Source organism: Dendrobates tinctorius, unplaced genomic scaffold, assembly GCF_039654945.1.
Source record: "Dendrobates tinctorius isolate UK_male_01 unplaced genomic scaffold, ASM3965494v1 ptg000007l, whole genome shotgun sequence".
NCBI lineage: Eukaryota > Metazoa > Chordata > Amphibia > Anura > Dendrobatidae > Dendrobates > Dendrobates tinctorius.
Genome location: NW_027361675.1, coordinates 61,685,001 through 62,612,415, shown reverse-complemented (window position 1 = coordinate 62,612,415; position 927,415 = coordinate 61,685,001). Strand labels below are relative to the sequence as shown.

Genomic DNA, 927,415 nt, shown 5'->3' with positions numbered 1-927,415 from the left:
GTGTGAGGCCCACTGATATCTGAGCGCTATGTGACACGCTCGATGGCACAGCTGCCTGTGACCAAAGTGACGAGAGGATAATGGAGATTTTGAATCTCTGCGCACACTTTTGGACACTGGACACTTGTGGATTGTGTGAGGCCCACTGATATCTGAGCGCTATGTGACAGGCTCGATGGCACAGCTGCCTGTCACCAAAGTGACGAGAGGATAATGGAGATTTTGAATCTCTGCGCACACTTTTGGACACTGGACACTTGTGGATTGTGTGAGGCCCACTGATATCTGAGCGCTATGTGACACGCTCGATGGCACAGCTGCCTGTGACCAAAGTGACGAGAGGATAATGGAGATTTTGAATCTCTGCGCACACTTTTGGACACTGGACACTTGTGGATTGTGTGAGGCCCACTGATATCTGAGCGCTATGTGACACGCTCGATGGCACAGCTGCCTGTGACCAAAGTGACGAGAGGATAATGGAGATTTTGAATCTCTGCGCACACTTTTGGACACTGGACACTTGTGGATTGTGTGAGGCCCACTGATATCTGAGCGCTATGTGACACGCTCGATGGCACAGCTGCCTGTGACCAAAGTGACGAGAGGATAATGGAGATTTTGAATCTCTGCGCACACTTTTGGACACTGGACACTTGTGGATTGTGTGAGGCCCACTGATATCTGAGCGCTATGTGACACGGCTCGATGGCACAGCTGCCTGTGACCAAAGTGACGAGAGGATAATGGAGATTTTGAATCTCTGCGCACACTTTTGGACACTGGACACTTGTGGATTGTGTGAGGCCCACTGATATCTGAGCGCTATGTGACACGCTCGATGGCACAGCTGCCTGTGACCAAAGTGACGAGAGGATAATGGAGATTTTGAATCTCTGCGCACACTTTTGGACACTGGACACTTGTGGATTGTGTGAGGCCCACTGATATCTGAGCGCTATGTGACACGCTCGATGGCACAGCTGCCTGTGACCAAAGTGACGAGAGGATAATGGAGATTTTGAATCTCTGCGCACACTTTTGGACACTGGACACTTGTGGATTGTGTGAGGCCCACTGATATCTGAGCGCTATGTGACACGCTCGATGGCACAGCTGCCTGTGACCAAAGTGACGAGAGGATAATGGAGATTTTGAATCTCTGCGCACACTTTTGGACACTGGACACTTGTGGATTGTGTGAGGCCCACTGATATCTGAGCGCTATGTGACACGCTCGATGGCACAGCTGCCTGTGACCAAAGTGACGAGAGGATAATGGAGATTTTGAATCTCTGCGCACACTTTTGGACACTGGACACTTGTGGATTGTGTGAGGCCCACTGATATCTGAGCGCTATGTGACACGCTCGATGGCACAGCTGCCTGTGACCAAAGTGACGAGAGGATAATGGAGATTTTGAATCTCTGCGCACACTTTTGGACACTGGACACTTGTGGATTGTGTGAGGCCCACTGATATCTGAGCGCTATGTGACACGCTCGATGGCACAGCTGCCTGTGACCAAAGTGACGAGAGGATAATGGAGATTTTGAATCTCTGCGCACACTTTTGGACACTGGACACTTGTGGATTGTGTGAGGCCCACTGATATCTGAGCGCTATGTGACACGCTCGATGGCACAGCTGCCTGTGACCAAAGTGACGAGAGGATAATGGAGATTTTGAATCTCTGCGCACACTTTTGGACACTGGACACTTGTGGATTGTGTGAGGCCCACTGATATCTGAGCGCTATGTGACACGCTCGATGGCACAGCTGCCTGTGACCAAAGTGACGAGAGGATAATGGAGATTTTGAATCTCTGCGCACACTTTTGGACACTGGACACTTGTGGATTGTGTGAGGCCCACTGATATCTGAGCGCTATGTGACACGCTCGATGGCACAGCTGCCTGTGACCAAAGTGACGAGAGGATAATGGAGATTTTGAATCTCTGCGCACACTTTTGGACACTGGACACTTGTGGATTGTGTGAGGCCCACTGATATCTGAGCGCTATGTGACACGCTCGATGGCACAGCTGCCTGTGACCAAAGTGACGAGAGGATAATGGAGATTTTGAATCTCTGCGCACACTTTTGGACACTGGACACTTGTGGATTGTGTGAGGCCCACTGATATCTGAGCGCTATGTGACACGCTCGATGGCACAGCTGCCTGTGACCAAAGTGACGAGAGGATAATGGAGATTTTGAATCTCTGCGCACACTTTTGGACACTGGACACTTGTGTATTGTGTGAGGCCCACTGATATCTGAGCGCTATGTGACACGCTCGATGGCACAGCTGCCTGTGACCAAAGTGACGAGAGGATAATGGAGATTTTGAATCTCTGCGCACACTTTTGGACACTGGACACTTGTGGATTGTGTGAGGCCCACTGATATCTGAGCGCTATGTGACACGCTCGATGGCACAGCTGCCTGTGACCAAAGTGACGAGAGGATAATGGAGATTTTGAATCTCTGCGCACACTTTTGGACACTGGACACTTGTGGATTGTGTGAGGCCCACTGATATCTGAGCGCTATGTGACAGGCTCGATGGCATAGCTGCCTGTGACCAAAGTGACGAGAGGATAATGGAGATTTTGAATCTCTGCGCACACTTTTGGACACTGGACACTTGTGGATTGTGTGAGGCCCACTGATATCTGAGCGCTATGTGACACGCTCGATGGCACAGCTGCCTGTGACCAAAGTGACGAGAGGATAATGGAGATTTTGAATCTCTGCGCACACTTTTGGACACTGGACACTTGTGGATTGTGTGAGGCCCACTGATATCTGAGCGCTATGTGACAGGCTCGATGGCACAGCTGCCTGTCACCAAAGTGACGAGAGGATAATGGAGATTTTGAATCTCTGCGCACACTTTTGGACACTGGACACTTGTGGATTGTGTGAGGCCCACTGATATCTGAGCGCTATGTGACACGCTCGATGGCACAGCTGCCTGTGACCAAAGTGACGAGAGGATAATGGAGATTTTGAATCTCTTCGCACACTTTTGGACACTGGACACTTGTGGATTGTGTGAGGCCCACTGATATCTGAGCGCTATGTGACACGCTCGATGGCACAGCTGCCTGTGACCAAAGTGACGAGAGGATAATGGAGATTTTGAATCTCTGCGCACACTTTTGGACACTGGACACTTGTGGATTGTGTGAGGCCCACTGATATCTGAGCGCTATGTGACAGGCTCGATGGCACAGCTGCCTGTGACCAAAGTGACGAGAGGATAATGGAGATTTTGAATCTCTGCGCACACTTTTGGACACTGGACACTTGTGGATTGTGTGAGGCCCACTGATATCTGAGCGCTATGTGACACGCTCGATGGCACAGCTGCCTGTGACCAAAGTGACGAGAGGATAATGGAGATTTTGAATCTCTGCGCACACTTTTGGACACTGGACACTTGTGGATTGTGTGAGGCCCACTGATATCTGAGCGCTATGTGACACGCTCGATGGCACAGCTGCCTGTGACCAAAGTGACGAGAGGATAATGGAGATTTTGAATCTCTGCGCACACTTTTGGACACTGGACACTTGTGGATTGTGTGAGGCCCACTGATATCTGAGCGCTATGTGACACGCTCGATGGCACAGCTGCCTGTGACCAAAGTGACGAGAGGATAATGGAGATTTTGAATCTCTGCGCACACTTTTGGACACTGGACACTTGTGGATTGTGTGAGGCCCACTGATATCTGAGCGCTATGTGACAGGCTCGATGGCACAGCTGCCTGTGACCAAAGTGACGAGAGGATAATGGAGATTTTGAATCTCTGCGCACACTTTTGGACACTGGACACTTGTGGATTGTGTGAGGCCCACTGATATCTGAGCGCTATGTGACACGCTCGATGGCACAGCTGCCTGTGACCAAAGTCACGAGAGGATAATGGAGATTTTGAATCTCTGCGCACACTTTTGGACACTGGACACTTGTGGATTGTGTGAGGCCCACTGATATCTGAGCGCTATGTGACAGGCTCGATGGCACAGCTGCCTGTCACCAAAGTGACGAGAGGATAATGGAGATTTTGAATCTCTGCGCACACTTTTGGACACTGGACACTTGTGGATTGTGTGAGGCCCACTGATATCTGAGCGCTATGTGACACGCTCGATGGCACAGCTGCCTGTGACCAAAGTGACGAGAGGATAATGGAGATTTTGAATCTCTGCGCACACTTTTGGACACTGGACACTTGTGGATTGTGTGAGGCCCACTGATATCTGAGCGCTATGTGACACGCTCGATGGCACAGCTGCCTGTGACCAAAGTGACGAGAGGATAATGGAGATTTTGAATCTCTGCGCACACTTTTGGACACTGGACACTTGTGGATTGTGTGAGGCCCACTGATATCTGAGCGCTATGTGACACGCTCGATGGCACAGCTGCCTGTGACCAAAGTGACGAGAGGATAATGGAGATTTTGAATCTCTGCGCACACTTTTGGACACTGGACACTTGTGGATTGTGTGAGGCCCACTGATATCTGAGCGCTATGTGACACGCTCGATGGCACAGCTGCCTGTGACCAAAGTGACGAGAGGATAATGGAGATTTTGAATCTCTGCGCACACTTTTGGACACTGGACACTTGTGGATTGTGTGAGGCCCACTGATATCTGAGCGCTATGTGACACGCTCGATGGCACAGCTGCCTGTGACCAAAGTGACGAGAGGATAATGGAGATTTTGAATCTCTGCGCACACTTTTGGACACTGGACACTTGTGGATTGTGTGAGGCCCACTGATATCTGAGCGCTATGTGACACGCTCGATGGCACAGCTGCCTGTGACCAAAGTGACGAGAGGATAATGGAGATTTTGAATCTCTGCGCACACTTTTGGACACTGGACACTTGTGGATTGTGTGAGGCCCACTGATATCTGAGCGCTATGTGACACGCTCGATGGCACAGCTGCCTGTGACCAAAGTGACGAGAGGATAATGGAGATTTTGAATCTCTGTGCACACTTTTGGACACTGGACACTTGTGGATTGTGTGAGGCCCACTGATATCTGAGCGCTATGTGACACGCTCGATGGCACAGCTGCCTGTGACCAAAGTGACGAGAGGATAATGGAGATTTTGAATCTCTGCGCACACTTTTGGACACTGGACACTTGTGGATTGTGTGAGGCCCACTGATATCTGAGCGCTATGTGACACGCTCGATGGCACAGCTGCCTGTGACAAAAGTGACGAGAGGATAATGGAGATTTTGAATCTCTGCGCACACTTTTGGACACTGGACACATGTGGATTGTGTGAGGCCCACTGATATCTGAGCGCTATGTGACACGCTCGATGGCACAGCTGCCTGTGACCAAAGTGACGAGAGGATAATGGAGATTTTGAATCTCTGCGCACACTTTTGGACACTGGACACTTGTGGATTGTGTGAGGCCCACTGATATCTGAGCGCTATGTGACAGGCTCGATGGCACAGCTGCCTGTGACCAAAGTGACGAGAGGATAATGGAGATTTTGAATCTCTGCGCACACTTTTGGACACTGGACACTTGTGGATTGTGTGAGGCCCACTGATATCTGAGCGCTATGTGACACGCTCGATGGCACAGCTGCCTGTGACCAAAGTGATGAGAGGATAATGGAGATTTTGAATCTCTGCGCACACTTTTGGACACTGGACACTTGTGGATTGTGTGAGGCCCACTGATATCTGAGCGCTATGTGACACGCTCGATGGCACAGCTGCCTGTGACCAAAGTGACGAGAGGATAATGGAGATTTTGAATCTCTGCGCACACTTTTGGACACTGGACACTTGTGGATTGTGTGAGGCCCACTGATATCTGAGCGCTATGTGACACGCTCGATGGCACAACTGCCTGTGACCAAAGTGACGAGAGGATAATGGAGATTTTGAATCTCTGCGCACACTTTTGGACACTGGACACTTGTGGATTGTGTGAGGCCCACTGATATCTGAGCGCTATGTGGCAGGCTCGATGGCACAGCTGCCTGTCACCAAAGTGACGAGAGGATAATGGAGATTTTGAATCTCTGCGCACACTTTTGGACACTGGACACTTGTGGATTGTGTGAGGCCCACTGATATCTGAGCGCTATGTGACACGCTCGATGGCACAGCTGCCTGTGACCAAAGTGACGAGAGGATAATGGAGATTTTGAATCTCTGCGCACACTTTTGGACACTGGACACTTGTGGATTGTGTGAGGCCCACTGATATCTGAGCGCTATGTGACACGCTCGATGGCACAGCTGCCTGTGACCAAAGTGACGAGAGGATAATGGAGATTTTGAATCTCTGCGCACACTTTTGGACACTGGACACTTGTGGATTGTGTGAGGCCACTGATATCTGAGCGCTATGTGACACGCTCGATGGCACAGCTGCCTGTGACCAAAGTGACGAGAGGATAATGGAGATTTTGAATCTCTGCGCACACTTTTGGACACTGGACACTTGTGGATTGTGTGAGGCCCACTGATATCTGAGCGCTATGTGACACGCTCGATGGCACAGCTGCCGGTGACCAAAGTGACGAGAGGATAATGGAGATTTTGAATCTCTGCGCACACTTTTGGACACTGGACACTTGTGGATTGTGTGAGGCCCACTGATATCTGAGCGCTATGTGACACGCTCGATGGCACAGCTGCCTGTGACAAAAGTGACGAGAGGATAATGGAGATTTTGAATCTCTGCGCACACTTTTGGACACTGGACACTTGTGGATTGTGTGAGGCCCACTGATATCTGAGCGCTATGTGACACGCTCGATGGCACAGCTGCCTGTGACAAAAGTGACGAGAGGATAATGGAGATTTTGAATCTCTGCGCACACTTTTGGACACTGGACACTTGTGGATTGTGTGAGGCCCACTGATATCTGAGCGCTATGTGACACGCTCGATGGCACAGCTGCCTGTGACCAAAGTGACAAGAGGATAATGGAGATTTTGAATCTCTGCGCACACTTTTGGACACTGGACACTTGTGGATTGTGTGAGGCCCACTGATATCTGAGCGCTATGTGACAGGCTCGATGGCACAGCTGCCTGTGACCAAAGTGACGAGAGGATAATGGAGATTTTGAATCTCTGCGCACACTTTTGGACACTGGACACTTGTGGATTGTGTGAGGCCCACTGATATCTGAGCGCTATGTGACACGCTCGATGGCACAGCTGCCTGTGACCAAAGTGACGAGAGGATAATGGAGATTTTGAATCTCTGCGCACACTTTTGGACACTGGACACTTGTGGATTGTGTGAGGCCCACTGATATCTGAGCGCTATGTGACATGCTCGATGGCACAGCTGCCTGTGACCAAAGTGACGAGAGGATAATGGAGATTTTGAATCTCTGCGCACACTTTTGGACACTGGACACTTGTGGATTGTGTGAGGCCCACTGATATCTGATCGCTATGTGACAGGCTCGATGGCACAGCTTCCTGTGACCAAAGTGACGAGAGGATAATGGAGATTTTGAATCTCTGCGCACACTTTTGGACACTGGACACTTGTGGATTGTGTGAGGCCCACTGATATCTGAGCGCTATGTGACACGCTCGATGGCACAGCTGCCTGTGACCAAAGTGACGAGAGGATAATGGAGATTTTGAATCTCTGCGCACACTTTTGGACACTGGACACTTGTGGATTGTGTGAGGCCCACTGATATCTGAGCGCTATGTGACACGCTCGATGGCACAACTGCCTGTGACCAAAGTGACGAGAGGATAATGGAGATTTTGAATCTCTGCGCACACTTTTGGACACTGGACACTTGTGGATTGTGTGAGGCCCACTGATATCTGAGCGCTATGTGACACGCTCGATGGCACAGCTGTGACAAAAGTGACTAGAGGATAAGGGAGATTGGATTGCTTTTAAAAAATCAGTTTGCGGAGCAGTGGGTAAACAGCAATGCCAGCGTGTCAGGAAGCCTTAAAAGGCAGCCCAACAACCAACACCACTGATACACCACTATATAGCCTCCCCTTGCACTGCACACACAGTGACTTGTGTGTTGTGCAGGCCAAATCGCTAGCAGCAGAAGCAGTTTTTTTGTCTTCTTCCCTGCCTAACGCTCTCCCTACAGAATCAGCAGCAACCTCTCCCTATACTAAGATCGGCAGAAGTAAGATGGCGGTCGGCGTGCACGCCCTTTTATACCCCCTGTGACGCCCACCAAAGCAAGCCAATCACTTGAATGCCCTTCTGAAAGATGGTGGTGACCCGTGCCTAGGTCATTACGTTGTCCACAGTGTCCGTGGATCCTGATTGGCTGAAAAAGAGCGCAAAACAAACTTTTGAAACGCGACTTTGGCGCGTAAGTCGCCGACCTCGTGGCCGACCTTATCCTAGGGTCGGGTTTCGTTTCATGAAACCCGACTTTGCCAAAAGTCGGCGACTTTTGAATTTTTTCGACCCGTTTCGCTCAACTCTACTCAGGACTTATCAAGATATCAGGGGGATAATTTCTCCCAAACCCTCAGTGACCTATAGGAAGGGAAAATCCATAAGAGATTTAGTGGTTAAGAGTCATCTGGAACCACATAAGAAGGAGGGGACTTGGCTACAAAATAGGCAGGCTGGGACGTTTAGATGTGGACACTGTAGTTTTTGCAAGCATGTGGTACCATCAAAAACGTTTAGTAGTGCCTACACGAAAAGAACGTATAAAATGAACTCATTTGCTAACTGCAAAACTACAGGAGTTGTCTACCTGTGCACATGCTCCTGTCCGTTGGATTATGTGGGTAAAACTAAACGGGAACTCCGGATATGGATTGGGGAACATTTGGGAGACATTAGACATAAAAGAGAGACTCCACTAGCACGTCATGTTAATCTTGTTCATGGCGGTGATGAGAAACAGATTGGATTTCGTGTTATTGAAAGGGTTCAACCCATAGTGAGACAGGGGGATTGGGATAAGAAGATCCTACAACGGGAAACGCGTTGGATTTTCTGGCTAGAATCACAAAGCCCTAAAGGCCTCAATGAAAATTTGAATTTTACTAGTTTCTTGTAGTTAGTGTATCTGATGGATCCACCATGCTATTTTTTCATGCTCTTTCTGAGCAAAGAGATTGTTCTTGGATATCTATCATCTTATTATTGGATCGTTTGATTAGCTGGGATACATAGAGGTGTCTCCTGTAGGGGTTAATAACAACATTTTTCATCATGTCTTATTGATGCGGTTTATGACTAAGTAACGTTATTATGGCACACTGACATATTTAAAATGAGGTGTAATCCGGATATATAATTTTCTTCAGGTTCTATTAGCCCTGAATAATGCTGCCTTTGGGTTTATGTATATATTAGCCCCCTTTGCTCCAATACACGCCCGTGGTTAATCCCATTAATTTTGGTGGGTTGTGACCTATTGTGGTTTTCTCCCCCACTGTGGTTCTAGTGTGGGCAACGGCTGTGTGGTCACGTGGGGAGAGGAGTTGATATGCGCCGAGAGGGACACACGTAATCAGGGCATGTCACCGGAAGTGACGATTAGGGTCACATGATGTGGCGGTGGGACTACACCCCAGTGTATTGATCACTAGCAGGGCGCGTAATCATGATGCGCTACCGGAAGTGATGATTGTGGTCACATGGTATGGGGGCGCGCCCCACTGCAATGATTGCAAGTATGACACACAATCACGGCGTGGTACCGGAAGTGACGTCGCATTCTGAAGGCGGTAAATATGAGCCGGCGGGAGACAGAAAACATGCCGCACACTGCATTGATCATTCGGCTGGGGTGATGAGACCCCTTGTGCTCTTTTGCCCCTGATGAACCCTCAGCATCTAAGAGGGGGAAACGCGTCGGGCTGGGTTCGATATCATCTGATGGCTGATAAGTATCTTTTTGAATTTTTATGCTGACAGACTGATGGATGGCAATTTATATATTGGGTCATTGGGCTACCCCATGAATTAATTTAATGGTGTTTTTTGCCATCCTCGCTTATAAAAGAGACTATTGTGTCCATTGTGTATTTTGAGGACTATTATGTCCTTTGGATATGTTAGCAAATATTTTTTCCTGATGAACTCCTTTTGGATTTGATCTACGCATTGCTGTTATGTGTAAACGTTTTTTATAGAAAGCTACAGTCTGTCATCTATGCAGCATTTAGCATTTTTTCTACGAGATAAGTTTCTAATTGAGCTGCAACCATAAGCATTTTTTACTACGAGATATTAGGGTGGACATATACCCACCACTCTGCTTTAGAATAGGTGCACTCCTAGAGACAGTATTTGGTCTCTCCATCAGGGGTCATTTTTTCGGGAATTCTGTGTGTTTGTGTTTTTCTGTGTATCCTCGTCGTGGATTAGGGTTTTTTTAGGGTGTTATTAGGGTCACCGACGTTGAGCGGGGGCGCCACATCGCATATATTAGGGTGCCAACCTCTGCGGCAAGGAAGGGACGCACTAGGGCCTATTAGGGTGAGTGTAGTGCCCTGATACATTGTATAATTTGTATGTTAAAAATATCATGTACCCTGGTCCCTATACTGGTATCATCCAGGTTTTAAATATTGGAATAAAAGTTAATTTTTAGGATCAAATTTTTTTGCTGCTACCTTGGTTTTTTTTAGAGTATTTGATCCATTATATTTCTTGAGGTTTTTTCCATCCCACATCATCCCAAATCTCACCACAGTCTTCATACCAACCCTAACCCATCTCTTTAACCTGTCACTAACAACTAATGTCTTCTCCCCCATGTTTCAAACATGCCTGAACCACGCCCATCCTCAATAAGCCCTCCCTTGACCCATCCTCTCTGTCTCACTTCTACCTTATGCCTCAAAATTACTGGAACATCACGTCCATTTTGAACTGTCTCACCTCTACCTCTGCTCACAATTTGGCTTCCGACCACATCATTCCACTGAAACTGCCCTAACTAAAGTAACCAATGACCTGCTAACTGCCAAATGCAGCAACAATACTCTGTCCTCCTCCTGGTCCTGTCATCTGCCTTCAACACAGTGGAACATTTCCTCTTAATGCAGATTATTTCATCTTTTGGCATTACAGACTTCGCCCTATCTTGGATCTCTTCATATCTAACAGACCGGACATTCAGCATCTTCCACTCATATATCAGCTTGTCATCTTGCCCCCTATCTGTCGGAGTCCCCCAAGTTTTAGTTCTAAGATTCCTGCTTTTCTCCACCTACACCTTCTGCCTGGGAAAGCTAATAGACTCCCATGAATTTCAGTATTACCTCTATGCTGTTGACACACAGATCTACCTCTCTGGACCCGATATCATCTCCTTACTAACCAGAGTCCCACAATGTCTGTGTGTTATTTCATCTTTCTTCTCTACTAGATTTCAAAAACTTTACATGGATAAAATGGATAAAATAGAATTCATCATCTTTCCACCATCTCACTCTACCCCTCCCAAAAGACCTATCCATCAAAGTCAATGACTGCTCACTCTCCCCTCTCCCCAGTCCCACAAGCTGGCTGCCTCGGGGGTAACCCTTGACTGATCTCTCCTCCAAGCCATACATCCAAGATCTTTCCACTTTCTACCAACTCCAACTCAAAAATATCTCCCAGATATGCACATTTGTCAACCAAGAATCTGCAAAAACACTAGTGCATGCCCTCATCATCTTCCGCCTTGACTATTGCAACTTCCAGCTTTATGGCCTCCCCTCTAACACTCTCGCACCTCTATCCTAAATTCCACTGCCCAACTAATCCAACTATACTCCCACTATAACCCAGTCTTTCCTCTCTGGCAATCCCTTTGCTGGCTTCCCATTGCCCAGAGACTCCAGTTAAAAATCTAACCTTGGCATACAAAGCCATCCACAACCTGTTTCCCTCATACATCTGTGACCTAGTCTCCCGTTACTTACCTGAATGCAACCTCCGATCCTCATAAGATCTCCTTCTCTATTCCCTTTTTATCTCCTCTTCCCACAAATGCATACAAGATTTTTCCTTTTATCCTCCCTACTCTGGAACTCTCTACCCCAGGATATCAGACTCTTGCCTACTGTGGAACCCTTCAAAAGGAACCTGAAGACCAACCTAATCCGACAAGCCTCCAACCTGCAGTAACCCTCGTTCCACCATACCGCTGCATGACCAACTCTACCCTCACCCATCCCTTAAGGTGACCAAAACAAAAGGATGTAATAGATACAAATACTATATAAATAAAATTATAATTTATATATATATATATATATATCCAAAAAAAAATTATAGGTATCTTAACCCAAACAAACAGTAGGAGAAATCTAAAAGTCCAAAAAACATGAGTGATAACCACTTAAAATGTAGTACAACCAAAACCTCTGGATGTGGATAAAAACGTAATCTCCCAACAATTGTTGAAAACGATTAATATATTGGGAGAAAGAGGACAGTATCATTAAAATAAATAAAAAATGCCTTTATTGGAAGTAATTTGGCAAGGAATTGGCACTAAAGCAGCGTGCCCACACCAAAAGAAAAAATAAAACACAATATAATAAAAACAAACCTGACCCCACATAATATAGTAAACAACAAAATTGTTCAAAATAATTTAAGTGTATACCTATGATTGCAATAGAGTACCTGGTAATATATCATAAACCACATTGTACTGTTTCAAATGCTATAACTCTCATGGTCACCCAATGCAATGCATTGCTCAAATTATAAATAGGGGGCTAGATTACAAGGCATGGTGCAGATACCATACATAAGTGTACCTAAATCAAATGCAATCAACAAAGCTACCTTAAGGGATATGATGGTGGTTCAGGAGAGGTGCGGAGCACACCCCGAGCACACACCTAGTTTCCAGGTGTAGGACAAAAAAATAATTTTACTGTACTTCTGTGTCTATACAAGTAGTGTTTCTAAAATATTTGTATATTCTGCTGCTGTGTTTTTGGGAGTAGTGTGTTTTAAAATAAAATTCACCTCCATTTTTGGGCTGAAAAAAATTCTTTCATTTTACGGCTTTGTCTACACGAGTAGTGTGTCTAAAAAATTATCTACTCTGCAGCTGCCTCTTTCTCATTTGTGTACTGAAAAAAATATTTTATTCTACTGCTGTGTCTATACGAGTAGTATGTCTAAAAATTATTCTACTTTGCAGCCGTCTTTTTGTGAGTAGTGTGTCTAAAAAATAATCTATTGTACCACTGTATCTGTACAAGTTGTGTCTGTCCCTAAAAAAATAACTGTGCCTTTAAGCCTCTGTGTGTACTCTGCAACCCTGCCTCTGGGATTACTGTGCCAAAAAGCCTATGTGTGTACTGTGATAAAAAGCCTTTCTGAGTAGTCTGGACCTGTGCCTGTATGAGTAGTCCGCTAAAAATTAATTATACTCTGCTGCTGTGTTTGTACGATTTGTGGACTTAAAAAATAGTTATAGTTTGCACTTGAGTCTGTTGGAGTACTTTGCGTAAAAAAACATTTTTCTACTCTGAAGCCGCAACTGTTAGTGTACTGTGGAAGAAAAACCTGTGTGTGCTCTCTATGGGCATCTCTGTGGGAGTACTCTGAAAAAAGCCTCTGTGGGGGTACTTTTACTTTGAAAACAGCCTGTGTGGGTGTACTCTGCAAAACACCCTCTTTTTTACTTTTTTTAATTTAACTTGGTCAGGCCCCAAAACATTGCTAATGGAAAGTAAACAAACTGCAGTGGAGTCTAACAAAGGCTGGGTGTGGCATGCGCCTGTCTGTGATCACACCTACTATGTGCTGAACACACATTCCGACAGTACACTTTCTGCAGGGCAGGTCAGCACTTCCAAGGCGTAAAGTAGGCTCAGGCCACGTGTTCAATTTGGAGACCCAGAAGTTAGATGGACCAAAGCTATCAATCAGTATGGTGAGATGTGTGGACACATACTCTTCCACCATGTTCATGAAATTGTCTTGCTCATGAGTTTATTCCCTTGAGCTTGTGTTTCATGGTCAGCTTCTCTTTCTGCCGAGCCACACCTTTTCTCAGCGTGTTTGGGTCCTGTTTTCTGGCTGCAGTCTGTCTAGCTTAACACATGTGTTTATTTGTCTACCTATCACTTTTTGGAGTTTTGCAGCTTTATATTCTATTCCCGGTGGGCATTTCCTGCTGATCATAGATTCATTTAGATGTTCTGACAATGTATTAATGTTTAGAGCCAGCCTGTGAGCTTTGAGCTAAGGATTTTCACCTTTTTATTTTTTTTATATGTTTTGCACGTCTTTTCTGTTTAACTTTAGTAAGTAGGCTGTGTATTTGAGTAGCTGTTTTAAGCTTTGTTTGGTATTTCATTATTTACTTTACTCACCGTAACATTTTTCTTTTGTTCAGCACTAGTGTTGAGCATTCCGATACCGCAAGTATCGGGTATCGGCCGATACTTGCTGTATCGGAATTCCGATACCGACTTCCGATATTTTTTCAATATCGGAATTCGGCATCGGAATCGGAAGTTCAGTTGATTGACGGCCTGACGTCATCATGATGCGCGGTGTGTGCGCATCATGATGCGCCGTCATTTCGGGCCTTCCGGGGGTCTCTGCCGGCCTGCCGGGGGGCTGTGCCGGCCTGCCGGGGGGCTGTGTGGACTGCCCGGGGTCTGTACCGGCCTGCCGGGGGCTGTGCCGGCCTGCCGGGGGGCTGTGCACCCTGTGGGGGTCTGTACCGGCCTGCCGGGGGGCTGTGCCGGCCTGCCGGGGGGCTGTGCTGATGTCCGGGGGTCTGTGCAAGCATCGTCCGATGGGACTGCAAGTCCCATCGGGCGATGCCTGCTACCATGACAGTGATTGACACATTAGCCAATGATGGGACAGTAGTAGTCCCATCATCCGGCTAATGTGTTAAATGTTAAAAAAAAAAAAAAAAATACTACATACATACTACATGCATGCTACATACATACTACATGCATGCTACATACATACTACATATATACTACATACATACTACATACATGCTACATACATACTGCATGCTACATACATACTACATACATACTACATGCATGCTACATACATACTACATATATACTACATACATACTACATACATGCTACATACATACTGCATGCTACATACATACTACATACATACTACATGCATGCTACATACATACTACATACATACTACATACATACTACATACATGCTACATACATACTGCATGCTACATACATACTACATACATACTACATGCATGCTACATACATACTACATATATACTACATGCATGCTACATACATACTACATGCTACATACATACTACATGCTACATACATACTACATATATACTACATACATACTACATACATGCTACATACATACTGCATGCTACATACATACTACATACATACTACATACATACTACATACATACTACATGCATGCTACATACATACTACATGCATGCTACATACATACTACATGCATGCTACATACATACCACATACATACTACATGCTACATACATACCACATATATACTACATACATACAATACATTCATACAATACATACATAGACATACAGTACATATAACATAGAGTAACATACTTACCAATACTTGTCACATTGTTCCCCGAAGCCATTGTCTTTTCCGGGATAAATATTAACATAACAAACCACAAAAATACTCACCCACGATCCGAAGCAGTCCACGAGTGTGTCCCACGACGATCTTGGGTAGAGAACTGCAGCATCAGATGATGCTGCCGTTCTCTACGGGCTGCAAGAATCCAATGACGAAAGGTAGGTATCCTTCCGCACTGTATTCCTCCGCCACTTAAAAAAAAAAAGTCCCTAGTCTCACTTTATGCCATTGCTGTGTGGGAATTTCCCACACAGCAATGGCATAAAGTGAGACTAGGGACTTTTTTTTTTTTAAGTGGCGGAGGAATACAGTGCGGAAGGATACCTACCTTCCGTCATTGGATTCCTGCAGCCTGTAGAGAACGGCAGCATCATCTGATGCTGCAGTTCTCTACCCAAGATCGTCGTGGGACACACTCGTGGACTGCTTCGGATCGTGGGTGAGTATTTTTGTGGTTTGTTATGTTAATATTTATCCCGGAAAAGACAATGGCTTCGGGGAACAATGTGACAAGTATTGGTAAGTATGTTACTCTATGTTATATGTACTGTATGTCTATGTATGTATTGTATGAATGTATTGTATGTATGTAGTATATATGTGGTATGCATGTAGTATGTATGTAGTATGTATGTAGCATGCATGTAGTATGTATGTAGCATGCATGTAGTATGTATGTAGTATGTATGTAGTATATATGTAGTATGTAGTATGAATGTAGTATATATGTAGTATGTATGTAGCATGTAGTATGTAGCATGCATGTAGTATATATGTAGTATGTATGTAGCATGTAGTATGTATGTAGCATGCATGTAGTATATATGTAGTATGTATGTAGCATGTAGTATGTATGTAGCATGCATGTAGTATATATGTAGTATGTAGCATGTAGTATGTATGTAGCATGCATGTAGTATGTAGCATGTAGTATGTATGTAGCATGCATGTAGTATATATGTAGTATGTATGTAGCATGTAGTATGTATGTAGCATGCATGTAGTATATATGTAGTATGTAGCATGTAGTATGTAGTATGTATGTAGCATGCATGTAGTATATATGTGTTATGTATGTAGCATGTAGCATGCATGTAGCACGCATGTAGTATGTATGTAGTATATATGTAGTATGTATGTAGCATGCATGTAGTATATATGTGGTATGTATGTTGCATGTAGTATTTATGTAGTATGAATGTAGCATGTATGTAGTATGTAGTATGAATGTAGCATGTATGTAGTATGCATGTTGTATGTATGTAGCATGTAATTTTTTTTTTTTTTTTACATTTAACACATTAGCCGGATGATGGGACTACTACTGTCCCATCATTGGCTAATGTGTCAATCACTGTCATGGTAGCAGGCATCGCCCGATGGGACTTGTAGTCCCATCGGACGATGCCTGCACAGACCCCCGGAGCCTGCACAGACCACCGGCAGGCCGGCACAGCCCCCCGGCAGGCCGGCACAGCCCCCCGGAGCCTGCACAGCCCCCCGGCAGGCCGGCACAGCCCCCCGGCAGGCCGGCACAGCCCCCCGGAGCCTGCACAGACCACCGGCAGGCCGGCACAGACCACCGGAGCCTGCACAGACCCCCTGGCAGGCCGGCACAGCCCCCCGAAAGGCCCGTACAGACCCCAGAGAGGCTGTACAAGGGCAGGAAAGGGTTTTTCTTATTCCGATACCGGGAGTCCCATAGACTTGAATGGGACTTCCGGTATCGGAATCGGCGATACCGATACTTTTTTTAAAGATCGGCCGATACCATCCGATACGATACTTTGAAGTATCGGACGGTATCGCTCAACTCTATTCAGCACACTTCTCCTCTTGTAGCTAATTCACATTCTGCTCTGTCCTCCAGCTCTATAAGAGGAATGGGAAGCAACTGGATGGTCATTTAGGGAGTTTAGGTCAGAATTATCATCTAATAGTTCTTTGGTTATGGCTATCTTTTTAACCGCAGGTACCACTAGAGACTGCTGTGTCAGAATTTCTAGCCTGTACAGGAACCGGCATGCTCACTTGTGTATTTTTAGTGTCTTAGCTATTAATCGTGATTGAGTTGCTACACAGACATACAGGTGCATCTCACAAAATTAGAATATCATCAAACAGTTATTAGATATAGTCATTAAAAACAGAGTGATCTATTTCAAGTGTTTATTTCTGTTCATGTTGATGATTATGGCTTACAGCCAATGAAAACCCAAAAGTCATTATCTCAGTAAATTAGCATACCGTATATACTCGAGTATAAGCCGACCGGAGTATAAGCCAACCCCCCTAATTTTGCCACAAAAAACTGGGAAAACTTATTGACTCGATTATAAGCCTAGGGTGGAAAATGCAGCAGCTACTGGTAAATTTAAAAAATAAAAATAGATACCAATAAAAGTAAAATTAATTGAGACATCAGTAGGTTAAATGTTTTTGAATATCCATATTGAATCAGTAGCCCCCATATAATGCTCCATACAGTTCATGATAGCCCCATAAGATGCTCTATAGAATAATATGCCCCATATGCTGCTCCATAAAGGTTATGGCCCCATAAGATGTTCCATAGATTATGCCCCATATGCTGCCCCATAAAATGTTCCATAGAATAGGCCCCATAAGATGCTCCATAGAATAGGCGCCATATGCTGCCCCCATAAGATGCTCCATAGATTATGCCCCCATATGCTGCCCCATAAGATGCTCCATAGATTATGCCCCCAAATGCTGCCCCCATAAGATGCTCCATAGATTATGCCCTCATATGCTGCCTCTATAAGATGCTCCATAGATTATGCCCCAATATGCTGCCCCTATAAGGTGCTCAATAGATTATTCCCCCATATGCTGCCCCCATAAGATGCTCCATAGATTATTCCCCCATATGCTGCCCCTATAAGATGCTCCATAGATTATACCCCTATATGCTGCCCCCATACGATGCTTCATAGATTATGCTCCTATTTGCTGCCCCTATAAGATGCTCCATAGATTATGCCCCTATATGCTGCCCCTATAAGACGCTCCATAGATTATGCCCCTATATGCTGCCCCATAAGTTGCTCCATGCATTATGCCCCCATGTGCTGCTGCTGCATTTAAAAATAAAAAAAAGACATACTCACCTCTCCGTCGCTGGGGCCAGGTGCCGGTGTCACTGCTGGCACCTGAGATATTCACCTGTCCCCCGGTCCATTGCTGCTTTCTGCTGTCTGGCACAGCATCTGTCAGTGACGTTCAGACTGCAGGGGGCACGGCACGCACTATCCACATCACCATGCCCTCTGCTGTCTGAATGTCACTGACAGATGACGTGCCAGATAGCAGCAAGCAGCGATGGACCCCGGACAGGTGAGTATCGCTATACTTACACATCCTGGCACGGTCTCTGCAGCCCCCAGCTTCTCCACGATCTCCCTTCTTGCCTTCAGCGGTCACGTGGTACCGCTTATTACACTCATGAATATGTGCATATTCATGAGTGTAATGAGCGGTACTATGTGACCGCTGAAGGAAAGAAGGGAGATCGCGGAGAAGCTGGGGGCTGCAGAGACCGTGCCAGGATGGGTAAGTATGACCTGACACCTCCGACCCCCTGGTGTATATGATTTGAATATAAGCTGAGAGGGGGACTTTCAGCCCAAAAAATGGGCTGAAAATCTCAGCTTATATTCGAGTATATACGGTACTTTATAACACCAGCTTGAAAAAAATATTTTAAAATCCGAAATGTTGGCCTATGGAACTGTATGTTCAGTAAATGCACTCAATACTTGTTCAGGGCTCCTTTGGCATCAATTACTGCATCAATGCGGTATGGCATGGAGGCGATCAGTCTGTGGCACTGCTGAGGTGTTATGGAAGCCCAGGTTTCTTTGATAGCAGCCTTCAGCTCATCTGCATTGTTGAGTCTGGTGTTTCTCATCTTCCTCTTGACAATACCCCACAGATTCTCTATTGTGTTAAGATCAGACAAGTTTGCTGGCCAATCAAGCACAGTGATACTGTTGTTTTTAAACCAGGACTTGGTAATTTTGGCAGTGTGGACAGGTGACAATTCCTGCTGGAGAATGAAATTTCCATCTACAATAAGCAGGTCGGCAGAGGGAAGCATGAAGTGCTCTAAAGTTTCCTGGTAGACGGCTGCGCTGCCTTTGGTCTTGATAAAACACAGTGGACCTACACCAACAGATGACATGTCTCCTGAACCATCATTGAATGTGGATACTTCACACTAGACCTTAAGCAGCTTGGATTGTCTGTCTCGCCACTCTTCTTCCAGACTCTGGGACCATGTACTGTGGTTTCCCTGATCCCATCGTATTGTTAGCCATTTGGAACTCACTTGTGAGGCCACGTGTAGAATATGGGATACAGTGTTTGGGGGATATACAGCTAAACCTTTTAATGGGATTGTGTGGAGATGCTCAGTGACACTGCTGTTGGCCGTGCTGTCTCATCCTCTTTTTGCATAATGCTGGAATATTCAAAGCAGTACAATACGTCACATACATCCCGCATGGAGGCCCACTCATTGGTGGTGAAGTGGTGTTGTTCTGAAGTGTGTCTCACCGTACGTGCAGAAGCTGAAACTCCACTATTGCCTGCTGGTGCTCGCATAATCTCTCTAGCATATGAAAGGTGGATTTCCACCTGGTTGGTACATCGCATATAAGCCAGTGAGCGGGAAGACAGAAGTGATTTTACAGCACAGACAGGAGAGCAGTAGCAGAGTGAGAAAGCCGAAATTGCGCACACACTTCCCGCACTTTCAGGAGCAGCTCCAACATGTGTGGGTAGTTTTTTTAGGAAACTCTGCACAACCAAGTTTAGCACATGCACCAGGCAAGGAGGTAAACAAGTGTAGTTTTGGTGGCCTGAGACCTGTGTGAGAAGACTTGGCATGGTGATGAAGGAGGAAGAAGCAGCAGATGGGGTTGATGAGACGACCAGTGGTTGGCAAGGCCCACTAGTCCGCATTTTAGCGCAGTGATATTCCCACACTAAGGCATGTTGATCGCACATGTGCCGGTTCATGCATGTAATTGTGACATTATTGTAATTTTTGCCTCTACTGAGTTTTTTTGCAAATTTGACAGATAACGTGTGTTGGGTCCTCCTTTGCGGTCTCAAAAAATGCCCAGTCTAGGCAACCCTTGCCGCCCCCGCAAACTGCAACCTCGCGACCGGTGCTGCTGGCTTCAGCCAGAGTTGGGGCTGAGGATGCAGTGCTTGTCATGGTTGCATCACTTCATTTCTGTGTGGGAAGCCGAGATGTAACCTCCTCATACTTCTGGGTTCACACCAAGTGGGATTTACAGCCTCATGGTCATCCTTTCTGCTCTCACACTCCTCACCCTGAGAGTCACCCTCCTCTTCCTGCCCTGACACCACAGTACAGTCTGCATGTGCCTCTGATATCTGAGTCTCATCAGGATCACCTCCACCCTGGTGGTTAACGTCTGGTGACGAGGGTCTGGATTGTTCTTGGACCCTACATCATCCGGCCCAGGATCCAACATAAAAAAATTTTGGACATCAGTGCAGATGCTTTCCTCTTCTGGATTCTGTGATTCTTTAGAGCAGACCTCTTATGCCCATGTAATAAAATGTGTGAACAGCTCTGCAGAAAAGCCCATTTGTGTTTCTACACAGTCAGTTGGGTGTTTCAAAATTTTTGACGCGGTGGAAACAAGGGTGATTGGGGTGACACCTCTGTGGATTATACTGTGTGTGATGTTAAAGTGGAGGAAGAGGAGGTGAGGCTACACGATGAAGCGCTTGCCATCCACTGTAGCAAATGCTCTTTCTGAGCCTCATCTACAAGGCTGTAACGAATGGAAGCGGAGGCAGAGATGGTGAAGTTCACATTCGTTTTTATTTTTAAAGTGGAACCTCGGGACCATGGTCCGGGGGGTTCCGAAGGGGGCATGACTAGTGAGCCCCAGGTACCCGTAGTAAAGCCCCTCAAACAGGGCCAGAATGGAATACCCGGAGGACACAGGTGCTACCTCCAGTTAGACCCCGAACACATGGCAGCTGTCCCAGCGGGACCAAAAGGGATAACAGTAGTTTCAGCAGAGTCTGTAATGAGATGGGTCCTGGATCTGGGTAGTTGGTAAGGAGTCAGTTCCAGTGACCTTCACACAGTCCTTGGACTCAGATGGCTGTTGGCGGAACGGGATGGCTTTCGCCCAGATGGTTGCAGATATAACCTGGAAGCTCAGGATACTGATACTCTGTGGAGACAGATAGCATTACACAATGCACAGAGACTGCAGACGCAGTGCAGACAGGTTAGCATAAGAACCGGATGTTGCAATGATTGATACTTGTTGCTCCGGCGCTCTCCCTCTGGAGGAGAGGCCAGAAATAGCAGCCAGTGCTCTGCCATTGGATAACTGCACTTTTTGAAAAATGCACGCTGTCCCTTTAAGAAGGCAGGAGAGCATGCGGGCGGGCCCTAATAGCTCTAGTTGCAGATCTGCTGACAGGACGCCAGGAGGTGGAGGCAGGGGAGCAGCATGAGACACAGAGAAGGCAGGCTGCTGCCTAAGGACAGCGTGCAAGGTACGAGGTGAATGCCCAGAACGGGGAGTAGCGGCAGACCTGGACGCAGCGCCAGGACAGGGACCAGGTGTAACAGTAGCAGACCTGGGCGCCGCGCCAGGACAAAGGCCGGGTGTAACAAAGGCGCACCACTGTACGGCTGCCAAAGAAAGAGAGTCGAATAGGTCATCCAGTAACAGATGTTGTCATTGGTCTTTGGATAGGATGAGACGGTGTTTGTTCAGTTGAGCTTTATTAACATTAACACCTAACCCATGTACACATTGAACACCAATCCTATTCCCCCTTCCACCATGACCACGCTTTTTCTCACTCATGTTGTAAGTAGCCTTCCCCTCTTGCAAACTACTGTTTCACAACCTTAGGCCCACAGCTGTCAGTCACTTGTCACTAAATGAACAATCATTATTTATTTTCTTAGATAGTGTACCTGAACAATACTGTTATACCTAATGATTTTTAAGTGGAAATCTGGCCTTCTCATTTGCCACTGAAACACAGTTTTATCAGAAACGATTTGGAGTAGCTACAGTTGTGGCCAAAAGTATTGACACCCCTGCAATTCTGTCAGATAATACTCAGTTTCTTCCTGAAAATGATTGCAAACACAAATTCTTTGGTATTATTATCTTCATTTAATTTGTCTTAAATGAAAAAACACAAAAAGAATTGTCCTAAAGCCAAATTGGATATAATTCCACACCAAACATAAAAAAGAGGGTGGACAAAAGTATTGGCACTGTTCGAAAAATCGTGTGATGCTTCTCTAATTTGTGTAATTAACAGCACCTGTAACTTACCTGTGGCACCTAACAGGTGTTGGCAATAACTAAATCACACTTGCAGCCAGTTGACATGGATTAAAGTTGACTCAACCTCTGTCCTGTGTCCTTGTGTGTACCACATTGAGCATGGAGAAAAGAAAGAAGACCAAAGAACTGTCTGAGGACTTGAGAAACCAAATTGTGAGGAAGCATGAGCAATCTCAAGGCTACAAGTCCATCTCCAAAGACCTGACTGTTCCTGTGTCTACCGTGTGCAGTGTCATCAAGAAGTTTAAAGCCCATGGCACTGTGGCTAACCTCCCTAGATGTGGACGGAAAAGAAAAACTGACTAGAGATTTCAACCCAAGATTGTGCGGATGTTGGATAAAGAACCTCGACTAACATCCAAACAAGTTCAAGCTGCCCTGCAGTCCGAGGGTACAACAGTGTCAACCCGTACTATCCGTCGGCGTCTGAATGAAAAGGGACTGTATGGTAGGAGACCCAGGAAGACCCCACTTCTTACCCCGAGACATAAAAAAGCCAGGCTGGAGTTTGCCAAAACTTACCTGAAAAAGCCTAAAACGTTTTGGAAGAATGTTCTCTGGTCAGATGAGACAAAAGTAGAGCTTTTTGGGCAAAGGTATCAACATAGAGTTTACAGGAGAAAAAAAGAGGCATTCAAAGAAAAAGACACGGTCCCTACAGTCAAACATGGCGGAGGTTCCCTGATGTTTTGCAGTTGCTTTGCTGCCTCTGGCACTGGACTGCTTGACCGTGTGCATGGCATTATGAAGTCAGAAGACTACCAACAAATTTTGCAGCATAATGTCGGGCCCAGTGTGAGAAAGCTGGGTCTCCCTCAGACGTCATGGGTCTTCCAGCAGGACAATGACCCAAAACACACTTCAAAAAGCACTAGAAAATGGTTTGAGAGAAAGCACTGGAGACTTCTAAGGTGGCCAGCATTGAGTCCAGACCTGAATCCCATAGAACACCTGTGGAGAGATCTAAAAATGGCAGTTTGGAGAAGGCACCCTTCAAATATCAGGGACCTGGAGCAGTTTGCCAAAGAAGAATGGTCTAAAATTCCATCAGAGCATTGTAAGAAACTCATTGATGGTTACCGGAAGTGGTTGGTCGCAGTTATTTTGGCTAAAGGTTGTGCAACCAGGTATTAAGCTGAGGGTGCCAATACTTTTGTCTGGCCCAATTTGGAGTTTTGTGTGAAATGATCAATGTTTTGCTTTTTGCTTCATTCTCTTTTTTGTTTTTTCATTTAAGACAAATTAAATGAAGATAATAATACCAAAGAATTTGTGTTTGCAATCATTTTCAGGAAGAAACTGAGTATTATCTGACAGAATTGCAGGGGTGTCAATAATTTTGGCCACAACTGTAATTGGGCCTCGTGGCTGCACCCCAATATTAGGGCTAATGATTATTAAGTGGAAATCTGACCACCTGATTTGCCACTGAAACTCAGTTTTACCACAAGCGATTTGTAGTAGCAAATGAGACCTCAGGAGACTGCCACACAGTTTTTGCACAATATAGTTTGATGCTGGAAGATCGATTTCACACAGGGCAGGATCCTATCTATTTAACTAACAAGTTCAATTTTCAGCAGTAACACTAGCGCAGGAGCGACCTCTCTGCACTGTGACACTGAGACAATGGGGCCAGCAAAACAATATGTCCACTTTTTATATGGTCAGGGACATGTGACGTCGGCAGCCAATCACAGAAGACTTTGTGTCAATTAACACACATAAAGTTAAGGGAGAAAAAAAAGCATGCCACTCCTCTAACCTCTCCACAAGCTCTTCTAACCTCTCCACACCTCCTCCCCTCATAAAACATGTTTACCTCTGGCAAGAGCAGGAGCATCAGCCTAGGGCTTGCTTGCCTCTACACAATACAGACCAAAGAAAATAATTGGCTGGACAAATACCCAGCCACACCCTTGAGGTGGAGATATGGTGAGTAGGCATCCTGCCCATCTCTTACCTAATCACCTAAAATCTGCCCATAACATGGCCACATAACTCCTTCAGCACATATCATGCTGAAAAGAAACTTATGGGTTTCTAGATTACGGAGGAAGGCATTCTATGTGACACTTATCTCCCCTCACACATCTTGCCAGTGACCCTGTCACATACTCCCCCCTCTACCCAAAGCCAGAGGCTTTCGCACCTTCAGACACCAAACAGGGAATTTTGGAGGGCATCTACATTTCTGTGTGACTTCCCAGGCCTGTGTTCTACATGGAACTTGAAATCCTGGAGGCCTAAGAACCACATAGTCACCCAGGCGTTCTTACCCTTTTTCTCCCTTAACCATCTCAGAGGGGCATGATCGGGCACAAGTTTGAACTTCCGGTCTAGTAGATAGTACCTCAATGTATCTACGGCTCATTTTATGGCCAGACACTCTTTCTTGACGATGGCGTAGTTCTTCTTGCGTGACGAGAGCTTCCGGCTCAAAAACAAGATTGGATGTTCTTCTGATGCATTCATCTGGACCACGAACTCTTTGCTGAAATCTGGTGCTACCAGAAATGGATGTTTACACAGAGCTCTCTTTAGTCCATGGAATGCCATCTCTGTGTCATCAGACCAATTAACTATCGTCGAATTAGTGCCTTTAAGAAGATCTGTCAATGGCGCGATGATCACAGCGAAATTCGGAATCAATTGCCGAGAGTACCCCACAATTCCAAGAAACATCCTCACTTACTTCTTGGTAAGCGGTTGCGGCCACTCTTGAATCGTCTCGATCTTGTTGATTTGCAGCTTAATTTCACCCCTTCTGATGGCATAACTTAGGTACCTGACCTCATCCTTCCCTATGGCACATTTTTTCAGATTTATCATTAACCCTTAAAGCATCCAGAACCGCCTGTACTTTTGGTAGATGACTAGCCCAGTCAGGGTTAAAGACCACTATGTCATCAAGGTATGCTGTGGCATACTTCTAATGCGGAACCAGGATCCGGTCCATCACCCTCTGGAAGGTGGCCGGGGCCCCCTGCAGACCAAAGGGCATCCTGGTGTTTTGAAAACACTCATCAGGCGTCGAGAAGGCTGTTTTCTCCTTGGCACACTGGGATATGAGGATCTGCCAATAGCCTTTTGTTGGGTACAGGGTTGTAATATACCTTGAGGGTCAAAGTCTCTCAATGAGTTAATCCACACGAGGCATCAGGTAAGCATCAAAACTAGAGACTTCATTCAGCTTGCGAAAGTCGTAGAACGTCACTCACAGTCAGGCTTCTGTACGAGGACGATAGGACTTGGCTATCCACTTTTCGACTCCTCTATCACCCTGAGGTCTAGCATCCTCATCACCTCATTGGATATCACTTCTTTCCATGCTTCTGGAATTCAATACCATGAGGTTCACCCTTACATGCTGTTCTGTCAACACGTCATGCTCAACCACCCGTGTATGCCCCGGCAACTCTGAGAATAGGTCCTGGTTTTGCTGCAAAGCTCCCGACATTATTGCTTCTGGGCCGGCGCCAGAGTCTCTGCAATGGTGACATTGTCCACAGTGACTTTGGGACTGGCTCCCAGGCAAGGGGTGTCCAGCGATTCTCGGTCTCTCCAGGGTTTTAGCAAGTTCACATGATGGACCTGGTGCGGCTTCCTTCTCCCTGGCTGGGGTACCTTGTAATTAACTTCGCCCAGTTTTTTCACCACCTCATATGGGCCTTGCCACTTGGCTAGGAACTTGCTCTCCACTGTGGGGATAAGAACTAGCACGTGGCCCCCTGGCTGGAACTGCCTCAGCCTCGCTGATCAGCTATACACCCTTGCCTGTGCCTCCTGTGTCTGGAGAAGATGCTCCTTTACAACAGGCATCACTTTTGCCATTCTCTCATGCTGCTGGGCGAGATGCTCTATAATGCTCCTGTGTGGCGTGACCTCAGCTTCCCACGTTTCCTTGGCAATGTCCAGGAGCAGATGTCAACCATACAGGAGATCGAACAACGAGAAGCCAGTAGAGGCCTGGGGAACTTCCCTGATGGAGAAGAGCAGAAACAGAAGCAGGTAGTCTCAGTCTCGACCGTCCTTCTCATTGACCTTTTTGAGCATGGCTTTCAGGGTTTTATTGAAGTGCTCTACTAGGCCATTGGTCTGTGGATGATACACTGAGGTTCACAGCTGGGCAATCTGGAGGACCCTACAGAGTTCTTTCATAACCTTGCTCATGAAGAGGGTTCTCTGGTCTGTCAGAATCTCCTTTGGCAGGCCCATCCTAGCAAAAATATGGACAAGTTCCCAGGCGATACTCTAAGCCGTAGAGTTCGTTAGGGATACTGCTTCAGGGTACCTGGTCGCATAGTGCATGACCACTAGGATATAATGGTGCCCCTGTGCCAACTTAACTAACTGACCTACTAGGTCCAGGGCAGTTCGCTCAAACGGGATCTCTATTAAAGGTAACGGGACTAGAGGACTTTGGAAGTGCAAAGAGGGAGCAGTTATCTGGCAGGTGAGGCAGGACCTAAAATCTGCTGGTAACATTCTGGCCAATAGAACCTCTGCGGTATTCTCGCCTGCGTTTTCTCCATCCCCAGATGTCCCCCCAAAACATGCGAATGGGCCATGTTTAGAACCCTCCACCGGTATGGCCCTGGAACCAACAGCTGCTCCACTATTTCATCTCCCCTCAGTGTAGTCACTATATACAGCAATTTGCTATTGACTGCAAAGTGTGGGTACCTGGTGTCAACCCTCGGCTCTTGAGCAACCCCATCAATCACAGAAACATTTTGAAAGGCCCCTTTTATGGCAAGATCCTGCATTTGAGCAGTCACAAAATTTTCCCCAGAAACCCCCAGCTCAGAAAGCTCGGCCTCCCTGGTCACCAATTCATCCTCATCACCAGCTAGGACACACAGGAGGAACTCCTCCACCTCCGACTGCAATGGGGATTCATCAGGGTTGCGCTGGCTCCTGTCTGAGACACTGAGCACCCCTGCTTTTCCCCACAAGTCTCAGAACTGGCTGAAGTCCTGCCCGATTATCACGGGGTGCAGAAAGTCTCTGACTACCCTGACCTTTTGGAACTCCATACCATGTCTCATTTTAATCAACACTCTGGCAAAAGGGTAGTCTTTGGCATCCCTGTGGATACAGCGGATGCCCACTTGTTTCCCTGTGATCAACTGGTGGGGAAGCGTGGCCTTTATCAGGGTCACTAAGCTCCTGGAGTCCAAGAGTCCTGACACCAGTACTCCATTTATGGTTACGGAACGTGACTGTGGCTCTTCTCCTGACTGATAGTCCACACTGCAGGCTGGGTTAGGCATAATACTAGCAGCACCTGCCCAGGCTGCAATCCATCTGCTCCGCAGTCATAGGACAACAGGCTGCTATGCCCAGGACCGTGACAACACCAGCAGATCAGGTCTTTAGCAGCAGCCTTTGGTAAGCCTCCAGGCAGCGGCTCCATGGGACATTGGACTCCCCCCCCCAGTGGTGGCTCGGTTACCCCTCTTTTGGGAATCAATCTCCCGCTGGGTATCCCAGTATGAAGATGTACCACCCCCTGGCTTCATCTTTTGTATGGCTCGTCTTACAGCTTTCTGGATGCACGAGTCATCACCTTGACATGGGGGAGGGGTGGTTTCTCTGCTACGGACCTCTTTCATCAGTGGTTCCATCTGCCTTTGCTGCTGCTGAATCTGTTGCATTAGGAACTTATTAGTTTCCTACTGTACCTGGTGCTGTTGCTGCTGGCTCAGAATCAGGTGCTTGAGTAGCTCGTCCATTTTGTTTGACTGCTGTTCCATCTCCGTAGCCGTCTTAACCCAAGATATACAATTTGTCCCCCACTGCTACACGTGTTCCTGGACCATTTGTCCGCATCCAAAACACCATTTGTGGCAGGTCGGTTTACTTAGCTGCTCCTCGAGGTAGACACAGGCACATGTGGGGTTAATGTCTCTGGGTGGATTATTGTATCATAAACCCAAAATGGTAACAGAAAAAACAGCCTTTCTGGCTCAAAAGGAAATAAAAAGTTCATAAGCAGTCCTGGCCAGCACTTCTGGCACAACACATATGGCAGCTCCCACAGGAGCATCAGCCTAGGGATTGCTTGCCTCTACACAACACAGACCAAAGGAAAAAAAAACTGCCTGGGCATTTATTTTCTCAGCCACACCCATGAGGTGGAGATATGGTGAGTAGGCATCCCACCCATCTCTTACCTACTCACCTAAAACCCGCACATAACATGACCACTTAACTCCTTCAGCACATATCATGCTGAAAAGAAACATGGGTTTCTAGATCACGGAGGAAAGCAGTCTAAGTGACACATATCTCCCCTTACATATCGTGCCAGTGACCCTGTCACAATTAGCTTTGCTAAAATCCTATATCAAGAGTAGAAAACACTATTACATATTTTATAAAGTAGTATTTATGGTAATTTAACTAAATAATGATTATAGATCCCCGAATTACCCAGCAGGCCCATGTGTTAATTTTAAATGTCATTAATTTTAATTATTTGTTAATAAAGATTTATAGTTTAATATACTCTGGGTGTTGGGCTTTTTCAGCGCCCGTGTTTATGTTCTAACATTGAATATTGAGTTATGATTACCTATGAATGAATTTGAATGCTCCATATGGGTCAACTTTGTGTTTAACATTTAGACCATACATGCATAACAAATGGAAACAGCATATCCAACTAGTTTTTTGTGCATGCCAAGTTAGGGATGTCCAGGATTCCAATAGAGAGATTTTCAATGCTTATTGCAAAGAACAAACGCACATAACAGCAACATTTTGGCACACATACTGTGACACACATGCTGTTTAAATTGTATATGCACATACACACAAACACACATATGAATTATCTATGTAAGGCCGGCGTCACACTAAACGTATGGAAAATTGGTCTGAGTCTCTCTGCCGAGAGTCGAACAAGTTTTCTCCATATGGTCATCTGTGTTTAATGCATATGCAATGCGATGATGCGATTTTCTCCCACCCATGTGTCCAGTGGTTAGCACTGCAGCCTTGCAGCACTGGGATCCTGGGTTCAAATCCCACTAAGGACAACATTTGCAAGGAGTTTGTATGTCCTCCCCATGTGTGCGTGGGTTTCCTCCGGTTTCCTCCCACTTTCCAAAGACATTTCTTTTCCAAAGATTTAGACAGGGGGGGAGGGATGGGAATGGGAAGAGAAGGAAAGATAAGGGGAAGTAGGGAAATTCCAAGTTGACATCATGTACAGAAAATGCAAAACATGCATTAATGATGTCATTTTACAAACGTATCTTGCCAACGCCTAAATATGTAGAATACAAGATTGTACAATAGAATAATAGCAATAAAGAACATAAAAACACACAAATGAGTATAATGAGTGTCATTACAGATCTAACCCTATGTCAAATAGTAGATACAAGATCAGTTAGGTCAGAGGCAAAACTAAAACAGCTTTTCTTATATCGCGATTACTAAGTGATAAAGGATTCATTCAAGTAATAGGAGTAGGGAAAGTTTGGTCCCATTTAGACCATTTCCTGTAGAAATTACTGAATTGGTCATTAGCCAATGCGAAATGCAACTCATGGGATCTATGTTGTGCGATCAACTGTAAGATATCATCAACTTTGGGAAGGAAACGGTTCTTCCAATGGAATGCAATGGAATTTTTTACCACAAGACAAACATGGATAATTATATCTTTTAAGGCAGGGTCCAATTCCTCTAGATTAAGGGAAAGTAGGGCCGAGTGAGGTGTGAGGGTTGTGGTTTTGCCTGTAAGTTTGCTAATGATGCGGGAGGAGATCTGCGACCACAAGATACTAACCGTTGGGCAACTCCAGAAAACATGTAGGATGTCTCCCTTCTGACCGCAGTCCCTCCAGCATAGAGGCGAGTTCGTAGTCCCAATATGGGCAAGTCTATTGGGGGTATAGTACCAACGTGATACAACCTTAAAATGGGTCTCCTGCAATGACATGGAGAGTGCGGAGTGATATGATAAAGAGAGCGAGTCCTCCCAGTCTTCTACAGTGAAGGAAGAGTTTAAGTCTTTCTCCCAACTCAGCATTGAAGGGCTTTTTGTCAAGGCCGTATCTTGGTTGTAGTTATCATAAACAAAGCCATGACTCCAGAAAATACGATGACCACAATTATTTAGTATTTTTATGGATGACTCAGTGAAGTTTAGTTTCTTGTCGAGAAATATTTTTATATTATCCTTAAGAGTAAGGTATTCGAGAAACAGGGACGAGGAGATATTATATGTAGTTTTTAGTGTTTGAAAGGATAAAAATTCCGTCCCGTTAAAAATGTCTTCTAAGTTTGATATTTTTAAATCTGCCCAGATGGGGGATAATGAATGGTTAGTCATAGAGTAAATGAGTGTTAGGGGGAGTTTCTTAAGGATGGTCATTTTATGGGATCCTCTCTTTGGTTTAGAGATCTTAAACCAGGCGAGTGCAACAGCTTGAAAGATTGGATGAGCAACAGAGTTTGGAAGGTTGTTAGCTATGGCATTATAGATTATGGATCTAGGGTGCTTATTGTTATTAAGTGTAGACTCTAAGTCAAGCCAAGCCGGGGGATCTGAATCTATTAACCAATGGGCACTTTGTTTAAGTAACAAAGAATAATAGTGGGCTGTGATGTTAGGGATGCTTATACCTCCATTCAATCTTTTCTTAAATAAGGTTTGAGTGGCCGTTCTGGGCTTCTTATAGCCCCAAATGAAAGAATTAATCTGTGCCTGTAAGTTAGAAAGATGGATAGAAGGGATAGGGAGTGGTATACACCTTAAAATGTATAATATTTTTGGCAAAGTAAAAAGCTTTATTGTAAGGATCCTTCCCCACCATGATAGAGATCTAGCCCTGAAAATCATGCAATCCTTATTTATTAATTCAGATAGTTTTTTAAGGTTGGATTTAACTAACCCAGTGAGGTTACTGTTCACTGTGATTCCCAAATAAGCAAATTCCTTGTCACACCAGTTAAGAGAGGTTACAGTTTTAATACATCTGGTTTGGTCCTTACTATGTTTAACGGGAGAATGTTAGACTTGCGTTCATTGATTTTAAAATTGGACAATGATGAGAATTTGTTAATTTCTGAGAGTGCCTCAGGGATGGAGATCTCGGGTTTGGTTAAAGTTGGGATAACATCATCAGCAAAAAGACTGATCTTATGATGATGATTTAAGGTGTTTAATCCTACTATTTTGGGTTTTTTTCTGATCTGTTCGGCCAGAGGTTCCATAGCTTAATTAAATAGAATGGCGGAGAGGGGGCAGCCTTGTCTAGTGCCATTTGATATGGTAAGTGGCTCTGAGACATGGTTGTTACAAATTACACTGGCTCTTGGGTCTGAATATAGGGCCATGATGGAGGATGTCAGATTATCATCGAACCCAAATTTTTTGAGTGTCTGCTTGAGAAAACACCAACTAAGTCTGTCGAATGCTTTCTCGGCATCGAGTGACAACAGAGCCATGGGTGTTTTCGAAGAGTTAGCCCATTTTATGGTATTGATGATTCGCCTTGTTGCATCGGCTGGTTGTCTCCCTTTTGTAAAGCCCATCTGATCATTGCTTATCAGTTTAGGAATTATCAGACTTAGCCTATTCGCTATGATCTTAGAATACAACTTAATGTCTGTGTTAATTAGTGAAATAGGGCGGAAGTTCTCTATGGCTTCAGGATCCCCTTTCATTTTAGGGATGACCGAGATCGAAGCCATCAGCATTTCGGATGGAAAAGCTCCCTTTCCTGAGGCATAATTGAACATCTCGGTAAGGTGAGGGGAGAGAGAATTGTTGAAGGCTTTGTAATAGGCGTTGGTTAGTCCATCGGGACCTGGGGATTTGTGAAGATTAAGTTTCTTGATGGTGTCTTCAATTTCAATAGAAGTAAACGGGGCTGACAAGAACACTATATCATCGGAAGATAAAGAAGGCATATTTATTGTTGATAGATAGTTATCAATTTTTCCTAGGTTTTGGGAAAGCGGCTTAGGGTCAGGGTTTAAATTATACAGATTGGCGTAGAAGTTCGCAAATTCATTCGCTATTTCCTGGGGATGCGAAAGTTTAGAGCTACCATTAATCGAGTTAATTCTATTAATTTTTTTATGAATTCTTTTGTTTTTGATTCGGTTGGCCATGTACCTCGTGGGTTTATTGAGAGACGTGTAATAGTTATACTTAGAAGATTTTACTATTGCTTCATAGGGGGAATTCAGCTGAGTCCTGAGTTCTTGTCTTAGTTTAGCAAGTTCTAATTTTAGGGTGGGAGATGGTGAGGCACGGTTCACAATGGTACTTTCAAGTTTATGGATTGATAGTAGAGTGGCGTTAATTTTTTCTCTATTCTCTTTCTTTAATTTAGACGTAATGCTAATAATGATGCCTCTCACAACCGCCTTGTGAGCACACCAATTAGTGAATGGGTTTGTCACTTCAGTTCTATTCTCTCTAAAGAAGTTATCTAAAGCTTCCTGGATAACAGTCTTGTGGATTGGATTATGTAAAATGTTTGCACTACACTTCCAGAGTTTGGCATTCTTCAAGGGAGGACCCAATAAAAGTTTGCCAAAAACCGGAGTGTGGTCAGAAATGGTTCTGTTTCCAATAGAGATTTCCTTAAATCTAGTGAGAGAAAATACATTTGTAACAATCAAATCAATCCTGGATGCGGATTGATGCACCTCAGAGAAATGTGAATATTCCCTCGATGTGGAATTTAAACACCTGAAAGCATCCAGTAACTCATTTTTATCTAACCATGCATTGAGGTTATCATGATTAGGTCTTGAGCTTGAAGAAGAATCCATAATATTGTTGGGAGTGATGTTGAAGTCACCTAAAAGGAATAAATCACCTCTTTTCACAATAGACACCTTTTTCATGACTTTGTTGAGGAATGACACTTCGTCTCAGTTAGGAGCATAGATATTGACCAGTGTACATACCTGATCGTTCAGTCTGCACACCAAGATATGGAATCTACCCCCCTCATCCTTGTATTCCTCCAAGGCTTCGAAGGGGATAGAACTCCCAATCATTGTCAATACTGCAGCTTTCTTTTTCGAGTTACAGGACTCGAAAATATGCGGATATTTATGATGATTAAAGTAAGGGTGTTTCTCGTGTAGGAATTTTGATTCCTGGATACAGGCAATGTCTACACGAGAATCTAGGAGTTCCTTCCAGAGGATATGCCTCTTTCTTGGACTATTCAAGCCCCTGACATTGTACAATGCCACTTTGAAGCTCATGGTTACAATGCGGTGTGACTGACTAAAGTTAGTCTGCAGTGGAGTTACGCTGGATGCTCAAGGAGAAGGTTGAACTAGCAACACCAAAACTTATAGAACTTTGCTAACTACCAAACCTTTAGTTAACTTCTCGTCAACTTTGAATTTAGCTGCAACGAAAGGGTTAACACAATAAAGAAATTGTTCAAGTAGTTCAATTACGAAACTACCTCCTTACAACGGGGTCCAGAATGTGGACGGGAAAAAAAAGAGAAACTCCAATACGAGGTTAATCAGGCCAAAGCTGCCTGTTAAAACAAGGTAATCTTCCATGGCGAAGGCCTAAGTCATTTGCCGTGGTTAGGATGAGCTTCTTTAATAGACCTGAGGAAGTCTGCTCCTTCTTCCGGTGAGAACAGAGGTATTGTCCTCCCTCTGTAGAAAACCAGCAGCTTCACGGGGAATCCCCATTTGTAAAGGATGCCTTTCTCCTCCAGTGCTGATGTTATGCTTTTGAATGATCGGCGTAGATCCAGAGTCTCCTTGGAAAGGTCAGGAAACACTTTAAGATCCTTGTGTGGATCCAGGAAAGTTTTGTTGGATTTCAGATAGTTCAGAATCTTCTCTTTAGTTTGAAAAAAGTGCACCCTGAGAATGGTATCTCTAGGGACCTCTATAGGGAGCTTAGGAGGACGGGGTAGCCTATGGGCTCTGTCGATGATAAGGTCAGATGGTGTTAGATTAGGGATGGCCTGCTTAAAGATATCCTGAATATGGCCCGAAAGTTCATCTTGGGAAATGCTCTCCGGGATTCCTCTAATCTTTAGATTATTTCTGCGGCCTCTATCTTCGAGATCCGCCATCTTGGTCCTGAGCTTATGTATTTCCGAAGATAGGTATTCCAGGTCCACTGAGTATTCTGACGATCTCTGCTCGAGCTTCTGTATCCTCTCCTCCTGGTTTACTAATTTTTTCTCCACCGTCTCGCGGAATTCTTGAAACTGCAGGTCAAGTCTTTGACTTTGAATGTCGAGTTTTTTGTCAAGTAGGGCACTTAACTTATTGAATAGGACCTCCATGTTATCCGAGGTTTGTGATTTCGGAGGAGGAATGTCGAGATCCAAATTAGACCCAAGTGTTTCCATCTTGGACCTGCTTTTGGCTGGAGTTGTGTTTGGGGAGTAGTCACTAGTTTCCTCCTCAGACTCAGATATCCCTGCCGTATTTGAGTATTTTTCACCATAGGGTCCCGGCATTCTCCGCTTGGCGTTTATGGAGGAGTCCATGCTTTCTTGTAATTGTACTTCTGGTACAAATGTAACTTTTCTACCACGATCCACATGGTGATAGAGGTCTCTCGGAGGAGATCTAGATCTAATGGGGCTCCGAGCATTGACTTGGTCCCTTGAATGATGTCGGTTGTTAAATGACTTGTCAGATTTCAGAGGGTTTTGAGCTTTATTTAAGGGCGAGGTTAAATTTTTCCCCCTGGTTTTAATGCCGCTCATGATGCTGTAAGAGGATCCACTTAGATGCTGAACCGCAAAAACATCACCAGCGATCTCAGAGGGATAATAAAGTTGGTCGAGATCTCTGTTGTGACTCCAAACGAGGATGCGCAGAGGGGTCGCAGTGGGCGATATTATTTATCTCAGGATGGGTTCTGCCGGGATCACAGCTGCGATCCTAAAGGAAGACGCTCAGGAGAGGTCGCAGGTGTGGTGGAATTGGAGACTGAGATGCGTTCTGAGACTTTGCAGCGTCACCGTTTATAACGCAGCTGCGATCTCGCGTCTCTGCTGATAAAGAGCGCCGACTCTAGGCAGAGTTATGGCTCTCCAGAAAGTCTATATAAGCTAAGGGGAGGAGGTCGGGGCGATCTGTCGTGTAATACTCACAGCCCCTACGATCTCCCGTGGTGAGCTTCTTTTTGCAGGCTGCAGCGTCTGGACCGGGGTCTCAAGGGAGACGCAGCTGCGTCCCTGATTATGGAACCACAGGGGAAGGCTGGGTAAGCCTTACAATAAAATGCTGATTCCCACTTGCAGGTTGAGGGTCCTGACTAGCGTCGCTAGTGTGGGTGAGCTTGGAGCAGGTCCTGAAGGGTTGTGGAGTGTTGATTGAGGCTCTGGAAGCAGGGAGGCTGCAGCCCTGGAAGTCCGGGTGGCTGCACAGTGGTAATTTAGTCCAAGGCTTTGCGGCTCAGTGGTGTGGAAGGCCTCAGATGGTTTCTATGCTCCAGGAGGTCCAAAAACGTAGGTTTTGGTGTAAAAATGTTCCTTATAGGGTCAGGGGTCCTTCCTAAAAGGTATCCAGGCAGAATGGCATGAAATAGTCGAGTTGAGAGTCGGGTTGGGAGGTTTTTCTCAGGAGCTCCCTATTCCTAAGTCTCACATGCCAGTGAGCTAGGCCACGCCCTCCAAAGACATTTCTTATTGCATCTTTGACTACATTTTTCTAGCATAGTTAACTGGGGTATGACATTGTTAAAGCCACAGTTGACCTTACTAACAAGGTATCATACACTGTATTCACACCCTTTCAAGCTCTATAGTTAGGTGTCATTTGTACATTTCCTTGCTATGGTGGTGCATTGTTGTAGTTCTGATGTAAATCAGCTATAAAATGCTATAGAACAGCATTTTTGCATTTTTTGCCCAGGCCAAGAAGGGTCAGACCAATGGCTTGCCAGGGAAATCCAAACCATTTAATTCCCACAAAATCCCTATTTTTACCAAAAATTATGAGAATGTATAAAATAATAAAGGAATAGATTGATTTTTGAAAAAATATGTAGCCTTCAGTGCCTAGTACAGCACAATGGTCCAATTCTGCACTGGTGACTGCTGGGGGAATTCACAGCAGTTAATACTCATAAGATATTTATTTAAAAAAATATGAATGATGGTAAAAAAAAATAATAGTCATTGAAGCCAGTGATTTTTTTTAATTTTATTTATATAGGTAATTACAGGGGAAATTCACACCAGTCAAGGCACAAAAACTCCTAATATTCACCAAAAATGAGGATGATGGTAAGGAAAGTAGTAGCCATGAATATTTTTTTGGGGGAGCATTTTTCATCTTTTGTATTCAGCCCTGTGCAGGAATCTACCTCGGAATATAACACAAGTCAATTCCCCAAAACTCCTAATATTCACCAAAATGAGGTTAATTGTAATAAAACAATAGTCATGGAAACTATCAAATCCACTTTTCTTAATTTCTTAAATTTGCTTTTTGTGAACAATGCTACCCAAGTGACCAATCCTGTGTGGAGAGTTTGCAGCAGACATGGCACAAAGGAGGTAAAATGTTGCACAATTAAATAGAAACTATCACCCACTAAGTTGCACAGTTATAATTTATAGGGAGTCATACAGTGTGACATTTGATACAATAATCTACTCTGGTGCTGTTGAGGACAAGAAGGTGTATGTGGATGAAGTGCATAAGTCATGATTAGTGAAGATTAGTGATGATGAGTGAATTTGTTTGGAAAACGATCGCCAAACATAAATTCAGCACAAATATAGCATATTTGGATTCGAGATCGGAAACACAAGCAAAATTTTATAACATCAGTAAAAATCGGTATCATTCAGTAAAAGTGTGGGAAAATATTTGCCTTGTCACAAAAGTATTTTCAGCACTTTAGCATAATGATAATGGTGGTGTATCATGAGCGTTTGGAACATGGTTGATGAGGGGAGGGGGTTTTGCAGACCTCAGAGGCACGGCGTTCTTGTAAACAGTCATTTTTTTTTTCACAATGTCCTGACCCAACGGCTTGTGTCATTGGCTGCTGAAAGCACATGTTGCTCTCCATATAAATAACAGCCATCTTGTTTTAGTGCCATTTTGACACTGTAACAGCATAGAGAGGCTGCTCCTGAAACTGGCACTGTTAGCAGCAAAATTTTAGCTACTTAGGCGGTTGTATATCAGTCAGATATTGTAGCTAGATAGTGTCCAGTGTGGCTGTTAAATTTACCTTCCAGCACTTTTTTTTTGGCCATTACTGAGGTCCACAGACAAAGCCAGCAGGGAACATATCGATACTACAAGTGTGTTGTGCACTGCTTCTATTGTGCTCTATGCACAAGTATAGCATTCTAATTAATAGTTCTTCACTAGCTAAATGTGAAACTGCCTGGTGTATCCCACCTTATCATTTAGTGCTGTGGTAATATGAAACTGCCTGCAGACATAAGGCACATTAAAAAAATTATAATTTTTTCTGTTGCTAAATGTGAAACAGCCTGCTGTATCCCACATTGTCATGTTGTGGCGGTGATATGAAGCTGTCTGCATATCTAACGAGAATTAAAAGAAATTGCAATATTTTCTGTTGCTGAATGTGATATAGCTCGTTATATCCCTCATTGTCATGTTGTGGCAGTGATGTGAATCTGTCTGCAGACCTAACACGCATTAAAAAAATTCTAATATTTTCTGTTGCTGAATGTGATACAGCCCGCTGTATCCTACATTGTCTTGTTGTGGTGGTGATATGAACCTGTCTGAAGACTTCAAGCACATTAAAATATTTATTTTTTTCTGTTGATAAACATGATACAGCCCACTATATCCAACCTTTTCATTTAGTGGGGTTGAAATAGTTCTGTGTGCAGAGCTGTTGCACATTAAAATTAATTTATTTTATTTAACAGAAGAATTTTTTGGGGCCTGTCAATAAGGCCTGTATAACATTTACTAGATGCTCCAAACAATTTCAAAGTGACGTGTCCCCTACTGTATGACATTAGAAACAGAAGAATGTTTCTGGGCCTGTCAATACGGCCTGTATAACATTGACTAGATGCTAAAAAAGATTTCAAAGTGACATGTCCCCTAGTGTATGACATTAGTAACAGAAGAATTTTTGTGGGCCTGTCGATTAAGGCCTGTATGACATTGACTAGCTACTCCAAGTAATTTGAAAATGAGATGTCCCCTACTGTATGACATTAGTAACAGAAGAATTTTTGTGGGCCTGTCGATTAAGGCCTGTATGACATTGACTAGATACTCCAAGTAATTTCAAAATGAGATGTTCCCTACTGTATGACGTTAGTAACAGAAGAATGTTTTTGAGCCTGTTGATGAGGCCTGTATAACTTCAAACAATTTCAAAGTGAGATCTCCCCTTCTGTATTCGGTTAGTAACATAAAATAAATTTTTTTTTTAGTGTGGATGAGGCCTGTATAATCTAGAAGATTGTCCGTGGCGTTAGAACACCCTCTTTCCTACAGTCGCTGCTGGTAAGGTGCAGGTTTGCTGGAGAAATATGGCTGACGTGTCCGTTACATAAACTGATCAGGAAAAGGGCCATGATGACCCCCATTTCCTCAAGATGGTTGAACCATCATTGTAAATAAGCACCTGTAATTGGTGTCACCCCCACCTCATTGTAGATTGTAAGCTCTGAAGAGCAGGGTCGTTATCATTTTTGCTTTAATTGTATGATTGTCTTAAATTTTGTAACTTTTGACTGTTTTATATGATCTGCTGACTTGTAAATGTATGCGGAATGTGTTTATGATATATAAATAAAGGTTATTATTATTAGTAGATTGAAGATAGTGAAATTCAAGCTGTTAACTTTGCCATGTGTAGGAGTAAAGAATCTTTTACGTGAGCACAACAGCACAAATGAGGGTTTGCTGCTGTGCTGACACAGGGTGGAGTAGGGTGAACACAACAAGCTGCTGGACTGTGAGAGAGGTACAGGCAGGGATGTTACGGTGAATTGAGAAAGATGGGGTGTGCTTGGTATGTAAGATAAGTCAAAAACAGCAGGCATGTCCAGGGTTTAAACAAGTGGAGGTTCTTTGACCGGAGACCTGTGTGACAACCCTTGCCACAGTGAGGGTGGAGGAAGAATCAGAAGATGTGCTTGATGGGTTGGACGGTGGTTGGCTAGACCCGCTAGTTTGTATTTTAGCACAATGACATTCCCAGATTAATGCATGTGCCAGGTCATGCTTGTAGTACTGAAATTATTTCATATTTTACTCTACTAGGTTGTTTTTTAAAAAGTTGACAGATTACATGATTTTTAAGATTTTTTAGACCTAAGATAGCCAACTGCAGAACCATCAACGCTGCTGTCCACTGCCAGAGTTGGGCGTCAGGATGCATTGGTTGTCGTGGTTGCATAACTCCGTGTCTATGTAACCTCATCTTCCTCCTCCTCTGTTGAGCTACTCAGCTGCATGCCTCTAGGCTTACACCAAGTGTGATCTTCTACCTCATCATCATCCCCTCTGTTCTCCCACTCCTCACCCTGAGAGTCACCCTCCTCCTCTTCCTGCCTTGACAGCACAGTACACTCAGTGGGCAGCCTTTTTAATATACTGCACAGACAGATTTTTCATATTTTATAACAATAAAAGTAAAGGTCCAAAAACGTTGGTGTTTTGTCATCATTCACACTGTTATGTCACTGTCTGTAAGGCAATGAGAATGACTTCAATAATATGCATGGGGCCAATTAAGTATTCACCTGCCTAGGCCTCTGGTTCTTTCCAAGCCTGATTGACCATGCATTTTGTAAAGTTTGCATATAAGTCCCGACTTAATGACAACCATCCGTCCTGGTGTCTTTGTGTCATATTGACTTTGTATTGATCTTTCTGTGGTTAACATGGTGTCCAGACTATGGGAAACAGAGAATCAGGGTTGCATTCTTTGAGTCGTAACTCTTTCCATCCATCTGACATAGTGTAGATAAATGACACTGCTGAATGAAGAACCTGTATTGGAGCAATGTTGTAGAATCAGCAATAGATACTCTGACACCAGAAGAATGAGATATTACTAATGCAAATTAAATTCTGTTGAGTCCAAAATCCATTAAGTTTTTATTCCTTATCAAGATAACTGTTTAATATTGTCATCTATTTAGCTTGTATCTGACAATATTGAGCAGGATGGATCTATCTGTCTCCTAAGCTGCCTGATATTTGTTTCATAGTGAATAAAGTGGGTATAAATAAAGACATCAAATAGAAGAAAAAAGTTATAGTACTTACCAAAAGTTGAGATTTTTCAGTTTATTGAATTTAGCAAACAAGCGGGATAAAAACAGGGAGGACACACAGCACTAGTTTATGGGAGTTTTGCGTCCCAAGACACTTACAAATCAAGGCTTACAGCCGAGAGGGGCGTGATTGCATACATTTCTCCCTCCTGTATATCACTCGACTTTGTTGCAAACATTGTAAACTTTACAAAACATAAATAAGCAAAAGAGAGATCAAACTGAAAAAAACTGAAAAAACAAGCATGAGGGAAAAATACAGAATGCATATTCCGCAGCGCTTTACATCTTGCACAAATTATATCATCGCTGTCCCGGATGTTGCTCACAATCTAAATTCCCTATCAGTATGTATTTGGAATGAGGGAGGAAACCGGAGTACCCGGAGGAAACCCACGCAAACACGGGGAGAACATACAAACTCCTTGCAGATATTGTCCTTGGTGGCTTGGTGCTAACCACTGAGCCACTGTGCTGCCCAAACCATTGAGGGAATCAGGAAAAGCAGCCTTTTTGGCAAGTGACTGTAAGCACGCAAATCGCATATAAGTTATCACATGACTACTACTCAAACTGCTTGAGCAGGGGAGGGATGAGAGGGCGCCAAATTGACTTCTTTTAACTTTTAATTGGTGCAGGAAAACCCAGATACACTTCACCTATGGATCATTATTGTGTATATACTTTACATTTTCAATCAGCCTAAAGCAACCATGTCCTGTTAAAATATGATTTTTATGGAGCTGTAAACTCTTACATAGTAATAATCAGGTGTACCAAATTATGTTTTACTTCATCTATTCAACAACTCTACAGTACCTGTGCACAAGCATTGACAATGAGAGCAAAATCCACAATTCTCATTGCCCCTCACTGATCAATGTATTTATTTTTTAAACAATTATGACAATTATAACTATAACTCCCTCTCAAAAATACATCTCTCAGACTTCTACATCTTCTAAAAATGACAATTGAAGGGAATTTTGCTTGGCTCGCTAAATGTTCATCAACTTCAATTAGGTGCCAGTATTTACGAATGACGCTATGAATATTGTCTGTCTGAGAACTAAATTTAAATGAAAACACAACTCTCTGATTACCAGTTTATCTTACATTTACTGCTCAACTTTATGTTATGAACGTGATTATTGGCCTTCTGAACACCCAAGTTATAAACTTTTCATTGTAGCCTTTTTCATGCAGTGTATCCACCACTTCAAGTGACTGTCCTAAAAATGAATCATATGTGCGGTTAATTCTTCTTAGCCTAAAAAAATTGACCTTATGTGTTAGGGTTGGCGGAACGCACCAAATAAAATATAACAGTAAGGCCGGGGTCACACTAGCGATTAAATCGGACGAATGCAATGCGATAAAAAATCGCATTGCATTCGTCCCAATGTTATTCTATGGTGCTGCTCCCATCATGCATTTTTTTATCGGATCCGTTCCTCGGACCGAGACAATCGCAGCATGCTGCGATTGTCACCGATTTTCGGATCGGATTCTACAATGCAAGTCTATGGATGCGATTAAAAATCGCATTGAAAACGCACCACACGTGTGACTTGCGATTAAATCGCAAGACTTCTCCAGATCAACAGGAAAGAGCATCAGGCATTGGCATTGGATGTCAATTTGATGCTTAGATGTGAATAAAATTGGTTCATCGCCGGAAAATGAGATGACAGACGGATCTCTGGACAAGAAATCTTTGTGCGATTTCGTACCGTAAAAATCGGACCGATTTTTTAATCGTTGTGTGTGACTCCAGCCTAAGGTGCTTTCGCAACCCGAAGTCCACCATGCAGAGATGGTATACTGCTGCTTGATAATGGCGAACACTGACTGAACACCAGCGGGGTAACCGCTGACCCGGTGTGTACAGGAGAGAATTCTGTTACTGCACAAGTGCCGGAGCCTGTTAACCTCACAGGGCTCAGCAAGGTGAACACTAGTTAAGAGACACAGGACTCTGCCCCAAGGATGCAGGGTTAGAGTCCCTCTAGTCCCACTAGCGTTTGACACCACAACTGCAGTGCCTAAACTGAATAATATAGTCGCACCACATGCGCACTGCATCGGTTCAGCGGACGCCACTAACCACCCAGAGCGGGGAGGTAAGCGCTTGACTTGTGCATGGCGCCGCTGTGAGGAACGCTGCTGCACATGCGATCCAGAGGTGCCTTGTACTGACTGGTGCTATCTGATGCTAACACTCGTGTGGAGAGCGGGATGCTCTGTGGTACATAGATTAAGCCACTACTGGCGCTGACTCTATCTCCTAAAACCCTAACTCATACACAACCGAGGGTAGGGGTTTCATAATGAGTCAGTCACCAGTCTCATACATCCATCCTCACACACACACAACTAACCATCAGAGTCTATATTAGCGCATGGCCGAGAGGCCATGCAAACCTTTTATAGCAGCGTCCTTCCGGGACCTTTCTGATGGTCCAATCCGAGCTGCTTGAGGACCTGAGCATGTGACCTCGGACCTCCAATGAGAGGTCATCCCACGGGCATGCTCAGTAGGCTGCAAAAAGGACTTAGCCTCTGGATCTGCTCGCTGTTGACTAGTGCGGATTGCTAAAGCTGGACCAGAGGTGGCAGCAGGAACCAACCTGACCGCACTAGCTTGAGCAAGATGCCGGGAATGACGCCTTTGCTGAGCAGCCTCCTCTGCGGTCGGGACTGAATGGGAGACCACAGAAGGCAAGGCTGGGGATTCTTCCTGTGCAGAGGTTGGAATCCGACTCCTAACATTATGGGACTGAGTATTTTGAACAAGCTGGATGGTAAGTACATTAGTAGCTGTTGTCTTTCTAGAATCGCTGTGGTTATCATCAATGCTAATCTTTACATCAAGGAAATCAATACCATTTTGCCCATAATGAACCTTAAATTCCATGCTGATATACAGAATTTAATATTCAGACAGACCAAAAACTCCTGAAACTCTTCTTCTGTCCTGGACCACACTATCAATACATCATCCATGAACCTTGTCCAATATAAAATGTACTTTACAATAGAATTCTGAAAATTAAAGATACTGTATATTTTTTTCACATAAAAATAAATTAGCAAAAGTAGGTACCACTGGCATGCCCATCGCAGCGCCAGTGCTCTACGCATACCATTAATATGAAAAAGGAATAACTTTAATTGAAAAGACATATTTCAGAGCTTCACAAGTATAATCAATGCATAATTCAATCTTTCCTGTTCTCATTAAAATGTTTATAATAGTCGCAATGCCATCAATATGGCAATTTTTTGTATAGAGACTGACCACATGAATTATAGCCAGTCTGGACATATAATGCCAGATAAAGTCAGCAAGATTTTGCAGCAGGACTTTAGTATCTAGCATATTTGTGGGAGTATTCTGTATTACTGTATCCCAAAGAAAATTTTTATAAGGAAAGGAAACTAAAGGGTTTTTTTTACAAATCTGTTGGGGTGTACTCATTTATGCTGACCACAGTATATTCCTACACATAGTAAAACCAAGGAGACCAATATCTGCAGGAATATCACCCTCCAGACTTTCTTTAGGTTGTGTATTAGGTTTATATTTATATTCGTTATATACAGGGTGGGCCATTTATATGCGATGTTGCTCTCACTGTGTCAAGAGTGGGAGAAGAGGGTTGCATTGACAATCCAACACAATGGGCAGCACTTTGAACACATTTTATAAGTGATCATAAACTTGTAAATAACTCATGAAGGAATAAAGTTATGTTAAAACCAATCACACCATTGTTTTTCTTGTGAAATTCTTCCCATTGAAAAAAATAAAGTTGGATCCAAAATGGCCAACTTCAAAATGGCTGCCATGTCACCACCCATCTTGAAAAGTTTTCCTCCTTCCCATATACTAATGTGCCACAAACAGGAAGTTGATATCACCAACCATTCCCATTTTATTTAGGTGTATCCATATAAATGACCCACCCTGTAGATTCAAAATACGTAATGATTTACCCAAATCAGTCATGAAACTGGTTTCATCAAATTCCTCCCACAAAACATACATTCCTTAGTATAAAAAGACAGTGAGCACTCATTAATCTCTGCCTCTGCCCTGAGACCTGTTCACTCTTTGCACCTGGATACCGCCTAGGTGGCAATGGTTAGCACAAGGTTATCATCAGAGTTCATTTGTGAAGACTTTTCAGAATCTTCGGAAGAGTCCATAGTCCAATATTTGCCTTTTTTAGATCTATGTAATTTCTACTTTGATTAATATGCAAATTGCCTCAAGAGGACTTGAACTCTATAGCGCCACCTGTTGGTAGTAGCGATCCTACAAGTCACAATCATCCCTTCAATGAGTCTTGTAATATGACTTAGGATAAAAGCCAAATCAGAATCTCAATTTGCAGACATGTGGTTTCGAGCTATTGGCCCTCATCAGTGTAAAGTATGAGAACTGATTTGGCTAGGTGAGAGGCTCTGGACTGAGGTCTAAGGGGTAAGGTTTCTCCTTATGGAGAGTGACATGCCAGCTCTGGCTTGTCGAGGTAAGGAGGCTTATTCGCCGTGCAATGCTCCTCTGGGAAAATAATATGCAAATTGCTTCTTCAGAGAAAAAGAGGACTTGAACTCTATAGCGCCACCTGTTGGTAGTAGCGATCCTACAAGTCACAATCAACCCTTTACTTTGATTAAAATACTCTGCTCAACTAAAAATACATTCTGTCCCTAAAGGAGGTATTCCTTTTTGTTTTATTTAATTCATTTTGTATTGGGATTGACCTTGTTTCCAATTTGTATTTAAAAGACAAAAAATTAGGTTTTGTTAGAAGTCATTGTAATTCACTGATCGCTTAATCCAAATTGCTCTTCACCTTCTTATATTCTTTCCAAGAGCATTCCAAAACAATGTGCAATAAATTTAATGAGTGATCAATGTGGGCTTTTTTCCAGGCAGCTGTAAATTTGACATGTTCTTGGTACTGTGAAATCTCTTTATAGACTCGTTATCTTCGTGGTACTCTTCCACAATCATTATATGAATGCAGTGTATTATTAGTCCAAGAAAGCCTAACCTCTTTTTCAGACAATGCTGTGATCTTATATTCCAGTGCTCTTGTGCTTAGCACTTTAACATCTTCTCCATTATCATTTTGATCAAAAAAATTACTAATGTCATCCAACCTGCCCCTGCGCTGCAATGTGTTCATTAAATTATTAACGATAATTCCATACAGTCATATGTAAAAGTTTGGGCACCCCTATTAATGTTAACCTTTTTTCTTTATAACAATTTTGGTTTTTGCAACAGCTATTTCAGTTTCATATATCTAATTACTGATGGACTCAGTTATATTTCTGGATTCAAATGAGGTTTATTGTACTAACAGAAAATGTGCAATATGCATTTAAACAAAATTTGACCGGTGCAAAAGTATGGGCACCTCAACATAAAAGTGACATTAATATTTTGTAGATCCTCTTTTTGCAAAAATAACAGCCTCTAGTCGCTTCCTGTAGCTATTAATGAGTTCCTGGATCCTGGATGAAGGTATTTGTGACCATTCCTGTTTACAAAACAATTCCAGTTCAGTTAAGTTTGATGGTCGCCGAGCATGGACAGCCCGCTTCAACTCATCCCACAGATGTTCAATGATATTCAGGTCTGGGGACTGGGATGGCCATTCCAGAACATTGCAATTGTTTCTCTGCATGAATGCCTGAGTAGATTTGGAGTGGTGTTTTGGATCATTGTCTTGCTGAAATATCCATCCCCTGCATAACTTCAACTTCGTCACTGATTCTTGCACATTATTGTCAAGAATCTGCTGATACTGAGTTGAATCCATGCGACCCTCAACTTTAACAAAATTCCTGGTGCCGGCATTGGCCACACAGCCCAAAAGCATGATGGAACCTCCACCAAATTTTACTGTGGGTAGCAAGTGTTTTTCTTGGAATGCTGTGTTTTTTAGCCTCCATGCATAATGCCTTTTTGTATGACCAAACAACTCAATCTTTGTTTCATCAGTCCACAGGACCTTCTTCCAAAATGTAACTGGCTTGTCCAAATGTGCTTTTGCATACCTCAGACGACTCTGTTTGTGGCGTGCTTGCAGAAACGGCTTCTTTCGCATCACTCTCCCATACAGCTTCTCCTTGTGCAAAGTGCGCTGTATTGTTGACCGATGCACAGTGACACCATCTGCAGCAAGATGATGCTGCAGGTCTTTGGAGGTGGTCTGTGGATTGTCCTTGACTGTTCTCACCATTCTTCTTCTCTGCCTTTCTGATATTTTTCTTGGCCTGCCACTTCTGGGCTTAACAAGAACTGTACCTGTGTTCTTCCATTTCCTTACTATGTTCCTCACAGTGGAAACTGACTGGTTAAATCTCTGAGACAACTTTTTGTATCCTTCCCCTGAAAAGCTATGTTGAATAATCTTTGTTTTCAGATCATTTGAGAGTTGTTTTGAGGAGCCCATGATGCCACTCTTCATAGGAGAATCAAATAGGAGAACTACTTGCAAGTGGCCACCTTAAATACCTTTTCTCATGATTTGATACACCTAGCTATGAAGTTCAAAGCTCAATGAGGTTGCAAAAGCAATTTAGTGCTTCAGGAAGTCAGTAAAAAGTAGTTAGGAGTGTTCAAATCAAGAAAATGATAAGGGTGCCCATACTTTTGCACCGGACAAATTTTGTTTAAATGCAGATTGCACATTTTCTGTTAGTACTATAAACCTCATTTGAATCCAGAAATATAACTGAGTCCATCAGCAATTAGATATATGAAACTGAAATAGCTGTTGTAAAAACCAAAATTGTTATAAAGAAAAAAGGTTAACATTAATAGGGGTGCCCAAACTTTTACATATGACTGTATTTTTATCATCCATACTGACACCTTCTATTTTCAATAGGCATACCCTGACCAAAAAAAGGAGAAAAAAAAGCAAAATATAGTTCAAACAAAGAAAGATATAACAGAAAAGAAACACTATCAGAGTATTTTATGTACTCAGTCCTGGGCAGGGGTCCAATCCTGTGCAGGGTTCTACTGGGGTACTTCACCAGATCCAAAAAAATTATTAAATATTTATACAAAAATTGAGGATTTGATAATGGAAAGTTACATTACTGCAATACAATGAATTTTTTGCAACAGATCCGGCTGACACCATCCCCCACAGGAGGTAAAAACTAATCTCTGAACTATTTGTACTATTTGTATAGGACTATTGGCCATTAATATAGAAATCACTGTGCCTTTGTGACACTCTCTCACAGCTATGTAACGTTTTATGAGGGATTGTTGGGGTTCTTTAGATATGTGCAGCCTCTTTCTATTGTAAATGTGGGTAGTGGTGTCCTATTTTAGGTTTCCCACTTTTTAATTCTGTATGTCATGTATGTCTTTTGACTATTTAATAAAGGTTTATATTTTTACGACTTTTCTGGGTTCATATACAGTCATGGCCAAAAGTTTTGAGAATGACACAAATATTATATTTTCACATGATCTGCTGCCCTCTGGTTTTTATGTGTGTTTGTCAGATGTTTTTATCACATACAGAAATAGAATTGCAATCATATTATGAGTAGCAAAAGGTTATATTGACAGTTAGAATGAGTTAATGCAGTAAGTCAATATTTGCAGTGTTGACCTTTCTTCTTCAGGACCTAAGCAATTCTCCCTGGCATGCTCTCAATCAACATCTGGATCAAATCCTGACTGATAGCAGTCCATTCTTGCAAAATCAATGCTTTTATTTTGTCTGAATTTGAAGGTTTTTGTTTGTCCACCCATCTCTTGATGATTGACCACAAGTTCTCAAAGGCATTAAGATCTGGGGAGTTTCCAGGCCATGGTCCCAAAATCTCTATGTTTTGTTCCCTGAGCCATTTAGTTATCACCTTTGCTTTATGGCAAGGTGCTCCATCATGTTGAAAAAGGCATTGTTGATTGCCAAACTGGTCTTGGACGGTTGGGAGAAGTTGCTCTCGGAGGACATTCTGGTACCATTCTTTATTCATGGCTGTGTTTTTAGGCAAGACTGAGAGAGAGCCCATTCCCTTGGCTGAGAAGCAACCCCACACATGAATGGTTTCAGGATGCTTGACAGTTGGCATGAGACAAGACTGGTGGTAGCGCTCACCTCGTCTTCTCCGAATAAGCCATTTTACAGATGTCCCAAACAATCGAAAAGGGGATTCATCAGAGAAAATGACTTTATCCCAGTCCTCAGCAGTCCACTCCCTGTACCTCTTGCAGAATATCAGTCTGTCCATGATGTTTTTTCTGGAAAGAAGTGGCTTCTTTGCTGCCCTCCGTGAGACCAGGCCTTGCTCCAAGAGTCTCCGCCTCACAGTGCGTGCAGATGCACTCACACCTGCCTGCTGCCATTCCTGAGCAAGCTCTGCACTGCTGGTAGCCCGATCCCGCAGCTGAAACACTTTTAAGAGACGGTCCTGGCGCTTGCTGGTCTTTCTTGGGCGCCCTGGAGCCTTTTTGGCAACAAGGGAACCTCTCTCCTTGAAGTTCTTGATGATGCGATAGATTGTTGACTGAGGTGCAATCTTTCTAGCTGCGATACTCTTCCCTGTTAGGCCATTTTTGTGCAGTGCAATGATGACTGCACGTGTTTCTTTAGAGATAACCATGGTTAACAGAAGAGAAACAATGATGCCAAGCACCAGCCTCCTTTTAGAGTGTCCAGTGGTGTCATTCTTACTTAATCATGACAGATTGATCTCCAGCCCTGTCCTCATCAACACCCACACCTGTGTTAATGGAGCAATCACTAAAACGATGTTAGCAGGTCCTTTTAAGGCAGGGCTGCAATGAGGTTGAAATGTATTTTGGGGGATAAAGTTAATTTTCTAGGCAAATATTGACTTTGCAAGTAATTGCTGTTAAGCTGATCACGCTTTATAACATTCTGGAGTATATGCAAATTGCCATTAGAAAAAATGAAGCAGTAGACTTTGTAAAAATTAATATTTGTGACATTCTCAAAACTTTTGGCCATGACTGTAAGCTTACTAGTAGAGCTATTCCACATAAGCTACGAAAGCACAGTGAAAGGAATGTGGGAGGCGCTGAAAAGGTTGCATGAAAGATCCAGATTAAACAGCAATCTATTTCTGCAGAGAAAACTGTATAAAATGAGACTTAGTTGATATGCATAGGCAAGAGCATATAAATCAAATTCTGGAAGTTATTGCAAAGCTGAGGTCACTCGGGGAAGATATTAAAGACAGTCATGTAGCAGAGATGATGTTATGTAGTTTACTAGATTTGTATACTGCCCTAATTAGTGCAAAGGAGACATGACCTAAGGTAGACCTGGCACTATAGTTTGTAAAGAACAGACTAATAGATGAATATCCGACAAGAAAAGAGCTTGTGCAGGAGAGATAACAGGCTCTTAAAGTACAATCTAATTACTGGTTATCATTTACTCCCCCCACGGTCAGCCACCACCTTCTTTGACCACTTGACCACCTGACTACTTCTTTTCCTTACCACTGACATCCCCAATATCATCATGGGTGTCTTTAACATCTCCATTGATACTTCCCACTCAGCTGTCAGATGTTAATGTGTGCACAATCATCTAATAATGGTCAGGTGATGTGGGCTATAGAGAGGCTCACTATTAGTAGACCTGTGTTCTGATTTCAAGTCAGATCTTGACAAAGACCCACATCGAAACACATAGATCTGTCTCACATGGAGCTTTATCTGCCTGGATAACCATTTGGAAAATGTTTTTCCGTTTTAAGTAACTAGTGAATAAAATATATTTTCTAACCTTTTCATTCCACACTGGATTTTTTTTTCTTTTTTGTTGCATTTTCTGGTTGCTCTGCCTGTATCCGTTCGAGGAGTTGGACTGGATACAATTTGCAGAGATTGGGGTAAGCTGACTGCTTTTTTTTTCTTTTTGCCATACTCAACTCTTCTTCTCCAAATCCAACTTCTCTGTCATTACAAAAGATCAGCTTTCCTCTTTACTCTCCAAATCACATCTATCCACCACTGAATTTGACCCAATCCCATTCCACCTCATCCCAAACCTCACCACAGACATTATCCCAACCCTAACCCATCTCTTCAACCTGTTACTTAGAACTGGTGTCATCTCCTCATGCTTCAAACATGACTCGATCACACACATTCTCTAAAAGCCCGCCCTTGACTCATCCTCTGTGTCAAGCTATCGCCCCATAAAACTTCTCCCTTATGTCTCAAAATTACTGGAACAACATGTCCATTTTGAACTGTCCTCCCACTTCTCCACCAACTTCCTATTTGACCACTTATAATCTGACTTCTGATTGCACCATTCCACTGAAACTGCCCTGACTAAAGTCACCAATGACCTACTAACTGCCAAATCCAAACGACACTACTCTGTTCTCCTCCTACTGGACCTGACATCTGTCTTCGACACAGTGGACCATTCCCTCCCTCTTACTACAGATTCTCTCATCTCTTGGCATCACAAACTAAGCCTTATCTTGGATCTCTTCATACCTAATAGACCAGACATTCAGCGTCTCCCACTCACACTCCTCATCTCGCCCTCTATTTGTCAGTGTCCCTCAAGGTGAAGTTCTAGGATGCCTGCTCTTCTCCATCTACCCCTTTGGTCTAGGACAGCTCATAGAGCCCCACAACTTTCAGAATCACGTCTTTACTGATAACACACAGATCTACCTCTCTGTAATCTCACCTCCCTTCTAACCAGAACCCCACAATCTTTCTTCTCTGTTAGGTTTCTAAAACTTAACATGGACAAAACAGAATTGATCTTCTTTCAACTATCTAACTCAACCTCTCCAACAGACTTATACATCAAAGTCAATGGCTGCCCACTCTCCTGAATCCTGTAAAATTGCTGCCTCAGGGTAAACCTTGATTCTGATCTCTCCTTCAAACCACACATTGAAGTTCTTTCCACTTCCTGCCAACTTCAACTCAAAAATGTCTCAAGATTGGCACATTCCTCAACGAAGAATCTAAAAAAAATAATTGCATGCTCACATTATCTCCTGCCTTGACTATTGCAAGCTCTTGCTTTGTGGCCTCCCTTCTAACACTCTTTCACCCCTACAATTTATCCTAAACTCTGATGCTCGACTAATCCCCCTGTCCCCCCACTATTACTCAGCCTCTCCTCTCTGTCAATCCCTTCCCTGGCTCTCTATTGCCAGAGACTCCCGTTCAAAACCCTAACCTTGAGGCCGGGGTCACACTATCCGACGCAAAATACGGTCCGTATTTTACATGCATAATACGGATGAATGACCCCTAAATAGTGCTCCGCATGTCATTGGTAAGCAAGGTGTGGTCGCGTATTTTGCGCATGTCAGCATCCGTATGTAATCCGTATCGCATCCGTATGGCGAGATTTTCTCGCAGGCTTGCAAAATGGACATTTAACGGTTTTGAGGCTTGCTAACTATTTAAATAATTAGCCTGCACCCTATTTATTGGCTCAGGAACAGGTGGCTGCCTCCATTCTGCCCATTTGTGACCTTGCCTTGACTAGGTGTGTTGCTGTTGTATGTGCAACATGGCAGACAGTCTGACTTTCAACACAACTGAGCAGGTTCTCTTCAACTGGCTTTTGTCACGCCGCTTTGGTCAACCATACCCACGGATAGTGGATCCGCGGAGGAGGAGACGCATGTGGGTCCATCCACTTTTGAGGCAGCGACTCACAAGAGGTCATTTTCACTGCCTCTATTCTTCTCTGCGGGAGCATCCTGAAAAATTCTACCAATAGTGTCGCATGATCCTTGCAACATTTGATCTACTCTTGGAGACAGTGCGCCCTGGGATAACCTTTCAGGACACAAGGATGCGCAAAGCTATATCTGTAGAGGAGCGACTTCTACTCACATTATGGTATGTACTACACAACCACATTCTCTATGTTCATGATGTGTTGCCCAAAGTATGTATTTTTGGCTTCTTGGACTAAGTTTAATGCCCTCATCTTACCGTATTCTAGATATGTTTAAGCTTACACACCAGAATGTTATGTGTAATATGTACTGAATATCACAAAATATATGTGTGTTAGTAGATCTGAATTACTAACAAGTTTGGTATGTATGTACCTGGTATTTGGTTAATTTGTGCATTCTAAAATGTTCCATTTCTGTTGTTCTTCAGCTTCCTGTCCACTGGCCTGTCTTTTGCCGCCCTCCACCATGATTTTCTCATTTGAAGATCTACCATTTCTGGCATCGTCAGGTCAACATGTAGTCAAATATGGTCAACACTACATCAACTCATCATGCCCCAGCCCAGGATGGAAGACTGGTTGAGGATATCAAGGGACTTTGAGGAAGAATGCCAGTTTCCTAATTGGATTGGGGCCCTTGATGGCAAACATATCCGGGTGCGTAAGCTGTTGAACTCTGGCTCACAATTCTTCAATTAGAAACAATAATATTCTGTTGTATTGTTGGCTCTGGCCAACTCTTAATACAAGTTTATAATTGTTGACATTGGGGCCTATGGAAGGACGGGAGTCTCTAGAGTCTTCAATACTTCCGTTATGGGTCGGCGGCTACGCAACAACCAGTTGGATCTAACACTACCACGCCAGCTACCAGGATCCACTCAAGAATCAGTCCCTTATGTCCTTGTGGCAGATGAGGCTTTTCAGTTAACGTGCAATGTCATGAGGCCATATCCCCGGCACAACCTGGATCACCGGCGCTGAATTTGTAACTTGCGCCTATCACGTGCTCGGCGACTGGTGCAGTGTTCCTTTGGCATTCATTGTCCAAAATGGTAGGTCCTCCAGTCTGCCATGCAGCTGAGTGAACAAAATGTAAATGAAGTAACTTCACCAGGATACATGATTGTTCCTCTGCTGGTGTTGTGCGTGGGTCAGACAATGTACGTAGGGTGAGACCACCTATCAACCCTCAACGTAGAACGCTCTCTGGGCTCAAAGTGCCTGATATTTTCACAAATTACTTTATGTCACCTGAGGGGGAAACTTCTTGGCCAGAGCATGCTGTGCCAATGTTGTAAATGTTTCTTTTTGGCCATTGGGAAACTATATATATTACAACCCCTTATGTCTTTTCTCTGTTTAGAAATCAATGTGTAAGCATATGGCAGCATGTCGTGATGTAAGTGCATCATTGATAAAGACAACAACAATTGAAAGTGCAAACTTTTTATGTATCCTTTCTTTAAAGCACTTGTGAAGCCTTATGTTATTTAGCAAAATGGCCAGAACTGGCCTTAGAACACAAACAAATTTTTTGAATGTTAAAATGCAGCATTTAACCACAAAAACACACACAAAGTTATAAATTGTAGTATGTAGAGGGTGGAGAAGGCGGCAACCCAGCCTGTGTTGCCTGATGGCTAGCGTGGCCACCTTGGCCATCGGCCTGTGTGGGGGCATACTCTTGCCCATGATGGAGGTAGTGGGCCGGCTCATGGGCTTGAGGTGGATACTGGGCACTATTTTGGTGACAACTCTCCTGTTGAGGCTGGTAGGGCCGTGAGTCTAAACCACCAAAATGGCCATGTCGTCCCCAACCAGATTGGGACCAGCCTCCAACATTGGCTGGGAACAAGTGGCCATATTGGTGTGCTGGGTTATACCCTGACCTTTGGGAAGTGGGGGGGAGGGGAGATCCTCAGACCCTGATTGAGCAAGTACTTGGGGGTGTGTGTTAAGACGCATGAGATTCCTGGGTGACAGCTGCCACCTTGCCAGAAACTCAAACAGCTCATAAGGGGTATTGGGGGGTGTGCTTGTGTCAATTAGGATCTGAATGGATCCTCGCACATGCAGTCGCACCTCACGGGGAAGGGAACGTAGATAATGGGCAAGGCTGCGTGAGTACTCCTCCTCCCCATCATCAGTGGCATCTCTCTTATGGGAATTTTGGGCCCCTGCATCCACATTGGTCTTGGTAACAGTGGCAGGGATATGGCGCCTTTGTCTACATCGCCTGCATGGCACAGCAGGCTGGGGGGAGCCCTCTAGGCAATCAGTTGGGCTGCTGCTGTTGCCCTGTTCATCATGGATGTCGGGTGGTGATGCAGCTGACGGTCCTTGTTGTGGCTCTGTTCCTGGTGGTGGAGTTTCTGGTGGCGGCCCAGGTTCTAGGGCAGGATCGGGTCGAGCCGGAGAAGTGACTTGGGCCTGGCTCCTTGGAAGCTCACAAGATGGTCCAGACAGCTCTACCCCTCCACCTACAGGACCGATGGCCTCTTATTCAGACCCTGTCTCCCTTTCAGTGATGTTAGAGTGAGTTCTGTGATTAAATATAAAATGTAGAAAAAGGAAATTTTTGATAGGGCCCTATAAAGCATTTGTGTCATGTGGTGTTTTTGTTTTACTTGAAGTGCCAGAATACCAGAGAGGTTGGTCACTATACAGATTGCTGATCCCTGATCTTAACCACACAAATAACAGTAGCAGTGGAGCGTTCCTACATTGTTCCTAGACGCCTCGTCACCGCCGGAGGACTACATAAATCTAAAGCAAGAAAAGGGAAAACTAACTGCCCCAGAGCAGACACCAAAGGAAAAGACAGCCCCCACACATGTATTGATGGTGAAGCAAGATGAAAACACATACACAGGCAGAAAAATAGGCTGAGCAAACGATGGGGCCCGACTAACTAGAAAGGACAGGAAAGGAAAGCCTCTGTCTGCAATCTGCCAAAAAACCCTACCAAAAATAATGTCCAACACGTCTGATAGCAAAATTAACCCTGAAGTCACTAGACTTCTCCCACTATATCAGCACTCTGAAATATTCTGAAACAGAGCAAAAAGAGGCCAATTTAATAAGGTAACAAAAAGGAAAATTGGCAAATACAGATAAATAGGAGTGGAAGTTCAGCATAGCCCCAGCAGGGGCAAGCTGACTACACAAGAAACTGAATTGACCAACAAGCGCAAGTGTGAACATTAGCAAAAAACAAATTTAAATTAAGAAGACTGGAAGAGAGCTGAAGTCCAAGACCTGAGTAGCAGACTGAATCACCAGCAGCAGGATAGGGTGTCGGCTGTCTTATATCCAGTCTGATACTCCAGAGATCCAATCGTTATCCTTCTCATCAGGTGGCAGATCACTACCACTTAAACCAACCTCACTACCTCCTGTCACCACCAGAGGGAGAATGGAAGGAGAATTCTCAACTGGAGGAGCAGAAAATGCGCTCATAACACTGGTACTGGAACCCGGTTACTAAGCAGGAGGTACCTGTGCCAGAAAGCACTACCAAGGACCAGCAACCCGACCGCAACACGACAGGACAACGTATTGGTGGCAAAGTGACGTTGACATTACCCAGAAACAGCTGGCATGCTGGAACCAGGCTGGGCAGGAGGGAGTACCCGTGCCAAAGACACTGCCTAGAACCAGCTGACTTTGCTGGAACCCGGATGGGTAGCAGAAGCTACAAGAGCCAATGGAACTACCGAGGACCAGCTGACGGTGCTGGAACCCGGAGGGGCAGCAGAAGGAACAAGAGCCAATGGCACTACCGAGGACCAGCTGATGGTACTGGAACCCGGTTACTAAGCAGGAGGTACCTGTGCCAGAAAGCACTACCAAGGACCAGCAGACGTTGCTGGAACTTGGATACCGAGAAGGAGGCACCTAAGCCAAAGGCACTGCCGAGAACCAGCTGACGGTACTGGAACCCGGATGGGTAGCAGAAGGTACCCATGAAAAACAAAGTTGCAAGGCCGCGAGCCGGCCTCAGTTACCGAAACCCACAGTCCTACAGGGGGTGCTTGTCCTATTGGCACTACGGAACCAGCCTTTATTGCCAGATCCCGCAGCCCACATAGAAAGCACCTAAACTGCAGGCACCATAGAGTCGGCTAACCCGACCGCAACACGACAGGACAAAGTTTTGGAGGCAAAGTGACGTTGACATTACCCGGAAACAGCTGGCGAGCTGGAACCAGGCTGGGCAGGAGGGAGTACCCGTGCCAAAGACACTGCCGGGAACCAGCTGGCGGTGCTGGAACCCAGGGTAAATACTACAGAGTGGAGACAGAGGCCTAATTGGAGCAAGTTTAAAATCTGTAGTTGTGTGAGTGTGGACAGAGCAGGAGAAATTGCCGGACACACAGCTAGGGATCAGCTGACATTACTGAACCCCAATAACACTGGAGCATATGTTGACTGTGCAGACGGCACTTCTGAGCAGCAACTGGCGGTGTTGGAGCCCAGAGTCAATAGTACAAACAGAGTGGAGGCAGAGGCCTTATTGGAGCAAGGTTAAAATCTGTAGTTGTGTGAGTGTGGACAGAGCAGGAGAAATTGCCGGACACACAGCTGGGGATCAGCTGACATTACTGAACCCCAATAACACTGGAGCATATGTTGACTGTGCAGACGGCACTTCTGAGCATCAACTGGCGGTGTTTTAGCCCAGGGTCAATCAGGGTGTAGGCTGAGGCCTAATTGGAGCAAGTTTAATATCTGATGTAGTGTGAATGTGGAGGGAGCAGGAGACATTGCCGGACACACAGCAGGGGAGCAGCTGGCGTTACTGAACCCCAATAACACAGGAGCTAGTGTTTTTCTCTGTGCAGATGGCACTTCTGAGCAGCAACTGGCGGTGTTGGAGCCCAGGGTCAATCAGGGTGTAGGCTGAGGCCTAATTGGAGCAAGTTTAATATCTGATGTAGTGTGAATGTGGAGGGAACAGGAGACATTGCCGGACACACAGCAGGGGAGCAGCTGGCGTTACTGAACCCCAATAACACAGGAGCTAGTGTTTTTCTCTGTGCAGATGGCACTTCTGAGCAGCAACTGGCGGTGTTGGAGCCCAGGGTCAATCAGGGTGTAGGCTGAGGCCTAATTGGAGCAAGTTTAATATCTGATATAGTGTGAATGTGGAGGGAGCAGGAGACATTGCCGGACACACAGCAGGGGAGCAGCTGGCGTTACTGAACCCCAATAACACAGGAGCTAGTGTTTTTCTGTGCAGACGGCACTTCTGAGCAGCAACTGGCGGTGTTGGAGCCCAGGGATTACAGTTCAGGTGGTAGAAACATGAACATAACAGGAGACCTGGATATTGTTGCCAACCAATTATTTAATCTGGAAGAGGACTGGCAAATTCCGGCGAGATCCAGGCCTTGTTTATTTTCAGAAAAGTTAGCCGGTCAACGTTATCGGAGGATAGTCGCATGCGACGGTCTGTTAGTACACCACCTGCGGCACTAAAGACGCGTTCCGATAATACACTAGCAGCAGGGCAAGCCAGCACCTCCAATGTATACTGGCTAAGCTCTGGCCATGTATCCAGCTTAGAGACCCAAAACTTGAAGGGGGAAGAGCCGTCTGGGAGTACACAGAGAGGGCAAGACATGTAGTCTGTCACCATCTGACGGAAACGTTGCCTCTTGCTGACTGGAGCCGTCTGTGACGGTGTAGACATTTGTGGCAGGGACACAAAACTTTGCCACATTTGGGCCATACTGGTCTTGCCTTGTGCTGAGGCGCTGCTTCTGCTCCCTCTTTGTGCAGAGCTTCCTCCACTGCCTTGACGCACAGAGCTGCTTTGTAAAGCACTAGCAGCACTGCTCTCGGGTGGAATGGAGAACATGATGGAATGCACCAGTGTGTCTTGGTACTCCCGCATTTTACGCTCCCGGTTCAACGGTGTTATGAGGCTTTGTAAGTTGTCTGGTAGCGAGGATCTAGGAGGGTGTACACCCAATAATCAGCCGTGTTGAGAATGTGGGTGATGCGGCAGTCGTTTCTCAGGCACTGCAGCATGAAATCAACCATGTGCTGCAGACTCCCAACTGGCCAAGAAACGCTGTCCCCTGCTTGAGGCGTCATCTCTGCCTGCTCTGCATCACCCCACCCTCGCTCTACATACTGACTACTAGAGCATTGTGTACCTCCCTCCTCTGGAGAGATGTCTTCCTCCTCCATTGACTCCTCCTCATCCTCCTCACAAAGTGTCCCCTGCCTAGGCCTTTGTGAGGAACCACGTTGCGCAGACTGTCCAGAAGCAGATGGCATTTGTGACTCCTCATCCTCCACCTCTTCCACAACCTCCTCCCTTAGTGCTTGCAGTGTTTTTTGAAGCAGGCAGATAAGGGGGACAGCCATGCTGTCTAGTGCATCATCTGCACTCGCCATCCGCGTGGAAGCATCCAAGGCACGCAAAACGTGTCAGATGTCCTTCATAGAGGCCCACTGAGTGGTGGTGAGGTGTGAACGGCGCGCAGTGCGACTTGTTTGCGCCTGATGCAGCTGGTACTCCATTACTGCTGCCTGCTGCTCACACAACCGCTCCAACATATGTAACGTTGAATTCCACCTGGTGGGTAGGTCACATATGATGCGATGTTCCAGAAGGCGGAATCGGTGCTGCAGAGCTGCAAAGCACGATCTTGCCATGCTGGAACGCTGCAAGTGAGTGCACTCTATGCGGACCTTGTGCAGCAGTGCATCAAGATCCAGAGAGTCCCTCAAAAAACTCTGCACGACCAAGTTGAGCACATGTGTCAGACATGGGATGTGAGTGAGGTTGCCTAGGCCCAGTGCTGCCACCAGATTTTGGCCATTGTCACACATTACCAAGCCTGGTTGGAGATTCGCTGGCACAAACCACACGTCGCTGTCCTGCTTGATGGCATTCACAAGATCCTGCGCTGTGTGGCTTCGATTCCCCAAAGAAATTAATTTCAGTACGGCCTGTTGATGTTTGGCCACGGCTGTGCTCATATCGGTCGTAACAGGTAAGCATTCACGGGTCCATGTGAAGGTAGACCGTGACGGCTCCTCCAGCGCTGATTCAGAGGAACTGGAGTATGAGGAGGAGTCAATGTGTACAGACTGGATTCCTGCAATCCTTGGAGTTGGCAGAACACGTACAGCGCCAATCTCAAGATCTGTACCCGGCTCCACAACATTTACCCAATGGGCAGTGAGGGAAAGGTATCGTCCCTGTCCACGGTTACTGGTCCACGCATCGGTGGTCAGGTGGACCTTGCTACTGACGGCGTTTAGTAGCGCATGTTTAATTTTTCCCTCCACATGCTTTTCCAGGGCAGGGACGGCTTGCCTGCTGAAATAAAAGTGGCTGGGCACGTTGTATTGTGGGACTGCCAATGCCATGAAGTTACGGAAGGTGTCAGTCTCCACCAGCCTGAATGAGAGCATTTCAAGGGACAGTAGTTTTGCAATGCCAGCATTCAGAGACTGTGCTCGGGGATGGTTTGCCGAGTATGGCCGCCTTTTCTCCCATGCCTGTGCTAGAGTGTGTAGAGTGGCCTGGGAGTGTGAGGATGACAGGGAACATGGTGCTGTGGGTGGAATTACACTGGGTCTCTGTACATCTTCCATGGCGATCCTGTGAGGAAGCCGAACCAGCTGTGTGTGAGCTGGAGGAAGAGGCTACAACACGAGCTGAAGAGGTGGTAGGTGGTGCTGTAGGTTGGCCTACGTCTTCAGTGTGTCTTTGTAACTCCACCACGTGCTTGGTCCGCACATGTTTCCACATATTTGTGGTATTGAGGTTGCTGACACTTTTCCCTCTTTTGACTTTCTGATTACACAGCTTGCATTTGACAAACCAAATGTCATCTGCAACTGTGTCAAAAAAGGACCACGCACTGCAAGTCCTGGGACTGCCCGTTTTGGGTTTTGGAAGAGGAATGCTCCTAATGGATGCCGAAGTGGAGGCTACAGGCAACCAAGTCTGCCCCCTCCCTCTCCCTTTGTTTTGGCCGTTCCAAGAATCTCTTCCTCAGAGCTGCTCCCACCACCTTCCTGTTCCTCACGCCATGATGGGTCAAGGACCTCATCATCTACACTCCCCTCTTCAAACACCTGCTTCTCCTGGGTAGTCTCGCCAGCACAGTACCACCAGAAAGTGGCACCTGAGTCTCATCATCAGATGCGTACTGAGGTGTTCTGACCATAGGCACTGGCCCACCTGCCTCTTCAGATTCAGAGAGACAAAGCAGTTGCGCATCACTGCATACTCCCTCTTCTTCACATTCTAGAATGCTGCTTGGCTGGCCCCCTCTTTCCAAGCCAAGAGATTCAGAGAGCAGAAGTAGAGATTGCTCCTGTCCAGGGCTGTCTGACTGCCTGGGCAATTTGGCAGGTGGTGAAGAGACAGATGGTTGCGTATCAGTGCTCTGGACCTGAGAGGATGTGGAAGTAATTGAAGTCGATGCGTTAGCTGCCATCCATCCAACAACGGCTTCAATTTGTTCCTCCCGCAGCAGTGGGGTACGGCGAGCTCCTACAAAGCTGCGCATAAAGGACTGTTCCCTGGTAAAACTGGGGGATGTTGGATCACTGGTGCCCGCAGCAGGCATAGAATCCCCACATCCTCTCCCTGCTGAAACTCCACGCCCACGACCACGTGCCTTACTCCCTGCCTTCTTCATCTTGGTAGACTGATAAAGATAGGCAGAAAAGTACTAAGGGCTTAGCGTGCTTATTCCAGAACAGCTGCTAACAGGTATAAGAAACACTAATTTTATAAAGTGTGGACTACACTTTAATATGAGCTCATGTGCCCCACAGAACTGTAAAGTGGAGTGTTTGGTGAACTTTATTTACGTTTTTTTTTCACAAAAAAAAAGGATGTGACCAAAGATGTAAAAGCGATAGTATCACAAACTTTTTGTAGCTATTACAATGCAGGAAGGTAACCTACAATGCAATAGATGAGGCTCCAAAAAATAGGCTAATACTAATCTGGCTGGGGCTGCAGGGCACAAGCCAGCAGAAAGGCTCCTCTATCTACTCCTATATAGTATTTGCAACCAATCTAGCTGGATACGGATGGAAGCACACTAATAAGAGAAATTCAGGAAAAATAAGCAGCACTACAGCAAAAAAGGACAATGTATGAGGCAGTGACGCACGCTGAGTGGACTACAACCAGAGGTGGTTGCAGAACACACTACAGCGTGAGCTGCACTCACACACAGAGACCTCACAGACAGCCATGAACAGTGCAGAGAACTGTGCACTAGCACTGAAAGGCTGCAGAAAGGCTCCGGTATCTACTCCTATATAGTGTTTGCAACCAATGTAGATGGATACGGATGGAAGCACATTAATAGGAGAAATCAGGAAAAATAAGCAGCAATAAAACAAAAAAAGGACTATGTATGAGGCAGTGACGCACACTGAGCGGACTACAACCAGAGGTGGCTGCAGAACACACTACAGCGTGAGCTGCACTCACACACACAGATCTTGCAGACAGCTGTGAACAGCGCTGCAAGGCAAAAGAAAGCTTCACACAGCGGTTGCTAAAGTAGCCTGGGTAAAGCACAATATAGCAAATCGCTATCTCAAACTGTCCCTCAGAGTCAAAACAGCAGCGTCCTGTCCCTAACTGAATTTACAGCATAGTGAACCCAAAATGGCGGCGGCGGCTTTTATAGTGCATCATGACATCACTTCAGCAGCCAATCACAGCCATGCCATTAGTTAACATGCCTACATGCCTAACAGGATGTGACCACACTTCTTAGGATTCCTCATTGGCTGAATCAAATCAAACTGGCTCATAGCATTATGGGAACTTTCGATTCCGGTATTCGATATGAAAAAAGTATCTGAACTCAGTATCGGAATTCCAATACCGCGAATATCGGCTGATACCCGATATTTGCAGTATCAGAATGCTCAACACTAGTTGTGAAATATCTTCCTTAGCACCTGGAGTGCTGAGCCTTAGGGGGACTAGCAGTCACAAAAACAGATGTTACAAAAAAGCAATAAAAAAGGCTGAAAAGGAGCATTTCTGAGGAGGGAAAGAAAAACCAACAAAAGACTTACAGACTAGCTGTAGAATATGCAGAATGTTTTATTGCATTTTCTACTTATCTCTATGGCTAAGCTGTGAGCTATGATCTTCTGTAACTATCCAGATTCAACACAACATGGAGGCTGTATTCCCTGCCTGTGCTTTTATAAACGCTGTATACAGTTTCTCCTGATAGACTGTGCTATTCTATGTGATATCCAAGAAGTATCATTTCTCCTTGCGGAGAATGACATGCTAAGCATGTCGAGGTGAGGAGACTTAAAGCCGCAATGCTCCTCTGGGAAATATGCTAATTATGCAAATTGTCTCTTCAGAGAGGAAGAGGACTAGAACTCTAGTGCCACCTATTGGAGGTAGCAATCCTAAAAGTCAATGTTGACCCTTTAACGAGCCTAGTTACATGACTTAGGATAAAAGCCAAACCAGAATCTCCATTTGCAGACACTGTGTTTCGGGGTACTGCCCCTCATCAGTGCAAAGTGGGAGATCTGGTTTGGCTGTGAGAGAGGCGCCTGACCGATATCCAAGAAGTATCATTTCTCCTTGCGGAGAATGACATTCTAAGCATGTCGAGGTGAGGAGACTTAAAGCCGCAATGCTCCTCTGGGAAATATGCTAATTATGCAAATTGTCTCTTCAGAGAGGAAGAGGACTAGAACTCTAGTGCCACCTATTGGAGGTAGCAATCCTAAAAGTCAATGTTGACCCTTTAACGAGCCTACTTACTTAGGATAAAAGCGGTCAGACGCCTCTAATCGGTCAGACGCCTCTCTCACAGCCAAACCAGATCTCCCACTTTGCACTGATGAGGGGCAGTACCCCGAAACACAGTGTCTGCAAATGGAGATTCTAGTTTGGCTTTTATCCTAAGTCATGTAACTAGGCTCGTTAAAGGGTCAACATTGACTTTTAGGATTGCTACCTCCAATAGGTGGCACTAGAGTTCTAGTCCTCTTCCTCTCTAAAGAGACAATTTGCATAATTAGCATAGTTCCCAGAGGAGCACTGCGGCTTTAAGTCTCCTCACCTCGACATGCTTAGCATGTCATTCTCCGCAAGGGAAATGATACTTCTTGGATATCGGTCAGACGCCTCTCTCACAGCCAAACCAGATCTCCCACTTTGCACTGATGAGGGGCAGTACCCCGAAACACAGTGTCTGCAAATGGAGATTCTGGTTTGGCTTTTATCCTAAGTCATGTAACTAGGCTCGTTAAAGGGTCAACATTGACTTTTAGGATTGCTACCTCCAATAGGTGGCACTAGAGTTCTAGTCCTCTTCCTCTCTGAAGATTCTATGTGATGTGATAGCTACAAGGAATTATGCAGAATCCCGCCCAGCGGTATTTAAGCCTTCCTTGGATGATTCAATCTTCTGTGTAGAATGGAGATGGCCATTTTAGGAGATTTGCATGATGTGGACCAGAAATTGTTTGAATTTACTGGACTTAGTAAATTCCTAAAATTCTACACTAATCCAAATCACATGAATTCAATTTACTCATCTCATATGCATGCACATTCACATGCTCACATATACTGTAGGCCTCAAAGGATTGAGCCATAATTAAAATCACATGACCATTTTAATTATAATGAGTGAGATTTTAATGTTAGTACAATAATCTGAAATGTTTGATATTTCAGCACCTGTTCATACCCTTGGTTGCCAGAATAAAGAAATATTCTCTTCCTATAAAAATGTTCAGCTCCATTCAACCATCAAACTGCATTCAGAGGAGCTGTAATCAAAGACTCTTTCTTTATGCTAGTTTTGTTCTTCATATTTCCCCTTGGTAGAAAAATTTAGGCAGGTGTTTATTAGTGCAAATTAAGCAATCAGTTACTGCATGTTCTACCATCACGACTAACAGAAATGTAAAAACCCTAAAGTCACTGCTGATTGATTATCAGACCCAATTAAACACCTGCTCAGGTCTAGTTCAGCAAATCATTAAAATAATTACATTTCAGAAAATAATTTAAAGTCCTATATTTTGTATTTTTTTTTGATCCCTCATATCTCTGTTGACATTGGGAATTTCAATGAGAATGCCTTTTTTTTTTTTTTTTTTTTTACAAATCTAGCGTGTAAAGAATCCCCTTTAGGCTGTGTGCCCATGATGCGATTTTTAAGCGTTTTTGCCCTGATTTTCGGCACGAAAAGGCGGCGAAAACATTTAAAAATCGTGTACAGAACTCACCCCATGCATTCCTATGGCATTCCGCACATGCTGTGCTAATGCTGTGCTTTTTTCCACGGCGGAATCGCATCGCGGAAAAAATCGCAGCATTCTCATTCTTTTGTGCGGAATCACAAAGAATTGCCGCGATTCCGCACCCATAGGAATGCATGAGAATCACTTACTTCCCGCATGTGGCTATGCCCACCATGCGCGAAGTTAAGCGTCTCATGTGCGGTTGGTACCCACGGTGTGGAGGAGAGGAGATTGTCCTCCAGGCCCTGGGTACCATACCCCTGTAAAAAAAAGAATAAAAAATCGGGGTATATTTACCTTACGGCGTCCCGCGCTGCCATCCCGGGCCTCAGCGTTCCCAGTAATGCCTTGCGGCAAGGTCCTGTGATGACGTAGTCTCGTGTGACTCTAGCGGTCTCACGAGATCGCTGTAGCAACGCGAGACCAACGTCATCACAGGTCTCGCAAGGCATCTCTGGGAACGGGAGCATCGCTGAGACTGCGCGAGACGTCGGAAGGTAAATATACCCCGATTTTTTATTTTTTTATCATTTTTAACATTTTATCTTTTACTATTGAGGCCGCATAGGCGGCCTCAATAGTAAAAAGCTGCTGACACTTGTCAAACACTATGCTTGACGAGTGTGACCAACCTGTCAATCACTTTCCAAGCGATGCTTCAAATCGCTTGGAAAGTGCTTGAGAAAATCGCGGCAAAATCGCGAACAGAATCGCGGTGAAATCACGCGGAAAAAAACGCGCGATTTCTGGGAAGGAGTCCGGTTTTCAGTGTGTGTTTTAACACGCAACTAGGGCACATAGCCTTAGGGTGTGGGCACACACTGCGGATTTTGCTGTGGATCCGCAGCGTTTCTGGCCCTGCGGGTCCGCAGCAGAGTCTGCTGCGGTGTACAGTACCATTTTACTCTATGTAAAATGGAAACCGCAGTGCACATGCTGCGGAATTTTCCGCGTGGTTTTGCTGCGGTTTCAAATCCGCAGAAAAAAAATGACATGTCACTTCTTTTCTGCGGATTCCGCTGTGGTTTACCATCTCCTCCATTGTAGAGGTGATAAAGTGCAGGGCTAAACCGCAGCCTAATCCACAGGTAAACCGCAGGTCTTTTGACCTGAAATTTACCTGCGGATTTTACAAAATACACGGGGAGAATTCCGCAGCACCTAAAAACTACGTGTGCACATACCCTTAATGTGCAGACTTGCATTTTAGTAACATATTACTTCTATCTATCTAGCTAGATTAGTCTGTTTGAGTAGCTCAATTTTTCTTAGTCTAGCTATGTGTGTCAGCTTGAGTTCCATTTCTTCTTTGTAAATCTAATAAAATATACAAAATAAACAAAAATAACTTTATGATATTAGATAATACAATTATTATACTAGGTTCACATTACATTTGGACCGCACATAAATGGTTTTGCCAGGGATCTAAAAAAGCCCAAAAACATGATTTGGACAGTACCCTGATGGGGTCACTCTGTGCTCTGTCAAGCCTCTGTTTTGGTAGTGTTTGCTTTTTTGAGCGTTAGATCTTTAATACAACATATTAGTAAGGTAATTTGAAGGTGTGCCTCCAATGAATTCAACAGTTCGATTTTTCGATCTTTGCTGTTTTTTTCATGGAAACCTGTCAGCATATTTTTACATATTTATTTCTTTACTTCGCATACATTCATACATACCACCATCATATTCTGCAATGTCTTATAACCATTATCATCTCCTCTCCATTGGAGATCATGATCTAAATCCCCTATCAGTATCTCTTTGGAGTATTAGATGGAAGTGTACCCGGAGGAAACCCAAACATGGGGAAAACATACAAACTCCTTGCAGATGTTGTGCTCAGAATTAAACCCAGAACCCCACCGCTGAAAAGCAACCATGCTGATCACATATGGATGAAGCAGTATTATGGCCAGGTTGGCATTTATCCCCTAATAAAAATAAACAAGAGATCCCATGTAGCAGACATAAAAGCCTGGAGAAGAAACTATGGAGCAATAGTGCAAAAGGGTGATACAAAGGATGAATAAACAGGGGGTATAAGCTCACCTTGTTTTCTTGCAATTCCAGCAAGGAATACACTAGAAAAGCAGCTGCAGACCGAACGTGATTGACCATGAGGATAGTAAAAGGAGATGGATTTCCTGCACTGCTGTCAATATCCCACAAACAATAACAGAGAATCAATAAAATAAAAACATTTGTTTATTCTTTGGTGTGGATCTACATGTTTCGGGGTACTCCAACCTCATCCTCAGGAAATAAACACATGAATAATAAACAATGTTTTTATTTTATTGATCCTCCCTTATCTTTTGTATGATATTGACAGCAGTGCAGGAAAGCTGACCATCTCCTTCTGCTATCCTGATAGACATAAAAGCCTAGCATAAATCTGGTTGGAAGTGTGCTGTGGATGTGTCGATGCAGTTGAAATAAGCAGTCCTAGTGCACTGATAGCCCCCAATGCACTTCCAGGCTGATTTGCATATGGCCTCTATGCTAGAATTCTCATGACTGGCATATTGAAGCTCTATAAAAAATGTGTAATCTAGTCATATAATTGCCTTGTAATGTTTTCATTTCCTGTTCTGTCCAGATGTCACCGTATCCCAGAATTACAAGTGGAGGAAGTTCACAGACCGCCATATTGGGACACCTAAGTCCCGGAACACTGTCGCACCACACACACACTCTATTCGCTGTACACACTCACACACACTCACACACTCACACTCACACAGCCTCTTGCGCGGTACCACCAGTGAAACACAGGCGCACTGCGCTTGCGCGAAATTTGCACAGGCGCAGTTAATAATTCGGCTGATCCCGGCGGCAGATGCGCAACGTGTCTACAAGTAGAGGAAGCCGGTCACATTAAAGGGGTTTTCCCACGAACAAAAGTTCATGTTAAAAATTGTCTGTGTCTGACCATGTACAGAACATACCACAGCTCCTTGGCAGGGGAGGAAGCAAAAGACAATATTGACATTACAGCAAGAGATTGGAGAGGATATATTTTGTGAGGTAAAATATTGTTAAAAAACAGTCAGTGAAATATTTTACCTCACAAAATGAATCCTCTGTGATCCTCTGCTGTAATGTCAGTATTTTCTTTTGCTTCCTCCCCTGCCCAGTAGATGTGTTATGCTCCGTACATGGTCAGACACAGACAATTTTTAAAATGAAATTCCGTTTGTGGGAAAACCCCTTTAACCATGCTATTCTGTTTATTTCCACTATACACTTGTACTGCTCCGGTCATTTTTGACCGGACCTATTAAAATGCTGTTTTAGCTACTTAAAATTTTTTTTTTTAATACCTGTTGCATTATTATGCTGTATGTGAGCATGGTTGGTCATTATAAAAAAAAAATACATAAAAAACTCAATTTTTTTTATTTATTTTGTGTTTATAAAGGTTACAAGGGCTTTTTGAATGCTGCACAGAAATTACAAATTTGAGCTTAACTAGCTAACTAAAACAACTACTACTACTACTATATAACAACTATAACTAACTATAACTAAAATTAACTATAGTATAAAATGCGTGCAAACATTTTGAAAAAAATGGTAAAAATAATTTTTAAAAAAATCAGTTTTTTTCAGAAAATCTTCACATAATTCTATTGTTTACATTCAGGACAACAATAATACACAAGTTTATAAACCTCATACCGGTACAGATTTGCATTCAAGGCTCAGATGTCTCCAGATCTTCTCTCCAACAAAACTGAGACTGAAATGGCTGGCCGAACTGCTTACTTACTGATAAGATAAGGAAAGAGACACCAGACACCACCCCCTGGAATGCTGAGATAGCAGAGAAGAAAACAAACATTTGGCAGAGATGACTCATTAGCTTTTCAGGTCTGCTTTGCACAGAGAACCTACACAAGGAAAATAAAAAAAAACTCTTTTCATTTACAATATGCAAAGGTGAAAACTGAATTTATTTATTTTTAGAGGAAAAGCAGGGTAAATAGCATACAGAGAAAAAAAATTGCACAGAACTGTACTGAAAGCCAATGCGTATGGTTTGTACTGAAAGCATGTGTAAATCTGCACCTAAAGCAACTGTTTACTTCATAAACAATAGTAGATGCAATAAGTAGTCTAAAAAAAATTATAACTCATTTGTTTTACTCAAAAAATGGCTGAAATTAGCATAAAATGCTATTCGGTCATTTTTGACCGGGAACAGTACAAGTGTAAAAAAAATGTGGCGCAAAACTAAACCAAAAAAGAAAGTACCCTTAGAAAGAACCTCTCAAATTAGGAAAATAGAAGTAACTACAAGTTTCAGAACCGCATAATGAATCTTTTAAAATATATCAAAGTTCAAAAACGGTCATTTTTGACCGAACATAACAGCAGGGTTAAATTGTAATTCCTCCTGACATGCTGTGCACTGACTGTTTAGTGATGGGATACACAGGTCAAACAAGAGATGACATGAGAGGAGAAGACAGCAGATGGAAAGAGAGAAAGTGCACAGGGGTGAGACAGACAGAGCATAGGGGGAGACAGCTCAAAGGGGACAGCACATGAGGGGAGAACACAGCACAGGAAGGATCGAGAGAGCAAACAAAGAGGATAGCACCTAGGGTAGACAGGTCAAAGAAGTGAGCACAGATGAGAGAAGTCAGCACATGGGGAAAGAGAGTGGAAAGGTGGGTGAGCACATGAGGGTGGAAGAGATTCTCAATGCTGAAAAACCTGCCCCCTTCGTGACATTACCTCCTTCTTGATGCGATAGCATTGGATGTCCATATAGTTTATTATATACTACTACACCCATATGCAAAAATGTGCTTACAAGTTCCCTTTAAGGGCTCGCTCATACAAGCGTGCCAGTCATTACACTGGCTACCCATCCACTCCAGAATTCAGTATAAACTTATTACCCTCACCCACAAAGCCCTCCATGGCTCAGCACCACCCTACATCTCCTCCCTTGTTTCAGTATACCACCCTACCCGCGCCCTTCGCTCTGCTGATGACCTGTGGTTAGCATCCTCAATCAGAACCTCCCACTCCCATCTCCAAGACTTTACACGTGCTGTGCCAATTCTTTGGAATGCACTTCCCAGGTCAATACGATTAGTCCCCAATCTCCACAATTTTAAGCATGCCCTGAAAACGTATTTATTCAGACTGGCCTACCGCCTCAACACATTAACCTAATCTATCCCTGTGTGGCACAGCCAAAAGTTTTACCATAACCAGGTTCCCCGCATCATGTTCCCACATGCTTTATGCATCTATTAGCCCTCTGTGTCTGTACTGTTACACACTTAACATTATGGCTGGTCCATACAATCAGGGCAACTGTTACCACCCACCTTTCGTGTCTACCTCTTTCCTGATAGACTGTAAGCTTGCGAGCAGGGCCCTCATTCCTCTTCGTATTTGTTATAATCTATGTGATTATTGTTATGCTGTAATGTCTATTGTCTGTACAAATCCCCTCTGAAATGTAAAGTGCTGCGGAATATGTCGGCGCTATAGAAATAAAATGTATTATTATTATTATAAGCGTATACATCGGACGAGTGTTTTTCGATGTTTTATCGGATAGCACTCTTACCATTATTTTTGTGTGGGGAAGTGACGATCAATGCTTTTTTCTCATGTTGATTTGGCATGAGAACAAAAATGCAGCTTTCATGATTCATTATGAGATTCGTGGCAGCACTGGATCTGCTTTAATTTAAATGTTGTTTTTTCCTTTTGGTGCAGGAAGAGTTAATGTCAGTGTCCTTGCTGGCAGCTTTTTTAGGATGGGAAACTGATGTTGGCTGGTAACCACTCCCACCTTCCTTTAACTAGTCACATGATACATCAGCTGATCGTTGGTAATAGAGTTCTTCTATTCAGATCAGCCGGGAGAGAGGAGCTCTGTTGTATCAGTGGTGTTTCTGCTGCTGTGGGAGTTATAATTCCTAGTGCTGATTCTCTGCTGCTTTGGAGCTTAGCAGCAGGGCCTGTGCCTTGGTATTTATTCTTTTATATTTGTCTGTCCCGTGTTTGTCACTTCCCCTGTGTTGATACCATCTGCAGTGGTGAGACTAGCACACTTGGCAGCCAGTGCATTAGCCAAGCTATACTGAGGTGACAATCAGGGACTAGACATGTGACAGAGACGGGGGAAAGGACCAAGATAGGGCATTAGGGGAGCTTGAGGACAGGCACAAGTAGGTGTCAGGAGGTGTCCCATCCCTTGCTCCTTACTGATAGGGCTTATTTCTCCCTTTTTCATCCCATCGTATCTGTAAGCTGTGTCGTCCGCCAGACTTACCCTTGTCCGAGTGTGACAGGAGCATGCTGCGAATTGCTCCATAAATCAGATGATCCATTCAAGTCTCTAGGTGCGTGGAAAACATCAGACTGCACTCGGACGTTATTTGAGTGCATTCCGACATCCGCTGACTCAGAAAACGGAGACGGTGAAGTTATGTTCTCCACCTTATCCTCACCTGTGCTATGAGAGAAGTGAATCACTCTCAGCTGACACTGATCAAACTCGGATCAGAGTTTGATCTGAGTTTCTTGAGCATAAATGAGCCAATTCTCTCGCATGCTCGTGTTACCCCAGCCTAAATCTTCCTTGTTATGTGGAATTTAGAATGTTTTATTTTTTAAGTTATTTCAATAATTGACAGCTAACATTCACAGTTTTGAAAACACCGACATTTAGGCCAACCCATGCACTGTTTGGGCAACTTTACAGCACATACACAAAATTCAAGTTAAGAATTAAAGGGGATACAAAGCTAAAATGATCTATACTGAGGAGATTTGAGTGATGTGTAGTGTATCATGACCCTGTGGGTCTATGTTTAGGCATTTTTCTGAAGTAATTTTCTATATTACTTGTCTAAATATTACTTTTATCTAATTTCTCACTCACTGTAATAGCTACTGAGAATATTGATGTAATCTGCAAGGAAAATACTGTGGAAGGAGGTCAGGTGACTGTTGGATGTTTAGATATCAGAATAGCATTTAAATGTTCTATGATGGTTTGCTTTACTTTATATTTTAATGATTTGTTCTAAGCAAAAATCTTTAACTATGTAGTGTATACAGAGGCATAGCTAGCGTGGGCGTATAGGTAGAGAGACATCCGACTCCTGGCACCAGAAGGAACCCAAAAGCCCCTCTGCCATGTAAGAATGCATCTGTATTACTAATGGCACATGGTAGTAAAGGGGCCCAGTTTTGCATTTTGATCTAGTAGCATCAAGTTAAGCCTCTGCATGTATCATCATTTCAAATATATGAAGGTTGATTTCTACTGCTACTGTCCTTATGAATAGTGCTTAAAGGGGTATTCCCATTTCCAAGATCCTATCCCAATATGTAGTAAGTGTAATAACAATAATATTAGCAAATACCTCCAATTAGAAATGTAGACACCCATGGTTAGAACCACTAACAACTAGCTAACTAAATGTCACTATATTAGTGGTCGTAACCTGGCACATCCAATCAAGTAACGGGGCCCTGAGCAAGCGGGGGGTCCCACTCACCTTCAGGAACACCAGCACGCTATGGGACCTGTGAGTCAGGGGGCCTGGTGCCAGACCCCCATACCCCGTGCTTTAAACTGCTTGAAATTCTCACTGCTCCTCGTTACCCACTCTACCCAGGTCATGGCTCTTCCTCGTCAGTCTCAGAGCAGAGGGTGCCATGGCATCATTATTGCGCACCCTCTGTGCTGAATATTGCAGAGAGCCAGAATAGGCTGAAGACACCAGTGCTGAGGAGACCGGAGCTGCAGCCAGTGGGGAATGAGGAGCGGTAAGTATTTGATTATTTATTTTTTTATATAAGGAGCCCATTCTCTATGGAGCATTATATAGAGCCCATTATTTTGTATAGAGCTCTATATGAGGCCCATTATTCTGTATGGAGCATTATATGGTACCCATTATTCTATATGGAGCAATATATAGAGCTCCTTATTCTTTATGGAGCAATATATGGAGCTTTTTGTACTTTATGGAGGACTATGTGGTGCCCATAATACTGTATGGAGGACAATGTGGTGCCCATAATATGGAGGTACATGTTGTGCACATAATACTGTATGGAGGATTATACTGTCCGGTGTAAAATTAAAACTTTTGAATTCCAGGGTACACACTGTGCACTTATAATAGATATCACTCGTGATAATGTAAGCAGATAAGATAATGTAAGAAGAAAGCTAAATATTTGGCATTGTACTATACCTATTATTTCTCTGTATTTGCCATATGTGTGCATCATGAATCATGGTATGTATTCAAAATAAATCAGCCTAGAAAGCTAACAGCTTCAATGAAGAATCATCCAAAAAGAAAAAGAAGCCAAGCTTAAAAGTAACAATCTTTATTAGAACATAGTTAAAACCATGAATATAAAAATCACAATAATGGTAAAGGTGGGGACACTACAAAAAACCACATTGAGGATAATAGGCACAAAAAGATGCTGAATATATATATAACAAATGCCGAAACCAATGCTAAGGGGCAAATATAAATGCATAAAAGAGGAAATAAGTATTCAAATAAATGCCAGTGCATTACTTACTCAATATAAAGCATTGTAAATATGCATATACAGTATTAGAAGCATAGTGCAATAATCATATCAAAGATAAAATCCCCTTAAATATTGCAGGAAGATGTGTTAGTATAAACAAATTACTTAGCATAGGCAGGTGTGAATAAATGGGAAGCTACATAGCCAATATATGCAAATGCTAAGTAAGGCAGCAGCAAACCCTGAAAGACCAATGTAACATGTGCAAATAAGCAAGAGATAAGGATGATTAGTGCATATTACCTCAGAGTGTGGATGAAAGGACCCCGACACGCATTTCGCGACAGCTTTTTCGAGGGGCGCATAGAGGAGCTGTCTGTTTGTCCTTTTATATGGTAACAGAGTATGGGAAACAAGCGTATATCGGCACTTCCGGTGGGCGGCCCGGATCCCGGGCATCACAGGTCAGCGTCATGAAAGCCGCGCCTCCCCCCTGCTCGACGCGTCAGAGCAGGAGGAAGGAAGCAGCCACATGGAGACGCGTCACCATAGTGATACTCGGGCTAAAGAACCGGCAGAGTGCGCCCTGCTGTCAGGAATAAAACATTGCTGCAATAGCACTTAGGCTACATAAAGGGCTGCCAAGGAATATATGTGATAAAAGTGAAAGAAATATGCATGAGAAAAAGAAAAAAAGGGAAAGTGAAAGTGATAAGTGTACAAACTGTGAAGGGGATTATGATGTTATATAAGAATAAAGTGAGCTGTTGAAACAGCGATCCAAAATAAATCAGGAATCCAAGGTAAGATTCATTACCACTTACAATACCAATTGGCAAGGTATGCAGAATATCCTGAAGAAATTCTGGCCTATTCTACAGGAGGATGTTGGCTTGGCGAAACATTTATTTGACTATCCTTTTATCACTTATAGAAAATCCCCAAGCCTTAAGGACCACATTGTTCGTAGTTACTATCCTGGACCCCAACTTGAACGAGCCTTTGGATCTAAAGGCCCAGTTTGGGGCTTTTTTCCCTGCGGGGACTGTATTGCCTGTCCTAATATGATACGGACCTCCACCTTCCACTCCAGTGATGGTAAGACCTTCTCAATAACACAACACATCACTTGTAATTCCATAGGAGTGGTTTACTATGCCCATTGTCCTTGTCCTAAGATTTATATAGGATTAACTTTCAGGCCCCTTAAAACTAGAATTAGGGAGCATTATCGGGACATCATCAATGCCCTGGATATTGAGGATATTCCTTCCTTGAAATCCTTACCGCGTCACTTTAAACAGATGCATAACTGTGATGCTAGCCTATTAAAGGCTTTTGGGATTGACAAAATACACATTGACATTAGAGGCGGTAACTGGAGGAAAGCTTTGGCGCAATTGGAGTCACGATGGATCTCCAAGGTTAAATCTTTACAACCTAATGGTCTCAATGAGGTTATTAGTTTTGCCCCGTTCTTATAGCTTTGTTTTTTATTTTTACATTTATTTTTATTTTCATTTTTTTATTTTTATTCTTCATGTTGTTTTGTTTTTATCTTGTAACTAATATTATTTTATTTTTATAGATGGGTTCCTATCTTATTTATGAGACGCTGTTCGGTTTTGCTCCTATCTCAAGCATGAATCAATATTCCTAGCATCCTTCAAACTGATGCACCCTGCTTCTGGCTGCTCTTCCCAAGGAATGTTTATCGTATGGATCCTTTTCTCATTATTATTATTATTATTTTACACCTTGTATGTTCCAACCTTTTTTTTTTTTGGGAAGCCCATTTTTTGGTCTTCTATATATATCAATTATGTATGGCACTCCATCTGCACATTTTCCATGTTCTTTCATATGTATCTTTGTACATGGTTTCACTTTATTCTTATATAACATCATAATCCCCTTCACATTTTGTACACTTATCACTTTCACTTCCCTTTTTTTCTTTTTCTCATGCATATTTCTTTCACTTTTATCACATATATTCCTTGGCAGCCCTTTATGTAGCCTAAGTGCTATTGCAGCAATGTTTTATTCCTGACAGCAGGGTGCACTCCGCCGGTTCTTTAGCCCGAGTATCACTATGGTGACGCGTCTCCATGTGGCTGCTTCCTCCCTCCTGCTCTGACGCGTCGAGCAGGGGGGAGGCGCGGCTTTCATGACGCTGACCTGTGATGCCCGGGATCCGGGCCGCCCACCGGAAGTGCCGATATACGCTTGTTTCCCATACTCTGTTACCATATAAAAGGACAAACAGACAGCTCCTCTATGCGCCCCTCAAAAAAGCTATCGCGAAACGCGCGTCAGGGTCCTTTCATCCACACTCTGAGGTAATATGCACTAATCATCCTTATCTCTTGCTTATTTGCACATGTTACATTGGTCTTTCAGGGTTTGCTGCTGCCTTACTTAGCATTTGCATATATTGGTTATGTAGCTTCCCATATATTCACACCTGCCTATGCTAAGTAATTTGTTTATACTAATACATCTTCCTGCAATATTTAAGGGGATTTTATCTTTGATATGATTATTGCACTATGCTTCTAATACTGTATATGCATATTTACAATGCTTTTTATTGAGTAAGTAATGCACTGGCATTTATTTGAATACTTATTTCCTCTTATATGCATTTACATTTGCCCCTTAGCATTGGTTTCGGCATTTGTTATAAATATATTCAGCGTCTTTTTGTGCCTATTATCCTCAATGTGGTTTTTTGTAGTGTCCCCACCTTTACCATTATTGTGATTTTTATATTCATGGTTTTAACTATGTTCTAATAAAGATTGTTACTTTTAAGCTTGGCTTCTTTTTCTTTTTGGATGATTCTTCATTGAAGCTGTTTGCTTTCTAGGCTGATTTATTTTGAATACTTATTGTTATGCTGTATTTTTTACAGCTTATATTGCCAGAATGGACTATAAAGCGAGGGATAAGAACTGGCTCTCTTGCGTTGACACTGTCTTTTGTGGGGACACTACACAATCAGGAACTAACGATAATAATCAAAAAACAGAGCTAAAAAATACTTTGACATTCTCCCTTAAAAAAAGAACCAGAACGTGGTGGAATAAAGCCTCTTTAGAGACCTATTTGGCGAAGAACTTGATACTGCGAGGACTTCGCATTCATATTATGCCTTCTTTTTTCATTGATGACCCATTATTTAGAACAAGATGGGAGGAGGCCTGTACCACCTGTTCTAAATCATTGATAGAGCTCCTTATTGGTAACAATAAGAAAACACTTGAGAAATTGGATACTGATATTGATTGTACACGCCAAAAACTTCTGGAAAATTCCACCTCTTTGGAAATAGAGGCTTTTAATAAGGATTTGGATAGTCAATTTTTGATTTGGGAAAAGGATGACAAGGAAATTTCAAAGAGATTTGAAGGACTTTCATAATGGTACTATATATAAATGGCCTTCTAGTGGGATGCGTGAACGATCCTCCTCCCGCTCTTCTTCCATATCCTCGGTATCCTCAAGGGAAAGTAACGGTGCACACCAGCGCACCTATAACCTAAGAAAAAATGATCCCACAAAGGGACGAACTCCTAAAAAACCATATGAACGGCCTGGTCCTTCTTCCACCAAGATGCAGGTAATCAATCTATCTTCCATTGATCTGACTCCCTCCCAATTGGAAGTACTCAGTTTGGGCTTATCTTTTTCACCTTCTTCTCCCTTTGATTCATTCTTAGCTACCAAAGACCTCCAACTCTTTGCCCGCAAATTAATTTTAAAAAAATTACATGATAAATCAAAGGCAGGTGAAACATGGACTGATGATGAACTACGTGCCATTTCCATTCTTGAAGAATTGGAGGATAACGAACATACTGCGTTTATCCCAGGTAATGACCAATTTCGTCCCCCTATTCCTAAGAAGTTCCCTCCTCTTAATTTGTATCCTAACATCGAGCTTTTTGTTAAGCTCGTTACTAAAGATTTTGAGAAATTACAACCACCAGGCACAAGGGACAATTTATCTTTTCTACAAAGAAAAGCTTTACGAGAATTAAAAAATCTGAGAGAGGTTGTTATAAAACAAGCTGATAAAGGGGGCAATGTGGTGATATGGCCAACTCACATGTACGAAAAGGAAGCTTTTCGGCAATTGAGAAATGAGGTCTGTTATAAAAAGCTAACTTTTAATCCCACTTTGAAATTTAGAGGTGAATTACAAGAAATTCTCGATCGAGCTTTTGATGATGGCCTCATCACAAAGGATCTCAGGGACCATTTAATTCCCCTCTATCCCAAAATGGCATGTATTTATTTTATACCCAAAATACATAAAAATGCCTTAGTACCCCCTGGGCGCCCGATCGTGTCGGGCAATGAGAATCTTTGCGAAATTGTTTCTAAATTTTTAGACCATTATTTGAAGCCTTTAGTAATGGATCTTCCTTCCTACGTGAAAGACTCAGGGGATATACTTAGAAAAATTGATGGCATTCCGCTTGATGAGGATATGTGGCTGGTAACCATGGATGTGGAAGCTCTATACACTTCCATCCAACATCACGATGGAATATTGGCCGTTAAAATCTTTCTATCCATGTCGCAACACTCTTCTGATTTTATTGAATTCCTGCTCTCTCTGCTGAAATTTGCCCTAGAGCATAATTTCTTCATTTTCAAACAGAACATCTATCTACAACAGCAGGGGACCGCAATGGGTGCGGCCTTCGCTTCAGCATACGCAAATCTCTTTATGGGCATGTGGGAGCGTGAAATCTTCTTCACCCAACCTGTAGCCTATATCGAGGGTGTCCTCTTCTGGGCCGGCTATATCGATGATATTCTCATGGTATGGCAGGGCTCAGAGCAGGACCTCCTCTATTTTGTTAGGATTTTAAATGACAACAAATTGAATATCAAACTTTCCTGTAAATACAGTCAATCCACCATTGACTTTCTTGACATCAAAATTTCAAATTCCTCCAGTGGATTCTTGGAAACTACTATCTTCCGTAAAGAAACCGCTGTCAACTCATTGCTGTATGCGAAATCCTCCCATCCTCAATCGCTAATTAAAAGCATACCTAAGGGTCAATTCCTTAGGGCAAAACGGATTTGCTCCAACAAGGGTAATTTTGATGAACAAGCGGATGATTTATCTCACAGGTTTCAAGATAGGGGATATTCGCGTAGATGTATTAAGAAAGGTCTACAAGCAGCCAAGAAAATTGATCGTAATGAGCTGTTGAAATCGCGATCCAAATTAAATCAGGAATCCAAGGTAAGATTCATCATCACTTACAATACCAATTGGCAAGGTATGCAGAATATCCTGAAGAAATTCTGGCCTATTCTACAGGAGGATGTTGGCTTGGCGAAACATTTATTTGACTATCCTTCTATCACTTATAGAAAATCCCCAAGCCTTAAGGACCACATTGTTCGTAGTTACTATCCTGGACCCCAACTTGAACGAGCCTTTGGATCTAAAGGCCCAGTTTGGGGCTTTTTTCCCTGCGGGGACTGTATTGCCTGTCCTAATATGATACGGACCTCCACCTTCCACTCCAGTGATGGTAAGACCTTCTCAATAACACAACACATCACTTGTAATTCCATAGGAGTGGTTTACTATGCCCATTGTCCTTGTCCTAAGATTTATATAGGATTAACTTCCAGGCCCCTTAAAACTAGAATTAGGGAGCATTATCGGGACATCATCAATGCCCTGGATATTGAGGATATTCCTTCCTTGAAATCCTTACCGTGTCACTTTAAACAGATGCATAACTGTGATGCTAGCCTATTAAAGGCTTTTGGGATTGACAAAATACACATTGACATTAGAGGCGGTAACTGGAGGAAAGCTTTGGCGCAATTGGAGTCATGATGGATCTCCAAGGTTAAATCTTTACAACCTAATGGTCTCAATGAGGTTATTAGTTTTGCCCCGTTCTTATAGCTTTGTTTTTTATTTTTACATTTATTTTTATTTTCATTTTTTTATTTTTATTCTTCATGTTGTTTTGTTTTTATCTTGTAACTAATATTATTTTATTTTTATAGATGGGTTCCTATCTTATTTATGAGACGCTGTTCGGTTTTGCTCCTATCTCAAGCATGAATCAATATTCCTAGCATCCTTCAAACTGATGCACCCTGCTTCTGGCTGCTCTTCCCAAGGAATGTTTATCATATGGATCCTTTTCTCATTATTATTATTATTATTATTTTACACCTTGTATGTTCCAACCTTTTTTTTTTTTTTTTTTTTTTTTGGGAAGCCCATTTTTTGGTCTTCTATATATATCAATTATGTATGGCACTCCATCTGCACATTTTCCATGTTCTTTCATATGTATCTTTGTACATGGTTTCACTTTATTCTTATATAACATCATAATCCCCTTCACATTTTGTACACTTATCACTTTCACTTTCCCTTTTTTCTTTTTCTCATGCATATTTCTTTCACTTTTATCACATATATTCCTTGGCAGCCCTTTATGTAGCCTAAGTGCTATTGCAGCAATGTTTTATTCCTGACAGCAGGGTGCACTCCGCCGGTTCTTTAGCCCGAGTATCACTATGGTGACGCGTCTCCATGTGGCTGCTTCCTCCCTCCTGCTCTGACGCGTCGAGCAGGGGGGAGGCGCGGCTTTCATGACGCTGACCTGTGATGCCCGGGATCCGGGCCGCCCACCGGAAGTGCCGATATACGCTTGTTTCCCATACTCTGTTACCATATAAAAGGACAAACAGACAGCTCCTCTATGCGCCCCTCGAAAAAGCTGTCGCGAAACGCGCGTCGGGGTCCTTTCATCCACACTCTGAGGTAATATGCACTAATCATCCTTATCTCTTGCTTATTTGCACATGTTACATTGGTCTTTCAGGGTTTGCCTCTGCCTTACTTAGCATTTGCATATATTGGCTATGTAGCTTCTCATTTATTCACACCTGCCTATGCTAAGTAATTTGTTTATACTAACACATCTTCCTGCAATATTTAAGGGGATTTTATCTTTGATATGATTATTGCACTATGCTTCTAATACTGTATATGCATATTTACAATGCTTTATATTGAGTAAGTAATGCACTGGCATTTATTTGAATACTTATTTCCTGTTTTATGCATTTATATTTGCCCCTTAGCATTGGTTTCGGCATTTGTTATATATATATTCAGCATCTTTTTGTGCCTATTATCCTCAATGTGGTTTTTTGTAGTGTCCCCACCTTTACCATTATTGTGATTTTTATATTCATGGTTTTAACTATGTTCTAATAAAGATTGTTACTTTTAAGCTTGGCTTCTTTTTCTTTTTGGATGATGAATCATGGTATGTGACAAAGAAGCCCACTGAGATTCTTTCGTCCGGGGCCTACGAAAACCTGGAGCCGGACGTGGTCATATCCATGGATACCTAAGGTCCTTCAATGCCTGCACATGAGAAAAGAAACATAGCAAGTCAGAAAATACTATTCTACATTTCTAATTGGTGGTATTTTCTAATATTATCACTATTACACCTACTACATATTGGAATAGGATCTTGGAGATGGGAACACCTTTGTAAATTGTAGGGAAAAAGTAAATCATCTGCATAGAAATCAGTTATTTATTTAGGGGTTTATTGTAGTCTGGGTCAAAAGTGATACCTTAAAGTTTAACATTAAAGGGAATCTGTCATCAGGTTTTTGCTATGTAATCTGACAGCAGCATGAGGTTGAGACAGAGACTCTGACTTCAGCAATGTATAACTTAGTTTATGGGTGCAGCAGCTGTGATAGAGTCACAGTTTTCCCTGCTGGAGATCTAGCAGAGCTCAATTGTTGAGCTGCGTATAACCTCGCCCACATCACAGCTTTCTGTTTACAATGTATGGTAATCAAAAGCTGCTAATCTGTGCTGGGGGTGGGGTTGGACTAGGGTGCACAAGGCCAATTGCCCTCTAGTAATAATATCCTGCTGATAAAACACTGATTGTATCGAAACAACAAAACCCAGTAAGCGACACATCACTGGAATCAGGGTCTCTGCTCATACTGTAAACTATGGTGCTCTAAGATTAGGTAGCAAAAGCCTGCTGACACACTCCCTTTATCTACATCTGCTAGTTTATTTGGATTATATATAGTAATCTATATAAAGCACTATATTTGACAGTTAAATCTTAAATGCCTTGTATTTTGAGTTTGAGATGCTGCATTGATGCAGAGAGAAAAATATAGTTTAAAAGCTGCCGTGGACCAAGCCAAATGGGAGACTAGTTAAGCATGAGGATCCCATTTGGGATCAACGGGTTTCTTCACACCCGTTGACCTGGAGTGACAGGTCTCACCCTGCGTGCATGTATAGGATCGAGCAGCATGTATGAGCTGTCAGCTTCTTCAACTGCTACACTACATACATCAGTATTCTAATGTACTGGAGAGCTTTCTGTTTTTTTTTTATTCCTCAAGATGATCTTTTGAATGAATAACAACTAAAATCTAATTATGTTTTATGTTAAATGCAGTAATTGGTCTTGGTTTCCTCTGATTGTGCATATGATCCGCTAATTTATTCATTCTTATCTCATTTGTTCTAATTAAATGTGAGATCTCTCTGAGATGATTCTTACAGGTAGCATATATTTGCATAGACATATTCATATGATTAGTTAAGAAACATGACTAAGTCTGGAGCAGTTTATTTTTTATTCTTCTTTTGTTATTTATATCTTAGCTGATTTCATTGATAAAGCTTAAAAAGAAGCTTCACTGTGGAGTCTTTTATACTTTATAAGCTACTCACTAATAAATATCTATTACATCAAGCACTATATTTATGAGCAGGAATCATTCAGCTAATAGAGTAGACAATGTAATTTGCCTCCTATTCCCTGCAGGCACAATAAGCAGAATACTATGAATTCAAGAGAATACAGCAGGGAATAGAGCAAGTAAAAGAATGTCAAAATGTGGCAGCAGATTTTGGCAGCCTCAATGTCTAGAATATTGGTTGTTGCAATATTGTAAGAGACAAGTATAGACATGGCTGAAAGTGCTGGCATTAGAGATGAGCGAATATTTCAAATAGAAGTCTTCAAACAGAGGCTAGAGAGACATCTGTCTGGAATGATTTAGTGAATCCTGCTTTGAGCAGAGGGTTGGACGGTCATAGCTTCAGTTGTACTCGCATATAAAACTTGACAGCTGGCACAGAGAATGGCTGACTCCCAGTCTGGGGACTGCAGAATACGGCCGCCGGGGAGACACTGCAGACCGCCGCATTAGGCAGTCCAACTGCGCCCCCTTGCCAACTGTGCCTGAGGCACATGCCCTGGCTGCCCCCCTAGATACACCTCTATTCATCTCAAGCATAACCCACCTATTCAACCTGTCACTAACTACTGGTGTCTTCCATCCTGATTGAAACATACCTCGATCACACCCATCCTCAAAATGTCCACCCTTGACCCATCCTCTGTGTCTACCTATCGCCCCATATCATTTCTGCCCTATGCCACCAAACTACTGGAACAACATATCCATTTTGAATTGTCCTCCCACCTCTCCTCTTGCTCCCTCTGTGACTGCGTACAGAAGAATTTTTGGGGGCCTGTCGATAAGGCCTGTATAAGATTGAGCAGATGCTCCAATTTCAAAGTCTCATGTCCCATACTGTATGGCGTTAAGTATAAAAGATGCCCATGAGAAACTGGATGCCAAAGATGCACATAATCTAGACGATAGCCTCCAAACAATTTTAAAGCCATATGTCCCCTGCTGTATGATGGGAATGGGAACATACAACAGGATCAATAACAGGTGGCTATGGGAAGTACAAGATCCAGCCTACAACTATTACTCATCTACCCAACACCAATTACCAGAAAGTGTTTGATGCTCGTCTGAAAATAGGTGTAACAGATGCGTGTCTCAAGCTAGGTATAAAAGATGCCCGTGAGAAAATGGATGCAAAGATGCACATAATCTAGAAGATAGGCTCAAAACAATTTCAAACTCAGATCTCGCCTGCTGTATCACGTTTGTAAAAAAAATAAAATAAATTAATTTTAATGTGCAACAGCTCTGCACACAGAACAATTTCAATGCCACTAAATGAAAAGATTGGATATAGCGGGCTGTATCACGTTTATCGACAGAAAAAAATTAGAATTTTTTTTAATATGCGTTAGATCTGCAGACAGGCTCATATCACCGCCACAACATGACAATGTGGGATACGGTGGCCTGTATCTCATTCAGCAAAAGAAAATATTCTAATTTTTTTTAATGCAAACAGGCTCATATCACCACAGCAATAAATGACAAGGTGGGATACAGCAGGTTTTTTCACATTTAGCTATTGAAAAAAATATTATTTAGAATGCTATACTTGTGCATGGAGCACAATTGAAGCAGTGCAGAACACTCTTGTAGGTCATGTACACTGCTGGCTTTGTCTGTGGACCTCAGTAATGCCCCCCCAAATCTTGCTAGTTAACAGTGGCAGCGTCAGGAGCAGCCTCTCTACGCTGTTACAGTGTCAAAATGCCACTAAAACAAGATGTCCACTATTTATATGGAGAGAAACATGTGATTTCAGCAGCCAATGACAGTCGTTGTCAGGACATTGTGGGTGTTTCCTGCGCTCTGATTGATGCCGCAGAGTGCACACATAAAGTTAGGAAAAAAATGAGTGCTGTACTGTGCTTACAAGAATGCCTCGCCTATGAGCTCTGCAAACACCTTCCCCTCGTCAAACACATGCCAGACGCTCATGATACATCACCATTATTGTTGCTAAAGTGCTGAAAATATTTTTATGGCAACGCACATGTTTTCCCGCACTTTTACCAACTGTTACCGTTTTTATAAAATTTTGCTCGGGTTTCCAATCACGATTACGAATGTGCCATATTAGTGTTGAATTTAAGTTTGGCGACCAATTTCTGAACAAATTCGCTCATCACTAGTTGGCACCCTTGAAATTGTTCCATAAAGTGAAGTTTTGCTCCCAGAAAATTAATGCAATTATACGTCTTGTTATACACATGTTTACTTCATTTGTGTGTGTTGATGTTGCACACCCTTTGGAATAAATAACTGCTATCATTTCCTATAACAGTCAACAAGCTTCTTATATCTCTCAACTGGAAATTTAGATCAATATTCTATTGCAAACTGCTCCAGGTCTCTCATATTTTAAGGGTCCCTGTTGTGAATTCTCTCTCTGGCTTCCCTCTGGTGATTACTGAAGGTAGTGGAGCTGGTCAGATTGACAGAGGGGTTGCGAGTTCTCTTTCTGGGCTCCCTCTGGTGGTTACTGGTGGTAGTGGAGCTGATCTGATTGACAGAGGCTTGCCACCTGATAATGAGGAAGACGATTGGAGATCTGGGGTTTCTGATTGGGATTTAAGACAGCTGACTCCCTCTATCTCTGTTGGTGATTTTCTTCCTGTTCCTTCTGAGGTCTGATGTCTCCTGCTCTTTCCCTTCATGGTTCAGCTAAGTGGTTCATTTGCTATTCTGTTTGCATTTGATCTGGTTTTGTCTATCTCTGCTTTGTGCGGGTCAGCCAGCTCTGACTGGGGCTGTAATGAATCACCGCCCATATGTTACTGCATGTGCCAGTTTGTTTTGCCCCCTGTTATGCTGGTCTCTTTTTGCTTTGCTTTCAGAATATACCAGAGTGCTGATATAGTGGGGGCGAAGTCGTGCAACTTCAGTGTTTTTTGTGCAACAGACGTGTTGGACTTTTTGCAGGGTTTTTTGTGTGATTGCAAACAGTGTCTTTTCTTTCCTGTCCTGTCTATTCAGTGTGGGCCCCATCGTTTGCTTAGTCTATTTTTCTGCCTGCGTTTGTGTTTTCATCTTGTCTCACTGACAATAAATATTTGGGGGCCATCTATTCCTTTGGGGTCTGCTCTGTGACAGTTTAGAATTACCCTTTCTTGTTTTAGGCTTAGTTAGCTCTCCGGCTGTGCCGAGGCATCTAGGATCATCGTAGGTGCGCTCCACGGCTACTGCTAGTTGTGTGAACAGGATCAGGGGTCTTCAATCCGCTTAGTTACCAACCTCTCTGGTTTTTCTGTGACTTAGCCTGGGACTGTTATCCTCCTTGGTGACCCATTCATAACAGAATCACCAGCCTAACTGTAGACTCTAGGGTACTCTACAGAAGGAAAGAATTAAAAAAAAAAGTGTCAGAATTTTTTTTTATATATATTTTTCCTCTTTTTTTTCTGTGGCTGTAGGAGGATTTTTTTTGTCTAAATGGAGACTAAGCAATTGTCTGATCATGTTGAGCAGCTCGTTGCTGAAGTGTGGGGAATTTCTGCTTATCACGCTCAATCATCTGCTGTTGAAACAAAAATCCCTACTCCTGATGTGTTTTCTGGGGATAGGTCTAAATTTTTGAATTTTAAGAATAATTGAAAACTATTTTTTGCTTTGAAACCTTACTCATCAAGGAACTCTGTGCAGGAGGTTAAAATTGTCATCTCCCTGCTACGCGGCGATCCTCAGGATTGGGCCTTTTCTTTGACACCCGGAGATCCTATTCTGGCTAATGTGGATGCGTTTTTTCAAGCCTTGGGGTTGTTGTATGATGAACCTAATGCTATTGATAAAGCTGAGAAAACCTTATTGGCATTGAACCAGGGTCAGGATTCTGCAGAGTTATATTGTCAAATTCCGAAAGTGGGCGGTCCTTACTAAATGAAATGACGATGCCCTAGCAGCTCTCTTTCAGAAGGGTTTGGCAGAGACCATAAAAGATGTTATGGTGGGATTTCCTGTTCCCTCTGGTCTTGAGGACTCTATGTCATTGGCCATTCAAATTGATCGGTGTTTACATGAACGTAAAACTGCACGAGAGGTGTTGCCGCCTTTCGAACGAACTTCTGAACGCATGCAATGCGATAGGGTTTTGTCTAGGGCACAACGTCAGGAGTTTAGAAGGCGTAATAAGTTGTGTTTTTTCTGTGGGGATGCCTCTCATACTTTTGCTGTCTGCCCTAAATGAGAAAAGCGTTTTGCTCACACATTTGCTGTGGGCAGTGTACAGCCTAAGATCCTTTTGGCGATTACCCTGATCTGCTCCTTGTCTACATTTTCTGCTAAGTCTTTTGTTGATTCAGAAGCAGCTTTGAATCTGATGGATTTGGACTTTGCTAAACGTTGTGGTTTTCCCATGATACCCCTGCGGACTCCTATCCCTTTGAGGGGTGTTGATGCTACTCCTTTGGCCGAGAATAAACCCCAGTTTTGAACCCAGGTGATAATGTGGGTCGCCCCGGACCACCAAGAAAATTGTAAATCTTTGGTGTTGCACAATTTGCATGATACTATTGTTCTGGGTTTCCCTTGGTTGCAAACTCATAATCATGTTTTAGATTGGAAATCTGTGTCTGTGGTGAGTTGGGGTTGTCAATGTGTTCTTAGTGACACTCCTGTTTTCACCACCTCTCCCCGGTCTCATGATATTCCTGACTTTTTGGCTGATTTTTCTAATGTATTCAGTGAGAGTAAGTTTGCGTCTTTGCCTCCTCATAGGAGTTATGACTGTGCAATTGAGTTAATGCCCGGGTGTAAATTTCCCAATTGTCGGCTTTTCAACTTATTGGTACCCGAACATGATGATGTGCGATCTTATATCAAGGAGTCATTGGAGAAGGGTCATATTAGACCATCCTCTTCACCTTTAGGTGCTGTTTTTTTTGTGGCCAAGAAAGATGGTTCATTAAGGCCATGTATTGACTATCGTTCCCTTAACAAAAACACTGTTAAATATCAGTACCTGTTACCCCTGATTTCTGCTTTATTTTCCAGAGTTAAAAATTCCTGTTAGTTTACCAAGCTTGACCTCAGGGGGGCATATAATCTTATTCGCATCAAGCACGGGGATGAATGGAAGATGGCGTTTAATACTCCGGAGGGACATTTTGAGTACCTGGTGATGCCTTTTGGGCTCACTAATGCCTCTTCTGTCTTCCAGTCTTTTATGAACGATATTTTCCGGGACTTTGTGGATAAGTTTTTGATTATTTATCTGGATGATATTTTGATCTTTTCCAGTGATTGGGATTCTCATGTGGAATTTGTCCGGGCTGTGTTCCGGATTTTGAGGGAAAATTCTCTGTATGTTAAGGGATCGAAGTGCTTCTTTGGGGTACCGAGGATTTCATTTTTGGGATTCATTTTGTCCCCGTGTGCTATTGAAATGGACCCAGCCAAGATACAGGCCATTTATGATTGGGTTCAGCCCACTTCTTTGAAGGCTCTCCAGAAGTTTTTGGGTTTTGCTAATTTCTACCGTAAATTTATAAGTAATTTTTCTGGTATTGTTAAACCACTGACTGATTTGACCTAAAAGGGCGCTGATGTGGTGAATTGGTCTCCAGAGGCAGTTTCGGCATTTCAGGAGCTTAAGTGGAGATTCACTTCTGCTCCGGTTCTACGGCAACCTGATGCCTCACTCCCATTTCAGGTGGAGGTAGATGCTTCTGAGATTGGTGCAGGAGCCGTTTTGTCCCAAAGAGATCCGGTGACTTCTAAGATGAATCCCTGTGCCTTCTTTTCTCGAAAATTCTCCCCATCTGAACGTAACTATAACGTGGGGAATCGGGAATTGTTGGCCATGAAATAGGCATTTGAAGAGTGGAGACATTGGTTGGAGGGAGCTATGTTATGATTGAGTCACCGTAGGAGGCAAAAATAGAAATGCTAGCTAAGTCCAGAAAACCAGAGAAGTTGGCAGCTATCGGATTGCAGACCCCTGAACCTATCAACACAACTAGCAGTAGCCATGGGGGGCTCCTACAATGCCCTAGGCCCCTCGATCACAGCCGGAGGACTACATAGCCTAAAGACAGAAAGGGAAATCTAAACTGCCCCAGAGCAGACCCCAAAGTAAAAGGCAGCCCCCCACATATAATGATGGTGAAGCAAGAAGAAAGAACAAAACACAGACAGAAAGATAGACTGAGCAAAGATGGGGCCCATGCTAGCTTAGATAGGAAAGGACAAGAAGGCTGCTGTCTGCAATCCGTGAAAAACCCTATGAAAATAAGAGCCAACAAACTGACAGTAAAAAAGGCCCTGAAGACGCTAGGCTTCAAAAAGCTATGTCAGTACTCAGGAATATTCTGAAGACAGAGCAACAGGTAAAAGGAGATTCAGCTCACCCCAGCAGGGAATGGCAGAATCCTGAAAAGCAAGGAAAACAAAACACTAATGCAAAAAGGCAAAGCAGAAATCTTAGCTCTAGATGAGCAGGAATCAGACTGGTTTCTTAGAAGTCCACAGAGAAATCACCTGCAGGCCAGAAGGGCGTCGGCAGCCTTATATCCAGTCATTAACTCCACTCAGCCAGTCATCATCATCAGCCCCAGGTGTTTGACAATCAGGCTCACTACCTTTCTTCACCAGAAGAGAGAGTTCCTCGGGCCTCAGTAGTGAAGGGGAAAATGAACTCACAACAGAGCTAGACATCAAGTTGTGGTCCTCACCGACCACAAGAATTTGATTTATCTTGAATCAGCCAAACACTTGAATTCTAAACAGGCTAGGTGGGCCTTGTTTTTCACGCATTTTAATTTTGTGGTCTCTTTTCTTCCGGGCACTAAGAATGTTAAGGCGGACTCCCTTTCTAGTAGTTCTTTGCGGATTCTCTTGATGTGACCGAGCCTACTACTATTCTAAATGAGGGTGTAGTTCTTTCCGCCATCTCACCTGATTTGAGATGTGCCCTGGAGGAATTTCAGGAGGGCAAACCTGAACGTTGCCCTATGGGAAAATTGTATGTCCCTAACCAGTGGAGGAAAATAGTAATGTCTGGAATTCATTGCTCCGCGTTGGCTGGTCATCCAGGTATTTTTGGTACCAGAGATTTGGTGAGTCAGTCTTTTTGGTGGCCTGCCTTATCTCGTGATGTCAGGAATTTTGTGCAGTCCAGTGGGACTTGTTCTCGGTCCAAGCCCTGTTCTCATTCTAGTGGGTTGTTGATGCCCCTGCCGATGCCCAGAAGGCCATGGAGTCTTATCTCAATGGATTTTATTTCTGATCTTCCTGTCTCTCAGAGAGTGACTGTTATCTGGGTGATCTGTGATAGATTTTCTAAGATGGTTCATCTTGTACCACTCCCAAAGTTGCTATCTTCTTTTGAGTTGGTGCCCTTGTTTTTACAACAGGTGGTTCGGTTGCATGGGATTCCTGAGAACATTGTGTTGGACAGAGGAGTCTAGTTTGTTTCCAGATTTTGGAGAGCTTTTTGTTCTAAACTGGGAATTCAGTTATCTTTCTCCTCTGCATTTCATCCTCAGACCAATGGGCAGACTGAGAGAACAAACCAGACTTTGGAATCCTATTTGAGATGTTTCATATCTGCTGCTCAGGATGACTGGGTCTCAATTTTGCCCTTGGCCGAATTTGCGCTAAACAATAGTGCTAATTCTGCGGCTTTGATGTCACCCTTTTTCTGTAACTTTTGGTTTCATCCTCGATTTTCTTCAGAGCACGTGGAATCTTTGGCCTGCCCAAGTGTGGATTCTGTGGTAGAGAGAATGCAGCAGATTTGCGATCATGTATTGGATAAGTTGTCTCACTCTCAGGAGAAGGCCCGACGGTTTGCCAACCAGTATAGGACCATTGGTCCCCGGTTTAAAGTGGGTGATATGGTTTGGTTGTCTTCAAAAAATATTCCTATGAAAATTGCATCTCCAAAATTCAAGCCAAGATTCATTGGACCTTATAAGATTTTGGAAATCCTTAATCCCGTTTCTTTCCATTTGGCTCTTCCAGTTACGTTTAAGATTCATAACGTGTTCCATAAATCCTTTTTGAAGAGGTTTTTAGAGCCAGTAGTTCCCATGTCGGTGCCTCCTGACCCTGTATTGGTTAACCCCTTCACGAGCTTTGACGCCACATAGGCGTCATGAAAAGTCGTGTCAAAACAACCCATGACGCCTATGTGGAGTCATGACTTTAAAGCCCCCCTGCGGCTCGGGTGACCGGGGTCACTGAAAGGTCACCCAACCCGCACACAGAGGACACCTTAGAGTTAACCCTAGGGGGCGTGGCTTAGCCCCCATGTGCCTACATTCACTCTGATTGTCTGTTAAAAGTGAAACTGCCAATCAGAGCGATTGTAATATTTCATCAATGAAATTTGATGAAATATTACAAATCCAATCATGGCAGATGCGGAAATAGAATCAGGCATGGCTGGAGACACTGAACCGACCTCCCCCCAACTGACTGACAGCGCCGATCTGCCGCCGCCACCATCTGATGGCGCCGATCGGCAGCCGCTGTCAAAATCTGCCCCCCCGCCTTCCCTCCGGTCCCCCGCCCTCCGATCACCCCTCTCACCCTCCCCGAGGCCTCTGAACTCCCTCTGACTCTCCCGGTGTCCTGCCGTCCCAGATCATGGGCGCCATCATCTTGGAAAATGGCGGGCGCATGCGCCGTGCGCCCGCCGGGAATCTGCGATGCTGCAGATTCATTCATTTTTTTTGATCACTGTCACAGTAATCAAAATAAATAAAAAAGTAAATCACCGCCCCCCTTATCACCCCCATAGGTAGGGACGTATAATAAAATAAAGAAAATATTTTTATTTTTATTTTTCCATCAGGGTTAGGGCTAGGGTTAGGGCTAGGGCTAGGGTTAGGGCTAGGGTTAGAGTTAGGGTTAGGGTTGGAATTAGGGTTAGGGCTAGGGTTAGAATTAGGGTTAGGGTTGGAATTAGGGTTAGGGTTGGAATTAGGGTTAGGGTTGGAATTATGATTAGGGCCGGAATTAGGGTTAGGGCTGGAATTAGGGTTGGGATTAGGGTTAGGGGTGGGTTGGGGTTGGGATTACGGTTAGGCTTGTGGTTAGGGTTCGAGTTGGGATTAGGGTTAGGGGTGTGTTGGGGTTAGGGTTGTGGTTAGGGTTATAATTAGGGTAGGGATTAGGGTTAGGGGTGTGTTGGGGTTAGGGTTGGAGATAGAACTGTTTAGGCGCATTAGGGGGTCTCCAAACGTGACATGGCGCCATCATTGATCCTAGCCAATTTTGCATTCAAAAAGTTAAACAGTTCTCCCTCCAATTCGAGCCCCGATGTGCGCCCAAACAGTGGTTTACCCCCATATATGGGGTATCAGCGTACTCAGGAGAAATTGCACAACAACTTTGGGGGTCTAATTTCTCCTGGTACCCTTGGGAAAATAAAAAATTGGGGGCTAAATATTTATTTTTGTGGAAAAAAAATATTTTTTATTTTCACTGCTCTGCGTTATAAACTTCTGTGAAGCACTTGGGGGTTCAAAGTGCTCACCACACATCTAGATTAGTTCCTTGGGTGGTCTAGCTTCCAAAATGGGGTCACTTGTTGGGGGTTTCCACTGTTTAGGTACATCAGGGGCTCTGCAAACGTAAAATGACACCCGCAGACCATTCCATCAAGTCGTCATTTCAAAACGTCACTACTTCCCTTCCGAGCCCCAACCTGTGCCCAAACAGTGGTCCCCCACATATGGGGTACCAGCGTACTCAGGACAAACTGGACAACAACTTTTGGGGTTCAAATTTATCCTGTTACCCTTGTGAAAATAAAAAATAATGGGCTAAAAATCATTTTTTGAGGAAAAAATATATTTTTATTTTCACGGCTCTGCGTTATAAACTTCTGTGAAGCACCTGGGGGTTCAAAGTGCTCACTATGCATCTAGATAAGTTCCATAGGGGGTCTAGTTTCCAAAATGGGGTCATTTGTGGGGGAGCTCCAAAGTTTAGGCACACAGGGGCTCTCCAAATATGACATGGTGTCCACTAGCGATTGGAGCTAATTTTCCATTCATAAAGTCAAATGATGCTCCTTCCCTTCTGCGCACTGCCGTGTGCCCAAACAGTGGTTCCCCCCCACATATGGGGTACCAGCGTACTCAGGACAAACTGGACAACAACTTTTGGGGTCCAATTTATCCTGTTACCATTGTGAAAATAAAAAATAGCGGGCTAAAAAAACATTTTTGAGCAAAAAAAATGATTTTTTATTTTCACTGCTGTGCGTTATAAACTTCTGTGAAGCACTTGGGGGTTCAAAGTGCTCACCACACATTTAGATAAGCTCCTTGGGGGTCTAGTTTCCAAAATGGGGTCACTTTTGGGGGAATTCCAATGTTTAGGCACACAGGGGCTCTCCAAACGCGACATGGTGTCCGCTAACGATTGGAGCTAATTTTCCAATCAAAAAGTCAAATGGCGCTCCTTCCCTTCCGGACCCTGCCGTGCGCTCAATCAGTGGTTTATGACCACATATGAGGTATCGGTGTACTCAGGAGAAATTGCCCAACAAATTTTAGGATCCATTTTATCCTGTTGCCCATGTGAAAATGAAAAAACTGAGGCTAAATAAAATTTATGTGAAAAAAAAGTACTTTTTTTTACGGATGAATTTGTGAAACACCTGGGGGTTCAAAGTGCTCACTATGCATCTAGATAAGTTTCTTGAGGGGGTCTAGTCTCCAAAATGGGGTCACTTGTGGGGGAGCTCCAATGTTTAGGCGCACAGTGGCTCTCCAAACGCGACATGGCAACCGCTAAATATTCAAGCATATTTTCCATTCAAAAAGTCAAATGGCGCTCCTTCCCTTCTGAGCCCTGCCATGCGCCCAAACAGTGGTTTATGACCACATATAAGGTATCGGTGTACTCAGGAGAAATTGCCCAACAAAATTTAGGATCTATTTTATCCTGTTACCCATGTGAAAATGATAAAATTGATGCTAAAAGAAAATTTATGTTGGAAAAATTAAAATGTCCATTTTTTTCCTTCACGTTGCTCTAGTTCCTGTGAAGCACCAGAAGGGTTAATAATCTTCTTGAATGTAGTTTTGAGTAGTTTGAGAGGTGCAGTTTTTAGAATGGTGTCACTTTTGAGTATTTTCTGCCATATAGACCCCTCAAAGTAACTTCAAATGTGAGGTGGTCCCTAAAAATAATGGCTTTGTAGATTTTGTTGCAAAAATGAGAAATCACTGGTCAACTTTTAACCCTTATAACTTCCTAACAAAAAAGATTTGTTTCCAAAATTGGGCTGATGTAAAGTAGACATGTGGGAAATGTTATTTATTAGCTATTTTGTGTCAGATAACTCTTTGGTTTAAGAGAATAAAAATTCAAAATTTGAAAATTGCTAAATTTTCAAAATTTTCGCCAAATTTCCATTTTTTCACAAATAAACGCAAAAATTATCAAAATAAATTTACCACTAACATGAAGCCCAATATGTCATGAAAAAAATTCTGGGAATCGCTAGGATGCGTTGAAGCGTTCCTGATTTATTACCTCATAAAGGGACACTGGTCAGAATTGCAAAAAATGCCCAGGTCATTAAGGTCAAAATAGGCTGGGTCATGAAGGGGTTAAAGGTAATTTGGAGTATGAGGTAGAGAAAATATTGGATTCTTGTTTGGCTAGACGGAGGCTCCAGTTCTTGGTCAAATGGAAGGGTTATGGCCAGGAGGATAATTCTTGGGTCTCTGCTTCTGACATTCATGCCGAAAGATTGGTCCGTGCTTTTCACCAGGCCCATCCTGACCAGCCTGGTGGCATGGATGAGGGTTCGGTGACCCCTCCTCAAGTGGGGTACTGTTGTGAATTCTCTTTCTGGCTTCCCTCTGGTGATTACTGAAGGTAGTGGAGCTGGGCAGATTGACAGAGGGGTTGCGAGTTCTCTTTCTGGGCTCCCTCTGGTGGTTACTGGAGGTAGTGGAGCTGATCTGATTGACAGAGGTTTGCCACCCGATAATGAGGAAGACGATTGGAGATCTGGGGTCTCTGATTAGGATTTAAGACAGCTGACTCCCTCTATCTCTGCTGGTGATTTTCTTCCTGTTCCTTCTGAGGTCTGATATCTCCTGCTCTTTCCCTGCATGGTTCAGCTAAGTGGTTCATTTGCTATTCTGTTTGCATTTGATCTGGTTTTGTCTATCTCTGCTTTGTGCGGGTCAGCCAGCTCCGGCTGGGGCTGTGCTGAATCACCGCCCATATGTTACTGCATCTGCCAGTTTGTTTTGTCCCCTGTTATGTTGGTCTCTTTTTGCTTTGCTTTCAGAATATACCAGAGTGCTGATATAGTGGGGGCGAAGTCGTGCGACTTCAGTGTTTTTTGTGCATCAGACATGTTGGACTTTTTGCAGGGCTTTTTGCATGATTCCAGACAGTGTCTTTCCTTTCCTGTCCTGTCTAGTCAGTGTGGGCCTTATCGTTTGCTCAGTCTATTTTTCTGCCTGCGTTTGTGTTTTCATCTTGTCTCACCAACAATATATGTTTGGGACTATCTATTCCTTTGGGGTCTGCTCCCGCGCAGTTTAGATTTCCCCTTTTTTGCTTTAGGCTTAGTTAGCTCTCCGGCTGTGCCGAGGCATCTATGATCATCGTAGGTACGCTCCACGGCTACTGCTAGTTGTGTGGACAGGATCAGGGGTCTGCAATCCACTTAGTTACCAACCTCTCTGGTTTTTCTGTGACTTAGCCTGGGACTGTTATCCTCCTCGGTGACCCATTTATAACAGGTCCCTTCTTCCAGCAGCAATTTTAAGATCTCTCCACAGGTGGATATAGATTGGATATAGATCTGGGACTCATTACTGGACACTTCAAGACTCTCCACCCTTCGTTTACATTCATTTCTGGGTGCTTCTTGAAGTATGTTTGGGGTCATTGTCATGCTGGAAGACTCATGACCTAGGATGTACAGCCAGCTTTTTGACACGGGGCACTACAATGCGACCCAATATCCTTTGGTAATCCTCCGATTTCATGATACCTTACATGCTGTCAAGGTACCTAGTGCCAGAGGCAGCAAAACAACCACAAAACATCTTTAAACCTCCACCTTGTTTGACTGTAGGTACTGTATTCTTTTCTTTGTAGAGCTCATACTGTTTTTGGTAACCAGTAGAATTATGTGCTTTACCAAAAAGCTCTATCTTGGTCTCATCTGTCCACAATATGCTTTCTCGGATGTATTTTGGCTTAATCATGTACATTTTACTAAACTGCAGTCTAGCATTTTTACATCTGTGTCAACAGTAGGGTTTTCCTGGGTCTCCTGCCAGTGTTTCATTGAAATGGGCGTTATGGGTTGTAAATTTCTTGATTATGTTATGCACCATGGACAATGTTACATCAAAATCTCTGCAGATGGACTTGTAACCTTGAAATTGTTGATATTTTCAACAATTTTGGTTCTCACATCCTTAAACATTTCACCTCTTTCTGTTTTCCAATCTTAGTTTGGCACACACAAGCACAATGCAATGATTGAGCCCCTTTTTTTCTGGTTTTAGGTAAGTTTCAACAAGCATCACATGCTTGAAACAAAGTTGTTTACCCACAATTTTGGAAAGGTGACATTTTACTCCTGCCCATTTTGGGTGTTTTATGTGAAATTATGTCCAATTTGGGTTTTTTCCCTCTCTTCTCATTGCAAAAAATGTGCATAACAAAAACATGTGTATAACAAAACGCGTAATTGCAATAATTTTCTAGGATAAGTATTTCATTTTATGGGGCAATTTCAAGGGCGCCAATACTTTTGGCCATGACTGTGTATGACGACATGTAATTCCTGCCTTGAATAATGTTTACGATATGATTTAACTATGTCTTAAAGGTGTGTTCCAAAACTAACATTTATGTAGTTGAGAGAGAGCTGGAGAAAGAAAGCATACCCTCAGAGAGTTCTGTCATCAATCACTGTGTGAAGTAATAGACTGGCAATGGAGCAAGTTATTCAGCTGGCAATCTAAAGTCAATGCAGTCTTCCTTATAGCAGGCAAGTTGGGGCACTTATGTAGGAAGTAATCAAGTCTCTGTGTTAGCCAGACCTTGAGGTCCACAGTGAAAGAATACGGGATCAGCCAGACTGGGACACGTCAATAAGGTGGTAGCTAGTGAGAACTCCCTTATACTGTTCATAAGAGAGCAGTTAGGGTGCAGTGGGTACAGCGTAAAACACGTACCCGTTTGTCCCTGTACTAGGAAGATGGAAGACACCAGCATAACCTGTTATGCATACAGTGGGGGAAATAAGTATATGATCATTTGCTGATTTTGTAAGTTTGCCCACTGACAAAGACATGAACAGTCTATAATTTTAAGGGCAGGTTAATTTTAACATTGAGAGATAGAATATCAAAAATTACGTTGAGCGACTTTGGTCGGATCGGGTTTCGTGAAACCCGACTGAAACAAAATTTGAGTTGGATGAAACTGGTCTGACTAGGGCAAAAAATGTCAGAGTTTCGTCCAAAACCCGACCCCAATGTAAGTCAATGGGGAATAAAAGTCAGCATTGAGTGGATGAATGGCATCCGCTCAATGCTGACTTTTATTTCCCATTGACTAGCATTGGGGTCGGGTTTCGGACGAAACTCTGACTTTTTTTGCCCTAGTCAGACCAGTTTCATCCGACTCAAATTTTGTTTCAGTCGGGTTTCACGAAACCTGATCCGACCAAAGTCGCTCAACTCTAATCAAAAATAAAATCCAGAAAATTAAATTGCATAAATTATATAAATTTATTTGCATTTTGCAGTGAGAAATACTTATTTCCCCCACTGTGTATAACGTTCCTCACAAGTAATCTGTTGCCATCTAAAACCCCTATGAATGTGCCTCTGTATTATGCAGAAGGGAAAGTCAAGCAATGTTCCTGCCACGCATTGTATATATGTTTCAACCTCAGTAAACTAAACTTTTTCTTTGCAAACCTGTCTTTTTTTCTTCATCGGGAAGTTAAAGGGGTCCAGTGCTACACAAAGAACTAAACATGAATGTGTTCGTAACCGAAACACAACCGCATGCATACACCCAGGGACACCTATGTAAGGTGTTTAGGGATAGATGTCAGCCGAATTTTCCTCTATGGCTAGTTTCACACTAGCATATGAGGAGCTGCGGAGGGATGCGGACTTCCTCCGTGAAGCTCCATCGACGGCCGCACCTCCTTTGGTCAGCTGCGCCTCCATCGACATGCGGCCTGCGTACCCTATCTTTAGCATTAGGTACACAGGCCGTGCCGATGTATGCGGATGCCCCCCGCTTGTGTCATTTTGATGGTGCGGCGACTGCAACAAAATCCAACACGTTGCGTTCGGTGCAGGACGTCGCACCGTCAAAACGACGCATGCGGAGGCATCCGCATACAGCGGCACGGCCTGCATACCTAATGCTAAAGATATGGTATGCAGGCCGCATGCCGACAGAGGTGGAGCTGATCGGAGGAGGTGCAGCGGTGGGCGCACCTTCCCGGAGGTAGTCCGCATCCCTCCGCAGCTCCTCCATACGCTAGTGTGAAACTAGCCTTACATGGGTAAAGAAATCCCTTAGCAACCTTCAAAATTCTTCTGATTTCCTGTAGGTGTACTTTTCGTATATAAAATGGAGTTATATTGCAGTTCCATATTATGTGATTTAATTTGACTCAGTGTGCAGGTGCAGTAAACTGTGCTTTGCATTGACGTGACAGTCTTGATTTATCCTTAAACTACAAGCAGCATGAATCAAACACTGCTGTGCTATTGAAGTTGTGTATGGTTTACTTTAAAACACTGGTGTTTCAGATAAAACATACATTGGCATCCAACTGAGACTATGCATCTGGGTTGACTAGTCTGATGTAGGTCCCCTGGTAGCTTCTCCCTATTCTGCTCTCCAGACTGATAGGACTCTGCATAAATACACATAAAGCAGAGACCTATTATCTTAGGAGACCACTGAGCAGGTTTAGGAAGACTTACGTTCCAGGGAAATAAAATATGTAAATAGTCTTGATTTAAAATACATTTAGACTATTTATTGTAATTAACAGTATTTTTGTATTTACTTTTTTTTTTTTCAAACAGCCCTTCAAATGAAAATGCAAAATTGTAAAAGTAGTATTTCATCTTGGCACTATTATGTAACAACAAAGTTCTGTTTAAATATTCTCTCTTTCTCTGGATGCAGGAAGAAGATGCCATTCCATCATGTGACTGCTGGCTTATTGTACAAAGGGAATAACTACTTAAACCGATCACTTTCTACAGGAAGTGACAGTGAGCAGCTTGCTAACATCTCAGTGGAAGAACTAGACGGTAAGATGAAAATCAATTTTGGTTGAAAAGATTATGTTTGTTGTGTCTACTGAGATTTAAGAGATACTATATGACAGTGGTGGCGAACCTTTTAGAGACTGAATGGCCAAACTGCAATCCAAAACCCACTTATTTATGGCAAACTGCCAACACAAAGTGCCGATTTAACATGAATACTGAGGTATTAGATTAAAAAAACATTAGCAAAGAGCTGCAAGCACTGTACTCGAAGCCTGAGGCCTGTTTCACACTTCAGTCTTTTTGCCATCAGTCCTAATCCGTCAATTTGTGAAAAAACGGATCCAGTGCAGATTGTAAAAAACTGATGCACTGGATCCGTTTTTTCAATTGATCCGTCACAGCAGTCACTGCAGGAAATTTAAAGGAATAGGATTCTGGAGAGAGAGAGAGAAAGAGAGACTTTTCAGTGCCAGAACGGCTTTTGGGGTTAAATTAAAGGCATGGAAATTCTTCCGGGCATGCTCAGTTGAAAAAAACGGATTCCGTGATATTATGGACAGCGACGGATCTGTCGCCCATAGGCGTCCATTCTAGCAGACAACGGATGGCGACAGATCCGTCAATGTCAGACTTTTCGACGGAGACAAAAAAAGGTTCCAATGGATGTCTTTTCCGACCGACTGACACCTATTTTCCGACGGATCCGTCACACGATGGACGAAACGGAAGTCCACCATCACATTCCATCGCTAATGCAAGTCTATGGGGAAAAAGACGGATCCGCCAGGCAAATCCGCTGGATCCTTTTTTTTCTGCAACTCTCCATACAGTATAATGGGCACAAAAAGTCCTCCATATAGTTAAATGGCTCTACATAGTCCTCCATACAGTAAAATGGCTCTGTATAGTCCTCCATACAATGTAATAGGCCCCACATAGTGCTCCATACAGTATAATGGGCACTAGGGATGAGCGACTTTGCCTTTTTTCGGCTCGAGTCGGGTTTCATGAAACCCGACTTTCTCAAAAGTCGGGTCGAACGCAATCGGCCGATTATCGTGAAAAGTCGAAGGCCGACTGAAACACGAAACCCAATGCAAGTCAATGAGGAACCAAGGTCAGCAGTGAGTGGAGGACAGGAAACACACCTACAGTGCCCATTTTAATGCCAAAAACATCAATTCTTATTACTTAAGCTTGTCAACCTTAATTTAATTTATAATAATAGTTAGGCATTGAAAACTGGGGGTTATTTGGCTAAAGTAGTGGGGGGGGTAGGGCTGGCCACAGATTTTCGTGGGCCCTGGGCCAAAGAGCGTCACTGGGCTCCTTTAACACATGCCACAATTCATGATCCTCTGATACGGCAGAGAAATAGCAGTATAGTACAATGAAAAATACTTCACTTCTTACATCTCATGACTGATATCCATTTTAAATTCTCCAATAGCTCCAAAAACGGACAGTATATTACTTCATACAGTATTATGGCCACTGCATAGCGTGCTATACAGAGTAATGAGGCCCATATATTTCTCCATACAGAATCATTGGTCCCATATAATGTTCCATACAGTATATGATGAGCTTCACATAATGCTACAGTATATGTTCATCCCCATGGATGAAGCTCCACTGTCTTATGGGCCCAAATAATGCTCCATATATAATGGGCCCCATTTCTAATGCTCCAGTGTATAATGGGCCCTGTGAATGCTGCTACACTGTCGGATGTCCACCTTTGGAATGCTCCAGTGTAAGGTGGGCCTCGTATATCATTCTCCAGAGTATAGTGCTCTTCAAAAATTGCTGTCCCAACATTGAAAACAATTAAATAAGTCTCCTCGCTACGGAATCCGTGTACTAGTCTGGACTCCTCGTCGTCCCCATCTTCCATCTCACTGCACTTGGACTGTTTAGACAGAGGGCGTAAAGACGTGATGTCATTGCGCTCTCTGACTAGAATGTCACTGTCAGGAAACGCGGAAGACGTCACGGCGGTGGAGCAGGGAGAGGTAAGTATTTCAACTTTGCAAGTGCTGTGATCCTGAGCAAGCAGGGGGGCCCACTCGTTGGCGATGGCCCTGGCACAGGGCCCCTCATAGTACCCCGGTGTGTCTGACGGCAGGTGTGCACCCCCACCGTCAGACACTTGATTGTACTATGAGGGACCCTGTGCCAGTGCCGTTGCCCAAGAGTGGGCCCACCCACAGTGTGCAAACAGCAATGCAGCTATCAGGGAGCCTTATAATGCAGCCTAATAACCAACAGAGTTGGTGCACAAAAATATAGCCTCCCCTGTCACTACACATAAACTTTTGTGTTGTGCAGTGGAAATCGCTAACAGCAGAAGCAGTTTTTTGGTTTTTCTTCCCTGCCTAACACTCTCCCTTACTCTGAATCAGCAGCAGCAACCTCTCCCTAAAGCTAAGATCGGCCGAAGTAAGATGGCTGTCAGTGTGCGCACCCTTTTATAGCCCCTGTGACGCCACACAAAGCCAGCCAATCACTTGCATGCCCTTCTCAAAGATGGTGGTGACTGATGCCTATGTTATCGCGTTGCCCACAGTGTGCGTCCTCCATCATTGGCTGAAAAAGGGCGCTGGAAGCATAATTTGAAACGCGACTTTGACGCTCGGTTCGCCGCCCTCGTGGCCGACCTCACGCTATGGTCGGGTTTCGTTTCATGAAACCCAACTTCAGCGAAAGTCGCCGACTTTTGAATTTGACCGACCCGTTTCGCTCAACTCTAATGGGCACCACATAGTGCTGCATAAAGTGTAATGGGCCCCACAAATACTGTATGAAGCACTAACGAGGACCTACATTGCCTTCCATACAGTATAATGGCCCCACATAGTGCTCCATAAGGTATAATGGCATCACATGGTGCTCCCTATGGTATAATGGCCCCACATGATTCTCCTTACAATATAATGGCTCCTCGTGATATTCCATATGGTATAATGTCATCACATGGTGCTCCATACTGTATAATAGCCCCACATGATGCTCCATACTGAATAATGGCCCCACATGATGCTCCATACAGTATAATGGTCCCACATAGTACTCCATACAGTATAATGGACCCACATGATTCTCCATACATTATAATGGCCCCATATAGTGCTCTGTACTGTATAATGGCCCCACATAGTGCTGCATACAGTATAAGGGCCCCACATGATGCTGCATATTGAATAATGGCCTCATATGATGATCCATACAGTATAATGGCCATGCATGATGCTCCATACAGTATAATGGCCCCACATAGTGCTCTATATGGCATAAGGTGCCCCACATGATTCTCAATATTGTGTAATGGCCCCACATGATGCTCTATACTGTATAATAGCCCCACGTAGTGCTCCATACTGTATAATGGCTTCACATTAAAAAAAAAACTACTCACCTCTGCCCATTCCAATGCTGATCTGATCTCTTCATATATCACAGTCCTACCTCCTCAGCACTAGTGCCGCCGCCACTCTCCTCAGTCCACACGCCATCCCCTTGATCACTAGCGCTAAAACCCTCACCCTCCTCAGCATGGGCACAGACTGATGGGAGGATATGCAGCCTGATGGAAGAGCTCGAGGCCTGATGGAACAGCGCGCTAGTGAAGAATAGTGGCCACAGTGCTAGTGATGATTAAGATGGTGAGTGGGCTGTGGAGAGTGGTGGCGGTGCTAGAGCTGAGGAGATCGCGCGCACCCACTGGTAGGGCTCAGTGTGCCCCCTCTTGCACTTGTGCCATAGGTTCAACAACACTGCTATATGATATCTGATAGATAGATAGATAGATAGATAGATATGAGATGCAGTAGAACACAGAAGAAGAAGCTATATAAAAAACTAGAACAGCAAACAAAAATGCTAAAATACCTGGAAGCGTATTAGATAAGAAAAACAAATCACGTTGCTCTGTTCTGTTTTGCTTGGAGGAGACAGTAGTTAAAAGTTGTCAGCATCAGTGAACTGAACGTTGTGGCACACAGATGCTCATGTATCTGATAAAGTTATGTGAGGACAAGTACAATGTGCATCACAGATAATACCAAATATTAATTGCTAATATATATAAGGCTTCTTTTCATCATTCAGTTCTTTGATTTCTTGCAGTTAAACTACATAACAGATATATATGATAAAATGAAACCTGTTTTCTGACAAATAGGTTTTCCTTGCTTACCAATCATCCCTTTTTATAAAGGGAAACTAAATTTAAAGAATTCCCAAAATCACAACATAGTGATTTAATATATACATAGAATTACTCATTTGTGCCAATATAACCCATTTTTAAAGCTGCATCATGTTTTAAATATCACCCACTCTTCCCGTCTGGATATCCCCCAGGCTCTACTTACCGTTCAGATAACATTGGAAATTTCTTATAGTACTAGGGGCCCTAGTCGATACTCCACAAGTATAGTCACTCTCTCTGAGCTGGCATCCTGCCAGCAAAGTAGTGCCATGTCTAGAATGGAGCTGTTACGTAAGGCATGATGTCACAGAAAGGGGCAGAGCCTCCTTCATTACAGAGCAGAACTCACATCACGAGGCAGCATTGTCCCTGTTTGCTGGTAACAAAGAGCCATGATATATACATAGGGGACAGAAAGGAGAAACATACTGTTGGTTGGGCTGTATATAGAGGGAACAGAAAGGAATAAAATACTGCAAGATGAACTGTATGTATAGAGTACAGAAAAGAGGATATATACAGGAGATTAAGCTGTGTACTGATGGCTAAGAGGCAAGATACACTGCAGGATTGGCTCATATAGAGGCTGAGATGAGATATATATTGCAGGATGGGCTGTATGTAGAGTGAATAGTAAGGAGCAATATATTTCTGGATGGACTATGTATATAACGTACAGAAAAGAGATCTATACTGTAGGATAGGCTGTGTTTAGGGGCTGAGAGGAAATATATACTGAAAGATGGTCACTAGGTGGCTACCATAGATCCAAAACAGAGTCTGTGCCTAAAGAGCCTATTACAGAGATTTTAAGTAACATATACAGGAGATGGAGATGGTTAAATCTATGCAAGTAGGTGGAAAAATTTCAGAGAACCAAACATGATAGATTGAGCATAACCAGGATGTTACCAAACCGGAGGGTCAGGGGGCATTAACCCAACGCGTGTCGCCACATCAGTGGCTTCATCAGGGGCAGGAGTCTCTGGAATTTTTCCACCTACTTGCATAGGTTTAACCATCTCCATCTCCTGTATATGTTATTTAAAATCTCTGTAATAGGCTCTTTAGGCACAGACTCTGTTTTGGATCTATGGTAGCCACCTAGTGGCCATTTTTCTTATTAATGTATTAGTATGTGAACCTTTATCCTGCTACTGCAATTTATTTTCCTGATAAGTGGGTTATTGGAATCATTCCTCCCTCTGTTCTTGGTTTTTTTTTTCCTTATCTATTTTGATACTGCTGCCATTAACCTTTTAGTATTGGTTCACACACTTATCATCATCCTCTCCAATGTGTCCCAATCTATCACAAAATACTTCATATATTGACTTGTATGCAGGATTCTAGTAGCCACCTAGTGGCTTGTTACCACATCAGGGTGTCAGAATCAGCACTGTTGCCTTGTTAGCCATTTTCAGTTTTCTATGTAAAGTCTGCTATTGGAGGAATTTCTCCTCCCCAGGCCTTTGGGGGATCTACTCTCATATTGTGATACTTTGTTATTTAAATGGTTTAGCTTTTTCCTATGCATGTATAAGTATCTTTCTCATTGTGTTTCCTCACAATTCAGTGTCTAACCTACTATGTATAGGTTCCATATGGGTTTGACCGGATTGTGTTCAGGGGATATATAACATCTCATGGGGGCTTTTTTTTTTGTCCTGTTTTAATTGTTTTTAATTATTTGTTGGTGTGTGTGGTTTTTCTAAGACTACTTAACTAAAGAATTTTTTGATACTAATTGTATTGTTTGGTGATCCCTGGTGTATACTATGTCTCCTTTTCTTGCATATATTTGACTCTTTTTGACATACTCCAGGTCGATACACCATAGCTTATGGATATGTGATGGTGCCCTCCACCCCTCTCTTCTCCCCCAGGTAGTCGCTTAGTTACACCCCTGCAGGGTAAGTCTGGCTCATGGTGCAGTTCCACATCCACAAATGTTACAGAGCACTTTAGCAAAAATATATTCTACTAGCTGAAGAGCCTGGCGTTGCCTGGGCATAGTAACTAACTGTGGTTAGTTATAACAAATTATAATGATTATATTGCACATAAAAACCGTGCTGAGCCGTGTATCTAATCCTATTCTGTGTGATACTGACTGCTGAGCCATGTATATAATCCTATTCTGTGTGATTCTGTCTGCTGAGCCGTGTATCTAATACTATTCTGTGTGATACTGTGTACTGAGCTGCGTATCTAATCCTATCCTGTGTGATAATGTCTGCTGAGCTGTGTATCTAATCCTATCCTGTGTGATACTGACTGCTGAGCTGTGTATCTAATCCTATCCTGTGTGATACTGCCTGCTGAGCCATGTGTCTAATCCTCTCCTGTGTGATACTGGGCTCCCCCTGCAGTCTATGTCAGAGGGTGGTCTGTGTTGGAACGGTAAGTGAATTGTTTTATTTCCAGCTTTACAGAAGGATGATAACACCATAGAAATGATTTAAATAATAGGCCTAAGTTACCACAACTGTCTACAAAGAAAACTGTTGCTGATAGCAGCCAATCACAGCTCATTTTTCATCTTTTAAACAGCTCTGGGACAGCGTGGCTAGTTTTGAGTGGCGACTTTTGTGTTTCGACTTTTATGTGGCGAGGTTGGTGCATGTGTGGTGAAATGTGTGCTGAGAGTGGTATATGTGTTGAAGTACGTGGTAGTGTGTGGCGCATTTTGTGTGTGTGTTCATATCCCCATGTGTGGTGAGTATCCCATGTTAGGGCCCCACCTTAGCAACTGTATGGTATATACTCTTTGGCGCCATCGCTCTCATTCTTTAAGTCCCCCTTGTTCACATCTGGCAGCTGTCAATTTGCCTCCAAAACTTTTCCTTTCACTTTTTCCCCATTATGTAGATAGGGGCAAAATTGTTTGGTGAATTGGAACGCGCTGGGTTAAAATTTTGCCTCAGAACATAGCCTATGACAATCTTGGGGTCCAGATGTGTGACTGTGCAAAATTTTGTGGCTGTAGCTGCGACGGTGCGAATGCCAATCCCGGACATACATACATACACCCCCACATTGAGCTTTATATATTAGATATAGATAACAAAATGCAGTTTACAGCAGCTTGTATTATGCAAATGTCATAAACACTGATCCGCCATAACTCATAAATGCTCAAGCATATTTCACATTAACCGCACAGCTGGTATCCTTATGTGCTCTCAAATGCTAGGGCTCAATTTTAGTCCCAGTCTGACACTGATGTCTGCCATGGACTTTCATATACAGTACATTTATTACACTGCAGTGGTGGCCCTAGTACAGATTCAGAATTGAATAAATGACCTTAATTGTGTTAAATGTATTTTTTAGTTTCTGAGAAACTTAAAAAATATCTGGTCTTGCTATGCTATGCACAGGCCAACTTCTTTTCATCTAAATAATGAAAAGCAAAACCATTTGATCTTCAAGTTGATCTGATGTGGTTAAGCGAAGATATTTTTAGACTTTCTTTTTGTGTGCTTTGAACAAATTGCATGCATGAATTCACATTTGGAAATAATTGAATGTTGCTAAATGTGGCAAACTGTGTCAGCTAATTTTGGGGATGCAGTATTATATTGTGCTTGTAGTATTAAATTATATATTTGTGTTGAATTTCAGGCCTTTTTCTGTTCATTGACCATCAGAATGAAAATAAAAGATCCATAAAAAGCAAATTGCTAGAGCATTTTGCCAATGTATTCAGATTAAGTAATTTTGGTTTGTTAATTATTTTTCTAGGTATGAGGAATTTTGAGGAAATTTTATATGCATGATTTGGTAAAACTAGTTATAAATGAGAGAGGCAAATTAATGGAATTTTTGTGCAGTAGTAGTTACATTGTATTATAATGAAAGGGCTAATACTTAGTGATGTAATGTTCTGAACACATAAATCCACTGTAAATTGCAAATGTTAAGCAAGGTATTTTGATATACAGGTGTGGTTTTGCCCCTTCCTGATTTCCTATTCTTTTGCATGTTTGTCACACTTAAATGTTTCAGATCCCAAAACAAATTTAATTAGACAAAGATAACTAAAGTAAACACAAAATGCAGTTTTTAAATGAAGGTCTTTATTATTATAAAGGGAAAAAGAAATCCAAACCTGCAGGGCCCTGTGTGAAAAAGTGATTGCCCCCTTAAAAAATAAATGAACTGTGGTTTATCATATCTTTGGGAAGCTGAGTTCAAATTCCCTAGCCACAGGCAGGCCTGATTACTGCCACACCTGTTCTCAATCAAAAAATCACTTAAATAGGACAAAGTGAAGTAGACCCAAATGTCCTCAAAAGCTAGACATCATCTAGAGATCCAAAGAAATTCTGGAATGAAAGAAAAGCAAAGTAATTGCTAATCTATCAGTTTGGAAATGGTTAAAAAGACATTTTTGCTAGAAAACATCTTTATGATCCCCAAGCCTTTTGAGAGGCTACTCTATGGACTGACAAGGCAAACTTTGAACTTTTTGGAAGGTGTATGTTCCATTACATCTGGCGTAGAAGTAGCACAGTATTTCAGAAATACCAACAGTAAAATATGTTGGTGGTAGTGTGATGGTTTGAGGCTGTTTGGTGCTTCAGGACCTGGAAGAATTCTGTCATGCATGAATTCTGCTGTCTACCAAAAAATCCTGAAGGAGAATGTCTGGCCATCTGTTTGTGACCTCAAGCTTAAACTCATTTGAGTTTTGCAGAAGGACAATGATCCCATGATCCAAAACACATCAGTAAGTCCACCTTTGGCTTAAGAAAAACAAAATTAACACTTTGGAGTGGCCTAGTCAAAAATCTGACCTGAATCTGATTGCGATGCTGTGGCATGACCTTAAAATGGCAGTTCAAGCTGGAAAACCCTCCAATGTGGTTGAATTACAACAATTCCACAAAGACCAGTGGTCCAAAATCCCTCCAGTTGTTGCTTCCAAGGATGACCCAATCAGTTATTAAGCTTAGTGCGCAATCACTTTTTCACACAGGGCCCTCTAGGTTTGAATGTCTTTTTCCCTTAATAATAAATACCTTAATTTAAAAACTGCATTCTGTGTTTTCTTGCGTTATCTTTGTCTAATATTTAAATTTGTTTGGTGATCACAAAGATTTAAGTGTGACAAACATGTAAAAGAATAGGAAATCAGAAAGGGGCAAACACTTTTTCACACAACTGTATGTTCAAGTTGCAATTTATTTTTCACTGATTTTTGTAGCATTTTTGTTAGTTACATCCAATTTACTTGAAAATACCTACTTATGGAGTTTCAAATTCAAAGCTAAATGAGCATCCCTATGTAAGAAGTCTGTTCTCTCCCTCTTAGGTTAGAGTCACACAACAGTATAAAAAATTGACCCAATTTTCATCCAGAAAAGTGGGATGAATTTATTCTTACTGGACATCCGTGTTCAATCCTCTTTTTCATCACTCAGCAGTTATTAATCATTTACAAGACCATTTACAGTCCCTTCCTCTAATCTTCCAAAACCCAATATTGCCATTTCCGTGTGTGATTCTACCATTACTCCCCAGCAACATGTTTGCTGTCTTGCGGTTTTATTTGACTCTTTCCTTCACTCCCCATCACTCGCTCGCTCATGTCACCTACACCTCAATAACATCTGTAGAATTTGACCTTTGTTTACCTTTGACTCTGCAAAAGCTTTTACTGTTGCTCTTATTCATGCTTCTCTGGACTACTGCAACTCTCTACTAATCGGTTTCCCTCTTTCTGAACTCTTTTAATGCAGCAGCGAGGATCATATTCTTCTACAACCAATTCACGGATGCCTCATTCCTATGCCAGTTATTGCACTGGTTGTCCATAGGTTAGAGAGTCCAATATGAACTCATCACTCTCACCCACAAAGTGTTTCATGGTTCTGCACCACCCTACATCTCCACCTTCATCTCTGTCTATCACCCAGCTCATGCCTTCTGTTCTGCTAATGACCTAAGATGAACATCCTCAATAATCCAAACTTTCCACTTCCATTTCCAAAAGTTCTTGTCTGCTGTACCAATTCTCTCGAATGCACTACCTAGGATAATTTGATTAGTCACAGTTTTAAGCGTGGCCTAAAAATGCACTTTTTTAGACTGGTCTATTGCCTCACCTCACTTATGTAACTATTCCAGTGTTGCCCTTCCAAAATTTTCTTCCAAGTCTGGTCCCACATAGGATCTGTTTACATACCCTCTCTAATGCTAATTCCGTCGCCGCTGCCCAGTTCCCCTTCCCCTCCATGCAGGGACACAAGCATACTCACAGCTGCAGTCGTGCAGTCACCTTCCCATTTCTTGCCTCATCTCTCTGCTTCCTTCTGTCTCTGCACGCCACCCAGACTTCCCGGCAGCGATCCTAGTGTGTGTGCATGATCCCATGCTCTTAATGGGGCAGCGTGCTTAGTTTCAAAATGCCACCAGCTAATAGCTGTGAGGCATCTTGTATAAAAGTCACCTGTTTTTTTTTTTTCCACCAGACAGCTAGACCACTTTGGGTTACTGGCTGTTTTCAGCAGTGGTATGCACCTGTGCTGCCCCAGCCTTTATCAATGGAGGTCTACTACATCCTGCTAGTGCATTAGTCAGGGTCTTGGTGAGTCTACCTTTCAAATGTATTAAAGTCACCTCCCAATAGGAAGGTGCCTGATCAACCCCTATAGTTCCCTAACTAGTGTGTATGCACAACTGTACGTTGCCAGGTCCCTCATCCCAGTATACCGTTTAGTGAACCTTAACCTGAATCCCTGGCTCTTGACTGGCCAGGGCCTGGACCTGATCCCCTGGTCACTGTGTGGCAAGTGCCTGAACTTGAAACTGCAACTGGTCGTCCCTGAACCCTGAAGCCACTCTTGACAGTCCCTGAACACTAAAACTGCACCTGTGGTCCCTGAACCCTGAAGCCACACCGGCAATACCTGAACCCTGAGAAGTCGCAGCAGTGGTACCTGAACCCTGAGAAGCTGCATGGTAATTGGGTCCCTTCCCAGCCTATATATACCTGCTCACAGCCCCCTCTGAATTGGCACATCACATTAGATGAGCCAATTCCTTTAATTTTGACTGGCTCCTCCCTATTGCCCTGGTGCAGTAGCATTCAAGATAATATTTTTGGGAGTTTATGTCAACTCTTTAATGTGATCTGGTCTTCAAATCAGGGGTTAGTATTGGAGAGACGTCTATTAGACACCCCCATTACTAACCCAGTAATCCCAAAAAAACACGCAAACACAGAAAAAATATTTTATTCGGATAAAGATTCCCCAACATTATCCCTAGTTCTCCAATTTATTTAAAAAAAATCCCACAAAGCTCCTCCGCCACAATTTACGATTCCCATTGGCTCCATCATCTGTGAATAGCAGTAAACTGCTGCTTTTCACATTCCAGGGAAGTGAGGACAACTCTCATCAGATTCTCTGGCTCAATGCTTTGCTCAATAAGACCCAGCAGCTCTGATGAGAGTTGTCGCTACCTGATTTGTGTGAAAAGCAGCACTTTACTGATATTAACAGTCACCGGAGACATCAAGGAACGTGGATTACAGCGGAGGAGCTTTTTGGGAACATTATTTTTATTAAATTGGTGAGCAAGAGATAGTGTTTGGGAGTCTTTATTCAAATAAAGTATTTTTGTGTTTTTTTTCTCTTTTTACTTACTGGGTTAGAAATGTGGGTGACTGGGTGTCTGATAGATGCCTCTCCATTACTAACCCCTGAGCTTGATGCCAGCTGACATTACACAGCCCTGAAGTTAGTATTGGAGAGGTGTCAGTCAGACACCCCATTACTAACCCAACAGTAAATAGAAATAAACTCACATACAGAAAACCTATATTTGAAAGAAAACAATTTCCCTTGTTCACAAATGTATTAAAATCAAAGAACCTGCCGGTCCACCAGAATCCACAAGGAGGTTCCACAAAGATCCCAAACTCTTATGGAGATTTGTTCATTGACCATCACAGCAGCCATTGCTGGGTTTCACACTGCTGTCTGTGTGACTCAGTGGCTGTGACCTGCGGTAACCTTACTGACGTCAGTGCTCATCACAGCCGCTGGGCCTCACGGAGTACAGTGTGAGAATTGGCAATGGCTGCTGTTAAACCTATGAAGCTTCATTCTCAGAATGAGGCTCCATAGGTTTTGGATGATGTGGGAACTCATGGGAATCCATGGACTACGTTGGACCTGCATGTGAGTTTTTTTATTTTTCTTTAATAAATTGGTGAACCAGGGAAAGACTTGGGGAGTTTATTCTTCAAATAAAGATTTTTTTTGTGTGTGTATATTTCTTTTTACTACTGGGTTAGTAATGGGGTGTCTGATAGATGCCTCTCCATTGCTAACTTCTGAGCTTAATGCCAGCTGACCTTACACAACTGACAGCAACCCCCAAAAATATTACCCCAATTTCCACAACACCAATGACATGACAACCAGCGGTCTCCTGGAGACCTCTATGGTTGTCACTGCTGGCTTGCTGTGAGTGCCACCCAGTGGTAGGCGCTCATAGCAAGTGAGTAATTCAGCTACATACAGGTGAACTGATCATCGCATGTATGTAGCAGAGCCAATTGGGTTATGGCAGCTTCTAGTCTCCCATGGAGACTATTGAAGCATGCCAAAAGCAAAAAAAAAAGTTTTTTAAAAATATAAAAATTCAAATCACCCCTTTTCGCCCCATTCAAATAAAACAGTAAAAAAATCAAACATACACATATCTGGTATCGCCGAGTTCAGAATCGCCCAATCTATCAATAAAAAAAGGATTAACCTGATCACTTAACAAGGTAGCTAGAAAAAAAAATTAAAACACCAGAATTACTTTTTTTTGGTTGCAACGACATTGCATTAAAGTGCAATAACAGGCAATCAAAATATCATATCTGCACCAAAATGGTATCATTAAAAATGTCAGCTCAGCATGGAAAAAATAAGCCCTCACCCAACCTGGGATCAAGAAAAATGGTGATGCTACGGGCATCGGAAAATGGCGCAATTTTTTTTAGCAAAGTTTGGATTTTTTTTCACCACATAGACAAGAAAGAACCTAGAAATGTTTGGTGTCTATGAACTCATAATGACCTGTAGAATCATAATGGCAGGTCAGTTTTAGCATTTAGTGAACCTAGTAAAAAAGCAAAACAAAAAAGTGTGTGATTGCACTTTTTTTGCAATTTCACGGCCCTTGGAATTATTTTCGCATTTTCTAGCACACGACAATGATAAAACCAGTGGTGTTATTCAAAAGTACAACTTGTCCCGCAAAACCAAGCCCTCACTTGGCCATATTAAAGGAAAAATAAAAAAGTTATGGCTCTGGGAAGAAGGGGAGCAAAAAACGAAAATGCAAAGCCGAAAATACCTCCGGTTATGAAGAGGTTAACGGATGGCACTAGGACAAAAATAAGGTCACGTTCACGGGCTCTTGGCTTGTGTGGTTGCGTTTCCTCCCCACATCTTCTATTACACTGACATAGCTGAGCACACAGGATTATCTATGAGAAAATGCTGCTCAAAGGATTTCTAAGGGAATGTTCACATGACTTATTTTTCACTCGGATTCAGCTTCGAAAACTGCTTGAAGAAGAACTAAACTGTCAATAGAATGAACACATTCATTTCTACGTAAAAACGTCTTGCTGCTCATATGTTCATTTTCTTGAACATATTTTAACTGTTTTAGGTTTCTAAAGACATCAAGTGGTTAAAAGAAATGACCGCTCTTCAGGCTTTTTGTGCTCAGAAGGCACTCTATACTTTATAATAGAAGTCAATGAGAAGGTTCATATACTTCTAGAAAATGTTTTTGCGTGTATTGCCAGCACTATTGCTGAAAAACTGCTAGCATTTTCTTAGCTGGTGGATGTATTTAAGTGCTTGAATTTTTGGAAGTGCGTTCCGCTTGAAAAATTTGATTGGTTTTCTTGCCTGAAAAGGCATCATGAGTACATAACTTTAGGGATTTATAACATCCATTGCTGATTGTTATTAATACAGCTAAGGTGCCTTAACCTGCCTAAGGGCTCGCTCACACTAGCATATAAATTTATGTTTTCTCAACTGACAGTTTTGTGCAATTTAATAATTTACAGTGCTTATGTCATGAGTATGCAAGAATTATGTAGGGGAATAAACTTTTAAGCAGACTAAATAACCACTGGGCTTATTTTAAATGTATATCTATAGAACAGAAGTGGCAACAAGCTGAAAAACATTGATCTACATAAGAGCTGTAAACACAATTATGGAATATTTTTAACCCCTTCACTCCCAAGCCTGTGTTCACTTTCATGACCAGGCCAAATTTTACAATCCTGACCAATGTCACTTTATGTGGTAATAACTCTGGAAAGCATCAATGGATCCCACTGATTCCAAGACTGTTATATAATGGAATATTTAACTTCATAATATTGGTGAAATTTCTTCAATATGACTTGTGTTTATTTGTGAAAAAAATCTGAAATTTGTCCAAAAATGTGAACATTTTGCAATTTTCAAACTTTCAATAAACAACATTACCCACATGTCTATTTTACCCCTCGTTTAATGACAGAAAACCCCACAATGGTCACAGAAATAATTTGAATCTGACAAAAGTAATAATAAATCAAAAATCTATGAAAATGAACAAATGAAAGTCAGACATTGCTTTTCAACAATGCTTCCACAGAATGTTTAAAAAAGTTAAACTCATGATAAAGACCTGGACAGAAATTATGGTACCCTTAACTTAATATTTTGTTGCACAACCTTTTGAGGCAATTATTCATTCATTTTTCAGGAATGAATAGAATGTTGAAGAAAAAAATGAACATTTAACAGTTTTTTACAAAACTGTTAATTTAGCCACAATTTTTTATACTTTCACAAGGTTAACAGGAGAAAATGAACCATAACATTTGTTGTGCAATTTCTCCTGAGAGCTATGAAACCCCATATGTGGGGAAAACTACTGGTTGGGCTCATGGCAGTCCTTGGAAGTGAAGAAGCGCCATTTGACTTTTTGAACGCAAAATTTGCTGGAATAATTAGCGGACGCCATGTCAAGTTTGGAGAGCCCATGATGTGCCTAAACTGTGTAAACCCCCACAAGGGACCCCATTTTGGAAGCTAGACCCCTTTCCTACAAAAATGTCATTTTAGTTCCAATTTTCATTATATTCACAAGGGTAACAGTAGAAAATACAGCACAGTTTGTTGTGTAATTTCTCCTGAGTATGATGGTACCCAATATGTGGAAGAAAACTACTGTTTGAGTGCAAAGCAAGGCTAAGGGTATGTGCAAACGTTGCGGATTTTGATGAGGATCTGCAGTGTTTTGGGATGCGTGGAATTGCATCAAATCCACAGTGTAGTGCACAACCAATGTTAGTGAATGGTAAATTAAGAATTGACATGCACATGTAGGGTCAGAGCAGGCTCGCAGGATGCAGTGACGAGACAAGAGTGTGGTTTGTGGAAATAACTTTTATAAACTTTAGCCGCTGGGCTATAATGAGCAACCAAAAAAAAGTATTAACAGCAACTAGTCCACGCAGGGACACAACAAACCTAACAACACTTTCTTATGGGTAATGCGACTAACCCGGTTGACCCGGGTGCTATAGGCCACGTATGACCAAACTGGGGGGTCCTTATCTCTTATAATAAACTTATCCTTCCAGGGGTCTGTCAGGATCACAGGCGTGGCCGCGTAGAGGTCGCTGATGCGGCTGCCTTGACGCCTCGATATTCCGGGATGGAGCTGGGCTCGACAGGCCCTTGAAGAAACGATGCCGTTGGGGCGCAATAGGCCCTGAAGAAACTATGCCAGTGGGGCGCAACAGGAACCGGAAGAAATGATGACGGTGGGGCGCAACAGGCCCTGAAGAAACTGTGCCGATGGGCGCAACAGGCATCTCCTTGCGGCTCTCGTCTCACCGCGGGGTTATGACACAGTCTCAAAATATAACCGTTCACCAACCTCTGCTCAGGGTCCCTGAGCAAACCGGACGGGGGGCCTCTACAGCCGCCTGTAGCGGGATCACATCCCCAGGGTCCGGTGATGACAGGGCCGCAACTGGGGGAGAAGGCAGGGGGGCAGTGTCCTGACCGCTGTAATGGAGCGGTCTGTAGTCGCAGCGGTCACTGGCGGTCGCGGGCTTGTCACAGCAGGGAGGGAAACAGCGGGGGCGGCTGTATGAGACCGTATCAGGGAAGCGGCCGCCGGTGAAAGTCCCTCACGTGTCACTTGTCTGTGAGTGCGAAGCTTTCCTTTCACAGACCCCTGTCGGTCTCTCCAGAATACACTGTCCACTCCCTCGGTCCTCTCTGTCTCACACGGCTTTCTGCCTGTTGTCCCGCTCTCTGTCAACTGACACCTGAGCGCGCCCCTGCTCCTTTTATCCTAGCCCCGTCCCCTGTTGCTCTGACACCCTTAGTCGTATCTCTCCCTTTGTCATCCCCCTGGTGTGATTCCTTCAGGAACTCTGATGGCGGTCCCCTTGGTTCCAGCCGAATCACTATATGGGGGTCCTCCTTCCCACACACATGCTGCGAAAAAATCCGCAAAGATTTGCAGCCGTTTTTTTTCCTCAGCATGTCAATTCTTTTTGCTGATCTGCAGCAGCATTTTTCAGTCTGGCATATTCTTTCTCTCTCTCTCTCTCCTCCAGAAGCACAAGGGAGAAAATTCACAGACCAAATCAGCGCAGCAAAAACGCATTGAAATCAGCATGAAAACCACAAGTGTTTTCTGCAAAGAGATGCAGATTCTCTGCAGAAAATTCCACAGGCTAATCTGCAATGCGTGCACATACCCTAAAAAGGGAAGGTGCACCATTTGTCTTTTCGAGGTCAAAATTGGCTGGAATCATTAGTGCATGCCATGCCACGTTCGGAGAGCCCATGATGTGCCTAAACAGTGGAAACCCTTCACAAGTGACTCCATGTTGGAAACTAGACACCTCAAGGAATGAATCTAAATGTGTGATGAGCACCTTGAACCCACAGGTGCTTCACAGAAATGTATAACATAGAGCCATGAAAATGAAAAAAATCACATTTTTCTCACTAAAATGTTCTTTTAGTCCCAATTTTTTTTATTTTCACAAAGGTAGCATGAGAAAATGGACCCCAAAATTTCTTGCAAAATTTCTCTGAGTATGCACAAATCGCATATGTGAAGGAAAACTACTGTTTTGGCGCACGGTAGGGCTAAAGAAAGAAGGAGAAATGTTTGCAACATTAACAGGAGCATAGTAAGGTCAGAGACTCGGGCCTCTCTACCTTTAAGAGTACCCCCCAGGACAGAGGTAGTTAGGGTCCCAGTTCTGGTTTGAGGACCCCACTTCTTTACTGAAGACTGTCACAGCATGACAGCAACTGAGAATACGTGCAGTGCATTGTGACATAGCATAAGCAGCATGGCATTCTCCAGACCTCCCAAACTTGATCCAGTACCAGTGGATCCAAGATGGCCAGGAACTACTGCATATAAACAATTGTGCAGGGTCTAACACAGGTGGATCCCAGCAATGACTTGCAACAACATTTGTGACTCAAACCATAGATGTATTAGATCTTGGTCCACCATTTCAAAGAGTGGGAATGTTCAAAATAAACAATTTTCCACAAAGTAGAATAGGAGAGGCAAAAAAATAAAAATACTAATTAATTTTAAAACAAACTGCTCATCAGGGAAGTTTCTAGGTAGACCCCTGCAGAGTATTTTCAATCCTTCAGGATCATCATTTCTTTTTTTCACATGAACAAATGCCTGGACACTTATGTTGTGACCAGCTGCTTCCTTGCATGCAGCAGAAACACCCAGTCCTGCAGTTGTTGGAAGCTTTTTCACTACCCCCAGTCTCCGCGCTGCATAAAAAGTATTAACCCTTTCAAAAAGCAGCAAACAGGTCCATCAGCTAATCTCCTCAGGTCCTGATCTTATCATCTTGGGAAACAGGTGATTTTGGCAGGGAAGATGTAACCAGCCAGGCATGTTCCCAACAATGGTCTTTACAGAGTGAATGTTGTATGACATGGCTGCCATTGACATAAAGACCGTCTCTTAAAAAACAGCCACAGCCTTTGTGACTCATTAGTAGGGTACCCGAGTGATAGACCCCCTGTATGATTCCCATATGCCTTAATAAGGCATATGTATTGAGGTTGTCTTCATACAAGATAACATATTTGTGCCATCAAATCTATTATTAAGAATACATCAAGCCAACCTTTGATATTTGTCTATTTTTTTCTTCTAAACAGCATTTTTAAGTAAACTGCAGCTTACCACTGGATTACTAGGATTTCCAGGACATTCAATTGAATCGTTCCAATTCTTAAATGGGATATTCCGAGTAAAAGGAAAATTTTACAGAACTGTTGTATTATGGATTTAGCCTACAAATAAGTGTATGTTTGCTAAGAGAAAACTTACGATATAAAGGCTAAGCTTAGTATAAGAAGACCGTAATATTTTAAAGGACGCAATCATATTATTATTTTAACATTCCAAAAATTGGCTTTCCAATTTTCTGTTATATATCTAATCATGATTTTCTGTTATATATCTAATCTGGCAAGAATATTTTAATGTTGATTACAATGACCTTTGCTTTTGTATAGTTAGTATTTTTACTGCAAAACCATATAAATATGTCATTAAAAATAGCTGACTAGATTTTGTGGGATAAGCTGCTTTTATTCATATCTTATGATTGCTGATAACATCTGTGAGCCTAACAAACAGGTTTTACAGAATGTTTCTGATAAAAAAAACCTTATTATAGCAGTGTATTATATTGTTTAGAAATGTGTCTCCTTTACATCTCATCTTGACCCTTTGGAATATTAGTGTACTTTATTTAACTATTACCACAAAACTCAATATATATTATTTTCCATATTTAACCCATTGAAGCAAATTGGCATATACTGTAGGTACGTCATTGCGCTGGTGACTGCATGTGCAAAAGGCTAAGGAGCTGACCTGAGCTCACTTTAGTCGCAGTAGATACCAACTATAATGCAAAGTTGTCATCTGTGTCTAACAGCAGCGGCCAGAGTTGAGATCCAACAGTGCTGTTAACCATTTAAAACCCTTTGTCAAAGGTATTTAAATGGTGTGGCTGTGGGTCTTGTAAGATGTTTTCAGGGCACCAATTAGTTGCTGGGGCATGCCAAAGGCCTCTGGACTTGCCATCTTGGTACTTCTGTGAAGCTCATCCTCAGTTTATGGTATTGCAGTACATAGTAAGCACAATCGCAGATTCAAGTAACTTAAGGTGACTGAGAAATACAGTAGCAAATAGAAAAAGATTTTAAACATCTAAAAGAAAATCGAATCTTCCCCCTTTTCCTCCCTTTAAAAATAAAGAAATTAAACACTTAACAAAAAACAACCCAGTCTACGAAAATATAGAATTAATTAGCCTGTATGGTAAATGCCATGAAGAGAAAAACAAATCCCTCTAAAAATGCAAAACTCCTTCAAAATGGTATCAATAAAACTATCAGTGCAGGATGCAAAAAAAACAAGCCACTATACAGCTATTGGCAGAAAAATAAAGATTAGTCTTGGTCAAAGAAAACATGAGCCTAATTTTTTTTCTATAAACTTCTGATTTTTTTTTTCACCACTGAAATTAAAAAAAGGAATCTATGCAAGTTTTGTATTACCATCATTATAATGACACAATAAGTCATGCTGCCAGGTCATTATTGCCACACAATGAATGCCGTAAAATAATAACTCCAAAAAGCAATTGTGGAATTACAATTATTTCAAGATTTCATCCCACTTGGATTTTTACCCTATTTATCAGTACTTATTTGATAAAATAAATGATGTAATGCAAAACTGCAACTCATCCCGCAATAAGCCCTTATCATATGGCGATGGAAAAATAAATAAGTTAGAATTCTTGGACAAAGGGGAGGAAAAATTGGAAGCATAAAATTGAAACCTGATAGATTCACACTGCCTGAACCACAGACAGTAAGAATCAGACACTGGCTTCAGTATTGCAGGCCGGCTAAGGACTATGCATCTCGGATGACTAGTCGATGGCTTCTCCCTAGACTAACTGGTTTCTCGCTATTTATGCTTATAGGGAGAGACCTATCAATCAAGGAGAGTGGGCGAGTACAAGCCACTGTGGACCTGCCTCATGGCCTAATCATCCAACATGCATAGTCCCTGGCCGACTTCTCAAACTATTTTATTTGAAACACTGCAGAATATTAGACTGCTTTTTTCACCCAGAAAAATAGAAACCAAATCTTGTTATTCATCTGTCATCCGTATGCAATCTTTATGTAACCCATTTTTATACATCAATAGTTATTCAAATTTACAACACCAAATACAGTTTCCTGTGTTGAAGAATTGCAATGTATCTGAAATGATTACATGATATATGATTTATCCACATGGGATCCGATTTTTTGTGTGCACTTAAAGACTTGAATAGGTGAGTCTGATCAAAAATAGGAGAAGACTACTGCATGTTGAAATTTTTTTTTTCATGCTAACTTTGGATTAATTTCCTTCCATTCCACACAACTCGCTAGATGTTTTGCTAGTACCTGCACTTTCACGAAATGTTTGACTTTGAAAGGTCCCATAAACCAGTCTGAAGTTTTCATCTGTGAGTGGTCCATGTGCTTATATCCCCAATGATCAATACAATTTTCAGGGAATAATTCTCCTTGATGCTGAAAATGGGACCACAGGAAAATGTATTAGCAAGTCTTAGATGAGTGTTTTTATCTATTCATGCTATGCTATTGAAAAATACATGAACCTCACAGCCAAAAATTATACATTGATCTAATGCTGCTAGGCAAAAATGTAAAAAACTGAGCATGAGGTTCTTAGTGTAACATTCTGATCAGATGGTATAATCTCCACTGCCATGTCATGGTGAACCTTTCAGTGGGTCCATAACTTTTTATAGCCATGACCCAGGTGATTTTAAATTAGCAGGAGACTTCAAGAGGGGTTCTGTCTGTTTTTTGCTCTCAATTCACAATCTGAGAACAAGTGGAAGGTTAGATTTTCAGATTTACTCACTTGGTGTTGGTATTGTGTGGTGGCCGTTGCTACTGTGATGGTATGTTTGTGGGGCCATGGGGACTTTGACTTGCAGCATGGGAGATGTGGGGCCTCAGGTCGCTACCACTGTTTGTGTGTTGGCGCTATGGCAGTGGTTGGCGCATAGGGCCACACCTTCTAAGTTAGGGACCCACTGAGAGGTTCACCTTGACCATTAGTGGGCTCATGTTCAGTTTTATGAATTTTTGTCTAGCGGCTTTAGATTAATATATGATTTTTATATGTTCGGTCCATGTGTTACACTTCTGACATTTTTGCCTCTTCAATTTAGCATTGCGTGGGATCCTACACAACCATACACCCAACAATAAAAGCTTCTGACATGTATCCAGAGATGTTAAAAGTTTTCTGAAAGGTCAGTTAAACTTTAAATAGGATAACGCTGCTTGTCAACACAGATCCATGATCTGGCAATATGGATAAGGCATAATTATGATTTAGGCAACATACAGGTTCTTCTCACAAAACTAAAATATCATGAAAAAGTTCATTTATTTTAGTTCTTCAATACAAAAAGTGAAACTCATATTTTATAGAGATCATGTCTGTGTTGTTTAGATTCATGTTCTGCCAGTTAGAGCTCATACTTCCCTCTTGGAAGTGCATTGAGCAGCAAGGTGGTGTGCTGGTGAAAGGGGAAAAAAAAAAACAAAACTATTTTAAATTTTCTGCCTGAGCGAGTGTGAACGAGCTGAGTGTGACCTGAGCGTAAGTGCGAACTGTGGTAAGTGTGTGACTTGAGATTCAGTGATTTTGGATTCAGGGAGTTTCCAAGGGAGGTCTTACTGAATTGCTGTTATATTATATTAATACTTTTTTTTTTTTTTATTTATTTTTGCTTATCTTATTGTCTGGTGCAATCCCCAGTAGGATGTGCTCCACTATTGCCAATGCCATCCAGTGCACGTCTTGCCGCATGTATGAAATCCTTGAACAGCCGGTCGAGGGTGCATACTGCTGTGCGAGATGTGAGCAAGTTGTGCATTTGGAAGCCCAGATACTGGATCTAAATGTGCAGCTGGCAACACTGAGATCCATAGACAATATGGAAAGGAGTCTTCTGCTCACTGAGCAGACGCTCAATGGGATAGATGAGGGGGGGGATGCTAGGTTGGAGCTGTAGGACAATGAAGCAGCTAGCTGGGTGACAGTTAGAAGGCGGGGTAGAGGGAAGAGCACCAGGGAGGCTAGTCCTGATCTGGCACACCCCAATAAGTTTGCTAAGTTGGCAGATGACGGGAGTGTTAGTGCAGGAGTAGCACTGCTGCAGCAAGGCATGTCCTCTGAAAGCCAGATGAGTGTCTGCTCCAGTAAGGGGGGAAATAGGAGAGCAGGGCAGGCCAGACAGGTTCTGGTAGTGGGAGACTCAATTATTAGGGGAACAGATAGGGCAATCTGTCACAAAGACAGGGATCGTCGAACGGTGTGCTGCCTACCTGGCGCTCGAGTCCGACACATCGCTGATCGGGTTGACAGATTACTGGGAGGGGCTGGTGAGGATACAGCGGTCATGGTGCACATTGGCACAAATGACAAAGTTAGAGGTAGGTGGAAGGTCCTTAAAGATGATTTCAGGGAATTAGGCTGTAAGCTTAAAGCAAGGACCTCCAAGGTGGTATTTTCGGAAATACTTCCTGTACCACGTGCCACGCCAGAGAGGCAACGGGAGATTAGGGAGGTTAATAAGTGGCTCAGGAATTGGTGTAGGAAGGAGGGGTTTGGGTTCCTGCAGAACTGGGCCGACTTCTCAGTTGGCTACAGGCTCTACGCTAGGGACGGGTTGCACCTCAATGGGGAGGGTGCAGCTGTGCTGGGGGAGAAAATGGCTAGAAGGTTGGAGGAGTGTTTAAACTAGGGACGGGGGGAGGGTATTCCTTTTATAGGAGGGGAAGACAGTGCAGCTAGAGACCTGGGCACAAATAATGAAATTGGGGGTGGGGGTGGCATGGGGGGTGGGGTTAGAACAGTTAATAATTTAAGAAAGAATAGAGGTACAGAGAGATGCATAAAGTGCATGTATACTAATGCCAGAAGCCTCGCCAAAAAGATGGAGGAATTGGAGTTAATGTTGTTGGAGCATAATTATAACATGGTGGGGATATCTGAGACATGGCTGGACGAGACCCATGACTGGGCTGTTAATGTACAGGGCTATAGTCTGTTCAGAAATGACCGTACTAATAAACGAGGGGGAGGCGTGTGTTTATATGTAAAATCATCCTTAAAACCCATCCTTCGTGATAATATATATGAATCTAATGAAAATGTAGAGTCCCTGTGGGTAGAGATAAGGGGAGGGGGGAAAAATAATAAATTACTGATAGGGGTTTGTTATAAGTCTCCAAAAATAATGGAAGCAACAGAGAATATCCTTATAAAGCAAATAGATGAAGCTGCGACTCAAGGAGAAGTCATTATTATGGGGGACTTCAACTACCCTGAAATACATTGGGGAACCGAAACCTGCAGTTCCAGCAAAGGTAATAGGTTTTTGACAACTATGAGAGACAATTACCTTTCACAACTGGTTCAGGACCCAACAAGAGGGGGGGCACTGCTAGACCTAATATTATCCAACAGGCCAGACCGCATATCAAATGTAAGGGTTGGGGGTCACTTGGGTAATAGTGATCACAAATTAATAAGTTTTCATGTATCCTTTAATAAGATGTGTAGTAGAGGGGTTACAAGGACACTAAACTTCAGGAAAGCAAATTTCCAACGGATGAGAGATGATCTTGGTGCAATTAACTGGGACGATATCCTGAGACATAAAAATACACAAAGAAAATGGGAGACGTTTATTAGCATTCTGAATAGGACCTGTGCACAATATATACCGTATGGGAATAAACATGCTAGAAATAGGAGGAAACCACTATGGCTAAATAGAGCTGTAAGGGGTGCAATAAGAGATAAAAATAAAGCATTTAAAGAATTAAAGCAAGTAGGTATTGATGAGGCATTAACTAAATACAGAAGATTAAATAAATTCTGTAAAAAGCAAATCAAAACAGCAAAGATTGAGACAGAGAGACTCATTGCCAGAGAAAGTAAAATAATCCCAAAATATTCTTTAACTACATAAATAGTAAGAAGCTAAAAAATGATAATGTTGGCCCCCTTAAAAATAGTCTGGGTGAAATGGTGGAGGAGGATGAGGAAAAAGCCAATATGCTAAATGACTTTTTTCGACAGTGTTTACACAAGAAAATCCCATAACGAATAACATGATCAGGGATAAAAATTGTCCATTAAATGTCACCTGCTTAACCCAGCAGGAAGTACGGCGGCGTCTAAAAATCACTAAAATTGACAAATCCCCGGGCCCAGATGGGATACACCCCCGAGTACTGCAGGAATTAAGCACAGTCATAGATAGACCATTATTTTTAATCTTTAAAGATTCCATAATAACAGGGTCTGTACCACAGGACTGGCATATAGCAAATGTGGTGCCAATATTCAAAAAAGGGACAAAAACTGAACTTGGAAATTATAGGCCAGTGAGTTTAACTTCAACTGTGGGTAAAATCCTGGAGGGTTTTCTAAGAGATACTATACTGGAGTATCTGGAGAAGAATAAACTTATGACCCAATATCAACATGGGTTTACAAGGGACCGTTCCTGTCAGACTAATCTGATAAGCTTTTATGAAGAGGTAAGTTCTGGACTGGACCAAGGGAATGCAGTGGACGTGGTGTACGTGGACTTTTCAAAAGCTTTTGATACGGTGCCACACAAAAGGTTGATACATAAAATGAGAACAATGGGGATAGGGGAAAATATGTGTAGGTGGGTTAAGAGCTGGCTCAGGGATAGGAAACAAAGGGTGGTTATTAATGGAGCACACTCGGACTGGGTCACAGTTAGCAGTGGGGTACCACAGGGGTCAGTTTTGGGCCCGCCTCTTTTTAACATATTTATTAATGACCTTGTAAGGGGCATAGAGAGTAGAATTTCAATATTTGCAGATGACACTCTGCAGGGTAATCAATACAGAGGAGGACAATTTGATATTACAGGAGGATTTATGTAAACTAGAAGCTTGGGCTGATAAATGGTAAATGAGCTTTAATGGGGATAAATGTAAGGTCATGCACTTGGGTAGAATGAACAAGATGTATAATTATGTGCTTAATTGTAAAACACTGGGCAAAACAGTCACTGAAAAAGACCTGGGTGTATGGGTGGACGACAAACTCACATTTAGTGGGCAGTGTCAGGCAGCTGCTGCAAAGGCAAATAAAATAATGGGATGCATTAAAAGAGGCATAGATGCTCAGGAGGAGAACATAATTTTACCTCTATATAAGTCACTAGTGCGACCACACTTAGAATACTGTGTACAGTTCTGGTCTCCGGTGTATAAGAAAGACATAGCTGAACTGGAGCGGGTGCAGAGAAGAGCGACCAAGGTTATTAGGGAACTGGGGGGTCTGCAATACCAAGACAGGTTATTACACTTGGGGTTATTTAGTTTGGAGAATCAAAGGCTTAGGGGTGATCTTATTACAATGTATAAATATATGCGGGGACAATACCAAGACCTTTCTAATGATCTTTTTACTCTTAGACCTGTGACGGGGACAAGGGGGCATCCTCTACGTCTGGAGGAAAGAAGGTTTAAGCATAATAACAGACGCGGATTTTTTACTGTACGAGCAGTGAGACTATGGAACTCTCTGCCATATGATGTTGTAATGAGTGATTCCCTACTAAAATTTAAGAGGGGACTGGATGCCTTTCTTGAAAAGTATAATATTACAGGGTATATACACTAGTTTCCTTAGTGTTGCGTTGATCCAGGGAGCTAGTCTGATTGCCGTATGTGGAGTCGGGAAGGAATTTTTTTCCCCAATGTGAAGCTTACTGTTTGCCACATGAGTTTTTTTTGCCTTCCTCTGGATCAACATGTTAGGGCAAGTTAGGATAGGATATGGGTTGAACTAGATGGACTTAAAGTGTCCCTTCAACCTTAATTACTATGTTACTATGTTACTATGTTACTATAACGCTGAGTGATTTTAATTTTACACTGAGGTCACTGCAGTTCAGGGGCATGGCTGGGAATACAGCCTCAGTGACCAACGGCAAAATTGATGACGTCACCACTGCTCACTAATGCTGTGCTCGCAGTAGCTCATTCATCAGTGGTTCTCAGCCTGGACAGTTGCATCTTGGTACCATCCAGGTTGAAAACTGTTTATCCCCAGACTTAGATTATGGATTGTAAAAGAACGATGGACAGGTGAGGGATATGGTTGTTTTTTATTTTTGTTTTATTACAGGAGACCATGGCTTCAATTGAATGAGTGATGACTTGAGTATGATTTAATTTAAAATCATTAAAGGAGTCTTTGCATTATTAAAATTAAAGGACTTTATTCTTGTAATGTGTTTATTTATAATGCAACTATAGGATTAGTAATGGATAGCCATGGCCTTGATGTCACCAGACAATACAAAGGTGACATCAACCAAACAAATATTACCCCACTTGCCCCCACCACAGGGCAAGTGGAAAGAACCAGAAAAAGCACCAGAATTGGCGCATCTAATAGGTGCACCTTTTCTGGGTAACTGCAGGCTGATACTTTTAGGCTGGGGAGCCAATATCCATGGCCCATTGCCAGCCTGAAAATACCAGCCCCCAGCTGCCTGATTTAGCTTGGTTGGCTCTCAAAACTGGTGGAGATGCCATGCCATCTTTTTACATTATTTATTTAAATAATTAAAAAAATCAGAGTGGGGTCCCCTATATTATTGATGCCCAGCCTTGCTGAAGCTGACAGCAGAGGATTACAGTCCCCAGCTGTGAGTTTTTCCTGGCTGGTTATCAAACTTATGGGGGAACCCACTCCATTTTTTTAAAATTATTTACAACACAAGTTCTGGCTGATGAATACTCCCGTCAACCGCAACCTACTCTTGCTGATATTAGAGGCAGCAGGCGTCGGCTGATGACAGCAGTAGTCCCTCTTATCGACAACCAGTGACTGGAGGTAAACTTTACACCTCTGATCACAGCTGCGCACTCACACTGTCTTTTGACAGCGTGGGAATATCCGATGTCTGACCGATGGTGATGATTTAACCATCGATCTGAAGCAGTGTTTGACATGCTGTCATGTGCATGACAGCGCAACAAATACCCTGTGTTCAGGGGGCTGAACCTAAACAGTTACAGTCCTGGTGAAGTCCATGTTCAGTGTCTGTGCCTGAACAGTAGGTGTTTGGTATGGACTCCGAACTTTACTGCTTGGGTTCTGCCATCTCTAAAAATAAGCTCTCACCAAGATCCCAAAAAATGGAGACACTACGAGTCTCGTAAAATGGCACCATTTTTTTTTTTTTTTTTTTACAAACCTTTGATTTTTTTTTGCCGCTTAAATAAAAAAGAACCTATATATGTTTGGTATCTGCAGACTCATAATGACCTTGGGACTGATAATAACATGACAGTTTTAGAATTTGGTGAACGTGATAAAAAAAATTGTTGAATTGCACTATGTTTGTAATTTCTTACTTAGAATTTTTTTTTCCCATTTTCCAGTACATGATGTGGTAAAAGCAATGGTGTCGGTCAAAAGTAAAACTCGTCTCACAAGAAACAAGCTCTCATATGGTGATTAGAGTTGAGTGAAACTAAACCCGACCATAGCGTGAGGTTGGCCACGAGGTCGGCGACCAGAGCGCCAAAGTCGCGTTTCAAATGATGCTTCCAGCGCCCTTTTTCAGCCAATGATGGAGGACGCACACTGTGGGCAACGCGATGACATGGGCATCGGTCACCACCATCTTTGAGAAGGGCATGCAAGTGATTGGCTTGCTTTGTGTGGCGTCAGAGGGGCTATAAAAGGGCGTGCACACCGACCGCCATCTTACTTCTGCCAATCTTAGCATTAGGGAGAGGTTGCAGCTGCTGATTCTGAATAAGGGAGAGCGTTAGGCAGGGAAGAAGAACAAAAAAACTGCTTCTGCTGGTAGCGATTTCCACTGTACAACACAACAGTTTGTGTGCAGTGACAGGGGAGGCTATATTTTTGTGCATCAGCTCTGTTGGTTATTAGGCTGCCTTATAAGGCTCCCTGATAGCTGCATTGCTGTTTGCACACTGCTGTGCAAACTGCTTTTTTAAAAGCAAAAAATACTTTTCTTCCTCTTTTTTGCACAGTTACCAAGCGTTCATTTTTCCACACTTTTGTGTGCAGCAGTCCTGCTTATTAGGCTGCCTGCTGCCATACTTGGACTGAGAGCATCATTGTCAGCCTCCTAAAATCTCCAGGGAGCTTCCAATTCTCCCCAATACTATATACACCTTGTACCTGGTCATACACCTACCTATTTCAGCCTGTTAAATTGAGGTGTAATATATAGTGGGCCTGAGATAATAGTTCAGCCTCCTAAAATCTCTAGGGAGCTTCCAATTCTCTCCAATACTATATACACCTTGTACCTGGCCATACATCTGCCTATTTCAGCCTGTTAAATTGAGGTGTAATCTATAGTGGGCCTGAGATAATAGTTCAGCCTCCTAAAATCTCTAGGGAGCTTCCAATTCTCCCCAATACTATAGACACACCTTGTGCATGGTCATACACCTGCCTATTTCAGCCTGTTAAATTGAGGTGTAATCTATAGTGGGCCTGAGATAATAGTTCAGCCTCCTAAAATCTCTAAGGAGCTTCCAATTCTCCCCAATACTATATACACCTTGTACCTGGTCATACACCTGCCTATTTCAGCCTGTTAAATTGAGGTGTAATCTATAGTGGGCCTGAGATAATAGTTCAGCCTCCTAAAATCTCTAGGGAGCTTCCAATTCTCCCCAATACTATATACACCTTGTACCTTGTCATGTCAGATTCATCTTGGACTGGGGAATTCACGATTTGACTTGATAAACCCAGGCATGGTACGTGAAAAGAGCTCCATGGAGTAATCTGTAGTGTGGCCTGCCGCATCCTTCACTTTTGGCAGGGGTGAAGGACACAAGGAAAGGTGTTGTTCCTGACCAGGAGCCTCCACTGACGACTCAGGGCTTTTATTTTTTGAAACTTCAGAAGAGGAGGCGATAGAGCTGGAGGCTGTGTCAGCAATGTAAGCCAAAACTTGATCCTGAAGCTCCGGCTTTAAAAGCGGTTTACCTACTCCCAGAAAAGGGAGCTTTCGAGGCCTTGTGGAGCCAGATGATGACGCAGGCTCAACACCTCCTGCCTTAGGTGCTTTTGCCACTACCAGCAGATGCACCACCACCACCATCTGTACCAGCTGGCAACCCCCGCCCACTTCCACGGCCTCTTCCACCATACTTCCTCATTTTTGGAAAAATGTACCCAAACTACCACCAGCTATATGGTACTGTAAAACAAGGTATAAGGTGTATATAGTATTGGGGAGAATTGGAAGCTCCCTAGAGATTTTAGGAGGCTGAACTATTATCTCAGGCCCACTATAGATTACACCTCAATTTAACAGGCTGAAATTGGCTGGTGTATGACAAAGTACAAGGTGTATAAAGTATTGGGGAGAATTGGAAGCTACCTAGAGACTTTAGGAGGCTGAACTATTATCTCAGGCCCACTATAGATTACACCTCAATTTAACAGGCTGAAATAGGCAGGTGTATGCTAGATTTTTCTACTGGTACATTCACTCAGAGCACTACATTGTCCTCACAGTGTACTGAGCCAGAATCTGACCCTGATGAAACTCAGGTACCCCTTCCCGCATACTATACCACCTTACACGGTGACACAGAGGAAGGTGCACATGAAACTGAAGAGGAGGTGATGGATGACCCAGTTGTTGACCCAGATTGGCATCCATTGGGGAAGAGGGTGCCGCTGCCAATAGCTCAGAAGAGGAGGAGGAGGATCCGCAGCAGGCATCGACATTGCAACAGCTGTTATCTGGCAGGCCCGTAGCAGTCCAAAAATGGTTTACAAAAACCAAAAGAGTTGCAGGACAGCTTGGCCAGACGGTCAAATTTGCACAGCGTGCAAGGCCTCAAAATGTCTTCCATAGTAGGAAGAGTGCAGTGTGGCACTTTTTTGAACAATATCCTAATGATCAGGCAAAGGTTATCTGTAAGAAGTGCGCAAAGACCTTTAGCCGAGGGAAAAATCTGAGAAATTTCAATACCAGCTGCATGCTTAGACATTTAACCACCATGCACTTGCAAGCGTGGACGGACTACCAAACCTCACATACCACATGTGCACCTGCTCCGAATGAAGGTAGTCAGCAACGCTACATCGCTTCCCCCACTGTAAGCCAACCGGTTAGCACACCACCAGCAGCAAATGTTGAGGTGTCGTCGCAAGGCCAAAGCAGTCAGGGAATCACAATGTTATTGCTATGAAAGACTGAACCTAGGCCATCAGCAAGACCACAACACCATCATCATTATCATCATCACCAACCCTCTCTCAGTCCGCCATGTCCACCGCTAGTTCCACCATATGTAGCTCTCAAGTCCAGCTCACCCTACCAGAGACTCTGAGTAGGACAAGAAAGTCCATCTCATCCGCGTACACTGGCTTTGAACGCCCACATTGCCAAACTAATCTCGTTAGAGATGATGCCCTACTGGTTGGTTGAAAGCGAAGCTTTCCGCGAGCTCATGGCCTGCGCAGTACCACGCTATGACCTAATAACACCAGAAGCACAAAAAGAATAACCCCTAAAATTTAGCTTTTAATTCAATGACTAAAAACATTAGTGAAAATGACTAAAAGAAGGAGTAGTAGAGGACAAAAAATGAAGGGAGAAAAAATTGTTTTTAGTTCTTTTCAGTATTCAAATATTGGGCCAATGGCTAAGTTACCCTAGTCAGCCCTAATTTCACCCTTCCTAACCGCGGAGGTTGGCACCCTAGTTGTAGACGATATGGTGCCCCCGCTCAACGTCGGTATCCCTATTAACCCCTACGTCTCCCTACATATACAAAAAGGGACACAAAAAAGAAACACACACACACTTATAGTACCGAAAGAATAAAGAGACAAAAATAGTCTCATAGATAATACTAAATTGCTATGAACTTATCTCGTAGTATTTCTAATAGTATAAGAACCCCAAAAAGACTTATCTCGGAGTCAAAAGAATATAATGGGGTTAATATCCGGCAGCTTAGAGAAGGACTTATCTCGTAGTCACAAAAAATGCTAATAAGCTGCAAATGGCAGACCCAATTACCAGATAGTAAAATTAAAAAACGGCTACAAGAAAAAGCACATCACATTAAATAAATATTGCACACTAGAGGCAGTGAAAAAAAGCCTATATAGCACTTGCGGCAGCCATTACCTTGCAAATGAGGGCAGAATCACCCTAATATAGTAAAACATAATAAGGCTACCATATTCATCTCAGATTATACAGCATGGTACACCAATATTCAAGTAGCAATGCATACAAAGTCACATAGCATAATTGCTCAGTAGATTAAATCTAAATAGATAGTGCTACCGCAGGATCTGCCAAAAATAATGTACAACATTATACTTATCAGCCACTTGATGCATATGGAAACCCGACGCGTTTCCCCCTCTTAATCCGCTGAGGGTTCATCAGGGGTCAAAAAGTGGGGTCTCATTACCCCTGGCCGAGAGAGCAATACAGTGTGCGGCTTTACTCCAAGCGCGTTCGCCGCCATTGTTTAAAGATGCCGCGCCGATATAGAACGCCCACTTCCGGTTACCAAAATCCAAATTGGAGGTCTAAACCGGAAGGGATCATATTGAGGACGGACATGCGGTGCGGCAGTTGCCATAGACGCCGCGCACCTTACTAAACAGCACGGATAGAAACAGGGATTCACACAAAGGTGCCTGAAACAAAATAGGGCAATACATCCCTCTCAACAGAAACACCGTATCTCGCACACAATATGCGGCCGATCAATTCAACAGCCTCACTATTCAGAACGCCCAAAACTTCAAGAAAATAGATACCAATAGTCCTCAAAGGCATGGAGTAGAATAATTGTATCCCTACATAAAAAAAATGAAAAATAATAAAAAATTCCAATAGTAATAATATACCGACCAAATTATCAAAAACCCTATAAAGAGCTGGCTGGGAAAATGTGAGACACACTGATTATAGATAACTACTGAAATTTAGCTGTTCATTAAGGCCTTTTGGACTCTGTGATTCAAGCCAAAAAATCCAGCGTGTCTCACGCTGTAGGATTTTATTATCCCAATCCCCCTGTCTGACCGCGGGCTGCACTCTCTCTATAACACGAAAATTAATATGTTTATGATCCCCTCCATGTACCATATTGACATGACGGGCTAAAGGGGTATCTCTTTTGTGTCTAATATCCCCCAAATGTTCACCTATGCGGACCCGTAATTCACGCTTTGTTTTGCCAACATAGTCAAGGGGGCAAGTACAAGTACACAGATAAACAACTCCAGTGGTTTTACAGTTTGCAAAGCTTTTCATTTCATAAATCCTCTTTGTATAGGCACTACAGAAAGTATGGGATACACAGATATATTTGCAGAAGCTACAGTGTCCGCACCTAAAGGTCCCGGTTGCTCTGTTCCGCAACCACGTTTCCTCTCTCTTCTGAGGTTCCAGGTGGCTAACTACCACCCGATCCCTTATTGACCTACCCTTCCTAAATGTAACTGATGGACCCTGGGTGATACAGTCACGTATGTCATTATCCATTTTCAGGATAGACCAATACTTCTCCAAGATGTTCATAACTTTACCTTCCTGATGTAATGCTTCTGGCTGATTTGTTTGAGGAAGGACAGAGAGATATTGGGGTGGGCCCTTTTTCTGATCTGAAACCAAAAAGTAAAAAGATGCCACCAATTGGTGATACTGGGAGTATTGATATTTTTCAACAGCTTGTCTCGGCAGAGATTTGTAAGATTGACTCCAAGAGAGATAGGGTTTCACCCAATCTCTCCTTCCGTGAGAGAAAGGCTCTGGAAGAACTTGGTGATAATGATCGGGTTGTATTGAAGCCCTCTGATAAAGGGGGCAATACTGTTATCCTCAACAGAGACGAATATATTCAAATGTGTATGAGGATTCTCTCTGACAAATCAACATATGAGCTGCTCAGGAGTGATCCGACGAAGGAGTATAGTCAGAAATTGTCAGTATTGCTCAATAAGGGACTTGATTTGAAGTTGATCTCAAAGAATGAGTTCAACTTCTTACTACCCAAGTGGCCAGTTACAGCTACGTTTTACTCCTTGCCTAAGATCCATAAAGGGTTCGATCCCCTTAAGGGTAGACCAATCGTTTCGGGGATCGATGCCCTTTGTCAGAATTCCAGCAGGTATCTGGATCAATTGTTGAGACCATTTGTGCTGTCTCTCCCATCATATCTGCGAGATACTATGGACCTCCTTAATAAACTTGAAGGAATTACAGTGGATCCAGGTACGATACTGGCCTCTATTGATGTTGAGGCTTTGTATAGCAGCATTGGCCACACAGAAGGTCTAAAAGCTGTTGAACATTTTCTCAAGGGGAGGGGTATTCATTTTGGAGCACACAACAATTTCCTGCTGGAACTTCTTCAATTTGTATTGTGTCATAATTTCTTCCTTTTTAATGGGAGATACTACCACCAGCTCAGGGGCACAGCGATGGGGAGCCCTTGTGCCCCTACCTATGCTAATTTGTTCCTGGGCTGGTGGGAGGACACTCAGGTCTTTGGGGACGAGGATGTCGTCTGGTCCCCTAGGATATTATTCTGGGGTCGTTACATTGACGACATCCTCGTCCTCTGGGCGGGGTGTGGAGAATCATTCAGATCCTTTGTTGATACCCTTAATAATAATGAGTTGGGTCTTTTCTTTACCCATGAGGTAGGTGGAGATCAGATCACATTCCTGGATGTCAATATTTCTATTTCGTCAGATGGCTTGCTTAAAACCAACCTGCACCGAAAACCAACCTCAACCAACAGTCTCTTAAGGTGGGAAAGTCATCATCCCCCCCTCTTAAACGAGGTATACCAAGGGGTCAGTTCCTCAGAGTTCGGAGGAACTGCTCTGATTGGAATGATTTTGAAATGCAGTCAAGTGATCTATGGAGGAGGTTTAGGAGCAGGGGTTATCCAACAAGGGTGATTGAACCGGCCTATAAGCATGCTAAACAAGTAAACAGGGTGTCATTGTTGACTCCAAGGGTAAGGGAGGACTCCAATGCAATCACTAGATTGATAGGTACCTTTGATGACCAATCTGGTAAAGTTATGAACATCTTGGAGAAGTATTGGTCTATCCTGAAAATGGATAATGACATACGTGACTGTATCACCCAGGGTCCATCAGTTACATTTAGGAAGGGTAGGTCAATAAGGGATCGGGTGGTAGTTAGCCACCTGGAACCTCAGAAGAGAGAGGAAACGTGGTTGCGGAACAGAGCAACTGGGACCTTTAGGTGCGGACACTGTAGCTTCTGCAAATATATCTGTGTATCCCATACTTTCTGTAGTGCCTATACAAAGAGGATTTATGAAATGAAAAGCTTTGCAAACTGTAAAACCACTGGAGTTGTTTATCTGTGTACTTGTACTTGCCCCCTTGACTATGTTGGCAAAACAAAGCGTGAATTACGGGTCCGCATAGGTGAACATTTGGGGGATATTAGACACAAAAGAGATACCCCTTTAGCCCGTCATGTCAATATGGTACATGGAGGGGATCATAAACATATTAATTTTCGTGTTATAGAGAGAGTGCAGCCCGCGGTCAGACAGGGGGATTGGGATAATAAAATCCTACAGCGTGAGACACGCTGGATTTTTTGGCTTGAATCACAGAGTCCAAAAGGCCTTAATGAACAGCTAAATTTCAGTAGTTATCTATAATCAGTGTGTCTCACATTTTCCCAGCCAGCTCTTTATAGGGTTTTTGATAATTTGGTCGGTATATTATTACTATTGGAATTTTTTATTATTTTTCATTTTTTTTATGTAGGGATACAATTATTCTACTCCATGCCTTTGAGGACTATTGGTATCTATTTTCTTGAAGTTTTGGGCGTTCTGAATAGTGAGGCTGTTGAATTGATTGGCCGCATATTGTGTGCGAGATACGGTGTTTCTGTTGAGAGGGATGTATTGCCCTATTTTGTTTCAGGCACCTTTGTGTGAATCCCTGTTTCTATCCGTGCTGTTTAGTAAGGTGCGCGGCGTCTAAGGCAACTGCCGCACCGCATGTCCGTCCTCAATATGATCCCTTCCGGTTTAGACCTCCATTTTGGATTTTGGTAACCGGAAGTGGGCGTTCTATATCGGCGCGGCATCTTTAAACAATGGCGGCGAACGCGCTTGGAGTAAAGCCGCACACTGTATTGCTCTCTCGGCCAGGGGTAATGAGACCCCACTTTTTGACCCCTGATGAACCCTCAGCGGATTAAGAGGGGGAAACGCGTCGGGTTTCCATATGCATCAAGTGGCTGATAAGTATAATGTTGTACATTATTTTTGGCAGATCCTGCGGTGGCACTATCTATTTAGATTTAATCTACTGAGCAATTATGCTATGTGACTTTGTATGCATTGCTACTTGAATATTGGTGTACCATGCTGTATAATCTGAGATGAATATGGTAGCCTTATTATGTTTTACTATATTAGGGTGATTCTGCCCTCATTTGCAAGGTAATGGCTGCCGCAAGTGCTATATAGGCTTTTTTTCACTGCCTCTAGTGTGCAATATTTATTTAATGTGATGTGCTTTTTCTTGTAGCCATTTTTTAATTTTACTATCTGGTAATTGGGTCTGCCATTTGCAGCTTATTAGCATTTTTTGTGACTACGAGATAAGTCCTTCTCTAAGCTGCCGGATATTAACCCCATTATATTCTTTTGACTCCGAGATAAGTCTTTTTGGGGTTCTTATACTATTAGAAATACTACGAGATAAGTTCATAGCAATTTAGTATTATCTATGAGACAATTTTTGTCTCTTTATTCTTTCGGTACTATAAGTGTGTGTGTGTTTCTTTTTTGTGTCCCTTTTTGTATATGTAGGGAGACGTAGGGGTTAATAGGGATACCGACGTTGAGCAGGGGCGCCATATCGTCTACAACTAGGGTGCCAACCTCCGCGGTTAGGAAGGGTGAAATTAGGGCTGACTAGGGTAACTTAGCCATTGGCCCAATATTTGAATACTGAAAAGAACTAAAAACAATTTTTTCTCCCTTCATTTTTTGTCCTCTACTACTCCTTCTTTTAGTCATTTTCACTAATGTTTTTAGTAATTGAATTAAAAGCTAAATTTTAGGGGTTATTCTTTTTGTGCTTCTGGTGTTATTATTGAATATATAATCCCACTGATTAATTTTGAGGCCACGCTATGACCTACCCAGTCGGCACTTCTTTTCTCGAAAAGCCATCCCAGCCCTCCACCTGCATGTGAAAGACCGCAATGTCCATGCACTCAAGCAATCAGTGAGTGGAAAGGTGCACCTCACAACAGATGCATGGTCCAGTAGGCATGGCCAGGGCTGTTACGTGTCCATCACTGCACACTGGGTTAATGTGGTGAATGCAGGGTCCACAGGGGACAGCGGCGGTGGGAGAGTGCTGCCCAGCCCACGGTATAGGAAACAGTTGGCTGTAGGCATTCGACCCTCCTCCTCCTCCAGAAGCGAAAGCTCGTCCACAGAGCACTGTCGTACGAGCACTCCATCCGCAGCTGCCAATGTTGCACACGAGGTGTCCCACTATTGAACAGCTAGTGGTAAGCGTCAGCAGGCTGTTGAAGATGATGTGTTTGGGCGACAACAGACACACCGCGGAGGTACTGGCTGACTACTTGCAGCGACAAACTGATTCATGGCTGGGCAGTCTACATCTTGAGGCAGGCAAGGTAGTTAGTGATAACGGCCGGGAATTTTGTGGCAGCCATAGCCCTTTCAAATCTCAGACACATACCTTGCCTGGCTCACACCTTGAACCTGGTGGTGCAGTGCTTCCTCAATAATTATCTGGAGTTAACACCCCTGCTCCATAAGGTGCGAAGACTGTGCTCGCACATCCGCCGGTCGCCCGTACACTCCAGTCGTATGCAGAACCTGCAGCGATTGCTCCACCTTCCCAAGCACCGCCTAATTATCGACGTTGCAACAAGGTGGAACTCCACCCTGCACATGGTTCAGAGGCTGTGCGAACAGAGGCAGGCTGTAATGCATTTGTGGGAGGAAATTCTCCAATTCCTCCATTTGCAGCTGCTGAATGTCCAACATCAACATATGCCATTTTATCAACCTCCCTAACTGGGCTGCCTCCCCCCCAGGGGCGGGGTCACCACCTGGCGCACACACCCGTGCGACTGCCGTTGCCCCGGACAGGTGGGTGGGCCCACTCTTGGGCGATGGCACTGGCACAGGGTCCCTCATAGTCCAATCAAGAGTCTCTGATGGCGTGGGTGCACACCCGCCATCAGACGCACCAGAGTACTATGAGGGGCCCTGTGCCAGTACTGCCACCCACGAATGGGCCCCTCTGCTTGCTCAGGGCCCAGGCACTTGCAATACTTACCTCTCCCTGCTCCACCGCTGTGTAGTCTGGGCTGTTAAATCCTTCACTGGGACTGCCAATACAAATTTGGTGAACTGATAGATGATGGTTAAGACGTAGCTATGCCCTGTCCTGCTGGGCTCTATCTTCAGATGATCAATGGCTTCCATTTGTTATGGACGTCGACTCACAATGAGATGCAGTGGTGGTTTATCATCAGCTTTCACGGTTTTCCTACTCACAGATGTGTGACATTCCTTCCCACATTTTTAAATGTGTCCTCTCATGCCAATCCAATAGAATCGCCTACGGCCTGTGGCTTCTGTCTTTTGCACTCCAAAGTTACCTGACAGATCATGATAGGCAGTGAGGACAATGTCTACTTCTCTCCCTGTGATCACAATTTGATGGAGATGAGTAACGGTGATGGGATCCACAGTACTGCGATACAGCAAACTTTTCTTCACAAATAACTTTTTTCGCTGTCTCCACAGAAAAGGTAATTGAGGGTCAGCATTGCCTCTGAGAATTTTCCCGGGAGTTTTTCCCATGATTAGTAATTTCAAAATTTCTGCTATCACTCGACTTTCCGTCGGTACTTGTATCCATCTCGTTTCCTCTTGCGGAGAGCCTGGACTGTCTTACTGAGACTGAAATATTTATGAAGATTGAAAAATACCCCAACAGTGTATACTGGTGTACGTTTCGAATACATTACCCTTTTTCTACTTTTTAGATTCTTGTCTAATCCGTACTGAGGCTGTGAGTGTCTTTGTCGGACTCCGGAAATATACACGGATATTTTTAATGTTTAAACTATGCTATATATACCTAGTATCCAGTGATACTGTACCCTTTCTCAACTTTCTACAATCTTGTCGAATCCATACTGGGCCTGAGACCGTCTGAGTCTGCCACCTGATATATAGACATAGATTTTTAATGTGTAAACTATGCTACATATATATCTGTTATCCGGTGATACTGTACCCTTTCTCAACTTTCTACAATCTTGTCTAATCCATACTGGGCCTGAGACCGTCTGAGTCTGCCTCCTGATATATAGACATAGATTTTTAATGTGTAAACTATGCTACATATATACCTGTTATACGGTGATACTGTACCCTTTCTCAACTTTCTACAATCTTGTTGAATCCATACTGGGCCTGAGACCGTCTGAGTCTGCCTCCTGATATACAGACATAGATTTTTAATGTGTAAACTATGCTACATATATACCTGTTATCCGGTGATACTGTACCCTTTCTCAACTTTCTACAATCTTGTCGAATCCATACTGGGCCTGAGACCGTCTGAGTCTGCCTCCTGATATACAGACATAGATTTTTAATGTGTAAACTATGCTACATATATACCTGTTATCCGGTGATACTGTACCCTTTCTCAACTTTCTACAATCTTGTCGAATCCACACTGGGCCTGAGACCGTCTGAGTCTGCCTCCTGATATATAGACATAGATTTTTAATGTTTAAACTGTGCTATATATACACCTGTTATATGGTGATACTGTACCCTTTCTTAACTTTCTACAATCTTGTTGAATCCATACTGGGCCTGAGACCGTCTGAGTCTGCCTCCTGATATACAGACATAGATTTTTAATGTGTAAACTATGCTACATATATACCTGTTATTCGGTGATACTGTACCCTTTCTCAACTTTCTACAATCTTGTCGAATCCACACTGGGCCTGAGACCGTCTGAGTCTGCCTCCTGATATATAGACATAGATTTTTAATGTTTAAACTGTGCTATATATACACCTGTTATCCAGTGATACTGTACCCTTTCTCAACTTTCTACAATCTTGTCGAATCCATACTGGGCCTGAGACCGTCTGAGTCTGCCTCCTGATTAGAGATGAGCGGTGTTCGAGTCGACCTGTTCGCCAAGTTCAAATTCAAGCTGTTTTGGGCGGTGTTCGAGCCGTTCTTAGAATTCGAACCCTTAGCTTAAAATTCGGCTGTTCGAGGTTCCGTTCTAGAACGGTTCGTTCACCAAAGGCGTAACTTTATTTTCACATTAATAATGGTTTTCAATGTTAAAAGACAGTTTCATGGCATAGTAGCGGTGTCTGGTAGCCAGAGATGTAGTACACCTGTCAAGGAGCTACACCGTGTGTGTTTCTAATAATTCTTTACCGCATCATGTCCAGAAAATCCTTTTGGGCCTTGTAGCACTGTCTGCTACTCAGCAGAGGAGCCCACCTATGAATCTATTTATGCCGCCTATTTATGAAAGAACCAGTTTTTGACTGCATTTAGCCCAGTTAATATTTTGGGCCTTAGTAACTGTGTCTGCTACTCAGCAGTGGAGCCCACCCGTGAACCAAGCTGTGCTGCCTGTTTATGTAAGAACCATTTTTTTAACTCCATTTAGCCCACTGAATACTTTGGGCCTAGTACCTGTGTCTACTGCTCAGCAGAGGAGCCCACCCGTGAACCTAGCTATGCCGCCTGTTTATGTAAGCACTGTCTGCTGCTCAGCAGAGTTGCCCACCCGTTAACCAAGCTATGCCGCCTGTTTATGTAAGAACTGCGTGCTACTCAGCAGAGTATCCCAGCTGTTAAGCAAGCTACAGCACCTGTGGTTTGGACACTTAATTTTTTCACATTCTTTCTGGAATGCCGGTTAGGCCTAATTCCAGAATTCCGGTTGACCTGCACTTACTGGAAAATCCTCGTTCGCGGGGAAGAATTGGAATCCCAGATCCCCATCACTAACGGGGTTCAGCGGGGTATCCGCACCTGTAAGCGACACACGCTGGTCCTTTCAGTGTAGCGCGCATGCAGCCCCGGACATGTAAGGGCATGACAGACCTGTTATTGCTCGATCCCGCGTGCCAGAGCCTCGCGTGTCCCTCTAGTAAGCTGGACGCGGAGCGCGGGGGCATGCCAGAGTCTCATTCATTAACGGAATTAAGCTGACAAATTGCTAGCACAACTAAAAACGGCCATGCACCACCACCCACAGAATCGACAAAGCTTGCAATCTGTCTATCCTTTCCATGGCTGGCATGGTTGAGGTTGCCCATGTGGAGTCCAATGAAGCCGCAGGCTCCACTCCTGGTGGTGCCCTTCTGGACATTCCTTTAAGGTTCAGCTTTGCAAAAATACTGCCCCGGAAACCAAACACTTTGCCTTCATGGACGCTGTTCGGATGGTCGCCTGATTGGTAGTTGGCATAATTTATGGTGGGAAGTCCGACGGTATATGATCGTCTTCGATTTTAGAATTTTAGATTTTTTTTATTTTAGATTTTTATTCCAGCCTTTCTTGACTTTATAAGGGCATGACATGCCTATATCTGTGTCTCCTCCTCCTCCTTTTACTCCGCCACCTCTTTTCTATATGTAGTTGCCCTTTTCCATATGTTATTTGTGTCTTCTGAGCATTTTGTCTGCTTTGGGACACCTTTAAAGGTGTTTTGTAATTGTTTTCTATGTGTTTGTATGTGTTTGTGTTTGCCTGCCATTGTTTTCAATTGGGTTCGACGGTGTTCGTCGAACATTTGACGAACTTGCCTCCTGTTCGACGAACTGAACCGAACTCGAACACTAGCGGGGTGGCTCAACACTACTCCTGATATATAGACATACATTTTTAATGTTTAAACTATGCTATACATACCTGGTATCTGGTGATACTGTACCCTTTCTGCCAGGAAGTCCTCCTCCACTCACCACTCTAAGTGTATCATTGACACCTGGAACATTGGCCCACATGTGTGATTATTTCTTGCGTATCTTCTTTTTATATAGTGGTGTGATCCATCCTGAGCATGTGAGAGTCTGTGGGTTACTCCTGCAATTTATATATAGATTTAAAAATTACCCCAACACTGTATACAGCTCTACGCTTGTGATACATTACCCATTTACTGCTTTTTATATTCTGGTCTAATCCAAACTGACCAAGTGAGAGTCTGTTTCTGACTGTGGAAATAAATACTGAGATTGACAATGACCCCTACACTGTATGCAGCTGTACGCTTCAGATCCATTACCGTTTTACGGCTTTTTATATTGTGTTGTAATCCATACTGAGCCTGAGAGCGTCAGTGTCTGCCTCCTGAAATATATACAGAGATTTAGATTGTTTAAACTATACTACATGTACCTGCTATCTGATGATACTGTAGCCTTTTTCTACTTTTTATATTCTTGTCTAATCCATACTGAGCCTGTGAGCATCTCTGTGTGACTCATGAAATAAATAGGGAGATTGACAATTATCCTTTGACTGTACAGAGCTGTACGCTTCTGATACAGTACCATATATCTGATGTTATTTTGGGTACATTTTCTCCAAAATTTGGAAGTATGGTGGAAGAGGCCGTGGGTGTGGGGGGGCCAGCTGGTACTGATGGTGGTGGTGCATCTGCTGGTAGTGGCAAAAGCACAATAGCAGCTAAGGCAGGAGGTGTTGAGCCTGCATCATGGTCTGGCTCCGGAACGCCTGGAACGCTACCTTTTCTGGGAGTAGTTTAACCGCTTTTAAAGCAGGAGCATCAGGAACTGGTTTTGGCTTAAATTGCGGAAACAGACTCCAGCTAATATGCCCTCCTCTTCTGAAGTTTCAAAAAATGCAAGCACTGAGTTGTCAAGTGCTGGCTCCTGGTCAGGAAGAACCCCCTTCCTTGTGTCCTTCACCCCCAACAAAGGTGAATGATGCAGCAAGCCACACTACACATTAGTACATGTAGCTCTTTCTCTCATACCATGCCTGGGTTATCAAGTCAAATCGTGAATTCCCCAGTCCAAGATGAATCTGACATGGAGTGTGGGTGGCCAGCCAGGGCAGTGGGGTTAATTGGTACCGGGCCGGTGTCTCAGAGGGATGTATCACGGTGGTGTTGACCCGGTCCGTGGCCCTGGGTGTTGTGAGTTCATTTTTCCCTTCACCTTTGAGGTCTGATGAACTCCCTCCTCTGGTGAAGGAAGGTATTGAGGCTGATTACCAAACACCTGGGCAGCTAGATGATGACTGGGCGGCTGGAATTGAGGACTGGATATAAGGCAGCCGACGCCCTTCTGCCTTGCTGGTGATCCTGCTGGATTCTTGGAGACCAGTCTGATTCCTGCGTCTCAAAGCTAAGTTTTTCTGCTCTGCTTTGTACACTTCAGTTTTGTTTTTGTTTTGCCTTGTTTTTTGGGAGTTCTGCCATCCCTGGCCGGGGGTGAGCTGAATTCCATTTTTGTCTCTGATTTGTTGATCTTTTGCTCTGTCTTCAGAATATACCTGAGTGCTGCTGATATAGTCTTTTGAAGCCTAGCGACTTCAGGGCCTGTTTTTCCTATCAGTCGGTTGGCACATTTTGGATAGGGTTTTTGCGGATGGCAGACAGTGGCTTTCCTATCCTGTCCTATTTAGTTAGCTTGGGCCCCATCATTTGCTCAACCTGTCTTTCTCTCTGTGTTAGTGTTTTCATCTTGCTTCACCGTCATTATATGTTGGGGGCTGCCTATTGCTTTGGGGTCTGCTCTGGGGCAGTTTAGTTTTTCCCCTTTCTGTCTTTAGGCTATGTAGTTCTCTGGCTGTGATCGAGGGGTCTAGGGCACCGTAGGAACCCCCCACGGCTACTGCTAGTTGTTGTGGATAGGTTCAGGGGTCTGCAATCCGATAGCTGCCAACCGCTCTGGTATTTCTGGACTTAGCGAGTATTTTGTTTTTTCCTCCTTCGGTGACTCATCATAACACCTGGGCATCCATGCAAAGGGGTGAATAACGTTTATAGATGAATGATACGTGACGCCACCTGTGGTTTCTGATCAGATTGACCAGCGCTGCAGTGTCGCTTCTCTGGGACAGATGTTGTGGTGCAGCTAAGATGTAGAAGCCCTGCACAGGTAGGGCCGTAGTCGCAGGGCAGATGAAAGAGTTGGTAGATGGTGTGCAGTGCAGGATGTAGCAGAGCCGTGCACCAGGTGCAGGAGAAAGATGACAGACACAGTCGTGCAGTTCCTTTACCTGTACTTGATAAGTGCCGTCCAGGACCCAGAGTACAGATGGAGAAGGAGTTGGTCAGCCTGGAAACAAATTAGGAATTCTCTCTCTGCAGATAGGTAGTGTGGCCTCCGTTCTAGCGCTTATCTGAGGTACTCGCAGTACTGAGTTCACTGAAGTCCCCTCTGTTGACTCTCTTTTGAAGCTTTGTCGTATGGCAGGCAGCCGTAGACTTTTCCTTCTGGCTCACATAAGTCGCTGCTGGGGCCTCCGAGCCCTAGTTGGGAACAGAGCATTTACAGCTGCTACTTCCTCCAGTTTCTGCTGCAGGACCGTCAGTGTCCCTACAAACTCGGAGACCGGAATTTGGACCATGCGCTCCAGCTAGGAGTGAGCCTTAACTCTGCTCATCCTCCAGCTCCCCTTCTCACATCCACACACTTCCCCTTCCCTTCACAGACTGCCCTAACTTCCCTCCTCCCGACCACAGAGAGCAGCTCCTCAGCAGTCAGTTTCAGAGCTCTCCCTGCTGGCCTGGAGTGGGAACTGTGTTGTGTGTTGGTTTAACTGCTAGAGAGATCCTTCGTTGCTCCCAAGCATGACATCACACTCCATGCTCATGACATCACACTCATGAAACCCGACTCGACCCGAAAAAAGGCAAAGTCGCTCATCTCTAATGGTGATATTGACAGAAAAATAAAAAAAGTTATTGCTAGGGGAAGAAGGGGAATAAAAAAACGGAAACGTAAAAACAGAAATATCTCTGATCTTTAAGGGGTTAGACTTGTAAAGTGCATGAAAAGACAAGCGACTGTGTAATTTTCTGGTTTAAAAAATCCTTTGTTCTCAAGAACAGAGGTTTTTTTTGTTTTATTGTTAAATGACTATTGTCTAGATTACTGGTCCCAGATGCAATCTAGCAGGGGTCGCCAAGAATAAGCAGTGCTTACAAGTTTTTTTTAAGAATGTAGCACTGTTCTAAAGTTGGCTAAATCGCAAGAGAATCTGTTCCAGTCTACATTATTGCTCCTGCACTCCACCGATGCTACTGCAGCATTAGAGGGCGTACAGTTAAAGCCACTAGTGCAACAATCCTACTGGTCTGAACTGTCCCTCTTCAGGAGTGGACCTTCCCCCAGCAAACAGGAAGCTGGTATGCTGGAGAGTGGTGCGCTCCTGAAGGTGAAATTTGAGAACAGTGCTTTTTAATTTTGCTGGCATAATAATAATTAATAATAATAATAATAATTTTTATTTATATAGCGCCAACATATTCCGCAGCACTTTACAATTAATTTAATTAATTTAAATTAATTACAATAAATTTACAATTTACAGTTTCACTGAACATACGGTAACTTTATAGTATGCATGAGGATTTTTATAATGTCAAATAAAAATTGCAAAAACAAATGATTAAATATTTGTAAGACATTAGCCATGTTCATTTACCTATATGACATGTTTAAAGAGAATCTGTCATGTCTAGAATTGCTTTTACCTGTGTTAATCTGAATGTAAGCATGAAAATTATATTAGGCCGTTTTACTTGAGCTGTGGTTACAGGGGGAAACTTAAATGCTATTCCCTTTGCAGCCACTTGCTTGCAGTAATCGGGGTGGTGCAATGAGTAGACACAGTCAACCATCACTATATAGTCAGCATGCTGTAAGCATTTCTGAGGATTTTGATTGTCAGCCTGCTCTGCAGTTGTAATGAAAAGATGAACCAATTGTATACAAAAAAATTGTCAAGCAAAGCACAAATAAAATAAAATCCTACAGAAAATTGTGCCACAAAAACAAGGTACTAAAAAGTAATATAAATAATTTATTTTATCAAGCAATAATATTTCTTTAAAAAAACATTGTATAACTGAGTAAAAAACTTGAGCACGGAAAATTAAGTAATGAAATAATATAATGCCACAAGATCTGCATAAATATCTCACAATGCACACAGCCAATATTACATGTAATAAAGCATAACCCATATACATACAAAAAGAAACTGATAAGACACAAAGTGCTATAATGCCATGTAAACAATGAAAAAAGTGCTATAGTGCCAGGTGTAACAATGATTACAACATTCATGTGCCAAATGGTGCAAATATATCATAGAATCATAGAATCGTAGAGTTGGAAGGGACCTCCTGGGCCATCTGGTCCAACCCCCTGCTCAAAGCAGGATTCGCTAAATCATCCCAGTCAGATGTCTGTCCAGCCTCTGTTTGAAGACTTCCATTGAAGGAGAACTCACCACTTCTCGTGGCAGCCTGTTCCACTCATTGATCACTCTAACTGTCAAAAAGTTTTTTCTAATATCTAATCTGTGTCTCCTCCCATTCAGTTTTATCCCATATGAGGCTAAGAAAAACTAAATAGTGCAAACATATAGGGCTAAGCAATGTCCATTAACCTAGTAAAGTGTCATAGTGCAGAAAGAATGCAAGACAGGGCATAAATTACCTACATGAAACGTGTTGCCAGGGTCCCTACGCGTGTTTCGGCGCTAGCCTTCTTCTGGGGGGCGAATAATATTGCATGCCCCACTTTTCAGTTTTTGAATTTCCACAAAAATTTAAAATAATCAATAAATTTCGTTCAACTTCACAATTGTGTCCCACTTGTTGTTGATTTTTCACCAAAAATTTACATTTGGTATCTTTATGTTTTAAGCATGATATGTGGGAAAAGGTTGAAAAGTGCCAGGGAGCCGAATACTTTCGCAAGGCACTGTATTTTCTCTTCTAATTGCTGCCAGATTTTCCAGTGTATTCATTTTGCAATGTTCCCAATGTATTTGAATGTAAAGTATTTATATGCAAATCACTAGACAAGTAATTAGTATATTTTAATGGCACAGTTGAGACATACTATGAACTGTACTTCATAAAAGCTCTTGATCATTAATTTTCTGTTGAGAAGTTTTTATTACTGATTAAAATTTTAGAACATGCTGCAAAGACTGTACACTTGCAAATCTTAGTGCTATTGGAGTTTGAAATTTTGCAAGATAGTACTGTGTTCTGCATTTACCGTAACTGTTAGGCTAGGGTCATACCAGTGTGTTTTTTCTCATCCGAGAGAACTGGGCTTACTGTGCTAATCATAATCTGATCAGACTATGAGCATAGTGTGGTTCGATTTTCTCAGATGACAAGAAGATGGAAAAAAATTTCTCCATCCATTCTGCCAGTCTGTAAAAATCGGGCTACACTCAGATGTTATACAAATGCAATCCTGATATTTTCTGTGGGCTCATTGATTTGCTGGCAGAGTGCAATCTGAGTATCGTATGTAAATTGAGCATGCAGCAACTTTTTTCCTTGGACAGACTCTGAGGAAAAACATCATACATGTACAGTACACAGCCTCATAGAATAACATTGATTTGAGTCTGATCAAATGTTTTGTTGGATCACACTCTGACCGAAAATTCAGTCATGTGCATGAGCCCTTAGGCCACAAGTCCTGATATTTCCGATATTGGAAAACCAGTACCAGAGATATGAGTGTCTGTGTGTCCGTGTGTGTAATACTTGTGTCATGCTTGTGGCAACCGTGTGCCGCATCAGTGTAACACGGACCGGCGCCTGGGAAGCAGCGGTACAGTTCGCGCTGTTCCCCGGCGTTGGGTGCTGAATACAGCTCTCATCATTCTCCTCTGCTCTGCCTGCGATCAGTGTTAGCAGGGGGTAATGTTGAGAGTTAAATTCAACTAATAACAGCAAGAGCAGGTAGCAGCTGATTGGATTATTACTACTATCAGCCCACACCTGCTGCCACTAGTAACAGTGAGAGCAGAAGACAGATGATGGGAGTATTCATACTGCCATACTGCACTATAAATAAATAAATGCATAAAAAATCCAGCTTGGATTCTCCTGTATTTTTAAAAACCAGCCAGGAAAAACTGAAAGCTGCAGACTGCAACGCCTAACTGTCAGCTTTAGGAAGGCTGGTTATCAAGAATAGAGGGGTCCCCATGTGTTTTTTTAATTATTTAGATAAATAATGTAAAAAATCTTCATGTGGACCCCCTATTTTTGACAACCAGCCTTGCTAAAGCAGACAGCTGGTGGCTTATATTTTCAGGCTGATAAGGGGCCATGGATATTGCAACCAGCCTAAAAATAGCAGCCCTCAGCTGCCCAGAAAAGGTGCATGTATTAGATGCACCAATTCTGGTGCTTTGCCCTGTTCTTTCACTTGTTCTCTAGTGGTGGCAAGTGGTGCAATAGTTGGAGGACTTGATGTCACCTTTGCATTGTCTGGTGACATCAAGCCCACGGCTTAGTAATGGAGAAGCGTTTATAAGACCATTACTAATGCTGTAGTTGTATGGTAAATAAACACACAGCAAGTATAAAGTCTTTTATTTGAAATAAAACAAAGCACACTTTTCTATTTTTATCTAAAAATGATAAACACAGTTATACATACCTAACACGCATTCCATTGAAGCCAACATCTCCTGTAATAAAGCAAAAATAAAAGAACAACAATATCCCTCACCTATCCGACATTCTGTCCCACGTCGTAATCCATGTCTGGGAATAAATAGTTTTCAACTTGGACGGCAGCATAAGTTACAAGTGGTGACCTCATCGAGGTTACCGTGAGTCACTGAGGCTACGTTCTCAGTTGGACTGAACTGCAGTTACATCAGCACCGTGAGAAAAAGTAACTAAGTTCACCGCAGTTCAGCTCAATGAGTTCACCGCCTATCTCCGTGAGAAAACATTGAATTCAACCTTCCATCTACCCATGAAATATTCCCAGTGCCATTCACTGCAGCACAACCCCAAAGCATGATTGATCCAACCCCATGCTTAATGGTTGGTGAGATGTTCTTTTTCTGAAATTCTATGCCTTTTTTCTCCACGCATACATTTGATCATTCTAACTAAAAGTTCTATTTTAACCTCATCAGTCCACTGAACTTGTTTCCAAAATGCATCAGGCTTGTTTAGATGTACTTTTGAATACTTATGATGCTCAATTTTATGGTGAGGACGCAGGAGAGGTTTTCTCTTAATGACTCTTCCATGAAGGCCATATTTGTGCAGGTGTCTCTGTACAGTAGAACAATGTACCATATTTCTAGAGTCAGTTAAATCTGTCTGAGCATCTATTGCAGTCAAGCGGGGGTTCTGATTTGCCTCTCTAGATATACTATGAGCAGCTCTCAATGAAATTGTGCTTGGTCTTCAGACCTTATCATGTTCTCCACTGTGTCTGTTAACTGCAATTTCTTAAATACATTTTGAACTGAGGAATGGGCAACTTGAAAACACTTTTATATCTTCTTATAGGCTTATACTTCTCTGTGGACTTCCACCATTTTCATATTCAGAGAGCTAGGCAGCTGCTTAACCATGGCAGCTGTTTTTTTTTTTTCATTTTTGGAACTTGTACAGGGCCATCTGTATGGATACACCTAAATAAAATGGGAATAATGGTTGGTGAGATCAACTTCATGTTTGTGGTACATTAGTATATGGGAGGGGGAAACTTTTCAAGATGGGTGATGACCATGGTGCCCATTTTGAAATCGGCCATTTCGGATCCAACTTTATTTTTTTAATGGCAAGAGGGTCATGTGACACATCCAACTTATTGAAAATGTCACAAGAAAAATAATGGTGTGCTTGGTTTTAATGTAACTTTATTTAATGAGTTATTTACAAGTTTATGACCACTTATAAAATGTGTTCAAAGTGCTGCCCATTGTGTTGGATTGTCAATGCAACCCTCTTCTCCCACTCTTGACACACTGATAACAACTTTAGGCCTTTTAGAGATCATTTAATCTTCAACTCACTTAATTGTTCACAATAGCAGTAATTTTGACCAGGGGTGCCCAAAATTTAACATGCCACTATAGATCAAAGGAAGCTGACACCTTGATATCTGTGATCTGATATCTTATTCCAGAGAAATACACATTTTTCTTATATGTAAATGAGTTGTTGAGGGATATGGGCAGGGCATTGATCTACATGAGAGTCTGCCTCCAGGGAATATTTTACATGAAGGGGACGTTAACACTGTGATGTGTAATGGCCGCTCTCTGCTCTTCTGATCTCATTGCAGAATTGTGCATAACTGACAGATCTGAAGGTTTCTCTCAGTGCTTCAGCTTCCATCTCAAAGGCAGATACAGTTGTAATTGTGTAAAACAGCTGAGCTTTGAGAGCAGCAGCTGCTAACGTGTTTGTTATGAGACAAAGTTCAGCTCTACTGTTCCGTATCAGTGCATATAAAACTGGTAATGCCCCATTTTATTTAAAATAAAGCTCTGGAGGCAGATTCTCAGGTATCAGTGTCCAGCCCATAGTTCTGAACATATCATTTGCATAAAGGCAAAATATCAATACATAGTTTTGGATCATTAGCAAAGACTGACACTTTACTTTCAGTCCCATCCACATGGTCATTTATAGAGATTAAAAAGAATTGTGCCTAAAACAGATTCTTGTTGTGCCCTGCTGCTGACTTTATCCCATTTAGAGAATGCACCATTTACAATCACACACTTAGAGATTTCTATGTTTATTAATATTTCATCTTAAAGGATATTTTTTTAAATAACCTGATCTTGTCCTGTCTGGTGAGATTTTCAATGGTGGCCCATCCAGGTGCAGAGTGAATTGAGACTTCAAGGGATAGTCACATATATTCTTTATACATTTCTATTGGAGACAAGCAAATAGATAAGTAGCTTTTGGGACCAATCAATCAGACTTTAACGATGGATAAGCTATAAATGTCCAAGGTGTGATTACTCCTTTAATGTTTACAATCATAGTAAATAGAAGTAGCACTTTGTTAATTTGCAAAAAAAAATATTTCTAACACTCTATAGATGAAAAAGTTGTATAGTGAAGAGATATAAATTATCTGCTACAGCACAAAGATAAAAGATATTCTTTAGCTATTCAATGGTCCTAGGCAGATGACAGTACAAATATATTGCAACGGATAAGCGTTAAAAATGTATCTGACTTGAATATTGATGGAAAGCAAGCCTGTGCCATGAATTTAAATACAGTTCTGAGTAAAACATTCTACTATTCTGTAGCTGCTTTCAGATAAAGAAATAAACACAACTTTTTACACATAAAATTAAATGATAGCAAAGGGTGATTCCTTATCATTATGTCCAAAATGGTGCTTTTGCAAAAAGCATAACTAAATTAGCAACACAATTGTATGTGGACATACACTATGTGGACGAAGGTTTAGAGTCACCTATACATCACCTACAGGAAGTTTTATGATATCCCCTTCTAAGTCCATAGGCATTAATATGGAGTTGATCTCCACTTTGTAGCTGTGTTTAGCCCTCATCAAGGCAGGAGGTCTGGTTTGGCTTGATGAAAGGCCTCAGACACTTAGCGTATTTATTTTTTTTACTCATTTATATAACACCATTAATTCTGCAGCTCTTTACAGACATTATTTGCACTGTCCGTGATGGGACTCACAATCTAGATTCCCTATCAGTATGTCTTTAGAATGTGGGAGGAAAACGGAGAACCCAGAGGAAACCCATGCAAACACGGGGAGAACATACTGGTAGAATGTTTCTTCTTTTGTTGAGAGTGGCGTAAGAAGACTTATAGGCCATAATATAAAAGAAGAAATAGCAGAGTACCTTATAAGGCTACTTTTACACTTACTGCTTTTTTGCAGCCCGTTATTGCGGCCCATTTTTTCGGGCCGTAACGCCGCAATTTTTACGGTCTGCCACAATAACGGACCGCTAAAAAGATTGCGGATCACCCTCTTTAATTTTACCAATACTATGTAAATAGTATTGAAAAAAATGGCGTTCCGCAAAACCAGAAGTGACGGTGCACTGCGAAAAAAACTTACGTTTATTTTTGTGGCCCCATTGATTTACAATTGGGGCAGTGTCCGTACGCCATGAAAAAGATCGAGCAAGCTCGATCTTTTATCACAGCCGCAAATATCGCCCTCATGGCTGTACGGCACACGGCGCACCATGGAATTTTTGTGGGCCGATTTTGCGGCCACATAGAAAACTATTGGGGCTGCAAAATTGGCCCGCAAAAACACGGTAAGTGTAAAAGCAGCCTTAAATTTTCACGTTTATACAGATTCTGTAACAGTTTTTCTTATTTGCCCCTCCATTCCAAAGGTAAGGTCCCTGATAATAAATATATTTTTCCCTTCAACCAACTTGGTGTGTATTACAGAACTTCTATCACAAGGAGAAAAAATAAACAGTCACAGAGAATTTCTGTGTTCTGTGGTATACGGCCCTTTTGATTGAGGGGAAAATATGCACCTTTAGGTCACGTTCACATGTTGCGTATTTCTTCAGTATTTTACATCAGTATTTGTAAGACAGAACCAGAGTATAAAGCAATACGCACTCTGTCGGTGATTGACATGTGCTGAATTCACCAAAGAAAAATAAACATAATATAATATACAGCAATTAGTGAAATTTAAAACTTAACTTTTACTAATATAATAAAAGATTAGAACAACATGTGTGTCATCAAGATTCATAAAAATGGTCGATTAAGTGAGGATACCTGATGATACAACAAAGAATCAGGTCCCAAAATGACCCATACAAGGATATTTGTTACCTAAGTGCAACTAGACAACAAATCAAAGGATATGGCGACTTAATAGTTCATTATACACGCCATAACCAAAAAACCTTCACATATATATAAATGCAGTTATTGAAAGCCCATAATAATGTCTATACATATATACAATATGAATGAGATCATTAAAGCAATGAAAAAATTAGAACAATCTCATCCAAGAGTTGAAAGAAAGACGGGAGTCTTCAGGGGTCACACCGTGACCGAGTTCCCTAGAAGGAGAAATGGGCATTTGAAGAGTGGAGACATTGGTTGGAGGGAGCTAGACATCAAGTTGTGGTCCTCACCGACCACAAGAATTTAATTTATCTGGAGTCGGCCAAACGCTTGAATCCTAGACAGGCTAAGTGGGCCTTGTTTTTCACGCGTTTTAATGTTGTGATCTGTTTTCTAAGAATGTTAAGGCAGACGCCCTTTCTTGGAGTTTCTTTGCTGATTCTCTTATTGTGACCGAGCCTACTACCATCCTAGGTGAGGGGGTAGTTCTTTCTGCCATTTCGCCAGATTTGAGACGCGCCCTGGAGGAATTTCAGGAGGATAAACCTGAGCGTTGTCCTATGGGAAAATTGTATGTTCCTGACTAGAGTTGAGCGAAACGGGTCGAAAAAATTCAAAAGTCGCCGACTTTTGACAAAGTCGGGTTTCATGAAATGAAACCCGACCCTAGGATGAGGTCGGCCACGAGGTCGGCGACTTACGCGCCAAAGTCGCGTTTCAAAAGTTTGTTTTGCGCTCTTTTTCAGCCAATCAGGATCCACGGACACTGTGGGCAACGTGATGACCTAGGCACGGGTCACCACCATCTTTCAGAAGGGCATGCAAGTGATTGGCTTGCTTTGGTGGGCGTCACAGGGGGTATAAAAGGGCGTGCACTCCGACCGCCATCTTACTTCTGCCGATCTTAGTATAGGGAGAGGTTGCTGCTGATTCTGTAGGGAGAGCGTTAGGCAGGGAAGAAGACAAAAAAACTGCTTCTGCTGCTAGCGATTTGGCCTGCACAACACACAAGTCACTGTGTGTGCAGTGCAAGGGGAGGCTATATTGTGGTGTATCAGTGGTGTTGGTTGTTGGGCTGCCTTTTTAAGGCTTCCTGACACGCTGGCATTGCTGTTTACCCACTGCTCCGCAAACTGCTTTTTTAAAAGCAATCCAATCTCCCTTATCCTCTAGTCACTTTTGTCACAGCTGTGCCATCGAGCGTGTCACATAGCGCTCAGATATCAGTGGGCCTCACACAATCCACAAGTGTCCAGTGTCCAAAAGTGTGCGCAGAGATTCAAAATCTCCATTATCCTCTCGTCACTTTGGTCACAGGCAGCTGTGCCATCGAGCGTGTCACATAGCGCTCAGATATCAGTGGGCCTCACACAATCCACAAGTGTCCAGTGTCCAAAAGTGTGCGCAGAGATTCAAAATCTCCATTATCCTCTCGTCACTTTGGTCACAGGCAGCTGTGCCATCGAGCGTGTCACATAGCGCTCAGATATCAGTGGGCCTCACACAATCCACAAGTGTCCAGTGTCCAAAAGTGTGCGCAGAGATTCAAAATCTCCATTATCCTCTCATCACTTTGGTCACAGGCAGCTGTGCCATCGAGCGTGTCACATAGCGCTCAGATATCAGTGGGCCTCACACAATCCACAAGTGTCCAGTGTCCAAAAGTGTGCGCAGAGATTCAAAATCTCCATTATCCTCTCGTCACTTTTGTCACAGGCAGCTGTGCCATCGAGCGTGTCACATAGCGCTCAGATATCAGTGGGCCTCACACAATCCACAAGTGTCCAGTGTCCAAAAGTGTGCGCAGAGATTCAAAATCTCCATTATCCTCTCGTCACTTTGGTCACAGGCAGCTGTGCCATCGAGCGTGTCACATAGTGCTCAGATATCAGTGGGCCTCACACAATCCACAAGTGTCCAGTGTCCAAAAGTGTGCGCAGAGATTCAAAATCTCCATTATCCTCTCGTCACTTTTGTCACAGGCAGCTGTGCCATCGAGCCTGTCACATAGCGCTCAGATATCAGTGGGCCTCACACAATCCACAAGTGTCCAGTGTCCAAAAGTGTGCGCAGAGATTCAAAATCTCCATTATCCTCTCGTCACTTTTGTCACAGGCAGCTGTGCCATCGAGCCTGTCACATAGCGCTCAGATATCAGTGGGCCTCACACAATCCACAAGTGTCCAGTGTCCAAAAGTGTGCGCAGAGATTCAAAATCTCCATTATCCTCTCGTCACTTTGGTCACAGGCAGCTGTGCCATCGAGCGTGTCACATAGCGCTCAGATATCAGTGGGCCTCACACAATCCAAAAGTGTCCACTGTCCACAAGTGTGTGCAGAAATTCTAAATCTCCCCTGTCCTATAGACACCTTGTACCTTGTTTTACATTACTATATAGTTTGTTGGATTTTGTCTACATTTCTACCAAAAATGAGGAAGGCTGGTGGAAGAGGCCGTGGAATTGGGCGGGGGTTGGCAGCTGGTAATGATGGTGTTGGTGGTGGATCTGAAGGTAGTGGCAAGAGCAAAATAGGACCGAATGCAGGAAGTGCTGACCCTGCGTCATCGTCTGGCTACATAAGGCCTCGAACGCTTAGTTTTCTAGGAGTTGGCAAACCGCTTTTAAAGGCAGAGCATCAGGAAAAAGTTTTGTCTTACATTGCTGACTCAGCCTCCAGCTCTATCGCCTCCTCTTCTTCAGTTGTAAAAAGTAAAAGCACTGAGTCGTCATTGGAGGCTCATGTTCATGAACCACACCTTTCCTTGTGTCCTTCACCCCAACCAAGATTGAAGGATGACGCAGGCCATACTACTGATTACTCCATGGAGCTGTTTTCACATACCATGCCTGGATTATCAAGTGAAATGGTGAATTACCCAGGCCAAGATGAATCTGACATGGAGTGCACTGATGCACAGCCGCTGATGGATGATTCTGCTGGTACATTCACTCAGAGCACTACATTGTCCTCGCAGTGTACAGAGCCAGATTTTGACCCTGATGAGACTCAGGTGCCCCTTCCCGCACACTATACCACCATACACGGTGACACAGAGAAAGGTGCACATGACATAGAAGAGGAGGTGATGGATGACCCAGTTGTTGACCCAGATTGGCATCCATTGGGGGAAGAGGGTGCTGCTTCCAATAGCTCAGATGAGGAGCATCCACAGCAGACATCGACATCGCAACAGCTGTTATCTGGCAGGCCCGGAGCACTCCAAAGACAGGTTCCAAACATCAAAAGAGTTGCTGGACAGCTTGTCCAGAGGGTCAAAAGATCACAGCGTGCTAGGCCGCAAAATGTCTGCCAAAGAAGGAAGAGTTCAGTGTGGCACTTTTTTGAACAAAATCCTCATGATCAGGCCAAGGTTATCTGTAAGAAGTGCGCAAAGACCTTTAGCCGAGGGAAAAATCTGAAAAATTTGAATACCAGTTGCATGCTTAGACATTTAACCAGCATGCACTTGCAAGCGTGGACACAACACCAAACCTCAAGTGCCACATGTGCAACTGATCACAACGAAGGTAGTCAGCAACGCTACATTGTTTCCCCCACTGTAAGCCCACCGGTTAGCACAGCAGCAAATGTTGAGGTGTCGTTGCAAGACCACAGCAGTCAGGGAATCCCACTGTTATATCAACGAAAGACTGATTCTAGGCCATCAGAAAGAACACCAACTCCATCACCATCATCAACCCTCTCTCAGTCCGCCCTGTCCACCGCTACTTCCACCATATGCAGCTCTCAAGTCCAGCTCACCCTCCCAGACACTATGAGTAGGTCAAGAAAGTACTCAGTCTCTCATCCGCGTACACTGGGTTTGAACGCCCACATTGCCAAACTAATCTCGTTTGAGATGATGCCCTTTCGGTTGGTGGAAAGCACAGCTTTCCGCGAACTCATGGCCTATGCAGTACCACGCTATGACCTACCCAGTCGCCACTTCTTCTCTCGCAAAGCCATCCCAGCCCTCCACCATCATGTGAAAGACCGCATTGTCCATGCACTCAAGCAGTCAGTGAGCGGAAAGGTGCACCTCACAACTGATGCATGGTCCAGTCGGCATGGCCAGGGCCGTTACGTGTCCATCACTGCGCACTGGGTTAATGTGGTGGATGCAGGGTCCACAGGGGACAGCGGTGGTGGAACAGTGCTGCCTAGCCCACGGTATAGGAAACAGTTGGCTGTAGGCATTCGACCCTCCTCCTCCTCCTCCTCCTCCAGAAGCGAAAGCTCATCCACAGAGCGCAGTCGTACGAGCACTCCATCTGCAGCTGCCACTGTTGCACACTATGTGTCCCCCTATCAAGCAGCTAGTGGAAAGCGTCAGCAGGCTGTGTTGCAGATGATGTGTTTGGGCGACAGACACACCGCCGAGGTGCTGGCCGAGTACTTGAAGCGACAAACTGAGTCATGGCTGGGCAGTGTACATCTTGAGGCAGGCAAGGTAGTTAGTGATAACGGCCGTAATTTTGTGGCAGCCATAGCCCTTTCAAAACTCAGCCACATACCTTGCTTGGCTCACACCTTGAACCTGGTGGTGCAGTGCTTCCTCAAAAATTATCCGGAGTTAACAGCCCTACTCCAGAAGGTGCGAAGACTGTGCGCGCACATCCGCCGGTCGCCTGTACACTCCGTTCGTATGCAGAAGCTGCAGCGATTGCTCCACCTTCCCAACCACCGCCTCATTATCGACATTGCAACAAGGTGGAACTCCACCCTGCACATGGTGGAGCGGCTGTGCGAGCAGAGGCAGGCCATAATGCATTTGTGGGAGGATACACGGCCAGGCACTTTGAGAGCAGACATGGAGTTGACAGGCGTGCAGTGGTCGAAGCTGAAAGACCTTTGTAAAGTCCTTCAGTGTTTTGAGGAATGCACACGGCTGGTAAGCGCAGACGACGCCATCCTAAGCATGAGCATCCCACTTATGCGTCTGCTCATGCAAACTTTGACGCACCTTAAGGAGCAGGCGTCTGCAGCCAATGTTGATGAGGAGGAAGAGGAGGAGGGAATCCTTGATGACATTCAGCCATTGTCTGCTCAGGGACCTCTCCTGGACGAGGTGGAGGAAGAAGAGGAGGAGGAGGATGATGATGGGGATGATTACTTAGGGGAGGAGGATGCATCACGTGGGGCAAGTGAAAATGTTGGCGTGGCAAGGTCTGGTACAGGGTTTGTGCGTGACTGGAGGGATGTGGATTTGCCAGAAAGTGCTCCTCCACCCAGCACTCGCAGTGCATCATTGACACCGGGAACATTGGCCCACATGTCAGATTATGCCTTGCGGATCCTAAAAAGGGACCCCCGCATTGCCAAAATGATGAACGATGACGACTACTGGTTGGCCAGCATCCTGGATCCACGCTATAAAGGCAAATTACAAAACATCATGCCACAGGAGAACCTTGACCTAATATTGGCTAATAAACAAGCAACTCTGGTAAATCGGTTGCTTGAGGCATTCCCAGCACACAGCAGCGGTGATGGTTCTCACACGAGCCGTACGGGCCGGGGGCAGCTTGGCAGAGGTGTTCGTGGTGCACACAGCAGAAGTGGCGTTGGAGACAGGGGTTTCATGACAATGTTGTGGACTGATTTTTCAAATACCGCTCACACAACTGGTAATACTGCATCGAAGGAAAGTGACAGGAGACAGCAGTTGTCAACTATGGTAACAAACTACTTTTCCTCCCATATCGATGTTCTCCCACACAGGTCATTCCCCTTTGACTATTGGGCCGCTAAACTGGACACCTGGCCTGAATTGGCCCAATATGCCTTACAGGAGCTCGCTTGCCCAGCTGCAAGTGTGCTATCGGAAAGAGTCTTCAGTGCAGCTGGATCAATCCTGACAGAAAAAAGGACCCGTCTGTCAACCCAAAATGTGGATGATCTAACCTTCATTAAAATGAACCACGCATGGGTTTCCAAGGATTTTGTCCCACCTTCCCCTGATGACACATAGGGTGACAGAAAAATGGCTTGCTTTGGTCCACCTCTTCCTGGTACTTGACCTATTTCGCCTTTTGCATCAGCTGAATGTCCAACATCAACATATGCCACTTTCTAAAACTCCCTAACTGTGCTGCCTCCCCCCCCATGGCCGGGGTCACCACCTACCGCACGACACCATGCGAGTGCCGTTGCCCTGGACAGGTGGGTAGGCCAACTCTTGGGCGCGGGCACTGGCACTGGGTCCCTCATAGTGCAATCAAGTGTCTCTGACGGTGGTGGTGCACACCCGCCGTCAGACACACCGCTGTACTATGAGGGGCCCAGTGCCAGTACCGACGCCCACGAGTGGGCCCCCCTTGCTTGGGCAGGGCCCCAGCATTTGCAATCTTTACCTCTCCCTGCTCCTCCGCTGTGTAATCTGGGCCGTCAAATCCATACTGTGCCTGACACCGTCTGAGCCTGCCTCCTGAGACATATATTTTGAATGAGTACGCTATCCATACATGTTATCCGGGGATACGGTACCCTTTCTAACCTTTGTGCAATCACGTGCAATCCATACTGGGCCTAACACCGTCTGAGCCTGCCTCATGCTGTATAGACATATATTTTGAATGTGTACGCTATCCATACATGTTATCCAGGGATACGGTACCCTTTCTAACCTTTGTGCAATCACGTGCAATCCATACTGGGCCTAACACCGTCTGAGCCTGCCTCATGCTGTATAGACATATATTTTGAATGTGTACGCTATCCATACATGTTATCCAGGGATACGGTACCCTTTCTAACCTTTGTGCAATCACGTGCAATCCATACTGGGCCTAACACTGTCTGAGCCTGCCTCATGCTGTATAGACATATATTTTGAATGTGTACGCTATCCATACATGTTATCCGGGGATACGGTACCCTTTCTAACCTTTGTGCAATCACGTGCAATCCATACTGGGCCTAACACCGTCTGAGCCTGCCTCATGCTGTATAGACATATATTTTGAATGTGTACGCTATCCATACATGTTATCCAGGGATACGGTACCCTTTCTAACCTTTGTGCAATCACGTGCAATCCATACTGGGCCTAACACCGTCTGAGCCTGCCTCATGCTGTATAGACATATATTTTGAATGTGTACGCTATCCATACATGTTATCCGGGGATACGGTACCCTTTCTAACCTTTGTGCAATCACGTGCAATCCATACTGGGCCTAACACCGTCTGAGCCTGCCTCATGCTGTATAGACATATATTTTGAATGTGTACGCTATCCATACATGTTATCCAGGGATACGGTACCCTTTCTAACCTTTGTGCAATCACGTGCAATCCATACTGGGCCTAACACCGTCTGAGCCTGCCTCATGCTGTATAGACATATATTTTGAATGTGTACGCTATCCATACATGTTATCCAGGGATACGGTACCCTTTCTAACCTTTGTGCAATCACGTGCAATCCATACTGGGCCTAACACCGTCTGAGCCTGCCTCATGCTGTATAGACATATATTTTGAATGTGTACGCTATCCATACATGTTATCCAGGGATACGGTACCCTTTCTAACCTTTGTGCAATCACGTGCAATCCATACTGGGCCTAACACCGTCTGAGCCTGCCTCATGCTGTATAGACATATATTTTGAATGTGTACGCTATCCATACATGTTATCCGGGGATACGGTACCCTTTCTAACCTTTGTGCAATCACGTGCAATCCATACTGGGCCTAACACCGTCTGAGCCTGCCTCATGCTGTATAGACATATATTTTGAATGTGTACGCTATCCATACATGTTATCCAGGGATACGGTACCCTTTCTAAGCTTTGTGCAATCACGTGCAATCCATACTGGGCCTAACACCGTCTGAGCCTGCCTCATGCTGTATAGACATATATTTTGAATGTGTACGCTATCCATACATGTTATCCAGGGATACGGTACCCTTTCTAACCTTTGTGCAATCACGTGCAATCCATACTGGGCCTAACACCGTCTGAGCCTGCCTCATGCTGTATAGACATATATTTTGAATGTGTACGCTATCCATACATGTTATCCGGGGATACGGTACCCTTTCTAACCTTTGTGCAATCACGTGCAATCCATACTGGGCCTAACACCGTCTGAGCCTGCCTCATGCTGTATAGACATATATTTTGAATGTGTACGCTATCCATACATGTTATCCAGGGATACGGTACCCTTTCTAACCTTTGTGCAATCACGTGCAATCCATACTGGGCCTAACACCGTCTGAGCCTGCCTCATGCTGTATAGACATATATTTTGAATGTGTACGCTATCCATACATGTTATCCGGGGATACGGTACCCTTTCTAACCTTTGTGCAATCACGTGCAATCCATACTGGGCCTAACACCGTCTGAGCCTGCCTCATGCTGTATAGACATATATTTTGAATGTGTACGCTATCCATACATGTTATCCAGGGATACGGTACCCTTTCTAACCTTTGTGCAATCACTTGCAATCCATACTGGGCCTAACACCGTCTGAGCCTGCCTCATGCTGTATAGACATATATTTTGAATGTGTACGCTGTCCATACATGTTATCCGGGGATACGGTACCCTTTCTAACCTTTGTGCAATCACGTGCAATCCATACTTGGCCTAACACCGTCTGAGCCTGCCTCATGCTGTATAGACATATATTTTGAATGTGTACGCTATCCATACATGTTATCCAGGGATACGGTACCCTTTCTAACCTTTGTGCAATCACGTGCAATCCATACTGGGCCTAACACCGTCTGAGCCTGCCTCATGCTGTATAGACATATATTTTGAATGTGTACGCTATCCATACATGTTATCCGGGGATACGGTACCCTTTCTAACCTTTGTGCAATCACGTGCAATCCATACTGGGCCTAACACCGTCTGAGCCTGCCTCATGCTGTATAGACATATATTTTGAATGTGTACGCTATCCATACATGTTATCCGGGGATACGGTACCCTTTCTAACCTTTGTGCAATCACGTGCAATCCATACTGGGCCTGACACCGTCTGAGCCTGCCTCCTGAGACATATATTTTGAATGTGTACGCTATCCATACATGTTATCCAGGGATACGGTACCCTTTCTAACCTTTGTGCAATCACGTGAAATCCATACTGGGCCTGACACCGTCTGAGCCTGCCTCCTGAGACATATATTTTGAATGTGTACGCTATCCATACATGTTATCCAGGGATACGGTACCCTTTCTAACCTTTGTGCAATCACGTGCAATCCATACTGGGCGTGAGAACGGCTGGCGAGCTGTTAAGCAAGCTGTAGCACCTGTCCAGACAAGTACAGGGATTCCCTAGCGAGGAGACTTATTTGATTGTTTTCAATGTTGGGACAGCAATTTTTGGGGAGCACTATACTCTGGAGAATGATAGATGGGGCCCACCATACACTGGAACATTCCAAAGGTGGACATCAGACACTGGAGCAGCATTTACAGGGCCCATTATACACTAGAGCATTAGAAATGGGGCCCATTATGTTTGGAGCATTATTTGGGCCCATAAGACAGTGGAGCTTCATCCATGGGGACCAACATATACTGTAGCATTATGTGGAGCTCATCATATACTGTTTCAAGCATTATATGGGACCAATGATTCTGTATGGAGAAATAGATGGGCCTCGTCATGAGATGTAAAAAGTGAGGTATTTTTCATTGTACTATACCGCTATTTATCTGCCGTATCGGAGCATGATGAGTTGTGGTATGTGTTAAAGGGGCGCTCTTTCGCCCAGGGCACATGAAAACCTGCAGCCATCCCTCCCCCCCCCACAACTTTAGCCAAATAACCCCCATTTTTCAGTGCGTAACTTGTATTATGAAGTTAATTAAGGTTGACAAGCTTAAGTAAGAAGAATTGATGCTTTTGGCATTCAAATGGGCACTGTAGGTGTGTTTCCTGTCCTCCTCTCACTGCCGACTTTTATTCCCCATTGACTTACATTGGGTTTTGTGTTTCGGGACGACCCCGAGTTTTCCCTATAATCGGACGATCTTGCTCGACCCGACTTTTGGAAAAGTCGGGTTTCACGAAACGAAACGCGACCCTAAAAAACCAAAAGTCGCTCAACTCTATTCCTGACCAGTGGAGGAAGAGAGTGATGTCTGAAGTTCATTGCTCCGCATTGGCTGGTCATCCAGGTATTTTTAGTACCAGAGATTCGGTGAGTCGGTCTTTTTGGTGGCCTGCCTTATCTCGTGATGTCAGGAATTTTGTGCAGTCCTGTGGGACTTGTTCTCGGTCTAAAACCTCTAGTGGGTTGTTGATGCCCCTGCCGGTGCCCAAGAGGCCATGGACCCATATCTCAATGGATTTTATTTCTGATCTTCCTGTCTTTCAGAGAATGACTGTTATCTGTGTGATTTGTGATAGATTTTTTAAGATGGTCCATCTTGTACCACTCCCAAAGTTGCCATCTTCCTCAGAGTTGGTGCCCTTGTTTTTACAACAGGTGGTTCAGTTGCATGGGATTTCTGAGAACATTGTGTCGGACAGAGGAGTCCAGTTTGTTTCCAGATTCTGGAAAGCCTTTTGTTCCAATCTGGGAATTCAGCTATCTTTCTCCTCTGCGTTTCATCCTCAGACCAATGGGCAGATTGAGAGAACAAACCAGACTTTGGAGTCTTATTTGAGATGTGTTATATCTACTGATCAGGATGACTGGGTCTCATTTTTGCCCTTGGCCGAATTCGCGCTAAACAATAGAGCTATTTCTGCCACTTTGATGTCGCCCTTTTTCTGTAACTTTGGGTTTCATCCTCGATTTTCTTGAGGGCAAGTGGAATCTTCGGCTTGCCCAGGTGTGGACACTGTGGTAAAGAGAAGGCAGCAGATTTGGGACCAAGTGGTGGATAAGTTGTCACTTTCTCAGGAAAAGGCCCAGCGGTTTTCCAACCGGCATAGGACCAATGGTCCCCGGTTTAAAGTGGGTGATATCGTTTGGTTGTTGTCCAAGAATATTTCTATGAAGGTTGCGTCTCCAAAGTTCAAGCCAAGGTTTATTGGACCTTATAAGATTTTGGAGATTCTTAATCCTGTTTCTTTTCGATTGGCTCTTCCAGTTACGTTTAAGATCCATAACGTATTTCACATATCGCTGTTGAAGGGGTTTGTTGAGCCAGTAGTTCCTATGGCGGAACCTCCTGACCCTGTATTGGTTAAAGGCAATGTGGAATATGAGGTAGAGAAAATATTGGATTCTCGTTTGGCTAGACGGAGACTCCAGTATTTGGTCAAATGGAAGGGTTATGGCCAGGAGGATAATTCTTGGGTCTCTGCCTCTGACATTCATGCCAATAGATTGGTTCGTGATTTTCACCGGGCCCATCCTGATCGGCCTGGTGGCATGGATGAGCATTCGGTGACCCCTCCTCAAGGGGGGGTACTGTTGTGAACTCATTTTCTGGTCTGCCTCTGGTTTCTGGTGAGGGAACTCTTTGTGCTGACAGAGGAGTCCTGAGTTCTTTCCGGGCTCCCTCTGGTGGTGGCAGGAGGTAATGAAGCTGATCTAATTAACAGAGACCTGCCACCTGATAATGAGGACGACAATTGGACATCTGGACTCTCAGACTGTATTTTAGACAGCCGACTCCCTATTCCCATGCTGGTGATTTTTTCCTGCCTCCTGAGGTCTTAGTTTCCAGCTTAGTTCCTGTCTTCTCAAGCTAAGTTTTCTCTGCTAATGTTCACATTTGATTTGGTTTTGTCTATTCAGTTTTTGTGTGGTCAGCCAGCCCCGGCTGGGGCTGTGCTGAATTTCCACTCTTATGTTACTGTATGTGCCAGTTTGCTTTTTGTCCCTTATTAGATTGGCCTCTTTTTGCTCTGTTCTCAGAATAGTTTTGTGGTTAGGATCAGGGGTCTGCAATCTGCGTAGTTACCAACTAGAGATGAGCGACTTTGCCTTTTTTTTCTGGTCGAGTCGGGTTTCATGAAACCCGACTTTTGCAAAAGTCGGGTCTAACGAAATCGGCCGATTATCGTGAAAAGGTGAAGGCCGACTGAAACACGAAACCCAATGCAAGTCAATGGGGAAGCAAAGTCGGCAGGGAGTGGAGGACAGGAAACACACCTACAGTGCCCTTTTGAATGCCAAAAGCATCAATTATGATTACTGAAGCTTTTCAACCTTAATTTACTTCATAATACTAGTTACGCACTGAAAAATGGGGGTTATTTGGCTAAATTTGTGGGGGGGTAGGGCTGGCTCCAGGTTTTCATGTGCCCTGGGCCAAAGAACGCCCCTTTAACACATACCACAACTCATGATGCTCCGATACCGCAGAGAAATAGCAGCATATTACAATGAAAAATGCTTCACTTTTTACATCTCATGACTGATATCCATTTTTAATAGCTCCAAAAATGGACAGTATATTACTCCATACAGTATTATGGCCACCTCATAGTGCACTATACAGAGTAATGAGGCCCATATATTTCTCCATACAGAATCATTGGTCCCATATAATGTTTGAAACAGTATATGATGAGCTCCACATAATGCTACAGTATATGTTGGCCCCCATGGATGAAGCTCCACTGTTTTATGGGCCCAAATAATGCTCCAAACATAATGGGCCCCATTTCTAATGCTCTAGTGTATAATGTGCCCTGTAAATGCTGCTCCAGTGTCTGATGTCCACCTTTAGAATGCTCCAGTGTATGGTGGGCCCCATATATAATTCTCCAGAGTATAGTGCTCCCCAAAAATTGCTGTCCCAACATTGAAAACAATTAAATAAGTCTCCTCGCTATGGAATCCCTGTAATAGTCTGGACTCCTCGTCGTCCCCATCGTCCATCTCACTGCACTTGGCTGTTTAGGCAGAGGGCATACAGATTTGATGTCATTGCGCTCTCTGATCAGACTATCACTGTGAGGAAACGCGTAAGACGTCATGGCGGTGGAGCAGGGAGATGTAAGTATTTCAACTTTGCAAGTGCCGTGATCCTGAGCAAGCAGGGGGGGCCCAGTCGTTGATGACAGCAGTGGCACAGGGCCCCTCTAATAGTACGGCGGTGTGGGGGTGGGTGTGTCTGACGGCAGGTGGGGGTGGTGAGGGTGGGGGTGGGGGGGTGAGGCTGGGGGTGGGGTGGGCCCTCCCGGGGGGGTGAGGCTGGGGGTGGGGTGGGCCCTCCCCTCCCACCGGCAAAGACACTTTCCCACCGGCAAAGACACTTTTGCATACTATGAGGGGCCCTGTGCCAGTTCCGTCGCCCATGAGTATGCCCCCCCACCAGCTCAAGGAACCTGCACTTTCATCTGCACCTTCCTCTTTGTCACCGTGTAAGGTGGTATAGTATGCGGGAAGGGGAACCTGAGTTTCCTCTGGGTCAGATTCTGGCTGTGTAGAGTGTGAGGGGAATGTAGTGGTTTGGGTCAATGTACCAGCAGAATCATCTAGCAGTGGCTGGGCATCAGTGCACTTGTGGCGTCCCCAGGAGTACGGTCGCCACAGTGGCATTACCTTCCACCTAGGGAGTGTGATGTCATGCTTGGGAGCAACGAAGGATCTCTCTAGCAGTTAAACCAACACACAACACATTTCCCACTCCACGTCAGCAGGGAGACCTCTGAACATGACTGCTGAGGAGCTGCTCTCTGTGGTCGGGAGGAGGTAAATTAGGCCATTTTGTGCAGGGAAGGGGAAGTGTGTGGACGTGAGAAGGGGAGCTGGAGGATGAGCAGAGTTAAGACTCACTCCTAGCTGGAGCGCATGGTCCGGATTCCGGTCTTCGAGTTTGTAGGGACACTGACGTTCCTGCAGCAGAATCCGGAGGAAGTAGCAGCCTTTAAATGCTCTGTACCCAACTGAGGCTCGGAGGCCCCAGCATCGATGTGTGTGAGCCAGAAGGAAAAGGCTACGGCTGCCAGCCATACGAGAACGTTCCAAAAGAGAGTCAACAGGGGGAACTTCATTGAACTCAGCACTGCGAGTACCTCAGATAAGCGCTAGAACGGAGGCCACACTACCTATCTGCAGAGAGAGAAATCCATATTGGCTTCCAGGCTGACCAACTACTTCTCCATCTGTACTCTGGGTCCTGGACAGCACCTACCAAGTACAGGTAAAGGAACTGCACGACTGTGTCTGTCATCTTTCTCCTGCACCTGGTGCACGGCTCAGCTACATCCTGCACTGAACACCATGTCCCAAATCTTTCATCTGCCCTGCGACTACGGCCCTACCTGTGCAGGTCTTCTACATCTTAGCTGCACCACAACATCTGTCCCACAGAAGTGACACTGCAGCACTGGTCAATCTAATCAGAAACCAGAGGTAGCGTCACGTATCATTCACCTATAAATGTAATTCACCCCTTTGCATGGACGCCCAGGGCCATGGAACAGGTCACCACCACGTGACACATCCCTGTGAGACACCGGCCCAGTACCGATTGACCCCACTGCCCTGGCTGGCCACCCACACTCCATGTCAGATTCATCTTGGACTGGGGAATTCACGATTTTACTTGATAACCCAGGCATGGTATGATAGAAAGAGCTACATGGACTAATGTGAAGTGTGGCCTGCTGCCTCATTCAGTTTGGGTGGGGGTGCAGGACACAAGGAAAGGGGTTCTTCCTGACCAGGAGCCAGCACTTGACCACTCAGTGCTTGCATTTTTTGAAACTTCAGAAGAGGCGGGCATATTTGATGGAGTCTGTTTCGGCAATGTAAGCCAAAACCAGTTCCTCATGCTCCGCCTTTAAAAGCGGTTGACCTACTCCCAGAAAAGGTGTTCCAGGCGTTCCGGAGCCAGACCATGACGCAGGCTCAACACCTCCTGCCTTAGCTGCTGTTGTGCTTTTGCCACTACCAGCAGATGCACCACCACCATCATCACCAGCTGCCCCCCCCGCCCACGTCCGCGGCCTCTTCCACCAAACTTCAAAATTTTGCACAAAATAGACACAAAATAACATCAGATATATGGCACTGTATCAGAAATGTACAGCTCTATTCAGTCAAAGGATAATTGTCAATCTCCATATATATTCCATCAGTCACACAGAGACGCTCACAGGCTCAGTATGGATTAGACAAGAATATAAAAAGTAGACAAAGTGTACAGTATCATCAGATAGCAGGTATATATAGCATAGTTTAAACATTAACAATGTACATCTATATATAAGGAGTAGTGTTGAGCCACCACGCTAGTGTTTTGGTTCCTCACACAGGAGGCAAGTTCGTCGAATGTTCGTCGAACCCCATTAAAAACAATGGCAGGCAAACACAAACCCATACAAACACATAGAAAACAATTACAAAACACCTTAAAAGGTGTCCCAAAGCAGAGAAAATGCTCAGAAGACAAAAATTACATATGGAAAAGGGCAACTACATTTAGAAAAGAGGTGGAGGAGTAAAAGGAGGAAGTGGAGGAGACACAGATATAGGCTTGTCATTCCCTTATGAAGTCAAAAAAGGCTGGAATAAAAATGTAAAATACCAACCAAAAAAAAAAAATTCTGAAATCGAACACGATCATATACCGTCAGACTTCCCACCAATAAATTATGCCAACTGGCTATCGGGCGGCGTTATTCCCACGAACCTCCAAACAGCGTCCATGAAGGCAAAGTGTTTGCCTTCCGGGGGCAGTATGATTGCAAAGCTGAACCTTAAAGGAATGTCCAAAAGGGCACCACCAGAAGTGGAGCCTGCGGCTTAATTGGACTCCACCCGGGAAACCACAACCATGCCACCTCAAGAAAAGATGCACATATTGAAAGTTTTGTCGATTGTGTGTGTGGTGTGGTATGTCCGTTTGTAGTTGTGCTAGCAATTTGTCAGCTTTATTCCGTTAACGAACGAGACTCCGGCATGCCCCCGCGGTACGCGTCAAGCTTACTAGAGGGATACGCGAGGCTCTGGCACTATCATGGTCTATCATGGCGTTACATGTCCGGGGCTGCATGCGCGCTACACTGAAAGGACCAGCTTTTGTCGCTTACAGGTGCAGATAACCAGCAGTACACCGTTAGTGATGGGGATCTGTGATTCCAATTATTCCCCGCAAACGATGATTTCCCAGTAAGTGCAGGTCAACCGCAATTCCTGAATTAGGCCTAAACGGCATTCCTGAAAAAATGCAAAAAATTACGTGTCCAAACCACAGTTGCTGTAGCTTGCTTAACAGCTCGGCAGCCGTTCTCAGGCCCAGTATGGATTCGACAAGATTCTAGAAAGTTGATAAAGGGTACAGTTTCACCAGGTAACACGTATACAGTGGGGAAAAAAAGTATTTAGTCAGTCAGCAATAGTGCAAGTTCCACCACTTAAAAAGATGAGAGGCGTCTGTAATTTACATCATAGGTAGACCTCAACTATGGGAGACAAACTGAGAAAAAAATATCCAGAAAATCACATTGTCTGTTTTTTTTTTCATTTTATTTGCATATTATGGTGGAAAATAAGTATTTGGTCAGAAACAAAATTTCATCTCAATACTTTGTGATATATCCTTTGTTGGCAATGACAGAGGTCAAACGTTTTCTGTAAGTCTTCACAAGGTTGCCACACACTGTTGTTGGTATGTTGGCCCATTCCTCCATGCAGATCTCCTCTAGAGCAGTGATGTTTTTGGCTTTTCGCTTGGCAACACGGACTTTCAACTCCCTCCAAAGGTTTTCTATAGGGTTGAGATCTGGAGACTGGCTAGGCCACTCCAGGACCTTGAAATGCTTCTTACGAAGCCACTCCTTCGTTGCCCTGGCGGTGTGCTTTGGATCATTGTCATGCTGAAAGACCCAGCCACGTTTCATCTTCAATGCCCTTGCTGATGGAAGGAGGTTTGCACTCAAAATCTCACGATACATGGCCCCATTCATTCTTTCATGTACCCGGATCAGTCGTCCTGGCCCCTTTGCAGAGAAACAGCCCCAAAGCATGATGTTTCCACCACCATGCTTTACAGTAGGTATGGTGTTTGATGGATGCAACTCAGTATTCTTTTTCCTCCAAACACGACAAGTTGTGTTTCTACCAAACAGTTCCAGTTTGGTTTCATCAGACCATAGGACATTCTCCCAAAACTCCTCTGAATCATCCAAATGCCCTCTAGCAAACTTCAGACGGGCCCGGACATGTACAGGCTTAAGCAGTGGGACACGTCTGGCACTGCAGGATCTGAGTCCATGGTGGCGTAGTGTGTTACTTATGGTAGGCCTTGTTACATTGGTCCCAGCTCTCTGCAGTTCATTCACTAGGTCCCCCCCCGTGTGGTTCTGGGATTTTTGCTCACCGTTCTTGTGATCATTCTGACCCCACGGGGTGGGATTTTGCGTGGAGCACCAGATCGAGGGAGATTATCAGTGGTCTTGTATGTCTTCCATTTTCTAATTATTGCTCCCACAGTTGATTTCTTCACTCCAAGCTGGTTGGCTATTGCAGATTCAGTCTTCCCAGCCTGGTGCAGGGCTACAATTTTGTTTCTGGTGTCCTTTGACAGCTCTTTGGTCTTCACCATAGTGGAGTTTGGAGTCAGACTGTTTGAGGGTGTGCACAGGTGTCTTTTTATTCTGATAACAAGTTTAAACAGGTGCCATTACTACAGGTAATGAGTGGAGGAAAGAGGAGACTCTTAAAGAAGAAGTTACAGGTCTGTGAGAGCCAGAAATCTTGATTGCTTGTTTCTGACCAAATACTTATTTTCCACCATAATATGCAAATAAAATGAAAAAAAAACAGACAATGTGATTTTCTGGATTTTTTTTTCTCAGTTTGTCTCCCATAGTTGAGGTCTACCTATGATGTAAATTACAGACGCCTCTCATCTTTTTAAGTGGTGGAACTTGCACTATTGCTGACTGACTAAATACTTTTTTTCCCCACTGTATATGTAGCATAGTTTACACATTAAAAACCTATGTCTATATATCAGGAGGCAGGCTCAGACGGTCGCAGGCCCAGTATGGATTAGACGTGATTGGACAAAGGTGAGAAAGGGTACCGTATCACTGGATAACAGGTATGTATAGCATAATTTACACATTAAAAACCTAAGTCTATATAACAGGAGGCAGGCTCAGACGGTCTCAGGCCCTGTATGGATTAGACTTGATTGGACAAAGGTGAGAAAGGGTACCGTATCACAGGATAACAGGTATGTATAGCATAGTTTACACATTAAAAACGTAGGTCTATATATCAGGAGGCAGGCTCAGACGATCTCAGGCCCAGTATGGATTAGACATGATTGGACAAAGGTGAGAAAGGGTATCGTATCACCGGATTACAGGTATGTATAGCATAGTTTACACATTAAAAACCTATGTCTATAGATCAGGAGGCAGGCTCAGACGGTCTCAGGCCCAGTATGGATTTGACCAGCTTGTACAAAGTTGAGAAAGGGTACATTATCACTATCACTGGATAGCATGTATATATAGCATAGTTTAAATATTTAAAATCTCCATGTTCTCAGTATGGATTAGACAACAATCTAAAAAGTAGAAAAAAGGAAATGTATTTGAAGCGTACACCAGTATACACTTTTGTTGGTATTTTTAAATCTTCCTATATATTTCTGTCTTAGTAAGACAGTCCAGACTCTCCGCAATAGGAAATGAGATGCATACAATTACTGACATAAATTCTAGTGATTGCAGAAATCTAGGAATTCCTATTCACGGGATAAACTTCCATCACAATTCTCAGAGGCGATGCAGACCCTCAATTAATTAGTGTGTGGAGACAGCGAAAACCTTTCTTTGTGATGAAAGTGTTGCTGTATCGCAGTACCATTGATCCCATCGCCATTACTCATATCCATATAATTTTGATCACAGGGAGAAATGTAAACATGGTGCTCACTGCCTCTCATGCTCTGTCACGTAACTTTGGAGTGCAAAAGACAGAAGCCACAGGCCGTAGGCGATTCATTTTGATTGGCATGAGAGGGCACATTTAAAAATGTGCGCTGGAATGTCGAACATTTGTGGGTAGGAAAACTGTGAAAGCTGATGAGAAACCACCACTGCATCTCATTGTGAGTCGACGTCCATAAGAAATGGAAGCCATTGATCATCTGAAGCTAGATCCCGGCCAGCGGGACAGGGCATAGCTACTTCTTAACCATCATCTTCTATCAGTTCACCAAATTTGTAGTGGCAGTCCCAGTGAAGGATTTGACAGCCCAGACTACACAGCGGAGGAGCAGGGAGAGGTAAACATTGCAAATGCTGGGGCCCTGCCCAAGCGAAGGGGGGTCCACTCGTGGGCGTTGGTACTGGCACTGGGCCCCTCATAGTACAGCGGTGTGTCTGACGGCGGGTGTGCACCCCCACCGTCAGAGACACTTGATTGCACTATGAGGGACCCTGTGCTAGTGCCCGCACCCTAGAGTCGGCCCACCCACCTGTCCAGGGCAACGTCACTCGCGCGGTTGCGTGCACTAGGTGGTGACCCCGGCCATGGGGGGAGGAGGCAGCCCAGTTAGGGAGGTTTACAAAATGGCATGTGTTGATGTGGGACATTCACCTGCTGCTAAAGGCGAAATTCGTCAAGTCCCAGGAAGAGGCGGACCAAAGAAAGCCATTTTTCTGTCACCCTATGTGTCATCAGGGTAAGGTGTGACAAAATCCTTGGAAACCCATGCATGGTTCATTTTAATGAAGGTTAGATCATCCACATTTTGGGTCAGGATTGATCCAGCAGCACTGAAGACTCTTTCCGATAGCACACTTGCAGCTGGGCAAGCGAGCTCCTGTAAGGCATATTGTGCCAATTCAGGCCAGGTGTCCAGGTTAGCTGCCCAATAGTCAAATGTGAATGACCTGTGAGGGAGAACATCGATATGAGAGGAAAAGTAGTTTGTTACCATAGTTGACAACTGCTGTCTCCTGTCACTTTCAATTGATGCAGTATTACCAGTCGTGTGAGCAGGACTTGAAAAATCAGTCCACAACATGGTCATGAAACCCCTGTCTCCAATGCCACTTCTGATGTGTGCACCACCAACACCTCTTCCAAGTTGCCCCTGGCCCCTACGGCTCATGTGAGCACCATCACTGCTGCTGTGTGCTGGGAATGCCTCAACCAACCGGTTTACCAGAGTTGCTTGTTTGTTAGCCAATATTAGGTCAAGGTTCTCATGTGGCATGATGCTTTGGAATTTGCCTTTATAGCGTGGATCCAGGATGCTGGCCAACCAGTAGTCATCATCGTTCATCATTTTGGCAATGCGGGGGTCCCTTTTTAGGATCTGCAAGGCATAATCTGACATGTGGGCCAATGTTCCCGGTGTCAATGATGCACTGCGAGTGCTGGGTGGAGGAGCACTTTCAGGAAAATCCACATCCCTCCAGTCACGCACAAACCCAGTACCAGACCTTGCCACACCAACATTTTCTCTTGCCCCACGAGAAGCATCCCCCTCCCCTAAATAATCATCCCCATCATCATCCTCCTCCTTCTCTTCTTCCTCCACCTCGTCCACAACAGTTCCCTGAACAGACAATGGCTGACTGTCATCAAGGCTTCCCTCCTCCTCCTCATCCTCAGCTGCAGACGCCTGCTCCTTGATGTGCGTCAAAGTTTGCATGAGCAGACGCATAAGTGGGATGCTCATGCTTATGATGGCATCGTCTGTGCTTACCAGCCGTGTGCATTCCTCAAAACATTGAAGGACTTTACAGAGGTCTTTCAGCTTCGACCACTGCACACTTGACAACTCCATGTTTGCCCTCAAAGTACCTGCCTGTGTATCATCCCACAAATGCATTACGTCCTGCCTCTGTTCACACAGCCGCTCAACCATGTGCAGGGTGACGTTCCACCTTGTTGCAACGTCGATAATCAGGCAGTGCTTGGGAAGGTGGAGCAATCACTGCAGCTTCTGCATACGACTGGAGTGTACCGGCGACCGGCGGATGTGCAAGCACCGTCTTCAAACCTTATGGAGCAGGCCTGTTAACTCCGGATAATTAGTGAGGAAGCACTGCACCACCAGGTTCAAGGTGTGAGCCAAGCAAGGTATGTGTCTGAGTTTTGAAAGGGCTATGGATGCCATAAAATTCCGGCCGTTATCACTAACTACCTTGCCTGCCACAAGATGTAGACTGCCCAGCCATGACTCAGTTTGTCGCTAAAAGTAGTCGGCCAGTGCCTCCGCCGTGTGTCTGTCGCCCAAACACATCATCTGCAACACAGCCTGCTAACGCTTTCCACTAGCTGATCGATTAGTGGGACACATCGTGTGCACCACTGTCAGCTGCGGATGCAGTTCTCATGCGACTGCGCTCTGTGGACGAGCTTTCGCTTCTGGAGGAGGAGGAGGGTCGAACGCGTACAGCCAACTGTTTCCTATACTGTGGGCTAGGCAGCACTGTGCCATCACAGCTGTCCCCTGTGGACCCTGCATCCACCACATTAACCCAGTGTGCAGTGATGGACACGTAACGGCCCTGGCCATGCCTACTGGACCATGCATCAGTTGTGAGGTGCACCTTTCCACTCACTGATTGCTTGAGGGCATGGACAATGCAGTCTTTCACATGAAGGTGGAGGGCTGGGATGGCTTTGCGATAAAAGAAGTGGTGACTGGGTAGGTCATAGCGTGGTACTGTGTAGGCCATCAGTTCGCGGAAAGCTGCGCTTTCAACCAACCGATAGGGCATCATCTCTAACGAGATTAGTTTGGCAATGTGGGCGTTCAAACCCAGTGTACGCGGATGAGAAGATGAGTACTTTCTTGTCCTACTCATAGTCTTTGGTAGGGTGAGCTGGACTTGAGAGCTGCATATGGTGGAACTAGCGGTGGACATGGCGGACTGAGAGAGGGTTGATGATGGTGATGGAGTTGGTGTTCTTTCTGATGGCCTAGATTCAGTCTTTCGTTGCAATAAGTCTGATTCCCTGACTGATTTGCCCTTGCGACGACAACTCAAAATTTGCTGCTGGTGGTGTGCTAACCGGTGGACTTACAGTGGGGGAAACAATGTAGCATTGCTGACTACCTTCTTTGGGAGCAGTAGCACATGTGGTACGTGAGTTTTGGTAGTCCGTCCACGCTTGCAAGTGCATGGTGGTTAATTGTCTTAGCATGCAACTGGTATTCAAATTTCTCAGATTTTTCCCTCGGCTAAAGGTCTTTGCGCACTTCTTACAGATAACCTTTGCCTGATCATTAGGATTTTGTTCAAAAAAGTGCCACACTGCACTCTTCCTACTATGGAAGACATTTTGAGGCCTTGCACGCTGTGCTATTTTGACCGTCTGGCCAAGCTGTCCTGCAACTCTTTTGGTTTTTGTAACCCGTTTTTGGTCTGCTCCGGGCCTGCCAGATAACAGCTGTTGCGATGTCGATGCCCGCTGCGGATACTCCTCCTCCTCTTCTGAGCTACTGGCAGCGGCACCCTCTACCCCCAATGGATGCCAATCTGGGTCAACAACTGGGTCATCCATCACCTCCTCTTCAATGTCATGTCCACCTTCCTCTGTGTCATCGTGTATGGTGGTATAGTATGCGGGAAGGGGCACCTGAGTTTCATCTGGGTCAGATTCTGGCTCAGTACACTGCGAGGACAATGTAGTACTCTGAGTGAATGTACCAGCAGAATCATCTATCAGTGGCTGTGCATCAGTACACTGCATGTCAGATTCATCTTTGCCTGGGTAATTCACGATTTGACTTGATAACCCAGGCATGGTATGTGAAAACAGCTCCATGGAGTAATCTGTAGTGTGGCCTGCACATCCTTCAATTTTGGTTGGGATGAAGGACACAAGGAAAGGTGTGGTTCATGAACATGAGCCTCCAATGATGACTCAGTGCTTTTATTTTTTAAAAATTCAGAAGAGGAGGCGATAGAGCTGGAGGCTGAGTCAGCAATGTAAGCCAAAACTTGTTCCTGAAGCTCCGGCTTTAAAAGCGGTTTACCTACTCCCAGAAAAGGGAGCCTTCGAGACCTTGTGGAGCCATACGATGACGCAGGCTCAACACCTCCTGCATTAGGTGCTATTTTGCTTTTGCCACTACCAGCAGATCCACCACCAACACCATCATTACCAGCTGCCAACCCCCGCCCACTTCCACGGACTCTTCCACCACACTTCCTCATTTCTGGGGAAAATGTACCCAAAAAGCCACCAACTGTATGGTACTGTAAAACGAGGTTTAAGGTGTATATAGTAGTGGGGAGAATTGGAATCTCTGTAGACTTCAGGACACAGTTGGATTCTGTCAGGCCCTGTTTATTTTACACCGCAATGTGACAGGCAGATTCTGGATGGTGTAATAAAGGTGGATAGAGGACTGTGGAGAATTGGAATCTCTGTAGACTTCAGGACACAGTTGGATTCTGTCAGGCCCTGTTTATTTTACACCGCAATGTGACAGGCAGATTCTGGATGTTGTGAGAAAGGTGGATAGAGGACTGTGGAGAATTGGAATCTCTCTACACTTCAGGACACAGTTGGATTCCGTCAGGCCCTGTGTCTATAACACCACAATGTGACCAGCAGAAATTGCCTAGTGTATGACAAACTACAAGGTGTATATAGAATTAGGCAGAATTGGAATCTCCCTAGAGTGTAGGTCTGTAAGAACGGACAAACTCCTCGGCTTTTCCTTAGCGTCACACACGTAGATAGCTTCAATTTGGCCATGATAACAGCCGTTACACAGTACTGAGAGAGGAGTGTGCACGCACACCACTGTACGGTGTATGTAAAATTGTCAAGCTCCGTGTTTTTGTATACGGACTGACACATGCTGTCTCTCTAGTTTTGAATGTAATCAAACAGCAAATATACTAAACTGTTTGAAAAACGGACAAAACTATAAGGTGTAGGTCTGTAAGAACGAACAAACTTCTCGACTTTTCCTTACAGAGTTACACACGTAGATAGCTTCAATTTGGCCGTGATAACAGCTGTTACACGGTACTGAGAGAGGAGCGTGCACGTACACCGCTGTATGGTGTATGTAAAATTGTCAAGCTCCGTGTTTTTGTATACGGACTGACACACGCTGTCTCTCGTTTTGAATGTAATCAAACAGCAAATATACTAAACTGTTTGAAAAACGGACAAAACTATAAGGTGTAGGTCTGTAAGAACGGACAAACTCCTTGACTTTTCCTTACAGAGTCACACACTTAGATAGCTTCAATTTGGCCGTGATAACAGCCATTACATGTTACTGTGTGAGGAGCGTACACCGCTGTACGGTGTGTGAAAAAATGAATGCTCACTACCTCACCAGGACAAAACAATACAATTTGGATTGCTTTTAAAAAAGCAGTTTGAACACCAGTGTGCACACAGCAATGCAGCTAGCCTTAAAAGGCAGGCTAATCACCACCAGCGCTGCTGCACAAAAGCAAAAATCTTCACCTTTCACTGCACAGTAACTACAGTGAAAAGCGCTAGCAGCAGAAGCAGTTTTTTTTTCTTTTTGCCTTCCTAACGCTCTCCCTTCAGAATCAGCAGCTGCAGCAGCTCTCCCTATTCTGAGATCAGCATGAGTAACATGGCGGTCAGCGTCCCCACCCTTTTATACCCCCTGTGACGCCACACAAAGCAAGCAAATCACTTGCATGCCCTTTTCCAAGATGGTGTTGACCGCTGCCTATGTCATCACGTTGCCCACAGTGTCCGTTCTTCCTGATTGGCTGAAAAAGGGTGCTAAAGCATCTTTTGAAACGCGACTTTGGTGCTAAAGACGCCGACCTCGTGGCCGACCTCACGCTAACGTTGGGTTTCGTTTCATGAAACCCGACTTTGGCGAAAGTCGGTGACTTTTGAATTTTTTCGACCCTGTTTCGCTCAACTCTATTACCAACCTCTCTGGTTTTCTGTGACTAAGGCTAGTTTCACACTTGCTTTTTTTTGCAGCGCGTTTTTCCCGCAAAAAAACGCATTGAAAAAACACATACAAAAGCATACAACTGCTGCGTTTTTTTCAAGCATTTTTATGAGCATGCATGAAAAAAACGCAGCGTTTTTATGCGTTTGTATGCGTTTTTAGTGCGTTTTTACCGCCTTTGTGTTTTTTTCCAACATTAGGTGGCCCCTCACACTAACCCAAACCATGACTTTACTAACCCTAACCCTGACCCTAACCCTAACCCTAACCCTGACCCTAACCCTAACCCTAACCCTGACCCTAACCCTTAACCAAATCATACTTAACCCTAACCCAAACCCTAAACCCTAACTAACCCTAACCCTAACCCTAACCCTGACCCTAACCCTAACCCTAACCCTGACCCTAACCCTAACCCTAACCCTAACCCTGACCCTAACCCTAACCCTAACCCTGACCCTAACCCTTAACAAAACCATACTTAACCCTAACCCTGACCCTAACCCTAACCCTGACCATAACCCTAACCCTAACCCTGACCCTAACCCTAACCCTAACCCTAACCCTGACCCTAACCCTTAACCAAACCATACTTAACCCTAATCCTGACCCTAACCCTGACCCTAACCCTTAACAAAACCATACTTAACCCTAACCCTGACCCTAACCCTAACCCTAACCCTAACCCTGACCCTAACCCTTAACAAAACCATACTTAACCCTAACCCTGACCCTAACCCTAACCCTGACCATAACCCTAACCCTAACCCTGACCCTAACCCTAACCCTAACCCTGACCCTAACCCTTAACCAAACCATACTTAACCCTAATCCTGACCCTAACCCTTAACAAAACCATACTTAACCCTAACCCTGACCCTAACCCTAACCCTAACCCTAACCCTGACCCTAACCCTAACCCTAACCCTGACCCTAACCCTTAACCAAACCATACTTAACCCTAATCCTGACCCTAACCCTGACCCTAACCCTTAACAAAACCATACTTAACCCTAACCCTGACCCTAACCCTAACCCTAACCCTAACCCTGACCCTAACCCTAACCCTAACCCTAACCCTGACCCTAACCCTTAACCAAACCATACTTAACCCTAATCCTGACCCTAACCCTGACCCTAACCCTTAACCAAACCATACTTAACCCTAACCCTGACCCAAACCCCAACCCTAACCCTGACCATGACCCTAACCCTAACCCTAAACCCCCTTAACTAACCCTAACTCTAACCCAAACCCCTAAATTCCATGGTTAAAAAAAAAACGCATATGCAAAAAAACGCATACATGAGCATGCCAGTGTGCACATATGCGCATCCATAGGCTATAATGGCCATTTTTAGCGCAAAACGTGCGCATATGTGCGCATGCGCTTTTTTGCAGGGCCAAAAAATGCAACATGCTGCGTCTGGAAAATACAAACGCACACCCCAAAAAAACGCAGCGCATGAAAATCGCATACATGCGCTTACAAGCGCGCAGGTATGCGCACCCATGTTAAATATAGGGGAAAAAACGCATGCGCACATATGCGTTTTTTTCCAGCGCTAAAAAACGCAAATGTGAAACCAGCCTTAGCTTGGTTTTGTTTTCCTCCTCGGTGACCCAATCATAACACTGGCTTTCCCTCTCTGGCAGAGAAAATACCGCGGGAGCCCACGCAATTTTTTTCAACAAATTTACCTGTTAATTTATCACCTATATGTCCCAAATTTTGGACACATACACTAATCTAATTATTAGTCATAAACATATAAAAAATAAATGAAATAGTTTACTCTATGTAAACCATGTGTCAGTTCATGTCAGGTTTTGTAATGATGTTACAGAAGCCGACAATTGATTTAGCAGCTATTATGCTATTTAGAACTCTATGAACTATAAATATGCACTGTATATACTCACGTATAAGCTGACCCGTGTATAAGCCGACCCCCCTAATTTTGCCACAAAAAACTGGGAAAACTTATTGACTCTTGTATAAGCCGAGGGTGGAATCCATAGACTATGCCCCCATATGCTGCTCCATAGACTATGCCCCCATATGCTGCTCCATAGACTATGCCCCCATATTCTGCCCCATAGACTATGCCCCCATATGCTGCTCCTTAGTTTATGGCCCCATATGCTGCTCCATAGAATATGCCCCCATATGCTGCTCCATAGATTATGCCCCCATATGCTGCTCCATAGTTTATGCCCCCATATGCTTCTCCATAGTTTATGCCCCCATATGCAGCTCCATAGATTATGCCCCCATATGCTTCTCCATAGTTTATGCCCCCATATGCAGCTCCATAGATTATGCCCCCATATGCTGCTCCATAGATTATGCCCCCATATGCTTCTCCATAGTTTATGCCCCCATATGCTGCCCCATAGACTATGCCCCCATATGCTGCTCCACAGACTATGCCCTCATATGCTGCTCCATAGAATATGCCTCCATATGCTGCAAAAAAAAAGCCACCTCTCCTGGGTCCATCGCCACTGTCTTCTGCTTCTTGTGTCAGTGATTGTTCAGCCAGCAGAGGGGCAACGTGCACTAACCACGTCACCGCGCCCCCTGCTGCCTAAACGTCACTGACACAGGATGCAGCAGAGACATCGGTGAGCAGCGATGGACCGGGGGACAGATGAATATCTCTATACTCACCCATCATGCAGCAGTCTCTGAAGCCTCACTTCTCCACTGTCCCCCTTCATGTCTTCAGCGGTCACGTGGAACCACTCATTACACTCATGAATCATGTGTGGTAATGAGTGGTACCACGTGACCGCTGAAGACATGAAGGGGACAGTGGAGAAGCGAGGATGCAGAGACTGCGGCAGGACAGGTAAGTATGATCTCTGACACCCCCACTCCCCCTCCCCTGCCGACCCCCAGGTATATGACCCGTGTATAAGCCGAGAAGGGGACTTTCAGCCCAAAAAAATGGGCTGAAAATCTCGGTTTATACATGAGTATATACGGTATATGTGTCTCAATGATGTGTGTATATATATATATATGTATTCTATGTGTCTATATCTATTCTTTCATTTGTGTTTTAAAACCTGTCATTGGGCTCCATTATATGTCCATTCTGCAAGCCGGCGAGAAGATCTTGGCACACGGATGCAATACGGATGTCATATGGATGCTTACATGCACAAAAATGGCATCCTAGCATTGCCAACGGATGACACACGGATCACTGTTCATGAAACATTTGTGCGATTCTGGTCCCTGAAAAACGGACCGTATTTTTATACGTTGTGTGTGACTCCAGCCTTACTTTGTCATGGAGAGGGAGATTTTCATGACGTTTACAGCAAGGCATCCACTAAAAGACCCAGCATTGGGGTCTCTGTCAGTACCTCAGATCTGGCAGCATAAACCTGGTGACAGCTTCCATTTAATCTGCAATTAATGCAGAACAGCTAGAATGTATAGTATGTTGAATGTAAATGTATCACTATATAATGGCTAGTAATATTAGATGGATGTAATTGGCTGCAAGTACTATTGCCGTCATTTAACCATTGTACCCGCTCAGTGTCAGCGTGATGCAATGAGCACTGAATGTTAGATGTGTTTACGTTCCACGTTCAGTGATCCAGGTACAAATATGAATGAGAACAAGCACACACAATCAACCATAAACTCAGAGATGTATGGGACATACCCAAATGCACAGTTCTCATTGCTGTTGTCATTAAATCAAAACAGGTAACTGTAATCAGTTTTCGGGAATCAGAGTAATCCAAACAAATAATCAATACTACAATTTATAGACATGCCACAAAGCAGATCCATCATTACAAGGAGCTTGCAAAAGGTCTCTTGGATCAAATTTGCAAGAATATAAAGATATGAGAGTTTAAAAAAAAAATGCTCAAAAAAAAATATTTATTTTTTAACCAGGTTAATTAGATTAGATGAATGAAAGAACAGAACACGGCAAGTTCTCTTTAAAGAGAATTTGTCAGTCCATTCATAGGCAGTACAAATCAGGAACAAGCTCCCTAACTGCAAATATCAATGTTTTATCCTAACAAATTGCAGATTTTTAGAGAAAACATGGTATACACAAGAGCTGGCAACAAGGAGACTAATCACCAGGATGTGTCTCCACCAGCTTCTGCTCATCTGGATCTGCTGGATTGACAAGTTTTTCCTTATCAGTTTATAGGTGAAAAAATTAAGCAGAGTTTCCCTGAAATGCTTCATCCTTAAGTCCTCCATATGAAAAGACCAGACAAAAAAATCTTGGAATGGGAACTTCAGCTTCTATATATTCAGAATTTATGTATAGGATATGGAAAACTAACATAGTTTAGGATAGTTAATAAGGATTTGCACCCCTTTGTTATAATGAAGGTATGATCCTATGGTTCTATAAGACAAAAATTACATAATACATGCTCACTCATGGATTCTCCACCACATGCATTAGTCTGGGAATCTCACTGCGTGAAAATGCAAACTAGCGGCTCTTGCCAACCACCAGCTGTCCCATCAACTGCATCTGCTTCTTCCTCCATCACTGTGGCAAGTGTCTTCACACTGATCTCCCACCACAGAACCTCCACTTGTTTATCCCCTACAGTCAGGGTGAATGAGAGCCTGTCAACTGTTACAGAAGTGGAGATGCCTGCTGTTTTTGTTTCACCAAGCACATCACATCTTTCTCAATCCACGATAAACCCTCCGCTTGCATTTCCAACTTCAGCAATTTGTCATGATCACCCTACTCCACCCACTCAGCACAGCAGCCAGCTCTCGATCCTGAAGTTGTTGTCACGTAAAAGAATATTTACACCTACACATGCCAAACCTAAGAGCTTGAACTCCACCATCTTCAATCTGTTGGCCACAGAGATGCTGCCTTTACGCCTGATGGATCCAGATGATTTCCGTAAGCTGATGGCCGTTGCAGCCCCCAGTACCAATTGCCCATTTGCCATAACTTCTGTAAGTAAGGCTACTTTCACACTTGCGTTTTTTTGCGCTGACGTGCGCATGACCATGCTCACGTCAATGCTCCCATAGACTTTAATGGGCTTTGGGTGAATTTTGTGCGCATTGCGTGCGCATGCATTTCTTTGAGACAGGTCAGACGCACAAAAAATGCAACAGGATGCATTTTGTGCGCCCGGGCGCACACTTCAAAAAAACGCATGCGCATACAAACGTGTACAAACGCATGACAATGCGCACCCATGTTAAGTATAGGGAAAAAAACGCATGCGCATATATGCGCTAAAACGCAGCGCAAAAAAACGCAAGTGTGCAAGTAGCCTAAGCTCTGCCTACACTACACCAGCATGTCACAGAAAACATCTCTCATTCCCTGAAAAAATCTATGCCACAATGCATTTCACTTCTGACAACTGGATGAGCAAGCATGGGCAGGAATGTTACATCTCGCTTAATGGGCATTGAGTGACTCTGGTGGCTTTGCAGGCAGGCGGGCAAGGGGCTGCTCCACAAGTCTTGGTATCTCCAACGCTTGCGGGACAAACCTCTGTATCTAACACTTCCTCCTCTTCTTCAACCTACTCCATCTCCTGTAGAGCCTCCATGTGCGCCCTCAACCTATTCCTTAATGATACACGCATACCAACAGTGCAGAGGGAATCCCCCTTAACTTGGCACTGCACAGCCAGGGATCACCGCAATCAGGAAGTGTTTAAATTAATATGCCTTGGAGATTGCAATTACACAGCTCAAGAGTTGTGGACAGCTATCCAGGCTGAGTTTGAGCAATGGCTTTCTCTACAAAACCTGGAGACAGGGAAGACCATGTGTGATAACAATGTGAACCTGGTGGTGGCTCTACGTCGGGGCAATATCACACACATGCCTTGCATGGCTCACATCTTCAACCTGATATTACAACAATTTCTCAGCCACTGTCACGGCCTGGGCTTCCATTGCTATGGAGGTCTTTCGGCCTACAAGTTAACAGTTTGATATGAGATCTGCCGACACCTTCAAGGGGGGCAAAAAGCTGCCCAATAAGTTCAAATTAAGGGCAGACACCCATAAAAGTGGTGTTAATTGACCCACTGTACAAATTTAATAATGGCACAGCAGGAGTCAGCCATGGGCCATGCATGAGCTATCAGGGTCTGGGACAGTATTTACCACTTTGAATTTAAGTTTAAATGAAGGCGACTTGGGTGAAGAACCAGTGTAAGCTTGCTGTGCTGGAAGCACTGATACCTCATGCAACAGCGTAAATGTTATTTTTGATCAGACACACTCAGGTGGCACAAATATTAGCTTGGCATACCACAAATATTATAAATATGTAAGGATAAATTCACGGGTAGTTTACTGAAAGTATTGCAGGCCTGCCAGTCTAGGAGCCCTACTGCTACAGGCAACACACATAAAGGAGACCCAACTTGGAGTACAAACATTTTCCAAAATTATTGACACCACTAAAGTGTCATCAATTTCCCAGAGTAGAAATATTATAATTGCACAGTTTTTTGAAAACTTCAGTTACTGTACGGTCTCCTCGACTCCCTTTATTGGCAGCCGCACAGCTGTGTTTTTATCATTATTATTATTTATTTTTATAGTGCTATTTATGTGAAAAGGGGTATACATAATAAAAACAAGTACAATAATCTTAAATAATGCAAGTCACTAACTGCTACTGGAGGACAGAGGACCCTGCCCATGAGGGATCATGGTCTGCAAAGGATGGGTGAGGATACAATAGGTGAGGGTACAGCTGCTTGTGCAGCGGTATGGTAGAGTGATGGCTAGTTCAGGTTCTAGGCTTGTCTGAAGAGGTATTTCTTCAGGTTTCTTTTGAAGGTTCCCATGCTAGGCAAGAGTACGATATGTTGGGGTACACAGTCCCAGAGTAGAGGGGAACTACAGGAGAAATCTAGTGTGCGATTGTGGGAAGAGTAGACATGTTTAGAATCGCTTTGTATGCCAAACTTAGGGTTTTGAACAGGAGTCTCTGGGCAATGGGGAGCCAGTGCAGGAATTGACAGAGGGGAGAAGGCGGAGAATAGCAGGTGGATCAGTGGAGCAGCAGAGTTTGGGATAGATTGGATGGGTGGAATAATGTTAGAAGGGAGGCCACAGAGCAGAACGTTGCAGTAGTCGAGGCGGGAGATGATGAGGACATGCACTAGTGTTTTTGCAGATTCATGGTTGCGGATTCAGGAGATGCAAATGTGGTCAAAATTGTTGGTACCCCTCTTTTAATGACAGAAAAACCCACAATGGTCGAAGAAATAACTTGAATCTGACAAAAGCAATAATAAAACAAAAATCTATGAAAATGAACAAATGGAAGTCAGACATTGCTTTTCAACCATGCTTCCACATAATTAAAAAAAAATAAAACTCATGAAATAAGCTGTACAGAAATGATTGTACCCCTGAAAATAATGTGACAAAAGGGACATGTTAAATCAAGGTGTGTCCACTAATTAGCATCACAGGTGTCTACAATCTTGAAATCAGTGAGAGGGCCTGTATAGAGGGCTACAGATACTCACTGTGCTGTTTGGTGACATGGTGTGTATCACACTCAACATGGACCAGAGGAAGCAAAGGAAAGAGTTGTCTCAGGAGATTAGAAAGAAAATTATAGACAAACATGTTAAAGGTAAAAGTTAGCCAATCTCTCTAGACATGGCTGCAGGAGGAAAATTGATGACAAATCAAAGAGACAGATAGAACGAATGGTAACAAAGAGCCCAGAAAAACTTCTAAACAGATTAAAGGTGAACTTCCAGCTCAAGGAGCATCAGTGTCAGATCGCACCATCCATCGTTGTATGAGCCAAAGTGGACTTAATGGGAGATGACCAAGGAGGACACCATTGTTGAAAAAAAATCATAAAAAAAGCCAAACTATATGTTGACAAGCCACAAAGCTTCTGGGAGAATGTCCTATAGACGGATGAGACAAAAATTGAACTTTTTGGCAAGGCACATCAGCTCTATGTTCACAGATGGAAAAATGAAGCATATCAAGAAAAGAACACTGTCCCTACTGTGAAACATGGAGGAGGCTCTGTTATGGCCTGGGGCTGCTTTTCTTCATTTGGCACAGGGTGTCTAGAATCTGTGCAGGGTACAATGAAATCTCAAGACTATCAAGGGATTCTAGAGGGAAAAGTGCTGGCTAGTATCAGAAAGCTTGGTCTCAGTCGCAGATCATGGGTCTTGCAACAGGATAATGACTCAGAACACACAGCTAAAATCACCCAAGAATGGCTAAGAGGAAAACATTGGACTATTCAGAAGTGGCCTTCTATGACAAAAATCCTATTGAGCATCTTTATAGAGAGCTAAAACATGTCATCTGGAAAAGGCAACCTTGAAACATGAGACAACTGGAGCAGTTTGCTCTTAAGGAGTGGGACAAAATATCTGTCGAGAGGTGCAGAAGTCTCATTGACAGTTACAGGAATTGTGATTGCCTCAAAAGGTTGTGCACCAAAATATTATGTAAAGGGTACCATCATTTCTGTCCAGGCCTTTTTCATGAGTTTTATTTTTTAAAAATTCTGGGAAAGCATGATTGAAAAGCAATGTCTGACTCATTTGTTCATTTTCATAGATTTTTTTATTTATTATTATTTTTGTCAGATTCAAGTTATTTCTGTCACCATTGAGGGTTTTTCTGGCATTAAACGAGGGGCACCAACAAACTTGACCACATGTGTATTTTTGAATTGGACTCGGCAGGAAGTGGAAAGGGCTTGGATCTCAGATTTTAAGGAGAGACTAGAGTCAAGCCATTTTGATGGATAGGTCAGTTAAGGGGGGTTGAATGATATGGTGGAAAGATAAAGAATTTGGTTTTATCCATGTTAAGTTTTAGAAATCTAGCAGAGAAGAAAGATGAAATAGAGGACTGACACTGTTGGATTCTGGTTAGTAAGGAGTAAAGAGGTGATATCAGGTCCAGAGAGGTAGATCTGTATGACATCAGCATAGAGGTGATACTGACAGTCATGAGAATCCATGAAATGTCCCAGGCTGAAGGTGTAGATGGAGAAGAGCAGGGGTCCTAAAACTGAACCTTGGGGGACACTGACAGATAGGCAGCGAGATGAGGGTGGTGTGTGAGTGGGAGACAATGAATGTCCTGTTTGTTAGCTATGAAGAGATCCAAGATAGGGCCAAGCCTGTAATGCCAAGAGATGTGAGAGTCTGTAGCAAGAGGGAATGGTCCACTGTGTTGAATGCAGATGACAGGTCCAGGAGGAGGAGGACGAAGTAGTGTCACTTGGATTTGGGAATTAGTAGGTCATTGTTGACTTTAGTCAGGACAGTTTCAGTGAAATGTTGCATTCGCATGACAGAATGTAAGCGGTAAATGAAGAAGCGGTAGGAGAGGTTTGTGGACAGTTGAAAATGGATGTGTTGTTCTGCTACTTTTGAGGCATAGAGGAGAAATGAAATGGGGCAAAGCTATACCCAAAGGAAGGGTGAAGAAAGGACTTTTTGATGATGTGTGTGATCAAGGTATGTTTGAAGTATGAGGGGAAGACTACATTTGTTAGTGACAGGTTGAAGTAGTGGATTAGCTTCGGGATGAAGACTGTTATAAGGTTTGGAATTAGGTGAGATGGGATTGGGTCAAGTTCACAGGTAGTGAGATATGATTTGGAGAGTAAAGAGGAAAGTTGATCTTCTGTGATGGTGTAGAAGTTGTTTTTGGAGGAGGAGAGTTAAGTAGTTATGAGGAGGAGCTCTGGGGACTTTAGGCAAATGCTTTTCCTTATGTTGTCAATCTACTGTTTAAAGAATGAGGCAAAGTCTTCACCTTAGATGAGTGGATAGGGGAGGGAGATGGGGAATGAGGAGAGAATTGAAAGTACTGAATAGCTTTAGTGTTGTGAGAGAGGGATGATATGAGAGATTAGAAGTAGGTTTTTCTGCTGCAATGAGTAATCGAGCACCATTTTGACAACTTCTGTTACTGGATGGGCTACTTAACTCTGTTTCTTTGGCAGCCGCACAGGGGAATGCCTTGTAGATGAGGGCTAGAATGTGCTCCAGTGAATGACAAGCTCTGCATCAAGTAGCCTCTCCTCCTTTTCCTCCACCCTAACATCACACATAGTACAATCCTCATAAGTAGCAACCCAGTTATCCTTGTTTCCCCCCGCATCACAACTCTCCAACTGCCCAACTGACTGTGTGGAACTACAGATGAGCGAGTCTTCAGAGCTGTTTGCACATTCTACTCCATGGGCATCAGAGATCTGAACCAAAGATTCACAAACTCAAGAGGAGGAAAGCATTTTCCCAAATGGGTACAGTTTTTTACAGTTGGATCCGGAGATGGACAAATTAGGGTCTGAGCAGAATCCAGACCCTCGTCACCAGACGTTTACCCCTGGGAGTAGACGTGATCCTGATGAGACTGAGATACCTGAGGCACACATGGTTTGTACTGTGCTGTCAGAGCAGGAATAGGTGGAGAGTGGAGGTGGTGATTCTCAGGGTGAGAAATGGGAGAACAGAGAGGATGATGATTAGGTTGTAGATCCCATTTGGTGTGAACCCTGAGGCATGCAGCTGAGCAGCTCATCAGAGGGGGTGGAGGAGGAGGAAGACGAATAGGTTATGTTGCAGCTTCCCACGCAGACAGTGAGTGATGCAACCATGACGAGCATTGCATCCTCAGTCACAACTCTGGCTGTGGCAAGCAGCAGTCGCCGGTCAGAAATTTGCAGAGGCAGCAAGGGTTGCCTAGCCTGGACCTTTTTTGAGACCACAAAGGGTGACCCAACTCATGTTAGCTGCCAACTTTGTAATAAATGACTGAGAAGAGGCAAAAATTACAATAATTTGTCTATTATTTGCATGAACCGGAACATGCGCGATCAACATGCGTTATTCTGGGAATCTCACTACCCTAAAATGCGGACTAGTGGGCCTTACCAACCACCAACCTCCCCATTAACCACATCTGCTGCTTATTTCTCCTCCGTGGCAAGTGTTTTCCCACAGTTCTCAGTTCGCAGAACCTCCAATTGTTTACCTGCTACAGGTGTGGTGAGTGAGAGCCCGTCAGCTGTTACAGAAGGTGACATGATTGCCATTCTTGACCAAGCTCAGCCACCTAGCACATTGCATCTTTATCAATCCACCATAACATCCCCACCTGTACCTCACTTATAGTCCAGCAGTTTGTAGTGTTCACCCTACTCCACCCTCTGCCAACACAGCAGCCAGTCCTTGTTTGAGTAATTGTGGTCACGTTAAAGATTGTTTCCTCCTTCACATGGCAAAGCTAAGAGCTTGAACTTCATCATTTTCAATCTACTACTAATAATAACGGGATAAATCACTCTTAAGATTTTCTACAAGCGTGTTTCGATACTCAGCGTGCCCTCATCCCTTTCGAGGGGGTGAAGCATCTGGCAAAATGTACTCTTGTATTGTGGATCTAACAGAATGGGAATTCAGTAATCGGCACTATTTGTATTCCTAGAAATAAGTCAAACACTCATGTTGCACATAGTGCAGCAAGAAAGCGCTCATGTGTCAGGCGCTTCCATGGTGTCGGGGAAAAACTTAAGCTTGCTTCCTCCATCATCTACCGCCAACCACAGACACTAGAGAGGGGATCATTATCCTCTTAATCTCCTCACTGTTGTGTGCCATCTCCTATTCCTCCTCCTCCATTTGTTCCTCAGCTCCTGCACCTTTACTGTTTGTCTGGTTCCTTGAGCCCCCTTGATCACTATAATCCACTCTTCCACGACACCCAACTGTGCAACGACAGACAAAAACTTAGAGATATTGTTATCACTTCCGCATCCTCCTCTGCTTCCTCCTCTTCCTCTGTGACCAAAACCTCCTCCTGCACTTTTCAAAGTATGCTCCAGCATGTAGATGATCAGAATAGTAATGATGATGATGGCAACGTTAGTGCTAACCATCTTAGTAGCCATTTTGAAACTGTGCAAAAGGTGCAGAGGTCCTTCATCTGTGCCCACTATGCAAGCGTGATTTGTTACACGTTAGTACTGCATTGTGCCAGACTATGCAAAATGTCATACTTTACCAGGGGTCATCACTGCTGCCACAGTCACTGCAACATGTGCAGGGTGGAATTCCACCGTGTCGGCACAGCACATAGCAACCTGTTAACCGGTAGCCTGAAAGACCTCTGTAGTGATGTATGTTGATGACACGAGTGGTGTCGATGCCAGAAGTGAGCACATATTGGCTGTGCTTTCTGCAGCAGTGCATCCAGGCTGGGATAGTGGTGTAGAAATTTCTGTACCATGAAGTTGAGGACATGAGCCATGCAAATCACGTATGTGAAGTTGTCACAGCGTAGGTCTGCCACCAAGTTCACACAGTTATTGCATACAGCCTTCACTACTTCCAGGTTCAGTGGAGACAGCAATTGCACAAAATAGGCCTGTATAGCTGTCCATAACGCTTGAGCTGTGTGACTGGTTCTTCAATGATGGTGATTTTGTCAGTGACATGCTAGTGTAGCGCAGGCACTGACTGAGCACTCTGCCCCTTATCCTCAGGTGTTTTTAATTGCAACACGATCATACCCCTTCATAGAGATATAGACTCCAGAGGAGAGGATTCACATTAGGTTCCCAGAGAAATGTAGACTGTCTAAGAGAGGATTGGCATTAGGTACTGGCAAAGAGAATCGCCTTAACATGGTTGCCAGGAACACATGGATTTGTCAATTTATGTGCTAAGCATTCTCAATTTTTCATATTTCTAGTGCAGTAATGCAATTTAATTTTCATATTTCATGTTTGCATGCTATAGCACTACAGAGTGCTGCTTTATTTGTTTGATTGTATATGAGTTGGCGACTCTAGGTAAGCACCTATTTAGACCCAATCTATGCTTGGATTTCACGCTCAGATTTTTGATATTATCTCTCTTATTAAGCACCTGTGCTTTTTGTCACCTCAATGTACTGTAGATTGTAAGCTCTTACGAGCAGAGTCATCATTATTTTTGCTTTAATTATTGATTATTATTAACTTTGTAACTGATGACTGTATTATATGAAACACTGACTTGTAAAGCTCTGCGGAATATGTTTGCGCTATGTAAAAAAGGGTTATTCAATTTTTTGAGCAAGTGACAGGATTAAATAGCTATTAAACTTTCTTTTTTTTTTAAATCATTTTGTCCAGCATACAAATTTATACAACTTTGCAAATTACTTTAATTAGGGGATTTTATTTCTTTCCTGTTAAAAAAATGCATGTAAATGGCTTCCAAACTCATGCTTTTCCCCATTCTACTCTTTTGGGCTATTGATGCTGGCAGTGAAAAGGTCCATATTGCACCTATTAATAAGCAAAGTACAAATGACTATATTGTCAACAGCTTCAATCTCTTTTACCACAGAAATACGTGAAGCCTTTCGAATACTGGATCGAGATGGGAATGGTTTTATTTCAAAACAAGAACTTGGTATGGCAATGCGATCGTTGGGGTACATGCCCAGTGAAGTCGAGTTGGCTATCATTATGCAACGCCTCGATATGGATGGTAAGCAATAGCAATCAATAAACATTTTGACATACAAGCTTATAAATTGAAAAATTACTGTGTAATGTTGAATGATTGAATTGAATACATATTGTTTTATCACAGTACATAATTACTGACGTTGAAGCTATTTTAAGCATTTACATTAATACATTGTTGTTTTTACTTTATAGTGATGGTATAGTTTCAAACTCCTGACTAGAGCTGAGCGAACCTTTTTAAGGTTCGGTTCGGCAAACGTCCCAATGTTCGCCGAATGGTTCGGTGAGCATATCCGAACCCCATTGAATTCAATGGGAGGCAAAACCAAATGCATAGACAACACCTTAGGATGGGCAAATACCTGAGAAAACAGCTCAAATTACTGGCAGACCAGGAAAAGTGGCATTTATTGACCCAGAGAACAAATAGTATAGTTGTGCAGCATGGATACATAGGACAGGGCCTGGGACAGGGTTGAATCAGCTTTTTAAGCTTAAACATTGATTACTAACAAGTGGATGAGGGACAGGTGTAGGCCTGGTGCTCCTAGAGCCCTGCCAAATTCAAGCAACACACATGAAGGAGACTCAACTTGGAGTCCAAACATTTTCAAAAAATAGGGGCAGACCCCAGGAAAAGTGGCATCAATTGACCTACAGTAAAAATTTGATAATGGCACCACAGCAGTCAGCCATGCATGAGATATCGGCGTCTGGGCCAGCATTTACAGCATTGAATGAATGGAATTTAAATTAAGGTGAGGTGGGTAAGGGAATGGTGTAAGCCTGCTTTTCCTGGAACCCCAATACCTCATGCAACAGCCTGAATTGGGTTTTTGCTCAGCCACACTCAAGTGGCACAAATATCAGCTTGGTAAAACACTAATGTTAGAAAAATTTAAGAATAGTAACCAGGTAGTTGAATGAAAGTAAGTGCAGGCCTACCGATCTGGGAGCCCTACTGCTATAAGTCACACACATGAAGGAGACTCAACTTGGAGTACAAACATTTAAAAAAAATTATTACCACACACCATTAAAGTGTAAAGTGGCATCAATTTCCCCAGAGTAGAAATAGTATAATTGCGCATCATTTTGACAGCTTCTGTTACTGGATAGGCTACTCAACACCCTTTCTTCTTCTTATTATTATTATTATTAGTCACACTCAAAGTATAAAAAATCAGTCCGATTTTGACGGCCAAGAATTTCGAGAGTGTTCTCCGTATAGTGATCCGTATGTAAACCGTTTGCAATGCGATGATGCGATTTCCCCACATCTAGTATCCGTATGACATCTGTAAGGAATCCGTATGCAACGCGATTATATGTATTTACATACAGCAGTTCACTGTCATTGACACATCGTTTTAAAACAAAACATTCTTCAAAACAAACACACACATATTTATAAATTTCAGTGACACACATACAGCTCTGGCAAAAATTAAGAGACCACTTTATCTGATGTTTCTCTTTATAGGCATATTTTTGAGTAAAATGTAAATTGTTCTTTTAGTCTACAAACTTCTGACAACATGTCTCCACATTTCCAAGCAATAAATTTTGTTTCTTTTTCTGAAAAGGAGAAATGGTCAAAATTAAAAAATAAAACAACCCAGTGCTTTCAGACCTCAAATAATGCAAAGAAAGCAAGTTCATAATCATTTAGAAACAACAATACTATTGTTTTAACTCAGGAAGAGTTCAGAAATCAATATTTTGTGGAATAACCATGATTTTTAATCACAGCTTTCATGCGTCTTGGCATGCATGCCACCAGTCTATCACACTGCTTCTGGCACAAAAATTTAAGCAGGTCTTCTTTGATTGATGGCTTGTGACTATCCATCATCCTCATGATTAGATATATATATCTATATATATATATATATATAGATATATATAGAAAAGGTAGCTCTCTGTAGCGCTGTAACATGCAAATATGAAATATGAAAATTGAATTGCATTACTGCACTAGAAATATGAAAAACTGAGAATTGTTAGTGCATAAATTGGCCAATTCATGTGCCATGTGCACGTTAAGGCAATTCACATTTGCCGGGAGCTAACGCCAATCCTCTCTTAGACAGTCTAGACAGTCTACATTTCATTTGGGAACCTAATGTGAATTCTCTCCTAGACTAAAGTCTATATTCTCACGATGATCTGCAATGAAGACACTGAGCATGAACTGCCATCACTGGCATTTCCCCATGGTCCTGAGATCACAGCAGTTCAGACCGGCTCTTAGACGGTTGCATGTTAGCACCGTCCAGGTTGAAAAATGTATATCCCCCAGATATGGATTAAGTCATGGGACACAACGACGGACAGGTATGGTATATTGTTGCTTTTTTATTTTAGATTTATTACAGAAGAACGAGGGCTTCGTATGGATTAGGTGTGTTTGTAAGTATGGTTTAATTAAGAATAATAAAGGTGTCTGTGTCTTTATTTCAAATAAAAGATTTTTTTAATGGGTGACTATGGTTTCTTTACAATTTGACTATAGGGTTAGTAATAGGAGCATCTTATTGATGTCTCTCCATTACTAACCTCAGGGCGTGATGTCACCTGAAAGGTGACATCAACCCCCCAACTATTACCCCATATGCCACAGCTACAGAGCATTAGAAAGAGCAAGGCTATGTGCCAGAACTGGCGCATCTTAGAGATGCACCTTTTCTGGGATGGTTGAGAGCTGGTGTTTTTAGCCGGGGGGGGGGCACTATCCATGGTCCCTTCTTTGTCTATTAACATCAGCCCTCAGGGGAGACCCCAACCCATTTTTTTCCATGAAATAAGTTTTTATTAATTAAATACATGTCCAGAATTTTGCAAACGCACTATACTAGTTGTATTTGTCTCTGACATGTATATATAGTCTATATGGATTTACTGCTCAGCAGACAGTATCACACAGGATAGGATTAGATACACAGGTCAGCAGTCTGTATCACACAGGAGAGGATTAGATACACGGTTCAGCAGTTAGTATCACACAGGATAGGATTAGACACACGGCTAAGCAGACAGTATCACACAGGATAGGATTAGATACACAGTTCAGCAGTCAGTATCACAAGGATAGGATTAGATACACAGCTCAGGACACAGTATCACACAGGATAGGATTAGATACATGGCTCAACAGACAGTATCACACAGGATAGGATTAGACACACAGCTCAGCAGACAGTATCACACAGGATAGTATTAGATGCACAGCTCAGCAGACAGTATCACACAGGATAGGATTAGATACACAACTCAGCAGACGGTATCACACAGGATAGGATTAGATACACAGCTCAGAAGACAGTACCACACAGGATCGGATTAGATACACAGGTCAGCAACAGGATGTGCCAAAGGAGAGGACATTTTCATTCCAAGAATTCCACTCATTCCATCTGATTTGCGTTTTGATTTTAAACGACTCCAGTTTCCAGTTCAACTGGCATTTCCAATGTCCATTATCAATGCTCAGGGACAGTCCTTGGAAGTAGTATGGATTGATTAGCAATCTCCATGCTTTTCTCATGGTCAACTTTACGTGACCTGTTCAAGAGTTGGAATTGCCAAAAATCTGTTCATCTTTGCACCGTAAGAAAAAAACAAAAATGTTGTTTATCATAAGGCTCTTGAATGAGTTGAAAATAAAATACTATCAATACTTGGGTAATCGTTTAGTTAATTTGTGTTGCAAATCTGTAGTGTTGAATATATGATGTGAAATGTTTTTATGTGCAATATAATCATTATAATTTGTTATAACTAATCACAGTTAGTAGGTACTATGGCCGGGCACCGTCAGGCTCTTCAGCTAGTATATATGTATAATATATATATATATATATATATATATATATATATATATATATATATATATATATATATACATAATGTGTGTCACTGACATCTATATACAGTATATACAGCTCTGGCAAAAATTAAGAGACCACCACATCAAAACCCTGTCATGGGCAGCCCAATCTCCAGACCTGAACCCCATTGAAAACCTCTGAAACCTCAAGAGGATGATGGATAGTCACAAGCCATCAAACAAAGAAGAACTGCTTAAATGTTTGCACCAGAAGCAGTGTGAAAGACTGGTGGAAAGCATGCCAAGACGCATGAAAGCTGTTTTTAAAAACCATGGTTATTTCACAAAAAAATGATTTCTGAATTCTTCCTGAGTTAAAACATTAGTATTGCTGTCTCTAAATGATTATGAACTTGTTTCCTTTGCATTATTTGAGGTCTGAAAGCACTGTTTTTTTTAAGTTTGACCATTTCTCTTTTCAGAAAAAAAACAAAATTTATTGCTTGGATATTCTGAGACATGTTGTCAGAAATTTGTAGACTAAAAGAACAATTTAAATTTACATTTTGCTCAAAAATATACCTATAAAGAGAAAAATCAGACAAACTGAACATATGGAAGTGGTCTCTTATTTTTTGCCAGAGTGGTATAAATGTATTCTATGCATATATATCTACAGTATTCTTTTCTAACTTGTCAATGTGATTCTACTGTACACCACACATGAATTGCTGGCTTTTCTTCTATCTATGTAATATAAATCTATATACTGTACTGTATATAAAACTGGATGTATGTATGTGTGTATCACCATCCAATTACGAAACATCTTTCATTTCACCAGAGCTGTTCAAAAGAAGCGTAACTGTGATTGGTTGCTATGAGCAACAGTTTTCCTTGCAACCAATCACTAAGCATCTCTCATTTCACCAGAGCTGGTTAAAAGAAGCTGAGCTGCTATTGGTTGCTATGAGCAAGTTTTCCCACTTGACAACACCTCAGCAGACACTGACATGGTGGGAGAAATCTAGCATCCCTGGGAACATAAGCTCCCAGCCATTGTTTGCCTCCCCAAAAAGGAGCAGCGAGCACATGACAAAAATGAATCCCCCCTCCTGTGCCTATATACCCATCACACATTCACCATACCAAACTGTCATAGTGTGAAAAAACGGATCCGTTGCAGGTTTGCAAAAACTGATGCATCGGATCTGGTTTTTGGACGGATCTGTCGCAGCAGCCAGTGTATGAAATTTAAAGGAACAGAACTCTGGAAAAGGGGAGAGAGAGAGACCCCAGGGTCTCTTAAAGGGATCATTGGTATGGAAGTTAGGGCAAATCCACACTGCGCTTTGGTACTGACCCCAGGGCTTTCTTAAAGGAATCTCCGGTATGGAAGTCAGGGCAAATCCATCCAGAGCTTTGGTACTGACCCCAAGCCTCTCTTAAAGGGATCCCCGGTATGGAAGTCAGGGCAATTGCCTTCAAATGCTCTGGTACTGAACCCAGGCTCTCTTAAAGGGATATCCTGTATGGAAGATAGGGCAAATCCCTCAGCGCTCTGATTCTGACTCCAGAGTTCTATTAAAGGGATCATTGGTAAGAAATTAAGGGCAAATCCACTCAGCACTCTGGTTCTGATCTGAGGCTCTCTTAAAGGGATCCCCGGTATGGAAGTTGGTGCAAATCCACTCAGCGCTCTGGTTCTGACCCAAGGCCCCTCTTAAAGGGATCCCCGGTATGAAAGTGAGGGCAAATCCACTCTGCACTTTGGTACTTTCCCTAGGCCTCTCTTAAGGGATCCCCGGTATGGAAGTTAGGACCGTTCCACTCTGCGCTCTGGTTCTGACACCAGACTGATGGGATGATGTGGGATATTAGGGGTAGTAGTCCAGTGGCTCTGGCTGATGGGATGATGTGGGATATTAGGGGGAGTTGTCCGGTGGCTCTGGCTGATGGGATGATGTGGGATATTAGGGGTAGTAGTCCGGTGGTTCTGGCAGATGGGATGATGTGGGATATTATGGGTAGTAGTCCGGCGACTGTGATGGGATGATGTGGGATATTAGTGGCAGTTGTCCGGTGGCTCTGGCTGACGGGATGATGCGGGATATTAGGGGTAGTAGTCCGGCGGCTGTGACAGGATGATGTGGGATATTAGTGGTAATTGTCCAGTGGCTCTGGCTGACGGGATGATGTGGGATATTAGGGGTAGTAGTCTGGTAGCTTTGACGGGATGATGTGGGATATTAGGGGTAGTAGTCTGGTGGCACTGGCTGATGGGATGTTGTGGGATATTAGGGGTAGTAGTCCGGCAGCTCTGGCTGACGAGATGATGTGGGATATTATAGTGAATGTGGCTATGCGGAGTGGGTGGGGCTCTATACTCAACTTTATATATATATATATATATATATATATAGATATAATCATTATAATTTGCTATAACTAACCATAGTTAGTTACTATGCCCGCACAGCACCAGGCTCTTCAGCTAGTACATATACTGTATATATGTAAAGCGCCATGGAATGGCGCTATATAAATGTATAATAATAATAATAATATATGTCACTGACATGTGTATATATATATGTAGTCTAAGAATAGATATATACAATCTATTGTTTTATAAACTGTCAGTGTGATTTTAAAGTAGCTGCACATAAATTGTCAGCTTTTCAAAGGACACTGGTGTGTAAAATCGGACAGCACTCGCATGGTGCGAGTGCTGTGCAATTTTTTTCTCGCACCCATAGACTTTCATTGGCGAGTATCAGCCGATATACGCAGCAAATTGCAGCATGCTGCGATTTCACTCGCACGTATAATACGACCGAGACAAAAAAATGGTCATGGGAGCTGCCCCATAGATTAACAGTGGTCCGAGTGCTATGCGATGCTTTATCACATAGCACTAGTCCGTATTCTTCGCTAGTGTGACTCCGGCCTTATTGTTGTTATAGCGCCATATATTCCATGGCACTTTACATGTGAAAAGGGGTATACATTATAAAAACAAGTACAATAATCTTAAACAATACAAGTCACCGACTGGTACAGGAGGAGTAGAAAGGACCCTGCCCGAAAGGGCTCACAGTCTACAAGGGATAGGCGAGGATACAGTAGCTGATGGTAGAGCTGATTGTGAAGCGGTATGATACAACAATGGTTGCTGTAGGTTGTAGGCTTGTCAGAAGAGGTGATTCTTCAGGTTCCTTTTGAAGGTTTCAATGGAAGGCAAGAGTATGATATGTTGGGGTAGAGAGTTCCAGAGTATAGGGGATGCACGGGAGAAATCTTGTATGCAGTTGTGGGAAGAGGAGATAAGAGGTGATTTTAGAAGGAGATCTTGTGAGAATCAGAGGTTGTGTGTAGATAAGCACCAGGACACTAGGTCAAAGATGTATGGAGGATACAGATTGGCTTTGTATGCCATGGATAGGGATTTGAACTGGAGTCTCTGGGTAATGGGGAGACAGTGAAGTGATTAACAGAGAGAAGAAGCCGAGGAATAGGTGGATTAGACAAGCAGCAGAGTTTAGGATAGATTGGAGGGGTGCAAGACTGTTAGAAGGGATGCCACAAAGCAGGAGGTTGCAGTAGTCGAGGTGGGATAAGTGCATGGACTAATGTTTTTGCAGATTCTTGATTAAGTAATGTGTGGATCTGGGAAATATTTTTGAGTTGTAGTCGGCAGGAAGTGGAAAGGGCATAGATATATGTATTAAAGAAGAGATCAGAATCCAGGGTTACCCTAAGACAGCGAGCTTGTGCGTCGCACTCATCTAAGTTTAGTAGATGAGAGCCAGAAAGAGCATGTGCTCCATTGGATGGACCATAAGGGGATTAGAATAGAGGGGGCATATTAGAGGTAGAGAATAGGTTAGAGAGTGTTAGATACAGACAGCATAGGGGTTAAGCAGATGGGAGGAGTCACACAGCAGAGAAGCACACAGCAGGGAGGTATAGGAAAGGCACTTCCTGATTAGAGACAGACGCCCGGGCAGCTTGCCCAAGGGCAGGATGTGTGAGCAGAGTATTACAGGCTGTGGGGATAAAGCTGAAGAGTCCCCAGGCTGAGAATTATGCAGGTGGTCACCAGCTTATACAGAACCATTCCAAGGAAGGATCCGAAGCTAGTGGCAGCTGAGTTGGCGAGCCCGTTACTCTATAACTCGCAGCCAGACCAAGGAAATGGCAGGAAGCTGGTGGAGCACGAGTTTGACAGAGATTGTCCAAGGAAACAGGTGGGACATGGATTGTCCAGGGATATAATTGAGCTTGCCGGGAAAGGGAAGCTGATGCAGAAGATAAAGTCTGTCCGGATGACAGGGAAAGATAAGGAGATGTCTCTGTGTTTAACTTGTGCTGCTTATGTGATAAATATGCTGCTGTCTAGTAAAGTTAAGCTGTTGGAAAAAGACCTCATCTCTGAATTAATTTGTGGAGCTCATGAATGCAGAGTCGACATGGCAGCAGCTGAGGGGAATCTGACAGAGATAACCTATTGTATAGCAGTGCTCACTGACTGTTGCTTAGTGAACTCACCCATGACCACCACCCCCTGCCGTTTTCTGAAAAAATTTGGTCACCTCTACTCCTGACAGACATTCATGTCACTTAGCTATGTTCACACCAAGTTTGATGAGTACACCCAAATGTATCAGGAAAATCTTCTCATGTTTACACTGGATACATGGCTTGGATATATGCAAATGTACAGTATATAGTCACAAACTAATTTATACACTACAGTGTTTTTTTACATGATTATCTTTTTACAGACTATTATAGGTTACAATCACTCAGCAAAGTGATTGTAACCTTTAAAAACCATTCCTTTAAAAACCATTCTATGACTAAGAACATTTTTGTTCGAAATGCATAATCCCCTGGATTTAAAATTTTAACAGTATGTTTTTAAAGGCATTGCAATATAGATTAAGTTTTAACGTCTATTCAACAATCTGATTTGGATGTTTGTTGCTGGAACTTTTTTGTTTGGTAATCTAGCTAAACCTACTGACTAAAGATGTTGTGAAAATGAAGTTTTAGCAAGTTATAAAAAAGGAAAAAAGTAGATGTATCATGTAACACATGAATCAAATGTGCAAACGATGCTAATGTGTTTTCGTATGTGTTAAACATTTTTTGATTGCTTTTTATATCTTAATATTCCGTGTGATTTTTGGTCGCCATTCTAAAGATGGATGACTGTGGTCTATAATTTATCTCACAAATGCCACAGCTTTGACAAGCACTTGCAATTGAAGCCTAGAACTGCATTTTAACTAGTGATCTATTACTGAAAATGCCAGTGCATAATGAATTCCCTAACCATATTATCTTGTTCTATGCTAAATGAAGAAAAGAATGACTCATAAAAAAAGTTCAATGCAGAAGCAAAAAACTATTCTTTTGATGTTTGTACTGCATAATTCATACTGAGCTGCCAATAGTTACATAGTTATTGTATGTGAAAAAGATACAAGTCCATTAACCTAAGTTCAACCTGCTATAAAATGAAATGTGTTGATTGAGGCAAGGGCAAGGCACATTTGGGGCTGAGCCACTGTAATCTGTCACTCAACTTGTTTTATGACTTCAGTGAGAGAGAGCTGGATTTCTTGTACTGTCTCACGTTGACGCATGTTAAACCTGATGCAATAGGCCATTTTAAAATTTAATTTATCAACCCAATTCTTTGTAGTGTTTGACACATGAAATGCTGCTTTTAAGTGGATGCTCCAGTTTAAAGAAGAGAATAGAAGAGTTCATCACCATAGATGAGATAAATGAGATAATGTGTTTAACTATAAATGCGCTGCTGTACTGATAACTACTCCTAGGCTTGGCAATGTTTTAAGGGTAATTTGTTTGATCGGCACATTGGTAAGGTAGCTTCTGGTGTGATTTCATCAACACTCTGACATTAATAATAGTCAACTCTACACTACACAACATTAGGTGAAATGTGAAAGACCACAACATTGCATAAATATAAGACCAAAACATTGTATAAATATAGTTTGGGACAATTGAGAGGTGTCATTGGCATCAGTAGGTCGGGGAACTTAATTAAGACAGTAGTGTCTAGAAAATATAATTAGGGCGATATTTGGTAGTCATGCTGCCCTAGGCACTGTAAGTGGTCACATTTCTTACAGGTAATCAAAAGGGTTATTCAGGACTATTTAAAATTTTTAACATGGGGGCTAAGAACTGACAGGCAAGTAGTTGTTCTAACCATTTCTGGCTCAATGTGATCACTGACTGATCCTGCCAACGACACTACTGCTTGATGTCAGCAGAGCAGCTTCCTCTTCTGAGCTGCTCTGTCAACATGTTATGACTGCGAATGTGTGCAGATTGACAGCCAGCTCCCTGCAGTTAAGCAGCAGGAGTCGGCTGTTAAGTGGTATGAAATCAGCAATCACACTTCATCAACAGAACAGAGTGAAAGAGAAGCAGCTGCTCTGCATAAGTGACATCAATGAAAGCCACAGAATTGCTGGCAGGAGTGCTTCGTTACCACTCTGAGCCAGCAGAGATCGACCTTGGGCACAACAGGCAGGTAGTTAGCAGTTATCTGGCCCATAAAAATAGTCCCAGATAATCTCTTTAACACTAAAAATGTCCATACCTCTTAAGGCCCCGTTACCTTTAGCGATGCACCAGCGATCCCGACCACGATATGACTCGGTCAGGATCCCTGGTGCATAGCTAAATAGTTGCTAGTGAGCTGCCAAACAGGCAAATCTCACTAGCGATGCTTAGCGGTCATTACTCACCTGTCAGATGCGGCGAGGGTGATGTCTTCTGCCCACGTCCATGGCTCGCTCGTCGGCGCCAGCAGGAAGCCGATGACAAGAAATGGACCAGGCCAATCTCACGCGATCAGCGATAGCCAGCGGGGAGGCCGGTCAGAGGTGAGTGTCACATGTAGCGATATATCGCTAGCGATATCGCTTTTGCGTCACAAAATCGTTTACGCTTTAGCGATATCGCTATGTGTAACAGGCCCTTTAGATGCTAGTTAATGTCACCATACACATTATAATAACTTCAGCTAAACACATCCAAATCTATGTGTTGGGCCATCAATCTAATGGCTATGGGGGCTCCTGATAGATGATTAACAGGATACAGATCCTGCATGTCTAATTTCAAACTGCAGATCTCTTTTAGTACCACCAGCAATATATGAATGCTGCTCAAGAACCACCATGAATTCATGAATATTTTGCTGGCTATTAAATAATATAACAGGCTATTAAATGATTTCTAATTGGTTTGCTATATCTGATCAGCAATTGTTTAAAAGCTGGGATTGGCAAGTGTAAATGCGCAATTAGATACTGGTATGTTGCAGGTCAAATCTTCTCTGACTAAACTGAAAAAAATGAACTGGAGTGCAAGTTGGTATACATGCAAAATAGGAGCATGTTCACATTGACCATTAAACAGACAAAACCCAAGGCAGAAGCAAAATAAACATATACTCTGCTGTAAGTAATAAGTAAAAGAATTAATGAATATAAATAACATTGCATACTTATTAAACACCGTTTTTAATCAAATCAAATTTTTCTACTCTGTTTGGAGTGGTTCTAATCTCTTTCACCATCATTTGGACTAGACACCATTATGGCTTTTCAAATCCACAGCTTGTGTCTGCAGGTTTCACTCTTCTTCAGAAAATCCTTGCAAAATTTCCTTACAGTAAATACTGTATACCAGTGTCATTATAATGTAAGAAGTTGATACTATGCCCTAAACAAACCCTATACTTAAAGGTAGTGTCACACTTAGCGATGCACCAGCGATCCCGACCAGCGATATGACGCGGTCAGGATCGCTGGTGCATTGCTAAGTGGTCGCTAGTGAGCTGCCACACAGGCAGATCTCACCATCGACATCGCAGGGGTCGGGGGTCGCTACTTACCTGTCACACTAGGCGATCCTGACGTCCTCCCGCCCGGCTCCACGCTCGTCGCTCATCTCTCCACAGGAAGCCCAGCAGGAGGCTGACGATGAGAAAGGGTCCAGGACGTTCTCGCGCGATCAGCGATAACCAGCGGGGGAGCCGGTCGGAGGTAAGTATCAGACATAGCGATATCGCTAGCAATATCGCAATAACGTCACAAGTTATAGCGATATTGCTAGTGATATCGCTTAGTGTGACAGGCCCTTAAGTTGTGCTACTTAATAAGTTATTATCCCTGACTTTCCTCTTTGCATAAAAAATTAAAACCACACTGTCCCTCTTATGATACATGGCCTCCACACTGTTCTTTACAATAAATATTTCCTCCTTTCATTCTTATGAATTATACCAAGTTTGTGCCATTTTATAAACTATGGCCACCAGTGCCCCTTATGAATTATAACCACCGCATTATCCCCCATGAACTATAGTCATCACACTATTCCTCTGTATGAACAATAACCATCACACTAAAACCCTTATAATAATCTTTATTTTTTTATTTTTTATATAGTGCTAACATATTCCGCAGCGCTTTACAGTTTGCACACATTTTCATCACTGTCCCCGATGGGGCTCACAATCTAAATTCCCTATCAGTATGTCTTTGGAGTGTGGGAGGAAACCGGAGTGCCCGGAGGAAACCCACGCAAACACGGGGAGAACATACAAACTCATTGCAGATGTTGTCCTTGGTGGGATTCGAACCCCAGGACCCCAGCGCTGCAAGGCTGCAGCGCTAACCACTGAGCCACCGTGCTGCCCAAATGAATTATAGCCTCCACACTGTCCACATCTTCAATGACTTTGCCCCCTTCCCATACTGTTTTCGCCCATGCCACCGCTTTTTCACACTTTGACCTCACAACCTCCTGTATACTGCTCACTCTTCATACTGTGACTTCATATTGTCCCTCTGGTATACACCTCCCTCTCCATGCCGTGACCTCACACTGTGTTTCCTTTTTACTGTCCCCTCTCTATATTATGACTTCACACTCTCCCTCCAGCATAGTGTTCCCGCTCCATATTGTGATCTCACAGTATCCCTCTTGACCCCTTCAAACTGTGCCAAAACACTGTCCCTCATGTAGGTTTACCCCTAGTACAGTGACCTCATGATATTCCTCCTGTATACTACCCCTATATATACTATGACCTCACACTATGCTGCTTGCATATGGCCCCCAATCCTGGACCCAACCTCGCCTCCTTACTTACTGAAATCCCACAATGACTGTTTGCTATCATCCTTCTTCTCTGCTCGCTTTCTCAAACTGAACATGGACAAAACAGAATTCATCATCTTTCCCCCATCTCACTCTACCCCTCCACTAGACCTATCCATCAATGTCAATGGCTGCTTTCTTTCCCCAGTCCCGCACGCTCGGTGCCTTGGGGTGATCCTCGACTCTGCGCTCTATTTCAAACCACATATCCAAGGCCTCGCCTCCTCCTGCCGCCTCAAACTCAAAAATATTTCCCGGATCCGCTCATTCCTCAACCACGAAACCACAAAAACACTAGTGCATGCTCTTATCATCTCCCTCCTCGACTACTGCAACCTCCTACTCTCTGGCCTCCCCTCTAGCACTCTGGCTCCACTCCAGTCCATCCTACACTCTGCTGCCTGACTAATCCACCTGTCTCCCCGCTATTCCCCAGCCTCCCCCCTATGCCAGGCCCTTCACTGGCTTCCTATTGCCCAGAGGCTCCAATTCAAAACCCTAACCATGACATACAAAGCCATCCACAACCTGTCTCCGCCATACATCTGTGACATGGTCTCTAGGTACCTACCCGCACGCAACCTTCAATCATCTCAAGATCTCCTTCTCTACTCCCCCTTATCTCTTCTTCCCACAACCGCATACAAGACTTCTCCCGTGCTTCCCCCATACTCTGGAACTCTCTGCCGCAACACATCAGACTCTTACCATCAACGGAAACCTTCAAGAAGAACCTCAAGATCCACCTGTTCCGACAAGCCTACAGTCTGCAATGATCCTCGGTCTACTGAACCACCGCACGACCTGCTCTACCCTCTCCTACTGTATCCTCACTAGTGTTGAGCATTCCGATACCGCAAGTATCGGGTATCGGCCGATACTTGCTGTATCGGAATTCCGATACCGACTTCCGATATTTTTTCAATATCGGAAGTCGGCATCGGAATCGGAAGTTCAAAGTTGATTGACAGCCTGACGTCATCATGATGCGCGGTGTGTGCGCATCATGATGCGCCGTCATTTCGGGCCTTCCGGGGGTCTCTGCCGGCCTGCCGGGGGGCTGTGCCGGCCTGCCGGGGGGCTGTGTGGACTGCCCGGGGTCTGTACCGGCCTGCCGGGGGGCTGTGCCGGCCTGCCGGTGGTCTGTGCACCCTGTGGGGGTCTGTACCGGCCTGCCGGGGGGCTGTGCCGGCCTGCCGGTGGTCTGTGCACCCTGTGGGGGTCTGTGCCGGCCTGCCGGGGGGCTGTGCCGGCCTGCCGGGGGGCTGTGCTGATGTCCGGGGGTCTGTGCAAGCATCGTCCGATGGGACTACAAGTCCCATCTGGCGATGCCTGCTACCATGACAGTGATTGACACATTAGCCAATGATGGGACAGTAGTAGTCCCATCATCCGGCTAATGTGTTAAATGTTAAAAAAAGAAAAAAAAAAAAAAAATACTACATACATACTACATGCATGCTACATACATACTACATGCTACATACATACTACATACATACTACATACATACTACATACATACCACATATATACTACATACATACTACATACATACTACATACATAACACATATATACTACATACATACTACATACATACTACATGCATGCTACATACATACTACATGCTACATACATACTACATATATACTACATACATACTACATACATACTACATACATACTACATGCATGCTACATACATACTACATGCTACATACATACTACATATATACTACATGCATGCTACATACATACTACATGCTACATACATACTACATATATACTACATACATACTACATATATACTACATGCATGCTACATACATACTACATGCTACATACATACTACATATATGCTACATACATACTACATATATACTACATGCATGCTACATACATACTGCATGCTACATACATACTACATGCTACATACATACCACATATATACTACATACATACTACATGCATGCTACATGCTACATACATACCACATACATACTACATACATACTACATACATACTACATGCTACATACATACTACATATATACTACATGCATGCTACATACATACTGCATGCTACATACATACTGCATGCTACATACATACCACATATATACTACATACATACTACATGCATGCTACATGCTACATACATACCACATACATACTACATATATACTACATACATACTACATGCTACATACATACTACATATATACTACATGCATGCTACATACATACTACATGCTACATACATACTACATATATACTACATGCATGCTACATACATACTGCATGCTACATGCATGCTACATACATACTACATACATACTACATGCTACATACATACTACATATATACTACATGCATGCTACATACATACTGCATGCTACATGCATGCTACATACATACTACATACATACTACATGCTACATACATACCACATATATACTACATACATACTACATACAATACATTCATACAATACATACATAGACATACAGTACATATAACATAGAGTAACATACTTACCAATACTTGTCACATTGTTCCCCGAAGCCATTGTCTTTTACGGAATAAATATTAACATAACAAACCACAAAAATACTCACCCACGATCCGAAGCAGTCCATGAGTGTGTCCCACGACGATCTTGGGTAGAGAACTGCAGCATCAGCTGTTGCTGCAGTTCTCTACGGGCTGCAGGAATCCAATGACAGAAGGTAGGTATCCTTCCGCACTGTATTCCTCCGTCACTTAAAAAAAAAAAAAGTCCCTAGTCTCACGTTATGCCATTGCTGTGTGGGAATTTCCCACGCAGCAATGGCATAAAGTGAGACTAGGGACTTTTTTTTTTTTAAGTGGCGGAGGAATACAGTGCGGAAGGATACCTACCTTCCGTCATTGGATTCCTGCAGCCCGTAGAGAACGGCAGCAACAGCTGATGCTGCAGTTCTCTACCCAAGATCGTCGTGGGACACACTCGTGGACTGCTTCGGATCGTGTGTGAGTATTTTTGTGGTTTGTTATGTTAATATTTATTCCGTAAAAGACAATGGCTTCGGGGAACAATGTGACAAGTATTGGTAAGTATGTTACTCTATGTTATATGTACTGTATGTCTATGTATGTATTGTATGAATGTATTGTATGTAGTATGTATGTAGTATATATGTGGTATGTATGAGGAAATGTAGTATGTATGTAGTATGTATGTAGCATGCATGTAGCATGCAGTATGTATGTAGCATGCATGTAGTATATATGTAGTATGTATGTAGCATGTAGTATGTATGTAGTATATATGTGGTATGTATGTAGCATGTAGTATGTATGTAGTATGTATGTAGCATGCATGTAGCATGCAGTATGTATGTAGCATGCATGTAGTATATATGTAGTATGTATGTAGCATATATGTAGTATGTATGTAGTATGTATGTAGCATGCATGTAGTATATATGTAGTATGTATGTAGCATATATGTAGTATGTATGTAGCATGTAGTATATATGTAGTATGCATGTTGCATGCATGTAGTATATATGTAGTATGTATATTGCATGTAGTATATATGTAGTATGTATGTTGCATGTAGTATATATGTAGTATGAATGTAGCATGTATGTAGTATGTAGTATGAATGTAGCATGTATGTAGTATGCATGTTGTATGTATGTAGCATGTAATTTTTTTTTTTTTTTTTTACATTCAACACATTAGCCGGATGATGGGACTACTACTGTCCCATCATTGGCTAATGTGTCAATCACTGTCATGGTAGCAGGCATCGCCCGATGGGACTTGTAGTCCCATCGGACGATGCCTGCACAGACCCCCAAAGCCTGCACAGCCCCCCGGCAGGCCGGCACAGCCCCCCGGAGCCTGCACAGCCCCCCGGCAGGCCGGCACAGCCCCCCGGCAGGCCGGCACAGCCCACCGGAGCCTGCACAGCCCCCCTGGCAGGCCGGCACAGCCCCCCGGCTGGCCGGCACAGACCACCGGAGCCTGCACAGACCCCCTGGCAGGCCGGCACAGCCCCCCAAAAGGCCCGTACAGACCCCAGAGAGGCTGTACAAGGGAAAAACAGGATTTTTCTTATTCCGATACCGGAAGTCCCATAGACTTGAATGGGACTTCCGGTATCGGAATCGGCGATACCGATACTTTTTTTTAAGATCGGCCGATCCATTCCGATCCGATACTTTGAAGTATCGGACGGTATCGCTCAACTCTAATCCTCACCCATCCCTGTAGACTGTGAGCCCTCACGGGCAGGGTCCCCTCTCCTTATGTACTTGTGTGTCCCTTGTCTTACACATGTTTATTATACTTGTCTATATTTCCCCTTTTCACATGTAAAGCGCCATGGAATGAATGGCACTATATAAATGCATAATAATAATAATCCATACTCAGACCTCAACTTATCCCTTCTGTATGACCATATTGGGACCTTTGAGTATCCTTCCTACAGTTATGTGAAAAAGTGTTTGCCTCCTTCCTGATTTCTTATTCGTTTGCATGTTTGTCACACTTAAATGTTGCAGATAACCAAACAAATTTAAATATTAGACAAAAATGGCACAATTAAACAAAAAATTCAGTTTTTAAATGAAGGTCTTTATTAATGGAAAAATAAATCCAAACCTACAAGTTCCCCTTGTATACTGTCCTCTATACAATGACTTCATGCTGTCCTTCCTATATATTCTTCTCTTTCCATACTATGACCTTACACTGTCCCTCTTGTATACTGACCCCCATACTGTGTACTCACACTTTCCCTCCTGTTTACTGCTGCCTTTCCACACTATCCATCCTGAATATTGCCCCTTGTCCTTGCTGAGCCTTCACACTGTCTCTTCTCTATATTGCCTATCCTCCACATGGTGACCTCACATTGTCCCTCCTGTATAATACCCCTACGTTGTGACCTCAAACTATCTCTCCTGTATACTGCCTGCCATACTGTGACCTTACACTATTTTTCTTTATCTTAAAGATGTGAATACAGATGAATGCTGAAAACATCAAACCCCCCTTCCTCCTCTGCAAAAACACCTGGGGAATTTAAAAAATACATTTTCATGCTGACACTGCCCTCTTTCACCCACTGAAGGCAGCGGACATCTGGTGCCTGGTTGTCACGATGTCACAGTCTTCAGTAAGGATGAGGGGCTTCACACTGTGCCTGGAGCTGGGACCCTAACTAGCCCTGTCCTGGTGTACTCTGAAATGTAGAGAGGTTCAAGCCTCCGACCTTACTATGCTCCTCTAAAAAATGCAAAAACCATCGGCGTCTGTAAAATCATTATAAAATCCAACATGAAATGACACATGGTTTGCATACAGTAAATCACTTCATTTCATTTAGTTTTATATATGTCTATGATCTATGACTAATAATTAGATTAGTGTATGTGTGTAAAATTTGGGACATGTAGGTGTTAAATTAACAGGTAAATTCGTTGAAAAAAATTGCACGGGCTCCCACGGTATTTTCTCCTCTAGAGAGTGAAAGCCAGTGAGTGAGGGCAGATATTAATAGCATAGAGAGGGACCATTGTTTTTGGACCCCCTGGCTACAAACATCTGCCCCCAGCCACCCTATAAGATGCGCCTTTTCTGGCACTTAGCCTCTCTATTCCCATTGTATTTAGCGGTGGCTCATGGGTTAATTGGGTTAATAATGGATTAATGTCACCATGCTATTGAAAGGTGACATTAAGCTGGGTTACTAATGGAGAGGTGTCAATGAGACACCTACCCATTATTAATCCTATAGTAGTAAAGGGTTAAAAAAAGACACACACACATTAATTAAAAATTCTTTTAATGAAATAATTACACAAAGTTTTTGACAAAATTTATTATGCTGCCTATCCAAAAGAATCCCTTGCTCTCCTGTAACAAAAAAAAACAAACAACAATATCCATACCTCTCTGCCATTCAGTCAGGTCCCCTGCTGCAATCCAACACAAGGGTTTAACTAGTTTACAACCAGCTAATGCTACCAGCCCAGCTGTAAACCACTGCAGAATGAATGAAATCATGTCTGCGCAGGCGCCCCGGCTGACCGGAGATGAACTAATTAGTGTGGGAAAGTTTCTACACTTTTTCCCACACTGTGAGATCACCGTGGGACATGCAGGGAGGCTGCGCAGCCTCAGCGACTACCGCTGAAGTCATCTTCTAGATGCACCTTTTCTGGGGTGGCTGGAGGCAGATTTTTTTACCCATTAAATTAACACCTACTGTACATGACCCAAATTTTACACACATACACTAATCTAATTGCTAGTCAAAGACATATAAAAAACTAGATTAAATGAAATGGTTTACTGTATGTAAACCATGTGTCATTTCATGTCGGGTTCTGTATTGATTTTACAGAAGCCGGCAATTGATTTAGCGGCTATCATGCTATGTAGAACACTATGAAATATAAAAATATATATATATGTATCTCAATAACATGTGTATATATACTGTATACTGTATAGCCACTGATGTACCTAAGCAGTGAAAACTCCCCACAAGTGACCCCATTTTGGAAACTATACCCCTCAAGGAATTTATTTAGCTGTGTGGTGAGCACTATTCACTATAGTGAGGCAGCAGAGTTACTTTGGACTTTCTCTGGCCCCTGTTCAGCGGCGTCGTTCTTTTCAGAGTTGGACAAAACTATGGTTCGAATGCACTTTTATGCACGCCTAAAAAGATTAATAATAATAATCTTTTATTTTTATATAGCGCTAACATATTCCGCAGCGCTTTACAGTTTTTTTCACATATTATCATTACTGTCCCCGATGGGACTCACAATCCAGATTCCCTAGCAGTAAGTCTTTGGAATGTGGAAGGAAACAGGAGTACCCAGAGGAAACCCACGCAAACACGGAGAACATACAAACTCCTTGCAGATGTTGAACCCAGAACCCCAGTGCTGCAAGGCTGCAGTGCTAACCACTGAGCCGCCATGCTGCCCACTGATGTATCATAGGCATCCACAGTGCCTCATTCTAGGGAATCTTCTACCAGGAGTTCCGTTTGAATCATATTTTTCAGAGATTTACACGGAAATCCAGGTGTAAGAGCTCAGCATAGAGCACAGGATAAATGTGAGCCGAGCCATACCGACATCTTTGGGAGGCAGAATTAACAAATCAACAGCAGGTGAAGAATTGGTTTTATTAATTTTTCACTCTGATCCTTGTGAAGTATAAGTGATTAGGTGACTTTATTCTTTGGGTCCCTGCGATTACAGCTATACCAGATTTACAGTTATATTTTATGTTTGGCTACTGTCACACACTAAAAAACTCTTTTTATTGTGCTTTTCCATATTTTGATATTTTTTGCTCACTTTCTATTCCAATTTTTGGGAGGCACAAAGAACAAAAACCAACAATTCAGTAATTATTATTTGTTTATGGCATTCCACTTGTGAAATTGATAAGCCAGCTTTATTCTTCTGGTCAGTACAATTACATTGATACCTCATTTATATAGTTTTTTATGTTTTGGCACTTTTACGCAATAAAAACTCTTTTATAGAAAAAATAATTAATTTTGCTTTACTTTATTCTGAGAGCTATAAGTTTTTTATTTTTTGCTAACAGAGCTGTATTGTGGCTTGTTTTTGCAGGACAAAATGACGTGTTCCGCTGTACCATTTTTATGTAGATTTGTCTTTTTGATCACATGTTTTTCCACTATTTTTTTGGCGGTATGATGATAAAGCATAGTTTTTGCCACATTATTATTTTTTTACACAGTGTGCACTGACTGAAGGGGTTAACTAGCAGAACAGTTTTGTAAGTCGGATCAATCCGTAAGCAGGAGATACCAAATACAATATGTGTACTTTTGTATTTTATTTTTTACATAAATAAATGTATTTTTTGGATTAACCCCTTCATGACCAAATGTATTTTCGTTTGTGCGTTTTCGCTTTTTGCTCTCCTTCTTCCCAAGGCCATAACTTTTTTATTTTGAGGTCAATATGGCCATGTGAGGGGTTGTTTTTTGCGGGACATGTTGTACTTTTGAACGACACCATTGGTTTTAACATATCGTGTACTGGAAAATGGGAAAAAAATTCAAAAAAGTGCAATTTCCCAAATGGTTTTTGTTTTGCGTGTATAAGCCGACCCCCCTAATTTTGCCACAAAAAACTGGGAAAACTTATTGACTCCCATATAAGCCTAGGGTGGAAAATGCAGCAGCTACTGGTAAATTTCAAAGATAAAAATAGATACCAATAAAAGTAAAATTAATTGAGACATCAGTAGGTTAAATGTTTTTGAATATCCATATTGAATCAGGATCCCCATATAATGCTCCATACAGTTCATGATGGCCCCATAAATGATCCATACTAAATACACCCCATATAATGCTGCACAAAGGTTAATAATGCCCCCACAAGATGCTCCATAGAATAATATGCTCTATATAATGCTCCATAAAGGTAATGGCTCCATAAGATGCTCCATAGATTATTCCCCCAGAAAATGCTCCATAGAGTGTGCCCCCATAAGATGCTCCATAGGTTATGCCCCCATAAGATACTCCATAGATTATGTCCCCATAAAATGCTCCATAGATTATGCCCCCATAAGATGCTCCATAGACTATGTGCCCATATGCTGCTCCATAGAATATGCCCCCATATGCTGCCCCATAGAATATGCCCCATATGCTGCCCCATAGAATATGCTCCCTTATGCTACCCCATAGAATATGCCCCAATATGCTGCCCCCATATGCTGTCCCATAGAATATGCCCCCATATGCTGCTCCATAGAATATGCCCCCATATGCTTCCCCATAGACTATGCCCCATATGCTGCCCCATAGACTATGCCCCCATATTCTGCCCCATAGACTATGCCCCCATATGCTGCCCCATAGGATATGCCCCCATATGCTGCTCCATAGGATATGCCCCAATTTGCTTCCCCATAGGATATGCCCCATATGCTGCCCCATAGGATATGCCCCCATATGCTGCTCAATAGAATATGCGCCCATATGCTGCTCCATAGGATATGCCCCCATATGCTGCTCCATAGGATATGCCCCCATATGCTGCCCCCATAAAATGTTCCATATATTATGCCCCCATATGCTGCTGCTGCAAAAAAAAAAATGCCATACTCACCTCTCCTGCTCAGGACCTCACCTGTCTCGGGGCCATCACTGCTCACCGCTGTTTGCCATGTCGTCTATCAGTGACATTCAGGCAGCAGAGGGCACGGCGCGCACTAACTACGTTACCACGCCCCCTGCTGCCTAAACGTCACAGACAGAGGATGCAGCAGACAGCAGTGAGCAGCGATAGACACCCCGGCGTGGTCTGTGCAGTGGCAGCACTGCTTCTCCATGGTCTCCCTTCCTGCCTTCAGCGGTCATGTGGTACCGCTCATTGCACTCATGAATATGTGCATATTCATGAGTGTAATGAGCGGTACCAAGTGATCACTGAAGGCAGGAAGGGAGACCGTGGAGAAGCGGGGGAGCTGCAGAGACCGTGCCAGGGGAGGTAAGTATGATTTCTGACACCCCTGCTCCCCCCGCCGACCCCCAGGTATATGACTCATGTATAAGCCGAGAGGGGGTCTTTCAGCCCAAAAAAATGGGCTGAAAATCTCGGCTTATACACGAGTATATATGGTATGTTCACTAAATGCCAAAACTGACCTGCCATTATGATTCTACAGGTCATTACGAGTTCATATACACCAAATATGCACAGTTTCTTTTTAATCTAAGAGGTAAAAAATAAATTCCAAAGTTTGTTAAAAGCTCGGCAATTTCTGATGCCCATTGTGTCTCCATTTTTCGTGATCTTGGGTTGGGTAAGGGCTTATTTTTTGCGTGCCGAGCTGACATTTTTCAAGCTACCATTTGGTGCAGATACAATCTTTTAATCTAGCCTGTTAACTCATCTTTTTTTGTTGTTTTATTTTGAATGGGACGAAAGAGGGGTAATTTGAACTTTTATAATTTTTATATTTTTAAAAACACTCTTTTTACTTTTGGCATGCTTCAATAGTCTTCATGGAAGACTAGAAGTTGCCACAACCCGATCAACTCTGCTACGTAGAGGCGATGATCAGATCGCCTCAATATAGCAGAATTACTCACTTGCTATGAGCACCAACCACTGGGTGGCACTCACAGCAAGCCGGCACTGACAACCATAGAGGTCTCCAGGAGACCTGTGGTTGTCATGCCAATGAACCATTGACCCGTGATCCCATGATGGGGTCACCGGTGGGCGGGTTTCTGGTCCGATGGTCAGAAGCAAGAGTTAAATGCTGCTGTCAGTGTTTGACAGCAGCATTTAAAGGGTTAGTAGCCGCGGGTGGATCGCGAATCCATCTGCGTCTATTTCGGATACATGTCAGCTGTTCAAAACAGCTGACATGTCCTGGGAAAGATCTGGGTTCAACACTGGAGCTCACATCAAAGGGAGGGAGTCTGACATCGGCGTACTATTGCGCCTGACGTCGGAAAGGGGTTAAAAACATTTTTTTTACTTTTGGCATGCATCAGTAGTCTCCATGGGAGACTAGAAGCTACCATAGCCCGATTGGCTCTGCTACATACAGGCTATGATCAGATCACTTGTATGTAGCAGAGTTGCTGACTTGCTATGAGCGCTGACCACCTGGCGGTGCTCATAGCAATCCAGCAGTGACAACCATCAATGGCGGATCTTAATAGGGGTGGATGGGGCGGTCGCCCCGGGCCCAAGGTTTTTTGGGGGCCCAGGGCAGTGGCATATCCAGGGGGGCAGGCAGCGCCGCAGCAGGGGGGCGCAGTCGAGCCGCCCGGCCGCCTAATGCAGCGGTCCGCAGTATGCCAGTATCTCCCTCCCTCCCCCCCCCGGCGGCTGTGTTCTGCCGCTACCAGTCCTGGGAGTCGGCGGTTCTCTGTGTCGGCTGTCAAGCTGACAGCCGACGCAGAGAAGGAGACCGCGCCAACTCCCAGGCAGCAATTGTACTTGGCGTCTATAGACGCCAGTACAATTGAAGCTCTGACCGCCGGGTCAGAGCGACGTCAGCAGCGTGATCAGGTCATGTGATCACGCTGCTGACGTCACTCCCGGCGCCCAGAGCGAACGCTGGTGGTAAGTGTGCTCCTCTGTGGAGCTGAAGAACCACCGAAGATGGGGATGGGGTTAATGAGCGGAGATGGGGGTTAATGAGTGGAGAGGGGGTTAATGTGGGGGTGGGGGTTAATGAGTGGAGATGGGGGTTAATGAGTGGAGAGGGGGGTTAATGAGTGGAGATGGGGGTTAATGAGTGGAGAGGGGGGTTAATGTGGGGGTGGGGGTTAATGAGTGGAGATGGGGGTTAATGAGTGGAGAGGGGGGTTAATGAGTGGAGATGGGGGTTAATGAGTGGAGATGGGGGTTAATGAGTGGAGATGGGGGTTAATGAGTGGAGAGGGGGGTTAATGTGGGGGTGGGGGTTAATGAGTGGAGATGGGGGTTAATGAGTGGAGAGGGGGGTTAATGAGTGGAGATGGGGGTTAATGAGTGGAGATGGGGGTTAATGAGTGGAGAGGGGGGTTAATGTGGGGGTGGGGGTTAATGAGTGGAGATGGGGGTTAATGAGTGGAGATGGGGGTTAATGAGTGGAGATGGGGGTTAATGAGTGGAGATGGGGGTTAATGAGTGGAGATGGGGATTAATGTGCGGGGGTTAATGAGTGGAGATGGGATTAATGTGGGGATGGGGGTTAATGAGTGGAGATGGGGGTTAATGAGTGGAGATGGGATTAATGTGGGGGGTTAATGTGGGGATTGGGGTTAATGAGTGGAGATGGGGTTAATGAGTGGAGATGGGGGTTAATGAGTGGAGATGGGGGATTAATGAGTGGAGATGGGGGTTAATGTGTGGAGGGGTTAATGAGTGGGGATGGGGGTTAATGTGTGGGGGGGATTTGGAGTGGGGGTACATAATGTGTGGGGGGATTTGGAGTGGGGGTACATAATGTGTGGGGGGATTTGGAGTGGGGGTACATAATGTGTGGGGGGATTTGGGAGTAGGGACGAGGGGTTATTGAGTGGGGATGGGGGGTACTTAATGTGTGTGGGGGATTGGGGATGGGGGGATTTGGAGTGGGGATGGTATTTAATGTATGTGGGGAGATTTGAGGACACAAAATGAAGAGTATGTATGAGGGCATGTATGAGGAAACAGTATGGGGGATGGGTGCAGACAGTAAGGGGTGCGAACGGGTGAATGCATGTGGACACAGTATGGGGAGTCGGGGATATGTGTGAGCAGACAGTATAGAGAGTGAGGGGGTAAATATATGAGGAGACAGTATGAGGAGGGAGGGGAATAGTGTGAGGAGACAGTATATTGCAGATATTTGTATTTAGGGGCATTATAATGACACTTCTATCTTTAAGGGGATCGTGTGGAGATTTGCTGCAGAAGACCGGAGAAGATGGAAGTCTGCAGAGACGAGATGTGGATGAGCAAACTCATCATGGGGTCTGGACAAGAAGAAGAAAAGGAGAACAACTCCAGAGATGACGTCATCTATAAGGTACCTGGATGTAAATATTATTTGTGATATTGACTAATTCTCATGTTTTTTATTTATGTCAGGAGCATTACAGGGGTTGTCCAGGTCTGTGCTGAGTCTGCAGACATTCTATGTGACTGCAGACTTCTGAATTCTCACAGTGCTCACTGAATGCTGTCAGGATTCTCTCGTGCTGGTAATTTACATACATGCGGTCACATGCTGACTAGACATGTGTGGCCTCACTCAATGAAAGTGAACGGAGCGAGGCCGGGCACGTCTAGTTGGAATGTGGCCAGAAGTATACAAATCACATACTTGTGTTGACATGACTGTATATCGGCAAGGGAGAATCCTAAATGTGTGCAGTGCATTCGTTGTGAGAATTCAGAAGCTGCAATGTCAGGATTCAGCTCTGCAGGTTCCAGTACTCATCACATGGACACCTCACTCATATGCGATTTTCATAGTTATGGTCCTGTGACAACGAGCTTCTCTTCCTGCTTTCAGTTTTTTACTGAACATTGAGAGCATTAGGGAGAGCAGCTCGTGGGTACATGACTAACTGTGCAAGTCGCATATGTACTTGGGGGGGGGGGGCGCCGAACCAAATTCTTGCCCCGGGTGCCAGAAAGCCTAGATACGCCTCTGGCCCAGGGGCAGGGGCCCAGGGGCAGGGGCGGGCTGGGCCGGGTGGCAGAGAGGCAAATGCCCCCCGGACCGCTCCCCCAGCACCTGTACAGGGCCGGCCGTGCCCTGTGCTGTGACGCCGCCGGCAGCAGACAGCCGCCCGCGTCACATTCTATGAGGGGCCGGGAGCTGTGCACGGCCGTCACCTTGACGGCTGCTCAGCTCTGGCTGTACTTCCGGGTCAGATGTCGGGCGTGCGCGATGACGTCATCGTGCACGCACCGGCATGTCCCGGAGGATGCTGAAAGCAGAGGCGCTGCTGGGGAGCGAGCCGGCTGTGAGGTAAGTATGGGGAACTTTTTTTATTTTTTTTATTTATAAAATGAATTAAATGGGGGAGGGGGTGAGTGGGGGCTGTACACAATGAAGGGGGGGTGACTGGGGCCTGTATATGATGAAGGGGGGGGTGACTGGGGCCTGTATATGATGAAGGAGGGGTGACTGGGGCCTGTATATGATGAAGGGGGGGTGACTGGGGGCTGTATATGATGAAGGGGGGTGACTGGGGCCTGTATATGATGAAGGGGGGGTGACTGGGGCCTGTATATGATGAAGGGGGGGTGACTGGGGGCTGTATATGATGAAGGGGGGGTGACTGGGGCCTGTATATGATGAAGGAGGGGTGACTGGGGCCTGTATATGATGAAGGGGGGTGACTGGGGGCTGTATATGATGAAGGGGGGGTGACTGGGGCCTGTATATGATGAAGGGGGGTGACTGGGGGCTGTATATGATGAAGGGGGGGTGACTGGGGTTGTACAGGATGAAGGGGGTGAGTGGGGGCTTCACAGGATAAAGGGGGATGAGTGGGGGCTTCACATGATGAAGGGGGGTGAGTGGGGCTGCACATGATGAAGGGGGGTGAGTGGGGCTGCATATGATGAAGGGGGGTGAGTGGGGCTGCACATGATGAATTGGGGGTAAGGGGGACTGCACATGATGTGGGGGTAAAATTAACTGCACATGATGATGGGGTAGTGGGGCTGCACATGAAGTTGGGGGGGAAGGGGACTGCACATAATAAAATGGAAGGGGGGATAAGGGGCTGCAAATGATGAAGCGGCACTGCAGATGAAGTGAGTGGGTGATAGGGGACTGCAATGGATGAAGTAAGGGGACTTCAAATTAAAGTGGGGACATTAAAGTGGATGAACAATGAACAACCCCGGGCCCATAGTCCACTTAATCCGCCACTGACAACCATAGAGGTCTGATGGAGACCCCTGGTTGTCATGCCAACCCATTGGCGACCCGTGGTCATGTGACATAGGGTGGGATTTCCGGCGCGCTTGCCAGAAGTGCGTGTTAAATGCTGCTGTCAGAGTTTGACAGTGGCATTTAAATAGTTAACAGCCATGGGTGGATTGTTATTCCTCCTGAGGCTGTTAACAACACATGTCAGCTGTTCAAAACAGCTGATATGTGCCGGAAAAAGATGTGATCTCACTGCCAGAGCCCACATCAAAGGGAGGGTGTCTGACATCGGCGTATTATTATGCCCGCTGTCGGAAAGGGGTTAATATATATATATTTTATTTTTACACTTTTCATTAACTTTTTAAAAAAAAATTTTTCCATTGTCCCAGGAATGAGATAATTTCAGATCGCTGATCTAATACTCTCCAATGCTTCTGCACTGCAGAGCATTAGATCAACATCTGACATGCAGGGAGGAGCCATGTCAGCTCATTCTCTTAGCATGAGACTGACAGGCTACCATCCCTGGGTGACCCCTGTTGCCATCTTGGGACCCTTAGACACCATGGAGACCATCGACACAATGTGATCATATTGCATTGTGCGGATGGAAGTACAGAGCTCACTCCCTCTGCGATGCCCCGCGATGTCACTTTCACTATTGACAGCTGCATCACAGGAGTTAAATGCTAGTGATCAGTGCTAGCACCGATTGTGGGTGCTGCTGCAGGGCATCAGTTCTCACACTCAGTGTGAGACCGCATGATCACAGCACCATGTATATGGCGGTTTGCGTTAACGCAGCTCCGTATACTGTATATACATAGCATGTCTGGAAGGAGTTAATGTCATGTGTGTTGGCTGCTCTTAGCCAACCAGCAGGTTACATTCCTAATGATTATGCCCATTTAAGAATATCTCTCAGATGTCCTTTTCAAGAGAATGCTATAAAAAATACTATTAAAGTTAAAGCAGTTATCCATTACTTTTATATTGATGACTTACGTTTAGGATAGGATAGGTCATCAATATCAGATTAGTGTGGGTGGGTAACCATACATCCATGCCAATCAGCTGCTGTGGATGCCAGTAGCTGAATGTGAACAGTTGTACAGCTACTTGGCACAGCTTTGTCAGCTATATAGTTGTCACTGGTGATGACTGCAGAAAATGGCTGGTTCTGTAGCACCCCGCTGTGCTGTTCCTCTTCAGAACTGATCACATTCTATCGCTGCCTTTACTGGGAGAAGCTGATTTATTCCAATCTATTTACATTGCAAACTCTTATGACATGTCTGCCAAATTTAATGGGTATTGGGAGAGTTTAGGAATAAATTGAAAGTTAAAAATGGAAAGTTTAAAGCCTTTTATATAATACTAGATGTGGGCCCGATGCTATTGCATTGGGAGGGCAGTGACATCATGATGGGGGCAGCTGTGTGGCGCTGGGGGTGGCGGCCCACCCACCTCCATGCAGTCACAGCAGGCAGGAAAGACGGTGCTTTGCGGCCTGTGCTGGAGATGGGGTGCGGCGCCACCAAAGGGTGGCTGTTATGATTTGGTCACCGAGGAGGATAACTGGGAAATAAACTAGGCAACCAGCACACCAGAAAGGTTGGCAACTTAGCGGATTGCAGACCCCTAAACCTAACAACACAACTAGAATTAGCCGTGGGACGTACCTACGATGCCCTAGATGCCTCGGCACAGCCAAAGAGTTAACTAAGCCTAAAGCAAGAAAGGGGAAAGCTAAACTGCCCCAGAGCAGAACCCCAAAGGAATAGATAGCCCCCAAACATATTGCCGGTGAGACAAGAGGAGGCGCACACACAGGCAGAAAATAGAGTAAGCAAATGATAGGACCGAAACTGTCTAGATAGCACAGGACAGAAAAGATAGTCTGCAGTCACGCAAAAACTCTAAAAAATCCAACATGTCTGATATGCAAAAATACAGAGGCCACACGACCTCTCCCCCAATAGATCAGCATTTTGGTGTGAACTGGAAGCAAAACCAAAGACACTGATATAACAGGTATCGATTAGCAATACTGAACAGACTGACATAAGCTGTGGCATATGGAACAGGGTCCAGCACCGGTCCCAGCAGGGAACAATGCGGAACCCACACAGCAAAGCAGAAAGCAGAGAAAGACAAAACAGGATGAAATGAAAAAAGATTCCAGCAAACAAATAACTTATCTGAACGATGCATGAACAAGCAGGGGACAAGCGGACTTCAAGATCCACAGGAAGAAAAACAAATCACCAGCAGCAACTGAGGGAAGTTTGCTCACTTAACTCTTCCTATTCTGTAACACCTGACTTCCACTTATTGTCTTCAGGTGATGGACTTCTGTCAACCCGACCAGCTCCACTACCCGCAGCCACCACCAGAGGGAGCCCAAACTCAGAAGTCAGGTTGAGTGTTCACAACAGTACCCCCCTTTAGGAGGGGTCACCGAACCCTCATCCAAGCCACCAGGCCAGTCAGGATGGGCCCGGTGAAAGGTGCGAACCAATGTCTCGGCATGAATGTCAGAGGCAGACACCCAAGAATTATCCTCCTGACCACAGCCTTTCCACTTAACCAAGTACTGGATTCTCCATCTAGCCAGACGAGAATCCAATACCTTCTCTACCTCATACTCCAGATTACCGTTAACCAATACAGGATCAGGGGGCGCAGCCATAGGAACTACTGGCTCCACAAACCTTTTAAACAAAGATTTATGAAAAACGTAGTGAATCTTAAATGTTCCTGGAAGAGCCAAATGGAAAGAAAGAGGATTAAGGATTTCCAAAATCTTATAAGGTCCAATGAACCTTGGCTTGATTTTTGGAGACGCAACTTTCATAGGAATATTTTTTGAAGACAACCAAACCATATCACCCACTTTAAACCGGGGACCAATGGTCCTATACTGGTTGGCAAACCGTTGGGCCTTCTCCTGAGAGTGAGACAACTTATCCAATACTTGATCCCAAATCTGCTGCATTCTCTCTACCACAGAATCCACACTTGGGCAGGCTGAAGCCTCCACCTGCCCTGAAGAAAATCGAGGATGAAACCCAAAGTTGCAGAAAAAAGGAGACATCAAAGTGGCAGAACTAGCCCTATTATTTAGAGCAAATTCGGCCAAGGGCAAAAATGAGACCGTCATCCTGATCAGCAGATACGAAACATTTCAAATAGGTTTCCATAGTCTGGTTTGTTCTCTCAGTTTGCCCTTTGGTCTGAGGGTGAAATGCAGAGGAGAAAGACAACTGAATTCCCAGTTTTGAACAAAAGGCTCTCCAAAATCTGGAAACAAGCTGGACTCCTCTGTCAGACACAATGTTCTCAGGAATGCCGTGCAAATGAACCACCTGTTGTAAAAACCAGGGCACCAACTCAGAAGAAGATGGCAACTTTGGGAGTGGTACAAGATGGACCATCTTAGAAAATCTATCACAGATCACCCAGATAACCGTCATTCTTTGAGAGACAGGGAGATCAGAAATAAAATCCATTGAGATATGGGTCCGTGGCCTCCTAGGTACCGGCAGTGGCATTAACAACACCACTAGAACGAGAACAGGGTTTGAACCGAGAACAAGTCCCACAAGACTGCATAAAATTCCTGACATCGTGAGATAAGGCAGGCCACCAAAAAGACCGACTCACCAAATCTCTGGTACCAAAAATACCAGGATAACCAGCTAACGCGGAGCAATGAATTTCAGACATTACTCTTCTCCTCCACTGGTCAGGGACATACAATTTCCCCATAGGGCATAATTCAGGTTTGTCCTCCTGAAATTCCTCCTGGGTAAGTCTCAAATTGGGAGAAGTGGCGGAAAGAACCACACCCTCATTTAGAATGGTAATAGGCTCAGTCACATGAAAAGAATCTGCAAAGAAACTCCTAGAGAGGGCGTCCGCCTTAACATTCTTAGTGCCCGGAAGAAAGACCACAAAATTAAAACGCGTTAAAAACAAGGCCCACCTAGCCTGTCTAGGAGTCAATCGTTTGGCTGACTCAAGATAGATCAAGTTCTTATGGTCGGTGAGGACCACAACTTGATGTCTAGCTCCCTCCAACCAATGTCTCCACTCTTCAAATGCCCACTTCATAGCCAACAATTCCCGATTCCCCACATCATAGTTACATTCAGATGGGGAAAATTTTCGAGAAAAGAAGGCACAGGGATTCATCTTAGAGGTTACAGGATCTCTTTGAGACAAAACGGCTCCTGCACCAATCTCAGAAGCATCTATCTCCACCTGAAATGGGAGTGAAACATCAGGTTGCCGTAAGACAGGAGAAGCAGTAAATTTCCGCTTAAGCTCCTGAAACGCTGAGACTGCCTCTAGAGACCAATTCACCACATCAGCGCCCTTTTCAGTCAAATCCGTTGGTGGTTTAACAATACCAGAAAAATTACTTATGAATTTACGGTAGAAATTAGCAAAACCCAAAAACATCTGTAGAGCCTTCAAAGAAGTGGGCTGAACCCAATCATAAATAGCCTGGACCTTGGCCGGGTCCATTTCATTAGCAGACGGTGACAAAATGAATCCCAAAAACAAAATCTTTTGTACGCCAAAGAGACATTTAGATCCCTTAACGCACAAAGCATTTTCTCTCAAACTCCGGAACACAGTCCGAACATGTTCCACATGAGAATACCAATCACTGGAAAAAATCAAGATATCATCCAAATAAATGATCAAAAACTTATTCACAAAGTCCCAGAAAATATCGTTCATGAAAGATTGGAACGTGGAAGGGGCATTAGTGGGCCCAAAAGGCATCACTAGGTACTCAAAATGTCCCTCAGGGGTATTAAACGCCGTCTTTCATTCATCACCGTGCTTGATGCAAGTAAGATTATATGCCCCCCTAAGGTCAAGCTTGGTAAACCAACTAGCACCTTTAACTCTGGAAAATAAATCAGAAATCAGGGGTAACAGATACTGATATTTAACAGTGAATTTATTAAGGAGACGACAGTCAATATATGGCCTTAATGAGCCATCTTTCTTGGCCAAAAAAACCCCAGCACCTAAAGGTGAAGAGGATGGTTTGATATGACCCTTCTCCAATGACTCCTTCATATAAGATCTCTGAGCATCATGTTCAGGGCTCCTGGATGCCCTATGTTTATATTAGAAACCAGCATCCAGCGTTGCTGGTCCTGATCGCTGGGGCTGTCTATGTGACAGCTCACCAGCGATCAGCCTAACGATGTCCCAGCGATCCCAACATGTCGGATCGTTGGTTTGATCGCTGGGACATCGTTATGTGTAACGGGGGCTTTAGGAAATTTACAACTGGGCACTAACTCAATTGCGCAATCATAATTCCTATGAGGAGGCAAAGACGCGGACCTACTCTCACTATATACATCAGAAAAATCAGCCAAATAGTCAGGAACATCATGAGACTGGGGAGAGGTGAAGAAAACAGGAGTGTCACTAAGAACACAATGACAAACCCAACTTACCACAGACACAGATTTCCAATCCAAAACAGGATTATGGGTTTGTAACCAAGGAAAACCCAGTACAATAATGTCATGTAAATTATGCAACACCAAAAATTTACAATTCTCTTTGTGGTTCTGGGCTACTCGCATTATCACCTGGGTCCAAAACAGGGGTTTATTCTCTGCCAAAGGGGTAGCATCAATACCCCTTAAAGGAATAGGATTTCGCAGTGGTACCATGGGAAAACCACAATGTTTAGCAAAGTCAAAATCCATCAAGTTCAGGGCTGCTCCTGAATCAGCAAAAGCCTTAGCAGAAAATGAAGATAAGGAGCAGATCAAGGAAACCGCCAAAAGGAATTTAGGCTGTACACTGCCCACGGCAAATGAGTGAGCAAAACGTTTTTCCCATTTAGGGCAGACAGAAATAGTATGAGAGGCGTCCCCACAAAAGAAATGTGGTGTCCCTGAGGCCTCAGTCGCCACAGAGGTACTGCACCTTCTCCTAAGGTGTAGTGCCCCACCATCCAGGTAAGGTGGGAACTACTGACCATGCTCCACACCTGCATTCCACACACAGGATAGTTCAGTGGGGCCACCTAACAGCTTCAGGCTGGGGGCTAGCAGAGCACCCCTCATGGAATCCTGCTTCGTAACACGAGATGTGCTGGGAGGCGGGTGGAATAAGATGATACAAAAGAGTGGGAAGAGTGAGAGTTGGTTGTTTAGCTGGAGAGAGAGGGAGAGAGAAGAGTGAAGATGGGTGTCTGAAGGACGTGCTGCAGCAGGTTCCAGTGATCAGGGCTGCTGGCACGAGAAAGACCAGAGAAAGAGACTGATAAGATTGATAACCTAACCTTCCATAAGAGAGATAGAACAGATCGGAACGAAGGAGAATAGAAGGTCGGTGGGAAGCTGGTTGAAGAAAAATATAGAACCCTTCCAGTCCAGAGTGCAAAGGCCAGGGCCCGGTCCCCGATGTTGATTGGATCTTTATGTCCGGCAACAGACACCGAAGGAGTAGTGAGCCACTAACGCCTTGCTCCCATCATAGACTTGGGACACAACAGCAACTGAATAGAGAGACGAGACACAGTGAGGAGTCCCAGAAGTAGGCTACAGCTGTCTGTCATACAAGTAGAGACTAGGAACACCTAGAGAGAGGTATTCCAGGGTAACTAAGTACTGGAGTGCTTCGCACCTAAAGGCGCATTGGAGGAGTCGTTCAGTGAAGGTACATATTGGCCGCGTGTGGAAGGGAGAACCCTATCTGGCCTGGAGGTTGGCTGGAGCCCTGACCTGGAGAACACAGTACGGAGGCAGGCATGTGTGTGAACTGCAAACAGTGAGTAAAGCCTTGGAACTGCACGCCCTGGTGTCCTCCAGTTATTCCAGCACCGCCACACCTGGGTAAAAGCATCTATACCATTCTGCGCCTCTCCTCATCCATTGCACCTACACTGCCCTGGGACTACAGCTCCACCTGTGGGGAGCTACACCATCTTTGCTGCACCACACCATCAGTCCCAGCGGATCTGCATGCAGCGTTGGCTCAACATCTTACTTGCCAAACACCACGGGAGGCATTGCAAACTATTCTAATAAACTTTAACACCATTAACATCACCGCCATTGATATTGGGCGCCCAGGGCCACGGACCGGGTCACTGCTGCTGTGACACATTCCCACCTTAACACTGGCCCGGTACCGAGTACCCCGCTGCCCTTGGTGTGAGAGGGCGATCCAATTTTGGCGTCACGAACAGGATGACGAGACCCGATGCCATCGGGTTCTGTTCGCCTGACATTTGTGAGACTTTGTGCTTTTGAAAATGTGCAGAAGACCAAATTTAATAGACTGTAAAATGGACATTAGAAATGGCCGCTGGCGTGGAGAAGAAGGGTGTGAAGAGATGGGAGGTCCTAAGAAAAGACCGCAAAGGGTATTGGGCCTTCCCTGCCTGAATTACTATGTGACAGATACATGGCTCACCCCCCGAGGGGTACGCATCCTGGCTTGGTATGGAGCCGCTGGAAGAAGACACTGCCCCCGGATGGAGGGGCAGAAGAAGCCAGTGGCGGGAAAGGGGCCAAGGCAGGAAGAAGAACGCAAGAACGCCATTTTGGAGAGTGAGGGAAGGAGGCCGGCGGAGCACGGGGAAACGGATCTCCACGGCGCCATGGCTGAATGCTCCGACCCGATCACAGAGATGAACTGCCAGCAGCTGGAGGACAAAATCGCCCATCTGACGTGCCGTCTGCGACTGAGGCAGGAGGCCTTATGGAGACTGAGCAGGCCGCATGCCCAGGAGGGGCCTACATCTGCGGTGACTGCCGCTGCTGCACCGGAGCAGAGATCACACCGCCAGGAGGCCCCAGGTACGTCCGATGTCCCGGCACTTGGGAAGGCCCTGGGGTGCACCACGGTCGCAGCGGCTGCCCAGGTTGTGCTAGATCTGGTCTGGGACCGGCATGACTGTCCCCAGGAGGGGACCACCACAATTAGTTAACACTTCAAAAATTTCGTTACCCAGGAGGGTTTGTTGCACCAGTTGTGCCTTTGTCTTTTTGTTCATCATGTTGCCCAGTTTTTGATTGGCAGCGTTGTTTTTGAAATGAAACTGTAGAGATCATAGACGCTGATTGGTCCAAAACTTTTTTTGCACATAGTTTGCACCTCTTTAGGTGCCCTTTCTTGGTTTTACATATAGGACCCCTTTTGTGAAGATAATAGTTACTCAAAGACACTTTGCGAAGATGATGTTTTTGAATGGACACTTTTCGAAGAATGATGTCTACCTCAAGGGACACTGCAAGAAATCCCGGCTGGGAGCAGTGTTCAGCACTTTGCAAGAATCTTTGAATGTTTTATGATAACGTATTTGATAATGTTGAGTCTTATGAAAAGTAAATGTCTTTTATAGAATATTTGATGCAGAGAATTAGAAAAGTTTTGAGATAGAATGTGAGAATTGAATAAAGACTGAAGAATTGAAAGTGATAGGTGTTATGAATGAGTCACCGTAGGAGGCAAAAACAGAAATGCTAGCTAAGTCCAGAAAACCAGAGACGTTGGCAGCTATCGGATTGCAGTCCCCTGAACCTATCAACAACTGCCTAGCCTAAAGACAGAAAGGGAAATCTAAACTGCCCCAGAGCAGACCCCAAAGCAATATGCAGCCCCCAACATATAATGACGGTGAAGCAAGAAGAAAAAACACTAACAGATAGAAAGATAAACTGAGCAAATGATGGGGCCCAAGCTAACTAGATAGGACAGGATAGGAAAGCTGCTGTCTGCAATCCGCGAAAAACCCTATCAAAATAAGAGCCAACAGACTGACAGGGAAAAAGGCCCTGAAGACGCTAGGCTTCAAAAAGACTATGTCAGTACTCAGGTATTTTCTGAAGACAGAGCAAACCGACAAAAAAGGAATTCAGCTCACCCCAGCAGGGAATGGCAGAATCCAGAAAAGCAAGACAAACTAAAACAAAAACACAAATGCAAAAAGGCAAAGCAGAAAACTTAGCTTTTGAGGAGCAGGAATCAGACTGGTCTAGAATTCCACAGAGAAATCACCAGCGAGGCAGAAGGGCGTCGGCTGCCTTATATCCAGTCAGAGTTCCCCGTCGCCCAGTCATCCTCTCCCAGCTCAGGTGCTTGGTAATCAGCCTCACTACCTTCCTTCACCAGAAGAGGGAGTTCATCAGACCTCAATGGTGAAGGGGAAAATGAACTCATAACAGACAGGTGACATGCCAAGTGTAGATGGTCGGTGTCTTGCATCCAGTACAGGAAGAGAGAAAAGAAAGAAAAAAAAAAAAACAATAATTGTAATAAAGAAAATGTGTTGAGTATAGCACTTTGAATTAAGAATTGCACTTAAGTAAATTTTTGATACTAAGATAGGAAGTTAGCCTGTTTGTAACGTTTAAGAAATGTGCCTCCTACATTAGGAAGATTAGATAAGTATTGTTAAACAGCATTTAAAATTTTTGTGTGTTCCTGTATTGTACCTTTTGTTGTCTTGCAGCCCACGGACGTGCTGTGTTTAACTGGGGGGGTATGTGGCGCCCCAGAGACTTCAGTCGCCACAGAGGTACTGCACCTTCTCCTAAGGTGTAGTGCCCCACCATCCAGGTAAGGTGGGAACTCCTGACCACGCTCCACACCTGCATTTCACACACAGGATAGTTCAGTGGGGCCACCTAACAGCTTCAGGCTGGGGGTTAGCAGAGCACCCCTCGTGGAACCCTGCTTCGCAGCACGAGATGTGCTGGGAGGCGAGTGGAGTGAGATGATACAAAAGAGTGGGAAGAGTGAGAGTTGGTTGGTTAGTTGGAGAGAGAGAGAAGAGTGAAGATGGGTGTCAGAAGGATGTGCTGCAGCAGGTCCCAGTGATCTGGGCTGCTGGCACGAGAAAGACCAGAGAAAGGGACTGATAAGATTGATAACCTAACCTTCCATAAGAGAGATAGAACAGATCGGAACGAAGGAGTATAGAAGGACGGTGGGAAGCTGGTTGAAGAAAGATATAGAACCCTTCCAGTCCAGAGCGCAAAGGCCGGGGCCCGGTCCCCGAGGTTGATTGGATCTTTATGTCCGGCAACAGACCCCGGAGGAGTAGTGAGCCACTAACGCCTTGCTCCCATCATAGACTTGGGACACAACAGCAACTGAATAGAGAGCCGGGATGCAGTGAGGAGTCCCCGAAGCAGACTACAGCTGTCTGTCATACAAGTAGAGACTAGGAACACCTAGAGAGGCATTCCAGGGTAACTAAGTACTGGAGTGCTTCGCACCTAAAGGCGCATTGGAGGAGTCGTTCAGTGAAGGTACATATTGGCGGAGTGTGGAAGGGAGAACCCTATCTGGCCTGGAGGTTGGCTGGAGCCCTGACCTGGAGAACACAGTACGGAGGCAGGCATGTGTGTGAACTGCAAACAGTGAGTAAAGCCTTGGAACCGCACACCCTGGTGACCTCCAGTTATTCCATCACCGCTACACCTGGGTAACAACATCTATACCATTCTGCGACTCTCCTCATCCATTGCACCTACACTGCCCTGGGACTACAGCTCCACCTGTCGGGAGCTACACTGTCTTTGCTGCACCACACCATCAGTCCTAACGGATCTGCATGCAGCGTTGGCTCAACATCTTACTTGCCAAACACCACGGGTGGCGTCACAAACTATTCTAATAAACTTTAACACCATTAACATCTCCGCCATTGATGTTGGGCGCCCAGGGCCACGGTCCGGGTCACTGCTGCTGTGACACATTCCCACCTTGACACCGGCCCGGTACCGAGTACCCCGCTGCCCTTGGTGTGAGAGGGCGACCCAGAAGCATAATTTATTATGCCTTCTAAACTCTTGATGTTGTGCCCTAGACAAAACCTTATCACATTGCATGGGCTCAGAAGTTTGTTCGAAAGGCAGCAACGCCTCTCGCATAGTTTTACGTTCACATAAAAGTCGATCAATTTGAATGGCTAATGTCATAGTGTCGTTAAGATCAGAGGGGACAGGAAATCCCACCATAGGATGATGCTAGGGCGTCATCGTTCCATTTAGTAAGGACCGCCCACTTTTGGAATTTTTTACAACATAACTCTGCCGCTTCCTGACCCTGGTTCAATGCCAATAAAGTTTTCTTGATCAATAACATTAGGTTCATCATACAACAACCCCAGAGTTTGAAAAAATGCATCCACATTAGCCAGAGTAAGATTCCCAGGTGTCAGAAAAATCCCAGTCCTGGGGGTCGCCACGCAACAGGGAGATGACAATTTTAACCTGCTGCACCGAGTTCCCCGAGGAATTAGGTTTCAAGGCAAAAAACAGTTTACAATTATTCTTAAAGTTCAAAAATTTAGACCGATCCCCAGAAAATACATCAGGAGTAGTGATTTTTGGTTCTACAGCAGACGATTGAGCGAGATAGACAGAAATTCCTCGAACTTTGGCAGCGAGCTGCTCAACACAATCGGACAATTGTTTAATCTCCACTAAAGAAAAAATCCTCCTACGGCCCCCAGAGAGAAAGAGGAAAAAATATATAAAAAATTCAGACACCCTTTTTTTTTTTTTTTTTTTTTTTTACAATTTTTCCCTTCTTTAGAGTACCCTAGAATTTACAGTCAAGGCTGGTGATTCTGTTATGATTAGGTCACCGAGGAGGATAACCGGTAAATAAGCTAGGCAACCAGAACACCAGAAAGGTTGGCAAGTTAGCGGATTGCAGACCCCTAAACCTAACAATACAACTAAAATTAGCTGTGGGACGTACCTACGATGCCCTAGACGCCTCAGCACAGCCAGAGTTAACTAAGCCTAAAGCAAGAAAGGGGAAAGCTAAAATAGAAAATAGAGTAAGCAAATGATGGGGCCCAAATTGTCTAGATAGCACAGGACAGAAAAGATACTGTCTGCAATCACGTAAAAACCCGAAAAAATCCAACACGTCTGATATGCAAAAATACTGAGGCCACACGACCTCTCCCCCACTAGATCAGCATTCTGGTGTGACCTGGAAGCAAAACCAAAGACACTGCTGTAACAGGGGATTAGCAAAACTGAACAGACTGACATAAGCTGTGGCATATAGAGTGGGGTCCAGCACCGGTCCCAGCAGGGAACAATGTTGAACCCACACAGCAAAGCAGAAAGCAGAGAAAGACAAAACTAGAGGAAATGCAAAAAGATTCCAGCAAACAAATAACTTATCTGAGCGATGCATGAACAAGCAGGAGAAAAGCGGACTTCAAGATGCACAGGAAGAAAAACAAATCACTAGCAGCAACTGAGGGAAGCTTGCTCACTTAAATCTTCTCAGTCTGTAACACCTGACTTCCACTCATTGTCTTCAGGTGATGAACTTCTGTCAACCTGACCAGCTCCACTACCGGCAGCCACCACCAGAGAGAGCTCTAACTCAGAAACTGAGAAGTCAAGTTAAGAGGGTTCACAACAGGTGGCCGCACCCCATCTCCAGCACAGGCCTCAAGCCGTGGTCTTTCCTGCTGGCTGTGACTACACGGATGTGAGTGGGCAGGCAGCGGTGGGATCCGGTGCATGTAGTCAGGTGGCGAGTCCTAGCGGCATCCCTCTCATTACTCCCCCTCATTACACCCCCTCATTACACCCTCTCATTATACCCCCTCATTACACCCCTCTCGTTATATCCCCTCATTACACCCCTCTCATTATACTCTCTTGTTATACCCCCTCATTACACCCCTCTCATTATACCCCCCTCATTACACTCCTCTCATTATACCCCCCTCTCGTTATACCCCCCTCATTACACCCCTCATTATACCCCCTCATTACACCCCTCTTGTTATACCCCCTCATTACACTCATCTCATTATACCCCCTCATTACACCTCTCTCATTATACCCCCCTCATTACACCCCTCTCATTATACCCCCCTCATTACACTCCTCTCATTATACCCCCCTCTCGTTATACCCCCCTCATTACACCTCTCTCATTATACCCCCCTCATTACACCCCTCTCATTATACCCCCTCGTTACACCACTCTCGTTATTACCCACTCACAGCCAGCAGGAAAGACTGTGTTTTGTGGCCTGTGCTGGAGATGGGGTGCGGCGCCAACAGAGGGCACCCGCACCCCATCTCCAGCACAGGCCGCAAGCCGCCGTCTTTCCTGCTGGCTGTGAATGCACGGAGGTGGGTGGGCAGGCAACGGCAGGTCAGACGGCAGCGGGTCCAGCAGCGGGGGGTCCGGCGGTGCCAGGGAGTCCAGCGACGGGTCCAGCAGTGGCGGCAGCTGGTCCGACGGTGGGTTCAGTGGTAGCGGGGTCCGGTGGCGGCGGGGGGTCCAGCGGTGTCCTGCTGGTGGTACTATAGAAGGGCCTATTACCATCAGCTGGTGCCATATTGGAATATCCATCACTTGGGTATTCCAATATGGTGGCCGGACTGCGCCTGTCGCTGATTGGTTGCAGCCGGCCGGGTGTGACCAATCAGCAACGTGGGATTTCCGTTACAGACAGACAGACAGAATTAGATGATTATATAGTAGATATCAGATAATACAAAAAATATTAAACTAAATTTTTAGTTTGTTTTTAAAGAGAATATTTACAATTTCTAGGTATTACAACATTGTTGACTAATCTGTATAAACTAAAATATGATTTTAACATTGAATAGCAAGATAAGTTTTCTCGGTAGGATAAATGTATTTAAAATGAGTGAACTTCTGAGACTGTTATTTCTTTTTAGATGTTTTCATTTTAAGTTTAGTAAAACAAAGATGTAAATGAAATGCAATAGTAATATGTTTTATATTAAAAGGCAAATATGATGTATTTGCAAGGAATATATTTTTTATGCATTAAAAATAGGTGGCCTTGCTTTTATGAATGAACTACTAAAACATTAAGAGTGGCACTAATGATGTTTATAAATGCTGGAACAGACCATCCAATTTGGATTAATACTTGACTTAAGTTCTAAGGAAAATAACCATGTGGGGGAGTAATGTGGGTGGAGGAAAAAGAAAATTAAAAAATCCATTAAATAGTCTGTAATTAAAGATTTATTTGAAATCTGAATGGATGTGGCTGGGTTGTATAAAATAAGACCTACGCCATCTTAATGCGGTGTTTATCAAACTTTTTTGCTTTTTTGGGGCACCACATTAAAAAAAATTAGGAAAATACACCTGTATCAAATTTAGTATTTGGAATGACCCAAAAATACTGTGAATACACTGTTCTACTGAATATATATGAAAATGTATACATATGTAATATGGATTTTACTGACTCTAAAAAGTAAAAATTGTAACAAGCCTTACAGAGGGATGCATTGCTCTTGAAATTGCTAAGATATTGGAGCGTGATCACAGAATCATCAAAAGTTTTGTTGCAAATAGTCAACACGGTCATAAAAAAACACACTGAGGAAAAAAATTGTTAAAAACTTCTGGCATAGGGCTAGTCAAATGATAATGAATGGATAAATATTGTGGTCTTATCGACTTTTTATCACAGGATAAAATAAAAATATAAAATAAGCAGATTAGAAATATCTCAGTGGCAGCAAAATTCATGTTGCTCAAAATTGGAAAAAAAAGGGAATCGGGTATAGAAAAAGTAATAAGCAAGGTGAATATCTTTTTGTTAAGGCACTAAACATGGAGGCAATAGAAAAGATCAGATATTCAGTGTTGAGAGAGAACTGGATTTGGATGTTGTGAAAAATGGTGGAGTGGAAGTGTTTAGTGCTACAGAATATGTTGACGCTATTCAAAATATCATTGTAAATAATACTAGTAATAATAATAAGAATTATAATTATTTTGATATTAATAAAACTATTATGAAGTATCTTTCAACTGTAGCTGCTAGTAACATTTGTGCGGAAGCAAAATGTCAATGCAAACTATAACTGTCACATTTTTGATAAATGACCCCCTCCTTCATGACCATAACTGAGCACCCTAATACATGCCCCAGAATGGAATAGTAATGTCACTCTTTGCATTAGATTTATGGTTCTGTCTTGTATGTATAGAGAAGGCAGTTATAATTTGGAATAAACTATTTATCATTCTAATGTTCAATTTCACTTGAAACTAGTGAAATAATGAGTGCGCTCCATTTAGACCCATACATTCAGATATCTGATATATACCTGTTTTGTTAAAAAAGTAAATAAAAAATAGTGACTTTCCTAGAACAGTCATTCAAGATAATAATACCACAATTAGAACTGGAAACCTTTTTCTGCCTTTATGTATGTTAAAGAGCATTTCCCCATCAATTACAAACTTTTCTTGGAAAAATAAGTCTGTGAGTTGTCTATATCTTCTATTTAGGTACTTATTCAAAATTAAGTTTAGCTGTTTCTGTAAGCTGGGTAACAACTGAAGTCACCATCATAGCTGCCAGAGTCAGGGCAGGGAAACAAATGGTCCTAATGAGAGCACTGGAGTGCTGTAAACAAAACCCTTTAAGATTTTTGATATGTACTCTATTTCTTGTTGTTCTTGGTATATGAGCTTTTTTCTATTAAAATTGGTATTTTAGATATTTTAGATCTCATCAGCAGTACGCTTTACAAACTAGAATTCTAAACTAGGGCTTTAAAAATCATTCTCTTTTTCCTGCAAAATGCTTGCTGTGCATGCTAGTGGAATTGACTCATCACTCAATATGAGCCCCTGGAGTTAAAGATGTCCTTTCTAAACTGGTTGACATGTCATTACAGAGCCTCTGTTAGCAGTCCGGGGTCAAAATACATCAATACACTTGCATGGACACAGTGTCCTGTTTTCCAAGTGGTAATGTATATATTAGTGTCAAGGGGGGAGCTGTCAAAGCAATTATACATCTTGGAAATAGCTTTGGTAGCTCACTAGTAAAGGAAATCAAACTTTTTTTTTCTGTTGAAGGAAATGAAACTTAGCATATAGCTAAACCACTTAATTATTAACTTTTTATGCTATCAATGTGTAAATTAAACACATATTACATCATTCACACCTACACCCAAATGAACACATATAAAATAATTTTAAACATTATAGAAGACAAAACACAAAAGCGAATAAAAGTATTTAAAAACATTGTATACAAATGGAATGCAAAAACAAGCCAGCACAATGAGGTCCCTAAGTAAAGTTAAAGGGGTTGCTCTACAAGCAAAATACATTTTAATCAGTAGATCTTGGAATAACAATAAGTTCCACAATTAGATGTTTTAAAAAATGTTCTGTGCTGAGATAATCTTATAAATGTGCCCTGCTGTGTGCTGTGTGATGGCTATTTCTGACCGTACAGGGACATGATCTGATCGTACCACATCTCCTGGGCAGGCGAGGATGCAAAAGAGAGGATACAGACAGGAGAGCATATAATAAATAAGAGTGTACATTATATTTTGTTTATGGTGTTTTCAAAATGAAACATTAGTTGTGATATTGCAAGGGAGGGACAGGACTGTAGTCATGACCTGAATAACTGCAATATTTATGTCCAGTCTTTCCCCTACAGAAAACTGAACTCTTCTCTTCAGCATACCTGCATCTCCAGATTCAGCTTCCTCTGGGGACTTCCCAGACGATGACAGTCCCTCTTTCAGGTGACCCCCAGCAATAGAGACACAGTCCAAGTAAACGTTAACATTTTCTTTACTGAATATTTCACACGTTACATCCACAGTTGGTACATCGTGACATTTACTTGTTTCCTCATCTTTCCCTTTCTGGCTCTTGCTTCTGTGCAGTACACGCCCGGATCGTACCATCCTAGACTGCTCCCCAGTTCCTTCCTGGCCTGACCTCGCCATGATGACAATTCCTTCTGCCTGTTTCGTCCCAGACTCAAAATCATCAGTCACCAGGTTTGGTTGCCTCTGGTAAAGCATCCGGCCCGTCTGTACCAATCTTGTTTAAGCTCCAACATCTTTCATCTCATTTGCCCAACCAACTCCTGCCCTAAAAGCATCTGCCCAGGTGATAAGTTGCCATAAGTTGCCACATCTTTCCTTTCTTGTTCTTGCCCACTGCTATTACACACAGTGGCCGTGGGTAAAGTGGGCTGCAGCGCTTTAATGTTGTCTGGCTGCCAAGCTGTCTGGGCCTATTGCCCATGTGGACACTAGGGCACCCTGGCCCCATCTGACTTAACTTCATACAAGCTTCCCTCTTACTACCCTGCAGCCCCTCCTACAATTAACCCTCTATAAACATCTTATCAGCTAACTACACTTACCCTATGTATAAGAACTATCTACTAAAGTGCCCTCCTCTAATGTCCCCAAAAGGATGCACTTACTTACTTTATACTACACATGAACATCAATATACATCACTTTATATTATATACAGTGTAGCATTAAGGAACACAGTCTCTAAAGCATGGTAACACATATATATATGTGGCAGTATCAGTAAGGTGAGCGGTAATACATCTTTATATGTAGCAGTACCGCAAGCATTCAACATATACATTATCAATATTAACAATCTATAATAATAAATGCCCTAAGCAGCTTCCGGTTGTAACAACTTCCGTCCAGTTGTAACCGGTGACGTCACAGCACACCTCTTTCCATGTTAACACTCAACACACACACTCCTCTCACCTTTCAACATCTCCACTCACTCTTTCACTCCACATACGACCCTTTCTCTCACTCCGTCTCTCATACTCACGCCGTCATCGCCGCTGATCCACGATCCCCGACATCTTCTTCCGCCGGCGCCATCCTGGATCCAGATGTCCTCCAGGCCGGCGACATGTTCTTGCGGCGACGCCATTTTAGATCGGCGAAATCCCGCTATAGTCAAGATGGCGTCGCCGCAAGAACATGTCGCCGGCGTGGAGGCCGTCGGGATCCAAAATGGCGTCGGCGAAATCTCGCGAGATTTCGCCGACGCCATTTTGGATCCCGACGGCATCCACGCCGGCGACATGTTCCTGCGGCGACGCTATTTTGGATCAGCGAAATCCTGCGATACTCAAGATGGCGTCGCCGCAAGAACATGTCGCCGGCGAGGACGACGTCGGGATCCAAAATGGCATCGCCGAAAACTCGCGAGATTTCGCCGACGACATTTTGGATCCCAACGTCGTCCACGCCGGCGACATGTTCTTCCGGCGACGCCATCTTGAGTATCGCGGGATTTCACGATACTCAAGAACATGTCGCCGGCGTGGACAACGTCTGGATCCAGGATGGCGCCGGCGGAAGAAGATGTCGGGGATCATGGAGCAGCGGCGATGACGGCGTGATTATGAGAGACGGAGTGAGAGAAGGGGTCGTATGTGGAGTGAAAGAGTGAGTGGAGATGGTGAAAGGTGAGAGGAGTGTGTGTGTTGAGGGATAACATAGCAAGAGGTGTGATGCTATCGCATCCTCCTGATGCGATAGCATCGGGCCATAATCTAGTATGTACATATTAACAAATCAAAGGCAATTAGAAGAAGGGAAGCAAGAAGGACATTATATCTCACCCCCTTCCAATACTTTACATTGAATCTCTGATACTTAATTTATCACAACTTACAGTAAATATGGAATATACCACATAGTATTAAATCTGTATTAGAGAAGAGGAAAGTGAAAACCAGGTGTAAAAGAAATTGAAACTCATACTGTCACTGTTATAACCCTCCATGTCCTTAGGAAGCACATTTCCCTGGTTAAAGATATTGAAAATAGCAGTGATCATAGATGCATTTTCAGACTCTGGCAAAAATAATTTTGACCTTAATAAATTTTATAGTATCAAAGCATAAAGAGATTGCCAACTACACCTATGAGGCCCTGCTTATACAACATTTTTTACCCTGCATTTAGTACTTATGTCAAATAAACTCCTGGCATACTTGTAAAAAGGCTATATTGCCAGAAATCAATAGCATTTTAATCCCAGAGAGATTAGCAAATTTAGGATTATTTAGTCTAGAAAAAAGATGACTGATAACCATGTACAGTATATGTATATAACGGGACAATACAAATATCTCTCCGAGGATCTGTTTATACCAAGGAAGGTAACAATCACAAGGGGGAATTCTCTGTGTCTGGAGGAGAGAAGGTTTTTCCACCAGCATAGAAGAGGATTCTTTAGGGTACCGTTACACTTAGCGATGCACCAGCGATCCCGACAACGATATGGATTGCTGGTGCATCGCTAAGTGGTTGCTAGTGAGCTGCCACACAGGCAGATCTCACCAGCGACATAGCAGCGGTCGGGGGTCGTTACTTACCTGTCAGACGCGGCGATCCTGACATTCTCCCGCCCACGTCCACGCGTCCCTCATCGGCGCCACAGGAAGCCCAGCAGGAAGCGCCCGATGAGAAATGATCCAGGACGTTCTCATGCAACCAGCGATGAGCAGCGGGGGAGCCGGTCGGAGGTAAGTATCAGACATAGCGATATCGCTAGCAATATCGCTGCTACGTCACAAAATCGGTGACGTTACAGCGATATTGCTAGCGATATCGCTATGTGTAATGGGGGGGCTTTACTGTTATGGCAGTGAGAATCTGGAATTCCCTGCCTGAGGAGGTGGTGATGGCGAACTCAGTCGAGGGATTCAAGAGAGGCCTGGATGTCTTCCTGGAGCGTAACAATATTGTATCTTACAGTTATGAGGTTCGTTAGAAGGACGTAGATCTGGGGATTTATTCTGACGGAATATAGGCTGAACTGGATGGACAAATGTCTTTTTTCGGCCTGGCTGACTATGTTACTATTTTATGTTACTATGTTACTAGTGGCTTGCTTTTGGTCAGTATTCTACGAAAAAAGTTTGAGATTATATAAAAGTCTATTCCATCCTGTGGCATTCAGTAAAAAAGTGTATGTTAGGATATTAGCTCTAGAGATGAGTGAGCACTAAAATGCTCGTTGCTCGAACCAAGCAATTCCTAATACTCTCATGCTCAATTCAAAACACGTATAATGGAAGTCAATGGGAAAGATAAACTTTTTGCCAGCAGACCCTACAAAGAGATCTGGGGGGTAGTTAAAATGTTCAAAAGGATGGAAAAAGTGCTGAATGGAAGGAGAACAGCATGGGGAAGATCCCTGGAAGCATCTCTGACTCCCAGATGATGTGATGCTTAGAACAGGGGTGTCACACTTTTACTCCACTTTAAGAAATGACAATAAAACATTCCAAACCAACGAGAAATTACATTTTACAGGAAAAAAATGTTAAACATATTTTCCTGTTTAATGACTTGTATATAAGAAAATATTTAACAAGGATATATATATATATATATATATATATATATATATATATATATATGTATATTTTTTTAAGTAAACCAAAATTTATTTTCTTATTAAAAAATAAAAATGTAAGTTTCATTTATGACGGAAGCAAGGACTGCCAAAAATAAGGGACTCTGATACATCCTGTATTAGACATAAAGTAGGGAATCATACATATTCTGTTCAAATTTTCATGTATTGGTACTCAAATATCACAAAAATATACCTCAGAACATGACACTTTTGAGGGCTATATAACAAGGAAATGTACTCCAGACCACGGGATAGTCTATGGGTGAGCAATATAATATCAATAAGGGTATGTGCACGTGTTGAGTAAAATTTCTGCCCTATTTCTGCATCTCTTGGCAGGAAAAACTCAGCTGCAAAACCATGTTTGTTGCGTTTTTGCCTGCATTTTTTTATTGATTTGAGTGAAGTCAATAGTGAAAAATGCAGGGCAAAAATGCACAGAGAATTGACATACAGCAGATTATTTTTTGCCCAAAATCTGCAAGTCAAAAATACTCAACGTGTACATGACACATTAGCTTTCTAATTTACTTTGCAGATAACAGATTTTGCTTCAGGTTTTGTCACAAATCCTTGCGTAAAAAAATGTGACAAAATGCACCAAATCTCCAACATGTGCACAAAAACCTAAATTTTTTAAGCCTTTTTTTAGGTTTTTATGGCAACAAAATGTACCCAAGAAAATGTAATACACTATGGGCGAGCAGCATATACCCATAAATTTTGAACAAGTTTTTTGAGGGTTGTAAACCAAGGGAATGTACTTCAGACCACAGAATAGTCTATGGGTGAGCAATAAAATACAGATACATTTTTGAACAATTTCTTGAGGATTTAATAGCAACAAAATGTAGCCAAGTAGATGTAATACCCTATGGGTGAGCAATATAATACCAATAAATTTTTAAACAAGTTATTTTGAGGGTTATATACCAGAGAAATGGACTTCAGATCAAAGAATAGTCTATATGTGAGCAATGTAATAGCGATACAATTTTGAACACTTTTTTTTAGATTTACAGTACATACCAATGAAATGTACCCAAAAACATGTAACACTGTGTGTTAAGCACCCGGATCCTCCCACTGCACAGGATCGATCCCAATCTTTGTCTTCTCCTGCAGTCTCCCATTCAGTCTCGGCTACAGTGGATGCTGTTTAGCAAAGACGTTGGTATCAGCATCTTGTTCAGACTCGGACTGTGCACATTGTTACCACTGCCTCTCCAGGTCCAGTTATAGTAATTAACAATAGGCAGCAGCGAGCAGTCATACCTTAGCATAAGTCCAGGATTCGTTCTACTGAGCATGCTCATGAGGTGGCGACCTCTCATTGGTCGTCAGTCATCAGCTGCTCAGGTCCTGTGCCGGCTCTGGATTGGTCTGCGAGGAAGGTCCTGTCTGATTGGCACAGTCTATAAAAGTATCTTTGCTGTGCCAGTTGGTGCACTAAGATCATGTTTACTTGCTGTGTGTAGGTGTGCAGTCAATAGCACTGCGAGTGTGTTTCTAGAGAGGCAGTGTAGGGTGGGAACTCCCGCTTGAACCTAGCATCTGCACTGGGTGTCCACAGCAATGGGCTCAAAAGTCACCATATGTCAGAGCAGGTTTAATCACCAGCATAGTGAAGGGAGAGTTATAGGGACCCCTCTAGCGTCTATTCCACTATTCTCCTGTGACATTAAACAGGGCATATTTTAGAGTGCTGCTCTGTGGAGTAACAGAGTCAGTCACATTGCACTTTATTCACACCAAGTGACATTTAATTTGGTGTGTTTACAGTGCTTACTTGTGGCTACACTTCGCCATTGTTCTCTAGCTGCGGTTTCTCCATCTCCGCACGGTTGACCCCGGGTTGCGATCGCACCTTCTCATAATTTACATTTGGTGCGATACGCAAACCCTAACACTGTGCGCCTGAGAAATGTAACCCAGCAAAGTTTTTTATTTTTTAGTGTTATATATCACAAAAATATACCTCAGAACATGGAATAGTGTGAGTGAAAGAAATGTTAATACACAAGCAAAACTTGCAAACTTCGTGAGTACTGTTATATACGACCAAAATATGACAGAAGGCACATAATACTGTATGGATGAGTAATTTAATCCTGAAATATTTTTCTACGCTTTTGTAAGTTTTCTATACCACCATAATGCAACAATAAATGTGTTAAACTGTATGGATGAGTCATTGAATCCATAAAAAAAGTGTTGTTGACATACTTTGAAAGCCATAAAGGCTTTGCAGAAAGTGCAAAGTAAGATAGAAAATATGAGAGTCATCCATAGATCATTGAAAGGCAATAGCTGGCGGGCCTCATTAAAATACTGAATATTAAAACTCTTTATGTGCTGCAATCATCTGGTGTGTGGAAAAGTGGGGGCTAATCCAGCCTTAGTTCATTTGAATGAAAGTGAGCCTGTCTGCATTCTCTGTTGACAGGTGAAAGTGCCTGTGTGTTATGCCCCCCGGCATCACTAAAAACCAGCTCAGACAAGATGCAAGCAGTAAGGCAGCACAACACCTCCAAGGCATAGAACAGTAGTCTCAAACTGCATTCCTCGAGGGCTGCAAACAGGTCATGTTTTCAGGATTTCCTTGTATTGCACAGGTGATAATTTAATTACCTGCACAGATAATGATTCCAGCACATTGTGCAATGCTAAGGAAATCCTGAAAACATGACCTGTTTGCGGCCCTTGAGGAATGTATTTTGAGACTTCTGGCATAGAGGCTGTCGCTCATGTCAGGTGTTCAGCTTTGAGACCCAATAGTTGAAAGTCACAGAAGAATTAGGGAATATGCTGGTTTGATGAAGCATGTATTGCTTGACCACCTTTAAAAATGTTTCCCTCCTTGTCAAAAATATCTGGTCATCAGGCACTGAGCACTGGGTTGTTGTCATGAAATTGGCCCATGCCTTTGACCCTGTATATCTGTCTCTGCTGTTTGTTTCCCTGGCCTCACCTCTATGGTATGGCAAGGAAGCTTGCCTCCTGCCGGTGGCATTGTCTGATGGGAATTTTTTTTTACATATTTTCCACAATGAATGGCCTTCTGGTATAGTATCATTTTAGAAGACCTCTCCACCTCAGTAAGAAGAGATGCAAAGTTCTCCTTGTAGCATGGGTCCAGCAAGGTGAACAACCAGTATTCTTATTTGGCCAAGATGAATGTACACTGGCCACTGGAAAGGCAGCGGTACATAAAGTTGGCCATAAGTGCACATCGCACACCAGTTGGTGAGCTGGCACTTGCACGCACTGCTGCAGTAGTGCTGGAGCAGTGGTAGCTGTAGCCAACTTGTGGAAATGGGCACTGACGCGACATAGCATGGGTCTAGCAGAGTGATCAACCAGTACTCTTTGTTGGACAAGATGAATGTAATGTAAGGGTGACATGAAAGACAGTGGCCATATGTGCCAAGCTCCATACAGCAAATGCTTTCCTTTCGCCACCATGAAGACTGTCCATCTGCTGCCCCTCCTCCGTCTCTTCCTCCTCTTTCCTATCCTATGCCCATCCATGTAAGAGAGATGAAACAAAGGTTGTGTAGCTACTATACTCTTTTGCGCTCCTGTTCCTACTCTTCCTGCTCCTCAGTGTTCACCTCCTCATTGATGCTCAATTCATTCTGAGCAGATGAGATGAGCCTGGCCTGGCTACAATATCTCGCTGTGTTATGTCTTCCTCCATTCCCACCTGATCCGTATGCAAAACTTCATGTTTAATCGTGAGCAGAACTATTTAAATAGGCACAGAAGTGGGATATTTGCGCTGACTATTGCATCTTCACTGGCCACCATTTTTGAGGAGCGCTCAAAATCTTGGAGAACCGCACAAATGTCAGACATCCATGACTACTCTTCAGCTGTTATATGCGGAGGCTGACAAGAATGGCATGTTGGAGCTGTTAGTAAATCACTGGCCTGTTCTGCTTACAAAGCCTTGCCAGCATGGGCAGTGTGGATTTCCAGCGCATGGTGATGTCAAACATCAGTCGTTGACCTGGCGCTTGTGCTGCTGCAGCACTGCCAGAGCAGTGACTGCTCTCAAAGTCATAAGGATTGTTGTGGAACATTATGGATTATCTATTCACTTAAGGCAGGTGAGGAATATTATATTCACCAAATTGCCCAATCAATTTACAACATCCCCATATTGGGAAATGTACCACACGACAATAATGAACACCTTTATTGGAAACCTAAAAACCTAAATCCATTGTACCATAAGAAGGTCCCACACATAATGGTACATTTAAAAAAATCTTTATTTATAAACAATGCAGTTTAACAATCTTTAAGAAGAAGGTGCTAGACCAGTATGAGAGACAAAAAACTCCATAGGAGCACCACACCATAGAACATTCGTTATAAGAAAATAGGGTCTCATATGTTGAGTATCACTAGTAGGGGTTAACATGGTTTGCTTCTTCCATGCTCATAAACTGACTATCCTCAGACATATCCAGCAGCATGGGGACATTTCTATCCTCCAATATTCCCCCAGTAAAAAACCCCATGCTTAGCCCTACATAAACCTAGTGACCCATAATAAACACACGTGTGAGTACTATAACATGCCATGAACTGGTGGCGCTTCCTGGAAAGTCCCTCATGCCCCAGGTGAGGAATATTGCTGTTTATTATTTTAATTCGTTTACAGGAGAAGTTGGCTGCTGTAGATGGGGTGATGATGTGAGTATAGTTTAATTTAGATTTAATAAAGGAGTCTATGTCATTATTTCAAATTAAGGACTTTATTTTGTGTGTGTGTTGTTTTTATAATATCACTATCGGGTTAAGTGCCAGATTTGGAGCATCTTATGGATACACCTTTTCTGGGACAATTGATAGCTGATGGTTTTTAGTCTGGGATGGGATCAATATCCATGGCCCCTTCCCAAGCTGTTAATATTAGCCCGCAGCTGTCTGCCTAGCCTTTGCTGGTTATTAAATATAGGAGGACCCTACGTCATTATTTGGGGGGTCCCCATTTTAATAACCAGGAAAGGCTAAGTATATATCTGTGAGCTGATAATAATAGCCTGGAATACATGGGTATTACCCCTTTTCGAGGCTATAAACCTCTGCCCCTAGCTGTCCACTTTCCCTCTGCTGGCTTTAAAAATTACATGTGAGCCCACTTTTTTTTAGAAAAATAATAATTTATTAATTAAATACATGTACAGTAAGCTGCACATGCACTGTAATAATTATATAAGTGACTGATATTATTATTTATTTATATAGCACCATTAATTCCATGGTGCTGATATCTTTATATCTATCTGTTTTATGTGTATATATCTACAGTACTCCATCTATTCTATTGTGGTGGATCACGCTGTGATTTTATGGTACGCAGAAAATGAAATGTTGGGTTTTCAAGGACAGGGGTGTGTAAAAATCGGACTGCCCTGGCATGTTCCAAGAGCAGTGCGATTTATTTCTCGTGCCCACTGGCATACATTGGTGAGTCTTATCAGAGATACAAGAACAGTCGCACCATGCTATAATTTTCCTCTCAGTCAGAATTCATCTGAGAAAAAAAATCGCAGACAAGCAGAGACTCATATATTAACTTTGGTCAGAGTGCAATCAAATTTTTTTATCGGATTCCTCTCGTCCGTTTTTATCACATATGAGTATGAACCCTAATAACCCTACATGCATCATGGCTGCCTGGTATCGCAGTGCACGCTGAGTTCTGCCAGTTGCTGTTTAGTTGCAGCCTATGTAGGTTCATTCTGTGAATGCTCCTACATAACCTGGTGACAATGTGGGACATCGCTTTAACCCTTGGATTACTGTCGGACCTGTGGTAAGTATATTGGGTTAATTTAAATGATTAAAAAAAATTGTTTTACTCTCGGTGTGTGTTTATTTAACCCTTTACGTACAGGTTTAGTAATGAGGGTGTCTGGCTGACGCTCTTCATTACTAAAACTAGGGCTTAGTGTCAGCAACAGCTGCTGACACCAATCCCTAATCCCAATACCCCAATGTGACTGCACCAGGGCATCTGGAAGAGCCTGGGCTAAGTGCCAGAATTGGTGCTTCAAATATGAAGTGCCATTTCTGGGGCAGTTGGTATTTTTAGCCTGGGATGGGGCAAATAAGAATGAAAAAGAAAGTTTTGAACAAGGAAATTACATTCCAAAACTTTTTTTTTCCTTTTTCCAATATCTTTATTTATCTCCAAAAAGCGTTTATTGCTGTACAAAACGCATAAAAAACATGCAAAAATACGCTTTATTTCCACTGCGTTTTTGCTGCTAACAAATTCCTAGAGATGCAGAAATGTTGCAGAAATTTCTGCAATCAAATACTCAACGTGTGCATAAACCTAAATAGGATTTCATAAGGTTTCCATGAAATCAATGCCTGCCATTAGAACCTATGGGTGATGAATGTGATAAATGCCTAATAGTGGCATCTGTTACCCTAGACTAGTGGACATTTGTTTAAGGGTTATGTTATGAAGAGCTATTTCAATATCAGCCAGGTTCCCGTTACACATGGAGATCAAACACGGCTTTGCTACATGGTTTCTACTAGTCGTTCTGCATATCTCCCCACAATGGGGTGCTAGAATGAGATCCTGACAGGGGTTTGGCCCGTTCCAAAGATCTCTAAAATTTAACCGTTATACAGCTATGATGTACGATAATTCCATAATCTCCTTACATAACTTCCATCTGACAGGGAATTTGAATGAAGCAGCTACACAGCATGGGCTTTGCAGGGGGTTATCCTGTCAGAATAAGTATAAGCTAAAATAGTTGGGGTTGGAGTTTTCCTTTGAAGCCCTTAAGGCTGGATCACCTGCTGAGCTACAGTAGGTGTCCTGTTACAACTACATATGCTGAAGTAGGATTGTAATCTCAGACCAGATATGATACAGTTAATTCGAATGACATTAAAACTCCCCATAGTTTTCACAAAGCCCTATTGCAAAAATGCCAAAAATACAAACATTTCAATGAAACAAAAGCACTAAATCCTTTAATAGTGAGCTTGTGGTAGTGCCTGAGGAGGAGCAGCATCCTAAAACATTGTGAGACAGGATATATCTTACAGAGTACCCAGTAGGGTGTATGATTGAGTGGTACCTTGTCCAGATATATAGCAACGTATAAAATTATAAAAGATGAGTTGAAGCTGAATGATAACATTTAAGAAACATTTATCACCTATTCAGAGATGGCACTCTGCCACTATATTCAAAGTCTATAGGCAGGGCCGGTCCAGGCTTTTGAGGGCCCCAGGTGAAATAGTCTCAGTGGGCCCCCCCTTTAACACATGCCACGATCCGTGGTGCCGGCCAAAAGCGGACTTGTCTCCATGTGGATCACATGGACAAACGCTCTATGGCAAAACACATTCATGTGAAGGAGGCTATTGATTAGTAGTGTATGTATGAGAGAAAGATGAGAAAGAAAGAACAGAGAGAGAAAGAAAAAAAACACACAGAGAGAGAACAGAAAGAGAGAAAGAAAGAACAGAGAAAGAAAGAAAGAGGGGAAAGAAAGAACAGAGAAAGAAAGAAAGAACAGAGAGAAAGAAAGGAAGAACAGAAAGAGAAAGAACAGAGATAGAAAGGAAAAAAGAATAGAGAGAGAAAGAGGGGAAATAAAGAGAAAGAAACAAAGAAACAAAGAACAGAGCGAAAGAAAGAACAGAGAAACAGAAAGAAAGAGGGAAAAGAAAGAAAACAGAGAGAGAAAGAGGGGAAAGAAAGAAAGAACAGAGAAGGGGAAAAAAAGAACAGAGAGAAAGAAAGAGTGGACAGAAAAAAGAACAGAGAGAGAGAAAGAGAGGGAAAAAAGAACAGAGACAGAGAGAGAAAGAAAGAGGGGGAAGAAATAAAGAAAGAACAGAGAAAGAAAGTACAGAGAGAGAAAGAAAGAGTGGACAGAAAAAAAGAACAGAGAGAGAGAAAAAAGAGGGGAAAGAAAGAATGAACAGAGAGAGAAAGAGAAGAAAGAAAGAACAGAGAGAAAGAACGAAAGAAAGAAGGGAAAGAAAGAAAGAACAGAGCAAAAGAAAGAACAGAGAAAAAGAGAAAGAGAAAGAAATAGGGGAAAGAAAGAACAGAGAAAAAGAGAGAGAAAGAGGGGAAAGAAAGAACAGAGAGAAAGAAAGAAAGAGGGGAAAGAAAGAACAGAGAGAGAAAGAAAGAGGGGAAAGAAAGAACAGAGAGGAAAGAAAGAGGGGAAAGAAAGAACAGAGAGAGAAAGAAAGATGAAGAAAGAACAGAGAGAGAAAGAAAGATAAAGAAAGAACAGAGAGAGAAAGAGATGAAAGAAAGAAAAGAGAAAGAAAGAAAGAAAGAAAGGGGAAAGAAAGAGAACATAGAAAGAATGAACAGAGAGAGAGAAAGAACAGAGAGAAAGAAAGACAAAAGATTAGAGAGAAAGAACAGAGAGAGAAAGAAAGAAAACAGAGAAAGAAACAGAAAGAGAGAAAGAAATATCCTATAAACATACAACAGCAGCCCGGCTCCCATTTTAGTGCCCACCTGAGCCTCCCGATGCAGGACATATCATGATCCACTCACATGGCCGGCATCCCCGATTTCAAGGCGATCCCGCTGTTTGCGCTGTCAGAGGAGGACACGGTGATGGAACTGAAGCATTCCCTAAAGTGCCTCCATGGTTCCATCAAAATCTCCTCCCAAAATTACCTCATTTCTGGTCAGCTTCCAACACGTCACTTCCGGTAGAACCTCACGTGCAAGTTTTAAATTGCTCCTTGGGGCTCCGCCTTGTACTCCTGTGTCTGCGGGAAAAGTAAGCTCCCGGCTGGGGCAGTCTCTCTTTCAAAATCGGGACTGTCCCGCTGGATCCAGGACGGTTGGGAGGTATGAATGCTTCCCACCATACACCTCATACACGCACAGCTCTGAACACCTCACACACACATGTTTCCAGTTTGTATGCCTCGTACACACATGGCTCCACTCCATACACACACGGGTTCACTCCGTACACACCTGGCTCTGCTCCGCTCCGTAAACACAAGGCTCAGCTCCATACACTTTGTACACACAGGGCTCCATTACGTGCACCTCGTACACACACGGCTCCGCTCCGTACACCTCGTACACACACGGCTCCGCTCCATACACCTCATACACACAAGGCTCCTCTCCATACACCTTGTACACACACGGCTCCGCTCCCCACACCTCGTACACATCCGGCTCAGCTCCATACCCCTCGTACACATCCGTCTCCGCTCCGTACACCTCGTACACATCCGTCTCCACTCTGTACACCTCGTACACATCCGTCTCCACTCCGCACACATCCGTCTCCGCTTTGCATGCCTTGTACTCACGTGGCTCCGCTCCTGCTCCGTATACCTCGTACACACATGGCTCCGCTCTGTACACCTCATACACACACGGCTCCGCTACACAAACCTCTTACTCACACGGCTACGCACCGGAACACCTAGTACACACACGTCTTTGCTCCTTACACCTCATACACATGTGGCTCCGCTCCATACACATGTGGTTCCACTCCGTACACCTTGTACACACACAGCTCCGCTCTGTACACATCGTACACATGTGGCTCCGCTCCATTCACCTCGTACACACACGGCTCTGCTCTGTGCACACACAGCTCTGCTACATCGCCCCTGTAAACCCCTCCTGACCCCACACGTAAACTTCCTTCATCCAGCACCATGATGACGACCACCAGGACAGCAATGCAGAGTCCTGAAGACACGGAGGCTTCTGTTCATGTGACCCCTGACTCCACCCCTCCTGTGACCTCATCACAGGTCCTGTGCCAGAAGAGAACACAGTCTAGCGATGACTTATTGCTGGCTGTGGTGGAAGGGCGAGAATGGGGTCGGTGCATGGGGACGTGGCGGCGGTATCCCAGACAGTGTGAGTGGGCCCCTCCTTCTCGCCAGGGCCCCGGCACTTGCCCGGGTGCTGATACCCGCCCTGTCTATAGGGTTATTAAAAACATTCTGTTTGGATTTTTCCTCTATGTTGTTCTTTGACTTACTTTTTGTTTAGCACTTGATTCAATATCAAAAGATCATCATGTTCCCTGTTTGCAATTATTATTTACATGGGATATTTTTTTAGAGGAAATGTATCACCAAGGAATTCATGGGCAGGAAGTATTCAGCTGCCTGCACACATTGCAGATCTAGATGCGGATCCGTAGTGTTTTTGGCTGCACGGATTCACATCAAATCCACAGAGTAATGCACAGCCAATGTTAGTGAATGGGAAATTAGGGTTTGTTGTGCACATGCTGCAGAAAAATCCGTACAGATTTGCAGCATTTTTTTTTGCAGAATGTCAATTCTTTTTGCGGATCTGCACCGTTTCTGTACGCATTAACTTTCATTGAGTCAGGCAAATCCGCAGCAAAACCGCAGCTGTAGAAAAATCTGCAGATTTGCTGCAGATGTGGGTGCTAGAAATGCTGCTGATTGGGAGGAGGGAAGTGTGTGGGCAGAGTTTGGGTTGAGACTATGTGCATGTCTGTCTGAGGGCGTCTGCGTGTCTGTGTGTGCGGGGGTCTGCGTGTAGTGTGTGTGCGTGTCTGTGTGTGTCCCTGTGTGTGTACATGTCTGTGTAAGCAGCCAATGTCTGATGGGACTACTGCTCCCATCCGGCTATGAATGCGTACAGTGATAGCATTGCTGATGATGGGCAAGTAGATCAAATCAGACAATGCATGTGTTTAGTAGTAAAAAAAACATACAGAACATAGAGTACATACAGTGGGGAAAAAAAGTATTTAGTCAGTCAGCAATAGTGCAAGTTCCACCACTTAAAAAGATGAGAGGCGTCTGTAATTTACATCATAGGTAGACCTCAACTATGGGAGACAAACTGAGAAAAAAAAATCCAGAAAATCACATTGTCTGTTTTTTTTTCATTTTATTTGCATATTATGGTGGAAAATAAGTATTTGGTCAGAAACAAAATTTCATCTCAATACTTTGTGATATATCCTTTGTTGGCAATGACAGAGGTCAAACGTTTTCTGTAAGTCTTCACAAGGTTGCCACACACTGTTGTTGGTATGTTGGCCCATTCCTCCATGCAGATCTCCTCTAGAGCAGTGATGTTTTTGGCTTTTCGCTTGGCAACACGGACTTTTAACTCCCTCCAAAGGTTTTCTATAGGGTTGAGATCTGGAGACTGTCTAGGCCACTCCAGGACCTTGAAATGCTTCTTACGAAGCCACTCCTTCGTTGCCCTGGCGGTGTGCTTTGGATCATTGTCATGTTGAAAGACCCAGCCACGTTTCATCTTCAATGCCCTTGCTGATGGTAGGAGGTTTGCACTCAAAATCTCACGATACATGGCCCCATTCATTCTTTCATGTACCCGGATCAGTCGTCCTGGCCCCTTTGCAGAGAAACAGCCCCAAAGCATGATGTTTCCACCACCATGCTTTACAGTAGGTATGGTGTTTGATGGATGCAACTCAGTATTCTTTTTCCTCCAAACACGACAAGTTGTGTTTCTACCAAACAGTTCCAGTTTGGTTTCATCAGACCATAGGACATTCTCCCAAAACTCCTCTGGATCATCCAAATGCCCTCTAGCAAACTTCAGACGGGCCCGGACATGTACAGGCTTAAGCAGTGGGACACGTCTGGCACTGCAGGATCTGAGTCCATGGTGGCGTAGTGTGTTACTTATGGTAGGCCTTGTTACATTGGTCCCAGCTCTCTGCAGTTCATTCACTAGGTCCCCCCGCGTGGTTCTGGGATTTTTGCTCACCGTTCTTGTGATCATTCTGACCCCACGGGGTGGGATTTTGCGTGGAGCACCAGATCGAGGGAGATTATCAGTGGTCTTGTATGTCTTCCATTTTCTAATTATTGCTCCCACAGTTGATTTCTTCACTCCAAGCTGGTTGGCTATTGCAGATTCAGTCTTCCCAGCCTGGTGCAGGGCTACAATTTTGTTTCTGGTGTCCTTTGACAGCTCTTTGGTCTTCACCATAGTGGAGTTTGGAGTCAGACTGTTTGAGGGTGTGCACAGGTGTCTTTTTATACTGATAACAAGTTTAAACAGGTGCCATTACTACAGGTAATGAGTGGAGGAAAGAGGAGACTCTTAAAGAAGAAGTTACAGGTCTGTGAGAGCCATAAATCTTGATTGCTTGTTTCTGACCAAATACTTATTTTCCACCATAATATGCAAATAAAATGAAAAAAAAACAGACAATGTGATTTTCTGGATGTTTTTTTCTCAGTTTGTCTCCCATAGTTGAGGTCTACCTATGATGTAAATTACAGACGCCTCTCATCTTTTTAAGTGGTGGAACTTGCACTATTGCTGACTGACTAAATACTTTTTTTCCCCACTGTACATATACACAGACAGTACATACAGTACACACAACATATAACATAGAGTACATACTCACCAATCACCTAGTCCCCGAAGCCCTTGATCTCCTGTAATAAAAATAAAAATAATAAACCAACCAATACATGCCCTTTCTGCTGTAGTTCAGTTTCTTCTGTGGTGTTGCTATCAGTGTGTCAAGAGTGGGAGAAGAGGGTTGCATTGACAATCCCACACAATGGGCAGCACTTTCAACACATTTTTTAAGTGGTCATAAACTTCTAAATAACTCATGAAAGAATAAAGTTATGTTAAAACCTAGCACACCATTTTTTTTCTTGTGAAATTCTCAATAAAGTTGATGTGTCACATGACCCTCTTCCCACTGGAAAAAATAAAGTTGGATCCAACGTAGCCAACTTCAAAATGGCCACCATGGTCACCACCCATCTTGAAAAGTTTCCCCCCTCCCATATACTAATGTGCCACAAACAGAAAGTTGATATCACCAACCAATCCCATTTTATTTAGGTGTATCTATATAAATCACCCTGTATATATATATATATATATATATATATATATACTGCTGAAAAAATAAAGGGTACAATAAAATACCATATCCTAGATACCACTGAATGAAATATTCCAGTTGCAAAACTTTGTTCATTGCATACCCATTTATAGGGGTTGTCTGTTCCTTTTGCACAACAGCAGGAAAAATCAATTCAAAATTGGGGTTGCTTCAGATTATTTTAACAGAATTGGTGTTCTCTTTATTTTTTTGAGCTGTATATATATATATATATGTATATATATATATATATATACATTCTATGTGTATATATCTAATGTTTTGTGAGCTGTCAGTGTGATTTTACAGTAGCCGTACATGAATCGCCGGCTTTTCAAAGGACACCGGTGCGTAAAAATCGGACAGCACTCATATGGTGCGAGTGCTGTGCGATTTTTTTCTCGCACCCATTGACTTGCATTGGCGAGTGTCGTCCGAGATACGCAGCAGTATGCAACATGCTGCGATTTTTTTTCTCAGTCCGATTTCAGCTGAGAAAAAAAATCACAGATGAGATGTCACCTGTTGAATAACATTGGTCCGAGTGCAATCCGATAAAAAATCGGATTGCACTCGTCCATTTTTCTTGCAAGTGAGTATGAGCCCTTAGTGTAGCCCTCACAGACACACAATGCAAAGATTGAGTCAACTTCTCTCCTTTTTATCTGTTTTCAGGTGTGATTTTCATATTGCTCACACTTGCTACTTTCCACAGGTGAGATTGAATGAACATAACATGCTAGACACAAAGTTGTTTATCCACATTTTTATAAATGTGCCAACAATTTTGTCTGGCCTGTTTTGGGGGTTTTGTGTGAAATTATGTCCAGTTTGCCTTTTTTTTTCAGTTTTTTTTCTGTGCTGTTCTAACACACACACTGGAAATAAACATGTGTATTACAAAACATGTGTAATTATAATAATTTTATTTGAGAAATACTTCATTTTATGGAACAATTTCAAGGGTGCCAAAACTTTTGGCCCTAACTGCATGTGTTTGTCTCAGCAGTAACACTTGGCACTCAGTGGGATGTGTGGCAAAAAGATGTAAGTTTATTCACGATAGATGAGTCTGAAGAGCGTGGACCTTTATCAGATACGTGCTGTGATGTTGTAATGAGGAGTGAGTATATGATACTCACAATAGCCAGTGCGAAATGCGTGAACTGCGTCACCTGATCAGGAATAGGATGTATGCACTATAGTACTGTCAGAGGGCATTTGGAATTAACAAAATTTAACTCACTAGGTGTCAACAAATCTCCTGCGCATACTTAACCACTACAGGAAAACATTCTAAAAAAACTTACTACTAGATGAACTATAGTGTTAAAAACATATAACAAAAAATATTGTTCGTGCTATATAGATAAACCTACCAAAGAAGAAAAAATGCATTTGGGAATGGTTTTTCTACAAAATTTTAAACAGAATGGGATTAATATCATCATAAAACTCCTTTAATGACAGAGTTCACTGATTCTTCTGAGATTTTGCCAAATCATTTGCCTTCTCATTGTAGATGCTGTACTGTTTGATGTCTTTGCCATGTGAGCTCCATTATTCTTTAGCATTTGTACTACTTCTCAAGAGGATTAAATAAAGCTATAGTTCTGTTTTTTGTTTTGTTTTTCTTTTTTTTGCACCTATTATTATGAAGCTGTAATAGACATCCTCATTAATAATCTCCAACAGAATTCTGCATTGCCTTTTCTTAATTAGATTTTTGAATAATTATCAACAGTCTTTGACCCAGTGATTTTTTTTTTCTTTGCTTCCAAGAGTAGTTTTGGGCAATTATTTAAACGTTGAAAATTGTATAAGTGGTACTTTGCTAATTAAGATATTATTAAAGGATATGTGTTTCCCTGTTCAGGGTTGTTCAAAACAGATGCCCTAATTACTTGAAGCTGAACTATTTTCCTGTTGCAACTGTTGTTGGCACTTACTCAATGTATTAATTCTTATAATCACAATTTTGAAAATGAAAAATTCAACTATTAATAGACTCATAAATCATTTTTATGTAATGCTCAGAAGCTGCTTGATATAGACACAGATGTCCAAATAATGCTTTTGTAAAGAAGCTGAGTGAAGCAGGTAATTTCTTCACCAAATTTATCATTTAAATGCACAAATTGTGAAGATTCATATGAAAGGAATTCAGAAAGCTGTAGACAGCTAACATAACAGTATTCACAACCGTCATTCATGTGTCAGTTAAACCACTATTTTATGCTTATAAACCTTTGTCACTTCTCATGGAATATAATTAACCAAACTTAAATATTTTATAAATTATACTCTATTTTTTAATGGTCATTACTGGATAACTGTAACAATCACATGGTTTTGTCCATCTATTTTCAATATATATCAATCACGATCAAAGTTTCCATTTTAACCCTGCGTCAGGCGCATCTCTGACGCATCAGAGTTTGGACGCAATGCGCGTGACAGGCACAGGTTATAAAATCACCTATAATATCTAGTTATCTCAATTTCAGGGCTCTAAAAGTCTTCAGTTATCTTCAAAGGGATGAAATAGAAGAGAGTATATGAAATCATATGCAAAAAACTCACTTAACCCCTTCCCGACATGTTCAGCACATATACTGCTCTGCGGGAGGTGCGTTCCCACAAAGATCATTATATCTATGGCGCGCCCGATTGCGCAGCCTCACGCTGAGCTCCGCGGCAATTGCGTGCAGGTGTCAGCTGTATGTGACAGCTGACACCACACAGCAATGCCCATGATCGGTGCTAGCACCGATCGTGGGCTTTTAACCCCTCTGATGAGGCAACGCTCAGGGAGGGGGCTCCCTGCGTGCTTCTATCAGGCCAACGCGTTACGATCATGTTGACCTGATGGTCTTTATGGAGACCCCCGGCACCTTCCTGAAAGGAAGGTGGCTTGTCAGCGCCTGCTGGGAGCATGCACCATCATGCCTCCTTCCCTGCATGTCAGATCCTGATCTGAAATTCTGCAGTACAGAGTGTTAGATCAGCGATCTTATACAATATAGTACTGTCCCATCCTGGGACAATGTAAAAAAGTAAAACAAAATTACAAAGTAAAAATATTTTAAAAAAATCCCTAAATAAAGAAAAAAAAATGTTTTTCCAATGACTACATTTATTTCTGTAAATAAAAAAATCTAAAGTACACATATTTGGTATTGCCGTGTCTATAACAATCTGCTCTATAAAACTGTCCCACTAGTTAACACCTTCAGTGAACACCATAAAAAATAAATAAAAAACGCGGTTAAAAACAATGCTTTATCATTATACAGCCAAACAAAAAGTGCAATAAAACGCAATCAAAAAGATGGATGTAAATAAAAATGGTACAGCTGAAAATGTCATCTTGTGTTAGGATTGGCAGAACGCAACCTGTGGTCCACCGTGCAGTGATGGAGAAACCGTAGCTAGTGTGGCACCCCTGAGGCTTCAGTCGCCACAGAGGTACTGCACCTTCTCATAAGGTGTAGTGCCCCACCATCCAGGTAGGCTGGGAACTCCTTTACGCATTCCAACACCTGCACCCCACACACAGGATAGTTCAGCAGGGACCCATCCATGCTTTATGCTGGAAAGGTCATAGGGTGCCTTTTGTGGTTCCTGGCTTCGTAACATGAGAGGTGCTGGGGAGGCGGGTGGAGTTAGATATAAAAGAGTGGGAAGAGTGAGAGTTAGTGGTTAGTTGGTTAGAGGAGAGAGAAGAGAGAAGATGGTTGTCTGAGGGACGTGCTGCAGTAGGTCCCAGTGATCTGGGCTGCTGGCACGAGAAAAACCAAAGAAAGAAACTGATAAGATTGATAACCTAACCTTCCATAAGAGAGAAAGAACAGATCGGAACGAAGGAGAATAGAAGGACGGTGGGAAGAAGCAGGTTGAGAAAGAGAGAGAATCCTTCCAGTCCAGAGAGCGCAAAGGCCGGGGCCCGGTCCCCGAGGTTGATTGGATCTTTATGTCCGGCAACAGACACCAGAGGAGTAGTGAGCCGCTAACGCCTTGCTCCCATCATAGACTTGGGACACAACAACAACTGAATAGAGAGCCGGGACGCAGAGTGGAGTCCCCGAAGCAGGCTACAGCTGTCTGTCATACAAGTAAAGACTAGGAACACCTAGAGAGAGGCATTCTACGGTAACTAAGTACTGGAGTGCTTCGCACCTAAAGGCGCATTGGAGGAGTCGTTCAGTAAGGTACATGTTGGCGGAGTGTGGAAGGGAGAATCCTATCCTGCCTGGAGGTTGGTTGGAGCCCTGACCTGGAGAACACAGTACGGAGGCAGGCATGTGTGTGAACTGCAAACAGTGAGTAAAGCTTTGGAACCGCATACTCTGGTGTCCTCCAGTTATACCCGCACCACTACACCTGGGTACCAGCCTCCATACCATTCTGCGCCTCTCCTCATCCATTGCACTTACACTGCCCTGGGACTACAGCTCCACCTGTGGGGAGCTATACCATCTCTGCTGCACCACACCATCAGTCCCAGCGGATCTGTATGCAGCGTTGGCTTACCATCTTACTTGCCAAACACCACGGGTGGTGTCACGAACTATTCATATAAACTTTAACACCATTAACATCACCGCCATTGATATTGGGCGCCCAGGGCCATGGACTGGGTCACTGCTGCTGTGACACATTCCCGCCTTGACACCGGCCCGGTACCGAGTACCCCGCTGCCCTGGGTGTGCAAGGGCGACCCACTAGCACAATGGAGGAGCAAGGCTGTGAGTAGACACTTAAAGCACACTGGGTTAAATGTCACTCAGTGTGCACAGAGCGCAAAGTAACAAGCTGTGTTACACCAAAGAGTGGTACTATGAAGCAAAGCAAAAAGGACTATACCCTGTTAGATTGCGTAGGCATATAGAAAAATACTAATTGGGGTCCCTATAATTTAACCCCCCAGAGAAGACTAAGCTGGTGGTTGACACTGCTCTGACACATGGTGTGCTTTAGCATTCGTGCCTGAGGACGCCCGGTGCAGAGGTTAAGTTCAAGCGGGAGTTCCCTCCTTACAATGCCTGCCCAGACCAACACTCACAGTGCTATTAGCAGCACACGTGCACAGAGGGTGGTAAGGCAGCCACCAAACACACATGATACTAGCACATAGGCGTGCGCCATTGAGAGCTTTTTATACCTTGCTCAAGTGCAAACAGACAGGACCTTGCCTGTGGACCAATCTGAAGCTGTCACATCACCAGAGCACCTGACATCCGAGCACCAATGGGAAGGCACCATATGCTGGACATGCTCAGTAGTGTGAAATCTGGACTTAGGCCCCAGAGCACAGCGTTGCACGTGTAAACTAGTAGTCACCTTAGGCTTAGCTGGAGAGCTAGCAATAGCTCCACATGCAGCACAAGCCTGAGCATGGTGTTACGACCCAAGTCTGTGCTGAGTGGTCATCCCAGCGGCTGAGCATGAATGGGAGACCACAGCACTAGACAAGGCTTGAGATCCATCCTATGCTGCAGGAGAATCCTGGTGCCTAATGTCTTGTCCTGCATAAAAGCAAGCCACCAGTATGTGTGGATTCTTCTGCAGCAGATTTGGCCCTGCAGAACTACAAGTGATGTACAGTACCATTTAAGGCTATGTGAAACAAAAAATGCTGTGGATTTAAAACTGCAGCATGCCACTTCTTTTGTGCAGTTTTACATCTGCTCCATTATAGAAATCCACAGGTGTAAAACTGCAGGGGAAATCCGCACTAAATCTGCAGGTAAAACGCAGGTCATTTTACCTGTGGATTTAGAAAAATCTGCATGGAAAATTCCACAGCAGAATCTGCAACGTGTGCACACACCCTAAGGGAGTGTGCACACGTTGCAGATTCTGCTGTGGAATTTTCCGCGCAGATTTTGCTAAATCCGCAGGTAAAATTTTAGTGCAGATTTAGTGCAGTTTTGTGTGGATTTCCCCTGCAGTTTTACACCTGCAGATTTCTATAAAGGAGCAGATGTAAAACTGCAGCAGAACTGCACAAAAGAAGTGACATGCTGCAGTTTTAAATCTGCACCAAATCTGCATGGAAAAATCTGCATAATGTGCACAGCATTTTTTGTTTTACATAGCCTTAAATGGTACTGTACATCACTTGCAGTTCTGCAGGGCCAAATCTGCTGCAGAACTGCAGAAGAATCTGCACCGTCTGCACATACCCTTACAGCTCCATCAGCAGAAAGATATAAAATTTAGAGCTCTCAGAATAAAGCAAAGCAAAAATAATAATTTTTTTCAATAAAATATTTTTTATTGTGTAAAAGTACCAAAACATAAAAAAGATATATGAATGAGGTATTGCTGTAATTGTACTGACTTGAAGAATAAAGCTGTCTTACCAATTTAACTACAAGTGGAACGGTATAAAAAACAAAAAAAAAGCAATTCCTGAATTGCTGTGTTTTTGTTCATTCTGTCTCCTAAAAATCAGAATAGAAAGCAATTAAAAAATGTCATGTGTCTGAAAATCGTACCAATAAAAATGTCAGCTGGTTCCACAGAAAACAAGCCCTCCCATGACTCTGTTGGTCAAAATATGGAAAAATTACAGCTCTCAAAATATGGTGATGCAAAAACTAGTTTTTGCAATTAAAAGTGTCTTTTATTGTGTGACAGCAGCCAAACATAAAAACCCGATATAAATCTGGTATCGCTGTAATCACAACGACCCGAAGAATAAAGGCGGCTAATCACTTATACCACACGAGGAACGGCGTAAAAGATAAATAAAATTCCTCACCTACTGTTGTTTTTTTGATTCTTCCTCCCAAAGATCGCCGTAAGTCTTGGCTCACATTTATCCTGCGCTTTTGACTGAGCGCTTACACCGGGGTTTCCGTGTAAATCTCTGAAGTACGTGATTCAGACGGAACCCTAGATGGAAGATTCCCTATAATGAGGCAGATGGAGGCACTGTGGTCGCTGTCTGCCCTGTGATCCGGCGATGTCCGTCTTTTTAGGATTGCATAAATATGCCATCGGCCAGTTTTGTGCACTTCTGAAAAGGACATGGATGAACAGAAACTAGACGGAATCCAGAGTAAATCTGCTGCTTCATTATTCTGTAGGGGTTTCATCTGTCACATCACTGTGAGATTTAGATGGAAACCCCAATGTAAGCGGTGAGTGTTTAGCGCCAGATAAATGTGATTCCAAATGTTATGTAAAATGTTCCCAATAAAAGCTTCAACTCAATCCACAAAAAAGCAAGTCCCCACTCAGATCTTTCATCTGTTAATGGAAATATAGGGGGCTTTCATGTTTACTAGTAGCACAAAGGCTCTGGAAAAGCAAAATGACTCTTCACCCCCCAAAAGAAATTCAGCAAATTCTCCGCTCCAAAATCCAAATCCAAATGGGACTTCCTTCTGAGTCCCAGTGTGCCTAAACCACATTTAGTGCCAACATGTTTTACATTTCTGTAGTGATGAGAGCCCGCCTAATGTACAGGTGCGTGTCTCTAGAAGCACGGGCTGGGCATAACATACTGGTGACTGCAACATGCTGTTCACTACATTGCACTGGTGACTACAACGGAAGTTTTCAATTTTCACGCAGCAACATCCACTGCTGCCTGTTTCTGGAGAACACACATGGAGTCAAAATTGTCACTACATCTGTAGATAAATTGCCAAAGGGGTATACCGTATATACTCGTGTACAAGCCAAGATTTTCAGTGCTTTTTTTGTGCCTAAAATGCCTCCCTCGGCTTATGCGTGGAGCGCATATTCATTACCTTAATGAGCGATACCAAGTGACCGCTGAGCACAGGAAAAGCTGCTGGCGCTGGGACAACGGAGATGCAGCGATGGCACGAGGAGGGTGAGTAGGACAGGGGTATGTGAGCAATACATATGATGGGATGGGGGTGAGCCATGTGGGACCGGGGGAGCCGAGCCATGCATGACTGAAGGAGCCATGTGGGACCAGGGGAGGCCTTGCAGGACCAGGAGAGCAATGTGAGAGCGAGGGGAGCCATGTGGGACCGGAAAGCCATGAGGGACTGGAGAGCCATGCATACAACAGGTGGAGCCACACATAGTAGAACAGGATGCGGAGCCACACATAGCAAGACAGGACGGAGGAGCCACACATAGAAGGACAAAATGGGGGGAGTCACACAGCAGGACAGGACAGACAGAGCCACATACCAGGAAACAAGATGGGGGGAGCCACGCATAGCAGGACAGGAATAAGGGGACAATACGTAACCAGCTTATACACAAGTCAATAAGCTTACCCAGTTTTCTGTGGCAAAATTAGGTGCCTCGGCTTATACTTGGGTCGGCTTATACTCTAGTATATATGGTAATTTTCAAAATGGAGTCACTTGAAGGGGGATTCTGCTATTCCAGCAATTAGGGGCTCTTTATATGGAATCCTCAAACTAGTTTAGGAAAATCTGCACTTCAGGAGGCAAATAGCGCTCTGTCTCTCCGAGTCACTCTGTATTGCAAACTAGTACTGTACAGAAACATTTGGGGTAGAGATGAGCGACTTTGCCTCCAGGAGGGTCGAGTCGGGTTTCGGACCACCCGACTTTTCCAAAAGTCGAGTTGAACGAAATCGGACGACTATCGGCAAAAGTCGGATTTCCCCCGAAACCCGACCCCAATTCAAGTCAATAGGGAATAAAAGTCGACAGTGAGTGGAGGACAGTAAACACACCTACAGTGCACATTTCAATGGCAACGACATCAATTCTTATTACTTAAGCTTGTCAACCTTAATTTACATTATAATAATAGTAACGCATTGAAAACTGGGGGTTATTTGGCTAAAGTTGTGGGGGGGGTACAGTCCAGTTAGGGAGGTAGAAAAACTGGCATATGTTGAGGTGTAGGCTGGACGTTCAGCAGCTGCAATTGGAGGAATTGGAGAAGTCAGAGGAAGAGGAGGACAAAGCGAGCCATTTTGCTGGCAACCTATGTGTCATCAGGGGAAGGTGGTACGAAATCCTTTGAAACCCAGGCATGGTTCATTTTAATGAAGGTGAGATCACCTACATTTTGAGTCGACAGCCGGGTCTTTCTTTCTGTCGGATTGATCCAGCAGCACTGAAGACTATTTCTGATAGCACACTACCAGCAGGGCAAACGAGCTTCTGTAAGGCATATTGTGCCAATTCAGGCCAGGTGTCCAGTTTACAGGCCCAGTAGTCAAAGGGGAATGAACTGTGAGGGAGAACATTGATAGGGGAGGAGAGGTAATTTTGAACCATAGTTGACAACTGCTGTCTCCTGTCTGTTGCAATTGATTCATTATTACTAGTCGTGTGAGCATTACTCGAGAAATCAGTCCACAACATGGTCATGAAACCCCTGTCTCCAACGCCACTTCGGCTGTGTGCACCACGAACACCTCTTCCATGTTGCCCAGTATGGCTCGTGGTAGAACTTGCACATAGAGATGAGCGACTTTGCCTTTTTTCGAGTCGAGTCGAACGAAACCTGACTTTCGCAAAAGTCGGGTCAAACTAAATCTGCCAATTATTGTGAAAAGTCGAAGGCAGACTGAAACACGAAACCCAATGCAAGTCAATGGGGAAGAAAAGTCGGCAGTGAGTGGAGGACAGGAAACACACCTAGAGTGCCCATTTTAATGCCAAAAACATCAATTCTTATTCCTTAAGCTTGTCAACCTTAATTTACTTTATAATAATAGTTAGGCATTGAAAACTGGGGGTTATTTGGCTAAAGTTGTGGGGGGGTAGTGCTGGCTCCAGATTTTCGTGGGCCCAGGGCCAAAGAGTGTCACTGGGCTCCTTTAACACATGACACAATTCATGATCCTTTGATATGGCAGAGAAATAGCGGTACAGTACAATGAAAAATACTTCAATTCTTACATCACATGACTGATATCCATTTTAAATTCTCCAATAGCTCCAAAAACAGACAGTATATTCCTCCATACAGTATTTTGGCCATCGCATAGTGCGCCATACAGAGTAATGAGGCCCATATATTTCTCCATACAGAATCATTGGTCCCATATAATGTTCCATACAGTATATGATGAGCTCCACATAATGCTACAGTATATGTTGTTCACCATGGATGAAGCTCCAGTGTCTTATGGGCCCAAATAATGCTCCATATATAATGGGTCCAATTTCTAATGCTCCAGTGTATAATGGGCCCTGTAAATGCTGCTCCAGTCATTGATGTCCACCTTTGGAATGCTCCAGTGTATGGTGGGCCCCAGATATCATTCTCCAGAGTATCGTGCTCCCCAAAAATTGATCCCCACCTTTAAAACAATTAAATAAGTCTCCTCACTAGGGAATCCCTGTACTCTGGACTCCTCCTCGTCCCCATCTTCCATCTCTCTGCACTTGGACTGTTTGCCTGGTCAGGAAGGCTAAAACAGGCTTCTGGGTGAAGGGGTTAATAACCATAGAAGTAATAAAACAAAAAATACCCAAATTTAGCAACCACTGCCAAATAGCCACCAGTTTTCAGAACATAACTATTACTAAACATTAAAACTAGGTAAAAAGCTTAATTGTAAGGCACTTAGATGCTACTGCAGTTAAGTTCACTCAGATTCAGAAGTTTAAAGTACAGCTGAAGAAACAGATTGGCAGAGAGAAAAGGAAGGTAGGCAGATCATGTCAGAAATTATCTTTACATGTTCCAGCGCAATGTGCCATTTATAAGAAAACCCTCTTAATGCTACAAAATATTCACAAACTTTGCATTATTCATTCATAAAATGAGCAGTATAAACAATTGTGATGAAAAAACCCACAATGTATGAAGATTCAAAAGTGAGAACCTTCAGGCGCATTGAGCCTCAGAGGCCATGTAGGTCACACCTGCTTTCCACAAGGACAGCGGTAAAACTGAGTGGAGAGTTTCAAGCAGCACCTAAAGATAGGAAGTTACTTGGAGGAGTGGGATCCCCTGCCACCTTGGAGAGGAAGGGGGAAAAAAAACTTATGAGCTTTGCCTGGCAGACCTATTGCGCCTGACGCAGGCTTAAATACAGCATGTTTTTAAATATATTATATATTTATTTTAAACTAGCTGAAGACCCCGGCGCTGCCCGGGCATAGTAACTAACTGTGGTTAGTTAAAACAAATTATAATTATCCTCCATCCCATAGTCCCATGCCCATATACCCATCATACATATCCTCCATCCCATAGTCGAGTGCCCATATACCCATCACACATCCTCCATCCCATAGTCCCATGCCCATATACCCATCACACATCCTCCATCCCATAGTCCCATGCCCATATACCCATCATACATATTCGCCATCCCATAGTCGAGTGCCCATATACCCATCACACATCCTCTATCCCATAGTCCCATGCCCATATACCCATCATACATATCCTCCATCCCAAAGTCCCATGCCCATATACCCATCACACATCTTCCATCCCATAGTCCCGAGCCCATATACCCGTCATACATATCCTCCATCCCATAGTCCAGTGCCCATATACCCATCACACATCCTCCATCCCATAGTCATCCATTATGGCATCATAATGAGCGGCGGGGCTTGCAACCTATGATGACATCAGCGTCGCCATGGCAACCATTATGACATCATAATGAGGGGCGGGGCTTTATACACACACACTTTTTCCCCATTATGTAGATAGGGGCAAAATTGTTTGGTGAATTGGAACGCGCGGGGTTAAAATTTCACCTCACAACATAGCCTAGGACACTCTCAGGGTCCAGACGTGTGCCTGTGCCAAATTTTCTGGCTGTAGCTGCGACGGTGCGGATGCCAATCCCGGACATACACACTTACATACATACATACACACACTTGAGCTTTATATATTAGATAAATAGATGAGATTGCACCTTATTACCCCTCACCGGTATTCACACAGGGTCATAGCATTAATGTTACAGAAAATAATGGAGAGAGTAGCAATCTTTCTCTCCCAGACAGTGTATGTACCGGATGACCTCTATTTTCTTGAAAAACATTGGACATATCCGAACAATATGTCATAGATGTCCCCCTCACTTATTTGACCTTATATCTGTTTGGTATGCTTGTTATCCCTACAGTTATGCAATTTTACTTTACCCGCTACTTGTAGGTGGGAAATCTGCATTGGTTTGACAGGCTATCCCAATTTTAGGCTACAAAAACTTACATTAAGGATATATATTATCGGCTAGGATTTTGAAGAGCATCCCCCTCAAAATTAACATGAAAAGACTCATCTCAAACGTCCTTAAATTTAAACCTCCCCTAAATGTAGTAATGTTTTCCTTTGTCAATCATTTTTTCTTAGTTCTAGATACATTAATATTGTATATTTGTCTACATATTTGATTTACATGAACTTATGAAGCGATCCCATGCACCACTAGTTAGACTCTGTACTTTCTTGGTTCAACTTTCCACTCAGCCAATTTTACATGTAGGGTCCAAAAATCCACGTCCAAGTATCTAAGGTATTGACTGAAAAAACACATTAAAATGTTCTGGTTTCATCCGATCTTTGTTAACCAAAACCCCTGTTGCCTTGGATCCTTGGATTCTGCATTGACAATTTATTTTTCATTAAAATATTTTCCAGAGTTTTCTAGAATATTTTCACTAGAATTACTGTGTTTTTAATTTGAGTAATTTTATGTTAGTTGGGTAAACTGCTGACAGAAGATTAATGTAAAATCCTGTAACACATGACAATGCCATAAAATGAACTGCAAAAAAATGGTATATGAATTTCTTTTTTGTAGGGGATGGTCAAGTGGACTTTGACGAATTTATGACAATTCTCGGTCCTAAACTGGTGTCCACAGAGGGTCGGGATGGATTCCTGGGCAATACAATAGATAGTATATTCTGGCAGGTAAGCACTATATCCTGATCATTTAGAATTCTCTTCTCTATTGTTTTTCTAAAATGAGAATTAATGATAAACTGGTAACCTTGAACTTAGAAACTATTTTCTATCATCATGAACAGCATATGGGTTAATATATTTAATTTATTAATTGTTTTTATTATGTCACTGTTTACGCCATGTAATTATGACATCTTAGAGTTATTATTACCAGTTTGTCACCTGACAGCTAATAAATATGTGATGAACAATACTGAGATACTTTGAGATTACCAATTACTGATACTTTGAGATAATTAAAACTTCAGCTCTTGCAGAAGTCACACAATCGGTCAATGTAATGGTAAAAATAAATTTGGTGGAGGAGTTCTTCCTGTACATCTGCTGCCAGGAGGTCTGCACAACATCTGCAAGAGCTGAGCTGCTTGGACCACTCCTTCAAGGCCTCCGTGTACAGCTGTCCAGCGTGCTGATATGACCTGGCCAAGAACTACGAAATGCGGGTGAACAAACCCCTGCAGAGTGTCCTCGGCCAGCTCTTCCCGGGTTATGAGAGTGGACGGTAGATCACACCAGAGACTACGCAGTCCAGGATATGGCCATAAAGTTTCTTGCCCATGTTGGGGCGTAATTCCTCCTGTATTTCTTCCTTTGTTTTTGTCCTGACGCTCCAGACTTGCTGCTACCTCTGTATCCAGTTCTGTATTTTCATATCTCTTATATATATTCTTCTGTAGTGCAGGTGTCATAATCTATGCATATTCTGGTGTTTTTTCATAGTTAACCATTTTGGTTTTTTTTCTGTGCAGGACACTTATTTTCCATCAATTGCACTGATTATTTTTATATTTTTATAGAGGGTTAATCCTGCTATTAGAGGGGTTAGGTATGTGCTCTAATGGGATTGTGGCTGCCTACATGCTTGTCTTATGCTTTTACAAACTTTTATAGCACTGGTCTTCCGCCCATATGACCTCCTAGCTGTTGCAAAACTACATCTCCCAACATGCCTGCTGTAAGAAATCACTGGGAACAGTAGTTCTGTAACAGCTTTTTGGAAACAATTTTTACAACATGTTAGGGGTTGCAGTTTTACATCAACATGCCCTGATAAATGCATGCAATCATGCTATGCTGGGATTTTAGTGTTACAGCAGCTAAAGAGCTGCAGATTTGAGGCCAATGTTAACACGCACTCCAGCCTGTGATCTTTCTACTGATGTGCAACTACAAAGCCCAGCATGCACTGATGGAAGAATGCAATCATGCAAAACTTTGGTTTTTGGAGAGTTTAATATTGCCGCTCCTGTCCACTGTTTTTAGGGCTGCTATACCACACATGTTGCATTGTCGATAGTGGTGCTGAAATCTACAACCTCTTTAGGTTCTTCCACCTCCTCTCTCTGCAGCTGAGTCACATGGATCAATTTTTAAAGGGAATGCATTTATATTGTTTTTTTTTTTTTTAAATGTCCTTAAAAGGTAAATATAATTTGAAAGCTTTTATATATAATGTGTTGCTGATCAGTGCAACTAGAGGGGTGGTCCTGCAACAGCCACTGATCAGTCTGAACATTGCTCTGGCATGCACATCTCCTGCAGAAACTCGCACAGATCGGCGTACTCTATAGGTCTGGCAGAGCTTGGGGTATGGACCCATAGGCTCACTTTTGTGTGATCGGTGGTAGTCTCAGGACCTGGATCCCCATCAATCATGCTCTATAAAATCTGTTCAAATGATAAGTTATCCTTTAAGGGTAGTAGGACCAGTGAGAGAGTCGATGACTGCATTTTTTTTGTATGACTTTATTAGCTTGTGCCCCTCCAAATCTATAATAACCCTGCTTTGTGGTTTTTCATGTCTCAGTCCATATGTGTCCCATCTGCAGAGATGTGATCTACCCCTACCAGACAAGTGCTGTCCAACAAGGCACTGTGATTTTTATCTGTAATGACTGTGTTCGAGGGGAAAATCCGATCAGTAATGATGGCACACGAGTTCTAGAGTCATTGCTGCAAATCGTTGTTAGCTGTTGTGACTGTTTTTAGATTTGTACATTCAGACATTAGTTGTGAATATCAGGAAATGATGGATTCCATGTGTTCCAATAAACTTCCAATTTTATTTAAAAAAAATAAAACAAATTTGGTAATAGTAGAATATATTAGAAGCAATGTATAAATATAATACCTATAGGTATAAGCAGGGAAGTCCCAAACACCAAGCAAGGCCGGACAAATGCCAAAACCCACAGTGCCTGGGAAGCCCACACTGCTCAGGTTACAACTTATTAACAACATAGTATTATGGCTCTTCACCAATTAAATATACCTACTTTTTAAGGGGATGAGGAAACACCCCCAAAACAACAAAGAGATCCATAAAGTTAAAATACTATCAATCTTTATTGAATATTAAAAGAATAAAATTATATATAACAGCGCTAAAACAACAGAAATATTTCTAAAGACACTGAAGCTGATGGTATTGTGAATGTTACCAATATCTTTACAATAGATTCCAAAACCGCTAGTAATATGCCAATGTTAGGGCCCCAGTGGGTATAATATATTACAGAAATGTAATTGAATATTTATATAGTAGATGAAACCATAAGAAATGTTTTCCCAAAAGATTATAATGATAAATAGTTTCTAAAGCAAGCTCAAAGGGTTTTATTTTCAGATTAAATAAAATAAATAGATATAAACAGGCTGTTTACTTCAATTAGAACATATTAGATGTAATAATCATCAATATAAGAATCTCTATATATAAAAATGAATGTGTGTGTATCACCAACCAATCACGAAGCATCTCTCATTTCACCAGAGCTGTTCAAAAGAAGCTGAGCTGTGATTGGTTGCTATGAGCAAAAGTTTCCTTGCAAACAATCACTAAGCATCTCTCATTTCACCAGAGCTGATGAAAAGTAGCTGAGCTGTGATTGATTGCTATGATCAACAGTTTTCCCACTTGACAACACCTCAGCAGACACTGACATGGTGGGAGAAATATAGCATCCCTGGGAACATAAGCTCCCAGCCATTGTCTGCCCCCCTGAAAGGAGCAGAGAGCACATGACAGAAAGGAATCCCCCCTCCCGTGCCCATATACCCATCACTCATCCTCCATCCCGTAGGCACATCTTTCCTCTTAAAGGGATCATTGGTATGGAAGTCAGAGCAAATCCATCCAGCACTTTGGTTTTGACCCCAGGCCTCTCTTAAAGGGATCTCTGGTATGGAAGTTAGGACAGTTCCACTCAGCTCTGTGTTTCTGACCCCAGGGTCTTTTAAAGAGATCATTGGTATGGAATTTAGGGCAAATCCATCCAGCGCTTTAATTCTGACCCCAGTCCTCTCTTAAAGGCATCCCGGTATGGAAGTCAGGGCAATTGCCTTCAAATGCTCTGGTACTGACCCCAGGCTCTCTTAAAGGGATCTCTGTTTTGAGTTCATTCTCCCTTCACCTTTGATGTCTGATGAACTCCCTTTGCTGGTGAAGAAAGGTAGTGAAATTGATTGGGATGGGAAGAACCTGTCATCTGAACTGGCGGAGTGTGATTGGACATCTGGAATTTCTGAGTGGATATAAGGCAGCCGACGCCCTGCAGGGCTGCTGGTGATCCTTTCTGCTCTGAGCTCTTGCATCCAGCTTAGTTCCTGTCTACTAAAAGCTACGTTTTTCCCTGCTATTATTCCATGAGATTTTGTCTGGTTTCCTTAGTGTTTGTATTCAGCCAGTCCTTGTTGGGACTGGCTGAATTCCACATTTGTCTCTGATCAGTTGATCTCTTTGCTCTGTTTTCAGAATATACCTGAGTGCTGATATAGTGATTTTGAAGTCTAGCGACTTCAGGGCCTTTTTCCCTATCAGACGGTTGGGACATTTTTGGTAGGGTTTTTTGCAGATTGCAGCCAGCATCTTTTCTGTCGTGTCCTATCTAGTTAGTTGGGCCCCATCGTTTGCTCAGCCTGTCTTTCTGTCTGTGTTTGTGTTTTCATCTGTTTTTCACCGACAATACATGTTGGGGGCTGTCTATTGCTTTGGAGTCTGCTCTGGGGCAGTTTAGATTTCCCCTTTCCTTCTTTAGGCTTATGTAGTTCTCCGGCTGTGACGAGGGGTCTAGGGCACCTTAGGAACCCCCCACGGATACTGTTAGTTGTGGTGTATAGGATCAAGGGTCTGCAATCCGATAGCTACCAACCTCTCCGGTTTTCTGGACTTAGCTTGTATTTTTGCTTTCTCCTCCTCCGGTGACTCATTCATAACAGATCTCCTGTATGGAACTGGACAAATCCCTCGGCGCTCTGATTCTGAACCCAGGGTTCTATTAATGGGATCATTGGTATGCAAGTCAGGGCAAATCCACTCAGCGTTCTGGTTCTGATCCCAGGCTCTCTTAAAGGGATCCCTGGTATGGAAGTTAGGGCAAATCCACTCAGTGCTCTGGTTCTGACCCAAGTCCCCTCTTAAAGGGATCCTCGGTACGGAAGTGAGGGAGAATCCACTCTGCACTTTCGTACTGACCCCAGACCTCTCTTAAAGGGATCTCCATTATGGAAGTTAGGGTAAATCCCTCAGTGCTCTGATTCTCACCCCAGGCTTCTATTAAAGGGATCATTGGTATGGAAGTCAGGGCAAATCCACTCAGCACTCTGGTATGATGCCAGGCCTCTCTTAAAGGGATCGCCAGTATGGAAGTTAGGACCGTTCCACTCAGTGCTCTGGTTCTGACTCCAGGCTGATGGGATGATGTGGGATATTATGGGTAGTAGTCCGGTAGCTCTGGCTGATGGGATGATGTGGGATATTAGTGGTAGTAGTCCGGTGGCTCTGGCTGATTGGACGATGTGGGATATTATGGGTAGTAGTCCGGTAGCTCTGCCTGACGGAATGATGTGGGATATTAATGGTATTTGTCTGGTGGCTCTGGCTGATGGGATGATGTGGGATATTAGGGGTAGTAGTCCAGTGGCTCTGGCTGACGGGATGATGTGGGATATTATGGGTAGTAGTCCGGTAGCTCTGGCTGACGGGATGATGTGGGATATTATAGTGAATGTGGCTATGCGAATGGACGGGTGTTGTGAGTTCATTTTCCCCTTCACCATTGAGGTCTGATGAACTCCATCTTCTGGTGAAGGAAGGTAGTGAGGCTGATTACAAGGCACCTGAGCAGAATGATGATGACTGGGTGACTGGGATTGCTGACTGGATATAAGGCAGCCGACGCCCTTCTGCCTTGCGGGTGATTACTTTGAGGGATTCTTGCAGACCAGTCTGATTCCTGCTCCTCAAAAGCTAAGTTTTCTGCTCTATTTTTTGCATTTGAGTTTTGGATTTGTTTTGCCTTGTTTTCTGGATTTCTGCCTTTCCCTGCTGGGTGAGCTGAATTCCTTTTTGCTCTGTCTTCAGATAATACCTGAGTACTGATATAGTCTTTTTGAAGCCTAGCGTCTTCAGGGCTTTTTTCCCTATCAGTCTGTTGGCTCTTGTTTTTGAGAGGGTTTTGGCGGATTGCAGACAGCAGCTTTTCTATTCTGTCCTATTTAGTTAGCTTGGGCCCCATCATTTGCTCAGCCTATCTTTCTATCTGTGTGAGTGTTTTTTCATCTTGCTTCACCGTCATTATATGTTGGGGGATGCCTATTGCTTTGGGGTCTGCTCTGGGGCAGTTTAGATTTCCCTTTCTGTCTTTAGGCTGTGTAGTTCTCCGGCTGTGATCGAGGGGTCTAGGGCACCAAAGGAACCCCCCACGGCTACTGCTAGTTGTTGTTGTTAGGTTCAGGGGTCTGCAATCCGATAGCTGCCAACTTCTCTGGTTTTCTGGACTTATCTAGTATTTCTGTTTTTGCCTTCTACGGTGACTCATTCATAACAGATGGGGCTCTACACTCAGCTTTATATATATAGATATAATCATTATCATTTGTTATGACTAACCATAGTTAGTTAATTTGCCCGGGCAACGCCGGGCTCTTCAGCTAGTAAATAATATTATTGCACAAAGTCCACACTGATTAACAGTAATCCTTTGAAGTGAAGGAGTAGAAACAGGTAAGAGGGGTGATAGGTGTTGCAGCTGACTAAGTACATTTTTAATTTCACATCTAATATTGACGGCCTTGTTTCTCACACTGGGTTTTCCTTCTTGATGGCACTTTATGCCCCTTTTATATATATAAACATCTTCCCGAATTGATTCTTTGACAGATATTCTGCATTCCTGCACCTTCACGGTAAGGGATTACTGTCAATCACTGTGGGCTATGTGCAATAATATTATTTATTCTTATATTGATTATTGCTACATCTAATATGTTCTATAAATAAATAGCCTGTTTATATCTATTTATTTTATTTAATCTGAAGATAAAACCCTTTGAGCTTGCTTTAGAAATTATTTATCACTGTAATCTTTTGGGTAAGCAATTCTTTATGGTTTCTTTATGGCTGATGCAGCAAGTTGTCAGTTATAGTGTACATCTGACAGCTGCTGTATTGTCACCCGACAGAGGATGCTATTAACTTATCCGGAAGGTCAGTTTTAAGTCGTATTGATGGTCATTAAGGGGTTAATTTATGCTTATATTTTTCTCACTTTACTTCACCAACTTAGACTATTTAGTGTTGATGCATCACACACAAATCAGAATCCAAAAATATTTTAACACAGGTTGTAATGTAATAAAATAGGTTAAAAGCAAGGGGGTGGATACTTTCACAAACCACTGTACTGATCGGAAATTTGGATTCCCAATGTGGACAGTGATGATAATGACTGTAAAGAGCACTGGACTATGATGGTACTATGTAAGTAAAATACATAATAGAAACATATACTGTATGTGAAGAACATAAATTTGTGCATGCTAATTTGAAAACATTTGCAGATTATGTCAGAGTTCGTATTTTTAGATGTGCGGCAGTATGCGCCAATGCGATATGTGCATAGAAATCAAAGGGTCAATAAATTAAAAATCAGGTCAGTTGTAGATACTACAATTTATGAAGAGGTCGATGATTTTTTCTTACGATTTAATTATAAGTGCAAAAATGCTAGAAAGATGTCAAATAAATTTACTTTAGATACTATAATGTCTGTGAACCTTTTGATATAAAATTAAAATCATACTGTGACTTTACTATTGCCCTTCACAGTTTTATCAGGCTGGAAATAGATTCATATTTTCTAAAGCTTGGACTTGCTAGAAATTCAATTAATAATAAAAAATGGACAGAAATTCTGTTTTGTAAAGGGCACATGTAGCAGTGGCATTTTTTTCTAGTAAATTTAAAGGGTATTGTAAATAATTGCATCCAGCGTGGAAAGTTATGAAACTTAGCAAATCATGTTTTTAGGCAATTTGTCTTTACTCCTGTAAAATGTATGCAAGTGGCATCCTAGTGGGTTTCCCCAGTCTACTTTCCTGCATTTAACTGTATTTATACAAGTATGTACTCATTGGAGTACTGATGCATGCAGTGCAAAGTTTAATACTTGTCTCCACCTTTGAGTGTTGTGCTAATTAGAACGTCAGCACTCAGTACTCCAAATGTGTACATTCTAATATCAGTGCATCTGAAGACAGGGAAAAAGCAGGGGTTTTTAAGCAAGGTACATGCATTTATTTTACAGAAATACAGACAAATCCCCTAGTAGAGTGATTTGCAAAGTTTTGTAATGTTTCTTGATACCATTATAACAAATAAAATAAAAATTAAAGTTTAGTGATTCTTTAAAGAGGTTGTCTGATCTTCCACAACTAAAGTTTATTCTAAAGCACTCATACAAATATGCAACTTATGCCTTGCATCTGCACTGTTTCTTTCCTTCAAGGTTTAAAACAAAGGTAGGGAAACAATAATATTTTGTTTTCAAGAAAGTTGTTCACATCAGTCTTGATGAGGGGGTGTTTTGGAGTGAGAGGTATCTAATTTATTAAAAGAAAGGCACATACTGTCATGGTCAAAAGTGTTAGCACCCTTGAAATTGTTCCATAAAATGAGTACTTCTCCAAGAAAATTATGTTTTGTTATAGACATATTTATTTCCATTGTGTATATTGGAACAACACAGAAATAAAACAGAAAAAAAGGCAAAAACTCAAAAGTGGACCAAACAAAATTGTTGCCACTATTCCAAAATTGTGGGTAAACAATTTTGTTAAAAGCATGTAATGCTCGTTCAAACTTACCTGCGGCAAGTAACAGGTGTGGGCAATATGAAAATCAAACCAGATAAAAAAGGGAGAAGTTGACTTGATCTTTGCATTGCGTGTCTGTGTGTGCCACACTAAGCATAGTGAACAGAAAGAGGAGAAGATAACTGTATGAAGACTTGAGAGCCTAAATTGTTGAAAAATGTCAACAATCTCAAGGTTACAAGTCAATCTCCACAGATCCTAATGTTCCTTTGTCCATGGTACACCATATAATCAAGAAGTTTATAACCCATGGCACTGCATCTAATCTCCCTACACATGGTAGAGAAAATATTATGAAAGGTTACAACGAAATATAGTCCGGATGGTGGGCAAGCAGCCCCAATCAAGTTCCAAAAGAATTCAAGCTGTCCTCCAGGCTCAGGGTGTATCAATGTCAACATGAGCTATCCGTCTGTCATGCTCGCCATGTCTGCCATGTCCGCCATGTCTGTTTTGCCTCATGACCCCTGGAGCGGTGTGCACGCGCATCTCATGTCTGCTATCCTGCATGTTCCCTAGAGCAGTGTGCACACTCACCTCATGAATGTTGGGCTGCAAGATGCCTGCGTTTCTGCTATGCCTTCTGTGATCATCTCTGCATGTCTGAAACCATTGATCATGTGACCTTTCCTGGGTTCCAGCATTGTCTGATTCTACAATCATCTCTGCATGTCTGAAACCCCTGATCATGTGACCTTTCCTAGGTTCCAGCATTGTCTGGTTCTGCAATCATCTCTGCATGTCTGAAACCCCTGATCATGTGACCTTTCCTAGGGTCCAGCATTGTCTGGTTCTGCAATCATCTCTGCATGTCTGGAATCCCTGGTCATGTGATTGCTCTCTGTGATCCTGGAGGATCTTAACTGGAAGTTCTCCCCTGGTCCTGACCCGGAAGTGGAGGTGCTACTGCCCTATATCTGACCACCCCTCCCTATGCTCAGGGCCTGAGTATTGTGCTGCTTCCCTGCATGGCTGCTTGGTCTGCTGGGTTGCTCCCTCTATTCTGTGCCCTTGCACTCTGCCCTGTCGTGCGTCTCTGCACACGCTCCGTGCTCGTACTCCGTCTGTTGTCCCGTGCCTTGTCTAGTGTTTGTCCTTTGTGTCATGTTTTGTCTCTGCTCTGCTTTGCCTTGTAGTCCTTCCTTGCTCTGATTCCGTTCTGTGCTCCTGTCAAGCTCCCGTTTCTTGTTCCGTACCTTGCGTTGCTCTGCTTTGTTCTTCCCTATGGTCTCTGCTTTGCTTGCTCTGCCTCGTTCTCCCCTATGGTGCTCTGTAGTGCTCCTTGGCACACGCACTATTCCTCCTAGTTTACTTTTGTGCTCTTTTCCAGGTCTAGTCCCAAGGCTCTGTCTTGGCCCGGCTCTGGGCTTTGGCCTACGCTCCACTGCTAGACTCTGTCCTATTGTGCTCTTTTCCATGGCTAGTCCCAAGGCTCTGCTTTGGCCCAGCTCTGGGCTTCGACCTACGCTCCGCTGCTAGCTCTGTCCTGACTCCGTGTTTCTGCCTATGCTTCCGTTCCTGGTTCTGTCCTCTGCCTAAGCTCCGCCTGGTTTCCTGTCTTGCCTTGCTTCGCTGCTTCATGCACCCTGTCCCTGGCGTGTCTCTCTACACGTGCAGGCCTTGCTTTGAACCTGTCCCTGGTGTGCCCTTCGGCATGCGCAGGTCTCGCCTTGTACTTTGCCCCTGGCATGCCCTCTGCATGCGCAGGACTCTGCCTCGTACTCTATGCCTTGTCTCTGATATTTCATGCGCTCTTGCACCTCTCGTACTAGGCTTTGCCGTGCTGGCTCGCACGAGTCTCTGTCTTGTACCTTTGCCTAGCCCTGCCTTGTGGCTCCATGCCCTCTTGCACGTGCCTGGTCGCCCATTGCCTGCCTGTTATGCCTCAGCCATGCCGCTCTTCTCGTGCCCGCCTGTGTGCCTCAGCCGTTCCCGCCATCCAGTGCTATAGTAGTTACCGCTTGTGTGTGCATCAGCCGTGCCACCTCTAGTCGTGCCCGCCTGCCTGTGCCACCCGCCGATACCGCCTGCCAGTGCCCCAGCCGTGGTTTCCATGCTCCCTTGCACTCAGGCTGGTTCACGCACTGTGCGTTTTCGTGCTACTCTTGCACAAGTCTTTTGCTTACTTTGCTCTGCTTTGAACCCCGTCCTGCTTGCCGGATTCCGTAACCTGCCGACCGCTGCCAGAGGTCCGGACCTAGATGACTGTGGCCTGATGTCCGAAGCTGACTTAAGCAGCCTGATTCCTAGATCCTGTCGGTCGATGCCAGCACTCCGGATCCCGATGCCACGGCACCCTATCCTGGACCCTGGCGTGTTTCTTGACACGCATCATGTCTCTAACTTTTTCTTGTCTCCTTGCATGGAACTCTGGTCTGCCTACCGGAGGCCGGATCCTGCCGATCACCATCAGAGCTACTGAACCTAATGTCCTAATTGATCGTTGCTTGCCGTCTGGAGTCTGACATCATCGTGCTTCTGCCTACCATCTTGCACGTACCATGCTTTGGACCTTGGCGTGCCCTTGCACGCACTTTGCTATGTGTTCCCTGTGTATTTACGTTTGGCACCTGTTATTACCCTGAAGTGTTCTTTAATGAAGTTACTTTGAATTAACGTCTTGTCTCGCCTTGTCTTGTTTCCCTGAGCCGGCTGTCTGGTCCAGCTGCCGTGGTGGCTCACCCCCTTGGTCTTGCCCCTGACACCCCCTGTATAGGGGGTGGCTCCTCACTAGGTCAGCTTGCCCTAGGTGGGTGGGTGCCACGGCCCAGAGGGTCCACTCATTCAAGAAAAACAAGTCAGCGTATGCTGACGCTTGTCACACCGTCGACATTTGAATGAAATTAAACACTATGGCAGGAGACCCAGGAGTACTCCACTGCTGACACAGAGACATAAAAAAGTTAGACTGCAGTTTGCCAAAATATACGTGAGTAAACCTAACTCCTTCTCGGAAAGCGTCCTGTAACCAGATGAGCCCAAGATAGAACTCTTTAGTAAACCATATAATTTTACAGTTTACCGAAAATGGAATGAGACTGCTAAAAAAAAGAACACAGAACCTACAGTGGTGGACACTCAAAAATGTTTTGAAGTTATTTTACTGTCTCTTGCTCTGAATGTCTTGATTGCATGCAAGGCATCATGAAATCTGAAGATTACCAAAAGATATTGGGTCCTAATGTAGTGCCCAAAGTCAGAAAGCTGGATTTGCATCCTAGATCATGGGTCTTCCAGCAGAACAATGACTCCAAACATACTTCAAGAAGCACCAAGAAATGGGTGGAAACAAAGCGCTGAAGAGTTCTGAAGTGGCAATCAATGAGTTTGGATCTTAATCCCGTTGAACACCCGTTGAAATAACTTAAAAAAGCTGTTGGGAGAAGACATCCTTCAAATATGAGAGAGCTGGAGCAGTTTCTAAAAGAAGAGTGGTCCAAAATTCCAGTTGAGAAGTGTAAGAAGCTTGTTGATGGTTATAGGAAGTTATTGATTGCAGAATTTATTACAAAGATTGTGGAACCAAATATTAAATTGAGGGTGCTAAAAATTTTATCCAGCCCACTTTTGGGGTTCTGTGTAAAATTATGTCCAACTTGCCTTTTCTTCCTCTGTTTTTTGTGTTGTTCCAATGCACAAAAAGGAAATGAATATGTGCATAACAAAACATGTGTAATTGCAATCATTTTCTGGGAGAAATACTTTATTTCCGGTGACAATTTAAAGGGTGTCAACAATTTAGTCCATGACAGTATGTCTTAAAAGTGGTGATCTTCTCTGTTCGTTTCACCACAAATCTTATTCCATGGTAAGATTTTTGGAGTAAGGTTTTCTAAAATTTGTCATGAATGGCAATGGTCAAACCTGAACAGTAAAGTTTGGGGTCTGCACCAAACACCTAGTGTTCGGGCATGGACCCCAAAGACGGACTTCTCCAGGAACATCTAATGTTCATTTCTGAACATCTGATGTTTCCCACACTGTCATCTGCATGACAGTGTGAGAACCACTGGCCGCTCTAAACCAGCTGTGGTTCCAAAACTGTCAGGTAACAGTGTGAGCCATTAGCTTTTACCGGCAGTAAAAAGGTTACCTCCTTTCACACGCATTGGCTGATGAGAGAGTACTACCCCATCAGCCTACTCGTAATGTCACTGAAAACAGCAAGAACTTGAGTCCCTGCCCTGCATATCTGTCACTTTTTAGACAGCCAATGATCATGTGGGGTTTGCTTTCCAGTCACTGTAATGCCATAAACATCTTGGTCGTGGCATTACTGTGATTGGCTGGCCGCATGGAGTCATCACATCTAAATAAGACCTGTGACACCACGCTCAGCACACTGTGCCCTGGGCACAGGCAGTGTCGGGAGAGGTGCTGGTGAGAGAGGGACAGAATTATAGCTGCGTATTAGCCAGAGATTCAATCACATTTATATTTCTGTAAAGTACAACAGCAGGACTTCTTAGGGCTAATTATAATACATATTCATACTGCTGTTAGTAGCACCTAGGGAGAGAATGAGCTGAAGGGATCAAATAGGACAGGATAGGGTGAATTGCAAGTCCTTTATGCTGCAGCCTGTAACTGATACCAAAACTTCTTTTCAGGGCTAATAAAATTATTTTTGTTCTTAATCCTGAAAATTGTTCTGAGCAGGGAAATATTATACACCATTTTTACTGTGGCTGTTGAGTGTCAACAGCAAACAGCCAGACATTTTTGGATCTCAATAGGATTGCTGTATTGATTCTGGAGTCTCATAAGTCTTCTCAATTGGGCAAATTTGCCTGGCATTGTAATACTGCAATTTTTTTGAGCAGTGAAATTTTATATGGAATTTAGCATGCTACAAGTGTGCCTCAAACCCCCCAAAAAAGAAATAGTTTTGTTAAAAAATAGCATTTCTATATTTATACTACACTCTGATACATCCATCTGAGGTGTGCAAATTTGCCTGGCATTGTAATACAGCCTTTTGTTTTAGCTTTAACGTTTTATATGACAATTATTGTGCTAGAGTGGACCTCAAAAGTCCCCCAAAAATCTTTGTTAAAAAATCGCATTGCTATACTGATACTGCAGTTTTATACATCCATCTGAAGTCGGCACATTTTGATGGCATTGTCATACTGCAATTTTTTTCAGCATTGACATTTTATACAGCATTTACAGTATACTGTCACGCTTACCTCCCCGGCGCCAACTCATCCTGCGGCTTCGACGGCTGCTGCTCTGACCGCCGCAGCTCTCCCTGTTCAAGCTCCTGCCACCGCCGCTCTGTCAGTCTCTGCTGTGGCTCACTCCGTCATGACACCGTTGGCCCCCACTGCCTCCCATGCCTCCACGCTGCTCTGCTCTCGCCAGCACCTCTGGTCCTCTCGGCCTGCCCCCTCTGCTGGCGACTGTCCATCAGCTGCTTCTCCTCTTGTCCTGCGGCCGCCCTCTGCTCCCTCCCAGGTACGCAGATGCACGCCCCCTAGACAAGGCACCCTATCTCTTGGTCCTATGACTCTGCCGCACCCTGACCCAGAAGTTCTACACCATGCCCTATATCAGGCAGCATCTCCCTATGCTTGCTGCCTGACTATCAATTGTGTTTCACGTTCTGATATCGGGTCCACGCTTTCCTGTGTTCCTTCTGTCTCCGCGCTTTGTAGCGTTTCTGGTTTCCCGCTAGCTTCCCTCCTTGTTACCCTCTTGTGTTCCCTTCCAGGTCCAGTCCGTTCCTGCCTTCATCTGCCTGTTCCTGTGCCTCACCCGCTACCCGTTCCTGCCGGCTCCCTGGCCGTCCACCACCATCCTCGCGGCTACAGCAGTCTCCTCTGTGGTCGTTGCCATCTCCCGTCTGGCCGCCTGCACGTCCCCTGCCTGTGTCTCCCTCCGGTTGTCCCCAGGTATCAGCTTCCACGGCGATAGTCTCCCCTGGGTCTGCCCCTGACGCTCCCTGTATAGGGGGTGGTACACCTGGTCAGCTCGCCCTAGGGAGGTTTGCCGTCGCGGTCCTAAGGGTTCAGCTCCTGGAGCTCTCCAACCTTACATATAGTAAAAGAGTTGAGCCTCATATCATAGCAAAAAAAATTGGGTTCAAATAACATTGCTATATTAATACTACAGTCTTACAGTCATGGCCAAAAGTATTGACACCCCTGCAATTCTGTCAGATAATACTCAGTTTCTTCCTGAAAATGATTGCAAACACAAATTCTTTGGTATTATTATCTTCATTTAATTTGTCTTAAATGAAAAAACACAAAAAGAATTGTCCTAAAGCCAAATTGGATATAATTCCACACCAAACATAACAAAGAGGGTGGACAAAAGTATTGGCACTGTTCGAAAAATCATGTGATGCTTCTCTAATTTGTGTAACTAACAGCACCTATAACTTACCTGTGGCACCTAACAGGTGTTGGCAATAACTAAATCACACTTGCAGCCAGTTGACATGGATTAAAGTTGACTCAACCTCTGTCTTGTGTCCTTGTGTGTACCACATTGAGCATGGAGAAAAGAAAGAAGACCAAAGAACTGTCTGAGGACTTGAGAAACCAAATTGTGAGGAAGCATGAGCAATCTCAAGGCTACAAGTCCATCTCCAAAGACCTGAATGTTCCTGTGTCTACCGTGCACAGTGTCATCAAGAAGTTTAAAGCCCATGGCACTGTGGCTAACCTCCCTAGATGTGGCTGGAAAAGAAAAATTGACAAGAGATTTCAACGCAAGATTGTGCGGATGTTGGATAAAGAACCTCCACTAACATCCAAACAAGTTCAAGCTGCCCTGCAGTCCAAGGGTACAACGGTGTCAACCCGTACTATCCGTCGGCATCTGAATGAAAAGGGACTGTATGGTAGGAGACTCAGGAAGACTCCACTTCTTACCCCGAGACATAAAAAAGCCAGGCTGGAGTTTGCCAAAACTTACCTGAAAAAGCCTAAAACATTTTGGAAGAATGTTCTTTGGTCAGATGAGACAAAAGTAGAGCTTTTAGGGCAAAAGCATCAACATAGAGTTTACAGGAGAAAAAATAGGCTTTCAAAGAAAAGTACATGGTCCCTACAGTCAAACATGGCGGAGGTTCCCTGATGTTTTGGGGTTGCTTTGCTGCCTCTGGCACTGGACTGCTTGACCGTGTGCATGGCATTATGAAGTCAGAAGACTACCAACAAATTTTGCAGCATAATTTAGGGCCCAGTGTGAGAAAGCTGGGTCTACCTCAGAGGTCATGGGTCTTCCAGCAGGACAATAACCCAAAACACACTTCAAAAAGCACTAGAAAATGGTTTGAGAGAAAGCACTGGAGACTTCTAAGGTGGCCAGCAATGAGTCCAGACCTGAATCCCATAGAACACCTGTGGAGAGATCTAAAAATGGCAATTTGGAGAAGGCACCCTTCAAATATCAGGGACCTGGAGTAGTTTGCCAAAGAAGAATGGTCTAAAATTCCAGCAGAGCATTGTAAGAAACTCATTGATGGTTACCGGAAGCGGTAGGTCGCAGTTATTTTGGCTAAAGGTTGTGCAACCAAGTATTAGGCTGAGGGTGCCAATACTTTTGTCCAGCCCATTTTTGGAGTTGTGTGTGAAATGATCAATGTTTTGCTTTTTGCTTCATTCTCTTTTGCGTTTTTTCATTTAAGACAAATTAAATGAAGATAATAATACCAAAGAATTTGTGTTTGCAATCATTTTCAGGAAGAAACTGAATATTGTCTGACAGAATTGCAGGGGTGTCAATACTTTTGGCCATGACTGTATACATCCATCTGTAGTGGGCAAATCTTGATGGCGCTGTAATACTGTCTAAACCGTTTTCTGAACAGGGATATATCATACGTAATTTAAAATGGGCAAGGTGCGTGGTAAGGGACTGGGAAGTAGATGTGGTGCTTATGGTGAGCAAAGAGGTCTGTCCTACTTTGTAAGGGGGTGTGGAACACAACTTTTGAAGCCAGACCAGGGTGAAAAGGTTGTTGGATGGATAGCAGATAATGTTTCCAGCCACTCTACCAGCACTACCCTGTCTACTACACGGTCCAGTCTCAGTAGTCGTGATTCTGGACCACATAATTCTCACCCTGATCCTCCTTCCTCCCACCATGCCAAGTGCCTGGAGACAAGTGATCCCACACTTGAACACTCCGAAGAGCTGTTCACATTTCCATTTATGGATTCTGGCCTCTCGCCTTGCCCGTTCCAACCGGGACATGAGGAGATCGCATGTAGTGATGCTCAAATATTTGAACAGCCACACTCACAATAAGTCGACGGTAGGAAAATGCAGTTACTGTCGCAAGAGCTGGATGATGATTAGTCACCATTGCCAGGGTGCGGAAGTGGAAGACGAGATGGAGGACGATGAAGTCACTGACCTAACCTGGGAAGGTGACATGCAGAGTGAGGACAGCTGCACACAGGAAGAGGGATCCGCAGCACCACAGGGGGGTAACTGATCCCCAGAGCACCAACATGGGTGATGCTGCGAAGCCAAGTTTTAGGTATTCACAAGTTTGATGCTTTTTAAAAGACAGTCCAGTTAACCCCAAAAAGGCCAGTTGCCATGCCAGCATCAGCAGGGGCAGCAAAACAACCAACCTGACCACTACAAGCATGCTAAGACACATGCAAGAAAATACAATGATAATGGCCGTAACCTGGTGGCAGCTCTGAAACTTGGTAACCTCACACACTTACCATGCCTACCCTACATGCTCAACTTAGTGGATCATTGGTTTCTCAAAACCTACTCAGATATGCCTGAGCTACTTGTGGAACTATGCCACGTGTGTGCCCATTTCTCAAAGTTGGCTAAAACTGCCACCACTCTGGCAGTGCTGCAGCAGCATTTGCAGCTTCCAGTTCACCAACTGGTGTGCAATGCTTTGTGAGCAGCAGAGGGCAATAGTTGAATACCAACTACACCATGCACATCGGTATTCTAGTCAGTCTCCCCACATAAGAGCTAATGAATGGGCATGGATGTGCCATTCTCCAAAACTTTGAGGACTCAACCAAGATGGTAAGCGGCGATGATGCCAGAATCAATGTCACCATCCCACTTCTCTGTCTACTGAAATGCTCACTAGTCACATTTAAAGAGGAGGCTTTGCAGGTGGAGCAAGTTGAGATGGAGCAAGAAAGTATGCGTGGGGTACTCTGACAGGGAGGGAAAAGTTTTGGAAGATGCTGAAGGAATACCTTGCTACCTGTACTAACATCCTCCATGATTCCTCTGTGCCTTACAACTATTGGGTATCCAAGAAAACACCAGGAAAAGGGCAGAGATACTTACCTGCCCAGGCCTCCAAACAAAAGCACTATCAGGGTGCAGTGGACCCAAATAAAGATGGCTGCAACACAGGTGCAACAATACCAATAAAACAACCACTCTCAGCCTACCAATCCATGGAGGAGTTGGTTGACTGGCATATTAGTGCACAAAAAATAATCTGTATGAGGCGCTGCTCACATACAGGTAATGCATAGCATCTGCCTTACAGGCTATTAGTGACACCCATACTTTTAGATCAGGTGAACTGCCCAGTGCTAACCAAATTGCATCCTGTGTGAACAGACCCCACAGTTTAGAGAGCCATCTGGGCCCAACTGCACCCTGAAAGATAAATAAAATGCAAAAAGCACATATAAATATATGTGAGGTATTAGTTGATATAGTGGCCAAAATATGGAAGCTCACAACCCACATCAAGGGTCCTCACACTAAACAGCAAAACCACAAAAAGAGGACTTAGAAATCCTCCGAAAATTATTCAAAAACACCAGAAAAAATGCAGAGATGCTAACCTGCCTAGGCCTCCAAACAAATGCAGAGTGCAGTGCTACTGGGGTATTATAACTGATAGGCGCATTTACCTGTCAAATGAAAATGCTGACAGGCTGACTCTTATCAAAATGAACAAGAGCTAGATTGGGCCAGACTTCTGTACACCACTGATTGACGGCAGTGGAACATAAACTCAAGTCCAGTGGCTTTTTTTGTGGTCTATTTACATGCACCTTTCCTACCCAAACATGGGTATATGCTTCAGGATTTCGTCTTTTTTGTCTAGTCCTCCTCCTTCTCCTCCACCACCATATCAACTGGGTGATCACCCTACCCTACCCTCGCTATCAATTGTTAAGGGTGTTTATGATGCTCGCTTTAACAATTTTTAGAGGCCTACCTCAAACATTCTTTTAAATATATATGTATCCCCCCCAGGGATAAATATTTTTGAACCATCACAATATTTGACTGTGACTACTATTTTTTTTTATTTGTAGGCCTCATTCCATTTACACTAAATAGTAGACTTATGTGGTTTACCAAAAAACTCTATCTTGGTCTCATCTATCCACAAGACATCTGCTGTCCCTCTAACAATAAAAAGGACTGCCTGATGGCCGTCTACAAATAGTTGTGGCCAGCTAATGGCCATGCAAAAAAAAATGACTTTCAATGTGTCTGATCATGTCTCACACACCACATGGCCAGATAAGCTATTAAAATTATAAAATTACATTTCCTGTGGAATTCTTTTTTTCACCATTGAAAACAATGCAAACGTTCAAAAACACAGCAAAAACACTTCATGTGAACTTAGCCCAAAGTGTGGAGGATCTTTTTTTCCTTACTATTTATTTTGCCTAATATACAATTCATTATCCTTTTAAGAATGTTTCTTAACATTTTTTTCCAATGAAATCCATTTTAAGTGCGGTTTTGTATGTTTTGTCAATCAGTAAAAGTGGCATAATACTCTGATAACATTGTTCTCAGCAGCGACCTGAGATTCAGAGATCCTTCCAGGGGTCTTCCCCATGCTGTTACCATGCGATTTCAGCACTTAACTTCCATTATACTTGCTACTCAGGTCGAGAACCTGAGCATTTTGATTTTTTCGAATCAAATAATGAGTACCTGAGCATTTTAGTGCTCGCTAATCACTAGTTACTGCCAATCAGTGAGCTGCATTCCCAGGCTCACTTCACTGTAAGCCTGGGTAATGAACTGCGGTGACCTCAATTAGATAACCGTGAGCACTGTGAGAATTTTCTCATGGTGATTTCGGTGTTCTCACTGAGGTCACTGCAGTTCATCATCCCAGCTCACAGTGAAGTGCCGATGGGAACGCACCTTCAGTAAGTGGCAGTAACTTCTGAGACACCACTGCTCGTTACTGAAGATTGCCACCACCACAGGGCAAGTAGAAAGAGCATCTTATTGATGTGCCATTTTTGGGGTGGCTAAGGGGTGATGTTCTTAGCCTGGGAGAAGGGCCAATTGCCCTGGCCCCTTCCCTGGCTATTAATATCAGTCTACAGTTGTCTGTTTAGCCTTTGCTGTTTTGAAATTATGAGGAGGACCCTACACCATGTTTTTTTCTAAGGTTCCCCCATATTAATAGCCTGTGAACCTTTAGGGTATGTGCACACATTGCGGATTTGCTGCAGGTCTGCAGCAGATTTGCTGCAGATTCGCAAGTGATTTACAGTACAATGTTATTCTATGGGGAAAAAAAAACTGTGCACAGCTTTCCGCAACATGTCAACTCTTTGTGTAGATTCCGCAGCGTTTTTACACCCATTCCATTGTAGGAATCCACAGGTGTAAAAATGCATGCCAAATCCACACAAAATCCGCAATAAATCAGCAGGAAATCAACAGGAGATCCGCATAAAAACGCGCGGATTTTGACCTGTGGATTCTGCCAAAAGATGCAGATTCCATGCGTAAAATTCCGCACTGCAATCCGCAATGTGTGCACATACCCTTAGGGATATTGCCCACCTTTCCAAACTATTTGCCTACAGGAATGAAGATTTTCCTAAAATACTGTAGTTTGCGGAGACCCTTAGTGTTAAAAGAGCAAAGTTCCACCTCAAGTGACCATATTTTGGAAATTATACTCCTTTTGGAATTTATCTACTGGTGTGATGACTAGAGATGAGCGACTTTGCCTTTTTCAGGGTCTAGTCGGGTTTCATGAAACCCGACTTTCTCATAAGTCGAGTCGAACGAAATCGTCCGACTATCGGGAAAAGTCGAAGGTCCGACTGAAACACGAAACCCAATGGAAGTCAATAGGAAAGCAAAGTCGGCAGGGAGTAGAGGACAGTAAACACACCTACATGCCGGACCGTTTTTTTAAAGTGCGCAAAATCTCTCGCTCTCTCCCCGGACGCTACAAATGTCATCTCGTTGCCCACAGTGCACGTCCTTGCTCAGTGGCTGAAAAAAGTCACGTGCAAGCATTCTGGGAAATCCGACTTTGGCACTCGTTTTGCCGACCGCATGGCCAACTTCACGCTGTGGTCGGGTTTTGGTCGGCGAAACCCGACTTTGCCATAAGTCGGCGACTTATGAATCTGGCTGACTTGTTTCGCTCAACTCTAGTGGTGACAATTTTTGGTGTTTTCCAGAAACAGGCAGCAGATGATGTTGCTGAGTGAAAATTGAAAGCTGACATTGTAGTGCCCAGTACATTGTAGTCCCTCCCAATTATATTGTAGTGCCCAGTACATTGTAATGCTCAGTATGTTGTAGTGCCCAGCTCATGCTTCTGGAGACCCACATCCTTAAATTAGGTGAGCTGTCATCACTACAGAAATGCCAAACATGTTGCCTCTAAATGTTGTTTAGGCACCTTGGGGCTCAGAAGGAAGGGGGCATTTAGATTTGCTGGATTTCTTTTGGATGGCGAGTAGCCATTTAACTTTTCTAGAGCCTTTGTACTACCAGTAATGTGGAAGTTTCCTATATTTTCATTAACAGATTATGAACTTGAGTGAGGATTTGCTTTTTTTGTGGATTGATTTGAAGTTTTTGTTTGGAACATTTTACATAACTTTTTGGATCACATTTATCAGTCATGTGAGGGCTTGTTTTTTGCAAGATGAGTTGCCCTTGTTATTGGTACCATTTTCTGGCAAATACAGTTTTTGAATCACTTTCTATTTTAATTTTTTGGAGGCAGAATAAACAAAAACCAGCAATTCAGGAATTGTATTTTTGGCATTATCTGGGACATCTTCTTTCTTCCCCTACTCACTGCTGGACCTCCAGAACCATCTTTATTCTACATCATGAGGATGACCTGCTTTTTGTGCTGCTTTATCTGTAGCAACACATACATTATTTGTGTCACGACTGCGACCGCGCTCGCGGCCGAGCCTGCGCCTCCACGTCGACCGGCCATGCCGACGTGGGGTGAGCTTCCCAGGTGGGGACAGAATGTGGACCCACTGGACCACAGGGGGGACCCGGGCCTACCCAGACGAGGAAAGAGTAGCGACCAGGGTCTGTGGTCCAGTGGGTCCATCATGGGTTGATGCAGTCCAGGGTTGTCTGGCACGGGCATACTAGGGTGGCCTCTTCCTCAGGTCTCAGGCATAGCACAGGCTCAGCAGGAGAACATCAGACACTGACCTCACACAGGCTTCAGACGATGGCAGGGGTCATCACGGGTTGATGCAGTCCAGGGTCATCTGGCACGGGCATATCAGGACGGCCTATCTCTCAGGCCTCAGGCATAGCACTGGCTCAGCAGGAGAACATCAGACACATACCCAGGACAGACATGTGACGATGGCAGGAGTCATCATGGGTTGATGCAGTCCAGGATCCTCTGGCATGGGCATACTAATGCGGCCTCTCTCTCAGGCCTCAGGCGTAGCACTGGCTCAGCAGAACATCAGACACCGATCCCAGAAGGATGTCATCACTGGGTGGACCTCAGGGAATTGGCGGAACATCGGGACACAGGCAGGGCATCATGAACACGGACTTGACATCATGAACACGGACTGGACAACAGCAACACGGACTGGACATCAGGAACACGGACAGGACATCAGGAACACAGACTGGACATCAGGAACACGGACATCAGGACTTCAGGAACACGGACATCAGGACACCAGGAACACAGACATCAGGACACCAGGAACACAGACATCAGGACACCAGGAACACGGACATCAGGACACCAGGGACATGGACTGGACATCAGGAACACCATGCAGGACATCAGGACACCAGGAATATGGACTGGACATCAGGACACAGGCAGGGCATCAGGACTCGGATCTCAGATAGAGCATCAGCACACTAGCATCGGACTCCGGACATCTGGCAGCGATCGAGAGGCTCCGGACATCAGGCTGCAGACATCAGCTCTGGACATCAGGCCGCAGTCATCAGGCTCCGGACCACTGGCAGCGATCAGCAGGCTCCGGACATCGGGCAGGGAAGCATAGGATCTGAACATCTGGCAGAGGACATCAGGCACAGCACATCTGGAAGAGGTTGTCAGACACCGGACATCAGGCCGCGGTCATCAGGCTCCGGACGAGATGCCACGGTCATCAGGCTCCAGACATCTGGCAGTGACCTAGAAAGGAACCCAAGCCGTCTGGTGCAAACCCCGCCGGGTTGGACTGGAATCGGCAGGGAATTGCACCAAATCCCCAGCTGAGCACAGAGTAGCAGAAACTCAGCAGACACACCGGACTCCTACTTCCAAGATGAACCCAGGTTAAATCACAGCAAGTCAGGTAGCAAAGAGTTACAGTATCCAGTCAGAAGTTCCTGCTACCCAGTCATCATCTACCAGATCAGGCGTTTGGTAATCAGCCTCACTACCTTCCTTCACCAGAAGAGGGAGTTCATCAGACATCGACGGTGAAGGGGAAAATGAACTCACAACAGTACCTCCCCCTTGAGGAGGGGTCACCGAACCCTCATCCATGCCACCAGGGCAATCAGGATGGGCCCGATGAAAGGCACGAACCAATCTTTCGGCATGAATATCGGATGCAGGGACCCAAGAATTATCCTCCTGGCCATAACCCTTCCATTTAACCAAATACTGGAGTCTCCGTCTAGCCAGGCGAGAATCCAGTATCTTCTCAACCTCATATTCCACATTACCTTCAACCAATACCGGGTCAGGAGGTGCCACCACAGGAACTACTGGCTCAACAAACCTCTTTAACAGAGACTTATGAAACATGTTATGGATCTTAAATGTAACAGGAAGAGCCAATCGAAAAGAGACTGGATTAAGAATCTCCAAAATCTTGTAAGGTCCAATAAATCTAGGTTTAAACTCTGGAGAAGCCACCTTCATAGCGATATTCTTTGATGACAACCAAACCATATCACCCACCTTAAACTGGGGACCAATGGTCCTATGCCGGTTGGAAAACCGCTGGGCCTTTTCCTGGGAGAGAGACAACTTATCCACCACTTGGTCCCAGATCTGGTGCATTCTCTCCACCACAGTGTCAACACCTGGGCAAGCAGAAGGCTCCACCTGCCCTGAAGAGAATCGAGGAGAGGATGAAACCCAAAGTTACATCAAAGTGGCAGAACTAGCTCTATTATTTAAAGCAAATTCGGCCAAGGGCAAAAATGAAACCCAATCATCCTGATCAGCAGAAATAAAACATCTCAAATACGACTCCAAAGTCTGGTTAGTTCTCTCCGTCTGCCCATTGGTCTGAGGGTGAAACGCAGAGGAGGACAACTGAATTCCCAGCTTGGAACAGAAAGTCCTCCAAAATCTAGACACAAACTGAACTCCTCTGTCAGATACAATGTTCTCAGGAATCCCGTGCAAGCGAACCACCTGTTGCAAAAACAAGGGCACCAACTCTGAGGAAGATGGCAACTTAGGGATTGGTACAAGATGGACCATCTTAGAGAATCTATCACAAATCACCCAAATAACAGTCATTCTCTGAGAGACAGGCATATCAGAGATAAAATCCATTGAAATATGGGTCCATGGCCTCCTGGGCACCGGCAAAGGCATCAACAACCCACTAGAGCGAGAACAAGGTTTAGACCGAGAGCAAGTCCCACAGGACTGCACAAAATTCCTGACATCACGAGACAAGGCGGGCCACCAAAAAGACCGACTCACCAAATCTCTAGTACCAAAAATACCTGGATGACCAGCCAATGCAGAGCAATGAACTTCAGACATCACTCTCTTCCTCCACTGGTCAGGAACATACAATTTTCCAATAGGACAACGCTCAGGTTTGTCCTCCTGAAACTCTTCCAGAGCACGTCTCAAATCAGGGGCGAGATGGCAGAAAGAACTACCCCCTCACCTAAGATGGTAGCAGGCTTGGTCACAACAGGAGAATCAGCAAAGAAACTCCTAGAGAGGGCGTCTGCCTTGACATTCTTAGTGCCCGGAAGAAAAGAGACCACAAAATCAAAACGTGTGAAAAACAAGGCCCACCTAGCCTGTCTTGGATTCAAGCGTTTGGCCGACTCCAGGTAAATCAAATTCTTGTGGTCAGTAAGGACCACGACTTGATGTTTAGCTCCCTCCAACCAATGTCTCCACTCCTCAAATGCCCATTTCATGGCTAACAGTTCCCGATTCCCTACATCATAGTTACGTTCGGATGGAGAGAACTTTCGGGAAAAGAAAGCACAGGGATTCATTTTAGATGTTACAGGATCTTTTTGGGACAAAACAGCTCCTGCACCAATCTCAGAAGCATCCACCTCTACCTGAAACGGGAGTGAGACATCAGGTTGCTGCAAAACCGGAGCAGAAGTGAACCTTCGCTTCAGCTCCTGAAAGGAAGAAACAGCCTCCGGAGACCAATTCAGCACATCAGCACCCTTCTTAGTCAAATCAGTCAATGGTTTGGCAATACCAGAAAAATTAGCTATAAATTTACGATAAAAATTAGCAAAACCCAAAAACTTCTGGAGGGCCTTCAAAGAAGTGGGCTGAACCCAATCATAAATGGCCTGTACCTTGGCCAGGTCCATTTCAATAGTTGACAGAGACAAAATAAATCCCAAAAATGAAATCCTCTGTACACCAAAAAGGCATTTCGATCCCTTGACATACAGGGAATTCTCCCTCAAAATCCGGAACACAGTCCGAACATGTTCCACATGAGAGTCCCAATCCTTGGAAAAGATCAAAATATCATCCAGATAGATGATAAAAAATGTATCCACCAAGTCTTGGAAAATATCATTCATGAAGCACTGGAAGACAGAAGGGGCATTCGTGAGCCCAAAAGGCATCACCAGGTACTCAAAATGTCCCTCCGGAGTATTAAACGCCATCTTCCATTCATCCCCATGCTTAATGCGAATAAGATTATACGCCCCCCTGAGGTCAAGCTTTGTAAACCAGCAAGCACCTTTAACTCTGGAGAATAGATCAGAAATCAGGGGTAACGGATACTGATATTTAACAGTAATTTTGTTGAGGGAACGATAGTCAATACAAGGCCTTAATGACCCATCTTTCTTAGCCACGAAAAAAAAACCCAGCACCAAAGGGTGAAGAGGATGGTCTGATATGACCCTTCTCTAACGACTCCTTAATATAGGATCGCATAGCCTCATGCTTGGGTACAGATAAATTGAAAAGTCGACCCTTGGGAAATTTACACCCAGGGCTCAGCTCAATTGCACAGTCATAACTCCTATGAGGAGGCAAAGACGCAGACTCATTCTCACTAAATACATCATAAAAATCAGCCAAATAGTCAGGAACATCATGCGACTGGGGAGAGGTGGAGAAAACAGGAGCATCACTAAGGGCACACCGACAACCCCAATTCACCACAGACACAGATTTCCAATCCAAAACTGGATTATGGATTTGCAACCAGCGAAACCCCAGAACAATGGTATCATGCAAATTATGCAACACCAAAAATCTGCAATTCTCTTGATGGTCTGGGGCGACCCGCATTACCACCTGTGTCCAAAACTGAGGTCTATTCTTCGCCAAAGGAGTAGCATCAATACCCCTCAAAGGGATAGGCGTCCGCAGAGGTGTCATACGAAATCCACAATGTTTAGCAAAATCCAAGTCCATCAGGTTCAGAGCTGCTCCCGAATCCACAAAAGCCTTAGCGGAAAATGTGGACAGGGAGCAGATCAGAGTAATTGCCGGAAGAAACTTAGTTTGAACACCACCCACAGCAAATGTGTGTGCAAAACGTTTCTCTCATTTAGGGCCGACAGAAATAATATGCGAGGCATCACCACAGAAGAAACACAGCTTATTACGCCTTCTGAACTCCCGACGTTGCGCCCCAGACAAAACTCCATCACATTGCATAGGTTCAGACATTTGTTCAACAGGTGGCAACACCTCTCGTTCGGTTTTGCGTTCACGCAAACGCCGATCAACCTGAATGGCTAATGACATAGAATCGTCAAGACCAGAGGGAACAGGAAATCCAACCATAGTATATTTTATGGTTTCTGACAAACCCTTCCGAAAGAGAGCTGCCAAGGCACCATCTTTCCAGGTAGTAAGGACCGCCCAATTGACAGTACAACTCTGCAGAATCCCGATCCTGGCTCAATGCCAGCAGGGCCTTTTCAGCCTGATCAATAGCATTAGGTTCATCATACAACAACTCCAAGGCTTGAAAAAATGCGTTCACATTAGTAAGAATAGGATCATCAGGTTTCAAAGAAAACGCCCAATCCTGGGGATCACCGCTCAGCATAGAGATGACAATTTTAACCTGCTGCGCGGAGCTCCCCGACGAGTTAGGCTTCAAGGCAAAAAATAATTTACAATTATTCTTAAAGTTCAAAAATTTAGACCGATCCCCAAAAAACACATCAGGAGTAGGGATCTTTGGTTCAGCAGCATGTGAATGAGCAAGATAGGCCGAAATTCCCCACACTTCAACAGTGAGCTGCTCCACACGATCAGACAATTGCTTCATCTCCATTGAGAAAGAAAAAAAATTCCCCCTACGGCCTCAGAGACATAGAGGAAAAAATATACACAAAAAAAAAAATTCTGACAAACTCTTTTTTTTTTTTTTACAATTCCTTCCTGCTATTGAGTACCCTAGGATCTGCGGTATGGCTGGTGATTCTGTTATGATTGAGTCACCGAAGGAGGAGAAAACAAAAATACAAGCTAAGTCCAGAAAACCGGAGAGGTTGGTAGCTATCGGATTGCAGACCCCTGATCCTATCCACAACAACTAACAGTAGTCGTGGGGGGTTCCTACGATGCCCTAGACCCCTCGATCACAGCCGGAGAACTAAATAGGCCTTAAGAAAGAAAGGGGAAATCTAAACTGCCCCAGAGCAGACCCCAAAGCAATAGGCAGCCCCCAACATATAATGACGGTGAAGCAAGATGAAAACACTAACACAGATAGAAAGATAGGTTGAGCAAACGATGGGGCCCAAGCTAACTAAAAAGGACAGGATAGAAAAGCTGCTGTCTGCAATCCGTAAGAAACCCTACCAAAAAATGTCCCAACCGTCTGATAGGAAAAACAGGCCCTGAAGTCGCTAGGACTTCAAAATGACTATATCAGCACTCAGGTAAATTCTGAAGACAGAGCAAAGAGACAAACTGATCAGAGACAAAAATGACACTCAGCACACCCCCGACCGGGGATGGCTGAACTCTAAAAAACAAGGTAAACAAAACAAAACTAATAAGTTCAATAGAAGAGCAAAAACTTATCTTTGGGAAGCAGGAATCAGACTGGTCTCCAAGAATCCAGCAGAGAAATCACCAGCGACTCAGAAGGGCATCGGCTGCCTTATATCCAGTCAGAAGTTCCTGCTACCCAGTCATCATCTACCAGATCAGGTGTTTGGTAATCAGCCTCACTACCTTCCTTCACCAGAAGAGGGAGTTCATCAGACATCGACGGTGAAGGGGAAAATGAGCTGACAACAGACGGGCCTGGATATGCAGCCTCCAGGAAGGGCGGTCTGGGTATTTCTGCCCCCAGAGCAGGCGGAAAAACAAGACACAGTTCACACAGGGACAAAGAGCAACAGCTCCCCCAGAACTGATCAGAATCAGAGCAGGAGCTGAACACACACTCACATGGCTAGGTTCAGGAACTCAATGCGAAGCTCTGGCAACGCCCCACAGGGCAGGGAACTTTTATATAGCAGCTGCCTCACAGTGATAGGCTGGAGCAGCAATTGTAGCACACACCCATTCCTCATAAAAGCAGGGGAGGTGTGACCGCACGCACCCAAAGCAAGGCCAAACAGAAATCAGCATTGCAGAGGACACCTGGCGAGAGCTGCAAGCCTGAAAACACATGGTAAGCCATACATAATGCAGAGGACCTATACCCATGGATAGCTTTCCATAGTAGCAGCCAGTGACCACACCAGCGGGTGGTCTTGCAAAGCAGCAGAACCATGCACGCATGTACAGCTACGCAGCGGGGCAGGGAACTGAGCAGCATCCATAAAGGTAACAGACAACAGTATCCCTGCTAATTAGGAGCAGAGGAGCAAAGGGTTAATGCAGACATGCAGAGTAATGCCGGTGAAGCAAAGTACAAACACACTGGCGTTACAATTTGCTTGTACTATTATCACCTTTTGACATTTATATTTATTATAACTAGATTTTCATATTGATCATTACCATTTATACACTTTTTCCTTAGTTTTCTTATTTTCCTCAAGTCTTTCAACTTTTTTTTCTTTGTCCTTACTTTTCCTTTCTATATTCATCATTTTTTTCACACTCACATCACATACCCTTGTTATAGGTTATTTATCATCCATTTACATTTATACTGTTGCGTCTGCCCATATTTGTTACCTCAACAAAAATAGCCACCGCTACTTGCATATGTGCATTGAGGCTCTGACCTTCCTGTGTTGTTGATGGCATCCACACAGGACATAGTGGGTCATTGACATCATAGTAAGCTTTCCCTAGACCTGCGCTGTCACTGGGAGTGTCGGATGTGACTCAACCGGTGGCCGTGAGATTTACTGCACATGCGCTTATTTAGTACAGCTGGAGACACTTACACCTGTTGGTAGGTGTATATAAACACACATTACACATGATCCCACATAGCCCCAGAGAAAGCTCACATGAAACGCACATCGGGGCCCACAGAATCACATGTGAACAATCTGTTATATGGGTAAGCCATGTTATTGTACTTTTAGGTGACCATTTACTTATCATCAAGTTATTTCTATTCAGAATTGTGCATTCATCTACTCTTTTCTCAGTGATTGAGGCATATTGCTGAAAACTTTTTCTGCACTTTAAATGCCTTTTTGCTCTATAATGGTATTATTACATATTATGCTCCAATCCTGTTAGGACTATACCTGGATTAATGGTCATGCATATTAGCTTTATAGGGTGGGCCATTTATATGGATACACCTAAATGAAATGGGAATGTTTGGTGATATTAAATTCCTGTTTGTGGCACATTAGTATATGGGAGGGGGAAAACTTTTCAAGATGGGTGGTGGCCATGGAAGCCACTTTGAAGTCAGCCATTTTGGATCCAACTTTAGAAATGGCCCACCCAGGTGTGTCCATATAAATGGATCATCCTGTATATATATACTGTGTATATATATATATATATATATATATATATATACACACACACATATATTTAGACTGTATATTGTGTAAAACTGGTGCCCACGATCAAAGTACCAAGAACATTCTAAATAGTTTCCTTTATGATATAGTTTGACTCAAGTTAAGATTCTTTTTGTTTTGTATGTGTGTAATGCAGTATGAACAAAATATGTACAATTGGTAATCTTATAAATGGTCCTCTCTATGTAGGAATCTTCTAGCTCTAAAACAGCATTGTAAACATTAGCATGGAGAGATTTAGGGTAAATAATTTCAGGAAACATTGAAAAGAACAGAGACTTTCATTTTTCTTGCTGAATGGAAAATAATAAACTATTGTTTGATTTTGTGTTTTTCCTCCTTTTCCTATAGAAAGTAGATGACCGACTGCTTTCCTTGCTATATTTAGATTCAAATTAATATTTGTGGTTAAAGACTTTAACTACTTAGCTTGTGCTATTCCCAGTAGAGTCTAACTTGCATTAAGATATTTTATTGTTCACAATTTATGCTCATTAGTATGCTTTCAGCTACTGCAAGATAGATACTCAGGTAAATTAAAATTTGGAAGCAGCCTGGTAGTCAACTGGATTCTCATATTTCTATTTTCTTGACATTTTATGCATTAGACCATTCACTACTTGTTATTGAAATGTTCAGTCCTTTTATCCGAAAAATAAACCAATTAAATTTAGAGAAATTTAGAAAAAAAAGTCACTTTTCCATAAGAATTGTATTTATAGTCTAAACTGGATAATTTTTTAAACTTATTCCAGTACTTTATGGAAAAGAGAGAGTGTTAAATTGCAAACTTATCTAGGTCTGAATTATCTTAACTAATGACTATAAGGGTTAAAAGTTGACCAGTGATTTCTCATTTTTATAACTCCATTTTTTTAGGGACCACATCACATTTGAAGTTACTTTGAGGGGTCTATATGATAGAAAATACCCAAAAGTGACACCATTCTAAAAACTGCACCCCTCAAGGTGCTGAAAACCACATTCAAGAAGTTGATTAACCCTTCAGGTGCTTCACAGGAATTTTTGGAATGTTTAAAAAAATGAACATTTAACTATTTTTCACAAAACATTTAATTCAGATCCAATTTGTTTTATTTTACCAAGGGTAACAGGAGAAATTGGACTCAAAAAGTTGTTGTACAATTTGTCCTAAGTATGCTGATACCCCATATATGCAGATAAACCTCTGTTTGGGCGCATGGCAGAGCTCGGAAGGGAAGGAGGGTCGTTTGACTTTTCAACGCAAAATTGGCTGGAATTGAGATCAGATGCCATGTCGCGTTTGGAGAGCCCTTGATGTGCCTAAACACAAGTGACACCATTTTGGAAAGTAGACCCCCTAAGGAACTTTTCTAGGTGTGTGGTGAGCATTTTGAACCCCCAAGTGCTTCACAGAAGTTTATAATGTAGAGCCGTAAAAATAAAAACATCATATTTTTGTCACAAAAATGATCTTTTTGCCCCAAATTTTTTATTTTCCCAAGGGTAACAGGAGAAGTTGGACCACAAAAGTTGTTATGCAATTTGTCCTGAGTTCTTCACTGTCCTATTAAGGGAATAGAAGAATCCAGGATATCTATAAACAGAAAGACAGTGAGGAAACACTTAGCTATCCTAAATGAATTCAAGTCTCCAGGTGCAGGTTAATTACACCCCAGAGTACTGAAGGAGATAGCAGAATAAATTTTTGAACTGCTCTCCATAATCTTTGAAAATTCGTGGAGAACAGGAGAAGTCCCAGAAGACTGGAGAAGAGCAAATGTTCCTATCTTCAAAAAGGGGAAGAAAGTGGACCCAGGCAACTATAGGCCGGTGAGTCTGATTTCTATACCAGGAAAGATCTTTGAACAATTTATTAAACAACATGTATGTCAGTACCTGGATAAGAATGAAGTGATTAAACAGAGTCAGCATGGGTTTGTAACTAATAAGTCATGTCAGACTAACTTAATTTCCTTCTATGACGGAATCACTGATTGGGTGGATCAAGGAAATGCTGTAGATATAGTATATCTTGACTTCAGCAAAGCATTTGACAAAGTATCTCATACAATCCTTACTAAAAAAATGACTAAGTATGGAATGGACAAGGCAACTGTTAGGTGGATTCATAACTGGCTTAGTGATCGGACCCAAAAAGTGGTCGTAAATGGCTGCACATCCAGTTGGAAAAATGTCTCAAGTGGGGTACCACAGGGCTCTGTCCTGGGCCCTGTATTGTTCAACATCTTTATCAACGATTTAGATGAAGGAATTGAGGGTAAACTGATTAAATTTTCTGATGACACAAAGCTAGGAGGGATAGCTAATACTAGAGAAGAGAGAGAGGATTCAAAAAGATATAAATAAACTGGAGCAGTGGGCAGCAACTAACAGAATGGTTTTTAACAGGGAAAAATGAAAAGTACTACATCTGGGCAATAAAAATGAAAAAAGCATATACAGAATGGGAGGAATAGGGCTAAGCAACAGCACATGTGAAAAAGACTTGGGTATACTAATAGATCACAGACTGAATATGAGTCAACAGTGTGATGCAACAGCAAAAAAGTCAAATGCAATTCTAGGATGTATTAACAGAAGCATACAGTCTAGATCACGTGAAGTCATTATTGCCCTCTATTCCTCTTTGGTCAGACCTCATCTGGAATACTGTGTCCAGTTTTGGGCACCACATTTTAAAAAAGACATCAACAAACTGTAGCAAGTTCAGAAATGAGTGACCAGAATGGTGACCGGTCTGCAAACCCTGTCTTATGAGGAAAGGTTGTATGATTTGGGAATGTTTAGCTTGCAAAAGAGAAGACTGAGAGGAGACTTAATAGCTGTCTACAAATATCTCAAGGGCTGTCACATTGTAGAAGGATCATCTTTATTCTCATTTGCACATGGAAAGACTTGAAGCAATGAGATGAAACTGAATGGGAGGAGACACAGATTAGATTTTAGAAAATTTTTTTTGACAGTTAGAGTGATCAATGAGTGGAACAGGCTGCCATGAGAGGTGGTGAGTTCTCCTTCAAAAAAAGTCTTCAAACAGAGGCTGGACAGACATCTGTCTGGGATGATTTAGCGAATCCTGCTTTGAGCAGGGGGTTGGACCAGATGGCCCAGGAGGTCCCTTCCAACTCTACGATTCTATGATTCTATTATTCTATGAGTATGCTGATAGCCCATATGTGGGGGTAAACCACTGTTTGCATGGCAGAGCTCGGAAGGGAAGGAGCACCGTTTGAGTTTTTCAACGCAGAATTGGCTGGAATTGAGATCAGATGCCATGTCATGTGTGGAGAGCCCCTGATGTGATGAAGTCCATTTTGCAGTTGTTTAATCTTTATTTTCAGTTCTGAGTTAATAAGATTCTCATTCTTCAGGGCAGACCTGTGGGGGGTCTTCATTTGGTACTCAGCTTAGGATTTCAATAGAGTTGAGCGAAACGGGTCGGTCAATTTCAAAAGTCACCGACTTTCGCAAAAGTCAGGTTTCATGAAACAAAACCCGACCATAGCGTGAGGTCGGCCACGAGGTCGGCGACAAGAGCACCAAAGTCGCGTTTCAAAAGATGCTTCTAGCGCCCTTTTTCAGCCAATGATGGAGGACGCACACTGTGGGCAACGTGATGACAAAGGCAGCGGTCTCCACCATCTTTGAGAAGGGCATGCAAGTGATTGGCTTGCTTTGTGTGGCGTCACAGGGGCTATAAAAGGGCGTGCACGCCGACCGCCATCTTACTTCTGCTGATCTCAGAATAGGGAGAGCTGCTGCTGCTGATTCTGTAGGGAGAGCGTTAGGCAGGGAAGAAGATACAAAAAACTGCTTCTGCTGCTAGCGATTTTGCCTGTACAACACACCAGTTAGTGTGCAGTGCAAGGGGAGGCTATATTTTGCTGCAGCAGCTCTGTTGGTTATTAGGCTGCCTTATAAGGCTCCCTGATAGCTGCATTGCAGTTTTTACACTGCTGTGCAAACTGCTTTTTAAAAGCAAAAATACTTTTCATCCTCTTTTTTGCCCAGTTACCAAGCGTTTATTTTTCGACACTTTTGTGTGCAGCAGTCCTGCTTATTAGGCTGCCTGCTGCCATACTTGGGACTGAGAGCATCATTGTCAGCTCGCTAAAATCTCTAGGGAGATTCAAATTCTCCCCAGTCCTGTATAGACATTTTATACACCATCCAATTTCAGCCTGTTATATTGAGGTGTAATCTACACTGGGCCTGAGATAATAGTTCAGTGTCCTCAAGTCTGTAGGGAGATTCAACTTCTCCCTAGTCCTATATAGACCTTTTTTACACCATCCAATTTCATCCTGTTATATTGAGGTATAATCTACACTGGGCCTGAGATAATAGTTCAGTGTCCTCAAGTCTGTAGGGAGATTCAAATTCTCCCCAATACTATATACACCTTGTACCTTGTTTTACAGTAACATATTGCTGGTGGTATTTTGGGTACATTTTCCCAAAAATGAGGAAGTGTGTTGGAAGAGGCCATGGAAGTGGGCGGGGGTTGCCAGCTGGTAATAATGGTGTTGGTGGTGGATCTTCTGGTAGTGGCAAAAGTACAATAGCACCTAATGCAGGAGGTGTTGAGCCTGCGTCATCATCTGGCTCCACAAGGCCTCAAAGGCTTCCTTTTCTGGGAGTAGGTAAACCACTTTTATAGCCGGAGCTTCAGGAACAAGTTTTGGCTAACATTGCTGACACAGCCTCCAGCTCTATCGCCTCCTCTTCTGAACTTTCAGAAAATAAAAGCACTGAGTCGTCATTGGAGGCTCATGGTCAGGAACCACACCTTTACTTGTGTCCTTCACCCCTACCAAAAGTAAAGGATGTGGCAGGCCACACTACAGATTACTCCATGGAGCTCTTTTCACATACCATGCTTGGGTTATCAAGTCAAATCGTGAATTACCCTGTCCAAGAAGAATCTGACATGGAGTGCACTGATGCACAGCCACTGCTAGATTTATCTGCTGGTACATTCACTCAGAGCACTACATTGTCCTCGCAGTTTACTGAGCCAGAATCTGACCCTGATGAAACTCAGGTGCCCCTTCCCGCATACTATATCACCTTACATGGTGACACAGAGGAAGGTGCACATGATATTGAAGAGGAGGTGATGGATGACCCAGTTGTTGTCCCAGATTGGCATCCATTGGGGGAAGAGGGTGTCGCTGCCAATAGCTCAGAAGAGGAGGAGGAGCATCCACAGCAGGCATCGACATCGCAACAGCTGTTATCTGGCAGGCCCGGAGGAGTCCAAAAATGGGTTACAAAAACCAAAAGAGTTGCAGGACAGCTAAGCCAGACGGTCAAATTAGCACAGCATGCAAGGCCTCAAAATGTCTTCCATAGTAGGAAGAGTGCAGTGTGGCACTTTCTTGAACAAAATCCTAATGATCAGGCAAAGGTTATCTGCAAGAAGTGCGCAAAGACCTTTAGCCCAGGGAAAAATCTGAGAAATTTGAATACCAGTTGCATGCTTAGACATTTAACCACCATGCACTTGCAATCATGGACGGACTACCAAACCTCATGTTCAACTGCTCCCAATGAAGGTAGTCAGCAACGCTTCATCGTTTCCCCCACTGGAAGCGCACCAGTTAGCACACCACCAGCAGCAAATGTTGAGGTGTCGTTGCAAGGCTAAAGCAGTCAGGGAATCACAATGTTATTGCTACGAAAGACTGAATCTAGGCCATCAGAAAGAACACCAATGCCATCACCATCATCAACCCTCTCTCAGTCCACCATGTCCACCGCTAGTTCCACCATATGCAGCTCTCAAGTCCAGCTCACCCTACCAGAGACTATGAGTAGGAAATGAAAGTACTCATCCTCTCATCCACGTACACTGGGTTTGAATGCCCACATTACCAAACTAATCTCGTTAGAGATGATGCCCTACCGGTTGGTTGAAAGCAAAGCTTTCCACGAACTCATGGCCTACGCAGTACCACGCTATGACCTACCCAGTCAGCACTTCTTTTCTCGCAAAGACATCCCAGCCCTCCACCTTCATGTGAAAGACCGCATTGTCCATGCACTCAAGCAATCAGTGAGTGGAAAGGTGCACCTCACAACAGATGCATGGTCCAGTAGGCATGGCCAGGGCCGTTACGTGTCCATCATTGCGCACTGGGTTAATGTGGTGGATGCAGGGTCCACAGGGGACAGCAGCGGTGGGACAGTGCTGCCTAGCCCACGGTATAGGAAACAGTTGGCTGTAGGCGTTCGACCCTCCTCCTCCTCCAGAAGCGAAAGCTTGTCCACAGAGCGCAGTCGCATGAGCACTCCATCCGCAGCTGGCAGTGTTGCACACTCGGTGTCCCACTATCGAACAGCTAGTGGTAAGAGTCAGAAGGCTGTGCTGAAGATGATGTGTTTGGGTGACAGACACACCGCGGAGGTACTGGCTGATTACTTGCAGCGACAAACTGAGTCATGGCTGGGCAGTCTACATCTTGAGGCAGGCAAGGTAGCTAGTGATAACGGCCGGAATTTTGTGGCAGCCATAGCCCTTTCAATACTCTGGCACATACCTTGCCTGTCTCACACCTTGAACCTGGTGGTGTAGTGCTTCCTCAATAATTATCCGGAGTTAACAGGCCTGCTCCAGAAGGTCCGAAGACTGTGCTCGCACATCCGCCGGTCGCCCGTACACTCCAGTCGTATGCAGAAGCTGCAGCGATTGCTCCAACTTCCCAAGCACCGCCTAATTATCGACATTGCAACAAGGTGGAACTCCACCCTGCACATGGTTGAGAGGCTGTGCGAACAGAGGCAGGCTGTAATGCTTTTGTGGGAGGATACACGGCCAGGCACTTTGAGGGCAGACATGGAGTTGTCGGGTGTGCAGTAGTCGAAGCTGAAAGACCTCTGTAAAGTCCTTCAGTGTTTTGAGGAATGCACACGACTGGTAAGCGCAGACGACACCATCATAAGCATGAGCATCCCACTTATGCGTCTGCTCATGCAAACTTTGACGCACATTAAGGAGTAGGCGTCTGCAGCCGAGGAGGATGAGGAAAAGGAGGAGGGAAGCCTTGATGACAGTCAGCCATTGTCTGCTCCGGGACCTCTCCTGGACGAGGTGGAGGAAGAAGAGGAAGAGGAGGAGGAGGATGGGGATGATTATTTAGGAGAGGAGGATGCTTCTCGTGGGGCAAGAGAAAATGTTGGCGTGGCAAGGTCTGGTACAGGGCTTGTGCGTGACTGGAGGGATGTGGATTTGCCAGATAGTACTCCACCCAGCACTCGCAGTGCATCATTGACACCTGGAACATTGGCCCACATGTGAGATTATGCCTTGCAGATCCTAAAAAGGGACCACCGCATTGCCAAAATGATAAACGATGATGACTACTGGTTGGCCAGCTTCCTGGATCCATGAAATAAAGGCAAATTCCAAAACATCGTGCCACAGGAGAACCTTGACCTAATATTGGCTAACAAACAAGCAACTCTGGTAAACCGTATGTTTGAGGCATTCCCAGCACACAGCAGTGGTGATGGTTCTCCAACGAGCCGTAGGGGCAACATGGAAGAGGTGTTCGTGGTGCACACATCAGAAGTGGCGTTGGAGACAGGGGTTTCATGACCATGTTGTGGACTGATTTTTCAAGTCCCGCTTACACGACTGGTAATACTGCATAGATTGAAAGTGACAGGAGACAGCAGTTGTCAACTATGATTACAAACTACTTCTCATCCCATATCGATGTTCTCCCTCACAGGTCATTCCCCTTTGACTATTTGGCCTCTAAACTGGATGTCTGGCCTAAATTGGCACAATATGCCTTACAGGGGCTCGCTTGCCCTGCTGCTAGTGTGCTATCGGAATGAGTCTTCAGTGCTGCTGGCTCAATCCTGACAGAAAAAAGGACCCGTCTGTCGACCCAAAATGTTGATGATCTAACCTTCATTAAAATGAACCATGCATGGGTTTCAAAGGATTTTGTCCCACCTTCCCCTGATGACACATAGGTTGCCAGAAAAAAGGCTCGCTTTTGTCCTCTTCCTCGGACTTCTCCAATTCCTCCATTTGCAGCTGCTGTATGTCGAACATCAACATATGCCATTTTTTAAACCTCCCTAACTGGGCTGCCTCCCCCCCATGGCCGGGGTCACCACCTAGCACACGCAACTATGTGAGTGCCATTGCCATGGACAGGTGGGTGGGGTGACTCTTGGGTGCCAGCACTGGCACAGGGTCCCTCATAGTGCAATCAAGTGTCTCTGATGTTGGGGGTGCACACCCGCCGTCAGACACACCGGCGTACTATGAGGGGCCCAGTGCCAGTATCGACGCCCATGAGTGGGCCCCCCTTGCTTGGGCAGGGCCCCAGCATTTGCAATATTTACCTCTCCCTGCTCCTCCGCTGTGTAGTCTGGGCTGTCAAATCCTTCCCTGGGACTGCCACTACAAATTTGGTGAACTGATAGATGATAGTTAAGACGTTGCTATGCCCTGTCCTGCTGCCCGGGCTCTAGCTTCAGATGATCAATGGCTTCCATTTCTAATGGACATCGACTCACAATGAGATGCAGTGATGGTTTATCATCAGCTTTCACAGTTTTCCTACTCACAGACGTGTGACATTCCTGCCCACATTTTCAAATGTGCTCTCTCATGCCAATCCATTAGAATCGCCTACAGCCTGTGGCTCCTGTCTTTTGCACTCCAAAGTTACCTGACAGATCATGATAGGCAGTGAGGACCATGTCTACATATCTCCCTGTGATCAAAATTTGATGGAGATGAGTAACGGTGATGGGATCCACGGTACTGCGATACAGCAACCCTTTCTTCACAAAGAACTGTTTTCACTGTCTCCACACACAAAGTAATTGAGGGTCAGCATCGCCTCTGAGAATTCTCCCGGGAGTTTTTCCCCTGATTAGTAATTCTTAAATTTCTGCAATCCCTCGGCTTTATGTCTGTATCCATCTCGTTTCCTCTTGAGGAGAGTCTGGACTGTCTTACTGAGACAGAAATATATATGAAGATTTAAAAATATCCCAACAGTGTATACTGGTGTACGCTTCAAAAACATTTCCTTTTTTCTACTTTTTAGATTGTTGTCTAATCCATACTGAGGCTGTGAGTGTGTTTGTCGTACTCCGGAAATAAACACAGAGATTTTAAATGTTTAAACTATGCTATATATACCTGTTATCTGGTGATACTGTACCCTTTTTCAACTTTCTGCAATCTTGTCGAATCCATTCTGTGCCTGAGACCGTCTGAGTCTGCCTCCTGATTACAGATGAGTGGTGTTTGAGTGGAACTGTTGGCCAAGTTCAAATTCTAGCTGTTTTGGGCGGTGTTAGATCCGTTCATCGAACTACAACACTTTGATTAAAATTCGGCTGTTCAAGTTTCCGTTCGAGAACGTTTCATTAAACAAAAGCGTATCTTTTTTTCACATTAATAATGGTTTTCAATGATAATAGACAGTTTTAGGGCATAGTAGCGGTGTCTGGTAGCCAGCGGTGTAGTACACCTGTGAAGTAGCTACACCGTGTGTGTTTCTAATAATTTTTTACCGCATATTGTCCTGAAAATCCTTTTGGGCCTAGTAACTGTGTCTGCTACTCAGAAGAGGAGCCCACCCGTGAACCGTGCTATGCCGCCTGTTTATGAAAGAACCAGTTTTTGACTCATTTACACCACTTAATACTTTGGGCCTAGTAACAGTGTATGCTACTCAGCAGAGTTGGCCACCCGTGAACCAAGCTATGCCGCCTGTTAATGTAAGAACTGTGTGCTACTCAGCGGAGGAGCCCAGCTGTTAAGCAAGCTACAGCACCTGAGGTTTGGACACTTAATTTTTTCACATTCTTTCTGGAATGCCGTTTAGGCCTAATTCCGGAATTACGGTTGACCTGCACTTACTGGGAAATGCTTGTTCGCGGGGAAGAATTGTAATCCCAGATCCCTATCACTAACGGGGTTCAGCGTGTTATCCGCACCTGTAAGCGATACACGCTGGTCCTTTCATTGTAGTACGCGTGCAGCCCCGGACATGTAAGGGCATGACAGACCTGTTATTGGCCGATCTCACGTGCCAGAGCCTCGCGTGTCCCTCTAGTAAGCTGGACGCGGACCGCATGCCTGAGTCTCGTTCGTTAACAGAATTAAGCTTGCAATCTGTGCAGCTTTTTTGTGGATGGCAAGGTTGTGGTTGCCCGTGTTCAGTCCAATTAAGCCGCAGGCTCCACTCCTGGTGGTGCCCTTCTGGACATTCCTTTAAGGTTCAGCTTTGCAACCATACTGCTCCTGGAAACCAAACACTTTTCCTGACAGTGACATTGTGGTCAAAGAGCGCGATGACATCACGTCTGTACGCCCTCTGCCTAAACAGTCCAAGTGCAGAGAGATGGAAAATGGGGATGACGAGGAGTCCAGAGTACAGGGATTCCATAGCGAGGAGACTTATTTAATTGTTTTAAAGGTTGGGAGCAATTTTTGGGGAGCATGATACTCTGAAGAATGATATCTGGGGCCCACCATACACTGAAGCATTCCAAAGGTAGACATCAGTCACTGGAGCAGCATTTACAGGGCCCATTATGCACTGGAGCATTAGAAATTGGGCCCATTATATATGGAGCATTATTTGGGCCCATAAGATACTGGAGCTTCATCCATGGTGAACAACATATACTGTAGCATTATGTGGAGCTCATCATATACTGTATCAAACATTATATGGGACCAATGATTCTTTATGGAGAAATATATGTAACTCATTACTCTGTATGGCGCACTATGCGGTGACCATAATACTGTATGGAGGAATATACTGTCTGCTTTTGGAGCTATTGGAGAATTTAAAATGGATATCAGGCATGTGATGTAAGAATTGAAGTATTTTTCATTGTACTGTACCGCTATTTCTCTGCCGTATCAAAGAATCATGAATTGTGTCATGTGTTAAAGGAGCCCAGTGACACTCTTTGGCCCTGGGCCCACGAAAATCTGGAACCAGCACTACCCCCTAACTATTATTATAAAGTAAATTAAGGTTGACAAGCTTAAGGAATAAGAATTGATGTTTTTGGCATTAAAATGGGCATTCTAGGTGTGTTTCCTGTCCTCCACTCACTGCCGACATTACTTCCCCATTAACTTACATTGGGTTTCGTGTTTCAGTCGGCCTTCGACTTTTCACGATAATCGGCCGATTTCGTTCGACCCGACTTTTGCGAAAGTCAGGTTTCGTGAAACCCGACTCGACCCGAAAAAAGGCAAAGTCGCTCATATCTAGTTTTCACCATAATGGCTTCTGACAGGTCACTGATCCCGCAGTGACTTCCCCCACAGCTTACTGTGTTGTTAATTAATGTGTTTGAGGTTATCCTGGGGAGTATAAAAAAAACTATTTTAAAATGGCACCCACAGTATTAGATGTGTATAGAGGTGATCTGTTAGCGTTCACTGCACAGGCGGCACCATCTTACTAGAGAAAAAAAAAATTTCCTTCTCCAAGATGGGGCCGCAGGCAAGGCATTATAATTCTCAAGATAACATCAAACACATTTATTAACAGCACAGTAAACATGCGATTATGCTGCAGTGCAGGTACCACAGCTGGCACCTGCCAGCAGAACGTTTTTTTTCAGGTGGACCTATATTCATTATGTAAATTATGGGGCAGGTCATTGAGGGATCAGTGACCTGTCAGCAGGCTGCATTATGAATACCTAATCAGAGCACCACATGAAGATCCCCCACAGCATCACCCTGAAGCATGAGCATTTCATTAACTCAAAACTGTCACTAAAGATTAAACAACAATCACAAGATGGATTTCATCAACCAATGTATCATTTTAATCAGTATAACGGCACCGACCTGACACTGTGTGTAGGTTACTGTGCACAATCCAGCTGACAGGTTCCCTTTAGTAACTCTGTAACGCTTAAACATATTCCAGTGATTCTCAGACTGTTTTTTCATGACACATTGTACTTCATGATAGTGGTCGATTTTGGTTGATGTGATTTGCATTTATTTATGAAAATATTTAAAAACAAATTTACAAAAAATATAAGCATTTTGCAATTTTCAAATACTGAGCTTTTATGCCCTTAAATCAGATGGGTATACCACACAAAGTAGTTAACAAATAATTCCACCACTTTTACATCAGCATCATTTTTCAAAAATATTTTTTTTTGTTAGGAAGTAAGAAGGGTGAAAAGTTGATCAGCAATTTTTCATTTTTCCAACATTTTTTGGAGACCATATCACATTTGAAGTGACTTTGAGGGGCTTATTTGACAGAAAATATGCAAAAGTGACATTATTTTAAACTGCAGCCCTCAAAGTGCTCAAAACCAATTTACATTTCATCTTTTCCCACAAACATGTTGCTTTAGCCCCAGTTTTTATATTTTCACAAGGTTAACAAAGAGAAAATGGACCAAACAATTTGTTCTGCAATTTCTCCTGAGTACACAAATACCCTATAAGTGGTAGAAAACTATTGTTAGGGCACATGGCAGAGCTTGGAGGGAAGGAGCGCCAGTTGAATTCTGGAGAGCAATTTTGGCTTGAATAAATTGCGGAGCCATGTCCTCTGATATGCCAAAGTAGTAGAAACCCCTACAAGTGACTCCATTCTGGAAACTGCACCTTTCGAGGAATTCATATAGGGTGTTGCAAGTATTTTACACCCTCAGATGATTCAAAAAATTATATAACATTGGGCTGAGTAAATGGAAAATTACTATTGTTTCCACTAAAATGTTGCTTTGGCCCCTAGTTTTTAATATTCAAAAGGGATAATAGGAGAAAATAACTGTACAATTTGTTATGCAATTTCTTCTGAGTATGCCATACATCGTATGTGACCGGAAACTACAGGGTGGGCCAATTATATGGATACACCTAAATAAAATGGGAATGGTTGGTGATATCAACTTCCTGTTTGTGGCACATGAGTATATGGGAGGGGGGAAACTTTTCAAGATGGGTGGTGATTATGGTGGCCATTTTGGATCCAAATTTATTTTTTTTCAATGGAAAGAGGGTCATGTGACACATTATTATTATTATTATTATTATTTATTGTTATAGCACCATTTATTCCATGGCGCTTTACATGTAAGGAGGGGTATACATAAAAACAAGTACAATAATGTTAAACAATACAGGTCATAACTGGTACAGGAGGAAAGAGGACCCTGCCCGCGAAGGCTCACAATCTACAAGGGATGGGTGAAAATACAGTAGGCGAGGGTAGAGCTGGTCATGCAGCGGTTTGGTCGATCGGTGGTTACTGCAAGTTATAGGCTTGTCAGAAGAGGTGGGTCTTCAGGCTCTTTTTGAAGGTTTCGATGGTAGGCGAGAGTCTGATATGTTGTGGTAGAGAGATCCAGAGTAGGGGTGATGCGCGAGAGAAATCTTGTATGCGATTGTGGGAAGAGGAGAAAAGAGGGGACTACAGAAGGAGATCTTGTGAGGATCGGAGGTTGCGTGCAGGAAAGTACCAGGAGACGAGGTCACAGATGTATGGAGGAGACAGGTTGTGGATGGCTTTGTAAGCATCAAACTTATTGAGAATTTCACAAGAAAAACAATGGTGTGCTTGGTTTTAACGTAACTTTATTCTTTCATGAGTATTTACAAGTTTATCACCACTTATAAAATGTGTTCAAAGTGCTGTCCATTGTGTTGTATTGCCAAGGCAACCCTCTTCTCCCAGTCATGACTGAATGGATTCATAAATCTGCAGTGACGCATAGTGACTGCAGACCGATCTATTTGGAACGGACAACCCATCTAAAGACAGAGGCACCTATATTAGTTTTGTATTTAAGCACTTTTTGCACTTTATAATAGCCTACTAATATCAATTAAATTAATTATTTTATTGTTATCTATTTATTTGAGTTATACCAGACAATGTTTATATATATTTTTGTGCTAATCTAGATTTATCCTTGATATATCTTGGAATCGCATCCGCTGTCTTATTTGGTCATTTTTCCCACCCCACTATGTTTTTATTCTTGATTAATAAAGTTTTAAAAGTTGTTTAATTTTATTTAATTCATTTTAGACTTTTGTTGTCGTTTTTTTCTTCTTTCTTGTATTTATGTTTACCGATGAGTCTCTAATTGGTCCCTAATACACATGTGGTGGTAGTAGGGAATTTCCCCCTCATACTTGTGTGATTCTGCTTTGTTTCTATACTGCCTGCATATGTATTAAAATTTTCTTTTACGTTTTCTCAATAACCATTTAAAGACAGGCAGATCGATTCACTGAATTCCCGTCTATCGGCCAGGTCAGTAGTCTCTGAACTCTGGGAAGGAGACTCTTGAATCTCTTACTTTCCAGAATCTCAAGTTTTTGCCCAAGCAGACATCTTATTAGTTTTGTAATATTCTACTGTCAAGCTCAGTTTTTATTCTTCAAAGCATGAAAGCATGACACTTTACTTTCAGTCTTATCCACAAGGTCATTTATAAAGAAAATACAAAAAAATAGTCCTAACACAGCTTCCTGTGGTCCCCATTGCTGATTTTTCTCATTTAGAGCATGTACCATTTATAATGATTCATTATTTCCTGTCCCTTAACTACTTTTTAAACAAGTGCGTAAACTGTTCCCTGATCGCTGCTTCTGAAGCTTCAGTACAAGGCTGTGTTGTGGTAAAGTATCAAATACCTTTGCAAAGTCCAGATACATCACATCAACTGCATGAACAACATACAGTTTAGCGTTTATCATCTGATAAATACACAGCATGCTGGTTATCTTTAACCCCTTTCTGACATCAGACGTACTATCCCGTCCATGGGACCTGGGCCCCTATGCCCACGGACGGGATAGTACGTCTAGCGCGATCAGCGGCGCCCACGTGGTGAGCGCCGCTGATTGCGGCCGGGTGTCAGCTGATTATTACAGCTGACACCCGGCAGAATGTGTCAGGGGTGGTCACAGACCGCCCCCGACAAGTTAACCCCTTGCACACTGCGATCAAACATGATCACGGTGTACCGGGGGTTAAAGGGAAGCATCGGCAGGGAGGGGGCTCCCTCCGTGCTTCCCTGAGCCCCCCACGACAGCGCAATGTGCAGCACTGCTGCGGGGGGCTCCTTCCCTGCAGGCTCCCAAATCCAAGATGGCAACGGGGGCCTTCGGAGGCCTGTAGGGAGCTGACTTCCTCAGTGCCTCCAAAGCGCGGGCATGAGGAAGTCTGCAGCAGTGCCTGTGACTGATCGCTGATCTGTCACAGTGATCTGTGATGTGACAGATCAGCGATCTGTCACAGGACAGTGATGTCCCACCTGGGACTATGTAATAAAGTTAAAAAAAAGTGTTAAAATAATTTTTTAAAAATCGCCAAATAAATTAAAAAAAAAAAAAATTCCCCCAAAGAATCAATTTTTTGGAAATAAAAAAAACAAAACAATAAAAGTACACATATTAGATATCGCCGCATCCGTAACGACCTGCCCTATAAAGCTGTTCCATTAGTTAACCCCTTTAGTGAACCCCTTAAAAAATAAAAATAAAAAACGAAGCAAAAAATAATGATTTATTATCATACCGCCGAACAAAAAGTGCAATAACGCGCAATCAAAAAGACTCATATAAATATCCATGGTACCGCTGAAAACGTCATCTTGCCCCGCAAAAAATGAGCTGCCATATAGCATCATCAGCGAAAAAATAAAAAAGTTATAGCTCGCAGAATAAAGTGATGCAAAAAAATAATTATTTTTTATATAAAATAGTTTTCATTGCATAAAACCGACAAAACATAAAAAAAGACCTAAATGAGGTATCGCTGTAACCGTACTGACCCGAAGAAAACCGCTTTATCAATTTTAACGCATGCGGAACAGTGTAAACGCACCCCACCAAATTTTTGTTCATTCTGCGTCCCAAAAATCGGAATAAAAAGCAATCAAAAAATGTCACGTGCCCGAAAATGGTACCAATAAAAACGTCAACTTGTCCCACAAAAAATAAGACCTCACATGACTCGGTGGGTCAAAATACGGAAAAATTATAGCTCTCAATATGTGGTGATGCAAAAACTATTTTTACAATAAAAAGCGTCTTTTAGCATATGACAGCTGCCAAACATAAAAACCCGCTATAAATAGTAAATAAAACCCCCCATTATCACCCCCTTAGTTAGGGAAAAATAATAAAATTAAAAGAAAATGTATTTATTTCCATTTTCCCATTAGGGTTAGGGCTAGGGTTAGGGCTAGGATTAGGGTTAGGGGTGTGTTGGGATTAGGGTTGGAGTTAGAATTGGGGGTTTCCACTGTTTGGGCACATCAGGTGCTCTCCAAATGCAACATGGTGTCTGATCTCAATTCCAGCCAATTCTGAGTTGAAAAAGTCAAATGTGCTCCTTCCCTTCCAAGCTCTGCCATGCGCCCAAACAGTGTTTTACCCCCACATGTAGGGTATCAGCCTACTAAGGACAAATTGCAAAACAACTTTTGGGGTCCAATTTCTCCTGTTACCCTTAGGAAAATAAAAAATTGGGGGCAAAAATATCATTTTTGTGGAAAAAAATGAATTTTTTATTTTCACGCCCGGGCGTTATAAACTTCTGTGAAGCACTTGGGGGTTCAAAGTGCTCACCACACATCTAGATAAGTTCCGTGGGGGGTCTAGTGTCCAAAATGGGGACACTTGTGGGGAGTTTCAATAGTTTAGGTACATCAGGGGCTCTTCAAACGCACATGACACCCGCAGACCATTCCATCAAAGTCTGCATTCCAAAACGTCACTACTTCCCTTCCGAGCCCCGACGTGTGTCCATACAGTAGTTTTCTCCCACATATGGAGAGTCAGCGTACTCAGGACAAATTGGACAACAACTTTTGGGGTTCAATTTCTCCTGTTACCCTTGGGAAAATAAAAAAATTGGGGACTAATTGATCATGTTTGTGGAAAAAATACGATTTTTTTTACTTTCATGCCCGGGCATTATAAACTTCTGTGAAGCCCTTGGGGGTTCAAAGTGCTCACCACACATCTAGATAAGTTCCTTAGGGGGTCTAGTTTCCAAAATGGGGTCATTTCTGGGGGTTTCCACTGTTTAGGTACATTAGGGGCTCTCCAAAGGCAACATGACACCCGCAGACCATTCCATCAAAGTCTGCATTCCAAAATGTCACTACTTCCCTTCCGAGCCTCGACATGTGCCCATACAGTAGTTTTCTCCCACATATGGGGTATCAGTGTACTCAGGACAAATTGGACAACAACTTTTGGGGTCCAATTTCTCCTGGTACCCTTGGGAAAATAAAAAAAATTGTTGACTAAAAGATCATGTTTGTGGAAAAAATAAAAAAATTTTATTTTCACGCCCGGGCGTTATAAACTTCTGTGAAGCACTGGGGGGTTCAAAGTGCTCACCACACATCTAGATAAGTTCCTTGGGGGGTCTAATTTCCAAAATGGTGTCATTTGTGGGTGGTTTCCACTGTTTTGGTACATCAGGGGTTTTCCAATCGCGACATGGTGTCTAATCTCAATTCCAGCCAAAAACGTCAAATGGCGCTGCTCCCCTTCCGAGCTCTGCCATGCGCCCAAATAGTGGTTTACCCCCACATGTGGGGTATCAGCGTACTCAGGACAAATTGCTCAATAAATTTTAGGGTCCAGTTACCCTTGGAAAAATAAGAATTGAGGGTGAAAAGATCATTTTTGTGGAAAAAATATGATTTTGTAATTGTACGGCTGTATGTTATAAACTTCTGTGAAGCCCTTGGGGGTTCAAAGTGCTCACCACATATCTAGATAAGTTCCTTAGGGGGTCTAGTTTCCAAAATGGAGTCATTTGTGGGGGGTTTCCACTGTTTTCATACATCAGGGGTTTTCCAATCGCGACATGGTGTCCGATCTCAATTCCAGCCAAAAACGTCAAATGGCGCTGCTTCTCTTCCAAGCTCTGCCATGCGCCCAAATAGTGGTTTACCCCCACATGTGGGGTATCAGTGTACTCAGGACAAATTGCACGATAACTTTTAGGGTCCTGTTACCCTTGAGAAAATAAAAATTGGGGGTGAAAAGATCATTTTTGTGGAAAAAATATGATTTTTTAATTGTACCGCTGTACGTTATAAACTTCTATGAAGCCCTTGTGGGTTCAAAGTTCTCACCACATATCTAAATAAGCTCCTTGAGGGGTCTAGTTTCCAAAATGGGGTCACTTGTGGGAACGGCACTCCTTCCCCTCTGAGCTCTGCCATGCGCCGAAACAGTGGGTCCCCCCTCACATATCAGGTATCAGCGTACTCAGGACAAATTGCACAATAACTTTTGCACTCCAATTTCTCCTGTTACCCTTGGTAAAATAAAAAAAAATTAACCTGAAGTATTTCTTTGGTGAAAAAAAGTTAGATGTTCATTTTTTAGAATGGTGTGACTTTTGGGTATTTTCTATCATATAGACCCCTCAAAGTGGCTTCAAATGTGATGTGGTCCGTAAAAATAAAATGGTGTTGCAAAAATGAGAAATTGCTGGTCAATTTTTAACCCTTATAACTTCCTAACAAAAAAAAATTTGGGTTCCAAAATTGTGCTGATGTAAAGTAAACATGTGGGAAATGTTACTTATCAAGTGTTTTGTGTGCCGTATCTCAGTGATTTAAGGGCATAAAAATTCAAAGTTGGAAAATTGCAAAATTTTAAAAATTTTCACCAAATTTCCATTTTTTTCACAAATAAACGCAAGTTATTTGAATTAAATTTTACCACTATCATGAAGTACAATATGTCACGAGAAAACATTGTCAGAATCACCAGGATCCATGGAAGCGTTCCAGAGTTATGACCTCATAAAGAGACAGTGGTCAGAATTGTAAAAATTGGCCCGGTCATGAACGTGCAAACCACCCTTGGTGTGAAGGGGTTAATGAACCAAAACTGGTTGTTAGTTATTACGCTGTTCTCTGCAATATATTTTTGCAAGGCATCCCTTATAATGCCCTCAAACCTTTTGCACACTATTTATACATGGACCCACCATTTTGTATCTTTCTTAAATATAGGCACCATATCAGTCATTCTTTAATCTTGTGGCACTGACCCTGTTACAAGAGAGTCTAAGAAGATGAAATATAGTGGTATTTTAATTACTAAACTTAACTCCCTCTATATCTGTGGATGAATGCCAATCTGACCCTGGGGCTTTGTCAATATTTAATTTGCTCAGACACAGCTGTACTTATCCTGGTACCTGGCACTGGCAGATCATTGCTAAACACAGCTGAAAAGTACTTGTTTAATATCGCTGCCTTCTCTTTGTTCTCCACAATTGTGCTGCTCTGGTTATCTTTTATGGGTGTTTTCTTTTTGGCATTAATATTTTTATAGTATTTTGGGAAGATTTAAAGTTGTTGATTTCTTTCTCTGTAGTTATCTTTGTTAGTTTGAGCAGCTCACAGCTCTGCAGTTTCCTCTTGTTTCCTGATTGCTTGGGAGGCAGCTGCTCCTTTTTGACTGACAGTTCCGGGGAGCAGCTTCATTCTACTAATACACATGAAAGGTCTGTTGGTGTTTTTTATTTTGATGTTTGTTTGTGACAAAGTTGTAGTAAGAGACCGTAGTGCCAGCCCCAGATGATGTCCTGTTTCAGGGTGGTGGATAGAAGCTGTGGGGGAGTCATCCTCCTCCTATGACGTCCCATTTGAACATCCCATAAAATGAAACATCATAGGAAGTAAATTAAAACACAGATACAGGGATTATCAGGATAGGAAGAATTGTAGGCAATTTTATAATAAAGCTAATCCAAAAAGTGTTTAGGGATTAAATATAGAAATTTATAAAAGTCAGTTGGATTTAATGAAAATACACACCCCTTTACCTTTCTTGTCTTTCCTGTCCTTTCTGAATATAGTGTAACCCTCCACATTTGTCATCCAGTCATGGCTCTCATTCAGCCACGGTTCTGTAATGCCTATCACAACGTAATCTGTAGCTGACTTTAGAGTCTCCAATTCATCTATTTTGCTTGCAAGACGTCTTGCATTCGCCAGCAGACATTTATTAATTTTAGCACATTTATTACTCCTATTCACCTCCCCGCTTTCCCTGCACCTTACAAATTCATATTGACCCCTAATGTCTCTATCACTTTGTCTACTCTATCTATCTCCTTTTTTACGCAACAAACCTCCTTACTTCTAGATGTGGGTTTAAAAGCTCATCCATCAATCTGACTATTCTTTCCCCCAGCACCCTCTCCCCAATGAGGTGCAGCCTGCCCCTTCTGTAGAGCCTGTAGCCAAAATAGAAGTTGTCCCAGATTTCCTTGGCCCCAGAGTCTTCATGCACAAATTTTTAAACCACTTATTTAACTCCCTAAATTCCTGCTGTCCTTCTATTGATCCTCATGGCACTTGCAGTACACATTTGCTTTATCAGTTAATATTTATTGTACAAGAAAATTTAAGATGCAGGAGCCATGTCAACTGATTTTAGAATCTACAGTTGTGGCCAAAAGTATTGACACCCCTGCAATTCTGTCAAATAATACTCAGTTTCTTCCTGAAAATGATTGCAAACACAAATTCTTTGGTATTATTATCTTCATTTAATTTGTCTTAAATGAAAAAACACAAAAGAGAATGAAGCAAAAAGCAAAACATTGATCATTTCACACAAAACTCCAAATATGGGCCAGACAAAAGTATTGGCACCCTCAGCCTAATACTTGGTTGCACTACCTTTAGCCAAAATAACTGCGAAAAAACAGCTTCCGGTAACCATCAATGAGTTTCTTACAATGCTCTGCTGGAATTTTAGACCATTCTTCTTTGGCAAACTGCTCCAGGTCCCTGATATTAGAAGGGTGCCTTCTCCAAACTGCCATTTTTAGATCTCTCCACAGGTGTTCTATGGGATTCAGGTCTGGACTCATTGCTGGCCACCTTAGAAGTCTCCAGTGCTTTCTCTCAAACCATTTTCTAGTGCTTTTTGAAGTGTGTTTTGGGTCATTGTCCTGCTGGAAGACCCATGACCTCTGAGGGAGACCCAGCTTTCTCAGACTGGGCCCTACATTATGCTGCAAAATTTGTTCGTAGTCTTCAGACTTCATAATGCCATGCACACGGTCAAGCAGTCCAGTGCCAGAGGCAGCAAAGCAACCCCAAAACATCAGGGAGCCTCCGCCATGTTTGACTGTAGGGACCGTGTTCTTTTCTTTGAATGCCTCTTTTTTTCTCCTGTAAACTCTATGTTGATGCCTTTGCCCAAAAAGCTCTACTTTTGTCTCATCTGACCAGAGAACATTCTTCCAAAATGTTTTAGGCTTTTTCAGGTAAGTTTTGCAAACTCCAGCCTGGCTTTTTTATGTCTCGGGGTAAGAAGTGGGGTCTTCCTGGGTTTCCTACCATACAGTCCCTTTTCATTCAGACGCCGATGGATAGTACGGGTTGACACTGTTGTACCCTCGGACTGCAGGGCGGCTTGAACTTGTTTGGATGTTAGTCGAGGTTCTTTATCCAACATCCGCACAATCTTGCATTGAAATCTCTTGTCAATTTTTCTTTTCCGTCCACATCTAGGGAGGTTAGCCACAGTGCCATGGGCTTTAAACTTCTTGATGACACTGCGCACAGTAGACATAGGAACATTCAGGTCTTTGGAGATGGACTTGTAGCCTTGAGATTGCTCATGCTTCCTCACAATTTGGTTTCTCAAGTCCTCAGACAGTTCTTTGGTCTTCTTTCTTTTCTCCATGCTCAATGTTGTACACACAAGGACACAGGACAGAGGTTAAGTCAACTTTAATCCATGTCAACTGGCTGCAAGTGTGATTTAGTTATTGCCAGCACCTGTTAGGTGCCACAGGTAAGTCACAGGTGCTGTTAATTACACAAATTAGAGAAGCATCACATGATTTTTCGAACAGTGCCAATACTTTTGTCCACCCTCTTTTTTATGTTTGATGTGGAATTATATCCAATTTGGCTTTAGGACAATTCTTTTTGTGTTTTTTCATTTAAGACAAATTAAATGAAGATAATAATAACAAAGAATTTGTGTTTGCAATCATTTTCAGGAAGAAACTGAGTATTATCTGACAGAAGTGCAGTGGTGTCAATACTTTTGGCCACAACTGTATATGCTGACTTCTACAGTTAGAAAAGATACTTTGCATACTTGAATTTTGGCTTGAAATCTCCAATTATTTCTCCAGAAGTGTTCTTTTGCTCCATGTGAATAGATCAGTAGTGAATAACTGACCGTCCTTAGCTATAGATGTAGCAAAGGAAACAGTGCGATCTTCAATGTGTTTCCATGGTTGCAGATGTCCTATTCATGCAATAGTCATATTTTAGGTACATAACTTCCAGTATGATTTAGTGCCCATAATAAAGGCAAATGTTATTTTTTTATCATTTCAGTAAAAGTTTGGAAATTTAAAAAGTGCATTTATTTTATTATAAGTTTCCAAATAGTTCTCAACTAATTTATGTGATCACAAAATAATAAGAAATTATTTTAAGTTAGATTTCATATTGAAGCCGATGGTGTATTTAGTATTTGCCTTAGTATATCCTTGTGACTTTATGTACTCTGAATATATGAGGATTGTACCTTCATAGAAAAACCTTATTCACTAGTAAAAAAATAAGCAGTTAAACACTATCTTCAATTTTTACCCCTGAGTTAATCTCATCATGGATATTTCCCATTTTATTTATTTTCTTTCTGCCATCCTGTTCCTTTTGCACGATCTTTATTTTTTTTCACTCAGTATCTTAATTGCATTTGCAGTAGATTCGCTCCAGAATTATTGTGTGGCAAATCCCCTGGATTTTAAAGTACCAATCAGATCTTAGGAAATTGCATCCACATACTATAGAGAAAGCCTACAGTATAAATGCACCAGTGCTGTGGATTTCATATCCACAGTAAGTCAATTTATCCTGTTGGTATTCTCCATGGATTTCATCCTTTTCAATGCATGTAGTGAAGTCTTTAACCCCTTCACCCCCAAGGGTGGTTTGCACGTTCATGACCGGGCCAATTTTTACAATTCTGACCACTGTACCTTTATGAGGTCATAACTCTGGAACGCTTCTATGGATCCCGGTGATTCTGACAATGTTTTCTCGTGACATATTGTACTTCATGTTAGTGGTAAAATTTCATTCAAATAACTTGCGTTTATTTGTGAAAAAAACGGAAATTTGGCAAAAATTTTGAAAATTTCGCAATTTTCCAACTTTGAATTTTTATGCCCTTAAATCACAGAGATACGGCACACAAAAAACTTGATAACTAACATTTCCCACATGTTTACTTTACATCAGCACAATTTTGGAACCAAAATTTTTTTTGTTAGGAAGTTATAAGGGTTAAAAGTTGACCAGCGATTTCTCATTTTTACAACACCATTTTATTTTTAGGACCACATCACATTTGAAGCCACTTTGAGGGGTCTATATGATAGAAAATACCCAAAAGTGACAACATTCTAAAAACTGCACCCCTTAAGGTGCTCAAAACCACATTCAAGAAGTTTATTAACCCTTTAGGTGCGTCACAGGAATTTTTTTGAATATTTAAAAAAAAATGAACATCTAACTTTTTTTCACAAAAAAAATACTTCAGGTTCAATTTTTTTTATTTTACCAAGGGTAACAGGAGAAATTGGACTGCAAAAGTTATTGTGCAATTTGTCCTGAGTACGCTGATACCTGATTTGTGGGGGGAACGACTGTTTCGGTGCATGGCAGAGCTCAGAATGGAAGGAGCGCCGTTTGACTTTTTCAATGCAAAATTGGCTGGAATTCAGATCGGACGCCATGTCACATTTGGAGAGTCCCTGATGTACCTAAACAGTGGAAACCCCCTACAATTGACCCCATTTTGGAAACTAGACCCCCCAAGGAACTTATCTAGATATGTGGTGAGAACTTTGAACCCACAAGGGCTTTACAGAAGTTTATAACGTACAGCGGTACAATTAAAAAATCATATTTTTTCCACAAAAATGATCTTTTCACCCCAATTTTTATTTTCCCAAGGGTAACAGGACCCTAAAAGTTATCGTGCAATTTGTCCTGAGTATGCTAATACCCCACATGTGGGGGTAAACCACTATTTGGGTGCATGGCAGAGCTTGGAAGGGAAGCAGCGCCATTTGACGTTTTTGGCTGGAATTGAGATCGGACATCATGTCGCGATTGGAAAACCCCTGATGTACCAAAACAGTGGAAACCCCCCACAAATGACACCATTTTGGAAACTAGACCCCCTAAGGAACTTATCTAGATGTGTGGTGAGAACTTTGAACCCCCAAGGGCTTCACAGAAGTTTATAACATAAAGCCGTACAATTAAAAAATCATATTTTTTCCACAAAAATGATCTTTTCACCCTCAATTCTTATTTTTCCAGGGGTAACAGCACCCTAAAAGTTATTGTGCAATTTGTCCTGAGTACGCTGATACCCCACATGTGGGGGTAAACCACTATTTGGGCGCATGGCAGAGCTCGGAAGGGAAGCAGCGCCATTTGACGTTTTTGGCTGGAATTGAGATCGGACACCATGTCGCGATTGGAAAACCCCTGATGTACCTAAACAGTGGAAACCCCCCACAAATGACACCATTTTGGAAACTAGACCCCCCAAGGAACTTATCTAGATGTGTGGTGAGCACTTTGAACCCCCCAGTGCTTCACAGAAGTTTATAACGCCCGGGCATGAAAATAAAAAATTCGTATTTTTTCCACAAACATGATCTTTTAGTCACCATTTTTTTATTTTCCCAAGGGTAACAGGAGAAATTGGACCCCAAAAGTTGTTGTCCAATTTGTCCTGAGTATGCTGATACCCCATATGTGGGAGAAAACTACTGTATGGGCACACGTCGGGGATCGGAAGGGAAGTAGTGACGTTTTGGAATGCAGACATTGATGGAATGGTCTGCGGGTGTCATGTTGCCTTTGGAGAGCCCCTAATGTACCTAAACAGTGGAAACTCCCCACAAATGACCCCATTTTGAAAACTAGACCCCCTAAGGAACTAATCTAGATGTGAGGTGAGCACTTTGAACCCCCAAGGGCTTCACAGAAGTTTATAATGCCAGGGCATGAAAATAAAAAAATCGTATTTTTTCCACAAACATGATCAATTATTCCCCAATTTTTTTATTTTCCCAAGGGTAACAGGAGAAATTGAACCCCAAAAGTTGTTGTCCAATTTGTCCTGAGTAAGCTGACACCCCATATGTGGGAGAAAACTACTGTATGGACACACGTCGGGGCTCGGAAGGGAAGTAGTGACGTTTTGGAATGCAGACATTGATGGAATGGTCTGCGGGTGTCATGTTGCCTTTGGAGAGCCCCTAATGTACCTAAACAGTGGAAACCCCCCACAAATGACCCCATTTTGAAAACTAGACCCCCTAAGGAACTTATCTAGATGTGAGGTGAGCACTTTAAACCCCCAAGGGCTTCACAGAAGTTTATAATGCCAGGGCATGAAAATAAAAAAATTGTATTTTTTCCACAAACATGATCAATTAGTCCCCAATTTTTTTATTTTCCCAAGGGTAACAGGAGAAATTGAACCCCAAAAGTTGTTGTCCAATTTGTCCTGAGTACGCTGACACCCCATATGTGGGAGAAAACTACTGTATGGACACACGTCAGGGCTCGGAAGGGAAGTAGTGACGTTTTGGAATGCAGACTTTGAGCGAATGGTCTGCGGGTGTCATGTTGCCTTTGGAGAGCCCCTAATGTACCTAAACAGTGGAAACACCCATAAATGACCCCATTTTGGAAACGAGAACCCCTAAGGAACTTATCTAGATGTGTGGTGAGCACTTTGAACCCCCAAGGGCTTCACAGAAGTTTATAATGCCCGGGCATGAAAATAAAAAAATCGTATTTTTTCCACAAACATGATCAATTAGTCCCCAATTTTTTCATTTTCCCAAGGGTAACAGGAGAAATTGGACCGCAAAAGTTGTTGTCCAATTTGTCCTGAGTACGCTGACACCCCATATGTGGGAGAAAACTACTGTATGGGCACACGTCTGGTCTCGGAAGGGAAGTAGTGACGTTTTGGAATGCAGACTTTGATGGAATGGTCTGCAGGTGTCATGTGCGTTTGGAGAGCCCCTGATGTACCTAAACTATTGAAACTCCCAACAAGTGACCCCATTTTGGATACTAGACCCCCCCACGGAACTTATCTAGATGTGTGGTGAGCACTTTGAACCCCCAAGTGCTTCACAGAAGTTTATAACGCTCGGACGTGAAAATAAAAAAATCATTTTTTTCCACAAAAATGATATTTTTGCCCCCAATTTTTTATTTTCCTAAGGGTAACAGGAGAAATTGGACCCCAAAAATTGTTTTGCAATTTGTCCTGAGTAGGCTGATACCCTACATGTGGGGGTAAAACACTGTTTGGGCGCATGGCAGAGCTTGGAAGGGAAGGAGCACCATAGGACTTTTTCAACTCAGAATTGGCTGGAATTGAGATCAGACGCAATGTTGCATTTGGAGAGCCCCTGATGTGCCCAAACAGTGGAAACCCCCAATTCTAACTCCAACCCGAACCCCAACACACCTCTAACCCTAATCTCAGCCCTAACCCAAGCCCTAACCCTAGCCCTAGCCCTAACCCTAACCCTAACCCTAGCCCTAACCCTAACCCTAACCCTAACCCTAGCCCTAACCCTAGCCCTAATGGAAAAATGGAAATAAATACATTTTTTTAATTTTATTATTTTTCCCTAACTAAGGGGGTGATAACGGGGGGTTTGATTTACTATTTATGTCGGTTTTTATTTTTGGCAGCTGTCGCACGCTAAAAGATGCTTTTTATTGTAAAAATAGTTTTTGCATCACCACATATTGAGAGCTATAATTTTTCCGTATTTTGACCCACCGAGTCATGTGAGGTCTTATTTTTTGCGGGACGAGTTGACGTTTTTATTGGTACCATTTTCGGGCATGTGACATTTTTGATCGCTTTTTATTCCGATTTTTGGGACGCAGAATGAACAAAAACCAGCGTTTCATGAATTTCTTTTGGGGGAGTGCGTTTACACCGTTCCGCGTGCGGTAAAATTGGTAAAGCGGTTTTATTCTTCGGGTCAGTACGGTTACAGCGATACCTCATTTAGGTCGTTTTTTTATGTTTTGGCGCTTTTATGCAATGAAAACTATTTTATATAAAAAATAATTATTTTTGCATCGCTTTATTCTGCGAGCTATAACTTTTTTATTTTTTTGCTGATGATGCTGTGTCATGGCTTGTTTTTTGCAGGACAAGATGACGTTTTCAGCGGTACCATGGATATTTATATGCGTTCTTTTGATCGCGCGTTATTACACTTTTTGTTTGGCGGTATGATAATAGATCATTGTTTTTTGCTTCGTTTTTTATTTTTAATTTTTTAGGGGTTCGCTAAAGGGGTTAACTAATGGGACAGTTTTATAGGGCGGGTCGTTACGGACGCGGAGATACCTAATATGTGTACTTTTATTGTTTTGGGTATCTTTTATTTTCAAAAAATGAATTTATTGGGGAATATTTTTTTTTTTTTTTACTAATTTATTTGGCGATTTTTTTTTAAATTATTTTTACACTTTTTTTTAATTTTTTTTTTACTTTATTACATAGTCCCAGGTGGGACATCACTGTCCTGTGACAGATCGCTGATCTGTCACATCACAGATCACTGTGACAGATCAGCAATCTGTCACAGGCAGTGCACAAGGCTTCCTCATGCCTGCGCTTTGCAGGCACTGAGGAAGCCAGCTTCCTCCAGGCCCCCGAAGGCCCCCGTCGCCATCTTGGATCCGGGGGCCTGGAGGAAAGGAGTCCCCCGCAGCAGCGCTGCACATTGCGCTGCCGTGGGGGGCTCAGGGAAGCACGGAGGGAGCCCCCTCCCTGCCGATGCTTCCCTTTAACTCCCGCTACACCGCGATCATGTTTGATCGCGGTGTGCAAGGGGTTAACGTGTCGGGGGCGGTCCGTGACCACCCCTGACACATAGTGCCGGGTGTCAGCTGTGATAATCAGCTGACACCCGGCCGCGATCAGCGGCGCTCACCACGTGGGCGCCGCTGATCGCGCTAGACGTACTATCCCGTCCATGGGCATAGGGGCCCGGGTCCCATGGACGGGATAGTACGTCTGATGTCAGGAAGGGGTTAAGTTTATATGCCATATTGCGCATCTTTAGAATCTGACCTTTTCTTACCTTTGACTCTGCTAAAACTCTTTCTGTTGTTCTTATTCATTCTCGTATGGACTATTGCAACTTTCTACCCATTGGTCTCCCTCTTACTAAACTCTCCCCTCTACAATCATTCCTGAATGCAGCAGCCAGGATCAAATTCCTTTCCAACTGCTACACCAATGCCTCTACCCTCTGTCAGTTGTTGCAATAGTTGTCCATCCACTAGAGTCCAATATAAACTTATCACTCTCACTTAAAGTTTTCTATGGTTCAGAACCACCTTAAATCTCTTCCCTTGTCTCATTCTGCAACCCTACCTGTACCCTCCGTTCTGCTAATGAGCTAAGACTAACATCCTCTATCTGAACATCCCAATCCTTCCCACATGCTGCACCAATTCTCTGAAATGCACTATGCTGGACAATTCAAGTCCCAATACCCACAGTTTTAAGCGTGCCCTAAAACGCATTTCTTTAGACTGGCCTATTGCGTCACCTCACTTATTTTAACTATTCCGGTTTTGCCCATGCAAAATTTTCTTCCAAATCAGGACCCTCATAGAGTCTATTCACACACTCTCCATGCACTTAATAGCCCTCTGTGACTGTACTTGTCCACATCCTGGTTGGTGACTGATTCATGCAGCATTATGTGAATACCCTATTTATTATATTGATGGCTGGACCATGCAATACAAGCACTTTTTACCTTTTATCTTTCATGTCTCCCCTATTTCCTCATAGGTTGTAAGCTTACGGGCAGGGCTCTCACTAATTTTGTTGTCTGTTGAGTTGTGTTTTTGTGTATTGTCTTTATTGTCTGTACAAGTCCCCTCTAAAATGCAAAGTGCTGCAGAATATGTTGGCGCCATAGAAATAAAATTTATTATTATTAGGTGACTTCCGCAACACACAGTGATCTGGTCACTGCAAAAGACGTTACATGGTGTAGGAGCAACAGGAGTGGGACTGAAAATAGATGAAGACACCGATGAGTGGTTCAGTATGTGATTACATTAAATACACACATATAAGTGATTGAAAAAAAAGTCTGGCGTGGGGCTTTAAGAACATGTGTCATGTCCCACACTAGTTTGGTGCACATTTGTCACAAATTTGTTGCATCACACACCTCATACAATGGGGTCAGTCACATTGTAGAAGGATCAACTTTATTCTCATTTGCACAAGGAAAGACTAGAAGCAATGGGATGAAACTGAATGGGAGGAGACACAGATTAGATATTAGAAAAAACTTTTTGACAGTTAGAGTGATCAATGAGTGGAACAGGCTGCCACGAGAAGTGGTGAGTTCTCCTTCAATGGAAGTCTTCAAACAGAGGCTGGACAGACATCTGACTGGGATGATTTAGCGAATCCTGCTTTGAGCAGGGGGTTGGACCAGATGGCCCAGGAGGTCCCTTCCAACTCTACGATTCTATGATTCTATGATTCTATGATTCTATGATTCTATCCTGGGGATCATGCACACATAAGGCACAAGGTATTGGGCTTACTGTCTGACATGCTTATTTACAGCCAGGAGTAGAGATGAGCGACTTTGCCTTTTTTAGGGTCGAGTCGGGTTTCATGAAACCCGACTTTCCCAAAAGTCGGGTCAAACGAAATCGTCCGACTATAGGGAAAAGTTGGAGGCCGACTGATACACGAAACCCAATGCAAGTCAATGGGGAAGCAAAGTCGGCAGGGAGTGGAGGACAGTAAACACACCTACAGTGCCCATTTCAAATCTTATTACTGAAGCTTGTCAACCTTAATTTACTTCATAATAATAGTTACGCATTGAAAACTGGTGGTTATTTGGCTAAAGTTGTGGGGGGTAGGGCTGGCTCCAGGTTTTCGTGTGCCCTGAGCCAAAGAGTGTCAGTGCGCCCCTTTAACACATACCACAACTCATGATGCTCCGATACGCCACAGAATTATAGGTATAGTACAATGACAAATACTTCACTGCTTACATGACATGACTGATCTATTTTAAATTGTACAATAGCTCAAAAAAAGGACAGTATATTACTCTATACAGTATTATGGCCACCACATTGTGCGCCATACAGAATAATGAGCCCCATATATTTCTCCATACAGAATAGTTGGTCACATATAATGTTCCATACAGTATATGATGAGCTCCACATAATGCTACAGTATATGATGGTCCCTATGGACGATGCTCCAGTGTGTTATGGGCCCAAATAATGCTCCATATATAATGGGCCCCATTTCTAATGCTCCAGTGTATTATGTGCCCCATAGATGCTGCTCCAGTGTCTGATCTACCCCATTTAGAATGCTCCAGTATAAGATGGGCCCCATGGATGATGCTCCAGTGTCTTATGGGCCCAAATAATGCTCCATATATGATGGGCTCCATTTCTAATGCTCAAGAGTATATTGGGCCCTGTAAATGCTGCTCCAGTGTCTGATGTCCCCCATTTGGAATGCTCCAGTATATGATGTGCCTCATGGATGATGCTCCAGTGTATGATGGGCCCTAATAATGCTCCATATATAATGGGCTCCATTTCTAATTCTCCAGTGTATAATGGGCCTCGTAAATGCTGCTCCAGTGTCTGATGTCTCCCATTTGGGATTCTCCAGTATAGGATGGGCCTCATTGATGATGCTCCAGTGTATGAAGGGCCCTAATAATGCTCCATATATAATGGGCTCCATTTCTAATGCTCCAGTGTATAATGGGCCCCGTAAATGCTGCTCCAGTGTCTGATGTCCCCCATTTGGAATGCTCCAGTATATGATTGTCCCCATTTTTAATGAACCCAGGCATGGTATGTGAAAAGAGCTCCATGGAGTAATCTGAAGTGTGTGCTGCCGCATCCTTCACTTTTGGTGTGGGTGAAGGACACAAGGAAAGGGGTTGGTCCTGACCAGAAGCCTGCACTGATGACTCAGTGCTTGCATTTTTTTAAACTTCAGAAGAGGAGGCGATAGAGCTGGAGGCTGTTTCAGCAATGTAAGCCAAAAACAGTTCCTGATGCTCTGGCTTTAAAAGCAGTCTACCTACTCCCAGGAAAGGGAGCCTTACAGGCCTTCCGGAGCTACACCATGACACAGGCTCAACACCTCCTGCCTTAGCTGCTATTGTGTTTTTGGCACTACCAGCAGATGCATCACCACCATCAGTAACAGGTGGCCCCCCATGTCCTTTTCCACCATACTTCCTCATGTTTTGGAAAATGGACCCAAAATACCAGCAGATATATGGCACTGTATCAAAAGCGTACAGCTCAATACAGTCTAGGGATAACAGGCAGAGATGTTCACCTGTACAAATAGGCCTCAATACAAATGCACTAACAGGGTGCAGCGGACCCAAGTAAAATGGCAACTGCACAGGTGCAATAATACCTAATGAAACAGCCAGCCTACAATCAGGGATTGGCCGTGTGGCACACCAGTGCAAAAAAAGAATCCGTATATGGCAATGTTCACACAGGGAATGCAGAGCATATGGTTCACAGCCTCTTAGTAACACAATATATGGGGGCTTCCCAGTGTCTAGGGATAACAGTAAATCTCCGTATATATTTCATGAGGCATACACAAATGCTCACAGGCTCAGTATGGATTACACAATAAAATAAAAAGTTGCAAAAGGGTACAGTATCACCAGATACAAGGTATATATAGTATAGTATAAACATTCTGAATCTCTGTATATATTTCAGGAGGCAGACACAAATGCTCTTATGCCCAGTATGGATTACACAAGTGTATGAAAAGCTGTAAATGGGTAATGTAACACAAGCGTACAGCTGTATACAGTGTTGGGGTAATCTTAAATCTCCAAATATATTTCCGGAGTAACAGACGTTCACAGGCTCATTATGGATTACACCAGAATCTAAATAGCATACAAGGTTACTGTATCAGAAGCATACAGCTGTATACAGTGTTGGCCAAATTTGAAATCTCGGTATATATTTCCGGAGTCACCCTCAGACGCTCACTCAGTCTGGGTTTGACCATAATAAAAAATGTTGTAAAAAAGGTACTGGATAACAAGATAGCAAGTGTATATATTATAGGGTACAATTGAAATCTCCGTATACATAGTCCCATAGTCACTCTCAGACGCTTACTCAGTATGGATTTGACCGTGACACTAGATGTCGAACAAAGGTACTGTATAACAAGATACAAGCTGTATCGAGTATAGGGTAAAAGGTGGTATCTCCGATTCACCGTATATATAGAAGGCATAAACCACACACGCTCACTCACTATGGATGATACAATAATAAAAAATTTTGAACAAAGGTTTTGTATCAGCACATACCAGGTGTGTCCAGTCTAGGGGTAATTGTAAATTTCCGTTTATACTTCCAGAGTCAGACACAGACACTCACAGGTCAGTATGTATTACACCAGAATTTAAAAAGTAGAAAAAGGGAAAGGTATTCAAGGTGTACACCAGTATACAGTGTTGTGGTACTTTTAAAACTTCGTATATATTTCAATCTCAGTAAGCCAGTCCAGACTCTCCGCTACTGTAAGCTACATGGAAACAAGTAGACGGAAAGTTGAGTGTTTGCAGAAATTTGGGAATTACTCATCGTGGGAAAACCTCCCGGTATATGTTGCAGAGACGATGCAGACCCGCAATTACTGTGTTTGTTGAGACAGCGAAAATGGTTCTTTGTGAAGAAAGGATTGCTTTATCGCAGTAGCGTGGATCACATCACCGGTACTCGTCTCCATCAAATTGTGATCACAGGGAGAGATGCAGACCTAGTCCTCACTGCCTATAATGATGTGTCTGGTCATTTTGGAGTGCAAAAGACAGAAGCCACAGGCCGTAGGCGATTCTATTGGATTGGCATGAGAGGAGACATTGAAAAATGGTGGCAGGAATGTCACACGTCTGTGACTTTCACAACTGTTGACGTCCATTACAAATGGTAGCCATTGATCAGCTGAAGGTAGATACCAGCAGGACAGGCCATAGCTACATCTTAACCATCATCGATCAATACACCAAATTTCTAGTGGCCGTCCCTGTGAAGGATTTAACTGCCCAGACTACACAGCGGTGGAGCACGGAGAGGTAAGTTTTGCAACTTGATTTGTAAGTGCTGTGGCCATGACCAAACAGGGGGGCCACACTCTTTGGTGACGGTACTGGCACAGGGCCCCTCATAGTACGCTGGTGTGTCTGATGGTGAGTGGGCCCCCCTCAATCAGAGACACTGTATTGTACTATGAGGGGCCCTGTGCCAGTGCCGTCAGCCATCAGTGGGCCCATCCACCTGTTCAGAGCAACATCACTTGCCTGGGTGCGCCAGGTGTTGACCCCAGCCCTTGGGGGGGTAGGCAGCCCAGTTAGGGAGGTTTAAAAAATGGCCTATGTTGATGTGTAGGCTGGACATTCAGCAGCTGCAAATGGCGGAATTGGGCAAAAGAGCAGGACAAGCGAGGCAGTTTTCTGGCAACCTATGTGTCATCAGGGGAAGGTGGGACAAAATCCTTTGAAACCCATGCATGGTTCATTTTAATGAAGGTTAGATCATCAACATTTTGAGTCCTTTTTTCTGTCACGATTGATCTAGCAGCACTGAAGACTCTTTCAGATAACACACTAGCAGCAGGGCAAGCGAGTTCCTGTAAGGCATATTGTGCCAATTCAGGCCAGGTGTCCAGTTTAGAGGCCCAATAGTCAAAGGGAAATGACCTGAGAGGGAGAACATCGATATGGGAGGAGAAGTAGGTTGTACCATAGTTGACAACTGTTGTCTCCTGTCACTTTTAATCGATGTAGTATTAGCAGTCGTGTGAGCGGTACTTGAGATATCAGTCCACAACATGGTCATAAAACCCCTGTCTCCACGCCACTTCGGCTGTGTGCACCATGAACACCTCTTCCATGTTGCCCCCTATGGCTCGCTGAAGAATCAGCACCTTGTGTGCTGGGAATGCCTCAAACAAACAGTTTACCAGAGTTGCTTGTTTGTTAGTCAATATTAGGTCAAGATTCTCCTGTGGCATGATGTTTTGGAATTTGCCTTTATAGTGTGGATCCAGGATCCTGGCCAAACAGTAATCATCATCGTTCATCATTTTGGCAATGCAGGGGTCCCTTTTTAGGATCTGCAAGGCATAATCTGACATGTGGGCCAATGTTCCAGGTGTCAATGATGCACTGCGAGTGCTGGGTGGAGGAGCACTTTCTGGCAAATCAACATCCCTCCAGTCACGCACATACCCTGTACCAGACGTTGCCACGCCAGCATTTTCTCTTGCCCCATGAGAAGCATCCTCCTCCCCTAAATAATCATCCCCATCATCATCCTCCTCCTCCTCTTCCTCTTCTTCCTCCACCTCGCCCAGGAGAGGTCCCGGAGCAGACAATGGCTGACTGTCATCAAGGCTTCCCTCCTCCTCTTCCTCATCCTCCTTGGCTGCAGACGCCTACTCCTTAATGTGCGTCAACGTTTGCATGAGCAGATGCATAAGTGGGATGCTCCTGCTTATGATGGCGTCGCCTGCGCTTACCAGTCGTGTGCATTCCTCAAAACACTGAAGGACTTTAAAGAGGTCTTTCAGCTTCGACCACTGCACACCCGACAACTCCATGTCTGCCCTCAAAGTGCCTGGCCGTGTATCCTCCCACAAATGCATTACAGCCTGCCCCTGTTCGCACAGCCTCTCAACCATGTGCAGGGTGGAGTTCCACCTTGTTGCATCGTCGATAATTAGGCAGTGCTTGGGAAGTTGGAGCAATCGCTGCAGCTTCTGCATACGACTGGAGTGTACAGGCGACCTGCGGATGTGCGAGCACAGTCTTCGGACCTTCTGGAGCAGGCCTGTTAACTCCGGATAATTATTGAGGAAGCACTGCACCACCAGTTTCAAGGTGTCATCCAGGCAAAGCATGTGTCGGAGTTTTGAAAGGGCTATGGCTGCCACAAAATTCCGGCCGTTATCACTAACTACCTTGCCTGCCTTAAGATGTAGACTGCCCAGGCATGACTCAGTTTGTCACTGCAAGTAGTCGGCCAGTACCTCCGTGGTGTGTCTGTTGTTGCCCAAACACATCATCTTCAACTCAGCCTGCTGACGCTTACCACTAGCTGTTCGATAGTGGGACACCGAGTGTGCAACACTGGCAGCTGTGGACAGAGCGCTCGTGCAACTGCGCTCTGTGGACGAGCTTTCGCTTCTGGAGGAGGAGGAGGGTCGAACGCCTACAGCCAACTGTTTCATATACCGTGGGCTAGGCAGCACTGTCCCACCGCCGCTGTCCCCTGTGGACCTTGCATCCACCACATTAGCCCAGTGCGCAGTGATGGACACGTAATGACCCTGGCCATGCCTACTGGACCATGCATCTGTTGTGAGGTGCACCTTTCCACTCACTGATTGCTTGAGTGCATGGACAATGCAGTCTTTCACATGAAGGTGGAGGGCTGGGATGGCGCTGCGAGAGAAGAAGTGCCGACTGGGTAGGTCATAGCGTGGTACTGCGTAGGCCATGAGTTCGCGGAAAGCTTCGCTTTCAACCAACCGGTAGGGCATCATCTCTAACGAGATTAGTTTGACAATGTGGGCATTCAAACCCAGTGTACGCGGATGAGAGGATGAGTGCTTTCTTGTCCTACTCATAGTCTCTGGTAGGGTGAGCTGGACTTGAGAGCTGCATATGGTGGAACTAGCGGTGGACATGGCGGACTGAGAGAGGGTTGATGATGGTCATGGAGTTGGTGTTCTTTCTGATGGCCTAGATTCAGTTTTTCGTAGCAATAACATTGTGATTCCCTGACTGCTTTGGCCTTGCAACGACACCTCAACATTTGCTGCTGGTGGTGTGCTAACCAGTGGGCTTACAGTGGGGGAAACGATGTAGCGTTGCTGACTACCTTCATTGGGAGCAGTTGCACATGTGGTACGTGAGGTTTGGTAGTCCTTCCACGCTTGCAAGTGCATGGTGGTTAAATGTCTAAGCATGCAACTGGCATTCAAATTTCTCAGATTTTTCCCTCGGCTAAAGGTCTTTGCGCACTTCTTATAGTGCCTGATCATTAGGATTTTGTTCAAAAAAGTGCCACACTGCACTCTTCCTACTATGGAAGACATTTTGAGGCCTTGCACGCTGTGCTAATTTGACCATCTGGCCAAGCTGTCCTGCAACTCTTTTGGTTTTTGTAACCCGTTTTTGGACTGCTCCGGGCCTGCCAGATAACAACTGTTGCGATGTCGATGCCTGCTGCAGATGCTCCTCCTCCTCCTCTTCTGAGCTATTGGCAGCGGCACCCTCTTCCCCCAATGGATGCCAATCTGGGTCATAACTGGGTCATCCATCACCTCCTCTTCAATGTCATGTGCACCTTCCTCTGTGTCACCATGTAAGGTGGTATAGTATGCGGGAAGGGGCACCTGAGTTTCACCAGGGTCAGATTCTGGCTCATTACACTGCGAGGACAATGTAGTGCTCTGAGTGAATGTACCAGGAGATAAATCTAGCAGTGGCTGTGCATCAGTGCACTCCATGTCAGATTCTTCTTGGACTGGGTAATTCATGATTTGACTTGATAACCCAGGCATGGTATGTGAAAAGAGCTCCATGGAGTAATCTGTAGTGTGGCCTGCCGCATCCTTTACTTTTGGTAGGGGTGAAGGACACAAGGAAAGGTGTGGTTCCTGACCATGAGCCTCCAATGACGACTCAGTGCTTTTATTTTTTGAAAGTTCAGAAGAGGATGCTATAGAGCTGGAGGCTGTGTCAGCAATGTAAGCCAAAACTTGTTCCTGAAGCTCCGGCTTTAAAAGCGGTTTACCTACTCCCAGAAAAGGGAGCCTTCGAGGCCTTGTGGAGCCAGACGATGACGCAGGCTCAACACCTCCTGCATTATGTGCTATTGTGCTTTTGCCACTACCAGCAGATCCACCACCACCACCAACACTATCATTACCAGCTGCTAACCCCCGCCCACTTCCACGGCCTCTTCCAACACACTTCCTCATTTTTGGGAAAATGTACCCAAAATACCATCAGCAATATGGTACTGTAAAACAAGGTACAAGGTGCATATAGTATTGGGGAGAATTTGAATCTCCCTACAGACTTGAGGACACTGAACTAATATCTCAGGCCCAGTGTACATTACACCTCAATATAACAGGATGAAATTGGATGGTGTATAAAATGTCTATATAGGACTAGGGAGAATTTGAATCTCCCTACAGATTTGAGGACGCTGAACTATTATCTCAGGCCCAGTGTAGATTACACCTCAATATAACAGGCTGAAATTGGATGGTGTATAAAATGTCTATATAGGACTGGGGAGAATTTGAATCTCCCTAGAGATTTTAGCAAGCTGACAATGATGCTCTCAGTCCCAAGTATGGCAGCAGGCAGCCTAATAAGCTGCACACAAAAGTGTGGAAAAATGAACGCTTGGTAACTGGGCAAAAAAGAGGATGAAAAGTATTTTTGCTTTTAAAAAAGCAGTTTGCATAGCAGTGTGAAAACAGCAATGCAGCTATCAAGGAGCCTTATAAGGCAGCCTAATAACCAACAGAGCTGATGCACCAAAATATGGCCTCCCCTTGCACTGTATACTAACTGATGTGTTGTACAGGCGAAATTGCTAACAGCAGAAGCAGTTTTTTGTACCTTCTTCCCTGCCTAATGCTCTCCCTACAGAATCAGCAACAGCAGCAGCTCTTCCTATTCTGAGATCAGCAGAAGTAAGATGGCGGTCGGCGTGCACGCCCTTTAATATCCCCTGTGATGCCACACAAAGCAAGCCAATCACTTGCATGTCCTTCTCAAAGATGGTGGTGACCACTGCCTATGTCATTGCGTTGCCCACAGTGTGCGTCCTCCATCATTGGCTGAAAAATTGCGCTGAAGCATCATTTGAAACGTGACTTTGGCGCCATGGTCGCCGATCTCGTGGCCGACCTCATACTATGGTCGGGTTTCGTTTCATGAAACCCGACTTTTGCGAAAGTCGGCGACTTTTGAAATTGACTGACCCGTTTCGCTCAACTCTAGTGTACAGCTGTATAGGTTTTTTGTGTACTAACAATCTCTGTATATGTATTTACAGAGTGTCACACACACACGCTGACTCTGTATAGATGTGACTGTAATGCGAACAGCAGATATACAATACTGTTTGAGAATCGTACAGCTCAATACGGTGTATGAAGAAATGGAAATGTCTGTATATGTATTTACGGAGTGTCACACACACGCTGACTCTGTATAGATGTGACTGTAATGCGAACAGCAGATATGCAATGCTGTTTGAGAATCGGACAGCTCAATACGGTGTAAGGAGAAATGGAAATGTCCGTATATGTATTTACGGAGTGTCACACACACACGTTGATTCTGTATAGATGTGACTGTAATGCGAACGGCAGATATACAATACTGTTTGAGAATCAGACAGCTCTATACGGTGTCTGTATGGAAAATTTTAAATCTCCATCTATTTTTATACGGAGTGACACACGCTGTCTCTGTATAGTTTTGACCGTCATCAAACAGCAGATGTACGAAACTGTTTGAAAAGTGGACAGCTCTATTCGGTGTAGGTCTGGAAAAATGGAAAATCTCCTCTGTTTGTTTTTCCAGAGTCACACACAGATAGCTTGTATTTGTCCGTGATACCTGCCGGTACACGGTATTGTGTGAGGAGTGTACACCGCTATATGCTGTATGTATGGAAAATTTTAAATCTCAGTCTATTTTTATACGGAGTGACACACGCTGTCTCTGTACAGTTTTGACCGTTATCAAACAGCAGATATACGAAACTGTTTGAAAAGCGGACAGCTCTATACGGTGTAGGTCTGGAAAAATGGAAAAGTCACACACAGATAGTTTGTATTCTTCCGTGAATACGGAAGTGTGTGAGGAGCGTTCACCGCTATACAGTGTGTGAAAAAATGAACGCTTGGTAACTGACCAGAACAAAATAATAAAAGTTGGAGAGCTTTGAAAAAAGCAGTTTGAACAGCAGTGTGCACACAGCAATGCAGCTATCAGGTAGCTTTAAAAGGCAGCCTAATCACCACCAGCGCTGCTGCACACAGCAAAAATCCTCCCCTTTCACTGCACACTAACTGTACAGTGAAAAGCGCTATCAGCAGAAGCTATTTTTTTTCTTCTTCCCTGCCTAACGCTCTCCCTATTCACAATCAGGAGCAGCACCTCTCCCTATTCTAAGATCGGCAGAAGTAAGATGGCGGTCGGCGGTCACGGCCTTTTATAGCCACTGTGACGCCACACAAAGCCAGCCAATCACTTCAATGTCCTTCTCTAAGACGGTGGTGGCCGCTGCCCATGTCATCGCATTGCCCGCAGTGTGTGTCCTCCATCATTGGCTGAGAAAACGCGCTTGAAGCATTATTTGAAATGCGACTTTGTAGGTCGGCGACCTCATGGCTGACCTCACGCTACGGTCGGGTTTCGAAACCCGACTTTAGCTAAAGTCGGCGACTTTTGAATTTGACCGACCCGTTTCGCTTAACTCTAGCCAGGAGTATTGATATATATTACATCTATCATTGAGCACATACCCTTACTATTGGGCATGTCTGATTTCAGCTATGTGTATAAGGCACAAGATATTGGGCATACTGTTGGACATGCTATAAGTATTGACATATGTTATATCTGCCATTGAGCATATACCCTTATTACTGGGCTTGTCTGATTTCAGCCATGTGTATTGATTCCTAGCATTATAGTTGTTATTCAGCACTTACCTTCAATATTGATTTTTTGATTATAAACACGTTAGTTTAACACACATGGCTGTATTTTTCAGCTACTCATTTTGACTGCATTTTGCATTTGCACTTTATCAGGTTGTGAATTGTAGCTTTGCCTCTAATTACCTTTTCTCCTGTGTTTTTGCAATTTTGCACTTTATATAAATATTGTTCTTTTGCACTAAATGATATCTGTGCCTATTTTATGAATTTTCTTTTTTTGCACAAGCACTTTATATATTTATGTTTGCACATCATATTTCTATGTTAGTTAATATATTAACTATCCTTTGGCTCATCAAAATAATTTTTTGCGATTACTCTACATCCTATATAGCCATACTATGTGCAATATATTTGGTGCAATTTGATCCCCAGTGTTGCCCTTCTTTCGGTATTTTGTTCCCACCTTCTCCTTTTTAGTGATTTTTTGAATTTTCAATAAATATTGTTTTAAATTTTATACTGGACTTTTCTTTCGTTTTTTTCTCGTCGTGTAATTACCTCATACAATAGTACAGTTACAAAAACAGTATGGCGAACTAAGCATACCTAACTAAAAGGGACATAATACTGACTAGAAATAATAAATTGCTGCAGATGTACAGAAATCATAACTTAATATGGGCATTGCAAATATTAACATGGTTATGGCAAATAAAAGCATTAAAGTTCATCTTAAGCAATCACATGTTTTCTCCAGTGGAACTGATTCAGAGTAGCCAACAGTGACCAACAAAGTCATCCCTGAGCCCCAGAACATAAAAGTTCTTTTACGAGGCTCGTAAAAGTGTGATCATGTGCCATCAGTCTTTAATTTTTGTTTTTCAATCCTCTTGCAAACTAGAATTGCTGAGAACAATTTAGCTATTTGCTGATTGCCTGATAGAAAATAAAAGGCGGAGCTCTTCTTAGAATTCTTATCCCAAATATCTATTTGGCCAAACCTCGTGAGTATTTAGCTGCTTTTTTAATGTACGTCTACGAAAGCCTTGAATGAGTTTTATAGGCTTACACTGTCAAAGCAGCTAGCAGTCCACACAGGAATTAATATGTGAGCCAGCTAAGCTGATTTGCAGTAATTTATCATCATCTAGTAAATCTTTATTTAGCAGTGACCTGCACCTTGGCTTATTATTTATACATAATAATAATAATTTTTATTATATAGCGCCAACATATTCCACAGCACTTTACAATTAAGCGGGGACATGTACAGACAATAAATTCAATACAAGTTAAGACAATTTAAACAGTGACATTAGGAGTGAGGTCCCTGCTCGCAAGCTTACAATCTACAAGGAAAAGGGGGGGTTACACAGTAGGTGAAAAGTGCTTGCTATTTCAGGTCTGGCAATTATAATAAATAGGGATTTTCATATAAAGCTGCATGATCCGGTCATCAGCCCGTGTGTTTAAGTGCAATAGTCAAGTATCAAGTGCAGTTATCGTGTGCATGGAGGGTGGAGACAGATGAATAGTAGGGTGCAGATTCAGAATAATATTTGGAAGGAGGGAACAGGGCAAAGTTAGTTTACTGAGTAGTTGATGTGGTAGGCTTGTTTGAAGAGATGGGTTTTCAAAGCGCGCTTGAATAGGTCGGGGCTAGGCATCAGACTGATCGTCTGGGGAAGTGCATTCCAGAGAGCTGGAGCAGCACGAGAGGAGTCTTGGAGACAGAGGTGCAAGGTTCGGATTACGGGGGATGTTAGTATTAGGTCATTTGTAGAATGGAGGGCACGTGAAGGGCGATAGACAGAGATGAGAGAGGAGATATAAGGCGGTGCAGAACAGTGGAGAGCTTTGTGGGTGAGAGAGATGAGTTTCTACTGGACCCTGTAGTGAATAGGAAGCCAGTGTAGTGACTGGCACAAGATGGAGGCATCGGTGAAGCAGCTGGACAGAAATATGACCCTGGCTGCCGCATTCAAGATGGTTTGGAGAGGAGAAAGTTTGGTAAGAAGGAGACCGATCAGAAGAGAGTTGCAGTAGTCCAGACGAGAATGAATAAGATCGACAGTAAGAGTCTTAGCAGTTTCAAAGGTGAGAAAAGGTCGGATTCTGGAGATGTTTTTAAGATGCAGGTGACAAGAGTGAGTGAGTGATCGCATATAGGGAGTAAAGGAAAGTTCAGTGTCGAATATGACCCCAAGACAGCGGGCATGCTGCTTGGGAGTAATGGTTGAACCCTCCAGGGTTATTTCAATGTTAGGTGGAGTGAGGATAGTAGAGGGGAGTAACACAGGAAGTTCAGTTTTGGAGAGATTTAGTTTCAGATAGAGGGAGGACATGATGTTAGAGCATGATATACACAATAAATTACTATCCATTGAATGTTTCTTTCTGAATTTTAGATTTAATAGCTATGAAATGAAGCATTAAGATCATATTAGTTGCTGCTTACACAATATGTGGTTTTGAAAGTATAAATTCAGTAATACCCCTTTAATTTGGTCAGCACCATAACTACATAGCATGCTGTTCTTTTATGACCCTGCTTACAAAAACTAACAGCATTGATGCTGTTTGTATAAGTACATTGCATTTAGCAATATGGCAATAGCCTTGGTAGTGATAACTTTTAGTTTGCGGAAAGTGAGGTAGCCATGGAGACGACAGAGTATGCCGTGTTTGTAGCCCAGGTGTTTTAAAGAAAAAAGTTAATTACCGTGACAGATTTCTGGTTTCACATAAAAGCTATAATGTGCCATCTGCTACCATGTCGTAGGACTATGATGGTCAGTGCCTAAGTTGGAAACTGCATTTCAGTCTAAATGAGAAAATAATGTGAAAAAAAAAAGTATTTGCCTTTGAGTAATAGTGATGCTGACATAATGTGTCTACTGGATGAAGGCGCTAAGAAAAGAAAAAGGGCAAAAATACCAAAATATTATAAAAAAAATCTAGCATATTTCTATATCAAATGCATAAAATATGCAATGCTTCTTAGACCTGATGTATACACCCAATGTCAATGAAGCTCTACAGCAGTAAATAGGGTGCTGCTTTACAGGCAGAGATGTTGAGCATCATATTGCACCCAAACTGAGAGTGACCTTTTGAAAAGGTAGGACCTATTTAAAACAGCATAACTAAATGTATTCAGAACCACTATACCAATATCAATCCCTAAGACTGGTTTGTTAAAACAATTTCAGACTTCAGACCAAACCTCTAATTTATGATTAGATCCCAGACCAGACCTGACCCTCATAAACATATTCAGATGCTGTATAATAATATCAGACACCAGGCCAGAGTATATAGCATAAACCTATGCTGTGTAGCATGGGTGATAGTTGCTGGTGAGGTATTTGTTTCTTACTCTCTGGCACATTACATGAAAGTGGAGGTCCTGGCTTGGTGTGGGAACTTGTGCTATGGGGGTGCTATGCCTTTGCAGGCCGCATGGTAATGATGACTTGGATTGGCCATGACCAGATGTTTGGCAGTTTGATGAGAGAGACTGCCAGTCAAAAATAAACTTTTTACTAAACATTAGTTTGGTGGGGTTATATACAGTAGATAACAGGCACACAAATTGATAAACGTTTCCTTTACAATATGGAGCATTTTTCCACCACACATAGTTTCAATTCCTTCCTCTTTACTGGCTTATCCTCTATCTTCAACATTCCCTTCTACTTCACCACAGCCCAGCTGAGAAATACAGTCCAGTTAGAAAGAATCATAGAATTATAGAATTTTAAAGTTGGAAAGGACCTCCAGAGTCATCATGTTCAACCCCCTGTCAATGTAGGATTCACTAGACCATCTCAGAAAGATGTCTGTCCAGCCTTTCTTTGAAAACTTCCAATGAAGGAGACCTCACCACTTCTCGTGGCAGCCTGTTTCACTCACTAAGCACCCTCACTGTCAAAAAGTTTTTTCTGATATTTAATCTGTATCTTCTCCCTTTCAGTTTAATTCCATTGATTATCATGTTTCCATGTGCAAATGAAAATAAAGATGATCCCTCTACATGGTGACAAAGCTTCAGATATTTGAAGACAGTTATTAAATCTCCTCTTAGCCTTCTTTTTACAAGCTAAACATTCCCAGATCCTTTAGCCGTTCCTTGTAGGACATACTTTGCTGTCCTCTCACCATGCTGGTAGCTCTTCTCTGAACTTGCTCCAGTTTTTCAATGTCTTTTTTGAAAGAACTGGACACAGTATTCCAGATGAGATCAGACCAAGGAGGAGGAGAGGGGAATAATTTCTTCACATGATCTAGACTCTATGTCACAACTGTGTTTTCCTTTTTTGCTGCTGCATCACACTGTTGACTTTTGTGCAGTCTGTGATATATTAGTTTTCCCAAGTCTTTTTCACACGTGCTGTTGGTTAATTCTATTCCTCCCATTCTGTAGATGTGATTTTCATTTTCCTTGCACAGATGTACAGTTGTGCTCAAAAATTTAAATACCCTGCAGAATTTTTGCTTTTTTGCCCTTTTTTCAGAGAATATAAATGATAACACCAAAACTTTTTCTCCACTCATGGTTAGTGGTTGGGTGGAGCCATTTATTGTCAAACTACTGTCTTTTCTCTTTTTAAATCATAATGACAACCCAAAACATCCAAATGACTCTGATCAAAAGTTCACATAGCCTGGTGATTTTGGCCTGATAGCATGCACAGAAGTTGACACAAATGGGTTTCAATGGCTACTAAAGGTCACATCCTCACCTGTGACCTGTTTGCTTGTAATCAGTGTGTGTGCATAAAAACTGACTGAGTTTCTGGGATTCAGACAGACTCTTGCATCCTACATCCAGCCACTGATGTTTCTGGATTGTGAATCATGGGGAAAGAAAAAGAATTGTCAATGGATCTATGAGGAAAGGTACTTGAACTGTATAAAACAGGAAAGGGGTGCAAAAAGATATCCAAGGAATGGATAATGCCAGTCAGCAGCATTCAAACTGTGATTAACAAATGGAAAATCAGGGTCTCTGTCAAAACAAAACCATGGTCAGGTAGACCAACAAAAATCTTGTCCACAACTTCCAGGAAAATTCTCAGGATGCAAAGAAAAACTCACAAATAGCATCAGTTGAAATACTGGACTCTCTGAAAACTAGCAGTGTGGCTGTATCAAGATTCAAGATGCACAATAAGGAGGCCCTTGAAGAAAAATGGGCTGTATGGTCGTGTCGCCAGAAGAAAGCCATTACTGTACAAATGCCACAAAGTGTCTCTCCTACAATACCCAAAACAGTACAGAAACAAGCCTCAAAACTTCTGGAACAAGGTAATTTGGAGTGATGAGACCAAAATTGAGCTTTTTGGCCGCAACAATAAATGTTACATTTGGAGAGAGGTCATCAAGGCCTTTGATGAACAGAACACCATTTCTACTGTAAAGCATGAAGGTGGATGGCTGATGTTTTGGGGATGTGTGAGCGACAAAGGCACAGGAAACTTGGTCAAAGTTGAAGGAAAGACGAATGCAGCGCATTATTAGCAAATGCTGGAGGCAAATTTACAATCAACAGCCTGGAAGCTGTGCATGGAACGTACTGGAACGTGTTCCAACATGACAACGATGAAAAACACAAGGCCAAGTCGTCCTGTCATTAGATACAGCAGGACAAAGTGAAGGTTCTGGAGTGGCTAGGTTCTGGAGTGGCTATCTCAGTCTCCTTACCGCAATATCATTAAGCCACTCTGAGGAGTTCTGAAGCGTGCAGTTCATGCTAGACAGCCCAGGAATTTAAAGGAACTGGAGGCTTTTTGCCAAGAAGAGTGGGCAGCTTTACCATCTGAGAAAATAAAGAACCTCATCCACAACTACCACAAAAGACTTCAAGCTGCCATTGATGTTAGAGGGGGCAATATACGGTATTAAGGAATGGGGTATGCAAACTTTTGATCAAGGTCATTTGGATGTTTTGGGTTGTCTTTATGATATGAAAAGAGAAAACAGTAGTTTGACAATAAATGGCTTCACCCAACCACTAACCATGAGTGGAGAAAAAATTTTGGTGTTATGATTCATATTCTCTGAAAAAAGGCCAAGAAAGCAAAAATTCTGCTGTGGTATGTAAAATTTAAGCACAACTGTAGAATCTTGCATTTCTCCCAGTTAAATACCATTTTTTCAGTTGCTGTCCAACATTGAAGCTTATCTAGATCCTTCTGAATCATTTCATTTTCTTCTCTAGTGTTAGCTATCCCTCTTAGCTTTGCAAATTTGATTAGTTTACTTTCAGTTTCTTTATCTAGAGCATTTATAAAAATGTTGAACAACACTGGCGCCAGGACAGAGCCTTGTGGTACTCCACATGAAACACTTCCAATTTGATGTGCAACCATTTATCACCACTCTTTGAGTACGATTATTGAGACAGTTATGGATCCACCTAACCGTAGCCTTGTGAATCCTGAACTTGGTTATTTTTTCAATAAGGATGGTATGAGATATTTTTCTGAAGTCGAGACATACTATATCTACTGCATTTCCCTGATCCTATTCTCAACCCATGGTTCTGCGTTTTCTTTCTCCTTAAGGCAACTATGTTGCCAGTATCAAACAAAAGCTAGACGTAGCAGCTCATAAAAACAAAATTCAAATCTGAACATTAATTTAAATTAAATAGTAAATAATTTGAGCGACTACATCCAGAGATTTGAATGGCAGACCATTCCGGATAGAAACCAGGAAAAGCCCACAGGTCATGCAAAATACAAAAGATAAAAGCAACAAAAGACGGGGAAAAAATGTTATAAAATGCCTTTATTGAAGTGAATGGTTAATTGATACAAAGTGCAAAAGTGTCCATACAAAAATAGAATGAAATCTTGTTAAAAATGATGCCATAAACTGTTAAAAAATCAGGGACCGCCCAAAAAGAATCCTTAAATGATATCATAAAAATGTATATATATATATAGAGAGAGAGAGAGATAAGTGGCAATAAATATATTGGATTAAAGAGTGATAATAACAATATGAATATTAGAGTATAAACTATAAATAAATCACAAAAATAGATCCAATAATAAATAATGCTGAATCATGAATCAAATAAACAATAGTATCCTGTCTGGTACACAATCACACTCTCCAACTATTAAACACTAATAGTGATCATAAATCCCCCAATCAGGAGAACATGGCTTGAATAGGGCTCACTGCAGAAATTATATACAAAATAGCAACTCATAAATAGTTGAAATCCAAAGCTGTGAGGGAGATAATGTGAAAGGGAAATTAAATAATACCTGGTATCAGAAAAAAGGCGGTCCCCGATTCAGTGCAGAGCACACCCCGATGCGTGTTTCAAAACTGAGTCCTTCATAAGGGAAAAGCCAGTATGTTGCCAGTATAGCCGATACTTATCTTCTCCATCCCTGACACCCTGGAACTTCCACCTGGGGCACTCTCTTCATCTTATTAGCTCTGTCCTGTCTAGGCCAGTTACTTTCCAGAGTTATAAACTCTGGGTAATACTGCTAGGTGTCCTTTCCCAGGACCTGTCTCACATCAATCAGTCTATTCGTTTGGTCATTTCTCTCTTTGGCTTTCTGCTAGAATCCAAGGTATTATCTGTCTCTGTCTACTTTCTCGTTAAGGACACCCATGTGATGTGGCACTGCTCACAATAGACCTTAGGTCTTCTTTCCATGCACATTAAACTTTCTCTTTCCCTTCAGCTTAGCCCGTCCCACTCTGGGCTATCCCCAATCATCAACTCTCACTTTCCCTTTTGTCGAACAACACACATAATTAACACCATTAACGTATAATTCACATTACACATTGCGATAACACACTTGTTCTTCAAGGGGGAAACTCTGACAATATGTCCATCCTCATTCACCTGCAGCATATCATTACCAAATTGTGAGGTCTATGGCTTTAGAAAACAGTGGAAAGACACAGTCCAGCAGACAAAGGGTTAAAGAGAGGTTGCTAATGGCCCTGGCAACTTGGAGCAGGAGGAAAGCATGTCTGGCATCGTTCTAGCAGTCAGTGCTTCATGCTTTATGGCCCCATATATTTTCCATTCATCACAGTAGATCCTCATGCATCACCTTCCTGTCTTTGCAGTTCAATGATGTTAAACCTCCATGCTCTCATTCCACTCCTGGTGTTGCCACTGGGCCCTGAGTCTTTAGGTTTTGGGAGTCAAAAGTACAAATACTATTTTGTTAAAGAAATTAAATATTCAAATCTTATAATCTCACTTCTTGTAAAGAGATAGCTGAGGAAGCTTTCCAGTGTTTGTACTTTCAACTAAATAAAATAATTAAATGGACATTATAGATGCGATCATGTTACAGCACAGGCGCCGATGACGGTGCCTGCATGATGAATGTGAATTTTTTTATATTTCAAAACATATTACGGTATATTCAGTATGTAAAATATGGGGCAAGGCACTGAGTAATCACTGACCTGTCATAAGTCATACAGATAGATATGTAAATACAAAGAATGGAGCTAAACAACCACCAAATAAATCATAAAATTATTTTTAATGACAAAATAATTAAAAACATATAATACATTACATATATCATAAAATTGTCACAACAGAGAAACCTGAATAAGGTTACAAGTGCACCAAAATTAATGTCACAGCATGGACATCACGACATGGGAAGAAAAAAGACAATTACAAAAGTCTAAAAAACCCCTTTAACCAAATTATATAAAGGGACAGTGCAATTATTCATAATAAGGGGTAACCAAATCCCTTATTACTGCATAAATATCAAAATATCACATTTCAAAAGGTCAGTGACCACTAAATTATAAAATGCAGTAAGGGAATACTTCCATTATGGATTCTTACCCATGTCGGTGTCCATAAGATATAAACACGCAGAGCACCACATGAAGACCCCACAAGCCCACCCTGGAGCATGAGAATCTCATTAACTGAATACTGCAAGTAAAGATTAAACAACAACCACAAGACTGAATTCATCAACCTAGATATCCTTTTAATCAGTATAACGGCGCCTAACTGACATTGTCTGTAGGTTACTGTGTACAATCCTGCTGACAGGTTCCCTTTAAGCATTTACTACATCTGGTGCTAATGCAGAAAGCTGGCAGACAGCTGCAAATCACAAATCATGGGCCCCTGAGCCACAAGTTGGGGACCCCTGCTGTATAGCTACATCCCTGACCTAGCACGGGACTAGGTAGTAAGAACACAGATTAACTAATACATTTTTAATTGTGATTGCTAACTGTAGATCAATAAATCCTCATATTAGAGTTACTGGAACAGGTTCGGTTAACCAATACATTGATCTGCAATCCTGGGCTGTGAGTCTGTCAGCCTTAATTCTAATAATGGGACAGAAAAATTTACCACAAGTTGAAAAAGATGTATAGGTAAAGTAATGTTATAATCTACAATGTACAGCTCTCAGTTATAAAGGCATGCCATATCAAGGCAATTCAATCAATACTGTCAAAAGAAACAAATAATCAAGAGCATTATGGCTTGAAGTGCAATTTGTGAGTATGAAAGATCTAAATTGACAGTTTTTTAGGAGATCATGGCTCTTTGCCAGTATGTGAGTACATCACAACTGTCTACATAAGTAAAAAACACACAGTCTTGTTAAAAAAGAAAGCTAAAGAGTAGACACAATAAAAACCCCAAAACAAGAACAGTACACTGACCACATTGACATCAGCTTATCCAGGGACTATTTTTTTTTAAAAAATGGAGAGGGATAAAACAGACCGCTTTATTCTGTCTTCTATATAACTTTAGAATAAAATTATCACTTATATTTTGTCATTGATTAAATTCATTTTCATGTGTAAATATAAGATATTGAACTTCATAACTGGTGCGTTGTGTTGCTGAGGTATGTTTAACAGGAGAGATTTCGTATAGATGCTGAAGAGGTACTTATATGCTGGAGATAGGATGACTGGTTACTGATTAATATATTACCAGACACCAAGAAATTAACACATTTAATCAAGTGAGAAGAAAACTCACCATGCAGGTATTGACTTTCTGGAACATCTAACACGCTAAGCAAATCCATTGCCCCAAAGACACTGAAATCTGTGAGTAGACATGACTATTAAATACTATTCAGTAATAACTGTGATTGTCAGTAATTCTATATCACTTTAGGCCATGAAACTTCCATTACAAATAATTGTAGCTATTAGTGCGTGAGAGATGGGAAACACAAACAGACAACATTTACACTGCTTAGGCATTATAGCAAGATAGAAAGCAAGATATGTTTCCTCTTACTTACTATCAATCTATCATATCTATCTATCTATCTAACTCATATCTATTAGTGATGAGCGAGTATACTCGTTACTTGAGTTTCCCTGAGCATGCTCGGGTGGTCTCCGAGTGCTGTGGCGTGCTTGGAGATTTAGTTTTTGTCGCCTCAGCTGCATGTTTTGTGGCTGCTAGACAGCCTGAATACATGAGGGTATTGCCTAACAAACATCCCTCACATGTATTCAGCCTGTCTAGCAGCCGCAAATCATGCAGCTGCGGGTGACTCAAACTAAATCTCCGCTCACGCCAAAATACTTGGAGACCACCCGAGCATGCTCAGGGGGCAGATCACAGGAAGGGGTCACTCCCCTTCGGGCCGTTCATCTTGTCTATTTTGCTATTTTGCTTTCCATAGGCAAGTGTAAAACAGTCAGGTATAGGTCTTGCTCTGCCATGTCTATTTTGAGGCCTACTAACCTATAGCGAGGTCAGGGCCGGTTTCAGACAAAGTGGGGACTTGGCCAAAAGTTTAAAGTGGGACCCCAAATGCTAACATATTGCACCATCACACAGAAACATTTTGGTTGTATTAACATGTGCTGAGTTAAGGCTGCTAAACGAGCACGATCGACAATATTGAGGTCGTTTCCCAGCCTCTTTACTACATCTGGGAAGAATGATGGGTACAGATAGTCCTCAATACAGTATAATGCAGGTCCCATATAGTACATATAGTAGAATGCACTCCCCATGATTCTTAATATATAATAGAATTCACTCCCCATGGTCCTTGATAGAGTATAATGCAGCCCCTTTAGAGTATTATGCAGCCCCCCAGCATAATGCAGCCCTCCAAGTATAATGCAGCCCCTTCAGAGTATAATGCAGCCCCACATACACACAGTATAATGCATCCCCCAGAGTATAAAGAAATCCCCTCAGAGTATAATGCAGCCCCTCACACACACAGTATAATTGAGCCTCCCCCAAATACAGACACAGTATAGTGCAGCCCCCCACACACAGTATAATGCAGCCCCCACACACGCACAGTATAATGCAACCCCCACACACATTCACACAGTTTAATGCAGACCCCTCAGAGTATAATGCAGCCCCACACACAGTATAATGCAGCCCCCAGAGTATAATGCAGCCCCTCAGAGTATAATTCAGACCCCCACACATGCACAGTAGAATGCAGCCCCCACACGCAGTTTAATTCAGCCACCTCACAAACATACCCACAGTATAATTCAGCCCTCCCACACAACACAGTATGATGCAGCCCCCCACACAAAACTCACAGTATAATTCAGCCCCCACACACAAAGTATAATTAAGCCCCCACACACAGTATAGTTTAGCTCCCAAACAGTATAATGCAGCCCCCCAAACACAGTATATTACAGTCCTCACACACAGTATAATGCAGCCCCCCACATACACAGTATAGTGCCGCCCCCCCACACACAGTATAATGCAGCCCCCCACATTCGCGGTATAGTGCCGTCCCCCACACACAGTATAATGCAGTCCCCCACATACACAGTGTAGTGCAGCTCCCCACATACAGTATAATGCAGCCCCCACACACAGTATAGTGCAGTCCACACACAGTGTAGTGCAGCCCCACACACACACAGAAAAATGCAGCCCCCACATACACAGTATAGTGCAGTCCCCCCACATACAGAGTATAGTGCAGTCCCCCCACACACAGTATAGTGCAGTCCCCCCACACACACAATACAATGCATACACCTGTACAAATACACACTATATTGCATGCAAACATATGCACACAAACTATAATGCATACACACATACACTGTACTTACTTCGCCTCCTTGTTCCTCAGCTTCTCTGGCTTCTGCAGACCATCTAAGCATCTCATCAGCTCCACTGCTGGCACACACTGAGTCAGAGGCAGAGAGAAAGTGATGGGAGAGGGAGTGTCATCTAACTCTCCTCTATCACTGCTTTCAACTAGATACGGTAAGTTGAATGCGCACTGCGAGGGGGCAACACCGGGTAGCTCTTACTCACAGGTCCCACAGCGGTCACATGGTGTGCCACTATTAGTGGCACTATAAACAAAGGATAGATTGTGGATTTAATCTGCGCTGCTGAATGATTCAAGGTCCAAAACATGGAGCCATTCAATTGTGGATTTATTCAATGCGTTTAAAAGTACACAACTTTTTCATCAGGAACACAACGACATTGTCGTGTCCCTGATGAAGAAGTCATGTCGTTTGAAACGCGTTGATTAAATCCACAATTGAATGACTACATATTTTGGCCTTGAATCATTCAGCAGCGCAGATTAAATCCACAATCTACCCTTTTTTTTAATCTTCGGTTGGTCACGAGTGGACCAGTGGATCTGCTGCAGCAGATATCTCTACAAACCTGTTTTGTGGCTCAACCTGGTGAGTACAATACTATCATTTCAATCATTTGTTTCTTGGATAAGACCCTATTGTGCTATTTTTTCCAGCAGCATACATTGGATATTATTAGTGGCATGCCACTGGCTGGGGGTTCCTGGAGGATCGGAGGCCCTAGGCAGCTGCCTGGTCTGCCTGCCGCTAATGCCGACCCTGAGCGAGGTGATACACTAGAGTTAGGAAACATCGTGATTGGGTATACCGTGTTGTGGTGGGATCGCTTTTAAGTTCTTTTGACTAAATGCTCTCTATTATTTATATGTACTACTACTATTTATTTACTTACTGCAGCTCATTGTTTTTATCCTAGGTTTTATCAGTTAATAGCTGCAGTATGAATGTGCACCTACACATTGCGATCATACTAACAAGTATGCTGGCTAATGGCTTTAGTTCTAACAAAACAATTATTAGTGTTTAGGTGCCACTGAATTAGAATATGATTTGACAAAGTGCTTAACATCAATCATGTTGCAAAAAATAAATATTAACCATAGAATTTTTGCAATGTCTTAAAACTAGGAACATTTTAAACCTTCAAAGATTACTAAAACATTTTTTTTATGACAGGCTCTGAAATGGTTTCAGAAGTTGAATAATAACCTCTTTAAATTTTGGTGACCAGTTGAGAATCAAACCCATAATGAGGGCAACAAGGCCTCTCTTGTCTATGTACTGTGGTTGTGTCTGGTAATCCAGCTCTAGCACATCTTTGACTTATTCACGTTCATGTGGCTAAACCTTAGTACTGGATGGGATTGCAGCTTGATTCCAAAATTATTCATTTACTTTGTTTACTGTTTGCTAATTTTTAAATGACATTTTCTAATTAGCATTTTAAATTAACCCCTTTCTGCCAGCTGACGTATTATACCGTCCATGTGACCCGGCACAATTTGACCATGGACATCATAATACGTCATAGCAATCGGCTGCACACATTGGTGGTGTGGGGCCGATCGCGGCCGGGTGTCAGCTGATTCTCACAGCTGACACCCGGCACTTTAACCCTCGAAATGCTGCTATCGAACATGATCTCAGCATTCCGAGAGCAGGCAGAGGACTGATAGCCCCTCTGCCTTTGGATCGGAGACCCTGCGGCTTGAGGTGGGGGCCCGATCGCTGTCATGGTAACCCGATGTCGTCATGATGGCATCTGGGTTACCAGAGCTGAGAAATTTCCTGTCATGAAAAGTGCATGTCAGGAAGTTGCTCAGGTCAGTGCGCAATGAGTGCAGCGCTGACAGTTCTATAGCATGCAGATGCTGCTTCATCTGCATGCTATAGAAGCGATCAGCCTGCAAAAAAATGATTGTCCCATAGTGGTACAAAGTGTAAAACTTAGAATAAAGCAAAAAAAAATTAAAATCAATGTAAAAATATAAAAAAAATTAAAAAAAACAATATTTATTCTATCACTAAAAAAATATTTTAATGAAAAAAAATCTAAACAATAAAAGTGCACATATTTGGTATTGCTGCATCCGTAATGATCCAACCTACAAAACTGTCCATCTAGTTAACCCCTTTAGTGAACACTATAAAAAAAGGCAAAAATCAATGCTTTGTCATCATTCTGCCGAAGAAAAGGTGGAACAACAAGCGATCAAAAAGACGGATATAAATAAACATAGTACCGCTGAAAACGTCATCTTGTCCCGCAAAAAATGATATAAATGAGGTATCGCTGTAATCGTACTGACCTGAAGAATAAAACAGCCTTATCAATTTTACCACACACAGAACGGTATAAACGCCACCCTCCCAAAAGAAATTCATGAATTGCTGGTTTTTGCTCATTCTGTCTCCCATAAATTGGAATAGAAAGTGATCAAACAATTTCATGTGCCCGAAAATTATACCAATAAAAATGTCAGCTTTTCCAGCAAAAAACAGTACCTCATATTACTCTGTGGGCCAAAATATGGAAAAATTATAGCTCTCAAAATGTGGTGATGCAAAAACAATTTTTTGCAATAAAAAGCGTCTTTTAGCGTGTGACAGCTGCCAAACGTAAAAACCCACTATAAGGATTCTTTCACATGTTCTGATTAGAGATGAGCGACTTTGCCTTTTTTTAGGGTCGAGTCAGGTTTAATGAAACCCGACTTTCGCAAAAGTCGGGTCGAACGAAATCGGCCGACTATAGGGAAAAGTCGGAGGCCGACTGAAACACGAAACCCAATGCAAGTCAATGGGGAAGCAAAGTCGGCAGGGAGTGGACGACAGTAAACACACCTACAGTGCCCATTTCAATGCCAAAAACATCAATTCTTATAACTGAAGCTTGTCAACCTTAATTTACTTCCTAATAATAGTTACGCATTGAAAACTGGGGGTTATTTGGCTAAAGTTGTGGGGGGTTGAGCTGGCTTCAGGTTTTCGTGTGCCCTGGGCCAAAGAGTGTCAGTGCGCCCCTTTAACACGTACCACAACTCATGATGCTCCGATACGCCACAGAAATATAGGTACAATGACACATACTTCACTGCTTACATGACATGACTGATCTATTATAAATTGTACAATAGCTCAAAAACAGGACAGTATATTACTCCATACAGTGTTATGGCCACCACATTGTGCGCCATACAGAATAATGAGCCCCATATATGTCTCCATACCAAATAATTAGTCACATATAATGTTCCATACAGTATCTGATGAGCTCCAATAATGCTCCATATATAATGGGACCCATTTGTAATGCTCCAGTTTATAATGTTCCCGCTACATGCTGCTCCAGTGTCTGATCTGCCCCATTTACATTGCTCCAGTACATGATGGGCCTCATGAATGATGCTCCAGTGTATGATGGGCTCTAATAATGCTCCTTATATAATGGGCCACATTTGTTATGCTCCAGTGTATAATGTGCCCCTTAGATGCTGCTCCAGTGTCTGATCTGCCCCATTTACATTGCTCCAGTACATGATGGGCCCTATTTTAATTAACCCAGGCACGGTATGTGAAAAGAGCTCCATGGAGTACTCTGAGGTGTGTGCTTCCACATCCTTCACTTTTGGTGTGGGTGAAGGACACAAGGAAAGGGGTTGCTGCTGACCTGAAGCCTGCAGGTACGACTCAGTGCTTGCATTTTTTACAACTTCAGAATAGGAGGCGATAGAGCTGGAGGCTGTTTCAGCAATGTAAGCCACAAACAGTTCCTGATACTCTGTCTTTAAAAGCAGTCTACCTACTCCCAGAAAAGGGAGCCTTACAGGCCTTCCAGAGCTACACCATGACTCTGGCTCAACACCTCCTGCCTTAGCTGCTACTGTGTTTTTGGCACTACCAGCAGATGCACCACCACCACTATCAGTACCAGGTGGCCCTCCATGCCCACATCCATGTCCTCTTCCACCATACTTCCTCATGTTTTTTAAAAAGGACCCAAAATACCATCAGATATATGGTACTGTATCATAAGCGTACAGCTCTATACAGTCTATTGATAACAGTAAATCTGCGTATATATTTCATGAGGCATACACAGATGCTCACAGGCTCAGTATGGATTACCCAATAAAATAACAAGTTGAAAAAGAGTACAGTATCACCAGATAAAAGGTATATATAGTAGAGTGTAAACATTCTGATTATCTGTATACATTTCAGGAGGCAGACACAAACGCTCTCAGGCCCAGTATGGATTACACAAGATTATGAAAAGCTGTAAATGGGTTATGCAACACAAGCGTACAGCTGTATACAGTGTTGGGGTAATCTTAAAGTTCCAAATATATTGCCGGAGTAACAGACAGACGTTTACAGGCTCATTATGGATTACACCTGAATCTAAATAGCTAAAAAGGTTACTGTACCAAAAGCGTTCTGCTGTATACAGTGTTGGCCAAATTGAAAATATTGGTATATATTTCCGTAGTCACCCTCAGACGCTCACTCAGTTTGGTTTTGACCATAATAAAAAATGTTGTAGAAAAGTTCCTGCATAACAAGATAGCAAGTATATATTTATTAGGGGACAATTGAAATCTCCGTATAAATAGTCCCGTAGTCACGCTTACACAGTATGGATTGGACCGTAATGCTAAATGTCGAACAAAGGTACTATATTACAAGATACAAGCTGTATCGAGTATAGTGTAAAAATTTGTTTCTCTGATTCACCGTATATATAGAAGGCATAACCCACACACGCTCACTCACTATGGATAATGTAGGAAAGGTGGACTGACAGACAAACTAGCCTGTAGTGAGAAGCAGAGGTGTAGCGCAGTGTAGGTGTGAAACCGCTAAGATAAAGAGAAAGGGTGCAGTGTTTTAGCTTGCCCATTGGAGGGCAGTGGAGAGTGTAGGAGTGGGACTGAATAACTGTCATTGGTCAGAGAAACTGTTAGGTGATGGTGGGTGGAGTTACCAGAACTGGAAGCATATAAGGCTGAGGGAAGGTTCTGGAAGAGTCAGTCAGCGAAGGGAGCACAGTAAAGAGGAAGTTCTGCTGAGGAAATAGAGACAGTGGAATGGCTCCAGAGAGGACTGACAGTTGAGGCGGTCATGGGGAGGTGGGCCAGAGGACGGTAGCCGCAGAAGAAGATGGCCTGGGGCTATCATATGGACGGTGTACTCAGACTGGTGCAGCGCTGTGGTGGTTGGGCCTAGGCCAGCCACAGTGGAAGAGCCACAGAGGACGCCAAGATTTAGTTACAAAGGAAGTGAAGGTACCGGGGCCTGTGTACAGAGAAATGTTAAACGGCTGTGGTGAATTGCTGTTGTTGACAGAAGGGTGGGCACTAAAACCGGACCTGTTCAATACAAACTCTGTCTCAGTCTCGTGTTTGTCTGCGGCAAGAAGAGGGTCCCCCCTCACAGTTGGTTATCGTACAGATGATACCTTAATACAAATTTTTGAAACAAGGTACTGTATCAGCACATACCAGGTGTGTCCAGTCTAGGGTTAAATTTCCATCTATACTTCCGGAGTCAGACACAGACACTCACAGGCTCACTATGTATTACACCAGAATTAAAAAAGTAGAAAAAGGGAAAGGTATTCATAGCGTACATCAGTATACAGTATTGTGGTATTTTTAAATCTTAGTATAAATTTCAATCTCAGTAAGCCAGTCAAGAATCTCCGCTACTGGAAACTACATGGATACAAGTATAGACGCAAAGTTGAGTGATAGCAGAAATTTTGGAATTACTAATCGCGGGGAAACCTCCCGGTATATGTTGCAGAGGCGATGCAGACCCTCAATTACTCTGTCTGTGGAGAAAGCGAAAAAGGTTCTTTGTGAAGAAAGGATTGCTTTATCCCAGTAGCGTGGATCACATCACCGTTACTTGCCTCCATCAAATTGTGATCACGGGTAGAGATGTACCCATGGTCCTCATTGCCTATCATGATGTGTCTGGTCATTTTGGAGTGCAAAAGGCAGAAGCCACAGGCCGTAGGCGATTCTATTGGATTGGCATGAGAGGAGACATTGAGAAATGGTGGCAGGAATGTCACACGTCTGTGACTATCACAACTGTGAAAGGTGATCATAAACCACCACTGCATCCGCTTGTAAGTTGACGTCCATTTCAAATGGTAGCCATTGATCATATGAAGGTAGAGGCCAGCAGGTCAGGCCATAGCTACATCTTAACCATCATTGATCAATACACCAAATTTCAAGTGGCCGTCCCTGTGAAGGATTTAACTGCCCACACTACACAGCTGTGGAGCAGGGAGAGGTAAGTATTGCAACTTGCAAGTGCTGTGGCCATGACCAAGCAGGGGGGCACAATCGTGGTCGATGGTACTGGCACAGGGCCCCTCACAGTACGCTGGTGTGTCTGACGGTGAGTGGCCCCTCCCACCGTCTGAGACACTGTATTGTACTATGAGGGGCCCTGTGCCATTGCCGGTGGCCATCAGTGGACCCATCCACCTGTTCAGAGCAATGGCACTTGCTGGGGGGCGCCAGGTCTTGACCCCAGCTGATTCAGCCCAGTTAGGGAGGTTTAAAAATTGGCATATGTAGATGTGTTGGCTGGACATTCAGCTGCTGCAAAGGGCGCAATTGGGCAAGTCCAAGGAAGAGGAGGAAGAGGAGGTGTGCTTAATGGTGGCGGTGGTCTTACAGTGGGGGTAGCGATGGAGCGTTGTTGGCTACCTTCAGTCAGAGCAGGTGAACATGTGCTACCTCAGGTTTTGTAGTGCGTCTACCTTTTCCTCATCAGTAGGTGTCATGATCCAGGGTTGATCAGGACATTTAAAAAGCACAGGTAACCTTTTTTTCCCTAAGCTGTGCTTAAAGCTGGTTTTTGCCCCCAGTGGCCATTAGGATTATTGCACTGTGGTGTCGTTTGTTCTAAGTTTACCCCCGGTGGTGGTGAGCGTCATTGCACTCTAGTTTCTTTAGTTAAGTGCACATGATTATTATGCAGGTGTGATTGCTGGTTCTGCTATAAAAGAGTCACAGGTGTTGCAATCAGTGTTGGTGATAGTGTTCATTTCAACCATCCTTGGTGGAGGAAGGGGCTGGAGAGCATTCCTTGCAGCACTGTCTTAGCCTGGTGTGAAATGAGTCATAAGGGATTTCCTTGTAGCTCTGACAGAGCTTGGTGCCAGCAATTCAGGAGGAGAGCTGCATACTGGTGGTGGACTCTGTTGCCAGGAGCAAGTGCAACAGAGTAAAGCTAAGTGGTGTTTCCCTGTTTGTGTTTTTCCTTAGTGTGTATTAGTAGAGCGGTGGGGCCAGTGCCTGCACCACCCAGCTCCCTAGCAAGGGATAGGTGTAGGGTGTGCTACGGCCACAGGTTCCTGATTGGTGCCCAGTGCGGAACCGGCATAGGGAACGTTAGGAGCGTTAGGGACACTGACTCAGGGGAGTGCAGAAGGTCTCCATGTCCCCTTTCCCTATCGCAGGGCCCACCATTGTAACTGTTTCCCTTCCCTTTGTCTTGTTGTTTTAGTTACCGGCCTGCGAGCCGTGTCACACAGGACAGTATCACGTGCCACGTACTGTTGTTCTAGTTACCGGCCTGCTGGTCGCATCACACAGGACATGTCCACGTGATAGTAGGATTTTGGACAAAGAAGTGCCACACTGCACTCTTCCTATTAAGGCAAACAATTTCTGGCTTTGCACGCTGTGCTAAGTTGACCGTCTGGTCAAGCTGTCCTGCATCTCTTTTAGTTTTTGTTCCACGTTTTAGGACAGCTACGGGCCTGCTAGATAACCGCTGCTGCGATGTCTATGCCTGCTGCGGATCCTTCTCCTTATCTGAACTATTGCCAGTGCCACCCTCCTCCCCCAATGGATGCCAATCTGGGTCCAGAAATGGGTCATCCATCACCTCCTCTTCAAAGTCATCTGCACCTTCCTCTTTACCTTCCTCTGTGTCACCGTGTAAGGTGGTATGGTATGCGGGAAGGGGCACCTGGGTTTCATCAGGGTCAGATTCTGGCTCAATAGACTGCGAGGGCAATGTAGTGCTGTGGGTCAATGTACCAGCAGAATCATCTAGCAGTGGCTGTGCATCAGTGCAGTCCATGTAAGATTCATCTTGGACTGGGGCATTCAGGATTTGAGTGGATAACCCAGGCATGGTATGTGAAAAGAGCTCCATAGAGTAATCTGCAGTGTGAGCTGACATATCCTTAACTTTTGGTGGGGGTGAAGGACACAAGGAAAGAGGATTTTTATGACCAGAACCCTGCACTGACGAATCCGTGCTTGCAGGTTTTGATCGTTCAGAAGAGGAGGCAATAGAGCTGGTGGCTGTTTCGGCAATGTACACCAAAACCTGTTCCTGATGCTTCGGCTTTAAAAGCGGTTTTCCTACTCCCTGAAAAGGCAACCTTACAGGCCTTCTTGGGCCAGAGGATGATGCAGGCTCAACACCTCCTGCCTTAGCTGCTATTGTGCTTTTTCCAGAACCAGCCGATGCACCACCACCATCAGTACCAGCCGCACCCCCCTGCCCACGTCTGTGGCCTGTTCCACCATACTTCCTCATGTTTGGGAAAATGTAACCAAAATACCAGCAGAGAGATGGTACTGTATGAGGAGCGTCCAGCTGTGTAAGGTGTATTAAACAAATTAATTCAACGTATATATTATGTTAGTCACAGACGCTCTCACAGTATGTATTGCACCGTAATCCAACAAGCAGATATACGGAACTGTTTGAAAAACGGACACGACACTAAGGTGTAGGTGTGGAAAAACGGACAAACTCCTCAGTTTTTTTTTCCAGAGTCACACACAGGTAGCTTCTATTTGTCAGTGCTAGATGGAGTTACACGGTAGTGTGTGAGGAGCGTACACCGCTGGCTGCGTGTATTTGTATACAGACTGACACATGCTGTCTCTGTCTATTTTTGACCGTAATCAAACAGCAGATATACGAAACTGTTTGAAAAACGGACACGACACTAAGGTGTAGGTGTGGAAAAATGGACAAACTCCTCGTTTTTTTTTTCCAGAGTCACACACAGGTAGCTTCTATTTGTCTGTGCTAGAAGGCGGTACACGGTAGTGTGTGAGGAGCGTACACCGCTGTACGGTGTGTATGTAAAACTGTCAAGCTCCGTGTATTTGTATACAGACTGACACACGCTGTCTCTGTCTAGTTTTTACCATTATCAAACAGCAGATATACGAAACTGTTTGAAAAACGGACACGGCTCTAATGTGTAGGTGTGGAAAAACGGACAAACTCCTCGGCTTTTTCTTCCAGAGTCACACCCAGATAGCTTCTATTTGTCCATGATACCAGCCGGAATACACGGTAGTGTGTGAGGAGCGTACACCGCTGTACGGTGTGTATGTAAAATTGTCAAGCTCCGTGTATTTGTATACAGACTGACACATGCTGTCTCTGTCTAGTTTTTACTTTAATCAAGCAGCAGATATACCAAACTGTTTGAAAAACAGACACAACTCTAAGGTGTAGGTGTGGAAAAATGGACAAACTCCTCGTTTTTTTTTCCAGAGTTACACACAGGTAGCTTCTATTTGTCCATGCTAGAAGGCGGTACACGGTAGTGTGTGAGGAGCGTACACCGCTGTACGTTGTGTATGTAAAATTGTCAAGCTCCGTGTATTTGTATACAGACTGACACATGCTGTCTCTGTCTAGTTTTTACCGTAATCGAGCAGCAGATATACGAAACTGTTTTAAAAATGGACACGACTCTAAGGTGTAGGTGTGGAAAAACGGACAAACGCCTCGGTTTTTTTTTCCAGAGTCACACACAGGTAGCTTCTATTTGTCCATGCTAGAAGGTGGTACATGGTAGTGTGTGAGGAGCATACACCGTTGTACGGTGTGTATGTAAAATTGTCAAGCTCCGTGTATTTGTATACAGACTGACACATGCTGTCTCTGTCTAGTTTTTACCATAATCAAACAGCAGATATACGAAACTGTTTGAAAAGCGGACACGACTCTAAGGTGTAGGTCTGGAAAAACAGAAAAACTCCTCATTTTTTTTTCCCAGAGTCAGACACAGGTAACTTCTATTTGTCCGTGATACCAGCGGGAATACACGGTAGTGTGTTAGGAGCATACACCGCTGTACGGTGTGTATGTAAAATTGGCAAGCTCTGTGTATTTGCATACAGAATTTATATACGGACTGACACACGCTGTCTCTGTCTAGTTTTGACTGTAATCAAACAGCAGATATACGAAAATGTTTGAAAAACAGACACAACTCTAAGGTGTAGGTCTGGAAAAATGGACAAACTCCTTGGCTTGTTCTTCTAGAGTCACACCCAGATAGCTTCTATTTGTCCGTGATACCTGCCGGAATACACGGTAATGTGTGAGGAGCGTACACCGCTAGACAGTGTCTGTATGGAAAATTGTCAAGCTCCGTGTATTTGTATACGGACTGACACACGCTGTCTCTGTCTAGTTTTAACTGTAATCAAACAGCAGATATACGAAACTGTTTGAAAAACGGACACGACTCTATGGTGTAGGTCTGGAAAAACAGACAAGTTCCTCGGCTTTTTCTTCCAGAGATTTACTCCCAGATAGCTTCTATTTGTCCGTGATACCAGCCGGAATGCACGGTAGTGTGTAAGGAGCATACACTGCTAGACGATGTGTGAAAAAATTAACGCTCAGTTTCTCACCAGGACAAAATAATAAAATTTGGAGTTCTTTGAAAAAAGCAGTTTGAACAGCAGTGTGCACACAGCAATGCAGCTAGCAGGTTAGCCTTAAAAGGCAGCCTAATCACCATCAGCGCTGCTGCACGCAACAAAAATCCTCCCCTTTCACTGCAAACTAACACAGTGAAAAGCGCTATCAGCAGAAGCAGTTTTTTTTTCTTCTTCCCTGCCTAACGCTCTCCCTGTTCAGAATCAGCAGCAGCACCTCTCCCTATTGTAAGATCGGCAGAAGTAAGATGGCGGTCGGCGTTCACAGCCTTTTATACCCCCTTTGACGCCACAGAAAGCCAATCACTTCAATGCCCTTCTCTAAGATGGTGCTGGCCGCTGCCTGTGTCATCGCATTGCCCACAGTGTGCGTCCTCCATCATTGGCTGAAAAAAGGCACTGGAAGCATCATTTGAAACGCGACTTTGGCGCTCGGGTCACCGACATCATGGCCGACCTCACGCTATGGTCGGGTTTCGTTTCATGAAACCCGACTTTGGCGAAAGTCGGCGATTTTTGAAATTGACCGACCTGTTTCGTTTTACTCTGGTCCTGATATTTCCAGTACCGGAGATGTCAGTGTCCATGTGTGCAATACTTGCGGCACACGTGTGGCATGACTGTGCCACATCAGTACCATACGGACAGGTGCCAGGGAAGAAGTGCTGCAGTAAGCGCTGTACCCCAGTTCCGGGTGCTGAACATGGCTCTAATCATTCTCCCCTGCTCTGCCGGCGATCGTCGCAAGCAGGGGAGGATGATGAGAGTTACATTTAACCCATTAACGACTGCCAATATGCCTTTTAATGGCGGCAGTTAAGGGTACTTCAACCACAGCACTGCTTTTTAACGGCGGTGAGGTTTAAGGTTATAGCGCTCCCCTGCGTTGGAATATCTCCAGTATCTCAGCTGTCAGAGACAGCCAAGACCCCAGAGAACATGATTCGGGTTGGTTTTTACTCACCCCTGTGTTGCGATGGCCGTTATTAACGGTATGACGGCGACAGCAAAAAAAGTCCAATTAACAATTTAATTTCTCTCTCTGATGTGATCACACATCAGAGGAGAGAGAAATAGGGTCCCCTGTTGTGAGTTCATTTTTCCCTCCGTCACTGAGGCCTGGTGAACTCCCTGTTCTAGTGAAGGAAGGTAGTGAGCCTGATTATCAGGCACCTGGGACTAATGAAGACGATTGGCTGAGTGGAGTCACTGACTGGATTTAAGGCAGCCTACGCCCTTTCTGCCCTGTGGGTGATTTCTCTGTGGACTCTTGGACACCAGTCTGATTCCTGCTCTCCTAAAGCTAAGTTTTCTGTTTTGCCTTTTTGCATTTAAGTTTTGTTTTTGTTTTTCTTGCTTTTTGGATTCTGCCACTCCCTGCTGGAGTGTGCAGTGTTCCGTTAGCTCTGTCTTCTGAAATTACCTGAGTGCTGATTTAGTTTTTGAAGCTTAGTTGCTTCAGGGCCATTTTTATATCAGCTTGTTGGCTTTTGTCTCTGATAGGGTTTTGGCAGATTGCAGACAGCAGCCTTCCTATCCGTTCCTATCTACGTAGTTTTTGGGCCCCGTCTTTGCTCAGCCTGTCTTTCTGTCTGTGTAAGTGTTTTCATCTTGCTTCACCATCATTATATGTGGGGGGCTGCCTATTGCTTTGGGGTCTGCTCTGGGGCAGTTAGATTTCCCCTTTCCTTCTTTAGGCCTATGTATCTCTCCGGCTGTGATCGAGGGGTCTAGGTCATCGTAGGAACCCCCCACGGCTACTGCTAGTTGTGTTTATAGGTTCAGGGGTCTGCAATCTGATAGTTGCCAACTTCTCTGGTTTTCTGGACTTAGCTAGCATTTCTGTTTTTGCCTCCTACGGTGACTCAATCATAACAGTCCCCCAGTCCCCCCAATCACCCCACTAGTACCTCCATTGTCCCAGCAAGCCCCCTTGAATTCCCCCCGGCCACCTGCTTCTTCCAGGAGAAAATGGCGGGTCAACTGTGTGGTAGTCATTGTTGCAGTTGTGCTATGACTGTGGAATGCTGTGACCTAGAATTGTTGAGGTTTTGCTTTAGACCATAGGTGTTGTGAGTCAACTGGGTCACTTCCCTTTCTGGTGTGCTGTCGCTTCAGTGGTGGTTGCTGCACAGTGCCACACCTCTCCTGTGTGATATTGTGTACTGAGCCATGTATCTAATCCTATCCTGTGTGAAACAGTCTGCTGAGCCATGTATCTAATCCTAACCTGTGTGATACTGTGTGCTGAGCTGTGTATCTAATCCTATCCTGTGTGATACTGTGTGCTGAGCCGTGTATCTAATCCTATCCTGTATATCAGTTAATGGAGTGCTCACTGCTTATCACTTCAGGTGCTCAGAGGTAAAAAAACCAGAAATATTGTTTAGAAAAAACCTCTGCACTCAAAATTTGATAATTATGGTTTTGCAAAGTTTATTTTTATTCCAAAAAACAAAAGATTGGACAATAAATGAGGACAAAGATAATGAATTATCTTCGAAGTTTCGGCTCTAAAGCCTTTTTCAAGATTTATCTAGAATGACAAAATTTAACAAGGAGATTCTTCCATTCAAAAGAAAAGAAAAAATGGTAATAAAAAGGTCCATACAGCTTATATAATCATTAATATGCAACATAACATATGCAAAATCTTCAGACCGCATCATAATAAGATGCCATCTGCATGAAAAAGACACTACATAATCCAAGGCAACTACAATCCTTTTAACACACAAATATATAAGCATCACAATGAATTTATCTAAAACATAGTCACCCAATGAAATAACTTTAATATCTGTGTCATGTAAGGTCCTAAATTGTTGAATTTGGAATTCATAAATTGCTCAACAAAGGCTTACACGGTGGAGCCACCATTTAATAAAGAATACAAAAAAATGAAAAATGTGCTTAATAAAAAATAAAGCAAAAAGATGGTGTCTACCTGACACCCTAAACAAGCCATATGCTATACCACAAAGAAAGAGCTATATAAACAAAAATGAGAGTCCATGGTTCATGCCGTCAGGAATGTATGAAAAAGTATGCTCCGTGACCGCCATGTAAACGAGTGCTCCCTTACGTACCATAGAGGAAAAAACATAAACCTATCCTGTGTGATACTGTCTGCTGAGCCGTGTGTCTAATCCTATCCTGTGTGATACAGTCTGCTAAGCTGTGTATCTAATCCTATCCTATGTGATACTGTCTGCTGAGCCGTGTTTCTAATCCTATTCTGTGTGATACTGTGTGCTGAGCCACCACCCCATCATTGCTCTTTCCAACTCAATAAATGCCTTCTCCCCCACCACCCCCATCATTAGCCATTCTACCACCTCCATCATTTCCTCCTCCACCACCCCCATCATTGTCCTTTCCACTGCGACCATAATTTCCTCCTCCTCCACCATCCCCATCATTTCCCTTTCCACCATCATTATCCTTTCCACCACCACCATCTTTGACTTTTCCCTGCCACCCCAATCATTGCTTTCTCCCAAACTACCCCATCATTGTCCTTTCCATCACTTCCATCGTAGCTTTCCCCTCCACCACCAGCCTTAAGTTCCCTTTCCATCACCTCCATCATTGCTTTCTCCCCCACCACCCCCATTATTGCTCTCTCCATTACCCCCATCACCTTCTCCCCCACCACGCCATCCTTGCCCATTCCACCACTTCCATCATTTCCTCCTCCCCCACCACCCCCATCAGTTTCCTTCCTACTACCACCATCATTTTCTTCTTCCCCACTGCCCCATCATTGCCCATTACATGACCTCCATCAATTCCTCCTCCCCCACCATCCCCATCATTGCGCTTTCCACCATCATTGTCCTTTCCACCACCACCATCGTCTTTTCCACCACCACCCTATCATTGCCCATTCCACCACCTCCATCATTTCCTCCTCCCCCACCACCCCATCATTGTCCTTTCCACTGCCACCATCATTGTCTTCTCCCCCACCATCCCATCATTGCCCATTCCACAACCTCCATAATTTCCACCTCCCCCACCACCCCATCATTGTCCTTTCCACTGCCACCATCATTGTCTTCTCCCCCACCATCCCATCATTGCCCATTCCACAACCTCCATAATTTCCTCCTCCCCCACCCTTGCCCTTTCCACCACCATCATTGTTCTTTCCACCACCACCATCATTGACTTTCCCTCACCACCCCAATCATTGCTTTCTCCCAAACCACCTCATCATTGTCATTTCCACCACCTCCATCATAGCTTTCTCCTCCACTACCCACCTTAAGTTCCCTTTCCATCACCTCCATCATTGCTTTCTCCCCCACCACGCCCATCATTGCCCTCTCCATCACCCCCATTATTGCCTTCTCACCCACCACCCCATCATTGCCCATTGTTGTTTATTAACTGTTTTGTGTGACATGACTCTGATTTAAGGGCATAAAAATTAAAAGTTTGAAAATTGCAACATTTTCACCAAATTTCCATTTTTTTTCACAAATAAATGCAAGTCATATCAAAGAAATGTTACCACTATCATGAAGTACAATATGTCACTAAAAACAATTTCAGAATCAATGGGATCCATTTGAAGCGTTCCAGAGTTATGACCCCATAAAATGACACTGGCCAGATTTGTAAAATTTGGCCTGGTCATGAAGGTGAAAACAGGCTCAGGGGCGTAAGGGGATAAATCACCCTAAATGCATCTGTGAAGTGACAATTTGGTAGGTTTGTTCACATACACCTGTGTACAGCAAATCCAAATCTAATGCTTCAACAGAATTGGCATGCAGGACATTTTTCTTGGATTTTGACGTGGCTTTGCTGCCATTAAAGGGAATCTGTCACCTCATTTTTGGCCTATGAGATGCGGCAACCACCATCAGGGGCTTATCTACAGCATTCTGTAATGCTTAAAACACTGGAGTCTGAACTGAGAAAGTAAGATAATGTGTATGCACAATGTAAGTGCATATAAACACATGACCATTACACAGAGAAAACAGAAACAAAAAACACAAATATCCTAAAATAAAAAATAAACTGCAAATAATGCATAAAAGTAATAATAAGGGTATTTAGTAAACATAATTTTGATCAAAATAATGTACAAGCCATCCAGCCACGTCAAGGCAACCCCTGTGGTACAGTACTAACTCTAGCATTTAAAACCTTTCCACTTGCCAAGTGACGTGAATGTGAACAAGGATCAAGGGACTGAACCACTAGTAAAAGCATAGGCCAGACAGGATGGTTTTCCCAGCTCAGAAAGAGGGCAGTCACACCCATATATGCACAGAATGCACAATGAAATGAAAAAAAAACTGGAGTCTGAACTGAGACAGTAACATAATGTGTATGCACAATGTAAGTGCATATTAACACATGACCATTACACAGAGAAAACAGAAACAAAAAACACAAATAACCTAAAATAAAATATAAACTGCAAATAATGCATAAAAGTAATAATAATAATAAGGGTATTTAGTAAACATAATTTTGATCAAAATAATGTACAAGCCATCCCACCACGTCAAGGCAAATCCTGTGGGACAGTCCTAACTCTAGTATTTAAAACCTTTCCACTTGTCAAGTGATGTGAATGTGAACAATGATCGAGGGTCTGAACCACTAGTAAAAGCATAGGCCAGACAGGATGGTTTTCCCAGCTCAGAAAGAGGGCGGTCACACCCATATATGCACAGAATGCACAATGAAATGGATGTGACCGCCCTCTTTCTGAGCTGGGAAAACCATCCTGTCTGGCCTATGCTTTTACTAGTGGTTCAGTCTCTCGATCCTTGTTCTCATTCACGTCACTTGGCGAGTGGAAAGGTGTTAAATACTAGAGCTAGGACTGTCTCACAGGGGTTGCCTTGACATGGCGGGATGGCTTGTACATTATTTTGATCAAACTTATGTTTACTAAATACCATTATTATTATTTTTATTACTTTTATGCATTATTTGCAGTTCATTTTTTATTTTAGGATATTTGTGTTTTTTGTTTCTGTTTTCTCTGAGTAATGGTCATGTGTTAATATGCACTTGCATTATGCATACCCATTAACTTACTTTCTCAGTTCAGACTCCAGTTTTTTATTAATTTCATTGTGCATTCTGTGCACATATGTGTGTGACCGCCCTTTTTCTGAGCTGGGAAATCCATCCTGTCTGGCCTATGCTTTGACTAGTGGTTCAGTCTCTCGATCCTTGTTCACATTCACGTGACTTGGCAAGTGGAAAGGTTTTAAATGCTAGAGTTAGTACTGTCCCACAGGGGTTGCCTTGACGTGGCGGGATGGCTTGTACATTATTTTGATCAAAATTATGTTTACTAAATACCCCTATTATTATTATTATTACTACTTTTATGCATTATTTGCAGTTTATTTTTTATTTTAGGATATTTGTGTTTTTTGTTTCTGTTTTCTCAGCATTCTGTAATGCTGTAGATAAGTCCCCGATGTAACCTGAAAGATAAGAAAAACGAGTTAGATTATACTCACCCGGGGTCCGGTCCGATGGGTGTCGCGATCCGGCGCCTCCCATCTTCTAGCGATGACGTCCTCCTTCTTACTTCTGGCACCCTCCAGCCCAGGCGTACTATATCTGACCTGTTGAGGGCATAGTAAAGTACTGCAGTACTGTAGTGCGCAGGCGCCAGGCCTCTCTGACCTTGTTATTCTATGATAACAAGTTATATTTGCATGAAATGCCAAGAAGGCAAATTGTTGTGTAAGGAATATAACCTGTGTTGTAGTATCATTTGACAGTGTATGAGTAATCAAAGGAAATTATTCATTCGTAGACACAGTAACTCACCATTTCTGTACCCCATAACAGTTATCCATAGCAGGACATAATTTCTTGAAAATGTCTTTGAATTGTGCTGACGTTCCACAACTATCTAACACTGGTTTGGCATAATAATACATTGCAAGTCTCCTTGGAGTCCATCAACATCTGCTCATGAATTTTAATTATGTGTCTAACATATCATGATTGGTTAGGGCACTTCTTTTATAGGGTGCCATAATCTCTAAGGGTGTTTTAAATCGTATGCTATTTTAGCCAAAAGCTGTTTGGTGTGTGTTGCGTACATAGTCGAATTAGTTTCTTTCATAGTAAAATGTTTAGTTTATGATAACTAACATTGCTAATTGGCATTAAGTTAAAAAAATACAAGTCTCACTGGGTATTTCATCAAATTAAACTGGTAGTTGGCTGCATTAAAATATATAGGCAGACATTTGTCTTTCTTATGCATTGAATTTTAATTATATGATGCATCATTTATTATGTTTAACTCCTCTTTGTTATATACGAACAGCAGAATTAAATTGCAGTCAAAAACTATTATCTCACTGAATGAAATTGAATTTATCAACCCTGCAGCTTAAAACAGTTTTCATATTAATATATGTTCTATACCAGGCTAAGTTTTGGTTCCAGATTTAATTAAATACATATTCATGTGAAAAATATATAAATTTGCATTTATGGATATGTTTTAGAACTTTGCATAACAGCTATGGTAAATGATTAGACTAATATGTGCATACATATCCTACAATGACTAACTTTTACCTGATTTGAATTTTTATATATTTTAATTTAAAATGATTATTCAGTTTCTGAAAAAAGGAGCAAACACAGTAAAAAACGTTATTCATGTCTTCAAATCTCCTACTGATCCAGTATAGAAGCTGCAGAGTTCCACCCCTGTTTGTTTACAAGCTTCCCGCATTTGACTGTTAAGCATTACAGAGGTCATCAGCTCAATAAGGCACCCTCAGCCAGACTTGGAGATAGCCACTAACAGGTCCGCAAATTTTCCCAGCTTGTATCCTTTAACTGCTATACAGGGACCTGGATTTATAATAAGACCCCTTCGTTGTGTCCAAAGAGTAGCTACTGGCCAGAATATGAGGCAAGATTAATCAAACCAGCCAGATCAGTCACTGGAGTGATAGAATCAGCCACAGAATTATGAGACAAAATTATGGTCTGAAGAATAGTTGTAGGGAAGGTGACCTGACGGACGGACGGACTTGGCAGGATAGAGAAAGGAAGGTTTGCACAGTTCAGACAGGTGTCAGTTATTACAATGGGTAAACAGCTAGGAAAGTGTAGTGGACGTGCAGTACCATGGGTTGACCATTAGAGGGCAGGGAGGAGTGTGAGCATAGGACTTGACATCAGCTTAGGGCTTAAGAAACCGTTGGTCATGGGGGGTGGAGTCAGAGGGAACCGGGAAAGTAATAAATTTGACAGGAGGGTTCCAGAAAGTTCCAGTCCCCAGGGGGAGCTCAAGTGACAGGAGGACTATGACAGTTTGTGCACTGTGAGAGAATCAAACCAGGGGGACTGAGGAGAGAGAAAGTCAGGGGGGTGGTCCTGACACGAAAGTACCGCAGCATAGACGAGGCAAGGAGAAAAAGCCTACTGTATTGAGAGAGACGACTGATCAGCAAAAGTACTGTTGGTTTACGGGCCTAAGGCGGCCACAGTGACGGATCTGACAGGAGCGTCTAAGAGTGAAGAGGGGACGGTGCGTACATGTACGTCCCCGGTGTAAAGTACGGTGTGCGAGAAGCGGCCATAGAAATGGAAGGCCGCAAAGGAAATATTGTGGTGTACTGTAAGGGCCGTCAGTCGGACGGTGAGAGATTAAACTTGGACCTGTTGAACCCGAAACCTGCCTCATCTTGTGTCTTTACGTTGCTGCACGGTACCCAGAGGGACCACCCCCCAGTCCGGCCCACCGACCCTACATAGTCAATGTCAGATACCAGGAGGTTAGTCAAAAAGCAAAGTCAATCTAGCCTGGTTTAAGGTCTGGATTACAGAACAGACAAGTTCAAGATTAAGCTGAGTGTGAATCAGGATATTATCAGACATAGCATCAGACATATAAGATGCAACCAAAACCAACTTGCACTCCAAGCAATATACTTGTAGTTTAGGTAGGGTGTGTTACTACCCCATTGATCAAAGTAGGAAGCTTATTACAATTGTTGAGCTACTGGGCAGCACACATACCCATTTTGTCTGACTGAGTGGCACCACAAGTTCCTCCAACACCAAGGTCCATGGATAGATGGTGACAGTGCTATCACGTGATATTGGCCTTTACTTCATTTCACTGGACACAGTCTTCAGAGCTCAGACTACCAATGATGATTGGTGAAGACGAATCTTCTTCCTTATTAAATGCACTTAGTCTAGAATGGTGAAAGGGAAGAAAATATTTGAAAGGCTGCTATAAGTTAGTAGTTGTTGTACCACAACTACTTAATGTATATACCAATAATCCAAGTGTCTGGTTACTAATATCATATGCTAAGAAATTAAATGGGTACTCTGATTATATAAAAAAACATCAAAGCCTCTGCCTCTTGTTATATGTAATGTGTTGTGATTTTACTATTTGTCACATGGTAGTATCACATCACTGTTGCTGTTCCTGAGTTCTCCCCCTTCCTTCTGGAACACTACATCAGATATCTGGGGTGAGGTTTTTTCTCTTGCTTATTGTACAAGCCAGCCAACTGACCAAGGCTTTTCACAGTCAGTGTATGGGTTTGATGTCCCCAGTTTCACTGATTCTTGTTTTGCATTGTTTTCCTGCACCTTTACAGCTTGTATGTGACCTATCATTTCCCTCTCTCTGTTTGTCTTGCTCTCATTCCACACTCCTTGTCAGGTCATATATGATCTGTGAAGGTGCATGTGGCAAGTGTACAGTAGAACGAGAGTAAGGGTGAGGGGGTACATCAAATGCACAGACATGTTGTAGTAAGTCTTGGTCGGGGAACTCGATTGCATAAACAGTAAGACACAAGCTACATCACATCACATAGGATCCTAAAATGGAATGGGTGCAATCAGGGATATATGCAGAGATGAAACATGAGGTCACAGTGAGAAGTAGTAAAGTCAGATGACATTACCTATAAGAACAGGCAGAGACATACAATCCTTTTTAGATTTAGACAGAAAGTGGATTGAAATTAATTTTTATGTCTACAGAATCTTTCATCTTAAAATGACTAAAATTTTGGGAGCTATGGTGGCTCACTGGTTAATCCTGTTGCCTTGCAATACCGGAGTCCTGGATTTGAATCTGACTATGGAGTGTGTATGCTCTCCTTGCTTTGGTTTCCTCCCAAACTCTAAATGACATACTGGCAAAGAATTTAGATTATGAGTCTTTATAGGGACAGAAAGTTATGACAATATCTGTAAAGTGCTGTGGAATATGTTGGTGATGAATTGGTTGATATATAATCTCATAGAAAAAGATTCAGTATTACTTCTGGAAGTAGAAGTCTAGAAGGCTGTCATTATCAATGATTGACAGAATATCCATGTATAATGTTCATACAGAGATAACTTTCAATAACTATGTAGGACCAAGTGACTGCTAAGCTCAGAATCAGCAGAGTATGACAGAGGTGGGTGTGGACCCACTGCGCCAAGTGCTGGTCTTACGATGGAGGAGCGTTACTAAGCTACTACCTGGTTTTTGCTAGGGCCTATGGCAGTGAGGATAGGCTTATCTGCAGGTCGTCACCAGGTGTTACTCCAGGGAAGTCCCCAGACCTGCAGCAGCAGACCCATGGGTCATAGCAGGTATGTGGAGTACAGGAGGGTGAGACAGAAGCATAGTCAGATGGTCTGAAGTTGGGTCAAGCAACACAGGTTCACTATACAAAGTACAAAGCCACATTCTGGAATTAAGAGGTCAGATAAAATGGGTAAAAGAGTCGGGTCAGCAACAGGGAAGATGAGACAAGAAAGCAGTGATTGAATGCTGGAAACAGACAGGAAAAGAAACCTAAGCTCAGGCAAAGATGAAGACGGAGTAGCTGCCTGATATATCTCTATAGTGTCAGGGGATAGGCTGAGGAAGACAAACACTTCAGAACATAGCAGGGTTACATTCCTGCAAGATCATAGCTCTGCTATCTATAGCACAAGCGATTAGATGATCGCAGCTTTAAGTCTCCTAAGGGGACTATTAAATTCAGTGAAAAATAAAAAAAAAGTTGTAAAGATATGGAAAAAAATGAAAAATCAGGTTCAAATCACCGCCCTTTTGCCCCATTAAAAATAAAACAATTAAAATAAATTAAAATTACACATTTGGTACCGTTTTGTTCTTAAAAGTCTGATCTATAAAAATATAGAATAAATTACCGTAATCAGATTAAAAAACAAGGTAATGAGAAAAAAAAATCAAAATGCCAAAACTATGTGTTTTTAGCCACTGCAGCATTGCAATAAAATGCTATAAAAATTGATCAAAACATCATATCTACCCCATAATGGTGTCAATAAAAACATCAGTTCAGGCTACAAAAAATAAACCCTCTCACAGAACATATCCAGAAAAATGAAAATGCTACAGGTCTCGGAAGATGGCAACTTAAGGAAAATGTTTTTTTCTTATACATTTTCCACATTTTTTTCACCACTTAAATAAAAAAAAAAACTATACATGTTAGGGTTATATGTTTTCTTACTGACCTGGAGAATTGTATCAGCAGATCAGTTTTACCATATAGTGAGCATGGTAAATAAAAAAAAAAAAATTGTTGAATAGTCCTTTCCATAATGCGGCCATTCATTCTGAAAAGCAGGACACAATAAGGTGCTGTGAGAGCATTGTCAGTGACAAATGGTGACATCATATAGGTCACCGCTAGTCATTGAAGCTATGTCCCCACACTGGGACGATGAACTGCAATGACCTCAATGAGATCACCACGAGCACCATGATACTCACAGTGCTCATGGTAATCTCATTGAGGTCACTGCAGTTCATTATCCCAGCTCACAGTGAAGTGAGCATGGAAACACAGCCTCAGTGACCTGAGTAACCTCAATTACATCGTCCTTAATTCACTCATGCTGTGCTTGCAGCATCTCATTCTCCCATGGTTTCAGCCTAGACTGCCGTATCATGCCACTGTTCAGGTTATAAACCACATATTGCAGACATCGATTTCAGTGTAGGACAGTATTGCCAATCATTAGAGATGAGCGACTTTGCCTTTTTTCGGGTCGAGTCGGGTTTAATGAAACCCGACTTTCTCAAAAGTCGGGTCGAACGCAATCGGCCAATTATCGTGAAAAGTCGAAGGCCGACTGAAACACAAAACCTAATGCAAGTCAATGGGGAACCAAGGTCGGCAGTGAGTGGAGGACAGGAAGCACACCTACAGTGCCCATTTTAATGCCAAAAATTTCAATTCTTGTTACTTAAGCTTGTCAACCTTAATTTACTTTATAATAATAGTTAGGTATTGAAAACTGGGGGTTATTTGGCTAAAGTAGTGGGGGGGTAGGGCTAGCTCCAGATTTTCGTGGGCCCTGGCCCAAAGAGTGTCACTGGGCTCCTTTAACACATACCACAATTCATGATCCTCTGATACAGCAGAGAAATAGCGGTATAGTACAATGAAAAATACTTCATTTCTTACATCTCATGACCGATATCCATTTTAAATTCTCCAATAGCTCCAAAAGCGGACAGTATATTACTCCAGTATTATGGCCACCGCATAGTGTGCTATATAGAGTAATGAGGCCCATATATTTCTCCATACAGAATCATTGGTCCCATATAATGTTCCATACAGTATATGATGAGCTCCACATAATGCTACAGTATTTGTTGGTCCCCATGGATGAAGCTCCCTCTGTCTTATGGGCCCAAATAATGCTCCATATATAATGGGCCCCATTTCTAACGCTCCAGTGTGTAATGGGCCCTGTAAATGCTGCTTCAGGGTCTGATGTCCACCTTTGGAATGCTCCAGTGTATGGTGGGCCTCATATATCATTCTACAGAGTATAGTGCTCCCCAAAAATTGCTGTCCCAACATTGAAAACAATTAAATAAGCCTCCTCGCTAGGGAATCCCTGTACTAGTCTGGACTCCTTGTTGTCCCCATTTTTCATCTCACTGCACTTGGACTGTTTAGACAGAGGGCATACAAACATGATGTCATCGCGCTCTCTGACCAGAATGTCACTGTCAGGAAACGCGGAAGACGTCACGGCGGTGGAGCAGGGAGAGGTAAGTATTTCAACTTTGCAAGTGCTGTGATCCTGAGCAAGCAGGGGGGGCCCACTCATTGACGACGGCACTGGCACAGGGCCCCTCATAGTACGGCGGTGTGTCTGATGGCGGGTGTGCACCCCCACCGTCAGAGACACTTGATTGTACTATGAGGGACCCTGTGCCAGTGCCGTTGCCCAAGAGTGGGCCCACCCACCTGTCCAGGGCTACAGCACTCGCACGGGTGCGTGCGCAAGGTGGTGACCCCGGCCTTGTGGGGAGAGGCAGCCCAGTTAGGGAGGTGGAAAAATGGCATATGTTGATGTTGGACATTCAGCAGCTGCAAATGGAGTAATTGGAGAAGTCCGCGGAAGAGGAGGACAAAAGCGAGCCATTTTTCTGGCAACCTACATGTCAGCAGGGGAGTGTGGGACAAAATCCTTTGAAACCCATGCATGGTTCATTTTAATAAAGGTTAAATCTTCAACATTTTGGGTCGACAGACGGGTCCTTTTTTCTGTCAGGATTGATCCAGCAGCACTGAAGACTCGTTCAGATAACACACTAGCATCAGGGCAAGCGAGCTCCTGTAAGGCATATTGTGCCAATTCAGGCCAGGTGTCAAGTTTACTGGCCCGATAGTCAAAGGGGAATGACCGGTGAGGGAGAACATCAATATGGGAGGAAAAGTAGTTTGTTACCATAGTTGACAACTGCTGTCTCCTGTCACTTTCAATCGATGCAGTATTACCAGTCATGTGAGCGGTACTTGAAAAATCAGTCAACAACATGGTCATGAAACCCCTGTGTCCAACGCCACTTCGGCTGTGTTCACCATGAACACCTCTTCCATGTTGCCCCCTACGGCTCGTGGGAGAAACATCACCGCTGTCTTGTGCTGGGAATGCCTCAAACAAACGGTTTACCAGAGTTGCTTATTTGTTAGCCAATATTAGCTCTACGTTCTCCTGTGGCATGATGTTTTGGAATTTGCCTTTATAGCATGGATCCAGGATGCTGGCCAACCAGTAGTCGTCATAGTTCATCATTTTGGCAATGCGGGGGTCCCTTTTTAGGATCTCCAAGGCATAATCAGACATGTGGGCCAATGTTCCAGGTGTCAATGATGCACTGAGAGTGCTGGGTGGAGGAGCACTTTCTGGCAAATCAACATCCCTCCAGTCACACACAAACCCTGTACCTGACCTTACCACGCCAACATTTTGTCTTGCCCCCTGAGAAGCATCCTCCTCCCCTAAATAATCATCCCCAACATCCTCCTCCTCCTCCTCTTCCTCTTCTTCCTCCACCTCGTCCACGAGACTTCCTTGAGCAGACAATGGCTGACTGTCATCAATGCTTCACTCCTCCTCTTCCTCCTCAGCTGCAGGCGCCAGCTCCTTAATGTGCGTCAAAGTTTGCATGAGCAGACGCATAAGTGGGATGCTCATGCTTAGGATGGCGTCGTCTGCGCTTACCAGTCATGTGCATTCCTCAAAACACTGAAGGACTTTACAGAGGTCTTTCAGTTTCGACCACTGCACACCAGACAACTCCATGTCTGCCCGCACACCGCCTGACTGTATATCCTCCCACAAATGAATTACAGCCTGCCTCTGTTCGCACAGCCTCTGAACCATGTGCCTGCCTCAAGATGTAGACTGCCCAGCCGTGACTCAGTTTGTCACTGCAAGTAGTCAGCCACTACTTCTGCGGTGTGTCTGTTGTCACCCAAAAACATCATCTTCAACACAGCCTGCTGACGCTTACCACTATCAGTTCGATAGTGGGACACCTCTTGTGCAACACTGGTAGCTGCGGATGGAGTGCTCATGCAACTGCGCTCTGTGGACAAGCTTTCGCTTCTGGAGGAGGAGGAGGAGGAGGGTGGAACGCCTACAGCCAACTGTTTCCTATACCGTGGGCTAGGCAGCCCTGTCCCACCGCCGCTGTCCCCTGTGGACCCTGCATCCACCACATTAACCCAGTGCGCAGTGATGGACACGTAACGGCCCTGGCCATGCCTACTGGACCATGCATCTGTTGTGAGGTGCACCTTTCCACTCACTGATTGCTTGAGTGCATGGATAATGCGGTCTTTCACATGCACGTGGAGGGCTGGGATGGCTTTTCACGAAAAGAAGTGCCGACTGGGTAGGTCATAGCATTGTACTGCGTAGGCCATGAGCTCGCGGAAAGCTTTGCTTTCAACCAACCGGTAGGGCATCATCTCTAACGAGATTAGTTTGGCAATGTGGGCGTTCAAAGCCAGTGTATGCGGATGAGAGGATGAGTACTTTCTTGTCCTACTCAGAGTCTCTGGTAGGGTGAGCTGGACTTGAGAGCTGCATTTGGTGGAACTAGCGGTGGACATGGCGGACTGAGAGAGGGTTGGTGATGGTGATGGTGTTGGTGGTGTTGCTGATGGCCTAGATTCAGTCTTTCGTAGCAATAACATTGTGATTCCGTGACTGATTTGCCCTTGCGACGACACCTCGACATTTGCTGCTAGTGGTGTGCTAACCGGTGGGCTTACAGTGGGGGAAGCGATGAAGCGTTGCTGACTACCTTCATTCGGAGCAGGTATACATGTGGTATGTGCAGCTTGGTAGTCCTTCCATGCTTGCAAGTGCATGGTGGTTAAAAGTCTAAGCATGCAACTGGCATTCAAATTTCTCAGATTTTTCCCTCAGCTAAAGGTCTTTGCGCACTTCTTACAGATAAGTTTTGCCTGATCATTAGGATTTTGTTCAAAATAGTGCCACACTGCACTCTTCCTACTATGGAAGACATTTTGAAGCCTTGCACGCTGTGCTAATTTGACCATCTGGCCATGCTGTCCTGCAACTCTTTTGGTTTTTGTAACCCGTTTTTGGACTGCTACGGTCCAGCCAGATAACAGCTGTTGCGATGTCGTTGCCTGCTGCGGATCCTCCTCCTCCTCTTCTGAGCTATTGGCAGTGGCACCCTCTTCCCCCAATGGATGGCAATCTGGGTCAACAACTGGGTCATCCATCACCTCCTCTTCAATTTCATGTGCACCATCCTCCGTGTTACCGTGTAAGGTGGTATAGTATGCGGGAAGGGGCACCTGAGTTTCATCAGGGTCTGATTCTGCCTCAGTACACTGCAAGGACAATGTAGTGCTCTGAGTGAATGTACCAGCAGAAAAATCTAGCAGTGGCTGTGCATCAGTGCACTCCATGTCAGATTCATCTTGGACTGGGGAATTCACGATTTGACTTGATAACCCAGGCATGGTATTTGAAAAGAGCTCCATGGAGTAATCTGCATTGTGGCCTGCCACATCCTTCACTTTTGGTAAGGGTGAAGGACACAAGGAAAGGTGTTGTTCCTGACCAGGAGCCTCCACTGACGCCTCAGTGCTTTTATTTTTTGAAACGTCAGAAGAGGAGGCGAGAGAGCTGGAGGCTGTGTCAGCAATGTAAGCCAAAACTTGTTCCTGAAGCCCGGCTTTAAAAGCGGTTTACCTACTCCCAGAAAAGGGAGCCTTTGAGGCCTTGTGGAGCCAGACAATGACGCAGGCTCAACACCTACTACCTTAGGTGCTATTGTCCTTTTGCCACTACGTACAGATGCACCACCAACACCACCAACATCAGGACCAGCTGGAAACCCCCGCCCACTTCCACGGCCTCTTCCACCATACTTCCTCATTTTTGTGAAAATGTACCCAAAATACCACCAGCTATATGGTACTGTAAAACAAGGTAGAAGGTGTATATAGTATTGGTGAGAATTTGAATCTCACTAGAGATTTGAGGACGTTGAACTATTGTCTCAGGCCCAGTAGAGATTACACCTCAATTTAGCAGGCTGAAATTGGATGGTGTATGACAAGGTGGAGGGTGTATATAGTATTGGTGAGAATTTGAATCTCACTAGAGATTTGAGGGCGCTGAACTATTGTCTCAGGCCCAGTAGAGATTACACCTCAATGTAACACGCTGAAATTGGATGGTTATGATAACGTGGAGGGTGTATATAATAATTGGTGAGAATTTGAATCTCACTAGAGATTTGAGGATGCTGAACTATTGTCTCAGGCCCAGTAGAGATTACACCTCAATGTAACACGCTGAAATTGGATGGTTATGACAACGTGGAGGGTGTATATAGTATTGGTGAGAATTTGAATCTCACTAGAGATTTGAGGACGCTGAACTATTGTCTCAGGCCCAGTAGAGATTACACCTCAATGTAACACGCTGAAATTGGATGGTTATGACAACGTGGAGGGTGTATATAGTATTGGTGAGAATTTGAATCTCACTAGAGATTTGAGGATGTTGAACTATTGTCTCAGGCCCAGTAGAGATTACACCTCAATCTAGCAGGCTGAAAGTGGATGGTGTATGACGAGGTGGAGGGTGTATATAGAATTAGTGAGAATTTGAATTTCACTAGAGATTTGAATACGCTGAACTATTGTCTCAGGCCCAGTAGAGATTACACCTCAATGTAACAGGCTGAAATTGGATGGTGTATGACAAGGTGGAGGGTGTATATAGTATTGGTGAGAATTTGAATCTCACTAGAGATTTGAGGACGCTGAACTATTGTCTCAGGCCCAGTAGAGATTACACCTCAATGTAACAGGCTGAAATTGGATGGTGTATGACAAGGTGGAGGGTGTATATAGTATTGGTGAGAATTTGAATCTCACTACAGATTTGAGGACGCTGAACTATTGTCTCAGGCTCAGTACAGATTACACCTCAATGTAACAGGCTGAAATTGGATGGTGTATGACAAGGTGGAGGGTTTATATAGTATTGGTGAGAATTTGAATCTCACTAGAGATTTGAGGACGCTGAACTATTGTCTCAGTCCCAGTAGAGATTACACCTCAATGTAACAGACTAAAATTGGATGGTGTATGACAAGGTGGAGGGTGTATATAGTATAGTGAAAATTTGGATCTCACTAGAGATTTTAGGAGGCTGACAATGGAGCTCTCAGTCCAAGTATGGATGCAGGCAGCCTAATAAGCAGGACTGCTGTACACAAAAGGATGGAAAAATGAACGCTTGGTAACTGTGCAGAAAAGAGGAAGAAAAGTATTTTTGCTTTTAAAAAAGCAGTTTGCACAGCAGTCTGCAAACAGCAATGCAGCTATCAGGGAGCCTTATAAGGCAGCCTAATAGCGAACAGAGCTGATGCACAAAAATGTAGCCTCCCCTGTCACTGCACACAAACTGTTGTGTTGTACAGTGGAAATCGCTAACAGCAGAAGCAGTTTTTTGGTTCTTCTTCCTTGCCTAACGCTCTCCCTTATTCTGAATCAGCAGCAGCAACCTCTCCCTAATGCTAAGATCGGCAGAAGTAAGATGGCGGTCGGTGTGCACGCCCTTTTATAGCCCCTGTGATGCCACACAAAGCCAGCCAATCACTTGCATGCCCTTCTTAAAGATGGTGGTGACCGATACCTATGTCATCGCGTTGCCCACAGTGTGCGTCCTACATCACTGGCTGAAAAAGGGTGCTGGAAGCATCATTTGAAACGCGACTTTGGCGTTCGGGTCGCCGACCTCGTGGCCGACCTCACGCTATGGTCGGGTTTCGTTTCATGAAACCCGACTTCAGCGAAAGCCGCTGACTTTTGAATTTGACCGACCCGTTTCACTCAACTCTACCAATCATCACTTCGGACGGGAGAAGGATATATTGTTTATTTTCTGTTTTGTTTCTTTACAGGGTACAAGGGCTTCAATAGAATGGGAGCAAGGTGAGTATAAGTTTGTTTTTTTACCTGCGGATTTTACAAAATCCGCGCGGATGAATCCGCACCTAATCCGCAGCGTGTGCACGCAGCCTTATTGTCAGGTTAGTTTTACCATTTAGTAAACATGGTAAATAGAAAACCTCAAAACAATTGGGGAACTGCACTTTTATTTGCAATTTCAACACACTTGTGTTTTTTTTCCCCACTTTCCCATGCATCACATGATAAAATGCATGGTGTCATTCAAAAGTGCAACTTGTCCTGCAAAAAATAAACCTTTATGATATGTTGACAGAAAAATAAAAAAAAGTTAAAGCTCTTGGAAGAAAGGGAGGAAAAACAAAAACAAAAAAACAGAAAATCTCAAGGTCATGAAAGAGGTGAAAGAAATCCAAATATGTTATGCAAAGCACTTTTCTCTGTAATATATAAAATTTATGATAAATATATATAAGTGAAAAATTGCTGAATTGACATGTCAATTCTTTCTGCGGATTGAAAACCGCAGATAATCCGCGCGGAAAATTCCGCACCGTCTGCTCTGCGGTTTTTGATTCCCATAGGGAATCATGGTACTGTACACCGCAGCAGAAACTGCTGCGGGTCCGCAGCGGCCAAAACCGCTGCGGAACCGCAGCAAAATCCGCAGCGTGTGCACACAGCCTAAGACTCCAGGTCAGTACGATTATGCACAGGGTTGTTATTTTTGTTTAAGTGGCAAAACAAATTCAGAAATATGTTTTTAATTTTCAGGACATGGGACTCTGTGAGGGCTTACTTTTTGTACACTGAGCAGGCACTTTTAAATATATTATTTTGGGGTAGATATGATCTTTTGATCGCCTCTTATTGCATTTTATTTCATTGTTCCGTTGACCAAAAAAACATAATTCTGGCATTTCATTATTTTTCTTGTTACACCATTTACCGATCAGATTAATTTATTTGACATTTTCATAGATCAGACTTTTTACGAACACGGAGATACTAAATATGTGTATTTTTATATTGTTTTAAGTTTAATTTGGCAAAAAAAGAATGATTTCAACTTTGTGGGGTTTTTTATATATTTTTTTTTAAATATTCTAACTTAGGCAACTTGAACATGCAATTTTCTAAAGTTAAAATCACAATCTCCTATGAACGCCAGCTACAAACTGACTTTCACAGGGGAATCATTCTGACAGGCACAGAGGTCTTCAGCTGTCATGACAACCCATCCATGCCCTGCGATCACATTACAGGTGCACTGATGGGCATGTGGAATGACATGGCCCCCCTAATGGGGCATGTTAAATGCTGCTTCCAGAGATTGATAGTGGCACTTAACAAGTTAACAGCCGTGGTCGGAACTCACCACTACTTGTGACTGTTACAGGCACATGATGGCTGATTAAATCAGCCATCATTTGCTGGAAAAGATGTGAGCTCAGTGTGTGACCCTGCATCAAAGTCAGGGACACTACATATTGCATAAATGTACATCATATGTCATGAAGAGGTTAAAGTGGTTTCCCAGGCACAGCATTGTAAAGACTATTAGAAATGAAGAAACTGCAAAATTTACTTTCTTTTAAAAGTCCACTGTATTCCTGGGCTGTCATATGTGGCCATGCAATTTACAGCTTCTCACTGCCCATTATAATTAGAGATGAGCGACTTTGCCTTTTTTCGGCTCGAGTCAGGTTTCATGAAACCCGACTTTTGCAAAAGTCGGGTCGAACGAAATCGGCCGACTATAGGGAAAAGTCGGAGGCCGACTGAAACACGAAACCCAATGCAAGTCAATGGGGAAGCAAAGTCGGCAGGGAGTGGAAGACAGTAAACACACCTACAGTGTTCATTTCAATGCCAAAAATATCAATTCTTATAACTGAAGCTTGTCAACCTTAATTTACTTCCTAATAATAGTTACGCATTGCAAACTGGGGGTTATTTGGCTAAAGTTGTGGGGGGGTTGGGCTAGCTCCAGGTTTTCGTGTGCCCTGGGCCAAAGAATGTCAGTGCGCCCCTTTAACCCATACCACAACTCATGGTGCTCCGATACGCCACAGAAATTTAGGTATAGTACAATGACACATACTTCACTGCTTACATGACATGACTGATCTATTTTAAATTGTACAATAGCTCAAAAACCGGACAGTATATTACTCCATACAGTGTTATGGCCACCACATTGTGCGCCATACAGAATAATGAGCCCCATATATTTCTCCATACCAAATAATTAGTCACATATAATGTTCCATACAGTATCTGATGAGCTCCACATAATGCTCCATATATAATGGGCCCCATTTGTAATGCTCCAGTGTATAATGTGCCCCTTAGATGCTGCTCTAGTGTCTGATCTGCCCCATTTACAATGCTCCAGTACATGATGGGCCTCATGGATGATGCTCCAGTGTATGATGGGCCCTAATAATGCTCCATATATAATGGGTCCCATTTGTAATGCTCCAGTGTATAATGTGCCCCTTAGATGCTGCTCTAGTGTCTGATCTGCCCCATTTACAATGCTCCAGTACATGATGGGCCTCATGGATGATGCTCCAGTGCATGATGGGCTCCAATAATGCTCCATACATAATGGGCCCCATTTGTAATGCTCCAGTATATAATGGGCCCCTTAGATGCTGCTCCAGTGTCTGATCTGCCCCATTTACATTGCTCCAGTACATGATGGGCCTCATGGATGATGCTCCAGTGTATGATGGGCTCCAATAATGCTCCATATATAATGGGCCCCATTTGTAATGCTCCAGTGTATAATATGCCCCTTAGATGCTGCTCCAGTGTCTGATCTGCCCCATTTACATTGCTCCAGTACATGATGGGCCCTATTTTTAATTAACCCAGGCATGGTATGTGAAAAGAGCTCCATGGAGTAATCTGAGATGTGTGCTTCCACATCCTTCACTTTTGGTGTGGGTGAAGGACACAAGGAAAGGGGTTGCTCCTGACCAGAAGCCTGCAGGTACAACTCAGTGCTTGCATTTTTTACAACTTCAGAAGAGGAGGCGATAGAGTTGGAGGCTGTTTCAGCAATGTAAGCCACAAACAGTTCCTGATACTCCGGCTTTAAAAGCAGTCTACCTACTCCCAGAAATGGGAGCCTTACAGGCCTTCCAGAGCTACATCATGACGCTGGCTCAACACCTCCTGCCTTAGCTGCTATTGTGTTTTTGACACTACCAGCAGATGCACCACCACCATCAGTACCAGGTGGCCCGCCATGCCCACATCCGTGTCCTCTTACACCATACTTCCTCATGTTTTTGAAAATGGACCCAAAATACCATCAGATATATGGTACTGTATCAGAAGCGTACAGCTCTATACAGTCTATGGATAAGAGTAAATCTCTGTATATATTTCATGAGGCATGCACAGACGCTCACAGGCTCAGTATGGATTACCCAATAAAATAACAAGTTGAAAAAGGGTACAGTATCACCAGATACAAGGTATAAAAAGTATAGTGTAAACACTCTGATTCTCCGTATACATTTCAGGAGGCAGACACAAACACTCTCAGGCCCAGTATGGATTACACAAGAATATGAAAAGCTGTAAATGGGTTATGTAACACAAGCGTACAGCTATATACAGTGTTGGGGTAATCTTAAAGTTCCAAATATATTGCCGGAGTAACAGACAGACGTTTACAGGCTCATTATGGATTACACCAGAATCTAAATAGCTAAAAAGGTTACTGTATCAGAAGCATTCTGCTGTATACAGTGTTGGCCAAATTGAAAATATCGGTATATATTTCTGTAGTCACCCTCAGACGCTCACTCAGTTTGGTTTTGACCATAATAAAAAATGTTGTATAAAAGGTCCTGGATAACAAGATAGCAAGTATATATTTTTTAGGGTACAATTGAAATCTCCATATAAATAGTCCTGTAGTCACTCTCAGATGCTTATACAGTATGGATTTGACCGTAATGCTAAATGTCGAACAAAGGTACTGTATAACAAGATACAAGCTGTATCGAGTATAGAGTAAAAATTTGTTTCTCCGATTCACCGTATATATAGAAGGCGTAACCCACACATGCTCACTCACTATGGATGATGTAGGGAAGGTGGACTGACAGAGAAACCAGCCTGTAGTGAGAAGCAGAGGTGTAGTGCAGTGTAGGTGTGAAACCGCTAAGATAAAGAGAAAGGGTGCAGTGTTTTAGATTGCCGATTGGAGGGCAGTGGAGAGTGTAGGAGTGGGACTGAATAACTGCCATTGGTCAGAGAAACTCTAAGGTGATGGTGGGCGGAGTTACCAGAAATGGAAGTATATAAGGCTGAGGGAAGGTTCTGGAAGAGTCAGTCAGCGAAGGGAGCACAGTAAAGAGGAAGTTCTGCTGAGGAAACAGAGACAGTGGAAAGGCTCCAGAGAGGACTGACAGTTAAGGTGGTCAAGGAGGGGTGGCCCAGAGGACGGTAGCCGCAGACGAAGACCGCCTGGGGCTATCTTACGGACGGTGTGCTCAGACTGGTGAAAAAAGAAGGTATCCAGCTCCGGAGATAAAATCCAAAATCTTTATTGAAACAAATTAAAAGGTAATAAGCTGCTTGATAACCAGTGTATACTGGAGGAAGGAATGTCCTAGATAACTGGATGCGTTTCGAACACGTGTAGTGCTCTTAGTCCTCAGTTTCACAATGAGCAGTCTTGCAAAAGTTAAAATACTCCTCAAACAGGTGGTAAATAAATGAAAATAATTACACGAACAATCAAGTTTATGAATGGGGCAGATGGAAAAGGCAACCTACTCCACCCAGATCGATATTAAAGAAATGCACGAGCACTTTTTTTTCTTCTGCACTCCTGAATCAAGTGACTTTTTCTTCTTCGGACTTGGAATCGGATGTTTCTGTGGAGTCTTCCAACAACCCTGAAGTTAACACACATCATGTCAATTATGGTAATAAATCTCAAATGAGTTATTACCACAAACAGAAAAGGTCTAACAATGTGCCAAAAAATGCACCAGGAGAGGCGGTAGGAAACACCGCAAACATCCCATCTATATTCAAGAACAGACTGAGAAGTCAGTCCAAGACATCTCGTTAGACGTAATTAATTTATCATCTGATGTTCTATCTGAAACTGAAACCAGAGGGTTATCTTTGGGGTTGAATTTTGCTCCAACAAACACAGATTTAAATATTTTTTCTATTTTAAAAGACATTAATAAATTTGTCAGGGACCGGACGGTGAAAAAACATTTTTTTACAGAAGAGAAAACACAGGTCCCAACTCCGATTAGTGTCACTAATGAGTTTGCTGGAAAACGTTTTCTGGAACAAAATGGATTGTTAACCCTTATGGATCTGGACACTACCGACATGACTGCTAAAAATGACAATGTGATTTCCACCTTTAAGATAAGAAATCCTTTCTTTTATCCGGTAAACACCAGAACTGATTCTATGGATCGTTTCCAGGACAATATTGAATGGGATTTGCGTAATCTTGCATCAGAGATTCCTTCTCGTTCTTATAAACATAATTTGTCAAAAGATGAACGAAATGCTTTAATCAAATTAAAAACAAATACCAATATCGTTATTAAGATGTCGGATAAGGGCGGATCTGTAGTGGTTCTCAACAAATCTGATTATGCAAATGCTATCCATAACATGTTACTAGTTAGTGATATTTATTATTTTCTTGAATCAGACCCCTCAGCAGAATTTTCAAAAATGTGTAAATGTGTGATTGATGAGGGATTCAGTCAGGGTTTTTTCACTAAAAAACAAGTTGAGTATTTGCATGTATTAAATCCAGTCATTCTGATCTTGCATGCATTACCAAAAACGCACAAAAATATTTTTCCACCCCCATGCGTCCCATTGTATCGGGAATAGGATCCTTCAGTGAACATTTAGGAGAATGGCTTGACACAATTTTGCAGCCACTAGTTCAGAGAACTCCTGGTTACCTGAAGGATTCCAAGGATGTATTAAGTATGTTCAATGGGGTAACGTGGGACCCTGAATGGTCATGGTTAAATTGTGATGTGGTTGCGCTATATACGTCCATTCCCCATAGAATTGCTTTGCACGCCGTTCAGTTTCATTTGTATAAATATAGTTCATACAATGATGAGTTGCAGGTGTATATCATCTCAATGCTTTCTTTTCTTTTATCTCACAATTTTTTCTTGTTTGACAAAAAATTTTTTTTCCAGAAAAGTGGAGTTTGAATGGGAGCTAAAGTCTCCCCGTCAGTAGCGAATCTAGTTATGGCGTGGTTGGAAGAACAGTACATCTTTTGCACAGATAATCCATTTTTTACTAACATCAAATGGTATTCTAGGTACATTGATGACCTGATACTAGTGTGGCGTCGCAAGGTGATTCAGTTTCTTTAGAGTTATTCCAATTTTACATCAATAATAATCCTTTCAATCTCAAATTTACCCATACATTTGATAAAAAAAGTATTAATTTTTTGGATTTGTGTTTGACTGGTATCCCTCTTAACACTATCAGCAGCTGTACGTATCGCAAAAAAACCGCAGGCAACACCATACTTCACGCACACAGTTTCCACCCACCACATACGATTTAATCAATTCCAGTGGGTGAGGTTATCAGAGCAAAAAGAAATTGCAGTGACAAAACAATTTTTGATAGTGAAAAAAGGAACATTGAAAAGCGTCTCAAAAATAGAAAATATCCTGATTGGACTGTAAATCGTGCTTTCAGTATAGTAGATAAAAAATCCAGAGCTGAACTCATTTCACCGACTGTTGAACCAAATTCCAAATGTCAGATTAAATCTAAAAGTAGTAATACTAATTTTTGTTCAGAACAGCCGGTCCTGGTTCTTACATATAGTACTCATTTCAAGTCAATTTCTGACAGAGTGCATCGAAATCTAAATATTCTGAGAGATGATGATATTATGGATACTATATTGAAGGATGGTATTAGAATTGTTTCCAAACGTGCCCCGACTTTAGCTAATTCTTTATCCCCCCAGCTTTTATGGCGCTGTTCAGACAAAAAATGTTTCCACTTGGTTGTCCACCACAGGGTTTTTAGATGTGGGCAATCTCCTTGTAAAACATGTCTACGTTATAAAAAAAAGTCTGTTTTTTCTTGCTCAAAATACATAAAGAAGTTCAAAATTAAGAGTTTTCTAAATTGCAACTCAGATTATGTTGTATACATAATAGTGTTCAGCATGCAGATTGCTATATGTGGGCTCCACGATCAGAAGATTAAAAGACAGGATTAGAGAGCATCTTTATGATATCATTCAGCCCACAACCCGTCATATATCTAACGCATCCAACCATTTTGTAAACCTGCACAATAGACAAGTTGCACAATTTAGTGTTTATGCAATAGAACAGGTGCATGGTAATATACAGTGGGGCAAAAAAGTATTTAGTCAGTCAGCAATAGTGCAAGTTCCACCACTTAAAAAAATGAGAGGCGTCTGTAATTTACATCATAGGTAGATCTCAACTATGGGAGACAAACTGAGAAAAAAAAATCCAGAAAATCACATTGTCTGTTTTTTTTTCATTTTATTTGCATATTATGGTGGAAAATAAGTATTTGGTCAGAAACAAGCAATCAAGATTTCTGGCTCTCACAGACCTGTAACTTCTTCTTTAAGAGTCTCCTCTTTCCTCCACTCATTACCTGTAGTAAGGGCACCTGTTTAAACTTGTTATCAGTATAGAAAGACACCTGTGCACACCCTCAAACAGTCTGACTCCAAACTCCACTATGGTGAAGACCAAAGAGCTGTCAAAGGACACCAGAAACAAAATTGTAGCCCTGCACCAGGCTGGGAAGACTGAATCTGCAATAGCCAAGCAGCTTGGAGTGAAGAAATCAACTATGGGAGCAATAATTAGAAAATGGAAGACATACAAGACCACTGATAATCTCCCTCGATCTGGTGCTCCACGCAAAATCCCACCCCGTGGGGTCAGAATGATCACAAGAACGGTGAGCAAAAATCCCAGAACCACGCAGGGGGACCTAGTGAATGAACTGCAGAGAGCTGGGACCAATGTAACAAGGCCTACCATAAGTAACACACTACGCCACCATGGACTCAGATCCTGCAGTGCCAGACGTGTCCCACTGCTTAAGCCTGTACATGTCCGGGCCCGTCTGAAGTTTGCTAGAGAGCATTTGGATGATCCAGAGGAGTTTTGGGAGAATGTCCTATGGTCAGATGAAACCAAACTGGAACTGTTTGGTAGAAACACAACTTGTCGTGTTTGGAGGAAAAAGAATACTGAGTTGCATCCATCAAACACCATACCTACTGTAAAGCATGGTGGTGGAAACATCATGCTTTGGGGCTGTTTCTCTGCAAAGGGGCCAGGACGACTGATCCGGGTACATGAAAGAATGAATGGGGCCATGTATCGTGAGATTTTGAGTGCAAACCTCCTTCCATCAGCAAGGGCATTGATGATGAAACGTGGCTGGGTCTTTCAACATGACAATGATCCAAAGCACACCGCCAGGGCAACGAAGGAGTGGCTTCGTAAGAAGCATTTCAAGGTCCTGGAGTGGCCTAGCCAGTCTCCAGATCTCAACCCTATAGAAAACCTTTGGAGGGAGTTGAAAGTCCGTGTTGCCAAGCGAAAAGCCAAAAACATCACTGCTCTAGAGGAGATCTGCATGGAGGAATGGGCCAACATACCAACAACAGTGTGTGGCAACCTTGTGAAGACTTACAGAAAACGTTTGACCTCTGTCATTGCCAACAAAGGATATATCACAAAGTATTGAGATGAAATTTTGTTTCTGACCAAATACTTATTTTCCTCCATAATATGCAAATAAAATGAAAAAAAAACAGACAATGTGATTTTCTGGATTTTTTTTTCTCAGTTTGTCTCCCATAGTTGAGGTCTACCTATGATGTAAATTACAGACGCCTCTCATCTTTTTAAGTGGTGGAACTTGCACTATTGCTGACTGACTAAATACTTTTTTGCCCCACTGTATGTGGTGGAGATAGGGTAAAAAAATTGCGGGATAGGGAAGCATTTTGGATTTATTTATTAAACACCCGAGTACCTTTGGGCTTGAACTTAAAGAAGGAATTTATGTTGCACTATTGACTATTGTCTGTACCATCTATTTATGACATGTACCGTCGTAACTTAAATGTGTTATGTTTTGTTTTTTTTCTTCTCTGCCATGTTATCTGGGTGTTAACCTTTTCTTAGTGGAGCAATTATTTTCATTTGTTTACCACCTGTTTGGGGAGTATTTTAACTTTTGCAAGACTGCTCATTGTGAAACTGAGGACTAAGAGCACTACACGTGTTCGAAATGCCTCCAGTTATCTAGGACATTCCTTCCTCCAGTATACACTGGTTATCAAGCAGCTTATTACCTTTTAATTTGTTTCAATAAAGATTTTGGATTTTATCTCTGGAGCTGGATACCTTCTTTTTTCACAAGTACCAGACGTCAAGCAGAGACGCTTCCTTGCTCGGTGCGGTGTGGACATCACTATAAGGGTGAGCTGAATCAACTATTTTCTATTCAGTTTTGTGCTCAGACTGGTGCAGCGCTGTGGTGGTTGGGCCTAGGCCAGCCACAGTGAAAGAGCCACAGAGGACGCCACGATTATAGTTACAAAGGAAGTGAAAGTACCGGGGCCTGTGTACAGAGAAATGTGAAACGGCTGAGGTGAATTGCTGTTGTCGACTGAAGGATGGGCACTAAAAACGGACCTGTTCAATACAACCTCTGTCTCAGTCTCATGTTTGTCTGCGGCAAGAAGAGTGTCCCCCCCCCACAGTTGGTTATCCTACAGATGATACCTTAATACAAATTACTGTAGGCAATGCAAGGTACTGCATCAGCACATACCAGATGTGTCTAGTCTAGGGTTAAATTTTCATCTATACTTCCGGAGTCAGACACAGACACTCACAGGCTCACTATGTATTACACCAGAATTAAAAAAGTAGAAAAAGGGAAAGGTATTCATAGCGTACACCAGTATACAGTGTTGTGGTACTTTTAAATCTTCGTATATATTTCAATCTCAGTAAGCCAGTCAAGAATCTCCACTACTGGAAACTACATGGTTACAAGTATAGACGCAAAGTCGAGTGTTAGCAGAAATTTTGGAATTAATCATCGCGGGAAACCCTCCCGGTAGATGTTGCAGAGGCGATGCAGACCCTCAATTACTGTGTCTGTGGAGAAAGCAAAAAAGGTTCTTTGTGAAGAAAGGATTGCTTTATAGCAGTAGCGTGGATCACATCACCATTACTCATCTCCATCAAATTGTGATCACAGGGAGAGAAGTACCCATGGTCCTCACAGCCTATCATGATGTGTCTGGTCATTTTGGAGTGCAAAAGACAGAAGCCACAGGCCGTAGGTGATTCTATTGGATTGGCATGAGAGGAGACATTGAAAAATGGTGGCAGGAATGTCACACGTCTGTGACTATCACAACTGTGAAAGGTGATCATAAACCACCACTGCATCTGCTTGTAAGTTGATGTCCATTTCAAATGGTAGCCATTGATCATCTGAAGGTAGAGGCCAGTAGGACAGGCCATAGCTACATCTTAACCATCATTGATCAATACACCAAATTTCTAGTGGCCGTCACTGTGAAGGATTTAACTGCCCTGACTACACAGCGGTGGAGCAGGGAGAGGTAAGTATTGCAACTTGCAAGTGCTGTGGCTATGACCAAGCAGGAGGGCACAATCGTGGTCGATGGTACTGGCACAGGGCCCCTCATAGTACGCTGGTGTGTCTGATGGTGAGTGGGCCCTCCCACCGTCTGAGACACTGTATTGTACTATGAGGGGCCCTGTGCCATTGCCGTCATCCATCAGTGGGCCCATCCACCTGTTCAGAGCAATGGCATTTGCCCGAGTGCACCAGGTCTTGACCCCAGCCGTTGGGGGAGGGGTGGGCAGCCCAGATAGGGAGGTTTTAAAATTGGCAAATGTAGATTTGCTGGTTGGACATTCAGCTGCTGCAAAGGGCGTAATTGGGCGAGTTCGCGGAAGAGGAGGAAAAAAACAAGGCACTTTTTTGGTAGCCTATGTGTCTTCAGGGGAAGGTGGGACAAAATCCTTTGAAACCTATGCATGGTTCATTTTAATGAAGGTTAGATCGTCAACATTTTGGGTCAACAGATGGGTCCATTTTTCTGTCAGGACTGATCCAGCAGCACTGAAGACTCGTTCAGATAACACACTAGCAGCAGGGCAAGCGAGCTCCTGTAAGGCATATTGTGCCAATTCAGGCCAGGCGTCCAGTTTAGGGGCCCAATAGTCAAAGGGGAATGCCCTGTGAGGGAGAACATCGATATGGGAGGAAAAGTAGTTTGTAACCATAGTTGACAACTGCTGTCTCCTGTCACTTGCAATCGATGAAGTATTAGCAGTTGTGTGAGCGGTACTTGAGAAATAATTCCACAATATGATAATTAAACCCCTGTCTCCAACGCCACTTCTGCTGTGTGCACCACGAACACCTCTTTCATTGTTCCCACTACGGCTCGTGGGAGAACCAGCACCGCTGCTTTGTGCTGGGAAAGCCTCAAACAAACGGTTTACCAGAGTTGCTTGTTTGTTTGCCAATATTATCTCTAGGTACTCCTGTGGCATGATGTTGTGTAATTTGCCTTTGTAGCGTGGATCGAGGATGCTGGCCAGCCATTAGTCATCATCCATCATCATTTTGGCAATGCTGGGGTCCCTTTTTAGGATCCGCAAGGCATAATCGCACATGTGGGAAAATATCCCAGGTGTCAATGATGCACTGCCCGTGGTGGGTGGAGGAGCAGTTTCTGGCAAATCCACATCCTTACAGTCACGCACTAACACTGTCCCTGACCTTGGAACGCCAACATTTTCTCTTGCACCCTGAGAAACATCCTCCTGCCCAAAATAATCATCCCCCTCATCCTCCTCCTATTCCTCTTCTTCCTCCACCTAGTCCAGGACAGTTCCCTGACCAGACAATGGCTGACTGTCATCAAGGCTTCCCTCCTCCTCCTCCGCTGCAGATGCCTGATCCTTAATGTGCGTCAAACTTTGCATGAGCAGACGCATAAGTGGGATGCTCATGCTTATGATGGTGTTGTCTGCGCTTACCAGCCGTGTTCATTCCTCAAAACACTGAAGGACTTTACAGAGGTCTTTCAGCTTTGATCACTGAACACCCGACAATTCCATGTCTTCCCTCAAACTGCCTGCCCGTGTATCCTCCCACAAATGCATTACAGTCTGCCTCTGTTCGCACAGCCTCTCAACCATGTACAGGGTGGAGTTCCACCTTGTTGCAACGTCTATGATTAGGCGGTGCTTGGGGAGGTGGAGCAATCGCTGCAGCTTCTGCATACGACTGGAGTGTACGGCCGAGCGACGAATGTGTGAGCACAGTCTTCGCACCTTATGGAGCAGGGATGTTAACTCCGGATAATTATTAAGGAAGCACTGCACTGTTCAAAGTGTGAGCCAGGCAAGGTACAGTGGGGAAAAAAGTATTTAGTCAGTCAGCAATAGTGCAAGTTCCACCACTTAAAAAGATGAGAGGCGTCTGTAATTTACATCATAGGTAGACCTCAACTATGGGAGACAAACTGAGAAAAAAAAATCCAGAAAATCACATTGTCTGTTTTTTTTTACATTTTATTTGCATATTATGGTGGAAAATAAGTATTTGGTCAGAAACAAAATTTCATCTCAATACTTTGTGATATATCCTTTGTTGGCAATGACAGAGGTCAAACGTTTTCTGTAAGTCTTCACAAGGTTGCCACACACTGTTGTTGGTATGTTGGCCCATTCCTCCATGCAGATCTCCTCTAGAGCAGTGATGTTTTTGGCTTTTCGCTTGGCAACACGGACTTTCAACTCCCTCCAAAGGTTTTCTATAGGGTTGAGATCTGGAGACTGGCTAGGCCACTCCAGGACCTTGAAATGCTTCTTACGAAGCCACTCCTTCGTTGCCCTGGCGGTGTGCTTTGGATCATTGTCATGTTGAAAGACCCAGCCACGTTTCATCTTCAATGCCCTTGCTGATGGAAGGAGGTTTGCACTCAAAATCTCACGATACATGGCCCCATTCATTCTTTCATGTACCCGGATCAGTCGTCCTGGCCCCTTTGCAGAGAAACAGCCCCAAAGCATGATGTTTCCACCACCATGCTTTACAGTAGGTATGGTGTTTGATGGATGCAACTCAGTATTCTTTTTCCTCCAAACACGACAAGTTGTGTTTCTACCAGACAGTTCCAGTTTGGTTTCATCAGACCATAGGACATTCTCCCAAAACTCCTCTGGATCATCCAAATGCTCTCTAGCAAACTTCAGACGGGCCCGGACATGTACAGGCTTAAGCAGTGGGACACGTCTGGCACTGCAGGATCTGAGTCCATGGTGGCGTAGTGTGTTACTTATGGTAGGCCTTGTTACATTGGTCCCAGCTCTCTGCAGTTCATTCACTAGGTCCCCCCGCGTGGTTCTGGGATTTTTGCTCACCGTTCTTGTGATCATTCTGACCCCATGGGGTGGGATTCTGCGTGGAGCACCAGATCGAGGGAGATTATCAGTGGTCTTGTATGTCTTCCATTTTCTAATTATTGCTCCCACAGTTGATTTCTTCACTCCAAGCTGGTTGGCTATTGCAGATTCAGTCTTCCCAGCCTGGTGCAGGGCTACAATTTTGTTTCTGGTGTCCTTTGACAGCTCTTTGGTCTTCACCATAGTGGAGTTTGGAGTCAGACTGTTTGAGGGTGTGCACAGGTGTCTTTTTATACTGATAACAAGTTTAAACAGGTGCCATTACTACAGGTAATGAGTGGAGGAAAGAGGAGACTCTTAAAGAAGAAGTTACAGGTCTGTGAGAGCCAGAAATCTTGATTGCTTGTTTCTGACCAAATACTTATTTTCCACCATAATATGCAAATAAAATGAAAAAAAACCAGACAATGTGATTTTCTGGATTTTTTTTTCTCAGTTTGTCTCCCATAGTTGAGGTCTACCTATGATGTAAATTACAGACGCCTCTCATCTTTTTAAGTGGTGGAACTTGCACTATTGCTGACTGACTAAATACTTTTTTTCCCCACTGTATGTGTGTGAGTTTTGCGTGGGCCATGGCTACCACAAAATTCCGGCCGTTATCACTGACTACCTTGCCTGCCTCAAGATGTAGACCGCCCAGCCATGACTCTGTCACTGCAAGTAGTTGGCCAGTACCTCCGCGGCGTGTCTGTTGTCGCCCAAAGACATCATCTTTAACACAGCCTGCTGATGCTTATCACTAGCTGTTCGATAGTGGGACACCTCGGGTGCAACACTGCCAGCTGCGGATGTAGTGCTCGTGCGACTGTGCACTGTGGATGAGCTTTCTCTGATAGACGAGGAGGAGGAGGAGCGAAAGCCTACAACCAACTGTTTCCTATACCGTGGGTTAGGCAGCACTGTTCCACTGCCGCTGTCCCCAGTGGAGCCTGCATCCATCACATTAACCCAGTGCACAGTGATGGACATGTAACGGCCCTGGCCATGCCTACTGGTCCATGCATCCGTTGTGAGGTGCACCTTTCCACTCACTGACTGTTTTAGTGCATGGACAATGCTGTCTTTCACATGCAGGTGGAGGGCAGGGATGGCTTTTCGAGAAAAGAAGTGCCGACTGGGTAGGTCATAGCATTGTACTGCCATGGGACAGCGTAGGCCATGAGGTCATGGAAAGCTTTGCTTTCAGCCAAATGGCAGAGCATCATCTCTAATGAGATTAGTTTGGCAATGTAGGCGTTCAAACACAGTGTACGCGGATGAGAGGATGAGTACTTTCTTGTCCTACTCAGAGTGTCTGGTAGGGTGAGCTGGACTGGAGAGCTGCATATTGGGGAAGTAGCAGTGGACCAGATGGAGTGAGAGGAGGTTGGTGATGGTATTGGTGGTGATGGCCTAGATTTAGTGTTGTGTTGCAAAACCATTGTAATTCCCTGAGTGCTTTGGCCTTGCGATGACACCTCCACATTTAGTGCTGGTGGTGTGCTTAATGGTGGCGGTGGTCTTATAGTGGGGGTAGCGATGGAGCGTTGTTGGCTACCTTCAGTCGGAGCAGGTGCACATGTGCTACCTGTGGTTTTGTAGTGCGTCCACGCTTGCAAGTGCATGTTGATTAAATGTCTAAGCATGCAAATGGTATTCAAATTTCTGAGTTGTTTACCTCGGCTAAAGGTCCTTCCGCACTTCTTACAGGTAACCTTTGCCTTATCAGTAGGATTCTGGACAAAGAAGTGCCACACTGCACTCTTCCTACCATGGTAAACATTTTCTGGCCTTGCACGCTGTGCTAAGTTGACCGTCTGGTCAAGCTGTCCTGCCACTCTTTTAGTTTTTGTTCCACATTTTAGGGCCTGCTAGATAACCGCTGCTCCGATGTCAATGCCTGCTGCGGATCCTTCTTCTTATCTGAACTATTGCCAGTGCCACCCTCCTCCCCCAATGGATGCCAATCCGGGTCCAGAATTGGGTCATCCATCACCTCCTCTTCAAAGTCATCTGTACCTTCCTCTTTACCTTCCTCTGTGTAACCGTGTAAGGTGGTATAGTATTCGGGAAGGGGCACCTGGGTTTCATCAGGGTCAGATTCTGGCTCAATAGACTGCGAGGGCAATGTAGTGCTGTGGGTCAATGTACCAGCAGAATCATCTAGCAGTGGCTGTGCATCAGTGCAGTCCATGTAAGATTCATCTTGGACTGGGGAATTCAGGATTTGAGTGGATAACCCAGGCATGGTATGTGAAAAGAGCTCCATAGAGTAATCTGAAGTGTGGGCTTAACTTTTGGTGGGGGTGAAGGACACAAGGAAAGGGGTTTTTTATGACCAGAACCCTGCACTGACGACTCTGTGCTTGCAGGTTTCGACCGTTCAGAAGAGGAGGCAATAGAGCTGGTGGCTGTTTCGGCAATGTACGCCAAAACCTGTTCCTGGTGCTCCGACTTTAAAAGCGGTTTTCCTACTCCAAGAAAAGGCAACCTTACAGACCTTTTTGGGCCAGAGGTTGACGCAGGCTCAATACCTCCTGCCTTAGCTGCTATTGTGCTTTTGCCAGAACCAGCCGATGCACCACCACCATCAGTACGAGCTGCGCCCCCCTGCCCATGTCCGCGGCCTCTTCCACCATACTTCATGTTTGGGAAAATGTACCAAAAATAACAGCAGAGAGATGGTACTGTATGAGGAGCGTCCAGCTGTGTAAGGTGTATTAAACAAATTAAATCAACGTATATATTATGTTAGTCACAGACGCTCTCACAGTATGTATTGGACCGTAATCCAACAAGCAGATATACGGAACTGTATCAGAAGTGTACAGCTGTATATGATTTTTGTGCAACTAACAATCTCCGTATATGTATTTACGGAGTGTCACACACACATGCTGACTAGGTATAAAAGTGACTGTAATGCGATCGGCAGATATACAATGCTGTTGGAGAACCGGACAGCTCTGTACGATGTGTGTAAGGAAAATTGTCAAGCTCTGTGTATTCGTGTACGGACTGACACACGCTGTCTCTGTCTAGTTTTGACCGTTATCAAACAGCAGATATACGAAACTGGTTGAAAAACGGACACGACTCTAAGATGTAGATCTTGAAAAACTCCTCTGCTTTTTTTTCCAGATTCACACACATGTAGCTTCTATTTGTCCGTGCTAGAAGGCGGTACACGGTAGTGTGTGGGGAGCGTACACCGCTGTACGGTGTGTGTATGTAAAAAATTGTCAAGCTCTGTGTATTTGTACATGGACTGACACACGCTGTCTCTGTCTAGTTTTGACCGTAATCAAACAGCTGATATACGAAACTGTTTGAAAAACAGACACAACTCTGAGGTGTAGGTCTGGAAAACGGAAAAACTCCCCGGCTTTTTTTTCCAGAGTCACACGCAGGTAGCTTCTATTTGTCCATGCTAGAAGGCGGTACACGGTAGTGTGTGAGGAGCGTACACCGCTAGATGGTGTCTGTATGGAAAATTGTCAAGCTCTGTGTATTTGTATACGGACTGACACACGCTGTCTCTGTCTAGTTTTGACTGTAATCAAACAGCAGATATACGAAACTGTTTGAAAAACGGACACAGCTCTAAGGTGTAGGTCTGGAAAAATGGACAAACTCCTTGGCTTTTTCTTCCAGAGTCACACCCAGATAGCTTCTATTTGTCCGTGATACCAGCTGGTACACGGTAGTGTGTGAGGATCATACACCGCTAGACAGTGTGTGAAAATATGAATGCTCAGTAACTCACCAGGACAAAATAATAAAATTTGGAGTTCTTTGAAAAAAGCAGTTTGAACAGCAGTGTGCACACAGCAATGCAGCTAGCAGGTAGCCTTAAAAGGCAGCCTAATCACCACCAGCGCTGCTGCACACAACAAAAATCCTCCCCTTTCACTGCACACTAACTGTGCAGTGAAAAGCGCTATCAGCAGAAGCAGTTTTTTGTTTTCTTCTTCCCTGCCTAACGCTCTCCCTGTTCAGAATCAGCAGCAGCACCTCTCCCTATTGTAAGATCGGCAGAAGTAAGATGGCGGTCGGTGTTCACAGCCTTTTATACCCACTGTGACACCACACAAAGCCAGCCAATCACTTCAATGCCATTCTCTAAGATGGTGCTGGCCGCTACGCATGTCATCGCATTGCCCACAGTGTGTGTCCTCCATCATTGGGTGAGAAAAGTCGCTGAAAACATCATTTGAAACGCAACTTTTGCGCGCTGATCGGCGACCTCATGGCCGACCTCACTCTAGGGTCGGGTTTCGATCGGCGAAACCCGACTTTGGCGAAAGTCGGTGATTTTTGAATCTGACCGACCTGTTTCGCTCAACTCTAGTTATAATTCTTCCTAAGCACAGAGCACAGAAATTTCCGGTCTGTGCTTTGAAGTCAGCCTGCAGCTCTGTAGTGGGCTAAGAAGAATCATTTCATGGGGTCATGGCCTGTGATTGTAAAAAGCTTTACTGGGTAGGAGATCTGAAGATGTAGAGGCAGTGTGCAGGCTCCACAGAGAGCAAATAATCTTAGCCATTAATGATTTTGGCCAGAGGCGATGGAGCTTAGCAATACAGAGTACTAGTTATATTATACATTATATGACTCTTCTCTCCCTTACAGTACTGACCCTGTGTGGTACCACTGTCATCATCGTTCACATTGTTGTCTGTAATATTGACTGCAGATGAATGTCAGGATAGGTAAAGTGGAAAGAGAAACTGTGTGCAATAATTTATACTTCCTTCGACTGTATGGTAACAATTGGTAAGCACAGAGGATGGATGTGTGAGCTGTGGGATACATGCAGATGTTTCTTGGAAAATATTGTCTAGAGGCACATTAGCATGAAATAAATAAAAAAAAAACAACAAAGATGGAAGGGGAAATTGAAAATGAAAATTAGGGTAACATTTAGATTTTGGGAATCTATACAATTATTTCTCTGTGCCCAGAAAAGTCCTTTAAGTATTTGTAAAACAAACTATAATGGTAGCCTACAGCAGGGTACTAAGTTTTATATGCACAAGTTTAAAGAAAGTACCTATAGAAAAATGGGCAGGACTCAAATGTAGTAGACAAAAAAAATCACTTATATTAATAAATAGGTTAAAAACATACTGTAACATCATACACAATTCTAGGCACAAAATATTCTGTTAATTTAACCAAAACGTACAAGGTAAGAGAAAGAACTGAGCAAACTTGTTTGGAAAACGTTCAGCAATCTCAAATTCGGCACGATCACAGCACATTCGGATTTGTGTTTGGTTTCCCAAGCATTTTTCCTTAAAGTTGGCAAAATTCGGTCACAAATCAGTAAATGATCATGCTTCCACTAATGATTTTGTTTTGGCTTTGTCTAGGATAGGGGTGCTTTACTGTATGATGAGTGGGGGGATTTATTTTATGAGGGGAGGGTGTGTGCCTTGGTCAAAGAAGCAGGGGAGTTTTGTTTTTTAATTTTTTTTTGTTCTGTGTACATGTGTACAATGTGTGTAAATTCTTCAAAAATGAAAAAGTTTCCAGCTTCCAAATATACAAAAATTTATTCAAGGCATAAGAACCAGGATAAACGAACATGCCCCATCATAGCGGAAAGACACAGCAATGCGTATCGAACAATATGTTCTTTTTCCTAATGTGTAAATTCTGACAGCCAATCAGGGCGAAGAAACCATCCACAATTGAAAAACACAAATTCTTCTGTGATCGGCTGCCGAAATCACATGTCCCTGTCCATATAAAAAGCAGTCATCTTATTTTCGACAGTGTAACAGCACAGAGAGGCTGCTCCTGATGCTTCTGCTGTTGCTGAAATTGAACTTGTCAGCTAGCTAGATAGGATCCTGTCCTATGTGAAATCAATTTTCCAGCCTCTAACTAGATTGTGCTAAAACTATGCTGGGTACATACAACATGAGTGGGAAAAAGCGAGGTCGTGGTGCAAGGGGGAATAGGCTTGGTGTTCGAGGTGAACGTGGGTTAGGTGTTAATGAAAGCTCAACTGATCAAACACCCTCTCGTCTTATCCAAAGACCACTGACAACATCTGTTACTGTATGAGTTACTTGTCTCCCTTTCTTTGTCAGCCACACAGTGGTCCACCTTGTAGATGAGAGTCAGAAAGAGCATGTGCTCCAGTGGATAGCAAGCTGTGCATCAAGTGGTCTCTCCTCCTCTTCCTGTACCTTAACATCACACACAGTACAATCCTTATAGGTGGCACCCCAATCACTCTTTTTCCCCGTCATCACAAATTTCCAAATGCACAACTGACTGAGGTCTGCTCCAAAGATTCACAAAATCTAGAGGAGGAAATCATCTGCACCAATGCCCCATTTTTTATGTTGGAACCCAACAAAGTAGAGTCGGAGCAGAATCCATACTCTCATCAACAGATATTAACCCTGGGGGTGGAGGTGATCCTGGTGTGACTCAGATACGAGAGGCACTGGCGGACTTTCTGTGGTGTCAGGGCAGGAAGAGGAGGAGGGTGACTCTAATGGTGAAGAGTGGGAGACTAGAGATGATGACGATGAGGTTGTAGATCCCACTTGATGTGAACCCAGAGGCATGCAGCTGAGTAGCTCAGCAGAAGAGGTGGATAAAGATGAAGACGCGGAGGTTATGTTGCAGATTGCCACACAGTGGTGCAACCATGACAAGCACTGCATTCTCAGCCACAACTGAGGCTTTTACCAGCACCAGTTGTGAGTCTGCAGTTCGCAGTGGTGGAAAGGGTTGCCCAGCCTGGGCCTTTTTTGTGACCACAAAGGATAACCCAACTCACGTTATCTGCCAAATTTGCAAAAAAGACTCAATAGAGGCAAAACTTGCAATAATTTGACATGCATGAAGCAACACAGGAGCGATCAACGTGCCTTAGTCTGGGAATCTCACTGTGCTAAAATGCGGAATAGCAAGCGTCGGAAACCACTGGTCGTCCCATCAAACACATATGTTGCTTATTCCTCTTCCATCACCGTGTCAAGTGTTCTCACACAGGTCTCCAGCTTCAGAAAATGCACTTGTTTACCCCCTACAGTCGGGGTGAGTGAGAGCTCATCAGCTGTTATGGAAGTGGAGATGGCTGCTGTTTTTGTTTCATCTAGCACAACACATCTTTCTCATTCCACCATAAAATCTCCACCTGCACCTCACTCACAGTCCAGCAATTTCTCCTGTTCACACTACTTCACCCTCTCACATCACAGCAGCCAACTCACGGTCCCACATCTGTGGTCACATGCAAGAATGTTTCCTCCTACACATGCCAAAGCTAAGAGCTTGAACTCCATAATCTCCAATCTGTTAGCCACGAAAATGATGCCTTTCCAACTGATTTCTGAAAGTTGATGGCCATCACAGTCCTTCATTACCAGTTGCCCAGTCAACATTATTTCTTAAAAAAAGCTGTGCCTGCGCTACCCCAGCATGTCACAGACAACATCACCCATTCCTTGAAAAAATCTATGTCTGTCAGGGTGTATTTCACCACTGACACCTGTGTGAGCAAACATAGGCAGGAGTGATACATTTTGCTGACTGGTCACTGGGTGACTTTGGTGGCTGTGGCGGCAGGAGGTCAAAGGGGCTGCTGCACAAGTTTTGGAATCCCCAAGGTTTGTGGGCAAACCTCTGTATCTAACAGTTCTTCCACAGCTTCTGGCTCCTCCACCTCCACTAGGACCTCCACTTGCGCCCTTAACCTCTCCCTTAATGAGATACGTGTTTCAACAGTGCAAAGAGAATCCCCCACCTTGGTACTGCACAGTTAGGGCTCAATGCAATGAGGCAGTGTTAAAATTAATATACAGTTGTGGCCAAAAGTATTGACACCCCTGCAATTCTGTCAGGTAATACTCAGTTTCTTCCTGAAAATGACTGCAAACACAAATTCTTTGGTATTGTTATCTTCATTTAATTTGTCTTAAATGAAAAAAACACAAAAGAGAATGAAGCAAAAAGCAAAATATTGATCATTTCACACAAAGCTCCAAAAATGGGCCAAACAAAAGTATTGGTACCCTCAGCCTAATACTTGGTTGCACAACCTTTAGCCAAAATAACTGCGACCAACCGCTTCCGGTAACCATCAATGAGTTTCTTACAATGCTCTGCTGGAATTTTAGTCAATTCTTCTTTAGCAAACTGCTCCAGGTCCCTGATATTTGAAGGGTGCCTTCTCCAAACTGCCATTTTTAGATCTCTCCACAGGTTTTCTATGGGATTCAGGTCTGGACTCATTGCTGGCCACCATAGAAGTCTCCAGTGCTTTCTCTCAAACCATTTTCTAGTGCTTTTTGAAGTGTGTTTTGGGTCATTGTCCTGCTGGAAGACCCATGACCTCTGAGGGAGACCCAGCTTTCTTACACTGGGCCCTACATTATGCTGCAAAATTTGTTGGTAGTCTTCAGACTTCATAATGCCATGCACACGGTCAAGCATTCCAGTGCCAGAGGCAGCAAAGCAACCCCAAAACATCAGGGAACCTCTGCCATGTTTGACTGTAGGGACCGTGTTTTTTTTCTTTGAATGCCTCTTTTTTCTCCTGTAAACTCTTTGTTGATGCCTTTGCCCAAAAAGCTCTACTTTTGTCTCATCTGACCAGAGAACATTCTTCCAAAACGTTTTAGGCTTTTTCAGGTAAGTTTTGGCAAACTCCAGCCTGGCTTTTTTATGTCTCGGGGTAAAAAGTGGGGTCTTCCTGGGTCTCCTACCATACAGTCCCTTTTCATTCAGACGCTGACGGATAGTACGGGTTGACACTGTTGTACCCTTGGACTGCAGGGCAGCTTGAACTTGTTTGGATGTTAGTCGAGGTTCTTTATCCAACATCCGCACAATCTTGCGTTGAAATCTCTTGTCAATTTTTCTTTTCTGTCCACATCTAGGGAGGTTAGCCACAGTGCCATGGGCTTTAAACTTCTTGATGACACTGCGCACAGTAGACACAGGAACATTCTGGTCTTTGGAGATGGACTTGTAGCCTTGAGATTGCTCATGCTTCCTCACAATTTGGTTTCTCAAGTCCTCAGACAGTTCTTTGGTCTTCTTTCTTTTCTCCATGCTCAATATGGTACACACAAGGACACAGGACAGAGGTTGAGTCAACTTTAATCCATGTCAACTGGCTGCAAGTGTGATTTAGTTATTGCCAACACCTGATTAGGTGCCACAGGTAAGTTACACGTGCTGTTAATTACACAAATTAGAGAAGCATCACATGATTTTTCAAACAGTGCCAATACTTTTGTCCACCCTCTTTTTTATGTTTGGTGTGGAATTATATCCAATTTGGCTTTAGGACAATTCTTTTTGTGTTATCTCATTTAAGACAAATTAAATGACGATAATAATACCAAAGAATTTGTGTTTGCAATCATTTTCAGGAAGAAACTTAGTATTGTCTGACAGAATTGCAGGGGTGTCAATACTTTTGGCCACAACTGTACATTGGAGATCGCAGTCCACTGCTCAAGAGCTGTGGACAGGTATCCAGGCCGAGTTAGAGCAATTCCTGTCTCCACTTAACCTGGAGCCAGGTAGGGTCATGTGTGCTAGCTTTGCAAACCTGGTGGCGGCCCTACACTGGGGCAATCTCACCCACGTGCCCTGCATGGCTCATGTCCACAACCTGGTGATGCAGAAATTTCTCAGCCACTACCCTGGCCTGGATTCTCTGCTGCAGAAAGCACGATTGCCATGTGCGCACTTCTGATGATCACACCCTGCAAGTCATCGACTCTCATTGCTACAGAGGTGTTTTGACCCACTGGTTAACCGTTTGATTTGAAATGTTTGACACAGTTGAATTCCACTCTATACATGTGGCAGCAGCAATGAGCCCTGGTGCAGTATGTTCTTTTGCCTAGCCTGGGCCCATGCAGTCCAGAAATGGTGCAAATCACACTTGCGGAGTGGGTACAGATGAAGGACCTGGTCACCCTTCTGCATTAGTTTTGAAATAGCTACTAAGATGGTTAGCGCTGATGATGCCTTCATGTGCATCCTTATTCCAGTCATCTACATGCTGGAGTACACTATGAATAGTTTGAGGGAGGAGGTGGTGGTCCCAGAGGAAGAGGAAGAAGTAAAGGAGGATGCGGAAGAGATAACAATATTTCTATGTTCTGGACAGTTATCACAAAGGCAGATGCCATGGGAGTGTGGATTAAAGTGATTGGGGGGGCTCTGTTATGAGCTCTCTTGATCCGACTTTTGAGGCAAGGCTCCCTCTGGTGGACACTGATGGTAGTGGTGCTGGTCAACATGATGTTAACCCAACAGCTGCAGAAGATACTTGGAGGAGTGGTGCTAGTGACTGGGACTACATAAGCGAGCAGACTTCTCTCAGTGACTGCTGATGACACTCCTTTCTTTGCTTACTGAGGATTTGTCTGCGGCCTGATCCTGCATTTTTTCAGCTAAGTGTCATTTACTAAACCCTTTGCATCTGTTTTTGCCTTGCTGTCAGGGGTCAGCTTGCTCCCCCTGGGGCTGCTGGCTCCTGCCCTGTACTTTTGCATCTGGTGTTTGTTTGCTCAGCCCCCTGCTGTATTAGCCTGTTGCTAGCCGCCAGTTCACACCTGAGTGCTGATATAGTGGGGGGGAGGTTGTTCAAACCTCAGTATTTTTGTACATCAGTCATGCTGGAATTATTAGGGTTTTTGCGTGATTGCAGACAGTGCCTTTTCTGTCCTGCCCTATCTAGTCATCTAGTCAGTGTGGGCCCCTTCATTTGCTCAGTCTATTTTCTGTCTGTGTTTGTGCTTCATCTTGTCTCACCGACAATATATGTTTGGGGGCTGTCTATTCCTTTGGGGATCTGCTTCGGCGCAGTTTAGATTTCACCTTTCTGTCTTTAGGCTTAGTTAGTCCTCCGGCTGTGACGAGATGTCTAGGGCAAAGTAGGAATGCTCCACGGCTGCTGCTAGTTGTGTTGTTAAGATCAGGGCTCTGCAATCCGCTGAGCGACCAACCTCTCTGGTGTTCTGGTGGCATAGCCTATTGCGCTCTCCTCCTCGGTGACCCATTCATAACAGGATCACCGGCCTAACTGTAGATTCTAGGGTACTCAGAAGAAGGAAAGAATTGCAAAAAAAAGGTGTCAGAATTTTTTATATATTTTTTCCTCTTTTCTCTGGGGCCGTAGGAGGATATTTTCCTTAATGGAGACGAGGCAATTGTCCAATCATGTTGAGCAGCTCGCTGCTGAATTGCTGAGAATTTCTGCTTATCTCACTCAATCATCTGTTGTAGAGCCAAAGATCCCTACTCCTGATGTGTTTTCTGGGGATTGGTCTAAATTTCTGAACTTTAAGAATAATTGTAAACTATTTCGTGCTTTGAAGCCTAACTCCTCTGGGAGCTCTGTGCAGCTGGTTCAAATTGTCATTTCCCTGCTGCGCGGCGATCCTCAGGACTGGGCCTTTTCTCTGACACCTGGAGATCCTATTCTGGCTAATGTAGATGCATTTTTTCAAGCCCTGGGGTTATTGTATGATGAGCCTAATGCTATTGATCAAGCTGAGAAAACCTTATTGGCATTAAAAAAGGGTCAAGATGATGCTGAGTCCTCAAATCTCTTGTGAGATCCAAAATCTCACCAATTCTATAGACACCCTCCACCTTGTCATACACCATCCAATTTCAGCCTGTTACATTGAGGTGTAATCTCTCCTGGGCCAGAGACAATAGTTCTGCTTCCTCAAATCTATAGTGAGATCCAAATTCTCACCAATTCTATAGACACCCTCCACCTTGTCATACACCATCCAATTTCAGCCTGTTACATTGAGGTGTAATCTCTACTGGGCCAGAGACAATAGTTCTGCGTCCTCAAATCTATAGTGAGATTCAAATTCTCACCAATCCTATAGACACCCTCCACCTTGTCATTCACCATCCAATTTCAGCCTGTTACATTGAGGTGTAATCTCTACTGGGCCAGAGACAATAGTTCTGCGTCCTCAAATCTATAGTGAGATTCAAATTCTCACCAGTCCTATAGAAACCCTACACCGTGTCATACATCATCCAATTTCAGCCTGTTACATTGAGGTGTAATCTCTACTGAGCCAGAGACAATAGTTCTACGTCCTCAAATCTATAGTGAGATTCAATTTCTCACCAATAGTAGATACACCTTCTACCTTGTTTTACAGTACCATATAGCTGGTGGTATTTTGGGTACATTTTCACAAAAATGAGCAAGTATGGTGGAAGATGCCATGGAAGTGGGCGGGGGTTGCCAGCTGGTCCCGATGGTGGTGGTGGTGCTGGTGTTGCATCTGTTGGTAGTGGCAAAAGCACAATAGCACCTAAGGCAGGAGGTGTTGAGCCTGCATCATCATTTGGCTCCACAAGGCCTCGAAGGCTCTCTTTTCTGGGAGTAGGTAAACCACTTTTAAAGCCGGAGCTTCAGGAACAAGTTTTGGCTTAAATTGCTGACACAGCCTCCAGCTCTATCACCTCCTCTTCTGAACTTTCAAAAAATAAAAGCACTGAGTCGTCATTAGAGGCTTCTGCTCAGGAATAACACCTTTCCTTTTGTACTTCAACCGTACAAAAAGTGAAGGATGTGGCAGGCCACACTACCGATTACTCCATGGAGCTCTTTCACTTACCATGCCTGGGTTAGCAAGTCAAATCGTGAATTCCCCAGTCCAAGATGAATCTGACAAAGAGTGCACCGATACACAGCCACTGCTAGATTTTGCTGCTGGTACATTCACTCAGAGCACTACATTGTCCTCGCAGTGTACTGAGCCAGAATCTGACCCTGATGAAACTCAGGTGCCGCTTCCTGCATACTATATCACCTTACATGGTGACACAGAGGAAGGTGCACATGAAATTGAAGAGGAGGTGATGGATGACCCAGTTATTGACCCAGATTGGCATCCATTGGGAGAAGAGGGTGGCGCTGCCAATAGCTCAGAAGAGGAGGAGGAGGATCCGCAGCAGGCAACGACATCGCAACAGCTGCTATCTGGCATGACCGTAGCAGTCCAAAAACGTGTTACAAAAACCAAAAGAGTTGCAGGACAGCTTGGCCAGACGATCAAATTAGCACAGCGTGCAAGGTCTCAGAATGTCTTCCACAGTAGGAAGAGTGCAGTGTGGCACTTTTTGAACAAAGTCATGGAATCACAATGTTATTGCTACAAAAGACTGAATCTAGACCATCAGCAACACCACCATCACCATCACCAACCCTCTCTCAGACCGCCATGTCCACCGCTAGTTCCACCATATGCAGATCTCAAGTGCAGCTCACCCTACCAGAGACTCTGAGTAGGACAAGAAAGTACTCATCCTCTCATCTGCGTACACTGGCTTTGAACGCCCACATTGCCAAACTAATCTCGTTAGAGATGATGCCCTACCGGTTGGTTGAAAGCAAAGCTTTCCGCGAGCTCAAGGCCTACGCAGTACCACGCTATGACCTACCCAGTCGGCACTTCTTTTCGCGAAAAGCCATCCCAGCCCTCCACGTAAATGTGAAAGACCGCATTGTCCATGCACTCAAGCAATCAGTGAGTGGAAAGGTGCACCTCACAACAGATGCATGGTCCAGTTGGCATGGCCAGGGCCGTTACGTGTCCATCACTGCGCACTGGGTTAATGTGGTGGATGCAGGGTCCACAGGGGACAGCGACAGTGGGACAGTGCTGCCTAGCTCATTGTATAGGAAACAGTTGGCTGTAGGCGTTCGACCCTCCTCCAGAAGCGAAAGCTCATCCACAGAGCGCAGTCGCACGAGCACTCCATCCGCAGCTGCCAGTGTTGCACACGAGGTGTCCCACTATCGAACAGTTAGTGGTAAGCATCAGCAGGCTGTGTTGAAGATGATGTGCTTGGGTGACAAAAGACACACCGCGGAGGTACTGGCCGACTATTTGCAGCGACAAACTGAGTTATGGCTGGGCAGTCTACATCTTGAGGCAGGCAAGGTAGTTAGTGATAACGGTCGGAATTTTGTTGCAGCCATAGCCCTTTCAAAACTCAGACACATACCTTGCCTGGCTCACACCTTGAACCTGGTGGTGCAGTGCTTCCTCAATAATTATCTGGAGTTAACACCCCTGCTCCGTAAGGTGCGAAGACTGTGCTCGCACATCTACCGGTCGCCCGTACACTACAGTCGTATGCAGAAGCTGCAGCGATTGCACCACCTTCCTAAGCACCGCCTAATTATCGACGTTGCAACAAGGTGGAACTCCACCCTGCACATGGTTGAGCGGCTGTGCGAACAGAGGCAGGCTGTAATTCATTTGTGGGAAGATACACGGACAGGCAGTTTGCAGGCAGACATGGAGTTGTCTGGTGTGCAGTGGTCGAAGCTGAAAGACCTCTGTAAAGTCCTTCAGTGTTTTGAGGAACGCACACGGCTGGTAAGCGCAGACGATGCCATCATAAGCATGAGCATCCCACTTATGCGTCTGCTCATGCAAACTTTGATGCACATTAAGGAGCAGGCATCTGCAGCCGAGGAGGAAGAGGAGGAGGGAAGCCTTGATGACAGTCAGCCATTTTCTGGTCAGGGAAGTCTCGTGGACGAGGTGGAGGAAGAAGAGGAGGAGGAGGAGGATGATGGGGATTATTATTTTGGGGGGGAGGATGCTTCTCAGGGGGCAAGAAAAAATGTTGGCGAGGCAAGGTCAGGTACAGGGTTTGTGCGTGAATGAAGGGATTTGGATTTGCCAGAAAGTGCTCCTCCACCCAGCACTCGCAGTGCATCATTGACACCTGGAACATTGGCCCACATGTCTGATTATGCCTTGCAGATCCTAAAAAGGACCCCCGCATTGCCAAAATGATGAACGATGATGACTACTGGTTGGCCAGCATCCTGGATCCACGCTATAAAGGCAAATTCCAAAACATCATGCCACAGGAGAACATAGAGCTAATATTGGCTAACAAACAAGCAATTCTGGTAAACCGTTTGTTTGAGGCATTCCCAGCACACAGCGGCGGTGATGTTTTTCCAACAAGCCATAGGTGGCAACATGAAAGAGGTGTTTGTGGTGCACATAGCCGAAGTGGCGTTGGACACAGGGGTTTCATGACCATGTTGTGGACTGATTTTTCAAGTACTGCTCACACGACTGGTAATACTGCATCAATCGAAAGTGACAGGAGACAGCAGTTGTCAACTATGGTAACAAACTACTTCTCCTCCCATATCGATGTTCTCCCTCACTGGTCATTCCCCTTTGACTATTGGGCCAGTAAACTTGACACCTGGCCTGAATTGGCACAATATGCCTTACAGAAGCTCGCTTGCCCTGCTGCTAGTGTGTTATCTGAACGATTCTTCAGTGCTGCTGGATCAATCCTGACAAAAAAAATGACCCGTCTGTCGACCCAAAATGTTTATGATCTAACCTTCATTAAAATGAATCATGCATGGGTTTCAAGGATTTTGCCCCACACTCCCCTGCTGACACGTAGGTTGCCAGAAAAATGGCTTGCTTTTGTCTTCCTCTTACGCGGACTTCTCCAATTACTCCATTTGCAGCTGCTGAATGTCGAATATCAACATATGCCAATTTTTCCACCTCCCTAACTGGGCTGCCTCCCCCCACAGGTCCGGGGTCACCACCTGCCGCACGCACCCGTGCGAGTGCCATTGCCCTGGACAGGTGGGTGGGCACACTGTTTGGCAACGGCACTGGCACGTAGTAGAATCAAGTGTCTCTGATGGTGGGGGTGCACACCCGCCGTCAGACACACTGACATACTATGAGGGGCCCTGTGCCAGTGCCGTCGCCAATGAGTGGGCCCCCCCTGCTTGCTCAGGATCACAGCACTTGCAAAGTTGAAATACTTACCTCTCCCTGCTCCACCGCCATGACGTCTTCCGCGTTTCCTGACAGTGACATTCTGGTCAGAGAGCGCGATGACATCACGTCTGTATGCCCTCTGCATAAGCAGTCCAAGTGCAGTGAGTTGGAAGATGGGGACGATGAGGAGTCCAGACTAGTACAGGGATTCCCTAGCGGGGAGACTTATTTAATTGTTTTCAATGTTGGGACAGCTATTTTTGGGGAGCACTATACTCTGGAGAATGATATATGAGGCCCACCTTACACTGGAGCATTCCAAAGGTGGACATCAGACACTGGAGCAGCATTTACAGGGCCCATTATACACTGGAGCATTAGAAATGGGGCCCATTGTATATGGAGCATTATTTGGGCCCATAACACAGTGGAGCTTCATCCATGGGGACCAACATATGCTGTAGCATTATGTGGAGCTCATCATATACTGTTTCAAACATTATATGGGACCAATGATTCTGTATGGAGAAATATAAGGGCCTCATTACTCTGTATAGCGCACTACAGTTGTGGCCAAAAGTATTGACACCCCTGCAATTCTGTCAGATAATACTCAGTTTCTTCCTGAAAATGATTGCAAACACAAATTCTTTGGTATTATTATCTTCATTTAATTTGTCTTAAATGAAAAAACACAAAAAGAATTGTCCTAAAGCCAAATTGGATATAATTCCACACCAAACATAAAAAAGAGGGTGGACAAAAGTATTGGCACTGTTTGAAAAATCATGTGATGCTTCTCTAATTTGTGTAATTAACAGCACCTGTAACTTACCTGTGGCACCTAACAGGGGTTGGCAATAGCTAAATCACACTTGCAGCCAGTTGACATGGATTAAAGTTGACTCAACCTCTGTCCTGTGTCCTTGTGTGTACCATATTGAGCATGGAGAAAAGAAAGAAGACCAAAGAACTGTCTGAGGACTTGAGAAACCAAATTGTGAGGAAGCCTGAGCAATCTAAAGGCTACAAGACCATCTCCAAAGACCTAAGTGTTCCTGTGTCTACCGTGCGCAGTGTCATCAAGAAGTTTAAAGCCCATGGCACTGTGGCTAACCTCCCTAGATGTGGACGGAAAAGAAAAATTGACAAGAGATTTCAACGCAAGATTGTGCGGATGTTGGATAAAGAACCTCGACTAACATCCAAACAAGTTCAAGCTGCCCTGCAGTCCGAGGGTACAACAGTGTCAACCCGTACTATCCGTCGGCATCTGAATGAAAAGGGACTGTATGGTAGGAGACCCAGGAAGATCTCACTTCTTACCCCGAGACATAAAAAAGCCAGGCTGGAGTTTGCCAAAACTTACCTGAAAAAAACTAAAACGTTTTGGAAGAATGTTCTTAGGTCAGATGAGACAAAAGTAGAACTTTTGGGCAAAGGCATCAACATAGAGTTTACAGGAGAAAAAAAGAGGCATTCAAAGAAAAGAACACGGTCCCTACAGTCAAACATGGCGGAGGTTCCCTGATGTTTTGGGGTTGCTTTGCTGCCTCTGGCACTGGACTGCTTCACCGTATGCATGGCATTATGAAGTCAGAAGACTGCCAACAAATTTTGCAGCATAATGTAGGGCCCAGTGTGAGAAAGCTGGGTCTCCCTCAGAGGTCATGGGTCTTCCAGCAGGACAATGACCCAAAACATACTTCATGGTTTGAGAGAAAGCACTGGAGACTTCTAAGGTGGCCAGCAATGAGTCCAGACCTGAATCCCATAGAACACCTGTGGAGAGATCTAAAAATGGCAGTTTGGAGAAGGCACCCTTCAAATATCAGGGACCTGGAGCAGTTTGCCAAAGAAGAATGGTCTAAAATTCCAGCAGAGCATTGTAAGAAACTCATTGATGGTTACCGGAAGCGGTTGGTCGCAGTTATTTTGGCTAAAGGTTGTGCAACCAAGTATTAGGCTGAGGGTGCCAATACTTTTGTCTGGCCCATTTTTTGAGTTTTGTGTGAAATGATCAATGTTTTGCTTTTTGCTTCATTCTCTTTTGTGTTTTTTCATTTAAGACAAATTAAATGAAGATAATAATACCAAAGAATTTGTGTTTGCAATCATTTTCAGGAAGAAACTGAGTATTATCTGACAGAATTGCAGAGGTGTCAATACTTTTGGCCATAACTGTATGCGGTGGCCATAATGCTGTATGGAGTAATATACTGTCCGGTTTTGGAGCTATTGGAGAATTTAAAATGGATATCAGTCATGAGATGTAAGAAGTGAAGTATTTTTCATTGTACTATACCGCTATTTCTCTGCCGTATCAGAGGATCATGAATTGTGGCATGTGTTAAAGGAGCCCATTGACACTCTTTGGCCCTGGGCCCACGAAAATCTGGAGCCAGCCCTACCCCCCCCAACTTTAGCCAAATAACCCCCAGTTTTCAATGCCTAACTATTATTATAAAGTAAATTAAGGTTGACAAGCTTAAGTAATAAGAATTGATGTTTTTGGCATTAAAATGGGCACTGTAGGTGTGTTTCCTGTCCTCCACTCACTGCCGACTTTTCTTCCCCATTGACTTGCATTGGGTCCCGTGTTTCAGTCGGCCTTCGAGTTTACATGATAATCGGCCGATTTCGTTCGACCCAACTTTTGAGAAAGTTGGGTTTCATGAAACCTGACTAGACCCGAAAAAAGGCAAAGTCGCTCATCTCTACTGAGTTATATTGTCAAAAATTCAGAAAATGGCGGTCCTTACTAAATGGAATGATGATGCCCTAGCAGCACTCTTTCGGAAAGGTCTGGCAGAATACATAAAGGATGTTATGGTGGGATTCCCTGTCCCTTCTGGTAATGACGACTCTATGTCATTGGCCATTCAAGTTGATCGACGTTTATGAGAGCATAAAACTACGCGAGAGGCGGTGCTGCCTTTTGAGCAAACCTCTGAATCCATGCAATGTGATAGGTTTTGTCTAGGGCGCAACGTCAAGAGAAGGTGTAATAAGTTATGCTTCTTTTGTGGAGATGCTTCTCATGCTATTTCAGCCTGTCCTAAAAGAGAGAAACATTTTGCTCACTCATTTGCGATGGGCAGTGTGCAGCCTAAGTTCCTTTTGGCTGTTACCTTGATCTGCTCCATGTCTACATTTTCCACTAAGGCATTTGTGGATTCATGAGCAGCTTTGAATCTGATGGATTTTGACTTCGCTAAGAGTTGTGGTTTTCCTAATGGTGCCCCTTCGGACCCCTATTCCTTTGAAGGGTATTGATGCTACCTCTTTGGCGGAGAATAAACCCCAGTTTTGGACCCAGGTGATTATGCAGGTCGCCCCAGACCACCAAGAGAATTGTAAATTTTTGGTGTTGCACAATTTACATGATATTATTGTACTATTGTTTACCATGGTTGCAGACCCATAATCCTGTGTTGGACTGGAAATCTGTGTCTGTGGTGAGTTGGGGTTGTCAATGTGCTCTTGGTGACACTCCTGTTTTCTCCACCTCTTCCCAGTCTCAAGATGTTCCTGACTATTTGGCTGATTTTTCTGATGCATTTAGTGAGAGTAAGTCCGCGTCTTTGCCTCCTCATAGGAGTTATGATTGTGCAATTGAGTTGATGCCCGGGTGTAAATTTCCCAAAGGTCGGCTTTTCAACTTATCGGTACCTGAACATGATGCTATGCGATCTTATATCAAGGAGTCATTAGAGAAGGGTCATATAAGACCATCCTCTTCACTTTTAGGTGCTGTTTTTTTTTTGTGGCCAAGAAAGATGGCTCATTAAGGCCATGTATTGAGTATCGCTCCCTTAATAAGATCACTGTTAAATATCAGTACCCTTTGCCCCTGATTTCTGATTTATTTTCCAGGGTCAAAAGTGCTTGTTGGTTTACCAAGCTTGACCTTAAGGGGGGCGTATAATCTTATTCACATCAAGCACGGGGATGAATGGAAGACGGCTTTTAATACTCCGGAGGGACATTTTGAGTACCTGGTGATGCCTTTTGGGCTCACTAATGCCCCTTCCATCTTCCAGTCTTTTATGAACAATATTTTCCGGGACTTTGTGGATAAGTTTTTGATCATTTATCTGGATGATATTTTGTTTTTTTTCCAGTGATTGGGACTCTCATGTGGAACATGTTCAGACTGTGTTCCGGATCTTGAGAGAAAATACTCTGTATGTTAAGGGATCGAAATGCCTGTTTGGTGTACAGAGGATTTTGTTTTTGGGATTCATTTTGTCCCCATCTGCTATTGAAATGGACCCGGCCAAGGTACAGGCCATCTATGATTGGGTTTAGCCCACTTCTCTGAAGGCTCTTCAGAAGTTTTTGGGTTTTTCTAATTTCTATCATAAATTTATAAGTAATTTTTCTGGTATTGTTAAACCACTGACAGATTTGACCAAAAAAGGCGCTGATGTGGTTAATAGGCCTCCAGAGGCCGTCTCCGTGTTTCAGGAGCTTAAGCAGAGATTCACTTCTGCTCCGGTTCTGCGGCAACCTGATGTTTCACTCCCATTTCAGGTGGAGGTAGATGCTTCTGAGATTGGTGCAGGAGCCGTTTTTTCTCAAAGGGATCCGGTAACCTCTAAGATGAATCCCTGTGCCTTCTTTTCTCGAAAATTTTCCCCATCTGAACGTAACTATGACGTGGGGAATCGAGAGTTGTTGGCCATGAAGTGGGCATTTGAAGAGTGGAGACATTGGTTGGAGGGAGCTAGACATCAAGTTGTGGTCCTTACCGACCACAAGAATTTGATTTATCTTGAATTAGCCAACCGCTTGAATCCTAGACAAGCTAGGTGGGCCTTGTTTTTCACGCGTTTTAATTTTGTGGTCACCTTTCTTCCTGCCACTAAGAATGTTAAGGCGGACGCCCTTTCTAGGAGTTTCTTTGCGGATTCTCTTGATGTGACCGAGCCTACTACCATTCTGGGTGAGAGTGTGGTTCTTTCCGCCATTTCACCCGACTTGAGACTTGCCCTGGAGAACAAGCCTGAGCGATGCCCTGTGTGGAAATTGTATGTCCCTGACCAATGGAGAAAAAGAGTGATGGCTGAAATTCATTGCTCTGCGCTGGCTGGTCATCCGGGTATTTTTGGTACCAGAGATTTGGTGAGTCGGTCTTTTTGGTGGCCTGCCTTATCTCGTGATGTCAGGAATTTTGTGCAGTCCTGTGGGACTTGTTCCAGGTCCAAGTCCTGTTCTCATTCTAGTGGTTTGTTGATGCCCCTGCCGGTGCCCAGCAGGCCATGGACCCATATTTCAATGGATTTTATTTCTGATGTCCCTGTCTCTCAGAGAATGACTGTTATCTGGGTGATTTGTGCTAGATTTTCCAACATGGTCCATCTTGTACCACTCCCGAAGTTGCCATCTTCTTCTGAGTTGGTGCCCCTGTTTTTACAACAGGTGCTTCATTTGCATGGGATTCCTAAGAATATTGTGTCAGACAGAGGAGTCCAGTTTGTTTCCAGATTTTGGAGGGCCTTTTGTTCTAAACTGTGAATTCAGTTATCTTTCTCCTCTGCATTTCACACTCAGACCAATGGACAAACTGAGAGAACAAACCAGACTTTGGAATCCTATTTGAGATGTTTTATATCTGCTGTTCAGGATGACTGGGTCTCATTTCTGTTATTGGCCGAATTCGCTCTAAACAATAGAGCTAGTTCCGCCACTTTGATGTCTCTGTTTTTCTGTAATTTTGGTTTTCATCCTCGATTTTCTTAGGGGCAGGTGGAGGCTTCTGCTTGCCTTACTGTGGATTCTGTGGTGGACAGAATGCAGCAGATTTGGGACCAAGTAGTGGACAGGTTGTCCTACTCTCAGGAAAAGGCCCAACGATTTTCCAACCGGCATAGGACCTTTGGTCCCCGGTTCAAAGTGGTTGATAAGGTTTGGTTGTCCTCAAAAAATATTCCGATGAAGGTTGTGTCTCCAAAATTCAAGCCAAGGTTCATTGGACCTTATAAGATTTTGGAAATCCTTAACCCCATTTCTTTCTGTTTGGCTCTTCCAGGTACTTTCAAGATTCATAATGTTTTTCACAAATCATTGTTGAAAATGTTTGTGGAGCCAGTAGTTCCTGTGGTGGCGTCCCCTGACCCTGTATTGGTCGAGGGTAATTTGGAGTATGAGGTAGAGAAAATATTGGACTCTTGTCTGGCTAGATGGAGACTCCAGTACTTGGTCAAATGGAAAGGTTATGGCCAGGAGGATAATTCTTGGGACTCTGCTTCCGATATTCATGCCGAGAGATTGGTTTGTGCTTTTCACCGGGCCCATCCTAATCGGCCTGGTGGTGTGGATGAGGGTTCGGTGACCCCTCCTCAAAGGGGGGTACTGTTGTGAGCTCTCTTGATCTGACTTTTGAGACAAGGCTCCCTCTGGTGGATACTGCTGGTAGTGGTGCTGGTCAACATGATGTTAACAAAACAGCTGCAGAAGATAATTGGAGGAGTGGTGGTAGTGACTGGGACTGCATAAGCGAGCAGACTTCACTCAGTGACAGCCGGTGATACTCCTTTCTATGCTTACTGAGGATTTCTGTCTGCTGCCTGATCCTGCATTTTTTCAGCTAAGTGTCATTTGCTAAACCCTTTGCATCTGTTTTTGCCTTGCTGTCAGGGGTCAGCTTGCTCCCCCTGGGGCTGCTGGCTCCTGCCCTGTATTTTTGCATCTGGTGTTTGCTTGCTCAGCCCCCTGCTGTATTAGGCTAGTTTCACACTAGCGCTTTTGAGCGCAGCGACGGCCTGCGCACGGCCGCCACTAAGCCCCGTCCCCTGCCCCGCCTCCACCGGTAGCTCCGCCTACCGGCGCATGACGCTGCATGCATCCTGCGTCCCCTATCTTTATCACTGGGGGCGCAGGCCGTGCGCAGTATGCGTTTGGCGGCGCATGCGTCCTTTTGACGGTGCGCCGACCTGTGCCAAACGCAACCTGCTGCAGTTTGGTTGTGCTCGGCACACCGTCAAAAAGGCGCATGCGCCGCCAAACACATACTGCGCACGGCCTGCACCCCCAGTGATAAAGATAGGGGACGCAGGACGCATGCAGCGTCATGCGCCGGTAGGCGGAGCTACCGGTGGAGGCGCGGCAGGGGGCGGGGCTTAGCAGCGGCCGTGCGCAGGCCGTCGCTGCGCTCAAAAGCGCTAGTGTGAAACTAGCCTTAGCCTATTGCTAGCCGCCAGTTCACACCTGAGTGCTGATATAGTGGGGGCGAGGTTGTTCAAACCTTAGTATTTTTGTACATAAGTCAAGTTGGAATTATTAGGGTTTTTGCGTGATTGCAGACAGTGCCTTTTCTGTCTTGTCCTATCTAGTCAGTCTGGGCCCCTTCATTTGCTCAGTCTATTTTCCATCTGTGTTTGTGCTTCATCTTGTCTCACCGACAATATATGTTTGGGGGCCGTCTATTCCTTTGGGGATCTGCTCCGGGGCAGTTTAGATTTCACCTTTCTGTCTTTAGGCTTAGTTAGTCCTCCGGCTGTGACAAGGCGTCTAGGGCAACGTAGGAACTCTCCACAGCTACTGCTAGTTGTGTTGTGAAGATCAGGGGTCTGCAATCCGCTGAGTGACCAACCTTTCTGGTGGCATAGCCTATTGCGCTCTCCTCCTCAGTGACCCATTCATAACAGGGCTCATCGTACCAGACAAACTGTTAGTAAAGGTGCAGGAGTCGAGTAACAAATTGAGAAGGATGAGGAGGAAGAGATTATGGACATGCAACAGTCAGAAGAGGAAGAGGATACTGTTCCCCTCTCTGTTGTTTGTGGTTCATGGGAGGGGATAGAGGAAGCAACCTTGAGTGTTACCCTGTCACCAACAAACCATGGACTTGGACCTCATGAAAACGCCTGACATATGAGTGCCTTCTTGCTGGACTTTCTTCAAAATGATGCCCATATTCTTAGGGTTAGAAATAGTGTTGTCTATTGGGTTGCCACTCTGTTAGACCCACGGTACAACAGTAAAGTTAGCCAGATGCTCTCTTCCCTTGGAAACGGATGTGCACATACTGGAGTATCGTAACACATTTATAGGCAATCTTAAGAGGGGTTTTCCCCTAAGACAGCAGTGAGTCACATAGTATGCATCCCAGTTCTAGATGTATGACCCCAGGAATGTCAAGGCATCATTGCAAAAACATTTAGCAGCAGTGTAAGTGGCATAAGCAATTTCTGTGCATCATTTCACACATTTTTTAGACCAGACCATACACCAGCAGAACAGAGTACAAGTCTGACACATTGTGAACAACTGGAGAGGATGGTGCAGGAGTATCTCAATCTCAACATCAATGCCATCAGGGGGAATTTGGACCTTTTTGCATTTTTGTCTTCAAAAATGGAAGAGTAGCCTGAGCTCGCTCGTCACACCTTAAGGTTTTTTTCGTGCCTGGCAGCCAGCGTTCTCTCAGAACGTGTCCTCAGCACTGCTGGTGGTGTCCTGACAGATAAGCGCATCTGGCAGTCCCTTTAAAGTGTAGACTGCCTAAATATCATTAAACTGAACAAGTCCTCTCGAATGACCTTTTCACCCAGTTTGCATACAAGGCAATGGTGTTGTTTTTAGTGTCATTCATTGATTTCACATTATTTTAGTCTGTGAAACCTTTGTCATGACTTCTGTGCCTGCTGTTGCTATTGCTGCTGATGTTACAAACATTTTTTTGAAATTTGGAGACTCCAAGTTGGGTCTCCATCTGGTGGGTTGCCTGTAATGGAAGGTGTGTCAGAGGCCTATTATACTTTTTCTACTCTGTGGAAAGAGATGCCACTTTAGTGGTGTGTGACAGTATTTTTTTGAAATGTGGAGAATCCAAGCTGGGTATCCTTCATATCTGTTGCCTGTAGCAGTAGGGCTCCTAAACAGGCAGGCCTGCACTTAGTTTCACTCAACTACCTGTGTTACTTTCCTTACATTTTTCTACCAATAGTACTCTATGAAACTGATGTCTTTGCCACCTGAGTGTGGCTGGGAAATAAAAAAAACTGTTGCATGAGTAATCAGGGCTCCCAGCAAAGAAGACTTACACTGGCCTCTTAACCACCAGGTCTTAATTTACACTTCAATTAAAAGCTCTGAATGCTGGCCCAGGCCCTGATAACTCATGCATGGCCCATGGCTGACTGCTTCTGTGCCATTATAAAATATTCTACTGTGAGTCAATTGATCAGTCAGTTTGTGCCATCTGAGTGTCGCTCCCAGCAAAGAAGACTTACACCGCTCCCTTAACCACCAGGTCTTAAATGAAACTTTAATTTCAAGCTATACAGTAAATGCTGGGCCAGACTCTGATACCTCCTGTATGGCCCAACGCTGACTGCTGCTGTGCCATTAGCAAATTTCTACTCTAGTAAATGACACATGGATAGACTTAATTAATAAACATATGAACACTTTTTATTAATTTAAAAATAGTCTCTGCTAGGATATGAATGAACATTGCGTTACACTCTCCTGTGATATTAAAATCATAGATCTGGGATTTGTGCAGAAAAACATTATTGCAGGAATATTTCACTGCTGATTAGTGTTCTGCATGTTTTGGGAGATTGTGCATTATTAGTTGTGGCTTAATATACGGTACATGTAAATTAGCATATTTTAGCATAAAACTGATATTTCTATATAAAAGTAGTAATTTTTGTAGCTTTTTACGGGCCTATTCAGCATTTGGACCATGTGCAAATACAGATTATGACCATTTTGCTACTCACTAGTCGAAAGTGAAGTGCTCATTATATAGCTTTATTCTAGCAAGTCCTTGAATGGTGTCCAATTTCTTTTGAATTGTGAATTGGCACATTTAAATTGTTGACAGTAGAGATGAGCGAAATTCATTCAATGGGTTTCCAAGAACACATATTTGAATGTACTAGCTGAGAACAAAACAACTAGTCTAGTCACGCTCCACACAATCAGATTGATAAGTTCCTTAATACTGTATACCTACATAGACAGAGTTGGACTCTTCTTCCCCTTTGACTAATCAATTACTTCCCTGCTCTTAAGGCCCCTTTACATTTAGTGATGCACCAGCGATCCCGACCATGATATGACCTGGTCAGGATCGCTGGTGCATCGCTAAATGGTCACTAGTGAGCTGCCAAACAGGCAGATCTCACTAGCGATGCAGCAGCGGTCGGCGGTCGCTCTCACCTTTCAGACGTGGCGAGGGTGTCCGTCTTCCGCCGTCCATGGCTCACTCGTCGGCACCAGCAGGAAGCCGACAATGAGAAATGGACCAGGCTGATCTCGCGCGATTAGCGATAACCAGCAGGGGAGCCGGTCGGAGGTAAATATCACATGTAGCGATATCGCTAGCAATATCGCTGCTGCATCACAAAATCGGTGACGCTTTAGCGATATTGCTAGCGATATCGCTGTGTAAAGCCCCCTTTACTTTTAAATATATTTTCTCTGAAACATCACAATGTTTGTAGATATTTGTAATGATGGAGCATATGTATAAGGCCGGGGTCAAACTAGCGTATGGCATCCGATGCAAGAGCTGCGAGCGGGAGCCGAGTGTCTTGCGACTGTGATCCGTGCCTCTCGCACCGTGAGGATCGGAGCAAAGCTTCCATGGAGGCGGGGAAAGTTATTTCTCCACCTCCTCCATTGCCGGGGTCAGCGTATATCGCACAGCACTCAGATGATATCTGAGTGATGTGCGCTGTGTCACTCTCTCCCATAGACTTATATGAGTGCGAGTGAGCCAAGACTGGGCCGAGTGTCAATGACAATCGCAGCATGCTGCGATTTCACTCGCATGTAAAATACGGCAGAGAAAAAAACGGTGATGGGAGCTGCCCCATAGATGAATACTGGTCCGAGTGCTATGCGATATTTTAGTGCACATCACTCGTCCATAGTCATCGCTTGTGTGACCCCGGCCTAATTCATGCTATCCATGGTTCAGGCAGCACAAAACACCTTACAAATTTCCTTTAAAATAATGTAACTTAAAATTGCCACTAAGAAACCTTGGCAACCTACAGTATGTCAACATTTTGAGTGAATAAAACTTTGTTTTTTTGCTTTAGAAATATTAATACTGTGGTTTATGTACACCGATCCATTAACTTACGTAAAATAGTCTCAGATTCCAATAATATCAAGCTTGATGTCAGACATTGTTGTTACTTTTGTGTGTTGATTTTTTTTTTACTTAGAACCAGTTAATAATTTTTATAGCATTATGGGCCTATTTTTCCTTGAAATAACTAATACTGTAACGTGAGAGAACATGGCTTGTGGTTCTGATATGACATCAGTGTTGAGACCCCCAAAACAATTACCTAAAAAAAGTAGCAACATTGCTTAGCTAGTAGCTCCTTTCCCCTCTATAGAGTGGTTAGAGTTGCCACATTTTGGCAATATACCCTACATACAGGAGCATAATGATAGTTTGTGGAGATTACAAAAAAAGATGCTAATGAAAGCATAAGACACATGTATTGTAAAGTGCTCTGTGGAGCATTTCTGCTTCTTTGGTTTAGCGATTAGTAGGAATCTTTGTACCTGGATGTCAACTAATAACATTTCAGAATGCAATCACATAAATAATAATATTAAATATTCTTTATTTTTATATTGCGCTAACATATCCCGCAGTGCTTTACAGTTTGCACACATTATCATCACTGTCTCCAATGGGGCTCACAATCTAAATTCCCTATCAGTATGTCTTTGGAATGTGGGAGGAAACCCACAAAAACACAGGGAGAACATACAAACTCCTTGCAGATGTTGTCCTTGGTGGGATTTAAACCCAGGACTCCAGAGCTGCAAGGCTGCAGTTCTAACCACTGAGCCACCATGCTGCCCTTGTAGGTAGTATCCTTTTTATATTATTTAGGTGTGATTTATTTTTATTGTAAGATGTTAAGAATTTAGATTTTTTTTATTATGGTCCTTATTTTTCTTTAAGGTGAATACTGAAGTACATCAATAGCACGCTTGCATGAACTACTTTTATCTAGTCAAATTAAGTAGTAAAATTCCTTAGAAACCGGAAATTCATTCATGCTTTAAAGGTCAACATGATACTAGAAAATATCATTCTAAGCAAAAGACTAAAACAAATGAGCATCAGCAAATTTCTTTCATACTGACATGCTATATATTGTGATACTCTCTTGTTTGCTACCTGTTGTACTTTAATGAAGTGCTTTTCACTTAACCAAACGCAATTACTTAAAATGAAGGTGGGGGATGTAAATCAAGTGTCCAATATTATGCAGACCTGAAAAATATAAATTGGATCAATCCCAATTCTAATTAATTGAATAGAAGGCTCCACTCTTTTTTCAATCTTGTATGTGACTTTCCATTCTAAAATATATACAAAATATTTCTGTTTTCTCACTAGCCAATATAACACACACTATAGGTCGATAGTCCTTGATCTTTTAAAGCGCACTTGTAAGCTTTACTTCATATACTGAGGAAGAGTCAACTGCGTCATCTCAATATTATTTGTGTTTAAAGGTAATGTGACAGTAGAAAGTGACCTATTGTTTAAATCATTTTTGTTTGTTTCATGATTTTTTTAAGCATTGTTGGCAATTTTGTTTTTTTTTTGTATCACAATCTTTAATAAAATAGAATTCTCTAATTTTCACACTAACCCATAATATGTTTTTAGTCTCATACTTTCTGTTCTTTCAAAATATCATCATGTACATTAGCAGCAATAGAGCGACTCTGACCATTTCTTTTATATTAAAGCATCTAATGAGCGTGTTCAAAAGTCATTGTGAAGAGACGAACAGCAGGGGAGCTGTAACATCCCCTGCTGTGAATGATGACACCTATATAATCATCTGTAAATAGAGTTGTTAAGCCCCCGTTGCACACTGCGATATCGCTAGCAATATCGCTGTAAAGTCACCGATTTTGTGACGTTACAGCGATATTGCTAGCGATATCGCTGCATGTGATACTTACCTCTGACCGGCTCCCCCGCTGGTTGTCGCTGATCGCGTGAGAAGCTGCTGGACCATTCCTCGTCGGTCACTTCCTGCGGCGCTTCCTGCTGTGACGATGAGCGACGCGTGGAGCCGGGCGGGAGGACGCAGGATCGCCATGTCTGACAGGTAAGTAGCGATCCCCGTCCCCAGCAATGTCGCTGGTGAGATCTGCCTGAGTGGCAGCTCACTAGCGACCACCTAGCGATTCACCAGCGATCCTGACCGTGTCATATCACTGGTCGGGATTGCTGGTGAGTCGCTAGGTGTAACGGTACCCTTAGTGTTACCTGTAAATGTAATCCTGCCTCTGATGATAAAGAGTCTGCTGAAAAGTCTTCTTAAATGGACTGGAAGTAATGAGTCTAAAATAGCTCCAGTGGCTAGAGTCAAAATTGCAGATTTGTAATTTTGCTTTTAATAAAAGTTGTAATATGAAAAAATATAGCCATTTTTTAAATACTTATAACATAAAGCTTGATATAAACAGTAGGTAATTTTCTGACAATACATTCCCTTTAAAGTAAGTTGACAGCTCTATTGTCATACTGATGACTTAAATAAGGTAGTAAAGCACTATGAGCATAGATAACTCAGCTCCCCTACAGAATATCGGTCACTTCCTTGTCCTAGAGGGAAGAAGCGCCCTGCTTCTTTTTTTCATCAGCTCTTATTTATTACTGCTGCCAAAAAACATATACAGCTCTGGCAAAAATTAAGAGACCACTGCACAGTTTTATAAAAATCAGCTTCCCTACATGTCTGACAGACAATCCATTCCAAGAACAGTTTGTAACAGGCTCCTAGAGGCAGGGCTTAAGTAATGTAAAGCTAGAAAAAAAGCCTTTCATCAATGAGAAGCAAAGGAGAGCCAGGCTGAAGTTTGCCAAAGACCATAAGGGTATGTGCACAAGTTGTGGATTTGTTGCGGATCCACAGCGGATTTTCCACATGGAATCGCTGCAGATCTGCAAGTGTTTGTCCAAACAATGTTAACCAACAGAAAAATAAAATTGCTGTGCACATGCTGCGGAAAATTGCGCACGGAATTTTCGCAGCATGTCAATTCTTTGCCCTGATTCTGCTGCTTTTCTACACCCATTTCATTATAGAAAACCGCAGGCCAAAAAACACATGACAATCCGCTTAAAATCCGCATTATATCCTCACAAAATCCGCATAAAAAATGCGCAGATTTTGACCTGCACATTCTGCCAAGAGATGCAGAATCCACTCAGGAAATTCCTGAGCCCAATCAGCAATGTGTGCACATACCCTAAGGATTGTGTGGGGAAGGTGACTTAACGGACAGACTTGACTGGAAGTAGGAGGGAACGATTTGTGCACTGCAGACGGAGGTTGGCAATGACAGGAAGGTAACAGCAGGGAAAGACAGAAAAGGGAGTGCAGTACCGAAATTTGACCACAAGATGGCAGGGGGGAGTGTAGTTCAGGGCTTAACATCAGCTTACGGCTATAGAAACTGCTTAGGCATGGGGGGTGGGGAGATAGGAACCCAGGAGGGAAATTCCCAGTGAGAGAGGGGATAAATAGGACTGGTTGGGGCTCCAGAGGTTAGGTTAGTCCCGGGAGGAGCTCAGCAGAGGAAGACTCAGGACAGAAGAAGGAGAACGGTGAAGAGCTCGAACAGGAGACTGACAGGAGAAGACAGTCAGGGGGATGGCCCTGACATGACGTACCGCCCCGGGGTGGCCCTGACATACGAGGCCCCGGGGTTACCAATTGGACGACGACCTCAGGCAGGTGAATCGCTGGCGGTAGATTGGTCGAGGACAGCCCCAGCGAAAGATCCACGAGGGACGTCAGCACGACTAAAGGAAAGGTGAAAGGTACCCGGGCCTGGAAACGGAGAGCTGTAAAGGAACTGCGGTGCATGGCTAAGGTCATCAGGAGGACAGCCAATAAACCCGGATCTGTTACAACTGAATTCTGCCTCCGTCTCGGCTTTGCATCGTCCGGTCGTGGTAAGCAGTGGACCACCCCCCAATCTGGCCCCCTACCACAATTGGACCATAGAGGACAGGAGTAAGGTAATCTCTGATGAGTCCAAATTTTCAGCTTTGCCCAACACCTGGTCATCTAATAGTTAGACAGAGACCTGGAGAGGCGTACAAGCCACAGTGTCTTGCACCCACTATAATATTTGGTGGATGATCAATGATGATCTGGGGATGCTTCAGCAAGGCTGGAATTGGGCAGGTTAATCTTTGCGAAGGATGTATGAATCAAGCCACATTCAAGGTTATCTTGATTCCTTCTGCTCTGGCAATGTTAACCAACTCTAAGGACTGGTTTTTCCAGCAGGTCAATGCACCATGCCCCACAGCTAGGTCAATCAATGTGTGGATGAAGGACCACCACATCAAATCTCTGTCATGGTCAGCCCAATCTCCAGACCTGATCCCCATTGAAAACCTCTGGAATGTAATCAAGAGGAAGATGGATAGTCACAAGCCATCAAACAAAGAAATGCTTAAATTTTTGTACCAGGAGTGGCATAAGGTCATCCAAAAGCAGTGTGAGACTGGTGGAAAGCATGCCAAGACACATGAAAGCTGTGATTACAAATCATGGTTATTCCACAAGATATTGACTTCTGAACTCTTTCTTAGTTAAAACATTAGTTGTTGTTTCAAAATGATTATGAACTTGTTTTCTTAGCATTATTTGAAGTCTGCAAGCACTGATTTTTTTTTGTTATTTTGACCATTTCTCATTTTCTGAGAATAAATACAAAATTTAGTGCTTGGAAATTCTAAGACATGTTGTCAGTAGTTTATAGAATAAAAGAGCAATTTAAATTTTACTCAAGAACATACCTATAAAGAGAAAACTCAGACAAACTGAAAATTTTGCAGTGGTCTTTTAATTTTTACCAGACCTGTACATCCAGCTGTAATGCCTATACAGCTAATAGAAAGTAGTGTTTGTCTCTAGCATAGCAGCATGAGAACATTCTAAAAAATACTGCAGCATTAGACAATATTACAACACTGATGTTACCATTATCAAAGAATAATACCATTAGAAGAGACACACCTATATACAATTAACCAACACCAAAAAAAGGGTGAAAACATGTCTTACAAAAATTAAATACTTTATTAATATAAAAAAATCACATATGAAAATAAAATTTAAATGAAATACAGAGAAACTGAATGGAGGTCTCCCGTCACATGGTTAGACTGCATAATCCATCAGTAATGGTAGTTCCCTTTACACCACTCCACAGGCTCCATGCTTCCTTGGGGCAACTTCTCACCAAGTTTCCAGCAAATTCAGAGACAAAATTTTTTTCATCTGCCAGTTTGTTTATGCTTAATAAAAGCCGCTTGCTGACCAAAATGTTGCTTTATGATGAATTTTAGATGAATAAAGGTGATAGAATCATCTCTCTGGTGCCTTGGAAATAATTTGTCTGTAGACTGCACAATACATTATAAACCAAAATGTCAGTGCCTAAAGTTTAAATCAGTGGAATGATAAGGCAAAATGAAGTTAACCCCTTAACGGCCGCTGATACGCCTTTTAATGGCACTGAGAAATAAGGGTATAGTGCCCCCCAGCATCAGATCAGAAAATCTCCGGGGTCTCAGCTACCGGGAGTAGCAGAGACCCTGGAAAACTTGATTCCGGTAAGTTTTTAGCGTCCCCAGTCTTGCAAAAAGGTCTTATTTCCCATTCATTTCTTTCTCCTCTGATATAATCTAGCATATCAGAAAAGAGAGAAATGGAGTTCCCTGAGCCCCCTCACTACCTCTGCCATCTCGGGACCCTCCGGCTCCATCCCTCGGCCCTCACTGTCTTCTTCCTAGAAGAAAATAGCAGGCGCAAGCACAGTGCGCCCTCCGAGATCTCCAGCCGGTACTCAGTAACAATAGATTTTTTGTATACGTTCATATTGATCACTGTGATAAACCCTATCACATAGATCAAAATAAACCACATAGTAAATTAAACCCCCCTTTGTCACCCCCTTAGTTAGGTAAAAGTTCTAAAATGAAAAGAATGTATTTTTTTCCATTTTTTTGCAGTTAGGGTTAGGGTTGAGGCTAGGGTTAGGGTTGGGGCTAGGGTTAGGGTGGAGGTTAGAGCTAGAGTTAGGGTTGGGGCTAAGGTTAGGGTTAGAGCTAGGGTTAATGTTAGAGCTAGGGATAGGGTTGGGCTAGGGTTGAGGTTACAGCTAGGGTTAGGGTTGGGCTAGGGTTAAGGTTGGGGCTACAGTTTGGGCTAGAGTTATGCTGGGTTTATGGTTGTGTTGGGGTTAGGGTTGTGTTGCGGTTATGTTTGGGGTTACGGTTGTGTTGTTGGAGCTAGAGTTGTGCTGGGGTTATGGTAGTGTTGATGTTATGGTAGTATTGGGGTTACGATTGTGTTGGGATTATTGTTGGGGTGTTGGGGTTATGGTTGGGGTGTTGGGGTTAGGGTGGTGTAGGGGTTGGGGTTAGGGTTGTGGTTAGGATTATGGTTGTGGTTAGGGTTGGTATTAGGATTAGGGTTACATTTGGGATTACGGTTAGGAATAGGGCTGTGTTAGGGTTGGAGTTAGAACTGGGGGTTTCCACTGTTTAGATACATGAGGAGGTCTCCAAACGTGATATGGCACCCGCCATTGATTCCAGGCAATTTTGCATTCAAAAAGTCAAATGGTGCTCTCTTCCTTCTGAGCCCTGCCATGCACTCAAAGAGTGGCTTTCCCCTACATACAGGGTATTGGCGTACTCTGGAGAAACTGCACAACAAATTTTGTGGTTGATTTTCTCCCGTTACCCTTGTGAAAATAAAAAAGTTTGGGTCTAAAGTACATTTTTTTGTGAAAAAAGTAAAATGCTATTTTTTTCCTTCCACATTTCTTTAGTTCTCATGAAACACCTGATGGGTTAATAAACTTTTTAAATGTGGTTTTGAGCAAATTGAGGGGTGCAGTTTTTAGAATCGTGTACATTTTTGGAATTTTCTGTCATATTGACCCCTCAAACTCACTTCAAATGTGAGATGGTCCCTAAAAAATGCTTTTGGAAAAATGAGAAATCGCTGGTCAATTTTTAACCCTTATAACTTCCTGTCAAGAAAAAATTATGTTTAGAGAATTGTGCTGATGTAAAGTTGACATGTAGTAAATGTTACTGATTAACTAGTTTGCTTGATGCCACGCTATGATTCAAGGGCACAAAAATTAAAAGTTTGAAAATTGCCAAATTTTCAAAATTTTTGCCAAATTTCCATTTTTTTTATAAATAAATGCAAGTCATATGAAAGAAATTTTACCACTAACATGAAGTACAATATGTCATGAAAAAACAATCTCAGAATCATTGGAATCCAGTGAAGCTTTTCAGAGCTATAACCTCACAAAGTGACAGTGGTCAGAATTGTAAAAATTGGCTTGGTCATTAAGGTCAAAATTGACTCGGTCACTAAGAGGTTAAAGAAAGCTTAAATAATGTAACTGCTGATACAGCCCTGGCACCCTAACTGATGCTTCACCCAGCATTTTACACTACTCCTGATGAAGCTCAGTGAAACACCAAGCATGCAGCACCACTTAAACATTAAGCAATGATAAACATATCGCTCTTCTGCTACTACTGCTTTAATATTATTAATATAAAAATAAAATACTTAAAAAAAAGTTTATCAGGAGATTATGCATTTTTTGATAAATCTACTTGAATATTCAGTGAGTGCAGGTGCTTAGATTTGTGAATAGAAACATTATCTATAAATAATTTCAGAATTTAATTCTACCTACATTTTACTAAATTTGGCTAGCATTGCATTGCAAGTAAAAAATGTGTTACTTGGAGCAACCCATAAAAAAGTGATTTTAACCAGTAACGCCATTGTTTTAACTTGATATTGAAATAAATAAAATGTCAGACCTTTAATAACCAGTAAAAGAAAAAGCTGAGATTGTGAGCCACATAAATATGTTAAAGTAGAGGACTTGCTAAGTTTCTTCCAATTTTTTTCCTTCCACATTTCTTTAGTTCTCATGAAACACCTGATGGGTTAATAAACTTTTTAAATGTGGTTTTGAGCAAATTGAGGGGTGCAGTTTTTAGAATCGTGTACATTTTTGGAATTTTCTGTCATATTGACCCCTCAAACTCACTTCAAATGTGAGATGGTCCCTAAAAAATGCTTTTGGAAAAATGAGAAATCGCTGGTCAATTTTTAACCCTTATAACTTCCTGTCAAAAAAAAATTATGTTTAGAGAATTGTGCTGATGTAAAGTTGACATGTAGTAAATGTTACTGATTAACTAGTTTGCTTGATGCCACGCTATGATTCAAGGGCACAAAAATTAAAAGTTTGAAAATTGCCAAATTTTCAAAATTTTTGCCAAATTTCCATTTTTTTTATAAATAAATGCAAGTCATATGAAAGAAATTTTACCACTAACATGAAGTACAATATGTCATGAAAAAACAGTCTCAGAATCATTGGAATCCAGTGAAGCTTTTCAGAGCTATAACCTCACAAAGTGACAGTGGTCAGAATTGTAAAAATTGGCTTGGTCATTAAGGTCAAAATTGACTCGGTCACTAAGAGGTTAAAGAAAGCTTAAATAATGTAACTGCTGATACAGCCCTGGCACCCTAACTGATGCTTCACCCAGCATTTTACACTACTCCTGATGAAGCTCAGTGAAACACCAAGCATGCAGCACCACTTAAACATTAAGCAATGATAAACATATCGCTCTTCTACTACTACTGCTTTAATATTATTAATATAAAAATAAAATACTTAAAAAAAAGTTTATCAGGAGATTATGCGTTTTTTGATAGATCTACTTGAATATTCAGTGAGTGCAGGTGCTTAGATTTGTGAATAGAAACATTATCTATAAATAATTTCAGAATTTAATTCTACCTACATTTTACTAAATTTGGCTAGCATTGCATTGCAAGTAAAAAATGTGTTACTTGGAGCAACCCATAAAAAAGTGATTTTAACCAGTAACGCCATTGTTTTAACTTGATATTGAAATAAATAAAATGTCAGACCTTTAATAACCAGTAAAAGAAAAAGCTGAGATTGTGAGCCACATAAATATGTTAAAGTAGAGGACTTGCTAAGTTTCTTCCAATAAAATGCAGGAGTGTAACGCAGTTGTCTTAAAGGGCTTGTCCACTACATGAACAACCCTCTTAAATACTGTAAATTCAAAATAATAGTTACTTCCCGTAAAGGTGCAATTCCTGCGTACCGGCGCCGGGTCTCATGTCACTCATGTGACAATGTAATGCCACTTAAGCATTTCATACAGTCATCAACCACCAATGGGTTGCATTTCTTACACTTAATTTTGACATATGAAGTTCATCCGAGGGACATGTGAGAGAAGCAGACCATTGGTGGCCATTGATTGGCTGCATGTGTCATAACAATAATACGTGAACTCTGAGAAACCCAGCTCTGACTTTACTGGAATGGTGCCGGTGTGTGGGCTGATAATTTTACACTTGGTAATACAGTATTTAAGAAGGGGTTGTCCATGTAATGGCCAGCCTATATATGTACATACTAGGTCCTGTATGTGAAGTCAACACTTTATGTACATTTACTTGTACAGATGAGATTAATCTAACAATTCTATATTTTTGCTTTTTTGACAAGATATAATAAAGATATTTGTATAAACCACCATCTCAATATCAACCAATAAATAATGTTATTTAAAATCTATTGTATTTTTTCCAATACAGTGCATGTTGTTGGTGATATCTTTCTTCTCATCCAGCAACCATCAGTATGGAAAAAGTTTTCATTGTGAATATGTTATAACATTAGGAATATTGGGCATTGTAATTAAAACGTGTGCTGTACCTTCTAAGCAGTTTTTGTGCTCAAGGCCTAATAAGGAGTCAGGCTAAGGGCTCACTCAGATCACTGCATACATTTTTATCGGCTAGCACTCGGTCCAATGTTATTGAATGGGGCAGTGCTGATGAGCGATTATTTTCACTGACTGATTCTGTCTGTGCAAAAAAAATTGCAACGTGCTGCAATTTCACTCTGATATCACATGGATGCGAGAAAAAAATTGGATGCTATATTGAGCCACAGCATGTAAGTCAATTTTATGGATGCATTACAATTCTGCAGCATAGTGAATTGGTCTTGTAAATAATTAATTGCTGCTAAGTAAAAAAACGATTGCATATGGACAACACACCAATGACAAGTGTGGAAGGAAAAAATCAAACTACTTATCTGGATGAAAATCATACCAATTTTTATCCTGTTGTGTGACTCTAGTCTTAGGGCTCACTACCACGAGCATATAACTAGGATGAGTCCTGTCAAATGTTTTATCAGGTAACCCTTGGACCAATGTTATCTATTAGTGCAGATATGCCTTCATTTCATCAGACTAACTCTGTGCAAAAAATGTCAGCATGCAATGATTTGCTCTGCACATTGAATGGCACGCAACAATTCAAGTCCATGGATGCATGTAAAACTTTGGACTTTAATTGGATGCCATCTGAGTACAGACCGACGTCCACATACTCATACAATGAAGCAGATGGAGAAATCTTGTCCTCCATCTTTTCCTCACCTGAGCTCCGATTCTCTCATCTGAGAGAATCGAATCACACTAAGTTGACACTTGGATCAGAATACGATTGAAGTGTCATTAGCATTATCAACAATATTCTTTTTATTTGAGGGATTTTTAAACAATTTAGGGGGAGGGGATTATAGTTATAGTCAATAAAATGACTGATAAAACTTAACAGAGTGATCTAAAACTTGTTCAACTAAACAAGTAAATAGATATACCCAAAGAAGAATCAAAAGAGAAAAACATGCAAGAGGAAAATGATATGGAAGGAAAAGTTTAGAAAGGTAGAGGGGAAGGGGAAGGAAAGAAAATGTCAAAGGGTAAGGTTAGATCAGATAAACGTGGATAGTATGGACAGGGGAAAAGTTGATCCTTACTGAAACAATATTCATATCAAAACAGTTTTAGTTTGCTTCATTTAATATTTAATTGTATTATTATTGGCATATAATAAAGCTTTTTATCTAAAAGGTGAGATTCCGACTCGAGTAAAGAAATAGGTTCCAAGATGACCATGTAGAGTAGTATTTTTTAAAGAATGATATCTTAGAGATAAGTATGTTCAAATGAATTATGAGTAGGCATTATATATAGAATACTTATGACCATGCGATATTTCAGTTTTTTTTAATAAATTTGCCAAAATTTCTACATTTCTGTTTTTTTTCAGTCAAGATAGGTTGCAGAGTGTACATTAATGAGAAAAATATGAACTTTTTTTAATTTACCAAATGGCTGCAATTAGACAAAGAGTGAAAAATTTATAGGGGTCTGAATACTTTCCGTACCCACTGTATGTTACCTTTTGAGTACAGTTTCTCTAGCATCTGTTTGATCTGTCTTCGAAAATCTTCTTTAATCTGACAGGTGTATAGAACTAGCGGCATAAGATTTTAAATTTAATTAATTCTCATGAATATTAGCATATACATTTGATTTATATGTTATTTCAATTGCTTCTTAACTTAACCATGTGTTTTGATTTTTCAATAGTTGTCACTATTGAAGAATGTATATAGATTTTTGTTATTCCAAATAGTATTTTTAAGGGATTTTCCAGAAGAGATATGATAACCCTTGGAAGAAGTATGGGGAGAGAGAATTTCCTCTAATATGCTTCCTTAGTTATAAAAAGTTATAAATATTCTCTTTGGGAATGTTGTACCATAGAGTCAATGAAACAATATTTATGATAGAATCTTTTTTAGGTCCGGTAAATGAGGGTTATTAGTATTATCGAGCCAATTCTCTTGCATGAGAGAAGCTATTCTCGTGTAACCTAGGCTTAAAGTTGTTCATATATATTAGCAGTTAGCTAAATGTTCCCAACATCTTCTCCTCCTTTAACATTTATATTTAGTAAAACTTGCATTGATTTTCAATAAAAGTAAATAGATGTCTAGCCTTATGTCTTCATTTATAGCATACAGTGGCATGTAAAAGTTTGGTCACTCCTGGTTAAAATTGCTGTTATTGTGAACAGTTAAGCAAGTTGACAATGGAATGATTTCTATTAGGCCTAAAGTTAAAGATAACACATTTCCTTTTATAAGACGAACCCCAAATTTTGAGGAGAAAAATAGGAAAAAAAAACTTTTTTAATAAAATGGTGGTGCCTCTTATAATCCATGCGTTTTATTGCTTACTGAGGGAGGTGGATAGGGTGAAGCGGGGTCCCAGGGTCACTGCTGAAGGAGGCAAGAGTGGCGCATTGCTGCAGGCCACAGGCTGGAATGAGGGGGTGTTCTGATGTGCCCCACTGCGGGTGAAAATGGCTGCGGTGCTCTGTGGTGTGGGGGGCTCCACCCACACCACAGTTCTCAATCTTTGCATGTGCCGCCCCATCAGCCATTTTACTGGAGGCCACCGCATCGCAGTAATGGATAGGCGGGGGGCACCAGGCTTGGACAAAATGCCAGCGGAGCCCCCCCACAACACTGAGTATTGCAGCCATGTTCACCTGAAGCTGCGCACATCAGGACACCCTCTCTTTCCAGCCTGCAGTCTGCAGCAACGCGCCACTATTTCCTCCTCCAGCAGCGACCCTGGGAACCTGCCTTACCACAGTCGGTAAGGTATATCGGCATTATAAGACGCATCCTCATTTTCCCCCCAAGTTTGGGGGAAAAAAGTACATTTTATAATCCAAAAAATACGATATATATTTTACATTTTAAAAATTGCAAAAAAGCAAGATGGGCCAATGCAAAAGTTTGGGCACCTTGCATGGTTAGTACTTTTGAAAGTATCACAGTTTGTAAACGCTTTTTGTAGCCAGGCAAAAGTCATCAAATTCTTGTTTGAGGGATTTTCATACATTTTTCCTTGGAAAATTCTTCCAGTTCTGTGAGATTCCTGGGTTGTCTTACATGTACTGCTATTTTGAGGTCTAGTCACAGATTTTCAATGCTGTTCAGATCAGCGGACTGTGACGGCCAATGTAAAATCTTCAACTTGTGTCTTTTGAGGTAGTCTATTGTGGATATTGACTTGTGTTTAGGATCATTACTAGTGATGAGTGAGTGTGCTCATTACTCGAGTTTTCCGAGCATGCTCGGGTGTTCTCCAAGTATCTTTGATGTGCTCGTAGATTATGTTTATGTCTCCACAGCTAAGTGATTTGCAGCTGCTAGACAACCTGAACACATTCAGGAATTGCCTATTTGTTAACTGCAAAGTGTCATGCAGTCTACCAGATTCTTTTAAATTAATTGGCGTGCCAACTTTTAAAATACATATCAGAGGAGAGAGAAATTATGTACCCAAGTCCCACCCTAGTTAGTGGAAAAAAAGGTGGGTGCATGCGCAGTGCACGTGCCTAGATCTGCTTGCCTACACCCATCAACAGCAGGTTTTTTTTACAACAGGTTCCATTTGATCACTGTGCCACATGCTATCACAGTAATCAAAAAACAATAATTAGTATGTCATCCTCCGCTGTGACATCTGCTTAGTCAGATAATTTTTTTATTTTATAATTTGTATGTCTTTTATTCTTAAAGTTAGGGATGGGCTTACAGTTAAGGTTGGGCTTTGGTTTAGGTTTGGGCTTAGGATTAGGGTGGGTCATTGGGTTAGTTTTGTAGGTTAGGTTTGGGCTTAGGGTTGGCATTGGGCTTAGAGTTTGGTTCAAGGTGGGGTTTGGGGTATTTTCAAAAGTAAAAAATAAAATAATGATGATGATATGATGACTAGTATTGAGCACAAGTTCTCGCTATTCTAGTTTGCATTGGGGTGCTCTAGTATGCACAGAGTATCACGGGTGCTCGAGTGCCATGCTCTAGTCTAAGCTCCACATGTTTTGCGGCTTTTGGACAGCCAGAAAAACATCTGGGGATTGCGTTCCATAAACATGCAATTCTAGCATTTTTTTTGGCATCTAACATGCAGGGCAGGGACTTGAGCATGTTAATCGAGCATACTTGGTGAATAACCGACTACCCCATACAAGCTCAAGTAGCAAGCACTTGCACTTAAGACTAATGATGACATATTCAATATGATGACCTAATGTTATCAAATTCTGCGTAGTACCTTTGAGTTCAAAATCCTCACTATACCCTGGATAAAATCCCTAAGGGGTATAGTTTCCAAAATGGGGTCAGTTGTAGGGGATTTCTGCTGTTTGAGTGCCTTAGGGCCCTGCAAATATGACATGTCGCTCTTAATCTATTTCAACCATTTTGTTTTCCAAAATTCCAATATTGCTTCTTACGTTCCCAGTCCTGCCATTTGTCCAAACAGAACATTTTGACTACATATAAGATATTGCCGCACTCATAGAGTGGATAAAAAACTGTGGGGTCCACTTTTTTGGTGTTACCTCTTGAAAAAGTAAGAAATTTGGGACTAAAGCAAGATTTCTGTGAAAAAAAACTTGACTTTTTCAATATGACAACTTAATTTTATCAAATTCTGTGTTGTACCTGTGGGTTCAAAATGCTCATGATACCCCTGGATAAAATACCCGAAGGGTGTAGTTTCCAAAATGGGGTCTGTTATGGGGAGTTTCTGCAAATTAGACACCGTAGGGTCCCTAAAAATGTGCCATGGTGCCTGCCATTCTTTTCAGCCAAATTTGTGTTCCAAATATTGCTCCTTCCGCTCCGAGCCCTGCTGTTTGTCCAAACAGAACTTTTTTTTACTACATGTGGAGTATTGCCACATTTCTAAGAAAGTGAGTAACAAACTGTGGGGCCCACTTTTTGGTGTTACCTCTTGCAAAAATGACAAATTTGGAGCTAAAATAAGACTTTAGACGTAATTTATTTTCATTACACATTGTATTAATTCCTGTGTAGCTACTAATGGGTTAAAATATTTTCAAGACAACAATTTTAAAATATTTGAGAGGTGCAGTTTTTAAAATGGTATTACTTTTGAGCACATACGGGGCTCTCCAAATGCAACATGGCATCTGCTCTGGATTCCAGCTATTTTTGCATTCAAAATGTCAAAAGGCGCTCCATCCCTTCTGAGCCCTGCCATGCAACCCAAACACTAGTTTTCTCCCTCAAATCTGGTATCGGCATACTCAGAAGAAATTTCACAACAAATTTTCATGCTCACTTTCTCTTGTTACCCTTGTGAAAGTAAAAAAATTGGGGATAAAGTAACATCTTTGTGAAAGTTAAATGTTCATTTTATTTCCTTCCACTTCAATTAATTCTTGTGAAGCACCTGTGGAGTTAATAAACTTCTTGAATGTAGTTTTGAAGACTTTGATGGCTGCAGAATAGCGTCACTTAGGGGTATTTTTTGTCATATATGCCCCTCAAAGTCACGTCACATGTGATGTGGTCCCTAAACAATGGTTTTGAAAATTTTGTTGGAAAAATGAGAACTTGCTGATGAACTTTGAATCCTTATAACTTCCTAACAAAAAAAATAATGCAGATGTAAAGTGGGCATATCAGAAATGTTATTTATTAACTATTTTGTGTGGTATAACTATTTGATTTAAGGGCATAAACGTGTAAAATTTAAAAATGTAAATTTTAAATTTTTGTTGTAAAACTTTTGATATTTTAATAAATATATGCAAATCATATCTACCAAAAGTACAATATGTGACAAAAAAAATCTCAAAATTCCTTTGGATGTGTTGAAGCTTTCCAGAGTTATTACCACATAAAGTGAGTGGTCAGATTTCAGAAAACTGAAAATGCATTATCACTGAGAAATCGACCTCCCAACCCACATCCAATTAAAAACCTTTTAAAAGTGATTTTTTTTTTTGTATAGTTATTTAGTATTTCTCCACCAATATAATACCCTGAAGAACATGACGGTCTGCTGCATACTTGGTTCTGCTAAAATTAGCAATCATACAAATATACAATAGCGCTGTATAAACTGCAAATGGAAAATGTCTTTTCATTAGTAATTCCTTCTGAAGGAATAATAGTTGAAGAAGATATGGCGGTCAATATCACTATTGCACTTCTACCTTAATAAATGAGTTTTCCAGTAGAAATATTTATTAAACACACTATTTGCTGTGTTACTTGAATAGTCTATAACCTTATCAGCCTTCACCATCATAAAAAATAATGTCTTCAACTATGATTCCCAGGAAATATTTTCATTTTGAATTTTTATGATAGGTAAGTTAATCAGTTGACACAGGATCTCATGGATGATGATCACAGTCTCTGATTTGCAGAGGATTTAAATAATTTAATTTACTTACCTTCTGCAAGTATTTACATGATTTTCTAATGCAGATTTTGTAAAAAATGTTTAAGGATAGAAGTCTCTGTAATGCAGTGGGCAATATGCTTTAGTTATACAGAACTCAATAAGGTTTCACATTGCAATCCGCTCATCTATAATGTGGTTCCATAAGATGAACAGATGTACTATGGGCCATTACATGCCACAAATAAATTTTTGGTATTTTGCACAATTTGTACAACTTTTATCATTAAATAGGAACTTTATAAATGTAATATATGATTAAACCCTTCACCCCAAGCCTGTTTTTACCTTCATGACCAGGACAAATTTTACAATTCTGACCAGTGTCACTTTATGCTGTAATAACTCTGGAATGCTTCACAAGATCCCACTATTTTTTCGAGACATATTGTACTTCACGCCATTAGATCCCTCAAGGAATGTATCTAGATGTAGGGTGAGCACCTTCAACACCCAGGTGCTTCACAGAAGTTTATAACATTGAGCAGTGGAAATAAAAAATCACATTTCATTTTTTCCACATTAATATTCTTTTAGCCCCATTTTTTTCATTTTCACAATGGTAGCAGGAGAAAATGGATCACAAAATTTGTTATGCAATTTCTCCTGCGCATGCCATTACCCCAAATGTGGGGAATAACTACTGCTTGGTTGCACAGCAGGGCTCAAAAGGAAAGTAGCACCATTTTACTTTTTGAATGCACAATTGCCTGGAATCGAGAACAGACGTCACATCACATTTGGAGAGCCCCTGATGTGCCTAAACAGTGGAAACCCCACTATTGACCACATTTTGGAAACTAGACCACTCAAGCAACTTACCTAGATGTTTTGTGAGCACCTTAAACCCCCAGATGCTTCACAGAAATTAATAACCTTGAGCCGTGTAATTAAAAAAATCTAATTTTTTCCCCAAAAATGTTCTTTCAGACTCAATTTTTTTATTTTCATAAGGGAAACAGGAGAAAATGAACCATAAAAATTGTGCAATTTTTCTTGAATACACCCATACCCCAATGAATTCATATAGGGGTGCAGTGAGCATGTTGACATCACATGTGCCTCACAGAAATTTATACCATTGGGAGGGGAAGAATGAACATTTTTACAGCTAAAATGTTATTTTAGCCCCACATTTTAAATTTTTATAAGCGTTAATAGGAAAGAGTGGACCTCTCAGTTTGTTACGCAGTTTCTTCCGAGTACTGCAATACACTGCATGTAATCGGGAACTACTTTTGAGGCCCAGTCCACCATAATTTAGTGCATATTTTACTGTTAATGTTTGTGGATGCCATGACCCACTGGGAGAGCCTGTGAGATACCAGAACAGCAAAACTTCCCCATAAGTGACCCCATTTTCCAAACTACATTTCTCTATGAATTCATCTATCATATTGACACCACGGGTGTGTCACAGAATTTTACACCATTTGGTAGTGAAGAAAACATAATTACATTTTTACCACAAAAATGTTGTTTTAGTCCCAGATCTTACATTTTCACAAGAGAAAATGGGTAAACATTGCACCAAAATGCATCCAACAATTTCTTCTAAACATGGAAATAACCCATATGTGGCTGTATAGTTATTTTTAGCCACAAGGCAAGACTCAGGAGGGAGTGAACATTATTTGCCTCCTAGTCCGCATATTTTCCTAGAATAGTTTGCAGACTTTATATACAGAGCCTCTTAGTACTATAAGAGCAGAATACCCTCTCAATTGACCAAATTTTGGAAATTATACCCCTTTGAGATTTATCTACAAGTGTATTCATTATTTTGGCTCCATGAGTGTTTTCCATAAACAAGCAGCAGTGGATGTTGCTGAGTGAAGATTGCAAATCTGCTACTAAAGTGACCATACATTGTAGTGCCCAGTACATTATGGCCAGTTTGTGCCTCAAGTTCTGTATGTTGTTCTTTCATTGCCTGAACTTGGACCTCATTCTAACCATCGGTCTGTTTAACCCCTTCTCCTCTCATCCGCTTTCCTCTTGGTATTCTGACCTTGGAACATTACCTTACGCTTTTGTCTCTTCCTTCTTTTTACGCTGCACCCTCCTGGCTTCTGACCTTGGACTTTTGACTATCCTGACTCATGGTTTAGCCTTGAACAGTGACTTGCGTCACATTACGTCTGGCCGATAGATTTTTCTTTTTCGTCAGTATGGATCCTGTTCACACACTTTGTGACCAGGTGGCGATTTTGACACAGATGATTCAGGATCTGGCAATTTCAGTCGCAGGGTTAGATAAATAATTTGATGAAAACCCCCTATAGCCATCCACTGCTAGCAGTGACAGTGACGTCAGTACCCTCCTGGTATTCTGACCTCGGAAATTTACCAGAATATGCTTTTGTCTCGTCCTTCTGTTTATGACGTTCCCTCTTGGCTTCTGACCTTGAACTTTTTGACTATCCTGACTCACGACTTGGTCATTAACAATTACTAGCATCACACCCCCATTATTTATGTTAACAGATGATGGACATGCTTCGGGACTTGCTTTTTTGTGGATTGAGTTGAAGGTTTTATTGGGAACATTTTACATAAAATTTGGGATCACATTTATCAGTGCTCTACACTGAGCACTAATATCGTGGTTTCCATTTAAATCTCCTTTTTATGTGATGAATCCTCCTACGGATCCATTCATTATAATGTGGCAGCAGAGTTTCTCTGGACTCGGTCTGGCCTATATTCAACTGTGTAATTTTTTTCAGAGGTGCACAAAACTGTGCCTGACGTCATTTTAATGCACTCCTAAAAAGATGGACACTGCAGGATTATAGGCCAGACTGCGTCCACAGTGCCTCCATCTTCCTTGCTACAAGGAATCTTCCACTTGGGGTTCCAAATGAATCATGTTTCAGAGTTTTACATTAAAACCCCGGTGTACGCAAATATGAGCCAAGCCATACTCCGTTCTTTGGGAGGTAGAATGAAGAAATCAACCGTAGGTCAAAAATTGGTTTTATATATTTCTAACATTGTTCTTCATGGGATATTAGATGACTTTATTCTTTGGGTTGGTACAATTACAGCGATAACAGATTTTTATCTTTTTTCATGTTGGGCTGTTGTCACACACTAGAAGATGCTTTTTTTTGCATCAACATATTTTGAGAGCTATATTTTTTCTATATTTCTGCCGACAGAGTCATGTAAGGGCTTGTTTTTTGTGAGACGAGTAGCCGTTTTTGTTGGTACCATTTTTGGGCACATGACATTTTTTGATCGTTTTCTATTATGATTTTTTTGGGGGTGGGTTTATGCAGTTCCGCGTGTAGTAAAATTGATAAGACCGCTTTATTCTTTGGGTCAGTATGATTACAGTGATACAACATTCACATTTTTTATGTTTTGGTGCTTTTACATAATAAAAATAATTTTGTATAAAAAATAATTATTTTTTTAATTGCTTTATTCCAAGAGTTTTAACTTTTTCATTTCCCCACTGATAGAGCTGTGTGGCAGCTTTTTTTTTTGCAGGACAAGATGATGTTTGTATGTATGTGTGTATGTGTGTATGTCCGGGAATGGCTTCTGCACCGTCGCAGCTACAGCCACAAAATTTGGCACAGTCACACGTCTGGACCCAGAGAGCGTCCTAGGCTATGTTGTGAGGTGAAATTTTAACTCTGCGCGTTCCAATTCACCAAACAATTTTGCCCCTATCTAAATAATGGGGAAAAAGTGTGTGTGTATCAAGCCCTGCCCCTCATTATGATGTCATAATGGTTGCCATGGCAATGCTGATGTCATCATAGGTTGCAAGTCCCAACGCTCATCATGATGTCATAATGGTTGACTATGGGATGGAGGATGTGTGATGGGTATATGGGCACTGGACTATGGGATGGAGGATATGTATGACGGGTATATGAGCACGGGACTATGGGATGGAGGATGTGTGATGGGTATATGGGCACTGGATTATGGGATGGAGGATATGTATGACGGGTATATGGGCACGGGACTATGGGATGGCGGATATGTATGATGGGTATATGGGCATGGGACTATGAGAGGAAGGATGTGTGATGGGTATATGGGCACTCGACTATGGGATGGCGAACAGGTATGATGGGTATATGGGCATGGGACTATAGGATGGAGGATGTGTGATGGGTATATGGGCACTCGACTATGGGATCGTGGATATGTATGATGGGTATATGGGCACAGGACTATGGGATGGAGGATAATTATAATTTGCTATAACTAACCACAGTTAGTTACTATGCCCGGGCAGCGCCGGGCTCTTCAGCTAGTACTTTATAACTGTCAGTGCTGTACTGACATAAGGTAGCATGATCTTACTAACTTGCTAGCCTTGGTGACCCGGATGTTGTCATTATGACGTTGGGTCACCATGGCAACGATTGGGCCCTCGGGATGATGTCGCATGGGTGCCGATCGTAGGGAAGAGGGAACCCCTCCCTCAGCCTGCCTTCTAAATGCTGTGATTTATATTAATCGCAGCATTTGGAGGGTTGAACTGCCGGGAGCAGTCCCGGCACCGCTCCTGGCAGTGAGTGCCGCCTGTCAGCTGCCATGTTAGCTGGACGCCCATTGACAATCGCATGCTCCAAGCTCCTCTGCTTGCAAAATTGCCTGGATGTATCCATACAGCCAAGATTGAGATGTACATCCCAACCAGGACATATAGATACAGTTAGGTCCATATATATTTGGACAGAGACAACATTTTTCTAATTTTGGTTCTAGACATTACCACAATGAATTTTAAACAAAACAATTCAGGTGCATTTGAAGTTCAGACTTTCAGCTTTCATTTGAGGGTATCCACATTAAAATTGGATGAAGGGTTTAGGATTGTCAGCTCCTTAACATGTGCCACCCTGTTTTTAAAGGGACCAAGAGTAATTGGACAGATTAAATAATTGTAAATAAAATGTTCATTTCTATTACTTGGTTGAAAACCCTTTGTTGGCAATGACTGCCTGAAGTCTTGAACTCATGGACATCACCGGATGCTGTGTTTGCTCCTTTTTGATGCTCTGCCAGGCCTTCACTGCGGTGGTTTTCAGTTGCTGTTTGTTTGTGGGCCTTTCTGTCTGAAGTTTAGTCTTTAACAAGTGAAATGCATGCTCAATTGGGTTGAGATCAGGTGACTGACTTGGCCATTCAAGAATATTCCAATTCTTTGCTTTAATAAACTCCTGGGTTGCTTTGGCTTTATGTTTTGGGTCACTGTCCATCTGTAGTATGAAACGATGATCAATCAGTTTGCCTGCATTTGGCTGGATGTGAGCACACAGTATGGCTCTGAATTCCTCAGAGTTCATTTGGCTGCTTCTGTCCTGTGTCACATCATCAATAAACACTAGTGACCTAGTGCCACTGGCAGCCATGCATGCCCAAGCCATCACACTGCCTCCGCCGTGCTTTACAGATGATGTGGTATTCTTTGGATCATGAGCTGTACCACGCCTTCGCCATACTTTTCTCTTTCCATCATTCTGGTAGAGGTTGATTTTGGTTTCATCTGTCCAAAGAATGTTCTTCCAGAACTGTGCTGTCTTTTTTGGATTTTTTTATCAAAGTCCAGTCTAGCCTTTTGATTCTTGATGCTAATGAGTGACTTGCACCGTGCAGTGAACCCTCTGTATTTACTTTCATGCAGTTTTCTCTTTATAGTAGATTTGGATATTGATACGCCTACCTCCTGGAGAGTGTTGTTCACTTGGTTGGCTGTTGTGAAGGGGTTTCTGTTCACCATGGAGATTATTCTGCGATCATCCTCCACTGTTAACTTCCGTGGGCGCCCAGGTCTTTTTGCATTGATGAGTTCACCAGTGCTTTCTTTCTTTCTCAGGATGTACCAAAGTGTAGATTTTGCCACTCCTAATGTTGTAGCAATTTCTCGGATGGTTTTTTTCTGTTTTTGCAGCTTGAGGATGGCTTGTTTCACCTGCATGGAGAGCTCCTTTGACCGCATGTTTCCTTCACAGCAAAACCTTCCAAATGCAAGCACCACACCTCAAATCAACTCCAGGCCTTTTATCTGCTTAATTGAGAATGACATAACAAAGGGATTGCCCACACCTGTCCATGAAATAGACTTGGAGTCAACTGTCCAATTACTTTTGGTCCCTTTAAAAACAGGGTGGTACATGTTAAGGAGCTGAAACTCCTAAACCCTTCATCCAATTCTAATGTGGATACCCTCAAATGCAAGCTGAAAGTCTGAACTTCAACTGCATCTGATTTATTTTGTTTAAAATTCATTGTGGTAATGTGTAGAACCAAAATTAGAAAAATATTGTCTCTGTCCAACTATATATGGACCTAACTGTACATCTAAGATCATGAAAGAGTTAACATAAACTTTATAAATAAAAAATGACAAAATATAATTGGAAAACTAAAGCTGCTACTAAAAGTCAAGTATAACAACAATAGTTATGTGAAATTTAATAATAACTGCATTAATCTATAACGGCGCTACATATTTTTTTCCTATGAAGTTACTCAATAAATGGTCTTTTCTTCCCAATAGTACTTTGGTCTTTAATAGCTGCTTTAATTCTGAAGGTTGGATCATTACTTTTCTCTCAGAACAGCTTTTGAACCACTACAGACATGCAGTGTTGTGAAACCATATTGACCTATCATTAAACTGTCAGAGCAATAACCGCAGAGGGAGCAGATGACATTTTTCCCCCTTTGGGGATGAAAAACAAATCTACACAACATAAAAAATACTTTTATAACTGCTTGTGATCATAAATGGATTGCTTATTGGCATATTGAAATGTATCCAACAAGAGTGCTCTTAGGAACAACATGTCGTGCAGCCAAATAATGCAGGTTTAAGTGGCTCAATACATTTATCAGAAAGTAATTAATTGCAATCTTATTTTCTTTCCCAAGAGACAATTTATGGTTTTAGAACATAGAACCAATCTGCTCTGTTTTTTTACTCTAACTAATAAATAAAAAATAGAGTCCAGCTGAAAAAACAAACAAGTGATGTGTGAAAAAAAGCACCAATAATACTTAAAGCAAGAAAAACACACCCAAACTAAAATAAAACAATAAAGAGAAATGGGCAATTGAAATTGAGCTGCTTGAATGATTCAACTAAAGCCAAATACTACTTAATTCACCAAAAATGATTTGGAAAACTGAAAGGCAATTATATCCTTAGGGTAATGTGGGTGAAAAAGAATGACATCTTGTTGCACAGTAGTCCAATAATTGTGTCTGTGACACAATTTGAAATAATAAATGTAACTCTGGTGACACTACATAAATCCAAAAACTGTAGTTTTACTGGTTTAACTTTTTACCACAGAGTTTTGGTATTGTAGATCTCCATACACTTGACATACCGTTATACTTAAAACTAAAGCCCCCGTTACACACTGCGATATTGCTAGCAATATCGCTGTAAAGTCACCGATTTTGTGACGTTGCAGCGATATTGCTAGCGATATCGCTGCATGTGATACTTACCTCCGACCGGCTCCCCCGCTGCTCATCGTTGGTCGCGCGAGAAGCTCCTGGATCATTTCTCTTCGGGCGCTTCCTGCTGGGCTTCCTGTGGCGCCGACGAGCGATGCGTGGACACTGGCGGGAGGACATCTTCATCGCCACGTCTGACAGGTAAGTAGCAACCCCCGACCCCAGCGATGTCACTGGTGACATCTGCCTGTGTGGCAGCTCACTAGCGACCACTTAGCGATACACCAGTGATCCATATCGTTGTCGGGATCGCTGGTGAATTGCTATGTGTAACGGTACCCTAAGAATGTGCCTAAGGCTCTGCATAAATCAATAGGGCAAAAAACACATATACATGCAGTGCTCTGCTACATGGGCTGTCTGTTTGCCTTGTACCTAACTAGCATTTCTCATGTTGTTTGTGCGTAAGGGAATACATTTTGTTAAATTGAAATAAAAATGTAGACATTTAACTGTGCGTTTGGTTTTGCACACTTGTTTTATTAGGTCAATTTGGAATGGAGAGTCCTCAGTGGTTGATACCTTTTAAAGACTAACTGAAAAGATGGTAACAAATTGCAAGCTTTCGAGACTACTCAGGTCTCTTCATCAGGCATCGACTAATACAAAATCTGAAGAATCACATATTTATGCACAACACAGCACAGAAAAAATGCAATAGATAAGATAAGTGACGTGAAGCAGAAGTATCATTATGGGGGAGTGATAGACAGTTATGGCCGTAAATATTGGACCAGTTCATAGATAAGGAGTGAAAGTTTTATTGTCCTCTGATTGGGGTCTGGTTCTGTGTTGTGTGATGCCCCCACAAGGTCTTAGGAGCAAATTCCTTAATTGATGTAAAAATACATAAATCCATGGAACACATTCATTCCAGCATTGAGTGTGTTTAAGGTCGTCATGAGTTTGTACTCACAGACTCGTCTGTCTCTCTGAGATGTGAAGTTACCGTTCAATACCAGTAATTTCATGTCCATGATGCTGTGATCAGGCATACAAAAATGTTTTGCCACATTTAGATTCATTCTTTTTTTTCTGATTGTGTGGCGATGAGAATTCATCCTTGTTCTAAGCTTTTGCCCTGTCTCCCCCATATACCAGAATGTAGGTCAATTTGGTAATTGCGCAACAAACCTGAACTGCAGCCTGCTGCCACATTTTGTTTTCTGTACATGTACAGTATTCTGAACCTAGTCAGCATTTTTTGTAACATTTTTTGCTAGGTGTTTATATTAGTACATCCATGTTCTGTATGAAGTTATGTGACTGTTAGCACATCCTTTACAGTATGTGGTGTCATATATTAGTACTTGCCTGTACAATATGTGCTGATGTGTGTACTAGTACTTCCATGTATAATGTGTAGTGATGCGTATTAGTGATTCTATTTACAGTAAGTGGTGATGACATGTATATAATAATAACATAATAATTTGATCAAGAAAATTGAGAACAGTGTCCAGTACGGGTGAAGAGATGCTCTATTCCTCCATAGATACGTTTTGACCTGTTATAGGTCTTTATCAAGTACCATATTTTCCACATTATAAGGCACACTCTTTTCCTCGAAACTTGGGAGGGAAATGGGGGTGCATCTTATTATGCATATATACCTTACCAGTAAGACAAGGATGAGGGGGTGTCCGGCGGTGCTGCTGGGGTGTTCGGCAGTGCTGCTGGGGTCTCTGTTGCTGCAGGGGGCTCTGCTGACATTTTGTGAAAGGCCAGAGCCCCAGAAGCCACACAGTTCTGTGGTTTCCTGTGCGGTGGACTCCGGGAAAATTGCTGCCGGGGGGGTGGCTCACGCTCAGATGGAGATTTCGGCATCAAGATCTTAGGAGATGAGATTTCAGCACTGAAAGAGACCCCAGCAGCACCGCCAGACACCCCAGCAGCACCGCTGGACACTCCAGCAGCACCGCCGGGCACCCCAGCAGTACCGCCAGACACGCTAGCAGCACTGCCGGACACCCCAGCAGCACAGGACACCTGCAGCACCGAACACCTGCAGTGGCGCACTGCACATGGGAACACCCCCTCATTCCAGGCTATGGCCTGCAGTATCACCCCACTCCTGCCTCCTCCAGGAGCATCCCCGCGACCCTGCTTCACCGCAGCAACCACTCCCAGTAAGCAATAAGATGTATGGATTATAAGAAGCACCAGCACTTTATTAAAAAAAATTCCTGTTTTTCTCCTCAAAACTTGTGGTGGTTCTTATAATCTGAAAAATACAGTAAACTCAATTTTCTCAATTTTCTTAATTGCTGCTGCCTTTCCAAGTGGGTTCCTTGAATCGAGAGTATGCATCCATACTCAGTGAGTACTTTGAGCTTTTCTTCTTATGTATATAAATGCATTCATGTACAGTAAGTGGTGTTGTGTGTATTTGAAAGCAGGTAAATGGATGCAGTAATGCAGAGGCGCAGAGCAAGGGTTAATAGGAGTGCGGTTTAATTAAAAATAATGAAATCCTCGCAGGGAGATAACTGGAATTGGGAAACCAGGTTAAACCGTATAAACGTGGTTCAAAGCAACAGTCTCTATAAATTTTAACTTATTGTGACTCCTCTGTCTTTTAGTCACCTGTAGTCTATTAAATGATGTAGTGCTGGCGGGGGCTGATATGACGTCTTCAAGCTTTACTGCCCAACACACGGTCACACTTCTGGCAGCAGCAGGCAGTCTCTGGTTTTGCCCACTAAGCCCCTAGTCCATTGAATTGCAGAGCCGAATTGTTAAGCTCCTCACAGGTCTCTCCTCAGTGTGTTCTTCCCTGCGCACCCACCAACAACTGGTTGCACACACCACGATGTCTCCCTCGGCTCTCGTCACTCGGTACACCTGCCGATACCTGAACACCTGCACCGCACTGCTTTACCCGGCATCTGTCTCTCTGTGTGCACAATGGTACCCGTCCTGGGTTTCTGCTCTGCACTTCAACTCACTCCGCAGTGTGCAACTGGTCCCTGCGTTTTCTCTCTCCCTTGACGGGAACTTTATGCCTTTTCATGCACTAAACCCTGCTGTCTCTCCTTGCTTACCATGCCCCTTCCCTTCAGGTCATGGATTCTTTCCATCTCCTCTTTCCTTCCCCCCTGCAACACTGGACGCTACCTCGGCAATTCCGGACCTGGCGTTGCAGAGGTACCCATATCCCAGTCCTCTGACTTACACCCCGTTCGCCTTTAACTCGCCATTCCACGGGCGAGAGCTCCTTCACCAGGTGTTCACATTCTTCCACTCCTTGAATGATTCTCTACCAGATGAATTGATCCTGTGCATAACAGGTGGGAGGCACTCCAGCTATGGTTCACTCCGATTGGCGTAATCCAGCTTGACTGATAGGAGGTGAGGGAATATTTTGGTCAGAGGAGCCTGCCGGTTCTGTCACTTCAAATGGATGCATCTCATGCTCACTTTCCTGGGGGCTGTAGGCAATGAATTATTAATGTCTGGAGGCGAGACTGGCATCTCTTCTTCATCAAAGTTAGGAACTGTTGATATAGGTGCATCGGTGATGCTTGGTGGTTCTTTTCCTTCTTTAGGACCCTGGGACAGGCAGGGCTGCAACATGCTATGATGAACTATCCGGGTAGGTGCTCCTTCCTCCCATTCAAGCTGGACTTCATACACCAGTCCATCAGAACCAACTCGAATGGCCACTCGTTGGGGGTCTTGTCCCAACAGTGTTCCAGTTTTCCTCAGGGCTGCTTGTTTTGGATCAAGACCCGATCTAAAGCACTCAGAGCTGTCCCTCAAGTAAGCATCTTTTCATGGTGTTGGAGCTCTTGGAACTTTGTCTGCACCAACCGGTGAAAAGTCTGTAGTCAGTGTTGGTGCTCCCAAACCCAGGGAGATACCCCTTTTGCCCAAACAGCAAGGTATACAGGGTGTATCCTGTTGTACTGGGCACTCGATTTCTGTACACCCACATCAGTTCAGCCATAAACTCAGGCAATTGTATCTTCCGATCTTCCTCCAATTTTCAGAGCATCTGGATCAACATCCGATTAAAGCGTTCACAAGCTCCATTCCCCTGAGGATGGTGGGGCGTAGTTCTTGACTTCTCAATATGGTACAAACGATGTAACTCTTCCATCAGTTGACCTTGGAAGCAATCGCCTTGGTCAGAATGGATCCTTTTCGGGTAACCATACACCCGGATGAAGTCTTGGCAAATGGCCTGTGCAACAGACTCAGCAGTGTGATCCCAGGACACAGTCACCACAGTGAACTAGGTGAAGTGGTCGGTCATCACCTGACAGTGTTCATACCCAAGATGTGCCGGACCCACAGTTAAGTAGTCAATCATCAATATCTCCAAGGGGGTGGAAGTCACGATGATCTGCATTGGGGCCCTTTGCTCTGGAGTTTTAGCTAGTTCACAGCTTCTGTAGCCACTGCAACGTCTTCTCCGGACCGAAGTGAGCCCCTCTCTCATGGGCCTCTATAGCCATCAAGCGGATCAGCTTTTCTGGGAGCACTACTTGCCAATTAACCCCCAATTCTTGTAATAGCTGTGCTCTTCTGTATAGCAATCCATCTTCCAACTGGAACCTTTCCCACTGTCTCTGAATCTGCAGAGCCCCTGGGGACAGAGCGTCTCTCACCGGCTGTGAAGTTGCTTCAGGGCCACCCACTGCCTCAGCTGAGCAATTGATAGGAGTCCCACACTGTACAAGCATTCAGTTGACTGTAATCAACACAGAAACACAGAGTTCCATCTTTCTTTCGTAAAACAATAGGCACCGTCCACGGGCTCTGACTTTCCTGTATGACACCGTTCTGCAGCATGTGAGCCAGAATGTTCTTTGCTTCTTTATATGTCTGAGGAGGTGTCTGTCAATAGCTTTCCAGAACTGGTGCAGCACTTCCTGTAGTAATTTTGTGGGTGATAGCTTGAGTGCACCCGAAGTCATCTTCATGAAGGGCAAAGATCCCTTTTAATCATTCTAAAACAGCTTCCACCTGTTGTAGCTGCTGAGGCAAGACTCTTGTTAATTTGGCCCACATTTGCTTCAAGATTCGGTGACCCTCCTTTGTGCTTCCAGACAGGTGCTTCTGTGTCATTGTAACGACTAGGGTCCAGGGATCTCCTTGCATTAGCACCAACTGCACGGCTTCCAGTTGCACCACTTCCTCTGGCATTCCCAGGACCTGAGCCACATCATTCTTAGATGAAAGGGTGAAACTATCTTCCCCCAGATTGACGGACCACACTACAATGTTACCATCTTGGACTGTGGCTATTGTCCGAGCTATGAGGAGTCCTGGGGGTACCTGATCCACCCATGTCAGCTCTATCTGCACCTTTACCCCCTCAAGGGGTGTACAGGCTCGTACCAGTGTTTGACCAGGCGGTCTAAGTTTATCAGCTGCAGGAACCATGACCTTTCCTAGGACTTTTCCTGAGTCTGGGCAGCTCGAATCAGTTGCTAAAATACCTTTCTTTGAGGAACTTGCAGACTCCAAAGGTCTAAAAAGGTCTCATGCAGCTCACTGATCAGGGGAGATCCGATTCCTTTCAACACATTCATCCCAAGAGTCACCACAGGCCCACCACCGATATCCCCAGCAACCAACATGACCCCTTTTAGGCCTACATCCTTTCCACACACTCTAATCTACATCCAGAACACCCCTGTAACCAGGATGGGCAACTGGTTGGCAGCCATCAGTCTGATCACCGGGCCCCACTCCGGCCGCATCACTTCTGGAAAATGACGTCTAAAGTAAGCTTCTGGCATGGTTGTCACTTGTGATCCGGTATCAATTAAGCAATGAACAGCTCACCCATTCACTTAAGCCCAGATGGCTGGGCTCGTAGAGATTAAACCTCTGGGACTCCCATCTCCCCTCCCTGGTCTTTCAGGCTCTGGGCTGCATCCCCCAGCCATGGAGCCCACTAATTTAACGGCTGCCATGGTAGGGACCGTCCCTGTCTCGCGCAACCTCGAGCATAGTAACCAGTGTTCCCTCACTTGAAACAAGTTGGATTCCAGTCTGCACGGGGCTGTCTTGTTTCTTGACGAGGCTCGTTGAACTAGCGGGACTCTGATTTGCTTCTCTCTCTTTTGGCTCCTTAATGGGGAAGCAGGCACTCTTCTAAGGCTGGACCACTCTTCTCGCATTTCCCGCATTTCTTTCCAGATTTCCTGGGTCCACTCTGGTTCAGCCGTGGGCAGAGTGGGTACCTCATTGCTCCGGACCATTCTTGCCAAGGCTGCCATCCCATGTCTCTGCTCTCTCATGCGCACTTCCACCCCTATTTCTAGGAACGTCATAAATGGTATAGTGTGTAGGCGATCTCACAAAGCTTGTTTAAGCAGCACATCCCTGTCCCTGAGGCCCACCTCAAACTGATCCCTCAGTATTACATCAGAGAGTCCTGGTCCTATAGTCCCCACATCATCCCATTAGCAATATGCGCATTCACTTCCTGCAGTGCCATTAATGTACTGAATAACAGACTCCCCCCTCCCTCTGGACACGGTGAAAAAGCAGCATTCATAATTCCCCAACATTGGTGGGATCCCCATGCATCTCTTCCAGGATCTGCATCACCTTGTCCAGAGTATCCTCTTCATGGGAGGGGACGAAACATCAAAGAATACCAAGCTTCACCATCCTGGGCCATCACAGCAATCTCTGCTTGCATAGCAGGGGTCATGGGATGTATTCTCAACATGCTTTTAACCAACATGGTCCAGTCCCACAGCATTACGTTACTCCTCATAAATTTTGGGAGATTGCTGAGCATAGCCCCCAGTAGCAAGCTAGAGTTCGGGGCACTCATAATGGATTGGTTTGCGCCTGCGCACTGCAGTACTCTGCTCTGCCCTCAGCAGGGCAGAGCAGTGCACCTGCGCCAGAGCCACAACATGAAGCAAAGAAGAGGACATCATTGCTACAAGATGGGTGACACCGGATCGGGCCGCGACACCCTCTGGACCCGAACCAGACCTGGACCAACCCTGGGTGAGTATAATATAACTCGTTTTTCTTATCTTTCAGGTTACATCGGGGGCTTATCTACAGCATTACAGAATGCTGTAGATAAGCCCCTGATGGCGGTGGCCACAGCTAACCCCCGATCTCCCAGGAGGATGTGACCAACTCGTGACAGGGCCATTGTAAATCCTTTAGCTTTCACCTGTTCAGGTAGTCTATTGTGGATTATGACTTTTGTTCAGGATTGTTATCCATTTGTAAAATCCATCTGCTTTTTGACAGATAGTTATGTTTGCGTCAAGAATTTGTTGAAATTTCATTAAATCCATTCTTCCCTCTACCCGGGAAATGTTCCCTGTGCCATTGACTGCAACACAACCCCAATGCATGATTGATCCACCCCCATGCTTAACGATTTGCAAGATGTTCTTTTCCTGAATTTCTGTGGTTTTCTTCTGATGACTCTCCCATGAAGGCTGTATTTGTGCAGGTGAACAGTAGAACATTGTGCCACAACTCCAAAGTTTGCTAAATCTTTGTTTTTTTTTTTGCAGTCAGGTGATGGTTTTTATTTGGCTTTCTAGCAATCCTCGAGCAGCTCTCACTTAAATTTTGCTTGATCTGCCAGACTTTACGTTGACCTCCACTATTCCTATTAACTGCCATTTCTTAATTACATTTTGACTGAAGAAAAGACAACTTGAAAATGCTTTGCTATCTTCTTATAGCCCTCTCCTGCTTTGAGAACCTCCATCATTTTTATTTTCAGAGGCAGCAGCTTAGAAGAACCCATAGCTGCTGTTTTTTGGCACAAGGTTAGATGAGACTTGGTTTTTATAAAGCTGGGAAATTTGCATCACCTGGCCTTTCAGCTTGTGTGACTTACCCTCCATGTGGAGTGTCAATGACTGCCTTCTGGACATCTGTCAAGTCAGCAGTTTTCCTCATGATTGCGGAACCTACTGAAACAGACTAAAGGTACTGTCACACTTAGCGATGCACCAGCGATCCCGACCAGCGATATGACGTGGTCAGGATCGCTGGTGCATCGCTAAGTGGTCGCTAGTGAGCTGCCACACAGGCAGATCTCACCAGCGACATAGCAGCGGTCGGAGGTCGTTACTTACCTGTCAGACGAGGCAATCCTGATGTCCTCCCGCCCACGTCCACGCGCCGGTCGTCGGCGCCACAGGAAGCCCAGCAGGAAGCTGACGGCGAGAAACGGTCCAGGACGTTCTTGCGCGATCAGTGATAATCAGTGGGGAGCCGGTCAGAGGTAAGTATCAGACATAGCGATATCGCTAGCAATATCGCTATAATGTCACAAAAACCAGTGACGTTATAGCGATATTGCTAGCGATATCGCTTAGTGTGACAGGCCCTTTAGGGACCTTTTTATAAGCTTAAGAAGCCTTTGCAAGTGTTTTTGCTAATTATTGAAATTTACTGAGATAAGGACATTGGGGTTTTCATTGGCTGTAAGTCATAATCATCAACAGAAATAAATACTTGAAATAGAATAATTCTGTGTAATTACTCTATATAATATGAGCTTCACTTTTTGTATTGAAGAACTGAAATAAACTTTTTGATGATATTCTAATTTTGTGAGAAGCACCTGTATATACGGATATATATACTGTATATATGTATCATATATACATTGTCACCACATTTTTATATCATTAGTAACATCTGCTCATGGGATTGTTAAATACTTATGTGCCAGCCATGAATTGGCATTCTTTTCTGATCTGAAAAGGAAGTAGGTCTTTAATTGCCTTATTGGCTGGTATCATGAATGTATTTATACTTCCCAATTCGATATTTGAGAACACACAGCACTTATCAGGGAAGGAACCTGCAATAACATGCTAAGTGCTTCATTATTTTTCATATTCCTATAAATAGCTCTTTTAGCGAAATAACTTAGCATTTTACATGTGAGTGTCTATGCAAGTTTGTATGCCTATGCAGTAAACATGTCAATTTTTAGTAGCACTAAAAAATGGTTGCCACAATCAAACATAATGCTCAAAATACAATAACGTAAATAACTCATTAATAATTGAAATTATCCAACATTGTTTATGAATACATGTCGTGTTGATCAAAGGAGTTTTCTAAAAACATCAAAAGTAGAGTTATTGGAACAGAAGACATTACTGCATTTATCGGACTATGAGATGCACTGGATCATAAGATGAAACCCAAATTTAGAGGATAAAAATAGGAAAAAAAATTTAACGTGAAGAATTATAGTTAGAATTTTGCTTACCAGGGGGGTCACGGTGGAGCGGGGTCACAGGAGGCAGGGTCAAGCCTGCAGGAAACTGGTGGCTGCAAGAAGCCAATGGTGGCAGGAGTGGGGCAATTCAGGCGATGCTGCATGCCTTGGTCAGGAGAAGAGGGTGTCTCATTGGTTTTGAGGCAGTAGCCTTTGATTTCCTGGCGGTCTTGCATCAGGAAAATGTCAGTGGTGCGAGTCAGGAGCAGAGTCACCGCTCTGCACATTGATCTCCTAGAGGTGGGCTTCAGGAAATAGGTGCCAGAGGCAGTGCATGCACTGGTAGCAATCTCAGCTTATCTTTGAGTCAAGATTTAAATCTGTGCATGCACAGAGAGCAGAAGCCATTTTCCTGAAGCCCACCGCCGGGAGATCAATGTGCTGAGTGGGAACTCTGCTCCTGCCTCACGCTGACGACATTTTCCTGAAACCCACCTCAATGAGATGAATGGCTCCTCTCTTGCACTGCTGGGACAGCCCAGTGCCCACAACATTGTTCCACTTCTGCTGCCATCGGCTTCCTGCAGCAGGGACCCTGTCCCCTTTGACCCAATTACACCATTGGTCCCTCCCCCTAGTAAGCTACATTTGGACTATAAGATTCCCCCTTATTTTCCTCCCAAATTTGGTCCAAAAATTACAGTAATTGTATGTTATACAAAACACATTCTGTATTTACAGAAAATTATAATGATAGGATAAAGTTTGGAGCCAAAATTTTTTTTTGTCTCTTAGTATACTGTGCTCTTCTGTACCCTTGCCTTTAAACCTCCTTCATACATCTGTATAAAACACGTTCTTGTAAAACCAGTACCAGTCTCATGGGTTTTTCCCTGTGTCATCAGTATGTCATTTGTGTGTCTGTTTTTACCATCAGTGTGTCATCAGTGTTTTTTCGGTATGGATAAAGAAATAATTGACAATGATTCTTCTATACTTTGCATTGTTAAAAAAGAACAACACACTGATGTCATCAGTGTGTTGTACGTGTTTTTCATGGACTCATAAACTTGCATTGGTTCCTGTCATCCCTGTTGACAAAAAAATGGACATGTCTCCATGTGTTTTGCATGGACATTCGGACACTGTAAAAACATGGACATGTGCATAGCACCATAGGTTATAATGGGTACGTGTGGTATGTGTGGAAAAAAACGCATACCACACGTAATGAAAACATGGACTTACAAATGTGACTTTAGACTACACATGTATTTATAGAGGTTCTGCTTTGTCATAATATGGCTGTCATTAAAGTTCTTGAGCCCTCTACTATACCTCTGTATCCCTCCCAATTTCATAAGAAGGCATTTAGAGAGTTTTGCTGCTACATTCTGGTGGACCTTACTGGACTTTACTTACTATATATTCATTAAAACAATGTAAAGGACCACTTAAAAATGTTAGATAACTAGAGAATAATGAAACAGTTAGAACATATGCAGAATCTAAAGAGCTTCCCGGTTTTTTAAACTCTATGCAGGGATAAGGCTGCAGTGACAACCTGTTTACATAGAAGAAAAGAGCCTGATTCAGAGTCAAAGAAGTAAACAGGAGTAAAATTGAAGTCTAAGAAATCTGAGGTAGATGAAAGAATAAAATAATTTAACTTTAAAACCAGACATGGAGTAATGGGCTTAATTCAGTAAAAGTTAAACAAACTCATGACAACGTTCAGAAATAGAAATCCAATATTAGCACGACATAAGCACCAAAGAATTCAAGAACTGTGACTGGATTACACTTAAAGTCAAACCTACATAGAGAACTAGGAGCCCTGATTGGCTTCAAACTAGTCGTCTGATTTATTTCACACCCAGCTCTTTGATTGGCAAGAGGAAGTAATCAAAAGTACATCACACTGTGCTGCCCATGATCTCTGTACTTATTTATTCTAACGATGAGTTAAGAGATCATGTTACAATGTTTCCAGTTTGTTGATTTTTAGAACAGAAATAAAATGCCGATCAGTAGCTTGATCTATACACATTAGGCTAGTTTCACACTAGCGTTTGTGAGCGCAGCGACGGCCTGCAATGCTAAGCCCCGCCCCCTGCCGCGCCTCCGCCGGTAGCTCCGCCTACCGGCGCATGACGCTGCATGCGCCCTGCGTCCCCTATCTATATCACTGGGGGTGCAGGACGTGCGCAGTATGCGTTTGGCGGCGCATGCGTCCTTTTGACGGTGCGCCAACCTGCGCCAAACGCAACCTGCTGCAGTTTGGTTGTGCCGGCGCACCGTCAAAAAGGCGCATGCGCCGCCAAACGCATACTGCGCATGGCCTGCGCCCCCAGTGATAAAGATAGGGGACGCAGGGCGCAGGCAGCGTCATGCACGGGTAGGCGGAGCTACCGGCGGAGGCGCGGCAGGGGGCGGGGCTTAGCGGCGCAGGCCGTCGCTGCGCTCACAAACGCTAGTGTGAAACTAGCCTGAGAGAGCTGTGGGCTGAATGCTTGTTTGTCCAACAACTATCTCTCCATACTCCACCAGACTCATTTCTGCTCTTTAGGCAGAGTACAATAAGCCGATGCAAGCCTCATCTGATAGCAGCTTATCCACCAGTAGACCAAAAGCACTGGGTTGAGTATAATAGGAAATCTGCCTGTTCCTCATTTCTACTAACATTCTCTGGGGAATGTCAGAAGATCCTTATACTTATTAGATGGGTGACCTATCCTGTTGAAATTGGTGGGTTTCACCAACTTTTATATGTGAATGGAGCTAATTATCATAATAAAATTGAAAAAGGCATATAATACATCAGTTTAGCTCAGCCTATAATTCAGAAATGTTGATCCAGACAAAGACGTCCATGGTCTCACTGCTCTTATTGTAAAATATGCCTAAAAATATTATTTTGTTTAGAAGCGAAATATACCATAATTCACAAGGAATAATATTCAGTCACTGCACACTGTTCTTTTTAGACTAGAAAAACCATCAAATCACATCATAAAGACATAGATATTTTGTGACATAAAGGCATCCAAAAATATATTATGCTTTACTCATAATGCTTTCAATGGAGAATACCTCAATAATACTCTTTTGCTTTCCACTTGGATTTCATATAAATATATTAAATAATCCTGCTTAAAATTTGCATTGCAGTATATAGAAAAAGCGATCAGATAATCACAGTTAAAAACCCTTAGGCCGGGATCACACACGCGAGAAAATCGGACGAGTCTCGCATCTTAAAACCCGGCACTGCCACCTGCACTCAGGAGCGGAGAGTGTGGCTACATGTCTTTCTATTATGAACAAGAATCCCATATAAATTACTGAAAAGCCCAGGGATGATACCAAAACCATTTGTTCACCCCGGGCTACAGCCACATCTGCTCCAATGGACAATAAAAAACGGAGAAAGAAGGAGCAAAACAATGATTGCAAAATTATCAAAGTTTATTTAAATATATTACAAAAGTGCACATAATAATAATGGGGTGTCAATGTAAAACAGATGAATATCACACCCCTAGCCAACTCCTCACCATCCAGAGTGAAATAATCACCCCCATATGTAACATGTTGAAAATATGTCCACCAAGAGTCAAAATATCCAAGTATAATGTCACCCTATATGGCACACTGGCTCTAAACTCCTAGAGTGAGATGAAAGACCCGGAGCAAGGAAACAACTCAGGAAGCATGGCAGTGACGCTCCCTTCTGCCCTCCTCCCTCCGCACTCCCTGGTAAGCTAATTGATAAAATAAATTTTTCTTCTGTATCTGTCCACGGGCATGTTTTTTGCATCTCAGGTTGGCACCATGCTTCCTGAGTTGTTTCCTTGCTCCGGGTCTTTCATCTCACTCTAGGAGTTTAGAGCCAGTGTGCCATATAGGGTGACATTATACTTGGATATTTTGACTCTTGGTGGACATATTTTCAACATGTTACATATGGGGGTGATTATTTCACTCTGGATGGTGAGGAGTTGGCTAGGGGTGTGATATTCATCTGTTTTACATTGACACCTCATTATTATGTGCACTTTTGTAATATATTTAAATAAACTTTGATAATTTTGCAATCATTGTTTTGCTCCTTCTTTCTCCGTTTTTTATTGCATGTCTTTCTATGCAGCTGCACGCTCCGATCCCGAGTGGCGGTGGCAGTGTCGTGGTATTAAATGCGACTAATGCTTCCACCGAAACGCATCAACCAGTTACTGTCAACCCTGATGTGATTTTTTTAAATGATTTCCTAATAAAAACAAGGATATTTTTAATTCAAGGATCCAGCACAACTCCTTTTTTTTCTTTGGATTTATAGAAAAAATGAATGTCTACCAAGGGCACAGAGTGATGGTAGCATCTATTCTTTTAATATAGAGCAGTACATTTGTGAATTCAGGATATCATCAATGAAGTTTAGCTTTCCGACACCAGCAGCACTCATGCAGTCCCACATATGGACAATGTCACCACTATCCACTCATCACTTATCATAAGTACTCTTTTTTCACAGAAAAAATGTGAAAACACGCTTACTTCATTTTTATATGTAACAATTTTTAAATACATAGTTTTTACTTTTGTATGCCTCTAGGTTTATTTCTATGTTTGCTCTTAGTTAAGGAAGCTGGTATCTGTTATTTTTTAAGACTAGTATATGGTCTAAAATACATTGATTAGAAGGAGATTTTGAATACCATAGCAAAAATGTAGAAGAATAAACATTTTTATTGCTCATTATTTGAATTGGTACACACCCTAATGTACATGCTTGTGATTGTAGTGTGCCCTTTTACTCAATAGGTTTTCTCAGTTTTTTCCTGAAATCTAACATAAAATCACATAATATAATAAAAACACAATATTGCCCAGAGTCGCTGTAAATTGGGGGACCTAAGAGCAATATATATATATATATATATATATATATATATATATATATATATATATATATAGGATATTTCCTGCATCTTCTGCAGCTTCTTCCATAGTATCAGAAGTAGTAATTCTTGTGCCGCTCCATAAAATTTCTCCCTGTGAAGTGATTTTCGTGTCCTTGCCTGAATTAAAGCACAGACTAGCTTATAAATTTCACATTACATTATAATGAAACATATATAAGGTAATATTATATTATTATAGAATACCTGTTTACATGCTATTTTAATTTATTATACTTTTTTGCTACATTTTAACTAACTACTTTTTGTAACTATTAGCCTAAGTCTAATCTACCCATAACCCTAGACATAACTCTAACTTTAGCCTAAACCCTAGCCCTAATCCTAATTAGGGTTAGAAAAGGTCAGTAAAAATATTTTTTTTGTAGTTTGTGTGTTTTTTTTTACAGGGATATTTGCTCTCCCAAAAGGTGTCTGTCACTTCTCTTGTAAAAAAAAAAAAAGCAGGCAGGAGGCTGCAGGAGGGCACAGCTTGGCTTTTTTGCACATCACAGCTTTCCATTCCCTGGCTGTAAGTTAACAGCACAATTTTGTTTTAAAGCAGTGAAAAAGGCGGTTCTATAAAGTAACACCCATTAGTGACCGCCGTAAAGGGTGTATTCGCGATAACTAAAGCGTTTGTTTTAATTTTTATTGCTCAATATATATTATGCAAATTGCATTTCATCAATCATTTTTTAGGAATTTTAAGGATGGCACTGGAAGAAAAGAAAGAATATTATATTAGAAAAGTTAAGGTACTTCATGACCTAACATTGTGTACTATTGCTATAAATATAATTGATGATCATCTCAATTTATTTTTCTATTTGCTAGAAATGTGAAACTCTAGAGGCTTTCATGCACCATTTAAAACTCTTAAGTGTGTCACTTTCAAAGCCTTCTTCAATTCATTCACTTCTTTCAGGATGTGGAATTTTATGCTAGTACAGACAAGGAAGCTGATTTCTATTTTAGATATGTCTTCATGGGGCATCATGAACTTGCCATCTAGCTGCTCGTTTGAAGACCTTTTTGGAGGTCAAATGGGAATTCAGACTTTATTTCCAATTACAACTCCCAAGCACATTCTTAGAGAATATGCTGTAAGATGGAGCTGAAATTAAAGATGTAAGGATTGAGTTAGACATTAATTCATTTTCATTTGGAGCTGTTCCAGTTTTCTGTTCAGTTGGGACATATTCTGCTTGGAAAACTGTTAAATATCCCATGAATGTACTAATTCTAATCAAGCTCTACATACAGTATCAGCCAAAGACAAACAGGTCATCACTGTGGAAGTCATAAAATGTGCTATACACATGGAGACTTAAAAATTGAATGGGAAGCTATATTCTAGCATAGAATATTTAGGTTTTTAACATACAGTATCTATTAATATCAAGCTGATAGTAGACAAAAGTAAATGTATGCAGATAGACCCATGTCACATCATTATCTGTCTTAGACAGTGTTCAGATTTTTCTCTTAGACCTCAGTCCAGAGCCTCTCACCTAGCCAAATCAGATCTCATACTTTGCACTGACGAGAGCCAATAGCTCGAAACACCGTGTCTGCAAATTGAGATTCTGATTTGGCTTGTATCCTAAGTCATATTGCAAGACTCGTTAAAGGGTTGATTGTGACTTGTAGGATCGCTACTACCAATAGGTGGCGCTGTAGAGTAAAAGTCCTCCTTCTTTCTGAAGAGGCAATTTGCATATTATTTTCCCAGAGGAGCATTGCACGGCGAATAAGCCTCCTTACCTTGACAAGCCACAGCTGGCATGTCACTCTCCGCAAGGAGAAACCTTACCTCTTAGACCTCAGTCCAGAGCCTCTCACCTAGCCAAATCAGATCTCATACTTTGCACTGACGAGAGCCAATAGCTCAAAACACCGTGTCTGCAAATTGAGATTCTGATTTGGCTTGTATCCTAAGTCATATTGCAAGACTCGTTAAAGGGTTGATTGTGACTTGTAGGATCGCTACTACCAATAGGTGGCGCTGTAGAGTAAAAGTCCTCCTTCTTTCTGAAGAGGCAATTTGCATATTATTTTCCCAGAGGAGCATTGCACGGCGAATAAGCCTCCTTACCTTGACAAGCCACAGCTGGCATGTCACTCTCCGCAAGGAGAAACCTTACCTCTTAGACCTCAGTCCAGAGCCTCTCACCTAGCCAAATCAGATCTCATACTTTGCACTGACGAGAGCCAATAGCTCGAAACACCGTGTCTGCAAATTGAGATTCTGATTTGGCTTGTATCCTAAGTCATATTACAAGACTCGTTAAAGGGTTGATTGTGACTTGTAGGATCGCTACTACCAATAGGTGGCGCTGTAGAGTAAAAGTCCTCCTTTCTGAAGAGGCAATTTGCAGATTTTTCTAACAAATTTAAGTTCTGAAACACTTTTAAAGGTTACACAAAATCAAATTCTACACATAGCTACATTTTAAGGGGAGGTAATTTTTTGTCCACAACAAGAGAAGAGTTAGCACTAAAATATTCAAATGTTCGCTACTCAAATCAAGCAACTCCCAAGGCTCGGATGCTCATTTCCTGTAACAACTATAATTGGAGTCAATGGGAAATCTGAGCATTTTTCCGGCAGACTCTACAAGGAGGTCTGGGAGGCAGTCAAAATGTTAAAATGGATGGAAAAAGTGCTCAATGGAAGGAGAACAGCATGAGAAAGACTCCTGGAAGCAGTAGCATAGCCCTGAGCTCTGAGGGGGCCCACCCAGAGCTAATCTATTGTAACTGTATTGATGTGCACAGCGCGCCAATACAATTACATTCTACAGCAGAGCAGGGAGAATCGATCTCCTTGCTCTGCCGCCCGGCCGCTATGGGCCCCTGAGCAGGTGGGGGGCCCTGTTCCAGCAGTGGGCCCCCCCGCCTGTCATCGCAGTGTCAGCTGTGTCGGCTACATGCCGACACATCTGACTGTATTGATGAAAGAAGGAGCAAACGCTCCTTCTCCCATCATCCCCCTGTCAGCGTCTGAAGTCACCGACGCAGACACTGACAGTGGGCGTGATGATGTCAGTACTTGGCGCCTGCAGTCGGAGATGAGCGGGAGCAGCGCAAGAACCAGGAGGAAGAGACAGAGAGGTGAATATTTAGTTTTTGGGGGAGGGGTGCATTATCCAACAGAGGGTGGCTGTGGGGTTCATTATCCTACAGAAGGTGGCTATGGGGGTTCATTATCCTACAGAGGGTGGCTATTTGGTTCATTATCCTACAGTGGGTGGCTATGGGGTGCATTATACTACAGAGGGTGGCTATGGGGGTGCATTATACTACAGAAGGTGGCTATGGGGGTGCATTATACTACAGACGGTGGCTATGGGTTGCATTATACTATAGAGGGCGGCTATGGGGCTACATTACACTACAAAGGGTGGCTATGTGGGTGCATTATACTAGAGAGGGTGGCTATGGAGGTGCATTATACTACAGAGAGTGGCTATGGGGGTGCATTATACTACAGAGGGTGACTATGGGGGTGCATCATACTACAGAGGGTGGCTATAGGGGTTCACTATACTACAGAGGGTGGCTATGGGGTGCATTATACTACAGAGGGTTGCTATGGAGGTGCATTATACTACAGAGAGTGGCTATGGGGGTGCATTATACTACAGAGAGTGACTATGGGGGTGCATTATACTACAGAGAGTGGCTATGGGGGTTCACTATACTACAGAGGGTGGCTATGGGGTGCATTATACTACAGAGGGTTGCTATGGGGTGCATTATACTGCAGAGGGTGGCTATGGGGGTGCATTATACTACAGACGGTGGCTATGGGTTGCATTATACTATAGAGGGCGGCTATGGGGCTACATTACACTACAAAGGGTGGCTATGTGGGTGCATTATACTACAGAGGGTGGCTATGGAGGTGCATTATACTACAGAGAGTGGCTATGGGGGTGCATTATACTACAGAGGGTGACTATGGGGGTGCATCATACTACAGAGGGTGGCTATAGGGGTTCACTATACTACAGAGGGTGGCTATGGGGTGCATTATACTACAGAGGGTTGCTATGGAGGTGCATTATACTACAGAGAGTGGCTATGGGGGTGCATTATATTACAGAGGGTGACTATGGGGGTGCATTATACTACAGAGAGTGGCTATGGGGGTTCACTATACTACAGAGGGTGGCTATGGGGTGCATTATACTACAGAGGGTTGCTATGGGGTGCATTATACTGCAGAGGGTGGCTATGGGGGTGCATTATACTGCAGAGGGTGGCTATGGGGGTTCATTATCCTACAGAGGGTGGCTATGGGGTTCAGTATACTACTATGGGTGGCTATGGGGTTTATTATATTACAGAGGGTGGCTATGGGGTGCATTATACTACAGAGGGTGGCTATGGGTTGCATTATACTACTGAGGGTGGCTATGAAGGTGCATTACACTACAGAGGCTGCCTATGGGGGTGCTTTACACTGCAGAGGCTGCCTATGGGGGTGCATTACACTACAGAGACTGCCTATAGGGGTGCATTACGCTATATATTCTGCCTATGTGGAGTTCATTATACTATAGAGTCTGCCTATGGGGAGTGCATTATACAATATAGAGTCTGCCTATGGAGAATTCATTATATTATATGGAGACCTATGGGGAGAGTATTATACTATATGGAGACCTATGGGAAGTGCATTATACTATATGGAGACCAATGGGGAGTGTATTTTACTATATGGAGACCTATGGGGAGTGCATTATACTTTATGGACAATTATGGGGAGTGCATTATACTATATGGAGCCCTATGAAGAGTGCATTATACTATATGGAGATGGTGGACCTATGGGGAGTGCATTATACAATATGGAAACCTATGGGGAGTGCATTATACTATGTGGAGGCCTATGAGAAGTACATTATAGTATATGGAGACACATGGGGAGTGCATTATACTATATTGAGAACTATCTGGTGTATTATGCTATATGGAGGCTATCTAGGGGCCCATCATACAGTGTGGGAATTATAGTGATGGGGCTATCATACAGTGTTGAAGCCATTAAATATTTTGGGGGATATTAAGTTGTCAGTATATATACAGTGAGAGGGCATTATACTGTGTATAAAAGAGCATCATACTGTGTATAGGGGAGCTGTACAGGGGGGAGACTCGGGACATTATTAAATGTAAAGTGGGCACTTATTGTTATAGGGGAAATTAGGTTACTGTGACTGTCAAATGGGCACACAGAGGGCATTATTACATTCAAGGGGACAAAATGTGGGCACTGTTTTCTAGGGCACTTGCACCCGGCCTTAGTATTTTCTAGAGGGTTGCTTTAAAATTTAGAGGTCACTCAGGGCCACACAGCAGGTGCATTAATAGGGACACATATGGCAGCAGCGGCTCAGCATTGGGGTATCAGCAGGATGAGCAGGTTGGGAATAGTTCCTTTTTGGACAGTGCTGAAAATGTGAGAAGTGAAACGTGTCTTTGTTGTATTCTCTGTAGCCGAGTCCTGGCTGGAGGAGTTGTCATGTCGGTCAGGGCCAGATGGAAAAGGCATGAAAAGTGAATGGTTCCTTCAGAAAGAACATCCAGGGCTGCCACTAGGAATTTTGGGGCCCCATACTGGCAAAATGTTCGGGGCCCCCTTGAGACTCTGCCCAGGCTCCACCCCAGCCCCGTCCTCCACCCCTCGTACTGTCCACAGTCCCACCACTCTCTCTTGGAAAAACTCCACTTCTCACACATTAACAGTTCCTATCACCAGATCACACATATAGCCGTCAGCTTTTGTTTTGGCCAAAAGATTTTTTAAGCCGCCACCATAACATGGTAGACACTTTTGGCCAAGCTCTACTCTACGCTAACCTATTAAATATTTCTTAAAATATGAAATACAATTTAGATATATTTTTATTTATTTTTCAATATTTAAAATGACCAATAATACCACATAAAAGGAACAAATACCACTGCACCATGACCAGACCACAAATTACCACCACAGTGACCGAATAATACTACATGCAAGGAACAAATACCGCTACATCATGTCCAGACCACATATTACCACCACATAGTGAATGAATACTACAATACTGATCAGTAATAAAAAAACACAATACTATTACCATAAGTGCCATTATGCACAGGAGATCTGTACTTAGTATGCAGTGTCTGTGTACAGGTAATACAGTGATCAATGACATTATACACAGGACCTCTGTACATAGTATACAGTGTATAGTGTCAGTGTACTGGTAACACAATGATTCACCAGTGACGTCTCTAGGTGAAGTCCTTCATCTTTGCTTTTCATCTTTGATCCAGCACAGATCGCCATCACGTCTTCCAGCCAGGGCTCGTCTCTGCAGGAAATAGCACAGTTATCTAGAGCTCCACTTACAGAACACATTACTTATTTTTTTCCCAACTTCTACATTACACCACATGAAGAAAAAAAGGCGACAAAGTATCACTCTACACAGTAACAGGACTGCGCCCCCATTTAAATCAGTATACTCAAAAAATAAAATAAATACATCACTGCAGTAATAATATCCCTTAATTAGCCCCTTTGCTAATAATATCCCTCATCCTGGCCCCGTGTGTCTCATTCCTGGCTTCCGCCATATGTTCTCTCATCCTGCCCTCATGAGTATCCATTGTGCCCCATATGATCTCCCCATCTTGCCCCATCTGTGTCCATCATATCCATCCTGCCCCATGATCCTGCACGATCTGTCTCCAACCCTGCCCCATCTGTCTCCAACCCTGCCCCATCTGTCTCCAACCCTGCCCCATCTGTCTCCAATCCTGCCCCTAGTGTATTCAATCCTGCCCCCAGTGTATTCAATCCTGCCCCCAGTGTCTCCAATCATGCCGCCATGTCTTTCATCCTGCCCCCTGTATCTTCAATCATGGCCCCTGTGTCTCCAATCATGCCCCCATGTCTTTCATCCTGCCCCCTGTGTCTCCAATCATGCCCCCATGTCTTTCATCCTGCCCTCTGTGTCTCCAATCATGCCCCATATCTCCATTCTGCCCCCTGTGTCTCCATCCTGCCCCCAGTATCTCAAATACTGCCCCTGTGTCTCCATTCTGCCCCCTGAGTCTCCAATCATGCCCCGCATCTCCATTCTGCCCCGTGTCTCCAATCATGCTCTGTATCTCCATTCTGCCCCGTGTCTCCATCCTGCCCCCAGTATCCCCAATACTGCCCCCGTGTCTCCATTCTGCCCCCTGAGTCTCCAATCATGCCCCGTGTCTCCATCCTGCCCCCAGTATTTCCAATACTGCCCCCGTGTCTTTAATCATGCCCCATACCTCCATTCTGCCCCCTGAGTCTCCAATCATGGCCCATATCTCCATTCTGCCCCGTGTCTCCAATCATGCCCCGTATGTCCATTCTGCCCCTGTATCTCCCATCCTGCCCCGTGTGTCCAATCATGCCCCCATGTCTTTCATCCTGCCCCCATGTCTCCAATCATACCCCGCATCTCCATTCTGCCCCGTGTCTCTAATCATGCCCCACATCTTCATTCTGCCCCGTGTCTCCAATCATGCCCCATATCTCCATTCTGCCCCGTGTCTCTAATCATGCCCCACATCTCCATTTTGCCCCGTATCTCCATTCTGCCCCGTGTCTGTAATCATGCCCCACATCTCCATTTTGCCCCATATCTCCATCCTGCCCCATGTCTCTAATCATGCCCCCATGTCTTTCATCCTGCCCCCATGTCTCCAATCATGCCCCGCATCTCTATTCTGCCCCGTGTCTCTAATCATGCCCCACATCTCCATTCTGCCCCGTGTCTCTAATCATGCCCCATATCTCCATTCTGCCCTGTGTCTGCAATCATGCCCCACATCTCTATTCTGCCCTGTCTCCAATCATGTCCCGCATCTCCATTCTGCCTCTTGTCTCCAATCATGCCCCACATCTCCATTCTGCCCCGCATCTCCATTCTGCCCCGTATCTCTAATCATGCCCCGCATCGCCATTCTGCCCCGTGTCTCTAGTCATGCCCCACATCTCCATTCTGCCCCGCATCTCCATTCTGCCCCGTGTCTCTAATCATGCCCCACATCTCCATTCTGCCCCACATCTCCATTCTGCCCCGTGTCTCTAATCATGCCCCGCATCTCCATTCTGCCCCGTGTCTCTAATCATGCCCCACATCTCTATTCTGCCCCACATCTTCATTCTGCCCTGTGTCTAATCATGCCCCATGTCTCCGTTCTGCCACGCATCTCCATTCTGCCCCCTGTATCTCCAATCATGCCCAGTCTCCATCCTGCCCCCAGTGTCACACTCCAATCTGCCTGTGTGCCTTCAATCTGCCCTGGCAGGATGAAGACACATGGTCCATGTGTCTCCATCCTGCCGGTGAAATATAATGGACGTTTTCAATAATTAAATTAAAAAAAAACCTTACTTCATACCTGGCCCTTGCTCTCCTGCCGTGAAGATGCAGCTGCTGCTGTGAGCTGAAGGACCTGTGGTGACGTCATCATCATGTGATCAGGGGGCGGATCTGATGACGTCACCACAGGTCCTTCACCTCTTCCACTTCTGCGCAGCTCTCATCTGATGCCGGCCGCTGTTGCGGCTCTTCTGATGTGTGCTCGTCCGGCGCGCCACAGGCCAGGCAGCAGCGCACAGCACTTGGGGCCCGATGACTAGAAGCACAGGAGCGGAGCCCCTGACATGCGGGCCCCCCTTCTGTACTGCTGTGCACCGGGCCCCCATGCAGCAGTAAGGGCTGTCATGCCCTGATGGTGGCCCTGAGAACATCAGATGTAAGTCATTATCTGTAGCTGTGCTGTGATCTCTTACACAGTATTTTCTGTAGGACTGGTATCTACCACTGACCATATGGTGGTAATATCAATGATGGTCTTTATATAGCGATTATTTTCAGTAACAGCACGGTCAACTGCTGAGGTTCCCCTACATCCACTCTTAGGGTATGTCACCCAGTTATAATCAAGGTTACCTGGTTAGGGGCCCACTCAGAAGTTTCGCCCCCCTTGAACCAAAACCCTAGCTATGCCTCTGCCTGGAAGCATCTCTCACTCCCAAATCGCTTCCTAGAACAATGGTGCCACACTTTTACGCGACTTAAAGGACTGACAAGAAAACTTTAAAAATTGTTGAGAAATTGGAGTTTAGAAAAATGTTTAAAACACATTGTTTCCTGTATAATGACTTGTGTATAAGGAAAAATTTTAAAAAGGATATAATAATAATCTTTATATAGCGCCAAGATATTCTGCAGTGCTCTAAAAAATTCAACAGTTCATACACAAGTGATAAGTAACAATGTTAAAGATAATAAAATAATTAAAGCGAAATAATGATGACCCTGCTCGTAAGAGGTTACAAGCTACAATGAGATGGGATGTGACACAAAGTACAGGTGCTAATTTACAATGATAATCCAGCCATCTTAAGGAAATGATGAATAGATAATAATTAAAGCAAAATAATGATGACCCTGCTCGTAAGAGGTTACAAGCTACGATGAGATGGGGTGTGACACAAAGTACGGGTGCTAATTTACAATGATAATCCAGCCATCTTAAGGAAATGATGAAAAGATAAAGGCTGCATGAGTTTGTCACCAGCCAATATTTGTAGTGCATTGGTGTGCGTGGGAGTTTGATAGAGAGTTATGTTCATAGAAGTAGTGAATGGATTCCGATTAGGAAATGTGATAGGCTGCCCTAAACAGAAGTGTTTTTAGGGAACGCCTACAACTGTATAAGCTGCGGTTAGTCCTAATTTCTTGGAGTAGAGCATTCCAGAGGTTATAACAAAAATAATAATTTAACTAAATAAAAATTTAATTATTTATACATTTTTAATGCATTTAATTATGTTTTATTAAAAAAATGGAAATTTCAGTGTATTTTATAAAGGAAGCAAGAACTCTGCCAAAAATTAGATGGAAGAGGGCAGATATACCCTGCATTAGACATAAAAGAGGGCCTCATATGCATTCTGTTCAAATTGACAATGTGGTGGTACTCCTAGACTCATAAAGGCTATGCACTAAGTGCAAAGCCTGCCAAAAATTACAAGCAGAGACATCCAAATTCCCTTGAAGACAACAACTGCAGTGACTCATTCAAATATTATGAGGAAAATATAGTTGTGGCTAGAGTTGAGCGAAACGGGTCGAAAAATTTCAAAAGTCGCCGACTTTTGGCAAAGTCAGGTTTCATGAAACGAAATCCGACCCTAGGATGAGGTCGGCCACGAGGTCGGCGACTTAAGCGCCAAAGTCGCGTTTCAAAAGTTTGTTTTGCGCTCTTTCTCAGCCAATCAGGATCCACGGACACTGTGGGCAACATGATGACATAGGCAGGGGTCACCACCATCTTTCAGAAGGGCATGCAAGTGATTGGCTTGCTTTGGTGGGCGTCACAGGGGGTATAAAAGGGCGTGCACGCCGACCGCCATGTTACTCATGCTGATCTCAGAATAGGCAGAGCTGCTGATGATGATGATTTTGTAGGGAGAGCGTTAGGCAGGGAAGAAGACACCAAAAACTGCTTCTGCTGCTAGCGATTTTGCCTGTACAACACACCAGTCACTGTGTGTGCAGTGCAAGTGGAGGCTATATTTTGCTGGATCAGCGGTGTTGGTTGTTAGGCTGCCTTCTAAGGCTTCCTGACGGCTGCATTGCTGTTTACCCACTGCTCTGCAAACTGCTTTTTTAAAAGCAATCCCTATTTTTTTTTTTGTCCTGGTGAGGTACTGAGCGTGCATTTTTTTCACACCATACAGCGGTGCACACTCCTCACACAGTACTGTGTAACGGCTGTTATCACAGCCACAGTGAAGCTATCTGTGTGTCACTCTGCAAGGATAAGTCGAGGACATGTTCCGTTCTTACAGACCTGCACCTTCTAGTTTTGTCTAGCTTTCAAACAGTTAAATATATTTGCTGTTTGATCACATTCAAAACTATAGAGAGACAGCGTGTGTCAGTCCGTATATTTAAAAAACACGGAGCTTGACAATTTTACGTACACTGGACAGCCGTGTACGTGCACGCTCCTCTCTCAGTACCGTGTATCGGCTGTTATCACGGCCACAGTGAAGCTATCTGTGTGTCGCTCTGTAAGGATAAGTCGAGGACATGTTCCGTTCTTACAGACCTGCACCTTCTAGTTTTGTCTAGTTTTAAAACAGATAAATATATTTGCTGTTTGATCACATTCAAAACTATAGAGAGACAGCGTGTGTCAGTCCATATACTTAAAAAACACGGAGCTTGACAATTTTACGTACACCAGACAGCCGTGTACGTGCACGCTCCTCTCTCAGTACCGTGTAACGGCTGTTATCACGGCCACAGTGAAGCTATCTGTGTGTCACTCTGTAAGGATAAGTCGAGGACTTGTTCCGTTCTTACAGACCTACACTCTAGGGAGATTCCTATTCTGCCCAATTCTATATACACCTTGTAGTTTGTCATACACTAGCCAATTTCTGCCTGTGACATAGCGCTGTGATATTCACTGGGCCTCACACAATCCAAAAGTGTCCAGTGTCCACAAGTGTGTGCTGAAATTCAAAATCTCCGTTATCCTCTAGTCACATTTTTCACACCTGCGACATTAAGCCTGTGACATAGCGCTGTGATATTCAGTGGGCCTCACACAATCCAAAAGTGTCCAGTGTCCACAAGTGTGTGCAGAAATTGAAAATCTCCGTTATCCTCTAGTGACATTTTTCACACCTGTGACATCGAGCCTGTGACATAGCGCTGTGATATTCAGTGGGCCTCACACAATCCAAAAGTGTCCAGTGTCCACAAGTGTGTGCAGAATTTCAAAATCTCCGTTATCCTCTAGTGACATTTTTCACACCTGCGACATCGAGCATGTGACATAGCGCTGTGATATTCAGTGGGCCTCACACAATCCAAAAGTGTCCAGTGTCCACAAGTGTGTGCAGAAATTCAAAATCTCCGTTATACTCTAGTGACATTTTTCACACCTGCGACATCGAGCCTGTAACATAGCGCTGTGATATTCAGTGGGCCTCACACAATCCAAAAGTGTCCAGTGTCCACAAGTGTGTGCAGAAATTAAAAATCTCCCCTGTCCTATAGACACCTTGTACCTTGTTTTACATTACTATATAGTTTGTTGGATTTTGTCCACATTTCTACCAAAAATGAGGAAGGCTGGTGGAAGAGGCCGTGGAATTGGGCGGGGGTTGGCAGCTGGTAATGATGGTGTTGGTGGTGGATCTGATGGTAGTGGCAAAAGCAAAATAGGACTGAATGCAGGAGGTGTTGAGCCTGCGTTATCGTCTGGCTCCACAAGGCCTCGAAGGCTTAGTTTTCTAGGAGTTGGTAAACCGCTTTTAAAGCCAGAGCTTCAGGAAAAAGTTTTGTCTTACATTGCTGACTCAGCCTCCAGCTCTATCGCCTCCTCTTCTGAAGTTGTAAAAAATAGAAGCACTGAGTCGTCATTGGAGGCTCATGTTCATGAACCACACCTTTCCTTGTGTCCTTCACCCCAACCAAGATTGAAGGATGACGCAGGCCATGCTACTGATTACTCCATGGAGCTGTTTTCACATACCATGCCTGGATTATCAAGTGAAATGGTGAATTACCCAGGCCAAGATGAATCTGACATGGAGTGCACTGATGCACAGCCACTGATAGACGATTCTGCTGGTACATTCACTCAGAGCACTACATTGTCCTCGCAGTGTACAGAGCCAGATTCTGACCCTGATGAGACTCAGGTGCCCCTTCCCGCACACTATACCACCATACACGGTGACACAGAGGAAGGTGCAAATGAAATTGAAGAGGAGGTGACGGATGACCCAGTTGTTGACCCAGATTGGCATCCATTGGGGGAAGAGGGTGCTGCTTCCAATAGCTCAGATGAGGAGGAGGAGCATCCACAGCAGACATCGACATCGCAACAGCTGTTATCTGGCAGGCCCGGAGCACTCCAAAGACAGGTTCCAAAAATCAAAAGAGTTGCTGGACAGCTTGTCCAGAGGGTCAAAATATCACAGCATGCTAGGCCGCAAAATGTCTGCCAAAGTAGGAAGAGTGCAGTGTGGCACTTTGTTGAACAAAATCCTCATGATCAGGCCAAGGTTATCTGTAAGAAGTGCGCAAAGACCTTTAGCCGAGGGAAAAATCTGAAAAATCTGAATACCAGTTGCATGCTTAGACATTTAACCAGCATGCACTTGCAAGCGTGGACACAACACCAAACCTCAAGTACCACATGTGCAACTGATCACAAAGAAGGTAGTCAGCAACGCTACATTGTTTCCCCCACTGTAAGCCCACCGGTTAGCACAGCAGCAAATGTTGAGGTGTCGTTGCAAGGCCACAGCAGTCAGGGAATCCCACTGTTATATCAACGAAAGACTGAATCTAGGCCATCAGAAAGAACACCAACTCCATCACCATCATAAACCCTCTCTCAGTCCGCCCTGTCCACCGCTGCTTCCACCATATGCAGCTCTCAAGTCCAGCTCACCCTCCCAGACACTATGAGTAGGTCAAGAAAGTAATCAGTCTCTCATCCGCGTACACTGGGTTTGAACGCCCACATTGCCAAACTAATCTCGTTAGAGATGATGCCCTATCGGTTGGTGGAAAGCGCAGCTTTCTGCGAACTCATGGCCTATGCAGTACCACGCTATGACCTACCCAGTCGCCACTTCTTCTCTCGCAAAGCCATTCAAGCCCTCCACCATCATGTGAAAGACCGCATTGTCCATGCACTCAAGCAGTCAGTGAGTGGAAAGGTGCACCTCACAACTCATGCATGGTCCAGTCGGCATGGCCAGGGCCGTTACGTGTCCATCACTGCGCACTGGGTAAATGTGGTGGATGCAGGGTCCACAGGGGACAGCGGTGGTGGAACAGTGCTGCCTAGCCCACGGTATAGGAAACAGTTTGCTGTAGGCGTTCGACCCTCCTCCTCCTCCAGAAGCGAAAGCTCGTCCACAGAGCGTAGTCGTATGAGCACTCCATCTGCAGCTGCCACTGTTGCACACAAGGTGTCCCCCTATCGAGCAGCTAGTGGAAAGCGTCAGCAGGCTGTGTTGCAGATGATGTGTTTGGGCGACAGACACACCACGGAGGTGCTGACCGAGTACTTTCAGCGACAAACTGAGTCATGGCTGGGCAGTGTACATCTTGAGGCAGGCAAGGTAGTTAGTGATAACGGCTGTAATTTTGTGGCAGCCATAGCCCTTTCAAAACTCAGCCACATACCTTGCTTGGCTCACACCTTGAACCTGGTGGTGCAGTGCTTCCTCAATAATTATCCGGAGTTAACAGCCCTGCTCCAGAAGGTGCGAAGACTGTGCACGCACATCCGCCGGTCGCCTGTACACTCCATTTGTATGCAGAAGCTGCAGCGATTGCTCCATCTTCCCAACCACCGCCTCATTATCGACATTGCAGCAAGGTGGAACTCCACCCTGCACATGGTTGAGCAGCTGTGCGAGCAGAGGCAGGCCATAATGCATTTGTGGAAGGATACACGGCAAGGCACTTTGAGAGCAGACATGGAGTTGACAGATGTGCAGTGGTCGAAGCTGAAAGACCTCTGTAAAGTCCTTCAGTGTTTTGAGGAATACACACGGCTGGTAAGCACAGACGACGCCATCCTAAGCATGAGCATCCCACTTATGCGTTTGCTCATGCAAACTTTGACGCACCTTAAGGAGCAGGCGTCTGCAGCCAATGTTGACGAGGAGGAAGAGGTGGAGGGAATCCTTGATGACATTCAGCCATTGTCTGCCCAGGGACCTCTCCTGGATGAGGTGGAGGAAGAAGAGGAGGAGGATGATGATGGGGATGATTACTTAGGGGAGGAGGATGCATCTCGTGGGGCAAGTGAAAATGTTGTCGTGGCAAGGTCTGGTACAGGGTTTGTGCGTGACTGGAGGGATGTGGATTTGCCAGAAAGTGCTCCTCCACCCAGCACTCGCAGTGCATCATTGACACCGGGAACATTGGCTCACATGTCAGATTATGCCTTGCAGATCCTAAAAAGGGACCCACGCATTGCCAAAATGATGAACGATGACGACTACTGGTTGGCCAGCATCCTGGATCCACGCTATAAAGGCAAATTACAAAACATCATGCCACAGGAGAACCTTGACCTAATATTGGCTACTAAACAAGCAACTCTGGTTAACCAGTTGGTTGAGGCATTCCCAGCACACAGCAGCGGTGATGGTTCTCACACGAGCTGTACGGGCCGGGCAGCTTGGCAGAGGTGTTCGTGGTGCACACAGCAGAAGTGGCGTTGGAGACAGGGGTTTCATGACAATGTTGTGGACTGATTTTTCACGGACCGTTCACACAACTGGTAATACTGCATCGATGGAAAGTGACAGGAGACAGCAGTTGTCAACTATGGTTAACAACTACTTTTCCTCCCATATCGATGTTCTCCCGCACAGGTCATTCCCCTTTGACCATTGGGCTGCTAAACTGGACACCTGGCCTGAATTGGCACAATATGCCTTACAGGAGCACGCTTGCCCAGCTGCAAGTGTGCTATCGGAAAGAGTCTTTGGTGCAGCTGGATCAATCCTGACAGAAAAAAGGACCCGTCTGTCAACCCAAAATGTGGATGATCTAACCTTCATTAAAATGAACCATGCATGGGTTTCCAAGGATTTTGTCCCACCTTCCCTTGATGACACATAGGTTGCCAGAAAAATGGCTTGCTTTGCTCCTCCTCCTATTCCGCGAACTTGACCTATTTCGCCTTTTGCAGCAGCTGAATGACCCACATCTACATATGCCACTTTGTAAACCTCCCTAAGTGGGCGGCCCCCCCATGGACGGGGTCACCACCTAGCGCACAAAACCGTGCGAGTGCCGTTGCCCTGGACAGGTGGGTAGGCCGACTCTTGGGCGCGGGCACTGGCATAGGGTCCCTCATAGTGCAATCAAGTGTCTCTGACAGTGGTGGTGCACACCTGCCGTCAGACACACCGCCGTAATATGAGGGGCCCAGTGCCAGTACCGACGCCCACGAGTGTGCCTCCCTTGCTTGGGCAGGGCCCCAGCATTTGCAATGTTTACCTCTCCCTGCTCCTCTGCTGTGTAGTTTTGGCTGTCAAATCCTTCACTGGGACTGCCACTACAAATTGATGGAACTGAAAGATGATGGTTAAGATGTAGCTATGCCCTGTCCTGCTGGCCGGGCTCTAGCTCCAGATGATCAGTGGCTTCCATTTCTTATGGACGTCGACTCACAATTACATGCAGTGGTGGTTTATCATCAGCTTTCACAGTTTTCCTACTCACAAACGTGTGACATTCCGGCGCACATTTCAAAATGTGCCCTCTCATGCCAATCAAATAGAATCGCCTACGGCCTGTGGCTTCTGTCTTTTGCACTCCAAAGTTATGTGACAGATCATGATAGCCAGTGAGCACCATGTTTACATCGCTCCCTGTGATAAAAATTGGATTGAGATGAGTAACAGTGATGGAATAAACGGAAGTGCGATACAGCAAGACTTTATTCACAAAAAAATGTTTTCACTGTCTCAACACATAAATTAATTGAGGGTCAGCATCGCCTATGAGAATTGTGACGGAAGTTTTTCCCGTGAATAATAATTCCTAGATTTCTGCAATCAATAGCCTTTATGTCACTAATTGTATGCATCTCATTTCCTATTGCGGAGAGGCTGGACTGTATTACTGAGACAAAAATATATATGAAGATTTAAAAATAACACCAAAAGTATATAGTTGTGTACGCCTCAAATGCATTTCCTTTTTTCCACTTTTTAGATTGCTGTGTAATCCATATTGAGAACACGGAGATTTTACATGTTTAAACTATGCTATATATACCTGCTATCCAGTGATAAAGTACCCTTTCTCAACTTTGTACAATCTGGTCAAATCCATACTGGGCCTAAGAACATCTGAGTCTGCCTCCTGATCTATAGTCATATATTTTTAATGTGTAAACTAGGCTACATATATACGTGTTATCAGGTGAAACTGTACCCTTTATCAACTTTCTACAATGTTGTTGAATCCATACTGGGCCTGAGAACGGCTGCCGAGCTGTTAAGCAAGCTACAGCACCTGTGGTTTGGACACGTAATTTTTTCAGGAATGACGGTTAGGCCTAACTCCGGAATTGCGGTTGACCTGAACTTACTGGGAAATCATCGTTCGCGGGGAATAATCTGAATCCCAGATCCCCATCACTAACGGAGTTCAGCAGGTTATCTGCACCTGTAAGCGACAAAAGCTGGTCCTTTCAGTGTAGCGTGCATGCAGCCCCGGACATGTACTGGAATGCTAGACCTGTTATTGCTCGAGCTCACGTGCCACAGCCTCGCGTATCCCTCTAGTAAGCTTGATGCGTACCGCTGGGCCATGCTGGAGTCTCGGTCGTTAACGGAATAAAGCTGAGAAATCGCTAGCACAACTACAAACGGACATACCACACCACACACAGAATTGACAAAGCTTGCAATCTGTCCATCTTTTCTGTAGCTTGTATGGTAGTGGTTTTCTGGGTGCAGTCCAATTAAGCCACAGGCTCCACTCCTGGTGGTGCCCTTTTGGACATTCCTTTAAGGTTCAGCTTTGCAATCATACTGCCCCCGGAAACCAAAAACTTTGCCTTCTGGGACGCTGTTTGGAGGTTCGTGGGAATAACGCCGCCCGATCAGCAGTCGGCATATGGGTCACCCTCCCAGGGCTGTGGGGTATTCGGTACCAGGCCGGTGTCAGTGGGATGTGTCACAGCAACGGTGACCCAGACGGTGGCCCTGGGCGCCCATGTAAATGGCGTGGTATAATGGTAAAGAGTTTATATAGATAGTTTGACGCCACCTGTGGTGTTCGGCAACATAGATGTTAGGCCGACGCTGCATGCAGATCCTCTGGGACTGATGGTGTTGTGCAGCAAAGATGGTGAAGCTCCCCAAAGGTGGAGCTGGAGTCCCAGGGAAGTGTAGATGTAGTGATGGGGGAAAGGCACAGGCGGTGTAGGTGCTGGTACCCAGATGTAGCGGTGCTGGAATAACTGTAGGACACCAGAGCGTGCAGTTCCAAAGCTTTACTCACAGTCTGCAGGTTACACAGATGCCTGCCTCCGTGCTGTGTCCTCCGGGTCAGGACCTCTGCCAACCTCCGGGACCAGAATGGAAAGCTCCCTTCCAACACTCCGCCAACATGTACCTTCCTGAACGTCTCCTTTCTAGCGCTTGTGGGGGAAGCACTCACAGGACCGTGGTTCACTGAAACGCCTCCTGTCTAACAGATGTTCCTCAGACTTTACTTGTATGGCAGACAGCTGTAGCCTTTTCCTTCTGCCTCGCACACGTCGATGCTGGGGCCTCCGAGCCTTAGTTGGGTACAGAGCATTTATAGCTGCTACTTCCCCCGGTTTCTGCTGCAGGAACGTCAGTGTCCCTACAAACTCGGAGACCGGAATCCGGACCATGCGCTCCAGCTAGGAGTGAGCCTTAACTCTGCTCATCCTCCAGCTCCCCTTCTCACGTCCACACACTTCCCCTTCCCTGCACAGAGTGCCCTAACTTACCTCCTCCCGACCACAGAGAGGAGCTCCTCAGCAGTCAGGTTCAGAGGTCTCCCTGCTGGCCTGGAGTGGGGAATGTGTTGTGTGTTGGTTTCACTGCTAGAGAGATCCTTCGTTGCTCCCAAGCTTGACAACACACTCCCTAGGAGGAAGGCAATGCCACAGTGGCGACCATACTCTTGGGGACGCCACAAGTGCACTGAGGCCCAGCCACTGCTGGATGATGCTGCTTTTACATTGACCTAGACCACTACATTCCCCTCGCACTCTACACAGTCAGAATCTGACCCAGAGGAAACTCAGGTTCCCCTTCCCGCATACTATACCACCTTACACGGTGACAAAGAGGAAGGTGCAGATGAAAGTGCAGGTTCCTTGAGCAGGTGGGGGGCATACTCATGGGCGATGGCACTGGCTCAGGGCACCGCATAGTACGCAAAAGTGTCTCTGCCGGTGTGAGGGCCGAAACAGCCAAGTGCAGTGAGATGGAAGATGGGGACGACAAGGAGTTCAGAGTAGTGCAGGGATTCCCTAGCAAGGAGACTTATGTAATTATTTTCAATGTTGGGACAGCAATTTTTGGGGAGCACTATACTCTGGTGAATGATATATGGGGCCCACCATACACTGGAGCATTCCAAAGGTGGACATCAGACACTGGAGCAGCATTTACAGGGCCCATTATACACTAGAGCGGTAGAAATGGGGCCCATTATATATGGAGCATTATTTGGGCCCATAAGACAGTGGAGCTTCATCCCTTGGGACCATTGGGTGCTGCAGCTCACTAGCGACCACTTAGCGATGCACCAGCGATCCTGACCGCGTCATATCGCTGGTCGGGATTGCTGGTACATAGCTAAGTGTGACAGTACCTTTAGAAAAGGTCGAATTCTAGAAATGTTTTTGAGATGCAGATAACAAGAGTGAGCCAGTGATTGGATGTGGGGGGTGAATGAAAGCTCGGAGTCAAGTATGACTCATCATGTGAACAAGAAGGTCAGACAGTGTTCACACCACCTACTGACTGAAGCACAAGAAGAAAACACAGAATAACAACTTTGCAAAAATACTCTGCAGTAAAGAATATGATAGTAATCAGCAAGTGCTGGTAAAAAGATAATAACATATACAGGGTATTTAGTCGATACGTTTTTTGCAAAAAATGTATACATTAAATACAGAGTATTTTTGCAAATTTGTGTTTTCTTCTTGTGTTTCAGTCAGTGGGTTGTGTGAACACTGTCCAACCGACTTGTTCACATTTGTGCATGTCACATGTGTTTTTAATCTGTTTTTTCCTTGCTTTTGCATGGTTTGGGAGACCCCACCCCTCTCTTGTGTGACATGCACATAAAGAGCTGTCTTACACCACGTTCCCATACTAGGAAGCGCCTGTCTGAATCCTGTTCGTCTAGACACTGTTCATATGTTCAGGTTTTAAATACATTAGATAGGGACTGCACCGTTAAGGGTTACCGTGATGAGGTGGGGCAGCTTGGTATACATTTTTTGCAAAAAACATATCGACTAAATACCCTGTATTTGTTATCATCTTTTTACCAGCACTTGCTGATTACTGTCATATTCTTTACTGCAGAGTATTTTTGCAAATTTGTTATTCTGGGTTTTCTTCTTGTGTTTCAGTCAGTGGGTGGTGTGAACACTGTCAGACCGACTTGTTCACATTTGTGCATGTCACATGTGTTTTTAATCTGTTTTTTCCTTGCTTTTGCATGGTTTGGGAGACCCCACCCCTCTCTTGTGTGACATGCACATAAAGAGCTGTCTTACACCACGTGCCCATACTAGGAAGCGCCTGTCTGAATCCTGTTCATCTAGACACTGTTCATATGTTCAGGCTTTAAATACATTAGATAGGGACTGCCCCTTTAAGGGTTAACAAGACGAGGTGGGGCAGCTTGGTATACATTTTATGCAAAAAACATATCGACTAAATACCCTGTATGTGTTATCATCTTTTTACCAGCACTTGCTGATTAGTGTCATATTCTTTACTGCAGAGTATGTTTGCAAATTTGTTATTCTGTGTTTTCTTCTTGTGGGTCTACTCACAGACGTGTGACATTCCTGCCCACATTTTTAAATGTGCCCTCTCATGCCAATCCAATAGAATCGCCTACAGCCTGTGGCTTCTGTCTTTTGCACTTCAAAGTTACCTGACAGATCATGATAGGCAGTGAGGACCATGTCTACATCTCTCCCTGTGATCAAAATTTGATGGAGATGAGTAACGGTGATGGCATCAACGGTACTGCGATACAGCAACCCTTTCTTCACAAAGAACTGTTTTCGCTGTCTCCACACACAAAGTATTTGAGGGTCAGCATCGCCTCTGAGAATTGTCCCGGGAGTTTTTCCCCTGATTAGTAATTCCTAAATTTCTGCAATCACTCTACTGTATGTCTGTACTTTTATCCATCTTGTTTTCTCTTGCGGAGAGTCTCGACTGTCTTACTGAGACAGAAATATATATGAAGATTTAAAAATACCCCAACAGTGTATACTGGTGTACACTTCAAAAACATTTCCTTTTTTCTACTTTTTAGATTGTTGTCTAATCCATATTGAGGCTGTGAGTGTCTTTGTCGGACTCTGGAAATAAACACGGAGATTTTAAATGTTTAAACTATGCTATATATACCTGTTATCCGGTAATACTGTACCCTTTCTCAACTTTCTGCAATCTTGTTGAATCCATACTGTGCCTGAGACCGTCTGAGTCTGCCTCCTAATTACAGATGAGTGATGTTTGAGTGGAACTGTTGGCCAAGTTCAAATTCTACCTGTTTTAGGCGGTGTTAGATCCGTTCGTCGAACTACAACACTTTGATTAAAATTCGGCTGTTCGAGTTTCCGTTTGAGAACGTTTAGTTAAACAAAAGCGTATCTTTTTTTCACATTAATAATGGTTTTCAATGATAATAGACAGTTTTAGGGCATAGTAGCGGTGTCTGGCAGCCAGCGGTGTAGTACACCTGTGAAGGAGCTATACCTTGTGTGTTTCTAATAATTTTTTACCGCATATTGTCCTGAAAATCCTTTTGGGCCTAGTAACTGTGTCTGCTACTCAGAAGAGGAGCCCACCCGTGAACCGTGCTATGCCGCCTATTTATGAAAGAACCAGTTTTTGACTGTATTTACACCACTTAATACTTTGGGCCTAGTAACTGTGTATGCTGCTCAGCAGAGTTGGCCACCTGTGAACAAAGCTATGCCGCCTGTTTATGTAAGAACTGTGTGCTACTCAGCAGAGGAGCCCAGCTGTTAAGCAAGCTACAGCACCTGTGGTTTAGACACTTAATTTTTTCACATTCTTTCTGGAATGCCGTTTAGGCCTAATTCTGGAATTACGGTTGACCTGCACTTACTGGGAAATGCTTGTTCGCGGGGAAGAATTGTAATCCCAGATCCCCATCACTAGCAGGGTTCAGCGTGTTATCCGTACTTGTAAGCGATACACGCTGGTCCTTTCATTGAAGCACTCGTGCAGCCTCGGACATGTAAGGGCATGACAGACTTGTTATTGGCCGATCTCACATGCCAGAGCCTCGCGTGTCCCTCTAGTAAGCTGGACGCAGACCGTGGGGGCATGCCTGAGTCTCGTTCGTTAACGGAATTAAGCTTGCAATCTGTGCAGCTTTTTTGTGGATGGCATGGTTGAGGTTGCCCGTGTTGATTCCAATTAAGCCGCAGGCTCCACTCCTGGTGGTGCCCTTCGGAACATTCCTTTAAGGTTCAGCTTTGCAACCATACTGCCCCCTAGTTTCCAAAATGGGGACATTTGTGGGGGGTTTCCACTGTTTAGGCACCTCAGGGGCTCTCCAAATGCGACATGGCTCTGGCTATTGATTAAAGTCAATTCTGCATTTCAAAAGTCAAATGACGCTCCTTCCCTTCCGAGCCCTGCCATGTGCCCAAACAGTAGTTTTTCTCCACATATGTGTTATTGGCATACAACAAATTTTACTGTGCATTTTGTTCTATTACCCTTGTGAAAATGAACAATTTGGCGCTCAAATAAAATTTTTGTGGGAAAAAATTAAATGTTCATTTTTTTCCTTTCACATTCCATTAGTTCTTGTGAAGCACCTGATGGTTAATAAACCTATTGAATGCGGGTTTAAGCATCTTAAGGGGTGCAGTTTTTAGAATGGTGTCACTTTTGTATATTTTCTGTCATATGGGCCCCTCAAAGTCACTTCAAATGTGATGTGGTCCCCAAAAAAATGGTTTTGTAAATTTTATGGAAAAATGAGAAATTGCTGATCAACCTACAAGAATTTAAGGGTTAGTATACTGAATGGGCACAACAATCAGCAGTATTCTAAACCATAGCCTAAGTATAACACTTTTGTTTCATCTAAAAATACCTTAATGGCTCATAACGCAACCACACATAGACTCATTCTGGCCTAACCTGCCGATACCAGTGAGCTCGGCCTGCAGTCTGTATATGGGGGCTTAAAGACTTCCCCCAACATACGATGTTGGAAAAGCTAAGGATGTGTGATTTCAGATTGTTGATCATTCAATTCTTGATGAAAAAAGCTCCAAAGGAGCCTGGCAGTCGCTTGCTCATAGGAAGGGTAGGAGTACTCCTGTGTATGGAAGAGTTGGGAAAGATGGCTGACTAACAGCTCTGTTGTGTATGTGGGGATTTAACCCCTTAAGGCTGGTTTCACATTTGCGTTTTTTAGCGCTGGAAAAAAACGCACACCTGCGCATGCGTTTTTTCCCCTATATTTAACATGGGTGCGCATACCTGCGCGCTGGTAAGCGCATGTATGCGATTTTCATGCGCTGCGTTTTTTTGGGGTGTGCGTTGGGATTTTCCAGACGCAGCATGTTGCATTTTTTGGCCCTGCAAAAAAGCGCATGCACACATATGCGCACGTTTTGCGCTAAAAATGGCCATTATAGCCTATGGATGCGCATATGTGCGCACTGGCATGCTCATGTATGCGTTTTTTTGCATATGCGTTTTTTTTTTTAAACCATGGAATTTAGGGGTTTGGGTTAGAGTTAGGGTTAGTTAAGGGGGTTTAGGGTTAGGGTTATGGTCAGGGTCAGGGTTAGGGTTGGGGTTTGGGTCAGGGTTAGGGTTAAGTATGGTTTTGTTAAGGATTAGGGTCATGGTTAGGGTCAGGATTAGGGTTAAGTATGGTTTTGTTAAGGGTTAGGGTCAGGGTTAGGGTTAGGGTTAGGGTTAGGGTCAGGGTTAGGGTTAGGGTTAGGGTCAGGGTTAGGGTCAGGATTAGGGTTAAGTATGGTTTTGTTAAGGATTAGGGTCATGGTTAGGGTCAGGATTAGGGTTAAGTATGGTTTTGTTAAGGGTTAGGGTCAGGGTTAGGGTTAGGGTTAGGGTCAGGGTTAGGGTTAGGGTTAGGGTTAGGGTCAGGGTTAGGGTCAGGATTAGGGTTAAGTATGGTTTTGTTAAGGATTAGGGTCAGGGTTAGGGTCAGGATTAGGGTTAGTATGGTTTTGTTAAGGGTTAGGGTCAGGGTTAGGGTTAGGGTTAGGGTCAGGGTTAGGGTCAGGATTAGGGTTAAGTTTGGTTTGGTTAAGGGTTAGGGTCAGGGTCAGGGTTAGGGTTAGGGTTAGGGTCAGGGTTAGGGTTAAGTATGGTTTTGTTAAGGGTTAGGGTCAGGGTTAGGGTTAGGGTCAGGGTTAGGGTTAGGGTTAGGGTTAGGGTTAGGGTCAGGGTTAGGGTTAGGGTTAGGGTTAGTTAGGGTTTAGGGTTTGGGTTAGGGTTAAGTATGATTTGGTTAAGGGTTAGGGTCAGGGTTAGGGTTAGGGTTAGGGTCAGGGTTAGGGTTAGGGTTAGGGTCAGGGTTAGGGTTAGTAAAGTCATGGTTTGGGTAGTGTGAGGGGCCACCTAAAAATGTTGGAAAAAAACGCAAACGCGGTAAAAACGCGCTAAAAACGCATACAAACGCATAAAAACGCTGCGTTTTTTTCATGCATGCTCATAAAAATGCTTGAAAAAAACGCAGCAGTTGTATGCTTATGTATGCGTTTTTTCAATGCGTTTTTTTGCGGGAAAAACGCGCTGCAAAAAAAAGCAAGTGTGAAACTAGCCTAACGACCGCCGATACGCCTTTTAACAGCGGTTGTAAAGGGTACTTAAACCACAGCGTCGTTAATTAACGGCGCTGTGGAAAAAGTGTATAGTGCCCCCCAGAGTCAGATTTTCTCTGGGTTCTTGGCTACTGGGGTAGCTGAGACCCCAGAGAACATGATTCGGTTTTTACAGACCCTGCTTTTGCGATCACCAATGTTAACCGTATAACGGCGACCGTATAAAAAGCAGCGATTTTGCATTTAATTTCTCTCTCCTCTGATGTGATCGCACATCAGAAGAGAGAGAAATAGGGTCCCCGATCCCACCCGGTACCTCTTGGTGGTCCTCGGGCCCTCCTGCCTCCTTCAGTGGTCCAGGAAGAAAATGGTGGGCACATGTGCAGTGCGCCTGCCGAATTTGCCGGCCGGCAGATTCCATTCATTCATTCAATGTACATTTTGATCATTAGGGTTAGGGTTAGGGTTAGGATTAGGATTGGCGTTAGGGCTGGGATTAGGGTTAGGGTTGGTATTAGGGTTAGGTGTTTGTTGGGGTTAGGGTTGGAGCTACAAATGAGGGGTTTCCACTATTTACCAACTTTGGGGTCTAATTTTTCCTGTTACACTTGGGAAAATAAAAAATACCGGGCTAAAAAATCACTTTTGTGGAAAAAAGATTTTTTATTTTCACGGCTCTGCGTTATAAACTTCTGTGAAGCACTTGGGGGTTCAAAGTGCTCACCACACATCTAGATAAGCTCCTTTGGGTGTCTAGTTTCCAAAATGGGGTCACTTGTGGGGGGTTTCTACTGTTTAGGCACGTCAGGGGCTCTGCAAATGCAACATGATGCCCACAGAACATTCCATCAAAGTCTGCATTCCAAAATGGCACTTCTTCCCTTCTGAGCTCACCCGTGTGCCCAAACAGTGGTTCCCTCCCATATATGGGGTATCAGCATACACAGGACAAATTGCACAACAACTTTTGTGGTCCAATTTCTCCTGTTACTCTTGGGAAAATAAAAAATAGCGGGCTAAAAAATTATTTTTGAGGAAAAAAATGATTTTTTATTTTCATGGGGGTTCAAAATGCTCACCACACATCTAAATAAGCTCCTTGGGGGTTTAGTTTCCAAAGTGGGGTCACTTGTTGGTGGTTTCCACTGTTTAGGCACATCAGGGGCTCTCCAAACACAACCTGGCATCCGATCTCAATTCCAGCCAATTCTGCGTTGAAACAGTCAAATGGCGCTCATTCCTTTGTGAACTCTGGTGTGCGCCCAAAAAGTAGTTTACCCCCACATATGGGGAATTGGCGTATTCAGGAGAAATTGCACAACAAATTTTGTGGTTCATTTTCTCTTTTAACATTTGTGAAAATAAAAAAATTTGTTTCTGAAGTAAATTTTTTGTAGAAAAAAAGTTAAATGTTAATTTTTTCCTTCCACATTGCTTCAGTTCCTGTGAAGCACGTAAAGGGTTAATAAACTTCTTGAATGTGGTTTTGAGCACCTTGTGGAGTCCAGTTTTTAGAATTGTGTCACTTTTGGGTATTTTCTGTCATATACACCCCTCAAAATAACTTTAAATATGATGTGGTCTCTAAAAAAATGGTTTTGTAAATTTTGTTGTAAAAATGAGAAATCGCTGGTCAACTTTTAACCATTATAATTTCCTAACAAAAAAAAAATTATTTCCAAAATTGTGCTAATGTAAAGTAGACATGTGGGAAATGTTACTTATTAAGAAATGTGTGTGACATATCTCTCTGATTTAAGGGCATAAAAATCTAAAATTTGAAAATTGCTAAATTTTCTAAATTTTCACAATATTTCCATTTTTTTCATAACTAAACACAAGTCATATAGAAGAAATTTTACCACTAATATGAAGTAAAATTTGTCTCGAACAAACTTTCTCAGAATCAGCGGGATCCATTAAAGCATTCCAGAGTTATAGCCTCATAAAGTGACAGTGGTCAGAATTGTAAAAATTGGCCTGGTCAATAAGCTGCAAAATGGCTCTGTCACCAAGGGGTTAAGCTGACCGTTCATGGACTATTTAACCACAGATCATTGGCAGAACCAGCTTTATTTAGTAACTTCTGGAGTTAATCCTATTTGTATAACCACCACACACATCATACAATCAGCACATCTTAGAAAATTTGACGACGTCTGCAAATATCTCATTTCTATGGTCCATTTCAGAATACAGCTATAATTTGATAATTTAAAACATTATTATGCCTTTTTCTTTTGACACACTATGGTGAGATCACAAGCTAAGTTATTATTGGCCATTAAGTACCAAATTGGCTCAGTCACTAAAGAGTTAACTTTACCTTCTGCAAAAAATAGCCAAAATTGATCCTAAAACTATCATTAGTAATATGAACATTGCATTGCTTAGAGGAAGGAATGGCTGGGACTATTGTAATACAGTTGGGAATAAAGTATTTAGTCAGTCATCAATTGTGCAAATTCTCCCAGTTAAAAAGATGAGAGAGGCCTGTAATTGACATCATATATAGATCACAACTATGAGAGTCAAAATGAGAAAATAAATCCAGAAAATCAACTTGTCTGATTTGGCAAGATTTATTTTTCAAATTATGGTGGAAAATAAGTATTTGGTCATCTAAATATTTTGTTATATATCCTTTGTTGGCAATGACAGAGGTCAAACATTTTCTGTCTTTACAAGGTTGGCACACATTGTGGTTGGTATGTTGACCCATTCCTCCATGCAGATCTCCTCTAGAGCAGTGATGTTTTGGGCCTGTCACTGGGAAACACAGATTTTCAAATGCCTCCAAAGGTTTTCTATGGGGTTGAGATCTGGAGACTGGCTAGGTCACTCCAGGACCTTCATATGCTTCTTATAAAACCATTCCTTCATTGCCTTGGCGGTGTGCTAGGGATCATTATCATGCTGAAGGGAGGTTTGCACTCAAAATCTCATGATACATGGCCCCATTCATTCTTTCATGTACACGAATCAGTCATACTGGTCCCTTTGCAGAGAAACAGCCAAAAAGCATGATGTTGCCACCCCCATGCTTAACAGTAGGTATGGTGGTCTTTGGATGCAATTCAGCATTCTGTCTCGTCCAAACAAGAGGAGTTTTGTTTCTACCAAACAGTTCCACTTTGATTTCATCAGACCATATGACATTCTTCCAATACTCTTCTGGATAATCCAAATGCTCTCTAGCAAACTTCAGACAGGCCGTAGCCTTTGTACAGTGGTCCCAGCTCTATGCAGGTCATTCATTAGGTCCCCTGTGTGGTTCTGGGATTTTTGCTGATTGTTCTTGTGATCACTTTGACCCCACGGTGTGAGATCTTGGGTAGAGCCCCAGATCATGGGAGATTATCAGTGGTCTTGTAAATCTTCCATTTTCTTATTATTGCTCCCACAGTTGATTTCATCACACCAAACTGCTTGCCTATTGCAGATTAAGAGTTCCCAGCATGTTGCAGGGCTATAATTTTGTTTCTGGTGTCCTTCGACAGCTCTTTGTTCTACACCTTAGTGGATTTTGGAGTGTGACTGTTTAAGGTTGTAGACAGGTGTCTTTTACAATGATAACAAGTAGGTGTTATTACTACAGTTAATGAGTGGAGGACAGAGGAGCCTCTTAACACCTTCCTGCCATCCGACGTACTATCCCGTCCACGGTACCCGGGCCCGTATGACCGGGGACGGGATAGTACGTCGGGCCCTTTAATGCGATACCGCGACTAAAGTCGCGGTGATCGCATTAAAATTCCGACGCCATCTCACCTTAGAAAAGATGGCGTCGGCATCCCGGGCTGCGATCCCGCCCCCCCGGCATCCAGAGCGCTGTGATTGGCTGTTCAATTCTGAACAGCCAATCGCAGCATTTCTCATTGTTTCAGCCAATCAGCTTGGCTGAAACAATGATGTCCTAGGCGGGGATCGAGTACCGATGTACTCGATCCTAGAGCCGGTGCCTGGCAACGCCAGGCACCGGCAAAAAGCACCCGGATTGGAGCGATCGCCGATCTGATCGATCGCGCCAATCGCAGTGCACAGCGGCGCTATATCGCCGCTGTGCCCTGCCAGTACCGGCCAGGATCGGTGCTATATTAGCACCGATCGTGCTGGAGCCTGATGCAGGCCCAGTAGGGCCTGCAGGAGTTGGCTGGCGCGATCGATTAGATCGGCGATCGCGCCAACCACAGGGCACAGCTGCGGTCACCATGTGACCGCTCTGTGCCCTGCTGGTGACCTGGGCATGACCTGCCTAGTAATCGGAGCTGTGAGCTCCGATTCTAGGCAGTTGCCATGGTCACCAGGCAGATCAGGGATTGGTGGGATCGATGTAATCATTCGATCCCACCAATGACAGGTCACAGCAGCGATGTGACCGCTCTGTGACCTGCCCCCTGACCTGCCTCTGACCTGTCTGACCTGTCTGCAGGGGTCCTCACTCTAGCTGAGGATTCCTGCAGAGAGGTCGGACGCAGCAAGAGCTCCTGTGCTGGGTATTGTGGTGCCACAGCTTGTAGCATCACAATCCCTGCAGAAGAAAGAAGAAGAAGAAGAAAGAAAACTACAATTGTAAGTGTTAATTGATCCCTGATCCCCTGCCCAATCTATCTTCACCCCCCCCAATCTATCTTCATCCCCCCATCCCCCCTCCACCCCCCCTCTTACCCCCCTTTTACCCCCCTCCACCCCACTTTTGCGTCACCTCCGTGCACAGCCGGCGAGCGTTGATCGGTGACGCAGTTCACCGATCAACACTCGCGCTCACTTTTTTTTCCTTAGCCCCCTTTGCGCCACTTCCGTTCACCCATTCCGCAGCCGCAAAAGTTGGATAAGTGACACACGTCACTTATCCAAGCTTGTGCCTGCCGTTTTTCATTTTTTTCACCCCCCTTTGTGCCACCTAACTACAACCCTAACTGTTGATCCCTGCCCAATCTATCTTCATCCACCCCAATCCCCCCATCCCCCTTCCCCCTATTTTTACCCCCCTCCACCCCACTTTTGCGCCACCTCCGTGCGCAGCTGCCGAGCGTTGATTGGTGACGAGGTTCACCGATCAACACTTGAGCTCGTTTTTTTTTCCTTAGCCCCCTTTGCGCCACTTCCGTACACACATCCCGCAGCCGCAAAAGTTGGATAAGTGACACACGTCACTTATCCAAGCTTGTGCCTGCCGCTTTTCATTTTTTTCACCCCTCTTTGTGCCACCTAACTACAACCCTAACTGTTGATCCCTGCCCAATCTCTCTTCATCCACCCCAATCCCCCCATCCCCCTTCCCCCTATTTTTACCCTCCTCCATCCCACTTTTGCGCCACCTCCGTGCGCAGCCGCCGAGCGTTGATTGGTGACGCAGTTCACCGATCAACACTTGAGCTCGCTTTTTTTTCCTTAGCCCCTCCGTACACACATCCCGCAGCTGCGAAACTTGGATAAGTGACACAGTTCACTTATCAGAGTTTGCCGTTTTCCTTTTTTTTTTTTTCCACCCCCCCCTTGCGCCACCCCGTGCGCACATCAAGCAGCCTAGTTTTGATAAGTGACACTTATCAGCTAGGGCCTGCTGTTTTATACTTTTTTCCACAGCTTTTTCTTTACAGAAAGTTTACACCAATCACTCCCCCCCCTCACGTACACATACAGTTTTCAATAAAGTGTACACCCAAGCACCATATTTACACAAAAATGTCATCAAATTCATCCCAACAGCGCTATTCAGTGGAGGAGGCATATGCTTTACTTGCCTCCGAAACTGATAGCGATTTGGATGACGATCCGACTTTTCTTTATTTTTCGGATTCTTCATCCTCTTCTTCTTCCTCTTCTCCCTCCTCATCTTCCTCCTCGGGTCCTGCGGAACCGCCACGCAGACGCTCCAGGACAGAAGATGAGGCAGCGCCCACCATGCCCGCAGCTGACCCAGTGCTCCCCGTATGGACCTCGCCCCCCGAAAATTACGAGCCACTGATTCCTGATTTTGTGGCAGAATCAGGAATCAAGTTTGACACCACCGGCCTCACAGAAATTGACTTTTTCAAAGTCTTTTTCTCTGAGGATTTTGTTAACCTCATGGTGGAGCAAACTAATTTGTACGCTCGTCAATTTTTGGAGCAAAACCCGCGTTCAACATTTTCAAACTGGTCTCCTGTAGACGCAGTTGAAATGACGCAGTTTTGGGGCCTGGTCCTCCATATGGGGATACTGAAGAAGCCGGAAATTCGGCAATATTGGAGTGTTGATATTTTATACAACACTCCAGTGTTCCGAATGGTCATGGCCCGGACGCGTTTTGAGGCCATCCACAAGTTTCTGCATTATACTGATAATGCAGCGTGTCCCGCACAAGATGACCCCAACTTTGACCGTCTGTTCAAAGTTCGGCCGGTCATCGAACACTTCAACAAAAAGTTTGCTGAAGTGTACGTGCCCCAAAGGGACATCTGCGTGGATGAGTCCTTGGTTCACTTCAAGGGAAGGCTGTGATTCCGTCAATACCTGCCCAGTAAGAGGGCCAGGTACGGAATCAAACTCTATAAGTTGTGTGAGAGTACCTCAGGGTACACCCACAAGTTTAGAGTTTACGAAGGGAAGGACACCCGGATTGAACCCCCTGAGTGTCCTCCTTTCCTGGGAGTGAGTGGGAAAATTGTGTGGGATTTGGTGCACCCACTGCTGGATAAAGGTTATCACCTCTACACTGATAACTTTTATACCAGCATCCCACTCTACAAATCCCTCTCTGAGCGACGTACCGCAGCCTGCGGTACTGTCCGCAAAAATCAGAGAGGCCTCCCGAAGACGCTACTTGGGCAGATGCTCCGAAAAGGTGAGAGCAGAGCCCAATGTAGCGACCACCTGCTGGTGGTCAAGTACAAGGACAAGAGAGATGTCCATCTCTTGACCACCATACACGGTGATGGCAGTACCCTCTGCACTGTACGGGGTACCTCTACACAGGTCCTCAAACCGACATGTGTAGTGGGGTACAACAAAAAAATGGGGGGAGTTGATCTCTCCGATCAACTCCTCCAACCGTACAATGCATTGAGGAAGGCCAAGGTGTGGTACAAAAAGCTGGCCGTGCACATCGTCCAAATGGCAATGCTCAACGCATTCCTGCTGTCACAATGTGCATGCCCCAGCGATACGGCGTACCTTCATTTCCAGGAGGTAGTGTTTAAGGCCATGATGTTTGGCGCTCAGGAAGGAGCGGGCCCCAGTACTTCAGGAACTGAAGGTGCTCGTATTGTCCCAGGTCAGCATTTTCCGGGGGTGGTCCCGCCAACCCCAAGAAAAGGTAAGCCGCAAAAAAGGTGTCGAGTGTGTTACAAAAAAGGAATACGCAGGGACACCACTTACCAGTGCGACACCTGCCCCGAAAAACCTGGCCTGTGCATGAAGGATTGCTTCAAATTGTACCACACCTCCATGCACTACTAATTTACATTAGATTAGTTGGGGGCACATCTAGATTTGTTCATTGGGGGTCTAGTATCCAAAATGATGTCATATGTGGGTTTTTTTCCTGTTTAGGCACATCAGGGACTCTGCAAATGGAACATGACGCCAGCAGACCATCAAAGTCTGCATTCCAAAACAACACTACTTCCCTTTCGAGCCCCAACGTGTGCCTAAACAGTTTTTTCCCACATGTGGGGTACCAGAGTACCCAGGACAAATTGGACAACGACTTTTGGGGTCCAATTTCTCCTGTTACTCTTGGGAAAATTAAAAATTGGGGACTAAATGATCATTTATGTGGGAACAAAACAGGATTTTATATTTTCACGCCTGGGCATTATAATCTTTAGTGAAACACTTGGGGGTTCAAAGTGCTCACCACACATCTAGATAAGTTCCTTAGGGGGTCTAGTTTCCAAAATGGGGTCACTTATGGGGGGTTTCTACTGTTTAGGAACATCAAGGGCTCTGCAAATGGAACATGACGCCCGCAGATCATTCCATCAAAGTCTGCTTTCCAAAACGTCATTACTTCCCTTTCGAGCCCTGACGTGTGCCCAAACAGTAGTTTTCTCCCACATGTGGGGTATCAGGGTACTCAGGACAAATTGGACAACAACTTTTGGGGTCCAATTTCTCCTGTTACTCTTGGGAAAATTAAAAATTGGGGACTAAATGATCATTTATGTGGGAACAAAACAGGATTTTATATTTTCACGCCTGGGCATTATAATCTTTAGTGAAACACTTGGGGGTTCAAAGTGATCACCACACATCTAGATAAGTTCCTTAGGGGGTCTAGTTTCCAAAATGGGGTCACTTATTGGGGGTTTCTACTGTTTAGGAACATCAAGGGCTCTGCAAATGGAACATGACGCCCGCAGATCATTCCATCAAAGTCTGCTTTCCAAAACGTCATTACTTCCCTTTCGAGCCCTGACGTGTGCCCAAACAGTAGTTTTCTCCCACATGTGGGGTATCAGGGTACTCAGGACAAATTGGACAACAACTTTTGGGGTCCAATTTCTCCTGTTACTCTTGGGAAAATTAAAAATTGGGGACTAAATGATCATTTATGTGGGAACAAAACAGGATTTTATATTTTCACGCCTGGGCATTATAATCTTTAGTGAAACACTTGGGGGTTCAAAGTGCTCACCACACATCTAGATAAGTTCCTTAGGGGGTCTAGTTTCCAAAATGGGGTCACTTATTGGGGGTTTCTACTGTTTAGGAACATCAAGGGCTCTGCAAATGGAACATGACGCCCGCAGATCATTCCATCAAAGTCTGCTTTCCAAAACGTCATTACTTCCCTTTCGAGCCCTGACGTGTGCCCAAACAGTAGTTTTCTCCCACATGTGGGGTATCAGGGTACTCAGGACAAATTGGACAACAACTTTTGGGGTCCAATTTCTCCTGTTACTCTTGGGAAAATTAAAAATTGGGGACTAAATGATCATTTATGTGGGAACAAAACAGGATTTTATATTTTCACGCCTGGGCATTATAATCTTTAGTGAAACATTTGGGGGTTCAAAGTGCTCACCACACATCTAGATAAGTTCCTTAGGGGGTCTAGTTTCCAAAATGGGGTCACTTATTGGGGGTTTCTACTGTTTAGGAACATCAAGGGCTCTGCAAATGGAACATGACGCCCGCAGACCATTCCATCAAAGTCTGCTTTCCAAAACGTCAATACTTCCCTTTCGAGCCCTGACGTGTGCCCAAACAGTAGTTTTCTCCCACATGTGGGGTATCAGGGTACTCAGGACAAATTGAACAACAACTTTTGGGGTCCAATTTCTCCTGTTACTCTTGGGAAAATTAAAAATTGGGGACTAAATGATCATTTATGTGGGAACAAAACAGGATTTTATATTTTCACGCCCGGGTGTTATAAACTTCTGTGAAGCCCTTGGGGGTTCAAAGTGCTCACCACACATCTAGATAAGTTCCTTAGGGGGTCTAGTTTCCAAAATGGGGTCACTTGTGGGGGGTTTCCACTGTTTAGGCACATCAGACGCTCGTCAAACGTGACATGGCGTCCGATCTCAATTCCAGCCAATTTTAGGTTGAAAAAGTCAAACGGGGCTCCTTCCCTTCTGAGCCCTGCCATGTGCCTAAACAGTGGTTCCCCCCCACATATTGGGTATCAGCGTACTCAGGACAAATTTGACAACAACCTTTGGGGTCCAATTTCTCCTGTTACCCTTGGGAAAACAAAATATTGGGGACTAAATGATCATGTTTGTGGAAAAAATATGATTTTTTATTTTCACGCCCGGGTGTTATAAACTTCTGTGAAGCCCTTGGGGGTTCAAAGTGGTCACCACACAGCTAGATAAGTTCCTTAGGGGGTCTAGTTTCCAAAATGGGGTCACTTGTGGGGGGTTTCCACTGTTTAGGCACATCAGATGCTCGTCAAACGTGACATGGCGTCCAATCTCAATTCCAGCCAATTTTAGGTTGAAAAAGTCAAACGGGGCTCCTTCCCTTCTGAGCCCTGCCATGTGCCTAAACAGTGGTTCCCCCCCACATATTGGGTATCAGCGTACTCAGGACAAATTTGACAACAACCTTTGGGGTCCAATTTCTCCTGTTACCCTTGGGAAAACAAAATATTGGGGACTAAATGATCATGTTTGTGGAAAAAATATGATTTTTTATTTTCACGCCCGGGTGTTATAAACTTCTGTGAAGCCCTTGGGGGTTCAAAGTGGTCACCACACATCTAGATAAGTTCCTTAGGGGGTCTAGTTTCCAAAATGGGGTCACTTGTGGGGGGTTTCCACTGTTTAGGCACATCAGATGCTCGTCAAACGTGACATGGCGTCCAATCTCAATTCCAGCCAATTTTAGGTTGAAAAAGTCAAACGGGGCTCCTTCCCTTCTGAGCCCTGCCATGTGCCTAAACAGTGGTTCCCCCCCACATATTGGGTATCAGCGTACTCAGGACAAATTTGACAACAACCTTTGGGGTCCAATTTCTCCTGTTACCCTTGGGAAAACAAAATATTGGGGATTAAATGATCATGTTTGTGGAAAAAATATGATTTTTTATTTTCACGCCCGGGTGTTATAAACTTCTGTGAAGCCCTTGGGGGTTCAAAGTGCTCACCACACATCTAGATAAGTTCCTTAGGTGGTCTAGTTTCCAAAATGGGGTCACTTGTGGGGGGTTTCCACTGTTTAGGCACATCAGACGCTCGTCAAACGTGACATGGCGTCCGATCTCAATTCCAGCCAATTTTAGGTTGAAAAAGTCAAACGGGGCTCCTTCCCTTGTGAGCCCTGCCATGTGCCTAAACAGTGGTTCCCCCCCACATATTGGGTATCAGCATACTCAGGACAAATTTGACAAGAACCTTTGGGGTCCAATTTCTCCTGTTACCCTTGGGAAAACAAAATATTGGGGACTAAATGATCATGTTTGTGGAAAAAATATGATTTTTTATTTTCACGCCCGGGTGTTATAAACTTCTGTGAAGCCCTTGGGGGTTCAAAGTGGTCACCACACATCTAGATAAGTTCCTTAGGGGGTCTAGTTTCCAAAATGGGGTCACTTGTGGGGGGTTTCCACTGTTTAGGCACATCAGACGCTCGTCAAACGTGACATGGCGTCCGATCTCAATTCCAGCCAATTTTAGGTTGAAAAAGTCAAACGGGGCTCCTTCCCTTCTGAGCCCTGCCATGTGCCTAAACAGTGGTTCCCCCCCACATATTGGGTATCAGCGTACTCAGGATAAATTTGACAACAACCTTTGGGGTCCAATTTCTCCTGTTACCCTTGGGAAAACAAAATATTGGGGACTAAATGATCATGTTTGTGGAAAAAATATGATTTTTTATTTTCACGCCCGGGTGTTATAAACTTCTGTGAAGCCCTTGGGGGTTCAAAGTGGTCACCACACATCTAGATAAGTTCCTTAGGGGGTCTAGTTTCCAAAATGGGGTCACTTGTGGGGGGTTTCCACTGTTTAGGCACATCAGACGCTCGTCAAACGTGACATGGCGTCCGATCTCAATTCCAGCCAATTTTAGGTTGAAAAAGTCAAACGGGGCTCCTTCCCTTCTGAGCCCTGCCATGTGCCTAAACAGTGGTTCCCCCCACATATTGGGTATCAGCGTACTCAGGATAAATTTGACAACAACCTTTGGGGTCCAATTTCTCCTGTTACCCTTGGGAAAACAAAATATTGGGGACTAAATGATCATGTTTGTGGAAAAAATATGATTTTTTATTTTCACGCCCGGGTGTTATAAACTTCTGTGAAGCCCTTGGGGGTTCAAAGTGGTCACCACACATCTAGATAAGTTCCTTAGGGGGTCTAGTTTCCAAAATGGGGTCACTTGTGGGGGGTTTCCACTGTTTAGGCACATCAGACGCTCGTCAAACGTGACATGGCGTCCGATCTCAATTCCAGCCAATTTTAGGTTGAAAAAGTCAAACGGGGCTCCTTCCCTTCTGAGCCCTGCCATGTGCCTAAACAGTGGTTCCCCCCCACATATTGGGTATCAGCGTACTCAGGATAAATTTGACAACAACCTTTGGGGTCCAATTTCTCCTGTTACCCTTGGGAAAACAAAATATTGGGGACTAAATGATCATGTTTGTGGAAAAAATATGATTTTTTATTTTCACGCCCGGGTGTTATAAACTTCTGTGAAGCCCTTGGGGGTTCAAAGTGGTCACCACACATCTAGATAAGTTCCTTAGGGGGTCTAGTTTCCAAAATGGGGTCACTTGTGGGGGGTTTCCACTGTTTAGGCACATCAGACGCTCGTCAAACGTGACATGGCGTCCGATCTCAATTCCAGCCAATTTTAGGTTGAAAAAGTCAAACGGGGCTCCTTCCCTTCTGAGCCCTGCCATGTGCCTAACCAGTGGTTCCCCCCCACATATTGGGTATCAGCGTACTCAGGACAAATTTGACAACAACCTTTGGGGTCCAATTTCTCCTGTTACCCTTGGGAAAACAAAATATTGGGGACTAAATGATCATGTTTGTGGAAAAAATATGATTTTTTATTTTCACGCCTGGGTGTTATAAACTTCTGTGAAGCCCTTGGGGGTTCAAAGTGGTCACCACACATCTAGATAAGTTCCTTAGGGGGTCTAGTTTCCAAAATGGGGTCACTTGTGGGGGGTTTCCACTGTTTAGGCACATCAGACACTCGTCAAACGCGACATGGCGTCCGATCTCAATTCCAGCCAATTTTAGGTTGAAAAAGTCAAACGGGGCTCCTTCCCTTCTGAGCCCTGCCTTGTGCCCAAACAGTGGTTCCCCCACATATATTGGGTATCAGCATACTCAGGACAAATTTGACAACAACTTTTGGGGTCCAATTTCTCCTGTTACCCTTGGGAAAATAAAAAAATTGTTGCTAAAATCTTATTTTTGTGACTAAAAAGTTAAATGTTCATTTTTTCCTTCCACGTTGCTTCTGCTCCTGTGAAGCACCTGAAGGGTTAATAATCTTCTTGAATGTAGTTTTGAGTAGCTTCAGGGGTGCAGTTTTTAGAATGGTGTCACTTTTGGGTATTTTCTGCCATATAGACCCCTCAAAGTGACTTCAAATGTGAGGTGGTCCCTAAAAAAAATGGTTTTGTAAGTTTTGTTGTAAAAATTAGAAATCGCTTGTCAAATTTTAACCCTTATAACTTCCTAACAAAAAAAAATGTTGTTTCCCAAATTGTGCTGATGTAAAGTAGACATGTGGGAAATGTTATTTAGTAACTATTTTGTGTCACATATTTCTCTGTTTTAAGGGCATACAAATTCAAAGTTTGAAAATTGCAAAATTTTCAAAATTTTTGCCATATTTCTGTTTTTTTCATAAATAAATGCAAGTTATAGCGAAAATTTTTTACCACTAAAGTGAAGTACAATATGTCACGAGAAAACAATCTCAGAATCGCCTAGATCCGTTGAAGCGTTCCAGAGTTATAACCTCATAAAGGGACAGTGGTCAGAATTGTAAAAATTGGCCCGGTCATGAACGTGCAAACCACCCTTGGGGGTGAAGGGGTTAAAGAAGAAGTTACAGGTCTGTGAGAGTCAGAAATCTTGCATGTTTTTAGGTGACCAAATACTTATTTTCCACCATAATTTGAAAAATAAATCTTGCCAAATCAGACAAGGTGATTGTCTGGAGTTGTTTTCTCATTTTGACTCTCATAGTTGTGGTCTACCTATGATGTCAATTACAGGCCTCTCTCATCTTTTTAAGTGGGAGAACTTGCATAATTGGTGGCTGACTAAATACTTTTTTTCCCACTTTAGTTCTGTAGTGATCTTGTTTGTACCCATTTTCCAGATGTCTCTTTTAATAAGTTCTTAGTTTCCAAGGAGCGACTCGGCTGTGAACAATTATTTGTACCTCTCACTCTGTTCTTACATTGTCATGAAATGATTCCATAGTCTGCTCATAAATGTTTGAAGCTCTATGACAAATTTCTGAATCATATCCTTTACGTTCTATGTTATATGCCTTTTATTTATGAAAATTTGTTCATTTCTTACCCACTTTGATATTCAAACTGCCGAAACATTAGAACATTGTTGTCATTATTGTGAAAATCTTCTTGAAGGGTATATGTTTCTTAATTAAAATGTTGAAGAACATCACAAAGATTAGATAGTTAGAACTGTGCTATAATCTTGTTTGCAGGAGAAACATCTTTGTATGCTTCATTCATTAATAATTTTTCAGAGATTTTCTCCACTTTCCTGAAAATTGTTTAAGTGAATTGTATTTAGCTTAAATGGGTACTCTATTTTCAACAAACTGCATCAATTATCAATACAGGCAAAATTAAGAAATATCATATTATAAGTTGTATAATTGGACAGAGGGATGCCCACCACCATGAGGTAGCAGAAAGCTTTAGTATCTACAAAGTTTAAATGGCAACATTTCCAGAGCCTGTGGGTGGATGCTGTGCTAAGACAAAGATTTGGTCGTGGTTGATGATGATGCTTGTGAATGTGTAATGGCAGGTGCAGGGTGCGAGGCATTTTTGCCTGAGTCCTGGACAGGGAATTGGCAAGCACGTAGCACAGTGAAAGAGGCAGTAGTGTCTCACCCACAAACACAAACTGTAGACCTAGGTGTTTGGCCCACTAGTTTGGTACTTTTATAACATGTGCCTGAGTATGCTGATGGTGGTCAGACTGTGAGTTGTCAGCCTCCTGCTGATCTTGGTATGGAACAGGTTGCAAATGACCTTTTTTGTTTATTGTCTTACTTTCTTTAAAAAAGTGCCAGAATGGTGAACAACGCCTTACACTTTGCCTGGGAACTTGCCCCATGTGGGTGCTCTGTACAACAGTTCCCTGCCTTCTCCCTTTGGCCACCATACTGCCTCTTGATGCCTGTTGTGGTCCTGCATCATCCTTCCCCTCTGCACTGCTGGCCTCCCTCTGCATGGCACATTCCCAAATTGGGTGGTTGACTTCATTGTCAACCACCTCATCTTCCACTTCCGCACTCTGATCCTCCTCCTGACTTGTTGACTTCACAAAATCACTTTTTGGCAACTGTGTCTCATCATGATCTACCTCTTCAGACACTATTTGTTGTTCCCCACCATTGTCTTCTGACCGTGGCTGATCAAATATTTGGGCATCACTACACACAATCTCCTCATGTCCCTCTCGAAATATGCAGGACAAGAGGTCAGAATCAATAAATGGAAATGTAAAGAGCTCCTTGGAGTGTCCAAGTGTGGGATCACTTGTCTCCTGGGACTGGCCATGGTGATAGTAAGGAAGATCAGGATGAGTATTATAAAGTCCAGACTCTTGGCTAGTGAGACAGGACCAGGTGGAGGACAAGGTGATGCTATGAAACATACTGCTATCCAACCGACTAAATGTTTGTACTGTTCTGGCTTCAAGAGTGTTGTCCTGTGCCCCCCTGCAAAGAGGGACAGGAATCTAGGTTTCGTGGATGAGCATGATTGTTGTGCTCCAACAGCAGGCACAGTTTCACCTGCCCACAGCCTCTATCTTTGTGCGCACCATTAGCAGCATGTCCATTTTCCCGCCCCCTACTGCACGCCTCTCACATTTAAAATTAGGTATCTATAATGTAACGCTGGATGAGTCCTTCTGTCCGAAGCCGATACAGGCTGCATCTGTGCAGTGTGACCGGAGTCAGAAAAATGCAACCAGCATAAATACACTGGCAGTCTAGTGCCTCGAGGTGACAGGGAGGAGGATGAGGCTGGACTAGAAGTGTGGCACTGGAGTCAGTCACAAAAGCAACATAAGCCAGCTCACCAGATATCCACCGCAGACCTCGGAACTCCGTCTGGACTGACGTGAAACCAAATAGAAAGAGCAATTAGTTCCAGCTGCGTGTAAAATTCTTCTTTATTCCATCACTTAAAATATAACATCTTCATAGTGTTGCCGTGTCCGTGGTTGTGGCATACACTATGAAGATGTTATATTGTAAGTGATGGAATAAAGAAGAATTTTACACGCAGCTGGAACTAATTGCTCTTTCCACTGGAGTCAGTGTCTATCTCTGACTCCATGATGACAAGGCTGGTGAAGTGTGGCACCAGAGTCAGCGCCTGTGCATGCCGCAGTTTCTGGTGCCATTATATTGAAGACAAATTTGCACACACAGTGAAAAATGGTGCCTGATAGCATGGTATGCAAGCGCATTGGTGCCAGCGACATTTTATTTAAACATTTACCAGAAAGGGGATGCTTCTGTATATGAGTGCGGGAAAGGTGAGTAGGGATGTGTCTTGTTTTTGTTTTTCTGCTTGTATGCATGTATTGATTAACAGCAAGGGAGCATATCATAGGAAGGGGAATCAGGATGGGGTGAATATACCAGGATAGGGAAGCATATAATGTGCTGGTGGAGCATATAATAGGATGGGGGACCAGGATAGAGGAGCATATACCAGGCTGGGTGGAGAATATACTAGGCAGGGGGAGCATATACCAGGCTGGTGGAGCATATGCAAGGCTGGGAGAGCATATACCAAGATGGGGGACAAGATACAAGGATGGGGGACCATACACCAGAACTAACTATTGAACCGGTTCTAAGCCTGGGTGGTCTAAGTGAGGATTGGCATTAGGTTAGGGTCCTGGAAAACGAGAATCACCTTAACATGGCTTCCAGGTACACATAAATTGGTCATTCTATGCGCTAAGGTTTCTCAATTTTTCACATTTCTAATGCAGTAATGCAATTCATTTTTATATTTCATGTTTGCATGCTATGGCGCTACAGTGTGCTTCCTTTTTTGTTTGAGTTTAAAGGGAACCTGTCACCAGAAATAATGCTATTAATGTGCAGATATGCTGTCAATCTACAGGTTTACAGTGTTATGCTGCCCATGATGAGCGAATAAGCCCTGCTCTATGTAGCAGAAATGGTCACTTGCTGTGAGCGCCGACCACTCGGCGGTGCTCATAGCTATCCAGCTATGACAACCACAGGTGTGTCCTGCAGACCCCGGTTTATCATTCCAACCCATCGGCGACCTGCGGTCATGTGACACAGTGGCCGATGGGAGGAGGTGATGATGCGCTTCTTGGCTGTTCATGTTAAATGCCACTGTCAGAGCTTGACAGCAGCATTTAACATGTTAACAGCCACAGGTGTATCACGATTCCAAGGCTATTAGGGGTACATGTCAGCTGATCAGATCAGCTGTCATGTGCTGGAAAAGGTTCTGGCTTACCGCTGGAGACCGCACCAAACAGGGGGAGGCGCTCAATGTTGGGTATATCTGTCATTGGACATTAAGGGGTTAAAGGTCCCTTATGAGACGCCTGTGCTACAGAAAAGGCTGCATAGACTGTGTGGAATGTCTATCCCTCGAACTTAATTAAAATTACTATTATATATATGACGCGCCCGAGGGGCCGTGGGATACTCGGTACCGAGCCCGTTAACTTCAATGGAAGATGTCACAGTGGCGGTGATCCGGTTCGTGGCCCCAGGTGGTCATGTAAAAGGGGTAGAATTGGATGGGGATAAAGCTTATGTAGTGATTTGTGACGCTAGACGGAGTGTTCAACTGTAGTATAGCTGGCACTGCAGATGATCCCTGAGGGAGTAGATGGTGTTGGCAGTGCAGATGATAAACCCTCTCCAACCAGGGCAGCCCCCCAGAGATTGTGATGGAAGTAGAAGGCACGGAGTAATAAGGCAGGAGACAAGGAAAGTCACTCTATCATTTACTGTAGTTCAGGTGCAGTTCAGAGGAGATATTACAACTTTCACCAGGTTACAGTCAGCTCTGGAGAATGGGAGTTAGCTTTCTGCTGTGACTCACTGTAACTTCCTGCTATTTTAATCCCTTCTGGGACCAAGGCTTTCTGGAGTTTAGAACTTCCCAGTATTGCCTCTACTCACTGTGCATTTTGCCTTCAGCAGCTTGCAGCTTGAATCCTTTGTGAAGCAGCTCAAGTTCCCACTTGCACTATCCTTCACTGATCCTAGATTATTACAGTGTTTCTGAGGGAAAACACTTTCCTGCTGGTTGTATAATCCCACGCAGTCTCTCAGCTTACCACCCTGCTCTGAAAGCATCGATGCTCTAGGGGCTGGTCCCTGATGCTTCTTAGCTCTCACTCCTGGATCGAGAACATGTCTAAATATGGCTTCCCAGAGCCTTCTTCCTCGTTCTTCTCCACTGAAACAACAACTCGGCCCCTCCCCCTCCCAATTAGGGTATGTCTGCAAAGCTCTGAGTTTCAGACAAGTAAGGGAGTGCGGCAAATTGTGTGTGTGTGTTGTGGTCTCTAGCAGAGAAAGCATAATTCCCATTGCTCACAAAACACATTCAAAACAGTACATATTTAACCCTTTTGTGGCGATAAAGAAGGAGGGTGCCACATATACTCATTTGACTAGTATTTACTTGGACTATATTTTTTGAGTGTCTTTCCCACATATCTGCTACTACTGCCATTGCTTGCAAAATTAGGCTTAGAGGGCCTGTGTTCTTGACATAGATTGGGTATCCCAGATGTTATATCTTATTTATATGGCACTAATCTTTAAAGTCAGAATCCATTGTTCATGTATTTATTTTCTATAATTCCAAAGATCAGCAGCACAACCAAAATCTGAACACATTGAATAATTCTTTATTCATAATAGTTTCTTTTGCTGTCTTATGGATGTTATGACTCACCTTGTAAATTGATTTCCTAAGCTGTAAGTGAAGGTGAGCAAAACGGAATTGAGGTGTTGAAGTAGCGAGGTATAATAACCAGAAGACGGCATGTAGAACAGAAAAATTGGATATACTGAATGATACATGGAACATCAAAGATCAGTAGAGTTGGATATTCGAACAACACCTTGAAGCAGCACAGCTGTATGTATAGTCAGGCACCTTGATAAAATAAAGGTGAGTGTGAAGAGAGCACTTTAGAAGAGCAAAATCATATTCAGACAGGTATCTTGTTGCAGCAGAGTTAAGTGTTTGGACAATGCTTTGCACTGAGTGACTAGGCAGACATTTTTGTATAACAGAACCAAGTGTATGGTCAGCATCTTGGAACAGCAGAGTAAAGTTGTTAGGCAGGTACCAAGTGCATTATTCAGACTAAGTGTATTAACAGCAGCCTGGAACAGCAGAGCTCAGTTTGACAGCCCCCTTGGTATAGCAGAGCCAAATGTGTAGACAGTACCTTGAGAACAGCAGAGTTTAATTGGCAGACTAGCACCTTGGTATAAAAGAGCCAAGCAATAGCAGAGCTGGGTTTGTTGTGTGACTAGACTAAACACAGGCACATGGTAACAGTGTCATGATCCCAGTGCGGGTTGGACCCGCATGCTTGGGGTTAATGTCTGGAACCAGTGCTGGTGGACCTGCACTTCTGGGGTTAAATGTTATGATCTCAGTGCAGGCTCTTACCTGCACACCTGGGGCTTATTATTGTGGCCTTTCCTTGGTTCTGGGAAAGCTTTTTATAGCCTCAGGAAGCTCCAATCCCCGTCAGTTATACTTTCGCCCTTGGCAGAGTGTGTTGACCCCTGAGTGTGTTTTGTGCTGTGTTCTTGTTTGCCTGATACTTTTGTTTCGACTCAGTCTGTTCTCTGGATACTGCTTGTTGGATTCTGCTTGGTACTTTCTATATCTGTTTGGCTTTGACCGCTGCCTGGCCCCGACTATCCGTTCTTTCTCATCCCTGGTACTGTACTGCTATCTGTGTATGACCCCCATTTGCCTGACCTGAGCATTCCTGTAGTTGTGTCCTGCCGATCTCTGGCAACAGGATGATAAGCCCCGCCCCTTGCAGTCACATGACCGTAGGTCCTTCACAGCTTGCTAACTTCAGCATCTCCAGGTCCTGTTTGCCTGAGCTTCCCGGCTGTATCTGACCCTGGGCCCCCCTGCAGTGTGGGTGAGTCCCTGATCAGCGGTGGCTGCACACCAGCGCTGACAGGACCGTGACATTATAACTGACCATTAAGTTTGTGGGGGTTTTTTGTGCAGAGAATTATGGATCCCATACAGTCTCTGGCTGAACAGATGAAAAATCTGAGTCAGATGTTTCAGGGTTTATCTCTGGAGCAGCAAGCCCTTGCTCGTTCTCAGCAGCAGGTTTCTGAGACAGTGCGGGGGGGTTTATCTGCTGGGTCTCTGGGGGCTGGGGCGAGTGATGTTGTTCTGGTGTCCCCGGAACCACCTGTTAAACTGCCTGACTTCTTTTCTGGGAACACAAAAGGAGTTCAGGATCTTCATGGAGGGTTGCAAACTTTTTTTTAGTTTGAGACCACGTTCTTCTGGGGACGAAAACCAGAAGGTAGGGGTCATTATGTCCTTATTAAGAGGGTCCCCACAAGCTTGGGCTTTTTCCCTTCCTCGCACTGCCCCTGAGAGAGTGTTTTTGAATGCATTTTTTGAGGCCCTGGGGCACATACAGTGGGGCAAAAAAGTATTTAGTCAGTCAGCAATAGTGCAAGTTCCACCACTTAAAAAGATGAGAGGCGTCTGTAATTTACATCATAGGTAGACCTCAACTATGGGAGACAAACTGAGAAAAAAAAATCCAGAAAATCACATTGTCTGTTTTTTTTTCCTTTTATTTGCATATTATGGTGGAAAATAAGTATTTGGTCAGAAACAAGCAATCAAGATTTCTGGCTCTCACAGACCTGTAACTTCTTCTTTAAGAGTCTCATCTTTCCTCCACTCATTACCTGTAGTAATGGCACCTGTTTAAACTTGTTATCAGTATAAAAAGACACCTGTGCACACCCTCAAACAGTCTGACTCCAAACTCCACTATGGTGAAGACCAAAGAGCTGTCAATGGACACCAGAAACAAAATTGTAGCCCTGCACCAGGCTGGGAAGACTGAATCTGCAATAGCCAACCAGCTTGGAGTGAAGAAATCAACTGTGGGAGCAATAATTAGAAAATGGAAGACATACAAGACCACTGATAATCTCCCTCGATCTGGTGCTCCACGCAAAATCCCACCCCGTGGGGTCAGAATGATCACAAGAATGGTGAGCAAAAATCCCAGAACCACGCGGGGGGACCTAGTGAATGAACTGCAGAGAGCTGGGACCAATGTAACAAGGCCTACCATAAGTAACACACTATGCCACCATGGACTCAGATCCTGCAGTGCCAGACGTGTCCCACTGCTTAAGCCTGTACATGTCCGGGCCCGTCTGAAGTTTGCTAGAGAGCATTTGGATGATCCAGAGGAGTTTTGGGAGAATGTCCTATGGTCTGATGAATCCAAACTGGAACTGTTTGGTAGAAACACAACTTGTCGTGTTTGGAGGAAAAAGAATACTGAGTTGCATCCATCAAACACCATACCTACTGTAAAGCATGGTGGTGGAAACATCATGCTTTGGGGCTGTTTCTCTGCAAAGGGGCCAGGACGACTGATCCGGGTACATGAAAGAATGAATGGGGCCATGTATCGTGAGATTTTGAGTGCAAACCTCCTTCCATCAGCAAGGGCATTGATGATGAAACGTAGCTGGGTCTTTCAACATGACAATGATCCAAAGCACACCGCCAGGGCAACGTAGGAGTGGCTTCGTAAGAAGCATTTCAAGGTCCTGGAGTGGCCTAGCCAGTCTCCAGATCTCAACCCTATAGAAAAACTTTGGAGGGAGTTGAAAGTCCGTGTTGCCAAGCAAAAAGCCAAAAACATCACTGCTCTAGAGGAGATCTGCATGGAGGAATGGGCCAACATACCAACAACAGTGTGTGGCAACCTTGTGAAGACTTACAGAAAACGTTTGACCTCTGTCATTGCCAACAAAGGATATATCACAAAGTACTGAGATGAAATTTTGTTTCTGACCAAATACTTATTTTCCACCATAATATGCAAATAAAAGGAAAAAAAAACAGACAATGTGATTTTCTGGATTTTTTTTTCTCAGTTTGTCTCCCATAGTTGAGGTCTACCTATGATGTAAATTACAGACGCCTCTCATCTTTTTAAGTGGTGGAACTTGCACTATTGCTGACTGACTAAATACTTTTTTGCCCCACTGTATATGATGAGCCGGACCGAGTACGATTGGCAGAGGACATGGTGATGAGTGTCTGTCAGGGGAAACACTCGGCTGAGTGGTTATGTACTGAATTTTGCCGCTGGGCCGCAGAGGTCTCTTGGGATGACGCCGTGCTTCAAGGACTCTTTCGCAGAGGCTTGTCCGAGCGGCTGCAAGATGCCTTGGCATTACATCCCCCACCTAACTCTCTCGACGACGCCATGACCCAGGCTGCCCGGATGGACCGCAGGTTGCGGGCCAGGGGAGTGATGCAGGTGGAGACTCCATTGTTCCCCAGTGGAAAAGAGACTGTCTCTGAGCTCATGGCATAGGTGCTCTCTCCCTGAAGAATAAGGAGAGAAAACGCCGGAGGGAAAAGCAGTTATGCTTCTACTGCGGTAAAATGGGACATTGGAAAAGGAGTGTCCTGATTGCCCATCCTCGACCCGGTCGGCGGGAAATGACTAGGTCTGGGTAGTCAGCGGGGAGACTACTCAGACCCTCAGGTACCCTTTTCCTCGTTTTCTAAGGTTTTGCTTTATGTGGAACTGTTAGTGGATGGTTGTTCTTTTTCCTCTATAGCCTTCGTGGACTGCGGATCATCCATCAATCTTATTGACTCCCAATTGGTCACACGCTGCAAGATAGGGACAGCTAGGCTCAAGGTTCCGACCAAGGTGGTGGCCATTGACTCCTCCCCCCTCACTAAAGAGGGAATTCTCTTTGTGTCTGATTTATTTTCTCTCAGAGTGGGCGCTACTCATGTGGAAAACTTAAGCTGTTTGGTTCTGGACAATCTACCAGCAGGGTTGGTGTTGGGCATGCCCTGGTTACAACGCCATAACCCAGTTATTAACTGGAAAACGGGGGAGATTGTTCAATGGGGGTTTAATGATTCTAAGATAAGTGATAAATCTGCACTGCTGGTTGAACCTGTTAAATCTGTGTCTGTGTCATCTGACGAGCTGGAAGGTATTCTGGAGAACCTGAAAGACTTTGAAGATGTATTCTCTGAAAGCGAGGCCGAGACGTTGCCTCCACATAGACCCTTTGACTGCGCTATTGAGCTAGTCCTGGGGGCTAAATTGCCTAAAGCCCGTCTGTTTAATTTATATGGCCCTGAGCACTTAGTTATAAAGGATTTCATTGCTGAGAGTCTTCGCAAGGGACACATATGTCCCTCAGTCTCACCTGTGGTGGCAGGGTTTTTTTTGTAAAGAAAAAAGATGGCGGTGTACGTCCCTGTCTCGATTTTCGTGAGCTTAATAAGAGTAGTGTACGGAATATGTATCAGGGGCAAAATGGTTCTCTAAACTGGATCTTCGGGGGGCATATAATTTGATAAGGGTCCAGGAGGGGGATGAATGGAAAACGGCGTTCCTCACATCTGAGGGACTATTTGAAAATTTTGTCATGCCGTTTGGTCTTACCAATGCCCCCGCCATATTTCAGAATTTCATCAACGTAGTATTCTCGGATCTCATTGGTCGTTTTGTTGTTATCTACTTAGATGATATTTTGATATACTCCTCCGACATTCATTCTCATCTAAAACATGTACGAACCGTTCTCCAAAGACTGAGGGAAAATCATCTGTTTGCCAAATTGGAGAAATGTGCTTTTTTTGTACAGGAATTGTCTTTTTTGGGATTAATTGTGTCCTGTGAGGGTTTTCGCATGGACCCCAAGAAGGTGCAGGCCATTGCAGATTGGGTGCAACCCCGAGATCTTAAGGGTCTTCAGCGCTTCTTGGGGTTCACCAATTATTACAGCAAATTTATTCAGGTATTTGCGCAGGTGGTCAAACCACTCACAGATCTAACATGCAAAGGTGCGAATGTGAGAAATTGGTCCTCGCTCGCAAAAGAGGCCATTGCGACTCTGAAAAAATGCTTTGTCTGCTCCTGTTTTAGTACAGCCAGATCCGTCCAAGCCATTTGTTGTGGAAGTGGACGCCTCTGAGGTGGGGGTGGGGGCAGTGTTGTCTCTAGGGCCTGCCACTCTAATCAACCTCAGGCCATGTGCTTTCTTTTCCAGGAAGTTCTCTGCTGCTGAAAGAAATTACGATGTAGGCAATAGAGAGCTTCTTGCGGTCAAATTGTCGTTTGAAGAATGGAGGCACTTTTTGGAGGGGGCCAGTCACCTGGTTACTGTGATCATCGATCACAAAAATTTGTCATACATTGAGTCTGTTAATAGACTAACGCCCAGACAGGCCCATTGGTCGCTTTTTTTTCCCGTTTTCAGTTTACTATTACATTTCGTCCAGGGTCAAAGAATGTCAAGGCTGACGCCTTATCTCGCAGAGTTTTCATCTGGTGTCTTCCCCTGAGCCACCATCCTCCATTCTTCACCCTGGGGTTGTGTTAGCAGGGATCTCATCTGAATTGGAACAGGAGATTGAGGGGGTCCAGTCGCTGGCTCCTGCGGCCAAGCCAGGGGGCAAGTTATTTGTCCCAGAGCAACTTCGCCTTAAACTCTTGCAGGAGTTCCATGAATCCAAGCTGAGTGCTCACCCTAGTATATCAGCCACGCGTCTGGCGGTGGCTAGGATCTTTTGGTGGCCTACCCTTGGTTCTGACATAAAAAAATTCATTTCTGCTTGTGGGGTCTGCGCTCGTTCTAAAAGCTCTCATAGCCGGCCGTCGGGGGAGCTGATGCCCTTGGCAGTTCACGAAAGACCATGGACCCATCTGTCCATGGATTTTGTTACCAATCTTCCTTCATCCAGGGGTAATACGTTGGTATGGGTAGTGGTGGACAGATTTTCAAAGCAGGCTCATTTTGTACCCCTGACCGCACTACCTTCAGCTGAGACTTTATCCAGATTGTTTGTGCAGCATGTGGTCTGGTTGCATGGGGTACCCCTGAATTTGGTGTCGGATCGTGGTGTGCAGTTTGTGGCTAAGTTTTGGCATGCTTTCTGCAAAAAAATTAGGGATGTCTCTGTCATAGAATCATAGAATCGTAGAGTTGGAAGGGACCTCCTGGGCCATCTGGTCCAACCCCCTGCTCAAAGCAGGATACACTAAATCATCCCAGACAGATATCTGTCCAGCCTCTGCTTGAAGACTTCTAGTGAAGGAGAACTCACCACCTCTCGTGGCAGCCTGTTCCACTCATTGATCACTCTAACTGTCAAAAAGTTTTTTCTAATATCTAATCTGTGTCTCCTCCCATTGCTTCTAGTCTTTCCTTGTGCAAATGAGAATAAAGATGATCCTTCTGCAATGTGACAGCCCTTGAGATATTTGTAGACAGTTATTAAGTCTCCTCTCAGTCTTCCCTTTTGCAAGCTAAACAATCCCAAATCCTGCAACCTTTCCTCTTAAGACAGGGTTTGCAGACCGGTCACCATTCTGGTCGCTCTTTTCTGAACTTGCTCCAGTTTGTTGATGTCTTTTTTAAAATGTGCGCCCAAAACTGGACACAGTATTCCAGATGAGGTCTGACCAAAGAGGAGTAGAGGGCAATAATGACTTCACATGATCTAGACTGTATGCTTCTGTTAATACATCCTAGAATTGCATTTGCCTTTTTTGCTGCTGCATCACACTTTTGTCTCATATTTAGTCTGTGATCTATTAGTATACCCAAGTCTTTTTCACATGTGCTGTTGCTTAGCCCTATTCCTCCCATTCTGCATATGCTTTTTTCATTTTTATTGCCCAGATGTAGTACTTTGCATTTTTCCCTGTTAAAAACCATTCTGTTAGTTGCTGCCTACTGCTCCAGTTTATTTATATCTTTTTGAATCTTCTCTATCTCTTCTCTAGTTTTAGCTATCCCTTCTAGCTTTGTGTCATCAGCAAATTTAATCAGTTTACCCTCAATTCCTTCATCTAAATCGTTGATAAAGATGTTGAACAATACAGGGCCCAGGACAGTGCCCTATGGTACTCCACTTGAGACATTCTTCCAACTGGATGCATACCATCCTGAGAGCAATTGTCAGACGGAGCGCACTAATCAGTCTCTGGAACAGATCCTCAGATGTCTGACTTCTGCTAGACAGAATGACTGGTGTGAGGTACTGCCGTTGGCTGAATTTGCCTTCAATTGTCGGGTGAGTCAATCCACAGGTACGTCTCCTTTCTTGATCAACTATGGGTTCAGTCCTCATTTTGGTGAGTTTTCTTGTCTGGATTCGGGGTGTCCCGGGGCTGAGGGCTCTGTTCAGCAATTAAAAAATACGTGGGCGGAATTCCAGCGGAATATATCTAGGTCTCAAGGCAGGTATAAGTTTTTCGCGGACAGGAAACGAACACCTGGTCCCACGTTTCAGGTTGGAGAAAAAGTTTGGCTCTCCACGTGAAACATTAAGTTGAAGATTCCTTCAGCCAAGTTGGGCCCCAAATTCATTGTCCCGTACAAGATTGTGGAAAAAATCAATCCAGTGGCATACAGGCTGTGCCTTCCACCCTCTTTCAAGATCCCTAACATCTTCCATAGATCTCTACTGAAACCTTTTGAAGCAGTCCGGGGAGAGTCCGTGTCCGCTGCTCCTCCGGTTTTGGTTGAGGGACATGTGGAATATGAGATTGATCATATCGTAGATTCCAGGTTGGTACGGCAGTCAGTACAGTACCTGGTTCATTGGAAGGGGTATGGGCTGGAGGACAGGTCCTGGGTGCCGGCCCCGTTGATGCATGCGGATCGCCTGGTTCAGGCTTTCCATGCTAGGTACCCGGGCAAGCCTGGGGGTCCAGAGGCCCCCCCGTTGAGAGAGGGGTACTGTCATGATCCCAGTGCGGGTTGGACCCGCACGCTTGGGGTTAATGTCTGGAACCAGTGCTGGTGGACCTGCACTTCTGGGGTTAAATGTTATGATCTCAGTGCAGGCTCTTACCTGCACCCCTGAGGCTTATTATTGTGGCCTCTCCTTGGTTCTGGGAAAGCTTTTTATAGCCTCAGGAAGCTCCAATCCCTGTCAGTTATACTTTCGCCCTTGGAAGAGTGTGTTGACCCTTGAGTGTGTTTTGTGCTGTGTTCTTGTTTGCCTGATTCTTTGGTTTTGACTCGGTCTGTTCTCTGGATACTGCTTGTTGGATTCTGCTCTGGTACTTTCTATGTCTGTTTGGCTTTGACGGCTGCCTGGCCCTGACTATCCGTTCTGTCTCATCCCTGGTACTGTACTGCTATCTCTGTGTATGACCCCCATTTGTCTGACCTGAGCATTCCTGTAGTTGTATCCTGTCGATCTCTGGCAACAGGATGCTAAGCCCCTCCCCTTGCAGTCACATGACCGGAGGTCCTTCCCTGCTTACTAACTTCAGCGTCTCCAGGTCCTGTTTGCCTGAGCTTCCCAGCCGTATCTGACCCCGGGCCCCCCTGCAGTGTGGGTGAGTCCTTGCTCAGCGTTGGCTGCACGCCGGCGCTGACAGGACCGTGACAAACAGCATTTGGTTACTACCTGATTAATCAAGTGATGTGAAGCCGCCAGAGCCAACCTTTTAAGTCTTATGATAGTGACGTCAGAGGTGCATGCTGGGTTACCATGGCAGCACAAAGTGCATGACAACAGCTAAATAGGGAAGCAGATGTGTGGACCAACAAAGGAGCAGGTGAGTAACAATGATTTTCATATTTATTGCATTATTGACCACCAGTCTAGACAAATATTGCTGTACTTCTGTTTGAACGAATGGTAAATAACTCCACTTGCTATCAATATGAAATCTTTGCAATTAAAGTTCAGAAGGAAAAAGGAAATATCTCTAGCTAGATAAAAAGATAAATACAGGTTTTCTTGTGTCACATAGGATGAAACTCTTCATATTTTATTCAATTGTAAAAAAAAATAATAATAAATTAACACTGCTGTCTACACTGTTTTTTTTTGTGACTGGATGAAATTTGAGCAATGTAGCTAATCACTAGCCACAAATTACTGATCAGTGCTCCTGTTGATTCCAGGATTTTGGTCTGGAAACAGCACTGGGTACGAAGGAATGGTATCAGTTCTGGGTGCTGGGTACTGGTTATGGTATCAATTCAGATGATTTTTTTTTCTTTCATTTCCCTGGGAAGAATATAACATATTCCCATTTTTGCATGGGAGAATGGCAATTAACTAAAATTGAACCAGACTATAGCATGCTAAATTACATAGGAAAGAATATGCTGCAGCTGTACTGTAACTATAGATCACTTTTTCTCAGAGTATGAGCTATATGCAGCTGAAACCAGAAGTTTAAATACATTATATAAAAAAACACATGTGCATGTTTTTCTCAATATCTGACATGAAATCAGAATATACCTTTCCCATTTTAGGTCGGTTCTGATTATTATAAATATTAATTTTTATCTAGTGCCAGAATAATGAAAGAGAGCATTGATAAGGCATTTTATTAGTTATAATAAAGTCAAAAGTTTACATACATTTCATTAGTTTTTGGTACCATTGCCCTTATTCTGAATGACGTGGGTCATACATTTGGGATATCTTTCCACAAGCTTCTCACAATAGTTGGTTAGAATTTGGGCCCATTCCTCCTGACAAAAGTGTAACAGATCCAGGTTTGTGGGTCGCCTTGTTCGCACATGCATTTTCAGCTTTACCCATAAATTTTCAATAGGATTGAGCTCAGGGCTTTGTGATGGCCACTCCAAAACATTGACTTTGTTATCCTTAAGCCACTTAGTTACCATTTTGGCAGTTTGCTTCAGGTCATTGTACATTTGGAAGACACATATCTAACCACGTTTTAACTTCCTGACTGATGTCTTGAGATGTTACTTCAGTATTGCCACATAATCTTCTTTTCTCGTGATGCCATTTATTTTGTGAAGTGCACCAGTCCCTCCTGCAGCACAATAACCCCACAACATGATCCTTTCACCCCCCATGTTTCACAGTTGGGATGGTGTTCTTAGGCTTCTAAGCTTCTCCCCTTTTCCTCCAAACATAACAATGTTCATTATGCCCAAAAAGTTTAATTTTAGTTTCATCAGACCACAGGACATGTTTTGAAAAATTAAGGTCTTTGTTTCTTTGTGCGTTTGCAAACATTACTGTGGTTTTTTATGCTTCTTTTGGAGTAATGCTTCTTCCTGGCAGAGTGGTCTTTCAGCACATGTTTATACAGTACTCGTTTCACTGTGGATATTGACACAATCTTACCAGCTTCTGCCATCATCTTCACAAATTCTTTTGCTTTTGTCCATGGGTTGATATGCACATGTCGGACCAAAGCACGTTCATCTCTGAGACACAGAATCTGTCTCCTTCCTGAGCGGTATGATGGCTGGATATTCCCATCTTAATTGTACTTGCTGTAAGGTAGCGCTTGTTATTCAGGTAGGGGATACTCGCTAGGCAGCCGATAAATCAGGTCCGGCACAGGTTTCTCAACAAAACTCAGTCCATTCGGTTTATTATGCAGCATAAACCATGAACAGCAACAGAAAAGTTCATATCAAATCAGCATAGCGTCCATGACAGAGCTTCACTCTGTTAACCCTGTGGTCACACAGGATTTGTTTTGTCCAGTACCCAGGCTCTCTAGCCTCACAGTTATATCCTCCTATCAGGGTTACCTCATAGCTGCTTCTCAGTGCAGACGTTCATTCCCCCTCCAGGAAACTCTCAGACACGTGCAGCCACGATACACATGTGCACTAAGGAAGACATACGCATCTCCCTGCATGAGACCTTCCATACGGACCAATCGGGTCCAAGCATTCACTCATGTGACCTACCCTGGGCACCTTATATGGTCCGTAGCCACGCCCACCGGATCACATGGCTATGACCTCATCACAGGACCTTCAATCATTCACACACATATACTTTACTATGGCATTCTAGACACCTGCCCCTAGGTGGATTTGTAGGTGATTGATCCCACCCGTCTCATCAATCACCTGAAGGCTTCTCCCTACCACATTGGAACAAAAGATCAGCTCTGCTGATCAGCACATAATCAAGCCTTCATCCCAAGGCCACCCACCTTGGGATGCATAATGGTAATTTAGGACCCTGCTCCTGTTACCACTCTGGACATGGCTATCCATCTGTCCTGGGACACCCAAACAGCGCCCCCTAGCGGACACAGTGGTCACTACACCACATTGCATATAATTGTTTGTACAGTTGAATGAGGCACCATCAGGTATCTTGGAATTGTACCCAGGGATGAGCCTGACTTGTGAAAGTTCACAATTCTCTTCCTGATATCTTGGCTGATTTCTTGAGACATTCCTATGATGCTGCACAAAGGAGGAGTGTGTTTCAGGTTTGCATTAAAATAAATTCACAGGTGTGTGTCTAATTAACTCAGCTGTTTCCAAAAAAAACTTATAAGAAGCTTCTAAACACATGACATCATCATATAGGCAGTCCAGAATTGTTTAAAGGCATAATAATCTTAGTGTATATAAACTTTTGACTATGCAGTAAGTAATAAAAATGCCTTAAAACATTCTCTCTCTCTCATTATTCTGGCATTTGACAAATATTAATAATTATGGCAATCCTAATTGACCTAACATTGGAAAGGTTTATTCTAATTTCATGTTAGATATTGAGAAAAGCATGTATATGTGACTGTTTTTATAGTGTATGTAAATTTCTGGTTTCAACAGTACCTACTAGAAGAACAAAGGACCATTTCAGCTTTTTTTTTTTTACATTTCCCTGCCGGAGTGGTGTCACTATTCTGCCCTAGTTTTATACTTACCAGCTGCCATTTTCTTCTGTTATCAATACCAATCCAGTCGTCTTTAGCAGGTTTTAACCTGCTGGATAACTCCAGTGTTTGCTGAGCAACCCGGAGGTCACTTTTCAGTGTAAATCTGAGAGCCAGAAAGAGGCTCTCATAGACTTACACTGACCTCTGGTATTTTTACATGCCGGTGTGTGCGCAATTGCACAGACATCTTCAAAGAGGTCGACTGAGGTTTTAATAGGTATCCGTGCATGAACGGAAGTACTAGCTTGTGTTTTGAGCTAAGCAGTTCCTGACATGCGTATTGATTTAATTGAGATGCGCTATTTTTTGACAGTGAACAGGGTGAGTAATACTTTTAAATGAATTATATGCAGCTGTCACTGATCACTAATTATGATTATGATATCTATATTGATACTAAAATGTTACTAAAATGTTTGTGAAACCAACAGACAGGAACAATACTCTGTTATATTCATAGTAACATAGTAACATAGTTTTGAAGGCTGAAGGAAGACCTTATGTCCATCTAGTTCAGCCTATTTTTAGTGCAGCTGTTCTGCATTGTTGATCCTGGGGAAGGCAAAAAACCCACAGAGTAGAAGCCAATTTTCTCCATAGGGAAAAAAATTCCTTCCCCTAAGCTGGGTCAACCATCTACCTATAATATTCTGTTATTCGTAACCTTCTATACTGTTACTCACAAGAAAAGCATCCATTCCTTTATTAAATTCATTCAGTGAGTTGGCCATCACCACTTCCTCAGGAAGAGAATTCCAGAGCCTCACTGCTCTTACCGTGAAGAACCCTCTTCTATGCAGGTGCAGAAATTGTCTTTCCTCCAAACGAAGAGAATGCCCCCTTGTTCTTGTCACAGTCCTTGGTACAAACAGTTCATTGGAGAGATCTCTGTATTGCCCTCTGATATACTTGTACATATATATTAAGTCTCCCCTAAGTCTTCTCTTTTCTAGAGTAAATAGACCTAATTTTGATAACCTTTCAGGGTATTGTAGTGAACCAACTCCATTTATCATTTTAGTAGCCCGCCTTTGAACCCTTTCAAGTTCAGTAATGTCTTTCTTGAGCGTCCAAAATTGCACACAATACTCCAAGTGTGGTCTGACGAGTGATTTGTACAGAGGGAGAATTAGGTTTTCATCTCGTGTCCCCAGACCTCTTCTAATGCATCCCATGACCCTAGTTGCTTTGGTGGCAGCTGCCTGACACTGGCAAATCCAATTTAGCTTCTTATTGACTAAGATGCCTAAGTCTTTTTCCATGTCTGACTTCCCCAGCAGTTTCCCATTTAGTAAGTAATTATAGCATCTGTTTCTCCTTCCCATGTGCATTTCCTTACACTTATCTGTGTTAAACCTCATTTGCCATTTTTCAGCCCAATTCTCCAATTTACTCAAATCTGTCTGTAGTTGCAAACTGTCCTCCTTTGTGTTAACTACCTTACATAGTTTTGCATCATCTGCAAATACTGATATTTTACTGTGTAAGCCATCCACTAGATCATTAATAAATATATTAAATAGTAGGGGGCCCAATACAGAACCCTGTGGTACCCCACTAGTAACCCTGGCACAATCTGAGTATGCACCATTAATAACCACTCTTTGTTTTCTATCACTAAGCCAGCTACCACATTTTCCCCTAGCCCAAGCTTTCTCATCTTAATTACCAATCTTTTATGTGGGACAGTGTCAAATGCTTTAGAGAAGTCGAGATAAATGACATCCAATGATTCTCCTTGGTCCATTTGAGAGCTTACATCCTCATAGAAGCTGATCAGGTTAGTTTGACAGGAGCGATCCTTCATAAATCCATGTTGATATGGAGTTAAACATTTATTAACATTGAGATATTCCATAATGGTATCAGATGTTAAGCTTACCGACCTATAGTTTCCAGGTTCCCTTTTACACCCCTTTTTGAATATTGGTACCACATTTGCTTGCCGCCTATCAAAAGGAACAGACCCTGTTTCTATAGAGTCTTTAAATATAAGGAATAGAGGCCTGTCTGTCACATTACTTAACTCCCTTAATACCCGAGGGTGAATGCCATCAGGGCCTGGTGATTTGTCAATCTTTCTAAGGCGGTTCTGCACTTCTTCCTGGGTTAGGCAGGTATCACTCTGCATTTCCCCTGGCAAATCCTTTTCCTGTGTGAACACTGTTGATAAAAAAGTATTTAAAACATTTGCTTTTCCCACATCGCTCTCTATGATTTCACCCTCATTGTTCTTTAAAGGGCCGACACCATCAATTTTAATCTTTTTACTGTTTTTATAATTAAAGAATAGTTTGGGGTTTGTTTTGTTCAAATCACCACCCTATAAAAATGATTAAGGCCATCCCATATGGCCAATTTTTAAGAGCCAAACAGGTTGAAAGTGATGAAGTACACTTGGAGGAAACGTTGAATAAAATGCCAGAGAAGTTCAATCAGAGGGGATACTCCAAAAGAGGTTAAACATGACTCCTTATTCGAGGCAAAGGAATGAGAGAATGGAAAACAAGAGGACAGCAGGAGTTTTCAATAAAAACATGGACAATCTTTACTACTGTATACAAAGATAAAACAGCATTACAAAAAATAGACAATGTATAAAAATCGACACCAGAAAAACCGGAATATATAGCACCAAACTGTCAGGTAAAGCCAAAAAAACTCTCCCTGGATAGTACACTTCCCATGTCAAAAAAGGTTCCCCTCGAGAAAGCTACCTGAGAGTAGCGAAACGCGTGTCGGGGTGTCCCGGGCAAGCGCCGCTGTGCCATTATGTGAGTATTTACTCGCTCTCTTTCATCCTGCATGCGGGGTTTATCATTACGGTCCTGTGTGACCATGGATGAGACATATGGTATATAGTAAGGTCATATGGTTGGCCAAGTCCCAGTTTACTGTTATGGGGCTTTGTACTAGTAATGAATGAGATTTAACCCCCTTTTTTGACATGGGAAGTGTACAGTAATAAAGATTGTGTATGTTTTTATTGAAAACTCCTGCTGTCCTCTTGTTTTCCATTATCCTTCAGTGGAGCGGCTGAGTGCATTTATTGGGTGTGGGTACACCCAGTGCAGTTTATTATAAGTCAGGATTTGGATATGCTAAAGGCATGAGAGAGTTTGAGTAGGATTCCCTTTGTTTCTAATTTTAGCGAAGAGAGCAGTGATTTATCACATATAATTAAAAAACATTGGAAAACTCTGAGTAATTGCCTGCCTGAGGTTGCTGAATTTAAAGAACCCCCTCTCATGTTGTATAGGTGTAATAAAAACATTAAAGACCTATTGGTACGTTCAGATGTGGGCTCATTCAAAAAACAAAAGCAGACCTCTCTTACAGGGGCACAGAGAGTGGGATGTTTCCCGTGTCTGAACTGCATCAATTGTTCTGCTATGCTTAAAGGGTCATTCTTATTGATAGATGTACTCAGATTAGTTACAAAATCAATTCATTTTTTACTTGTGAGTTTGACTTTATTGTATACCTTTTAGAGTGTCTGTGTCATATGTGGTACGTTGGCGAAACAACATGCGACTTTAAAACATGGTTTAGCCAACACAAATACTCCATGCGTAAAAAAATGGATGGATTTACCAGTGTCCAAGCATTTTGTTGAAAAAAGGGCCATCAGGATAAAGACCTAAAGTTTTGTATCATAAATCATGTACCCCCTGGAGACGAGGTGGTAACAGGGTAGTCATTTTGATATGGAAAGAGATGCAATGGATATACCGATTAAAAACCCTAAAACCTGATGGCTGGAGATGAGTGACTTTGCCTTTTTTCGGGTCGAGTTGGGTCGAACGAAATCGGCCGATTATCGTGAAAAGTCGAAGGCTGACTGAAACACGAAACCCAATGTAAGTCAATGGGGAAGAAAAGTCGGCAGTGAGTGGAGGACAGGAAACACACCTAGAGTGCCCATTTTAATGCCAAAAACATCATTTCTTATTCCTTAAGTTTGTCAACCTTAATTTACTTTATAATAATAGTTAGACATAGAAAACTGGGGGTTATTTGGCTAAAGTTATGGGGGGGGTAGTGCTGGCTCCAGATTTTCGTGGGCCCAGGGCCAAAGAGTGTCACTGGGCTCCTTTAACACATGACACAATTCATGATCCTTTGATATGGCAGAGAAATAGCGGTACAGTACAATGAAAAATACTTCAATTCTTACATCACATGACTGATATCCATTTTAAATTCTCCAATAGCTCCAAAAACAGATAGTATATTCCTCCATACAGAATTATGGCCACCGTATAGTGCGCCATACAGAGTAATGAGGCCCATATATTTCTCCACACAGAATCATTGGTCCCATATAATGTTCCATACAGTATATGATGAGCTCCACATAATGCTACAGTATATGTTGTTCACCATGGATGAAGCTCCAGTGTCTTATGGGCCCAAATAATGCTCCATATATAATGAGCCCCATTTCTAATGCTCCAGTGTATAATGGGCCCTGTAAATGCTGCTCCAGTGACTGATGTGCACCTTTGGAATGCTCCAGTGTATGGTGGGCCCCAGATATCATTCTCCAGAGTATCTTGCTCCCCAAAAATGGCTCCCAACCTTTAAAACAATTAAATAAGTCTCCTCACTAGGGAATCCCTGTACTCTGGACTCCTCATCATCAACATCTTCCATCTCTCTGCACTTGGACTGTTTAGGCAGAGGGCGTACAGACGTGATGTCATTGCGCTCTTTGACCAGAATGTCACTGTCAGGAAAAGTGTTTGGTTTCCGGGGGCAGTATGGTTGCAAAGCTGAACCTTAAAGGAATGTCCAGAAGGGCACCACCAGGAGTGGAGCCTGCGGTTTAATTGGACTCAACACGGGCAACCTCAACCATGCCATCCACAAAAAAGCTGCACAGATTGCAAGCTTAATTCCGTTAACGAACGAGACTCAGGCATGCCCCCGCGGTCTGCGTCCAGCTTACTAGAGGGACACGCAAGGCTCTGGCACGCGAGATCGGCCAATAACAGGTCAACAGGTCTTTACATGTCCGGGGCTGCACGCGTGCTACAATGAAAGGACCAGCGTGTATCACTTACAGGTGCGGATAACACGCTGAACCCCGTTAGTGATGGGGATCTAGGATTACAATTCTTCCCCGCGAACAAGCATTTCCCAGTAAGTGCAGGTCAACCGTAATTCCAGAATTAGGCCTAAACGGCAAAAAGAATGTGAAAAAATTAAGTGTCCAAACCACAGGTGCTGTAGCTTGCTTAACATCTGGGCTCCTCTGCTGAGTAGCACACAATTCTTACTTAAACAGGCAGCATAGCTTGGTTCATGGGTGGCCAACTCTGCTGAGTAGCATACACAGTTACTAGGCCCAAAGTATTAAGTGGTGTAAATACAGTCAAAAACTGGTTCTTTCATAAACAGGTGGCATAGCTCGGTTCACGGGTGGGCTCCTCTTCTGAGTAGCAGACACAGTTACTAGGCCCAAAAGGATTTTCAGGACAATATGCGGTAAAAAATTATTAGAAACACACACGGTGTAGCTCCTTCACAGGTGTACTACACCGCTGGCTACCAGACACCGCTACTATGCCCTAAAATTGTCTATTATCATTGAAAAGCATTATTAATGTGAAAAAAAGATACGCTTTTGTTTAGCGAAACGTTCTCGAGCGGAAACTCCAACAGCCGAATTTTAATCAAAGTGTTGTAGTTCGACGAACGGATCTAACACGGCCCAAAACAGCTAGAATTTGAACTTGGTCAACAGTTCCACTCCAACACCATTCATCTGTAATCAGGAGGCAGACTCAGACTGTTTCAGGCAAGGTATGGATTCGACAAGATTGTAGAAAGTTGAGAAAGGGTACAGTATCACCGGATAACAGGTATATATAGCATAGTTTAAACATTTAAAATCTCCGTGTTTATTTCCGGAGTACGACAAAGACACTCACAGCCTCAGTATGGATTAGACAACAATCTAAAAAGTAGAAAAAAGGAAATGTTTTTGAAGAGTAAACCTGTTTTAAAATCTTCATATATATTTCTGTCTCAGTAAGACAGTCCAGACTCTCCGCAAGAGGAAACGAGATGGATAAAATTACAGACATAAAGTCGAATGTTTGCAGAAATTTAGGAATTACTAATCAGGGGAAAAACTCCCGAGAGAATTCTCAGAGGCGATGCTGACCCTCAATTACTTTGTGTGTGGAGACAGCGAAAACAGTTCTTTGTGAAGAAAGGGTTGCTGTATCGCAGTACAGTTGATCCCATCACCGTTACTCATCTCCATCAAATTTTGATCACAGGGAGAGATGTAGACATGGTCCTCACTGCCTATCATGATCTGTCAGGTAACTTTGGAGTACAAAAGACAGAAGCCACAGGCTGTAGGCAATTTTATTGAATTGGCATGAGAGGGCACATTTAAAAATGTGGGCAGGAATGTCACGTCTGTGAGTAGGAAATCAGTGAAAGCTGATGATAAACCACCACTGCATCTCATTGTGAGTCGACGTCCATAAGAAATGGAAGCCAATGATCATCTAAAGCTAGAGCTCGGCCAGCAGGACAGGGCATAGCTACGTCTTAACCATCATCTATCAGTTCACCAAATTTGTAGTGGCAGTCCCAGGGAAGGATTTGACAGCCCAGACTACACAGTGGAGGAGCAGGGAGAGGTAAATATTGCAAATGCTGGGGCACCGCCCAAGCAAGGGGAGCCATCTCTTGGGCGTCGGTACTGGCACTGGGCCCCTCATAGTACGCCGGTGTGTCTGACGGCGGGTGTGCACCCCCACCGTCAGAGACACTTGATTGCACCATGAGGGACCCTATGCCAGTGCCGGCGCCCAAGAGTCGGCCCACCCACCTGTCCAGGGCAATGGCACTCGCATGGTTGCATGTGCTAGGTGGTGACCCTGGCCATGGGGGGGAGGCAGCCCAGTTAGGGAGGTTTAAATGGCATATGTTGATGTTGGACATTCAGCAGCTGCAAATGGAGGAATTGGAGAAGTCCGAGGAAGAGGAGGACAAAAGCGAGCCATTTTTCTGGCAGCATATGTGTCATCAGGGGAAGGTGGGACAAAATTCTTTGAAACCCATGCATGGTTCATTTTAATGAAGGTTAGAGCATCAACATTTTGGGTCGACAGACGGGTGCTTTTTTCTGTCAGGATTGAGCCAGCAGCACTGAAGACTCTTTCCGATAGCACACTAGCAGCAGGGCAAACTGTAAAAGCTCCTGTAAGGCATATTGTGCCATTTCAGGCCAGGCATCCAGTTTAGAGGCCCAATAGTCAAAGGGGAATTACCTGTGAGGGAGAACATCGACATGGGACGAGAAGTAGTTTGTAACCATAGTTGACAACTGCTGTCTCCTGTCACTTTCAATCGATGCAGTATTACCAGTCGTGTAAGCGGGACTTGAAGAATCAGTCCACAACATGGTCATGAAACCCCTGTCTCCAACGCCACTTCTCATGTGTGCACCACGAACACCTCTTCCATGTTGCCCCCTACGGCTCGTGTGAGAACCATCACCGCTGCTGTGTGCTGGGAATGCCTCAAACAAACGGTTTACCAGAGTTGCTTGTTTGTTAGCCAATATTAGGTCAAGTTTCTCCTGTGGCATGATGTTTTGGAATTTGCCTTTATAGCGTGGATCCAGGATGCTGACCAACCAGTAGTCGTCATCGTTCATCATTTTGACAATGCGGGGGTCACTTTTTAGAATCTGCAAGGCATAATCTGACATGTGGGCCAATGTTCCAGGTTTCAATGATGCACTGCGAGTGCTGGGTGGAGGAGCACTTTCTGGCAAAGCCACTTCCCTCCAGTCACGCATAAACCCTGTACCAGACCTTGCCACGCCAACATTTTCTCTTGCCCCACAAGAAGCATCCTCCTTCCCTAAATAATCATCCCCATCATCATCATCCTCCTCCTCTTCTTCCTCCACCTTGTCCAGGAGAGGTCCCGGAGCAGACAATGGCTGACTGTCATCAAGGCTTCCCTCCTCCTCTTCCTCATCCTCCTCGGCTGCAGACGCCTGCTCCTTAATGTGCGTCAAAGTTTGCATGAGCAGACGCATAAGTGGGATGCTCATGCTTATGATGGCGTCGTCTGCACTTACCAGTCGTGTGCATTCCTCAAGACACTGAAGGACTTTACAGAGGTCTTTCAGCTTCGACCACTGCACACCCGACAACTCCATGTCTGCCCTCAAAGTGCCTGGCCGTGTATCCTCCCACAAATGCATTACAGCCTGCCTCTGTTCGCACAGCCTCTCAACCATGTGCAGGGTGGAGTTCCACCTTGTTGCAACTTCGATAATTAGGCGGTGCTTGGGAAGTTGGAGCAATCGCTGCAGCTTCTGCATACGACTGGAGTGTACGGGCGACCGGCGGATGTGCGAGCACAGTCTTCGGACCTTCTGGAGCAGGCTTGTTAACTCCGGATAATTATTGAGGAAGCACTGCACCACCAGGTTCAAGGTGTGAGCCAGGCAAGGTATGTGTCGGAGTTTTGAAAGGGCTATGGCTGCCACAAAATTCTGGCCGTTATTACTAACTACCTTGCCTGCCTCAAGATGTTGACTGCCCAGCCATGACTCAGTTTGTCGCTGCAAGTAGTCGGCCAGTACCTCCGCGGTGTGTCTATCGCCCAAACACATCATCTTCAACACAGCCTGCTGACGCTTACCATTAGCTGTTCGATAGTGGCACACCGAGTGTGCAACACTGGCAGCTGCGGATGGAGTGCTCATGCGACTGCGCTCTGTGGATGAGCTTTCGCTTCTGGAGGAGGAGGAGGAGGGTCGAACGCCTACACCCAACTGTTTCCTATACCATGGGCTAGGCAGCACTGTCCCACCGCCACTGTCCCCCGTGGACCCTGCATCCACCACATTAACCCAGTGCGCAGTGATGGACACGTAATGGCCCTGGCCATGCCTACTGGACCATGCATCTGTTGGGAGGTGCGCCTTTCCACTCACTGATTGCTTGAGTGCATGGACAATGCAGTCTTTCACATGAAGGTTGAGGGCTGGGATGGCTTTGCGAGAAAAGAAGTGCCGACTGGGTAGGTCATAGCGTGGTACTGCGTAGGCCATGAGTTCGCGGAAAGCTTCACTTTCAACCAACCGGTAGGGCATCATCTCTAACAAGATTAGTTTGGCAATGTGGGCGTTCGAACCCAGTGTACGCAGATGAGAGGATGAGTACTTTCTTGTCCTACTCATAGTCTCTGGTAGGGTGAGCTGGACTTGATAGCTGCATATGGTGGGACTAGCGGTGGACATGGTGGACTGAAAGAGGGTTGATGATGGTGATGGAGTTGGTGTTCTTTCTGATGGCCTAGATTCAGTCTTTTGTAGCAATAACATTGTGATTCCCTGACTGCTTTGGCCTTGCAACGACACCTCAACATTTGCTGCTGGTTGTGTGCTAACCGGTGGGCTTACAGTGGGGGAAACGATGTAGCGTTGCTGACTACGTTCATTGGGAGCAGTTGCACATGTGGTACGTGAGGTTTGGTAGTCCGTCCATGCTTGCAAGTGCATGGTGGTTAAATGTCTAAGCATGCAACTGGTATTCAAATTTCTCAGATTTTTCCATCGGCTAAAGGTCTTTGCGCACTTCTTACAGATAACCTTTGCCTGATCATTAGTTTTTTGTTCAAAAAAGTGCCACACTGCACTCTTCCTGCTATGGAAGACATTTTGAAGCCTTGCATGCTGTGCTAATTTGACCATCTGGCCTAACTGTCTTTCAACTCTATTGGTTTTTGTAACCCGTTTTTTGACTGCTCCGGGCCTGCCAAATAACAGCTGTTGCGATGTCGATGCCTGCTGCCGATGCTCCTCCTCCTCCTCTTCTGAGCTATTGGCAGCGGCACCCTCTTCCCCCAATGGATGCTAATCTGGGTCAACAACTGGGTCATCCATCACCTCCTCTTCAATGTCATGTGCACCTTCCTCTGTGTCACCATGTAAGGTGGTATAGTATGTGGGAAGGGGCACGTGAGTTTCATCGGGGTCAGATTCTGGCTCAGTACACTGCGAGGACAATGTAGTGCTCTGAGTGAATGTACCAGCAGATAAATCTAGCAGTGGCTGTGCATCAGTGCACTCCTTGTCAGATTCTTCTTGGACTGGCTAAGTCACGATTTGACTTGATAACCCAGGCATGGTATGTGAAAAGAGCTCCATGGAGTACTCTGTAGTGTGGCCTGCACATCCTTTACTTTTGGTAGGGGTGAAGGACACAAGGAAAGGTGTGGTTCCTGACCATGAGCCTCCAATGACGACTCAGTGCTTTTATTTTTTGAAAGTTCAGAAGAGGAGGCGATAGAGCTGGAGGCTGTGTCAGCAATGTAAGCCAAAACTTGTTCCTGAAGCTCCGGCTTTAAAAGCGGATTACCTACTCCCAGAAAAGGGAGCCTTTGAGGCCTTGTGGAGCCAGACGATGACGCAGGCTCAACACCTCTTGCATTAGGTGCTATTGGACTTTTGCTACTACCAGCAGATCCACCACCACCACCAACACCATCATTACCAGCTGCCATCCCCGCCGACTTCCACGGGCTGTTCCAACACACTTCCTCATTTTTGGGAAAATGTACCCAAAATACCACCAGCAATATGGTACTGTAAAACAAGGTACAAGGTGTATATAGTATTGGGGAGAATTTGAATCTCCCTACAGACTTGAGAACACTGAACTATTATCTCAGGCCCAGTGAAGATCACAACTCAATATAACAGGCTGAAATTGGATGTTGTATAAAATGTCTATCTAGGACTGGGGAGAATTTGAATCTCCCTAGAGATTTTAGCAAGCTCACAATGATGCTCTCAGTCCCAAGTATGGCAGCAGGCAGCCTAATAAGCAGGACTGCTGCACACAAAAGTGTGGAAAAATGAACGCTTGGTAACTGGGCAAAAAAGAGGATGAAAAGTATTTTTGCTTTTAAAAAAACAGTTTGCACAGCAGTGTGAAAACAGCAATGCAGATATCAGGGAGCCTTATAAGGCAGCCTAATAACCAACAGAGCTGATGCACCAAAATATAGCCTCCCCTTGCACTGCACACTAACTGGAGTGTTGTACAGGTAAAATCGCTAGCGGCAGAAGCAGTTTTTTGTATCTTCTTCCCTGCCTAACGCTCTCCCTACAGAATCAGCAGCAGCAGCAGCTCTCCCTATTCTTAGATCAGCAGAAGTAAGATGGTGGTCGGCGTGCAAGCCCTTTTATAGCCCCTGTGACGCCACACAAAGCTAGCCAATCACTTGCATGCCCTTCTCAAAGATGGTGGTGACCGCTGCCTATGTCATCGCGTTGCCCACAGTGTGCGTCCTCCATCATTGGCTGAAAAAGTGTGCTGGAAGCATCTTTTGAAACGCAACTTTGGCGCTCTGGTCGCCGACCTCGTGGCCGACCTCACGCTATGGTCGGGTTTAGTTTCATGAAACGCGACTTTTGCGAATGTCGGCGACTTTTAAAATTGACCAACCCGTGTCGCTCAACTCTACTGATGGCCTTAATGTTGATTTTAAGATTCATTCTTTGTCTTAATATGCAGTACATATGTTAATTGATATTGATGGATTTTTTGAAAAAGTTATCTTTTTTAAAAAAAATTTCTCTATAAACCCTTATAGATCTCTCTTCTTGTATTGTACTTTCATATGAATTTATTTGTATTTATTTGAGTCAATTTTGGTTCATTATTTTTTTATTTTTTTATTAATTACTAAATACTGTTTTTTTATTTTTAAAAGTTAAATCCTTGGATAGAAACTCTTCCCAATAATTGTTGTATGTCCTTTTTGTACATCATACAAAGTATATGAGATAAAATTAATCCCAAGGCCCGAATTTTGTTAGTGACATCTGGCACCTAGTTTATATGGTGAATGTCTGTTAGCATATGCATTTAGCCCATAGTGCATAGTGGTGACACAGAGGGTTAATCTCTTCTGTGATTGCTGTTTGTTTGCTGCTACTCCACCACTGTCATCTTCAAGGCATGTGGCGTAGTGCTTGTGGCTTATGCACAGCCATTGGTATGAATGTTTTGGGTGTCCAATTCATCACTTAATATGATCACTACAAGTGCCCTACTCCATTTAAGTATTCAGACTTATCTCTTTTGTGAATAAATGCTGTTTTTTCTTATGAAATACTGTGCGGGCATAGTTGCCAGCACTTGTAATGGTGGAGCGGGGCGTGGAAGTGCCTAGTGAGCGTGTGCGTTCACATCATCGTTGACATCACTGACGAGTGGCCATCGGGAGTATCTGATTACTGACATGCTCAGTTGTGCTCTGAGAACGCTGTTATGGTGGAACTACAACATGATGTATGGTTCTGAGTGTTCCAGGTGATTTATAATGTTTATATATTTTAAATATCACATTGGTGTTTCACATCTTTTAGTCATTGTTAATCTAGCTGTGTCAATGATTGTAGATACGGTTGGATATAACTTTTTGCACTCTAACATGCACCTTATATATGTAAACACTACGATGGTTCTTATATTTACTGCAATGTAATTTTTTTAATACACATTGATTATGATTTATATTTAATGTATGCCAGTTTTTGTATATTGGTAAATTGAAGAGATATGTAGAAAAAGTGCACTATTCTATGGTAACACTGTGGTTGACAAAGACCGTACTGTGAGGTCGAAACGTTGAACCACTTGGTGTTGGATTAAAACCCACAATTTTTCTTTGAACTGGAGTGCTGCCTGATTTTTTTCCATCTATCTATCTATCTATCTATCTGTCTATCTCATATCTATCTATCTTTCTATCTAGGCCTTAGAAGATAAAATAATATATATATATATATATATATATATATATACACAGTATATATGTATATATATATATACACATATATACATGTATGTATGTACGTACAGTATGTATGTGTATATATGTAATAATGTGCAGGTGCTGACTATGTCACCATGGACCAGAGACAGACCAAAAGTAATTGACGGTATAAGAAAATTAGGCAAAATTATCAAATCGTCAAGCAGAACAACGGTAATAATAATAATAATAATAATCTTTATTTATATAGCGCTAACATATTCCACAGCGCTTTACAGTTTAACAGTTTCAAAACACAAGTCATAAGTAACAACGTCAACAATACAATACTTAAAGCAAAATAAGACGAAATATGGCGACCCTGCTCGTGAGAGCTTACAATCTACCATGAGGTGAGGGAGATACAAAGTACAGGTGTGTATTTACAATTGTATATTTACAATGAAGGTCCAGCCATCTTGAGGGAGTGAAGGATGGATGGAGATAGTCAATGGGCTATACAAGCACACTTACACATAGAATGACTTTGATTAGTGAACGTGATAAGCCGCTCTGAACAAATGTGTTTTGAGGGAGTGCCTAAAGCTATGCAAATTGTGGTTAGTCCTAATTTCTTGGAGTAGAGCATTCCAGAGGATAGGAGCAGCACAGGAGAAGTCTTGGTGTCGGGAGTGGGAGGTACGGATTAGTGCAGAGGTTAGTCGAAAGTCGTTTGCAGAGAGCAGTGATCGGCTAGTCCGATAGACAGAAATGAGGGAGGAGATGTAGGGGGGTGCCGCACTGTGGAGAGATTTGTGGGTGAGAACAAGTACTTTGAATTGGATCCTATAATGAATGGGCAGCCAGTGTAGTGACTGACGAAGTGCGGACACGTCCAAGTACCGATTAGCCAGATAGACGACCCTGGCTGCTGCATTAAGTATTGACTGGAGAGGGGATAGTCGAGTGATGGGGAGGCCAATTAATAGAGCATTGCAGTAATCCAGGCGGGAGTGGATCAATGCTACAGTGAGGGTTTTTGTTTCCATGGTGAGAAAAGGCCGGATTCTAGAGATGTTCTTTAGGTGTAAGAGGCAAGAGTGGGCAAGAGATTGTATATGGGATGTGAAGGAGAGATTGGTGTCAAATATAACACCCAGACAGTGCGCCTGCTCCCGGGGAGTTATTGTGGTACCACCCACGGAGAGGGAAATGTCAGATTTTGGGAGGTTAGTAGATGGCGGGAGCAGAAGAAGTTCTGTTTTGGAGAGGTTGAGTTTCAGATAGAGAGTGGACATGATATTGGAGACTACGGACAGACAGTCACTGGCGTTCTGTAGTACAGAGGGGGTAAGGTTGGGGGAAGACGTATATAGTTGTGTATCATCAGCATAAAGATGGTACCGAAAGCCAAATCTGCTGATGGTCTGTCCAATTGGGGCTGTGTAGAGAGAGAAGAGAAGGGGGCCAAGGACTGACCCCTGAGGTACCCCGACAGCAAGAGGAAGAGGAGATGAAGTGGAGCCAGAGAACAAAACACTGAAGGAGCGGCCAGAGAGATAAGAAGATAACCAGGAGAGAGCAGTGTCCTTAATGCCTAGTGACTGGAGCCTAGAGAGTAGGAGATGGTGGTCAACAGTATCGAAAGCTGCAGATAGGTCAAGAAGAATGAGCAGAGAGTGGTCACCGTTACGCTTTGCTGGCAGAAGGTTATAGGTCACTTTGATGAGTGCAGTTTCAGTCGAATGTAGGGGGCAGAAGCCGAACTGTGAAGGGTCTAGAAGGGAGTGAGTGGAGAGGTAACGGGTAAGGCGGGAGTAAACTAGGCGCTCCAAAAGTTTAGAGATGAAGGGGAGATTGGTAATTAACGGGTAGTCTTGCAACTTGTCAGTCTGATAAAATCTTGATTGAAGAGTCATCTTCTCCAACGGAGGCACTGTCAACAGCGACAGTTGTAGTCTCTGTAAGTTCTGTAATCTCTGTAGTCTCTGTGATCTCTTGTCTCTGTGATCTCTGGTCTCTGTGGTCTCTTTGATCTCTGTAGTCTCTGTGATCTATGTAGTCCCTGTTAGCAGGTAACCGGGGCCCCAGTGGTAAAATCGGGAGGCAGGGGGGACACTGGGCAAACTGGGTCTCCCCTGCTCTGAGTCTCTGCTTTGTAAAGTCTCAATGCCAGAATCAGTGGCTCTGACCTGCCACCACGGGCACTGGGGCTGCGTGCACGGTCAGCGTCTCTGCATGGTCAGGAGGACGTACCCCTCTAGTCAATAGGGACTACGCATCCACGTACTCACAGACAGCAGTTTTTATGTCATGTCCTCCTGCCTTAACCCTCTGACTGGGAGTTCTCTCTCTTCTGGTGCTTGTGGCTGCGACCTGCTCTCCACTGCACACGCTGCTCTGACTCCCGCGCGCTCTGCTTTTGCGCCCTCAGGCTGCACTACTTTCAGCGCCCCTTCACCTTACCCACAGCTTCTGACAGACAAATGAAGCAGTCGGTCCAGGTCTAAAACTCTTCCCCCCCGGCAACCCTCTTGCCCAGCTATGTGGTTCCGGACACAGAGCAGAGGCGGTAACCCCCTTCTGATTCTTCTTGTGCTTCACCCCCTTACATATACATATATATGTATATTTATAGCACTGTGCAAATGTTTTAGGCAGATATGGAAAAAACTACTGCAAGAAAGAATGCCTTCAAAACTATATATGAATTAAAATGCAAAGTGGATTAATATAAGAGGAATCTAAGTCAAATCAATTTGTGGTGTGACAGCCCTTTCCCTTCAAAACAGCAGCAATTCTTCTAGGCATGCTTGCACAAAGTTTTGAAAGGAACTCACCAGAAAAGTTGGTCAAAACATCTTGGAGAATTAGATCATCTTGGATGTACGTCTTGGATGTAGGCATGTGCAAATTGGCTTCATCATATAATCCCAGACAGACTCAGTGATATATTTATTATATATGAATTAATATGTGAAATAAAAAGCATCCTGATTTGTATGTTTGTATTAGGCGATGGCATTGGTGTTGACTCTTGGTAATGTAGAGAAATCAGTGTCTCTGTCAGTCAGAATTCCATTACACAGCTGTTTATGATTCAGGTATATTACGAACTTATTTCTGTATTAAATATGTTAAACTGAAAATACATTCAATTTTTTCAGTAACTCTATAAAGTGAGTCACCATGTCAGTTTGACGTAAGTAGATCCTTTGTTTCATTTTCAATTCCACTTTTCTTTCTTTCAATTTGTTGGCAGTTTTCCATTTATTCAACAATTGATTCTGGGGGAGAACACAAATGACTCAGAATGTAAGAATAGCACATATCACAGCGCAACTGTCACATTTTCTTCAATAGATTTTGATAGCGACGACAGGCAAACATGCTTGGGAAATGTACAGTATGCAATCATGACATAAAGGAAACGTCTAAAAACAGAATAGTATATGCTGATCATTCCTAGAGATGCAATACGGTAGTGATGCTGAAAGTGGATGAACACAATCAAAAACATTCATACTTCTATGCATATTGCTGCTGTTTTTGTATCTGTACATATAGCATTTTTTTAGATGGCAAGACAGGAGGTTAGCATGCTTCTTGGTTATATCAATTTTGATACATTTATGAAATAATGCAACTTGTCTCTAGATGATAGTGCATTCACATGGAAGTGCATAGGACTGAACTGCTGCTGACAGAGCCTACAGATAGATTGATTTTTTTTATAGAAACTCATAGAGCATTTTTTCCTAATACTGCAATCTTTTTAATATTTATCCCTCTCCAACTTAGACTTTGTCACCTTTTAATAGCTTTCCTTAACTGAATGCATTGCTGCTTTGAGATCCTCCGATGGCAGTGAAAAGACCGGCCAACTGTGTCCTGACACCGATTTGAGAGCCTCATATATGGCTGTGAAGACATCGGGTTCGGGTCACAAGACCTGAGGGCATCCTGTGCATCACTATCTGTACTCAGACCATGAAACATGTATTTGCAAATGCAATCTTAGCCAGACTATTCCAACCACTTGCTGATGCTTGTGTATCAGTTATTGGTAATCTACTGTAATAGAAATGATTAAATAACCCAACATTAGAAATTAGCAAATTGTGTTATTTTTACAGGAAAATGTGATTCAAAATAAAGTTATTAGATGCAATATTCCTTATTGTGCTCTGGGATCTATATAGTCCCGAGCACATAAAATATGTAGGATGTAAAAAAAATTACAAATTTATACTCATCTATCCGTAATCTGTCCCACCATCCCTGCAGTCCACTCACCAGTCCTCCAAGCCTTTTCTCTTCTCCTTCCCCCCATCACTCGCATGCACTTTAGTCTCTTCCCTTCAGGCCCTGGCTTCCTGCTCGACTAGGCCTCTGAGATGACTGTGCACCATGCCATCAATCGGGTTATGTCATGGCGTTGTGAAGTGATGATGTGCAGTGCGTTGGAACAACACACAGTGACATCAGAGGCCTAGTCAAACTGGAAGCAGGCTGCAGGGACACCGGGACAGGAGGGTGGTGAGGTGAGTATTAGTTTTATTCAATTTGAACCATTTGTCAGGCCGTCTGTGGTTTAGCAAAATTACAGCCACAACTGGTCACCAATTTTCATGAATTCGCACAGATCGAATTGCAAAATATCTATATTAACCCCTTCACTACCAAGGGTGGTTTGCACGTTAACTCCCGGGCCAATTTTTACAATTCTGACCACTGTCCCTTTATGAGGTAATAACTCTGGAACGCATCCATGGATCCTGGTGAATCTGACAGTGTTTTCTCGTGACATATTGTATTTCATGATAGTGGTAAAATTTCAAACATATAACTTGCGTTTATTTGTGAAAAAAATGGAAATTTGGCGAAAATTTTGAAAATTTCGCAATTTTCCAACTTTGAATTTTTATGCCCTTAAATCACAGAGATATGGCACACAAAGAACTTAATAAGTAACATTTCCCACATGTTTACTTTACATCAGCACAATTTTGGAACCAAAATTTTTTTTGTTAGGAAGTTATAAGGGTTAAAAGTTGACCAGCGATTTCTCATTTTTGCAACACTATTTTATTTGAGGGGTCTATATGATAGAAAATACCCAAAAGTGACACCATTCTAAAAACTGCACCCCTTAAGGTGCTCAAAACCACATTCAAGAAGTTTATTAACCCTTCAGGTGCTTCACAGGAATTTTTTGAATATTTAAAAAAAATGAACATTTAACTTTTTTTCACAAAAAAAATACTTTAGGTTCAATTTTTTTATTTTACCAAGGGTAAAAGGAGAAATTGGACTGGAAAAGTTATTGTGCAATTTGTCCTGAGTACGCTGATACCTGATATGTGGGGGGAACCACTGTTTTGGCGCATGACAGAGCTCAGAAGGGAAGGAGCGCCGTTTGACTTTTTCAATGCAAAATTGGCTGGAATTCAGATCGGATGCCATGTCACGTTTGGAGAGCCCCTGATGTACCTAAACAGTGGAAACCCCCCACAAGTGATCCCATTTTGGAAACTAGACCCCCCAAGGAACTTATCTAGATATGTGGTGAGAACTTTGAACCCACAAGGGCTTCACAGAAGTTTATAACGTACAGTGGTACAATTAAAAAATCATATTTTTTCCACAAAAATGATCTTTTCACCCTCAATTTTTATTTTCCCAAGGGTAACAGGACCCTAAAAGTTATTTTGCAATTTGTCTTGAGTACAGTGATACCCCATATGTAGGTGTAAACGACCATTTGTGCGCATGGCAGAGCTCGGAAGGGAAGCAGCGCCATTTGACTTTTTTGGCTGGAATTGAGATCGGACACCATGTTCGCTTTTTGGAGAACCCCTGATGTACCAAAACAGTGGAAACCCCCCACAAATGGCACCATTTTGGAAACTAGACCCCCAAGGAACTTATCTAGATGTGTGGTGAGCACTTTGAACCCCCCAGTGCTTCACAGAAGATTATAACGCCCGGGAGTGAAAATAAAAAATTCGTATTTTTTCCACAAACATGATCAATTAGTCCCCAATTTTTTTATTTTCCCAAGGGTAACAGGAGAAATTGAACTCCAAAAGTTGTTGTCCAATTTGTCCTGAGTACGCTGACACCCCATATGTGGGAGAAAACTACTGTATGGACACACGTCAGGGCTCGGAAGGGAAGTAGTGACATTTTGGAATGCAGACATTGATGGAATGGTCTGCGGGTGTCATGTTGCCTTTGGAGAGCCCCTAATGTACCTAAACAGTGGAAACCCCCTACAAATGACCCCATTTTGAAAACTAGACCCCTAAGGAACTTATCTAGATGTGAGGTGAGCACTTTGAACCCCCCAGTGCTTCACAGAAGATTATAACGCCCGGGAGTGAAAATAAAAAATTCGTATTTTTTCCACAAACATGATCAATTAGTCCCCAATTTTTTTATTTTCCCAAGGGTAACAGGAGAAATTGGACCCCAAAAGTTGTTGTCCAATTTGTCATGAGTACGCTGACACCCCATATGTGGGAGAAAACTACTGTATGGACACATGTCGGGGCTCGGAAGGGAAGCAGTGACGTTTTGGAATGCAGACTTTGATGGAATGGTCTGCGGGTGTCATGAGCGTTTGGAGAGCCCCTGATGTACCTAAACTATTGAAACTCCCCACAAGTGACCCCATTTTGGACATTAGACCCCCCACGGAACTTTAAGCCCCCAAGGGCTTCACAGAAGTTTATAACGTACAGTTGTACAATTAAAAAAATCATATTTTTTCCACAAAAATGATCTTTTCACCCTCAATTCTTACTTTTTCAAGGGTAACAGGACCCTTAAAGTTATTGTGCAATTTGTCCCGAGTACGCTGATACCCCATATGTGGGTGTAAATGACTATTTGGGCGCATGCAAAGCTTTGAAGGGAAGCAGCGCCATTTGACGTTTTGGCTGGAATTGATGTGTGATGAGCACTTTGAACCCCCCAGTGCTTCACAGAAGTTTATAACGCCCGGGTGTGAAAATAAAAAAATCGTATTTTTTCCACAAACATTGAGATCAGACAACCCCCCAATTCTAACTCCAACCCTAACCCCAACACACCCCTAACCCTAATCTCAGCCCTAAACCTAGCCCTAACCCTAGCCCTAACCCTAATGGGAAAATGGAAATAAATACATTTTTTAATTTTATTATTTTTCCCTAATTAAGGGGGTGATAACGGGGGGTTTGATTTACTATTTATGGCGGTTTTTATATTTGGCAGCTGTCACACGCTAAAAGACACTTTTTATTGTAAAAATAGTTTTTGCATCATCACATATTGAAAGCTATAATTTTTCCATATTTTGACCCACTGAGTCATGTGAGATCTTATTTTTTGCGGGACGAGTTGACGTTTTTATTGATTTCATGATCGGGCACGTGACTTTTTTGATCGCTTTTTAATCCGATTTTTGTGACGCAGAATGAACAAAACCAGGGCTTCATGAATTTCTTTTGGGTGGTGCGTTTACACCGTTCCGCGTGCGGTAAAATTGATAAAGCAGTTTTATTCTTCGGGTCAGTACGGTTACAGCGATGCCTCATTTATGTCATTTTTTAATGTTTTGGCGCTTTTATGCAATAAAAACAATTTTATATAAAAAATAATTATTTTTGCATCGCTTTATTCTGCGAGCTATAACTTTTTTATTTTTTCTCTGATGATGCTGTGTGGCAGCTCGTTTTTTGCGGGACAAGATGACGTTTTCAGCGGTACCATGGATATTTATATGCGTCTTTTTGATCACGTGTTATTGCACTTTTTGTTTGGCAGTATGATAATAAAGCATTATTTTTGCTTCGTTTTTTTATTTTTTATGGGGTTCTCTAAAGGAGTTAACTAATGGGACAGTTTTATAGGGCAGGTCATTATGGACACGGTGATACCAAATATGTGTACTTCTATTGTTTTGGGGTTTTTTTATTTCCAAAAAATGAATTTATTAGGGAATATTTTTTTTTTATTATTTAGTCATTTTTTTAAAATTATTTTTTTTTAAACTTTATTAGGTTGTCCCAGGGGGGACATCACTGTCCTGTGACAGATCGCTGATCTGTCACATCACAGATCACTGTGACAGATCAGCGATCTGTCACAGGCATAGAATCAGACTTCCTCATGCCTGCGCTTTGCAGGCACTGAGGAAGCCAGCTCCCTGCAGGCTCCAGAAGGTCCCCGTAGCCATCTTAGATCCGGGGACCTGCAGGGAAGGAGACCCCCGCAGCAGCGCTGTACATTGCGCTGCTGTGGGGGGCTCAGGGAAGCACGGAGGGAGCCCCCTCCCTGCCGATGCTTCCCTTTAATCCCCGGTACACCGCGATCGTGTTTGATCGCGGTGTGCAACAGGATAACATGTCGGGGGTGGTCCGTGACCGCCCCTGACACATTGTGCTGGGTGTCAGCTGTGATAATCAGCTGACACCCGGCCGCGATCAGCTGCGGTCCCCCCGTGAGCGCAGCTGATCGCGCTAGATGTAATATTCCGTCCATGGGAATTAGGTCCCAGGTCACATGGACGGAATATTACCTCCATTGTAGGAAAGGGGTTAAATAACATATTCAATTTTCTAAAAGTTGAGTAGAATTCAATTCCCAAATATAAATCTAAAATCCACTTCACTATGTACAGCAAAAACAGGGGTGTATTTTTCCACTTGCAGCTTTAAGGTTTCTCAATCCCTCAATTTTGAGCGTTAGGGTTAATACTGGTTTATGCGGGTGCAATACCATCATATAGAATTCAATTCCCCTCGAATAAATTCACTCATATCTATACTTTAGCTCTTATCTTTTGTAACATTCGAACACTCAAATGTAAGCCTATTGTACAGAAGTTTGTCTTCTCATTTACTATCTTTTTATTTAATGCCACCTATAGGATATATAGATGATGAATGTTCCAACCAAAACACCCTGAAAAGGTACCACCGATTTGCTTCTCCACTTTCTCAGTTGCCCTTTGATCATGTTTCTAAGGGCTCATACTCACATGAGAGAAACTCAGACGAGTCTCACACATCAATTCTCGACACTGCCGTCGGCATTAGGATCGGAGCGTTCAGCTGCATAGAAATACATGCAGCTGAATGCTCCGATCCGAGTGCCGGCGGCAGTGCCGGATATTGACATGTGAGACTCGTCCGAAATTCTCGCATGTGAGTATGAGCCCTAAATCATTAAGAGCCCTGCCTCGCTTTGCATTTTCATACATCTGGTTAAGTGTCTACCACTAGCCCTATATGTGATTTCTTTTTAAGTGGTTTTGCCATTTCCCATTACAATCGATGTCCTAATTTAGCTTACTTTAAAAACACCTCAGCTTATGACCTATTTTACAGGGAATACGCTAATCTCAATGATCTGACCTGTAAGACCTTATAACGCAATAGCTAGCTGATTTTTATTGGATTGTTTTTTGTTATATTGTCTCCTGACATGCTGGAATTTGTAGTTTTGGTTCTTCAGAAAAGCCACTGATTGGAGTGTCCTATACTAAACAAATTAGCCCTTCATGGGTCTTTAAACTTTGATGCTCATTATTTACTGATAAATTGATGAGCCCAATTTATGAATAATAATTGATTTGGGGGAATGTAAAGATTTTTTGGTGACATAAAATGAAGTAGATTTGATAGTACAGTTAAGAAACATGTAATATATTGTACTAAACATGCATAACTATGTAGTAAATATTGAATAAATTTAGCTTAGTGTGGCAAAATGTACATAGCATAAGTAAAGTTAGTACACGTGATGAATAAAGGTGACCTACACTGTGAAATTGATTTTTCTCTTGCATAAAACATGAATGTTCTGTTCAATATTATCTGCTTTTTTTCACCACAGCAGTGATAAAAAGGTTGTGAAGTGTTTTTTCTTGTCCACTGCAGCTTATAAAATGTTAGGACTTTTTTTATGCACTTTGGCAATCTTTGCAACTACTGTTTGCAAATTTTTTTCTGTATTTCTTAAAAAACTGCCTAAGGTCTTTAAAGGGCACCTGCAAGAAGATTCATGTTTCCCAAACCATAGACAGCATGAATTGCAGCCTGGCTGGGTATACTACTCTCTGAAAGACTTCAGTGTTTCAGATAGAATGTACTCTGAAGAACCGTCTGGGAACCTTAGCCACAGACGAGACTTGTCCTATTCCACCTCCAGATGGCTCTTCCCAGCATAATTGCAGGTGATTAACAGGTCTCTCCCTCACGTTCACATTGAAAAACCTATGAACCTCAAAACAGCTGTCAATTGGGTAGAGCCGGACTCACCTGCTGCTCTGGTCTCTGGCTAGATCCTCAAAGTAAATTTTCTCTGAAATTCTCAATTATTGGAGCAATTTCTCTAAAATGCTCCAATAATTTGCCTGGTTGCAACCGTGCAGCCAAGCTGCGATATATGCTGTCCAGCTTTCGCGGTTTGGGCAGCATGTATCACCTAACAGGTTCTTGTTAACCCTGCATCAGGTGCAATAGACCTGACAGGCACACCTTAAATGTTTTTGTTTCCCCCTCCTTTCCAAGGCAGTAGGGTATCCCGCCCCTCCCAGTACCTCAGTACCTTCCTATTTTTAAGTACTGCCTTGCAAAGAGAAGGTGTGAAACCTGTGGCCTCTCAGGCTCATTGCGCATGAAGGTTCTCACTTTGGAAGGTTCATAATTTCTGGGGTTTCTTTTCATCACAATTGTTTATTTTGCTAGTTTTATGAATGAATAATGAAAAGTTTCTGGATATTTCGTAAAAATAAGTAGGGTTTTCTTAGAACTAAGATGCTTTTCTTGGAAATGGCCACTCAGGCACATTGCGCTCGAACACGTTATAATAATCTCTGATATGATAATATGATCTGCCAACCTCACATTTCTCTCTGCAATGTGATTCTTCTGCTGAGCTTTTAGCATCTGAATCTGAGTGAACTTTACTTCAGTAGCATCTAAGTGCCTTACAATGAACTATTACTAAACATTAAAATTAACTAAAAACCTTATGTCCTAAAAACTGCAGTCTATTTGTCGGTGGTTGCAAAATTTGGATACTTTTTGTTTTATTACTTTTATGTTTACTTTTATGGTTAGAGATTTTTTTTGCATCTGATTTTGCATACTCCCTTTCAATACACTTGTATTAATGTCATTGATTACTGAAATTGAAATAACTAGATATTATAGGCGATTTTCTAATCTGTGCCTGTCAGGTACATAGTGGCCAAACTCTGGTTCTCAGAGATGTGCCTGACGCAGTGTTAAGCAATATACACTACCATTCAAAAGTTTGGGGTCACTTAGAAATTTACTTATTTTTGAAAGAAAAGCACAGTTTTTTCCAATGAAACTAACATTAAATGATTAAGAAATACACTCTATACATTGTTAATGTGGTAAATGACTATTCTAGCTGCAAACGTCTGGTTTGTAATGCAATATCTTCATAGGTGTATAGAGGCCCATTTCCAACAACCATCATTCCAGTGTTCTTATGGTATGTTGTGTTTGCTAACTGTGTAAGAAAGCTAATGGATGGTTGGAATACCCTTGAAAACCCTTGTACAAGTATGTTAGCACAGCTGAAAACAGTTTGACTGATTAGAGAAGCCATAAACCTAACCTTCCTTTGAGCTAGTTGAGAATCTGGAGAATTACATTTGTTGGCTCCATTAAACTCTCAAAATGGCCAGAAAAAAAGAACTTTCATGTGAAACTCGACAGTCCATTCTTGCTCTTAGAAATGAAGGCTATTCCATGCGACAAATTGCCAAGAAACTGAAGATTTCCTACAGCAGTGTGTACTACTCCCTTCAGAGGGGAGCGCAAACAGGCTCTAACCAGAGTAGTAAGAGAAGTGGGAGGCCCCGCTGCACCACTGAGCAACAAGACAAGTACATTATAGTCTGTAGTTTGAGAAATCAACGCTTTACAAGTCCTCAACTGGCAGCTTCATTAAATAGTACACGCAAAACACCAGTGTCAATGTCTACAGGGAAGAGGCAACTCTGGAATGCTGGCCTTCAGGGCATAGTGGCAAAGAAAAAGCCATATCTGAGACAGGCTAATAAAAGGAAAATATTAATATGGGCAAAAGAACACAGACATTGGACAGAGGAAGATTGGAAAAAAGTGTTATGGACAGATGAATCCAAGTTTGAGGTGTTTGGATCACACAGAAGAACAGAACATCTGTAAGACACAAAACAACTGAAAAGATGCTGGAAGAGTGCCTGAAGCCATTTGTCAAGCATGGTGGAGGTAATGTGATCGTCTGGGGTTACTTTGGTGCTGGTAAAGTGGGGGATTTGTACAAGGTGAAAGGGATTTTGAATAACGAAGGCTATCACTCCATTTTGAAATGCCATGCCATACCTTGTGGACAGCGCTTGATTGGAGCCAATTTCATCCTACAACAGGACAATGACCCAAAGCACTCCTCCAAATTATGCAAGAACTATTTAGGCAAGAAGTAGGCATCTGGTATTCTATCTGTAATGGAGTGGCCAGCACAGTCACCAGATCTCAACCCCATTGAGCTGCTGTGGGAGCAGCTTAACCGTATGGTATGCAAAAAGTGCCCATCAAGCCAAACCAACTTGTGGGAGGGGCTTCTGGAAGCATGAGATGAAATTTCTCCAGATTACCTCAGCAAATTAACTGCTAGAATGCCAAAGGTCTGCTGTAAAATGCTGTAATTGCTGCAAAGGGAGCATTCTTTGACGAAAGCAAAGTTTGAAGGAAAAAATTATTATTTCAAATAAAATCTTTTTTTTGAACCTTGTCAATGTCTGGACTAGATTTTAAATTCATTTGGCAACTCATTTGATTAATAAAAGTATGAGTTTCCATGGAAAACACAAAATTGTCTGGGTGACCCCAAACTTTTGAATGGTAGTGTATATATAATAACTCTAATTGATCACCATGAGTAGGCATCTTGCTACCCAAGTTTGAGCGGAGCTTTGGTCATGCATGTGTGATATTGCTCCTTTCATAGTCTATGGGATGGACTGAGATAGCATAATGCAGAACTTTGCTATCATTGTCAGATTTAAACAATGAAGGGAGTGGTTGTGCACATTCTTGACCATTACTCTTTCTAAAAGGGACTGATTTGATCTATAAGGTTAATAACATTGACTATATTTAACTATATAACATTTTCTGATACAGATAGAAGGGCAATAATGTGTGTTAATGTATGAGTTCAGGCATTAGGAGTCAGTTTGCTGTATATATTTTGGATTTTAGAACAAATGGAAATCATAGAGTGTTGGCTTTCATTTTGACCACTCCTCTTTGATCTAGAATGGAGAGCCACTTTGTATGAGCTATACCTGCATTACACATTGATCACCATACCTTATTACGGTCACTACAAAATATGGTTGACCACAGCTGATTTTTCTAGGCTTTGGACCTACAGTGATCAGTTAAAACTCCAGAGGGCCACATTCTGATGGGGGTTGTCTTTGATGAGAAAACCACTTTAAATATTTACATATTCCTATATTGTTGCATTATGGTCAAGCCTAAGAAAGTCCTAAAAAGTCCCTTTTAATATGTAAGCTACAAACCAAGGACATAGAGAGTTAGTTGCATCAAAGCAAGGTACACAAGGTTTATGTCTGTCACACCTGGGCTCTTGTAACATCTGTGACATGATACAAAATCATTTAAGGAGCTCATGGCTGATGCTATTTTTATTTGATCAGCATGAAAAGCTATTAGCCTTCGAGAAGGAGGTCACTAAAACAGATGGATGGACTTTCAGTAATTTGATTGTAGCATAGTTGAAAGTGTATTATTTTAGGCATTTACTTTTTTTGTAATAGTAATTTTCTCTTGTTCAGTGTTTTGGTTGACATTAAATGGAATGGGTCAGAAGAAATGTAGTGCCCCAATAAATCATTTTAAGGATTTCACTTTGTTGGTAACATTAAATTATCCATTTAAAGCAATGAAGAGAAAATAGATTCATCTTTGCCTTCATTTAATTTCCACAATAGAAGGATGAAATAACAGTATTTGCAAACAGCTTTTACTTTAGAAAACTGGAACCATAAATTGGATAAGTAGTGTCTTTGACTTGATCTCTACACATCAATAACTTTATAACTCTAGAATTAATGCGAAAGAACATGATTACATATCATTGCGTTAAACATGAATTGCCGTATTTAAATGAATGAAAACTCAATTTTGGCTGCTTATGATAACAAATATGAAATACTATATACATAAAGTGATGACAGATCATGAAGGGTGACTTACACAGAGGCAGTATAGCTTGGAGAGTCTCCCTTAAATTAAAACATAACCTTTAATTAATAAATATTAAAATAGTTACTCCAGACACAACCTACACAGAGACATACAGTTTTCAGATGTATTAAACTTGAATGTGCTGTTTAACCCCTTAACAACTGCCGATACACCTTGTAACGGCGGCAGTTAAGGGTACTTATTCCTCAGTGCAGCTTTTTAACTCCTTCACCCCCAAGGGTGGTTTGCACGTTCATGACCGGGCCAATTTTTACAATTCTGACCACTATACATTTATGAGGTCATAACTCTGGAACGCTTCCATGGATCCCGGTGATTCTGACATTGTTTTCTCGTGACATATTGTACTTTATGTTAGTGGTAAAATTTCATTCAAATAACTTGCGTTTATTTGTGAAAAAAACGGAAATTTGACAAAAATTTGGAAAATTTTGCAATTTTCCAAATTTGAATTTTTATGCCCCTAAATCACAGAGATACAGTACACAAAAAACTTGATAACTAACATTTCCCACATGTTTACTTTACATCAGCACAATTTTGGAACCAAAATTTTTTTTTGTTAGGAAGTTATAAAAGTTGACCAGCGATTTCACGTTTTTACAACACCATTTTATTTTTAGGACCACATCACATTTGAAGCCACTTTGAGGGGTCTATATGATAGAAAATACCCAAAAGTGACACCATTCTAAATACTGCACCCCTTAAGGTGCTCAAAACCACATTCAAGAAGTTTATTAACCCTTTAGGTGCGTCACAGGAATTTTTTTGAATATTTAAAAAAAATGAACATCTAACTTTTTTTCACAAAAAAAATACTTCAGGTTCAATTTTTTTTATTTTACCAAGGGTAACAGGAGAAATTGGACTGCAAAAGTTATTGTGCAATTTGTCCTGAGTACGCTGATACCTGATTTGTGGGGGGGAACGACTGTTTCGGCGCATGGCAGAGCTCAGAATGGAAGGAGCGCCGTTTAACTTTTTCAATGCAAAATTGGCTGGAATTCAGATCGGGCGCCATGTCACGTTTGAAGAGTCCCTGATGTACCTAAACAGTGGAAACCCCCTACAAATGACCCCATTTTGGAAACTAGACCCCCCAAGGAACTTATCTAGATATGTGGTGAGAACTTTGAACCCACAAGGGCTTTACAGAAGTTTATAACGTACAGCAGTACAATTAAAAAATCATATTTTTTCACAAAAATGATCTTTTCACCCCAATTTTTATTTTCCCAAGGGTAACAGGACCCTAAAAGTTATTGTGCAATTTGTACTGAGTACGCTGATACCCCACATGTGGGGGTAAACCACTATTTGGGCGCATGGCAGAGCTCGGAAGGGAAGCAGCGCCATTTGACGTTTTTGGCTGGAATTGAGATCGGACACCATGCCGCGATTGGAAAACCCCTGATGTACCTAAACAGTGGAAACCCCCCACAAATGACACCATTTTGGAAACTAGACCCCCCAAGGAACTTATCTAGATGTGTGGTGAGCACTTTGAACCCCCCAGTGCTTCACAGAAGATTATAACGCCCGGGAGTGAAAATAAAAAATTCGTATTTTTTCCACAAACATGATCAATTAGTCCCCAATTTTTTTATTTTCCCAAGGGTAACAGGAGAAATTGAACTCCAAAAGTTGTTGTCCAATTTGTCCTGAGTACGCTGACACCCCATATGTGGGAGAAAACTACTGTATGGACACACGTCAGGGCTCGGAAGGGAAGTAGTGACATTTTGGAATGCAGACATTGATGGAATGGTCTGCGGGTGTCATGTTGCCTTTGGAGAGCCCCTAATGTACCTAAACAGTGGAAACCCCCCACAAATGACCCCATTTTGAAAACTAGACCCCTAAGGAACTTATCTAGATGTGAGGTGAGCACTTTGAACCCCCAAGGGTTTCACAGAAGTTTATAATGCCCGGGCATGAAAATAAAAAAATCATATTTTTTCCACAAACATGATCAATTAGTCCCCAATTTTTTCATTTTCCCAAGGGTAACAGGAGAAATTGGACCCCAAAAGTTGTTGTCCAATTTGTCATGAGTACGCTGACACCCCATATGTGGGAGAAAACTACTGTATGGACACATGTCGGGGCTCGGAAGGGAAGCAGTGACATTTTGGAATGCAGACTTTGATGGAATGGTCTGCGGGTGTCATGAGCGTTTGGAGATCCCCTGATGTACCTAAACTATTGAAACTCCCCACAAGTGACCCCATTTTGGACACTAGACCCCCCACGGAACTTATCTAGATGTGTGGTGAGCACTTTGAACCCCCAACTGCTTCACAGAAGTTTATAACGCTCGGACGTGAAAATAAAAAATCATTTTTTTCCACAAAAATGATATTTTTGCCCCCAATTTTTTATTTTCCCAAGGGTAACAGGAGAAATTGGACCCCAAAAATTGTTTTGCAATTTGTCCTGAGTAGGCTGATACCCTACATGTTTGGGCGCATGGCAGAGCTTGGAAGGGAAGGAGCACCATTTGACTTTTTCAACTCAGAATTGGCTGGAATTGAGATCAGACGCAATGTTGCATTTGGAGAGCCCCTGATGTGCCCAAACAGTGGAAACCCCCAATTCTAACTCCAACCCAAACCCCAACACACCCCTAACCCTAATCTCAGCCCTAACCCTAACCCTAACCCTAGCCCTAACCCTAACCCTAGCCCTAGCCCTAACCCTAACCCTAATGGAAAAATGGAAATTAATACATTTTTTTATTTTATTATTTTTCCCTAACTAAGGGGGTGATAACGGGGGGTTTGATTTACTATTTATGGCGGTTTTTATGTTTGGCATCTGTCGCACGCTAAAAGATAGATAAAATAGTTTTTGCATCACCACATATTGAGAGCTATAATTTTTTCGTATTTTGACCCACCGAGTCATGTGAGGTCTTATTTTTTGCGGGACGAGTTGACGTTTTTATTGGTACCATTTTCGGGCACGTGACATTTTTTGATCGCTTTTTATTCCGATTTTTGGGACGCAGAATGAACAAAACCAGCGTTTCATGAATTTCTTTTGGGGGAGTGCGTTTACACCGTTCCGCGTGCGGTAAAATTGATAAAGCGGTTTTATTCTTCGGGTCAGTACGGTTACAGCGATACCTCATTTAGGTCTTTCTTTATGTTTTGTCGGTTTTATGCAATGAAAACTATTTTATATAAAAAATAATTATTTTTGCATCGCTTTATTCTGCGAGCTATAACTTTTTAATTTTTTTGCTGATGATGCTGTGTGGTGGCTCTTTTTTTGCGGGACAAGATGACGTTTTCAGCGGTACCATAGATATTTATATGCGTCTTTTTGATCGCGCGTTATTACACTTTTTGTTTGGCGGTATGATAATAAATCATTATTTTTTGCTTCGTTTTTTATTTTTATTTTTTAAGGGGTTCGCTAAAGGGGTTAACTAATGGGACAGTTTTATAGGGCGGTTCGTTATGGACGCGGCGATACCTAATATGTGTACTTTTATTGTTTTTTTTTTTTATTTCCAAAAAATGGATTTATTTGGGGGAATATTTAGTTTTTTTTCTAATTTATTTGGCTATTTTTTTTTATTATTTTTACACTTTTTTGTTATTTTTTTTTTACTTTATTGCATAGTCCCAGGTGGGACATCACTGTCCTGTGACAGATCGCTGATCTCAGAATATTCCTGAGTACTGACACAGCCTTTTTTGAAGCCTAGCGTCTTCAGGGTTTTTTTACTGTCAGTTTGTTGGCTCTTATTTTCATAGAGTTTTTCACGGATTGCAGACAGCAGCCTTCCTGTCCTTTCCTATCTAAGCTAGCTTGGGCCCCATCTTTGCTCAGTCTATCTTTCTGTCTGTGTTTTGTTCTTTCTTCTTGCTTCACCGTCATTATATGTGGGGGGCTGCCTTTTGCTTTGGGGTCTGCTCTGGGGCAGTTTAGATTTCCCTTTCTGTCTTTAGGCTATGTAGTCCTCCGGCTGTGATCGAGGAGCCTAGGGCATCGTAGGAGCCCCCCACGGCTACTGCTAGTTGTGTTGATAGGTTCAGGGGTCTGCAATCCGATAGCTGCCAACTAGAGTTGAGCAAAACGGGTCAAAAAAATTCAAAAGTCGCCGACTTTTAGCAAAGTCGGGTTTCATGAAACGAAACCCGACCCTAGGATGAGGTCGGCGACTTACGCGCCAAAGTCGCGTTTCAAAAGTTTGTTTTGCGCTCTTTTTCAGCCAATCAGGATCCACGGACACTGTGGGCAACGTTATAACCTAGGCACGGGTCACCACCATCTTTCAGAAGGGCATGCAAGTGATTGGCTTGCTTTGGTGGGCGTCACAGGGGGTATAAAAGGGCGTGCACGCCGACCGCCATCTTACTTCTGCCGATCTTAGTATAGGGAGAGGTTGCTGCTGATTCTGTAGGGAGAGCGTTAGGCAGGGAAGAAGACAAAAAAACTGCTTCTGCTGCTAGCGATTTGGCCTGCACAACACACAAGTCACTGTGTGTGCAGTGCAAGGGGAGGCTATATAGTGGTGTATCAGTGGTGTTGGTTGTTGGGCTGCCTTTTAAGGCTTCCTGACACGCTGGCATTGCTGTTTACCCACTGCTCCGCAAACTGCTTTTTTAAAAGCAATCCAATCTCCCTTATCCTCTAGTCACTTTTGTCACAGCTGTGCCATCGAGCGTGTCACATAGCGCTCAGATATCAGTGGGCCTCACACAATCCACAAGTGTCCAGTGTCCAAAAGTGTGCGCAGAGATTCAAAATCTCCATTATCCTCTCGTCACTTTGGTCACAGGCAGCTGTGCCATCGAGCGTGTCACATAGCGCTCAGATATCAGTGGGCCGCACACAATCCACAAGTGTCCAGTGTCCAAAAGTGTGCGCAGAGATTCAAAATCTCCATTATCCTCTCGTCACTTTGGTCACAGGCAGCTGTGCCATCGAGCGTGTCACATAGCGCTCAGATATCAGTGGGCCTCACACAATCCACAAGTGTCCAGTGTCCAAAAGTGTGCGCAGAGATTCAAAATCTCCATTATCCTCTCGTCACTTTGGTCACAGGCAGCTGTGCCATCGAGCGTGTCACATAGCGCTCAGATATCAGTGGGCCTCACACAATCCACAAGTGTCCAGTGTCCAAAAGTGTGCGCAGAGATTCAAAATCTCCATTATCCTCTCGTCACTTTGGTCACAGGCAGCTGTGCCATCGAGCCTGTCACATAGCGCTCAGATATCAGTGGGCCTCACACAATCCACAAGTGTCCAGTGTCCAAAAGTGTGCGCAGAGATTCAAAATCTCCCTTATCCTCTCGTCACTTTGGTCACAGGCAGCTGTGCCATCGAGCGTGTCACATAGCGCTCAGATATCAGTGGGCCTCACACAATCCACAAGTGTCCAGTGTCAAAAAGTGTGCGCAGAGATTCAAAATCTCCATTATCCTCTCGTCACTTTGGTCACAGGCAGCTGTGCCATCGAGCGTGTCACATAGCGCTCAGATATCAGTGGGCCGCACACAATCCACAAGTGTCCAGTGTCCAAAAGTGTGCGCAGAGATTCAAAATCTCCATTATCCTCTCGTCACTTTGGTCACAGGCAGCTGTGCCATCGAGCGTGTCACATAGCGCTCAGATATCAGTGGGCCTCACACAATCCAAAAGTGTCCACTGTCCACAAGTGTGTGCAGAAATTCTAAATCTCCCCTGTCCTATAGACACCTTGTACCTTGTTTTACATTACTGTATAGTTTGTTGGATTTTGTCTACATTTCTACCAAAAATGAGGAAGGCTGGTGGAAGAGGCCGTGGAATTGGGCGGGGGTTGGCAGCTGGTAATGATGGTGTTGGTGGTGGATCTGATGGTAGTGGCAAGAGCAAAATAGGACCGAATGCAGGAGGTGCTGACCCTGCGTCATCGTCTGTCTACATAAGGCCTCGAACGCTTAGTTTTCTAGGAGTTGGCAAACCGCTTTTAAAGGCAGAGCATCAGGAAAAAGTTTTGTCTTACATTGCTGACTCAGCCTCCAGCTCTATCGCATCCTCTTCTTCAGTTGTAAAAAGTAAAAGCACTGAGTCGTCATTGGAGGCTCATGTTCATGAACCACACCTTTCCTTGTGTCCTTCACCCCAACCAAGATTGAAGGATGACGCAGGCCATACTACTGATTACTCCATGGAGCTGTTTTCACATACCATGCCTGGATTATCAAGTCAAATGGTGAATTACCCAGGCCAAGATGAATCTGACATGGAGTGCACTGATGCACAGCCGCTGATGGATGATTCTGCTGGTACATTCACTCAGAGCACTACATTGTCCTCGCAGTGTACAGAGCCAGATTTTGACCCTGATGAGACTCAGGTGCCCCTTCCCGCACACTATACCACCATACACGGTGACACAGAGAAAGGTGCACATGACATCGAAGAGGAGGTGATGGATGACCCAGTTGTTGACCCAGATTGGCATCCATTGGGGGAAGAGGGTGCTGCTTCCAATAGCTCAGATGAGGAGCATCCACAGCAGACATCGACATCGCAACAGCTGTTATCTGGCAGGCCCGGAGCACTCCAAAGACAGGTTCCAAAAATCAAAAGAGTTGCTGGACAGCTTGTCCAGAGGGTCAAAAGATCACAGCGTGCTAGGCCGCAAAATGTCTGCCAAAGTAGGAAGAGTGCAGTGTGGCACTTTTTTGAACAAAATCCTCATGATCTGTAAGAAGTGCGCAAAGACCTTTAGCCGAGGGAAAAATCTGAAAAATTTGAATACCAGTTTCATGCTTAGACATTTAACCAGCATGCACTTGCAAGCGTGGACACAACACCAAACCTCAAGTGCCACATGTGCAACTGATCACAACGAAGGTAGTCAGCAACGCTACATTGTTTCCCCCACTGTAAGCCCACCGGTTAGCACAGCAGCAAATGTTGAGGTGTCGTTGCAAGGCCACAGCAGTCAGGGAATCCCACTGTTATATCAACGAAAGACTGATTCTAGGCCATCAGAAAGAACACCAACTCCATCACCATCATCAACCCTCTCTCAGTCCGCCCTGTCCACCGCTACTTCCACCATATGCAGCTCTCAAGTCCAGCTCACCCTCCCAGACACTATGAGTAGGTCAAGAAAGTACTCAGTCTCTCATCCGCGTACACTGGGTTTGAACGCCCACATTGCCAAACTAATCTCGTTTGAGATGATGCCCTTTCGGTTGGTGGAAAGCACAGCTTTCCGCGAACTCATGGCCTATGCAGTACCACGCTATGACCTACCCAGTCGCCACTTCTTCTCTCGCAAAGCCATCCCAGCCCTCCACCATCATGTGAAAGACCGCATTGTCCATGCACTCAAGCAGTCAGTGAGCGGAAAGGTGCACCTCACAACTGATGCATGGTCCAGTCGGCATGGCCAGGGCCGTTATGTGTCCATCACTGCGCACTGGGTTAATGTGGTGGATGCAGGGTCCACAGGGGACAGCGGTGGTGGGACAGTGCTGCCTAGCCCACGGTATAGGAAACAGTTGGCTGTAGGCGTTCGACCCTCCTCCTCCTCCTCCAGAAGCGAAAGCTCGTCCACAGAGCGCAGTCGTACGAGCACTCCATCTGCAGCTGCCACTGTTGCACACGATGTGTCCCCCTATCGAGCAGCTAGTGGAAAGCGTCAGCAGGCTGTGTTGCAGATGATGTGTTTGGGCGACAGACACACCGCCAAGGTGCTGGCCGAGTACTTGAAGCGACAAACTGAGTCATGGCTGGGCAGTGTACATCTTGAGGCAGGCAAGGTAGTTAGTGATAACGGCCGTAATTTTGTGGCAGCCATAGCCCTTTCAAAACTCAGCCACATACCTTGAACCTGGTGGTGCAGTGCTTCCTCAAAAATTATCCGGAGTTAACAGCCCTGCTCCAGAAGGTGCGAAGACTGTGCGCGCACATCCGCCGGTCGCCTGTACACTCCGTTCGTATGCAGAAGCTGCAGCGATTGCTCCACCTTCCCAACCACCGCCTCATTATCGACATTGCAACAAGGTGGAACTCCACCCTGCACATGGTGGAGCGGCTGTGCGAGCAGAGGCAGGCCATAATGCATTTGTGGGAGGATACACGGCCAGGCACTTTGAGAGCAGACATGGAGTTGACAGGCGTGCAGTGGTCGAAGCTGAAAGACCTTTGTAAAGTCCTTCAGTGTTTTGAGGAATGCACATGGCTGGTAAGCGCAGACGACGCCATCCTAAGCATGAGCATCCCACTTATGCGTCTGCTCATGCAAACTTTGACGCACCTTAAGGAGCAGGCGTCTGCAGCCAATGTTGATGAGGAGGAAGTGGAGGAGGGAATCCTTGATGACATTCAGCCATTGTCTGCTCAGGGACCTCTCCTGGACGAGGTGGAGGAAGAAGAGGAGGAGGAGGATGATGGGGATGATTACTTAGGGGAGGAGGATGCATCTCGTGGGGCAAGTGAAAATGTTGGCGTGGCAAGGACTGGTACAGGGTTTGTGCGTGACTGGAGGGATGTGGATTTGCCAGAAAGTGCTCCTCCACCCAGCACTCGCAGTGCATCATTGACACCGGGAACATTGGCCCACATGTCAGATTATGCCTTGCGGATCCTAAAAAGGGACCCCCGCATTGCCAAAATGATGAACGATGACGACTACTGGTTGGCCAGCATCCTGGATCCACGCTATAAAGGCAAATTACAAAACATCATGCCACAGGAGAACCTTGACCTAATATTGGCTAATAAACAAGCAACTCTGGTAAATCAGTTGCTTGAGGCATTCCCAGCACACAGCAGCGGTGATGGTTCTCACACGAGCCGTATGGGCCGGGGGCAGCTTGGCAGAGGTGTTCGTGGTGCACACAGCAGAAGTGGCGTTGGAGACAGGGGTTTCATGACAATGTTGTGGACTGATTTTTCAAATACTGCTCACACAACTGGTAATACTGCATCAATGGAAAGTGACAGGAGACAGCAGTTGTCAACTATGGTTACAAACTACTTTTCCTCCCATATCGATGTTCTCCCAGACAGGTCATTCCCCTTTGACTATTGGGCCACTAAACTGGACACCTGGCCTGAATTGGCCCAATATGCCTTACAGGAGCTCGCTTGCCCAGCTGCAAGTGTGCTATCGGAAAGAGTCTTCAGTGCAGCTGGATCAATCCTGACAGAAAAAAGGACCCGTCTGTCAACCCAAAATGTGGATGATCTAACCTTCATTAAAATGAACCACGCATTGGTTTCCAAGGATTTTGTCCCACCTTCCCCTGATGACACATAGGGTGACAGAAAAATGGCTTGCTTTGGTCCACCTCTTCCTGGTACTTCACCTATTTCGCCTTTTGCATCAGCTGAATGTCCAACATCAACATATGCCACTTTCTAAAACTCCCTAACTGTGCTGCCTCCCCCCCATGGCCGGGGTCACCACCTAGCGCACGACACCGTGCGAGTGCCGTTGCCCTGGACAGGTGGGTAGGCCGACTCTTGGGCGCGGGCACTGGCACAGGGTCCCTCATAGTGCAATCAAGTGTCTCTGATCGTGGTGGTGCACACCCGCCGTCAGACACACCGCTGTACTATGAGGGGCCCAGTGCCAGTACCGACGCCCACGAGTGGGCCCCCCTTGCTTGGGCAGGGCCCCAGCATTTGCAATCTTTACCTCTCCCTGCTCCTCCGCTGTGTAATCTGGGCCATCAAATCCATACTGTGCCTGACACCGTCTGAGCCTGCCTCCTGAGACATATATTTTGAATGTGTACACTATCCATACATGTTATCCGGGGATACGGTACCCTTTCTAACCTTTGTGCAATCACGTGCAATCCATACTGGGCCTAACACCGTCTGAGCCTGCCTCCTGAGACATATATTTTGAATGTGTACGCTATCCATACATGTTATCCGGGGATACGGTACCCTTTCTAACCTTTGTGCAATCACGTGCAATCCATACTGGGCCTAACACCGTCTGAGCCTGCCTCCTGAGACATATATTTTGAATGTGTATGCTATCCATACATGTTATCCGGGGATACGGTACCCTTTCTAACCTTTGTGTAATCACGTGCAATCCATACTGGGCCTAACACCGTCTGAGCCTGCCTCCTGAGACATATATTTTGAATGTGTACGCTATCCATACATGTTATCCGGGGATACGGTACCCTTTCTAACCTTTGTGCAATCACGTGCAATCCATACTTGGCCTAACACCGTCTGAGCCTGCCTCCTGAGACATATATTTTGAATGTGTACGCTATCCATACATGTTATCCGGGGATACGGTACCCTTTCTAACCTTTGTGCAATCACGTGCAATCCATACTGTGCCTGACACCGTCTGAGCCTGCCTCCTGAGACATATATTTTGAATGTGTACGCTATCCATACATGTTATCCGGGGATATGGTACCCCTTCTAACCTTTGTGCAATCACGTGCAATCCATACTGGGCCTAACACCGTCTGAGCCTGCCTCCTGAGACATATATTTTGAATGTGTACGCTATCCATACATGTTATCCCGGGATACGGTACCCTTTCTAACCTTTGTGCAATCACGTGCAATCCATACTGGGCCTAACACCGTCTGAGCCTGCCTCCTGAGACATATATTTTGAATGTGTACGCTATCCATACATGTTATCCGGGGATACGGTACCCTTTCTAACCTTTGTGCAATCACGTGCAATCCATACTGGGCCTAACACCGTCTGAGCCTGCCTCCTGAGACATATATTTTGAATGTGTACGCTATCCATACATGTTATCCGGGGATACGGTACCCTTTCTAACCTTTGTGCAATCACGTGCAGTCCATACTGGGCCTAACACCGTCTGAGCCTGCCTCCTGAGACATATATTTTGAATGTGTATGCTATCCATACATGTTATCCGGGGATACGGTACCCTTTCTAACCTTTGTGCAATCACGTGCAATCCATACTGTGCCTGACACCGTCTGAGCCTGCCTCCTGAGACATATATTTTGAATGTGTACGCTATCCATACATGTTATCCGGGGATACGGTACCCTTTCTAACCTTTGTGCAATCACGTGCAATCCATACTGGGCCTAACACCGTCTGAGCCTGCCTCCTGAGACATATATTTTGAATGTGTACGCTATCCATACATGTTATCCGGGGATACGGTACCCTTTCTAACCTTTGTGCAATCACGTGCAATCCATACTGTGCCTGACACCGTCTGAGCCTGCCTCCTGAGACATATATTTTGAATGTGTACGCTATCCATACATGTTATCCAGGGATACGGTACCCTTTCTAACCTTTGTGCAATCACGTGCAATCCATACTGGGCCTGACACTGTCTGAGCCTGCCTCCTGAGACATATATTTTGAATGTGTACGCTATCCATACATGTTATCCAGGGATACGGTACCCTTTCTAACCTTTGTGCAATCACGTGCAATCCATACTGGGCGTGAGAACGCCTGGCGAGCTGTTAAGCAAGCTACAGCACCTGTCCAGACAAGTACAGGGATTCCCTAGCGAGGAGACTTATTTGATTGTTTTCAATGTTGGGACAGCAATTTTTGGGGAGCACTATACTCTGGAGAATGATAGATGGGGCCCACCATACACTGGAACATTCCAAAGGTGGACATCAGACACTGGAGCAGCATTTACAGGGCCCATTATACACTAGAGCATTAGAAATGGGGCCCATTATGTTTGGAGCATTATTTGGGCCCATAAGACAGTGGAGCTTCATCCATGGGGACCAACATATACTGTAGCATTATGTGGAGCTCATCATATACTGTTTCAAACATTACATGGGACCAATGATTCTGTATGGAGAAATAGATGGGCCTCGTCATGAGATGTAAAAAGTGAGGTATTTTTCATTGTACTATACCGCTATTTATCTGCCGTATCGGAGCATGATGAGTTGTGGTATGTGTTAAAGGGGCGCTCTTTCGCCCAGGGCACATGAAAACCTGCAGCCAGCCCTCCCCCCCCACAACTTTAGCCAAATAACCCCCATTTTTCAGTGCGTAACTTATATTATGAAGTTAATTAAGGTTGACAAGCTTAAGTAAGAAGAATTGATGCTTTTTGCATTCAAATGGGCACTGTAGGTGTGTTTCCTGTCCTCCTCTCACTGCCGACTTTTATTCCCCATTGACTTACATTGGGTTTCGTGTTTCGGGACGACCCCGACTTTTCCCTATAATCGGACGATCTTGCTCGACCCGACTTTTGGAAAAGTCGGGTTTCACGAAACGAAACGCGACCCTAAAAAAACAAAAGTCGCTCAACTCTACTGCCAACTTCTCTGGTTTTCTGGACTTAGCTAGCATTTCTATTTTTGTCTCCTATGGTGACTCAATCATAACAGGTTATGGTTAGAGTTGGGATTAGGGTTATGGGTGTGTTGGGGTTGTGTTAGGGTTGAAGTTAGAATTGGGGGGTTACACTGTTTAGGCATGTCAGGGGGTCTCTAAACGTGACATGGTGCCTGCCATTGATTCCAGCCAATTTTACGTTCAATTGGTCAAACGGTGCTCACTCCCTTCTGAGCCCTGCCATGTGCCCAAACCATGGCTTTCCCCCACATACGGGGGTATCAACGTACTCAGGAGAAATTGCACAACAAATTTTGTGGTCCATTTTCTCCTGCTACTATTGTGAAAATAAAAAAGTTTCGTTCCAAATTAAATTTTTTGTGAAAAAAGTAAAATCTTCATTTTTTCCTTCCATAAACTTCTTGAATGTGGTTTTGTGCACCTTGAGGGGTGCAGTTTTTAGATGGTGACACTTTTCGTTATTTTTCTGTTATATTGACCCCCCCAAACTCACTTCAAATGTGAGGTGGTCCCTAAAAAATGGTTTTGCAAATTTTGTTGGAAAACTTCTAACCCTTATAACATCCTAACAAAAAAATCATGTTTTCCAAAATTGTGCTGATTGCAAAGTATTCAAAATGTTTGCCAATTTTCATTTTTTTTCATAAATATATGCAATACATGATCACAGTGTACCGGGGGCATAGGAGAGAAGTGCGCAGGGAGGGGGCTCCCTGTGTGCTCTCCTGCGACCCCCAGAGCGACGCGATGTGCCACGTCGCTCCGAGAGTCGTCCTCCCTGCAGTCCTCAAGATCCAATATGGCCATGGGGGCCTTCGGGGACCTGCAGGGAGGCGTCTTCCTCACTGCCTGCTGAGAGCAGGCAGGAGTAAGCCTGCAGAGCGCCTGTCAGGTCGCCGATCTGACACAGCGCTGTTCTAAGTGTCAGATCGGCGAGCTGACAAAAGACAGTGATGTCCCCCCGGGACAATATAATAAAGTAAAAAAAAAAAACACGTGTAAAAATAATTAAAAATAATCACAAAATAAATTAAAAAAAATATTCCCTAATAAATTCTGTTTTTTCAAAATAAAAAAAACAATAAAAGTACGCATATTTAGCATCACCGCGTCCGTAACGACCCGCCCTATAAAATTATCCCACTAGTTAACCCCTTTGCAAACCCCTTAAAAAAGAAAAGCAAAAAACAATGCTTTATTATCATACCGCCAAACAAAAAGTGCAATAACGCGCGATCAAAAAGAAGGATATGAATAAACATGGTACCGCTGAAAACGTCATCTTGTCCCGCAAAAAGCGAGCCACCACACAGCATCATCAGCGAAAAAATAAGAAAGCTATAGCTCGCAGAATAAAGCGATGCAAAAATAATTATTTTTTAAATAAAATTGTTTTCATTGCATAAAAGCGACAAAACGTAAAAAAAGACATAAATGAGGTATCACTGTAATTGTACTGACCCGAAGAATAAAACCGCTTTATCAATTTTACCGCATGTGGAACGGTGTAAACGCACCCCCCAAAAGAAATTCATGAATTGCTGGTTTTTGTTCATTCTGTGTCCCAAAAATCGGAATAAAAAGCGATCAAAAAATGTCACGTGCCCGAAAATACCAATAAAAACGTCAACTCGTCCCGCAAAAAATCACTCTGTAAGTCTCTCATGGACCTGGTGCATCCATTGCATGCAGGTGGCCATTCATTTGATGTTAAGTTCCCCTGCAGCAATTAATGTAGTGGAAATATGTAGCTGGCTGTATATTCCTTTGATAATAAAGCTAATATGTCTTGGCATTATTATTGGACAAGCATAGGAGTTCTTGATAAGCTTCTGACTTGCCCCCAGAGGCAGTGGGGTACTCGGTGCCGGGCCCGTTGCTTTCAACGGGAGATGTCACAGCGGCAATGACCCGGTCCGTGGCCTCAGGCGGTCAGTGTAAAAGGGGTAGAGTGATGGGGATAAAGTCATTGAGATGAATGCCACCTGTGGTTTCTGGTCACTTGACCAGCGCTGCAGGGTTGCTTCTCTGGGACAGATGGTGTGGTGCAGCAATGATGCTGTAGCCCCCCACAGGTAGGGCTGCAGTCCCAGGGCAGAGTAGATGAGGTTGGCAAATGAGGAGAAGTAGATGGTGCAGGGTTAGGCACAGAGATATAGCAGTGCTGAGTGGATTGGCGCAGGAAAAAGGCAATGAGACAACTGAGTGCAGTTCCAGTTCTTTTACTTGCGTTCTTTGCACAGACAGGTGCCCGCTTCAATGCTGCGGTCTCCAGATCAGGGGCTCAGCCAACTCCCAATCAGATGGAATTAACCTTTCCAGCTCTCCCTTTCGTGTGCCTGTTCTGAACATCTCCCCATTAGCGCTTATACTGAAGTACTTGTAGTTGTGTTTTAAACCCAAGTTCCTCCTCTCAGATGTTCCTTGGAACTCTACTCGCTTGACAAGTGACTGTAGCCTTCTTCGGGGACTCCATCCATCATGTCCCGGCTCACACATAGGTTGCCACCATGTCTTCGAGTCTTTTGTGGGAATAGAGTGGTCACAGCTCCTTTTCCTCCGGTGTCTGCTGCTGGAACATTAGTTTCACAAACAGCCTCGGAGACCGGACCCGGCCATGCGCTTCAAACTTGAGGAAGGGCTCTGCTCTGACTCTAGTCCTTAGTTCTCTTCTCCTTACATTCCGTACTAAACTATCTTCCTTCTGAAGAATCAGGCTTTCTATTTCTCTTTCCCGTGCCACATCGTGCACAATATGCACTGTCAGTATTAGCCGGGAGCTGTCAGTCATGTGACTGTAATTATGCAATATGCATACTCATGGCCACATTCTGATTAGATGAGCTCTGCTTTGCTCAATACAACTGAATTGAGTGAGGCCTCACAATCACATAGAGTGACTGCAGACTTTCATGTCAAACCTGGACTTTTATTTTATTATGAATTTCAGCTACCTACAAGCCTTCAGGCAGAAACCTACATATCCAATATTCACAACCAATAGCCTGTTGGTTATTGAGTCATGGTAATATCTGCCATCTATAGATGTTAGTTGATAAATCATCTCAAACACCACAAAAAAATACATCAGTCATTATTAGGATTCATCTGCACTAAAGTTGTGTCTTCTCTTCGGACAAAATAATGCAAATGCAATTTAAGATAACAGCATAATTGGATCCTTTTGGTTGCATCCTTCTGTCATTTTAATGGAGAGTGTTGAATGCAGTGCTTTTTGTCTGTTATATCTGCCTAAACTACTGATAAAAGCTCCGTGTGAACACAGCCTAAGAATACATGCTATTTATCTGCTAAAATATATGTTTAACTATTTCTCTGCAGTTTGACATGCAAAGAATAACACTGGAGGAATTAAAGCACATTCTTTACCACGCATTTCGGGATCATTTAACAATGAAGGACATTGAAAACATAATAATAAATGAAGAGGAAAGTTTAAATGAAAATTCTGGAAACTGTCAAACAGAGTTTGAAGGAGGTAAGAATTAATATTTGCCTACTTAAATTGTATACAATAAAATATTCTAGCAACCATACTAATCAGATTATAAATTCTAATTATCATTACAAATGACAAATGCCATTACAAATCCTTCCACTATTGATTTTGTGAACTTTTGATAAGACAGAGTATATAAGGGCCTGTCACTCTAAGCGACTGTTTTTTGTGACGTTATAGCGATATTGCTAGCGATATCGCTATGTCTGATACTTACCTCCGATCGTTCCCCTGCTGGTTATCGCTGATCAAGCGAGAACGTCCTGGACCATTTCTCGTCGTCAGCTTCCTGCTGGGCTTCCTGCTGTGGAGACGAGCGACAAGTGGATGCGGGCAGGAGGACGTCAGGATCGCCTCGTCTGACAGGTAAGTAGCAACCCCCCGACCCCTGTGATGTCGCTCGTGAGATCTGCCTGTGTGGCAGCTCACTAGCGACCACTTAGCGATGCACCAGCGATCCTAACCGCGTCATATCGCTGGTCGGGATCGCTGGTGCATCGTTAAGTGTGACAGTACCTTAAGGGATGTCTTGTGTATGTTACATATGGCTGTTTTCAGCAGACATGCTGCACTATATCAAAATAAGTGAACCCTTTATCTCTGTTGATTATCTGTGTTTTGAAATACATTGTTGGGACATCTGACCTATCTATGCACGTAGCTATGCATAGTTTGTCGACATCTATATGATCCATTCAATATGCCGTTATTCTTTGTGTGTAACCCTGACATTACTGAAATCAATCTACTGACTAGAACTAGGTAGGTGGTAGATGCCAACAAGTCAAAAGTGTTTTGTAAAGAGGAGAAAAATGAAATTAACTAAATCCTTGTTAAGAAAGGCCAAGTTGTCAAACATTTCTGGCATTGGCTTATCTACAGTAATTTAAAAACAAAGGCTTAATTTTGTTAAAATTCAACTTACTGTACTTGATTCTTTTCCCCATTAGGTGGCTCCCAGGTGCCATTGAAATGGGCAGGTTTGACCAACCTCAGTCTAGTATGTATGACCACCTCATATTAATTATCTTTAGGTAACTGCAGTCCAGCTCAGTAGTCAGGCACTGTGGTCACAAAGCAGAGGCTAGAATTTTTTTTTATTTTGAAGCAACATCTAAAGTAAAAAAAAAAGAGTAATAACATTTTTGGATCCACCCAAGATTAATCCACAGTAACACATTTGGCCATTCCAAAAATGAATGGATTGGCTATATAATTCGTTCTCACGCTTAATGGAATAAAACAGTATTTTTTTTTTCATTAAAGTAATTTTTATTGAGATTTTCAATACAAAAAGGAAAAACAAAAAAGAAAACAACAACCAGCAATAAAGGTACATACACCTCTAACCCCACTCTCCCCTTCCCCCCAGTTTACAAACCCAATGCAATCAATATTTTAATGGTAAAATGGTACAGCTGATTACATATAGTGCTGCTCCCAAAATTGCTACAATAGTACAAAGGAAGATCACAATAACAGGTTAATATAAGTCTCTGTTAAAGAGCTACATATCTGAAGTCTCCTTATTGTAAGACAGATCGAATTAACATGTTCTAATCTGTCAGAGTCAAATCTTATTCCAACTTTATATCTTCATATTAAGATAGACCCAACCTGAACCTGGTCAGCTCTCTCGACGCAAGACCAGACCGATCAATCCAACACGCCCATATTTTTTCAAATTTGGAAATAGAATTTCTCTTGCGATATATACCTTGTTCTTAATTAACTAGCCAGTTAATTTTGGTTACATATTCTGCAATTCAGGGGGTTTGGTGGGAGATCCAGTACTGGGCTATTAATTTTCTGGACATAAAAAGCATTCTAGATACAGCTAACTTCCTGACCTCTTCTGTTGGCAAGTCTTCTATATATCCTAGGATACATACAAAGGGGGTTTTGCTCAGCTCAACCGAATATACTCTCTTAATTATGCCTATTACTCCTCTCTAGAACGCTTCAAGATTTGGACATGGCCATAGCGTGTGCAGTAGGGTGGCTGTGTTTGTTCGACGCCTTGGACAAAGAGGATCGGGCCTAAAGACCCCCCATCACACACAGCAATCTCGCTAGTGAGATTGCTGATTTTGTGACGCCACAGTGATCTCACCAGTGATATCGCTGTGTGTGACAGGGATCAGCGATCGGCCCCCCTGCTGGGTAACGCTGATTGTGCACTATCGTGCACGGCCGTTTTTTGATCGTTGCTCTCCGGCTGGCCAGCGCGCATCGCTTCATGTGGCAGCGGGAGCCAATGATCAGCGAGGCTCCCAGCGCTCTAAGCAGGCACTGGGAGCTGGCATCTAAGGTAAATATCGGGTTACTAAGTGACGCGCGTAACTTAGTAACCCGATGTGTACCTTAGAAACCTGCGTGCTGGCAGCTCCCGGCGCAAGCACGCAGGTTTCTATGGTACACATTGGGTAACTAAGTGACGTGCGTCACTTAGTAAACTGATGTGTACCTTAGAAACCAGCATCCTCGCTGGTGCTGATCGCTGGTTAAGCTGCCTGTTTGGCAGCTCGCCAGCTATCATGTAGCGATGCACAAGCGATCCTGACAAGGTCGTATCATTGTCGGGATTGCTGGTGCATCGTTTAGTGTAATGGAGCCTTTACTCCAATATCGAATAAACACTTGGGAGTGCGATAAACTTGATGAATTACATATAAATGTGACAAATGGTGGGCTTCTCCCAGCAGGAGTCCAGGAACTCTTTCTAATATTTCTGACCACAAATTTCCTCAGTAGGACCAATATCTCACTCCCACCTCTCCTTCGCACGTATAGGATGATTCAGAAGCACCAAATGCAGTATGTCCCAATAGAAATGAGAAATCATCCCAGCTGTTCCTGTAGATTTTTCAATACGCTGTATAATCTTATTCTGTTGCATTTATTTTCCTGCAAGGAGACTTTCTGCTTGGTACGCGTGAATAAGTTGTAAATACTTGTAAAATTCTGAATTCTGAATCCCAAATTCCATACGTAAATAAGTAAAATCTCTAATTTTATCTCCCTCCAATATGTTCAAATCTACGTATTTGTCTTCGGGCCCAACTTTCAAAACCCTCCAAGTGGCTGAGATTAGAAAGGGAAGGGGTATTCCATATAGAAGTATATTGAGACACCCCATGAATATCCTACATTTTTTTTACTTTTATCCATAGTTTGTGTATTAATAGCAGAGTAGGGCATCCATGTGTTTTTGTGCCAAAACCCCCGAATCCAATACCTCGTAGAGACTATCCAAGTCAAAATCTTGTTGCAAAAGTTGACGCTGAGCTCCCCCTCCCCCAGGATCATCCCAACCACATATGTGTTGTAACTGTGCTGCCGTGTAGTAAACCCATGGGTTAGGGACAGCCAAACCCCCATTGCTTTGTAAAAGTTCCAATCTGATCCGTGGAGGTCCTTTACCCCATATTAGCTCTCTAAATAGTGAGTTCATCTTATGGAAAAATCTCTGCGGAATCCATTGTGGTGAATTGTGTAGCATATATAGTAATTGAGGCATCCAAATCATTTTGACTAGGTTAGTTCGTTCCACCACCGATAAAGGCAAACATAGCCAGATATCTTTCTTAAGCTTAAACCTAGAAAGAATGGGGAGAAAATTGAGGCTCTCATAATCACTGACCCTCGGGGAAATCTGTACCCCCAAATATTTAAATTGTGAGACCACCCGTAGGCCTGAAAAATTATAATTGGATGTATTAGCCGTATTATCCACCGGTAGAAGTGCTGATTTGCCCCAATTGATCCTCAACCCTGAATATTGCCCAAATTCCTGGATTACCCTCATGGCTTCTGGCAGCGCATGAGATGCATTAGCCAGAAAAAGCAATGTGTCATTGGCATATAAGGCAACCTTTTCCTCTAGTCCCCCTCGTTGAAACCCTGTTATTTTTGGATTAGATCTAATCATTGCTGCCATGGGTTCAATGGCCATAGCGAATAACAATGGTGACAAGGGACATCCCTGTCGGGTACCCCTGCCCAAGTGAAATGGAGTAGTGGGACGGCCATTAACTTTAATTCTTGCTTTAGGAGAGCAATATAGGAGCTTTACCCAAGAGATAAATGAATCCCCAAACTCAAATTTATGTAGTACAGCCCAAAGAAATTGCCATTCAATATAATCAGAGGCCTTAGCTGCATCAAGAGAGCAGACCACTCTACCTCCCGAGTTGTAGGCCGGTAATTGTATATTAAGATACAACCATCGAATATTTACCACAGTTGATCTGGAGGGCATAAATCCAGATTGATCTGTATGGATTAGGGAAGATATCACTCTGTTCAGTCTGGTGGCTAATACCGTGGCAATAATTTTAACATCTGTAGGCAACAGAGAGATAGGTCTGTAAGAAGGCACTAAAGGATCTTTGTCTGGTTTAAGGATAACTACAACTAGAGCTTCCTGCATTGATGGGGATAGAGAGCCAGTCCCGGATTGCCCCTGAAAAGTCTTAAGGAGCTGGGGAAGTAAGAAATCTCTAAACTTTTTATAAATTTCTGCAGGTATGCCATCTGAACCCGGTGATTTATTATTGGGCATAGAAGCAACCGCGTCTTGTAATTCTTCCAACTGTAATGGACTATTTAAATAAATCCTGTCTGTGTCTGAAAGTGTGGGCAGTGAAATACCATCTATGTAAGACATTATTTGTTCTTTATTATATTGTAACTTGGAGTTGTAAAGCTCTTTAAAAAATTCAGAGAAAATTGTTAAAATTTTGTCAAGACAATTAACTAATACTCCATTTTGATCCCTGAGTGCTCCAATAAATGAATTCCCCCTCTGTGCCCTAGAAATTACTGCCAAGAATTGGCCTGCCTTCTCTCCTTCTTCAAAAAATCTGTGCTGTGAAAATAATCTCTTGGTATTAGCTCTTTCTTTAATGTGAGAGTCATACACCTTTTGTACCTCCTTCCACTCAAACAAATCTCGTGATATGCATTTATGCTCTGTCGCCTGGACTCGTTCCCTAAGAAATACTCCAAACCGATTAAAGTTAGTCTTTGATCTGCTGACCCCCTGAATTAAAGTCCCCCTCAAGCAGGTTTTTATAGCATCCCATATCATATTAAGTGATACCTCACCAGTACCATTTTCTCGAAAATAATGTTTGAGGGCAAGCGAGATCGGCTCTATGTCTGCAATCTGTAGCCAGAAAGGGTTGAATGACCACAAATTGCGAGAAAGACTCCAACCCGGTAGGAGGTTAAGACTTGTTAGTATGGGAGAGTGAACAGATAGTACTCTGGGTAAATATGCAATTTTGTAAATCATGTGCAATATTTCTTCCGAACCCAGGACCAAGTCTATTCTAGATAAAGTATTATGCGCTTTAGAATAGCACGAGAACTGATTAGACTTAGGATATTTGATTCTCCACAGATATAACAATGAGAGCTCCACCACCATCTCCCCAAATTTAGAATCAGGGTGATGTTGTAAGCTTGCATCTGCATTGTGCTTATCCAGATATGGGTGAATGATATTATTAAAATCCCCCATGCACATCACCGGGACCACAGGGGTCTTTCCAATAATACCAGCTATAATTTTCATGACAGTATTGTTGAAAGGGGGAGGAATATATACTATTATCAATAACAATTCCGTATTAAAAACTTTACAGTGAATACATGCATATCTACCGTATTGATCTATTGTAGATGCAATCAATACAAAAGGGATAGACCTATGGACTAAAACACTGACTCCTCTAGAATAACCCGAATATGTTGAGTGATACCCATTGCTCATCCATGCACGAGTCAAGAATGATATTTTATCTTGTTCCAGATGAGTCTCCTGTAGGCACACTATTGCAGGAAAATGGGGTCTAATATAATCCATAACTGCCGCCCTTTTAGTAGCATCCCCCTGACCGCGAACATTCCATGAAAGAAAGTTGACTTTGCCCATTATGTCATACCGACATATAAATGGTATAAGCAAATATGACTGTCAGGTTGATCCCACCTGTTCCTGGCATCTGAGAGCAGCACTAAGATCAGCAGCACATAAAAATTATAAAAAAAGAAAAAACCCCGATTAGAACAACAACCACCATACCCCTTCCCACCCTTACCCACACTACAAACTGCAACCGCAACATGACAAAAAAGTCAATGTAAGAGCACCAGTCCATCCTGAAACCGCAGAATGGAGCCGAGCCTACAGCTCTGAAAACAGGAAATGAAGCAATATGAATTTAAAGATATCCACCGGGACCGAGTAATGGATATCAAAGTAGACAGTCATAGTGGTTATGTTATAATGACAATGGCTGAACTAATGATCCTAGATGACATATGCCACAACAAATATATTTCAGTCACTGTTCTTGTCTAAGCCGTTGCTGATTCATGTCCAGCCAATGTGAAGCATCTTTAGGATTTTCAAAAAAGAATGTTGCATTCCAAGCTGCCACTCTGAGCCTAGCCGGATACAGCATAGAGTATGAAACTTGCAGGTTCCTCAGGCGCCTCTTCACCGCCGTAAATTGAGCTCTCCTTTTTGATATTTCAATGGAGTAGTCAGGAAAAAATGATATTCTGTGGCCATCTACCATTATAGAATCCTTATTTCTGGCCTCCCTCAGGATGGCATCTTGGTGTTTGTAGTGGAGTAATTTCATTAAAACTGACCTTGAGGGAGCCCCTGGCGGAAGTGGTCTAGTAGGAACCCTATGGGCTCGTTCCACAGCATAAAGTGGGGACAGGACCTCAGCACCAAAAATTTGGTGAATCCATTTCTCAAAGAATTCAGTCAGATTATTTCCTTCTGTTTTCTCTGGCACCCCGATAATTCTTACATTATTTCTTCTTAGCCTGTTTTCCATGTTGTCTGCCTTGTTAAAGAGAGCTGACAGTTGCTGCTCGTGCCTGTGGGAAACTTGTGATATCTGTGGCATTTTATCTTCAAGGTCACTAATCCTCCCTTCTGAGGCTGCCATGCGATCATAACTTTCTGGAGGCCCTGCCCCATGCCAGAGATTTCCTCTTTAATTTGACCTATTTGAGTACTGATGGATGACATGGCTGTGCCATAATGATTTACAGCAGTTAGAATGTTCTTCAGTGTAGGCTCTGTACTCTGTGGCTGAGATTGCAGTATTGTCCTGTGTACAGGAATGCGGTGGATGGGAGCCAGCACTACTCCTCCCATTCTCCCTAATGTCATCTTGGGAGTTAATCTGTGTGGAATCGGATTTCTCCTGCAGCTGTTTGTATGGGGCCTGGAAGCTCCCCTCTGATCCCCTGGCGTACTCTGCCAGCTTCTCCGCTGCATGTATGGCTGCCACTCTCCCTGTCTGGGTACCTGTAGTGAACGCCGCAACGTCATCTTGGAAGTCTCCTGGTTTTCCCGCCGCTGCCACCTTTGGCTTTTTGTTTGCTCCCCCGGCCATAAAACTGCCTTCTGTGGGTGCCGTGCGAGCAGGATAATTGGAATGATGCCCGTTTTAGATAAGACCTATATGTGAAGTTGTAGGCCGTATAAAAGATATAAAGGATATAAGAATTGGACACATTGAATTTTGTAACTGCTAAGCTGCTGAATACCTAAATTTAAAAATTCACGTTAGACATAAGATTAATACTTCAATCTAAATGGTGACCCCCTGGAATCTTGAATTTCTTCCAGCCTCAGGAATTCATAGTCTATCTGTAACTAAACTGACTTTAGAAGGAGATCTGACATTCTGTTCAGTCAGACCTGCCCCAAAATATGGATTGAAGGCAAATCTTTGTTCTGTGATTTTTGTATGCATTAATCACAAATAATGTAAATTTGCACTAATAAAAACTTTCTTATTAACCGCAGAGAGTGATTTTAACTAATAAAAAACAGGCATCTACACAAGTATATTAATTTGACTACTGTATAATAACAATCATTTTATTTATATAGCGCCAATTTATTCCACTGCACTTTAAAATTAAAGGGAATCTGTCACCCTTTTTTTGGCCTTGCAGCTGCCGGCATAGACATCGGGGGCTTATCTACAGCATTCTGTAATGCTGAAGATAAGCCCCCAATGTAACCTGAAAGAGAAGAAAAACATGTTATATTATACTCACCGAGGTGGGCGGTCCAGTCCGATGGTTGTTGCCGTCCCGTCCGGCGCCTCCCTTCTTCATGCAATGACATCCTCTTCTCCCGTCCTGTTATGGCTCCGGCGCAGGCGCATTGCTCTGCCCTGTTGAGGGCAGAGCAGAGTCCTGCAGTGCGCAGGCGTCGGGACTGGTTTGAGGGCAGACATGGAGTTGTCGGGTGTGCAGTGGTCGAAGCTGAAAGACCTCTGTAAAGTCCTTCAGTGTTTTGAGGAATGCACATGACTGGTAAGCGCAGACGATGCCATCATAAGCATGAGCATCCCACTTATGCATCTGCTCATGCAGATGCACATTAAGGAGCAGGCGTCTGCAGCCAAGGAGGAAGAGGAAGAGGAGGAGGGAAGCCTTGATGACAGTCAGCCATTGTCTGCTCCGGGACCTCTCCTGGACGAGGTGGAGGAAGAAGAGGAAGAGGATGATGGGGATAATTATTTAGGGGAGGAGGATGCTTCTCGTGGGGCAAGAGAAAATGTTGGCGTGGCAAGGTCTGGTGCAGGGTTTGTGTGTGACTGGAGGGATGTGGATTTGCCAGAAAGTACTCCTCCACCCAGCACTCGCAGTGCATCATTGACACCTGGAACATTGGCCCACATGTCAGATTATGCCATGCAGATCCTAAAAAGTGACGCCTGCATTGCCAAAATGATGAACGATGACGACTACTGGTTGGCCAGCATCCTGGATCCACGCTATAAAGGCAAATTCCAAAACATCATGCTACAGGAGAACCTAGAGCTAATATTGGCTAACAAACAAGCAACTCTGGTAAACCATTTGTTTAAGGTATTCCCAGCACACAGCAGTGGTGATGGTTCTCCAACGAGCCGTAGGGGACAACAAGAGGTGTTCGTGGTGCACACATCAGAAGTGGCGTTGGAGACAGTGGTTTCATAACCATGTTGTGGACTGATTTTTCAAGTCCCGCTTACACGACTGGTAATACTGCATCAATTGAAAGTGACAGGAGACAGCAGGTGTCAACTATGGTTAGAAACTACTTCTCGTCCCATATCGATGTTCTCCCTCACAGGTCATTCCCCTTTGACTATTGGGCCTCTAAACTGGATGCCTGGCCTGAATTGGCACAATATGCCTTACAGGAGCTCGCTTGCCCTGCTGCTAGTGTGCTATTGGAAAGAGTCTTCAGTGCTGCTGGATCAATCCTGACAGAAAAAAGGACCCGTCTGTCGACCCAAAATGTTCATGATCTAACCTTCATTAAAATGAACCATGCATGGGTTTCAAAGGATTTTGTCCCACCTTCCCCTGATGACACATAGGTTGCCAGAAAAATGGCTCGCTTTTGTCCTCCTCTTCCTTGGACTTCTCCAATTCCTCCATTTGCAGCTGCTGAATGTCCAACATCAACATATGCCATTTTTTAAACCTCCCTAACTGGGCTGCCTCCCCCCCATAGCCGGGGTCACCACCTAGCGCACGCAACCGTGCGAGTGCCGTTGCTCTGGACAGGTGTGTGGGCCGACTCTTGGGTGCCGGCACTGGCACAGGGTCCCTCATGGTGCAATCAAGTGTCTCTGATGGTGGGGGTACACACCCGCCGTCAGACACACCGGCGTACTATGAGGGGCCCAGTGCCAGTACCGACGCCTACGAGTGGGCCCCCCTTGCTTTGGCAGGGCCCCAGTATTTGAAATATTTACCTCTCCCTGCTCCTCCGCTGTGTAGTCTAGGCTGTCAAATCCTTCCCTGGGACTGCCACTACAAATTTGGTGAACTGATAGATGATAGTTAAGACGTTGCTATGCCCTGTCCTGCTGGCCGGGCTCTAGCTTCAGATGATCAATGGCTTCCATTTCTTATGGACGTCGACTCACAATGAGATGCAGTGGTGGTTTATCATCAGCTTTCACAGTTTTCCTACTCACAGACGTGTTACATTCCTGCCCACATTTTTAAATATGCCCTCTCATGCCAATCCAATAGAATCGCCTACAGCCTGTGGCTTCTGTCTTTTGCACTCCAAAGTTACCTAACAGATCATGATAGGCAGTGAGGACCATATCTACATTTCTCCCTGTGATCAAAATTTGATGGAGATAAGTAACGGTGATGGGATTAACGGTACTGCGATACAGCAACCCTTTCTTCACAAAGAACTGTTTTCGCTGTCTCCACACACAAAGTAATTGAGGGTCAGCATCGCCTCTGAGAATTCTCCCGGGAGTTTTTCCCCTGATTTGTAATTCCTAAATTTCTGCAATCACTCGACTTTATGTCTGTACTTTTATCCATCTCATTTCCTCTTGCGGTGAGTCTGGACTGTCTTACTGAGACAGAAATATATATGAAGATTTAAAAATACCCCAACAGTGCATACTGGTGTACGCTTCAAAAACATTTCCTTTTTCTACTTTTTAGATTGTTGTCTAATCCATACTGAGGCTGTGAGTGTCTTTGTCGTACTCCGGAAATAAACACAGAGATTTTAAATGTTTAAACTATGCTATATATACCTGTTATCCGGTGATACTGTACCCTTTATCAACTTTCTGCAATCTTGTCGAATCCATACTGTGCCTAAGACTGTCTGAGTCTGCCTCCTGATTACAGTTGAGTTGTGTTTGAGTGGAACTGTTGGCCAAGTTCAAATTCTAGCTGTTTTGGGCGGTGTTAGATCCATTCGTCGAACTACAACACTTTGATTAAAATTCGGCTGTTCGAGAACGTTTCGTTAAGCAAAAGCGTATCTTTTTTTTCACATTAATAATGGTTTTCAATATAATAGACAGTTTTAGGGCATAGTAGCGGTGTCTGGTAGCCAGCGGTGTAGTACTCCTGTGAAGGAGCTACACCGTGTGTGTTTCTAATAATTTTTTACCGCATATTGTCCTGAAAATCCTTTTGGGCCTAGTAACTGTGTCTGCTACTCAGAAGAGGAGCCCATCCGTGAACCGAGCTATGCCGCCTGTTTATGAAAGAACCAGTTTTTGACTGCATTTACACCACTTAATACTTTGGGCCTAGTAACTGTGCATGCTACTCAGCAGAGTTGGCCACCCGTGAACCAAGCTATGCCGCCTGTTTATGTAAGAACTGAGTGCTACTCAGCAGAGGAGCCCAGCTGTTAAGCAAGCTACAGCACCTGTGGTTTGGACACTTAATTTTTTCACATTCTTTCTGGAATGCCGTTTAGGCCTAATTCCGGAATTACGGTTGACCTGCACTTACTGGGAAATGCTTGTTCGCGGGGAAGAATTGTAATCCCAGATCCCCATCACTAACGGGGTTCAGCGTGTTATCCGCACCTGTAAGCGATACACGCTTGTCCTTCCATTGTAGCACGCGTGCAGCCCCAGACATGTAAGGGCATGACAGACCTGTTATTGGACAATCTCGCGTGCCAGAGCCTCGCGAGTCCCTCTAGTAAGCTGGACGCGGACCGCGGGGGCATGCCTGAGTCTCGTTCATTAACGGAATTAAGCTTGCAATCCGTGCAGCTTTTTTGTGGATGGCATGGTTGAGGTTGCCCGTGTTGAGTCCAAATAAGCCGCAGGCTCCACTCCTGGTGGTGCCCTTCTGGACATTCCTTTAAGGTTCAGCTTTGCAACCATACTGCCCCCGGAAACCAAACACTTTTCCTGACAGTGACATTCTGGTCAAAGAGTGCGATGACATCACGTCTGTACACCCTCTGCCTAAACAGTCCAAGTGCAGAGAGATGGAAGATGGGGACGACGAGGAGTCCAGAGTACAGGGATTCCCTAGCGAGGAGACTTATTTAATTGTTTTAAAGGTTGGGAGCCATTTTTGGGGAGCACAAAACTCTGGAGAATGATATCTGGGGCCCACCATACACTGGAGCATTCCAAAGGTGGACATCAGTCACTGGAGCAGCATTTACAGGGCCTATTATACACTGGAGCATTAGAATTGGGGCCCATTATATATGGAGCATTATTTGGGCCCATAAGACACTGGAGCTTCATCCGTGGTGAACAACATGTACTGTAGCATTATGTGGAGCTCATCATATACTGTGTATGGAACATTATATGGGACCAATGATTCTGTATGGAGAAATATATGGGCCTCATTACTCTGTATGGCGCACTATGTGGTGGTCATAATACTGAATGGAGTAGAAAACGCTAATGGCAGGGGCAAGCTGTCTTGTCCAACCAAGGAAGAGAAGTGAGAGAGACACACGCCAAGTACAGCAGAGGCAGGGGTGCACTGTCAAAGGCCTGGGCCAATTTCCTGACACTCTCAAATCATCCATGCTCTGATGACTGGGTATTTTTGACAAGGAGGGAAAAGTTTTAAAAGATGGTCAAGCAATACCTGGCTGAACAAACCAGCATATGCCCTAATTCCTCTGCGACCTTTAGTTATTGCATCTCAAAGTTGGACACCTAGGGATACTATTGAAGAGAAATAGCGCAATAGTGCATTATCCAGTGTAGGTATATCAATTTAAAAATAATACACTCACCAGATGGAGCTTGTAATATGCATGGAGGATTCGCTGCTGCAGAAACCACAGATCCACGAGGGACCGAAATAAAAGATGCAGGATAGGAAAAAAAGAGGTCAGACAATTCGCTCTGCAAATCACTATGAACAATTATTATTACCGTGGTCTTTATTTGACGCATTTAGAAGTTTCACAAAACTCCTTCCTCAGGAGGCACTGGCAGGGGCATCAACAAACCACTAGCACGAGAACAGGACTTGGACCGAGAACAAGTCCCACAGGACTGCACAAAATTCCTGACATCACGAGATAAGGCAGGCCACCAAAAAGACCGTCTCACCAAATCTCTGGTACCAAAGATACCTGGATGACTAGCCAACGCAGAGCAATGAATTTCAGACAATACTCTTTTCCTCCACTGGTCAGGGACAGACAATTTTCCCATAGGGCATCATTCAGGTTTATCCTCCTGAAATTCCTCCAGGGCACGTCTCAAATCAGGAAAGATGGCAGAAAGAACTACACCCTCATTTAGAATGGTAGTAGGCTTGGTCAAATCAAGAGAATCCGCAAAGAAACTCCTGGAAAGGGCGTCCACCTTAACATTCTTAGTTCCCGGAAGAAAAGAGACCACAAAATTAAAATGCGTGAAAAACAAGGCCCACCTAGCCTGTCTAGGATTCAAGCATTTGGCTGATTCAAGATAAATCAAATTCTTGTGGTTGGTGAGGACCACAACTTGATGTCTAGCTCCCTCCAACCAATGTCTTCACTCTTCAAATGCCCATTTCATGGCCAACAATTCCCGATTCCCCACATCATAGTTACGTTCAGATGGGGAAAATTTTCGAGAAAAGAAGGCACAGGGATTCATCTTAGAAGTTACCTGATCTCTTTGGGACAAAACGGCTCCTGCACCAATCTCAGAAGCATCTATCTCCACCTGAAATGGGAGTGAGACATCAGGTTGCCGTAGAACCGGAGCAGAAGTGAATCTCCGCTTAAGCTCCTGAAATGCAGAGACTGGCTCTGGAGACCAATTCACCACATCGGCACCCTTTTTGGTCAAATCAGTCAGTGGTTTAACAATACCAGGAAAATTACTTTTAAATTTACAGTAGAAATCAGCAAAACCCAAAAACTTCTGGAGAGCCTTCAAAGAAGTGGGCTGAACTCAATCATAAATGGCCTGTACCTTGGCCGGGTCCATTTCAATAGCAGACAGGGACAAAATAAATCCCAAAAACGAAATCCTCTGTACACCAAAGAGACACTTCGATCCCTTAACATACAAAGAATTTTCCCTCAAAATCCGGAACACAGTCCGTACTAGAGTTGAGCGACTTTTGCTTTTTTAGGGTCGCGTTTCGTTTCGTGAAACCCGACTTTTCCAAAAGTCGGGTCGAGCAAGATCGTCCGATTATAGGGAAAAGTCGGGGTCGTCCCGAAACACGAAACCCAATGTAAGTCAATGGGGAATAAAAGTCGGCAGTGAGAGGAGGACAGGAAACACACCTACAGTGCCCATTTGAATGCCAAAAGCATCAATTCTTCTTACTTAAGCTTGTCAACCTTAATTAACTTCATAATACAAGTTACGCACTGAAAAATGGGGGTTATTTGGCTAAATTTGTGGGGGGGAGGGCTGGCTGCAGGTTTTCATGTGCCCTGGGCGAAAGAGCGCCCCTTTAACACATACCACAACTCATCATGCTCCGATACGGCAGAGAAATAGCGGTATAGTACAATGAAAAATACCTCACTTTTTACATCTCATGACGAGGCCCATCTATTTCTCCATACAAAATCATTGGTCCCATATAATGTTTGAAACAGTATATGATGAGCTCCACATAATGCTACAGTATATGTTGGTCCCCATGGATGAAGCGCCACTGTCTTATGGGCCCAAATAATGCTCCAAACATAATGGGCCCCATTTCTAATGCTCTAGTGTATAATGGGCCCTGTAAATGCTGCTCCAGTGTCTGATGTCCACCTTTGGAATGTTCCAGTGTATGGTGGGCCCCATCTATCATTCTCCAGAGTATAGTGCTCCCCAAAAATTGCTGTCCCAACATAGAAAACAATCAAATAAGTCTCCTCGCTAGGGAATCCCTGTACTTGTCTGGACAGGTGCTGTAGCTTGCTTAACAGCTCGCCAGCCGTTCTCACGCCCAGTATGGATTGCACGTGATTGCACAAAGGTTAGAAAGGGTACCGTATCCCTGGATAACATGTATGGATAGAGTACACATTCAAAATATATGTCTATACAGCATGAGGCAGGCTCAGACGGTGTTAGGCCCAGTATGGATTGCACGTCATTGCACAAAGGTTAGAAGGGGTACCGTATCCCCGGATAACATGTATGGATAGCGTACACATTCAAAATATATGTCTATACAGCATGAGGCAGGCTCAGACGGTGTTAGGCCCAGTATGGATTGCACGTCATTGCACAAAGGTTAGAAGGGGTACCGTATCCCTGGATAACATATATGGATAGCGTACACATTCAAAATATATGTCTATACAGCATGAGGCAGGCTCAGACGGTGTTAGGCCCAGTATGGATTGCACGTCATTGCACAAAGGTTAGAAGGGGTAACGTATCCCCGGATAACATGTATGGATAGCGTACACATTCAAAATATATGTCTATACAGCATGAGGCAGGCTCAGACGGTGTTAGGCCCAGTATGGATTGCACGTCATTGCACAAAGGTTAGAAGGGGTAACGTATCCCCGGATAACATGTATGGATAGCGTACACATTCAAAATATATGTCTATACAGCATGAGGCAGGCTCAGACGGTGTTAGGCCCAGTATGGATTGCACGTCATTGCACAAAGGTTAGAAAGGGTACCGTATCCCTGGATAACATGTATGGATAGCGTACACATTCAAAATATATGTCTATACAGCATGAGGCAGGCTCAGACGGTGTTAGGCCCAGTATGGATTGCACGTGATTGCACAAAGGTTAGAAAGGGTACCGTATCCCTGGATAACATGTATGGATAGCGTACACATTCAAAATATATGTCTATACAGCATGAGGCAGGCTCAGACGGTGTTAGGCCCAGTATGGATTGCACGTCATTGCACAAAGTTTAGAAGGGGTACCGTATCCCCGGATAACATGTATGGATAGCGTACACATTCAAAATATATGTCTATACATCAGGAGGCAGGCTCAGACGGTGTCAGGCACAGTATGGATTTGACGGCCCAGATTACACAGCGGAGGAGCAGGGAGAGGTAAAGATTGCAAATGCTGGGGCCCTGGCCAAGCAAGGGGGGCCCACTCGTGGGCGTCGGTACTGGCACTGGGCCCCTCATAGTACAGCGGTGTGTTTGACGGCGGGTGTGCACCACCACCATCAGAGACACTTGATTGCACTATGAGGGACCCTGTGCCAGTGCCCGCGCCCAAGAGTCGGCCTACCCACCTGTCCAGGGCAACGGCACTCGCACGGTGTCATGCGCTAGGTGGTGACCCCGGCCATGGGGGGGGAGGCAGCACAGTTAGGGAGTTTTAGAAAGTGGCATATGTTGATGTTGGACATTCAACTGATGCAAAAGGCGAAATAGGTGAAGTACCAGGAAGAGGTGGACCAAAGCAAGCCATTTTTCTGTCACCCTATGTGTCATCAGGGGAAGGTGGGACAAAATCCTTGGAAACCCATGCGTGGTTCATTTTAATGAAGGTTAGATCATCCACATTTTGGGTTGACAGACGGGTCCTTTTTTCTGTCAGGATTGATCCAGCTGCACTGAAGACTCTTTCCGATAGCACACTTGCAGCTGGGCAAGCGAGCTCCTGTAAGGCATATTGGGCCAATTCAGGCCAGGTGTCCAGTTTAGCGGCCCAATAGTCAAAGGGGAATGACCTGTGTGGGAGAACATCGATATGGGAGGAAAAGTAGTTTGTAACCATAGTTGACAACTGCTGTCTCCTGTCACTTTCCATCGATGCAGTATTACCAGTTGTGTGAGCGGTATTTGAAAAATCAGTCCACAACATTGTCATGAAACCCCTGTCTCCAACGCCACTTCTGCTGTGTGCACCACGAACACCTCTGCCAAGCTGCCCCCGGCCCGTACGGCTCGTGTGAGAACCATCACCGCTGCTGTGTGCTGGGAATGCCTCAAGCAACCGATTTACCAGAGTTGCTTGTTTATTAGCCAATATTAGGTCAAGGTTCTCCTGTGGCATGATGTTTTGTAATTTGCCTTTATAGCGTGGATCCAGGATGCTGGCCAACCAGTAGTCGTCATCGTTCATCATTTTGGCAATGCGGGGGTCCCTTTTTAGGATCCGCAAGGCATAATCTGACATGTGGACCAATGTTCCCGGTGTCAATGATGCACTGCGAGTGCTGGGTGGAGGAGCACTTTCTGGCAAATCCACATCCCTCCAGTCACGCACAAACCCTGTACCAGACCTTGCCACGCCAACATTTTCACTTGCCCCACGAGATGCATCCTCCTCTCCTAAGTAATCATCCCCATCATCCTCCTCCTCCTCTTCTTCCTCCACCTCGTCCAGGAGAGGTCCCTGAGCAGACAATGGCTGAATGTCATCAAGGATTCCCTCCTCCTCTTCCTCCTCATCAACATTGGCTGCAGACGCCTGCTCCTTAAGGTGCGTCAAAGTTTGCGTGAGCAGACGCATAAGTGGGATGCTCATGCTTAGGATGGCGTCGTCTGCGCTTACCAGCCGTGTGCATTCCTCAAAACACTGAAGGACTTTACAAAGGTCTTTCAGCTTCGACCACTGCACGCCTGTCAACTCCATGTCTGCTCTCAAAGTGCCTGGCCGTGTATCCTCCCACAAATGCATTATGGCCTGCCTCTGCTCGCACAGCCGCTCCACCATGTGCAGGGTGGAGTTCCACCTTGTTGCAATGTCTATAATGAGGCGGTGGTTGGAAAGGTGGAGCAATCGCTGCAGCTTCTGCATACGAACGGAGTGTACAGGCGACTGGCGGATGTGAGCGCACAGTCTTCGCACCTTCTGGAGCAGGGCTGTTAACTCCGGATAATTTTTGAGGAAGCACTGCACCACCAGGTTCAAGGTGTGAGCCAAGCAAGGTATGTGGCTGTGTTTTGAAAGGGCTATGGCTGCCACAAAATTACGGCCGTTATCACTAACTACCTTGCCTGCCTCAAGATGTACACTGCCCAGCCATGACTCAGTTTGTCGCTTCAAGTACTCGGCCAGCACCTCGGCGGTGTGTCTGTCGCCCAAACACATCATCTGCAACACAGCCTGCTGACGCTTTCCACTAGCTGCTCGATAGGGGGACACATCGTGTGCAACAGTGGCAGCTGCATGTGACGTCTGCCTGCGGTCTGGACTGCAGCCAGACAGCACCCCGAGAAACACTGAGACCCTTTACCCCTATACAGGGATCTAGATTTATAGCAGAGCCCAGGAGGCGCTGTCTGAATAGGAGCAATGACCAGAGCAGGACGGTCGCCAGAAAGGTGTTCCAATACAGGACACAGAGGCAATGATATCCGAGACTAAACCAGTCAGGCAGAAATGGTATAAAAACAGTAGACAGTAGCAGAGTCAGATTCCAGGTCGAAGCCAGAGTCATAAACCGGGAGGGCAGCAGAGGTACAGAATCGTTAGGCAAAAGCAGAGTCAGAATCCAGGCCAAAGTAAGAGTCATAAACCAGGAGGGCAGCAGAGGTACAAAGTCGTTAGGCAGAAGCAGAGTCAGAATCCAGGCCGAAGTCAGTGTCATAAACCAGGAGAGTCGCAGAGGTACAGAATCGTTAGGCAGAAGCAAAGTCAGAAGTCCAGGCAAAAGTCAGAGTCAGTAAAACAGCAATTCACACAGTAACACGCAGGGGAACCAAGAATATATCCGGCGGCCTGCAAGAGCAGTCCCAAGGTATTTAAGGGATCAGGTCATCCCTTACAGGCCCGTGGCCTGATGATGTCATCCGGACCGCCCCCAGGACCAGGCTGGATGGTAATGCACCAGCCCCTTCATGACTGACCGAGGAGTGAAGCCTGCGTCCAGCGAACGCCTGCGCAGGAGCCTCATGACTATCGCCGCCACCACTCGGGGTTGAAGCACAACGCCTCCCAGAGACCAAGGCCGAGACTGCAGGCCACGGGTCAGACGGTGATAGGACAGTCCGGCGCCTCCTAGTGGTCGAGGCCGGAACAGCAGGCCCTGAGTCTGACGGTGATGTGATAGTCCGGCACCTCCTACTGGCCGAGGCCGGGACAGCAGGCCCCGAGTCTGGCGGTGCCGTGACACTGCAGATGGAGTGCTCGTACGACTGCGCTCTGTGGACGAGCTGTCGCTTCTGGAGGAGGAGGAGGAGGAGAAGGGTCGAACGCCTACAGCCAACTGTTTCCTAGACCGTGGGCTAGGCAGCACTGTCCCACCACCGCTGTCCCCTGTGGACCCTGCATCCACCACATTAACCCAGTGCGCAGTGATGGACACGTAACGGCCCTGGCCATGCCGACTGGACCATGCATCAGTTGTGAGGTGCACCTTTCCGCTCACTGACTGCTTGAGTGCATGGACAATGCGGTCTTTCACATGATGGTGGAGGGCTGGGATGGCTTTGCGAGAGAAGAAGTGGCGACTGGGTAGGTCATAGTGTGGTACTGCATAGGCCATGAGTTCGCGGAAAGCTGTGCTTTCCACCAACCGAAAGGGCATCATCTCAAACGAGATTAGTTTGGCAATGTGGGCGTTCAAACCCAGTGTACGCGGATGAGAGACTGAGTACTTTCTTGACCTACTCATAGTGTCTGGGAGGGTGAGCTGGACTTGAGAGCTGCATATGGTGGAAGTAGCGGTGGACAGGGCGGACTGAGAGAGGGTTGATGATGGTGATGGAGTTGGTGTTCTTTCTGATGGCCTAGAATCAGTCTTTCGTTGATATAACAGTGGGATTCCCTGACTGCTGTGGCCTTGCAACGACACCTCAACATTTGCTGCTGTGCTAACCGGTGGGCTTACAGTGGGGGAAACAATGTAGCGTTGCTGACTACCTTCGTTGTGATCAGTTGCACATGTGGCACTTGAGGTTTGGTGTTGTGTCCACGCTTGCAAGTGCATGCTGGTTAAATGTCTAAGCATGCAACTGGTATTCAAATTTTTCAGATTTTTCCCTCGGCTAAAGGTCTTTGCGCACTTCTTACAGATAACCTTGGCCTGATCATGAGGATTTTGTTCAAAAAACTGCCACACTGCACTCTTCCTACTTTGGCAGACATTTTGCGGCCTAGCATGCTGTGATCTTTTGACCCTCTGGACAAGCTGTCCAGCAACTCTTTTGATGTTTGGAACCTGTCTTTGGAGTGCTCCGGGCCTGCCAGATAACAGCTGTTGCGATGTCGATGTCTGCTGTGGATGCTCCTCATCTGAGCTATTGGAAGCAGCACCCTCTTCCCCCAATGGATGCCAATCTGGGTCAACAACTGGGTCATCCATCACCTCCTCTTCGATGTCATGTGCACCTTTCTCTGTGTCACCGTGTATGGTGGTATAGTGTGCGGGAAGGGGCACCTGAGTCTCATCAGGGTCAAAATCTGGCTCTGTACACTGCGAGGACAATGTAGTGCTCTGAGTGAATGTACCAGCAGAATCATCCATCAGCGGCTGTGCATCAGTGCACTCCATGTCAGATTCATCTTGGCCTGGGTAATTCACCATTTGACTTGATAATCCAGGCATGGTATGTGAAAACAGCTCCATGGAGTAATCAGTAGTATGGCCTGCATCATCCTTCAATCTTGGTTGGGGTGAAGGACACAAGGAAAGGTGTGGTTCATGAACATGAGCCTCCAATGACGACTCAGTGCTTTTACTTTTTACAACTGAAGAAGAGGAGGCGATAGAGCTGGAGGCTGAGTCAGCAATGTAAGACAAAACTTTTTCCTGATGCTCTGCCTTTAAAAGCGGTTTGCCAACTCCTAGAAAACTAAGCGTTCGAGGCCTTATGTAGCCAGACGATGACGCAGGGTCAGCACCTCCTGCATTTGGTCCTATTTTGCTCTTGCCACTACCATCAGATCCACCACCAACACCATCATTACCAGCTGCCAACCCCCGCCCAATTCCACGGCCTCTTCCACCAGCCTTCCTCATTTTTGGTAGAAATGTAGACAAAATCCAACAAACTATATAGTAATGTAAAACAAGGTACAAGGTGTCTATAGGACAGGGGAGTTTTAGAATTTCTGCACACACTTGTGGACAGTGGACACTTGTGGATTGTGTGCGGCCCACTGATATCTGAGCGCTATGTGACACGCTCGATGGCACAGCTGCCTGTGACCAAAGTGACGAGAGGATAATGGAGATTTTGAATCTCTGCGTACACTTGTGGACAGTGGACACATGTGGATTTTGTGCGGCCCACTGATATCTGAGCGCTATGTGACACGCTCGATGGCACAGCTGCCTGTGACCAAAGTGACGAGAGGATAATGGAGATTTTGAATCTCTGCGTACACTTTTGGACACTGGACACTTGTGGATTGTGTGCGGCCCACTGATATCTGAGCGCTATGTGACACGCTCGATGGCACAGCTGCCTGTGACCAAAGTGACGAGAGGATAATAGAGATTTTGAATCTCTGCGTACACTTTTGGACACTGGACACTTGTGGATTGTGTGCGGCCCACTGATATCTGAGCGCTATGTGACACGCTCGATGGCACAGCTGCCTGTGACCAAAGTGACGAGAGGATATTGGAGATTTTGAATCTCTGCGTACACTTTTGGACACTGGACACTTGTGGATTGTGTGCGGCCCACTGATATCTGAGCGCTATGTGACACGCTCGATGGCACAGCTGCCTGTGACCAAAGTGACGAGAGGATAATGGAGATTTTGAATCTCTGCGTACACTTTTGGACACTGGACACTTGTGGATTGTGTGCGGCCCACTGATATCTGAGCGCTATGTGACACGCTCGATGGCACAGCTGCCTGTGACCAAAGTGACGAGAGGATAATGGAGATTTTGAATCTCTGCGTACACTTTTGGATACTGGACACTTGTGGATTGTGTGCGGCCCACTGATATCTGAGCGCTATGTGACACGCTCGATGGCACAGCTGCCTGTGACCAAAGTGACGAGAGGATAATAGAGATTTTGAATCTCTGCGTACACTTTTGGACACTGGACACTTGTGGATTGTGTGCGGCCCACTGATATCTGAGCGCTATGTGACACGCTCGATGGCACAGCTGCCTGTGACCAAAGTGACGAGAGGATAATGGAGATTTTGAATCTCTGCGTACACTTTTGGACACTGGACACTTGTGGATTGTGTGCGGCCCACTGATATCTGAGCGCTATGTGACACGCTCGATGGCACAGCTGCCTGTGACCAAAGTGACGAGAGGATAATGGAGATTTTGAATCTCTGCGTACACTTGTGGACAGTGGACACTTGTGGATTGTGTGCGGCCCACTGATATCTGAGCGCTATGTGACACGCTCGATGGCACAGCTGCCTGTGACCAAAGTGACGAGAGGATAATGGAGATTTTGAATCTCTGCGTACACTTGTGGACAGTGGACACATGTGGATTTTGTGCGGCCCACTGATATCTGAGCGCTATGTGACACGCTCGATGGCACAGCTGCCTGTGACCAAAGTGACGAGAGGATAATGGAGATTTTGAATCTCTGCGTACACTTTTGGACACTGGACACTTGTGGATTGTGTGCGGCCCACTGATATCTGAGCGCTATGTGACACGCTCGATGGCACAGCTGCCTGTGACCAAAGTGACGAGAGGATAATAGAGATTTTGAATCTCTGCGTACACTTTTGGACACTGGACACTTGTGGATTGTGTGCGGCCCACTGATATCTGAGCGCTATGTGACACGCTCGATGGCACAGCTGCCTGTGACCAAAGTGACGAGAGGATATTGGAGATTTTGAATCTCTGCGTACACTTTTGGACACTGGACACTTGTGGATTGTGTGCGGCCCACTGATATCTGAGCGCTATGTGACACGCTCGATGGCACAGCTGCCTGTGACCAAAGTGACGAGAGGATAATGGAGATTTTGAATCTCTGCGTACACTTTTGGACACTGGACACTTGTGGATTGTGTGCGGCCCACTGATATCTGAGCGCTATGTGACACGCTCGATGGCACAGCTGCCTGTGACCAAAGTGACGAGAGGATAATGGAGATTTTGAATCTCTGCGTACACTTTTGGATACTGGACACTTGTGGATTGTGTGCGGCCCACTGATATCTGAGCGCTATGTGACACGCTCGATGGCACAGCTGCCTGTGACCAAAGTGACGAGAGGATAATAGAGATTTTGAATCTCTGCGTACACTTTTGGACACTGGACACTTGTGGATTGTGTGCGGCCCACTGATATCTGAGCGCTATGTGACACGCTCGATGGCACAGCTGCCTGTGACCAAAGTGACGAGAGGATAATGGAGATTTTGAATCTCTGCGTACACTTTTGGACACTGGACACTTGTGGATTGTGTGCGGCCCACTGATATCTGAGCGCTATGTGACACGCTCGATGGCACAGCTGCCTGTGACCAAAGTGACGAGAGGATAATGGAGATTTTGAATCTCTGCGTACACTTGTGGACAGTGGACACTTGTGGATTGTGTGCGGCCCACTGATATTTGAGCGCTATGTGACACGCTCGATGGCACAGCTGCCTGTGACCAAAGTGACGAGAGGATAATGGAGATTTTGAATCTCTGCGTACACTTGTGGACAGTGGACACATGTGGATTGTGTGCGGCCCACTGATATCTGAGCGCTATGTGACACGCTCGATGGCACAGCTGCCTGTGACCAAAGTGACGAGAGGATAATGGAGATTTTGAATCTCTGCGTACACTTTTGGACACTGGACACTTGTGGATTGTGTGCGGCCCACTGATATCTGAGCGCTATGTGACACACTCGATGGCACAGCTGCCTGTGACCAAAGTGACGAGAGGATAATAGAGATTTTGAATCTCTGCGTACACTTTTGGACACTGGACACTTGTGGATTGTGTGCGGCCCACTGATATCTGAGCGCTATGTGACACGCTCGATGGCACAGCTGCCTGTGACCAAAGTGACGAGAGGATAATGGAGATTTTGAATCTCTGCGTACACTTTTGGACACTGGACACTTGTGGATTGTGTGCGGCCCACTGATATCTGAGCGCTATGTGACACGCTCGATGGCACAGCTGCCTGTGACCAAAGTGACGAGAGGATAATGGAGATTTTGAATCTCTGCGTACACTTTTGGACACTGGACACTTGTGGATTGTGTGCGGCCCACTGATATCTGAGCGCTATGTGACACGCTAGATGGCACAGCTGCCTGTGACCAAAGTGACGAGAGGATAATGGAGATTTTGAATCTCTGCGTACACTTGTGGACAGTGGACACTTGTGGATTGTGTGCGGCCCACTGATATCTGAGCGCTATGTGACACGCTCGATGGCACAGCTGCCTGTGACCAAAGTGACGAGAGGATAATGGAGATTTTGAATCTCTGCGTACACTTGTGGACAGTGGACACTTGTGGATTGTGTGCGGCCCACTGATATCTGAGCGCTATGTGACACGCTCGATGGCACAGCTGCCTGTGACCAAAGTGACAAGAGGATAATGGAGATTTTGAATCTCTGCGTACACTTTTGGACACTGGACACTTGTGGATTGTGTGCGGCCCACTGATATCTGAGCGCTATGTGACACGCTCGATGGCACAGCTGCCTGTGACCAAAGTGACGAGAGGATAATGGAGATTTTGAATCTCTGCGTACACTTGTGGACAGTGGACACTTGTGGATTGTGTGCGGCCCACTGATATCTGAGCGCTATGTGACACGCTCGATGGCACAGCTGCCTGTGACCAAAGTGACGAGAGGATAATGGAGATTTTGAATCTCTGCGTACACTTGTGGACAGTGGACACTTGTGGATTGTGTGCGGCCCACTGATATCTGAGCGCTATGTGACACGCTCGATGGCACAGCTGCCTGTGACCAAAGTGACGAGAGGATAATGGAGATTTTGAATCTCTGTGTACACTTGTGGACAGTGGACACTTGTGGATTGTGTGCGGCCCACTGATATCTGAGCGCTATGTGACACGCTCGATGGCACAGCTGCCTGTGACCAAAGTGACAAGAGGATAATGGAGATTTTGAATCTCTGCGTACACTTGTGGACAGTGGACACTTGTGGATTGTGTGCGGCCCACTGATATCTGAGCGCTATGTGACACGCTCGATGGCACAGCTGCCTATGACCAAAGTGACGAGAGGATAAGGGAGATTGGATTGCTTTTAAAAAAGCAGTTTGCGGAGCAGTGGGTAAACAGCAATGCCAGCGTGTCAGGAAGCCTTAGAAGGCAGCCCAACAACCAACACCACTGATACACCACAATATAGCCTCCCCTTGCACTGCACACACAGTGACTTGTGTGTTGTGCAGGCCAAATCGCTAGCAGCAGAAGCAGTTTTTTTGTCTTCTTCCCTGCCTAACGCTCTCCCTACAGAATCAGCAGCAACCTCTCCCTATACTAAGATCGGCAGAAGTAAGATGGCGGTCGGCGTGCACGCCCTTTTATACCCCCTGTGACGCCCACCAAAGCAAGCCAATCACTTGCATGCCCTTCTGAAAGATGGTGGTGACCCGTGCCTATGTCATCACGTTGCCCACAGTGTCCGTGGATCCTGATTGGCTGAAAAAGAGCGCAAAACAAACTTTTGAAACGCGACTTTGGCGCGTAAGTCGCCGACCTCGTGGCCGACCTCATCCTAGGGTCGGGTTTCGTTTCATGAAACCCGACTTTGCCAAAAGTCGGCGACTTTTGAATTTTTTTGACCCGTTTCGCTCAACTCTAGTCCGGACATGTTCCACATGAGAATCCCAATCACTGGAAAAGATCAAAATATCATCCAGATAAATGATCAAAAACTTATCCACAAAGTACCGTAAGATATCGTTCATAAAAGTTTGGAAGATGGAAGGGGCATTAGTGAGCCCAAAAGGCATCACCAGGTACTCAAAATGTCCCTCTGGGGTATTAAATGCCATCTTCCATTCATCCCTGTGCTTGATGCGAATAAGATTATACGCCCCCTGAAGTCAAGTTTGGTAAACCAACAGGCACTTTTAACTCTGGAAAATAAATCTGAAATCAGGGGTAACGGTAACTGATATTTAACAGTGATTTTCTTAAGGGAACGATAGTCAATACATGGCCTTAATGAACCATCTTTCTTGGCCACAAAAAAAAACAGCACCTAAAGGTGAAGAGGATGGTCTGATATGACCCTTCTCCAATGACTCCTTGATATAAGATCACCTAGCATCATGTTCGGGTACTGATAAGTTGAAAAGCCGACCCTTGGGAAATTTGCAACCGGCCATTAACTTAATTGCACAGTCGTAACTCCTATGAGGAGGCAAAGACGCAAACTTACTCTCACTAAATACATCAGAAAAATCAGTCAAATAGTCAGGAATATCATGAGACTGGGGAGAGGTGGAGAAAACAGGAGTGTTACTAAGAACACATTGACAACCCCAACTCACCACAGTCACAGATTTCCAATTCAAAACAGGATTATTGGTTTGCAACCAAGGAAAACCCATAACAATAGTATCATGCAAATTGTGCAACACCAAAAATTTATAACTCTCTTGGTGGTCCGGGGCGACCCGCATTATCACCTGGGTCCAAAACTGGGGTTTATTCTCTGCCAAAGGAGTAGCATCAATACCCCTCAAAGGGATAGGAGTCTGCAGAGGTATCATGGGAAAGCCACAACGCTTGGCAAAGTCAAAATCCATCAGTTTCAAAGCTGCTCCTGAATCAACAAAAGCCTTAGCGGAAAATGTAGACAAGGAGCAGATCAAGGTAATCGCCAAAAGGAACTTAGGCTGTACACTGCCCACCGCAAATGCGTGAGCAAACGCTTTTCTCGTTTAGGGCAGACAGAAATAGCATGAGAGGCGTCCCCACAAAAAATAACACAACTTACTACGCCTTCTAAACTCCTGATGTTGTGCCCTAGATAAAACTCTATCGCATTACATGGGTTCAGAAGTTCGTTCGAAAGATGGCACCGCCTCTCGTGTAGTTTTGACGTTCACGTAAACGCCGATCAATTTGAATGGCCAATGACATAGAGTCATCAAGACCAGAGGGGACAGGAAATCCCACCATAACATCATTTACGGTTTCTGCCAGACCCTTCCGAAAAAGAGCTGCTAGGGCATCATCATTATTCCATTTAGTAAGGACCGCCCACTTTTGGAATTTTTGACAATTTTTGACAATATATCTCTGCAGAATCCTGACCCTGGTTCAATGTCAATAAGGTTACTCAGCTAGATCAACAGCACCATTTTCATCATACAACAACCCCAGGGCTTGAAAAAACGCATCCACATTAACCAGAATAGGATCTCCGGGTGTCAAAGGAAATGCCCAATCCTGGGGATCGCCGCGCAGCAGGGAGATGACAATTTTAATCTGCTGCACAGAGCTCCCCGATGAGTTAGGTTTCAAAGCAAAAAATAGTTTACAATTATTCTTAAAAAATTTAGACCGATCCCCAGAAAACACATCAGGAGTAAGGATATTTGGTGCAACAGCAGATGATTGAGCGAGAAATTCCCTGCACTTCAGCAGCGAGCTGCTCAACACAATCGGACAATTGCTTAGTCTCCATTTAGACAAAAAATCCTCCTACGGCCCTAGAGAAAAGGAGGAAAAAATATACAAAAAAAACCATACAAAATATACAAAATTCTTTCCTTCTTTGGAGTACCCTAGAGTCTACTGTAAGGCTATGGGCCCACGTAGCATTTTAAAACGCACATTGAAAACCGGATTCCTTTCCAGAAATCGCACATTTTTTTCCACTCGATTTCACCGCGATTCTGTTCGCGATTTTGCCGCGATTTTCTCAAGCACTTTCCAAGCGATTTGCAGCATCGCTTGGAAAGTGATTGACAGGTTGGTCACACTCATCAAACATAGTGTTTGACAAGTGTGAGCAGCTTTTTACTATTGAGGCCACCTATGCAGCATCAATAGTAAACCATAACATGTTAAAAATGATAAAAAAAAAAAAATAGGGGTATATTTACCTTCCGACGTCCCGCGCTGCCATCCCGGGCCTCAGCGTTCCCAGTAATGCCTTGCGAGACCTGTGATGACGTTGGTCTCGCGTTGCTATAGCGATCTCGTGAGACCGCTAGAGTCACGTGAGACTATGTCATCACAGGACCTTGCCGCAAGGCATTACTGGGAACGCTGAGGCCCGGGATGGCAGCGCGGGATGTCGCAAGGTAAATATACCCCATTTTTTTATTTTTTATTCTTTTTTTACAGGGGTATGGTACCCAGGGCCTGGAGGACAGTCTCCTCTCCTCCACAGCGTGGGTACCAACCGCACATGAGACGCTTAACTTCCCGCATGGTGGGCATAGCCACATGCGGGAAGTAAGCGGTTCTCATGCATTCCTATGGGTGCAGAATCACGGCAATTCTTTGCGATTCCACACAAAAGAATGATCATGCTGTGATTTTTTTCCGCGATGCGATTCTGCCGTGGAAAAAAGCGCAGCATTAGCACAGCATGTGCGGAATGCCATAGGAATGCATGGGGTGCATCATGTACAAGATTTTTAAATGTTTTCGCAGCATTTTTGCGCTGAAAATCACGGCAAAAACGCTTAAAAATCGCATCGTGGGCACACAGCCTAAGGCTGGTGATTCTGTTATGAATGGGTCACCGAGGAGGTTGGCAGGAACAGGCTTAGCCACCAGAAAGCCAGATAGGTTGGTAACTAAGCTGATTGCAGACCCCTGATCCTATCCACACAACTAGCAGTAGCCGTGGAGCGTACCTAAGATGCCCTAGATGCCTCTGCACAGCCGGAGAGCTAGCTAAGCCTAAAGCAAGAAAGGTGAAATCTAAACTGCCCCGGAGCAGACCCCAAAAGGAATAGATAGCCCCCAAACATATATTGTCGGTGTGAAAAGATGAAACACAAACACAGGCAGAAAAATAGACTGGGCAAATGATGGGGCCCAAACTGATTAGATAGGATAGGAAAGGAAAGACACTGTCTGCAATCACTCAAAAACCCTGAAAAATCCAACACGTCTGATGGACAAAAAAACACTGAAGTCACACGACTTCGCCCACACTATATCAGCACTCTGATATGAACTAGAAGCAAAGCAAAAGAGACCAATATAACAGGGGACTGAGCAAACTGACACAGGTTGTAATATATGGAGTGGTGGTCCAGCACAGCCCCCTGAGGAGCAAGCTGAACCCGCACGACAAACAGAGAGAGACAAAAACAGATCAGATGCAAAGGATTAGCAAATGAGCACTTTGCTGAACAATGCAGGATCAGGGCAGGAGACATCAGACCTCAGAATGCTCAGGAAAGCAATCACCAGCAGGGATTGAAGAAAGTCTGCAGACTTAAATACTCCAATCAGTAACCCCAGACCTCTAATCGTCATCATCATCATCAGGTGGCAGACCTCTGTCAATCTGGCCAGCTCCACTACCTCCAGTAACCACCGGAGGGAGCAGGGGGAGCTTCGGCTCAGAAGTCTGAGCCAGGGAATTCATTCACAACAGTTGTGCTTTCAAGGGTACATGGATGACTCTGCTTGTAAATGTTGACTGGATTTGCATTTAGTGCATAGTCTTTATGAGTCTAGGAGTGCCAATATATGACAATTTGAACAAAATGTGTAAGAGGCCATCCTTTATGTCTAATACAGGGTGTATCTGAGTCCCTCTGAGTCCCTATTTTGGGCAGTTCTTGCTTACTTCATAAATTACACTGACATTTTCTATTTTTTAATAATAAATCAGTTTTGGTTTCATTAAATTATAATTTTTTAAAATCTGTTTTAAATTTTGCCTTATATACAAGTAATTATACAGGAAAAAATGTTTAACATTTTTTTCCTGTAAAATGCAATTTCTTGTTAATTTGGAATGTTGTATTGTTCTCAGCAAGGATCTGTGTGTCAGAAATGCTTCCAAGAGTCTTCCTTATATTTCTCTCCTTCCATTCAGCAATTGTCCCTTCTGTTTGAACATTTTCACTGACCCCAGGCCTCCTTGTAGGGTCTGCCGGAAAAATGCACTAATTTCCCTTTGACTCCCATTATACTTGTTACTCGAAAATTATATTTCTCTTGAATGCTCTGCCACAGATCTCATACTGATGACTTATCCTATAGTTATCAATATGTTAGACCTGGACAAACATTTTAATGCTTCTGCTGATTCATCACAATACATTTTAACTAGAGTTGAGCGAAACGGGTCTGTCAAATTCATAAGTCACCGACTTTCGCTGAAGTCAGGTTTCATGAAATGAAACCCGACCATAGCGTGAGGTCAGCACTAGGTTGGCGACCAGAGCGCCAAAGTCACATTTCAAATGATGCTTCCAGCGCCCTTTTTCAACCAATGATGGAGGACGCACACTGTGGGCAACGCGATGACATGGGCATCGGTCACCACAATATTTGAGAAGGGCATTCAAGTGATTAGCTTGCTTTGTTTGGCGTCACAGGGGCTATAAAAGGGCGTGCACGCCGACCGCCATCTTACTTCTGCCGATATTAGCATTAGGGAGAGGTTGCAGTTGCTGATTCTGAATAAGGGAGAGCGTTAGGCAGGGAAGAAGAGCAAAAAAAATGCTTCTGCTGTTAGCGATTTCCACTGTACAACACAACAGTTTGTGTGCAGTGACAGGGGAGGCTATATTTTTGTGCATTAGCTCTGTTGGTTATTAGGCTGCCTTATAAGGCTCCCTGATAGCTCATTGCTGTTTGCACACTGCTGTGCAAACTGCTTTTTTAAAAGCAAAAATACTTTTCTTCCTCTTTTCTGCACAGTTACCAAAGTTCATTTTTCCAAACGTTTGTGTGCAGCAGTCCTGCTTATTAGGCTGCCTGCTGCCATACTTGGACTGAGAGCATCATTGTCAGCCTCCTAAAATCTCTAGGGAGCTTCCAATTCTCCCCAATACTATATACACCTTGTACCTGGTCATACACCTGCCAATTTCAGCCTGTTAAATTGAGGTGTAATCTATAGTGGGCCTGAGATAATAGTTCAGCCTCCTAAAATCTCTAGGGAGCTTCCAATTCTCCCTAATACTATATACACCTTGTACTTTGTCATACACCAGCCAATTTCAGCCTGTTAAATTGAGGTGTAATCTATAGTGGGCCTGAGATAATAGTTAAGCCTCCTAAAATCTCTAGGGAGATTCAAATTCTCCACAGTACTATATACACCTTGTACTTTGTCATACACCAGCCAATTTCAGCCTGTTAAATTGAGGTGTAATCTATAGTGGGCCTGAGATAATAGTTCAGCCTCCTAAAATCTCTAGGGAGATTCAAATTCTCCCCAATACTATATACACACCTTGTACTTTGTCAAACACCAGCAAATTTCAGCCTGTTAAATTGAGGTGTAATCTATAGTGGGCCTGAGATAATAGTTCAGCCTCCTAAAATCTCTAGGGAGATTCAAATTCTCCACAATACTATATACACCTTGTACCTTGTTTTACAGTACCATATAGCTGGTGGTATTTTGGGTACATTTTTCTAAAAATGAGGAAGTATGGTGGAAAAGGCCATGGAAATGGGCGGGGGTTGCCAGCTGGTACTGATGGTGGTGAGGGTGGTGTTGCATCTGCTGGTAGTGGCAAAAGCACAATAGCACCTAAGGCAGGAGGTATTGAGCCTGCATCATCGTCTGGCTCCACAAGGCCTCGAAGGCTCCCTTTTCTGGGAGTAGGTAAACCGCTTTTAAAGCCAGAGCTTCAGGAACAAGTTTTGGCTTACATTGCTGACACAGCCTCCAGCTCTATGCCTCCTCTTCTGAAGTTTCAAGAAATAAAAGCACTGAGTCGTCAGTGGAGGCTCCTGGTCAGGAACAACACCTTTCCTTGTGTCCTTCACCCCTACCAAAAGTGAAGGATGCGGCAGGCCACACTACAGATTAGTCCATGTAGCTCTTTCCCACATACCATGCCTGGGTTATCAAGTCAAATCGTGAATTCCCCTGTCCAAGATGAATCTGACATGGAGTGTGGGTGACCAGCCAGGGCAGTGGGGTAAATCAGTACCGGGCTGGTGTCTCAGAGGGATGTGTCACGGTGGTGGTGACCCGGTCCATGGGCTGGGCGTCCATGCAAAGGGGTGAATAACGTTTATAGGTGAATGATACGTGACGCCACCTGTGGTTTCTGATCAGATTGACCAGCGCTGCAGTGTCGCTTCTCTGGGACAGATGTTGTGGTGCAGCTAAGATATAGAAGCCCTGCACAGGTAGGGCTGTAGTCGCAGGGCAGAGGAAAGAGTTGGTAGATGGTGTGCACTGCAGGATGTAGCAGAGCCGTGCGCCAGGCGCAGGAGAAAGATGACAGACACAGTTGTGCAGTTCCATTACCTGTACTTGGTAAGTGCCGTACAGGACCCAGAGTACAGATGGAGAAGGAGTTGGTCAGCCTGGAAGCAAAGTAGGAATTCTTTCTCTGCAGATAGGTAGTGTGGCCTCTGTTCTAGCGCTTATCAGAGGTACTCGCAGTACTGAGTTCACTGAAGTTCCCCCTGTTGACTCTCTTTTGAAACTTTCTTGTAAGGCAGGCAGCCGTAGCCTTTTCCTTTTGGCTCACACAAGTCGCTGCTGGGGCCTCCGAGCCTTAGTTGGGAGCAGAGCATTTACAGCTGCTACTTCCTCCGGTTTCTGCTGCAGGACCGTCAGTGTCCCTACAAACTCGAAGACCGGAATCCGGACCAAGCGCTCCAGCTAGGAGTGAGCCTTAACTCTGCTCATCCTCCAGCTCCCCTTCTCACATCCACACACTTCCCCTTCCCTTCACAGACTGACCTAACTTCCCTCCTCCCGACCACAGAGAGCAGCTCCTCAGCAGTCAGGTTCAGAGCTCTCCCTGCTGGCCTGGAGTGGGAACTATGTTATGTGTTGGTTTAACTGCTAGAGAGATCCTTCGTTGCTCCAAAGCATGACATCACACTCCCTAGGAGGAAGGTAATGCCACTGTGGCAACCGTACTCCTGGGGCGCCATAAGTGCACTGATGCCCAGCCACTGCTAGATGGTTCTGCTGGTACATTGACCCAGACCACTACATTCCCCTCGCACTCTACACTGCCAGAATCTGACCCTGATGAAACTCAGGTTCTTCTTCCCGCATACTATACCACCTTACACGGTGACAAAAAGGAAGATGCAGATGAAAGTGCAGGTTCCTTGAGCAGGTGGGGGGGCATACTCATGGGCGATGGCACAGGCACAGGGCCCCTCATAGTACGCAAAAGTGTCTCTGCCGGTGGGAGGGCAAAAGTGTCTCTGCCGGTGGGAGGGCCCACGGGAGGGCCCACCCGCCATCAGACACACCGCCGTACTATGAGGCGCCCTGTGCCAGTGCCGTCGCCAACGAGTGGGCCCCCCTTGCTTGCTCAGGATCACAGCACTTGCAAAGTTGAAATACTTACCTCTCCCTGCTCCACCGCCGTGATGTCTTCCGCGTTTCCAAACAGTGACATTCTGGTCAGAGAGCACGATGACATCACATCTGTACGCCCTCTGCCTAAACAGTCCAAGTGCAGAGAGATGGAAGATGGGGATGATGAGGAGTCCAGACTAGTACAGGCATTCCCTAGCGAGGAGACTTATTTAATTGTTTTAAAGGTTGGGAGCAATTTTTGGGGAGCACTATACTCTGGAGAATATATGGCACCCACCATACACTGGAGCATTCCAAAGGTGGACATCAGTCACTGGAGCAGCATTTACAGGGCCCATTAAACACTGGAGCATTAGAAATGGGGCCCATTATATATGAAGCATTATTTGGGCTCATAAGACAGTGGAGCTTCATCCATGGGGACCAACATATACAGTAGCATTATGTGGAGCTCATCATATACTGTTTCAAACATTATATGGGACCAATGATTCTGTATGGAGAAATATATGGGCCTCATTACTCTGTATAGCGCACTATGCGGTGGCCATAATACTGTATGGAGTAATATACTGTCCGTTTTTGGAGCTATTGGAGAATTTAAAATGGATATCAGTCATGTTATGTTAGAATTGAAGTATTTTTCATTGTACTGTACCGCTATTTCTCTGCCGTATCAGAGGATCATGAATTGTGGCATGAGTTAAAGGAGCCCATTGACACTCTTTGGCCCACGAAAATCTGGAGCCAGCCCTTCCCCCCCCCCCAAACTTTAGCCAAATAGTCCCCAGTTTTCAATGCCTAACTTTATAAAGAAAATTAAGGTTGACAAGCTTAAGTGATAAGAATTGATGTTTTTGGCAATAAAATGGGCACTGTAGGTGTATTTCCTGTCCTCCACTCACTGCCGACTTTTCTTCCCCAATGACTTGCGTTGGGTTTCGGGTTTCAGTCGGCCTTCGACTTTTCATGATAATCGGCCGATTTCGTTCGACTCGACTTTTGCGAAAGTCGGGTTTCATGAAACCCGACTCGACCCAAAAAAAGGCAAAGTCGCTCATCTCTAATTTTAACGGTTAGCGCTTATGTGGCTGCACTTTAGTATGTGTATTATTCCCACACTAAATATGGGTCCTATATTTTGTTAACCTATGTCAATGAGGCCACAAGTTTGAGTTATTAGGCCAATGGTCAGACCATGACTTGTGGCCATAATATGGACAGAAGCAATCAGCTACATTAAGTTTGTCTGAATAAGCAAAGTTCCCTAAATGGCAGAACATTAGTAGACTTATTATTAACCACATTAAAATGTATGCATAACAGCAGTTACACTTTAGTGGTAAACTAATACATTTTATATTCAAAATACTATTTTTCTAAAACAACTTTTAGTCTATATTTAGTAATAATCTTGATACGGACAGTAGATATTTGGCAGCTGCTATTATTATCTCACTTTATTAATTGACACTTTTTAGGATATCCTGAATATACTGTAGGTGTATTTTTTTACTAAGGTAAGATCTGTACCTGTAAGACCTTTAGTATCTATAATAAAAACTAAAGTAAAACATGAATTAAACTTTCACATTTTTCACTTCTACAGGCATTTAAGATTAAATATCAAATCTTTATCAATATGCTAAGAAGTATATTTTTGCACCATTCAATTATTTTTATATTTTACACAAATAATAGATTCACCTTTAGTGACAATTTCAATGATATGTGTGGCACTTTCAAATACAATCAATGAAATGCATGAGTAATTTTAGTGTGAACTTCATGTACTATGTAAAGGGGGTTTTCACTAAGCGATATCGCTAGCAATATCGCTAAAACGTCACTGGTTTTGTGACGTTATAGCAATATTGCTAGCGATATCGCTATGTGTGATACTTACCAGCGACCGGCTCCCCCGCTGTCCATCGCTGATCGCGCGAGAATGTCCGGCTCCATTTCTCGTCGGGCGCTTCCTGCTGAGACTTCCTGCTGTGACGACGAGCGACGCTGGACGCGGGCGGGAGGACGTCAGGATCGCTGTGTGTGAATGGTAAGTATCGTGCGCTGCGTCGCTGCTGCATCGCTGTGAGATCTTTCTGTATGAAAGCTCACTAGCGATCATTTAGCGATGCACCAGCGATCCTGACCGGGTCGGATCGCTGGTTGGATCGCTGGTGCATCGCTAAATGTAAAAGGGCCTTAAAACTCTATCTATATTCTGTGCATGTTAATTTTTTAGCAAAGTATTTATTCCATTGAGGATTTTCCTGACTTGATGGATTATTTCATTGTTGCAAAGGTCAGGGGTTAAAATGATTTTATTTATTTCTTTTAAAGATGTAATAAAGGTGTTACATAATATGTCAGAGAGTGTAGTGAAACCTCACTGTAAGTAGGATGGATGGAACACATTCTGCAACTTCAAACTGGAAGTGGTAGTAGATACGGAAAAATCATGGAAGTGTTGAAAACAAAATCCAAAGTTCTCATTGCCCCATTTACCAATCAGACTAATTTCGTTTTTATTTTGATTCATCAGACATTTCTGAACACAGTGACACCAAGTATGTATTTTTTACTGTTTTATTTTGAATGGGGCAAAAAGGGAGTGATTTTAACTTTTATATTTTCTTAATATTTATGTATTTATTTATTTTTTACTTGCTTCAATAGTCTCCTATATACTTGAAGCTGCAATCATTTAATCGCTTGTGCTACACATAGCTGGGCTTCATCCCTGCCATGTGTAGCAGAAATAATCATCTCCTATAAATGCCAGCCAAGGACCAGCGTTCATAGGAGATATGAAATGACAAGCATGGGAGTCTTCTGCAGAACCCCGTTTATCATACTAACCCATCGGTGCCCTGGCATCATATGACAGGAGTGCTGGTTTGTGACGAGCTTTTGGTAAGTACTAGTTAAATGCCGCTGTCAGAGATTAACAACAACATTTAACATGTTAAAAGCCACGGATGGGATGGATTGGAATTCCACTCAAGGCTGTTAGATGCCTATGATATGTGATCAAATCAGCTGCAGAGTGTCTGGAAAGATCTGGGCTCAGCGCCAGAGCCTGCATCAAATACCGCTATATGACTTATGACGTATCCATACGTCATAGGTCGTGAAGGGGTTAATGAATCAGGTGCATCTTAAAATTGGCATGCACCTCTGTGCGCCTCACCACAAATCCTACTCCAGGCGGAGACTGGAGTAAAAATTGTGGCATAAGGTGTGCCACATCTGGTCATGAATTAGACACCCTCTCCTGCCCCAGCCCCACCTGTTTTGGAGGAGTTGGCCGAAACTGATGTGAAAACTGCAGAAATCCATGTTGCACAAAATGGTAACAACTTTTCAAAGTGTTTTAATCGATTTGATGAATATAGGCTTAAGACTCTATCCTCTGTGATGCTCTTGTCCAGTCATTTGCCATTTTGTATTCTTTTGCTCATTGAAATATATCGTTTTCTTTAAGACTACTGGTGTACAAACAATTTCTAGCACAATTTTTACAAATGTAGAGAACGTCACTAGGATGTAATATAGCACACAATTTTTAAGATAACTGCCAAACCACCTATTATTAAACAGCAGACCCCCATTTACTTTCCACATAGCTCTGCCATCTGAAACTTTTTACTCTTTTTTAATCATAGTCAATTCTAGCTATTTCTCTACTCTCTAAAGGAAATTTTAAGATTCTCTGCAAAATGATAACCAGCAAAGCTTTTATTTAAACTTAAGTTTTGTCCATGTTTAATCTTTAACTCTAATATTGAACTTTAGAAATGCCAATGCACAATATAACTTGCTCTATTGAGCATAACACTTTTTTCTGCCTTTTTAAATAACCAATTAGCATTTCACTAAGGATGAGCTAAAAGAGCAATGAGTGTTACAAATGGGTCTTTACAATCATTTACAAATATTATATTATAAATCATAATATTCACAAGGCAATGATTATTTGCAATAAGAAATGTATTTAGATTTTAAAGCGGCTTAATGTTAAGTTCATAAAATAATATTACTTCTTTACCAGATTTGAATGTACTGTTATGTCCCATGTCTGGTGAGGGTACTACTGAGTAGGCTCTTGTTGCTAATAGCTGCAAGGGGAGCTAAATCCAATTACTGCTGTTTAGCCATTTAAATGTTGCTGTTAATCTGTGATAACAGTATTTAAATGGAGCAATTGTATGGTGTCATTGTTCCAGCATTCATGCACCCCCCACAATGCAATTATTGGTTTATGGCTGCTGAGGACCTAATGGCTGGGCTTTATAGGAGAGCAGTACATTTACTATATGCATTATAAATTTACTATTTGCACCATGTAAATATAATGCAAGTTTTCACATGATTAGGCTTATATCCCATAGGGTGACTTAAAATCATCCCCTTTTCCCATTTCAGAAATAATGATATTTGAAAAAAAAAACAACAAAAACCATTGTGTCGTTTGATGTACCTCCTCAACCAAATATAATTTAAAGCAACCAAAGTATTGTATGTACTCCAAAATGATATACGGTAATTATAAACAAGAGCTCGCCATACAAAAAAGCTACAGCACTCATACAAGTGGATGTGGGATTAATGTTCACCACACTGTGCGGTGAACATTAATCCCATTGACACGGGGCCTTAAAAGGCCCCATCACACTAAGATAGATCGCTAGTGATATCACTTAAGCGTCACCGATTTTGTGACGCAGCAGCGATATTGCTAGCGATATCGCTATGTGTGATACTTACCTCCGACGGGCTCCCCCGCTGGTTATCGCTGATCGCGCGAGAACGTCCTGGGCCATTTCTCATCGGCCGCTTCCTGCTTGGCTTCCTGCTGGCGCCAACGAGCGACGCATGGACGCGGGCGGGAGGACATCTTCATTGCCGCGTCTGACAGGTAAGTAACGACCACCAACCGCTGCTGCATCGCTGGTGAGATCTGCCTGTTTGGCAGCTCACTAGCGACCATTTAGCGATGCACCAGCGATCCTGACCGGGTCGTATCGTTGTCGGAATCGCTGGTGCATCGCTAAATGTGACAGTACCCTTAGGTCCGTTACACCAGCACCTCAGAAATTCACACAGTGTGCACGCTAATCCATTTATCTACATACAAGTGGATGGACAAAAAAATAAAAAATCCATAGGTCTAAAAAAATCACAAATCGAACCAAATATTTATCACATTCCTGACATGTTTAGATGCTATGCTCTTTAGTGACTGTGGCATCCACATCTAAGGTTCTTGAAAGAGAGAGAGAGAGATTTACCTTTCTAAGGCTTTTCACTCTTTATTTGCATGGAATGGAATTACAAGAGGTTTTTTCTACAGTAGCCGCTGGAGTTATAAATACCCTCAGCATGCCATATGATTCAGCCACAGTAAAGACCATTGATAAAATTATCTCAGGTCAAGAGGTGTACAAGATAAAGAAGAAAAAATATCATTTTTTTGATAACTCATTTTAAAAACAGAGAAAATATATAAATATAAGTAAAATAAAGCGCCTCATGCCAAAAGGACACAGACTGGTACAATGAATAACTAACAATTGTTATTGAACAAACATGATTTTAACCGAGATAGTGTTTGTGCATTCATATAGATACAGTTGAAACAAGAAGTTTACATATGCTACATAAAAAGACACACATGCATGTTTTTCTCAATATCTGACATAAAACGGAAAAGGTTTATTCTGATTTCAGGTCAATTAGGATTACCATAATTATTAGTATTTGCCAAATACCAGAATAATGGGAGAATGTTTTAAGGCATTTTAATTACTTAATGCAAAGGTTTTTTGGCAACATTTGAGTTAACTAGAGACACACATGTGGATGTATCTGAGTTAATTAGAGACACACATGTGGATGTATTTTAACGCACACCTGAAACACACTGCTTCTTTGTGTAACATCATGGGAAAGTCTAAAGAAATCAGCCAAGATATCAGGAAGAAAATTCTGGACTTGCACAACTCTGGCCCATCCTCGGGTACAATTTCAAGATACTTTAAGGTGCCTCATTCATCTGTAAAAAACAATTATACACAAGTAAAAACAAGATGGGAATGTCCAGCCATCATATCACTCAGGAAGGAGATGGATTCTGTGTTCCAGAGATAAACATGCTTTGGTCCAACATGTGAATAGCAATCCAAGAACAAAAGCAAAAGACCTTGTGAAGATGATGATGTAAGCTGGTAAGATTGTGTTAATATCCATAGTGAAACGAGTACTGTATAAACATGGACTGAAAGGCCACTCTGCCAGGAAGAAGCCATTAAAGCAAAAGAAACATTAAAAAACAAAACTAATGCTTGCAAATGCACACAGGAACAAAGACCTTAATTTTTGGAGACAGGTCCTGTGGGCATAATGACCATCATTATGTTTGGAGGAAAAAGGGAGAAACATGGAAGCCTAAGAACACCATCCCAACTGTGAAACATGGGGGTGGCAGCATTATGTGTTGGGGTTGTTTTGCTCCAGAAGGGACATGTGCACTTCACAAAATAGATGGCATCATGAGAAAAGAAGATTATGTGGAAATACTGAAGCAATGTCTCAAGACATCAGACAGAAAGATTGGGCGGAAATGGGTCTTCCAAATGGACAATGACTCGAAACATAATGCCAAAATGGTAACAAAGTGGCTTAAGGATAGCGAAGTCAATGTTTTGGAAAGGCCATCACAAAGCTCTTATCTCAGTCCTATTGAAAATTTATGAGCAAAGCTGAAAAGACAGGTGAGAACAAGGCGACCTACAAACCTGGATCAGTTACACCACTTTTGTGAGGAGGAATGGCCAAAATTCCGATCAACTATTGTGAGAAGTTTGTTGAAGGAAATCCCAGACGTTTGACCCAAGTCATTCAGTTTAAGGGCAATGGTACCAAATACTATTTAAATGTATGATAACTTTTGACTATGCGGTAAGTAATAAAAATGCCTTAAAAAATTCTATCTCTCTAATTATTCTGGCATTTGGCAAATATTAAAAAAATAGCTGAAGAGCCCGGCATTGCCCGGACATAGTAACTAACTGTGGTTAGTTATACCAAATTATAATGAATATATTGCAAATAAATAGTTGCTGTATGTTATGTCCTCCTACATACAGTGTATACTTGTGTCATCTCCTTCTGTATATAGTATGTACCAGTATTTCATCTCCTCTGTGTATAGTATATACCTGTATGTCATCTCCTCCTGTATATACTTGTACATCTAGCAGGTTCCCTCCCATCTGTAAACGGTGGAGGCACAGTTTCCTCACAGAACAGAGCATTTTAGTGCAGAGGCTCTGCACCCTGATGCTCGGTTCTGTGCATCTGAGGCCACGGTGTGAGGAGCAGGCGATGGAGCTGCCGGGCATGGTGAGGTGTGGGGGACTGTGAGTCCAGGCATGTGCTCAGTGTTTGGGGGTGGTGAGCCCCGGCATGTGCTCAGTGTTCGGGGGGCAGTGAGCCCGGGATGTGCTCTGTGTGGCCGTGAGCCCGGGATTTTCACAGTGTTCGGGGGGCAGTGAGGCCGGGATATGCTCGGGGCTGGTATTTCTTTGCTCTGATATTTGTCTGCTGAGGGAGAGACAGCAGTCGGGATACTGGGATGATGATGTGGGATATTAGGGGTAGTAGTCCGGTGGCTCTGATGGGATGATGTGGGATATTAGGGTAGTAGTCTGGTTAGATTTGGCCTGTGCCTGCTGTACACTGATGCTTTGCGTGTGGAGTGAGTCTGGCTATGCAGACTGGATGGGGCTATGTGGAGTGGGTGTGGCTTGATACATACACACACACGCACATACATACACTCAGCTTTATACATATATAGATCATGTGTTAGGCGCCAGGATTCTCCCGCTGCAGGGGGTAGATCCCAAGCCTTGTCTACTTCTGCGGTCTCCCATTCTACTTCAGCCACAGTGGGTGCTGCTGAGCAGAGACATCAGTCCCAGTGTCTAGCGCAGGCTCGTGCTGTTCTCTTGGATACTGCTGACATTCCAGCCAAGTCTATGGTAACCAGCAATAGACAGCAGCAAGCAGACACTCTGTAGACAAAGTCCAGAATTCACCCTACTGAGCATGCTCGTGATGTGACGACGACGCATTGGTGGTGGGTTGTCAGTTGCTCTGGTGATGTGGCAGTCCCAGATTGGTCCACAACCAAGGTCCTGTCCAACTGGACATGACCTGAACATTTAATAGGTCCTCTGAGGTGCATGCCGGTGCGCTAGTGTCATTTGCGTTCGTGTGTGTGTGTGGGTGGAGACTCTGCTGCTCTGTTGTTTGTATGAGGGCCTTAGTCTTGCTTAGAGAGGCAGGTTTTTCTTTTGGCTTGGCCTAGCGCCTGTCTCGACCATGTGTGCGGTTAGCACGGGGCACAGTCAACTCTCGTGCTTAAACCCTTTTAGTTTCCAACTGGGTATTGTACACGCCTCCCTTTGTAACGCTCGGCAGTTAGCTGAGCTGGTACTCATATTTTTGCGCCACTCGGTGGTCAGCTAAGTTAGCCATTTATATTTCTTTGCCACTCGGCGGTTAGCTGAGCTGGTATTCCTATGACAGTGCATACCTCGAAGAGACATTATCAGTCTAGTATCTTGCGTTCTGTTCACACTGTGTGAAGCTGACACAGTGTGCTTCTTGGTGAATGCTCGCCGCATGGCTCCGCCATTGTTTACTAGCAGCAGGATAACATCTCTGCACAGTGGACTCCGGGTTGTGATCGCACTATAAATAAAGTAACTAATAAAGTGCGATCCACCAACCCTAACATTATGGTAATCCTAATTGACCTAAAATGAGAAAGGTTTATTCTGATTTCATGTCAGGTATTGAGAAAAACATACTTATGTGTGTTTTTATATAGTGTATGTAAACTTCTGGTTTCAACTGTACATGCAGCAACTACACACAGAGCACATAAACTCAGCACACATGTATATAGATACAGTACATACACAAATGCCTATACAAACATCACATACATATGGGGTCCTGGAAATTGCAAGCTTTAGCCCCCTTATGCCGACCCTAATCGGGAGAAGCAGATCTGGGTATGTCAGGAAGCACACTAGTCGTAATGTAGCTGAGCCCATCAAAAAAAGTAGCTAAAGTGGATTTGTCAAAAGACACATTTGTAATGCAGCAGAGCCAAACAACATAGCAGAGCTTGGTTTGTTAGATAGCACACTTGTGGAAATATAATAGAATCCAGAGACTGAAATAGAAAAGGGTTTGTCAGGTGGTACCCTTGAAAAGAAACCGAGTCCAGCAGTGTGGTAGTGCATTAGGAATCAAACTACCCAAATATTCTCACTGAAGGCCTATGTGGCTTTAGCATGTAACAAGGGTGTATGCTAGATTAGGTACAGGAAAGATGTATATCTTTGTACCGTGTTAGCCAGTGGATAGAAAAATATTCAGGATTGAGAGTCCTCAGTAGTTGATACCTTTTAATGGCTAACTGAAAAGATGGTAACACATTGCAAGCTTTCGAGACTACTCAGGTCTCTTCATCAGGCTAGACTAATACAAAATCTGAAGTCACATATTTATACACAACACAGCACAGAAAAAATGCAATAGATAAGACAAGTGACGTGAAGCAGAACTATCAATATGGGAGAGGGAAAAACATAAATATAAACATTGGACCAGTTCATAGATAAGGAGTCCGGATGTTCTATGGTCCTCTGATTGGGGTCTAGTTTTAAAAGGAAATTCCTTAATTGATGTAAAAAGACATAAATCCATGCGACACATTCATTCCAGCACTGAGTGTGTCAAAGTTCGTCATAAATTTGTACTCCGAAACTCGTCTCTCTCTCTTATCATTATCATCTAATGTGGTGTACTTAATTATTTGTACTAAATGTCCAACTGGGGGTCTGTATGTGGGGGAGACTGGGCAAAAGCTTAGAACAAGGATGAATGCTCATCGTCACACAATAAGAGAAAAAAGAATGGATCTACCTGTGGCAAAACATTTCTGTATCCCTGATCACAGCAGCGTGGATATGAAATTACTGGTATTGAAAGGTAACTTCAATTCTCAGAGAGAGAGACGAGTTTGGGAGTACAAATTTATGACGAACTTTGACACACTCAGTGCTGGAATGAATGTGTCGCATGGATTTATGTCTTTTTACATCAATTAAGGAATTTTCTTTTAAAACTAGACCCCAATCAGAGGACCATAAAACATCCGGACTCCTTATCTATGAACTGGTCCAATGTTTATATTTATGTTTTTCCCTCTCCCATATTGATAGTTCTGCTTCACGTCACTTGTCTTATCTATTGCATTTTTTCTAGGCTGTATTGTGCATAAATATGTGACTTCAGATTTTGTATTAGTCTAGCCTGATGAAGAGACCTGAGTAGTCTCGAAAGCTTGCAATGTGTTACCATCTTTTCAGTTAGCCATTAAAAGGTATCAACTACTGAGGACTCTCAATCCTGAATATTTTGCTAGATTAGGTTCATTTTGCTTATGAATAGAGTTGAGCGAAACGGGTCGGTCGAATTCATAAGTCGCCGACTTTTGCTAAAGTAGGGTTTCATGAAACGAAACCCGACCATAGCATGAGGTCAGCCATGAGGTCGGCGACCAGAGTGCCAAAGTCGCATTTCAAATGATGCTTCCAGCGCCCTTTTTCAGCCAATGATGGAGAACGCACTGTGGGCAACGCGATGACATGGGCAGCGGTCACCACCATCTTTGAGAAGGGCAGCCTCCTAAAATCTCTAGGGAGATTCAAATTCTCCCCAATACTATATACACCTTATACTATGTCATACACCAGCCAAATTCAGCCTGTTACATTGAGGTGTAATCTATAGTGGGCCTGAGATAATAGTTCAGCCTCCTAAAATCTCTAGGGAGATTCAAATTCTCCCCAATACTATATACACCTTGTACCTTGTCAAACACCAGCCTATTTCAGCCTGTTAAATTGAGGTATAATCTATAGTGGGCCTGAGATAATAGTTCAGTCTCCTAAAATCTCTAGGGAGATTCAAATTCTCCCCAATGCTATATACACCTTGTCCCTTGTTTTACAGTACCATGTAGCTGGTGGTATTTTGGGTACATTTTCCCAAAGATGATGAAGTATGCTGGAAGAGGCCGTGGAAGTGGGCAGGGGTTGCCAGCTGGTACTGATGGTGGTGGTGGTGGTGCATCTGCTGGTAGTGGCAAAAGCACAATAGCAGCTAAGGCAGGAGGTGTTGAGCCTGCATCATGGTCTGGCTCCGGAAGGCCTGGAAGGCTACCTTTTCTGGGAGTAGGTTATCCGCTTTTAAAGCCGGAGCATCAGGAACTGGTTTTGGCTTACATTGCCGAAACAGACTCCAGCTAATATGCCCTCCTCTTTTTAGCTTAAAAAAATGCAAGCACTGAGTCGTCAAGTGCTGGCTCCTGGTCAGGAAGAACCCCTTTCCTTGTGTCCTTCACCCCCACCAAAAGTCAATGATGCAGCAGGTCACACTTCACATTAGTCCATGTGCTCTTTCTCACATGCCATGCCTGGCTTATCAAGTCAAATCGTGAATTCCCCAGTCCAAGATGAATCTGACATGGAGTGTGGGTCGCCAGCCAGGGCAGTGGGGTTAATCGGTACCGGGCTGGTGTCTCAGAGGGATGGTGGTGGTGGTGACCCGGTCCGTGGCACGGGGCGTCCATGCAAAGGTGAATAACGTCCATGCAAAGGTGAATAACGTTTATAGGTGAATGATATGTGACGCCACCTGTGGTTTCTGATCAGATTGACCAGCGCTGCAGTGTCGCTTCTCTGGGACAGATGTTGTGGTGCAGCTAAGATGTAGAAGCCCTGCACAGGTAGGGCCGTAGTCGCAGGGCAGATGAAAGAGTTGGTAGATGGTGTGCACTGCAGGATGTAGCAGAGCCGTGCGCCAGGCGTAGAAGATGACAGACACAGTCGTGCAGTTCCTTTACCTGTTCTTGGTAAGTGCCATCCAGGACCAAGAGCACAGATGGAGAAGGAATTGGTCAGCCTGGAAGCAAATTTGGAATTCTCTCTCTGCAGATAGGTAGTGTGGCCTCCGTTATAGCACTTATCTGAGGTACTCGCAGTACTGAGCTCACTGAAGTTCCCCCTGTTGACTCTCTTTTGGAACGTTCTCGTATGGCAGGCAGCCGTAGCCTTTTCCTTCTGGCTCACACATGTCGCTGCTGGGGCCTCCGAGCCTTAGTTGGGAACAGAGCATTTACAGCTGCTACTTCCTCCGGTTTCTGCTGCTGGAACGTCAGTGTCCCTACAAACTCGGAGACCGGAATCCAGACCATGCGCTCCAGCTAGGAGTGAGCCTTAACTCTGCTCATCCTCCAGGTCCCCTTCTCACATCCACACACTTCCCCTTCCCTTCACAGACTGCCCTAACTTCCCTCCTCCCAACCACAGAGAGCAGCTCCTCAGCAGTCAGGTTCAGAGCTCTCTCTGCTGGCCTGGAGTGGGAACTGTGTTGTGTGTTGGTTTAACTGCTAGAGAGATCCTTCGTTGCTCCCAAGCATGACATCACACTCCCTAGGAGGAAGGTAATGCCACTGTGGCGACCGTACTCCTGGGGGCGCCACAAGTGCACTGATGCCCAGCCACTGATAGATGATTCTGCTGGTACATTGACCCAGACCACTACATTCCCCTCGCACTCTACACTGCCAGAATCTGACCCTGATGAAACTCAGGTTCCCCTTCCCGCATACTATACCACCTTACACGATGACAAAGAGGAAGGTGCAGATGAGAGTGCAGGTTCCTTGAGCAGGTGGGGGGGCATACTCATCGGCGACGGCACTGGCACAGGGCCCCTCATAGTACGCAAAAGTGTCTCTGCCGGTGGGAGGGCCCACCCACTGTCAGACACACCGCCGTACTATGAGGGGTCCTGTGCCAGTGTCGTCACCAACGAGCGGGCCCTCCCTGCTTGCTCAGGATCACAGCACTTGCAAAGTTGAAATACTTACCTCTCCCTGCTCCACTGCCGTGACATCTTCTGCATTTCCTGACAGTGACATTCTTGGTCAGAGAGCGCGATGACATCATGTCTGTACGCCCTCTGCCTAAACAGTCCAAGTGCAGAGAGATGGAAGATGGGGACGACGAGGATTCCAGAGTACAGGGATTCCCTAGCGAGGAGACTTATTTAATTGTTTTAAAGGTTGGGAGCAATTTTTGGGGAGCACTATACTCTGGAGAATGATATCTGGGGCCCACCATACACTGGAGCATTCCAAAGGTGGACATCAGACACTGGAGCAGCATTTACAGGGCCCATTATACACTGGAGCATTAGAAATGGGGCCCATTATATATGGAGCATTATTTGGGCCCATAAGACAGTGGAGCTTCATCCATGGGGACTAACATATACTGTAGCATTATGTGGAGCTCAGCATATACTGTATCGAACATTATATGGGACCAATGATTCTGTGTGGAGAAATATATGGGCCTCATTACTCTGTATGGCGCACTATGCGGTGGCCATAATACTGTATGGAGTAATATACTGTCCTTTTTGGAGCTACTGGAGAATTTAAAATGAATATCAGTCATGTGATGTAAGACGTGAAGTATTTTTCATTCTACTATACCGCTATTTCTCTGCCGTATCAGAGGATCATGATTTGTGGCATGTGTTAAAGGAGCCCAGTGACACTCTTTGGCCCTGGGCCCACGAAAATCAGGAGCCAGCCCTATCCCCCCCCCACAGCTTTAGCCAGATAACCCCCAGTTTTCAATGCCTAACTATTATTATAAAGTAAATTAAGGTTGACAAGCTTAAGTAATAAGAATTGATGTTTTTGAAATTAAAATGGGCACTGTAGGTGTGTTTTTTTCCTGTCCTCCACTCACTGCCGAATTTTCTTCCCCATTGACTTGCATTGGGTTTCGTGTTTCAGTCGGCCTTCGACTTTTCACGATAATCGGCCGATTGCGTTCAACCCGACTTTTGCGAAAGTCGGGTTTCATGAAACCCGAGTCGACCTGAAAAAAGACAAAGTCGCTCATCTCTACTTATGAACTTAAGTTTTTAAGTGCCCTGCTATGTGAGGCTCCCCTGTTCTGTCCTGCTATATGTGGCTCCCCATCCTGTCCTGCTATGTGTGGCTCCCCCATACTGTCCTGCTATGTGTTGCTCCCCATGTCCTGTCCTGCTACGTGTGGCTCCCCCATCCTGTCCTGCTATGTATGGCTCTCCCATCCTGTCCTGCTATGTGTGGCTCCCCCTGTCCTGCTATGTGTGGCTCCCCCTGTTGTATGCATGGCTCAGATAGTCCCGCATGGCTCACACCCCCCTGCATGGCTCACAACCTCCCTGCATGGCTCACAACCTCCCAGCATGGCTCACAACCCCCAGCATGGCTCACAACCCCCAGCATGGCTCACAACCCCCTGCATGGCTCACAACCTCCCAGCATGGCTCACAACCCCCTCATATTTCGCATCCCTCCAGCATGACTCACAAGCCCCCAGCATGGTTCACAACCCCCAGCATGGCTGACAACCCCCTCATAGCTCACAACCCCCCAGCATGGCTCACACCCCTATCCTACTCAGCCTCCTTGCGTCCCTGCAATGCATCTCTGTCCAGTGCCGGCAGCTCTTCCTTGTTCCTGTGCTCAACAGTCACATGGTACTGCTCATTAAAGTAATGAATATGCACTCCACGCCTATGGGAATGGAGACACGTGCTTATTTGTTACCTTAATGAGCGGTACCATGTGACCACTGAACACAGGAAGAAGCTGCCAGCGCTGGGACAGAGATGCAGGGATGGAGATGCAGTGATGTAGAGTGAGTATAGATGTCTTCTGGAAGCCCCCTCCCCCGCCGGCTTTCTGGACTATGACTCGTGTATAATCCGAGGGGGGGGTGTTTTCAGCACAAAAAAATGTGCTGAAAATCTCAGCTTAAACTCGAGTATATACGGTAATCATTTTCTTTCTACTTTTTTCAAATTGTTTTTTCTATGTGGGTAATATAGAAGCATTGTATACAACATGTTTGAGAAATCTTTGCACTGTTTAATTTATCATACTGTGCATTGCATTTAGTGAGTATTTGTTATAATGTTTTATAATATACCTCTCTTTATGATTTGCTCTGACACAGGGAAGCTGAAAGCAGTTTCTAGAATTTTGGTCTGTCAGTAGATTTATCATCTGGTTGATTCTGGATTTCATTAGTTATCTGTCTTGTTTTTAATTAATCTCTCTTTATCTCAGTTTTATCCTGTGGGATTAGCTTAGCTTTGCAACAGACTCAACGATCCATTGCAGGGAATGTGGTAAACCATGTAGAGATAGAAGCATCAAGATAATGTAGCCTTGTGATAAAATAGATCATATTAAATAAATCAATGGAAAGGAAAAGTATAGTTCAGGTCCCGATGCACGTGTAGGGGTGGCCTATTATAAGGGTCTGTATAAAACTTTGTAGTGCCTTATAGTTTATAACATATGCCACTTTAGCTAAATATTTTATTTACATAGCCAGAATTTAATCATGTATTTTTATTATTATAGGACAAATATTTTAAGTGTGCATGTAATGACAGTGGTTCATACATCTGTTGTTACTAAAGAAAGCAAAACATACTTATTCCTTACTTTGTTATATCTAATAAATTGGTAAAAAATACGACAGCATGCAAATGGTGACAATGTAGAGTTAAAATTTTCAACCTATGACACAGTATCTTTGTACTGTGTAAATAGATTGAAAAATATTTAGAATTGAGAGTCCTCAGTGGTTGATACCTTTTAATGGCTAACTGAAAAGATCGTAACAAATTGCAAGCTACTCAGGTCTCTTCATCAGGCATATACAACCCCTGGCAAAAATTATGGAATCACTGGCCTTGGAGGATGTTCATTCAGTTGTTTAATTTTGTAGAAAAAAAGCAGATCACCGACATGGCACAAAACTAAAGTCAATCCAAATGGCAACTTTCTGGCTTTAAAAAACACTAAAAGAAATCAAGAACAAAAAATGTGATAGTCGGTAATGGTTACTTTTTTAAACTAAGCATAGGGGAAAAATTATGGACTCACTCAATTCTGAGGGAAAAAATTATGGAATCATGAAAAACAAACACACAATCACTCCAACACATCACTAGTATTTTGTTGCACCACCTCTGACTTTTATAACAGCTTGCAGTCTCTGAGGCATGGACTTAATGAGTGTCAAACAGTACTCTTCATTAATCTGGCTCCAACTTTCTCTGATTGCTGTTGCCAGATAAGCTTTGCAGGTTGGAGCCTTGTCATGGACCATTTTCTTCAACTTCCACCAAAGATTTTTAATTGGATTGAGACCTGGACTATTTACAGGCCATGACACCGACCTTATGTGTCTTTTTTCAAGGAATGTTTTCACAGTTTTTCCTCTATGGCAAAATCTGAGGAATCACATATTTATACACAACACTGCACAGAACTGTCATTATGGGAGAGTGATAAACAGTTGTGTCCATAAATATTGGAACAGTTTGTAGATAAGGAGTGAAAGTTTTATTGTCCTCTGTTTAGGGTCTAGTTCTGTGTTGTGATGCCCCCACAAGGTCTGAAGAGCAAATTTTTTAATTGATGTAAAAAGACATAAATCCATGCAACACATTCATTCCTGCATTAAGTGTGTCAAAGGTTGTTATAAGTTTATACTCGCAGACTCTCCTGTCTCTCTGAGATTTGAAATTACCTTTCAATACAAGTAATTTCATGTCCATGGTGTTGTGATCAAGCATAAAAAATGTTTGGTCACAGGTAGATCCATTCTTTTTCTCTTATTTCTCCTGTAAAGTAGCTTCTTAAACAATGCATTGAGCATGGTCTGAGAAACTTTCCATAGCTTGGTTACCTGGGGATTGTTATGATGACTCAGGGTCACCATAGCAATGATCGGGCCCCCGCAATAACATTGCCAATCTGTAGACAAATGGATCTCCCTCGCTCTGCCTGCCTCCTAAATATTCTGATTGCTCTCAATCATAGCATTTAGGGGGCTAAACAGCCAGGGGCGATGATGGCACCATCCCTGGCTTTTAGTGCAGGAGTTCGGCCACTAGCAGCGCCTAGCTCTTGCTGTGATCAGGCGGCAGGTGCTGATATTTTAGCACCTTCTGTGCGATCATGCTGTGATCGATCAGTCAGATTGACTGAGTAATCACAGCACCCAATGGCATGGGTCCCCGCACCTCTTCCCGTGCTGCTCAGCTGTCACTGACAGCTCTCAGCAGCGAACTGTCACTGTGTGTTTACATAGCACATCTTCATGCAGGAACTGAGACCAGCTCATGACGTGCTATGTCCTTCATTGGTTGTAAAGGCGTTAAAGAAAGGTTCTATTTTTAATTATACTTTTTGTCCTATAATGAACTTGCAGGCAGTAATTGATTGCTTCTATAATGCTTTATTGCCTGTCAGTGTTTCATTAATAGGCAGATGCTTACAGCATGCTTGACTAGGAGACAAAATAGGAATGCTCTATGTTGAAATCCTGGTGATAAGAAACAGGGAAGAGTAGATGAAATCTGCTCATCTGGTGGAGTTGTGCAGGTCAAGCAATTACTCTGATGACAGTAATATTAAGACCTCCTTTAAACATCCTGATATTCCCGGTACCGGAAAAACCTGTACCGTAGATATCCATTTCCGTGTATTTCATACATGTGACAACCGTGTACTGCATAAGTATCACATGTACCGGTGCCCGAGAAAAATCGGCAGTTTGTGCTGTTCTCATGCACCTGGTTCTGAAGACAGCTCACATCATTGCTGCCTGCTCTTCCTGCAATCATCGTGAGCAGGGGACAATGTTGAGAGTTGCTTTCAGCACCCGCTGCCTACATAAAGTGTAAAATGAAGAACAAAATTAGAAAACACTTTATAATCACCTTAACTCCTACTCTCCTGAAGCCATCTGTGTGACATTTGCTCATCAGATTTCTCACACTGAACTGCGATGATCTCATTGAGGCCCGCTCTCGCTACAACGAGTCATTCTGCCCTGCTCTTCAGCATGAGCGGTTGCCTCAGGCGTCCACTCATGCTGATGAGCAAATGTCGCACAGATGGATTATGGCGTGGGACACTATGTTTTTTTTTCAACTTTGGAAAGGTGATGGATATTGTTGTTTTTTGTTGTTTTTTTTTATAGGGGACAATGGCTTCACTGGATTAGGCGTTAAGGTGAGTTTAGATTTTTTTATTTTATTCTTCATTTTACAATTGATGTAAACAGCAAGGGCTGAATACAACAATCATCATTGACCCTTGCTCGAGGTGACCTCAGCGTGAGCAACGAACAATGATGAGCTGCCTCCAGCAGCCAGCACTAGGGATCAGTGCAAACAGTGCCGCTGATTCTCAGACACCAGTATGTGTCACTCTGATGACACACAGATGCCATCCATGTGTCATCAGTGTGCACATGTGGGAAAGTTTTGAAGCCTGTGCTGCTGATAAAAAACAGACATGTCAGCATGTTGTGCCCAAGGATACACAGTGTTAGGGGCTGGCGGAATGCACCAAATAATAATAAGATGATAGCAAGGTGCGTTCACAACCTGCGGTCCACCATGCAGAGATGTTAACAAGTGTTGAGCATTCCGATACTGCAAATATCGGGTATCGGCCGATATTCGCTGTATCGGAATTCCGATACTGAGTACCAATATATTTTCAATATCGGATACCAGTATCGGAAGTCCCCATAATGCAATGAGCCACTGTTGTGGCTGTGATTGGCTGCTGAAATGCTGTCATCATGATGCGCGGTCTGTGCCAACTGCGGGGGGTCTGTGCCGACTGTCGGGGGTCTGTGCCTGCTGCCAGTGGTCTGTACGGGCCTCTCGGGGGTCTGTACAGGCCTGTCGGGGGCCTGTGCCGGCTGCCAGTGGTCTGTACGGGCCCCTCGGGGGTCTGTACAGGCCTGTCGGAGGCCTGTGCCAGCTGCCGGTGGTCTGTGCGGGCCTCTCGGGGGCCTGTGCCGGCTGTCGGTGGTCTGTGCCGGCTGCCGGGGGCCTGTGCCGGCCGCCGGTGGTCTGTACGGGCCTCTCGGGGCCTGTGCTGGCTGTCGGTGGTCTGTGCCGGCTGCCGGGGGCCTGTGCCGGCTGCCGGTGGTCTGTGCGGGCCTGTCGGGGGTCTTGTGTGTGTGCAGACATCGTCGGATGGGACTACAAGTCCCATCCAGCGATGCCTGCTACAATGACAGTGATTGACACATTAGCCAATGATGGGACAGTAGTAGTCCCATCATCCGGCTAATGTGTTGAATGTAAAAAGAAAAACAAAAACATACTACATACATGCTACATATATACTACATTCATACAACATACATACATACATACTACATACATACTACATACATGCTACATATATACTACATTCATACAACATACATATATACTACATACATGCTACATATATACTACATTCATACAACATATATATATACTGCATACTACATACATGCTACATATATACTACATTCATACAACATACATACATACTACATACATGCTACATATATACTACATTCATACAACATACATATATACTACATACATACTACATACATACAACATACATACATACTACATACATGCTACATATATACTACATTCATACAACATACATACATACTACATACATACAACACATATACTACATTCATACAACAAACATACATACTACATATATACTACATTCATACCAAATACATACATACTACATACATGCTACATATATACTACATTCATACAACATACATACATACTACATACATGCTACATTCATACAACATACATGCTACATATATACTACATTCATACAACATACATACTACATACTACATACATGCTACATATATACTACATTCATACAACATACATATATACTACATACATGCTTCATATATACTACATTCATACAACATACATACATAGTACATACTACATACATACAACATGCTACAGACATACAACATACATACATACATACATACTACATACTGCATACATACTGCATACAATACATTCATACATTCATATAATACATACATAGACATACAGTACATATAACAGAGTACATACTCACCATCACTTGTCACTTTGATCCCCCAAGTCAGTGTCATCTATGAAAAAATATGAAAATAACAAACAAGCCATATACTCACTGATCCGCAGAAATCCACGAGGGTCCCACGCTGACTTCCCGCGGAGAACATCAGCATCAGCTGATGCGACCGCTCTCTAGGGGCTTCAATAATCCAATGACGGGAGGTAGGTATCCTTCCGCACTGTATTCCTCCACCACTGTAAAAAAATAGTCCCTAGTATCACTTTATGGCAAAAGCTGCATGGGAACTTTCTCACACTGCAATGCCAAAAGTGAGACTAGGGACTATTTTTTTACAGTGGTGGAGGAATACAGTACGGAAGGATACCTACCTCCCGTCATTGGATTCCTGCAGCCCCTAGAGAACGGTCGCATCAGCTGATGCTGCTGTTCTCCACGGGAGATCGGGGAGGGACCCTCGTGGATTTCTGCGGATCAGGAAGTATATCGGTTGTTTGTTATTTTCCAATTTTTTATAGATGACACTGGCTTCGGGGATCAAAGTGTCAAATGATGGTGAGTAAGTACTCTATGTTATGTGTATTGTATGTATGTATTGAATGAATGTATTGTATGCAGTGTGCATGTAGTATTTATGCAGTATGTAGTATGTATGTTGTATGTCTGTAGCATGTTGTATGTATGTAGTATGTATGTAGTATGTACTATGTATGTTGTATGAATGTAGTATATATGAAGCATGTATGTAGTATGTAGTATATATGTATGGTGTATGAATGTAGTATATATGTAGCATGTATGTAGTATGTAGTATGTGTGTTGTATGAATGTAGTATATATGTAGCATGTATGTAGTATGTAGTATGTATGTATGTTGTATGAATGTAGTATATATGTAGCATGTATGTAGTATGTAGTATGTATGCATGTTGTATGAATGTAGTATATATGTAGTATATATGTTGTATGAATGTAGTATATATGTAGTATGTATGTAGTATGTATGTATGTTGCATGAATGTAGTATGTATGTAGTATGTATGTATGTTGTATGCATGTAGTATATATGTAGTATGTTTGTAGTATATATGTATGTTGTATGAATGTAGTATATATGTAGCATGTATGTAGTATATATGTATGTTGCATGAATGTAGTATATATGTAGCATGTATGTAGTATGTATGTATGTTGTATGAATGTAGTATATATGTATGTAGTATGTAGTATGTATATATGTAGCATGTATGTAGTATGTATGTATGTTGTATGAATGTATTATATATATATAGCATGTATGTAGTATGTAGTATGTATGTATGTTGTATGAATGTAGTATATATGTAGCATGTATGTAGTATGTATGTATGTATGTTGTATGAATGTAGTATATATATAGTATGTATGTAGTATGTATGTATGTTGTATGAATGTAGTATATGTGTAGTATGTATGTAGTATGTATTTAGTATGTTTTTTTTTTTACATTCCACACATTAGCCGGATGATGGGACTACTGCTGTCCCATCATTGGCTAATGTGTCAATCACTGTCATTGTAGCAGGCATCGCCCGATGGGACTTGTAGTCCCATCGGACGATGCCTGCACACACACAAGACCCCCGGCAGGCCCGCACAGACCACTGGCAGCCGGCACAGGCTCCCAGCAGTCGGCACAGACCACCGACAGCTGGCACAGGCCCCCGAGAGGCCCGTACAGACCACCGGCAGCCGGCACAGGCCCCCGGCAGCCGGCACAGACCACCGACAACCGGCACAGGTCCCCGAGAGGCCCGTACAGACCACCGGCAGCCGGCACAGGCCCCCGACAGTCGGCACAGACCCCCGAGAGGCCTGTACAGACCACCGGCAGCCGGCACAGGCCCCCGACAGTCGGCACAGACCCCCGAGAGGCCCGCACAGACCACCGGCAGCCGGCACAGGCCCCCGACAGTCGGTACAGACCCCTGAGAGGCCCGCACAGATGCCCGGCAGGCCCGCACACACAGACATGCACAGTGTCCACCCACGCACCGCCCACACTCTTCCCCCCCTCCCGAACAACATGTACAAGGCAAGAAAGGGCTTTTTTTAATTCCGGTATTTCTGTCCCATTGACTTGAATGGGACTTCCAGTATTGGAATCGGCGATACTGATACTTTTTGCAGTATCGGGCCGATCCAATCCGATCTGATATTTCTGAATATCGGATGGTATCTTTCAACACTAATGTTAACTGATGCTCGGTAATGGCAGACACAAAATGACGGTATTGCACTGGACACACGTGGGTTAAACGCCATCCAGTGTGTAGTAGCAATGGGCTCATTTGCTTCACAGAGCCACGGAACCGCAGAACACAGATGCTGTATCCTGTTGACTGTCACAGGGCACAGCCGAATCAGCGCTAGTGTATGGTCACAAGACTCTGCACCAAGGACGTGGGGTAAGAGCTTCTCTAGACCCACTAAGCGCATGGCGTCGTACCTGTGAACGCCATTAATAGACGCTGACTACTGTGGAGTGCAGACCAAGTGCACAGCGGCGTACAGGCAAAGCCACTACTTGGCGTTGAAACTAGTCCCTGACTCTGCCTCCTACCTGCACTATCAGCCTAGGCACTAACTGGCAAGGCTTAACAACACATGTGTACCAAGGATAGGGGTTTCATAATGAGTCATTCACCAGAGACATTCATATGTGTGGGTCGCCCTCCCAGTGCTGTGGGGTACTTGGTACCAGGCCGGTGTCAGTGGGATGTGTCACAGCAGCGGTGACCCGGTCCGTGGCCCTGGGCGCCCAAGTAATGGGGGAATGTAGTTAATGGAATGGAATAGTTCGTGACGCCACCTGTGGTGCTCGGCAAGGGAGGTGTTAAGCCGACCCTGCATGCAGATCCGCTGGGACTGATGGTAGGGTGCAGCAAAGGTGTAAAAGCTCCCCACAGGTGAAGCTATAGTCCCAGGGCAGTGTAGAGGTGGATGGCACGGTGATGTAGCAGTGCTGTAAGGGTAGGAAGCAGACAAGACACAGCGGGGTGCAATTTCTGTACCTTTACTTGATAACTGCAGTCCAGGGTCCTGATTACAGATGGTAATAGAGCAGGCTAGCCTGTAAGCAATTCAAGGATTCTCTCTCAGCAGACGGGCTGTGCAGTCTCCTTCCTAGCGCCTATTTGAATGAAGTACTCCAAGCACTGAGTTACACTGAAGTTCCTCCTGTCAGATGTTCCAAGAACCTTACTTGCACGGCAGACAGCTGTAGCCTATCTTGGGGGCTCCTTTCTCCTGAGTCCCGGCTCTCTATCCAAGCTGCTGTTGTGCCCTCAAGTCTTAGATGGGAGTAGGGCATTTACAGCCTCCTACTTCTCTGGTATCTGTTGTAGGACCGTTAGTATCCATACAACCGTGGAGACCAGGCTCCAGTTCATGTGCTCACTGTGAGGGAGCTCTCCTTTCCTAGCTCAACCTCCAGCTTCTCTCTCCACGTCTGCCCACTTCACCCTCCGCAGACTAACTGACCACTCCTTCCTCTTGGCCCTCAGAGAGCACTCCTCCCCTTAATCCCGGTTCAGAGTTCCCCCTGCTGGCCTGGAATGGAACTGTGTTGCATGTATGGATTGACTGCGAGAGAGACCCATCATTGCCTCCAAGCCTGGCATTACCCTCCCCTGGAGGAAGGCAAAGCCACTGTGGTGGCCATACTCCTGGAGGCGCCACATTCCCCCTAGTGCAAGTCAGCACTCCTGGGCTGAACAAAAACATGAACCATATAAACAGTTACAATAATAATTGTACAAGATTTAAAAATGGAAAAGTTACAAAAACCAAGTGCTTCAAAAATGGTCGTATGATGATAAGTCCAGCATCAATGTCCATGGTCCATTCCTGGGCAAATGGTGAAATATTTACAAGGAAAGTTTTTGACCACACACAAGTCCTGTGGTTCAGTGTCCATAAAACAAATTCCAAAGGAAACTCTTACAGGTTACCTAGATCCAAAATGAACAGAAGCTAAGTCTAAAATAATGTATCTTTATTGCAAAATATTCATAAAAACATCAAAAACATGTAGTAGAGAAAGTGGAGGACATAGCAACAGGATGACCGCATCATAAGGTAAATAGCAACATCAACAATGCATGCTAAATGGGCATATCCATGAAATAAGTCGGTTATGTGCAAAAAATGCAAAGGATCGAATAAAGTACCGTTAGGCTAGGCCATATAAATACGTGCCAGTAATTATTGTATAATTAGTGCAGGAATGCACAAAAAAAGAAATGTGACTCCAAGGAAATGGTAATTTTTCAGACACCAAAATGGGGTTAACCAGTATCAAAGACCATACAGAGATAATTATATGCAAGTGCAAATGGTATAATATACAGATATACCCCGAAGCTGGGAATGAAAAAGAAGTGAAGAATTATGGCATATTTACCTTGGTAGCGGGCAGAGGACCCCGACGCGCGTTTCGCGGTGGCTTTATCAAGGGGCCCTTGATAAAGCCACCGTGAAACGCGCGTCGGGGTCCTCTGCCCGCTACCAAGGTAAATATGCCATAATTCTTCACTTCTTTTTCATTCCCAGCTTCGGGGTATATCTGTATATTATACCATTTGCACTTGCATATAATTATCTCTGTACGGTCTTTGATACTGGTTAACCCCGTTTTGGTGTCTGAAAAATTACCATTTCCATGGAGTCACATTTCTTTTTTTGTGCATTCCTGCACTAATTATACAATAATTACTGGCACGTATTTATATGGCCTAGCCTAACGGTACTTTATTCGATCCTTTGCATTTTTTGCACATAACCGACTTATTTCATGGATATGCCCATTTAGCATGCATTGTTGATGCTGCTATTTACCTTATGATGCGGTTATCCTGTTGCTATGTCCTCCACTTTCTCTACATGTTTTTGATGTTTTTATGAATATTTTGCAATAAAGATACATTATTTTAGACTTAGCTTCTGTTCATTTTGGATGTATTTATTATTTGAAGTATTTTGGTCTCCTAGGTGATTTTGTTTTTGAGTATCTTACAGGTTACCTGTAGGCACAAAACTTGAAAAACAGTTACATATTTACACATACACAATTTCAACATTTACATTTATTTTGCTATATGCGATATCTAAGGGGCGGTATACCTTGTGTAATGCGGGTGGACCTGCGAAGACTGGTGTAGTGGGTAATGTACTGGATACACTACTGGGGGTTCTATGTAACACAGAGATACTAGACTGACTGTGAACTCATAGACTCACCAAGGGCATAACAGGTTCACCACTGGCAGGGCGAGGGTTCTCTGGCTCCCCTGCTGGTGTGGCATCTGCTACCCAATTTTCCTGATTCTCTTGAGTCACATCTTCCTGTGCTACTAATTGGGGAAACAGCAACACTGGCACCACTATAGCATCGTTCACTTTAGTCCAATTCGCAGGGAATTCCCCAAGCACTGTGCTGACCTTCTCTTCTTCCACTAGGGGCTGGATGTTATCTGGTTCTTCTTTTCTTTCTTTTAACTGGTCAGGGCATAACTTCAAATGATCTCTCGATATTGCTGCTGAGGTCTCTCCTCCATCTTTACTAACAAGGCATACCTTAGTATTATCAAAATTTGAGGGCAGAATAGTATAAAGTTCAGCTTCCCACTGATCATCCTATTTGTGCAATCTTCTCTTTCTTTTCAAGACTTGCTCTCTCGGCGACAAAGGAATGGCAGGTGCATTTTGATTGTAAAGCTTCTCCTGCTTTTGTCTTGCCTGGGCCAAACTCTTCTCCACACATTCTTGAACTCTCCTTTACTGCTGCTGCCTCTCTGTGTCCCAATCAGCATCTGGGGACGCTACTTCAGGTGTCAGGACTCCCATGTCTAAGTCAATAGGCAGCTTACCAGGTCTTGCTCTCATTAAATAGGCTGGGGTACAGTTGGTAGAATTCACTGGAATATGGTTGTAGAGGTCTACCAGATCGGGCAACTTCTCTGGCCACAGATTCATCTCCTCCAAGGGCAAAGTTTTCAGGAGGTCAATCACTACCTGGTTCATCTTCCCGCACATGCCATTGGTCTGTGGGTGGTATGGTGTTGTCCGGATCTTCTTACAACCATACAGGTTACAGAATTCCTGGAACACTTCTGCCTCGAAAGCTGGACCTTGATCTGTAAGCACTCTCTCCTGGTACCCATGTGGTCTACAGAAGTGCTGCTGGAACGCTCTGGCTGCTGTCCTGGCAGTTTGCTCTTTGACAGGCACAACTACCAGGAATTTTGAGTAGTGGTCCACGATGGTAAGAGCATAGATGTAGCCTGACCGGCTTGGAACCAGCTTCACATGGTCCAGGGCTACCAACACAAGTGGCTGTTTGGTGATGATTGGCTGTAGAGGAGCTCTCTGGCTGTCCCGATCCTTTCTGTGCAGGTTACATTGTCCATACTCCCGGCACCACCTCTCAATGGCTTTCCTCATACCAGCCCAGTAGAACCTCTCTCGGAGCAATGCTTCCAACTTCTTCCATCCGAAGTGTCCAGCTCCATTGTGGTAGGCTTCCAGGACCATTGATGCCTCTCTCTTTGGGACTATCACCTGCCAAACCAGCTCATGAGTCCGGGCATTGATACTCCTCCGACACAGCTTCCCTTCATAAATGAACAGCCGGCCTCTCTCCTTCCACAACTGCTGAGTTTCTTCAGGAGCATCCGACTCTGGACGTGAGTCAGCTCGTGTCAGTAGCTCCTTCACCAGGTGGACTGCAGGGTCACTATCTTGCGTTTCTGCCCAGTCATGATGGGGCAATGGATTCAGGGTGACCTCCTTCCAGCCAGACCGTCGGTTCCTCACTCCTTGAGCACATTGGGCCGCAAGTGGCCGGTGGAAGGGAGGTAGCTCTATCTCTTCAAGAGCCTCGGGGTCTTCTCCTGCATCTGGTAGGTTAGGCATTCTGGACAGTGCATCAGCATTGGCATTCTTGTGCCCTGCCCGGTACTTGATGGTAAACTCATAATTAGATAGCCGAGCCATCCATCGCTGTTCCAGTGCACCTAGTTTTGCAGTGTCCAAGTGAATCAACGGATTGTTGTCTATGAATATAGTAAACTTGGCAGAGGCTAGGTAATGCTTGAACCTTTCGGTGACAGCCCAAACTATGGCAAGGAACTCCAGCTTGAAAGAACTATAGTTGTCAGGGTTCCTTTCAGAGTTGGCGCAGCTTCCTGCTGGCGTAGGAGATCACTCTTTCTTTTCCATTCTGTACCTGTGACAGTACTGCTCCTAGTCCCACGTTGCTAGCATCTGTGTACAGCACAAAGGGTTTGTCATAATCAGGGTAGGCCAGAACCTCATCACCTGTGAGAGCCATCTTTAGCCGAGTAAAGGATCTCTCCAACTCTTCAGTCCATTCAAAGTTGGAATTTTTCTGTTTGGTCTTCTTGGACTGCCCCACCAGAAGGTTTTGCATAGAGGTGGCTATTTCGGTAAAGCCTTTGATAAATCTTCGATAGTAGCCTACCAGTCCAAGGAATTGGCATACTTCAGGAAGGTTGCTGGGCTTCTGCCAGTCCCGGATGACTGTGACCTTGTCAGGATCTGGTGCCACACCTTCTGCACTGACCACATGACCGAGGTACTGCACCTTGGGCTTCAGGAGGTGGCACTTGGAGGGCTTCACCTTCAGGCCAAAATTGGACAAAGCTTCAAACACTTCAGCCAGGTGTTCCAGATGATCTTCATAGGTTTTGGAGAAAACAATGACATCATCCAGATACAACAGGACTGTCTCAAAGTTCATGTGTCCCAGGCAGCACTCCATCAGCCGTTGAAATGTTCCTGGAGCAGTGCAGAGCCCAAATGGCATATAATTGAACTCACAGAGACCCATTGGAGTGGTAAATGCTGTTTTCTCCTTGTCTGCCTCTGCCACGGGAACCTGCCAATACGCACTAGTGAGATCCAAGGTGGAAAAGTAGTTAACAATTTTAAGTGCAGCTAATCATTTCTCAATTCTAGGTAGTGGGTAGGCGTCTTATGTGTAATGCTGTTAATTTTCCTGTGATCAACACACATTCTCATGGTGCCATCCTTTTTCTTTACAAACACTATTGGAGCTGCCCAAGGGCTACAACTGTCTCTGATGACCCCTGCCTCCTTCATCTCCCTCAACATACTCTTAGCACACTGGTATTATGTTGGGGGTATAGGTCTGTACCTCTCCTTTATGGGTGGATGGTCTCCCGTGGGGATATGATGTTGAACCAGTTTTGCCTGCCCAAAATCTAGTGGGTGTTTGCTGAATACCGCTCATACTCTTGTGTCACTCTGTAAACCCCATTTTTCTGGTATGAAGGTGTAGAGTCAGTCCCCACCTGCAGTTGCTGGCACCACTCCTCCGGCTGCTTCACAGAGCCATTGTCCTCCACCTGATCGGATGAGACCCAGTGCTCTGCTGCCTGCAAAGAGTTGTTATTGACAGTGAGCAGTTTAGCAACTGTGGCGTACCTAGGTATCGTGGCCTCCTCTTCCCCACAATTCAAAAGGCATACAGGTACTCTACCCTTTCGTACGTCAACCACCCCTCTGGCTGTCAGGACAGTGGGCCTGCTCTCGGAGTATACTGGTTCTACCAACACCTGGTAATCTCTCCCTCTAAGACCTATAGCTGCCCGACACCAAACCAACATTTCACATCTGGGGGGTATCGCAATGGGGAAGGGGTCACTCACTCTGACACTGCCAATTTCTCCGCCAGAGAGTTCTACCTGTTGTCTTTGCATCAGGGCTCTGATCTCCTTCTGCAGGACTTGTTGTTCACTGGAACCAGCAGTCTCAGCCACCTGTTGCAACAAGACAATAACCTCAGACAGACAGTTTTCAATTACATTTGTACCAAGAGTCATCATGGGATTACATTCACGTCGATCAATATCAACAACTATTAAACCTTGAGACTTTAGCTCTTCCCGCCCCATTTTAACAGTAATTTCTTTACATCCTATCTGCGATAAAGACTGACCATTACTAGCAACTACTGTCAGTTCATCAGTGGGGCCACGGGTAAGTTCTGAATCAGCCCAATACCTCTTGTACAGAATGTATGGCATAGTGGTCACCTGGGAGCCAGTGCCCAGGAAAGCGTTCATGGGGATGCCGTCAATCACTAAAGGAAGGATCGGTCTCCCTCCCAAATACTTGGCTCTCCAGTTCCTTGGGCCTGGGGATCCTATTCCTGGGGGTTGGCCCTCTGCCCCAGGGGTTGCTCGTTTAAAGGACAATATCTTGCAAGATGACCGGCCTTGTAGCAGTGACGACAGATGGGACATCCGTCCTGGTCATAGCGATCATTGTTCCTCCCTCGAAGTGGCGGGGCTCTCCTCCTCCGGAGCCATGGGACATCCTCTAGACTGGAAGCAAGCTGGATCTTTTCTTTGGCGGACACTTGCAGGGACTGCACGGTTTTCATAAGTACAGCCATCCCTTTGGTCAACTCCTGGACCTGAAGAAGCAGCTCCTCAGTTGGATCTTTATCCAGTCTGTGCATCAGCCTCCACAGGGATGGAAGGAAAAGATGTTGCTTCCTGATGGTAGGTGATCGCTGGGCGCCTAAAGGGCACTGGACGGCTGTCAGTGGATTCCTGCAGTACCCGAATAGCCCTGTCCTTAAAATCAGCAAAGTCCAGATCAGGGTTTTGCAGGGTTATGATACGCAACTCTCCTCTGTGGGTACTAGACAGGAGTCCTTCAATGAACTGCTCCTTTAACAGTTTATCTTACTCCTTCACACTGTCAGGATCAACTTGCTTAACTGCTCTCAGCGCCTCCTGCAGGTTGAGAGCATAGTCCCTTATACTGTCCTGCACCTTCTGTTTACAGCCAAAGAACCTCATCTTGATTTCAGCTGCAGTGCAGGTGTCAAAGGTGCTTCTCAGCTTGGCCAGGATCTTTGCAACAGTCTCTTTATCAGTGTCCTGCCAGGCCTTCACTTCTCTCTGCGCTGCACCCGTTAGCTGTCCAATCAGGATATTCACTTTCTGGCTTTCAGACAGAGGGTAGACTTTAAACAAACTGCACAGTCTCTCTTTAAATTCACTCAGGGTATGTGACTCACCCGAGTACTGCAGTAGCCAGGCCGCTCCCGGTATGTAGGGCATAGACAGCGGCATTATGGAGACCGCTGCGGCGGGCGCTCCTCCTGGCGGTGCTGCGGGTTTGACAACGGCGCCTGCCGCTGCATCGCCGTTTGGTGCGGACATCCTCTTCCACCCCTAGTTAACGTTAGTCAGGCCTGGGGGTTATTTGAGCTCACCGGCGGCCGCTTCACAGGCCCGATGCTCCGGGCAGTAGGCCTCAGCTCCTCCTCTCGCGTGCTGTCCTCTATTCCCGTGCGGCGCTTAACTTCTTCGCGCTCTGCGGCAGGCCCGCCTCTTTCTTCCCGCGCGCGCCAAGCAGGGCGGTAATGGCGGCTATTGGCACCAATTTTCACACAGAGTCTATGGCACACAGGACCTGGGGGTACCGGGCTCCGTAATCCTGTTCGTGACGCCAAATTAGGTCGCCCTCCCAGGGCTGTGGGGTACTCGGTACTGGACCGGTATCAGTGGGATGTGTCACAGCAGCGGTGACCTGGACCGTGGCCCTGGGTGCCCAAGTAATAGGAAGATGTTGTGAATGGTGGGATGTAGTTAAATGAATAGAATAGTTTGTGACGCCACCTGTGGTGCTCGGCAAGGGAGGTGTTAAGTCGACGCTGCATGCAAATCCGCTGGGACTGATGGTAGGGTGCAGCAAGGGTGTAAAAGCTCCCCACAGGTGAAGCTATAGTCCCAGGGCAATGTAAAGGTGGATGGCCCGGTGATGTAGCAGTGCCATAAGGGTAGAAAGCAGACAAGACACAGCGGGGTGCAATTTCTGTACCTTTACTTGATAACTGCAGTCCAGGGTCCTGATTACAGATGGTAACGGAGCAGGCTAGCCTGGAAGCAATTCAGGGATTCTCTCTCAGCAGACGGGCTGTGCAGTCTCCTTTCTAGCGCCTATTTGAATGAAGTACTCCAAGCACTGAGTTACACTGAAGTTCCTCCTGTCAGATGTTCCAAGAACCTTACTTGCACGGCAGACAGCTGAAGCCTATCTTGGGGGCTCCTTTCTCCTGAGTCCCGGCTCTCTATCCAAGCTGCTGTTGTGCACTCAAGTCTTAGATGGGAGTAGGGCATTTACAGCCTCCTACTCCTCTGGTATCTATTGTAGGACTGTTAGTATCCGTACAACCGAGGAGACCAGGCTCCAGTTCATGCATTCACTGTGAGGGAGCTCTCGTTTCCTAGCTCAACCTCCAGCTTCTCTCTCCACGTCTGCCCACTTCACCCTCCGCAGACTAACTGACCACTCCTTCCTCTTGGCCCTCAGAGAGCACTCCTCCTCTTAATCCCGGTTCAGAGTTCCCCCTGCTTGCCTGGAGTGGAACTGTGTTGCATGTATGGATTGACTGCGAGAGAGACCCATCATTGCCTCCAAGCCTGGCATTACCCTCCCCTGGAGGAAGGCAAAGCCACTGTGGCGGCCATACTCCTGGGGGCGCCACATGTGCATACTACACTCACTCCACATGGACTATACTAGCACATGGCCGTGCGGCCATGCGATCCTTTTATAGCCGCAGCCTTCCAGGACCTTGCTGATGGCCCAATCCGAGCTGCTTGAGGACCTGAGCATGTGACCTCCGACCACCAATGAGTGGTCATCTCACGGGCATGCTCAGAAGGGAAAAAGCAGGACTTAGTCCCAGGAGCGTCTGCTCGCTGCTGACTAATGCTGAATGCTATAGCTGAACCTGGGGCAGCAGCAGTAACCAGATGCATAGCATTAGCCTGAGCAAGACGCTGGGACCAACGTCTTTGCTGAGCAGAAACCTCTACGGCTGAAGAAGAAGGGGAGACCGCAGAGGACATGGCTTGAGATTCCCCCTGTGCAGTGGTGGGAATTCAATGCCTAACACACAGTCCACGGAAACGCATTGACATGTATGAAGAGCGATTCACTTGAATGGGTCTACTTGTGTAAATGTCTCCAGTACGTGTAAATACTGTCACAACACATATGGGAGAAACTGATGTGTGAAAGTGGCCTAAAGCGGTATTCCTCATATAGACTGCTGCTCTGCCTGTTAAAGCTGTTAGAATGGCTTATTAGAACAATTGCAAGGCAAAAAATGAGAAAAACATTGTGGTGGACGCTGTGATGATGAAGACAAGGATGAGAAGTTGCAGAAATATAATGAATATTTATTAAAAGACATAATTGCATTTCAAAGTCGATCTGATTTTTTCCTCAGTCTATCATACAAAGAAGTATATAAAACAACTCATAAAGAAGTATGTGAAAAAACAACATCTTGAGATGTAGATAAAATCTTTAAAAGAATCACTCAAACTGTAAAATAAAGAAAAACAGATACAATTGTATTAATTAACTATTTTAAAAGAACAAAAAAAAACTGAAAGTGCCTCACCATTAGGTACTTGGTATTAACCTGGATGAAAAACAATAGTGTCTTTTAGTGTGTGACAGCAGCTAACCATAAAAAATGTAAACTTGGTATCACTGTAATTACATCTACCCAAAGAACAAAGTCATTTAATCATTTATGCCTCTTGAGGAATGACAAAAAATAAATAAAAACAATTCTTCACCTGCTGTTGATTTGTTCATTCTGCCTTCCAAAAATCACAGTAAGGCTCAGCTCACATTTATCCTGTGCTGTGCGCTGAGTGCTTGCACCAAGGTTTTATGTAAATCTCTGAAATACATGATATAGATGGAAACCCCGGTGGAAGATTTCCCTTAATGAGGGACTGTGGATGCTGTCTGGCTTATGATCCGGCGGTATCCATCTTTTTAAGATTGCATGAAAATGTCATCAGCCACAGTTTTATGCACCTCTGAAAAGGACACTACTAAACAAAGGCCAGACAGAGTCCAGAGTAACTCTGTTACTTCATTATAGTGAATGGATCCCTTGGGTGTTTCATCTGAATTACGACATTTGGAAATTTTGACGGAAACCCGGCTGTAAGTGCACAACGTAGAGCACTGGATACATGTGATCCCAAACATTATGTAAAATGTTCCCAACAAAAGCTTCAACTCAATACACAAAAAAAATGAATTCCCCACTTAGGTTCATCATCTGTTAATGGAAATATAGGGGGTTTCCATTTTACTTGTAGCCCTCATTCCTCTTGGTATTTGTTATAATCTATGTGATTATTGTTATGCTGTAATGTCTATTGTCTGTACAAATCCCCTCTGAAATGTAAAGTGCTGCGGAATATGTCGGCGCTATAGAAATAAAATTATTATTTATTATTATTATAGTACAAAGGCTCTAGAAATGCACCACTCCACCCATAAAAAATCTAGCGAATTCTGCACTCCTAAATCCAAGTGCCCCCTCCCTTTTGAGCTCCATAGTGTGCCTAAACCACTTTTAGCAAACACATATATCTCAGGGTATAATTTCAAAAATGGGGTCACTTGAGGGGGGGTATTCTGCTCTTCTAACACTTAGAGGCTCTGTGTCACGGTGTGACTCGACCCCAACAGGTGGTCGGTCAACATACAGTGCAACTCACACACAACGAAATGGAAAAGGTGAAAGGAAGACCCTAGCGATAGGGAATGAGGGATGATCACCACCTGAGCTCAGCCTGAGCCTGTCCCTACATTCCCCTAGCACCCTATGCAGGTCCTTCCCCCTGCTGCTGTCAGAAACCTATTTCCTAGTGTCCTCTGTCTCTGCCCTGGCTAATGCACTGGCCGGCAAGGAACACTAGCCTTTGCCACTGCAGATAGTTCACACAGTGACAAACACCAAAAGGGAATAGGAGAAAAAGCATCACACTTAGCTTATATGCACCGCTGCAAAGCTCCACACTGCAGATATCAACAGCAACAGGACTCTTAATACCAAACGTGGCAGGCATCAGAGAGCTTCTTCTGCTAGGCTGGTCTCCAGAAAGGACCTGAATAACCAACAGTCAGAAAACCTAAGGATGCAGGGAGTGGTCACCACCCACATCAGCTGACCCAGCAGCACTGCAGTAACACCAGGTTGCCAGCAGGAAAAAACACATTAACCCCCCGATGGCCTGAAAGGAAAAAAGTTTTAACTTAGTGGAGCCAGAAATACCACAAATCCAAAAATGAATCTTGACACTCTGTATATGGTGTCCTCAAACTGCTCTAGGAAAATCTGTGCACCAGGAGCCAAATAGCTCTCCATCCCTCCCAAGTTTTGTTGTGTTGTTAAGCAGTGCTGTACAGCCATGTTCAGAAGAATTTGTGGGACATTTTTTGGTGCTATTTTTACTGATTTTCCCTTGTGAAAATTTAAAATCTGTGTCAAAATTTTTGTGTTAAAAATGTGATTATTTTTCCTTCACTGCCCATTGATAGAACAAATTCTGTGACATGCCTGTGGTGTCAATATGATCACTGCACCCCTCGGTGATTTCTTTTAGAGATGTACTTTGTAACATGGTGTCACTGATGGGGCATTCTATTATTCTGGTACTTCAGGGGTTCTCTCAATGGGTCATGTCACCCGTCAACCATAATAGTAATATCTGCCCTATAATACAGGTGCTCCTTTCCTTGGGAGCTTTATAATAAGGAGAAATTGCATAAACTGTAAAAATGTAATAACTCTTTCTTTACTGCCCAATGGCAATAAGGCACATTTCAGTGAGGCACATGTGGTGTTAACATGCTCAATGCATGCTTATTTGAGAGGTGTAGTTTGCAAAATGATTTCACTTATGGGGTTTTCTGCTGTTCTGACACCTCAGGCTCTGCCAATGTGAAATGGCATGCTCAAACCATTCCAGCAAAATCTGTACTCCCAGATGGTGTTTCTTCCCTTCTGAGCTTTGCACTGTGCCTCACACATAGTTTTTGACCATATATGGGGTATTGGCATACTCATTGTATTGTACAGTGCATTTTCTCTTGTTACCCTTGTGAAAATAAAAAATTGGGGCTAGAAGAACATTTTTGTGAGAAAAATGTAATTATTTAATTTTCATGGCTCTACGTTATAAACTTCTGCGAAGCACCTGTGGGTTTAAGGTGCTCAGCACACATTTAGATATTTTGTTTGAGTGGTCTTGTTTTCAAAATGATGTCAATTATTTGGGTTTCCACTGTTTAGACACATCAGGGGCTCTCCAAATGCGACAAGGCATCCTCTCTCGATTTCAGCCATTTTTGTGTACAAAAAGTAGTTTTGTCCCCATATGGGGTATCGGCATATTCAGAAGAAATTGCACAACAAATTTTGCTATCCTTTTTCTCCTGTTACCCTTGTGAAAATTAAAAAAGTGGAGATAAAAGAACATATTGGGAAAAATTAGATTTTTTATTTTAATGGCTTTTTGTTACAAACTTCTGTGAGGCACCTGGGGTTTCAAGGTGCTTACCACACATCTAGATACATTCCTTAGAGGTCTAGTTTCCAAAATTAGGTCACTTGTGGGGGGTTTGCAGTGTTTATGCACATCAATGGCTAAATTTTGTTGGAAAAAAAGAGAAATTGATGATCAACTTTTAACCCTTCTAACTTCATAACAAAAAAATATGTATTTCAAAAATTGTGCTGAAGTAAACTAGACATGTGGGAAATGTTATTTATTAACTATTTTGTGTGATATAACTCTGGTTTAAGAACATAAGAATTAAAGTTGTAAAATGTTCAACATTTTTGCCATATTTTAGATATTTTCACAAACACAAGTCATATTGAATAAATTTTACCACTATCATGAAGTACATATGTTATGAAAAAACAATCTGTGAATCACTGGGATACGTTTAAGCATTTCAGAGGTATTACATCATAAGTTGACACTAGTCAGATTTAAAAAATGAAGCCAGGTCATTAACCAACAAAGTGGCTCAGTTCCTATAGGGTTAAAAAAAAAAAAAACCTCATTTAAAATACGGTTGTGCTAAAAATGTACATACCCTGGCATAATCTTTGCTTTCTTGGACTTTTTTTTAGAGAATATGAATGATAACAAAAAAACTTTTTCTCCACTCATGGTTAGTTATTGGGTGAAGCCATTTAATGTCAAAGTACTGGATTTTCTCTTTTTGAACCAAAATGACAACCCAAAACATCCAAATGACCCTGATCAAAAGTTCACATACTCCATTACTTAATACCGTGTATTGCCCCCTCTATCAATAACAGCTTGAAGTCTTTTGTGGTAGTTGTGGATGAGGTTCTTTATTTTCTCAGATGGTAAAGCTTCCCACTCATCTTGGCAAAAGCCTCCATTCCTTTAAATTCCTGGGCTGTCTAGCATGAACTGGGCGCTTGAGATCTCCCCAGAGTGGCTCAATGATATTGATGTCAGGAGACTGACATGGCCACATCAGACCCTTCATGTTGTTCTGCTGTAGCCAATGACAGGTCAACTTGGTCTTATAAACAACAGATCACACAAGCGCTTACCCAGCAATCAATACCAGTGATTCCCCAGCTGCTAGGTCTGGTGCAGGTCGGTGTCAGCCCACAGTTAAAAGACAAATGCAAAATAAACAGAAAGACCTGCGCTAAAAGGGTTAAAATGAGGCTACAAGAGTGAACAAATGATGGTCGAAGGCACCACCTAAGTAAACATATACAAGTTCAAAAAAAGTGCAAACTCCAAATGCAATAAATAGTTGCACATAAAACAGTAGTCATTAAATACTCGTCCTCAAGGGAAAAGACATGCACTCACCAGAGAAAACGATGATGATGATGGTAATGAAAACTGCAAAAGGTGAATCCCACAGATGTAATATCAATGCTGATTTATACAAACACCGCTGCTGTGAAAAGAAGGCTGAACACGTCCCGGAATGAACAGGGACATAAATTACAGAAACAGTAGGAGTTGCATACCAGCAGAGGTGACTGGAGCACAATGCAGGGTGATAATGTGCTAGGAAGTCCGTGCACAAACGGCGTGCTGCCAAGATAAGAAGCGTTTGCACAGGCACAGGGGAGGGCAGGAGATGAAAGGAGCAGGAAGGGAAAGCCCCGGCCGGTGGCGTCCCTTGAAACCCACTTAGAAACATCTGCCCGAGAGTACCTGGGCGTGTGACGTCACAGCCTGTACGGGGCAGTGTGCGTGTGCAGGCCAAAAAGCAAACCAACGCGTTTCAAAGGTACAAACTGCCTTCTTCATCAAGAAGAAGGCAGTTTGTACCTTCGAAACGCGTTGGTTTGCTTTTTGGCCTGCACACTGCCCCGTACAGGCTGTGACGTCACACGCCCAGGTACTCTCGGGCAGATGTTTCTAAGTGGGTTTCTAGGGGCGCCACTGGCCGAGGCTTTCCCTTCCTGCTCCTTTCATCCCCTACCCTCCCCTGTGCCTGTGCAAACGCTTCTTATCTTGGCAGCACGCCGTTTGTGCACGGACTTCCTAGCACATTATCACCCTGCATTGTGCTCCAGTCACCTCTGCTGGTATGCAACTCCTACTGTTTCTGTAATTTATGTCCCTGTTCATTCCGGGACGTGTTCAGCCTTCTTTTCACAGCAGCGGTGTTTGTATAAATCAGCATTGATATTACATCTGTGGGATTCACCTTTTGCAGTTTTCATTATCATCATCATCATCATCGTTTTCTCTGGTGAGTGCATGTCTTTTCCCTTGAGGACGAGTATTTAATGACTACTGTTTTATGTGCAACTATTTATTGCATTTGTAGTTTGCACTTTTTTTGAACTTGTACAGTGGGGAAAAAAAGTATTTAGTCAGTCAGCAATAGTGCAAGTTCCACCACTTAAAAAGATGAGAGGCATCTGTAATTTACATCATAGGTAGACCTCAACTATGGGAGACAAACTGAGAAAAAAAAATCCAGAAAATCACATTGTCTGTTTTTTTTTCATTTTATTTGCATATTATGGTGGAAAATAAGTATTTGGTCAGAAACAAGCAATCAAGATTTTTGGCTCTCACAGACCTGTAACTTCTTCTTTAAGAGTCTCCTCTTTCCTCCACTCATTACCTGTAGTAATGGCACCTGTTTAAACTTGTTATCAGTATAAAAAGACACCTGTGCACACCCTCAAACAGTCTGACGCCAAACTCCACTATGGTGAAGACCAAAAAGCTGTCAAAGGACACCAGAAACAAAATTGTAGCCCTGCACCAGGCTGGGAAGACTGAATCTGCAATAGCCAACCAGCTTGGAGTGAAGAAATCAACTGTGGGAGCAATAATTAGAAAATGGAAGACATACAAGACCACTGATAATCTCCCTCGATCTGGTGCTCCACGCAAAATCCCACCCCTTGGGGTCAGAATGATCACAAGAGCGGTGAGCAAAAATCCCAGAACCATGCGGGGGGACCTAGTGAATGAACTGCAGAGAGCTGGGACCAATGTAACAAGGCCTACCATAAGTAACACACTACGCCACCATGGACTCAGATCCTGCAGTGCCAGACGTGTCCCACTGCTTAAGCCTGTACATGTCTGGGCCCGTCTGAAGTTTGCTAGAGAGCATTTGGATGATCCAGAGGAGTTTTGGGAAAATGTCCTATGGTCTGATGAAACCAAACTGGAACTGTTTGGTAGAAACACAACTTGTCGTGTTTGGAGGAAAAAGAATACTGAGTTGCATCCATCAAACACCATACCTACTGTAAAGCATGGTGGTGCTTTGGGGCTGTTTCTCTGCAAAGGGGCCAGGACGACTGATCCGGGTACATGAAGGAATGAATGGGGCCATGTATCGTGAGATTTTGAGTGCAAACCTCCTTCCATCAGCAAGGGCATTGAAGATGAAACGTGGCTGGGTCTTTCAACATGACAATGATCCAAAGCACACCGCCAGGGCAACGAAGGAGTGGCTTCGTAAGAAGCATTTCAAGGTCCTGGAGTGGCCTAGCCAGTCTCCAGATCTCAACCCTATAGAAAACCTTTGGAGGGAGTTGAAAGTCCGTGTTGCCAAGCGAAAAGCCAAAAACATCACTGCTCTAGAGAGAGGAGATCTGCATGGAGGAATGGGCCAACATACCAACAACAGTGTGTGGCAACCTTGTGAAGACTTACAGAAAACATTTGACCTCTGTCATTGCCAACAAAGGATATATCACAAAGTATTGAGATGAAATTTTGTTTCTGACCAAATACTTATTTTCCACCAAAAAAAAAAACAGACAATGTGATTTTCTGGATTTTTTTTTCTCAGTTTGTCTCCCATAGTTGAGGTCTACCTATGATGTAAATTACAGACGCCTCTCATCTTTTTAAGTGGTGGAACTTGCACTATTGCTGACTGACTAAATACTTTTTTTCCCCACTGTATATGTTTACTTAGGGGGTGCATTCGGCCATCATTTGTTCACTCTTGTAGCCTCATTTTAACCCTTTTAGCGCAGGTCTTTCTGTTTATTTTACATTTGTCTTTCAACTTGGTCTTATGTTTTGGATCATTGCCATGTTGGAACGTCCAAGAACGTCTCATTCACATCTTCCGGGCTCATGATTGCAAATCTGCCTCCAGTGTTTTCGGATAACATGCTGCATTCATCTTTCCTTCAACTTTGACCAAGTTTCCTGTGCCATTGTAACCCACACATCCCCATAACAACAGCGATCCAACTCCGTGCTTTACAGAAAGAATGGTGTTCCTTTCATTATATGCCTTGTTGACCTCTCTCCAATTGTAACGCTTATGGTTGTGGCCAAAAGGTTCAATTTTGGTCTCATCACTCCAAATTACCTTATTCCAGAAGTTTTGAGGCTTGTTTTTGTACTGTTTTGGGTACATTGTGGCATTTGTGCAGAAATGGCTTTCTTCTGGCGATTCGACCATGTAGCCCATTTTTCTTCAAGTGCTTCCTTATTGTGGACCTTGAAATAGCCACACAGCTAGTGTTCAGAGAGTTCTGTATTTCAGTTGATGTTATTTGTCGGTTTTTATTTGCCTCCTGAACAATTTTCCTGACAATTTTTGTTGGTCTACCTGAATGTGGCTTTGTTTTTACAGAGCCCCTGATTTTCCATTTGTTAATCACAGTTTGAACGCTGCTGACTGGCATTATCAATTCCTTGGATATCTTTTTGTATTCCTTTCCTGTTTTATATAGTTCAACTACCTTTTCCCGTAGATCCGCTGACAATTCTTTTGCTTTCCCCATGACTCACAATCCAGAAATGCCAGCGGCAGGATGAAAGATGCAAGAGTCTGTCTGGATCCCAGAAATTCTCTCAGCTTTTATGCACACATACTGATTAGAAGCAAACAGGTCACAGGTGAGGATGTTACCATTCAGTAGCCATTCAAACTCATTTATGTCAACTTCTGTGCATGTTATCAGGCCAAAATCAACAGGGTATGTGAACTTTTGACGAGCATCATTTGGATGTTTTGGACTGTCGTTATGATTTAAAAAGATAAAACACAGTAGTTTGACAATAAATGGCTTCACCCAACCACTAACTACGAGTGGAGAAAAAGTTTTGGTGTTATCATAACTATTCTTAAAAAAGGCCAAGAAAGCAAAAATTCTGCCTGGGTATGTAAACTTTTGAGCACAACTGTGGTTTACATTAGAAAATATGTTTATTAAAGTTCCCATTATAGCAACTCATAGTCTAAAAATAAGTTGTTTTCACTATAGTGTAAAACAAAATCAAGAAAGACACATTAAAACTATAATCTGTATTTGCTGTATGACAGCTGGCTGTAACAGGAGCTCCCTCCATTTCCATGTTTGCAGCAAGAAATTAACCTTTGTGTTCTCCATAGGATTTATAGAAGAATGTCTTACTTGCTGCCTTAAAGGGAAACTGTCACCAGGTTTTCCCCATATGAATTAGGGTCAGCATCTTTCAGCCCTCTGTTACAGCAAACTGGAATGCTTTATATAAGTCTCCCTGAAAAATGAAGAAAAAAGACCTTTTACTATACTCACCTACAGGGTGATGTGGTAAAATGTGTATTGTTGATCTTGATTTGGCCTATCCTTTCTTCATGGGATTGCCGTCATCCTTTCCTGCTTTATGTAGATGACGCATCATACATCATCCTCACAGCGTTCCCCATCACGCTTCTGCAGAGGCCTACTCTTCTCTGGCCTGCAGAGTGCAGTAATGTATTGCGCATGCATGAGGATAGGCCAAAGAGCGCTGATGACCTGTAAGTAAAAGCAGTGCATGTGCACTACAATGCTTTGCTTGACCCTTGGCAGGACAGAGAGAAGAGTGCCAACTCAGAAATGTGATGGAGGACACTGTGTGATTGACATAAGATGCATCATTCACAAGAAGCAGGGAAAGGGGACAGTGATTACAAGAAGAGAGAAGATGCAGGATCAAGACCAGATGCACCCATCGTACTAGAACGCGCCTTCTTTTTAAGAATAATAAAAGCTTTTTGTCTTGCAGAGCAGATTGGGGACATACAGTGAGGAAAATAAGTATTTGATACACTGCGGATTTCTGCACGTTTTCCCACCTGCAAAGAATGCAGAGGTCTGTAATTTTTATTGCAGGTACACTGTAAGAGAGAGAATCTAAAAAAAAATCCAGAAAATCACATTGTATGATTTTTGGGTAATGAATTTGCACTTTATTACATGAAATAAGTATACAATATACAGTGGAATAACAGAACTTAATATTTAGTACAGAAACCTTTGATTGCAATTACAGAGGTCAGACTTTTTCCTGCAGCTCTTTATCAAGTTTGCACACACTATAGCAGGGAATTTGTCCCACTCCTTCATACAGATCTTCTCCATATCTTTCAGGTTTTGGTGCTGTCACTGGGCAACATAGTTTCAGATCACTCCAAAAATTTTCTATTGGCTTCAAGTCTGGTGACTGGCTGAGCCACTGCAGAACCTTGGAATGCTTCTTACGGAGCCACTGCTTAGTTGTCCTGGCTGTGTGTTTCTGGTCATTTTCATGCTGGAAGATCCAGCTATGACCCATCTTCAATGCTCTTAATGAGGGAAGGAGGTTTTTGGCCAAATTCTCATGATACATCCATTCTCCCTTCAATACGGTGCAGTCGTCCTTTCCCCTTTGAAGAAAAGAACCCCCAAAGTATGATGTTTCCCCCACCATGCATCACGGTTGGGTTTGGATTGTACTCTTCCTTCTTCTTCCTCCATACACGGCAAGTGGAATTGATGCCAAAAAGTTCTATTTTGGTTTCATCTGACCACATGACCTTCTCCCATGCCTCCTCTGGATCATTGGTGAGCATCAGACAGGCCTGGACATGTGCTGGTGTCAACAGGGGGACCTAACTTGGCTTTTCAGGATCTTATTCCATGATGTCGTAGTGTGTTACTAATGGTAATGTTTGAGACTGTGGTCCCAGCTCTCTTCTTGTCATTGACCAGGTCCTCTAGTGTAGTTCTGGGCTGACTCCTGACCTTTTTCAAAATTATCCTCAAATCACTAGGTGAGATCTTGCATGGAGCCACAGGCCTTGTGTTTCTTCCATTTTCTAAAGATTGTGCCAACAGTTGTTGCCTTCTCACCAAGTTTCTTGCCTATTGTCCTGCAGCCCATCCCAGCCTTGTGCAGGTCTACAATTTTGTCACTTGTGTCTTTAGACGGCTCTTTGGTCTTAGCCATGGTGGAGAGATTAGAGTGTGATTGAGTGAGTGGACAGGTGTCTTTTATACAGGCAACTAGTTCAAACAGGTGCAATTAATACAGGTAATGAGTGCAGAGTAGGAGGCCTTCTTAATGATAAACTAACAGGTCTGTGAGAGCCAGAATTCTTGCTGGTTGGAAGATGTTAAAATACTTATTTTCATGCAGTAAAATGCAATTTAATTATTTAAAAAACATACAATGTGATTTTCTGTTTTTTTACTTTGACTGCCTCTCACAGTTGAAGTGATAAAATTTACAGACCTCTCCATTCTTTGTAGGTGGGAAAACTTCGGTAGTGTATTAAATACTTATTTTCCCCACTGTGTAAAACGCACTCCAGAATGCTGTAACAGACGGCTCACAGGTGCTGGCCATACTTTATATGGGTGACAGATTCCCTTTAGTTTCAAGGTTAAATCCTGTCTTAGCAGAATGGTATCTCAACAGAAGGATTTACCAGAATGGCATCTTAACAGAATGGTATACAGAATGGTATCTTGACGGTTTGTATGATGGCAATAGATTTTCAAAAATTAATGCATAGTGGTAATGTTTTGTTTTACATTTTTTTCTTTCTTTTCTTTCAGTACATTCCCAGAAGCAGAACAGGCAAACCTGTGTACGGAAGAGCCTTATATGTGCATTTGCCATGGCCTTTATAATAAGCGTCATGCTGATTGCAGCCAACCAGATTCTTCGGAGTGGCATGGAGTAGGTCTTTCACCATAGCACTGTGAACAAGAATAATCATGCATGCGCATGCCTAGCTGAACATTTTTCTTAATGAATATTTAATGGAAACTGCTGCGAGAAGAATCGTTCTGCACACAATACAAGGCCAGCAGTTGTGAAGTGATGTGCAGAACAATTGAACCTTCTTGGCAGGGACGCAAAAAGGGCTGTCTTAATGCTTTAATGGTTTTGTTTCCTAATGCAATAAATCTGCAGGAGTTCTCAATTATTAATTCAAAGTTAAGTAGATTCTGTGCAATGTCGAATCTGTGCACAGATGCTTATGATCATTGACAAGGTAAACCGTACATAGTTTGTAAGCGTTATTATTCATCCACACCTGTAATTTTTAAAATTAATCATTTTATATTTTGCACTAAGCCAATGGCAACCAAGGAAGCACCCTAAATGAATGGCTTATTATTCATTTCTCTTTTCACATGTTATAGTTAGGAGATTAATAAAACTTTATTTCATTTTTACGTCTTGTATGTAAATTTGTCTGGAGTTAAATAATTGGCATCTGAATGTTGAAAATCTTTGGGTTTTATGTATCTAATAGAATCTTTCTTATGATTACTGAAGCAATAATTACAGCAAAGACACAATGGGAAAGTCAATTCAGTTTCAAGATATTCTTGGGATATATGGATGACAGAACTATTCTGATGCTTTGATTATTCCTCATTCAGATGTCCGTTTTTTGCATATGAATGTTATTTGTGATTTTAATAAATTGCACTTGCACATATGATAGTCTATGGGGCCATTCATATAGGAGACTTGTCCAATTTTGATCCAAAGGTGGGAACAAAATCATCCATGCAAGTCAATGGGTTCATGAAAAAAATCGGACTGTACTTGGATTAGATCTGAGTGTGGTCCGATTCGATTTTGAAGGGTAGTCAGAATGGAGAAGGTGGTGGCGAAACATTTTTTTTTTTTATTTCTCCACATATGATAACATCAGATTAGACTCGTACCACACTCTGGGTCTGATCAGAATAATTGATCTGATTTTACAAAAAAAAATTGGATGTCTAAATGAGACCTAATTGACCTGTTGTGAATGTATAACTTTTAGATGCAGATATGTGGATAGTGTGACAAGGTAATAGTAGGAAATATCTATGCATTTACCACTATTAATATCATCTGAATAGTCAAAACCATAAAAATATTTCTCTGCACTTCCATACTAAAAGAATTGCTGTATTGTGCTATGAATGGCTATTCATTTCTGACTTCTGATAAAGTCACACATGGAAGGTCAAAACATTTAATTTATTTTGCTATTTTCTAGTTCACAATGCTGAATTTATCTTTAAAAAGTTGTATTTTAATTTAATTTCTTTATTTTTTCTCATTATAACTTTGGGTCCATAAATTAATGTTGTTTAGCGTGTTCATTTTGTGAACAGTTTTAGTGTGTGTGTATATATATATGTGCATATTTCTATATGCAGATAAACAATGTTTAAATAACTGGAGAAGTACGAAAATATAAGGATTAAGTACTATACAGCTTGTGGCAAATTCTAGCTATTCTTGATCTGCAAACATAAGAATTGTTCTTTGAATGAACAAAGCTTCAGTTTTCTTTGGAAGAAAATAAAGAAAAACACTGAGTGGTTTCAACTGTGCTCAGAAAAGAAATTCAATGGCAGAACCTGCTGATTTCGACTCCGACATTACATTTGGCATTCAATCTATTTTGATTTCCCTTTCTCCCGTGTATAGTGTGAATATAAATGTAGTCACAAGGTAATACCAGATATATTTGCATACTTTACGTGCAGAAGAATTGCAGAACAATATAGATTTAATTATTTTTGTCTCGATGAAAGAACAATCATAACAATCAATTGTATGTGACTTTATAGAGAACAGGCGGGGTGCTAACTGCTAATGGACATTTCCTCAGAAAGCAACCATGGGAGGTTAGGAATTGGCAAAGTCATATTGATTCAAGAATAAGAATATACTTTCACAACAGTTTATTTGTGATATTATATAGGTCTTTTTGGGTTTGTTGTGTATCTTTCTGGCAATTTAGAAGCTAAGATGCACCATAAACTGTCATTTTTGTATTGATCTATTTTGAATTGTATCTGTATTTGTCAAGTTAGACTATGCTTACATGCAGTGTTTATTTTTTTGCTGTGGGTTTTTATGCAGAGATGAAGTTGTGTTTTACCTTACCAGTAAAAGCTATGAGATTTTAGAGATTTCATGCACACGCTTATTTTTTTACTTGATTGACTGATCATGTCAATTCTTTCAGTGCTGTTTCAGTGTTTTTTCAACCATAGAAAGCAATTAAAAAGTGGTTAAAAAAACACAGCAAACAGGCATTGCTACATTTTTGTAAAGTTTTGTTGTTGTGTTTTTGGTGAAAAAAATTTAACTTTAATAATCATAGAGTGTAGACAAACCACACATGTAATCCACACCAAAAACACAGCAGTTATACACAGCAAAAAATACACCAAAAATGCAGCACAACCTACTTTTCGAGCGCAGTGTTTTTACTGACTACAGAGCATGTTTTGAGTACAGGAAAAGAAACGCTGTAAAAACATTAACCATACCTTAAATGTAGTTTCCAGTAATGTCTGATTGTTTATGTTACTGTATTGCAATATGTGGCATCTAAAATATCTCCTGCAATGCAGATGTGGATGTTAAATGAAGAGAAAAGTTAAAAAGGACCAGTTGTTTTTAGAGATGAGCCAATATATTTAAGTGGAGTTGAATTCTATTTGATTATAACAAAAATCTGCATTCGTCAACATATGCTTAGCTGGAGTTCATAGGAGATTGGTATTTTCACTATACATAGCAGTGCTGATGCACGGCTATATTAGCACAAGCGATCAAATGATTGCAGCTTCAAGTCCCTCAAGGGGACTAATAAATATGTTAAAAATGTTAAAAAAAAGTTAAAATATGAAAAAAATAAAAACCACAAAAGTTCAAGTCATCCCCCTTTTGTCCTATTAAAAATGCAACTATTAAAAAAATTCACATATTTTGTATTGCTGTGTTCGTAAAAAAAAGTCCAATCTGTCAAAATATACAGTTAATTAATTTAATTAGATCGGTAAATGGCATAAAGTGAAAAAAAAATCAAAATGCCAGAAGTACGATTTTTTGGCTGCCACAACATTGCAGTAAAATGAGAGGTGATCAAAACATTGTCTCTACCTAAAAATGGTATCAGTAAAAAAATCAACTCCGGACACAAAAAAATAAGCGCTCACAGAGACCCATATCCCAAAAATTTAAAGCTTTACTGGTCTCGTAAGATGACGACACATGCAAAGTCTGACCTGAAGAACCATATTGTCAGATCAGTTTTATCGTATAGTGAACAGGTTAAAGAAAAAGCAATTCTGAAATTGCACTTTGCTTGCAATGTCACTGCACTTGGATTTTTTCCCACTTTTCAGTGCATCACATGAGAAAATGAATGATGCATATAATTCATCCTGCAAAAAAATCAAGCCTTCATAAGGCTATGGGGGGGTCAAAAAATATAAAAAGTTATAGCTCTTGGAAGAAGGGGAGGAAAAAGCGAAATGTGCCTGTTTTATGAAGGAGTTAAAAACTTTAACTGCAAAAAAATAAGCCCTTTTGCGAAGTTTCCATGAAGCGTTTTTGGTCACTTTTTTTGCACTGTGTATTTTTGAAAAAATGGCCCTAACCTATTTTACTTTATGGGTACAGAAATGATGCAGAAAATCTGCAACATCAAAAGCTCACCAAAAGCTCATTGTGGGAACGTAGCCTAATATGGCTATGTGAATGGTAAAAACTAAGTTATGTCGCTTGGAACAATGGGAGGAAATAGATATAGATATACAAATAGTGGTACTAATGTGACACCAGTCCCTATCTGCCATGATTGCTTGAATAGCACTCAGTACAAGGGTGATGTGGGGCCTAAACCATTATTTATCTAATCATCAAAGATTCTATAGACTCCAATGAACTGATGTTAGTTGTTGTTTTTCACAACGCTCTCTGCTTTTTTTTACAATGCATAGAGAATATTCTTCATGTGTTGTTCCGGAGAGGACATAATGCTAGCTAGCTGCTTGAAAATTTAAATCGAATTTTGATTTCCATAGACCAGAGTTAGCAGTCCTAATTGTGGTTGAATAGCTTCCAATATTTGCATAATATTCTTGTCTTCTTGAGAAGAAAGTTTTCAGTTTCTTTTCTCCATGGCCCTAGAGGGGTATTCCAATGTTAGACATGTATGGGATTTCCTTAAGATATGCCATAAGTGTCTTACAGACTTACATACTGTATATCTTTAGAAAAGACATAGCTTTGAATGGAGAAGTGACCATGCGTTCAGTGGCTATTTTCAGAAGTCCAACAGAAGTGAATGGAGAGAGTTGCAGTCGTGATAAATGTCTCACTTTACATGTGTAGGCTATATAATATAAATGGCATACAGATGATATTCCAGTGACACTCTTGTCACTTAATTGTTATCATCTCTGAAAGCAGACCTACTAATAATAAGATATGATTATAGCACTCATTATAGAGCACTAGTATGCCGATGCATTATGCTTGTCATTGTAGTTACACCTGTTGTATTATTCATCAACGCCATGTGTAGTCTACTCAGTAAGAACAGCTGGAGACAGTAATGTGTGCTTGCTCATTGATTTAACCGGGGCTGCATAGATGAGCGGATCAGGAAAAATTCGAATTTGCCTGTTTGTGCAGATTTTCTTGGGAAATTTAATTTGTGGGAAAGTTATTCCTCGTGAATTTAATGTCACTTATTATCCTCTATGTTCTCTCCAGACTCCAGAAAATAATAAATGTAAGATGTAAACATTGCAAAAGCCCTTATACTCATCTCACAGAATTATTATTTTTGCATTGATATAAATAAAATAATGGTATGAATAACTAGAGAGAATATTTTTACTTACTCAATTCATGGAATAGCTCCTCTAAGAATTGAATTCTAGTAATTTAGCTACAAGTACTGGTCTCTTTCTTTGGAAAGAGTTTTGATATTACAATGGTGACAAGTTTGAAAAATCTGAGCGCTAAAACAATAAAGCTCAGCATAAGCTCTAGTAGGGAATATGGGTATAGTAGAAAACCTCTGCTCTATAAATTAGATAAAAGCACAGCTGATAATGATACTTTTTTTTGGAAAACAAAACTTAAGAAACAAGCCACAAAATAGGTTTCTGTAAGTGCAATGCGTAAGTACACGTTCACACTTTGGCCACGTATCAGACAAAACTTACGACAAAAACAAAATGAGCAAATACCATCCAGTAATTAAATAAATGAATAGTAATAGTAAATATAAATAGCATAGAGTACTTAATTGACACTGTTTTGATAAAGCATTAAAATTATCCCAACACAATAAGGTGTACCCAATTGGGATCTTGAGTATTAAATCTTACCATGTGTCAGGGTACCTCAATGTTAATGGGGCAGAACGGCATCTAGACAAGACTATTAAGACACCTGCCCATGGAAAAGTATAGATAGGCAAAATGCCTAGTACAAAATGTGGGAGCCAATGAAAAAGAAAAATAATCAAATGAGCCTTTGCATATGTTGGTATAAATGAAATGGGTAGGTACACTTTCACACTGTGGCCACCTAAAAGACAAATAATATTGAAAGAAAGGGAAAATACAGTGTTTTGACAATAAATAGCTTCACCCAACCACTAACCATGAGTGGAGAAAAAGTTTTGGTGTTATTCATATTCTCTAAAAAAAGGCCAAGAAAGCAAAATTCTGCCTGGGTATGTAAACTTTTGAGCACAACTGTAGGATAAAGGTTCAGTATTACTTCAGATTTAGATTTTAAGGGGAAAGTCATAGAAAATATTGAGCTTTACCACTAATATCCTCTGGGGCTTATCAGAACTCAATCATTGGGTTATGTAATTATCCAAAACAACAGAAGCCTAATAGACAAAATGCTTCATGAAAAGACCATCCAACAAAAAGAAAGAAGCAATGCCTAAAATTACAAACTTTATTTAAGATATAATAAAATATCACAGAAAAAATCCATTGATAAGAATAGACATAATTATGCGGGGAACATAACACACAAAAAAACGCACGTAGGGTAAATAGCAGTGCTGCATATATTATAGTCTTATAATTCCCTGGCAAACAGTAAAGACACAGGAATGCGCAGATTTAATTTAATAGTAAGAACACAGTGGTATATAGAAGCGCCAAATATAATGAGGCACATGGAAATGCAAAAGACAAGCCAGATTGGGGATACTGGGTAATGTGATATACATGAGCACTAGTGACAATAAGAATATAAACCCTGCATATACCCAGGCGTTAATGCAAGGTAGCTGCTAAAGCATATTTACCTTAAGGTGCGGGCAGAAAGAAAACAACATAATTGCTTGGTGTGAAAAGTTTCAGTTCATAAAATGTATCCATATTGGCTTTTAAAGTTATATTTTTAAACAGATTGATTTTTGTCAAGATTGTATTGCAGAATACAGAATTTCAAGGTAGATTGCTACAGAAATAGATTGTTACAAAATACAACCTTCAGAGATTTCAAAAATTCACTCTTTTATAAATAATAATTAGAATCCCCATTTTCTATGTTTAAAGAGATTGTCCACTATTTTAATATTGATGGCCTATCCTTAAGATAGGTCATCAATGTCTGATTAGTGGGGGTGCAACACCCAGCACCTCTGCCGATCAGCTGTTCTCAGTGTTGGTAGCGACCGGAACTCACCAGTTATGAAGCTTCACAGCACAGCTCAGTCTACTCTATAGTGGCCACTGCCAAGCACGGAACAGATATGCAGCACCCTGTGATGGCCACAATACAGTAGATAGAGCTGAGCTGTCAGTTTCAAAAACTGCCGACACTGAGAACAGCCTAAGGATAGGCCATCAATGTTAAAGTAGTGGACAACTTCAGTCATGCCAGCGCTGATTGGGCTTCAGCATCACGTGTAACAGCACCGCATGAGAGCCCCGGGAAGAGTGAGTGATGTCCCCGCGGGAACAGCTCTGGCACGGGAGATGAGTATAGACTTCATTATTTCATCAGAGTCGGGATATGAGTATAGACTTCATTATTTCATCGGGGCCAAACATTTTGATCAAGAAGAGGTTGTCCTAGTAAGTCATTTTAGACTTATTTATACCAAAGCAAATTCATTTTTCAGTGGAAACAGCTGCAGCATGCCTGCCATATACAAGTCATGTACCATCTAGGCAATAAACATTATATTAGTGACTTTTCTATAAACTCTGTTCCTTTTTTCTAATGGAGAAAGTTGATATAATCATTTTAATAGAACAGTTCAGTAGCCTGCAAATTAATCCTTCATAAACCATTACTTCCAATTTTCATAAAAGTGAAATTCTATTTCTAAATTAATTTGAAATCGATGGGGCAAAAGCTTAACTCATTATTCACAAAATATATCCTGTATATCTGTGAAACTTTGCAATGGGGAATAGTGATGGACAGTAGTGAATTACGGGATGTAACTTTTCAAATAACCATAAAAAGGATTGTTCCCTTTGACAAGTAACTTTTCTTAGTGGGATAAACTTTATGCCAGAGATTTGCAAGCCAAACATGAATTTAGGGGCTCCGCTTTTTAAAAAAGAATTGTTTTTGCCTTACATGATTACAAGATGTAAATGCTGTAACTGTTTGTGTTTTGCCACCGAGTGGTTGTGATGTAAGTTGAAGCCTGTCAGTGATTTTGATACCATGTTGTATTACAATTATTTAATGAAATATTGGAATCCATAACCAAATTTGATAAAAGATACTGGTGGACACATCTCTTTTATATGAGGTGGATTGCCAACTATCTGTAAATTTATGGACAGTCTACAAAAAAAATCTTTTTTCTGCTGTTCGCAGTGTCTGGAAGAAACAAAACACCATCCATAATTTTTTTCTGTATTTTGTATAGTGAATGAAAGTGAGGAACGAAGAGGAGGAGACTTTATTTTAGAGCAGTCTCTGATAAGTATGGCCTTTTTCCTACCCTATCTGCTAGCCCCACCATTTTTCTAACTTTTTCCTTTTCTGTATTTCCACTCTATGGCCTCATTCACACTTCCATGTTGCATGTATATGTTCTAACCATTCTTTAAATGATCAAACACGTATCCATTATAGTCTATGATGCTAGTCACATGTCCATGTTTTTGCAAAAATTTCTACATTTCTGTTTTTTTTCAGTCAAGATGAGGTGCAGAGTGTACATTAATGAGAAAAAAAATGAGCTTTTTTGAATTTACCAAATGGCTGCAATGAAACAGAGTGAAAAATGTAAAGGGGTCTGTGTTGTGAACTTGTCACCGAGGAGGATGGCAGGAATAGGCTAGGCCACCAGGAAACCAAAAAGGTTGGTAACATAGCAGATTGCAGACCCCTAATCCTAACAACACAACTAGCAGTAGCCATGGGGCGTACCTACGATGCACTAGACGCCTCGGCACAGCCGGAGAGCTAACTAAGCCTAAAGCAAGAAAGGTGAAATCTAAACTGCCCCGGAGTAGAATCCCAAAGGAATAGATAGCCCCAAGACACAAACGCAGGCAGAAAATAGACTGAGCAAATGATGGGGCCCAAACTGACTATATAGGATAGGAAAGGAAAGACACTGTCTGCAATCATGCAGAAATGAAAACCTGGCACTCAACTTAATGCTTGGTGAGGCAGTTTATTGTAGTACCAGAAAACGTTTCGGTCGATATAGACCTTCATCAGTTACATGCTAGTATGTTTGAAAGTAGCTTGAAGGAGGGCGCTTTTTATGTTATTCACTGATAACGCCAGTAATCAAATGGTCAGAGACAAGTGCTGTTTACCACGTCCAGGAGGAACAGGCTGCGCTGATATTTTCAACTATTAAGATTATCCTGTGTTACAGCAGCATTCTGACCATTTGATTACTGGCGTTATCAGTGAATAACATAAAAAGCGCCCTCCTTCAAGCTACTTTCAAACATACTAGCACGTAACTGATGAAGGTCTATATCGACCGAAACGTTTTCTGGTACTACAATAAACTGCCTCACCAAGCATTAAGTTGAGTGCCAGGTTTTCATTTTATCATATATGGTTTGGGAACCTAACTTGGCACCACTACAGTAGTGCACACAGTGTTTTCTACTTAATGCAATCATGCAAAAACCCTAAAAATCCAACACGTCTGATGTACAAAAAAAATACTGAGGCCTCACAACCTCTCCCCCACTATACCAGCATTCTGGTATGAACAGGCAGCAAAGCAAAAGAGACTAATATAACAGGAGGCTGAACAAACTGACACAAGCTGTAACATATGGAGCGGGGTCCAGCACTGCCCCAGGAGGGAGCACGCTGAACCCTCACAGCAAAGCAAAAAGAGGCAAAACCAGATCAGATGCAAAGGATTAGCAAATGAACAACTTAACTGAAAAATGCAGGATTAGGCCGGAGACAGCAGACCTCAGAATGCACAGGAAGAAAACTAATCACCAGCAGCCACTGAAGGAAGCCTGCTCACTTAAATTCTCCAGTCAGTAACCCCTGATTTCCAATCATCATCGTCAGGTGGCAGTCTTCGGCCAGCTTCACTACCCACAGTAACCACCAGAGGGAGCCCTGTCTCAGAAGTCAAATCGAGATAGTTCACGACAGGTCTGAATACTTTCCGTCCCCACTGTATATGTCTGACTAACACTATATCTGTCAGTCCTGTTGAGTGTGTTTCCTATGTGAGAGGAGGGAAAAGGAGAGTGTGGAGTTTGGGGTGGCATAGTTGAATATGGTTTAGTTCCATTGTTTCATATAGATCCCATATTTGTAAGCATAAATTGCTTATTAACTATCATTTTAAGTGTAATTTCTTCATTGTACATTTTGCTATCGGAATTTCTGTGACTGAAAATAGAATTCCATTCATTTGAATGTTGTTAAAGGGAACCTGTCAGCAGGATTTTGCTATGTAATGTGAGAACAGCATGAGGTAGGAGTTGAAACACAGAATTCAATGATGTTTCACATGTCAGGCTGTGTGCTGTTGTTTACCATTACCTGTTACTAGCTGACACACACTTGCAAATATGACTCCACCCCTCCTGTGATGAGCAGCTCACTGTCTATAGACAATGAACATATAGAGCATGGTGTGTGGGGTTACCTTTCACAGCTTTGCTACCCTGCTAAATCTAAAAAACTCTGTCAGAACAGCTGCACTCAGTAATCTAAGTATTACATCGTTGGAATGAGGGCCTCTTTGCCTACATCATTCTACTCTCAGATTAGGTAGCAACATCCTGCTGACACATTCCCTTTAATTTGTAAAACTTTCCCAACATGTGAAGGTACCCTAATAACTTGTCGTGTTTCAGTGGAATACAGTTTAATTGCAGTCTCGATTGACAGTTACACATGATATCAGAATTATAGTCACCATTACATAGATAAATAGATAGAAATGGAATAGATATGGGATAGATAGATAGATAGATATTAAATAGATAAATAAATAAATAATAAATATAGTTAAATAGATAGATATAAATAAAGATAGAAGATAAATAAAAGTAGATAAATAGATAGATATAGATCGATGTGTGTAGCAATTCAATCAGTCTCACTGCACACAGAAGTGTTTGAGGATTTTCAAATGAGTCCAACTAGCATTTAACTTCAATCACTACTGGGCTGTGCATAAACTGAAGTGCAAATTAGGACATGTTTGACTGACCTCCAGAGACAATTCACTGGCAGAACTGCTGCGCCATCTGCTGGTTATAAGTAGTATATTTTAACTAAAATTGTGATGCTGTGAGAGATGCAGCTTTAGGCATTAAACATTCAACGCTCCATAATTTTATTTGCACCTTACTTTATGAAATGTAATTTCTGAAAGCTTGTCGTTTTTACACCTGGATGGAATAAGTATATACTTGTAAAGCTGGAGATAAAACACTTTTAAATCTATTAATTTTTTCCATTTTTTTTTCAAATATTCTCAGTTCCTTTCAATAGTTCCCATTTAAAAAAAAGAAATAACATTTGGCCAGGAGCATGCCACTTGTGGAGAAAATCTACACCACTGTTATTATGCTTGGTATCAAATGCCAAAAAAGCAATTCTCATTTCTAATAATGGCACTTTTAAGAGAGGGGAGCGACAGGAAATAATATAATGAAAGCATTAGTCTATGAAAATAAGTCAGAAGGTTCAATAGTATTAAATCTAAACTGAAGACGCACATACCTTTGGCATTGGATTTCTATGGAAAGACACATTTGTGATACCGCAGTATAGACTTCATGGAGCAACAAAAGCAAAATATTAGATGTTTAGGATGACTTGATGTTCCACAAATTCCTTCCTCAAATATACAATCGCTGTATATAATAATTTAATTTGTGGACATCTTGGATAAGCTAGATCTAAACATTACTTTTGTCTGTAAGTGCAGTTAAAGGGTATTCCCATCTCATATTCTTATTGCATGTTCACGGGATGCTCACAAGTTGTATAGTGCATGGAGGTCACAATGGAACCTGCATCTTGAAAAAAGGGCCCTGTTGCTTTTAGTGAAGAGTTTTCTGAATTCTCAAACAAATGTATGGTAATTTTGGCCACCTCTCTAATGACAGTAAAAAAGGGAAGAAGCCAGATCAGACATCCACACTGCCAAACCAGCAACCATAGGCAGCGCTGGATTCTCCCCTTTTCTATTCTCTAATGACAGTGGCGCGTGCTCTACTATATGCATCTCAGTGAGCCGTACCCATTACACATCCTGAGAATATGCCATAGTGGTACATTATGGGAATACCCCTGTAAATGTGTATGTACCGAGTCCCTGCCGACACCACTATCATCAAATAAAGTAGAAGTAATGGACAAATAAGACTAATGGTGTTGGGACTGACAATGTCACACAGCCTGCTTCATTTCGAGGGTTTATATTTTGACAAGAGTTACACAAAGCTCATTAACAGAGTTCTGTGAAGCCTCAAGTAAGGATACCCATAACTTGTGGGAAAGCAGTACTTTACATTAACTAGGTCCATTTTATTATTTGTTAAACACCAACAAAATCACACAAATTGTTATTTTATACCAACAAAATCTGGAATATGAGAATTTTTCCTTCTGTATTCACTCAAAGCCCACACTGCCCTTATGGTGGTGTACTCCTCGAGTCAAAGCCTAGGGAATGAATGGCGTCTGTAATTACATTGCGGAATGTTACAGTCATTTACTGCAGCTGCCAAAAGTGCAACATTAGTGTTAAGTTATGCATTCCTATTTCCATATTGCGCTAGCTATAATTAACTATAAGCATTGGTAAAATGTAATCTCATGTGTTGTCAGTTTAATAATGCTTTTCGTCTAGTAAATTGACAGCACTATAAATAGGAGGTGTGGGGGTTACAGTCCCGTCTGAGACAGAGTTTGTGAGGGGCCAAAAGTCCTCTTGTACATACCGTAAAGGCATAGTTACATCTAAACATCATGGCCTCCATACCTTTCACCTGTATTTATAGAACTTGCATAGTATTGCTGATTTTTTTGCACAGTTAAGGTAATGAATGACTAGTAAGTGGTTAATGGGGGTGTTCCGAAACACAACTTAATTTTCAGTCTAAATCCCTATCTATTTAATGCCATAGTCTAATATACCTTCTAATATAATTTAATTGAAAAGTATTTCCTTCCCTAACTACACTATTTAACTGTCTTTTTTTGTGCTACTTTATTTTTTATGACACTTCATTTGAGAATTCCAGTGCATGCTGGGATAGTGTCATCGGGGGCAGAGACTGTGGTCACTGCTGCAACATCTGCCCTCTCCCTGATAGGAATAGTCATTAGTGACCTTTTTTCAGGGGCAGGGCTAATTCCCACATATGCTCAGTAGATTCTTGTCATTGTGAAATATGCAAAATGATAATGTGCTCTCTCCTTTGCTCTGATCAGAAGCAATGAGCCTACAGCGCAGCGTAATACACGGGAATGCAGAGAGCAGTGCCACAGGGGTGGCACTGATTTCTGCACTCTAGGTAATCTCTTTACAATGTGCACTGACAGTGTGCTCTCTTGTCCGCTCATTAGTTCTGAGCAGAGCCGAAGAGAGAGCACATTCTCATTGTGCATATTGCACAATGACAAGAATCTACTGAGCATATGTGGGAACTGACAGCTAACACATGCTCAGTAGAGCAGGGACTAGCCCTGCCCTTAGAACGTCAGTCACTGTCACAACCTCAGCCCACTGATGACGCTTCATTTGAGTATCACACTAGACACTGGGATTCTCATACAAAAAGTCTTCACAAAGGAAGTCATAAAAAATAAAGCCATTAGTGTAGATAGAGAAGGATAGTGAGTTTCTAATTTAAGTGCATTAGATTAGATTATTGCATTAAATAGATAAGGGTTTGAAATTAAAATGAATTTGTGTTTCGGACTATCACTTTAAACAATTTCTGTAATGATGTGATAAAAAGAGTCTTTAGGTACAAAAGCAAATTAAATAGCTGCAGTACATAATAGAGATGGGTGAACACCAAAAGTAAAATTTGGATTTCGTACAGAACACCTACTGTTCGGGCACAGACTCCGAATCCGGGCATCAACAGGAAATCTGTGTTATTGTTTGGGTATGGCACTTCAAATGCCAGGTGTTTCTTGTGCTGTCATGTGCATGACAGTGCAGCAAACACTGCCTCTGATCTGCGGTAAAATCATTACCGCCGATAAGACACCCGCGGTTCCCATGCTGTCAAATAACAGCGTGAGACAGCAGCTGTGATCGGTGGTAAAAAGTTTACCTCTGGTCACTGGCGTCGGCTGATGGGACTACTACTCCTATCTGTCTATGCCTGCGGCCACTAATAACAGCGAGCACAGGCGGTGGCTGATGGGAGTGTTCATCAGAATATCACAGAGACATGTCCGATTTTGATCCGATTCTTGGATCAACCGTACTAATCCATGACTATGAGTCGGATGCAATCCACGCGTTGTCTATTATTCACGGACTCATTGACAGGAGAAGCTTTAGAAATATCCCTCAGATTTTTGCATACAAGAAAAAGTGATGAATTTGTAATGGTCAAAACTGATACATTAGCCAAGCTGAAATTATAATCTGTCCGAAAACACTGATGAAACTTGGACCTTTTTTGTATACGAGAAAAATCACTGACGTCTAAATAAGCCTTTAGCTTATGATATAAATTTAATTGCCATAAATGCAATTCTATGTTAATTTATACTTAACAGTACTTGAAAGATGAAGACAGGGGCTGAATGAAGAGCCTATAGTATGCACCGTAACTGTTTTTTATTCTTTATTTTATGGGCTCCAGGTAATGTCTAAGCATTTTAGGACTAATGTTAAAATTAGGTCATTAACTGGATTAGCACAATGGCAATAACCATAGTAAAGAATTTCTTTTTCTTAAAATGTTTACTTAAAAATCTGATTTATGCTAGTGTTATTTCTGTTTTACTGTACAAGCAGAAAATGGTGTCTTCCTTGGTTGCCTGGCTATAAAATGGGATTAAATTAGTGAGCATCAGTAACTGTGATCATTCTCTGCTGTGTATTTTCTTATATGTGGGCCCATGTTAAAAACTGCTATGAACTCCTGAACTCCTGGTTACTTGATGCCTTGAATAATGAAGGTTTCGATAAAATTCATATATGTGAAATGACAATTATTCTATGTCTGTAATACTCAAATTTAGAGAATGTTATTGTGAAGTAAGTGATCACTGTTGATTAGCAATATCTGTGCAGATATATTCCACTACATTAAATTGCATTGAAAGATTAACTGTTATATCTAAAACCCTCAATATCTATTTTGGTTTGGAGATCCTCCAGATTAATGATACCTTAAGGAGTAATCTGGTTTATAAAACCTATTTTCAAATGTAATTCCTTATTTACTTTTGTAGCCTGGCAATCAGAGAGGTTATGGAAGTAATAACACTGGGCATCTGAACTCTGAAACTTTACTGCTGCAATAACCAGTAGTTACCTTTTACAGGTAAAAAGCCGGTAAAGCACAAATCTCTCTTTAGACCCGAAGAAGGGCTTTAAAATGGCCCTCATTCTGCCATGTCCACATGTTCGTCCAGATCTGCAACTGAGATCGGGTTCTAAGGGGGGGCGGTGGGATTATGACCCCCCAATTGAAAAAAAAATAAAGATTTGTCACTGGATAACCATTTTAATACAGGGGAGTTTCCTTTTTGGGATAGTCATCAATTAGCCTTACCAGAGAGCCACTAAACATAGTCTCTCTTTTTCTTCTTGGAAAATGAGTGCATTGCACTGACAACCCACTGATTTAAAGAGGACCTGTTATCAGGACAAAATTGGACAATTTTACCTTTTTTTTATTCCCACTGCTCCTCCAAGTGTTCTACTTATTTTTTTTTTTAAAGCCCACTATATGGTCTCAGGAATATAGGCCTTTTTAATTTAGTGCAGATTTTAATAGTCTTTATCAAGAGGGTGTGCTGGCGTGACTCTCCCGGTGCTGTGTCTTTACACAGCTCTGCATTATTATCTTGTGAGCGCCGCCAAGTTGTAAAGACCACAGAAAGTAACACTAAACGAAAAGGCTCATATCTCTGAAACTGTATGGCAGATTTTAAAAATGAAAAAAGCGCAATACTCAGGGAAGCAGTGGAAATAAAATAAGTGAAAGATCTGGCTACTTTTCACTTGGTGACCCGTCACTTTTAAATTAGCACAACGTAATGCTGGTGACATTGTATAAAAATTAGAACACAATAGTTGGACCTTTTGCAAATATCAGAAAAGGATCCTTGTAACAAAAAGGATTAGGCCTCAGAATATATATATATATTTTTTTTTTAAATGACTTTTAGCAATGTCTCAGCTTGAAGCTGAAACAGTCCAAAGTAAGGTAGTCTGTCTGAAAATGAATTTCCATGCAGCCTATAAACAGTCCATCTACTCTATCCTTTAGGAAAATGTAAAGGACTGTAGTGTCATGTTATGTGTGGTTTTTTGTTTATTTTTCAAGGGGTTTCGAGAATTTCTTTGAGGATATTGGCTCTCTTCTCCACAGTCAGATTACAACTGTGAGTAATGATTTGGGGAATGTAGCTGCCCAATCATTAAGCCTGAGTATCTCCAAACGGTATAAATATTAAGTCAAATTTGAAACTTTTCTTTTTGAAATGAAACTACCGCAGTTTGGCTACTTTTCCTCTACATCATATACTCTACTTTGATTTGAATAATTAAGAACTCCTGTTTAACAAAAAAGAAAAAAATGACTACAGCACATGTCATATTCAATGTACATGATGTTATTAACATTTCATATTTTCATTTCCTGTGAATCATTGTTTTCCACTCATTGTTGCTGCATCCAAAATGAGGAGAATAACTATTCAATAGATTGCCAGCAACACAATTGTGTAACCCCTTTCTTACTGACTCCTGCAGAGCCTTATTGCCCATGTTAGCCCTTTGTGACGCTTTATGTGCGTGGAGGACAGGGATGGGAATCATTGTTCCTCCACCTCAGTATTAGAATGCTCATGACTCCAAGCTGAGCTGATGTGTTCATCCCTGATGCAAAGCTATGTAGAGGTTACAAAGCGACTCCTATGGGTTAAATAACTCTTAAATCTGTAAATATCAAATAAATACTGTGTAAATATTGATGATATAATAAATTTCAGCATGCAACTTATTTAAATGAACAGAAATATATATATAATATATATAGATATATATTTAAGGTATTTCAGCATATAAAGGAAAGAAGACTGCCATATGTACTAGAAATTTACAATAACCAAACATGTAAATATAGAGTATGTAAAAATAATTTTGCCATTATTTCTGACATAGAATAAAGATTTTCTTTCTTTTGGATATTGCATTCGTTTTTACACTATGGGTGTTTTTTTTAATCAAAATAACTGCAAGAAATTAACATACTGCACACAATTATCTGCTTCTAAAAACAAAAACGACACCTACATTTCAGAACATAGTTGTTTCAAGTTTTACACTTTATGCTCCTGACTCAAAATGACCGAGTGTTGGAATTAATGTGCCACCTGAGAATAGCTGAATCCAGGTAAGTAAGTGGAACCCCCACTGGAATGTTGCAGACAAATTGTGAGTAAAGACAAGAAAATGTATTTATTTTTTCACAAAGTGGCAGAGGAAGCAGGTTGCTACATTTTCTTTAAAGGGGTTGTCTGGTCTTTTGCTAAAAGTCTGCTCACACTATGTGACTGCAGATTTCTGAGTTCTCACAGCGAGCGCATCACACACTGAGGATTCTTCAGAGCATGTGGTAAGAGCAAAAAATCATGCAACTGCAAGAATGGGATTTTCATACTCCCTGCCACAGATGTGTTGAGCCTCGCTCCATTCACTTGCTGTGTTGGAAACTAGAGCACTAGCTGTTTCAAATACATATTCAGATATTGTCAGATTGATAAAAAATATATATATATATATACGAGGGGCGATCCAAAACTAATGATAATCGGTTATTTCTATTGCACACAGAAATTAAAATAAAATGTTTTCTTCTCTCTTAGGTACCCACTAGTCCAGGAGAAAAAAAAAATCACTTAAATAGGCCACGATTCCCGGGAGCTACATTCATTTGAATATGAACTGCCAAGGAGTGAACATCAAAATGGAAAAAAACGAGCTCAGAGCTGCTTGAAAAAAATGTCTACCAAAGACATACACAGCAACTTGGTGGAAACATTGGGGGACTCTTCTCCATATTCCACAGTTGCACGCTGGGCCAAGGAATTTAAGCTGGGAAGAACATCTACGGAAGATGAACATCGCGAAGGACGCCCATCCACGTCCCTCAATGAAGAAAATGTGAAAAAAGTTGAAGAAGTTGTGTTGGCAGATCGAAGAGTGACTATTAGGCATGTAGCTGAGGTCACAGGGATCTCATATGGCAGTATTCAAAGAATCCTTGCAAAAGAATTGCATATGAGAAAGGTCTCCGCGCGTTGGGTGCCAAAAATGTTAACCGACGAGCAAAAGAAGAAACGAGTTGACATTTCAATAGCAAATCTCGAAAAGCTCCAAGCAGACAAGGAAAATTTTTTGTCACGTTTTTTGACCATGGATGAGACCTGGATCCACCACTTTGATCCCGAAACTAAACAACAATCGATGACATGGAAACGAGCCGACGAACCGACGCCGAAGAAATTCAAAGTGTCAAGCTCAGCAGGGAAGGTTATGGCGTCCGTTTTTTGGGACACTGAAGGAATTATTATGGTGGACTATTTGGAGAAGGGAGACACTATTATGGGCTCCTACTACGCAAAACAAATAAGAAGATTGCGGGAGGCTATCAAGGAGAAAAGGCGCGGCAAACTGCGGGCTGGAGTGCTGTTTCACCAAGATAACGCACCGGCTCACAAAGCTGCAGTTGCCATGGCTACCATTCAAGAAGCGGGCTTTGAACTGGTGGAACACCCCCCCATTCGCCAGATCTAGCCCCCAGTGGCTTCTTTCTCTTTCCTCGGCTCAAGGAACACCTCCGGGGCAAGAAATTTGACGACAATAGCGACGTGATAACCGCTGTTGGGGAGTTTATTGAGGGTCAAGATCAAGAATTTTTTTCGAAGGGAATTCTAAGTTTAGAAAAGAGATGGACTAAATGTATAGACTTGTTAGGAGACTATGTAGAAAAATATTTTTTTTTTTACTATATTCATTGTGTTTATTATTGATTATCATTACTTTTGGATCGCCCCTCGTACATCTTACTCCAAGAGGAGCATTTAATTGATAACCTAATGGTAGTAATTAGTTAAAAAATACGGTACTATTGAAAACTTGCTTTCTCCTTCTCTGTGTACAGATAGCACTGCTTCTACAGGCATATGGCCAAAAACTAAAAGCTGTTTTCTATGTGGAGGATCACATGGCAATTTATAGCAATATTTCATAAGTTCCACTTCCTTTTCTATTAATCATAATTCACTATATTGAATTAAGCCTTATATTAAATGCAACCCTAAAATGTAGTTTATATGGATAAATGTCACATCTGCAATATCTGTTTTATACAATGGCATGTAAAAGTTTGGGTACCCCTGGTCAACATTACGATTATTGTGAACAGTTGACGATGAAATAATCTCTAAAAGGCCTAAAGCTAAAGATGACACATTTCCTTTGTATTTTAGACAAAAAAAATTATATTTTTTTCAACTTTTACATTTTAAGAATTCCAGAAAAGAAAATGGGCTGATGCAAAAGTTTGGACACCCTGCATGATTAGTATGGGGTAATACCTGTGAAAGTATCACAGTTTGTAAAACACTTTTTGTAGCCTGCCAAGAGTCTTTCAGCTCTTGTTTGAGGGATGTTCATCCATTCTTCCTTGGAAAATTCTTCCAGTGCTGTGTGATTCCTGGGTCGTCTTGCATGCACTGATATTTTGAGGTCTAGCCACAGATTTTCAATGATGTTCAGATCAACTGTGAGGGTCATTATGAAACCTTCAGCTTGCGCCCTTTTAGGTAGTCTATTGTCGATTTTAACGTTTGTTTTGAATCATTATCCATTTGTAGAAGCCATCCTGTGTTCATCTTCAGTTTTTGGATGGTGTTATGTTCACATCAAGAATTTGTTGAAATTTAATTGAATCCATTCTTCCCTCTACCCGTAAAATCTTCCATGTGTCATTGGCTGCAGCACAACCCCAAAGCCTGACTGATCCACTCTCATGCTTAATTGCTGGCGAGATGTTTGTTACTGAAATTCTGTGTCCTTTTCTCTCCACACATACCTTTGATCATTGTAGCCAATGAGTACTATTTTAACCTCATCGATACACAGGGGTACTAGTGGGGCAGGAAAATCGCTGAAATTGATGGAAACAGGTCTCAAATGGAATGAGAACAGCATGGCAAAGACACCTCTCTGACTTCCAGGTTGCTGCTTGATGATACTCGGTTATCACTCAAGTATCACGGTGCTTGAATGTACTCGTTACTCAGCTAGCAGTGGACAGAGCTCTATGCAAAACTTGAATCCTTGCTCCGCATTTTTGGCACCTGTTACACAGCCAAGAAGCATGCGGGGAGTTCCTGCGTGTCACTGTAATGCCGTAGCCATCTTGGTTGTGTCATTACTGTGATTGGCTGGCCTTGTGACATCATGAGGGGCTATAAAAAAACAAGCATCGTCCACCTCGACACACTGACACCATAGTACATCTCTGTGACACTTTGTATTGGAGGGAGAGGGTGGTTGTCTAGACCTGTGTGTGCACAGCATAATGAATCAGAGGTAGTTTTGATGCTGATGCTGAAGCTGAGCCATCATTCTAACAGCCCTTCTATGGGCTAATCAATTACTGTGCTGATTGTATCATATACAACCTGAATTTAGCCTACGGAGGGATAGAGAGTGTCAGGAGCAGGGAGAGTGACTGTCTATAGACAGGGATTAAGGCTGTGCAGTCTATTGACAAAAATATGCCACAGGCCTGGGAGAGGCTCCTTGAGGTGGCTCAAGACAGGGCTACTACAAGCCCTGAGAGTACTGTGATTGGGGTTCACAACCTCCTATGCGGGAGCAGGCAATAGTGTAGGTGACACAAGAGGCTGTTGCCCATTTCTATATATCGAGAGCTCCGACACTACCTGAAGCAAGGTCATTTACAGCCCAGGCACCTGGAAATTGGGCTCCAGGAAGCAGGTGGTGATAGTCCCCCCAGCCTCCCGAGGAAGGAAAAGAATCGGACTCCTGAAGAGAATTACTGTCTTATCCTCCTTATAATTATTTCTTTGCTTTGTACTTGTGCAAAGTCGTTATGAGAGTATGAGTACAGCAACTACACTTTTAAAATATTCGAATGAGGCCTGCCAGTTGTTGCCTTTCAGGGCTCTATGGATGATCATCCTTAGAATTTTTACCTGGATTTGTACGTTGTGCAAAGCCTTTATGAGTGTAGGAGTACAGCAACTACATTTTTTAAATATTTGAATGCAGCCCAACAGTTGTTGCCTTTCAGGGGTTTATAGATAGCCTTCCATATAATTCTTTCCAGGCTTTGCACTTTCTGCAAAGCCTTTATGACTGTATAAGTACATCAACTACACTTTCAAAATATTTACGTCCTAAATTTTTTTTGGATTCAATGAGTCATCCATACAGTTTAACATAGTTATTGTTGCATTACGGTGGAATGTAAAACTCACAAAAAGTGTTAAAAAATATTTCTGGATTAGGTTACTCATCCATAGAGTATTACATACTTTCTGTCACATTTTGGTGGTGTATAACAGTCCAAAAAAGCAGTTAAAAATGTTGCTTGGTTAAATTTCTCACTCATACACTATTCTGTGGTCTGGGGCACATTTTTTGGATTTATAACATTCAAAAAAATAATTCAAAAATTTTGTAAGTTTACATTTCTTTCCCATACACTATTCTGTCTTCTGGGGTACATTTCTATCATATATAACACAAAAAAGCATTGACAAATTTTCCTGGGTTAAATTTGTCAGCACTATAGTATTATGTGGTTTTGGGTACATTTCAGATACAGTATATTGTATAACAATCCCAAAAACTTTTTTGCAAAGCACATCAATTCTACTGTTCACTATAAATTGAATAAATAAATAAAAGCAATCAGTAATTATAGTCAAATATGTGTCACGTCACCGCCAGACTCAGGGCCTGCTGTCCCGGCCTCGGCCAGTAGGAGGCGCCGGACTATCACATCACCGTCAGACTCAGGGCCTGCTGTCCCGGCCTCGGCCAGTAGGAGGCGCCAGACTATCACATCGCCGTCAGACTCAGGGCCTGCTATCCCGGCCTCGACCACTAGGAGGCGCCGGACTGTCCTATCACCGTCTGACCCGTGGCCTGCAGTCCCGGCCTTGGTCTCTGGGAGGCGCTGTGCTTCAACCCCGAGTGGTGGCGGCGATACTCATGAGGCTCCTGCGCAGGCGTCTGCTGGACGCAGGCTTCGCTCCTCGGTCAGTCATGAAGGGGCTGGTGCATCACCATCCAGCCTGGTCCTGGGGGCGGTCCGGATGACATCATCAGCCCACGGGCCTGTGAGGGAGGACCTGATCCCTCAAATACCTTGGGACTGCTCTTGCAGGCCGCCGGATATATTCTTGGTTCCCCTGCATGTTACTGTGTGTATTACTGTTGACTGACTCTGACTTTTGCCTGGACTTCTGACCTTTCTTCTGCCTAACGATTCTGTACCTCTGCGACTCTCCTGGTTTATGACACTGACTTCGGCCTGGATTCTGACTCTGCTTCTGCCTAACGATTCTGTACCTCTGCGACTCTCCTGGTTTATGACACTGACTTCGGCCTGGATTCTGACTCTGCTTCTGCCTAACGATTCTGTACCTCTGCGACTCTCATGGTTTATGACTCTGGCTTCGACCTGGTATCTGTCTTTGCTGCTGTCTACCGTTTTTATACCTGTTCTGCCTGACTGGTTTAGTCTCGGATATCATTGCCTTTGTGTCCTGTGTTGGAACACCTGTCTGGCGACCGTCCTGCTCTGGTCATTGCTCCTATTCAGACAGCACCTCCTGGGCTCTGTTATAAATCCAGATCCCTGTATAGGGGTAAAGGGTATCAGTGTTTCTCGGGGTGTTGTCTGGCTACAGCCCAGACCGCAGGCAGACGTCACAATATGGTGGAGGTGCAAAGATATTTTGGGGTTGTTTTGCTGTCTCTGACACTGAATGCCTTCACTGTGTGCAAGGTATCATGAAACGTGAAGATTCCCAAAGGATTTTGTGTCGTAATATGTGTCCAGTGTCAGAAAGCTGAGTTTGCATCTTAGGTCATGGCCCAGGGTCTTCTAGTAACATAAACTCAGTCATGTGTGCCAGACTGCCAACAGAAAACCTTTCTCTGTCCCCACCGACAGGATGATTGTCCATCTTCTGCTTTTTGTTCTCGCCCTGCTCCTCTTCCTCCCTGTCTTCCTTGTCTTCAGGCCATCTATGCTGAACAGACAGGATGAAGTTGGTGTTGGTAGTACCATCTGTAGTGCAGACAACCAGCTCCTGCTCCTCCTCCCACTCCTCATTATCAACTAATCCGCATAAAGAAGATGAGATGAGGCTGTGCTGTGTACCATAACCCTGTATAGTTTCTTGCTCCATCTCAACTTGCTCTGCCTACAAAGTCTCCTCTTTAATTGTGAGCAGCTTGCATTTCAGTAGACAAAGAAGAAGGATGGTTATACTGATTATGGCGTTCAAAGTTTTAGTGAACCATACAGATGTCAGACATCCATGCCCACTCATCAGTTCTTATGTGTGGAGGCTGATTGGAAAACCAATGGGCATGTTGCACCTGGCATTTAACTACTGCCCTCTGCTGCTCACAAAGCCTTGCCAACATTTGTAACGTTGAGTTCCAACATGTGGTGACATCGCACACCAGTTGGTGAGTCGGAAGTTGCAAATGCAGCATTGTCAGGGTTGCGGCAGCTGTAGCTGACTTGCCGAAATGGGCACACACGCGACATACTTCACAAGCAGCTCAGGTAGATCTGGGTAGCTTTTGGGAAACTGCTGAACCACTAAGTTGAGCATGTGTGCTCGGCATGGTACATGTGTGTGGTTGCCAACCTTAACGTTGTTACTTATGACTTGTGTTTTGAAACTGTTAAACTGTAAAGTGCTGCGGAATATGTTGGCGCTATATAAATAAAGATTATTATTATTATTATTATTATTATTATTATTCAGAGCTGCCACCAGGTTATGGCCATTATCAGACATGACTGCCTGGTTGTAGGTTCAGGGATGACAGCCACAAATCAGTCTGGTCTGTTAGACCTTTCAACAACTCTGCGGCAGTATGTGGTTTGTCAGCTAAGAAGATTAGCTTCAGAAGAGCCTGTTGTTGCTTGGCTGAGGCAGTGCTGCACTGCTTCCAGCTAGCGACTGACGTTGGCATTTCTGAGATAGAGGGTGAGGAGGTATAGGTACAGGAACTGCTATAGAAGGTGGGGGCAACCCTAATTGAACCAGGGACTTCAATCCTTGGTGTCGGTAGCACATATTCCACCCCAGGGTCCAACTGGGTCCCTACTTCCACAATGTTCACCCTGTGTGCTGTATGAAAAGGTAGCATCCATGGCCAAAAGCATTTGTCCATGTGTCTGTGGTTAAGTGGACCTTCCCAGTCACGATGCTGGTCAGGGCTTGGCTGATGATATGGAACAGTTGCTTGTGTAAGGCAGGGATGGCACACCGGAAGAAATAGCGGACCGAGGGACAGCCGCTATGAAATTGCGAAAATCTTCTGTCCCCACAAAGCCTAAACAGCAACATTTCCATGGCAAGCAGTCTAGAAATGTAGCCATTTAGTATTGTGGCCTGTGGGTGGGTGGCTGCATATTTAGGGACAACTGAACGCTGTGTACTGCTGTCATCTTCCCAGGTTGGGTCAGTGACTAAATCACCTAAGACCTCATCTTCCACTTCAGCACGCTGGTCTCGTCCTGATTTGCTGACTTAACAACTAGAGTTGAGCGAAACGGGTCGAAAAAATTCAAAAGTCGCCGACTTTTGGCAAAGTCGGGTTTCATGAAACGAAACCCGACCCTAGGATGAGGTTGGCCACGAGGTCGGCGACTTACGCGCCAAAGTCGCGTTTCAAAAGTTTGTTTTGCGCTCTTTTTCAGCCAATCAGGATCCACGGACACTGTGGGCAACGTGATGACATAGGCACGGGTCACCACCATCTTTCAGAAGGGCATGCAAGTGATTGGCTTGCTTTGGTGGGCGTCACAGGGGGTATAAAAGGGCGTGCACGCCGACCGCCATCTTACTTCTGCCGATCTTAGTATAGGGAGAGGTTGCTGCTGATTCTGTAGGGAGAGCGTTAGGCAGGGAAGAAGACAAAAAAACTGCTTCTGCTGCTAGCGATTTGGCCTGCACAACACACCAGTCACTGTGTGTGCAGTGCAAGGGGAGGCTATATAGTGGTGTATCAGTGGTGTTGGTTGTTGGGCTGCCTTTTAAGGCTTCCTGACAGGCTGGCATTGCTGTTTACCCACTGCTCCGCAAACTGCTTTTTTAAAAGCAATCCCAATTTTTTTTTTTGTCCTGCTGAGAAGAAAAAAAAACTGCTTCTGCTGCTAGCAATTTGGCCTGCACAATACACCAGTCACTGTGTGTGCAGTGCAAGGGGAGGCTATATAGTGGTGTATCAGTGGTGTTGGTTGTTGGGCTGCCTTCTAAGGCTTCCTGACAGGCTGGCATTGCTGTTTACCCACTGCTCCGCAAACTGCTTTTTTAAAAGCAATCCAATCTCCCTTATCCTCTAGTCACTTTTGTCACAGCTGTGCCATCGAGCCTGTCACATAGCGCTCAGATATTCATTGGGCCTCACACAATCCAAAAGTGTCCAGTGTCCAAAAGTGTGTGCAGAGATTCAAAATCTCCCTTATCCTCTAGTCACTTTTGTCACAGCTGTGCCATCGAGCCTGTCACATAGCGCTCAGATATCAGTGGGCCTCACACAATCCAAAAGTGTCCACTGTCCACAAGTGTGTGCAGAAATTCAAAATCTCCCTTATCCTCTAGTCACTTTTGTCACAGCTGTGCCATCGAGCCTGTCACATAGCGCTCAGATATCAGTGGGCCTCACACAATCCAAAAGTGTCCACTGTCCACAAGTGTGTGCAGAAATTCAAAATCTCCCTTATCCTCTAGTCACTTTTGTCACAGCAGTGCCATCGAGCCTGTCACATAGCGCTCAGATATCAGTGGGCCTCACACAATCCAAAACTGTCCACTGTCCACAAGTGTGTGCAGAAATTCAAAATCTCCCTTATCCTCTAGTCACTTTTGTCACAGCTGTGCCATCGAGCCTGTCACATAGCGCTCAGATATCAGTGGGCCTCACACAATCCAAATGTGTCCACTGTCCACAAGTGTGTGCAGAAATTCAAAATCTCCCTTATCCTCTAGTCACTTTTGTCACAGCAGTGCCATCGAGCCTGTCACATAGCGCTGAGATATCAGTGGGCCTCACACAATCCAAAAGTGTCCAGTGTCCAAAAGTGTGTGCAGATATTCAAAATCTCCCTTATCCTCTAGTCACTTTTGTCACAGCAGTGCCATCGAGCCTGTCACATAGCGCTCAGATATCAGTGGGCCTCACACAATCCAAAAGTGTCCAATGTCCACAAGTGTGTGCAGAAATTCAAAATCTCCCTTATCCTCTAGTCACTTTTGTCACAGCAGTGCCATCGAGCCTGTCACATAGCGCTGAGATATCAGTGGGCCTCACTCAATCCAAAAGTGTCCAGTGTCCAAAAGTGTGTGAAGATATTCAAAATCTCCCTTATCCTCTAGTCACTTTTGTCACAGCAGTGCCATCGAGCCTGTCACATAGCGCTCAGATATCAGTGGGCCTCACACAATCCAAAAGTGTCCAATGTCCACAAGTGTGTGCAGAAATTCAAAATCTCCCTTATCCTCTAGTCACTTTTGTCACAGCAGTGCCATCGAGCCTGTCACATAGCGCTGAGATATCAGTGGGCCTCACTCAATCCAAAAGTGTCCAGTGTCCAAAAGTGTGTGAAGATATTCAAAATCTCCCTTATCCTCTAGTCACTTTTGTCACAGCAGTGCCATCGAGCCTGTCAAATAGCGCTCAGATATCAGTGGGCCTCACACAATCCAAAAGTGTCCACTGTCCAAAAGTGTGTGCAGATATTCAAAATCTCCCTTATCCTCTCGTCACTTTGGTCACAGCTGTGCCATCGAGCCTGTCACATAGCGGTCAGATATCAGTGGGCCTCACACAATCCAAAAGTGTCCAGTGTCCAAAAGTGTGTGCAGAAATTCAAAATCTCCCCTGTCCTATAGACACCTTGTACCTTGTTTTACATTACTATATAGTTTGTTGGATTTTGTCTACATTTCTACCAAAAATGAGGAAGGCTGGTGGAAGAGGCCGTGGAATTGGGCGGGGGTTGGCAGCTGGTAATGATGGTGTTGGTGGTGGATCTGATGGTAGTGGCAAGAGCAAAATAGGACCGAATGCAGGAGGTGCTGACCCTGCGTCATCGTCTGGCTACATAAGGCCTCGAACGCTTAGTTTTCTAGGAGTTGGCAAACCGCTTTTAAAGCCAGAGCATCAGGAAAAAGTTTTGTCTTACATTGTTGACTCAGCCTCCAGCTCTATCGCCTCCTCTTCTTCAGTTGTAAAAAGTAAAAGCACTGAGTCGTCATTGGAGGCTCATGTTCATGAACCACACCTTTCCTTGTGTCCTTCACCCCAACCAAGATTGAAGGATGACGCAGGCCATACTACTGATTACTCCATGGAGCTGTTTTCACATACCATGCCTGGATTATCAAGTCAAATGGTGAATTACCCAGGCCAAGATGAATCTGACATGGAGTGCACTGATGCACAGCCGCTGATGGATGATTCTGCTGGTACATTCACTCAGAGCACTACATTGTCCTCGCAGTGTACAGAGCCAGATTCTGACCCTGATGAGACTCAGGTGCCCCTTCCCGCACACTATACCACCATACATGGTGACACAGAGGAAGGTGCACATGACATAGAAGAGGAGGTGATGGATGACCCAGTTGTTGACCCAGATTGGCATCCATTGGGGGTAGAGGGTGCTGCTTCCAATAGCTCAGATGAGGAGCATCCACAGCAGACATCGACATCGCAACAGCTGTTATCTGGCAGGCCCGGAGCACTCCAAAGACAGGTTCCAAACATCAAAAGAGTTGCTGGACAGCTTGTCCAGAGGGTCAAAAGATCACAGCGTGCTAGGCCGCAAAATGTCTGCCAAAGTAGGAAGAGTGCAGTGTGGCACTTTTTTGAACAAAATCCTCATGATCAGGCCAAGGTTATCTGTAAGAAGTGCGCAAAGACCTTTAGCCGAGGGAAAAATCTGAAAAATTTGAATACCAGTTGCATGCTTAGACATTTAACCAGCATGCACTTGCAAGCGTGGACACAACACCAAACCTCAAGTGCCACATGTGCAACTGATCACAACGAAGGTAGTTAGCAACGCTACATTGTTTCCCCCACTGTAAGCCCACCGGTTAGCACAGCAGCAAATGTTGAGGTGTCGTTGCAAGACCACAGCAGTCAGGGAATCCCACTGTTATATCAACGAAAGACTGATTCTAGGCCATCAGAAAGAACACCAACTCCATCACCATCATCAACCCTCTCTCAGTCCACCCTGTCCACCGCTACTTCCACCATATGCAGCTCTCAGGTCCAGCTCACCCTCCCAGACACTATGAGTAGGTCAAGAAAGTACTCAGTCTCTCATCCGCGTACACTGGGTTTGAACGCCCACATTGCCAAACTAATCTCGTTTGAGATGATGCCCTTTCGGTTGGTGGAAAGCACAGCTTTCCGCGAACTCATGGCCTATGCAGTACCACACTATGACCTACCCAGTCGCCACTTCTTCTCTCGCAAAGCCATCCCAGCCCTCCACCATCATGTGAAAGACCGCATTGTCCATGCACTCAAGCAGTCAGTGAGCGGAAAGGTGCACCTCACAACTGATGCATGGTCCAGTCGGCATGGCCATTACGTGTCCATCACTGCGCACTGGGTTAATGTGGTGGATGCAGGGTCCACAGGGGACAGCGGTGGTGGGACAGTGCTGCCTAGCCCACGGTATAGGAAACAGTTGGCTGTAGGCGTTCGACCCTCCTCCTCCTCCTCCTCCAGAAGCGAAAGCTCGTCCACAGAGCGCAGTCGTACGAGCACTCCATCTGCAGCTGCCACTGTTGCACACGATGTGTCCCCCTATCGAGCAGCTAGTGGAAAGCGTCAGCAGGCTGTGTTGCAGATGATGTGTTTGGGCGACAGACACACCGCCGAGGTGCTGGCCGAGTACTTGAAGCGACAAACTGAGTCATGGCTGGGCAGTGTACATCTTGAGGCAGGCAAGGTAGTTAGTGATAACGGCCGTAATTTTGTGGCAGCCATAGCCCTTTCAAAACTCAGCCACATACCTTGCTTGGCTCACACCTTGAACCTGGTGGTGCAGTGCTTCCTCAAAAATTATCCGGAGTTAACAGCCCTGCTCCAGAAGGTGCGAAGACTGTGCGCGCACATCCGCCGGTCGCCTGTACACTCCGTTCGTATGCAGAAGCTGCAGCGATTGCTCCACCTTCCCAACCACCACCTCATTATCGACATTGCAACAAGGTGGAACTCCACCCTGAACATGGTGGAGCGGCTGTGCGAGCAGAGGCAGGCCATAATGCATTTGTGGGAGGATACACGGCCAGGCACTTTGAGAGCAGACATGGAGTTGACAGGTGTGCAGTGGTCGAAGCTGAAAGACCTTTGTAAAGTCCTTCAGTGTTTTGAGGAATGCACACGGCTGGTAAGCGCAGACGACGCCATCCTAAGCATGAGCATCCCACTTATGCGTCTGCTCATGCAAACTTTGACGCACCTTAAGGAGCAGGCGTCTGCAGCCAATGTTGATGAGGAGGAAGAGGAGGAGGGAATCCTTGATGACATTCAGCCATTGTCTGCTCAGGGACCTCTCCTGGACGAGGTGGAGGAAGAAGAGGAGGAGGATGATGATGGGGATGATTACTTAGGGGAGGAGGATGCATCTCATGGGGCAAGTGAAAATGTTGGCGTGGCAAGGTCTGGTACAGGGTTTGTGCGTGACTGGAGGGATGTGGATTTGCCAGAAAGTGCTCCTCCACCCAACACTCGCAGTGCATCATTGACACCGGGAACATTGGCCCACATGTCAGATTATGCCTTGCGGATCCTAAAAAGGGACCCCCGCATTGCCAAAATGATGAACGATGACGACTACTGGTTGGCCAACATCCTGGATCCACGCTATAAAGGCAAATTGCAAAACATCATGCCACAGGAGAACCTTGACCTAATATTGGCTAATAAACAAGCAACTCTGGTAAATCGGTTGCTTGAGGCATTCCCAGCACACATGGTTCTCACACGAGCCGTACGGGCCGGGGGCAGCTTGGCAGAGGTGTTCGTGGTGCACACAGCAGAAGTGGCATTGGAGACAGGGGTTTCATGACAATGTTGTGGACTGATTTTTCAAATACCGCTCACACAACTGGTAATACTGCATCGATGGAAAGTGACAGGAGACAGCAGTTGTCAACTATGGTTACAAACTACTTTTCCTCCCATATCGATGTTCTCCCACACAGGTCATTCCCCTTTGACTATTGGGCCGCTAAACTGGACACCTGGCCTGAATTGGCCCAATATGCCTTACAGGAGCTCGCTTGCCCAGCTGCAAGTGTGCTATCGGAAAGAGTCTTCAGTGCAGCTGGATCAATCCTGACAGAAAAAAGGACCCGTCTGTCAACCCAAAATGTGGATGATCTAACCTTCATTAAAATGAACCACGCATGGGTTTCCAAGGATTTTGTCCCACCTTCCCCTGATGACACATAGGGTGACAGAAAAATGGCTTGCTTTGGTCCACCTCTTCCTGGTACTTCACCTATTTCGCCTTTTGCATCAGCTGAATGTCCAACATCAACATATGCCACTTTCTAAAACTCCCTAACTGTGCTGCCTCCCCCCCCATGGCCGGGGTCACCACCTACCGCACGACACCGTGCGAGTACCGTTGCCCTGGACAGGTGGGTAGGCCGACTCTTGGGCGTGGGCACTGGCACAGGGTCCCTCATAGTGCAATCAAGTGTCTCTGACGGTGGTGGTGCACACCCGCCGTCAGACACACCGCTTTACTATGAGGGGCCCAGTGCCAGTACCGACGCCCACGAGTGGGCCCCCCTTGCTTGGCCAGGGCCCCAGCATTTGCAATCTTTACCTCTCCCTGCTCCTCCGCTGTGTAATCTGGGCCGTCAAATCCATACTGTGCCTGACACCGTCTGAGCCTGCCTCCTGAGACATATATTTTGAATGTGTACGCTATCCATACATGTTATCCAGGGATACGGTACCCTTTCTAACCTTTGTGCAATCACGTGCAATCCATACTGGGCCTAACACCGTCTGAGCCTGCCTCATGCTGTATAGACATATATTTTGAATGTGTACGCTATCCATACATGTTATCCAGGGATACGGTACCCTTTCTAACCTTTGTGCAATCACGTGCAATCCATACTGGGCCTAACACCGTCTGAGCCTGACTCATGCTGTATAGACATATATTTTGAATGTGTACGCTATCCATACATGTTATCCGGGGATACGGTACCCTTTCTAACCTTTGTGCAATCACGTACAATCCATACTGGGCCTAACACCGTCTGAGCCTGACTCATGCTGTATAGACATATATTTTGAATGTGTACGCTATCCATACATGTTATCCAGGGATACGGTACCCTTTCTAACCTTTGTGCAATCACGTGCAATCCATACTGGGCCTAACACCGTCTGAGCCTGCCTCATGCTGTATAGACATATATTTTGAATGTGTACGCTATCCATACATGTTATCCGGGGATACGGTACCCTTTCTAACCTTTGTGCAATCACGTGCAATCCATACTGGGCCTAACACCGTCTGAGCCTGCCTCATGCTGTATAGACATATATTTTGAATGTGTACGCTATCCATACATGTTATCTAGGGATACGGTACCCTTTCTAACCTTTGTGCAATCACGTGCAATCCATACTGGGCCTAACACCGTCTGAGCCTGCCTCATGCTGTATAGACATATATTTTGAATGTGTACGCTATCCATACATGTTATCCGGTGATACGGTACCCTTTCTAACCTTTGTGCAATCACGTGCAATCCATACTGGGCCTAACACCGTCTGAGCCTGCCTCATGCTGTATAGACATATATTTTGAATGTGTACGCTATCCATACATGTTATCCAGGGATACGGTACCCTTTCTAACCTTTGTGCAATCACGTGCAATCCATACTGGGCCTAACACCGTCTGAGCCTGCCTCATGCTGTATAGACATATATTTTGAATGTGTACGCTATCCATACATGTTATCCGGTGATACGGTACCCTTTCTAACCTTTGTGCAATCACGTGCAGTCCATACTGGGCCTAACACCGTCTGAGCCTGCCTCATGCTGTATAGACATATATTTTGAATGTGTACGCTATCCATACATGTTATCCAGGGATACGGTACCCTTTCTAACCTTTGTGCAAACACGTGCAATCCATACTGGGCCTAACACCGTCTGAGCCTGCCTCATGCTGTATAGACATATATTTTGAATGTGTACGCTATCCATACATGTTATCCAGGGATACGGTACCCTTTCTAACCTTTGTGCAATCACGTGCAATCCATACTGGGCCTAACACCATCTGAGCCTGCCTCATGCTGTATAGACATATATTTTGAATGTGTACGCTATCCATACATGTTATCCGGGGATACGGTACCCTTTCTAACCTTTGTGCAATCACGTGCAATCCATACTGGGCCTAACACCATCTGAGCCTGCCTCATGCTGTATAGACATATATTTTGAATGTGTACGCTATCCATACATGTTATCCAGGGATACGGTACCCTTTCTAACCCTTGTGCAATCACGTGCAATCCATACTGGGCCTAACACCATCTGAGCCTGCCTCATGCTGTATAGACATATATTTTGAATGTGTACGCTATCCATACATGTTATCCGGTGATACGGTACCCTTTCTAACCTTTGTGCAATCACGTGCAATCCATACTGGGCCTAACACCGTCTGAGCCTGCCTCCTGAGACATATATTTTGAATGTGTACGCTATCCATACATGTTATCTGGGGATACGGTACCCTTTCTCACCTTTGTGCAATCACGTGTAATCCATACTGGGCGTGAGAACGGCTGGCGAGCTGTTAAGCAACCTACAGCACCTGTCCAGACAAGTACAGGGATTCCCTAGCGAGGAGACTTATTTGATTGTTTTCAATGTTGGGACAGCAATTTTTGGGGAGCACTATACTCTGGAGAATGATAGATGGGGCCCACCATACACTGGAACATTCCAAAGGTGGACATCAGACACTGGAGCAGCATTTACAGGGCCCATTATACACTAGAGCATTAGAAATGTTTGGAGCATTATTTGGGCCCATAAGACAGTGGAGCTTCATCCATGGGGACCAACATATACTGTAGCATTATGTGGAGCTCATCATATACTGTTTCAAACATTATATAGGACCAATGATTCTGTATGGAGAAATAGATGGGCCTCTTCATGAGATGTAAAAAGTGAGGTATTTTTCATTGGACTATACCGCTATTTCTCTGCCGTATCGGAGCATGATGAGTTGTGGTATGTGTTAAAGGGGCGCTCTTTCGCCCAGGGCACATGAAAACCTGGAGCCAGCCCTCCCCCCCCACAGTTTGTAGCCAAATAACCCCCATTTTTCAGTGCGTAACTTGTATTATGAAGTTAATTAAGGTTGACAAGCTTAAGATAGAAGAATTGATGCTTTTGGCATTCAAATGGGCACTGTAGGTGTGTTTCCTGTCCTCCTCTCACTGCCGACTTTTATTCCCCATTGACTTACATTGGGTTTCGTGTTTCGGGACGACCCCGACTTTTCCCTATAATCGGACGATCTTGCTCGACCCGACTTTTGGAAAAGTCGGGTTTCACGAAACGAAACGCGACCCTAAAAAACCAAAAGTCGCTCAACTCTATTAACAACATCACTTGTTGGCAATTGTGTCCCATTATCATCCACCTCTTGCAACAGTAACTCCATTTTCCCACCGTTGCCTTCTTGTGGGTGTGGCTGCTCAAATATTGGGGCATCGCTACATGCAATCTCCTCATGTCCCACTTGAATCTGTAAATGGACAAGTGAACAGCTATTCAAAGTGTCCAAGTGTGGGATCACTTGTCTCCGGGCACTCGGCATGGTAGGACGAAGGAGGATCAGGGTGAGGATTAGGTGGTCCAGAATCCTGGCTATCGAGACTGGACCATGTGGGAAATAGGGTGGTGCTGGCAAAGTGACTAGAAGCATTATCTGCTATCCATCCAACAACCTTTTCACACTGATCTAGCTTCAAGAGTGGTGTTCCGAGCCCCCCTACAAAGTGGGACAGGAAACTAGGTCGACATGATGTGTGTGTTTGTTGTGCTCCCGCAGCAGGCAAAGCTTCATTTTGCCCATGGCCTTGACCTCTGCACTCACCATCAGCATCACATTAACTTTACTGTCCCATACCACACGCCCATTTTAAATTACATATGATATATTCCTGTTGATAAAACTTTGCTGAATTAGTATTGCAGGAAAATTTGTCCACCTCAGATGGACTTGTTACAGTGCAGGAGCAATATAGTGAGGCTATTGCTAGCCAACAAAGTCTGTATGTTTTTGAGGCACAGCTGGTGTACAATGACAACATCCAGGTCACAAGGCACTAGCAAAATAGTTAGATCATGCACAATGCATGATCTAACTAACTTGCATCTACAGGGTTGACAGGCTACAATTCATTTCATGCTCCTGCATTGCAATGCTTTTTAACAGTGATCAGACTGTAGAAAGAGAAAGTCTAAGTAAAAAAAGTTGTAAAAAAAGGTTGTAAAATATTTTTTTCGAAATCACAAAATAATGAAAATAAATATATATTGTACCCATAAAAAATATTTTTATGAAAATAAAAAACAAAAATAAACCAAAAAAAGTACACATACTGTCTATGCTATTGCCGCGTCTGGAAACACTTGACCAATAAAACTGTCCCACTAGTTAAAAATAAAGGAAAAAAAGCAAAAAAATATGCTTTATCATCATGCTACTGAACAAAAAGTGGAATAAAATGCTGTCAAAAACACAATTGTAAATAATATGGTATAGCTGACAACTTCTTGTCCAGCAAAGAACAAGATGCCATACAGCTCAATATTAGTTTTTGAACACATATCGGGTATCAGCTTACTCAGGAGAAATTGCACAAAAAATTTTTGCCTCCATTTTCTCCTGCTATCCTTCTGAAAATGAAAAAAACTGCTTAGACATATCAAGGGCACTCGAAACAAGACATGGCATCCGCTAATTTTTCCAGAAAATTTTGCATTGAAAAACTCAAATGGTGCTCCTTTCCTTCTCAGCCCTGCCATGCACCCAAACAGTAGTTTTCTCCCACATATGGGGTATTTGGGGTATTGGCGCACTCAGGAAAAATTGCACAACAAGTTGTACAGTGCAATATCTCACGTCACTCTTGTGAAAAAGCAAAATTTACGGCTAAAAAATATTTGTGGGAAAAATGTAAAATTTTTAATTATGTTGGCTCAATGTTATAAACTTCTATGAAGCACCTGGGGCTTCAAGGTGGTCACCACACATTTAGATAAGTTCCCTGAGGGGTCTAGTTTTCAAAATGGTGTCACTTGTGAGTGATTTCCTCTGTTTAGGCACATCAGGGGCTCTCCAAATGCAACATGGCATCCGCTAATTTTTCCAGCAAAAATTGCATTCAAAAAGTCAAATGGCACTTCTTCCCTTTCGAGTCTTACCATGCACCCAAACAGTAGTTTTCCTCCATATATGGGGTATCAGCATACTCGAGAAATTTCCAACAAATTGTATGGTGCAATTCCTCTAATTACCCTTGTGTAAATGAAAAATTTGGGGCTAAAATGCATTTTTTGGGGAAAATTAGATTTTTTTTAAATTTTCACAGCTTAATGTTATAATCTTCTGTAAAGCACCTTGGGGTTCAAGATGCTCAATACACATCTAGAAAAGTTCCCTGAAGTGTCTAGTTTCCAAAATGATGTCACTTGTGGGGGATTTCCACTGTTTAGGCATTCTCCAAACTCAACAAGGCATCCGCTAATTATTCTAGCAAATTTTGCATTCAAAAAGTCAAAAGGTTCTCCTTCCCTTCCGAGCCCTACCATACGCCCAAAAAGTGGTTCTCACCCACATATGGGGTGTCGGCATGCTCAAGAGAAATTGCACAACAGATTTTAGGGTCAATTTTTCCTGTTACCCTTGTGAAAATAAAAAGATTGGGTCTGAATAAAATTTTTGTGAAAAAAAGCGTTCATTTTTTCCTTCCATATTCCAAAAATTCATGTGAAACACCTGAAGTTAATAAAGTTCTTGAATATGGTTTTGAGCACCGTGAGGGGTGTACTTTTAAGAATGGTGCCACATTTTGGGTATTTTCAGTTATATGGACCCCTTAAACCCTTCACCCCCAAGGGTGGTTTGCACGTTCATGACCGGGCCAATTTTTACAATTCTGACCACTGTACCTTTATGAGGTCATAACTCTGGAAAGCTTCCATGGATCTTGGTGATTCTGACAATGTTTTCTCGTGACATATTGTACTTTATGTTAGTGGTAAAATTTCATTCAAATAACTTGCGTTTATTTGTGAAAAAAACGGAAATTTGGCAAAAATTTTAAAAATTTTTTCGCAATTTTCCAACTTTTAATTTTTATGCCCTTAAATCACAGAGATACGGCACACAAAAAACTTGATAACTAACATTTCCCACATGTTTACTTTAAATCAGCACAATTTTGGAACCAAAATTTTTTTTTGTTAGGAAGTTATAAGGGTTAAAAGTTGACCAGCGATTTCTCATTTTTACAACACCATTTTATTTTTAGGACCACATCACATTTGAAGCCACTTTGAGGGGTCTATACGATAGAAAATACCCAAAATTGACACCATTCTAAAAACTGCACCCCTTAAGGTGCTCAAAACCACATTCAAGAAGTTTATTAACCCATTAGGTGCATCACAGGAATTTTTTTGAATATTTAAAAAGAAATGAACATCTAACTTTTTTTCACAAAAAAATACTTCAGGTTCAATTTTTTTTATTTTACCAAGGGTAACAGGAGAAATTGGACTGCAAAAGTTATTGTGCAATTTGTCCTGAGTATGCTGATACCTGATTTGTGGGGGGGAATGACTGTTTCGGCGCATGGCAGAGCTCAGAATGGAAGGAGCGCCGTTTGACTTTTTCAATGCAAAATTGGCTGGAATTCAGATCGGACGCCATGTCACGTTTGGAGAGTCCCTGATGTACCTAAACAGTGGAAAACCCCTACAAGTGACCCCATTTTGGAAACTAGACCCCCCAAGGAACTTATCTAGATATGTGGTGAGAACTTTGAACCCACATGGGCTTTACAGAAGTTTATAACGTACAGCAGTACAATTAAAAAATCATATTTTTTCCACAAAAATGATCTTTTCACCCCAATTTTTATTTTCCCAAGGGTAACAGGACCCTAAAAGTTATTGTGCAATTTGTCCTGAGTATGCTGATACCCCACATGTGGGGGTAAACCACTATTTGGGCACATGGCAGAGCTCGGAAGGGAAGCAGCGCCATTTGACGTTTTTGGCTGGAATTGAGATCGGACATCATGTCGCGATTGGAAAACCCCTGATGTACCAAAACAGTGGAAACCCCCCACAAATGACACCATTTTGGAAACTAGACCCCCTAGGGAACTTATCTAGATGTGTGGTGAGAACTTTGAACCCTCAAGGGCTTCACAGAAGTTTATAACATAAAGCCGTACAATTAAAAAATCATATTTTTTCCACAAAAATGATCTTTTCACCCTAAATTCTTATTTTTCCAAGGGTAACAGCACCCTAAAAGTTATTGTGCAATTTGTCCTGAGTACGCTGATACCCCACATGTGGGGGTAAACCACTATTTGGGCACATGGCAGAGCTCGGAAGGGAAGCAGCGCCATTTGACGTTTTTGGCTGGAATTGAGATCGGGCACCATGTCGCGATTGGAAAACCCCTGATGTACCCAAACAGTGGAAACCCCCCACAAATGACACCATTTTGTAAACTAGACCCCCCAAGGAACTTATCTAGATGTGTGGTGAGCACTTTGAACCCCCAGTGCTTCACAGAAGTTTATAACGCCCGGGCGTGAAAATAAAAAATTCGTATTTTTTCAACAAACATGATCTTTTAGTCACCATTTTTTTTATTTTTCCAAGGGTAACAGGAGAAATTGGACCCCAAAAGTTGTTGTCCATTTTGTCCTGAGTATGCTGATACCCCATATGTGGGAGAAAACTACTGTATGGGAACACGTCGGGGCTCGGAAGGGAAGTAGTGACGTTTTGGAATGCAGACATTGATGGAATGGTCTGCGGGTGTCATGTTGCCTTTGGAGAGCCCCTAATGTACCTAAACAGTGGAAACCCCCCACAAATGACCCCATTTTGAAAACTAGACCCCCTAAGGAACTTATCTAGATGTGAGGTGAGCACTTTGAACCCCCCAGTGCTTCACAGAAGATTATAATGCCAGGGCATGAAAATAAAAAAATCGTATTTTTTCCACAAACATGATCAATTAGTCCCCAATTTTTTCATTTTCCCAAGGGTAACAGGAGAAATTGGACCCCAAAAGTTGTTGTCCAATTTGTTATGAGTACGCTGACACCCCATATGTGTGAGAAAACTACTGTATGGACACACGTCGGGGCTCGGAAGGGAAGCAGTGACGTTTTGGAATGCAGACTTTGATGGAATGGTCTGCGGGTGTCATGTGCATTTGGAGAGCCCCTGATGTACCTAAACTATTGAAACTCCCCACAAGTGACCCCATTTTGGACACTAGACCCCCCACGGAACTTATCTAGATGTGTGGTGAGCACTTTGAACCCCCAAGTGCTTCACACAAGTTTATAACGCTCGGACGTGAAAATAAAAAAATCATTTTTTTCCACAAAAATGATATTTTTGCCCTTGATTTTTTATTTTCGTAAGGGTACCAGGAGAAATTGGACCCCAAAAATTGTTTTGCAATTTGTCCTGAGTAGGCTGATACCCCACATGTGGGGGTAAAACACTGTTTGGGCGCATGGCAGAGCTTGGAAGGGAAGGAGCACCATATGACTTTTTCAACTCAGAATTGGCTGGAATTGAGATCAGACGCAATGTTGCATTTGGAGAGCCCCTGATGTGCCCAAACAATGGAAACCCCCCAATTCTAACTCCAACCCGAACCCCAACACACCCCTAACCCTAATCTCAGCCCTAACCCTAACCCAAGCCCTAACCCAAGCCCTAACCCTAGCCCTAACCCTAACCCTAGCCCTAACCCTAACCCTAACCCTAGCCCTAACCCTAGCCCTAACCCTAACCCTAATGGAAAAATGGAAATAAATACATTTTTTTTATTTTATTATTTTTCCCTAACTAAGGGGGTGATAACGGGGGCTTTGCTTTACTATTTATGGCGGTTTTTATGTTTGGCAGCTGTCGCACGCTAAAAGACGCTTTTTATTGTAAAATTAGTTTTTGCATCACCATATATTGAGAGTTATAATTTTTCCGTATTTTGACCCACCGAGTCATGTGAGGTCTTATTTTTTGCGGGACGAGTTGACGTTTTTATCGGTATTATTTTCGGGCACGTGACATTTTTTGATCGCTTTTTATTCCGATTTTTGGGACGCAGAATGAATAAAAACCAGCGTTTCATGAATTTCTTTTGGGGGAGTGCGTTTACACCATTCCGCGTGCGGTAAAATTGATAAAGCGGTTTTATTCTTCGGGTCAGTACGGTTACAGCGATACCTCATTTAGGTCTTTTTTTTTATGTTTTGTCGGTTTTATGCAATGAAAACTATTTTATATAAAAAATAATTATTTTTGCATCGCTTTATTCTGCGAGCTATAACTTTTTTATTTTTTCGCTGATGATGCTGTATGGTGGCTCGTTTTTTGCGGGACAAGATGACGTTTTCAGCGGTACCATGGATATTTATATGCGTCTTTTTGATTGCGCGTTATTACACTTTTTGTTTGGCGGTATGATAATAAATCATTATTTTTTGCTTCGTTTTTTATTTTTATTTTTTAAGGGGTTCACTAAAGGGGTTAACTAATGGGACAGTTTTATAGGGCAGGTCGTTACGGACGCGGCGATACCTAATATGTGTACTTTTATTGTTTTTTTTTATTATTTTCAAAAAATGAATTTATTGGGGAATATTTTTTTTTTTTTTACTAATTTATTTGGCGATTTTTTAAAAATCATTTTTACACTTTTTTTTATTTTTTTTAACTTTATTACATAGTCCCAGGTTTGACCTCACTGTCCTGTGACAGATCGCTGATCTGTCACATCACAGATCACTGTGACAGATCAGCGATCTGTCACAGGCAGTGCCGAAGGCTTCCTCATGCCTGCAGAAAAGGAGCCCCCCGCAGCAGCGCTGCACATTGCGCTGCCGTGGGGGGCTCAGGGAAGCACGGAGGGAAAACAACCTTGGAGGGTGAATGGGTTAAACATTGAGCTTTCTAAACATTAATTTTAATATGTTTATTAATAAGCTTAATTAGAATTTGAAGGATATTACATGTTATCTAAAATTTTGAAAGACATTTATAAGGGAATATATTCTAAATAATATATATTTATCAGGGGTGGACACATAGCCATTGCAGCCTCGATGTTCTGGGGCCAAGAGATGAGGGGGGCCATCATAGCTAGAAGAGGGTCATAATCAGTAATACACATGCAAATCCCGATGGGCCCCATAACTAGTGAGAGGTCCTTTCTTTTAAAAAGCTCTCCTGCTTCTCTGCATAAGGATACTTTCACACTTGCGTCTTTTTGTGCTGCGCTGCGTGCGCAGTGCAAACACGCAAAAAAACACATCATGCGTTTTGAATGCATTTTCTTGTTTTTTTGCACATGGTTTTTACCCAAAAACGCATGCGATTTTAAGCGCTGACGTGCGCATGGTCAAGTCCCATAGACTTTAATGTGTTTATGGGTGAATTCCGTGCACATTGCATGCGCATGTGTTTTTTTGAGACAGGTCAGACAGACCAAAAATGCAACAGGTTGCATTTTGTGCGCCTGGGTGCACAATACAAAAAAACGCATGCGCATACAAACGCGTACAAACACATGACAATGCGCACCCATGTTAAAGATGGGGAAAAAAATGCATGCGCATGTATGCGCAAAAACGCAGCGCAAAAAAAAGCAAGTGTGAAACCAGCCTAAGCCCTGCACCTGAGTGAGAGCCTGGGGGAGAAGATGGTCAGGACTTACTGCTTATGAAAGGATAATGGCAGCAGCATCTGCAGCCAATGATGAGAGCAGGCCTGCAGTAGAGGAATGCAGAGCTGAGGGAACAGCAGGAAGATGGAGGTCGTTCAGCTTCACATTCATTGCACCTGGCCACACAGGACACAGCAGGAGGGTCTCTTGCAACTTGGTAATTATCTGGATATATGTGTATGTGCATGTGAATATATAGTATGTGTATTTGTGCCTGTATATATGGTACTGTATGTATGTATATGCATTTATAGTATATAGTATATGTCTGTGTATATGTGTATGTTTATATATATGTATATATATATGGTATGTGCATGTGTGTATGCATAGTATATGTGCCTGGGTATATGTTTATGTGCCTGTGAATTTAAAGTATATGTGTGTATGTGCCAGTATATATGGTATGTGTATACGTGCCTGTGTGTATTCATTGTATATATGCCTGGGTATATGTACAGTATATGTGCCTGTGTATATATAGTATATATGCTTGTGTATATGTGTGTGTGCCTGTGTGTATATAGTAAATACTGTATGTGTGTGTATGCCTATGTATAGTAAATGTGTATGTGCCTGTGTATAAACAGTACATGTGTATATGTGCTTGTGTATATGCCTGTCCATATTTAGTATATGTGTGTGTATATGTGAGATCTATTTATGGTATGTGTGAATCTGTCTGTATATCTGTGTGTGCCTGTATTATACAATATGCATGTATATTCCTGTATATATGTCTGTATGTGCCTTTATATATGATATGTGTGCATGTGCCTGTGTATATATAGTATTTGTGTGTTTGTTCCTATATATAGTATATATGTTTATGCCTATATATGTGTATACTGTATATATTGTTTGGGCATATGCCTAGACATGTGTGTATGTGTGTATATGCTTGTATATTTACCGTATATACTTGAGTATAAGCCGACCTGAGTATAAGCCAAGGCACCTAATTTTACCACAAAAAAATGGGAATTGACTAGAGTATAAGACTAGGGTGGGAAAGGCATCCATATAATACTCCATAAAGTTGATGATGGGCCCCATAAGATGCCCATGTAATGCTCAATGTAATTTATGCTGATCCCTATATACCGTATAGTGCTGCAAAAAAAAAAATGAAATACTGATGTCTTATCGATGATCACTGCTCCTCAGCATTGCCGTCTGTCTGCACTGTGACTGTTCAGGCACAGGGCGCACACTAATCACGCCATTGCGCCCTCTGACCTGAACGCCACAGTCAGAGAACGCGGAACACACACCGCAGTGATAGAATGGGTAGAGGTGAATATCGCAAGTACCAGGGGCCTAAGCAAGCGGCGGCAGAGGCACCTGGCCCCCACAGTGTACCGGTGTCCCCTCCTGCTCAGGACACCGGCACTTGCCCAGGTGCTAACGCCGACCGTCAGCCCTGTCAGCAGTCACCTGAATACTCACAGAGGCTGCATACACACGCAGATGAGCGGGAGAGACAAGGGCACACCCGCACTGCAGGTGGGACTGTGACTCGTGTATAAGCTGAGGGGGTGTCTTTTTCAGAAAAAAATTTGCTGAAAAACTTGGCTTATATACGAGTGTATACGGTATGTATGTGCATACTGTATATCTGGTATGTCTGTGTGAACCTGTATATATGTGTATATTGTTTATGCGGTATGTGTGTGTTTATCTGTTTACTGTTATGTGTGTATGTTTATATTATATATGTGGATATGCCTATATATAAAATATGTATTTTTATGCCTGTATTTATGCTATGTGCCTGTATATATGGTTTATGTCTGTAATTTGTGTGCATAGGCCTGTACATCTGGTATGTATGTATGTATGTATGTGTCTACATATCTTGTATGTGTGTATCTGCCTATATATGTGTGTATCTACCTGTATGTCTAGTATGTGTGTATGCACTTGTATATACATGTATCTGCCTGTATACCTTGGTATGTGTGCATGTGCCTGTATTAAGTGGCATGTAAAAGTTTGGGCATCTCTGGTCAAAATTACTGATAATGTGAACAGTTAAGCAAGTTGAAGATGAAATGATCTCTAAAAGGCCTAAAGTTAAAGGTGACACATTTCCTTTGTATTTTAGGCAAAATATACAGGTGCTTCTCCCAAAATTAGGATATCATCAAAAAGTTAATTTATTTCAGTTCTTCAATACAAAAAGTGAAACGCATATAGAGTCATTACAAACAGAGTGATCTTTTTCAAGTGTCTATTTCTGGTATTGTTGATGATTTTGATGATTATGGCTTACAGCCAGTGAAAACCCGAAAAGTCATCTCAGTAAATTAGAATAATTAACAAAAACATCTGCAAAGGCTTCCTAAGTGTTTACAAAAGTCCCTTAGTCTGTTTCCGTAGGCTCCACAATCATGGGGAAGACTGCTGACTTAACAGATGTCCAGAAGTTTGTCATTTGCACACTCCACAAGGAAAGTAAATTTTGCATTTTATTTGGAAATCAAGGTCACAGACTCTGGAGGAAGAGTTTAGAGGCACACAATCCAAGCTGCTTGAGGTTTAGTGTGAAGTTTCCACAATCAGTGATGGTTTGGTGAGCCATGTCATCTGCTGGTGAAGGTCCACTGTGTTTTATCAAAACCAAAGTCAGCGCAGCAGCCGTCTACCAGGAAATTTTAGAGCACTTCATGCTTCCCTCTGCAGACAAGCTTTTTGGAAATGGAAATTTCATTCAGGACTTGGCACCTGTCCACACTACCAAAAGTATCAATATCTGGTTTAAAAACAACATCATCACTGTGCTTGATTGGCCAGCAAACTCCCCTGATCTTAATGTGAACCTGTCAGCAGGATTGTGCTCAGTAACCTACAGACAGTGTCAGGTCGGCGCCGTTATACTAATTAAAATGATACCTTGGTTGATGAAATTCATCTTATGGTTGTTTTTAATCTTTATTTTCAGTTTTGTGTTAGAGATTCTTGTGCCCTAAGGCGGGGTTGGGGTAAGTGTGCTCCAATTAGATATTCATATTGCAGACTGCTGACAGGTCACTGATCCCTCTGTGGCCTACCCACTAGTTTGCATAATGAATATCTGCATATACTTTAAAAAAACAAACAAAAAAAACGCTTCTGCAGGCTCTCCTCTACATCTCTTCAATGCCATTTTGAAGAGATGTAGAGGAGAACCTCATGAAAAAATGTTCCCATTATTAGGAAGTGGGTCTCCCATAGTGTTTGCCTATGCAGTGAATGCAAGGGCTGCCAAAAATTTGGAGACACTCCAATGCCCCTTGGAAGAGCCGTGGAGGAGGGCCTCATAAAAAAATGTTCCCATTAGAAAGGAGCCCGTCTCCTATACTTGTAATGCCCATGCACTAAGTGTATGGGCTGACAAACATTTACTCCTGGGCGGTATGCATGAACACACTGTCTAACATATTGTTTTTACTGGCATCATAAACACCCTTTAAAAAATTATGTGGGTGCTGCATCACGGACTATGGTCACCGTGCTGATATGGTGATGGAAGATGAGGATGAAAAGAAGGAGGAGGACAACAGCAAATAGCCAAAATGAGGAATTGTGTACCCATGTACACTAGATTAGAGTTTATGTTATGCTGCTATCATTCGGTGGTGTTGAGAAGTCTGGCCCAATCCAGCCCTTTTCATTTTTACAAGAGTCAGCCTGTCAGCATTTTCAGTTGACAGGCGGATGCGCTTATCTATATATATAAAAACGAGTGTATGTGTCTGTATATGTGTGTGAGTATGTGTGTGTATCAAGCCCTGCCCTGCATTATGATGTCATAATGGTTGCCATGGCGACAAAGATGTCATAATAGGTTGCAATGGTGACGGTTATGTCATAATGGTTGCCATTGTGACAATGATGTCATAATAGGTTGCCATGGCGAAGATGATGTCATAATGGTTGCCATGGCGACGCTGATATCATAATAGGTTGCCATGGTGATGATGATGGCATAATAGGTTGCCATGGTGATGATGATGTCAGAATGGTTGCAACCTATTATGACATTATGGTCCCCATGGCACGGGATTATGGGATGGCAGATATGTATGATGGGTATATGGGCTTGGGACTATAGGATGGAGGATGTGTGATGGGTATATGGGCACTGGACTATGGGATGCAGGATATGTATGATGGGTATATGACGCGGGACTATGGGATGGTGGATATGCATGATGGATATATGGGCATGGAACTGTGGGATGGAGGATATGTATGATGCATATATGGGAATGGGACTATGGGATGGAGGATGTGTGATGGGTATATGGACACTGGACTATGGGATGGAGGATATGTATGATGAGTATATGGGCAAGGGACCATACAGGGTGATCACACACAGTCCAGCCTCATCTCATCCCAACATGGATTGGGTGACAATGAAGAACAGTAGGGGGAAGAAGAACAGGAGCTACTTTCATGCGCTATAAATGTTAATACCTGCACAACTGTCACACCTTCTGTTCAACATGGATGGCCTGAGGACAAGGAGGAGGAGGAGGAGAAAATGGTCAGTCGTCCTCTTGGTGAGGACACAGAAGTCTTACCTGTTAGCAGTATGGCACGCATGGCTGAGTTTTTGTTACGTTGCCTTTCCCGTGACCCTCACGTTCTCAAAATTTGGGGTGACGGTCATTACTGGTTGTGGACACTTCTATACCGATGCTACAAGGAGAACTTTCTATCTCTTATTCCCGAGGCAGACAGGTCCACTAAAATGGGGCAGTACCAGAGGGCCCTTGTTGTGGAATTATTAAAATTTCCCATCTGAAAACGTTGGCGACAGAGGTCACATTACGTTGTACAACCAAGGAGTACAGGTGAGAAAGACACAACTACAATCCAGCAGAAGCAGTGGAACACTGTCAAAGTTCTGGGAGAGTTTTCTCAGACCCTCCTATCGCACAGTCCGTGAGGCGTGGGGTACTCTCACAAGGAGTGTAAAGTTTGAGAAGATGCTGAGAGAGTACCTTGCTGACCATACCAACATCCTCCGTGATTCTTCTGTGTCTCATAATTATTGGGTAGCATGAGCTTGTCTGCCCTGCCACTAGCGTTTTGTCAGCGTGGGTTTTAGTGTCGCTGGTGGAATTATAAATGACTAGTTGAAGAGCCCAGTGTTGCCCGGGCATAGTAACTAACTGTGGTTAGTTATAATAAATTATAATGATTATCCTCCATCCCATAGTTCAGTGCCCATATACTCATCATACATATCCTCCATCCCTTAGTCCCTTGCCCATATAGCAATCATACATATCCACCATCCCATAGTCCTGTGCCCATATACCCATCATACATATCCTCCATCCCATAGTCCTGTGCCCATATACCCATCATACATATCCTATATCCCATAGTCTCATGCCCATATACCCATATACCCATCATACATATCAGCCATCCCATAGTCCCGTGCCCATATACCCATCATACATATTCTCCATCCTATAGTCCCGTGCCCATATTCCCATCATACAAATCCTCTGTCCCATAGTCCCGTGCCCATATACCCATCATACATATCCACCATCCCATAGTCCCGTGCCCATATACCCATCATACATCCTCCATCCCATAGTTCTGTGTTATGATGGGGTCACTGAGGAGGAAAGCAAGACCAAGCTAAGCCACAGAAAACCAGAGAAGTTGGTAGCTAAGCGGATTGCAGACCCCTGATCCTATCCACACAACTAGCAGTAGCCATGGAGCATACCTACGATGATCCTAGATGCCTCGACACAGCCGGAGAACTAAATAAGCCTAAAGCAAGAAAGGGAAAATCTAAACTGCCCCAGAGCAGACCCCCAAAGGAATAGATAGCCCCCAAACATATATTGTCGGTGAGACAAGATGAAAACACAAGCGCAGGTAGGAAAATAGACTAAGCAAACGATGGGGCCCACACTAACTAGACAGGACAGGAAAGGAAAGACTCTGTCTGCAATCATGCAAAAAACCCTGCAAAAAATGCCCAACACGTCTGATAGAAAAATACTGAAGTCACTAGACTTCGCCCACTATTCAGCACAGCCCCAGCCGGAGCTGGCTGAACACACAAAACTGAAATAGACAAAACCAGATCAAATGTGAACAATAGCAAAAGAACACTTAGCTGAGAATGCAGGGACTGAGCTGGAAACTAAGACCTCAGGAGGCAGGAAAAATCACCAGCAGGGATAGTGGGAGTCGGCTGTCTTAAATCCAGTCAGAAACTCCAGATCTCCAGTCATCCTCCTCATTATCAGGTGGCAGGCCTCTGTTAATTAGATCAGCTCCATTACCTCCAGTAACCACCAGAGGGAGCCCGGAAAGAGAACTCGCGACCCCTCTGTCAATACCACCAGCTCTACTACCCTCACTAGTAACCAGAGGTAGGCCAGAGAGCGAATTCACAACAGTTCTGTGCCCATATACCCATTATTACATTATCTTCGCTATGGCAACTTATTATGTCATCATCATCACCATGTCAACCGTTATGACATAACCGCCACCATTGCAACCCATTATGACATCATGAACCAGAGAAAAAAAGGAGCGAGAGGTGATGAAAAGTTATGAAAATAGTATAAATTTTATACAAAAAAATGTGCTTAAAACATCACACAAAGAACAGGTAACAAGAGGAGTGCACCAAGATTATTGCCAATAGGACAAGAAACATCCCTCCACAGATACCAACAATATATATAGAAGAGTTATGGTCGAGCGACCAGAGGACATAGCAAGCACCCTTTTAGGACTAGAGAGTCATGTTGGCTAAGTAGCTGGGGTCTTACCAGAGTAGTGGGGGCATCAGAGAGGTGATCCCTGGACCAGATATACTATTTTCATAACTTTTCATCACCTCTCGCTCCTTTTTTTCTCTGGTTCCTCATGTATTTTGGAGTTGGTGAAGTTTATTATAGGGAGGCACATCACTGGGTGTTCCCTTCCTTTGCATTAGTATGCAACTGGGTTTTGTTGCTAACCATTAGGACATCAGCGTCGCCATGGCAACCATTATGACATAATAATGCGGGGCGGGGCTTGATACACACACTTACAATCCGCTTTATATATATAGATAGCAACAGCAGACAGAACTGGAATGGACCCTCTTGCTATATGCACTGCAGTCTGCCACATACACTGCCTATTGCCTGCCTAGCACTGATATCTATGCAGCTTTATTAGTCCTCAGAAGGACTGTTAGTTGAGATGGATATGTGTATATTATATGGTATACCCACACTAAGAAAGAATCAAGCAAATCTCTCCCTGGCTCAGCAGCAACTCTCCCTACACTGCTTGATTCTGGAGTAGACTGGGACGAACATGACGGCACCAGGTCTGATATAGACCTGATGATGCTGTGCGGCCAGCTAATCACTGTAATGCCACAACTTACATGGCTGCGGCATTACAGTGTGTGGCAGACAATCCCTGCATGTTCATTGGCTCTCTAAAGAGCGCCAAACATGCAGGGCGGGACTCGAGTTCCCCCTCAAATACTCGGCGAGCTCAGAGCATCTCGAACAGTGATATGCTCGGGTGAGTACCGAGTAGTGGCAAGCATGCTCGCTCAACACTAATTTTATGCCTAAAATACAAATGAAATGTATCACCTTTGACTTTAGGCCTTTTAGAGATCATTTCATCTTCAGCTTGCTTAACTGTTCATAATTACAGTAATTTTGAACAGGGGTTCACAAGAGTTTACATGCAATTGTATGTGTATCTACCTGTATGCCTGGTGTGTGCCTGTTTATATATATTTATCTACCTGTATATCTGCTATGTGTGTATCTGGTTGTGATAAATATCCTTTGCAGTGTGACTGACTTCTTTATGATATAGTTTGTGCAGTAATAACTGTGCACATGATGTGTCTTTTTATGCTTGCCCTCTGTATGTGCTCATTGTGTGTTCTGCACTTCTGCGATGTGTGTTGTGTGTTGGAAAAACATTAAAATCATAGATAATCATCCTCCTCGAGGTCAGCAATTTATTTTTGCTACCTCTCTGGTCTTTTTTTCAGGCTGCAGTCATGATGTCTTGACTAAAACACGTGACTGCTGGAGGTAATCACTGAGCTCAGCCGTCGTGCCAAGGTAGACGGCACAAGTTGCTGAGCCCTGTGATTGGCTGCAATGGTCACATGTGACATTACCTCTGCTGCCTGTAAACATAGATGGTGCAGTAGCAGAGAGACATTAATAGACCAAGTAAAAATTAGTAACTCTGATTTTATTGTTTTTTCCCTAGCGCAAGTTGATGAGCACAATAAAATTAAAATGGAAGTCCCCTTTAAGAAAGCGGGGACCATAGACACAATTCTTGAACAGGGGCCCTTTGCTTCCAGTGTCAGCCCCTGATATATATATATATATATATATGATTTACAAGTGCACTTGTATTAAGAATCTTATTACTAGGGTTAAGAGCTCAAAGTTATATATTTTAGTCATGAGAGAATCTGAAATACAATAGTACATTTCGGATGTGTAGATGAATATATATATATACACTAGCTATGAACCCGTTCCAAGTCCGGGTGGGGAGCATTTTTATTGGTATATGGTCTCTCATCCTGGTATGTGCAGTCCCCTCCTATCCTTGAGTGCATAGCACCCCTTATCCCTACATGGTACCCTCACCCCCTCAATCCTGGTAAGCATGGCCCCCTATTCCTCATCCTGGTATGCATGGTCCCCTCACCCCCAATCCTGGTATGCATGGTACCCCCTTATCCCTATCCTGGTATGTATGGTCCCCTCACCCCCCTTATCCTGGTATGCATGGCCCCCTCACCCCCCAATCCTGGTATGCATGGTCCTCTCACCCCCCAATCCTGGTATGCATGGCCCCCTCACCCCCCCAATCCTGGTATGCATGGTCCTCTCACCCCCCAATCCTGGTATGCATGGTCCCCTCCTCACCACCTTATCCTACTATGCATGGTCCTCTCACTCCTGTATTTTGGTATGCATGGTCCTCTCACCCCCTCTATCCTGGTATGCATGGTCCTCTCACCCCCCTTTTCCTGATATGCATGGTCCTCTCACCTCCCAATCCCCTGGTATGCATGGTCCTCTCACCCCCTCTATCCTGGTATGCATGGTCCTCTCACCCCCAATCCTGGTATGCATGGTTCCCTCACCCCCCAATCCTGGTATGCATGCTACCCCTCACCCCCCAATCCTTGTATGCATGGTCCTCTCACCCCCCAATCCTGGAATACATGGTCCCCTCACCCCTCTTTTTGTGGTATGCATGGTCCCCTCACCCCCCTTTTGTGGTATGCATGGTCCCCTCACCCCCCTTTCGTGGTATGCATGGTCCCCTCACCCCCCTTTCGTGGTATGCATGGTCCCCTCACTCCCCTTTCATGGTATGCATGGCCTCCTCAACCTCCTTTCGTGGTATGCATGGTCTCCTCACTCCCCTTTTGTGGTATGCATGGTCCCCTCACTCCCCTTTCGTGGTATGCATGGTACGCTCACCCTCCTTTCGTGGTATGCATGGTCCCTTCACTCCTCTTCCTTGGTATGCATGGTCCCCTCACCCCCCTTTCATGGTATGCATGGTCCCCCTCACCCCCTATCCTGGTATGCATGGTCCCCTCTCCCCCCTTATCCTGGTATACATGGTCCCCTCACCCCTATCGTGGTATACATGGTCTCCTCACCCCCCTTATCCTGGTGTGCATGGTCCTCTCACAACCTATCCTGGTAGGCATGGTCCCCTCACCACCCTTATCCTGGAATGCATGGTTCCCCTCACTCCAATTAAACTACACACATACAAAAAAAAACATTTATACTAACCCTTCTTTCTTGTGCTCCAGCGCTGCCACATTTTGCTGGAGGCCGGGGGAGGAGTGTGGCGCTGGAGTACGCGCAAACCCATAGCTCTGTCCGGCGCCATATTGCTGAAGACACACAAATGTGTCTTCAGTAAAAGGGTGCCGGATCACGCTATGCACATGCGTGATTCCGTCCGAACTCCTCCAGTCTCCGTCCCCTCACCCTCCTTTCATAGTATGTATGGTCCCCCTCACCCCCCCATCCTTGTATGCATGGTCCCCTCTCCCCCCTTATCGTGGTATACATAGTCCCCTCACCCCCTATCCTTGTGTGCATGGTCCCCTCACCCCCTTATCCTGGTATGCATGGTCCCCTCACCCCCTATCCTGGTATGCATGGTCCCCTTTCCTCCCTTTCCTGGTATGCATAGTCCCGTCACCCCCCTTATGATGGTATGCATGGTCCCCCTCACCCCTATTAAACTACACACATACAAAAAAAAACATTTATGCTCACCCTTCTTTCCTGTGCTGCAGCACTGTCACATTCTGCTGGAAAAAGAAAAAAGGTCCAGCTTTGCAAATTCAAGTCCAATTTATTGTTAAAAACAAGTCCAAAACAGAGCAAAAAATGGTGTGTTCACATGAGTAACAAGTAGTAGATTACGCGTTTCGAACAATAGCTTGTTCTTTCTCAAAACTCAAACTGAGTTTTGAGAAAGAACAAGCTATTGTTCGAAACGCGTAATCTACTACTTGTTACTCATGTGAACACACCATTTTTTGCTCTGTTTTGGACTTGTTTTTAACAATAAATTGGACTTGAATTTGCAAAGCTGGACCTTTTTTCTTTTTCCTTGGTTACTGCGTGAAGACTGCACGTGGTCCGGGCTATCCACTACACATGTCTTCAGGTGAGCTGGCTTTTTTTTCTCTTTTTGAACATTCTGCTGGAGGCTGGGGGAGGAGTGTGGCGCCGGAGTACGCGCATGCCATAGCTCTGTACGGTGCCATATTTCTGAAGACACACAAATGTGTCTTCAGTAAAATGGTGCCGGATCACGCTATGCACATGCGCGATTCCAGACAAACTCCTTCCCCGGTCTCCGGCCGAAGAGAAGCGCCGCGGCAACGCTCCTCTCGGTCAGGTAAGTATGTAAGTATGGCACAGGAAATAGCGGTATGCAGTGTGTACGCATACCGCCATTTCCGGCGGCATACACACTCCTCACCGCTGGATGCCTCATTTGTCTGGAGCCAGACTGCGCAGGTGCGTCGCTCTTGCGCAGTCTATAAAGGCTTCGGACAGAGTGACGCTTAGCGCGTTATATTATAGATACAGGCCAAAGAGAGATTCTCCACTATCTACTGGTTTGTTATAATAATTAGAGAACAAGCAGAAAATGAAGTTACATGTGATGAAGCTAATCAGTGTACATTGGCACAGAAAGGCTATCAACTGATTGCAACTTGACAAGGCTGATTAAATATAATTCAACTCATTTGCATGTGCAGAAAGATTTGAAATAAATAGAAAAGACATCAATATTCAGATTTTTTAAATCATGCAAACATTGTGTGCATAGCAAGACTTGTGTTTCTTTGTAATCATGTCAATGAAGTAAGTATGAATCTCTTAGAAGAACACGATAGAGAACATTTATGATAGAAATGATGTCTATGATTATATGGTTGCATAATTACTATGTAAGTGTATATATAGCTACAGTATATATACTGTAGAATGCATATATAGATATGAAATATGTTAGCCCCTCAACCAATTATTATTTTTTCCCTAAGCTGTCACATTTGAATCTTTCTAATCATCCAACCAATTTTTGTTTAAGATAAAGACGATTTAAATAGCCATAAAATGGAATTCTGAAAGGATCATTCCACTGATTGAAAGTAAAGATTTTTTAAAACGTATATCACCCATGTGAAAAGTAATTACGATAACTTGTGATTAGTCTCTTATATTGCTGAAGAGAAATGTTAGAGATTGCATTAGTATGATCTACTCATTTAATGTATTGCCAAAGCATGTCAATACAATTCAAATCAGGACATTGACTCACTCAAAAACTATTTTCTTTATCCAACTCAAAAAAGTTTCCCGTATCTGTACATTCAAGAATCTACAAAATCCCTAGAGCTGACTACTGCAACCTCCTGTTCTGTGGCCTCCCTTCTAACGCTCTTGTACCACTCCAAACTATCCTAAACTCTGCTGACCGATTAATCCACCTGTCCCACGCTATACCCCAGGCTCTCCTTTCTGTCCATCTCTTCATTGGCTCCCCATTTCCCAGAGACTCCAATTCAAAACCCTAACAATGGCATGCAAAGCCATCCACAACCTGTCTCCTCTATACATTTGTGACCTAGTCTCCTGGTACTCACCCACACGCAACCTCCAATCCTCCTTTTCTACTCCCCTCATATCTCCTCTTCCCACAATCATATACAAGATTTCTCCCATGCATCCCCCCTACTCTGGAATTCTCTAATCCAACATATTATACTTTCGCTTACCATGGAAACCTTCAAAAAGAACCGGAAGACCTACCTCTTCCTGCAAGCCTACACCCTACAGTAATCATCGTTCCACCAAATCGCTGCATGACCAGCTTTACCCTCTCCTATGATATCCTCACCCATCCCTTGCAGACTGTGAGTGGACAGGGTCCTCTTTTCTCCTGTACTAGTTGGTGACTTTTATTTTTTAAGATTATAGTAATTGTTTTTTATTATGTTATACCCCTCTGTACTGTAACCTGAAGAAGAGGTGCAGTTTGTCTCCTCGAAACGCGTAGTTTTTGTAGTATATTTAATAAAGAACTTAAAAGATTTATATGGATTTCTGAAGAATTCGTGTCACTGTAGCAGCGCGGTTGCTCAGAAGTGCTTTTCTTGATCCTCAACTTGTGATTCTTAGTGGACGTTTCCACCTGCACGAGCTCTGCAGCAACCATACAACTGCAAAAAATGCTGTGAGTGGTTGTGTCTGAACACAACCCATAAAGGGTGAGTACTTCAGAGTACTTTTTTCATTTTCATTGATTTATACCAGGTGAAGCCCTATGTCTGCGCCCCCTCCCTTGTTTTTCCGTTATACCCCTTTTGGCATGTAAAGCACCATGCACTAAAATAATAATAATAATAATCTATCCAAATGTGTACCTACTTCTGTGAATCAGACCATTGTTCTGCTGCATAACTCAACTGTGCTTGAGCTTTTGGTATACTGTGCAAATTGATCATAATTGTGAGGAATTATGGTAACTTTTTCAGTTGTTCAGCTTGGTTCTTAACGACCTTGATAAGTCTTCTATGTAGTGGTGGGTTGTTGACGAATGATCCAGTGCAAAGAGCCGGCTCCCTACTGTGAATGATGGGAGCCGATATTCCAGTTATAGCCTCTTATAGTTTCTGAATGACTCTTATTGGGGTAAAATCATGATATCCAGCAGACAATACCCTTCCCACACTGAGGAAACACTGACCACACAGCCATTTAATTGCTTAGCTGTAGTTGTAAGTGATGTTGATGATGAGTGGGCAGGGGCTCTTGACTGCAGTGATTTTATCTTAAATTCATCAGCATAATTGAGTACATTCCATTTGAAAAGTAGGATTTTATTCAATATCTCACTGAAGAATTTTCAAAATTTTGACAAGACGGTTTCATAGGACATTTTTTCAAACCATAACATAAAAGTAATGTTAAAAATATTACTTTCATTGCAAAATCTTCAGTTTTACTCAAATTCTTTGATGCAACATTAAATACACCCCACATAAAAAACTACTATATTTAGTATTTTGTATGACTCAATGATTTTTCAGGACAGCACCAAGTTTTCTAGTCATGGAACGAACAACTTTTGAACAAATCTTTTTTCCATTCTTTAAGAATGACCTCTTTTAGAGCCTGGATACTGAATGGAGAAGAATGTTCAACTTGCCTCTTCAAAATTCCCCCTAGGTGTTCGATTGGGTTCAGATCATGAGACATACTTGATGAATGAATCACTTTCACTGTAAACTGTTCTTCTGAAATGCAGCAGATCTGTGTTTTGGTTTATTATCATATTGGAAAGGTGCACGTCTACCAAGGGCACGGAGTGATGGCAGCTTACAGCAATAGTGGAGCTCAAGAATTCATTAATGTGTTGATGCATCATGTATGTATATCTATAATAATAAATGCCCTAACCAGCTTCCGGTTGTAACAATTTCCGTCCAGTTGTAACCGGTGACGTCACCACACACACACACACACACACGCACATATTAACCCTCAACACACCACACCGCCTCAACACACACTCCTCTCACCTTTCACCTCCACTCATGTCCACTCACTCTTTCACGCCACATACGTTCCTTTCTCTCACTCCGTTTCTCATACTCACACCGTCATCGTCGCTGCCCCGACATCTTCCTCCGCCGCCGCGATCCAGGATCCAGACGTTCTCCAGGCCGCCGACATGTTCTTGCGGGACGCCATCTTGGATGTCGTGAAATCCCGCGAGATTCAAGATGGCGTCGCCGCAACAATATGTCGCTGGCGTGGACGACATCGGGATCCAAAAAGATGGCGTCGGCGAAATCTCGCGAGATTACGCCGACGCCATTTTGGATCCCGATGTCACCCATGCCAGCGACATGTTGTTGCGGCGACGCCATCTTGAATATCGCGGGACTTCACGACATCCAAGATGGCGTCCCGCAAGAATATGTCGCTGGCGTGGGCGACATCGGGATCCAAAATGGCGTCGGCGTAATCTCGCGAGATTTCGCCGACGCCATCTTTTTGGATCCCGATGTCGTCCACGCCAGCGACATGTTGTTGCGGCGACGCTATCGTGAATATCGCGGGATTTCACGAAATCCAAGATGGCGTCCCGCAAGAACATGTCGGCGGCCTGGAGAACGTCTGGATCCTGGATCGCGGCGGCGGGGGAAGATGTCGGGGCAGCGACGATGACGGTGTGAGTATGAGAAACGGAGTGAGAGAAAGGAACGTATGTGGAGTGAAAGAGTGAGTGGACATGAGTGGAGGTGAAAGGTGAGAGGAGTGTGTGTTGAGGCGGTGTGGTGTGTTGAGGGTTAACATGGCAAGAGGTGTTAACGACGTCCGCCGACGCCATCTTGCATTCGTGAAATTGCGTCATTTACCTCACGCCGACTTGCTGTGCGGATGCTTGGCATTGCCTGTACCACCATAACTACTGCTGCCTTGGTCCTATGCCTGTTTACTGCCGGTGTCTAATTACTGGACCAATTTGCCTGTACCACCATAACTACTGCTGCCTTGCTCCTCTGCTGGTGTCTAATTACAGGACCAATTTGCCTATACCGCCATAACTACTGCTGCCTTTGTCCTCTGCCAGTGTCTAATTACAGGGCCAATTTGCCTATACCGCCATAACTACTGCCTTTGTCCTCTGCCGGTGTCTAATTACAGGGCTAATTTGCCTATACTGCCATAACTACTGCTGCCTTTGTCCTCTGCCAGTGTCTAATTACAGGGCCAATTTGCCTCTATCGCCATAACTACTGCTGCTTTGGTCATCTGCCTGTTTACTGCCGGTGTCTAATTACAAGGCCAATTTGCCTCTACCGCCATAACTACTGCTGCCTTGCTCCTCTGCCGGTGTCTAATTACAGGGCTAATTTGCCTCTACCGCCATAACTACTGCTGCCTTGCTCCTCTGCCGGTGTCTAATTACAGGGCTAATTTGCCTCTACCGCCATAACTACTGCTGCCTTGCTCCTCTGCCGGTGTCTAATTACAGGGCTAATTTGCCTCTACCGCCATAACTACTGCTGCCTTGCTCCTCTGCCGGTGTCTAATTACAGGGCTAATTTGCCTCTACCGCCATAACTACTGCTGCCTTGCTCCTCTGCCGGTGTCTAATTACAGGGCTAATTTGCCTCTACCGCCATAACTACTGCTGCCTTGCTCCTCTGCCGGTGTCTAATTACAGGGCTAATTTGCCTCTACCGCCATAACTACTGCTGCATTGCTCCTCTGCCGGTGTCTAATTACAGGGCCAATTTGCCTATACCGCCATAACTACTGCTGCCTTGCTCCTCTGCCGGTGTCTAATTACAGGGCTAATTTGCCTCTACCGCCATAACTACTGCTGCCTTGCTCCTCTGCCGGTGTCTAATTACAGGGCTAATTTGCCTCTACCGCCATAACTACTGCTGCCTTGCTCCTCTGCCGGTGTCTAATTACAGGGCTAATTTGTCTCTACCGCCATAACTACTGCTGCCTTGCTCCTCTGCCGGTGTCTAATTACAGGGCCAATTTGCCTCTACCGCCATAACTACTGCTGCCTTGCTCCTCTGCCGGTGTCTAATTACAGGGCCAATTTGCCTCTATCGCCATAACTACTGCTGCCTTGCTCCTCTGCCGGTGTCTAATAACAGGGCCAATTTGCCTCTACCGCCATAACTACTGCTGCCTTGCTCCTCTGCCGGTGTCTAATTACAGGGCCAATTTGCCTCTACCGCCATAACTACTGCTGCCTTGCTCCTCTGCCGGTGTCTAACTACAGGGCCAATTTGCCACTACCACTTCATAACTACTGCTGGGCAATTACAGGGTCAATTAGTATCTGTTTACTCTACAATACTCCAGGACGCCATCTTCACTGCCAGATAACTGCCAAATAGACTCCTTTACCTGTGCCAACATGAGTCATAACAAAAAGTATGCCAATGCCAGTGAAAGGAAAGCAGCTTTAGCACTACGACAAAAACAACGCCGTGCTAATGAGACTCCTGAGGAAAAACACCATCGCCTTGACTTAAGGCTTATAAACGCCGTCGCCTCACACACGAATCCCCTAAATCTAAATCCATAAGATTGGCTGAAGAAGCCTCTGCACGCCGTCACCGCCGACAACAGACGGCCTCTTCCTCATCATTATTATTAGACTCACAACAGGATGCTTCCACATCAGCATGTGGAACAATTTACTGCTATACTTCATCCCATATGCCGTTCACTGACATAACTAATCAGCAATCTGTTTCTGCCCTATCAATACCACCATTCAATACCGATGCACAGTATGCGAATGCCAGTGAAAGGAAAGCAGCTTTAGCACTATGACAAAAACAACGCCGTGCTAATGAGACTCCTGAGGAAAAACAGCATCGACTTGACAAGATTAAGGCTTATAAACGCCGTCATCTCACACACGAATCCCCTAACTCTAAATCTATTACATTGGCTGAAGAAGCCTCTACACGCCATCACCGCCAACAACAGACGGCTTCTTCCTCATCATCTATAATAATAAATGCCCTAACCAGCTTCCGGTTGTAACAATTTCCGTCCAGTTGTAACCGGTGACGTCACCACACACACACGCATGTTAACCCTCAACACACCACACCACCTCAACACACACTCCTCTCACCTTTCACCTCCACTCACGTCCACTCACTCTTTCACTCCACATACGTTCCTTTCTCTCACTCCATTTCTCATACTCACACCGTCATCGTCGCTGCCCCGACATCTTCCTCCGCCGCCGCGATCCTGGATCCAGACGTTCTCCAGGCCGCCGACATGTTCTTGCGGCGATGCTATCTTGGATTTCGTGAAATCCCGCGAGATTCAAGATGGCGTCGCCGCAAGAACATGTCGCTGGCGTGGACGACTCGGGATCCAAAAAGATGGCGTCGGCGAAATCTCGCGAGATTACGCCGACGCCATTTTGGATCCCGATGTCGTCCACGCCGGCGACATGTTCTTGCGGCGACGCCATTTTGGATCGGCGAAATCCCGCGATAGTCAAGATGGCGTCGCCGCAAGAACATGTCGCCGGCGAGGACGATGTCGGGATCCAAAATGGCGTCGGCGAAAACTCGCGAGATTTCGCCGACGCCATTTTGGATCCCGACGTCGTCCACGCCGGCGACATGTTCTTCCGGCGAAGCTATCTTGACTATCGCGGGATTTCACGATACTCAAGATGGCGTCGCCGCAAGAACATGTCGCCGGCGTGGACAACGTCTGGATCCAGGATGGCGCCGGCGGAAGAAGATGTCGGGGATCGTGGAGCAGCGGCGATGACGGCGTGAGTATGAGAGACGGAGTGAGAGAAGGGGTCGTATGTGAAGTGAAAGAGTGAGTGGAGATGGTGAAAGGTGAGAGGAGTGTGTGTTGAGGAGTGTGTGTGTTGAGGGTTAACATGGCAAGAGGTGTGATGCTATCGCATCCTCCCGATGCGATAGCATCGGGCCATAATCTAGTGTTTCTATATTTGCCAGACAACATATTTGCTTTTTCATACATTATTTTAATACTAAAGGTGAGCAATAGGTATTTTTTCTGCTTTTTTTGTATTTTTTTTTATTACTGCATTAATGTGAATTGTTCATCACATCTCAGAAAGGGGATATATTACTAAATGTGGTCACAAAACGTTTGAATCTTTATTAAACAAAGATTTAAACTATATTAAAACTTAGCATGTTTATCATTTACTTCTACCATACATGTCACTTATTGCAATTGACTTTCCAGGCTTCTATCTATACATGCATATTTGTATTTTGTCTTTTGGATGACAATCTTGCTGAATAGCCCAATTATGCTTCAGCTCGCAGATGGATGACCAGACGTTCTTTTTAAGAATTTTCTAGTACAGTGCAGAATTTGTGATTCATTAAAATACAACAAGCTGTCTCAGGCCTTGGCAGAATAACTTATGGCCTTTTAGCAATGCTATTTTATTGTCCTTCAAGGCTCACAAAAGGTTTTTTTCACTAGATGATTCTTCACTTAAAATTCTTCATAATAAATAAGAGCAGGGAACGAGTGTCTCTGGAGCAAAATTTAATATTATAGAAAAGCAATCAGTTCATCTCCACAGTAACTTAAATCTACAAAGCTGTTGGCTTGATGAAACTGTAATGTTGCAATGGGAGGTAGCGACAGGTAAGGCACTCATCTGGGGTTCCCTGGCGTATTTCATGAAAATAGAGGTCATGGCTGGGTGTGTGGACTTGTGTTGTGAGGGGTTATGCCCATGCAGGCCTCGGGCAACTCATGTGCATATTCATGAGTGTAATGAGCGGTATCATATGACCGCTGAAGGCAGGAAGAGAGACCGTGGAGAAATGGGGCTGCAGAGCGCACGCCAGAAGGGGGTAAGTAGGGCGATATTCACCTGTACCCCGGTCCATCGCTGCTCACCGCTCTCTGCTGCATCCTCTGTCTGTGACGTTTTGCCAGCAGAGGGCGCGGTGACATGGTTAGTGCATGCGGTGCACTCTGCTGCCTGAACATCACTGACAGACAACGTGGCAGACAGTGGTGAGCAGCGATGGACTGGGGGACAGGTGAAGATCTCAGGTGCCAGGTCCTGAGCAGGAGAGGTGAGTATGGCATTTTTTTTGCAGCAGCATATGGGGGCATAATATATGGAGCATCTTATGGGGGCAGCATATGGGGGCATAGTCTATGGAGCAGCATATGGGGGCATATTATATGGGGCAGCAAATGGGGGTATATTCTATGGAGCAGCATATGGGGCATATTCTACGAGGCAGCATATAGGGGCATATTCTATGGAGCAGCATATGGGGGCATATTCTATGGGGCAGCATATGGGGGCATATTCTATGGGGCAGCATATGGAGGCATAGTCTATGGAGCAGCATATGGGGAATATTTTATGGGGCAGCATATGTGGGCATATTCTATGGGGCAGCATATGAGGGCATAATCTATGGAGCATCGTATGGGGCATAATCTATGGAGCATCTTATGGGGGCATAATCTATGGAGCATCTTATGGCGGCATAATCTATGGAGCATCTCATTGGGGCATAATCTATGGAGCATCTTATGGGGGCATAATCTATGGAGCATCTTATGGGGCCAAAACCTTTATGGAGCATTATATGGGGCATGTTATTCTATGGAGCATCTTATGGGGGCATTATTAACCTTTGTGCAGCATTATATGGGGTGTATTTTGTATTGAGCATCTTATGGGGCCCATCATGAACTGTATGGAGAATTATATGGGGCTCCTGATTCAATATGGATATTCAAAAACATTTAACCTACTGATGTCTCAATAAATTTTATTTTTATTGGTATCTATTTTTATTATACGCAAGTCAATAAGTTTTCTCAGTTTTTTGTGGCAAAATTAGGGGGTCGGCTTATACATGGATCAGCTTATACATGAGTATATATGGTAAGTTTATTTGTATTTTTCAGTGAGAAATAAGTATTTGATCCCCTAACAACCATTAAGAGTTCTGGCTCCTACAGACTAGTTAGAAGCTCCTAATCAACTTATTACCTGCATTAAAGACAGCTGTCTTACATAGTCACCTTTATAAAAGACTCATGTCCACAGACTCAATTAATCAGTCAGACTGTAACCTCTACAACATGGACAAGACCAAAGAGCTTTCTAAGGATGTCAGGGACAAGATTATAGACCTGCACAAAGCTGGAATGGGCTACAAAACCGTAAGTAAGATGCTGAGTGAGAAGGAGATAACTCTTGGTGCAATAGTAAGAAAATGGAAGAAATACAAAATGACTGTCAGTCAACATTAATCTGGGGCACCATGCAAAATCTCACCTCGTGGGGTATCCTTGATCATGAGTAAGGTGAGATATCAGCCTAAAACTACACTGGGGAAATTTGTTAATGATCTCAAGGCAGCTGGGACCACAGTCAATGAGAAAACCATTGGTAACAAATTACTCCGTAAAGGTTTATGGCTCTTTGAAGAAGGAGAGGAAGAAACAAAAGCGCAAAAATGGAAAATCGCAGGGTCATGGAGTTAAAAATAGATTTGATGCATTTCTGGTTTTCTTACCTTTGACATTTGAAATCTACACTTGCTGGACAAATATTCATGGTATGAAATGCTCTAATAGAATTAGAATAAATTGTAATTTTAATTCTGAGCAATCGCATCCTGCATGAATGGGTAGGTTGTGAGTGATTGTCTAATTAGTACTATTCATCTGTGCTGCTTCCATCGCCATTAAAGGAGTTTAACCCCTTAATGTCCATTGACTGACACAGTCCGTCATGGCCTGGTGTAAGTTCCCGCATCAAGACTGACTGTGTCCGTCATGCATTTAAACTACCACTACATGGAAACATGCAGTGGTAGTTCAGTGCCGACAGCTGTCTGTGACAGCTGAGAGGCACAGCAACGAGTGCAGGGACCCATGCCATCGGTCCCCGCATGCAGATCGCTGTGATCTGACTGACCGATCACAGCATGAAATATCAGCTCCGGGGTCATGCGTTTTTCCAATTTTTCCCTTCTGAGTTTTTTTTTTCTTGAAAAGACCCACAGAGGTGCTGAACTTATGCTACTGACCCTTCTAGGCTGTGCGTGACTGCTCCCATCAGATGTCAGCAGCTCGATGCTGGGCCAGGGCCAGAATGGGAGACCAGTGGGCAAAATGACAGGTACGGAGTTATGCATTTTTCACTTCTGAGTTTTCTTTCCTCTTGAAAAGACCCACAGAGGTGCTAAGCATGTGCAACCAGCCCTTCTAGGCTGTGCATGACTGCTCCCATCAGGTGTCGGCCGCTAAGCTGCTTGACGCCACGCCGGGACCAGAATGGGAAACCAACTGGCAAATTGACAGGTCAGGGATCCTGCAATTTTCCCATCTTTTTTCCTCTTGAAAAGACCCAGAGAGGTGCTGAGCTCTTGCCAGCAGCCCTTCTAGGCTGTGCGTGAGTGCTCCTGCCAGGTGTAGTTTGCTAAGCCAGGTGCAGCTGGGGTGGGACCAGAATGGGAGACCATCGGGTGAATTGACATGACTGGGGTCATGCATTTTTCACTTCTGAGTTTTTTTCCTCTTGAAAAGACCCAGAGAGGTGCTGAGTTTGTGTCAGCGTCCCTTCTAGGCTGTGCGTGAGTGCTTCCGTCAGGTGACATTTGCTAAGCAGGTTGCGGCTGAGACCAGAATGGGAAACCAGCGGGCAAATCAACAGATCCTGAAGTCATGTGTTTTTCCCATCTTTCCCTTCTGAGTTTTTATCCTCTTGAAAAGACCCAGAGAAGCATGAGTTCTTCCGTCAGGTGTCATTTGCTAAACAGGTTACAGCTGGGCCGGGACCAGAATGGGAAGTCAGTGGGCAAATCGACAGATCCCGAAGTCTTGTGTCTTTCCCTTCTGAGTTTTTTCCTCTTGAAAAGACCCAGAGAAGTGCAGAGCTTGTGCCAGCGGCCCTTCTAGGCTGTGCGTGAGTGCTCCCGTCAGGTGTCTTTTGCCAAGCAAGTTGCAGCCGGGCTGGGACCAAAATGGGAAACCAGCAAGCAAATCGACAGGTCATGTGCTTTTCCAATTTTTCCCATCTTTCCGTTCTGCGTTTTTTTCCTCTTGAAAAGACCCAGAGAGGTGCTGAGCTTGCGCCTGCTGACCTTTTAGGCTGTGTGCGAATGCTCCCATCAGGTGTCATTTGCTAAGCAGGTTGCAGCCGGGCTGGTACCAGAATGGGAGACGAGCGGGCAGATCAACATGTGTGTTTTTCATCTTTCCCTTCTGAGATTTTTCCTCTAGAAAAGACCCAGAGAGGTGCTGAGTAGAGTTGAGCGACTTTTGGTTTTTTAGGGTCGCGTTTCGTTTCGTGAAACCCGACTTTTCCAAAAGTCGGGTCGAGCAAGATCGTCCGATTATAGGGAAAAGTCAGGGTCGTCCCGAAACACGAAACCCAATGTAAGTCAATGGGGAATAAAAGTCGGCAGTGAGAGGAGGACAGGAAACACACCTACAGTGCCCATTTGAATGCCAAAAGCATCAATTCTTCTTACTTAAGCTTGTCAACCTTAATTAACTTCATAATACAAGTTACGCACTGAAAAATGGGGGTTATTTGGCTAAAGTTGTGGGGGGGGAGGGCTGGCTGCAGGTTTTCATGTGCCCTGGGCGAAAGAGCGCCCCTTTAACACATACCACAACTCATCATGCTCCGATACGGCAGAGAAATAGCGGTATAGTACAATGAAAAATACCTCACTTTTTACATCTCATGACGAGGCCCATCTATTTCTCCATACAGAATCATTGGTCCCATATAATGTTTGAAACAGTATATGATGAGCTCCACATAATGCTACAGTATATGTTGGTCCCCATGGATGAAGCTCCACTGTCTTATGGGCCCAAATAATGCTCCAAACATAATGGGCCCCATTTCTAATGCTCTAGTGTATAATGGGCCCTGTAAATGCTGCTCCAGTGTCTGATGTCCACCTTTGGAATGTTCCAGTGTATGGTGGGCCCCATCTATCATTCTCCAGAGTATAGTGCTCCCCAAAAATTGCTGTCCCAACATTGAAAACAATCAAATATGTCTCCTCGCTAGGGAATCCCTGTACTTGTCTGGATTCCTCGTCGTCCCCATCTTCCATCTCACTGCACAGTATTTCAACTTTGCAAGTGCTGTGATCCTGAGCAAGCAGGGGGGGCCCACTCGTTGGTGACGGCACTGGCACAGGGCCCCTGATAGTACGGTGGTGTGTCTGATGGCGGGTGGGCCGAACCTGCACTTTCATCTGCAGCTTCCTCTTTGTCACCGTGTAAGATGGAACTGTATATGGGAAGGGTAACCTGAGTTTCATCAGGGTCAGATTCAGGTCGTGTAGCGTGCGAGGGGAATGTAGTGGTCTGGGTCAATGTACCAGCAGATTCATCGAGCAGTGGCTGGGCATCAGTGCACTTGTGTCGCCCCCAGGAGTACGGTCGCCACAGTGGCATTACCTTCTTCCTAGGGAGTGTGATGTCATGCTTGGGAGCAACGAACGATCTCTCTCGCAGGTTAACTGATTGGGCGGCGTTATTCCCACGAGTCATGACCCTCCAAACAGCGTTCATGAAGGCAAAGTGTTTGTTTTATGTGGGCAGTATGGTTGCAAAGCTGAACCTTAAAGGAATGTCCAGAAGGGCACCACCAGGGGTGGAGCCTACGGTTAAATTCGACTCCACCTGGGAAACCTCAACCATGCCAGCTACAGAACAGATGCACACATTGCAAGCTTAATTCCGTTAACGAACGAGACTCCGTCATGCCCCGCGGTCCGAGTCCGGCTTAATAGAGGGACACGTGAGGCTCTGGCACATGAGATTGGCCAATAACTGGTGTGTCATGCCCTTACATGTCCATGGCTGCATGTACGCTACACTGAAAGGGCCAGCGTTTGTCGCTTACAGGTGCAGATAACCCGCTGAACAACGTTAGTGATGGGGATCACTGATTACAATTATTACCCGCGAACAATGATTTCCCAGTAAGTGCAGGTCAACCGCAGTTCCGGAATTAGGCCTAACCGTCATTCCTGAAAAAATGAAAAACTTACGTGTGCAAACCACAGGTGCTGTAGCTTGCTTAACAGCTCGCCAGCCGCTCTCACGCCCAGTATGGATTACACGTGATTGCACAAAGGTGAGAAAGGGTACCGTATCCCCAGATAACATGTATGGATAGCGTACACAATCAAAATATATGTCTATACATCAGGAGGCAGGCTCAGACGGTGTTAGGCCCAGTATGGATTGCACGTGATTGCACAAAGGTTAGAAAGGGTACCGTTTCCCTGGATAACATGTATGGATAGCGTTCACATTCAAAATATATGTCTATACATCAGGAGGTAGGCTCAGACGGTGTTAGGCCCAGTATGGATTGCACGTGATTGCACAAAGGTTAGAAAGGGTACCGTATCCCCAGATAACATGTATGGATAGCGTACACATTCAAAATATATGTCTATACATCAGGAGGCAGGCTCAGACGGTGTTAGGCCCAGTATGGATTGCACGTGATTGCACAAAGGTTAGAAATGGTACCGTATCCCCAGATAACATGTATGGATAGCGTACACATTCAAAATATATGTCTATACATCAGGAGGCAGGCTCAGACGGTGTTAGGCCCAGTATGGATTGCACGTGATTGCACAAAGGTTAGAAAGGGTACCGTATCCCCAGATAACATGTATGGATAGCGTACACATTCAAAATATATGTCTATACATCAGGAGGCAGGCTCAGACGGTGTTAGGCCCAGTATGGATTGCACGTGATTGCACAAAGGTTAGAAAGGGTACCGTATCCCCAGATAACATGTATGGATAGCGTACACATTCAAAATATATGTCTATACACCAGGAGGCAGGATCAGACGGTGTTAGGCCCAGTATGGATTGCACGTGATTGCTCAAAGGTTAGAACGGGTACCGTATCCCCAGATAACATGTATGGATAGCGTAAACATTCAAAATATATGTCTATACATCAGGAGGCAGGCTCAGACGGTGTTAGGCCCAGTATGGATTGCACGTGATTGCACAAAGGTTAGAAAGGGTACCGTATCCCCAGATAACATGTATGGATAGCGTACACATTCAAAATATATGTCTATACATCAGGAGGCAGGCTCAGACGGTGTTAGGCCCAGTATGGATTGCACGCGATTGCACAAAGGTTAGAAAGGGTACCGTATCCCCAGATAACATGTATGGATAGCGTACACATTCAAAATATATGTCTACACATCAGGAGGCAGGCTCAGACGGTGTTAGGCCCAGTATGGATTGCACATGATTGCACAAAGGTTAGAAAGGGTACCGTATCCCCAGATAACATGTATGGATAGCGTACACATTCAAAATATATGTCTATACATCAGGAGGCAGGCTCAGACGGTGTTAGGCCCAGTATGGATTGCACGTGATTGCACAAAGGTTAGAAAGGGTACCGTATCCCCAGATAACATGTATGGATAGCGTACACAATCAAAATATATGTCTATACATCAGGAGGCAGGCTCAGACGGTGTTAGGCCCAGTATGGATTGCACGTGATTGCACAAAGGTTAGAAAGGGTACCGTTTCCCTGGATAACATGTATGGATAGCGTTCACATTCAAAATATATGTCTATACATCAGGAGGTAGGCTCAGACGGTGTTAGGCCCAGTATGGATTGCACGTGATTGCACAAAGGTTAGAAAGGGTACCGTATCCCCAGATAACATGTATGGATAGCGTACACATTCAAAATATATGTCTATACATCAGGAGGCAGGCTCAGACGGTGTTAGGCCCAGTATGGATTGCACGTGATTGCACAAAGGTTAGAAATGGTACCGTATCCCCAGATAACATGTATGGATAGCGTACACATTCAAAATATATGTCTATACATCAGGAGGCAGGCTCAGACGGTGTTAGGCCCAGTATGGATTGCACGTGATTGCACAAAGGTTAGAAAGGGTACCGTATCCCCAGATAACATGTATGGATAGCGTACACATTCAAAATATATGTCTATACATCAGGAGGCAGGCTCAGACGGTGTTAGGCCCAGTATGGATTGCACGTGATTGCACAAAGGTTAGAAAGGGTACCGTATCCCCAGATAACATGTATGGATAGCGTACACATTCAAAATATATGTCTATACACCAGGAGGCAGGATCAGACGGTGTTAGGCCCAGTATGGATTGCACGTGATTGCTCAAAGGTTAGAACGGGTACCGTATCCCCAGATAACATGTATGGATAGCGTAAACATTCAAAATATATGTCTATACATCAGGAGGCAGGCTCAGACGGTGTTAGGCCCAGTATGGATTGCATGTGATTGCACAAAGGTTAGAAAGGGTACCGTATCCCCAGATAACATGTATGGATAGCGTACACATTCAAAATATATGTCTATACATCAGGAGGCAGGCTCAGACGGTGTTAGGCCCAGTATGGATTGCACGCGATTGCACAAAGGTTAGAAAGGGTACCGTATCCCCAGATAACATGTATGGATAGCGTACACATTCAAAATATATGTCTATACATCAGGAGGCAGGCTCAGACGGTGTTAGGCCCAGTATGGATTGCACATGATTGCACAAAGGTTAGAAAGGGTACCGTATCCCCAGATAACATGTATGGATAGCGTACACATTCAAAATATATGTCTATACATCAGGAGGCAGGCTCAGACGGTGTTAGGCCCAGTATGGATTGCACGTGATTGCACAAAGGTTAGAAAGGGTACTGTATCCCCAGATAGCATGTATGGATAGCGTACACATTCAAAATATATGTCTATACATCAGGAGGCAGGCTCAGACGGTGTTAGGCCCAGTATGGATTGCACGTGATTGCACAAAGGTTAGAAAGGGTACCGTATCCCCAGATAACATGTATGGATAGCGTACACATTCAAAATATATGTCTATACACCAGGAGGCAGGATCAGACGGTGTTAGGCCCAGTATGGATTGCACGTGATTGCTCAAAGGTTAGAAAGGGTACCGTATCCCCAGATAACATGTATGGATAGCGTACACATTCAAAATATATGTCTATACATCAGGAGGCAGGCTCAGACGGTGTTAGGCCCAGTATGGATTGCACGTGATTGCACAAAGGTTAGAAAGGGTACCGTATCCCCAGATAACATGTATGGATAGCTTTCACATTCAAAATATATGTCTATACATCAGGAGGCAGGCTCAGACGGTGTTAGGCCCAGTATGGATTGCACGTGATTGCACAAAGGTTAGAAAGGGTACCGTTTCCCCGGATAACATGTATGGATAGCGTACACATTCAAAATATATGTCTATACATCAGGAGGCAGGCTCAGACGGTGTTAGGCCCAGTATGGATTGCACGTGATTGCACAAAGGTTAGAAAGGGTACCGTATCCCCAGATAACATGTATGGATAGCGTACACATTCAAAATATATATCTATACATCAGGAGGCAGGCTCAGATGGTGTTAGGCCCAGTATGGATTGCACGTGATTGCACAAAGGTTAGAAAGGGTACCGTTTCCCCGGATAACATGTATGGATAGCGTACACATTCAAAATATATGTCTATACATCAGGAGGCAGGCTCAGACGATGTTAGGCCCAGTATGGATTGCACATGATTGCACAAAGGTTAGAAAGGGTGCCGTATCCCCAGATAACATGTATGGATAGCGTACACATTCAAAATATATGTCTATACATCAGGAGGCAGGCTCAGACGGTGTTAGGCCCAGTATGGATTGCACGTGATTGCACAAAGGTTAGAAAGGGTACCATTTCCCCAGATAACATGTATGGATAGCGTACACATTCAAAATATATGTCTATACATCAGGAGGCAGGCTCAGACGGTGTTAGGCCCAGTATGGATTGCACGTGACTGCACAAAGGTTAGAAAGGGTACCGTTTCCCCGGATAACATGTATGGATAGCGTACACATTCAAAATATATGTCTATACATCAGGAGGCAGGCTCAGACGGTGTTAGGCCCAGTATGGATTGCACGTGATTGCACAAAGGTTAGAAAGGGTACCGTATCCCCAGATAACATGTATGGATAGCGTACACATTCAAAATATATGTCTATATATCAGGAGGCATGCTCAGACGGTGTTAGGCCCAGTATGGATTGCAAGTGATTGCACAAAGGTTAGAAAGGGTACCGTATCCCCAGATAACATGTATGGATAGCGTACACATTCAAAATATATGTCTATACATCAGGAGGCAGGCTCAGACGGTGTTAGGCCCAGTATGGATTGCACGTGATTGCACAAAGGTTAGAAAGGGTACCGTATCCCCAGATAACATGTATGGATAGCGTACACATTCAAAATATATGTCTATACATCAGGAGGCACGCTCAGACGGTGTTAGGCCCAGTATGGATTGCACGTGATTGCACAAAGGTTAGAAAGGGTACCGTTTCCCCGGATAACATGTATGGATAGCGTACACATTCAAAATATATGTCTATACATCAGGAGGCAGGCTCAGACGGTGTTAGGCCCAGTATGGATTGCACGTGATTGCACAAAGGTTAGAAAGGGTACCGTATCCCCAGATAACATGTATGGATAGCGTACACATTCAAAATATATGTCTATACATCAGGAGGCAGGCTCAGACGGTGTCAGGCACAGTATGGATTTGACGGCCCAGACTACACAGCGGAGGAGCAGGGAGAGGTAAAGATTGCAAATGCTGGGGCCCTGCCCAAGCAAGGGGGGCCCACTCGTGGGCGTCGGTACTGGCACTGGGCCCCTCATAGTACGGCGGTGTGTCTTACGGCGGGTGTGCACCACCACCGTCAGAGACACTTGATTGCACTATGAAGGACCCTGTACCAGTGCCCGCGCCCAAGAGTCGGCCTACCCACCTGTCCAGGGCAACGGCACTCGCACGGTGTCGTGCACTAGGTGGTGACCCCGGCCATGGGGGGGAGGCAGCACAGTTAGGGAGTTTTAGAAAGTGGCATATGTTGATGTTGGACATTCAGCTGATGCAAAAGGTGAAATAGGTCAAGTCCCAGGAAGAGGTGGATCAAAGCAAGCCATTTTTCTGTCACCCTATGTGTCATCAGGGGAAGGTGGGACAAAATCCTTGGAAACCCATGCGTGGTTCATTTTAATGAAGGTTAGATCATCCACATTTTGGGTTGACAGATGGGTCCTTTTTTCTGTCAGGATTGATCCAGCTGCACTGAAGACTCTTTCCGATAGCACACTTGCAGCTGGGCAAGCGAGCTCCTGTAAGGCATATTGTGCCAATTCAGGCCAGGTGTCCAGTTTAGCGGCCCAATAGTCAAAGGGGAATGACCTGTGTGGGAGAACATCGATATGGGAGGAAAAGTAGTTTGTAACCGTAGTTGACAACTGCTGTCTCCTGTCACTTTCCATCGATGCAATATTACCAGTTGTGTGAGCGGTACTTGAAAAATCAGTCCACAACATTGTCATGAAACCCCTGTCTCCAACGCCACTTCTGCTGTGTGCACCACGAACACCTCTGCCAAGCTGCCGCCGGCCCGTACGGCTCGTGTGAGAACCATCACCGCTGCTGTGTGCTGGGAATGCCTCAAGCAACCGATTTACCAGAGTTGCTTGTTTATTAGCCAATATTAGGTCAAGGTTCTCCTGTGGCATGATGTTTTGTAATTTGCCTTTATAGCGTGGATCCAGGATGCTGGCCAACCAGTAGTCGTCATCGTTCATCATTTTGGCAATGCGTGGGTCCCTTTTTAGGATCTGCAAGGCATAATCTGACATGTGGGCCAATGTTCCCGGTGTCAATGATGCACTGCAAGTGCTGGTTGGAGGAGCACTTTCTGGCAAATCCACATCCCTCCAGTCACGCACAAACCCTGTACCAGACCTTGCCATGCCAACATTTTCACTTGCCCCACGAGATGCATCCTCCTCCCCTAAGTAATCATCCCCATCATCCTCCTCCTCCTCCTCTTCTTCCTCCACCTCGTCCAGGAGAGGTCCCTGAGCAGACAATGGCTGAATGTCATCAAGGATTCCCTCCTCCTCTTCCTCCTCATCAACATTGGCTGCAGACGCCTGCTCCTTAAGGTGCGTCAAAGTTTGCATGAGCAGACGCATAAGTGGGATGCTCATGCTTAGGATGGCGTCGTCTGCGCTTACCAGCCGTGTGCATTACTCAAAACACTGAAGGACTTTACAGAGGTCTTTCAGCTTCGACCACTGCACACCTGTCAACTCCATGTCTGCTCTCAAAGTGCCTGGCCGTGTATCCTCCCACAAATGCATTATGGCCTGCCTCTGCTCGCACAGCCGCTCCACCATGTGCAGGGTGGAGTTCCACCTTGTTGCAATGTCGATAATGAGGCGGTGGTTGGGAAGGTGGAGCAATCGCTGCAGCTTCTGCATACGAACGGAGTGTACAGGCGACCGGCGGATGTGCGCGCACAGTCTTCGCACCTTCTGGAGCAGGGCTGTTAACTCCGGATAATTTTTGAGGAAGCACTGCACCACCAGGTTCAAGGTGTGAGCCAAGCAAGGTATATGGCTGAGTTTTGAAAGGGCTATGGCTGCCACAAAATTACGGCCGTTATCACTAACTACCTTGCCTGCCTCAAGATGTACACTGCCCAGCCATGACTCAGTTTGTCGCTTCAAGTACTCGGCCAGCACCTCGGCGGTGTGTCTGTTGCCCAAACACATCATCTGCAACACAGCCTGCTGACGCTTTCCACTAGCTGCTCGATAGGGGGACACATCGTGTGCAACAGTGGCAGCTGCAGATGGAGTGCTCGTACGACTGCGCTCTGTGGACGAGCTTTCGCTTCTGGAGGAGGAGGAGGAGGGTCGAACGCCTACAGCCAACTGTTTCCTATACCGTGGGCTAGGCAGCACTGTCCCACCACCGCTGTCCCCTGTGGACCCTGCATCCACCACATTAACCCAGTGCGCAGTGATGGACACGTAACGGCCCTGGCCATGCCGACTGGACCATGCATCAGTTGTGAGGTGCACCTTTCCGCTCACTGACTGCTTGAGTGCATGGACAATGCGGTCTTTCACATGATGGTGGAGGGCTGGGATGGCTTTGCGAGAGAAGAAGTGGCGACTGGGTAGGTCATAGCGTGGTACTGCATAGGCCATGAGTTTGCGGAAAGCTGTGCTTTCCACCAACCGAAAGGGCATCATCTCAAACGAGATTAGTTTGGCAATGTGGGCGTTCAAACCCAGTGTACGCGGATGAGAGACTGAGTACTTTCTTGACCTACTCATAGTGTCTGGGAGGGTGAGCTGGACTTGAGAGCTGCATATGGTGGAAGTAGCGGTGGACAGGGCGGACTGAGAGAGGGTTGATGATGGTGATGGAGTTGGTGTTCTTTCTGATGGCCTAGAATCAGTCTTTCGTTGATATAACAGTGGGATTCCCTGACTGCTGTGGCCTTGCAACGACACCTCAACATTTGCTGCTGTGCTAACCGGTGGGCTTACAGTGGGGGAAACAATGTAGCGTTGCTGACTACCTTCGTTGTGATCAGTTGCACATGTGGCACTTGAGGTTTGGTGTTGTGTCCACGCTTGCAAGTGCATGCTGGTTAAATGTCTAAGCATGCAACTGGTATTCAAATTTTTCAGATTTTTCCCTCGGCTAAAGGTCTTTGCGCACTTCTTACAGATAACCTTGGCCTGATCATGAGGATTTTGGTCAAAAAAGTGCCACAATGCACTCTTCCTACTTTGGCAGACATTTTGCGGCCTAGCACGCTGTGATCTTTTGACCCTCTGGACAAGCTGTCCAGCAACTCTTTTGATGTTTGGAACCTGTCTTTGGAGTGCTCCGGGCCTGCCAGATAGCAGCTGTTGCGATGTCGATGTCTGCTGTGGATGCTCCTCATCTGAGCTATTGGAAGCAGCACCCTCTTCCCCCAATGGATGCCAATCTGGGTCAACAACTGGGTCATCCATCACCTCCTCTTCTATGTCATGTGCACCTTCCTCTGTGTCACCGTGTATGGTGGTATAGTGTGCAGGAAGGGGCACCTGAGTCTCATCAGGGTCAGAATCTGGCTCTGTACACTGCGAGGACAATGTAGTGCTCTGAGTGAATGTACCAGCAGAATCATCCATCAGCGGCTGTGCATCAGTGCACTCCATGTCAGATTCATCTTGGCCTGGGTAATTCACCATTTGACTTGATAATCCAGGCATGGTATGTGAAAACAGCTCCATGGAGTAATCAGTAGTATGGCCTGCGTCATCCTTCAATCTTGGTTGGGGTGAAGGACACAAGGAAAGGTGTGGTTCATGAACATGAGCCTCCAATGACGACTCAGTGCTTTTACTTTTTACAACTGAAGAAGAGGAGGCGATAGAGCTGGAGGCTGAGTCAGCAATGTAAGACAAAACTTTTTCCTGATGCTCTGGCTTTAAAAGCGGTTTGCCAACTCCTAGAAAACTAAGCGTTCGAGGCCTTATGTAGCCAGACGATGATGCAGGCTCAACACCTCCTGCATTCGGTCCTATTTTGTTCTTGCCACTACCATCAGATCCACCACCAACACCATCATTACCAGCTGCCAACCCCCGCCCAATTCCACGGCCTCTTCCACCAGCCTTCCTCATTTTTGGTAGAAATGTAGACAAAATCCAACAAACTATATAGTAATGTAAAACAAGGTACAAGGTGTCTATAGGACAGCGGAGATTTTGAATTTCTGCAGACACTTGTGGACACTGGACACTTTTGGATTGTGTGAGGGCCACTGATATCTGAGCGCTATGTCACAGGCTCGATGGCACAGCTGTGACAAAAGTGACGAGAGGATAAGGGAGATTTTGAATTTCTGCAGACACTTGTGGACACTGTACACTTTTGGATTGTGTGAGGCCCACTGATATCTGAGCGCTATGTGACAGGCTCGATGGCACAGCTGTGACAAAAGTGACTAGAGGATAAGGGAGATTGGATTGCTTTTAAAAAAGCAGTTTGCAGAGCAGTGGGTAAACAGCAATGCCAGCCTGTCAGGAAGCCTTAAAAGGCAGCCCAACAACCAACACCACTGATACACCACAATATAGCCTCCCCTTGCACTGCACACACAGTGACTGGTGTGTTGTGCAGGCCAAATCGCTAGCAGCAGAAGCAGTTTTTTTTTCTTCTCAGCAGGACAAAAAAAAAAAATTGGGATTGCTTTTAAAAAAGCAGTTTGCGGAGCAGTGGGTAAACAGCAATGCAGGAATGTCAGGAAGCCTTAGAAGGCAGCCCAACAACCAACACCACTGATACACCACTATATAGCCTCCCCTTGCACTGCACACACAGTGACTGGTGTGTTGTACAGGCCAAATCGCTAGCAGCAGAAGCAGTTTTTTTTTCTTCTCAGCAGGACAAAAAAAAAAAAATTGGGATTGCTTTTAAAAAAGCAGTTTGCAGAGCAGTGGGTAAACAGCAATGCAGGAATGTCAGGAAGCCTTAGAAGGCAGCCCAACAACCAACACCACTGATACACCACTATATAGCCTCCCCTTGCACTGCACACACAGTGACTGGTGTGTTGTGCAGGCCAAATCGCTAGCAGCAGAAGCAGTTTTTTTGTCTTCTTCCCTGCCTAACGCTCTCCCTACAGAATCAGCAGCAACCTCTCCCTATACTGAGATCGGCAGAAGTAAGATGGCGGTCGGCGTGCACGCCCTTTTATACCCCCTGTGACGCCCACCAAAGCAAGCCAATCACTTGCATGCCCTTCTGAAAGATGGTGGTGACCCCAGCCAATGTCATCACGTTGCCCACAGTGTCCGTGGATCCTGATTGGCTGAAAAAGAGCGCAAAACAAACTTTTGAAATGCGACTTTGGCGCGTAAGTCGCCGACCTCGTGGCCGACCTCATCCTAGGGTCGGGTTTCGTTTCATGAAACCTGACTTTGCCAAAAGTCGGCGACTTTTGAAATTTTTCGACCCGTTTCGCTCAACTCTAGTGCTGAGTAGAGTTGAGCGACTTTATTTGGATCAGGTTTCATGAAACAAAATTAGTTTCAGATGAAACTGGTCCCACTAGGGCAAAAAAAGTCAGAGTTTCGTCCGAAACCTGACCCCAATGCAAGTCAATGGGGAATAAAAGTCGGCATTGAGTGGATGAATGTCATCCGCTCAATGCCAACTTTTATTTCCCATTGACTTGCATTGGGGTCGGGTTTTGGACGAAACTTTGACTTTTTTTGCCCTAGTCGGACCAGTTTCATCTGAAACGAATTTTGTTTCATGAAACCCGATCCGACTAAAGTCACTTAACCGGTTGCAGCTGGGCTCTGACCAAAATGGGAGACCAGCGGGAATATCGACAGTTTCGGGGTCATGCATTTTTTTCCTTCTGAGTTTTTCCTCTTGAAAAGACCCAGATAGTTGCTAAGCTTGTGCCAGTGTCCCTTCTAGGGTGTGTGTGAGTGCTTGTGTTATTTGTTAAGCAGGTTGCATCTGTGCTGGGATGAGAATTGGAGACCAGCAGTCAAATCAACAGGTCAGGGATCAAAATTTTCCCATATTTCCCTTCTGAGTTTTTTTCCTCTTGAAAAGACCCAGAGAGGTGCTGAGCTTGTGCCAGCGACCCTTCTAGGCTGCGTGTGATTACTCTTCTTTGTTGTCACCTGCTAAGCACTTTGCAGCTGGGCTGGGACCAGAATGGGAGACAAGCGGGCAAAATCGACAGGTCTGGGGTCATGCATCTTTCCCTTCTGAGTTTTTTTTCCTCTTGAAAACACCCAGAGAGGTGCTGAGCTTGTGCCAGTGGTCGTTCTAGGCTGTGTGTGAGTGCTCCTGTCAGGTGTCATTTGCCAAGCAGGTTGCAGCTGGCCTTGGACCAGAATGGGACACCAGCAGGCAAATCAACAGATCCGTGGTCATGCGTTTTTCCCACCTTTCCCTTCTGAGAATTTTTTCTTCTTGAAAAGACCCAGAGAGGTGCTGAGTAGAGTTGAGTGAAGCGGGTCGGTCAAATTAAAAAATAGCCGACTTTAGCTAAAGTCAGGTTTCGCCGATCGAAACTCGACCATAGCATGAGGTCGGCCATGAGGTCACCGATCATAGTGCCAAAGTCGCATTTCAAATAATGCTTCAAGCGCTTTTTCTCAGTCAATGATGGAGGATGCACACTGTGGGCAGCGCGATGACATGGGCAGCAGCCACCACCATCTTAGAGAAGGACATTGAAGTGATTGGCTGACTTTGTGTGGCATCACAGTGGTTATAAAAGGTTTTGACCGCCGACTGCCATCTTACTTCTGCCGATCTTAGAATAGGGAGAGGTGCTGCTGCTGATTCTGAATAAGGGAGAGCGTTAGGCAGGGAAGAAGAAAGAAAAAACTGCTTCTGCTGATAGTGCTTTTCACTGTACAGTTAGTGTGCAGTGAAGGGGGGATTTTTGCTTTTGTGCAGCAGAGCTGGTGGTGATTAGGCTGCCATTTAAGGCTACCTGCTACCTGCATTGCTGTGTGCACACTACTGTTCAAACTGCTTGTTTCAAAGCACTCCAATTTTTACTATTTTGTCCTAGTGAGTTACTGAGCATTCATTTTTTCACACACCGTTCAGCGGTGTACACTCCTCACACACTACCGTGGGCCGGCTGGTATCACAGAAAAATAGAAGCTATCTGTGTGTGACTCTGGAAAAAAAGCCGAGGAGTTTTTCCGTTTTTCCAGACCTACACCTTAGAGTGCTGTCAGCTTTTCAAACAGTTTCGTACAGTATGTCTTCTGTTTGATTACGGTCAAAACTAGACAGAGACAGTGTGTGTCAGTCCCTATACAAATAGACAGAGATTGACAATTTTCCATACACACACCGTATTGTGGTGTGCGCTCCTCACACACTACCATGTACTGGCTGGTATCACGGACAAATAGAAGCTAGAAAAAGCCGAGGAGTTTTTCCATTTTTCCAGACCTACACCTTAGGCCGGAGTCACACTAGCGATTAAATTGGACGAATGCAATGCGATAAAAAATCGCATTGCATTCGTCCCAATGTTATTCTATGGTGCTGCTCCCATCATGCGTTTTTTTATCGGCTCCATTCCTCGGACCGAGACAATCGCAGCATGCGAAATAAACCCTTACTTTCCTTGCACATCCAGTTCTGGAGGGGGGAAGAGTGTGGGCGGTGCGTGGGCGGACACTGTGCATGTCTGTGTGTGCGGGCGGGGTCTGTACGGGCCTCTCGGGGGTCTGTGTGGTCCTGCCGGGGGTCTGTGCAGGCGTGCTGGGGGTCTGTGCGGGCTGCCGGGGGTCTGTGCGGGCCTGCCGGGGGTCTGTGCGGGCTGCCCGGGGTCTGTGCGGGCTGCTCGGGGTCTGTGCAGGCCTGCCGGGGGTCTGTGCGGGCTGCCGGGGGTCTGTGCGGGCTGCCGGGGATCTGTGCGGGCCTGCCGGGGGTTGTGTGTGTGTGCAGGCATCGTCCGATGGGACTATAAGTCCCATCGGGCTATGCCTGCTGCAATGACAGTGATTGACACATTAGCCAATGATGGGACAGTAGTAACCCCATATGTATGTAGTATGTATGTATGTTGTATGAATGTAGTATATATGTAGTATGTATGTATGTATGTTGTATGAATGTAGTACTGTATATATGTAGTATGTATGTAGTATGTATGTATGTTATATGAATGTAGTATATATGAAGTATGTAGTATGTATGTATGTTGTATGAATGTTGTATATATGTAGTATGTATGTTTTTTTTACATTCAACACATTAGCTGGATGATGGGATTACTACTGTCCCATCATTGGCTAATGTGTCCATCACTGTCATTGTAGCAGGCATCGCCCGATGGGACTTGTAGTCCCATCGGACGATGCCTGCACACACACACAACCCCCGGCAGGCCTGCACAGACCCCCCGGCAGCCCGCACAGACCCCCGGCAGGCCCGCACAGACCCCCAGCAGCCCGCACAGACCCCTGGCAGGCCTGTACAGACCACCGGCAGCCCGCACAGACCCCTGGCAGGCCTGTACAGACCCCCGGCAGGCCGCACAGACCCTCGGAAGGCACGCACAGACCCCTGGCAGGCAAGCACAGACCCCAGGCAGGCCCGCACGGACCGCGCATCATGATGACATCATTTCAGCAGTCAATCATAGCCATGCCATTAGTTAACATGGCTAACACAACTGGCTCATTGCATTATGGGAACTTCCGATTCCGGTATTAGATATTGTAAAAATATCGGTACTCGGTATCGGATTTCCGATACAGCGAATGTCGGCCGATACCCGATATTTGCAGTATCAGAATGCTCAACACTATTCCCTATACAAATAGACGGAGATTGACAATTTTCCCTACAGACACCGCATAGCGGTGTACGCTCCTCACACACTACCGTGTACCGGCTGGTATCACGGACAAATAGAAGCTATCTGTGTGTGACTGGAAAAAAAAGCCGAGGAGTTTTTCCTTTTTTCCAGACCTACACCTTAGGCCTCTTTCACACATCAGGTTTTCTGCTTCAGGCGCGATCCGGCGCTTTTGACTAAAACCGGATTCGTCGAAATGCAATGCCGGATCCGGTTTCCCCCCCATTGACTTGCATTAGAGCCGGATCGAGCCGGATGGCCATGCGTTTCATCCGATTTTCGCCGGATCCGGCAATGTGACGCGATCCGGCGTCTGGAAAAAACGTTGACTGTAACGTTTTTTGTATCCGTCGAAAAAGGCGGACACGCCGGATCCGGCGTGTCCGGCTTTTTCATACAATGAAAGCCTATGAGCGCCGCAATGCGCCGGATCCGGTTTCTTTGGTCTGAGCATGCTCAGTAGCTCTGCCCACAGGACATATATAAAAGCAAGACAATGGGACCCTCAGCCACACCCAACATGCCACCCAAGCCAAGAACCAGGAGCAGGAGAAGGCAGCAGACATCTGCAGCAGCAGCACCATCAGCACCACCCCAAATGGAGCAGCATGCTGAACAGCGGGAGGGGAGTCCAGCAGCAGATGAGAGACGGTAATTATCAAATCCCCCATTTCTCCAAACTAGGGCTATGGAATATCAAGATATTCATTGGCCCTTTGTTTCTCTTTATTCAACAGCCGCCCAATAGATGCAGCAGCAGCAGCAGCAGCAGCAGTGGCAGCAGCAGAAACACCACCCACAGCCATGGAGTCTGGCCATGAGGAAGACAGCACATCTTCAGGGAGCCCTCCCTCGCATCATCAGCGTTTGACGGTAAGTTTTTATTTCCAAAATCCATCATCTCTGTAATATATGTGTATTCATTGCCTTTTATTTCAAAACAGGAATCACAAGATGAAGAGGAGCTCCCAGAAGAAGAAGGAAGGGGTGGACAGACACTTGGAGTGGGCTCACAATTGGTAAGTTTTTTGCATCAAACGCAGAAACACAACATCACACTACACACAACACATAGAAAACAATGTTCTGCAGACCACACACAGCAAACAAATGCCTACATCCAAAGACATAACATTTTTTGTTTTCTTCTCTAGTCTTCCCAATCTGGTGCTCGGCCAAGAGGTCCTCGCAGTGCCTCCCAGGGTCGTCGGCGACAGCAACGCGGCGGTCACCAGCGTGTAAGTATAAATATTTTTGCTTTGTTTTTTTTGCACTTTTTATTTCATTTCTTTTGTGGAGGCTAATTATGTTATTCTTGTCTTTTTCTTTAACAGCCTTCACAGCGTGCTCCCGACTCTGACGGTGAGGATGGAGGGATTGATGTGGACCGCCTCATCGATCTCGTCAGAGAAAGGGAGCCGCTCTGGAATATGGCTGACCGACGCCACGCTGACCTGATCGTTACCCGACGACTCTGGGAGGAAATCTGTTCGCTCCTTGTGGACCGCTGGGAGGACCTCGAAGCTCGGGCCCAGATTAAAGAGCGTAAGTATATACAGTACCGGTTGCTTGATTTAAACCAGTGTTTCCCGAACTCCAGTCCTCGTGGTCCCCACGGATCATGTGTTCAGGATTTCTATTTACTTTGGAAATCCTGAAAACATGACCCCTGGGGACCATGAGGACTGGAGTTTGGGAAACACTGATGTTGTATACTAACCACTTTGTCCTTTCTCGTTTCAGGGGAGAGAATTGTGAAGCGGTGGCGGTCTGTGAGGGATCGTTTCAAGAAGGAGTTCAATAAAGAGATGCGGGCCCCGAGTGGATCTGGAGGACGCAGGAGCAAGTACAAGTACGCACGAGCCCTGTCGTTCCTCCGGGAGACAATGCTCACCAGAAGGTAAATATTACACACCACATGTGACAAAAAAATGTTTAGATGTAACTTTTTTTTTTCAGCCAGGGCCATACCATGTCACTATTTTAATTGTTTTTTTTTCTCTTTATTCCACAGCACGGTGAGCAGCACTCGGGAGCCTGCACGATTGGACCCTTCTGAGGCGATCCCTGAGGAGACCGGCACCGAGGGACACTTCGACCGCCCCGGTACATCTGCACCTTCCCAGCCTTCCCACACATTCGACCCATCTGTCCCATCCACCAGCACAGGAGCATCGTGGCCGCCTACATTACATGAAGCTGCTGGTGAGGAGATCGCTTTCCCTTTACCCCACCCTTCTGCCCCTGCCACCTCTAGTACACCTGCGGGTACTGGGCGGCAGCGGCAGAGGGGTCAGGAAAAGACTTATGCGCCAGAGTTCTTGCATCTGAATGCATCTTTCCAGAACTGTCTAAAAGTCTTGTCAGAGCAAATCTCCGCAGGCTATCAGCAGATCAACTCCAGCATTCTGGAGGTGAAGACACTTCTGCAAACCATGCATTCAGAAGCAAGATCTTCGCCAAACCACACCTTTTTCAGGTCTGTTGTGGAGCGCATGGAAACACTCTCTCCTGCCCAGCAGATGCATGTAATGCATTCATGCCACGCTGCTCTCCAGCAAGTTACCTCCCAACCTCCTCCTCCCACCACAGTAGTTCCTCCACCTGCACCCCCTCCAGCCACTTTCCATCCTCCCCCTCCTATTACATCTACACCCCCTCCAGCCACTTTCCATCCTCCCCCTCCTATTACATCTACACCCCCTCCAGCCACTTTCCATCCTCCCCCTCCTATTACATACCATCCACCTCCCCAGCACCATCCACCTCCCCAGCACCATCCACCTCCCCAGCACCATCCACCTCCCCAGCACCAGCAACCTCCCCAGTACCAGCAACCTCCCCAGTACCAGCAACCTCCCCAGTACCAGCAACCTCCCCAGTACCAGCAACCTCCCCAGTACCAGCAACCTCCCCAGTACCTGCAAACTCCCCAGTACCAGCAACCTCCCCAGTACCAGACATCTCCCCACTTCCAGCAACCTGCCCCGTACCAGACATCTCCCCACTTCCAGCAACCTGCCCCGTACCAGACATCTCCCCACTTCCAGCAACCTGCCCCGTACCAGACATCTCCCCACTTCCAGCAACCTGCCCCGTACCAAACTCCTTCCCCATACAACTTGCCATCAACATCATCTGCTCCTACAGTCCCTGCCCAACCCTCCACTCCACCACCCACCACCTCTTCTGCTTCCCACATGTCCACCCATTCTGTAGTTTTTTCCACACCTTCACCTCTAACTGTTCCTTCCCCACCACGATCCCAGTCCTCTCTCCACACTCCCAGTGTCGAAGTGTCCCGCAGCCCCTACAGCAGTATTTCCACCACACACTACACAGATTTATAATGTGTGTATTTAAATAAAAATGACCAGTTTTATGGTTTCACAGCTTTATTAAACAAGTTTATTAAAATTTTAAAAAAGTTTACTAAAAAAAACATTTTTCAATAAAAGTTAAATTATTTTACACTGGTTGTCTGTCATTTCTTTCTGCGGCGAAAAAGGTTAAATACAGGGTATTTAAAAGGTGAAATGGTATTCAAAACTAGGTATATAACTGTGGGTAAATTTTAGCTTTTTGCCACAGTTGTGTTCCTGGTTGTGTTTGAAGCAAAGTATTTCACCTAAAAAGTTGTGTTTATTGTTGGTGATTTCATAACAATGTACACAACTTTTGTTAAAAGGTGAAATACTTTGCATAAAACACAACCAGGTACACACCTGTGGCCTAAAGCTAAAAATAGAGACCATGACAAGATATCCAACTTTGGTTGGCAAAGGTATATACTGTTGGCACAGAAGGTACACAAGTTTGGTTGGGCACAAATCTTTCACACTCTGTCATCCTGCCAGTGTACTCTGCCTTGAGGTGACATAAAGTATAGTGCAAAATTGTCCCTCATTACTGAAACCGTCACAGAACTTCTAGTGGTAATGTCATGGTAATCTTGCAAGGTGGTTTCTTCAGAGGTGTCCTCAATGGAAATGGGTTCCTTGCAGATAACAAAATTGTGGAGTACCACGCACGCTTTGATCACCTCGTCCACAGTTTCTGTCTTGAGGTTGATCGCAGTCAATAGGACCCGCCATTTGGCTGTCAGAATACCAAAGGTACATTCAACCATTCTTCTTGCTCTTGTGAGGCGGTAATTAAAAATGCGTTTTGGTCTTGTCAATCCTCTGCTAGAGTACGGTTTCAAAAGGTGTTCTGACAGCTGGAAGGCTTCATCCCCTACACAGACAAATGGCATAGGTGGACCAGATGTTTGCGGCAGCGGTCTAGGTGGTGGGAACTGGAAGGTGTTTCCATACAGTTTACGCCCCATGGCAGACAGTTTGAAAACTTGAGAGTCATTGGAGCGGCCATAGGCCCCAATATCAACCGCAATAAATTTGTATTCCGCGTCAGCGATGGCCATGAGGACAATTGAAAAATATTTCTTGTAATTGAAATATTCCGATCCCGATCCAGCTGGCTTTACAATGCGGATATGTTTCCCGTCCACAGCGCCCAAGCAGTTGGGAAACTGACATATCTGTTGAAACTTGTCAGCAATTTCAATCCACCTCTCTGTTGTGGGCTCTGGTAAAAACTCTTCAGCTAAGGAGTCCCACAGTGCACGGCATGTGTACTTCACTATTCCAGATATGGTGGAAATCCCGAGTCTGTACTGGAAATGCAGTGACGAAAGGGATTCTCCAGTTGCAAGAAATCTGTGGGGAATTAAAAAACAATAAATTAGTTTTAAATCACAGCATTACATACCAAAACTGAGCTATAACACTTGGAGATACAAACTACCACCAACAAGATTGCAGTGAAAGTGTGCTCTGATGCGATCACATCCAATAAATGTGGCTTACCTTAAAGTCACCATCAGACGCTCTGTGGGTGAAACAGAGAAGCGGCAATAGGTGTCCGCTTTTCTTATGAGGTGTGCAATGCGCTCCACCAAGTAATCAAAATTCTCCATTTTCATCCTAACATATCCAAAAAATTTATCCGGGTTTCGTCGAAGGTCCATGCAGAGTGTAGCATAGACCCCACGCGTCATTCTCTTGGCTGTGATGGGGTGGAACCACAAACGTCGTCTACGATGTCTGATGCGCTGCTGTCTCGCTCTCTCCTTCTCCAGAACAATCACCCTCAAACGATTCGCCTCCGCTATAAAATCCGCCAAATTCTTCAAAATGTTTCCAATGACAACATCCATCTTCGCCAGTAACTTGCTCTTCTCTCCAACCTGCACTTTCTCCTCTACAACCTGTCAAAGAAGGGCTGTAGGAACATGCTATATATAGTTTTCCAGTAGCCAATCCCGTTCGGAAGGCCACAAGGGTCAATTTTAAAAACCGGATCCGGCGTAATCCGTCGAAAAACGGATAGAAAAATGGATGGACCGGATGAGACGGATCCAGTTTTGTCTGTCAAGAAAAAGATGGATCCGGCAGAAAACCGGATCGTCACATCCGGTTTTACTAAACATTTGTCGGATCCGGCGTTCCGGCATGACGCCGGATCGCGCCTGACGCCGAAAACCTGAAGTGTGAAAGTAGCCTTAGAGTGCTGTCCGCTTTTCAAACAGTTTCGAATATCTGCTGTTTGATAACGGTCAAAACTAGACAGAGACAGTGTGTGTCAGTCCCTATACAAATAGACGGAGATTGACAATTTTTCATACACACACCATGTAGAGCTGACCAATTCTCAAACAGTATTGTATATCTGCCATTCGCATTACAGTCACATCTATACAGAGTCAGCGTGTGTGTGTGACACTCCGTAAATACATATACGGAGATTGTTAGCTACACAAAAAACGTATACAGCTGTACACTTCTGATACAGTTCGGTATATCTGCCTGTTGGTTTACGGTCCAATATATACTGTGAGATCGTCTATGACAAACAAAATATATACGTAGATTTAATTTTTTTAATACACCTTACACAGCTGGACGCTCCTCATACAGTATCATCTCTCTGCTGGTATTTTTGGTACATTTTCCCAAACATGAGGAAGTATGGTGGAAGAGGCCGTGAACGTGGGCAGGGGTACGCAGCTGGTACTGATGGTGGTGGTGCATCGGCTGGTTCTGGCAAAAGCACAATTGCAGCTAAGGCAGGAGGTGTTGAGCCTGCGTCATCGTCTGGCCCAAGAAGGCCTGTAAGGTGGCCTTTTCTTGGAGTAGGAAAACCGCTTTTAAAGCCGGAGCATCAGGAACAGGTTTTGGCGTACATTGCTGAAACAGCCACCAGCTCTATTGCCTGCTCTTCTGAACGTTCAAAACCAGCAAGCACGGAGTCATCAGGTCATGGTTCTGGTCAGGAAAAACATCTTTCCTTGTGTCCTTCACCCCCACCAAAAGTTAAAGATGCGGCAGCCCACACTTCAGATTACTCTATGGAGCTCTTTTCACATACCATGCCTGGGTTATCCAGTCAAATCCAGAATTCCCCAGTCCAAGATGAATCTGACATGGAGTGCACTGATGCACAGCCACTGCTACATGATTCTGCTGGTACATCGACCCAGAGCACTACATTGCCCTCGCAGTCTATTGAGCCAGAATCTGACCCTGATGAAACTCAGGTGCCCCTTCCCGCATGCTATACCACCTTACACGGTGACACAGAGGAAGGTAAAGAGGAAGGTGCAGATGACTTTGAAGAGGAGGTGATGGATGACCCATTTCTGGTCCCGGACTGGCATCCATTGGGGGAGGAGGGTGGCGCTGGCAATAGTTCAGATAAGGAGAAGGATCCGCAGCAGGCATTGACATCGCCGCAGCGGTTATCTGGCAGGCCCATAGTTGTCAAAAAACTTGGAACAAAAACTAAAAGAGTTGCAGGACAGCTTGGCCAGACGGTCAACTTAGCACAGCTTGCAAGGCCAGAAAATGTATATCATGGTAGGAAGAGTGCAGTGTGGCACTTCTTTGTCCAAAATCCTACTGATGAGGCAAAGGTTACCTGTAAGAAGTGCGGAAGGACCTTTAGCCGAGGTAAACAACCCAGAAATTTGAATGCCAGTTGCATGCTTAGACATTTAATCAACATGCACTTGCAAGCATGAAAGGACTACAAAACCTCAGGTAGCACGTGTGCACCTGCTCCGACTCAAGGTAGCCAGCAATGCTCCATCGCTTCCCCCACTGTAAGACCACCGCCACCGTTAAGCACACCACCAGCACTAAATGTGGAGGTGTCATCGCAAGGCCAACGCACTCATGGAATCACAATGGTTTTGCAACACAACACTGAATCTAGGCCATCACCACCAATACCATCACCAATCCCTCTTACTCCATCCGGTCCACCGCCACTTCCCTCATATGCAGCTCTCCAGTCCAGCTCACCCTACCAGACATTCTGAGTAGGACAAGAAAGTACTCATCCTCTCATCCGTGTACACTTTGTTTGAATGCCTACATTGCCAAACTAATCTCATTAGAGATGATGCCCTACCGCTTGATTGAAAGCGAAGCTTTCCGCGACCTCATGGCCTACGCTGTCCCACGCTATGACCTACCCAGTCAGCACTTCTTTTCTCGAAAAGCCATCCCTGCCCTCCACTGGCATGTGAAAGACCGCATTGTCCATCCACTAAAACAGTCAGTGAGTGGAAAGGTGCACCTCACAACAGATGCATGGACCAGTAGGCATGGCCAGGGCCGTTACGTGTCCATCACTGCACACTGGGTTAATGTGGTGGATGCAGGCTCCACTGGGGACAGCGGCGGTGGAACAGTGCTGCCTAGCCCACATTATAGGAAACAGTTGGCTGTAGGCTTTCGCTCCTCCTCCTCTATCAGCGAAAGCTCGTCAACAGAGTGCAGTCGAACGAGCACAACAACCGCAGCTGGCAGTGTTGCACATGAGGTGTCCCACTATCGAACAGCTAGTGGTAAGCATCAGCAGGCTGTGTTAAAGATGATGTCTTTGGGCGACAACAGACACACCGTGGAGTTACTGGCCGATTACTTGCAGCGACAAACAGAGTCATGGCTGGGCAGTCTACATCTTGAGGCAGGCAAGGTAGTTAGTGATAACTGCTGAAATTTTGTGGCAGCCATAGCCCATGCGAAACTCACACACATACCTTGCCTGGCTCACACTTTGAAGCTGGTGGTGCAGTGCTTCCTTAATAATTATCCAGAGTTAACATCCCTGCTCCATAAGGTGCGAAGACTGTGCTCACACATCCGTCGCTCAAACGTCCACTCCACTCATATGCAGAAGCTGCAGGGATTGCTCCACCTCCCCAAGCACCACCTAATCATAGATGTTGCAACAAGGTGGAACTCCACCCTGCACATGGTTGAGAGGCTGTGCGAACAGAGGCAGGCTGTAATGCATTAGTGGGAGGATACACTGGCAGGCAGTTTGAGGGAAGACATTGAATTGTCGGGTGCGCAGTAGTGTAAGCTGAAAGACCTCTGTAAAGTCCTTCAGTGTTTTGAGGAATGCACACGGCTGGTAAGTGCAGACGACGCCATCATAAGCATGAGCATCCCACTTATGCGTCTGCTCATGCAAAGTTTGACGCACATTAAGGATTAGGCGTCTGCAGCAGAGGAGGAGGGAAGCCTTGATGACAGTCAGCCATTGTCTGGTCAGGAAACTGTCCTGGACAAGGTGGAGGAAGAAGAGGAAGAGGAGGAGGATGAGGGTGATGATTATTTTGGGCAGGAGGATGCTTCTCAGGGGCAAGAGAAAATGTTGGCGTTCCAAGGTCAGGTACAGTGCTTCTGCGTGACTGTAGGGATGTGGATTTGCCAGAAAGTGCTCCTCCACCCACCACTGGCAGTGTATCATTGACACCTGGAACATTGGCCCACATGTGCGATTATGCATTGCGGATCCTAAAAAGGGACCCCCGCATTGTCAAAATGATGAACGATGACGACTACTGGTTGGCCAGCATCCTGGATACACGCTATAAAGGCAAATTCCAAAACATCATGCCACAGGAGAACCTACAGCTAATATTGGCTAACAAACAAGCAACTCTGGTAAACCGTTTGTTTGAGGCATTACCAGCACATTGCGGTGGTGATGGTTCTCCCACGAGCTGTAGGGGGCAACATAGAAGAGGTGTTTGTGGTGCACACAGCCGAAGTAGCGTTGGACACAGGGGTTTCTTGACTATGTTGTGGACTGATTTTTCAAGTACCGCTCACACGACTGGTAATACTGCATCGATTGAAAGTGACAGGAGACAGCAGTTGTCAACTATGATTACAAACTACTTCTCTTCCCATATCGATGTTCTCCCTCACAGGTCATTCCCCTTTGACTATTGGGCCTGTAAACTGGATACCTGGCCTGAATTGGCACAATATGCCTTACAGGAGCTCGCTTGCCCTGCTGCTAGTGTGTTATCTGAAAGAGTCTTCAGTGCTGCTGGATCAATCCCGACAGCAAAAAGGACCCGTCTGTCTACCCAAAATGTTGATGATCTAACCTTCATTAAAATGAACCATGCATGGGTTTCAAAGGATTTTGTCCCACCTTCCCCTGATGACACATAGGTTGCCAGAAAACTGCCTCGCTTTTGTCCTCCTCTTCCTCAGACTTGCCCAATTCTGCCCTTTGCAGCAGCTGATTGTCCAGCCAACACATCAACATAAGCCATTTTTTAAACCTCCCTAAGTGGGCTGCCCACCCCCCCAATGGCTGGGGTCAACACCTGGTGCACCCGGGCAAGTGCCGTTGCTCTGAACAGGTGGATGGGCCCACAGATGGCCGACGGCACTGGCACAGGGCCCCTCATAGTACAATACAATGTTTCGATGGTGGGGGGCTCACTCGCTGTCAGACACACCAACGTACTATAAGAGGCCCTGTGCCAGTACCGTCGACCACGAGTGTGCCCCCCCTGCATGGTCATGGCCACAGCACTTGCAAGTTGCAATACTTACCTCTCCCTGCTCCACCGCTGTGTAGTCTGGGCAGTTAAATCCTTCACAGGTACGGCCACTAGAAATTTGGTGTAATGATTGATGATGGTTAAGATGTAGCTATGCCCTGTCCTGCTGACCTCTATCCTCAGATGATCAATGGCTACCATTTGTAATGGACGTCAACTTACAAGCGGATGCAGTGGTGCTTTATGATCACCTTTCACAGTTATGATAGTCACAAACGTGTGACATTACTGCCACCATTTTTCAATGTCTCCTCTCATGCCAATCCAATAGAATCACCTATGGTCTGTGGCTTCTGCCTTTGGCACTCCAAAATGACCAGAAACATCATGATAGGCAGTGAGGGCCATGTCTACATCTCTCCCTGTGATCACAGTTTGATGGAGACGAGTAACGGTGATGTGATCCATGCTACTGCGATAAAGCAATCCTTTCTTCACAAAGATCCGATTTCACAGTCTCCACAGACACAGTAATTGAGGATCTGCATCGCCTCTGCAACGTCTACCGGGAGGTTTTCCCACAATGAGAAATTCCCAAATTTCAACTAACACTCGACTTTCCGTCTGTACTTGTATCCATGTAGTTTCCAGTAGCGGAGAGTCTGGACTGGCTTACTCATATGAACCTAGCACTCAACTTAAAGGTATTTGTAAGGCGGTTTATTGTAGTACACGAAAAAAGACGTTTCGGTCAATGTGACCTTCTTCAGTTACGTGTGGTATATAGATTGTGTAGAGCTTATAGGCATCTGTCAGAAAGGACGATGGTGCTTTAGGCATTGAGGAGAATGATCTCTCTAAGGTGATGAGCTTGTCAGTATATAGGAGAGGGGCAAACGTGCCTCCAGATGCGGTGTCCACCGCATCTGGAGGCACGTTTGCCCCTCTCCTATATACTGACAAGCTCATTACCTTAGAGAGATCATTCTCCTCAATGCCTAAAGCACCATCGTCCTTTCTGACAGATGCCTATAAGCTCTACACAATCTATATACCACACGTAACTGAAGAAGGTCACATTGACCGAAACGTCTTTTTTTCGTGTACTACAATAAACCGGTTTACAAATACCTTTAAGTTGCGTGCTAGGTTCATATTTGTTGCTTTAACGGTTTGGGAACCTAACCTTAGCACCATCTTGAGTTGTGCTCACGGTGTTCTTTCTGGACTGGCTTACTGAGATTGAAATATATACAAAGATTTAAAAGTACCACAACACTGTATACTGTTATACGCTTCGACGACCTTTCCCTTTTTCTACTTTTTAAATTCTGGTGTAATACATACTGAGCCTGTGAGTGTCTGTGTCTGACTCCGGAAGTATAGACGGAAATTTACAATTACCCCTAGACTGGATACACCTGGTATGTGCTGATACAGTACCTTTGTTCCAAATTTTGTATTACGGTATCATCCATAGTGAGTGAGCATGTGTGGTTTACACCTTCTATATATACGGTGAATCAGAGATACCAATTTCTACCCTATACTCAATACAGCTTGTATCTTGTTATACAGTACCTTTGTTCGACATTTAGTATTACGGTCAAATCCATACTGAGTAAGCATCTGAGACTGACTACGGAGTTATGTATATGGAGATTTCAATTGTACCCTATAATATATATACTTGGTGTCTTGTTATCCAGTACCTTTTTTACAACATTTTCGATTATGGTCAAACCCAGACTGAGTGAGCGTCTGAGGGTGACTCCGGAAATATATACCGAGATTTCAAATTTGCCCCACACTATATACAGCTGTATGCTTGTGTTACATTACCCATTTACAGCTTTTTATATTCTTGTGTAATCCATACTGGGCCTGAGAGCGCTTGTGTCTGCCTCCTGAAATGTATACGAAGATTCAGAATGTTTACACTATACTATATATACCTTGTATCTGGTGATACTGTACCCTTTTTCACCTTTTTATTTTATTGGGTAATCCATACTGAGCCTGTGAGCATCTGTGTATGCCTCATGAAATATATACGGAGATTTAGTTATACCTAGACTGTATAGAGCTGTAAGCTTCTGATACAATACCATATATCTGCTGTTATTTTGGGTCAATGTTCTAAAACATGAGGAAGTATGGTGGAAGAGGACGTGGACGTGGGCGTGGGGGGCCACCTGGTACTGATGGTGGTGGTGGTGCATCTGCTGTTAGTGCCAAAAACACATTAGCAGCTAAGGAAGGAGGTGTTGAGCCTGCGTCATGGTGTAGCTCTGGAAGGCCTGTAAGGCTCCGTTTTCTGGGAGTAGGTAGACTGCTTTTAAAGCCGGAGCATCAGGAACTGTTTTTGGCTTACATTGCTCAAACAGCCTCCAGCTCTATCACCTCCTCTTCTGAAGTTTAAAAAAATGCAAGAACTGAGTCGTAAGTGCTGGCTTCTGGTCAGGAGAAACCACTTTCCTTGTGTCCTCCACCCACACCAAAAGTGAAGGATGCGGCAGCACACACTTCAGATTACTCCATGGAGCTCTTTTCACATACCATGCCTGTGTTAATTAAAAATGGGGCCCACCATAAACTGGAGCATTCAAAATGGGGGACATCTGACACTGAAGCATCATCCATGATGCCCATCATATACTGGAGCATTCCAAATGGGGCAGATCAGACACTGTGTAAAAAAAAGTCCTACTGAGAGCTGGAAGAGTCGGGAAGAAGTTCCACAGACGATCTCTTATCAAGCTGAGGTTGAAGGTTTATTCGGAGATACACAGCAAAACAGATACAGAATAACAGAGGAGCTGGACTATGCGGGCAAAAACAGGAATTCAGACAGGCAGAGACTTGCTAGGAAATCTGGCGATGGTAAGGCTCTGTGCCCTGGCCATGGTGAGGCACAGTGGCATGATGGCGATGGAATAGCCCCGATCGACAGTAACAGGGGCTTCTTATACATTATCAGAACAAAGAAAGCTGCATTTTGCCGCAGAGGGCGTTAACATTATAATTCTAAGGCGTTTTCATGGTAATCTACAGAAACGTGGTTTAGAAAAGAGAATATAATGACATAATACGAAGATATTAATTAACATTTCTCCAAGCAACACTAAAACCCATAAGTCATTGGTATCTATGGCTACTGTCCTAAAATCTTATCATTGTCTCCAGTCTAGGTCCCTAAATTCTTACATCCTGACATTTTAACTACTCTACACTTCGCTACCACACTATCACGTATAAGCATACTGACCATATATTTGGTAACCTGTGACCCTATTGATTGATCCAATCTTCCTCTACGCACATCGGCTGAGGTTGCTAGGAGACATGATCTCATTTTCCATCCTCCATTTAATACATTTTATCAGCTCTTTTGTAAAAGTTGAATCTTCTCTAACTTTCAACAAAATGGCTGCTAGAGACAACAAGGCCGCTCAGTATATTATGACTGACCATTCTCTTACAAGTCCCCCTCTTGTACTCTATCCAGAGTACAACATACAGTACTGTAATATTCATGGGTGAATTACTGAAAATAAGAATATTGAGGTAATTCAGCACTTTATGCACGTGTGTGTAAGGCAAATGTCCCTAAAAATAGAACAAACACATAATAAAAAATAATTCAAATAGTCCCGAAAAAATAAGTTGCACATATAGTCCCGAAAAAATAAGTTGCACAATAGTCAATTCTTTTGGTCTTGTCAATTCTTTTGGTCTTTTTCTTCTCATTCTTTGTCTTCTGGATTTTCCTTATCTTCTCCCCCTCTCACACTATCAGAGTCCCACTGTATAGTGTGAAACATCTTCTCCTGATCATCCAATAGGTTCATGGTCCCAGGAGTCAAATATGAAAATCTGCAGTGGACCTGGAGAAAATAGAAAAAAAAGAGTGGAGTATCAGTCCTTACCAGAAATTTCAGTAAAATAATTAAGAAGTCTACACTGATTGATATGAACCATTTTAATCACCTTTTTAGCTTGAAAATTTGAGCAAAGACTTAACCATTGTTGTTGGGATGTAAAGCACTAGTCTATCATTAACGCGTTTGTAGTACAAGCACTTCCCCTCAATGGGCAGGGACTCAAGGGAATTGAACAGAGATGAGTCTCCATCCTTCTCCTGTGCTTTTACGAGATCTTGAAGAGAAGAATAAACAAGGGGGGCTCTCTGGGTTTTTTTAGTAACTGCAGCGATGACTTCTTGGGGATATTTGTCCTCACCTGTGAGTGCAGCTTCCCTGGCTGCGTGATCTACATATGCATTGCCAAGGATGTGAGGGTCAGGAATTAGCCTCTGGTGTCCTTTAATTTTGCAGAAGGACCATAATTTTGGAAATTCTTTACCCCGTTGCTCAATTTGTTTTAGAATGTCTGCATGCTGCAAGGGCTTGTTCTGAGAATCAACCATCCCCCTAAGGGCCCATACATTAAGATATAGAGTGAGTGACGACACGACATATGCGCTATCACTGAAGATATTCATTGGCTCTGGACACACGAGAATGACCTGTAGAGCTGCTTCCAACTCAGCTCTTTGAGCGGAGCAATGACCAGGGAGTTTATACTGCAGCAGCAATGGCTTAGCTGGAAACCACACAGCGAAGCCTGTGACGTAATGCCCCTCATGCCAATAGCGAGCTCCGTCAATATAGGCACAGGGGATTCCCTCTTGAAAGTCTGCTCGGAAGGGAGAGGGAGTAACATTAGCCTGTTCAATTTGACAATCGTGACTTTTTCCTGCATATTGCATCATCTGGGCTAAGTGATATTTCTCACCCACTTCGACTTGTAAGTCTCTAGTCTCAAAATCAATGATCCATTGGGCCATTCTCTGTGAATTAATACCTGAAGCTTTTCCCTTCAGCAAAGTTTTTAAAGTGACATGTGGGGTCTGTAGAATTAAGGGAGCAAATCCCACTATATGCTTCACTTGATTCATAGTCCAGTGCACGCCCAGTAGGTGCTTCATGCACTGAGTGAATCCTTTTTCCACGGAAGTAAGCAACCTAGAGTAATAACCTAAGGCATACAACTGACTAGATACCTCTGGGCTTTCTTTGGGCCATTTTTGTAGGAGCACAGAAGAAATAGAGATATCACCGGTGTGAGTCTGAATGTAGAAAGGCTGGGAAGGGTCAGGGTTAACCAATGCAGTAGCTGCCGTAAGGGCGCACTTCAATCCCTCAAAAGCCTGTAAGGCGGTTCCCTCTACATTAACAGGGTCAAAGTCATTATCAACATTTTTTAATAAATCATACAGTGGTTTAGCCAAATAAGCAAAATCTTCAATGAATTCTCTGGAAAAATTAATAAGACCCAAAAATTTTCTGAGTTCAGTAATATTAGTTGGTATGGGGACAGCCTGAATAGCTTTAACCCTATCATGCATGGGCTTCTTTCCTTCTGCTGAGACAGACACACCCAGAAATTTAACCTCTGATTTCATCAATTGTACTTTATCTAGACTCATTTTGAGTCCTGCCTCTTGTAAAGCCTGACAAACATTTTCAAGGGTTTCTCTGTGTTCACATTCATCGACAGTTTGAATCAATAAATCATCCACATTCTGTAAGACTTTGTCTCCATAACCAAGGAATTCTAACATCTGAGCTAATGCCTGATGGAAATACACAGGAGAACTGTGAAATCCCATGGGCAGCCGCGTGAACAAGTATTGCACATTCTCAAAGTGAATGCGAAGCGGAGGGCAGATTCAGGTGTTAGGGGTACAGAGAAAAAGCCATTTGCAATGTCTAAACAAGAAAACACGTTACAATCACTCCTCAGCTGCGACATAACTTCAGGGACAGATGCAACAAGGTGAGCAGCTGAGGGAGTGTACTTATTTACAAGTCTCAGGTCTACTACCATTCGAAAACTGCCATCTTCCTTTTTTACAGGTAGAATAGGACTGTTACATGGAGAATTACCTTTCACAACAACACCTTGTTTCTCCAATTCACTGACTGCTACCCTTATGTAAGGGATTGCGTCCTCCGGAATACGGTACTGACGCTGGAAAGGTGGCAGTTTCTCACCATCAATTTTAACCTGAGGTTGCATTAACCCACAATCAGTTTTCTTTAAGATCCACAATTCAGGGAACTTTTGCTTCAATTCATTCTTTAAAGCATCATTGTCAGCATTTTCAACATTTTCACCAGTACATACTCCGAAACTAGCAATGGGTAATTTATGACTCTCCTCCTCCACAGGGACAATTACAGAACAGATAGTGGCTTCTTTGTTCCGCCACAAGACTTTGTTACATAAATCAACAACAATTCCCATTGCTCCCAAAACATCAGTTCCCAAAATAGTGTACCGTAACTGTGGGTTTACTCAAAAAGCGCATTGAAGACCCCTTTGCTTCGATCCCCCTGTGTCCTGAAATCTCAGGTTCACTGGACAACTTTTTTACTGCTTGAATACAGGAGCCCCCAAATTCTACCCAAAATGGTAGTCTCAGGCAGTCCAGGGGGTGACTGCAATTTGTGTCTTTTTTACTGAAACTGAGGCTCCTGTATCGATGAGGATGTCCTCCCAAGGCAGCCCCTCTATTCTCCCTCTGACATAAGGTCTACCGTCCCTGCCCAGGGAAAGGGGGGCAAGGAGGGTAAGGGGAACAGGGGGAGCACTCCATCAATCAGTGTTACCTGCCGTGGGAAGCCCGAAAAATCCATCATCCCCATCTGGACATGGCTTCCGTCCAACAGCTGCCACCTCCGCCCCAAAGAGATCCTTAGTCAGGGTCCGGTCCTCATGTTCCTGTAGCTCCTTGATCAGGGGAGCACAGGGACGAGGAGGAGTGACCCCTCCCTTAATAGCATGGACCTCCGGGTGCGGATGAGTGAAAGCCATTGGGGAAGGAGCAGGAGCAGAAGGCTCCGGTGAGACTGGGTTAACCATTTGAAGACCATTGTACTGCTGATACTGCCTAAGGTCATTCACTGCTGGATACAGAGGTCTAACTCCGAAAGGTAGTCTAGAGAACTCCCGGGGCTGTTGGGGATTAAATGGTGCCCGGGGTTCTAGGGGTACAATCCCTGGCACAAGGTTGGGACAAAAACGTCTAACATGTCCCAGATGTCCACAAAAATAACACAAGGGGGGCCTCTCATGGGATCCCTTGGGGGCTCTGCCGAACGGGACCTGCCCATTCTCGGTACCTGGCCATACCCCCCCGGAACCCCTGGCCTCCCCAAATCAGCAGATACACCCCGAGGTGAATGGCATGCAAAAACATTAGACTCATCACCCCTCACCTCGGATTGCATCGTCCTAACAAAACACTCACTTACTTTCCTCCCAATTAGGCAACATTTTTTTAATAAATTTAAGATGGACCAGGAACATTTGGCCTGGGATTTTTTTCTCTCGGGGTTGAAGCAGCATCACACCTAACCTAGGGTCTGCATGTGCTGGAGCTGTCGGGACAATATATCTTTCCTCAACTGTATCTGCATAAGCTGGAGCTGTTGGGACACTATATCTTATGTACTACTTCACCCATTCTCCTAACTCTCTACCCCTGTCTACAACTGTATTTACATCAGCACTGTGTCTCAAAGCTGCAGTGTCCATCTGTGACATAACTGCTCTCAGCTGCTGCTGCTGCTCGCACCCCTCCTCTCTGTGCTTCCGTGCTAGCTCCAGCATCTCACTCAGCTTTTCTGATCTCTCCCTATACGCTGCCCCTCCCCGGGTGATCATGTTAACATATTGTTGTGTAGACTATTTATCAAGAGCCTGATCAAAGGTTATGACTGTCTTACACAAAGCCACTACTTGGTTATTAGCTTAACCTAGCGAATTTTTTCTATCTAGTTCCCTGTTCTCTGTGGTAAACCAATGCATACAATTTAACCACGTGGTTTCCACATTAACCCCCTCCAGTTGGGGTGTGCCAGCATATTTCTCTGTCTGCTTCCGTAACCACTCCATATTTACAGTGGTCTACAAGGACGAGTTTTACTCTGTCCTAGTATCAACAAATGCAATTTAAGCAAAGTTAGATACTCACACCTCTCAGATGGAAGACCTCGCTGCAGCTGTTTGGGGTCGACCAGATATCAAAAGAGGTGCAGCCGTGATTCCAGCCTCACTCGTTACGCTTGCCAAGCGTCTCCCCACGCCCTTTTAAAGCTTCTTGCTACCCGGCACAACAAATTCTCACGTCCTTGTAGATAGCTTCTTCTTAGTTACTCATCTTTTTATAGTCTTTTTCTTTGTCCATGGTTTTATTATAAAAAAATCGGGCAGGCGGTTTCAGAGCGATCACGAGAGGTTCTCCTTCAGGCTGGCTTCCTTTGACCGGTTTAACGTATGGCCATACGCGTTTCTTTTATTTTTTCTCTTCTTCTTCCCACCTCCAAGCCCTCATCTGCGGCTTCTTCCGGTGGTTCTTCTGGAGGCAGCTCTCCGGAGCCGCTCCTCCTGGCTGGCAATCGCCACTTGTAAGAAAAAGTTCTATTGAGAGCTGGAAGAGTCGGGAAGAAGTTCCACAGACGATCTCTTATCAAGCTGAGGTTGAAGGTTTATTCGGAGATACACAGCAAAACAGATACAGAATAACAGAGGAGCTGGAATATGCGGGCAAAAACAGGAATTCAGACAGGCAGAGACTTGCTAGGAAGTCTGGCGATGGTAAGGCTCTGTGCCCTGGCCATGGTGAGGCACAGTGGCATGATGGCGATGGAATGGCCCCGATCGACAGTAACAGGGGCTTCTTATACATTATCAGAACAAAGAAAGCTGCATTTTGCCGCAGAGGGCGTTAACATTATAATTCTAAGGCGTTTTCATGGTAATCTACAGAAGCGTGGTTTAGAAAAGAGAATATAATGACATAATACGAAGATATTAATTAACATTTCTCCAAGCAACACTAAAACCCATAAGTCATTGGTATCTATGGCTACTGTCCTAAAATCTTATCATTGTTTCCAGTCTAGGTCCCTAAATTCTTACATCCTGACATTTTAACTACTCTACACTTTGCTACCACACTATCACGTATAAGCATACTGACCATATATTTGGTAACCTGTGACCCTATTGATTGATCCAATCTTCCTCTACGCACATCGGCTGAGGTTGCTAGGAGACATGATCTCATTTTCCATCCTCCATTTAATACATTTTATCAGCTCTTTTGTAAAAGTTGAATCTTCTCTAACTTTCAACAAAATGGCTGCTAGAGACAACATGGCCGCTCAGTATATTATGACTGACCATTCTCTTACACACTGGAGCAGAATCTACAGTTGTGGCCAAAAGTATTGACACCCCTGCAATTTTGTCAGATAATACTCAGTTTCTTCCTGAAAATGATTTCAAACACAAATTCTTTGGTATTATTATCTTCATTTAATTTGTCTTAAATGAAAAAGCACAAAAGAGAATGAAGCAAAAAGCAAAACAATGATCATTTCACACAAAACTCCAAAAATGGGCCATACAAAAGTATTCGCACCCTCAGCCTAATACTTGGTTGCACAACCTTTAGTCAAAATAACTGCGACCAACCGCTTCCGGTAACCATCAATGAGTTTCTTACAATGCTCTGCTGGAATTTTAGACCATTCTTCTTTGGCAAACTGCTCCAGGTCCCTGATATTAGAAGGGTGCCTTCTCCAAACTGCCATTTTTAGATCTCTCCACAGGTGTTCTATGGGATTCAGGTCTGGACTCATTGCTGGCCACCTTAGAAGTCTCCAGTGCTTTCTCTCAAACCATTTTTTAGTGCTTTTTATAAATGTGTTTTGGGTCATTGTCCTGCTGGAAGACCCATGACCTCTGAGGGAGACCCAGCTTTCTCACACTGGGCCCTACATTATGCTGCAAAATTTGTTGGTAGCCTTCAGACTTCATAATGCCATGCACACGGTCAAGCAGTCCAGTGCCAGAGGCAGCAAAGCAACCCCAAAACATCAGGGAACCTCCGCCATGTTTGACTGTAGGAACCGTGTTTTTTTCTTTGAATGCCTCTTTTTTCTCCTGTAAACTCTATGTTGATGCCTTTGCCCAAAAAGCTCTACTTTTGTCTCATCTGACCAGAGAACATTCTTCCAAAACGTTTTAGGCTTTTTCAGGTAAGTTTTGGCAAACTCCAGCCTGGCTTTTTTATGTCTAGGGGTAAGAAGTGGGGTCTTCCTGGGTCTCCTACCATACAGTCCCTTTTCATTCAGATGTCAATGGATAGTACGGGTTGAAACTGTTGTACCCTCGGACTGCAGGGCAGCTTGAACTTGTTTGGATGTTAGTCGAGGTTCTTTATCCAACATCCGCACAATCTTGCGTTGAAATCTCTTGTCAATTTTTCTTTTCCGTCCACATCTAGGGAGGTTAGCCACAGTGCCATGGGCTTTAAACTTCTTGATGACACTGCGTACAGTAGACACAGGAACATTCAGGTCTTTGGAGATGGACTTGTAGCCTTGAGATTGCTCATGCTTCCTCACAATTTGGTTTCTCAAGTCCTCAGACAGTTCTTTGGTCTTCTTTCTTTTCTCCATGCTCAATGTGGTATACACAAGGACACAGGACAGAGGTTGTGTCAATTTTAATCCATGTCAACTGGCTGCAAATGTGATTTAGTTATTGCCAACACCTGTTAGGTGCCACAGGTAAGTTACAGGTGCTGTTAATTACACAAATTAGAGAAGCATCACATGATTTTTCGAACAGTGCCAATACTTTTGTCCACCCTGTTTTTTATGTTTGGTGTGGAATTATATCCAATTTGGCTTTAGGACAATTCTTTTTGTGCTTTTTCATTTAAGACAACTTAAATGAAGATAATAATACCAAAGAATTTGTGTTTGCAATCATTTTCAGGAAGAAACTGAGTATTATCTGACAAAATTGCAGGGGTGTCAATACTTTTGGCCACAACTGTATGGGGCACATGATACAGTCATATGTTAAAGTTTGGGCACCCCTATTAATATTAACCTTTTTTCATTATAACAATTTTGGTTTTTGCAACAGCTATTTCAGTTTCATATATCTAATAACTGATGGACTCAGTTATATTTCTGGATTCAAATGAGGTTTATTGTACTAACAGAAAATGTGCAATCTGCATTTAAACAAAATTTGACCGGTGCAAAAGTATGGGCACCCTTATCATTTTCTTGATTTGAACACTCCTAACTACTTTTTACTGACTTCCTGAAGCACTAAATTGGTTTTGTAACCTCATTGAGCTTTGAACTTCATAGCCAGGTGTATCAAATCATGAGAAAAGGTATTTAAGGTGGCCACTTGCAAGTAGTTCTCTTATTTGATTCTCCTATGAAGAGTGGCATCATGGGCTCCTCAAAACAACTCTCAAATGATCTGAAAACAAAGATTATTCAACATAGCTTTTCAGTGGAAGGATACAAAAAGTTGTCTCAGAGATATAACCTGTCAGTTTCCACTGTGAGGAACATAGTAAGGAAATGGAAGCACACAGCTACAGTTCTTGTTAAGCCCAGAAGTGGCAGGCCAAGAAATTATCAGAAAGGCAGAGAAGAAGAATGGTGAGAACAGTCAAGGACAATCCACAGACCACCTCCAAAGACCTGCAGCATCATCTTGCTGCAGATGGTGTCACTGTGCATCGGTCAACAATACAGCGCACTTTGCACAAGGAGAAGCTGTATGGGAGAGTGATGCGAAAGAAGCCGTTTCTGCAAGCACTCCACAGAGTCGCCTGAGGTATGCAAAAGCACATTTGGACAAGCCAGGTACATTTTGGAAGAAGGTCCTGTGGACTGATGAAACAAAGATTGAGTTGTTTGGTCATATAAAAAGGCATGGAGGCAAAAAAACACAGCATTCCAAGAAAAACACTTGCTACCCACAGTAAAGTTTGGTGGATGTTCCATCATGTTTTGGGGCTGTGTGGCCAATGCTGGCACCGGGAATCTTGTTAAAGTTGAGGGTCGCATGGATTCAGCTCAGTATCAGCAGATTCTTGACAATAATGTGCAAGAATCAGTGACAAAGTTGAAGTTACACATGGGATGGATATTTCAGCAAGACAATGATCCAAAACACCGCTCCAAATCTACTCAGGCATTCATGCAGAGGAACAACTACAATGTTCTGGACAGGCCATCCCAGTCCCCAGACCTGAATATCATTGAACATCTGTGGGATGATTTGAAGCGGGCTGTCCATGCTCGGCGACCATCAAACTTAACTGAACTGGAATTGTTTTGTAAACAGGAATGGTCACAAATACCTTCGTCCAGGATCCAGGAACTCATTAATAGCTACAGGAAGCGACTAGAGGCTGTTATTTTTGCAAAAGGAGGATCTACAAAATATTAATGTCACTTTTATGTTGAGGTGCCCATACTTTTGCACCTGTCAAATTTTGTTAAAATGCAGATTGCACATTTTCTGTTAGTACAATAAACCTCATTTGAATCCAGAAATATAACTGAGTCCATCAGTTATTAGAAATATGAAACTGAAATAGCTGTTGCAAAAACCAAAATTGTTATAAAGAAAAAAGGTTAACATTAATAGGGGTGCCCAAACTTTAACATATGACTGTACACTGGAGCATTAGAAATGGGGACCATTATGTATGGAACATTATTAGGGAAAAAAACTCACACAACAAGATATGGCCTTAACAGAACCTTGTCTGATGACAAATGCACATATAGCAGGATGCAGCTGGCCTCCACTAATAGAGGCAAGGGGCAGCTCAAGTGCAAACTACTGATAAAAACAACCACCCCACACCTAACAAACCATGGTGGGGTTGTCTGCCTAGTAGTAAAAATGCACATAGATAAGGCTTGATAAGTGTGATGCAAAGTGTCTGGCTTGCAACCTATTAATGATGCAGGCGGGCTGCTACAGCACTAAAATATGCAACACACAGTGACAGATGCCCCAATAGAGCAAGCCAACAAAAAGAGGCCAGACTGCATCCTGCAAAAAATGATGTAAGTGCAAAAAAATTAATGCATACAATGAGTACATTAAATGAGGTATTGGTTAATATTTTGGCCAAAATAGATATAGCCTGCAAGCCAACGTCAAGGCTCCTCATGATATTGCAGGTCCCTAACACTAATATCAAAACAGCTAACATAGAAAAAATTCAAAAAAACTCACAAGATATGTGAGTTTCCAAATGGGGGACATCAGACACTGGAGCAGCATTTACGGGGCCCATTAGACACTGGAGCATTAGAAATGGAGCCCATTATATATGGATCATTATTATGGCTCATCATACACTGGAGCATTATCCATGAGGCCCATCATATACTGGAGCATTCCAAATGGGGCAGATCAGACACTGGAGCAGCATCTATGGGGCACATGATACACTGGAGCATTAGAAATGGGGCCCATTATATATGGAGCATTGTTAGGGCCTATAAGACACTGGAGCATCATCCATGAGGCCCGTCATATACTGGAGCATTCAAGATTGGGGACATCAGAGCATTAGAAATGGGGCCCATTATATGTGGAGCATTATTTGGGCCCATAACACACAGGAGCATCGTCCATGGAAACCATCATATTCTGTAGCATTATGTGGAGCTCATCATATACTGTATGGAACATTATATGTGGCCAATTATTCTGTATGGAGAAATATATGGGGCTCATTATTCTGTATGGCGCACAATGGGGTGGCCATAATACTGTATGGAGTAATATACTGTCCTTTTTTTGAGCTATTGCACAATTTAAAATAGATCAGTCATGTCATGTTAGCAGTGAAGTATTTGTCATTGTACTATACCTATATTTCTGTGCCATATCGGAGCATCATAGGTTGTGGTATGTGTTAAAGGGGCACACTGACCCTCTTTGGCCCAGGGCACACGAAAACCTGGAGCCAGCCCTACACACAACTTTTGCCAAATAACCCCCTGTTTTCAATGAGTAACTATTATTATGAAGTAAATTAAGGTTGACAAGATTCAGTAATAAGAATTGATGTTTTTGGCATTGAAATGGGCACTGTAGGTGTGTTTATTGTCCTCCACTCCCTGCCGACTTTGTTCCACATTGACTTGCATTGGGTTTCGTGTTTCAGAAGGCCTCCGACTAGAGTTGAGTGAAATGGGTCGAAAAATTTCAAAAGTCGCCGACTTTTGGCAAAGTCGGGTTTCATGAAACGAAACCCGACCCTAGGATGAGGTCGGCCACGAGGTCGGCGACTTACGCGCCAAAGTCGCGTTTCAAAAGTTTGTTTTGCGCTCTTTTTCAGCCAATCAGGATCCACGGACACTGTGGGCAACGTGATGACATAGGCAGGGGTCACCACCATCTTTCAGAAGGGCATGCAAGTGATTGGCTTGCTTTGGTGGGCGTCACAGGGGGTATAAAAGGGCGTGCACGCCGACCGCCATCTTACTTCTGCAGATCTTAGCATTGGGAGAGGTTGCTGCTGCTGATTCTGTAGGGAGAGCGTTAGGCAGGGAAGAAGAAAAAAAAACTGCTTCTGCTGCTAGCGATTTTGCCTGTACAACACACCAGTCACTGTGTGTGCAGTGCAAGGGGAGGCTATATTTTGGTGGATCAGCGGTGTTGGCTGTTAGGCTGCCTTCTAAGGCTTCCTGACGGCTGCATTGCTGTTTACCCACTGCTCTGCAAACTGCTTTTTTAAAAGCAATCCCAATTTTTTTTCTTGTCCTGCTGAGGTACTGAGCGTGCATTTTTTCACACCATACAGCGGTGCACACTCCTCACACAGTACCGTGTAACGGCTGTTATCACAGCCACAGTGAAGCTATCTGTGTGTCACTCTGGAAGGATAAGTGGAGGACTTGTTCCGTTCTTACAGACCTACACTTTAGGGAGATTCCTATTCTGCCCAATTCTATATACACCTTGTAGTTTGTGATACACTAGCCAATTTCTGCCTGTGACAAAGCGCTGTGATATTCAGTGGGCCTCACACAATCCATAAGTGTCCAGTGTCCACAAGTGTGTGCAGAAATTCAAAATCTCCGTGATCCTGTAGTCACTTTTTTCACACCTGTGCCATCGTGCCTGTGACATAGCTCTCTGATATTCAGTGGGCCTCACACAATCCATAAGTGTCCAGTGTCCACAAGTGTGTGCAGAAATTCAAAATCTCTCTTATCCTGTAGTCACTTTTTTCACACCTGTGCCATCGAGCCTGTGACATAGCGCTCTGATATTCAGTGGGCCTCACACAATCCATAAGTGTCCAGTGTCCACAAGTGTGTGCAGAAATTCAAAATCTCCCTTATCCTGTAGTCACTTTTTTCACACCTGTGCCATCGAGCCTGTGACATAGCGCTCTGATATTCAGTGGGCCTCACACAATCCATAAGTGTCCAGTGTCCACAAGTGTGTGCAGAAATTCAAAATCTCCCCTGTCCTATAGACACCTTGTACCTTGTTTTACATAACTATATAGTTTGTTGGATTTTGTCTACATTTCTACCAAAAATGAGGAAGGCTGGTGGAAGAGGCCGTGGAATTGGGCGGGGGTTGGCAGCTGGTAATGATGGTGTTGGTGGTGGATCTGATGGTAGTGGCAAAAGCAAAATAGGACTGAATGCAGGAGGTGTTGAGCCTGCGTCATCGTCTGGCTCCACAAGGCCTCGAAGGCTTACTTTTCTAGGAGTTGGCAAACCGCTTTTAAAGCCAGAGCTGCAGGAAAAAGTTTTGGCTTACATTGCTGACTCAGCCTCCAGCTCTATCGCCTCCTCTTCTGAAGTTGTAAAAAATAAAAGCACTGGGTCGTCATTGGAGGCTCATGTTCATGAACCACACCTTTCCTTGTGTCCTTCACCCCAACCAAGATTGAAGGATGACGCAGGCCATACTACTGATTACTCCGTGGAGCTGTTTTCACATACCATGCCTGGATTATCAAGTGAAATGGTGAATTACCCAGGCCAAGATGAATCTGACATGGAGTGCACTGATGCACAGCCACTGATAGATGATTCTGCTGGTACATTCACTCAGAGCACTACATTGTCCTCGCAGTGTACAGAGCCAGATTCTGACCCTGATGAGACTCAGGTGCCCCTTCCTGCACACTATACCACCATACACGGTGACACAGAGGAAGGTGCACATGACATTGAAGAGGAGGTGATGGATGACCCAGTTGTTGACCCAGATTGGCATCCATTGGGGGAAGAGGATGCTGCTTCTGTGGGGAGGAGGACCCCCATACAGTGATTGGGCTGGAACCAGGGGGACCGCCATCAGGGTTATTGAAGAAACCACATCAAGGGAATTACAAAGGGAGACATGCGATTGGAGTTGTCAGGGCAACAGGGGGCGGGGCGAGGGTAAAAGGAGCAGGGGACGCGCTGAGGTGGCAGTTGGAAGAGTGCCTGACAGGAGAGAGAGAGCCATGTGGCAGGGGGAGGACTGTGGCAACTGACGGTGTGGGGAAGAGAGACAGGCAGGAGACTGTCAAAGGAAAATTTGAGACTGTCCGAAGAGCGACGCATAAGAGACTCTCCCCGGGAGTCCCTCCCCGGATACATACAGATAAATTGACGCACGCTGATTCCCTCCGTGCTGTGACAGGACCGGGATCTCAGGCGACCACTGCGACAAGACATCAATCCGGTATAGTGACCAGGACACTGCCCCCCTGTCTTCTCCCACAACTGCGACCCCGTCATTACCGACCTCAGGGGACGCCACCTCACTATACGCGGCCGCAGAGCCCCTGTCCCGCTTACTGAGGGGACACTGAGCAGAGTTTGTTAAGATTTTATGTTTTTGAACTGTGTCATGACCTGGCTGGGGGACGAGCGCCTCTAAACGGACGCCTGGGAGATTTATCCCCCCGAACAGTTTCTTCAGGGCCTGTTGTGCCCCACCATCCCCATTTCTTCAGGGCCTGTTGTACCCCACCATCCCCATTTCTTCAGGGCCTATTGCGCCCCACCATTCCAGCTTCTTCAGGGCCCGTTGCGCCCCACCGTTCAGTTTCTTTAGGGCCGTTGCGCCCCATCGTTCCGGTTTCTTCAGGGCCTGTTGCGCCCCATCGTTCTGGTTTCTTCAGGGCCCGTTGCGCCCCACCGTCCAGTTTCTTCAGGGCCTGTTGCGCCCCATCGTTTCGGTTTCTTCAGGGCCCGTTGCGCCCCACCGTCCAGTTTTCTTCAGGGCCTGTGGCGCCCCATCGTTCCGGTTTCTTCAGGGCCCGTTGCGCCCCACCGTCCAGTTTCTTCAGGGCCTGCTGCGCCCCATCGTTCCGGTACCTTCAGGGCCCGCTGTGCCCCACCGTTCCGGTTTCTTCAGGGCCGGACCAACCCTAGTCCTTCCGGGAAATCGTGGATTACAAGGCAGCCAAATCTGCAATCCCTGAGTGGTCGTGAACTCGAGCGACGCCCGGAAGGCTAAGTGCATTTTAGAGAATAAGGACCTTTTTTTTTGTTTGAATGTTTGTTTTACGAGTCCCTGCGAGGACAAATAGCTGTTTCCTCTTTTGTTTGATCGAAGCAGTTTAGCCCTTGCGGCTTTAAACTTATAAAAGTTTTTCCAAATGAGCCAGTGGGTTATTGTCAGTTCGCACTACCACCTCGGAGCCCGCTAGGTACTCTGCGAATCTCTCCGTCATAGCCCACACCACTGCGAGGAGCTCGAGCTTGAAAGAGCTGTAATTGTCAGGGTTACGCTCGGAGTCATGGAGTGAACGGCTTCCAAAAGCAATCACCCTCTCCCGGCCATCCTGAACCTGTGACAACACAGCTCCTAGCCCGTGAAGACTCCCGTCAGTGTGCAGGATAAACGGCTGAGAGAAATCCGCATAAGCCAACACTGGGGCATCCGAGAGTGCAGCCTTGAGATCTCGGAAGGCCTCTTCCTGAGGGTGTTGCCACTGGATTTTTCGCCCATTGGCCCCAGCGGGAGCCCCCTTCAGCAGGTCATGCAGGGCTCGAGCTCGACATGCAAAATTCTTTACGAAACGATGGTAATATCCAGCTAACCCCAGAAAAGCCCGCACGTCTTTCACCGTCTCGGGGGTAGGCCATTCCTGGATAGCAGCAATCTTCTCCCGGGATGGCCTCACACCCTCTGCCGAAACGACATGACCCAGATACTCAATCTGAGAGCGAAATAGGTGGCACTTCTGAGGCTTCACCTTCAACCCGTACTTTTGCAGCCGGCTGAGTACCTGTCCCAACCGCTTCAGGTGGTCCTCGAAGGAGGCGGCATAGACAATGATGTCGTCCAGGTAGATCAACGTGGCCTCAAAATTGAGATCCCCTAGACATCGCTCCATCAATCGCTGAAATGTCCCGGGGGCGTTGGCCAGCCCGAATGGCATTCGATTAAACTCAAACAGTCCCATGGGCATTATGAACGCCGTCTTAGCTCTGTCCTCTTCTGACATGGGCACCTGCCAGTACCCACTGGCCAAGTCCTGGGTCGAAAAATATGTTGCTTTGCCCAATGCAGACAGAGATTCTTCTATGCGGGGCAGTGGGTATGAGTCTTTAATAGTGCAAGCATTCAATTTACGATAATCCACACAGAATCGTAGTGTACCATCTTTCTTCCGGACCAACACGATGGGGGCCGCCCAAGGGCTTTGACTTTCCCGTATCACCCCTTTTTGTAGCATCTGAGCCAGCAAAGTTTTCACCTCTTGATAGAGTTGTGGCGGAATCTGTCAATATCGTTCTCGGATAGGGGCCGCTCCTGCTGTGGGGATCTCATGAGTGATGGCGGTGGTACACCCAAAGTCGTCCTCATGACTAGCAAATACTTCATGGTACTGTCCCAGCAATGCTTTTACTTGTGAAAGTTGGGCCGCAGTTAGTCCAGAAAGCTCGGCCCGCATCTGCTCCAAAATATTCCTGCCCTTCTCTTGTGTCGAGACTTCGTGGGCCTGTAGGGTTTGTATTGTTACCTCCCAAGGATCCTCGGGGTGTACTCGTAATTGAACCGCAGGAGCGGGCAGCACTTCTTCTAAAGGCTTTACTAGTTTGGCCAGTACAGTCCGTGCTTTCAGAATGGCATCTCGGTCTTCAAGGTTAACGCAGCGGACCAGGACGGTTCCTTTTCGCACCGTAGCGAGGGAACGGGCCACCAGTATGCCAGGAGATAAGTGCTCTGAGGGATATGGCTCCACCTGCACCTCTACGCCTTCCAAAGGTATCGGGGCCCGAATTGGCAGGGCCACCACTGTCTGTCCAGGAGGCAGCACAAGCAGGGGTGCCGCTGTCGCGATGACCTTGCCCAGAGCCTCACCCTCCTGGCAGTCCCAATACACCCGCGCACCTCGCACCAGCTGCTGGAATACCTGTCCCTGAGCCGTGCGAGAACCCCACTGCTTCAGTGTCATTTGTGTGGGATCATTAAGCAACAAGTTACCAAACTCTTTTAAAATATTCATGCCTAGGGTGACGGGGTGTCGTTGATCAGCTTCTCCTTGAGTCAGCACCACCCCTCTGCGGCCAAGGGGTTTACCGCACAACGTCACCTGCACCCACACTACCCCGGCAACCGGGACCGGCAGTTGGTTGGCGGCTACTAGTCTAATCATGGGCCCCCACTGAGGCCTTGCTGACTCCGGAAAGTTTCGTTGAAAGTACGCTGCGGGCATAGTGGTTACTTGTGACCCCGTGTCCACCAGACACCGGACGGCCCGGCCCTCTACTTCTGCCCAAACTACAGGACAGTTTGCTACCAAATCTTCGGGACTTCCACCACCCCTAGTTGTGGTTTTCGGCTCCGAGCGGCGTCCCCCCAGCCCGGAGCCCTTTAGTTTAATGGCCGCCGGGGTGGGTATTTCCCACGCCGCGGACACTCTTGGGCGAAGTGGCCTGGTTCTCCACACTCATAACACCGGGCTGGTAGAGATTGACCACCCCGCGAAGAGCGTGACCCCCAGGGACCGGGATTAACACTGGTCGCCCAGTCTCCGGTTCGGTTCTTCTCTTTACTTCAGCCAACTCGCTCTTAATATTTCTCAACTCTCGCTTCATCTCCTCCACCCATTGAGGTTCCTCAACTGTGTTCGAGGAGGCCTCCACACCTCGGACCTTCCCCACGGGGACCGCCATCCCCTGCTCTTGCTCCCGAACCCGTGCCTGACTTCCCACTTCTGAAAAGTCTATTTGGGGATTCATTCTGATCTGTTCCCGTAATGCCTGCTTTATCAGTGGATCTCGCAGTCCAGTCACCAGTAGGTCACGTAGGGTAATGTCAACAGGTCCTACCCCTACCCCGTCTTTTCTTTCAATAGCCGTATGCAACTCTTGGAGTACATTCATATACTGAGTAATCGTCCCCACCTCTGCCTGCATCCGGCTAAACAGACGGGTCCTTAACTCTCCCACATTAGTGGGATCCCCGTGGGTCTGTTCCACTATCTGCAACACCTTTTCAAAAGTGTTGCGGTGCCCCGGAGGTTTCAACATCACTGACCTCCGCACCTCCCCGTCTAGGGCCATGAGTGCCACTTCAGCTTCCAGGTCAGGGGTCATCGGGTGCATCCGAAAAAGCCCCCGCATCCGCTCTGTCCAGCTCCATAGCATAGTATTGGAGCCAGAGAATCTAGGCAGGTTGTTCAGCATGGCCCCCAATGAAATGCTGGTACGGGGACCCTCATTATTTACAGAGCTTACAGCTCCCCCATGTTCGGGGCCACCACTGTCCGCATTATCCGAAAGGGACTACTGTACCGTAAAATCACTTCGCAAACAACCTCAACGACTGTTTGGCAGGTGGTTACGCCCGGAGCACAACTACACGAACTGGCTCGAGAGGCTCACGAAAAAGGGGCCCACTTTGGAGTCAAAAAGACTTTGCAATGGTTACAACAGAAAGTTTATCACCCACGCTTGTCGGCTGTTGTGGACGAAGTTTGCCGTACCTGCCGCTTATGTGAATTGGCCAAACCGCCTGCTCAGAGGGCCGCAACACAGACGATTGTGATTTCAGAACCCTTTGAGCTCCTGACGGTGGATTATCTGCACATTGGTCCTGCATTCCAGGGATACGAACACTGCCTCGTCATGGTGGATCATTTCAATAAATTCGCTGTGGTCACCCCTACTCGAGACCAGACCGCGGAGTCAGCCGCCTCCGCAATTTGCAGAAACTTTATACAAGTGTACGGCTGTCCTCAACGCATACATTCCGACCAGGGAGCATGTTTTTTGGGGAAAGTTATGGAGGAACTACATCATCTTTATGGGATTGATAAATCCCGGACCACACCATATCACCCGCAAGGGAATGGGGCTTGTGAGCGATTTAATCGGACATTGATTCAAATGCTACGCACTCTGGAGAGTGACAAGAAAGCTCGTTGGCCTGAATATGTTTCTGAATTAGTGTGGGTTTATAATAATCGGGTACATCGAGTAACGGGCTATACTCCTTATTTCCTGCTGTTTGGACGAGAGGGTAAAGAGATCACGGAGGTAGAGTTGGACCGCGAAGAGCCTCGGCCCTGGTCCGGAGTGTCGTCTTGGGTCCGAAATCATCGGCACAGGTTGCAAACTCTTCACCGAATTGCACATACCAAACTTCAAGACTGGGAACACCCAGGGAAGAATACAACCTCCCCTCCCCATCTCCAAAGCGGGGACCGTGTGCTTGTACTAGATCAACGCCCCCAGAATAAACTGGAGTCACGTTGGGAAGAGAGTCCTTATCGGGTACTACGCCGTATCCATTCAAAAGGACCTGTGTACGAAATACGGCCCGAGCAGGATGAAACACTGCCCACTCGCATTGTGCATCGTAATATGTTACGCCTGTGTATTTCTACCGACCCGAAGCAACTGGAACCCGTCCCGAAGACATCCGAACCGGAGTCCATATGCTGGGACTCAGACGACGAGGATTTCCCTCCAGTTCCCAAGGGCCCTCCACCCAATAATGAGCCAGTTGACACAATTAACCCACCGGCATCTTGCAGCCCACCGACGTCCACCACCCCAGAAGATTCCACCCCAGTCGAACTTAGACGCTCCGAGCGGTCAACAGTCGGCAAACCCCCCGAACGGTATGAACAAGACCAGTTCATAAGGCAACAAATATTGACACCTTTACAGACCAATCTCAATAGACTAACACCCTCGCCCGAGGACTGGCGAGCTTACAGGGTGGGGGAATGTGGGGAGGAGGACCCCCATACAGTGATTGGGCTGGAACCGGGGGGACCGCCATCAGGGTTATTGAAGAAACCACATCAGGGGAATTACAAAGGGAGACATGCGATTGAAGTTGTCAGGGCAACAGGGGGCGGGGCGAGGGTAAAAGGAGCAGGGGACGCGCTGAGGTGGCAGTTGGAAGAGTGCCTGACAGGAGAGAGAGAGCCGTGTGGCAGGGGGAGGACTGTGGCAACTGACGGTGTGGGGAAGAGAGACAGGCAGGAGACTGTCAAAGGAAAATTTGAGACTGTCCTAAGAATAAATTGACGCCCGCTGATTCCCTCCGTGCTGTGACAGGACCGGGATCTCAGGCGACCGCTGCGACAAGACAGCAATCCGGTATAGTGACCAGGACACTGCCCCCTGTCTTCTCCCACAGCTGCGACCCCGTCATGACCAACCTCAGGGGACGCCACCTCGCTATACGCGGCCGCAGAGCCCCTGTCCCGCTTACTGAGGGGACACTGAGCAGAGTTTGTTAAGATTTTATGTTTTTGAACTGTGTCATGACCTGGCTGGGGGACGAGCGCCTCTAAACGGACGCCCTGTCCCGCTTACTGAGGGGACACTGAGCAGAGTTTGTTAAGATTTTATGTTTTTGAACTGTGTCATGACCTGGCTGGGGGACGAGCGCCTCTAAACGGACGCCTGGGAGATTTATCCCCCCGAACAGTTTCTTCAGGGCCTGTTGAGCCCCACCGTCCCCATTTCTTCAGGGCCTGTTGTACCCACCGTCCCCATTTCTTCAGGGCCTATTGCGCCCCACCATTCCAACTTCTTCAGGGCCCGTTGCGCCCCACCATTCAGTTTCTTTAGGGCCGGTTGCGCCCCATAGTTCCGGTTTCTTCAGGGCCTGTTGCGCCCCATCGTTCTGGTTTCTTCAGGGCCCGTTGCGCCCCACCGTCCAGTTTCTTCAGGGCCTGTTGCGCCCCATCGTTCCGGTTTCTTCAGGGCCCGTTGCGCCCCACCGTCCAGTTTTCTTCAGGGCCTGTTGCGCCCCACCGTCCAGTTTCTTCAGGGCCTGCTGCGCCCCATCGTTCCGGTACCTTCAGGGCCCGCTGTGCCCCACCGTTCCGGTTTCTTCAGGGCCGGACGAACCCTAGTCCTTCCGGGAAATCGTGGATTACAAGGCAGCCAAATCTGAAATCCCTGAGTGGTCGTTAACTCGAGCGACGCCCGGAAGGCTAAGTGCATTTTAGAGAATAAGGACCTTTTTTTTTTGTTTGAATGTTTGTTTTACGAGTCCCTGCGAGGACAAATAGGTGTTTCCTCTTTTGTTTGATCGAAGCAGTTTAGCCCTTGCGGCTTTAAACTTATAAAAGTTTATTTCACCCCACATTCAGTCTCGTGTCTCGTCACTGCATCCTGTGAGCCTGCTCGAACCCTACACTTCCAATAGCTCAGATGAGGAGCATCCACAGCAGACATCGACATCGCAACAGCTGTTATCTGGCAGGCACGGAGCACTCAAAAGACAGGTTCCAAAAATCAAAAGAGTTGCTGGACAGCTTGTCCAGAGGGTCAAAATATCACAGCGTGCTAGGCCGCAAAATGTCTTCCAAAGTAGGAAGAGTGCAGTGTGGCACTTTTTTGAACAAAATCCTCATGATCAGGCCAAGGTTATCTGTAAGAAGTGCGCAAAGACCTTTAGCCGAGGGAAAAATCTGAAAAATTTGAATACCAGTTGCATGCTTAGACATTTAACCACCATGCACTTGCAAGCGTGGACACAACACCAAACCTCAAGTACCACATGTGCAACTGATCACAAAGAAGGTAGACAGCAATGCTACATTGTTTCCCCCACTGTAAACCCACCGGTTAGCACAGCAGCAAATGTTGAGGTGTTGTTGCAAGGCCACAGCAGTCAGGGAATCCCACAGTTATATCAACGAAATACTGAATCTAGGCCATCAGAAAGAACACCAACTCCACCACCATCATCAACCCTCTCTCAGTCCGCCCTGTCCACCGCTACTTCCACCATATGCAGCTCTCAAGTCCAGCTCACCCTCCACTATGAGTAGGTCAAGAAAGTACTCAGTCTCTCATCCGCGTACACTGGGTTTGAACGCCCACATTGCCAAACTAATCTCGTTTGAGATGATGCCCTATCGGTTGGTGGAAAGCGCAGCTTTCCGCGAACTCATGGCCTATGCAGTACCACGCTATGACCTACCCAGTCGCCACTTCTTCTCTCGCAAAGCCATCCCAGCCCTCCACCATCATGTGAAAGACCGCATTGTCCATGCACTCAAGCAGTCAGTGAGTGGAAAGGTGCACCTCACAACTGATGCATGGTCCAGTCGGCATGGCCAGGGCCGTTACGTGTCATCACTGCGCACTGGGTTAATGTGGTGGATGCAGGGTCCACAGGGGACAGCGGTGGTGGGACAGTGCTGCCTAGCCCACGGTATAGGAAACAGTTGGCTGTAGGCGTTCGACCCTCCTCCTCCTCCTCCAGAAGCGAAAGCTCGTCCACAGAGCGCAGTCGTACGAGCACTCCATCTGCAGCTGCCACTGTTGCACACGAGGTGTCCCCCTATCGAGCAGCTAGTGGAAAGTGTCAGCAGGCTGTGTTGCAGATGATGTGTTTGGGCGACAGACACACCGCCGAGGTGCTGGCCGAGTACTTGAAGCGACAAACTGAGTCATGGCTGGGCAGTGTACATCTTGAGGCAGGCAAGGTAGTTAGTGATAACGGCCGTAATTTTGTGGCAGCCATAGCCCTTTCAAAACTCAGCCACATACCTTGCTTGGCTCACACCTTGAACCTGGTGGTGCAGTGCTTCCTCAATAATTATCCGGAGTTAACAGCCCTGCTCCAGAAGGTGCGAAGACTGTGCGCGCACATCCGCCGGTCGCCTGTACACTCCATTCGTATGCAGAAGCTGCAGCGATTGCGCCACCTTCCCAACCACCACCTCATTATCGACATTGCAACAAGGTGGAACTCCACCCTGCACATGGTTGAGCGGCTGTGCGAGCAGAGGCAGGCCATAATGCATTTGTGGGAGGATACACGGCCAGGCACTTTGAGAGCAGACATGGAGTTGACAGGTGTGCAGTGGTCGAAGCTGAAAGACCTCTGTAAAGTCCTTCAGTGTTTTGAGGAATGCACACAGCTGGTAAGCGCAGACGACGCCATCCTAAGCATGAGCATCCCACTTATGCGTCTGCTCATGCAAACTTTGACGCACCTTAAGGAGCAGGCGTCTGCAGCCAATGTTGACGAGGAGGGAATCCTTGATGACATTCAGCCATTGTCTGCTCAGGGACCTCTCCTGGACAAGGTGGAGGAAGAAGAGGAGGAGGAGGATGATGATGGGGATGATTACTTAGGGGAGGAGGATGCATCTCGTGGGGCAAGTGAAAATGTTGGCGTGGCAAGGTCTGGTACAGGGTTTGTGCGTGACTGGAGGGATGTGGATTTGCCAGAAAGTGCACCTCCAACCAGCACTCGCAGTGCATCATTGACACCGGGAACATTGGCCCACATGTCAGATTATGCCTTGCAGATCCTAAAAAGGGACCCCCGCATTGCCAAAATGATGAACGATGACGACTACTGGTTGGCCAGCATCCTGGATCCACGCTATAAAGGCAAATTACAAAACATCATGCCACAGGAGAACCTTGACCTAATATTGGCTAATAAACAAGCAACTCTGGTAAATCGGTTGCTTGAGGCATTCTCAGCACACAGCAGCGGTGATGGTTCTCACACGAGCCGTACGGGCCGGGGGCAGCTTGGCAGAGGTGTTAGTGGTGCACACAGCAGAAGTGGCGTTGGAGACAGGGGTTTCATGACAATGTTGTGGACTGATTTTTCAAGTACCGCTCACACAACTGGTAATACTGCATCGATGGAAAGTGACAGGAGACAGCAGTTGTCAACTATGGTTACAAACTACTTTTCCTCCCATATCGATGTTCTCCCACACAGGTCATTCCCCTTTGACTATTGGGCCGCTAAACTGGACACCTGGCCTGAATTGGCACAATATGCCTTACAGGAGCTCGCCTGCCCAGCTGCAAGTGTGCTATCGGAAAGAGTCTTCAGTGCAGCTGGATCAATCCTGACAGAAAAAAGGACCCGTCTGTCAACCCAAAATGTGGATGATCTAACCTTCATTTAAATGAACCATGCATGGGTTTCCAAGGATTTTGTCCCACCTTCCCCTGATGACACATAGGGTGACAGAAAAATGGCTTTCTTTGGTCCACCTCTTCCTGGGACTTGACCTATTTCGCCTTTTGTATCAGCTGAATGTCCAACATCAACATATGCCACTTTCTAAAACTCCCTAACTGTGCTGCCTCCCCCCCCCCATGGCCGGGGTCACCACCTAGCGCACGACACCGTGCGAGTGCCGTTGCCCTGGACATGTGGGTAGGCCGACTCTTGGGCGCGGGCACTGGCACAGGGTCCCTCATAGTGCAATTAAGTGTCTCTGACGGTGGTGGTGCACACCCGCCGTCAGACACACCGCCGTACTATGAGGGGCCCAGTGCCAGTACCGATGCCCACGAGTGGGCCCCCCTTGCTTGGGCAGGGCCCCAGCATTTGCAATCTTTACCTCTCCCTGCTCCTCCGCTGTGTAGTCTCGGCCGTCAAATCCATACTGTGCCTGACACCGTCGGAGCCTGCCTCCTGATGTATAGACATATATTTTGAATGTGTACACTATGCTATCCATACATGTTATCCAGGGATACGGTACCCTTTCTCACCTTTGTGCAATCACGTGCAATCCATACTGGGCCTAACACCGTCTGAGCCTGCCTCCTGATGTATAGACATATTTTTTGAATGTGTACACTATGCTATCCATACATGTTATCCGGGGATACGGTACCCTTTCTCACCTTTGTGCAATCACGTGTAATCCATACTGGGCCTAACACCGTCTGAGCCTGCCTCCTGATGTATAGACATATATTTTGAATGTGTACACTATGCTATCCATACATGTTATCCGGAGATACGGTACCCTTTCTCACCTTTGTGCAATCACGTGCAATCCATACTGGGCCTAACACCGACTGAGCCTGCCTCCTGATGTATAGACATATATTTTGAATGTGTACACTATGCTATCCATACATGTTATCCGGGGATACGGTACCCTCTCTCACCTTTGTGCAATCACGTGTAATCCATAATGGGCATGAGAACGGCTGGCGAGCTGTTAAGCAAGCTACAGCACCTGTGGTTTGCACACGTAAGTTTTTCATTTTTTCAGGAATGACGGTTAGGCCTAATTCTGGAACTGCGGTTGACCTGCACTTACTGGGAAATCATCGTTCGCGGGTAATAATTGTAATCACAGATCCCCATCACTAACGTTGTTCAGGGGGTTATCTGCACCTGTAAGCGACAAACGCTGGCCTTTTCAGTGTAGCGCACATGCAGCCACGGACATGTAAGGGCATGACACACCAGTTATTGGCCAATCTCATGTGCCAGAGCCTCACGTGTCCCTCTAGTAAGCCGGACTCGGACCGCGGGGCATGACGGAGTCTCGTTCGTTAACGGAATTAAGCTTGCAATGTGTGCATCTTTTCTGTAGCTGGCATGGCTGAGGTTTCCCAGGTGGAGTCGAATTAAACCGTAGGCTCCACTCCTGGTGGTGCCCTTCTGGACATTCCTTTAAGGTTCAGCTTTGCAACCATACTGCCCACGTAAAACAAACACTTTGCCTTCATGAATGCTGTTTGGAGGGTCATGACTCGTGGGAATAACGCCGCCCAATCAGTTAACCTGCTAGAGGGATCCTTCGTTGCTCCCAAGCATGACATCACACTCCCTAGGAGGAAGGTAATGCCACTTTGGCGACCGTACTCCTGGGGGCGACACAAGTGCATTGATGCCCAGCCACTGCTCGATGAATCTGCTGGTACATTGACCCAGACCACTCATTCCCCTCGCACGCTACACGGCCTGAATCTGACCCTGATGAAACTCAGGTTACCCTTCCCATATACAGTTCCATCTTACACGGTGACAAAGAGGAAGCTGCAGATGAAAGTGCAGGTTCGGCCCACCCGCCATCAGACACACCACTGTACTATCAGGGGCCCTGTGCCAGTGCCGTCGCCAATGAGTGGGCCCCCCCTGCTTGCTCAGGATCACAGCACTTGCAAGGTTGAAATACTGTACAGTGAGATGGAAGGTGGGAACGACGAGGAGTCCAGACTAGTACAGGGATTCCCTAGCGAGGAGACTTATTTGATTGTTTTCAATGTTGGGACAGCAATTTTTGGGGAGCACTATACTCTGGAGAATGATAGATGGGGCCCACCAAACACTGGAACATTCCAAAGGTGGACATCAGACACTGGAGCAGCATTTACAGGGCCCATTATACACTAGAGCATTAGAAATGGGGCCCATTATGTTTGGAGCATTATTTGGGCCCATAAGACAGTGGAGCTTCATCGATGGGGACCAACATATACTGTAGCATTATGTGGAGCTCATCATATACTGTTTCAAACATTATATGGGACCAATCATTCTGTATGGAGAAATAGATGGGCCTTGTCATGAGATGTAAAAAGTGAAGTATTTTTCATTGTACTATACCGCTATTTCTCTGCCGTATCGGAGCATGATGAGTTGTGGTATGTGTTAAAGGGGCGCTCTTTCGCCCAGGGCACATGAAAACCTGGAGCCAGCCCTCCCCCCACAACTTTAGCCAATAACCCCCATTTTTCAGTGCGTAACTTGTATTATGAAGTTAATTAAGGTTGACAAGCTTAAGTAAGAAGAATTGATGCTTTTGGCATTCAAATGGGCACTGTAGGTGTGTTTCCTGTCCTCCTCTCACTGCCGACTTTTATTCCCCATTGACTTACATTGGGTTTCGTGTTTCGGGACGACCCCGACTTTTCCCTATAGTCGGCTGATTTCGTTTGACCCAACTTTTCATGAAACCCGACTCGACCCTAAAAAAGGCAAAGTCGCTCATCTCTAGTGCTGAGCTTGTGCCAGCGGCCCTTCTAGGCTGTGTGTGTCCTCCTGCCAGGTGTCATTTGCTAAGCAGGTTGCAGCTGGGCTGTGACCAGAGTGGGAGACCAGCGAGCAAATTGACAAGTCCGGCGTCACACAATTTTCCCACCTTTCCCTTCTGAGTTTTTTTCTGCTTGAAAAGACCCAGAGAGGTGCAAAGCTTGTGCCAGCGTCCCTTCTACGATGTGTGAGTGCTCCTGTCAGGTGTCATTTGCTAAGCAGGTTGGAGCTGGGCTGGGACCAGAATGGGAGAACAGCAGGCAAATTGACAGGTCTGGATCTGTGACATGGTTTCCCAGCCAAGGCTCACGCTGCTTAGTGGCCACTCCCTGATGAATGCAGTCATGCTCAGCCTTGAGTAGCCAGTGGCACAAGCCCAGCACCTCTTTGGGACTTTTCAAGAAAAAAAAAAAAATGATCAGAAGTGAAATTGGAAGACCACAGACCTGCAAGTGCAGGCTGGTCTCCCATTCAGGTACCAGTTGCTGACACCTGACAAATATAGTAATGCTCAGCCAAGAATGGCCAGTGGCACAACCCCTGTTCTTCTTGGGTCTTTTCAAGGAAAAAAAAAAAAACAGAAGAGAAATTGGGCAAAATTAACAACCCTGGACCTGCAAGCATTGGATAATGTCTCATTCAGGGCTCAAGCTGCTTAGCGGCCACCACCTGATGAATGCAGTCATGCTCAGCCTAGAATGGCTGGTGGCACAAGCCCAGCACCTCCTTGGGTCTTTTCAAGAAAAAAAAATATGCATGAACCCAGACCTGCCAATGCAGGCTGGTCTCCCATTCAGCTCAGGCTCAAGCTGCTTAGCTGCCACCACCTGAGGAATGCAGTCACGCTCAGCCTAGAATGGCCAGTGGCACAAGCCAAGCACCTCTTTGGGTCTTTTCGAGAAAAAAAGATCGGAAGGGAAATTGGGCAAAATGAAAGACCCCAGACCTGCGAGCATGGGCTGGTCTCACATTGGGGTGCCAGCCCAGGCTCAAGCTGCTTAGCGGCCACCACCTGACAAATACAGTCACACACAGCCTAGAATGACGGGCAGGTGGCACAAGCCTAACACCTCTTTGGGTCTTTTCAAGAAAAAAAAATCGGATGGGAAATTGTGCAAAATGCATGACTCCAGACCTGCAATCGTGGGCTGATCACCCATTTGGGTCCCAGCCCAGGTGCTAGCTGCTTAGCAGCCACCAGTGAGTTTTATATCAGATTGCTTCTTATGACAGTTATTTTGTTTACTGCTATTCACATTGGCCCTGTGGCTTGCTGCCAGTATTTGCAGATTGCATAAAAAAATCTGTTGTCAAATATGACAAAAAAGAAGGGAAATTTGACACATGACTATAATGGCGACTATTTAACAAACACACAAAAAAATTGCATTTTTCACCAAGTTGAGTAAAAGCAATAACATATGACCTGCTTAATGTATTTACATGAGCAATAAGGCAAGGTCTCTATTTATCTGTGGCATCAGGATAAGTTTTCTTTTGACTCAAGTGATCACCAGTAGTGTTGAGCGATACCATCCGATATTCAGAAATATCGGATCGGATTGGATTGGCCCGATACCCCAAAAAGTGTCGGTATCGCTGATTCCGATACCAGAAGTCCCATTCAAGTCAATGAGACAGAAATATCGGAATTAAAAAAAACCTTTCTTGCCTTGTACATCCTGTTCGGGAGGGGGGAAGAGTGTGGGCGGTGCATGGGTGGACACTGTGCGTGTCTGTGTGTGCGGGCTCTATGCGGGCCTCTCGGGGGTCTGTGCCGACTGTCGGGGGCCTGTGCTGGCTGCCGGTGGTCTGAACGGGCCTCTCGGGCGTCTGTGCCGACTGTCGGGGGCCTGTGCCGGCTGCCGGTGGTCTGTACGGGCCTCTCGGGGGTCTGTGCCGACTGTCGGGGGCCTGTGCCGGCTGCCGGTGGTCTGTACGGGCCTCTCAGGGGTCTGTGCCAGCTGTCGGTGGTCTGCGCCGGCTGCCGGGGGCCTGTGCCGGCTGCCGGTGGTCTGTACGGGCCTCTCAGGGGTCTGTACAGGCCTGTCGGGGGCCTGTGCCGGCTGCCTGTGGTCTGTACGGGCCACTCGTGTTAGGAGTCAGATTTCTGCCCTGGCTATGCAGAGATCTAGACCCTTACAGTGGGGCAAAAAAGTATTTAGTCAGTCAGCAATAGTGCAAGTTCCACCACTTAAAAAGATGAGAGGCGTCTGTAATTTACATCATAGGTAGACCTCAACTATGGGAGACAAACTGAGAAAAAAAAATCCAGAAAATCACATTGTCTGTTTTTTTTTTCATTTTATTTGCATATTATGGTGGAAAATAAGTATTTGGTCAGAAACAAAATTTCATCTCAATACTTTGTGATATATCCTTTGTTGGCAATGACAGAGGTCAAACGTTTTCTGTAAGTCTTCACAAGGTTGCCACACACTGTTGTTGGTATGTTGGCCCATTCCTCCATGCAGATCTCCTCTAGAGCAGTGATGTTTTTGGCTTTTCGCTTGGCAACACAGACTTTCAACTCCCTCCAAAGGTTTTCTATAGGGTTGAGATCTGGAGACTGGCTAGGCCACTCCAGGACCTTGAAATGCTTCTTACGAAGCCACTCCTTCGTTGCCCTGGCGGTGTGCTTTGGATCATTGTCATGTTGAAAGACCCAGCCACGTTTCATCTTCAATGCCCTTGCTGATGGAAGGAGGTTTGCATTCAAAATCTCACGATACATGGCCCCATTCATTCTTTCATGTACCCGGATCAGTCGTCCTGGCCCCTTTGCAGAGAAACAGCCCCAAAGCATGATGTTTCCACCACCATGCTTTACAGTAGGTATGGTGTTTGATGGATGCAACTCAGTATTCTTTTTCCTCCAAACACGACAAGTTGTGTTTCTACCAAACAGTTCCAGTTTGGCTTCATCAGACCATAGGACATTCTCCCAAAACTCCTCTGGATCATCCAAATGCTCTATAGCAAACTTCAGACGGGCCCGGACATGTACGGGCTTAAGCAGTGGGACACGTCTGGCACTGCAGGATCTGAGTCCATGGTGGCATAGTGTGTTACTTATGGTAGGCCTTGTTACATTGGTCCCAGCTCTCTGCAGTTCATTCACTAGGTCCCCCCGCGTGGTTCTGGGATTTTTGCTTACCGTTCTTGTGATCATTCTGACCCCACGGGGTGGGATTTTGCGTGGAGCACCAGATCGAGGGAGATTATCAGTGGTCTTGTATGTCTTCCATTTTCTAATTATTGCTCCCACAGTTGATTTCTTCACTCCAAGCTGGTTGGCTATTGCAGATTCAGTTTTCCCAGCCTGGTGCAGGGCTACAATTTTGTTTCTGGTGTCTTTTGACAGCTCTTTGGTCTTCACCATAGTGGAGTTTGGAGTCAGACTGTTTGAGGGTGTGCACAGGTGTCTTTTTATACTGATAACAAGTTTAAACAGGTGCCATTACTACAGGTAATGAGTGGAGGAAAGAGGAGACTCTTAAAGAAGAAGTTACAGGTCTGTGAGAGCCAGAAATCTTGATTGCTTGTTTCTGACCAAATACTTATTTTCCACCATAATATGCAAATAAAATGAAAAAAAAACAGACAATGTGATTTTCTGGATTTTTTTTTCTCAGTTTGTCTCCCATAGTTGAGGTCTACCTATGATGTAAATTACAGACGCCTCTCATCTTTTTATGTGGTGGAACTTGCACTATTGCTGACTGACTAAATACTTTTTTGCCCCACTGTACATCCTGCAGTCTCCTGCTATCCGTCCACTGCAGGAGAGATTGCAGAAAAGTTTGCTTTTCAGCAACTCTCTCCGGAGGCTAAGTCCTTCACCCCATACTCTGAGCATGCTCCTGGGACAACCACCCATTGGAGCTCAGGAGTCAGGTGCTCAGGTCCTGCTCCTGATTCCATTGGTCAAGCTCAGGGTTATGGAAACTTCCGGAAGGCCCCGTGCACTATAAAAAGTGCGCATGGCTGTTCCGCCATGCGCTAGTATTTTCATTCTGCTGCTGTGTGTATGGTATTGTATGCTTGGACTGGTGGATGACTTATTATGAAACCCCTTCCCTCTGATATTACATTTGTGTGAGTGATTGGGCAGCCGCCAGTAGCAGCGCTAGCGCCAGCGCGCTCCAGCCATACCTTGTGCAGCAGCTAAGCGTCCTGCATTGCGCAAGCGTCCTTGCAGCGCCTTGCTTGCGGCTCTGTTCACACCGCGCTGCAGTTGCAGCTTATTTCTGCGTCCGCGGTAGCGACACCAGCACACTTGTTACTACGGTAGGTGTCAGACGTAGTGACGTTTTAACTACTCCGGTTTTTGCTTACCGCATGTGTGTCGCTGAGTCCCTGTGTTACTAACAGGCTCAGCGTTACTTTTCTATTTTTCCTGTAGCAGCTCTGTGCACTTAACAGAGACTGCTTGATTGCACCTGGGTGATATAGAACCCCGTGCACATTACCGCCACAGTGCTCTTTGTCTTCTAGCTGCAGTTTTTCCATCTGCCGCACGGTGGACCCCGGGCGGTGAACACGTTTATTTATATATTTTTAAGCGTGTTCCGCCGCCGTAACAACTCGGGGGCCTGTGCCGGCTGCGGGGGCCTGTACGGGCCTCTCGGGGGTCTGTGCCGGCTGTCGGTGGTCTGCGCCGGCTGCCGGTGGTCTGTACGGGCCTCTCGGGGGTCTGTACAGGCCTGTTGCGGGCCTGTGCCGGCTGCCGGTGGTCTGTACGGGCCTCTCGGGGGCCTGTGCCGGCTGTCGGTGGTCTGTATGGGCCTCTCGGGGGCCTGTGCCAGCTGCCGGGGGCCTGTGCCGGCTGCCGGTGGTCTGTGCGAGCCTCTCGAGGGTCTGTGCTGGCTGTTGGTGGTCTGTGCCGGCTTCCGGGCCTGCCGGGGGTCTTGTGTGTGTGCAGGCATCGACCGATGGGACTACAAGTCCCAACGGGCGATGCCTGCTGCAATGACAGTGATTGACACATTAGCCAATGATGGGACAGTAGGAGTCCTATCATCCGGCTAGCTAATGTGTTGAATGTAAAAAAAAAAAAAAAAACATACTACATACAGTATATACTACATTCATACAGCATACATACATACTACATATATACTACATTCATACAACATACATACATACTACATACATGCTACATACATACTACATTCATACAACTTACATATATACTACATACATACTACATGTATACTATATTCATACAACATACATACATAGTACATACATGCTACATACATACATACAACATGCTACAGACATACAACATACATACATACTACATACATACTACATACATACTGCATACAATACATTCATACATTCATACAATACATACATAGACATACAGTACATATAACATAGAGTACATACTCACTGTCACTTGTCACTTTGATCCCCGAAGCCAGTGTCATCTGTGGAAAAATATGAAAATAACAAACAAACAATATACTCCCTGATCCGCAGAAATCCACGCATGTCCCACGCCGATCTCCCGTGGAGAACAGCAGCATCAGCTGATGCGACCACTGTCTACAGGGCACCAGGAATCCAAGGACGGGAGGTAGGTATCCTTCCGCACTGTTTTCCTCCGCCACTGTAAAAAAATAGTCCCTGGTCTCACTTTATGGCAAAAGCTACGTGGGAACTTTCTCACACAGCAATGCCAAAAGTGATACTAGGGACTATTTTTTTACAGTGGCTGAGGAATACAGTGCGGAAGGATACCTACCTCCCGTCAATGGATTACTGAAGCCCCCAGAGAGCGGTCACATCAGCTGATGCTGCTGTTCTCCACGGGAAATTTGCGTGGGACCCTCGTGGATTTCTGTGGATCAGGGAGTATATGGCTTGTTTGTTATTTTCATATTTTTTCATAGATGACACTGGATTCGGGGATCAAAGTGACAAGTGATGGTGAGTATGTACTCTATGTTATATGTACTGTATGTCTATGTATGAATGTATTGTATGCAGTATGCATGCAGTATGTATGTAGTATGTATGTATGTATGTTATATGTCTGTAGCATGTTGTATGTATGTAGCATGTATGTAGTATGTATGTATGCTGTATGAATGTAGTATATACTGTATGTAGCATGTATGTATGTTGCATGAATGTAGTATATATGTAGTATGTATGTATGTTGTATGAATTTAGTATATATGTAGTATGTATGTATTATGTAGTATGTATGTACGTTGTATGAATGTAGCATGTATGTAGCATGTATGTAGTATGTATGTATGTTGTATGAATGTAGTATGTATGTATGTTGTATGAATGTGGTATATATGTAGCATGTATGTAGTATGTATGTATGTTGTATGAATGTAGTATACATGTAGTATGTATGTAGTATGTATGTATGTTGTATGAATGTAGTATATATGTAGTATGTATGTTGTATGAATGTAGTATATATGTAGTATGTATGTAGTATGTACAGTATGTATGTTGTATGAATGTAGTATACTGTATATGTAGCATGTAGTTAGTATGTATGTATGTTGTATGAATGTAGTATATATGTAGCATGTATGTAGTATGTAGTATATATGTATCTATAATAATAAATGCCCTAACCAGCTTCCGGTTGTAACAACTTCCGTCCAGTTGTAACCGGTGACGTCACCACACACACGCACATGTTAACCCTCAACACACCACACCGCCTCAACACACACTCCTCTCACCTTTCACCTCCACTCATGTCCACTCACTCTTTCACTCCACATACGTTCCTTTCTCTCACTCCGTTTCTCATACTCACACCGTCATCGTCGCTGCCCCGACATCTTCCTCCGCCGCCGCGATCCAGGATCCAGACGTTCTCCAGGCCGCCGACATGTTCTTGCGGGACGCCATCTTGGATGTCGTGAAGTCCCGCGAGATTCAAGATGGCGTCGCCGCAACAATATGTCGCTGGCGTGGACGACATCGGGATCCAAAAAGATGGCGTCGGCGAAATCTCGCGAGATTACGCCGACGCCATTTTGGATCCCGATGTCGCCCATGCCAGCGACATGTTGTTGCGGCGACGCCATCTTGAATATCGCGGGACTTCACGACATCCAAGATGGCATCCCGCAAGAATATGTCGCTGGCGTGGGCGACATCGGGATCCAAAATGGCGTCGGCATAATCTCGCGAGATTTCGCCGACGCCATCTTTTTGGATCCCGATGTCGTCCACGCCAGCGACATGTTGTTGCGGCGACGCTATCTTGAATATCGCGGGATTTCACGAAATCCAAGATGGCGTCCCGCAAGAACATGTCGGCGGCCTGGAGAACGTCTGGATCCTGGATCGCGGCGGCGGAGGAAGATGTCGGGGCAGCGACGATGACGGTGTGAGTATGAGAAACGGAGTGAGAGAAAGGAACGTATGTGGAGTGAAAGAGTGAGTGGACATGAGTGGAGGTGAAAGGTGAGAGGAGTGTGTGTTGAGGGGGTGTGGTGTGTTGAGGGTTAACATGGCAAGAGGTGTTAACGACGTCGGCGAAATCTCGCGAGATTTCGCCGACGCCATCTTGCATTCGTGAAATTGCGTCATTTACCTCACGCCGACTTGCTGTGCGGACGCTTGGCATTGCCTGTACCACCATAACTACTGCTGCCTTGGTCCTATGCCTGTTTACTGCCGGTGTCTAATTACTGGACCAATTTGCCTGTACCGCCATAACTACTGCTGCCTTGCTCCTCTGCCGGTGTCTAATTACAGGACCAATTTGCCTATACCGCCATAACTACTGCCTTTGTCCTCTGCCGGTGTCTAATTACAGGGCCAATTTGCCTATACTGCCATAACTACTGCTGCCTTTGTCCTCTGCCAGTGTCTAATTACAGGGCCAATTTGCCTCTATCGCCATAACTACTGCTGCTTTGGTCATCTGCCTGTTTACTGCCGGTGTCTAATTACAAGGCCAATTTGCCTCTACCGCCATAACTACTGCTGCCTTGCTCCTCTGCCGGTGTCTAATTACAGGGCCAATTTGCCTCTACCGCCATAACTACTGCTGCCTTGCTCCTCTGCCGGTGTCTAATTACAGGGCCAATTTGCCTCTACCGCCATAACTACTGCTGCATTGCTCCTCTTCTGGTGTCTAATTACAGGGCCAATTTGCCAATACCACCATAACTACTGCTGCCTTGCTCCTCTGCCGGTGTCTAATTACAGGGCCAATTTGCCTCTACCGCCATAAGTACTGCTGCCTTGCTCCTCTGACTGTTCACTGCCTGTGTCTAATTACAGGGCCAATTTGCCTCTACCGCCATAACTACTGCTGCCTTGCTCCTCTGCCGGTGTCTAATTACAGGGCCAATTTGCCTCTACCGCCATAACTACTGCTGCCTTGCTCCTCTGCCGGTGTCTAATTACAGGGCCAATTTGCCTCTACCGCCATAACTACTGCTGCCTTGCTCCTCTGCCGGTGTCTAATTACAGGGCCAATTTGCCTCTACCGCCATAACTACTGCTGCCTTGCTCCTCTGCCGGTGTCTAACTACAGGGCCAATTTGCCACTACCACTTCATAACTACTGCTGGGCAATTACAGGGTCAATTAGTATCTGTTTACTCTACAATACTCCAGGACGCCTTCTTCACTGCCAGATAACTGCCAAATAGACTCCTTTACCTGTGCCAACATGAGTCATAACAAAAAGTATGCCAATGCAAGGAAAGCAGCTTTAGCACTACGACAAAAACAACGCCGTGCTAATGAGACTCCTGAGGAAAAACACCATCGCCTTGAGAAGATTAAGGCTTATAAACGCCGTCGCCTCACACACGAATCCCCTAACTCTAAATCCATAAGATTGGCTGAAGAAGCCTCTGCACGCCGTCACCGCCGACAACAGACGGCCTCTTCCTCATCATTATTATTAGACTCACAACAGGATGCTTCCACATCAGCATGTGGAACAATTTACTGCTACACTTCATCCCATATGCCATTCACTGACATAACTAATCAGCAATCTGTTTTTGCCCTATCAATACCACCATTCAATACCGATGCACAGTATGCCAATGCCAGTGAAAGGAAAGCAGCTTTAGCACTACGACAAAAACAACGCCGTGCTAATGAGACTCCTGAGGAAAAACAGCATCGACTTGACAAGATTAAGGCTTATAAACGCCGTCGTCTCACACACGAATCCCCTAACTCTAAATCTATTACATTGGCTGAAGAAGCCTCTACACGCCATCACCGCCAACAACAGACGGCTTCTTCCTCATCATTATTAGTAGACTCACAACAGGATGCTTCCACATCAGCATGTGGAACAAGTTACTACCACACTTCATCCTATATGCCGTTCACTGACATAACTAATCAGCAATCTGTTTCTGCCCTATCAATACCACCATTCAATACCAACGCACAGTTTCTTCACATACAAGCTGCAGTTAGCCCGCAGAAAGTGCAACCAAGACAAATATACGTTGGTCTCAAAACTAGGCGCACCCCATCGGTTGGACATGCACTTCTACTACAACCTCACATTTTCACTAATGATGAAAATAGTATTACCGAACACAGCTGTGGTGACATGACCCATGTATGTGAGCATTGCGAAGCTTTGCATTTTGTAGCAGAGATACCTTCTGATAACAACTTTATGCTCTGCTGTCAGAAGGGTAAAGTCCATGTACCCATACTACAATATCCTGATGTCTTTACACGTTTGCTGAAAGGGCAAAGTGAATTTAGCAAAAATTTCATGGATAATATTCGAAGTATTAACAGTTCCTTTGCTTTTGCCTCCATGGGTGCAAATATTTCACCACCTCCTGGATATGGCCCATACTGTTTCCGCATACATGGCCAGATCTATCATAGAACTGGAACACTACATCCCTCAGATGAACAGCAACGCGCATTTGCCCAACTTTACATTCTCGATACCACTACTGCAAACGAACAACGCTTACGATGTAAAGAAAATCAAAAATGTCATCCTACATTGATGAACATTATTGCCCTTCAAATCCAAACTATTAATCCTTTTGTGGAAGCTTATCAAATGTTACATGATGTGGAAGAACAAGAAAAAATTAAATCTCTACAAAACGGAACTGTCATGCCAAACATCACTATGGCTATTAAACAAGATCGTACTCAAGACCCTCAACGCTACAATAATCCCACTGTCAGTGAAGTAGCAGTCGTGTTTCAAAATGACAATGGTGAGCCACCTTTCAATAGAGACATATTAATTCATTTAAAACCTGATCTCCATAACCCTTTAGCTCCAAAAACACAACAAATTAGTATTCTCCATAGCAATTTGGATGCCCTCCTCTATCCAATATTTTTCCCTTATGGAGACCAAGGATGGCATGATGCACTCAAACAACAAGGCAAAAGTTCGAGGAGGATCACTCAACTCCAATACTATTGCTATATGTTATCTGTCAGAAATTACTTTAATCCACTCCTCAATGGTGGTAAGCTAACACAGCAATATTTAGTAGATGCTTATGTCAAAATCGAAGCTAATCGCCTACATTACATCCGCAAACACCAAAAAGGTTTAAAAGTGGAGGATTACTGCCTCCTTCAAGAACATCTACTCAAAAAATCGGCTCAAAAGGGCATCCCTATTGGGAAAACTGTCATTTTACCATCTTCTTTTGAAGGCAGTCCAAGAAACATGCAGCAGCGCTACCAGGATGCTATGGCTATTGTTACAAAGTATGGTCGACCAGATCTATTTATCACCATGACATGTAATCCTAAGTGGAATGAGATTACTACACATTTAGAACCGTGGAAACGTCACTGCAATGGTCCATGTCATTGAATTTCAGAAGCGTGGTCTCCCACACGCTCATATTTTAATTATTCTTGACAGCCTGTCTAAATTACGGACTGAGGCGGACATAGACAATATAGTCTGGGCTGAAATACCTGATGAAACAATCTACCCTCAGCTCCATAACATTGTTCTTCAACACATGATTCATGGTCCCTGTGGAGAACACAATCCTAATTCTCCCTGTATGGATCTTGGAAAGTGTAGCAAAGGTTTCCCAAAACAAAACCAACCATATACCATCAAAGAAAAGGATGGCTATCCCACTTACCGCAGACCCATTGGCAAAACATATGAACACCATTCTAAGACGATTGACAATTCATGGGTAGTTCCATATAACCCATTTTTACTCACCAAATACAAATGCCATATTAATGTCCATTCAAAGTGTAAAATATTTATTTAAATACGTTTACAAAGGACATGACAAAGCCAACCTTGAAATTTCCCAAAATAACATCCAACATGATGAAACACACCAATTTACGGATACCAGATATGTTAGTGCACCTGAGGCTGCATGGCGGATATTTGCTTTTCCTATGCATAAACAATCTCATGCCATCATTCGCCTAGCCGTACATCTGCCTAATTCTCAACCACTCTATTTTCATGAGAATGACTCTGCAGACAACATCCATCAAAAGCTCAATTCCAATTCTACACTTATGGCGTATTTCAACCTTAATAAGATCGACCACAATGCACATAACTATTTCTACCGCGAAATTCCAGAACACTACGTTTGGAAACAAGGCACATGGGAACAAAGAAAACGAGGGGGTCTCACAGTTATTGGAAGAATGTATACTGTTAGTGTGAAAGACCAAGAACGCTATTATTTACGTTTGTTGTTACTGCATGTAAAAGCTGCTACCAGTTTTGACAGCATTAAAACCGTCAATGGAGTTATGCATGAAACCTTTAAGGATGCTGCGTTAGCACTTGGATTATTATTCGATGATAGCATCTGGAGACATACTTTAACAGATGCTTGCATTCTTAACATGCCTTCCCAACTTAGAGACATGTTTGCTTATATCTGTATTTTTGGCCCCCCCAGTAATCCACTTGAATTGTGGAATGAATTTAAGGACCATTTTTTACAAGACTATTGTCATACATACCACAGCAACACTGAAGAGTGTATCGATTGTGAAGGATATGCTATGAAAGATGTCCAAGATGTCCTCATAGTCCATGGAAAAACTTTTGCTGATTATAATGTACCACGCCCAGCAAAAAATATTAAACAACTCCTTAAACAATATGATAAGGATTATGAGTTAAAAAAAGCTGCAGAGATGAAAGAAACTCTTAATCAGGAGCAACTTTTTGCCTATGATGTCATTACTGAAGCTTTACAAAATAGCAGTTTAATACCAAAGTGCTTTTTTCTCGATGGACCTGGTGGCAGTGGAAAGACCTACCTATACCATCTACTTACACATCATTTAAGAGGACAAGGAGAAATTGTGTCACCTGCAGCAACTACAGGAATAGCATCTAACTTGATACAAGGAGGCCGAACAATCCACTCTCTATATGGCATACCTATTCCGATCAACGAAACATCTGTTTCCAGGATTAAAAACGATACAAATGCAGGAAAACATTTACAGAGTACAAAACTTTTTATTATTGATGAGTGCACTATGGTCCAAAAACATGCATTGAATGTGATAGATAGACTTCTACGTGACATCATGACAACAAATGTTGCTGAAAAAAATAAAACACCATTTGGAGGTAAAGTTATTGTTCTTGGAGGAGACTTCAGACAATGTCTTCCCGTCATCGCTCATGGAACAAGAATAGACATTGTAGATTCCTGCATTAAATATTCAGAACATTGGCAACATTTTACCAGACTACCGCTAATTAACAACATGCGCTCCACTGATCCTGAATACAGCACTTGGTTGCTTGGAAATGGTGAGCTGTCTAATGAACATAACCTTGGAGAGGATGTCATTGAAATTCCTCCAGACATGCTTTGCACTGGCTCTATAGTAACCGAGATCTTTGGAGACCATATTTGCATTGATGTTAATGACCAACAAAGCCTCGACACTGCTGCATCACATGCTATACTATGTCCGAAAAATGATGACGTAGATTTTCTGAACTGTAAAGTAATGGATCGCATTAGTGGTGATTATACTGTATATACAAGTGATGATTCTGTCGATGCTGATGAGGCAGAGGAATGTGAAAACTACCCAGTTGAATTTTTAAACTCTCTGACACCATCAGGAATGCCATCACATCTCTTAAAACTTAAAATTGGCACCATTGTGATGCTATTAAGAAACCTAAACACCAAGAAAGGTCTCTGCAATGGCACTCGCCTCATTGTCATTGCCTTACTCCGCAACATCATACAGGCTAAAGTGATTACTGGCTCAGCTGAAGGAGACATAGTGTTTATTCCACGCATCGATTTGTGTCCTTCAGAAACTGGGTTACCTTTTAAATTAAAACGTCGACAGTTTCCTCTAAAACCTGCTTTTGCTATGACCATTAACAAATCCCAAGGACAGACCCTCAATCGAGTTGGAATTTTTTTGCCCGAACCTGTATTTGCCCATGGACAATTGTATGTTGCATTCTCCCGAGTAAAGCAACGCAGCAACGTTAGGGTCAAAGTGGTGGATACACCACTTCAAGGACAATTGCTACCTAATAGCCCAAAAATCTTCACTAGAAATGTCGTTTACAAAAATGTCTTACTTTAAACTATTTAAGTTGGTCCTGGAATTGATAGATATATAGATATATAAATAATAGTTACATTCTAAATAGATATAGATAATAGACTTCTAAGACTTCTATACATAGCTTGATATATGTTATATATATAAATATTTTAAGCAGATAGATATATCTTACACTAATTATCTCTTTCACATATATGTCTTAGACATATTTAAATCCATAAAAATATACATAGGTATAGGTATATATAGATTAAAAAAAAAAAGGCAAAAACAAAAAAAATTTAGGCAAACATACGTAGATTTCAACTACATAGCTAACACATACCTACATAACTTAGGTAATAATAATTAATTTTTTATTTATTAATAGAGTACTATTATTTCAATAGCACTTTACATACATCAGTAATACTGTCCTTCTTGAGGCTCACTATGTAAATATCTTATCCACATAAAAACATAGGTGTGATACATCTATCTACTATAATAAATGCGCTAAGCAGCTTCCGGGTTGTAACAACTTCCGTCCAGTTGTAACTGGTGATGTCACAGCACACCTCTTGCCATGTTAACCCTCAACACACCACTCCTCCTCAACACACACTCCTGTCACCTTTCACTATCTCCACTAACGTCCAGTCGCAGGATTTTAGAATACTCAAGATGGCGTGGCCGCAAGAACATGTCGCCGGCGTGGACAACGTCGGGATTTAGGATGGCGCCGGTGGAAGAAGATGTCGGGGATCGTGGAGCAGCGATGATGATGGTGTGAGTATGAGAGACGGAGTGAGAGAAAGGGTCGTATGTGGAGTGAAAGAGTGAGTGGAGATGGTGAAAGGTGAGAGGAGTGTGTGTTGAGGCGGTGTGGTGTGTTCAGGAGGAGTGTGTGTTGAGGGTTCACATGGCAAGAGATGTGTCACTATCCTCCCGATGCGATAGCATCGGGCCTTAATCTACTATAATAAATGCGCTAAGCAGCTTCCAGGTTGTAACAACTTCCGTCCAGTTGTAACTGGTGACGTCACAGCACACCTCTTGCCATGTTAACCCTCAACACACCACTCCTCAACACACACTCCTCTCACCTTTCACTATCTCCACTAATGTCCACTCGCAGGATTTGAGAATACTCAAGATGGCGTGGCCGCAAGAACATGTCGCCGGCGTGGACAACGTCGGGATCAAGGATGGCGCCGGTGGAAGAAGATGTCAGGGAACGTGGAGCAGCGATGATGACGGTGTGAGTATGAGAGACGGAGTGAGAGAAAGGGTCGTATGTGGAGTGAAAGAGTGAGTGGACGTGAGTGGAGATGGTGAAAGGTGAGAGGAGTATGTGTTGAGGCGGTGTGGTGTGTTCAGGAGGAGTGTGTGTTGAGGGTTCACATGGCAAGAGGTGTGTCACTATCCTCCCGATGCGATAGCATCGGGCCTTAATCTATAATAAATGCCCTAAGCAGCTTCCGGTTGTAACAACTTCCGTCCAGTTGTAACCGGTGACGTCACCACACACACGCACATGTTAACCCTCAACACACCACACCGCCTCAACACACACTCCTCTCACCTTTCACCTCCACTCACGTCCACTCACTCTTTCACTCCACATACGTTCCTTTCTCTCACTCCGTTTCTCATACTCACACCGTCATCGTCGCTGCCCCGACATCTTCCTCCGCCACCGCGATCCTGGATCCAGACGTTCTCCAGGCCGCCGACATGTTCTTGCGGCGACGCCATCTTGGATTTCGTGAAATCCCGCGAGATTCAAGATGGCGTCGCCGCAAGAACATGTTGCTGGCGTGGACGACTCGGGATCCAAAAAGATGGCGTCGGCGAAATCTCGCAAGATTACGCCGACGCCATTTTGGATCCCGATGTCGTCCACGCCGGCGACATGTTCTTGCGGCGACGCCATTTTGGATCGGCGAAATTCCGCGATAGTCAAGATGGCGTCGCCGCAAGAACATGTCGCCGGCGAGGACAACGTCTGGATCCAGGATGGCGCCGGCGGAAGAAGATGTCGGGGATCGTGGAGCAGCGGCGATGACAGCGTGAGTATGAGAGACGGAGTGAGAGAAGGGGTCGTATGTGGAGTGAAAGAGTGAGTGGAGATGGTGAGAGGAGTGTGTGTTGAGGAGTGTGTGTTGAGGGTTAACATGGCAAGAGGTGTGATGCTATCGCATCCTCCCGATGCGATAGCATCGGGCCATAATCTAGTGTTGTATAAATGTAGTATATGTGTAGCATGTATGCAGTATGTATATATGTTGTATGAATGTAGTATATATGTAGCATGTATGTAGTATGTAGTATATATGTATGTTGTATGAATGTAGTATATATGAAGTATGTATGTAGTATGTATGTTGTATGAATGTAGTATATATGTAGTATGTTTTTTTTTTTTTTCATTCAACACATTAGCCAGATGATGGGACTACTACTGTCCCATCATTGGCTAATGTGTCAATCACTGTCATTGTAGCAGGCATCGCTCGATGGGACTTGTAGTCCCATCGGACGATGCTTGCACACACATAAGACCCCCGGCAGGCCCGCACAGACCATCGGCAGCCGGCACAGACCACCAACAGCTGGCACAGGCCCTCGAGAGACCCGTACAGACCACCGGCAGCCGGCACAGGTCCCCGGCAGCCGGCACATACCACCGACAGCCGGCACAGGCCCCCGAGAGGCCCGTACAGACCACCGGCAGCCGGCACAGGCCCCCAGCAGCCGGCACAGGCCCCCCGAGAGGCCCGTACAGACCACCGGCAGCCGGCACAGGCCCCCGACAGCCGGCACAGGCCCCCGAGAGACCCGTACAGACCAGCAGCAGCTGGCACAGGCCCCCGACAGGCCTGTACAGACCCCCGAGAGGCCCGTAGAGACCACCGGCAGCCGGCACAGGCCTCCGAGAGGCCCGTACAGACCACCGGCAGCCATCACAGGCCCCCGACAGGACTGTACAGACCCCCAAGAGGCCCGTACAGACCCCCGACAGTCGGCACAGACCCCCCCGCAGTCGGCACAGACCACGCATCGTGATGCGCATAGACCACGCATCATGATGACATCATTTCAGCAGCCAATCACAGCCACAACAGTGGCTCATTGCATTATGGGAACTTCCGATTCCGGTATCCGATATTGAAAATATATTGGTACTCGGTATCGGAATTCCGATACAGCGAATATCGGCCGATACCCGATATTTGCAGTATCGGAATGCTCAACAATAATCACCAGTGATAAAATTTTATCAGCTGTCATTGGCTTTGTTACTAGTTTCTACTGAAAAAAAACGGTGAGCCAGATGTAAAAACACAGAATATAGCATTTTGTGAGTAGTCCACCACAATAACTGATGTGCTAGATAAATAGAGAAAATCATATGCAAAACTTTGGGCTCACTTTCCACATCAGCTCTCGCATTTCTGTTGTATGCTGGATAAAAAAAATGGATGTCTGGATAAATGGAAAAGAGACTTACATCTTTTCTGTGTAATACGTCCATTTTTAACTTTTAAACCTATGAACTGCTTTCTGTACAACTCAGAATTTTAGTTTCAAGGCAGCTGAATTCAATGCTGAGGTTATGATGACACCAAGAGGCTTTTTAGGATTAAAACAACTGTACATAGTATATACTAGGAAACAGAAATATTATGGCATGCTTGTGTATTTTCATTTTGAGCAGGCATTTTTATAAGTTTCTCTTTATGTTTCCTAACATGCAATATTATAATACTGTGATCAAGAAACTTACCACTATAAATTGTGTTTTCATTGAAAAAAATTGGAATTGTAACTCAGTGAAATCAATAGATAGCTGGACTCCAAATTGCTTTGAAAATCCAAGTAAGGCTGGTTTCACATTAGCGCTTTTTAAGCGCACGCACGGCCGGGGGTAGCTCCGCCCCCGAGCCGGCTCTCTGCCCGGCGTGCCCGCCCCTTGCTTGTAGCGCCGCCTCCTAGCGGACAGCGGCGCCTGCGATCGGCGCACCCTATCTTTAGCATAGGGTGCGCAGATCGTGCGCAGGCCGTGCGCTAGTTGCGCTTTGACCTGCGCTGCGCACTTTTGACGGTGCGCCGTGCGCGCCAAAATCAAACTTTTCGGATGCCCTTCAGCCGCAGCCAGATTAGTATTGCCCTATTTTTTGGAGCCTCATCTTTTGCAATGTAGGTTACCTTCCTGCATTGTAATAGCTCCAAAAAGTTTGTGATACTATCGCTTTCAAATCTTTGTAACATCCTTTTTGTTTATTTGGAAAAAAAAAAAAAATAAAGTTCACCAAACACTCCATTTGACAGTTGTGTAGGCCACAATAGCTCATATTAAAGTGTAGTCCACACACTTTATAACATTAGTGTTTCTTATACCTGTTAGCAGCTGTTCAGGTATAAGCACACTAAGCCCCCTTTGTACTTTTCTGCCTATCTTTATCAGTCTACCAAGATGAAGAAGGCAGGGAGTAAGTCACGTGGGCATGGGCGTGGAGTTTCAGCAGGGAGAGGACGTGGGGATTCTGCAGGGAGAGAACGTGGGGATTCTGTGCCTGCTGTGGGCACCAGTGAGTCAGCATCCCCCAGGTTTAGCAGGCAGCTGTCCTTTATGCACAGCTTTGTAGGACCTCGCCGTACCCCACTGCTGCGGGACGAACAAATTGAAGCTGTTGTCAGATGGATGGCAGCTAACGCATCGACTTCTATGACTTCCACGTCCTCTCAGGGCCAGAGCACTGAAGAGCAACCATCTGTCTCTTCACCACCTGCCAAAGTGCCCAGGCAGTCAGAGAGCCCTGGACAGGAGCCATCACAGTCTCTACTTCTGTTCTCTGAATCTGTTGGCTTGGAAAGAGGGGGCCAGCCAAGCAGCATTCAAGAATGTGAGGAAGAGGCAGTATGCAGTGATGCGCAACTGCTTTGTCCCTCTGAATCTGAAGAGGTGGGTGGGCCAGTGCCTATGGTCAGCACACCTCAGTACGCATCAGATGATGACGAGACTCAGGTGCCACTTTCTGGTGCGAGACTACCCAGGAGAAGCAGGTGTTTGAAGAGGGGAGTGTAGATGATGAGGTCCTTGACCAATCATGGCGTGAGGAACAGGAAGGTGGTGGGAGCAGCTCAGAGGAAGAGATTCCCTGAATGGCGAAAACAGGAGGGAGAGGGAGGGGGCAGACTTGGTTGCCTGTAGCCTCCACTTCGGCACCCGTTAGGAGCATTCCTCTTCCAAAAGCCAAAACGGGCGCTCCCAAGACTTGCAGTGCGTGGTCATTTTTTGACACAGTTGCAGATGACATTTGCTTTGTCAAATGCAAGCTGTGTCATCAGAAAGTCAAAAGAGGGAAAAATGTCAGCAACCTCAATACCACATGTGCGGACCAAGCACGAGCTGGAGTTACACACACACTGAAGACGTAGGCCAACGCACAGCACCACCTACCACCTCTTCAGCTCGTGTTGGGGCCTCTTCCTCCAGCTCACACACATCTGGTTCAGCTTCCTCACAGGATCGCCAATGAAGAACCTCTGGCACTGTTGTCCACAGACCCAGTGACATTCCACCCACAGCACCACGTTCCCAGTCATCTTCACACTCCCAGGCCACTCTACAACCATCGGTAGCACAGGCATGGGATAAAAGGCGGCCATACTTGGCAAACCATCCCTGAGCACAGGCTCTGAATGCTGGCATTGCCAAACTACTGGCCCTTGAAATGCTCTCATTCAGGCTGGTGGAGACTGACACCTTCCGGAACTTCATGGCATTGGCAGTCCCACAATACACCGTGCCCGGCCGCTTTTATTTCAGCAGGCAAGCCGTCCCTGCCCTGCAAAAACATGTGGAGGGAAAAATAAAACATGCGCTACTAAACGCCGTCAGTAGCAAGGTTCACCTGACCACGGATGCGTGGACCAGTAACCATGGACAGGGACGATACCTTTCCCTCACTGCCCATTGGGTCAATGTTGTGGAGCTGGGTACAGATCTGGAGAGTGGCGCTGTACCTGTTCTGCCAACTCCACGGATTGCAGGAATCTAGTATGTACACATTGACTCTTCCTCCTACTCAAGTTCCTCAGAATCAGCACTGCAGGAGCCTGTTACGACCGATATGAGCACAGCCGTGGCCAAACGTCAACAGGCCGTACTGAAATTAATTTCATTGGGGAATCGAAGCCACACAGCGCAGGAGCTCTGGAATGCCATCAAGCAGGAGAGCGACGTATGGTTTCAGCCAGCGTATCTCCAGCCAGGCTTGGTAGTGTGTGACAATGGCCAAAATCTGGTGGCAGCTCTGGGCCTAGGCAACCTCACTCACATCTCATGTCTGGTACATGTGCTGAACTTGGTCATGCAGAGCTTTCTGAGGGACTTTCCGGATCTTGATGCACTGCTGCACAAGGTCCGCATAGAGTGCGCTCACTTGCGGTGTTCCAGCACGGCAAGATCGCGCATTGCAGCTCTGCAGCGCCGATTACGCCTTCCGGAACATCGCATCATATGTGACCTACCCACCAGGTGGAATTCAATGTTACATATGTTGGAGCGGTTGTGTGAGCAGCAGGCAGCAGTAATGGAGTACCAGCTGCATCAGGCACAAACAAGTCGCACTGTGCGCCGGTCACACTTCAGCACCACTGAGTGGGCCTCTATGAAGGACATCTGCCTCGTTTTGCGTGCCTTCGATGATTCCACGTGGATGGCGAGTGCAGATGATGCACTAGCCAGCATGACTGTCCCCCTTATCTGCCTGCTTAAAAAAAACTGCAGGCACTAAGGGAGGAGGTTTTGGAAGAGGTGGAGGATGAGGAGTCACAAATGCCATCTGCTTCTGGACAGTCTGCGCTACGTGGTTCCTCACAAAGGCCTAGGCAGGGGACACTTTGTGAGGAGGATGAGGAGGAGTCAATGGAGGAGGAAGACATCTCTCCAGAGGAGGGAGGTACACAATGCTCTAGTCAGTATGTACAGCGAGGGTGGGGTGATGCAGAGCAGGCAGAGATGATGCCTCTAGCAGGGGACAGCGTTTCTTGGGCAGTTGGGAGTCTGCAGCACATGGTTGATTTCATGCTGCAGTGCTTGAGAAACGACCGCCGCATCGCCCACATTCTCAACATGGCTGATTATTGGGTGTACACCCTCCTAGATCCTCGCTACCGGGACAACTTACAAAGCCTCATCACACCGTTGAACCGGGAGCATAAAATGTGGGAGTACCAAGACACACTGGTGCAGTCCATCATGTTCTCCATTCCACCCGAGAGCAGTGCTGCTAGTGCTTTACAAAGCAGCTCCGTGCGTCGAGACAGTGGAGGAAGCTCTGCACAAAGAGGGAGCAGAGGCAGCGCCTCAGCACAAGGCAAGACCAGTATGGCCCAAATGTGGAAAAGTTTTGTGTGCCCGCCACAATTGTCTACCCCATTACAGACGGCTCCAGTCAGCAGGAGGCAACGTTTCCGTCAGATGGTGACAGACTACATGTCTTGCCCTGTCAGTGACTCCCAGCCGGCTCTTCCCCCTTCAAGTTTTGGGTCTCTAAGCTGGATACATGGCCAGAGCTTAGCCAGTATGCATTGGAAGTGCTGGCTTGCCCTGCTGCCAGTGTCTTATCGGAACGCGTCTTTAGTGCCGCAGGTGGTGTAGTAACAGAGCGTCGCACATGACTATCCTCCGACAACGTTGACCGGCTTACTTTTCTGAAAATGAACAAGGCCTGGATCTTGCCAGAATTTGCCAGTCCTCTTCCAGAATAAATAATTGGTTGGCAAGAGTATCCAGGTCTCCTGTTGTGTTCATGTTTCTACCACCTGAACTGTAATCCCTGGGCTTCAACACAGCCAGTTGTTGCTCAGAAGTGCCGTCTGCACAGACAAAAACACTAGCTCCTATGTTAGTGGGGTTCAGTAATGTCAGCTGCTCCCCTGCTGTGTGGACGGCAAAGTCTCCTGCTGCCTCCACATCAAAACTAGATCCGATTTTCTACTTGCTGCAAGTAGGCCTCAGCCTGCTGCATGATTGATCCTGGGCTTCAACGCAGCCAGTTGTTGCTCGGAAGTGCCGTCTGCACAGACAAAAACACTAGCTCCTGTGTTAGTGGGGTTCAGTAACGTCAGCTGCTCCCCTGCTGTGTGGACGGCAAAGTCTCCTGCTCCCTCCACATTCAAACTACTACTGATTTTTAACCGTCCTCCACTTAGGCCTCTGGCTTCACTGTCTCTAGTATTTCCCCTGGCCTCCAACCCCGCCAGTTGCTGCTCAGAAGTGGCGTCTGCACAATCCACAATTGTTCCTGTGTTACTGGCGCTCAGTCACGTCAGTTGATCCCCTGATGTGTGTCCGCCATCCGCAATGTCTCCTGCTCTGTCCACATTCCCACTACTAGTAATGGAAATGTGGACAGAGCAGGAGACATTGCCGGACACACATCAGGGGATCAACTGATGTGACTGAGCGCCAGTAACACAGGAACAAGTGTGGATTGTGCAGACGCCACTACTGAGCAGCAACTGGCGGAGTTGGAGGCCAGGGGAAATACTAGAGACAGTTGAGCCAGAGGCCTAAGTGGCGCACGGTTACAATCAGTAGTAGTCTACAACCTATAAAAAACTTGCTGCAATTAGGCCTCCGTCTGCTCCATGACTGATCCTGGGCTTCAACACAGCCAGTTGTTGCTTGGAAGTGCCATCTGCACAGAGAGAAACACATGCTCCAGTGTTAGTGGGGTTCAGTAATGTCAGCTGCTCCCCTGCTGTGTGCACGGCAATATCTCCTGCTGCCTCCACATTCACACTACTACTGATTTCAAACTTGCTCCAACTAGGGCTCTGGCTCCACTCTGTCTCTAGTTCTTCCCCCTGGCCTCCAACCCCACCAGTTGCTGCTCAGAAGTGGCGTCTGCACAATCAACACTTGTTCCTGTGTTACTGGGGTTCAGTAACGTCAGCTGAACCCCTGATGTCTGTCCGGCAATGTCTCCTGCTCTGTCAACATTCCCATTACTAGCAGTGGGAATGTGGACAGAGAAGGAGACATTGCCAGCTGGTCCACGGTTGTGCCATTGGCTCTTGTTCCTTCAGCTGCCACTCTGGGTTCCAGCACCATCAGCTGGTTCTCGGTAGTTCCATTGACTGTTGTAGCTTCTGCTACCCATCCGGGTTCCAGCACCGTCAGCTGGTTCTCTTCAGTGCCTTTGGCCGAGGTGCCTCCTTCTCGGTATCCGAGTTCCAGCAACGTCTGCTGGTCCTTGGTAGTGCTTTGTAGCACAGGTACCTCCTGCTTAGTAACCGTGTTCCAGCACCGTCAGCTGGTCCACGGTTGTGCCATTGGCTCTTGTTCCTTCTGCTGTCCCTCCGGGTTCCAGCACTGTCAGCTGGTCCTCGCTAGTTCCATTTGCTCTTGCAGCTTCTGCTACCCATCCGGGTTCCAGCACCATCAGCTGGTTCTCGGCAGTACCTTTGGCCGAGGTGCCTCCTTCTCGGTATTCGAGTTCCAGCAACGTCTGCTGGTCCTTGGTAGTGCTTTCTAGCACAGGTACCTCCTGCTTAGTAACCGTGTTCCAGCACCATCAGCTGGTCCACGGTTGTGCCATTGGCTCTTTTTCCTTCAGCTGCCACTCGGGGTTCCAGCACCGTCAGCTGGTTCTTGGTAATTTCATTGACTGTTGTAGATTCTGCTACCCATCCGGGTTCCAGCACCGTCAGCTGGTTCTTGGCAGTGCCTTTTGGCCTAGGTGCCTCCTTCTTGGTATCCGAGTTTCAGCAACATCTGCTGGTCCTTCGTAGTGCTTTGTAGCACAGGTACCTCCTCCTCAGTAACCGTGTTCCAGCACCATCAGCTGGTCCACGGTTGTGCCATTGGCTCTTGCTCCTTCAGCTGCCACTCTGGATTCCAGCACCATCAGCTGGTCCTCGCTAGTTCCATTTGCTCTTGCAGCTTCTGCTACCCATCCGGGTTCCAGCACCGTCAGCTGGTTCTCGGCAGTGTCTTTGGCACGGGTACTCACTCCTGCCCATCCTGGTTCCAGCACGCCTGCTGTTTCCAGGTAGTGTCAACATCACTTTGCCACCAATACGTTGTCCTGTCGTGTTGAGGTCGGGTTAGCCGAGCCTATGGTGCCTTCAGTTTACGTACTTCCTATGTGGGCTGCGGGTTCTGGTAATAAAGACTGGTTCCGTAAAGCCAATAGGACAAGCACCCCCTGTAGGACTGTGGGTTTCGGTAACTGCGGCCGGCTCGCGGCCTTGCAACTTTGATTTTCATGGGTACCTTCTGCTACCCATCCGGGTTCCAGCACCGTCAGCTGGTTCTCGGCAGTGCCTATGGCCGAGGTGCCTCCTTTTCGGTATTCGAGTTCCAGCAACGTCTGCTGGTCCTTGGTAGTGCTTTGTAGCACAGGTACCTCCTGCTTAGTAACCGTGTTCCAGCACCGTCAGCTGGTCCACGGTTGTGCCATTGGCTCTTGTTCCTTCAGCTGCCACTCTGGGTTCCAGCACCATCAGCTGGTTCTCGGTAGTTCCATTGACTGTTGTAGCTTCTGCTACCCATCCGGGTTCCAGCACCTTCAGCTGGTTCTCTTCTGTGCCTTTGGCCGAGGTGCCTCCTTCTCGGTATCCGAGTTCCAGCAACGTCTGCTGGTCCTTGGTAGTGCTTTGTAGCACAGGTACCTCCTGCTTAGTAGCCGTGTTCCAGCACCGTCAGCTGGTCCACGGTTGTGCCATTGGCTCTTGTTCCTTCTGCTGTCCCTCCGGGTTCCAGCACTGTCAGCTGGTCCTCGCTAGTTCCATTTGCTCTTGCAGCTTCTGCTACCCATCCGGGTTCCAGCACCATCAGCTGGTTCTCGGCAGTGCCTTTGGCCGAGGTGCCTCCTTCTCGGTATCCGAGTTCCAGCAACGTCTGCTGGTCCTTGGTAGTGCTTTCTAGCACAGGTACCTCCTGCTTAGTAACCGTGTTCCAGCACCATCAGCTGGTCCATGGTTGTGCCATTGGCTCTTGTTCCTTCAGCTGCCACTCTGGGTTCCAGCACTGTCAGCTGGTTCTTGGTAGTTCCATTGACTGTTGTAGATTCTGCTACCCATCCGGGTTCCAGCACCATCAGCTGGTTCTTGGCAGTGCCTTTTGGCCTGGGTGCCTCCTTCTCGGTATCCAAGTTTCAGCAACATCTGCTGGTCCTTGGTAGTGCTTTGTAGCACAGGTACCTCCTGCTTAATAACCGTGTTCCAGCACAATCAGCTGGTCCACGGTTGTGCCATTGGCTCTTGTTCCTTCAGCTGCCACTCTGGATTCCAGCACCGTCAGCTGGTCCTCCCTAGTTCCATTTGCTCTTGAAGCTTCTGCTACCCATCCGGGTTCCAGCACCGTCAGCTGGTTCTCGGCAGTGTCTTTGGCACGGGTGCTCCCTCCTGCCCATCCTGGTTCCAGCACGCCTGCTGTTTCCGGGTAGTGTCAACGTCACTTTGCCAGCAATATGTTGTCCTGTCGTGTTGCGGTCGGGTTAGCCGAGCCTTTGGTGCCTGCAGTTTAGGTACTTCCTATGTGGGCTGCGGGTTCTGGTAATAAAGGCTTGTTCCGTAGTGCCAATAGGACAAGCACCCCCTGTAGGACTGTGGGTTTTGGTAACTGCGACCGGCTCGCGGCCTTGCAACTTTGATTTTCATGGGTACCTTCTGCTACCCATCCGGTTTCCAGCACCATCATCTGGTTCTCGGCAGTGCCTTTGGCCGAGGTGCCTCCTTCTCGGTATCCGAGTTCCAGCAATGTCTGCTGGTCATTGGTAGTGCTTTGTAGCACAGGTACCTCCTGCTTAGTAACCGTGTTCCAGCACCGTCAGCTGGACCACAGTTGTGCCATTGGCTCATGTTCCTTCAGCTGCCACTCTGGGCTCCAGCACCGTCAGATGGTTCTCGGTAGTTCCATTGACTGTTGTAGCTTCTGCTACCCATCTGGGTTCCAGCACCGTCAGCTGGTTTTCGACAGTGCCTTTGGCCGAGGTGACTCCTTCTCGGTATCCGAGTTCCAGCAACGTCTGCTGGTCCTTGGTAGTGCTTTCTAGCACAGGTACCTCCTGCTTAGTAACCGTGTTCCAGCACCGTCAGCTGGTCCACGGTTGTGCCATTGACTCTTGTTCCTTCTGCTGCCCCTCCGGGTTCCAGCACCATCAGCTGGTCCTCGCTAGTTCCATTTGCTCTTGCAGCTTCTGCTACCCATCCGGGTTCCAGGGTTCCAGCACCGTCAGCTGGTTCTCAGCAGTGACTTTTGGCCTAGGTGCCTCCTTCTCAGTATCCGAGTTCCAGCAACGTCTGCTCGTCCTTCGTAGTGCTTTCTAGCACAGGTACCACCTGCTTAGTAACTGTATTCCAGCACCCTCAGCTGGTCAACGGTTTTTCCATTGGCTCTTGTTCCTTCAGCTGCCACTCTGGGTTCCAGCACCATCAGCTGGTTCTTGGTAGTTCCATTGACTGTTGTAGCTTCTGCTACCAATCCGAGTTCCAGCATGTCAGCTGGTTCTCGGCAGTGTCTTTGGCACGGGTACTCCCTCCTACCAATCCTGGTTCCAGCACGCCTGCTGTTTCCGGGTAGTGTCAACGTCACTTTGCCACCAATACGTTGTCCTGTCGTGTTGCATTCGGGTTAGCCGAGCCTATGGTGCCTGCAGTTTAGGTGCTTCCTATGTGGGCTGCGGGTTCTGGTAATAAAGGCTGGTTCCGTAGTGCCAATAGGACAAGCACCCCCTGTAGGACTGTGGGTTTCGGTAACTGCGGCTGGCTCGCGGCCTTGCAACTTTGATTTTCATGGGTACCTTCTGCTACCCATCTGGGTTCCAGCACCGTCAGCTTGTTCTCGGCAGTGCCTTTGGCCGAGGTGCCTCCTTCTCGGTATCCGAGTTCCAGCAACGTCTGCTGGTCATTGGTAGTGCTTTGTAGCACTGGTACCTCCTGCTTAGTAACTGTATTCCAGCACCCTCAGCTGGTCGACGGTTTTGCCATTGGCTCTTGTTCCTTCAGCTGCCACTCTGGGTTCCAGCACCATCAGCTGGTTCTTGGTAGTTCCATTGACTGTTGTAGCTTCTGCTACCAATCCGAGTTCCAGCATGTCAGCTGGTTCTCGGCAGTGTCTTTGGCACGGGTACTCCCTCCTACCAATCCTGGTTCCAGTACGCCTGCTGTTTCCGGGTAGTGTCAACGTCACTTTGCCACCAATACGTTGTCCAGTCGTGTTGCGTTCGGGTTAGCCGAGCCTATGGTGCCTGCAGTTTAGGTGCTTCCTATGTGGGCTGCGGGTTCTGGTAATAAAGGCTGGTTCCGTAGTGCCAATAGGACAAGCACCCCCTGTAGGACTGTGGGTTTCGGTAACTGCGGCCGGCTCGCGGCCTTGCAACTTTGATTTTCATGGGTACCTTCTGCTACCCATCCGGGTTCCAGCACCGTCAGCTGGTTCTCGGCAGTGCCTTTGGCCGAGGTGCCTCCTTCTCGGTATCCGAGTTCCAGCAACGTCTGCTGGTCCTTGGTAGTGCTTTGTAGCACAGGTACCTCCTGCTTAGTAACCGTGCTCCAGCATCGTCAGCTGGTCCACGGTTGGGCCATTGGCTCTTGTTCCTTCTGCTTCCCATCCGGGTTCCAGCACCGTCATCTGGTTCTCGGCAGTGCCTTTGGCCTAGGTGCCTCCTTCTCGGTATCCGAGTTCCAGCAATGTCTGCTAGTCATTGGTAGTGCTTTCTAGCACAGGTACCTCCTGCTTAGTAACCGTGTTCCAGCACCGTCAGCTGGTTCACGGTTGTGCCATTGGCTCTTGTTCCTTCTGCTGCCCCTCTGGGTTCCAGCACCATCTGCTGGTCCTCACTAGTTCCATTTGCTCTTGCAGCTTCTGCTACCCATCCGGGTTCCAGCACCGTCAGCTGGTTCTCAGCAGTGCCTTCGTCCTAGGTGCCTCCTTCTCGGTATCCGAGTTCTAGCAACGTCTGCTGGTCCTTGGTAGTGCTTTGTAGCACAGGTACCTCCTGCTTAGTAACTGTGTTACAGCACCGTCAGCTGGTCCTCGCTAGTTCCATTTGCTCTTGTTCCTTCTGCTAACCATCCGGGTTCCAGTACCGTCAGCTGGTTGTCAGCAGTTCCTCAGCCTTCTTGTACCTTCTGCTACTTTTCCAAGTTCGAGCGTGTGGAAATGGTTTTTGGTTCTCACTCTGGATCTCCCTGACGACGACCCTGAAGACGACGTCCCTGAAGACCACACCGAAGACCAAAAAGATGACCCTGAAGAAGATGACCAACAGGACAAAGAACATGAAGACAACCACCAAGATGCAGAACAACAAGAGACAGAAGACCAAGAAGCAGAAAAACCAAAAGCAGAAGAACATTAAGCATAAGGCTAAAAATCAGAGCAAATGATATTATCTAAATTATAAGCAGAAGACGACTAAGCACTGTATGGGGGTGAGTCTGTTCCTCCTCGTGGTGCCCCTGGAAAATGCCTGCTGCTGCAGGCCAAACTGAGCGCGGACAAATACTGTTGTAAATCTTTTATGACATGCAGAACGGAAGGTGTAATCTTCAAACTTTTATAGATAACAACTACAGGAACGACTGTGACAAATAAGAATATGTTGAAGAAGAAGAATAGGAAGAAGATGAATAAGTAGAATATGAAGAAGAATAATAGTTGAATAAGAAGAATATGAAGAATGTAAAAAAAAAGAATAATAGGAAGAAGGTGAAGAAGAAGAAGATGAATAAGGTGAGAAGAAGTTGATGAAAAAGATGCTGCTGCTGCTGAGGATCATGAAGGAGAAAGTGTGGGAGAAGTAAAAAAGAAGGTGAAGAGCATGGAAGTAGTGAAACATACATATCTGACAAAATATAAAAGAGGTTAACATAGTCAATATCTTTGTAACTCCGAATGTCTTAAAAAAAAATTATTCCTGCTATTCCATTTGATTGGGCTAAACCTATATGCCTTTAATGTCTCCTCCAACTCCCCCAATACATTCTACATTATTCTTAGTTGTTTTTCTTCATGTACAATTAACCTACAAGGAAAGAAAGGGTTTTTTTCTAGTCCAATATTTCGGTCCCATTGACTTGAATGGGACTTCGGGATCGGAATCGGCGATACCAGATACTTTTTGGATATCGGCCGATCCAATCCGATACGATATTTCTCAATATCGGATGGTATCGCTCAACACTAGTAGTGACATTAGGGTAAGATAGTGTCAATGTTTGGAAATAGCCCATAGTAGAAGAGGATAGTGTTAGGGAAAGAGACCACTTCCCGTAGTTAGTTAGTTAGTTGGAGTACTAGTTCAAAAGCAAGTAGGAATTGTAGAGCAAGCATAGCTGCGTTAAGGGTGAACCGGAGAGAGAGGAGACTAAGGACAGGGGAATAGCAAGATTCTGAGGTAACCTACAAGACAAAGTGGCCTTAAAGAAAAGAGTCCTTGGATAGGATGACGATTCACGAGAAATTTTGAACTTGCCAAAGGTAACGGGCCTAAACGGGATTGAATTTGTGAGACTGGGGGAGTCCCGAGTGGTATATCCAGGGCACCAGTAGTTGAAGAAATAGGATGTGGAACAGCTGAGATAGTAGAGAGACTTGCTGATCAGAGCTGTGGCATGGCAGCTGGGTTGTGACAAAGTAGAGTGAAACACTGTGCTTCACTGGTCCTGGATTACACTACAGAGGAAGGAAACTGTGTGAATGAAACCCTTACCAAGTTACCATTCAGTAAAAACTGTGTTTTTCAGCAGAAGTCTCCTTCATCAAACTGCAGAATCCACGGTCCTAGCAAAACACCAATAGGCAGATTGCATGGGCACAAAACCCTCATCGCATGAGTACACTCACACAGCCAGGACCCACACTTTCATGTAGAGCTCTGGGCGTAAGAGGAAGAAGATCTTCGCCAGTGCCCACCACCCCTCCAGTGCAGCTACACCTACATCAGGACTTCAGCGAGCTCATGGACAGTCTATGGCACTAATGGGATTTATACACTTTGGGGCAAGCTGTCATTTTTTTTTCAGCATTTTACAACTTTTGTAGTGCTTTCTTTCTTTATTTTGTTTTATTGCCACATTTAAAACGTTTGGTAATTTTTTGCTTGTTTTGTACCTTTTCTGTCAGGTTGGATTTATGTTTAAAAAAGGGGGCACAATTTAATTGGAGTTCCTGGTTTTGCTTGACTTACCTTTTGATTTATCTTTTCACTTTACTTACATATAAAAACCATTGCGCAAATATCTTTGAACATAAAATTACATTTACCAAGACTTTTCTGACTGCTACAGTATATGCATAGTTTGTGATGTTATGAGATTACATGAGATTTACAATTAAGGGTTTGTCCCCTTTGAAAAAACTTTTGACCATAAGCTTAGTTACCTGTTAGAAAACAAAATTAACTTTGCGTACCCGCTTTGAGTCAAGAGCTAGGTCATCGCTGCTCCAGTTTCTGTTGGCGGCCTGCTGCAGTAACCTCATATTGCCTGGGCTGCAACCCATCACTGAGCTCAGCATCTTTGCCAATTTAGACATCAGTAATCTCTGAGCCTAGTGATACTATTGACATAACTTCACCTGTGCAGTTGATAAAAAGAGACCAAGGCAGTGGAAGTGAATCAACTAAAAAAAAATAATGCACTGTGTTACGCCACGTTTGTATCTTGTTTCCCCGGCGTTACTCTGCATGTCTCTGAATTAACCCTTTGCTCCTTTTCCCCTAACTAGCAGGGATACTGTTGTCTGTTACCTCTATGGATGCTGCTCAGTTCCCTGCCCCGCTGCGTAGCCGTACATGCGTGTGCGGCTCCGCTGCTTTGCAAGACCACCCGCTCGTGCGGTCCCTGGCTGCCGCTGTGGAAAGCTATCCATGGGTTATTAGGTCTGCTACACTGTGCATGGCTTACCACGTGTGTTCAGGCTTGCAGCTCTCGCCAGGTGTCCTTTGCAATACTGATTACTATACAATACTGTCTGGCTGTGCTTAGGGTGCGTGTGGCCACACCTCCCCTGCTTTTATGTGGAATGAGTGTGTGCTATAATTGCTGCTCCAGCCTATCGCTGTGAGGCAGCTCCTATATAAAAGTTCCCTGCCCTGAGGGGCATTGCCAGAGCTTCGCCTTATGTCTCTGTATGTCTTTGTGGTGTCAGCACCTGTCCTGCTTGCCTGCAGTTTGAAGTGAGTTGAAGCCTGTCTTGCTGCCCTCCAGGAGGCAGAATATCCTGGTCCCTGTTCCTGTTCGCCCTCCAGGAGGCAGAATATCCTGGCCCTTGTTCCTGTCTGCCCTCCAGGAGGCAAAATATCCTGGCCCTTGTTCCTGTACACCCTCCAGGAGGCAGAATATCCTGGCCCTTGTTCCTGTCTGCCCTCCAGGAGCCAAAATATCCTGGTCCCTGTTCCTGTCTGCCCTCCAGGAGGCGGAATATCCTGGTCCCTGTGTTAATGTTTGGATTCTTGCCATGTACCTGTTTCCTGCTGTGTCTTGTTTCCTAAATCCTGGATCCTGGATCTCTTCCTGAACCTGACCTTGTCTGAACTGTGTCCTCTGTGTTATGTTCCTGAGGTCTCTCCATGTCTTGAACCCTGTGCCCAGTGACTGTGACTCTTTGCTACCTGACTTTCTGTGATCTAACCTGGGTTCATCTTGGAAGTAGGAGCCTGGTCTGCCCGCTGAGTTTCTGCTTCTCTGTGCTCAGCTTGGTATTCGGTGCAATCCCAGTTCCAGTCCAACCAGGCCGAGCTTGCCCCAGACCGCTTGGGTTCCTTTTTTGGTCGCTCCTGGTTGTCCGGAGTCTGATGACCGTGGCCTCTCGTCCGGAGCCTGATGACCATGGCCTGATGTCCGGTGTCTAGCGACCTTTTCCAGATGTGCTGTGCCTGATGTCTTCTGCCAGATGTCCGGATCCTATGCTTCCCTGCCCAGTGTCCGGAGCCTGCCGATCGCTGCCAGAGGTCTGGAGCCTGATGACTGCGGCCTCATGTCCGGAGCTGATGTCCGGAGCCTGTCGATCATGGTCAGTTGTCTGGAGTCCGATGCCAGTGTGCTGATCATCTATCTGAGATATGAGTCCTGATGTCCTGCCTGAGACCTGATGTCTGCCTGGTGTCCTGATGTCATGCCTGAGACCCGATGTCCTGATGTCCTGCCTGGTGTCCTGATGTCCTGATGTCCATCTAGTGTTCTGATGTCCGCCTGGTGCCCTGATGTCCAGATGTCCTGCCTGTGACCTGTTGTCCTGATGTCCAGTCCATGTTCCGGATGTCCAGTCTGTGTTTCTGATGTCCAGTCCATGTTCCTGATGTCCAGTCCATGTTCCTGATGCCCTGCCTGTGTCTTGATGTCTGGTCTGTAGTCCTGGTCATCCTGCTTGTGTCCAGATGTCTGGTCCATGGTCCTGGTGTTCCAGCATGTGTTCCAGAGTCGGTCCTGCCTGTGTTCCTGGAGAGTCTCCAGCGCTGTTTCCCGGTGACGGCTCTGCCTGGATCTAACCAGCCGATGACCTGTGTTGCCATGCCGGTGTTCCTGTTCCTGTCCTGCCTGTGTCCCAATGTTCCGCTGGTTCCCTGAGGTCCCCAAGTGATGACGTTTGTCCTGAATCGGTGTTTGATGTTCTCCTGCTGAGCCTGTGCTACACCTGAGGCCTGAGAGAGAGGCCATCCTAGTATGCCCATACCAGATGACCCTGGACTGCATCAACCCGTGATGACCCTTGCCCTCATCTGACATCTGTCCTGGGTGTGTGTCTGATGTTCTCCTGCTGAGCCAGTGCTATGACTGAGGCCTGAGAGAGAGGCCGTCCTGATATGCCCGTGCCAGATCACCCTGGACTGCATCAACCCATAATGACCCCTGCCATAGTCTGAAATCTAACTGAGGTTGGTGTCTGATGTTCTCCTGCTGAGCCTGTGCTACGCCTGAGGCCTGAGAGGCCGCCCTAGTATGCCGGTGCCAGACAACCCTGGACTGCATCAACCCGTGATGCCCTCCTACCTTCGTCTGTTATGCTGAGACATGTACCCTTCCCTGATGTGTGGAATCGGGAGCCTGGCATAACTATGTTTTGTGCTTGTACTTTGTTTCGTTTGAGTAAACTTTATGTCTTATACCTGAAGTTGTGCAGTGTCATGTCGTTCTGCCACCTCGTCCACATGCTCAGCTGCCACAGATCCTGCTCGCTGCCCTTCCCTAGTCTGGGTAGGTTCAGGTTACTCTATGTGGTCTAGAGGGTCCACATTCCGTCCCCACCTGGGACGCTCGCCCCATGTCGGTGTGGTTGGTCAACGTGGAGGCGCCGGCTCAGCTGCATCCGTGGTCGCAGTCGTGACACACTGCTAGTCACCAGACCACTGTAGTCATAGGATGCATTGGTCCTGCTGATAATGGAATGGTGATGCTTCCTCTTCATGTGCTGAATCCAGCTGGGTGCTGGTAGGTGAGAATAAATGAGTTTATTTTTTTCATAGTCAAGCCACTGGGAAAAGCATTTTGTCTGGATATCCCCTATACAGATTGTGTCCCTGAAAAGTATGAAATGGGATGGATGTAAGTTTTGTACTTGGACTTTGAATCAAATGAAATAATTTGTTTTAGAATTTTAAATGCAGTGGGGGAAATAAGATCCCTTGCGGATTTTGTAAGTTTGCCCACTGACAAAGACATGAACAGTCTATAATTTTAAGGGTAGGTTAATTTTAACATTGAGAGATAGAATATCAAAAATAAAATCCAGAAAATCACATTGTAGAAATTATATACATTTATTTGCATTTTACAGTGAGAAATAAGTATTTGATCCCTCTGGCAAACCAGACTTAGTACTTGGTAGCAAAACCCTTGCTGGCAAGCACAGCAGTCAGACATTTTTTGTATTGATGATGAAGTTTTCGCACATGTCAGGAGGAAATTTGGTTCACTCCTCTTTGCAGATCAACTCTAAATCATTAAAATTTTGAGGCTGTCGCTTGGCAACTCGGAGCTTCATCTCCCTCAATAAGTTTTCTATGGGATTAAGGTCTGGAAACTGGCTAGGCCACTCCATGACCTTAATATGCTTCTTTTTGAGCCACTCCTTTGTTGCCTTGGCTACATTTTTTGGGTCATTGTCTTGCTGGAAGACCCAGCCATGACCCATTTTTAATATCCTGGAGGAGGGAAGGAGGTTGTCACTCAGGATTTTTTGGTACATGGCTCCATCCATTCTCCCATTGATGCGGTGAAGTAGTCCTGTGTCCCTAGCAGAGAAACACCCCAAAACCCAAAAACATAATGTTTAAACCTCCATGTTTGACAGTGAGGACTGTGTTCTTTGGGTCATAGGCAGCATTTCTCTTTCTCCAAACCCAGCGAATTGAGTTAATGCCAAAGAGAACAATTTTTGCCTCATCTGACCACAGCACCTTCTCTCAGAAGTGTTCATTGGCAACCTTCAAACAGGCTTGCACATGTGCCTTCTTGAGCAGGGGGACCTTGCAGGCACTGCAGGATTTTAAACCTTTATGGTGTAATGTGTTACCAATGGTTTTCTTGCTGACTGTGGTCCCAGCTGCCTTGAGATCATTAAAAAGTTCGCCCGTGTAGTTTTTGGCTGATCTCTCACCGTCCTTATGATCTTGGATACCTCACAAGGTGTGATTTTGCATGGTGCAACAAATTGATGTCAATTGACAATCATTTTGTATTTCTTCCATTTTCTTAACTATCGCAACAACAGTTGTCTCCTTCTCACCCAGCTTCTCACATATGGTTTTGTAGCTCATTTCAGCTTTGTGCAAGTCTATAATCTTGTCCCTGACATCCTTAGAAAGCTCTTTAGTCTTGCCCAAGATGTAGAGGATAGAGTCTGACTGATTAATTGAGTCTGAGGACAGGAGTCTTTTATAATGGTGACTATGTAAGACAGCTGTCTTTAATGCAGGTAGTGAGTTAATTAGGATCATCTAACTGATCTATAGGAGCCAGAGCTCTTAATGGTTGGTAGGGATCAAATACTTATTTCTCACTGCAAAATGCAAATAAATTTATATAATTTGTACAATGTGATTTTCTAGATTTTATTTTTGATATTCTATCTCAATGTTAAAATTAACCTACCCTTAACATTATAGTCTGTTCATGCCTTTGTCAGTCAGCAAGGGATCAAATAAATATTTCCCCCCTGTAATTGAATCACACGTGGATCACATGGTTTGCTCTTTTCCATCCATGATCTTTCTTTTACTATATTTATGTACTAAATTGTACTATGACATACACCATGATATATTTTTTGTCTTTGATGTCCTTCTCTAACTGCACCCGTACCGCTCACACCAGCGAATATGGTGTATTCTTTCCTCATACTTTTCTATTATGCTAGAAGCGATATCTCAGCTATGGTTGCTCAATGTAGGGACTGTATAGTACATAGATTTGTTTAATAAAACTGAAGATAAACTAGTGCATAGTTGACAAAGAATATTACACATTCTCATTAAAATAAATTTTCTTTTACTAAATCTATGCAGTCACATGGAAATTGAAGAGGCATTACATGTAAAATTACTTTCATTTTTCTCTACAAAAGAGTTTGATTTAATTACAAGCTAATTATGATAAAGCACTGTGATAGAATGTAATCCTGAGTTAATTATTCAACAATTGTCTACCGAAAATTTCAAACACAAATCTATTGTTCTTAATTAACCAAACTTTAATTTGTTTTTTATATACAATTATCTATGTTACTATTAGTGACCTTGAAGCAGCTACTGAAAAATGCAGATTGTGTTATGTAATCTAAAAATCATCTAACCTTCTAAAGGTACTGTCACACTTAGTGATGCACCAGCGATCCCGACCAGCAATAAGACTCGGTCAGGATCGCTGGTGCATCGCTAAGTGGTCGCTTGTAAGCTGCCACACAGGCAGATCTCACCAGCGACATAGCAGGGGTCGGGGATCGCTACTTACCTGTCAGACGAGGCGATCCTGACGTCCTCCCGCCCGCGTCCACGCGTCGCTCGTCTCCACAGCAGGAAGCCCAGCAGGAAGCTGATGACGAGAAATGGTCCACGACGTTCTCACGCAATCAGCGATAACCAGTGGGGGAGCCGTCGGAGGTAAGTATCAGACATAGCGATATCGCTAGCAAAAACCAGTGACGTTATAGCGATATTGCTAGTGATATCGCTTAGTATGACAGGCCCTTAAGTATCAGTAATCTGAAGACATACAACTTTAGAGTGGCAAATCAGAACTCCCACTTGAATGCAAAAGACCTTCAGAAAGATTTAGCAGACTCCGGAGTTGTGGTACATTGTTCTACTCTTCAGAGACACCCGTGCAAATATGGCCTTCATGTAAGAGTCAGCAGGAGAAAGCTTCTCCTGTGTCCTCATAAAATTCCACATCAGAAGTATTCAAAAGAACATCTAAACAAGCCTGATGCATTTTGAACTCTTTGGTCACAATAATCAAAAGTATGTGTGGATAAAAAAGGGTACAGAATTTCAGGACAGGAACATCTCACCAACCATTAAGCATGGGAAAGGATCAATAATGCTTTGGGGTTGTGTTGAAGCCAATGGCACAGGGAACATTTCTGAAGTAGAGGGAAGAATGGATTTAATGACATTTCAACAAATTCTTGATGCAGTAATCTGTAAGAAAGCTGAAGTTGAAAACAGGATCGATTCTATATATGAAAAATGATCCTAAACACATAATAGACTACCTCAAAAGGCTCAAACTGAAGCTTTTACATTGGCTATCACAGTCCCCTGATCTGCGCATCATTGAAAATCTGTAGCTAAACCTCAAAATAGCAGTGCATGCAAGACGACCCAGGAATCTCATAGACTGGTGCCCAAACTTTTGCACTGGTCCATTTTCTTGTTTGTAATGTTTAAAATGTAAAAGATGAAAATATATTTTTTTGTTTAAAATTAAAAGGAAATGTATCATCTTTAACTTCAGACCTTTTAGACATCATTTCATCTTCAACTTGCTTAACTGTTCATAATAACAGTAAATTTGATCAGGGGTGCCCAAATTTTTACATGCCACTGTGACTCCTCCACCTTGTATACAAGTTGCACTTGTTGTTTTGATGTTATTAATGACTGCTGAGTTATTAATCCTGAACATGTTTTTTATAACATGCTCTTGGGAACAGGGTGAATAAGAGTATTCTACAAATAAATATCTGTCTCCAGAACTAGCAGGAACCTACTACCATTTACAAGGTATTGTGGCCAACCAGTAAAACCAACTAAATCTATTTTCTCATGTGATATCACAGTAGAAAGGATACTACTTTGCAATATCCAGAATGGGTCCTTGTCCCGACATCAAGGCACATTTATCGTGATACTGTGGAGTCTAGCCTAGCTGGGTTTCTGGGTAAATTTTTGACTTGAAGCTTGAGGTTTTGAAAATGTGTGCATGAGAGGTAATGCACTATAGCCGTCATTCAGGTTACTTAAGATGCAACTTTCCACCACTAGGGTTCCTTGCAGGGGATTGGCAGAGTTTAACACTTAACAAAAGCCAGCAAGTTGTAAGTTTGGGACAGAGAAGATTAAGCTATTTGGTGTGCTGCTTCCAACGACACCATATAGAGGAAATTACCTTTGCGACTTTCCTAGGTGGAGAAGTTTGTGCCATCTGTAAATAGTGAAGTACTGTCCAAGCAAAGAGCCAATCCTGTAGTGAGATAAGAGTCAAGGAAGAGAAGAAGCCTACTATGGTGTTTCTGCAGTAGATATGAATGAGAAGGGTGAGGAATGTGGTGAAGTGGGTGCCAAGCTACTAAAGTGAACTGTATGTAGAGAAAATGGGAAAATCCATCTGGTGAGAGAATGTAAACTTAAAGCACTCCCATCAAAGTTAGAATCCTCTTAATATATTGCAATCATCATATTATGGGCAGCATGGTGGCTCAGTGGATAGCGCTGGAGTCCTGGGTTCGAATCCCACCAAGCACAACGTCTGCAAGGAGTTTCTATGTTCTCCACATGTTTCCGTGGGTTTCCTCCGGCTACTCCGGTTTCCTCCCACACTCCAAAGACATACTAATAGGGAATTTAGATTGTGAGCTCCATCGGGGACAGTGATGATAATGTGTGCAAAATGTGAAGAGCTGCGGAATATGTTAGCTCTATATAAAAATAAAGATTATTATTATTATATTATACTACCTGAAGAGCCCAGCACTGCCCGGGCATAGTAACTAACTACGGTTAGTTACAACAAATTATAATGATTATATATATATAGCTGAGTGCATAGCCCTGCCCACTCTGCATAGCCACATTCACTATAATATCCCACATCATCCCGTCAGTCAGAGCTACCGGACTACTACCCTACTCTCCCACATCATCCAGTCAGCCAGAGCCACTGGACTAATAATATCCCACATCATCCCATCAAAGCCACCGGACCACTACCCCTAATATCCCACATCATCCCATCAGCCATTGCCATTGGACAACTACCCCTAATATCCCACATCATCTTGTCACAGCAGCCGGAAATCTACCCCTAATATCCCACATCATACCGTCATCCAGAGCCACCGGACTATTCCCCCTAAAATCCCACATCATCCCGTCAGCCTGGGGTCAGAACCAGTGCACTGAGTGGAACGGCCCTAACTTCCATACCGGGGATCCGTTTAAGAGAGGCCTGGCGTCAGAACCAGAGCGCTGATTGGACGTGCCCTGACTTTCATAACAATGATCCCTTTAATAGAAGCCTGGGGTGAGAATCGGAGCGCTGAGGGATTTACCCTAACTTCCATACCGGAGATCCCTTTAAGAGAGGCCTGGGGTCAGTACCAAAGTGCAGAGTGGATTTGCCCTCACTTCCATACCGGGGATCCCTTTTAGAGGAGCTTGGGGTCAGAATCAGAGCACAGAGTGGATTTGCCCTCACTTCCATACCAGGGATCCCTTTAAGAGGAGCTTGGGGTCAGAACCAGAGTACTGAGTGGAGTTGCCCTGACTTGCATACCAATGATCCTTTTAATAGAATCCTGGGGTCAGATTCAGGGCACTGAGGGATTTGCCCTAACTTCCATACAGGAGATCCCTTTAAGAGAGCCTGGGGTCAGTACCAGAGCATTTGAAAGCAATTGCCCTCACTTCCATACCAGGGATTCCTTTAAGAGAGCCTGGGGTCAGAACCAGAATGCTGAGTGGAATCGCCCTAACTTCCATACCGGGGATCCCTTTAAGAGAGGCCTGGGGTTAGAGCCAAAGCGCAGAGTGGATTTGCCCTCATTTCCATACCAGGGATCCCTTTAAGAGGGGCCTGGAGTCAGAACCAGAGCACTTAGGGGAATTGCCCTATCCTCCATACCAGTAATCCCTTTAAGACACCCTGTGGTCAGAACCACAGAGCTGAGTGGAACGGTTCTAACTTCCAAACTGGGGATCTCTTTAAGAGGGGCCTGGGTCAAACCAAAGCACTGGATGGATTTGCCCTAACTTCCATACTGGAGATCCCTTTAACAGGGAAGATGTGCCTATGGGATGGAGGATGTGTGATGGGGATATGGGAATGGGAGGGGTGATTCATTTGTCATGTGGTCTCTGCTCCTTTCTGGATGCAGACAATGGTTGGGAGCTTATGTTTCCAGGGATGCTAGATTTCTCCCACCCAGTCAGTGTCTGCTGAGGTGTTTTCTGGAGTGGGAAAACTGTTGCTCATAGCAACCAATCACAGCTAAGCTTCTTTTAAACAGCTCTGGTGAAATGAAAGATGCTTAGTGATTGTTTGGAAGGAAAACTGTTGCTCATAGCAACCAATCACAGCTCAGCTTCTTTTAAACAGCTCTGGTGAAATGAAAGATGCTTCGTGAGTGGTTGGTGATACTCACACACACACACACACATTCATTTTTATATATAGAGATGGCACTGTGTACTTATAATTGCTTATTTTGCCTTTCTACCCAGCTATTTGTTCACTTTGCTCTATTTAGAAACAGTAAGTATCTTGCCCCTGCATAACTCATCCCCCTCTTCAACTCTTGATCCAGCTGCTCCCTCCTACGCTCTGCCATAGACTTTTGACTTGTGCAGAGAAAATTTACCTCCTTTTCTACATAGAAGTTAGAAGGATTCAGCTAGTCTGGTTTTAATCACTTGATATCAGACCTAGTGTCACAAGGTTACAGCAAAAGAGAGGAGTCAGAAGACCGCAGCCTCTGATTGCTCCTACTCCTGCACTGAAAACAAGCACTTCTCCTTTTTAAAAGGTGTTTATTTATTTTGGCAGCACAGGGGTTAATCGATAAGGTTTTAAACTCTAGGAATATGACGTCTCAGCTAATCTCAGTAAGTCACTCCCATCCCATTTATTGTCTGGGTCCTGATTCAAACCCATGTCAGAGTTAGGTTTTGCTGCATGGCTTGGGTGAGAGGCGTTTATTTGAGAAGGAGTTTTAAAAGAGTTATATGTGACTGTTGCATGGTTTGTAAGTGTAATAATTCCCTTCCCTCCTCTCAGTTTGGTTTATCCACCATCCTCCACTCCCCAATGTATTCCTCTGCTATATGTAAGTGAATATTTATATGCTTGGTATTTTCAGTTTACCCTAGTTTGTATTGCCTTGTTCGTCGGGTTGGTGTACTGTGGTGCACAGTAGCGTCCATCTTCCCTGGGTGGGGGAAGAGAACAGATGGGGGGCTAACTCAAGAGATAAAGCAAGAGTGGTGACCCTGGCATCTTCACCTTCAGAAGTATCCCAGGGAAATAAAGCAAGCTAGGACGCCCACTCTTGGTAGGGACAGGGACAGCTAAGTCATGACACCTAGTGGAAAACAGAAGAATTTTATACCGCTGTGCTCAAAAGTTTACATAACCCCGGCAGAATTTTTGCTTTCATGACCTTTTTTCAGAGAACATGAATGATAACAAAACTTTTTCTCCACTCATGGTTAGTGTTAGGGCTGGCAGAACGCACCAAATAATAAAATAATAGTAAGGTGCGTTCGCAGCCCGGGGTCCACCGTGCAGGGGTGGTAAACTGCTGCTTAGTAATGGCGGAAGCATAGAGCAGTATACAGAAGCGAACTCTGTTACGACACAGAGCCGCAATACCACTGAACATACATAAATGCCGGAGCCTGTTAAACTCACAGCACTCGGCAAGAGAGCGCTCAGTATGTGGTCACAGAACTCAGCCCCAAGGACACGAGGTCTGAGTCCCTCTAGAGCATGCGGCGACGCACCTGCGGACGCCTCTAATGAACGCTGACCACAGAGGAGTGCAGACTATGTGCACTGTGGCGTACAGACAAAGCCACTGGTGGATGTTGATGCCAGTCTCTGACTATACCTAGAGCTCAGCCTGGGCGCTAGCAGGCTAAGTTACACAACACATGCATACCATGGGTAGGGGTTTCCAATGAGTCATTCACCAGAGACATTCATACATGCATACAACACTCACTCCTCATGGTCTAAATCTTTCTCTATATTAGCGCATGGCCGAGCGGCCATGCGAACCTTTTATAGCAGCGTCCTTCTGGGACCTTTCTGACCTTCCTGATGGTCCAATCTGAGCTGGAGAAGGACCAGAGCATGTGACCTCTGATTTCCAATGAGAGATCGTCCCACGGGCATGCTCAGTGGACCAAAAGGAGGACTTAGTCCCTGGAGTAGCTCGCTGCTAACCAGCATGCGTTGCTATATCTGGACCAGAGGTGGCAGCAGCAACTAAACCCACAGAGCTGGTCTGAGTAGAGCTCAGAGATTGATGAGTCTGCTGAGCAGCCTCCTCTGTGGCCAGAGAGGGATGGGAGACTGCCGAATGCAAGGCTCGGGATTCCTGCTGTGCAGCGACAGAAACCCGACGCCTAACAGTTAGTGGTTGGGTGAAGCCATTAATTGTCAAACTACTGTGGTTTCTCTTTTTAAATCATAATGATAAACCAAAACATCCAAATAACACTGATCAAAAGTTCACATGCCCCATTTCTTAATACTGTGTATTGTCCCCTCTAACATTAATGACAGCATGTAGTCTTTTGTGGTAGTTGTGGACGAGGTTCTTTATTTTGTCAGATGGTAAAGCTGCCCACTCTTCTTGACATAAAACCTCCAGTTCCTGTATATTCCTGTAAATTCCTGGGCTGTCTAGCATCAACTGCATGCTTGAGATCTCCCCAGAATGGCTCAATGATATAGAGGTCAGGAGACTGATATAGCCTCTCCAGAACCTTCACTTTCTTCTGCTGTAGACAATGACAGAACGACTTGTCATTGTGTTTTGTATTGTTGTCATGTTGGAACGTCCAAGTACATTCCATGCGCAGCTTCCAGGCTAATGATTGCAAATTTGCTTCCTGTAGTTGCTGATAACATGCTGCATTCATTTTTCCTTCAACTTTGACCAAGTTTCCTGTGCCTTTGTAGCTCACACATCCCCAAAACATCAGTGATACACATTTGTGCTTTACAGTAAGATTGGTGTTCCTTTCATCATAGGCCTTGTTGACCTGTCTCCAAATGTAACATTTATAGTTGTGGCCAAAAAGTTCAATTTTGGTCTCATCACTCTACTTTGTTCCAGAAGTTTTGAGGCTTGTCTCTGTGCTGTTTTGCATATAGTAGGCAAGATACTTTGTGGCATTTGCACAGTAATGGCTTTCTTCAGGCAACTTGACCACACAGCCCATTTTTCTTCAAGTGCCTCCTTATTGTGCATCTTGAAACAGCCACACCGCTAGTTTTCAGAGAGTCTAGTATTTCAGCTGATGTTATTTGTGAGCTTTTCTTTGCATCCTGAACAATTTTCCTGGCAGTTGTGGCAAATTTTTTGTTGGTCTACCTGACCGTGGTTTTATTTTTACAGAGCCCTTGATTTTCCATTTGTTAATCACAGTTTGAACACTTCTGACTGACATTATCAATTCCTTGAATATCTTTTGGTATCCCTTTCCTGTTTTATACAGTTCAACTACCTTTTCCTGTAGATCAGTTGACATTTCTTTTGCTTTCCCCATGACTCACAATTCAGAAATATCAGTGGCTGGATGAATGATGCAGAAGTCTGTTTAAATCCCAGAAACTAAGGCTGGTTTCACACTTGCGTTTTTTTGCGCTGCTTTTTAGCGCAAAAAAGCATGCATTTTTCCCCTATACTTTAACATGGGTGCGCATATGTGCCCATACATATGCGCACGTACGCGTTTGTATGCACATGCGGTTTTTTGCAGTGTGCGCTCGGGCGCACAAAATGCATCCTGCTGCATTTTTTGTGCGTCCGACTTGCCCCCAAAAAAGCATTCGCACGCAATGCGTTTTTTTACAGCAAAACACCCATTAAAGTCTATGGGTGCGCATACGTGCGCATTGTAATACGCACATATGTGCAAAAAATCGCATGCTTTTTTTTTAAAAATGCACCAAAACCCGCGAAAAACGCACACAAACGCATGATGCATTTTTTCATGCGTTTGTGTGTGCAAAAAACGCGCAGCAAAAAAACGCAAGTTTGAAAGTAGCCTAAGGCCGGGGTCACACTAACCGACGCAAAATACGGTCCGTAGTTTACATGCGTAATACGGATGAATGACCCCTAAATAGTACTCCGTATGTCATCGGTAAGGTGTGGTCGCGTATTTTGTGCATGTCAGCATCCGTATGTAATCCGTATGGTATCTGTATGTAATCCGTATGGCGAGATTTTCTCGCAGGCTTGCAAAATGGACATTTAACGGTTTTGAGGCCTGCTAACTATTTAAATCATTAGCCTGCACCCTATTTATTGCCTCAGGAACAGGTGGCTGCCTCAATTCTGTCCATTTGTGACCTTGCCTTCACTAGGTGTGTTGGTGTTGTATGTGCAACATGGCAAACAGTCTGAGTTTCAACACTACTGAGCAGGTTCTCTTCAACTGGTTTTTGTCACACCTCTTTGGCCAACCATACCCAGTGATAGTGGATCTGCGGAGGAGGAGACGCATGTGGGTCCATCCACTTTTGAGGTAACGACTCACAAGAGGTCATTTTCACCGCCTCTATTCTTCTATGCGGGAGCATCCTGTAAAATTCTACCAATACTGTCGCATGAGCCTTGCAACATTTGATCTACTCTTGGAGACAGTGCGCCCTGGGATAACCTTTCAGGACACAAGGATGCGCAAAGCTACCGTATTTTTCGCTTTATACGACGCACCTGATTATAAGACGCACCTAGGTTTTAGAGGAGGAAAATAAGAAAAAAAATATTTTGAGTCAAATAATGTGCAAAAACCTTTAATTAAATAACAAAATATTATTTTAACATAGTAGACTCAACAGCAGTCAACAGCAGCATTGTGGGTAACATGTAAGAACAGTCCCATGTATCGGAAGTACTGTAACAGCAAAAGCCATGTTCTGGCTAACAATTGGGGAGAAATGTTAATCGTCAGACACCACAATCTTCTAGTCAGAGAATCCCAGGAATTCCTCATCATTGTTGTCAGAGTCTAGGAAGCTCAGGTCCTCACAATCATTGGTGTCACTTTCTTCACTGTCCTCATATAACGCACCATCTTCGGTGCCATCTAATGCATTGCTAATCCCACATTTTTTGAATGAACGTATAACCGTTTCATCCTTCACTGATTCCCATGATGTTTTCACCCACTCACAAACTTGAGTGATAGTGGGCCTCTTCATGCATCCAGTTGGTGTCAGGTCATGATTGCCAGCAGCCATCCATTTATTCTACTCTTCTCGCATGTAGACTTTAAACGGCTTGTTTATAGAAACATCGAGAGGTTGCAGCTGGTTGGTAAGCCCCCCTGGAATTACCGCGAGATGGGTCTTCACTAGAGTTGAGCGATACCAGCCGATACTTGAAAATATCGGATCGGAATGGATCGGCCGATCTTAAAAAAAAGTATCGGTATCGCCGATTCCGATACCGGGAACCAATGCAAGTCAATGGGGCCAAAATATCGGAATTAAAAAAAACCCTTTCTTTCCTTGTAGGTTAATTCTACATGAAGAAAAACAACTAAGAATAATGTAGAATGTATTGTGGGAGGTGGAGGAGACATTAAAGCCATAGAGGTTTAGCCCAATCAAATGGAATAGCAGGAATTAAACTTTTTTTTTAAAGATGTTAGGAGTTACAAAGATATTGACTATGTTAGCCTCATTTATATTTTGCCAGACATGTATGTCTTCTTCTTCTTTCTTCTTCTTCTTCTTCTACTTCCTTTTTTTACATTCTTCTTCTTCTTCTTCTACTTCCTTTTTTTACATTCTTCTTCTTCTTCTTCTTCTTCTTCTTCTTCTTCCTTTTCTTACATTCTTCATATTCTTCTTATTCAACAATTATTATTCTACATATTCAGCTTCTTCATCTTCTTCCTATTCTTCTTCATCATATTCTTGTTTGTGTCAGGCATTCCTGTAGTTGTTATCTAGAAAAGTTAGAAGTTTACACCTTCCGTTCTGCCTGTCACAAAAGATTTACAACAGGATTTGTCCGCGTTCAGTTTGGCCTGCAGCAGCAGGCCTTTTCCAGGGGCACCACGAGGAGGAACGGACTCACCCCCATACACTGCTTAGTCTTCTTCTGCTTATAAATAAGATAATATCATTTGCTCAGAGTATTAGTCTTATGCTTAATGTTCTTCTGCTTTGTTTTTTTTATGCTTCTTTGTCTTCTCTCTCTTGTTGTTCTGCATCTTGGTGGTTGTCTTCCTGTTCTTTGTCCTCTTGAACCAGCTGACGGTACTGGCACCCGGAGGGGCAGCAGAAGGAACAAGAGCCAATGGCACTACCGAGGACCAGCTGACGGTGCTGGAACCCGGTTACTAAGCAGGAGGTACCTGTGCTACAAAGCACTACCAAGGACCAGCAGACGTTGCCGGAACTCGGATACCGAGATGGAGGCACCTAGGCCAAAGGCTCTGACGAGAACCAGCTGACGGTGCTGGAACCCGGAGGGGTAGCATAAGCTGCAAGAGCAAATGGAAATAGCGAGGACCAGCTGACAGTGCTGGCACCCGGAGGGGCAGCAGAAGGAATAAGAGCCAATGGCACAACCGAGGACCAGCTGACGGTGCTGGAACCCGGTTACTAAGCAGGAGGTACCTGTGCTACAAAGCACTACCAAGGACCAGCAGACGTTGCCGGAACTCGGATACCGAGATGGAGGCACCTAGGCCAAAGGCTCTGACGAGAACCAGCTGACAGTGCTGGAACCCGGAGGGGTAGCATAAGCTGCAAGAGCAAATGGAAATAGCGAGGACCAGCTGACAGTGCTGGCACCCGGAGGGGCAGCAGAAGGAATAAGAGCCAATGGCACAACCGAGGACCAGCTGACGGTGCTGGAACCCGGTTACTAAGCAGGAGGTACCTGTGCTACAAAGCACTACCAAGGACCAGCAGACGTTGCCGGAACTCGGATACCGAGATGGAGGCACCTAGGCCAAAGGCTCTGATGAGAACCAGCTGACGGTGCTGGAACCCGGAGGGGTATCAGAAGTTACCCCTGAAAAGCAAAGTTGGCATGCCGCAAGCTGGCCGCAGTTACCGAATCACACAGTCCTACAGGGGGTGCTTGTCCTACTGGCACTATGGAACAAACCTTTCTTACCAGAACCCGCAGTCCACATAGGAAGCACCTAAACTGCTGGCACCCTAGCCTCGGCTAACCCAACCGCAACACGACATGGCAACTTGGGGTGGCAAACTGACATTGACACTTCCCGGAAACAGCAGGCAGGGCTGGAACCAAGCTGGGCAGGAGGGAGTACCCGTGCCAAAGTCAGTTATGAGCAGCAACTGGCGATGTTGGAGCCCAGGACAAGCACTTAGCAGGCTGAGGCCTGATGTGCTGTCAATTGGGAGGCAGCAGGACAGATTGCCATCAAAACAGCAGGGGAACAGCTGACGTTACTGAACCCCACAAACACAGGAGCTAGTGTTTTACTCTGTGAAGACGGCACTTCCGAGCAACAACTGGCTGTGTTGAAGCCCAGGGACAAGCACGGAGCAGGCTGAGGCTGCATTGAAGAAATTTTAAGATCGGTTGTAGACTACTAATTTGAACCAAGCTCCACTTAGGCCTGTGGCTTCACTGATTTTCGTATTTCCCCTGTCCTCCAACCCCGCCAGTTACAGCTCCGAAGTGGCGTCTGCACAATCCACACTTGTTCCTGTGTTACAGGTGTTCAGTCCGGTCAGTTAATCCCCTGATGTGTGTCCGGCAATGTCGCCTGCTCTGTCCACATTCCCATAATGGGAATGTGGACAGAGCAGGCGACATTGCCGGACACACATCAGGGGATTAACTGACCGGACTGAACACCTGTAACACAGGAACAAGTGTGGATTGTGCAGACGCCACTTCGGAGCTGTAACTGGCAGGGTTGGAGGACAGGGGAAATACGAGAGACAGTGGAGCCACAGGCCTAATTGGAGCACGGTTAAAAATCAGTAGTGGTACGACTGTGTAGGCAGCAGGAGACTTTGCCATCCACACAGCAGGGGATCAGCTGACATTACTGAACCCCACTGAGACACGGGAGCAAGTATCTCTTTCCGTGTAGACGGCACTTCCGAACTACAACTGGCTGTGTTGAAGCCCAGGAAATAGGAGGGTGTAGGCAGAGGCCTACTGTATTTTGAATGAGGTGACAGCAGGAGAGACTGCCATCCACACAGCAGGGGATCAGCTGACATTACTGAACCCCACTGAGACACGGGAGCAAGTATCTCTTTCCGTGTGGACGGCACTTCCGAACTACAACTGGCTGTGTTGAAGCCCAGGAAATAGGAGGGTGTAGGCAGAGGCCTACTGTATTTTGAATGAGGTGACAGCAGGAGAGACTGCCATCCACACAGCAGGGGATCAGCTGACATTACTGAACCCCACTGAGACACGGGAGCAAGTATCTCTTTCCGTGTGGACGGCACTTCCGAACTACAACTGGCTGTGTTGAAGCCCAGGAAATAGGAGGGTGTAGGCAGAGGCCTACTGTATTTTGAATGAGGTGACAGCAGGAGAGACTGCCATCCACACAGCAGGGGATCAGCTGACATTACTGAACCCCACTGAGACACGGGAGCAAGTATCTCTTTCCGTGTGGACGGCACTTCCGAACTACAACTGGCTGTGTTGAAGCCCAGGAAATAGGAGGGTGTAGGCAGAGGCCTACTGTATTTTGAATGAGGTGACAGCAGGAGAGACTGCCATCCACACAGCAGGGGATCAGCTGACATTACTGAACCCCACTGAGACACGGGAGCAAGAATCTCTTTCCGTGTGGACGGCACTTCCGAACTACAACTGGCTGTGTTGAAGCCCAGGAAATAGGAGGGTGTAGGCAGAGGCCTACTGTATTTTGAATGAGTTTACAGCAGGAGAGACTGCCATCCACACAGCAGGGGATCAGCTGACGTTACTGAACCCCACTGAGACACGGGAGCAAGTATCTCTTTCCGTGTGGACGGCACTTCCGAACTACAACTGGCTGTGTTGAAGCCCAGGAAATAGGAGGGTGTAGGCAGAGGCCTACTGTATTTTGAATGAGTTTACAGCAGGAGAGACTGCCATCCACACAGCAGGGGATCAGCTGACGTTACTGAACCCCACTGAGACACGGGAGCAAGTATCTCTTTCCGTGTGGACGGCACTTCCGAACTACAACTGGCTGTGTTGAAGCCCAGGAAATAGGAGGGTGTAGGCAGAGGCCTACTGTATTTTGAATGAGGTGACAGCAGGAGAGACTGCCATCCACACAGCAGGGGATCAGCTGACGTTACTGAACCCCACTGAGACACGGGAGCAAGTATCTCTTTCCGTGTGGACGGCACTTCCGAACTACAACTGGCTGTGTTGAAGCCCAGGAAATAGGAGGGTATAGGCAGAGGCCTACTGTATTTTGAATGAGGTGACAGCAGAAGAGACTGCCATCCACACAGCAGGGGATCAGCTGACATTACTGAACCCCACTGAGACACGGGAGCAAGTATCTCTTTCCGTGTGGACGGCACTTCCGAACTACAACTGGCTGTGTTGAAGCCCAGGAAATAGGAGGGTGTAGGCAGAGGCCTACTGTCTTTGTAATGCGGAGACAGCAGGAGAGACTGCCATCTCCACAGCAGGGGATCAGCTGGCAATGATGAACCCCACTAACACTTGAACGAATGTGTTTGGCTCTGTGGAGACGACACTTCTGAACACCAACTGACGCTGTTGGAGCCCAGGATTAGGCGAGGAGCAGGCTGTGGCCTACTGGATTTTGGCAGGTGAAGGCAGCAGGAGACTTGCCATCTCCACAGCAGGGGAACAGCTGGCAGTGCTGAACCCCACTAACACTCTAACGAAGGTGTTTGGCTCTGTGGAGACGACACTTCTGAACACCAACTGACGCTGTTGGAGCCCAGGATTAGGCAAGGAGCAGGCTGGGGCCTACTGGATTTTGGCAGGTGAAGGCAGCAGGAGACTTGCCATCTCCACAGCAGGGGAACAGCTGGCAGTGCTGAACCCCACTAACACTCTAACGAATGTGTTTGGCTCTGTGGAGACGACACTTCTGAACACCAACTGACGCTGTTGGAGCCCAGGATTAGGCGAGGAGCAGGCTGTGGCCTACTGGATTTTGGCAGGTGAAGGCAGCAGGAGACTTGCCATCTCCACAGCAGGGGAACAGCTGGCAGTGCTGAACCCCACTAACACTCTAACGAATGTGTTTGGCTCTGAGGAGACGACACTTCTGAACACCAACTGACGCTGTTGGAGCCCAGGATTAGGCGAGGAGCAGGCTGGGGCCTACTGGATTTTGGCAGGTGAAGGCAGCAGGAGACTTGCCATCTCCACAGCAGGGGAACAGCTGGCAGTGCTGAACCCCACTAACACTCTAACGAAGGTGTTTGGCTCTGTGGAGACGACACTTCTGAACACCAACTGACGCTGTTGGAGCCCAGGATTAGGCGAGGAGCAGGCTGGGGCCTACTGGATTTTGGCAGGTGAAGGCAGCAGGAGACTTGCCATCTCCACAGCAGGGGAACAGCTGGCAGTGCTGAACCCCACTAACACTCTAACGAAGGTGTTTGGCTCTGTGGAGACGACACTTCTGAACACCAACTGACGCTGTTGGAGCCCAGGATTAGGCGAGGAGCAGGCTGGGGCCTACTGGATTTTGGCAGGTGAAGGCAGCAGGAGACTTGCCATCTCCACAGCAGGGGAACAGCTGGCAGTGCTGAACCCCACTAACACTCTAACGAAGGTGTTTGGCTCTGTGGAGACGACACTTCTGAACACCAACTGACGCTGTTGGAGCCCAGGATTAGGCGAGGAGCAGGCTGGGGCCTACTGGATTTTGGCAGGTGAAGGCAGCAGGAGACTTGCCATCTCCACAGCAGGGGAACAGCTGGCAGTGCTGAACCCCACTAACACTCTAACGAAGGTGTTTGGCTCTGTGGAGACGACACTTCTGAACACCAACTGACGTTGTTGGAGCCCAGGATTAGGCGAGGAGCAGGCTGGGGCCTACTGGATTTTGGCAGGTGAAGGCAGCAGGAGACTTGCCATCTCCACAGCAGGGGAACAGCTGGCAGTGCTGAACCCCACTAACACTCTAACGAAGGTGTTTGGCTCTGTGGAGACGACACTTCTGAACACCAACTGACGCTGTTGGAGCCCAGGATTAGGCGAGGAGCAGGCTGGGGCCTACTGGATTTTGGCAGGTGAAGGCAGCAGGAGACTTGCCATCTCCACAGCAGGGGAACATCTGGCAGTGCTGAACCCCACTAACACTCTAACGAATGTGTTTGGCTCTGTGGAGACGACACTTCTGAACACCAACTGACGCTGTTGGAGCCCAGGATTAGGCGAGGAGCAGGCTGTGGCCTACTGGATTTTGGCAGGTGAAGGCAGCAGGAGACTTGCCATCTCCACAGCAGGGGAACAGCTGGCAGTGCTGAACCCCACTAACACTCTAACGAATGTGTTTGGCTCTGTGGAGACGACACTTCTGAACACCAACTGAAGCTGTTGGAGCCCAGGATTACGCATGCCGCATGCAGAGGCCAATGGGCAGCGGTTTTTATGGAGGTTGTGGACTACTACTGATTCTAACCATGCTCCACTTAGGCCTCTGGCTCCACTGTCTCTACTATTTACCCTGGCCTCCAACCCCGCAAGCTACATCTCTGAAGTGGCGTCAGCACAATCTACACTTGTTCCTGTGTTACTGGTGCTCAGTCCCGTCAGTTGATCCCCTGATGTTTGTCCGGCAAGTTCGCCAGCTCTGTCCTCATTCCCACTACTGGTTATGGGAATGTGGACAGAGCAGGAGACCTTGCCGGACACACATCAGGGGATAAACTGATGGGACTGAGCCACAGGAACACAGGAACAAGTGTAGATTGTGCTGACGCCACTTCAGAGATGTAGATGGCGGGGTTGGAGGTCAGGGGAAATAGTAGAGACAGTGGAGCCAGAGACCTAAGTTGGGCACGGTTAAAAATCAGTAGTGGTTTGAATGTTGATGGAGCTGGTGACTTTGCCGTCCACACAGCAGGGGATCAGCTGGCATTACTGAACCCCACTAACACAGGAGCTAGTGTGTTTCTCTGTGCAGACGACACATCTGAGCGACAACTGGCTGTGTTGAAGCAAAGGGATTATAGTTCAGGTGGTAGAAAAATGAACACACCAGCAGACCTGGATACAGTTGCCAACCACTAATTTAGTCTGTAAGAGGAATGGCAAAGTCTTTGGAGATCCAGGCCTTGTTCATTTTCAGAAAAGTCAGCCGGTCAACATTATCGGAAGATAGTCGCGTGCGACGGTCTGTTAGTACACCACCTGCGGCACTAAAGACACGTTCCGATAATACACTGGCAGCAGGGCAAGCCAGCACCTCCAATGCATACTGGCTAAGCTCTGGCCATGTATCCAGCTTAGAGACCCAAAACTTGAAGGGGGAAGAGCCATCTGGGAGTACAGCGACAGGGCAAGACATGTAGTCTGACACCATCTGACGGAAGCGTTGCCTCCTGCTGACTCGAGGCGTCGCTGATGGTGTAGACAATTGTGGTGGACACACAAAACTTTGCCACATTTGGGCCATAGTGGTCTTGCCTTGTGCTGCGGCGCTGCCTCTGCTCCCTCTTTGTGCAGAGTTTCCTCCACTGCCTCGACGCACAGAGCTGCTTTGTAAAGCACTAGCAACAATGCTGTCGGGTGGAATGGAAAACATTATGGACTGCACCAGTGACTCTTCGTACTCCCGCATTTTACGCTCCCGGTTCAACGTTGGTATGAGCCTTTGTACGCTGTCCCGGTAGCGAGGATCTAGGAGGGTGTACACCCAATAATCAGCCGAGACGAGAATGTGGGCCATATGGCGGTCGTTTCTCAGGCACTGCAGCATGAAATCAACCATGTGCTGCAGACTCCCAACTGCCAAAGAACCGCTGTCCCCTGTTTGAGGCGTGACCTCGGCCTGCTCTGCATCACCCCACCCTCGCTGTACATACTGAGTAGAGGTTTGTGTACCTCCCTCCTCTGGAGAGATGTCTTCCTCCTCCATCGACTCCTCCTCATCCTCCTCACAAAGTGTCCCCTGCCTAGGCCTTTGTGAGGAAACACGTAGCGCAGACTGTCCAGAAGCAGATGGCATTTGGGACTCCTCATCCTCCACCTCTTCTGAAACCTCATCCCTTAGTGCTTGCAGTGTTTGTTGAAGCAGGCAGATAAGGGGGACAGTCATGCTGACTAGTGCATCATCTGCACTCGCCATCCGCGTGGATTCATCGAAGGCACGCAAAACGAGGCAGATGTCCTTCATAGAGGCCCACTCAATGGTGCTGAAGTGTGAACGGCGCACAGTGCGACTTGTTTGCGCCTGATGCAGCTGGTACTCCATGACTGCTGCCTGCTGCTCACACAACCGCTCCAACATATGTAACGTTGAATTCCACCGGGTGGGTAGGTCACATATGATGCGATGTTCCGGAAGGCCAAATCGTCGCTGCAGAGCAGCGAGGCGCGATCTTGCCGTGCTGGAACGTCGCAAGTGAGCGCACTCTATGCGGACCTTGTGCAACAGTGCAGCAAGATCCGGATAGTCCCTCAGAAAGCTCTGCACGACCAAGTTAAGAACATGTGCCAGACATGGGATGTGTGTGAGGTTGCCTAGGCCAAGAGCTGCCACCAGATTTCGGCCATTGTCACACACTACCAAGCCCGGCTGGAGATTCGCTGGCCCAAACCACACATCGCTCTCCAGCTTGATAGCATTCCAGAGCTCCTGCGCTGTGTGGCTTCGATTCCCCAAAGAAATTAATTTGAGTACAGCCTGTTGACGTTTGGCCACGGCTGTGCTCATATCGGTCGTAACAGGCTCCTGCTCTGCTGTTTCTGAGGAACTTGAGTAGGAGGAGGAGTCTATGTGTACAGACTGGAGTCCTGCAATCCGTGGCGTTGGAAGAACACGTACAGCGCCACTCTCCAGATCCGTACCCGGCTCCACAACATTGACCCAGTGGGCAGTGAGGGAAAGGTATCGTCCCTGTCCATGGTTACTGGTCCACGCATCGGTGGTCAGGTGGACCTTGCTACTAACGGCGTTTAGTAGCGCATGTTTTATTTTGCCCTCAACATGTTTCTGCAGGGCAGGGATGGCTCGCCTGCTGAAATAAAAGCGGCTGGGCACGTTGTATTGGGGGACTGCCAATGCCATTAAGTCCCGGAAGGTGTCAGTGTCCACCAGCCTGAATGACAGCATTTCAACTGCCAGAAGTTTGGCAATGCCAGCATTCAGAGACTGTGCTCGGGGATGGTTTGCCGAGTAAGGGCGCCTTTTATCCCATGCCTGTGCTACCGATGGCTGTGATGGATGGGAACGTGCTGCTATGGGTGTAATCTGACAGGGTCTCCGGACAACAGTGGCAGAGGTTCTTCCTTGGCGATCCTGTGAGAAAGCCGAACCAGCAGTGTGTGAGCTGGAGGAAGAGGGCCCAACACGAACTGAAGAGGTGGTAGGTGGTGCTGTACGTTGGCCTACGTCTTCAGGGTGTCTCTGCAACTCCAACTCGTGCTTGGTGCGCACATGTTTCCACATATTTGTGGTATTGAGGTTGCTGACATTTCTCCCTCTTTTGACTCTCTGATGACACAGCTTGCATTTGACAAAGCAAATGTCATCTGCAACTGTGTCAAAAAAGGACCACGCACTGCAACTCTTGTGAGCGCCCGGTTTGCCTTTGGAAGGAGGAATGCTCCTAACGGGTGCCGAAGTGGAGGGTACAGGCAACCAAGTCTTCCCCCTCCCTCTGCCTCCTGTTTTGGCCGGTAGGGGAATCTCTTCCTCCGAGCTGCTCCCACCACCTTCCTGTTGCTCACGCCATGATGGGTCAAGGACCTCATCATCTTCCCTCCCCTCTTCAAACAGCTGCTTCTCCGGGGTTGTCTCGCCAGCACCGTACGCACCAGAAAGTGGCAACTGAGTCTCGTCATCATCTGATGCGTACTGAGGTGTGCTGACCATAGGCACTGGCCCACTCGCCTCTTCAGATTCAGAGGGACAAAGAAGTTGCGCATCACTGCATACTCCCTCTTCTTCACATTCAGGAATGCTGCTTGGCTGGCCCCCTCTTTCCAAGCCAACAGATTCCGAGAACAGAAGTAGAGACTGTGATGGCTCCTGTCCATGTCTCTCTGACTGCCTGGGCACTTTGGCAGGTGGTGAAGAGACAGATGGTTGCTCTTCGGTGCTCTGACCCTGAGAGGATGCGGAAGTAATTGAAGTCGATGCGTTAGCTGCCATCCATCCGACAACGGCTTCAATTTGTTCCTCCCGCAGCAGTGGGGTACGTTGAGGTCCTACAAAGCTGCGCATAAAGGACTGTTGCCTGCTAAAACTGGGGGATGCTGATCCACTGGTGCCCGCAGCAGGCCCAGAATCCCCACGTCCTCTACCTGTAGAATCCCCACGTCCTCTCCCTGCAGAATCCCCACGTCCTCTCCCTGCTGAAACTCCACGCCCACGCCCACGCCCACGCGCCTTACTCCCTGCCTTCTTCATCTTGCAAGACTGCTTAAGATAGGCAAAAAAGTACAAAGGGGGGCCTTAGTGTGCTTATTCCTGAACAGCTGGTTACAGGTACAAGAAACACTAATTTTATGAAGTGTGTGTGTGTGTGGACTAGACTTTAATAGGAGCTGATGTGGCCTACACAAGTTCAAAATGTAGTGTTTGGTGAACTTTTTTTGTGGTTTCTTTGTTGGAAACAAACTCAAAGTATGTGAACAAAGAATTGAAACTGATAGTATCACCAACTTTTTGGAGCTATTACAATGCAGGCAGGTAACCTACAATGCAAAAGATGAGGCTCCAAAAAAATTGGGTAATACTAATCTGGCTGCGCCGGCAGGGCACAAGCCAGAAAAAAAGGCTCCTCTATCTACTCCTATATAGTGTTTGCAACCAACCAATGTTGATGGATACGGATGGATGCACACTAATAGGAGAAGAAAAAATGAGCTGCACTCAAAGACAAATATGTGTGAGGCAGTGACGCACGTTGAGCGTCCTACAACCAGACGTAGCTGCAGGACACTCTACTCAGCGTGAGCTGCACTCACACAGTCAGAGGCCTCTCAGACAGCCGTCAACAGTGCAGCTAAGTGGGCACTGGCACTGACAGGCTGCAGAAAGGCTCCGCTGTGTACTCCTTTATAGTGTTTGCAACCACCGTAGATGGAGACGGATGGATGCACACTAATAGAAGAAAAAATGAGCTGCACTCAAATAAAAATATGTGTGAGGCACTGACGCACGCTGAGCGTCCTACAGCCAGACGTAGCTGCAGGACACACTACTCAGCGTGAGCTGCACTCACACACAGTCAGAGACCTCTCAGACAGCCGTGAACAGTGCAGCAAAGTGGACACTAGCACTGAAAGGCTGCAGAAAGGCTCCGCTGTCTACTACTAGTGTTTGCAACCAACGTATATGGATACGGATGGAAGCACACTAGATTGAAATTATGTAAAAAATGCAGCTCAAAAAATAAAAGATGTATGAGGCAGCAGTGATCACACTGGGTGGCCTACAGCCTGACGTGGCTGCAGGACCCACTCCACAGCGTGAGCTGCACTCACACAGCCCTTGCAGACAGCTGTGAACACTGCTGCTAGGGCAAAGAAGGCTACAGTGGTGGTTTATGTAGCCTGGGTAAAGCACTAGATGTTTGGTGGAATCGCTATTTCTAACTGTCCCTCACAGTCTTCTACAGCAGCCTGTCCCTAACTGAATTCACAGCAGAGTGACCAGAAATGGCGGCTGCGGTGGCTTTTATAGTGCATCATGACATCATTTCGGCAGCCAATCACAGCCATGCCAATAGTTAACATGCCTACATGCCTAACAGGATGTGCCCACACTTCGGAGGATTCCCATTGGCTTAATCAAAGCAAGCAGGCTCATAGCATGATGGGAACTTCCTATTCCGATTCCGATTCCGGAATCCGATATGACAAAAGTATCGGAACTAAGTATCGGAATTCCGATACCGCTAATATCGGCCGATACCCGATACTTGCGGTATCAGAATGCTCAACACTAGTCTTCACTTCTTTAAACACTTTTTTTGTGTTTTCGCTAATATGTGCTCTGAACTGGTCTAGCACTAATAGGGATGTTTTTTAGAAGCCCTCCAGGACGTTTGGACCACACTTTGTCAACCCATAATCTCATTCCATTCTCATCCATCCATCCTTTCTCGTGAACGTGCACAACAACTCCTCGTGGGATAGCTTCTTTGGGCATGTTCTTTCTTTTAAAAATTAACATTGGTGGCAGTTTCGTGCCATCGGCACAGCAGGACAACACAACTGTGTAGTGGTTTTTTTCATGTCCTGCAGTTTTTACCGTGATGGTTTTGGCACCCTTTGCATCAACAGTCCTGTTGGATGGCACGTCAAAGGTTACAGGGACTTCATCCATATTCCCAATCTGAAAAACTAATATTTAACAGCCAATGGCGCTGCGTGAGGGTATAACAGCTGCAAATTAGCAGACACTACCACTATTTTGTCTGAATGTTAAAACAGTTAAAATAAAAACAAATAATTGCGCTAGTAATACCCACATATAATCACTCTCTTTGTGAGAGGCAGGATTATTGTCAAGAGTTTCATATGTCTCCGTATAAGAACATATATATCTCACTATAAAGAGAAAAACCACCCACATAAACCACTAACTTCATAGAAAACAGGATTTCAAATATAACCGTGTGAATATGTGTATCTCACTACAAACAGGGAGCAAAAAATTTTTTAAAAAATGCAACAAGTTTTAATGTTCAATGTACATTGGTGCGTCTCTCACCAAAGGAGGAATCGTACTGACCATTCAGGTTGCTATTCAGACCATGTGCGATGTATGACAGTCTTGGATTCAGCGCCTGGCAATTCCTCTCCTGATGGACTTTGATGAACTCCAATAGTGGTGAAATAATAAGTCCAAAAAAAGGGTAAAAAATGATATGGTCACCTCTAATATACTAGCGGGCGATGCTCCGGCCGGTAGCAATCGCCCAGTCTCCTCAGTGCTACAATGTCCGTGGACAATGAAACATGCAGCGGGAGACGCGGTAAAAGCCGGCAAGGTACAGGACCTTGCATGACGTCACAGTCACGTGTTAGGTCACGTGATCGGCTAAGTAAGACTGACAGAACTCGCAACCAATCCTACGCGTTTCGGAGGCTTACTGCCTCCTTCCTCAGGGATGTTTGCTGTCATTGAGACGACACATATATACCCAGTCCATATAATGTATTGGACCTATTTATTGAAAGCAAATAATTCAATCTCGCTGTTTAAGCCATGTGATCTGAGCGTGTTCATTTTAAATATCCACTCACTTTCTACTTTAGACATTTGTTCAATAAAATTTCCTTTTCTCCAGCTTTTCTTAACTATTCTAATACCAGTTACCGTAATGCCATTAATAGAACCTCCACGATGTGTAAAAAAGTGATTGGAAAGAGGATGGCCAGTAAATTTATTGATAATATTACGAAGATGTTCAGCGATTCGTACCCACATTGGACGAATGGTTCTTCCAATATATAATTTACCACATGGACAACTAACCCCATAAATAACCCCTTTAGTATTGCAATCAATAAAATCAGTGATTCTATTCTCAATCCCTTTATTAGTAATCATTTTTTGTTTCTTAGTGTTTAATTTTTTACATGGTCCACATTTCTTACACGGAAAAAAACCACATAAGAGATTTTGACCACCATTACTGTTACCATTTGAAATTCTTGGAATTGAAGGTGCAATCAAATTACCAAGATTATTTGCCTTCCGAAAAACAAACCTCGGATGCATAGGTAATGTTTCCCCAATGATTTTGTTATTTTGTAAAATATTCCAATGTCTATTAACAATATTCCTAATAATCCTGACATTCGAATTATATTGTAAAATAATCGGAATTTCATTTTTGACAAAAAAATCATTCGGAATCCGTTCTTTTGTAGAGTCCAATAATTGGTCCCTTTGTATTTTTCTATTTCTGTAGTTTTTTCCAATAATTTTACATCATATCCCTTATGTTTAAACTTCATATTCATGGACTCGGCTTCTTTCTCAAAATCTTGTTGTTTAGAACAATTTCTATGTGCTCTTATGAGCTGACTTTTAGGAACATTAAGAAGCCATTTCGGAAGATGGCAACTATCTAGGGAAATAAATTTTTTTGAATCCATAGGTTTGTGATATATTTGGGTCTGAACAGTGTCCCCCTCAATAAAAATCCTCAAATCTAAAAAATTTAACTCTTTCTGGCTGATGTTTGCAGTAAAATTAAAAAAATAACAATTTTTATTTAAATCACTTAAAAATTAATTCAATAAAATATCACCACCTGACCAAATGAAAAAAATATCGTCGATAAAACGACGCCATAATACCAAATTTGTCCGTAATTCCCCTTCCATATAGATGGTCTCGAGTTCCCATTTTCCCACATAAAGGTTGGCATAGCTAGGGGCAAACCTTGTACCCATAGCTGTGCCCCATTTCTGGGAGTAGTAGTTCGCCCCAAATTTAAAATAATTATGCGTTAAAATAAATTCAATACAATCTAAAATAAACTCCCTTTGTTCCTTAGGTATCAAACTGTTCTTAGACATGAAGAACTCGACTGATTCACATCCTTTTTTATTTTGTATCACAGTGTACAGTGAGGTGATATCCAGAGTCCCCATGATGTAGTAATCCTGCCACACTACATTTTTCAAAAGTTTTAAAATATGAGTACTGTCCTTTAAATATGTAGGGAGAGTGGGAATCAATTTTTGTAAATGGCAATCCACTTGACAATAATCCTGCCTCTCACAAAGAGAGTGATTATATGTGGGTATTACTAGCGCAATTATTTGTTTTTATATTCCCAATCTGGCCTAATTCATAACCATTTTTCTTTCTGCTGTCAATTACAACCTTGTGGAAAGACAGAATCTTTACTTCATTTTCTTGTGGCATTTTTTGGGCAATTCTAGTTTTGGTGCGCATAGCAAGGCCACATCTCTTCATGAATCTGAAGCACCATGCTGGTGATCCAGTGAAGTCATTGATGCCTTTCTCAGCAGCAATCCTCTTGGCTTCGAATAAGATCATTTTTGTTGAGACCGAAAGGATATTACTTCTGTGGCGTATGATCCACTCTTTTATGTCCACGTCTAACTCTGGCCACTTTGCACCACGCCTACGAAGACCAGATCTGCTTTTTCCTGCTTTTTGCAGCTCATCCTCCTGTTTCCTCCACTCTCTTATCATTTTTTCAGTTGGAGGCGGTCCAAAATGTCTCTCCGCTGCTCTGTTCCCATGCTCTTTAGCGTATTTTACAACCTCCAGTTTAAAGGGAATTTTGTATGCAAGCCTTTTCTGCTTTGACATGCTTGAAACATGCACAATATGCTGCAGCCAACTGTACGGTATTTTTCTGCAACAAAATACAGTATTGAAACAACTGTCAGCTCTATCATTCATAGTTATGGGGGCAACAGAGAGCATGAATGAATACGGTACTCGTGCTGTAGAAAAGACATGGGCCGCACATCCAAAAATACGGTAACAAGTTGATCTAGTGGTGTTAAGCAAAAATGTACTGTTTTCAACTGAATAAGAAGTTTTTAGTTTAACCCCTTCACCCCCAAGGGTGGTTTGCACGTTCATGACCGGGCCAATTTTTACAATTCTGACCACTGTACCTTTATGAGGTCATAACTCTGGAACGCTTCCATGGATCCCGGTGATTCTGACCTTGTTTTCTCATGACATATTGTACTTCATGTTAGTGGTAAAATTTCATTCAAATAACTTGCGTTTATTTGTGAAAAAAACGGAAATTTGGCAAAAATTTGGAAAATTTCGCAATTTTCCAACTTCGAATTTTTATGCCCTTAAATCACAGAGATACGGCACACAAAAAACTTGATAACTAACATTTCCCACATGTTTACTTTACATCAGCACAATTTTGGAACCAAAATTTTTTTTTGTTAGGAAGTTATAAGGGTTAAAAGTTGAACCAGCGATTTCTCATTTTTACAACACCATTTTATTTTTAGGACCACATCACGTTTGAAGCCACTTTGAGGGGTCTATATGATAGAAAATACCCAAAAGTGACACCATTCTAAAAACTGAACCCCTTAAGGTGCTCAAAACCACATTCAAGAAGTTTATTAACCCATTAGGTGCGCCACAGGAATTTTTTTGAATATTTAAAAAGAAATGAACATCTAACTTTTTTTCACAAAAAAAATACTTCAGGTTCAATTTTTTTTATTTTACCAAGGGTAACAGGAGAAATTGGACTGCAAAAGTTATTGTGCAATTTGTCCTGAGTACGCTGATACCTGATTTGTGGGGGGGAATGACTGTTTCGGCGCATGGCAGAGCTCAGAATGGAAGGAGCGCCGTTTGACTTTTTCAATGCAAAATTGGCTGGAATTCAGATCGGACGCCATGTCACGTTTGGAGAGTCCCTGATGTACCTAAACAGTGGAAACCTCCTACAAGTGACCCCATTTTGGAAACTAGACCCCCCAAGGAACTTATCTAGATATGTGGTGAGAACTTTGAACCCACAAGGGCTTTACAGAAGTTTATAACGTACAGCAGTACAATTAAAAAATCATATTTTTTCCACAAAAATGATCTTTTCACCCCAATTTTTATTTTCCCAAGGGTAACAGGACCCTAAAAGTTATTGTGCAATTTGTCCTGAGTATGCTGATACCCCACATGTGGGGGTAAACCACTATTTGGGCGCATGGCAGAGCTCGGAAGGGAAGCAGCGCCATTTGACGTTTTTGGCTGGAATTGAGATCGGACATCATGTCGCGATTGGAAAACCCCTGATGTACCAAAACAGTGGAAACCCCCCACAAATGACACCATTTTGGAAACTAGACCCCCTAAGGAACTTATCTAGATGTGTGGTGAGAACTTTGAACCCCCAAGGGCTTCACAGAAGTTTATAACATAAAGCCGTACAATTAAAAAATCATATTTTTTCCACAAAAATGATCTTTTCACCCTCAATTCTTTTTTTTCCAAGGGTAACAGCACCCTAAAAGTTATTGTGCAATTTGTCCTGAGTACGCTGATACCCCACATGTGGGGGTAAACCACTATTTGGGCGCATGGCAGAGCTCAGAAGGGAAGCAGCGCCACTTGACGTTTTTGGCTGGAATTGAGATCGGACACCATGTCGCGATTGGAAAACCCCTGATGTACCTAAACAGTGGAAACTCCCCACAAATGACACCATTTTGTAAACTAGACCCCCAAAGGAACTTATCTAGATGTGTGGTGAGCACTTTGAACCCCCCAGTGCTTCACAGAAGTTTATAACGCCCGGGCGTGAAAATAAAAAATTTGTATTTTTTCCACAAACATGATCTTTTAGTCACCATTTTTTTTATTTTCCCAAGGGTAACAGGAGAAATTGGTGTAATGATCAACGTGTGACTGGATACAGCGCCTCCAGCAGGGCGAATTTATGACACACGTGACCCTGGATACAGCGCCTCCAGCGGGGCGAATTTAAATAATAACGGAATGTGCAGCCGGATACACCGCCTCCAGCTGGCGAATTTAAAAGTACACGTAAAACTGGATACCCCGCCTCCAGCTGGCGAATTTAAATAATAAGGGGAAGCACAGGAACAATTACAGTGGTGGGCCCTGTAATAGGAAATAGGGAAGTGGAGACCTCCTAAGCTCCCCTGAGGAAGCGTCCCTGCACTCCTTACGTTCCCTAAACAGGCTCCGCACCAGTCGCCGCACGCGAACCTTATGCCCTGACTCACCCTGAACCTAATCCCTCGCTAGGGCATGGGCCGGTGCGGAAACTAATCCCACCACTGCACTAGATCACACATAAGGAAAGTCACAAACAGGGGAAATAGAAAACTTAGCTCTCTGTGCAAATGCTCCAGCACAGAGTCCAGCAACCGACTGCAGCCTTCCTCCTGAATAGCTGCCACCAAGTTCAGAAGCGGTGCAAAGAACTCCCTTCGGTGACTCCTTCCACATCAGAACTCAGATTGAGCTGAGCAATCTCTCCAGCTCCTTCCACCACCAAGGTTGGTTGCAAATGAACAACTATCACCAACAATGATTGAATACCCTGAGACTCATTTATAGAGCCCCACACCTGATTTATAATTACAATTAAACCTACCACTAAGGTGCGATACCACTCCCCACCACCGGGCAACTATGAATGAAAAACACCACGTGTGATAATTCCAATGGCCACCGGGGGCAATCACGTCACACATTGCACTTGACAAAGTAAAAAAAATTCACTTTGTCCAATTTAAAACTGTCAGACCATGACAATTGGACCCCAAAAGTTGTTGTCCAATTTGTCCTGAGTATGCTGATACCCCATATGTGGGAGAAAACTACTGTATGGGCACACGTCGGGGCTCGGAAGGGAAGTAGTGACGTTTTGGAATGCAGACATTGATGGAATGGTCTGCGGGTGTCATGTTGCCTTTGGAGAGCCCCTAATGTACCTAAACAGTGGAAACCCCCCACAAATGACCCCATTTTGAAAAGTAGACCCCTTAAGGAACTTATCTAGATGTGAGGTGAGCACTTTGAACCCCCAAGGGCTTCACAGAAGTTTATAATGCCAGGGCATGAATATAAAAAAATCGTATTTTTTTCACAAACATGATCAATTAGTCCCCAATTTTTTCATTTTCCCAAGAGTAACAGGAGAAATTGAACCCCAAAAGTTGTTGTCCAATTTGTCCTGAGTATGCTGACACCCCATATGTGGGAGAAAACTACTGTATGGACACACGTCAGGGCTCGGAAGGGAAGTAGTGATGTTTTGGAATGCAGACATTGATGGAATGGTCTGCGGGTGTCATGATGCCTTTGGAGAGCCCCTAATGTACCTAAACAGTGGAAACCCCCCACAAATGACTCCATTTTGAAAACTAGACCCCCTAAGGAACTTATCTAGATGTGAGGTGAGCACTTTGAACCCTCAAGGGCTTCACAGAAGTTTATAATGTCAGGGCATGAAAATAAAAAAATCGTATTTTTTCCACAAACATGATCAATTAGTCCCCAATTTTTTTATTTTCCCAAGGGTAACAGGAGAAATTGAACCCCAAAAGTTGTTGTCCAATTTGTCCTGAGTACGCTGACACCCCATATGTGGGAGAAAACTACTGTATGGATACACGTCAGTGCTCGGAAGGGAAGTAGTGACGTTTTGGAATGCAGACATTGATGGAATGGTCTGCGGTTGTCATGTTGCCTTTGGAGAGCCCCTAATGTACCTAAACAGTGGAAACCCCCCACAAATGACCCCATTTTGAAAACTAGACCCCCCTAAGGAACTTATCTAGATGTGAGGTGAGCACTTTGAACCCCCAAGGGCTTCACAGAAGTTTATAATGCCAGGGCATGAAAATAAAAAAATCGTATTTTTTCCACAAACATGATCAAATAGTCCCCAAGTTTTTTATTTTCCCAAGGGTAACAGGAGAAATTGAACCCCAAAAGTTGTTGTCCAATTTGTCCTGAGTACGCTGACACCCCATATGTGGGAGAAAACTACTGTATGGACACACGTCAGGGCTCGGAAGGGAAGTAGTGACGTTTTGGAATGCAGACTTTGATGGAATGGTCTGCGGGTGTCATGTGCGTTTGGAGAGCCCCTGATGTACCTAAACTATTGAAACTCCCCACAAGTGACCCCATTTTGGATGCTAGACCCCCCCATGGAACTTATCTAGATGTGTGGTGAGCACTTTGAACTCCCAAGTGCTTCACAGAAGTTTATAACCCTCGGACGTGAAAATAAAAAAATCATTTTTTTCCACAAAAATTATATTTTTGCCCCCAATTTTTTATTTTCCTAAGGGTAACAGGAGAAATTGGACCCAAAAATTGTTTTGCAATTTGTCCTGAGTAGGCTGATACCCTACATGTGGGGGTAAAACACTGTTTGGGCGCATGGCAGAGCTTGGAAGGGAAGGAGCACCATATGACTTTTTCAACTCAGAATTGGCTGGAATTGAGATCAGACGCAATGTTGCATTTGGAGAGCCCCTGATGTGCCCAAACAGTGGAAACCCCCAATTCTAACTCCAACCCGAACCCCAACACACCCCTAACCCTAATCTCAGCCCTAACCCTAACCCTAGCCCTAACCCAAGCCCTAACCCTAGCCCTAACCCTAACCCTAGCCCTAACCCTAGCCCTAACCCTAGCCCTAACCCTAGCCCTAATGGAAAAATGGAAATAAATACATTTTTTTTATTTTATTATTTTTCCCTAACTAAGGGGGTGATAACGGAGGGTTTGATTTACTATTTATGGCGGTTTTTATGTTTGGTAGCTGTCGCACGCTAAAAGACGCTTTTTATTGTAAAAATAGTTTTTGCATCACCACATATTGAGAGCTATAATTTTTCCGTATTTTGACCCACTGAGTCATGTGAGGTCTTATTTTTTGCGGGACGAGTTGACGTTTTTATCGGTACCATTTTCGGGCACGTGACTTTTTTGATCGCTTTTTATTCCGATTTTTGGGACCAGAATGAACAAAAACCAGCGTTTCATGAATTTCTTTTGTGGGGGTGCATTTACACCATTCCGCGTGCGGTAAAATTGATAAAGCGGTTTTATTCTTCGGGTCAGTACGGTTACAGCGATACCTCATTTAGGTCGTTTTTTTATGTTTTGTCGGTTTTATGCAATGAAAACTATTTTATACAAAAAATAATTATTTTTGCATCGCTTTATTCTGCGAGCTATAACTTTTTTATTTTTTCGCTGATGATGCTGTGTGGCAGCTCGTTTTTTGCGGGACAAGATGACGTTTTCAGCAGTACCATGTATATTTGTATGCGTCTTTTTGATCACGCGTTATTACACTTTTTGTTTGGCGGTATGATAATAAATCATTATTTTTTGCTTCGTTTTTTATTTTTATTTTTTAAGGGGTTCGCTAAAGGGGTTAACTAATGGGACAGTTTTATAGGGCAGGTCGTTACGGACGCGGCGATACCTAATATGTGTACTTTCATTGTTTTTTTTTTTATTATTTTCAAAAAATGAATTTATTGGGGAATATTTTTTTTTTTTTTAATAATTTATTTGGCGATTTTTTTAAAATTATTTTTTCACTTTTTTTAATTTTTTTTTACTTTATTACATAGACCCAGGTGGGACATCACTGTCCTGTGACAGATCGCTGATCTGTCACATCACAGATCACTGTGACAGATCAGCGATCTGTCACAGGCAGTGCCGAAGGCTTCCTCATGCCTGCGCTTTGCAGGCACTGAGGAAGCCAGCTTCCTGCAGGCCCCCGAAGGCCCCCGTCGCCATCTTGGATTCGGGGGCCTGGAGGAAAGGAGCCCCCTGCAGCAGCGCTGCACATTGCGCTGCCGTGGGGGGCACAAGGAAGAACGGAGGGAGCCCCCTCCCCTGCCAATGCTTCCCTTTGACTCCCAGTACTACGCGATCATGTTTGATCGCGGTGTGCAAGGGGTTAACGTGTCGGGGGTGGTGCGTGACCGCCCCTGACACATTGTGCCGGGTGTCAGCTGTGATAATCAGCTGACACCCGGCCGCGATCAGCGGCGCTCACCACGTGGGCGCCGCTGATCGCGGTAGACGTACTATCCCGTCCACGGTCATACGGGCCCGGGTACCGTGGACAGGATAGTACGTCGGATGTCAGGAAGGGGTTAACATTATGATCAGACTTATGAAGCCTACTGCCAAGTGACGGCGAATGTGTCCATAACTTTAAATACTGTAGCCATAAAGGTGTGGAGTAATGTGCCGACCACCACCACAACGACAACGAGCAGGTGGGTACCTGGTGCCCCACAGTACCCATGCTGCAAGGCTGGAGACTGTAAGAGGGGTTCCACCTATTTTTGCTCACTAAGGGTATGTGCACACGCTGCGGATTGGGGTGCGGATTTGGCCTCGCGGATTTTGTAAAATCCGCAGGTAAATCTGCATGTCAAAAGACCTGCGGTTTTACCTGTGGATTGCTCTGCGCTTCTGCCCTGCGGTTTTTCATCTCCTCAATGGAGGAGATGGCAAACCGCAGCTGAATCCGCAGAAAGAATTGACATGTCCATAGGCTTTAAAGGTACTGTACACCGCAGCAAAATCCGTAGCGTGTGCACACACCCTAAGAGGTTCGACGTCATGTGCTAGCGGCTTCATACAGTCTAATCAGAATGTTAAACTAAGAACTTCATGTTTAGTTTCATTTTGCCTAGTGGCATTAGATCAACTTATGATTTTAGATGTGTGGCCCATGTCTTTTTCTACACCTATGATAAATGAAATATGGTACATTGCTATGGGGGATCTGTGGTGATGCACTGTTATGGGGATCTGTGGTGATGCACTCCCATCGGTGATCTGTGGTGACATACTGCTATGGGGATCTGTGGCGATGCACTCCTGTGAGGGATCTGTGATGCACTGTTATGGGAGATCTGTGGAGACACACTGTTATGGGAGATCTGTGGTGACGCACTGTTATGGGGATCTGTGGATGATGTACTGTTATGGGGATCTGTGGATGACGCCCTGTTATGGGGATCTGTAGAGGACGCGCTGTTATGGGGATCTGTGGATGACGCACTGTTATGGGGATCCGTGGTGACGCACTGCTATGGGAGATCTGTGGTGACGCACTGCTATGGGTGATCTGTGGTGACACACTGTTATGGGGATCTGTGGATGATGCACTGTTATGGGGATCTGTGGATGATGCACTGTTATGGGGATCTGTGGTGACGTACTGTTATGGGAGATCTGTGGAGACGCACTGTTATGGGGATCTGTGGTGATGCACTACTATGGGGGATCTGTGGTGACGCACTGCTATGGGTGATCTGTGGTGATGCACTGCTATGGGTTATCTGTGGTGACGCACTGCTATGGGTGATCTGTGGATGACGCACTGTTATGGGGATCTGTGGATGACGCACTTATATGGGGATCTGTGGTGATGCACTACTATGGGGGATCTGTGGTGACGCACTGTTATGGGTGATCTGTGGTGACGCACTGTTATGGGGATCTGTGGATGATGCACTGTTATGGGGATCTGTGATGATGCACTACTATGGGGGATCTGGGGTGACGCACTGCTATGGGGGATCTGTGGTGACGCACTGTTATGGGGATCTGTGGTGACGCACTGTTATGGGGATCTGTGGTGACGCCCTGTTATGGGTGATCTGTGGATGACGCACTGTTATGGGGATCTGTGGTGATGCAATACTATGGGGGATCTGTGGTGATGCACTACTATGGGGATCTGTGGTGACGCACTGCTATGGGTGATCTGTGGTAATGCACTGCTATGGGTGATCTGTGGTGACGCACTGTTATGGGGATCTGTGGATGATGCACTGTTATGGGTATCTGTGGATGATGCACTGTTATGGGGATCTGTGGTGATGCACTACTATGGGGATCTGTGGTGAAGCACTACTATGGGGGATCTGTGGTGATGCACTACTATGGGGGATCTGTGGTGACACACTGCTATGGGGGATCTGTGGTGATGCACTGCTATGGGTTATCTGTGGTGATGCACCGCTAAGGGTGATCTGTGGTGATGCACTGTTATGGGGATCTGTGGATGATGCACTGTTATGGGTATCTGTGGATGATGCACTGTTATGGGGATCTGTGGTGATGCACTACTATGGGGATCTGTGGTGAAGCACTACTATGGGGGATCTGTGGTGATGCACTACTATGGGGGATCTGTGGTGACACACTGCTATGGGGGATCTGTGGTGATGCACTGCTATGGGTTATCTGTGGTGATGCACCGCTAAGGGTGATCTGTGGTGATGCACTGTTATGGGGATCTGTGGATGATGCACTGTTATGGAGATCTGTGGATGACTTACTCTTATGGGGATCTGTGGTGATGCACTACTATGGGTGATCTGTGGTGACGCACTGTTATGGGTGATCTGTGGTGACGCACTGTTATGGGGATCCGTGGATGACGCACTGTTATGGGGATCTGTGGTGATGCAATACTATGGGGGATCTGTGGTGATGCACTACTATGGGGGATCTGTGGTGACGCACTGCTATGGGGGATCTGTTTTGACGCACTGTTATGGGTGATCTGTGGATCACGCACTGTTATGGGGATCTGTGGTGATGCACTACTATGGGGGATCTGTGGTGATGCACTACTATGGGGGATCTGTGGTGACACACTGCTATGGGGGATCTGTGGTGATGCACTGCTATGGGTTATCTGTGGTGATGCACCGCTAAGGGTGATCTGTGGATGATGCACTGTTATGGGGATCTGTGGATGATGTACTCTTATGGGGATCTGTGGATGACGCACTGTTATGGGGATCTGTGGTGATGCACTACTATGGGGGATCTGTGGTGACGCACTGTTATGGGTGATCTGTGGTGACGCACTGTTATGGGGATCTGTGGATGACGCACTGTTATGGGGATCTGTGATGATGCACTACTATGGGGGATCTGAGGTGACGCACTGCTATGGGGGATCTGTGGTGATGCACTGTTATGGGTGATCTGTGGTGACGCACTGCTATGGGGTATCTGTGGTGACGCACTGTTATGGGGATCTGTGGTGACGCACTGTTATGGGTGATCTGTGGATGACACACTGTTATGGGGATCTGTGGTGATGCAATACTATGGGGGATCTGTGGTGATGCACTACTATGGGGGATCTGTGGTGATGCACTGCTATGGGGGATCTGTGGTAATGCACTGCTATGGGTGATCTGTGGTGATGCACCGCTATGGGTGATCTGTGGTGACGCACTGTTATGGGGATCTGTGGATGATGCACTGTTATGGGGATCTGTGGTGATGCACTACTATGGGGGATCTGTGGTGACGCACTGTTATGGGTGATCTGTGGTGACGCACTGTTATGGGGATCTGTGGATGACGCACTGTTATGGGGATCTGTGGTGATGCACTACTATGGGGGATCTGTGGTGACGCACTGCTATGGGGGATCTGTGGTGATGCACTGTTATGGGGGGTCTGTGGTGACGCACTGCTATGGGGGATCTGTGGTGACGCACTGTTATGGGGATCTGTGGATGACGCTCTGTTATGGGGATCTGTGGATGATGCGCTGTTATGGGGATCTGTGGATGACGCACTGTTATGGGGATCTGTGGATGACGTACTGTTATGGGGATCTGTGGATGACGCACTGTTATGGGGATCTGTGAATCACAGTACAGTGTGTGGTGTGTGCAGTACCATATATTGTGACTACCACTCCCCTCATCAACAGGAATACACCTATGTACTGTATACATGGGTGTATTCTGAAAGATGAGGGAGGTGGTAGTCACAGTTGCAATAAACACTTTGGGCACTATCCCTATTTACACCAAAATATGGCTACAACCCCCATCATCCATCAGAATACACCCATTGATAGAGTATACGGTATTCTGAAGGATGATGGGGGTTGTACTTCCCTTCAATGTGTGCACTGCCTCATCTCTCCCAAGGATCTCGGAATGTGTGGTAAAAGAAATTTCTACTATACATTTTGCAGGGATAGATTCCTGATTGGTGGAGGCAGCTGAGCAACAGTTCCCTCCACCAATCAATATCAATCCCTGCAAACGAGGAGGAGAAGAAACATGCTTCTCTCCCTCCTCTGCTTTAGGTCTCCGTGTGCAGCAGAGCCTCCTATTCCTGCTGCCTGCCACAACTGCAGCGCATGAGCAGATCGAGTTCAGTGACCGAGCTCCATCTGCGCATGTGCCGATTCAGCGGCCATTTTCTTGTAGTCTTGCAGACACAGGCTGTGATACCGGTATTCTATCGGAAACCGGAAACTCACAGCCTGTTCCCGGAAGTGTCATGGCGCCACCCTGCACTATGCCACCCGCGCACCGCCGGTTAACCGCAGCGATACCCCCAGCTCCAGGCCTGCTGCATTGCCCCACCGGAGACCCTGCCTTGTATCATGCTGCTCAGCAGCCGCCATCGCTACCGCTGCCGCCATCGCTACCGCAGCCGCCACTGCCACCGCAACAGTCACTGCCACCGCAAAAGTAAGTTTTTTCCCCCCAATTTTTTTCACTATACGATTGTAAGACGCACCCCCATTTCCCCCACAATTTGGGGGAAACAAAAGTGCATCTTACAAACCGAAAAATACGGTATATCTGCAGAGGAGCGACTTCTACTCACAATACGGTATGTACTACACAACCACATTCTCTATGTTCATAATGTGTTGGTCAAAATATGTATTTTTGGCTTATTGGACTAAGTTTAATTCCCCCATCTTAGTCCACATATGTTTCAACTTACAGACCAGAATGTTATGTACAATATGTACTGAATATCACTTAGTAATTGTGCAACCAAATATGTGTTTGTTAGTCGCTCTGTATTCCTACAAAAAGTTTGGTATGTATGTAACTGTTTTTTTTGTAATTTGTGCATTCTAAAATATTCCTTTTCTGTTGTTCTTCAGCTTCCTGTCCACTGGCCTGTCTTATGCCGCCCTCCACCAAGAGTTTCTCATTGGAAGATCTACCATTTCTGGCATAGTCAGGTCAACATGTCTTGAAATCTGGACAAGACTACATCAAGTCGTCATGCCCGAGCCCAGGATGGAAGACTGGTTGAGGATATCAAGGGACTTTGAGGAGGAATGCCAGTTTCCTAATTGTATTGGGGCCGTTGATGGCAAACATATCTGGGTGCGTAAGCCGCCGAACTCAGGCTCCCAATTCTTCAATTATAAACAGTACTTTTCTGTTGTATTGTTGGCTCTGACCGACCATCAATACAAGTTTATAATTGTTGACATTGGGGCCTATGGAAGGACGGGAGACTCTCGAGTCTTCAATACGTCCATTATGGCTCGGCGGCTACGCACCAACCAGTTGGATCTACCACCACCACGCCAGCTACCAGGCTTCACTCAAGAATCAGTCCCTTATGTCCTTGTGGCAGATGAGGCGTTCAGTTAACACGCGATGTCATGAGGCCATTTCCCCGGTGCAACCTTGACCACAGGCGCAGAATTTTTAACTTGCGCCTATCACGTGCACGGTGACTGGTGGAGTGTTCCTTTGGCATCCTTTGTGCCAAATGGCGGGTACTCCAGTCTGCCATTCAGCTGAGTGAACAAAATGTTAATGAAGTAGTTAAAGCCTGTGTGGTTCTTCATAACTTCACCAGGATACATGATTGTTCCTTCTCTGCTGGTGTTGTGCGTAGGTCGGACAATGTGCGAGGGGTGACACCACCTATCAACCCTCAACGTAGACCGCTATCTGGGCTCAAACTGCGTGATATTTTCACTAATTACTTTATGTCACCTGAGGGGGAAAATTCTTGGCAAGAGCATGCTGTATCTATGTTATAATTTTTGGTTTTCTGTGTGTCTAAAAATATATATATATTTCTACCCCTTCTGATTCTATGACTGTTTAATTGCATTGGTAAGCGTATGTTAGTATGCTGACACGGTTTTTGAGAATTGAGACAGAGACGTAAACTGTAGTAGACAAATTTTTACTTTTGCCTTTTTTTTGTTTTGTTTTTTTTTAAAGGCAAACATATTATTGCCATATGATAACTGTGGCAATGGGCCAAATTGGCCTTTTTGAAGATGTGAACATTTTAGAAAAATACAATTTTCACACATATCCCAAAAAAACAGAATGCAATAACAAAATTGCTACATTAGACATTTTGAATCCAAAGGAAAAAAGAGGTGGTCTCCATCATCAAAATTATATAAAAAAGATAAAACTCACATTTATTAGAAAGGTTTTCAAATCATATTAATAAGCCACCATGACAGGCAAGGCTACTTACGCGTTTCTGACACATATTACATGTCTGTAAAACAGACAATATTTCACCGCGGGAAAGTCAAAGGATCAAAATACACTACTCACTTGATAATACATAGAGAGAGCGTGATGTTCTTGAGGCTGTTCGCCTTGATTTGGGAATATAGTTAGCTGCTAAAAAAGTGACTAATTGAATAAGGACAGCACACCTTTTCTATGCGTTATCAAGTGAGTAGTGTATTTTCATAGAATCATAGAATCGCAGAGTTGGAAGGGACCTCCTGGGCCATCTGGTCCAACCCCCTGCTCAAAGCAGGATTCGCTAAATCATCCCAGTCAGATGTCTGTCCAGCCTCTGTTTGAAGACATCCATTGAAGGAGAACTCACCACTTCTCGTAGCAGCTTGTTCCACTCATTGATCACTCTAACTGTCTGTCATTTTGATCCTTTGACTTTCCCAGTATAGCGCGGTGAAATATTGTCTTTTTTACAGACATGTAATTTGTGTCAGAAACGTGTAAGGTAGCCTTGCCTGTCATGGTGGCTTATTAATATGATTTGAAAACCTTCCTAATAAATGTGAGTGTTATCTTTTTTAGATAATTTGGCTGATGGAGACCACCTCTTTTTTCCTTTGGATTGGGATTTAGAGCACCAGTGGAAACACACTGGACATCTCCTGGCCTCAGACCGCTTATGGACACTGATGCACGGTATGCGTAAAGAATTTGCATGTTTTTATGCTCTTATAAATTGTGGTAAGTTGGGGAAGTAGAAGGTGGAAGAGCAGCCTGTGGTTGCTGCTGGCTACTTTGCCCAACATCACCCTGTGTGGGGGCATACTGTTGCCCATGCTGTGGGTAGTGTCCTTCCTCCTGTGATTGTTGTGGGTACTGGCCAGAGTAATATTGAAGAGGGGCATCTTGTTGGCTCGGGTAGGCCCATGTCTCATACCCACCAATATAGCCATGTCGTCCCCAACCAGGTTGGGACCAGCCTCCAACACTGGGTGGGAAAAAGTGGCCATACTGGTGGGGTTGCCTAGAGGCAGACATACAGTGGGGAAAAAAAGTATTTAGTCAGTCAGCAATAGTGCAAGTTCCACCACTTAAAAAGATGAGAGGCGTCTGTAATTTACATCATAGGTAGACCTCAACTATGGGAGACAAACTGAGAAAAAAAAATCCAGAAAATCACATTGTCTGTTTTTTTTTCATTTTATTTGCATATTATAGTGGAAAATAAGTATTTGGTCAGAAACAAGCAATCAAGATTTCTGGCTCTCACAGACCTGTAACTTCTTCTTTAAGAGTCTCCTCTTTCCTCCACTCATTACCTGTAGTAATGGCACCTGTTTAAACTTGTTATCAGTATAAAAAGACACCTGTGCACACCCTCAAACAGTCTGACTCCAAACTCCACTATGGTGAAGACCAAAGAGCTGTCAAAGGACACCAGAAACAAAATTGTAGCCCTGCACCAGGCTGGGAAGACTGAATCTGCAATAGCCAACCAGCTTGGAGTGAAGAAATCAACTGTGGGAGCAATAATTAGAAAATGGAAGACATACAAGACCACTGATAATCTCCCTCGATCTGGTGCTCCACGCAAAATCCCACCCCGAGGGGTCAGAATGATCACAAGAACGGTGAGCAAAAATCCCAGAACCACGCGGGGGGACCTAGTGAATGAACTGCGGAGTGCTGGAACCAATGTAACAAGGCCTACCATAAGTAACACACTACGCCACCATAGACTCAGATCCTGCAGTGCCAGACGTGTCCAACTGCTTAAGCCTGTACATGTCCGGGCCCGTCTGAAGTTTGCTAGAGAGCATTTGGATGATCCAGAGGAGTTTTGGGAGAATGTCCTATGGTCTGATGAAACCAAACTGGAACTGTTTGGTAGAAACACAACTTGTCGTGTTTGGAGGAAAAAGAATACTGAGTTGCATCCATCAAACACCATACCTACTGTAAAGCATGGTGGTGGAAACATCATGCTTTGGGGCTGTTTCTCTGCAAAGGGGCCAGGACGACTGATCTGGGTACATGAAAGAATGAATGGGGCCATGTATCGTGAGATTTTGAGTGCAAACCTCCTTCCATCAGCAAGGGCATTGAAGATGAAACGTGGCTGGGTCTTTCAACATGACAATGATCCAAAGCACACCGCCAGGGCAACGAAGGAGTGGCTTCGTAAGAAGCATTTCAAGGTCATGGAGTGGCCTAGCCAGTCTCCAGATCTCAACCCTATAGAAAACCTTTGGAGGGAGTTGAAAGTCCGTGTTGCCAAGCGAAAAGCCAAAAACATCACTGCTCTAGAGGAGATCTGCATGGAGGAATGGGCCAACATACCAACAACAGTGTGTGGCAACCTTGTGAAGACTTACAGAAAACGTTTGACCTCTGTCATTGCCAACAAAGGATATATCACAAAGTATTGAGATGAAATTTTGTTTCTGACCAAATACTTATTTTCCACCATAATATGCAAATAAAATGAAAAAAAAAAACAGACAATGTGATTTTCTGGATTTTTTTTTCTCAGTTTGTCTCCCATAGTTGAGGTCTACCTATGATGTAAATTACAGATGCCTCTCATCTTTTTAAGTGGTGGAACTTGCACTATTGCTGACTGACTAAATACTTTTTTTCCCCACTGTATGTTGCTGGTGTTGTAAAGGTTGGGTAGGGGGAGGAAGGGGGTGAGGTGTAGGCCCACGTATTTGAGGATCCTCAGATCCTGCTTTAGCAAGCATCTGTGTGGGTTGTCTCATGCGCATTAGATTTCTGGGGGAAAGCTGCCACCTCTCCAAATATTCAAACAGCTCATATGGAGTATTGGGGGGTGTGCTTGCATCAAGCAGGATCTGAAAACATCCTCGAATACGGAGCCTCACTTCACGGGAAAGGGCACGTAGATAAAGGGCCAGGCTACGTGAGTATGCCTCCTCCCCATCATCTGTATTCACTCTAGCCAGATAGTTGAGGACCCCTGTGTCCACATTGGTCCGGGTATCTTGGGCAGGGATCTGGCGCCTTCTTCGTCCTTGCCGGGATTTTACAGAAGGCTATGGGGAGCCCTGGATCTGGCCAGTTGGGCTGCTGCTCATGTTGCCCTGCTCCTCCAGTATGCGTGATGGTGCAGCAGCAGACGGTCCTGGTGGTGAGGTTTGTGGCGCAGGCAATGGGTTCTACTGAGAGGATTCTTCACCCATGCTTCTTGTAGGGGGAGAAGATGGGCCAGCCACCTCATTCCCTACAGGATCAATGATGGGCTCTGTATCTGAGCCCGTTCCTCTATCCGTAAGGTTGGACTGAGTTCTGTTATGAAATAGAACAGAGCCAAAAATACATCAATATTTTTGGCCCTGTAAAGTATCGGTGTAATGTGGTGTGAGGTATCTACTTACAGTCTCAGATCCAGAATAGGGGCGAGGAAGGAGAGGCGGTCATAATCGATGTTTTTTCGCTTGACGTAGCCACTCCTGGACCGCTGCTGACGTTCCCGCCTGTACTGATCGCGGATGCTGCGCCAGCGTCTCATCACATCTTCCACTGCAATGTGACAGGAAATATTCTCAATTTCACATATTTGATCAGTCAAATTTGCTACCAGTAGTCTAGGCATGTGGCCTTCTGGGGTGTGCTTTCTACCCAGCGTGGCATATCTAATTGGGGCATCTAGGCCAGATACACAGGGTCACAAAAGTTCATGTATCAAGTAACTACACTTAATAACTTGGTTGGCTAAGAGGATGAGGAGTTTGTGGGCTGGGCCAGATTATGGCAGTGTCAAACCATGTGTCACATCAAAATCTACCCGCCTCATGAGGAAAAAAGTACAAGCACAGGAAGGGGGGGGGCTGATTCTGTATGCATTTTTTGCTGTGAGGTAATTTTAATCATTTTTTGGCTTGTACTTACTCAGTTTCTGCTGCTCCTCACGTGGCCGATCACCAAAATCATGGAACGTGTGGCGAAATATGCGCCTCCATGACGCCTCCTTTCTTGCCCGGTTCGCATAATGGGCATCACGTTGGTCCCAGAGTTCTGGCCGCTCCTGCACCAGTACAATGAGCATCTCCACATTTAGGAAAAATGGCGACATGATGCTGCTGTACTCTGTGGAGGCGTACTTCCTGGATGTCTGGAGCGCTTTTTGAGCTAATTAGCATGTCTAGGCTTCCTGATGATGGATTGGCCCATTACCTGTCACCAGCCAAAAGACCTGCTTATTTCTCGCAAGTCACACGTGTGGTCCGTGTGTAATCCTTATTTTTTGCGCACCCATAGACTTGCATTGGCATACTACGGCCGTAGTACGCTGACAATCGCAGCATGCTGCGATTGGCACGGACCGTAGAATACGGACGAGAAATATACGGCTGTTGGGAGCAAACACATAGAGAATCATTGGTCCATGTGTAATGCGTGCTTTTAACGCCTCTCACTCGTCCGTATTCCTCTCTAGTGTGACTCCGGCCTTACTCAGCTTTTATGCACACATATTGCTTACAAGCAAAGAGGTCACAGGTGAGGATGTTACCTTTAGTAGCCATTCAAACCCATTTGTGTCAACTTCTGTGCATGCTATCAGGCCAAAATCACCAGGATATGTGAACTTTTGATCAGGGTCATTTGGATGTTTTGGGTTGTCATTATGATTTAAAAAGAGAAAACACAGTAGTTTGACAATAAATGGCTTCACCCAACTACTTACCATGAGTGGAGAAAAAGTCTTAGTGTTATTATTTATAATCTCTGAAAAAAAAGGCAAAAAAGCAAAAATTCTGCCAGGGAATGTAAACTTTTGAGCACAACTGTATATCTAGGTAGAAGGGTAATTATTTATAAGTAAATGAACAATTGTAAGTATACAGTAAATGCAATTTACTGCAGCAGCAAATGCAGCAGCAAAAAAGGCAAATGCAATTCTAGGTTGTATTAACAGAAGCATACAGTCTAGATCACGTGAAGTCATTATTTCCCTCTACTCCTCTTTGGTCAGACCTCATCTAGAATATTGTGTCCAGTTTTGGGCACCACATTTTAAAAAAGACATCAACAAACTAGAGCAAGTTCAGAAAAGAGCGACCAGAATGGTGACCGGTCTGCAAACCCTGTCTTATGAGGAAAGGTTACAGGATTTGGGAATGTTTAGTTCGCAAAAGAGAAGACTGAGAGGAGACTTAATAGCTGTCTACAAATATCTAAAGGGCTGTCACATTGTAGAAGGATCAACTTTATTCTCATTTGCACAAGGAAAGACTAGAAGCAATGGGATGAAACTGAATGGGAGGAGACACAGATTAGATATTAGAAAAAACTTTTTGACAGTTAGAGTGATCAATGAGTGGAACAGGCTGCCACGAGAAGTGGTGAGTTCTCCTTCAATGGAAGTCTTCAAACAGAGGCTGGACAGACATCTGACTGGGATGATTTAGCGAATCCTGCTTTGAGCAGGGGGTTGGACCAGATTGCCCAGGAGGTCCCTTCCAACTCTATGATTCTATGATTCTATGAGTGCTATATAGTATGATAATTGCAATATACCAAGAAGATACAAATTTTGATAGGAGTGCTTCTTTAACAAGGCAAATTCATGTATCCTGGCCTGCTCGCCAGACTGAAAGTGTAAATTCGTTTGATTGAAATATTTAAAAAGACTGCACCTTGGAAGACTGTAGTAAGTTACTACTGTTCTCAAGAGTTTGTCATGTTTCTGCTCTTCTTTGCCTCCCAGAGAGGGAAATCCTCATTGCCAAGGTTGACCTGCACTGTGTGTACTAAGAGCACTAGGCTCTATCTGGCAAGAAATCAGCAGGATATAAAGTAGGTTTAAAGTCCCTATTGGTTTATAATCATATATAGCAAAATAGAGAAGTTAAAATGTAACTTTTGTTATAAACTTTAAAATAAAACAAGTGCAGAGTGAGTGGTATGGTGATTAAAAACCATAATGGAAGCAACATACATTGTTAAGTGTATATTTTCATGCCCAGTGTGTCATGCAGCCCAGACATCACCTCTCTGCTGTACAGAATCCCAGAGTGTCTTATCAACCATATCCTCCTTCTCCTCTCGCTTCCTCAAGCTCAATGTGGACAAATCTGAACTCATCATCTTTCCTCCATCTCACAGATCTTCCTTACCTGACCTATCTATCACAATTAATGACATCACGCTTTCCCCAGTACCGGAAGTCCGCTGCCTCGGAGTAACCCTTGATTCTGCCCTGTCCTTCAAACCGCACATCCAAGCTCTTTCTACCTCTTGTCGCCTCCAGCTCAAAAATATTTCCAGAATCCATCCTTTCCTCAATCTACTAAAATGCTTGTGCACACGTTCATCACGTTCTTGTGCCAAAGCATGATAAACGTGCAATTACGTGCAATGTAATAAACGACCAGCAAAAGTCTCAATTAAAAGTGCAAATAAGTGCAATATACTAACCAACCAGCAGGTGTCTCCATAAAGGCATGTAATATAAAGTTTACCAGTAATAACACCTACACCTATCCATATATATAAGTACCTTGGTGAGACATATCCTGGCTCAGGACAAGTAGAAAAGGCCTATAGCATAAAGCTCAGAAATATCAAAGTGTCAAAATATCGATCTTGTATGAGATTATAACTTACAGGCTGTTATGCTCCTGCTCACCTGGGGTAGCCACCCCTCTCCAACGCGCGTTTCGGCTTGTTGCCTTCATCAGGGTTTTTTTTTCATGTACTTGATATTAAATATCATTGATGCTTTGCAAAAGATGTTTTTAAAAAATCCTGTCTTTTTATTGAATAGTTAATGAAAGAAATAATTTTATGCATAGGACATATGGTCATTGTTTTTTGTTAGGTTTAATACTCTTAAAGATTTATCAGATGAGCTGCTTAGAAGACAAAGTAGTTCCTCATACCACACTTAGGGTCCCGTTTCACTTAGCGACGCACCAGCGATCCCGACAACGATACGACCTGGTAGGGATTCCTGCACGATCAGCGATATTCAGCAGGGGGGGGCCGGTCGCTGCTGCATGTCACATGTAGCGAGATCGCAGGCGAGATCGCTGTTGCATCACAAAATCGGTGACGCGCTAGCGATCTCGCTATGTAAGACAGGGCCTTTATACATAGCAGCCGACTCTGAGCGCTACAAGACAAAACTGCTGCTACATTTGATGAGAGGTAACTCATTTTATATTTACTGTGCTGTGTTGGTCTCACCGTGCCCATGGTGTGTGACGTCACTTCTGGATCCGGGGCCACATATCCAAGGTTTGGAGCGCATATCTGGGTACTAGAGTGCAAATACAGCGGCGGTGACATGCTCATGTCACGTCCGGTAAGTGCACCAGGTTGGCCCCATGTTATTAGCACATATGATATCACTATGACATATGGGGAGAAGGAATAAATCTCTGTGATATGTCTAAGACACCCGATGAGACAGGGAATTTCATCCAATAAGCTCGTCGATAGCTAGATAAGTAACATTCTCTTTCAATAAACTCACGCTACATAACATTTACTGTATACATAAAAGAGGAAGTAACAATAATGACTGTAATCATCTTAGAAACTGAATAGTGCAGTCAGATTCTTGAGTATGTGCAAAGATATTCCTTCAAAATTACTGTTAAAAAATCCAGGAACGCAGGGAGGTTCAAGATTAATTACTTGAAAAGGAATAGTACACCATTAAAGGGAATACGTCAAATTCCATACCCATCTCTTTCTACTGGTGTGCTGGATTTGTGTGTCTCTATTTAAAGAATAGATCATTTAATGCAGCCAAAGTCATTTTGTTTACAATATTTTCCTAGAAATTATTTTCCATTTAGTTAGCACTATTATATGGGCTTGCATATGTGACTGGCATTATTTCATGTAGACTATTCATTGATTTATGTTCTCAGTAGTTCTAAAATAATTTTTCAGAGACATCTACCAGTAAACCCACTAAAAAAATATGTTTTCAGTACAAATGCTCAAAGTCTGTTTTGTGCTATGGCAGCAATAGATATGACTATGCAGAGTGCAGAAGGGCCAGAAACAAGTATATGAAGGAACTGAGGCTAGAACCAACTGATATTAATCCCTTAATATAAAGATGTAATTTATCTTATCCGTGATTCCTTGATGCAGAATCTATTCCTTTCACATGGTTTTGTAGTAAACTATGAATTAAAATAAAATGGCACACTTGCCAACTTTTATCACAAGGGCAGAAAAATTATTCAAGAAATACACAGTGTAAAATTAACATTGTGAGATCTATCTGCAGAATGAACGGCCACCATTCCCATAACAGTGGATAGAGAAAGACAATAAATATGTGACCACCTCGCTTATCACTGTGGTAGGACATTAGTCAGAATGGAGAATTGAGGGGGTTATGTGGTGCCCTATGTCTTTACTGCCACAAAAGGGTTAAATATGTACTGTTTTGTATGTGTTTTGTGAGCTATGGGAGTTATGCTTTCTCTGCTAGAGACCACAAAACAGACACACAATTTACCTCACTCCCTTACTTGTCTGAAGCTTAGAGCTTTGCAGACACACCCTAACTGGGAGGGGGAGGAGCAGAGTTGTTGTTTTCAGTGAAGAAGAAGGAGAGATGGAAAACGCTCCTGGAAGTCATGACATGCACTTCCTCCAGGAACAAAGCTAATAAGAATCAGGGAGTCAGCCCCTAGGCCATCCATGCTTTCAGAGCAGGGTGGTAAGCTGAGAGACTGTGTGAGTTAATACAACCAACAGCAGAGTGTTTCCCCGGTAAGACTGCAGCAAACTAGGATCAGTGAAGGATTGTGCAAGAAGGAACTTGAGCTTCACACAGGATCCAAGCTGCAAGTTACCAGAGGAGGAATACACAGTGAGTAGTACTATACTGGAAGTTCTAGACTCCTGGAAGTCTTGGTCCCAGTAGGGATTAGAATAGCAGGAAGCTTACCCCGAGTCACAGCAGAGTGAAGGATAACTCCCATTCTGCAGAGCAGACTGTAACCTGGTGAGAGTTATAATGTCTCCTCTGAACTGCACCTGAACTACAGTAAATGATAAAGTGACTTTCCTTTTCTCCTGCCTTATTACTCCATGCCTTCTACTTCCATCACAATCTCTGGGGGTCAGCCATGGTTGGAGAGAGTTAAACATCTGCACTGCCATCACCATCTACTCCCCCAGGGATCATCTGCAGTGCTGGCTATACTACAGTCGAACACTCCAACTGGCATCACGAATCACTACATAAACTTCATCCCTAATCAATACTCCCCTTTTACCTGACCGCCTGGGGCCACAAACCGGGTCACTGCCACTGTGAAACATCCTTTTAAAATGACCGCCCGGTACCAAGTATCCCACCTCTAGGGTGTGTCAGTTACACAGCTGATTTGGCTTCTGGGATGGCATCCACATAAAGCTTTATGAGTTGCCAGACATATCTCAGTGCTATCATCTTCCTATGCTCTGGTAAGGCCCATTTGGATGCACCCTTGTGTCTGTTAAGATAATACTGTGTTCAGCTGCTATCTGTTTGGACTTTGCCAACATCCATTTCCTTCTGTCACTATTATCTCATGATACTGCTGTGCTTTCTGCAACTTATGGCTCCACAAATTCAGTGGGTTAACCCAGGAATGGACATATCATTGGTGCCACATGTGCAGCCTCACAAGAGTCCGAGAAGTTAAGGAGCCCACTATCACCTTCAAATCGGCAAGCAGGTCCAGTCACAGACAAAAAAGAGGGTCCCCTACACTGTTCTCACACAGGAGCCCTGTTCCATCTGTGTCTGCCACTGGGTTTAACAATTGTTTGCCATAAGCGTCTCATACTAATATTTAGAGACTGTTCACACTAAGCAGCATTCATCTTTGAAAATTCTTTTGTTTTTGCAAATCCTAAGACCTGTTGATTAATTCTTATGGAAATAATTTATGGACTTCCATGCGCTGCTTGACAAAATACAGAATCCCACTTACGGTGAAAGATTAATCATTTATTTCCAACGCATTTCGAAGTAAGGACTACTTCTTCCTAAGGGGATGATGGTTAGTCTTTCCTTCGAAACGCGTTGGGAATAAATGATTAATCTTTCATTGTAAGTGGGATTCTGTATTTTGTCAAGCAGCGCATGGAAGTCCATAAATTATTTCCATAAGAATTGATATATCAGCGGTCACTCGGTTTGACCTTTGGACGTGCAGCAGCTGACTACGAATCCTATGTGCTTGATCTCTCCTACAAATAGGTGAGTGAATTTCTTTTAATCTTTTAATATTAACTCGGATAAGACCCTATTGCGCTTTTCTGTTCCTTTAGTATATTGCATTAAGACCTGTTGATTAATTTATCATTTGTTATAAGAATCTTAAACTAATATTTAGCTACTGTTCACACTACATATCATTCTTGTTTACAATTTCTACAAACCTCAGACTTGCTGGTTGCCCATTGTATGCTGTAATATCACAAACTGTTACATGAATCTGTTCACTTTACATAAGAACCTGTTGTGCATCCTGACACCTTCACTTGTGTGTGTTTCAGATCATATATTTTCCTCTACATCTGATATTCTGGTTCTGTGGCATGAGGTGGGCCTTGCTTGCTTGTTTGTTTGCAGACCAGCATAGCGTGTTCTCCAAGTCCTTGTAGGTCTATTTGCCTTTCAGCCTGCCGTGCCAATGCCCTGTGCCCATGTGTCTATCCTGATCAGCAGTTTTTGAAAATCCACCCCAAACAGATGAGCATAACATGGAGAACCCTCCTTGTGGTGAAAGATACAGATCCCAGAAGTGAAACCTGCATCTATTACACATCCATGGGATATCCAGTAGGTATGCGATAAATGTCTGTTGTGGGACAACCCCTTGTAATTTTTTCAGATTTTTCTACTTTATCCATATTTACATATTCCAAAAGAATTAAATGCTGAGAAATCATATGGCCCCGATTCCTAATAACAGTCCCTCCAAATGTACAACACTTTTATAAACGTCACTGTTGAGTATTCCAATAATTTCCTTATATACTTTTTTATATAAAGGAAGCACTATTATCATATGAGATTATTATTGGTTCATACATTCATCACTTGCAGCAGGAGCAAAGTACAGCATTTTAATGATTTAACCCCTTTACTACCAAGGGTGGTTTGCACGTTAACTCCCGGGCCAATTTTTACAATTCTGACCACTGTCCCTTTATGAGGTAATAACTCTGAAACGCTTCCATGGATCCAGGTGATTCTGACACTGTTTTCTCGTGACATATTGTACTTCATGTTAATGGTAAAATTTCATTCAAATAACTTGTGTTTATTTGTGAAAAAAACAGAAATTTGGCAAAAATTTCGCAATTTTCCAACTTTGAATTTCTATGCCCTTAAATCACAGAGATACGGCACACAAAAAACTTAATAAGTAACATTTCCCACATGTTTACTTTACATCAGCACAATTTTGGAACCAAAATTTTTTTTTGTTAGGAAGTTATAAGGGTTAAAAGTTGACCAGCGATTTCTCATTTTTGCAACACCATTTTATTTTTACGGACCACATCACATTTGAAGCCACTTTGAGGGGTCTATATGATAGAAAATATGCAAAAGTGACACCATTCTAAAAACTGCACCCCTTAAGGTGCTCAAAACCACATTCAAGAAGTTTATTAATCCTTCAAGTGCTTTACAGGAATTTTTTGAATATTTTTAAAAAAAAATGAACATTTAACTTTTTTTCACAAAAAAAATAATTCAGGTTCAATTTTTTTATTTACCAAGGGTAACAGGAGAAATTGGACTGCAAAAGTTATTGTGCAATTTGTCCTGAGTACGCTGATACCTGATATGTGGGGGGGGGACCACTGTTTCGGTGCATGGCAGAGCTCAGAAGAGAAGGAGCGCCGTTTGACTTTTTCAATGCAAAATTGGCGTGAATTCAGATCGGACGCCATGTCACGTTTGGAGAGCCCCTGATGTGCCTAAACAGTGGAAACCCCCCACTTCACAGAAGTTTATAACGTACAGCAGTACAATTAAAAAATCATATTTTTTCCACAAAAATGATCTTTTCACCTTCAATTTCTATTTTTCCAAGGGTAACAGGACCTTAAAAGTTATTGTGCAATTTGTCCTGAGTATGCTGATACCCTATATGTGGGTGTAAACGACTATTTGGGCGCATGGCAGAGCTCAGAAGGGAAGCAGCGCCATTTGACGTTTTTGGCTGGAATTGAGATCGGACACCCTGTCGCATTTGGAAAGCTCCTGATGTACTAAAACAGTGGAAACCCCCCACAAATGACACCATTTTGGAAACTAGACCCCCCCAAGGAACTTATCTAGATGTGTGGTGAGCACTTTAACCCCCCCAGTGCTTCACAGAAGTTTATAATGCCCGGGCATGAAAATAAAAAAATCATATTTTTTCCACAAACATGATCATTTAGTCCCCATTTTTTTTATTTTCCCAAGGGTACCAGGAAAAATTGGACCACTAAAGTTGTTGTCCAATTTGTCCTGAGTACGCTGATAACTCATATGTTGGAGAAAACTACTGTATGAGCACACGTCGGGGCTCGGAAGGGAAGTAGTGACGCTTTGGAATGCAGACTTTGATGGAATGGTCTGCGGGTGTCATGTTGCCTTTGGAGAGCCCTTGATGTACCTAAACAGCAAAAAAAAACACAAATGGCACCATTTTGGAAACTAGACCCCCTAATGAACTTATCTAGATGTGTGGTGAGCACTTGGAACCCCTAAGGGCTTCACAGACGTTTATAATGCCCGGGCGTGAAAATAAAAAAATCGTATTTTTTTCACAAACATGATAATTTAGTCCCCAATTTTTTATTTTCCCAAGGGTACCAGGAGAAATTGGACCCCAAAAGTTATTGTCCAATTTGTCCTGAGTATGCTGATACCTCATATGTGGGAGAAAACTACTGTATGAGCACACGTCGGGGCTCGGAAGGGAAGCAGTGACGTTTTGGAATGGTCTGCGGGTGTCATGTTGTCTTTGGAGAGCCCCTGATGTACTTAAACAGTGGAAACCCCCCATAAATGACACCATTTTGGACACTAGTCCCCCTAAGGAAGAAGGAGAAGGCTGATACCCCATATGTGGGGGTAAAACACTGTTTGGGCGCATGGCAGAGCTTGGAAGGGAAGGAGCACTATTTGACTTTTTCAGTGCAGAATTGGCTGGAATTGAGATTATTATTATTATTATTATTATTATTATTATTAATTGTTATAGCGCCATTTATTCCATGGCGCTTTACATGTGAGGGGGGTATACATAAAAACAAGTACAATAATCTTAAACAATACAAGTCATAACTGGTACAGGAGGAGAGAGGACCCTGCCCGCGAGGGCTCACAATCTTCAAGGGATGGGTGATAATACAGTAGGCGAGGGTAGAGCTGGTCGTGCAGCGGTTTGGTCGATCGGTGGTTACTGCAGGTTATAGGCTTGTCGGAAGAGGTGGGTCTTCAGGCTCTTTTTGAAGGTTTCGATGGTAGGTGAGAGTCTGATATGTTGTGGTAGAGAGTTCCAGAGTAGGGGTGATGCGCGAGAGAAATCTTGTATGCGATTGTGGGAAGAGGAGATAAGAGGGGAGTAGAGAAGGAGATCTTGTGAGGATCGGAGGTTGCGTGCAGGAAAGTACCGGGAGACGAGGTCACAGATGTATGGAGGAGACAAGTTGTGGATGGCTTTGTATGTCATGGTTAGGGTTTTGTAATGGAGTCTCTGGGCAATTGGGAGCCAGTGAAGGGATTGACAGAGGGGAGAAGCTGGGGAATAGCGGGGGGACAGGTGGATTAGTCGGGCAGCAGAGTTTAGAATAGATTGGAGGGGTGCGAGAGTGTTTGAGGGGAGGCCGCAGAGCATGAGGTTGCAGTAGTCAAGGCGAGAGATGATGAGGGCATGGACTAGGGTTTTTGCAGATTCTTGGGTGAGGAATGAACGGATGCGTGAAATATTTTTGAGTTGAAGTCGGCAGGAAGTGGAAAGGGTTTGGATATGTGGTTTGAAGGAGAGATCAGCATCAAGGATTACTCCGAGGCAGCGAGCTTGTGGGACTGGGGAGAGTGGGCAGTCATTTACTGTAATTGATAGGTTCGTAGGGGGGGTCACATGAGATGGAGGAAAGATGATGAATTCTGTTTTGTCCATGTTGAGTTTCAGATATCTAGTGGAGAAGAAGGATGAAATAGTGGACAGACATTGAGGGATTCTGGTTAGTAGGGAGGTGATATCTGGTCCAGAGATGTAGATCTGTGTGTCATCAGCATAAAGATGATACTGAAAGCCATGAGTTTCTATGAGCTGTCCCAGGCCAAAGGTGTAAATAGAGAACAGCAGGGGCCCTAGGACTGAACCTTGTGGGACTCCGACAGATAGGGGGCGAGGTGAGGAGGTGGTGTGTGAGTGGGAGACGCTGAATGTCCGGTCTGTTAGGTATGATGAGATCCAGGAGAGGGCCAAGTCTGTGATGCCGAGGGATGAGAGGGTCTGTAATAATAGGGAATGGTCCACTGTGTCAAAGGCAGCCGACAGGTCCAGGAGGAGGAGGACAGAGTAGTGTCGCTTGCTCTTGGCAGTTAAGAGGTCATTGGTGACCTTAGTAAGGGCAGTTTCAGTGGAGTGGTGTGACCGGAAGCCAGATTGTAAGCGGTCGAAGAGGGAGCAAGAAGAGAGATGGGAGGACAGTTCAAGGTAGACGTGTTGTTCCAGTAGCTTGGAGGCGTATGGGAGAAGTGATATAGGGCGATAGCTAGATACAGAGGATGGGTCAAGAGAGGGCTTTTTGAGGATAGGTGTGATGGAGGCATGTTTAAAGCTTGAGGGGAAAACACCAGTTGTTAGTGATAGGTTGAAGAGATGGGTTAGGGTTGGGATGAAGACTGTGGTGAGGTTTGGGATGAAGTGGGATGGGATCGGGTCGAGTGCACAGGTGGTGAGATGTGATCTTGAGAGTAGAGTGGAGAGTCGATCTTCTGTAATGGTGGAGAAGTTGGTTTTGAAGGTGGAGGGCTGGGAAGTCGGGAGGAAGGGCTCTGGGGGTTGTTGACCAAAACTGTCCCTGATGTTATCAATTTTCTGCTTGAAAAATGAGGCAAAGTCTTCAGCTGAGATGAGTGGGGAGGGAGGAGGTGCTGGGGGGCGGAGGAGAGAATTGAAGGTGTTGAATAACTGTTTAGGGTTGTGAGACAGGGAGGATATGAGAGATGAGAAGTAGGTTTGTTTAGCTGTGGCGAGTGTGGTCTTGAAAGTAGTGAGGGACTGTTTGAATGCGATGAAATGCTCGTTGGAGTGGGATCTTTTCCATCTGCGCTCAGCAGCCCTGGAAGCTCGCCTCAGCTCTTTGGTCAGGCTGGTGTGCCAGGGCTGTCTGTTGATTTTGCGAGTTTTGGTATGTGTAAGTGGGGCAGCGGATTCCAAAGCTACAGCTATTGTGGTGTTATATAGAGCGGCAGCGTCATCCGCATTGTGTAAGGAACTTATATCTGTAAGAGGGAGGAGGGATTCGGAGAATGAGTGTAGGTCAAGGTGTTTAAGATTCCTGCGAGGGTGTGAAAGTTTGTGGGGTGGGGATTGTAGACATGGAGTGAAGAGGGAAGAGAATGTGAGCAGGTTGTGGTCAGAGAGAGGAAGAGGTGAGTTAGAGAGGTTAGATAGGGAGCAGAGGCGGGTGAAGATGAGGTCCAGTGTGTGGCCATCTTTGTGGGTGGCTGTAGAAGACCATTGAGTGAGGCCGAAGGAGGAAGTGAGAGATAGAAGTTTAGTGGAAGCTGAGAGGGAAGTGTCAATGGGGATGTTGAAGTCGCCCATGATGATAGTAGGGATGTCCGCGGAAAGGAAATGAAGTAACCAGGTGGTGAAGTGGTCAAAGAAGGTGGTGGCTGGCCCTGGGGGGCGGTAGATGACAGCCAGTTGGAGGTTGGAGGGGGAGTAGATGCGCACAGAGTGCACCTCAAAGGAAGGGAGGGTAACAGAGGGTGGCAGTGGGATTGGGGTGAAGGAGCAGGTATCTGACAGGAGAAAACCATCCATGTTGCATTTGGAGAGCACCTGATGTGCCCAAACAGTGGAAACCCCCCAATTATAACTCAAACCCTAACCCCAACACATCACTAACCCTAATCTCTGCCCTAACCCTAGCCCTAGCCCTAACCCTAACCCTAGCCCTAACCCTAGGCCTAACCCTAGCCCTAGCCCTAACCCTAGCCCTAACCCTAGCCCTAGCCCTAATGGGGAAAATGGAAATAAATACATTTTCTTTTAATTTTATTATTTTTCCCTAACTAAGGGGGTGGTAACGGGGGGTTTGATTTATTATTTATAGCGGGGTTTTATTTTTGGCAGCTGTCGCACGCTAAAAGACGCTTTTTATTGTAAAAATAGTTTTTGCATCACAACATATTGAGAACTATAATTTTTCCATATTTTGACGCACAGAGTCATGTCAGGTCTTATTTTTTGCGGGACGAGTTGGCGTTTTTATTAGTATCATTTTTGGGCACGTGACATCTTTTGATCACTTATTATTCCAATTTTTGTGATGCAGAATGAACAAAAAACAGCGTTTCATGAATTTCTTTTGGGGGGTGCAGTTACACCGTTCCGCCTGTTGTAAAATTGATAAAGCACTTTTATTCTTCGGGTCAGTACGGTTACAGAGATACCTCATTTAGGTTGTTTTTTATGTTTTGGCGCTTTTATGCAATGAAAACAATTCTATATAAAAAATTATTATTTTTGCATCGCTTTATTCTGTGAGCTATAACTTTTTTATTTTTTGCTGATGATGCTGTATGGCAGCTCGTTTTTTGCGGGACAAGATGACGTTTTCAGTGGTACCATGGACATTTATATGTGTCTTTTTGATCGCGCATTATTGCACTTTTTGTTCGGCAGTATGATAATAAATCATTATTTTTTGCTTCATTTTTTATTTTTATTTTTTAAGGGGTTAACTAATTGGACAGTTTTATAGGGCGGGTTGTTACGGACGCGGCGATACCAAATATGTGTACTTTTGTTGTTTTTTTTTATTTCCAAAAAATGAGCTTATTAGGGAATTTTTTTTTTCTAATTTATTTAGCGATTTTTTAAAAATTGTTTTTACACTTTTTTTTTTAACTATATCACACTGTCCCAGGTGGGACATCACTGTCCTGTGACAGATCGCAATCTGTCACATCACAGATCACTGTGACAGATCAGCAATCTGTCACAGGCACCGCAGCAGACTTCCTCCTTGCCTGCGCTTTGCAGGCATGAGGAAGCCAGCTCCCTGCAGGCCCCCGAAGGTCCCCGTCGCCATCTTGGATTCAAGGACCTGCAGGGATGGAGCCCCCCGCAGCAGCGCTGCACATTGTGCTGCTGTGGGGAGCTCAGGGAAGCACGGAGGGAGCCCTGCCGATGCTTCCCTTTAACCCCCGATACACCATGATCGTGTTTGATCGCGGTGTGCCAGGGGTTAACGTGTCGGGGGCGGTCCGTGACACCCGGCCGCAATCAGCTGCACTCCCCCGTGAGCGCAGCTGATCGCATTAGACGTAATATTCCGTCCTTGGGGCTTAGGTCCCAGGTCTCATGGATGGAATAGTACGTCTAATGTAGGAAAGAAGTTAAAGGGAACTTGCCACCAGGAATAATGCTATTAACCTGCAGATTTGGGGATAATCTGCAGGTTAATAGTGTGATTATTCTGCCCGGCACCTGAACGCAGCCAAATGCAACGGGTAGAAAATTAACTTTGTTCTCACTCATTTCCATTGTTCAGTTTTCAGTCACTGGCGCCGATGGTTTAGTATTCGCTCCGAGAATACAGAGGGGACATTGACCTTGGGCCTGACTGACAGCTGAGCCCCATACAAAGGGAGTGTCAGTTAAGTCCAGGGTGCCACATACTAAGTTGTTCTTTTTACCAATCATAGGCTCCGCCTCTATAATCTATATACAGTATATATGTAATTGCTTTAAATTGTCCATCATCCACTTCCATCTGGATATCCCCGAATCCCACAATCCACTGCACCGCACCAGAAGTACGCCCACCGCCATTTTGGAACACCCAAGTGATGCCGCTCGGATCCAGTACGCAATTGCGATCCCGAACGCCGCTGCGATCCCGAACGCCGCTGTGATCCTGACCACCGCTGGGATCCCAGCTGCCGCTCGGATCCAGGCTGCCGCTGCAATCCCGAACACCGCTGCTATCAGTCAGTCTGTGTGACTGCAGACTTATGAATCCCCCAAGCACACACACTGTGCGCTGCACAGATTCGCAGGTTTCTGAGCTGGGAATAATGGTGATGTATGTTTTATGCATATTCCTGGGCAGAGCCCATCTAGTGGGTCTGGCCTCCTTCAATACAGTTATATGGAGCAAGACTGCGTACAGTATATGACATCTGCCCGGGAGGATGCATATCGCAAACATCACCGCCATTCCCAACTCAGAAACAGGCAAATCATCACAGTGCACAGTGTGTATGCAAAGGGGGATTCTTAAGTCTGCAGTCACACAAAGTAACTGCATAATTTTTATTTTAGACCAGTCACCCCTTTAAGCAATTTTATACACAAGTAGAGGCAGAATTAATTTTGCTACTTGAACTAAAATAAGAATGCATGATTTAGATATTATAAAATGTCACTGGCTAGACTACATGTGCAGTAACCAAAGCTGAAATGCTATAAACCTTACATTCATTTACTACTAGCGCTAAAGGAAATCTTGTTACCAAGGAAACCTAGATGACTTCCTGCTGTTACGGATGATTTTTGAAATAAAGACCCCTCAAATCCTGTTTTATTTTTCATCTTTCAATGTTCAAAACATACTGGTTTTATGTACAATGCTGTTACCGCTTCTACTCTGGTAGCAGTATTGCTTAGCAATAGAAGACCTTCCATAGAATTCATACTGATGACCTTTTTCTTATCTTTAAAGAGGTTTTTCAAGCCAAGCAAAAAACTTTACCAAGGGGAGAGGGGAATGTCATGAAATGATTATTGCACACACACTAAATTTCCCCACCACCACATAACATGGTATTGTGCTGTGCAGTAATGATGGCGCAGAAAGGCCGTATGATAGTTGTTGGCTTCAGCAACCCCTGATTAGCTGTAGTCCTTATTTGTTTAGTTAGGGATATGCTTGTTAGAGCAGTGTATACGAAGAACCTCTGGAGAAGGTGGAGCTTGAATATAGTGCATTTATCAGGTTAGTAAAGATTATCATTATTAATATAATTACCGTATTACATTTGTGAAATTCCATTTGTTCCCCACATGGCTCATTTTTTCCTAAATGGGTTGTCTATTTTAACCCTGCTATTCTGTTCGTTTCCACTATACACTTGTACTGCTCCGGTCATTTTTGACCGGACCTATTAAAATGCTGTTTTAGCTACTTAAAAAATTTTTTTGAATACCTGTTGCATTATTATACTGTATGTGAACATGGTTGGTCATTATAAAAAAAAAAATACGGAAAAAACTCAATTTTTTAATTTATTTTGTGTTAATAAACCTTACAAGGGCTTATTGAATTCTGCACAGAAATTACTAATTTGAGCTTAACTAACTAACTAAAACAACTACTACTACTACTACTTTAAAAACTATAACTAACTATAACTAAAATTAACTATAGTATAAAATGCGTGCAAACATTTTGAAAAAAAATAGTAAAAATAATAAAAAAAAATAAAATATGCGATGGTGACAACTGAATTTATTTATTTTTAGAGGAAAAGCAGGGTAAATAACATACAGAAAAAAAAATTGCACAGAACTGTACTGAAAGCCAATGCGTATGGTTTGTACTGAAAGCATGTGTAAATCTGCACCTAAAGCAACTGTTTACTTCATAAACAATAGTAGATGCAATAAGTAGTCTCAAAAGAAATTATAACTCATTTGTTTTACTCAAAAAATGGCTGAAATTAGCATAAAATGCTATTCGGTCATTTTTGTCCGGGACAGTACAAGTGTAAAAAAAAATGTGGCGCAAAAACTAAACCAAAAAAAAAAAAATAAACATTTCCTTAGAAAGAACCCCTCAAATTAGGAAAATAGAAGTAACCACAAGTTTCAGAACCACATAATGAATTTTTTAAAAAATATCAAAGTTCAAAAACGGTCATTTTTGACCGAACAGAACAGCAGGGTTAAGAGAAGTGGGCACCACACTGTGTAAAATGCCTAAAATAGCAAACTTATTAGGTATTCAACCTACCTGGGTCCAGTGAAGGTTGCCCACTGCTGCCTGGTCTTCATATTTTTGCTGCAGCACAGATGTCACATCAGCTGCATGCATCGCCGCTCTAGCTAGTCACTGACCTCAGCACCTGTGCTGAGCTTGACGTCACATTTCACTGAGCTCAGCGACTGGCTACAGTGGTGACACACACTGCTGGCATGATGTCACTGCTGTAGCCAAAAAAAAAACAAAAAAACAGGACAAAAGCAGTGGTTGAGAACTGGCATTTGCCCCTTGTAAGGTGAGTACCTGATGAGTTTTTTACTTTATATATTTCACACAGTTTGGAGCCCCTTTCCTGAAAGAGAACATCCCCTTGAGCCTGTAGCACTAGTGTCCATGAATGCTGCTCCTCTCCCCTGGCAGGGACACCAACTCACTCACCGCTGTGGCCCATGTCCAGCACTTCCTTCTCCTTCCTCTCCGGCTATTGCACAAGGTCCGCACACTGCATGCAGATCCCTGGGCACTGTGCTTGGGGCACGTGAACCCTCCTTCTTAAAGGGGCCATGCATGCAGTCCTAAAGTGTCCACAGCCAATGGCCAGTGGCCACTAATGCAAATTTTTACTGTCCTACAATATAAGAGGCTAGCATTCCCCAACAGGTGACAATCCTGGAGCTGTCAGCTGTATACTATAGTTAACAACTTGCTGCATCAGTCACAAATAGTGTTGGCACCGACTACGGCAGTTTAACCCCTTAAATACTCCTGTCAATAATGACTACGCCATCTAGATGGTGTCACGTCTCCGACAGATTTGGGGCCTGCTGTTCCGGTCGCAGCCACTAGGAGGCGCCGGACCGCCACTTCGCCGTCAGACTCGGGGACGGCTGTTCCTGCCTCGGCCACTGGGAGGTGCCGTGGTTCTATTACGTCGCCGTCAGACTCAGGGCCTATGGTCCCAGCTTTAGCCACTAGGAGGCGCCGGTCTGTCACGTCACCGTTGGATTCAAGGCCTGCTGTTCCGGTCACGGCCACTAGGAGGCGCCAGACCGCCACTTCACTGTCAGACTCGGGGACAGCTGTTCCTGCCTCGGCCACTGGGAGGCGCCGTGGTCCGCCCGTGAGTTATGGTGGTGACAGAGAAGTGGCTCCTGCGCAGGCATCTGGTGGGCGCAGGCTCCGCCCCTCTGTCAGTCATCAGGGGGTTACTGCAACTCCATCTGGCCTGGTCCTGGGGGCGGCCCTAATGACATCACCAGTCCAGGAACCTGTGAGGGATGACCTGATCCCTCAAATACCTTGGGACTGGTCTTGCAAGCTGCCGGATATATTCTTGGTTCCCCTGTGTGTTACTTAGTGATTGATTTCTGTTTGACTCTGACCTCAGCCTGGATTTCTGACCCCTCTTTTGCCTGACGATTCTGTACTTCTGCTACTCTCCTGGTTTGTGACCTTGGCCTGGATATTCTGACTTTGCTACTTCCTAACGATTCTGTACCTCTGCTGCCCTCCTGGTTTTTGACTCTGACCTTGGCCTGAAATTGACTCTGCTATTGCCTGCCGTTTTTGTACTTCACTCTGACGACCGTCCTGCTCTGGCCGCTGCTCCTATTCAGTCAGTACCTCCTGGGCTCTGTTGTAAATCCAGATCCCTGTATAGGGGTAAAGGGTATCAGTGTTTCTCGGGGTGTTGCCTGGCTGCAGCCCAGAACCGCAGACGGACGTTACATTATATCCGGCCATAAAATTAACTGCTTCTTGTGTATACACCCAACATATACAAAAGCAGTCTCCCTGAACTTTTTTTTTTTTTTCTTCTGACTGAGCTGATTTTTAGCCTGAACACCTGTTTCAGTGCACAGCCTGGAAGATCTCTCTCATTTTCTTGGACAACTATGCGGCAGTCTGGAGTCTTCAGGGAGAGGGCTGCACCTCAGAGATCCATGCTCCTGGCACGTCGACCTCTGTGCAACTACTCTGGCTATGGTTGCCCAGGGGCTCAGGTATTGCCCGCAGATGCGGCTAAAGTTTTATTACCCATTTCAGTTTCATGTGGTCAGAAATCGCTGTGTTTAAATGCGTATGTGGATAGTGGCTCTGAAGGAAATTTTATGGATTCCTTGACTGCTAGGAATCTGGGTGTAACTCTACTAAAACTTAATGCCCCTATTAAAACCACGGCTATTAATGGCACGTCCATTATTCAGGAGGGGGTTAAGTTTGTTACTGCCAAGGTTGCTATGTCTGTGGGAGCCTTACACACTGAGCTGGTGTCATTTTTTGTGATGGACAATTTAACCTCTGCAGTTATTCTGGGTATGCCATGGCTACGCCAGCACAATCCTGTCATCGACTGGCACTTGGGTGACGTTGTACGCTGGAGCCCACAGTGTCAGAAAAATTGCATATCCTTGGCAGTAAACCAAGTTAAGGTTAAAACCCCCCACATACCATTTGCTTTCAGAGATTTTGAGGATGTCTTTTCTATTATAGAATCTGAAAAGCTACCCCCTCACAGAGAGTATGATTGCCCTATTGATCTGATTCCGGATGCCCGTCTCCCTAAGGGAAGAATATTTAATCTCTCTGGCCCAGAGCGTCAGGCCATGAATGACTATATTGCAGATAGCCTAAGAAAAGGGTTTATCAGACCGTCCATTTCTCCAGTTGGGGCTGGGTTCTTCTTTGTGGAGAAGAAAGATGGTGGTCTCAGACCCTGCATTGATTATCGGGAGTTGAATGCAATCACTATAAAAAACCAGTATCCGCTTCCACTCATCCCTGATCTTTTTAATCAGCTAACAGGAGCCCGTTGGTTTACTAAACTTGACCTCCGGGGGGCATATAATCTGGTCCGCATAAGAAAGGGAGATGAGTGGAAAACGGCCTTCAATACACCCCTTGGCCATTTTGAGTACCTGGTTATGCCGTTCAGACTCAGCAACGCACCTGCCGTATTTCAGCACTTTGTTAATTATATTTTTAGAGACATTTGTGGGGTGTATGTCGTGGTGTATTTAGATGACATTCTGATTTACTCTGCTGACCCTGTGACACACTCTCAACACGTCTGTTCTGTGCTACAAAGACTACGTGAACACTCCTTGTTTGCTAAACTGGAGAAATGTGTCTTTTTTGCTGAGGAGGTACAGTTTTTAGGATACATGGTTTCAGGTAAAGGCTTCCGCATGGATCCTGCCAAGGTCCAGCCTATTAAGGCTTGGGTGCAACCAAAATCGCTGAAAGCGCTGCAGCGATTTTTGGGGTTCGCTAATTATTACCGCAAGTTTATTAGAGGTTTCTCAGAGATTGCCAAGCCACTCACGGATCTGACCCGGAAAGGGGCGGACGTGGCCAACTGGAATCCTGAGGCAATTCAGGCGTTTTCTACGTTAAAAGAGAGTTTTGTGGCCAACCCAGTTTTGGTTCAGCCGGATCTGGACCGTCCATTTATTGTGGAGGTGGATGCCTCTGAAGTCGGAGTGGGAGCAGTGCTATCACAAGGCACTACATCCCTCACTCAGCTTCGTCCATGTGCGTTTTTTTCCCGCAAATTCTCTCCCACGGAGAAAAACTATGATATTGGGAATTGGGAACTATTGGCAATTAAATGGGCCTTCGAGGAATGGCGTCACTTCCTCGAGGGCGCCAAACACAAGATCACGGTAATTACCGATCATAAGAACCTGACATACCTAGAATCAGCAAAAAGGTTAAATCCTAGACAAGCAAGTGGGCATTGTTTTTCTCTAGGTTTAATTTTATAATCACCTTCCGCCCTGGTACAAAAAATGTGAGGGCCGATGCCCTCTCTCGCAGTTTCTGCCCCTCACAAGCCGAGGACTGTGAACCAGTTCCGATATTGGCCACTGGGATCATTGTGTCCGCAGTGTCATTGGACCTTCTGGAGGAGATCCGTAAATCCCCAGAACAAGCCCCTGACACTACGCCACCCAACAAGTTGTTCGTTCCGCCTGCGTTTCGCCTACAAGTGCTTAGAGAATCACATGACTCTGTCTTAGCAGGCCATCCTGGTCTCAATAATACCGCCAGATTGATAACTAGGAATTTTTGGTGGCCGACGGTGGTTAAGGTACTGCAAAGATTATGTCTTAGCATGTGAGGTCTGTGCCCGCGCCAAGTCCTCCCATACTCGCCCTGCCGGCTGGCTCCAGTCCTTGCCCATCCCCGAGAGTCCATGGACCCACATCTCCATGGACTTCATTACGGACCTACCATCCTCAGATGGAAAGATGTGTATCTGGGTGGTGGTGGACAGGTTCAGTAAACAATGTCTTTTTGTCCCCCTGTCGGGGTTACCCAACTCGGAAACGTTGAGTAAACTGTTTATTGTACATGTGGTACGTTTACACGGTGCCCCGGTCAATATTGTGTCTGACAGGGGTACCCAATTCGTGTCAAAGTTCTGGAGGGCGTTCTGTAAACGCATTGGTATTGAGCTATCTTTTTCCTCGGCTTACCACCCTGAAACCAATGGGCAAACCGAACGTGTCAACCAGGCTCTGGAGCAATACCTTCGTTGCTACATCTCAGAACACCAGTCCGATTGGGCAGAACATCTGCCACTAGCCGAGTTTGCCCTAAACAATCAGTATCAGGACTCCATTAAGTCTACCCCCTTTTTCTGCAACCACGGGCTGCATCCGCGCTTTGGCTCATTCTCGGCCAGAATGTCGGAGCTTCCTGGGGTAGAGAAAAATATACATCGTTTAAAAACCATTTGGTCTGAGGTAAACTCTAACTTGAAAGGGGCCCGGGTTAGACAGACCTCAGCAGCGAACAAACGGCGATCCAAAGGACCGCACCTGGGAGTTGGAGACAAAGTTTGGCTCTCCACCAAAAAACATCAAGCTTAAAGTACCGTCTGCCAAACTGGGTCCCAGATTTATTGGTCCATACGAGATTATAGAGGTGATTAACCCGGTGGCCTTCCGTTTAAAACTCCCTCAGCCTTTCAAATTACCCAATGTCTTCCACAATTCTCTCCTCAAGTTGTACCGCTCCCCAATTCACCCTGTCCCGTCCCCTCTTCCTCCCGTTTCGGTAGGAGGGTCCTTGGAGTATGAAGTCCAGGGTGTCCTTGACTCCCGCCTTGTAAGAGGGTCCGTACAGTATCTGGTACACTGGAGGGGCTACGGCCCTGAGGAGAGGTCCTGGGTCCCTGCGTGGGACATCCATGCAAAAGCACTAATTAGAAGGTTTCACCTCCTTCACACTGAGAAACCAGGTTTTGAGGGTCCGGAGGCCCCTCTTGGAAGGGGGGGTACTGTCACGTCTCCGACAGATTTGGGGCCTGCTGTTCCGGTCGCAGCCACTAGGAGGCGCCGGGCCGCCACTTCGCCGTCAGACTCGGGGACGGCTGTTCCTGCCTTGGCCACTGGGAGGCGCCGTGGTTCTATTACGTCGCCGTCAGACTCAGGGCCTATGGTCCCAGCTTTAGCCACTAGGAGGCGCCGGTCTGTCACGTCACCGTTGGATTCGAGGCCTGCTGTTCCGGTCACGGCCACTAGGAGGCACCAGACCGCCACTTCACTGTCAGACTCGGGGACAGCTGTTCCTGCCTCGGCCACTGGGAGGCGCCGTGGTCCGCCCGTGAGTTATGGTGGTGACAGAGAAGTGGCTCCTGCGCAGGCATCTGGTGGGCGCAGGCTCCGCCCCTCTGTCAGTCATCAGGGGGTTACTGCAACTCCATCTGGCCTGGTCCTGGGGGCGGCCCTAATGACATCACCAGTCCAGGAACCTGTGAGGGATGACCTGATCCCTCAAATACCTTGGTACTGTTCTTGCAAGCTGCTGGATATATTCTTGGTTCCCCTGTGTGTTACTTAGTGATTGATTTCTGTTTGACTCTGACCTCAGCCTGGATTTCTGACCCCTCTTTTGCCTGACGATTCTGTACTTTTGCTACTCTCCTGGTTTGTGACCTTGGCCTGGATATTCTGACTTTGCTACTTCCTAACGATTCTGTACCTCTGCTGCCCTCCTGGTTTTTGACTCTGACCTTGGCCTGAAATTGACTCTGCTATTGCCTGCCGTTTTTGTACTTCACTCTGACGACCGTCCTGCTCTGGCCGCTGCTCCTATTCAGACAGTACCTCCTGGGCTCTGTTGTAAATCCAGATCCCTGTATAGGGGTAAAGGGTATCAGTGTTTCTCGGGGTGTTGCCTGGCTGCAGCCCAGAACCGCAGACGGACGTTACAGATGGTTAACAGTGTGTGGGGGCTTATTCTTTAACCTCAAAGAACATCCATGAAGTCTGACTGCTATAGTGGCATATTCAAAAGTTATCAAACTTTTGGTGGTAAAAATAAACTTTTTCATTCCTGTAATGCCACTTTTCATTCATGAAAATCATCTGAAGGGTTAATGAACTATCTGAAACGAATTCATATTATCATAGAAAGGTAGAGTTGGAAGGGACCTCCAGGGTCATCTGGAGGATGCAAGATTCACTAAACCATCCAAGACAGATGTCTGTCCAGCCTTAGTTTGAAGACTTCCATTGAAAGAAAACTCACCACCTCTCATGGTAACCTGTTCCACTCATTGATCACCCTCACAGGGTTTTTTTTAATATCTAATCTGTATCTTCTCCCTTTCAGTTTCATATAATTGCTTCTAGTCTTTCTCTGTGCAAATGAGAATAAAGAGGATCCCTCTACACTGTGACAGCCCTTGAGATATTTCAAGACAACTATTAAGTCTCCTCTCAGTCTTCTCTTTTGCAAGCTAAACATTCCTAAATCCTCTATCCGTTCCTCATAGGACATTGTTTGCAGGCCAGTCACCATTCAGGTCGCTCTTCTCTGAATTTATCTTGCTCCAGTTTGTTCATGTCTTTTTTAAAATGTGGTGCCCAGAACTGTACTTAGTATTGCAGATGAGGTCTGACCAAATTGGAATAGAGGGAGCTAATTTATTTACGTGATCTAGACTGTATGCTTCTATTAATGCAACCAAGAATTGTGTTTGCCTTCTTTGCTGCTGTATCACACTGTTGACTCATGTTCAGTCTGTGATTTATTAGTATACCCATGTCTTTTTCACATGTGCTGTTGCTTAGCCCTATTCCTCCCATTCTGTATATGATTTTTTCATTTTTCTTGCTCAGATGTAGGACTTGGCATTTATCCCTGTTAAAAAAACCATTTGGTTACTTGCTGCCCAGTTTCAGTTTGTTTAGATCTTTTTGAATCCTCTTTCTCTCCTCTACTATTACCTATCCCTCCTAGCTTTGTGTCATCAGAAAATTTAATCAGTTTAACCTCAATTCCTTCATCTAAAATATTTGATAAAGATGTTGAACAAAACAGGGTCCAAGACAGAGCCCTGTGGTACCCCACTTGAGACATTCTTCTAACTGGATGTGCAGCCATTTACGACCACTCTTTGGGTCTGATCACTAAGCCAGTTATGAATCCACTTAATCCATAGTTGGTCATTTTTTCAGTAAGGATGGTGTGAGATACTTTGTCAAATGCTTTGCTGAAGTGAAGATATACTAGATCTACTGTGTGTCCCAGATCCACCAAGTCACTGATTCTGTCACAGAAAGAAATTAAGTTAGTCTGACATGACTTATTAGTTACAAACCCATGCTGGCTCTGGTTAATCACTTGATTCTCATCCAGGTACTTGCGTAAATATTCTTAAATAATTTGTTTAAAAATCTATCCTGGTATAGAAGTAATACTCAAAGGCCTATAGTTCCCTCCATCCACAATTTTGAATACATTGAAGAGTGTGGTTTAAAAATGGGATAATGTTTGAGGGTTTCCAATGTATAGGACTGCCAAAGTCACTAAAAACTGAACAGGTCTCTAAAAATATAAGTTTTGTAAATTTACTTGAAAAAATGAAATATGACTACTATATTTTTAACCCTTATAAAATGCTAACAAAATAAAGCAACATTTTACAAATGGTACCGATGTACAGTAGACATTAGGGAAATGTCATTTATTGATGTTTTTGTGCGATATCACTATCTGGATTAACCCTTTTCTGTCATGTGACGTACTATCCTGTCCATGTGCCCTGGGACTTAATTCCCAGGGACGGGATAGTACGTCACAGCGATCAGCGGCGCCCACTAGGTGAACGCCGCTGATCTCGGCCGGGTGTCAGCTGATTATCACAGCTGACACCCGGCACAATGTGTCAGGGGCGGTCACAGACTGCCCCCGACACGATAACCCCTTGCACACCCAATCAAACATGATTGGGTGAGCCCCCCACAGCAGCGCAATGTGCAGTGCTGCTGCAGGGGGCTCCATCCCTGCAGGTCCCCGAATCCAAGATGGCGACGGGGACCTTCGGGAGCCTGCAGGGAGCTGGCTTCCTCATGCCTGCAAAGCGCAGGCAAGGAGGAAGCCTTGTGCAGGGCCTGTGACAGATCGCTAAATAAATTAAAAAAAAAAAAATATTCCCTAATAAAATCATTTTTTGGAAGTAAAAAAAAACAAAACAATAAAAGGACACATATTTGGTATTGCTGCGTCTATAACAACCCGCCCTATAAAATTGTAACATTAGTTAACCCCTTTAGCGAACCGCTTAAAAAATAAAAATAAAAAACGAAGCAAAAAATAATTGTCATGATACCAGTGCTGGGTGACCGGCACTTCTGGGGTTAATGTTCTGATCTCAGTGCAGACTCTCACCTGCACACCTTGGACCTATTATGGTGGCCTCTCATTGGTTCTGGGGAGGCTTCTTATAGCCTCAGGAAGCTCCCATCCCCCGTCAGTTATACTTTCGCCCTTGGCATTGTGTGGTGACCCCTGAGTGTGTTTGTGCTGTGTTCTGGTTACTTGATACTCTGTGTATGACTCGGTCTGCTCTCTGGATATCGCTTTGGATTCTGCCTGGTACCTCCTATGTCTGTTTGGTTTTGATCTCTGCTTGGCCCTGAATATCCGTTCTGTCTCCTCCCTGTACTGTACTGATATCTTGTGTATGACCTTTGGCTTTGTCTGACCTCCCGTCTGTTTAGCCCTCCTGTACCTCGCTGGTCTGTACTGTGCATGACCTCTGCTTTGCCTGACTCTGAGTTCTCTAGCTTCTCTGAAAGCAGGACGCTAAGCCCCACCCCCTTGCAGTCACATGACCGTTCACATGACCATAGGTCCTATGCCAGCTTGCTGAACTTCAGCATCCACAGGTCCTGTGCATCGGTACTTTCTGGCTGTACCTGACCCCGGTACCCCTACATTGCGGGTGCGTCCTTGCTCAGCGGAGGCTGCACGCCGGCGCTGACAGGATCCTGACACTCAGGACATGCGCACTGGCTCAGTGAGCAAGTACAGTGCGGTGTTCTTGACAATAATGATTTATTATCATACCGCCGAACAAAAAGTGCAATAACGTGCAATCAAAAAGATGCATATAAATATCCATGGTACCGCTGAAAACGTCATCTTGTCCCGCAAAAAACGAGCTGCCATAGAGCATAATCAGCAAAAAAATAAAAAAAGTTATAGCTCGCAGAATAAAGTGATGCAAAAATAATAATTTTTTATGTAAAATTGTTTTCATTGCATAAAAGCGCCAAAACATGAAAAACGACCTAAATGAGGTATCGCTGTAACCGTAATGACCCGAAGAATAAAAGTGCTTTATCAATTTTACCACAGGCGGAACGGTGTAAAGGCACCCCCCAAAAGAAATTCATGAAACGCTGGTTTTTGTTCATTCTGCGTCCCATAAATTGGAATAAAAAGCGATCAAAAGATGTCATGTGCCCGAAAATGATACTAATTAAAACGCCAACTCGTCCCGCAAAAAATCAGACCTGACATGACGTCATAATATGGAAAAATTATAGCTCTCAATATGTTGTGATGCAAAAACTATTTTTACAATAAAAAGCGTCTTTTAGCGTGCGACAACTGCCAAAAATAAAAACCAGCTGTAAATAGTAAATCAATCCCCCCATTATCACCCCCTTAGTTAGGGAAAAATAATAAAATTAAAAGAAAATGTATTTATTTCCATTTTCCCATTAGGGCTAGGGTTAGGGCTAGGGTTAGGGCTAGGGTTAGAGTTAGGGCTAGGGCTAGGGTTAGGGTTATGGCTGAGATTAGGGTTAGGGATGTGTTGGGGTTAGTGTTGTGAGTTCATTTTCCCCTCCATCACTGAGGCCTGGTGAACTCCCTATTCTAGTGAAGGAAGGTAGTGAGCCTGATTATCAGGCACCTGGGACTAATGAAGACGATTGGCTGAGTGGAGTCACTGACTGGATTTAAGGCAGCCTACGCCCTTTCTGCCCTGCAGGTGTTTTCTCTGTGGACTCTTGGACACCAGTCTGATTCCTGCTCTCCTAAAGCTAAGTTTTCTGTTGCCTTTTTTCATTTAAGATTTGTTTTTGTTTTTCTTGCTTTTTGGATTCTGCCACTCCCTGCTGGAGTGTGCAGTGTTCCGTTAGCTCTGTCTTCAGAAAGTACCTGAGTGCTGATTTAGTTTTTGAAGCTTAGTTGCTTCAGGGCCATTTTTTTATCAGCTTGTTGGCTTTTGTCTCTGATAGGGTTTTGGCAGATTGCAGACAGCAGTCTTCCTATCCGTTCCTATCTAGGTAGTTTTTGGGCCCCGTCTTTGCTCAGTCTGTCTTTCTGTCTGTGTAAGTGTTTTCATCTTGCTTCACCGTCATTATTTGTGGGGGGCTGCCTATTGCTTTGGGGTCTGCTCTGGGGCAGTTAGATTTCCCCTTTACTTCTTAAGGCCTATGTATCTCTCCGGCTGTGATCGAGGGGTCTAGGTCATCGTAGGAACCCCCCACGGCTACTGCTAGTTGTGTTGATAGGTTCAGGGGTCTGCAATCTGATAGTTGCCAACTTCTCTGGTTTTTTGGACTTAGCTAGCATTTCTGTTTTTGCCTCCTACGGTGACTCAATCATAACAGAATCACCCGCCAAACCGCAGATCCTTGGGTACTCAATAGCAGGAAAGAATTGTGTTTAAAAAAAAAAGAAAAAAAAAAAAAGAAGTGTGTATATTCTTTCCTCTATATCTCTGAGGCCGTAGGGGGAATTTTTTTTTTCTCTCAATGGAGATAAAGCAAGTGTCTGATCGTGTGGAGCAGCTCGCTGCTGAAGTGCGAGGAATTTCCGTCTATCTTGCTCGTTCACATGCTGTTGAACCAAAGATCCCCACACCTGATGTATTTTTTGGGGATCGATCTAAATTTTTGAGTTTCAAAAATAATTGTAAATTATTTTTTGCTTTGAAGCCTAACTCGTCGGGGAGCCCCGCGCAGCAGGTTAAAATTGTCATCTCTTTGCTGCGCGGCGATCCCCAGGATTGGGCGTTTTCTTTGAAACCAGATGACCCTATTCTGACTAATGTGAACGCATTTTTTCAAGCCTTGGGGTTGCTGTACGACGAACCTAATGCTATTGATCAGGCTGAAAAGTCCCTGCTAGCATTGAACCAGGGTCGAGAATCTGCAGAGTTGTACTGTCAAAAGTTCCGAAAGTGGGTGGTCCTTACTACCTGGAATGATAGTGCCTTGGCTGCTCTCTTTCGGAAGGGTTTGTCAGAAGCCGTAAAAGATACTATGGTGGGATTTCCTGTTCCCTCTGGTCTGGACGATTCTATATCTTTAGCCATTCATGTTGATCGGCGTTTACGTGAACGCAGGATTACATGAGAGGTGTTGCCACCGATTGAACAGACGTCTGAACCTATGCAATGTGATAGAGTTTTGTCTAAGGCGCAACATCAGGAATTCAGAAGGCGTAATAAGCTGTGGTTTTTCTATGGAGATGCCTCACATATTATTTCTGTTTGTCCTAAACGTGAGAAACGCTTTGCACACACGTTTTCTGTTGTGGGGTTCAGCCTAAGTTTCTTTTGGCGATTACTCTGATCTGTTCCCTGTCCACATTTTCCGCCAAGGCTTTTGTGGATTCGGAAGCAGCGCTAAACCTAATGGACTTGGATTTTGCTAAACGTTGTGGATTTCCGTTTACACCTCTGCAGACGCCTATCCATTTGAGGGGGATTGATGCTATCCCTCTGGCTAAAAATAAACCTCAGTTTTGGACCCAGTTGGTCATGCGGGTCGCCCCAGACCACCAAGAAAATTGCAGATTTTTGGTGTTGTATGGTCTGCATGATGCTGTTGTTCTGGGGTTTCCCTGGTTGCAGATTCATAATCCAGTTTTGGATTGGAAGTCTGTGTCTGTGGTGAGTTGGGGTTGCCGGTGTACCTTTAGTGAGGCTCCGGATTTTTCCACCTCTCCTCAGTCGCATGAGGTTCCTGTCTATTTGGCGGACTTCTATGATGTATTTAGTGAGAATGAGTCTGCGTCCTTGCCTCCTCATAGGAGTTATGACTGTGCAATTGAACTAAGCCCGGGGTGTAAATTTCCTAAGGGTCGGCTCTTCAATTTATCTGTACCCGAGCACGAGGTTATGCGGTCCTATATTAAGGAGGCATTGGAGAAGGGTCATATTAGACCATCCTCTTCACCCTTAGGTGCCGGTTTTTTTTTGTGGCCAAGAAGGATGGTTCTTTGAGGTCTTGTATTGATTATCGTGCCCTCAATAAAATTACTATTAAATATCAGTATCCGTTACCCCTGATTTCGGATCTATTCTCTAGAGTCAGAGGTGCTTGCTGGTTTACCAAGCTTGACCTAAGGGGGGCGTATAATCTTATCCGCATTAAGCAGGGGGATGAATGGAAGACGGCGTTTAATACTCTGGAGGGACATTTTGAGTACCTGGTGATGCCTTTTGGGCTCACTAATGCCCCTTCTGTCTTTCAGTGCTTCATGAACGATATTTTCCGAGACTTTGTCGATAAATTTTTGATTATCTATCTGGACGATATTTTGATCTTCTCCAAGGATTGGGATGCTCATGTGGAACATATTCGGACTGTGTTCCGGATCTTGAGAGAGAATTCTCTGTATGTCAAAGGATCAAAATGCCTTTTTGGAGTACAGAGGATTTCTTTTTTGGGATTTATTTTGTCTCCATCAACTATTGAAATGGACCCGGCCAAGGTACAGGCCATTTATGATTGGGTTTAGCCCACTTCTTTGAAGGCCCTCCAGAAGTTTTTGGGTTTTGCTAATTTTTATCGGAATTTTATAGCAAAATTTTCTAGTATTGCCAAACCATTGACTGACCTGACCAGGAAGGGTGCGGATGTGTTGAATTGGTCTCCGGAGGCAGTTGCTTTCTTTCAGGAGCTGAAGCGTAGATTTACCTCTGCCCCGGTTCTGCGGCAGCCTGATGTCTCACTCCCGTTTCAGGTAGAGGTGGATGCTTCTGAGATTGGTGCAGGAGCCGTGTTGTCCCAAAAGGATCCGGTAACATCTAAAATGAATCCCTGTGCTTTCTTTTCCCGAAAGTTCTCTTCGTCTGAACGTAACTATGATGTGGGGAATCGGGAACTGTTGGCCATGAAATGGGCATTTGAGGAGTGGAGACATTGGTTGGAGGGAGCCAAACATCAAGTTGTGGTCCTCACTGACCACAAAAATTTGATTTACCTAGAGTCGGCTAAACGCTTGAACCCTAGACAGGTTAGGTGGGCCTTGTTTTTTACACGTTTTGATTTTGTGGTCTCTTTCCTTCCTGGAACTAAGAATGTCAAGGCAGACGCCCTCTCTAGGAGTTTCTTTGCTGATTCTCCTATGGTGACCAAGCCTGCTACCATCTTAGGCGAAGGGGTAGTTCTTTCTGTCATCTCGCCCGATTTGAGACTTGCTCTGCAAGAGTTCCAGGAGGACAAACCTGAGCGTTGCCCCAGTGGAAAGTTGTATGTTCCTGACCAGTGGAAGAAGAGAGTGATGTCTGAAGTTCATTGCTCTGCATTGGCTGGTCATCCAGGTATTTTTGGTACTAGAGATCTGGTGAGTCGCTCTTTTTGGTGGCCCACCTTGTCTCATGATGTCAGGAATTTTGTGCAGTCCTGTGGGACTTGCTCCCGGTCTAAATCTTGTTCTCGCTCTAGTGGGTTGTTGATGCCTTTGCCGGTCCCCAGGAGGCCATGGACCCATATTTCAATGGATTTCATCTCTGATATGCCGGTCTCTCAAAGAATGACTGTTATTTGGGTGATTTGTGATAGGTTCTCTAAGATGGTTCATCTTGTACCACTCCCTAAGTTGCCATCTTCCTCTGAGTTGGTGCCCCTGTTTTTGCAACAGGTGGTTCGCTTGCACGGGATTCCTGAGAACATTGTATCTGACAGAGGAGTTCAATTTGTGTCTAAATTTTGGAGGACGTTTTGTTCCAAGTTGGGAATTCAGTTGTCCTTCTCCTCTGCTTTTCACCCTCAGACCAATGGGCAGACAGAGAGAACAAACCAGACCTTGGAGTCGTATTTGAGATGTTTTATTTCCGCTGATCAGGATGATTGGGTTTCATTTTTGCCCTTGGCCGAATTTGCTTTAAATAATAGAGCTAGTTCTGCCACTTTGATGTCACCTTTTTTTTGTAACTTTGGGTTTCATCCTCGATTTTCTTCAGGGCAGGTGGAGCCCTCTGCCTGCCCAGGTGTTGACACTGTGGTGGAGAGAATGCACCAGATCTGGGACCAAGTGGTGGATAAGTTATCTCTCTCCCAGGAAAAGGCTCAGCGGTTTTCCAATCGACATAGGACCATTGGTCCCCAGTTTAAGATTGGTGATATGGTGTGGTTATCATCAAAAAATATTGCTATGAAGGTGGCTTCTCCTAAGTTTAAGCCTAGATTTATTGGACCTTACAAGATTTTGGAGATTATTAATCCGGTCTCTTTTCGTTTGGCTCTTCCTGTCACATTTAAGATCCATAATGTGTTCCATAAGTCCTTGTTGAAGAGGTTTGTTGAGCCAGTTGTACCTGAGGTGGCACCTCCGGACCCTGTATTGGTTGAAGGTAACTTGGAATATGAGGTAGAGAAAATTCTGGATTCCCGTCTGGCTAGACGGAGACTCCAGTATTTGGTTAAGTGGAAGGGTGATGGTCAGGAGGATAATTCCTGGGTCTCTGCCTCTGATATTCATGCCAAAAGATTGGTGCGTGCCTTTCATCGGGCTCGCCCTGATCGCCCTGGTAGCGTGGTTGAGAGTTCGGTGACCCCTCCTCAAGGGGGGGGTACTGTTGTGAGTTCATTTTCCCCTCCGTCACTGAGGCCTGGTGAACTCCCTATTCTAGTGAAGGAAGGTAGTGAGCCTGATTATCAGGCACCTGGGACTAATGAAGACGATTGGCTGAGTGGAGTCACTGACTGGATTTAAGGCAGCCTACGCCCTTTCTGCCCTGCGGGTGTTTTCTCTGTGGACTCTTGGACACCAGTCTGATTCCTGCTCTCCTAAAGCTAAGTTTTCTGTTTTGCCTTTTTTCATTTAAGATTTGTTTTTGTTTTTCTTGCTTTTTGGATTCTGCCACTCCCTGCTGGAGTGTGCAGTGTTCCGTTAGCTCTGTCTTCAGAAAGTACCTGAGTGCTGATTTAGTTTTTGAAGCTTAGTTGCTTCAGGGCCATTTTTTTATCAGCTTGTTGGCTTTTGTCTCTGATAGGGTTTTGGCAGATTGCAGACAGCAGCCTTCCTATCCGTTCCTATCTAGGTAGTTTTTGGGCCCCATCTTTGCTCAGTCTGTCTTTCTGTCTGTGTAAGTGTTTTCATCTTGCTTCACCGTCATTATTTGTGGGGGGCTGCCTATTGCTTTGGGGTCTGCTCTGGGGCAGTTTAGATTTCCCCTTTCTTTCTTTAGGCCTATGTATCTCTCCGGCTGTGATCGAGGGGTCTAGGTCATTGTAGGAACCCCCCACGGCTACTGCTAGTTGTGTTGATAGGTTCAGGGGTCTGCAATCTGATAGTTGCCAACTTCTCTGGTTTTCTGGACTTAGCTAGCATTTCTGTTTTTGCCTCCTATGGTGACTCAATCATAACAGGTTAGAGTTTGAGTTATAATTGGGGTGTTTCCACGGTTTGGGCACATCAGGTGCTCTCCAAATGCAACATGGAGTCTGATCTCAATTCCAGCCAATTCTGCGCTGAAAAAGTCAAATGGTGCTCCTTCCCTTCCAAGCTCTGCCATGCGCCCAAACAGTGTTTTACCCCCACATATGGGGTATCAGCCTTCTCCTTCTTCCTTAGGGGGACTAGTTTCCAAAATGGTGTCATTTATGGGGGGTTTCCTGTTATGATGAATTCCAGCCAAATCAGCCTACTCAGGACAAATTGCAAAACAACTTTTGGCATCCAATTTATCCCGTTACCCTTAGGAAAATAAAAAATTGGGGGCAAAAATATCATTTTTGTGGAAAAAAATGATTTTTCTATTTTCACGCCCAGGCGTTATAAACTTCTGTGAAGCACTTGGGGGTTCAAAGTGCTCACCACACATCTAGATAAGTTCCGTGGGGGGTCTAGTTTCCAAAATGGGGTCCCTTGTGGGGAGTTTCAATAGTTTAGGTACATCAGGGGCTCTCCAAATGCACATGACACCCACAGACCATTCCATCAAAGTCTGTATTTCAAAATGTCACTACTTCCCTTCCGAGCCCTGACGAGTGCCCATACAGTAGTTTTCTCCCACATATGGGGTATGATGAGCGTACTCAGGACAAATTGGACAACAACTTTTGGGGTCCAATTTCTCCTGGTACCCTTGGGAAAATAAAAAAATTGGTGACTAAAAGATCATGCTTGTGGAAAAAATACGATTTTTTTATTTTCACGCCCGGGCATTATAAACTTCTGTGAAGCACTGGGGGGGTTCAAAGTGCTCACCACACATCTAGATAAGTTCCTTGGGGGGTCTACTTTCCAAAGTGGTGTCATTTGTGCGGGTTTTTCACTGTTTTGGTACATCAGGGGCTTTCCAAACGCGAAATGGTGTCCGATCTCAATTCCAGCCAAAACCGTCAGATGGCACTGCTTCCCTTCCGAGCTCTGCCATGCGCCCAAATAGTGGTTTACCTCCACATGTGGGGTATCAGCATACTCAGGACAAATTGCACAATAACTTTTAGGGTCCTGTTACCCTTGGAAAAACAAGAATTGAGGGTGAAAGATCATTTTTGTGGAAAAAATTTGATTTTTTAATTGTACAGCTGTACCTTATAAACTTCTGTGAATCCCCTGTGGGTTCAAAGTTCTCACCACTATCTAGATAAGTTCCTTGTGGGGTCTAGTTTCCAAAATGGGGTCACTTGTGGGGGGTTTCCACTGTTTAGCTACATCAGGGGCTCTCCAAACGTGACAAGACGTCCGATCTGAATTCCAGCCAATTTTGCATTGAAAAAGTAAAACGGCGCTCCTTCCCTTCTGAGCTCTGCTATGCGCCGAAACAGTGGTTCCCCCCCACATTTCAGGTATCAGCGTACTCAGAACAAACTGCACAATAACGTTTGCAGTCCAATTTCTCCTGTTACCCTTGGTAAAATAAAAAAAATTGAACCTGAAGTATCTTTTTTGTGAAAAAAAGTTAAATGTTCATTTTTTTTTTAAATATTCAAAAAATTCCTGTGTAGCACCTGAAGGGTTAATAAACTTCTTGAATGTGGTTTTAAGCACCTTAAGGGGTGCACTTTTTAGAATGGTGTCACTTTTGGGTATTTTCTATCATATAGACCCCTCAAAGTGGCTTCAAATGTGATGTGGTCCTTAAAAATAAAATAGTGTTGCAAAAATGAGAAATCGCTGGTCAACTTTTAATCCTTATAACTTCCTAATAAAAAAAATTTGGTTCCAAAATTATGCTGTTGTAAAGTAAACATGTGGGAAATGTTACTTATTAAGTTTTTTGAGTGCCATATCTCTGTGATTTAAGGGCATAAAAATTCAAAGTTGGAAAATTGTGAAATTTTGAAAATTTTTGCCAAATTTCCGTTTTTTTCACAAATAAACGCAAGTTATATGAATGAAATTTTACCACTAGCATGAAGTACAATATGTCACGAGAAAACATTGTCAGAATCACCGGGATCCATGGAAGCGTTTCAGAGTTATTACCTCATAAAGGACAGTGATCAGAATTGTAAAAATTGGACCGGTCATGAACATGCAAACCACCCTTGGGGGTTAAGGGGTTTTAAAGGGCTAATCATTCAAAGGTTGAAAATTATATTTTTAATTTCTATTTTGTCAAATTTCTGATATTTTGATAAACGCAAAACATATCAACCTAATTTTACCATTATCATAAAGTATGATGTGTCGCGATAAAACATTCTCAAAATCAATGGGATGTGTTGAAGTATTCTAGAGTTATTACTACATAAATTGAGATGTCAGATTTTAACAAATTGGACCTGCCACTAAGGGGTTAAGGCACCTCCACCTGCATGGAGGTGCTTGTTCAACCTTGACAGTTTGTTCCACACATGCTTGCTAGTTCTCATTTCCCTGTCCGTTAGTGCCCGCTAGTTCCACTAGTGTCTGTCCATCCCTAACCTCCATGCCATTACCTGCCTTGTCATTCTGTATTTCAGCTGGACCCAACTGCACCTGTTGTGCCAATCTGTATATCAGCTGGACCTGGCTGGACCTGGTGCGCCAGTCTGTATATCAGCCTGACCCACCTGCATCTGTGGTTCCTGTATTCCTGCCATGCTTACTTGTATCAGCTGTACTCTGCTATTGAGCCATTCCAGCTACCTGTCCTTTGGGGGGTCAGCTGCCCTGCATCTGAATTTTGTCCTGGCGTAGCACCTGGTGTCCATCAGGATCCAAGTCTAACCCTACTATCAGGGGCTCTAGTCAAGAGTCAGGTGCTCCCCTAGTCTCGCCCATCCAGACTCTCCTCAGACAGTGGTTCCACCACTCCTGTTACAGAAACTATGGTTTCTATATAAAAATGAAATGGGATTTCCTAATTTAACAAACTAAGGCCTCTTTCACACATCAGTTTTTTGCCGTCAGGCGCGATCCGGCTTTTTTTTGTAAAACCGGATCCAGCAAAATGCAATGCCGGATCCAGTTTTTCCCCATTGACTTGCATTAGCGCCGGATCGTGCCGGATGGCATTGCGTTTCATCCGTTTTTTGCCGGATCCGGCTACTTGTCTCATTCCGGCGGCTGGAAAAAACAGCTACTGTAACGTTTTTGTCTCCGGCGAAAAAGCCGGAAGCGCCGGATCTGACGCTTCCGGCTTTTTGCCACAATGAAAGTCTATGGGCGCCGGAATGCGCCGGATCCAGAAAAAGACGGATCCAGCCACCGGATCCGTTTTTTTAAGTCTGCGCATGCTCAGATCCAATTGGTCAGCCCCCAGGAAACAGATATAACCTGCTAGACGGATCCAGCAGAAAAACGGATCCGTTTCTACAGTTCTCCAAAATTTATGCCGGATCCGTTTTTTCTGTGAAAGTAGCCTAACACCTCTCTACAGAATAATTCATAATTTACTGATTACTAGAAGGCCGAATGCTGGGACCTTAGCTGATCCCAAGAACAGGGCTCAGAAGCGCCTAATTTGATTCCAGTGATGGCTGTGCATGTACACCACTGCTCTATTCATTGTCTATGAGGCAGTAAGGAAAAGCTAAACTCTGCATTTGACTATTTTCAACAATTCCATAGACTACCATAATCACGCATACTGTATGCAGCCATTGCTCTATTAGAACAAGACACTTCCGGGCCTCATTCACACGATCTGTAAGAATTCAAGTGGTGTCACTCATAACAAGCAGCATGTTGTCACCTATTCTGAGAATGAATGATAACTTGCTAATTGGGACACACTTTTTAATTAAATAACTGCACAGATGTTAACAAGGTCACTGCATTGCTATGTAACCTACTGTGTATTTAATTTGAAATCCTGTTATTTGAAAAAGCCACACAGATTTAGTGGAAAGAAGAGTGGCACAGTTGAATTCAAGAACTGTATAGTGTCTGGTATACAACAGAGAACATCTGGTGACTAAGTCAATGGGCTGCAGGTACTGAATGACTTCTGCACACCCATGATTATTTGGGAAGGCAAACTACGCACTAGACTATGGTTTTGAAAAACGAAAAAACTGCCAATTCACTAAAGAACACTATTGGACTTCAGAGACCTGGACACTTATTTATTCCCAGTAAAAACAATGGATGCCGTAAATCTGCTGGACTTTTCAATAAATTGAGGTGATACCAAAAAATTGTAGCACTACTACTTTATCTTGTAACATGTTCTTGTCTTTGTAATGCATTGCATATGTGAATATATTTGCACATCCATACCACACATAAGTTACTACCCCACCAAAATGCTTTAGAAACATCAGTGCTGTGCGATGCGTACACACAGTTTTACGTTGAGTTTTTGCAGTATAAACTCTACAAATCCTCCTCCAAATCTCAAAACTGGTAAAAAAAATTAAGTTTCCACTTATTTTCTGCTCCAAAAACTCACATAGAAAAGTCCATGTGCACATACACATCATCAAGTGTTTACAAAACCCAGAAAAAGATACTTCATATATTAGCTTAACTAAAGTCCTGCAGTGGTACTGCCCTGTGAGTTCAAGTCTAATCTTCCCTATTTTTCTTTCCAACTGCATAACTGATGTATAATTCATTGAAGTATTTATGGTTTTCACCTTGCTGCTTCTGCTACTTGTAGCAATTTTCAGCAGATTTATTTCCAATCACTGCCTAAGAGAACACAGGAATTACTTATCTATGCAAGTCTCAAGATTTTCAGTGGAACAATCTTTCATTCTGAGCAGCTTAGTGAGTCTAATCATATTTCTATATGAAGCCTGGCAAAGATTATTAACACTGCAATGTAAACATAATGTGTCATCTATGGGCTTAAGGAAGAGCAGCATTTTTCAGCAGACAGGAATTCAAAAGGAAATAAATGTTTGCATCCATTTCTGTGATATAAACAGTTAAAAAACCTCTTACAAGCAAATAAAAATCATTGCTAATAATTGTGTTATCAGAGACTATTTTTCCTATGGGCTGTGAGGCAGTGACCCCTGTTACAGCCAGGGAGCGCTGAATGTTCTCAGGATATGGACGAAGGCGTATTGAGGTCATGAGAGTGCATGGCAGTCGCAGACGTACATTAACTGTGATGGTGAGACAGTGACTGGCATCATTGTGAATGGTCAGTAAGTGTTGCAGACGGAGGATGCCTCTGCACTGTAAGCCCAAAATGTTGTTGTTCTGGGACCTGTAGCTCCACAAGTGTTTGTTTAGTTTATAAGGGAGGCTTGCAGGGTTAGCCGGAGATCTGGGACTGGCTAACCACACACACCTCCCACCTATGGGGGTGGCTACAGTGATATAATGTGACTGAGGTCTGGTCACATGGTCTGTGTTTTAAGGTCCTGCAAGAAGGACAGGTCTGTGTGTTGGAAGGTCCTAGGTGTGGATGGACTTCCTGAAGAGCAAAAGAAGAGGCCGTGTATGTGCACAGTCTGGGACGGCACTGCGTTGGGCAAGCTACCGTTCTTCTGATGTTCTGGAATTGTCAGGTGGCCTGGTGAACAAGGCATTGTCCAGGATAGTGATCGCAGTTAGGCAGATTCCCTGCGATCCAGAACAGATGAGGAGTCACTGTGCGGAGCAGGAGCTCCTGTAAGGTAACTCCAGAAAGAAGGGGTTACTATGAACTGTGCGATTGTTATGGAAATATATACTGTATGTATACGTATTTCATATAGATCTCACTGGCCTGCTATAGGCTATATACTCCATATACTGCTATATACTTATGAACTCTTATATATTCTTATATGCACACAGATACATATTTATAGTTTGAACCTTATAACTAGTTGGTGGAAATAACCTGCTACCCAGTCATCTCATTGTCTTGTGACATGAGAAATATCTAGCAGACATAGGGAATGAGGAACTTAGGTCAGGTGGTCCGGCCGATATTGGAGACTTGCTGACAAGTGCAAGACTCAGGACAGTAAATCACGTGGTCTCTAAATAACCCCAGGTTGGACACCCATATATGTTCACGCATTTAAACTGACCAATTAGCTAAGAAGTAAAGCCTTTATGATAATGAGTAACCACTCCTTTATACGAACTGATAAAAGACCATATATGAATAAAGTTTCCAGAGTTCTGCTGGAATGAGTTGTTGCTAACTAAGTGTAGCTTCCTCTTTTCCTTTGAGCGCTCAATAAGACTCTGTCTAATCAGGACAGGCCACAGTACGCACAGGGGTGAATCTACCCAAATCAAAAATAAATCCACATCAAGTGGCGCCCAGCGTGGGGCCGTGGACGAAAACGCACAGGGATCCTGCTGACTGGAGAGGACAGAGGTGCCGGCCAAGGTCTTGGCTCATGGGAACGGAGATTTGCGCAACTCCATAAGTAAGGTAAGAAAATCTAGTTATCTTACCTGAATGTTCCCTGTGCCCAGTCCGGGTCAGCAACTCTAGCCGTTCAGTGTGGTCACCAAACCCAGGTAGTGTTAAAAAGTCCACTCGCAAATCCAAACCCTGGGATAAGCTAAGTGTCTACTGTGGTCCTGTGTGTCTAAGATCCGGGTGGGAGAGTTGGTGGGAAATTGTGACAGATTTGTGTTTATGGTTGATGGTAGACCGATAACGGGGGAGTTTGACCCACTCAGATAGGTCCTCACAAATACACCTGGACACAGGGGGAGGACAGGTGAAGCCTTGCCCAGGGACAGGTGGTGGGGGCCTTACGGAGATATCACAAGGCAAATCTCACATCAAGCTATCACAACAAACACCCATGCACAGGAAGGGACAACAGCGCCCACGCCAGGCCACGCGGTGGTGTTAGCTTAGGGGAGATATTGCGAGCCAAACCACTTGACAGGTTGCCACCAACACACCTGGTCACAGGGAAGGACAGGAGAAGCCGGCCCAGGCATCAGGTGGTGGCAACATAGTGGGCGTTATCACATTACTGATACTGACAAGCCAGCCAGGATGTTCGGTACAGCGTGTTAACATTCCCGGGTCACCAGCGCAGTGCACCCAGTGAGGTTGGCAGTTATCGGTTACCAGCAGCTGTTTCACATACGCATCACAAGACAAGGGCTTTCGATCTCTCTCTTCCCGGACGTCTATATGTGAATCCATTGCAGGTTTCCGCGAAGATCTGAAGCAGAAAGAGTTTTGCCTTTTTTATTGTAAACTTCCTCTTTTGCCTGCAGGGTGTGCCCCTGATATATATATTTATTTTTCATATTGTTATATTTTGGACTCTGCTTTTCCCTATTTTATGTTTTATTTTGCATTCTTGGTAGTGGTTTTTGTTACTGTAGTATGAGAATTTTCGGGAAAGCTGGGTCATTTTGAGTATACCACTGCAGTCACAGTCTGTTTTTTTTGTTTCCCATTGTTCTCAGATTTTACAGAGACGCAGGCATAAAAAGAGGAAGTTGGGTGCCTGCATTCTGCATTAACCCTTTTATTATTGAAAGTGTACTCGTTTTGTTTTTTTTTATTTTTCTAAGTGTTTTTTTTTTTTAAAAATGTATATACCTTTTTGATTTTATCAATTTTTTGGGTTTCATCCTTTAAAAATCTTTTTAAGGAAAAAAAAGAAAGAAAAATCATTTTTCCCTTTTTATCTCTTTTTAGTTTTCTTCCACTTTTTGTGACATTTTATCAGTTTTTTAGGTTTGGTTTTCATTTCTTTCAGTTTTGTTAAAAAGAGAATTTTTACCTGCGTTGGGTTATTCACTAAATATTCTTGTTTTGTTCCCTTTTAAGCAGGTTAAAAGGGGTTGCAAAGTGTTTAAAGTTTTAATCACTTTTTTGAAGTTTTTGGAACAGACACAGTAGGTGTTATTCAGAAAGTTAAGCATGTCATTTTCTACGGGCAGCCCCGTATGCTGCAGCATGGTATGATGTACTGAAAGGAAAAAGGGAAGTAGCTAGTAATTGCCATCTGCATTTCTTAAAGTGACAGAGGATTTTAACAGCGCAGAAGGTGATAACAGATAATGTGAAAAAGAAAGGATTTTTTTTTTACATGTAGGAAAAGTGTTTTCAGCTGCATACTAATCTGTGCCGTCTGAGAAGGACCACCGGTCTAAGAAAGCCTTCCGTGACGGCAGGGGAGGGAAGCAGTCCGCCCCCCATCTCCTCTCTCCTCACTCTTCCCTCCTCCCATCTCTCTCCTCCCTCTATCTCTGCTATTCTCACAATCTCGTCCCCTCTCTCATCTATCTCTCCTCCTATCCCTTCTCTTCCTCCCTCTCCATCTTCAACACCAATGCCCACCTCTCATCCCCCTCCTTTTCCCTCCTCCTTGTCTTCACCATCTCCTCCCTTTTTGTCTCTTCCCGACTCTCCTCCACTATCTCTCACTTCTCCTATTCCAAATCTCTCCTCCACCCTTCCCTCTCTTTCTTTTCCTCTCCCACCTCTCAGCTCATCGTCACCCGCTGGCCCAGTGCCAAATCTAGACAATGAAGTGTCGCTAGTTCCACAGGGCACTCTCTCTAAAGAGACAGTTATAACACCGGGAGAAGAAAGTGAATCACTCCCCACACATGACAACACAGATGCCCTCCCGATACAACAGATAGCAGAAGGGAGGTGTGGGCCATCAGACACTGCACTTGCTGAGACTGAAGATCCTATGTGCCACACGGAGCTCCAGTCTCAGGGGGGGAAGTACACACACACAGAAAGACAAATCACACAGTGGCACAGTTCCTCCTCTGATGAACATGAAGAGGAGATTATGCTGCATAGTTGGCAGGGGCAGATAGAGCCAGAACTCTTACACTATGTGCCCTTCACCCCTAGTCAGGTGTTCAGTATTCTAAGAAATCTGCCAGACCCAATTATGGACCCCATGCCATTTTAACGAAGAATGCAGCAGAGCCAGCAGACATATGCTGCAACCTGGAGTGATCTCTGCTCCATAATGGAGATTAAAGCAGGTGAAACACTCTGGCCAATCATGAAGGAACATTTCAAGCTTCCATCAGAATTAGATGTGCATTCCTGTTAATCAGGATCAAAGCTAATTGAACAGCTTAGCGAGTGGGCCAACGCCAGACAAGCACTCAGCCTGCATAACATGAGACAAGCCGAGACAGAGTCTCTAGACAGGTTTCATGGCAGAGTGAGGCAAGTATTCCAAGGTTTAGGCTTCACCATTCATGATCAGATACACGGACAGATGTTGGCACAGGCCTTTGTGCATGGACTAAGAGAACCAATCAAGAGACTGCTGATAGTGGCCAGGTCTGAGTACAGGACAATAGCAGTAGATGTCCTGCTTACAGTAGCTGGAAGAATTGAGTCCCTTCCAGGAGTACGGAGGACAGGCCCTCCCATGATGGCCACTGACGTGGAGGAGCAACCACCCTGCAGAGACAGAAGACCTGTCAGGTGTTTCAACTGTGGCAACCTTGGCCATTTCCGGAACCGGTGCACAGCACCCCGGCAACCCAGGTCATCATGCAGAGGAATAGGCCAAGAAAGAAACACAGAAGACAATGAAGAACCCTGTCCATAGGACAGAGGCAAACCAGGTCCGCCAGACGTCACGCCCCTGACATGCGAAACCCCATCAGCAGACCCAATACCTCAAGTCACTGGGGGCTGTCATATCTTTCCTTGTGCACACTGGTGCAGTCAGAAGTGAAAATTCCCGACACCACCAGTCTATCAGAACACTCTGTGTCTTGTATGGGGATTAAAGGTCAAGACAGACGTTCCCCAGCTCGCAAGCCCCTGAGCATGTGGACACAGCCAGGACACTCCATCCTGTTCCAGTTTATGGTGGAGACCTGCCCACCCCACCTGATGAGCGCAGACCTAATGAAGGAACTCAAGGTGACCAAAGTGTCCCATGAAGATGTGACCTTGACCTCTTCTCCACCTCAGACCCAAGAAGAATCAATCATGCTCGTGGCCCTACAAGAGCCTCGCTTGAACAACCGGTGCAAGCCTACCCAAGGAGGTGCTGGACATAGCATCCAGAAGCCTATGGCCCAAGGGAAACTTCAAGACTTCAAGTTGCACCAGTGCGGGTGTCACTCAAGTCTTCAACCCCGGACGCTCCGAAGGCCCAGCATCCGCAGCTCATCACCCAGAGCTAAACTGCCTCTGACCAACTGGAGGTCTAAGTGGAACTGCTGTTCAAGAAACGGCCTAAGAACTTTGGCATGGGCCAGGAAAACTCTCAACCCAGAGGGACCACACCCGCTTCGTGAAATGGCTGCACTGCTTCCAGTTCCAGCGCCAGAGGATCATCTTGGACAAGATTCTGAAGGTGCTCCCTGAAGTTAATCCAGGCCCTGGACCAGAAGACAGCCACTCAGCTCCTCAAATTGGTTAACAGGACGCTGACCTGAAATCAAGCTGGGTGAAAGGAACTGCTGCTGGCTGGTAAAGAAGATGCCCCAGCAAAAAGACCCCCTGTGAGAGCAAGAAAGCTCAGCTGAACGTCACCTCTGACGAAAAATAAGGACCCCAGCAAACGGTTTGGTTTCCTGCCAGCCCTGTGCCAGAAGATGGATGTCACTCATGGCACTGTGAAGAGCAAGGCCAGATTGAGCCGCCTCACCCACGGGAATCATCATGCGGTCCCAGCTTCTCTCGATCAAGAGGAAGACTGTGAAAGGAGAACCAGACCAGATTGAATGGTGAATAACCTGAGGACTGTGAGCAAAGCAACTGTGTTTGAAACCCCAGTTGTGCCAGATCTGCACACTCTGCTGACAAACGTGCCAGCCACAGCAACGGTGCTCACGGCAATGGATCTGCCCGAAGCTCCCTTCAATGTTCCCACTCACCTGGACGACCAGTTCCTGAAAACGCACAAGGGGGGTGCGGAACAAAGGGACAGTGAGGCCCAAGAGGGCCCAGAACAGCCTTTCACAGCTCGTCAGAGCATTGTCCTCCATCCCCATCAACTGAATTGCGGAGCATGCAGAAGTCATCGACATCGCTACCTGCACAGCGCTTTTCATGTCTCCTCTACTCTACCTGACGGAGCAGCAACGTAAGTTCTGCAAAACAGAGTCCAGTGGTGTCAAAAGCAAGTTCCTGAAGACACCGTATCGCCCACTGGACGAAACACTTGACAGATGACCGGAGGACCGCGGAGGAGAAGATGGCTCCCTCAACAACTCCAAAGATGCAGTCCTTCCTTAGTCTAATCTCGTACTGCAGAACTTGGATCCCTGGTGCTCCAGGCTTAATGCAGCCTCTGTACAATTGCATCAACGCATTGAAGCCTTCATCTCGTACAGGAAACAGAAAGACTTCATAGTCTCTACGCCGGCTCTAGGCCTCACTGAGTACGAGAAGTCATCCCGTCCTGACCAAAACGGAAAAAGAAGGACCAAGATGGAGAAGGTCATGCTACTGGCCAGGCTTAAAACAGACCCACGGAGGAAAACCAGAGGCCTCTAGACTACCTCTCAGCCTGCCTGGATCCAGATGCAAGGGGGGGCCCTCCTGCATGAGAACAATACCAGCAGCACACGCCCTCCTGACAAGGCTGCTCTCCACCACTCTTCAGTGCTCTCAGCCGTTACCAAGGCTTCAGAGGTGTCGTAAGAGGGCAATGTGTACGAGGTAGTACAAACTCTTAAAGGGCCAGGACAAGCCCTGAGAGACATAAGTGTATGGTGCAAACTGGGGCCTGAGAAAGTAGTGGGGAGTCCACGTGGTGGTATCCCAAAAGAAAGTAGTTGCCCAAAAAGGATGGAGTCTCAAAATGGGCTGTATCCCAAAAGGGAGTAGTTACCCAAAATGGGGCGGAGTCCCAAAAGGGGGGTGGTGGCACTAAAGGGGATAGTGGCCCAAAAGGGGACAGGTGACCCAAAAGGGAATGGAGTCCCAAAAAGGGGTAGAGGTGAATGTGCCTTTGGACTGTGGCCAGGAGCAGCAAATTTCCTGCTATGCAGGTCCATGCTTTACTGATGGTAGCTCATTCAGTGAACTGACACTACAGTGCCCCTTCTAGCTGGGTGGAGAGCGAGTGATGGGACTGATAGACCCAGGGAGTCGGGTGTCTATGCTGAGGACCCCTCCTGAACATTCTGTGTTGCCTGGGATGGGGCCGAGAGTGAATTGCTACGGTGAGGACAATAAAGGACCTTTGACTGCCTACCTCTACATTGACTCACCTGAGGTGTCCACGTACCATGAAGTGACGTGGTCCCGGACTTGCTGTATAATATGTTAATGGGTTAGAACTTGGAGGTCCTGTGGGACTGGTGGATAAAGGAAAAAGTGTCTGTAGAGTTAATGTGTATAGGAGGTAACAATATGGAAAATGCGCCGCAAGAGTTGACAGTCCTGTTAGGCATGACCAAGGCAAATGGTGGACGGGACCAACTTAGTGACATGACGGTGGCAGCCATACTAGAATGCATGACCGGACGGAAGTGTGGGTCTGACAACTCTGGTACTTGGCAGAGGTGACCAAAAGTGTGACCATTGATCATGAGGAAACTCCAGGAATGGGGGACACCGCTAGAAGTGGGGACTACTGGTTCCAGGATGACCAATCGGGTGGGGGTGACTCCCATTTAGACAGAGACGCAAACAGAACAGAGTGCTGTAAGGCTTACTCGGGTACAAATGGCAAGTCTTCTGTCACCGGAGACGTAAAGGGTGAAAAGGGGCTGAACAAGTTCCACCCTTTGAGGATACCAGAAAAGAAAAAGCAGTGACTTGCTTTGTTATTCAAGATGTGAAAGCTCTGCCAGACCCTGAAGAGCCTCACGGGAGGTTGAAGGTGACAAGAATGGAAGCTGCTAACTCCACGCAACTGGAAATGACCTGCTGAAACAAAACACAGGAGGTTCAGGATCTTGCCAAAGAGTTGTCTCATGAGAAGGAGAAAGTGACAGATTTACAGGCCGTAGTTAAGTGTCTGAAAGAACAGGATCACAAGATAGAGATGCTTAAACAGGTAGTAAAAGAGCATGTCGAACGGGAAAGTGTCCAGAGACAAGCGGCTGAGCACAGAGTGGATGAGCTGGAGAAGGAAGTCTATGAGCTCAGACGTCACCTGTCAACTTGGCAAGCTGTGAATAAGGCCTTAAGGGAAGATGTGGAAGAGAAGCATTAAGACGTCTTCTGCAAGAGAAGTTGGTGGCCGCAGACTTACAGCAGCAGTGCCCAAGTGGTAATGAGGCGGAGATGCAAATGCCCATTTTGGTAAGGGGTCTTGAAGGGTGTAAAGCTCAGGAAGAGTTGGCACTAAGAGCTGAACAAGACAGTCACCCGGTTGTGGCAAATGTCTTGATGGAAAGGTCTGAGGCAAAGCGGGAGACCTTTGTCCATGAAGAGAGTGAAACCTTGCTGTTCAAGTGCGTGATAGAGGTACCCGAGGACGTACAAGAAGCATGTGCCAGTGAGGCTGTGCATGAGGCCTTTAGAAAGGCAGTAGAAGCATGTAGTGTGAACTGGGCACCAGAGACGAAACAGTTGGTGATACTGTTGACTAGGGAAGTCACAGTGAAGCGGGTGGCTATCCTGAGGGATATGCACCTACAATGCCTCCACACGAAAAAGATGATCCTGTTGAGGAATAATGAAGCCGCTCGATGTTGAGTGAGTGTCTGATGGTGACGACGGAAATATATACCGATATTTTCAATTTCGCCAACACTGTATACAGCAGAACGCTTCTGATACAGTAACCTTTTTAGCTATTTAGATTCTGGTGTAATCCATAATGAGCCTCTAAACGTCTGTCTGTTACTCCGGCAATATATTTGGAACTTTAAGATTACCCCAATACTGTATACAGCTGTACGCTTCTGTAACATAACCCATTTACAGCTTTTCATATTCTTGTATAATCCATACTGGGCCTGAGAGCGTTTGTGTCTGCCTCCTGAAATGTATACGGAGAATCAGAATGTTTACACTATACTATATATAACATTTATATGGTGATACTGTACCCTTTTTCAACTTGTTATTTTATTGGGTAATCCATACTGAGCCTGTGAGCGTCTGTGTATGCCTCATGAAATCTATACGGAGATTTACTGTTATCCATAGACTGTATAGAGCTGTACGCTTATGATACAGTAGGATATATCTGCTGGTATTTTGGGTCCATTTTCAAAAACATGAGGAAGTATGGTGGAAGAAGATGCGGATGTGGGCGTGGAGGGCCACCTGGTACTGATGGTGGTGGTGGTGCATCTGCTGGTAGTGCCAAAAACACAATAGCATCTAAGGCAGGAGGTGTTGAGCCAGCGTCATGGTGTAGCCCTGGAAGGCCTGTAAGGCTCCCTTTTCTGGGAGTAGGTAGACTGCTTTTAAAGCCGGAGAATCATGAACTGTTTGTGGCTTACATTGCTGAAACAACCTCCAGCTCTATCGCCTCCTATTCTGAAGTTGTAAAAAATGCAAGCACTGAGTCGTAACTGCAGGCTTCTGGACAGGAGTAACCCCTTTCCTTGTGTCCTTCACCCACACCAAAAGTGAAGGATGTGGAAGCACACACCTCAGATTACTCCATGGAGCTCTTTTCACATACCATGCCTGGGTTAATTAAAATAGGGCCCATCATGTACTGGAGCAATGTAAATGGGGCAGATCACACACTTTAACAGCATCTAAGGGGCACATTATACACTGGAGCATTACAAATGTGGCCCATTATATATGGAGCATTATTAGAGCCCATCATACACTGGAGCATCATCCATGAGGCCCATCATGTACTGGAGCAATGTAAATGGGGCAGATCAGACACTGGAGCAGCATCTAAGGGGCACATTATACACTGGAGCATTACAAATGTGGCCCATTATATATGGAGCATTATTAGAGCCCATCATACACTGGAGCATCATCCATGAGGCCCATCATGTACTGGAGCAATGTAAATGGGGAAGATCACACACTGGAGCAGCATCTTAGGGGCACATTATATACTGGAGCATTACAAATGTGGCCCATTATATATGGAGCATTATTGGAGCCCATGGTACACTGGAGCATCATCCATGAGGCCCATCATGTACTGGAGCAATGTAAATGGGGCAGATCAGACCCTGGAGCAGCATCTAAGGGGCACATTATACACTGGAGCATTGCAGATGGGGCCCATTATATATGGAGCATTATGTGGAGCTCATCATATACTGTATGGAACATTATATGTGACTAATTATTTGGTATGGGAAAATATATGGGGCTCATTATTCTGTATGGCGCACAATGTGGTGGCCATAACACTGTATGGAGTAATATACTGTCCTGTTTTTAAGCTATTGCACAATTTAAAATAGATAAGTCATGTCATGTAAGCAGTGAAGTATGTGTCATTGTACTATACCTATATTTCTGTGGCATATCGGAGCATCATGATTTGTGGTATGTGTTAAAGGGGCGCACTGACACTCTTTGGCCCAGGGCACACAAAAACCTGGAACCAGCCCAACCCCCCCCACAACTTTAGCCAAATAACCCCCAGTTTTCAATGCGTATTAGGAAGTAGATTAAGGTTGACAAGCTTCAGTTATAAGAATTGATGTTTTTGGCATTGAAATGGGCACTGTAGATGTGTTTACTGTCCTCCACTCCCTGCCGACTTTGCTTTCCCATTGACTTGCATTGGATTTCGTGTTTCAGTCGGCCTCTGACTTTTCCCTATAGTCGGCCGATTTCCTTCGACCCGACTTTTGCGAAAGTCGGGTTTCATGAAACCCGACTCGACCCGAAAAAAGGCAAAGCCGCTCATCTCTAAATGTCACCAGTGTTACAACTGTAGTCGGACTGATCAAATCAGTGCCACCTGTCTGGAAAAGCAGAAGATCCCCCCAGCCAAGGCCTCTGGGCCCAACGCCTCTGTTCTTTTGGTGGGAGGTGTGGTTGGGAGGATTGACAACGTTCAGCACGTCCAGGTGGTGGCCCATTTTGCTACAGGCCTCAAGGACACCGGGGCTTAATGAACCCTCATCTGTCCTGGACTGGCAGCCCCTGAAGAGTTTATTGAGGGGAAAACCCTGACTGTCACCGGGATTGGGGGTACCCGCTGTCCCTTGCCAGTGGCCCGGGTATTTCTTGATTGGGATGCTGGGAGCGCCCGCACATACCCCCGGCAGCCTGCACAGACCCCCGGCAGGCCTGCACACACCCCCGGCAGACCTGCACAGACCCCCGGCAGGCCCGCACAGACCTCCGAGAGGCCTGTACAGACCGCGCCCGCACACACACACATGCACAGTCTCCACCCACGCACCGCCCACACTCTTCCCCCCTCCTGAACTGGATGTGCAAGGAAAGAAAGTGTTTATTTTCATTCCGATATTTGTGCCCCATTGACTTGCATGGGTTTCCGGTATTGGAATCGGCGATACCCGATATTTTTGGGGTATCGGTCCGATCCAATCCGATCCGATATTTCCCGATATCGGAAGGTATCGCTCAACACTAATCAGTAGTGTTGGACTTTTTCAGGGTTTTGAGCGTGATTGCAGACAGAATCTTTTCTATCCTATCCTGTCAAGACAGCTTGGGCCCCACCGTTTGCTCAGTCTGTTCTCTGCTGTGACGAGGCGTCTAGGGCATTGTAGGAATGCTCCACGGCTACTGCTAGTTGTAAGGATAGGATCAGTTGTATGCCATCCGCTTATTTACCAACCTCTCTGGTCTTCTGGTGGCTTAGCCTGTTCCTGCCATCCTCCTCGGTGACCTATTCATAACAGAATCACCAGCCTAACCGCAGACTCTAGGGTACTCAAAAGAAGGAAAGAATTTAAAAAAAAAAAGTGTCAGAATTTTTTTGTATATTTTCTACTCTTTTTCTCTGGGGCCGTAGGAGGATTTTTTTCTTTAATGGAGACTAAGCAATTATCCGATCGTGTTGAGCAGCTCACTGCTGAAGTGCGGGGAATTTATGCCTATCTCGCTCAATCATCTGCTGTAGAATCAAAGATCCCTACTCATGATGTGTTTTCTGGGGATCGGTCTAAATTTTTGAATTTCAACAATAACTGTAAACTATTTCTTGCCTTGAAGCCTAATTCATTGGGGAGCTCGGTGCAGCAGGTTAAAATTGTCATCTCCCTGCTGCGCGGCGATTCCCTGGATTGGCCCTTTTCTCTGACACCTAGAGATCCTATTCTGGCTAATGTAGATGCATTTTTTCAGGCCCTGGGGTTTTTGTATGATGAACCTAATGCTATTGATCAAGCTGAGAAGACCTTAATGCCATTGAACCAGGGTCAGGATGCTGCGGAGTTATACTGCCAGAAGTTCTGAAGGTGGGCGGTCCTTACTAAATGGAATGATGATGCCCTAGCATCTCTTTCGGAAAGGTCTGGCAGAAACCGTAAAAGATGTTATGGTGGGATTTCCTGTCCCCTTTGGTCTTAACGGCTCCATGTCATTACCCATTCAAATTGATCGACGTTTATGTGAACGTAAAAGTACACGAGAGGCGGTGCTGCCTTCTGAACAAACTTCTGAACCCATGCAATGAGATAGGGTTTTGTCTAGAACGCAACGTCAAGAGTTTAGAAGGCGTAATAAGTTATGCTTCTTTTGTGGGAATGCCTCTCATGTTATTTCTGTCTGCCCTAAATGAGAAAAACGTTTTGCTCATGCATTTGCCTAAGTTCCTGTTGGCAGTTACCGTGATCTGCTCCTTGTCTACTTTTCTGCTAAGGCCTTTGTTGATTCAGGAGCAGCTTTGAATATGATGGATCTTGACTTTGCCAAGCGTTGTGGTTTCCCCATCGTGCCCCTGAGTAGCCCTATTCCCTTGAGGGGGATTGATGCCACCCCTTTGGCGGAGAATAAACCCCAGTTTTGGACCCAGGTGGTAATGCGGGTCACCCCGGACCATCAAGAGAATTGTAAATTTTTGGTGTTGCACAATTTACATGATACTATTGTACTGGGTTTTCCTTGGTTGCAAACCCATAATCCTGTTTTAGACTGGAAATCTCTGTCTGTGGTGAGTTGGGGTTGTCAATGTGTTCTTAGTGACACTCCTGTTTTCTCCACCTCTCCCCAGTCTCAAGACGTTCCTGACTATTTGGCTGCTTTTTCTGATGTATTTAGTGAGAGTAAGTCCACGTCTTTGCCTCCTCATAGGAGTTATGACTGCACAATTGAGTGAATGCCCAGTTGTAAATTTCCCAAGGGTCAGTTTTTCAACTTATCTGTACCTGAACATGATGCTATGCGATCTTATATCAAGGAATCATTGGCGAAGGGTTATATCAGACCATCCTCTTTGCCTTTGGGTGCTGGTTTTTTCTTTGTGGCCAAAAAAGATGGCTCATTAAGGCCATGTATTGTCTATCGTTCCCTTAACAAAATCACTGTTAAATATCAGTACCCGTTACCCCTGATTTCTGATTTATTTTCCAGAGTTAAAAGTGCTTGTTGGTTTACCAAACTTGACCTTAGGGGGGCGTATAATCTTATTCGCATCAAGCACGGGGATGAATGGAAGATGGCGTTTTATACTCCGGAGGGACATTTTGAGTACCTGGTGATGCCTTTTGGGCTCACTAATGCCCCTTCCGTCTTCTAATCCTTTATGAATGATATTTTCCGGGACCTTGTGGATAAGTTTTTGATCATTTATCTGCATGATATTTTGATTTTTTCCAGTGATTGGGATTCTCATGTGGAACATGTCCGGACTGTTTTCCGGATTTTGAGGGGAAATACTCTGTATGTTAAGGGATCGAAATGTCTTTTTGGTGTACAGAGGATTTTGTTTTTGGGATTCATTTTGTCCCCGTCTGCTATTGAAATGGACCCCGCCAAGGTACACGCCATTTATGATTGGGTTCAGCCTACTTCTCTGACTGCTCTTCAGAAATTTTCGGGTTTTGCTAATTTCTACCGTAAATTTACAAGTAGTGTTGAGTGATACCTTCCGATATCAGGAAATATCGGATTGCATTGGATCGGACCGATGCCCCAAAAATATTGGATATCGCCGATTCCGATACCGGAAACCAAAGCAAGTCAATGGGACACAAATATCGGAATGAAAATAAACCCTTACTTTCCTTGTAGGTTAATTCTACATGAAGGAAAACAACTAAGAATAATGTAGAATGTATTGGGGGAGGTTTAGCCCAATCAAATGGAATAGCAGGAATTCATTTTTTTTAACACGTTTGGAGTTACAAAGATATTGACTATGTTAAGCTTTTTTATATTTTGTCAGCTATTTATGTTTCACTACTTCCATGCTCTTCACCTTCTTTTTTACTTCTCCCACACATTCTCCTTCATTATCCTCAGCAGCAGCATCTTTTTCATCAACTTCTTCTTCACCTTATTCATCTTCTTCTTCTTCACCTTCTTCCTATTATTCTTTTTTTTACATTCTTCATATTCTTCTTATTCAACTATTATTCTTCTTCATATTTTCCTTCTTCATCTTCTTCATATTCTTCTTCTTCATCATATTCTTATTTGTGACAGGCATTCCTGTAGATGTTATCTATAAAAGTTTGAAGATTACACCTTCCGTTCTGCCTGTCACAAAAGATTTACAACAGGATTTGCCAGCAATTAGTTTTGCCTGCTGCAGCAGGTATTTTCCAGGGGCACCACGAGGAGGAACGGACTCACCCCAATACACTGCTTAGTCTTCTTCTGCTTATAATTTAGATAATATCTTTTGCTCTGATTTTTAGTCTTATGCTTAATGTTCTTCTGCTTTTTGTTCTGCAGCTTCTTGTTCTTCTGCTTCTTGGTATTCTGTCTCTTGTTCTTCTGTATCTTGGTGGTTATCTTCTTGTTCTTTGCCCTCTTGGTCATCTTCTTCAGGGTCATCTTCTTGGTCTTCTTCAGGGTGGTCTTCAGGGTCGTCGTCTTCGGAGTCATCGTCTTCTTCGGGGTGGTTTTCAGAGTCGTCGTCTCCAGGGTCGTCATTTTTCGGGGTCGTCGTCTTCATCGGGGTGGTCTTCAGGGTCGTCGTCTTTAGGGTCGTCATCAGGGAGATCCAGAGTGATTGCCAAAAACCATTTCAAAAAGCTTGAACTTGGAAATGTCGCAGAAGGTACAAGAAGGCTGAGGAACTGCTGAGAACCTGCTGACGGTATTGGAACCTGGATGGGTAGCCAAAGGTACAAGAGCCAATGGAACTTCCGAGGACCAGCTGATTGTACTGGAACCCGGTTACTAAGCAGGAGGTACCTGTGCCAGAAAGCACACTCAAGGATCAGCAGACATTGGTGGAACTCGGATACAGAGAAGGAGGCACCTAAGTCAAAGGCTCTGCCTGGAACCAGCCTACGTAACTGGAACCCAGGGGGACATATTCAAGATTGACTTCCAAAGAACCAGCTAATGGTACTGGAACTCCGATAGGCAGCAGAAGGTACACAAGAAAAAAAAATGTTGCAAGGCCGCGAGCCGGCCGGAGTTACCGAAACCCACAGTCCTACAGGGGGAGCTTGTCCTATTGGCACTACGAAACCAGCCTTCATTGCCAGATCCCGCAGCCCACATAGGAAGCACCTAAACTGCAGGCACCATAGAGTCGGCTAACCCGACCGCAACACGACAGGACAACGTATTGGAGTCAAAGTGACGTTGACACTACCCGGAAACAGCTGGCGTGCTGGAACCAGGCTGGGCAGGAGGGAGTACCCATGCCAAAGACACTTCTGAGCAGCAACTGGCGGTGTTGGAGCCCAGGGATTACAGTAGAAACAGAGTGTAGCCAGAGGCCTAATTGGAGCAAGTTTAATATCTGTAGTAGTGTGAATGTGGACAGAGCTGGACACACAGCAGGGGATCAGCTGATGTTACTGAACCCCAATAACACAGGAGCTAGTGTTTTTCTGTGCAGACGGCACTTCTGAGCAGCAACTGGCGGTGTTGGAGCCCAGGGATTACAGTTCAGGTGGTAGAAACATGAACACAACAGGAGACCTGGATACTGTTGCCAACCAATTATTTAATCTGGAAGAGGACTGGCAAATTCCTCCGAGATCCAGGCCTTGCTAATTTTCAGAAAAGTAAGCCGGTCAACGTTATTGGAGGATAGTCGCATGCAACGGTCTGTTAGTACACCACCTGCGGCACTAAAGATGCGTTCCGATAATACACTAGCAGCAGGGCAAGCCAGCACCTCCAATGCATACTGGCTAAGCTCTGGCCATGTATCCAGCTTAAAGACCCAAAGTTTGAAGGGGGAAGAGCCCTGTGGGAGAACACTGAGAGGGCATGATATGTAGTCTGTCACCATCTGACGGAAACGTTGCCTCCTGCTGACTGGAGCCGTCTGTGATGGTGCAGACATTTGTGGCGGGACACAAAACTTTGCCACATTTGGGCCATACTGGTCTTGCCTTGTGCTGAGGCGCTGCTTCTGCTCCCTCTTTGTGCAGAGCTTCCTCCACTGCCTCGACTCCCTGAGCTGCTTTGAAAAGCACTAGCAGCACTGCTCTCAGGTGGAATGGAGAACATGATGGAATGCACCAGTGTGTCTTGGTACTCCCGCATTTTATGCCCCTGGTTCAACGGTGTTATGAGGCTTTGTAAGTTGTCCTGGTAGCGAGGATCTAGGAGGGTGTACACCCAATAATCAGCCGTGTTGCGAATGTGGGCGATGCGGCAGTTGTTTCTCAGGCACTGCAGCATGAAATCAACCATGTGCTGCAGACTGCCAACTGAAATGCTGTCCCCTGCTTGAGGCGTCATCTCTGCCTGCTCTGCATCACCCCACCCTCACTCTACATACTGACTACTAGAGCATTGTGTACCTCCCTCCTCTGGACAGATGTCTTCCTCCTCCATTGACTCCTCCTCATCCTCCTCACAAAGTGTCCCCTGCCTAGGCCTTTGTGAGGAACCATGTTGCGCAGACAGTCCAGAAGCAGATGGCATTTGTGACTCCTCATCCTTCTCCTCTTCCACAACCTCCTCCATTAGTGCTTGTAGTGTTTTTTCAAGCAGGCAGATAAGGGGGATAGTCATGCTGACTAGTGCATCATCTGCACTCGCCATCCGCGTGGAATCATCGAAGGCATGCAAAACCTGCCAGATGTCCTTCATAGAGGCCCACTCAGTGGTGGTGAAGTGTGAACGGCGCGCAGTGCGACTTGTTTGCGCCTGATGCAGCTGGTACTCCATGACTGCTGCCTGCTGCTCACACAACCTCTCCAACATATGTAATGTTGAATTCCACCTGGTGGGTAGGTCACATATGATGCGATGTTCCGGAAGGCAGAATCGGCGCTGCAGAGCTGCAATGCGCGATCTTGCCATATTGGAACGCCACAAGTGAGCACACTCTATGCGGACCTTGTGCAGCAGTGCATCAAGATCCGGATAGTCCCTCAAAAAACTCTGCACGACCAAGTTGAGCACATGTGCCAGACATGGGATGTGAGTGAGGTTGCCTAGGCCCAGAGCTGCCACCAGACTTCGGCCATTGTCACACGCTACCATGCCTGGCTGGAGATTCGCTGGCACAAACCACACGTCACTCTCCTGCTTGATGGCATTCCAGAGCTCCTGCACTATATGGCTTCGATTCCCCAAAGAAATTAATTTCAATATGGCCTGCTGACGTTTGGCCACGGCTGTGCTCATATCGGTCATAACAGGTAAGCGTTCACGGGTCCATGTGGAGGTAGACTGTGACGGCTCCTGCAGAGCTGATTCAGAGGAACTGGAGTATGAGGAGGAGTCAATGTGTACAGACTGGATTCCTGCAATCGTTGGAGTTGGCAGAACACATACAGCGCCACTCTCAAGATCTGTACCTGGCTCCACAACATTTACCCAATGGACAGTGAGGGAAAGATATCATCCCTGTCCAAGGTTACTGGTCAACGCATCGGTGGTCAGGTGGACCTTGCTACTGACGGTGTTTAGTAGCGCATGTTTAATTTTTCCCTCCACATGCTTTTGCAGGGCAGGGATGGCTTGCCTGCTGAAATAAAAGCGGCTGGGCACGTTGTATTGTGGGACTGCTAATGCCATGAAGTTACGGAAGGTGTCAGTCTCCACCAGCCTGAATGAGAGTGGGTCCCCCTCCCAGGGCTGTGGGGTACTCAGTACCGGGCCCGATGGACCGTGGCCCTGGGCGCACATTGTAAAAGGGGTTGTTGCAGTGTGCTTATGGTGATGAAAGTTTATAAGTGATTCGTGACGCCACCTGTGGTGTTCGGCAATGGAGATGTAAGCCGACGCTGCAGACAGATCCTCTGGGACAGATGGTGTGGTGCAGCAATGATGTTATAGCCCTCCACAGGCAGGGCTGTAGTGCCAGGGCAGAGTAGGTGAAGTGACACATAGATGGTATAGTGTCTGGTGCAAGGGATGTAGCAGTGCTGGGCGGGTTGGCGCAAGAATGAGTGGAGGACACCAGGGCATGTAGTTCCAAAGCTTTACTCACAGTTTGTTGTACAAACAGGTGCCTGTCTCCGTGCCGTGTCCTCCGGGTCAGGGACTCAGTCAACCTCCAGGCCAGATGGAATACTCCTTTCCAACACCCCACCAGCATGTGCCTTTCTGAATGTCTCCTCTTATAGCGCCTTTAAATGAAGTACTCCTAGTACTGAGTTACAGTGGAGTTCCTCCTGTCCGATGTTCTTATGAACTCTACTTGTAGGGCAGACAGCTGTAGCCTGCTTCGGGGACTCATTGCTACTAAGTCCCGGCTCACTATCCAGTTGCTGTTGTGCCCCCAAGTCTTGTGTGGGAATAAAGCGGTCACTACTTCTATTCCTCCGGTTTCTGCTGCAGGACCATTAGTATCCATACAACCTCGGGGACCGGACCCCGGCCTTGCGCTTTGAACGTCTAAGAAGGGTTCTCTTCTAACCCACGTCCTCTGTTCTCTTTTACTCCTCACATTCCGTACTAATCTTTCTTTCTATGTAGAATCAGGCTTTCAGTCTATGTTGCTCTCTCTCTCTTCCTTTCCTGTGCCAGGCTGAATCTCGAAAACCATATGCTGCAGAGACATGAAAATTACATTTCTGCAAAATGCATCAACCCAGCGTTCGGGCCCATAATGTTCACGGTTCCAGCACCCACAGAATCCGAGAACTGGATTCCTCCTAAACGGTGTGACATAATTACTGCATGTTTGGTCTTTAACTATTGTCTGAGACAGGCTAAAGAGAATGATACCATGTGCATGTTTATACGAGGTACCCTCTGCGAGATATAGTCATTATAAGATTTGTAGTCAGAATTGTAACTCCTAGAGCAGGGGGAGGAACATACCAGACGGCCCTTTTTATGATGTCACAAACACAAAGCTATAAGGTATTCCCTCTGAAAAATCAGTCATTCGAGTTGGAGGTTTGCTGCCAAAAGGATCCCAGATGCAGGGCGACGTGTGGCTAAGCCTCCTCCCCACATGGTTAGCCTAAAGACCATTAAGCAACTGTAAGTGTTGAATCTTTATGTTAATCCCTTTTATTTTATATTTGCATTGTACATATCTAATGTCTCAACTTTGTAACATCTTTTATCTGTGTAATCACTGCCCGCCTTTTTGGGAATAAATTATAAAACTTATTAGTCTGTCTTCATGCTCTAAAAACGAACACGTGCCTTTAAGATAATTGCTACTGAATTGGGTTGGCTTCGAACCCCTCTATTAAGTTTATAACTTAATCAGAGAAACTCTGGGGCGGGTGGCGGCAAAGTGTGATCTGGGCCCTGGGCACTGCTGAGAGTGAAGGAAGGGAGTTTATAAACAAATTGGGTGGCTGTGGCCAGAGCATTTTATAATTCCCTCACTGCCGCATGCCAGGTGGCCAGTCCTCATTTAAGCAGCCGGCCAGCTACCAATTATCCCAGGTGTACTTCCCTGACTGACCTGAGGGTAAGGGGGGCATCGGAGAGCTGCGAGTTCCAAAGTGGAACTGAAAAGCTTTGTGAAGTATTGTGGGCAGTGGTGGGACAAACAAAATAACCCCCCTGCGATAAATTGTTAGGGCAAGACTAGCTTACTGTTTTTTTATCACATGGTGCCAGCGGTGGGATAACTAAGATAAGCCCCCCTGTGCCTGTGACAGCCGTGTGTCGGCAGTGCATCGCATCCCTCCGTCCATGACATACCGGTGATAGCAGTGGGATCGTGACATGAGGGTTGAGATTTGCCCCTACTCCCTGGCAGCACCTCTGCTGCCCCACTGAAGTAAAAGGGGACAGCTGTAGAAAGACAGCAGAGACAGTAGCCCCCAGGCAGCAGCCCTCACTTGACTGATCCCAGATGACTACTCCCCTAGACCGCCAATCTATGAGCGTGTTGTGTTTTTCTAACCAAGGGAGGCCTAAAACGATAGGTGATGGCATTCCCCCCAAGACGTAGCATGATAGGGACTCTACATGATGAGTCCCTATACGCAGATGTATATTTTCCACGACTTGGGTCAACCTCCCCTGGCTCAGTGGGACAGAGTCAATGGCCTGGAAGACTAGGGGTTTGGCCAGTGTCCTACACCTCAGGCCATGAGTCTGGACAAAGTGAACATCCACCAGATTGACTTCCGCTCCTCTGTCCACAAACACCGGTATGCCCTCAGGTACCTCGTCAACCACCACTTCTGCTGACAAAGTACACTGAGAGGGCAAAATGGAGGAAATATACACTCCCTGATCGCCTCACTCCACACGACCAGGGGAACGCAGCTGCTTAGGTTATACTGAAGATTTGGCGCGCTGGGCAGAGTTTTAAAAAATGGCCAGTCTGCCCACAGAAAAAACATGCCCCCACGCCATGGCAAATTGCAGGCAACCCTCTTTTGAAATTCACTACTCCGATCTGCATGGGTTCCTCCATCAGCACTGGTGTGTCCTCCTTCCTAGCAAGGACTACAGGGAGCACATTTGGTGTATGCCTCTCCCTGAGGCGTCTATCCACCCAGATGGCAAGGGACATGGTGGCCTCCAACAACCTGGGGGTGGCGTACTGCACCAGAGTATCCTGCAACTTTGGGGACAGACCCTACACAAAATGACTCCTAAGTGCAGGGTCGTTCCACTGTGTGTCAGTGGCCCACCTCCTAAACTCTGAGCAGTACTCGTCAGTCGGCCGACCACCCTGCTTGATCTAACAGAGTCGGGATTCTGCCAGAGAGACACCATCAGGATCTCCATACACCAGTGCCAATGCCACAAAAAACTTTTTCACTGATCATAGAGATGGTGAATCGACCGGCAGGCAGAAGGCCCAGGATTGGGGATCACTCTTAAGAAGGGACATAATGATTCCCACTCGTTCCTCACTCCCTGTTGAACGAGGACGGAGCCTGAAGTATAACTTGCTGACCTCCTGAAAAAACAAGAATTTATCTCTCCCTCCAGCAAACCTGTCAGGGAGAGATATCTTGGGTTCTGGTTGGGCCTGCACCTGAACCAAGCACCCAAACCCCACCAACTGCTGCAGCTGCTGCACCACCTCACCATGCAGCACCCTAAGCTCATCAATGAGGGGTTAAAGCAGTTGGGCAATGGCCTGTATTTGGGTCATGGCTTACCAGAAAATATGGGTAGGTTGGTAATAATGTCACGGTATTTTCACGGTATGTTTGGCTCTGTGTGACGCGACCCGACGATTGGTCGGTCACAAAACCACAAGACAGACAAGGGGACATCAATTACAACGGTGGGCCCTATAATATTGAACAGGAAAGTGGACACCTCCTGCACTCCCTAAGGAAGATCCCTGTACTCTCCTCACATTCCCTATACAGGTTCTTTCAACCTGTCGCCGACCAGGATATCTCAGTCCCTCACTTGCCCTGCACCTATCCCTTACTAGGGAACAGGCAAGTGCGGACACTGGTCCTCACCGCTGTACTAGTAAAACACCAGGGAAAACAACAGACAGGGAAAAACAAACAACTTAGCTTCCTCTGCTGCCAATGTTCCTGAGGCAGCAGAGTATGGCACCTGGACACAGCTTCCAGCAGAAACACCAAGGCTCCAGATAAGCTGCAACAGCACTGCTCCAAATAGCTCCTTAAGAAATATGAATGTAGTAATGTAGTTCTGAACAAGGGAAAATGTTCCATTCTACCATTCAAGAATCTCCTTTCTATAGTATTAGTGGTACTGAGGCTTTAACCCCTTCGCCCTGAAGCCTGTTTTCACCTTAGTGAAAGTTTCACTTTAGTGAAGTAGAATGATACCAGAATAAGGATGGGGCCATGAATACCAGGACAGAGAAGGGGTCCTTGCATACCAGGATAGGGATTGGGGCCAGTCATACCACGATAATGATGAGGCCATGCATACCAGAATAGAGATGGGGTCCCTGCATACCAGAATGAGAATTGGGGCCAATCATACCAGGATAAGGATGAGGCCATGCATACCAGGATAGGGATAGGGATAGGGGCCAATCATACCAAGATAAGGATGGGGCTATGCATACCAGGACAGAGATGGGGTCCCTGCATACCAGGATAGGGATTGGAGCCATGCATACCAGTACAGAGATGGGGGCCCTGCATACAAGGATAGCGATTGGGACCATGCATACCAGGATAGGGATTGGGGCCACGCATACCAGGATAGGGATTGGGGCCATGCATACCAGGACAGAGATGGGGTCCTGCATAACAGGATAAGGATAGGGCCCTGCATACCAGGATGGGGATGGGAGCCAATCATACCAGTTTAAGGATGGGGCCATGTATACCAAGACAGAGATGGGGGCCCTGCATACCAGGATGAGGATGAGGGGGCATGCATATCTGGATAAGGATAAAGGAGCCTTGCATACCAGGAGGTGGGGTATTAAGTATAGAATTGACCACATTTTTTGTTTCTTCTTTTAAATTTCATCCTCTAAAACATAGGTGCACCTTTTGGTCCTGTGTCTTATAGTCCAAAAAATACGGTAACTAGCCCAACTTGGATCATCGAACATTGCACATTAGAGGACAAGTAACTGGAACTATTCACCGACACAAATATTGGCAGTGATCTTACATTTATAGACCAAGACTTTTTATCTGTTTAGTTGTATTGGTATCTTGTCTACTGCATAGTGCTATTCACTGTAGGACATTTGTTGCTGGTATTGACAGCTCCCATATTTGACATTTTAGCTATTACTATTATTACTTCTTAAGAACACATTGGTTTTTCAAGGCTTTACTAATTCAATGTAGATTTTCTGTGAGGGAGCACCACCTACAATATGATGTTACATTGATGTGCATATATATATACTATATATACTCTATATATGCATCAACATACCATTATCATAGTGTATATATATATATATATATATATATATATATATATATATATATTTATTGTTTACCAGACACAACTACTATATATATGTAGCCTATCCATAGCCAAAACACGTTGTGTTTTATATACCATTTATTTTTTTAATATTTTTATTACCATTGCTTCAATCAAAATACTTGTTGGTTGAGCAAACTGCTCTGCTATTCTCAATTTTTTGGTTATCATTATCTGCTGTGGTGGAAGCACCTTTTTCCTGGTTTCTTTTCTCTGTTATCCATTGATGTTGGAACTCCATTGGAGGAATCGTGCATATTCCACCAGGCTGGCTACATTTTGCAACACAGACCATCCATTGGATTCATTCTCTCCTAGAGTTGTGCCTCAGATAGCACCATCCTGTCACCACCCTCATTTCTCACCTAATCTATCACTTTAATTACTGCGCTTAGTTTTTCCACTAGCCCTAAATTTCTTAAAAAAACATAGTACTCAGTTCCTCAACCTCTGATGATTGGAGATTAGGAAACAAGGAATGTTAGACGTAAAGTTTGTTTCACACATTATTTAAATGTATGCATTGACATAAAAAAGTTGGTACATTTTGTTTCTATGCATAAATACATAATTTGTCTTAAAAATATTTCAATCAATTGCATATACAGTATGCTACAAAATAAGGTTTAAAAAAGGTATCAACAGACTACTGTAGTTTCGTAAAAAACTAGGTTTCATGTTTCTTAACCTCATTGCTTAACATTATGTATACTATAACTTTTTTGAATCAAGTTGTAAATAGCCACTAGATGGCAGCAAGAAAATGGTTGGAAAATATTTTTAAAGGAAATTACTAAATCAGCAAATGGAAACTTTCAAGGATTATACAATAATTCTGTATAACGCTGATTGCTTATCTTAAGGCATAGTAAGCATTCAAAAGCCGAACAGCAACATGATACTTGTAGGGTTTTTATCACAGTATTTTATAAACTCTTAATACTGCAACATTTCAGGAAATTCTGGTTAGTAAATGACTAGAGATGAGCGAGCACTATACTTCTCAGCCACTTGTTGCTCGAACCGAGCAATTCCTTACTCACATGTTCGTTTTGAATAACGAGCATAAAAGGGAGTCAATGGGAAAGACAAGCTTTTTTCCAGCAGACTCTGCAAAGATGTCTGGGGGAGGGGCAGTGAAAATGTTTAAATGATTAGGAAAAGTGATGATTGGAAAGAGAACAGCATAGGAAAACACCTGGAATCATCTCTGACCTCCAGATCGCTGCTGAGAACAATGATGTCACACTTTTACTCCACTTTAACCCCTTCACCCCCAAGGGTGGTTTGCACGTTCATGACCGGGCCAATTTTTACAATTCTGACCACTGTACCTTTATGAGGTCATAACTCTGGAATGCTTCCATGGATCCCGGTGATTCTGACATTGTTTTCTCGTGACATATTGTACTTCATGTTAGTGGTAAAATTTCAGTCAAATAACTTGCGTTTATTTGTGAAAAAAATGGAAATTTGGCAAAAATTATGAAAATTTCGCAATTTTCCAACTTTGAATTTTTATGCCCTTAAATCACAGAGATATGGCACACAAAAAACTTGATAACTAACATTTCCCACATGTTTACTTTACATCAGCACAATTTTGGAACCAAAATTTTTTTTTGTTAGGAAGTTATAAGGGTTAAAAGTTGACCAGCGATTTCTCATTTTTACAACACCATTTTATTTTTAGGACCACATCACATTTGAAGCTACTTTGAGGGGTCTATATGATAGAAAATACCCAAAAGTGACACCAATCTAAAAACTGCACCCCTTAAGGTGCTCAAAACCACATTCAAGAAGTTTATTAACCCATTAGGTGCATCACAGGAATTTTTTTGAATATTTAAAAAAAAATGAACATCTAACTTTTTTTCACAAAAAAAGTACTTCAGGTTCAATTTTTTTTATTTTACCAAGGGTAACAGGAGAAATTGGACTGTAAAAGTTATTGTGCAATTTGTCCTGAGTACGCTGATACCTGATTTGTGGGGGGGAACGACTGTTTCGGCGCATGGCAGAGCTCAGAATGGAAGGAGCGCCGTTTGACTTTTTCAATGCAAAATTGGCTGGAATTCAGATCGGACGCCATGTCACGTTTGGAGAGTCCCTGATGTACCTAAACAGTGGAAACCCCCTACAAGTGACCCCATTTTGGAAACTAGACCCCCCCAAGGAACTTATTTAGATATGTGGTGAGAACTTTGAACCCACAAGGGCTTTACAGAAGTTTATAACGTACAGCGGTACAATTAAAAAATCATATTTTTTCCACAAAAATGATCTTTTCACCCCAATTTTTATTTTCCCAAGGGTAACAGGACCCTAAAAGTTATTGTGCAATTTGTCCTGAGTATGCTGATACCCCACATGTGGGGGGTAAACCACTATTTGGGCGCATGGCAGAGCTCGGAAGGGAAGCAGCGCCATTTGACGTTTTTGGCTGGAATTGAGATCGGACATCATGTCGCGATTGGAAAACCCCTGATGTACCAAAACAGTGGAAACCCCCCACAAATGACACCATTTTGGAAACTAGACCCCCTAGGAACTTATCTAGATGTGTGGTGAGAACTTTGAACCCCCAAGGGCTTCACAGAAGTTTATAACATAAAGCCGTACAATTAAAAAATCATATTTTTTCCACAAAAATGATCTTTTCACCCTCAATTCTTATTTTTCCAAGGGTAACAGCACCCTAAAAGTTATTGTGCAATTTTTCCTGAGTACGCTGATACCCCACATGTGGGGGTAAACCACTATTTGGGCGCATGGCAGAGCTCGGAAGGGAAGCAGCGCCATTTGACGTTTTTGGCTGGAATTGAGATCGGACACCATGTCGCGATTGGAAAACCCCTGATGTACCTAAACAGTGGAAACCCCCCACAAATGACACCATTTTGTAAACTAGACCCCCCAAGGAACTTATCTAGATGTGTGATGAGCACTTTGAACCCACCAGTGCTTCACAGAAGTTTATAACGCCCGGGCGTGAAAATAAAAAATTCGTATTTTTTCCACAAACATGATCTTTTACTCACCATTTTTTTTATTTTCCCAAGGGTAACAGGAGAAATTGGACCCCAAAAGTTGTTGTCCAATTTGTCCTGAGTATGCTGATACCCCATATGTGGGAGAAAACTACTGTATGGGCACACATCGGGGCTCGGAAGGGAAGTAGTGACGTTTTGGAATGCAGACATTGATGGAATGGTCTGCGGGTGTCATGTTGCCTTTGGAGAGCCCCTAATGTACCTAAACAGTGGAAACCCCCCACAAATGACCCCATTTTGTAAACTAGACCCCCCAAGGAACTTATCTAGATGTGTGGTGAGCACTTTGAACCCCCAAGGGCTTCACAGAAGTTTATAATGCCCGGGCATGAAAATAAAAAAATCGTATTTTTTCCACAAACATGATCAATTAGTCCCCAATTTTTTCATTTTCCCAAGGGTAACAGGAGAAATTGGACCCCAAAAGTTGTTGTCCAATTTGTCATGAGTACGCTGACACCCCATATGTGGGAGAAAACTACTGTATGGACACACGTCGGGGCTCGGAAAGGAAGCAGTGACGTTTTGGAATGCAGACTTTGATGGAATGGTCTGCGGGTGTCATGTGCGTTTGGAGAGCCCCTGATGTACCTAAACTATTGAAACTCCCCACAAGTGACCCCATTTTGGACACTAGACCCTCCCCACGGAGCTTATCTAGATGTGTGGTGAGCACTTTGAACCCCCAAGTGCTTCACAGAAGTTTATAACGCTCGGACGTGAAAATAAAAAAATCATTTTTTTCCACAAAAATGATATTTTTGCCCCCAATTTTTTATTTTCCTAAGGGTAACAGGAGAAATTGGACCCCAAAAATTGTTTTGCAATTTGTCCTGAGTAGGCTGATACCCTACATGTGGGGGTAAAACACTGTTTGGGCGCATGGCAGAGCTTGGAAGGGAAGGAGCACCATATGACTTTTTCAACTCAGAATTGGCTGGAATTGAGATCAGACGCAATGTTGCATTTGGAGAGCCCCTGATGTGCCCAAGCAGTGGAAACCCCCAATTCTAACTCCAACCCGAACCCCAACACACCCCTAACCCTAATCTCAGCCCTAACCATAACCCTAGCCCTAGCCCTAACCCTAACCCTAACCCTAACCCTAACCCTAGCCCTAACCCTAACCCTAATGGAAAAATGGAAATAAATAATTTTTTTTTATTTTATTATTTTTCCCTAACTAAGGGGGTGATAACGGGGGGTTTGATTTACTATTTATGGCGGTTTTTATGTTTGGCAGCTGTCGCACGCTAAAAGACGATTTTTATTGTAAAAATAGTTTTTGCATCACCACATTTTGAGAGCTATAATTTTTCCGTAATTTGACCCACCGAGTCATGTGAGGTCTTATTTTTTGCGGGACGAGTTGACGTTTTTATCGGTACCATTTTCAGGCACGTGACATTTTTTTTATCGCTTTTTATTCCGATTTTTGGGACGCAGAATGAACAAAAACCAGCGTTTCATGAATTACTTTTGGGGGAGTGCGTTTACACCGTTCTGCGTGCGGTAAAATTGATAAAGTGGTTTTATTCTTCGGGTCAGTACGGTTACAGCGATATCTCATTTAGGTCTTTTTTTATGTTTTGTCGGTTTTATGCAATGAAAACTATTTTATATAAAAAATGTCACGGTCACGTGTGTCTGGACGCAGATGTTTCCGCAAGGCGAACCCATAACACACGTGACCCTGGATACAGCGCCTCCAGTGGGGCGAATTTAAATAATAAAACGTGCAGATGGATACACCGCCTCCACCTGGCGAATTTAGGTATTACACGTTAATATAAATTCTGGAAACCCCGCCTCCAGTAAGGCAAATTAAATAATAAGGGGGACCTGGGACACATTAACAATAGTGGGCCCTGCAATAGGGAATGGGGACATGGAGACCTCCTGCACTCCCCTGAGCCAGTGTCCCTGCACTCCTCACATTCCCTATACAGGCTCCGCACCTGTCACCGCACGCGAACCTTCAACCCTTGCTCGCCCTGACCCTAAACCCTCACTAGGGAATTGGGCGGTGCGGAGACTAATCCCACCACTGCACTAATAACACACATGAGGGAAAGAGACAATACAGGGGGACACCACTTAGCTTTATGCTCTGTGCTTATGCTCCTGCAACAGAGCCCTCCACCTGCGTGCGTCTCCTCCTCCACCTGGATCCATCACCATAACAGGATCCTTCACCATAGTGCAGCCTTGGAGCAGAGTCCACCACCAGTTGCTGCTGCTTAGTAACAGAGTCCCAAAGATGAGTTCAGCTTCTGCCACGAAGGCAAGCATGCTTGAGTCCAGCTCAGCAGCCAAGTCCCACATGGTGAGTGCCACTCTCCATAGTCGCCACTCCACCAGTCCATGCAGACACTTCCTGCCGACACCATCACTGCGACCCCACCACGCCATGCCAGCCCTTTGTCCAGACACCATAGCTGACACACGTCCCCCCTGGCTAAGCTGCACAGGACTCCTCCTCAGCTCCATCCTTCCACCAGGCTCTCACCAACTCAGAATCAATGAATGAATCAATATCACCAGCCGTGATCACACACCCTGAGACTCATTTATAGAGCCCCACACCTGAATCATAATTACAGAGAACTTTAAACTGAAAACCTAAGGTGCGATACCACTAACCACCACCGGGGACAGTCAAGTCACCTTGGCAACTTGCCAAAAGGAAAAAAAGTTCACTCTGTGCTTTTAAAACTGTCAGATCACTTCAGATCATGACAGTACCCCCTCCTTAATGAGGGGCCTCTGGACCCTCAAGACCACCCCTCATTAGGGAAACATCTACAGTGGGGACGCCCAGATCCTGAGTTCACCTCACCACTACCTGACACTTCAGGTTTATGACAAACACACTGCTGGTATTGGCAATAAAGTTCATTTTGGAGGCACCACTCATCTCCACAGCGCCGACCTGGGGAACGAGTTCATGTATGTGTATGTTTGTTTGTTATGAGCTGATCAGGCTCCACAACACACTTCCACAAGATGTTTTTTGGTGGCACCCATACATGCTCGTTCACACACAGGTCCGGACCTGATCGTTTATTGCACACATTCGTTTGTCATATATTTGGTGAACTCATTCTGGACCTGATAACAGAGGCGTCCCCCTGTGTCACCACACTCACAACCCCGCACTACACCATAGGGGTCACCACCCTCCAACCCTCTTCACCATGAGGTCTGCGCCTCCCAGGGTTGGTTAATGGCGAGGGTTGAGATTTTTCCCTACTCCCCTGCAGCACACCTGCTGCTCACACCAGGGGGAGAGGGAACGGATATGGAGGAAATATACACTCACTGGTCGCCTCCACACAACCAGGAGGGGACGGCATTAAAGATTTGGCGTGAGCCCCACGGACTCTACACCAGTCTGCTCATCACTGGAACGTACCCCTTCACCTCAGGGAATACCAAGCAGCTCCGTGGGGCACCATTCCTCCCACCTGCCTGGGTACGCCCACGTGCATGAGCAAGTCCCGCTCCCCAGCAGCGACTCTAGGGGCTTTTAGCCAGATCACAGCTGCCATTTTGATTTCCTGGTTATCTGAGCAGAGGCCCCAGACCCTGATAACTGCTGCTGCAGCGGCTCTAACACACCATGCCGCTCCTCACTCATCTCAGTGAGGCCCGGCAGCAATTACCCACAGGTCTCCACATGGCCAAAGCTCACCAGAAAAAAAACTGTAGGGCTGGTGATAAAGTCACGGTCACGTGTGTCTGGACGCAGATGTTTCCACAAGGTGAACCCATAACACACGTGACCCTGGATACAGCGCCTCCAGTGGGGCGAATTTAAATAATAAAACGTGCAGATGGATACACCGCCTCCACCCGGCGAATTTAGGTATTACACGTTAATATAAATTCTGGAAACCCCGCCTCCAGTAAGGCAAATTAACTAATAAGGGGGACCTGGGACACATTAACAATAGTGGGCTCTGCAATAGGGAATGGGGACATGGAGACCTCCTGCACTCCCCTGAGCCAGTGTCCCTGCACTCCTCACATTCCCTATACAGGCTCCGCACCTGTCGCCGCACGCGAACCTTCAACCCTTGCTCGCCCTGACCCTAAACTCTCACTAGGGAATTGGGCGGTGCGGAGACTAATCCCACCACTGCACTAATAACACACATGAGGGAAAGAGACAATACAGGGGGACACCACTTAGCTTTATGCTCTGTGCTTATGCTCCTGCAACAGAGCCCTCCACCTGCGTGCGTCTCCTCCTCCACCTGGATCCATCACCATAACAGGATCCTTCACCATAGTGCAGCCTTGGAGCAGAGTCCACCACCAGTTGCTGCTGCTTAGTAACAGAGTCCCAAAGATGAGTTCAGCTTCTGCCACGAAGGCAAGCATGCTTGAGTCCAGCTCAGCAGCCAAGTCCCACATGGTGAGTGCCACTCTCCATAGTCGCCACTCCACCAGTCCATGCAGACACTTCCTGCCGACAACATCACTGCGACCCCACCACGCCATGCCAGCCCTTCGTCCAGACACCATAGCTGACACACGTCCCCCCTGGCTAAGCTGCACAGGACTCCTCCTCAGCTCCATCCTTCCACCAGGCTCTCACCAACTCAGAATCAATGAATGAATCAATATTACCAGCCGTGATCACACACCCTGAGACTCATTTATAGAGCCCCACACCTGAATCATAATTACAGAGAACTTTAAACTGAAAACCTAAGGTGCGATACCACTAACCACCACCGGGGACAGTCAAGTCAGCATGGCAACTTGCCAAAAGGAAAAAAAGTTCACTCTGTGCTTTTAAAACTGTCAGATCACTTCAGATCATGACAAAAAATAATTATTTTTGCATCGCTTTATTCTGCGAGCTATAACTTTTTTATTTTTTCGCTGATGATGCTGTGTGGTGGCTCGTTTTTTGCGGGACAAAAAGATGACGTTTTCAGCGGTACCATGGATATTTATATGCGTCTTTTTGATCGCGCGTTATTACACTTTTTGTTTGGCGGTATGATAATAAATCATTATTTTTTGCTTCGTTTTTTATTTTTATTTTTTAAGGGGTTCGCTAAAGGGGTTAACTATTGGGACAGTTTTATAGGGCGGGTCGTTACGGATGCGGCGATACCTAATATGTGTACTTTTATTGTGTTTTTTTGTTTTGTTTTTTTTCAAAAAATGAATTTATTGGGGAATATTTTTTTTTTTTGCTAATTTATTTGGCGATGTTTTTAAAAATATTTTTACACTTTTTTTTATTTTTTTTTTACTTTATTACATAGTCCCAGGTGGGACATCACTGTCCTGTGACAGATCGCTGATCTGTCACATCACAGATCACTGTGACAGATCAGCGATCTGTCACAGGCAGTGCCGAAGGCTTCCTCATGCCTGCGCTTTGCAGGCACTGAGGAAGCCAGCTTCCTGCAGGCCACCGAAGGCCCCCGTCGCCATCTTGGATTCGGGGGCCTGGAGGAAAGGAGCCCCCCGCAGCAGCGCTGCACATTGCGCTGCCGTGGGGGGTTCAGGGAAGCACGGAGGGAGCCCCCTCCCTGCCGATGCTTCCCTTTAACTCCCGGTACAGCGCGATCATGTTTGATCGCGGTGTGCAAGGGGTTAACATGTCGGGGGCGGTCCGTGACCACCCCTGACACATTGTGCCGGGTGTCAGCTGTGATAATCAGCTGACACCCGGCCGCGATCAGCGGTGCTCACCACGTGGGCGCCGCTGATCGCGGTAGACGTACTATCCCATCCATGGGCATAGGGGCCCAGGTCCCATGGACGGGATAGTACGTCGGATGTCAGGAAGGGGTTAAGGAGTGACAAAACATTAAAAACCGACGACAAACTGCACTTTACAGGAAAAAATAGGTTAAGATTATATACATAGACTTGTATATAAAGCAACATTTAAAAAAGTTTTAAAACATATATAATTAAACATTTTTTTAATTAAAAAATAGGACATTTCAGTGTGATTTTTTGAAGAAAGCAAGAACCGCCAAAAATAAGGCACATCCTGTATTAGACATGAAGGAGGGCCTCAAATATATTGTGTTCAAGTTGTTATATATTGGTTTGGTCTCCTAGACTCATAAAGTCTATGCACTTTTGAGTGTTATATACTTAGGAAATGTACTTCACAAATTCTTCTGTGGGTGAGCAATATAATATCAATAAGGGTATGTGCACATGTTGAGAAAAAATAAATTTCTGAACCATATCTGCATCTCTTGGCAGGAAAAATGCAGCTGCAAAAACACGCATTTTTTGGTGCATTTTTGCCATGATTTGGTGCCTTTTTTCCGTGTGCTTTTGATTGACTTGAGTAAAGTCAATGGTGAAAAATGTAGGGCAAAACACACAGAGAACTGACATGCTGCAGATTATTTCTGTACTAAATCTGTAAGTCAACAATACGTAACGTCTGCATGACACTTTAGGTTTCTCATTCACTTTGCTGGCATCAGGATTTGTGACAAATTCTTGATGGAAAAAACGAGACAAAAATGCACCAAATCTCGCAATGTGTGCACACAGCCTAAAATTTTGAACACTTTTTTTGAGGCTTAAATAGCAGCAAAATCCACCCAAAAATATGTAAAAGTCTATGGATGAGTAACATAATACCGATTAATTTTTTAACAAGTTTTTTGAGGCTTACATAGCAACAAGATGTACTCCTGACCATGGAAGAGTCTATGGGTGAGCAATGTAATACTGATAAAATTTTGAACAAGAATTTTGAGGCTTGTATAGCAACAAAATCTACCCAAAAATAAATAAAAGCCTATGTGTGAGTAATATATTACTGATATTTATTTAAAATAAGTTTTTTGACGGTTATATAACAATGAAATGTTTCCCAGAAGAATCAATAGTGTATGGGTGATACATTTAAAACAGCAAAAAATGTTAACGCCTTTTTGGAGTGATATACAATATATCACAAAAAATGTACCCCATAACATGGAATAGTGTTTTGGTGAGAAATGTAACTCAGCTACATTTTTTTAACACTTTTTGGAAGTGTTATATATCATAGAAATTTACCCAAGAGCACATAATCTATGGCTGCAAAATTTAACTCCACAAAATTTGTTAACGCTTTCTTCGAGTGTTGTATACAACAAAAATGTACCCCAGAGCACAGAATAGTGTATGGGTAAGAAATGTAACCCAGAAAAATATTTAAATGCTTTTTTGGAGTGTTATGTATCCAGGAAATGTAACCAATAGTGTATGGATAAGAAATGTCATCAAAATTTTTTTTTAACATTTTTTGTACTGTTATATGCTTCCAAAATGTGACAGAAAGCACATAATAATCTATGATGAGTAATGTAATCCAGAAATATTTTGCAGCGATTTAAATACCATTGTAATGCAATAATAACCATGTTAAACTGTATGCATGACTTATTCAATCCATAAAAAATTAGAGCATAAATATTTTGAAAATGTAATTTGTGTACTTATAATAATCTTTATATAGAAAAGTGAAAGTGTACCTTGTTGTACTTATAATAATCTTTATTTTTATATAGCGCTAACATACAATCTCCTTGCAGATGTACTTGGTGGGATTCAAACCCAGGACTCCTAGGCTACAACCTTGTTGTACTTATAATAATCTTTATTTTTATATAGCACTAACATACAATCTCCTTGCAGATGTACTTGGTGGGATTCAAACCCAGGACTCCAGCACTGCTAGGCTGCAGTGCTATCCACTGAGCCACCATGTTGCCCACACGCATAGCAGATTTGCAGAAAGTGCACAGCCAGTAAAAAATTATAAGGCTGGAGTCACACTGCAGAATTTCTCCTGCGATAATTGCATCGCATAGCACGGACTGGCCAGCACCTCGCCTGACCTGAGCATGACAGCATGATGGATTACTATGCAGCTGTCAAGCTCAGGTCAGGAGAGCAGACAGCCAGTGCGAGTTTTACGATGCGATTCTCGGATGAAAAATACGCCAGTGTGTCTCTGCCCTAAGGAGGGTCATCCATAGATCCCTGAAAGGCAACAACTAGCAGGTCTCATTCAAATACTTTTAAAAGTGTATCTGCTGTACTCCCACACTCATAAAGGAATTTCACAATGTGCAAAGCCAGGAAAAATTGATAAGGATGGATGGTCATCCATAGACCCCTGAAAGGTAACAACTATCAGGATTCATTCAAACATTTTAAAAGTGTACTTGCTGTATTCCTACACTCATAAAGGCTTTGGGCAAAGCCAGGAAAAAGTTATAAGGCCGGGGTCATACTAGCGAGGAATACGGACGAGTGAGAGGCGCTAAAAGCACGCATTACACACGGACAAATGATTCTCTATGGGTTTGCTCCCAACAGCCGTATATTTCTCAGGTGTATTCTACGGTCCGTGCCAATCGCAGCATGCTGCGATTGTCAGCGTACTACGCCCGTAATACCCCAATGCAAGTCTATGGGTGCGCAAAAAATACGGATTACACACAGACCACACATGTGACTTGCGAGAAATACGCACCCGGTGTCTTTTAGAAAAGCCGGCAATTCAGTGCGCTATACAGTAAACTCACACTGACAGGTTTAAGAAAGAAAGAAAGAATAGATATAGACACATAGAATACATATATATATATATATATATACATGTCATTGTGACAAACATATATATATTTATATTTCACAGAGTTCTTCATAGCAGAATAGCTGCTAATTAAATTGCCGGCTTCTTTCAAATTCTTCCCCAACCCGACATGAAATGACACATGGTTTACATTCAGTAAACCATTTCATTTCATGTTTTTTTTATGTCCTTGACTAATAATTAGATGCGGGTTTGTGTGCAAAATTTGGGAGTTGTAGTTGTTATTTAAAGGGGTTAATTCGTTGTTAAAAAATGCATGGGCTTCCCTTTGCCCTATATTGGTGGCGAGTGGGTTAATCTAACAAAGGGTTAATGTCACCATTGGATTGTAAGGTGACATTAACCCTTTGTTAGATTAACCCATTCGCCACCGCTACAGGGCAATGGGAAGCCCACGCATTTTTTAACAAGGAATTAACCCCTTTAAATAACAACTACAACTCCCAAATTTTGCACACAAACCCTCATCTAATTATTAGTCAAGGACATATTAAAAAACATGAAATGAAATGTTTTACTGAATGTAAACCATGTGTCATTTCATGTCGAGTTGGGGAAGGATTTGAAAGAAGCCGGCAATTTAATTAGCGGCTATTCTGCTATGAAGAACTCTGTGAAATATAAACATATATATTTATATATGTTTATCTCAATGACTTGTGGGTATATATATATATATATATATATATATATATATATATGTATTCTATGTGTCTATATCTATTTTTTCGTTTCTGTTAGAAACCCTGTCATAGGGCTCCATTATATGTCCTTTTTGCAAGGTGGCGAGAAAATCTCGCCATATGGATTGCATACGGATGCCATACGGATTACATACGGATGCAGACATGTGCAAAATACGCAACCACACCTTGCTTACGGATGACCTACGGAGCACTATTTAGGGGTCATTCATCCGTATTACGCCTGTAAACTACGGACCGTATTTTGCGCCGGTTAGTGTGACCCTGGCCTAAGGATGCATATTTTTTGTGTGTTTTTGCCTCATTTTTGATTGATTTGGGTGAAGTCAATAGTGAAAAATGCAGAGAATTGACATGCAGCAGTTTATTTTGTTAAAATTATGCACAGGAAAACACGCAACAAAATCGCACCAAATCTGCAACATGTGCATACAGCCTACATTTTTGAAGATGTTTTTTGAGGGTTATATACCAACAAAATGTATACCAGACCAAGAAATAGTGTATGGATGAGCAATATAAAACCGATGCATTTTTGAACATTGCTTTTGAGTTTTTTATACCAAGATTATATACTCCAGAACATGGAATAGTCTGTGGGTGAGCAATCTACCACTGATAAATTTTTTAACAAGATTTTTGTGGCTTTCATAGCAATAAAATGTACCAAAGAAGATGTAATATCCTATGGGTGAGCAATGTAATACCAATACATTTTGAACATGTTTTTTGAGGGTTATGTACCAACAAAATGAACCCAAGAAGATGTAATACCCTGTGGGTGAGCTATATAATACTGATACATTTTTAAAGTTTTTTTAAGGTTTTTAGTAATTAATTGTACCCAAGAAGATGTAATACCTTATGGATGAGCAATATAAGTTTCTTTTCAGAGTTATATACCAAGAAAATGTAATCCAGACCATGGAATAGTCTATGAGTGATCAATATAATAACAATAACATTTTGAGGGTTATATACCCAAAGAAATGTACCCAAGAACACAAAATACTGTATGGCTGAGAGACATAACCCAACAAAATTGTTTTGAATGTATTTTGAGTCTTACAGTCATATGTTAAAGTTTGGGCACCCCTATTAATGTTAACCTTTTTTTCTTTATAACAGTTTTGGTTTTTTAGTTAGGAGTGTTCAAATCAAGGAAATGATAAGGGTGCCCATACTTTTGCACTGGTCAAATTTTGTTTAAATGCAGATTGCACATTTTCTGTTAGTACAATAAACCTCATTTGAATCCAGAAATATAACTGAGTCCATCAGTTATTAGATATATGAAACTGAAATAGCTGTTGCAAAAAACAAAATTGTTATAAAGAAAAAAGATTAACATTAATAGGGGTGCCCAAACTTTAATATATGACTGTATATATCACAAACATTTACCCCATAACATAGAATGATGTATGGATTAGGAATGTGAACAAATAAGCAAAATTTTCAAACGCTTTTTTATACTGTTATATACCACCAAAATGTGACAAAAAGCACGTAATACTCTATGGATGAGTAATCTAATCCTGAAGTATATTTCTGCTTTTTGTAAGTTTTACATTTTACCATAATGCCACAATAACCATGCTAAACTGTATGGATGAGTCATTGAAACTATAAAAATTTTTGAATTAAAATATTTTGAAAGTGTAGTTGATGTACTTATATAGTTATAAAAGCTTTGCGGAAAATGCAAAGCCAGATAGAAATTATGAGGAGGGTCATCCATAGACCCCTGAAAGGCAAAAACTTGGGGGGCTTATTACAGTTTATGTGCTGTTTTCATCTGGTGATGTGGAAAAGTGTGGGCAAATTCAGACTTTGTTCATTTTTATGAGAGTGAGGATGTCTGCATTCTCTGTTGACAGGCAAAATCTTCTCAATCAAATAAAAGCTAGTTCACAGCACCTCATAGCAACACAGGGTTAACTTTACCCACAGTGGAAGCGCACGTCAAATCCAAGCAGTCCTTCTTGGAAAATGTCCAATCATCACATAAAGAATAAGGACAGCGCCTCATAAGTTGGTGAATTTTACATCCTCTTTATTTTGCCTTCTGTAGCGACGTTTTGATCCAACATGATCTTTATCAAGCACAGCACATATCACAATAACCCCATTTAAATAGTTAATCCTAATGAAGGAGTGGTGCATACACTACCTTGACCAGAATCTCTGGCAAATCTGGGTATTTTCAGAAACTGCTTAATTAAAAAAGCTTAGCAAATGTGCCATGCATGATATGTGTGTGAGCTTGCGAAGCTTCGCAGCTGTCACCAGGTTGCACCCATTATCACACAACCATGCTTGGTTTGAGGTTCAGCAGCAAAAAACACAGATCTGCCTGGTCTGTTATTCCTTTAAGTAACTCTGCCACGGTGTGTGGTTTGTTTCCTAGACAAACTCTCTTCAGCAGAATGTGTTGCCGCTTCCCTGAGGCAGTGCTGCAGATCTTCCTGCTTCCGGCTGATGTGGACACGTGCTCTGAAATACCACATCAGAGATGGAAGAATGGAAGATGAGGTGGAGCAGGAGGGACTGCAGGAACTGCTGTATGAAGTGAAAGAAACCCAGATAGAAGTAGGGTCAGGAATCCTCAGCAGGAGGCATCTGTGCCAGTGTTTTAGACAGAGGATTGGGAAGCATCTTGCACAAGGGAAGAGGCAGTGGGGTCACCAAATGGCACCAATTGTGGATCTAGGCATTTGGCCCACCGAGTAAGGTGCTTAGATGACATATGCCTGATCATGCTGGTGTTGGCTAGGTTCTTAGTGGTCAGGCCCCTGATAATCTTGGCATGGCACAGGATGCAAATGTCAATTTTGTTTGTCTCTGAGCTCTCATTAAAAAAGTTCCAGACTGGGGAACACCTAACTCTTTGAGAAATTCAGGAGTGTCCATACTCTGTGGAACAGTTGCACACCTTCTTGCTCAGGTCACCCCCACTGCCTCTTCCTGTCTGTTTCGGTGCTGACAATCACTCTGCATGCCAGCTTCCTGGGTGGAGTTGGTGACTTTGTCATCCACCACCTCATCTTTCACCACAGCACCCTCTTCCCCCTGACTTTGTGACTTAACAACAAGACTTAGCAGCAACTGTGTCTCATCATCATGTTCCTCCTCTTCACAAATTTGCCATTCCCCGCTGTCATGTTCTTGAGGCCGTGGCTGCTCTAAATTTTGTGCATCACTAAACAGTAGAGTTGAGCGATACCAGCCGATACTTGAAAATATCGGATCGGAATGGATCGGCCGATCTTAAAAAAAAAGTATCGGTATCGCCGATTCAGATACCGGGAACCAATGCAAGTCAATGGGGCCAAAATATCGGAATTAAAAAAACCCTTTCTTTCCTTGTAGGTTAATTCTACATGAAGAAAAACAACTAAGAATAATGTAGAATGTATTGTGGGAGGTGGAGGAGACATTAAAGCCATAGAGGTTTAGCCCAATCAAATGGAATAGCAGGAATTAAACTTTTTTTTTAAAGATGTTAGGAGTTACAAAGATATTGACTATGTTAGCCTCATTTATATTTTGCCAGACATGTATGTCTTCTTCTTCTTTCTTCTTTCTTCTTCTTTCTTATTCTTCTTCCTTTTTTTACCTTCTTCTTCTTCTTCTTATTCCTTTTTTTACATTCTTCTTCTTCTTCCTTTTTTTACATTCTTCTACTTCCTTTTTTTACATTCTTCTTCTTCTTCCTTTTTTTACATTCTTCTTCTTATTCCTTTTTTTACATTCTTCTTCTTCTTCCTTTTTTAAATTCTTCTACTTCCTTTTTTTACATTCTTCTTCTTCTTCCTTTTCTTACATTCTTCATATTCTTCTTATTCAACAATTATTATTCTACATATTCAACTTCTTCATCTTCTTCCTATTCTTCTTCATCATATTCTTGTTTGTGTCAGGCATTCCTGTAGTTGTTATCTAGAAAAGTTAGAAGTTTACACCTTCCGTTCTGCCTGTCACAAAAGATTTACAACAGGATTTGTCCGCGTTCAGTTTGGCCTGCAGCAGCAGGCCTTTTCCAGGGGCACCACGAGGAGGAACGGACTCACCCCCATACACTGCTTAGCCTTCTTCTGCTTATAAATAAGATAATATCATTTGCTCAGAGTATTAGTCTTATGCTTAATGTTCTTCTGCTTTGTTTTTTTTATGCTTCTTTGTCTTCTCTCTCTTGTTGTTCTGCATCTTGGTGGTTGTCTTCCTGTTCTTTGTCCTCTTGAACCAGCTGACGGTACTGGCACCCGGAGGGGCAGCAGAAGGAACAAGAGCCAATGGCACTACCGAGGACCAGCTGACGGTGCTGGAACCCGGTTACTAAGCAGGAGGTACCTGTGCTACAAAGCACTACCAAGGACCAGCAGACGTTGCCGGAACTCGGATACCGAGATAGAGGCACCTAGGCCAAAGGCTCTGACGAGAACCAGCTGACGGTGCTGGAACCCGGAGGGGTAGCATAAGCTGCAAGAGCAAATGGAAATAGCGAGGACCAGCTGACAGTGCTGGCACCCGGAGGGGCAGCAGAAGGAATAAGAGCCGATGGCACAACCGAGGACCAGCTGACGGTGCTGGAACCCGGTTACTAAGCAGGAGGTACCTGTGCTACAAAGCACTACCAAGGACCAGCAGATGTTGCCGGAACTCGGATACCGAGATGGAGGCACCTAGGCCAAAGGCTCTGACGAGAACCAGCTGACGGTGCTGGAACCCGGAGGGGTAGCATAAGCTGCAAGAGCAAATGGAAATAGCGAGGACCAGCTGACAGTGCTGGCACCCGGAGGGGCAGCAGAAGGAATAAGAGCCAATGGCACAACCGAGGACCAGCTGACGGTGCTGGAACCCGGTTACTAGGCAGGAGGTACCTGTGCTACAAAGCACTACCAAGGACCAGCAGACGTTGCCGGAACTCGGATACCGAGATGGAGGCACCTAGGCCAAAGGCTCTGACGAGAACCAGCTGACGGTGCTGGAACCCGGAGGGGTAGCATTAGCTGCAAGAGCAAATGGAAATAGCGAGGACCAGCTGACAGTGCTGGCACCCGGAGGTGCAGCAGAAGGAATAAGAGCCAATGGCACAACCGAGGACCAGCTGACGGTGCTGGAACCCGGTTACTAAGCAGGAGGTACCTGTGCTACAAAGCACTACCAAGGACCAGCAGACGTTGCCGGAACTCGGATACCGAGATGGAGGCACCTAGGCCAAAGGCTCTGACGAGAACCAGCTGACGGTGCTGGAACCCGGAGGGGTATCAGAAGTTACCCCTGAAAAGCAAAGTTGGCATGCCGCAAGCTGGCCGCAGTTACCGAATCACACAGTCCTACAGGGGGTGCTTGTCCTACTGGCACTATGGAACAAGCCTTTCTTACCAGAACCCGCAGTCCACATAGGAAGCACCTAAACTGCTGGCACCCTAGCCTCGGCTAACCCAACCGCAACACGACATGGCAACTTGGGGTGGCAAACTGACATTGACACTTCCCGGAAACAGCAGGCAGGGCTGGAACCAAGCTGGGCAGGAGGGAGTACCCGTGCCAAAGTCAGTTATGAGCAGCAACTGGCGATGTTGGAGCCCAGGACAAGCACTTAGCAGGCTGAGGCCTGATGTGCTGTCAATTGGGAGGCAGCAGGACAGATTGCCATCAAAAAAGCAGGGGAACAGCTGACGTTACTGAACCCCACAAACACAGGAGCTAGTGTTTTACTCTGTGAAGACGGCACTTCCGAGCAACAACTGGCTGTGTTGAAGCCCAGGGACAAGCACGGAGCAGGCTGAGGCTGCATTGAAGAAATTTTAAGATCGGTTGTAGACTACTAATTTGAACCAAGCTCCACTTAGGCCTGTGGCTTCACTGATTTTCGTATTTCCCCTGTCCTCCAACCCCGCCAGTTACAGCTCCGAAGTGGCGTCTGCACAATCCACACTTGTTCCTGTGTTACAGGTGTTCAGTCCGGTCAGTTAATCCCCTGATGTGTGTCCGGCAATGTCGCCTGCTCTGTCCACATTCCCATAATGGGAATGTGGACAGAGCAGGCGACATTGCCGGACACACATCAGGGGATTAACTGACCGGACTGAACACCTGTAACACAGGAACAAGTGTGGATTGTGCAGACGCCACTTCGGAGCTGTAACTGGCAGGGTTGGAGGACAGGGGAAATACGAGAGACAGTGGAGCCACAGGCCTAATTGGAGCACGGTTAAAAATCAGTAGTGGTACGACTGTGTAGGCAGCAGGAGACTTTGCCATCCACACAGCAGGGGATCAGCTGACATTACTGAACCCCACTGAGACACGGGAGCAAGTATCTCTTTCCGTGTGGACGGCACTTCCGAACTACAACTGGCTGTGTTGAAGCCCAGGAAATAGGAGGGTGTAGGCAGAGGCCTACTGTATTTTGAATGAGGTGACAGCAGGAGAGACTGCCATCCACACAGCAGGGGATCAGCTGACGTTACTGAACCCCACTGAGACACGGGAGCAAGTATCTCTTTCCGTGTGGACGGCACTTCCGAACTACAACTGGCTGTGTTGAAGCCCAGGAAATAGGAGGGTGTAGGCAGAGGCCTACTGTATTTTGAATGAGGTGACAGCAGGAGAGACTGCCATCCACACAGCAGGGGATCAGCTGACGTTACTGAACCCCACTGAGACACGGGAGCAAGTATCTCTTTCCGTGTGGACGGCACTTCCGAGCTACAACTGGCTGAGTTGAAGCCCAGGAAATAGGAGGGTGTAGGCAGAGGCCTACTGTATTTTGAATGAGGTGACAGCAGGAGAGACTGCCATCCACACAGCAGGGGATCAGCTGACATTACTGAACCCCACTGAGACACGGGAGCAAGTATCTCTTTCCGTGTGGACGGCACTTCCGAACTACAACTGGCTGTGTTGAAGCCCAGGAAATAGGAGGGTGTAGGCAGAGGCCTACTGTATTTTGAATGAGGTGACAGCAGGAGAGACTGCCATCCACACAGCAGGGGATCAGCTGACGTTACTGAACCCCACTGAGACACGGGAGCAAGTATCTCTTTCCGTGTGGACGGCACTTCCGAACTACAACTGGCTGTGTTGAAGCCCAGGAAATAGGAGGGTGTAGGCAGAGGCCTACTGTATTTTGAATGAGGTGACAGCAGGAGAGACTGCCATCCACACAGCAGGGGATCAGCTGACGTTACTGAACCCCACTGAGACACGGGAGCAAGTATCTCTTTCCGTGTGGACGGCACTTCCGAACTACAACTGGCTGTGTTGAAGCCCAGGAAATAGGAGGGTGTAGGCAGAGGCCTACTGTATTTTGAATGAGGTGACAGCAGGAGAGACTGCCATCCACACAGCAGGGGATCAGCTGACGTTACTGAACCCCACTGAGACACGGGAGCAAGTATCTCTTTCCGTGTGGACGGCACTTCCAAACTACAACTGGCTGTGTTGAAGCCCAGGAAATAGGAGGGTGTAGGCAGAGGCCGACTGTATTTTGAATGAGGTGACAGCAGGAGAGACTGCCATCCACACAGCAGGGGATCAGCTGACATTACTGAACCCCACTGAGACATGGGAGCAAGTATCTCTTTCCGTGTGGACGGCACTTCCGAGCTACAACTGGCTGAGTTGAAGCCCAGGAAATAGGAGGGTGTAGGCAGAGGCCTACTGTCTTTGTAATGCGGAGACAGCAGGAGAGACTGCCATCTCCACAGCAGGGGATCAGCTGGCAATGATGAACCCCACTAACACTTGAACGAATGTGTTTGGCTCTGTGGAGACGACACTTCTGAACACCAACTGACGCTGTTGGAGCCCAGGATTAGGCGAGGAGCAGGCTGTGGCCTACTGGATTTTGGCAGGTGAAGGCGGCAGGAGACTTGCCATCTCCACAGCAGGGGAACAGCTGGCAGTGCTGAACCCCACTAACACTCTAACGAATGTGTTTGGCTCTGTGGAGACGACACTTCTGAACACCAACTGATGCTGTTGGAGCCCAGGATTAGGCGAGGAGCAGGCTGGGGCCTACTGGATTTTGGCAGGTGAAGGCAGCAGGAGACTTGCCATCTCCACAGCAGGGGAACAGCTGGCAGTGCTGAACCCCACTAACACTCTAACGAATGTGTTTGGCTCTGTGGAGACGACACTTCTGAACACCAACTGACGCTGTTGGAGCCCAGGATTAGGCGAGGAGCAGGCTGGGGCCTACTGGATTTTGGCAGGTGAAGGCAGCAGGAGACTTGCCATCTCCACAGCAGGGGAACAGCTGGCAGTGCTGAAACCCACTAACACTTGAACGAATGTGTTTGGCTCTGTGGAGACGACACTTCTGAACACCAACTGACGCTGTTGGAGCCCAGGATTAGGCGAGGAGCAGGCTGGGGCCTACTGGATTTTGGCAGGTGAAGGCAGCAGGAGACTTGCCATCTCCACAGCAGGGGAACAGCTGGCAGTGCTGAACCCCACTAACACTCTAACGAATGTGTTTGGCTCTGTGGAGACGACACTTCTGAACACCAACTGACGCTGTTGGAGCCCAGGATTAGGCGAGGAGCAGGCTGGGGCCTACTGGATTTTGGCAGGTGAAGGCAGCAGGAGACTTGCCATCTCCACAGCAGGGGAACAGCTGGCAGTGCTGAAACCCACTAACACTTGAACGAATGTGTTTGGCTCTGTGGAGACGACACTTCTGAACACCAACTGACGCTGTTGGAGCCCAGGATTAGGCGAGGAGCAGGCTGGGGCCTACTGGATTTTGGCAGGTGAAGGCAGCAGGAGACTTGCCATCTCCACAGCAGGGGAACAGCTGGCAGTGCTGAAACCCACTAACACTTGAACGAATGTGTTTGGCTCTGTGGAGACGACACTTCTGAACACCAACTGACGCTGCTGGAGCCCAGGATTAGGCGAGGAGCAGGCTGGGACCTACTGGATTTTGGCAGGTGAAGGCAGCAGGAGACTTGCCATCTCCACAGCAGGGGAACAGCTGGCAGTGCTGAAACCCACTAACACTTGAACGAATGTGTTTGGCTCTGTGGAGACGACACTTCTGAACACCAACTGACGCTGTTGGAGCCCAGGATTAGGCGAGGAGCAGGCTGTGGCCTACTGGATTTTGGCAGGTGAAGGCGGCAGGAGACTTGCCATCTCCACAGCAGGGGAACAGCTGGCAGTGCTGAACCCCACTAACACTCTAACGAATGTGTTTGGCTCTGTGGAGACGACACTTCTGAACACCAACTGATGCTGTTGGAGCCCAGGATTAGGCGAGGAGCAGGCTGGGGCCTACTGGATTTTGGCAGGTGAAGGCAGCAGGAGACTTGCCATCTCCACAGCAGGGGAACAGCTGGCAGTGCTGAACCCCACTAACACTCTAACGAATGTGTTTGGCTCTGTGGAGACGACACTTCTGAACACCAACTGACGCTGTTGGAGCCCAGGATTAGGCGAGGAGCAGGCTGGGGCCTACTGGATTTTGGCAGGTGAAGGCAGCAGGAGACTTGCCATCTCCACAGCAGGGGAACAGCTGGCAGTGCTGAAACCCACTAACACTTGAACGAATGTGTTTGGCTCTGTGGAGACGACACTTCTGAACACCAACTGACGCTGTTGGAGCCCAGGATTAGGCGAGGAGCAGGCTGGGGCCTACTGGATTTTGGCAGGTGAAGGCAGCAGGAGACTTGCCATCTCCACAGCAGGGGAACAGCTGGCAGTGCTGAACCCCACTAACACTCTAACGAATGTGTTTGGCTCTGTGGAGACGACACTTCTGAACACCAACTGACGCTGTTGGAGCCCAGGATTAGGCGAGGAGCAGGCTGGGGCCTACTGGATTTTGGCAGGTGAAGGCAGCAGGAGACTTGCCATCTCCACAGCAGGGGAACAGCTGGCAGTGCTGAAACCCACTAACACTTGAACGAATGTGTTTGGCTCTGTGGAGACGACACTTCTGAACACCAACTGACGCTGTTGGAGCCCAGGATTAGGCGAGGAGCAGGCTGGGGCCTACTGGATTTTGGCAGGTGAAGGCAGCAGGAGACTTGCCATCTCCACAGCAGGGGAACAGCTGGCAGTGCTGAAACCCACTAACACTTGAACGAATGTGTTTGGCTCTGTGGAGACGACACTTCTGAACACCAACTGACGCTGTTGGAGCCCAGGATTAGGCGAGGAGCAGGCTGGGGGCTACTGGATTTTGGCAGGTGAAGGCAGCAGGAGACTTGCCATCTCCACAGCAGGGGAACAGCTGGCAGTGCTGAAACCCACTAACACTTGAACGAATGTGTTTGGCTCTGTGGAGACGACACTTCTGAACACCAACTGACGCTGTTGGAGCCCAGGATTAGGCGAGGAGCAGGCTGGGACCTACTGGATTTTGGCAGGTGAAGGCAGCAGGAGACTTGCCATCTCCACAGCAGGGGAACAGCTGGCAGTGCTGAACCCCACTAACACTCTAACGAATGTGTTTGGCTCTGTGGAGACGACACTTCTGAACACCAACTGACGCTGTTGGAGCCCAGGATTAGGCGAGGAGCAGGCTGGGGCCTACTGGATTTTGGCAGGTGAAGGCAGCAGGAGACTTGCCATCTCCACAGCAGGGGAACAGCTGGCAGTGCTGAAACCCACTAACACTTGAACGAATGTGTTTGGCTCTGTGGAGACGACACTTCTGAACACCAACTGACGCTGTTGGAGCCCAGGATTAGGCGAGGAGCAGGCTGGGGCCTACTGGATTTTGGCAGGTGAAGGCAGCAGGAGACTTGCCATCTCCACAGCAGGGGAACAGCTGGCAGTGCTGAAACCCACTAACACTTGAACGAATGTGTTTGGCTCTGTGGAGACGACACTTCTGAACACCAACTGACGCTGTTGGAGCCCAGGATTAGGCGAGGAGCAGGCTGGGGCCTACTGGATTTTGGCAGGTGAAGGCAGCAGGAGACTTGCCATCTCCACAGCAGGGGAACAGCTGGCAGTGCTGAAACCCACTAACACTTGAACGAATGTGTTTGGCTCTGTGGAGACGACACTTCTGAACACCAACTGACGCTGTTGGAGCCCAGGATTAGGCGAGGAGCAGGCTGTGGCCTACTGGATTTTGGCAGGTGAAGGCAGCAGGAGACTTGCCATCTCCACAGCAGGGGAACAGCTGGCAGTGCTGAACCCCACTAACACTCTAGCGAATGTGTTTGGCTCTGTGGAGACGACACTTCTGAACACCAACTGACGCTGTTGGAGCCCAGGATTAGGCGAGGAGCAGGCTGGGGCCTACTGGATTTTGGCAGGTGAAGGCAGCAGGAGACTTGCCATCTCCACAGCAGGGGAACAGCTGGCAGTGCTGAAACCCACTAACACTTGAACGAATGTGTTTGGCTCTGTGGAGACGACACTTCTGAACACCAACTGACGCTGTTGGAGCCCAGGATTAGGCGAGGAGCAGGCTGGGGCCTACTGGATTTTGGCAGGTGAAGGCAGCAGGAGACTTGCCATCTCCACAGCAGGGGAACAGCTGGCAGTGCTGAAACCCACTAACACTTGAACGAATGTGTTTGGCTCTGTGGAGACGACACTTCTGAACACCAACTGACGCTGTTGGAGCCCAGGATTAGGCGAGGAGCAGGCTGTGGCCTACTGGATTTTGGCAGGTGAAGGCAGCAGGAGACTTGCCATCTCCACAGCAGGGGAACAGCTGGCAGTGCTGAACCCCACTAACACTCTAACGAATGTGTTTGGCTCTGTGGAGACGACACTTCTGAACACCAACTGACGCTGTTGGAGCCCAGGATTAGGCGAGGAGCAGGCTGGGGCCTACTGGATTTTGGCATGTGAAGGCAGCAGGAGACTTGCCATCTCCACAGCAGGGGAACAGCTGGCAGTGCTGAAACCCACTAACACTTGAACGAATGTGTTTGGCTCTGTGGAGACGACACTTCTGAACACCAACTGACGCTGTTGGAGCCCAGGATTAGGCGAGGAGCAGGCTGGGGCCTACTGGATTTTGGCAGGTGAAGGCAGCAGGAGACTTGCCATCTCCACAGCAGGGGAACAGCTGGCAGTGCTGAACCCCACTAACACTCGAACGAATGTGTTTGGCTCTGTGGAGACGACACTTCTGAACACCAACTGACACTGTTGGAGCCCAGGATTACGCATGCCGCATGCAGAGGCCAATGGGCAGCGGTTTTTATGGAGGTTGTGGACTACTACTGATTCTAACCATGCTCCACTTAGGCCTCTGGCTCCACTGTCTCTACTATTTACCCTGGCCTCCAACCCCGCCAGCTACATCTCTGAAGTGGCGTCAGCACAATCTACACTTGTTCCTGTGTTACTGGTGCTCAGTCCCGTCAGTTGATCCCCTGATGTTTGTCCGGCAAGTTCGCCAGCTCTGTCCTCATTCCCACTACTGGTTATGGGAATGTGGACAGAGCAGGAGACCTTGCCGGACACACATCAGGGGATAAACTGATGGGACTGAGCCACAGGAACACAGGAACAAGTGTAGATTGTGCTGACGCCACTTCAGAGATGTAGATGGCGGGGTTGGAGGTCAGGGGAAATAGTAGAGACAGTGGAGCCAGAGACCTAAGTTGGGCACGGTTAAAAATCAGTAGTGGTTTGAATGTTGATGGAGCTGGTGACTTTGCCGTCCACACAGCAGGGGATCAGCTGGCATTACTGAACCCCACTAACACAGGAGCTAGTGTGTTTCTCTGTGCAGACGACACATCTGAGCGACAACTGGCTGTGTTGAAGCAAAGGGATTATAGTTCAGGTGGTAGAAAAATGAACACACCAGCAGACCTGGATACAGTTGCCAACCACTAATTTAGTCTGTAAGAGGAATGGCAAAGTCTTTGGAGATCCAGGCCTTGTTCATTTTCAGAAAAGTCAGCCGGTCAACATTATCGGAAGATAGTCGCGTGCGACGGTCTGTTAGTACACCACCTGCGGCACTAAAGACACGTTCCGATAATACACTGGCAGCAGGGCAAGCCAGCACCTCCAATGCATACTGGCTAAGCTCTGGCCATGTATCCAGCTTAGAGACCCAAAACTTGAAGGGGGAAGAGCCATCTGGGAGTACAGCGACAGGGCAAGACATGTAGTCTGACACCATCTGACGGAAGCGTTGCCTCCTGCTGACTCGAGGCGTCGCTGATGGTGTAGACAATTGTGGTGGACACACAAAACTTTGCCACATTTGGGCCATAGTGGTCTTACCTTGTGCTGCGGCGCTGCCTCTGCTCCCTCTTTGTGCAGAGTTTCCTCCACTGCCTCGACGCACAGAGCTGCTTTGTAAAGCACTAGCAACAATGCTGTCGGGTGGAATGGAAAACATTATGGACTGCACCAGTGACTCTTCGTACTCCCGCATTTTACGCTCCCGGTTCAACGTTGGTATGAGCCTTTGTACGCTGTCCCGGTAGCGAGGATCTAGGAGGGTGTACACCCAATAATCAGCCGAGACGAGAATGTGGGCGATGCGGCGGTCGTTTCTCAGGCACTGCAGCATGAAATCAACCATGTGCTGCAGACTCCCAACTGCCAAAGAACCGCTGTCCCCTGTTTGAGGCGTGACCTCGGCCTGCTCTGCATCACCCCACCCTCGCTGTACATACTGAGTAGAGGTTTGTGTACCTCCCTCCTCTGGAGAGATGTCTTCCTCCTCCATCGACTCCTCCTCATCCTCCTCACAAAGTGTCCCCTGCCTAGGCCCTTGTGAGGAAACACGTAGCGCAGACTGTCCAGAAGCAGATGGCATTTGGGACTCCTCATCCTCCACCTCTTCTGAAACCTCATCCCTTAGTGCTTGCAGTGTTTGTTGAAGCAGGCAGATAAGGGGGACAGTCATGCTGACTAGTGCATCATCTGCACTCGCCATCCACGTGGATTCATCGAAGGCACGCAAAACGAGGCAGATGTCCTTCATAGAGGCCCACTCAATGGTGCTGAAGTGTGAACGGCGCACAGTGCGACTTGTTTGCGCCTGATGCAGCTGGTACTCCATGACTGCTGCCTGCTGCTCACACAACCGCTCCAACATATGTAACGTTGAATTCCACTGGGTGGGTAGGTCACATATGATGCGATGTTCCGGAAGGCCAAATCGTCGCTGCAGAGCAGCGAGGCGCGATCTTGCCGTGTTGGAACGTCGCAAGTGAGCGCACTCTATGCGGACCTTGTGCAACAGTGCAGCAAGATCCGGATAGTCCCTCAGAAAGCTCTGCACGACCAAGTTAAGAACATGTGCCAGACATGGGATGTGTGTGAGGTTGCCTAGGCCAAGAGCTGCCACCAGATTTCGGCCATTGTCACACACTACCAAGCCCGGCTGGAGATTCGCTGGCCCAAACCACACATCGCTCTCCAGCTTGATAGCATTCCAGAGCTCCTGCGCTGTGTGGCTTCGATTCCCCAAAGAAATTAATTTGAGTACAGCCTGTTGACGTTTGGCCACGGCTGTGCTCATATCGGTCGTAACAGGCTCCTGCTCTGCTGTTTCTGAGGAACTTGAGTAGGAGGAGGAGTCTATGTGTACAGACTGGAGTCCTGCAATCCGTGGCGTTGGAAGAACACGTACAGCGCCACTCTCCAGATCCGTACCTGGCTCCACAACATTGACCCAGTGGGCAGTGAGGGAAAGGTATCGTCCCTGTCCATGGCTACTGGTCCACGCATCGGTGGTCAGGTGGACCTTGCTACTAACGGCGTTTAGTAGCGCATGTTTTATTTTGCCCTCAACATGTTTCTGCAGGGCAGGGACGGCTCGCCTGCTGAAATAAAAGCGGCTGGGCACGTTGTATTGGGGGACTGCCAATGCCATTAAGTCCCGGAAGGTGTCAGTGTCCACCAGCCTGAATGACAGCATTTCAACTGCCAGAAGTTTGGCAATGCCAGCATTCAGAGACTGTGCTCGGGGATGGTTTGCCGAGTAAGGGCGCCTTTTATCCCATGCCTGTGCTACCGATGGCTGTGATGGATGGGAACGTGCTGCTATGGGTGTAATCTGACAGGGTCTCCGGACAACAGTGGCAGAGGTTCTTCCTTGGCGATCCTGTGAGGAAGCCGAACCAGCAGTGTGTGAGCTGGAGGAAGAGGGCCCAACACGAACTGAAGAGGTGGTAGGTGGTGCTGTACGTTGGCCTACGTCTTCAGGGTGTCTCTGCAACTCCAACTCGTGCTTGGTGCGCACATGTTTCCACATATTTGTGGTATTGAGGTTGCTGACATTTCTCCCTCTTTTGACTCTCTGATGACACAGCTTGCATTTGACAAAGCAAATGTCATCTGCAACTGTGTCAAAAAAGGACCACGCACTGCAACTCTTGTGAGCGCCCGGTTTGCCTTTGGAAGGAGGAATGCTCCTAACAGGTGCCGAAGTGGAGGGTACAGGCAACCAAGTCTTCCCCCTCCCTCTGCCTCCTGTTTTGGCCGGTAGGGGAATCTCTTCCTCCGAGCTGCTCCCACCACCTTCCTGTTGCTCACGCCATGATGGGTCAAGGACCTCATCATCTTCCCTCCCCTCTTCAAACAGCTGCTTCTCCGGGGTTGTCTCGCCAGTACCGTACGCACCAGAAAGTGGCAACTGAGTCTCGTCATCATCTGATGCGTACTGAGGTGTGCTGACCATAGGCACTGGCCCACTCGCCTCTTCAGATTCAGAGGGACAAAGAAGTTGCGCATCACTGCATACTCCCTCTTCTTCACATTCAGGAATGCTGCTTGGCTGGCCCCCTCTTTCCAAGCCAACAGATTCCGAGAACAGAAGTAGAGACTGTGATGGCTCCTGTCCATGTCTCTCTGACTGCCTGGGCACTTTGGCAGGTGGTGAAGAGACAGATGGTTGCTCTTCGGTGCTCTGACCCTGAGAGGATGCGGAAGTAATTGAAGTCGATGCTTTAGCTGCCATCCATCCGACAACGGCTTCAATTTGTTCCTCCCGCAGCAGTGGGGTACGTTGAGGTCCTACAAAGCTGCGCATAAAGGACTGTTGCCTGCTAAAACTGGGGGATGCTGATCCACTGGTGCCCGCAGCAGGCCCAGAATCCCCACGTCCTCTACCTGTAGAATCCCCACGTCCTCTCCCTGCAGAATCCCCACGTCCTCTCCCTGCTGAAACTCCACGCCCACGCCCACGCCCACGCGCCTTACTCCCTGCCTTCTTCATCTTGCAAGACTGCTTAAGATAGGCAAAAAAGTACAAAGGGGGGCCTTAGTGTGCTTATTCCTGAACAGCTGGTTACAGGTACAAGAAACACTAATTTTATGAAGTGTGTGTGTGTGGACTAGACTTTAATAGGAGCTGATGTGGCCTACACAAGTTCCAAATGTAGTGTTTGGTGAACTTTTTTTGTGGTTTCTTTGTTGGAAACAAACTCAAAGTATGTGAACAAAGAATTGAAACTGATAGTATCACCAACTTTTTGGAGCTATTACAATGTAGGCAGGTAACCTACAATGCAAAAGATGAGGCTCCAAAAAAATTGGGTAATACTAATCTGGCTGCACCGGCAGGGCACAAGCCAGAAAAAAAGGCTCCTCTATCTACTCCTATATAGTGTTTGCAACCAACCAATGTTGATGGATACGGATGGATGCACACTAACAGGAGAAGAAAAAATGAGCTGCACTCAAAGACAAATATGTGTGAGGCAGTGACGCACGTTGAGCGTCCTACAACCAGACGTAGCTGCAGGACACTCTACTCAGCGTGAGCTACACTCACACACAGTCAGAGGCCTCTCAGACAGCCGTCAACAGTGCAGCTAAGTGGGCACTGGCACTGACAGGCTGCAGAAAGGCTCCGCTGTGTACTCCTATATAGTGTTTGCAACCACCGTAGATGGAGACGGATGGATGCACACTAATAGAAGAAAAAATGAGCTGCACTCAAATAAAAATATGTGTGAGGCACTGACGCACGCTGAGCGTCCTACAGCCAGATGTAGCTGCAGGACACACTACTCAGCGTGAGCTGCACTCACACACAGTCAGAGACCTCTCAGACAGCCGTGAACAGTGCAGCAAAGTGGACACTAGCACTGAAAGGCTGCAGAAAGGCTCCGCTGTCTACTACTAGTGTTTGCAACCAACGTATATGGATACGGATGGAAGCACACTAGATTGAAATTATGTAAAAAATGCAGCTCAAAAAATAAAAGATGTATGAGGCAGCAGTGATCACACTGGGTGGCCTACAGCCTGACGTGGCTGCAGGACCCACTCCACAGCGTGAGCTGCACTCACACAGCCCTTGCAGACAGCTGTGAACACTGCTGCTAGGGCAAAGAAGGCTACAGTGGTGGTTTATGTAGCCTGGGTAAAGCACTAGATGTTTGGTGGAATCGCTATTTCTAACTGTCCCTCACAGTCTTCTACAGCAGCCTGTCCCTAACTGAATTCACAGCAGAGTGACCAGAAATGGCGGCTGCGGTGGCTTTTATAGTGCATCATGACATCATTTCGGCAGCCAATCACAGCCATGCCAATAGTTAACATGCCTACATGCCTAACAGGATGTGCCCACACTTCGGAGGATTCCCATTGGCTTAATCAAAGCAAGCAGGCTCATAGCATGATGGGAACTTCCTATTCCGATTCCGATTCCGGAATCCGATATGACAAAAGTATCGGAACTAAGTATCGGAATTCCGATACCGCTAATATCGGCCGATACCCGATACTTGCGGTATCGGAATGCTCAACACTACTAAACAGCATTTTCTCTTGTCACTCTTGGAACACATAATCACAAAAATTGCCCAATAATTGCACATTCCCAATAATGGGTAATATGCCACCAACAGATAATAATAACTCTATGGTTACCAAAAAAGTGAAAGAAAATAATTTGGCACCACACAATGGCATATAATAATAAAACTACATTTTATTAATACAAAATATAAAACACAAGGCGTAATAAGAAAGGTGTCACACAAATCACAAAGGGACTGATGAAGTCCATAGAAAATCCTACCACAGCAATTTGTTTAAAACATTTTAGTACACCCAAGAATGAAATGAGAAAGGGACAAGAAGGCACACCAAAAGGTGTATATATAATGAATACCCTTTGTCTATGATGAGCATGTAACAATAATTATCACAAATCCCTTCTCACATAAATGCCCCGACGGTGCTAACCGCAGGGCAGATGAACAAATAAAGGGTTAATGACCGTTCAATAATGATACCAATCCCTTCTCATATGAATGCCCTAACGGTACTGACCACTGGGCGGTTGAACAAATAAAGGGTTAATTACCTATGAGTATATGCTGGAGGAGAAACCTGGACGTCCCTTTCTATGGACTTCGTCAGTCCCTTTGTGATTTGTGTGACACCTTTCTTATTACGCCTTGTGTTTTATATTATGTATTAATAAAATGTAGTTTTATTATTATATGCCATTGTGTGGTGCCAAATTATTTTCCTTCACTTTTTTGGTAACCATAGAGTTATTATCACTCTTGGAACATGCAGACTAAGCGGCCACAATCAATAAATGTTGTGGTAAAGAACTCATCGAAGTGTCCTAGTGTGGGATCACTAGTCTCATGGGACACAACATGGTGGAAGGAAGGAGGATCAAGGTGAGGATTAAGTAATCCAGACTTTAGGCTGGTGAGACTGGACCATGTAGAAGACTATGTGGTGCTGCCAAGCCTGCTGGAAGCATTATCTGCTATTCAACTGACCACCTGTTTGCTCTGCTATGGCTTCAGAATTCATGTACCGTGCCTCCCTGCAAAGTGGAACAGGAACTCATGGGTTGTGGATGGGCGTGTTTCTTGTTCTCCAGCAACAAGTATTTGCACTTGCTCCACGTTCTCGGCATCTGCTTGCACTATCATCAGCATTTCCACTTCCTCGTCCCCGCTTTACTCATTTTGTAATTGCTAGGTCTCTTTAAATCAAGTTTATTTTTAATAAAAGAAAAGAATTGCACCTGCAGCAATCAAAACAGTTTTTGTGAGAATACTCCACCGTAATGTAACAAAAATAATGCAAAAATGCAAAAGTGTATGGATGACAATAAAATTCAATCCAGAAAAATGCTTCAATGCTATCTTTCAGTTTTTGACATCACAGAAATGTTCAAAGACCACATAACACTGTATGGCTGAGAAATGGAAGCCTACAAAATTTTTAAAAGCTCAATCTCACTTTTAAAGATCACAAAAATTTACTCCACACTATGGAATAGTCTGTGTCTCTTTCCTGCACTCCTAAGACCGTCTTTCATTTTCTCATTCCTCCTCCTCTTACTTTTTTTTTCTCATTTTGTTTTTTTTTTTTTTTTTTTTAAATTTCCCTATCCACATTTGTTAGCATAGGATTTGTCCTGCGCTTAGCCCCATTTATCTTCCTTTTGCACGCCCTAGGCCTTACTGTGATCATTTTACAGCCAATTTTAAATCACCAAAGTTCTGGTCGCCATTGACAACATATGGGGAATTGAGTTCGAGGTCAAGTTGGGATACCAAACCGACCTTTCAACTGTAGTTCGTCCGAAACCAATGAATCCGAACATCCACAGGTTGGCTCATCCATAATGAAAATCAAAAGCATGTTTTTCAAGTTGCATATTATATGGTTTTGAACCAAGTTAAGCATATTGCATGTAAAAAGTAGCATAGGATTAAACAAGCAGACTGATGTAAGCACCAAACATTTCATTGCGTACTAAAAAAAATATAGTATTGAACTTATTTTATTAGTACAGCTTTGCTGCCTATTACCTTTGAATTATATTGGGCACCACACATAAATAACTTAGCACACCATCTTACTATACTGTACATTTATTTAGTGCAACAATTGTTCATTTAGCACTTGCTTCCTGTGTAGCCTCTTCAATGCTTAGAGAAAATCAATTATTTATTTTCACTGTTATGTATACACTAATAGTGGTATTTTTATGTCTTTTTAACAACCCTCGGTTCAATCTCAAGCTATGCCGACTTGATGGCCGAATGATCTGTAGGAAGATTGATCTTGTCCAAGCCTAAATATGGTAGGTTCACCATGGTCTTCTCCTCTGTTATCTTGATAGTATCAAGCCATTGGTTTGATGATTTTCCTCTTTGCCTTCTTCCTTCTTTTCTTTCAACCATGATGTCTTTCTCTAGTGATTGCTTTCATAGTATGATGTATCCACAGTAAGCAAGTCATAGCTTGGTGATCCTTGCTTCGAGTATGTCACTCGATGCATCGATCAAGAAGATGATGATTCTCCCTGCAATTTGGAGTCCTTCTTTTTTGGCAAGTCCAGCTTTCTGAAAATAGCTTCTGCATATATAGCAATCCAAAAAATTAATCACTATAAATTAGACTAATTTAATACCATTTTAATAATAATACTTTCCTTGCATGATAGAATCAATAACTCTAGTATGGTCTTCTTGCATTAAATTTTCAGTTCCCCTTTATTACTACAGCTTAGGATATGTCAAGTCCTTCAGATTGGGAGAAATTGACACTGCACTTTGTCTCCACTTTGGACAATAGCTGAGGGGACCATTCAATATATTAGATTTTTCTAGCAGGGTGTTTGAAATTGGATTTTCACAACCAGAGAACCCCTATAACTGTTGATTACTTGTCATTGAAAATAATATACATGTTTAGTAAGATCGCATTTCTGTTTTGCTAATGAATAAATGTATTTGCAAATATACTTGATAAATCAGTCTTGTCCTGTGACTTCCAGATATTATTGATGCATTTTGTCTTTGAACAGAAATTAATCTATAAACTGAAGAAAAATGTAGCTGTGCTGTTTGTGATAAGCCTCATATAGGCATCACACTGAGAATAAATTGCTTCTAAGTTCTATCCACAGTGGCACACACTAAAGAATCATAATCAGTTTCAAAAATTGCATTTCTTTGATGACATTTCTCAAATGCTACCTAATTTTATTAAAGGTAGAATGTTATTAAAGGGAGAATGTCAGCAGATTAGTAGGGAGTAAACCAATAACACCGCTGATTAGTCCCAAATAAATATGTGAAAATATACTTTCATTTTTCTGAACGACGCCTAACAAAGAAAAAGTTTATTCTATGTGCAAATTAGGTTACAAGAGTCAAGTGGATTTTCTGATTATATTTAAGCGCTCTGACTGACATCACAAAACCTACCTCAAAGCCTTTATTGTGCGACATAATTGTGCCCAACATTGATGTCTTACACTTAGTACATAGTAGAAAAAGATCTACTACTTTTTAGTTTTGTAGCTGCTATGCTATACTGCTATTATAACGTTAGAAGTGCAATTTGGGGGCCATGATAATGTTTGAAAGGATATATGCTGGTTATTTACTGTTTGGAGGGCTATATGTGGGCCTTTATACTGTTTGGAGGACTTTGTGGGGGCCATTATACATTGTAGAGGGCTATGTGGGGACCACCATACACTGTGAAGGGATGTGGGAACCATTATACTGTATGGAGGGCATCTCATGTGTGGAGGGCCTCATACTGTGTGAACGAACTGTGTTGGGGCCATCCAACAGTGTATGAGGGTTATCATATTGTGTGTGGGGGACGGTGGGGTTCATCATACTTTGTTAGGAGTCACTGTAGTGGGATCTTACTGTGTTGAGGTCACTGTGGGGGTATCCAACTTTACAGCGGTTGAGGGTACTGAAGGGTCATCATATTGGACACGTAGAGGATACTGTGGAGAAATTCACTGTAGAGGTGTCATACTTTTTATGAAGGGATCTTTTGTTAAAATCATACTTTATGGGGGCCATTTTAGTGGAATCAATAAGGGGCTTCAATAGAAGCAAAATTACTTTGTAGAGGCTGCAAAGTTGTGAGATATGCTCTTCTGTGACCCTGCTAAATATTATTTTTTCTTTTTTTTGGAGGGTGGGGGGCAATTAGGACATCTGCTATGAGGCTCCATGATTTCTATCTACAGTTGTGGCCAAAAGTATTGACACCCCTGCAATTCTGTGAGATAATACTCAGTTTCTTCCTGAAAATGATTGCAAACACAAATTCTTTGGTATTATTATCTTCATTTAATTTGTCTTAAATGAAAAAACACAAAAGAGAATGAAGCAAAAAGCAAAACATTGATCATTTCACACAAAACTCCAAAAATGGGCCAGACAAAAGTATTGGCACCCTCAGCCTAATACTTGGTTGCACAACCTTTAACCAAAATAACTGCGACCAACCGCTTCTGGTAACCATCAATGAGTTTCTTACAATGCTCTGCTGGAATTTTAGACCATTCTTCTTTGGCGAACTGCTCCAGGTCCCTGAAATTTGAAGGGTGCCTTCTCCAAACTGCCATTTTTAGATCTCTCCACAGGTGTTCTATGGGATTCAGGTCTGGACTCATTGCTGGCCACCTTAGAAGTCTCCAGTGCTTTCTCTCAAACCATTTTCTAGTGCTTTTTGAAGTGTGTTTTGGGTCATTGTCCTGCTGGAAGACCCATGACCTCTGAGGGAGATCCAGCTTTCTCACACTGGGCCCTACATTATGCTGCAAAAGTTCTTGGTAGTCTTCTGACTTCATAATGCCATGCACATGGTCAAGCAGTCCAGTGCCATAGGCAGCAAAGCAACCCCAAAACATCAGGGAACCTCTGCCATGTTTGACTGTAGGGACCGTGTTCTTTTCTTTGAATGCCTCTTTTTTTCTCCTGTAAACTCTATGTTGATGCCTTTGCCCAAAAAGCTCTACTTTTGTCTCATCTGACCAGAGAACATTCTTCCAAAACGTTTTAGGCTTTTTCAGGTAAGTTTTGGCAAGCTCCAGCCTGGCTTTTTTATGTCTCGGGGTAAGAAGTGGGGTCTTCCTGGGTCTCCTACCATACAGTCCCTTTTCATTCAGACGCCGACGGATAGTACGGGTTGACACTGTTGTACCCTCGGACTACAGGGCAGCTTGAACTTGTTTGGATGTTAGTCGAGGTTCTTTATCCAAGATCAGCACAATCTTGCGTTGAAATCTCTTGTCAATTTTTCTTTTCCGTCCATATCTAGGGAGGTTAGCCACAGTGCCATGGTTTTTAAACTTCTTGATGACACTGCGCACGGTAGACACAGGAACATTCAGGTCTTTGGAGATGGACTTGTAGCCTTGAGATTGCTCATGCTTCCTCACAATTTGGTTTCTGAAGTCCTCAGACCGTTCTTTGGTCTTCTTTCTTTTCTCCATGCTCAATGTGGTACACACAAGGACACAGGACAGAGGTTGAGTCAACTTTAATCCATGTCAATTGGCTGCAAGTGTGATTTAGTTATTGCCAACACCTGTTAGGTGCCACAGGTAAGTTACAGGTGCTGTTAATTGCACAAATTAGAGAAGCATCACATGATTTTTCGAACAGTGCCAATACTTTTGTCCACCCTCTTTTTTATGTTTGGTGTGGAATTATATCCAATTTGGCCTTAGGACAATTCTTTTTGTGTTTTTTCATTTAATACAAATTAAATGAAGATAATACCAAAGAATTTGTGCTTGCAATCATTTTCAGGAAGAAACTGAGTATTATCTGACGATGTACAATACAAAATAAAATTGTGGTACCGTATTAGCCAGAAAAATAGATGTATTATCTGACAGAATTGCAGGGGTGTCAATACTTTTGGCTACAACTGTATGTCTCTGATTTCAGTTGTGTGTATTTGGTGTTGGTGATGATGAACTGCCAGTTCTGTTAGAAATGACACTGCTAGTAATGTACAGCGGGTGCACAATTATTGGGATTTTTTATTTTTGATGAATAATTTTATTATTGAACAATGAGCAATCCAAAATCTTAATAAACTTGAAATCTTAATATTTAAAAAAGGAAAAGCTGCGGTTTTGTCTTTCTTAGGAGAATATATATGTGTGAAGAAATATTGGGCAACTAAAAGTGTGCGGAATTATTACACAACTAAATAAAAAATGTACATTTTCACATCTCAATTTATTTTTATCTGTTAATGAGAGAATAGCACCAAACAACTTAAAAAGTATAAAAACATATTTCTGACATTTCAAAAAACTGACCAACCAACCTTCTTTTCAATATTAGTCATGTCTTCCATTCATGGAGTCTGTTAGTTTCTAAATTAACTTTATGGACAGCACTAACCACAGCCTCACAAAAACTGTTCAGAGAGGTGTACTATTTTCCTTTATCACTAATCTACCATACAAGAAGGGCCCACAAGTTCTCAGTAAGGTTTAGGCTGGATGAGGAAGGTGGCCAGGTCATTGTTCTTTCATCTTGAACCATTTGAGAACGGAGCGATTTTTGCTTTTTAGAGTTTTTGTTTTTCCTCCCTATTCCAAGACCTATAACTACTTTATTTATCAGTCGCTATACCATGTGTCAGCTTGTTTTTTTATGAGATGAATTATACTTTTGAGTTACACCATCCATTTTAGCATGTGATGCAATGCAAAATGGGAAAAAAATCCAAATGTGCGTGAAATAGAAAGAAAAGTGCAATTCTGCAATTGTTTTGGGGGTTATTATTTACAGTGTTAATTTTACCTTAAAATGACCAGGAAGTATGGTTCTCCAGGTCAATATAATTACACAGATACCAAACATGTATAGGTTTTGATTAAGTAAAGTGGTGAAAAAATATTCAGAAACTTGTAAAAAAAAATTTCTTTAAGTTACTTACTTGTAAAATTTTCAGTTTTTGGAATATGGAGCAGTGTAACAGTTATTTTTTTTTTATCTCTGAGCTGTGAGGCAGTAAGGGGAATCATATACAAGGATCATTATGTGTTTCTCATGATGTGCATAGAAACATACTAAACCCGTGGAGAGCATTGTAATTACAGCCACAGATGTGGCCACAATGCAAAATAAAAGAGACTGTGGACTTGGTCAAGTTACCCTGTCAAGTTATATTTAGGAAAACCTGACATGGCTTTTATTTTTGGATAGATCTGTAGGATGGCAGTGGGGCAGAGCTCTTCCTCACCTCCGTGTCTTGCGAGTGGCCCATGTCCAAGATTTCCATTTAAACTTTCAGTTAAGGTTTGGGTGTGCCAGCATTACTGCACTGTCATGAAAGCTTCTTCATTACACAGCTAATTATTTTATTGGGCATTTTTGGGTATACACTATGTTTTGATTTTCTGTCGTTACATGATTTTTCTTTTGTCACAGCAGCAGAAAAACTGCAATTTCGGCGTTTTGATTGTTTTCTCTTTATGTTGTTTACCAATTGGATTAATTTATTTTATATTTTAAGAGATGGGACTTTTACAAATGCATTGATATCAAATATGTTTTAATAATTTTTAATTCTTAATTTTTAATGTAGTAAAAGGGGGCTGATTTGAACTTTTACGGTTTTCGTATTTTTTGATATTTTTAAAAACTTTTCTTTTTTACTTTGTACTGTATTTAATAGTCCCTTGAACCTGCCATAATACCACAGTATTGCTGTATAAAACAGAAATCACAGTCTCCTATGAAAGTCAGCCATGGGCTGACTTTCACAGAAGTACCGTGAGGACAGACACATGGATCTTCAGCAGACCCCTTGCTGTCAAGAGAATCCATAAGTGCAACCACAATGCGATCGTGGAAGGGGATAGAATGAGGTTCAACTCACAGCTATTAGAGGTAGATGATGGCTGATTAATTCAGCCTTCATCTGCCGGGAAAGATGCTGGCTTGATGTGTGAGCTTGCATCCAAACCAGAAAGGCGACTTATGACGGACATAGTACGTCATATTTCATTAAGAGGTTAAGGCATTTACTGGTTAGCTAAGCAGTGGGTTAGTTTGATGCATGCAATTTAGCATTGTCCTGCATAATAATCATGGTTTTCTTGAAAAATTCAGACTTTTTCTGTACCACTGAAGAAGGTGTCTTCAAAAACTGGCAGTAAGTTTGGGAGTTGATTTTGCTCTTCAACCTAAAAAGGTCCAACTGGCTCAGGCTAAATAATAATACCAGCACACAACAGCACCCCGTCTTCACCTAGCTGGCATCGAAGTAGAGGTATATGCTAGTTACTGATACACACAAGCACATCCATCAGATCCATCAAGAATAATTGTCATCTCTTTAGCGCATAACATCTTTGAAAATCTGTCGTCAGATATTTCTTGGCCCAGTCTTGACGTTTCAACTTTTGTGTCTTGTACAATGGTGTCCAGGTTTTAGCACTCCTTACCTTGGCTGTGTCTCTGAGCACTGAGCACCTTGTACTTGAGGGAACTCCAGGAGGGTTACAATTCTGCAATATGACAACACAGGAGGATGATGGTTTCCTGGTTGCTTGATGTTTTATTCTTCTTAAATTTCTTTCAGTTTATGTGCATCTTTTTTCTCAACACATTTATTGACTATCTGCAACTAACTTTTTGATGGTTCTGTCATCACATCCCAATAGTTTAGCCATTCAAGAGTGCATTATCCCTATGTCAGAAGAAGAATTTTCTGCACAGAGTGTGCAATGAATATGTTTTCTTGCACTTGGGGTATCCATTCCCATTTTGCAAGCAGCTCAGAAAAAAAGATGTGTGCACTCCGAATTTTACTGTATCCCTATGTAAGACTTTTTTTACTTTTAAGAGTCAATTAAATCTCTTTTTTGGCCCCGTTTGCCTGAGGAACCCAATAATTCTGCACACCTTAATAAAGCCTTACCATCCCCCATTGAATAAATACTCGTCACCTGATATGCTTCATCCAATAAGCATTCTAGTTTATGCAGCTTGGAGTTGGAAAATATACACAAAAATGATTATATAGTAAAACTACAACCTTACCTTATTAGTGTGCACACAGTAACACAAAAATATGAACAAAGGCTCAGTCTCACTTATCAAAACAGTATAAATTAAAAACCTGGAACTCTTGACAATTTGTGCCTAAATTATAATTTCTGCTGAGCTTAGTCTACACTTCAAAAATGATAGGTGTGTGGCCGGAGAAAGAAGAATCAATGTGCAAATATGACATGTACCGTATTTTGTTACTTGCACCAGAAAATTACATATGGGAATAATTAAATGTCCCCTTTGTGTCTAAACTGGATATTAGCAGTCACATATGGCGTGAAATCAGAAAGATAATCTAGAAAAATTAAAAGTGTACCAAACAAAGCTCAGTTTGTGGTTTGGGCTCCTCACTTATAGTTTACGTGGGTTTTAAAAAAGGGAGAATATTTCTGTTTGACCTGTTTAAATACAGAAACCATTACGACAAACAAGCAACTTTCAATATACAGGGGATTTTTTTCCTCTAAGGACTGTCGTAAGAGCAAGAGGCAGACCCATGGGTTCCACTGCTTTAGCTCTAGACTCCAAAAACGCTGCTATTTCCTTGTAAATGGGGCATTATAATCCATTTTTCTGGCTTGTGACTGGTCTTTACATACCATACTCTTATGTTTCTTGTGTCTGCCTCTTGGATGTATCTGAATGTGAAAGAACCACCTTCACCTCCATATTTCTGTTCTGTACTGGCTACACATGCATTCTATTTGTGTGGTTCAGTTTTGTCTTTTACAGGATATCCTGTAGCTCGACACGTAAGTGTTACTTATATGCACTATACGTGACTAATTTTTATGAAGTTCTCTGTAAATAAAGAAACCTATACCATTTGACCTGAAAATAAGCCTACAATAGGCTATATTGGATTTGAAGTGTGTTGCATGTAGAAAATTTTCTAAAATTGATGGTGGTCTACCCATAGTACAAAGTGATGTGTTTTCCATCTGTGTACCCTTTGTAAGAGCGAATTTCCTTTAAATTCATCTGGAATATATAACAAGTGCAGTCTACGAAGTCATCAAAAGAAAACTATATTTCATTATTTTTTTGCAGATTACTTTTTTGCTGAACACATGGCTTATTGTAACAGTAAAATGTCTCTAATCTAGCACACCCAGGCAAATACTATTATCTGGGTTGCATGGTTTTAACATTAAGTGCTCATTGTACTGAGCATGAAATGTATTTGAAAATGACAAAAATCTTGGCACTCAATATGTGAAATATTCAGACACTTTTATTTTGTGCATCCAGAAAAAAAGGTTTAAACGTTTTCGGTCCAGCATAAGACCTTCATCAGAAAAATCTCGTTTACGGAAATATACATACAAAAAAGAACAAAAACAAGGCGTTAATTGCTGTCCGCATCATCACAGAAATACATACTAACAAAAGACATGACAAAAATATATGTTCCAACTTCATCAAAAATTCAAAGGAGAGAGAGATGGCTAGTAGAGGTACTATCCAACGGTGCTTTGCTGAGTCAGGCGATGGTAACTCCAAAAGTGCTGTGCTGGTCGTTAAGGAAGAGGGATCCTATAAGTGAGTATTGTTGAGCATAGAAGGAACTACAACAGATAATAACTTGTAATAGTATGGTGCGCCCTTGTGCTTTGAAGGATACAGGTATAGCGATATCTCATACATGTGCAATCTAGTGCTTCCAAGATGGCTAGGAATAGAAGTCACACCAATACCTGAAATAAATAAATCCTTGCAATGGTAGCCAAAAGAGGGACAAAGTAGAGAGTCTAAAAGCAAAATGGAGGTTCTAATTAAATGCAATAGATGTGACACAATGTATATGGCAGTCATATAGCAGCACAGAACCAACTATGTGTGGTCATATAGACTGAAAAAAGGTCTAAGATGGAATACCTGGATGGCCAGTGGAAATGTTAAATGGCTGGCGTCTGGAAAGCGTATGTGGACTGAGCCGTCTAAAATTAGAACAGGCAGCTGCAAAATAAATGGCCTATCAACCAGTGAAATACAAGAGGGAGACAAGGAATAGGTTGAAGGAAGATAAATATACCTGTACAGCGTAGGGCTTCAGAAAAGGGACCTCTAGGGTCACTGAAATAAGGAGTGAAGACAGTGCTGATAGCAGTGGGTATACAAATTCTCGAGAATTGAATTGCGCTGTAAAAAGAAAGAAAAGTGTGAAGAGTTAAGTGACATGAGTCCGGCATGCACCTCATCTCCTGCTCTATTTACCTGGTGAAGCCCTGGTCTGTGGTCTGGCTGCCCTGTGTGGAAGACGCTGTGAGGAGTGAGCACTTCCGGGTTTAAATGCAGACCTGGACTGTATCACAGTGGTCACATGACCGGAGAGATGTGAGCTTGCACAGTAGGGCAGGGGAGAGAAATTAACACCAGCTGTGCTGCTGTGTAAGCTGCACAGGATGGGAGAAAAAAAAAAACACCTTATGTTGTGGGCTGAACAATAGGGCCAGGGGGAGATCAGGAAGTCTGCTGCTACGCTTTCCTATACAAAGAGACAGTAAAAAAGCATAAAAGCATAATGCCTTGTACAGTATTAATTTCTTACAATGGTAACCATTGGCCAGTGTATGCCACTCTTTACTTTTACAGATCATTCCATCTGAGATTTAAGTCGATAGATCCTCTGCAATGGAAGTGAGAAAAAAACATTTTGAACACTGTCCATGTCTGGAAACAGATGCTGTTTTTGATATTTTGATACGTTTTTAATATTGGTCCACATTTTTGTATCTATTCTTGTGTTTGAAATTAAAAGCAAAGCCCAAAGCCACAGGAAAGGAATTCTAAACATTTAAAAAAGGTAACATAACATCGTGCCGGGACAAAAAAACTGACATGTGAAAGTAGCCTTACCCTCCATTTAAAATACACTCAGTCCTCCATGCAGTATAATACACTACTCAGCCCTCCATGTAGTATAATACACTCCTCATAGTCCTCCATGTATTAAAATACACTAAGTCCTCTATATAATATAATACACTACTCAGTCCTCCATATAGTATAATACACTCCTCATAGTGCTCCATATAGTATAATGCACCGCCATAGTCATCCATATAGTACAATTAACTTTTCATAGTATAATGCACCCCATAGTTCTTCATATAGTATAATGCAGCACACATCTATAATATAACGGGCTAAGCGTTACTCTGTCTGAAGCCTCTATATACTGCGCAAGCGCGATGCGCCTGCGCACTGCGCAGTCTTGCTCCAGACAGAATGATGCATCCCCCACAGAGTGAGGCAGACCCCCAAGAGATCGCGGTATGTGTAAGCACTGAACGCATACCGCAATCTCTGCAACACCTTACCGAGCCGGTGTTGCTGTTACAGCGGGGTGTTGCGCCTTCATGAGGTCAGGAGAGGGCGGGTTGTGGCGCCGGAATCGGTGCCTGCGCAGTCCAGACTTGTAGCCGCCATTTTCAATCCAAACAAGTTATACCTCAAATCACAAAAAAATATTAATGATCCCTTCAGAATATTAGACCATAAAACCAAAAGAGAGACAGCGAAGGAACACATAGATTCAAAAATAATTTTATTTATGCAAAGCACCTATTAAAAAGCATATCATAATAGCACAATTCCACACAATAAGACATAGTATGCATGGAGGGTGGTAAATACCTAACCCTAATCAATTGCATATAGCTGTGAATAACTGAAAACTGTAAAAAGCCACATAAACCAGACCGTCAGGCAGTTATTAATAAATACATGGAACAATGATCCTACCATATGTCACATAGCAGGAGCATCATCCCTAATCTGAACTAACAACAGTTACATAAATAAGACAATACCATCACTGGCTCCCTATTTCAAAATGCATACATCGATAAATAATGGCACAATAAATGGCTGTCTAAAATATAGTCAGAGCCAATAAGAGGTAGCCTAAATAATCAGTATATAGCCCATTTACCTGCAGTCATATTGCCGTCTGGTAAGCTGGATAGGTGACCTGTGACGCACCCCGGCGCGCGTTTCACCGCCTCTGCAGTTTCATCAGGAGGTAGGTAAGCATGGGGTCTCACTCCTTTAAATACCCCCACTAATGTCTCCAATTACTGACGGCTGTGTTCGGCGTGTCCCCGCCATGTTGTGACGCGGCGAGGCAGGCGGCGCTCAGGATGCACGTCACATGGCGACACAATCCGGTCATGTGACCAGGTATGTTGCCGGGCAACGCAACGCCCACAAGAGCGCCGGCCGCCACACCGCAGTACTGCGCATGCGCGGTACGCGCTCAAGCCTACAATGCTGGAGAGTGTGGATTATACATACATATATAATATAATAGAATTGCTTCCACATGAATACTAATTGCCTCATGCGCCATACTTATCAGTCATCGAATAACAAAAAGGGGGCATTGCCATGAACACTCAAAATGCAGAGATAAATGTTAACCAATAAAAAGGCCAACAATGGTGAGCGGATAAAATATATATTAACCACTAAATAACCACCAGTACCCAAAGCTATAATTATAAGAGGTCGACCTCTCATATCTCACACATTGGGGAGCCCATAATACCGCAAATCTACCAGCCAATAATCCCAAGCATATCAAACCCCAGATTGTATAATTAGGTATATATGGGATCACTGACACAGATAATGTATATCATTATTAAAACCTTCATGAGCCAACATATAAATTCCCAATATGTCATAAGGCCAACCTATTGATATTTAAGAAAGACATATTTAAACAAACATACATAGATTTTCAATATATATAATTATTCCATTAATTGTATATCAGGAATTTTTTCTTTGTTCTTTAATGTCTGTTGGTCCAGATGGTAAGATAACATAGGTTGGCTTTGATAGATATTCCTCATGGGTAGCTCTCCACAGTTGGTGTCCATAGGCCAGAATATTCTTAAGTCAATATTTCTAAAGAGACAATAGATGATAAATAAATATTCAAACATAGGGGGAAGGATAAGAGATCCAGGTGTGCCAATAATGCCAATTAAAACTATTACATACAAGGAACACACAATAAATTAAAATTCGCGCTTACTATAAGAAGGGCTTGAAGCTCAATGCTTCGTTCAGACCTCTAGGGGCACATGTCTCTAGCATCACAATCCACTTGGTTTCTCTTTTAAGTAGTTATTTTTTGTAATCTCCTCCATGTATCCCTAACTGTACTCTATCTATACCTTTTACCTTAAGCCACTTCGGGTTACTGTTATGACATGCTTGGAAATGCCTGGGTATAGTTTTCAAACTACTCTCATCTTGCGTAGTTGCTGCATTATTAATATCCCTCACATGTTCCAGGACTCTCGTCTTGAGTTGCCTGGTCGTCATTCCTACGTAAATGAGCTTACACGGACAGTAGGCATAATACACTACCATTTCTGTAGTACACGTGATATGGTGTGTAAAGGTATAAGTTTTCGTTTTGTCACTATTATCAAACACAAAAGCTCTATCTACATACTTACATGCTGAGCAATTGCCACACTGAAAACTCCCCCATTTTGGACCAATTTTCTCCAAAAAAAATGATTGTTTTGGTGCCACATAGTGACTACGTGTCAACAGATCTTTTATATTCTTGGATCGCCTCCACGTGACGCTAGGATTAGCAGGTAAAAATTTACATAAATCCTCATCTGCCCTAAGGATTGGCCAGTGTTTTCTTAAACACAGCCATCATGTCTGTCCATCTTGAGTTAAAAGTTGTAATTAGATGCACTGGTTGCTCTGCTGTTTTTGCCTTATGTTTTTGAGTCAATAATTGATTCCTAGGCGTATGTTGGGCTCTCCTATATCCGGTCCTAATCATTTTATGATTGTACCCTCGTTGTTTTAAACTAGAAGTGAGGGTATGGGCCTGTTTTTGGAACTTTTCATTGTCAGAGCAAATGCGTTTCATACGCAAAAATTGACCCACCGGTATCACCCTAACCGTCTGTGGGTGATGTGCCGAGGTGGCATGTAAGAGAGAGTTTGTGGCAGTGGCTTTCAGAAATACGTCTGTTGTAATAAAATTGGTTTCATCAATCTCTAACATCACATCAAGAAACTCAATCCTCTTTTTACTGTATTTAAAGGTTAATTTTATATTGAGATGGTTGTCATTCAATTTGTCTATAAAT

General features: G+C 44.2%; 2 protein-coding genes across 2 annotated transcripts; both read left to right on the top strand.

Moving 5' to 3' along the window:
* Positions 1–98,885: 98,885 nt before the first annotated feature.
* On the top strand, positions 98,886–628,322 carry CALN1 (calneuron 1). Its single transcript, XM_073575115.1, has 5 exons — positions 98,886–99,010; positions 189,680–189,823; positions 263,272–263,384; positions 551,103–551,259; positions 627,840–628,322. The coding sequence occupies exons 1-5, from the start codon at positions 98,890–98,892 to the stop codon at positions 627,965–627,967; spliced, it is 663 nt and encodes a 220-aa protein (XP_073431216.1). The 5' UTR covers positions 98,886–98,889; the 3' UTR covers positions 627,968–628,322.
* Positions 628,323–708,288: 79,966 nt separating this feature from the next.
* LOC141085965 (uncharacterized) lies at positions 708,289–710,256 on the top strand. The gene is made up of 2 exons (XM_073571650.1): positions 708,289–708,536; positions 708,651–710,256. Exons 1-2 carry the CDS (start codon positions 708,445–708,447, stop codon positions 709,984–709,986), a joined length of 1,428 nt encoding a protein of 475 aa, XP_073427751.1. The 5' UTR covers positions 708,289–708,444; the 3' UTR covers positions 709,987–710,256.
* The last annotated feature ends 217,159 nt before the right edge of the window (positions 710,257–927,415 follow it).

What these genes read in the sequence shown, in the direction of transcription:
- CALN1 (XM_073575115.1), top strand. Translation starts at nt 98,890, where the DNA reads ATGCCATTCCATCATGTGACTGCTGGCTTATTGTACAAAGGGAATAAC. An exon ending in CTCAGTGGAAGAACTAGACG is followed by an intron (nt 99,011 to 189,679) that starts GTAAGATGAAAA and finishes CTTTTACCACAG; the next exon opens with AAATACGTGAAGCCTTTCGA. An exon ending in GCAACGCCTCGATATGGATG is followed by an intron (nt 189,824 to 263,271) that starts GTAAGCAATAGC and finishes TCTTTTTTGTAG; the next exon opens with GGGATGGTCAAGTGGACTTT.
- LOC141085965 (XM_073571650.1), top strand. Translation starts at nt 708,445, where the DNA reads ATGCGGGCCCCGAGTGGATCTGGAGGACGCAGGAGCAAGTACAAGTAC. An exon ending in GAGACAATGCTCACCAGAAG is followed by an intron (nt 708,537 to 708,650) that starts GTAAATATTACA and finishes TTTATTCCACAG; the next exon opens with CACGGTGAGCAGCACTCGGG.